This window comes from Nycticebus coucang, chromosome 3, assembly GCF_027406575.1.
Source record: "Nycticebus coucang isolate mNycCou1 chromosome 3, mNycCou1.pri, whole genome shotgun sequence".
NCBI classification, from domain to species: domain Eukaryota; kingdom Metazoa; phylum Chordata; class Mammalia; order Primates; family Lorisidae; genus Nycticebus; species Nycticebus coucang.
Window position 1 is genome coordinate 143,912,419 of NC_069782.1, and position 1,153,433 is coordinate 145,065,851.

The 1,153,433-nt window shown below is 38.5% G+C and overlaps 2 protein-coding genes and 1 non-coding gene across 9 annotated transcripts; 2 read left to right on the forward strand and 1 right to left on the reverse strand.

Moving 5' to 3' along the window:
* The first annotated feature begins 91,502 nt into the window (after positions 1-91,502).
* ATRNL1 (attractin like 1) lies at positions 91,503-814,888 on the forward strand. 3 transcript variants are annotated; one of them, XM_053583937.1, is made up of 29 exons: positions 91,527-91,909; positions 132,415-132,498; positions 133,610-133,723; positions 138,461-138,589; positions 140,981-141,189; positions 168,932-169,106; positions 174,481-174,568; positions 179,563-179,818; positions 210,960-211,143; positions 237,474-237,628; positions 249,353-249,437; positions 251,047-251,255; positions 251,681-251,799; positions 263,693-263,825; positions 268,409-268,590; positions 297,629-297,842; positions 299,388-299,576; positions 305,359-305,577; positions 321,196-321,333; positions 346,736-346,829; positions 354,706-354,758; positions 382,497-382,591; positions 384,496-384,574; positions 386,442-386,599; positions 417,075-417,136; positions 439,431-439,509; positions 589,209-589,316; positions 719,775-719,889; positions 812,959-814,888. In XM_053583937.1, the coding sequence occupies exons 1-29, from the start codon at positions 91,623-91,625 to the stop codon at positions 813,078-813,080; spliced, it is 4,134 nt and encodes a 1,377-aa protein (XP_053439912.1). In that variant the 5' UTR covers positions 91,527-91,622; the 3' UTR covers positions 813,081-814,888. The 3 variants fall into 3 exon arrangements, with proteins under 3 accessions (XP_053439914.1, XP_053439913.1, XP_053439912.1); XM_053583939.1 differs by lacking the exons at positions 237,474-237,628; positions 251,047-251,255; positions 251,681-251,799; ... (14 more) ...; positions 719,775-719,889; positions 812,959-814,888 and having other exon boundaries at positions 91,503-91,909; positions 249,353-249,387; XM_053583938.1 differs by lacking the exons at positions 237,474-237,628; positions 249,353-249,437; positions 251,047-251,255; ... (15 more) ...; positions 719,775-719,889; positions 812,959-814,888 and adding an exon at positions 222,888-222,975 and having other exon boundaries at positions 91,503-91,909.
* LOC128582749 (U6 spliceosomal RNA) lies at positions 213,798-213,903 on the forward strand. Its single transcript, XR_008379195.1, has one exon. It is a non-coding gene; the product is annotated as a U6 spliceosomal RNA (small nuclear RNA).
* Positions 814,889-913,831: 98,943 nt separating the features above from the next.
* GFRA1 (GDNF family receptor alpha 1) lies at positions 913,832-1,141,288 on the reverse strand. Of its 5 annotated transcripts, none has more exons than XM_053583942.1 (11): positions 1,141,188-1,141,288; positions 1,139,359-1,139,654; positions 1,138,240-1,138,533; positions 1,136,962-1,137,045; positions 1,081,915-1,081,929; positions 984,804-985,140; positions 958,188-958,297; positions 955,250-955,384; positions 951,248-951,429; positions 921,617-921,670; positions 913,832-920,507 (listed from the first exon to the last, which is right to left on the reverse strand). In XM_053583942.1, exons 2-11 carry the CDS (start codon positions 1,139,396-1,139,398, stop codon positions 920,352-920,354), a joined length of 1,407 nt encoding a protein of 468 aa, XP_053439917.1. In that variant the 5' UTR covers positions 1,139,399-1,139,654; positions 1,141,188-1,141,288; the 3' UTR covers positions 913,832-920,351. The 5 variants fall into 5 exon arrangements, with proteins under 5 accessions (XP_053439917.1, XP_053439915.1, XP_053439918.1 ...); XM_053583940.1 differs by lacking the exon at positions 1,141,188-1,141,288 and adding an exon at positions 1,140,414-1,140,731; XM_053583943.1 differs by lacking the exon at positions 1,141,188-1,141,288 and adding an exon at positions 1,140,187-1,140,266.
* Positions 1,141,289-1,153,433: the final 12,145 nt, after the last annotated feature.

The window sequence follows — 1,153,433 nt, forward strand, 5'->3', positions numbered from 1 at the left end:
ATGCCAAAAATGAAGGCTTGTTTGCGATGCGGCTTCCTTTAACAAATCAAAGGCTCTTATTTCAAACATCTGAAAGGACACTGCACAAAGAAAAAAATAGGAGACCTGTACACATAAGGCAGTTCTATGAGGTAGAAAGGGGGGAGTTAATAAAGTGACCATATAATTTATTATCCAAACCAAGACACTTTTGAGAGTGAGAGGGACATGCTAGAATAATTAACTGATTTACAACTGGGACCATCTGGGGAAAACAGATGTCTTTGCTACCCTTACTAGAAAGCTTGCTGCTAATATTAAAGGTCTCATGTACCTTGGGATACACGTATAGCAAATTCTTCCGTGAATCTGGACATTCTGGTAAATCATTGAGGAGCTCTGTGCTCAGGAACAATATAATAGAAATTCTAAGATTGCAGGCAGCACAACAACTTCGCTGGATTTGTAGCAGGTAAAAGGTATGTAAGGGCAGAAGACAAAGCAATTGGTCTTGATAAAGGGTATAAACGTCTAACAATGAAACCAATGTAGCTGATGTTAAATTTTTATTATTGGCTAAACATTTATCTTAATAAATCAAATAAATCTAGCATTTGTGGGAGGGCACAGAAAATTGGTAGCCTGCAAGAAAAACTGGACTTTGGGTTGCCTGTGGCTTTGATTCCTGAGCCAGAAATGCTAGCCAAGGATGTTAGCCAATAAAATAAGTTTTCAGTGTTATATGGCACAAGCTGTAGCTACTGTCCTATTTTCACATACAGTAATTCCTCCTGAATTAACGTACCTGAAAAATAGCTGCAGCTTCTCAAGTCTGGGAGAATTGTATAGGCTACTTGCTACACTTTCCTTTTTCCTGAAGGTCTCTTTGAGGTTCTTTCAAGAACTTAATTCAATCCTGCAACCATCATGTGGCCTGACGTGTGTGTCAGGTGCCCTGGGAGGTGCCCTCTGCCTCTCGTGTGTAACTCAGGAGAAGAAAGCCAAGCAGCAGTGACACCGTTAAACGGTACCCACATTAAAGCCAGGCGGACGGTGCAGATATAAGAAGATTTGTAACATTGGTCTAGAATTTTATGCACATTTGAAATATATTTTAAAAGTTAAAAAATGGGGACACGTACATATACGAAACCATGACAGTGTGGAGGACCAAGAAAAGACATCTGGTTACGGGATCTGCCACGGTTTTAGTTACCCTTTTCGGCAACATTCCATTCACTTTAACTGTAATTGGCCTTCCTGAAAAACTCTCTCATCAGAAGAGTCTTCTTTGTTCCACATCTTTTCACTGGTAAAAAGAACACTGTCAAAAAAACAACAGATTCTTTTGGATTTCTTGAACATTCCTTGGTGTTTGCCCATAGTAGCCTTTGATGTAAAATTTACTCTTCTGTTCTTGACTTTGCCTGTCCACGTACCTTGAGTTTGGGCACCTGGTTCCCGGGCTGCCTCCTTGTCCAAAGCATCTGGTACATGCCCACTGCTCAACTCCTCACTGCCACAACTCTAAGCTATGAGCACCTCTCATCTGGCCTTCCATGGGGGTGCCCTTTCTCCCACCCTTTTTTATGAGACAGAGTCTCACTTTTTAATCCTCAGCAGAGTGCTGTGGCATTTACAGCTTACAGCAACCTCGAACTCTTGGGCTCAAGCAATCCTCTTGCCTCAGCCTTCCGAGTAGCTGGGACTACAGGCACCTGCCACAACACTCAGCTATTTTTAGAGATGGGGTCTTGCTCTTGCTCAAGCTGGTCTCGAACTCATGAGCTCAAACACTCCACCTGCCTCAGCCTCCCAGAGTGCTAGGATTATAGGCGTGAGCTACCATGCCTGGCCCACTTTCTCTCCTTTGGATGAGTCTATTCTTTGCACAGCTGGCAGAGGTAAGTGACACCTAGAGAGAAGCAAATTTGGAAATCCAGAAGGAATTAAGAGTCTGTTGTGCGTGTGCAGGGTTTGAGGAGCATTAGCTATCTAGCAGGTGGCATTGGGTGAGTATGAGATTCACCAGCGTGTGACTGGTGTTTACACCCAGAGCACAGGATAAGATCATCATTCCAGAGTACAGAGAAGGTGACAGCTTCCAGCTTCAGTGTCCTTACCCTTTCAAAATCAGGCCTGTGAGGCAGGAGGAAAGCCCCCAGAATATAGAATCCTGGAAATCAAGAGTTTCAAGGAGGGATGACCAGTGCTATGGGAAGAAATGGTAGGATTGGCACAGAAAGGTAATCATTGGACCCAGAGAACTTGAATCTGTTGGTCAGCTTGAAAGCAACTTTGAAACTATTTGCAACATTTGTTTGATGAGTACATTATTACAGGCAAAAGGCCCAGAAAAATACTTATTGAGCAGTTACTGCATGACTAGAGCCATATTACCCCCATTTAATTCTCATAGCAACCCTATAAAGGGGGCACCATCACCCCCATCTTATAAATGACAACACCAAGGCACAGGTAGATTAAGTGGTTTGCCTGGGGTTACACCAACTGATTAGCCAGAGCTAGGATTTGAACCGAGATAGTCTGACCCTAGAGCACTTTCTTTAAATCACTGGACTGGTATTCCCAGAAGATTGTGACCGAAAAACGAATAAGGAGACTCTGGGCTAGAGAATTAGAAGTTGTTCACACAGAAATGAATAGTAGAGCTGTTGAGGTGGGGAGAGAGAAAGTCGGTGTGCAGCGGAGAGACCCACCGACAGCAGACAGTGCTGCCGCTGGGGATGGAACCTTTGAATGTCCCTACAGGTGGAGGCAGGTTTCTTAGGCTCTCTGAGAAACTCAGACCCCCTTTGATAAACATAAATGCTTCACACTCTCACTTAATGTTATTGATAATCCAAGTTGTGTTAAATACTGGGACTGAAATCAAGGCCATGGGACCAAGTGCTGCTTGCTTTGTCTTCACACGCTGTGCTTGGTTCAGGTTGAGATGAGTGTCTGCGGATAGACCCACCACACACATGTGTACACAAATACCCACACACAAATCTGAAAATAGCTGGCTCGGGGAGTGGGAGGAGAGAAATGAGAAAAATGACCCAGTAAAGGGGAAGCCAATCACCGGCAGAGAGAGAACAGGGCCAGAACAAAGCCCAGGAGATGAGATGTCTCATCCAAGCAGAGTGGATGTGGCAGGGCAGGTCCCTGTCTGGGCTGCTGGTACTGTGTTTCCCCGAGTAATCACAATCGGTCAGATGCAGTGAGTGTTGTCATAAGCAGAAAACTTGGGGGAGAGACTTGTTTTCGATCTTACAACGGATGACAGAACAATCCTAAACCCCCACATTACTTTTCTCTCTTTCTTGAGAGATCTGAGAATTAGAATCATGGGTAACCTTGAGGAAGGAAGGGAAAAAAAGCCTCCCTGAAGCTGGGCTCATTTTCAGCTGTCAGTGTAAAAACACAAGGCTGTACTCATCTCCGCTGGAATCCCAGGCTTGGCCCGTTGCTGTTTTCTAACTTCTTCCTGTTACCTTTACAATCCAAACATATTCGATTTCTTCTTTTCTGCTGTGCCAGCACTGATGGAGCTGAGTGAGTTTGCAGCGTGAAGGCGCTGCAATTACTCACTGTATCACTGGACAGGCAGAAGGCTCTGCCCCTGCAGCAGTGGGACCAGAGTGTGCTTTTGAAAAGAAGCGATAATAGCCACGTTCGGTTTATCTTGCCCTAAACTAATGGACAAAAAGAGGCAGCTGACCTTCTGCTTGTAAAGGATAGTAACAATATAATAAATCACTTTTTTCTCCTAGGTCAGTTTCCTACCTTGCCCTAATTTCATAGATGAAATCACATGTGTAGAACCGACTTTACAATTTAGCTCTGAAGTCCAGAAAGGCTACCCATGGGAGCGCCATACCTTTTTATATACTTATTCCCTGATGTGTTAAATCACCTAGAAAGCTGGAGGAAAAAGCTCCCCTGCCTGAGCCCGTGCAAGGAGGGTGCCATCTGAAGGATATTCCAGCATTCTGAAGTTGAAAGCCAGTGGAAGATCTAGCAGCAATCATGTAATAATAACCATTGTTATGTTTTTATTTTTAACCTCAGATGCAGGGAGTTAATTATACTTTTCAGTTACAGGCACATGGTCATTGTTCCCTCTTTCGTCCTCACCCTTGTTTCGTGTATTGATTTCCCATTCCTGCTCACGGACACGCCCCTGCGCTGGCCCCCACCCCATAGGCAATTGTTCTAATATCTTTAATGTGCATTTACTTCTATGTGTGCCTACAAATTGTGTAAGCCTATATTGTCAATGTACATAATGAGACTTTGTTATACATCTTTCTCTTTTTCACTCAACTAGGTTTTTAAGATCCATCCCTGTTGCTCAGTGTGTATCTGGTCCACTGATTCTAATTTCTGCAGAATACTCCCTGGCTCTTCTTTCTTTATTAGGTGCTTACTCTAAGCCAGGTTCAACACTAAGGGCTTTCAGTGCCTTATTTCATTTGACCTTCACAATAACCCAGGAGTGCCATGCTGTTACTTTGACAGTAATCCCAAAAGGGAGTAAAGCAAGTCAGAATTATAATAGGGGATTCAATAGAGTTAGATGCTGATGAGCCAAGGGCCAAGTAGTGTTTGCTCAGCACACTCAGGGGCTGAGGCTTCTGCAGATGCTTACAGCTTCATTTCTGGCCTTGATTTTTAAATAATGCTGATTTCGGCTCAGCTGTCTTTCTCCTCACTCCCTGCCCCCCAGCCCCCTGGCAGGCATGTTCCTTTGGGTCAAATAACGTATGATTCTTTGCAATCACCTAGTACTCAAAGACAAAGCAGTTGCAGCAAAGTCTTCATTCATTCTCCTGGAAGAACAATTTTATGGAAGCCAACGGTGGCCTCAGTACCTTTTGAAACTGTGTGCCCAGCCAAGGCCAAGTTTGAACTTCCAACAAACAATTAGAGAGCTTTAGAATAAGATTTACATCTTCGATGTCCAACAAACTGGATAAAGGGACAATTGCCTGTGACCTCAGTTACCACCTTTCTCAGGTGGGAGAACAGGTGCTGGACAGGTCACTGGGCTTTGCCTAATCAAACTTTGTAAAGGAGGCGTGAACTCTGACTGGACCCTAATTATGTAAAAGTTAAAAGGCTTTTTATGCAGAGTAGGAACGCTTGTATGAATATAGTTAAGAGGTTGGAATTTATATCTCTTTTCCTACATGAATCTGGTAGAATAAATCTCCTTCTTAAAAAATTTTTTTGCCAACTATTGCATTTATAACACTCTATACAGTAACTCCCAACACGTACTCCACAAAAATGCGACAAAATAGGAAGATTTTTAGTCATGAGCGACAAAAGAGAACTTGTTTCGGTATTGGAATTCTTCAGACACGTATCTGATTATGTTTTCTCACATCATATATTCTGTTTCTCAAGCCTTCATTTGTATCTTATTATTCATTCTGGAAATAGTGCATTTGAGTAATATTTTGAACAATTATCTTCAGAAAATTCTCTGGTTTTCTTATTATTCCTATCAAAAATATGTTCAGCATAGTTGATATTAGGTTACTTTCAAATTATTTACTTCTCTAACTCAAGATTTAAAGCTTCTGTCTAATTTTTATTGACTAGTCTTCACTGCTTGTCATCGAGCTTCTGCTATCTCACGCCCTTCTCAGTCTAATTAGCTATTTTAATAAAGAGCTTCTAACAGATTCTGTTCCCACTTTGTCTTATCTTTTGACTACATGCCAGGAACAAAGTGTTAAGGATTTTGATTCTTCATATTTCACAGAGGATGCTGACTCCTCCATATTTCCACAGAGGATGCGTGGAAGCAATGCTGAAGCACATTTGTAGATAATTTGTATCTAATATGGACATTTGTAGATAATTTGTATCTAATATGGACAAGTTTGCCTAGCAAAAATGAGAAGGAAGGCGTTCCCTCTGGGCCTCTGCAATGGATGCAAGGGTTGGCGTTCCCTCTGGGCCTCAGCAATGGGTGCCAGGGTCACTGGACTTAGACTCCAAAGGGTCGTGAGGTGAGACATAGTCCACGCCCATGAAGCACAAAGGAGGCGGGGAAGAGACGGACATGCCCAGTGAAACTTGATCCACACTGAGCTGGAGGAGGCTGTGCCTATAGGAACCCAGTGCTGTCTTTGGCTGTCTAGAGGAAACAACCTCTGAACTTCTAGCTAATGGAGAAATGATAGGTCAACTCTTCTGGCTCTGCAGAGCTGCTTTCCCCACATCCATTCACTGGCATTAAACTTTGACCTTCAAAGTCCCACAAGCCTGCAGGGAACTCTTACCTGCAGAGCAGTGATTCTAACCTGGAACCAGGCCCTAGGAAAGGGCTGTTATCGCCTTTTACTCAGAGACGGTTCACTGGAAGGACCTATGGGCCACTCAGTCCATTCTGGCAGGTTTCATAAGAAAGGTTTCAGACTCAGGATGTTTCTGTCTTTGCTAGGTCTCCTTTCTCCTCCTCTTTGTTAGAATCAGAGTTTGGAAGACACAAATATGCTGGGAAGTCATCCCTCCTTGCAAGGTGAGACAAAGGGACTTTCCCAGCAGAAAAGAGAGAGCAGATGGAAGGTCCGTCCACTTCCAGAGTTGGGTGAGCTCTGCCTGGTGGCCACTCCAATGGGGGAAGTAGAAACACAGGTCTGCCTGCCTTCCCTTCTGCCTCCTTGGCTCTACAGCTTTGGAATCTGTTCTGATTATGTTATGATATTGTCCCTTTTCTCTTCCCCACTGAAAATGGAAAGATATGGAAGCCACTTTTCCTTTACTGAATGAAAAATTAGTAAAACAGCTAAAAATTGATAGTAAAAATGAAAGTATAAATTAGGTAGTATGCTACTAGTAACGGAAAGGTATAGAATAGCTCTTAAAACTGACAGGAAGGAAAAAAAGAAGGAAAAAGAAGGAAGAGAAAACCAAAACAATAACCTAAGTGACCTATTCGCTGAAAGAACATCATCAGAAAAAAATAGATATTATTTATAGTCATGTATATTTTTCTAGAATAAAATTTGTAGAGAGCTCAGATCTCATCCTTTTTCTAAGGGGAGATTTAAAGGAGTGTAAAGCCATAGCAGATGCTGTGCCTAACTGGAATGTTTGCCCGTCTCTTCCAAACTATGAAGTGTTTGAGGCTCAACTTCAATATAATTAAGATGTAAAGACAGAATGAGAGAAAGCAAGCAGGCAGCTCTCCGGAAGTACATTCAGATTGTCTTACTCTGTACTCTCCAAAATTACAATTGTTTAGATGAAAAAGAAAAACACTCATTCTAAATCCTTTCTTGTGTTGTACAGCAAAGCGTGCCAATCCCAGGAAGTGTTAAGTCAAATGTCTGTAAAGAAAAGTACAAAATATTAAAGTGCATTACGAAGGTACAATAATTAATCAGAACTGGTACAGGGATAGACTAGCAGATCGATGACACAGACTTCAAGTCCAGGAATGTGGACTTGCAAATGCATGAACTAATCTAATATAAAATAAAGGTGGCAGAGTGAACCAGGAGGGGAAAAAATGATCATGCAGCAATTGGTAATGAGAGCGTTGTCTAGTCATTGGGGGAAGACATTAGATAAGCTTATTCTCTACCACATTTTCTGGTGTAAATAAATTGACGTTGGATAGAAGATTTCTGTGTATGCTACATACATTAAAACATTGCTTGGGACGTCTGTTGGAACCAGCCATGCTACCAATCAAATCAAGGTTCAGGGCTAAAAACAGACCCAGTTTTGCAAAACATTTGTATTCTAAAAATAATTTTATTTTTTACAAATTTTGCATTGATTCCCTGAAGGAGCATGAATATGGGACTTAGCTTATCAATGAGGAACTGAATCTCCCCACTCAATGTAGGAGACTCATATTTAGGAAAATCAATGGCCCAGTCCCTTCGGTCCTGTTAAAGCTAAACGTTACACCTGAAGCATCAGGAAGCTGGTAGTTCCTACAGGGGGGTTACAGTGCAAGTTGAGCTAAATCTGACATCCATTAACACCAAGCAAAAATTTTAGGTGTCTACATGTATGGAGACTTCTATGACTGAACTTGTTTACTGAACCAATAGATACAGCTTATATGGAAATTTTTAGCATATCAAAATTATCTTGGCTTGGCCTAGCAAAATAATACATTTTACTTATGTTAACTGTTGTCGTTAACGGGCTGATTTTAGTTACTTAAAAAAAGATACACACACACAAACACACAACACCTTAAAAATTATATTAAAATTCAATCCTAAACCTCAGGTTCCACCTTTTAAGCTTCCGCCTTAAAAATTATATTAAAATTCAATCCTAACACCACCATAAAAGATTTATATTTTTGTGTTTCAAAAATCACTAATAAAAAAAGATTACTAGTTCCACAATGAACCATCAATTACTTGAGGAAAGAATAACATGGTTAAAGACTCAAAATGGCTGAACACAATATATTAAAAAGATCAAATAAAGTATAGGGAGGACAGTGGATCGTAGGCAAGATGAGGGCTGGGAAATGAATAGAGCAAGGGATAAGATCAATACACAAAATGCCCCAAATAAGTCGCTGGGTCTTACCACGTGCTGTTCGTGCATTAACTCATCTAATCTTCACAGCAATTCTTGGAGAGAGCCACTATTATGATCTCCATTTTACAGACAAGGAACAGACCCAGAGAGGGCTGGGCTGGCTTCACAGTGAACACATGGTGGAGTCAGGATTTGAACCTGAGTGTAGGCCCCAGAGCCCAGTCACCGATTGCTGCACTAAACGAATGCGTGCATGGACTACTAGCCTTGCTAAAATGGGCCACAGGTCTGATTCTGCACTTTCCAGCTGCCAGAGCAGAGAGAGGCTGATCAGAACTCACGTTACTAAGCAAATCCCAAGGCAGAGAAAGGTGGTGTCTCCAAGAACACAAGCTCCCAGTGTGTTTTTCTGCATAGTAAAAATCCCGTTTCTTTTCCAGGGGGTCCATGCCTTTGGCTCTCCTTGCCTATAGGACACAGATGACTGGAGTTCAGGTATTGTTTCTGGACCCTGATGTCAGGACTGAGATTTTGAGAGTTTTTTAATAGACTTTATTGTTCAGAACATTTTTAGATTTACAGAAAGATTGTAAAGGTGGTACAGAGAGTTCCCATATACCACACACCCCGTTTCTCCATTATTAACATCTTTCTATGACACATTTATAATCATTAATGAGCCCACATTGACACCTTACTATTACTTTTAAAGTCCACCCTTTATTCAGATTTCCTTAGTCTTTACCCAATGTCATTTTTCAGTCCCAGGAACCCATGCAGGACACCACATTATGTACAGGATGCTTAGTTTTCATGTCTCCTTGGGCTCCTTTTGAATAGAAATGAGTTTTAATCTACTTTATATGGAGCCTGAGGAGCTTAGTATGCTTTCCTTGAAATTATGGCTCAGTATTTTCAAGCACTTGTATAAACAGCCTACCATTTTGATGGCTCATAACAGTGTTTCAGGGTAATAAACATCTCCGTTTTCTGTGCAACCTGAAGGAACTGCTGCTTGGCCTCCTGCGCAGGCCTCATTGGGTACACACGAATGTTCTTCCAGGTCGAGCACATTTCATGGGATTTCTTAAGCTGCAGACTTACAGGCCATAATCGTCCAATTACGAGACTTATGCTCACATTTCAAGCGCTCTGTTTTCACTAACTATATCTCCAACGTTGAAAAAATATGGCTTTAAACACTCAGAAAATCTAACTTGACTAATTTTTTTCACTCTCAGTTTCCTTTCTATTGCCTCTTTCCCTTTCATCTGTTTGCCCATATACATGCTCAAGATTCCCCCAGACTTTAAAAGAAGGAAAGGAAAAGTTCCTTGCAATCTAGTTCCTGCTGAATGCCCTGGCTCTGTTCATTGCTGGAATCCTTGAAAGCCTGGCTGATATCGTTATTTCTGTTTCCTCTTCATCCCTTTTTTTCTTAAGCCAGTATCGTCAGACCTCCTTCGTCACTACCTGAAACGGCTATTCGGGAGGTAACTGGCAAGTACCAAGTGCTATGACCTTTTCTCGATTCTCGTCCTTCTTATGCCCTTGGAGCAATTGACTGTGTTTGTTGCTCCCTCCTTTAAACTGTGTCTCACTTGGCTCTTATGACATGAAATGACTGTGATTATTTTTTTTTCCTTTTCCTTCTCTAAACATCCCATTATCTCTTCTATTTCCCTTCCCCCACCCCTCCCCTAAATACCCTTGTTTCCCAGAATCTGCCTCACTCTTCAAGTTCTCTGCGCCATCTCATCCGCTCTTGGGGGTTCATTACATTATTACGTCTATGCGATAACTCTGGTCTTTCTCTTAAGTCCCATTCTCTCATTTCTAAATGTTCCTAGACATTTCCAATTGAATATTTCTCCAATGTATTTAACCTGCTAAATATCCAACACAGAATCGTCCCCATCAAATCAGTTCTTTTTAAGCTTTTCTCTTTTCTTACTATTGCTACCACATTTCCCCAAGGAGCCTAGACTTGAAACCTTGACTTTTTTACCATAACCTTTCTTGTCTCCCATAATCAATCAGTAGCGAGTGTTATCAATAATTGCTCCACAATACCTTTCTCTTGTTTCCTCTTTGCTATTGTCATTCATCCAACAAGCGCAGTCAGCCCTGTGTGTTCACTGGTTCTGTATCTTTGGATTCAACCAGCCACAGATTGAAAATATTTAGGGGTAAAACAGCATACATGTGCAGACTTTTTTTTTCACCGTCCATTATTCACTAAACAATACAGCACAACAATTATTTACAAAACACTTATATTGATTAGGTATAATAAATAATCTAGAAATGACGTAAGTGTATAGTTTATATGTAAGTATCACATCATTTTACATCAAGGATTTGAGCGTCCATGCATTTTGGTATTCCGGAGGGCCCTGGAACCAATTCCCTATGGATACTAAGGTTGACTGAATTTACTCAATGCAAATATTTGGCCAGTAATTTTTTTTTCTGTTTTCCGCTTTCTGGTCTGTCCCTTGCTGACTAATTCAACAGTAATACCAGTATGTCTTCAAAATATTCTATGTAATTTTGTTATCCCCATGCTTAGAAACATTTAATGGCTACACCACACCAGCTATTGCAATACAAAATGCATTTCTTTCTTTCTTTTCTTTTTTTTTTTTTTTTTGAGACAGCATCTCACTTTTTCACCCTTGGTAGAGTGCCATGATGTCTTAGCTCACAGCAACCTCAAACTCTCAGGTTCAAGTGATCCTCTTGCCTCAGCCTCCCAAGTAGGTGGGACTACAGGCAACTGCCACAACGCCCAGCTATTTTTTAGAGATGGGGTCTCACTCTGGCTTAGGCTGGTCTTGAACCTGTGAACTCAGGTGATCCACCCACCTCAGCCTCTCAAGTGCTGGGATTACAGGTGTGAGCCACTGTGCCCAGCCTCAAAAAGCATTTCTTAGCTGAGTACTCTGTAGAGTCCTAATGGTTCCAGAGAGCTTCTTAAAGGCACCAAAGTATGTGAGTGCGATGGGAGGAAGCACTTCAGCCAGAGAAGCCCTGCTCCCCTTCCATAAATTGTTCTTCAAAATAAGTTTATAAACAAAAGTTTTGAAAATTACTATTTTACCCTTCGTGTGATATTTAATGCCCTTTTCGAATTAGACCCTAATCGACTTTCCAGCCAAATTTACTGGTAGCCAACAATAGACAACCACTTTTTAACAAAACCAGAATACTTTCTGTGGAAATCAAGTAAGCCACCTTACCATGTTTTCACTCACGCACACTATTACCTTTTCCTGGAGTGTGGTGTACATGTCTCCTCATGTTGAATTCCAGGTCCAACATAAAAAATCCAGCTCAGTTTCACCATCTCCAGTCACTCTCAAGAAGAGCTTTCCTTTTCCTGAAAGTCTATGAACTTGGTTTCAAGAATCTTTTTGGCATTTGTTGTATGCGTGCTTGCTTTTGTTATTTATATTTGTATTCATGCCTTATAAGCCCCCAAGGGGTTTTAGACTCTTTGAAGGCAAAAATGATGCTCTAAATATCGTCCTATCTTCCATAATAACTAACACAGTAACTTGCTTGCAAAAGGCAATGTATAGATATGTATTGAATGGTCTTCCATTCAACAAATCTGTTTGCCTGTGATCTTTCCCTGAAATGGTCCTATGAGTTCCTATCAAAAAGAGAAAAGAATCCTAGAGCCAGTCTTGTGTGTGCATTCATGTAAAAGAGATTAAGAGAAAGCACACGAGGAATCATGAAAGGCGTGGGGGGACTAACATTAATGGGCAGGGCAAAAGCATACTTCCTTACTTATTCTGTAGTACCCAAGAAGGTAGAAAAGGGAAGTGAAATCCTTCTTCTTTGTCTCCAGTTCACTTTTTTGCACCTCTATTGATGAAGTCACATAGAAGATGTAATCCCACTAAGGCTTCCCGTATCCACAGAGATCAGAAGGGCTGCTATGCTCATTAATGACTAAGCTCAAGGACACGTGACAAAGAAATAGGCATAAACAGGCAGGTGCTGCTACAGGACTTGGATTCCCAGTTTGTGACTCTCCACCTTTTTCACTCTCCCTGAAGTGCACAAGAAGATCACATTGATTTTCTACCATCCTGAGGATTATAACGGCCCCCCCTTTAAAGTTCTCTTTACACATTCAATAACACGAGCAGTGAAGTGTTCTCTGAGCACTTAGCGAGTATCATCATGTACACACAGAACCCACAGATCCTACCAAGAACCCAGCCAAAGCAGGTGGCATGAATAGCCTCCTACTGCCTGGCAAGTACTCCAGGGATGCAAACCCTTCCTTTTACCATACTTTTTGCTGGATTATCTATTTTGCTCATGGAGGAGAGGCTATTGCATCCATGTTATAACCATGTCGTGTTGGACTATGAAGCGTCACTTGACTTTTTCCAAGCAGAACATATAGTGATGGCAAGCTGTTGCTGAAAAAATGGGTATTTTTCTGAGATCGGTTCTGCATGGAAACAGCTGACCAATTTCCATTACGGTAATGTGGCTCTTTGTTCTTAGTTGATTTTGAGTAATAGCTTCACTTCTATAGAAATGAGATTTTATTTGAAGTCCATTCAAAGATTTGATTCAGAAAACTAGACTACAGCTTTCAGAAAATATTTTTTGAATCTTCCAATAATAGATTTTCTCATCTACAATTCCTGGAACACTTCATTGTTTACAGCCGAGCAAGCAGAAGTTTTGTTGTTTTGTGTGCTGTTTGTAGAAGCTGAACTGCTTTTACAACTTGGGTTACAAACAGAACCCAAGTTTGGAAGGAGAACATGGGGAGAAGTGGCAGGGAATAGGGGTGCGAGGGTAGAATGGTGACTTTTCTAATGCGTGTTTGATGGAGGCAGAGGGCAGATGGCCATGCTTATGAGTAGAATGTTGTATTAAGCACTTATTATTTTTTCTCATTAATTACTTGAATTCCTATTTTCCTTCATTAACAGGAAGTTTAATACCTTCCTAAGAACCTCTCAGTCCAATAACTTGCTTACTCCATAAGGTGTCAGCTTTATTTTCAACATCAGGGAGAGACATGCAGGAGACATTTTCATCTTCAAAATGTTACTTTTGCAAATGGGTCCTCTGTTGATCGATAGACCCTTGTTTTGGTCTGTTTGGCTACACTAATAAAATGCTATAGACGAGGTGATGCCCTGATGAGGGGTTCTGAAGGACCTGTACCACTGCAAGTACATGCCTTTTAAAGTGAGGGAATAGGATTCTAAATCGGGTCTTTTTTCAGAAGGCAAATCCTGCCACACAGATCCTAATGTGCATGCACCCTTCTCAGCGTGCTGGGGTCTCTTCGTTCATTAAGTAGCAGTTTATCAATTGCTGCAGGCCTCGTCCCGTTTTAAAGGAAGGGGATGCAAAGATGACTGATACCATCCTAGGTCTCAAGGTTGGACAGACAATCTCATGGTGCAAGGGCTCTGACAGAGGCAAACTGAGGGGGCTACACAGATGGGTAGAAGCCAGTGAAATAGGGTCTTTGGAGGCTTCCGGGGAATATGAAGGACTCAGAGCTGTATTAGAAGAGAATCTGGCAATGGTTTTCCACAGTAACGTCACAGCAAGAGTAAAAGCAGAGAGGAGAAGGTGTGGGTACCTGGGAAACTGAAGTGGTCTAATAAAGATGGCACACGGGGGACAGGGACAGCACAGGGGACACTTGAAAACGGTGGGCAAAAAAACTGCTCAGTCACAGTGAGGAAGTGGGAGCCCAGGAAGGAGGAGAGGGGGTTCAGAAATAGAATTTCTATCTCAGAGAACATAAAGTTGTTATGCTTGGAGGAATCATCAAAGACCATTCTCCTCTAATCACCTCAATTTTAGAGATAAATAAACCCCAGAAATCTTCAGGGGTTTGTTCAAGGTCATACAGATAAGCTTGGACTAAAGCTCTCAAGTCAATGTTCTTTCTACTGAGTTGTCCTATCACCACAGTGAGGAAAAAGAAGGCTCAGAAACGCAGAGTAACTTGCGCAAATCACCCAACCCATTAGCAGCAATGTCAGAGCTTTGGGTTCTGAGGGCAGCGCTCTTTCCCCTGTCCCATAGATCATGGAGGGGAAGCAGCTCTGAGAAACTGTGAGAACAAGGGCATGGCCAGGCCTGTGATGGAATGACAGGGGGCCCAGATAAAGGTCATGAAAAATGAAGAGACGGAGGAACTATGAGCCCAGGCTATGGGGACACTGCTAGCAGGGATACTGGAAGTCTTCAAGAAAAACAATAGAGAAAATGACTATGAGCCAGGGGTCTCGAGTCCTCCAGGAATGAGAAGAGGTTCCAGGTGTGGGGGAGGACTTTGAAGGGAACGAGGACTGGGTAAAACACACAGATGATGGGGACCACCCCGGAGAGGACAAGGAGGGCCTGGAAGGAGTGGTGGGGAATTGGGTCTCCTAAGCTAAAAGTCTTAACAAAAGTAGTCATGGAGAGAAATTAAGAATCACAGTGGGGGACAAGGTAGAATTCCTCAGGACTAGAGGATGAGACTAAATTTCTATGTCGGCTAGTTTGAATTGCCTCATAGCACAGTGGTCTCAGGAAAGTGGAACTCTTCACATAGTGGCTGAAGCCTTCACAGGTATCTTAGGAGAGTATCCAGAGTGTTCCTATTAAAACACAAATTACATCTTGTTATTGCTGTGCTCAAAACCAGCGAGTAACTTCCCCTCTCAGAGTTCAGTAAGGTTAAGAAATGTATCCAAAAGCCACTACATTACTGAGGGCAGAGACTGGATGCAAACCCCAACTGTCAGTTTTGAGTCCTAAGAAAGTGAGCTCTCGAGAAACAGAGTTTCCCAGCAGATAAAGTAGGAGCTGTATTGTTAAACGGGACTTAGCCCTGAAATTCACATAGCATCACTTCCACATATTCTATTGGTTTGAGAAGTTACAAAATCCACCCAGTTCCAAGGGGAGGGAACATAAGATCCCACTCTCAATTGAAGAAGGATCAAAATCACATTGTAATTGGAGCCTGTGGGATGGGAGATATCATGGCCAGGTATAAAAAACTCAAACTGCCTCACCTGCCTTACTCTCTCTGTCATCCCTTCTCAGGAGCTACTCACGTAGGTATTTTCTGTGTTGCTGTATTCTGCACTGATGTGTCAGCCTCTGTGGTTCACTGCTGTAGCCCTAGGGCCAAGCACAGGGCCTGGCAGGTAGTGGTATTCAATTCCTGTCGTCAATGAATTATGTCTTTTAATCTCTGTACATCTCTAAGTTAGACATCAATATAACTATTAATATGACCATGAATATAACAGATGAGGGAAATGAGGCTCAGGAAGTTTGGTAAGTTAAGCTGAGTCACTCAGCTACAAAATGGAAGACCCACGATTGAAATGAGTGCCCTGCTCTCCCTACCACTCCCTGCAGCTCATCACCCACCTGCCCCTCCTTGGACTTCCCTCCACCCCAGCCCAGAGACACGCACAACCACAACCCACTAGCAGACCAAAATTCAATTTTTCCCCAGTTGGTTGCACTCAAGCTGAGTGCAAAGCAATTACACTTTAAATCCCCTTACAGCAGAGATTTCAGAGTGTGTTCAGGAGCCATCATCACGCTTGGCGTTTAGATCGCATTTCTGGTTTGCTGTGAAAAGGCAATTAAGTAAAAGGTTAGGCAGCTTTTTAAATGGCCAACTCAAACTTTTGGCTTATTTTTGCCTTGCTGAATTTATAGGCATTTAACCAATATTTATCACTATTTCCCCTGAGGGAACCCTCAGGTCTGTGATATTTGAAATAATAAAGCCTCGCCGTTGGCCTTTTAAAAGGTTTGTGGGAAAACTGTACCATTAACATTCACAGTTCCTTGTTTATGAGACCTGGTTATGCTTATTACCATACTCCTAGCTGTTTCTCCAATAGGAGTTCATAGAATAGTGTGTGAAGGCTAAAGACTTCAAAGCAGATCCTTTACTATTTTTATCTTGAAAAATACTCAATATTTTTATAATTAAAGTGAAGTCTTCCTAGAGAAAATGACAACTCAAATAATCTTAAATGTACCTCCAAGAAAAAAGCTGTCAAGATGACATTTCGTTAGAGAGTCACACTTTCTTAGGCCTTTGCTGCTTCTTCTGATTTCTTGTAATCTTTGACAGTTATGTCATGGCTGACTTCAAAACACTTTTTGAGTTATTATGGCCTCCTTTAAATGTGAGTTCTGAGGGTGAGGGGCTCCATCTCGCCTTTGCTCCAGATTTTGTCAACTACATTGTCACCAAGCATTTTAAACAAAAGGCGAAAGCAAACACACAAAATCTTCCTGACCTGCTTTTCCCACAAGCTAACATTCTATTTTTTGTTTTCCCCTTGGACTAAAGGCTTTTAAACAGATCTTTATGCCCTCTGTCTCTATTTTCTCATTTGCTAAATTGTATGGCAAAGATTGCCAATGCCTGCCAATGCCTGCCAACCTAATTGGCCAATCTAGGTGAATTTTTCAAGTTCTCTTGTTAATTGTCTGCCTCCTGCCTCCATCCCCGGGCTTGATGTCATATGTCTCACTTGGCACCCTACGCAGATCCCTCATTGAGAATGTCTTCAGAGTAGCTGGAGAGTTAACACGCGTCCTTGTACCCAGGGCTTGCTAGGACACTAATGGAGAAGAGGAGGAACCTGGAAATAGTTCAGGCCAGGGCTAGGGAAATGGGCCTGTCTCCAGGTCTGCAGAAGGACCTCACAGCTTGACACATGGGTACAGAAGGGCCTAAAATCTTGTGCTAGACCTTGAATAACACTTGTGAATGGGGTCCAACCCAGTGTTCAGTAGGAATTTCCAGCCATGAAGATTTACTGGGTATCAACTAGTGCTAGGCACAGGGGCTGCCAGAATAAGTAAGACATTGTAGCTTTCCTTAAGTTTCTCGCTAGGGGAGTGGACAGAAAAGTGAATGGACAAGTGCAAAAGTATACGGTGTTCATAGTGGCCATGGAGATAAATATCATTAACTTCATTTAAATAGTTCTTCTGAAGGTTTGATACTAGTTTGATTGGTATTGTATAGGAAAAGCATGATAGTGATTGTATTTCACAAACACATGAATAAGTAAATAAAAAATACATTAGTGTTTTTTATTTTTTTATAAATAGCTAATAAGAGCTATTAGAAAACCTGGGAATTCTTAAAACCTTACCACATAAAAGTAAAGCCTTTTATTTTATGTTGTTTGGTACATTTCCTTGCTTGTATGAATACTACGGTTTTTTTTGTTTATTAGGCCTCGTACCCTCCCATTATCTCTTAATTATTTACTCTTATCTGTTGGTTCTCCTGCCGAGAATGAAACAAAAATGACAAAAACTAGGGAGAGCAAATTTTTGACAGGCAATATTCAGAAGTGAAAGGAAATAGTCAAGACACCTATGATGAACAAAAAAGGTAACAATTTACACTGCAACAACTTACAAGAAAACTAAGATCTCAAGAGATAACGTCTGAATAAGAAGAAAAAAAAGTGTAACAGGCAATTAAGAAAATAAGAAGAACTGAGAATTTTTAAGTTTATGGCATGTGGTTAAAGCTGTATTTATTGTCAGATTCATAACCTTGAATGTTTTTATTTTTTTAAAGAGATAGCATGGGGTTTAGGATTAGTCAGGCCAGGATTCAAATCCCAGTGCTGCACTTATTGAACAGCTTTAAATGACTTTGCCTCTTTCAACCTTTCTTTTTGCATATGTAAGGTTGAATAACGAGGGCTTGGAATGAGGAATAAATACAAGAAAAGTGTCAAGGATAATGTCCAGTATAAAATAGGTACTCAACAAGAAGGAGGAGCTGCTATTGAAGATTTATGTAAGACTTATAGTTTATTACAACTATTTAGTAACATTTAAAAGGCTAATACACGTAAATATGCTAAATAATTTGAGAGTTTTGAAATGATCTATATGGGTCATACCTATCTTCATCTAAGAAATTAATCCTTTTTCACTTATTTTGACTGGATACTAGAGTTTCTGGCAGGTTTTAATGAAGCCCTCACAGATTTTATGTCAATGGCTGCAAGATAAACAAAATAATATTCTTGCTTCTTTTTTAGGAATTGTCTTCCTAGAAACAGTTTATACACAGAAATACACCAAATTTGTATGCCAAATCAGATCTGATTGGCAACGCTTTCAGATGTTTAAAAAAGATTTGAATTTAAGAAGGGCCCCATTTGGGTTGTTTAGATTCTAAGAACTGAAATGGCTTTGTTTGTTAGGTCTGATTTTGTGGCTTCTGGGAGAAGGAGAGATATGAATTCAATTAGCACCTTGGTGTTTTCTTTATCCTTCATTTCAATCTGGGGAGATGCTTCATATGCACAGTGGTGTCAGGTCACATCAAAAGAAAGAGAAACAGTTTCTTGGTTTTTAATTTTCTACCAAAAAGAAAAGGCGCCCATTTTGTTCTGCTCTAATTAGCTGGTGCATGACTTGAGAGCAGGCAGATGCTTTGAAGGCAGCGTAACATAGGTCTTCATTAATCTCTGCCCAGGACTTTTGCTTCTGCTATGGCTGAAGGAAGTGGCTCCGGAAGACAAACATTTTCACAGGGTCCTAACCAACTAATCCAGGTGTTACAAAAAAGCATATAAAGAGGGGGAGAAAATGGCATTCTCAAAATCTCTCACTTCCTTCTACATCAGAAATACAAAACTGATCCTTTTAATTGGAATTTAGAAATTTTAAAAAAGTATTTTGAAGTCAGTAACAACTTTAATTATAAAGATAGTTAGTTACTGTGCAGGTGTTGGAATAACTGGTTTACCAACTCTCTGCCGGGGTAAGTTAGAATGGGATCGTGTAATGTTCACTCTACCAACACAACCTTGTTTTTCTAATATGGAAACTGAGACCCACAATGGGAAACTATTTTAACCAGGATTAAGTGACTAATTAGTTGTCTGGTCCTTTCATTAAGCACTGAAATCTCCATCCATTAATAAATTTGTCCAATAAAGGGAGTTTCCTTAACATACTGGTTCTAACTTGTGCTCTTCAAAGGGCCCTCCACTCACACAGAGGAGACTTCTCAGCTATCACAACCAAGAGGACAGAGCCTAAAATAGTACAAGTGGCATCCTGCTGTTCACATCCCAGCAAAATGAGCTTCAGGAAGGCCACCTACAGTCTCTATCTGCTCAGATGTTTAATCCATCTACCTCAGTGAGCACCTACTTTGTATAAGGTCCTATAGACATTCGGAGAGATGAATATGATACAATATGAATACAATCTGAGATTCCCCTGGATCCTATAGGCCATCCCTTTAGGGATTTTAGAAATGTGGGTTCCTTCAGGCTGGAAGTCACAAACGCAAATGCCTGCAGAGGCCCAGCTGACGACATAAATGAGTGGTTTTGGCTGGGTGTAAAATTGTTGAGGAGTGGGTTTCCAGCTGGAGAATATGTGCCTGTGTTAGGGGGCAGCTGCTACTTGTTCCCAGCCAACTGTGTTCCCATGTAGAAACACAGGCCTGGTGTGGCCAATACTGAAGATTTCCCAGGAAAAGACAGAAATCTCCATTTTTGTGTAAAATTCCTTGTATTTCCAAAAGGACTGACGAGGCCAAATGTTCTCGGATCAGTTTGCAGCCCATGTGCAAAGCAGTCATACAGAGTAGGCCGTGTACAGCACCCTTCACAATTCCGTCTTGTTTCATCCCATACCTTCCTCCTTCCCACCTCTCCTTAATCTTCTTCCTTCCCCGGGCCTCTCCGGCCCCGGCCTGGGCTCGATGAACACTCAGCAGAGGAGCGCAGAGTCCACTGCTGGGGCCTTATAGGCAACCTTGAGATACATTGCTCATGTGGTGAGTACTTCACAGGAGATTTTTAATTTTAAACCGGGAAATATTTATAATTTGCTTCTTTCAGGGGAGAGCTATGTCAGTTTTGATGAGTACTTTAAGGCTGAGCTACACTAAGAGAGTTTCGTGGTGTTGGCAGTGAAGAATTCCATTTTGAAGTGAGTGAAAAAAACATCAAATGCCACATGAAAGTCACCGCCGGAAGGGTTACATTAGGATTAAAACTGGGTTTCAAAAGGGACCAAATAGGCTACCCATTTAAAGACCTGCATATGACTTCTCTCTTTCCCTCTTTGAGGGATAATGTGAATAGCTGGACAGAGGGAGTCTGTTGTATTTAAAATGTTGCCTACTGCACGGCCATCAGGGGTTGAAGGTTAAGAATTTTAGCCGTGGGATGATCATTAGGAGTTGATGAGAGACAGGTAACAGGAGGAAAGAATGGAGTTGGCGGGAGAGAATGTGGGGATTACCCATAAACAGAAACTGGAAAGTAGAATCAGCCCACCATCAAAGGGCGTGGGGTGAAGGGCAGTATTACAGGTGTTATTGTAAGAGCTGAATTTGGGGTACAAACTAGAAAGGTAAATGAAATCAATAGTGAGTGATGGGGAATAGTCAGATGCGAAGGAAATTTACACATATGATATAAATATGTGTAAATACATGCAGTGTTATAAATACTGGAAAATGGTTAACAAATGGCTCTCCTGGTGTTTGCGGGGAACCCCTGATTTACAGCATTTGCTTTTATTTCCATGGCATAAGTGACAATACCATGACCAGTTTTGAGCTATCACTTTAAAGTCACTGAAAGTGGATACACCTTGGTCCCCAGCAAGGTAGAAGGTAAGGAAGGTGAAATCCACAAGGTCCAAGAAAACTGAAGCTCTTGTGCCTCACATCTGGGATGAGGAAGAAGTCTAAGGAGTGGCCGTGTAATGGTGACAGAGTGACCAGAGAGGTCCTGAGGCTGAAGATATGACAACGGAGATTAGAAAGATGACCACAGAGGAGAAAGTGGAAGGTAGAGTCCAGGTCCTGAAGCCATAAACACAAGTGTGACATTGTGGCAAGGTCAGCATGTGTCAGAGTGACGTAGACCTTCATTTATCACCAGTTCGGGGACGACCCAGGATTAGGGCAGGTAAGACCTGTCCCCGGGTGATGCAGAGTGCCCTGTGACTGGGACAGATAGGGTATGCTACAGATTGAAAGATGAGGCTGTTAATGATGACATTGTGTTAAGTGCTTTATCTGCATTCCATCTGATCTCCAGAAATATCCATCTTACAGATGGGAAAATTGGATCAGAAGGTTTAAACAACTTAGCCAAGGTCACACAAGTGACAAGCAGCAGAGACAAGCCTGGAACACAGGTCTTTCTACCATTAAAGAGCCTGTTCCCCAACTGCTATGCTGTACTGTGTCCCCTGGGGGATAACACTGGGATGGAGAGGATGGATTGTGTGTAGAAGGAGATTTGGAGTTTCTTCTAAAAAAAATTATTCAGCCTGCATATTCCTAAAGAGTCAATTGATGTTAAAAAAATTCCCTTGTGCTTGCATGTGACATGTATTTTTAGGATCTGCTGTTAGCAAGTGTATTTTTGTGTGATTGAGTGGGAGAGTGGGAAAAGTTTTGCAGAGCTGTTGAAACCAGAATGCGGGGTGGGGGGGGGGCACAGCAGAGATTGAAAAATCTTTGCCACCTAAGGTCTTGGAAAAACCACAAAGAGATGTGTTCTTAATTTATTATTCTATGTACATCCCCAGATGAATGACTAGTTAAAGGATTTTAAACGACCCACTTCAAGCAGTGAACAAAATCACTTGCTGTGTCAAGCCAACTGGCGTTTCTGGGATGATAAAACCACAAAGTCAGGAAAACGTTAAAACTACTAAAGCAAAAATGACACACAATAACGGAAAGGAGAAAAATGGAGCTTTATTGTCTGCTTAGGCAGATGGCTGACCACTAGGTGGGCCTCAGTGTAACGTCCAGAGTAATTGGTTGCTGGGGTTTTTTGGCAAGGAGAATTCAGACGTCAGCTTTGTCTACAAGATCTTGGCTCGTTCTTGCCAGGTTCTGTCTTTGCTTCCTCTGATGGTTAATCCAAACGGGCAATTGAAAACAGAGAGTTGCCTTTACCTTAGAATGCTTTTCTGGAAATAAGGATGTGAAAAGTAATTAAGGACTGGATTTCCCAGCCATCTTTCTCTATTGCATGTATGATTATCTGCAGATATCAAATTGCTTGCTTTGATAATTACACCCTCCAAATGAGGGGCAAGTGGCTAATTATGCCCACATGTGGCCGATTGCACTCTCCATTAGCCAATTATGTGCACAATTATTTGTGCACATGAATAATTGCACTCATGGAAAATAGCGGCCCTCCTTTCAAATCTCCCTGTTTGGAGTGGCTGATGGAGTGATTGCCACACTGGAAATGTACTTGGTGGGGAGGAAAAAAGTATCAGAAACCAGGAAACATTGTGAGTGACCAGAGCTCACAGCCAATGGCCTTAGGAGGCCAAGAGAACAGGAAGGGCCAGAGGATGGAACAGGGGTAGACTGTGAATTAGGAAGCCTATTTCTAAGGTTGTCTGGGTGGTTCATGTGCAATGACCTTGAGCAGGTCATTAACCTTCCTTAAGTCTACTGGTTCTGCATCCACAATAGGAACGATAACAATGCCAACACTACTGAGGGATGGGTCAGATTATTCAAAATGATTTACAATCTAGGATAAACACATTACATAAATACGAGGCATTATCATGTTGGTTGGCACATCCTCAATTGTGAAGGAAGGGTAATGACTCTTCATAGTAAAGCAGGACCACTGGCTTGGAGGAAACGGAGGTTTGAGAAGGACAAGAAGCTTATAGCCCTAGCACTGATGTTTCTACTGATGAGATACCAGAAAGTGACATATAGAATTCATTTATTCATTCAACAGACATCTACTTACACTGTGTTGGGTATTTGGAAAAATAATGAAAGACTGTGCCCTGCCTTAGGAGGTCAGGGGCACATTGGCTGGACCACTGTCCAGTGGGTTAGCCTTTTACTCTGACCTGCTCTGATTAATAAGTGAAGAGAAATTTTACTTCCCATTTAAGAAATCTGGCAGAGATGTTCATAGTTTGATGGCCAGATAAACTTGATGACAGTGAATCTTGTAGGGTTGGGTTACTTTCATTAACCCAAGAACCATGGTTTTGATGACGATAACAGGTGGTATATGTTGCAGTGTCAGTGTAAGTCTACGAGGCAACAATACCTCCGTGACCATTGCCTCAACCTTGCTGCCTGGACTGCTGCAGCAGCACCCAGCAGGCACCTTGATTTGGCTTTTCCCTAATACATTCTCCATGATCTGGCCCTATTTTCACTCTAGTTCAACCACTTGACTGTCTCACACACAGTGAAAAGAGGTGATCTACCTGGTGGGGTAAGGAAGGGTTTCCCAAAGGGAGAAGTACTGAGTTAGTCTTGAGAGATGAGGAGGTGTTTGTTAGATTAATGGGACATGGGAATTGGGGACATGGGAATTGGAGCCATGTTGCAGGAAGCCAAGGTATGAAATAACCTAGTACAGGTTAAGAGTGTGGACCTGAAACCAGATTCTGCCTGGGTTTGAATCCTACCTGTGTGATGTTGGGCCAGTTACTTAACCTCTCTGTGCTTCTGTTCAACTCCTCCATAAAAATGGGAATTGTAATAAACCCACCTCATAAAATTGTTGTGAGAGTCAAATTAGTAAATATAAAAACAGAAGTGTTTGGAATTATGACTAGCATACAATAAACACTGTCTAATTATTTACACTGCTTTTATTTTTATTTCTTGACTAAAAGTACACAAGAAAGTCCATCCAGGACACACAATGCCAGGGGTTCTCAAACTTTAGCATGTCTGTACATGGGAAACTTATCAAAGAAAGCACATCCCTTGGTCCATCTTCAGGCGTTTGCACTCACCAGGTTGGGTTAGAGCCCGGAAATTACACCGTAAAGAAGCGCCCCAGCTCCCACGCCATATGATTCTGTGCAGGTGATCTGGGGACCACACTTTGAGAGATGGAGTCATGTAGGAGTGCCTATAACTACATCTCGTTTCTTACCTGGTAGACCTAATCCTTGAGAAGAATGTTGTTCTAAGGTCTTTTGTCAAGGTCCTCTGTTGGGATTGCTGCTTATTTTAGTTGGGCCCCTTCCGTAATCTGCTCTGAAGCAGGGCTGGTTTCTACTGTCATGGACAGAAGTGAGTATGTTGGGCACACTTCCTCTCCTAATTCTTCTGTATGTTTAGGAGACAAACATTTCTTTTCACATTAATATTTTCATAAGATGAATCTCATTTCTCTAATTCTGTAAATAATCATCAGTTATTTGCACTTAGGGAAACAACAAGGTACAAAGCTAAATGCTCCCAGCTCCAGGCACTTCATGGTGCTAGAAATGGAGCTGGACTTTGGCCATAATGCAAAAGTATCGATCTGTTGCTGGATGCCCTGCATTTTCCAAAAAGTATTGATTCTGCCTGCTGTGCTCCAATGCTTCAGGGAAGTGGTTCTTCCCAATGCCGGGTTTTTAGCCCAGCTTTCTCAAATAGGAAGACTCTGATAGTAGCAAAAATAAAAGCTGCTTCTGGGTTGAAAAGGGACCCAACACACAATAGTTATTCCACACCTCTCTCCTGGGTGAGGACTGCATGGGTGACTTTGTGTATGTCATAGCATCTCCCGGGTCCAGATGCCAAAGCAATTGCTGAAAAGATACCACACATGCTGGACCCTTTCAGAAGTATTTTGTTGGCATAAAAAGAAATATGGATCATCTATAATAAAAGTTGTTCTACTTTTACACTACTGAGAAAAGAAATTTGCTTTCCCCAGATCTATTTCCTGAATCTTCATGAAGACAAATTCCCCTAAATACCCACTGACATTATAATGCATGCTGTGTTCTTCCTAGTGCATTCATACAGATCTCAGAAGCTCTCGGGAACAGCACCAAGTGCAAGGTCATCCCCTTACACCCTGTGTCAGGCCTGAATTGTATATTACAGTCCTAAGAATGGTCTTCAACTTTGCTGCTTTAGCTGCCAGCTGGGGAGAGCTCTGTCCTCACCCCTGTTCTAGTCAACATTTTTATCCCTTGCTTTCAGATGAGAACACTGGTGGCCGCTTATCTGAGAAGAGCTCCTCAGGCTGGAGGGAGGGACTAGATCTAGCGAGATAAAGCGTGATAAGGATAACTGTGAAACCAAATTCAGGCTCCAAACCTCTAGCATCACTCTTGGGAGAATGGTGGAGATGAGCCTTGGCCGATGGTGACTTCTCTGCCAGCTAAAGCAGCCTGTTCCATTTGGATGGCTCCAATTACTGGCAAGTTCTTCTCCACATGGCATTTGGCATTAATGTACCTTCAGTCCATTCCTGCCACTGTCTGGGGGGCAAAATTGCATACCCTGTTTCCCCCTAGCTTCTCTGCCTCCTCCTGACACACCTTCTAGACCCACTGGCCTTTTCTCTGGTCCTGCCTCCAAGCCCTCCACCTGCCATCCAGCCCTCTGTCTGAGAGACACACCCACCTCTTCACAAAGCCGGCTTTTCCTGGTCCTTCCAAACTCAGATGTCTTCTTCTGGCCTGAAGGAGCTCTTCCATTAAGTCTTACTCTTTGTATTCCATTAATTTCCTTCATAGCACTTGCTGGGATTTATATTTATTTTAATTTCTTCCTTGTATTATTTATTTGTTCACTCTTTATCTCTCCATATCTTCCTTGTTCACCATAAGCCTTCAAAAGCAAGTAATTTAAATTCAGTTAAGTGTTTATATTTACTGGACATGTTCTTCCTGATAAGTGTATATGATTTTTGGTCATCTGAGTTGATAAATGCGTTTTTTTTTTTTTTATTGTTGGGGATTCATTGAGGGTATGATAAATGCGTTTTAATTGTCTTATAGCATTAAGAGAGCAAAAGTATTTGTTCATTTGTTCTTGCCTATTGATATATCTACATAATTTGAATGTAGATATTTGGGGGGGGCCTTCCACGTGCTGTGACTAGGCACTCCCACATTCCCAAATAGCCAACTCTTCTGGCCCACTTTCTCAGCGTGGCTGTGTCAGGCACAGGTGTTGTTAGGTGTTGTGCCTGTGTGATTCTGACTCTGTGGCTCTCCAGCAAGGGCAGTGTGGATCAGGATTCACCTGGTTCAGGGTTTACCCATTCACCCTTAGTGCTTGTGGCTCAGAAGTGGTCAGTCCATCCTGACTTGGTCACTGGGGCAGAGCTGTCAGGAGCTGAGGAGGGGCGAGTTGCTGCTGCTGCGAACTGCTTTTGCAAAGACTGCCAAATAGCCATTGGACAGTGTTAATGCCGGCTGATTTAGGTTTGGACAGAGAAGTCCCTTGGGCCACTTAACTGTGCTGCCTCATCTTCTTTGGAAAATGTTCTCTACGTAACTACTGAGCAGACTAGGCAAATGAAATGCTCACAGAGGAAAAAGGCTCAGAAGGTCTGACTTATTAGAATACAGTGTTTAGATGTGGAACTGGTTTGTGGAAGGATGTTTAAATTTTCTATATTCATTGCAAGGAATACTCATGTTTTCCGCCCCCCTCCCCAACTCCCACCTACCTGTCTCTGTCTTTGTCTGTCTCCTGCATCCCTACCCACACGTGTGCACACACGCACGCCTCTGTTCATCGAGAACAGTAATAGAGTTGTTCTTTACCTCTTAGAAAGAAGCCTCAATCTGAGGAAGCCGTGCTGACTAGCCTTGCTGTTAGTCACGGAGACAATGCTTTATGCCTTTATCTTTGCACAGCTAAAGGGCATGGCAGAAGCAGTCCTGTAAATGACATAAAATAGAAAGGCTCCTGCCAAGGGTTGGCAATGTGCAGTCTTCTATCCCTGCCCCCACACTCACAGCTTCTGAAAGAGAGACAGAGCTGTCATCCCAGAGGCCAGGCGACGGGCAACTGTAGGCAGAGCTACTCAAGGGGAAGACAGGTAAAGAAATGTCTGTGGAGGTTATGCTGGCCACACTGACCATGAAATAAAGGGTCCACCCCCCCCCCTTCAGTAACCTCTCTGAAATTATAACTCGGCAGAAGTTCAAAGGCACCTATTGCAGGTATTAGAGGACATCCCTACAGTTGGGTCATTTGTTTTTCCATAGACACAGGAGAGTGTACCCTGGCCATGCTGGTCAGCATTCTTGCTCTTTATATTGGTGAAGGGAGCAAACCTTCTGGTTTTAGGAAAAGCCAAGTAAGTGGCTTCTTTTTGTTATGTGCATGTTAGAGGATCAGGAAAAATGCAGAGGAAAACATTTGTTGTTTCCTGGGACTCAAGAAGCTGTCTCTTTGGGTAAAGGGGAGCCAGGTAAAAGGGATCTTGGTGCATCAGATTCGGCATGACTGACCCTGAAGTGAGAACCACGCTTGGAGCTCAGCCACCTGGACTCTTATATGGCCCGGAAGGTCCAATTACTGAACAGCTGGAACCCTGGAATATGTGCAGGGCACCCTGGGCTAAGGTTAGCCCTGACCTAGAGGGTTCTCCTCCTACAGAGGACAATTGCGTTTGTGCCTTCATCTGGTCTGGAAAAGGCATAATCTGACGGTAAATAGATCTGCGACATCCTGCTGAAGTGGGGGCCGTCTCTGGGATGTCAGTGGGGGAAGAGAACAGAGTGCCTCTTCAGGGGATCAGTCAGGAACCCAGGCTGATAGAAAACCTGCATATTTTTACCTGTAGTTTTCAAGGTCACTTCAGCCATGGAAGCCTCTGTTGTAGCCCCCAGGAAAGAGAAGATGGTTTGGAGGAGCATATGTGGAAATTTTTATGGGCGAGACTTGAGATGCACATAGACCATTGCTGGTCATACCTAACTGAAACAGAGGCCAGAAAAATGCAATCTAAGGAGGACAGCTGTAGTAGACAGCTGGGAGTCTCTGCCACCCAGGACATGTGGGTCTCAAGCAATTAATTAGAAAAATATCATCAAAATATCGATAGCTAACATTTATTCAACGCTTAGGATATATGTATACCACACAGTGCTCTAAGTTTTAAATGAATTACATTATTTAATCCTAACAATAGCCCTATGAATTCGGTGCTGTTATTATTCTCCCATTTTACAGATTAGGAAATGAAGAACAGAGAGGTTAAATGGAGAAATGGCCATAATTGCAGACTCAATTTTTGAAGCAATTACTACAGGAATCTGATGTACAAAATACTCTAAAAAGGTGTGAGTGAGGGGCTCAGGGGTACTGAGACTGAGTTGGGCAGTTGGGGACAGATGGATGATGGGTTGAGCCTATAGGATAGTTTGACAGAGAAGCTGATCTGTGGCAACTTGTGGGGCCTTGAAAGTGAGGGGGACTTCACCAGAGAAACTAGTGGGCAGTGCGAACAGAGAAGAGGGAGGGGAAAAGGCAGAGGGAGCTGGACCACATAGAGAGTCTGAAGAAACTACAGCATGTGCAGGATGTTAAAGGGTAGTTTGTTTTTTTTTTTTTTTTGTAGAGACAGAGTCTCACTGTACCGCCCTCGGGTAGAGTGCCGTGGCGTCACACAGCTCACAGCAACCTCTAACTCTTGGGCTTACGCGATTCTCTTGCCTCAGCCTCCCGAGCAGCTGGGACCACAGGCGCCTGCCACAACGCCCAGCTATTTTTTTGTTGCAGTTTGGCCGGGGCTGGGTTTGAACCCGCCACCCTCGGCATATGGGGCCGACGCCCTACTCACTGAGCCACAGGCGCCGCCCAAAGGGTAGTTTGTTTTAATGGTAGAATAATAACATCATGCAAATATAAATTGAACACATGTCAAAAATTTAATTTAATTTATTATTGAATGAGTGGACAAGTAAGATGCTATCAATGGTTCAAAGGAGAATTCAAAAGAATTTCACACAGGCAATAAGGAATCCTGAAATGAGTTTGCAAATAGATGCAAAACTGATTTTTTCACAAAGAAGTAATCAATTATATTCCACATGACATGATTCAATTGCATTTCTCGACAAGGAATTGTTTGCATCATTATCAATTTTCAATGACTAGCAGAGTTGCAAAACAGCTCAACCACAGGGAAAGAAAGAGATAACCCAGGAAGGATAGACAGGACACCCAGGAATTCTTTTTTTTCTCATTTCATAATTTTTCCTGAGAAGGGGTGTCAATGATCTGGTATGGCAGGAGCTGAGACCAGAAAGATGGTTGGGGCCAGGTTTTAAGGGGTAATAAACACCACGAAAAGTATATGGACTCTATTCCCTATGTCAGTGAGTCTCAGACTCTTAATAGTGTAAATAAGAAATGCCTACAGAACTTGTTACGAATTGAAATTCCCAGGCCCAACTCCTCAAGGGCCTGAGAGTGTAGGTTTGGGGTAAAGCCTGAAAATCTTCAATTGTGCAAAAAGCAATGCAGGTGATTCTGATGCACTTGAGGAGCGCTGAGGGAATGAAGAGAGCCACTGAAGGTTTTTGAGCGAGGTGGAAACCTGAGGAGGCCTCTGTTGCAGCATAGGAAATATGATTGAAGTGGCAGATAGATAGTCTTGAAAGATCACAAAACAATCACAACAGCAGCTAATATTTGAGTGCTTCTGATGGAATGCACTTGACCTGTGACATACATACAACATGGTGGACACCTGTACCAGTCAGTATTAATGGGACAAAAATAGGCCCCAGCATTAAGGGAGATTTTCACCAGAGCCTGAGAACTCAGCCTCCTTCTCCCAAATTCAGACTCAGTGTAGCACCTACTGATGGGCTGCCAGCCTCTTCCTGTACTCCAAAGTCTGGCTCAGGATCCTAACAAATGGAGACTTCCCAGCTGGACTTTGGAACTCACTGAATGTTACTTGGGCTTTCTAGTAACTGCAGAGATCTGAGCAGTAAGACAATTCCAAGTTCCTCAACTCATAAAGCTGCTCGTCATTTAGATGGAGGAGAGCACCTGAAGTACAATGAGCGTCACTATTTCTAGTCATCCATGAAATGAACATTCTGGGAAGATACAGTAAGTTAATGTACCACCCTTGGACAGGGGGAAATGAATGCTCACCAGAATACTTGACGTTTTAAAAGGAAGGCAAGGGAGGAATAGTGGGGGGTGGGGCAAAAACTTTAAATAGATTCTTTGCAATCATACATTGCAATTTAAACTAATTAAAATATCATTTTAATTGAGTAAGCACTCATGACGGCCTTATTATTGGAAAATGAATTGTCTCTTGTTAGTTTGTAAAATGATACATTACACTTAAACTATGTTAATAAAATATCAATTTTCAGAAGCTGTAACAGGTTCTCCCAGGTCAGATTTGATAAATTGTAAAGAACAAATGCCTATGCATATTTTTCCACGGTACTGGGAAATGGAAATGTGTAATTCAAAGCAATCATTTCATTTTATTCAGTAGTTTGACCCTTCCCTCTCCTAATGGGTTAGCTTGAGTCTCACCCTCTGTGTTCATTGTTTCTCTGACCCTCTGTGCAGAGACTTTGTATCTGTTAAGGGACCTTATGTAACTGTGGCTCTCCAGAGTTGGGATTCCCAAGGCCTGATTTTCTCTGTGAATGACCTTCAGCAAGACACCTAAGGTCTGTGCAGAACTGCAGGCTTGTCATCTCTAAGACCGTTGATAATTCCATCTCTATCTTGAGCCCACACTGAGAAGGAAGATTACATGACTGCAGTTATTCGAAAGCCTCGTGGAAAGATGTCTTATAAATATTATAATTAACGTTATCATTAAGTATTGCTTCAATGCAGATCTTCCAAGAATAAATATCAGCTGAGTAAGAAGTCAGTTTTCCCTGAAGCAAAATTAAAATTTGAAAATGCAAGCTCTTACTTTGCAATATATGATTCCAGAGGTTTCATAACATAGATAATTTTATTTTCTTACGTGGATTATTTACAACAAAATTTGACTTAAAATGTTTGTCTCCAGCAATGACTAGAACATTAATAATAAATCCAAATGAGACTTTCCTGAAATGTTTTCATCTAATGATTTTCATGACAATTAAATTTTCTTTATTTTTTAAATTCTTTTATAATTAAATTTTCTGTAAAATACTAGTCCATACAAAAGCCCAGAGCACCATGTCAATTGATTAAAAGAAAATGTATATACTTACAAATATATGCAAGATTCTGTCTTTTGTCTGCTTAATTTATTTGTTTTTATTTTTATTTTTTAAGAGGCAGGTTCTCGATCAATTGCCAGGCTAGAGTACAGTGGCCCAATCCTAGCTCACTGTAACTTTGAGCTTCTGTGCTCAAGTAATCCCCCTGCCTCAGCCTCCCAAGTAGCTGGAACTACAGGCACAGGCATGCCACCACCCCTGGCTAATTTGTTTTCCAGGGATAGGGTCTCACTGTGTTGCCCAGGCTGATCTCTAACTCCTGGCCTCAAGTGATTCTCCCACCTTGGCCTCCCAAAGTGCAGAGATTACAAACATGAGCCCCCTGCATTAGCCCTTATCTGGTTGCTTTAGAAGTTAGAATAAATTATTTCATTGTGCTGTAGTGGACAGAGTACAGAACTAGGAGTCAGGACACCTAGGTTCCCAAGAAGCAATGAAGGCTGCATGGTGCAGCTCAAGGCCATTGAAAGTGTGGGTATCTCCAGGGAGCGTGTTGGAAATGCAGATACTGGAGCAGAATACTTAGGTGTGAAGCCCTGAAATCTTTATTTTAGCACATTCTCCTGTGGTTATGATGTGCAATAGAGTTTGAGAAGCATTGGGTAGCTGATCCTTACTCAGACTTCTTAGGGATGTGATCTTCAACAAATCATTTAATCTCACTGGGTTCAATTACCTAGTGTTTAAATTAGGTCCAAAAATATCTACTTCACGTGCTGTAAGGATCAGGCAAGACATCACTGTCGCTGGTCTAGAGAGTTGACGTTCCATAAATGGTAGTTGCCTTGTTTCTCTGCTCTGCCACATACTAGCTGGTTAGCCATGAGCAAGTAATTTACCTGTTTTCAATTTAGTTTCTTCACCTTTAAAATGAGAAAACTATCTGTTATACTCTGTTTATGAGGTAGTTATTAAAGCTAGTTGAAATTATGTGCATGAAAACTCTTTGTACACTATACAAAGGCTATGCACTTTTAAGGAATGGATGAGATAGCTTGATGGTTTTAAGCATGAAGTGAGTAGGAAGGTTGATCCTGTTTTATGACCACATGGAAACTAAAGAATATGCATATTTGAAAGAGAAGTATCACCTGGAGAAGGTGATATACTCACCCAAACCAGTCCATAAAGATCACTCCCCCAGTGGTGAGCTGAAGCTGTACCAGCTCCTGAGGGCCAATTATTAAATTTTCAGGAATTTTGTAAGCTGGTTGTTTTTTGTTTTTTGGCTGGGGCTGGGTTTGAACCCACCACCTCCGGCATATGGGACCGGTGCCCTACTCCTGGAGCCACAGGCACCGCCCTGTAAGTTGGTTGTTAAAAATAATTATTTAAAATTATATTATGTTTAAAAACATAATAACATTAGATAAAATTAAAAGAAAGATACTAATTACTCCACACCCTTCCCTTCCTGTGCCATGGGACTATTTATATTGATTGCATCCCTGTGGTGACAACACTATATAACGATGAACTTCTCTTCATAATTCCACATGGCCTGATGTCACGTTAGTAGCTTGAAACTAGCCACAGTGGAAGTGTGAGAATTTGCACTGTGAAGCTTGGCCAATGGTACAAATCCAGGCTTTTTTTCCTTTTTCCTGCTGGAGGGGTGTCTGTTAAGAATTTATCTCCACACTACTGGTCTTACCTTTGTTCATTTACGACAGGCTCTGACTTTAGACTTAGATGCCTGGATTTGTCAGCATGCTGAGACTAAGAGCCCTTTTTCTAGGAAGGACTCATATTACCCAAGCTTACAGCATGATATATACAATCTGAGTGTCAATTTATTATCTTCTTCTTTTTTTTTTTTTGGTTTTTGGCCGGGGCTGGGTTTGAACCCGCCACCTCCGGCATATGGGACCGGCGCCCTACTCACTGAGCCACAGGCGCCGGTTTATTATCTTCTATAGAGGAGTGTTGCCCCCAGGTATTCCCCAAGGGAGGGCAAAGGACCTGGTTACATAGTTTGAATTTTTAATGACATGAGGCTAAGGTGACACAGAATATACATGTCTATTTCCACAACTGAGATACCAGCTGCCTTAAGGAAGTGACAGGCAAGTCCCTGGGCAGGGCTGTAGATGGTCACTGTCCATCTTGTTCAGAGACTCTCCTTTCCTGGGAGGACTATAGAGTCAGTCAGGTTAGGCAGTTATTCTTTATTTTTAAGACAATATTCTAGGGGCGGCCCATATACCGAGGCTGGCGGGTTCAAACCCGACTCCGGCTGAACTGCAACCAAAAAATAGCCGGGCGTTGTGGCGGGCGCCTATAGTCCCAGCTACTCGGGAGGCTGAGGCAAGAGAATCACTTGGACCCAGGAGTTGGAGGTTGCTGTGAGCTGGGTGAGGCCCCGGCACTCTACCGAGGGCCATAAAGTGAGACTCTGTCTCTACAAAAAAAAAAAAAAAAAAGACAATATTCTAAAAAAATAAGTCCATGGACCACATGCATAAGAATCACTTGGATGTATCTTAAAATTACAGATGCTGAGGACTTCCTCAGATGTCTCAAATCACAACCTCTCCTCTCCTCCCCTCCCCTTTCCTCTCTTCTCCTTTCCTCTCCTCTCTCCTCCTCTCCCCTCCCCTCCCCTGCCCTCTCTTCTCTGGATGGAGCCCAGGAATCTGTATTTTCAACAAATTGCTAGGTAAATAATTTCTGTACCCACTACAGAGTGAGACTACTACTTGTACAGAAAGTACTGATTTCTGGATTTAACTCCTAAAAACGCTTACATTTTTAAGTTCCTGAGGGCATTGCGTCCCAGTCCTCATGTTTTACTCACACTTTAGTCACAAAGCATGTTATGAACTGAATGTTTGTGTGTCCCCCAAATTCATATGTTGAGCTCTGAATCCCCAATATGATGGTAGTAGGAGATGGGGGCTTCCAGAGGTCATGAGGGTAGAGCCCTCATGATTGGGATTGGTGCTCTTAGCAAGGAACCAGAGGAACCTCTGTCCCTCTCTTTCCATCACATGAAGCTGCAATGAAAAGTCGGCCTGGAAGGGAGCCTTCGCCTACCCTGACTATGCTGGCACCTAATCTCAGACGTCAGCCGCCAGAACTGTGACTTAATAAATCTCTGCTGTTCATAAGCCCCCAGGCCATGGTACTTTGTTATTGCAGTTAGAACAAAGACAAGGATGATGGTACTAATGTGGCTATAGGAGTCCAAATGTGCCCATATTTAGGAAAACTAAGTTCTAACTCTGACTTCAGACCAGTAGCCACATTCCAATCTCTCTCATGGAAGGACCACCCATCATCATTACTCCTGGTGGCAGAAATAAAGATATGAACGTGGAATTTGCTTTACACGAAATCTCAGTTTTCATGAATCAAAGTGCAAGGGTTTGCTCTCTTTCTAGAAAGCAAAAGAAGTACACCTTGCCACATTATCAGAGAGAGATAATTCTATGATAATCTATGATAAGATTGCCACATTATCAGAGAGAGAATCATTCTATGATAGTGGGTATTAACTAGGAGTGAATTTGACTGCAGGGAACAGTTAGCAATGTCTGGAGACATTTTTATTTGTTGTAACTGGGTTGGGGAGATGGGTGGCTGGTGTTACCTGGCAGGTGTAGACCAGAAATGCCGTTAAATACTCTACCTGGCACGGGACAGGCCCTCGTAACGAGTTATCTGGCCCCAAATACCAATAGTGCCAAAGTTGAGAAACTCCATTCTAGCTTTCTCTCCTCTTTTACATTCTAGTCAACTATTATTCTTTCAGCATTAGGATTCATCCAGCAGTCTCTTGCCCCAGCAATTTGTGGAGAAATTTTAAAGGGCTGAATCATTTTAATGTCCCAAGAAAATAATAAATTCACCTGGAAGTATGGGTCGTTTTGTTTAATGATGTTTTGCCTTTCATATAGCAGGGGCTCAATAAAATATTTTTAATTAAATGGTGAGTAGATTAAAACCTTAATTTCACATGTGTTTTGATAAATAACAGGAAGATGGCTTTATATGTGTATATGAATAACTCGTTTTTGTATTTGTCTTGAGTAGATCATCAAACACAACTACATGCATTTTTCCTTTGAATGGATCTAATAATAATGTTCTTTAAAAAGGAAAATAATGTGGGTATTTGTCGAGAATGTAATGCTAATAAAAGCCAGCCCTGAATCCAACCCCCCAGATCTATTTTAAGAATTCAAAGAATGTCAGAAAAGCATGCGGCTTCAAGGTTAATGTGTAAGATTTACAGAAACTTGAAAAATCACTATGACTAAAAAGGAAGCATGAGCTCTCTGCATGCCTTTAAATTAGAATGACAGCCAAAACCAGTGAATTATAAAAACAGCTAATTTAACAGGTTTCTGTATTTGCTTCCTACTCAAACTAACAATTAATCAATAACTCTCAAAGAGAAATAATGAAGGGGAAGCTCCAAAGCAAATTTGTTTTTTTGCATACACCCAGCTCAAAAGCTCAGACTTCTATCTTTAAATTGGGCACTTCAGTAGTTTAATAGCCACAAAGGGGGCAGTGCCTGTGGCTCAGTGAGTAGGGCACTGGCCCCATATACTAAGGGTGGTGGGTTCAAATCTGACCCCAGCCAAACTGCAACAACAACAACAACAACAGGTGCCTGTAGTCCCAGCTACTCGGGAGGCTGGTATAAAAAAAAAAAAAAAATAGCCACAAAGAGATGGGCATCGAGAGACAGATATAACTCACACTCAGTTTAGTTGTAGAGAGTGACAACAGTAGTGGGCAGTCCAGGAGGCTGGACAAAGAAGTTAAAAGAAGCACTAGACCAGGGTCCGTATCACTGTTATAACATAAAATCATGGACTCGCAGACATTTACAGCTAATATGGTTAGAAATGTCAAAACGCAATTTTATTAGTTCTTAGTTGGGCAAATAGATGGCCAGTGAGGTCACCTTGTTCAAGGGCACAGAGCACAGACCACACTAGAATGCAAACTCCCTAGCTGAGCATTCAAGGCCTTTGAGCACCTCGGTCAGAATGAACTAGTGTTTTCCAGGGTCCCATTTCTTTTTTCTTTTTCTTTTTTTGAGACAGTCTCACTTTGTCGCCCTGGGTAGAGTACTGTGGTGTCATAGCTCACAGCAACCTCAAACTCTTGGGCTCAAGTGATTCTCTTGCCTCCGCCTCCTACATAGCTGAGACTATAAGTGCCTGCCACAACACCTGTGAGCTCAGACAATCCACCTGCCTCGGCCTTCCAGAGTGCTAGGATCACAGGTGTGAGCCACCATGCCGGCTGGCCGGCCAGAGTACCATTTCTGACTGTTTAATGGGCTTGAACTCCGACTAGTTTTGAAGTTGTTTAAATATCTGTCCCTTTCACTATACTATAATTTCTTCCTTCACCTTCAATCTCCAATGCCTTGAACTCAATAGATGTTTGTCAAACAAAATTGAATTGAACTCAGGTTTTCTGATCACAGTCCGGTGTGTCAACTTACTGGGAGCCAGCACAGCATGTGATTTGCCTTTAAATATACGTATATTTTTTACTCCTACGCTTTCTCCATGTATAGATGTTCCATAAATGCTTTTAAAATCTGATACACTGCTATATTTTTTGAACTCTTGTGATGAGATTTCTTAAGTGTATCCTAATGATTTTTATACATCAAATGGTTTTGATTTTTAACACATAACTGGGTAAGGCTTGGGGATGTAGAAGATAATTTTTCTTTGGTTCTCTTTTAAGTAAATTTTTCTTGTTATTATAATTCATATTCATTTCAAGAAATAATAGATAAAGGAATACAATAGAAATCATCCATGATTGTATCACATGTTCTGATTTTTTTTTGTTTTTTTTGCAGTTTTTGGCCGGGGCTGGGTTTGAACCCACCACCTCTGGCATAGGAGGCCGGTGCCCTACTCCTTTGAGCCACAGGCACCACCTACGTTCTGATTTTTTAAACCTCTAAGCACTGAAGGTTAAAGTTTAGAGGAGCATAGTTGACTTAAGAAATTATCTAGTGAGACATTTTCTTGCTGGGGTAATTTTGCAGACGACCTAAGCACAAGAATTAAGTGACTTGCCAATCTCTCACAGCTAGTAGGGGTATGGGAAGATATTGGGATGAGATTTCCAGTCTCCAGGAAAGTCAAGGGGGAAGTGCTAAAATTTAACAATATCCCTCTAGATAGACATTTATTTTATTGCTACAATAAGCCATACCGTGAGTCAGAAGGGACATTTCATTCTTTTAATATGTCTCTACTGTATTTAGAATCTGATAAAGCCCCTATTAGAATTCATCTCTTTAAGAATAAAAAGAGCTGAGGAGCTAAAGAGAGGGTTGGAATAATCCATTAATTATATCCGTTAAGCTTCAGTTACAGCTAATAAGGAATATCACATGACCATAGTGTGTGCTTGTTCTGAACAATAAAGAACATGAGGAAAGATAAGATTCAGAATGGAAATGTCCTTCAACACTACCTTGGTAGTGGTGATGAAAGTCATTAAAAGAAAAATTGATTGAGGTATTTCAGTAAACAAAAGAACTTACTGCTTACCCATCAGGTAGTGTGTTGTTAATATAGTGCTGTTCGGCCTTCTGGAAGAAAATGTGTCTTTATGCTTCTCTCTTTAGCCTAATTCTTATCATTTTTGAGGCAAAATAATATCAATGAAAAAAGATAGAAAATCGTGGTCCTATTTTTTATTTCCTTCAAAAGAAACAGGCTGTTGCATTGTGCTTAGAACAGTTTACTCTTGGCCTTGATGTAAGTGTGAAAGGAAGACTGTGTAATTGACCAGGCAGTCCCAGAGGTAGCAGCAAACACAGTGTTAAGAAAGTGAATAGGCATGAAAACCATAACTATTCGATAAAAATAAATAATTTCTGCAGCTAATACGTTCTCAACATATTTTCTTTGATACCGACTTAATTTGATAGCAGAACAGCAGTACCTTGTAGGCACTACCATTTTTATACTTTCCTTCTACATTGTTGAATTTATTATAACATTTGTATTACCTTTGGATTATACTGAGGATCTGTAACTTTTATTAAAATCTGGAGCAACAAATACTTGACATATATCTGCATTATTTCAGGTCTTAAAACTGAACTAGAAAACTCTTGTGAACATTGATACACAATATGAAAAGGGAAAGTTTGTCTAAGAATATATAATAAATATAATAAGAAGAAATGTATATGTCTATGTGGGGTGGAAAGAGCAGGGAAAATCATATTATAACTCTTAAGTATTTCACTCTTGATAAGAATATGTAAGGGTGGAAGCAGGAATTCCCATGGAGAGTATTTTTGGAGAGAGATGCTGGTATGCTATGGTTCCATTCCTACCCCAGAGGAGATGAGGCAGGAGAGGCCTGTTCTTCTCTTTAAGCACAGTTGAAAAGGGACCTCAACAAGACCTCTTCAAGAGCCTAATGTGTAGAAACTGTTGCTTGGGGAACAGAACAGTTTAGTTTCTGACTCAGCTAAGTGAGGGAGACAGGTGACTCCCTTGGTGATGAAGTACAGAAGACCATCTTCACTGAAAAGCCTCATGAGCATTGACTTAGGTCTAGACTAAGAGAACCAACAGCAACCAAGAGAAGCCAGGGTTGCCCTCAGTGCTGAAGGAGGAGTAAGCAACCCATTGGGGCTGCTTTTATTCCCCCTGTGGAGAGATTCCTAGTGACGGGGACTGTCTCCAACAATTTCTCGGCTCCCAAACAAAACCTCTCACAACCAGTCATCTGTAAAGGCCTGCCAAGCCTAGAAAACCCAGTACTAAATCACCGAGGTGCTCAGTCAGTAGGACTTCTTCCTCTTGGCCCTCCAACTCTCGGGTTAGTGAGATGGTGAGGCGAAGAGAAGCCCTAAGGGAGGAAAAAGCAGAAGCTTTCCCTCCTCCCTCAATTGCGGGGATCTCCTGAAGCCAGGGGCGGGGGAAGAATGTGCAAATTTGCAAAATTGCAATTTTAATGTTATTGTTTCATTTTAAAGCATTTAAAATTCTGACAATATTGGGACTAGATATTTTAATTATTAAATCATAGCCATGTTTTGATGTGTGAAGTGATAAAAGTGTTCTTTTTGTATCTAAGAGCACCAAGAAAAGTCAGAAGCCGGACCAGTGTCCATCCAAGGGCAGAGAATGTGCTTCTAGGCAGATTTAAACTTCAGAAACATGGCTAATGTAGTAGCTACCTATGTAGACTGGGGGGCCATAGCATGTGTGGAGGGGAGAAAATAAGTTGTTTTATTTTTTTTTCATTCCTTTTTTTTTTTTTTTTTGAGATGAAAGCTCAGCTAGAATGAAAGTTGATTTCACAACTCAATATTTGCACATTCAAGTCTCGGATGTATAACATAAGCACTGAGTTGTGGTATTCATAATTTCAGATGACAAGCTGTTCTTTTTCTCCTTCTAATTACACAAATTAATTTTCCTTAGAACCTTTCTGTTTGGATTTTAAGGTTTTAAGCTTTCATCCCCAAAAGATGACAGCACTGAAGATTAAAGTGTGTGGTTCATCTCAAGATGTTCTCAGTTGCGCAAAGGGTTCTACACATATTTGAGCTTCCTTCTCTCTCATAACCTGTATTTCTTGATATTCCTTTTATATTCTGTAAGTTATTTTTTTTTTAAAGAAAAAATTCTTCTGTGGTTGACATGTCAAAGAATAGAGGATGTAGTTTTATTTCAAAGGAAATTTCACAGTATGACTTTAGAAGCTCATTTGGCTTACGACGTCTTTTCCTTCTGGAAGTGCTAAATAGACCTGTATGATCAGACTGGCAATCGTTCTATAAAATACGTTTTTTTTCTCACTCGCCCTAAAGAAAGTATATATTTTACAATGTGAATGTTAGCAGTCAGAAAACAGTGTATTTTTTACTTCTTTTTCAAAGTTTTCTAAAACCTGTACCTAATCATGAATTTTTTTTTTTTTTCCACAGATTGTTTCTTCTCTTCCCTCCCAGAAGCTTTGAAGTTTCTTTGCATGACACCAGGACCAATGTCTTTTTTTAATTATGTAGAGATGAAAGAGGGGTGCTGTATCCAGACGTATGCAATCCCGAAGCCAGATTTTCAATTTTGTTTTGCAGAGAGGCCCTTCTCTTTAGGTAAGGGAAGTTGTTATTCACAGTTTCCCTGTCCTCATTTTATCAACGGGAAAATTGTGGAAATTTTTTTTTTTAAAGCTTCAGGCGATGTTTTCATCCTTGAATCTTTAGAGAGTTAAAAAACAAACAGATTACTGAACCTTACAAAAGAACTAGTTGTGAAGTCCTTACATTTTAACATAAGCAAAATTTCTTCTTGGATCATTAAGTTGTAGAAGAATACAAAGGCTACAAGGCTACATTTTGAGATTCAGATAAAGCTGATAACTTGTGAGTCAAACAAATAAAACTTTACAATTCAGAAATATTGACAGCAGTTGAGTTTATTAGACATTGCCTTCCTTATCTAAAGCTTCCTTTACTGTGCTAATAGAGGTACAGCTGCAGTAGTCTCTTTTTAAGAACAGTGGATCAACAATTTAAAACTGTAAAGTGTTTTTTATTCATCCCCCTTATTCACATAAAATTCAAAAATTATCCCCAATCAGGAAAGGTCCCAATTACAAAGGAGAACTACAGACGAATTTCACTAATGAATTTCAAAGCAAAAATGCTCAACAAAATCTTAGCCTGTAGATTACAGCTACACATTAAAAAAGTTATATGTCGTGATTAAGTAGGCTTAATCCCAGGGATGCAAGGCAGGTTTAACATACACAAATCCACAAATGTAATTCACTATATCAGTAGAAGCAAAAACAAAGATGATATGCTCCTTTTAGTAGATGCTGAAAGGTACTTGATAAAATTCAGCATCCTTTTCTAACAAGAACACATAAGAAAATAGGCATAGGTGGCATATTTCTTTTTTTTTTTATAGATTTTTTTTTTTTTTTTTTTTTTGTGGTTTTTGGCCGGGGCTGGGTTTGAACCCGCCACCTCCGGCATATGGGACTGGCACCCTACTCCTTGAGCCACAGGCACCACCCTGGTGGCATATTTCTTAAACTGATTGAAGCCATCTACAGAAAACCCACAGCTAATATTGAATGGAGTAAAACTGAAACTTTTCCACTTTGAACTGGAACCAGACAAAGATGTCCACTATTGCCACTATTCAAAATTGTGCTGGAAGTTCTAGCCAATGCAATCAGGCATGAAAAGGTTATAAAGGGCATCCAAATGGGGGCAGAGAAGGTCAGACTCTCACTCTTTGGAAATGATATGATTTTATACTTAGAAAACCCCAGAGACTCAACCATGAGACTCCTGGAAATGATCCAGAAATACAATAACGTCTCAGGGTATAAGATCAATGTCCACCACAAATCAGTAACCTTTGTATATGCCAATAACAGCCAAGTGGACAGGTAAATCAAGGCTATAATTCCCTTCACAGTAGCTTCAATGAAAATGAAATACCTAGGAAAAGATTTGAAGGATCTCTGCAAAGAGAATTATGCAACCCTAAGAAAAGAAATAGTAGAAGACATTAATAAATGTAAGAGCATACCATGCTCTTGGCTAGGAAGAATCAACATTGTTAAAATGTCTATACTACCTAAAGCAATCTACAGATTCAATGCAATCCCCATTCAAATACCAATATCACACTTTGAAGAACTGGAAAAAATAGTTCTTTGTTTCACATAGAATCAGAAAAAAAACCCATATAGCCAACATATTCCTTAGTAATAAAAACGAAGCTGGAGGCATCATTCTATCAGACTTTAGATTATATTACAAGTCCACAGCAATCAAAGCAGCATGGTATTGGCACCAAATAGAGACATAGACACATAGAACGGAATAGAAAACCAAGAGATGAAACCAGTCTCTTATTGGCATCTGATCTTTGATAAACCAAACAAAGCCATACACTGGGGTAAAGAATCCCAATTCAATAAATGGTGCTGGGAGAAATGGATAACCACATGTAAAAGACTGAAACTGAACCCACGCCTTTCACTAAGAAAAATGGACTCAAGATTAATAAAAGATTTAAATCTAAGGCAGGAAATAATAAAAGTCCTAGAAGAAAGCATAGGAAAAACTCCTGATGATGTTGAACTGGGGAAAGATTTTATGAAGAAGATGTCTGTGGCAATCACAACAACAACAAAAATAAACAAATGGAACTTAATTAAACTGAAAAGCTTTTTCACAGCTAAGGACATAACAATTAAGCAAATAGCCTTCAGAATGGGAAAAGATATTTGCATGTTATGAATCTGACAAAGAGTTGATAACTAGAATCTATAGAAAACTCAAATTAATCAACAAAAAAAGGCTAACAATCCCATCTATCACTGAGCAAGAGACAACCTCCTCTGAGGAAGACAGATGAATGGCTAACAAACATGAAAAAATGCTCATTGTCCCTAATCATCAGAGAAATGCAAATCAAAACAGCCCTGAGATATCACCTAAGCCCAGTGAGAATAGACCACATCACAAAATCCCAAAGTTGCAGGTGCTGGTGTGAATGTGGAGAGAAGGGAACACTTTTACACGGTTGGTGGGAATGCAAACTAATGCAGCCTCTTTGATAAGAAGTATGAAGAATCCTCAAAGAACTCAAATTAGACCTCCCATTTAATCTCACAATCCCATTAATAGGTATCTACCTAGAAGGAAAAAAAAATCCTTTTATCATAAGGCCATTTGCACTAGATTGTTTATCACAGCTCAATTTACAGATGTGGAAACAATCTAAATGCCCACCAACCCAGGAATGGATTAACAAGGGATGGTATATGTATACCATGGAATACTATTCAGCCATAAAAAGATGGAGACTTTACATCATTTGTGTTAACCTGGATGGAGCGGAAGTACATTTTTCTTAACAAAGTATCACAAGAATGGAAAAGCAAGTATCCAATGTATTCAATACCAATATGAAACCAGTAGACAACCTAATACATACCCACATCAGAGAAAAACTCAATTCAAGTTGGGGGAAGGAGGAATGAGGGAGGGGGAAGAAGGGAGGACAGAGGGGGATTAGTGTGCTCCCACCTAATGGGGAGCACAAAGTAAGGGTATATGGTACACCTTGTGGGTGTGGGACACAACTATAAGAGGGACTCTACCTAACAAATGCAGACATTGTAACATAGTTGTTTGTACCTGAAACAATAAATAAATATCATCCTAAAAGGATTGAAAGAAGGCAGGGCAGAAAATGACCCCTTTTCCATCTCCTCAACTATCTCCTTCAAATCTGTGTCTTTCCCCAGGCAAAGGCCCCTGCTTACTGTACAGCCACACCCCACAGAGGGATGCTTGAGCAGCTCAGTCCTATTGACCAAAGCCATTGACTTCCACCTTCTCCCCTCCAGCTTGCTCTCAGCTCTTGATTTTGTTTCTGTTCAAGTCCCAGAACCTGATTTGTCCTATCAGGCTGAGGGTAAAGCTCCTCCTTCCCTCTCATTACTCACATTCTCCATCTCCAGCCGCCTGTTGTGATCAGGGACAGCTCTCTCAGAACCAGCTCCAAGCACCAGAACTCTCTCTGGTGCCTCTATTGAGTGACCCTAGATCAGACAGAAACATGGCTACTTGGCAAGGATTTAGGTAAAGTTCCTTCCAGTCTTTTTCTGAAATCTTTTCTTCTTTCATAGGTACAGCCATACTCTCCCCCCCACATATTTGAATATAGCGTTTTTCTTTAAAATGATATGATAAACATCCTGTATAGTTTCTATCATGGTCATGTGTAAGACAAGAAAATACTCTCCAGTTGATAGATAACAATTTATTTGGCCATTCTACCCCATGGTGGACACCAGTTGTTCTGCCAGCTTAGCATGTCTCTTTCCTTAGGGCGATGCCACTGCTGTCTGGGTGGGGCTGTTGGTCACAGTGTCTTCACGCCCCATTTTGCCTCCCCAAGAGGGAAGCCCAGACCACAGGCCTGGCAAGTTAGACATAATCTCCAGATAATTAGGGTCTTGAAGACAGTATTACCCCATTCAGGGCCTGGTTGGAGAAGAGCAGAAGGTGACTGAAGCTGGGCCATTCTAATACCTGTATCACCAGGAAAAACTGCCCATGAAGCCTTTGTACTGAGCATCTGGGAAGTTCCTTCGTTTCTATATCTTTGAGGAATTACCCAATCTTTCCAATATTGTCTTTTGCTGAAGATAGAGTTGCTTTCTGTCCTTTGCAACCAAGGAACTTTGTAAGATAGACTTGTTGCTAGGCATTTTGGTTATTTGTATTATTTTGAATACTTCTGTGGTAGACATCTTTGTATATGCTTGTTTGTATGGATATGATTTCTTACATATTTTCACATTTTCTCAGAAGTGGAACTACCTAGTCAAAAGGTATGAACATTCTCCTGATTCTTAATAAATGTAGCCCTAAGCTTTGGAAAAGGATTATGTCAATGTATATTTTGATTGTGTTACAAGAAGTACTGTTGAAAGAAAATTTTTTTGAGACGGTGACGCCATCTGTCACCCAGGCTAGAGTGCAGGATCATATAGTTCACCGTAACCTTTAATTCCTGAGCTCAAGCAAACTTCCTGCCTCAGCCTCCTGAGTAGCTTGGACTGTAGGAGCACAGCTCAAAGCCTGGCTGCTTTTTTTTTTTTTTGTAGAGATGGAATCTCACTATGTTGCCAGGCTAGACTTGAACTCCTGACCTCAAACAGTCCCCTGCCTTGTCCTCCTAAAGTGTTGGGATTGCAGGCATGAGCCACTGTGCCTGGCCCTACTGAAAAATATTAACAAATCGTTTCTCTGTTCAGGAAGACCTTGTAATAGATGATATGTCTAAAGTATTTAAAACAGGAACACAGAATGTTTTCAGTTTTACTTTAAAATAATTTCATTGTGTTATTTATGAGGCTTTATATAGTTATGGGCAAACAGGCGTTTATAGGTTGATCTGTACCAAACCTAGATTGGTAAACAAGTTGCTTATTCCACTAAGATTTACAATAAAAAGATGACACTTATTGAATGTTTAATATATACTTTACTAGGGGCTTTGCACTATTCTATGAAACCCTCAAAATGACTCTACTCCTAGGTATTCACTCTATTTTATGGGTAAGGAAAAGAAGCCTCAGAGAGCATGATTAACTTTCCCGAGGGCCTTAATGGAGCCAGAACCCAAATCCACATGGCTCTTAAACCTATATTATAACACTGCATATCAACCATCTGTTCTTGTAGAACTTGAGGTCAGAAAGTCAGATTAGAGTGCTGACTCTACCACTTCGTAACCAGACAACCTTGGGGAATTCATTAAAACTTTTTGAATCTCATTTTGTAACTTTTAAATCTAGGATAATAATACCTGCTCAACCTACCTCATAAGACTCTTTGGGGCACAAAAGATAATGTGAGAAAGTGTTGTATAGATGTGAAGCATTAACTTGATTACTTAGAGTAATGAGCACCATGGATAAATATCTCTACTGCTAGTAGGGGTCCTAAGGAATACTGGGGACTCAGGAGATCCATTCCTTTCTGCCCTGAGTTCTGAAGCAGTTGAGATACACATATTAATACAAGTCCAGTGCAGGAGAATGAAATACCTACTGGTCTGGGGAACACAGTGAGTTCCCAACACTTCCTGGCAGAATGAGGAGGTGGACTTACCCGGCCCGGCCCAGCAGAGCTGGACACTCTGTGTCTCTCCCACAGGGTAGCCTCCTACTGCATGGGGGTGGAGGAGAAAGTGCACCAAGACAGGCTACTCCACGGAGCAGAGCACAAAAGGAGCCAGCTGCTCAGGTCCTTCCTAAGTAAACAGATCACATAATTCATTCGGGACAAAGTCGAGGTGTTGTGGAGAAAGAGGGGGCACAGTTTCCTCCCAAGCTTTGTCTTCTGGGAATTCTTTATAGGAACATGAGGTCTGGGGGATAAGGCTCCCCTCTTCCCAGTGAAGAATAATGATCTCTGTTAGTAATAGGAAATAGCTTACAAGGATCACAGGAGTCTTTCCTTAACTTGTTATGCCTCCTACTTGGCTGGGTGGAAGGGAGCCATCTGTGGCTGCTGCCTGTGACAGCGTCAACTATGTAATTTCACACCCACTCCTTAACGCCCCACCATGTGGTCATGAGACTTCCTTTAGAGTGTTCCTTTAAAAAATAAAATGTGTTTCCTCCTCTGTAAAAGACAGCCCAATGTCAGAATCCTCACGGTCTTCACTCTTTAATGTAACCCTTTCACAAGGTTTGGGCAGCCTGTTCTCTCTGGGCCAAAATGTGTTCCAGTCTCATTTGGGCAGCAGACGCCTTGTGGAAAGGCAGAAGGAGACAGGAGCTAATGGGGACTTTGTGATTAGCTGTCATGGATGCCTGGTCCTGTCAATAGTGCTCAGTAAAGCCGGAAGGCCAAGCGTTCCCTTCTGCATACTGATTGCTGAGTCAGAGTTCTCTGTGCGGAGGGCTTTCTAGAATATCAGTCAATTTTAGAATATCAGTCTTGGTTCTTAGGTGGTTAGAATCCCTAGTTGATCTTTAATCTGAGTCTGGAGAAGTTTAGTTATAACCGAGATTCTGCTGTTATATTTTTGCTCCCAATATCCACAAATCTCTCTGGTCTCTTAGGTCCCTGAATTGGTTGTATGAAGTCAAGTGTCTCTGGCCAGTCTCCAAGAGTGACTAGGTACATAATCTGTCAGGTTTTGAGGAAGGGGAACTTTTAAATGCCTTTCTCCTTGCCCCCTTTTCCTTCCTACTGAGCCCTACTAAGTACAGCCCCTCATTCTTCATGCTTACACTCCTACCATGACCCCCTCGCAGGCCTTTTGGGGGCTCTCCTGGTTCCTGCCTCCTGAAGATCTGTTGTTCAATTCTCTCTTCAGTCTTGTGAGCTGCTTTTTCAATAAATCCCTATTTTGGCCAGAGTCTTCTTGCAATGAAAGAACTACTACAATACCAGGTTGCAATGTTCTTTTTTGCTTCTGAACTTGGGCGGCATTTCCTATCTAATCCACCTACTAGTGGTTAGTATTTGCTTCCTTTTATTCAGTAATTGTTTGTGTGCATGTCTTGTCTCCCCCAATAGCAAGGTGACGGACCATCTTCTATCCATCTACAGAGATCACGCAGCACCACCAGTGCCTTTCACAAAGGAAGCGCACACTGACATGATGGATTGCTCCATCTTTTCCTTCTTCATCCCCAACACTGCTCAATCATCTCAAACTTGGCAGGAGACTACCAGGGAAAGCACTTAGCTTTACCTGCAGTTATGTTTCTCTCCTCAAAGCAGCCAAAGGAGGATCCAAAGAAGCTAATTTAAATCCTGTCCAAGTATCAGGCCTTCTGATGACCCGTGGCTTGTGGAGGCTTTGCTTGATCATCTCCTCCCCGACCTATCCTTTGTTCCTATTGCAGGCTCTTTATGATGACTAAGTCCTTATAGCAAAAGGGCCAGATGAATAGAAAATAATTTCATTTAGGCTGGGCACGGTGGCTCATGCCTGTAATCCTAGCACTTTGGGAGGTAGGTGGATTGCCTGAGCTCACGAGTTCGAGAGCGGCCTGAGCCAGAGCGAGACACCGTCCCTAAAAATATCTGGGTGCTGTGGAGCATGCCTGTAGTCCCAGCTACTTGGGAGGCTGAGGCAAGAGAATTGCTTAAGCCCAAGAATTTAAGTTGCTGTGACCTGTGATGCCAGAGCACTCTACCGAGGGCAACAAAGTGAGACTCTGTCTCAAAAAAAAAAAGAAAAGAAAAGAAAGAAAGAAAATAATTTCATTTAATTATAGCAGTATGAGTACTGAATATTCTGGTTTGTGTTTATAAATGCATCTTTATTTGTATGAGAGAAAAGAAGAAAGAGAGTGAAAAATAGATTACCCTTGGCTTGGCTCCTGTGGCTCAGGACGTGAAGGCATCAGCCACATACACCTGAGCTGGCGGGTTCAAATCCAGCCTGGGCCGCCAAACAACAATGATGGGTGTAACCAAAAAATAGCCAGGCATTGTGGGGGGTGCCTGCAGTCCCAGGTACTTGGGAGGTGGAGGCAGGAGAATCGCTTGAGCCCAGGAGTTGGAGGTTGCTGTGAGCTGTGATGCCACAGCACTCTACCCAGGGTGACAGCTTGAGGCTCTGTCTCAAAAAAAAAAAAAAAAGAAAAGAAAAATACATTACCCAGTATATTATTCAGAACTCTTAGGTTGCAACTGACAGAAACTCAATTCAAACCAACCTAAGTTAAAAGGAAACTATATTGGCTCATGTAACCTTTTCACAGAAAGGTCAGGGTAGAGAGGGCCTTAGAGACAAGGGAATGGGATACAAGGATTAATCCGATGTGGGTTATGTGCCTGTCTCTGAGGTGGTGGCAGTTGACAGCAGAGTCTTCTTAGAGGGAGGGGCGTGTGTTAGGATGGGTATAGGGCTGAGCAGGCAAGGACCAGGACCACTATACCATGTTAAAAATGGTTTCTTTTGATGTCACCCTAAATTTTGGTAATGCTTTCAACAAAATAGTACCCAAGGAGAAGAACACAGGAACTGTGCTAGTGGGGCTGGTATCTTGAGCCTGGCATTTGCCTATAACAACTCACCCTCTGCTTATACCTAAGGCTGTAGGTGCCCTGTAAAAGGCTTCTCCAGGGCTGCTTTCGAGCTGAGCTCCTTACACTGTCCTCTCCAAACACTAAGGACCTGCCTGTCTCCTGACCTCTAGGATTGGTGGCTTGTTTGCACAGACAGCCTAGCTTTGCTTTTGTTTTTGTCCTAGGGGACAACATCTTCAGATTATCCTGGACCAGATAAACCGCAGCGCCTGGGCCAAGCTCTCCCTCCTCCAACTGGACTATGTTCCCAGAGCTCTTCACCTTAGTTGAGGTCAAGAGCTCTTAGAAAAGGAAAGTCTAGTTAACAAGAGACACTCTATAGAAACAGTTTCTGACCTGTTGTAAAATTTATTCACATTTTGGAACTAAAGTGTTCCCCTATGGAAGCCAGCATCAACTCAGCTGCTCCTGGAATGTAGAGAGGCCTCCTAAATATGGAATGTTCTAGAGAGCTGTATTTTGGGCACAGCATATTCTCCACTACTTAGGGCACAGCACTGAAATTAACAGCACTAAGTCTGTCATGCCCATGGAGTTAATGTCACGCTGTGCAGTGTGAAGTGGAGCCCATCTCTCTTGTGTGTCCGACTCTCCTTTTTTCAGAAGCCAGCTGTGCTTTTTGCTGACTCTTCACAGGAATGTCAGTGCCCGAATCCTCAAACCGACACCCGGAGTGGTATTCCTGACAGTTCCAGAAGGCATCACCACTGGAGCTCCAAAGCCTGTGACAGATTATGAGGGAGAAAGGAAAGAGCTGAGCTTCTCAGGTAAAGCTTGCTTTTTTAAAAGCCCTCTAATTTCACTGCGTAAGTATTTTGCATTCACTAATAATTTGTACAGTTTTCCTGTAAGTCATTCATTCATGCACACACAATTCCTTCTCATGCAACCCTTGACTTTGCTAATACATGTCTATTAATGAGAGCTGTGCTTTTTAAGTGTAAATGTCTTATATGCAGTAAGGCTTTTACGCATAAAGGGGAATGGAGCCAGATGATACAGAAATCTTTTCTCCTCACTTCTCACACGTAAATAATTCATTGGTTTGGCTGAAGTAGACTGATCTGTCAATTTTTGTGCACCCTTATAACAAGGAAGTCATTGGCTTAGGAACCAAAAATACAATCCATTCAGTTAGAAGAATAGTCTTGTTTTACCCAATATAAAAATAAGATAAACAAAGTGTGTGTGTAAGCCAAAGTGTTTCTTTAATAAGGGTGTTGAGATTCTATTAAGAAGCAATTTTTCTTTATGATGGGAATTATCTTGATTCAGGTGGGCAGTAGTGAGCTCTGTGGTCTTTTGTACCTAGATAGGTCTTACCTGACACAGGTGCTTACTTAAGTGCACAGGTTTGTTCCTAAAAGTTCTCTGGATTGTGTTTTACTCTTTCAGTGAACCAAAGGAAATAAACACTTCAGTGAGAACGCCTCCTCCATCCCAGAGGAAGTCACTCTGCCAGGGTTTTATCTAGTAGTTACTTACTCTGATCCATTAAATGTTGTCATTTTCTCTCATTTACAATTAGTTCAACTATACAGAACTAACTATTCGACTTATTACCTTTCAGGGTATGATATACTCAGCTTTTTTCTACAAGGCTCTTTCAGAGAAAGAACTTAGTTTTTTTGAAGAGATTTCCTGCCCTTTCCCAAACCCATTCAATTGTTAATTCTGTCCACACACTCTGGGGGCTGTGCAAGGGCAAAGTGTCTATATTCTGTTGCATTTTGGGGTAGGAGAAAAAGCATTTGTGGCAAGTCTGACCTTACGAAGGCTCATCAATACTCAATGACTGTGAGGACCTTCTGTAGGTCATTTCTTAAAAAACAAAAAACAAACAAACACAAATGCACGCATGCACACACACACACACACACATTATTGCTGCAATACAATTGTGATGACAGTTTGCATACTGAAGCAGCTGTTTCCCTGGAATGTCATATCCAGCATCCTCTGTAGTCAGTGAATGCAAAAGACTTAGGCTGGAAAAGTGCATTAGCTTTTGATTAACAATTGGATGAGGGCCAGTTAAATTTTTAAATCTGAATGAGTTTGCTGACTCAGGATCCTTAGCAGCATAATGGGCAGACAGTCCTCAAAGGTTTCATTAAAAGGGTTTCTGGTAACTGATGTCTAGAGAAATGAGTTGAAATACAATTCACTGAACTGCTCATCTTTCATCTAAAACAGAATGTGTAATCTCCAAGAATTCACCTGGTCTCTTGAAATTTTACAGGTAAAATTAAATTTAAAGAAGCTAGAGCTTAAATATTTTGAAGAAAGGAAGGCTCCAGTAGCTTTGGGGCTATATCACATAATCTTTTGGAATCTTGTACTTAATTATGTTTATTGCATTTTAAGAGTAGCTGGAATCACTGATTGATCTGCTAACAACGTCTGGAAGGGATTGTGGGAGGTGCCCAGGATATAGCAGAGACTAATTTGATTTGAATATTATTTTTAACTTTAGTTCCTCTCTGAATGCTGTCCTCTCATGTTTGTTTGTTTGTTTTCTTAATGCAGGCTCATTTCTCTTAACAACAGATACACATTCTGAATGTGTTGTTAGGCAATTCTGTCATTGTGCGAACATCACAGAGAGTCCTTACACAAACCTAAATGGGATAGCCAACTACACAGCTCGGCTATATGGTGTAGCCTCCTGTTCCCAGGCTACACACTTACACAGCATGTTACTGAGCTGAATACTGTAGACAGTTGTAACACAATGGTAAATATTTTTGTATCTAAACATAGCTAAATATAAAAAGGCTACAGTAACAACACAGTATTATTTGGGGAAGCAGAGGGATCACTTGAGGCCAGTAGTTCAAGATCAGCTTGGGCGAAATCGTGAGGCAAAATCTATCTCTACAATGCCATTCGCACAATGACAGAATTGCCTAACAACACATTTCTCAGAATGTGTATCTGTTGTTAAGAGAAATGAGCCTGCATTAAGAAAACCAACAAAAATTAGCTAAGGTGGTGTGCATGCCTGTAGTCTGGCTACTTGGGAGGGTGAGGCAGGAGGATCTCTTGAGCCCAGAAGTTTAAGGCTGCAGTGAGCTATGATCATGTCACTGCACTCCAGCCTGGGCAACAGAGTGAGACTCGAAATCTAATACATACATAAATACAGTATTATCTTAGGAGACCACCATTACTTATTGGTTCATTGTTGACCAGAACATCATTATGTGACCTATAACTGTAATAGGAATAAATTGTGTTTTTGCAGAAATCTCTCCAGAAATTCTGGCTACAGAGAAGCTATTACCTTAATCTCAGAGGCAGTTTTATAAGTCGGGACCAATGACAATAGCCTGAGACATGTCCACTTTCCTTTTGCAATGACTCTAGAAGTAAAGGTGCTTTCTCTTTTGTTTCTCATAAAGAATGTAAATGATGTATTTTAGTTTCCTATCCCAGTCTAGCACTAGCTTGTTAAATTTACAATATTGTAGCAGTGCTTACAAAAGGGGACGGCAGCCATCGCTACTTTGAAAACGGGTGAGTTCTTTGCAGCCAGCTCTGAATTGAATGTTTCTTGTATGACTTGTCTTCCCAGTTACGTTGTGAGCCTTTTGAAAACAGCAGCAGAATCTTTTACTGCTCTCTGATCTTGTCAGCCACTCCTCTGCCCTACAATCACAACAATCAGTTATGAGCCATATTAATCCTTTCCTTGCAATGTGTGGTAGACGCCTCTTAAGGTGTCTGCTCAGTTCACAAAGACTGCTGTCCTCTCTTGAAATCAGTCCTTGCAGCCACATATGTACTATATGACTTTGGGAGGCAATTAGAACAGTGATAACAATTGCCACCAAGCTAGGCCAATCAATTCATATTTTCTCTTTTTCTTTTTTGCTCTCTGAAATTTCAAACTGAGATTCCAAAACCGTTCTTTAGTCTCTGCATGCAGCTAAAACTGTAACATATGTACTCAGAGCTTTAGGGATACAATATTCTACCAAGTGGAGAGAGAAGCAGAGGAAGCCGCTCTGCCAAGAGAGGAGCAGACACAAACTTAGAGAAGTCTGACACCTTTCTGGTTAAGTTCCAGTTAGCTGAGAGGCCGGGATGCGTTCCCCTCTGAGAGCACCGCAGTCCTCTAAGATGTCTTTTGCTCTTGAAACCAAAACCATTTTATGTTTTAAATGACATAAAATGTCTGTTACATAGAAAGGAGAATGATAGTTGCCTGGAGCTAAGAGGAGGGGGAAATGAGAGTTGTTGTTTAATGGTTATAATTTTAGTTTATAAGAGGAAAGTTGTGCAGGTTTGTTGTACAATGATTCAAATCTACTTGCCACTAATGAACTGTGTGCTTCGGTAGTGATTGGTTCAGATATGGGTAAGCGAGTAAACTTTATATGAGGTGTATTTTGCCACAATTAAAAAAAAAATAGAAAATGTCTGTCTAGTCAGATTCCTTGTCTTCCTCAGAAGCATAATCTCATTTAGGTCTCCATAGCCACACACCCGGACTCACCAACCTGCTCTCCCACTTCCACCCCCTTGAAAGTTGGTCCCTAACTCTCTACCTGCGTGCATAAAGCAATGACTATTCCTAAAACAGCATCAAACCGTCATTCTCTTAACACACAAACTTTTACCCATTGAATTCAGGATCAAGTTCACATTCTTCAGCCTATCATACAGAACCCAACAGACCTTCCAAGCCCTTCCTTATTTCTAATTACATTCAACAAACATTAAGAGTCTACCAAGAATTACAACTATTATGTATCCATAAAAATTACAAATTGCAAATTACAGACTTAAAAAATAAATTTAAAAAAGAGTCTACGAAGGACATAGTACCTAGGAAAAATCAAAGATTACAAGACCCAGCTCCTGCCATCCTCAATTTATAAGTCAGCAGAGGAACAATATAGACATATAGGAAAATGTGTGTGTTCAAGTGCTAAGAAATGCAATTCAAATAATAAATGTCCCAGGAGGACTAGAGGGATCAGCAGTGTTTTGTGGAATCAGTGGGCCGGAGCTGGGCTTTGAAAGAGAAATGAGATGTGGTGAGAAGGAATGTATCCAAGGTGGAGAACCAGCATGCACTCTTCTGGGGAAGGGGTAGACCAACCTGGCAAGGGTTTGCTTTCTGCTGGGACAGGAGGTCAAGGGCGGACAGCACTGGCTTGTTTTTTCAGGACAAACACTTGCCAAGAAGTATGTCCTAGAAACATTATCAAACACTTAGTATTTGCCAGATACCATGTCATGTTTTGAATGTGGATTATACATGTATGCCTCATTTAACCATCCCCCAAGCCCTATTAAAAAGATATGATTATTTATTTTTATTTTACAGATGAGAAAATGCAGGCACATATAGTTAAATAACTTGCTCAAGATCGTATCAGTAGGAGCCAGAGCCACGATTCAGGCTTGAATCTGTTTGACTCCTGAGCCCGTGTTCTTCCTACTCTCTCACCATCCATCCCATCCTCTACTGTTATTACTGGCTTTATTGTCCATTTTTCCTGTGAATTATAACCTCTCCAAAGGCAGAGATCTTATCTTAATATGTCATAGAGACTCACTAAATATCTATTGAGGAAAGGAGGAAGGGGAGAGAGGGAGAAGGGGAGAAGAGAGGGACAGGAGAGATGAAGCTTTGCCATGGAGCTTGTCTTACGGTTAAGCTTGGAGTAAGCATTGGTGGGTCAGTGGTAGAATTCTCGCCTGCCACGATTAAGCTTGGAAAGTGTTAGGCTCTCCAGGGGCTTGACTAGAGAACACGGGCTTATCTTTCTGAACAGTATTCCCCATGTCATCGATCCCTTTCCTCTTGGGAGTAATTCAACCATGTGTTCACTGTACGGATGACAGTTGATGATGAATATTCGTTTGCCTCCGTCTCTTTTGGCTGGGGTTCCTTGGCTTCCAGCCTGCTCTTTGCTTATTTTGAATGGACAGTATATGACCTTCCTTTCTGTCTGGCCAATGCTGAACTATGGCCTCTCTAAAGTATCAAGTCTCCAGATAAAAAGCAAAGTATGAAGCTCCCTCACCAGACCTGCCCCATCTATGACCCTGACTGATTATGAAGAGTTACAGAATATAGGTGTTAACACAGGTTTCAAGGACGCATAGGACAATAACTCCTAGCTACAGTTCCTGAAATTATACCATTAGGGATTATTTCTTGGGGTTAAGAGTTCTCTCACCACCACATATAAGTTTCCTCACTTATAAAATGGGACTATTAGGGTTGTTAGAAGGATTAAATAAGTGAATGTATAGCTATTATCATGGTTGTTAGTAATAGTAGCAGGTCCCTGGGAAAAGTAGCATATTAAGCTAGGATCAGGCATGAGCTACCCCACGGCGATGCTTTTAGTTGCCTTTTCATGCTGTTTCCCAAAAGGATGGTTTATCAAGCTAAGAAACATGTAGAGGGGTTTATTATGGATCTGGGGGGTGTGTGCTGGCATCGAGGCTGTATGTGAGGAGACAGGAGGAAGTGAAGCAGGCATAGTTGTGTCTAGTGAGCACTCTGGTTTGCAGGGGACAGAAAACTAAATCAGACAAATTTAAGAGAAGATGTCAGAAGGGCTCTAGGTACCTGCCCAGGCCCAGGGGCAGGGTCTCTTCTCTCTTTCTTCTGAATTCTGCATGGCTTTATTCCCTCTTTCTGCAAACAAACTTTTTCTCCATAGTGGTGATGATAACCGACAACATTTCTTAAGTCTCACAGTTCCAGCTCTGTGAGCAAAAATGCAAAGGTTCTTCTTCAGCTTCAAAATTTAAAAAGAATCTCAGGCAGGGCAATCATTTATTGATTAGGAATGGGTGTCATGTCCAACCCCAGAGAAATCACTCTGAGTAGGGGCATTCAGAACTAGGGTTGGTGGTTTCACGGGACTCACAAAAATGGAGCCAAGTAGGAACTAGTCAAACAAAACATTAAGAGATCTTTGCTGACCTTATAGTATGTGGTTTTAGGAATCCAGACATTCCAGCCCTAGATGGACCTCAAAATTTTCCTCTAGGCAGATGAAAATCCACATTCTTCCAGCTAAAATTTTTCCATTCTCTTTGTGAGGAGTTTCCATGGAGAGGCGAGCTTCGTGGGAGAGAGTAGGAAGAAAACAACTCATGTTGTTTCTCACTGGGGCACATTCTTATTGCTACTTTGGGCCAGTCCAGCCCATGGCTCACACATTATTTCTTACTCTTGTGGCTTCTGGGCTTTTTCTTTGCATACTGCTCATATCCCCTTCCATGAAAGCTTCTCTATGAAGAGGGAGATTAGCCAAGTGGGCTGGTTTGATTATGTGCTGATTTAACTCGTAATCACATACCTGGAAAAGAAAATGTCGACACATTTTATAGCTCCAGATATATAGTACAAAGACCCCTCCAGTAAACTGCAGGCTTGCTGGTCACCCACAGTAAAATGGAACTATGATTCTACTAGAACAGGTGAGGAAAGGCTATAGTGAAGAATAGTATTTAAGATCGATTATGGCAATGTCCAATTTTGTCTGGGAAGATCATTGCAGGGGGGGATGCCAAGAGATTCCATCAAGTTTCCAGAACCGTGTCAATATGTTTAGACATATAGAGTTAAATAATGTGAGAAATGCCATACAATATCATTGCCCACCTGGTTAGGCCGAGCATGAACTGCGTCTGTGATGGTGCTGTTAATTTTGAGACACTGGACATTGTCCTTCCCTGTTGGGTAAGGGCTTGATTCACATGGAGAGGAAACAATTCTTTTACAGTTACGAAGCATTTTCCTATACACAATATTATTTTAATCCTCCCAACTAGTTTGAAGGTCAGTGATGTTATTCTCATTTCACAGAGGAGGAAATTTGGGCTAAAGCCCAAGAACTAGTGAGCTTAGAAAGCTGAACCCCAATACTTCTAAATTTGAGCATACAAACCTATGTGACCAAGTTATATAATCTTCTAAATGCCATTTTCTTCATCTGAAAAATAGATGATGATAACAAGAACAGGCTCCATACCACTTGATTCACGTATTTCCTCTCAGTTAATGCTTCCTATAACCCTGAGAGGTCAGTGCTATTACTGTCCCTCTGTTATAGGACTCAAACCCAGACCATTTCTACTCACTCTTTCTTTTATAATTATCAGGAAGACTAGAAGTAACATGTAGAATGTTCTCCAGCACCTGTTTCTGACGTTGAATGGATGGCACCTGTCGTAACTATTACCAAGACTGGAATACAGCCACCACCAAAATGCAAGGGTTGAATCAGACAATCTCCGAGGTCCCTTCCAGCTTCCCCATGCCATGATTTTAGCATATCAAGTATGTGCTATACTTAGGGGGCTTCCTAGTAAGAGTATGGCAGCAAATGAATTGACTGAAATGACTCAGTTCTTCCCTTTAAAAAAATTTTTTTTGATGAACAAGAAGAGGAAGCCTTAATTTATTAGATTTAAAATATGAATTTTCCTACTAGTTCTCATAGTAATTCTGTACAAGTAGCAATGAAAGTCAATCTTCTTTCTCTCCTTCCCTCCTTTTTTTTTTTTAATTGTTTGGGATTCATTGAGTGTACAAAGAATTAGGTTACACTGATTGCATTTGTTGGGTAAAATCTCTCTTATAATTGTGTCCTACACCCAAGAGCTGTGCCACACACTGTGACCCATCACAATTCTTCCTTTAATTGGAGATTTATTGATTTTTTTTTTTAAGTGAACGTATAGACAAAGATTAGGTAGATCCAGAGAAAATGAGAAAGATTAATGTGCTTTGTTAGTAGGGTTACGAGTGATTCCTTTTTAATTTCAAAAGCTTTCTTTAACATATATTAATATGGTTTCTATAATACATACAAATTTGGAAGAAAAGCAAGATGTCCATCTTACCTTATGCTATGAATTTACACTGCATTTCTTAAATGCATCCTTATCACAATCAGCAACTGAAAATTTACTATGAAAAACATACACAAAAGAAAGGTATTGGAGTTTTAAAGGACTTTAGAGACGATGGGCCTACGCCTGGTTTATAAACTCATTAACCTTGGCTTACCCAGAAATATTAAAAGTAAAATAGGAGCCAATCTTCATCTCTTGCACCATGTCATGTCGTTTAAATAGAAAGCTCTTGAAACAATCTGTAACATCATCTCAGCACCTCATTCAGTTCTTAGACATTAAATTTAATCTTCAGTTGCTGCCTTGTCTCATTAAACACGACTGTCAGGACGTGGCAGTCAACTATTGAGTCCTAACTCTGTACTTTTAATGTTGGACATGAAGCATAAACATTTACAGTTCTGAACCCAAGTTTTTCTTGCTTCAGAAATAAGAAGTAGTTGACAGAAGAGGAAATCCCTTAGAATTGTAAACCTTACCTGAAAGTATAGCAATAGAATCTCTGAGTGTTTTATTTATTGTACTCTTCAGCAAAATCACAGTAAAGTTACTATCATTATTTTCATTTTCTCTATATACTTTAGTTAACAGAGTCAACTTAAAAATTTATACTTTGGGTTCATGGAACGTGGTCACTGCAGCAATGAAGCAGATAGTTTTTGTCTCAAGGTCCTGGATTACACTGGTGTTCACAGGAGAGCACAGGTTTGAATATTAGGCAGCCTAGCAGAGTGGGTTAACAGTGTAGACTCTGGAGCCAGATGGCCTGATTCCAAATCCTGGTCCTGCCACTACCTGCCACGAAACCTAGGCCATGTTACCCAACCTGCATCTTCAAGATAGGAATAGCAATAGTGTCTATCTCATAGAGGTATCCCGAGGATTAAATGCCTTTGTTTGTATGTGTAGAAGAATATGAATGAGTTGGTTTCATTAGAACAATGTCTAGTATATATTAAATGCTTCTTTTAAATAAGTTTTGCAGAGAGCAGAATAGCCATTCTGCAAAGAGCAGTTAGTGAACCAGGAAAACTGCCTGCCCTCATAAAGATTACATTCTAAAGACAAAATAAGATAAGTTACATAGTATATATATAAAATAGTATTGCAGTTATAAGTAGAGTGGTTATTGAAAGTTTCATTGAAAAGGTGACATTTGACCTAAATCTTTAAGGGGGTGTGGAAATGAGCCATGGTTGGTATTTGGGGGAGAGGAAGAAAAACTTCCTTCTATCTTCTTAGGTTTGGTGGCTAACCTAAGAATTAAAATGACATAGATTAACAGGAGAAAGGCATACTCATTTACTTAATGGTTTTAACATGTGCACGGGAATACTCAGAGGAGAATAAAGACACAAAGCAGCCTTTATACCCCAAAGCTTATACGCTTTTTCACACAAAGAATGATAAATTGTGGGGATAATATGACAAAACAAAGGGGCTTGGGCAAGGAACAGTAGATTGTGGGACAGTAACTAGGAAATATTTAGGGGAAACAAGTAGAAAATAAGGTTTATTCTTAGTAGGTTTGTTTTTATGGGTCCATTTTGGTGACAACTCCAAGTCTCTGGTGATAAGAAGATTCTCCTCTTCCTGGTATAGGGAGGGCTCCTTTCTTGTGGGCAGTTTTACAACCTGCTTTGGGTTAGAAAGGGGAGGTCTGTAAGCCTGGATTCCATCTGCTATTTCCCTTCGGGTCAAAATAATCAACATGTCAGAACAGCATATTTTGGGGTAGCACGTTCTGAATCCCTTCATGAGGGTAAGGACATTCCAGGCTGAGAGAATTGGGAAAGCAAAGGCACTTAGAGAGGAGCACCCTCAAGGGGTGGCCAGGAACAGAGTGAGGAGAGCAGAGCAGAGAGGAAGGTGGCGATGGTACGGGAGGCACAGATGGAGTAGCATGTTGTAGGCCACTGAAAGGGCTTCAGCTTTCAACCTGAGAGACATGGAGGGCCATCAAAAGTGTGTGAGTAGAGGAGTGATGCCTTTACTGTGTTTAGAATAAACTGCACAGGAATGAGGGTGGACATGGGAAGATGAGTTCCAAGCTATGCCAACAATCCAGGTGACAGATCTGTGGTTTAGACCTGGCTGATGGTAGCGGGAAAGGGTAAGAGATGAATTAGGAGGATGTCTGGCTGATTCCTTCATATCCTTTATGCCACAGCATCATGCTTGGCACATAGTAGGGCGTCAAGAAATATATGTTGAGTTAATGAATATACGAGCGGTCAACTGGGTAAGGTAACTTCTCTAACCCCAAAGGTTATTTTAGGGATTAAATGAGACAACTCCCATGAATCAGCACAGTAACTGAAATATAAGATAAGGCTAAGTTGTATATGTGCACAAAAATATAAAATTTTTTTGGAAGAGTTTACCTTTGGAGAGATGAAGGTGGGTACACTCTTTATAGACTGAAAATAAAGGAAAGAAAAAAGTAATAGAATTATGAATCATCTTTGACTTCCTTTTTGTACTTTACACAAACTTTTTGAAATATTTCTATAATGAATATGTAAGGGTGAAGGCATAAATAAAAGGCTATGATCACTCAGAATTCCAGGTTTTTACAAAGCTATAGAAATGTAAGACTTTTTCTGCTTCTTGGTATGGCCCATTTCTCCGACTCTTTGAATGTGGGTATTATCCTTATCCCCCTCCCTTTCCTCTCTCTTCGTGGTTCAGAGTAAAGAGCTTTTGAAGCCATCAGAGAAAAATAACACCCTCATTCATCCTCACTGTTTGAAGCTTCTTATTCCTTCAAAAGAACAAACATCTATTTTTTGATTAAGAATCCCTTGAGCCGAAACCATTCATCATGGCAACCATATTTGATCTGTATTAGGTATATGTAATCACTAAGGAAATGGGGTTCTTTGCTGGAATTTACAAACTGAATATTCAAAGACGAGTTCGGATCCTTTTAATTTAATTTTTATTGTTTATTTTATTATTTTTTTATTATTAAATCATGGCTGTGTACATTAATGTGATCATGGGACACCATACACTGGTTTTATAGATCCTTTGACACATTTTTATCACAATGGTTAACATAGCCTTCCTGGAATTTTCTTAGTTATTGTGTTAAAACATTTATATTCTACATTTACTAAGTTTCACATGTACCCTTGTAAGATGCACCGCAGGTGTAATCCCACCAATCACCCTCCCTCCGCCCATCCTTCCTCCTCCCTCCCCTACCTCTCCCCCTTCCCCATATCCTTAGGTTATAACTGGGTTATAGCTTTCATATGAAAGCCATAAATTAGTTTCATAGTAGGGCTGAGTATACTGGATACTTTTTCTTCCATTCTTGAGATACTTTACTAAGAAGAACATGTTCCAGCTCCATCCACGTAAACATGAAAGAGGTAAAGTCTCCATCTTTCTTTAAGGCTGCATAATATTCCGTGGTGTACATATACCACAATTTATTAATCCATTCGTGAATCGATGGGCACTTCGGCTTTTTCCATGACTTAGCAATTATGAATTGGGCTGCAATAAACATTCTGGTACAAATATCTTCGTTATAATGTGATTTTTGGTCTTCTGGGTGTATACCTAGTAGAGGAATTATAGGATTGAATGTCAGATCTATTTTTAGATCTCTAAGTGTTCTCCAAACATCTTTCCAAAAGGAATGTATTGATTTGCATTTCCACCAGTAGTGTAAAAGTGTTCCCTTTTCTCCACATCCACGCCAACATCTCTGGTCTTGGGATTTGGAGATATGGGCTAATCTTACTGGAGTTAGATGATATCTCAAGGTAGTTTTGATTTGCATTTCTCTGATGATTAAAGATGAAGATCATCTTTTTCATATGTCTGTAGGCCATGCACCTGTCTTCTTCAGATAAGTTTCTCTTCAAATCCCTTGCCCAGCCTGTGATGGGATCACTTGTTCTTTTCTTCCTTATACGTTTGAATTGTCTGTGGATTCTGGTTATTAAACCTTTGTTGGAGACATAACCTACAAATATCTTCTCCCATTCTGAGGGCTGTTTGCTTACTTTCCTTACTGTGTTCTTGGCTGTGCAGAAGCTTTTTAGTTTGATTGGGTTTGAGTAGTGTATTTTGAAGCTGCTTCGATTGCCCGGGGGGTCCTCCTCATAAAATACTCGCCCAGAACGATTTCTTCAACAGTTTTCCCTGCACTCTCATCTAGTATTTTTATAGTTTCGTGTCTTAAGTTTAAATCTTTAATCCAGTGAGAGTCTATCTTAGTTAATGGTGAAAGGTGTGGGTCCAGTTTCAGTCTTCTACAGGTTGCCAGCCAGTTCACCCAACACCATTTGTTAAATAGGGAATCTTTTCCCCACTGAATCTTTTGAATTGGCTTGTCAAAGATCAAATAACGGTAAGTAGCTGGATTCATCTGTTGGTTCTCCATCTGTTCCAGACATCTACTTCTCTGTTTTTGTGCCAGTACCATGCTGTTTTGATCACTATTGATTTATAGTATAGTCTGAGGTCAGGTAGTGTGATTCCTCCTGCTTTGTTTTTATTTCTGAGTAATGTCTTAGCTATTCAAGGTTTTTTCTGATTCCATATAAAATGAAGTATTATTTTTTCAAGATCTTTAAAGTATGACAGTAGAGCTTTAATAGGGATTGCATTAAAATTGTATATTGCTTTGGGTAGTATGGACATTTTAACAATGTTGATTCTTCCCAGCCATGAGCATGGTATGTTTTCCATTTTATGTTAACATTTTCAGCTATTTCTTTTCTTAGAGTTTCATAGTTCTCTTTATAGAGATCTTTCATGTCCTTTGTTAGATAAACCCCCAAATATTTCATCTTCTTTGGCACTACTGTGAATGGAATAGAGTCCTTAACTGTTTTTTCAGCTTGAGTATTATCAGTATATATAAAGGCTACCGATATATGAATGTTGATTTTGTAACCTGAGACGCTGCTGTATTCCTTGATCACTTCTAAGAGTTTTATAGTAGAATCCCTGGTGTTTTCCAGATATACAATCATATCATCTGCAAAGAGCAAAAGTTTGATCTCTTCTGACCCTATATGGATACCCTTGATTGCCTTTTCTTCCCTAATTGTGATCCATTACAATGTTGAAGAGCAGTGGGCAGCCTTGTCTGGTTCCTGATCTGAGTGGAAATGATTTCAATTTAACTCCATTCAGTACGATATTGGCTGTGGTTTTGCGTCGATGGCCTCTATCAGTTTAAGAAATGTCTCTTCTATACCAATTTTCTTAAGTGTTCTGATCATGAAGGGATGCTGGATATTATCAAAAGCTTTTTCTCCATCAATTGAGAGAATCCTATGGTCTTTGATTTATAATTTGTTTATGTGCTGAATTATACTTACAGATTTACGTATATTGAACCAGCCTTAAGACACTGTGATAAAATCAACTTGGTCATGATGTATAATTTGTTTGACGTATTTCTGGATTCTGTTTATTAGGATCTTGTTGAATATTTTTGCATCTATATTCATTAGTGATATTGATCTATAATTTTCTTTTCTTGTTGGGTCTTTTCCTGGTTTGGGGATCAGGGTGATGTTTGCTTCATAGAACGTGTTGGGTAGTCTTCCTTCTTTTTCTACATTTCGAAACAGGTTGCGTAATATAGATACTAGTTCCTCTTTAAAGGTTTGGTAGAATTCTGACGTGAAACCATCTGGTCCCGGGCTTTTCTTTTTCGGGAGATTTTGTGTGGTTGATGCTATTTCTGAACTTGATATGGGCCTGTTCAACATTTCCACTTGATTCTGGCTAAGTTTTGGAAGGCGACATACTTCCAAGTATTGGTCAATTTCCTTCAGATTTTTATATTTCTGAGAATAAAGTTTCTTGTAATAATCATTAAGGATTTTTTGAATTTCTGAGGAGTCTGTTGTTATTTCGTCTTTGTTGTTTCTGATTGATGAAATTAGAGATTTTACTCTTTTTTTCCTGATTAGGTTGGCGAAAGGTTTATCTATTTTATTGACCTTTTCAAAAAACCAGCTTTTTGATTTATTGATGTGTTGTATAATTCTTTTGTTTTCAATTTCATTAATTCTGCTCTAATTTTGGTTATTTCTTTTCATCTATTGGATTTGGGGTTGGAATGTTCTTCCTTTTCCAGTTTATTGAGATTTCCCATTAAATTGTTAACTTCCTCTCTTTCTGTTCTCTTGAGGAAGGCTTGCAGTGCTATATATTTCCCTCTTAGGACTGCCTTTGCAGTATCCCAGAGGTTCTGATAATTCGTGTCTTCATTGTCATTTTGTTCCAAAAATATGGCAATTTCCTTCTTTTTTTTTTTTTTTAATTGTTGGGGATTCATTGAGGGTACAATAAGCCAGGTTACACTGATTGCAATTGTTAGGTAAAGTCCCTCTTGCAATCATGTCTTGCCCCCATAAAGTGTGACACACACCGAGCCCCACCCACCTCCCTCCTTCCCTCTTTCTGTTTCCCCCCCCATAACCATAATTGTCATTAATTGTCCTCATATCAAAATTGAGTACATAGGATTCATGCTTCTCCATTCTTGTGATGCTTTACTAAGAATAATGTCTTCCACATCCATCCAGGTTAATACAAAGGACGTAAAGTCTCCATTTTTTTTAATGGCTGAATAGTATTCCATGGTATACATATACCACAGCTTGTTAATCCATTCCTGGGTTGGTGGGCATTTAGGCTGTTTCCACATTTTGGCGATTGTAAATTGAACTGCAATAAACAGTCTAGTACAAGTGTCCTTATGATAAAATGATTTCTTTCCTTCTGGGTAGATGCCCAGTAATGGGATTGCAGGATCAAATGGGAGGTCTAGCTTGAGTGCTTTGAGGTTTCTCCATACTTCCTTCCAGAAAGGTTGTACTAGTTTGCAGTCCCACCAGCAGTGTAAAAGTGTTCCCTTCTCTCCACATCCACGCCAGCATCTGCAGTTTTGAGATTTTGTGATGTGGGCCATTCTCACTGGGGTTAGATGATATCTCAGGGTTGTTTTGATTTGCATTTCTCTAATATATAGAGATGATGAACATTTTTTCATGTGTTTGTTAGCCATTCGTCTGTCGTCTTTAGAGAAAGTTCTATTCATGTCTCTTGCCCATTGATATAAAGGATTGTTGGCTTTTTTCATGTGGATTAATTTGAGTTCTCTATAGATCCTAGTTATCAAGCTTTTGTCTGATTGAAAATATGCAAATATCCTTTCCCACTGTGTAGGTTGTCTCTTTGCTTTGGTTATTGTCACCTTAGCTGTACAGAAGCTTTTCAGTTTAATGAAGTCCCATTTGTTTATTTTTGTTGTTGTTGCAATTGCCATGGCAGTCTTCTTCATGAAGTCTTTCCCCAGGCCAATATCTTCCAGTGTTTTTCCTATGCTTTCTTTGAGGATTTTTATTGTTTCATGCCTTAAGTTTAAGTCCTTTATCCATCTTGAATCAATTTTTGTGAGTGGGAAAATGTGTGGGTCCAGTTTCAGTCTTTTATATGTAGACATCCAGTTCTCCCAACACCATTTATTGAATAGGGAGTCTTTCCCCCAAGGTATGTTCTTGTTTGGTTTATCAAAGATTAGGTGGTTGTAAAATGTTAGTTTCATTTCTTGGTTTTCAATTCGATTCCAAGTGTCTATGTCTCTGTTTTTGTGCCAGTACCATGCTGTCTTGAGCACTATGGCTTTGTAGTACAGACTAAAATCTGGTATGCTGATACCCCCAGCTTTATTTTTGTTACAGAGAACTGCCTTACCTATACGGGTTTTTTTCCGGTTCCATACAAGACGCAGAATCATTTTTTCCAAATCTTGAAAGTACGATGTTGGTATTTTGATAGGAATGGCATTGAATATGTAGATTGCTTTGGGAAGTATAGACATTTTAACAATGTTGATTCTTCCCATCCATGAGCATGGTATGTTCTTCCATTTGTTAATATCCTCTGCTATTTCCTTTCTGAGGATTTCATAGTTTTCTTTATAGAGGTCCTTCACCTCCTTCATTAGGTATATTCCTAGGTATTTCATTTTCTTTGAGACTATGGTGAAGGGAGTTGTGTCCTTAATTAGCTTCTCATCTTGACTGTTATTGGTGTACACAAAGGCTACTGACTTGTGGACATTGATTTTATATCCTGAAACATTACTGTATTTTTTGATGACTTCTAGGAGTCTTGTGGTTGAGTCTTTGGGGTTCTCTAAGTATAAGATGATGTCGTCAGCAAAGAGGGAGAGTTTGACCTCCTCTGCTCCCATTTGGATTCCCTTTATTTCCTTGTCTTGCCTAATTGTATTGGCTAGAACTTCCAGCACTACGTTGAATAGTAAAGGTGACAGAGGACAACCTTGTCTGGTTCCAGTTCTAAGAGGAAAAGCTTTCAGTTTTACTCCATTCAGTAAAATATTGGCTGTGGGTTTGTCATAGATAGCTTCAATCAGTTTTAGAAATGTGCCACCTATGCCTATACTCTTCAGTGTTCTAATTAGAAAAGGATGCTGGATTTTATCAAATGCTTTTTCTGCATCTATTGAGAGGATCATGTGATCTTTATTTTTGCCTCTGTTAATATGGTGGATAATGTTTATAGACTTGCGTATGTTAAAACAGCCTTGCATCCCTGGGATGAAGCCTACTTGGTCATGATGAATGATTTTTTTGATGATAAGCTGTAATCTATTGGCTAGGATTTTGTTGAGAATTTTCGCGTCTATGTTCATGAGTGAGATTGGTCTGAAATTCTCCTTTTTGTTTGGGTCTTTTCCTGGTTTTGGTATCAGGGTGATGTGTGCTTCATAGAATGTGTTGGGGAAGATTCCTTCTTCCTCAATTTTTTGGAATAATTTCTGCAGTACAGGAATAAGCTCTTCCTTGAAGGTTTGATAGAATTCTGGAGTGAAGCCATCTGGACTAGGGCATTTTTTGGTTGGAAGATTTTTTATTGTTTCTTTGATCTCAGTGCTTGAAATTGGTCGTTCAGGAGCTCTATTTCTTCCTGGCTGAGTCTAGGGAGAGGGTGTGATTCCAAATATTGATCCATTTCTTTCACATTGTCAAATTTCTGGGCATAGAGTTTCTGGTAGTATTCAGAGATGATCTCTTGTATCTCTGTGGGATCAGTTGTTATTTCCCCTTTATCATTTCTGATTGAGGTTACTAGAGATTTTACTTTTCTATTCCTCGTTAGTCTGGCCAATGGTTTATCTATTTTATTTATTTTTTCAAAAAACCAACTCCTTGTTTCATTAATTTTCTGAATGATTCTTTTGTTTTCAATTTCATTGATCTCTGATTTGATTTTGGATATTTCTTTTCTTCTACTGAGTTTAGGCTTAGATTGTTCTTCTTTTTCCAATTCCATAAGATCTCTTGTGAGATTGTTGATGTGCTCTCTTTCTGTTTTTCGAATGTAGGCATCTAAAGCGATGAATTTTCCTCTCAAAACTGCTTTTGCAGTATCCCACAGGTTTTGGTAGCTTGTGTCTTCATTGTTGTTATGCTCAAGGAAGTTAATGATTTCCTGTTTTATTTCTTCCTGCACCCATCTGTTATTCAACAGAAGATTGTTTAGTTTCCATGCCTTTGGGTGGAGTCGAGCATTTTTGTTAGAGTTGAGTTCCACCTTTAGTGCCTTATGGTCTGAGAAGATACAAGGTAAAATTTCAATTCTTTTGATTCTGTTGATAATTGTTTTGTGTCCCAGGATATGATCAATTTTGGAGAATGTTCCATGGGGTGATGAGAAGAATGTATATTCTTTATCTTTGGGATGGAGTGTTCTATATGCGTCTATCAAGCACAGTTGTTCTAGGGTCTCATTTAAGTCTCTTATATCCTTGTTTAATTTCTGTTTAGAGGATCTGTCCAGCTCTGTAAGAGGAGTGTTAAGGTCCCCTGTTATTATGGTATTATCAGATATCATATTGCTCAGACTGAGTAAGGTCTGTTTTAAGAATCTGGGAGCATTTAAATTGGGTGCATAGATATTTAGAATTGAAATGTCTTCTTGTTGTATTTTTCTCTTGACCAATATAAAGTGACCATCTTTGTCTTTTTTGACTTTAGCTGCTTTAAATCCACATGTATCTGAAAATAAGATTGCAACTCCTCTTTTCTTCTGAATTCCATTTGCCTGAAAAATTGTCTTCCAACCCTTGACTCGGAGCTTTAATTTGTCTTTTGAAGCCAGGTGTGTTTCTTGCAGACAGCAAATGGATGGCTTGTGTTTTTTAATCCAGTCAACCAATCTATGTCTCTTCAGTGGGGAATTCAAGCCATTAACATTTATTGAGATAATTGATAAGTGTGGTAGTATTCTGTTCGTCTTATTTTGTGAGAGTCCATTGCTTAGTTTTATCTTTTGCATCAGTGTGGAGGTTTGGTTCTGTCCTTTAATTTCTGAGTTCTTACTTTGCTGCTGATCCATTGTGGTGGTCAGTGTGCAAAATAGGTTGAAGTATTTCCTGTAGAGCTGGTCTTGTTGTGGCGAATTTCCTCAATGTTTGTATGTCCGTGAATGATTTAATTTCTCCATCAATTTGGAAGCTTAGCTTAGCAGGGTACAGAATTCTGGGCTGGAAATTGTTCTGTTTAAGTAGATTAAAGGTAGATGACCATTGTCTTCTTGCTTGGAAAGTTTCATTAGAGAAGTCTGCAGTCACTCTGATGGATTTGCCCCTGTAGGTCAACTGGCGCTTACTCCTGGCAGCTTGCAGAATCTTTTGTTTTGTCTTGACTTTGGACAGGTTCATCACAATGTGTCTTGGAGAAGCTCGGTTAGAGTTGAGGCGACCTGGGGTCCGATATCCCTCTGAAAGCAGTGTGTCAGAATCTTTGGTGATATTTGGGAAATTTTCTTTTATAATATTCTCTAGTATGGCTTCCATTCCTCTGGGGCATTCTTCTTCCCCTTCTGGAATTCCTATAACTCGTATGTTGGAACGCTTCATAAAGTCCCATAATTCTGACAGTGAACGTTCTGCTTTCTCTCTCTTCTTTTCTGCCTCTTTTACTATCTGAGTTATCTCAAAAACTTTGTCTTCTACCTCTGAAATTCTTTCTTCTGCATGGTCTAATCTGTTGCTGATACTTTCCATTGCATCTTTAAGTTCCCTGACTGACTGTTTCATTTCCTTCAGCTCTGCTATATCCTTTTTATATTCTTCATATCGTTCATCTCTGATTTGATTCTGTTTTTGGATTTCCTTTTGGTTATTTTCCACTTTATTAGCAGTTTCCTTCATTGTTTCCATCATTTCTTTCATTGTTTTCAACATGTGTATTCTAAATTCCCTTTCTGTCATTCCTAACATTTCTGTATATGTGGAATCCTCTGCAGTAGCTACCTCATGGTCCCTTGGCGGGGTTGTTCTGGATTGGTTCTTCATGGTGCCTGGAGTTTTCTGCTGATTCTTCCTCATGGGTGATTTCTTTAATCTGTTTCCTTGCCCTAATTTTCCTTTCACTTCCTCTTGCTCTTTAAGTTCTCGTGCCTGTGGACTAAGGGTTACAGGACCAGAAGGGTGAGAAGGTTTAAGAGCAAAAAAGGGATGAAAGAAAGGAGGGCCGAGTGATAAGGAAAAAAAAAGAAAAATAGAGAAAGGAGAGGGGGTGGGTAAAGGGAATATTGACAAAAAGAAGAGAGGCACAGAAAGAGGGAGACAGAGCAATATAGGTGTACAGTAGGGTAATTGATACAACCTTAAAAAAAAACCACCTTCTGGGGGTGCCCAGTTCGGTGGTTCCCTTGAGGTCAGCAGCTCTTTGCTAACCTGATCAGACACCGTACCGCACCTCCCCCAAGTAGAGAGGAAAGACAAAAATGCTATAAATCAAACCAAAACAAGCAAACAGAAAACTTTAAGGGATAAAATTGGCTGGAAAAACCAAATAATAGCGGTAGAAACACTAACAAAAATGAAGTTCTAATTATTGAAATAGGCAGCAATGGGAAATTATAATTAAACTAGAAAAATTGAGAAAGAAAAAGGATCTGTATGGAAAAGGTTGAACTTAAAAAACAAAACAACAATCCGCAACATCCAAATAAACAAAAAAAACAACCAAACCCCCCCCCAAAAAAAAAAACACAACGAAAAACAAAGCAGTATGTATATGTTATTGAATATTGTCTGGGCAACACGTGGTCTTCTGGGGTATGAGATGTTAATCACAGTTCTGATACGACTGGAGGCTGCTAGTTTCTCAAACCCCAGCAGGTAGACACCCTAAATCTCTCTTCAGCCCACTTAAAAGGCACTTTGAACTTGTTCACTTACTGAGCAGAAGCTTTCTCAGGGAAGTGCTTGTCGCTGGAATCACTGCTGAAGTGGCTATCCACTTACCCTGTGTCTCCCTCTGCCCCCAAGGGTTAGGGCTGCAAGGCGGCTCAGACCCCGCCCTTAGGCTACTTGGTCGCTGGGTTACCAGCTCCCACCCAATTCCAGCTCTGCGACCCTGAGGGCGGAGCTTGCCGGGGCAGATCGCTCACAATGTCTGCCTGTGACCCAGAGCCAAACACTATTAGCTCCGTCTGGCTCAGCAGCTCAGACTGGGGCCCTAGACAAAGGCCAAAGTTCTCCGCACTCCCGCTCAGGCTCTCCCCAAGGCAGTTCAGCTGAGTGCCAAGTCCAAAGACACCAAAACAGTTCACAGGTAAGGCCTTTCTGGTTTGCAGTCTCGCTGCTACTGAACTTACAGTTGCGGGCGGGTTTAGACGGATTGAACACATGCGACCACTTGCCGGTTTTCCACTGTTTTAGTCCTCCTCTTGGGGTCCAGAAGTCTCTCACTGACTCCCTGTATCCTCTCAGGGGTGATGATAGGCAGATCCCACCAGCCAGAGATGCCTGGAGTCCTATATCCCCAGACTCACGGTGCCCAGATGCAAGGAAGCTGTTACTCGGCTGCCATCTTGCTCTGCCCACGGCAATTTCCTTCTTAATCTCCTCTCTGACCCAGCTATCATTCAGCATAAGGTTATTTAACTTCCATGTTTTTGTATGAGTATGCAGATTCCTGTTGTTACTGAGTTCAACTTTTATTCCATGGTGGTCTGAGAAGATGCAAGGAATAATTTCTATTCCTTTGAATTTACTGAGGTTACACTTGTGACCTAAGATGTGATCGATTTTGGAGTATGTGTATTCAGTTTTGTTGTGATGAAATGTTCTGTAGATGTCTGCTAAATCCAAATGTTGGATGGTTGGGTTTAAATGTAAAATTTCTTTGCTCAGCTTCTTATTAGAGGATCTACCCAACACTGTCCAAAGGAGTGTTGAAATCTCCGACTATTATGGAGCTGGAGGAAATTAGGTTGCTCATGTCTGTTAGAGTTTCTCTTATAAATTGAGGTGCATTCTGGTTGGGTGCATAGATATTAATAATTGAAATCTCATCATACTGAGTATTACCCTTAACAAATATGAAGTGACCATTCTTATCCTTCCTTACTTTTGTTGGCTTGGAGCCTATTGTGTCTACAAATAGAATTGCAACACCTGCTTTTTTCTGATTACCATTTGCCTGAAATATGGACAACCATCCTTTCACCCTGTGTCTGCATTTATCTTTTAAGGTAAGATGTGACTCTTGTATGCAGCAAATATCTGGCCTGAGTTTTTGTATCCAGTCAGCTAACCTGTGCCTCTTTAAAGGACAGTTTAAGCCATTCACATTAATGGAGAATACTGATAAGTCTGGTAAAATTTGGGGTATTGAGTTTTTTGAAAGTCCAGTGGACATTTTTAAACCACTGTGGAAGTTGGAGTTTGATCAAAAGTTTCTGAGTGAGTTTACTTTTGTAGTAGAGGATTGGGCTGGTCATTATGGAGGATAGGTCTGAGAATATCCTGAAGAGCTGGTTTGGTTGTGGCAAATTTCTTCAACATATGAATGTCATTAAAGTATTTAATTTCTCCATCATAAATGAAACTCAGTTTAGCTGGATACAGGATCTGGGGTTGAAAGTTTTTTTGCTTTAGGAGATTAAAAGTCGATAACCACCCTCTTCTGGCTTGAAAAGTTTCAGCAGAGAGATCTGCATTTATTCTAATATTCTTCCCTTTGTAGGTAATGGATTTCTTACGTCTGGCTGCTTTCAGAATTTTCTCCTTCATATTAACTTTAGTGAAGTTACTGATGATATACCTGGGACATGTCTTATTCAGATTGAGTCATGCTGGGGTTCTGAAACTGCTATCTGAATTTCAGAATCTCTTGGCATGTCTGGAAAATTCTCTTTCATAATTTCATGGAGAAGGGCCTCTGTGCCTAGTGAGGCCACTTCATCACTTTCAGGGATTCCAATGAGGTGGATATTACCCTTCTTAGAATTATCCCAGAGCTATCTGAGAGAATGATCCATTTTTGCTCTCCATTTCTCTTCCTCTTTGAGAGTTTGGGAGTGTTCAAAGGCTTTGTCTTCAATGTCAAAAATTCTTCTGCTTGCTCCACTCTGTTACTGAGAGATTCTACTGTGTATTTCAGATCTTTGAGGGCTGCAAATTCTTGCTTCAGTGTGTCAAAATCTTTGGTGGTTTTGTCTTTAAATTCTTGAGACAACTTTTGAATTTCTCCTCGAATTTCTGATTCTGACTTTTGAATTGCTTCTCGATTTCTAATTCCAAATTTTCCTCCATTCTATTAATTTTGTTTGCAATCCAAATTCTGAAATAGATTTTTGACATCTTGGCCAGCTGTTTATGAATGGGATCTTCAGTTACATCTGTAATATCTTTCATTGGGGTTGTTGATCTATTCTGGTTATTAATGTTACCAGAGTTTTTCTGCTGATTCCGCCCATGATTATTTTACACCATTTGATTTTTCCCCTGGGGGTTTGTTGAAAACCCATACAGTGCAATGCCCTAGAAACTGGGGACCTGTTTGGTATGGTGGTTCTGTCTTGTTTTCAGCTGGTCTCTGTCTGACTCTAGTGAAACAGTTACTCTGGGTTGAAGTCTCAGCTGTGGAGAAATACCAGCAGTTAAGTCACCCCGCCCCCCACAGGCAACAATTGGAAAAGAAAATCAAACCTTCCTACAACCACACACCTAGGGCACCACTTGAATAGTCCTTGGGTGATTGGATCATTTCAAAAGGTCCAAATCAATTGTCTCAATCAGCACCTGTCTCAGGTGGGAGAGTTTAAAAGGTCTTTGGCAACTGGATCTCAGGGGTATGTTGACAACTCAGATATGACTTGCTCCGGTGCTCTGTGAAGTCTGGAGGACCCACCCGGCAAATAGATTAGTCTGGGAAGGTTGATGCCTCCTTCCCCACCTTGCACTTCTGTCACACCCAGTCACTGATAGCCTCGCAGGGCTGTGACCCAGTTGCCTCTAGTGAACAGATACTCCAGGGGTTTGCACCTGCCTGAATCACAAGGAAATCTATATCTGCTCAGCCAGGCCGTTGCACTCTGCCTCTATCCAGCAGGGGGAGGTGAGGCCTGAAAACCTCAGGCGCTTGATGGAGCCTCGGGGGTGTTCACTCAGTTCCAGCCCCACCCCTGATTGATGTTACTGACAGAACAGAACAGAACAACTTTGTGGGAGTTTGTTTCTGTCCCTGCTAAATTCCCCTTCAGAAGAGAAGCTGTTTTGAGTTCCCAGAGCCTATGCCTCAGGCCTTGTCTTTGCTCCTGCAGGTTTGTATTCGGTTAGCTGTCAGTTCTAGCCTCCTGCCTTCCTTTGTCTATAGGCTGATGATCCCCTGAGGACCTGGTGCGTCTTAGGCTCAGTAAAGCAGTCCTCTGGGTCAGCCCCACCCTGGGAATTTCCTGGCTCTGCGCGCGTGTTTTCTAGTCCTAGCACTTCACCCAGACTGGTACCACCTTAGGCAAACCCTTTACTCATGGGGCCTGCATTTCCGTCCCAGATCTGTTCTGTGGTGGTTGCCACCTGAGAACATGCCTGGCCTCCTCTGGTTACCCAGGGAGACAGGGTATGTGGCTTCAGAATATCCAGGAGTGAGCCCAATTTTTGCCAAAAAATGGCTGCTGTTCTGCGTCTCGGGGCACCACCGCTCCAGTGTGGTTCCCTCTCAGCTGACCATCCTCACCTCACTCCTGTGCCACAGAATCAGCACTGACCAGCTACAGTCTAGGCCCTGTCCAAACCCATCGAGAAATCACCCAAGCATCTGGACCTCTGGGGGACAGGCCTCCAGACCTCAGAGTGAGAGTGGAGGGGAGTGCTGGGAGCTCAGAATTGCAGGTAGAGAATATATACAGTTTTATACAGTTTTATGCCTGGCAGGAGAACACCATGGCACCCTAGTAGGGGATGTAGGTCCAGTTTTTAGAGGGTCTCTCCCGTTGAGTGTAGTGGGAGGACCTTGATCTCTTCTTATTTGTATGTGGGGCACTCCGAGCCGTTCTCATGGGGGAGCGGACTCCTGTCCAATTGGTGATGGATTTTGTACCTTTTGTTTCTATCCTTTGGGGTCACAGCTCACCTCAGCGGGGTTGATGTGCGTTCTTCAACCTTCTCTCTTGCTGCAGCTCTAATCCACCAGGTTACTTGCTAAATTTCTGTCCTTTAACTCTCCTTCTGGACGGGAGCCTCTGTGGAAAGCTTGCTTCAGTCAGCCATCTTGTCTCCACCCCCTAATCTTCTGATCCTTTTTAAATAGGAGCTCCAAGAGGCAAAGCAAGATGTCTGGCTGGAGGCAGAGGAAAGGGCAGAGGTCACCAGCAAACTCCATCTTCAAACCTAATCTTGGGGCCACATCAAGAGATAATTTATGCTAGAATGAGCTCTAAGATGCCAGCACTTTAGTCTGGCTCCCCCAGACAAAGTTGAGAGATCATTCCACCCTAAATTATTTTTACTATCTTGATCTCAGCCCTTCCTTCCTGTTCCCCTTTCCCAGTGGTCGTGCACTTTTCCCTCTTACTCCTAATATTTGCTCCCCCCTGACTTTCAGCTGTCCTTGCTAAGATTCCTGGCTGTACATTAGGAAACTCCTGGAGCGCTTCAATTAAAAAAAATTCTTTAGAGGGTACCTGGGCCCTATTCAAGATCTGTGAATCCTGGGCATTGCTTTTTCTTTTCTTTTTTTTTCCTTAAGATTTCTAGGTGATTCTAAGATGTAGTCAGAATTGAGAGTCACACTGATAATGAAAACTCAGGGAGGAATCCCTTCCAGGGAGCATTTGCTTTTTGGGGGGATATGGAAAGCCAGAAAGCTGTTAACACTCAAAGAAGTATAATAATGTTAATAATCATCATAATAACATTATTAATATTAATAGCTAACATTCCTTGAGCTTTAAATGTGTTAGCTAATTTAACTGTCAACAATTCTATAAGATATTACTATTATTATTCATATACCCCTTTTACAGATGAGGAATTTAAGGCATCATAAATTTATGCAATTTGTCAGACAAGTAAGTGAATACTTAAACTGGAATTTAAACACAGGCAGTCTAGCACCAGACTCCACATTCTTCTCCACAACCTTGTACTGCCCACCTGCAATGCTGGAATCACAGAGGGTGGTGATGATATTACAAACATACTGCCTATATTTTATCTCCTCCTTTTTCGGCTAAGCCATCCGTACTCTAGAACAGCAGTTCTCAACTTTCCTAATGCCTCCTAATGCTGCGATCCTTTAATACAGTTCCTTATGTTGTGTGGCCCCAACCATAAAATTATTTTTGTTGCTACTTCATAACAGTAATTTTGCTACTGTTATGAATCGTAATGTAAATATCTGATATGCAGGATGTATTTTCATTGTTACAAAAGGGTTGTGACCCACAGACCCCCAGGGCGCCGGCCCCATATACCGAGGGTGGTGGGTTCAAGCCCAGCCCCGGCCGAACTGCAACAAAAAAATAGCCGGGCGTTGTGGCGGGCGCCTGTAGTCCCAGCTGCTCGGGAGGCTGAGGCAGGAGAATCACATAAGCCCAGGAGCTGGAGGTTGCTGTGAGCCGTGTGAGGCCACGGCACTCTACTGAGGGCAGTAAAGTGAGACTCTGTCTCTACAAAAAAAAAAAAAAAAAAAAGACCCCCAGGTTGAGAGCTGCTGCTCTACAAGCACATACTGAAAGGGAAGATATGGCTAATATATGTACCATCTTTGATATAATCTAAAGGACTCCATATTCTCTTTTTTAAAGAAATATAAATTATTAACCAACATTCTATGATTCCTTTTGCAATCTCATTCATAGAATAAATCTATGGTATAAAATTAGTATCATAAGTTTTCTGTAATTGCTCATCAATCAGTATGTGATATAAGATAAAGTAGTAAGAGCCCCCCTCAAAAGAATGGTCTTCCTGTTTGTGACAAATTATTCTTGGCAATGAAATTAGCCAGTTGGGTTATTGAAACAGATGGGAAATTGTTTCTTCCAAAATTTAAAAACTAAAGTGATTCTTATTCTGTCTGGTGATAAATGTCAATTAAAATACTTTTCCCTTCACAGGAAAAATTAAGAAAAAAAGGAGTTTAAGAAAATATCAATTTTGATTGCCAGGGGAAATTTGTTTATGCAGTAAAACAAGCAAAGCAAATCAAATTCATTAAAACTAGGAACAGACAGTCTTCTGAAGTCAAGTTCACATCTGGAGATTTTTATAAGCTTTATTGGAAAAGTTCTGGTTATCCATATTTTTAGCATAACAAAAAATTATTCTTGGTTGTTGAATGTGATCTAAAATGTTACTTTTAGCCAAGTCCTGACACAGCTCCTTTGTGTCTGTGTTGAGACAGATGCAAAGACCTTAGATATTAGGGTCATCAGTCAACTGGCTCCTCTTAAATACTGTTTGTAAATTATGTCTAATGTCCACCACCACTGGCTTGACCAACAAACAAGGAACTGACCAACAGAGAAGTAGCAAAATTTAAAAATTTCTGATAGGAACATCATGTTTCTTAATCCTCTCCAAATAGAATTCAGTCGTTCTCAATCTTCCTAGTGCCTCCTAATGCCACTTTAATACAGTTCCTCATGTTGTGGTTACCCCCAACCATAAAATTATTTTAATTGCTACTTCATAACTGTAATTTTGCTACTATTATGAATCATAAGGTAAATATCTGATATGCAGGATGTATTTTCATTGTTACAAGGGGGTTGCGACCCACAGGTTGAGAACTACTGAAATAGATAAACATAAGTTTCATGTAAAGCATGCTGCTTAAGCTAGGCAGTTTGTTAAAGGTGTTCTTAAGTGTACTGTCGGAAGATAAAAATATTAGTTAGAAAACATTTAAAAGAACCTTGGAATAACTGAATACTCACCTGTATAAAAGTCGAATTTCTGATAATTAAAATATTCTTTTTAATCTCATGATATCTTTGGGTTATATAGGAAGGTCCATGCTAAATTTTGATTTTTAAAAAACTATTAATGTGGCTTGTCACCTGTAGCTGGCCACATACACCAGGGCTGGCAGGTTTGTACCTAGGTTGGGCCTGCCAAACAACGACAACTGCAACAACAAAATAGCTGGGCATTGTGGCAGGCTCCTGTAGTCCCAGTTAACTTGGGAGGCTGAGGCAAGAGGATCACTTAAGCCCAAGAGTTTGAGGTTGCTGTGAGCTGTGATGCCTCAGCACTCTACCTAGGGCGACATAGTGAGACTCTGTCTCACAAACCAAAAACAACCGTTAATGTGAGTAACAATCCATTATTTCGCAAATAAACTGAATTTTTTTTAAGAGAAAGGGAAGGAAGTACTTGTATCCAAAAGATTAATATATTAAAATTTTAACCCACATTGAAAACATTCAATGCTGGGCGCAGTGGCTCATGCCTATAATCTCAGCACTCTGAGAGGCCGAGGCATGTGGATTGCATGAGCTGAGGAGTTTGAGACCAGCCTGAACAAGAGTGAGACCACTGTCTCTAAAAATAGCTGGGCCTTGTGGTGGGTGCCTATAGTCCCAACTACTGGGGAGGCTGAAGCAAGAGGATCACTTTTGCTCAAGAGTTTGAGGTTGCTGTGAGCTATGAGGCCACAGCACTCTACCGAGGGCAACAAAGGAAGACTCTATCCAAAAAAGAAAGAAAAATTCATATTTTTTTCCATACACCAAAAACTTTCTTTCTTCATTATTTCGTATTCTGGGCAGATAGCAGATATTCTTGTCTTTTTTTTTTTTTTTTGCAGTTTTTGGCCAGGGCTGGGTTTGAACCCACCACCTCTGGCATATGGGGCCAGCGCCCTACCCCTTTGAGCCACAGGCGCCGCCTGATATTCTTCTCTTTTAAAACAGAAAAAAATTAGACCAGCGCTGTCTTAAATTATTGTTGTTATTTAGTTGCTATTAAACCATGAATAATAAATATGGGAGTAAGACTACTATGTTGGAGGACTTAACATTCTTTTTTTTTTTTTTTTCAAGACAGAGTCTCACTATGTCACCCTTGGTAGAGTGTCATGGTGTCAGAGCTCACAGCAATTGTGCTCACAGTTCTCTTTCCTCAGCCTCCCAAGTAGCTGGGCTATTTTTTTGTTGCAGTTACCATTGTTGTTTTTTAGCTGGTTCCGGTCAGGTTCGAACCCCACAGCCTTGTGTATGTGGCCGATGCCCCACCCACTGAACTACATTAACATTCTTATCAAGAATGGTTAGATTTAGCAAACAGAGGCAGAGACTTAAGGGAGAACTCAGAATCCTGCCTGGGACACACATTTAAACTCTAGGCTAAAAAGCAAATTATGCCAGCTTTCTTTCGACAGAAAAATCTTTGCCACGGATCCTAGATATTTACAACCTACCCCAGATGTTGGTGTTTGAATGCCAAGACTCCACCTCAACATACAGCTACCCATCCCCCTGAGGTAACCTAGGTGGGATAGGTGTATGTACAAGGGCTAATGGGAAATCAAAGTACCACTTTATTATTATTTGAGTTTGTGCCCTAAACTTCACTGCAGAATACGTTGGTAAAATGGACTGGATTATAGGATTTAGAGAAAGGCCCAAGAGTCAGGACAGAAGGTAAAGAGGGAAATCTTGCTCTCCTTTTAAACTCAAACCCTCCATGGCAACTGAGATTAAAAAAAAATATGAGTGAATCTAAGCACACTTGATCAGACAGGAAAACAAGATGATGGCCTTTCCCTGTTTCCTTCTCTTGAGGAAGTGACCCTCTCCTTATGATCTGGCCACTTGATTAGAGAAGCTGTAGGAGCTGGGGGACAGACTGTCACATCCACCCTTTGCACTTTTTAAAACATGCCACAATCTTGAACACTAACTGGTATAAATTTCCAGTCAATGTCCTGGAATCTGACTGATCAGTTTACAATTCCTGATTTTTAAAGGAGAGCATGTCAACCCCCCCCCAGAAGTCTGTCTACACCTATTGTGTTCAGGAATTATATGTACTATTTTATATTAATATAATCTTTGGACCTCTTCCCTCCTTTGGATTTCTGCTCCAATGTCATCAGTGGGTGCTTTCCTGACTACACTATTTAAAAACCACAATTCTCTCTCGCTCCTGCCGACCTAGTTCCCTTTCTTGATTTATTTTTCCCTTTAGCACTTACAACTTATGACACTCTACATCTTACTTGTTTATAATTTCTTCTCAATTAGAGCAAGGAAGTAAGAGTGAAGAAATTTGAAGTTCAAATTCAATAATTTGATCAAATTTACATAGCTAGAAGAACCCAAATCTTTAACCCCAAATTTACTGCAGAATACGTTGGTAAAGCATGGTAAATCCCAATTTACCATGCTTTTGGCTATAAATACAGGAACTGTTCTTTGGCAAAATACTCTTGATAAAACATTAATATTTGCAGTAAATCTAAAAAGCATATTAGCAAAGAGTATATTTCCTAGCAAAGAATATGTTTTCTGCTTTCCAACGCTTACTTTTTCCCCTTTAGTAGATTAAAGAATAATATTAATAATAATACACTATATGTGTATTATTCTTTAATGTTCACATCTTAAATATATAGTTCAATGAACTTTTACATTTGTATAATTCTGTAGAACCACCACTCAGATGAAGTTATAGAATGTTCTAGTGCTCCCGAGCTCCCTACTCCTTATTCCACTCTGAGATTACTGTGATTTTGATGTCTAATTCAAGCTAGATCAAGTAATGGAGTTATTGTATAAAAGATAGCGTTTCATGGAAACTGATGAAAAGGAACCACAGAGACTGGAACCAGAACTCAGTAGCTATTCTGAATCCAAGGCAGCTCCAGGATTCTCAGCTGCAGCCTGGGTCTTTATTGCTTAGCTAACAACGTGACTCAACAACTCTCTGTCTTCTTCTTTCTCACTAGGAGAGAGAAATCTCTTTATCTTCATCATTTCTCTGTCACAGGTGCTATTAATCCATAATATCTTCTTATTCATAATTTTGACCTTTTATAACTTAACTCATATCTTTTTTGCCCTTCCCCTATCTAATGATCTCTTTTTGCACACATTTTCAGCCTTAGTTATAATTCTTACTTACTTAATTCCTTCTGTAATTCCTCCAAGGCACCTTATAAAACTGCTGGTGAGCCTAAGGATTGGCTGACTACAGATTGGTGCGAGGTTCTGTTCTAATCAGTAGGCGAGGATAACAGAAGCATTTGGACAAATGAAGTTTAATCATGGAATAATTGGTACAGATAGTTTAGGATGATTCAGAAAGATTAAGCATTTGTGTGAATGAGGATAGCGTTCGCAGCAACAGAGTTAGAATAAAAATAATGAGGACTAGAAAGTCCTGAGGCGTTATGTCATACTCTGATCATAAGCCAGAGGAAATGTTCCCACCTGATATAATATTGTCAATCTGCAGGACTGTTGGGCGTCTACAGGCCTCTAAACCTGCTACAGAGGTTGACACTGGTTTCTTTGGTGTTTTCCTTTGAGTCATTGCACCCTTAAAGGTCATCATGCTAACACAGTATTCTGCTGTTCTCCTGTTTATTCATTCATATTTTTAGTGTCTGGTTAGCTCAAATTGCCTGTAATTTTTCCCTTTTTAATGAGGCTCGTTTTTTTTTTTTCTTATTTTGAGTGATCATTTCCAGTTTTACTCTCTCCCATCTTTCTCTAAATAAGTATTTCGTTTTGACTAGTCTGCATGTTTGAAAGAAGATCAGTTGAGCCAAGAATCTGTCGGTAATGATATTATCATTCATGCAGAGAAGACTGAGAATAATCTTAGAGACTGACATTTCCTTAAGCGTCCTCTTAGCCATTGAAAATAGTCAGGACTGTTGATATCTGCCAGACTGGAGATTAGGGAGAATATTTCCCAGTGAAGACCTAACGTTTCATTTCAATCCTCCCCTTAGATTTAGATTGTGTAGTCAGAGATGCCAAAATTCCCCTGCTAAGTTTGCTGTCCACGTAGGGGAAGTAAGTAGCTACCTACCATAATTGACTTGAGGTGTGCATCAACTCTTCCATTCAGGAGCTACTCTGTCTAAAATGCCACCATTAGTATTTAACTTCTTTGTGTTCGTTCCCTCTTTTGGCATTCTTTTAACAAATGTAAACTTTCCTCCTATGGATGCAGTATTATACTAAAATTACTAAAGAGTATTGGTGATTTCTCAGATTCATGTTCCCTTTAACATGATGTGTGCCCTGGGGGAAGAGAGGCCGTTGTTGGCACTGATGGTGGAGGTGATACATCTTTATATCTTTCTTACACTCTTTATCAAAACTGCTTCCAGGAATAGGGGCAAAGTCATTCATGCTAAGATGTTAATGATTGGTACAAACAAAACATTTTAGTCCTTTAAAAGTATCTGCACCAAAACAAGTGCCCCAAACCCTTAACCTGAAGGGCAAAATCTCTGGCTGGCATTCCAAGTTTTAATGTTTGTGAAAGTCAGGGAACAGTTTGTTTTGTTCCGTGGGGCCTTCCAGTGGTCACTGCAATTCTCTACACATGAGGTCACTTACCTTGCCTGGGTATAAAGCAATGGGCTATGAAGATGCTGCCCTGAGTGGCAAGCAACAAGGGCTCTAGAGACAGAGGCATCATTGAACTTGCTCTTTGGTTCTCCAGTGCAGCAAGACCCGACTGGGTGCTTGCACCACCTTCTCAAGGAAGAAATCCAAACTGACAGCTAAATAGAGCTTTGAAGTTTTTAAAACAACTTTGACATTTTATCTTGTTTGGAATTTTGATTCCTCCAACAACAATATCCAAAGACGGCCAGTATTTTTGTTGTTTTACAAATGAAGAAACTGAGGCCGAATGAGGCATGTACAATTTAGTTGTAGATATTGGGCTTGCTGGTTTTTTATGTCAACTTGTCTTGGCTCTACCTCCTATTGCCTCCATAAGTTAAAGGATTGTGTTCAGTGGTAAAGAACCTGGCCATAAAACATGTCTTAAAATATCTGCTACCAAGTGGTTGAGATAAATTAATAAAAAAGATGTTCACATATGCTTTCTAGTTGTGGATATGACATTTTCTATTTACCTTGGAACCAACATTCCTAGAAAAGTATGCGTCCTCTTCATGTGCAGAAAGACTTTCAAACTACATTCCAATTAAAACATATAAAACTTAGGGCACTTGCTTCAAATCAAAGTTCATGTTGACTTTTTTTCATTTCATTTAAAATTTCACATCAGCTTTGCAGAGGGATATGGGTGAGGGACTTAACATAAGAAGACTCATAAGTCTGGTTTTAATTTACTTGTGTACATTTTCAAAATTACTGTGCCTGGAGTCTTCCAAGACTGATGTTTTTAATAAGTAGGATGTCGTGTTATCAGGATTTGTGGGGCCTGGCTATCATTTGTCAGATATTTTTCTTTTTTTATATGTGTGCTGCTATGTGGTTTCTCTTTGTGTCTGAGCTCTGTTGAAGAAAACTTTGCTGTATCCCAATGGCTTGGTCTCTCTTGATGAGGGGTCCATAATTCTCTTCCATGCTCCCTCCCTTGTAAACACAAACATATTTTCCTGTGTGAGGACCCCAAGCAGCTTTCTAAAAGCTAGTATGTTATTGTTCTTATGAATTGTTTATTTTCCTTGGGAGCTTTTGTTTTTGAAGTACTTCCTGTTTTTCTTACTGACTTTTTCTTTAAACAGAAGGAACTTGAGACAAACCTCAACTTAGCTAAGCATTACAAAATGTTTTACCTGGTTTATCTGTATGTGTATTTGATTTTCTCACAACCAAAACAATCTTTTCTATTTCTGCAGATCATAAGTATTTCTCTTCTTATGTTAAATGACACTATTTTTCAGTGTATGACCCTTCTTAAACTTGGTTTATTTAGAAATTTAAGATGATAAAAAATACAGTGTAGAGATTCCTAATAAGAGTCATCGTGAGAAATTAGAATTACCTATTAAAGAAAAATTATGGCTTCTGAAAATTAAATATTATGATATTTTCCTTTTTGTTACTTGATTCCAAGTAAACTTATGTTCATTTTTATTGGCAGAACTATATTTTGCAAAAGGTTTTGTTCTCTCTTTTTATGAAGAAGAGTGCCAGCAAATGATTTCCTGTATGGAATGGAGAAAAGGTCTTTGACCCTTTTATCTTACTTCTGCCCTCATTCCTTTCAACATTATCCTAAGGAAGAGAGGATGAAGAAGCCTATCCATGTCTTGCAATAGCTCCGGGAGTTCCAACTTTAGCACTGCTTCTTGACACATTTTGTCAGTCACCGGGCCATGCCCTTTCTTTCTTTTTTCCCCGCACCCTCTCCTGATTCAATAAGTCAAATTTTTACATTTCCATTTTCAAGAGTAATATTGTGCTGCTGACTCTGCTCCACTAATCGCTATTTTATACAGCATACCTATTTTCTTTCTGGCTTTCCTCTACATACTTATACAGAAAGTGGAATCAGCCAGTTAACTGATATTAATTGATAATCTGCTATGTTATATACTCTGAGCTGAGCTTTCAATTTATGCCTTAAACTCTTCTGGTGAACTTTCATTTGGTTTGAGTTTTTGGTTCAAGTTTTAGTCTTTATCCATTTAATTTTTTGGTTTAGTATTTCCCTCTGCTTCCACTTATTTGTTACGCGAATATGGCCAAGAAAAAATTTTACTGAGCCTTGGAAAATAAAAAAATTGGGGTAGATCCATATTTAAAATTATCTGGTTTTCTTATAGCTCTACCTGTTTTTTTTGTGTGTGTTTGTTTTTGTTTTGACCCAAATCTTTTTCAATAATCCTATCCCTCACATGAGAATGAAATTAATTCTGTTCCTAAGCATATTTGATGAACATTAAACATCAAAGTTTGTTTAGTGCTTTACCATTTACTAGGTACTTTCTTATTCTGTCTGGACCCTCATCTCGGCCCTGAAATGGTCATTGACAGGTAGATTGACTGCTCCCATTTTATGTGGGGAAACAAAGGCACAGCAGTAGCCAGCATACAGGTGGTAGAATCAGAAATCAAATCAGGGTTTTATGAGTCTTAGACTCCATTTCACTGTTTTATTTTCTTATGAACTCACATATTTATTCATTTGTTAATTTTTGTCTTAGAATTCATTTTTAATTTTCTTTCTTTCTTTTTTTTTTTTTTTTAGAGACAGAGTCTTACTTTGTCATCCCTGGTAGAGTGCTGTGGTGTCATAGCTCATAGTAACCTCTAACGCTTGGGCTCAAGCGATTCTCTTGCCTCAGCCTCCCGAATAGCTGGGACTACAGGCACCCACCACAACACTACGCTATTTTTAGAGAGGGGGATCTTGCTCTTAATTAGGCTGTTCTCAAACTCATGAGCACAGGCAATCCACCCACCTTGGCCTCCCAAAGTGCTAGGATTACCAGTATGAGCCACTGTGCCCTGACCATTTTTAATTTTCAATCAAAGAGCTTTTAAGCCTTTTAATAAAATGCTGCCTTTTTTGGTTTTTGGAGACACTCTGGCTAGAGTGCAGTGTCGTCATTACAGCTTACTGCAACATCAAACTCCTGAGCTTACGTGATCCTCCTGCCTCAGCTTCCCAAGGATCTTCTGGAACTACAGGCTCATGCCGCCACATCTGACTAACTTTTCTATTATTTGTAGAGATGGAATCTTGTTCTTGCTTAGGCAGGAAAATACTGCAGCTTTTACCCCTCTTTTTATCCCCTAGGATGCAGCTTTTAAATCTTTTCTTCACTATAATATGATTATATTGCTATTTCCGATTTGTCAATTTTGGACATGTAATTACTTCTTCTTCTTTTTTCTACTTTCAATCTTTCTAAAAAATTTTATTTTAGTAAATTTAGAGGGTGCAAATTATTTTTTGTTACATGGAATAATTGCATAGTGGAAAAGTCTAGGCTTTTAGTGTACCATTTACCACAATGATTTCCTTGTTTCCATCTTTTAAAAATAAATACATTATAATTTTTGATTAAATCTATGGTCAGTGTTTACCTTATGACTATGTAAGTAAATATTGGTTGCTGCTGAGTCATCTTGTACAGGTTTTTATTTTTTATTTTTCTAATCAACAATTGACTTATTTTGTTCGTTTGCTTAAGTTGCTGTATGTTTATTCCATTTTTCCCGGAATACTCCAAGGTATGTCATTATTGTTATTATTTTTTTCCAAAAGCTCAAATAGTCCCATATCCATGATCTTCCTGGATGCCTCCCTCCCTAGTTTTCTATTCCAGGTTGGACTGGTTGCTCTGTTGGACTGGGGCACAATGTGTCTGTTATCCTGAAATATCCCTTCACAAGTCTCTTATGTTCAGTCCCTTTTTCCTTTATTACTTTCTGGTAGTTTTCTAAAAAGGTAAACTGGGATATAAATTCTACGAATCCTTGTGTGTCTGAAAATGTCTTTATTCTCTCAAACTTGAGGGATAGCTTGGCTGGGTATAGAATTCTAGGTTGAAACTAATTGTCCTTTATATCTATACTTGCTTTAAGCATTCAGGTGCCTGTAAGAAGTTTAATACTATTCTTACTTCCAATTCATTGGAGTAACTTTCTCATCCTCCATTTGTGAGTCTTTTTACTGAATGTTTTAGGCTGTGGTAGGTCTTTCATCTAAAAGCTCAGTTTAGTTCTAAGGAAGTTATTTATGTAACTACTTTGATGAACTGATACAAATTCTGTCCTAGGTATGTTGTGCATTAATGCACTGTCACATTAATAGTTCTACTCACTTTAGAAATGCTTAATTTAAAATAGTATCTATTATGCATAATCATCGATGAATCCTCTAATTTTCTTAGTTTTTCTCTCTGTAATAATTAATTCTAATTTCTGGGAGATTTCCTAGACTTTATTTTTTCCAACTTTTAGTGCCATTTGTTTATTTATTCTTGGATTGCTCCTTTATGTTTATGAAGAATATTCAGTTTTGTTTCATGGTTGCAAAATTGTCATCTATCATTTGACTTTCTTTTCTTTAATTTCCTTTTCTCTGCTTTGGTTTCTATCTTTTATGTCTATTGGACCTTTACTGGCTTCACTGAAGATGAAAATATGGAAAAAAATATTATGTAAGGCTTATTGACTATCAGGCTTCATCATGGAGGCTGGCTTATCTTCTGGTTGGGTGACTCCAAATGACAGTATCTATTTTCTTGGAATCAGTCAACTTCTATAGATAAGTATCCATCTGTTTTCCATCTGAGTATTATTCAGTTGGTTATAGGGAGTGTTATTCAGTTGGTTATAGGTGTTGTGGGCATAGATGGAAAAAAGAGGGCAGGGAGGGGAATTTTAGTATTCAATGTGTAGATTTTTATTTATTCTCTCTGTTTTCTACTGTGTATCTCACTTCCTCCTTCTATTATGTTTGGGCCCTAAGTCTGGAGGCTGTGATTAAATTTCCTAAGTGGCTAAACTTCTTTTCAAGGTTGGGTTTAGAGTAGCTGTCAGCTTCTTGGATAGATGAAGGGGACTATAGGTTCTTATTCCAGCCTCAACAATTCCCTCCCTTTTCAGGCCCCACCTTTGCCTTCCATGGTAACTCTTACATTTGAGTCCTGAGGCTTTCCTGAACGAAGTCTTCAGGAGGAATAGGTTTGTTTCTTGTTACCCATCTCTGCAGCCATGTATGTTTTAGTTATCACTTCTTCATTCATTTTTCTCCTTCATTGATATTTTCAAAAGCATTACCACCTATCATCTATATGTTGGTTCTTTTCTTATTTTCTTTATCATTGTGAGTTTATACTTTCAAAAATATTTTTAAAAAATTTCCCATCATGTTAGTAGAGTTTTCAAAGGAAGCAGAGGTAAAAGCACCTACTTAATCCACTATGTTTAACAGGAAGTCCCAGCCCATATTTTTATAGAATTAAATTTCACAAAAGACAAATTTCTGCAATTAACTATGAGATATCAACTTTTTTTGGAAAGAAGTCTAAATATTTAGGATAAAAAGTTTAAGGATGTTCATTTCATTTACCGTTTTTAAAAGACATATTAGCCCAGCATAATGAATTTATAATCTTTGGATTTCTTTCCTGAGATTTACTTATAACAATATGTTTGAAATGTGTTACGTACAAAAACTGGCAGAAGGATCAGAGTGTATGTGTGTGTTTGCAAGTGTGACAGCCAAGGAAACCAACAGAAGAAAAGAAGGAATCCAAGAGAAAGCAGATTGTTAGATTTTGGTTGGGGGTGGGGGTCGTATTTCAGATCATAGCCATATGAACATCTTTAATGTCATTAATGATTTTTTAATGATGCCTAAACTTGGTATTTTTCTTTACTGTCTAACCTCATGGAGCACTCATGCTCTTTTAGTATCCTATAAACGCAGGGTCCCTTCGAATGAATGCATTTCTACCTCTTGAGGCCAGGCTATCTGCAGCACTCACTATCTTGGCTGCTTTTCAGAAGCCTCATAGGAGCCAAAGAGTAAACACTACCTACAATGGAGATAATTCTTGAATTAAGCAAGTGAGAAGGGTCTCCTTTGGTTCATTAGTCCAAATGATCTTTTACATTTTAAGCATTTTAAGTAGCAATCAAAAGATATTGGAGCTATCATTGGTCTTGTTCCTTTAAAGAAATTATTTGAATTTCCTTCAAAAGATTTGGTGAAGTCTTAAGATTTTTGCCCATCACATTATAACACCATTGTTAAATGGTGTGAACAGAAAAGGAAACTCCTTCCAAATAGCTAAAGGCCCTGACATAGGTTAAAGAAAACAGATATACTTATCTTTCCCTTTAAAGAAATTTTAATAGATAATTCTTAAAAGTTTCATCCTACTACCTCTTTGGAATACATTTTTACCTATCTGCTAGATTTATGACTGCTATTACCAATACTGTGAATTATCTCAGTGTTGTATAGCACTCCTAGGATACTGACTCTACTTCTTTAGGAAAAAAAAGAAAACATCATGTTGGAGTTTTAAAATTTCTTGATCATAGGAGATACTGAAATATAACACAAGATTCTAGTCAAGCTTTGTCATTGACTTTTTATGTGATGATTAAAAATCATTTAAGTTTTCTGGCCGGGTGTGTGGCTCACGCCTGTAATCCTAGTACTCTGGGAGGCTGAAGTAGGTGGATTGCTTGAGATCAGGAGTTGCTGAGCAAGAGCAAGATCCTGTCTCTGAAAATAGCCGGGCACTGTGGCAGTACCTATAGTCCCAGCTACTCTGGAGACTGAGGCAAGAGGATCACTTGTGCCCAAGAGTTTGAGGTTGCTGTGAGCTATGACGTCAGAGCACTCTACTGAGGGCCACAAAACGAGAATCTGTCTCAAAATAAAAAAAATCATTTAAGCTTTCTGTGTCTACATTTGTAAAACATATGATACTCAACTGCATAAGGATCTTACAGTTTAGTAAGTGTGATAGAAGATATGCTTACCTAGAGGTAAATCATGCTTTATTCATCTTTGTTTTCTCTTGGTTACTCAGTAAATGTTGACTAAGAGTTTCAGAGAGAAATATAGGGTGAGTGGAATCTATGAAATTGTTATGAGAATAGTTTTGTGTAAATCAAATATACTCAGCTTGATTCTAAAGGCAAGAGAAGGTCTGTGGGGTCGCATGTTCTTTGGTATAATGGGAAGTATTAAGTTGATTACAGTGGCTAGCCGATTAAAAGATATGTATTTTTAATGGACAAATCCTTTGCTTAAACATAGGCTACAATCAGTATGTGGCTGAGCCATGATCTCTCACTCTCATGTTAAAGGAACTCTAGTGCACCCTGTGAATTACCTTCACACTCACTGAAGGTTGTAAGAGCTTGGCCACTTTCCATAAGTCTGAAAGCAACTCTACATTAGATATGAGAAAGATGTGGCTGACTTTAAACTTTGGCTGGCAGAAGAATTGAAAAGCGGCAGAGATTTTTCATGTGTGGTTGATACTAGAAAGAGTTCTTTCTGATTTCATAGCCATGGAAATAAAAGGGTGTGATCCAGAACAATATCTTCCTTTTAACTAGTTTTTGTAGAATGTTTTCCTCTATTTTCCTGTCCCTCCCATCTCAAGAGGTCTCTAAGGGGCATCTTGATGTGGAAAAGATGAGAAAAGAAAAGGGGTCATCCTGTTTTTACGTTTGATGATGACATTGCTGCTACTGATACTAGGTGGAAGTTATGATTTGTTCATCGTCTTCCTTTTTATTTATAGAGGACCCACCTCTTTTTGGACCTTTGTTTTTCTCCTGAAGTCACTGCTGAGGTATTTGTAAACTAAGCCAACACTTATATTTTATTCACCAAAGGAAAAACAAAGCATCTGCTACTAGAAGCAGCTTGGTAAGTAAATGGTGGAAAAAGCACGGAAGTTGGAGGACTTGTGTTTAAAGCTCTATTTATTACTTACTCTTAACCTGCCATTGACCAATATTTTCTTCTTTCTGAGTCACTCTTTCCTTATCAGCAAAATGGTATTCATAGAGGATTTCATCTACAAAGTGGGGATAATAGAGATTAAAAGAGATGATGCAAAATAAACACGAGTTCAAACTTAACAATAATATTATGACTATGTGGTTACCATTGAAACTTTTCCCCCCTGTCAGAAATGCCTTTGGTAGATTTCAAATTCTTTTTCTTACTGTCTGCTCTTTGGTGGAGTTCCAGCAGCATTGCTGTAACTCGAGGATACATGGCTGCAATTTGTGTTTGGCTTCCTTTCTCAAGGGTTGAAATAAAAAGGCTGTTTAGAGAAGGCACAAAAGTACAAAGCAAAAATTTCAGCATATGCCATCAAATCTTGGAAAGTCATCTGAAGGAAGAAAGATCGCCCCTGAGGAAGGAAAACAGCTCTTTTCTGGCCATCATTTCTGCTTTTCTGAAAAAAGCCCCGATGTTGCAATATTTTTCAAGGCAGAATATTGTCCCAGATGGAGGAAGAAACACTGACAAGCAGAAAATGAGATACGTGGGGTTCCGAGGCAGCGGCTTGGAAGGGGTGGCGCGCTCGCGGCTCCCATCCCATCCTGGCAGTTCTTTGTTGGGGGTGGGGGAGTCGGTATTTCTGAGGAAGAAATGGCTCCCCCTTGGAGGTCCCTCGGTGGAAACCGCTTGGCGACTTTCGCAGTCCCTAATCCCCGCCCCTCCCAGTTCTTGCAGACCCCACAACGTGGTCGGCCTGCGGTGCCTTTAAGACTTGTTCTTGTTGCACATGCTTAGCCCTTTGTGTGCTGTTGGAATTTTTCTCTTTTAGGAGAAAAAAGAAGAACTAGGCAGAAGGATGGGGCTGAGAAGGGGGGAAGCGCTAGGAAAAAAGCGCTGCACTTTTGCAGCTGTAGAGCGCGCACGGGAAGGGCTTCTTTTCCGCTGAAGCTGCGAAGCCCGCGTCTATCTTTCGAGTGTGGGGCTCCGGAGCCGCGTGGCGCGGGTGGGGCCGGGCTCCCCAGCGCGCTGAGGGGAAGGGTACCGCGGGCACGCGGGCCACACCTGGGGGGCCAGTCTCCCTTCAGCGCGCAGGCCGGGCGGGGTGGACGCGGGCGGGGGGAGTTCCCGTCCCTGTCAGGGGCGGGGCGAAACCACGCAGGAGCCTGTGGTGGGGGGGAGCGTGGGTATGCGCGAGGCTGGGGGGCGGCCTAACGCTCGGCAGGCTCCAGCTGCAGCCCCGGCAGCCGGCTGACTACACGGGGATGGCACAGGGCTGTTGATAGGTCGCCGGCTTCCTGGCGGGCGCCGCAGGGCTGACTGCCGTCTCCCCCTTACGCCCCTTCCGCGTTGGGCGCGCCCACTTCGGGCTCCCGCTCGGCCCCCGCCCTCCCGGGCGCACGGCGGTCGGAGCAGAGGCAGTTGGCGCGGGCCGCAGGCGAGGCGGGGTGGCGCACGGATCCTCTCCTCCTCCGGGTCAGGTCTCCTCTCGAGCGCTGGGCGCAGCCTGCGCCGCCTGCTCCTAGCCACTGGCCGGGCCCAAGGTGCCGCGGCTGTGGGGGTCGGCCCGCTAAGGACAAGGTCAGGAGACTGGGCGGCGATGCCGGAGTGCGACTGGAGGCAGCCGAGCGGAGGCGACAGAGGTTGGGATTTGTCCCTCCTGACCCGGGAGCCGGACTGGGACAGGCGTCGGTGAGGAGGAGAAGAAGCGGCGGCGGCGAGGTTTTCTCCGGCCAGCATTCCTCCCGGGAGCATCCCTGTCGGCGCCTGCGAGCGCAGCCCCGCAGGGCAGGGGCGCTGGGGAAGATGGAGCCGGGGGGCCGGGCCCGCACCGGTCCCCCGCAGCCGGCGGCCGGGGGGCTGTGGAGGGCTCGGCTGGCGGGCGGCGGCGGCGCCTCCTCCTGGCTGCTGGATGGGAACAGCTGGCTGCTGTGCTATGGCTTCCTCTACCTGGCGCTCTACGCGCAGGTGTCCCAGTCCAAACCGTGCGAGAGGACGGGCTCCTGCTTCTCGGGCCGCTGTGTCAACTCCACCTGCCTCTGCGACCCGGGCTGGGTGGGGGACCAATGCCAGCACTGCCAGGGCAGGTTCAAGTAAGTGCCTTCTCCGGACCCCGAACGTCAGCCCTGTCCCGTTCCGGTCGCGGCCTCAGCGCCGCGGCCGGCCTCGGATCCCCTGTCCCGGAGCGGAGCCACGCTGCGCCCCTCCAGCCCCGGGCGCCCCGAGGCACTCGGGCCCGCTCGGAGCATGGACAGACGTGGAACGAAGTCTTTCCCGAGCATCCAGGTGTCCGCAGCGACTTCCGATCCCGTGCCGAGCACGAACATTTTCACTCGCAGTTACGGTGACAAACACCATTTTATTAGGACAGTGTTTTTTTAATCAGAAATTATGCAAGAAACTCATGAAACACATGCGCATTGTGAAAAATTCAAATACAGAAGAGTAAAGGTTCAAAGTTACAGTATGCCGGTACCTCTCTCTTCCCCCATCATATTCTTACCTGTAGAGGTGACCCCTACCAACATTTTTTAAATTTAATAATCATAGTGAACATAATAAGAGTTTATGGTGGGTTTGCCTGTGCTCAACACTGTTCTAAGAGCTTTATGTCTATTATCTCATTTGTTCCTCACAATGACTCTGAGTAACTAGAATTATTATATTGGATTTACAGAGAGAAATCGAGACACTACCTTTAAGTAACTTGCCCAAGATTACACTTGGAAAGGGCCAAGTTGTGATTCTCTATTAGCCAGCTTTACTCTAGAAAATGTACTTTCAGCGAATGTGCTGTGTTGAATTTGCTAGGACAGGACTTGAGGAATACAAAGGTGACTTTAGGTTGGATGAAAGAATGAAATACCCGAATGTTTAATGTGGTGGAGAGAATGGATTTTTCTAACTGGTTAATTCACAATTAGCTATTATGTAGGGATATCTATCACTTTGGCTTTTCTGAAGCACAGGGCTCCTAAGGAATTTGCTTTGCTAGTGTAGAGACACTTTCCCCCTATTGGTTGATGTTTATTACATTTCTGCCTGATACAAAGAAGAAATGGGTGGATGGGGGGAAAGTAAGCAAATAAGTTACTTAAAACCATTAGGGTAGTCTTCTGATAACTTGCAGATAAAGTCATTAAGAAAGTCATCTTAATTTTCTGGATATTTAATTTGAAGTTTGCTGGCTGGTTTGTGGCTGTGAAATTACACATTGTAGATTACTAATATTGTCAGGATAATAGCAAAATTTAGGTTAAATGTCTCATGGGCTCTAAAGCAAAGCTAAGAATGTGGCTCATCTTATCAATGTATTGTAGGACAGTTTCCTGGAGTTTTTTTTTTTTTTTTTTTTTTTTTTTTGCAGTTTTTGGCCCGGGCTGGGTTTGAACCTTCAGCCATCTCCAGCATATGGGGCGGGCGCTCTAACCCCTTTGAGCCACAGGTGCTGCCCAGTTTCCTGGAGTTTTATACACAGCATGTTTTCCTTTTTTTTTTTTTTCCTTTTTTCCTTTTGCTATGAAGTGGTTAAAATAACACCCTTTAAAATTCAATATAAAAACGCATACTTTAATAATGGCACTTAAGAATTTTAAGTAAATCTACTATTTAAATAAATTTGTTGCTAGCTTTTGTGAAATCTCAAAATGAAGTTTTATGAAATTTGTAGTGATAGGTTGAAATGTTTTCAGGGTTCATGCTTTTACAGTTAGCTCAGTACTGTAGTTTTTTAAATACTTTTTTTTTTAATTTGAGAGAGGTGATAAATAAAAGTTTTAAAAATGTTTCAAGAGGAGGAAAGAGATCTTACTGAATTATGCTTGTTAGTAGCTGTTTTTGTTCAAGTGTTCTTAAACCTTTTGCTATGACAATAGCAGCCAGTCTCTTTACCTAGCAAGAAAATTTTGAATGTGTAAACTGGCAGCCAGCAGTGAAAAGAGCTACATCCATATTTTTTACATCTTTTTATACACAAATAGGGAGATTGCTTGATTTATATGTAACTTAGGGATTTGGGCTTTGTGTAGGTGGATTTACTCCATTTGTCTAAAAAGGACAACAATTGCTGCAGTCTTGAGAAATTCAATTTTAAAGTAGTGGAACTTGTTAATCAGTTGGATGAGCAGCCTGTGACCTCACTAGCAGATGTCCCACTTAGTAAGAAAGATCACAGATCAAGTTAAAACTAGAGGAAGTAACATTGAGAGATGGTGTTCATAAACAAAATACATTACTGAGCAAAAGAAGAGTACATATTTAATGTTCATACAGTCAAATAACAATGAATCCTGAACCAGTTATTGAATATTCATAATTTCCTAGGAAGCTAGATTCATTGTGCTCTTTTGGTAAATGCTTTTGCATTTCTCTGTGGACTACAAGCTACTAATTAGAGTAAATATACACGTAAAACACAGATACAACTATCTGTTTTATTATGTGTACTTTTAGGGATAAAGAAAGTATTGGTATTTCATGTTAAAGAGAAGAATAGTATTTAGAAGACAAGAATTCTCTTCGTCAAGTATATGCTAAGCTATGAAAGGTTTATTTGAAGATAGCTTGTTCTAGTGGCATTTGAAGTAATAACACAGTGGGAAAGACTTTAGAAATTTTCACTTCACTAATTATCTTGAAAATCTTTTACTAAACTGGAGGATAGCAGCCTTACAAACAGACATCAAAAATGATTGATTGGGCGGCGCCTGTGGCTCAGTTGGTGGGGCGCCGGCCCCATATACCGAGGGTGACGGGTTCAAACCCCGCCCCGGCTGAATTGCAACCAAAAAAATAGCTGGGCGTTGTGGCGGGCACCTGTAGTCCCAGCTATTCGGGAGACTGAGGCAAGAGAATCACTTAAGCCCAGGAGTTGGAGGTTGCTGTGAGCTGTGTGATGCCATGGCACTCTACCGAGGGCCATAAAGTGAGACTCTGTCTCTACAGAAAAAAAAAAAAAAAAAAAAATGATTGATCAATCTTAGTAAGCAGGTGTCAAAATTAATTGGTTAGTTCCATGGTAACTTAACTTTTTTTCTGCTGTAGGGGTTTCACTGGGGAATAAAAGTATTCTTCAAATGCTTCTTTAGGATGAAAGATTGATGGTTGAGGGAAGCAATGCAGAAGCAAATATAGTATCAAAAATGGTACTTAAGTTCTCTTAGCATTGAATCCAGTCTTCTGTTTCCATTTGAGAAGAATAAAACACTTAGAATTAAACCATTTCTCACACAGGTAAAACAAAAGGATCATTAACTTTTCTCTAAAGTTAAACTAGGGATTTAGGACTGAGAATAAAAAAATACATGTGAGATATAAAATTAAGGGTCTGATAGACTCTAATTTGAATTATATTTATTTGAGTAGATTAGTGTCATATCAGGCTAGAAAACATTCTGTTATAATTTATTTGCATGAATGACGTTCTCTTTTAGAAGCCCGTTCTTTAGAATTATTTTTGCGGAGTAGTTGAGATTTGTATTCACATAGCTTTATATTTTGTGTTCAGACTTGTACATTTTCTTGCTAATGTGACTTTGGAACCTATGACTTTTAATTTCTCTTAGGTAAAAAAAAAATAACTTAAATCAATGCTCTATATATCACTACGTTGTGAGTTATTTGTAAATGTAAATTTATTATTATAAACATAGTTACTGAATATTTTCCTATAATCATCTATTAAATCTTATTCAATGTATATAGATACTTTTTTAACTCCTTAGGTTAGTTAAACTTGAATACTGAAGTTTACACGTTTATCATGAAAGTTTGCTATTTGTAGGAACAGCAAAATGAAGATATGTCAGGGACTAGGTTGTTTATAAACAAGAAGGGGCAGGATTAAATGTTTAAACATTTTCCCTAAGCTAGTATTAAAAAATATATGGACATATAAAAACAAATATATTTGGAATTCTTTTTATTAATTGTAGGAAAACTATCAGTAGCTATAATGTTCCCAGGCCCCAAGTCTTCATTTCGAAGTAAGATCATTAATATACAGGATAATTTACATATTAAAGATTCTTTTTATATTTTAAAAATATATTGTGTTAATATAAATTAATAAATATTGATTTGAATAACGTGAGTGTTTCTGAGATCCTAATTTGATAAAGTAAGTTACTCATAGTATGGTTTTCAAGAACTCCTGTCTGCATGATTTGGCTGCCTTAGCATATTAGACTCACCTCTCTTCTCTTCTGTGCTAACTTGTCTTTTAAAGTTCCTTGAAAGTGTCACATTCCTTTTGGCTTCATTGCATTTCACACACACTGTTACTTCTCTGAAGTCTCTTTCCTGTCTGGTCTTTGCTGGGATAATTGCTGATTATCCTTCTAATCTTAACTTAATGCTTCTTTCTATAGGAGGCTTTTATGACTCCTTAGACTAGGTTACAACTTATTATATACTACTCCTATAGCACTGTTTTTCCTTCTTAGTACTTTCAAAATGAAGTATTTAGTTACAATTGTAATAATTATTTTTTCTTTAAATTATTTTTAAGAGCTTTACTGATATATAATTGATATAAAATAAATAGTACAATGTTTAATTTGGTAAGTTTTACCATATATATTTACCTTTGAAACTATCATCACAATCAACATCATAAAAATATCAATTACACTCAAAAAGTTTCCATGTGGCCCTTTGAAGTCTCCATCTCTTCCTTGTTGCCTCTCTCTGTTCTAGGGCAGTTACTGATCTGCTGATCTGCTTTCTTTTATTATAGATTTGTTAGTATTTTCTGGCATTTTTATGTAAACCCAAACATAACACACAAACAGACAGAGGGTGGCCATAAAGTTCGTCTGCAATTTAAAATAGTGTGCAATTTAAAATTGCACACAAACTTTATGGCTACCCAGTATATATATGCTTTTTTTTTTCCACATAGCTTATTTTGAGATTCATTAATGGTATACTAGTAGTTTATTTTTATAGCTGAATAGTATTCCTGTGTATGGATACACAGTATTATATTTATCCTTTCACTTGCTGATGGACATTTGGATTGTTTCCAATTTGGGGTTATTCCTTATAAAGCTGCTATGAATCATGTAGAAGGCTTTGGACTCAGGCTTTCATTTCTCTTGACAATACCTCAGATGAATGGCTAGATGTATGGTAGATATGTATTTAACTTTGTAAGAAACTGACAAATTGTTTTTTGTAGTAGTTGTATCATTTATGTTTTCAGCAGCAAAGAATGAATGTTCTGCTTAACTCACATCTTCACCAATACTTGGTATGGGTAGTCTTGTTTTTTTCTTGATTTTAAAAAATTTATATTTTCCCTGCTGGTTTGAATTCTTTGTAGATTCTGGATAATAGTCTTTCATTGGATATGCATAGTTGTGAATATTTTCTCCCATTCTATAAGTTGTTTATTTATTTACTCTGTTGATTATTTCCCTTGCTGTGCAGAAATTTTTAAATTTAATTAAATTCCATTTATTTTTATTATTGCTATACTTGCCTTTGGTCTTAGTTATAAATTCTTTGCCTAGGCCAATGTCTAGATGAGTTTTTCCTACTTTTTCTCCTTAAAATTTGTGTGGTTTCAGGTCTTATATTTGAGTCTTTAATCCAGCTTTAGTTAATTTTTGCATATGGCACAAGATAGGGATCTAGTCATTTTTCTGCACATTGCTATCCAGTTTTCCCAGTGCCATTTATTAAAAAGGGCATCCTTTTCCCAGTGTATATTTTTATCTACTTTGTAGAATAATTTGAAGTCAGGTAATATTATACCTTCAGATTTGTTCTCTTTGGTTAAGATTGCTTTAGGCTATTTGGGTTCTTTTGGGTCCATACAAATTTTAGGATTAATTCTAGATCTGTGAAAAATGACATTGGTATTATGATGGCAATTGGATCGAATCTGTAAATCACTTTGGGCTATGTGAACACTTTAATAATGTTGATTCTTCCAGGCCTGAGCATGTAATGTTTTCTCATTTGTGTCTAGGATTTCTTTCATCAGTGTTTTGCAGGTGTTGTAGAGATATTTCACCTCCCTGGTTAAGTATATCCCTAGATATTTTAAATTCTTTGGAGTTACTATATATGAGTTATTGATTTGACTCTCAGCCTGTTTCCCAATTTGGATGCCCCTTATTTCTTTCTCAAGCCTGATTACTCTTGCTAGGATTTCTGGGACCATGTTGAATTAAAGTGGTGACAGTGGACACCCTTGTCTTGTTCCAACTCTTAGTGTGAATGCTTTCAGTTTTTCCCCATTCAAAATGATGTTGGTTGTGAATTTCTCATATATGGTTTTTATTATTTTGAAGTATGTTCTTTCTGTGCCTTGTTTGTTGAGGGTTTTTATGATTGAAGGTGGTGGATTTTATCTTATGCTTTTTCTGCATCTATTGAGATGATTATATGTTCTATTGATGTGTATATATTGAACTAACCTTGTATCTTGGGATGTAACTTACTTGATCATGGTGAATTATCTTTTTGATGTGCTGTTGAATTCAGTTTGTTTGTATTTTGTTGAGGATTTTTGCATCTAAGTTCATAATGGATATTGGTTTGTAGTTTTCTTTTTTTGTTGTATGCTTTCTTGGTACCACTGTGGTACTGGTTTTATAGAATGAGTTGGGGAGGGTTCCCTTCTTGATGTTACGGAACAGCTTTGGTAGAATAAATGTCAGTTCTTCTTTGTAGGTCTGGTAGATTAGGTTGTGAATCTGCTGGGTCTGGGGCTTTTTTGGTTGGGAAATTTTTTATTACTGTTTCAGGCTTGCTACTCACTATTGGCATGTTCAGGATTTCTTTTTCTTCCTGATTCAGGATTAGAAGGTTATGTGTTTCCAAAAATTTATCTATTTCCTCTAGGTTTTCTAGTTTTTGTGTACAGAGGTTTTCATAGTAGTCATAGATGATATTTTGTATTCCTTTAGTATCAGTTGTCATGTTTTCATTTTCATTTCTTTTTCTGAGACAGAGTCTCAAGCTGTTGCCCTGGTTAGAATGCCATGGTGTCATAGCTCACACCAACCTCAAACTCTTGGGCTTAAGTGATTCTCTTGCTTCAGCCTCCCAAGTAGCTGTGACTACAGGCGCCTGCCCCAATGCCTAGCTAGTTTTTGGTTGTAGGTGTCATTGTTGTTTGGCAGATACGGGCTAGATTTGGACCCGCGAACTCTGGTGTATGTGGCTAGTGCCCTAGCCCCTGAGCTACAGGCACCAAGCCTTCATTTTCATTTCTGATTGGGTTTATTTGAGTTCTTTCTTTTCCTTTTTTGGTTACTGTATTTTTTGACGTATAGTGCATACTTTTTTGCCCACATTTTTGAGGGAAAAATAAGGATGTGCATTATATAGAGATAGCATAGCTTGGGATTGGGGGAGTCCAGTGGACCTCCTGGGGCCACCCCACCCTCTCTCTGGCACCTGACAGGTGCACAGGGTTTCAGTCTAGACTCTAGGAGGTTCTGTGATCTGGTGGGAGTGGGTGGGAGAGGCCAAGCACTGCAGGGGAGGCAGTGGAGGTGGGGCTTGTGAGGCCAGCTGCAGCTGTACAGGACAAAGGCTGAGGCCTGGCTGCATGGAGGGGACTGGATGCCCCACACAGGCCACAGGGACCTGCGTTCTGAGGCTCCCACCCCACGGGCCACAAGTATGGCATTTTGGCTGTGGTCTCTGATGTGGTAGGAAGGGAGAAGGCGGAAGGGCTCCTGGGAGAGAGGGAAGGGACAACCTTTACAGAATGGGCAGCTGCAGGAAGGTGGTGTGATCTATATGTTTGTTTACTCAGGGGAGCATTCGCCCCCCAAGATGTGTCTCTCTTGGTCAAAAGCGGGGCACTTCCTCAAGGAGTGTTTTCCTGAAAGTTGTCCACTATACACAGGAGCACACATTACATAGCAAAATATGGTAATCTAGTTAGTGGTTTAAACTTTTTGTTTCATTGATCCTTTTTTTTGTTTGTTTGTTTCCATTTCATTTAGTTCTGCTCTGAGCTTTGTTATTTCTTTTCTTCTGGTAGCTTTGGGTTTGTTTTGGTTTGTTCTTTTTCTAGTTCCTTGTGGTACAATATGACCTTGTAAGTTTGTGATCTGTCTTTTGACATAAGCATTTAAAGTTATGAACTTCCCCCTCAGCAGATTTTTGGAAGCTGTGTCCTCTTTGTCATTCAGTTCAATAAATCGTTTGATTTCCATCTTAATTTCATTATTAACCCATGCATCATTGAGCATCAGGTTTTTTAATTTCCATGACTTTTGTGTAGATTTGAGAGTTCGTCTTGCATTTGATTTCTAGATTTATTCCACTGTTGTCTAAGAAGATACGTGGTATGATTTCTTTTTTCTGAAGTTGTTGACACTTATATGGCCCTGACATATCCTGTCTTAGAAGATGTTTCTATGCTGATGAGAAGAATGCATATTCTATAGTTTTGGGGTAGAATGTTCTGTAGATATCTGCTCATTACATTTGTTCTAGAGTTCTATTTACATCCAGTGTTTCTTTGTTGATTTTCTGCCTTTATGATCTATCTCATATTATTAGTGGAGTGTTGAAGTCTCTGGCTGTTATGATGCTGTTGTTTATTTCTTTGCTTAGATCTAGTAGAATTTGTATTCTGAATCTGGGAACTCCTGTGTACACATACACATTTTTTAGGACTGTTACATCTTCTTGCTAAATTGCTTCCTTTACCATTGTATAATGACCATTTTTGTCTTTTTTTTTTTGTAGAGACAGAGTCTCACCTAATTGCCCTTCGTAGAGTGCCGTGGCATCACACAGCTCACAGCAACCTCCAAATCCTTGGGCTTAGGCGATTCTCTTGACTCAGCCTCCCAAGTAGCTGGGACTACAGGCGCCTGCTACAACGCCCGGCTATTTTTTTGTTGCAGTTTGGCCGGGGCTGGGCTTGCACCCGCCACCCTCGGCATATGGGGCCGGCGCCCTACCCGCTGAGCCACGGTTGATACATAGCATATTTTATCTGGCATGGCCACTTCTGCTCGCTTTTGGTTTCCATTTGTGTGGATTACCTTTTTCTATCCCTTTACCTAGAGTCTAAAAGTCCTTGTGAGTTAGTTGGGTTTCTTGGAGATTGTGTGTCCTGGAGTTGTGTTTTTCTATCCATTCAGCCAATCTGTATCTTTTAAGTGTAAGATTAAGACTGTTTACATTCAGTGTTAGAATTGATGTGTGAGATACATACTGTTCTTTCTGTTCATATTGAATGACACTTCTTTTGCTTTCTCTTTTCTGCTACTATTTTATAAGAGCTCTTAGCTTTAACTTTGTTTTTCTTTTTTTTTTTGTCTTTTATACTTGTGGGGTATTAATCGGTGGTGACAAATTCCCTTGGTATCTGCTTGTCTAGGAAAGACTTTATTTCTCCTTCACTTATAAAACTTAGTTTTGCAGGATACAAAATTCTTGGCTGGTAGTTACTCTTTTTAGGAAGACTACAAATAAAACCCCAATCTCTTCTGCTTGTAAGTTCTGTGCTGAGAAGTCTGTTGTTAATCTGATGGTTTTTTTTTTTCACAAGTTAGTTGCTGCTTTTATCTTGCAGCTTGTAGGTTTTTCTTCTTCTTTTTGACTATGGCCATATTGATAACCGTGTGTCTTGGGGATGTCCTATTTGTTGTGAATCTCCCAGAGTGCTCACTGACCCTCTTGAATATGGATTTTTAAATCTCTGGTCATAATGGGGAAGTTTCCTTAATTAGCCTCTCAAATACATTTTCCATCCTTTTTGATTTTGTTTTTTTACTGCCTTAGGGATATGTACAATTCTTACTTTAGCTTCTTTTACATAGTCCTGAATTTTTCTGAGTGATTGTTATTCTTTATTCTTTTTTTTCTGCATTTTTGACTGGGTTAATTTGAAATCCTTGTCTTCATGCTCTGAAATTTTTTCTTCCACTTGGTATAGTCTGTTGAAGTTTTTGGCTGTATTTTGTAATTCCCTACCTGACTCTTCCATATTCCTACCCTGTTTCCCCCAAAATAAGACAGTGTCTTATTTTAAGGTGTGCTCCCAAAGATGCGCTAGGTCTTATTTTCAGGGGACGTCTTATCTTTCCTGTAAGTAGGTCGTATTTTCGGAGGATGTCTTATTTTCGGGGAAACAGGGTAGGTATTGTTATATCCTTTCTTATGTTGTCTATCTCTTTAGTGAGATTTTCATATTTTTCATTCATGTCCTGAATTCTTTTTTGGGGGGGGGTTCTTTGTGTTAGTTTTCAACTTTTTCATCTATCTTGTTCATCTTATTTGCTATTCATATTCTGAATTCTATATCTGACATTTTGGCAATTTCCTTTAGATGGAGTACATTGCTGGAAACCTATTATGATTCTTTGGAGTATCTTTCAGTACTTCTTTGGAGTATTGAAACAGCTTGTTTTTTCATGTTGGCAGAGTTCTTATGCTGGTACCTTCTCGTGTGAAACCTCTTTTCTCAGCTCAAGACAGTTAAATTTGCTGTGTACCTGTTCTCTGCTGGGAATTCCTACTTAGTGAATACAAGGAGAGTTGCCCATATGGCACATTGTGTCCTATTTGGGAGGACTGACCTGCAGGACCCATTGTGAGCCTATATGTAACACAGCTGTTCTTCTGTGTTGTCACATTCCCCTGTGGTTTTTGCAACCTAAGCCAGTGTTGTGAGACATTAGTGCAGAGTGGTAGGTTGTCCCCAGGCCACTTTTGGAAGCTCTGGCAGGGGGTTGGTGAGTTCCTCTGCATGGAGGTGGATAGTCTGGGAATTTGCTGTGCTTGGTCTCCCTGGGGCAGTGCCAGTGGCTCCTTCAGGAGACTATTTAGACAGTGGCCACAGGTATTAGGGCTGCAGTGGGGGGAGGCTGGCAACAAGCAGGTCTGTGGTGATATGGGGCAGGCAGTGACATGGTGGCTGGATGGCATGTGGTATAGGAAGGGCTTTCTGAGGCACTTAGACTGTGGCCTGGTGGGGTATGGGGCTGTGGTGTCCAGTAGCTTGCAGCCATTGAGCTTATGGAGTTGTGTGGTGTGCTGTGAGCAAGTCTCTGTCAGGTCTGGCTGTGGTAGCTGCTATGGTGCTACTCAGGTGATGGCAGTGGTGGTATCTATGGCAGCAGATACTGGGGGTCATGGGCCCTTCTGCTCATATCCCTTTGTGGTGGAAGACATATGGCACCTAATCATGCTGTGTGTGTTTACCTACCCTCCTTGTTTCCTCTCTGGCCTGAACAGGCAACAGGGAGGTGGGTACAGTGGAGCCAATCCTTGTATAGACCAGTCCCTGTGGGACTGAGAGCTCAGAATGGTGTCAGTTGCAGCTACTCCAGATTGGAACCCAGAGGGTCCCCGATGTATCTGTTCTCTGGAGCAGTGCTGCTGCACATTCTTCAAGCAGCTCCCTGTTAAGGTCAGAGGCCTGCCTTGGTTGGGGAGCCCCCTCACAGATCAGGTTGCAGCGTCTGTGAGGGGAATGTGAAGCCCTGGGTTCTCTCCTCTGACGTTTCCTCATGTGTAGGTGCTTTCCCCAGGTCACTTAGGATCTTGTTGAGGCAGATCACCCTGCCTCCTTCTTATTCACTTTGGTTTATCTCCAGTGGCTTCTCTAGTTCTCCATCTAGGAAACTCTTGATTCACAATACTGTCCCTAAGATGGTCCATCCATAGGTGAAACATATACTGGGAACTTTCGATTATCTACTTGAGAGTGGCCATCTGTCTGCCATCTTGGTTCTTCTCTGTTTTTAAATTTTATTTAATTTGTATTTTTCTAATAAATAATGATGTTGAGAATCTTCTCCTGTGCTTACTGTGCACGTTAATTTTTTTCTTATTGTAGATTTTTGCGAGTTCTTTACATTTTCTAAATACTACAAAAGTTTACAAAATATTTACAAAATATTCTCTGTGTTGGCTACCTCTTTAGAAAATTTTATAATAAACATTTTTTTAAATAAAAATACATTTAGTTGCAATTTTCCATTTTCCCTATGTATGGCAATCTTTGGAAGGCCCTGTAGTTTCACATGAGGTATATTATTTGCAGTTATTTTTACCAGGTTGGAGCTCTGAGGCTTATCTTTTCATTCTCTTGATGGTATTTTTCAAAGAGCAGAAGTTTTAAATGTGATGAATAAAAGTTATTTACTTTTATGGATTGTGCCCCCATTGTGGTGGTTGTAGCTAAGAAACTTGCCTAAAGCAAGTTGACAAAAATTTTTTTCAGTTTTTTTCCCTAAAATTCCCAAAATTTTTCCCAAAATTTTTTAGATTTTGTAATTTTAGAGTTTATATTTAGATTTATGATCTGTTTTGAATTAATTTCTATGTATGGTGAGAGGTATGGGTATAAATTCATTTTTCTTTTGCATTAGCACCATTTGTTGAAAAGGATACTCTGCTAAAGTGGCTTTGGATCTTTGTTGAAGCCAGTTGTTTATATATTGTGACCCTATTTTTTTGATCTCTTAGTCTATTTATATGACAATAAAATAATGTCTTGATTGTGGCAGCTTTATTAAGGCTTACAATTCAGAGAGTGTAAGTCCTTCAGTTTCATTCTATTTCAGTTGTTTTGGCTACTCTTTGTATTTCTGTATAAATTTTAGAATAAACTTGTCAATTTCTATAGAAAGCTTACTGTGGTTTTGTTTGAGATTGTGTTGATTCTATAAATCAATCTTGGGGATTATTAATGTGAAGCTTCCTGATATGGGCCTCCTCCATTTATTTAGTTCTTTAATCTGTCAGTAACGTTTTTTGGTTTTCAGAGGACAGATCATGTATCTTTTTTGTTGGATTTTCCCCTAAGCATTTAATAATTTTGATGCTCTTATAAGTGATTTTTTTTTTGTTTTAATTTCTGGTTGTTTGTTGCTATCATATAGAAATATAAATAATTTTGGTGTATTTACCTTGTACTCTGCAGACTTGCTAAACCCATTTATTAGTTTGATACATTTTTGCATGTTCCTTATTATTTTCTTTTTTTTTTTTGTAGAGACAGAGTCTCACATACCATCCTCAGGTAGAGTGCCGTGGCATCACACAGCTCACAGCAACCTCTAACTCTTGGGCTTATGCGATTCTCTTGCCTTAGCCTCCCGAGCAGCTGGGACTACAGGCGCCTGCCACAACGCCCGGCTATTTTTTTGTTGCAATTTGGCCGGGGCTGGGTTTGAACCCGCCACCCTCGGCATATGGGGCCGGCGCCCTACTCACTGAGCCACAGATGCCGCCCGTTCCTTATTATTTTCTAAAAAGATTGTGTTGTTTGCAAATAAAGAAACCTTTACTCCTTCTGTACAATATAGATACCTCATTAATATTTCTTTTCTATTTCACTGACAAAACCTGCATTACAGTGATGAATAGAGGTGGTGAGAGAGGTCAAGTATATCTTATTCTCGATTTGGGGGAACATATTCAATCTTTAACCATTAAGTATGATGTTATCTCTAAGTGTTTTGTAGATGCCTTTTGTCATGTTGAGAAAGTTCCCTTCTATTCCTAGTTTTCTGAGGAAAACATTTCTGTATCCAGCAAATTCATATGATTTTTCTTTTTAAGTTTGTTAATATGGAGTATTACGTACTTTATTTATTTAATATAAATTCAGTTTATTTGGCATATATAGGGCTATACAACTAGAATCCTTTTAAAATTTATTGGCCAGATATTGTCTACCTTGGTAAATACTCCTTGTGAATGTTTAAAAGAGTGTGTGTTCTGCTTTTGATGGGTAGAATGCTGTATACATTTCAGTTAGGTCAAATTGCTTGATAATTTGGTTCAAATCTCCTAAACCCATTTTGATTTTCTGTCTACTTTTATCACTTATTTACTATATAATTAATATAACTTTATCACTTATTTATTATATCATTAATATTATATATATATATATATATTTTTTCTTTTTTTTATTGTTGGGGATTCATTGAGGGTACAATAAGCCAGGTTACACTGATTGCAATTGTTAGGTAAAGTCCCTCTTACAATCATGTCTTGCCCCTATAAAGAGTGACACACACCAAGGCCCCACCCCACTCCCTCCGTCCCTCTTTCTGCTTCCCCCCCATAACCTTAATTGTCATTAATTGTCCTCATATCAAAATTGAGTACATAGGATTCATGCTTCTCCGTTCTTGTGATGCTTTACTAAGAATAATGTCTTCCACTTCCATCCAGGTTAATACGAAGGATGTAAAGTCTCCATTTTTTTTAATGGCTGAATAGTATTCCATGGTATACCTATACCACAGCTTGTTAATCCATTCCTGGGTTGGTGGGCATTTAGGCTGTTTCCACATTTTGGCGATTGTAAATTGAGCTGCAATAAACAGTCTAGTACAAGTGTCCTTATGGTAAAAGGATTTTTTCCCTTCTGGGTAGATGCCCAGTAATGGTATTGCAGGATCAAATGGGAGGTCTAGCTTGAGTGCTTTGAGGTTTCTCCATACTTCCTTCCAGAAAGGTTGTACTAGTTTGCAGTCCCACCAGCAGTATAAAAGTGTTCCCTTCTCTCCACATCCACGCCAGCATCTGCAGTTTTGAGATTTTGTGATGTGGGCCATTCTCACTGGGGTTAGATGATATCTCAGGGTTGTTTTGATTTGCATTTCTCTAATATATAGAGATGATGAACATTTTTTCATGTGTTTGTTAGCCATTCGTCTGTCATCTTTAGAGGAAGTTCTATTCATGTCTTGCCCATTGATACACGGGATTGTTGGCTTTTTTCATGTGGATTAATTTGAGTTCTCTATAGATCCTAGTTATCAAGCTTTTGTCTGATTGAAAATATGCAAATATCCTTTCCCATTGTGTAGGTTGTCTCTTTGCTTTGGTTATTGTCTCCTTAGCTGTACAGAAGCTTTTCAGTTTAATGAAGTCCCATTTGTTTATTTTTGTTGTTGTTGCAATTGCCATGGCAGTCTTCGTCATGAAGTCTTTCCCCAGGCCAATATCTTCCAGTGTTTTTCCTATGCTTTCCTTGAGGATTTTTATTGTTTCATGCCTTAAATTTAAGTCCTTTATCCATCTTGAATCAATTTTTGTGAGTGGGGAAAGGTGTGGGTCCAGTTTCAGTCTTTTACATGTAGACATCCAGTTCTCCCAACACCATTTATTGAATAGGGAGTCTTTCCCCCAAGGTATGTTCTTGTTTGGTTTATCAAAGATTAGGTGGTTGTAAAATGTTAGTTTCATTTCTTGGTTTTCAATTCGATTCCAAATGTCTATGTCTCTGTTTTTGTGCCAGTACCATGCTTTCTTGAGCACTATGGCTTTGTAGTACAGACTAAAATCTGGTATGCCGATGCCCCCAGCTTTATTTTTATTACTAAGAATTGCCTTAGCTATACGGGGTTTTTTCTGGTTCCATACAAAATGCAGAATCATTTTCTCCAAATCTTGAAAGTACGATGTTGGTATTTTGATAGGAATGGCATTGAATAGGTAGATTGCTTTGGGAAGTATAGACATTTTAACAATGTTGATTCTTCCCATCCATGAGCATGGTATGTTCTTCCATTTGTTAATATCCTCTGCTATTTCCTTTCTGAGGATTTCATAGTTTTCTTTATAGAGGTCCTTCACCTCCTTCGTTAGGTATATTCCTAGGTATTTCATTTTCTTTGAAACTATGGTGAAGGGAGTTGTGTCCTTAATTAGCTTCTCATCTTGACTGTTATTGGTGTATACAAAGGCTACTGACTTGTGGACATTGATTTTATATCCTGAAACATGACTGTATTTTTTGATGACTTCTAGGAGTCTTGTGGTTGAGTCTTTGGGGTTCTCTAAGTATAAGATCATGTCATCAGCAAAGAGGGAGAGTTTGATCTCCTCTGCTCCCATTTGGATTCCCTTTATTTCCTTGTCTTTCCTAATTGTATTGGCTAGAACTTCCAGCACTATGTTGAATAGTAAAGGTGACAGAGGACAACCTTGTCTGGTTCCAGTTCTAAGAGGAAAAGCTTTCAGTTTTACTCCATTCAGTAAAATATTGGCTGTGGGTTTGTCATAGATAGCTTCAATCAGTTTTAGAAATGTGCCACCTATGCCTATACTCTTCAGTGTTCTAATTAGAAAAGGATGCTGGATTTTATCAAATGCTTTTTCTGCATCTATTGAGAGGATCATGTGATCTTTATTTTTGCCTCTGTTAATATGGTGGATAACGTTTATGGACTTGCATATGTTAAACCAGCCTTGCATCCCTGGGATGAAGCCTACTTGATCGTGATGAATGACTTTTTTGATGATAAGCTGTAATCTATTGGCTAGGATTTTGTTGAGAATTTTTGCATCTATATTCATGAGTGAGATTGGTCTGAAATTCTCCTTTTTGTTTGGGTCTTTTCCTGGTTTTGGTATCAGTTTGATGTTTGCTTCATAGAATGTGTTGGGGAAGATTCCTTCTTCCTCAATTTTTTGGAATAATTTCTGCAGTACAGGAATAAGCTCTTCCTTGAAGGTTTGATAGAATTCTGGAGGAAGCCATCTGGACCAGGGCATTTTTTGGTTGGAAGATTTTTTATTGTTTCTTTGATCTCAGTGCTTGAAATTGGTCTGTTTAGGAGCTCTATTTCTTCCTGGCTGAGTCTAGGGAGAGGGTGTGATTCCAAATATTGATCCATTTCCTTCACATTGTCAAATTTCTGGGCATAGAGTTTCTGGTAGTATTCATAGATGATCTCTTGTATCTCTGTGGGATCAGTTGTTATTTCCCCTTTATCATTTCTTTTTTTCTTTTTTTTTTTTTTGTGGTTTTTTGCCAGGGCTGGGTTTGAACCCGCCACCTCCGGCATATGGGACCAGCGCCCTACTCCTTGAGCCACAGGCGCCGCCCTCCCCTTTATCATTTCTGATTGAGGTTACTAGAGATTTTACTTTTCTATTCCTTGTTAGTCTGGCCAATGGTTTATCTATTTTATTTATTTTTTCAAAAAATCAACTCCTTGTTTCATTAATTTTCTGAATGATTCTTTTGTTTTCAATTTCATTGATCTCTGATTTTATTTTGGATATTTCTTTTCTTCTACTGAGTTTAGGCTTAGATTGTTCTTCTTTTTCCAATTCCATAAGATCCCTTGTGAGATTGTTGATGCGCTCTCTTTCTGTTTTTCGAATGTAGGCATCTAAAGCCATGAATTTTCCTCTCAAAACTGCTTTTGCAGTATCCCACAAGTTTTGGTAGCTTGTGTCTTCATTGTTGTTATGCTCAAGGAAGTTCATGATTTCCTGTTTATTTCTTCTTGCACCCATCTGTTATTCAACAGAAAATTGTTTAGTTTCCATGCCTTTGGGTGGGGTCTAGCATTTTTGTTAGAGTTGAGTTCCACTTTTAGTGCCTTGTGGTCTGAGAAGATGCAAGGTAAAATTTCAATTCTTTTGATTCTGTTGATATTTGTTTTGTGTCCCAGGATATGATCAATTTTGGAGAATATTCCATGGGACCAGGAGAAGAATGTATATTCTTTATCTTTGGGATGGAGTGTTCTGTACACATCTATCAAGCCCAGTTGTTCTAGGGTCTCATTTAAGTCCCTTATATCTTTGTTTAATTTCTGTTTAGAGGATCTGTTCAGCTTTGTAAGAGGAGTGTTAAAGTCCCCCATTATTATGGTATTATAGGATATCGTATTGCACAGACTGAGTAAGGTCTGTTTAAAAAACCTGGGAGCTTTTAAATTGGGTGCATAAATATTTAGAATTGAAACTTCTTCTTGTTGTATTTTTCCCTTGACCACTATAAAGTGACCATCTTTGTTTTTTTTTTTTTTTTTACTTTAGTTGCTTTAAATCCACATGTATCTGAAAATAAGATTGCAACTTCTGTTTTCTTCTGAATTGTGTTTGCCTGAAAAATTGTCTTCCAACCATTAACTCAGCGTTTTAATTTGTGTTTTGAAGCTTGGTGTGTTTCCTGCAGACAGCAAATGGATGACTTGTTTTTTAATCCAGTCAGCCAATCTGTGCCTCTTCAGTGGGGAATTCAAGCCATTAACATTTATTAGGATAATTGATAAGTGTGGTAGTGTTCTATTCATCTTATTTTGTGAGAGTTCATTGCTTAATCTTTTGCATCAGTGTGGAAGCTATGTTCTGTCCTTTAATTGCTGAGTTCTTACTTTGCTGTTGATCCGTTGTGATGGTCAGTGTAGAACAGGTTGAAGTATTTCCTGTAGAGCTGGACTTGTGAATTTCCTCAGTGTTTGTATATTGGTAAATGATTTGATTGCTCCGTCATTTTAAAGCTTAACTTAGCAGGAGATAGAATTCTGGGCTGGAAATTGTTCTGCTTAAGTAGATTTAAGGTAGATGACCATTGTCTTCGTGCTTGGAAAGTTTCTTTAGAGAAGTCTGCAGTCACCCTGATGGATTTGCCCCTGAAGGTCAACAGGTGTTTACTCCTGGCAGCTTGAAGAATCTTTTCTTTTGTCTTGACTTTGGACAGGTTCATCACAATGTGTCTTGGAGAAGCTCGGTTAGAGTTGAGGTGACCTGGGGTCCGATACCCCTCTGAAAGGAGTGTGCCAGAATCTTTGTTGATATTTGGGAAATTTTCATGTATAATATTCTGTAGTATGGCTTCCATTCCCCTGGGGGCATTCTTCTTCCCCTTCTGGTATACCTATCACACATATGTTTGAACGCTTCATAAAGTCCCATAATTCTGTCAGTGAATATTCTGCTTTCTCTGTCCTCTTTTCTGCCTCTTTAACTATCTGAGTTATCTCAAGAGCTTTGTCCTCTACCTCTGAGATTCTTTCTTCTGCATGGCCTAATCTGTTGGTTATACTTTCTGTTGCATCTTTAAGTTCCCTAATTGGCTGCTTCAGTTCCTTCAGCTCTGCTATATCCTTTCTATATTCTTCATATTGTTCATCTCTTATTTGATTCTGGTTTTGGATTTCCTTTCAATCATTTTCCACTTTATCAGCAGTGTCCTTCATTGTTTCCATCATGTCTTTCATTGTTTTCATCATGTGTATTCTAAATTCCCTTTCTGTCATTCCTAACATTTCGTTATAGGTGGAATCCTCTGCAGTAGCTACCTCATGGTTCCTTGAGGGGGTTGTTCTGGACTAGTTTTTCATGTTGCAGGATTTTTCTTCTGATTCTTTCTCATGAGTGATTTCTTTTGTCTTGTTTCCTTGTCTTAATTTTCCTTTCACGTCCTCTTGCTCTTTAAGTTGCTGTGCCTCTGGACTAGGGTTTTGATGAGCCCTTTTGTTCCAGGACGAGAAGGATAAGAAGGTTGAAGAGCAAGAAGGGAAAAAAAGAAAATAAAAAAAAAATAAGGAAAAAAGAGAAAGGGGAGGGGGTAAAATGGAATATTGACAAAAAGAAGAGGGGCACAGAAACAGGGAGACAGAGCAATATAGGCGTATAGTAGGGTACTTTGACCCAACCTTAAAATCTCCCCAACTTCTGGGGGTACTGGGTTGGGTGGTTCCCTTGAGGTCAGCAGCTCTTTGCTAGCCTGTTTGGACACAGTAACCCACCTCTACCAAGTAGAGAGGAAAGACAAAAATGCTATAAATCAAACCAAAACAAGCAAACAGTAAACTTTAGGCAATAAAATTGGGGGAAAAAAACAAATCATGGGGGTAGAAGCACTAGCAAAAATGAAGTTCTAATTGTTGAAAAAGGCAACAATGAGAAATTATGTTGCAACTAGAAAGATGAAGAAAAATAAGAAAAAAGAAAAGAAAAGAAAAATCTATAGGGAAAAGGTTGAAATTAAAAAATAAGACAAAACAGCCCCAGAAACAATGCAGTATGTATCTCTTGCTGAATATTGTCTGGGTAACAGGTGATCTTCTGGTGTACGAGATGTTAATTACAATACTGATACTCCTGTTCAAGATGGAGACTGGGGGCCTCTGCTGATTTCTCAAATCCCGCAGGGTGAAGAGCCTAAAGTGGAGACCCTAAATCTCTCCTCAGCCCATGTAAAAGGCACTTTAAACTGCTAAACTTGGCTAAGCAGAAGCTTTCCCAGGAAAGTGCTTGTTGCTGGTATCACTCCTGAAGTGGCGATCCACTTAACCAGTGTGCCAAAACCAATCTCTCTTATGCCCCTGAGGGTTAAGGCTGCAAGATTTCTCAGTCCCTGCCTTTAGGCTGCTCAGCCACTAATTACTAGCTTCCTCCCCATCCTTGCTCTGCGACCCTGAGGGTGGAACTTGCCAGGGTACTTCTCCCACAATGGCTCCGTTTGGCCCACGGCTGAACACTATTAGCTCCGTCTGCCTCAGCGGCTCGTCTGGGGCTCTAGACAACTGCTTAAAGTCCTCTGCACTCTTGCTGAAGTTCTCCCAAGGTAGTTCAACTGAGTGCCAAGTCCAAAAAAACCAAAGCAGCTCACAGGTAAGGCCTTTCCAGTTTGCAGTCTCACTGCTGCTGTACTTACAGCTACCGGTGGGATTAGACTGAACGAACACATGCAACCACTTGGCTAGTTTTCCACTGCTTTTGTCCTCCTGGGGTCCAGAAGTCTCTCGCTGAATCCCTGTGTCCTCAAGGGGATGTTTATGGGCAGATCCCACCAGTCAGAGATGCCTGGAGTCTTGTGTCCCCAGACTCACTGTGCCCAGTTGCAAGGAAGCTGTTACTTGGCCGCCATCTTGCTCCTCCTCCCTGGTAGCTTATATTTTCTATTCCTTTTTCTTAGTCTGCCTAGATGTTTGTCAATTTTATTCATCTTTTAAGAATTGTATTTGGTTTCATGGTGTCAGTTTTGTAAAAGTCTTACTTTTTATATCTTGGGCTGTATAGTAGTCCTTTAATTGATCTCTCTGCTTTGGTTCTTTCTCTTGTTATCTTTTATTGCTACCAGTTTGCTTTTAGAATACAAGTTTGATCATGGCTCTCTTGCTTAAGAGCTATGGCGTTCAAGGCAGTGATCCTAAGTTTCTGATGAAAAATGTGCTGTCATTCAAATCGTTATTTGTCTATGGCTACTTTCTTCTTGCTTTTTCAGTGGTTCTCAACCTTCCTAACGCCGCGACCCTTTAATACAGTTCCTCGTGTTGTGGTGACCTCCAACCATAACATTATTTTTGTTGCTACTTCATAACTGTAATTTTGCTACTGTTATGAATCGTAATGTACATATCTGATATGCAGGATACATTTTCATTGGTTGTGACCCACAGGTTGAGAACCACTGCTTTAGGTTTTCAAAAATGTATTGTGATGGATATAGGTGTGTAATTCTTTCAGTTTATTCCATTTTTGTTGACTAAGCTCTTAGCTCTGTAGGTTAAATGTTTTCTTAAAATTTGCGAAGTTTTCAGTTATCATTTCTTCAGATTTTTCTTTCAGCTCCACACTTCTCTCACTGACTTTCATGAGATAGACGTCCCTTCTTTTGTTATTGACCTTCAGATCACTAAGGCTTTGTTCATTTCATTTAAGTTTTCCTCTGTTCATATTGGATCACTTTTATTTATCTATCTTGATGTGCATTGATTCTTTCCTTTGGCATCTCCATTCTGCTATTAAGCCTGTGAAGTGAGTTTTTGTAAAAAATTTCTTTTATTGTGTTTTTAATTTTGTTCTTCATATCTTGTATTTCTTTTCTGAGACTTTTAATTTTATATCTTTTTGAAAGTGTCTTTAGCTGCTCATTAGACCATTTTTCAGATAGATACTTTATGATTCTTATCAGATAATTCCCACATCTTTGTCACATCAGTGATGTTATATGCTGCTTATTTTTTGGTATTTTATTGTTTCTTGGCATGAGAAGTAATTTTGTATTGTATCTTGGATAGTTTGAGTATTGTATATTTGACTATCTTAGTCTGTTTTATGGTTCTATAACTAAACTACCTGAGATTTGGTTTTTTATAAAGAACAAAAATCTGTTGGCTCATGATTCTGACGGTTTAGAAATCTAAGAATGTGGTGGTAACTATCTGGTGATGTCCTTTTTGCTGCATCATCCCATGCAGAAGGGTAAATAGAAGGCATGGGAGAGAGATTGCTAAAGGGTCTGAACATGTTCTTTTATAAGGATCTCCTCCTGTGATAATGAGTTTACTTCCATGATAACAGCATTAATTCATTCATGAGGGCGCAGCCAAGGCCCTATCTCCCAACAATGTTGTATTGGGTATTATGTTTCCAACACATGCTTTTTGGGGAAAACACTAAAACTATACCATTTCATCCTTGGCTCCCCAAATGTATGTCCTTCTTGCAAGCAAAATATATTCATTTCACACAATAGCCCTAGGGTCTTAACTCATTCCAGCACCAACTAAAAAGTCCAAAGTTCAGATATGGGTGAGACTGAAGGGGTGATTCACCCTGAGGTGTCCCTGCTGTAAGCCTGGAAAATCAAAGCGAATGATCTACTTCTAAAATACAGTGGTGAGATAGACACAGGGTAGACATTTCCATTTCAAAAGGGAGAAATAGGCAAGAAGAAAGGCTTCAAATAAGTCTAAAACCCAACAGTACAAACAATGTTAAAGCTAAAGAATAATCTTTTTTGATTTTATGTTCTGCCTTCTGAGCATAGCGTGGTTGTGGTTGGGCCCCCCAAAGTCTCAGGCAGCTCCCTGTGGCTTTGCTGGGCTCAACACACTCATAGTTCTTGCAGGGTGGGGCTGCATAAGGGTGGCTTTATAGTTCTGGGATCTGAGGGGCAACCCTGCTCCCATGCTGCATTATACATTGCCCTTGTAAGGATTCTCTACAATGGCTCTACCCTTGCATCAAGTCTCTGCAGCATCCTTTGGAATGTAGGCAGAGGCAGTCACATATCCACAACTTGTACACTCTGTGCACCTTCAGAATTAGCACCACCTAGAATGCTGCCAAGGTTATATTCTGTATCTTCCAGAGCTGTGGCTGGAGCCACATCCTGGGTCACTTGACCCATGGCTAGGGAGGCTGAGTGTATAATGCCAGAGTGTGGGGAGCAGATACTTGAGGTTACGCAGAGCAGTGAATGCTGAGATTCTGCAGGTGCCTTTTTGGAAAACTTGGCCTCAAGATCTCAGATGGGATAGGCAGCCTGGAAAATCTCTAATACGGCTTTAGAATTTTTCTCACATTTTCTTGATTAATAGCATCTGACTTCCTTCTATCTATGCTAGTAACTTTATCAAGGGTGGCTTGGCCACACCCCTTTCATGCTTTTTCCTTCTTTACATGTTCAAGCTAAGAATTTTCCAAATCTTTATATTCTGCCTACCTTTTAATTATAAATTTTGTCTTTAGATAATTTTCTCCTCTTCCATCTTACTACACGTGGTTAAAAGTAGCCATGCTATTCCATCAGTATTTTGCTTAGAAATCTCTCCTGTCCAATATCCTAGTTTATGTCTTTTAAATTCTGCCGTTGCTAAAGCCTTTGGGTGCTGACACAGTTCAGCCAAGTTCTTTGCTACTTTATAACAAGGATGGCTGGTCCTTCTGTTTCCTATACTTTTCTTCTCATTTCCATCTAAGATCTCACCAGGATTGCCTTTACTGCCCATATTCTACCAATATCTGATCACAAGCACTTAAGCAACCTCTACGAAGTTTTAGACTTTTCTTATAGTTCTTCTCTTCTGATCCTTCATCAGAATCACACTAATGTTTTGTTCATGACAGTCAAAACTTTTTCTAGCCTGTCCTTCCAAATTCTTCCAGTCTCTACTCATTACCCAGTTTTAAAACTGCTTCTATTTTTTCAGGTATTTGTTAAAGCAACACTCTTTTTACTAGTTTTTTGTCTTAACTCCATTTTGTGTTCCTGTAACAGAATATTTCAGACCTAGTAGTTTATAATGAACATAAATCTATTGACTTAGAATTCTGGAGGTTGGGAAGTCCAAGATTGAGAGGCTGGAATCTGGCAAGTGCCCTCTTGCTATATCACCCCATGGCAGAAGGGTCAAGAGAGGATGGGGACAGGGGACATGGAACTGAACTCATCCTTTTATAAGAACCTCAGTTCTACAAAAATAGTATTACTCTAGTTATGAGGTGTCTGCCCTCATGGCCTAATCATCTTTCATTTGGTCTCACCTCCCAACACTGTTACTTTGGGGATTAAGTTTCCAATACATGCTTTTGGGGGGACACATTCAAACCTTAGCAGAGACTTTGGTTCCTAATTAAATATTCTGTTCTAGGAGGTAGTCGACTTGTTTTGGTTCAGCACATATGACTTAGCTCACTGAGTTATAATTTATACCTCACTGTATTTACCTTTTTAAAGTGTATGATTCAGTGGTATTTAATATATTTGGAGAGTATTGCAACCATTTTCATTGCCTAATTTTGCGACTTTTTCATTATCTCATAAAGAAAACCTATACCCATTAGCAGTCACTCTATTCCCTTATCCCCCAACCTTAACTGATCTAGACTACCATGAATCTACTTCCTGTTTCTATGAATTTGCTTATTATGGACATGTTATATAAAGGGAACCGATATGTGGTCTTTTGTCACTGGCTTCTTTCACTCAGCATATTTTCACGTTTCATTCATGTTGTAACATATATCAGTATTTCATTTCTTTTCATTGCTGAGTACTATTTCATTGAACGAATCATACAACATTTTGTTAATCCATTTATCAGTTGCACATTTAGGTTGTTTCTACCCTTTGGCTGTGAATAATGCTGCTATGAGTTGTTTTGTATTAGTTTTTCTGTGTAGGTATGTTTTCATATCTCTTGGGTATTTTCTAGAAATATTCTGGCTTATGGGCTGAGATTCAAATATCATTAGTTCTAAGGAACTTGTCCAATGTGACAGTCATCATTCACATGTAGCTTTCAAAATTCACTAAAATTAAATTAAAAAAATAATTTTCTGTGTTGCTTTGGCCACATTTCAAGTGCTCTTAGTAGCCTTATGTACTTTGTGGCTACCGTATTAGACAGTATATATATAGAACATTTATATCATTGCTAAAAGTTCTTTTGGATAGGATTGTTTTAGAATGTAAGGTCCAGGAGAGCAGAGATTTTTTAAAAACTTTTTTCCACTTTTTATTTTAACAGCTTTATTAATGTATAATTTGTGTACCATAAATATTATCAGCTTGAAGTTTACAATTCAATAGTCTTTTAAAAAATAGAGTGTTAGGCCAGGCGCAGTGACTCATGTCTGTAATCCTAGCATTCTGGGAGCCTAAGCAGGAGGATTGCTTGAGGTTAGGAGTTTGAGACCAACCTGAACAAGAGCGAGACCTTGTATCTACAAAAAATAGAAAAATTAGCTGGGCATGGTGGTGCATGCCTGTAATTTCAGCTACTCAGGAAGCGGAGGAAAGAGGATTGTTTGAGTCCAGGAATTTGAGATTGCAGTTAGTATGATGATGCCATCGCACTCTAGGCTGGATGACAGAGTGAGAAGTTGTCCTCCCCCCGATTTAGAGTTGTACATAATTATCCAAATATTATGACATTTTCATTCTATAAATGAAACTTTGTACCTTTAAGTTGTAACTTATCATTCTCTTCCCTGTGCCCCAACATTGGGCAGCTATTAATCTACTTTGTAAAGATTTTAAAAAATTCACTGTTTTATTTCTTAGGCCAAGAATATTGTTTGGCATTTAATAAATATTTTTGAATCAATGAATGACGTGTGTATATTTTTTCTGTAGTTCTTATGGAGAGACTCAAATTATATAAACACATTTTGTATCTTTGACTTACTAAAAATCATTTCCAAGGTATCTTATATAGTCAGCATAAAATAAAACTAATCTATAGTTTAGATAATATAAGAAATAACTTTTATAGTGATGTCTTAGACGTATTTCATCATCCTGAGTTAGCAAAGTACATTATAATTTCTAAGAATATAGAAATAAAGGAACTGAGGTAAGCACAATTTTAAGATGCCTCTTATTAACCCCCGGTATTACACTCCTGATTATATTGATGCTATATGTTAGAAAGGAGAGTTCCCAGGTGTTCTTAATCTAATCACACAAGTCCTTTAAAAGCAGAGTGTTTTCCCTGGTGCTAGCAGAAGAAGCGAAAGAGTCAGGGCACAAGGAAGATTTGGCATGCCAATGCTATTTTGAAGATGAAGGGGCCATGCTTGAAAGGACCAGAGAGTGGCTAAAAGCCATCCTTGGCCAGTAGCTGGCAGGACAATGGGAACTTTAGTCATCCAACTGGGAAGAACTGAATTCTGCCAACAACCTGAATGAACTTGGAAGTGAATTCTCATTTAGACCCTCCAGATGAGAGCCCAGTTCAGTTAACACCTATTTGAGTTTATAGGAATTTATGACCTATAGAACTGTGGGAAAATAAATGGATATTGTTTTAAGTTTCTAAGTTTGTGGTAATTTGTTACACCGCAATAGACAAACAAATTCAGGAACATATTTATTAACAAATCATTAAAAGAAGGTATTCTGGTTGCATTTCAGTTAATTTTACTCTGTTAAGCAGAAAATTTAGTTTCTTTTTTTTTTTTTTTGTAGAGACAGAGTCTCACTGTACCGCCCTTGGGTAGAGTGTCATGGCGTCACACGGCTCACAGCAACCTCTAACTCTTGGGCTTACGTGATTCTCTTGCCTCAGCTTCCTGAGCAGCTGGGACTACAGGCACCCGCCACAATGCCCGGCTATTTTTTGTTGCAGTTTGGCTGGGGCTGGGTTTGAACCCGCCACCCTCGGCATATGGGACCCGCACCCTACTCACTGAACCACAGGTGCTGCCCCTTAAGTTAGTTTCTTAAACATGATGGTCAATTCAATTTTATACTTAAGAGTAATACTGCAGGATGATTTTTATTTATTAATTTAAGCTTCTTATGATATTTTATGTACCTTTCTTTGATTTCTTTGGTCTGCTAGGAATGATAGGAATCAACACTAAATGTTAGTATCAGTTTAATTACTGTCTAGATTCTTGAAAGGAAGATGCTTTGGAAATTTAGATGTCTGAGCTGTTTGACCCACAGTATACTACTGATCTACTTTTTTAGCCAAAAAAATGAATAGGAAAAATACAAAAATATGTTACAGATAGCATAATGTTTTGAAATTATCAGTAGATGTGATGTGGTTTAGCTAGATTAATCTTAGCATTAGATAGTAGATGACTTTTTTTTTTTTTTTGTAGAGACAGAGTCTCACTGTACTGCCCTCGGTAGAGTGCTGTGGCGTTACACGGCTCACAGCAACCTCTAACTCTTGGGCTTACGCGATTCTCTTGCCTCACCCTCCCGAGTAGCTGGGACTACAGGCGCCTGCCACAACGCCCGGCTATTTTTTTTTTTTTTTGTTGCAGTTTGGCCGGGGCTGGGTTTGAACCCGCCACCCTCGGCATATGGGGCCGGCGCCCTACTCACTGAGCCACAGGCACCGCCCGATAGTAGATGACTTTGAAAAGAATGACCATGTGAAAGAGAAATGCTATGTATCTAAAACATATTTGGGTTATAGGTTTTATAATTTATTATAGCTTAAGTCGTTGAGGAAAAAATGTGTTGATGAGTTGGAATATTCCTATTTGGAAGCAGTGTTAGAATTTTAGAGTTCAGAATCAGTTTGATATCTTAGGCTGTTTGTGTTGCTATAAAGGAATACCTTGGGCTGTGGAATTTATAAAGAAAAGAGGTTTATTTGGTTCATGTTTCTGAAGGCTATACAGGAAGCATGGCACAGCATCTGCTAATGGTAATAAAGGGCTTAGACTGTTTCCACTCATGGTGGAAGGTGAAAGGGAGCAGACAAGTGCAAGATTACATGGCAAGAGAAGCAGCAAGAGAGAGGGGCAAGTACCTCGCTCTTTTAAACAACCCGTCTTGAGAAAACTAGCAAGGGAAGAGCTGATTACCATAGGACAGCACCAAGCATTCTGAAGGATTTACCTCTGTGACCCAAACACCTCCCATTAGGCCCCATCTTCAATAATGAGGATCAAACTTCAACACGAGGTTTGGAAGGGTTAAATAAAGTTTCATAGCAGTTGATAAATAGGCCTAGAAGCCAAAGAGATAATGGTTAAAATATCAGCTTTATTGATGCTAAGTTGGAGAGCATAACTTTTATGTGTGACCATAATGGGCTATCTAATACTTTACCTGTCTTGTGGGACACAGCTCTTACTGCATGGAAGATGGTCAGAATGTGTATCTGTATCTGGAATTGGCTGAACCTTTCATACATAGGTTTTTCTTTTAACTCACCAATCAGATAAACCTCCTGTTCTCTACTGAGGAATAAAGAGGGAATGAGAAGAACAGAGGTAGAATGTGGCTCTAATTAAAGTCCCTCCCCATGGAAACACGAAGAGTAGACAATATATTTATTCTCCATCACAGTCAGTAAAAATGAAATGAACACTACTGAATCCAATTTTTTAAAAATGAAATATCCTTAGCTGGGTGTTGTGGCTGGCACCTATAGTACCAGCTACTCAGGAGGGTGAGGCAAGAGAATCGCTTGAGTCCAGGAATTTGAGGTTGCTGTGAGCTATGATGCTACGGCACTCTACCGAGGGTGACAAAGTGAGACTCTGTCTCAGGAAAAAAAAAAAATGAATAAATATCTTCCCTGGTAATTCAGTTATTTCCTTTTGTCTCTGCAACTTTCTTGTTTGGTATGGAAGACAAACTTGAAAATGTTAGCCATATTTACCATGGCCAAAAATCTTTCAGTAAAGGCTAAAAGCTTTTTGTTATTATTCTCAGTAACATTCATCCTAAAGATGCTATTCTTGAGTTATTTGAAGATGAGGACTGGGAAAGATTTATAACAAGGAGCACAGTATTTTGAAGGAGCATAGGAAAATGTTATTTTAATTTACTGGAAGTGAAATAATGATGGTTTGACCAGAGTCTACCAAAATTTAATTATTTTCTTTCCTAAATCATGGGTAGAGTGTGGTCTACATGCTCCTTCCATGGAAATCAGACCTGACAGCCGACCGAGCGTATACTGTTTGTTATTGAGTACAGTCAATAGAGAGATGTTAGCTAGTATGTGGGGATGGCCAGTTCAACTAATATAGCTATCATGTTTAGTGTACTTATGTGGGGGAAATTATTAACTGGTAATGTCAATAGCTGTGTAGGCAGGATATGATTTGTATAAATCAGTGCTCTTCAATGTGAGGCACTGTAATTATGTAATATTACCTACTAGAGTGTGTGAAGAAAATATTAAGACTTCTATTAGTATTATTTTTGACTATTTTTTATTTAGTTTTTCAATTTATGCTTTATAGTATAATAAAATTTTAATGTAACTAGTACATGTTTATATATTAATATACAAATGTTTGAATTTAATAAAAATTTTTATTGATAGTGAGCATGATTACAGTTTGAACACTACTACTCTGGCAGATGAGGCCATCTGAAGCTATTAGATGTCAGGTAAAACAGAATGCAGACTTGGGAGTGGGGCATGTAGATTATACCATGGAGGGAACAAGAAGAAATGCCTCCTCAGCACAGTGTGATACAACAATGTATCAGTAGACAGGAAAAACATAATGAATATACTCTAGAGGGCCTCCTTACTCATTTTTCTTAAAAAGAGATCAATAAGCCCACAGCTAACATCATACTCATAGGTGAAAATTTGAAGGCTTTTTCTCTAAGATCAGGAAGAAGATAAGGATGCCCAGTCTTACCACTTTTATTCAATATAGTACTGGAATTCCTAGCCAGAGCAATTAGAATGAAAGGCATCCAAATAGGGAAAGGAAGAAGTGAAATTGTCTCCATTTGCTGATGACATATGTTATATATAGAAAACTCTAAGAACTCTATCAAAAAACTATTATAACTGATAAACAGATTTAGCAAAGTTGTAGATTACAAAATCAACATACGAGAGTAAGTAGCCTTTTACACACTGACAATAAACTATCTGAAAAATAAATTTAAAAAATCCCACTTAAAATAGTATCAAAAACTATTTCAGAGTAAATGTGACTAAGGAGGTGAGAGATCTTAAAACATTGATGAAAGAAATTGAAGATAACAAATAAATGGAAACATATCTTGTGTTATGGAGTAGAAGAATTGATACTGCTAAAATTTCCATACTACCCAAAGTTCTGTACAGAGTCAATGCAATCTCTATCAGAATTCCAGTGTCATTCTTTATAGAAATAGAAAAAAAATTATGAAATTTGTTTGAAACAACAAAAGACTCCCAATAGCCAAAGAAATCTTGAGCAAAAGGAACAAAGTCAGAGGCATCAGACTTGTCTTTAAAAAGTTCATGGAAAATGAGTATTATAAAAAACTATGCATGGATTTCATCAAATTAAACTCATACTAACTTGTTATAATATGGATGAATGGGATCTGGTTTGAGGCACTAAGAAGGCTAGGACATCCTTTGGAAAAGAGCCCCTATCTGAGCAACATGAATTCTTCTAAAATTGATGTAAGAGTAAACATCAACTTTATGATAAAGCTTGGGTGGAAGAATAATAAAATAATTGATGTTTTATGAATCAGCAGTTTTCAAATGGATAACTTATTTTAAAAAGGGATGAGACAGTGTGCCCACAGCAGCCAACTATTCCCATCATCGATTTATGAGGAAAAGAATTCATTTTATCCATGTTCTTATTGAAGAGGACTGACGACTATCAGCACAAACAATAGCTAAAACCACAGTCATCTCCACTGCTTCAGCCTACACCATTCTGACTGGAAAATTTAAGTTGAAGAAACTTTTCTCTCAAAGGATGTCAAAATTGTGACCAGATCAGCTGTAGACAAGAACATAAATTTTAAACAAGTGGGATCAAGATCCTGAAGCATTTCTTTGAAGAATTGTAACAAGAGATGAAATCATGGTTTTACCAATACAATCCTGAAGACAGAGCACAATCAAAGCAATGGCTACTGAGAGGTGGAAGTGGTTCAGTCAGAGCAAAATCAATTTGGTCAAGAGCAAAGGTCATTCTAACAGTTTTGTGGGCTGCTCAAGGCATTTTGCTTGTTGACTTATGGGAAGGTCAAATAATAAGCTGTGTATTATTAGACTGTTTTGAGAAAGTTAGCCAAAGCTTCAGCAGAAAAATGCCTAAGAAAGCTTTAGCAGAGAGGCTTTCTCCACAGTGACAATGCTCTTGCTCATTCCTTTCATCAAACAAGTACAACTTTTTGAGAGTTTTGCTGGAAAAACATTAAGTATTCATCTTACAATGTATTTATTTATTTATTTGCAGTTTTTGGCCGGGGCCATGTTTGAACCCACCACCTCCGGCACCCTACTCCTTTGAGCCACAGGTGCCACCTGCCTCATCTGACAATTTTGATTTGGCTCCTTCTGACTTCTTTTGTTTCCTAATCTTAAAATTTCTTTAAGGACACCAGTTTTTCTTCTGTTTATAATGTACAAAAGACTGCATTGACATGGTTAAATTCATAGGGCCCTCACTTTTTTAGGGTTGGGCTAAATGGCTGAGTCATTTACAAAAGTATGTTGATTTTGATAGAACTTATGTTGAAAAATAAAGTTTATGTCCTTAATTTTTATATTTTAATTACATTTTCTTCAAACTTTTTGAGGTCCCCTTGTAGTAATTAAACATCATAATACTGGCATAGAAACAGATATATCCCAGGGATGTGGTACACCTTTTGGGAGTGGAACACAAATATAAGAGAGTCCCTATCTAACAACAGCAGTTAATGTAACTTGCTTCTGTGTACCTTTAATGAATCCCCAACAATAAAAAATACCAAAAACAACTCCCCCCACCTGATATATCAACCAATGGAACAGGATAGAGAACCCAGAAATAAACCTATGCATCTATAGTCCATTGGTTTTTGACAAAGGTGTCAAAAACACACACTGGGGAAAGGACAATCTCTTCAATAAATAGTGCTAGAAAATCTGGATTTCCACATGCAGAAGAATGAAATTGGACCTTATCTCACACTTTATTCAATCAACACAGAATGGTTTAGACTTGTGTGGAAGATCTGAAATTGTGAAAGTACTAGAAGGAAACAAAGGAGAAAAAATGTATTACATTGTGCATATGCGTCCAGAAGCATAGACAACAAAAGCAAAAATAGACCAATGGAATTGAATTAAAGAGCTCTGTAGAGCAAAGGAAACAACAAAATATTTGCAAATCATACATCAGATAAGGGACTCATGCTCAACATGTATGAAGAACTCACACTACTCAATAACCCTATTAAAAATTGAGCAAAGGACCTGAATAGATACTTCTCAAAAGAAAGCATACAAAAGGCCAAACATATGAAAAAATGTTCATTGTCACTAATCAGGGAAATGAAAATTAAAAACATAATAAGACATTACCTCATATTTGTTAAAATGGCTACTATCAAAAAGATGATCCTAATGGCAAGGATATGGAGAAATGGGGAACCTTGTTCATGGGAATGTGAATTAGTACAGCCACTTTGGCAAACAGTATGGAGGTTCCTCAAAAACCTAAAAATAGGATTACAATATGATCCAGCAATCCCACTTCTGGGTATATATCCGAAGGAATTGAAATTAGTATGGTGAGGAGATGTCTATACTGTCATGTTCGTTGCACCAATAATCATAATAGCTAAGATTTGGAAACAATCTAAATGCCTATCAATAGATGAATGGATTACAAAAAGTGATACACACACACGCACACACACACAATGGAATAATCAGCCTTAAAAAAAGAACTAAATTCTGTCATTTGTGACAGCATGGATGAAACTAGAGGACATTATCCCAGGAGAAATGAGCTAGGCATAGAAAGACAAGTATCACCTGATCTTACATGTGGAATCTAAAAATCTGCATTCATGTAAGTAGAGAGTTATCAGAATTTGGGGCAGAGGGGGAGTAGGTAGGGAAAGGGGGAATTTTTGTCAAATGGTACAAAGTTTTAGTTAAGACAAATAAGGACTATTGTTAATAATAATGTAAATGTATATTTGATAAAATATATTGCTAAAAAAATGGATTTTAAATGTTTTCCCTACCAAAATCATAAGTATGTGAAGTGATGGATATGATTATTGGTCTGATTTTCTCAATTTATAATGTATACATGCATCACATTTTACCCTAGAAATATATAAAATTATTTATCAATAAAAATAGAATAACAAATAAAAAAGAATTAATAAACTGTTAAATAGTATATTAACTAGAAAACCTGTTTTGAATAAGACTTTTATGTGAGGCTGGCTTACAAAAGTTACCCTTCATAAAGATTATCCCTTAGTGTATCTGACTATTCCTTGAAGAGTGGTTATGCCAGTACTAAATCCTTATTCTGTGATAAACAGAATTTATTGCTTAAGAGACTTTGTAATATTACCTGTTGCATTTTTCTTATTTTTATAATACATTAAATTTTATGTTCATAGCCCAGATAGAGAATAGCATCCAATTGATTTAAGTTTATTTCTGTTTTATGTTTGTGCTAATTTTTCTGCATTTAATAGCAGCCACCCATTTGTTATAAACAGTCCAGCATACTTATTTAATTAAGAACTCTAGATTGGGCATTTTCAGCTAGAATGAGAGTTTGGCAAGGCACATAGGCATGTGGCAGGCATCTAGACAAGGGATTGGCAAACTTTTTCAGTAAAGGGGGCCAGATAGATGGTATTTCACACTTGGGTGGCCAGATGGTCTCTGTTGCCACTACTTAACTCTGTCCTTGTAGCATGTTAGCAATCTTAGCTGATATTCAAACAAACAAGTGTAGCTGTGTTCCAATAAAACTTCGTTTACACAAACCGACAGTAGGCCAGTAGTTTGTGGAATTCTGATCTAGATTAATATGTCAATATGATTCTCAATTCAGGAAGAGGAGTGATACAAAATTAAAAAAAAAATTGAGATTTAGAATACATTGTGGGAATGACATTAGAAGTAGTAGCTATATAAGAAACCTATTTTACTTTTTTAGGTAGTTGAATTATATCCTACCTGATTTCTGGAGAGCTACACAATTGGAACATATAGCTATTAGGAGTGAGAGGTGAATTTTGGTGTTGTGGTCAGAGTATAGTCTTGAAATTTAAGACTCTTGAATTTTAGGAATTTTAGGAATCAGTTCTAGATTGTGAAGAGGTTCAAAGTGTGTAATGGTAATGCTCTGCATAAGTGGCATGAAAGTGAAGGTTCTTGGAGTTTAAGAAAAGGTCAGGCTGGGCGTGGTGTCTCATGCCTATAATCCTAGCACTCTGGGAGGATTGCCGGAGCTCACGATTCGAGACCAGTCTGAGCTAGAGTGAGACCTTGTCTCTAAAAATCGCTGGGTGTTGTGGCAGGCGCCTGTAGTCCCAACTACTTGGGAGGTTGAGGCAAGAGATTCACTTGAGCCCAAGAGTTTGAGGTTGCTGTGAGCTGTGACTCCACAGCTCTCTACTGAGTGTGACAAAGTGAGACTCTGTCTCCAAAAAATAAAAAGAAAAGAGAAGAAAGGTCGGGAAATATCAAAGGGAGAATTGTTCTTTCCTTATCATAGAAGTGGTGGGAGCTTTCCCACCTTCTTCTATCTTTTGGTGGTGAGTAGGGATTTTCCATCATTTTTGCCATGGTTGGTGGTATCCTCCCATGTTTCCAGAAGACTTTGTTGTAAGTTGAGGAAGAAGTTAGCTCTTGGTACAATCTTTAGTGCTAGGGTTGAGGAATGAAGGTAGGGAAGGAATTCAGAGATTGTGGTGAGTAGTTTCCTTTTAAGTCTGGATAATTGTGCTGTTGAAGTTGAGCAGGATAACAGGCTTGTGTAATTTCGGGTACTGCTATTGTTTAACTTGTGTGCAGAGGCGTAATAGTTCCTTCACATCACCTCTTGATAATGATAATTTTTTTTCTTTTTGTCTTGATCAGTTTTTCCAGGGGTATATTTTATCTTTTTCATAAAATGAACTTTTGATTGTATTTAAAAAAATTTTTTTTAAACTTTTGATTGTATTGATGTTCTTTATTGTATGAACTGCTTTCTATTTCAGAGTTATTTATTTTTTATTATAATATTTATTTTCTCATACTTCCGTTTAGTTTAATTTGCTATTATTTTTGCTAGCTTTTTAAGATGTTATCTTAGATAATTGGCTTTCACTTTCCTGATATTTACATTTAGAGCTATAAATTTTTCTAAACATTGGTTTAGCTTCATCTCATGATTTTTGACATGTTCTGTTTTTAATATTATTCAGTGTTTTATTTCCTAATTGTCTTTGTGAATTAGAAGTTTGTCGCTTAGTTCCCAAACATTGGAGAGTTTTAATATTTCTCTTGGTGTAGTGACTGTTCATGGAGCTACAACTAGTTGCATGGCTTTTGGAAACATGATTACTAGAGCCAGTTGTCATTGATTGATTAAATTGGGTTTAATTCAGTTATGGTGTTACTTGTTGCTATGGCTAAAGACTGAGTAATGTTTTTAAAGAGACTGGGAATTCAATTTTCTCATTGTCAACCTTGTCTTTTGAAAGACGTTTGCAGGCTCAGAAGGTTCAAAAAATCTGAGGTTTTCAGGTTCTGCAGTGCAGATAGCCAGATGGTGCCCTCTCTGGTATGAGGGTTCTACTTTCTTTTGGAGGCACTATCTTTAGCCCTGGAGTTTTGCCAGGGCTGTGAATGAAACCTTTTCTGTTGTTCTCTTCCTCTCGGGATCTGGTCCTCGGCCTGTTTTTCACCTTGACCTACCCCCGGCTGTAGGAGGTCAGAGTCTCTTTAGATGTTAGAGAAGCATCTGTGTTTCATGCTGTATCTAAAATCGGCTTGGTTGAGTCTATAATTTTCTTTGTTCAGCACACTAGTGACTTTTAACAGCAATCAACTAGCAATTCCATAATGCTTATATTTACCCTTGCTGCTATAGTTCTCAAATATTAGGGGGGGATATTGCATAAGCTTATTTATTGTATTAAAGTGAGTGTATATCCTTCCGCTGGTTTCCCATCTGAATTTACTGTAAGTAAAAATCTTAGTTGTAGTGATACTAAAGCATGCCGCAGGTTATTACTCAATCCACCACCCTCATTATGGCCCTTCTTGCCATCTGGCCTATAAATGATTCAATCCTGGGATCTCATGCTGCAGATCTACTTCCTAATACAGGGTACTAACTGTCTAAGTGTGGTCACTCTTCCCTCCACTGTCCTGAATCAGATCCTGAGACAAGAACTGAGCACATGTAATCTATCTGGGAGATGGAGGGACATTGCTAGATGAGTGATCTAGAGTAGAGAAGGTAGTTAATGAGAGACCTGATATCTAGTCATCTACCACATTGGGTGATTGGAGCTTCATCCCACGGGAAAGTGCTGGGGGAAATGCACTTCAGTATTATTCCAGCAATGAGGGAAGGAAGCTGAGGGTATTTATACTCTTTAAACCAAAACATTTATTGGCTAAGGGCTATCCCGAGGAGGATATTGATTCTTAGGCACTTTTCAGCCTACCACATGCACAAGTAGATTCTAGCAGTCAGAGGAAGACCTTCGACAAAGATGCAGGTGTGACCTTAAGAAGTCAGACTGGAGTGTATGGAAATGGTAAGGAGGTCTACAAGAGTATGGGTGTAGCATTGACACCCTCTCTACTACATGTAGGTATGTCTATTTTTACCCAGGCGCAGTGGGCTCTGTCTGTAGTACCTATAGTCCCTGCTACTGGGAGGCTGAGGTGAGAGGATTCCTTGAGACCAGGAGTTCTAAGTTGCAATTCTCTGTGATCACATTGGGAATGGTTGCTGTATTTTACCTGGGCAACACAGTGAGACACCATCTCTTAAATAAAATAGATGTAACTATTTCAAACTATGCAAGATAATGCTAACTTGTGTTCTAAAGTAGTTGCACTGATTTGTTCCTATGAGGATTCTTTTTCTCTATATCCTTGCTAATATTTGGTAATATCAATTTTTGATTTTAGCAATTCTGTTTAGTGCAAAATGGTTTGTTATTGTGATATTATTTTGCATATCCTTTTTATTAGTGTATTGGTCTGGGTCCAATCAGGAAAAAATTGTAATTTAGCATGAAAAGTTTAATATAAGGAAGTACTAACTGTAACAGTGATTGGAGTAATGAGAGACTAGCTAGTAAGAAATAAAGAAAATTCTAAAGAATATAGAAATAGGGGATATAATGAGCAACTATTATTATACTCAAGACTGAAATGGAGGACGTAAGTAAAAGCTGCTTCCTCCTTCTGGTCTGAGACCAGACTTTGTTAGGGCATGGCTTCCTCCTTTCATGGGAGGCAAGTTGCTGTTGGGCTGCACTTGCTCAATATCTGCCCTCTCTAGAATTTGCCATAAAACCACTTTATAGGACGTTGGAGACAGATGTCATGGGAAGGTGTCTCATTGTAGGCACTCTGTTACAACATTGTCTGAAAAGGGCTGGGGAGAAGCTGTTGCTGGCCGAGAGCTGCTGGCCACCATGCCTATTGGAGCGTAGTTGTAGAGAAGCCACACAAACTGCAGGGGCTTGTTTGAACACACTGGAACCAAGAAGTGAAACTTTTTTTCCTGCCGTCTTTCCAGTGTGCTGTACTGACAGAGCATGCCAGCTGCACATCTTGCCCTGTGGGGGGGAAAAAAATCAAAGGGCCGGTATCTATTTTCACAGAGAAGGGCAAATAGAGTGAATTTGGATGTAAGAGGCAACAGGTGGATAACTGGCACAGTCCACTCTTTGATGATTTAGCTTCCATAAGCATTCTTCTAAACATATTTGAACTCCCCAACAAAAACTAAACAATGGTATATTTCTACCTAAGAAGATAGATTTCTTATAAGTGAAATTTTTACCTTTTCCCACAAACGAGGAAATACACAGTCCCAAAAGTCATTGTCTATATCCATCATTAGTTATATTAGTTATTTTTCATGTTTAGTCATAGTAACATCAGATATTATGTTATCTAAAGACTAAATTATAAAGTTAACTTCCAGCAACTTGTTTTATTTCATAAAACGAAAATGTAAAAGATAATTTAATTTATATAGTAAGCAAATTGAAACTATACAAAGCTATTGTGACTGTTACTTCCATAATTGGTTGTAAGATCATAACTGATATATGTGGTTTTATTCTACGTCCCAGTCTATATTTTCCCCTGCCCTCAGCCAGGCCCTCATCTAGTTGGGGTTTTATCCAGTGGAGTGACCTGATGCAAACACAAAGGGTTGATTCCTCAGTCATTCTGCTATTTGGGTATTTTCCTCAGACCTGTCTTGTAGATAGCTCATCCTTTTTCCAGCGCTATTTAATATGTTGTTCAACTTGTTCATTGAATTCTTACTTTTGATAATGGTAGTTTTCAGTAATAGATTTTCCTTTCCCTTCCCAAATTTGCAGTTACTTTTTATAGTTTTCCATTAATTGCCACAAATCTTATCTTTTGTCTTCTTCAACTTAGTAAGCACATGTGTTTTATAGTATGCATCTGATCATATTGATAACTAGAATATCTTTGAGTCTGTTCATGTTATTTTCATATGCCTAGTTATCTTTGATTTTCTAGACATTTTATTTGAAAATTATTGATAGAAATAATCTGAAGTATTAGGATAACATTAACTTTCATAGAGAATATCGTGTATCTTCTATTAGGAGATTTAACACACTGTAGATCTAGCATCACCATAAGTCAATTTTAAGGCTTTACAGAGTTTTCTGCTTCCCAGATGTCTCATAGCTAGGCTACAGTCTAGGTAAGGACTGCTTTACTTCTAGTATGCCCTTTTACCCTAATCACAGGTCATTGTGTTTCAAGACAAGTGTTAAGTTGTTTATTTGAGCCTCTACATCTTGAGGGCCATTGCCTCCAACTTTTGACCCCCTCTTTCCTTGAGGCTGCCTAATTGCACTCTTAGCCTTTTGGGAGTCTCTTCTAAATAGCCAAATCTCTCCAGGCAAAAAAGCAGCTCTGAATGCCAGGCTTCTCTTAAAGAATTTGTAATTTCTGATTCTTGGTTTGGTAGATTTTATTGTTTTGTTATCTTAACGTCTTTTTAAGTTGTCTTCAAAGAGTGTCTGAATTATGCATCCAATATTATTGGAGGTGAAAAATCAGGGCAAGTTATTTAACATGTTATTTAAACTGTGCTTCAGTTTTCTCATGTGTAATATGGAATTACCAATTTATTACTATCCCATGGGGTTTTTGAGATTTTTTTAAGTGAGGTAACGTGTGCTTGCAGTAATACCTGACATGTAGAAAATGTTCAGTTTATTATTATATTAACTAGAGAACATAGGAATTTGTCTTTTGATCTTCAAAAAAAATTTTTAAGCATAAATTAGCCCCTATGTTACCCAAGTGATTTTCAAGAATTATAAAAATGTTTCAGATAACATTAACATTGACAAACCTTTCTGTTAACCCTGATTTAGGTAAATGAAATGTTTTTTTTTCCTCCTAATGTTTTTAAGGCTCTAAACCATAAGGAAAATATAATTTTATATAAAAGTAGATAATAGCCCTAGTATCTGTGTGTGTATGTGTGTGTTTATGTGAATGCATAAACACGAATTGGCGGTGATGTGTGTGCCTTTACAAATACAGTATATAAATGCTAAGAGGAAAGATGCTTTAATTATTTAAAATATAGTCTTTTGTTGACAAGGTAATTGATCAGAACAAACTGATGTAGAATTGAGATTTTTGTTTTAAATATATATATATATATTTTTTTGGTAGAGACAGAGTCTCACTTTATGGCCCTCCGTAGAGTGCCGTGGCCTCACACAGCTCACAGCAACCTCCAACTCCTGGGCTTAGGCGATTCTCTTGCCTCAGCCTCCCGAGTAGCTGGGACTACAGGCGCCCACCACAACGCCCGGCTATTTTTTGGTTGCAGTTTGGCTGGGGCCGGGTTTGAACCCGCCACCCTCGGTATATGGGGCCGGCTCTCTACCCACTGAGCCACAGGCGCCGTCCCTGTTTTAAATATTTTTAAATTCTGAAAACCTGAAGTTTTCTTAATTATCTTTTCCTTTTTGTCTTTTATATCTTTTTTTCATTTATACCTTCTATAAAGTAGAAGATATACATCATTTGATTTACCTTATTTTAAAAATTGACTGAGTTCTTGTGCTAGTTATAAAGTAGACAAGAGAAAATGATAATAAAAATAGGGACCAGAACTCTGAAAAGTCTGGTGACAACTGCCTTAGCGATTCTGGTGCATGCAAATCGAACATTTGCTAGCAAGGTAACTCCCCCAGGTAGAAGACACGTATATTGCTTCTCTGTTCCATAGATCAGCATCTTCCACGGTGCATTTGAATCTTCCTTCTTTTGCCTCAACCTAATTTTTGTGCAGATGATGTTTAAATTAATCTATTTTGCATTAACACCGAACCTATCAGTACAATATTCAATCTTCCAGTGTTTTTTTTTTCCCACTGGACAAATTGAAATAAATGGTCATGATACATCAAGGTTTAAAGAAATCCAAAATAAATATCTTTTGAGATATAAAAATAAATACAGCAATTTGCAGTTTTTCTGTGTTGTAAATAAATCCTCCTTTTGGAAATTTGCTATGTTCTATTACTTTGTCTTAATGACTTTTATATTTTCTTACGCTACTAAATGTCTTCACTTTAGGGTAATTATTTTCATGATTTTGTTTTCTCCTCTAGGTTAACAGAACCTTCTGGATATTTAACAGATGGTCCAATTAACTATAAGTATAAAACTAAATGTACATGGCTAATTGAAGGCTAGTAAGTATACAGTTTGGGTTGAGTTATTTTATTTTATTTTATTCTTAAATGATAAAGGTCATCATATTAATGTTAAAGCATTAAAGTATAATGACTTTATAATCATAGTTTCTTATTGGAAAACCTTATTTCCATTTTTTTCACGGGATTTGAAAATTATAGACATCACATTTAATGTAAGTTATAATACCTTCTTTTTTGTGACAGTCATTCATATTTATATGTATTTTGACTCCGAATTGTGTTACTGAGGTGTTAATGTGAGTGGCATTTTTGGCTTGTTTTGTACATCTTATTATGGAATTTGAAGACTCCATAGAAAGTATAAAAGTATTTCATGTTATGCTATGCTATTAATTAATACTGTTCAGCTTTTTAGTTTTAAGTGCATTTTTAAAAGAACATTTTGTAAAAGAGTTAATTATTCATTTAGAGGTATTTTTCAGAAAGTAGGGCTTGAAACTGAATTTATTTAAACATATTGTGAGTGAATCATAAGTGAATTGATATGAATTCTTTTTGAACCATTTTATTATTTCTAAAGACTGTTTTGGGAAACTGCTTTTTTAACTTTATAACTTCTTTTAAAACTTAAAAGCTGTTAATTCCCTGCTGTGTACCTATAGTCTCAATTTGCTTATTTTTTAATAATATGACATATTGGGACCTTTTGATTAAAATTTAAAGAACTTTTGTCTCCACTTAAGGGTTTTGTAGATATGAGAATAGTTGCTTCTTGAGTGTTGAATTTTAAAAAGAAACTTTTGCATACAACAAAATGTACCCATTTTGAATATACAGTTCCATAAGGTTTCAGTAATATATACAAACTATATAAACTCTTTATCTTAAGACTCAGAACATATTCTGTTGACTAAAATTTTAGAAAATAATGACACATACATATGGCCTATTAATAGATTTTGAAAGTTTCATCTCATTTTTACAAACCAGATATGATGGTTTATCAATCTTTTGCTCTGGTGATTTAAGGATTTATAGTAAAATTACCTATAAATATATTTTAAATAAAATATGTTGTCTAAAATGTCTTCATACTGTGCTTTATATGTTATATATTAATTTAAAAACTATTTTAATTTTTTTTCAGTCCAAATGCAGTGTTAAGATTAAGATTTAATCATTTTGCTACAGAATGTAGCTGGGATCATATGTATGTTTATGATGGAGATTCAATATATGCACCTTTAATAGCTGTACTTAGGTGAGTAATTATGTTTAATCAGTTTTAAAAAGGTAACAGTATAATTTATTAATATTTTTATTGATGTGTACTCCAAAGTACACATCAATAAGATTTAGTATGGTATTGATGGTTAAATTTCAGTATGGTATTGATGGTTAAATTTCACAAATGATTATAATTGTGTTGTGTGCTGTGACTGCCAATTTAAGTGTATATGTAATTATGTAAATATTGATACCACCGATCTAGGTAAGTACAGTAGTCTATTGGAAATGTACATTTGTTTATAAACTTTCTTTATTCTTGCTGTATTTTGTTTATTATTTTCAAGTGGTTTGAATATGTTTTCAGAACTATGGCTAAAGTAGGGTGAGTTCTAATGACAAACATACACAAATGTATTTTTTTAATGGGTATCATTTTATTTTAGTAAAATGATGAAATTTTCAATTCTGCATTAAAGTGTTAAGTTTTGCTTTGTGTAAAAGTTAATAAAAATGGAAATTCTACCAGTTCTCAAAATGTGGGGATTTTGTTTGCTTTAATATATTTCATCATTAATAGTTAAATAGTCATAGACTATTAATTTTTAAACCAATGGCATTTTAAATATCAGTTTAAAAATATCTGCTATGTGCCTGTACATAGATTTTTATTAAAAGTTTTATGAATAGGAGAAAATTTATTAGACATAGAAAAAAATTATGTACATGTAGTGTAGATTTTGTGTACAATGTAACTACAAGCTTGTTGAGCAGTTACTCATTACATTATTCTTTACTTTTACTATTTATATGGTATTACTTATATGTTGTGTCATGGTTGAAAATTTAAGGTTAGATAAAAGCTTATTATTTAGCCAGGTATTGTGGTGGTGCCTATAATCCCAGCTAATCTCAGGAAGTTGAGGCAACAGGATCACTTGAACACAGCAATTTGAGGTTGCTGTCAGCTATGATGCCAGGCACTCTATCCAGAGTGACAGAGTGAGACTTTATTGCAGAATAAATAAATGAATAAATAAATAAATAAAAGCTTATTGTTCCCCTACAATTTTTTTTGCTATTTTTCTTTTTACTATTCAAGTTGCATATATTCCATTTTGTCAGGAATGTGAACTATTAGTTTTTTGGGCAAGCAAGTAAAGAGTTGTATTTCTGAATGACTGTTTCAAAGTGAACTCTTAGGCGCACAGACACTTATTTTTTTTTTTTTAATTTGGCTGGGGCTGGGTTTGAACCCGCCACCTCCGGCATATGGGACCGGCGCCCTGCCCGCTGAGCCACAGGCGCCGCCCAACACAGACACTTATTTTGTAATATTGCTAGATTAAAACAGTTTTAGAACTTCATTTTTGCGTTGGAACATTATAAAAAGGATAGCCAAAAGTAGCCTTTTGTCTTAGGACAATAGATAGAAAATGGAGTGGACCTTTGTGAATAATTATTTTGTAAAATAATTCATTCTTACAATTATATAAGATCCTGGGTTCAAACATTTATTTTTTATTTTTTTATTAAATCATAGCTATGTACATTGATACAATCATGGGGCATCATTCACTAGCTTCACAGACAAACTTTTTTTTTAAATATCACCTTGCTATCTTTTTAATGACACTATTTACTAATCATTATTTAGATGTGTGCCTTTTCATTTGCTTTTCCAGTGGTTCTAATGACTTTATGTTAATCAACACTGATCTATTAACATTCTTACTAATCCTTTCTTGTTACTAGAGGAAGATAATTGGAAGGATGGAATTTAGTACATGGCTGTGAAGATGGAACTAGTGAATTTTCATTAGCAGGTGTTCTGTTAGCTGTCCTGAGGGAGATAGAAAACTCATGTTTATTGAATATCCACTTGATGATAAACATTGTGCAAGGCAATTTAAATGTGATCTAATCCTTACAAAGACCTGATGGGGGAAATACTATTATCCCCATTTTACAGTTGAGAAAGTTGAGACTCAGAGAAACTATTTATTTTTAATGGATGGTAGAGTCCGGATTAGGACTTCAACCTCAATCCGTTGATTTAAAAGCTTATGCACTTCACCTTGCAAAGAATTCAGAATCTAAATATATTTGAATTATTTCAATTGTGTTAAGTATATCACTCAATAAACATTTAATAAGTTATTTAATTCCAGAGATTGTCATAAACCTGGAAGATAACAGTAAGAAGTAGGCATAGGCCATTGCAGTGACTCCTAAATCACCATCTACTGGGCCCCCCATGAATTACCTCATTGGCATAAGAAACTCTCATGAATAACAAAGGCATTCCTATTACCGGAGAAATTCCAAGGATTTATTAGCTACATTCTAAGAACTCGGGTGGGGGGTGGGGGGAAGCCAAATTTAGTACAAAGTAGTTGTGTACTTATAGGGACATGTACACAGATTTCTCACACAGTATATTAAGCATTATAATTAGGTTATGAAAAAGTGGTATGTAATTTTAAAAGAAATAACTAATCCTTCATGGTAAGTTTCATCGTGAGTTTAAGAATAGTAGGCAAAGTATAGGGGCCAGATAGGGCATTCTAGGTAGGAAAAAACACGTGTACAGAGGTATAGAAACATTAAAGAACATCATGTTTTAGGACAATAGTAAGAAGTTTGGAGTTAACTTGATCACAGGAAATGTGAAGGGATATATAGGAAACAGATTATCCAATAAATAGCTGTCAGTAACATCTCCTGGGTGCTTGCTTTGTGTCAGGCAGTGTGCAAGAGTTCTTTATAAGCATTAATTCATGTACTCCTTACAATAATCCTTGAAGTACTAATTATTGTCATTTTACAAGTAGAGATTTGAGACACAGAGAGATTCTGTGAGTGGCCCAAAGTTGGCTAGTGTTAAGTCAGGATATGAGTCCAGCTTACGTAATTCTAGACCCTAATCCCTTAATCACTGTAATACTGCTTCCTTGTACAGCACATTAAAGAAAGTGTACTTTGATTTTGTAGGCACGACTTTTTGGAATGTAGAGAATGGATTGAAATGGGGAAGTATTATTTTTTTCACTGTGTCTGGACACTTGTGAGCTGGACGTTGCGTTTGAAATATATGCAGTAGGAATTTGAGGATAAAAAGATATATTCCTCCTGCAGAGAGTAGTAGTCGACATTCAGCTCAATCCAAACTCAGGTATTGAGGTGGTTCATAGTGCAGTCCTTTGGATGGGCCTGACTTTAAGTAGTTCACTTTTACTTCTAGTTATTGGGGTCCCTGTGGTCTGGTTTCACTTTTTGTTTCTCAGCTCTATAAATACCTTGAAGGTACCACTGGATTTTTTAGCCCTTCAATCTCACCTCCAACTTTGAAATCAGCAAATGCCTGTAAAGGAAATGGCATTAACACCTGGGCACATCATCTCCTTAGCTCTCCAAGACATTTAAGCTGATACGGTAAAAAATATAATTTGTTACCTTACTAGTTTATGTCATTGATACAGATTTCTTGGTGTGTTATATAGTAAGTGGAAACTTTTTTCATTTATTTCTTTTAAAATATAACAAGCAAATATCTTTTTTTTATTGGTTTCAGAGAGATATGAATGTAGCTATATCTGTTGAGACTTGGGAACATTATTTTTAGCAATGTACTCATTTTTATGTAGTCTCACTACAATGAAAAATAATTATGTGTTAGTAAGACTAGTATCATCATATTTGACTTCTATTGAGTCTTTTAAAAAATTTTTTGTTCCCTCACAAAAATAATCTAGTAGATATAATAATAATTACTAAAAAACAAAACGCATTGATTACTTTTTAACTTGTTTGCATTTAAGTATGGTGTTTGTAAAATAAATTATTCACTATAATGTTTTGTTTGCCTGTTAATTAAGATTTAAATGAGGGAATTCAGTTCTTAATGGTGTCTAAACATAAGTTTAACTCTCTAAAGGAATTGACTATTTTGAGTTGTGTGATTTGTTAGCAGCTTTTCTTTTTCCTATTGCCTGTTTTCATAGATTTGCAGAGGGTAGAATGGTATAACAAAATGAAGATCAGTAATTTTTCCCATGAATAAGTAGGCTTAAAATGAAATACACGTTAGTACAAGTTATTAACTTAGAATTCCTGCTTTTGTACATTTATATCATTCCTTATCCTGAGGTAGATTTCTCTGTGTGCTTATGGTCTTAAGTGAAAAATATTCTGTTTTGGAATAGTTATGTATTAATGAAATTCGCATAAATATGCAAAATTTTAAAGAAACAAAAAAAAGTTTATATTTTTAAATTACTCCGTACACCTAGCTCAGTATATTGGAAATGTACAACTTTAACTAGATTGTCATTGTAATCACTTAGCTGATGGGCAGTGTTTTTAGCTTTGTCAGAATTTGCAACCAGTGGGAGACAGTAAAGGTGTAAGATCACTTGTTAGAGTTGCAAGGGGCTGTAAGTGAGGTTTTATCTATGAGTGACGTAAAGGACCACCTTGTAATGTTATGACAGGATGTATAGCAGGACCAAAGGGAGAGATGGTACATTGCAGCCCAAATAGTGATAAGAAAATAAAAGGGGTACAGAGGCGTGAATGTAGATGTTAGTGTGGTGGCAGTGATGGTAGAACTAATTGGGTGAGAAATGGGCAGGAGCTTATTTTAGATTTATTCTCCTTCCGGCTGCCCGTTCTAATGTAGAGATCCTGATAAGAATATTTTGAGTAGATTTTATAAGGTTAACAGTCCTACATATTGATGTACACAGTGTTCACTTTTGTTCTCTTTTAGTGGTTTGATAGTCCCTGAAGTAAGGGGAAATGAAACTGTGCCTGAAGTTGTTACAACATCTGGCTACGCACTGTTACATTTTTTTAGTGATGCAGCATATAATCTAACTGGTTTCAACATTTTCTATTCGTAAGTATTTTTTTAAAGATTCTGTCTTTTAATGGTTCTTATAATTTGACTTAAAGGAGTTTATTGTTTATTTGTATAAATATCTTATATATTAGGAGCAGCCTAGCGTGTTAAATTTCAAATTAGTGTACGCGATCCCTTCTTACGTGACATAAAATCTTAATATGCCAACAAAATGTTGTCAAGCCTAGAATAATTTCTAAGTCTAAGAACAATGTGGCATTAAATTAAGTTTTTTTTGAATATTAGTTACAAAATTTAAAATTAGTTGTTGACAAATGGTTAAGTAAACAAATAAAACTAGTGTCACTTTACTGGTAGCAACAGATATACAGGGAGTCCTAAACTGCCCTTTATGCTTCCAGGCACCAGCCCCGAACCTTTTGCGTATCAGGGACTGGTTTCGTGGAAGAAAGTTTTTCCATACTGAGTGGGAGGGTGAGGCAGGAGGTGGAGCTCTGGCTGTGATGCCAGTGGTGGGGAGCAGCTGTAAATACAGAGAAAGCTTGGCTAATTCACTGCTGCTCACCTCCTGCTGGGCAGCCCTGTTGGAACCTGTTATATGGAAGATAATTTTTCCACAGTGTAGTGGGGGAGGGTTGAAGGGAGAGGATGGGATAGGAGGCAGATGGAGCTCAGGCAGTGAAGCAGTCCTGCTGGTTCCTAGCAGGCCACAGGCTAATACTGCTAGTCTCTGTAGGGGCTGCGAGCCACAGCTCTTGGGTGTGGCTAATTACAAATTCACTTGTAATTTGAAGACGGCCTGAAAGCTAAATTTTCATAGTCCTCTATTGCAGAGGCTGTACTGGATGCTATTTATACATTATGTCATTTGATCCCCTTCATAGCAATGCTGTCAAGTAGGGATCATATTTCTCTTATTTACATTTGAGGAAATTGAATGTTAAGAGATAAATTAAATGGCCATTCCACTGGCTTCTCTAAAATAAGGAAAAATATTCTTTGGAAATCTATGATGTATCTGGCACTTTATATTATATAAATTTTTATATCTAGAAGTCCAAGGGAGAAGTGAAGTGGCCAGAGATGCTTTCAGATGCTTCCACAGGAATGGCTCGGAGGAACTGTATACATTGATTTTGTTTTTTCTTCATGAATGTAGAAATTGACAACCAGAGAATTTTTCACCAAGAATAAAATATTCTAAATATCCTTGAATTAGCAATTAATTATAGGATTTATTTACACAAGTAAGTACACAAAGGAAGATAAATACAGAGGTACCCAAAAATAGTATACCATTTTAAGAAAGGAAAAAACTGCGTTACTATTGTAATACTCACTATATACTGATAACAAAAGACTGGCTCCGTGCCTGTAGCTCAGCTGCTAGGGCGCTGGCCACGTACACTGGGGCTGGCAGGTTCGAACCCAGCCTGGGGCCTGCCAAACGACAGTGACAACTACAACAAAAAGAAAAAAAAATATGGATAAAAGTCACCTTTGACTTCTGCAATGACAAAAGGTGCTACCGTGGTTACTATCAGTGTCCAGACACTTGTGATTTTGGCGAGTTACTGCTTGACCGAAGTGACCACCGGTATTGCTGTGTATGCTGTTTCAGTTTCTTCCTGCAGTAGTTAGAGTGTAGCCAGTTTTCTATAGGACACCACATCCTTTAAGGTCCCCCATACTCACACCTCCATTATAGTTATACTTCTACAACATTCTCAGCTGTCAAATACCATGACAAAATAGTCTTGCCTTCCTCAAGTGACAACTGTGTTCTGCCATTTACTTGACCGTCCTGCTTGTCTCTTGGTGATGCTAGCATTCATCTGATGACCACCATCTCTTGAGCAAACATCATACATGATACACATTGTTACAGTAATTTAATTCAACTTTGAAAAGTAAGACATAAATAACATTTCTTAAAATGTGTAAACATTTTTTTGGCACCTCTGCTTTATAGTAGGTTGTGATCACTTACAGAGTCTTAATGCCAAATGTTGTAGACATTTCTTTTGTAACATAAGAATATGTCGGTAATAGCATACTCTTTATGTATCATAAGTTAAATCTTGACATCTCATATAGTTTGGTATTCATGAATTTTTTTCTAATAAAATATGTATTCAAAACATTTGAGTAAGTCTTTACAAAGCATTTTGCTTGGAACTATGCAGTGGTTGAGTGTGTAGTCCTTGGATATTTGGAGCCTTGGTGGAGAAGTAAGTACACAGACTAGAATAAGACCAATTGCAGATAAATACTAACTGTATTGCTTTAGAGTAAAAGGGTTCAGAGTAAAGAATTGAAATCACAGTGTGAAATTGTGGTACAACATAAAAATGATAAAGTTAAAAAAAACCCCAAATTCTTTTTCAATTATCTTAATTTTGAATATATATGAATTATATTTTACAGAATCAATTCTTGTCCTAACAATTGTTCTGGTCATGGGAAGTGTACAACTAGTATCTCTGTTCCAAGTCAAGTATACTGTGAATGTGATAAATACTGGAAGGGGGAAGCCTGTGATATTCCTTACTGTAAAGCCAATTGTGGCAGCCCAGATCATGGCTACTGTGACCTAACAGGAGAAAAATTGTGTGTCTGCAATGATAGTTGGCAAGGTAAGCACGTATGGTGTGATGGCCTTTGAGACATGGATTCGTGTTATCTATTAACACAAATTATTTTTTTTTTGTTTTATTATAGTTTGCATACCCAAATCTCATGTACTTGCTTGTATTTTTAGAATGTTCAGATTAATAATCATCTTCTCACGAACCTGCCTTCTCACAAGTAGAATTCGTAACGATTTTTGTCAATATGTTACTTTGAGGATTAAATGAAGTTATATATGAATCTCTTTGAATTTAAGTATATGACCATTATGATCTTCTGTAATTCTTTGTCAAATCCTCCCAAATTCGATGAATTCACTGGCTTTTACTGTGCAGTGCAATCAAATTTGATTTACAAAGGTAACAAATAGTATACTGCAAAAAGAAATGCAAAAGATACTGTAGTATATTAACTTATTTCTTAGGAAAGACTGACATCTTGTGGCTATTTTTTAAAAAATGTAGACTATTTTAGCTACTCGGGAGGCTGAGGCAAGAGAATTGCTTGGGCCCAGGAGTTGGAGGTTGCTGTGAGCTGTGTGAGGCCACGGCACTCTACCAAGGGCCATAAAGTGAGACTCTGTCTCTACAAAAAAAAAAAAAAAAAAAAAAAAAAAAATGTAGACTATTTTAAAGATGAGTATTTTAACTACTCATTGCAAAAGTAAGATTGCTAAGAAAGAATTTCTTTTCTTTTTTTTTTTTTTTTGTGGTTTTTGGCCGGGGCTGGGTTTGAACCCACCACCTCTGGCATATGGGACTGGCGCCCTACTCCTTGAGCCACAGGCGCCGCCCTAAGAAAGAATTTCTAAACAATTTTTATAAATATCTATCATCAAAGATTAATTTCAGATATACTAAAGAGTTTTGCCTTATGTATGTGGATATAAAGCCATAAATTTTGTCATTGTGGAATTAAATTAAGAGATGGGTCTAGTTATCCAAACACTTATCCACTCAGAGCTTACTTTTTGCTGATAATGTTTACATACTGAGAGCCTCCTTTGTGCCAGTATGTTAGTCCCATTGAAGAGGGAACTTTAACTGAGTAATTATATAACTAAAGGTACATGATGTTTTGTTACTGAGAGTTCCTATCAGACCTAAATAAAAACCAAAAGGAATGTGCTGTATATAAGAAATACATATATATATTTCTTAGACTATTCATTTTACCACTTTGCTTTAAAAGTGAATATCTTTCACTCTTAAATAGTAACTCTACGTTTGTTACTATTGAAGAGCCTACACTGACAAGTCATTATCAAACAAAGTCACAGTCTTGGTGCTAGATATTCTGTGGATTCGGGTAAATTTATCGTGCCATGTATCTACCATCATAGTGTCATACAGAGTAGTTTCTCTAAAGTTCTAAACTAGAAATCCCCTGTGCTCTGCCTGTTTGTCCTTCCCTCGCCCAATCCCTGGCTACCGATCTTTTCACTGTCTTCCTACTTTTCCTTGCCTTTTCTCAAATGTCATACAATGGAATCATAAGGTATATAGATTTTTTTTGACAGACTTCTTTTACTTGGTAATACAATATGCATTTAAGTTTCTTCCATGGCTTGTCATGGTTTGTTAGCTAATTTCTCTTTTGCACCGAATAATATTCCTTTGTATAGACGTACCACAGTTTAATGATTCATTTACTGAAGGACATCTTGGTTACTTCTATGACGTTATAAATTCCATTTAAATTTTAATAAGTCAAATGGGGAAAAAGGCAACTTTGAAAAGCATTGATATCTTCTTTTTGCAGTTTTTTTTTTTTTTGGCCAGGGCTGGTTTTGAACCTTCCACCTCTGGCATATGGGGCCAGTGCCCTTCTCGTTTGAGCCATAGGCGCTGCCCCAAGTATTGATATCTTAATAAGGCATGCAAACATTGGAATAGATGAAGAATTTTTAAAAGACCTTAAAATCAAGATATGACAAATTGAATTTATGTTCATATGTGAAGGAAATGTAACATTAATTTTCAAAGTTGACATAAAGGTGTTGTATTCCCCCTACCAATTACCATAATCAGAGTGGCTCCAGCTTTCTCTCTTTTACATTATATAACTTTAAACAGTCTGAACGATGAGGGGTCTTTGGTTGAAAGCAATAGAAATAGTGCTCGCTTTGGCAGCACATATACTAAAATTGGAATGAAAGCAACAGAAACAGTTCTGCTTACTGAGCAAAAAACATTGTTACTGGAAAATATGGCAGAGACCACTGTCTCTCAGAATTAATTCTTCTCTTTATTTCAGTACTACAACTCACTGAGTTTTTAACTTAATATTGGGACTTCTGGCTACATGCCACATTTCTTATCCTCCCTTAAAGCTAGTATGTCTATGCTGCTAAGTTTAGGTCAGTAGGATGTGAGTGGAAATGGTGTGTGCAAGTGTTAGACACACCTGAACATAAATTAATTGATTTTAATGACTTTGAAGTGTTGAATATGCATGTAGGTTTTTTTGTTGAGTGAATCTATGAGAAATATATTAGTTTGGTAGTTTAGTGATATGCGAACATTCAATTATAGATATTTTAGAAGATTAGTGCTCTAACAAATTATGTCATTTACTTAATATATAAAACATAATTCTAAATATTGAGAGAATCAATTTGAGCATTTAAAATGTTATTATATTGGGTTTGGTCAAAGTTTTCCAGGTTTTTGGTCCTTGGAGTCTTGGAATCTTGGTTTTTTGTTTTAATCCTTTAGTTTTAGATTTTAACATTTGCCATTGGGTGGCAGTATTGACTAACAAAAAAAGCACTTAAACTCTGGCATTATTCAATTGTAAAAACTTGAGAATTTTGTTTGAGTTAGAAAAATGTAAAATCTTTAAATTCAAACTCATGTTTTACCTAAAGTATCTTTTTATGTGTCAATCATATAACATATTAGGACATAATCAGTTATTTTAGGGTAGTGTATATATTCACATAAGATGATGAATTGTCTTCAAGAAGTTCACAAAGTAGCTTATGTTTTTAGTTTCAGTGGGTAGGGTGCCGGCCCCCATATACCGAGGGTGGTGGGTTCAAACCTTTTGTTGCGGGTGGCAACAAAAAAATAGCTGGGCATTGTGGTGGGTACCTGTAGTCTCAGCTACTCGGGAGGTTGAGGCAAGAAAATCGCCTAAGCCCAGGAATTGGAGGTTGCTGTGAGCTGTGTGATGCCATGGTACTCTACCAAGGGCAATAAAGTGAGACTCTGTCTCTAAAAATAAAATAAAATAAAATAAAATGACATGTTCTCTATATTTTATCTCTCTATCCTAACTTTGTGGAGAGACAAATTTCAGCCAATGCACTCCATTAAATTCTTTCCACTTAACAAAATAGTAGATCTGTTTTCTGTATGTCTATTAAGCTCATTTGTTCTAGGGTCACATTTAAGTCCCTTGTATCTTTGTTTACTTTCTTTTTAGATGATCTGTCCAGTTCTGCCAGAGGGCTGTTAAAGTCACTAGCTATCATGGTTTTATGGGATATCATATTGCTCAGACCAGTCAAGGTTCATTTCATAAATTTGGAAACATTCTAAGTTGGATTCATAAATATTTAGAATTGCAATGCTCTCTATTGTTCCCTTGACCACTAAGTGACCATCTTTGTCTTTCTTAATTTTAGTTGCTTTATATCCACTTGTATCTGAAAATAAGATTGCAATCCTTACTTTCTTCTAATTTTTATTTGCCTGAAATAATGTTTTCTTTCTTTTTTTTTTTTGAGACAGAGTCTCAAGCTGTCACCCTGGGTAGAGTGCTGTTGCATCACAGCTCACAGCAACTTCAAACTCTTGGGCTTAAGTGATTCTCTTGCCTCAGCCTCCCAAGTAGCTGGGACTACAGGTGCCTGCCACAATGCCTGGCTATTTTTATTGTTGTTGTAGTTGTCATTGTTGTTTTAGCTGGCCCAGGCTGGTTTTGAACTTACTAGCCTTGATGTATGTGACCCGTGCCCTACCCACTGAGCTACACGCACTGCCTGAAATATTGTTTTCTATCCCTTTACCCTGAGTTTTGGTTTGTCCTTCAAGGTTAGGTGTGTTTCCTAGAGACAGCATATGGATGGGTTGTGCTTTTTTATCCAATTGGACAGCCTGTGCTCTTCAGTGAGGAATTCAAGCCATTAACATTTATTGAGAGAACTGATAAATGTGGTGGAGTTCTATTTATCTTATTTCATGAGAGATCATTGTGTAGTTTTATCCTTTGCACCACTGTGGAAGGTAGATTTTTGTCCTTTAATTTGTGGGTGTTTACTTTTTTGGTGGTCAGTGTGGAGCATAGATCTAAGTATTTCCTGCAAAGCTGGTCCTGTGGTGAAAATTTTCAGTGTTTACATATCAGTAAATGATTTGAATTCTCCATGAATTTTGAAGCTTAGTTTAGTAGGATACGGAATTCCAGGCTGAAAATTGTTTTGTTTAAGAAGTTTAAAAATAGATGACCATTCTCTTCTGGCTTTGAATGTTTCAGAAGAAAAGTCTGCTGTTGCCCTGATAGATTTGAGCCTGTAGGTCAGTTGGCACTTATTCTTGGTTGCTTGCAGAATTTTCTCTTTTGTCTTGACTTTGGACAGGTCCATTACAATATGTCTTGTAGATACACTATTTGCGTTGAGATGACCCTGGATTATAGAACCAGGATATTGATCCCCCCAAAAGGAATGTTTCAGAATCTTTAGTGAAACTTGGGAAATTTTCATTTATGATATCCTCCAATGGGGTTTCCATTCCTTTGGAATGTTCTTCTTCCCCTTCAGGGATCTCTATAATTTGTATGTTTGAATGCTTCATGAAGTCCCATAGTACTCTAAGTGAATGTTCTGCTTTCTCTCTCTACTTTTCTGCCTCATTAACTACCTGTGTTAGCTCATGAACTTTTTACTCTAGCTCTGAGATTCTTTCTTCTTCATGATCTAATCTATTGATACTTTCTAATGCATATTTAAGTTCCCTGATTGACTTCTTCATTTCCCTAAGCTCTGTCGTATCCTCTCTATATTCTTCCAATCTTTTATGCATTGTTTTGTTTCTATTTTTCTACTTTCTTGTTAATTCCCTTTATTGCCTTTACTATCCATTCCATTACTTCTTTATAAGTAGAGTCCTTTGTGGTAGCTGGATCATGGTTCCTTGCAGGGGTTGCCCTGTTTTGGTTTTCATGTTGCCAGAATTTTTTCTGTTGATTCCCTCCTCATGTGTGTTTTCGTCTTGTTCATGTCCTTCTACTTTTTCTTTCTCACTGCCTCCTTTTCTTTGAATTACCTTGTCTCAGAGCTAAGGTATTGAAGTGGCCTCTTGATAAAAGGACAAAAGGAAGAGAAGGGTAAAGAGAAAGCCGGGAGAAAGAAAAGAAAAAGAAAGAAAGAAAGAAAAAAACCCAAATGAAAAAGAGATGGGGTAGAAGAAAAGAATTGGAGCAAAAGAGGAACAGAAAGAGAGAATGGTGTTTTTCAGCAGGGTGTCATAGCCGTACCAACAACTCTAGGAGTTCAGAGGTTTGGCTGGGCAAGTCCCTTGATGCCATGATGTTCATATTAGCCTGGGCAAAAGTAAGATCCTATGTTTGCCAAATGTATAAAAAGAAAGAAAAAGAAAAGGAAAGAAAAAGAAAAATTCAGCAGTGGGGACTCCTAATACTATCTTTCTAAAGGCCAAGGCTAGAGGGACATCCTAGATTGTGAACTCATGACCTCCTTGAGCCAGCCTCTGCCATGAACCCCTAACACACAGAGAGAAGGTTAAGTAAATAAATAAAAATAAAATTAAAAATACAATAATATCAGATAAAGGGAAAATGTGGTGTCTTAGCTGTTTATGAAAAATTTATGTAGAGATGAGATGAGATGAGAAAAATAGAAAAATTTCTACTAAAAGAGAGAAAAAGGAGAAAAATAAGAAAGTGAGAATAAAACGAAAGAGAGAAAAAGGAGAGAAATAAAAAGGAAAGTGAGGAGGAGACCTGCTTGGGAGGCGGAGCAAGATGATGGCTGAGTAACAGCTTCCTTGCATCTGGGCACCGTGAGTCTGGGGAGATAGGACTCCAGGCATCTCTGGCTGGTGGGATCTGCCTCTCATCACTCCTATGAGGATACAGGGAGTCAGCGAGAGACTTCTGGACCCCAAGAGGAGGACTAAAACAGTGGAAAAACGGCAAGTGGTCGCGTGTGTTCAATCCATCTAAACCCGCCGGCAACTCTAAGTTCAGTAGCAGCGAGACTGCAAACCAGAAAGGCCTTACCTGTGAACTGTTTTGGTGTCCTTGGACTTGGCACTGAGTTGAACTGCCTTGGGGAGGGCCTGAGCGGGAGTGCGAGAACTTTGGCCGTTGTCTAGGGCCCCAGTCTGAGCCGCTGAGCCAGACGGAGCTAATAGTGTTTGGCGGTGGGTCACACGGAGCCATTATGAGCGATCTGCCCCGGCAAGCTCCGCCCTCAGGGTCGCAGAGCTAGAATCGGGTGGGAGCTGGTAACCCAGCAACCAAGTAGCCTAAGAATGGGGGTCTGAGCCGCCTTGCAGCCCTAACCCTCAGGGGCAGAGTGAGACCGGTTTTGGCACATTGGGTAAGTGGATAGCCACTTCAGCAGTGATTCCAGCGAAAGCACTTTACTGGGAAAGCTTCTGCTCAGCAAGTTTACAAATTCAAATTGCCTATTAAGTGGGCTGAAGAGAGATTTAGGGTGTCTACCTGCTGGGGTTTGAGAAGTCAGCAGCCTCCAGTCGTATCAGAACTGTGATTAACATCTCATACCCCAGAAGACCACGTGTTGCCCAGACAATATTCAATAACATATACAAACTGCTTTGTTTTTGGTTGTGTTTTTTTTTTTCTTTTTTTCTTTTTTGTTTGGTTAATTTTTTTTGTTTATTTTGACGTTGTTGATGTTCTTTTGTTTTTTAATTTCAATCTTTTCCATACAGATCCTTTTTCTTTCTCAATTTTTCTAGTTTAATTATAATTTACCATTGCTGCCTTTTTTAATAACTAGAACTTCATTTTTGCTAGTGTTTCTACCGCTATCATTTGGTTTTTCACCCAATTTTATCCCCGTAAAGTTTTCTGTTTGCTTGTTTTGGTTTGATTTATAGCATTTTTGTCTTTCCTCTCTACTTGGTGGAGGTGGGGTACTATGTCTGATCAGGTTAGCAAAGAGCTGCTGACCTCAAGGGAACCACCCAACTGGGCACCCCCAGAAGGTGGGTTTTTTTTTAAGGTTGTGTCAAAGTACCCTACTGTACACCTATATTGCTCTGTCTCCCTCTTTCTGTGCCTCTCTTCTTTTTGTCAATATTCCTTATACCCACACCCTCTCCTTTCTCTATTTTTCTTTTTTTTCTTATCACTCGGTCCTCCTTTCTTTCATCCCTTTTTTGCTCTTCAACCTTCTCACCCTTCTGGTCCTGTAACCCTTAGTCCACAGGCACAAGAACTTAAAGAGCAAGAGGAAGTGAAAGGAAAATTAGGGCAAGGAAACAGATAAAAGAAATCACTCATGAGGAAGAATCAGCAGAAAACTCCAGGCAACATGGAGAACCAGTCTAGAATAACCCCACCAAGGGACCATCAGGTAGCTACTGCAGAGGATTCCACCTGTAAAGAAATGTTAGGAATGAGAGAAAGGGAATTTAGAATACACATGTTGAAAACAATGAAAGAAATGATGGAAACAATGAAGGAAATTGCTAATAAAGTGGAAAATAACCAAAAGGAAATCCAAAAACAGAATCAAATAAGAGATGAACGATATGAAAAATATAAAAAGGATATAGCAGAGCTGAAGGAACTGAAACAGTCAATTAGGGAACTTAAAGATGCAATGGAGAGTATCAGCAACAGGTTAGACCATGCAGAAGAAAGAATCTCAGAGGTAGAAGACAAAGTTCTTGAGATAACTCAGACAGTAAAAGAGGCAGAAAAGAAGAGAGAGAAAGCAGAACGTTCACTGTCAGAATTATGGGACTTTATGAAGCGTTCCAACATACGAGTTATAGGAATTCCAGAAGGGGAAGAAGAATGCCCCAGAGGAATGGAAGCCATACTAGAGAATATTGTAAAAGAAAATTTCCCAAACATCACCAAAGATTCTGACACACTGCTTTCAGAGGGCTATCGGACCCCATGTCGCCTCAACTCTAACCGAGCTTCTCCAAGACACACTGTGATGAACCTGTCCAAAGTCAAGACAAAAGAAAAGATTCTGCAAGCTGCCAGGAGTAAGCGCCAGTTGACTTACAGGGGCAAATCCATCAGAGTGACCGCAGACTTCTCTAATGAAACTTTCCAAGCAAGAAGACAATAGTCATCTACCTTTAATCTACTTAAACAGAACAATTCTGTACCCAGCCCAGAATTCTGTACCCTGCTAAACTAAGCTTCAAAATTGACGGAGAAATCAAATCATTTACGGATATACAAACATTGAGGAAATTCGCCACAACAAGATCAGCTCTACAGGAAATACTTCAACCTGTTCTGCACACTGACCACCACAATGGATCAGCAGCAAAGTAAGAACTCAGAAATCAAAGGACAGAACCTAACCTCCACACTGATGCAAAAGATAAAACTAAGCAATGAACTCTCACAAAATAAGATGAATAGAATACTACCACACTTATCAATTATCTCAATAAATGTTAATGGCTTGAATTCCCCACTGAAGAGACATAGATTGGCTGACTGGATTAAAAAACACAAGCCATCCATTTGCTGTCTGCAAGAAACACACCTGGCTTCAAAAGACAAATTAAAGCTCCGAGTCAAGGGTTGGAAGACAATTTTTCAGGCAAATGGAATTCAGAAGAAAAGAGGAGTTGCAATCTTATTTTCAGATACTTGTGGATTTAAAGCAACTAAAGTCAAAAAAGACAAAGATGGTCACTTTATATTGGTCAAGGGAAAAATACAACAAGAAGACATTTCAATTCTAAATATTTATGCACCCAATTTAAATGCTCCCAGATTCTTGAAGCAGACCTTACTCAGTCTGAGCAATATGATATCTGATAATACCATCATAACAGGGGACTTTAACACTCCCCTTACAGAGCTGGACAGATCCTCTAAACAGAAATTAAACAAAGATATAAGAGATTTAAATAAGACCCTAGAACAACTGTGCTTGATAGACTCATATAGAACACTCCACCCCAAAGATAAAGAAATCATTCTTCTCATCACCCCATGGAACATTCTCCAAAATTGACCATATACTGGGACACAAAACAAATATCAACAGAATCAAAATAATTGAAATTTTACCTTGTATCTTCTCAGACCATAAGGCACTAAAGGTGGAACTCAACTCTAACAAAAATGCTCAACCCCACCCAAAGGCATGGAAATTAAACAATCTTCTGTTGAATAACAGATGGGTGCAGGAAGAAATAAAACAGGAAATCATTAACTTCCTTGAGCATAACAACAATGAAGACACAAGCTACCAAAACCTGTGGGATACTGCAAAAGCAGTTTTGATAGGAAAATTCATCGCTTTAGATGCCTACATTCGAAAAACAGAAAGAGAGCACATCAACAATCTCACAAGAGATCTTATGGAATTGGAAAAAGAACAATCTAAGCCTAAACTCAGTAGAAGAAAAGAAATATCCAAAATCAAATCAGAGATCAATGAAATTGAAAACAAAAGAATCATTCAGAAAATTAATGAAACAAGGAGTTGGTTTTTTGAAAAAATAAATAAAATAGATAAACCATTGGCCAGACTAACGAGGAATAGAAAAGTAAAATCTCTAATAACCTCAATCAGAAATGATAAAGGGGAAATAACAACTTATCCCACAGAGATACAAGAGATCTTCTCTGAATACTACCAGAAACTCTATGCCCGGAAATTTGACAATGTGAAGGAAATGGATCAATATTTGGAATCACACCCTCTCCCTAGACTTAGCCAGGAAGAAATAGATCTCCTGAACAGACCAATTTCAAGCACTGAGATCAAAGAAACAATAAAAAAGCTTCCAACCAAAAAATGCCCTGGTCCAGATGGCTTCACTCCAGAATTCTATCAAACCTTCAAGGAAGAGCTTATTCCTGTACTGCAGAAATTATTCCAAAAAACTGAGGAAGAAGGAATCTTCCCCAACACATTCTATGAAGCAAACATCACCCTGATACCAAAACCAGGAAAAGAACCAAACAAAAAGGAGAATTTCAGACCAATCTCACTCATGAACATAGACGCAAAAATTCTCAACAAAATCCTAGCCAACAGATTACAGCTTATCATCAAAAAAGTCATTCATCATGATCAAGTAGGCTTCATCCCAGGGATGCAAGGCTGGTTTAACATATGCAAGTCCATAAATGTTATCCACCATATTAACAGAGGCAAAAATAAAGATCACATGATCCTCTCAATAGATGCAGAAAAAGCATTTGATAAAATCCAGCATCCTTTTCTAATTAGAACACTGAAGAGTAAAGGCATAGGTGGCACATTTCTAAAACTGATTGAAGCTATCTGTGACAAACCCACAGCCAATATTTTACTGAATGGAGTAAAACTGAAAGCTTTTCGTCTTAGAACTGGAACCAGACAAGGTTGTCCTCTGTCACCTTTACTATTCAACATAGTGCTGGAAGTTCTAGCCAATGCAATTAGGCAAGACAAGGAAATAAAGGGAATCCAAATGGGAGCAGAGGAGGTCAAACTCTCCCTCTTTGCTGACGACATGATCTTATACTTAGAGAACCCCAAAGACTCAACCACAAGACTCCTAGAAGTCATCAAAAAATACAGTAATGTTTCAGGATATAAAGTCAATGTCCACAAGTCAGTAGCCTTTGTATACACCAATTACAGTCAAGATGAGAAGCTAATTAAGGACACAACTCCCTTCACCATAGTTTCAAAGAAAATGAAATACCTAGGAATATACCTAACGAAGGAGGTGAAGGACCTCTATAAAGAAAACTATGAAATCTTCAGAAAGGAAATAGCAGAGGATATTAATAAATGGAAGAACATACCATGCTCATGGATGGGAAGAATCAACATTGTTAAAATGTCTATACTTCCCAAAGCAATCTACCTATTCAATGCAATTCCTATCAAAGTACCTACATCGTACTTTCAAGATTTGGAAAAAATGATTCTGCGTTTTGTATGGAACCGGAAAAAACTCCATATAGCTAAGGCAGTTCTCAGTAATAAAATAAAGCTGGGGGCATCAGCATACCAGATTTTAGTCTGTACTACAAAGCCATAGTGCTCAAGACAGCATGGTACTGGCACAAAAACAGAGACATAGACACTTGGAATCGAATTGAAAACCAAGAAATGAAACTAACATCTTACAACCACCTAATCTTTGATAAACCAAACAAGAACGTACCTTGGGGGAAAGACTCCCTATTCAATAAATGGTATTGGGAGAACTGGATGTCTACATGTAAAAGACTGAAACTGGACCCACACCTTTCCCCACTCACAAAAATTGATTCAAGATGGATAAAGGACTTAAATTTAAGGCATGAAACAATAAAAATCCTCAAGGAAAGCATAGGAAAAACACTGGAAGATATTGGCCTGGGGGAAGACTTCATGAATTAGACTGCCATGGCAATTTCAACAACAACAAAAATGAGCAAATGGGACTTCATTAAACTGAAAAGCTTCTGTACAGCTAAGGAGACAATAACCAAAGCAAAGAGACAACCTACACAATGGGAAAGGATATTTGCATATTTTCAATCAGACAAAAGCTTGATAACTAGGATCTATAGAGAACTCAAATTAATCCACATGAAAAAAGCCAACAATCCCATATATCAATGGGCAAGAGACATGAATAGAACTTTCTCTAAAGATGACAGACGAATGGCTAACAAACACATGAAAAAATGTTCATCATCTCTATATATTAGAGAAATGCAAATCAAAACCACCCCGAGATATCATCTAACCCCAGTGAGAATGGCCCACATCACAAAATCTCAAAACTGCAGATGCTGGCGTGGATGTGGAGAGAGGGGAACACTTTTACACTGCTGGTGGGACTGCAAACTAGTACAACCTTTCTGGAAGGAAGTATGGAGAAACTTCAAAGCACTGAAGCTAGACCTCCCATTTGATCCTGCAATCCCATTGCTGGGCATCTACCCAGAAGGAAAAAAATCCTTTTATCATAAGGACACTTGTACTAGACTGTTTATTGCAGCTCAATTTACAATCGCCAAAATGTGGAAACAGCCTAAATGCCCACCAACCCAGGAATGGATTAACAAGCTGTGGTATATGTATACCATGGAATACTATTCAGCCATTAAAAAAAATGGAGACTTTACATCCTTTGTATTAACCTGGATGGAAGTGGAAGACATTATTCTTAGTAAAGCGTCACAAGAATGGAGAAGCATGAATCCTATGTACTCAATTTTGATATGAGGACAATTAATGACAATTAAGGTTATGGGGGGGGAAGCAGAAAGAGGGATGGAGGGAGGGGGGTGGGGCCTTGGTGTGTGTCACACTTTATGGGGGCAAGACATGATTGCAGGAGGGACTTTGCCTAACAATTGCAATCAGTGTAACTGGCTTATTGTACCCTCAATGAATCCCCAACAATAAAAAAAAAAAAAAGTGAAAAAAAAATAGGAAAGCGTGAATAAAAGGTACTGGAAAAACAGAACAAAAACGCGGAAGCCCTTGGTATTGAATAAGTAAAAATGAAATAATCAAAATATAACCAATAAAACAAAAATGAAAAAAAACCTCAGATAACAACCACTACAACAACAAAAAAGGGAAGAAAAGGAATATATATATACCCACAACCCGTGTGTGTGTGTGTGTGTGTGTGTGTGTGTGTGTGTCTGTGTGTGTGTGTATACAGATATGTGTACAGACATATATTGCGATATGTTGTCTGGACACCAGGTGGCGCTGTAGTTTTAGGAGCTGGTTAACACTATAGCTGGTGGTGCTGTGAACAGAGTGCCAGAAACCACTCTCTAGTTGCTGAGGAGATTGAGTCCTGTCTTCCTGACATAGTTGCCCTCAATCAGGGCCTGGCTGGGCAGCATTCAGTCCCTGTAGGGTTGGGATCCTAAAGCTCTCGCCAGATTTCTTCGGAGACACATCTCACAGTGCTCCCTGAAAACAATCCCTGGGGGTGCTGGAGCCACTCAGCTCACTGCAAGTGTGGATACTTGAGCTCAGCAGGCATGCCAGAGCCAGCAGTGCCCTAGGACCCTACAAACCATTTGTCCCACATAGCCTTCCCAATGGTGGCTCAGCTAGCAGCCAGGCTAGCCGGATCCACCGCTGGTAGATCCATCACAGACGGTATTCAAACCAGCTGCTGGACACTGTTTCAGTCCACTCACTCATTTAAGCCTTCCAAGTCAGCTCCAGTGAGCAATTTTAGTCCAAAACCAAGAAACTGTGGGACAGCTCTTTCTGTCCTCAGTCTGCTGGGGGCTGGCCACCTGTTCCCACCTCCTCACTGGCCTGTCATCCACCAGTGCTTCACTGTTTCTCTGCAGTGATGTCTCCAGGTAGGTCCACCCAGCTGAAGATGGTTGGAATTTTCTTCCCCTGCTTTGCCGCATGTGGCTATTAGGGAGATGTTTGTAGTTTGCCATCTTGCTCTGCCCCACCAAATGTGGTTTAGAGTAAATAGGCGTTGCTGATGGATTCTTTATGAAGATGACAGAAAGGAGGATCAAAGATGACTTTAAGACTTTTGGTTTGAGCAAATGGGAAGATGGAGTTGTTATCAACTAACATGAAGAAAATTTTACAAGGAAGATTAAATTTGGATTTGGTATGTTGAATTTGAGTTTTTTTTTTTTTTTTTGAAAAAGGATCTCATTCTGCTGCTCAGAGTACAGTGGTATCATCATAACTCACTGTAGCCTCTAACTCTTGGACTCAATTAGTTTTCCTGCCTTAGCCTCCTGAGTAGCTGGGACACAATACAGTGCCTGGTTAATTTTTTCATTTTTGTAACTACAGAGTCTTGTGCTTGCCCAGCTGGTGTTAAACTCCTTGGCTGGAGTGATCTTCCTGCCTCAGACTCTTTAAAGTGCTAGGATTACAGGCATGAGCCACTGTGCCTGGCTTAAGGTATCTTTTAGACATCAAAAAGGAGATACTGAGGAGGCAGTTGAATATAATATATGGGTCTGGAATTTGATGGAGAGTCTGTACTATAGATATATGTTGGAGGTGATTAGCTTGAAAATATTAAATTTGAAACCACTGATAGTACATAAAGCCATGAGATTGGATGAGATTACCAGGGAAGTGACAATAGAGAGAGAATAGAACCAAAGACTGAACTGTGTGACTGACAACAAAATTCGTAGAGTATTCGGTGATAGCCATATATATTTCTTTCTTAGATAAGCTTGCCTAAAGTTGAAATATTTACAACCATTTATTTTTTTGCCTCTGACTGGATTTTGTAAGATAAACAAATCCTCCTCTCGATCTAGCTAATTCTGTATTTGTCATTTTCAGCTGATTAGGACCAGCGTCTTAAATCTTTCTTAGCATCCTTTTTTTTTTGTTAGTTTTAAATAGTGTGTATTTCTCTTGCAACATCCTTAACATGGTTTACAGTTTTCCTTAAAAGCATACTTTCTTAGTCAGTGTAGGCTACTATGATAAAATACTAATCTGGATCACTTAAACAGCAGACATTTACTTTTCATAGATTTGGAGGCTAGAAATCTGAGATCAGGTTGTGGTTGGGTTCTGGTGAAGGCCCTCTTCTTGACTTTCAGGTGAATGCTTTTTTCTCTTCTTATTTGTCAGAGAGAGAGAGACAGAGACTGACTCTGAGTGTGGAGGTGTGGAGAGAGCAAGAAAGACCTCTGGTCTCTTTTTATAAGGGCACTAATCCCATCAGGAGGACCCCACACCAATTCGCTCATCAATCTCTAATTTCCCAAAGCCTTACTTTCTTATACCATCACACTGGGGTTAGGGCTTCAACCTGTGAATTTTGAGGGGACACAAATATTTAGTCCATAACACATTCTTAGAGTGGATATTTCTTAAAGTTATTCCAATTTATGGAGGTGCAGAGGAACTTTTCCTTATTCAGAATTAGGGTTATCTTGGACAAGTCCATTAACTTATCTGGTTATCAGTTTCATTATTTGTACAGAGATATTATTGCTGTTATCTGAGTCTTGAGATGATAACTCGATGAAAGTGATTTATAATAGTTGCTGTTGTGCCATAAGGACTGATACTTGCAACAGAAATAGTTTCCTTTTTAGTAAGTAGACATTTCATAATAGCTTTTCATTTACTAATCACTTCTCTTTGCAATCAGGTGTAATGCATTTTGTTAATCAATAAAGACTTAAATTTGTGAATAGTATTTAGATATTATATATATTCTGTGAGTATTCTAGTATAACGATTACCAAGCACATAATTTATTGTTTCATAAAGTTAACATATTGTCAAAATAGTTGTGGACATTTAAAGTACACTAAAATTGATACCTGGTCTTTGGAACATATGTAGAATACTTTGGTTACTGTAACAAAATCAAATTTTTCTAATGATGTTACAAGATAGAACTCTTACAGTGATGTTAGCTTGTTTTGCATTTTATTGGAGAACTTCAGATTCAATGCACACATTAAACCATAAAACTATTTCCAGAATAATTACACTAAGCTACATATGCCTCTTAAAATCTCCCTTAGCAGCATATTTTCTCTTTCCTATTAACAATCCAATTACTTTTTGGGAAATTGCTTTTTGCTAATCGAGGGTAGTCTTGAAGGGATGATAAATGTAGGTTCCTATCTATTATAAGCTTGATTTTTCCTTCCCTGAAAAATTCTCTGAGTTTCTAAATATTTTTCCAATAAATTCTCATTTTTCTTTAAGCTATCAAAATTAGTTTCTGTGGCCTACAATCAGTAATCCTAACTGACATACTACACTAGAAATATTATCAGAAGGTAAAGTTTTTCTAATTAGTGGATTTATTTAAAAAACCAAAAATGGTATTTGTAGTATAGAGTTAATAAGAGGTTTAACTTGACAGCCTGCATTTGATATATTCAAAGTTAGCAATATTTATTTAATAATTTTAGTTGAGAACTGCAGAAGGAAAATAAATACAGTTTAGTTCTTTAAATTAATTTTACATTAATAGTAAAATAAATACTTTTTATGGCAGTATACATTAATATATGTTGAAGGTATAATCCAAAACTATATAAAATCCAGGGGAAAGATAAGTTTTATTCCTGAAAACTCCTTATTTGACTGGATTGGTTTTTTGGTTTTTTTTCCTGCTTTCTACTTTCATGAATGGTTTTACATTTCAGAAATAATATAAATATTATTTCAGAAACTCCACTCAGAATAATTCTTGTCTTTAGAAACCAAGAGGAACAACTCATCTGCCTAGTTGTTGGAGAGATAAAATTTTATTTCTAGGTTTTCCATTCTGTTTATTCGTATTAGTTAGTTTTAAAAACCAAACTTAAAAATAAAATTAAGAGAAACCATTTATAAGTGCTACTAATGAGAGTATTTGGAGCAACTTGAAATTGGTCTTCCTGGGTGGCCCTACTCAAGCTTTGGGCCCAAACTCCATATTTGATTGTATCTTCTGGATGTCGTTACTTAAGGTTGACTTACCTATTAAGGACAATAACTACCATGGTTTCCAGTGGTTTGATGAAACCTCTTATGCATGGCTTTCTGGCTAGGCACTTATTAGAGCATTCACTATATCCCTGGAGGTTGCAGCTTACTGTAAGTTTGCTATGGCTGAACCAAGAAAAATAGCATACACAGATTTCTATAGAAATTATGATTCTATGAAAAATTTTGAGGAGATGAGGAAGGCTGATACCTTTCAGAGTCCAAAATGATTTTGGAATATGAAGAATTTCTTTGGGTTGAATTACATAGAAGTTTATCACTGACTTGTGTTCCTGAGCTACAAAACATGAATATGTGGGCTAAAGAATAGTTTCTCTTGATAAATAAGCAGTTAACAAATACTGTGAACAGTAAGAAACCCCCTAAAATTAAATGATTTTTCTAGTAACATAAGATATTAGTATATAAATCTATTCATAAATTTTGGAGCCCAAGATGAATTGCTATTTGTCTCACCTGAAGACTTCAAATATTTATCCATTTTTATGGAAGCTAAGTTGTTTTGTAAATTTAATTTGTATAAAGCAAATAAAGATTTTGTACTGATTTCCATTATAAAATCAGGGGTACATTACTTTAGAAAAAATTTTCCTATGCAAAATAATTAGAATCCTTTAGGCAGTGCCTGTAGCTCAGTGGGTAGGGTGCCAGCCATGTACACTGAGGCTGGTGGGTTCGAACCAGCCCAGGCCAGCTAAAACAACAATGACAACTGCAATAACAACAATAAACAAAAATAGTGGGGCATTGTGGTGGCTACCTGTAGTCCCAGCTACTTGGGAGGCTGAGGCAAGAGAATTGCTTAAGCCCAAGATCTTGAGGTTGAGGTTGCTGTGAGCTGTGATGCCATGGCACTCTACCCAGGGTGACAGCTTGAGACTCTGTCTCAAAAAAAAAAAAAAAAAGTTAGAATACTTCAAAAAGGAAGGAAGAATGTGAAACATTAGTTCTGGAATTGCTTTGGGAAAACTTTCAAAATTTGTAGTACTTTATTCTAGATTTATTCCTTTTTTTTTGAGACAAAGTCTCACTATGTTGTCCTGGGAAGAGTGTTGTGGTGTCACAGCTTACAGCAACCTCAAGCTCTTGGGCTTAAGTGATTCTGTTGCCTCAGCCTCCCAAGTAGCTGGGACTACAGGTGCCCGCCACAGTGCCCGGCTGCTTTTCGTTGCAGTTGTCATTATTGTTTAGCTGGCCTGTGCTGGGTTCGAACCTGCCATCCTCCGTGTACTTAGCTGGTGCTGTAACCACTGTGCCACGGGCACCAAACCTCTAGATTTATTCTTTGCAATTACTTTTCAATCAGGTTTACCTGTGAATATAGAAAATGTTTATTGTAATCTTACTTTTTTCCTTCTAGCTTGTATATGTAATATCTACTAGCACTGGGTTTCATTAATCTATTTTGCATATTGACCTAACAATACTTAATATCCTTATCTATAAAACGAGAGAATTAAATTAAATTGAAGCTTAGCGATGTTAAGTAACTTTGTCCAAGGTTTCAGAACTGGTAATTAGGAAAGCTAGTTTTGACTCCATAGCTCATGCTCTTCCTCCTTTATAGCACTTGGGTGACTTTCATTCATCCATCCATTGATGGACTGCTTCACTGATGCATTCAATAAGTGTATACTGAGGCTAATTATGTAGTGGTCATAGGCCATGAAGGATTTTTCATGTTATTTTAAGTGTGATAGGAAGTTATTGAAGGATTTTAAGTAGGAGAGTGATAGAAATAAATTTACAATTTTAACCATTCTGGTTTCATTGTGGAGAGTTGAATGTAATAGTAAAGATACAAGGATGGGAATAAGGAAACCAATTTGGAGACTTGTAGCAGTCCAGGTGAGAGGGGGTGGTGGCTTGGACTACGATGATAGTACGGAGAAGGGTTGGGTGATAGCATCTGAAAATGTTTATAATTGGTAAGCCATAGACAGGACACCAGTCAAAATGGATGCTGGGCTGAGGACTGGAGGAAGACCATGATGAGTCATGCTGTGCCAGGCATTACCCTTTTAGTTATGGAGATCTGAATGAGGTTAGTAAGGAGTCTCTTCTGATGAGGAGTCAGGGGAACTGGGACGGTGAGGTTGATACTTGGGGTGCTGAGGCTCATCTGCTTACTAATAATCATTGAAACATTTCCATATTTTAACGGGTGGGAAGTCTGTAATCAAGCATAGCTAATTAAAATTGTACTTGTTGGTGGATTGTATGTGGGATATGGGAGAGACAGAGAAGTTAAGAGTGACATTAAGGCTTTATCACTGAGCAGCTGGGGGAAGAGAAGTGTCATTCACTCAGATGTAAACCTTAGTGAATGAGCAGGTTTGAGAGAGAAACAATTGAGGTTTTAGTTTTGGATGTGTTAAGTTTGATGTGGTTATTAAACATCTAAGTGGAAATGTCAAGTAGTAGTTTGAATTTATGAAAGATTACGGGGCTGGACATACAAGTTTGGGAGAGGTCAGAGTATAATTATACTGTGTGTGATTACATAATAGCTTTATTCTTCTCAAAAATCTGACTCTTAGCACCCTTGAGTCACTAATGCCTCAAGTTTTAAAGCATTAGAAATTTATTTACGCTTTATAGTTCATTAAACTATATACAACCTGTGGCAAAAATAGGATATTGCATTTTTAATAATGCCCATTGTAATGTGAATTAGTTTATTATACCCTTTTAAAGATAGCTGAGACCTGCTACCTTGAGAAGATTCCCATATTGATTGGAGAAGTTATATAGGGAGAATTATGCAGCAGTGTTCCATGAAGTACTAGATTATGAAAGGTTAGAAGATATTTCAAGGACATATTTTTATAATAAAGAGAATTTTGCAAATATTGTATATTTTCATTCACATGTGAGAGCTAAAAGAATTGATCTCATGGGGGTAGGGAGTAGAATAGTGATTACCAGAGGTTGGGAAGGTTAGGAGGAAGATGAAGAGAGGTTGGTTTGTGGGTATAAAAATACAGTTACATAGAAGGAATAAGGGAATAAGTTCTGATGTTTTTAGTACAGTAGGGTGGCTATAGTTAATACTTTTTTTGTATATTTCATAGCTAGAAGATTTGGAATGTTCCCAAGAAATTATAAATTTTTGAGATCGTTGTCTAATTACCCTGTTTTGATCATTACACACCATAAATTTGTGTAGTTACTATGTATCAGTAAAAAATATTGTTTGGGGGCAGTGCCTGTGGCTCAAAGAAGCAGGGTGCTGGCCCCATATGCCAGAGGTGGCGGGTTCAAACCCAGCCCTGGTCAGAAACTGCAAAAAAAAAAATATATATATATATAGTTTGGATTCCCCTTTTAGGTTTTTTTTTTTTTTTTTTTTGGTTTTTGGCCAGGGCTAGGTTTGAACGAACCTGCCACCTCCGGCATATGGGACTGGCACCCTATTCCTTGAGCCACAGTTGCCGCCCTCCCCTTTTAGGTTTTTAATAGATAGAAAAGTCTTTGTGTATATAAGGTACTCTTTGTATTATTTGTGTTTTAAATTAATATTCAGTTTATTAATTTACATTTTACATTAAACTTCACATTTTAATCATTTTGGTTACAGAATGCAGAAAGATACAAAAGAAGTCATCTAATTTTCCTTCAGTCTCTAAACTATATTTATGAACCTTATTTTATTTATAAATTTAATAATTGATAGTAAAATAAAGACAATCTAGAGATTGGGCTATAGATCATTTCTTTTAGTAATTGCTACAAGTTACATAAAATATATTAGTAACAAAGATAGGAAGAATTTTGATTGCTATTTTCTTTCGTGTAGAAAATTAGGTGTTTTAGATTATAGGGTAGGGGTTAAAGATATCTTGAGTCCAATTTTTTATATTAAACAGTATTTTGTTTAAATTAAATTAATAAATTTAATTATTGATAGTCGTTTCTTACAGCTGCTATGACAAATTACCATAAGTTTGGTGTCTTAAAACAGCATAACATTTGTACCTTTCTTACCTTTCTGGAAGTCAGAAATCTGAAATCAATTTCACTGGGCCAAAATAAGGATTTTGGCAGGGCTGGCTGTCTCCTCTGGAGGCTACAGGAGAGAATCTGTTTCCTTCATTTTTCCAGCTTCTGGGATTGCCTTGCTTCTTGTCTTATCCTTCTGTCTTCAAATCTAGGAGTGCAGCATTTTACTTCAGTGGTCATATCACTTCTTTTAGAGCCCACTCAGATAATCTGATCATCCTCTAACCTCAAAATCTATAATTAAATGACATCTGTAAAGTCACTTTTGCCATATAAGGTAAAATTTACATCTTCAGGTGATTAGATTAGAACTTGGCTTTCCCTTGGGGCCCTTATTCTACTCAGTGTAAACTTGCTCTGCACTATGTTGCTTTCATGCAGATTTGATAAGTATATTAGTGATTTAAATATATCCTTGACTCGTGAGATTTTTCATGCTGCTATTCTCTATCAAACACTTTGCCAAGTAATACTTATGTATTACTTGACTGCTTCCAACTCTGTGCCTTTGGATGATATTCTGTTTTTAACTTTTTATTTAGAAATAGTTTCAAAGTTATAGACAAGTTACAAGAATAAGCATAATACAAAGACTATCTGAATGCCCTTTACCAAGATTCACCTATTGTTGACATTTTACTCTATTTGCTTGGTTATACCTGACTTAAATATAACTACATTTGTTTTTAAGCAAAAAAGACACAGGCTGGGTGCAGTGGCTCACTCCTGTAATCCTAGCACTCTGGGAGGCCAAAGCAAGTGGATTGCCAGAGCTCAAGAGTTTGAGACCAGCTCTCATCTCTAAAAATAGCCAGGTGTTGTGGGAGGGGCCTGTAGTCCTAGCTATACTTGGGAGGCTGGGACGAAAGAATCGCTTGAGCCCAAGAGTTTGAGGTTGCTGTGAGCTGTGATGCTACGGGACTCTACTAGGGGCAACAAAGTGAGAGACTCTGTCTCAAATAAAATAAAAAAAAGATACAAAACTCATATCAATAGATGTATTATTTATATATAATGTCTACATGATCTTCTGTTAAGGTGTCAAACTTTTCTGTCAAAGGCCATAATGTAAATAATTTTTACTTTGCAGCCCACATGGTGTCATTTGCAGTACTTAACTCTGTTAAAGAAGCCAACGGCAATACTTAATTGAATAAGCATGGTCGTGTTTCTTTTTTTTTTTATATTTATTTATTTTTATTAAACCATAGCTGTGTACATTAGTATGATCGTGGGGCACCATACACTTGGTTCATCAGAATATTTATTGCAGCCTTATTCATAATTGCTAAGTCATGGAAAAAGTCCAAGTGCCCATCGATCCACAAATGGATTAATAAATTGTGGTATATGTACACCATGGAATATTATACAGCCTTAAAGAAAGATGGAGACTTTACCTCTTTCATGTTTACATGGATGGAGCTGGAACATATTCTTCTTAGTAAAGTGTCTCAAGAATGGAAGAAAAAGTACCCAATGTACTCACCCTTATTATGAAACTAATGTAGGACCTTCACATGAAAGCTATAACCCAGTTACAACATGGTTGTGTTTCTAATAAAACTTTATTTTACAAACACCTAGTGGCCTGGATTTGGAGTTAAGTGATTTCTAAATGATTTAGAAATGCTAAAGTTTTTTTTTTTTTTTTGGTTTTTGGCCAGGGCTAGGTTTGAACCCGCCACCTTTGGCATATGGGACCGGCGCCCTACTCCTTGAGCCACAGGCCCCGCCCAATTTCTAAATGATTTAGAATTGTAGTTAAAAGAAATTTGCTTTAAAACAAATTCCTTTAGTTTTTTTCAAATCTTGAAAGTATGATACCGGTAATTTAATGGGGATTGCATTGAATCTGTATATTGCTTTGGGAAGTATAGAAATTTTAACAATGTTGATTCTTCCCAGTCATGAGCATGGTATGCTCTTAAATTTGTTAATATCTTCTGCTATTTCTTCTGTTAGGGTTGCATAATTTTCTTTGTAAAGGTCCTTCACTTCTTGAGGTAGGTATATTCCTAGGAGTTTCATTTTTTTTTGAAGCTATTGTGAAGGGAATTACATCCTTGATTAGCTTCTTTGCTTGGTTGTTGGCATATGCAAAGGCTACTGATTTGTAGACATTGATTTTATATCCTGAGACATTACTGTATTTTTTTTAATTTAATTTTATTATTATTATTTTTTTTTTTTGTAGAGACAGAGTCTCACTTTATTACCCTCGGTAGAGTGCCGTGGCCTCACACAGCTCACAGCAACTTCCAACTCCTGGGCCCAAGTGATTCTCCTGCCTCTGCCTCCCGAGTAGCTGGGACTACAGGCGCCCGCCACAACGCCCGGCTATTTTTTGGTTGCAGTTTGGCCAGGGCCGGGTTTGAACCCGTCACCCTCGGTATATGGGGCCGGCGCCTTACCAACTGAGCCACAGGCGCCGCCCGACATTACTGTATTTTTTGATCACTTCTAGGAGTCTTGTGGTTGAGTCTTTGGGGTTCTCTAAGTATGAGATCACATTATTGGCAAAGAGCAAGAGTTTGACTTCCTCTGCCCCTATTTGGATGACTTTTATAGCCTTCTCTTGCCTGATTGCATTGGCTAGAACTTCCAACACTATGTTGAATAATAGTGGCAATAGAGGACATCGTTGTCTGGTTCCAGTTCTAAGTGAAAAGCTTTCAGTTTTACTCCATTCAGTATGATATTAGCTGTGGGTTTGTCATAGATGGCTTCAGTCAGTTTAAGAAATGTGCCACCTATGCCTATTTTCTTAAGTGTTCTTTTTAGAAAAAGATGCTGAATTTTGGGCAGCATTTTTGGCTCAAAGGAGTAGGGCACTGGCCCCATATATCGGTAGGTTCAAACCCAGCCCCGGCCAAAAACTGCAAAAAAAAAAAAATGCTGAATTTTATCAAATGCTTTTTCTGCATCTGTTGAAAGGATCATATGGTCTTTGTTTTTGCTTTTGTTGATATGATGAATTACATTTATGGATTTGTGTATGTTAAACCAGTCTTGCATTTCTGGGATGAAAACTACTTGATCATGATGTATGATTTTTTTAATGTGTAGCTGTCATCAATTGGCAAGGATTTTATTCAGAATTTTTGTTAATTCTTCATTTTGTATGGAACCGGAAAAAAACTATATAGTCAAGGCAATTCTTAGTAATAAAAACAAAGCCAGGGCATTACCCTACCAGACTTTAGGCTATCCTGTAAGTCCATAGTAATCAAAACAGCATGGTATTGGCACACAAATAGAGACATAGATATTGGAACCAAATAGAAAACCATGAGATGAAACTAACATCTTATAGCCACCTGATCTTTGATAAACCAAACGAGCACACACTGGGGAAAAGAATCCCTGTTTAATAAATGATGCTGGAGAACTGGATATCCACATGTGAAAGAATGAAACTGGACCTGCACCTTTCACCACTCATAAAAAATTGAATAAAGATGGATAAAAGATTTAAATCTAAGGCATGAAACAATAAAAATCCTTGAAAAAAGTGTGGGAAAAACACTTGAAGATATTGGCCTGGGAAAAGGTTTTATGAAGATTTTCCTGGGAATTGCAACAAGAACAAAAATAAATAAATGAGACTTAATTAAACTGAAAAACTTCTGTGCAGCTAAGGACACAGCAATCAAAGAAAATATACAATCTTCAGAATAGGAAAAGACATTGCATAATACAAAAAGACATTGCATAATATGAATTGGACAAAGGCTTGATAGCTAGGATCTGCAGAGAACTCAATCAACAACAACAACAACAAAAAGCTAACAATCCTATAGATAACTGGACAAGAGAAGGAAGACAGATGAATGGCTAACAAACATAAAAAAATGCTCATCATCCCTAGTCAACAGAGAAATGCAAATAAAAATCACCTTGAGATATCACTTATCCCAGGAAGATTAGCCCACATCACAGAGTCCCAAAGCTGCAGATGTTGGTGTGGACGTCACTGTTGGTGGGACTGCAGACTAAGACAGCCTCTTTTTTTTTTTTTAACGTTTTTAAAAATTAAATCACAACTTTGTATATTGATGCTTTTATGGGGTTCAGCGTACTGCTTTGATATACAATGTGAAATGCTTACGTTGAACTAACACAACCATCACAATTATACTCATTTATTAATAGTTTTGAAATATACCATTGCATCATGCACATTAGGTGAGGTCCCCCCAAATGCCTTCCCTCCCACCATCGCCCCCCTCCCCTCTCTCTCCTTTTCCCTTCTACTTTCTGGCCTATAGTTATGTTTTGCCATTCATATGACTGTGTAGGTGATTATATATTGATTTCATAGTAGTATTGAGTACATTGGATACTTTTTTTTTCCATTCTTGAGGTACTTTACTAAGAAGAATATGTTCAGCTCCATCTAGGTAAACATAAAAGATGTGAAGTCTCCATCCTTTTTTGTGGCTGCATGGTATTCCATGGTGTACATATACCACAATTTGTTATCCATTCATGGGTCGATGGCACTTGGGCTGTTTCCATGTCTTGGCTATTATGAATTGGGCTGCAGTAAACATTCTGGTGCAAATGTCTTTGTTGTAAAATAATGTTTGATCATCAATACAGCCTCTTTGGAAAGAAGTATGGAGAATCCTTAAAGATCTCAAATTAGATCTCTCATTTGACCCCTCAGTCCCACTATTAGGCATCTATCCAGAAAAAAAAAATCATTTTATCATAAGGACATTTGTACTACATTGTTTATCACATTCAATTTACAATCGCCAAGATGTGGAAACAACCTAAATGCCTATCAATTCAGGAATAAATTAGTAAATTGTGGTACATGCACACCACGGAATACTATTCAGTCATAAAAAGATGGTGACTTCATATTGTAATATCCTGGATGGAGTTGAAACACATTCTTCTTAGTAAAGTATCACAGGAATGGAAAAGCAGTTATCCAATGTACTCAGTACTAATATGAAGCCAGTAGATGTGATGCATGCCCACGTAGGAGAAAGACTCATTTCTATTCAAGTGGGGGGAGGGGTAATGAGGGAGGAGGAGGGGAGGGGGTTAGGGTGCTCTCACTGAATGGGCACAGGGTGGGAGTGTTTGGCATACCTTTTGTGTGTAGGTCATGATCACCAGAGGGACTCTACAAAATCAAATGTTTTGACCTGGATGGTTGTACCCTCACATTAACCTGAAATAAATTTACTATAAAAACTTCCCCCAGGGTGGCACCTGTGGCTCAGTGATTAGGGCACCAGCCCCATAAACTGAGGGTGGTGGGTTCAAATTTGGCCCTGGCCATACTGCAACAAAAAAGTAGCCGGGTGTCATGGTGGGTGCCTGTGGTCCCAGTTACTTGGGAGGCTGAGGCGAGAGAATCACCTAAGCCCCGGATTTGGAGCTTGCTGTGAGCTGTGACACCACAGCACTTTACTGAGGGTGACAAAGTGAGACAGAGTCTCACTAAAAAAAAAACCTTCCCGCAAACAAAAAAAATTCCTTTAGTATCTCTGATTATCAAGGAATAGTTCAGTCTTTTCGATGAGAAGAATAAAATGTTTTATATTTTATTTAGAAGATTACATCATTATCAAAGAGATAATCTAGGAGTTTTTTTAGTTTCTCCCTAGAAAATGCAGACCCATGTAAGGCAAGCGTTGTAAAAGATATTGAAGGTGAATGAATACATGAATGGGTGAACAACTGAACATATGCAAACTATATGGACCAGTGTTTCTTAAATTAGAATCTGCTTAGACGTTTTAAAACTTAGTGAACTTTTTGTAATGAGCAAATTTAAAATCAACTGCCTGATCTTGTAACTAGGTAATGCCACTTGATGGCAAGGGCAGCATTTGTGCTGGCTATTAAGTTGGGACTAAGTAGGATACCTGTAATTATTACAGGCTAAAAAGATGGGAGTGAAGTGTGATAAGTGAAGAACAGATGATGATACGCTATAATATATGAGTTGAAAAGATTTATAAAAAGTGGAGGGAAGGAAAACTGGGAAAATTATGTTGTTAAAATAATATAGGTATTCTAATCTAAGAATTAGTGTCATTTTTGACTTGAGAAATGTGTGAGCAAACAATATTATACATCATAGTAACTAAATGTTAATTTTATTAGTTTTATAAAATTGCTTATCAATAATTTGTACATTTGTTTTATATCATAAAAGAATTTTAGGCAGGAGCTTATATCTAGTATTTGAACATATTTTAGTTTTAATTTCATCAAAAATAAAATAATTTTGTGCTCCCAGGTTTGAGGAAAATATGTTCCCCTTAGGAGCATTTCTTCCATTACTTAAGTTTGACAAACACTGATCTGTGCCAGTCTCCTATTTTTACGGATGAGGAAACTAAGACTCATGAGTAACATCGACAGTAAGGATAGGAAAAGGCTGTTTTCAGTTTTGTATTATTTGAAATTATTCTGCATGAATAAATAATTTTCATTACTTATAAAATTTTTTCTTTTTGAGGATTTAAAAAGGTCCCTACTAAAGCCAATTTTAATTGTTCTTAATAATAAGAATGCTAAGAAAAATATATTTATTTTCATATTTGATTAGTAGTTTATAATTTACGAATGCTTTTATTTCCACTATTTTTTAACCATAAATATTTACAATAACCTTTGGGAGTAGATTGTTATTTCCATTTTATAGATGGAGGCTTGATGATGTGAGAGGTAAACAGACTTACCTAAGGTCATATTGCCAGTAAGTGACAGAACTGGGATTTGAGCACATTGCTTTTCATTTGGATATTCTAGTAGTATACTAAACTAAACTGAAATTTTTAATATTTAAATAATTCTTTTAGATTGTGATATTTCTTTGAGCATATCCAAGTCTGATTTTCCCCCCTCTAAGCATTACATTTTCTGTTAGTATTTTTCTTGTAGTCTGTATTTCAGATCATTTATTCTGTATGTCTTACTCATTCATGTGATGAGCATGATATTCTTAAAGTCTCTTAATCCATGTACTTTACTTTTATTATCTAAAGTCTTTGTTTAATCTGGTGTGTTGTTTGATTTTATTTTCCTAACAGGTCCTGATTGTTCTTTGAATGTTCCCTCTACTGAGTCTTACTGGATTCTGCCAAATGTTAAACCGTTCAGTCCCTCTGTAGGTCGGGCTTCGCATAAAGCTGTTTTACATGGGAAATTTATGTGGGTGATTGGTGGATATACTTTTAACTACAGTTCTTTTCAAATGGTCCTGAAGTAAGTATTCATTTTCAGATTTTCACCATCTATTTTTTAAGCTGGATTTTTATCCTAAATGTTTTGTTTTATTGCTGTCCCACAATTTAAATGGTTATCTTGTGATAGTATCTATTTGCTAATAGGACTGATTTGTGAATTTATGAATTTAGTATGTCCATAGTTAATTATCTGTCATTGTACATTCAGGTTTGCTTAGTGTGGAAATTTCATTACCTCTCTAGAATGCTTTAAATAAATTATGAATTCGAAAATGTTAACTGAAAATTGCTTGTGTAGAAATTTCATTGCCTCTCTAGAATGCTTTAAATAAATTCTCAGCTGAAAATGTTAAACTCAAATAAGGGCAAGCCATGCCTGAATTGGGCATAATGAATTATGCCACCTTTTATTTTTCAGAAGGAAGTGTAAGCACACATATAAAAGTACTTTTGGTATGTTCTGTAAGTTTAACATACCTAAACTTTTACTTTGTATGTACTTTACAGAATTTCTGTTGAGAGAACAGCGCCTATATTACAAAATAGATCATTCATTTACTGTTGATTCAGTAGAGATTGTTCTCTGCATAATCGAATAAGGGGAATCACATGGATGGCAGCATTAATCTGATTTGTTCTCTATTTGGTGACTATATTGTGCAAACCATTCAATAACAGAATAAGAGAGGAAATAGGGAGAATAATTTGATTATCAATGTTGTTCTCAGGGCTGATATTCACAATTGGTAGTAACTGTTGCAACTTGGGCGTCAACCAATCTGATCTGGCCCCAGATAGTGTACCATAATGGCATGTACCACGTAGATTGCTAGATCTAGTAGATAACTATACTGAACATCCAGTTAAACTTGAGTTTTAGATGTACAACAAATACATTTTAATGGAAGGAAAGCCTCTTGCAGTATTTACTGTATTAATGTTTTTGTTTTGCCCCAAATATTGCCTGGGTCATACCTTTTACTAAAAATCATTTGTTGTGGGTGGCACTCGTGGCTCAAGGAGTAGGGTGCTGGCCCCATATACAGGGGGTGGTGGGTTAAAACCTGGCCCAGGCCAAAAACTGCAAAAAAAAAAAAAAAAAATCATTTGTTGTTGATCTGAAATTCAGATTTAACTGAGCATACCATAGTTTATCTGACAACTCTACCCACTGAATATACTAACCCTATTTACTTTGAAGATTTAAAAATAAGGGGAGATTGATTTAAAAATATGATTGAATGTGACTGGAATTAAATTATAAAATAAAATAAATTCTGAAAAGAGGGAGAGAGTGTTTTAGGTGAATAAGTGAAAAATTAGAATTCCATAACGTAATATATGAAGAATAAAAATAGTAGAAAGAATTAAAAGAGAGTTAGTGGGATTAAAATGAATTGTTACTATATGAAAAGAACCTGAAGAAATAATGATGATTAAATGTGAAAAGTAAAAGGAAATTAACTATGATTAAATAAAATGAAAGTCCTATGAAATTAGAGTTGAAGTTTGAATTAAATTGTGATATTTTCAAAGTTAAATTGTGAAGACAAAGAATAAAATTATGAAGAAAACAGAAATTTCAAAAGTTGTCTTTGCAAGTTTAAAATAATATTTAAAATTAAGTGATGAATATTATTTGGTAATCTATACTTTTATACTTTTCACTTGAAGCAAATATTTTTTTTCTAAAACCTTTTTAGTTTGTTTTGGTTATAGTGTTTATATAGATTTGTAGTAAGCTACGAAGTATGAGATTAGAAAGAACTTTATTGCTGTTTCCACAGGTTAGAGAATATTTTTCATCATTTTGAATGTAGTTCAATTGTAAGTAAGGACATTTAAACAGCTTTTATTTTATAAGTGATAGTGTCAGTCACAATTTATCTTCTCTAGCAAAATTTAACTGGGGTGTAGATATTACATTTTAAGACAAAATCATTGACCAAGTAATATAAAAGTTCTATAGTACTGTCTATTAAATTTGAGATTGTTTTACAGAATATATATATATATATATACACATTAAATTAACACGTGTTCATGAGCATAACAACTGTTTTGAACACTTAACTATGTGTTTGGTGCTTGGGATATAGCAGTGAACATAACAAATGCCCTACTTTTATGAAATTAGGGAGGCAAGATTGGCAATGAAAAAACCAAACACAATTACCAAAGTAAATTATATATGACCATATATATGTATATATATTATATTTATGTGTATATAGATAGATAAATAGATGGATAGATAGGTAGCAGGGGGTGAGCAAATCAAGAGTGCCTAAGAGCAGAGAGTTGCAATGAAAAATGTGATAGTCAAGGGAGGCTTCATGAGAAAGGTGAGAACTGAGTGAAGAGGTGGAGATCAGAGCTTTGGCAAAACAGTTATACGTGGTAGGTAGATGCAGAAAAGAGCCAGATGAGGGCCTGAAGATTGGAGCTCTTTGAAGTGTTCGAGGAAGAAAAACGAAGCCCATGTAACTTGCATGGAATATGTGGAGGGAAGCACAGAATTAGAGGGTTAATGAAGCAGAGTGACGGATCACGTAGGGTATTGAGGACCGTTATGGAAGGTCCAAGTCATGGAAGGGTTTTGAGCTTGTTTTAACTTTTACTTTAAAAGAGTCACCATGGCCACTTTATTTGATAATATACTGTGGCCTGGGAGGAAGAGTAGAAACAGGGATTAAATTAGGATGAAGTTAGCAAGGGAATGAGTTCTAGATAGAGAGGAGGGCCAAGAAGCTAGTCTGAGACACTGTGTCAGTAAGAGTTTGGGAGAAAGAGGAGAAACCAGTAAAGGTGACTAAAAAAGAGAGACCAGTGAGCCATGAAAACCTAGAGAGTGAAGTGTCTTCCAAGGCAAGAGAAGGCAGGGTATGAAGATTAAGGGAGGACTGGCGATGTCACATGCTGACGATTAGCCAGGTCGAGGAAAGAATGAAAGGTGGCCGTGGAATTTAGCTTGAAGAAGCTGACCTCAACAAAGGTAGTTTTACTGGTGTAGTGGGGTTAAAAGCCTGATTAGAATTAGTTTAAGAGAGAATAGAAAGATTGGTGGGGGCCAGAGCAATAAAGAAATAAAACAGCAATGAAATGGGGTGGTATCTTTAAAGTGGGGAGTAAGGTCAAGAGAAGTTTTTTTTTTTTATTAAAAATAATGTGTTTTTATTAAAAATAACACCATGTTTGTATGCCGATGGTAATGATCTGGTAAGGCCAAACAAACAACAACAACAACAACAACAAAGCAGTGATGTAGGAAAGAAGTGGGAGGACTGCTGGAGTTGTGGAATGCAGAGCATGGGAGTATGAAAACTCGTTTATAGCAGGAATCAGCAAATTACAGAGTAGGGCCCAGGGCCTGAAAGATAGAAATGATTTTTTCCATTTTAATAGATATATGCTATAAATATATGCAACTATTATGTATCTTTAATAATTACAAATTTAAAAAATTTAAAAAAATTGAACTTTTTTAAAAACTAAAGAAGTATGTATAAGACCAATGTTGCCCACAAAGGCTAAAATATTTAAGGCCTGACCCTTTATGGAAATAGTTTACAGAGCCCTAAATGGAAACTTGGAAAGCAGTAGGTTGGCTGCAGGTACTGGTAGGTGGGTAGATTTAGTGATGCAAGACTGTGGAAATCATATTTTTATTGACATCTTTCTTGTGCAGGGTATTTCTTTGTCTTTCCTGGTAAGTTGGAGGAAGAAAAATAGGTGGGATATAATAATTGGTAATGAGCTTCTTACTGTAAAACAGGACTCTTTTTCTTGGCTGGATGCTTACTCTTACATGTTTTGGAAAACTAAGGAAATTTGGGTCTAGAATATGGTGACTATCCAACTGGAATTCTGTTAGATAAGCATTTGAGATCCATAGTTTGAAACTTCTGTTTTCATATGTACTAGAGTAAAATAAAAAAAATATGAATTTTCTTTTTGTGTCCCATAATTTTGCAGTAATTTATTTTTATAGAATGTTTTATATTACCATATTCATTTTGTGCAATCTTAAAAAATGATCAGTAAAAAAAGCTATATTCATGCACAGGAAATATATACTTCTTGGGTAATGTTTATAATGCTAAGCTAAGTGTGTATGGGACTGTAAAAGTAGTACAGCCAATATGGAAAAAAGTGTGGCGGCTCCTCATAAAACTAAAAATATAATTATTATTATATATAATCCAACAATCTTACTACTGGGTATATATATACAAAAGAAAGGAAACCTGTATATCAAAATGATATCTATACCCGGTTTATTGCAGCACTATTCACAATAGCCAGAATAGAGAATCAATGTGAGTATCCATCAACTGAGAGTGGAGAAAGAAAATGTGTTGTACATCCACAATGGAATATTATTTGGCCATAAAAAGAACGAAATCCTGTCTTTAGCAGCAATGTGGATAGAAGTAGAGGTCCTTATGTTAAGTGAAATAAACCAGGTTGAGAAAGACAAATACATTGTATGTCTTCACTCATATGCAGGAGCTAAGAAAGTGGATCTCATGGAGGTAGAGAATAGATTAGTAGTTATCAAAGTCTGGGAAAGGAATGGGGAAGTGGAGGGTGAAGACAGATTGGTTAAATGACACAAAATATAATTAGAAGGATTACGTTCTAGTATTTACTAGTATGGTTAACACTAATTTATTGCATATATCAAAATATGCAAAATAATTATAATGTTCCCAACACAAAGAAAAGATAAATGTGTTAGGTGATAGATACACCAATTACCCTGATTTGATCATTGTATATTGTAAACATGTATCTATCACAGTATCACATTCCCTCCAAATATGTACAACATTATATATCAATAAAAATTAAAAAAGAATTATGATAAGTTGAAAAAAGAATAAAAATGAATACTTAAAGCAAATGGAATTCCCATCTGTTTTCTTTTTGTGATTATTTTATTTATTTATTTTATTTTATTTTTATTAAATCATAGCTGTGTACATTGATATGATCATGGGGCATCATTCACTAGCTTCACAGACCGTTTTCAAGAAAGAAAACTAATTTTAAAAAACAATTTTAAAATACAGAATAGCTCACTATTGTGTAGGTTAATCAATTGGTTGAAATTATTAAAGGAAATTGGACAACTAATTCCAGTAATAAATATCCTAGTAAAGTTCATATATATATTATACATTTTGGTGGTTGAATCCTAATCTAGAGTAGGTATTTTGAATGAGTCTTTATTAAAACTTTCTAATAATGCATATGAAATTATGAGTTTACTCATTATAATTCTCTTTGAATTTAATAAATTCTTGGATATAAAAGAATAAAAACATATGCAAAGTAAAAATCATAAATGAATCTTAGTTTATGAAGTTATTTTCTTTTTTTGTTTTTAGTTACAATTTGGAAAGCAGTATATGGAATGTGGGAAGTCTATCAAGGGGACCTCTCCAGAGATATGGACACTCTCTTGCTTCGTATCAGGTATGGCTCCTGCTTTTAAAATTTTGATGAGACATTTTTAAGAGTTTACCTCAGAGGAAAAAATACTAAACCTCAGGTATATTTCAAATACTAATAAGAAAAGTGGATTTTATGTATGGATCACAATAACTGGAGATATCATATACTCACATCATATTTTAGCGAAAGAATATATTTTATAACAATTGCCCGTTGGACATGTAAAGAAATGAAGATTGAATATTTGTCCATGGCTTTCTACCTAGTCATTAGATCAATTCCTTTTTATGAAAAAATACGATAAAATATGTACAACATACAATTTACTATTTTAATATTTTTAATGATAGAGTTCAGTGGCAGGCGTTAAGTACATTGATGTTGTATAATGGTGGCTACCATTATCTTGCCAATAGAAGCAGCAAGTCCTCATATCTCCCTTCCCCTAGCCCTGGAAATCACCAGTCTACTTTTCTGTCCCTGTGAATTTGACTACTCTAGGTACTGCGTGTAAGCAGAATGATACAGTGTTTGACTTATTTCTGTTAGAGCTGATTTCTTCAGAGATCATCCATGTTCTATCATGTGTCAGAATGTCTTTCCTTTTCAGGTGAAATAAATATTCTTTTACTCATATGTGTATACCATATTTTGTTTATACATTCATCTGTTGTTAGACACTTAGATGGCATCCACCTTTTGGTCACTGGAAATAATATTCATATGAACATGTTTATACAACTGTCTGAATTTCTGCTTTCAGTTTTTTTGGGTGTACATGGAAGTAGAATTGCTGGATCATATCGTAATTCTATGTTTAATTTTTTGAGGAAATGACATATTGTTTTCTACTTGGTTGCACCATTTTGCATTCCAACCAACAATCCCATCAGCAGCACACAGCATTCCTATTTGTCCACAGCCTCATCAACACTTATTATTTTCTATTTTTCTTTTTTGATAATTGGCTTCCCAATGAATATAAAGTAGTATCTCATCATAATTTTGATTTACATTTCCCACATGATTAGTTATGCTGAACAAATTTTCAAGTGTTTATTGACCTTTATATCTTCTTCTATTTAAGTCTTTTGCTTTTTTTGAGTTGTTGGGTTTTTTTTTTTTTTTTGCTATTAAGTTGTATGAGTTCTTCATCTATTATAATATCAACCCTGTATCAAATACATGTTTCACAAATATCTTTTTGCCACATCTGTGGGCTGTCTTCTCACTCTGTTGATAGTGTCCTTTGATGCACAAAATTTTTAAATTATTTTGTAGTCCAATTTATCTGTTTTTTACCTGTGCTTGTATATAAGAAATCATTGCCAAATCTGATGTCATAAAGCTTTTTACCTGTATTTTTAAAGGTTTAAAGTTTTATCTATTACATTTAGGTCTTTGTTCCATTTTGAGTTGAATTTTGTGTAATAATGTAAGGTAAGGGTCTAATTTCATTCCTTTGCTTGAGGATAGCCGTTTTTTTCAACATCATTTGTTGAAAAAAATCTGTCTTGGCACTCTACTGGAAAATCATTTGACTGTATTTGTGAGGGTTTATTTCTGGGCCCTCTATTCGATTTTATTTATCTATATGTGTCTTTATACTGGTACCACACTGCCTTGATTACTGTGCCTGTATCTTTATATGTGTGGTATGTTTGGGAAGTATGAGACCTCCAACTTTTTTTTTTCAAGATTATTTTGTCTATTCAGGGTCCTTTGAAATTCTATCTGAATTTTAGAATGGAGTTTTTTATTTTGGAAAAAAATGTGGGATTTTGATAGGATTTGCATTGGAATTAGTTATTTTTATGTATTTGTGGGATTTATAAATTTAGCATGATGAAAATGATAGGCCATTTCTTTGGTCTTTATTTTGAATCAGTAAAAATATATGTATGTAAAAGGCCTAAAAATAGGGCTTTTAAATCTGAATTTATACATTTTCTGTGCTACTGTAAAAATATTCAAAAAACAAGGGAGCAATATACAGAATAAAATACCTCTTTTTTTTGCATGCATATGTTTTAAAATTAAATTAAAATCTATGTATGCATATATACATTCTTAAATCTTTTTTCAGTTTTAGTATTTTGTTTTCTCTTTTGTAATATCATTTTTGAGAAATAATTGATATATAGTTCATTCATATATAATGTATCATTTAATGGTTTTTAGTATTGTCAGAATTGTGCAATCATCTTTTGCCGACTTATATAAGATCACACAGTTGTGTAATCAATTTTAGGACATTTTTATCACTTCACAAAAAACTTGTATTCTTTAACTATCACCCCAAACCTCCTTATTCCCCCAACCTTAAGAAATCACAAATCTACTTTTTGTCTCTCTATATTTGTCTATTCTGGACATTTCATGTGAACAGTCATATGCTGTGTGGCTTGACTGGTGTATTTCACTTAACATTATGTTATCAAGGTTATTCTTATTGTCGTATATCAGTACTTCATTCCTTTTTATGGCTGAAAAACATTCATTTTCATGGACATACAGCATTTTGTTTATCTGTTCATCAGTTGATGGATATTTGAGTTGTGTCTACCTTTTGGCTATTATGAATAATGTTGCTGTGAACATTTGTGTATAAATTTTTATTGTAGGCATATGTTTTTATTCCTTTTGAGTTTTCATGTGGAATTACTGGGTCAAATGGTAATTCTGTATTTAACTTTTTGAAGAATTACAGACTGTTTTCCAAAGTAGTTGCACCATTTTACATTCCTACCAGCCATGTTTGAAAGTTCCTGTTTCTGTACATCCTTGCCAACTTGCTGGTATCTGTTTTTTTGATTATAGCCATCCTGTTGGTGTGAATTGTTATCTTATTGTGGTTTTGATGTGTATTTTCTTGTTGAATAATGATGTCAAGCATTTTAATGTGCTTATTGGCCATTTTGTATTGTTTTTGGAGAAATAACTGTTCAAGTCCTTTGTCCATTTTAAAATTACATTATTTATCTTTTAATTGTTGAATTATAACAGTTCTTTATATATTCTACATACAAATCTCTTATCAGATATGTAATTTGCAAATGTTTCCCTCCATTTTGTCTGTTATTTCACTTTCTTGATGGCATTTTTTGAGAAGCAAAAGGTTTTTTTTTGTTTGTTTTGATAAAGTACTATTTTTCTTTGTTTTACTTTTGTTGCTTATAATTCTGGTGTCACATCTAAGAATTCATTGCCAAAGCCTAGGTCATAAAGTTTTACCTTATTTTTTTAAGAGTTTAATTTAATTTGATCTAATTTGAGTATGCAGTCAAGGATTCAACTTCATTCTTTTGCATGTGCCTATGCAGTTCTACCAGCACCAGTTGTTGAAGAGATTACTCTTTTCTCTTTGAATGGTTTTGGCATTCTTGTCAGAAATTAATTAGCCATAGATGTGGGATTATTTCTGGACTCTCAGTTCTGTTCCATTGATTTATTCTATTGGTACTGTGTCTTGATTACTTTTGCTTTGCAGGAAGGTTTTGAGAAGTGTGAGTCTTCTGATTTAGTTCTTTCATAGGATTGTTCTGATGTTCTACATCCTTTCAATTCCATATGAATTTTAGAATCAATTTGTTAATTTCTGCAAAGAAGCCAGATGAGATTCTGAAAGGGATTATGTTAAATCTGTGAATCAATTTGGAGATTATTGCCACTTTAACAATGTAAAATCTTAAGACCAATAAACATGGAATGTCTTTCTATTTTTTTTAGATCTTTAAGTTTTTTCAACAATGTTTTATAATTTTTAGAGTATATCTTTTGGTCTTCTTCTGTTGAATTTATTCCTGAACATTTCATTCTTTTTGTCAATGAAATTGTTTCCTTAGTTTCATTTTTGGATTGCCAATGAAATTATTTCCTTAGTTTTATTTTGGATTTCATTGCAAATGTTTAGAAATACAATTTATTTTTGCACATCAATCTTATATCCTGCAATATTGCTGAAATCATTTATTAGATCTAAGTGTTTGTTTTAATTTCTTAGGTTTTCTATATCCAAGACCATGTTATCCATGAATAGAAATATTTTACTTCTTCATTTATGATCTGAATGCCTTTATTTAGTTTTTGCATATTTGCCCTAGCTAAAACCTCTAGTACGATTTTGAATAGAAGTGGCAAAAGCAAGCATTCTTAATGTTATACTTGACCTTAGGGTAATGCATTCATTCTTTCACCATTAAGTATAACATGTTTTTCTTAGATGTCTTTTATCAGGTTGAAGTTTCCTTCTGTTTTTAGTTTGTTGAAATAATGATGACATATTATTTATGTATCATTGATTTCCATCATATGCAACTGAAATTATTTGTATAATTTATAAGTACTATAATGATCTACCAAAGGTGAACAAAAGGCAATATAGCATCTTCTCGTAGCCATGAGAAATGGTAATAAAAAAGTATTCCACATGATGCCCAAATGTGGTCTACCAGTTTGGAGAACAGCACTTCGTGAAAACAGGCAATAATAGAGAATACCGCAAAGAAGTACAAATGATGGTAAAATTCAAATGTAGCAACTAGGGATTCAGATCATTCAAATATTGAAAAAATTATCTCTTAGTAGCGTTAATCAGCAACTTAGTTTGTTACAACTTTTCTGTTGTGTGGTAGGAATAAATTACTGTTATAGAACTACCTTACCCATAAATGTTAAGTTATAAATTAGCTTATTGCATTTTTCATTCCCCCAATAATACTTCAGTGTTTTCTTCCTATATGATATTTAAAAATATACTTTATTGAATATATGGTGTAATAGTCTTGAATAAAATATCTTAAACTAAATTTTTGAAAACTTGGATATTCCCCCCTTTTTGCATGTGAAAGTATTACTCATGTGCTCCCAGTTAACTTTTTACAAAGAAGAACTATGCCTTATGCACATTGTGAACAACTAAAATTTAGTTTTTAAATTTAGCCTTTATTTTTAATTATCATGTATAGCTAAGAAGTAACTATTTTGTCTATTAATGTATGTATTTTAATTTACAGGAAAACATCTTTATGTATGGAGGCAGAATTGAAACAAATGATGGCAATGTCACAGATGAATTATGGGTTTTTAACATACATAGTCAGTCATGGAGTTCAAAAACTCCTACTGTTCTTGGACATGGTCAGCAGTACGCTGTGGAGGGACATTCAGCACATATTATGGAGTTGGATAGTAGAGATGTTGTCATGATCATAATATTTGGATATTCTGCGATATATGGTTATACAAGCAGCATACAGGAATACCATATCTGTGAGTTACGTTAAAAATGTAATTTCTTTCTTGGTTAACAATATTTTTACTTTTAATAAAATCTTCATATGAATTTGGTCAAAATGATGAGTTATTTGAGATAAAAATTATAAGCCAAGAATTAATTTTAATTTATTTTTATTTTTCTTAAGAATTAATTTTTAATATGTGTGTTGTGATTGTTAGAATTTGTTCTTTAATATTTGAACTTCTCTTTTTAGCCAAATTAGGGGAACTGTTACATATTAGTCTTATTTTCCAAGATTTGAGAATATTTTTAAATATGAAAAATTTCAATAGGTGGTGCTATTTCTTTGGATTTTCCTTATAAACCAAGATCTGAAACTGACTCACTCTCTTTATTATGCATTACATGATTTCAGAATTTTTCATTTTTCAGCATTCTCTTCCCAATCTTACTGCTTTATCTTTATGTACATATTATTCCTTTAAAATAGACTTTCCAATTATGAGACATTATTATCTGGTGTATAAAGGTTACTAGGGCAATCTTCATATGACTTTCTGTACTATATGCTTATTCTTTTTTGTTTTTCTGTCATGTTTTTGAACTCTTTATAAGATACTCAACCAATGGTAATATTTTTGTTTTTAATTTGTCTATAAATATATACCCTATGTTCACTATTCAAATTCAATGACATACTTCATTTCTGGCTCTCATCAGTATTATAAAGTTAAATTCTTTGCTCTTTTGTGTGCAGACAACGGTATATACAACTATTTAGAGTCCCTGTGTGGGTTTATTGAGAAAATTCATTGCAACAAGAGTGCTTATGTATTCAGAGGAAGATGCCCCTTCTACTTATCCACTGTTTCCCTGCAATACTTTTATGTGATGGCTGGTTTTGTTTTCATAACCTGAGTCCAGCAGGGTTGAAAGCAGGATATATAGCTTTCTTACTTCTTATTGACATTTCTGCTCTATTCTCAATCCCTCCTCCTTTAAATCACCTGGTTTTGAATCTTATGTCATCAACTGTACTACTTGTTTTTTCACTTCCTTGCTCCTCAGAGTGCTGTTTTATTTCATGAAGAATTTAGCTTTTGGTTCACTGTCACTCTGTCAACCATATAGTCAAGTATTTTGATGACTGAAGTATCTATCTGAATACCTCTTTTACTACCTGGCCTGCCAATTTCTTGATCTCTTCAGATCTTGTTTTCCATTACATAAGCCACTCAGTCTCATTGTCCTACTTTTAATCTTGTCATTCCAGTACCTGCAATGAGTCCTATAATTTCCATTTCAAATATCTTACTGTTCAGTACCACTGATCTCCCAGCTTACTGATTGTACCAATTGTAGTACCTACACTCTGACTGTTCTTTGACTTTATGAGAGCCTTTAGTCCATTGAATCTCCTATCAGTTTTTCGACCATCTCTTACTCTCTCTTGTCCACATTTCTAAATGTACCCAGCTTTAAAAAGTTCATAATTACTAATATCAAGTTGTGATATCTGTTACTTACTCACATTTAAGTTTATGATTACCATTCTCAAGTTGTCCTTTAATGGGTTTATGCCAGTCTAGCTTGGCCTCTTTTCATGCACTTCCTCTCTTGTCAAACTTCCAGCACTTTCTTCTCTATCATCACTCTCAGCTGATGACCTCCTTTCTTACTTCACTGACAGAAGTAACCAAAGGAAAACTACTACTGGTGGAAACATGTTGGAGTGTTGCATTGAAGAAGCTTGCTTACATACCTCATTGTCATAACACATCCATGATAACATTGAAGCAAATGTGACTGAGTTATTCTGACTTTTCAGATGGGCCTAGGAGTTATTTAAGCAAGAATTGTAAATTTTCTATGTAAAATGGCTGTTTTTTTTTTTTTCTGAATTTGTTATTAGTTTTTGGTTTTAAGATAGTGTTTAGGAAATGTTGTAGATATTACTTATATTTTTAATAATTTATTGATATTTTCTTTGTGGCCTTATTTACATAAATATTCTATAGGTACTTGAAAAAAGATAAATCATTACATAATATTAAAATATAGATTTCAATATGCATATTTATCAAATCTACTTTATTGATTATATTGTTTGTACCTTCTATTAACTACTTATTTTTTTGGTACGTGATCTAACTTGCTCAGAAAGTTGATAAAGTTTTTAAATGTTAGTCTATTTTTGCCTATTTCTCCTTGCATTTCTAGAATTTGTGTTTTATGTAAATTGCTATTGTAGATCTTGACTCTTACATGTTTATTGTGAATTATATCCTTTAATGTTATAAAGTGGTTTACTTGTTAATGTTTTTGATCTTAGTTCTATCTCATGTTATTAATATTGTGGACCTTGTTTTTTTCCTTTTTGTCAGTCTTTTCCTGGTATGCCTTTACTCATTCCTTTATTGTTGTTTAGTGTTTGAGAATCACTTCAAATGTATTTTTTGTATACAGGAGTCAATGGGACCTTCATGTTTTGCATCTATTTTGTGTACATTTTCTTTACATGTTTTATATTTTTAAAAGTCATTCTGTTGTCTCTTTTGTTTGTCATGATAGCTCTTCTCACCTGTAGGTCCCCCTTCCCTTTTTTAGTTTTTTCTTTTTCTGTGGGAATGAGCATGGTAGTTTTTGAGACTGGCTACCATGTATTTCCTCTACACTTCTCGTTTCTCATTTTCCTTTGTGCATTGTTGTGGCTTTCTCTACCTGGCCATCTTGATTTCACTTGCTTTTGCACATTCATACCTAATCTGGAGTTGTTAGGGATTTTTTTTTTTTAACCCCTCTTTGGAAATATAATTTTCTTTTTCTCTCACTTTCTCTACTTCCCCATATTTTCCTTTTGTTTTGTATCGTACCATACTTATACTTTACACATAGTGTTTTGTTTTTGTTTCTTTGAGACAAGGTCTCACTCTGGTGCCCAGAATATAGTGCAATGGCATTGTCACATCTCACTGCAACCTCAAACTCCTGTGCTGAAATCTCCCACATAACTATAGGTGCATGCCACCATGCCTGGCTAATTTTTAGGTTTTTTTTTTCCCAGATACAGGGTCCTGCTGTGTTGCCGTGGCTGGTCTTCAGCTCCTGGCTTCAAGCAATCCTCTCTCCTTCGCCTCCTAAAGTGCTAGGATTATAGGTGTGAGCCACCAAGCCCAGCTGAAATATAGGTTTTGACTTTCGAAACTTTAAAATGAATACTGAACTTAGTGTTAAGTTAACCAATACTTTTACTCTTTGATCAACTTATAGGCTTTTATTTTCCACTGTTTTAATTAATTTTGTTTTATTTCAATCACAAATGACACTATTATCATTATTTAATACTAGGAGCCAGCAAAAGTTTTCTATAAACTAGAAATAATAAAAGCCACAACAATGCAGAAATGAAAATGAGAAACAAGCAGCATAGTGGAAACTAGGTAGTAAATATTTTATGCTTTGTTGGTCATGTAATCTCTGTTGCAACTATTCAACTTTCCTGTTGTAACATGAAAGCAGCCATAGACGACAGATAAGTGAATGGGCATGGTTTATTTCAATAAAAATTTATTTACAAAGCCAGGTGGTGACTAGATTAGCCTGTGGGCCTTACTTTGCTTACTTCTGCCTTTGATAGAGAAAGAGAGTGTGCCTCTGAAGCAATAGCAACTCTGATCCAATTTAAATTAAAATTTTGTAGTTGTTTTGGGCATTGTATGTAGAGAGATTTCATGCCCCAAAGTGGCATGATATCTAGTCCATAACCAAAAGTTCTTAGGGGAACATTGTTTCCTGCATGTGGAGCCAAGGCTGAAAGAAATGATTTCTGTCTGCCTCTGCAGAGCAGATTTTTTTTTTTTTTTTAATCATTGGGGATTCATGGAGAGCATAAAGAACCAGGTTACACTGATTACATTTGTTAGACAAAGACCTCTTATGATTGTGTCCCGCCGTCAAAAGGTGTGCCAAATGGCAGAGCAGATTTTTAAAAACACCCCTTTTCATTGAGGTTATACCACTTTAAGCATCCTGAAATTACACAGAAGCTCCCTGATCCAGAACCTACATGGGGCCACTTTCACTGCTGGCCGTAAAAACTGAATCTCTAGGCCACCTGATTGGTATATGCCTTCCCCACTGAATATGGTTTATATTTCATAGTACGGAATATATTTCACACTTTTCGAATTTCCCTTTATTAAATGAAAATCTCATTCATCCATGAGACATAGTGGTGTTCTCATTTTCATGGATGGCTGGGAAAGCTGAACAGATTTATTCTAATTGAGTATAAATGGTAAATATTGGAACAGGTTGTTAGCTGGTAAATTCATTAGCTGGTAGATTTCTGTTTTCATTTTAGGACAATCTGATTATAGAATGTGAATTGTAGTTTCAATGAATCTTAAAATATTTCTATATTAATTTTCCTTTGTCTCATTCTACAACCAAAATACTGTTTCTAAATAAATTTATCAACAGAGTATTTTTGGCTGGATTTTTGTCTTACTAATTACATTGCTTTACAGGCATATTTAGGAATGTAGCATAAGATGGAAATGGAAAAATATGCAATTTATAAGTTTTGTAAGAATAACAGATAAATTGCGAGCAGTTTTAAAATTCTGTGAATGAAGTACAAAATAAAATCCACCAACTTTTATGTAAAATTATATCGTAATAACAAACCTAATTTATTACTTTATTTATTCTTAATGTATTTTGAATTTGCTGCTTAAATGTTGAAAGTATGTAGTGTCAAGAAAGTAAGCTACAAGTACTTTCACCTTGAAAAGTATCACAAAGAAAAGGGTTCGAAAGTATGGGGAAATATAGTTTAAAGATGTCAGAATAGGGCTGGGCATAGTGGGTTCATGCCTATAATCCTAGCACTTGGGAGGCCGAAGTGGGTGGATTGTCTGAGCTCACGAGCTGGAGACCAACTTGAGCAAGAGTGAGATCCTGTCTCTAAAGAAATATCCAGGTGTCATGGTGGTTGCCTGTAGTCCCAGCTACTTGGGAGGTTGAGGCAAGAGAATTGATTAACCTCAAGAATTTGAGGTTGCTGTGAGCTGTGACACTGCCGCACTCTAATGAGGATGACAAAGTGAGACTCTGTCTAAAAAAAAAAGATGTCAGAATAATTAAGTTCACTATAGAAAAGTGCTAGTGTAGAGAATGATACCGTATGAAGTAGGGCCACTTTGAATATAAGTAATGGGAAAATTTTAACTTCTTAGTTATAAGGTAAATGCTTATTATCGCCACAGAGAAGTCTTCTGTTTCATTTCCTGTTTTTAGTGAGAATTACTTTAACTGTGATGATATTTTAGGTTCTTCTTCCTAATTGATTTTAATGCGATTATCAACTACCCGAGTGTAGATTGGATTTACTTTTAGTACCTTTACATGTTAATGCTTCTAAAAATTAAGAACATGTATGTTTTTGTATTAAAAAGGTGGTTACCTTTTTAACTAGCATTGTGGGGAAAGTAACTGAAAAGAAAACTGAAATTCTAGTAGGGTAAGTCATAAAACCAGCTCATTTTACTAGATAAAAATTTATTCTGAAATATATTCTGATTAAAGATACTGATTTCATCAGTATGTAGAAATTTTAGAGAGAGATGAACTTCTAGTTACTGTACCCTAAAATGATCACTTATTCAACTTTTAATAATATTGCAGATACTATTGTGAGGTATTGCTGTTTCTGTTTCTGGTACTGTGAATCTCCTTTGAGGTTTTTGTCTTAATCAGATTTAAAACAAAGAAACCACCTGATAAATTTATTTTTAATTATCTTAATTATTAATATTAAAAATCTAAGATACTAGAGAATAGTTTTTAGCTATTGAGACTGTAGCTGTCTCTGTTTATCATTTTTAACAACGCTGTGGCTTGAGTTTTAGTGTTATGTACACTGGGTTGACTTACTAGCTTTTAGAAGCACCTTTCTGGTTCCACCTGGTTCCAGATATGCGCAATAATGCATATCAGGAAATTTTTCCTTGCCTTTGCAGGTATTTTTCTCACTTTATGGGGCATTTTTGTTATCCTTGCAGGATGTATTTCTAGCACAGGGATACAGTTAATAAACATAATAAATACGCATATGATGTGGTAAAAAATAAAAGCTTAAAAAAATAGAGCAAAGTAAGGAGATTGAAAGTACTGAGTGTGGAAGATAGTTACATATTTAAAACACAAAGGCCAGGATAGACTTCAGTGAGAAACTGAGTTAAAACTTTTCTAATTTACTTTTTAATTTTTAATTGGAGAATATTAGGGAATATACATATTTTGTTTACATATTTTGTTTTTGTACAGATTGGGTCAAAATTATAACTGTGCTCTTTACCCAGACAGTGTGCAGTGTACCTGATAGCTGTGGGTTTACCCACCTCCTTCTTTCCCCTCCCCCAGCGTGATTTCCATTGAGATTTATTTCTATATATGCACTTAAGTGTTGATGGATTAGTTCCAATTTGGTATTGAGTACATGTGTTTGTTCCTCCATTCTTGTGATGTTTCACTTAGGAGAAGGGTTTCCAGTTCCGTCCAGGTTGTGTCAAAAGACACTAGATTGCCATTTTTTAATGGCTGAGTGGTACTCCATGATAAGCATATGCCACAATTATGATGTATACATTTACATATTGGTGGGCACTTGGGATGTTTTGAACAAAGAACTGAAGGAAGTGAAGTTTTCTATGTGGCTGTCTCAGAGAAGAATGTTGCTAGAACAAAGAGCATATAGGTCTTGTTCATGGAACAGTAAGGAGTCTGGTGAAGAGTCAGTGCAGGAGAATAAAAATGAAGACATGAGGTTAGAGAGATCATAAAGGGCAAGATCACCAGTTTCACATATGGCCTTTGTCTTTTATCTGGGTGAAATGAGGAGGAATCACAAGATTTTGACCAGAGCATGAGATAAATTTTATATGAATTATTTTGTCTACTGTGTCATAAATCTTACTAAGAAAGAGCAGAAAGGAAGAAGCCAGTTATGAAGCTCCTACAGTAAGGTGGTTGTTTAGGTCAGCGTGGTAGTATTTGAGATGGTGAGCATTAGTTGATTTACGTTTCAAAAAGTAGAACCAGTTAGTATTTGTGTAGGTTGAGGTGTAAAGCTTTAGATAAAGGAGAGGAATCAAGGATGATTCCAAGGTTTTGGGCCTCAGTCACAAGAAAGATGAAGCTTCCATCAACTGACATGTAGAAGACTGTGAAGCAGATTGGATGTGAAGGTGGTTTGAAGATCGGGTGTGTTATATGTGAGATATCCATCAGCTATCAAAGTGAAAATTCAAGTAGACAATTGGGCATATGGGTTTGGAGTTTGCGAGAGAGAGATTTGGGCTGGAGATATAAATTGGGGTATTATTGGGATGCAGATGGCATAGAAAGTCATGAGACAGATCAGACCACCAAGGAAATGGGTGTTGATAAAAAGGAGAAGAAAAGGATTGAGGCACAGGGAGCTCCAAGGATGACAGTTAAGGGAGAAAGAGAAGATAAGCAAGACAGAGTGTGGCAAGTTGGGAGCCGAGAGCAGAAAGAGTACTAAGCAGGGAGTAACTGTGCCCAATTCTGCTGATGAGTTAAGTAAAATGATTACTAAGGATTGACTCTTGATTACGGCGGGTGGGGTTGTTGTATTGAAGGCTGAACTGTCAGGTGTCTTTCTTCATACAGGTACTCTTCACGACTTCTAGGAACCACTTCCTCCTGTTTCTTTTACAAGGCCAAGAATTGGTAAAGGCTTCCCACTGTGACAGGTCCCAGAATTACCGTGGCCGTACCTTTAAAAATAGCTTTTTTTTCATTAGACTCTTTGCAGTTAGTTATTTTGAGCAAATTATCTGTTCTGAGCATCCTGGATGATACAGTTACTGTTGGCATTTTAGAGTTTTAAATATAACTTTTGACCAAAACAGTCCTTCATATGTTCTCCCCTTCCTAGAGGTTGGGAGAAATAGGTGTCTTGTGAGAAACTTCACACTTTATTTATTTATTTATTTATTTATTTTTTTTGTAGAGACAGAGTCTCACTTTATGGCCCTTGGTAGAGTGCCGTGGCCTCACACAGCTCACAGCAACCTCCAACTCCTGGGCTTAAGCGATTCTCTTGCCTCAGCCTCCCAAGTAGCTGGGACAACAGGCACCCGCCACAACGCCCGGCTATTTTTTGGTTGCAGTTTGGCCGGGGCCGGGTTTGAACCCGCCACCCTCGGTATATGGGGCTGGCGCCTTACCAACTGAGCCACAGGCGCCGCCCAACTTCACACTTTATTAATGGAGAAAAATGTTGGCAGAAATATAAACCTTTTGGAATAGCACAGAGATAGTCCTTTAGTCCTTTTCTACTACCCTTTTTCTTGAGTCTTTTTATTACCATATGGTCATCATTAACATTATATTTTCCTCTTTTAATATTTTCCCTTTAATGTTAAAGATTGATACATTTGCTCATCATCTTTCAAGAGTATTAGCATTTCTTGTTTTTTATAAGCAGCAGTCATTTATTTATATATTTCTTTCTGCTTATTAAAAACCACTTAATGCATATTCTTTTAATTTTCTTTTTATAATTATGCCAACTTAACTCTGGTTATTATGCTATCAATATAGAGCTAATCATGTCTTATTAGCAAAATATCCCCAAAAGTATATTTGATGGGATAATATTTTTTGGAGAAATATAATGATTTATTTTTGTATTATTTTAAGTTTACTCTTTAAAAAATTTTTAACTTTAAAAAAAATTTCAGGTTAATAGAAAGGTATACACAGTTAGGTTATATTGTTTGCATTTGTTAGGTAAAGGGTAAGTTGCCGTTGAGCACTTTATCCAGGAGGTGTGCCATATACCCCTACTTGACAGGTGAGAGCTCACCAAACCCTCACCCCTCAGCCCCCCTTCTTGAATTCAAATGCATTTTTCTCTCATGTGAGTGTGTAGTTGCTCATCTACTAGTTTCATATTAATATTAAGTACATTGGATGCTTGCTTTTCCATTCTTGTGATACTTAGGAGGATGTTCTCCTAATCCTTCCAGGTAAATACAAAAGATGTGATGTCTCCATCCTTCTTTATGGCTGAACAGTATTCCATGGTATACATATAAGACAGTTCATTTATCCATTTATGGGTTGATGGGCGCTTGGGTTGTTTCCACAACTTTGCAATTGTGAATTGAGCTGCCATAAACATTCAGATGTCTGTATGGTAAAATGATTTTTTTTTTCTTCTGAGTAGATACGTGGTATGAAATTGTGGGATCAAATGGAAAATCATGTTTAAAAAATTATTGGATATTTTTGTTTTCCACCTCTCCATTCTGAAATCCAGAAGTTTGAACACAGACATGTTTTTAAAAACAACTTTATCACATATACATACACATGCACAGATTGTTTTATTTATGTACCTGTTTCTGACATTTATAAAAAGGAAACCTTATTTTATGCCATTTTACATTACTGCATTTCCTTGTATTCTCTATCATAATTCATCTACCCATTTTCCTGGTTTGGAACCTCTGAGTTTGTCACTTGGTAAAATTTACCCACCATATCCTGTGTCTAAGATACACTCTGTTGTTGTTGTATTTTTTATGTTTTGAAAAATTGTGCTGTTTTCTGATTTTAGGAATTAATTCATCACTCATACTCCCAACTATGCTAAAATATTGACAAGAAAACAGAAGTTGCTTAGAAAGATGATGCTAGAGTGAAAAAAAAAAATTGTCATCTAGTTTTCTCATTGCAGACCCTAAAGTATTTTATCACCTTTAAAAAGGAATAAAAGAAGAAAAGATAGTGCTTTTAGCTTTTGTTGAACACAGTTGAGAATTTAGATGTTTATTTTCTGCCCATAATAGTAAAGAAAAGAAAATGAAAGATCTTTAACAATTAGTAGACAATGAAGATGAATACAGAGACATATAGCAACACCCTAAACTCTAATGATGATGAGATCGATCCTTTAAATTAAATCTCAGACTGTGAATCTTCAGAAAACAATGAAGGTTTTGAATTTTTCAAGCTCAAAGAGCTGATGAGTAAGTAATGTATTTTTATTGTGTTTATGCCCCAACATTTATTTGACAAAAAGCGGTTTGTTATATTTAATTTACAAAAAATAGTTTTTAGTGACAACTTTTTCTTGTATTGATTTTATTTATAACATTAATTTGATAACATAAAGCAATTAAGAGGAACTTTTATTATTATTCCTGGTATATTGAGAATTAAATTGACAGAACAAATAATAAATTTAAGTTTTATAAAGAAGGGAATTCAGCGTAATATGAAAGGCATAAATACAAAGGAAAACACTAGCAAAAAGGTGTAAACTTTCTTAAATACCAAAAGAAGTAAAAGAAAAGCAAAGAAGACCTATAAAGTAGGAAAAAAAAAATCCTCAGAGAAATACATCACAAGACACACAGTAATAATAACATAAAATATTATGACCGAATTGAGACTCGGCATAGTTTCAGTATGTGTTAATGAGATTAAATTGTTTATTAAAATAAAGTTTTCCTATTGGTGCATAAACAAAACCAACTCTATGCTATGTATAGGAAACATCTAAAACACATTGACTCATAAAGGATAAAAATGAAGGAGGAGAGAAAGATTTATTTGGGAATGATTATGGTAAGACAGCAGGGGGTCTGAACATGATATTAATGAAAGTAGAATCCATGCCTTCAAAACATTGTATAAGAAAAGAATACCCTATAACATTAAAAACCACCGTTCATCATAAAGATTTATGTGTATTAGAAGACTATGCATCAGGTAACTTAGCAACCACCTATATAAAACAGAAACTGCAGGCAGTGAATAGAGAAGTAGAGGCTATAACTTTCAGTACAGAACAAGTCAAGCACTATCAATACACAACAAGACAAAAAGGAAGAATATATAGAAAATCTAAAGAGCATATCCAGTAAAGGTGGTGTTAAGGGCATGTACATCAATCAATACGGCTCGATTATTGCAAATGTTATCCTCTCCAGTGTACAATGAAAACTCACAAAGAGATCATATATACAGTATATAAGGAAAATATCAGCAGTTTCCCAAAAATAGAAGTATTAAAAATAAGCACCTGACTATTAAATAAATCCTTTATATTGGGTGAAATATAAGCAAAAATTATAGAATTTCTGAAAATGAGTGGTACCAAAAGCAACATGTGTAAGAATTTATGGGCTACATTTAAAGTAGTTATAAGAAGGATATTTATAATACTAAACAACCATATGAATGAAAACAAATGTACCACATTCTTAACTCAAAAAGCTAGGAAAAAACCCAATAAACTAAACCCAAAACAAAAAATACCAGATCTCAAAACAGTATTCCTTGGGAAAAAGTAACAGAAGAAACAAATACAGATACAAACTAAAATTAATGATATAAGAGCAGAAAACAGTGAATTTAATGCATTAAAATTCTATTTTTTTTTCAGTTAATAAAGCAGACAAGCTACTAGCTCATTAATTATGATATAAGGGGAGAAGCACAAATACACAAAACAAGAAATTACAAGGGGGAGATAATATTGATAGAAAGGATATTAAAAAAGAATACCCTGTACACCTATGCGAATAAATTAAAAAATTTAGAAGAATTATTTATTAGAAAACAACTTTCCAAAATTAAACCTACTAGAGGTAGAAATTTTTTAAATAGCACTTCAGTAGCAAAAGTAGAGAAAGCACTAGATCCTATGACAGGATCAAAGTTTTGATGAAGATGTAGAGAAAAGGGAATATTTACACACTGTTGATGGAGATAAAACTTTATTCCCCTCCACCCCCAAATGAGCAGAGAACTATGGGAACCTATGTTCCGTGTTCCAGAGAACATAGGCTACCAAGCCTTGGCTTATATTATTCTAACTGGGATTGCATAACCTGAATTTTGAATCATGAAGCAGTTGAAACTTCTAGTGAGGAACATTCTATTTAAAAAAGATGAGGGTTTTATTATTCAATAATGTCAGGGTCATGGTAGACAGAGGAAGGGTGAAAAATTATTTCAGATTAAATGAAGCTAAAGAGACACGACAACTGACTGGTGACAAGTGGTTCACAACATGGTGACAACAAATAAATGACCGCTGTGGATCCCAGCGTGGATTCTGTACTGGATACAAAAAATGCTATGAAGGAGATTATTGACTCAATTTGCAAAACTGAAATGTGTGGGTATCAAAGCATTGTTGCAAAACTGAAATGTGTGGGTATCAAATTTCTTAACAATTACTGTAATATGGTTATATAGAAAGAAGGTGCTTGTTCTTAAGAACTTCACACCAATGAATGCACATTGGTGTGCATTCACCATTTCATTCTTATTCAATCTCATTCTTATAAAATGAGACAGAGATTATATAAGAGTAATGGGAATGATTATGCAAAGTGTGCATGCTTGTGTTTGTGTGTGTGAGAGAGAGAGAGAGAGAAAGAAAGAGAGAATTAATGATAAACCAAACAGGAAAGTATGTTGATATTTAGTGAATTTGTAACAGGTATATGGGGGTTACTATTCTAATAGTAGCAGCTATTCTTGCAAATAAAATACTAAAAAAGATTAGAGAGACCAGATATGTTTTCATATTTGGTTATTATAATACATATTAACGTAAGATTATAAGAATTTCTATGAACTTCTGGTAGCAGTAAAGGAAACATCAGTTTTTCCTTTTTTGTTATAGTTAGAATAATGGCTTTTAGGGAATCTATAAATCTCAGAGGGAAATTTTGTGGATGGTTTTACTAACTTGGACCATAAACTCTTCTGGGTTAGTCCTGATGGAAATTTATGTCACTTAAGGTTAGCAATCCCTCATAAAGTTTCTCAATGTGAGTCTCAAGGTGAGTATAATATTAATGTTTTGCTTCAGTATTTTTCATGCTTTTAGAATTTGGAAGGTGTAGTTGGGAAGTCATTGTTAACATCATTTTATGCTAATTATTTCTTTTTATTTAAAAATCAGATTTTTTTTAGAAAGGTTTTTTTTTCTTTGTTAAATGTGATACTATGTGACTTTTCCTACTTCAGCTCTTAGCACTTTATTCAAAAATTTTGGTGAATTTTAAGTATAAATTTCACATTGCTTTTCAGCAAGTTGGTGTCTGAAAATAATGGATTTATAAAACAGATGTATTAAGTAGTATGAATAGAACTTTGAAAAGAACATTTTTTTTTTTTTGTAGAGACAGAGTCTCACTGTACCGCCCTCGGGTAGAGTGCTGTGGCGTCACACGGCTCACAGCAACCTCCAACTCTTGGGCTTATGTGATTCTCTTGCCTCAGCCTCCCGAGCAGCTGGGACTACAGGCGCCCGCCACAACGCCCGGCTATTTTTTTGTTGCAGTTTGGCCCGGGCGGGGTTTGAACCTGCCACCCTCAGCATATGGGGCCGGCGCCCTACTCCCTGAGCCACAGGCGCCACCCGAAAGGAACATTTAGAAATAATTCAATCCTTGGATTTATATAAAGCAAAATTATATTGTTTATATTAGGTTTGGAATTCGTGGTAGAGTTTTATCTGTGCTGAACTTTTCAGGACTAATTAGATACAGTGATACAGTTTCAGTATAGTGAGTAAAACCAGTCATGTGCTGCATACATTTCCATCAATGATGGACTGACTATATATGGCCATGGACCCATATGATTATAATGGAGCTGAAAAATTCCTACCCATAGTGATGGTGTAACTGTCAGTAGTACAATGCATTGCTCACTTGTTTGTGATGATGCTGGTGAAAATAAACCCACTACCCCGCAATTGTATGAAAGTATAGCACATAAAATTATGTACAGTATATAACACTTGATACCGAAAATAGTAACTATGTTACTGGTTTATGTAATTACTGTACTATACTTTCATTGCTATATTAGAGTGTACTCCTTCTATTTATATATAAAAAAAGTTAACTTGTAAAACAGCCTCAGGCAGGTCCTAACATAAGTATTCCAAAAGATGGCATTGTAATCATAAGAGACGATAGCTCTGTGCGTGGTATTTCCCTTGAAGACCTAGTGGGACAGGATGTGGAGGTGACAGACAATGATACTGATGATTCTGACCCTGCCTGTGCCTAGGCACCTGTGTGTGTTTGTGTTTTAGTTTTTGGTAAAAAGTTTAAGAAGTAAAAAAAAATTCTAATAAATGTTTATAGAATACAGATATAAAGGAAGAACATATTTTTATGCAGCTCTGAATGTATCTGTTTTAGCCTAAGTGTTATGAGAGGTCAAAAATTAAAACAATTTCAAAATTCATAAAGTAAAAATTTACAGTAAGCTAAGATTAATGTATTATTGAAGGAAGAAAGAAATGTTTTTATAAATCTAGTATAACCTAAGCGTACAGTAGTGAGCCTACAGTAGTGAGCAGTAATGTCCCAGGCCTTCACATTCACTCACCTCTCACACACCGACTCACCTACAACAACTTCCAGTCCTGTAAACTCCATTCATAGTAAGTGCCCTCTACAGGTGTGCCATTTTTTATCTTTACGCCATATTTTTACTATACCCTTTCTATGTTTAGATTCATAAATACTTATCATTGAGTTACAGTTGCTTAAATATTTGGTAAGGTAGTGTGCTGTACAGATTTATAGCCTAGGGATAAAAGGCTATATGGCATGTAGGCTAGGTGTGTAGTAGGCTATACCAGGAGTGTCTAAGTAGACATTATGACTGCACAAGGAGAAAACCATTTAACAACACATTTCTCAGAGCACAGGCTTGTTAGGTGATGCTTGACTGTATCATTTTAATAAATTGCTTTGTCTTTGTGACAGGCTGTTGCTAAATTTGCTAAATGTTTCAGAAAATATCACAATAGAAAGGCTTTAGTTTTGGTAAGTGAAATTACTAAACCATATGCTTTGGAAACTGTTTATAAAATATACATATATTTGAAAAGTTGCCTTGGCTACCTATTAAAATGTTTCAGTACATGTGCTTTAAGGATTTAGAAAATTCTGGTCTTTCTGTCTCTGCTTAACATTCTTTATTGGTAGAAATATCAGTGCCTAGTAGAATCTAACTGTGAGTCAAATTCATATTCTGGTGTAGTCGTTTCACTTTTTATTGTTGGGAGAATTTTTTTTATTACTGCTTCAATCTCATTGCTCATTATTGATCTGTTCAGGATTTCTATTTCTTCCTGATTAAGGCTTGGGAGGTTATGTGTCTCCAGGGATTTATCCATTTCCTGTATGTTTTTTAGCCCGTGTACATAGTTTTCATAGTATTCACAGATGATATCTTGAATTTTATGGTATCAGTTGTAATGTCTCCTTTTCATTTCGGAATTGAACTTGTTTGCATACTTTCTCTTCCATTTCCGGTTAACCTGGTAGTGGCCTATAGATTTTGTTTATCTTTCCAAGAACTGACTAAGGCAAACATTCTATTATTTTATATATTTAAAAAATTATTTATATTTGGAAACATGCAGTCCTTACCAGCTTGGGCAATAGAGAGACTCCGATCTCTACAAAAAGTGAAAAGATTAGCCAGGCAAGGTATGGTGGGATGTCTGTAGTCCCAGCTAGGTGGGAGGCGGAGTCAGGATGATTGCTTAGGCCCGGGAGTTTGAGGTTGCAGTGAGCTATGAAAATGCCACTGCACCCTAACCTGGGCAACAGAACAAGACACTGTCTGAAAAGAACAAAAGAAAAAAGAGATATGCTCTTCTTGTACTTCTTGGTTTTTCATGACCGTATGGATCAGTACATGTTCAATTTAATCACGCTTTCACAAATTGGCCTTTCATGTATTTTTTTTTTTTTGTTTGTTTTGCAGTTTTGGCCAGGGCTGGTTTGAACACACCACCTCTGAAATAAGTATACAGGGCCCTACTCCTTTGAGCCACAGGCGCCGCCCTGGCCTTTCATGTATTTTGAGATGTTTTATTTTCCACTTGTCTTTTATTCTTTAAAGGTCGGACTCTTTAGTTTCCCTTTGTCTTCACTTAACAAAGTTTCTATTTTAACCTTTTTGATAATGTCTTACACTAACATAGATGTTAATGGTCTAAAGAACATTTTCCAATAATAATACAACAGCTAGCATTTATTGATGGCTTAATCGCAGCACTTCATTTAAAATGACCATGCAAATATATGCTATTTTTTACCCCATTTAGGAAACAGAGGCACAGATATTTCCCACAAGTGATCAGTGGTCACCCAGCTAGTAAACGATAAATCAGGATTTTATAGAAGATACATATTATTTGAGTTCACCCTTGCTCATCTTTATCACTATCTCTGGACAAAGAATATTTTGTAGTGATTAATTCAGTCCTCACAGAGCTTAATAGAGTGTGTTACTGCCGCACCCACGGCACCACAGCCGTAGTGAGGCAGCGCTGTCCGCGTTCTAGAACGACGGGAAGGTGGATTGTGCTCCACGGAGCTTAGCCCCCAGCGCCCCCAGTATGCACAGCATCAGAAATGTTGCCTAGCATGCTCAGTCACCCGCTTAAGTTTAAAGATTGTGGCATCTATTCATGTGTTTGTCATTCTGTACCAGAAGTCTGTTTGTTCTGATAAACTATCAATATGTACTTTCTTAAGAATGAACACAATACACTGTTGATCCAAATATAACACAACCTCATGAGCTTGCTAGACTCAGTGGCACCACTAATGAGCACACAAAGAGGTTCTTCCCACCATAAATATCAGTGAACTAGAGCAAGACTTTTACAAGACATAACCTCCCACAATAAGGATTTGTTCAAACATCTTGCTTCACTAATTTTCATATGTAATACAAATCAATAGAGTAGTTTAATGTTTGACAAACAATCAATTATGAATCAAAGTATAGTTACTAATAAGAGTAAAAATATATAGAAAATATATATAGAAGTAGTCAAGCATTATACATAAAAAAATATGTCCAGCTGTTTTAAAAAATAAGATCATAAGAAACTGAAAAGAGTTGCAGGACTGAGAGAAGTTGTAAGCCTTGACATTCCTAAAGAGGGAGTAAGCAGGTGTTACTGATAATCACCTCCCTCCGGAGAGCAAAACCTTGAAAACATGTAATGCATGATAAACCGCATATACAGACACAAAGATAATTTACAAGCATAAGCAGAATGAAGATTGCATTGTTTGAACCTTGGAAAGAAAATGTATAAATACCAACATATGCTCTCAGTAAAATTTGCAGCTGCATACTTTAACCCGTAGTGTGCCAGACTGTCATTCCTCCGCCGATCTCTCAACCTTCCTCGTTCCTTCTCCCTGCTTTCCCTCGGACTGGAGCCCACCGACAGGGTGGTCCGTGGCATGTTACCTTCAGACCATCACCTTGTTCCAGACATACTTTATTAATATTATTGATGTGACTTAAATTTGTATTTTATACTAATATTATTCTCTTGACTTACAGATAATAAAACCTTTTACTTAGTTTATTAGTTTTTGTTTTTTCTATGATTGCTGTGAAGTGAGGTACATTCCATCCTATGTTGTGCACTTAATGTTGGATGTCAGTGAAGGGCTTGACTTTTAGCATTGAAATAGTTTCAGCCCATTGTTGTCTTTGATTCTTAATCAAAGAAGACCTACTGGGTCTTGATCATTTAATAATACGGCTTCCTTGCCTTCATCCTAGGAATTGACAAATTTGTTAAAGAGCAAATCATTGACAGGTAAAAAAGACTTGGAAAATCTATAGATAAAAGACATTTGAGAGACAGACTACAATGTGTGGATCTCATTAAGTTCCTGATTCCAACAAACTTAAAAAATGGTAATTAAATGAGTAAAAATTTGAGCACTGACTAGATTCTTTCCTGATATCAGTTAATAATTGTTAAATCTTTTTGGAAAAATATCACAGTTATAGGCCTCTAGAGTTTTGGAGTAAAACCAAGATGTAGTCTCTAGAAACAGTTTCTGTTTTGCTGTCCCTGCTGCCTATCATATAAATACAATTTTTTTTCTATTATCTAGAAGACTTTTGAGTTTGTCACTGCTTTTCCCAAAGATACCTGTTAGAAGTTGTTCGTGAAACTATCTGAGTCTGGACTTTTTTTTTTGACAAGGTTTTAAAATCATAGCTTCAATTTATCTGATAGTTATAGGACTACTAAAGTTTATTCTCCTTGTCAGATTTGGTAATTTAATCTTTTTCAGAATTTGTCCATTTTATCTAAATGTTCAAATAGTAGACATTTAGTGAATTTTGAAATACTTTATAGCCGTATCCCATTTTATATTCTTACTATTGTTTACTTGGGCCTTCTACATTTTGTCTTGATCAGAATCTTTACAAGATTATATATCTTACTACTTTTCAAAGTAGTAACTTTTTTATATATTAATTTACCTAATGAATTATTATTTTTGTATATCCTACTTTTAATATATTTTTATTTGATCTGATTTTTCCCTCCTTATATTCATGCTTTATTCATTTGTCTTTCTGGATTTTTTTCTCTTGATGTTTTTTAAATGTGTTTAAAACTATCATATAAAAAATGTAAACATACTATATTTGTTATCATACATAATTTGGTGTATAGTATTTTAATAGTTATTTATTTTAAAATATCTTTACATAATAATTTCTTCGTTGACACATGGGTTAAAGAAGAGTAGTTTAAAATTTTCAGTTGTGGAATTTTTTAGTTTTTTATTTATTTTGATTGTTAGCTTATTGTATTATGGCAAAAGTACATATTCTATACTCTTCTGCCTACCTCACATTATTATGAAGGTTTACACAAAGTTGAAATAAGTATACAGCAAATTCTCATCACCTTTTGCTCTTTCACATACCATATTTTTTTGCATTTAAAAAAGGTTGCAAGCTTAAGTAGACTTGACCTCTAAACACAATAGCGTATCTATTTATTAACTAGAATTCTATATTCACATTTTAACATTAAAGCTACATACAGTGGTGCACAAATCTTAAGTGAACCATTAAATGAGTTTTGGCAAATATACATCAGTGTAATCCAAATTCCCATCAGGACATAGAACATTTACTGACAATTGAGAAAGTGATCTAAGGACCCTTCCTAGTACAAACGTATCTCAGTTTGTGATGTTTTTCTCCATCAAATAGTTTTCTCCATTCTAGAATTTTATATAAATGGACTCATGCGGTGTGCACCCCTTTGTGGAAGGCTTGTTTCACTCACCATGATGTTGTTGAGATTCATCAATGTTGTGCATGTTAGTAATTCTAGAATTTTTATTGTTGAATTTTATTCTCGTATATCTACATTGAAGTTTGTTCATCTATTCTTCTATTGACAGACACCTGGGCTGTTTCCAGTTCCAAGCTAATATAATTAATGCTGCTATCAACAGTCTTATACAAGTTTACTAGTAGATAATGTTTTTGTTCTCTTGTCGAATGCTGGGTCAGCGTGTTATCTTTAACTTTTAGAAAGTGTCAGACCTTTTTTCAAAACAGAACAATATATTTGTTTATAAAATTTAGTTCATTGCTTGTGTTGTTTAAATCTTTTAGAACTTTATTGATATCTGATTGCTTGTTTTATCAATTACTGGGAAAGGTACATCTAATTTTCTTAAACGATGTTGATTTGTAAATATTTAAATACTTCAAAAATTTTTTGATTTATGTATTTTTATTCTTCTAGAATATTTATCTTTTTAAAATCAACCTATTGGGATCTTTATCTTTAGCCAGTTTTTTTCATAAAGGCTATTGTGATCTGATATATTGAGTCATCTTCTAGAGGCAGAATGAACCTCCCCACCTCCTTAAATTTGGTTTGGATTTTGAGATGGATGATGTCACACACATATCAAGAGGACATAAAGTTTTCTTATTTATACAATGAAGCTTTATTGCTCTCATATCCTCACCAATACGTGGTATTATTGGTCTTTTTAACTATTCCGTTTGGATCATGACCATAAGTGATATCTTATGGTTTTTATTTGTAACTGAGGATGCTGATAACTAAGGATGCTGAGCATCTTTTAATTTTAGTGTTTGAAATCTATATATCTTCTCTGGTGAAGATACATACTTTTTGTCTATTTAAAAAATAGAGTTTATTTATTATGGAGTTGTATGAGTTCTTTGTGTATTCTGGATATAAGTTCTTTATTTGATATATGTTTTGAAAATATTTTTTTCCTGTGTGTGAGATACCTTTACATTTTTTAAAAGCAGAGGTTTTTAATATTGATAAAATATAATTTATTAGTTTTTAAATGTCTATGCTTTTGTGTTGTATCTAAAAAATCTTTGTTAAGTTTAAGGTCATAAAGATTTTTTTCCATGTTCTAATAGATGTTTTATAGTTTTGGGTCTTGTCTTCGAATATCTATGATCCACCTCTCTACATTGACCACCTCCTTAAGTTGACCTAATTTTCATAGACTTGACATGCATCATATATACCCCGTGGAAATTCCTTATATTGCTACCTCTATGTGTTGACCAGGGTGTTATATAATACCTTGGTCAACTTACAGAGGTTCTATTGTATTTTTGATCTGCATTTGGATAAAAAAAATCTACTATAAGTGGACTTGCACAATTCAAACCTGCGTTGTTCAAAGGTCAACAGTGTAATATATGTTCCTTATCCATTCATATGTTGATGGATGTTTAGGTTGATTACATATCTTGGCTACTGAGACAAATTTTATAATGAATATAGGATCACAGATTATCTTTTTAGCACACTGTTTTTATAATCCTTAGATATATACCCAATAGTGGGATTCCTGAATCACATGGTAGTTCTACTTTTAATTTTTAGAGGAATCCACGTATTGTATTTCATAATGGCAGTATTAATTTACATTCCCACCAACAGTATACAAAGGTTTACTTTTCTGCACACTCTTGCTAGTACTTGTTAACTTTCATCTTTTTGATAGTAGCCATTTGAACAGTGTGGATGATATCTCAATGTAGTTCCAATTTGCATTTCTCTAACGGTTAATGAGGTTGACCATTTTTTAATATGCCTATTAGCCATTTGTGTGACTTCTTTTGAAAAATGTCTACTCAGGTCCTTGGCCCATGTTTTAGTCAGGTTTTTTGTTTTCTTGCTATTGAGTTGCTTGAGTTCCTTACATATTTTGGATATTACTCTTTTCTCAGATGTATGGTTTGCAGATGTATTTTCCCATTTCATAGGTGAACTCTTCACTTTTTAAGAAGAATTTTCTTGCTGTACAGCTTTTTGGTTTGATGTAATACCATTTGTCTATTTCTACTTTTGTTGTCTGTGCTCTGAGGTCATATACAGGAAATCTTTGCCCAAACAATGTCATTAGCTTTTTCGTTATGTTTTTTCCTAATAATTTTACTATTTTAGGCTTTATATTTAAGATTTAAATCCATTTTGAATTGTTTCGTGTATATGGTGTAAGATGCAGTTCTAATTTCATTCTTCTGCTGGTGGGTATATAGTTTTTCCACTACTTCTTCAAGCATCTTGACAAGTTTTTGTAAGGAAAACTCGTCCACAATCAGCAGGATACAGAAAATGCTTTCTAATTGTGCATCATATACTGAAGCATGAATTTTTATGCTACTGGAAGAAACAAAACTTATTTCTTGTTGGCAATAATATGTTGATTGTAATGGTTCCTGTTTTGATTAATAAAGATGTATTTGAGCTTTGGTATAATAATTTTAAATTCATGTTCCAAAACCGCAATTACTCAGCAGTTCAAGTGCCCTAAAGATAATGAGCGTCTCTTGTTATAGCACACACAAGTGTAAATCTGAAAGAGTGAAGGCACTCTATGAACAAATGTAGACAAGTGAGACTTTGAACCTAGAGCTGTAATAGAGATTGATGTTTGTCATCTAAGTGTTGTAGTGAGTCTTTCGAAGACATTTACTACAATTCTTTAGAGCAATAAAGAGTCTATGCCAGGTACATAGCAAATAATAGCCCCCTCATGTCTTAAGAGTGCTTGGGGAAAGGCAGCTGAGAAATATACTCATGGTCTGGTGATATCTTGGTCAAATATATTTTTAAATATTTGATTTTATTTTTCAATATTATAACAGGGATTGTTTTCTTGATTTCCTTTTCAGATAGTTCCTTGCTAGTGCATAGAAATGCTGCTGATTTTTGTATGTTGAAACTTTACTGACTTTGTGACTTCTTGCAGTTGTTTTTTTGTGGAGTCTTTAGGATTTTCTATATAACATCATGCCATCTATTCTAATGGGGAAGTGATAGCAATAAACAGTTCAGCTTCTTCTTTCCATTTTGGGTGTCTTTTATTTCTTTCTTGTACATAAATCCTCTGGCTATGACTGCCAGCACTATGTTGAAAAGAAGTAGTGAGAGTGAACCTCCTTGCCTTGTTCTTAATCTTAGAGGAAAAGCTTTCAACTTTTCACTGTTGAGTATAACCGTCAGTGTGGCCTTGTCATATAAATGGCCTTTATTGTGTTGAGATAAATTCCCGTACATATTTTTTTTAGCATTTTCATCATTAAATGATATCTAATTCTATGAAATGCTTGTTCTACATTTAATGAGATGATCATGTGGGTTTTTTTTCCTTTAGGCTGTTAATATGGTATATTGTATTTATTGATTTGTGTATATTGAACCATCATTGCATTCCTAGAATAAATACCACCTTCTTGTGGTGAGTGATTGTTTTAATGTGCTGTTAATTCTCAATTTGTTGAGGATCTTTGCATCTGTGTTCATAGGGATATTGACGTATAATGTTCTTTTCTTATAGTGCCTTCATTTGGCTTTGGCAGTAGGGTAATGTTTGCCTTGTAAAATGAGTTTGAAAGTTGTCTCTCCTCTTCATATTTTTGGAAAAGTTTAAGAAGGATTGGTGTTAATTATTCTTTAAATGTTTAAAAGAATTCACTAGTGAACCATCTATTCTTAGGCTTTTTTGATTACTGATTAAATTTTCTTACTCATTTTGGTCTTTTTCTTCATTATTGGTTTATTTCTTCATGATTTAGTCTTGGTGGCATGGTTTAGGAATTTATCCATTTCTTCTAGGTTATCCAACTTGTCAGTATATAATTGTTCCTGATATTTTCTTGTTATCTTTTGTATGCCAGTGGTATCAGTTGTAATGTCTCCACTTTCATTTCTAATTTATTTTTTGAGTATTTTCTCCTTTTTTCTTAGTTTAGCTAAATGTTTATCAATTTTCTTTATCTTTTCAAAAAAATCAATTTAGTTTTGTTGATATTTTGTGTTGTTTCTATTTCATTTATTTCTGTTTTGAACTTTATTATTTACGTTCTTCTACTATCCTTTGGCTTAGTTTTTTTTCTCCATTTTTTAGTTCCTTGAGGTGTAATCTTAGTTGTTTATTAGAGATATTTCTCCTTTTTGATGTAGGCATTTATTGCCATAAATTCCTGTATTAAAATTGTTCTATTGTATTCCATAAATACATAGGTTGTGTTTAATTTTCATTTCTGTTAAGATATTTTTTAATTTTCTTTTTTTTTTCTTCTTTGACTCATTGGTTGTTCAGGAGCATGTTCTTTAATTTCTACATATGTTTGAATTTTTGAAATTTTCCTATTGTTCATTTCTGGTCAGAAAACATACTTGATATGAACTCAATCTTTTTGAATAGTTAAGACTTTCTTCTTGGTTCAAAATGTGATCTATTTTGGAGAATATTTCATATGTGAGAAAAATGTATATTCTACTGCTGTGGATGGAATATTCTCTATAGTTCTTTCCGGTCCATTTGGTCTTAAAGTGTAGTTTAAATCCAGTGTTTGCTTTTTGTAATTCTGTCTGAATGACCTCTTCTTTGCTGCAAGTGGGGTACCAAAAGCCCCAATTCTCACTGTATTGTAATCTGTCTGTCCCTTCACATCAGTTGTATTTGTTGTATATATTTAGGTGGTCAAATACTCTGTACATTTATGGGCATATTTATAATTATTATATTTTCTTACATTGATCACTTTATGATTGTATTATGACTTTGTTTCATCTTACAGGTTTTGACTTGACGTTTATTTTACCTCTTGAAGGATGGCTATCCCTGCTTCCTTTTGGTTTCCGTTTGCATGGACTACCTGTCCCCATACTTTCTCTTTCAGTCCAGGTGTGTCCTTAAAGGTGAAGTGATTCTCTTGTAGGCAGCATATAGTTGTTTTTATTATTATTATTATTATTTTTGTTCGTTTCGCCTCTGTGTGTCTTGTTGCTTGGAGAATTTAATCTATTTACATTTGAAGTAATTATTGATAGGTAAGGGCTTACTATTGCTGCTTTGTTAATTCTGTTCTGGTTGTAGAGATCCTGTGTTCCTTTCTTCTTGCTGTATTCCTTTGTGATTAGATTTTTTTCTGTACTGGTATGCTTTGCTTTTCTACTTTTACTCTGCTGTATCCACTGTAGGTTTTTGCTTTGTGGATACTATCAGGCTTACTTAAAACATCTTATAGTTATAATAAGATATTTCAAACTGAAGACAACTAAATTTAGATCACATAATATAACCTTATATTTTTACTCCGCCACCAACCCTCACATTTTATGGTTTTGATGTCACAGTTTATAACTATTCATATTGTATATCTCTTAGTAAGCCATTGTACCTATTATTATTTGCAATAACTTTGCTTTTCAGTCTTTATACTAATGTTACAAGTGATTTATACACAATCATTACAGTATTAGAATATTTTGAATTGTACCGTATACTTTCTTTTGTCAGTGAATTTTGTACTTCATACGTTTTAGTCTCTTTGTTAGCTGATATGATTTAGCTTTAAAAAAAAAACCTGTCAGGTGCTACCTTTAGATAATTTACATTTAATGTAATATTCAATATACTTGACTTTAAACATACTATTTTCATTTTTTCCCTCCTATATCTATCGATTTCTTTTTTTTCCTTTTATGATTGTATTTTTTCTCAATTATTGAGTTCTTTAATGTAATTATTGTTATGTTTAAAGTTAGGTCTACTATTTTATTATTTATTTTCTCTATGTTTCCTTTGTTTCCCGTTTATCTTCTTCTGGGTTATTTGAATATTCTTTAGTATTCCTTTTAAACTTTATCTAACTTAGTATTTACTGTTATCTCTGTAATTTTTTGAAGTGATTACTTTATGAATCACAAATATATACTTAACTTTAAAAGTCAGTTGTCTTCTAATATTTGTTCTTTTTCTTGGTCTTCATCACTTCATGATACTCGTAAGTGTGGGTTTCTTTAGGTTTTCCACCCCTTTGTTTGTATTTCATCAACCTAATTGATTTTGTAGAATTATAGATTTTATTAAATTGGGGGAATTATTTCTTCAAACTAATGTTTCTGTCTACTGTACTGCCACCACATATATCAAACTCTTACCCCACTAGATTATAGTAGTTAATATTGTCACGTAGGTCCTTGATTCTGTGTTAATTGTTTTTTAGTCTTTTGTTTGTGTGCTTCATTTTGGAGAATTTTTTATTTCCATATCTTAAATTCACTATCCTTTTCTCCTATACTATCTAATCTTGTATTAGTTCTATTCAGTTTATTCTTCATTTCAGGTATTATTGTCATTTCTGAGCATTCCATTTTAGTCTTTTTAAAAATCTTTCATCACTCTTCATCATACTCATGTTTTATGCAACATTATTGAACATTGTTTGAGTGTATTTCTAATAGGTTTTTAAAACATTCTATTGTGGTAATTCTGTCTTTTGCATTATTTCTGGGTCTCTTCCTATGGATTGATTTGGGTCCTTCACACTTTAAACTTGTTGACTGTTAGATTTGGGTGGATTTCTTTCAGGGATTTTAGACTTTGTAGTAACATGCAGTTAACTTACCTGTGACCAGTTTGAGTATTTTGGCAGTTTGCTCCTGTGGCTTGTTAGAGTGGATCCAGAGCAACTTTTAATTTATTGCTTATTTATTTCAGTATGATAGTCCTTCTACGACTCAATCTAACCCATTCTATAGTATGAGGTATTTTTTCTGTTGTTGTTTGGAATGCAAACTATTCCCATTCCTGTGTAAGATTCAAGAATTATTTAGCTTACTAGTTTTTTGTGTTGATCCTTTTCATAGACTCAAGTAGTTTTCTCTCATGCACATGCAGATCAGTAATTAGGTAAAGACTTAGGGAACTTTTTTGTAGATCTCCTTAATTTTCTCTCTCTGTAGTTACCTCATCTCTGATACGGTTTAACAAACTCAAACTGGTTTGGCTTCTTTAAACTCTAATATTTGATCTGTCAACTCAGTGAGATCCCCAGACTCTTTTTGTGATCCCCTATCTTGTACTATGGCAAGGGCATTGCCTTCAGCTGTGTGCTTTGGCATTCATAGAGCTTACTTTGTTTCTCCTTTCTTAGAATCACAGTCTTACGCCATCACAGAATCACATTCCCATGCTACATGTTAACCAGTATCTGTAATCATTTTTCTTATATTTTTTTCTGGTTTGAATTGTTTATGGCAGGAAATTCAGTGCTTTCTAAATTATTCCATCATGGCCTAATCAAGAACTCTTGCTGTATTTGAAGCACTTTTACTTTTGATTTTGCCAGTATTATCCTGGGTTAGTTTATATGTTCACATGTCTGTTCTCACCACTATCTTTTTTCTTTTTTTTTTTTTTTGGCAGTTTTTGGCCAGAGCTGGGTTTGAACCCACCACCTCTGGCATATGGAACCAGCGCCCTACTCCTTCGAGCCACAGGCGCTGCCCAGTATTTTTTTCTTTAAGGGCCTACTTTTGAGTCAGTGATTTACTTTTTTTTATAAATTGGGAATATAATAAAGAACACTCCAAATTAAAAACAAAATTTATGCATATGGAAATAATAGTATACAAATGATAAGCCCATACTTTCTCTCAGGTGACTTATATTTTGTTTCCTGGAATGTTTACTGAGACCTACTGATTACTTAAAACATTTACACATTTCCAAATGCCAAAAAAGGAATATAATGAAAATGTGAATCATAATTAACCTTATATTTCAAGTTTGTCTCATCCCTGTATATGAATGAAATTATTTCCTTAATTTTTTCATTTGAAACTAGCATGCCACTTGTGAATTTCTTATTGAACTACTTGTGACTGACTATGGATGAACACTGAGATTGCATTTAAGGATGTACATTTTGGTGTTAGACCTGTGTCGTGGCTCTCATACTTCTAAAAATATTTTTTGTTTGGTAGTTATTTGAGTAAAATATTGTATTTTATGATTAATTGTCCTGATTACTAGTAAACATATATATTTTTAAAATAAACCGTTTATTTTGAGATAATTATATATTCATTTACACTTGTAAGAAATAGTAGCAGAGTGATTCTTTGTACCCTTTTCACAATTTTATTCAGTAATAACCGCTTATAAAAATGTGCAATATCACAACCTTTGGTATTTACATTAATCTTCCGATATTGTTCAAGTTTTCCAGGTTTTACTTATACTTATTTACATATATGCGTGTGTATATATGCATATTTAGTTCTGTGCAGTTTTATACAGTTTTCTTTTCTACATGGATTCTTTCATTTGTCTGCCAGTTAAGTTATAGAATAGTTCCCACATTCCAAGGAGTCTTCATATTACTCTTTAAAAACTACACTCACTTCCCTTCTACCTGAGCCCCTCTTACATCTCAACCAAGGACAACCACCAGTTTGTTCTTCATTTCTATAATCTATAAATACAAGCATATTGTATACATGGGCCATGTATATTTAAGTTTTTTGATATAGTAGTGGCTGATTCTCCTATTTTGTTTGATATCTGTTTGTTTATTGTTTGTTGTGCCTCTGTTTCTTTTTACTTGCTTCCTATGGGTTATGTGAATAATTTTTAGGGTTTCATTTTGCTTTACTTACAGTGTTCTTGAGAGTATTTCTTTTTAAGCAGTTTCTTTGGGTATTAAAATGTACATAGTGACTTATCACATACAGCCTACTGGCATCAAGATGTCAACCATCTCAAGTGAGGTATGGAAACCTTGCTTTCATATACATCACTTTACCTTCTCCACTTTTAAATATAATTATCTTAAGGATCAGAGGGTATTACAATTTTTGTCTTCATCATCAAATATGATTTATGAATCTCATTAGAAGTAGTCTATTTTGTGTATTTATATTTGTGGTGTATTTGTTGTTCTTACTTCTTTCCTCCAAGCTCTCCTTCATTCCTCTTTCAAGAATTTCCTTTAGCTGTTAGTTGAGAACAGACCAGCTAATGACAAATTCTTTTATTTATTTTTAATGTGGGAGTTTTTCCATCTTAATTTCTGAAGAATAGTTTCATTGAGGGCATAATTAACACATTATAATCCTTTTTTTCCCCAGCACTTAAAAATGCTATGCTACTTTTTTACTACCTCCTTGGTTTCCGATGAGAAATCAATTATTAAACTTGGTGTTTTCCTATAGGTCATTTATCAGTTTACTATGGATTCTTTCAACTAAAGACAAAGATTTCTTTTCTGTCTTAAATATTCGAAGTTTAATTATGATGTGTCTTGGCATGGATTTCTTTGGGTTTAACCTGCTTGGAGTTTGCTTATTTTCTTGAATCTGTAGGCTTATGTCTTTTATAAAATTTGAAAGTATGTGACTGTCATTTTTTAAAATACTCTTTTCAGCTCCATCCTCTTTTTTCTCTTCTTCTGGATTCTGACGATATGATATGAATGTTGTTAGTTGTTTGTTATTGTCCCTAATGTCCTTGAGACTCTGTTCACTTTTTTTTCACCCTGGTTTGTTTTCTTCAATTTAGAGATTAGATAAATTTTATTGATCTGTCTTCAAGTTAGCAGTACCTTTGGTCTGTTATTTTCTCCTTGCTATTGAGCCTACCCAGTCTGTTTTCGTGTTGATAGCTTTTTCACTCCCCCTCCCAAATTTGTAATTGCTTATGTAATATTTTTATTATGGTTTATTTAAAAATTCTAATTAGATAATTTCTATATCTGATTTATCCATTTTTCTTCCTTATTCAAGTTGTGATTTTCCTATTGTTAGTATGCAAGTGATTTTGGCTTTTGTATTGGGAACCTCTGGGTCTTATTTAAATCTTATTTTAGTATTCAGGTCTTGTGGTGGGATTTCACTTTCCAGTCTTATGTTTTGTAGGAAAGGGAAATGCTTTCCCTATATGCTCATTATTAGTTGGTGCTAGGATCTTATGATGTTCTTCATGGGACTCCTGTTCAGTCTGGGGAAAGTGAGTAATATTTTCTTGCCAGGTTGGGGATTGGGAAAAGCTGGGCTGGAGTAGCTTTCTTCTGTTGCAGAAGGAGGTATCATAAGACATCCATCCTCTAGACCCTAGCTAGTTTGCCTTCCTCTTTCCACCTCTCATAATTATTCTTTGATTGTCTCTTGTACTATTTCTATGGTCTGTGGGGGAGAGCGGGAAAAATCAGTCTATACTATCTTGTCACAAATACTGACTTTTGAACCTTTGATATGTTACTTAATTTTTTAACATTAACATGTTCAATTTCATTAGTTATACTTAAGGGATAACAATAATGTACCCCTCAAAGGTTATTAAATGGGATGAGGTAGTTCCTAAGACATAGTATATGGACTATGTGATAAAGATGCTTCGGCTCATTGCAATTTTATTTATTATGTCATTGTTTTTAAGATAAAATAGAAATCCAAATGAGTAACAATGTAGAGTTTAAGCTTTAAATCACATGTCATCAATTCAATGGAAGGTAGCTAATAAAAAAGTAATAGATGGGACATGGAAAGATGCTCCAAATGTTTTACTAAATGAAAAAACAATTACAATTTTTTTGGTACAAATATATATATGTATATATCATATATATGTGTATATATACACACATACACGTATATACACATACACCCACAACGTATACATATATAGGTAAATCATGTACTTGTGTTTTGTATATGTATATTAAAATATACAGAACTATACTTCAAAAATAGTCAGAATGTAACGAATTGTGAAAAATGCCTCCAGACAGTGGGCTGGGGAAGAAGGTAATGTTCTCTTTTACATTATATACATCTCTATTCAATATTTTTCAGAAAGGAGCAAGTTTATCTTTCCTTATTAAAAACAGAATGAGTAAAAATATGAAAAAATATTTAGTTTGACTACAAATGTATAGTTTTTAGTAAGTGGATAAAGAATATTAATCCAATTATTTTTGATAAGTTATTTACTTAATTCTTCATTGAATCTGTACTAGGAGATAAATGTCTTGTAGATGGAGCAATCACAATCAGATTTAATATAGGGAATTAAATATAAAAGTGTTAGAAAGACTAAAGGGAAGAGATAACTTAGAAGTCTAGAAGTAGCTCTGTATCCAGGCTGTAGCCTATGGGCACATGTTCCTCTGAGGACAGAAGGTACTATTTCTGCTACTGAGCAGAAGCTACCTCTGCCTAGTATTATAAAGCCTCCACTGCCATTACCTACTGTAATCAACTGCCTTTCTGGCCACTAGAGACAAAAGCAAAACCATTCTTCTTCTTCTTCTCTGGGCTCATAATATTATTACTCTCATTAGTGGAACCTAATAGTAATGCAGTTGTCAAGAGAGTCTTGGAAATTTCTCTTTTAGGTTTTCATCCTCAGCAATACAAAGGACTTTACAAAATGTAAAGTAAGGCTAATAACCAAGAAAAAAAGGACCAGGACAGTGCTAAAACTATGTTCAGTGAATCTTAGATTGTTAAGGGCAGTGTTTGTATCATTTTTATTTTTTATAGTATCAGTGACTAATCTAGAGTCTGTCACATAGCAGGCTTTCATAAAATATTTGTTAATTTTTTTAGGATTATTTATGTAATGGATGTAAGAATAAAATTTTCCTTTTTCTCTTATGTATACAAATATTGGTTTTGTAGTATTTCCCAGTTTAATTTCATCTGTGGATGAAATTGTTCATTTATGGATGAACTTGTTACTCAACTTCAACCATAGTACCTAACCTGACACATTTAATAAGTGTATCTTGATTAAAAGAATATTAGGTGCAGTATATTTACTCATTGAGATGTATCATTAGTATTAATATTTTGATAGTTTTGGTGATATATGAGTTATCATTTCTTAATAAAATATTACTTGAATTTCATGATTTATCTTTTTTCTGTTACAGCATCAAACACTTGGCTTGTTCCAGAAACAAAAGGAGCTATTGTCCAAGGTGGATATGGCCATACCAGCGTATATGATGAAATAACAAAATCCATTTATGTTCATGGAGGCTACAAAGCATTGCCAGGCAACAAGTATGGATTGGTGGATGATCTTTATAAGTATGAAGTTAACACCAAGACTTGGTGAGTACACAAAATAACACGTTTTCTATGTTGCCATCATTACTGTAAATGACCAACTTTAACATTGTTTCTCAACTCATAGAAATCCTTACTTTTCATGAATTATTTATCTTACAAGTGTAGATATCATGTTATTTTAGATGAAGAATTTTGTCCACCAGTGTAATTTTGAGCTTTGATATTATCTGTTGCAGAATTTATCCTATTTTGTACTCATATCCTATTGTTATGTGTAAATTTGCAAACACATTTCTTCACTTTCATCATCAAACTTCTGGTGAACTCCAAAGCCTATGATGTTTAGGTAGATTTTCATTTTTTGTTATTATAAACAATGCAACATTGTACAACTTGTCCTCTTCTCATGCACATGTGCAAGAGTTTCTCTGAGTATGTACTCAAAAATGAAATTGCTGTTTGTAGTGTATTCACATACTCAACTTTATTACACGTTGCCAAATTTCTTTTCTAGTCACTATGATAATGATACCTTCCACCAGCAGGGTATGAGTATCCCTGATTCTTCATGTCCTCACCGACACTTGATAATTGTGAGAATTTTTACTTTTGCCAGTCTGATGGGTGTGAATGATACCTTACATTTTTAATGTGAATTCTCATGATTACCATTATGAATAAGCATCTTTTTATGTGTTTATTTGCCACTGTATCTTCTGTTAAGTGAATTGCTTATTCATGTATATAATACTGCTTTTAGGTTTGAAATGTTATTAATTTTTCATTTATTTTCTGGGTAATGTAAGTTTTAAAATAGAAAGTTTGCTATTATATATAGGTTATAATGTATGTATGTGTCAAATATGATGTACTTTTAAAATGTCACTGTTATGCATCTATTGCACCAATATCTATTTTCTTTGATAAAAAGATGAAATTATAATTTTTTTTTCTTTTGGTGATTTTGTTAATTCTCATTGTTTAGTCTACTAAAATGAAGTTTATTATTTATACTTTTACAAATATTAAAATATGTAAATAAATTTTTTGTATACCTTATAAACATATTTCTAAATTTTTCTTCTTGCTATTTTGCTATGTTAGCAAGAAGAATTTTGGTAGAGTGATTGATATCCTATCAGTCTGCTTCACGTAGTTTTCCCATATTATCAATATTGTGTCATACAAAAAGGAAGGTTAGCTTCTGCATGAAGGAAACATTCTAATTTATAGTAATAATAATGCGTATAGCACAGGAAGGAAGAATCTTAACAGAGGCGAATGGCTAAGGGAACAGAACTGGGTGTTATTTGAATAGATTCAAAATGAGAGACTTAACTGTTCCTTACCAACTGAATGAAACATTCTCAGATTTTACATGTTTCTATACCTAAAAAATTTGTATAGTGTATGTTTTGCATAGAAGAATATAATTACAATTCGACAAATTTAATGTGTGAACAAGTGGCATCAAATGTGTGTATCATAGGAAAATTTAATGGAATAGTTTATAAATTATTTGAATGCCTCACTACAAATAAGTTGTAGATATGTAGAAAGATATATTTTAATGGGTCTTTAATTTTTTAAAAAACACTAACTTATAGGTGAGCACTAAATTGACTTTTTTCATTATCTCTACATTTTATAGCATTTTTAGAGTTTTGATCCTTTTGTTACATTATTTGTCAGGTGTGCTGTTATACATAGATTATACTGTGTTTGTCAGATCTGATGCAATTATAAAATGCCACTGTTATGATTTTATTCTGTAGACAGATTTTTTTTTTTTTTTTGCAACTTCAGAACTTCAGAACTGGTTTCATTTTTTTAGTAGATGCACCTAGATAGGCCACTTTGTGGAGACAGTAGGAAATGTTTGGAAGAATTATTCTTTTATAAGGTGAAATAAATTATTTTAGACTCCTACTTCCCCTGAGAAAAGTTAGGACTTTTATCTATTTAACGAATATGAGAACCATTAAGGAAGTGAGAATTTGTGAAGATTTAGGACAGGTATGATGTCAAGGGTTGTAAGACTGGTATAAAAAGCAACTTTTATCCTTGAAACAGTTAGGAATCCTGAAAACTCCTTGAGAAACTGAGCAGTGTTTTTTCAGTCATTATGGAGGAACAAAATGGTATTTCCAAGTATGCCAAGGAAGAGGATCCTTGGTATAATCTTAAGGATTGAATCTGGTTCCTGAAGTTTTAAATTGTACCAGTGAGGATTAGCCTACCTTTGGATCAACATAATCATTTATGATGTGCCTGTAGCCTTAGCTAGATAGCAGAAACAAAAGTAAAAATAATTAGAGTCTCAAAATTATATCTTTGTGTCATATGGAATATCTGTCACAAACTAAAGAATAATAAACTTTAGAAAAAGGTAAGATAGGGCGGCACCTGTGGCTCAGTGAGTAGGGCGCCAGCCCCATATGCCGAGGGTGGCGGGTTCGGACCCAGCCCCAGCCAAACTGCAACAGAAAAATAGCCGAGCATTGTGGCGGGTGCCTGTAGTCCCAGCTGCTTGGGAGGCTGAGGCAAGAGAATCGCGTAAGCCCAAGAGTTAGAGGTTGCTGTGAGCCGTGTGACGCCACGGCACTCTACCCGAGGGCCGTACAGTGAGACTCTGTCTCTACAAAAAAAAAAAAAGAAAAAGGTAAGATATAAAAACCATTAGAAGCAGACATATAGTGCTTGCTTTGTCAGCACCTATACTGAAACTGGAACGATGCAGAGAAGATTAGCATGGCCCTGCGCAAGGATGACATGCAAATTCATGAAGCGTTCCATTTTTACTTTATTTTATTTTTTTAACAAAATGCCAATAATTTATCATTGGTAAATTAAATCTGACAATACATCAAAAGGATAATATCCCATGATCAAATAGGTTTATATCAGAGATGCAAAAATGGTTTACAACATATACAAATCAATAAAGGTAATGCATCACATTAACAGAATGAAAGACAGAAATCATATCATCATCTCAACAGACACAAAAAAGGATTCAATAAAATTTAACATCCTTCATAATAAAAACCCTCAACAAACGAGGCATAGAAGGAACAAGCCTGAAAATAATAAATACCATACACGACAAGCCCACAGCCAACATCATACTTCATGGGGAAAAGTTGAAAGTATTCTCCCTTAAGAACTGAAATAAGACAAGGATGCCCTCTTTCTTTCTTTCTTTCTTTTTTTTTTTTTTTTAGAGGTAACTTTTCTTTATTAAGTCATAAAGCAGTAGGTCATGTATATATTAATGCATTTATGGGGTACAATGTGCTGATTCCATATACAATTTGGAATGCTTACATTGTACTTATTAATATATCCCTCACCTCATTTACTTAATTATTGTGTTAAGACATTTATACGCTATACTTAATAGACCTGACACGTACCCTTAGAGCAGCGGTCCTCAACCTGTGGGTCATGACCCCTTTGGACTGTATTACAGGGTTGTGGCATTAGGAAGGTTGGTAACCACTGCTTTAGAGGTAACTTTTTTTAAAAAAAAATTAAATCATACTGTTACTACAAAACCCTTAGAAGTGATCAAGGAATACAGCAGTGTCTCAGGTTACAAAATCAACACTCATAAATCTGTAGCCTTTATATATACCAACAATAGTCAAGCTGAAAAACAGTCAAGGACTTTATTCCGTTCACAGTAGTGCCAAAGAAGGTGAAATATTTGGGTGTTTACCTAACAAAGGATGTGAAAGATCTCTATAAAGAGAACTATGATACTCTAAGAAAAGAAATAGCTGAAGATGTTAACAAATGGAAAAACATACCTTGCTCATGGCTGGGAAGAATCAACATTGTTAAAATGGTGTTCCATATTTTAAATAAAAAAAAGAGAAGTAGACATACAAGACAATGAAGGTTTTTAGATAAAATTTTAAATAATTATGATTGTATATTCAAGGAATTAAATTTATGGTAAATACTATTAGTAGGGAATTGGATACTTTTATTAAAGAATCAAATGGAAATTCTAAAACTAAAAAAATACATTAAATGAATTAAGAGTTCCTTAGATGAGTGTAACATCACATTAGATATAGCTGAAGAGGAAATCAGTGAAATGGAAGAGATGTCAGAAGGAAATACACAGAATAAAGAAAAGAAAGACAACAGGATGAAAAATAGAAGAGAGAAGGATGTCCAAGGGAAGTGTGGAAATTGTCTAACACACATAATTATTGAAGTCCTAGAAAGGGAGGAGCTAGAGAACAGTCTGAACACTATTGGAAATGGTAGTGAAAAATGATTTTTTTAAAAAAGTTAATAAAAGTAAAAAAAAAAAAAAGAAGTGAATAAAAGTCATCAAGCCACAGATTGAAGAAGTTCCATGAGCACCAAGGGGCATAAGTACATAGACTCTCACACTTAGCAATATTAAAGTAAAAGTACTGAAACCTAAAATATGAAGAGAGAAATTTTAAAGTAGAGAAAGAAAAAAAGACATATTCCTTTTAAAGAAGCACCCCAAAGGCTGACAACTTATTTCTTAGTTGAAAAAGTGTAATCTAGAAGACAGTATGTTTTTAGATAGCTTATAGACAATAATCTTCAGCCTAAAATTTTAACCCAGTCATATATCCTCAAACACGTAAGCAAAATTAGGACATTTTCAGAAAAATAAGAACTGAATTTAACAACAGTAGACTCTAAATAGAGGGAATACAATTAAAATAAATGCTATTGACGTAGAAGAAAAAAGATTCCAGATACTCTATGGAATGTAGAGAAATGAAAGGGATGCCTCGAAATGACTATTATAAAAAATCATGATAATAGGAGAGGATTGAACATACACAAAATTTAAATGCATAGCAACAATGGCACATAAGTCAGAAGAATGATAAATGGATGTTAAGAATTACTAAAGTCCTTGTATCATGTGGGAATTGTAAAAAGAATTTATTAATGTTACACAATATTAATAAAGATTTTATGTTGTGATCATTAAGTAACAACTGTAATAATAGTAAAATGCTGTATATCTAAGAAATTAAGAGAAAAATAAGCAGAGTAAATAAAATAGTAAATGGTACTTAATGGGTTTTGAAAAAGATAAGAAATGAATGGAAAAGGAACAAAGAACAGATGTGACAAATAAAAAGGAAACATGGGGATGGTGTGTTTAAATCCAAATAGATCAATAATTATACTTAATGTAAGAAAATAAATATGCATATTAAATCCAAGAGATTAAATATTCTACTTAAAAGGTTTTTAGTATTGGATATAAAAATAAGATATACCCCTTGGATGGTATATGTACACCATGGAACATTATACAGCCTTAAAGAAAGATGGAGACTTTACCTCTTTCCTGTTTATATGGATGGAGCTGGAACATATTCTTCTTAGCAAAGTATCTCAAGAATGGAAGAAAAAGTATCCAATGTACTCAGCCCTACTATGAAGCTAATTTATAACTTTCTTATGAAGGCTGTAACCCAACTATAGCACGAGAATATGGGGAAAGGGGAAAGGAAGGGGAGGGGAGGGGAAGGATAGGTGTAGGGAGGGTAATTGGTGGGATCACACCTATGGTACATCTTATAAAAGTACATGTGAAACTTACTAAATGTAGAATATAAATGTCTTAACACAGTAACTAAGAAAATGCCAGGAAGGCTATGTTAACCAGTGTGATGAAAATATTTCAAATTGTGCATAAAACCAGCACATGGTACCCCATGATTGCATTAACATACACAGCTATGATTTAATAAAATAAATAAATAAATAAATAAAAAACATATACCCCTTAGAAAAGTATACACTAAATGGAATATTTAGAAAAGTTGCAAATACGATGATGAAAGAAAGATAAATCATGCAATCACTAAACAAATTAATGTTGGTATAACTACAGTAATACCAGACAAATAAGAATTTAAGTCAGACATCTACATGAAAGATGTAATAGCTCTTAACTTATATTACACCTTATAACACAGTGTTAAAATAAAGAAAGAAAAAATTGAAGAATCAAAAAGGACAAAGAACAGTGGAATATTTTAAACTCATTTCTCTTGGTACCTGATAGTACCAGGCAGGAGACCAAGACTCAGCAAGGATGTGAAAGATTTGAACAGTGCAATTAACAATTTTCTCTTATTTAATATTTGAGAATTAGTATCTTATAAATGAACCATATACATCATCATTTCCAAGTACAAAGGAACTCTTCCAGAATTTACCATATCCTGGGGTTTTTTTTCTTTTCTTTTCTTTTTTTTTTTTTTTATTAAATCATAGCTGTGTACATTGATATAATCATGGGGCATCATTCACTAGCTTCACAGACCAAGTCATATCTTGGGTTTTAATGTAAGTCTCACTAAATATAAAAGGATCTAAAAGGATTGAAATCATAGAAATTAATTGACCAAAGTGAAAGAAACACAAAAGTAACTTTTTGCTGGTTAAACAAAAGTAATTAAAACAACCTTAATATAGAAATTAAAAAACCTCTTTAAAAATATTTGGTCAAGGAAATACACCGAAAATTATAAAATTATTTTGTACTGAATGATGACATTTAAAATGTGTATAAAGCATCTATGAGGGACATTTGTAGTTGTAAATGTGTTCATTAGAAAAGATATTTTAAGTACCTGAAAATCAGTATTTTAAGCATCTTCTAAAGAAGTTATAGAATAGCAGATTAATTCCAAGAAATAATAAATATATAAAAATATGATAAAAGAAAGGCATATTAGGTAAAAGTACAATTTTATGAAGTAGCAACCAAAAAGATGACCCAAAAAGCCATCAGAACATAAAATGGTTGTTCATAAAGTGTAATAAAATAGATGAATTATCACCCAGATTAAGAGAAAAAGGTAATAGTTAAATAACTTCTGTCTAGAATGAAAAGGAATATCACTACAGATTGTATGGACATTGAAAGTTAATAAGCATATAATAAGCAAATGTATACAGTACATATGAAAAATTATATAAACCATGACAAGTTTCTAGAAAAAGAAAACTTATCAGAATTGACTTATGAAGAGACATAAAATTGGAATAATGTTATGTCAAAGAAATAGTAATTAGTAATTGAAACTCTTTGCCTTAAACCAAACAAACACAAACAAATGAACAAATAAAAACAAAACAAAGTAAGGTCTCCAATCCCAGATTGCTTCACTGGTGAATTTCCCATGTTTAAGAAATAACATTTCAGGGCGGTGCCAGTGGCTCAAGGAGTAGGGCGCCGGTCCCATATGCCGGAGGTGGCGGGTTCAAACCCTGCACCGGCCAAAAAAAAAAAGAAATAACATTTCAGAAATAAATAACACCAATCTTTCATAAACTTTCAGAAAACAGAAATAATTATCTTGAGATTTATGAGGCCAGCATAATCTTGACGTAGAAACACAAGAATGATGTTACAAGTAAGGAAAATTATAGTGTTATATTTTTAATGAACAGATGAAAAAAATCAGGTGATTCTGGCAATTTATGAAATAAATAATAGATCATTTATGTTCTTTTAAGAACAATGAGGTTAAAAAAGTATAAAATCTGGGTAATTAAAAAATAAAGAGAATTGAGAAGTAATGATCTATAATCTTAAAAGATGCAGAAATGGTTTAGATAAAATTTGACATATATTCATGAAAAAGCTGGTGAATTAGGAATAGAAACAAATTATTCATGTAAAAGATACAAAGAAACAGAAAACCTATACTGTAGCTGTTCTGGTGCAATGTAGCAAGCTTCTCTGTTAGGTTTGGCAATGAGTTTAGGTTGCCCACCACTACTACTTTTATTCAAAATTGTATTTGAGTCCTCGTCTAGTACAATAAGGCAATTAAGATAATATAACGTAACATAGGATAATATAAATGTATGAGCAGTAGGTTGGTGCATATAAAGTCAGTGTAAAAATCAATCAAAGTGTAATTCTGTACACTTGGAATAATTGAAGAACGATAATTTAAGAACAATGTAATTTATGATACCATCAGGAGATCAATAAAATGAGTAAATCTAATAACATATGTACAGGCTTTCACATATTTATAAAATGTGAGAAATTAGAGAAGAACTAGGTCAATATCAGACAAGCGTTGTTGCAATGACAGGGGAATAGATTAATGCAGCAAAAAGGAGTCCCACATACAGACCTACACACTATGGACACTTAATCTATATCTTTGACAAAGTTGGCATTAAGAGCAGTTTTTTCTTTTTTTCTTTTTCTTTTTTTCTTTTCTTTTTTTTTTTTTTGTAGAGACAGAGTCTCACTTTATGGCCCTCAGTAGAGTGCCATGGCCTCACACAGCTCACAGCAACCTCCAACTCCTGGGCTTAAGCGATTCTCTTGCCTCAGCCTCCCGAGTAGCTGGGACTACAGGTGCCCGCCACAACGCCTGGCTATTTTTTGGTTTGCAGTTCAGCTTGGGCCGGGTTTGAACCCGCCACCCTCGGTATATGGGGCCGGCGCCCTCCCGACTGAGCCACAGGCGCCGCCCAAGAGCAGTTTTTTCAGTAAATTGTTTTGGGCACAATTAGAAAAGGTGAATATTGAGCCCTACCTCACATCATACACAAAAATCAGTTTCAAATCAATTGTAGATCTAAATGTGTAAGATTAAAAAGTAAGTATTCTAGCATAGTGGTTCTCAACTTTCCTAATGCCATGACCCTTTATTTAATACAGTTCCTTATGTTGTGGTGACTCCCAACCATACAATTATTTTCGTTGCTACTTCATAACTGTAATTTTGTTATGAATCGTAATGTAAATATCTGATATGCAGGATGTATTTAGGTGACCCCTGTGAAAGGGTCGTTCAACTCCCAAAGGGGTCGCGCCCCATAGGTTGAGAACCTCTGCTATAAGACATGCTACAGGAACTCTTCAAATCCAAAAATAAGCATGCTAACATTGATTGTTAGTAAATATTGTAATCATGATATAGCTACTATATTTATCTGTAGTATAAAGAATGAAAGACAAAACTATGAAAAATAATAATACCTACAACATTTTGTTAAGGCCTAATTGTGACATCAAAAATTAAGACTAATGGGGGGGATAATGGAGTTCAAATGTATGTTTTAAAAGTTTTTGTCCTTTTCTTTGCAATCAAAGTTAAGTTGGTGTGAGCTTAAAACAAGGTTGAGACCCACTGTTCTACATGATATAGAGGAACTATCTTCATTTCCATGAGTAAAGAAGATTTCTTATAGAGTATTTTACTAGTATTAATAATAAAGGAAAAATGATAGACTGAACTATGTTTATGTCTACAAATGATAGTAGGAAGGTGATAGGCAAGCTGTAGTGTGGGAGATATTTGAAATGCATAAAACCAAAAATGTATTTTTCTCTTAAAAATGTAGAGAAGTACTACCAATCTATAGGAAAATGTCAGACAACTTAATAAAAGAAAAAAATGGACAAGAGACTTGACCAAGTACTTCACAAAAGAAGATACCAAAATTGCCGAACTACATATTAGATATTGCTCAACCTTATTAGTTACCAAAGCAATTTAAATTAAAATCACTTTGAGGTAACACTACATGCCCACTTAAACTGCTAAAATTTAAAAGATCACCAAGTGTATGTAAATTTGTAGAGGCACTCAGAAAAACCTTCAATACATGCGCACACACACTAACACACAAATGTAATGTATGTATCCTATGAACTAGTAATTCTACTTCTAGTTATACAGCTATAGATTTGCACTACAGTTATGTAGGAGAATATTCATGGCAGTGTTATTTATAATAGTCAATAACTGGAAATAAACGAAATGTCCATCAGCAGTTTATGGATGAATTAATTGTATATTCATACGATGGAATGGTATACAACCATGAAAATGAAGTAATTATCTCTTCATGAATCTACACCTTTATATCTCACCAAAATAATATTGACAAAAGAAGCTCGAAATAAAAGAACACTTGATTTTATTTACATAAAGTTAAGTACCAGGAAAAACTAATCTATGGTCTTAGAAATTATAATGGGACTAGCCTTTGGCTTGGAATAATCGGGTAGTGATTTCCATTAGTAATAGGGAAGCTTTGGGCATAGTTATGTGTTCACTTTGTAATATCTCTACACTTAAGATTTTAGTACTTTTGACGTATATGTTGTAATTCATAAAATGTACTCAAAAATAGAAATTTGTGTTTGATTTGACTTCTCAGTGTTAATATTATATGCTAATATATGATGATAATTTGACATATTAGAAGAAGGTCAGTGTTTAATGCATACCTTCCAAAATACATTTTTTTTGGCCAGGTGGGTTTGAACCCACCACCTCCAGCATATGGGACCGGCGCCCTACTCCTTGAGCCACAGGCGCCGCCCCAAAATACATTTTTACTGTCATGTTGGAAAAGGATTGAGACATTAACAGTTCAGGAAATACCCAACGTCATTGCTACTACCCCACTACTTTAGGAGTGTTGGGTCTGGTTTCTTTTCATTTAATGAGTAAGAGAAAATACATCTCCTTAATTTGTTGGAGTTTCCATTTTTCACGTTCTTTTTATGTTGTCAGTATATTTTATTGATTGATTGATATTATCCTAAGGGATTTTAACTTTACTGTGATTACTTTGGGTACAAAGGCATTGTGATCTTGATTTCTTAGTCTTGTTAAATAAAGCATCTCGTAACATTCTTTCCATATGTGTTGTGCAATTTCTGATAAGAACCTTTATTATTCTTCTATTGAAGGGTTTTCGGTGTATGCTGAGACCTCAGATCTTCTTGGTCTATTGTTGAGGTCCTTTCCTCTATTGTTGTGTTCTTTTAGCCTAAAACTTATTGAAAAAGCACAATAAGTTTTAAGGCATAAGGAATATGTTAAACATTAGAATTTACAACTTATAGCCGTGATTATCGACTTGATTTCTTAACCATTTTTTCAAGTGATAGAAATAAGATTTTATATTTCTAAAGACATTAAAAAGATAAATAGTAAATCTAGTGATAATGCTTCTGTTGTCCTATATTAATTCTATACTTTAACAAGTCTTTCGAATTACATGTATTTAAATTATTTTCATAGTGAGGCTACACCTGTTTATGTGAAATAATTTCCTCCAGTTTGATATAATGCAAGTTATTTTTACAATGAAGTATTCAAAACTATTTTATTAAATTATTGGGCTTTTGCGATTTCTCTGCAAAATTTGTTGTCAGAGGTTTTGGAAGGTGAACCAGGACAATTTTATACATGTGTCAATAGTTAAGTCACATTTCAGTAAGTGCTGATGGATGTGCTATGCATTCTTGCTTAATGAGCATCTGAAATCTTTTCAATGAAATTTTGTTGACTCCTTATCAAGTCCTGTTGTTGGGAATAATCTTAAGGAGTTCTCAGTAAGGGAAATTAATAATTAAAAATTTTATAATACATACTTATATGGGAAATAACAGAAGTACACATACATACCCACACAAGTGCATAACACGTATAGTAGAGAAGTGGTACATAGTATAGCAGAGAGATTCATTAAAGTAAATATAGAATTTTATATAGGTTTAAAAGACTATGGTCTTTATAAATACCATGGTATGTTTTAGGATTCAGAATTTTGGAATGTCTGATTAATATTCCATATTGATAATTTAAATAACTTATCTCTATAGTTTTATCTTTTAAGGTGATTTAAATGCATAGTACTTATTTTCTTTAGTTTGCTTTTGTAAATTGGGAAATATTATAATGGACAAAAGACTATATGAAAGCATACGTATATAGTTTCAGAGCCATAATAAAATGAACACCTCGCCCACCTGAGCCAAGAAAGAGGACATTACAATAACCTAGAAGCCCTCATGTGTCCCTCTCTGATGGTGCCTCCCTCCATTATTCCCCAAAGAGGTAACCATTATTCTTAATATTGTGCTAATTATTTCCTTGTTTTTCATTGTAGATTTGTTACCCTCCATGTATGTGTTTGCAAGCAAATCATTCATTTATTTTTCTGTTTTCGAATTTTGCATGTATTGTTTAACATTACATACTTTCTTCAGGGAGGGCACTATTAATTCAGTATCTTTTTATTGCTTTATCTGTTTCTGACTTGATACAAAGTCAAATGATTTTATATTATTTTTATGTCTACTAGTTTACTGTATTTTAGTAATTTATGTGTAGGAATTTTTATTTATTTATTTTTTTTTGCCGCAGATGATCAGATTATGTGCAGATAATAAGTTTTGTTTCTTCCTTTCTTAGTCTTACAGGTTTATATTTTTCTTGTCTTATCACTTCAGCTACAACCTTTACTTCAATGTTGAGTAGCGGTGGTGATAACAGGCATCTATTATTATTCCTGAGCTTAAAGAAAACACTTTCATGTTTCTTCTGTAGGAATGGTGTTCACTATGTTTATGTAGATATATTTATTAATGAAGTTTTCTTTTTTTCTGGATTTCTAAGGATTAATATTATGAATTAAAATTTACCAAAGATTGTGTTGGGAGTGATTATTTGATTTTTCTACTAAATAATTTACTGTGGGAAATTATATCAATATATTTTGTTATTAACCCAGCTTGGGTTAAATTAAACTTAGTCAAAACATATTACTTATTTTTTTGTTTGCTAGTATTTTGATAAGGATTTTTATTTTTATATTAATCTGTGAGATTTATACATGGTTTTTAAAAATTTTTGATGCCAGCTCTTTGTTGTTAATGTTATATTGGGCTCATAAAATGAACTTGGAAGTATTTTTCTTTTTTTACTCTGAAACATATGAATAATATTTGAATAATTTTTCCTATTTTACAATAATAACCTTTAAGTCAACTAGGCCTGACCTTTTCTTTATATGTAGAATTTTAACTACTGATTTCAATATAATGGTTTTATGAATATTCAGATGTTTCTGGTTTAGTCAGTTTTGATAAGATATATTTTAATGATCTTGTCTCTGAAATTGATGTCTTCAGTTATTTATAGATTTTCAGAAAGTTCTCTTAGAATGTTTTAATATCTACAGCATTTCTCATTATGTTCCTTTTAAATTCATTTTAAATACTTCATTTTCTCTATTATCTATTTATCTATCATCTGTGTGTCTATCTATCTATCAATCTATCATGTATCTATCAGTTATTGAAAAAGTTCCGAGATAAATAAAAATTAAGAAACGTAAAATCTGCATGTGTGGAAACAAATGAAGCCCTCACAGCAATACTGATAAGCCAAGCAAGTCGAAACTTGGATGGGTGAATGAGAAAGGAGACTGTTGACTGTTTCTTGGAACTGAAATAATGAACCATAGCACAGTCTGTCTCAAAACTTTCATAGTAACTTACATATATCTCCCTATCTTTCCACCTATTTGTTTTTTCTGAACTAAATGTGAGTTGCTGACAGGATGCCCTCTTAAAGCCTAATTATTTTAAGATGTATTTACTGAAAAAAAGGACATTCTTTTTAAATTAATAAATACCTTGTGAGGAAATATTTTTAGATTATGTAAATGTTACCCTTCTCATTAAACTTCTACCCAATAGTTTTAGCATCCATTGATGATTCTCACTACAATTAGATGGTAATCAAATGATGATAGTCTAATTTCATTATTCCTTCTAAGTCTCCCCAACCTACTTATCTACTTATTTCAATGTGAATTCGTGTATTTTTATTTTATTTATTGTTTTATAATCAATTGCCATTCTTCTTTATTTTGGTACTCATACTCTTCCAGATTTGGCGAGTGTGCACTCGTTTCAATCAGCCTCCTGTATTCTGACACCCTCATTCTCTGTGTGACCCTTCACCTTCTGCCCACAAAGTCCATTCACATCTTATACTTTCCCTGCCCCAGTGCTGCAATAAGTAATTTCCAAATGGAATCTAATCTAATTTTCTTTTGGTGGAGAATGATATTCAGAAGCCAAGATTAGAAACTGGCATGTTTATTGCTTATTTGATATAATTATTTCTTGGGCCTCTCAGCCAGAAAGTACACAAACACATATCTATATCCATATGTATGGATCTGGGCATAAATCTCTATTTCTATAGATCTGTGCCTAAAAGCTGTCTGCCAAAACTGCATAATGATGTTGCACAGCATGACAAGGTTCATTTTAGCCTTCCCTTTTTCCGTATTTGTTAATCCTTTCTGATAATGAGAAATCTGGATTCCATTTTATACTTCATATAATTTTTAAATACGTATACCAGGTACTGGGGGCAAGATTTATATATTCTGTAACACTAAAGAAACCATATCTGGAAAAGCATCTGCAATTTTTATCACCATCTTTTTTGTTTTGTTACTTTAATAGAATAGACTTTATTTTTTAGAATAGTTTTAGGTTTATGGAAAAATGAGAAGAAAGTACAGAGAGTTTCCAGATACTGTGTCACCTCCCCACCCTAACTTCCTCTAGTGTAAACACCTTGCTAAGTGTAGTCAAGGAGTCAATTTTTAGAATCAATGAGTCAATATTGATACATTATTAACTAAGTCCATAGTTTTCATTAGGGTTCATTTTCATGTTATACATTTCTGCAAATGTATATGGCATTTATCTACCATTACCATATTATACAGAATATTTTTTGTCCTAAAATTTACCTATGGTCCACTTAGCCCTCTTCCCTTGCTCTCCCCAATCCTCTGACAACCACTGATATTTTTCCAACTTCGTAGTTCTGCCTTTTCTAAAATGTCACTAAGTTGGAATTGTATAGTCTATAACCTTTTTATTTTGTCTTCTTTTACTTAGCAATATGCATTTAAGATTCCTACATGTATTTGCTTTTGTGGGTTTTTTTTTTTTTGCTTAATAGCCCATGTCTTTTATTGCTGAATTATATTCCATTGTGTAGAAACTACATTTTGTTTATTCATTCACCTACTAAAGAATGAATTGGTTGCTTCCAAATTTTGACATTATTAATAAAGCTGCTATAATGTCCATGTGCAGGTTTTTGTGTGGGTGTGTTTTCAACTCGTTTGAGTAAATACCAGCAAGCACAATTCCTGGGTTGTTACAACAAGGTGATGTTTAGTTTTGTGTCCAAATTATCTTCGTTGTACCATTTTTCATTCTCAGCAGCAATGAATAGGGGTTCTTTATCTATAGCCTTTCTATCTCTTGGTATTGTCAGCATTTTGGATTTTAATAGATATTTAATAAAATTTGGATTTTAATAGATTAAAATCCAATCTAATATCTATTGTATATTAAAATTAATTTTAATATACAATATCCATTGTAATAGTTATGTAGTGGTATCTCATTGTTATTTTAATTTTTATTTTTCCGAAGACATATAATGTGGAACATCTTTTCACATGCTTATTTGACATCTTTAGGTATTCTTTAGAAAGGTGTCTGTTAAGAGTTTTTGTCCATTTTTTAATTGGGTTGTTTTCTTGTTGAGTTTCAAGAATTTTTTGTATATTTTGGATACCAGTCTTTCTATAAGCTATGGTGTCAAAAACATTTTCTCCCAGTTTGTGGCTTGTTGTTTTATTTTTTAAACAGTGTCTTTTACAGAGGAGACGTTCTTGATTTTAATAAAGTCCAACTTACTTTTTTTCTTCCGTGATTTTGTGCTCTTGGTGCTGTATCTAAAAAGTCATCTAACCCTAATGTCACCTACATTTTCTCCTCTGTTGTCTTCTAGTTTTGTATTTTACATTTGCTTATTATTCATTCTGAGTTAATTTTGTCAAAGGTATAAGGCCTGTGTCCAGATTCTTCTTTTTGGTATGTGATGCCCAATTTTTCCAGTAATGTTTGTTGAATGACTATTCTTTCATTTTTGAATTGTTTTTGCTCCTTTGTCCAGTTGGCTATATTTGTGTAGGTTTGTTTCTGCGATCTGTATTTTGTTTCAATGATTTATTTGCCTATTCTTTTGCCAGTACTGGGAACTGTCTTGATTAGTGTAGTTTTACCATAAATTTTGAATTTGGGTCATGTTAGTTCTCTCATTTTGTTCTTCTCCAATTTTGTGTTGGCTATTTTCAGTCTTTTGCCTATCTTTACACATTTTAGAATCAATTTGTTGATATTCGCAAAACATCTTGCTGGAATTTTGATTGGGATGCATTAAATCTGTATACCAAGCTGGGAAGAACTGACAGTATAACTTTCTTGATAGTATAACTTTCCTATCCATGTGCCTGTATTATATCTCCATTTATTTAGAGCTTTGATTTCTTTCATTAGAATTCTGTACCTCATACAGACTTTGTAAATATTTTGCTAGATTTATGTATGTATGTATGCATGTATGTATTTATTCTTATGAGACAGAGTCTTACTCTGTCACCCTTAGTAGAGTGCTGTGGCATCATAGTTACAGCAACCTCAAACTCTTGTGGTTGCTGCAGCTCAAGTGATGCTCTTGCCTCAGCCTCCTGAGTAGCTGGGACTACAGGCACCCACCACAACGCCTGGCTAGTTTTTCTATTTTTAGTAGATGGTGTCTCACTCTTGCCCAGGCTGGTGTCCAACTCCTGAGTTCAAGCGATCTACCTGCCTTGGCCTGCCAGAGTGCTAGGATTATAAGTGTGAGCCACCAGGCCTGGCCACATTTTGTTCGATTTATATCTGATGTTTCTTTCTTTGTGGCACAAATATAAATGGTATTATGTTCTTAACTTACAATTCTATGTATTCAGTTGATTTTTATATATTACTCTTATATCCTACAACCTTGTTATACTAGCTTATTAATTATTTGGGATTTTCCACATAGACAATTACATTATTTATAAGTGAAGAATATTTTATTTATTCTTTCCTTTAAAAAAAATTTCAGATGAATAGGAGGGTATATATGATTAGTTTACACTGTTTGCATTTCTAAGGTAAAATACAAGTTGATGGTGAACCCTTCATCTAGGGCAATGGTTCTCAAACTGTGGGTTGCCACCCATAGGAACTGTATTAAAAGGGCTGCGGCATTAGGAAGATTGAGAACTACTGATCTAGGGGATGTGCTCTATTTACATTGTGCACATTAGGTGAGAGTTTACCAATCCCCCATTCACCTCCCATTTCCTTAGTCCCTTTCCCTCCTCCCCATTTCCCCCACTTTAATATACTTGTGTTTTTCTCTCGGGTGGGTGTGTAGTTGTTTTTCTTTCTTTTTTTTTCCTCTTAACATTTTTTTTATTTAATATAACTGTATACATTAATGCATTTATGGGGTACAGTGTGCTGAGTTTGTATACAATTTGGAATGCTTACATCAAACTGGTTAACATAGTCTTCACCTCACTCACTTAATGTAGTTGTTTTTCTTTTGGTTTCATATTAGTATTGAGTACATTGGATACTTGCTTTTCTATTCTCGTGATATTTTACTAAAAAGAATGTGCTTCAACTCCATCTAGGTTAATAAAAAAGATGTAAAGTCTCCATCTTTTTTATGGATGAATAATATTCCATATATATAATATTATATAATAATATTCCATATATATATATATACACCTGTAGTTGTTGTACCATTAGCTGTGCAGAAGCTTTTTAGCTTGACCATGTTCAATTGCCTTATTTTTGATGTTGTTGCAATTGCCAAGAGGGTTGTCTTCACAAATTGTTTCCCCAGGCTGATAGCTTCAAGAAGTTTTCCCACACTTTCTTTTAGGTTTTTTTATTGTTTCAATTCTTAAATTTAAATCTTTTATTGAGCAAGAATTCGTTTTTGTCAATGGCGAGAGGTTGGGGTCTCATTTTAATCTTCTACATGTGGCTAACCAGTTCTCCCAGTACCATTTATTAAATAGGGATTCTTTTTCCAGTGTATGCTTTTGTTTGGTTGTCAAAGATCAGGTGGTGATACATGAATGGGTTCATCTCTAGGTTCTCTATTCTATTCCATAGATCTATATCTCTATTTTTATGACAGTACCATGCTTGCTGTTTTGATCACTATAGACTTGTATTATTAACTGAAGTCTGGTGATATGATGCCTCCAGATTTGTTTTTATTTCTGGTTCTATATGAAATGAAATACTATTTTTTCAAGTTCTTCAAAGTGTGACATTGGTACCTTGATGGGGATTGCATTCAATCTGTAGATTGCTTTGTGTAGTATGGACATTTTAACAATGTTTATTCTTCCTAGCTATGAACATGGTATGTTCTTCCATTTGTTAGTATCTTCTTCTATTTCTTTTCTTGGACTTTCATAGTTATTTTTAAGGAGATCCTTTGCATCCTTTGTTTGGTATATCCCCAGGTATTTCATTTTTTTTTTTTTTTTGAAGCTACTGTGAAGGGTATTGTGTCTTTGATTTAATTCTCAGCTTGACTGTTATTGGCATATATGAAGGCTACCGATTTGTGGACATTGATTTTGTAGCCCAAGACATTGCTTCCAGGACCCTTGTGGTTGAGACCTTGGGGTTTTCCAAGTATAAGATCATACCTTCACAAAGAGCAGGTGTTTGACCTCCTGTTTCCCCATTTGAATACTCTTGATATCCTTCTCTTGCCTGTTTATTCCTTATTTCCTTTTCTTACCTTATTGCAGTAGCTAGGACTACCAGTCTGATGTTGTATAGAAGTGGTGAGAGGGAACATTCTTGTCTATTCCCTTCCTTAGAAGCAAAGTATCTTCTTTCTTACCATTAAGTATTATGTTTCTGTACATGCTTATCAAGCTCAGGAAGTTGCCCTTTATTCCTAGTTTTAGAAAGTTTTCATCATGAATTGCTGTTGGATTGTGTCAAAGGCTTTCTCTGTTGGTGTTTGTATGATCATGTGATTTTCTTCCTTAGCCTATTGACATGAGGGATTTTTATCAACCGATCAGAATGTTGAACCAGCACAGCATACTTCCTCATTAGATTTAAATTACCTTAGCTCCAATACCTTTCTATTAATAAATATTTTGTTCCCTGATCCATTTTTTAATTTACTCTTCACTTTTTTTCTTTTTTATAAAGAAGGATTAGAAATCAGGAGAATTTAAAAAGAATGTGCTATATTTTGGTTTAAAAAATTTCTATCTGAAAGTCTCCTGTGTTTCACATAGTGGCATAATTTTCACTCCTTAAATTTCTTTTCTAACCTGAAAGGCCTAGAAAAGAATGGAAGTTAAATTCCTAGATGAAACTGTTTGTCATAATTTATTTCTGAAGCCCAATATTCTATTTACTGCAAGTCTATGAGATATGAGTCACATAACATAAAATTCACACATTGAAAGTATACAGTTCAGTCGTTTATAGTGTATTCATGAAGTTGTCTGATCACATCCACAATTTTAGAAAATTTTCATCACCCTAAAGGGAAACTCCATATTTATTAGCAGTTGCTTCTCATTTCCTCTCATAACCTCAACCCGAGGCAAGGTTGATCTACTTACCTTATCTATATATTTGCCTTTTGGACTTTTCATATAAATAGAATCATTAATCTATGGCCATTTTTACTGCTGGCTTCTTTTACCATAAGTAAAAGCATGTTTTCAAGGTTTATCCATATTGTAGCATGTATATGTAAGGTACTTTTATTCCATTTCTTGTAAAAAAAACATTTCTTTGTATGGATGCACCACATTTTATTTATACATTTATTCTAAGTTCATGGAAATGGGGTATTTTCATTTTTCAGCTATTGCTTCTATGAACATTTGTATACAAATTTTTATGCAGAGATATGTTATCATTTCTCTTGGGTATATATCTAGAACTGAGTTTACTGGCTTATATGATTACTCTGTTTACACTTCTGAAAAACTTTCAGAATCTTTTCTAAAGTGGCTATACCATTTTACATTCCCATGAGAATTGAATGGGGGTTGACATTCTCCACACCCTTGCCAAGGCTTATTATTGTCCATTTTTAATATAGCTGTTCCATGTGTGTAAAGTGGTATCTGATTGTATTTTTGATTTGCATTGCCCTAGTGGTTAATCAGATTGAGCACATATTATGTGCTTATAGGCCATTTGTATAGGCCCTTTGGATAAATTCAGTCTTAGCTCATGATTTAATTAGATTTTTTTGTCTGTTGATTATTGAATTGTAAGTTTTTTTTTTTTTTGTGGTTTTTGGCTGGGGCTGGCTTTGAACCCGCCACCTCCAGCATATGGGACCGGCGCCCTACTCCTTGAGCCACAGGCGCCGCCCTGAATTGTAAGTTTTATTTATATATTCCACATATCAGATATATGTTTTGAAAATATTTTCTCCCAGGCTTTGTGTTGTTTTTCATTTTCTTTATGGTGTTCTTAGAAGCTCAAAAATTTTCATTTTTGAAGTGCAATTTATTTATCATATCTTTAGTCTCTTACGTTTTGCTTTTGCTATTTACGTTTTGGTGTCAGAATTCTATTAATACATTGATCAATTTTTTAATTGTTAAATGTACCATGGATACCTGTGATAAATTTCATTTGGTCATGGCGTATAATAATTTTTATATTACTGGCTTCAGTTTACCAGTATTTTGCTAAGTATTTTTGGATCTATATTCATAAGAGATATTAGTTTGTAGTTTTCTTTTTGTGTGTGATATCTTTGTTTAATTTTAGCATTAGAGTAGAACCAGCCTATTAGATTTAGTTGAGGTGTCTCCTCCTATTTTATATTTTTTGAAGAGTTTGTGAAGAATTCATAATTCCTTTTAATTTATTTGGTACAGTTCACCAGTTCAGCTATTTCTTTGTGGAACTAGAAATTTTCTCACTTTTCTTTCTGAAAAGTTTTAAAGTTTATAATTCTTTAATTCATCTCTTTATTTTTATAGGTTTATTAAGATTTTTTATTTCTTCTTATATCATATCAGATTTGATAGCTTGTACATTTCTAGGAATTTGTTCATTTTATACTATTATTTCACATTTCATAAATTATCGCAGTTGTTCATGGTATTGCATTATAATCTGTTTTATTTCTGTAAGATTGGTGGTTATGATTCTTTCCTTTCTGATTTTAGTAAATTGAGTTTTCTCTGCTTTTTACTTCAGTGAAACTAAGCGTTTGTCAATTTTGTTGACCTTTTCAAAGGAAAACAATTTTGATTTTCTCCATTTTTCTATTCTCTATTTTATTTATATTCTAATCTTTATATCTTTTGTTCTGCTTGCCATAACCTTGATTTGCTCTTTTATTCCCACTGTTTTAAGTTGGGAACTTAGGTTATTGATTTGTAATCTTTCTTCTCTTTAAATATATGCCTATACAACTATAAGTTTCTTTGTAATCATTGTTTTTGGTATATTCCTTATGTTTTGATGTGTCTCGTCTTCATTTTCATTTATCTAAAAGTATTTTCTAATATCCTTGTGATTTCTTCTTTAACCCATACATCATTTTGGAATAATAGCCCTATTGGAAAAGATAAGAGAAGAAATATGCATGTACATTTTATTTATTCTTAAATAGTTGACTTTGCTAGCACTCTGGATTTGAATAACTGTCTTAAGACTGAATACTTACTTCCCTTAGTGTCTTGTAAGAAAGATATACTACAAGAAATTTGTTACTTTTGTTGAACTGGAAATGTCTTTACTTTGCCTTTGTATTTGAAAAATAATTCTGTGTATGGATGATTCTTGGTGATCCCCCCCACCCTTTCAACACATAAAGCATTCAGCTGCTGCTTTAAGATTTTTATGGTATCTGAGGAAGAGTCAGCTGTTCATTTCGTTAGTGTTACCTTATGTGCAAAGAGCCATTTTTCTCTTGCTGCCCTCAAGATATTCCTTTTATCTTTTTTTTTTGGCTTTTAATGTTTTTTTTGTTTTTTTTTTTTTTTTGTTTTTGGCTGGGGCTGGGTTTGAACCCAACCCGCCACCTCTGGTATATGGGGCCGGCACTCTACTCCTTTGAGCCACAGGTGCTGCTCAGCTTTTAATTTTTTTTACTATTATGTATATATTTTTCTGTTTTATTATTTTTATTTATGTTTTTACTGCTTGGAGTTCATTGAGGTTCTTGGATGTATAGACTGATATTTTTTATGAAATTTAGAAACTCTTTTCTTATTTTTTTTTGAGACAGAGTCTCATTATGCCACCCTTGACAGAGTACCGTGGCATCACAGCTCTCAGCAACCTCATAATCTTGGGCTTAAGTGATTCTCTTGCCTCAGCCTCCCAAGTAGCTGGGACTACAGATGTCCACCACAATGCCCGGCTAGTTTTTGGTTGCAGTTGTCATTGTTGTTTTGCAGGCCCGGGTTGGGCTCAAACCCGCCAGCTTCATTGTGTGTGGCTGATACCCTACTCATTGAGCTATAGGCACTGAGCCAAGAACCATCTTTTCTTAAAATATTTTTCCAAATTCTTTCTCTCTTCTGTGTTGGCATTCACAATACATGTGTGATGGTGCACTTAAGAGTGTTCCACATTTCTTCAATGTTCCATTCATTTTCCTTTCTCTTCTTAAATTGAATAGTCTATATTGACCTACAGTGAAGTTCATTGATCCTTTCTTTTGTTTCCTTAAATCTACTGTTCAGTGCCTCTAATAAAATTTCCAATTTTAATTGCACTTTTCAAGTCCAGGTTTTTCATTATCTTTTTAACAATTTCTATCTCTTTGTTGATATTTTATATTTGATAAGACATTGTCACATTTTCCTTTATATCTTCAAGCATGTTTTTTATTTATTATTATTATTTTTTTAGATTTTTGAACATATTTATAATGGCTGTTTTGATGTCTCTTTTGCTACATCTGTTGTTTGGGTCCTCTCAAAGGTATTATTTTATTGTCTGATTTTTCCCCATTTGTGGGTCATACTATTCCTATTGCATGTCATAATTTTTTCCTGAAAACTAGACATTTTGGATAACATACTGTTGTAACACTGGATTCCGATTCCTTTTCCCTTTCCAAAGCTTGTTATTAGTTTATTTGTTTAGAGACTTGGCTGGATTCTTTTAGAGAAGTCTATTTCAGAGGCATTCTATAATGTTGCTCTTCAGAGATTGAGCCTAGAGATATATACATTCACTCTGGGGTGATAATAGGTTTGGCAAGACTCTGACTTTTTTAATGAGCTCTCTTACAGATCTGCCCCTGTTATCAAAGTCAGCTAATTTCTGATTGATTGCTCTATTGGTTTTAACAATGCTGTGGAACATAAATTGCTTTACTGAGTCAAGTTTGGGCCACTTTTCAGGGGTAGTCTTTGAGGTCAGCCTTCGAAGTTTATTCTACCCCCTGGAGGGCTTTTATTAGCTCTCTTTTTCCCCCTCTTCTCTCTGGTAAACTCCTGTCTGGTTTGTGGTTTACCTTATTGTTCTCTTGGAGAGAATAACTATGTCTAATTGTTTATAAGCAAAATATCCATTGTTTTGATAGTTTCCTTAGGCTTGTACTTTTCTATCCTCTGCTCCAAATACAGTTAGTTTTTTGAGGAGAGCTTTGAAGCTCTCTTTTTCATTAGCCTTTCTCTCTTTCTGGGGAACACTTCTGTGGCACTGTTTTGAAGTTATCAATGTGTGAGCTTGGTGGCCTCTTCCTCTTGGAGTGACATCACTGCTTTATATGCAAGGCACTGGATGGGCATGGTAGGTAGCCTCTGGTGTCTTAGCTTGCTTCCCTTGGTGTGGAACAATCTGCCTTTGAGTGAAGGGGGGGACAGATTATTGGGCCAAGTGTTCTTCTTCTGGGCTTTTAATATAACTACCATTCTACGAGTGGGAGCCAGGTATAGGAATAGTACCTACACATCGCATGTTCCTTCTAAGAACAGAGCTTCTGTAAGCCTGAGCTGGGGAAATGAGAAGTACTGCCAGCCTGCCACACTCCTAGTGAGATATCATTGGCCTGGACTAGGAGCTGAGGGATAAAGGAGTCTGTGTTCTTGGCTTTACCCACTTGATATAGAATTTCTGCCATGGCAAACTGGATGTGTGGTAGGGACGAAGGCAGGGGAAAGGAGGGTAGTATGTAATGCCATGGACTATTGCTGTTCTTACCAAAATTTAGTAGATATTCTTGAGTAAATAATTCTTTATTTGCTATTGCTCTTAGTAAAATGTTCTCAGCTTTAATCTTTATTTTTTCATAATTTTTACCGACTATAGTTCTTTCCCTGGGACAATCTTTGTGGAACTCCTCATGTTATCATACTTTAGTCATTAATTGGTATTCTAATTCATGATTTGGAGATGCTACATACACCATGATAACTATACTGTACACACTATGTTTTTTTCTTTGTTTGTACCAGGGATTTATTTAGAGTAGTACTGATTCATATTGTCATACATCTTTGCTATATTTCCATTCATTCAAATTAATTATAATCATGGGCATAAGAGGTCAGACAATTAAGTTTGCAAATTTGCCACCATGCTCTTTCGCTGGAAGCCCTGTATAACCAGGTCAGTAAGGTTTCATAACTTTGATAATCAGTGTCTCACAGATGTGTTCATGTTGACGTGTGGCAGTGTCTTGGTGAATGGCATTCATTATTGTTTAATGTTTTTGTGTTCTATCATAAAAATGTTGGAGCTTGAATTATAGCAATGAATAAACATTAAATTTCCTTTTAAATGTGGCTAGTATGGAAGTGAAATCGGAGACTTTTTATTCAAAATTTATGTAGATAATGCCATAAAGAAAACAGCAGTGTACAAGTAGATTAAATGTTTTTCTGAGGGGAGAGAAAGTGTCACTGATGAAGAGAGGTCAGAGCGGCCAGTAACGAGCAGAGCTGACCAAGTAAACATCAAGAGAGACAGGAGACTCTTACCTGAAAATCATCTTGGTATGAGAAATGTGTGTGCAAAAATAGTCCCGAAGGAGCTCACCAATAAACAAAAGCAAAGGAAAGCTGAAGTTTGCCAAGACCTTTTGGAGATGCAAGACAGTGTTTTGGGCCGTAGGGCATACCAAAATCACCCTGAAACAAAATGTCAAAGTGCGCAATGGAAGTCAGCCAATTCTCGGCGACTAAAGAAGTTCCATAAGTTCAAATCAAGAATTGAAACAATGCTGCTAACCTTTTTTGGTATCAGAGGTATTCATTGTGAATTTGTACCAACTTGACAGTTAACCAAGTTTACTATTTGGAAGTGTTGAAAAGGCTACATGAGAAAGTTAGAGGAAAATAACCTGAACTTTTTTATAACAACTCATGGCTCTTAGATCACAACAGAGCACCAGCTCATATGGCACTGTCTGTGAGGGATTTTTTAGCCAGTAAACAAATAACTGTATTGGAGCGCTACTTACCTTATCTGGCCCCCGGTGACTTTTTTCTTTACTTGAAGACAAAGGAAATAATGAAACGAAGACATTTGGTTGACATTCAGGACATCAGGGATAATACAACATTATTGTATTATTTAGAAGGCTCTAAAGGCCATTCTAGAAAAATTACACCAAAGGGTGGATTTTACCCTGAGGTCAGTGCATAGATACCCAAGGGGGGTGCTTCAAATGTTACTATAGTGATATGGAGCAATGAAGTATGTTGCACTTTTTCTAGGATGAATTCGTGATCTCGTCAGACCTTGTATATATATATATCTAGCATTTTCTCTCAGAGTTAAACTTTAATTAAAAGAACATTTATATTAATGTAAATATTTCTCACAAATGTAATTGTAATTTTTGATTATACACAAACTGTGGGTATATGTCAGTGGTTCTTAACCTTCCTAATGCCACGGCCCTTTAATACAGTTCCTGTGGATCGCCACCCATAGGTTGAGAACCACTGGCATATGTCAAAAACAATCTTGGGCAAAAGTACTTACACATAAATGAATACAATCTATATGATTTCATGTAGGTAAAGTACAAAAACAGCAAAAAATGCTATGGTGTTAAAATAAGAATAGTGCTAATGATTTTTTTTTAATCTGAGTGCTGATTACTTAGTTTTGATCACCTGTGAAAATTCATTGAATTTTAGACTTCCGATGTATACATTTTTATGCATGTTATATTATGCCTGTATAAAAAAATTATTATGGGGTTCATATGAGTTATGAAGTTTTAACCAAATATATAGTTCAGAATAAATTTACTATATTTAAGTTTTTACTTATTTTAGTTTTCAAAAATGATGTTTTTGTCCTTTAGTTTTAACATAGCTTGTTTCCCATCTTTACGAATAAAAATTTATAATATAAATTATTATGATGGTTAACACATCTTTTTGATATTGTTTCCTGAAAGCATTCTAAGATGCTGTGAGTCTCAAATACTTTTTAAAAGTATTGAAGTCTAAAGGTCATTTATAAATTGTTAAAAAGATAAACTTTTCCCCCCACAATTCCAGGGAATATCTATATGTAAACTAGACCCCTTATATAATATATAGAAAATCAGAGAGGTCTTTTTATCCTTTGTAATACATTTTTAAATTTTATTCTGTAGGACTATTTTGAAAGAAAGTGGGTTTGCCAGATACCTTCATTCAGCTGTTCTTATCAATGGAGCTATGCTTATTTTTGGAGGAAATACCCATAATGACACTTCCTTGAGTAACGGTGCAAAATGTTTTTCTGCCGATTTCCTGGCATATGACATAGGTATGTATCTGTTAGGATTGTACAAACTAGGAAATATCAGAAATTTTCCACATAGAGATTCTCTAATACATTAATTGATGGCATGTGTATATGTCATTTTAGAGATAAATTCAGTGCTACATTATGGACAGAATTCTCTAATTCCAGCATAGTGGTAGTATATAGCTAGGAGAACAGACATGTCGAAGTAAGTTAGTGGTGAAGACTGAAGAATAGAGAAAGCTAAGTCTGAATGTCCTTTTTGAAACCTTTGTAAATGGTATCCCTGTGTGAGCTCCCTATCAGTCTTTTGTGTTTGTTACCATATTGTTTAATAGTTTTGATGATGGATAGATATGAAATACTGTCAAATTATGTAAATTATAAAGAGTAGGAATGTAAACATTTTAGATTTACTAGGGATAAGCAAAATGTATCTATATTAATTCTAGATTAACTTAGCATAGAAGTTAGAACTAGAGAAAGGAGTATAAAAACGTAGAGCTAAAGAAATAAGATTTTGAGACAAAATGGAGACCCAGAACATACCTAGGAATAGAAACAACTAAGTAAGCATCATTTTCCAGAGAACCCAAAATGGAGTGCATTATAAAATTCAATTAATTTCAATCACGATATATAGTCCTGTCAGTTTCTGAGTATTTAAGTATGTGTATTTCTTGAAATACTAAATTTAGGTACCTAGTAGACCATTGTAGTGAAAATATTGTCTATGGATTGTGTTATATAAAAATTAGATAATATTTAAAATATACTTAGCAGTGGTTAAGAGTACCTTTTATTGGTGGTATAAAGTAACACGTGTATACCACAATTTTGAAAATACTGGGATGTATTTTGATGCATAAAAATAAAAGATAACATTTAATAGATGTAATAAGTATACTTCTGCTTTTAAACCTCATAACTGCACATTGTCTGCTTTGGTAAATTATTTCAAGTGGAAACATATGAAGAAAATTATGACTATCAATAAGCATTTTGATCTTTATACTATTATGTTTGTTTGAAGGAAATTCCTAATAATAAAGTTAAGCATGCTTTTTAACTCTAATCTATGTGTAACTCTATGTGTTAGATACTAAATAATTTAATCTTTATCTTTTTGAGAAAATAATTTAAAGTTATGACTTATAATGAACCTGGAATTTTATCAGTTTATAGAAGGCTCATAAATCATTGTCTGAGAGCAGAAAAATGGTTTGAATTTCAGTACTGCATCTAGACTGGCAGGGACCTTATCTGTCAGTCTAGGCTTGTTAATATACTGTTTTGGCTATGGTGCTGAGACAGTGGGCTTATTTTTCTCAAAGTAGATGAAAGTTTTGTTTGTTTGTTTGTTTTTCTTCTGGGGAAAAAAATTGTAGGAAAAGTGTAGAATTTTGTTGTTCATATTAAAAATCCATGAAGGGGATTTTGAACTTTTGCAAAAGACCCTTCAAGGAGCTTCCACACAATGTCTGTACTTTGAAGAATTGAAGATTAACTATTTTGTAGCTGACATATTGGGAATTTATTTTTATTTCTTTCATATTGTCAAAGTTTATGATGTTTCAAGTGTCAGAATGTTTACTGAGGTGAAAAACCATTAGAAATTATTGTTTCAGTGATAGAAAGAAGGAATAATGGTTCAACAGGGAAATAGATCGGATTATCATAATTCTAATTACTACCTCTTATTAATTTTCTCTGAAGTGCTAGGTACTATGTATTTATATACAAAATCTGTAACCTCTGTAATAACCTTGTAACAATGTTACTACATTTTCATAAGATTAAGAATATTAGGAATTTGTCTGAAGTTAGGCAGGGTATAAGTGGTAGATTTAGCTTTGCTAACTCCTAAGATTGTGGTAGTTTTTCTACAAGATTACATCATGCTGGTTGGTTTGGTTCAATGTATGTTCTTCATTTTGACAACAAATTATCAGATATTTAGTAATTTATATTATATTTACTAATTTTTTTCTTAATACTGTGTAAACATAAAAGCAAAATCAGTTTCATTTTTTTCAAACTGTTCAGACTAGAGGAAGAATAAAATATTTTAAACAGTTTTATATTTTAACATAGGATTTTTTTTTTTGTCTGTACTAAAAATGACAACAAAAACATAAAGGTAATCACACATATATTAAAAGTGTTTTGTTTTACCTCATTTGATTATTTGTAGATATTTCTTAATAAAGTTCCCCCTAATCTGTATTTATCCCCCTGGATTGGGAGCATCAAATGTTGGACTGTTTCCCTGGGGAAAAGTGTTTCAGACTTCAGAAAATGTCTTTCAAAATAATTATTTTCTTATGAAGTATATTTTTGTGAAAATATAAACATTGTATAGCGAACCAACCAGAACGTAGTTCTTTTTTGAAGAAAATGTCATGTTGCTAATTTATCTCTTCCCTATGGTAGGACTTTATTTTGGCATAATTAACTGCAGTACACCTGATCACTTTGATGATTGCTTTGTGTTATGCCATGTTTAAATGAACAGGAATATTTGTGCCATCATAACTTTTCATTGTTGTAAAATTTACTTTTTTGACCTTGTGGCTGTAGTAAATGTCATATAATGAATATATTAATCCTTAAATATATAACCTTTCCTTCACAGTTCTTACTCAGTTTGGCATGATGGCTAGAGAAGGCATATGCTGGTGATCTTTAATTATGGCTGTACTTCAGTATCCCCTTTGAAGGTTGTTGGGAGAAAAAAATTAGACCTATAAAATCAGATTATTTGAGATTAGGCCATAGGCGTCTATAATTCAAAAAATGACTGAAGTGCAACTGGTAATGAAGCCAGAGCTGGTGAAAAAGACTGGATCTACTACTCATATTTAGCATGAAACATTTCTTAAGTTCTAGTTTGTAAATTAAGTTTGAAGTCAGATTAAGAATTTGATAAATTTGTTCATTTTTTTGTTATGGTTAGTGGTAATATTATTGTTTTCAGAAAGTTGCCATGACACCTTATTGAATATCAAAAAGATCTTTGTGGTAAAGATAGCCTGCTATTTAGAATTTAGATAGAATTCTAAAGTAAGATGAAAGTCATATTATTGATCATGTTTTTTCTTCATTAGAAAAATAACAGAAGATAATAGAAACATCAGAATGTAGTTTCTTGAGTTAGATTATTTAAGGATTGGGAAGAGAGTAGAATTTGTATGTCTTAAAGAAAGCAGACTAGCCTGAACTTTAGATCAGATTAATGTTATAATAGGGTTTTAAAAATAAATTCCCTGAACATGGTGGTTTTACTTATGAGATTAATTTTTTATATGTGATTATTTAAAAACAAAATCAATAAAAACTGAAAAGTAATTTTATATTTGTAGGAGTAATAACATTTAAAAAACACCTGATTTATGAATCATATGAATCATAACATGTTTTTTTACAACCCTGTATAGTTATATATATGTGTGTGTAACATATATATATATATATATATATGTTTGTGCCTGTGTGTTTCAGATCAAAATTATATTCAGATTAAAACATCTAATTACTCTAGAACAATTTTGAAAATCCAACTTGCTTGCTCTTCATGTTTATAATTATTTCATTTTCTGGAGGTTATTTTATTAATTCATTTCTCTGTTAATCAGTATTTCTCTATGCTGTTTGTTAAATTCCTAGGGCTCTTCATTGATGCTAATAGCCCCACTTGTCTGGCCACCAGAAAGGACCAATTGGTTTTTTTGTAGGTCAGGGAAACCCTCAACATAACTCACACGTTTTTTTTGTTTCATCGAGTTTAGCCAACTGTTTACTATTTCAAGCTTTATTATATCCTCATTGAAGGTGTTCTTTTTCTTTGGGATTATATAAAAGAAATATTAGTTTCTTCTTTTAGAAAATGAGTACAGGCTGGGAGCCTGTAGCTTAGTCGTTAGGGCGCCGGCCACATGCCTGGGGGTTGGTGGGTTCGAACCCTGTGTGTGCCTGCTAAAACAAAAAATAGCAGGCGCTGTGGTTGGTGCCTGTAGTCCCAGCTACTCGGGAGGCTGAGGCAAGAGTTGGAGGTTGCTGTGAGCTATGGTGCCATGGAACTTACAGAGAGTGAAATAGTGAGACTCTGTCTCAAAAAAAAAAAAAAGAAAAAGAAGATGAATACACCAAGTAAAATAAAATGTGAGAAAAGGGAGAACAAATATTAGTCTACTTTCCAACAGTGTTTGGCACTTTACAAATGGTTTAAATATAATTCTTTTTGCTTCTGTGTAGTGTGTATTAATTAATAGTACATATTAATATTTAATCTATACAGGAAGGCACTATGATTTACCATGATTAAATCTAATATCAAACAGGCTGTAAGGCAGTGGATTCAGAATTTAAAGTTAATTTTATGTTCAAAATTCTTTTGATTCTACCACTACACTATGATATTGATTTTTCCTGATGTAACAGGAAAAAATTTGAATGATCATGTAATTGAAAAGAGGGCATATAACATTTGTGGAATAAGACATTCCAGAAATAGTTGTACCAGTAGATTTCATCTGATTGCTAAGGTATGTTTGCACTTTATTATGCCTTTCCCCCTCCCATGAATTGATCAGAAAACAGTGATCTCTAAATAGGAAATCAAAGAGAAAGGAAAGAGTAATGGGAAATGAATCTCTATCTTTCTGAACAGGTCTACAAGCATTTTGAGAGGTTGTTTTGAACACAATAATTACTGAATAGAGATTCTTGAAAGAAGATATGATATGAGAAAAAAGTTTATAAAGGCCTTAACAAAATCCCTGTGGGAAGGATGTCATGAATATAGACTATGAAAGAGTCATTAATATGGAATCCAACATTTTAAATAAAATATTAGCAAATAGCATTCAATAACATTTTGAAAGTTTAATAAGCCATGACTAAGTAGGATTTATTCTAGGAATTCAACTATGATTCATTGTCAGGGAATCTATAAATATAATTTGTTACATACTATTTACAAAAGCCAATAGGAAATAAAATTTCAGTTAAGATTGGGTACCAAGTAGTGATGTCTACTTTTCTTAGCAAACAATAGCAAATTTAATAAATATTTATTGAATAAATGCCAGTTGACAAAATCCTTCCAAAGAATGGATAACCTAGGGAAAGTTGTGCACATTTTAGAATATTAAAAGAAATTTTGAGCTATTGGGAGGAAATAAAACCCCTTCATTTAAGGGGAAGGTGGATAAAGATTTTTGGTAACATCAAAAAATTTAGTGTTCTATTACAAAAGTATCGAAATAGTTAACAGAAGTTTTTTTTTTTCATCTATCTTCTTTTCAGCCTTGTATATCTGTATATAACCTGTGTGTTCATGCTGTCATATTTCAACTATGCAATTAAGACTGATTTATGAATTGGAATTTTCAGTGGATTATTAAAAGATTTTAAAAGAGTTTTTAAGTACTACAGCTGCATGTTTTTATGGAAAAACACAAGTATTTGTAAAAAAACAACTAATAAATGTGCATTTTCTACTTGCATTATTTTCTGTATAACTGATGAAATAAATCAGTCTGTAAATTTCACTTTAGTTTTTAGTATAGTTATGTGGCCCTTCCTGGGTACCTGGTTCTATGGCTTAGTATTTTTTGATGGAAAATTTGGCTTAAAGGAATAGTAACTCTAATTTTTTGATCTTATGTGTATTGAATTTATGGTTTTTAAATTAATATTTAGTACCTAGTAGCATGGGGTTTATAAAAAATATGTATTCCAGAGAGTGTATTTTACTCTTTGTTTATTCCTGTGTGGCTTTTCTGGTAGTTTGGGATGGAATTTCTGCAGTTTTCATGATGTTAGTAACTGTGGAATTTGCTCTAATTTGTGTAGCCTTGAACAATTTATGAAGTGATAATGACCTAAGTACTCTAGAAATATATTTTTTCCTTGGCAAGAAATATAAATTGCAGTCAGAAAGATTAATAATATAAAAGACTTTATCCTGTAAGAATGGGATAGACTATATATAAACAAATTATATTTAGTATTGATCATTTTTATTTATTTTAAAATATTAATATTTTAAATATTAATATTAAATATTAAAATATTTCAATATTAATATTAAATATTAAAATATTTCAAATATTAAAGGGATACAGATGTTTTAGTTTACATGTATCATTTTTGTAATGCTTGAGTCCTGGCTATAGTTGTGTCCATGACCTAAATGGTGTTGCTCAATTTCTATGATTTGTGTAGATTTGAATGTTTTTCTTGTGACTAATTTCTAGTTTTATTCTGCTGTGGTCATAAAAGGTACATGATATGATTTCAGTTTTTTAAAATTGGTTAAGACGTATGATGTGGCCTAAATTATGATCAGTCTTGGAGAATGTCCCATATGCTGCTGAGAAGAATGTGTATTCAGTAATTTTGGTGTAGATTGTTCTGTAATTGTCTAACAGAATTGTCTGTTAGACAATTACACTTGATGTACAGTTTTTTGGAGTCTAGTATTTTTTTATTTTATGCGTTTGAGATTTATCAAGTTTTGACAGTGAGGTGTTGCGGTCCCTGGCAATTATGATGGCACTATTTATTCTTTTGCTTAGCTCTAGTAAGAATTGCTTTATGTATGGGGGATCTCCTGTGTTCAACACATGTCTGTTTAGGATTATTGTATCTTTTTGTTGGTTAGCTCCTTTTACCATTACATCATGACCCTCTTTGTCTTTATTTACCTTTTTTGGCTTTACGTCAAGTTTATCTGATATGAGAATGGCTCTACCTCTCCTTCGATTTCCATTTGTGTGGAGTATTTCTTTCTATTTTTTCTATCTATTATTCTTTGACAGTATTTGTATGTCTTTGTGGTTTAGATATGTTTCCTAGAAACAGCAGATCAGTGGGTTGTGCTTTTTCATTGATTCAGCCAGTGTATATCTTTCAAGAAGAGCAGTCAGTCCACTCACATTGATAACTAGTGTGGATATGTTCATCCTGTTTTGTAGCCGTTTATTACTTTGTCTTGCCTCTTGTTCAATTGTTTTATAGGAGTTGTGTGTTTTAGGGTTGTTTTTTTTTAAGGTGAGTTTATACTGGTAGATATCTGTTGTGCTGATTTCCTTATAATGCTGTTTTGAGAATTTCATGTACAGCAGGTCTGGTCATGGCAAATTCCTACCGTGACTGCTGGCCTGGAAGGGACTTAACTTTTCTGTCTATTACAAAACTTAATTTTGTAGGATACAGAATTCTAGGCTGGCAGTTGTTCAGTTTAAGTAAGTTGAAGATGGAGCCTCCAACCCTTCTGGGCCTTAAGGTTTCTGCTGAGAAGTCTGCAGTAAGCCTGATGGGTTTCCTTTGTAGGTTATTTGATTATTTTGTCTTGTTGCTTGCAGAATTTTCACCTTCATTTTGACTTTGGCCAGGTTGATTACTATGTGTCTTAGTGATGATCTATTTGCTGTGAATTTCTTGGCGTTTGATAATCATCTTGTATTTGTATATCTGAATTTCTGGTGATATCTGGGAAGTTTTCCTCAATAATTTCTTAATTATGTTTTTCATGTTTTTAGCTTTTTCTTCTTCACCCTCAGGGATATCAATTCACATAGTGAATTATTTGGACTGTTTTATGTTCTTCAGAGACTCTAAGGATGACCGAGTTATCTTGAGGGCATTGTCTTTAAGCTCTGAGATTCTTTCTGATCTTTGGTTTAGCTTGTGGTTAAACTTTCAACTGCAGTTTGAAATTCCCAGAATGACTCTATCATTTCTTTAAGTTCTATTATATCTTTCCTCATGTTTAACTCTCTAATGAATTTTCCATTATTTTCATTTTTTCCTCTAAGCTTCTTTTTGTTGGTTTTTAGCTTACTCTTCAATTCCAATGATCTTATTGTTGTCCATATTCTGACTTCCATATCTGTTATTTTGGGTGAAATCCATTACCATAGCTACATTGTGTTTACTAGAGGTCTCAATAGTTTTGTTTTCCTATGTTGGCAGGATTCTTTTTCTGGCTTCTTCCAATCTGGCTCCCCTTCTCTCAGTTTTGGGTTAATAGAATACAGGGCACCTATTCATCTTTACTGGGGACTCTGTCAGACTGAATCAAGGAGTGGTGGCTTCTCATGCCTGGGGGTCTTGAATGGAATGTTGGACCTCAGGAAGGTTCTGCTGCACTAATGATAGTGGTGGGGACTTAGTATTGGGGTCTTGGGGTCCAGGTACAACTGTGGAGCCTTAGATGTGGAATTGCAGGTCTTGCAGGGCCCCTGGAGCTATAGGGGCAAAGTGAGAGCTTCACAGTTGCCAGTGGGGATTTTAGTGTCAGAGCTGCCCATATGAGGAGCTGTGCCACCAGCATGAGGACTGCTGATGCCCAGTTGCATGGGGAGGGGTTTTTCAGCAGCCCAGGTCAATCATGGTTTCCCCCTACATCTAGGAACCACTTAGGCAGTCACCCAAGGCTTCCCAAGTCTTCCCTGTGGGGTCTGAGGCTCTGTCTCTGTTTAGTTTCCTTGCTGGGGAGGAGGTGTGTTCTGCCCCAGTCACAAGGCTCAACACAGTGGAGCATCTGTTTTCACCCCAGCCTGGTGTGAGTGATGCTAAGGTTCTGCTGGATGGCTGGGTTCTGAGCAGACCTGGCTCCATGCACTGGAGCATTCAGGATGTCATTAGTTGCAGAAGCCTGGGTTGGCAGGCACTAGATCTCTGCTGCTGGTAGAATGTCTCTGCTACAGTTTAATGGATAAATATTCGGTATAGTTACAAAATAGAATGCTCTAGCATGGTTAAAATTAACACATAGTATCATATATAGCTATGCATTTAAATGAGTTGTTGAATTGACATTTCTCCAAATAAGATATACAAATGTTCAAAAGCCCATGAAAACGTGCTCAATATCACTAATCATTAGGGACATGTAAATGAAAACCACAATGAGAAAATACTTCTCACCCATTATGATGGCTATTGTCAAAAAACAAAAAATAGCAAGTATTGTCAAGAAAGTGGAGAAATTGGAGCCCTTGTGTATTGTTGGTAGAAATGTACAGTGGTGAAGCAGTATAGCAGTTCCTCCAAAATTCAACATAGAATTAATAACATGATTCAACAATACCATTTCTGTGTATATACACAAATGAATTGAAGGCAGAGACATGAGCAAATATTTGTGCACCCTTATTTTTAGAAGCATTATTTGAAATAGCCAAAAAGTAGGCTATCATCAGGTAGTGATTGCTTCTAAAGAAGGAAGAAATAAAGACACTTGGATTGGGAAGGGAGTACTCAAGGAATTTCAATCATATCTGTAAAGTTTTCTTTCTTTAAAAAACAGTAGAAAGAATGGTAAAATATTTGATTTGACAAATCTGCTAACAGTCCATAAGCATTTCTAATGCCATCCTTTAGACCATTCCATGTGCTGAAAAACAATTTCATATTTCTTTGCAAATATATTGGCTTAGAGAATTAGGAGAAATCTTCAAAAAGCTCATTTTTAGTTCATGCTAGTTTTTATTTTCTCAGCTCCTTTTCTTGACACACCTCTTAAATGGTTGTTCTGAGTATTTTTTATAGTTCTCATCTTGAAAATATTCCTTTTTTCCCTCTTTCTGCCTAGTTTGTGATGGATGCTGGTTCGAATAATTTATCTTTTAGCTATAGAAAGACTCAGTTTTTCAGATCACTGTCTTTTCTGGACTCCAGGGGTCCCAAGTGATGTGGAGGATTCTTCCTCTTTGGGTATTTTGGTGAGTCTTTCTCGTTCATCTAACTCTCCATTCTGTTTAATTTCCTTGAAACATATTTGATTTTCTGTAATTGTGTTGTTGAAATACTAGAATCAGTGCACAGTTTATCAGTGGCTGCGTGTGTGTGTTGGGTAGTATATGCCTTGGGATTGGGTGGAATGATTGACATCTCTATCTGCCCTAACTCATTAGGTAACTCAAATATGTCCATCTCTTTCTTTTTCAAAGCCTGTGCCCTTTACAGGTCACCTCTCCCCTCTTAAGTAGGAATAATCTTTCACAATCCTATCAATATACTTTTATAATATAAAAAATGTATAATACTAAATTATAGAAAAATAAAGGTAATAAAATGGATCTGACACAGTTGCTTAACTTCCTGTAGGTCTAACTCTTGACTTCTAACATAGGGTGATATCTATTCATTGAACTTCACTAGGCTTTTATAAAGACCATTTGAAGTTATGTAGCCCCCAGCACTTTGGAAGGTTTATGGTACTACCCACATGTAATACATATTTATTAAATTAACTCTAACATGTAAAATTGGCAGACTATTAATCTGCATGAATAGGCCTCTGTAATAGAACTTCCTAAAATGTGATCTTCACAGCATTGACTCTTGGTGTTAATGAATAATATGTGAAAAGTGCTTCTATGGGCAAAACATTGGTGAAACGTTGGGTTAAATAAAGTTAAGTTGGGTTTCTGTACCTTTGTATTCTCTCTTTTTTGAGAGTATTTGATAGACAAGTATACTTTGTGAACTAAAGAGAGAGGTCATCCACATTAAGAAATACCGTTTTTGGGGAGGGATTTATGTTCCTTGGAATATACTTTGGGAAATATAAGCCAAGATATATTTTGTTGTTGTTAGTCTTTGAACTTCATTTTTTAAACTATCATTTTGGATTTTATAATTCCTTTTATCTTCCCTAGTGAGAATATTGAATTAAAACCGAATTTATCTTATTGTCAGGGTGAATAACATGATTACTTAAACAGGAATCCAAGTAATTTGTTAACACTTTAACTCTTACAACAAACTTTATTTTATTGTTTCATAAAAGCTTCTATACTACCTAAAAGAATTACTTGTGTTAAAAAATCTTGTTATACTTATGACCTTTTATTAAATAACAAGTCTTGTTTTGAGATATGAGATGTTTATGAAGATGAAATCTAAAACACTGTCCTGTGAGGGTCCCTAGTCACTGAATGTTGAATTATTTGATGTCTCAAAATCTATGTTGGTATATATGTCAACTTTGAGGTTATATTGAAATGAAATACATTTTTCTTAACCATTTTCCTTTCCATAGTTTTTATGTAGTCCTGGATTATGTTATTACTTTTTATCTAGGTTTTGCAATTGAAATCATTGCTCTCTACACAAAAACACATTTTCTTTTGAAATATCAAATCATTAATGTGATTGAAATGTTTTATTCTGATGATTCTATTTCTAGGTATTTCAGCAAATATGATATATACCATTTATTAGACTTTTGTATGCATACTGTAACATTTGATGTGGTATTTAATGTTTTAATAGGTATGTCCTATATTGAAATGCAGTTTTACTATCTGAATCTTGGTATATTTAATAAAAAGATATGTTGTTGAAATTATCTTCCAATATAAAGTACACCTAATACCATTCTCATACACTTAAAATTGTTTGTGAGAATTATAAGCAAGAGTTATTTTTATTTAAAGAATAATGCTAGTTGAATAATGAAGCTAAATTACAGGTCTTGGAAATTAATGAAAGGCATTTTTTTCTTCCTTTTTTTTTTTGGCAGTTTTTGGCTGGGGCTGGGTTTGAACCTGCCATCTCCAGTATATGGGGCTGGCGACCTGCTTCTTTGAGCCACAGGCGCCGCCCCTTTTTCTTCCTTATTTTAAATATACTATCTGTAATTTGACCAATTATTATTTTGTAGTGTTTGTCTTAGTTTATTCTTTTATATGTATTTCATTTATTGTTTTTCTGTTTTCTTGTTTCTAGCTTGTGACGAATGGAAAATATTACCAAAACCAAATCTTCATAGAGATGTCAACAGATTTGGACACTCTGCAGTAGTCATTAATGGGTAAAAGAAGTACATTTCCAGTTATAATCTGCTTATTCTGGTATTCTTTTTGAAAGTGATCATTAGTACATAATGGCATGGATTTTATATATCTCTGTTGCACCATGGAATACACTCTGATTTGTTAACCATTTTCCTCATTCCTTTTTGTTTAACATATTTAAGAAGTAGGGTGTAGTCAGGGAAAATGTGCTGAGATAAAACTACAGATACCCTTTTATGTCACCCTGCCTTCTTTCCCTATCCAGAATTCAGATAAGGAATGACATTTAAAAAGATCAAGCTGAAATGATTGGCTGGTTCAATATTTCTATCAAGGAGAATAAGGAAAGTGAGAAGAATTAAGATTCTCATTTTGGTTCTGTAACAAAATAAATGCATGATTTTTGACAAGTCTCTTAATCTGTCTGGACTTTAATATTCTTATATCCATTGGAAAACTGGACTTGAACATTAAATTACCTTACCCCCTTAAGTTAATATAATTTTTATATTTCTATAGCAAAAATTTGGTAATTTGGATGCAAGTGACAGTAAACAATATGCTAGCTCATTCATTCGATGGAAATTTGTAATTCAGAATGATCTTTTACCACCTTATCCTAATTATGTAAAAATTCCCCACTGTTATCACAAAGTGACATAATCATAAGGAAACTGTGTAACTGATACCAATTGGCTGTCAAAATATAATATTAAATTCAATGTCAAACAGAGAATCTTCTCTATTTGGTTGATTTTCATTTTACTTGTTTAAATGATAAAAGACATTCTTGAGGCTTTTTATGAGCTTTTCCATTTATTATTTTAAGAATCTTTCTAGGAATAAACATTCTACAGTTTTGAAGTTGTCTCAAACTTCTTCAGCTCTGGTTAGTATTAATTTAGTATTGTCTAGGCTTCTCTTTCCAAATTGAAATTTTAAAAGTATTTTTGATTATTTTATTTTTGATCTTCTTCTTTTAAAAAAGTAAAATACTATAAGAACTCTGTGTCTAATTTCTAAATTCTATGCCTATATACGAAAATTATAATTCTAGATAATAATTCTAAAAATATTATCAATCTGTAGCTGTTATCTATTTCCTAAAAATTGTTTATTTCTTTATTAAAACAGTATTTTCCCAGTCAAAGGAATATTGTATGTAATCCTTGTACCTTTTTCTTTCTTATATTAGCAATAAGATAGATATCTTGAAGATTTAATGTTTTCTTAACACAATTAAAAGTTAAAGATTATTTCACATTTTATCTGTATAATCTTCAAGAAATCTTATAACAATTCGTTTGATATTTTCACATTGTATTATATGTTAGAAATATGATTTTAAAGAACAATGCTGACACACATTTAAGTGCTTATTTAAAAATAATACAAATGGGGTAGTGCCTGTGGCTCAAAGGAGTAGGGCACTGGCCCCATATGCCGGAGGTGGTGGGTTCAAACCCAGCCCTAGCCAAAAACTGCAAAATAATAATAATAATAATAATAATAATAATGATAATAATTATAATACAAATGTATATTTAAATCTACATTTTAAAAATTAAATCATTACACTGAGACTTTTAATACCGTTTATTTAAGATTCTTGTTTGTTTTCCGTAGGTCCATGTATATATTTGGGGGATTTTCTAGTGTTCTCCTTAGTGACATACTTGTATACAAGCCTCCAAATTGCAAGGCTTTCAGAGATGAAGAACTTTGTAAAAATGCTGGCCCTGGGATAAAATGTGTTTGGAATAAAAATCACTGTGAATCTTGGGAATCAGGAAATACTAATAATATTCTTAGAGCAAAGTGCCCTCCTAAAGTAGGTAAGTTTTTTTCTCCACTTTCTGGTGGCAGAATTTCTCTGTTACAGAAATAGAAGTATAAAATAGAGTGATAGAAGATTAATTCTGTGAGGTTTTCTTTTGGAAGTATAGTAATACATTTTTCTCAGGGAAGTAAGGATAATTCCTTTTCCCCCTCTCCAAGGTGTGTAAATTTAAAATGGTTGTAGGATCTTTGTGAGTTGAATAATTAAGACAGAGTGGTAAGAGGCATCTAAAAGCCTGTAAACACAATTAAACTTCAAATTGACTTCATTTTGAAGAACTTATTTTGATATTGAAAGTCATTTTTGTTGGGTTACAAAATTTTTAGTGTTTCTAAAATAGATATTTATAAAACTGTGAATTCATAAATGTAACCTTTTCTTTTTCATCCTGATATATTCTGTGTCCCATTTACATTATAGCTACTTCTGATGACAGATGTTACAGATACGCAGACTGTGCCAGCTGTACTGCTAATACAAATGGGTGCCAATGGTGTGATGACAAGAAATGCATTTCGGCAAATAGTAACTGCAGTATGGTTAGTATTGATGGGTAAATAGTGACGTGGTTAGCATGGCTGCTTTATAATCATTAGCTTGCCATTTAACAGCAGTATATGAAAAAGTACTTTATACATTAAGACATTTAGAAGGTATGTAGGGAATCATTTACTTCTTGGTAAATTTAAAAGTTAGACTATAGTTTTTGCTCGAATTTGTTAGTTTATATTCCATTTTGAATCTAGTAACTTTTACTTCTTTTCATGAATGAGACTGGGAAAATGTTTCTTGTTTGAAACTGATTTTTTTAAAAAAGACCATAACTATAAACATTATATCCTGTGCTGGTAGCAACATAGGTATTAAAATAATTTTCACTGGATTCCAGTTAGACATACATTAATGGTGTGATCTAGTGTTTAATTATATACTTTGTATGTAAGTTTAACCTGAAGATGGTGGTAGTTTCCCTTTTAATCATCTTTAGATTAGTAACTGTAAACTGGGGACAGTTTTGTTCTGCAGGGCACATTTGGCAATGTGTGGAGATATTTTTGTTTGTCACAACTGTGGGGCTGCTGCTGGCATCTCCTAAGTAGAGGGCATGGATACTACCAAACCGTCTACAATGCATGGAACAGTCTTCCCACAACAAATAATTTTTTGGTTCAAAATGTCAATAGCACTGACATTCTACTTTAGATGAAGAAAAATTATAAAATTAATGTTTATGGTAGATTAAAATGAATTAAGAGCATCAAAAATTAAAATTTTAAGTGATTGGCATCAAGACATCCCGTATTTTTTAGATGTCAACAAATTGAAAGGAAAATTTAAAAAATAGCATTTAGTAGCATTAAACATTTTCTCATGGAATTATAGCTTAAATAAAACTAAATGTGCATATATCTTAAAATATAATTTACATTATTTTTTTCTGAATTTTTATTATTAATTAATTAAAGTATCAACTTGTTTTATAAAACAGTAGGCAGAGGTAAAGTGTAAAGAGGAGAGAATTTGAAACTAAGTTTGAATTTTGATTGTATCATATACAATTTTTTCTAGTAACTAATAATATTTAAATTTTAATTCTAATCTAAAATAATACTCAAAATGTAAACTGGAGGAAAATTTGCAGTATTAACTAACCCGACTGGACTCTTTTGCTTTCACACATATTTTGTGATATGTACTTTTCAATGATATAAGTTGTTTTAATAACAAGATATACTTAAATTTTATGATTTTTAACATTAATATAACGTGTAAATTACACTTTTAGGTTACATTCATATTCATTTAATGGGAATTATTGAGTGCAAATGGGAGTTAAACAAAATAGTACATGGGAATCAAGGACTTTTATTAGAGTTCTTTAGAGAAACAGAACCAGTAGGCTTATGTGTGTATACAAATGTGTATATAAAAAAAATATCATATATATAAATTCATTTATTATAAGGAATTGGCTCATGTGGTTATGAAGACTGAAACGTCCCATGATCCTCTATCTTCAAACTGCAGAGCCAGTAGGAAAGCTAGCTATTGATGTAAATTCCACTCCAAGGATGGGGGTCTGACAATGGAGAGCACAGATGGTGTAGGTCCCAGGGCAAGGTCAAGAAAAGACGGATGTCTCAGCCCAAGCAGTCAAGTAAAGAGAGGAAATTCTTCCTTTCTCTACTTTTTGTTCTTTGAGGGCTTCAATGGATTGGGTGATGCCCACCAACCATGGGGAGGCATTCTGCTTTACTCAGTTTACCATTTCAAATGATAATTTTGTACAGAAATACTCTGACAGATACACCTAGAAATAATGCTCAACCAAATATCTTGGTACATGTCCCAGTAAAGTTGTTACATAAAATTAACTTTCACAAATCCACCCCCAGTCCACTTGGCACTTGTATATATCTTCATAAACCATACTTAATCTACTAATAAAGATAACAACAATGTAATAATTCCACTTAATACATCTTTCCTCTGTACAACTGAAAATAAACCAGTCCTTGCCCCCAAAAAGTACGTAAAAGTCTTTGAGTAATGTTTACTCCTCTCCCTGCTATTTTCTAATTTAAATACTCTGATATAAAATTAGTAATATTTAAATCCTCATATAAAGTCAGTACTTCTTATGTTACATGATAAAGGAATAAGAGGAAAGAAAATAGTATTTCTCTTCTCACTCTCTCTCTCACACACACACACACAAACTCTAATGTATTCATGTGGAAACGAAGAGGAAATATCCCTGATAATTACAGTCCTCCTTTCTGTAACTGGTCCTGTGGTTGCAGCTGGTATTTGTAACTACTTTCATACCCTAACCATTCTATATTCCCTTTCCCTTTAGCAAGCACAGTAGCTGCTTTTGGTTCTTTATCTGGTAGGATTACTCAGATCTTCCTTCTGTAAGGATCTGGAACATTAGTAGCCCTGCCTGCGATGGGTTGTCATAGTTTTCCATTGATCTTAATCATGGAGGATGATACCAAGAGATGCTCTAAGACAGCTCTTGTGTTCCAGACATTCTCTTCCTTACTTCTCTTGTGGAGTAGCAGTTAAATATCTCTGTAATTGTCACCTGAACTGCACATTAACTTTCTTCTTTTCCTGTTGATTTAGAGGCCTAAGGAGACCAAAGTGGCAAGGTGACAATTTTAACAGTCAGTTGAATGGAGTCAGTCTGTGTTTTCTGGTAAAACCATTCATTCCTCCCTCTGAAACTAAAACATTTAGGCCAGTAGAGAATATGGTCACAGAAACAGGAAGGAAAATTTTCCTAGTGGGTCACTGGGGGTAATAGTGAGTAGTGCTGATTCCATTTTCGTCCCTTCATTCCTGGACCCATAGGGCTGGCTGTGAGAGAAAGAGCACTATATACTGAGTGCTGATTCAGAGCATATTTACCCAGCCCCTGCGAGGTATTGTCATAGAGCTGGTACTGTAACTGAAGCTTCAAAAGATTATTCCACTGTTTTATCAAAACAACTTGTTTAGGATTTTGGGTACCAGTAACCATGGGTCCTTCATTGCACTTTACTTAGTCTGAAGTTAGTTTCTTAATCAGAATCAACGCTGTGTGGAATACCACAATGGTGGATAATGCAAGTTCACTGATGATATTTTTGACAGAAATGTTCCATGCAGGGAAGGCAAATCTGTATCCAGAATAAGTGTCAATTTCAGTAAGAATGAAATATACCAGATCAATAGCTGCTTACCAGTTACAAGGGATGTGTTAATTGCCCCATGAAATCATATCTGATACAGAAGTTGTTATTGGAGTCACCTGGCTAAGCTTACAGTAATTCATTGTCATTCTCCAAGATCCATTTGTGTTCTGCACAGAATAAATAGACAAATGGAATGGGAATGTGGTGGGAATCACCACTTCTACATCTTTCAAGTCCTTGATTATGGCACTAATCTTTCCAGTCCCACTAGGAATATAGTATTGCTTTTGGTTTACCATTTTCCTAGCTGGAAGTAGTTCTAGTGGCTTCTACTTGGCTTCCCTTTCCTAATAGCCCTCACTCCACAAGTCAGGGAACCCGTGTGAGGGAATATAGGTATTGAGTGTATCTATATTCCTATTTTGCATTTTATAGCTGAGGGAATGACCACAGGATAGGTTCAGAACCCAATCTACCCATTGTGAGATGAATCTGAACTAAAACTCCATTGATAACCTGACTGCCGTAAATCTCTGACCTGTGGACCCCAGTGATGGTTTGTGTTTTCTGAAATTAGTGTCAGTTTAGGGTCAGCATCTAGTGCTCATTGTTTCCTTTTCCCCAGTGCTCGGTTACTCTGGTAAAGGCTGTAGATCTCTTTGGGAAAGGTTGGAAGAAAGAACAGAATAAATGTTTGGCAATTTACTGAGGTCTTTCTTCCAAGTAATCCAGCTTTTCTCTTCATTCTAGGGATTCTGGGGTCCATAAACTGACTTATTTCTAGGAAGTAATTAAGGGGATGTGACTCCATGTCAGGGTAGACTTTTTCTACTTGACGTAGAACTTTTCTGCTCAGATAGATCAATTAAGAAGTTAGTATGCTTTCTGTATATTTCATTTCTAGAAACATGATGATCAACTAGCAAATGCCGAAGCAAGTGAGACTATTGTCATTGTTGCTTTAACTTTGCTCTCCATCACAATAACCATGCCCACCTCGCCTTTGGGAGTTGAGTGCTGCTACTTACCTCCTGCTGTTCTAGGATCCAGTTATACCACTGCACTTATGTTTCCCAACTCAATAGCTGCAGTTCCCCCTGGAAGCCTGGCGCTGACTTACAGAGAAGGGTGATCATGGACTCTTCAAGGATGCCAGGACTCCCCTCCAAAATTTATTTCTCATGGTGTTGGTGAAAGTTATATCTTCTGTATTCTCTTAGTGAGGGTGAATAGTTTTAATGGAAAAATCCACTCCAACATGCCAATCTCCTAAGCCTTTAAACCTCTCCTTTTACATTAAATAAAGACAGATCCAGCTTTTATAATTCACTCCTTGTGGCCCAGCTTTGTGGTCCACGTTTTAGCCAACCAACCAAGCTGTTAGAGTGCTTTCTAATTCCCCAAACTATAATAGTAAATGCAAAATTTCTTTTTAGTAATCCCATATCAATAAGTTTTGCCTGATTTAACTTTATGTTCCTTGATTATCCCTCTCACTTAGTATCCATACCCATACATGTTCCCTGGATTTCTCTGTTTACATTAAAAAACTTAAGTAGTTCCTTTGGAGTGTGATGCATCTTTTCATGGGTCATACTTTGTAGCTCACTTTTAGAGGCCTGCTGGGACTTCAGTCTAGTTAATATGTCTACAAGCAAAGAGGGGTGGAGAGCGTGGGTCCTAAGGAGAACCATCATTATCCTGCATGACAAGTGCCTCAGAAGAGGCCATTACAGTTTCCTCAGGCAATATAGGTTTGATCCCCTCATAGGGAGGTAGAAAGGCTAATAACACTGGTTGTGAGGAGGGTGCTACCTCTAGGAGTAGATAGACCGTCTGTTCTGGGGACTATAAAGGCTACTTCTACTGGGATGGGGAAGCCTCTTCCAGTGGCAAAGACTCATTAGAATTAAGGGGCTCAATTTCACCAGCTTTACAGGATCTTTCCACACAACTCTGTCTCACCTTACAGAATCCCATTCTTTCCTAATTCGTACCTTCAATTTAATAGTAGACATCTTTTGAGCCTGAGAGTTCAACTTGTGTTAGAATTCAGCCAGCAGCAGTTGAATTCTGTGTTTGATCTCAGCCTGCAGCTATACGCACACATAGATGCATCAGGACATTTGTGCAGAGGTTGAGCTGATGATTTCAATCCCTGAGTTGTGCAGAGGTTGAGCTGATGATTTCAATCCCTGAGTTCATCGTTTCTTTTACCACTTTATCTAGTGGCATTAGAAGGAAACGACCAACCTTACATTGGTTAGTTTTCTAAAAATGTTTGAAAGTATTGTATTATATACATAGCCACCTGTGTCTTATAAGTGTATGACTAGGTATATCTGATGCAGATAGTTTACCTATCTACTATCAATTCATGCTATAGCGTATCAATATTCTCTTTCTGTTGGAGAAAGAATCATTAACATCTTTAAATATAATTAGACTAGGGAGCCAATTCCAGAAACCTCAGAAATTCTGTTCCTCTAGAACTATTCCTGGTACCAAAATATGTATGTATCAGGAGTCTCTAGGAAAATAGAACCAGTAGGAAATCAGTCTGTCTGTCTGTCTGTCTGTCTGTCTCTCTATCTATCTCTATCTATCTATTTATCTATCCATCTATCTGCAATGAGATTTAGTATAAGGAAGTGGCTCACATACTTATGGAAGCAGTAAAGTCCCGTTGGTTTGTTGTCTGTGAACTGGAGACCCAAGAAAGCCAGTGGTATAAATTCTAGTCCAAGTACAAAGGTCTGAGAACCAGGAGCACCCCTAGAGTAAATTCTAGTCAAAGGGCATAAGATGTCTGAGCTCAGCAGTAAGGCAGAGAGAGAAAATTCTTTTTTTCTCTACCTTCTTACTGAGGCATTGAATGATGCTTACCTACATTGGGGAGGGCATTCTACTTCACCCAGTCTATCAGTTTATATGTTAATCTTATCCAGAAATACCCTCACATATCCAGATACATATAATACGTAGCCAAATATCTGAGCACCCTGTGTTCTAGTCAAATTGGCATGTAAAATTAACCACAGTGCTAAAATAGAGAATATTATTTAATAATTGCAATCATATTTTATTTTAAGTTTTGTTGGATAACCCTGAGTTAATTTGTGTTAAGGCTATTGTAACAAAATACCATAAACTAGATGACTTATAAACAACAGAAATTTATTTCTCATGGTTCTGGAGGCTAGGAAGTCCAAGATCTATGTGCAGGTATATTTGGAGTCTGGTGACAGCCTGGTTTCTGGTTCATAAGTCTTCTCACTGAATCTTCACATGGCAGAAGGCAAACTCTTTGGCCCCTGATGAGAGCACTAGTCTCATATATAACGACTTTTCTATTATGATAAAATAACCTCTCCAAAATCATACCTCCTAAAAATTCCACATTGGGAACTTGGTATTAACTTGGATTTTTTTGTTGACACAAATATTCAGTCCATGGCAGATATTTACATGTAAGTAAATACACATACATATATGTAAGTGATCATACACATATCTCAAAAATTGCATTACATAAATTGCTATTAACTATTCATTTTATAAAGTGTCCTTTTGCTTTTTATTTTGTTTTTGATGATGATGTCTTAACATGGAAAGTCTTGTGCGAGATTGTATAAGTGAGCAGTACTCACTTGTGATTGATAATTTTATGTAATGTATCTATTAGACAGTTTTATCAGTATGTCTGGTGATTAAGATAAAATGCTAATAGATACAGAAGATCTATGGGATTTTAGTCTAAATTATGTGCATCGATACCTTATTTCGTTATTTAGCCATGTTTACTAGAACTTGCATATTGAGTGCTCTAACAGGTCAAATAACCTGCATGAGTCTTACAGATTTTCATTTTACATCTCAGTATATTCGAATGAAGATCACTAGAGTAGTGGTTACTCTTCATAGATTGTTTAACAATGTGTATCTGTTTCATTAGGCCAAGAATGCCCACTATGTTTTAGAATTAACAGTTGACTTTCTTCTACCATTGATTAACTTGGTTCTTTGTGTCATTGAAACATAATTTCAACTATTGTACTTGTTCAATAAATGACTGTATTATTCTAATGCAGAGCAGTAGAGTTATTTGGAAGGGATGATAATGTTGCCACTGTTATTCTAAAGACCAACATGAAACTGTTTTCCTTTCTTCTATTGTAACATGTTTAACCATTCTCTTGTCATTTTTACAGGTTATTTTCGTTAACCCGATAATTCAAGTACATTTATTTTTCAGCTGGCAAATGTTTGGAACTATACTCTAATGATCATAGAGAACGATGCTAAGATTTATATGCTATGTGAAAACAAAAGCTATGACTCAGAACAGTAAAAACGTTTATACGCTCCTAATGAAAATATGGTGGTTAAAAAAGAGTCACAATGTAATTTGAAATGTACAGAAGTGTATCTTTAGTGATTTTTTAAAGTATATCTGAATACTTTTTATCTGTTACCTGATAGTAAATGTAATTTGCTCTAAAGAAATTAAACCTTTGGAATGGAGTTGACTGCAATGTATTTTATAAGGAAAGCATAGTAGTCTATAAACAAATATTTGGTGGCTGATATGCAGCATATCTAAGAAGATATGAATTGCTTCATCAAATTTTATATGTGGGATAATTATACCTTTATTTCACTTTTAGTCTTATTGAGTGAAAGTAAATATCAACTCTTTACATTAGAAGGCCTGAGATACATGTACGTGGAGACAAAAAATAAAAAGATTGAAGTGGGGTTGAGAGTATAGCATTAAGTCCTTTGTATTTTTTTTTTTTTTCTCACAAAATAGAGCCATAGGAAGAATTGAGCCAAAAATAAGTTTCTGATTTTCAGGAGGTAGATTTTTTTCCAAAGGTATTGACGGTATTATGAATTATCTGAACCTGGGTATATGAACTACCACCACCAAGTCATTGTCATGGCTAAAGAACTACCACCAAAATTCATAGATGCCCTTTTTTTTTTCTTTTTACTCAATGCCACAATTAGTTGAAATGTGTACATATTTAGTAGATTTGGGAAAAAATGTAACTTTTGCAGGTTCTTTGCAGCCTCGATGAAGGAAGTGTGACAGATACATATGGGAGAAATACCAATTCACTCAAACCATTTTTTAGTGTCCATGGAAATAAAATTGGTCTGAGTTATTGTGAAAATAATGTATCTTTTAAGATTGTATTGGATTTTGGTAAATAGATCCTTAATTTTTATAATTTCTACATCATTCCCAAGGGTTTCCATGATAGTATTATTAAGACTAAAATCATTTCATGTCATGATTAAGGGCCATGACTTTATGCATTGAATTTATTTGTTGAATTGTAAGCCTGTTTTCAAATTCACTAGAAAAAGTTTTCAGTGGATGGTTTATTTCAAATTTCTGTAATTTACACACTTTACTTTCAATAAGCTCTCATTCCAATTACAAGAATAATAGTTTAGCTTGTTAAAAGTGTTAGACAGATTAAATTTAGCAGAGTTTATTTGAACAGAGAATGATTTATCCATCAGGCATCATCGTGAAGAAATAGAGATTCAGAGAGCTCCTGACTGAAACACAGGCAAGTAGAATTAATAGAGAAAGGAAATGATGTGCAGAAAGAGCTTTATTGGTTTCACGTTGGCATTTGCTCTATTTGGGAGTGGTGTGAGGAGGCATGTGCCTTATGTGCTCCTATCTGATGAGGTGACAGGCTGTGATTGCCTGAGACTCGGCTATCTGTTACAATAATCTACTTGTAAGTTAGGTTGAAGTTTGTTTGTTTACATACTAATTAGGCAAAATTTAATAATCCCCTTTTGATCAGCTCTTCATTTTGAGAGATTAATCAACACCTTTGACGCTGATGCTACAACATAATGTACTTGTTTGGTCTCAGTGTGGAATTCACAGTTCTCAAGATCTGTTCAGTTGGCTGTTTCTTTACATTCTCATCTTGTTTTCATTATTTTAACCACAGCGAGACTATTTGATGTATAACAGATGGCTTCATATGAGCATTTAAGTCTTTTGAGAGGATAGGGCATACTGGGGAAACTATTGTCATGACTGTCAAAAGGATAAAAGTGAGAGACTGAAGTTTACTCCTCAACAGGAGCCCCCATGAGTGAACCAGTCAAAATCAAATATACCAACAATGAGTCAGAAGAGGAATCTACTTGTTTTTATCAAGTAGCTTGTTTGTTTATGTATTACGACTGATCAGCCATATTATCCATGTGCAGAAGTTGGAGATGTCAGCCATTGTACATACTCCCTCGTCCTCAGCCAACAGATAGTTCAAAGCAGTCATGTTCTTTTAAGCAAGAGAACTTAAAGTACGGGCAACTATATATAGCCTTTGAAGCAGATTCAGGATAGTAGCTAATGTCTGAGACATATTTCTAATTATAACCTGATTTACATTTATCCCCAGGCAGGGAAGGAGCATTCCACCAAAAGATGCCTAGTACCTGTTTAGAGTTACTCACACCTGCTAGCAAATTTCTCTATATTTCATAGTATAAATTAAGAGTTGTAGATCAAAGTTCTCCAGTTGCTTATTGAGTGACAGCAGTACTGTTAGAATCTCTAATCCACAGTGGCCCCTTATTTTCTACTTATTGATACATGATGTTGCCCCTATTTATGGTTGGTTGGTAAATCCTGCAAAGATGGAAATATATCCTAGAAGGACACACAAAAAGTTCCTTGCCTTGTGTATTAGAGATCCCCAGTAGAGAAGCACTTGTAACATTTGTCTGAGGTTTCATTGTTGAATCCTTGCACAGTTGAAGGATTTCCGTATTTAAGAGATTAGCATTATAAATTTGTTTATAAACTATTGAATTATGTTTCTTTTGTTTTCTTATTTAATTTCTGGCATAGTTTAACTGTAAACCCCTTATTATAGATTTCTTCTACTATTAGATTTAAAGAAGGACTTTGAATATGTAAATCTAAAAGCCTAACTCTGTATAAAACATGGAACATCAGAGAACTTTGTTATAGGGTCAACTAGAGAATCTCTACGGTCATGTAAGGATTTAGTTTAACATGACATTTGCACCATTCCCTGTGGAAGCTATCAATATGAAATCGTAATTTTCCTACCATGTATAAACAGAAAAGAAACACAGGGGAAAAAGGAAAGAGAACAAAGGTTTTATGATGACAAAAGAGAAAAGTCTTGATCCAAGATCTTGGGAAAGCTTTTTCATTTAGGATGTCATCTGCTTTTGAGGAGAAGCTTGCCTATTCACTTTTATCTTGAGGTCTCCAATGAGTGTACAGTCCCAAGAGTCTGGAGGGGGCCTATTAAAGTGAGAGATGTGGATCCAAAGCTCAGGTTTTGAACTTGGCATGGCTCCAACCAAGAGAATTCAAGGATATTCTTTTTCTGGTGTTTTTATTTTTTTTATTTTTATTTTTATTTATTTATTTATTTTTTTTACAAACGATCCAATCTCCAGATGCTAGATCATGAAAGGTCTGGTTGTCATCAGTTTGTGAATCACAAAGTACTTCTTTTGCCCAGTGAAAATATACTTTGGCATAATACATTAACGCCTTGAAATATTGAATTTATAAGAGCAAGAGACACATGAGCTTCTACTATTAGATCTTGCAAGAACTATTTCATAAGGGGTCTATCTGTGTTTTTCAGTGGAGTGGATCTGATTGTCATTAATTGATAATACCTTTGGCTAAGGCAATCCTGTCAGCTTTGACAAATGATGTTTTGTTTATAATACTTTAAACTATTTTATAACTTGTCCATTGAAATGAGTACCTCTACTGCTATAAGGGAGTATTTATAACATTTTAGCTACTGTTTTGGTGTCAGCCATCCTATGTGGGAAAGCTTTATACAACCAGAAAGTATGAATTGAAGTTAGTATTTGAATGAAATATATCTGTGTTCAAATGATCCAGCAGGTGCCAGAAATATATCACTTGAGGTTTTTAATTATCTTGACAGAATTATGGGTTTGACAAATCAATATTGGTTATAAACCACTTTAGAAATTTTAGAACAGTCATTCCATTTTTTCAAATAATTTGTATCATTTTATCTACTCCATGATGAGTCATGGAGAAGAAAGATTTTAATAATTTGAGCTTTAAAGACTCAGGAGTGACGAAGTGGCCCTCCAGGCTCCCTGTAAGTCCCTGCTTAATATTGGATTTAAATCCTCTGAAATACTAAGCTTTGTTCCTTCAATTCAGGTGCATGCCACTATTTATTAAATAGGTTATCACAGGTGATTTGACTTGGATAAATCTATGTAGTTCATTGAAAGTGCATTTTTAAGTATTTCAGTACTGGTAGACTTAGCATGAAAATCTGCCAAAGCATTTCCTTGGTATTCACTTAACTCTTGTTCTGCTTGATGTTGAGTTTTATATGGACGTGATCTGATCAGTTGGTAGTCTGTGATTGGCCAAAGCTCAGCTATGATTGGTTGAGACTTAGCTATATGTTACAGCAATATTCTTGTAAGTTGAGTTGCAGTTTATTTACATATTAAATTGTGGTTCACTACCTGCAGAAGCAGCTTTAGACCAAATTTAATTTAATTCAACAACTTGAAATAAATAGGTGAGATTCCCATCAAATAGAATTGGATTTGGAATTAGGAATTTGTATTTTAAATTTCACAAGGGATTTAAAATACACTAAAGTTTAAGAATCATTGCTATACAAAGGTGAAAAATAACATACTTTATCATTTAATTTTCCAGTCTGTCAAAAACTACACCAAATGTCATGTGAGAAATGAACAGATTTGTAACAAACTTACCAGTTGTAAAAGCTGTTCGCTAAACTTGAATTGTCAGTGGGATCAGAGACAGCAAGAATGCCAGGCTTTACCAGGTAAAGATTTCAAACTTTATATTTAAGTTTTATAGTCTACAGATAAATATTGTTATAGTAAAGTGCATTTAGCAAGAACATTACATTTTCTAAATTTAAAGTCATAGTGAATAATACACTATAATATTGTAGTAATAATAGTATTATTTCTATAAGAAAAGTTTTATAATTTGTATTTGTTTTTAGTTCTTTTAAGATATTTATGTGTTTATACATACTATTGAATCAATCAGGTACCATTTCATGCTTTTATAAAAATCTTAAAAATGTAGCAAATAATTATTATTGACTTAATATCCAGATTTAACAAATATTAATATTTTCATGTTTAATTTGTTTTTAATGGACTTTTTTTTTCTTTTTTTTTTTAATGGACTTTTTAAAAATTAAATGAATGCTTTTTACTGACTTTATTATGAATTATAGCATTTATAATAAATGTTATCTGTTTTTATGAGAATCTAAGTTGTACAAAACAGAGCAGAGCTCACTTTAAGTAACAATTTCATTTTATTTTTACTATTAACATTCATACTTCAACATAGTAAACCCTAAATGCACTTTCTTTTTAATGTAAATGATAAAATCACAAAATTGAAAAGTAATGCAGGTATTTAACCAGTTCCGTCTTCTTGTTATACAGTTAAACTGAGACTCATGCTAATAAAGTGACTCACTCAAACATGCCTCACTTGTAAATGTCAGAATTGTAACTATTATTTTTATTTTATTTTTAGTGTTTTTCCGTTGGATTATACCATAGTTTTACTGTAACCTGAATTGTAACTATTAACTAGGTATTTTATTTCTGTCCAGTTTTTTTGCCTTTCTCTATCCCAGGGTCTTCTTTTTTACATGGAAAAATTTCTGACCCTATGTAATTTTAAAAAGTGTTAGAAAATTCTATAATGGTATTCATATTTGAAACAGAATCTTGTCTTACAAGTTCATGTAACAAAATCAAAATTATTCTGCCTTTAAAAAATACCAGTGATGTTTTGGAATGTTCATTCAAAATTTGGAATTTTTTATATGTTGATCTTTTAAAACTTTTAAATAGTGTTATATGCATATGTGTTCATTGTGAGAAAATTAAAGAATATTAATGCAATAGGAAGGATTTAAGAAGAAACAGTGAGATAATAAGAACTTGAAAGTAGTATTGATAATATAAAGTAAACATAAACCTATACAAATATTTATATAAAGTTTTCTTAAAAACACAAAGTAAATCCTAGACCAAAATAAGATTTATCTGAAAGAATATATATGTTTAAAGAAAGATTGCTTCAGTAAGAAAGAGAATTGGTTGCCAGCAGAAGTTTCGAAAGATGATAGTGAATTTATTGTGGTAGTACTCGCCCACTCATTCCCAGGATAAAAATATTTCCTTGGTATAAGTGCTGTGCTTGACAAGGAGAAATAATGAAATATTATATTGTACCTTTTTCGGAATTCATATATATTAAGCAGGCAATTGGGTATGCATCATTAGGTTTCCATTCAGCTTATCTCAAGTGAATTCTGTAAGTAAAGGGCCCAGTCTGAAAACTGCACTTTTTTTTTTTTTATATCAGTCTCTTATGAGCTTGGCAATTTGAATTTATCTCACTAAACTCATTAAAAAAACTAATTGCTTTTCTTTTAAATGAACAGCAGAGTTCATGCTCAATACCACAAAATACTACACTGTAAGAATATTTGTTTCAGGGATGTAATGTAGTTTAGCCTCAAAGTCTTATGCATGCATTTGTTTTTATATATAGTGATGCAGGAAAGTGACTCCCAATGTTGGGAGCCACTTCAGGTCAAGTGGATCTTTGCCTTTGCCCAAGAAAGAATTTAGGAGTGAGCTGACAGTATAATGTGAAAATGAGGTTTATTCATAAAGAATAAAAAGTCTACGACACAGAGCACAGGCAAGTTTTCCCTGCAGAAGGGAACCGATCTCTGGTTCCTGTTGCCTTTCTATTTAAGCAACGGTCTAAACAAAGGGGAGGACTATTCATGGAAGAGGTGGTGTTCCTTCACCATCTTGGTTCTAACTGGTTGGACCTTACCCTGTCTCTGTCCATCCTGTTTTGATCAGGGCTATTTGAAACTTTGTTTTGAGACTTGTGAGGAAGGCACTGCTACAGCAATGCTCAAGGGATCCCCAGAAGCAATGCCTTATCCAAAGAGGTATCTGCCATTTCTCTGTCTCGTATTGTTTCTGGAGTTGTATCTCCCCGTTCCGGTCAGGGTCTCATGAAGTCAAAGAGTGAACTCTTGGACTAAGAGAGTGAGCAGCCCAAATCAGAAGTTTATAGAAAGCAGCAGAGGGGGTTTCACACTGGTTGCCCTCGTTGGTATATTAAGGTTTTTCTACCTCCCCCTAGGGTTCTTCTCATTGGCTTCTGACATTTTTGTCCTGTGCCTTAATTGGTCCCCTTTCTCTTTACAGCAGATTTTTTTCTCCCTTTTACTTAGCAACTCCAATCTCCTCCAGCCATGGGCTGGGACACATCTCACCTCACTCACCTGCTTACTTTGTTTGTAAGCCACAGTATTTTTGTCTGGTCCACCAGATTCTGGGTTGGTTTTAGGTGGGTTTCGGGGCCCCTCCGACTTACTCTCTTGCCTTCTCTTTCGCTCCCTAGCCTCCCTTTGCTCCTGAGGGTCCTCTCAGTATACAGTATTTGTCAATTAGCTTATTTTTTTTTCTCATGGAAAAAAAATTAAGGAGATAGGCAAAAACAATCTAAATCCTATCTAGATTCAGTAAGGTGAGAAAAGAACATAATTTAGAAAAATTTTGCCTGGTAAGGAAAAATGATTTAGTTTTCAGGCTTCAAGAAGTCCAGGCAGACTGTTATTTATGTGGTCTCAAAATGAAAACCAGGCATGCTAAAGAATCTTATTAAATGATAGTTAAAGTTTATTAAGGGATTACAGTGTTCCAAACTCTGAGTTATTCGTGGTACCCAACTTAATCCTTAGAACAGTAACCATCAAAGAATGAGAGTTCCCAATATCTTTTCAGGGTGTTCATGAAATCAAGACAAATAATACTAAGATATTATTTGTTTTTGTAATTCTCATTCTTTTATGGTTTTACCATGGAGTTCTCTAGAGGCTAACTGATGTATGCTATACTAATAGATTGAATGTAGAAGCTGATAGAGAAATAATAGTTGTAAGCCAGATGTTAAAGACATTAGCAAAGTTATAACACAATACTACTCAAATCACTATTTTTTAAATTTGAGACCTATAATTTTTTAAAAATTAAAATATACCATTTAAGTTGTAATGTTTTTCTCTCTAACATTTTATCCCCTGAAATTTTAAACATACAGAAAACTAAGAATTATAGACAAAATACTCACACCCTAGATTCTACAATGAGCATTTTTCTCTGTCTACCTGTCCATCCCTATTTATTTGTTAACCTGTATTATTTTTTGATGCCATAGCCTAATTTAAACTGCCAGCTGCTTTCCTTTGGGAAGGGAATTTGAGGATCTGTTTATGAGGCATAAAAGGGTAGGCATCCCAACAGCTGGAAGAGTACATTTGTAAGGAGGTTTTAAGTTATTATTTTAAATGAATAATTGATTTAAAAAATTATTAGTTTAAATTTTGATATGGTCCAAATCAATAGATATAAAAATACCTAAATAAAAGTTCTATGGGGCTCTCAACGATTTTTCAGATTTGAAAAATCTGAAAAGATTTGAAAACTACTGCTTTAGAGCAATTTTGTAAGGGTTGCAATAATGTATCTAAATAATGTATATTAGAAGCACTAATATATTTGAAGTGATAAAGAGACTACATGTATTCTAATTTTATAGATCAGTCTGTTTATGAAACACTGTGTTAATTAGTGTACAGTAGAGCTTAAGTTTATTGATGTATTTATAAACCTGTGTTTTGGAAAATAGGCACTTAAAGTTTAATTTGGAGTGTATGGATAAACTATTCTTACTAAATAGTAGTATCTTTAAACTTTAGAAAGACACTTGAGTGTAATGTAAAAATAAACATTACAAATAAAGATTATAGCTTCTTTAATAAACATAAATGAAATGAGACTTTTCTACCCATACTTAACAATTAAAGAATCAAAGAACACCACTTACACTAAAACAATATACCTGAGTATGGAAATTAGATTTGTAGGTTAGTTATTTCAAAAGAATAACATTGAAATTGCTTTGGTTGTTTTTCTATTAAAGTGACCTCATCTATGTAAACTTTTCCTTGAGGCATAAATGTAACAGTGATTTTACTTATTGAGACATCATCTATCAATATAGTAGACTTTATACAGAAAACCTAATGGTCAACACATTTTAATGGATATCTTAGAGCCATAGGTTATATTTAATAATTAAATGAAAATGAGATTATTTGGGTTTTATTTTCCATAAAACTATTAGATAAATTTTGTTTGGAATATTATATTTAAATATAATATTATGGTGTTTTATTTTTAAAAATAATTTAAACAAATGTAGTAGTTATATTTAGAATTCTGAAATAATTGAAAAGTAAATTTGTGTTTTGGTAATCTAAAAATGCATATTTTTTTTAATTAGCTCACCTCTGTGGAGAAGGATGGAATCATATTGGGGATGCTTGTCTTAGAATTAATTCCAGTAGAGAAAGCTATGACAATGCAAAACTTTATTGCTATAATCTTAGTGGAAATCTCGCTTCTCTAACAACCTCAAAAGAAGTAGAATTTGTTCTGGATGAAATACAGAAGTATACACAACAGGTAACATCTATACTTGTTTATATTATGGAAATATGCTATGATAATCTCATGATTCCTAGAAATGATTCACTCTGTTTTTTTATTTTATTACTCTTACTAATCTTGGAAATAACAGTAGAACTGATTCTGAAAGTCAATTGTTACTTGATAATAAAATTTTATAAATCACTATATTGTGTTTTACAAAGTAAATTGCTGCATTACCTTACCAATACATCATCTTATATGAGTAAATACTCTTAAAAACATGTGTATATAATTTAAGAAATAAAACTCCACCCTGTGGTGTAGATTATTTTTGCTTGTAAACTTTTCATAACAAAAATAGTCAAATCTCTCTGCTCCATGGGTTCTGCACCGCTGGGTTCAACCAACTGTGGATCGAAAATGTTTGGAAAAGAATAATGAATAGTTGTGTCTGTACTACACATGTATAGACTGTTTTCTTGTCAATTTCCCCTAAATAATATAAACATTTACATAGAATTTATACTGCATTTGCTTTTATGAGTAACCTAGAGATGATTTAAAATATCCAGGAGGATGTAGGTATGTTATGTGCAAATACTAAGCCATTTTATGTAAGGGGCTTGATCATGCATGCCATCCATAGGGGTCCTGGACATCCTTATCACATGGATAATGGTGGATGACTATAGTACCAATTACTTGCCAGGGAAGCACTCACATAATGCATTTTGTAGTATAGCTGATTTTTAAGAATCATTATTGAGGGCAGTGCCTGTGGCTCAAAGGAGTGAGGTGCTGGTCCTATATGCTGGAGGTGGTGGATTCAAGCCCAGCCCTGGCCAAAACTGAAAAAAAAAAAGAATCATTATTGATAGTGTGTCAAAATCGTGGCAAGCATAAAACCTGGACACAGTTCTTATCTTTCCAATATAGTAGCAAGTTAACCTCTCCAGCTGTACATTCTTGAGTTGTAATTTGGGACGATAATCATATCCACTTCATATATTTATTGTAAGTAATGAATGAGATACTGCATTTAATGAATATAGATAAATTCCATTTTTTAGTGTTTAGTATGGTCATTAATATTATAATTTCCATTTTAAGGGTTATTACTTTAATGTCTTTGTTCTTACTACTGCTATTACTACTGTTTTCAGAAATCATAATTTGGAAAATGAATTCATAGGTCTAACTAAATGTTTATTTCATGATTAGTTGTTGTTGATTATAGAAAAATGTTTGCCCCTGGCTAGTATTTCAATTTTTTCATGGTGAATAATTGAATTATTTTTTGCTCAAGCTTGTTTTGTAAATAATTTTAAAAATTGAATTATAATAACTGTGCGTATTATGGAGTACATAGTGGTATTTTGATACATTATAGTGATCAGATCAAGGTAATTAGCATATCATCTCAAACATTATCGAATGTTAACAAAAGTATCAGTTTGTGTTGCAAACTTTCAACATCCTCCTTCTAGCTGTTTGAAACTATATATTATTGTTAACTATAGCCATCCTACATTGGCAGAACAGAAGTTACTCCTTCTATTTAGCTGTAATTCTGAATTCTTTAACAAATTTCTTCCTGTCCCTCCATTTCCATGCTCTATTGCCCTCTATTCTACTTTTTGTTTCTATGAGATCAATGTGTTTTAGCTTCTACCTGTGAGTAAGAACGCATGGTGTTTAAATTTCTGTTCCTGGTGTATTTCATTTAACATAATTTACTCGAGTTCCATACATATGCTGTGAATATCAGGATTTCATTTTTAAAGACCTATTAGTATTCCATTGTGTATATATCTCACACTTTTTTTTTTTAGAGACAGAGTCTCATTTTGTTGCCCTCGGTAGAGTGCTGTGGTGTAGCAGCTTGCAGCTAACCTCCAGCTCTTGGGCTTAGGCGATTCTCTTGCCTCAGCCTCCTGAGTAGCTGGGACCATAGGCTCCCACCACAACGCCCGGCTATTTTTTTGTTGTAGTTTGGCTGGGGCTGGGTTTGAACCCGCCACCCTCGGCATATGGGGCCGGCACCCTGCTCACTGAGCCACAGGCGCTGCCCTATATCTCACACTTTTTATTCATTCATCCATTGATAGGCACTTCAGTTATTCCATATCATTGTATTGTGAATTGTGCAATAGACATCTGGGGTACGGATGTCTCTTTGATATACTGATTTCCTTTCCTTTGTATAAATGGCTAGTAGTGGGATTACTAGTTCGTATGGTAGGCCTTATAGTTTTTTGAGGAAGCTTTCTACTAGCTTACAGTCCTGCTACAGTGTATAATAGTTCCTTTTTCTCTGCGTCTTTACCAGCATTTGTCATTTGTGTTTTTTGTTTTTGTTTTCTTTGATAATAGCCATCCAAACTGAGATGAAAGCTCATTAGTTTTGATTTGCATGCCTGTGATTTATGATGCTGAGCATTTTTCATGTATTTCTTGGACATTTGTATGTCTTCCTTTGAGAAATGTTTGTTCAGATAATTTGCCCGTAATTTGCCTATTTTTAATTACTGAGATGAATGTCATTGGTATTTTGATAAGGATTGCATTGCATCTATAGATTGCTTTGTGTAGTATGGTCATTTTAGCAGTATTAATTCTTCTGATCCATGAGCATGGAAGATCTTTCTATTTGCTTGTATCCTCTTTAATTTCTTTCAGCAATGTTTTGTAATTTCTCTTATGGAGGTCTTTCTCCTTGATTAAATCTATTTCTAAGTTTTTTTGGGGGTAACTATTATAAATGGAATTTCCTTGATTTCTTTCTCATATGCTGATTTTTATATGTCGATTTTGTATTAGGCAACTTTGATGAATTAATTTATCAGTTATAAAAGTTTTTTGGGTCAGTCTTTAGGTTATTCTACATATAAGATCATGTCATCTGAAAATATGGACAGCTTGATTTCCTTCTTTACAATTTGGATGCTCTTTATATCTTTCTCTTGCCCAATTGCTCTGGTTAGGACTTCCAATACTATATTGGATAACAGTGTTGAGTGTAGGCATCCTTGTCTTGTTCCAGATCTTAGAAGAGAACTTTTGAGCTTTTCCCTGTCCAGTATGATATTAACTGTGGGTTTGTCATTTATGGACTTTATTATGTTGAGGTTCTTTTTTTTCCTGTACCTAATTTATTAAGTGGTTATCATGAAGAGATACTGAATTTTATCCAAGTTCTTTCTGCATTTATTGTGATGACCATTTGACTCATATCCTTTATTCTATTAATCTTATGTATGATATTTATTGATTTGCATATGTGGAACCATCCTTGCATCCAAGGGATAACTCCTACTCAATCATGATGTTTTATCAATCTGTATGTTGTTGGTTTGGATTTGCTAGTGTGTTGTTGTTGCTGGTATATCTATCTCCCTCAGGCACGCTGGTCTGTAGTTGTGTGTTTTGTTTTCTTTGTCATATTGTTTCCTGGATTTAACATTAAGGTTATTTTGGCCTTGTAGAATGAGTTAGGAAGAATTCTCTCTGCTTTAGTTTTTTTTTGGAATAGTTTGAGAAGAATTGGTAGTAATTCCTCTTTAAATGTTCATTAAAATTCAGCGGTGAATGATGTGCTGTAGCACTTAACTTTGTTGGGAGACGTTTTATTAGTGGTTCAATGCCATTACCTTATTAGTCTATTCAGGTTTTCTGTTTCTTATTGGTTTTATCTTTGTAGGTTGTATGTGTCTAGGAATTTATCCATATTCTCTAGGTTTTCATGTTTATTGGTATATGTTTGTACATAGTAGTCTGTAATTATCCCTTTTATGTCTTTGTTATCCATTGTGACATCTCCTTTTTCATTTCTGATTTTATTCTGTTGGGTCTTCTTTTATTCTTAGTTTAGCTAATGGTTTATTTATTTTATTTTTTAATAAAACAAATATTTTGTCTTGTTGATATTTTGTATCTTTCGTTTCAGTGTCATTTATTTCTGCTTTGATCTTTTTTACCCCCTTCTACTAATTTTGGATTTGGTTTGTTATTGCCTTTTTAACTTCTTGAAGTGTGACCTTTAGGGTTGCTTATTTGAAATTTCTTTAGTTGCTTGATGTAGATATTTATTGCTATAAGCTTGCCTCTTTGTTTTAGAATACAAAAGTGTAAGTTAATTTTATATAAGAGAGAGGAAAAAGAATAGGTGGGAAAAGATGAGAAAGAGAGAGAGAAGAGAGCAGGGAGTGAGAGAAGGGAAGATGGGGGAGAGAGAATAAAGGACAGGGGAAGAACAGCATGTCATTCCAAAGAAAAATAAAAGAAAGGAAAAGCTTGCCTCTTAATACTTCTTTTGCTATGTCCCTTAGGTTTTCTTTTTTTCTTTTTTGGTAGAGACACAATCTTACTCTATCGCCCGTGGTAGAGTGCTGTGGCATCACACAGCTCACAGCAACCTCCAACTCCTGACCTTAGGCGATGGAGATTCTCTGCCTCAGCCTCTTGAATAGCTGGAACTATAGGTGGCCGCCACAACGCCCAGCTATATTTTTGTTGCAGTTTGGCCAGGGCCGGGTTTGAGCCTGCCACCCTTGGTATATGGGGCCAGTGCCCTACCCATTGAGCCACAGGTGCCGCATTTGTATTTTCATTTGTTTCACGGAATTTTAAAATTTCCTTCTTAATTTCTTCCTTTGTGCCTTATTCCTTTAGGAGTATGTTGTTTCATTTCCATGTATTTGTATCATTTCAAATGTTCCTCTTGTTTTTACAGTTTAGTTTTATTCCATTGTGGTCAGATAAGATATTTGTTACCATTTTTATTTTTGATAGTTTTTTGAGATTAGTTTTATCTCCTAACATATGGAAAATTAATTATTATTTTTTGGCTGGTATTAGGAATATTTATTTTGTAGCTGTTGGTTGAAATGTTCTGTGTCTGTTAGTTTCATTTCTTCTAAAGTTGAGTTTAAATCCAATGTTTCTGTCTTATTTTCCTTTTCAGATGTTCTTTCCAATACTAAGAATGTGGTGTCGAAATCCCCACCTATTATAGTATTAGTCTGTCTCCTTTTATATCATTAATAATACTTGCTTTACCTATCTGGGTGCTCCAGTGTTGGGTACATATATATTTACAATTGTCAAAGTCTTTCAATCTCTCCCTGAATTATTCCTTTATTTACTGGGGAGACCAGTGCTGACATGCTATTCCTTCTAGTGGCTTGCTGGGGCAGAAAGACTGATTGAAAATTATTAGGAAAAATATAGAGAATAATAGACAAAGAAAAAGAGATAGTTTTTAAGAGCAGTGAGGATTCGGGAGGTGGCACACCTTTCTTCGTGAGGCTTCCAGTATGCCACCCCAAGTATCAGGCTAGCTCTGTATTTATTTCATGCATCAGTGTTATATTCATAAATCTCGTGATTGCAAGGCAAATAATCCCATCATGGTTCTTTCTGCGCTGCTTCCATTTCTATTAATTAGACTAATTCTTTAAATAACTATGCTAATTGTATGGATTTCCTTGCTACTTTTTATTGTTTTAAGGTATTTATGATCTCAACATAAACAGAGTCTGGATAGGTAAACAGTTTGGAACTGATGTCAGGGAAAATACCCTAGCCGACCCACAGTCACAAATCACACATGTGATTTTTTTAATACTCTGAAAGCCTTGTGTCCAGACAGACCCCTCTGGGCAAACTAAGGTGACAAAAGAAAAAAGATATTTCATTTCCTTATCTGGTCTGGAGCAATTCTTGCTGTGTTCAACAAGGTTTAAACTTCTGTATTCTTAACTCCCCCAAAAGCACTCTCCTGGAGCAAACAGCCCCACCCTGGAAGAGAATGGCTACAGGCCTGTAGTCTGTGGCTCACCCAGGTGGCAGCTGTGGGGGAAGGGGAGATACTCAACAAGCCAGCCTTCAGAATAAGTATTCTTTTGTAATGAATACTTTGTAAAGTTTTAAAGTGATAGGGTCTTACCCTTTGCCCTCAAAGCTAGGAAATTTCTCCCTGGTCAGTTCCTCCTTGTTCTGTTTTCCCTTTGTCCATTCTCTGCCATCCTATTCCCAATTTAATTTCTAATCTACTTATAACTAATAATTGAATATTGGTTTCACGCTTATAAAATCATTATTACTAGTAATGCAAGCACATCAAGATATGACTCTTCTCTTATTTATTCCCACATGCACACTTCACTTATTGTATGTAATGTTCTTTATTGTCTCTTCTTACAGTTTTTTTTTTTGATACAAAATCTCCCTGGTGCCTGGTTAGGGTGTAGTGGCATCACCATAGGTCACTGCATCCTCAAACTTCTGGGCTTCTGAGTTTCCAAACCAAGTAAGGAAATCTGGCCTAGGACCCCAAGGTCTTTCTATCATTCAAATCTTTAGTTTTTTAACTGCTAACCAACCTGACTTTTTATTCATTGAATCTAAATGATTTCATGCAACTGTCCTCACTAGATAACATTTCTGAAAGGTTGCGTGCAATATGAAATTGTATATTAAATAATATCTTTGAAAAAACTTCCTTGACTTTTCAATAGTATTTAAGAAATGTGGTTGAATAGAAGAAAATTAACAGAACAGCTATAGCACGACTTGCATTTGTCAATGTGCACTCAAATTTTTGGAGCATTTGATCCATTCAGAGCCAAGGTTGTTTTGAAAGGTGAGGAATTATTTTTGTCATTTTATTGATTGCCTTACATCCTCTTCTACTGTTCATTTTTGTAATTTGGTGGGGTTTTTTGTAGTGATATGGTTGGATTTCTTTCTCTCTGTCCTTTGTGTATCAGCTATACCTTGTGTTTTATACTTTTACATGGTTTTGTGGTGGTAATTATTGTCTTTCACTTTCAGGTGTAAGATTCCCTGTGCACTTTTTATAAGGCCCTTCTAGTGACGATAAATTCCTTTTGTTTTTCCTTGTCTGTGAAATATTTTATTTTTCCTCTATTTATGAAGTATAAATACATACTTCATAAGCAACCACCATAAGTATAATATTCTTGGCTGGAAGTTTTTCTTTTGCTTATATTATACCATTATCTCCTGGCCTGTAGGTTTCTAGGTGATAAATCCATTGTTAATCTAAAATTCTCTTATATGTGATTTGTAGGTTTCTAGATGATAAATCCATTGTTAATCTAAAATTCTCTTATATGTGATTTGATGCTTTTTTTCTTGCAGCTTTTAGGATCCTTTGTCTTTGACTTTTGATAATTTGAGAAGAGTATCCCAAAAGTCACCCCTAAAGTTACTACCCCGTTTTCCCGAAAATAAGACAGTGTCTTATTTTAAGGTGTGCTCCCAAAGATACGCTAGGTCTTATTTTCAGGGGACATCTTATCTTTCCTGTAAGTAGGTCTTATTTTCGGAGGATGTCTTATTTTCGGGGAAACAGGGTATGCATCCATAGTGAAAATGGGAAATTCTAGTTAAATGTACCTTTATTTACAAAATGTTAATTATAAAATGTTTACAAAAATATTCTCTACATGTTGGCCACCTCTTCATAAAATTTTGTAATGGGGGTGGTGCCTGTGGCTCAAGGAGTAGGGCGCCTGCTCCATAAGCCAGGGGTGGTGGGTTCAAACCCAGCCCCAACCAAAAACTGCAAAAAAAAAAAAAAGAAAAAAAAGGAAATAAAATTTTGTAATGAATGCTTTGTAAATAAAGGTACGTTTAGCTACAGTTTCCCATTTACCCTATACAATGACTTTTGGGACTCTCTTTGTAATGTGCTTTAGAGGGGACTTATTTGGGTTGAATCTATTTGGGCTTCTTTAAGCTTCCTGGATCTGGATGTCCATCTCTTTCCAAAGAGTTGAGAGGTTTTCAGCTATTATTTTATTATATGTGTTTTCTATAATGTTTCCCTTCTTTTTCACTTAATGATGTCCTGTAAATCCTATAGGCTATATGCGGATGCTTAGTCCTCAGGCGAGGCTATGGTGCTACAGCTCCCTGGGACCGGGGCTTCACCCTGCACCGGAGTGCAGAAATTGTGGCCAAGGTCTTCTGTAAGCCCTCGTGCAGGCCAGATATGGGAGAGCTGTGTCCAGGCGCCCCTCAGTCCTGTGGTCTCTGAGACTGTGGACACCCTCACTGTGCTGCTGCCTTCAGCTCCACTGAGGACCCCGGAAAGAGGCAGTGCCATGGCCTCCTCCCAACACGCTGTTGACGATGGAGCTGAGCATTTATTGTCAACAGCATTTTATATCAGCTTGGCATATATTTATCTGAAACCTTTATTGGAGGGCAGAAAAATGGACTCACCTTGCTTTTAACTACTGATCTTGATGTGGCAGAACAAATAAAAGGTAGAGTAATGAAAACAGCCTCCAGCTGAACCCAGAAAGTACTGAACTATACCTGGCCTTTGGAATCCTTCTTCCTGTGTCATCAGAGAAGTCAACCCTTCCTGAGAATGGTGGTTGCTGCTGCAGGAGCTGCTCTTTCCCAGAGGCGGACACCCATAAGGAGAAAATATCACTGGAGGCCTCAGATCATGTCCTGCTCATATATAGCCCAGTAGAATTCGAAAGAGGCTGGAGGAAGCAGATGTGTACCCCTTTTTGTTCATTGATTTATTGGTGATAATCCAATACCAGGTACAAAAAAATCTTTTAAGATAAAAAATGAAATACTACTGAGCAACCTGTGGATAGGTGTGGACAAAGAGGGGCAGGGCTGTGTCAGAAGATCTTTTCCATTGGACTGGCCCCTAGTGAACTTCACAGCCACTTTCTGGTGTTCAGAACTAAAGGAACAATGGCTCTTGATCTTTCAAAGGTACATCTGGCTAGCGAAAGAGAAGAAGCAGCCAAAGAGCTTTCCTTTTCAGATCATCACTAAAAATGTCAATAAGTATTCTCATTCTGTAACTGTAATGAATTCTGACACTGTGAATGACATTGTCCATATGTCACTAACAAAGCTGGGAATAACTAGATCTTCCAGAGATTATCAGCTGTGGGTAAGTTCTGGCCATAAAGAGGCCCTGTAAGCACTGGTTGGGCAGGAACATCCCTATGCAATTCTGAGCCATCTTCATGCTGCTGCACTCCTACCGCAGGGACCAGAAAAGACCAACTTTCCTTCCGTTCTCCAGGAGCCCTTTCCAGAGCAGCCATCCCTTGACACACAAGTCTGGTTCTTCCTGGAGCTCAGGTACCCAGTCAGAGGCCAGCAGAAGAGCAACCATACAGAAGTGAAAAGACTTTCTTTCATTAACTGGACCTTATGGTGCAGCTCCGACCCTTGCCAGCACAACCAGTGCACAGCCCCACCAGCCCCAGCCCTGAAGCCCAGATAACTCTTTGGAGCTTCTCTCACAGATGTCTGTGAGAATGACAGCCTGCTCACCCCAATTTTGGATATGCTTTCCTTTATCAATCAAAAAGGGCCACTAACAGAGGGTGTCTTTAGAATATCAGGCAATAAAAAGTCACATAGAACCCTAAAGGAAAAACTAATGTCTGGAGATGAAGCAAACTTGGGCAGTGAGCCCATTTTTGTAGTAGCATCTGTCTTAAAGGATTGTCTTTGAAATATCCAAGGAGGTATGTTTCCATCCAATCTGTATGATAAATGGTTTGGTGTTACTGATCAAGGGAATGAGGAGGAGAAAATAATTGCAATACAGAGCCTTTTAGACCAACTGCTGAAAGCCAATGCTGTGCTCTTGCAGTACCCTTTTGGAGTATTACAGAGTCCTGAACAGCATTCATTATCCAATCAGATGACAGCTCATAACCTATTAATGTGCATATCTCCTAGCATTCTCAGGGCACTTGCTTCTTACAGCTCAGAAGTGGAAAGTGAACTCACAGAACAGATTTTTCTCATACAGCCATTGAAAACTACCTCAGAATATTTGGAGAGGACGTCATTTCCCTCTTGGGAAAGAGCTCAATGAGTTGTGATAAGTGAGTGAGAAGAGCTCCGTGGAAACAGAGCAACCTCCTGAATCCAGCCAGTGGGATCCGAGGAGAAGCAGCACAGTGATTTACAAATAAGCTCAAGTGCAGAGTGATGCCATGCCCCTCCCTGGCATGGGCCCACCCAGTTACCTGTGCCCTATTTTCTAAGCTGGTGAAGACTAGAATCTCCATAGTCCTTAGCCCTCCTTTTTCCTTTATTTCTGTAGTATCTCACTGAGAACTATTTTTGAAAAATGTTTGCAGGTTTTAATCCAAATTTGGATTAAATCCTCAAGTTCTTTCTAGATATAAGTGACTATCTTGATACAAGAATGAACATGACACACCTTAAACTAAGGCAACCCCCATAGATGCTGTTTTTAGATAATTTGTTTTTGTTGAACACTGAATAAGCACCTTCCAAGATTCCAGCCCATCTCATTAGAGCTTTCCTTATCCCATGAATGTATATTGGAGAACATCGACCCACAGAGTACCTCTTTTATCTTTCCATCCTACCATATTGTATTTATACATAATAAATATTATGTATATACATAATATTTATATATAATAAATATTAATATTTTCAAAAAAATTAAAAATGGTATTTATATCTTTGTTGAATGTCTAAATCAAATAATGAACTCTTTTCCTGATTTCACTGAATTGTGTATCTGTATTCTATTGTATCTCACTGAGTTTCCTTGAGATTATTATTTTGAATTCTTTTTCTGGCATTTCATGTTTTTCCTTATGATTGACATCTGTTACTAGAGAATTGTTTGTTCCTTTGGTGGTATCTTCTTTTCCTTATTTTTCATATTTGATATGTTCCTACATTGTTTTCTATGAATCTAGTGAAAATGTCGGCTCTTCTATTTTGTGGAGTAGGTTTTTTATAGAGGGTTGGTTTGATGGGATAAATGGTTCTAGATGGATTTGGTTGTGAGTCCCACGTACTTTATTTAACCGTAATCCACACTATGTCTCAATAGTTTAGGCTAAAAAAGTCTATAGTGACAGGGGCATGAATTGTTTGAGAGTAGGCTTGCCAGGCTTTTTCTCAGGCCAAGGGCATGTGTGTGCCCATGGTGGGTCAGCCAATATTGGGTCTTACTTGCTGAGGTTGGGTCCATGGGGCTTGTCCTCTGGCCAGAGACATAGGTTCATGATTTCTTAGGCTCCCTGGGGGCATGCCTGTGAGGAGTATGTTACAAGGCTGTTTTTCAGGCCTAGACCTGGATACAAGGCTGCTTGGCTGGCCCAGGGGCATGTTTGCTGGGGGTGGTCCACAGGGCTCTTTCCCAGGTCTGAGATGTGGGTACATAGCTGCTGAGCTTGCCTGGGGATGGGTCCACAGTCTTGGTCTTTCAAGGCTGTTTCTCATGTCTAATTCTTGAGTATAGGGCTACTAGGTTATTTGGCTTAGATGTATGCCCATCATGGGCAGTCTGTGGGGCTGTTTCTTAGGCTCAGGATACCAGCACTAGGCTGCTTGGCTGGCTTATGGGTATATCTGCCAGAAGGAGGCTGTGGGGCAGTTTCTCTGGCTCTGATTGTGGGTGCAGGGCTATTGGGTAGGCCAGTGGAGTGCTCTGAGGGATTGTTTCTTGGGCCTTAAGTGTGAGCATATAGCCATTCCACTAGCCTGGGGACATATTAGTTGCTTGGAGGTTCTAGGGCCTCTCTTCTGAAGGGGAGGCTGTGTAGTGATTTTCCTAGGTCAATAGCAGGTTCACCCTCAGTAGGATCGCCAGACCTGTTCTTCCAGCTGCAAGTATATTGGCAGGAGTTGGTTTCCTGCTATTTAGGATCAGAGTCACAGCTGATCCTGGGCCCAGGCTCTGTGTAGATGGGGTTGTGGCATTAGTCACTCATCATGGCTTTATGGAATGAATATGGTGCCCCAGTGCTGGAGAAGTGCAGTGGCTACTGCCCCCCAGAGAAAGATACATTACAAAGGTGAGTCTAGATGCAGATAATACCATACTACAGCAACTTGGCTCGCAGGGTGTGGGTAAAGTGTGGGAAGTGCACACTTGGTGCTTCTAATCCAGGGCAATGAAGCTGTATGAATTTCTGGCAGCTCTACAAACTGGGCTTGGGGCTTATGAAGACTGTGGGATTCTCCTGTAGTAGGTGTTCATGGTAAGTAATGGCGGTCTGGTGAGGATTATCTGGTACCTCTTAACTCTAGACAGATTTGATCCAGGTGGGAGTGATGGGGCTGCAGAGGTCTGGTGCCTCCATTTTGCCCTCCTAGATCTCCATTCACCACAGGTGCATCCTCACATCCTGCTGCAACCTAGTGTTCTCTCTTTGACATGCCCGTCAAATCTTAGCTGTTTATTTGTTGTCTTTGTCCTTTCTTGTGGAAGGGATGAGTGCCAGCCACCTCTATTCAGCCATACATGTATTGCTAGCATCACTCCTAAAATTTTTGGATGGACATTCAGTTAATTGTTACTGCCAACTCTAATTTTTGTGATGTAATATATTAGCATGCATCTTTCTTATGAGTATATTGGATATTGCTAATTTCTAATTCCAGTTTTTGTCTATAGAGTTAAATACCTTTCCTCCCATTAGTAAAATTGATGAATCAATTATATATTTTCTGGCTTTTATAAATATTCAAATAATTTTAAGTGGATATCCCAACATGATACTTCTTTGCCTCATAACAGATTTCTTCTGTGCCTGGGATTAATAGACACAGTAAAGAAAAAAACCTGTAATTAAATTTGTATGAACAATTGATTCATAAAACCATATTTCTGTGAACTATATAGCTATTTCTCTGTGAAGGAAAGATCAGTATTTACTAATTTAGTACACATATATTGAGCTGTTTTAATGTACTTGGCAATCTACCACCTATGACAATGCAAAGATCACAAGATAATCACTGTTCTCAAAGAGAGTAGTGGAGGGAAAGATAAACACAATTATACTAAAGCATGATAATTGCAATGGTAGATGCTCACAAGATGAAATGGGTAGGTAGAAGAGGAATATCTAATCAGTAATGTGGATTGAGGATAGTTTCCTAGAGGAATGTTAGTTATATCTCGATAGCCTTGGAGTTGGCCAGCACAAGAAGAGAAACACCTACACTTTTTTTCTCTCTCTCTTTTGCTTTTTATTAAATCATAGCTGTGTACATTAATGCAATCATGGGGCACCATACACTGGTTTTATATACCATTTGACATATTTTCATCAAACTGGTTAACATCGCTTTCCTGGCATTATCTTAGTTACTGTGTTAAAACATTTATATTCTACATTTAGTAAGTTTCACATAAACCCTTGTGAGATGCACCGCAGGTGTAATACCACCAATAACCCTCCCCCCATCCTCCCTCCCCACCCTCTCCGCCTTCCCCATATTCTTAGGTTATAGAAAGATGGAGACTTTACCTCTGTCATGTTTACATGGATGGAGCTGGAACATATTCTTCTTTGTAAAGTATCTCAAGAATGGAAGAAAAAGTATCCAATGTACTCAGCCCTACTATGAAACTAATTTATGGCTTTCATATGAAAGCTATAACCCAGTTATAATCTCTCTGCTTTTAGAGTCATCATAAGCATGTTTAGTCTTGTACTATTTTCTCATTCCATTCCTGTTATCTCACAGCCTTATTATTATTATTTTTTTTTGCGTAGGTGTGGTCCCACCAATTACTCTCCCTCTGCCCATCCTACCCCCTCCCCTCCACTCCCTTTCCCCTTTCCCCATATTCTTAGGTTATAATTGGGTTATAGCTTTCATATGAAAGCTATAAAATTAGTTTCATAGTAGGGCTGAGTACATTGGATACGTTTTCTTCCATTCTTGAGATACTTTGCTAAGAAGAATATGTTCCAGCTCCATTCATGTAAACATGAAAGAGGTAAAGTCTCCATCTTTCTTTAAGGCTGCATAATATTCCATGGTGTACATATACCACAATTTATTAATCCATTCGTGGGTCGATGGACACTTGGGCTTCTTCCATGACTTAGCAATTATGAATTGGGCTACAATAAACATTCTGGTATAAATATCTTTGGTATAATGTGATTTTTGGTCTTATGGGTACATACCTAGTAGAGGAACTGTAGGATCGAATGGCAGGTCTATTTTTAGATATCTAAGTTTTCTCCAAACATCTTTCCAAAAGGAACACATTAGTTTGCATTCCCACCAGCAGTGTAGACGTGTTCCCTTTTCTTCACATCAATGCCAACATCTCTGGTCTTGGGATTTTGTGATACGGGCTAATCTTACTGGAGTTAGATGATATCTCAAAGTAGTTTTGATTTGCATTTCCCTGATAATTAAGGATGATGAGCATTTTTGCATATGTCTGTAGGCCGTGCGCCTGTCTTCTTCAGAGAAGTTTCTCTTCAAGTCCCTTGCCCAGCCTGCGATGGGATCACTTATTCTTTTCTTGCTTATACATTTGAGTTCTCTGTGGATTCCGGTTATTAAACCTTTGTCGGAGACATAACCTGCAAATATCTTCTCCCATTTTAGGGCTGTCTGCTTGCTTTACTTACTGTGTTCTTGGCTGTACAGAAGGTTTTTAGTTTGATCAGGTCCCAGTAGTGTATTTTTGATGCTGCCTCCATTTCCCTGGGGGTCCTCCTCATAAAATATTCGACCAGGCCAATTTCTTCAAGTTTTCCCTGCACTTTCTTCTTGTATGTTTATAGTTTCATGTCTTAAGTTTAAATCTTTAATCCAGTGAGAGTCTATCTTGGTTAGAGTTAATGGTGAAAGGTGTGTGTCCAGTTTCAGTCTTCTACAGGTCGCCAGCCAGTTCACCCAGTACCATTTGTTAAAAAGGGAATCTTTTCCCCCACTGAATGTTTTTAATTGGCTTGTCAAAGATCAAATAACGGTAAGTAGCTGGGTTTATCTCTTGGTTCTCTATTCTGTTCCATACGTCTACCTCTCTGTTTTTGTACCAATACCATCCTGTTTTGATTGCTATTGATTTATAGTATAGTCTGAGGTGTGGTAGCGTGATTCCTCCTGCTTTGTTTTTATTTCTGGAGTAATGTCTTGGCTATTTGAGGATTTTTCTGATTCTATATGAAACGAAGTATTTTTTTTTTTTTTTGAGATCTTTAAAGTATGACAATGGAGCTTTAATAGGGATTGCATTAAAATTGTATATTGCTTTGGGTAGTATGGACATTTTAACAATGTTGATTCTTCCCAGCCATGAGCATAGTATGTTTTTCCATTTATTGACATCTTCAGCTATTTCTTTTCTTAGAGTTTCATAGTTCTCTTTATAGAGATCTTTTATATCCTTTGTAGATAAACTCCCAAATATTTAATCTGCTTTGGCACTACTGTGAATGGAATAGAGTCCTTGACTGTTTTTTCAGATTGATTATTGTTGGTATATAAAAGGCTACCGATTTATGAATGTTGATTTTGTAACCTGAGACGCTGCTGTATTCCTTGATCATTTCTAAGAGTTTTGTAGTAGAATCCCTGGTGTTTTCTAGATATACAATCATATCATCTGCGAAGAGCAAAAGTTTGATCTCTTCTGACCCTATGTGGATACCTTTGATCACCTTTTCTTCCCTGATTACAGTGGCTAAAATTTCCATTACAATGTTAAAGAGCAGAGGAGACAATGGACAGCCTTGCCTGGTTCCTGATCTGAGTGGAAATGATTTCAATTTAACTCCATTCAATATGATATTGGCTGTGGGTTTGCTGTAGATGGCCTCTATTAGTTTAAGAAATGTCCCTTCTGGGCGGCACCTGTGGCTCAGTGAGTAGGGCGCCGGCCCCATATGCCGAGGGTGGCGGGTTCAAACGCATTCCCAGCCAAACTGCAACAAAAAAATAGCGGGGCATTGTGGCGGGTGCCTGTAGTCCCAGCTACTTGGGAGGCTGAGGCAAGAGAATCACATAAGCCCAAGAGCTGGAGTTTGCTGTGAGCCGTGTGATGCCACAGCACTCTACCGAGGGCAGTAAAGTGAGACTCTGTCTCTACAAAAAAAAAAAAGAAAAAAAAGAAATGTTCCTTCTATACCAATTTTCTTAAGTGTTCTGATCATGAAGGGATGCTGGATATTATCAAAAGCTTTTTCTGCATCAATTGAGAGAATCATAAGGTCTTTGTTTTTTAATTTGTTTATGTGCTGAATTATATTATAGATTTACATATATTGAACCAGCCTTGAGACACTGGGATAAAACCCACTTGGTCATGGTGTATGATTTGTTTGATGTGTTGCTGGATTCTGTTTGTTAGGATCTTGTTGAATATTTTTGAATCAATATTCATTAGTGATATTGGTCTATAATTTACTTTTCTTGTTGAGTCTTTTCCTGGTTTGGGGATCAAGGTGATGTTTGCTTCATAGAACATGTTGGGTAGTATTTTTTCTTTTTTATATTTTGGAAAAGGTTGAGTAATATAGGTACTAGTTCCTCTTTAAAGGTTTCGTAGAATTCTGATGTAAAGCCATCTGGTCCCAGGCTTTTCTTTTTAGGGAGATTTTGTATAGTTTATGATATTTCAGAACTTGAAATAGGCCTGTTCAACATTTCCACTTGATTCTGGCTAAGTCTTAGAAGGTGACGTGCTTCCATGTATTTCCTTCACATTTTCATATTTCTGAGAATAAAGTTTCTTGTAACATTCATTAAGGGTTTTTGAATTTCTGAGGTGTCTGTTGTTATTTCATCTTTGTAATTTCTGATCGATGAAATTAGAGATTTTACTCTCTTTTTCCTGGTTAGGTTAGCCAACATTTATTTATTTTATTGACCTTTTCATAAAACCAACTTTTTGATTATTGATCTGTTGTATAATCCTTTTGTTTTCAGTTTCATTTAATTCTGCTGTAATTTTGGTTATTTCTTTTCTTCTACTGCGTTTGGGATTAGAATGTTCTTCCTTTTCCAGTTTCTTGAGATGTCCCATTACATTGTTAACTTCCTCTCTTTCCGTTCTCTTGAGAATGGCTTGCAGTGCTATAAATTTCCCTCTTAGGTCTGCTTTTGCGGTATCCCAGAGGTTCTGATAATTCAGGTCTTCATTGTCATTTTGTTCCAAAAATTTGGTAATTTCCTCTTTTTTTTTTTTTTTTGTAGAGACAGAGTCTCACTTCATGGCCCTCGGTAGAGTGCCGTGGCCTCACACAGCTCACAGCAACCTCCAACTCCTGGGCTTAAGCGATTCTCTTGCCTCAGCCTCCCGAGTAGCAGGGACTTCAGGCGCCTGCCACAACGCCCGGCTATTTTTTGGTTGCAGTTTGGCCGGGGCCGGGTTTGAACCCACCACCCTCGGTATATGGGGCCGGCGCCTTACCGACTGAGCCACCGGCGCCGCCCAGTAATTTCCTTCTTAATCTTGTCTATGACCCAGCTATCATTCAGCATAAGGTTATTTAGCTTCCATGTTCTTGTATGAGTATGCAGATTCCTGTTGTTATTGAGTTCACCTTTTATTCCATGGTGGTCTGAGAAGATCCAAGGAATAATTTCTGTTCCTTTAAATTTACTGAGGTTAGACTTGTGACCTAGGATCTGATTGATTTTGGAGTATGTTGTGTGGGCTGATGAGAAGAATGTGTATTTAGTTTTGTTGGAATGAAATGTTCTGTAGATGTCTGTTAAATCCAAATGTTGGATGATTAAGTTTAAATCTAAAATTTCTTTGCTCAGCTTCTTATTGGAGGATATATCCAACACTGTGAAAGTTGTGTTAAAATCTCCAACTGCTATGGAAGTGGAAGAAATCAAGTTGCTCATGTGTGTTAGAGTTTCTCTTATAAATTGAGGCACATTCTGGTTGGGTGCCTAAATATTAATAATTGAAATCTCATCATATTGAGTATTAACAAATATGAAGTGACCCTTCTTATCCTTCCGTACTTTTTTGGTTTAAAGTCTATTGTATCTGCAAATAGAATTGCAACACCTGCTTTTTTCTGGTTTCCATTTGCCTGAAATATAGATGACCATGCCTTCACACTGAGTCTATATTTATCATTTAAGGTAAGATTAGATTCTTGTATGCAGCTGATATCTGGCCTGAGTTTTTGTATCCAGTCAGCCAACCTGTACCTCTTTAGAGGACAATTTAAGCCTTTCACATTAATGGAGAATGATAAGCCTGGTAGAATTTTGGGTATCAAGTTTTTCGAAAGTCCAACGGACATTTTTAATCCTTTTGCCACTATGGAAATTGGTGTTTGATCAAAAGTTTCTGAGTGATTTTAGTTTTTTGGTGGAGGATTGCACTGGTCATTATGGAGGATAGGTTTGAGAATATTCTGGCAAGCTGGTTTAGTTATGGCAAATTTCTACAACATGTGAATGTCATTAAAGTATTTAATTTCTCCATCATAAATGAAACTCACTTCGGCTAGATACAGGATCCTGGGTTGAAAGTTATTTTGTTTTAGGAGATTAAAAGTCGATGACCACTCTCCTCTAGCTTGAAAGGTTTCAGGAGAGAGATCTGCAGTCATTGTAATATTCTTCCCTTTGTAGGTTATGTCTTTCTTACATCTGGCTGCTTTCAGAATTTTCTCCTTCATATTAGCTTTAGTGAAGTTAATTATGATGTGCCTCGGGGATGTCTTATTCAGGTTGAGTCATGCTGGGGATCTGAAACTGTCTGCTATTTGAATTTCAGAATCTCTTGGCATGTCTGGAAATTTTTCTTTCATAATTTCATGAAGAAGAGCCTCTGTGTCTTGCGAAGCCACTTCGTTGCCTCAGGGATTCCTATGAGGCAAACATTAGCTTTCTTTGAATTATTCCATAGCTCTCTGAGAGAATGATCCATTTTTGCTCTCCATTTCTCTTCCTCTTTGAGAGTTTGGGAGTGTTCAAAAGCTTTGTCTTCAATGTCAGAAATCCTTTCTTCTGCTTGCTCCACTCTGTTACTGAGAGATTCTACTGTATTTTTCAGATCTTTGAGGGCTGCATATTCTTGTCTCAATGTGTCAAAATCTTTGATGATTTTGTCTTTAAATTCGTTGAATTCTTGAGACAACTTTTGAAATACTCCTGGAATTTCTAATTCCAACTTTTCCTCTAGTCTATTAATCTTGTTTGCAATCCAAATTCTGAATTCGATTTCTGACATCTCGGCTATCTGTTTATGAATGAGATCTTCAGCTGTGTCTGCCATATCTTTCCTTGGGGGTTTGATCTACTCTGGTTATTCATGTTGCCGGAGTTTTTCCACTGATTCTGCCCCATTATTATTTTACACCATTTGACTATATGAGCTGATAATGAGAAGTTAGGTTGGGGGCTCCAGGAGTAGTGATTAACCAGCCCTTTGCCCAAAAGCTGGGACTGGTGTCTGAACCTTTTCTCCTGGAGGTTTGCCAAGGACATGTACAGTGTTATGGCCTGAGAAACTGGGGACTCTCTTGGTGTGGTGGGGCTAAATGTGAGGGCTCTGTCTTGTTTTCAGCTGGTCTCTGTCCAACCCTAGTGAATCAGTTACTCTGGGTTGACGTCTCAGCTCTGGAGAAATACCAGCAATTAAGTCACCCCACCCCCCACAGGCAATAATTGGAGAAGGAAAATCAGACCTTCCCACAACCACACACCCAGGGTACCACTTGGATAGTCCTTGGGTGATTGGCCCAGTTCAAGAGATCCAAATCAATCATCTCAGTCAGTACCTGTCTCAGGTGGGAGAGTTCAAAAGGTCTCTGGCAACTAGATCACAGGGGTCTGCTGGCAACTCAAGTATAACTTGCTATGGTGGTCCATTAGGTCAGGAGGACCCACCCAGCAAATAGATTAGTCTTGGAAGTTCCTTCCCCACCTTGTACCTCTGTCACACCCAGTCACTGATAACCTTGCAGGATGGTGACCTAGTTTCCTCCAATGAGCAGATATTCCAGGGGTTTGCACCTGCCTGAATCACAGGGAGATCTGTGTCTCCTAAGCCAGGCTGCTGCTCTCTGCCACTATCTGGCAGGTGAGGCCTGACAACCTCTGGTGCTTAATGGAGGGTAGGGCAGTTTACTCAGTTCCAGGCCTGCCCCTGATTGATGTTGCTGACAGAACATAACAACTTCACAGAATTAGTTTCTGTCCCAGCTGTATTCCCCTGGAGATCAGACGCTGTTGGAGTTCACAGAAATTGTGACTTAGGCCTGGTCTATGCTGCTGCCTGGTCTCGGCTGCAGTTTGTATTGGGGCGGCACAGTTAGCTGTCAGTTCCAACCTCTCCCTGCCCTCCTTTGTCTCATCTATGATTCCATGATGGCTGGGTGTGTCTTAGGCTCAGTAAAGCAGTCCTCTGGGTCAGCCCCACCCTGAGGGTCTGCAGTCTCTGTGCGTGCGTGTATTCTAGTCCTTGTGCTCCCCCCAGGCCAGTACCACCTCAGGCAAGCCCTTTACTCATGGGCCCGTGTTTCCATCCCAGATCTGTTCCTCCATCGCCCGCCACCTCTGGTTGCCCAGAGAGACAGGGGGTGTGACTCCGGAATATCCAGGGGTGAGCCCTATTGTTGCCAAAGTGGCTGCTGCTCTGTGCCTCGGTTCGGGGCACTGTCGCTCCTGTATGGTTCCCTCTCAGCTGACCGTCCTCTCCTTACTCCCATGCTACAGAATCAGCACTGATCAGCAGCAGTCCATGCCCTGTCCACACCTCTCAAGAAAATACCCAAGAATCTGGACTCCTGGGGGACAGGTCTCCAGACCTTGGAGTGAGAGTGGAGGGGAGTGCTGGGAGTTCAGAATTGCAGATAGAGAATATATACAGTTTTATACAGTTTAATGCCTGGCAGGAGAGTGCCCATGGCACCCTAGTAGGGAAAGTAGGTCCAGTTTTTGGAGGGTCTCTCCCATGGGATAAAATGGGAAGACTTTTGGACCCTGATCACTTGTTTGTATGGAGTACTGTGAGCCGTTCTCAGGGGGGAGGGAACTCCAGTCCACTTGGCCATGGATTTTGTACCTTTTGTTTGTATCCTTGGGGTTGCAGCTCGCCTCAGCAGGGGCGTTGATGTGCGTTCTTCAACCTTCTCTCTTGGCTCAGCTCTAATCCACCGGGTTACTTGCTATACTTCTGTCCTTTAATTCTCCTTTTGGACAGGAGCCTCTGTGGAAAGCTGGCTTCAGTCAGCCATCTTGCCTCCACCCCCTACACTTTTTCTCTTAACCTGTTTGAGCGATATTAGCTTGGTGCAAAAGTAATTGTAGTTTGGGACCATGAATTTTAATCATTATAACTAAATCAAAGACATCTTTTTTTAACCAGGCGTTGTTGTTGAGAAGAATTGGGCCTTTTTTGTTGACCAATGCCGGCTACAGGCAGTCCAGTTTTCCTGTGCATCTCATCGATTCACTGAGCATACTTCTCAGATGTAATGGTTTCACTGGGATTCAGAAAGCTGCAGTGGATCAGACCTGTATCACACCGGCAAACTGACCGTGACCATTTTTTGGTGCCAGTTTGGCTTTAGGAATTGGTTTGCAGGTTGTTGTATAAAATCCACTTTTCATTGCACATCACAATTCGATCAAGAAATGGTTCATTGTGGCCAATAATAAAAGATGACACTTGAAAATCACTATTACTCTGATTGTTGGTCAGCCCATGATTTTTTGTTTGTAGAAACTAACAGTGAACTTTTAATCAAGAACAGGAACCTGCAGGGTATGTGTGTGTCTCCTCCGCTGCCAGTGAGTGTCCTCCCACTCTGCTGGGCTATAGGTGATGGGGCAGAATAGCCCAGGGCCCCTTCCTCTGGGGTCAGACACCAGAGGTGCAGCCCAGCAGAGACAGCTGGTGTAGGCATATTTACCTACAGAAATAAATGTCTCAATGACAGACATGGGAGTCCCAAAGTGGTCATGCTGAGAAGCTAAAGGCTCTTGGCATATTTGATGATGCCACGTAGAAGGTATTTTGGAGCTTACTGAGCTTTTTCACCTTTCCAATTTGCTTCAAATACAGAATGAACATAGGGTTATCAACATTGACTTCTTTGGCAACTTCACATGTAGTTAATTGTCAGAGGATCAGCTTCAATGATTGCTCTCAATTGGTCATTATCAACTTCCAGTGCTTGCCCACTGAGCTCTTCATCTTCAAGGCTCTCATGTCCTTTATAAAACTTCTTGAATGACCACTAGTCTGTATTTTCATTAGCAGTTCATAGGCCATATGCATTGCTGATGTTGCTAGGTGTCTGTGCTGATTTATGACCCATTTTGAACTTGAATAAGAAAATCGCTTAAACTTTCTTTTTGTCTAACATCATTTCCATAGTTGAAAATAAATATAAACTAAATATCAAGTAATAAGTCTTTAGGAAAAAAATCATAAAGTGAGAAATGCACATTAAACTGATGTACAACATAGCTGTGTTATTAAGAAAGTATTTCAGAATCAAATGGCAAATTTCAACAATGCAAAAACTGCAATTACTTTTGCACCAACCTGACAAGTTTACTGGCTAGAGGATAAGATATATGTGATGACATGTAGGAGAGACCTGGTACTTTTATAGTGTGTCACAGGTATATTTATTAACTTTTATTTTATTTTATTTTTTTTGGATGAAAAAAATTTTTTTTTTATTGTTGGGGATTCATTGAGGGTACAATAAGCCAGGTTACACTGATTGCAATTGTTAGGTAAAGTCCCTCTTGCACTCATGTCTTGCCCCCATAAAGTGTGACACACACCAAGGCCCCACCCCCCTCCCTCAATCCCTCTTTCTGTTCCCCCCCTATAACCATAATTGTCATTAATTGTCCTCATATCAAAATTGAGTACATAGGATTCATGCTTCTCCATTCTTGTGATGCTTTACTAAGAATAATGTCTTCCACGTCCATCCAGGTTAATACGAAGGATGTAAAGTCTCCATTTTTTTTAATGGCTGAATAGTATTCCATGGTATACATATACCACAGTTTGTTAATCCATTCCTGGGTTGGTGAGCATTTCGGCTGTTTCCACATTTTGGCGATTGTAAATTGAGCTGCAATAAACAGTCTAGTACAAGTGTCCTTATGATAAAAGGATTTCTTTCCTTCTGGGTAGATGCCCAGTAATGGGATTGCAGGATCAAATGGGAGGTCTAGCTTGAGTGCTTCGAAGTTTCTCCATACTTCCTTCCAGAAAGGTTGTACTAGTTTGCAGTCCCACCAGCAGTGTAAAAGTGTTCCCTTCTCTCCACATCCACGCCAGCATCTGCAGTTTTGAGATTTTGTGATGTGGGCCATTCTCACTGGGGTTAGATGATATCTCAGGGTTGTTTTGATTTGCATTTCTCTAATATATAGAGATGATGAACATTTTTCATGTGTTTGTTAGCCATTCGTCTGTCGTCTTTAGAGAAAGTTCTATTCATGTCTCTTGCCCATTGATATATGGGATTGTTGGCTTTTTTCATGTGGATTAATTTGAGTTCTGTATAGATCCTAGTTATCAAGCTTTTGTCTGATTGAAAATATGCAAATATCCGTTCCCATTGTGTAGGTTGTCTCTTTGCTTTGGTTATTGTCTCTTTAGCTGTACAGAAGCTTTTCAGTTTAATGAAGTCCCATTTGTTTATTTTTGTTGTTGCAATTGCCATGGCAGTCTTCTTCATGAAGTCTTTCCCCAGGCCAATATCTTCCAGTGTTTTTCCTATGCTTTCCTTGAGGATTTTTATTGTTTCATGCCTTAAATTTAAGTTCTTTATCCATCTTGAATCAATTTTTGTGAGTGGGGAAAGGTGTGGGTCCAGTTTCAGTCTTTTACATGTAGACATCCAGTTCTCCCAACACCATTTATTGAATAGGGAGTCTTTCCCCCAAGGTATGTTCTTGTTTGGTTTATCAAAGATTAGGTGGTTGTAAAATGTTAGTTTCATTTCTTGGTTTTCAATTCGATTCCAAGTGTCTATGTCTCTGTTTTTGTGCCAATACCATGCTGTCTTGAGCACTATGGCTTTGTAGTACAGACTAAAATCTGGTATGCTGATGCCCCCAGCTTTATTTTTGTTACAGAGAACTGCCTTAGTATACGGGGTGATTTCCGGTTCCATACAAAATGCAGAATCATTTTCTCCAAATCTTGAAAGTACGATGTTGGTATTTTGATAGGAATGGCATTGAATAGGTAGATTGCTTTGGGAAGTATAGACATTTTAACAATGTTGATTCTTCCCATTCATGAGCATGGTATGTTCTTCCATTTGTTAATATCCTCTGCTATTTCCTTTCTGAGGATTTCATAGTTTTCTTTATAGAGGTCCTTCACCTCCTTCGTTAGGTATATTCCTAGGTATTTCGTTTTCTTTGACACTATGGTGAAGGGAGTTGTGTCCTTAATTAGCTTCTCATCTTGACTGTTATTGGTGTACACAAAGGCTACTGACTTGTGGACATTGATTTTATATCCTGAAACATTACTGTATTTTTTGATGACTTCTAGGAGTCTTGTGGTTGAGTCTTTGGGGTTCTCTAAGTATAAGATCATGCCGTCAGCAAAGAGGGAGAGTTTGACCTCCTCTGCTCCCATTTGGATTCCCTTTATTTCCTTGTCTTGCCTAATTGTATTGGCTAGAACTTCCAGCACTATGTTGAATAGTAAAGGTGACAGAGGACAACCTTGTCTGGTTCCAGTTCTAAGAGGAAAAGCTTTCAGTTTTACTCCATTCAGTAAAATATTGGCTGTGGGTTTGTCATAGATAGCTTCAATCAGTTTTAGAAATGTGCCACCTATGCCTATACTCTTCAGTGTTCTAATTAGAAAAGGATGCTGGATTTTATCAAATGCTTTTTCTGCATCTATTGAGAGGATCAGGTGATCTTTATTTTTGCCTCTGTTAATATGGTGGATAACGTTTATAGACTTGCGTATGTTAAACCAGCCTTGTATCCCTGGGATGAAGCCTACTTGATCATGATGAATGACTTTTTTGATGATAAGCTATAATCTATTGGCTAGGATTTTGTTGAGAATTTTTGCGTCTATATTCATGAGTGAGATTGGTCTGAAATTCTCCTTTTTGTTTGGGTCTTTTCCTGGTTTTGGTATCAGGGTGATGTTTGCTTCATAGACTGTGTTGGGGAAGATTCTTCTTCCTCAATTTTTTGGAATAATTTCTGCAGTACAGGAATAAGCTCTTCCTTGAAGGTTTGATAGAATTCTGGAGTGAAGCCATCTGGACCAGGGCATTTTTTGGTTGTAAGATTTTTATTGTTTCTTTGATCTCAGTGCTTGAAATTGGTCTGTTCAGGAGCTCTATTTCTTCCTGGCTGAGTCTAGGGAGAGGGTGTGATTCCAAATATTGATCCATTTCTTTTACATTGTCAAATTTCTGGGCGTAGAGTTTCTGATAGTATTCAGAGATGATCTCTTGTATCTCTGTGGGATCAGTTGTTATTTCCCCTTTATCATTTCTGATTGAGGTTACTAGAGATTTTACTTTTCTATTCCTCGTTAGTCTGGCCAATGGTTTATCTATTTTATTTATTTTTTCAAAAAACCAACTCCTTGTTTCATGAATTTTCTGAATGATTCTTTTGTTTTCAGTTTCATTGATCTCTGATTTGATTTTGGATATTTCTTTTCTTCTACTGAGTTTAGGCTTAGATTGTTCTTCTTTTTCCAATTCCATAAGATCTCTTGTGAGATTGTTGATGCGCTCTCTTTCTGTTTTTTGAATGTAGGCATCTAAAGCGATGAATTTTCCTCTCAAAACTGCTTTTGCAGTATCCCACAGGTTTTGGTAGCTTGTGTCTTCATTGTTGTTATGCTCAAGGAAGTTAATGATTTCCTGTTTTATTTCTTCCTGTATCCATCTGTTATTCAACAGAAGATTGTTTAATTTCCATGCCTTTGGGTGGGATCGAGCATTTTTGTTAGAGTTGAGTTCCACCTTTAGTGCCTTATGGTCTGAGAAGATACAAGGTAAAATTTCAATTCTTTTGATTCTGTTGATATTTGTTTTGTGTCCCAGGATATGATCAATTTTGGAGAATGTTCCATGGGGTGATGAGAAGAATGTATATTCTTTATCTTTGGGATGGAGTGTTCTATATGCGTCTATCAAGCACAGTTGTTCTAGGGTCTCATTTAAGTCTCTTATATCCTTGTTTAATTTCTGTTTAGAGGATCTGTCCAGCTCTGTAAGAGGAGTGTTAAGGTCCCCTGTTATGATGGTATTATCAGATATCATATTGCTGAGACTGAGTAAGGTCTATTTCAATAATCTGGGAGCATTTAAATTGGGTGCATAGATATTTAGAATTGAAATGTCTTCTTGTTGTATTTTTCCCTTGACCAATATAAAGTGACCATCTTTGTCTTTTTTGACATTAGTTGCTTTAAATCTACATGTATCTGAAAATAAGATTGCAACTCCTCTTTTCTTCTGAATTCCATTTGCCTGAAAAATTGTCTTCCAACCCTTGACTCGGAGCTTTAATTTGTCTTTTGAAGCCAGGTGTGTTTCTTGCAGACAGCAAATGGATGGCTTGTGTTTTTTAATCCAGTCAACCAATCTATGTCTCTTCAGTGGGGAATTCAAGCCATTAACATTTATTGAGATAATTGATAAGTGTGGTAGTATGCTATTCGTCTTATTTTGTGAGAGTCCATTGCTTAGTTTTATCTTTTGCATCAGTGTGGAGGTTAGGTTCTGTCCTTTAATTTCTGAGTTCTTGAGAGCAGCAATGGACTAAGCAATGGACTCTCACAAAATAAGACGAATAGCATACTACGACACTTATCAATTAACTTTTATTTTTAACATATGGAACATACAACATAAATTTAAATTCTTGTAATGCCAGAAGCTTCATTTATTTAACTACAAAAACAGAGATGATAACCAATGAACATGTGAAAATTAGTTCTGCTGAATAACTGTCACTTAGGAAGAGCTTATTAATGACAGATCCAAATTCTCTGAGTTTTGGAAAATACTGATATATTTGACCTTAGAATTCTATTGCTTTCTTCTGTCTTTAAAATATACTATTTTTAATTCTTACAAAATAACTTTGAACTATGCTATTTTAGAAGTTGCATATTTCAAGATTCCTTGTGTTGATCACTTTTTTCTTACCTATTGTAAGAAATAATAATGATTGGAATAACAATTATTTCAGATGTTTTATGAACTTAGACTGGATAGTTTGCTGACTAGCATGCCCTACAAATGAAGAATGTTTTGTTTTATCAGAAAGCTGTGCTTTAGCAAGATTTCAAAGGTGGAAACTTCTGCAAGGTGACATTCCATTAAGCATATCTTTATATAAAATGAATTATATCCTGAGTCATTGCAGTTGTATAAACTTAAGATAACCCTTCTTTGGCAAATGAAAATCAACAAATTCATGCACTTTAAAGAGTTATCTCAGGTCAAATGATCTTTTACTTATCGGAATGGCTAATGACATGTTACAATGATTTATGATGTGCTGTAGTAAATTTTCATAATGTGGGAATTTATCTTTCGTAAGATAATGAACTGCCTGTTCAGGTCATTTACTGAGTAATAGTTACTTTAAATGTTTTATCAGCAGCTTCATTTTTCTGTTTTTCTCCTCTTCCTCTCAGATTCTTATCATGATGAGTTAGGGAGTAATATTTCATTTTAAATGAATTGTCTTTGCTATAGATAGTTCCAGAATATAGGCAGAATTGCTGTAATATGAAAGACAGTTGTTAATCTGAAATGCCTATGTTTGACTGATTCCAGCAGTTATCATCGAGAACTGAAAACATGTTATAGCTTTGTGTTATCAAAATATTTTTCAGAATAAAATATGAAACATATTAAGATCACAATATTAAGTAGCACGTGCATTTTTATAATTAGAAATGTCATTTAGTAATATTAAGTACTATTAAGTACTATCTCTGTTTTAGGCTTTTGTCTGGATGGTGGGAAATAACCATTTTTAACAACCATCAATAAACTGATAACCTACTGTGTGTACAGTATTCTACTATAAATGGAAATTCATGATATTTTAATTTTATTTAAGAAATAATTTATTGAGTGTGTACTATGTGAAATTCATTCTATTTAGACACTTAACAAATTTGTAGGTATATGGCTATCTTTTTAATATCTCTAGGACCATTTGTACAACGTAATTAGTGTAAATACTAGACTTCAATATCTATTTCTGTGTTGTAAAAGACTAAGATGAAGAAATAATTTTCACTACCTTGGCAGCCCATAATGTAAAAGAAAGAATGATGTGCCATTTTGAAACAATTTTGCTTTATTATATGCAAAATATTGCTAGCTTAGCATCTTAGAAAATAAATATATTATCATATATATTAAAATGGAGGTAATTATAATGTAATAAAATTGTGTAAAGATACTAACTTGAATCAAGAATATATTATTCTTTGTTATCAGATAACATGCTTTAAAATTGTATAATGATTATAATAAGTATATCAGCATGGAACAAATTTTAATTTCAAGCTAATTTTGAAACAATAACATTAAGAATGGTTGTGTGCCATTTGTCAACTTCTGTTAGGTTAGTGTTAGGCATAAGAGTCAGATTTTATTAGTTTTTTTGATCTCTTTGTTATTGAAATAATATGACATTAATTTTTCTCAAATTCCATAAAAGTCCAAGTGTAGAAGTCTGAACTAGGAGAGAGGCAGTTATTATTCTCTCAGTGCTCTTGCAAAGTCCTGTTATGAGGTCTTGGCTCAGACTTATGCCCATGTCCATAAAGATGATTTGGTTTCTATTTTCACGCAGTGCAGACAGTGGCAATTTATCTTTAGATTCTGCACCTCATAACTGATTAGACTGATAGTAGTAATAGTAATAGTGTTGCCAGCAGCAGTAGCAGTAGTTACCTTTTTTAGTGCTCTTGCCTTATAAGGTGGATATTTCTATCCTGATTTTCAGAAGAGGAAACCGAGGTTCACAAAGGGTAAAATAAATGACCCCGATCATGTAGCTAAACCCAAATAGTGTTTTAAAAATAGTGTTCCATTCTACGTCATTCTTTAAAATGTGCTATAATTGGTAATTATCCTTGATACTAAAAATCATTAGAAAGACAGTTTTGTATATTTTCAGATGTGATTTTTAATGATAAATAACTATATGCAAAGGAATATAATATAAAATACTTTTACATCTAGCTTTCTCTAAATGTCCCTTTCCCTCTTGTTTACAGAAAGTAGCACCTTGGGTAGGCTTGCGTAAGATCAATATATCCTATTGGGGATGGGAGGATATGTCTCCTTTTACAAACACAACACTACAGTGGCTTCCTGGTGAACCAAATGATTCTGGATTCTGCGCATATCTAGAAAAGGCTACCGTGGCAGGCTTGAAAGCTAATCCTTGTACATCTATGGCAAATGGACTTGTCTGCGAAAAACCTGTTGGTAAGTAGTCTATAAAATTAGCATTTCTTTAAAAATATGTTTCCAGCCCCTCTTCTCACTACCTCTTTCTGTAAAATAGTCTCATTCCTTGATATTCATGTCAATTTTATTTTTATCCACATTCCCCAATTACTATTAGTGATCTCGGTATTAACTTGTAAAAATAACAAACTTTTGTTGTTTTGTACAGTCTTTATTTCTTGATGGAAATAGTGAGATTATGAACATATGATGGTAGTTACAATATAGCAACAATCTTTCCTTAATTCATAAATAACTTTTACTTTTGTCATAATAGTGTTTGAGAGAAAGATTTGATTTTTCAGATTACTGATTGAGACTGAAACATTTATGCTACATCTTTTGAAATGGATTTTATGGTAGGTTAGAAAGGAATATTGTGTTCTTTTCTCTTTAAATATTATATTTTTATTGTGGTATAATATACATAAGTTGAAATTTACCATTTTAAGTAATACTTTGGTGGCATGAAGTACATTCATACTGTTGTGCAACCATCACTACCATCCATCTCCAGAACTTCCTTCATTTTGCAAAATTAAAACTGTACATATTAAACAGTAGCACCCCATTTTGTTTCCCCCAGCTCCTGGCAATTATCTTTCTGCTTTCTGTCTTTATGAATTTGACTGCTCTACATACCTCACGTAGTAGAATAATGTAGTATATGTCCTTTTGTGTCTGGCTTATTCCCTTAGTTTAATGCAAGATTTATTCATGTTGTAGTATATATTAAAATTTCCTTCCTCTTTAAAGCTGACTAATATTCTATTATGTTTATGACATGTTTTATCTATGTATCCATCAGTGGACACTTGGTTGGCTTTTTTCTTTTGGCTGCTCTGAATGTGGGTATGCAAATATCTATTAAAATTCATGCTTTCACTTATTTGGGGTACATAGCCAGAAGTGGAATTGCTAAGTCATATGGTAATTCTATGTTTAATTTTTTGAGAAATCACCATACAATTTCCTCAGAGGCTATACCATTATGCATTTCTACTAGCAATACATAAAGGTTCCAATCTCTCCACATCCTTTTCAACATTGACTGCCTTTTTATTTTTAATACTAGCCATCCTACTGGGTGTTGTAGATATTGTATTTTATATAAATGTTTTATGGTAAGTCATATTTGTATTATTTGTTTATATTATGTTCATCATAGGACTTTTACTCTGATAAAATGTGGAAGATTTATGGAAAAATTGTGGCTAGGAATGTTAACAATATGAGCGTATATAGTATTCAGCTGATGGATAAAAAAACAGGTCACAGATTATGTTATTATTTATCATTTTAAAATTATATAACTTTAAGTAGTTTATAAGGAATTAAACATTTCAGAGGCATTTAATACATTTTAAAAGTATGACATGTCGTCTTTATTTTGATTTACCTTATCATGTTACAATAGCACACTTGGCCTACCTGAAACATTCCCTAAGCAGCAAAACAAACCCATACATTTGTGTTAAAATGAATTTAACAAATGAAATAATTGTGTTTGTTGATTTATTCCAGTTAGTCCAAATCAAAATGCAAGGCCTTGTAAAAAGCCATGCTCTCTAAGGACATCGTGTTCCAACTGTACAAGCAACGGCATGGAGTGTATGTGGTGCAGCAGTACCAGACGGTGTGTTGACTCCAATGCTTACATAATCTCTTTTCCATATGGACAGTGTCTAGAGTGGCAAACTGCCACCTGCTCTCGTAAGTATTTATCTAGAATGACTTGTCATTTAATGGCGACAAAAAATACTTTTCTATAATGGAAAAAGAAATTAAACATTTGAGGAAATGTCTAAAAGTGAAGAAAATAATATTGCTATAGCTAGTTTTAAAACCCCTAAGTACCATTAGACTCTGATTTGTATTATGTCATCATTCTGAATTTCACTAAGCATTTTGTCCTAAATATTAGCATATTGCCAAGTGTGTGCTCTGTCTTCTCCCTGAACTCTGAGTGTATGTACGGACAGCAGAACACTGCCTGATAGTGTTCACCTCAAGGGTCACATATGGTTTTACTGGGGTCTCGTTAGTGTCTTTTAATCTAGTCCAGTTCCCATGTCTTTTTCTTATATGACTTTGATATCTTTAAGGAATTTATACCAGTTGTTTCACAGGTCTTTCAGTTTGAATTCATCTGTTACCTCATGATTAGATTTAAGGGATCATTTTTTTTTTTTGGCAAGAATATCTTAACATTGTTGATATGTCTGTTACAAGTGTAGGATGCACAATCTTGGCATCACCTGGAGAGTAGTGTCTCAGGGGAGTACTGAACTTGCTATGGGTTGTGCTTCAGAATAAAGGTCTTGCCCCTTGCTGGTCTTATGTTTCATAAAGACTGTAAGATGAGGATACATCTAATTCTTTGATATTGTGTACTATGTGGTTCAGAGACTGGCTTTGCTTATAAAGACAACTTGTTTCAGAATGTACCTGCAAAGGGAATTGCATAATGCTACGGATATCTTTTGGTGCCTGTGTAGGAAGCTGATACCATGTGAAGTTCTTTGTGCTTGGGAGAAGGAAAAGGTATTGGTCTCAGCTAGCTTCTCGCCAGTGGAGAATGTGGCTTATCTTTCCACATTCCATTCTCTGACACTGAGGCTTGTCAAAAATATGCCTTTTCAGTAATGACCTGAAATAATTGGTTTTTCAGATTTGGAAGAAGAAAGGAGAATGTTATTTACTGCTGCTACTTCCACCACCTGCATCTAAATGTTGGGTGCATGTCTCACTCATTGGAAGCTCTCTGTCTTGGGATGGATCTAAAATTTGTCATTTGGGGGGGAATAATATGCTTTTCAAGGACCTCAAAATTACTATTCCACTGTCAGAGTTAGCTGCAGAATCTTTAGGATGGAGTTGGTGTCCATGTTTATGTCTACCAAGGACTCCTTGATTTGAACGAAGTGAAATATTCATTCATTTAGGCCCAGACAGAAACAGGTAAAATGAGAAGAATGTTTTGTCCTCCTTCAATTCCTTGCTTCTTAACACCTGAGCATGTAGGAAGTTCACCAGCAGAAAGCAACCAGAAGTCCTTAGATTTCTTTATTTTTATGTTTTTCTCCTAACACTTTAACCTGTACTAAGCAGATTTTGAAATGAGTGAATCTAATTAATATGTTGGTGTGTTTGTGCCAGGTCCCCAAGGAACTGCAGTTACAATTAAGTCAAATGAGACAAAATAACAGTCACTTGGCATCCAGTATCTATTAAATTCATGCATGTATTGTGGTAGAAAAATATTCAATTGGATGAGGAAAGAACAACCCTTATAGTCTTAAGCATTTTCTAGAATGTATTTAGAATTAAACCTAAATTATCTGCTCTGCTCATAAATCGTTCTTATATCTCACTTCTTCCTTCTTGTTTGTTTTTTTTTCTATTTTTTTATTGTGGTGAAAAATACATAAAACAGAAAATTCACCATCTTAATCATTGGAGAATAATCTTTACTAATTCTTTCCAATTAAGTTTGGGGCTCATAAACTTTTGAATTTTTTCATGTCTAAAAGTTTCATTTTCACTTGAATGATAAAATGGTCTATTGTGGATTTCTAAATAATTTTTTCCTTGGAGCTTCATTAGCCTTCATTGTTGTGGATAAGAATTGTAATGCCAATCTAGGCTTGATTAGCATTACAATCAAGGGACTTTGTGGGACTTTTTTGTTTACCCTACTTTTGTAGCTTTCTAGATTTTTCTCTTTATTGTTGACATTCTAAAATTTTACAACTTGTTTTTAATTCATTTTCTCAGTTACTGATATGGATTTTTAAAATGAAAAATGTTTCAGATGTTTTCATTACAGAAAAAGATTCTCATTGGCTCTTTAAGTCTGAAGAGTAGTTTGTTTCTGCACCTGCTGAAAATCTTCTTTAATGTAGAAGATTTTCTTCTATTTATTCTTCTTCTATTTATTCTTTTCTTCATTTATTCTTTTTTAAAATGTTTTCTTCTATTAATTTATTTTTTAATCTTAAAATTATTGTTGGAACCTTTAGATATAGCTCAGTATCTCTTAGCTTCTCCTGTACTTTTCATATCATTGTTTGCTAATACTCAAGTATTTTTTTCCTCCTATGATCCTTTTATTTATTTGAATTGAGTTTTTTGAGGAGGTAAGTGAAAATTAAGTAGCTACTTAAACACAAATATGAATTGCATTTTTACCACTGACAAATCAAATAATGATAACTTAAATGCCATGGTGGGGTTATCAGTGAGGCATGGATAGGTAGTTCTTTATTTCTGCTTTTGTGTTTCTTGTTTTTGATATTTTGATATATATTTTTTTTTTTTTGAGTATTGTAGAGTCTTTACTTTTACTTCCATAATTTTTCCTTGGGCAGATAGTCTAATTTGCTATTTTTCTTCTCCATAAGTCTTTTCCTTTTCTATTCTTTCCGTTGTCATATTACCTTTCGTATGGCTGTGTAGATCATTGAGCTGATGATGTCCAGCACTAGTATAACAGTTATTTTTGTTTCACAGCTTTTTAATTATATGCCCTGTACGTCATTGTGGGGATGAGGAACATTCAGTGTACACATTGCCTTGAGAAGACCTTGTTTTTCTGGAAGTAGTAGTTACTTTTCTGGAAGTAGTTAGATATTCTATTTGTGAAAATGAATTCCAAGGGTATTATTTAAAGCAATAATAGAAGATTTAGTTCTATTTAGTTTTTCTGAAAGTAGTAGTTTCCACAATTGTGAAAAACAAACTCCTTCTCTAATTTTTTCCATGTTTTAACCAACAAACAATTATTGAGTAGTGAAGAAATGCCAGGAAATAAAATAGGGACTCGGGGTGAGGATGACATGCTTGCTCCAATCTTAAGTGTTAAAAGTAACTGAGTGTGGCTTTTTCAAATGTGTCAGCATCCTGGAGAGGTTTTGCCATGCTTTCGCCTTTGATTAAGTATCTTTTAAGGATTAATTTATATCATCATTTTCTACTTCGTGTGTCTAGTTACTTGTAAAATTATTACTCAAAAAATTGATAGTAGTAACTCTTTAAAAGCATTTTGTATTTTATTGATAACTAAAAGACATTTTATAGTTATTAATAACACTATATAGAAAAGGCCTAAGTTTTATATTGTTTTCAGAAAGTTGTCTTAATAATCATTTGAGATTTACTGGTAAATGGAAATTAAGGGAAACTTCCTTGGAAATGGAAACAAATATAGGTTTTGTAATATTCTTCAGTATTTTCCAGTTCTTATGATATCAATGTTTAAAATTCATAAATTGAAGAGAAGAAATATATTTTAAAATAAATTTTGCATAATGGTTTCTGAGAAGCCTTTTTTAATAACTGGAATTATTAAAAATTGATGTATTTTAAGTAGCTAGATATTCTATTTGTGAAAATGAATTCCAAGGGTATTATTTAAAGTAATAATAGAAGATTTAGTTCTAAATATATAAAAGTCCAAACAAAAATACAATTAAACTGATAGAGTAAAAATGGAATAATAACAAACCAAGGATATGGTGTATATCTCACAAATCTTATTATTTCTTTAATTATTTTATAACTTTGCATATGCCCAATTTAAACACTATTCTTTTCTTTGCAATTAAAGAAGGTAATCATTTAAAAAACTTGATGATGCTTTCTTAACAGGTCAATTTTTAAATTCTTTCACACTTCAAAATCTGTATTAACTATTTTCCAACCTGATTTTATAAAAAGCCAAAAATATGTAAATTAAAAAAAAGAAGTAATTATCTGTAGTTCATAGTTTTTATACTGTTTGTAACTTTGGGAGCAATAGCACAGCTTATATAATCTTTCCTGTAATATTGTTTTCTGTAAGAAAAAGAAGAAAAATTAGAATCTGTCAGTTTTTTAGTCACTATTAAATGCTAAAAAATGAATTTTCTGCTAATACTTCAGCAATTCATGTTGCTTTCTATTCTTAAGTAAAAACAAAAGCACTTTTAGCTTATTGTTTTATTCAATAGCAGCCCATATAGTTTTGAAGATAATTATAATAATCCAGTCAAAAATACTGTGTGTAAACTACAATCATAGATAGACGAGAAATATTCCAAACCAAGAAAACCAAGGAGGTATATGGTAATGTAGGACATATTCAATTATCTAAGGATCTTTGTCATTTACCACTGTGTACTGTTAAAAAATGTAAATTTCCAAAGGACAACTATTCATGTCAATGAATTATTTATGTATAAGCTTAACATTAGCCACTTGTGTTTAATGACTCAAAGAATATCCTCCCTTCTTTCTTTGTAAGGGAAATAGAAGAGATTGTACTCATTTTCTACTTTCTTTTATCCAATCTCTCAAGTGCTTAGCACTCAGGGAATTCACAACTACAAACAATATTATAATTAATGATTTTTTTTAATCCAAAATTCTGTTATCTTTGCGTAGCACACTGTATTGAGTTCCTTATGGTCACTGACAGACGCATGCCATTATTGTTTGCAGTATACTGAGAAACATTTTTGTTTCCAGTATTATTAAAACACTAAGCGGCAGCCATATTATTAACACCACACAATGCATTCGAGCCTGCCATAAATGTACCAATTTTACCTTTGCTTTTTTTTATCATGTGATTAGAAGACATTATTCATGGTGCCTTGTATATCTCTCATTATCATCTATGAATAAGCAATTCTGAAGACAAAGCAAGCCATTCTTAGCAAAACATCAGTAAAAGTAATTATGGAAAGTCTGAGCCCAATGTAGGATGATCTGATTATGAATTAAAACTTTAAAACATCACGTAGCAATGGTTGTGGATAATACTATAATTTCTGTTCATTCTTGGCTGACATTGCAGTATTCTAAGGCTTTAGAGTCTCATACGTTATAGCTCAATCAAGAAAGGAAAGTGGGTCCTGAAAATGTGCAGCTGATTTTCATGCTTCCACTCAGGTTGGCTCTGTGGATGAGACTGAGTTTACTCTTCACATAATAGCCAAATGTCGTCATGGACCCTTGGGAAGAGAATTCTCCATGACAAGCAGTCCAAATGGGGCCCAGCAATCTTAGGTAATAGTTAGGCATCGCTTACACTGGATGTCCATGGACAGAGTGTAGAATTGTTCATTGATGGCCTTCACTAGGCACAAAGTAAAGGCTAACATAGCGCTACGTCATAGGCTATAGTAAAGGTGGTCCATAGGGCCTTGGATAAGCTACCCAAAAGTACTGGCAAAATTCACAGAAGTCTTTAAGTACTAATTTCATTTCTCTCCATGTCATGGTTACCACAGCTTTTTTTCACTACTAAGTCAGTGTTTTTATCTCCTCTTTGTTCATGATGTATGTTTGATTTGCTTTAAGTAATTGTTATCTCTTAGGTATTAATTGCAAAAATGTTTATATTAGTGACAGATGATGTTTTCCTGTCTTTTTTCATCATCATATATTTTTTCTGTTAGCCTATAATTATGTTTGAATATCAGGTATGTAACATAATGTTTCTGTTATGCAGCTCAAAATTGTTCTGGATTAAGAACCTGTGGACAGTGTTTGGAACAGCCTGGATGTGGCTGGTGCAATGATCCTAGTAATACAGGAAGAGGACACTGCATTGAAGGATCTTCCCGAGGACCAATGAAGCTTATTGGAATGCACAACAATGAAATGGTTCTTGATACCAGTCTTTGCCCCAAAGAAAAGAACTATGAGTGGTCCTTTATCCAATGTCCAGGTAATAAAAATGTGATGAACACAATTTCAGTTTCTGTTTGAATGAGCCAAGAATGATTTTCCTTTTAAGGAAAATTTTTTTCCTTATTTTTTCCAATAAAGATTTAAAAAGAGAAACAATTAAAATGAGACTCAAATTTCCATGATAAAAGTTTTTCTTCTGTAGACTATAGCCATCTTTGTTGTACATGTGATATTGTGTTTAGAATTAATTCAGTAGGGTAAGCACTTTAATGGAATATAAAGATTAGTTTGGTTTCATGTGAAGAGTGAAGAGGAAAAAAATTAGGCTTCATGCCAATTTTCTACCCTGTAGGGAAGACCACAATTTTTTATTGTTCATAAAATTATAATATCTTAGAATTCTGATATAATTCATAGTATCCAGTCAAACTTCACACTAAGTATGGGAATGTTCTATATAATACCTATGATGAAGTCATCTGGCTGCCATTGGAATTTACTACCATTCAATTTTGAAGATCATTCAATTTTTTGAGGATTATCTTCATAGGAAGTCTATACTTCTGCTGAATAGAATCAACCTCCTTAAAAAATTAATTTATTTAATATGTTATTATTTAGGGCCTAGTGTGTCCCAAGACATGATTATTAACTTAACTGGGCTAAAATCACTGCATTTGTGGAGCTTATATTCTAAATGAAATTAATAAAATTAGTTATACACATATGTGAAGTTACATGGTGACAAGTTCTATTAAATAAATAAAGGAAGGAAGGTGGTTATGGCTTTTTAAAATAAATAACAATAATAAACACCTGACATAGATGAGGAAATCAATCACGGAGATGTCTGGTAAAGAATGTTAAAAAAAAAAAAAGAATGTTGAGAAGAGGTAACAGCCTGACACAGGATTCAGGTAGGATACTTTATTTGGGAGGTGATACTAGAGGCATAAGTAAGGGAATCCAGAGAATTCCAAAGAAGAAAGATAAAAATCATCATTAAGAAAACTACAATAATTGCTGTAGTAATAATTCTTTCAAGAATGGTATAATTAGTGGGCAGATTTCTAAGGAGAAACAGGACATTTGTATAGCTTCAAAGTATCTTCTTGAAAAAATATTTGTTACTGCGGTGGTTTTGACATATGTCCACAAACTTCTTTTTAAATTCATTTCTTTCCTGAGTTTAGTCAATTCTCTTTTCATTTCTTCCTTTTTTATGTCCATTTTTATCCTTATTTAAATTTCTGCTTTATGGTGGTTTCTAAAGCATCCAAATGCTGGTTTCACTATATTTAATTTGTTTGGAAAGCTATTGCAGTCTTCTGTTTCATAGTTGTATTTTCCAGAGGAATTTTTGTTAATTGAGGTGTGTTGAATCTTTGTGTGTGTGTGTGGGGGGGGGGTTGGGGAGAGGTTATGTATGATTCATAATTTTTTTCATTTCTGTGGTGTAGTTTATAAGCTTTCTAAGTTTTATTATATTCCCTTCTGTCAGAGTGGTGAAATTCTGGTAATTCACGTGTCCTCTGAAATTTGAGGTTTTCTTTATTGTGGCTATGTTATGGGAATTCAATTTTTCAACCTCATTTTTTTATTCCTTAACCATACAGTTGCCAAAAGGCAGCTTTCTCATTTACTTTGTCCCTTTTTTCTTCCCTGAAACCATACCCAAGACTACTACTTCATATTGTGCCGACTTTTAAGTATTTGTCTTATAGACTGTGCTCTGATCTACAAGGACACTGTGTTAGTATTTTCATTCTCAGGATAACTTACTCTCTCCAGAGGTAGAGGTTTTATGTCAACTTTCAACTTGAAGTTAATGCTCCTTTTCTGTCTGCTTCGTGGATTATATTGGTGAAGCTCCTGTGGGTTGAGAGCCTAAGGGATTACTTGCTTGGATTTGTTTTTTGTGCTCTTTTTTAACCTATGATTGCTTTGAAGTTTGGGTATTTCCTGAAACTAATCTCCTGTGAATTTTGAGGGTTGACTGTATTTTCGATTAACTAAATTCCAGAACAAAGCTAAAGACTATCTATATGAGTACAAAAAATATCCAGTGCACAAAAAGTATGCATTTAAGATTTATAATGTCTGGAATCCAATAACAAATTACCATGTATTCAAACAAGTAGGAAAATATAACCCATTTTGAGAAAGAAATATCAATCAATGGAAATGAATCTAAAAAAAAATAGATGTTAGAAATAGACAAAGAAATTGAAATAGTTATTAAAATTGAATTCCATATGTTTAAAATCCATCATAGAAAATATTACAAAAACTGAAGTAAAATTTAGAGATACAAAACATATCTGAGATAAAAATGAATGGGATTAATATTAGATTAGATATTATGAAAGTAAAATTGGTATATTGAAAGATAAGCAATAGGAAATACCCGTGTGAATCACAGTGAGAATAAATGGAACAAAACGAACAAAGTATTGATGAGCTGTGGGTGAAGTTCATGTGTATGAATTTCTTTTATAGTTGGATACTCTGAAGGATGAATGAGACTATGGGATTAGAAAAATCAGAGTTAAAATAGGGGCTAAAATTTTTCTAAGTTTGATGAAAACTATAAATCCTCAGATGTTAAGAAGGTAATGGACCTCAAGCACAAGAAACATGAAGAAATCTACATCAACACAAATAATAATCACATTGCTTAAAACCGGAATAAAAAGATAAAAGTAGCCAGAGAAAAAAAGACATGCATGTTTAGAGGAACAAAGACAAATCTGGTAGTACATTTTTTCATCAGAAAAAAAGGAAATTTCAAAAACAGAGAACAGTCTTTAAAATAACAAAAGAAAAAAATAGATTCATTTAGAATTTTTACTTAATGATAATATATTTAAAAAGTGAAGGTGAAGGAAAGATTCTTTCAGACTTACAAAAACTGTAAGAATTTATCACTAGGATAAGGGATGTTCACCAAAGTCCTTTAAGCAGAAGGACAGATGAAACAGAGAGAAGTCTGATTTATACACAAAGGACCAGAGAAGGAAGGGAAATGTGGTAACAAACAAAGAGCAATGTGGGAAAAGATTTCTTTACCTTAATATATACATGTCTAAAAGGGCAATCATCTGTTTAAAACAAAAATAACAATAGTATATTGTAGGGTTTAAGTCATATGTAGAAGTAAACTGTATAATCAGAGTGACTCAGAGGCCAAGGCAAGAAAAGTCAAAGTGTACTGTTGTAAGATTCTTACACAATATATGAAGTAGTATAATATAACTTGGAGGTAGACTGTGACAATTTGTAGAGGTATATTTTATACCCTGAAATAACGATGAATATTACAAAGTCATAGCTGATAAGCCAAGAAAGGAAATAGAATGAATTGACCCTGATGAATTGACCCATTTATCTTTATGATATAACCATTTTTGTTCCATGTGATAGCTTTGCTCTAAAATGTATTTGTATGATATTAATGTATTAAATATCAGATTTGCAAATATTTTCTCCTGTTCTAAGGGCTGTCTTTTCACTTAATCCATAGTATTTTTTTCCTAATATGAAATATTTGGATTTTGGTAGTCTTTTTTTTTTTTTTTTCTGTTGTTTTCTGATGTTTTGGTGTTACCTGAGAAACCATTGTCTCATCTAAAATCCCAAATATTCATGCCTGTAGTTTCCTCTGGGAATTTAAGTTTTAGCTCTTATATTTGGGTCTTTGTTCATTTTGAGTTAATTTTTGTGTGTGGTATGAGGTAGGAATCAAGCTTAATTCTTTAGTGTGTGGATATTTAGTTGGCTAGTTGACTCCACACCATTTCTTTCTCTCTTTTTTTTTTTTTTTTGTGGAGACAGAGTCTCACTGTACCGCCCTCGGGTAGGGTGCCGTGGCGTCACACGGCTCACAGCAACCTCTAACTCTTGGGTTTCCGCGATTCTCTTGCCTCAGCCTCCCGAGCAGCTGGGACTACAGGCGCCCGCCACAATGCTCGGCTATTTTTCTGTTGCAGTTTGGCCGGGGCTGGGTTTGAACCCGCCACCCTCGGCATATGGGGCTGGCGCCCTACTCACTGAGCCACAGGCGCTGCCCGACTCCACACCATTTGTTGAAGAGACTTATCTCTTCTTATTGAATTTATTCTTTATTCTGCATACTTTGTTTTTCATGTTTAGGAATTATGTTGGATATTTTCATACTTTACTTTTTTCTCTTTCTTATGTTTTTATTGTATACTGAGCATATGTCACATACTAGTAATAGCTGCTTTAAACTTTTTCCCCTGCTAATTCTATGTGTGTGCCATTTCTTTGTCTGTTTCTGTGATCTATTTAAAAACTAATTAGTGGTCAGATTTTCCAGCCTTATTATTTTTGATGGTGTTCTATACCTTGCACTGTTTGTTTTTAAGCATCAGGGTTTTTTTTCTGGCATGCAGTTAGGTTACTTGGTATCTATATGATGTTTTTAAGATGTGTTAGGGTGTGTACATAGCAGCCATAATTTTGATGCAATTTTATTTCTAGTCTCTATACTCTGCCCATTGTATTATAATCTCTCTGCACTCTGGTGAGTGGGAATATAAACTATTATGAGCTCCTGACATTGTTTGAATTACCATTTTTACGGCATGTCATACCAGTGTTTTCAATTTAGTTAGCCCAAAATTTGGGGATCCCTCAGTAGATTGCTGTGGGTACCTCTCACTTCCCTTGTATTTTTGCCCCACAAATTCTAGCCACTACAGTCTCCTTTGTTTCTTCAACTAAATGAGATATCTGGCCTATTGTCTAGATTTCCGTCTCCTGGCTGCATCCTCAAATCTACCTCCATGCAGCAAGCCTGGACTGACACAGAGGACAGCCCATTTCCCTTCTTAGGGATTTTATTCCTGAGATGTCTGTTATATTTGAAAGTTGCTTCATATACTTTATTTAGTTTTTTTTTTTTTCCTTAATTTTTAGAGTGTCTACTCCTTCGTGGGCGGAAGTGGAAGTCTTTTATTGGTGTGCTTTTCTTTACAATGAATCTCTTGCAAATGGCATATATGTGTTGCATTTTTTATTTTTTAAATCTTCTCGAGAATCTTTATTTTTTATCAGTATTTAGTCAAATTGAATTTGAATGAAATCTCAAATATTATTGAGATTAAGCTATCATCATGGTTATTAGTTTTAAAAATTTTCTTATTTCTGTTGTTTCTGCCTTTTACCTTTTCTGGGTTAATTGAATATTTTTAAGTCCACCTTTGTGTCACTTTTATTGAATATTTATCATTTCTTTTAGATGTGTGTACGTGTGTGTGTATTTGAGATAGAGTTTCACTCTGTTGCCTCAGACTAGAGTATCCTGGTGTCAGCCTAGGTCACAGCAATATCAAAATCCTGGGTTTAAGTGATCCTCCTGCCTCAGTGTCCCAAGTAACTGGGACTACAGAGCCCTACCACAATGCCTGGCTGATTTTTCTTTTTTCTTTTTTGTAGAGACAGAGATTCACTTTGTCGCCCTCAGTAGAGTGCTGTGGCATCACACAGCTCACAGCAACCTCCAAACTCCTGGGCTTAGGTGATTCTCTTGCCTCAGCCTCCTGAGTAGCTGGGACTACAGGTGCCTGCCACAATGCCCAGCTATTTTTGTTGTTGCAGTTTGGCCTGGGCCAGGTTTGAACCCGCCACCCTCAGTATATGGGGCCGGTGCTCTACCCACTGAGCCACTGGCGCTGTCCCTAATTTTTCTTTTTTTAACAGAGCTGGCAAGGTCTTGCTTTTTCTCAGGCTACTCTGGAATTCCTGCATTCAAGTGATCCTTGGCCTCCCAGAGTGTCAGAATTTCAGGCATGAAGCTACCATGCTTGGCCTCTCTTATGTTTTTTAGTGACTACTATAGTGATAGTAATAGTTATATTTACCTTTTCGCCATCTACCTTGAATCAGTATCATCCTACTTCACGTGTAAGGTAAGACTTTTATAATAGTGTAATTCCATTCGTTCATTTCCTGTCCTTTCTGCAGTTATTGGGATATATTTTATAACCTCCAAAATACATTATTAATTTTGCTTTAAATAGACAATTTTCTTATAAAGAAGTCATGATAAGAAAACATTTTTGAGGGCGAGAGGAGGGAAGGTATTTGGTGGGACCTCACCTGTTGTGTATAATGCAATGGTACATTTCAAAACTATTAAGAGTAGAGTATAAATGTCTTACTATAACAAGTAAGTATGGTTGAGATGATGATGGTTATGTTAATCAGTCTGATATAAGCATTCCACATTGTATATCAAATTAGCACATTGTACCTCATTATTGTACACAGTAATGATTTAATAAAAAAGAAAAAAAATTATTGGCTATTTCCTTGGTCTTCATTTTTCTTATGCATATGAATTCCCTCCCACAGTGATTTTTATTTAGCCTGATGAGCTTCACCTAACTTTTTTTTTTTATTGTTTCAGGTTCATTGGAGGTGCAAAGAACTAGTTTACATTGATTGCATTTGTTAGGCATCTTAAAACTGTGTCCCATCCCCCAAGAGGCGTGCCTTATACCCTAACTTTCCATTCCCCACCCACCTCCCCTCTCCCTGCTCCCTCATTCCCCTGCCCACTACCTTGAATTGATTAGAGCTTTTCTCTTATGAGGGTATGTATTAGATCATCTATTGGCTTCATATCAGAATTGAGTACATTGGATTCTTGCTTCTCCATTCTTAAGATACTTTACTAAGAAGAATGTGTTCCAACTCTATCCAGGTTAATACAAGAGATGTAAAATCTCCATCTTTTTTAATGGCTAAATAATATTCCATGGTATACATATACCACAGCTTGTTAATCCATTCCTGGTGGGCATTTAGGTTGTTTCTACATGTTGGTGATTGTAAATTGAGCTGAGATAAATAGTCTAGTGCAAATGTCCTTATGATAAAAGGAATTTTTTTTTTCTTCTGGATAGATGCCTAGTAATGGGATTGCAAGATCAAATGGGAGGTATAATTTGAGTTCTTTGAGGATTCTCCATACTTCCTTCCAAAAAGATTGTATTAGTTTGCAGTCCAACCATCAGTGTAAAAGTGTTCATTTCTCTCCACATCCACACCGGCATCTTCAGCTTTGAGACTTTGTGATGTGGGCTATTCTCACTTGGGATACGTGATATCTCAGGGTGTTTTTGATTTTCATTTCTTTTATGATTAGGGATGATAAGCATTTTCCAAATGTTTGTTAGCCATTTATCTGTATTCATCAGAGGAGATTCTGTTCATATCTCTTGCCCAGTGGTATATGGGATTGTTTACTCTCTTTTTGTTTATTAATTTCTCTATAGATTCTAGTTATCAAGTCTTTGTCAGATTCATAACAGATTCATAACATCTACCATTATCTCTTCAGGTTTTGCATCTATCCCATCATATTACTCTGTACTGTATTTCTAGGAGTTTATTTCACTGGTGTTAGTCTGTTTCTAATTTTTGAACTGTCAGCTCTTCATTTAATATCCTTACATCTCCTTAGAGATTTATATATCTATATAATTATTATTTTTGAGACAGAGTATCACTTTGCTGCCCTCTGTAGAGTATTGTGGCATCATAGCTCACAGCAATCTCAAACTCTTGGTCTTAAGAGATTCTCCTGCCTCAGCCTCCCAGGTAGCTGGGACTACAGGTGCCTGCCACAACGCCCGGCTATTTTTTAGAGACAGAGTCTCGCTGTGGCTGAGGCTGGTCTAGAACATGTGAGCTCACGCAGTCTACCCACTTTGGCCTCCCAAGTGCTGGGATTATAGGCGTGAGCCACCACACCCGGCCCTTATATCTATATTTTATTTTATTTTACTTTTTGAGACGGAGTCTCACTTTGTCACCCTTGGTAGAGTGCTAGGGTATCACAGCTCACAGCAACCTCAAACTCTTGGGCTTAAGCAATTCTCTTGCCTCAGCCTTCCAACTAGCTGGGACTACAGGTGCCCGTCACAATACACAGCTATTTTTTGTTTGTACTTGTCATTGTTGTTTGGCAGGCCTGGGTTCAACTGCCAGCTCCGGTGTATGTGGCTGACACCCTAGCCAATGAGCTACAGGCACTGAGCCAAGATCTATATTTTAATTACTAATAATTTCTTTAGATTTTAACAATTTACTCTTGAACTTATATTTTAATTATTTGTTATTTTTTTAATCTAGTGACCTGCATTCACTGTGTTAAAGCAGTTTAATTCATGATTCTCTGTGTCATAAATTTATGTTGGATTTAGGGAGGCAATTCTTTTGCCAGTCTCTCTTGCTTTGATTCTAGTGGTTTCTTCTCCAGCTTTATTGTGTTTCACATCAGTGTTTTCAGTTCATTATTTAGCCAAAGATTCAGAGGGACCCCTCTGCACATTTCTGTCTGCAGCTTCTCTCTGCTTATGTAGCTACAGTTACTTAGCAACTTGACTGATTCTGCATGGTCTTAGAAGGCTAAATTCACAGGGTTGGTGGATGAATTCGCTGGATGGGAGGTCCTCAGTTGGAATGGCTCATCTGTGCAATACTAGACGTATGACCTATTATCCTCCAGAAGTGTACTGGGCTTCTATACATGATATTTTTAGAATGGAATTCCAAGAAGGAGAAAGACCTAGACTTAGAATTTCTATGCCATAACTTATATACTTGTTTGATCTGAGAAAGTATAATTTCTAAGGTAGGAACATATACCACTTTTTTTGTTGATACAGAATATTTATATGTATTTGTGGGGTGTGGGTGATATTTTATTACATGAATAGAATTTGTAGATACAGGCAGTGTATTTGAGTATCCATCACCTTGAGTATGATTTCTATGTGTTGGGAACATTTCAAGTTCTCTCTTCAAGCTACTTTGAAATGTACAATACATTGTTGTTAACTAAACTCGCCCTTCTCTGCTATGAGACATTATAATTTATGCTTTTGTCTAACTCTTTGTTTATACTCACTGATGCCAATTAACCTACCTCATTCCATCTTCCCCTCCCATGCACCCTTCCTATCCTCTGGAATTTATCTTTCTATTCTTGACCTCCATGAAACCAATATTTTAGCCGACAAATACGAGTGAGATCGTGTGACATTTGTTTTTGTGTGACTGGCTTATTTTGTTTACCATAATGACCTTCAATTCCATCCACATTATTGCAAATGACATGGTCTCCTTCATCTTTATGGCTGAATAGTATTTCATTGTGAATAATGTGTATAGATTCCACATTTTCTTAATTTATCTGTTATTGATCTCTGGTTTCATTCCATTGCAGTCACAGAACATACTTAGTAATACTTCAGTCCTTCTAAATTTATTGAGGTTTGCTTTATGGCTTGGTATATGGTCTATCCTGGAGAATGTTTCATGTGCATTTAAGAAGAACTATATATATTCTATTGCTGTTGTATGGATTTTTCTATATGTCTTTTTGGTCCAGTTGGTTTATAGTGTTGTGTGTTAAAGCCTTCCTTTTCCCTTGTTATTTTCTGTATGGTTGTTTAATCCATTGTACTTCTCCTATCATTTCTGTCGGCGTTTGCTTCATGTATTTTGAGGCTCAGTTGTTTATACTTTTAATATTTTCTTTATGAATTGTCCTTTTTGCCATTACTAAATGTCCCTACTTAACTCTTGTAACATTTTTTAAAAGTCTATTTATGTGATGTTTGTATAGCCACACCAACGTTCTAGTGATTGTATGTGTATGAAATTTTTTTATCTTTTTGCTTTCAGTCTACTCCAATCTTTAGACCTACCATGTCTCTCCTGTAGACAGGATATGGTTGGATCTTTGTTTTTTAATGCAGATTGATAGTCTTCTAATGAATTGTTTAATCCATTCCCATTTAATATTATTATTGGTACAATCGGATTTATGTGTGTCGTTTAACTTTTTTCCCCTGTATGTCTGTCTCATGATATTTTTGCTCCTCATTTATTAATTTAATTTTTTAACAAGCAAGTGAATATTTTCTAATGTAACTTTTTTGTTTAATGAGGATTTTTTTTTTTTTTACTACTTTTGGGCGGGGGGGGTTATTCCCTCAGTAGTTGCTCCAGGGTTTACCATATACACCTTAACTTATTAGAATGTTTCAGGTTTATACTAACTATTCCAGTGAGATATAAGAATGTTATTTAGAGGTCTTTTCTTTTTCTTCTTTTTTCTCAAATCATACTGTTGTACATATCCATGTATGTTGCAGACTTGAAAATACATTATTTAAGTTATTACTTTATATAATTTTTATCTGTTAATGAATCTGAGAGAAGAAACGGGGCAAGTTCTTAAAATAACTTTTGTTATAGTAATCTTTGTATTTAAAATTTCTGGTTTTCTTCATTTGTTCCTTCTGATCCAAGTTATTATGTGGTGTCATATCTTTAGCTCAACACAGCCTTGGTATATTCACCTCCTTTGTGCTGTTATTGGCAAATATATTTCATTTTTTGTGTTATAGGATAAATATTACTATTATATACCCATATTTAAATATTTAAGAATTGGTTACCAGAAAACCAAGGAAGGAGAAGACATATACATTTTTGTTTTGTTTTGTTTTGTTTTTGTAGAGACAGAGTCTCACTTTATTGCCCTCAATAGAGTGCTGTAGCATCACAGCTCACAGCAACCTCCAACTCCTGGGCTTGGGCAATTCCTTGCTTCAGCCTCCCCAAGTAGCTGGGGCTACCGGTGCCTGCCACAATGCCTGGCTATTTTTTTGTTGCAATTTGGCTTGAAACCATCACCGTCAGTATATGGGGCCAGCACCCTGCCCACCGACGCACAGGCGCCGCCCAAGACATATACATTTTTATTATCCTCATATTATTACACAATTATCATTACAAGTCCTCTTTTTCTTTATATATGTATATATACATATGTATAACACATGTACATACATATATATGTATACACACACACACACACACACACATATATATATATATATGGAGCTGAGTTACCATCTGAGGTCACTTGTTTTGCCCTGAAGAACTTCAGTATTTTTTATAAGGTGGACCTGCTAACAATGAATTCTGTCAGTTTTTATATATTTGAGAATGTTTTGATTTCACCTTAAATTTCGAAAAATAACTGCTGAATAGAGGATTCATGATTTACAGTTGTTATTTTATTGACAGTTTGTTATAAAGTTGGTATATATTATTTTACTGCCTACTGGCCTCCACTATTCCTGATTAATAGTCAGTTGTTAATCTTTTTGGGCTTTTATGTAAGTGAGAAATAATTTTATCTCTTAGCTACTTTCAATATTTTCTCCTTGTTTTTGCTTTCATCATTTTTTATTATAATATGTCTCTTTATGGATCACTTCATGTTTGTCCTATTTAGAGTTTTTCTCCTTTTTAAATTTTTATGGGTACATAATTGTTTTATATATTTATATGGTATATGTGATGTTTTGATAGAGGCATACAATATGAATTAATCAAATCTGGGTTATTGGGGTGTCCATCACCTAAAACATTTATCATTTCTTTCTATTAGAAACATTTTAATTCCTCCCTTTTAGTTATTTTAAAATATACCCTAAATTATTGTGGAGTATGGTCACTCGTCACTGTTACCCATACAAGTTAGGTAAAGATTGTTAATTCTACCAAACTTTTATATTAGCCTTTTGGAAGTGTTTGTATCATATTGGAGATTTTCAGCAATTGTTTTTTCAATTTTCAGCCTTTTTTCTCCCATCTTTCCTCTTTCTAACCTTCCCATTACTTATATCCTGGTGTGATATCGTGTCCCATATTTTTCTGAGGTTCTATTGTCTTTTCTTCATTCTTACTTTTCTCTGTACTTTTGAATATTAATATTTTAATCTTCTATGTTCTTTCCAGTTACTTGGTTTACCAATTCTTATTTTTATTATCTCTCCTTTTTCTCCTGATTTTTCTTTATTATGTGCTATAATTTTTCATCGTGAGATTTAATTTAGTAATTTTATTTTTTTCCATGTTAGGGGTTTGCAGACCAATTCTTGTAAGTCAAATATAATCTACTGCCTATTTTTGTTAAGAAAATTTTTTCAAGGTACAGATATACTCAATTGTGTTTATATTGGGTATGGTTGCTTTTGCACTGCAGTGACAGAGATGAGTAGTTGATAGAGACACTATTTGATTTGAAAAGCATAAAGTACTATCTAGTACATTATAGAAAAAAAGTTCACCTATTTTCGTGAACTCAGGGGCCATTTACATCTTCTTTTTCAAGGTCTTTGAGGCTTTTCTTGTTTGCAGAGAAGGTTTATGGTTATGTTTTCTTCCTCCCCTCTCCTCTCCTCTCCTCTCTTCACCACATGGACAATGTAGATTTCAAATTAACACATATACCTGGCATCAGACTTTAAGTTCTCACAAGTAACTTTTTCTGACATACACATACCGCAGCTGACTTCACCTTCTTTTCTGCTTTTTTGTGGGGGTTGGGATGTGTTTTAGCATCTTTTTCACAGACAGGACCTAAAGTTGATGGCTTTAACTTATCAGCATGATTCTGTCTGGTTCCCTGGCATGAGAATGCCAGTGAGTATATCTTCCGGCTCTGCTGATTTTGGAAGCTATACTTCCTAGCTCTGGATTTTCTATCCCACATGTAGAGCAATTTTGCCACTAGTTCAGACTTTGTTTTACCTTTCTTGTTTTCTTGATTGCTTGCTTCATTTCTAGCATCTGATAATTCTTTTTTCTTTTAATATTGGCTATGTATTAAAAAATGTTTTTTGATTATTTTTCCTTGAATTTCTATGTATACATGTTTTAAATTTATGAAGAATCTCAAGATATTTTAAATGTTGCACATCTGTTAGGGAACATACATTTTTCAAAGCTATGTACTTTATTTGCTTGTCAGATGCTGAATTTGTCCTTATGTTTTATTTTGATTTTTCCTGTTTGTGTATTCATAAATGAAAAGCCATCTGGGTTGGTTTTGAAATTTAGACAAAATACAATGGATGCTTTCTCTTTCATTTTATTCATAGCCATAACAATGATGTTTAGAACATTTTAAGTAAAAATCTGTCTTGTAAGAACAATTAGATGCAAGCCTATATTACCTGTTGATCCAATAGTCCAATGGTAATGGGGAGTAAAACAATAATCATAGGCTTACTAGTTAGTGTATCTTGCTGTGAGCTGTGATGCCATGGCACTCTACTGAGGGCGACATAATGACACTATGAAAAAAAAAAAGAAAGAAGTAGTCTGATGACTCTAGTATTTTCTTTTTGCTTAATATTGCTTTGGCTATTTGGCTATTTTGTGGTTCTCTATGAATTTTAGGATTGTTCTTTCTATTTCTATGCAGAATGTCATTGGAATTTTGACAGTGATTGCCTTGACTCTATATAGCTTTGAGTAATGTGCACATTTTAATAATATTAATTCCTTTAATTTATAAACATGGGATAATTTTCCATCTATTACTGTCCTTTTTATTTTCTTTCATCTGTTTTATTGTATTCGTTGTAAAGACTTAAAAAAATAGTCCCCCTCTTTTTGTCCCTAGCTTCAGGTGGTTCACTCCTGTTACACTTGCAGTGCTCCCTGTATGCTAGTGCAAATCAAGTCTCTTGCAGAAGGAAAGACCCAGGATAGTAGGAAAATTAAGTGTCTTCCTCCAGCTTACTTTTTCCATAGTAGAAACCATGAGTCCAAGGGTACTTTCTGCATGAGATAATATCATGGCTTTGAGGGAAAGGTGTAACAGTCATAGAAATCCAATCTCTTTATCTTTCAACCAAGTTTTACTTGTTCAAAAAGGCTTCACAGGCTTGCTTTTGTGTTCAGGTTTCCTAATTCCTGTGGAAGTAATTTCTTGGGTGGATGGTTGTTCAAATTAAGTTTCTGCAAGAGTGTGATTACTGGAGAGATCTACTTTACCATCTTACTCTTCTTCCTTGGATCTAATATTGTGAAAATTATAAATAAATTATACACTGTTCCTGGTTCAATCATTATGAACTATTTTCCCTTGTTATTAAATTTTCTCCTAATTGTTTCATAATACAATATCGTTTTAAAGCTACATATTTTTTCAGTTTCATAAAGAGGATGATGAGGAATATTTAATATTTTTTTCATGATGACTCCATGTCACTTCATACTATTTTATGATAGAGTTATACTTCTGAAATTTTCTATAAAATGTAGATATTTGGTTTTACTCTTTTTATGTGTGTATTTCTTTTTCTTTTTTCTTTTCTTTTTCGAGACAGAGTCTCAAGCTGTTGCCCTGCTTAGAGTGCTATGGAGTCATAGCTCACAGCAACCTCAAACTCTTGGGCTCAAGCAATTCTCTTGCCTGAGCCTTCTAAGTAGCTGGGACTACAGGCGCACGCCACAACGCCCGGCGAGTTTTTGTTGTTGTTGTTGTTGTTGCAGTTGTCATTGTTGTTTTAGCTGGCCCTGGCTGGGTTTGAACCTGCCAGCCTCGTTGTAGGTGGCCAGTGCCCTACCCACTGAGCTATGGGCGCCACCTTATGTATGTATTTCTTTACTCTTTGATGTTAATGCATGTTGATGACTCTATACTGGTATCCTGGGAAATCTCTCTCCCTTTCAAATGTTATGTATACAATAGGCACTCTTGTATGGCATTTAATATGTATTTATTATTTTTATTCACACTAACTTATGATGTTTTTGTTCCTAATCTTAGAAATAGTGGTGAACGTAACTTTCCTATAGTATTGCTTTGATGATTAAATTATATAATTTGTGTGTATCACTTGGGACACAATAATATGGTGTTTAATGTTTAAAAACAGGTTGATAAGAATAGATACAGACCACAAATAGTTGTTATCTGCTAAACATTGTCTTTCTTGGATGAAGTGAGACAGAACTCAATTTAATGGTAGCTGCGATTTTAGTTGTAATTATGATGAAAATGTGAAAGCAAAAATGATGATGATGTTTGGGCAAGCAGTTACCTAAGACAGTATTATACCCCAAATTGGCACTAAGAATGTGAGCTTTTGTAAATGAACTTTATATCTAATCTGAAAATTTTGGTTTCTGCTATAATATTAATATCAAAACAAAGTAAAAGTCTCACTTATAAAGGTATAGAAAAGATCTCATGATTTAAATCTGAGTTTTTTTTGGTTGAAAATCAAATAGAATTTCAGTTTGCTTTGAAACTTTATTTGCCTAAAGGAGATACATTTGTGCAAATTAATTTAAAGGACATATCATTGTTATTTTTACTGCCAGTTAATTTTCTTGATCTATTCCCACACAGTTTTCTATATTTATTGATTATTTTATTATGTGTAAATACAAAAATATATTAAGATGCATTTTAGCCACATTTTTCAGTCTTATATTTATATAACTTAATAGAAATACCATTCACATGAAATTTTAAAAATATGTTAAAAAGCCTTTCCTCTTTAGTTATGACTTTTATGGCTCATTTTATAGAGGATAAGGTAAAATATTAATAGATAATTTACAGTCACTATTGTCTTACATTAACACTTAGAGCCGAATGTGTTATATATTCAAAAAATTTTTGAAGTGTGCTTTTAATTTTCCTGTGATTCAAATTTTTAAAATAAATTTCTTATTTTGATAGCTATTAAACTTGATATTATTATATTAGATTTTATAATACTTTTCTTACTGTTTTCTTTAGCTTGCCAGTGTAACGGACATAGCACTTGCATCAATAATAATGTGTGCGAACAGTGTAAAAATCTCACCACAGGAAAGCAGTGTCAAGACTGCATGCCAGGTTACTATGGAGATCCAACCAATGGAGGACAGTGTACAGGTAAACACTTTTCTAAATTTCAGTGTGTGTGTATTTTTACTAAGAACAATTAAATTGAGAAAGGTGCCTCTTTCAGAAAATATGTATTATTAAAGAAAAAAATTTTATTCAGTTTTAATGTTTTTGGAAAATATAGGTATGCTTCCTTTAAAAATATTACTCTTTCTTACTGTAAAGTGGATGCATATTTATTAATGAAGTTTATGAAATGCAGATAAATGAACAGAAATATTACCTATAATTTCACTATTCAAAACAATAACTGTTGATAGTCTTGTTTTTCAAATAGTAGGTTATTTTTTACCTTAGAAATAAATAAAAGTTAATGGTATATGTCTTCCATCAGGTATGATTTTGTTGTTGTTGTTGGACAGGATCCTAGGACAGAATAATGTTTAAGAGAATAAGTTTGAAATAAATTCTGGTCTGAAATCTGCATTCTGTCACTGTGCAAATGTATGACCATGCCTCATTTTCCTCATGTGTAAAAGGGAGCTGAGAATACTTCCTTGGATTGTTGTAAAGGTCAAATGAGGTAACATTTAATGTAGACCTTAATAATGTTGCCGAAAAAAACTCTGTCTGTCCTTGGGCAACAAAAAGCAAGACATTGAAGCATCAGGTTTTTGAATACTGAAAAGTTAATTGCAAGGCTGCCAGGCAAGGAGACAGAATTGGGCTCAACTCCTTCCAATCTCAGCTCTGCCTGGCTCATGTTTTATAGGCAGAGGATAATGATCGGATGTTGCAATGACGCCAGGAGGTGTGATCTGACTGTATCATACCATGAGGTAATACGATCTGATTGGATCATGGATCATGCCATATGCTGTCTGCTTTTTAATTTGGTTTCCATTCCTTGACCTGAGGACTTAGGTTCTGTTTGTGGTTGTATCCTCTGTTTATCTGAGCATTCTTATGTTATATAACTTGCAACCTGGGGGTGCCTGGCAACCAAAGAACAACTTTTATTATACAATGTTGAAACAGATTGGGTTGGTCCTGTGGTTACAGGAATTGAAGCTAAAGAAAGAGTGTTATGCACTAGTCATAATCATCACAATTTTTTGTTCACTAAACTCTGTATTTCTCTGTCTTCCTCTGTATTCTACTGAAAAGCCTGCTGCTAGACATATTGGCATTACTTTATATGTAATTTGCTTCTTTTCTCTTTATTCTCTTAGGATTCTTTCTTTGTCCTTGATCTCTGAGAGTCTGATTATCGTTAGGTTAAATATAAAATGTCTGATTTCCTTGAGTACTAAGTTTGACAGTTGATGATCTTTGATAATTGACCTTGACGCTTCCTTCATTGAGGAGTCTCTGTACTGTTTTCCATAGAGGTTGTGCTACTTTGCAGTCCCACCAGCTTTGTTTTTTTTTTTGTAGAGACAGTGTCTCACTGTACCACCCTCAGGTAGAGTGCCATGACGTCACACGGCTCACAGCAACCTCTAACTCTTGGGCTTACGCAGTTCTCTTGCCTCAGCCTCCCAAGCAGGTGGGACTACAGGCACCCACCACAACATCCGGCTACTTTTTTGTTGCAGTTTGGCCGGGGCTGGGTTTGAACCCGCCACCTTTGGCATATGGGGCTGGCACCCTACTCACTGAGCCACAGGCGCTGCCTCCCACCAGCTTTGTTTAAGTGTTTCTTTCTCTCGACATCCATGCCAGCATCTGATGTTTTCTTTTAGCACTTTGAATATACCATTTTTCTTTCTACTGTCTTGTAAGATTTCTGTTGGATTTTCATTGGTAGCCTAAATGGAGATTCCCTTGTATATGATAATTCTCTTATTCCTTGCTGCTTTGAAGATTCTGCCTTTGACTTTATGATTAGATTATATAGTAGAACCTCTAAATCAAACTGGTCAACATAAGGAACAAACAAACTGTTATGATTAGATTATGCATTACAACCTCTAAAACAAACTGGTCAAGATAAGGAACAAACTGGTCAACATATGGAGGTGGTCAACAGTAGAAAGTAGGCTTACTGTATTGATATGTACAGGTGGTCAACAGTAGGAAGTAGGCCTACTGTACTGATATGTACAGTGGTCAACAGTAGGAAGTAGGCCTACTGTACTAATATGTACGTGTGGCACACGTCTGGTCTATGAAAATTAGGTCTACCTATGGAGGTGGCCAATTTAAGGAGGTGGTCAACTATGGAGGTTCTACCTACTGAAATGTTTCAGAGTATTTTTTTTTTTTTTTTGGATTGTTCTTGCTTGAGATCCTTTGAGCCTCATTTTCATAGATGTCTATAACCCTCCCAAGACTTGGGAAAATTTCACCTGATATTTCTGTAAATAAGCTTTTTTTCTTTTTTGCTTTCTTCTAATTGGCTAATTTCAAATGATCTATCTTTGAGTTCATTAATTTTCTCTTCTGCATGATTGAGTCTGGTGTTGGCACTCTCTATTGTGTTCTCCAGTGCTCTTATAATATTCTTTAGCTTCTGGGGTCTGCTTTGTTCTTTTTTAAGGTTTCCATTTTTTCTAAAAAAAGCTTCTCATTTTCATTATGCATTGTTTTCCTAATTTTTGTTATCTAACTTTGTTTTCTTGAATCTCTTTAAGCATCTTTAAGATAATTATTTTGAATTCTTTTTCAGGCAATTTTTGTATCTTCATTTTGAGGGATTGATTACTGGAGTTGTATTAGTTTCTATTGGTGGTGTCACTTTTTAAATATTTTTCTTACCTGTGCATTCATGCACTGGTATTTACGCACTTGAGGAGTAAATACCTCTTTCAAACCTTATAGACTATGTCTCTATAAACTATTCCCCTGTTGAGCCCTGGGACTGATGGGATTGTCTCTGGGATCCTGGTTGAAGAGGGTTGTAGCTGGATCATGTTGCTGATTCTGTGTTCACAGTGAGATCTGTGGTTTGTGACCCTTATTATGAGGGGATCTACTAAGTGTATATTTCCTCCGGTCCTTGGGTGCACTGGACTCTCGCCAAGTCCTTTGTATGGCTGGTGCTAGGTTGAGGGTTTGCCTCCAGGTCAGTAGGTCTCTTACTACTTGTATGATCTGATATGGTTTCCTCTGGGTTGCTGCAGGGCTCCTCCTGGATCTCTGAGGTAGTCCTCGGGCAGGCAATACTGCCCCAGTGTGTGTCTGAGTCTGAGAGTCTCAGATGGAACTGAGTCACAGAGCTGCTTTGGGGGTCTAACCCTGAGACCATGCTTTTTTTTATTTATTAAATCATAAACACATAGATCATGTATATGTTAATGCATTTATGGGGTACAATGTGCTGATTTCATATAGAATTAGGAGCGTTTACATCACATTGGTTAATATATACCTCATCTCATTTACTTAATTATTGCGTTAAGACATTTATACTCTACAGTTAAGATATCCGACATGTACCCTTGCATTATGCACCATAGGGTACCATCATTCACTCTCACTCGATTTGACCTCCCCCATGCCTTCCCATTCCCCCCTCCTCCCTCCTTCATCCTGGGCCATAGTTGTGATCTATTCTTCATATGAAAGTGTAAGTGATTGTAAACTGGTTTCATGATAGCACTGATTACATTGGATATTTTTTCTTCCATTCTTGAGATACTTTACTAAGTAGGATATGTTCCAGCTCCATCCATGTAAACATAAAGGAGGTAAAGTCTCCATCTTTTTTAAGGCTGCATAATATTCCATGGTATACATATACCACAATTTATTAATCTATTCATGGGTTGATGGGCACTTGGGCTTCTTCCATGAATTGGCTATTATGAATTGGGCTGCAATGAACATTCTGGTGCAAATGTCTTTGTTATTAAGTGATTTTTGGTCTTTTGGATATACACTTAGTAGAGGAATTGTAGGATCAAAGGGCAGGTCTACTTTTAGATCCCTGAGTATTCTCCATACTTCTTTCCAAAAGGAACATATTAGCTTGCATTCCCACCAGTAGTGCAGAAGTGTTCCCTTTTCTCCACATCTATGCCAATGTCTGTAGTTTTGGGATTTTGTTATGTGAGCCATTCTTACTGGAGTTAGATGATATCTCAAAGTGGTTTTGATTTGCATTTCTCTGATGATTAATGATGATGAGCATTTTTTCATGTGTCTGTAGGCCATGTGCCTGTCTTCTTCAGAGAAGCTTCTGTTCAAGTTCCTTGCCCACAATGAAATGGGATTACTTGTTCTCTTTTTATTAATATGTTTGAGTTCTCTGTGGATTTTGTTTCGCAAACTTTTGTCAGAGGCATAACCTGCAAATATCATCTCCCATTTTGAGGGCTGTCTGCTTGCTTTACTTACTGTGTTCTTGGCTGTGCAGAAGTTTTTTAGTTTGATCAGATCCCAGTAATTTTGGTGTTGCTTCAATTGCCTGGAGGGTCCTCCTCATACAGTATTCTCCCAGGCCAATTTCTTCAAGTATTTGTCCTGCACTCTCTCCAAGGATCTTTATAGGTTCATGTCTAAAGTTTAAATGTTTTATCCAGTGAGAGTCAATTTTTGTTAATGGTAAAAGGCGTGGGTCTAGTTTCAGTCTTCTATAAGTCGCCAGCCAAGTCTCCCAGCACCATTTGTTAAATAGGGAATCTTTCCCCCAATTTATATTTTTGATGGGCTTATCAAAGATCAAATGATGATAAATGTCTGGGTTCATCTCTTGCATTCTCAGTTCTGTTCCATACATCTACCTCTCTATTTTTGTGCCAATACCATGCTGTTTTGATCACTATAGATTTATAGTATAGTTTGAAGTCAGGTAGCATGAGTCCTCCTGATTTGTTTTTATTTATAAGTAATGTCTTGTCTAGTCAAGGTTTTTTCTGGTTCCATACAAAACAAAGTACTATTTTTTCCAGATCTTTAAAGTATGACACTGATGCTTTGATAGAGATTGCATTAAATTTGTAAATTGCTTTGGGTAATATGGACATTTTAACAATGTTGATTCTTTCCAGCCATGAGCATGGTATGTTTTTCCTTTTGTTAACATCTTCAGTTATTTCTTTTCTCAGAGTTTCATAATTCTCTTTATAAAGATATTTCATGTCCTTTGTTAGGTAAATTCCTAAATATTTTATCTTCTTTGGCACAACTGTAAAGGGAATACAGTCCTTGACTGTTTTTTCGGCTTGACTATTATTGGTATATATAAAAGCTACTGATTTGTGATTATTGATTTGGTATCCTGAGATGCTACTGTATTTCTTGATCACTTCTAAGAGTTTTGTAGTTGAGTACCTAGGGTTTTCCAGGCATAAAATCATATAATCTGCAAAGAATGAAAGTTTGATCTCTTCTGACCCTATCTGTATACTTTTGATCACCTTCTCTTGCCTGATTGCTATGGCTAAGACTTCCATTACAGTGTTAAGAAGCAGTGGAGACAATGGGCAACCTTGCCTGTTCCTGATCTGAGTGGAAATGTTTTTAATTTTTCTCCATTCAATATGATATTGGCTATGTGTTTGCTGTAGATGGCCTCTATTACTTTAAGAAAAGTCCCTTCTATACCTATTTTCTTAAGTGTTCTGATCATAAAAGGATGCTTGATATTGTCAAATGCTTTTTCTGCATCTATTGAGAGAATCATATGGTCTTTGTTTTTTATTTTGTTTATGTCATGTATTATATTTATAGCTTTATGTACATTGGACCAACGTGAGACCCTGGGATGAAACCCACTTAGTCGTGGTGTATAATTTGTTTGATATGTTGCTGGATTCTGTTTGTTAGGATCTTATTGAATATTTTTGCATCTATGTTCATTAAAGATATTGGTGTATAATTTTCTTTTCTTGTTGGGTCTTTTCCTGGTTTGGGGATCAGGGTGATATTGCTTCATAGAATGTATTGGGAAGTATTCCATCCTTTTGGATGTTTTGGAAAAGGTTAAGTAATATAGGTACTAGTTCCTTTTTAAAGGTTTGTTAGAATTCTGATGTGAAGCCATCTGGTCCTGGATTCTTCTTTTTTGGAAGATTTCATATAGCTGATTCTATTTCAGCACTTGATATAGGTCCGTTGAGCATTTCCAATTCTTTCTGATTAAGTCTAGGAAGTTGTCATGCTTCCAAGTATTGGTCAATTTCTTTCCGATTTTCATATTTCTGAGAATAAAGTTTTTTGTAGTATTCATTAAGGATGCTTTGAATTTGTGAAGTGTCTGTTGTTATTTCACCTTTGTCATTTCTGATTGATGATATTATGGATTTTAATTTTATATTTTTGGTTAGGTTGTCCAAAGGTTTATCAATTTTGTTGAATTTTTCAAAAAACAAACTTTTTGATTCATTGATCTTTTGAATAATTCTTTTGTTTTCAATTTCATTTAATTCTGCTCTAATTGTAGTTATTCCTTTTCTTCTGCTGGGTTTGGGTTCGGAATGTTCTTCCTTTTCCAGTTGCTTAAGATGTCCCATTAAGTTATTGACTTCTTCTCTTTCCATTCTCTTTAGGAAAGCTTGCAATGCTATAAATTTCCCTCTTAGGACTACCTTTGCAGTATCCCACAGATTCTGATAATTTGTGGCTTCATTATTGTTTTGTTCCAAAAATTTGGCAGTTTCCTTCTTAATCTCATCTATGACCCAGCTATCATTCAGCATAAGGCTATTTAGTTTCCATGTCTTTGTATGTGTATGCAGATACCTGTTTTTGGTGAGTTCAACTTTTATTGCATGATGATCTGAGAAAATAGAAGGAATAATTTCTATAATTTTAAATTTGCTGAGGTTAGACTTGTGACCTAAGATGTGATCAATTTTGAAGGATGTTCTAGGACCTGATGAGAAGAATGTGTATTCAGTTTTGTTAGGATGAAATGTTCTGTAGATGTCTGTTAAATTCAATTGTTGTATGGTGAAGTTTAAGTCCAAAATTTATTTGCTTAGTTTCTTATTGGAGGATCTATCCAACATTGCCAAAGGGATGTTAAAATCTCCAACTATTATGGTGCTGGAAGATATTAAATTTCTCATGTCTCTTAGGGTCTCCCTTATAAACTGAAGAGCATTCTGGTTGGGTGCATAAATGTTAATAATTGATATGTCATTATGTTGAGTGTTTCCCTTAACAAATATGAAGCGACCATCCTTGTCTTTCCTTACTTTTGTTTATTTAAAGCCTAATGTATCTGCAAATAAAATTGGTACCCCTGCTTTTTTCTGGTTTCCATTTACCTGGATTATAGATGTCCATCCATTCACCCTAAGTCTCTATTGATCCTTTAAGGTGTTGTGAAGGTGTTCGGGTGGTCGATGATGCACAGGTGAAACCTACTTTTGAAATAGTATGAGGCAAAGGATGGCTACAAGCTCTGGTGGCAAGTAGCAAACTCCTTTATTTCTGACCAGTTTAAACAGCCAGTTTCGCATGTACACACTGTTAATCTATAATCACACAATGGCTTTGGGGTCTATTACAAAAAACAAATCATACTTTCCTTGGAGCCTGCTAGTCTACTGATTAACTGATATACATTCTTCTACTCTAAACATAATAATAATAGAAAACATGTTGTTTACCATTTGCCTGCAAACCAATAAGTCACAACACTACTTGGGGGAAAAGGCTGATTGTATGCCTGTGTCCTGGAAGCCCTTAACCACCTGGAGGCAGAAACCAATTATCTTACTAAACCACAGCCTGGAGGTTTCTAAGACTTAACCAGTGATGTGTCTGCACATCTGGCCTCATGCTGTATCTCTGAAGCTGGACTTTTACCTCCAAAGCATTCAGGCTTAACAGCTTTTGTTTGAGTTCAGCCCCAATCCCAACCATTCTGTGCCAAGTAAGTTTAAGTTTCTGCTTGCTCTCAAGTTGGCAGGCACAGAGACATATAGGCTTTTCACCTGTATAACGTAAGATGAGATTGTTGTATGCAGCAGATATCTAGCCTGAGTTTTTGTATCGAGTTAGCTAACCTGTTCCTGTTAAGAGGACAATTTAAACCATTCACATTAATTGAGAGTATTGATAATCCTGGTAATACTTTGGGTGTCAACTTTTTTGAAGTCCAATAGGCATTTTAAATCTTTTCACCACTGTGGAAATTGGGTTTTGGTCATGAATTTCAGAGTGAGTTTACTTTGGTCATAGAGCATTGTACTGGTCATTATGGAGAATGGGTGTGAGAATATCCTGAAGAGCTGGTTTGGTTGTGGCAAATTTCTTCAACGTGTGTATGTCGTTGACGTATTTAACTTCTCCGTCATACATGAAGCTCAATTTAGCTGGATACAGGATCCTGGGCTGACAGTTGTTTTTGTTTTAGGAGATTGTACATCGATGACCATCTTCTTCTGGCTTGAAAATTTTCAGCAGAGAGATCTGCAGTCATTCTAATATTCTTCCCCTTGTAGGTTATGGTTTTCTTATGTCTGGCTGCTTGTAGGATTTTCTCCTTCTTATTAACTTTGGTGAAGTTAATTACAGTTGTCTAGAAGATGCTTTATTTGGGTTGAGTCATGCTGGGGTTCTGAAACTTTCTGCTATCTGAATTTCAGTATCTCTTGCCATGCTTGGGAAGTTCTCCTCAATTATCTCTTGGAGTAGAGTATCTGTGCCTTTCAGACCATCCTCTTCTCTTTCAGGGTGAGGTGAATGCTTGTTCTTTTGGAGTGGTCCCACAGTTCTGTCAGGGAATGATCCCTTTTTGCTCTCCATTTCCCTTCCTCTTTGAGTTTTTGGGAGCGTTCAAAAGTTTTGTCTTCAATGTCAGAGATCCTTTCTTCTGCCTGCTCCATTCTGTTACTGAGGGATTCTACTGTATTTCTCAGATCTTTGAGGGCTGAAAGTTCCTGTCTCACTGTATCAAAATCTTTGGTGATTTTGTCTTTGAATCCATTGAATTCTTGAGAGAACTTTTGACTTGCTCTTTGAATTTCTAATTCTATCTTTGCCTCCATTCTGTAAATCTTATTTGCAATCCAAATTCTGGATTTGATTTCTGACATCTCAGCCATTTGTTTATCATTGGGATCTTCTGTTGTGTCTCCTTTGTCATTCCTTAGGGGAGTTGATCTACTCTGAATATTCATGTTTCCAGTGAGACCAAGTTTTTTACATATTTATCTGGGGTTACAATTGTACAATGTAACAGTGGGGAGTTAAAATGGGCAGACCTACTCTCAGGTTACAGATGAGAGGGAATGGAGTTGATTTATAGGGCAATTTTTTGGAACCAATGGCAGATCAGCCTAAAGGGGCAACAACAGACATAGCTATCTCTAGATCCTTGGGAGGGCAGAATTACTCCCAGCTGAGAGCGTCTAGGGCTGAGATTCAGGGCCATTTTAGGATTCACTGTGGAATGAAGGTTGGCAGGCTTGTCCCAGGGACTCAGGCAGGGTTGTTGTCCAATGGGTTCATGGCTGGGAAGAACTACTTTATAACTGCAGCTAAGAAAGGCTGGGACTAAGTTCCAGGGCCATCTAATTATATGCTGTGGGACAGACCAATGATTCTTCCAGCAATTCCCTGTGTGGGTAGGATTGAGCAGAGAGATTCAGGGGCCTATTTGGGATCTGCTATGAACATCATGGCAGACAGGGGTTTGAGCAGAGAGATTCAGGGCCTATTTGGGATGTGCTAGGGAACAAGGCCTGAACAATGGCAGACACAGGCAAGTTGCTCATCATTTCAGAAGCCCAGAATTTTAAGTTATGTGGCTATTTGGACTTTTGTCTTTTTTGAATTCTTACTGTATTTGAAAACTAGTCTAAAATATATCTATTAATTGTTGTTAAGTATAATTATGTTGCAAGAACACAAAAGAAATTGAATTTACATGATCTCCTAACCTTCAGAAGTTATTGTTATATGTATATGACAGACAAAAATGATGAAAGCATATGGGAATATAAACTGATTTTGAAGCTAGGACTGTCAGTGACTATGTTTTGGTTTCATGTTTCTAAAATTTCTTCTTTATAAATAACTTATTTTGATAACCTTTATTGTATTTTTTTAACCTTATTTTTTGCTTGTTGCTCGTAAGTTGATACTGCAACTTTCTAGTATAGGGGGTAAAAATATCATGTGACCACATTATGTCCCTCTAGTGTATATCTAGGCTTTAAAATCATCATCACATATCATTTCCCAAACAAAAGGCCATTGTATAATGCTTTCATAAATGCTTATTCAGCACAAAAAGGTAGCTTTTCATGCTGACAACAACTGAATAATCTCAACATTGTTGTGCAGTATAAATTTTAACAAATTGAATTTAAAATGCATTTGTGCTATATTAGCCTGAAGTAGTCCCATAAGGGAATTCTGTCAAAATGAACTCACACAAAAGTTATTTTAACACAATTTTTTTGTCTCAGAAATTATTAAAGTTACTGTCATTGACAATCCTTATATGATATTCTGCAAGCATAACTATTATCCAGTTTGGCCATAAAGGATAAATAAAAGGTTTATTTACATTTTTAAATATAAATATGCATAATTTTTAGTGAATTTATGATATAAAACATTGTTACTATAAAACTGTGCAGATTAATATTAAAAGATATCATGATATATTCATTCATTATTTATAAAATTACATATAACAAATATATCATGTGTCTTTATATTGCTTGATGATAGTTTCCTTTATTCCTTGGAGTTCTACACCTTGTCTTTTGTATCTGTAATTCTCCTTCTGTGTTTCCATAGTTAATTCTGTAAACCTAATGGGAAATAATGCAGATTTATTTAAATACTCTTTACTAAAAGAACTCCACACCTTTATGCAGAAATCTCTTCTAGTAAAAAGAACAGGTTGTTAGAAATCTCTCCTATTCCAAAACTTGTTTTATGTGTTCAGGTGGTGATGTGTGTGTATTTACTTTATATTAATAATTTATTTTTCCAAAGGTGATAATCATTAAGAAAATATTAAGAAGTTTAGTATCCTAAATATTTTATATTATGATCAGTACTGATAATTTTCCAGAATCTGTATTGAAGTATACTTCATGTATCATTGAAAATTTATGTTTTCCAAGTATGTAATTCAAAGGATTTTAGTATTTTCACAGAATCATGTAATCAAAATATAATCTCATTTTAAAATATATTCATCTCCCCCTTCAAATAAGTCCATACTCATTAAAAGTCACGCTCTTCATTCCTTTGCTTCCAGTACTGCCTCTGAAAGCCCTGGGCAATTGATAATCTTCTGTCTATATAGATTTTATTGTTTGGGAAATTCCAGATAGATAAAATCATAGAATATATGATCTTTTGTGACAGATTTTGTTCATGTATAATAATATTTTCGACGTTCATCCGTGTTTTACTATGTACCAGGACTTCATTCTTTATTGACAGATAATATTCAACTATATGGATATGTCATATTTTGTTCAGTCACCAGCTCATAGACATTTGAACTGTTATCATTTTTTGGCTCTTGTGAATAATGCTTCAATGAACATTCATATACAATTTTAGTATAAACTTATGTTTTTATTTCTCTTGGGTATATATCTAGAAGTAGATTGTTAAATGTTAATTCTATTAAAATGCAAAAGTATTTTAATGCACTGCCAAAACATTTTCAAGAATAGCTGCACCATTTTATAGCTCAATCAGATGGTTCATGTGAGTTCCAATTTCTCCACAGTCTCATGAACATTTATCATTTTCTTTCTTTTTGATAATAGCCATCCTAGTGAGTATGAAATGGTGCCTATGTGAGTTTTTGATCAGAATTTCCCTAAATGAGTAATGGTTTTGAGTATCTTTTTCTGCGCTTATCATTCATTTGTATATCTTCTTTGGAATAATGTTTATTGAGATCTTTCTGTGGACTTTTTAGTAGGGTAGTTTATCTTTTTATTATTGAGATGAAAGTTTCTTTGTATTCTGGATACAAATAAGAATATGATTTGCAAAACAATACTCCCATTCTTTTGGGTTGTGTTACTTTATTGATGGTATCACTTGTAGAACAAAATTTTTCCTTCCTTCCTTGATCCCTTCCTTCCTTCCTCCCTCTCTCCCTCCTGCCTTGGCTATTTACCAATCTCCCTCCTTCCTCCCACCCTCCTTCCTTCCTTGGCTATTCACCAACCCTCCATTGTTCTACATTTTAAGAAATTGTATTTTTTAGTATCAGGGTATAAGTTTGATATCTATTCATAAAATCTAATTAATTGATTTTTTTTAGGTCTTTTATATTTTCCATATTTTATATCTACTTGACCTGTTTTGTACTGAGGTTTGTGCGTTAGATTCTCTTTATATATCTCCTTATATCTTCTGTGGTTTTACCTTTAGAAATATGATTTTGTTATTTGGCATTTAAATATTTAAGGCTATTATATATTTATCATGAATTTTAGCTTTGGCACTAAAAAGACACTTCTTTGTCATATTTAATGGTTTTTTGGCATAAGTTTTACTTCCACTGACGTCAGGTTTGCTATCCCTGCATTCATATTGTTTCCATTTGCCTGCTATACCTTGCCTATCCCTTTATTTTTAGTTTTTATGAATAACTTGGCTTTAGGCATGTCTTTACTTCAGAGCATGTATTGATGGTTGTGGTTTGTGAGACAGACTGGGTAAGCTAATCCTGTTAATCTTTATTGTTCTTATTTATATGTTATTTTTCTCATTTGTTATATTATTATATAATGTATATTATATTTTGTGGTCTTATTTCTCAGTTTTCTTGCTTTTAAATTTTTGTAGGAAATGTTACTTATATTTATGAAGATTTTATTTAAAAAGAAGATTTGTATTTTTTCCAGTAATCACCTTATTTCTTTTTAATTTTATTTTTAAAGTTTTATTTTATTTTTAAATATTTAATTTATAAATAATAATTATATATTTTATATTATATATTTATTATGTATAAAGTGATTTTTTAAATATATTTACTTACATTGTGGAAGAATTAAACTAATTAATACATTCATTACTTCACATGCTTACCATTTCTGTGGCGAAACATTTAAAATGTGTTCTTTTAGTGATTTTGAAATATAAAATGTGTTATTGTTTATCTGTGCAATAGATCGCTAAAGCTTGTTCCTCTTTTCTAACTGAAATTCTGTACCCTTTGATACCACTTCCTCCTTCGCCATCTCCCCTTTCCCCCTAGCCTATGGTCTTCACCATTCTATCCTCTTCTTCTATGAGGATAGTATGATTTTTTTATGTCCCATATCTAAGTGAAATTATGTAGTATATTTGTTTTTATGTTCCTGGCTTATTTCACTTAATGTCATCCATGGTTCATTCATGTTGTCATAAATGACCGAATTTCCCTCTTTTGAAAGGATGAATAAATAGCATTCCATTTTATACATATTCTACATTTACTTTGTTCGTTCATATCTTGTAATGGACACCTAAGTTGCTTCCATATCTCAGCTATTGTGAATAGTGCTGCAGTAAACACAGCATTATTGTACTGTTGCTTTGGCATACTGATTTTATTTCCTTTGGATATATACCCAGTAGCAGATGCTGGGTCATGTGGCAATTCTAGTTTTAGTTTTCTGACAAACCTCCATACTGTTTTTCATAATGACTTTATTAATGTATATTTCTGCTAATGGTCCACAAGGGTTCCCTTTTCTGTACACCTTCCCCAGCATTTGTTATATTTCATTATTTTGATAATGGCCATTCCAACAGGGATGAGGTGATATCTAATTGTTGTTTCTATTTGTATTTCAATGATGATTATGATAGAGAGCATTTTGTACATATTCATTGGTCATTTCCATGTCTTCTTTTGAGAAAAAGTTTATTTAGATCTTTTGCCTGTTTTTGATTGGGTTCTTTATTTTCTTGATATTGAGTTGAGTTTCTTATATGTTTTGGATATCAACTTTTTATCAGATAGACAGTAATGATATTAAATTGGTCTCTAAATATTTCATGAATTTTTGCTAATAAATGGTATTAATGTTTTCTCCTAATTTTCTGGTTGTCTCCTAATCTGGGTGGGTTTTCTCTTCACTGTATTGTTTTCTTTGTTATGCTTAAACATTTTCTTTTGATGCAATCCTAGTTATTTATTTTTGCTTCAGTTGCTTGTGCCCAAGGCTTTGGGGGTCATGCCCGAGAAATTTTTGCCCAGACCAATGCCATGGAATCTTCCCTTGCATTTTATGCGAGTACGTTTAGAGTTTGAAGTCATATCTTTAAGTCTTTTAGAACTTTTGAGTTGATTTTTGTTCATAGTGTTAAATAGGGTCTTATCTCATTCTTCTATGTGATGGCTATTTAGTTTTCCTCTCAACATTTATTGATGAGACTATCTTTTCTCCAATGTGTTTTCTTGATACCTTTGTCAAAAATCAATGGACCAGAAGGGCTTGGGTTTATATCTGGGCTCTGTGTCCTGTTCCATTGGTCAGTGTGTCTATTTTTATGACAGTACCATGCTGATTTATAGTATATTTGAAATCAGATAGTTTGATGCCTCCAGCTTTGCTCTTTTTGCTCAGGAATGCTTTGGCACTTTGAGACCTTTGGCACATTGAGACCATATAAATTTTAGAATTATTTTTGTCTTTCAGGAAAAATGCCATTGTTTTGATAAGGATTGCATTGAACAAGTAGACTGTTTTTCACAGTATGGACACACAATATTAATTCTTCCAATCCATACACATAGATACCTTTCCATTTATAATATTTTATAGGTTTTAGTATATAGACATTTTGCCTCCTTGGTTAAATTTATTTCTAATGTTTCTTTTTCTCTCTTTCTTTCTTTTTTTTTTTTTTTTGATGCTATTGTGAACAAGACTGATTTCTTAATTTTTCTCATTGTTAAGGTACAAACACTACTGGTTTTGCATACTGATTTTTTATTCTGCTACTTTACTGAATTTGTGTTTCAATTCTAATTGCTGTTTGGCTGATTCTTTGGTTTTATGTATTCAAGATCATGTCATCAGCAAACAGAAGCAATGTGCACCCCCTCCACCCAATTTGAATGCCTTTATTTCATTTTCTTGCTTAATCGCTCTGGCTAGTACTTTTAATACTATGTTGAATAGAAGTGCTAAGAGTTGGCATCTTTGTCTTGTTACTAATATTAGAAGAAAAGCTTTAAATGTTTAACTAGTGAGTATGATGTTAGTTGTGGGCTTTTATATATGATCTTATTATGTTGAGGTACATTCCTTCTATACCTAATTTCTGGAGAGTTTTTATCAAGAAAAAATTTTAAATTTTGTCAAATGTTTTTTCTGTATCAAATGAAATGACACATAGTTTTTTTCCCTTTGCTGATTTGTGTATGATGAATCATCTTTGCATCCCTGGGGTAAATTCTACTTATTCATGGTGAATTCGCTTTTTATTGTCTTTCTATTAAATTTTTTTTGCTATTTTTTTTTGAGGGTTTTGCTTCTGTGTTTTCATGCATGCTCTTTGCCTCTAATTTTCTTTTCTTATGTGACTTTGGTATGAGGGTAATGCTGGCCTCATAAAATGAGTTTGGAGGTATTTAGTCATCTTTAGTTTTTTGGCAGAGTTTGAAAAGAACTGATATTAGTTCTTTGTAAAAATTTTTTATAGAATTCTGTCATTAAGGCATCTGGCTCTGGAATTTTTTTTTTTTGATAACAGTTTTGATTACAAATTCAATTTTCTTATTTGTTATTAGTCTTTTTGGATTTCTATTTACTTATGATCAGTCTTATTATTTCTAGGGTATCAAACTTGTAGATATATAATTGTTCATTGTAGTCTCCCACGATCCATTGAATTTTTGTTGTAAAAGTCTTTCATTTCTGATTTTGAGTCTTCTCCCTTTTTCTTATTTGGCCTGACCTAAGTTTTGTTAATTTTGTTTATCTTTTCAAAGAATAAACTCTTAGTTCATTGATTTTTCTATTGCATTTCTGGTCCCTCATTTATTTACACTTTGATTTTTTTAGTCTCTTTCTTGATAGATAAGGATCTACTTCTGTTATTTTGTTATTTTTTTGGTGTTAGTTCATTTGTTCTATTCTTTCTCTCTTGCTGTTTTGTGATTTGATGATCATTTTCTAGTCCTGTAGTTGTGTGTTTTGATTCCTTTTTGTTGATCTTTTATGTATCTCTTATAGTTTTTTTGTGGTTATCATGAAGCATCTTATAGATACAATAGTCCATTTTAAGCTGATAACAAGCTAGTGTTGACTGTATATATGTACAAGAACTTTAGACTTTACCTTCTCCTCCCTACATGTTTTATATTATTGATGTCATAGTTTACATATTTTAAGTATCTTATGTTCTGGTGCATGTGTCTGTTGTTGCCTATGTGAAGCCTGAGCCCCTAGGGGTGAGCTGGTGTTGGGGCAGGCCTTCACTTTTAGTCTGCAGAAGCAGGCCTGACACTGAGATAGGCTGGCACCTGGGGCCATGAGGCAGGCCTGGATCTTAAGTCCATGTGGGGCAGACTGACAATGGGGTATCCTAAAGTCTGAGTTGGCAGTGGCTGGCCGCAATCCTAGTGCTGGTTTGGCATTAGGGGGCTTGTAGGCAGTATCTGTGTGGGTATATTAGGAACCTCCGAACATGGGGGGCTAGCCTTGGAGCTACAGTTCACAGGTGCTAGCCAGACACTATGGTGGGGTTGAAGACTGGGTCTGTTGGTGCCAGCCTGGAGACTGCAGTTGCCTGGTCTGGCCTGGGACAAGCTTAGAGACTGGAATCATGAAAACTTACCTGGAGTCTGAGGTTTCTGGGGCTAGGATATTGCTGGGGTGGGCTTGAATCCTGGGACTATAGGGGTTGATCTGGAGTCTAAAACCACAGAGAATGGTCTTGGGGCCAGGCTGGAGCTTGGGGGTGGGCCTGGAACCTTAGTGCTCAGCTGCTAGCCCTGAAGCTTGTGGTTCCTAGGGATACCTGTCACTGCGGCAGGTTTGGAGCTTGGGGCTGAGGAGCTGTCATATTGCTGGGTTGGTCCTGGTACTGTAGTGGCTAGCTGGGAGCCTTTGTCTGTGGGCCTGGTGCAGGGGTCTGCTGAAAGTTTGGTGTTCACTTCCCTCTTCTTCACCCACTTTGAGGTATGTCTCTCAGAGCTGTACTGCCTGGGATTGGGAGAAGGATGATGTTGATAATATTAAACTGGTTCTGTACCCTCTTCAATTTTTTTTTTTCTTATTTCTATGCTATAGCTAGGTACTAAGTTGAAATTTCTCACCTGGATTACTTAGCTCTCAAGAAGGTATTTTCGTGTGTGGATAGATTAGGGGAATGAGTGCTAAAAAGTTCTGTTTTATCATTTACTAACATCACTCTTCTAAAGTGGTTTTGTTTTTAATTTTTAATGCAGATGTGTGGTTTTTTGTGAAATTATTTTGTTATTGGCTTCTGACTTAATTATATTGTGGTCAGGCATCATTGTATGATACTAGCTTTTCTAATTTGTTGCAGCTATCTTCATTTGCTAATGAAAATATGATATTATAAATAGTTTATGTATGCTAGTTTTTAAAAACTAGGAATTGATGCACACAAAGTTTAGGCTAGTGGTTACTTCTGGTTTAGAGGGCAGTGAAATAGGTTAAGGAAGCAGCACACAGATCCATATATATATTAGTAATGGAATTCTTAAATTAGATGGTTTTATTGTCCCATTTTATATATTACTAACAATTTTATAAACAGAAAATATGCACTTAAAATCACCACCTTACCTCGACAAAAATAATAAGCAATATTTCTTTTGTTTTTCTAGGTTTTGTTTTTTACTAATACTGTATATATATAACTAACATGATGTAGAAGCCAGACAAATTGGGTATAATAAAAATACAACATTTTTCTCTGTCATTTTCCCTTTAAAACATACTCAGTAGGATGTTTTTTTCCTTGACCTTGTGTGAAATCCCAGATTTACTCTTATTTAATATGGAACTTTGAAGAATTTAACTTGCCAACACATGCTTATATAAATCATTAAAATTGTCTAGATCAAAAATCAGAACTCTAAAAATACTTTTTTTTTTTTTTTTACAGTTTTGGCTGCGGCTGGGCTTGAACCTGCCACTCTGGGCATATGGGGCTGGGGCGCCCTACTCCTTGAGCCACAGGCGCCACCCAAATTATTTTCTTTTCTTTCTTTCTTTCTTTCTTTCTTTCTTTCTTTCTTTCTTTCTTTCTTTCTTTCTTTCTTTCTTTCTTTCTTTCTTTCTTTCTTTCTTTCTTTCTTTCTTTTTGAGACAGAGTCTCAAGCTATTGCTCTGAGTAGAGTGCTGTGGCATCACAGCTCACAGCAACCTCTGACTCATGGGCTTAAACGATTCTTTGGCCTCAGCCTCCCAAGTAGCTGGGATTACAGGTGCCCACCACAACGCACAGCTATTTTTTTGTTGTAGTTGTCATTGTTGTTTGGCGGGCCTGGGCTGGATTTGAACCTGCCAGCTCTGGTAATGCGGCTGGCACCTTAGCCTGTTGAGCTACAGGCACCAAGCCTCTGAAAATACTTTGAAGCCACATTTTCTCTTTACCTCTGTTTGGGATGATCTCTTCTATATTTAGGATTTTTCTCTTTTCCTCACTTGGTAATATTTTTGATATTTCTATGGAGAAAAGAAAATTGTAGTCTTATGTGTGAGGGAGGGATGTCTTCTCTGGTTAGGGGCTCTGTGTGAGAAGTGCACAAATGCTGATTTAGTCTCACATAGGTGTGTCTTTTTTTGGCTTTTCTGAGGCTTGACCTGTCCACATGCAATTCTCATGAGGAAGAACACACACAAACACACACATGTATTTATTTATTTATTATGTTCACCTGTACTGGAAACCTTTTCTTTCTTTTTTTTTTTTTATTGTTGGGGATTCATTGAGGGTACAATAAGCCAGGTTACACTGATTGCAATTGTTAGGTAAAGTCCCTCTTGCAATCATGTCTTGCCCCCATAAAGTGTGACACAAACCAAGGCCCCACCCACCTCCCTCCTTCCCTCTTTCTGTTTCCCCCCCCATAACCATAATTGTCATTAATTGTCCTCATATCAAAATTGAGTACATAGGATTCATGCTTCTCCATTCTTGTGATGCTTTACTAAGAATAATGTCTTCCACGTCCATCCAGGTTAATACGAAGGATGTAAAGTCTCCATTTTTTTTAATGGCTGAATAGTATTCCATGGTATACATATACCACAGCTTGTTAATCCATTCCTGGGTTGGTGGGCATTTAGGCTGTTTCCACATTTTGGCGATTGTAAATTGAGCTGCAATAAACAGTCTAGTACAAGTGTCCTTATGATAAAACGATTTCTTTCCTTCTGGGTAGATGCCCAGTAATGGGATTGCAGGATCAAATGGGAGGTCTAGCTTGAGTGCTTTGAGGATTCTCCATACTTCCTTCCAGAAAGGTTGTACTAGTTTGCAGTCCCACCAGCAGTGTAAAAGTGTTCCCTTCTCTCCACATCCACGCCAGCATCTGCAGTTTTGAGATTTTGTGATGTGGGCCATTCTCACTGGGGTTAGATGATATCTCAGGATTGTTTTGATTTGCATTTCTCTAATATATAGAGATGATGAACATTTTTTCATGTGTTTGTTAGCCATTCGTCTGTCATCTTTAGAGAAAGTTCTATTCATGTCTCTTGCCCATTGATATAAGGAATTGTTGGCTTTTTTCATGTGGATTAATTTGAGTTCTCTATAGATCCTAGTTATCAAGCTTTTGTCTGATTGAAAATATGCAAATATCCTTTCCCATTGTGTAGGTTGTCTCTTTGCTTTGGTTATTGTCTCCTTAGCTGTACAGAAGCTTTTCAGTTTAATGAAATCCCATTTGTTTATTTTTGTTGTTGTTGCAATTGCCATGGCAGACTTCTTCATGAAGTCTTTCCCCAGGCCAATATCTTCCAGTGTTTTTCCTATGCTTTCTTGGAGGATTTTTATTGTTTCATGCCTTAAGTTTAAGTCCTTTATCCATCTTGAATCAATTTCTGTGAGTGGGGAAAGGTGTGGGTCCAGTTTCAGTCTTTTACATGTAGACATCCAGTTCTCCCAACACCATTTATTGAATAGGGAGTCTTTCCCCCAAGGTATGTTCTTGTTTGGTTTATCAAAGATTAGGTGGTTGTAAAATGTTAGTTTCATTTCTTGGTTTTCAATTCGATTCCAAGTGTCTATGTCTCTGTTTTTGTGCCAGTACCATGCTGTCTTGACCACTATGGCTTTGTAGTACAGACTAAAATCTGGTATGCTGATGCCTCCAGCTTTATTTTTGTTACAGAAAACTGCCTTAGCTGTACGGGTTTTTTTCCAGTTCCATACAAAACGCAGAATCATTTTTTCCAAATCTTGAAAGTTCGATGTTGGTATTTTGATAGGAATGGCATTGAATATGTAGATTGCTTTGGGAAGTATAGACATTTTAACAATGTTGATTCTTCCCATCCATGAGCATGGTATGTTCTTCCATTTGTTAATATCCTCTGCTATTTCCTTTCTGAGGATTTCATAGTTTTCTTTATAGAGGTCCTTCACCTCCTTCGTTAGGTATATTCCTAGGTATTTCATTTTCTTTGAAACTATGGTGAAGGGAGTTGTGTCCTTAATTAGCTTCTCATCTTGACTGTAATTGGTGTACACAAAGGCTACTGACTTGTGGACATTGACTTTATATCCTGAAACATTACTGTTTTTTGATGACTTCTAGGAGTCTTGTGGTTGAGTCTTTGGGGTTGTCTAAGTATAAGATCATGTCGTCAGCAAAGAGGGAGACTTTGACCTCCTCTGCACCCATTTGGATTCCCTTTATTTCCTTGTCTTGCCTAATTGTATTGGCTAAAACTTCCAGCACTATGTTGAATAGTAAAGGTGACAGAGGACAACCTTGTCTGGTTCCAGTTCTAAGAGGAAAAGCTTTCAGTTTTACTCCATTCAGTAAAATATTGGCTGTGGGTTTGTCATAGATAGCTTCAATCAGTTTTAGAAATGTGCCACCTATGCCTATACTCTTCAGTGTTCTAATTAGAAAAGGATGCTGGATTTTATCAAATGCTTTTTCTGCATCTATTGAGAGGATCATGTGATCTTTATTTTTGCCTCTGTTAATATGGTGGATAACATTTATAGACTTGCGTATGTTAAATCAGCCTTGCATCCCTGAGATGAAGCCTACTTGATCATGATGAATGACTTTTTTGATGATAAGCTGTAATCTATTGGCTAGGATTTTGTTGAGAATTTTTGCGTCTATATTCATGAGTGAGATTGGTCTGAAATTCTCCTTCTTGTTTGGGTCTTTTCCTGGTTTTGGTATCAGGGTGATGTTTGCTTCATAGAATGTGTTGGGGAAGATTCCTTCTTCCTCAATTTTTTGGAATAATTTCTGCAGTACAGGAATAAGCTCTTCCTTGAATGTTTGATAGAATTCTGGAGTGAAGCCATCTGGACCAGGGCATTTTTTGGTTGGAAGATTTTTATTGTTTCTTTGATCTCAGTGCTTGAAATTGGTCTGTTCAGGAGCTCTATTTCTTCCTGGCTGAGTCTAGGGAGAGGGTGTGATTCCAAATATTGATCCATTTCTTTTACATTGTCAAATTTCTGGGTGTAGAGTTTCTGATAGTATTCAGAGATAATCTCTTGTATCTCTGTGGGATCAGTTGTTATTTCCCCTTTATCATTTCTGATTGAGGTTACTAGAGATTTTACTTTTCTATTCCTCGTTAGTCTGGCCAATGGTTTATCTATTTTATTTATTTTTTCAAAAAACCAACTCCTTGTTTCATTAATTTTCTGAATGATTCTTTTGTTTTCAATTTCATTGATCTCTGATTTATTTTGGATATTTCTTTTCTTCTACTGAGTTTAGGCTTAGATTGTTCTTCTTTTTCCAATTCCATAAGATCTCTTGTGAGATTGTTGATGCGCTCTCTTTCTGTTTTTCGAATGTAGGCATCTAAAGCGATGAATTTTCCTCTCAAAACTGCTTTTGCAGTATCCCACAGGTTTTGGTAGCTTGTGTCTTCATTGTTGTTATGCTCAAGGAAGTTAATGATTTCCTGTTTTATTTCTTCCTGCACCCATCTGTTATTCAACAGAAGATTGTTTAATTTCCATGCCTTTGGGTGGGGTCGAGCATTTTTGTTAGAGTTGAGTTCCACCTTTAGTGCCTTATAGTCTGAGAAGATACAAGGTAAAATTTCAATTCTTTTGATTCTGTTGATATTTGTTTTGTGTCCCAGGATATGGTCAATTTTGGAGAATGTTTCATGGGGTGATGAGAAGAATGTATATTCTTTATCTTTGGGATGGAGTGTTCTATATGCGTCTATCAAGCACAGTTGTTCTAGGGTCTCATTTAAGTCTCTTATATCCTTGTTTAATTTCTGTTTAGAGGATCTGTCCAGCTCTGTAAGAAGAGTGTTAAGGTCCCCTGTTATTATGGTATTATCAGATATCATATTGCTGAGACTGAGTAAGGTCTGCTTCAAGAATCTGGGAGCATTTAAATTGGGTGCATAGATATTTAGAATTGAAATGTCTTCTTGTTGTATTTTTCCCTTGACCAATATAAAGTGACCATCTTTGTCTTTTTTGACATTAGTTGCTTTAAATCTACATGTATCTGAAAATAAGATTGCAACTCCTCTTTTCTTCTGAATTCCGTTTGCCTGAAAAATTGTCTTCCAACCCTTGACTCGGAGCTTTAATTTGTCTTTTGAAGCCAGGTGTGTTTCTTGCAGACAGCAAATGGATGGCTTGTGTTTTTTAATCCAGTCAACCAATCTATGTCTCTTCAGTGGGGAATTCAAGCCATTAACATTTATTGAGATAACTGATAAGTGTGGTAGTATTCTATTCGTCTTATTTGGTGAGAGTCCATTGCTTAGTTTTATCTTTTGCATCAGTGTGGAGGTTTGTTTCTGTCCTTTGATTTCTGAGTTCTTACTTTGCTGCTGATCCATTGTGGTGGTCAGTGTGCAGAACAGGTTGAAGTATTTCCTGTAGAGCTGGTCTTGTTGTGGCGAATTTCCTCAATGTTTGTATATCTGTAAATGATTTGATTTCTCTGTCAGTTTTTAAGCTTAGCTTAGCAGGGTACAGAATTCTGGGCTGAAAATTGTTCTGTTTAAGTAGATTAAAAGTAGATGACCATTGTCTTCTTGCTTGGAAAGTTTCATTAGAGAAGTCTGTGGTCACTCTGATGGATTTGCCCCTGTAGGTCAACTGGTGCTTACTCCTGGCAGCTTGCAGAATCTTTTCTTTTGTCTTGACTTTGGAGAGGTTCATCACAATGTGTCTTGGAGAAGCTCGGTTAGAGTTGAGGCGACCTGGGGTCCGATATCCCTCTGAAAGCAGTGTGTCAGAATCTTTGGTGATATTTGGGAAATTTTCTTTTATAATATTCTCTAGTATGGCTTCCATTCCTCTGGGGCATTCTTCTTCCCCTTCTGGAATTCCTATAACTCGTATGTTGGAATGCTTCATAAAGTCCCATAATTCTGACAGTGAATGTTCTGCTTTCTCTCTCTTCTTTTCTGCCTCTTTTACTATCTGAGTTATCTCAAAAACTTTGTCTTCTACCTCTGAAATTCTTTCTTCTGCATGGTCTAACCTGTTGCTGATACTTTCCGTTGCATCTTTAAGTTCCCTGATTGACTGTTTCATTTCCTTCAGCTCTGCTATATCCTTTTTATATTCTTCATATTGTTCATCTCTGATTTGATTCTGTTTTTGGATTTCCTTTTGGTTATTTTCCACTTTATTAGCAGTTTCCTTCATTGTTTCCATCATTTCTTTCATTGTTTTCAACATGTGTATTCTAAATTCCCTTTCTGTCATTCCTAACATTTCTGTATAGGTGGAATCCTCTGCAGTAGCTACCTCATGGTCCCTTGGCGGGGTTGTTCTGGACTGGTTCTTCATGTTGCCTGGAGTTTTCTGCTGATTCTTCCTCATGGGTGATTTCTTTTATCTGTTTCCTTGCCCTAATTTTCCTTTCACTTCCTCTTGCTCTTTAAGTTCTCGTGCCTGTGGATGAGCAGAAGCTTTCTCAGGGAAGTGCTTGTCGCTGGAATCACTGTGAGCCACAGCTGCCACCCGGGTCCTCTTTTCAATAATGAAAATGCTTCTTTATGAGAAAAGCTTAAATTTCCTTTCTTTGACCTTTTGTGTCTTACTTTGCGATGCCTGGTGGTGCCTGGGCTGCGACCGTGGAAAACACTTTTCTGCCTGGTTCATTCTTTGTTAGTTCCCTGCTAGGCGCTGAGGCTAGGGGATACAGGAGAGTGTGCTGCTTTTTGTCCCTTCACTCCCTGATCCAGCTTTATGGTTGAAACAGAGGCGGAAACCTTTTCTTTAGCTTTTTCAGTTGGTCAGAATGTTCCTCAGGTCAGCTGTAGGAAACACATATTATTTTCTTTAACTTTAGTGTATATGCTGATGGTTTCCAAAATTAGCCCTTTTTATTTGTCCTGCTGCCTCAGTTAAATAACCATAGCTGTTCACACCTGAGTAATTGTGTCCCCTCTAATATGTCACCTAGATTTTGGGGACCTACCTCAAACTCTTCAAAGAGGTCGTTGACATTTCATTAGGCTAAAGTAATGAAAATTACTCACACCTTTCCGCGTAGAATACTGGATTAATAACACTGAAATGTTTTTTTTTCCTGATGATCCACACCAAATTCTGTCATCTTTCACTCATTTTGATTATTTTATTGATTCGGATTGGCTCAAAGATTTGTGGATGAGGGCCTCCAACTATTCTGTTGGTCTCCTCTTTTGAAAGTGTTCATTTTGGTCTTGTACGAAATTTTAGTGTACAAAATCTATTTTATGTTGGAGACTCAATTAAAATAGCAATATGATTATCTGATTACATTTGTTCCTTCATTAGCATTAATGTTAGAATTTCTATTGATATTTTAAGAAAAAATAATTAAAAGTTGAACATGGGAAATTTTGACTCATTAGCTTAATTTCGCATGTGTATATAAATCTAGGAAGACCATATTATTTGATTTTTGTCTGTAGAATGGTTTGTGTGCTAGCTAGCTAGCTAGCTGTGTGTTAGAACACCAATAGTTTCATTAATGTTTTTTGAAAGGATTAGTAGCAAAATCAGCCTTGTCTTTTTAGAATATGTAACTGGATTAGAGAATGAATTATAATCTGAAATACTGAAATACTGAAAATAAAAAGGTGCCTAATGTATGATTGTATTGCTGTTTGTAAGAGAAAATGGACTTCAGAATACACATAAAGACTTTATGGAATTTCATGAAATTGCAAATAAGTGAATCTACTTCTCTTTAATTAAAAATGGCTTATAATATATGGTAGCCTATAAGTTTTTGGATGATAAAAGAAAATAACAGGACATAAACATAAGATAGTAATAATACCTTCCCTGAACTGTGACATGCATGTTTGTGATGCAGAACATTAAATATCGTTTTGGTTTTAACTTTCAGCTTGTACATGCAGTGGCCATGCAAATATTTGTCATCTGCACACAGGAAAATGCTTTTGCACAACTAAAGGAATCAAAGGTGATCAATGCCAATTGTAAGTAAAAATGATTCTTTAGGACTCTTATGGGTTAACTTGTGCTGTAGAACTAATTTTTATAGGTTTCACTCTTTAAGTTTAGTACTTTGCCAGACATTCAATTTTACTTATATCTTTCGAATTCACTTCAAAATTAAACCTTTTAAAATTATAATTTTCTGGAAGCTTTAAAACCCATCTCATATAACATGTTTTTTTTATTTCTAAAAAAAAAAAAAAGAAGCATTCTTATTTTTTCTGGAAAATACTTCTTCATTTTATGCATCAAATGCATTATTATCCTTATAATTTCCTTCCATATCATACCACATAGAGTATATCTCTGCTCTTATTTCTTTTATTATTACTTCTGATAACTGTAGTTCTTTAATTCTTCTAACTGATTCCTTATATTAATTTTCTCTTTTTTCTGTTCTTTTCTTTAGTGTTTAGGAACCCACTGTTGTTACTTTGCTCTCAATATTCTTAATAGTGACTTTTGTCCTTTTATCATTTAGTTGTTATTCTCAATTTTTTTCTTTCAAAAAATTAATTCTAAAAAGCAATGTTTTTGCCTATTTAAACTTTTTCCTTGTTCTTTCTTGTTCATGTACATCATATTATAAAAATCAAATTTTATTGTTTTGATTATGTATGTGCAAATACGTGTTTAGGTTAATTAGACTTAATTAGATATAAATTTTTATGTACTTGTAGTTTTGAAAAATTATTTATTAAATATTTCATAATTCTGTAATTATTAGTTAGAATTTAATGTTTGTATCAAATATTGTATGTGTATAATTAATCTAGTCAAGCAAGAAATATGATCTTTTTATTTATTTTTATACAAATATATTATGTTCTGTAGAATTATTTTAAACATTTTAGTTTAGAGGATCATGTCTTTGGCCACCTTCTGTATTATAGGTTTTCAAGTTCTGAGAAGATGAACACAACTAGTATTTATTCCTTCTCCATATTATCTAAAGTTAAAAATGAGTTCAAAGCATAAGATTGTGGAGAAATTCCTATTAAGAAAACTCATGTTGGGAGGCACCTGTGGCTCAAGGAGTAGACCCCATATACAGGAGGTGGCGGGTTCAAACCTGGCCCCGGCCAAAAAAACAGCAAAAAAAGAGAAAACAAACAAATAAAAAACCTCATGTTGATTAAAACCAATGTAATTAAGTCAGAGTTCTATGATTTAAGACAGAAGTATGCCTCCAATATTTGTAATACTTAAAGCTTCGTTTTATCAAATAGGGCTAACTTCATGGGTGAGTGGATTGTGAATTTGCACAGGTTCCTATGCGTAGAAGGGCATCACACTTGGTTTAATGCTCTGCTGTGGCCATCTGTCAATTTCTTAACAATTTTTTAAAACTAGAACCTTATGTTTCATCCTTTCCCGCTCCCTCAAATCATGTAGTAGGTCCAGGTCACAAACAATCTTGTTTATCTTGATTAACTTCTCTGTTGGTTAGATAAAGGTATATGCAATAAATAAATTTTCTATAGACCATATTGCCAGTAAAATAGGCAAAAATAAAATATGAGATTATATTATGACCACAAACATTAAAAAATTTACCATATTTTTACATAAATGATTGTAACCACATAACCATCTATAGTAATTATTTCTTATGTAATGCAATATTTCAATAATGCATTTTTGTAGACAAGAGAAAGCAATATTTTAATTCATTGAAATCAGGGGCTTATCAGCTTAGTTAATATAGTGTTACAAGATTTGGTATATGTATGCAATATTGGAAAATAAATTACATAGTTTGGAATGATGAAAATATATTTTGCTTTCATCCTTATTTATACCTTTTTGCAATAAAAAGGGGACATTGCAGTACTAATTTGTAAAGAGTATTTTGTAGATAGTATTACTTTTTTGTTTATTTAGCTTTTATTGTGGGACAATGAAGAATAGGGTCCTTTTTAAAGAAATTATTTGTCATAGTCTTCCTGTTACTGGAAAAAAAGCTTTATTAGGGAGCAAAGTTAGTAATTCAAATCAGCAAATAATTTTTTTTTTTTTTTTTTTTTTTTTTTGTGGTTTTTGGCCAGGGCTGGGTTTGAACCCACCACCTCTGGCATATGGGACCAGTGCCCTACTCCTTGAGCCACAGGCGCCGCCCAGCAAATAATTATTAACTAGGTGCTTGATGCTACTAATACAGATGAATAACACAAGTTTTTTGCATAAATTATCTTTTATGCTGGCAGTGAAGGCACTGCTTACATTAGTGACTTGATATGCTCATGAACCCTTCCCTCTTCTCAGGATAATGTGTTTGGCTTCCCATATTTAGTCGGACTTCACATATTCATGTATATTTTTAATAATCTTCCCAAACTGAAATTGTTCACTTACCTTCTGCTATTTCTCTCCTTGCATTATCTATGCATTTCTCTGATTTTTTTTAAAGTGAACTTTGGGGAGGACCATTGTATCAGTACCAAAATGTAAATGTTCAACAAATTTATTTAATGGAATGAAATGAAGAAAATATTGATAGAGTACTTAAAGAGGAGTGACTCATTCATCTTGAAGAGATAAGGAAATTTGAGTGAAAGATATTTGCGCCGAAACTTGAAGGAGTAAAATGTTTCTGGATAAGAAAACAGCATTAGTAAAAGCAAATAAGTGAAAAAGAACATGTTCATAGCATTTCCAGTTCCGGTTTTGGCTCAAAGATGTAGATAACTGGAAGGAACATTGTTCCCACTCTTGCAATGAAAGAAAGAAAAACTAGGTTAACAGAAAATTCATGAGTTTCTTGAAATCATTGGAGAACTGAGATCACAGGGTATCAAAATGGCCAAAAATCTAAAGAGAGACCAGATCTTTCAGACAGAGATGAGACAAGAGCGTTGGCTTACCTGGAGTAAAGTTAGCTGGAAACTGATAAAGAGTTCTGCTACAGTGGTGATAAACTGGCAGAGGTTGAATGTGCACTGTCAATAGTGTAAATCTCCTGAGAGCTGTAGAACTGTACCCTTTTGAGAATTTTTTTTCTCCACAAACTTTACCAGTAGTTTATAGAAAAAAAAAAAAAATTTTAAGAGTGTATTCCCTATAGTCTAGTTTCATAGAGGGGAATGTCAGCCACAATGGCAGGGCCTCAATAGTGTGGTTAAAATATTTATGTAAATGAGCACCAAATGTCTGTCCCACCATGATAATGACAGTTCTGAACTGGCACTGGCTCAAAACACATTTAGTACTGAAAAATGGAAACATAAGGGCTGGGTGCAGTGGCTCACGCCTGTAATCCTTGCACTCTGGGAGGCCGAGACGGGTGGATTGCCTGAGCTCAGGAGTTGGACACCAGCATGAGCAAGAGTGAGACCCCACCTCTGCTAAAAACTAGCCAACTGTTGTGGCAGGTGCCTGTAGTCCCAGCTCATCAGGAGGCTAAGGCAAGAGGATTGCTTGAGCCCAAGAGTTTGAGGTTGTTATGAGCTATGATGACACCATGGCACTCGACCCGGGGTGACAGTGAGACTTTGTCTCATAAAGAAAAAAAAATAAGAATAACAAATAATTTTTAGAAAAGAAAAAAATGGTAACTTAAAAATGAATTAAATGAAAATATGAACTATAATGCAAATATGTTATAGGTCAAGTGATATTTCCTAAGAATTTTTTTTTTAAACTTTCGAGGGATAATATGCAGGCTTCAAAGAAAAAGCAACGTTATTATTTTTGTAAACTAGCTTAATTTTACAATGTGAAGTCAATACATATTTCCATTCTGTAAAATATGTCTCTCATTCAGTTAAATTCATTTTTAATTTAAGAGTGTAAAGAAATTCAGTAGTATTTAGTGTTTCTTTTTTTAGCTCCCTAACAATCTTTGTGATAAATACTGGTGTTTCTCAGTGGGAAATAAAAGGAAATAGAATAAAAATAGGTGAAACTGTTGATAAAAAAGTGTGGCAGAAGCTTGTGTGATTTTATCAAAGCTTTTATATTATACACAGTTTGCTGAACTTTCCAGTATCTTGCATCAAGCATGAGTCCTTTGTTTCTCTGTTAATTCCAAAACTACTCATTTCTGTCCAAGTCTAACCAGTGATTAATGCTGATATTAATCAGCATTAAACTTCAACCACAAGGACTGGGAGTTTGTTCTGTTTCCCACATTGTCACCAACATTTCCTGAGATTGTTGTCCATGGAACATACTCACATCCACGTGTTTATCTCAGCATCTGCTATTGAAGTAGTCCTAATTCACTGGAAGTTGGAATTGGAAGTTTCTTTAGGTAATGGATCCTTAGGATGAGATTGTATAATTCAATGATTTGTAAGATGGCAATAGACATGATATTGCTGATGGCAAATCAGGTAGTGATTATCATGGTATGCTATAGTATGATAATTATTGAGAATCTTAACTGTGGTTGACGGAGATAAAGTATAGCTTAAAGGAAAAGCATGAGTTTATGTATTAACTTTAACATTTGAAAAAAGTATGAGAGATAGAATTATAAGGGTTGGCTGGCTTTTATTCAATACAAAAGCCTTGAAGAAAGATCCTTTCATCAACACAGGGCACGCTGTGAATATCAGAAGGCCTTCATGGTAGCATTTAAAGGCCCTCATCTTCTGCATCCCGAAGGCAGAATATGTTGAAAATCATGCCAAAATTTAATCTTAAAGTCAGCTGATGATAAATGAAACTGCAACCTTACCCAAGATTGTTTTGCCATACCAAAATTACTGCCTGAGTGGAGGGAATAGGACTTTGAGACCTAGAACAGGGATACTTATGAGTTCTGAAGGATGAGATAAATAGGCAGCCAGCTATTATAGTTATTACATGACTTATCTCACCAGAAAAAAGAAAATCACGAACCAATAAGCAGAAGTTTGATCTCAGCTTCTTCAATGGAAAATTATTATCCTTCACTCTGTCAATCAGATCTGGATTTTATATTCCTAGACCTGTCAATTAAAGTAGAAGTTATATTCCTTGGAGGAAGTGCCTCTACCATCTCATCAATGTAAATATGCAATATTCCCTCACCCTTTCTTCAGTGAGACCTGAAGCCATTTAGTAGAATAACTGGTCATTGTAAAGGGGAACACACATAATTTTCAAAGTCTGTTGTATAAGACATTTGAACTGATAATGGTCTTAAAATTACACTAATTTATTCACTTAAAAATCCAACTTAAGCACTGTTACTATATATTACAAGGAGTTATGTTACTATTTCAGAAAATACCCTTGAGAAATTTTGTCTTAACATTTACTGCATGTGAAAAAATAAAAACAAAAACAAGCCAAAAATATTTTTCTGTAGAGTCCACCCAGTAGACCTTATCTAATCTATTCTTAATCACTGGAAAATAACTAATTTCCAACAGAAGTAAATAAAGTGTTCATGTGTCATATGTATAGTAAATTTGGAGCTAGGTTGGACAAAGGAAAACGTCAATTTATTAGATTAATAGTTCTCAGTGAAGATGGAATAGCTCCTTTTAGAAATTTATGGATTTTTACAATTATCTTAAAAATTGGGAAGTGCTAATTGGCATTTAAATGATGAATAGTAACAGCTCCTTGTTCGAATGGGAGCTCACAGAGAACAGGTAATAAATGAAATCTTGTTCCAATTGTGTTTGAGTACAGTGGGTCCACAAATGCACTCTGGTCTTTTTTCTGTTCCTAACCACAAAATAGATATGTGTAGCTTCTGATTAAGTCCCTTATGTTGGCTTTTTAACTGTGAAGAAAAAACCATTACGGTAGAAAGGGCCAAGAGGAAGAAGTCCTTGAAACTACTTTCATTCATACCGGATCCGGTCAAGATGGTAAATCAGAAAGATAGAGCTCACACCAAGACAAATAGCAGGCTATTAAAAAGAAAAAAAATAGAGGGAACATGATATTTTCAAATAATAGCTGGATCCTATTTATATATAGTGCCAAAATAATCCCTAGTTTAAGATATGGACAGACTTGTGATGAAATGTCACAGAAAATATATTTTCTTTCTTGACATTCCACCACATAAGAGATGATATCTCCTTGTGGTTTTGATGTACATGTGCCAACGAGTAGTAATGTTGAACCTTTTTTTCATGTATTTGTTGGCCATTTGTATGTCTTCTTTTGAGAAACCTCAATTCAGGTTATTCGTTCATTTTTCAGTCATACTGTATTCTTGCTATGGAGATGTTTGAGTTTCTTGTGTGTTCTGGATATTAATCCCCCGCTGGATGAATGGTTTGAAAATATTTTCCCCATTCTGTAGGATGTCTTTTCATTCTTATTGATTGTTTCCTTTGCTGAGCAGAAGTTTTTTGTTTTGATATAATCCCATGTGCTATTTTTTGCTTTGTTTCTTGTGCTTTTGAAGTGTTGTTCATAAAATCTTTTCCCAGGCCAATGCCCTGAAGCTTTTCTCTTCTGTTGTCTTCTAGTAGTTTTATAGTTATAGGTTTAACATTTAGGTTTTCATTCATTTGAAGTTGATCTTTGTACAGGGTGAGAGGTAGAGATCTAGTTGGATTCTTCTGCATATGGATATCTACTTTTCCAAGAACCATTTATAGAAGAGACTTTCCTTTCTCCAGTGGGAGTTGTCATTTTTTTCAAAAGTCAGTTGGCTGTAGATATGTGGATATAATTCTGGATTCTTCATTCTGCTTCATTGTGCTATGTGTTGGTATCATACTGTTTTGATAACTATAGCTTTATAGTATATTTTGAAGCCTGCCATTGTGAAGGATAATGGTCTCCAGTTCCATCCAAATTATTGCAAAAGGCATTGAGTCATCTTCCTTCAGGGGTGGGTAGTATTCCATGGCATATATATACCACATTTTGTTAATTGAGTCATGAATTGCTGGGTTCTTGGGTTGATTTCACATCTTTGCAACTGTGAATTGTGCTGCAGTAAACATTCAAGTGCAGGTGTCTTTTTGATAAAATGACCTTCTTGCTTAAATATCCAGTAAAGGGATTGCTAGATCAAAGTCCTCAATGTGTAAAATTATTATGTGTTAATTAATGTCAAAATAAACTTAAAAAAAAACTTGAAACACTTCATATTTGTTAAGGTTAGTAGTTTTAGATTGTTATGGGACTTAAATAATCTATTTGGGAATGTAATATATATAAGAAATATTATGCATAATAATGCAGGGCATATTATTTGGAATATTTTCCTATATGAACAGTAGTATTTTGAACCCATTTGTGACAAGTCAAGTTTATTTTTTGCAACAGAAAAATAAGTTTGTATACTGATGTGCTTTCATTTGTTATTATCTCCTTATGTGTATTTAAACTTTAAGCTTCTAATATTAGTCTATTTTTTTCAGTTAGCTGTATTTATTTTTTTATTTTTATTTTTTAGTTAGCTGTATTTAGAGAAACCTTTTTTCTGTTAGTAGTATAGAAAGTCTTTTTTTTTTTTTTAACTGTAGATTCACTTATATGGAAACTCAGGGAAAATATATTAATTCCAAAGAATAAGACAAGTAAGCAAGTAAGAAAATAATAATGGATTTTTGAAATCACTCACTTTTCCTCTTCTATCTAAAAGTGTCTGTATCTTATTCCAGGCTTTGAACTTCTTCACATTATTAAGAAAGGATACATATCCAAAACTCACAATTACATCTCATCTGCCTTTAGCCTACTTTATGATCCTCTCATGTATATCTTCTCCACTGTTTCTTTTCTCATTTTTGCTCATATATAGGCTTTCTACAAATGAGGCTTACTTTGAAATTTTTAATTAATTATATAGTTTTTAAGGTATTTTAATGTAAAGTATACATACTTTTTTTGCTTGAAGAAAATGAGGCTTGTGAATTACATTGTTTAATATTAAATGGATTTTTGTTTCTGCAGATGTGACTCTGAAAATCGCTATGTTGGTAATCCACTTAGAGGGACATGTTATTGTAAGTATTTGTGTATTTTTCATTTCAAATACTTGGTTTATATTATTAGTTTCACATAACGAAGTTCATCTGGAATAATTAAAATGGCCATTAACATCTTATAATTTCTATTTCTTAAATATTGTAACGCAACTCCATCTATTAATATATTGCTAAGGATAGCAATGTCTTTTTTGCTATATATTTTATATATTTTTAAATTGTATTTGGTGCAAATTTTTTACTCTGGAAAGTAAAATGGCCATAAATCTTATTCTGAACATGGAACAAAATATAGAATTTGAGTAAATTTATGTGATTTTAATGTAATCATTTTCATTATGATTAATTTTTGAACAAACATTTAGAATAATAGAATTTTGCAATAGATTTTTTACAGGAGGCAATTTTGGCTATTGTTTTAAAAACCGGACTGATTTTGTACTTAACAGATAATTTATATGGTAGATGTATGTTCAACTTTTAAGAAACAGCCAATCTATTTCCCAAATGGTTGTAACATTGTACAGTCCTACCAGCAGTGTATGGGAGTTTCAGTTCTTCCATATTTCTTAATCCTTTGTACAGGTAGTCTTTTAAATTTTAGCCATTCTAAAAGGTGTGTAATAGTCTAAAAGGTGTGTAAAATAGTCACATTTTAATTTGCATTTCCCTAATTAATAATGGTGTTAAGTATATTTTCATGTCTTTGTGTGCCAATATGTATATTTTGTTTGATGAAATATCTAAATTAATTGCTTACTGTTTTAATATATTGCTAATTTTTATATTAATAAGTTTCTAGGATACTCTATCCTAAATACAAGTTCTTTGTCAGATATATAACTTGCAAATATTTTTCCTTGTTTATTAGCTTACTAACACTATCTTTTATCTTATTAACACTATTTTTTTGAAGAGCAGTTTTTAATTTAGATGGAATGCACCTCATTAACTTGTTCTTTTGAAAACCTTAGCCTACCAGAAGGTCACAGAGATTTTTCCCTATGTTTTTCTGAAGAAGTTTTATATTTTTAGGTTTTCCATTGAAGTATAGAGTATACTTTGAGTTCATCCTTTTATATATAGCATAGTAAGTGATGGGTTGAAATACTTTTTCTTCTCCATACAGATATTTAAATATTGAAGCAAAATTTAAGGACTGTCATTTAACCAAAGAATTACGCATGCACCTTTGTTGAAAACAGTTGTCGGTATATACGTGGATTTATTTCTGTAATTTCTTTTCTGTTTCATTAAACTATTTGCTTATTTTTATGCCAAAACATTTTATAATTAATGTAATTTTATAAGTCTTAAAACCAGAAAATAATTGTCCTGCAACTCTGTTCTTCCATTTCAAACATTTTTTGGCTATTCCATTTCTTTTGCATTTAAGAATATACTTGTCAATTTTTAGAATGTACTTGTCAATTTTTGCAAAAACAAATGTTAGGATTTTTATTAGGATTTTGTTGAATTTATAGATAAATTTTGGAGAATTGACCTTTTTTGAGATAGAGTCTTATTTTGTTGCCCAGGCTAGAGTGACGGGGCTTAGTCTAGTTCATAGCAACCTCAAATTCCTGGGTTCAAGCAATCCTCCTGCCTCAGCCTCCTGAGTAGCTGGGACTACAGGCACAAGCCACAACACCTGGCTAAATTTTCTATTTGTAGTAGAGACGGGGTCTTGCTTTTGTTCAGGGTGGTCTTGAACTCCTGAGCTAAAGTGATTCTCCTGCCTCAGCCTCCCAGAGTGCTATGCCACTGGGCCTGGCCTGACATCTTAAATATAATGAGTTTTTTGATCCATGAGCATAGCATATCTTTTTAATTTTTCATTAATTATTTTGTTATTTATATCAATAATATTTTATAGTTCTAACTGTTCAGGTTATTCACATTTTTGTCAGATTTATTTACTTTTGTTGTGATTGTTAATGGCAGTATATAAATATTTCGTTTCTAACTGTGTCCCATATTATAAATAATTGATTTTTATATTGATTTTGTATCCTGTTGCTTTGCTAAACTCATATTTTGGTCTTAGCAACTTTTTTTGTAGATTTTTGTCAGAATCTATGCATAGAGAATGGTATTTTTTTTTGCAAGTAACGGCAGCTAGATTTCTTCCTTTCTGAGCTGGATGCCTTTCATTTCTTTTTGCTTGCCTTGCTGCAATGGCTAGCCCCTTCAATACTATAGTGAAAATATGTGGTGAGCATGCTAATATTTATTCTTTCTTGTTGCTGATCTTAGAGGGAAGGCATTCAGGTCTCTATCATTTAGTCTGATACAGTTTTTCCTTGCTGCCTTTATTAAGTGCAGTATCCTATTTCTACTTCACTGAGTATTTTTATTAGAATGGATGTTTGTCTAATGTTCTTTCCTGCATCAATTTAGATAGAGTTCCAATTTTACTTTGTTAATTTGGTGATTTTAAATTTGATGAATGGTATAGCATTATATGAATATACTCCTTTTGGGGGGTCCACTGATAAGTGTATGGACTCTAGTATTGTATCTGTGTTGTGTCTATTGAGAAAAATGCTGCTTTGAACATTCATATGGTCTTTGGGCATATATTTTTATTTTCCTTGAGTAGATTCCTAAGAGTATAATTGTAGATTTGCTTCATAATCGTATACCTGACTTTTAAAGAAGCTGCCAAACAGTTTTCCAGCATGTTTAAACAATTTTCTTGTTCATACTAGCAACTTATGATTATTTCAGTTTCTCCACCTCTTTATCACACTTGGTATAATCTGTCTTCTTGGTTATAGACATTCCAGAGTGTGCATAGTGGTATCTTATGGCTTTAATTTGTATTTCTTTATTGACTCATAATAATAAGCTTAATTTCCTGTGTCCTTGCCTTGACCATATTTTGCTGGGTGTTTAAAATATATACTATTTTCTAATATTTTTCTTGCTATTTTAAATTCCATTTTCTATTTGTCTGATATCTAACAATGAAATTCATTTGAATATATTTGTTTTATATTCCTCAACTTTCAGGAACTCAGTTTATAGATTTGCTTAGATTTTAAATGCAGTTAATTATATTACATGCAAATATGGATAGTTTTATGTCTTTTCCAATCTTTGTATCCCATTATTGGGTTGGTGGAATTTCTGTTTCAGTGCTGAATCACAGTAATGATAATAGCCTTCTTTATCAATTGGATATTAATTATAATTTATGGATATTCCTTGCATTAATTTAAGCAAATTCCTACTTTATTGCACTGAAAGATTTGTTTTATTCTTTATTTCAGATTAACATAAAGCCTTAACTAGAGATTTTTATCATTTATGCCTTTTCCTTCAATTTGTTAAATGCTTAGTTGCATTAATTGATTTTTCTCGCATTAAACATCTTATTTTGGGCTAAACCAAACTTACTATAGTTATGGTATATTATTATTTGGAAGACAGCTTAATATCACTTGTTTATATTTTATTTAGAATTATTTTTATTATGAATGAATGTGGTCTATTTAGTACAGTATTTTTTCTAACCGAATGACCTTTGATTGTGGTTTTTAGTATTTTTTCTTTTCTGTCTACACATTGTATCATTATGGTAATAGCTTTAAAAATAAACTTGGAATGATCACTGTCTTCTTTTAAAACAAGAATATTTGAAACTTTAAGGATAAGGTAATTAACCCAAAATTTCTGGGTCTGATACTTTTAAATTGGTATTTTTAAAACCTTTTTGTTTTGCTATTTCATAGCATCAGGTTTTGTTTTTACACATCCTTTCCACTGTGTTTTGAAAAATTATTTATTTTTTACCATAAAATATTCTATTTTATTTAGTAAACCTTTGAGAATTTGGCATAGCACTAAACAAAGTATATCAGTTTAGTATATGTTCATTGTGATTTTTAGGTGAAGTTGAATATTAGTCTTCTTCATAATTTATATATAACATTGTTTTTGTTTCAAAATCAGAGTAAAATTTTTAGACAATTAAAATTAAGGAAAACATTGGTCAAATTTCTTAATTTTTTTTTGTTTTTTGAGACAGAGCCTCACTATGTCGCCCTTGGTAGATTGCAGTGGTGTCACAGCTCACAGCAACCTCAAACTCTTGGGCTTAAGCGACTCTCTTGTCTTAGCCTCCCAAGTAGCTGAGGAATTTCTTAATCTTTTTGACTTATTTTCCATATCCGTAAAACAGTGATAATGTACATGCTTTCTTATTTACATATTTTTTATGTTTACTGCTAATCTGAATTGAATTTTCAGATTAAAATGAAGGTGTATATGATTAGGTGATATAGTTTGCTTTTGTAAGGTTGAAGTCTGAGTTGTTGCGTCCTTCACCCAGGAAATGCACCATGTATCTGTGGAGTGAACCCTTTGGATATGAACTTACCCAACTCCTCCCCTTTAATTGAGTTTTTCTTTCATGTGGGTAGATAGTTGTTAATCTATGAGGTTCATTGAGTATGATTTTGTTTTTTAGTTCATAAATTTTAGGTTTTGTTTTTAGTAATTTCCTTCTCTTGTATACTGGTGGTGTTTTGCCTACTTTTGGTGTAAGATTTTCTTTATTTGCATTAATTCTACATTTAAAAAATTATCATATACATACACATACACATATATTTAAATATATATAATTTTCTTAATTTCTTATTAAGTAGATGTTCCTTAACATCTTTAACCATCTTTTAAATTCTTTCTGGTTTAAAATCTGGCATATCAAATCCCAAATATTATTAAGAAATTTTTGTCCTCTGTGGCACAATGACAGTGTTCGGAAACATTTTTGTTTGTTATGGCTGGGGAAGGAGCCATATGGGTTTTATGGGCATCTTGTAGATAGTTAGATAGGGTTTGCGCTAAGCGGCCTATGATGAACAGGCCAGCCTCCTCAGAAAAAAGATTTACCTGGCCCAGGGTATCAGTATCAATAGTGTAGAGGTTGAGGAACTCTGAGTTAGTGGCTTAATCAGATTTAGATTTGTATGGAGAACATATTTTATAGGTTGTTCTGTGTTCTTTATCTAGAAGTGCCATATAATATCTGATAGTCTCTCTTTTTATGTTTTTAGCAGACACTGATGCTCAATATTTAGATATTAATTGATAAAGGTTGCAAAATTATCATATTCCAATTCCTTATTTCTTAATGTGAACACTGCTGTAAAAATAAATTTTCTCTCGCTAGCTATTTGGATACTCAGTGTTATAGTTCATATAGGAAATACATAATAAATAGTCTTTCCCTTTATTTTTATTTATTCCTTTTGTTCCCTTCCTTTTTATGTATTTATTTCTTATTTGCTCAATATCTTTCAAAGGTGACAACTAGTTTTGTTCTTGTATTACTATGCACTTATAGATACATATATAGGTATATATTTCAATTCATGTACAATTATAATTCTTACTCATGCTCACATCATTTAATTTCTGTATCATTTAAATTATATTTATTATCTAGCTTTTCCATATTCTTTCTGTGTTTTTTTTTAATTCATTTCAAACATCTTGGATTTATTTTATAGCAATAAATTATTTTGCCTGATTTTTTAAAATTAGATGTTCTTCCTTGACTTTTTTCTTTGGTCTTTAGATTTCACTGTGTTCCTAAAGAATAACTAGTTACATTTATGAACTCATTCTATTTTAGATATATATGAAATAGATTAATGTTGAAGACTTTTATTTGAAGATTAACAATTTTTCTTCTAGATTAGAGGTGTCCAATACAAATGCAATGGGAGTCACATATGTAATTTTAATTTTTATAGTAGCTACATAAAAAAGTAAAAGAAAATAAGTCAAATTAATTTTGACATAAAATATTTTCATTTTAATATGTAATCGGTATTCAAAATAATCAAGTCATTAATAAGATATGTTACATTTCTGTTGTGCTAGTGTTCGATACACCGTCTATATTCTTTACTTATAGCATATCTCAATTCATATCATTCACATTTCAGCTACTCAAGAGCCACATGTGATTAGTGGCTACCCTATTGGACAACTCATCTCTGTATTACGTAGGACCCTGCTCCTTTTTAGAAATGTCGAAGGAATAATCATCAAGCACTAGATGGCAGTCTTGCCATTTGTTCTGAGACCTTTTGAAGTTTAAGACTATTTGAAAGGAAAGTGTTTAAAAAAGAAAAGGATGGTAGTTCTTATAATAGTGTTAATGGAAATTGTTCCAATTTTAAAATTAGATCGAAGGTGCAAGTTCACACTATAACTTAAAGCAATTGACTGTATTGTTGTATTAACTTAATTGAAAGTCAGGTATCAGCAATTGTACCTTACACAGAAAAAAAGACTTTCTATTAATGATATCTAATTTCATTAGCCCTTGTAAATATTGAATTACTCAATTTATTCTTAGTAAATATAAAAGTAGTATTCACATAGTATAGTTTCTTTTTTTTCTTAGATAACCATTTTAACAAAGAAAATTTTAACACAAAGTGAAAGACTGGACTATGAAAATGTTACATAGATGATATATTTGAAAGAGTAGCATTAGAGTACATAAAGTCACTTTCTTCAGTTATCTATTTTATGCCCCTACTGTACTAATTCTTTAAGTACATGTAATAGCCAAACTACTAATTATAGTGTTTTAATATATTTCCAAATAATTCAACATATTTTGATTTATTTCACCTTTTACTTTTTAAAAAATTCCTATTTTATGTTCAATTTTTATTTTATTGCTATTTAAAGTTCAGTGTAGAATTTTGTGTTAATAATACACAACCTGTTTTGAGAGTAGGGAATTTAAGTTAAAAAAAGTCGATCTCAATTTAATTACTTACTGTGGCATGTCACACAAAACAATAAAAGCAATTAAAATTTGAATTAGCTCATATTTAATGGAATTATTTTTTGTTCTAAAACTGAATTAAATATTACTTCTTTAAAACTGTACATGTTGTATTTTGTTAGTGACTGTTTTATATGACTTTTTAACAATTTAATATAAATCACTATTTAAATCGGACCTGGATGGAGAATCTGCAAATGGGGCAGAGGTATCTTTAGGAACACAGAAAATGTACATTCTTATATTTAACAGATTGAAGACATGATGGACTGAACATTATCTGATAAAAAATGAGTCACATTTTTTGCATTTTAACCTTGTCCTTTGATTCATCAGTGATTTTATTAAATTCCCTGATGCTTATATCTCAATATTTTTAGATTTTTATCTCAGAACTATTTAATATTTTAATATAGTCCAAAATTAAGGATACTATAACACAATTATTAAAAATTTAATGTAGCTGAGAAAAAAATGATACTGAGCTAAGGCAGAAGAAAGATGAGAAATTAATTTGACCTATATATTTTATAGTATGAGTGGTATATTAGTCTGGTTGTATAAATGAATAGACTCACTATAAAAATAATAATCAAATAAAAAAGTTTAAGGAAGAAAATAAAAATGTCTTAAAACCTCCCATCAAGTCCCCTAAGTTGAGCTATGTAGTCTGTGCAGCTGAGAAGAGGGGCTGGTATCCTGTATTAACTTTTCTCTCTGAGCCATGTACCCTAGACTGGGGCTCTACCTGCCTTCACCAAGAAGGTAATAATTCCTTATTTGTATAAAATGCGGATGAAGCTAATGAAGGCACTGTCTGCTTTTCTAAATAAATCTCAGTGTCATGGTCTGAGAATGATTATACAACATTTAGGTCATAGCATGCGTAATATTGTTTTGGTGAAAATTTGTTTATAGAAATACAGCTCCTTCTTTGGCATCACTTATTAAATAACCCCTCCCCCCTTTTTCTTCAACAGGGAAAACAATGAACTGACTTAAAAATAATACTATAATACTTAAATACCTTACTATGTCAGGTTTTTAATATGTTCTAACTACCTTAGTCCTCAAATGAGAAAGGTATGCTTATTTTTCCCATTTTATATATAAGTAAACAAAGGTAGAGAAAATTAAATTAATCTGTATAAAATCTCAACAGCAATGAAGAGGTAAAGCCAGGTTTTAACCCAGGTCATCTGGAACTATAGGCCATATTCTTAACCACAGGTCATAAAACTAGAGAAATAGAAATTAGCAATATATTTAACCAGAGTTTTTTTTTTATATGAATAAAATAAAAACATCGTGATGAAGGAAATAAACAGAGGAACTAAACAATTAGGAAGTCATACCATTTTCTCAAATGAGAAATCTTTTTTTTTTTTTTTGGTTATAAGATAGGGTCTCACTGTTGTTCAGGCTAGAGTACAGTGATGTTATAGCTGACTGCAACCTCAAATTCTTGGGCTTAAGTGATCCTTCTACCTCAGCCTCCCAAGAAGTTGGGAACACAGGCCACCATGCCTGGATAATTTTATTTCTTTTTATTTCTTTGGAGAGACAGGGTTTTGCTGTGTTGTTCAGGCTGGTCTTAAACTCCTGGGCTCATGTGATGCTCTTGCCTGGACCTCCCAAATTCCCAAATTGCTAGAATTATAGGCATGAGCCACTTCCCCTGACTAGAAATGAGAAATTTCCATATGAATATATCATACTTTCCAAACTGATACAAAATTTTATGCGGTTTTAATTAGAATTTCATTTAGTTGAATTTTTCAAAGGGCATATATTAAATCTAGAATAAATTACCTTAAGTTAATGTTTTATAATATACTTTAAAATTCAGTATGCCAGGTGTGGTGGCTCGTGTCTATAATCCTAGCACTTGGGAGGCCGAGGTAGGTAGATTACCTCAACTCACAAATTTGAGACCAGCCTGAACCAGAGTGAGACCCCCCAACTGTAAAAAATAGCCCGGGCGTGTTGGCAGGCGCCTGTAGTCCCAGCTGTTTGGAGGCTGAGGCAAGAGAATCACTTAATCCCAAGAGTTTGGGGTTGCTGTGAGCTATGACTCTAGAACTGAAATTTCATCTTCAATAGGTTCTTGGGCTCAGTGATTCAAAGAATGAATCCACGGACCCCGGATAGTGTGGACTACGTAGCAAATGAATGGCTACAAGCCCTTTGGTTCCCCGGCCTAGGAAACCTACTTGAAATTGACCAGGCCTGGGAAATGGGGGTTCCCTGTTCAGGTGCATGTGCAAGGGAAGGGAGATACTAAGGAGCTGGTGTCTCCCCAGCAGTTGTCTGGCCCCTCTGGCTGCTGGAGCCTCCTGACCCCACCCCCAACCCCACAGCCCACTGGTTCCTTTGCCAGCTGCTGCCGCATTAATACCAGCAGGGCAGAGGCAGCAGTTCCACCCTTCAGCATCACAGAGCTGTCTGGTGTGCCTCCCTCCCCCAACCCTCCATCAACTCCACAGCATTCTACCCAGGGTGAGCAAGTGAGACTCTGTCTCAAAAAAAAAAAAAAAAAAAAAGAAAAGAAAATTCAGTAAAATTAAGTACAGGAAGAATAGTGAGAAATACCCACTTGATAGATAACCAAACATACTGTAACTCTATTGGCTCCCGTACTGATATTGGAATATGACCAGTGAAAATGTAGTATAGGATTAGATGCCTGATCATTTGGGAATTTATGTGGTGCTATGGTTTGAATGTTTGTTGGTTCCAAAACTCAGGTTGAAATTTAATTGCCATCATATGGAAGGCCGAGTTTGGCCTACTTTACCGTTCTACTGCCATAGGATGACACAGAAAGAAGGCTCTCACCACATGCTGGCCTCTCAATCTTAGACTTGAAAGCCTCCAGAACTATGACCCAGTACATTTGTTTGCAAATTAAGTAGGCTGTGGTATTCTGCTATAGCAGAAAGAACTAAGACATAAGTCATTTTATTTTTCTAAGCCTTTAATGACTTAATCTGCTTGTTCTTAAATATTCTAAACTGTAGATTGTAGCTTTTGCATTTACTAAAGTTTTTCCCTCAAATACTACATCTCCCTCTAATATTCCAACACTACCAAAAATGACTCCTCTAGTTATCACATACCTGATATTTCCATCCTAATACTTATACAGTCTGAAATTATCTACTTGTTTATTATTTTCTTGAATTAGGGTTTTCAAGTAAAAGGAAATTTTACTGGAATGAAATTTTGTGATCCCGGACCTTATCTTATTGGATTGGAAATGCGTGTGGCTCATATCAGCCTTTCAGTAATATTTAATGGCAGTACATTCATATAAATTATTAATAAATAAGTGAATATACATGCTTTTTGGCTGTATATGCAAGCAATTTTATTGATAGGGACCAAAAATGTTTATAAATCATTTTATAGATTATTAAGTAAAAGTTACTTTAAGTTTCTTATAGGCATAATATGCTATTATATCATTGAAAAACTTTAAGTATCAGGCATTTTCATTTTTAACTTAACATGTTGAACATTTTTTCAAATAAAATCAAAGCAGATTCCCATAAGTCATTGTAGAATAATTTGAAATTTAACTCTTTTGAGATACTGTGAAGCAAAGGAAGATGGTTTCTGAAGAGGTCATGGAATATTATTAAAAAATTGTAAATTAGAATCATTAATGTAGTGATCATAATCCATTCTATTTTATTTATTGATGAAAAAAAGTAAGACCCAAATGCGTGTAAGTGTGTGTTTGGTCACATCATCAGTAGTGTTCAGAGTTTGAGTCATAACCGTGTGCTTTTTCTGTAATAGTGTATCTAGTAAATATTGAACTTGTAAAATTTCTGCAACAGATTTTTACCTTTTTAATATTCTAACTGTTCTGATCTCACTAGAAATTCTTTAAAAAAAATTTTATTTTTAGACAGGATCTTACTCTGTTGACCAGACTAAAGTTCAGTGGCATCATCACAGACTATAATCTCAAACTCCTGGACTCAACCAATCCTCTTGCCTCACCCTTCTGAGTAACTGGGAGCACAGGCATGTACCATCATGTCCACCTAATTTCCTTTTTTTTAGTAGAGATGGGTTTTTTGCTATGTTGCTCAGGTTGGTCTAAAATTCCTGGTTTCAAGTGATGCTCCCACCTGCCCTCCCAAAGTGCTAGGATTGCGGATGTGAGGTACCCCACCTGGACAAAATTCTTTATTAATAACTATAAGCATGGTTTGTATTGTTCATCAAACAAAGGAAAACTGGTATTTATTGCATATTTATGTGCAAAACAATTTCATATCAAATATTTTATTTAATGCTCTCAAGTGGGGGATATTTTTCCTTAATTTGTTTTTTTGGAGAGTTAGAGCTTGCAGAGAGTGTCGGTTACCAACATTCGCTGAATTTTGTTTATTCATTCTACATAAATTTTATTGACTAGCTACTTTGAAAGACTCTGGGAGTATCATAGCAAACAAAACAAGTTCTGATCAATTATAGCTTATAACTGGGAAAATAGATATTAAACCAATTACCTAGGTATGATTTCTGTAAAAACTCTGAATGAGAATTATAGATGCTTTAGGAATGTATTACAAGAGGCCCTGACCTAATTTATGGAATAGGAAGTCAGTGAGGTAAGGAAATAATTGAGTTATTTTTGTTTGCTTGTTTGTTTTTTCCTTTTGAGACAGAATCTCACTATGTTGCCCTTGGTAGAGTGCCATGGTATCACAGCTGACAGGAACCTTAATTTGGGCTCAAGCAATTCTCTTGCCTCAGCCTCCCAAGTAGCTGGGACTACAGGAGCTCACCACAACCACAGCTACAGGAGCCCCACACAACAATTGTCATTGGTGTTTGTCTGGCTCGGGCTAGGTTTGAACCCGCCAACCTCGGTGTACGTGGCTGGCACCATAACCACTGTACTACAAGTGCCACGTCAATAATTGAGCTTTGATGTGAAGCATGACTTGGTTAAGAGTAATGACTGTATGAAGACAGGAAGAAGTAGAATCAGAAATGACTGATTCTACTTTCAAGGTTTGTGGCTAGAAAGAATATGCAATGCTTGAGTTGCTAAAAGAGAGCTGGTACTGAAGCCCATAGAACAAGGTAGAAGCTAAGAGGTGAGAGACTTAGGAGATCTGCAGGATCCAAATAATATAGTGCTTTATGGAACATGTAAAATTTGGTCTTTATCTAAGAAAAATAGGAGGCTATCAAAAGATATTAAAAAGAAAGTCAAATGTTAAATTTTACATTTAAAATAATTATTCTCCTTGCTGGGTGTAAAACAGCTTGCCGGGGACGAAGGGCGGGGAGCAGTAGAGCCCAAAAAGGACCATTTTCAATTCATTCTCTGAGGCATTTTCCTGGAGTTACATGTTAAACATTACTAGGACAAATTGAGAGTATGAATATACTTTATAGTCATGAACTTACATTCACATAAGTTTTATCATTTACTAAACAATTGTTTAAGTCAGCAAACACTCTTATTTATACACATGCCATTGTTTAAAACATATTTGGACTCTTGATATTGTTTTCAAGGTCTATGTGTATCTTTTCAGAGTCCTCAGGATGACTGGTCACATATAATCATGAAATTAAATATTTATAAACAAGTATACAACTGTAAATATTATAAGAGAATCTGACTTGTGAACTATTTCAGATTTAGAAATAAATATAGTGAATAAAGAACTGAAATGACATTCATTGAATACCTTTTTTATGATATAGTACTTTCTAAGCCAAATACACACACACACAAAGATGCGTACTCCACAGAGCAATCCCTATTGGACCATTGAGTCTCAACTGAGCTTCATTACTTTGCATAAAATAACTTAGTTGGTATATACGTGGTAAATTACAACCAAGAGCTTCTTAAATGGGGTAGGTAATGCTAACGTAAAAGTGAAATACAGTCTTAACATTAACATGTTGAAAAAGCAAATTATGAAGCTGTAGTTTCTTTTTGGAAAAATCAAATGTAAAATTTCTCAATTTAAAATTTATGTATAAGAATTGTGGTTCCCAAATGAGTTAGTATTTAGATGAATAGCACCGTTGATACAGATGCACAAGTCAAGATTATTTTCATTTCTGATCCTGCCATATGTACCTTATTTTATCTCAGAAATAGAAATATTTCCAATATATATCTTGATGATTTTTTTTATCACTGGTTACTCTTGTCTTAAAAAATATATTATTTCACGTTGCTTTTGTAATAAGAGTAAAACAGGTGCCAAATATTCACTATTTGTTGTTCATAATTACAAACATAAAATGTTCAGAAACTTTCTATGTAGTTCAAGTTCTCTTTCAATTAATCATTAGTGGAATATCTGACTTATTTAAATATTTTGTATAGACTAAAGGCCTTTTCCCTTTCTATTTTATTTGCTTAAATTCCTTTTTCATGCAGTATGTTTTACTAATCAGCTTCATTTTGTACACACTTTGTTCTTTTGCAGTTCATAGCAACCACTTTTTTTTTTGTCTCCAAGGCTGCTAGTCCAGTACTGAACAATAACTCTAAAAAAAATCTAGTTCTGCGTGTTGAAACTTAACCTTGGGTATACTGTAGTCATAAAAGACTAGAGTGAGAGACTGTATCTTGTATGTCTTTTTTAGCCTGTACCTAAGAAGAATGTGAATTAGGAATGAGATATGCCATTTTTTGAAAGAAACATAATTACAGTTGATTTTTGAACAATCCAGGAGTAAGGGGAGCTGACCTCCTGCACAGGGGAAAATCCACATATAACCTTTGACACCCCCCACACTTACCTATTAATATCCTGCTGTTGACCACAAGCTTTACCAATTAGATAAACAGTATATTAATGAAGGGATTTGGGATCACTAGATGAGAGGTTTCTACGCAAGGAATGAAGAGGCTTGACACAAAGTCCATGTCAGGGGACCGACATGGGAGAAGCCCTCTCTAGTAAACCTTGGGTACCGTATTTTATCATAAAACAGGAAGAAGTAGATAAAACCTGCTTACCCCACATTATCACTGATTGGGAAGGACATAGAGAAGGTCAGATAGAACGTGTCTGCTTTTGTTTTTGCCAAACCGCAGACCTTGAGCACAACCTCTGCCCCGAGCATCAAGAGACCTTTGGAATCTAGAGAATATTTACCATAACTGTTATCGCCATACCTCACGTATACACATTTTCTCCTGGAGGCCAGTTTTCTGATCTCCTGCACATACACAACTCACATACTTTTCTTATGATTAAGTCTCTCAGCAGGAAGCAAGTCTTATGCTAAAGATCCGGGCTCAATTTTCCCTACAAATTAACACATATATGTGCTCTATTCTTACAATGAAAGAGGTCAGAGGAAATAAAAATGTTATCAAGACAATTATAAAAAATATATATATTTTTTCTATTCATGAAATGGAAGTGGATCATCATAAAGGTCTTCCTACAGTTCATCCTCATACTGAGTATGTTAAGGGGGAGGAAGAGGAAGGGTTGGTCTTTGTTAATGGCTTCTACTTCTTGAGTCAGTGTTGGTAGGTTGTATGTTTCTAGGGGTGTACCCATTTGCTCAAGGTGTTGGCATATAATTGTGCATAATCATCCTTCATGGTCCTTTATATTTCTGTGGTGTTAGTTGCAACGTTTCTTCCTTCATTTCTGATTTTGTTTTCTGAGTCTTTCCTTTTTTTCTTAGTTTAGTGAAAGATTTATTAATTTTGTTTATGTGTTCTAAACAACCCAATTCTTAATTACCTATTTTTTCTGTTTTTGTTGTTGTTCTCTATTTCTCCTCCAATGTTTATTATTTCATTCTTTCTATTAATTTTAGGCTTACATTTTTTTCTGTTTTTCTAGATTCTTGAGGTTTAAAGTCTACTTGTTTATTTGAACTTTTTCCCCTTTCAATGTAGACATTTATTGCTATAAACTTTCCCTTTAGCACAGCTTTTGCTTTGCTGCATAAGTCTTGATGTGTTGTTCTTATTTTTCTTGAGATATTTATTAATTTCCTTTTTTATTTTCTCTTTTATCCAATGGTTGTTCAAAGAATTTTTCACCACTGATTTGTAATGCCTCCATATTCTAATTAAAATTTATGCATATGCAGAGCCTTATGCTTTGCCTCATTCTGTTTTATGTACCTGTTTGGTTTACTCATATATCACGTCTAATACTATATTGCCTTAATTGCTATAGTTTTGTAATAGTTTTTATCTAATTGTGTGAAACACCCTTCCTCACCATTTTTTAATTCATATTATTTTAACCTGGCCTCTGATTTTGTTCTTCTATGTAATTTTTAGGATCACCTTTTCATGTTCATAAAAATCCTTATTTTGGTATTGATTAAAATTCAGTAAAATTTATAGACATACTTGAGGAGAAAGATTGTTTTTAACATTTTCTTCCATTTTTACATATCTTTTATTTTTGGAAATTTTTTTTTTTTTTTTTTTTGTGGTTTTTGGCCAGGGCTGGGTTTGAACCCACCACCTCCAGCATATGGGAGCGGCGCCCTACTCCTTGAGCCACAGGCACTGCCCATTTTTTTATATCTTTTATTTTTATTTTTTAACTTTATTCAAATTAATATGAGGATACACATTTGGGTTACGTTGTTCTCATTTCCAGGGTAAAGTTCCCTTTGTAGAAAAGCCCCTCATGGGGGGAGCGTTAGACACCCTCACAATGTGCACATTATGTGAGATTCCAGCTCATGCCCTCCCTCCTTCTGCCGTACGTTCTCCTCCTACCCCCTCCCGTTTCCCTCTACCCCTGAACTGGACTATAATAATGTTTTATTGTTCTCAGAAACATGTTATTTTTATATATTGATTTCACGTTAGTATGGAGTACATTGGATATTCATCTTTCCATTCTTACGCTACTTTACTCAGAAGAATGTACACATTCTTCTTTCCACATCCAAGCCAGCAAAGATTTTTTTTTTTTAGTATTGAGTCCAATCATAAACATGTTATATATCTTAATTCAGATGTTTTATATCTGTGAATAATATCAGTTGTTAATATTCCTTAAAAACCTATTGATTTCTGCATGTTTATCATGCTTAGAATTTTTCCAAGTTATAAAAGTTTACTGTATATATTCTCACATTTTACTTGTAAATAGTCATGGCATGTTGAAATGGTGCAGTTTTGTTCCTTTTAAAATATATGCCTATTTTCTTTTTCACTACTTGTGTACTAAGTAAACATATGTAGTACTGACAAAAAGATGATGGGAGTCATCCAATGTCGGGGCTTCGTGTGTGGGAACACTGACCTGGTTTGAATGCCAACTGGGAAAACGATGCTGATAATAATTTACGCCAATTTAAGAGTACACAAAGCCTGGAAATGCCTGGAGATGGTTTACCTTAACTCAGGCTGAGTAGACCAAGAAAATACAGCACCTTCCTTGCTTCTTCAGCAGGGTTTTATTACTTTTATTTATTTATTTGGCGCCACCCAGGGTTTTATTAATTTTTAACTAAGGTGCATATGCAAAAGATAGGGTGAAAATAATCTTAGGTTCCCAGGAAGACTGGATAAAGTCAGGATAAGTCGCAGGAGGTTGGTAAACAGCTGGTGGTGTATGTAAATAGAGGGGGAAGGAGCAGCTAGTTCTATTCAAGCAGGTTTTCTAATTTAATGATATATTCAAAGAGTTTAATCCTTCCCATCTGTTGACTCTCAAATGCCTAGGGCTGGTCTGGCCTGTCCCTGTGCCTGGTTCTTTTCCTCTTCTGTGGTTTTAAAGAACCCCCAGGAACTGTCCCAGGCATTTGCCTGGAGGTGTGCTCTGCTGAGAAGTCAACCGGTAAACCTCCCACAATCCAAGTATAACTTTAAAGGGAGTATTTTAGAAGTTTCAACTTGAGTTATGATATTAAACATATGTGTTTGCCAAATACCCTTTATCAGTTTAAGGGCATTCCCTCCTTACAATTATTGTTTTATTTTATTAAATGTTTACCCTGACTCTATTAAGGTGATAATGTTATGTTTCTTTCTTAATTTAGTCTGTTATATTAATAAATTTCCTGATAGCAAACTTTTTCTCCGCAGATAAGCATTGCTTTACTTGCTGAAGATGAGATAACATCTCTGCTTTTTCATTGTTGAAATCAAGTTTACTAGTATATAATTTTAGGCTTTTATCACCTAATGTTTATAAATTTAATGACATCAGAGGGTAAAATAAACTCACAAATTTAGCTGGATGTAATTGACATTTCCACCATCAGCAGACAGTATGTGCTTTTTATGCACATTTGGAACATTGACCAAGAACAGATAGTCTGCTGTTGTTGGTTAATGGTGTTGTTCATTTATTTTACATCCTTTCATATTTTCTTAGAGTTCTAAGCTATTTTAAAGAGAGAACGTTGAAGTCCCCAATGATAATTGTTGACTTGTCTGTTTTTTCTTTATTTCTGTCAATTGCTTCATTTTTTTTAAATTTCTGATTTTCATGTAAATTTAGCATTGTACATTGACCTTTTTATCATCATGTAATGTTCCTCTTTGTCCCTGGGAATTTATCTGATATTAATATAGCCATCTCTCTCATTGAGTGGGAGAAGGGATACTACTCTGTTGAAATTCACTTAGCCCAGGGCAACAATGGTGTTCATACACCACTCATAATTCCTGAATCTTATGGGGCTGGGGAAGAACATTATTTATTGTGGCTTTAGAGCTGGACAGTGATAATCAGCACAACTTTGCCTGTAGTTTTCTACTATGACACAGGCTCTACCTCTGTTCACCTTGGCTCGGGATCCATGCGGTCTGCAGGTCTCCATCTCATAGTCTCAGCAGTAGGATTTTCAAAGGGCTTTAGATTTGGTCTGAGTTTGTTAGTGTTTCCAGGTTGTATGTAGGTGCTCTGGCATTCAGGTGGGAACGTAGAGAAGGCAAAAACAAAGAAGGTATGAAAACTAGGGAAATCACCACTGGGTTACTGCTGTGAGTTCCATGGTCCCTAGCCAATCCACTTCCTTTTCTCCACATTCAGAGTCTTCTGATAGTTTTGTATATTTTATCTGGGGGTTTTAGTCCTAATTGGCAGGAACAACATGGTGGAACACATTCAGTCCATCCTATCTATGTAGAAGGGGGAGTCTCTCATTATCTTCACCTTTTGACGTCTCTTCACATATATCTTGTGTGCCAAAAATGGAGCTAAGTGGATTCCTCCAAATATCATATGTTCTTAATCTCCTTTATTTCTTGGACGTATTTTTCCTTGACTGTCTCTTTGACATTATTTTTACTTAACTCCTACTCAATTTTTAAAGCTTACCTGTAGGAGACTGAGCACCAGGCTTGTAGAAGTGGTCCCCACTTCTTGAGGGACACTTGGAAGCAAGGCAATCTCTGATCCAGCATGAAGGTGTTTGCAGCCCGGAGACAAGCCCTCAAGCAACTGCATGAGTTAATGAGATAAGATCAGTCCTCTTTAGCAAGCAGGTGTTGAACCTTGGACATTTGTGGTGCAACAGGGTGAGAGTCAAACCCATGGGGAAAGAGCACATAGCGATCATTAAGCATGTGATCCTAGTACATGGGTTCCTCACACCTATTGTATAATGCTTCAATAAAAGGCCACAGCGGAGGTTACTTGGGCCTCTCCCTGCACCTCAGGGAAGCCCACTTCTTGCAGCATATTCTTCTAATCTGTGTCCTGGCTGTTTTATTCATGGTAACTGGGTGTCACAGCAGACACCGACACTTACTTTAAGTATCCATTCCTCTAGTAAGCCTTCGATGCCCATCTAGGTTAACTTGTACTGTTTTCCATTCCTTTTTTCTTTTTGTACTTTCTGTTGTTCTAATTCTTTTTTTTTTTTGAGACAGGGTCCCACCCTATGCCCCTGAGCAGAGTGCAGTGGGCGTGGTAGCTCACTGCAACCTCAGACTCAGGCTGTGGGCACCCCGCTGCCTCAGCCTCCGGAAGCTGCTGGGATTACAGGTGCTTGCCACGGTGCCCAGCTGGGATTTTCCATTTTTTTCCTGAGTCGGGGTCTCACTGTCACTCAGGCAAGTCTCGAACTCCTGAGCTCAAGCAATTCTCCCTCCTCAGCCTCCCACAATGCTGGGTTTCCAGGCATGAGCCACTGTGCCCGGCTGTTGTTATAATTCTTATATTTTATTGTTGACTTAAAAAAATTACCTATTGGGTAGTGCCTGTGGCTCAGTGAGTGGGGTGCTGGTCCCATATACTGCGGGTGGTGAGTTCGGACCCAACCCTGGCCAAACTGCAACAATAAAAAAAATTAAAAAAAAAAACTTAATTTTAAAATAAATTACCCATTATAATTACCATTCTTTTTAAATCCCTTGTACTTTGAGAGTAGAAAATGTGTATAATTTTTGTTTTACCTACTTTCTAGTATGTAGTTGAAACTCAGTCAATTTTATGGAATGAACAAATGAATGTGATACGATTAAAATATGTGCAGTCACCTTAAAATATATGGGAGTGTGAAAGTGAAATGTAGAAATTTTAATTTGGAAGTGCCTGTGATCTTTTAAGAATACATTTTTGAACTAGTAATATAGATAATCTCATATATATGTATTTATATACGCTATATACATATATATCTATATATGGCATGCAAGTAAAATAAAGATTGGATTCTCAGCTTTCTATGAATTCTCAGCCATAGAAAATATCAAATTATGCTAACCAATCACATTTCAGATTCATATTTACTAACCTTACGGTGTGTTTCCCCAATTTTTTTACTTTTTCTCTTTTTGATGACCATTTTATATCTTTCCTGTCTCTTCACATTCCATTCTCATTTTCAGCTGAGGGACTTTCTGGTTTTACTGAGAAATTAAATAAAATTGAAAGACAGCTTCTGTATGATCCCACCAGCTCTCCTCCATGTACTCTATGCATAACGTGATTTCCTGTCCACACTCTGAATATACCTAAACTTTATTGTGTTGCACTAGATCTCATCACCATTTACCTACCTGAGAAGATAGTCTAAAATTTCTCCTAACTCTCCTGTCTCATCAGTTTTTCTTTTCTTCTATTTTTTCCAATTAGCATAAAAGCATATTATTTCCACAATCTAAATATGAAACTCTCTTACCTGTTTGTTTTGTTTTTGTTTTTGTTTCTGTTTTTTTGAGACAGAGTCTCACTATGTTGCCCTGGGTAGAGTGCTGTGGTGTCACAGCTCACAGCAACCTCCACTTGTTGGGCTTAAGCGATTCACTTTCCTCAGCCTCCCTCGTAGCTGGGACTACAGGTGCCCGCCACAATGCTGGCTATTTTTTGGTTATCGTTGTCATTGTTGTTTGGCAGGCTAGGGCTGGGTTCGAACCTGCCAGCTCTGGTGTATGTGACTGGTGCCCTAGCCGCTAAGCTACAGGCACTGAGCCCTCTTAACTGTTTTGATCATACTCAGTCATTCTACTACTGTGTTATTTCTTTATATTGATTAATAAAGCAAAAAATTATTTGAATTGATTTATTGTCAATCATGACTTCTTTATATCATAATAGAGTGGTTCATTAGTACATCATAAAAACTTATTTTCCAAATTATGTACATGTGTATAAACTTGAGATGTATTTTAAATTTTAATGTCTTATACACTACTTAGCTGAGAAGTTGAGAGCATATTTCAGCAGGAAGTTAATGTTTTAAGTTGCCAGGTAATTATCATTTGTAATCCCTTAAAAATGCTCCAATAATATTTTTTAAATTCTGAGGAGAAATATATAATCTTTCAGATAAGTGGAAAATTGGCTTCTGGAAGACTTTTATTCTAAGTAGCTTTAAAAGGAAACATTTTGTGTCAAAGTCTACATTTTCTTTCTTCAATTTATGGTAATTCACATTCGCCAAATGGTACCCTATCACTTGAATTGGGTAATACGCCTACCAATTTTGCTCTAGGATTCAGGATTTCCCCCCCCCTAAATGGCATTAGGATTGATTATTACCATATACAAGATACTTTGTACAGATCTGGTTACCTTCAACTCTCATACATAAGATAAAATAAGTAGAGAGAAATCAAGCACGAATACCTGATCAATAATTTCACATGTTTATAGTGAAGGGTGGAGTCTATAAGGGCAGAAAAAATGTTCCTGGTCCTGTCCTAAGTCACCCAGTTCCTTCCTCTGGCCATCCATTACTGAGTTTTTAATGCTTAGTTTCGATCTTGAAAAAAAAAATAAAAGATACTTGTACAAACAAATTTTTGAAAATAGTTTGAAATGGTTGCTTTTCCTTAGTGATATTTTTTCTTCATGTTAAATAGATTATTATGTTTCTCAAGCTTGCAGCCCAACTCCTGAATCCTGTCAGCTGTATTTGACTGTTATCACTACTCATTCTATTAAATATGATATTTACTTAACTTCCATAATAATAAATTCTGGGTTTCTTGTCTCCCAGGTTGCCCCTCTCAGTCTCCTTTGCCATATTTTCTTCAGGATGAAAATTTAATTGATATGCCTCATGGTTCATACCTTAGACCTGTTCACAAAGTTGATTTCCTGCCTTCATGGCTTTAAATCCCATTTAATGCTGATGATTTACAAGTTGTTATCCAGCTAGACAAACTCAGGCTGATGTCTAGCTGGATAACAGTTGTAATCATCAGCATTTAATCCAGTTATTCAGTAAGCATTTCAAACTTAGTATCTTCTAAACTAGGCTCCTAATTATTCTCCCAATTCTCATCAAAATAAAACCAATTTCCATTTTACTTAATGATGACTTTTGCTTGGTCTTAGGAAAAGACAAACGAACAAACAAAACTTTGCTTTCCTTTCTTTCAAAGGCTGTATCTGTTTATATAGGTAATCTTGTTTGCTAAACCTCCCAAATACATTCCCTGTATCCAACCACTTCTTGTGACCTTCACAGCTCTCACCCTCTCCTGCGTCATATCCTGCCTACATTAATGCCAAAGCGTCTAAGGCTTGTTTTTGTTTTTGTACACTTGTTCTTTCTTCTTGGAATACGTTTTCTTTAATAAACTCTGTGGCTTATTCTTGTAGTATTTTTGATCTTTAAATGTTCCTTCCGAAATTACAAGCACACTCTATCCTTTTACTGGGTTATTATTCTCCAGAAGACTTAATCGTCATCTGATATACTATATACTGAAATTATTAATTTCTGATGTCCATTCAATAGGATCTAAGTTGCATGAGGACAACAATTTTTATCTTTTTTTTTTTTATTGTTGGGGATTCATTGAGGGTACAATAAGCCAGGTTACACTGATTGCAATTGTTAGGTAAAGTTCCTCTTGCAATCATGAACAATTTTTATCTTTTATTGTTGCATCTCCAGTGTCTAGAACAGCGGTTCTCAACCTGTGGGTTGTGACCCCTTTGTAAGAATGAAAATATATCCTGCATGTCAGATATTTACATTGCAATTCATAACAGTAACAAAATTACAGTTATGAAGCGGCAACGAAAATAATTTTATGGTTGGGGGTAACCACAGCATGAGGAACTGTATTAAAGGGTGGCTGGAGTAGGAGGCATTAGGAGGGTTGAGAACCATTGATCTAGAACAACACTAGCACATTGAATTTTTCTTTGTATTTTTTGGTAGTCAGATGAAAATTAGAATTATTACCTATTGCATAATTCTATCAGGCATATGGATGCCTATAACACTTTCAGAGATAAATTGTTGCCTTATACTAAATTATACAAAAAAAAAAACATTTAGAAATGAAGTTATAAAGCGTACAAGTAAGCAACGTGGATAATCCCATCTTTACATTTTATATTAATAGTTTTTAATGGATAAGGGCACATTATGAAAGGTAAGTATCCAAAAAATAGAAGACATCTCTATTTATTTGAAATAATTTCAGATATTTTTCTAAAGGTAGCAGTTTAACATTATAAACAGTATTTCGCCCTTCTTTTGTAATGTGCAGAACCACTCATGACTTAAAACATTTAAATGTTTTCATCCTGGTGTCAGCATTGTATATGGACAAAATTAAAAAATAATTTCCCCTGAATTCCTTTCTTCAATGTGAACAAAGTTCATATATATAAATAATGTTTACCACAGAATCATTTTTAAATAACTAAAAGTAGAAATTCCCACAATAGAAACAAGTAAATGCATCACAACGTATGATGAAATTTTATTTAGCCATTAAAGCTCATGTTTTGAATGAATTTTGATTTTATGAAATTTTTTTTTTTTCATGATCAAATTCTCAGCACTTTTTAATTGATGTACTTAGGCCATTTTTAAAAAAAGATTACATATATTATATATATAATATACATATATATGTCTACTCCTTGCATGATACAGAGAACTTGAGAGCAGGGGTCTCTTATATGAATCCACAGCGCTTAGCATATTTGGCTCATAGAAACCATTCACCTTATATTCACTGAGTTAGAATGGGATGCACTGAAGCTTGCAAGAAAATTGTATACCCATCATAATACTTATTAACTGAAATTTATGTTATTTGGGGAAATGTCCATTATAAATATTTATTTATTTTTTATTTTTATTTTTTTTTAATTAAATCATAACTGTATACATTGATATGATCATGGGGCATCATACACTCGCTTCATAAACCATTTGACAGATTTTTATCACAGTGCTTAGCATAGCCTTTCCGGCGTTATCTCAGTTACTGTGCCAAAACATTTACATTCTACATTTACCAAGTTTTGCAAATACCCCTGTAATATGCACCACAGGTGTGATCCCACCGATCCCCCTCCCTCTACCCCCCCCCTTTCCCACTTCCCCCTATTGTTAAGTTGTAGCTGGGTTATAGCTTTCATGTGAGAGTCCCAAATTAGTTTCATAGTAGGGCTGTGTACATTGGGGACTTTTTCTTCCATTCTTGAGATACTTTACTAAGAAGAATATGTTCCAGCTCCATCCATGTAAACATGAAAGAGGTAAAGTCTCCATCTTTCTTTAAGGCTGCATAGTATTCCATGGTATACATATACCACAATTTATTAATCCATTCGTGGATCGATGGGCACTTGGGCTTTTTCCATGACTTAGCTATTATGAATTGGGCTGCAATAAACATTCTGGTACAAATATCTTTGTTATGTTGTGATTTTTGGTCTTCTGGGTATATGCCCAGCAAAGGAATTACAGGATTGAATGGCAGATCTATTTTTAGATCTCTGAGTGTTCTCCATATATCTTTCCAAAAGGAATGTATTAATTTGCATTCCCACCAGCAGTGTAGAAGTGTTCCCTTTTCTCCGCATCCACGCCAACATCTCTGGTCTTGAGATTTTGTGATATAGGCTAATCTCACTGGAGTTAGATGATATCTCAAAGTAGTTTTGATTTGCATTTCTCTGATGATTAAAGATGATGAGCATTTTTTCATATGACTGAAGGCCACGTGCCTGTCTTCTTCAGAGAAGTTTCTCTTCAAATCCCTTGCCCAGCCTGCAATGGGATCCCTTGTTTTTTTATTGCTGATGCGTTTGAGTTCTCTGTGGATTCTGGTTATTAAACCTTTGTCAGAGATATACCCTGCAAATATCTTCTCCCATTCTGAGGGCTGTCTGCTTGCTTTGCTTACTGTGTTCTTAGCTGTGCAGAAGCTTTTTAGTTTGATCAAGTCCCAGTAGTGTATTTTTGAAGCTGCTTCAATTGCCCGGGGGGTTCTCCTCATGAAATACTCACCCAGACCAATTTCTTCAAGGGTTTTCCCTGCATTCTCCTCTAGTATTTTTATAGTTTCATGTCTTAAGTTTAAATCTTTAATCCAATGAGAGTCTATCTTAGTTAATGGTGAAAGGTGTGGGTCCAATTTCAGTCTTCTGCAGGTTGCCAGCCAGTTCACCCAGCACCATTTGTTAAATAGGGAATCTTTTCCCCACTGAATGTTTTTAATTGGCTTGTCAAAAATCAAATAGCGGTAAGTAGCTGGATTCATCTCTTGGTTCTCTATTCTGTTCCAGATATCTACTTCTCTGTTTTTGTGCCAATACCATGCTGTTTTGATCACTATCGATTTGTAGTAAAGTCTGAGGTCTGGTAGTGTGATTCCTCCTGTTTTGTTTTTATTTCTGAGTAATGTCTTGGCTATTCGAGGTTTTTTCTGATTCCATATAAAACGAAGTAATGTTTTTTCAAGATCTTTAAAATATGACAGTGGAGCTTTAATAGGGAGTGCGTTGAAATTATATATTGCTTTGGGTAGTATGGACATTTTGATAATGTTGATTCTTCCCAGCCATGAGCATGGTATGTTTTTCCATTTGTTAACATTTTCAGCTATTTCTTTTCTTAGAGTTTCATAGTTCTCTTTATAGAGATCTTTCACGTCTTTTGTTAGGTAAATTCCCAAATATTTCATCTTCTTTGGCACTACTGTGAATGGGATAGAGTCCTTAACTGCTTTTTCAATTTGACTGTTGTTGGTGTATATAAAGGCTACCGATTTATGAATGTTGATTTTGTAACCTGAGACGCTGCTGTATTCCTTGATCACTTCTAGGAGTTTTGTAGTAGAGTCCCTAGTGTTTTCCAGATACACAATCATATCATCTGCGAAGAGCGAAAGTTTGATCTCTTCTGACCCTATATGGATACCCTTGATCGCCTTTTCTTCCCTAATTGCGGTGGCTAAAACTTCCATTACAATGTTGAAAAGCAATGGAGACAATGGGCAGCCTTGTCTGGTTCCTGATCTGAGTGGAAATGATTCCAATTTAACTCCATTCAATATGATATTGGCTGTGGGTTTGCTGTAGATAGCCTCTATCAGTTTAAGAAAAGTCCCTTCTAGACCAATTTTCTTGAGTGTTCTGATCATGAAGGGATGCTGGATATTATCGAAAGCTTTTTCTGCATCAATTGAGAGAATCATATGGTCTTTGTTTTTTAATTTGTTTATGTGCTGAATTACATTTATAGATTTACGTATATTGAACCAGCCTTGAGACCCTGGGATAAAACCAACTTGGTCATGATGTATAATTTGTTTGATGTGTTTCTGGATTCTGTTTGTTAGGATCTTGTTGAATATTTTTGCATCTATATTCATTAGTGATATTGGTCTATAATTTTCTTTTCTTGTTGGGTCTTTTCCTGGTTTGGGGATCAGGGTGATGTTTGCTTCATAGAACGTGTTGGGTAGTCTTCCTTCTTTTTCTACATTTTGGAACAGGTTGAGTAATATAGGTACTAATTCCTCTTTAAAGGTTTGGAAGAATTCTGACGTGAAACCGTCTGGTCCTGGGCTTTTCTTTTTAGGGAGGTTTTGTATAGTTGATGCTATTTCTGAACTTGATATGGGTCTGTTCAACATTTCCACTTGATTCTGGTTAAGTCTTGGAAGGTGGCGTGCTTCCAAGTATCGGTCTATTTCCTTCAGATTTTCATATTTCTGAGAATAAAGTTTCTTGTAATATTCATTAAGGATTTTTTTGGATTTCTGATGAGTCTGTGGTTATTTCGTCTTTGTTGTTTCTGGTTGATGATATTAGAGATTTTACTCTTTTTTTCCTGATTAGGTTTGCCAGAGGTTTATCTATTTTATTGACCTTTTCAAAAAACCAGCTTTTTGATTTATTGATCTGTTGTATTATTCTTTTGTTTTCAATTTCATTTAATTCTGCTCTAATTTTGGTTATTTCTTTTCTTCTACTGGGTTTGGGGTTGGAATGTTCTTCCTTTTCCAGTTGCGTGAAATGTCCCATTAAGTTGTTAACTTCCTCTCTTTCCGTTCTCTTGAGGAAGGCTTGCAGTGCTATAAATTTCCCTCTTAGAACTGCCTTTGCGGTGTCTGATAGTTTGTGTCTTCATTGTCATTTTGTTCCAAAAAATTGGCGATTTCTTTCTTAATCTCATCTCTGACCCAGCTATCATTCAGCATAAGGTTATTTAACTGCCATGTTTTTGTATGGGTATGCAGATTCCTGTTGTTACTCAATTCAAGTTTTATTCCATGATGGTCCAAGAAGATGCATGGAATAATTTCTATTCCTTTAAATTTACTGAGGTTAGACTTGTGACCTAAAATGTGGTCAATTTTGGAGTAAGTTCCGTGGGTTGATGAGAAGTATGTGTATTCAGTTTTGTTGGGATGAAATGTTCTGTAGATGTCTGCTAAATCTAAATATTGGATGGTTAGGTTTAAATCTAAGATTTCTTTGCTCAGCTTCTTTCTGGAGGATCGATCCAACACTGCCAAGGGAGTGTTGAAATCTCCGATGATTACGGAGCTGGAGGAAATCTGATTTTATGAAATTTATGAAGCTTTATAAAAATATCTACCTTTCTACCTACAGAATTTTTTATTTTTTATGTTTTTTAGAGACAAAGTCTCATTTTATTGCCCTCAGTAGAGTGTGGTGGTGTCACAGCTCACAGCCACCTCCAACTCCTGGGCTTAGGCGATTCTCTTGCCTCAGCCTCCTGAGTAGCTGGGACTACAGGCGCCCGCCACAACACCTGGCTATTTTTTTGTTGCAGTTTTGCTGGGTTTCAACCCTCCCCCTTCTGTTTATAGGGCCGGCGCCCTACCCACTAAGCCACAGGTGCTGCCCGTATCTACAGAATTTTAATAGAAATAAAATACACCAAAATGTTAACTGTATTTCTCTGTAGTTATGATAGGTAACTTTATTCTCTCACTTTTGTAGTTTCCATGATTTTCAGTATTTTCGTAATAGTATCAGAATTGATCAATATTATTTTTAAACAATGATGACTTCTTCCACATCTGTGGTTTGCATTTTGCTTTTGATAACAAATATTTATATTTTTCTAGTTTTGAATAGGCCACTAATGTTTAATGATAACAATTTTCAGTACTAACAGGCAATATATTTTCACCTAACTTTTGTTTTTCAGACAGTTTTTTAAAGTACGTATGAGGATTCTATTTTTTTTGTTTCCCACAGACAGCCTTTTGATTGACTATCAGTTTACCTTCAGCTTATTACAGGAAGACGATCGGCACCATACTGCCATAAACTTTATAGCAAATCCAGAACAGGTGGGGAGATATTATTATATTCATAATGTAATTATACTATGTCAAGTTTTTCTCATCCATTTTGACTTTTCTTCTCAGAATTGTTTTAGGATTTTTGTAGTAAAGACTAATCCTGTTAATTAATTTTTTTCTTTTCACTAAACTTAGGTATTCTTGTGATTCAAAGAATTGTGAGTTTAATATTTCATATTTTGCAGAGTCCTGTAATTTTGATTATATATTAAGATTATATAATTATTATTAATATTATATATTATTTCTCTGTATGTATAAGTATATTATTATAAAATAATTTATGCTTTTAATTACACATTTAAAAGCACATGCTTATTTCAAAATAAAACTCATGAATTCAAGACATGCTAGCTTCCATTTTACACTCATGGCCATTTCTGAGTATCGCTGTCATGGGCAAGGTAGTATATCCTTTTGACGTATGGAATATATTTAAATTCCAAGACTTTATTTTTCTTTGATTACTTAATATTCTCAGAAGCTATTTCTGTAATATTAATGAGCACTACCCTGAAAAATATTTATAGCAATCAAAGCTTTATAATAATACATTTTATTTTGCATGCTCTTTCAAGATTATTCTTCTTCATGAAATCATATTTGCTTTTGGGAAAGTATGAGGAGAATATCCTTTGATGGGTATGGAACACTGTTAATAGTGTTTCTCGTAGAAGCACAGCTGTCCTCCATGTAGGGAAATCATTAAGAGTGGATATTATCTGGAGATGTAAGATTGGGGCTTAGTGTGAATCATTCAAATGGGATGTCATTCAAATGGACGACGCCTCAGTCACACATCATCCAGCAGCCTCTGCCTTTTCTATGATGCTCCTTCTGTCTACTCCTGTCCATCAGGGTGGGGCCATGTCCTTTAGTCAGTTTACCATGAAGACTGTTATGTCAGAAATTGGGAATTTAATTGCTTACGTATTTGTTTTCTCCTAAAAGCCATACAGAAAATTCGGGATATTTATATTGGCTTACCTGCATTATCATATTTAGAAAAAAAAATAGTAACACTAAGGATTTGGTATTTTTTCTCCCCCTTGCTCTCCCTTTGTTCTCTTTCTTTCTCTTACTCTCTCCCTCCCCCTCACAAGTCTTGCTTAGCAGTATAGATTTGATCTTTGCATATTTAAAACTAAGAATAATGAACTCAGTGCCTGAAGCTGTATTTATTTAATATGAGTATCATTCTTTGCCTTTCCATAGGCCTAAATAGTTACAATCGTTCTTACTTTCTGTTTCTTAATTCTTGGAGTAACAAAATAATAACATTTAACAAAATCTCTTAGACATTTGTTTTCCTAAAATAAAATGGAAAGAGTCTGTATTCAACTAATGAATGACAAAAAGCAGATCAAATGACATAAAATTAAATTCTTCAGTTTCCTTTTGTATAGCTGTTTGAATAATGCGATCAGCTCTTTTTTTAGAGTAGATTCACTGTTTTTCTCAGGAAGTTTTAGTTTATGTATGTACAGTATTTTTCCACTAGAAAATATGTATGCATCTAAAAATAAGTCTTTTAATAAAACAATTTTATATTGCCCAAAGGTACTTTGGAGTAATCCAAACCTGTATCATTTAAATGTTAATCACAAATAAACAAAGACAATAAAAATATTAAATTACAGCAGCTTATGTCTTACATGCAAAAGGCTCAATTATAACAGAAAAGATAAATGAGAAATTTAAATCTACCTTTGAATTTATTGCACAGTATTTCGTTTAGAAGTATAAATGGCATCAACACATATTCACTTGGATATTTACAAAATATGTAGAGTTTGAGAAATATAATATGGACATGATAAATCAGTAGGCTAAGTCATATCTATCTAATGTAATTTGTATTTTTTTAACTTTAATATTTTCTTTCTTGGTAGTCGAACAAAAATTTGGACATATCAATTAATGCATCAAACAACTTCAATCTCAATATTACATGGTCGGTTGGCTCAACAGGTAAAAAAATGTTGGTGGTCATGTTTCTTACTTGTGTTCCTATCTGGAAGTTGATGACCTTTTACTGTTAATTACATAAGTGAAATTTTAAATATATACCAAAATCTCTGGGCTGTTACTGATAAAAATAAGAAGCAGAAAAATGGATAAAGCTTCATTACTTTGTTACCTTTATCCTTTATTCAGTTAAAATTAGATGGAGTGACAAATATTATACACTACTTAATTTTTTAAAATGGCAGTGATATGAAATGCGGAGATGTTAATTAAGATAGATTACTTCTGTAATGACTAAACGGACAGATTTCAATTACTTCATTCACTATTAAAGCTGTACATGTAATTGTTAACTTTAATATTTATGTAAAATAATAAAATTCTTCTGTGCATGCTATAACATAAAAGTAACAACTTGTGTATTATTTTCAAACTTAGAAATATACCTTTTCTTGTGCATTTTAGTGTGAAGATTGGCTAAAAACCTATTTGTAATGTGTCTTCCATAAGAAAGTTAATAAATTGAAATTATTGACTTTAAAAACATAACTAAGGAGTTCAAATCTTCATGTTGAATTATGAAAATGTATGTTTACATTGTTATACTTGTCTTAGGACCTTCTATTGCTTTCTATTTTTGGTATCAAAGGTATACTCTTGTATGAATGTTCTAGAAATTGTTTTTTTATACAGAAATATTATGGATTTATAAATTTATATTTGATTTCTGAAAATTAAATTATACTATTTTAATATGTAGAATCACAAATACCTAGATTTCATGGATTAAGAGATCTTTTGCTATTGCAGAACCTATGACACTTGTGAAAAATGAGAAGTTTAGGCAAATATACAGATATTTTGTTACTATAAGTACCAAATATATAGTAAATTCTTGGCACTGTGAGTTTCATTAATTAAAAATTCATGATAGCTTGTTCTGTTTAAAAGCATCTACAAAAATATATAGAACATCTCTAATTACTTTAGAAAGGGAATTTTAATATGCAATAAATCACATGTTCTTTCTAAGAACCTTATCTCAGAAATTTTGATTTTTCAGGTAGGGAGATAGGGTCATGGAATCTGCATTTTTTCAAAAAAGCACACAAGGTAATTTTAGAATAGGTAGTCGCTTAAAATTAATTCAACTACTCAGTATATTACTGTTGATTAACATGAAAGTCTTTCTACGATTGTTGGAAATGCTTTGTCCCATTTGCTTAATTTTGTCAAATATTGAGTACCTAAAATGTGTTTAAGTAAATTCAGTTCATGTTTTAAATTATGACCTTCATCCAATTTATTTAAAGGTAGTGATGGTTCAGTTTGTGGTAAGACAGGTAAATTGGTTTATTTTCCATCTTCTAATTGTATTGATACACATGAAAGTATGATCTGATTTGTTTTGAAATGCTCTGTGGAGTAGTAAGTAGAAAGTGCTCAGGCCATATATCCCCAAGTTCAGAAACAGAATTTACTACTCAGTAACTTGTAATTTGGGGCAAGTGCTTTAATCTTCATGAGGCTCGGGTTCTAATTTGAAAAATAGACATGATAATACCTCTGGGGTAGTATTGTTATTAGAAAGAGCATAAAGTCTCTAAGATAGTGGCTGGTACACAGCACTTAATCAGTTGTAGTATTTCTGAAAATAATTTTCAGTTAAACCTATTTTCATTATATATTGTAGATTCATTTTTTAATTTTTTCTTCAAAATTGAAAATGTGAGTGTATTAGATTACATTTTTATAAAATCAATTATAAAAATCTAAGCTAAACCTAGTATGTATTTTGCTATGTAAAGTTCATAAAGATATGTTTCCTTATATGAATTATTTAAATTTGTCATTTTTGTTTACATTTTAGCTGGAACAATATCTGGGGAAGAGACTCCTATAATTTCCAAGACTAATATAAAGGAATACAGAGATAGTTTTTCCTATGAAAAATTTAATTTTAGAAGTAATCCTAACATTACATTCTATGTGTATGTCAGCAACTTTTCTTGGCCTATTAAAATACAGGTAAGTGTTAAGAGTATTTACTTGTAGTGAGCATTGAATAAGAATCCTGTTTTTGTCCAAAGTGATTATATAGATACATTTCTTGATTTGAGTAACACTAAAACATGTACTAACTCTTGATAGAAAGAGGTCACAGACTCTATAAAATGTCTGAGATAATGAATGTCTCTTTTCTTGTAAATCCATTTGAAACGGTTTGATGAGTTAATGTGTTTTTGTTTCAGTATATACTAAACATAATTAAATCCTTAATTAATGATTCAGGATTAGCAATATTTAATAGTCACCTCTTTAAGACTCAGTGCCTCCCCTCATTGATTTCTTGTTTTATGCAGGATGTGTGCCTTACGTTTCATTTTGGTTATGGTTAGTGATAGGCTGCTGAAGACTTCGGATTTATTTCTAGAAAACAACTGGGTTGTTCTTTCTATCTCAAAGTCGTAGTGAAGTGTTATGTTCTTCATTAATGCTTTTGTGGAAAAAAAGCCTTTGTGTTGAGATGCTGGGATTTGCTTGTTTATTCATTCCTTTATGACTGATGGATATTTGAATAGCTTACATGTGCCAGCCCCTGTTAAGGGCTTTTATGTTTTACAATTCTAGATTTATAGATTATGCCTTACCCTTAAATTAATAAATGATAGCTTATACTCTGTGACTAGTGTGTTTGCAAGTTTTATTTATATGAATTTCTGTGAGATCATTTGTGGGATGAGCGAGTGATTTTTTTTAAAAGCATATTTACTGGAAAAAATTTTCTTCTTGTTTGTAAGGTCAATTTAACACCTAAATTAAGGTAGTTACTTAAATCTTCAAGAAATATTAGTATAAATTACTACTCAGTAAACCTTGCGATGGAAATTAATTTGAGACATTTATTTCTTCATTGTAGTATGATTGATTTAGATGCTTATATAATCAGAAAAATGCCAGAAGTATTTCCATATAGATTTTTAAAAGTTTGATATTGTAGGTGTATAGTTTTATTTTCTAAGAGTCATATAGAAATATTGATCAAATTATACTTATTTTATTCAAATTATGATTGAAGGGAAAAGGTCTCATTTATAGACCTTACTAAATAGTAACTGAAATTGATATGATTATTATATTTATTTTTTTCTATTCTTTATTTCTTGGTTATCTCATTATATTTTATTTGTAAACCATTATATAGCTACTTCGGAATGTTCATGAATATTTTATGGTTAGAAATTAAGTTTCTAAATTGGATTTTATTTTGAAGACATACTAGTAATCTCTTCTGGAAGCCAAACCAAAATTTGTATAATGAGATTGAAATACTTCACTTCCCTGAAATACTTCACTTCCCCAAAACAAAATGTGGAAAATAATTGGTATAGTCAAGATATATAGAACCTAATCCTCCCTTCTTCTTAAAATTCTTACATTTGTCTTAAGGAATATGTTATATTAAAGCACATATGTGTTTATTTGTAGGACTACAATAAACTTGCAATTATTATACTTGAAGTAGTTAAATATTTTAATTGAGATTTTAAATCCTGGAATCTATTACTCTACTCCCTGTTTCAATAAGTTCAATTGTTTTAGATTTCACTATTAGGTGATATGTAATATTTGTCTTTCTGTAACTATTTCATTTACTTAGCATAATATCCTCCAAGCTTATCCATCTTGTCACAAATGGCAGGATTTTCCTTTTTGTAAGGCCGAAAAATATTCCCTTGTGTACATGTATGTGTGTGTGTCTATATGGTTATGTATCATAATTTTTTAATGCATTCATCTATCTATGGACACTTAAATTATTTCCATATCTTGGCTAATGGGAAAAATACAGCAAAGAATCCAAGAGTACAGATCTTTCATTTCTTACGAATCTATACCTTGTAGTGCGACTGCTAGATCGTTGGTACCCTCAGTAGAGTGCAGTGGTCTCATAGCCGACAGCAACCTCAAACTCTTGGGCTCAAGCTATTCTCTTGCCTCAGCCACCCAGGTAGCTGGGACTACAGGTGTTGGCCACAATGCCTGGCTATTTTTAGAGGCAGGGTCTTGCACTTGCTCAGGCTGGTCTTGAACCTGTGAGCTCAGGCTATCCACCCACCTGGTCCTTCCATTTTTGGAAGAATCTCCATACTATTTCCCATAATGATTCTAACAATTTACATTTTCAGCAGTGGTGTGCAAGGGTTCTCTTTGCTCCGAATCCATTTCCAACACTTTTGATAATAGCCATCTTAACAAGTGTGAAGTGACATCTCTTTGTGGTTTTAATTTGCACATCTCTGATAGTGATGTTGAAGCACTGTTTTATATACCTGTTGGCCATCTGTATATTCTCTGGAGAAATGTCTACTCGGGTCCTTTCTCATTTTTTTGCAAAATAGGCTTGGCACCTGTAGCTCAGCAGCTAGGGTGCCAGCCACATACACCGGAGCTGGCAGGTTTGAACCTGGCCCAGGCCTGTCAAACAACAATAACAACAACAACGACAACAACAACAAAACAGCCAGGTGTTGTGGTGGGCATCTGTAGTCCCAGCTACAAGGGAGGCTGAGGCAAGAGAATTGATTGCTTTAGCCCAAGAGTTTGAGGTTGCTGTGAGCTGTGATGCCACAGCACTCTACCCAGGGCGACATAGTGAGACTCTGTCTCAAAAAAAAACCCCAAATTTTTCAAAATATTCTCTGCATGTTGGCAATCTTTTTGTAAAATTATGTAGTAAATATTTTGTAAATAAAGGTACATTTAGCTACAATTTCTCATTTCCCTTGTGTATGATGACTTATGGGTGACTTTTGATATACCCTGTTGTATATAAAATTTATGTTCTTTGACTAATATCCCCACACTACTCAATTTTCATTGATTGTAGTGCCCTTCTCTGACTTGGACTCAATTCTGGCCTCACAAAATGAGTTTGTTATTATTTCCTCCACTTCAATTCTTTTGGAAAACTTTGACAAGTAATTCTTTAAATGTTTAGTACAATTTACCAGTGATGCCAGGTGTTCCTGGGCTTTTCTTTGTTGGGAAGTTTTTGATAACTGAATTAATGTCCTTATTTGTTATTAGTCTGTTCAGGTTTTCTATTTCTTCTTTAGTTGGTTTTGGCAAATTGTATTTTTGTATGGATTTATCAGTTTTTTTCTAGGTTATATCTTCTGTTGGCATATAATTCTTCACTTTAGTTTCTTGTGATCCTTTGTCTTTCTATATTGTCAGTTCTGGTGTCTGTGTCTCAGTCAAGTTCTCATTGGATCAAATCTGATAATGTTCTGCTCTGTAGATCACATTTTCACATCTTTCATAAGATTTGGGAATTTTTAGTCATTATTTTTAAAAATAAGTTTTTGTTCCTTCTTTCTCCTTGAAATTCTATAGTGCGTAGGTTGGTTTGCTTAATGATATTTTATAAGTTTCATTGGCTTTCGTCTTCATTTTTTTTTTCTAGTTAGAAAAAGACCTATCTTCTAATTTGCAGATTCTTCCTTCTGCTTGATTGATTATGTAGTCAAAACTCTCTTATTTTTCATTTCATTCATTGTATTATCTATAGAATTGCTGTTTGTTTAAAAAATGATTTCTGTTTAACGTTTAGTTTTGTTCATATATGGTCTTCTTGGAGTTCCTTACATTTTCTCTCTCTTTGAGCTTCCTTAAAATAATTATTTTGTTTTCTATTTCAGGTAGCTTATAGATTCCTGTATCTTTGAGATCATTTTCTGCAAAACTGTGCTCCTTTAGTGGTGTCATATTTTCTTGCCTTTGTGTGTGTGTGTGTGTGTGCTTCTGATGGTTTTGCATTGATATTTATGCATTTGAGGGAGTAGGTGTCTCTATCTGACTTTTTGAATAAGTTTTTGTGTGAGAATACTTTCACTTGCAGGTGGCTGTGAGGTAACCTGCAGGTTGGGTTGCGGTTTTCTCTTAGGGGAAGGGTGCAGCATTCGGGTCTTCATGTATCTCTGTCAGCTTAAGCCAACGTTGATGAAGCCTAGAGAGGTCTTTGTTGTCCGAGGCTGTGGGTGTTTGTGGTAGTGGTAGCTGCCTGTTGGTGAAGGCTGCTAGTGTTTACTTGTTCTTTTCTGTTTTGGTCAGGAATTCTACCTGAGGGGTTCCCTAGTGGTACTGTTTCTGGCATGCTACCAGGTGTACAGTTGAAGAAGAGCTAGGATCTAGGGTCAGGCATGTCTGTGGCCGTAGTGGAGCTTGTGTTTCAGGCTCAGGGCTTAAAGAGCTGGAGTCCTGTGCACAGGGGCTTATGGAACTTTTGTGACAACGGGGGTCTGGGACCTGGTGCCCTGCTTATTTCCCATAGTCTTATGAGATTTTAAATTTCATAATTTTTCTTCTGATTAAAATATATTCTTTGTCCAAAAGTAGAAAATAGTAATGAGTCAAAGGAAATATTACTCAAACTTCACTATCCTATCCTTACTACTATTAAATTTTATGTTACTGATTTTATTTTTCTGTATGTGAAAAATATAATTAAAAAATTTAAGTTGTTAAGTTGACACAAAAATGTTTCTGTGTCATATTTTTTGGGCTCTAATAGTATAGTTCAATATCAATGTATGAGCCACTTCATTCTAATTTCTGCCAAGTTATTAATATGTGAATATCACAGTTTTTCTGATAAATTTACTATAACAGGCATTTATAGATTTTTTAATTTTACTGTAGTGTTGCAATTACAATTCTTATGTGAGTCTTGATAGACATATATGAATATTTTTAAGTACGTCTGGACAATCCAATTACTGAGTTTGAGTGGGCATGTTTTTAATATTTTTAAAATAGATATACCAAACATATATAATTTTACATAAATTTCTTACCTTGCGTGATTTTATAATGCGTCATTTTCTGCTTGATTACCCTTTTCTCATACTGATTCCAACTACTTCTTTTCTTTTCCAACTAAGCTAGTCCATGTTACTTACCTAGTATGATCTTTTCTATATTTTACTTCTTGCTTATGGAATCTATCCTGCGTATCTCCTTATATTCTTTTAATCTACTATCTTACCTGTATATCAGCATCACCACCTATCATTTATCTATAATATTGGGATTGTTGGTAAACTATGTAAAATATATAAAAATTGAAAGATTGGATTTTAAAAGACATAATTACTTTATTTCTTTTTCTTCCATTTTCTATTGGCAATAACTGACATAGCTCTTTTGTAGTTATTTCTTCCTCTTTTCAGATACTACTTAATGATTATTCTACTATGTCTTCTTTTATAAACCAGTGCATATAAATATTTTAAGGCATTTCTAGTACATATAGATTTCAGGGAGCTCTTTGGAGTCTATAAATATTAGCTATTTTTATATGCTTTGAAAATATTCTTTCATATCTATAATTTAAAGGTTGTTAATGATAACTTTTGCCATAAAAATTTTGTACAAAGCGAAAAAAATCTTTTTTCTCTATTTTTTTTAAACTTCTAAATGTCCATTAATGGTCCAAAATGTATCCCTCTTGTTCTCCTTGTTGTACTTATCTCAGATTTTTTTTCCAATTTATAATTTATTTTTAAATATATGTTATTTTGGGGAGGGAGTTTTTTTTTTTTTGATAGTGTAAACTAAGCATGCGCTTTAGTTTTCTAAATTATTCATAATTATTCTAATTTATTTAAAAATCTGCTTTTTTTGCCTCTTAAATGTACTTTTATATTTGTCTTGTAATGAATTCTCATGTATAATACATAATTTTTCTGAATTTTCTGCTTTATATCTGTGATCATGATGAGTATTTCCATAACAATATAATATTGATTTTATTTGCAGTGGCTTTATGATATATTTTGATATCTCCTATGGTAAAGAACTCTGACATTTTTTATTTTATACTTCTTTTGATGATGTGAAGTGTTTTTTTTACCCATATAAACCTTTAAAATAACTTTTAATTTTATCACAACCACCTTTTGTCATTCTAATTGTTATTATATTAAATGTATAAATTAACTTTGAGACAATCAAGTGATTTCTTATTTCCTAATATATGATAGTATGATGGGAAGTATGAATTGAAATTAACTTTTCCATAAGGAAGGAATGTTAGGGATGTTCCACAACAGTGCTAAACGCAACTGAAAATTAAGTGGACTTTTAATACAAGTGTCTTTGAGCCACTGCCATGCTATCATGATTCTTGCAGATGTATGTTAAGTTTTTATACCATGTAATATAGATTCTTTAATTAGTTTATTGTCTTGGTTTGCCTATCCTTAAATCCTTGCCTTTCCATAGGAATATTGGGATCAGCTTGTCATTTTTGACAGCAAAATCTGCTATCAGTCTTAATGGAATTGCATTAGATCTAAAATTCAATTTGGGGATTATTTACATTTAAAATTATTATATCATCTCATCTATGAACAGTCTCTATCCCAGTTATATTTTTTAGTTCAGTAGAGAAGTCTTGTACCTACTTGTTCGAGTTTTCCTGAGTATATAATACCTTTTACACTGTTGTAAATTTTTTATAATTACAGAAGCATTATGTAGAAATACAATTAGGTTTTGTATATTCATCTTTTTTATTTCCATATTACTATTCTCACTTATTAATTCCATTATCCCTTACATATCTCCTGTAGGGTTTTCTTCAGAGACAGTCATGCCTTCTGTGAATAATGACATCTTTATTTCATCTTTCCCAATCTGTTTGCCTTTTATTTTTTTTTTGTACTGGCTAAGACTTCCAGTGTAATGTTGAATAGAAGTGACAAGAGTTGATGTCTTTACCTTATTTTTGTTCTTTGTGGGAGATCATTCAGCCTTTATCATTAAGTATGATGTTAGCTGTAGGATTTTTATAAATGCCCTTTAGAAGTTTGAGGAAGTTGTCATCTATATCTGGTTTATTCCGAGTTCTTTTTTCTTTATCATAAATAAGTAATGCATATGTTGAATGATTTTTTAATGTCTATTGAGATGATTATAATATTTTGATTTTACAAAATTTACTAATAGAATTTAATGACATGAATGGACCTTTTTCTATTGAAGTACACTATTTTTTATTTTTATGTATTTTTAAATTGATAATGATTGTGTGTAATTATGAAGTACAATGTGATGTGATTTCACATTGATTTTTTGTTTTTTGATATAGAGTCTCAACTTTGTTGTCCTCAAATTACCCTAATGTATCTTATAAAGTCACTGGTAGTTAGCCAGTAGACATATGTCTATATATTTTAGATTTCATAATTACATACTATTGTGTATTCCAATAATAAAGGTATAATAAAATATATTATTTAGGATTCTTTTAGTTGCAGGAAAAGATATCCAACTGTATCTTTGACATAAAATGAGACATTACAGGTTTAGAAAACAGAGAATCCAGGGGAAACATCTTTGGGAACTTCATGAACTCAATATTTCCATCTCTGAGCATCTTATATAAAACTTCATCCCTTAAAAAAAAAAACAACACTTCATTCTTTGTCATTTTTTATACTACATTATATAGATAATTTTTGAATTGACAAGTATAATCTTTCCTTCTTTTCCTAGGTTCTATTTTACAATGTGTATTGACTTCATTCCATTTTATTTTAGATAAAATTACAGCATCCTAATTTAGTCATCCCAGCAGGAAAAGAGAAAAGACTCTTTTAAGTGCTTAGGAATATATTTTGGTTTCATTTAGGTCACAAAATGTTCACTTTGGCTGATGTAGATATGTAGGGTATTTATGAATAGGTGGGTGTAGGTAATATATCCACCTCTGTGTATGTTACAGAGATTATACTGAAGGAAGAAATGTTTTCAGAGAGCTGTATGGAAGTATGATTTTGAAGGATGAGTAGGAATTCAGCAAAGGGAATGGTGCATGAGAGAGGAAATTACAGATGAGAGGAATTGATTTTCAAAGATATGCATAAGAATATGCATAAAGAATTTTCATCAGGGAGCAAATAAAATTTTGAATGGCTGAGTATCTGGTCACAGAATACAAAAGTGATGGTGTGAGATAATTAGAATGGCAGATGTGGCTAAGCAACATGCTTTGGGCAACCGATAACATGTTCACAGAGTAAATCTTCAAATGAGCATTTAAAAAAGAAAATGTTGGTATTCATCTTGATGAAGGGTTGGAATGGAGATAATATTTCTGAAAATTAAACCTAAGTTGTGCTCATTTAAAAAAATTTGACATTCAACACAGGAATTTTGTGTATTTTGAACTGATGATGGCCAAAGTAATAAGACTGTTATCCTCAAGATCAATAATGAACATATCCTGAAACGGATGTTACTCCTTAGTTAAGAAGTTTTCTGTTACTTTGCACACAATTTGATGGACCTGTGTGTTCAAACAATTTTCAATACTCACATAAAGAAAATAATTCTTTTCTAGGAATATTTCTAAATTTAAATCTTTACTTTTTTTATTTTACCTTCACATTACAAATCAACAAATGTTAATCATGTGCCAACTTTGTTGAAGCACTGTAATACACATTAGGAAGAAATACATAATTACTATCTATGCTCTCAAAAAATTACTAATTCCTCATTCTACTGCAATCTAATTACTACTATTATTGTTTCTCAGAAACTGCCATATTGTGGGTGACTTACTGACCCTAAAATTCCATTCTCTTGCTTCAGTCTCACGTGATCCTTCCACATTATTTGATTCCCTTTTTAAAATACTTCTTTCCCTTTGCAACATATTTTTCTACTTTCCTATCTTCTTTCTCACTGATTTTTTATTTGCGATTTAAGTGTTTCTTTTTCTTCTACCCCTGCATACCTGTGTTGCTTAGGGCTTCATCCTAGATATTCTGCTCTTAGACAAAAATTCTCTGTTGGTAATATAATTTGTAATAATTTCTTCAGTGGTCATTTATATGTGGACTATTTGTAAATCAGTAAATCAGACATTTCTTATGAGGTCTGACATACCTCATACACCTGCTTATCTAATGCTTCTTAGGACATGGCACCCTCTATACTATTTTGCATGGCTTTTGATTTGGTCTCCTTCTATTCCACTCATGTAATGAGCAGGTAATAACACGCCTCATATTAGTTGCACTAACAACATGCCATCTTTTATTTTATATATCTGGTGGATGTATTAAATTCTTTTCAACCTCCCACAACTAAGCTAGTTTACAGTACTGTCACCTTGTTCCTAGCTAACTGCAGCACCACTTATTCACCCTGTCTGAACATTGTTTTTCTTCAGTCATTTCTCCATACTATAACAAATACTACTCTGTACTTTGTCCATCCAAGGGACTGTAACAGATTAACATACAGAGGTGGTCAACATAAGGAACTAGGCCTACTGTATTGAGATATACATCTGGTGCATGTCTGGTCTATGAAAATTAAGTCAACTTAAGGAGGTGGCCAATGTAGGAAGGTGGTAACTATAGAGGTTCTACTGTGTTATAGTTCTAATATGCAAATGAAATCAGTCCACACCTTCTTAAATTTTACTTCAAAGGCATCTCATAACCCTATGAACGAGTACCAAGCACTTAAAATGGCTAATAAGACCTTATAATATATAGTCTTCTTCACGTGTTTAGCCTTATTTCTTGCCACACTTTTTTCCCTCAGTTCTTCAACTTAGTAAAACTATACTTCCTTTAATTCCTTGGAAGTATTCTGCTTTTTTTCTACTCTGGGCTTTAAACCACACTCTTCCTTTTGCTATTCTTCTTTGCATTTAATTTAATTTTTACTTCTTTCTTTCTCTCTTTCTCTCTCTCTGTCTCTCTCTCTCTCTTTTAATACAAGTTTCACTCTGTCATGGAGTCATAGCTCACAGTAACCTCAAACTCTTGGGCTCAAGTGATCTTCTTCCTGCAGCCTCTGGAGTAGTTGGGACCACAGGCATCCACCACAACGCCTGGGTAGTTTTCCTATTTTTATGAGAGGTGGGGTTTTGTTCTTGCCCAGCCTCTTACGTCTGATGTCTCTTATATCTTTCTGCCAAAGCTTGAACTCTTGAATTCTTGGAGCTCAAGCAATTCATGTGCCTCAGCCTCCCATAGTGCTGAGATTACAGGTATGAGCCACTGTGCATGGCCTACTTTTGGTCCCCAACCCCTCACCTCCCACCAACTTATAAAATCAGGCATTTATTTTCACGAAACTTGTAGAGTTTTCAGGTCTACTGCAGTTCATTCAATGTAGGTTGAGTGATGCTGGTTGGCTCTGATTCAAGCTCAGGATATTGGACTTAGTTAAAGAATGTACCATGGATTGGGGTCAGCTCTATGCATATTTATTCTGGAGCCCAGATAGAGAGAGAGTGGATACCCAGAAGATCATCTCCTAATAGTAGACCATAATGACAAGACTTAAAGCAAGAATTTTCAAGACTTCACTCCTTCTACATCGGCCAAAGTAAGTCATGTAGCTAAGTCCTACATTAGTCAGGTGGGAAAATATGCTCTACACCAAGGGTATTTCCTGAAAATCAACATAATTCATTTTTCTTATCAGAGCATATTTTTATTAAACATTTAATAAATAATTCCTTTGGTGTTCTTACCTTTAAGAAGCTTGATGATTATAAAGTAATCTCTGCCTTTTGATTGAGTTGTTTAATCCATTGACATTTAATGTTTTTGATAGAATGGGATTTATGTCTGCCATTTAACTTAATGTTTTCTCTGTTTCTCGTGGCTTTTTTGTTTTGTTCCTTTGTTCTTCCTTTACCCTTTTCCTTTGCATTAAATGAATATTTTCTAGTGTTAAATCTAATTCCTTTTATGGTTTTTTAGTACATTTTCAAAGTTATATTCTTAATGGTTGCTGCAGTGCTTATATATGTCTTATGATAATCTGCTTTAGATTTATGCTAACTTAATTCAGTAATACATAAAAATATTACTCCTGTAAAGCTTTATTTCCTCTTTCTCCTTTTTGATACTCTAGTTATTAGACATATTACACACATTCACATATGTTACAAATCTAGCAATACATTATTATAATTATTAATCATATAATTTAGTCTGTTAAAATTGAGAAAGGAAAAAAGTATATACTTATAGAGTTCGTTATATTAATCCTCTTATTTATCATTTCTGGTGTCTTTATTTGTTCGTGTGGATTCAAGTTACTACCTATTATCATGTTTTACACAGATATGCCACTTGCTGTTATTGTCAAATAAATTACATTTATATGTGTTGTATACCCAACATTACAATTATTAATATATATGTATTTTGTCTTATATAATTGCTTTTTAAATTAGTTAAGAGAAGAAAGGAGAACAAGGATACATTTCACTGTCTTTTATATAGAGATTCTTTTTTTTTTTTTTTTTGGCCGGGGCTGGGTTTGAACCCACCACCTCCAGCATATGGGACCGGCGCCCTACTCCTTGAGCCACAGGCGCCGCCCAGAGATTCTTAATACAATCACTTTTTTTGGTACTCTGTTACCCACAGTTATTTTCAATATGAAGAAATTCCTTTAGAATTTTCTGTAATAAAGATTTTACTTGCAACAATTCTGTGTTTCTCTTTATCTGAGATTATCTTTAGTTTTTTTATTTTTATTTTTGACAATATAGTTTCTGGATACAAGATTTTGTTTGATAGTTTAAAAAAAAAAACTTTGAGCACTTTGAATATGCATTTTACTGCCTTCTGGTGTCCATTATTTTAGATGGTAAGTCATACGTTAATCTTACTAAGAAGATCTGTTGTGTGATCATAGTTTTTCCCTTGCTTCTTTCAAGCTTTTTTCTGTCTTTTTCTTTCCCTTTCTTTACGTTGATGTTTCTCAATGGGAGTCTCTTTGTATTATCCTGTTTGGATTTTGCTGAACATCTTGGATATAATTTCATTAAATTGCGGGGATTGATGTATTTCAGCAAATTTAGGAAGTTCCTATTTGTTATTCTTTGAATTTTTTTTTTTGTGTGTGTGATTTTCAATCTCTCCTGTTCTAACACTCCACATTCTACCTACTGGTATCTAATATTTTTCTGCAGTTCTTGTATTCTTCTTCATTCTTTTTTGTCTATATACTTAAAATTATATGGTCTGTATTGAATTATCTTCACATTTGCTAGTTTTTTTTACTTTCATTTCAAATCCACTGTTGAGCTCCTCTAGTTTATATTTCATTTCAGTTATCATGTTTTTGACATCAGACTGTCTGTTTGAATAATTTCATCTCTAATTGTATTTTCTATTTGATGAAACATTGTCAAAAAACCTTTTTTAAACTTCTTTCCACATGATTTTAGTGTTTTTTTTTTTAATTAACAAAAATCAGACGTTTACCATGGATGATGATGTTTTGAAATATGTAAACATTGCGGAATGGCTAAAATTGAGCCAATTATCTCTTGCATAATCTCATACACATACTACTTTTACTCTCATAGCAAGTTTCATAAAGACCAATACCTTCTTATTAACTGTGATCATTGTGCTGTGCAATAGATATCTTGAACTTATTTACCCTATCAACTGAAATTTTGTATCCCTTGACCAACATCTAATCTTAGCCCCAGCCCTTGATATTCACCATTCTACTCTCTGCTTCTATTAAGCTCAACTTCTGAAGATTTTATACAATAATGGGCTCATGCAGTGTTGGTCTTTTTGTGCCTGGTATTTTACTTAATACAATGTTCTTCCAGTTTATCCATGTTATTACAAGTGACATAATTTTCCTTTTTTAAAAAGACTAATAATGTTCCATTGTATGTATGTGTATATATATATATATATATATATATATATATATATATATGCCATTTACTTTTTGGTTTCCTTTGTATCTTTGAACAGATTTATAATAGCTGCTTTTAAATTTTGGTTAAATTCAGCATCTTTACCCTCTGATAGGAAGTTTTGTTGCCTGCTTTTTGTTCTGTGTATGGGCTACATTTCCCATGCAACATTCGTTGCATGTTTCATAATTTTGTATTGAATATTGTTTTCTAGATAACATATCATAACAACTTTAGATTCTAATTCTTCTACTCTTGTGGTTGTTCATTTGTTTGCTTATTTATTTATTATTGTTATTTTATTATTTTATTATTTTTTGCAGTTTTTGGCTGGGGCCAGGCTTGAACCTCCCACCTCCGGTATATGTGGCCAGAGCCCTACTCCTTGAGCCACAGGCACTGCCCTTGCTTATTTATTTTATTTAGATTATTTTAGGGAAGTCCATTTATACTGCCTTATCAATCCTGTGGTATTGCTTCTTAAAGGCCTCACTGTTCGCCATGGAACAGTCACATGGGATAACACCCATGGATCACCATGGGATAACAATGATTTTAACAATGTTCTTTTTGAATGTCTCATTCAAATATCTGTGTTAAACTGATTCTTTTTTTTTTTTAATCACAATCAGCTGTTAGGTTTAACCATTTTTCCACTGATATCTCTGTAATTTTCAATAATGCTCAGAGCATAAATGGCTCAACAATTCTGATCCAGTTAGGCAGAGGTAGTTTGGGGGCCAGTTTCTGATATTTTTTTTTACTGACCCCAGGAGTGCTTATCTTAATTGTCTTTTTCTCTGGTTCTCTCTGATGGACTACCTGGCCTATGGTTTAAGTCACTGCTTTTAATTAAGAAGGACTAAAAACAAAACAAAGCCAGCTTTCATCAAGTTAGGAATAGAGGGGGAGTTTCCTCACTTGAGTAAGAGAGTATTAATAAACCAAACATTGACGTCATACTGAATGGTTAAAACTAAATTCTTTCCCCATAAGATCAGGAACAAGGCAAGGATGCAAGAATGTCAATTTTCACCTCTCTTTTTGAAATTTAGCACAGTTAACTCTAACAAATAAAATAAGGTACAAAAAGAAATAAAATTAATACAGCTTGGAAATGAAGAAATACAAATATCTCTACTTTCATATGACATTATTATCTGTACAGAAAATCCCAAGGAATTCACAACAACAAAATCTTCTAGAATAAGTGAATTCAGTAAGGTTTCAGAATATAAAGTCAACCCACATAAAATAAATCACATCTTCACATATTGATAATGAGAAAGTAGAAATTGAATTTAATAATATAGTACTATATATAATTGTTTCAAAGAAAATGAAATACCTATATACTTAACAAAACATATAAAGATGATTTTGCCAAAAATTATAAAATGTTCATGAATGATATCAAATAAGACCTAAATATATAGAGAGGCATACCATATTCATGGATTGAAAGACTTACTATGATAACTAAATTATTTCTTCCCAAATTGGTCTAAATATGTTATGCAGTTCCTATCAAAATCTGATCTGCAGAAAGCACTTTTATTTTGTACAAATAGGCTTATTCTAAAATTTATACAGAAAGGCACAGAACCTATAATAGTGTATACAATCTTCGCAAAAGAATATAAAGTAAGAGGAAATACTCTTTCTGATAATGTTTTGTTACAGTCAATACAGTATTTGAATTAGTGAAGTGATAGTTTAACAAACTAGAATGGAGAACACAGAAAATATTTACAAATAACATACCCAAAAGGACTAATATTAAGAATATATAAAGAACTCTTAAAACTCAGCCTTAAAAAAAAAACATGTAAGTTATAAAATAAGCAAAGATACGAACTGATGATATACAAATGGTAAATAAAAATATGCATTTTTTTATAATACTAAACATGAAATTACCATACTACAGCTATTGCACTACTGGGTTTTTATCTCAAAGAAATGAATGTTTATATTACACACTTGTACACAGATGTGCTTTCATTTGTAATAGCTAAAAATTTCAACCAGACCATATGTCTTTCAGTACCAGAATGGTGAAACAAACTATGAAACATATATATCATGGAATACTACCCAGCAATAAAAATATTTAAACAATTTGTTTATGCAACACTTTCTCTGAATCTCATGAAAATTATTCTGAGCCAAAAAAGCCATTTTCAATAGGTTATACACCATATTATTCCATTTATGTAGACTTTTTAATGAAAAGAAAACTTTAGAAATGGAGCACCTGTTAATTAATTCCTGCAGTTAAGAACTGTGAAGGGTCAGGGATGGAAGGGACGCATGTGAAGTTTATAAAGGGCAACACAGGAATTCATGTGGTGGTAGAATTCTTCGATACCTTGACTCCAGTGATGGATGAATGAACCTATGTGAATGAGAAATTTGTATAGAAGTTAATACATCCATCCATACATACATACATGCACACACATATACAAGAATCAGTATAAATAAAATTCAAAACATCTGAATATGATTAATGTGAATATCCTGGTTGGAGTAGTATATAATAATTTTAAAAATATTAATCTGGGAAAGTTTAGGGAAGGTATAGAAAGACTGTCTCTCTTTCCCTTGTCTTGTGAATATAGATTATTTCAATACAATTTTCAATTAAGAATTATACTACATAAAATGGTAAAAACAGATATCTGTAAGTAGTCAAGAAATTTAATTTCCCAAAGGGATAAGAGGAACAGATGTAAAATACTAGCTGAGTTCTGGTTCTATTTTTCTATGAACAAGAGTTAATATTATTTTAATGAATGATTTGTTATGTATGTTTATTATATGCATATGAACTGGATTGTGAATTCTGAAGGGAAATGGCATCTGCTGTTCATGGTACTAGGCAGAGAAAATTGGGTTGCGAAGCCTGCCAAGGGAAGAGACAATGCCAAGCACTCCAGTTTTTCTATTGTGTCCCCTCAAAGGCTATGTCCTTTAAGTAAAATTATGCTAGGTAGCCTCAAATAATTTCATTTCTTGATTTTATAAAGGTGGTCAGTCCTCCTTTAAGTACCTGTCTGAAAACAGAAACATCTCTCTGAAAGAGTGAAACATTATCTGTTACATCTGCCATTTTTATACATAGCGTCAAGATGATTAAAAATTACAGCTTGTGGAAGGAATGGACTAAAAGCCAAAATGCAAGAGAAAAAATAAGAAGTCATAAAAAGACCCAAAATGTAACCAAGATGTGTTTAACAGCTTTAAAATATGTGCATATGTGTATATTCATGAAAAAAGGTAAACAAAACCAAGAATGTTACTAAAGAAATAGAGTTTTTAATAAGAATCTACAGAAAGAATATTAAAAATTGAAACCACTGACTTTGGATCTCAAAGTATGGCTTTCACAGAACATTAAATACAGGAGAAAAGAGGAAAAATGAAGTAGAACGTAATTGTGGTAGATTGCATCACGGTCCAAAATTCTTCAACTTTTCCCGTAGCCATAACTTTTAAAATTTCTTATGATTTTACAGTTCCTTGAATTAAAAGGGTATATTTTCTCATAGTTGCCTTCAGGTTTAGACAGTTATCTAAATTTTGTTAATTAATAAGACAATGGTGAAAGTATGCAAGTTTTGAGCCTACGCTTTACATGTTTCTAATTGCTATGCCATATTCACAAGAGGTTTATGCTCAGACCAGCCTATTTGTCCCAGGACTGACAGACACCTTCTAAATAGAAATCACTAGCCAGAAGATAATAAATGACATTTTAATTTGCTGAAGGAAAATAGCTGCGAACCTATGAACAATATGAATATTTTCCAATCAAGGTGATGCGAAGAGCTGAAGGAAGCAATAGAAATAATGTAGAGTGGACTGTAGGCGAAAGGAAAATGATCTCAGGTTTGAACTTTGAAAATTTGAGAGGAAATTAACATTAGAATAGATAAACTTGAATACTGAATGTAAAAAAGTAGCTAGTGGAGTTTAAAAAAGATGTGTAGAAAGAAAAAAAAAACCATGACAAGAATAATCCAAAAAGGGATAAATAGAACTAAAGTAATCTAACATTCTAGCAATAACAATGAAAGCGTAAAATTAAACAGATGGTAACTATAGATACAAATATAACAAAATACTTTATTTCAAATGAACTAAATACAGACATACTTTCTTTCTTTCTTTCCAACCAAAGTCTCACTATGTTGCCTTCAGTAGAATGCAGTGGTGTCATAGCTCACAGCAACCCCAAACTCTTGGGCTCAAGTGATTCTCTTGTTTCAGCCTCCCAAGTAGCTGGACTACAGGCGCCTGCCACAATGCCCAGCTATTTTTTTGTTTCATTTGTCATTGTTGTTTAACTGGCCCTGGCTGGGTTCGAACCTGCCAGCCTGGGTATTTGTGGCTGATGCGGTAACCATTGTGCTATGGGCACCAAGCCCAGACATACTTTGTTTTATTGTTTTATTGTTTTTTTTAATTGTTTGGGATTTATTGAGGGTATAAAGAATTAGGTTACACGGATTGCATTTGTTAGGTATAATTGTGTCCCATCCCCAGAAGGTGTGCCATAGATCCTGACCCCCTAGTCACTTCCCTCGTCCCCTCTCCCTGCTCCCTCATTCCTCCAACCCCCACCATGTATTAGATCATATGCTGCCCTCATATCAAAATTGAGTACATGGGATTTTTGCTTCTCCATTCTTGTGATGCTTTACTAAGAAGAATGTGTTCCACCTCCATCCAGGTTAATACAAAAGATGTAAAGTCTCCATCTTTTTTAATGGCTGAATAGTATTCCATGGTATACATATACCACAGCTTGTTAATCCATTCCTGGTGGGCATTTAGGTGTTTCCACATTTTGGCAATTGTAAATTGAGCTGCGATAAACAGTCTAGTGCAAATGTCTTTATGATAAAAGGACTTTTAAAAAAAATCTTCTGGGTAAATGCCTAGTAATGAGATTGCAGGATCAAATGGGAGGTATAATTTGAGTTCTTTGAGCATTCTCCATACGTCCTTTCAAAAAGGCTGTCTTAGTTTGCAGTCCCACCAGCAGTGTAAAAGTGTTCCCTTCTCTCCACATCGACACCGCATCTGCACCTTTGACACTTTGTGATGTGGGCCATTCTCACTGGGGGGAGGTGATATCTCAGGGTGTTTTTGCTCAATGCAGTGATATATGGGATGGTTGGGTCTTTTTTGTTGTTGTTGATTTATTTGAGTTCTCTGTAGATCCTAGTTATCAAACTTTTGTCTGATTCACAATATGCAGATATCTGTTCCCATTCTGATGGTTGTCTATTTGCTTTGGTGGTTATCTCCTGAGCTGTACAGAAGCTATTCAGTTTAATTAAGTCCCATTTGTTTATTTGTGTTATTGTTACAATTGCCATGGAATTCATAAAATCTTTATAAAATCTTTCCCCAGGCCAATATCTTCCAGTGTTTTTCCCACATTTTCTTCAAGGATTCTATTGTTTCATGCCTTAGATTAAATCTTTTATATGTCTTGAGTCACTTTTTGTAAGTGGTGAAAGATGCGGGTCCAGTTTCAGTCCTTTACATGTGGTTATCCAATTCTCCCAGCATCATTTATTGAATAGGGATTCCTTCCCCCAGTGCATGTTTTATTGTGCTTCACTTTTTGTAGTTCACAGATACTGCATTTTTTAAAAATTGAAGTTTTGTGTCAACTGCATCAAGTAAGCCTATGAATACTGTTTTTCCAAGAACATGTGTTCGCTCTGTGTCTCTGTGTAACATTTTGTCAACTCTTACAGTATTTCAATTTATTATTATTATTATATCTGTTGTGGTCATCTGTAACTAATGATCTGATATTATTACTGTAATTGTTGGGAGTGTCACAAAACATTCCTATATAAGACAGCAAGTTTAATTGATAAATGTGTGTGTTCTGACTGCTCTGTGACTATTCCCATGTTTCTGTCACTCACTCTCTCTTTGGGGCTCCTTATTCACTGAGATACAACAATGTAAAAATTAGGCTAATTAATAACCCTACAATGGCCTCTGAATATTCAAGTGAAAGGATTGGTTTCATGTTTCTCAGTTTAAATCAAGAGCTAAGAAGGGATGCTGAAAACTGTGATGTGCCAAAAGCCAGGCCTCCTGCACTGAACAGCCGAGCTGTGAACGCAAAGGAAATTAAAAATGCTATTCCAGTGAACATGTGGATAATAAGAAAGCAAAAGAAAACAGTCTCATTGCTGTTTTAGTGGTCTAGTTAGAAGGTAAGACTAGCCACAATATTCTCTTAAGCCAAAGCCTAATTCAGAGCAAAGCCCTATTTCTCTTCAATTCTATGACAGCTAAGAGAGGTGAGGAAGTTGCAAAAGAAAAGTTGAATGATAGGAGAGGTTGGTTCATGAGGTTTAAGGAAAGAAGCCATCTCCGTAACATAAAAGTGCAAGGTGAAATAGCAAGTGCTGATGTAGAAGTTGCACAAGTATCCAGAAGATTTACCTAACGTAATGGATGAAGGTGTCTATACCAAATAAAGATTTTTTTAGTATAGATGAAGCAGTCTTATGTTGGAAAAAGATGACATCTAGGACTTTCATAGTTATAAAGAGAAGTCAATGTCTGGCTAAAATGTCAAGGGATAAGGTGATTCTCTTGTTAAGAGCTAATGCAGCTGGTGACTTTAAATCAAAGCCAATGCTCATTTATCATTCTGAAAATACTAGAGCCCTTAAGAATTATGCTAACTGTACTCTGTTGGTGTTCTATAAATAGAACAACAAAGCCTAGACAATAGCACATTTGTTTACTATTTAAAGCTCACTGCTCATGAAGCACAATTTTCTGGCTCACTGCTCAGAAAAAAATATTCTTTCAAAATATTACTACTCATTGACAATGCACTGAATCACTCAAGAGCTCTGATGGATGTGTACAAGAAGATGAATGTTGTTTTCATGCCTGCTAATACAACATCTATTCTGAAGCCCATGGATCATGGTGTAATTTCAAGTTTCAAGTCTTTTTATTTAAGTAATACATTCTGTAAGCCATGAATAGTGATTCCTGTGATTGATCTGGGCAAAGCAATTTAAAAACCTTCTGGAAAGAATTCACCAGTCTAGTTTCACTAAGAACATTTGTTATTCATGGTCAAAATATCAACATTAACAGGAGTTTGGAAGGAATTTATTTTCCAACTTCATGAATAACTTGGAGGGGTCTAAGACTTCAATGGAGGAAAGAAGCTGCAGTTGTGGTAGAAAAAGGCTCTTGCTGTGGAACTAGAATTAGAATAGAACTTGACGATGTGGCTGAATTGCACCAATCTCATCATAAAACTCGAACAGATAAGGAGTTTCTTCTTATGCATCAGCAAAGAAAGTAATTTCTTTATTCCTGGAGAAGATGCTGTGTGGATTGTTGAAATGACACCAAAGAATTTAGAATATTGCAGAAACATAACTGATCAAGCAGTGGTAGGTTTTGAGAAGACTGAGTCAATTTTGAAAGAAGGGCTATTACGGGTAAAATGTGTGTGATGATATCTCATGCTGATAGGAGGAGTCAATGGACGTGGCGGACTTCATTTTCTTATTTTAAGAAATTGCCACAGCCACCGCAACTTTCAGAAATTACCACACTGATCAGTCATTAGCCATTAATATTAAGGCAATACCTCCCAACAGCAAAAAGATCACCACTTTGCTGAAGGTTCAGGTGATGGTTAGCATTTTTTAGCAATAAATCATTTTTTTTTTTTTTTTGGCCAGGGCTGGGTTTGAACCCACCACCTCAGGCATATGGGGCCGCACCTTACTCCTTTGAGCCACAGGTGCCAGTAAATTATATATGTTGTTTTTTTAGACTTAACTCTATTACATGCTTAATAGAATACAGTAAGGTGTAAACGTAACTTTTGTATGCACTGAAAAACCAAAAGAATTTATATGATTTGCTTTAATGATATGAGCTTTATCGTGGTGATCTGGAACTGAACTCAGGACAATACCTCTGAGATATGTGTGAACTTCTGTTTCATTGTACTGCAGTGTCAATGCTATCATGTATAGAAAGAAGCGAAGGCCAAGTTTTGAATATTGTTATACTCTATATTAAGTAGGTTGGACTCCAAACTAAAATTAATGAAGAAACACTGAGGAAATTTAAGCAAGAGAATGTAGGGGTGTGAGGAGGGAAATTGCAGAAACCTCTCTCATGGTTAAAAAGAGCTTTGTCAGGTAGGAGTAGAGTGAATAGAAGCTTATGGGATTGAAAGAAAGGAGACCTCTTAAGTTTGTGTATTAAACAAGGAGGGAAGGTTATGAAAGTCTTATTAAGGAATTTGCTATGAAAAGAATTCAAAACATTAGATTTTTATAAACAACACTCAAATATTTATAATCAGACAACTTGCAAAATATATATGCAAAATTAAATAGTATTTTTATTCCTCAGATTAAAATAAACACAGGCATATGTTTTGTTTTAACTTTGAAAAATAATTTGTTTTCTGTTTAACCATATTTTTAAAAATATTACTTTGTCATGAATTATATACTTCATTATATCAATAAACAGAGTTAATTATCTGTCAGAAGTTTATGCTTATCTGAAATAGATTGTCATGGTTGAACTTAGTCAGTAAGTAATTTAAGCTCTAGTTTGCTTTTTGTTATTTTATGTATTTATTAGACTATATATATATAGGTATGGTTTTCACAATGGCATGGCATGCTCAGTGGAATTAGCAGCAAAACCTAAGAAGATCTCAAGTTGCTTGCCTGAAACGTAGCATAATTGTCTTTAAGATGTGAGTAGGTGGCTGACTTTTATTATGAAACTATGCTTGTATGTCAGCATTTTGAAGACGTATAATCCAAATAGGGGTTGAAAGAACTTTCTTTTCCTCCAGTTTGTTAGATGAACTTGATATTTTTAGCACATTTCTTTATGTTATAGTTTCATTTTTGTTTATTTCAAATATTATATCAAGTACTTTGTATATGGCATGTTGACAATTTGCACAAACACATCAATGTGTCCTTCCAAAAATAAAATCTTTTTTCTCACATATTCTGACATTTTGTGGTAAATATCAAACTGTTAATCCACTTACCCCCCCTCATGTACTTAGTGCAACTTTTTTTCAAATCATAAAATTTAAAATATTGATAATTACTGTTCATCAAAGATAAAGCATATATTAATTTTGGATTTGCATTTAAATTTGAGTGGACAAATGTATTATTATCACTGTTATGTAGTTTCACCTAACTTAGCTTTTTAGTATGTTCTTTTATTAATTATTTTGGAGAAAATGAGAATATTATGAAATGTTACTACCATTAATTGATCTCTCACTTTAGATTATATTTCTTTGAATAATTTGCATAAAATCACTGAATAACTTGCATAAAATTATTATAGAAGAGAGAATAGACTGAATTGCCATTGAAACACAAAGTTTTTCACACTATGTTAAAGGGCATAACTCAGCATTTTGTTTTCAATAGAAAACATGTAGAACAGAGATATAGTTTTATATAAAATATCGGGAAAGATGCAATAGACACTTAAAAACAGCAGCAATAAAGCACATAGGATAATAATAATGGAGCTAAATTTTCAACGGCAAGCCCTGGTCAAATAAAACATGAGGACAAAGAAGAATTTACCATAATAAACTTACATGCACCAAAAACATAGGCATTTATACTGGCTAAAGTTTTGAAACTAACTTTAAATGTGAGTTGTGTCAGATTTTTCATGGGCATGATGCCAGAACCAAAATTTTAAATATTAATTATTTGTTAAGGGCCACAGTCTCACCCAGTAGAAATCTTTCTAATCCAGTCATTATAGATTTTAAAGGCATTAGTATTCCATATTATGAGGAGGTCTAGTTTCACAGAAACTGCAGATTTAGGATATTATTGTTATTGATTTGATTCACTGTTTCTAAGTTTGGTTGGCTAAATAATCATTCCTTTAAGGCAATTTTATTTTTTATAGGTTAAGAAATAATGTTTCACACATTGTCACTTAATTTAGACTAGAAAATTGTAGTATGATTTAATTCACGTTATGAAAAAAATTCCTAGAAACTAATATCATTAAAAAAGTTTGCTGCTAAAATTAAGAAAGTGAAGTATAGTAATATGCATTCAGAAACCATTTCTGGTATCTTGGTTTCAGAATATTTTAGGTAAAATTGTATTATTTAGTTCTTACAATAAAATTTTTCTGTGATTAAAATGAAATACAAACGTATTTTTACACAAAAATACATGCTTTCCTTAGCTTCTGAATTCTACAAAGATATTAGTTTTGTAAGAAAGAATACTTAATATTTTTATGTTTTAAAGTTAGAAGATATATAGCCACTTGTGTTATTAATTTACAATAAATTTAAATAAATATGTTTTAATGTTTCTCATACCGTCTGTACCTTCTTCCTTTCATTGATCTTAATAAAGATACATGAAGTTATAAGAAGATTCTTGTACTAAATTTTGCTATTGAATTTATATATTTATTCAGAAACATGAACAATATTAACTAGGCCACTATTCTTGAGAAGCATGTATTTTATTGGGGAAAAGACAGTTGAACTAATATTTAATGAATAACATAAGATAATTTTAGATTACACTTTGAAACATTTTTTTTCACATAATACTATAAAATAAGGGGTAGGTCAGCTAATTTAGATAGGTGTCTTTAAGAAATGTGATATTTGAGGTGAGACCTAGATGGTAAGGAGACTGTCATGTAAAGGGAATGGCCTGGTATTACTTCGGGTGATTCAACCTTTCTGCTTATTATTTTTTTCCCCATAGGCCTTCCAGTTTCCTTGGAAGGGATTTGGAATTTCTGTACATAGTATGCAATTCTAGGTAGAGAATGGTTGAGAACAGCCAGATGCATTTGAACCTAGAGCTATTTTTTCATTCTGCTACTTCTATCTACTATTTTCTGTCAGATCTGGCACTTCTGCATCATTTTTGTTAACAGAGAAGATACTATAGGGTTCTTCACTACAGTATTAAAGGCAGTTTGTATTTCAGATGATGTTTTTGACAGAGACCTCCCCATCATCTTGATTCCAGCATTATTACTTCCTTACTTTTGAAAGGTAAGAGAATATTATCTATAAAAGAAGTTGAATGAGGCCTGTAATCAGCACTTTACTTTTAATGTGTAAGCATTACATGCAATTTAATCTTTAAAGAACTGCAGATAATTATTTTTGACAGTTTCAAAAGTAGTGTTAATTTTCAGAGGTCCAAGTGTCTAGTTCAGTTCATCCTATAAATGCAAGCTGAAATCAAAATAGCATCTATTTCTTGTGAAACTATAAAATTTTTCTTTATTATAATTTTTTTATTAATAGGCACTGTTAGATAATATAATTCATGTAAGTTTTAGAATTTTTTGTGCCTTATATTATGACTATACCTTGTAAGAAGTAGTCAATTTCTCTTGACTATTTTATGCAAATGTTATTTGGGAAAATGTAGGAAATTTAGGTATTTTCTTTTTTTTTATTAGTATTAGATCATAGCTGTGTACATTAATGCGATCATGGGGCACCATGCACTGGTTTTATAAACAGTTCAACACATTTTCATCACACTGGTTAACATAGCATTCCTGGCATTTTCTTAGTTATTGTGTTAAAGCAATCATATTCTGTATTCACTAAGTTTCACATGTACCCTTATAAGATGCACTGCAGGTGTAATCCCACCAATCACCCTTCCTCTGCCCAACCTCCCCCCTCCCTCCCCTCCCTCCCCCGTTCCCCATATTCTTAGGTTATAACTGGGTTATAGCTTTCCTATGAAAGCCATAAATTAGTTTCATAGTAGGGCTGAGTACATTGGACAACTTTTCTTCCATTCTTGAGATACTTTACTAAGAAGAATATGTTCCAGCTCCATCCATGTAAACATGAAAGAGGTAGTCTCCATCTTTCTTTAAAGTTGCATAATATTCCATGGTGTACATATACCAAAATTTATTGATCCATTTGTGGATCGATGGGCACCTGGGCTTTTTCCATGACTTAGCAATTATGAATTGGGCTGCAATAAACATTCTGGTACAAATATCTTTGTTATAATGTGATTTTTGGTCTTCTGGGTATATGCCTACTAGAGGAATTATGGGATTGAATGACAGATCTATTTTTAGATCTCTAAGTGTTCTCCAAACATCTTTCCAAAAGGAATGTGTTAATTTGCATTCCCACCAGCAGTGTAGAAGTGTTCCCTTTTCTCCACATCCACGCTAGCATCTCTGGTCTTGGGATTTTTGTGATATGTGCTAATCTTACTGGAGTTAGATGGTAACTCAAGGTAGTTTTGATTTGCATTTCTCTGATAATTAAGGATGATGAGCATTTTTTCATATGTCTGTAGGTATTTTCATGTGCTTTCATATTTACTTACTTGCCTCAAATTATGACTTTTGTTCTAAGAAACTTAGTTATATGGGCCCACGAATGGCAGGTAAACCATAGTAAAATTCTGCACTACCAGCGTGAATCGTGTTTGGTCATTCTAAATTTATTGTAATACCACTGGTTATTCCCACCTAAATGTCAAGTCCTTTGTGTGTTAAAGAATGATAAATATTTGAGAATAATAATGAGTTAAATTGCCATGCACGCTGAAATTAGAATTCGAATATCACATATTTTAGTGATTAACATTTTTTTCCTGAGTATGTGCCACTTGTTCTTTTCAGATTTCCTGGCTGTGTTCCTTTCCTTGCTTTAGTTGTACCTTCTTTCTTTTGTCTGTATTTACCCTGTTCTGCTTAGTTTTGATTTTTACTCTTAGCAGTACCTTCTCAATATGGAACACCATCTGCAACGGAGATTTGACTGTGTTTAAAGACTCCAGTGGCACCAACTGTTCCAGCCCCTTTTATAACTTCCAAGAGACCCCTTGCACTCACCTGCTCCTGGACGAAGCGGCACCACTTCTGCTCTAGTCTCCTGTATTCAAATTAGCCTGTCTGTTTCTGGTGAATGCCTTTTGGGACTTTAGATTACTCCTGTTTATTCCTTTTCTTCTTCCTACATAGATACCAGCACCTTACATACCACGTGTTTGTGATTTACCCATACCTGTTTGTGTTTTGGCATTTAAAGGAATAATCTCTCACTATTTTGTTGACATTGCTGTCCATTTAGGTTTTTTTATTTTTTAATCTATTTTTTGACGGTAGAAAATAAGGAATATCAAACACTATGCTGTCACTACCATTACCAACACAGAATTCTGCCCCATGGATTACATACCTTAATTTCCAAGTAGTTAAGCTTGTTTGGGTTATATATGAAAATATAGTTTTAATTTTATTTTATTTGAATCTGATAATATAGCCTAGAAAAACCAGTACCATTTAGACTATTTTAAATTGTTTATCTGAACAATTCATATTGTCTACTTGAAAATATTTTCTATAGATTATAAAGACTTTTTAATCCTCTATTTTCATGATTCTTTCTTCTCTGTTTTATAACAGACTTTCTTGAAAATTCAGTCTGTACTTTATCTCTACTTTCTCACCTTCCATGTTATCCTTATTTTATTCTGCTTAGATTAATATACCCACCACTTTATTGAAAGTTTATTTTCTTAAGATACTTAAGAAGTTCATGTTGGATATACAGTAGTTATATTTCCATCCTCATCTTACTGAGTCAGCAAAATTGATGGCAATACTCTTCTTTCAACATTTCTTTTCCTTAACAGTCTGGACACACATCCTCCTTGTTTCTCCTCATTTAATTTTCCACTTTCTTGTTGTTGTTGTTGTTTATTGTTTTGTTTTTAGCTGTAAAAATGGTGTGGTACTGAATTTCCTATTAGACATTATTTACTTTTATTTCTAGTTAATAGGAGTGTACATATGATTAGGCTACCTTGTTTGCATTTGACGGTAAAGTCCCAGTGTACTTGTGTCGTTCACCCAGGAAGTGTGCCATATACCTGTATGTTGAACCTATTAGATGGGAAATTACTGAATACCCTTCTTTCCTCTCCCCTTTTTGAATTTAGTGAAGTTTTTCTTTAAAGTAGTCCTTTGAATGTTAATCTACTAGTATCAATTTAGTATTGAGCACATGGGATGCTTGATTTTCTGTTCTTGTGATACTTACCAGAATGTTCTCCAAATCCTTCCGGGTAAATAAGAAAGATACCAACTCTCCATCTTTTTTATGGCTGATTAGTCTACCATGGTAAAAAAAAAAAAAAAAAAAAACTCAAGCAAATCAACAACCCCCTATTAATAACTAGGTAAAGGACACTATCAGAATCTTTTCTTCTGAAGATGACAAATAGCCACAAACTCTTGAATAAATGCTCATCACCCCTAATCATCAGAGAAATGCAAATAAAAAACTTTGAGATATCACCTAACCCCAGTTAAAATGGCCCACATCTCAAGGTCCCAAATCTCTTAGACTTTATTTCTCCTGCATCTATACTGTCTCCTAGAAAATATCATATTACAAATACACAGTTGTAAATGAAATTTACTTTGCTCTGTAAATTTACTTTGTTCTTGTAAATCCAATTTTTTCACTTAGTTTCAAGCTAGTGTCTAATTTCTAGTTTTGACTGTTTAATGGGTATTTCTAATTTAAGATATTCTAAATACGTTTCTTTCTTTATTTAATACATGATCCACATGACCTTTCTCTATTCCTCTTTCTCAGAAATATCATCTGTCAAGTTGCTTCTGTGGGAGCAAACCTAGATATTCATGCTTGATTTCTCCCTTTCATTCACCTGTCACATCCAGTCCTTCAGCACTTTCTTCTCATATTCCACTGTAAATTATATCACCATGACTACTATATCTTCATGACTACTATTCTCATTCAAGCTACTGTCACCTCATGACTAGAAAAATCCATTATCCTCCACTTTTATCTTTCTGAATTCCCCAAACATCTCTTCCACTCAGCAGTCTGAGTTTTTTCCTTGATATTTAGATCATGTCACTTCATAGTTTTCTGTGGGTTCACATTGTCCTTATGATATCTTCCACACCCTAGGGGGGGGTTGGTTTCTGCTTGCTAATCCGAACTTACTTTCAACTACTTTGCCTTTTGCTCACAATATTCTAGCTCTTAAGACTCCCCTTAAACATATGTAGCCGAGGCATTACATGTGTTTATAGTTGGGAAACCTCTATCAATAGACCTTTGTGTTTCAAACTTCTTTTATTTGGATATCAGCTTATATTTCACTGCTATAGCAAGGCCTGCTCTATCCATCTTCTCCAAATTAGTCACACATCCTTCTATTTCACATTATCTCTTTGTTTCCTTAGAACACTTATAACTGTAAAAAATGATGATATACAAGCAGGTATGAGTTTACTTGGTTATTTTTCTCTTGTCTGCTATTACAAAGCAGACTCCAAGAGAATAGGTACTTATAAAAAAAATTTACAATGGTGTTACCAGCAACTAGAAAAGACTTTGACTAATCAACATTTCTTTGAATATTTTTTCATTATTTAAATAAATGAATAGATATAAGTTATGCAATGGATATGCAAATTAATAATTTCTTCCATAATTTTGTCATTATCAAATTTTCCTCATACCTCCAGATGTTGTATTTTAACTTACTTGGCCTCTGTTTTTGGTGCATATAGGTTCATTATTGTACTATCTTCTTTATCCCCGTGTTTTATTTAACTAGGTTTGACTTTGAATTTCATTTTGCTGTTAATGTTATCCCATTTGCCTTGTTGTTGTTTTTAAGTGCCTATTATATCTTTTTACAATACTTTATATTGTGAATAAAAATGTGTCACTATTCTAGATGTGTTTTCTGTTAAACACATAAAGCTGAATTATAACTTTTAATATATTGTGAACATCATTTTGTTTCAATGATGATTCAGTCTGTTCACATTCAATGCAGTTTCTTATATACTTTATTTTATTTCTTTAGTTTTATATTTATTATTTATTTTATTTGTGATTTCATCTAATCACTTTTCTATATATTTGTTAATTTATCCAAGTGTTGTCTTAGGCTCATTTACCCCCACCCCTTTTACATATTTATCAATACCTTCTTATTCCAGTTTTTAAAATAATACTATTTTTTTTATTATGGCTTTAAAAATGATTATTTTTTTAAGATTATCGTGTTATTAATTCACATATCAAGAATTCACTCACCATGAATTTAAGATCTTATTGACAATTTTTTTTTTGATAAGCTTCATGACAATGACCTGGGGAGAAAATTCATTCTTTTCTACTTTAAAACATGATTTTAATAATCTTTTAAGGTAATTTTTTATGACAAATCTCTTGTACAAATTATCTTTCTTCTATCCTTACATAAGTGCTTTATAATTCAATTGATTGTAAGCTTGATGGAAATAAAGGTTACTATATTTAAGTTTACATGTATATGCCAAAAAAGTAACCATATTCTCAACTGACTGTAATTATTTATATTTTATAAGAAATACTGATATTGCTTATTTTAGAATTCCATTTAAATTTTTAGTGTTCTTTTTCTTGCATTGAACGCTGGGACAATTGTAGAACTCATATCCTTTGTTTTTCTTCACCCAAGGATTATTGTCCACTGCCACTTGTCCAATTTCTGAAATTAGTTATTTCATGTATGCTGTCCAATTTTCTAGTTATTTAGGGCAGAAGAGAAAGCTCATTCCTGTTAGTCCATTTTGAGAAGTGGGAATTCTGTTACACATTTTTGGAAGATTTCATAAACAATTATTACAAGAAAAGTACTTTTACATACCTTAATGGCTTAAACTCACGTTGGCAATTTTATTTATACTTGATATAAAAGTTTAATAATGTTTATTATATTGTCACTGTTATATGCCAGATATTATGGAAAACCTTGAATTTCTATTAATTAAGTTGATTTTTTTCTCTAACATTATGAGTTTAATGCCTTTATCATTTCTATTCACATATGGGAAAACTGTGAGAAAAACAGACTAGTTGATCAAAATTTACAGGGCAATTAAGTGGTAAGTTCCATTTTAAAATCAGTTATTCTCTATTCTGATAGCACATTATTAACTGATACACTATAAAAATACTTCCACAAGAAGGTGTTACAGTATGATCTCTATAATGTTAACAGAAATGCAGAACAACTTTAATTTATTGGCTAGTTGCAGTTTCAAAACTAATTTCTCATTAATTTGAAGTTTTAAAGTGAACATAACATTTTATTCTTGGATGGTGTCTAACAAAATATTTGTATGATTGCATGCAGCTTCCTTAGACATATAGGGAAAAATCTCCCAAGTTTCTTTAATGTAATGGAGTTGACATTTATTTTTTTTTGTTTATAAGCAACTATCAATTGTATTAATCAAAAATATGATCATTATTATTTTAAGAAACTCATTTGCATGTTTTGTTTAGGCACATTTAATCTGTCATAGCCTTTTAAATGGAACTCCAAGCATATAAAATTGAATTAATTTTAGAACAGTTTTTTAACCATTTATTTTTCTATTCCATATAAGAGCAGATTTGAACATATTAGGTATTCTCAATTAATTTTAATCCATCATACATTTGATTTATAAAATGATAATCCAGATGTCTTTATGATGTAGAATATTGTATTTACAAATGCCATGAACCATCAGTACTGGTTTTGGAGAACGTATCTTCAGTAAGTTTCAAACTTTTTTATTTTGATTTTTCAGATTGCATTTTCACAACACAACACAATCATGGATCTTGTGCAGTTTTTTGTCACCTTCTTCAGGTAATTTAATTTTATTGACTTTGAAGTTCATAACCCTATATTCTGATTTATGCCCTGTCAGTTTGTTAGATAATTACCAATTTTTCATCTTAAAATATCATATATCATGTTTTGAATAGTTTTATGTGCTTAAATGTATACCACAGAGCAAAAAGGACATATCTGAAGTATACTTGTATAAGATCATTTTACTGTTATACTACGTAATAGCTAATTAGTACAGTGGAAAGAGAAAACTTTGTATCTCCCTGCTACATATATAATAAAAACCTGCTTTAATTAATTAAAGTAGTAATGCAAGTAACTCATGGATTAGTCACATCTATTAAAATTAAATCAATTCATTTATTTCTTTGGTAATTATCACGTGTGCTTAGCAACTTGCTAAAGTGTGTGTTGAATGAGAAAAAGTATGTATTGTCTATCCTTAGAAGGAATTTGTAGTCTGGAAGCACTATATACAATTTTGAATAAAGTATAATTTCTCAGAACAGTACTTATGTGAGATATTAATAGTAGGTTCATATTAAAGGTTTCTATAATTAACTTTTTAAAATGCTATGTATACTAAAGTTAAATGGGGTTCTTTGGTTGGTTTTCAACTGACATGTCTCAGACGTTTTAATATGTAATTTTGAATGTATCTTTTTAAAACAGAGGGTAGAGTTTATAGCTTTTCTCAAAACATGAAAACTCTTTTTAGAGAACATTATTTTCATTTCTTTGAGATATACAAAGAAACACTGGGTTAGGGAAAAAATCTGAGTTTCAGTGTTAGAGTATCTATATTATAGAATCTGAGACCCTCTGGATTGGAAGGGATGTTATTTTTGTTAACATTGTTATGGAGTGTGCAGTTTATGCTTGTCCTTTGGGCACCTTCATGCAAATTTCTGGCAGACATAGTCCCGTATTGTGGCATACAATTTTGAAAACAGAATGCTGTATGAATTTTGACCAACACCCCCCACAATAGAGACCATTTTAACTCAATTCTTGATATATATGACGTGTCAGGTCAAATATTAAACATTATCTTATTGGTTGTACCAATATATAGAATACTTGAATTCCTGAGACCTTCTCCATAGACTCTGTAAACATATTCTTGGGGGTTTGTTTTAATTTTTATTTTATCTTATTTTATTTTAAAAAATATTTCAGGACTTGTGTGCTCTGTGGTTTCTGTTCCATCTACACATACTTCAGCTATGATGCTAAAGCGGCCAGAACCAATATGGCAACAAACGGCAGTGGCTGTGTTCCAATAAAACTTTATTATAAAAACATCTGGTGGGTTGGATTCAGCCTGTGCATATAATTTGCCCACCCCTGATCTAGTTTATGCCTGAATGCCTTTAATGACAGGAAACTCACTAGCTCCTAAGATAGCATTTTCTATCATCAAACAACTAATTGTTCTTTATAATTGAGCTGAAATCTGTCTCCCTGTGATACCTCCCTTAATTTATCCATATAGGCCCATATGTAACAGATCTAACCCCTCATTTCCATGTATAGCCCTTCAGATTTTTAAAGTCTTTTACTCCCAATTTATACATTCCCTGTTTACCCATTTCTCTTGTCAAAATCTTCATCATATCGGTCCCTTTGCTTTGAAAGCAATAATGATTGTCTCTTAAAAACTATAATTTCTATAATTTAATGCTATACACATATTTATGCCTAATATATGTAGAAAGTATATTGATACTTTACTTTTTTTCCTTGAAAATGAAATTTGAGGAAATATCTTAAATATATCTAAAGTTTTATGACCTTATACTTCAGAATATAAATGAATTTTAAGGCTATTACCAAAGTTACAGTATGTTTTTAGAAAGTACTATAAGTTACAATTGAATGAGCATTATTTAATGCATTAAATATAAAACAATCTTTTAATGCAGAATAGTGTGGATGGAAATTCACCAAAAAGTTCAATTATGTGTAAAAATTCACAAAGCTGAATATATATGTAAATTATTTAAATGTCTAAGGTTTATTTTAGGCTTTTGTATTTTGTGTGCACATTTAAATTCAATAGCTCTTTTATTAAGTAAAAGAAAGCTGGTATTAATATGTAGTGTGTCTTAGAGATGATCCTATTTATTAGATTGTCATCATGGACAAAGTGAAATAAAATATTCTAATCATTGTGTTAGATAAAATATATTTGATAGGTTTTTTTGTCATTTAAATTTTTCCAGTAGTGAAATGTAAATTAGTTCCTTTAAAAACCATCTCATTAAAAAAATAAAACATCATGGATTGAATATTTTGAAGTTTATTAATTATTAATTTTCATAAGGCCATGCTAAATTTTAAGAGATTTTTCAAACAGATTAACATTTCTGGATACCCTTCAATCAGCTGAATGTGTCAGCTTTTCAGTTTAGCCATAGCTCTGTGGGGACCAGTTGTCACACTCTGTGACAGTTTTTTACCTCTATATTATGTATAGTTCTGGTGGTAAACATAGTAGAGCCAGTACTAGCGAGATCATTTATACACATGGCTCTGATCTTATCTTTTTATGCCATCTTAAGTGAGTCACTGTCAGTCCACTGTGTTGCTATAATGGAATACCCGAGGCTGGGTAATTTATAATGAAAAGAGGTTTATTTGGTTTACAGTTCTGCAGTCTATACAGGAATCATGAGGCCAACATCTTCATTTTGTGAGGGTCTTAAGTTGGTTCCACCCGTGGCAGAAAGGGAAGGGAAGCTGGTGTGTGCAGAAATTACATAGGGAGGCCAGACTCTTTTAGATGACTAGTTTTGGGAGGACACTAGGCCATTCATGATGTATTAGTTCCTACTTCCGCCCCCTCACACTCTGTCTGTGACCAAAACATCTTCCATTAGGCCCCACCTCCAATATTGAGGATCAAACTTCAACATGAGGTTTGGAGAGTTGAATATCCAAACTATATTGCACCTAGCTTCTCTAAATCTCTTTTTTCATACATTGGATTTAAGGGTTTTTGTTGTTGTTGTTGTTCAAGTGTGTAAAATAACATAGTATATGATTAGAAAACTGAAAGGAATTATTTTTAAAAGAAATTGTTCTTTTTCTGGTGTATAAAATGGAAAACCAAGTGTTTCTGGGTTTAAAAAGTCTGAATTATTTATTTTAAAGAAATAAACTAAGTGAAGATATGGTAGAGACATTGCCCCAAACCATTTAGGTTTTTAATGGGTGTACTAATTTCATGAATCCACGGGGATGACATTATAATATTTTATTTACTACCTTATCTACATGGGGGCATTTTCATAGATTACCACTTGGTCTTTTCCACTGTGACTGATCTTACTCTAAGTCAGAGATACAGTTTTACTCCAACTACCTTGCATGTCAATTCTAGTGATATCCTCAGTGACTGGGGAAATGACCACTTGGTGAACCATAGACAGAGTTAACACACTGTGACCCAGAATTTAGTCAGAATTTGTTATCTGCCAAACTACTCACCTCCCCAAACACTCAGACTCTAACAAGGGACCAGATCGACATTTTGAGTCCTTGGGTCTCAATCTCATCTCTAACCTCATGAATAGTACTCACAATGTCTGCTTATTCCCTATGTATATACCTGAATATATACTCATGTCCCTTTAAGGATCATTTTGTCTACTTTTCAAGATGTTTTAGGGTTTCTCTCAATGGATCAGCTACCTATATTAATTAACTCAAGTCTGTTAACTGAGTAGAGGATCGTGACTTTCTGTTGAAGCAACTACTTTTAGCCTCCTATTCCTCTATTCTTTCTTAAAATACCCCTGTTGACTGCCCACTTATTTTTCCCTTCTCGATACTATGCTTTATTTTATTTATTTGTTTTTTATTGTTGTTGAGACAGAGTCACATGCTATGTGCCCTGAGCAGAGTGCAATGGCGTCATAACTCACTGCAACCTCAGTCTCAGGCTGTGGGCATCCCACTGCCTTAGCCTCTGGAAGCCACTGGGATTACAGGTGCTTGCCACTGCAGCCAGCTGTGTTTTTCCATTTTTTTTTTTAGGAGCCAGGGTCTCACTCTCACTCAGGCAAGTCAGATCATCCCTATAATTCTTTGTGGGCAGATCCTCTAATCTTATTTATCTAATTATGGTAATTGTGGCTCCTAGATTTTGGCAGGTAAGCCCTGATGTCTATCCTCCATTACTCTGGGCCCCCATCATTTTATGGCAATTAACAAATATAGTCTTGTGACTGTATCTCCTATTTTCAGCTCTAGTATGCAAAAGAAGGCCAACTCTAGACTTCTTTATAATGATGGTGCCCCTCTTATCAACATATTCCTACTGATCTTGGTGAATGGTATATTCTCTGGACCCTCCCATGGAACATAACCTTCTGATAGTTCTTTTGGCTTGATATAATTCATGCCATTCCAGCATATTCCTTTCCCTGGCTTTTTATTCCTTTATTTCAATATGCTAGGGCAAGTCAGGCACTTCAATTTTACTTTATATTGGCCATGGCATTTTTCAGACTTCTAAGCATGACTTTAGCAACCAGTTTGGGCATTCCCTGAAGTCTTTAGTAGGGCATTGTATCTCCTATGCTCCTGTACATATGCACCAAAATCAATGAATTTTTTTTTGTTTACTTAGTTTTATGTTTTATTTTCCTTTATCAAATACCACCAAACTCCAAATCTGGTTGTACTCCCAAGACTCCTGCTGGTAAATTCTTGCTGATTTCCAGGTGTGCGATACATTTTCTCTCTTCTCAGGTTCAGTTGGGATATACTGTGATTTGAATCTATTATCAGTCTGGCAGTCAATAGAGGAAGTGGGACAGCTTGTGAGGGGAACACCTGTTGCCTTAGAGAGAAGAAAGTTTTTCAGTCCCCTTTTTTTTTTTTTTGAGACAGAGTCTCAAGCTGTTGTGCTGGGTAGAGTACCATGGTGTCATAGCTCACAGAAACCTACAACTCTTGGGCTCTAGTGATCCTCTTGCCTCAGACTTTCTATTTTAGTAGACAAGGGGGTCTCACTTTTACTCAGACTGGTCTCAAACTCATTACCTCAAGCAATCTACCTGCCTCGGCCTCCCACTGTGCTAGGATTATAGGTGTGAGCCACTGTGCCCAGCCCTTTCAATGCCTTCTTCCATGAGAAAAGTGCTACCCTGTTTCCCTGAAAATAAGACATCCTCCGAAAATAAGACCTACTTACAGGAAAGATAAGACATCCCCTGAAAATAAGACCTAGCACATCTTTGTGGAGCACACCTTAAAATAAGACACTGTCTTATTTTCAAGGAAACAGGACAGTTAATACTAGGGAAGGCATCTGTAAAGCCAGCATCCTCAGAGGCATTCAGACATATTTCTATCTCATTTTTCAGCATCCTGGTCTTCCCAACTGTGGCCCTTACTTTTGCATAACAGAGCTGCTTTGGTTAAACATTTGGTTATCTCAGGAACTCTGCAACTCCAAGTAGATCACCAGCTTGCTGCTTACACATGTTGGCTTTTCCACTTTCAAACATAAGGACCTCATTTAAAGCTATAAAAGAGATCCTCTGGCAAGTAATGTTTGTTAATACCTTTTAGTCTCTCATCTTTCTGTAGGTATAAATGCAATATAATTGTAATTAGCCAACTCTACTCTCTTTTGAAGTTGTTTTCCTTATCTTTCAAATGCCTGAATTATTATACCTACAAATATTTTCTCCATCAAGATATTTTCTCAGGTTACCAGTGCTGAAATTTAGCAATTTGAGCCTTCTGCCAGTGACTTCAGTACTCCACTTATCAACATGTCTCTTGTCCTCTTATCATGCCAATCAGTGAGTCAGTTCCAAATCCTCATCTTTCCTCCTTCTTACTCAGATCACAAGTCCTTGAAGAAGCAGACACTAAGATGAGATTAGACAAGCAATAAATGTATTGGGAGAAACTCCTGTGAGGGAAGACTGGGACCAGTGCTGCTTTCCCTGAGCAAAATTCACCCATCAGAAGAGTCTTGTGTCTCCCAGGTATAGGCCTGCCTGGTGTCTCTGTCTTGACTGAGAGCAGCCCTTGGGGGGAACTGGTGCCTCAGAGTGAATGCAGGCATGGGTTTCAGAGTACCGTGGCCTGCGGTAATTATGCTCTCTGCAGTCAGGGATTAGAGAGGAATATTTTAATGGTTGACATAATAGAGTTAACTTTTTGGTTGGTAGAACCAACCTTTAAAATTATAAAAAATGGTGGGGAGAGGCAAGATGGCCGACTGGAGCCAGCTTTCCACAGAGGCTCCTGTCTCGAAGGAGAGTTAATGGACAGAAGCTTATCAAATAAGCTGATGGTTTGGAGCTGAGCCAAGAGAGAAGATTGAAGGGTGCACATCACCCTTGCTGAGGCAAGCTGTGACCCCAAGGAAACAAACAATAGGTACAAAACCCATTGCCAAGTGGAAGGGAGTCCCCTCCCTTATGAGAACAGCTCACAGTGTACTTTCTACAAACAAATGACCAGAGTTCAGATCTCCTCCTATTTTATTCCATGGAAGAGACCTGCTAAAAACTGGAACTTGTTCCCTGCAGAGAAACCACTTGTGTGCCTTGGTATTGTCCTGCCAGGCATAAAAGTGAACATATACTCTACCCGCAATTCTGAACTCCCAGCACTCCCCTCCACTCCCACCAAGTTCTGGAAGCCTGCTGCTGCAGAGTCCAGACTCTTGGGCAATTTCCCAAGAGGTATGGGCAAGGTATGGGCTGCTAAACTCTGTGTTGAATCAGCAGCACAGGGGTAAAATGGGGACTGTGGAGTGAGGGATGCAAGTGGGAGAGGGAGAAACAGTGCTCCACAGCAGAGTGCAGCAGTGGTGGTGCTGGCGGAAACAATAGGGTTCACACCCCTGGGTGGTATTTTGGAGAAATTTCTCATCTCTCTTAGCAACCAGAGGGAGCCAGGCCTCTACTCCGGGCACAGCCACAAGTGGAGCAGATCTGGGACAGAAATGCAGGACCCATGAGCAAAGTCTATGCCTGCAGTGATTCCTGCCCAGGCTGGGCTCGGAGGGGACTGAGACTAGAATATGCATGCACAGAGGTGGCATACTCCCGAGGCAGAGCTGAGTCAGAATTGCTGCTTTTGTGAGCCCAAGACGCACCCTGTCCCCAGTGAAATATAGCTGGGTCAACAGGGCACGTGGCAGCGGCATCAGCCAAGTGCAGGAACTGACAGCCATTTGTGAGCTCTAATCATGCCTGCCCCAACAAAGAGTGTAGCAGAGACAGAGACACCAGCTCCGTGAGAATTTGTGAGGCAGTGGCACAGTGTGGGACTGAATTGCAGCTTCTGTGAACTCAAAACACTCCTGGCCCATGGTGGAACACAGCTAGGACAGAAATGCAAATTCTGTGAGAATGTAAATGGCACCATCAGCCCAGGGTGGGAATGGAATTGAGTGACATTCCCCAGCTTACTTTAAACACCTGAGTTAGTCAGGCTTCAGCTCCCCCTGCCAGCTGATGGCAGAGTGTGGCAGCCTGGTCAAGGAGACATTTATCTCCCTGTGACTCTGGCAGGTGCAAAACCCTTGCACATTTGTTCATTGGAGGGAACTGGGCCACAGTGGTTACCAATGACTGCGTGTGATGAAGGTGCAAGGTGGGGAAGGATCTCCTTGCAACTAACTCATTTGCTGGGTGGGCCTTTCTGACTCCACGGAGCACCAGATCGAGCCACACTTGAGCTGCCAGTAGACTCCTGCCATCTAGTTGCTGGAGACCTATTGAACTCTCCCACTTAATAGTTAGTGCTGACTGGGACAATTGGTTTGGAACTCTTGACCTGGGCCAATCACCCGAGGATCCCCCAAGGTGGTACCCTGTTTGTGTTGTAGTTTGAAGGTTTGATTTTACTCTTCCAGTTGATGCCTGTGGGGGACGGGGTGTCTTAGTTGCTTGTATTTCTCCACAGCTGAGACTTCAACCCAGAGTTACTGATTCACTAGGATTGTACAGAGAATAGCTGAATACAAGAGAGAGTCACCTAGCCCCACCACACCAAGCAGGTCCCCACAGTCACAGGCTGTAGTAGTGACGGGTCCTTTGCAAAGCTGTAGGGGAAGAGCTGCAGTCACCAGTGTCAGCTCTCTGGCAAAGGGCTGGTTAATCATTACTCCAGGAGCCGCTGATACAATTTCACCTTACCTGCTCATCTAGACAAACAGTGAAAAATAATAATGAGGCAGAATTAGCGGAAAAACTCTGACAATATGAATAATCAGAGTAGATCAACTCCCCCAAGGAATGACAAGGCAGACACACCAGAAGATCCCATTCATAAACAAATGGCTGAGATGTCAGAAATTGAATTTAGAATTTGGATGGCAAATAAGATTAACAAAATAGAAGTAAAGTTGGAACTAGAAATTCTAGGAATAATTCAGAAGTTGTCTCAAGAATTCAGTGAATTCAAAGACAAAATCCACCAAAGATTTTGACACATTGAGAAAAATATTTGCAGCCCTCCAAGATATGAGAAATACAATAAGAGAAATATGCATAGAATCCCTCAGTAACAGAATGGAGCAGGCAGAAAAAAGGATTTCTGACATTGAAGACAAAGCTTTTGAATGATCCCAAACCTTCAAAGAGGAAGAGTAGTGGAGAGGAAAAATAGATCATTCTCTCAAAGAGTTGTGGGACAATTCCAAGAAAGCACACATTTGCCTTATAGGAATTCCTGAAGGTGACGAGTTTGTTTTGAAAGATCCAGATGCTCTACTCCAAGAGATAATCAAGGAAAACTTCCCAAAGATGGCAAGAGATTCTGAAATTCAGATAGCAGACAGTTACAGAACCCCAGCATGACTCAACCCAAACAAACATCTCCCAGACACATTGTAATTAACTTCACCAAAGTTAATATGAAGGAGAAAATTCTGTAAGCAGCCAGATATAAAAAAACCATGACCTATAAGGGGAAGAATATTAGAATGACTGCAGATCTCTCTGCAGAAACTTTTCCATCCAATAGAGGATAGTCATCAACCTTTAACCTTATAAAATAAAACAATTTTCAACCCAGGATCCTGTATCCAGCTAAACTGAATTTAATTTATGATGGAGAAATTAAACTTTGATGACATTCACATGGTGAAGAAATTTGCCATAACTAAACCAGTTCTCCAGGATATCCTCAGAGCCATCCTCCTTAATGACCAGCACGATGCTCTACCACCAAGGTAAACTCATGTTCAGAAACTTTTAATCAAATCCCAACTTCAACAATAGTGAAAGGATTAAAAATGTCCACTGGACTTTTGAAAAACTCTACACCCAAAATACTACCAGGCCTATCAATACTCTCAATTAAAGTTAATGGCTTAATTGTCCTCTAAAGAGGCACAGGTTGGCTGATTGGATACGAAAACTCAGGCCAGATATGTGCTGCATACAAGAATCTCATCTTACCTTAAAGGATAAATATAGACTCAGGGTGAAGGGATGGTCATCTGTAATTCAAGCAAATGGAAATCAGAAAAAAGCAGTTGTTGCAATTTTATTCACAGATACAATAGGCTTTAAACCATCAAAAGTAAGGAAAGATATGGAGGGTCACTTCATATTTGTTAAGGGAAACACTCAACGTGATGAGATTTCAATTATTAACATTTATGCACCTGAATTAATAAAACAGACCCTAACAGACATGAGCAACTTGATTTCCTCCAGCATCATAATACTCGGAGATTTTCACACCCGTTTGGCAGTGTTGGGTAGATTCTCCAATAAGAAACTAAGCAAATAAGTTTTAGACTTAAAATTAACCATTCAACAGTTGGATTTAACAGACATCTATGGAACATTTCATCCTAACAAAATTGAATACACATTCTTCTCATCAGCCCATGGAACAGCCTCCAAAATTGATCACATCTTAGGTCACAAGTCCAACCTCAGCAAATGCAAAAGAATAGAAATTATCTTTGTATTTTCTCAGACCATCATGGAATAAAAGTTGAACTTAGTAACAGCAGGAATCTGCATACTCACACAAAGACATGAGAACGAAATAACCTTTTGCTGAATGATAGCTGGGTCATAGATGAGATTAAGAAGGAAATTACCAAAGTTTTGGAACAAAACGGTAATGAAGATATGTATTATCAGAACCTGTGGGATGCTGCAAAGGCAGTCCTAAGAGGGAAATTTATAACATTGCAAGCCTTCCTCAAGAGAATGGAAAGAGAGGAAATCAACAAATTATAAGACATCTCAAGCAACTGGAAAAGGAAGAAACTTCCAACCCCAAACCCAGCAGAAGAAAAGAAATAACCAAAATTGGAGCAGAATTAAATGAAATTGAAAACAAAAGAATTATTCAAAAGATCAATGAATCAAAAAGTTGGTTTTTTGAAAATTTTAATAAAATAGATAAACCATTGGCTAACATAACCAGAAATAAAAGCTGTAAATCCCTAATTTCATGAATCAGAAATGACAAAGACAAAATAACAACAGACTCCTCAGAAATTCAAAATATCCTTAATGAATATTACAAAAAAACTCTATTGTCATAAATCCAAAAATCTGAACGAAATAGACTAATACTTGGAAGCACGCCACCTCTTAGACTTAGCCAGAAAGAAGTAGAAATGTTGAACAGGCCTATATCAAGTTCTGAAATAGCATCAACTATACAAAATCTCCCCAAAAAGAAAAGTCTGGGAACAGAAGGCTTCACATCAGAATTCTACCAAACCTTCAAAGAGGAACTAGTACCTATAATACTTAACCTTTTCCAAAACATAGAAAAAGAAGGACTACTTCCCAACACATTCTATGAAGCAAATATCACCCTGATTCCCAAATCAGGAAAAGACCAACAAGAAAAGAAAATTATAGACCAATATCTCTAATAAATATTGATGCAAAAATATGAAACCAGCACATTGTACCCCTTGATTGCACTAATGTACACAGCTATGCTTTAACAATAAAAAATAAAAAAAAATTATTATTTCAATCTGTCAATTAAAAAAGTATTGATGCAAAAATATTAAAAAGATCCTAACAAACAGAATCCAGTAACACATGAAACAAATTATACACCATGACCAACTGTGTTTTATCCCAGGGTCTCAAGGCAGGTTCAATATATGTAAATCTATAAATACAATGCATCATATTAACAAAATAAAAAATAAAAACCATATGATTTTCTCAATTGATGCAGAAAAAGTTTTTGGTTTTTGATAATATCCAGTATCCTTTCATGATCAGAACACTTAAGGAAATAGGAATAGAAGGGACATTTCTTAAACTGATTGAGGCCATTTACAGCAAACCCACAGCCCGTATTATAATTAATGGAGTAAAATTGACAACATTTCCACTCAGATCAGGAACCTGGCAAGGTTGCGCACTGTCTCCAATGCTTTTTAACATTGTAATGGAAGCCTTAGCTATTGCGATTAGGCAAGAAATGTTGATCAAGTGTATCCATATAGGGTCAGAGGAAATCAAACTTCCACTCTTCGCAGATGATATGATTGTATATCTGGAAAACCCCAGGTGGACTCAACTTCAAAACTTAGAAGTGATCAAGGGATACAGCAGCATCTCAGGATACAAAATCAATACTCACCAATCAGTAGCATTTATATATACCAACAATAGTCAAACTGAAAAAACAGTCAAGGTCTCTACTCCTTTTATAGTTGTACCAAAGAAGATGAAATGTATAGGAGTTTACCTAACTAAGGACATGAAAGATCTCTATAAAGAGAACTTTGGAACTCTGAGAAAAGAAATAGCTGAAGATGTTAACAAATGGAAAAACATTAACATGATCATAGCCAAGAAGAATCAACATTGTTAAAATGTTCTTACTACTCAATGCAATATACAGATTTAATGCAATCCCTATTAAATACCTTCTGTCATACTTTAAAGATTGGAAAAATTAGTACTTTATTTCATATTGAAACAGAAAAAAACTCAAATAGCCAAGACATTACTCAGAAATGAAAACAAATCAGGAGGAATTATGCTACCAGACTTTAGGCTATACTATAAATCTATAGTGGTCAAAACAGAATGATAACTGGCTCAAAAATAGAGAGGTAGATGTATGGAACAGAACTGAGAACCAAGAGATGGACCACTTATTGTCATTTGATCTTTGTTAAACCTATCAAAAATATAAATTGGAGGAAAGATTCCTTATTTAGTAAATAGTACTGATTGAACTGGCTGGCAACTTGTAGAGGGCTGAAACTGGACCCACACCTTTCACCTCTAACAAAAATTGACTCTCACTGGATAAAAGATTTAAATTTAAGTCATGAAACTATAAAGATTCTTGGAGAGAGTGCAAGAGAAACACTTAAAGAAACTGGCCTGGGAGAACACCCTATGAGAAGGATCCTCCAGGCAATTGAAGCTATACCAAAAATACATTACTGGGATTTGATCAAAATAAAAATCTTCTGCACTGCCAAGAACACAGTAAGTAAAGCAAGTAGACAGCCCTCAGAATGGGAGAGGATATTTGCAGGTTATGTTTTTGAGAAAGGTTTGATAACCAGAATCCACAGAGAACTCGAACTTATCAATAAGAAAACAAGAGGGTGGCACCTGTGGCTCAAACGAGTAGGGCACCAGCCTCACATGCCAGATGTGGCAGGTTTGAACTCAGCCCCGGCCAAAAGCTTCAAAAAGAAAGGAAAAGAAAAGAAAAGAACAAGTGATCCCATTTCATTGTGGGCAAGAGAATTGAACAGAAGCTTCTCTGAAGAAGATAGGCACATGGCCTACAGACACATGAAAAAATGCTCATCATCTTTAATCATCAGAGAAATGCAAATCAAAACCACTGTGAGATATCATCTAACTGCAGTAAGAGTAGCCCACATTACAAAATCCCAAAACTACAGATGTTGGCATGGATGTGGAGAAAAGGGAACACTTTTGCACTGCTGGTGGGAGTGCAAGCTAATACGTTCCTTTTGGAAAGAAGTATGGAGAATACTCAGGGATCTAAAAGTAGACCTGCCATTTGATCCTGCAATTCCTCTATTAGGTATATATCCAAAAGACCAAAAATCACTTTATAACAAAGATATTTGCACCAGATTGTTCATTGCAGTTCAATTCATAACACCCAAGTCATGGAAGAAGCCCAAGTGCCCATCGACCCATGAATGGATTCATAAATCATGTATATGTATACCATGGAATACTATGCAGCCTTAAAAAGATGGAGACTTTACCTCTTTTACGTTTACATGGATGGAGCTGGAAAATATTATTTTAGTAATGTACCTCAAGAATGGAAGAAAAAGTATCCAACACACTCAATACTTTTCTGAAACCAATTTATAATTACATTTTCTTATGAAAATTAGATCACAACTATAGCTTAGGATAAAGGAGAGAAGTAGAGGGGATGTGAGGGGAGTGAGGAGGTTTGATGGAGCGTAACAGTGGGACCACACCTATGGAGCATATTGTAAGGGTACAAGTCAGTTCTACCAAGTATAGAGTATAAATGTCTTAACACAATAATTAATAAATGAGGTGAAAGCTATATTCATTAGTTTGATGTAACCATTTCAAACTGTATTAAAAAAATCAACACATTGTACCCCACAAAAGCATATATGTATTCATGATCTATGTGTATATAATTTAATAAAAGGAAAAAACTGTAAAAAATGTATTTGGTAAGGTTTTTTTTCTTTTTGTATAATTTGGTTTTTTTGTGGGTAGACTTTTTGATTTGACTAAATTTCAGTAATATTTATAAGTCTACCTGGTGACCTATTATGTTTACAAGACATAATTGATAATTCATTTTTAAGGGAAATTGTTTTGCTTTATTTTATGAATTTATTGACATATTTTCAATATTGATATCCTAAAATTTTCCCTTATTAGAATTGTGCCTCATTTTCAAAGAAAATTTTGCCTAATTTTCCCTTTTGTTTTGTTTTGTTTGTTTTTTTATGGATAAGCCACCTAACAGCTTTGATCATGAGGCAGCAAGGCCCTCACTGCCTTGGGAGATGTTCAGGGAACAACCCCTAGCTCCTTCTCCTCCTTTAACAACAAACATTCTTTTCTCCTCTGCCAGAAGTCACATAGCTCCTGCATACTTTCCTTTTTTTGCCAGGAAGGACACAGCTTTTCCTCATTAAAGTTAATCTTTATTCCGTGTGCTAAGATTTATGTCATTTAGTAACCTTGTTTAAGGTATTATATAAATAAAGCTGTTTTCACAGTTCAGTTTGAATTTTGCATAAATGATATCCATAGTAGATTTTATGGATTCTTTTCTCAGCCTTTATTTAACTCCATCCACATGGCTATCGTTCCCTTATCAGTTTCATGGGTAGGGGTCTAAAGCCATTTAGTACATCTTCAACATTTGGAAAGAATAGGCATGTGTAATAGAGTGCATAATATAAAGCCTGGAACTTCTGCATTTACTTTTGTTCCTAAGGGAGAAACAGGCTTGAGAATAAATCTGATGCACAGCAGTGTGGACAGTCCAGAGAATTGAGGGAAATGTAGGTAGGGCTGTGATAGGACCAGACCTGGAATTTATTCTACTTTTGGAATTTGGGAAGTTCTTACCTTGGACTGCCACAAGAAAATACCACAAACTGAGTGGCTTAAACAATAGAAATTTAGTATCTCAGAGTTCTGAAGGCTGGGAAGTCTAAGACCAGGGTCTAGAATTGTTGATTTCTGGTGAGGGCTTTCTTCCTGGCCTTGCAAATGGCTGCCTTCACACTGTGTGCTCACAGGCCTTTCCTCCACGCATGTGAGAAGAGAGGGAAGTGTGCAAACTCTCTGGTGTCTCTTATAATAAAAAGACAAATTTATTAGATTATTTATTTAAATGATTAACTTCATTTAAACTTAATTATTTCTAAAAGGACCTGCCTTCAAATACAGTCACACAGTTTAGGGAAAATACAATTTGGTCCATGACAGGGAATATAAAATTCATGTAGTTCCAATGTTACTTGCATTTGAAATCATCTTAAGTGATAGTATGCATCCTAAGGTACAGTAACTCTTGCTTAACCACCACAAATTTTGTAACAATTTATGCTAACAGCATATTATTTTCAACTTTGATGCACTGGGATTTATAGATTTTTCTCATCTTTGTAAATCTGATCACTGAAACATAAACAAATTTTTCTTTTTCTTTCTTTCTTTTTTTTTTTCTTTCAGTTTTTTGTCTGGGGCTGGGTTTGAACCCGCCACCTCCGGCATATGGGGCCAGGGTCCTTCTCAGTTGAGCCACAGGTTCCGCCTAACAAATTTTTCTTTTTAATACCCATAGCTTTTATTGCACTTTAAGTTAGTAGTTGTTGATATGTTGGTGAGGAGAAATTCTTAAAGAATTATGAAAGTATAAAACTATTCAAAAATATTTTCTAGAATAACAGTAGGTAATAAATTACTTTAAAAATAATTTCTATATTTTAATTCAGTTCTCCCATTTGTAACCTTTTTTAGCAAAATAAAATAATAGTAAGCCCAAGTCATCCTTTAAATTACGTAGTTAAGACTTTATGAGGTATATGATCAATTAACCTCAAATTGCTATAAAGGAGTTACAATATTATCTCTTTTTGCATTTGGCCAACTGGATTACCACCAGAGGGCATTTCTTTGTTACTAGAAACCTGCTTTACAATAGGACCTTATACCAGGCTATGTTACTTCTATTGAATTATTTTTAATTTTCTTTAAATGGGATTACTTATTAAGTTCCATGGCTTTTTTTTTTACATTAAGAATCCTTTCAAAAATTACAATTTTATGAAGGTTATAATCAAATTATTGAAAAATCTCTCCCCAAGCATCTATTCTTCCCTTTTAAAATTCTTGCAGCTCATGTACTTGCTTTTTTATGTTTCTTTTCTTTCCTTTCTGTTGGGAAAATTATACTGAGGAGTACTGAACCTTTCTGATCTTCTGGCACCATTAATACACAGCTTAGTTTCTTAAAAGAAAACTCAATTACCCTTTCTCCCCAATATCTATACCAAGGAATAAAAGCTTTTGTATAATAAAATAGAAAAATATGTGAAAGAAAGCATTAAAAATGTATTTTTCTCTAAAAAAAAAGTCTTGCCACAATAGCAAATTAAAAGATACTAATGTTCCACATTGTCCATTAAGTCCTTTGATTTAAGAGATAGGGAGGTAGGGAAAAGCTAACTGAACTCTCAGTCACTTACTATAGTAAAAGTTTATAGCATTTCTCTCTCACGCAAAGTCCAGTGGGCAGAGTGGAGCTGATAGAAAGGACATGGAATAGAGGTCACTGAAGAAATCAGAGATGCAAATTCTGTCACTCCCTAGGCTTCTAAAATAGTCAGTATAGACTGAGATTTTCTAGTAGTCACCAAGGGAAGGAAGGAAGTTTTCAATTGTACTGGATAAATTTGACAAGTGCTCTGTGTGTGTGTGTGTATGTGTGCGCGCGGGCTTGTTTGTTTTGCTTTTTAATGAAGCTATGTTCTAAATGGTTTTTTTGGTACTCTTCTATAAAGAACTAGAACTTTTATTTGCAACATAAATTATTAGATATAAATAATTTTTACAAAGCATTATCTTGGTATAAGATTAATAATGCCAAATAAGACATTTATTGTCAGAAAATAATGATGTTATTCAATCAATTAAAGAACCAATTTAATTCATCTAGCAAAAGTTTAATGACAACTGTTACATGCCAGATATTAAGATATATTTTATCGAGGTTTTTGTATGTATTGGAAGTTATTATAGTATCTTTAAGAAAACATTTTCTTAAATTGTTTACTGATTTTATCAGCCCATTTGTTTACATCATGATAGTTCTTTTACTGTTAATCTAATAAGAATTAGCATAGAAATTGATACAAACTTCAAAGTGTATACTGTAGACCCTCCATAGTTGACCACCTCCCTACATTAACCAGCATTTTAAGTTAACCTAATTTTCATAGACTGAACATGTACCACATGTACCTGGTCAATACAGCAGGCCTAGTTTCTTATGTTACCACCTCCATATGTTGACCAGTTTGTTGTAGTCCCTTGGGTGGTCAACTTCCACAGGTTCTACTATATCTCCTTAAGAAAGTGAAATTGTGAAAACTACATGTTTGTGCACTGTTCTTTTGCATCATTTAACAGTGATACTCTTCACCTGAGTCACAAAATTTAGATAAGAAAAATTCAAAATTAAAATTTGAAAATAAAAGATTATTCTGAAACATGAATGAAAGGAAATGGAGTCCAGCTTCTTTGTGGCCAACATCGGCCTTTATTCTACCCAGGTGTGGGTGAGCTGAGCTGAGTCAGGATGTGGGTTAAAGTGGATGGGAATTTAATAGGTCAGAGGATTGGAGTTGGCACATTCCCACTTTGGATGGGACATTCTATTTGGGACCGGTGGATTCTATTTGGGCAATTCCCTCCATTTGACTCTATGGGCAGTTCCCTCCATTTGACTCTATGATCCTCTATGGTCTTTTTAGTCTATTATAAGGAGGCAGGATGATGTGTGTGGTATCTCTTTGACTGCTTCCTGCAGGTTGATGGTTGGCAGGTCTGCCTGTAAGGAAAATGGGAAAATGGGAGAGGGAAGGGAGTGGTGTTAACAGGAACATTCTTAGGTCTACAGTTTGAACTGGTTGATATCCACACGGGGCAAGGATATCAGTGGTTGTTTTTTCAGGTGACTACCTGGTCAATAAATTGGGAAATGAGATGAAGAATTACTGTCCAAAACTGAGAATGAGAAAAATCATAATTAGTGCCCCTAAAATAGGAAATAACCAAGGAGGTCAGGATTACAGCACGACAAGGGTGGAGTAGCATGTGAAGGCACATTAAAGTACCATTAATTCCCATCACCAAGATCTCTTTTGTTTTAGAGGACCTTTATAAGATGGCAGCATGGAAAAAGTTGTTCCTGTGTTTATTAGAAAAGAAATAGGCCTATCTTCCACTAGCAAAATACCCGGACTTCAAATTTTGTGATTGTCCATGAGGCATTCTGATTTTCTGAGTATCTTCAGTCTTCTGCAGCTATGCTTAAAAGGTCAGGGAATTTCGCTAGGTCCTGGGAGTGACTGCAAACCAGATCTTCAGAAAGACCTGACCAATCAGACTTCCAGTGAGGACTTTCGCAGGCAGGACATGGCTTGCAGGAAGGATTTGTATTTGGATACTGCTTTGCCCAGTGTCCCGGGGTCTACTTATTTAAAACATGGTCTTGGGGGAGACTTTCTTTTTTCAGAGTGCCTAGAGAAGTTTTGAGAAGTAGCAGGGTTTTGTCCAATGGCGGAAGCCAATAACTGAAGCTCTGAGAAGCACTGCCGCACCTTTAAGGCCTGGTCAATGAGATCTTGCTGGGGTTCCTGAGGGCCCTGGAAATTTTTGGAGTTTCCCCCTTCCTTTGGATATTGCATGCAGACTGAGAGATAAAATGCATGTTAATAAGATGGCGGTGATGATAACATACAAATCATGCAGGTCAGATTGTATGATTGGGTTAGATATCTAAATTCTTGAGAGTATTTTGTGGGATCTGTGGAGAACAAACTTAGTTTCTGACTTATGTGGGACAGGTATGAGAGAAAAAGGGGAACATGAACCCTGACAATATCTTCTGTTCCCGCACCCTCTCAGAGGAGGTATAGTGGTTGTAGTGGAGGGGTTCCCCCATTTCCCTTTGTCTTGTCAGAACAAGAGTCCATCTAGTTGAGTCTGCCAAGGTGTAATCTCGGCCCCCTGAAGGAGCTTCACTCTGTCCCCAGTTTTGGCATCAAAATGAGAGGTCAAAGACTGAAAATAAAAGATTATTCTGAAACATGAACAAAGGAAACGGAATCCAGGTTCTGTGTGGGCTACATCAACCTTTCTTCTACCCGGGTGCCGGTGAGCTGAGCTTGAGAAGGAAGTCGGCACGTGGCTTAAGGTGATGGAAATTTAAAGGGTCAGAAGGCTAGGGTTTGGCACATTCTTGCTTTCCTGGATGGGACATTCTATTTGGGCAGGTCGAGTCTGTTTGGGTGGGTCCACTCTGTTTGGGTGGATTAATTCTATTTGGGCAGGTCCCTCCATTTGACTGTATCAGAATATAAGTTTCTCCTAGAGAAATTAAAATAATCTTAACCGTCTCAAACTGAATCTTTATCATGTAACTATTTGGATGGGGGGATATTGTGAATTATAAAGTAACCACATAAAACACATTTTTATCATTTAAATTGCATTTAATCACTACATCTAAGTGAATTTCTGTATATGTATTGGTATTTACTACAACAGACATTCTGAAATAAACAGTTGAGAAGATTTGGTGTCGGACTATAAAGACAATAAAACTGAATTTGTTTCTATAGTTTAGCTGGAAAGTAATGGTGAAACAAGGAAGTCAGAGGAAAGGGAAGAACTTGCAACTTAATGCTTTTGAAACTTAGGCAATTTACCTAAACTCTCCATGACTCAGATTTTTCATCCTCTAAATGAAAATGTAATAGTATAACTGGTATACCTTGTGTGATTATTGTAATTAAAGATACAATTCATGTAAAATGCTAAGCACAGTGCTTAAGTGCTTAGTATTGGTAGAAAAATAAATCATTATTGTAATAATTCAGACTGGAAAAGGGTTTCTCAACCTTGGCATTATTGGCATTTGGGGATGGGAAGATCTTTGTTGTTAGAAGGGTGATGTGTATATTGTAGGACATTTAAACAACATCCCAATAGATACCTGACAAGGGGTGGTGGTAAAAAACAAAAGTGTTTCCATATGCCGGGAAATGTTCCCTGGAGGGCAAAAACATTACAGGTAGAGAGCCACTAGACTAGGGAAAATCATGTAGACTTTTCAAATATATAAAGAAGTTTTAGCACATAGAAGACTGATGCACCATTTAACCCAGAAGACGCAAGCAGCACTGACTGATAAAAGGATATTTTCATAGTCTGAATTATCTAGAAATACAATGTACTAACATGTGAGTCAGCATCTTTCCAGCTATGATGAGTATTTAATTAGTTGCTGGACCACTGTCAGAGGTATATTGGGAATTTCTTTCCAGGGAGAAAGTTAGTAATAATCTCTTAGATCCGATTTAATGATAAAATGTTATTTTAGCGGGTCTAAAGATACAGATTTGGAAATCATTTCAATGGAGGTCATAGTTGAAACCATGAGAATGAATAACCATTTTCTTTCAGAGCAAGATAAGAGTATACTTTTGTGAATTGAGTTTTAAGGAGTGTTCATAATTTAAAGGAGGAAATCTGGAACATAACATATTCATTGTCTCTCTATTGAATCAGGAAGGATGAAGGAAAACAAAAAAAATGAAAATAAAAAATATTTAGAGTTTTAAAGTATGAGTGCTTGGTATTGTCAATGGAGAAATGAAACCTGTTAAAAGAGAAAAGACAAGTTTATGTAACTTCTAGTCAAGAAAGTAATGATGGCTTTTAGTTGGAAAAATTCTGAGGAATGGGCCTTCTAAAATGTTGAATATTATATAAAAAGTAATTATTGTTAACATTTTTATTGGCCTATGAAGCAGATACCTGAATACAAGGAGTTAAGTGAAGGGCAGTTTATGAGGAAATTGAGGTGCAGGGAGGTGCACTGACTTGTTCAGCAAACTAGCAGAAACTACAGGGTCAATAAAGGTAGATTATTATTTTTTCTTTTTAGGATATCTAAGACTTGTGCACCTTTGAAAAATTTAATTCAAGAAGTAGAAAGAAAGTGCTTGAAAATATTAGGGGAAAAGGGTAACTATGTTTAAAAAAAAGAAAGGACCTCAGTGGTTGGAAAGATTAGGATCACTGCCTTTTTCTCTCATTTCCTTTGATTTGGACAAAGGATTAGAAAATGAATACAGAAACAGAACTGTTACAAGATTCAGGCAAGCTCAGAGCTTCCAGCATGTGGGAAGGAAAAGGTTTAAGGTGGGAGTAGCTGGATTTGAATTTTGGTACCACCACTTACTCCTTATATTACTCTAATCAATTAAGTTTAAAAACTGAGAACTGAATTCTTCTTTTATAATATAATAATAATGTATCCCACTTGGAAACATTCCTATGAAATGAAATTCATCATTTTGAAGTGTCTGGCACAGAATCTGGAATGTTTTCAACACTCAATTGTGCTAGAATTGTCATTGTCCCTGTCATCGTCTACGGATATTCCGAGGTCTTCTGCTTCCAGTGAGAAAGAGGAAAAGAGAAAAAAATATATTGAAAACATGATAAGAGTAGAAGTGTCACAATTGCCACTGCTTATGAGTGGGATCAAGTGGCAATTACGACAACTATTAATTAAGATTGAAAACCAGGTTGTTGTGTATCGGCCAGTGACCAGTCAATTTGTAGTGTCCCAGACCTGTTCACTTCTAGGACTTCTCATAGCATCATCTATGAGATCATGCATAAGAAGGGAAAATCAAACACATGCAGAGTTGGGATTGAATAATCAGATTCACACAAATCTCTGTTATTTTGAGATTTGTCAGGTTCAAGCTACCACTAACAAAATACCCTGTATTACATATTAGTTTATTGCGTGTAGTACCTAGACCACATGTATGAAAATGGTAACTGAATTATTTCTTAAACATCAGTATGTGCCGGGGGTTCTGAACCTCAGTACTATTGACATTGTGCATCGCATGATTCCTTGTTGTTGGGTACAGTCTCATGCCTCGTGGAATATCTTAGAGCATTCCTAGCTCTACCCACTAGATATAAGTTGTACCCCTTCTCAGTAGTAATAATCAAAAATGTCCCCAGATGTTGCCAAATATTCTTTAGGGGGAGGAAGCAAAAATCACCTTTGGTTAAGAATCAGTGGGTAGAATATACTCATATCTACAACAGTTGGTAATAAAAATAAAATGAATATATGTGTGACATTTGCATTTATAAAATAGGCATTATTCAATGACTTGTAATAGCAATTATAAATAGATTTTGGTTGTGATTTCTGTTGCTTCATAAGACCTATGAATTATAAATTTACATTCCTTCTAACAGAAAATCCTAAAGATAAACCATAATGTATAATAAAGAATATAAGTATTTTTCTACCTGTACACTTTGATTATATTTGAAAGAACATTTAAATATTGCAGATTTACCTTTCTTTGCTTGAATTATTTATCTAGACAAAGTGATTATTTCCCTATATTTTTAAGTGTTTTATGTATTCTTTTATTATTTCATTATATATTTCCAATATGAGCAAATTGAGCAAAAATCATTTGTGTTTTATTTTCTAGTTGTTTCTTATCCTTATTACTGGTGGCTGCTGTGGTATGGAAGATCAAACAGACTTGTTGGGCTTCTCGGCGGAGAGAGGTATCTGTAATGCTATTTAATATTTTGAATAAAGGTTCCAGCAAACATAAGGATCTCTATTGTCTGTTAATTAACATTTTATTTTCAAATACAGATTTTCAAATAATTTTTACTTATTAATATTCAACAAGCCAATCTACTATTTTTTAGGCTTTCGAGCAAATTTTACCTCTGTTAGTTTAGGTTAATATCTATAGAAGCAAAAGTTACTTACAGACAGTTTTTTAATACAGAATTAGAATTTATAGTGAATGCAGATAGTAATTGTTGGTTAAATAATTTGTAACACTATATATATATATAATTTGGATAGTTACACTATAAAACAATTTATTTTTTATAAGTGTTGTAATTTAAAAGAAATCTTTGGTTTTAGAAAAAATTATTTCTTAGAAGTTTATTATAATATTCCTTTTTTAGCAATCAACTCCTTTCCATCTTTTGATAATTTGATGATCCAAGTATATCTAAAGAGCACATCAATTTGGTATATTACTTTATTAAAAATAATCATGTGTTTAGTTTAATCATAAAACTAGTAAAAACTGTAATGTTCTTAGATAACACATGGTTTTTAAACTATGTATTAGTTAACTGACAGGAACAAGGAACATAATTATCTAAGGGGTAAAAATATGTAATAGATTGATTACACTATACCTCATATAATTAAATGCAAGTTTTTGTTATCATAAATTTTCTATTATGTTCTGTTCTGTTGATATTCATATCCTAATATTAGCATTGTTATTTTATCTGCTATACTATTTTTCAGTATATTTTTATATATTTATTTTTGTACAGTAATATGAAACAAATATAATTGCTTACCTTTTTTTACATATAAAAATATGATACTTCAACATATTTAAAACAAACTATAGTGTTCTAAGCTATAGAATTGGTGAAGGACATGAGTTCTTCTTAATTATTCTATTTTCAAGCACCTATCAAAGATAAGCACCTATACCTGTCTATAATATATTTTCAAACTTGTATTTCTCCCACCCACCAAATAAATCATTCATCTTAGTCCTCTCTGCTTTATCGATTTTCTTTTCTTTTTTTTTTAGCTGTGAAATTTTACAGGTATTTTCATTTTGTTATTTTTTTTTATTAAATCATAGCTGGGTACTTTATATAGTCACTGCAATCTATGAGGATTTACCTGTAATAACTCCATGATAAAAGGAAATTCAATGGAAAAGGAGCTTATTAAATATAAACACATGAATATTTGTCAAGAAGTGAAATCTGAAGTTTAACTATCTTCTGCATGTTAGGTGATTATTTACAGCAAAATTAAAGAGTCAGGGAGGAGAAAACATAATTGCAGGCAGGCAATGTGAAGGCCTTCCATGGTGGAATAGGGTAAGTGGCAGTGACTGTCCCTCACTGTCAGTAAGAAGGCAGGATCAATCAGGGAGCTTTTAGTTCCCGCTTCATTATGGCAAACATGGTTTATATGATCTCCAAAGTTTATAAAGTGCAACAATATAACTAGCATTATGAAAATATCAATGTATAAGTCCACCATAAAACGACAGCTTAATATGAGTAAGTGGTCTAGTTGAATTTCATTACCTCTAAAAGGAAAGGTTTATTTATACTATATAACTAAGTCTTAGTTTGTGATTTTTTAGAGCCCTGGAAATGTTTATGTCTAGTAGGTAATATTTGGAGACATATTTAATCTTCAAAAAATAATGTGAAGAGTTTATTTGTCTATAAAAATTTCATACTTTTCAAACTGACAAATTGATTTTGACAAGTATATCGCCTCAGTTTAGTAATGTTATTTGTTACATATAAATCAGATCCTCTGGCAAGCTGATTATTACTTTAATTTTTAAAATGTAAACATGAATTTATTTTTTGATTGGAGGTAAAAATCTGTCAAAACTTAAAAAAAATTTAGTTTACATAGAAAGGACAAAACAGAAATTGTAGGTGACAATTTATTAGATTAGGACCACTGGGTCAGTTCTAATCCATGATTATAAATATTACTCTGTCTTTTGGATATTCCTTCAAATAATGCCCATATTTCCCAAACTCATCTAGGTAGTACGTTATTTTGTTGAAGAACATAATCGTGTTTGCATTTAATTTGCTTCCTCTACCAAAATAGAAAAATCTATATTTTTTGAGAGGTCATGTCAAGCTGTAATATTTTATGTTAAAATATGTTGAGGTATTTTCTCTGACTTAATTTTACTGAATTACTTTTAATGCAAATTCCTAAATGTCTTAAAAACCATTTATATATGGATGCCTTAAATAAAGATGACATTGTCTTTGATGACTACCATATAAATATCATTAGGCAATAATTTTTATATTACATATAAGTACTGCGTGCTAACCGATTGCGCCACTGGAGCAATTTTTATATTACAGTAGTGTCACTTTATATGTGGTTTTAGTTACTGGGTCAACTTCTGTTCAGAAATATTAAAACATTTTGTGGGGGATGAAAGGAGGAAATTACAGAGAGAAATCATGTTCACATAACTTTTCTTACAGTACATTTCATTAGTTATTGTTGTGAATCTCTTTTTTTTTTTTTTTATTTTTTTGTAGAGACAGAGTCTCACCTTATTGCCCTCGGTAGAGTGCCGTGGCATCACACAGCTCACAGCAACCTCCAAATCCTTGGGCTTAGGCGATTCTCTTGATTCAGCCTCCCAAGTAGCTGGGACTACAGGCGCCCGCCACAACGGCCCAGCTATTTTTTTGTTGCAGTTTGGCCGGGGCTGGGTTTGAATCCGCCACCCTCGGCATATGGGGCCGGCGCCCTACCAGCCGAGCCACAGGTGCCGCCCCTGTTGTGAATCTCTTAATGTTCCTAATTTATAAATTAAGGTTTATCATAGGTATGCATGTATAGGGAAATATCAAAGTACACAAGGTTCAGTACCATCTGCACTTTCTAGTATCCATGAAATGTAAGAATGTGTCCCCATAGAAATGGAGGAGAAACTGTGTTAAAAGATTTTTTCTCATTTTGATTTTATCAGCCAGTGAGATTTTTAATTATATGAGTGGTATTTTATATTATTCTAATTATAGACTTTATGCAAGTGATAGTAAAAATTTGTTTTTAGATAACCCCCTCTTTATTCAGTCTTAACTATTACAGTAAGTATAATAGTCCCCAAAGGAAAAAGAGTCCAATACTTTTTCTTTATGTGAAGATGTTACTCTCCAAAACATGAAGAGATCAATTATTGCAAAGCTCAGAGGTCATCCATGATTCGAAGAATGACAGTTCATTTGTACCAGTGAATGAAAATTATTTAAAGGATTCTTAGAATTTCTGCTGTCTAGAATTCTAAGAATTCTTAGGATTATAGTAGTTGTATGTACTAGTTGCTTTTCTAACTGTAAGAACATTTTAGAATGAAAATAATATATTAATTAAACTAGGCATATTTCTTTTTAACAATTTCAAGCTTTGGTTTCTCTGAGACATACATTTTTGTGGTATAATTTTAATATCAGAGACCTATTATTAATGTTATGACTTTATGACATTTGAAATACATAATTGAGGATTCAAGAATTCTTAAGAACAAAAAAAAATAGAAACTCCAAAGGCTTCACTTTTAATATTATGCCTTCATGTGTAAACTCCAAACTCATTTCTGGGGTAGCCATATTACGAAGATAAAAGCTTTCTTTTGGTATGTGCTAATGAATGGAAGCAATAAGTTGTTATTGATTAGTGGAAATATAATACACTAAACAGGTGAATTCATTTATATAGCTTGTCTTTTTTACAAAGACATTGAAAACAATTAGTTTCAATGGCACATTCAGTTTTGTTAGTCATCACATTACTAAAACAATTGTCAGGAGCAGGTATATGTAAATGGAATCTATTTAAATATTGTCATGCTTAATAATCTTTATTTTAAGTGGAAAGTTAAGTTTTAATAGATATTATAAGACATACCAAATGAAGATATAATTATTCCTTGAAATGAAGACCTGTGATTATATATTTGACTAACATGAGTAAAAATATCATGGATCATAACTGTGGCAAGAAGGTTTATTTTTTTCCTTTAGAAACACTTATTTCCACATGTTTGAATGGCTTAACTGTCATATGTCTCAGTTAAAATCTAAGTGCAAAATCTATAGAATAATAGATGAACAGTCAAAAGTAGGATACTTTTGTATCAACTTAGTAGTAAGCTTGAGTATTTGAAGGATCACTACATTTCCTGAGCCCTCAAATATCTCTTCCTAATTCTCTTAAATTTACAATTCTGTAAAAGTTTAAAAATTAACATAAATCTTTATCATGTTGTTTTTTATCTTCTAAAATATAGTCTGCTCCTCTTATGCTTAAAAGTCAACAATAAAATTGCCTGAGATAAGATTGTGCCCAATAAGTGTATGAACTTGTGTTCATGATGCTCTACATCCCTGAGTATTTCATAATAGTGAAAGAAAACATATATTTATTAGTGTCAACTTGAAATTTGAGTCAAAACAAACTTTTGAGTTACCAATTACTTTTGAATCACAGACTATTTTTCTAGAGAAAAATACATAACCTTTTTTCCCTGTATACCTGTTTTATGGGCTCAAAAACAGATAAGAAATAATAATATTAAACTATATTTCCCTAATGGCATTTCATGGTTAAATACAGTAATTAATTTTAAATAATCCCTGAAGTGCTAAATCGTGAGTAAATGGGTTCTCATCTAATTGTTATTAATGCAGTGTAGCAAGGTTTTACAAATTGGGCGACTCTATCTCCTTAGACATCAGCTTCTTCTTTATACAGAGGGGATTAGGCACAAAATGACAAGAACACTGAGAAAATGTTATTTGTGGTGGAAAAATTAAAATTGATTAAGTACCGCATGCAACCTTTTGTAGATTTTCTTAATACTTTTGAAGTTTGAATTTTATATAAAATTTGATGATTTTAATATATAAATGAATTTTTCTACGATGCTTTTTATAAACCATTAATAAATCTTGCACATAATAAATGTCTTCATAGTTAATGACCGCAGTGTAAACTTACTTTTGTTTATCATTTGTTTATAGAATTGCAAATTATAATTATTAGTATTGTATTAATCTTTTCACTTTATCCTATGTGATTAGAAATAACAGATGTTCAGTGTGCCTGTTCATATCATGATAGTGTTAAAATGAATATAAATCTACCTAAAAATAACATGAATTGAGAAGTCAAATACTGGGTGTCCCTAAAGTTGCTATTCCCTATGTATGGTGACAGTCAGGACACCCAGATATAGAAACCATAGGATTCAAAAATTAACTGATTCTTTCTTTGTAACCCTGTTTCAGAAGATCTTTTTTTTTTTTTCTTCCCCCAATTTTTGCCTGTGGCCGTGTTTGAACCCTGAACCCACTACCTCTGGTATATGAGGCCGGCGCCCTACTCCTTGAGCCACAGGTGCCGCCCTCAGAAGATCTTATTATAAATACAGTGCTTTCATTTTGCTCTATTCATCTATTAATTTCTTGATATATTTCAGGCAGAGTGAGGATATAATAAAAAATGAGATAGGCACCATTTGTAGGGAATTAAGGAATCGAGAAAAATGCCTAAAATTTACAACTAGTAAATAGACAGACTATAATTTAAAAGTAGGTCTATCAGATTCCAACATTAAATCTCTGAAGCATGCAAAGAATTTCCTTGATGGCTTGAGTGTGAACACATTTGATTTCCTAATTGGCCACTTGTAATATAACGTGTGCATCTGTTTGGCGTAGGGACAATGTGTTGTGTTTCATCAAATACTATGATGCAATCAATCGCTATTTGATGTATCAACTTAAAAAGAAAAAAAAATGCCTGTTCAACTATGGTACTATGCTCTCTTACTGCTAAGATTATTTATTTTACACTTATTGAAAGGGCTCTTAAGGGATTATTTAGATACATGTTTTATATTTATACATGAGAAGGAAAATGGGAGCAAAAAAAAGCGTTGCTAAAACTTGTTTACCTTTATAGTCCAAGGTTTCATAAATCACGTTTTGATACAGTTTAAAATGTTTCTGAGTTTCACATAGAATCATTGACTAGAATAATCAAGTTCGTGTCTGTGCAGGCAATGACAACTGTATAACAACTGTCAGCTGGCGGGCAATCTAATGTAAAATACATTAGATTTCAGACATATGAGAATGTGAAAAAAACGTGTCTTAAATCAGTAAAATAAGGTAGGTCATACTTCATAAGATTTTCAGCACTAAGTTAGTTAATACATGCTAAGCACTCACCCTTCTGTATTTTACTTACCAGACTTCAATAAATATTAGCTGTTACTACTGCTGTTGATATGTAATATAAAGAATGAAGAGAATTATATATCAATATTACTAACCTTATAACTTGGACTCCTTCTACATTTCTACTCTATCTAATACAGGAGTTCTCAATTAGTTCCTTCAGAATCACCTCTTAAAAATGTGTACGTGTGTGCATAATATGTGTCTCTGTCTGTATGTCTTTCTGCATGCCATGCTACTGTCCAGCCCTCACAAACCTGCAGAATGAGAATTTCTGTGAGCCCAGCCTGGTTTGTTTATTTTTGAAGCACACAAATGATTCTAATATGCACCATTGGCCTTGAAATACTGCTTTGGCTTCTACTCTGAGAGACAGGAAATCATTGAAGGGTTTCCAAAAGAGTTATTAAGATATTTGGCTTAAAAGGATGTGATTTAAACCAATCACTCTGATGCTGTATTTGCTGCAAGTAAAATTCTTTTAGGGAGAGGAGTTTAATTTTTAATGTTAAGTTTGAGACAACTTCTAGAAATCCAATAATACATGTCATGGAGGCAAGAGTTGAATCTGGCAAGAGGAAACAGGTCTGAGAGGCAAACCTAAGTTTGGGAGTCTCAGCACATAGATTACATTTGAAATCATGGGTTTTCATATCTATTTTGACAGATATTTCATAATATCAAATTATCACTCCTGTTCCTCAGCTACTCAATATTGTCCTGTCTATAGCCAACCAGTGTCAACAGTTTTTTGTGTGTATCCTTCTGAAGTTATTTTATACCTGCAGAAGCAATTTGAACATGTGTTCTTTTCCTACTAATGGTAGCATACTCTGTATAACCTAGATTTGCATGTTGTAGAATTTAACTGTAAAATTCTAACAAATTATTATAACTTAATTTTTTAGCAACGTAAAAATAATATTTCACATTTATTGATGAGGAGTCAAAAGGTACAAACTATTATCTTCATGATACTTCACATTTTGACCATTTTATATCCTTATTTCTCGTTAACCATTTTTTTCTATAGTGGAGAAATTAGAATATTCTTAGAATATTCTCTTCAAGAGATATTTTAAAGATTTCCAGGATACCAATCCAGATTTGTAATTCCGATGAATAATTTTAGAACCACTCTCCAGTGGAGTACCTCTCAAAAACTACACGGCTCTTACTCAAGTTTATAATAGTAATATAAGGAAAATGACTAAGCATTTTAGTTAGAAATTTAAGACACAGCAAGCTAAATTATAATCTTGGAGAGTTAAATTTAAATGTCAGCAAACTGCTTTAAACCATGTTGTAAATTGCTTGAAATGTGAAAATAACCGGAAAATAATAAATAAAATTTGGCTTCTGCTACTTTTCCATTCATTTAAATAGAAAAATCTATACAGATAGTTGAGGCTATGTAAGTTGACCACCCAAGGGACTATAAAAATCGGTCAACATATGGAGGTGGTCAACATGGGAACTCTGCCTTAGTACTTGTAGTGCATGTCCAGTCTGGGAACATTACTTCCATTTAAGTGGGTGGTCAATGTAGGGAGGTGGCCAGCTATGGAAGTTCTACTCTGTATACATAAATGCTTTTTATGTTGGTATAGAAAGACCATATAACCATATTGTCATTATATTACACAGTATAAATTTGCACCATGTTGTGTAAAGGAATGGTACCTACTTATTGCGCTTAAGTGCTGGCCATCCATCTAGTACATTTAGAGCAGTTAGCATTTACTACTTTGACCCTAATTTGGAAAATGACTTGCAATAATTTAGAAGCACAAGCTCTCAAACTATTAACAGTTTAAAGTACAATAGCATCCAAATTTAAAATGTAACCATGATCATTATTTCAAATGAAATATGTAAGATTATAATTAAAAATCTAAAAAATCATCAGATACTTTGGAAATTTCTCTTTTGATTATAATTATTTTCAATTATTGCCCTATTAAAATTTTATATTAGTATAAAAGTATATTTTTTCTTAAAAAATTCCAAGTAATATTATAACATTAACTTCTGTAAACATATTTGTTAAAAAGATCCTACTTGAACTATTTCTGTAAAAATGCTACTGTAAAAAATTAATGTCTTATTTCTTCTTAAATTCAAGCTGATGTACTGACATTGTGGACTACAGTGAAGTCTATAATTGGAACATAATCTTTGACTTTCAAAAAAGCATATATAATTGTTTAAACGTTTCTATATAAGACCCATAGTTTTGTAATCAAAATGAGAGAAATTCCTTACTCTTAGAAACTGTTTTTTTTTTTTATTATGTCATTTAATATGAAACATTTATCTCAAATAGATGTGGACAATTTATTATTACTTTTGGGCTACTTATTTGCCTAGCAGATGAGCTAACATAAATTAAGCAGTAAATCAGTTTTGCTTCCTTTAGATAATTAGTAATTTACATAGAACCTTTGGCTATTCTTTTATCTTAGGGTATTGATATAAGTTGCATAAAATTGATTTCTATATAAAAAGTGCTTTGAAATGCAAAATCTAATTAAAGTGCACTATTTTAGGAAAGTTGCATTGCTATATGATACTATTGAGACTATTATGAATATTTGAGGAGTCTGAATGGAGCATGTAAGAAAACTAAGTAATAACCTCTGTGGACTACTTTTGGTTATTTTATCAAGTGAAACATGTGAAACTACCAAAGTACTTAGAATATAGCAATTTTTTTCTTGCATATTCTATATGAGAAATAATGCTATTATTACAGTATTATGCAGCATAGCCTGTTTTGTATTAAGGTGCACATTACGAGAACGTTTCTGAGCTACACTAAGGTTAGTGGCTAATTGTGGCTGTTGGCATTCTACCCAAAGGCTTTGACACACATCCAGGGGAAACTGCTCAAGAACGTTGGGCAGCCACACATTCACAACCAATTAATGGCACACAGTATTGGCAACTGAAATACAGTTTTGGAGAAAACATCGTAAACAGGAGGGCCATACAAAAAGTGTTAGTAAAGAACCTCCTGTTTTTTAAATATTCATTGTTTAGCAATTACCAAATATTGGATAAACAATTCTATTACATTTGGTTTTAAAATGGAAAATTTCAGTTTTGTCAGAGAGATTGAGCGAACAATCTCATGGTAGCCGGAGACGTATGTGGCTAGATGGTTACTACTCTCAATATTAATATCTTGGATCATATTTTAGTGATCTTAATACAAACAAATCAGAGTTAATGCTTTTTTGGACTTCTCTCCCATTTTTTTTTGTCTATTACTATGTGTGGTAAAATAGACTACTCTGTTTTAATTACTCTTTGAAGGAGTACATTGGAGTAATTATTTCCAGATGAAAACATCTCGTTTTGTGCTGAAGGTTAATTCATAATTAGAGTTTGCCTAATAAAACATGTTTTCCGTTTAATTTTGTGGAATCTATTTTATCAAGAAAAATTTATATGAACTAAAAGTACATATCAGAGAATGTGGTCAGGGACGTCACGCATGCCAACAGCCTATTAAAACATAAAGAATTATTAGGATTCGTTTCACTTTTTCTGACTTGGTTGATAGTTTTAGTTCATTTTTAATTTAAAACATTAATTATATACTGATTAATATTCTATATTAAGGTATTTTATATCAATGCAGGAACATATTTTTCCTTATTTTGTTGAAACTGATTTTTTTGTTTCCTAATTAGCAAATTATCTGCCTATTAGTGAACAACAAGGATGTATTTTAATAACAGTTAGCTTAATTAGGCTGGCGAAGACCAAATACATTCTCCAGCAAATACTGGCAAGCAGAATAAGTCATAATAAGTAAGAATCATACTGTCTATGATCCCTTTTTGTTTAACCTTCATAATAAATATCCGTATGGTTTTGCTCCCTTTATGAGTAAACTATTTGGCAGCAGCTCGAGTACTGCCATCCTTTATCTAGTTGTTCCTCTACTTACTATGCCTCTCTATTGTGCTTAGAATTACTTTTTATTTTCTTAAGATAAATGTTTGTTGGATTTCAAATGAAAGTGTCTTTGATGCTCAAAGCTGGCAGTTAACGATACCAGTGGAATAACTTTTTATGAATGTGGGTACATAGAGTCACATCTGGCAGAAGTTATTGTCATACATAGTAAATAGCCAGCACACTTTTGTGTAGGCTATTAAATTGCAGTGATATATATTATTTCAGCTAGAGGAAAAAGAAGATATTGTAAGTTCTTTTTCAACATTGAAGTTCACAAGAGAGAGAATAAATTCTAAATAGCTTCATGTTTCTTTAAACACCAAAATTCTAATATTGAAACTGAACTTAATAATCTAAATATAGGAATGATAAATAAAATAAAGTACATGCATTCAAGATAGGATTCCAGTTACTAAAGCCATGTTTGAGCTTTTTGTTTTATTAAAGATTTTAATATTTCAGTTGATACTGATCGTAAAGCATATTTATTTATGTCTTCATGGACTGACTGTACCCCTAAATATCTTCGCCAGAATTTAGATTTTAATTTTAAGCTCTCAGCAATTTCTTAATGCTTGGGCAAAACTCATATTCTGTCTTAACAAGAATATTAGGTAATGAATTAGAAGCAAGTATGGACTCTTTTGAATAAGATTTTTAAAAATTAAGTTTGATTTTGGAGTGGTGGATTTTATTTTAATTAAACTTAAGTTTAAAATACACATCCATATAATTCACAGTTAGAGCAAAATAAAAAGCTGTAACTTGAAAAAGATTGATGTCAACATACAACTTCATCTACTGCTTCAGGCCCTGCTCTCATAAACTCTTGTTTTCTTGTCTTATCCTTCCAGGTTTCCTTTATGCTAATATCAGCACATGCAAATATATTATAGTCTTCATTTATTATAGTGAAACAATGTATTTCCATATTTCATCAAACCTGCAGCATCATACAGTATCAGCACTATGTACAACATTTTTATGTACCACCAAGAAAGAAAAAGTGTTGGCATGTAAATCGTGACATGACACTGATTATAAAGTGCATAGCAATGCCAGAAATATGAAAATGTAAAAAATGATCACGTTAGAGTTGAATAAATATGGTAGGGCCCCTCTACCACGTATCATCTTTGTCCATCTTTGTCGCTTAGCAGCACAGCTTGTGGATCCTTCCCTTGCAGACTTTATTCCCTTTTCCACAAGTACATAGCATTTCAGAGTATGAGTGTATCTAATTTATTTAATCCTTGTAAACAGATACTTGCTCTTTTTCTTTTTTATTGTTTAAAAGTTTATACATTGTTCTTTTTTTTTGTATACAGATATAATATAAATTCCAAATGTGATTGCTGGCTTAATGGTGATCCTATTTGTAATTTCTGTACCTGCTTTCACCAGATTGCCCTCCAAAGTCTTTTACCGCTTTATTTTCCCACCCACTGCATGAAGTGTATATTTGCAAACTTTGATTTTTTTTCTAACAGATAAGTAAAAAAGTTATGTTTTAAAGTGGTTCTAGTCTGCACACCTTGAATACAAGTAAGCCAAGAATAGTTTCCAATGTTTAAAGGCCATTTAGTTTTGTTTTTCTGTAAGCTGTTCATGTCCTTTACCCATTTTCTATTGGATTGTTGATCTTTCATTCTTTTTTTCTAGGAGCCCTTTATAATTAGGTAGATTAGTGTTTTATCTCCTTTAGATCTAGTTCAAGTTGTGGACATTTTTCCCAACTTGCCATTTAATTCTTTATCTATTTTTAAAAAAGAAAACAAACAAAAACAAAAAAACCCTGTATCTTAATCTGTTCAAGCTGTTATAAAAAATACCGTAAGCTTGGCAACTTATAAACAACAAAAATGTATTTCACACGGTTCTGGATGCTGGAAGTATAAGATCGAGGCACTAGAAGACTTGGTGTCTGGTAAGGGCCTATTTACTTGTTCATAGATGGCATCTCACAGTTGTATTCTCACATGGTGGAAGGAACTAGTTAACTCTCTGTCATCTCTTATATAAAGGAACTAGTAACAATCATGAGGGCTCTCTCCTCTTGATCTAAATGTCTCTCAACACCATCACCCTAGGGACTAAATAGTCAGCGTATGGGTTATGACGGAGCACAAACATTCATATATAGCAAAAATGAAGATATTATTTATGTCCAATGTAGTCAGCTTTCTCAAAGTTCTCTTTTACGACTTCTGGATTTTGAGTCTTAGAAGACTGTACCTACTTCAAGATTATGAAGGGATTCACCCATGTTTTCACTTAGAAATGTTATGGCTTCATTTTTGCATTTAGTTTTTGTTGTTGGTTTAGTGACCTCCAATGGCCTGAATCAGGGGTCCTCAAACTTTTTAAACAGGGGGCCAGTTCACTGTCCCTCAGACCGTTGGAGAGCTGGATTATAGTTTAAAAAAAAAAAAAAGCTATGAACAGATTCCTATGCACACTGCACATATCTTATTTTGAAGTAAAAAAACAAAACGAGAACAAATACAATCACACCGCCTCATGTGGCCCGTGGGCTGTAGTTTGAGGACCCCTGTCAGGATATGCGTGGCCTTATTGATTCTCTTTCATTCTTTGGGATTTCTTGTACTTTTATATCAACTTATAATAGCTTCCCTCTTCTCATATTATTCCTCAGATTTCTTTTATTGGTCTAATTTTACTGGTCAATATTTACATTAGAGTCTTAAATAGTCGTGATGATGGCAGGCATCTGGGTCTTGTTCCTGACTATAGTGGAACTGTCTCCAATGATTCATCAAGGGAGATGTTGGGGCTTTTATATTGCCAGTTTATTGAGTGTTTTTTTATTAATAATTTATTTTGAATTACATCAAATACCTTTTCAATATTCATGGACATATATTATTTATCTTTTTTAAGTCAAACAAAACAGTATATTGCAATAATATATTTTCTAATATTTAATCATCCTTATTGTGTGATAAATTTTCAAGATCCTGATAAATCACAGCCTAGAGTTTTGCCTTTAACAACTTGATGTACAGTGGTATCTGAACCTGAAACACTAATAACTGAAAAAGAAAAAAATGTGAGGAGGAGGATTAGGCAGCAATGAAGAGCACTATTTTTCAGCTTATTAATCTTGAAATATTTAAAAGATACTCGTGGAGAGAAGATTCACATAGGCAATTGACATAAATATAATCGGAGGTACAAATCTAAATTTCCAGAGAGAAAGGCCTGGGCCAAATATTTAATTCTCAAATTATTGCTGTAAAATTGATATTTAAGGCCTAGGCCTAGATGAATATTAAATTCCATTTTCCAGGGATTATTCTCAGAAAAGGAGTCGCAATGTCATTTATAAGCTCACAACTCAGTGAGCAAGAGAAGTGGTCACACCACAAACTGTGCTAAATTCCGTCACTGGATGGAGGCAGATGGTGAGAACAGACTTTACCAGATAAGCACCATTTGAATTACCTTTTGCTTGATGGAGAAATTGGGTAGGCTGTTATTAAATGTCAACATGGGTACGGGGAATGACACTGGAATATAATAGCAGATATGACAGTACCCATTGTTTTCAAAATGCTGAATAATGAAATGTGAATGTGTGTTTAAAAAAAAGAGTTAAAAAATAAAGCTGAAAAGATTCTTCTGTGTCTAATTGTGGGAGAACTTGCAAAAGACAGGAAAGAAATGGGAAACCCAGAATTATATGAACCATTTAAAGCAGTAATTCTTCAGAAAGTGGTTATCTTAATTATTCCTTGAAAAATCATGATCCCTTTTCTCTTACTTTTGATAAGAAGCAATCTAGCTATAGAAAAATTTAATATCTATGTATACTTGAAACAAGCATAGACTCTGCTAATTGTCAAGAGAAATGTCTATATTTGCTAAAAATATTTCACTGAAACAAGATCCTTCAGATTTATTTTACCTGTTTTTATGAACTTACGTTAAAGACATTAACCAGTGTATCATTAATTGTCCAGGGTATTTAATATCAAACTTACAATCTCAATCTCTTTATTTTTTCTGCAGCTGAATATTTAGCTAAAATTTCGTGATAACTGTGTTTCCATCTTCTTCAATATCAATCACTTTTAAATGCCATTTGGGTACCAGACACTCCTTAGTTATTTCAGTAGCCCCAGAAATTCTCTGGCCATTGCCGGATTCAAAGCCAGTTAAAGTTACCTCAGCTCCATTATTGAGAACAAATTTCTTGCACATAGGACAAAACTTTCCATTTCTCTGTCCTCTTGCCTGTTCATCCTAGATATAGCCCCATTCTCTTTGTAAACAATTAGAAACATCTCTTAATTAAGATTGCAAATTGGCAGATTTAAATCATTTTGAAGTGGCTGTAACTTCTAGAAATTTGATGAGCTAATTTTTCAGAACAGCATACTGCACTTTAAATCTGATTCAATGCTAGTGAGAATAATGCAGCATAACTTATCATTTAAAATAGAATTCTAATAAACTAATGTTTGTTCCTTGAATCTGTTAAATTCATTGTATTAACTGAAAGGGTTTAAACGCTATTTCAAGAATTTATCAAACATACCACTTAAAAACATCAGATTTTGGAAAGTGATTTAGGTGGTGCATATATTACAAATTCATCTTTTTCCACTAAATGTTGAGTTTTAGAAACTATGTGTTGTTAATGGACCATCCACTTTCAAGTCATTTTGTTTACTAAGCTAGAACTGAGATTTGAGCAATTTTGTGTGTAGTAAAACCTTTAAAACAGAATGCATTGCATTAAAGAATGTTCACGTCCGTTTGCAGTGAAGCAGAGAGTAGTGTCAGAATTCTGCCCTGACGAGGATTAAGTTGAGAAGCAAACTCTGTGTATATTGCTGCATTTATTATTATCTGAATGTCTAAAGTTTTAGTGTTGTTGACATCTGGAGTGTTTTTCAACATGTTTTATAATGTGTTTCACTCTCCTTTCATTGTTCATTACAGCCATTTGCTATTCCTATTACTGTTTTCTAAGTGTTAGAAAACTTTTTCTTTTTGAATGTTAATGCCACCTATTTGCCACAACTGAATTTTGCAAACATCCTTTTACATTTTGTATATATTTGCCATTTTTAAGTTTGTTTTTTTTTTTTTTTTTTTTTGTGGTTTTTGGCCGGGGCTGGGTTTGAACCCGCCACCTCCGGCATATGGGACCGGCGCCCTACTCACTGAGCCACAAGTGCCGCCCATTTTTAAGTTTTAATGTAAATATTTAAGGTGTACCACATGATATTTGATACATATATAATAGTTAAATGACTACTACAGTTAAGCATATTTATAACCTTCTCTAGTTCCCTCTCTTTTGTGGTAATAGTACCTAAAATCCATTCTCCTAGAAAATTTTCAATATATAATACAATGTAATTAATTATAGTGCTCTGCCATCTGTTAGATCTCTAGACATTTATTCCTACGTAACTGCAAGTTTGTACCCTCTGACCTGTCTCCCCCTTTACTCCCCTTCCCTGCCCCTGGTAACCACCTATCTGCTTCTTAGCTCTGTGTACTTAATTTTTTTTTTTTTTCAGATTTCACACTCAGGTGAGATCATATCGTATTTTTCTTATTTCACTTTACCTAATGTTCTTCTGGATCATTTATATTGCTGATGACAGCATCTCCTTTTCCCAGAGTGAATAATAACCCATGGTATACACACTGCACTGTATATATCTGTTTGTCCCCTGATGGACATGGGTTGTTTCGCGTCTTGGCTATTGTGTATAGTGCTGCAATGGACATGGGAGCACACGTGTCTGTATGAGATGCTGATTTCATGTTCTTTGGCTATGTTTGTGTACTACACACATGCACACACACACAAGCAGAGAGAATCCTGGGTTATATGTTCTATTTTTAATTTTTTGAGGAATCTCCATACTATTTTCCATAATATTTATACAATGTGACATTCCTACTAATAGCGTTAAAGACTTTTCTTTTCTCCCCATCCTCTTCAATACTTGCGATCTCTTGTTTTTATTTTAATAGCCATTGAGACAAGTTTGAGGTAATATCTCATTATGGTTTTGATTTGCTTTTCTTTGATGGCGGGTGGGGGGGCACCTATGGCTCAAGGAATAGGGTGCTGGCCCTATATACTGGGGGTGGTGGTTCAAACCTGGCCCCAGCCAAAAAAAACACAAAACAAACAAACAAACAAAAAAAACCCTGCATTTTTTTTGATGATTAATGACTTTGGCAACCTTTTTTAATGCCTTTTAGCCACTTGTATGTCTTCTTTGGAGAAAGTCTGTTTAGGTCCTTTACCTCCTTTTGAACCAGTTATTTGATATTTTACTATTGAGTTGAATGAGTTCCTTGTACATTGTGGATATTAACCCATTACAGATACATGGTTTACAAATACTTCCACTCTGTAGAGTGCTTTTCCTTTGTTGATTGTTTCCCTTGATGTGCAGAAGCTTTCTAGTTTTATGTAGTTTCACTTGTTTATATTTACTTTTGTTGTCTGAGCTTTGATGCAAAAATCATTGCCAACACCAATGTTGGAGAGTTTTCCACAGTTTCTTCCAGGAGTTTTTCAGTTTCAGATATTATGGATCATCTGGTCCTAGGCTTCATTTTGTTAGGAGGTTTTTGATTGCTACTTTAATTCCACTTATTTTTGATAGGTTTAGACTTTCTATTTCTTCTCTTTCAGCTTTGATAGGTTGTATTTTTCAAGGAGTTTATCCATTTCCTCTACATTATCCAATTTGGTGGCATGTAAGTCATTTATTTCTGATTTTTTTTTTTTACTTCAATCTTATCTCTTTTTGTTCTTAGTCTATTTAAAAGTTTGTTGATTTTGTTCATATAGTATTTTCACAAAAACTTTTAGTAATGTTAATTTTTTTCTATAATAATTCTCTATTTGATTTATTTCTGGTCTGGTCTTTATTAGGTCTTCCTTCTGCTAACATTGTATTTAATTTGTTATTTTTCTGTTTTCCTTGAGATGTAACGTTAGGTTCTTTATTTGAGATCTTCTTTCTTAATGCAGACATTTATAATTTTAGCTTTTCTCTTAGAATTTTGCTCCATTCTGGTATGGTTTGTTTTAATTTTCATTTGTCTCTAGGTACTTTTTTTATATTTTACCTCATAAAAGTTGTATATTTGTAGTAATTCATCTATTCCCTCTAGGTTTTCTCACTGTGCGTGTAGTTGCTCGTAGTAATTTCTGATGATCTTTTGTATTTGTCTTATCATTTGCAATACCTCTTTTAAATTTCTGATTATGCTTATTAGAATCTCCTTTCTTCTTTTTTTTTTACTTATTTATTCTAGCTAGAAAGCTATCAGTTTTATCTTTTCAATGAAACAATTCTTCCTTTCATTGATTCTTTGTGTTTCTTTTATTCTTAATTTCATTTAGTTCTGATCTGGTCTTCCTTATTTCTTTTCTTTTGCTAGCTTTGGGCTTATTTTGTTCTTGGTATTTTGGTGCTTATTCTGAACTATGAAGTTAGGATGTTATAATGTGATGATTCTCTTATTTTCATGCAGGCATTTCACACTATAAATTTCCTTCTTAGCATTGCTTTTCCTCTATACCATTGTTTTTGTATATTATGGCTGTACTTTTGTTTGTTTTAAAAAATTATTTGATTTCCATTTTAATTTTGTCATTGATCCAAAGATTAATAGGAGAAGGTTGTTTAATTTCCATATTTTTGTATACTTTTGCGAGTTCCTCTTGGTTTTTATTTCTAGTTATTCCACTTTGTTCTGAAAAGTTATTTGATATAATTTTTAAACATTCATTAAAGTCTTATTTTGTGGCCTAATATATAGTCTATTTTGGAGAATAGTCCATGTGCTGATAAGAAGAACGTGGAGTAGACTGTCAGATTTGTTTGGTCTAGAATGTAATTTAAATTCAGTTTTTTTGTTTGTTTGTTTTTTCTGATTTTGTGTCTCAGTGATTTGTTTAGTGCTTTCAATGTGGTGTTAAAGCATTGATTTTATTTTGTATTTATTTATTTATTTATTTTGTGGCTATCGAGACAGAGTCTTACTCTATCACCCTGTATAGAGTAATGTGGTGTCATAGTTCACAGCAACCTCAAACTCTTGGGCTCAAGGGATCCTCTTGCCTCAGCCGCTCAAGCTCCTGGGAGTACTGGCACCAGCCACAACACCCAGCTAGTGTTTCTATTTTTAGTAGAGACAGGGACTCACTTTTGCTGAGGCTGGTCTTAAACACCTAAGCTCAGGTGATTCACTGGCCGTGGCCTCCCAGAGTGCTAGGGTTACAGGTTGTGAGTCTCCAAGCCCAGCCTAAAGCTTCTGTATTACTGTCTCTTTTCTTAGGTGGAGTAGTATTTGCTTTACAAATCTAGTGGTCTGACATTGGGTGCATATATATAGTTAGGATTATTGAATCTTCTTGTTGAATTGATCCCTTTATCATTTCATAGATTTTTTTCTCATTGTTGTTGATTTAAGTTGATCAGTATGGCTACTCTTGGTGGCTTTTGGTTTTCATTTGTATGGAATAATTTTTCTCTTCCTTTTACTTGAGTCCATTAAGTGTTGTAACCAGTGAGATAGGCTTTTCTTTAGCAGCATATGGCTAGAGTTTTTTTTTTTTTTTTTTTATCCCTTCCATCAATTTTTATCCTTTAAGTGGAACACTTTGTTCATTTTTATTCAAGGCTAATACTGATAATGGAAGACTTTATTCTAGTCATAATGTTAATTGTCACTTGGCTGATTGTAGTCTCAATTGTATACTTGCCTCATAAGACCTATGAGTTTTATACTTTTGTATATTTTTGATTTTGAGTACATTATCCATGTTTAAAACTCCTTTCAGTATTTCTTCTTTATTCTTTATTAAATCATAAACGTGTACATTGATGTGTTTATGGAGTATAGTGTACTGATTTGATATATAATGTGAAATGCTTACATCAAACTGATTAACACATCCATCACCTCATTTACTTATTTGTTGCGGTAAGACAATTATACTCTTTTCTTTTTTTTTCTTTTGGTAGAGTCTCACTGTACCGCCCTCGGGTAGAGTGCCATGGCGTCACACGGCTCACAGCAACCTCTAACTCTTGGGCTTACGTGATTCTCTTGCTTCAGCCTCCCAAGCAGCTGAGACTACAGGCACCCGCCACAACGCCCGGCTATTTTTTTTTTTTTGTTGTTGCAGTTTGGCCAGGGCTGGGTTTGAACCCACCACCCTCGGCATATGGGGCCGGCACCCTACTCACTGAGCCACAGGCACCGCCCAACAATTATATTCTTTTCTTAATAGTTTTGAAATGTACCATTGCATTATGCACATTAGGTGAGGTCCCCCAAATACTCTTCCTCCTCCCCTCCCCTCTTTTTCTTCTTCCCTCCTACTTTCTGGACTATAGTTATGTTTTACCATTCGTATGAATGTGTAGGTGATTATATATTGATTTCATAGTAGTATTGATGGATACTTTTTTTCCCCATTCTTGAGATACTTTACTAAGAAGAATATGTTCCAGCTCGCAGGTTTTGTGGTGAGGAATTCCTTTAGCATTTGATTTTATAGTAAAGAATTTATTTCTTCTTCATTTATGAAGCTTAGTTTAGTAGGATAAAAAATTCTTGGCTGACAGTTTTGTTGTTGTTGTTAAAGAAGACTAAAAATAGGACCCAAATCTTTTCAGGCTTGTAAGATGGCTTCTGAGAAGTGTGCTCTTATGTGACAAGACATTTTTCTCTTGCTGCTTTTGGAAATTTGCTCTTCAGACAATTACTTTAGATTGTCTGATGCCAATATGCCTTGGTAAAATCCATTGTGTAATTTATTTCCCCAGAGTGTGATGAGCTTCTTTTTTTTTGCAGTTTTGGCCGGGGCTGGGCCTGAACCTGCCATCTCTGGCATATGAGGCTGGCGCCCTATTCCTTTGAGCCACAGGTGCTGCCCTTGATGAGCTTCTTTTATCTGGATAGCTGGCAAGATCAAGGACATTTTTTCCATTATTTTCTCAAATAGTTTTTCCAACTTTTTGCTGCTTCTTCTCACCCTTCAGCAGTACCTATGGCATAATTTGAATCTTCCCATTATCTTATATTTCTCAAAGGCTTTGGAGTTTTTTTAAATTCTTTTTTTGTTTATTTTTCTCTGACTGAGTTAATTCAAAAGACATATCTTAAGCTCTGAAACAGTTTCTTCTGCTATATCTATTTATTGGTAAAATTTTCCACTACATTTTATAAATGCTTTAATGATTTTTTTCATTTCTAGAAGTTTTCTTTGTTTTTATTATAATATCAATATCCCTTTAATGAATTTTTCATTCCTATCTTGAATTGTTTTTCTAATTTCTTTATATTAGTTTTCAACTTTCTCTTGGATCTCATTGAGTGTCTTTAAAATCAATACTTTGATCTTTACCTGGTATTTCAAGGATTAGATTTTGTTTTGGACCCATTGCTGAAGAGTTAGAGTGATTTTTGCAAGTATTGTAAAACTCTAATGTTTTATATTATTACAATGTTTTTCTGGTCTTTCTTATTTAGATGAATTATCTCTTGTTCTTATTTTTGAATTTGTTTTCTTTGGATGCCTCCCTTCCCTGCCTTTGACAATGTGACTATGATCAGAGTGCTGTTTATGCTCACCTGATTTCGGTTCTGGCTGCTTTCAGAAAGACTCTGTGTAGGTTCTGTGGTTATAAAAGCCTGTGTGTGCTGGCTTTCTCAGATGCTGGTTGTGGCAGCAATGTACTGGGCTTGTGAGTGTGGTCATTGCTCCGTGCAGATTACAGGAAGTTTTATCTTGTTCCCAAGGGCTATGCATGTCTATCAGCAAGTTTTGCACTGGGTTGTGCAGTTCAATTTGCTGGCCAGTAGTTGGCACTCATAGGTGAAAGTGAATTGTGGCAGATGCAGATGTGTGCATGTGATACCCCAATGGTGGGCACAATCCACAGCCCTCACAGGAGGGGTGAGGGTTCCCAGTCAAATACACTGAGGTCTCTGAGGTGGTGGTGGGGACTCCACATCCATAGCCCCAGTTAGCAGGAACATTATCTGCCTCCAAATCATACCCCTACCAAGGTGCTCAGGAAATTCAGACCAGACAGATACCATTGTCCATCTCTAGGAATGTTACTATTCCATATAGAGACTACGCAAGCCTCTCATGCAAGCCTGAGTCCAGGTATTCCACAAATGGGGACACAGCCACACCTAATTCCCTAGAATGGCTAACCACAGGTACATTTGCACCAAAGTCTCAAAGGAGTTTCCTCAGCTAGGTTCACAGGCATTAGCAAGGGGGAAAAGTTTTCTCTCCAAGTCCCTTTACAATCACTAAGCATTAGAGCTGGCCAGCCACGAATGCACTGATCCACAGAGCCCAGCACAGTACCCGCATCTCTGCTACCAGTGATAGAGTCACTGTCTAACCAATATCTGTTCAAACATGCACTCCGGTCTCCTTCACCCCAAATGATGCTCTCTTGGTGCCCTGCACTCTCCCTTCTTTTGAAGCAGTGGTCCGTAAGGGCTAGACCACTCAGAATCTTGCAGCTCTCCTGGGTCTGGATGCCCTATGTGGATGCCCCAATCCAGGCATATCCTGGGGAATGTCTGCAGGGAATCTGCATGTCTGAGGAGAACTGGTGGCTGACATCTCCAGTCAGCTATCTTGAGAAAAAATGAAGCATTTCTTTTAAAAGATTTTTTGTCCCTTTTTTGTTCTCTTTTTCTTTTTTTTTTTTGTAGAGACAGAGTTTCACTTTATGGCCCTTGGTAGAGTGCCATGGCATCATACAGCTCACAGCAACCTCCAACTCCTGGGCCCAAGGGATTCTCCTGCCTCAGCCTCCCGAGCAGCTGGGACTACAGGCGCCCGCCACAACGCCTGGCTATGTTTTGGTTGCAGTTCAGCTGGGGCCGGGTTTGAACCCGCCACCCTCAGTATATGGGGCCGGCGCCCTACCGACTGAGCCACAGGCACCGCCCTCTCTTTTTCTTTTTCTCCAGCAATGCATGTATTGTTTCATTTGACAGTGTCCAATAAGTTCCACAAGCTATCTTTTTTTTTTTTTTTTTTTGTAGAGATAGAGTCTCACTTTATGACCCTCGGTAGAGTGCTGTGGCCTCACCCAGCTCACAGCAACCTCCAACTCCTGGGCTTAAGCGATTCTCTTGCCTCAGCCTCCCGAGTAGCTGGGATACAGGCGCCCACCACAACTCCCGGCTATTTTTTGGTTGCAGTTCAGGCGGGGTCGGGTTTGAACCTGCCACCCTCGGTATATGGGGCTGGCGCCTTACCAACTGAGCCACAGGCGCTGCCCTTCCACAAGCTATCTTTTTCATTCTTTTTTTTTTTTTTTTGGCTCAGATTGGATGATTTCCAATGACATGTCTCCTCTGTGTTTGCTGATTCTTTCTTACACTTAATTAGTTGAACCCTTCCTTCCCTTTAGTTTTTCATTTCAGTTGTTATTGACGTTGGTTCTGTGATTTCTGTTTGGCACTTTTTTTTCTCTTTACTCATATTTTCAGTTTTTTTCATGTATTGTTCTTTTGACCTATGCTTATGACTATTCTTTTGAGTTCTCTATTCAATAAATCACATATATCCATTTCATTAATGTTTTTGGAGATTTATATCCATTTATTTGAAACATATTTTCTTGTTTCTTCATTTTTTGACTCGAGGCATTAGTTTCTGAACATTGATAAGCTCTCCCAGGGCTATAGGAGATGGCCTTCATCAATCAGCCCAGCTAGAAGTACCACTTGAACCTGGGTTCTCCTCCAACCTCTGCGTTCTTTCATAGTGATTCCAAAGAGATTACTATGTGCCAAGTTCTGTCAGTGCCTCAAGGCAGGCAAGATAGAAGCCCATCCCTTGAGGTGTTTCTGGAAAAGTTAGCATGTTAGATGTGTATTCTATTATCAGGGAGAAGCTGAGAGTGAGAGTTTATATCTCATTCACTGTGCAGTAAGTCAGGCAAAGGATCTGTGTGAAATGCCTGTACTCTGATTCAGATTGCCAAACTCTGCAGGTACTCAGACGGGTAGCTGCTGGAAATACATCAATTCAAAAACCATCCCTTTATTCTCCGTAGTCTAGGGAGACTTAGAAATGTAGTCTTTTCTTCTTCCAAAACTCAGGGATTTGAAAACTAAACCCTTTTGGAGGAACCATAAATATGGATGTGCTATACTTGTGTGGTCCGAAGGATTTATTCTCTGGTAGAAGCTGGGAGTTAGGAACCTTCCCAATTGTGAGGTACTATTTCCAAGCAAGTTTATGTGTGAGTGTGTCTTAGGTTTTCCTACCTGTTTCAGTGTGGATATTTTGACATTTTCCCAGTAGGCAGAAGTCCCTCAACTAGTCTTTGGATTTCTCAAAGGGAATAGTTCCATATTAAATGTTTATTTGGTGCATCCACAGGAGGAGGAGAAGTTGGAAGTTGTAAACTGTTAGTTTACAGTTAGTCACACCTGTAAACTAACTTGATCTGTAATTCAGGTAAATCTAAAACAAATATAAGTGATTCCCCTACATTTGTTGCATTTTCTTTGCATAGTAATTAATTAATATTAAATTATGAATATTGAGTGCTAAAGAAGTAATGGTTCTTATTCCAGCTGATCATATATTGATCAGTGTGGTTGTGAAAATGGCAAGTAAAATACGAAATATAAGGAAAAATATGTATATCTCTATGGTTGTGATTGTGGACACTGGAAAAAAATGGTTGATTTAGGATAAAATTATAGTCTGACTGTAACATAGTAATATATTTTGATGATTATTAATAAACTTATCTGTAAAAATAAACTGAATTCTGCCAATAATATCAAGGAATTATATTTAATGGTTATTAGTTATATGAGGCTGGAAGTATATTTAATTGATCTATTTAAAATCAATTACTCTTTGAGCAATAATCTTGGTCAAAAAGTCCTTGTTTTTGAAAAAGGTTTCCTTGATAACTATGGAGACAATCCTATTTATTTACAATCCTTTCCAATTATACCTTGCTTTGTCATTGTATTCTCATTTGCTTAATGAAGAAGCACATTAAGTTGCCAGAGGGACTATATTTCAATATCTGGTCCTTTGACAGTAACTTGTAAGAGCACCAGACTTCACATAGGTAGTCTTCAATTCTCACTGTACAAAGACAACTTTCAAATACTTTCAATAAGACCAATGAAGTTGCCTTCTGTCCTCCATTATTTGAATAAGGTGAAATAGTTTCTTGGCCTTGATCATGCATACATACTTGTGTTTCTTACATTGTTTGCATTAAAATTGTTAATGTAACACATCGTTTTTTCCCCGAAGTCTTTTGGATGAAAATGTTAAATTGGGCATTGTTGAAAATGAGGCTATTAGCCTTCCCTAATAGGGAAGGAAGAGAGTCCCTTATGGTCAGTAGCAGTCTTATCAGACAAACCCACTGGTAATAAATAGACCATCTTCTTTGCTCCTTTTTTATCATTTTCTGTGTGAAACTGAACTATACCTGACACAGCTTTGTGTTGGTTCCCTGTATGTAAGCTTTAACATAACAGCTTGTGCCAGCATTGTGAAATTCACAGTATAATGTATACTGTGGCAAAATAAATTCATATATTATTGTGCTAGTTACATTGAAAGTATTGACTCTACCAGTCTTAAGAATAAACCTGCATTGTGAAGAGGCTGATTGTTAAATGATTACAATCATTTTAGTGCCATAGGCCACAAAAATTAAAAAGGTCTAAGTGCTTCTTTCAGACAGAGATGCAGAGACTAACTTTACATGAATTCATAGCCTAACAAGACTCGTAGGGTTATTCAAGCATATGAATTGTACTTTTGTTCTTTCTGTTGAAGAGTCTTGTATCTTTAGTGCCACTCTATTTTTATCATGATATTAAAAGCTCTTTGCTCTAGCATTTTGCTTTCTTTGTGTGAAAGAAAACCTTTACTTGTTTAACTGTTATTTCCTTTAGTAGATACTTAACATTTTTTCTGCTTGTGTTTTCCAATGTTTCTGTTCTAAATCCATTTTTTGTCCAATAAGTAGGTAAATAGGAAGGAAATATAATGCTCCCACAGAGTGAAGGAGGCAGAATGTGAATATTTGTGAATGCAAATAAAATATACTACAGTGTATTATTTCACAATATGTATTTTCATTCCTTCTGTATATCTTATATACAGACCATCATATTTCCTATCCCCCTTCTACAGGATGAAACTCAAAAGTCTCATCTAATTTTTTAATATCCTTAAAGTAAAAATGCAAGTTTTCTACTCTCCACATTCAACATCTAATGGTGAAGTGAACCATGGTAACTACAATAAATACTTAAATTTGAACTGAAAAAAGAGAACACATATAGCAGTCTTGAACATTAGCATCTCTGAACTTCTGTTGGTCAAATGTTTCACCATCCTCCTCCCATGTGAGTATCAAATTTTTGCTTAGGTTTCCTGGGAGAACCTCCCTTGTTCAGTGCTCGTAGCTCTTGGCTCTGTCCTCTGGTAAGCCTTCTGGTTTCATTATCCTGGTAGTCATACCTGAACAGGGCTTTGGAGAATCTGCCTTCTTTGGATCTGAGCATCGAGAGTCTGAAACTAGTCAGAATGGTTCTAGATACCATAGTATTTGTACAAATAAACCTATAGACATTATATGTATATCGATATATATATATGCACATGCTTACATGTATGTACACACACACAAATGCACACACATGTTGATAATATCTTGAGCCCTCTTGCTGATGGATGGACTCTTTACTCACATAGCAACTTGTACAATGAATACCAGCTGTATCGTTCACATAAAATGGGATTTGTAACACAGAAGAGGTACTCTGAATTCATAAATCTTGGAGCTACATAGGGCAGCTGGCACTTGTGCCCCTTCTCCCCATGGAGATGGCGAGTAAGCCCATCACTATAAGATATAAACAAATCCTTTCTGTGGAGAGGAGGGAAAGGTCTCTGCTTCGCTACCCTGAAATATAAACAAATCTTTCTGTGGGAGACATCTCTAAATTTTCTTGGAGATCTAACTTTTAACTTCCTATTAAATCATCCTTTAACTCAAGTTGCCTGTAATTTTTGCTCAGAAGGCCCAGACTACGCAGAAACATGCAAATATTTAAGGAGCATGTCTCCTGACATTGGGAAGCTTTCTCAGCTGTCTCCTACCCGTGAAGTTGGGGATCTAAAGATGTTTGTTTTAAAACAACTGCTGAAGTATAATTCAAACATCATATACTTCACCCATTTTAACTATACAATTCAATAGCTTTTAGTACATTTACAAAATTCTACAACTATTAACACAATTTTAGAACATTTTTATTGCCCCATAAAGGAAAATCCCTATTTGTTAGCAGCTCCACTCACCCGCACCCCTTTCTACCCACTAAGCCCCAGGTAGCCACCTTTCCTGTCTACATGAATGGATTTGACTATTCTGGACATTTCATATAGGTAAGATTACATGTATGTGGTCCCTCCTGACTGACATCTTATACTTAGCATATTTTCAACATCATCCACATGATATCATGTATCATTCATGTATTCATTCATTTTTTATTGCTAAATATTAGAAATGACCTTTTTTATTTCTCCAGCTGTTTTTTTTATCCAGAGTACAGCGATATATTTTGCAGCACTACTCTGTCTAAACATTGTTGTGTTTTTTGTTGCTGCTATTTGTTTGATTACGGTCAGCCACACATTCTTACAATTCTTTTCAGGAAATGCCAATGTCTGATCATTTTTATCTCTTTCTGTCTTTCTTTCATCTATCTATCTCTGTGCCTTAGTCCATTTTGTGTTGCCGTGATAATGCCACAGAGTGGTAAATTATAATGAATAGAAAGGTATTCCTTGCAGTTCAGGAGGCCGGGAACACCAAGGCTGAGGGGCTGATATCTAGGGAGGGCCTTCCTATTACATCATCCCGTGGAAGAGAGCAGTAGAGGAAGCGGGGGCTGAACTTACTCTTAGAACAAGCCCACTCTCTTGATAACTAATCCACTCCCGGGTAATAATATTAATACATTCATGAGGGCCCTGCCCTCACAACCTCATCACTTCTTATAAGGCTCTACCTCCCAATACTGTTGTGTTGAGAATTAAGCTTCTAACACATTAACTTTTGGGGAACTTTCAAACCATAGTTTGCTATATCTGTCAATCTAATTGTAGGTACTTGGAACTTATCAGGCTTCTTTGGTATCATACCCTTGATCTCTCTCCTCTAATATTTTGTTCAATTGAATGGATTCACTGGGAGCCAACGTAATCCAATCAGTAGCTTTAACAAAGGGTATATCAAGTCACTGAATTTCTGCCTCCTCTATTTTCTCTTTCAGCTCTTCCTAAAAACAAGACAATTCTTTTCTGAACTCACCTTTTTATTGCTTTAGATTATCATTTTTGGTGATACTAATTAGTTCACATTAGTAATATTGGTCTTTGAGACCTCGTTGTCCACAAGCACATTATCATTACGCATTAAACAGGTTACAAATTTACCATCTCTTTTCCCATCTTATAACAATAGTTGCCTTTCTCTAGCCTCTAATAATACCGTTCTCTTATTCACCTCTTAGCCTTGAAGCAATGCTATATATTTTAATTTACTATAGTCGCACCTCGCTTCTAGATAACAGGATTTTGGTTTTGTATTTTGGGGTTTTTGATGTTTAACTTTTGTCGCAGTGACAACCTCAAAACCACAGTAGAGAAAAACGCCACTCATGTTATGCGATGGCTGGGCAGTTGGTTGTGGCCCTACTCCATGCAGCAGATTGGCTGGGAGTCTGTTTCAGATGTCTTTGCATCCTAAGATTTTCATTGTAGAAGCAACCCCATCGAAAAGGATATGTGTTCTTAAAGCAGAGGACAGCAGTAACAGAGGTGTCAAGCCAAACCATGCAATTGCACTTTAAGCTTCTGTCAGGACATGGCATATCTCCTGTCTCCATACAGTTCACTGGCCAAGCAAGTAACATGACCAACACCCAAAATAGGAAAAATATGCCCAGGGAACATGGGGGAAGTATGGTGACAAATCTTTGTGAATAATAATATATTTGCCATAGAAAGAAAAAAACATGATCTTTATTCTTTGTATCAATGGGAAATTGATTTTTAAGAAAGTGGGTGAAATGATCAAAATTTAAATAACTTTTATCTGTTTGGGAAAATTCTAAATAGTTCAGTGCTATATTTGATAGTCATACAAGAAAAATAATTGCCTTGCTATCATGAGATTAAAGATTTATTTCAAATATGAGGTGAAATAGTAGTGACAAAACACTAAAAATGACTGGATTATTGATTATATAAAAATCAATATTTTTGAGATTTGTTTAGCTTCTAGGTCAAACAGTATGATTTTATTCAATACAGGAGTTTATCTGAGACCTACTAAAGAGCATTAACTCATTGCACATTTTAGAATATTACAAATTTGTGAATGTGTGCCAGTCGATAAATTTTATTGAGCAAAGAGTTTTATTTGGGGACATATAATTTCATTTTTATTTCAGAGAGATTCTCGAAAAATCAGGTGACTCTGACTTTTTGATTCTATCAGTTTACCAAGACGTTTCTTTTACTGTTACATTGCTATGTACTAAAATAATAAGCAATTTTATTAAACATTTTTATTATACATATTTATTAGGTACAACATAGTTTTTTAATTGACAAATAAAAATTGTATATATTTATCCTGCACAACATGATGTTTTAAAATATATATACATTGTGGAATAGCTCAGTTGAGCTTATTATCATATGTATTTCCTCACATACTTATTTTTGATGGCGAGAGCATTTAAAAAATCTACTCAGGGGAAGCACCTGTGGCTCAAAGGAGTAGGGCGCCAGCCCCATATACCAGAGGTGGCGGGTTCAAACCCAGCCCCTGCCAAAAACTGCAAAAAAAAAAAAAAAAAAAAATCTACTCAGTAAGTTTCCAAATACAACATGTTAAAAGTAACTATAATCCTCATATTGTGCCATGTATTTCTTGATTTTATTCATTCTATATGAAATTTTTACCTGTTGACCAACATTCTCCAACCAATACACTCAGCTCCTCATAACCACAATTCTACCCTGTAATTCTCTAAATTCACCATTTTTAGATTACATGTATAAAGGCCTGGCAATTAAGTTCACAGACTTGCCACAGTGTGCTTGTGTTGGCTGCACTATATAACCAGCTCCGTAAGGTTTCGTACTTTTGGTATCAGTGTCTCACAGCTGTGTTCGTGTTGACTTGTGGTGGTGTCTTGCTGAGTGGTGTGTGTTACTGTGTATTTTTGTATGCTGTTGTGAGAATGTTGGAGCTTGAATTAAAGCAATGAACGAACTTTGCAAGAGTGGAAGTGAAATCAGCGTATGTTAGTCCAAGTTTATGAGGATAATGCCATGAAGAAAATGGCAGTGTACAAAAGGATTAAACGTTTTTCTGAGGCAAGACAAATTGTTGCTGATGAAGAGAGGTCAGCGTGGCCAGTAATGAGCAGAACTGAAGAAAACATTGCAAAAATTTGTCAAATTGTGTGGCAAAATTATTGGCTGACTGTGAGAAGAATAGCAGACCTAGTAAACATCCATAGAGAAACTGTTAGGAAAATTTGAATGGAAAACCTTGGCATGAGAAAGGTATGTTCAAAAATGGTCCTGAAGGAGCTCACTGATGAACAAAAGCAAAGAGCTCACACAGCACTGTCCGCGAGGGAGTTTGTAGCCAGTAAACGAGTAACTGCATTGGAGCACCCCCCCACCCCACCCCCGCCACTCACCCCCCAGTGACGTTTTCCTTTACCTGAAGACAAAGGAAACATTGAAAGGAAGATACTCTGATGACAGTCAGGACATCAAGGGTAATATGACTATAGCTCCTCTGGCCATTCAGAAAAAGCATTTCAAAATGGCTTTGTAGGGTGAACTATATGCTAGTGTTGGTGTGTAGCTTCCCAGGGGGGATATTTTGAAGATGATTGTAGTGATAGTTAGCAATAAGGTATGGAGCACTTTTCCTAGGATGAGTTTGCGAACTTAATTATTAAGTCAGACCTCTGTATAAATGAATACATGCAGTGTCTGTTTTTTGTGACATAGTATCCTCTGGATTTAACTATGCTGCCTTAAATAATAAGTATTTTTTTTTTTAATTTTTTTGAGACAGGGTCTCATCATATTGCCTAGGCTGGTTTGGAACTCTTTGTCTCAAGTGATCCTCCTACCTCAGCCTCTTTTGTATCAGGAATTACAGGCATGAGCCACTATACCCTGCCTCTTTTTCTTAGTGCTGAATAGTATTCCACTGTGTCTGTATTTTATTATCCATTAATAAACATTTTATTTATCTATTACCATCCATTGATGAACAATTAGGTTGATTCTACATCTTAACAATTACAATGAATGCTGCAGTGAACATGGGAGTATAGATAGCTCTTTGATATACTTATATTATTTTCTTTGAATATACATCCAGAAGTGGGATTTCTGGATTATATGGTAGGACTATTTTTAATTTATAAGAGCCCTCCAAACTGTTTTCTATAATGGTTGTACTAATGTATAATCCCACCAATAGAATACAATGGTTATCTTTTCTGCATAACCTCACCAACACTTTTTATCTTTTTTGTAAAATAAAAGACATTTGGTATCCTATGTTCATAGATTAGAAAAATTAACATTATTGAAATGTGTACACTACCCAAAGTGATCTAAAATTCTGTTTGTTTCCTTTCAAAATTCCAGTGAAATTGTTCACAGAAATAGAAAAAACAATTCTTAAAGGAATCACAAAAGACACCAAACAGAAAAAGCAGTTTTTAGCACAAAAGAACAAAGCTGGAGGTGGAACACTATGTGATCTCAGCATGTCTACAAAACTATAACAATCAAAACAGTATGGTCTTGGTGCAAAGTATACACATAGGCCAATGGAAGAGAGAACCCAGAAATAAATGCACACATCCATGTCAACTGATGTTAAGCAAAGGTGACGAGAACACACAATGGGGGAAAGGACAGTCTCTTTACCACGTGGTGTAGGAAAAACTGGACCCTTATCTCACCACATCCACAAAGATCAGTAATCCAATTTCAATTTTTTTCTTTTTCACCTTTGTTTCAATAAACTTGCTCAAGATTTGAGTTAGGTGTAGCAAGAATTTGCATGGGTCTTAATTTGGATATCCTCACGAGGAATTCTATGATAAAACAGTTATTCTTCAGTAATCCTGCTGCAACTTGATCCCTTAGGTCCCCAAAGACATCACCAGGTAATTTTTGTCTACAAATCAAAATAGAGCTTTTAGAGGTAAATATGCTTTTTTGGGGGGTGGGCGGCGGCTGGGGCTGGATTTGAACCCACTACCTCCAGTATATGGGCCAGTGCCCTACTCCTTGAGCCACAGGCACCACCCTTTCTAGAGGTAAATATGATCTTTCTTGAGCCATCTTCAGTTTTTAAGTCTCTAGTTATATATATTTCACAATTCTTCCTTTGATATTTTAAAGATAAGACCAGTTCCTTTAGTTCTTTATTAGATACACTTTCTATAGAGATGTATTTTCATTACAGAACAGCTAATAAATCAGAAGAATATATCTTGATGCATTTTCGCACAATGAACACTGTTGGGTAGACACCATCCATAAATATTTGTGTAAGGAAATAGAATCTTAGTAGCACCACAGAAGAAGCCCCCTCCCAGTCACAGTCCTCTCCAAAACGCTTGTTGTTCTGACACTTTAATTAAAGTTGTGTCTTCAGAATTTTTCTGCTTCCCTCCCCTCTTTTCCCTTCCCTTCCACTCCCCTCACCTTTCTTCCTTTACATTTTAGTATTAAAAGGGATCAAGTTTGAGACACTGATATATGTAAAATCATTAGTTCTCAAGTGGAAAATATTAAGCACAAATAATTGTTTCCACTTTGAATATAGACTTCCCTGAGATTTATAATATCATATTTTAACTAGTAAAAATAGTTACTAAAAGCTGCTGTGCTTCCTTCCATTTAGAGATATATTCATTTTTAGATTTAAATTATTCTGTTAATATGTTACAAAAATCATTAAGGCAATAATTAAGAGTTCGATTTTTATTCAAAGGGAAAACCTAAACAGGGTTTTTCATTATCATGTTGGCTGATGTACTCTCTTATTTTGAGTAGGTAAAGGTATTTATTATTGTTTCCTTTTAAGATTTGAATGTCACAATAACATTTGATTCACTTGAATCTTTTTAGACATGAAAATAGCAATATGGCAGTGGTTCAGTTTTTTCTATTTGTGATTCAGTATTTTATGGGTTGAGTTATTCTTCACTTGAAATATGGAAACTGCTTTTCAATTTGAAAGGTTAGAATTAATTATAATGAAGCACTAAAGACTGATAATTAGAACTTGAAATCAAAATGTCATATCTATTGTGAAACTACTTGAAAAGGTTGAAAATTTTCCTAATATGTCAGACAACTGGCAATTCCAACTATTTCAACCCTCTTTAACATATGCTTCAGGCTTTCCTCTGTATTTTTCTAATTAGAAAACAAACATGTGTGGGCGGCACCTGTGGCTCAAAGGAGTAGGGTACCGGCCCCATATACCGGAGGTGGCGGGTTCAAACCCAGCCCTGGCCAAAACTGCAAAAAAAAAAAAAAAGAAAAGAAAAAGAAAACAAATATGTGTTAGAGTGTTATTAGTAAAAGTTACAATATTAATATTTTATATTTATATTATGTTTGCATTTGGAAATGTGACAACAGAATTCTGTCGTTATTTATATAAGTTGGCATAGGTTTCATTTAAACATATGTTCACATATAGTTTTTCAACTTGTAAATGCAATGGCATTTGTGAATTATCACAAATAAATAAAATGAGTAATGACTAAAAAGGAAAGTCTTTGTGCTTTTTATCTGATTTAGTAATTTCACCTACCGTTTTATAGTAGAGAAAGTGGGCTGATGTAAATGAATTAAGAAGTTTGGTTGGAATTGGGTAAATGTAGAGGTCAGACAAGATTGGTAGTCAGACGGATTGACATTTAACATGATGGGAAATGGGAGGATTGCTTATGAAAAAGTACACTGTCGAGCTCTAAGGTAATATGTGATTATTTGTCATTGTTCCTAGTTATTAACCTATTTATTTTTTAAAAATATTAGTTTGGGGTGGCACCTGTGGCTCAAAGGAGTAGGGCACCAGCCCCATATGCCAGAGGGGTGGTGGGTTCAAACCCAGCCCCACCCAAAAACTGCAAAGACAAAACAAAACAAACAAATATATATATATATATTAGTTTAATACTATTATTATTTCTAATATGTAATATGTCAGAGATCAATCTTTGTCTAATAGGACTACATTAATGATATGCTAAAATCATAATGAGCAAGAAAGAAAATAATAATGGGCACAAAAAAACAAAGCTAGAGGCGCTGCTAAATTTTTTGCTATCTGTCTCTCCTTTCAGTTCTATCAGATTTGCTTCATTCATTTTGAAGCTGTGTTATTGAGTGCATATAGTTTTAGGACTAATGTGACTTCTCTATGAATTGATACCTCATTCTCATTATGATTATGCCGTTTCATTCCCCATATGTTCTGAAGTCTATTTTCTTCTGATACTAATATAGCCATTCCAGCTTTAATATGCTTAATGCTTGTTCCTATGTATCATTTTCCTTTTAACTTATGTTTCTTTAATTTTAAAAACTGGGTTCTCATAGGCAGCATGTATTTAATCATTTTTTTAATCCAACACAATAATCTCTTTGTGTACTTCTAAGTGCAGTGTTTACAGTATATTTCTTTAATTATCAACATTTGTGTCTCTTCTTTCTGTCTTTTTTTCACTTTTTTCTTGTTTGTCGTCATCTTTGGAACCACTGGAGTACTTTTTGGATTAATTTTATCTTTACTCTTGCCTTATTAGCTCTACTTTTTTTCATGGTGACTATAGAGTTTACAATATGCATTTTCAACTTATCAGTTAAAAGTGAAATTCTTCTCTAATCACAACACTTCTGGCACTAAATGTGTGTGGGTTTTTTTCCCCCCTTACACTGAGCAATATTTCAACTTTCTGAATACCAAATGGCTGTCCTGTACGTTAATTCAATTCTGACACTAACTACCCAGAGTTTTAAGGGCTTGGCTCTGTAAGTGTGCCCCCTATTTTAGATGTCAATTGCAAGTCTAGGACTGAAAGGCTATAAATTGAGGGTTCCCGTGATCCCTTTCTCTGGTTTGATAATTGGCTAGAACATCTCCCATAACTCAGGGATATACTTTACTTACATTAACTGGTTTATTATAAGGGATATTTAACAGATGGAAATGAACAGCCAGATGAAGAGGGCAGGGTCAGAGGGCTCCTGGGTACAGGAGGCTCTGTCTCCATAGGGTTGGGAGCATCATCCTCTCTCAACATGGGTGTCTTACCAACCTGAATGCTCTGTAAATTCTGTAGTTTATGGTTTTTTCAGCTCATGTCATTCCCCTTACTTTTGAACAATTTTCTTTAATGTTTCATTCAGTACAGATCTTCTGGCAACAATTTCTTTCTATTTTATCTGGAAAAATCTTTACTTTGTCTTAAGTTCTCAGACATTTTTACTGTGCATGGATTTCAGGTTGATCTCTTTTAGCACTTTAAAAATGTCTTTCTTTTTTCTTCTTTGCCTAGTTTCTGACTAACAGAAATGTCTACTGTCTGTTTTATCTCCACTCATCTGCAAATAATGTGTCATTTGTTAGATGTCATTTCTGGGTCTGTTGCTCTTTATTGATTTATTTGTCCCTCATTATAATCAGCTTCTTGCTTCTTCACATGTCTGTTACGTTTTTATTTGATTCAAGACTTTGTATATTTAGCATTATTGTAACTTTACATTGTTGAGTGTCTGAATTTTGAATAAGTGTTGAGTTTCATTTTTAATAAATGTTGAGTTTTGTTCTGGTAGACAAGTTACTTGGGGTTAGGTTTAGTTCTTTTCATGTTTGTTTTGGAGCTTTATTACAACAGTCTAGGCTTTTTTTCCTAGTATTCAGTCTACTACTAAGTTATAGCCATTTTGTAGTATCTACCAAGTACCCCAAATGATCAGCAAAGACTCTGCACTCTGACCTGGTAGAGCTAAATGTATTCTCGCCCTCTGTGAACCCAGAAACCATACACTTCCCATTCTCTGGACACTCTTTACCTGGCATCACACTTTTTCTTTTCTTTTCTTTTTTTTTTTTTTTTTTTGCACAGTTTTTAGCCAAGACCCGGTTTGAACCCTCCACCTCCGGTATATGGGGCCAGCGCCCTACTCCTTTGAGCCACAGGCACCACCCCCTGGCATTGCACTTCTTAGTATTCAGTAAGATTCAGAGAGCTACTCAGGACTCTCTTGAAGCACATACTCCTCCTCTCCCGGTTGGAACCCTGCAGCTCAGCCTCCCTGAACTCAGATCTGTTACTCCTTCAGTTCTCAGTAAGGATACCTTTCAGGCACCACAGGCTGTTATATGCTGCCAGGCAGGAAACCAGGCAATTGTTGGCTACTTTATTTGTTTCACTTCTCCCAGGAGTCATCATGCTGCTCTGCCTCTTGTCCAATACCTGGAAGAAATTTTTTGTCATATATTCTGCCCAATTTTCTAGTATTTATGGCAGGAGGTTAAATTATGATAAGATATAGAAATCTCATTTTTCTTCATTTTTATATTTGCAAGTTTCTTTGTAAAATGAGTATTTGAAATATTTATTACCCAAAGAGGCATCTCATTAACTGTGAGCTTTGTACAGTAATATTCTAAGTAATAGAAAATTTTAACATTTTGTGTTATTTAAAATGTTTACATTTTTTGCATAAAATAACATGAAGAATATGATATGATATAGCTGAGTAAGAATGACAACTATGTACCAAATATGATGTGTATAGTTAGTAACATTTCTACACAATTTTATAACCATAAAACAATTTAATGTCTATGTGCTGCAATAATTATCTTCTAATAATCCATTGGCTCATGGAGTTTTTCTAGGTCTAGTATTGCTATCATGTTTTGTTCACCAGGAGCAATAGCAAGACCCCATCTCAAAAAACATGAAAAAAAGTAGTCAAGCAGGGTTGCACAGACCTATGGTCCTGGCTTTTCAGGAGGCTGAAGGAAAGGATTGTTTTAGGCTGCAGTGAGCTATGATCATGCCACTGTACTCCAGACTCAGGTCGAGACCTACTCCCAAGGAGAAAAAAAATCCATTTTTGACTTGTGATATTTTCAATTTATAATGGGTGTGTTGAGATGTAACACCATTGTAAGTTGAGGAGCATATGTATTCCAACATATTTTATTCAGTGAATAATTATATAGACATGGGCATTTCAATATGTATACACAGAAATCCACTGGTAAAATATCAGTAGATCTCATTCATCAAAATATTTAATCTGGGTGGTGCCTGTGGCTCAAAGGAGCAGGGCGCTGGCCCCATATGCTGGAGGTGGCGGGTTCAAACCCAGCCCTGGCCAAAAACAGCAAAAAAAAAAAAAAAATTAATCTTTTTATCCTATGCTAAATACTTTCAACTTACGTTTTAGTCTTAGTTGCTACAGATTGAATTAGTCTATGTCTTACTTTTTTTGTAAATAAAAATAGGATTATCATCATGTTAACTAAATCAACTAGAAAGTTGTATCCATAATGAACAAAAAAACAAACAAAAAAAAAAGGAGGGAGAAAAAAGAAGAAAACTAAAGATATTTTTATTTGAGTTTATTTTATCCTTATGTGTTAAAAATCAAACATTCACTTTCTGTCATTACTGTTCTAGAATAAATGAAATGTATTAGGGATAATTTGGACTGTCATTTGCAATGTATATTGTCTTTCTCACAAATATTTTTCACATGGGACCATTTAATTTAGAGCCAAAAGTTCAGATAGCAATTAGAGAGATTAGGCTTTGAATATTTGATTTTAGGAATGTACATTTTCAGCATGGTACTCATAGAATCAAATGCACAGCTGCCAAAACTGGAAATGGGAGCTGCATGCTTAATTTATTGCTATACTTTAAACATATCCATTCCTGTTCAATACATTCAATCAAAAATGTTCATTAAGAAGTATTCTTATCTGCTTTTCATTTTCAAGGTACATCAAGGGAATGTTATATTCCATTGAAAGGGAATGTTTAAGTAACAAATTTCAGAAATAAAATATCAAGTTTTTGAAGTGCTTTTCGGGAAATTTTAATTTATGAAAAAGAAAACTCCGGAATATGGTTGTAGCATTTCAATCTTCTGTGCTTGCAATTATTATGCAAATATTATTGCTACTGCAAAAGACCTTTGTCATGAATTGCTTTGTAATGGAGCAAGGTTATTGAACACTACTTTTTAAATAGATGTTTCCATGATGGTATTATACATAAGACCTGAAGATAAATTGCTGATGGTAAAAGATTTAACAAATACACCCACAATTTTTGTTTCTGTAGTGCCAGAATTAAAGATGTTTATCTAAATGCTTTAAATCAATTTATTTTTATATTTTCTAGCCATGCCTGGTCTAGTAAATATGAAACAATGGTTGTATTCACTTTTCTTCTTCAGCTGTCAATAAGATGGTGTCATAATATTTAGAGATACGCTCTCTGTCAGAGTTTGTTACAGTTCAGTGGTGCATGATAAAGCATGAGGGACATTGTCTTCCTGCAGTGCTAAATGTATTAATGCAGTGATGATATTTTCCAATGACTTCTTACCCAAGGTCAAAATAATGAGACGGAGATTCATCTGTATTTTTCAACAATTTATTTATTAATCAATATGTTGTCCAGCTTTACTTGTTTATTCACGTTTATTCATTTCTTTCTAAATATTGAGGCAAAAGTATGTAAAAATTTAAAGAAGAACCTGCCTTTTAAACCTTTAATCACATTTTAAATGATCAACTATGACCTTTCATCTTTTAAAATAAATAAAGCAGCATTTACTTATTGGTCTTTTTGTTGTTACCTATAAAAATGTAACTTGAGGTAGAACTCTAGATTTCTCTGATGTATTTGAATTATCTTTCTCTATATTATCTATTAATATGAAAAGTATTTCAGTAACTAATAATCACCATATGATAACCATTGTTCATGCTATTTATTCAGTGATCATCTCTTATGCATATAATTTGCTTTCACAAGTAATATTTTTTTTACCCTATTAACTATGCTATGTGACAGAGACTTTAGGAAATATTACCTCCATTTTATAGATGTGTATATTGACTTTGCTGATGTTAGTACCCTGGATTCATATAGATTTAATTCAAATCTAGGTTTTTTGAATCCAATTCCAGTATCTCTTCTTCTATTTTATTCTTATCTGTTCACATTTATTGAGAATCTGCAGATTATGTTATTGGCATAAATAGTGCATGTGTTGTTACAGGATAACACCATACTAAGTAACTGATACTATAATAAAACATTAATTGCTTCTGAATTGGTCTTTCCAAATCACCAGTCAAGTGTTGTCACCTTATTGTTCACAAAGCTTCATAGTTCACTGCCAAACCTGTTCCTTCTTCATGTATGCAAATAACCATTAGAAATATTTACTCAGATAAGAGATGGCTTTGTTCATAGATTTTTATTTAATATAGTCAAAATCCAATATCACTGAGTGTTGGGCATTTAGTGAACCTCAGCCTGGGACAATGGTCAGCAAGTGAGGTGGCACTGGGGAAATCACAAAACTTACACCAAAGTTAGCATGTAAAACCAGAAGGCTGTAAGGGCATACACTGTTTCATGTGCCTGGTGGCAACATGAAAACAATGCAGTACCTGTCCTGTTTCCTAGAATGTTTTTGTACATAACAGAGTATACATACAAGAATGCACAGCAGTCATTAGTCAGCAGTCAAGGTTCAGAATGAGAAAGGAGATTACAGCCTCTTGTAAAAAGGGTAAGCGAACATCTGAAGGGTAATGGAACATCTGAAGTGGCCAGACAATGGTGTAAACATAGAGAGAGTGGGGAGAGCAAGTCTCATCTCCAAAGACAGATATTTCAGCTCCTCTAACCTAAGCTACTAGTTGATGGACTCAGCTTGCCTACACTGCTGCTTTTCCCATGCAGGAATAGTCATATAGACATTGCCCTGACTAGGCACCTTACCCTGGGTTGGAAGGTCCATGAAGAATTCAGCCTGCCTGCCTCCCACAATTGAGTATAGTGTACATTGATTATAAATGTTTACTTGGGATAATTTCATTTTGTTTGTTTAATAGGAACCAATACATGCTATTGGTTTTATAGCAACTATCTTTGCAATTACGACTCAACTTTATATATCATAAATGGTCGTTAATCGTTCCTGTTACCATTTTACACTTTTTATGTACTTTATAATTTGCATTGAAAGTTATACTACCCAATGGTATTTTTCTTTTATTTATTTATTTATTTATTTATTTATTTTATTGTTGGGGATTCATTGAGGGTACAATAAGCCAGGTTACACTGATTGCAATTGTTAGGTAAAGTCCCTCTTGCAATCATGTCTTGCCCCATAAAGTGTGACACACACCAAGGCCCCACCCCCCTCCCTCCTTCCCTCTTTCTGTTCCCCCCCATAACCATAATTGTCATTAATTGTCCTCATATCAAAATTGAGTACATAGGATTCATGCTTCTCCATTCTTGTGATGCTTTACTAAGAATAACGTCTTCCACGTCCATCCAGGTTAATATGAAGGATGTAAAGTCTCCATTTTTTTTTAATGGCTAAATAGTATTCCATGATATACATATACCACAGCTTGTTAATCCATTCCTGGGTTGGTGGGCATTTAGGCTGTTTCCACATTTTGGCGATTGTAAATTGAGCTGCAACAAACAGTCTAGTACAAGTGTCCTTATGATAAAAGGATTTCTTTCCTTCTGGGTAGATGCCCAGTAATGGGATTGCAGGATCAAATGGGAGGTCTAGCTTGAGTGCTTTGAGGTTTCTCCATACTTCCTTCCAGAAAGGTTGTACTAGTTTGCAGTCCCACCAGCAGTGTAAAAGTGTTCCCTTCTCTCCACATCCATGCCAGCATCTGCAGTTTTCAGATTTTGTGATGTGGGCCATTCTCACTGGGGTTAGATGATATCTCAGGGTTGTTTTGATTTGCATTTCTCTAATATATAGAGATGATGAACATTTTTTCATGTGTTTGTTAGCCATTCGTCTGTCGTCTTTAGAGAAAGTTCTATTCATGTCTCTTGCCCATTGATATATGGGATTGTTGGCTTTTTTCATGTGAATTAATTTGAGTTCTCTATAGATCCTAGTTATCAAGCTTTTGTCTGATTGAAAATATGCAAATATCCTTTCCCATTGTGTAGGTTGTCTCTTTGCTTTGGTTATTGTCTCCTTAGCTGTACAGAAGCTTTTCAGTTTAATGAAGTCCCATTTGTTTATTTTTGTTGTTGTTGCAATTGCCATGGCAGACTTCTTCATGAAGTCTTCCCCCAGGCCAATATCTTCCAGTGTTTTTCCTATGCTTTCTTTGAGGGTTTTTATTGTTTCATGCCTTAAATTTATGTCCTTTATCCATCTTGAATCAATTTTTGTGAGTGGGGAAAAGTGTGGGTCCAGTTTCAGTCTTTTACATGTAGACATCCAGTTCTCCCAACACCATTTATTGAATAGGGAGTCTTTCCCCCAAGGTATGTTCTTGTTTGGTTTATCAAAGATTAGGTGGTTGTAAAATGTTAGTTTCATTTCTTGGTTTTCAATTCGATTCCAAGTGTCTATGTCTCTGTTTTTGTGCCAGTACCATGCTGTCTTGAGCACTATGGCTTTGTAGTTTTTCAAGCAGATTTTGCAAATCTGCAAAATCTTTAAATTCAGTATTATAAGCAACCTTATGGGCATCAATAAAGAGTCTCAAAGAGTAAAATGTGCTCTGAACTTTAGTGTTCAAGAATTTTCAAGATCAGTAGAAGATGTGCTGTTTGAGAAACAAGGAAGAGTCTGAAAGATTAAAGTATACAATTCAGAAATCTAAACTCTGGTATGTAAAAATCTTCATGATCAGTAGAATTATTATAATTGAAAAATATATCTGAATTATAAACCTCTGTATCAACATTTTGATGCTGAGCGATCCTTGTAGGTCAAATAACAAGAATCAAGAACACTGTATACTTACTTGTGGACAAAAGTTCATTATAATCATTTATTGCAGTAGCCCCATTATATCACTGTGGATTCACAGCTATTACTGAAAACATGCATCATGTTTTTAGATGTTAATGATCAAGCATGGACAAACTACATGTTATTAATAGGGCTATAAAGGCGTACCTGTCAGGATCATATAGTTTTCTACACAAGCTCGCTACTTTTTAGTTTCACTGCTCCCTGACATGGTGGAGAGCACATTGAGTGTCTGACAGTAGAGTAGCTCAGCAGGATGGCAGTGAAATCCAAGGAAAGATACTTTTCTCTGACCTTCTAGAAGATGCATCCACAGGTGACTTTAACTTCTGACTCAAGGTAACATAGGCTGTATTATAAATTGAGTGTTCAATTTAGATTTCTAAAAGAATAACTGATTAAATTATTTCTTTGTGAATCACTGTCTTGTAATACTCATCAGAATTCTATCAATCCATTTTTTAAAGGAAAAATTATTTCCCATATCCAGAAACATATACAAATCTAAGGCCAGGCGCAGTAGCTCACTCCTGTAATTCCTGTACTCTGGAAAACTACAGCGGGTGGGTTGCCTAAGCTCAGGGATTTGAGACCAGCCTGAGCCAGAGCAAGACCCTCCTCTAAAATTAGCAGGGCTTTGTGGCAGGCTCCTGTAGTCCCAGCTACTTGGGAGGAGAGAGAATTGCTTGAGTTGAAGAGTTTGAGGTTGCTGTGAACTATGATGTTACAGCCCTCTACTGAGGATGAGAAATTGAGCTTCTGTCTAAAAAAAAAAGAAAAAAAATTACACAAATGTATTTTATTACATCTATTTAACACAAACATGGTTACCTTGCCTGTTTTATCCCATTATTGTTGACATTGTGCTGAAAAGAAAGACGTGAGCAGTGTGGGGTAATGAAAAGCAAGGGCTTAAATTTCAAATTTTGCATTATCAATATACAGCAGAAAAGAAAAAATCTGATAGTTAAATATTTTGGTCAGAGCTAGCAAACATTAAGGGTAAAAAGTCTGGGGTCTATAGCACCTTCAAAAAAGGTGGAAGGTCCAGGTGCAGTAACTCAGACCTATAATTCCAGTATATGCAAGGCCACGGTCAGAGGATCACTTGAGGCCACAAGTTCAAGATCAGTCTGGGCAGCATAGCAAGACCCTGTCTCTAGAAAAAAAAAAAAAAAAAAAAGACATGAAAGGAGGAGAGATTTTTCTTGGGAGATCCTTACCTTACTCTATACTTTTAGGATAGGAGATCATATTTATGCTGATCTTGTTAGATGTTAGAAGTCTAATCAGGAGGACAGAAGATAATTAACAATATAAATAAAATTGTTTACCTTTTATTATGTTGTGTTTGATGTTAAGTGCTTTCTAAAATGAACTTTTGTTTTTCTTCATAATTTGTTAGGTAGATAAAATTATTATCTCTATTTTATAAACGAAGTTAATAGAAGTTACATAACTTACCTAATATGATAATGCTAATAATGAAAAAAACAGAATGCAAACCCAGTGGATCATTATTCCATCAACTCTCCTCTGAACTGCTACTTTCCTGTACTCTCTGTGTCCTTTCCATAATGTCAATGATATAAAATTTGAGTAGCAAATAGAATAAATTTAAAACAAAATTTGAGTAGCAAATAGAATAAATTTAATAAATGAAAGCAATTATTTCTAAGAAAATAGTTTTATATTATGGAATATATGTGACTGCCAAAGACCTTTATTTTTCCTGGTAGCTTGATTTCTATAGGAATGGTGAACCAAAGCAAAGCCTCATCAAGAATCTTTTTTTTTTTTTGAGACTCTCCCAAATAATAGCTATAATTTTCTGATTTTATTTTTATAAGTGAGATAGTTTTGGTTATGATTAACCTGTAACAGAGACTTAGAAGTGCATGATGGCTTAGAGTCAGTTAGTGTGAATTCATATTAAAATTCTTTGTGCCTAGTTTTCTCATCCATGAATTATGGAAAATAATAGTGCTTAATGTAAAGTTATATGAACAATGAATAAATTGCCATACATAAAGGCCTTAAAACAGTGTTTTCCTTGTCTAAGCATGCCATAAATGTTATGTAATTAGCAAAATAGCAATAGTTAAAAAAGAATGCTTGTCAATGTATGGAAATAAAGATTAAATCTGTTTTTAACAAAGTCCAATTAAGTATACATTTTAGTTACATACTTAAGTAGACTTCAAAATAAAAAATAAAGATTATATTTTTATAATATTTTGAATTAATAAAGATTATCATGAAAAGCAAATAACAAATATAAAATATCTTTTGCTTTAAATTTTTAAGTATGCACATGATACATTACACAAATATGTAGTTCAAAAATATAAATCCTGTCCAACCAACACAGAAATTTTCAAAGGACTTTTTTTTTTTTTTACTGTTTGCCATTTGATAAAGTGAAATATCGAAAGAATAGCTTAATAAAGTAGAACTGATTGGACCCACAATACCTCTGTGGATATTGTTTAATTGTCCATGAGATTGAGTTGTTAAGTAAGTAGATTAATATAACGAACACAAAGAAGGGAAATAATAACAACACTGGAAACGTAATTTATTTCTAATGTGCAATTCTTAATTATAGGTAGTATTTGGGGACTTTAAAAAATACTTAATACATTTCATTTGGGGAGAAATTTTAAATTTACTTATCTCAGGTTGTTTAGATTCTATTTCATATGTCATTGGTTGAACATTGCCAAAATATAGCATTTAAAGTTATAAAGAAGTAGATATATTAGAAAGTATAAATTGATAGATGCTATTGTATATCCCTTTAGGATTATATATTTCAGTAGGTTTAGTATATGTTTTAATTATATCAAGTACACTTATGAATTATTTATTACCTACTATCTTTTGGATATTTATATTCTATTGTAAGGATTTTTGTAATGAGGAAAGGAGTAGCATACTATGCATTTAAAACATTTTAAATTGATTTTGAAAAGCTATATTAACTAGCTAAATGGTGTGATATATTTCATTAACCTACCAGTGGTTGCCATATGATGCATATAGCCATAAAGAGTTTATTAATGTTAAGGTTATTAATATTCTTTTAAGCATGATTTGTACTTTAGGGTAATATATTATCCAAAAAAAAAAAAAAAATCAATGCCAGTACTATAGGCACTTTTATTGATGGAATAGTTTAATCACAGCCACCTTTCAACTAGATTTTTAAATACTAGATACAATTTTTAAAAATTGTTTAATAGCATCAAAAAGCTAAATCAACAAGACCAACAGTAATTACATGGCCAAAAACACTAATGGGAAAGAAGAAATGGAATGTAGATCACTGAGGAAGTTTAGTTTTGTTGGCATTTGTCTATAAGGGCAAACTTGACATTTACTTTGTTGACTTCAGAGTATAAGAGGAAACAAAGGGCTAGCTGTCATTAAGAATCTAATAGAAAATGTTCATTATATTAATGTGGAACCTCAAGAGATGCACATTCATGGTAAGGGTAATTTGAAAGTCAATCTGCAACCCTACCATCCTTTTGTAGCTACAAGCTGTGCTTTATTACCTACATGATCCCCCAAAATGTGTGAATAATGAATTTAAAGTGGCTAGTGGCAGAAAAAAAAGGAAACCCTATATGAAGAACCACATTTTTAACACGGCTTCAAAAAAAATTCCAACACATTTTTTTTTCAAAGAAACTAAACAAAACACAGTTCAAAATTACCAAGCATATTATAAATAAAAGTACTATGAAAAAGAACCAGATAAATAAAACAGACCTGGAGATTTAAGATTTTGGAATGATATAGGAAACATATTTTAAAGCCACCATGCTAAATAAAATTATGCATGTTTACTCATAAAAAAATTAAAAACAACAGAAGCCACCTTGGTTATTATGTTCATTATGTTGCTTATTATGTAGAATTGAAAAACACATTAATTTAAAAATGAAGGAAGGTATCTTTCAATGAAGAATGAAGGCAAAATAGACATGTCAAAAGACAGAGTTTTACACCAATACATTATTTACTAATTACAGTTCTAGGGAAATAGAAATTGATAAAAGACAGATATCATTCACAGGAAACAAATGTATTATGTGGGTATATCTGACCAGTTATTAAATATATGCAACATATGTTTATCATATGACCCATTAATCTGACTCCCATGTATTGACTATAGAAAAGGGAAAATTTATATTCATATAAAAGCCTGTATAATAATGTTTCTAGCAGCTCTATTCATAATCTCTAAAAGCTGTAAAAAATACAATGTCTGTTAGCAAGTGAATGGAAGTGGAATCTTTAAAAAATGTTAAATATACATAGAGTTTTCTGAAATGGAAATATGTAGGTCAAAGGATTCAAAATAGAAGATACGTGTAAGGAAAAAGTTTAGAGATCAAACATAACATGAATACAATAGTGAATAAAGTTGTGTAGCATTTGGAATTTTTATTAAATAGATGCTTTTGTCACATACAAAAAGAATAACTGTGAGATTATAGATATTTTAATTTGCTTCAATATAGGAACCATTTTACTATCTATATGTTATCACATAAAATCTTAGTATCCTATAACTGAGTCGAATTAAAGCAAAATTTGAGCAACAGTTGCATTAAGGATGTTAAAGTTACCCACGGTGAGGACTAAAAGTTTTCTTGGGTAATATAAAGATCTTGGTTTGACCTGACAAATCCAACATTTTGTCCAGTTACCTGCAAAGCTATTGATTATAAAATTTTCACTACACCATTGTCCTGTTGAGTGAAAACAGTGAGCACTAGCAAGGAAAAATGGAGAGGGACAAGAGTCTCATCATGCTGGAGTCTTGTTCAGTCACATTAGGGGAAGCTGTCTACAGCATGAAGCTGTGAGCTACTTATCCTGGCTGGAAGATTCAGTGTCTCTACTTACATCATTGGGTGGTTTGGCGAACTTCCTGTGTAGCATATATTTCAGGAATAAGACTTTAAAATTTATTTAGTCAGGTTATGGGCTTTAGGACCAGATAAGTTCTCATTCTTAGTTGGAGAATTGTAGCTTTTAGAGGAAATTAGGAGAATTCAGGAGAATCCAGTCTACAAGTAGATAAAAAGAATTCTAAAGCAATGCCCAGGGCTATACTCTAATGACAGGCATCTTATAGCTTTTCATTAGAAACATAACTTTTCTCCCCCTTGGTTTCCTGATTTCCACCAAAGATAATCAAAGTAAGACAAATTTGTTGGTTGTTAAATAAGTTTAGTCTCATGATGTTTGGTCCGATTACTTACATAATAAGTACACCAAGGGTAGCAATCAATTACATAGGAATTTCAGACTTAAAAACCTCTTGAGGCTAAGAAACAAAATCAAGACAGACTTTAGATTTTTGCTTACAGTATCTATAAATAATTTTAAGTATAACTCTACTAGTAAGCTGATAGAACTCATTAAGGAAAATAAATATTCCGACAGTAGAGTGAATCGCCTTGATTTTTGAGGTATATGGACTCTTAGTCCAAAGAAAAAGGAATATAAACATTTCTAAGTGCACATAAAACATTTATACACACTATTGTATATAGGAGACCAAAAAGCAAGTGTCAGAATGTCTTAAAGAATCAATTTCACATAGACTTTATTCTGTCACTCTAATGCAAAAAATTCAGAAATTGACATTAAAAAATAGTCTAACTTGAAAATCTAGGAATTAGAAAACCTAAAAAAGTAAACCCTACTTACTGTGACAAAGAGGAAGTTGAAGTAAAAAATTAGAAGGTGCTTGGAGTTGAATGGTACTGCAAATATTACTTACCTAAACTTTTTTGAGATATAACAAAAGTAGTACTTAGAGAAAAATCTATTGGCTTAAATGTTCATATTATTAAAAATATAAAAGCTGAACATTAATGAGCCTATATAGCAAATGTAACAAACTTAAGAACAACACAATAAGTCCAAATAAAGTAGAAGGTAAAGATAATGAAGTTAGTAACAAAACAAAGAAAAATAATAATGAGGATAAACAAATTCCACAATCAATTTTTTAAAAATATTGATATGTGTAGCTGAGAGATAATAGCTAGATTGTTGAAAAGAATAAAGAGAAGATATTAATAAGTAATAATAGGCTTCAATAATTAGACATTGAAAAATGCTATGTGTCTTGATTCTTCTAAATAAAAAATAATAGATATTTAGCATGATAATGTATTTGCAAATGTGTTACATTTCAGCTTGGCCAACCTAGCTATTAGGCAAAGCAGATAAAGGGCGTAGGGCTCAGGATATTTTTGGGTACTCAAAATAATGTTTTAATTTTACTTTTTTATAAAAATTAAAAGTGAATATAATCATAATAAATATCTAATAAAAATCCAGACAGTATTGTATTTATAGTTATAAAATATAATTTTTCCTTGTTTCTCACTGAATTTCTTTCCTTTTTAAAAATATACTTTTAGGAACGAAGTAGCCAACAAAAGCAACAGGGCCTTGGGTCCAGTAAAGCATAACACAACCCTGAATTCCACAGCATACAATAAAAAACTTTAAAGTACCTTTATTTATGGAAAAGAGGATATACATTATATCGCTTTATAAGAATATAATTATGCCTTCTAGATATGTTTGGCAACCATATACTTAAATTATGTTTTATTAAAGTCGACAGCAAAGTATTAAATGACATTTTATTCAGGTCTTTTTCAGAATTAGTTTTTAATTGCTATTGTAAAATAGTCACCAATATACAAATATTTCATAGTATTAATATGTAAGATTTGAATATTTGCTTTATTTGATAAGATGACATAATTGTTTTTGGAAATGTTAAATTATATGATATTCTATTATAAAATTTAACATAAAATATAAAAGCAGCATTATAGTGATATGCAGCAGTTGGCTGGAGCAGTTATGTAGAAGCCAGTTCAGCACGTCTCTTCCCAACCCTGTATTCAGTGACATCACTTGAGGGTAGTTTGGAGTGGCCATGGTGGGAATATTTACAACACAGAAATCTGTAGACCCTGCACATGACAACCACTTTCCACTTTTTGGACAGGTTATTATTAAATATTTACCACCACACTATTATATGCAGCGTACCTGGTCTACCAATGAAGTTCACAAACTCCTCCTCAAATGCTACATACCTCATTGCTGAATATCACTCTGGTCCCCTTCTAGGTACTCCCTTTGGAAAGTTATACAATATGCCAACATCTACTCCACCCTACAAAGGAATTTTGTAACTCTTGCTGGACTAACCATCACAGTTGGCAGTGTAAGAGGTCTGACAATTAAGTTCAAGAACTCATCCTAGAAAAGGTGTTACATAGCTCTTTGTTGACTATTACTACAGTGATGTTCAGGTCTATCAAGAAACAGGACAAGGAAGAGGAAGAATAAAACCAACAGAAAAAGAGCAACAGTTGGTTGAACTGTAGTATGTATTTAAAATATACTGTGAAATAACAATGGTTAATGTATTCATGAATATGAGAAAAGATGGAAAATATCCTAGATCAGTATGAGTAATAAATATCAAATGCTCCTGTTGGCCACTAGATGGCCAAGGGAAATAATTCAAAGGTGACTGTAGTGATATTCAACATTGAGTTATGTAACACTTTTTCTAGGATAAATTCACCAACTTGATTGTCCAACCTTGTATGATAGATACATCAAAGTAGTTTCTATTATGCTGCTTTGTAAAATAATTAAAAAGCAATAAAGAGATTATCTTTGCATAACTTGTACTCCTTTTTAAGGATAAGATTTTCTTTTCACTAAACCCCATAGTTTCTAAGCTGAAGCTGCTGTATCTTTAGAATTTGTAACCAAACTACTTCTTAATTTTCTTCAGATGATTGCAATGCTTTCAGGAAATACAATTCTACTATTGCAATACTTGGTGAAAACCAAAACACATATGACCTTTGAAATTCATAGTGATATTTTGTGGAGAGGATTTTGGGAAATAACCTGTGTACGTTGGCATAAACAAAAATTATAAACCCTTCCTAAAAGCTGGGCAGAAATTTAGTAAGTTCATGCATTTATGATATTGTCATAACTAATATTTTATAGTTTTAGTGGATACTTTGCTTAATGCAGAAAATATTGATACAGCAAAGTAGGCCCCCAAACTGGCATCACAGCTGAAGGCCAAGTGGATTCTTGGCTTCCCACAGGAAAGAATTCAAGAGTGAGCTGACAGAGTAAGGTAAACGCAAGTTTATTGCAGTAAGAAAAGAAAAACAAACAAAAAAGGAAGCTATCTTTTGGACAGGGCAGTGGCTAGCTCTCAGAGTAATAGAGAGTAGCACTTTGTGAGTTTTCAGGGCCTTATTTTGTACCTTCTATTTGATTTTATGTTGAGTGGAGGGAGAATTTTTTATAAGATTTCTGGGAAAGGGGACAGAAGTTCCTGGAACCAAGGGTGCTTCTTCTTCTTCTTCTTTTTTTTCTTAGCAGTTTAAACATAAACATTTATTATCTCATGCAGTTTCTGAGCATCAGTAACCTGGAGTTGCTTAGTCAGGTGGTTCTGGCTTTAGAGTCTTCCACAGATTATGGTCAAGTTGTAAATCAGAGCTGCAGTCTTGAAGATTTGACTGGGGGTGGAGGATTCTTTTCTAATATGCCAACATTCACTGCCTGGACACTGAGTTCCTCACTAACTCTTGTCAGGAGGCAATAGTTCCTTGCCACATGGACCTCTCCATAGGGTTGCTTTACACAACATCTGGCTTCCCCAAAATAAATAAATCTAAACAGACAGACTGAAGTGGAAGCCACAGTGCCTTTTGTGATCTAGTTTCTGCATTCACACAGTGTCACCTCCTCTTTATTCTAGTGGTCACACAGACCACTAGTAGTTTCAAACTACACAGCGTAACTTCTGGGAGTTACCCTGGCATTTGTAAACTGCTATGGTCCTGGTGGAACTTTCTTTTAATGTACTAATACATTATGGGCAGTGTACATGTAATGAGCAGTAAGGGTCACCTCAAGTTGTTTATTCCTGGCCATGTTGGTTTTAGCTGTTTTGGGCTGGCTTCTCTAGCCTCATGTTTATCAGAGACCTTGGTTTGAACCTTATGACTCTATATTGAACAGGATCTGTTGTTTCCCTATTTCAGTATGAATATATTTGAAACAGTACATTTTATTTTTTAAAACAAGTGTCTTTAGTTGCTACATATACTGATGATCAGAATTTGGTGAAAAGTTGTGTAGATGAGTTTGAAATAGCAGAGTTATCAGTATAAATATTTTTAGCTGATAGAAATTGATTGCTTTATTGCTTTTATTTTGATAATTAAAAACAATATGGTAAAAGTACAAAGAAAGCAAGTAATCATTTATATTTCCATGCCCATAATTAAATGCTATTAATTTCTTGTCATAATTTGTTATAGTTTTATTACTTTTTATTAAGAAAAAATCATTGTCGTTGATAAATATTATATATGTATCAAAAATATTCAAACAAAAAATGTGCAGGTTGAAATAAATACAAGAGAATATACTATCCCTGCCTAGAAATTATTATCTGTAACATTCTGGAAACATCTTTCAGGTATTTTTTCTATGCATAAATACAGGAAAATTAGGGATGAAAGGGAGAAAAACTCAGTCCGTCTCTGAGTTCCTAGAACTCTATTCTTAACCTCAGAGCAATTTAATCAAGGTGAACCTAGGATTAGGATCCTTTTTTACCTCAAGAACAACCTATTCTCTTTCCAGATGAAATTTCAAAGACCCCAAATTAAAGCTTCTCAGGCAGCTCCAATTTGCTACTCTGTTAGTGTACAGATTACTCTTTTTTTTAATTTCTGGTTAATGTGAGGGTGCACCCTTCAGCCTGCCTTGCAGAGCAAATATGTTAACAATAAGTCTTACTACATGATTTATCTCCATGCCATTTGAGACTGGTACGACTCCAAACAAGACACCCCAAAGTATTAAACCCTTTTCAAATAGTTTGGTTATATTATGTATCGTTCATCAGTTTTATAATAACACTCACATTCTTGTTTGTTAAGTATATATTGATTCTATTTAAAGAAAACTTTAAAATGATGGCTTATATAGTCAGTCTATAAATTGTCAGATGAATTATTGTTTGTTTTTTTTTCTGTATCAATTAATGTTTCGGGAAAATGAAAGGGAGAAATGGGAATAATTACACTTTCTAAATTCCTCAGTAGTTAAATCAACATAGGTTCCTTTTAAATATTAGCTGTACTAGTATTATCATAGTTATAATTAACAGAATTTGGCTCCAATAATTTGTTTTGAGTCTCTATATAACTTAATCATCTGTCCATGAATTAGCTTTTGTAATGTTTCAGTATGTTTGGTTGTGTTGGTATCTTTGATTCCATTACAATAATAACATAAAAGTTTGAATTTTGTAAATAGTACTTGAATAATATTGAATATGTTCCCTTAGACAGGCAGCAAATTAAATTATTTTAAATTATTGTTAATCTGATTTGAAAAGTTATTTCATATTTTCCTCAGTAGATGTGTAAAGAGGGCCATATTTGGTTGTAGTTATAGGTAAAATGTTCTGTTATAAAATAAATTTATCTTTGTAAAATTATGTTTTGTTATCCTCAAATCTGTTGTCAGTACTATAAAAGGGAAAAGAGTGTTCTTGAATCTGACAGTTTTGGCATCCTATTTTCTGTTAAGAAAAACAGCAAGTGTTGTATGTACTATATTGACAATAAAATAATAGTGATCACAAAATCTAAAAATTACAATTAACATCTATGAATAAAGTAACCCAAACTAATTTTATCCAATAAAACATCTAAGTTAAACTTTTGATATATAAAAGATATCAAGCTTATTATGTACTTTTATATCTTTACCAAATTATCCTACCATTTTCCAAATAGCTATAATGAAACATATTTTCCATTTCATACTACACAGTAGCAATTCATTAGTGTCTATAAGGACAATTGAATTCAATCAGCCATTTTAAGCACTGATCAATTTATAGAATTGTTCGAAGAATAGTGATATATATGTTTGAATATTGATAGTTTTAGATCCTGGTAAATGGTAATGTATTTTATGGCTGATAAAATTATACTGGAACAATGAATTTAATTGACATCAAACAGTAAGCAAATAAAATGTCAAAAATTCACATAATTTAGAAGTCCATTAAACCTAATGGAGTTGCATACTACATAAGCCAAAGAATTTTAGTAAAATTGTATTTTGGACAATCACCATCATTCTTTACTATTCTAATATAACTTAGAAAAATGCTTAGTCTAAAATAGTTTAAAATAATTTTACTATACTATGTATAAAATTATACATGCTCAAGAGTTAAAAACTAGGTGCATTTGATCACTTCTAAAGAAGTACAAATGTGAAAGTGAAAACAACATATTATTTTTAAAGATGCATAAATCTAAATGTGAAAACAAAATATTTATTATTTATTAAAACATCTTTTCATGATCTTAGAGAAGGCAAAGTTTTCTAAACAGGATATGCAAATTATTAAACATAAAAGAAAAGATAAATTGGACTGCGTTAAGATTAAGAATTTCTCTTTTTCAAAATCTGTGATTAACATAACGAAAAAACAAGCTATAGCAATTTAACCAAGTATTGACCCAAGAGAATTGAAAACTTGGAATATTATTTGTCAATAAAAAGGAATAGAGTAAAATAATGTGCCAAATGATGACATTTCTTTGGACCACATAAAGTAGAGCGGTACCAGAAGATGAGACGTTTTTGGAATTGGAAGAACTCATAGCTAAAAAAAGAGGCAAGGGAAAAGAAAACTGCAGTAGGTGGAAAAGAAGATGAGCCTCCAAGAAAATTTATAGTGTAGAGTTTAGCAGAAGCTTTTATAGACCTCAGGAAGCTCATCCAAAAGTTTGAAAACATGGATCCCAACACTGAAAGGTTTCCATTAATAGAAACATTTACGGTACCCTATCTACTTACCTGCAAATCTATTATGAAAAAAGCAATCATTCTAACCACTTGGACATATTTCTGACATATTCCTTCCTCAGGAAGACCCTATGCAGGTTCCTCAGGGGGTATATACCAGAAGACATTGCTATCAGAGCAGATGACAATTCCATGCATGTCATCATCCCTTCAGACCTTCCAATGGGACAAGATGTAGAGGTGGAAGACAGTGATACTGATGATCCTGAGCCTGTGTAGGCCTGGGCTAATGTGTGTGTTTGGGTATTAGTTTATAAAAAGTAAAAAAGTAAAAGAAAAAAACTTAGATGAGGACATAGAGGAAATATTTTTATACAGCTGTAAGTGTACTTTTTAAATTTCAGAGTAGTATAGGGGTACAAATTTTTTGGTTCTCTGGATTGCTTTGGTATTGTTTGAATCAGGGTTGTAAGTGTGCCCATCATACAGATTGTGTCTATTGTACCTGTTGGGTTTGATTTCACCTATAATGAAACCTCTCCTCCACCCCTCCCAACTGCTTGATTTCCATTGAGTTTTACTTCCATCTGTGCACATGAGTGCTGATCAGTTAGCTCCAATTTAATAGTGAGCACATGTGGTGTTTGTCATTAGATACTTCATTTAGGATAATGGTATTCTAAACAGTTCCATCCAGAGTGTTGCAAAAGAGATCAAATTAAAAAGCTTCTATACAGCCAAGGAAATAATCAATAGATCAAATAGATAACCTACAAAATGGGAGAAAATATTCACATGCTGTACATTCTAGTAAAGGGCTAATAACCAGTTGTCTCACCACCAGTAAAGCAAACCAGCAAGAAAAAGTCAAACAACTCCATAGAATGTGGGCAGAAGACGTGAAAAAATCTTCTCAAAAGAAGATAGACTAATGACGAATGAAAATATGAAAAAAAATGCTCACCCATCACTAATTATTAGGGAAATGTGATATCACTTAACCCTAGTGAAAATGGTTTTATCAAAAAGTCCCAAAACTATAGATACTGGTGTGGATGCAGAGAGAAAAGAACACTTAATAAGTTGTTAGGGAGATTGCACACTAGTGCACCCTCTACGGAAAACATTATGGACATTCCTCAAAGAACTACAAAAGAGTCAAAAAGTTTAAAAAACAACTAAGTTTATAAAGTAAAAAGTTATAGTAATCTGAGGCTAATTTATTAGTAAAGAAAGAAATTTTTTATAAGTTCGTTGTAACCTAAGTGTACTGCACAGTTTTTATAGTCTACAGTAGTGTCAGGTTCTAACCTTCACGTTCCTTACGGCTTACCCACTGACTCATGCAGAGCAATTTCCAGTGCCGCAAGCTCCTTTCCCCATAAGTGCTGTCTACAGGTGTACCAAATTTTATCCTTTATACCATAAACTTACTATACCTTCTCTATGTTTAGGTATGTGTATTTGTTTAGATACACAAATATTGTTAAAGTTCTTTATATTTAGATAAAGTTCTATATTCTTTATAACATGCTGTACCAAGTTATAGACTAGGAGCATATAGGCTATACCATAAAGCTTAGATATGTAACAAGCTATACCATCTAGGTTTGTGTACACTTTCTGATGTTCTCCCAATGACAGAGCCACCACAAAGTGCATTTTCTAGAATGTATCCTCATCTTTGAGTGATACAGGAATGCATTAATGTATGGTATTATATGGTTGAACCTTGAAAATGTACTGAGTCACAGGAGCCAGACACAAAATGCCACAAACTATATGAATCCATGTATATGGATTATCTGCACTGACAAGACAGAGGCAGAACGTAGATAGTGGTTTCCAGACACTGGGACAGTAAGAATGGGTAGTAACTGCTAGTGAGTGTGAAGTATCTTTTAGGGATGATGAACATGTTCTGGAATAAGTTGATGATATTGCAAAACTGTATGAATAAAATTAAAAACCACTTATTTAGACGCGTTAAAAGGGTTAGTTTTATGGTAGGATTTTATATCTATATGTCCATCTATACATATGTAAATTATTTTAAATAAAGAACCAAATGGACATTATAAAACTGAAATGTGTAAGGAAAGAAAAATAACTCAGTGGATGGGATGGTCATAGATTGGAAACAATAGAGAATAGAATCACTTGAACTTGAGGACAAAACTATGGGAACTCACTCAGCAAATAAAATAGACTAAAAGATTATGAACAGAGCATCAGGGACCTTTAAAAAAACAGCATTTGCATCATCTAAGTCTCACGAGTGGAGAAAGGAAGTGGGGCTGAAAGAGTATTTGAAGAAAAAAAGGACTGAAAACTTGCCACATTTTGCAAAACACAAACCTACATATCCAAGGAGCTGGTCAAATGCCAAAGAAGGTTAAACTCAAAGAAATCACAACCAAGACACATTATAATTAAGGTTAAAAATATGATGGCACAGAAAAAATATTAAAAGCAGTCATAGAGAAACAATATACTATGTATTGAACACCAATTTGACTGTCAGATAATTTATCTTCATAAATCGAGGAGGGTAGAAAGACGTGGCATAATAATTTCCAAGTGCTGAAAAAATAAGAACTTTCAACTGTGAATTTCTACCTTTGGAGAAACAATCCTTTGGTCTAAAGAGGGAAATAAAGACATTCTCAGATGAATGAAAACTAAAAGCAGTTCTCTCCTACTAACCTACCGTTAAGAATTGTGTAACCAGGGCGGCACCTGTGGCTCAAGGAGTAGGGTGCCGGTCCCATATGCCAGAGGTGGCAGGTTCAAACCTAGCCCCGGCCAAAAACCAAAAAAAAAAAAATAAATAAATAAATAAAAATAAAAAAAAAAAAAAAAAGAATTGTGTAACCAAAACAACATGGTACTGGTGTAGAGGTGGAGACATAGACCTATGGGACAGAATAGAGAGCTATATAGAAGGTCTGACAATTAAGTTCACAAACTTGCCACCATGTGCTTATGTTGGCAGCAAATAGAAATAACTTGGTAAAGTTTCATAACCTTGGCATATCAGTGTCTCACAGTTGTGTTCATGTTGATGTGTGATGGTGTCTTTCTGAGTGGCGTTCATTATTGTTGCATGTTTTGTGTACAGTTGCAAGAAGGTTGGAACTTGAATTAGAGTAACGAACAAACATTAAATTTTTTATTAAACTTGGCAAGAGTGGGAGTGAAATCAGGGACATGTTAGTCCAAGTTTATGGGGATAATGCCATGAAGAAAATGGCAGCGTACAAATGGATTGAACGTTTTTCTGAGGGGAGAGAAAGTGGTGCTGATGAAGAGAGGTCAGGGTGGCCAGTAGTGAGCAGAACTGATGAAAACATTGCACAAATTTGTTGAATTGTGTTGCAAAATCATCAGCTGACTGTGAGGAGCATCACAGACAAAGTAAATGTCAAGAGAGAAACAGGAAAATCTTAACTGAAAATCTTAGCATGGGAAATGTGTGTGTGGAAAATGGTTCTGAAGGAGCTCACTAATAAACAGAAGTGAAGGAGAGTCAAAGTTTGCCAAGACCTTTTGGAGAGGAAAGATAGTGTTTTATGTTGTGTTATCACAGGTGATGAAACATTGGTATACCAATATGACCTTGAAACAAACCATCAAAGTGCACAATGGAAGTCAGCCAATTCTCCATGACCAAAAAAGTTCCCTCAGTCCAAATCAAGAGTCAAAATGATGTTACTAACTTTTTTTGATATCAGGAGGATTGTTCATTATTAATGTGTAACAACTGGACATTTAGTTAACCAAGTTTGCTATTTGGAAGTGCTGAAAAGGCTGCATAAAAATCTACACAAAAATGACCTGAACTTTTTGCTAACAATTCATGGTTCTTGCATCATAACAATGCACCAGCTCACATGGCACTGTCTGTGAGGTAGTTTTTAGCTAGCAAATAAATACCTGAATTGGCATACCTCCCTACTTACCTAACCTGGCCCCCTACTGACATTTTTCCTTACCCAAAGATAAGGAAATATTGAAAGGAAGACATTTTGATGACATTTGAAACATCAAGTGTAATACGGTGATAGCTCGGATGGCCCTTGCAGAAATAGAGTTCCAAAATTGCTTTGAACGGTAGACTAGATGCTAATGGTAGGTTCATAGCTTTCTAAGGGGAGTAGTTTGAAGGTGACTGTAGTGATTTTCAGCAACGAAATATGTAGGATAAGTGTAGGACTTTAATTTTCAGATCTTGAAGCTATGACAAACTGATTTTTGACAAAGCAGGCAAAAACACATACTGGAGAAAGGATGCTCTATTCAATAAATGGTACTGAGAAAATTGGCTATGAAGAAGAATGAATCAGGACCCCTATCTCTTGCTATAAACAAAAATTAACTGAAAATATATAAAAGACTTAAATGTAAGAACTGAAGCTATAAAAATTCTAGAAGAAAAAGTAGGGAAAACCAATATAGCAGCAACTACAACAAAAACTGAGACTTAATTAAATTTGAAAGTTTCTACATGGCAAGGGAAATAATCAACAGAGTAAATAGACAACTGAAAAAATGGGAGAAAATATTCACAAACTATAAATTCGATAAATGTCAAATATGCAGAATATACAAGGATCTCAAACAAATCATCAAGGAAAAAAACCTGATTTAAAAGTGGTCAAAAAATATCAAAAAAGTGTCTTCTCAAAAGCAGACAGACAAATATCCAACAAGCAGATGGAAAAATGTTCAAGATCACTCATTATCATGGAAATGCAAATTAAAACCACAATGAGAGGGTGGCGCCTGTGGCTCAGTGAGTAGGGCGCCGGTCCCATATGCCGGAGGTGGCGGGTTCAAACCCAGCCCCGGCCAAAAACCACAAAAAAAAAAAAAAAACCACAATGAGATACCACCTTACCCCTTAGAATGGCTATTATTAAAAAATTTAAAAACAATAGGTATTGGCATGGATGTGGTGAAAAAGGAACACATACACCATTGGTGGGATTATAAATAGTATAGCCTCTATGGAAGACAGAATGTAGATTCCTCGAAGAGGTAAAAGTAGACCTAGCATTTGATCCAGCAGTGCTACTAGGGGGTATCTACCAGCAGGAAAAGAAGTTATCATAGCAAAAAGGCACCTGCATCTGAATGTTTATCTCAGCACAATTCACAATTGCAAAGTTATGGAACCAACCTAAGTAGTTGATGAGTGGATAGAGAAAATGTCATACACACACACACACACACCATAAAAAGGAATTAAATAATGGCTTTTGCAGCAACTTGGGTGAAACTGAAGAATATTATCCTAAGCAAAGTATACCAGGAATGAAAAAACAAACACTACACGTTGTCACTAATAAGTGGGATCTAAACTATGGGTATACATGGGCATATAGTGGCATAAAGGAATCGGAAACTAAGAAGGGGAAGTGGCAGTGCCACGAGGGATAAAAATATCCCTATCGGGGGTAATGTACATTATTTTGTGACAGGCACACTAAAGCCTTGACTTAACCATTATTCATCTCATGCATGTAACCAAAACACTTGCACCCCCTTAATATTCTGAAATGAAACAAACAAATAAAATTGTGTAATGGAATTTTTTCAGTGGAAAGGAAATGATAAAAGAAAGACATTTAGAGCATGCATACATACATATCATCGTGATACTGGAATTTCGTTTTCAGTGGGTTCTCAGTCTCAGTGATTCAAAAATGAATCCATGGACCACAGATAAGTGGTAAGATAGGATTTATTAACAGAAAAAGATACAAAAACACCAAAGCTCCTAGCAGAAAAAACCAAGTCTGGGGAAAAGAGCGCTCTCTCTACCTCTCTTCGGGCTTTTTGTCCAGGGGTATATATAGTTACATGGATTCCTTGTAGTTATATGAGGCCAGGAAATGAATGGATATAGTCCTTTCCCAGGGCAAGGTGAATGAATGTATTAATGAATGTACACAGTCACTTCTAGTGGGGCGAGGTGAATGAATGTATTAATGGATGGACACAGTCCATTCATGGAAATGAGGCCTAGGAAACTTACATGAAATTGACCTAGGCATAGGAAATGGGGGTTCCCTGTTCAGTCATAAGTGCAAGGGGAAGGAGACACCAAGGTGGGGGTGTCTCCCCAGCAGTTGGGGGCCCCCCCCCTTGCCTACCCTCCAGCTGGCTGGTTCCTCTGCAGGCTGCCACCACACCACACCAACACCACCGGAGCGGAGGCGACAGGTCCTCCATCTCAGCTTGGCTGAGCTGACTGGGGCGCCACCTGTCCTGTATCCAAGGGTTATCCTTTTCTTTGTAAGATTAACAAATCTTTGATGATTATAATAGAAATCATAATGCCAGCTGATACTCAATACAATGATATTTAAAAGTGGGGGAGGTAAAGGTAAAAATTGGAAATGATGTTTCGTGTTTCACTCTAAGTGGTAAAATGTTACTATCAGTGGTCTATTTTAAGTCGCATGTGTATGTGGTAGCATCTGGATCAACCCCTGATCACTGTGAAAACCATACCAAGAGACAACATTCAAAGCACTATAAATACCCCAAGATAGATTCATAAAATATACTGCCTTAATCCAAAGGAAGGAAAGAAAAGAAAAAGAGGAATAAAATGCTAAAGGTGTGCTTTTTAAAGATAGGAACAAAATGCAGATCCTTACAACCAACATTGTTATTTTGTATTGTTCTGGAAGATGACTCAATGCAACTAGATAAAAAGCATCCATACATAATTCAACCAAAACAACATGTCATAATTTATTTAAATTAGAAGCAGATATGAGACTTCAGTCATCTTCTAGTAAGCTGGACATAAAAGTTTTGCAAACATAAAACAATGCCAGTCTTTGCAGACATTTTTCACTTTGTTAAATGTCGTTTTTTATAAAAATATATTATTCTTGTTATTCTAAATGAATAATTTTTCAGATGTTCAGTTTTTATTTATTTTTTAAATTTTATTTTTAGTTGATTAATAATTACATATATTTACAGGGTACAATGAGATGTCTTGATAATTATCTATATTTATTAGGTACAATGAGGTATCTTGATATATATATACACTGGAATTACTGTATCAGTTATGGCAATAACTCACATTTTTAAAAAAGCTCTTTGGAATCCTTTATACATTTTAAGAGTAAAACATGGTTCTGAGACCACAAAAAGTTTGAGAATTGTTTCTCAAGAAAGTACAAGATGAACAACTTGGAAAGAATCTGGGGTCCTAAATGGTCTCAGAGAGCTGTTCCAGCAGTCTGAACCAATCACCTTGAGATTAGTGTTAACAGTTTTCCTTGCTGTTTAATCAATCTATTCTTGGAGTCCTCTGTTGTAGCAGCCCTTGTACCTTACCTAATATAAAGAGGTATATCAAACCCTGCTACACTCTCATTGAATTCTCACAATATTGTGTGTAGGTGTTTTAAACTTGTTTTCACAGATGAGTCTCAGAGAATTAAAGTAACTTGGGCCGGTCACATCGCTAAAATGTCTCATGTTCAGACCCTATTCCAAAGCCTGTAGACTTTAGTCTTACATAGCCCTGTGAATCACACCGACATGGATTCAAATCCTTGTTTAGCCATTCGCTACTTTTAGGATTGGCTAGTTGTTAAATGGAAATTGGACAGCATCTATTTTATTTTATTTTATTTTTTTTTTTTATTTTTTTTATTAAATCATAGCTGTGTACATTGATATGATCATGGGGCATCATTCGCTAGCTTTACAGACCATTTACCAAGTTTCGCATATACCCTTGTAAGATGCACCCCTGGTGTAATCCCACCAATCCCCTTCCCTCTACCCACCTCCCCCCACCCTCCCCTCCCTTTCCCCCTTCCCCCTATTCTTAGGTTGTAACTGGACAGCATCTATTTTATAGTGCCATGTGAGTTAAAGGAACGAATAGATGCAAAATCTGACCCAAAGTAAATGCTACATAAATGTTGACTGTTATACCTCAATATTTTCTTTATCTGTACTTTGTAGTGGTTTGGGTAGTTAGAAAACTATGTATAAGATGTATAATCAATGTATCTGACATGTTTTTAACTTTAAATTATTATTCTTATACTTTTTGCATGTGATTTTTTTTTTTGAGGAAACTTCCTTGCTTCCAGTAAGCTCATTGTTAAAATGTGCTGTGCATTTCATTTAAAATCTCTGATGATGATGTGATTTTTGGTCTTCTGGGTATAGGGAGAAGGGGTAAAGGGAGGGGAGGGAGGGGGGAGGTAGGTGGAGGGAGGGGGATTAATGGGATTACACCTATGGTGCATCTTACAAGGGTATATGTGAATCCTAGTAAATGTGGAATGTAAAGGTCTTAGCAAAATAACTAAGAAATGCCATGAAAGCTATGTTAACTAGTGTGATGAAAATGTGTCAAACGGTCTATGAACCAAGTGTATGGTGCTCCATGATAATACTAATGTACACAGCTATGATTTAATAAAAAGAAAAAAAAGAAAATCTCTGATGAAACAACCACAGCTCTGAATTAGTCACCTGTAAGATAGAGTCTGGTATTGTCACTTCTGACAGTGTTTCTCTCAGATGAATTGAAAGAATATATAGTCAGGGATGTTATCTGAGCTTTATCACTCAAGCCTAATGGACAAGCTGAAATAGTTTATTCTGCTAAGAGGTTCTGAAGCACATTTAACAAGGTTTTCATTGTTTACTGTGCGTTTCTATGTTTAAGAGCAAGAGAGTGTTTCTCAAGCTTGTCCAGTTCATTTGTCTACATGAGACTTTACAATACAATGAGGAGCTACATGGGATGGTTCTCTGTTGAACCCTATAACTCATTCACTTAAAAGTGGTATATTCTCGATTTAAATTCACTGTCCTTGTTGAAAAGGGTTTCGAACAATTAATGCAATGAAAATTTTCCTGTCTCTCTTGTTTTGTACCCATATAGTCCCTACCCCATTCCCAATAGATTTCCACTATTAGTTTCCTATATATATGTATCCTTCCAGAGATTTCTGTATAAGCACCACAGAATGTGCTAAGAATGTTATCATTTAGCAAACTGAGTTCTTGACATAAACGTGGAGATGAAAAGATCTGCCATTCCATGCGGATCCCTGGTACACCTGCTGAGAGACTTGACAACAGCCACTAGAAACGTACTCTGAATGTTTACCTAGTAGTTTTGCTCTTCTGTCCATGGCAGTGTCTCAAGGTGGGGTTAGCCTGGATTTGTTACTGAACTGTTCTTGAAGTCCCGTTCATTTCCTGCTACCCATTACGGTTGTGTTTGAAGTAGAGAGCTGAAGTGTGAAGCTGGTGAAGGTGAACTCAGAATGTTTTGCTACTTGGCATCCCAAGGCAAAATTGAAAGCACATCTCTGCCTTTGGATCCCATATTCTTTTGCCTGCATGATTGCATCCTCCTGTGTGTGTAAAACTTGCATTATATTTGCACTTAAGGGAAATGCAAGGGAATTCACCAAGGGAATACCAGAAGTTATTGATGATCTGGTTATTCCACCAAGGGAATAACCAGAAGTTACTAATTAAGGAGTTGATCTTCATTGAAAGATCCTTAAAGTTATACCGATTTTTTTAAAAATGAGGTATACCTTTATTCTAGTATTCATTTAAAACTATATCTTTTTATGACAATGGCTACTATAGTGTAAAAATTAGTGTCAATCAGGTATGCTTTGGATCTTTTATTAGATAATACGTGCCACTGATTTTAATAACCAAAGGAATTTCTTGGTTAGGTAAACATGGACTTGTTTAATGTGGATGTCCCTGCCAGTAAAATATTTTCTTCCATATAATGAGTCAAAGACCCTTTTTCTTCCATCTTACGGCCCCATCATTTTATAAGCCTTAACTAGAATGAGGCTGGGCACAGTGGCTCTGCCTGTAATCCTAGCACTCTGGGAGGCTGAGATGGGTGTATTGCCTGAGCTCAGGAGTTCAAGACCAGCCTGAGAGCAAGACTCATCTCTAAAAATAACTGAGCATTGTGGCGGGTGCCTATATCCCAGCTACTTGGGAGGCTGAGGCAAGACAATGGCTTGAGCCCAAGCGTTTGAGATTGCTGGGAGCTATGACACCATCACACTCCACTGAGGGTGGCAAAGTGAAAATCTGTCTTTAAAACACACACACGAAAAACCAACTAGCAGACTGGTAAAAAGACAGTAGAGGAGACATCTGCTTCTTTAAAGTATGGCCATGAGGAAATAAATTTCTAGATCTGCTGCATTTCAGCAGCAAGATAGAATAATCATATGATCATACCTGGTTGCAAAAGGCTAAGGTATGCAGTCCTTTAACTCCTAACATTATCTCTGCCCTAAGGAAAGAAAACTATTGGTAGAGAGCTAGTTACCTCTGGCACAAAACCTATTTGAGGTGGTTTATCATTTTTGGTGTTATTGCATCGTGTGGCCTGGCAAATATATTTGCAGGGTTTGTGAAATTTTAACTCAGTGAAGTAGAAAAATAACAACCCCTACACTTCGTGGGGTGACATTTGTGTGCCTTTTTGTGGTAGAACTTCTGTGTATAAATTTGTATTATCAATGCTGAATATTTCTAGAATGAGAATCAGGTTAGTTTTGGCCTTTAGTCTCACACCACTCTCCAGGTATGAGACCTTGGGAAAATCATTTACTATCTCTGTGTTTTCTCATTCATAAGTTGAGGAGGTTAGATAAGATGTTATGATCTCCAGAGCCTCTTTAAATGTTAAAATTTTGTGATATTTGAGTTCTATAAATTCTAAAAGTTTGTGGTGAAATTTTGTTTCACTTATTTGTGGCTTTAATTTAATTACCATGCAAAATATGTTTTTATCATTTTGAGTCAATAGTCCTTACTGAAAGAGTCAAATTTGATATTTGTATTTATTCATGCCTAGTTAAATTTAACAGCAACATGAAATAAATGATTACCTGTTTCGTTTATAATTTCATAATAAGGCCTCTGAAGGTCGTTTGAAATACTGCACTAATTAATGTTTTATTTCCAGCCTTCCTTAATTATTCTAGCCAGATGGTCCTTTATTTATGTTATTGCTAGAGGTTTCCAGCTAAGGTTGTTTGATTGTTGAAGAAAAATATGTGATGGCACCATGAGATAACTGTAATTGAATTGTTAGGTATGTTAGAGCATTTGAGCCTTCTGTCCCTGTTCTACCCACATCTGGGAAATAAGTTTGTTAACAAAGCACTTTGACATCTCATCTGATGCTTGAGTGAGATTCTGAATTGTGTAGATGAAATTCAAATGAGAAAGTGATTCTGCATCTTACTATAAAACAAGGCACTTTGCAAATAAATCTCTGTGCAAAATTCATTTTGTGAATAAAAAAAACCTTTAAAATAAGTACACTTTTAAGGACATGATCTGTTTTCCCAATTCCCTAATAACTTCAGGAATAAACTATTGAATTAAGGTCAAATTTAAAATTTGTGCAGATTAACCACCATTTAGGATGCAGTTAAATGGAGTTTTTATGGCATGGAACTTCAAAAGTCTAAATGAATTATCAGCTGAATAGGTAGTCCAATAAAAGAAACAGACTTAAAGTGGAAGATAAAAGTGATAAAGTGACAGTAAATTAGAGAATAGAACTAAAAGCTCTATTGTGATGAAGAACAACAATAGACCTGAATTATCTATGTTTCTTTAGAAAGTATCTCCTCTTCCTTCACTTGTGAGTTTTAGAATTACTAAATAAATTAGTAGTGTTTAATCTGGCTGCTTCTGTCATCCAAGTTAGCCAGAAAGCCTTATTAACATGGCCATCGGCAACTTAACACTGGACAATTTTCTTCCAACTGAATGTGATTTCATTATTATAGTACTTAAGCTGTGCACTTGCAGAATAAATCAGTTCGATGACCTTCGTTCCAATATGTTCAAGACTTTAAAACCTCCATTGGACGTGATTTTCCAAATGTCTTAGTGATTTCTTCTCTTGTCTTATCTTTGTTTATTATGATTTATATATAAATAAAATGTTATTGGTCAGAAGACTTTTCTTAAGTTACTGGTTGGGTATAATGCATTTGTTAGATATTTATTCTTAAAATTCTTAATAATTACAAAGGTATAAAATCTGGATGATAGGGCGGTGCCTGTGGTTCAGTAAGTAGGGCACTGGAACCATACACCAAGGGTGGTGGGGTCAGACCTGGCCTCAGCCACACTGCAACAAAAAAATAGCCAGGGGTTGTTGTGGGCGCCTGTAGTCCCAGCTACTCGGGAGGCTGAGGCCAGAGAATTGCCTAAGCCTGAGAGCTGGAGGTTGCTGTGAGCTGTGATGCTATGGCACTCTACTGAGGGCAACAGAGTGAAACTCTGTCTCTAAAAAAAAAAAAATCTGGATGATAATTTGATACTCGATGGAATGGGGAAAGCAAGGCAAATAAGTCACTCCCAATGGAATGTATAAACAGGAAAATACATAATTCATTTGTGTAGAAAAACTGATCATATGTATTAAAAAAGATTTTCAAAGAAACTAGAGAGGAAAGGGATTGGATTTGTTGTTTATCTCCTTTTATTATGTCTTCCAGCATCTTGCTTTCTTTTGTTAATAAAAAGCAAACGGCATACTTAGGTCAGCCATGTTAAAAGCACCGAACACTACTTAATTAGAGAAAGAACTTTAACTGGAGTGTTATATGCTTTTTCCACACTGACTTATTTCTGTTTCTACCTTTCAGTTAGTTGATTATTCCCGCAGGAATAATTTCAATCTGCAGTAGGCTTTTTGAAACAGTCCCTGAAGTAAATCTCCTAATTTATAACCCTGAACGTATTTTAATCTGACCCTTGTGGAATTTGTGCTATCTAAGAAAATTTGTGTGCGCTTTAATAATGCATACTTAGTTTTGAGAGTCAATTTGAATGTTCTCTTGGCTTGCAGTCGAAGAACACTTAACCGCAAGCCCTTACTTCAGCTGTTGGCTGCCACCTAGGTTCTAAGAGGAAGCTCAATGTCACCAGAGTCACCATGAGTTAAAGGATAATGTATGTTTGAGAAGATGAGCAAGGCATTCATAAAATTAATACAGATTTTGAGAAATTGGAGTGGGGAATCATTACATTAGCATCTTGCTAGCAGTTATTGAAAGCATTTTTATTTGGATTCATAAGAAGATGAAGCAGTATCTGTGGCCAGTTTGCTTTAATTTATTCTGAAGTTGACTTTTCTAGTTTTTTTTTTTTCTTTGTCATTCCCCAATGGTTAATGATTAATTCATCACCCTTCTATATAGCAACAGTATATAAATACTATACCATATGTAGAATTTGTAGTTGGCCAACTAAATGATAGTAACAGGAAAGAAATACCAGAATACATATTTAGTTAACTATTACTGTGATCACGGAGACAGCTATGGTTTTCTTTTTTAAAGGATTTATAAAATAGGTTATAGGACTTTTTGTTTTATACATTAAGGAATCATCATATTCACAAATTTAGTATGGATTTTATTTTTTTTTATTTATTTATTTTTTTTATTTTTTTGTAGAGACAGAGTCTCACTTTATGGCCCTCAGTAGAGTGCCGTGGCCTCACACAGCTCACAGCAACCTCTTAACTCTTGGGCTTACGCGATTCTCTTGCCTCAGCCTCCCGAGTAGCTGGGACTACAGGCGCCCGCCACAACGCCCGGCTATTTTTTTGTTGTTGCAGTTTGGCCGGGGCTGGGTTTGAACCCGCCACCCTCGGCATATGGGGCTGGCGCCCTACTCACTGAGCCACAGGTGCCGCCCTTAGTATGGATTTTAATAAATTTATGCTGCAAAGTAGAATCCTAAATAATTGTTTGTAAATATTTCCTCTATGTAGTTTGATTTTTACATAATTTTGCATATTTTCATCACTGTAAAGATAATTGTTTGCATTTCTCTATCTAAATATACCTGCCAGAAATTATTGTCTGTTTTTACCCATATATTATTACTAAGGAGAGTGAAAGCTTTTCCTAAACTTATATATCTTTCTCATTATATGTGAGATGGCAAAATCATTCACCATTCTCAATTACTTCAGTAATTCACCAAATACTATGTGAACTGAAAGCGAGATGCCTAGAAAATTTCTCCACTGACCAACAATTAGAGGATGTGGGTCCTGATGCACATTTTGACCCCACTTTATCAATAATATACCTGTTTTCCATTGAATTATTAGTGATAGAAACCTAAGCAGTGCAGGTGAACATGCCTGGGAAAGGTGGCTTGAGAATAGAGTACACATTTAGGAGAATCAGAAAAATGAAAATATGATGTAACCTTTCTTATTAATTGATAATAAGCTTCCATGGTTTGTTTCATGGAAGAACCTTTAATAAGCAATATATATTAAAGGCCTCATATGTTCTGAAAGCATCAGAATGAGAGCATATGATCCTGCATAGATTTTATTTTTAAGAGACCATTCTATATTATTAAAGCCTAAAAACCGTTAGATAAGAAATATGTGCAGTTTATTTAAATTTTACTCTGATAATTTAAATTTAGAATTTTTCTGTGTTTATCTTATTTTATAAATCATTATTTGCCTTGTATTATAAATGGATTAATAGAAGTTGATAGTTCATGAAGATTTTCCTTCAATTTAGTAAAAAGGAAAGTCAATTACCAATTTAAATGTATTATAGTAGTTATGTAGTTTCTAGTTTTTAGTCACTTTTAAAATAATAGTTTTTACTTGTCACTTCATAAAATAATTGTAACACTAAAACTGTAAACTAAATCAATCTGTAATCTAATAAATGCAAGCAATTGAAAAAACACATTTGGCTTTTAAATAGAAATGCTTTAGATTTGTGACATTAAATTTAATAGCTTCGCATGCTTTTATTTTTAAGATTTGATGTCTGACATTTTGAAAGTGTTATACTGGCTATTTGCAAGTTTGGTTTGATATGTGTATATATCAATGCCCATGTGAGTAGTCATCGGAAATTATCATGCACATTTTGTTAGCCACGAGCGCCTCCTCCTGGCTTTCAATATGAAATCCATATTCGTTGTCATCGAATACAAGGCACTAAGTTATGTGATCACAGTGATTTCCCCAGCCTATCTCTCACTGTGTCTCCCCAAACCGAATTTTCCCGTGACTCTACACTGCTGTGCCCTAAACCCACCATGATTTCTCCATCTAGTTACATCTTTGCTGCTATGGAATGCTTTGCTGCTATGGAATGGTAACTACTCTGTTACCCAAAGCTCATCTCTATCTTTAAACAACATAAAAATATTCTTTAATGGACCTACAGCACTCAAATAATGATTGTCTTCTGGAGGGTCTTCCCAGTTCTATCAACCCTCATTCTGGACTAAGTGTTTATGGTTTTGTGTTTACCTCTGTGATGGGACTGGTCATGCTATTTGGAATTTTTTGTTTACTCATCTCTCTTCCCAACACCGTAAGCTTCTTGTTTGCAAAGATTATGTCTTATTTATCTTTTTTATCTCCAAAACAATGCAGCATAATACCCTGGCACGTATCAGACACTCCGTAAATATTTGTTTCATTAGTGTTTATCAAACAAAATCACTCATGAGTTTCAGGTCAGAATGCAATCTTCAATGCGCTTATGATCACATCTTTTCATATGTATAATTTCTGAGATTAGACAATGTATCATGAATACTAATATTAAATATGGTTATCTCTGATTTCTCTCCCATGAGGCATATTTGTTTCTACCATATTTATCTCTGAAAATGTTTTATTCTTAGAACAGAATACAATATATCTGAAACATTCATTATTGATATTTTCTCAAAGCTGGAAATGTTTTCCAGTTATTGCACGTAGGAGAGATTGATACTGCTGTTGTACACAGAATGAAAGTTGGTGCTTTTCTATTATGGCTATTTATCATTTGCATCATTCTCCTTTCCTCATTGATTAATTTCAAATATTACCTGGAAAGCTAGTTATTTGCATATTAGTAATTGCCTTTTTCAATTTTTTGAGTGAAAATTGTAATTATTTGAAGAAAGGGACTGTGTTAAATATAGTTCTTACCTTTACATGTAGTTGGTGTTCATGTTTACCTGAATAATGAAAACTACTGGTAGGAAATGGAGTCATTTTCATTACTGGAGCAAAAAAGATGTGGTAGCTTTCTTATGACCACAAATTCTTTGACATGAAAGCCAGGTGAGTTTTATGTCCCCTTCTCTTGAATCTGGGTGGGTATGAAGGCTTTGTCCAGTTACACAGAGTAAAAATGATGCTTTGCCAATTTTCAGTTCTGGACTTCCAGTTCTAGACTTATACTAATAATATCATAATAAGAAAACTTATGCAAATGAAGAGTACTTAATCGCAGCCTAAGTTCCAAGCTCTTTGGCACTTGTTAATCTTCTTGTCTCTTAGAGCACTTGCTCTCAGAATATTTACTCTGGATAAGCCAGCTGCAATGTAGGGAAATCTGTCTTCCTGAGACAGAGGAACACTGACATACCAGATCAGTGAATGAAGCATGTGAATCTATTTGGAAGTGGATTTTCCTGTCTCAGTTTCCCCAACAACATGAATCAGAGATGTACCACCTATCCATGTGCTTCCCAAATTCCTGATTCACAGTTGTGATTTAAGTATTGGTATAATTTGTTAAGCAATAGGTAACCACAAGGTGATCACTTTAAGAAGTTTTATATATAATTTATGAATAGTAAATAGAGTGACTCATAATTTATATCTTTACCATCCTTGGTAACAGACATATGTTGCCAAAAGTGTCTTTTCATGTTCCTTGTTAATCAGCAAACTCTTCAAGCTATGCTTTTTTCTTCATAGATTGACAAGAAAAAGTTTGAAGGAATTTCAAGGAATAAATTTTTAGTGGATAAGGTGGAATCCAGGATGACCACTTTATTCTTTAATAGCTACCTCTTTCGAATTTTGTCAACTCTGTCTCTGATTTGCATTTTATTAGGCTTACTGTTATAGCTTTTGGGTAAGACCAACACACTTAAGTATCAGGAAGAACAAGCAGTTAAGTTAAACTATTATAAATTTCTAATAACGTGAATCAACTTGAGTTCTTTCCATCTATTAATGATTAAATATTAAAATAATGAGACAATGTGAATTAATGAAAACCGAACAATAATTATGTCAGTAGGGGAAACCAGAACATTTTGAGCTCAATGAATTTTCTATAATAACTAAGTTCTTTGCCTTGTGATTTTATCCATTGTCTACTTCAAAAATTCCTCCCTAACTCCTCCTTAGACCATGCACTAAATGGGAAAATAAGCCTGACCCTATCTACTCCTGCCCCTAAGTACTCTGTGTTTGTACAAGTTTTCATACTATGATGTTATTAGGATAAGTCTAGAACTCCGTAACTAGCAAAACTGGGAGCAGCATCTCTGCTATTTGGTATTATCCAGGTCTATGCTTATCCAGGTCTATGCTTAATTGACCTCCCATCGTAACATTGGCTCATATCACTCCTGTGCCTCCATGAATTTAAATCAATTATTCCCAACTCCATGCCATTAAAACAAATATTTTGTTTTGTCCTCCTCATCGACATGAAATGAAACTTATCACCAAAATAACTTAACATATATATAGCAGGTCCTGAATAGCTTCCTTTCATTCAATATTGTTTTATAATGTTAATGAGAAAAGAAAATCTTCTCTGTGGCTACTCTGTGGGTGGAGTTTGCATGTTCTTCCCATGTTCCCCTGGGTTTCTCCAGCTACTCTTATTTCCTTCTGCATCCCTGTGTAATGGTCCCAGTCTGAGTGAGTGGGGTACATGTGTGAGTGCAGCCTAAGATGGGATGGTGTCCTGTCTGAGGTAGGCACTGGCCTTGTTTCCTTAAGCTGCCAAGATAGCCTCCAGCCACCCACAGACCTGAACTGGAATAAGGAGGTTGGAAAATAAATGAACACAGATGATTGTAAAATAAAAGTCTGTAAACTATACAGTAGTCATAGAAATAAACAACAGTGAGTGAACCCATTCTATTTGTGATTGTTTGTTACTGAACTTCTAGGTGTTCCTTAAGATTTTCATTTTGCAAACATTTACTTCTTGATTTAAACTATCACCACTACAACCACCACCACTCACTGACTCACCAAAAATAGGGTAGATCATTATCTTACTTGTTTTTATTACTGTTTAATTATATGTCTAGTTGATGGTTTTTTCGATGTGGAGTATTAGAAATGTTTTGGGTCATGGGTATTTATTTAGAAGTTTAGTGTTGTTATAGGACCAGAAGTATGTCATAGGAACTTTTTTATTTTTTATTATTTTATTGTTCGGGATTCATTGAGGGTACAAAGAATTAGGTTATACTGATTGCATTTGTTGAAGTACTTCTTATAATTGTGTCCCAGCCCCAAGAGCTATGCCATACACTGTGACCCCCATCTCCCTCTTTCCTCCCCTCTCCCCTTACAACATTCCCCTATCCCGCCTGTGTTAGCTCATCTATTGTGTTCATATTACTATTGAGTACATTGGTTTCTTGCTTCTCCATTCTTGTGACGATTTACTAAAAAGAATGTGTTCCACCTCCATCCGGGTTAATACAAACGATATAAAGTCTCCATCTTTTTTAGTGGCTGAATAGTATTTCATGGTATACATATGTCATAACTTCTTAATCCATTCCTGGGTTGGGTGGCATCTAGGCTGTTTCCACTTTTTGGTGCTTATAAATTGAGCTGCGATAAACAGTCTAGTGCAAATGTCCTTATGATAAAAGGACTTTTTTTTTTTTTCTTCTGGGTAGATGCCTAGTAATGGGATTGCAGGATCAAATGGGAGGTCTAATTTGAGTTCTTTGAGGATCCTCCAGACTTTCTTCCCAAAAGGTTGTATTAGTTTGCAGTCCCACCAGCAGTGTAAAAGTGACCCCTTCTCTCCACATCCACGCCAGCATCTGCAGCTTTGAGACTTAGTGATGTGGGCCATTATTACTGGGGTTAGGTGATATTTCAGGGTAGTTTTGATTTGCATTTCTCTGATGATTAGAGGTGATGAGCATTTTTTCATATGTTTGTTAGCCATTCATTTGTTTTCTTTAGCAAAGTTTCTATTCATGTCTATTGCCCAGTGATATATGGGATTGTTGGATCTTTTTTGTTGATTAATTTGAGTTGTCTGTATATCCTGGTTATCAAATTTTTGTCTGATTCATAATATGAAAATATCTTTTCCCATTCCAAAGGTTGTCTCTTTGCTTTCGTTGTTGTTTCCTTCACTGTAGAGAAGCTTTTCAGTTTAATTAAGTCTCATTTGTTTATTTTTGTTGCTGTTGCAATTGCCATGGAAGTCTTTTTCATAAAACCTTTCCCCAGGCCAATATCTTCAAGTGTTTTCCCCACACTTTCTTTGAGGATTTTTATAGTTTCATGCCTTAGATTTAAAGCTTTTATCCATCTTGAATCAATTTTTGTAGGTGGTGAGAGATACGGGTCAAGTGTCAGTCTTTTACATGTGGTTATCCAGTTCTCCCAGCACCAGTTATTGAACAGGGATTCTTTTCCCCAGTATATGTTCTTGTTTGGTTTATCAAAAATCAGGTTTCTGAGAGGTTAGTTTCATCTTATGGTTTTCTAGTCAGTTCCAAATGTCAATGTCTCTATTTTTGTGCCAATACCGTGCTGTTTTGATCACTATAGTCTTGTAGTATCATGGAAAGTCTGGTAGGGTGATACCCCATCTTTGTTTTTATTACTAAGAATTGCCTTGGCTATACAGGTTTCTTCTGGTTCCATACACAACAAAGAATTATTTTGTCCAAATCTTGAAAGTGTGGTGATGATATTTTAATGGGGATTGACTTGAATCTGTAGATTGTTTAGGGTAGTATAGATATTTTCATAATGTTGACTCTTCTCAGTCATGAGCATGGTATGTTCTTCCATTTGTTAATATCTTCTGTTATTTCTTTTCTGAGGGTTTTGTAATTTTCTTGGTAGAGGTCCTTTACCTATTTTGTTGTGTATATTGCTAGGTATTTCATTTTTTTATGAAGCTACTATGAAGGGAATTGTGTTCTTGATCTCTATTTGGTTGTTATTGGCATATACAAAGGCTACTGATTTGTGGACATTGATTTTATATCCTGAGACAATGCTGTATTTTTTCAATCACTTCCAGGAGTCTTGTGGCTGACTCTCTGGGGTTCTCTAAGTATAAGATCATATTGTTGGCAAAGAGTACCTCTTCTGTCCCTGTTTGGATACCCTTTGTTTCCTTCTCTTGCCTGATTATATTGGCTCTAATCCAATAGCCATTATATTGGCTATAAAGTTTTTAACTGCAAATAACAGAATACCTAATAATAAGTGTCATTCACAGGACATTTTCTTCCTACAAACTGAGTCAGAGTGGCTACGACTTATTTCAGCTGCTCGAGGTTGTTATCAAGGTCCAGGTACCTGCCATCTTCCTGTTATGCCAGTCATAATAAATCAACAATATCTTTCTATATAGTCAAAATAGTTAATTGACAATAACTTCCAGCACTATGTTGAATAGTAGTGGAGATAAAGGAAAACCTTCTCTTGGAGACAACCAGTTATAGTGAAAACAACCAATTAGAGAACAACCAGTTCTAAGTGAAAAAGCTTTCAGTTTTACTCCATTCAGTATAATATTAGCTATGGGTTTGTCATAGATGACATTTTTCAGATTAAGAAATGTGGCACCTATGCCAAAATTCTTAATTTGAAAATTAAGTTCTAATTATAAAAGGATGCTGAATTTTTTCAAATGTTTTTTCCACATCTATTGAGAGTATCATATGGTCTTTGTTTTTGCTTCTGTTGATAGAGTGGACTAAGTTTATGGACTTGCGTATGTTTAATCAGTCTTGCATCCCTGGGATGAAACCTACTTGATCGTGATGAATGATTTTCTTAATTTGTATCTATAATCTGTTAGCCAAGATTTATTGAGAATTTTTGCCTCTATATTCCTTAGTGAAATTGATCTGAAATTCTCCTTTTTAGTTGAATCTTTTCCTGGTTTTGGTATCAGAGTGATGTTTGCTTCATAGAATGTGTTGGGGAAGATTCCTTCCTTCCCAATTTCTTGGAATAATTTCTTGTGTATGGATATAAACTCTTCTTTGAAGGTTTGATAGAATTCTGGTATGAAGCCATCTAGACCAGGGCTTTTTTTTTGTTGTTGAGATTTTTAAAAATTGTTTCTTTGATCTCAGTTCTTGAATTCAGTATGTTCAATAAATCTATTTGTTCTTGATTAAGTCTAGGGAGAGGATGATTCTAAATATTGATCCATTTCCTCCACATTGTCAAATTTCTGGGCATAAAGTTTCTTGTAGTACTCAGAGATGATCTCTTGTATCTCTGTGGCATCTGTTATTATTTTCCCAGTCATCATTTCTGATTGAGGTTATTAGAGATTTTACTTTTACGTTTCCAGTTAATCTTGCTAAAAGTTTATCAATTTTATTTATTCTTTTGAAAAACCAACTTTTTGTTTCATTAATTTTCTGGATGATTCTTTTGTTTTCAATTTCATTATCTGTGATTTAATTTTGGTTATTTCTTTTCTTCCGCTGGGTTTGGGATTATTGTTCTTCTTTTTCCAATTTCATAAGATGGTTCCTGAGTTTGTTGATGTGTTCTCTTTCTGTTTTTTGAACAGAGGCATCTGATATGATAAATTTCCCTCTTAAGACTGCTTTTGCTGTACCCCACAGGTTTTGGTGACGTGTGTCTTCATTGTTGTTATGTCTGAGGAATTTAACTATTACTATTTCCTCTTTTATCTTTTCCTGAACCCAACTATCATTTGGCATAAAGTTGTTTAATTTCCAGTTCTTTGTGGGGGCATGAATGTTTTTGTTGTAGTTGAATTCCACCTTTATTACCTCGTGGCCTCAGAATATAGAAGGTATAATTTCTATTCTTTTAATTTTTCTGAGGTTTGATTCGTATCCTAGGATGTGGTTGATTTTGGAGTATATACCATGGGCTGATGAGAAAAATGTATATTCCTTTGCTTTGGGATGGTGTATTCTATATATGTCTATTATTCCGATTTGTTCTAAGGTCATATTTAATTCCTTTGTATCTTTGTTTAGTTTCTGTTTAGAGGATCTGTTCAATTCTCTCAGAGGGGCATTAAAGTCTCTACCTATTGTGGTGTTATGGAATATATTGCTCAGACCCAGCAAGGTCTGTTTCATAAATCTGGGAGTATTTAAGTTGGGTGCTTAAGTATTTAAAATTGAAATGTCTTCTTATTGTATTGTTCCTTTGTCCAGTATAAAGTGTCCATCTTTGTCTTTCTTCACATTAGTTGCTTTAAATCTGCTAATATCTGAAAATAATATCTCAACCCTTCCTTTCTTCTGATTTCCATTTGTTTGAAACACTGTTTTCCATCCCTTAACCCTGATTTGTCCTTTAAGGCTAGGTGTGTCTCCTGGAGACAGCACATGGATGACTTGTGCTTTTTTTATCCACTCAGCCAGCCTGTACCTCTTCAGTAGTGAATTCAGTCCCTTGACATTTATTGAGAGAATTGATAAGTGTGATGGAGTTCTATTCATCTAATTTTGTGAAAGTACATTGTGTATTTTTATCCTTTGTGCTATTGTGGAAGCTAAGTTTTGACCATTAGCCTCTGGGTGTTTACTTTGCTAGTGGTCCATTGTGGTGGTCAGTGTTAAGAATAGTTCTAAGTATTACCTGTAGAGCTGGTCTTGTTGTGGCAAATTTCCTCAGTGCTTGTATATCTGAAGAAGGTTTGATTTCTACATCCATTTTGAAGCTTAGTTTAACAGGATACAGAATTCTGGGCTGAAAATTGTTTTGTTTAAGAATATTGAAGGTGGATGACCATGCTTTTCCAGCTTGGAAGGTTTCATTTGAAAAGTCTGGTATCATCTTAATGCTCTGCCTCTGTAGGTCAGTTGGTGCTTATTCCTGGCTGCTTGCAGAATTTTTTGTTTTATCTTGACTTTGGACAGGTTCATTACAGTGTGTCTTGGAGAGGCCCTGTTTGAGTTGAGATAATGTGGGGTTTGATATCTATCTTAAAGGAGTGTGTTGGGGTCTTTAGTAAAACATGGGAATTCTTTTATTTATGATAGTCTCCAGTAGGGCTTCAATTCCTTTGAGACAATCTTCTTCCTGTTCAAGAATCCCTATTATTCATACGTTTGAATGCTTCATGGAATCTTGTAGTTCACTAAGTGCCTGTTCTGCTATCTCTCTCTTCTTTTTAGCCTCTTTAACTACCTAGGTTAACTCGAAAACTTTATCCTCTAGCTCTGAGGTTCATTCTTCTACATGGTCTAACCTACTTTTGATACTTTCTACTGCATCTTTAGATTCTTTGATTGTCTCTTTTGTTTCCTTAAGCTCTGCCATATTCTTTCTATATTTTACATATTTCTTGTCCGACTTTTGTTTCTGCTTCCCATTTTCTCATCCATTCCTTTTATTGTCTTTATCATCCATATTTTTAATTCCCTTTCTGTCAAGTCTTAATTCATTATAGGTGGAGTTTTCTGTAGTAGCTACCTTATGGTACCTTGGAGGAGTTCCTCTGTTTTGGTTTTTCATGTTGCCTGAATTTTTCTGTTGGTTCTTCCTCATGAGTTATTTCTTCTTGTTCACCTCCTTGTCCTCCTTTTTCCTTCTTACTGCCTCCTTTTTTTCAAACAGAAGTCCTTGCTCTTGATGACAGTATGTTTCAGTATGTTGCTGGCACACCAGATGGCACTGTGGTATTTTTAGGAGACAGAGCACAGACAGCAACCTCTATGGTCCTTATTCCAAACTTAGTTGCCTTTGGTGGTCACCTGATTGTTTCTTCAGCATTCAGACTTTGCTGGGTTGAGATCTTAAACCTCACAAGAATTATTCAGGGGTAGGTCTCACAGTGCCCCCAACTCCAGTTCCCAAGGGATGTGGGAGTCCCTCAGCTTGTCCCAAGATTGGAGTTCTGATTCCAGCAGGCAGAATTAAGATGGCCATGCTTTAGGCTCCTAACCACAATGGCAGCCCCCTGGCCACCAAGATCTTATCAGCATGGCTGCCTCAAGTAGCCACTAAACCTAGGGCAAATCCATTCCAACATGTATTCAAATCTAGTTGCTGTATACTGTTCACGTCCACTCACTCTTCCAAGCTTTCCACTCAATACACAGCTTCCCCCAACAAGCAAAAACTCTGGAAAGACTTCCTCCTGACCTGGACCTCTGTGGACGACCAACTGATCCCAGCTGGTCACAATCACTTCCCTAATTCGTCAGATTTTCACTGCTCTGGATCATACACTGTATCTAGCTCACCACCTCCTCACTGTTCTCCGTGAGCTGACTCTTGGTAGGGTCCCTGTACCAGGTATGGCTGGGTTCTCTCTTTTTCCCTTGTCATTCTAGGAGAGCTCAGCTGAATAATCCTTCTGGTTCACCATCTTGCTCTGCCATAGGAACTTAACTCTTGTTTATATCAATTAGCTTTTGGTAAAATTGGTTTTGTTATATGGTATTTTTCTTAAAGTCACAGTTATAAGAACCTATGAATGATGTTAAGTGAGTACTGTACATGAATTTTTTTGGAAAAAAAAAAAATCCCTAACGTAAAGAGACATAAGATGAAAGTAATATATAAAAAAATCAATATATATTTAATAGCTAAATGTTTATATTGTTTGGTGTTATATTTGGATAATTATAAATGGGTGACTACTTGGTAAGACATGTGAATGTCATGCAGAAACCAGGGGAGTTCATGGTGGGGTAAATAACTTGGATAATTGGAGACCTTTGGAATTCTTGGCTTCTCCCCTTTAAATGCCATCCCAGCAAGTTCACCATTCATGTGACAACTCTCACAACATAACAGACAAATTTCCAGAACATCCCCACCAGATGGCACTTCCACTACCAAGAGCCTCTGCTTTAAACACTTTCCCTTTATCTTTTGTGTTTCTACACTAGTATTTTACTAACAGTCCTTGTTTCCTGGATTAACACATACAATTTATCCTAATTGAACATAACACAAAGTGTTACCAAACTAATGCAATGACATAATTTATAACTTTTCCTTTATAAAATCTCCTACCAAATATATTTATATACATGAATTGTGATATAAAAAATTATACTATATATTTTTAACGCTATACCTTTGAACCAGTATTACTCATCATATTTTACACTTCCCAATATATATTCTTACTAGTTTTTTTCTTTTATATTCATACATTATTCTACTCATTTGTGATTATACAAAGCCCCATAAGAGCAAGAGCAAATTTTTATATTTAGGAGTCTCTTACCCAGAACAGGTATAGGCATGTAGTATGTGTCATGTTTGTTGAATGGATGCATGAAAAATAGACTATTCTATTATTATCCTTATTCCATGTAATTCTTGGGTGTGTCATCCCTTTTTAAATGACAAGAATAATTTGATACACTTTTAAGTAGTTTGCTTCAAATTAGCATCATTACCTATTGAAAGAGAGAGACTACTAGAGGGTCTGATGTCCACCATACCAGGTGGGAAGACATTCGTTCAGGCACCAACTTGGAGTATAAAGCACACTTTTTAGTGAGGTGAGGGTATTTATCCCCTCAACCTCTTCCCCATAAAGTTTCCTGGCCATGTCTTTTGTCATAAGGTCAGAGTTTCTCTGAACGTAGTCATTCTATACACAACTTTCTCCTCTGTGTTCCAAAACTCACTCTATCCTTCTCTTTCTTTGGTCCTTGAAGGGTACTAAGCAACTCAATGTGGTTTCCCTGCATTCTGCCCATACCTTCATAATAATACCCCACACACACACAGTTAATTCTTTCCTTGGTGTTCCTATGTCATTGTACTCATAGCTCATCTATTCATTTATTTGTTACCTACGTCAACATATATTTATTGTGTATCTACTAGGTGTTTGACAGTTTCTTGGGCCCATATGAATGGTATATGCATTTTAGTTGTGCTAGCATTGGTTAATCAGTTGCACACTATGAGATTGGCAGTTGTTATTTAATTTAATGAGTCCTATACCTAGAAAAGTTTATAGTGCTAATGAAGCTCATAAAAAAGCCTAATTTACTTACACATAAGCATTGGAGCAGTTTTCTCAAGCAGTGTGAAAAAATAAGCTGAGACCAGAATGACAAGTAGGAATTAGACTTGTAGAAAGAGCTAGCAGTGAGAAAGGCACATTCCAGGCTAAGTAAAAACACTTACAAAAACCCAGAAATGAAGAAATGGCACATTTGAGTGATACAAGGAACAGGTGAAATGTCTAGGATGAATGAGGAAAGTTCAATACATTAGCTGGAGAATAACTATGGGTCAGATTATGGGTATTATCAGTCGTGCTAAGAAGTTTACCTTTATTCTAATGTGGATCCAATGAAGCAAGAAGAGTAAAAAGAGCAGGTTTAACTTTGGAAATATTCTGACTGTGTTTTAGAAAGTAGATAAGAGAAGAACAAAAAATGGAGAAAGGGAGATTGGATGTATGCCATGATGGCCGCCTAAAGCAATGTACACACTGGGGAAGAAGAAAAGTGATCAGATTTCAGAACTATTTTACAGATAGTACCTACAGAATACAATGATTTACTACAATTTGGGAAGTATGGTTTGCTAATCCCACAGAGAGTGGGAGACTTTTAGGACAAACCTCTTAAGTTTATGACTAGACAACCAGTTGGCTAGCAGTGACAATCAATAAAATAGAGAGGGTGGACTATGAGTAGGTTTTGGAGGAATAATTATGAATAATGTACTAGGTAAATCTCAGTGAAGATATTTAATATCTATATAAATAAGTGAGTTTGAGTTTTATGAAAGAGATGAATATTGATAGTATGGTTTTAGTTGTACTCAGCCTAAGTTGGCCATTGAAACAAAGCAAAGAAAATTATGGTAGAATGGTTGGGGAGGTATGCCAAGTAAAGGACATTTTAAGAAGGCTTCAAGATGACAAATAAACAAGGACTAAGACGAGCTCAGAGAAAGAAATGAACAAGTCAACTACCTTGACTAAGACAGTTTCCATGGTGAGGTGGGGATGGGAGCCTAGATTAGAGAAGTAAAAGGTTAAGTAGAGAGAGAAAGAATAGGTGACTCTTTCAGGTATTTTTTTTTTTCTCTGAAAGAGGAGAGATAGGGTTGTAGTTTGGGTAGATATGGTGATGACTCAGGGACATGGATTATGTGCATACATATATTTACAGAGGTAAGTACACATATAAAGATATATAGGAGGCACTTCTGTATATGTTAAAGGGGGTATCTTAAGGTGGTTTAAAAGCTGATGGAAACAGGCAGCAGGGAGTGGATTGAGGTACAGAGAAAGAAGAATCAATAGATTTAGATTCATGGGAGGCAGGGTAGGAACAATATCATTATTATCCTTTCTTACTAGTTTGAGCTCTAAAAAGGCAGTTGCTATACATTTCTTTGTGTCTTCCTCACCTAAGATACTGTACAGAGAATACTGTGGTCTTTTATATTTTAGTTTAGGAAAAAAGAAGCCTGTTAAGAGTTAGTTTACCTCAGAACTCTTACAAGATCTTCATCCAATATTTGCATTATGTTCCACCGTCAAAAACTGTCAAGCATATATTCTTCATGCATTTTATTTATAAAGATGTTTTTAAACTATCCATTTTAGATATCAAGTAAGTTTTAATAATTACAGTTTAAAAATTTTTGAATTAGTTTTTAATCATTTTGAATTAATACTAGATGAATCATTTTAGTGTTCTGATATATACTAAATGAAAAAAAAGAAAGTGAGAAATGACTTAGATCATGTGGCTAAATTTAATAAAATATAAATTGAAGAATGTACTTTTTTCCTACAATGATACACTATGATATGTGATAATAACTCCTTTACTATATAGGTTCCATTGGTAAGGGTAAGATGATTATGTGCAGAAAGCTTTTATTTTTGTGTCCCTGGTTCTCACCTGTTCTTTTTTATCAGTTGATCCTATTTCAAGAAACTCGGTCTGTTTACATTAGATTAGTCTGTGTACCAGCCACATGGTTTTCTGTCATAACTAAAATTTCAGATTTAATGAATGATCAGAAGTAATCTAGATTTTATAATAAAAAATCATGATAGAGGCTGTGGAACTTGGCTAGGATGACTTGATTATGATTAAATGTCATCTAATTATAATCTCGGTAGTGGGATATGTACTCTTTGTCCGTTTGAAGCTGCTTGTCTTACTTTCTTTCAGAAGCTCGTAGAATGATTATAGTTCTTAAAAGTGGTTTTGTCTTTTGAGAATTTTTTGTAAAATTTTTAGCTGGAAATAACATCTGATTTGCAAGTATAGATGCTAATCCTGTAATAGAATTTCAAAATAGATTAAAAATAGTTATTTTTAAATGATAGGAGAAGACAAATTCTAACTACCTGATTATTCAAAGGCAGAGTTATTAACTTTATGGCAAATTGATTGTTTTCACTGTTTTTATTGTTCATTTTGCATTTGTTAAATAAAATCCCTCTTATATTTGTGTTCTGCCCATAAAAGCTGTGCCATACATCATGACCCCCATCTCCCTCCCTCCTCCTTGCTTCCTCATTCCCCCACCTCACTCCTGTATTAGCTCATCTGCTGCCTTCATTTTATTTTTTTTATTTTTTTTATTAAATCATAACTGTATACAATGATATGATTATGCTGCCTTCATTTTAGAATAGAGTACATCAGATTCTTGCTTCTCCATTCTTATGATGCTTTACTAAGAAGAATGTGTTCCACCTCCATCCAGGTTAATACAGAAGAAGTAAAATCTCCATCTGTTTTAGTGGCTGAGTAGTTAGTATTCCATGGTGTACATATACCACAGCTTCTTAATCTACTCCTGGGTTGGTTGGCATTTAGGCTGTTTCCACATTTTGGTGAGTGTAAATTGAGCTGTGATAAACAGTCTAGTCAAATGTGCTTACGATAAAAGGACTTTTTCTTCTGGGTAGATGCCTAGTAATGGGATTGCAGGATCAAATGGCAGGTCTAGTTTGAGTTCTTTTAGGATTCTCCATATTTCCTTCCAAAAAGGTTGTATTAGTTTGCAGTCCCGCCAGCAGTGTAAAAGTTTTCCCTTCTCTCCACATCCACGCCAGCATCTGCAGTTTTGAGACTTTGTGATGTGGCCATTCTCATTGGGGTTAGGTGATATCTCAGGGTAGTTTTGATTTGCATTTTCTGATGATTAGGGACAATGAGCATTTTTTTCTTATGTTTGTTAGCCATTCGTCTGTCTTCATTAGAGAAGGTTCTATTCATGTCTCTTGTCCAGTGATACATGGGATTGTTGGGTCTTTTTGCAAATTTATTTTTTATTATAAAACATTTTAGTTACATGCTTTAACTACAAAAAAAATTACTTAAAATCTTAGTTTTTACGTTGATATTATACAAGCTTTAAAATTCATACATTAAAGTACTTAACGAAAAGGTGAACAGTTGACATATTCTTGACATCTGCTGACAAAAATTAAATTACTGTGTATTAGCATTTAAAATAATGTTAAATATGGAAAATGTAAAGTGAAAAAATAGGTACTGTTATCACTTCTGAAGTGATTTATATTTAATTATAACATAAATTAAAATATAGTGTGATTTCTTAAACTAGTTGTCACTTTGTAACATTGTTAGTGTATGCCAGGGACATGCTAAGTGTATTATATAAATATTATTTCATTAAATTCACACAATATTATGAATTATTATCATTTTCATTCACCAATGAATAAAGTGAACTTGAGAGTTTAGATACCTTGATATGTTCACAAGCTGGTGACTAAGCAAAATACAGATTTAAACCTGGGTATGTCTGACTGTGAAGCCCATCTCCCTGACCTTATTATGTATATTATGATGTTGGAATTTAAAACATTTAGATTTATTCTTTAAGTATAATATTTATGCATGTGCAGCATAACTGGCTATATATATTTTAAAGGCATTAAAATAATATGTATTACTTATTATTATGCTTAGAACAGCTCTAGACTTTGTGGGTTACCATTATAACATGCTACCTGCTGTGAAGAAATTTTCAAACTAGCTGGAAAAATATGACCTATGTGAATAAAATAATTAGTGAATGACATAATTCAAATAGTGTGATGTATTACAATATAATTATATAATATGCAAAAGATGTTTATTAGAGGTAGCAAATCCTATAGGAATTTACAAAAAGAGTTTCATGTAGGCATATATCACCAATTAGAAATCCTCAGAGATGAGGATTAATCTTTGGGGGATACAAAATATTTGAATTGATTTAGGTATTCAAACGGACTTGCTGAGATAATTCTGCTGCAGGATTAAGATCCCTATAAAACTGAATAGGGTTTTATGATTCTGAAGGTATTTTTAGCACAATTGCCCTATGAATCTGTATGGCCTGTGACTGTTAAGTGTACTTGGAATCTTAGTACCTGCCTTTGCTCATTGAAAAATCTCTTTCCTTTGCCCATACCATTTCCCCATAACTCCTGCTTTACCTGAGTTTCATCCTTGAGGGAATGGCCCACTGTATTGTCATCTAAAGGCAGCCTTCCTACAATAGCATTCTTCCCTGGTTCCTGTTCTCTTTAAGCCTATCTTTTTGGTCCCTTTGCTGATGTTCCTCGCAGGGTCTGTGGCCAGTGGCTGACTTCCTGTACTAATCTATAGGAGGCCTTACCATCACTGTTACATTTTGGTCCCCATGGCAGAGTCAGAAACTCTGAACTTCGTTTTAATAGCAGAACAGCTTTACCACCACAGCAAAGTCATGGCAAAAAAGGCAGCAAATCATTGCATCATTATAAATCCCAAATGTCATTTTTTTCTTGCTGTGCTATTGTATGTGAACAATTATACTTTATGAAGATAATTTGTGGGTTTTCAAAATTTCTATTTCTAGCTTGATATGAGTAATGTGTATATGGAAAGAAAATACAAGATAGTGAGTCAGTATTTTGATTATTAACTTTATGTCCTGTCACCATGTATAAATAAGCATATCACTTTGAAACAATTTTGTTTTGCAGTAAAATAAAATTCTGACATAAAATAGTTATACATTTTTCAAGTTAGTCTATTTTTCTCATCAAAGTTTACAATCACTTTCTAGAATATAAAAATTATCATATAAATAATTTGATATAAATCTCTGCTATCTTCACATTTCAAGCTTTATATTTTAGATGTAGAAAAAAGTCATATTTTTTTCTCTTTTCGAATACTAGAATTAGAATCCAAACCACTTGTAAACATTTTATCTTACTGCTTACTTTATAATTTACCTGACTGTAATTTTATTCAATGGTGAAGTGTACATGATCAAGGTCACCTTGCCCTATGTCAGGCTATTCCATTTCTTAAGTCTATCTGTATTTAAAAAGCTACGCCATTAGTTACTAAATTCCAAGTTTACATTTATTTAATTTTGAAGTCACAGATAAATCAGTTCAGCTTTGGGAACATTATCCCAGAAATGTTGTTGCTAGTTGGTCATTTGGCTATTGAAACCGAAGACCAGATGGGAAAACATCTAATGGCTTCTCATTAATCCAGAGAATGCAGCTCTGTAAAAGAGGCAATATGTTTGCTGTTGTGGCCAGCATTAAAATAAAAGTCATCAAGAAAATAAAGACTACTGATGTAGGGTGGGGAACAGGAGATGGGGAGAATAATTGAGCCACTATTTTTAATGGAAATATATTGCAAAGTCATTGGTTATATGAAGATATTAAATATTTCTAGCACAGCCTCCTCACTTTCCTAGAGGAAACTAGTTTAGAATGTAGAATCTGCTTCTCACTGGTCTATGAAACTCATCACAAGCTAAAGATCCCTGAATGGATTTTCACTTTGAGGCATCTTCTGTTTTATGCTTTTGGCTTTGTTTGTTTGCTTGGGTTTCACAGTGAAAAGTTGATGAAAATAGTATTGGTATAGTAGTTTGACTGTAATACATATAAATCAAGTTTGATTTTCTATTATGTAATTAAATTAAAATTACTTGTAAGAAAGTAGAAAGAGATGTAAAAAGTATCACTGACAAAAATGCACATTCTTAAGCCTCATCTCCAGAAACTCTAATCTAGAAATGTATAATTTTAAAAGAAACTTCCAGGGTATTTTAAAGTACATCTGAGGTTTAGAAACCATTGACCTACACTATCTAAATTGTATATGTTGTGACTAATTTTTAAAGTTTATGTTCAGTTCATTTTTTACTATGTTTGACTAGTTGCTGCTTTTCTGTTTTTATTTTTGTATTTACTGTGTATTTGGATTATTCATGTCTTCCTAAATCCCATTACCTTGGTTTGGAATTGAGAGTTGGCTTGCTTGTGTTAGAAAGCTATATTTCTATAATTCTACAACTGTGTAATTCTGTAATTAAAATATAGCTCAAACTTACTTGGAGTAATTTTCAAAGATAATTGGCAAAATATACAAGAAAACCAGTGTCACTACTATGTGTAGTTAGCTGTACCTCATGTTTTCTCCCTGCAAAAATACCTAGACATGAGATGTCTAATACAGTAGCCACTAATCACATACAGCTTTCTAATTTTAACTCAATTAAAATTAAACAGAATTCAAAAATCTAGTTCTTCAGTCAAGCCTAGCCTCATGTCAAGTGCTTAGTTGCCATACTAGTTACTTGGTATTGAACCCTGTGGTACTGAAGAGCATAGATATAGAGCATTTTCATTAGCACAGAAGGTTCCACTGGACAGCACCCATCTGGATTGACTATCTGCCTTAATAACAAGACCTGTCTCTAGAGTTTTTTGTTTGTTTGTTTTTGAGACAGTCTCACTTTATTGCCCTCGGTAGAGTGCTATGGCATCACAGCTCACAGCAACCTCCAACTCCTGAGCTTAGGCGATTCTCTTGCCTCAGCCTCCCAAGTAGCTGGGACTACAGGTGCCCACCACAATGCCCAGCTATTTTTTGTTGCAGTTTGGCTGTGGCCGGGTTTGAACCTGCCACTTTTGGTATATGGGGCCGGCGCCCTACTCACTGAGACACAGGCGCCACCCTAGAGCTTTTAACTATTTGCAATATTTACACCTACTTTCAAAAGAATTTGCTAACACTAAAAATATTCAAAGAATTTTGCTATAAGCTCTTAAAGAAATTTCAGTGTTGAAAAGTATTTTGAGCAATGTTGCAAGTATATGCATTTTAGGGACTGTAGATGACTATAAATGGACAGTACAACTTTTATTTGAATGTATACATTTTGTAGGTGTGCTGGACATATTTCATGTGCCTTCCAGGTCCACTCTTGCCATGTCCACCTTGGCTGTCCACCCCAGGAGCTGACATGTAGGTACTGTGCTAGTGGACGTCATTGCCCTCTTTCTTTGAGTAGGTTTGCCATGCATTATGATAAGAGAATACTGGGCCTTTCCAGTTCCCTCGTTACAGGGTCCAAAAGGATAATAACTATGCCCCACAACCCAAACTAGATCAGTTATTTATTTGTTATGTAACAATGTCCTTTCCAAATTTTAGCACCTTAAAACAATGTATTCTTTCTCACAATTCTGTGCACCTCTGTATTCTCTCTAGGACGTTTCTGTTTTCCAAAGTGTGTTGGCCGGACTCACTTATATGCTTGCATTAAGCTGGGAGGTCTACTGGAGTCAGAACTAGTCTGGAACCTATGCTGGAATGGCTAGCACAGTTGCCTAATCTTTTCCTTATATTAAGGTTTTACATGATGGCTCAGGTCATCAGGAGGGGAAAGCAGAATTTTCTAGACACTTAAGGCCGAGGCCTGGAACTTGTTCAGTATTACATCCAGACACACCCTGCAAATATGGTGCACACTACAATTGGAGTGCATCTAGATTCAGAAATACTGGATTTCTAACATGGCTATCACATCGCTGTGATATTTCACTGCAGCTATAATAAATTTGTATGACTTATCATAAGGTAAATGTTAACTTTTTGACATGTATCGCTTTTCCCCACTAACATTCTATGTTCAGGCCCATTGTACTCCTGATATATTCCCATCATTTCCTTTCATGAGAATCTCTGCCTTGAGAACTATTTAGTGACTTTTTATTGACATAATACAAGTGCAGAAGCTTTTCAGCAAGGCATTACTTTGTAGCAATAGGCCAGGGACATTCTGCTAAGCAATCAATCATCTATATATTCATTTGAGCACAAAAATATTTCAGTGATATACCTGGTAAAATTGATATTCTGGTAGGGAGATTTTGATTAAATGCTCTTTCTTCCACAACTTTGGTAAAATTTCAGGTATTTAATTCCCACATAACAATAATGTTTCTGAACTTCATACATACATTGTTAGGTTTTTCACCTAAATTCCCAGCTGAATATAAAAACTGAGAATAAGAAGAGGCGTTATTACTTAGAGGTATTTTTTAACAGCTCTCCAATTTCATAACTTGTCATTTCCCTTTTCTTTGATTTAGAAATGTGTTGTACTCCTGGAAGTTTTCACATTTGGTATATGTAAAAAAAATAGAATGATTTGAGAGGGATTGTACTAGCATAGTGGTTAAGAGCTCAGACTCTGCAGCCAAACTGGGTTTTTAACTTTTTTCTTTTTTTGCAGTTTTTGGCTAGGGCTGGGTTTGAACCTGCCACCTCTGGCATATGGGGCCAGTGCCCTACTCTGTTGAGCCACAGGCGCCGCCCCAAACTGGGTTTTTAATTTTAGCTCTGTCCTTTACTGGCTTTATCTGTGTCCAAGTTACTTCCCTTTCACTGCCTCAGTTTCTTCATCTAGAGAACAGGAATAAGATTCATGTAAATAGGCATAGTAGGAGTAACGATGTATATATTGGAGTCATAGGGTTGTAGTGAGGATTAAAAGTGAATATATGTAAAGCGCTTAAAATAGCGACCATCGTATAGTAAATTCTATGTGGTTGTGACCGTTATTGCTATTGAAAAAAAAAATGACAACACATGTGCTTGTTATTGAAATTTATTTCAATTTTCTTCGTGTGAAAATAAATGCAGTAGATTCTCTTGACATTATGGATATTTAAGATGATTTTTTATGTTTATTTCACAGTGTTTCACAGTATTAAATATTGGGGATTTAATAATAATTTGTGAGTATTGTCTTCATTCCCAGAGATTTTAACACTGTCCTATCCAGGCAAAGCAAATTACTCTTTTAACTACTAAGCAAGTAGTCTCTTTAAAATCAGCCCGTTTTCTGGGTGCCTTCTATATGTACTCTTTAAATGTGTACTAGTTGAATCTTTACTGTCTTTAGCCTTTAGAGACTTAGGACCTTTCCTTGACTACATAAGATACATTTCCTTAAGAGGGAGAAGGAGCGAGTGCTCTTGTGCTTCGATCTAGTATGATAAAAAGTAGAATAACTGAGTTCTGGTCTGGCTCTGCCATTTACTTACACTGGATTGATTACTTTCCTTTGTGACTCTCAGTTTCCTTAGGGCTAACTCTGTGATTAATGTAAAAATCAAATATGAGAAGTAATGCAGGAGCACTTTAGGTACTGAAAATATTATATGAACAAAAAGCAATATTATTGAAGCAACTGTATACCTTTATCCTGCTGAAGAGGTTAGGAACTGAATTGGTTTTAAATATGCATTGTGTAGAAGTCGATTGGGGTACTGTAGCAGAGGATGCTGATGTTCATGCTTAGGGCCAGTTCTCAGAGTAGGACCACAATTCTATAAGGACTGTATGGTGGTGAAACCTCAGTCTATATTTGTCCAATGTGACTCAAGCTAAAAGTCAGAATAATGGTGTCATCAGGTGATTTTTTTTTTTTGGAGACAGTCTCATTTTGTCGTCCTTGGTAGAGTGGTGTGGCATCATAGCTCACAACAACCTCAAACTCTTGTGCCCCAGCGATTCTCTTGCCTCAGCCTCCTGACTAGGTGGAACTACAAGCGCCCACCACAACACCAGGCTATTGTTAGAGACGAGGTCTCAGTCTGGCTCATGCTGTCTCCAACCTGTTGAGCTCAGGCAATCCACCCACCTCAGCCTCCCAAGTGTTAGAATTATAGGCATGAGACACTGTGCCCAGCCTCTTCTGATGATTTAGAAGTCTTATTTTTGTCCAAAATCTTCTGAAAAATCTGTTATCAAACATTTGTCTAAGGATTTTTAATAAATAACAAAATTAACAGATATCAGTGGTATGTTCTTTTTTTTTTTTTTTTTTTTTTTTGCAGATTTTGGCCGGGGCTGGGTTTGAACCCATCACCTCCGGCATATGGGGCCAGCATCCTACTCCTTTGAGCCACAGGCGCCGCCCTATGTCCTTTTTGCTTTTACTGCTCCTGGTGGAGATGCTAAGGGCTCTCAAATATAGCCTAAAGGAAAGAGAAGGAAAGAAAAATGAATGAGCATAATAGAAGTTCATAATATTTTCAAAAACTGCCAATTAGCTGAGTGCTATACAGAAAAAGAGGGGGGAAATCACTGCTATTTTTAAAAACATATATATTGTGCTACCCATTCTGTTAGCATTGCAAAGATGATCATCCATACCTTGTCTGAGATTCTTCCAGTCTAGCTGAGGAAAGACAGTTACAAACATGCCTCCTTCCCAAGCTACCTAAAAGAGATCCATTGTTTTCCTAATCTGGATTTTAGGTAAAGACAAACAAGGGAGTATGAGTAATTGAATTTGAGTGAAGGGAGAGGATAGCCGGACCACAGACTTAACAGGGAGGGAGGGAGAAATTGAGGCAGCTTCCCCAGAAGTGGTACTTTGAGACAATAATTTTAAAAAGATTGTTTATGAAGCTTGTTTGTAAGTAATGTAACCCTCTTTTCTTATCCCAAAGAAAGCATCACTGAACTTCAGTATTTCATTTCAATGCAATTGGGTTAGATTTGTGAGTATATGGAAGTTTGTTTGGATATGATATTATGCTGAGACTGGCCATAAGGAGAGGAATCAAGATGGCTCAATAAATTTTCCATGCAGTCTTATGAAGAAGTAAACCAAATACAGAGACAGTGACACTAGATTTTTACATGTTTACCTTAAATAAAATTTTAATGTTAAACTTTATTAGTCACAATCTCTAAACAAATTAATAATTGAGAGATCTAAAAACAATTACAGGGCGGCGCCTGTGGCTCAGTGAGTAGGGCGCCGGCCCCATATGCCGAGGGTGGCGGGTTCAAACCCAGCCCCGGCCAAACTGCAACAAAAAATAGCCGGGCGTTGTGGCGGGCGCCTGTAGTCCCAGCTGCTTGGGAGGCTGAGGCAAGAGAATCGCGTAAGCCCAAGAGTTAGAGGTTGCTGTGAGCCGTGTGACGCCACGGCACTTTACCTGAGGGCAGTACAGTGAGACTCTGTCTCTACAAAAAAAAAAAAAAAAAAAAACAATTACGTAATTGTGTCTGACATATTGTGCCATTGACAGTGAAAGCAACCATTACCAGTGTCATTTATCAGTATCCAGCCAGAAAATTTTCTAGTTGACTTTACACCATCTAATTCCAACATTAACTTATAACATAGTAAGTGTTGATAGCTTCATTTTAAGATAAGAAAAAAGAGTCTCTGTAGATAGGTGACATGCCCTGGATTACATGGCCTAGAAAGTTTCTGAGCTGGAATTTCAATTGGGTTGGCTCCAAAGCCTATTCTTTTTCCAGCTTTTTATATTCCTCTCAAAAGAATACAACTTATGTTAGGAATTACTCATAAAAGCATCTTCTATTAATTCTATATTTATAGTCCCATAATTTAATCTTAAACTATGCCATTTTAGAATGTAATATATTAAAATGTGGAATATATTTGGATTGGTGCAAAGATGTTGATTAAGAAGCTAAAAATAACTCAAGCCAAAGTATTAATTTAGGCAAGTTTAAGCTAAACCTCAAGAAGTTAAGAGTGTAAGCTTCTTTGATTTAGGTATTCAAAATAGTAACCTTTCTTTTTGCATTTGGTTTATGTATGATACAGAAAGAATAGACTAGTCATCTGTTGTTATTGTCTCCAACTTATCTACTAAGCTATATTGGGCAATTTTTAAAAATTCTTTTTATTTCATTTTATTGTTTATTTATTTATTTCAATAGATTAGGAGATACAAGCAGTTTTTTATTACATACCTAGATGAATTGTGTAGTAGTGAAGTCAAGGGTTTTAGTGTACCCATCACTGAGCAGAGTAATGGTGTACCCAACAGGCAATTTCACATCTCTCTCTAGCTTCTGATTCCCCAAAGTTCATTAGACCATTCTGGTTGACCATGTTTACCCATTGTTTAGCTCTTACTTGTAAGTGAATGCAAGCAGTATTTTTTTTTTTTTGTTTTGTCATTGTTTTTTTTTTTGGCCGGGGCTAGGTTTGAACCCACCACCTCCGGCATATGGGACGGGCGCCCTACTCCTTGAGCCACAGGCGCCGCCCTTGTCATTGTTTTTTTTACTGAGATACTTCACTTAGGATCATGGCTTCTAGTTTCAAGTTGTTGCAAAAGATATAATTTCATTATTTTTAATGGCCGAGTAGCATTCCATGTTATTTATATATACACCATATTTTCTTTATCCACTCATCAGTCGATTATATGTCTTTGCAGTTGTGAATTGTGCTGTGGTAAACATATAAGTGCATATGTCTTTTTTGATATAGTGACTTCCTTTGGGTAGATATCTAGTATTGGGATGCTGAATCAAATGGTAGGTCTATTTTTAGTTCTTTGAGGAGTTCCCGTACTATTTTCCATAAAAGTTATACTAATTTTCATTTCCATCAACAGTTTATAAGTGTTCCCTTTTCACCACATCTGTTACAATATCTATTATTTTTTGGCTTTTTAATAATTGCCATTCTGAGAGGGGTAAGGTGGTATTTCATTGTGACATTAATTTGTATTTTCCTGATGATTAGTGATGTTGAGAATTTTCCGTGTTTGTTGATCATTTGCACATCTTCTTTTGAAAAGTGTTCATAATATTTTGTTTAATTTTGGGGGGGGGCGTTGAGTTTTTTTCTTACTGATTTGAGATCTTAGAAGTTTTTGGATATTTGTTTGTGTCAGATGAATAGTTCCTGAATATTTTCTCCCATTCTGTAGGTTGTCTATTTACTACTTCTTTTGCTGTTTAATTAAGTCCCACGTATTTATTCTTGTTTTTGTTGTATTTGCTTTGGGGGTCTTAATCATAAATTATTTGCCTAGGCCAATGTTCAGAGGAATTTTTTCTAAGTTTGCTTCTAGAATTTTTATGTTGTCAGTACTTGCATTTACATCTTTAATCCTTCTTGAGTACATTTTTGTATAGGGAGGCCAATTGGGATCCAGTTTCATTCTGCTGCATATAGCTAATCAACTTTCTCGGCACTGTTTATTGAATAGAGAATCTTTCCCCAGTGTCTGTTTTCGTCCTCTTTGTCAATATCAGTTAATCGTATGTGCATGGCTTTATTTCTTGGTTCTCTATTCTGTTCTGCTATCTACATGTGTATTCTTTCTGTCCCTAGATTGTTAAGGATTTTTAACATGAAGGGGGTGCTGAATTTTCCTAAACACTTTTTCTTGAACTAATCTCAGATGGCTCATTTGTGTCCTGACCTTCAAATTATTAGTTTCAATTTCCTTCAGTTCCTTCTTAACTCTCTTTCCCCCTACCCCACCTCTACCATTCCTATTTTCACCTCCACTTTCACCTCTGTTTCATATGCCCTTGACTTTCATTTCTCTTACAGGGATGAATTTTTGTTCCTTCCTCATGTTTATCATCACAAAATCATGTCTGAAGTATTTTATAATTTAATTAATAAAAATCAAAGAAGATACAGCTATTATAGATAATTTTAAAGCATTTTAAATAACTGAAACTTTTGAATTATTTAAAATCCATTGCAAATATAGAACATTGCATGTAATAAGTACAATGATCCATTCATTCACTTAAGTCAAGTATAGTTAAGATCAAGAACTGTATGCAACCAAATACTAACTAATATAACCAATTTGAAAATCTGTGACAGATTGTATTTTACAATGATGGCTATAATTATCTGCTATCCCAAATGTTCTTTGTCATGTGATCTTGTAACTCCCTTGTGGGTAGAGTCTGATTCTCTTCCCTTTGAATGTGTACCAACCTTACCAACTCACTTTTAACCATTAGAATGCAACAGAAATGATGTGAGTGCCTTCTAAGGCTAGATCAAAACAAGATCTGTGGCTTCTTCCTCAGTGTCCTGGTTTCTTAGAACACTGGATGTCTAGAAATTCCCCTTAGGATGCCTCTTCTTGGAAGCTGCCATACTCTCAGAAATCCAGGCCACATGAGGCACTCCAGTTGACACATCCACCTGGGCCCAGTCATCCCAACCCAGGTGCCAGACTTCTGAGTGAAGTTTTTACAGGCAAAGAAGAAAGCAAAGAGATCTTTGGTAACTTAAATGATATATTGTGTCAGTGACCGTAATGGTCTCCATATACTCCATGTGCTCTGCCACATTTGTCAGGCCCTTTGCAGTTAATTGGGGCCAAGTAAATTAACTCTGAAAATAAGCAGCATGACATACATCACTACCCAACCACAGCAGAAATGATCACATATGAATAAACAGTGAACTTTCAGATACTGGATTTTAGATAGTCCGAATCCTTAAATCATAGTATATAATAGAAAACTCTGCCAGCTTGTGTTAGATAGGTAGTGTAAGTGAAAAACAAGCATTACCCTGGTAAGCTATTGAGAATTTGGAGTTATTTTTGCTACCTACCTATTCTTGAGTAATGCACTTTATTTTTTATTATCCTATTTATCCCATTTTATTGAATTGTTCATTTATTACACTTACTGAGCTCCTACCATGTGCCAGCTTGGTCTTGAGAATACAAAGCATCCAATTCTGAAGTCGCTCAGAGCCTCATTGTTTAGTTGTCCACTTACAGACTTTCTCCAGAATATATCATTGAAAATCCAAATTATGCAGCCTAAAAGGCAAGCCCTTTCAAATGTGATCTTACTTATTATACCTGTATTATTTTCTACGACACATTTCATTACACCAGAATTATCATTTTCCTAAAAAATGCTCTGTATTTCTAGACTGTTGTAATCCTTGTATATGCTGATAACTTTGCCTAAACCAATCTAAATTATCTCTGTTCATCAAAATTTAACCCATCCTTTACAACTATGCCACCTCTTCATAAAACATTTCCTCACCATCTTGCCAGAAGTAATACATTTCTGTCCTAAAACTTTAGTGTCAGTTTGTGCCTGTTTCTTTATACTCTCTCCCATTAAACATTAAATACTTTGAGAATGAGGACTTCTTAGTTATTTTTGTATGCTACCCACCACCTAGAATAAAATATTTCACACAGTAGGCACTACCATAAGTACTAGTGAACTGAACTGAATTAAACATAGTACTTTGAACCACATCTGCATTGTTTGTTCATGAACGCATCATGGATTTTAAAAGCATAGGAGAAAACTTGATATAAAATAAATATCTAAAAATGGGCCTCCAGTAACTGTTCTTGAAATTCTTACTATAAAATTAGGGATGTTCTATCAAAATTGTTACCCAAACAAGAAGGAGAAAAGGTCGTAAAAGGTATTAAGTATGGGAAAGGTCTTAAATATGGGAATGCTTTCAACAATATAGCAGTACTATAAAAATATCATTTTTTAACCTAATCTGGATGTACAAAATTGATTATTTATTGATTAAATATTAATACTTTTAAATCAATACATTTTATTTCTGGAAATATTCTGTTGTAAAGCAAAGAGAAAATGAAATTACCTACATAAATGATCTACTCTGACTTCAAAATTCAATAAAACTTGGAAATTAAAATATACTAACATTTGGTGTGAGCCAAACACAATGTAACATTCATAAGTTTCAAAATGAAAATTTCATTTCCTGTCCTGGGCCATATTATTTATTTGCTTAAGCCAACAGACTTTCTAGGAGCTTCTGTCTTGCCTTACGTTCGTGTTTCCCTGGAAATACATATTAATGAAGGTCCTTTCAACAGAGATTTCTCTAGAAATATTAACTTCCAACGTTCGTTTTTTATGTTATTCACCACAGTTATTTTTATTATAGCAAATAAGAGGGGAAAAATGCAAAAGGTCATAGGACTTCTAGTACCCATTGTACCCTATCTCACATGCCTATGAGAAATCAATCATAATAAAGCTTTAATAGCTAACATTTATGAGTGTTTACTATGTGCCAGGCAGTCCTGTATGTGCTTCACATATTTTATTCAATTTAATTTTTATATCAACCTTACGAGTTAGGCCATTATGATGCTCATCTTGAAGAATGTTTGGTACAGAAAAGTTAAATGACTTGGCCAAGGTGAAAACCTAGTGAGCTAGTAAACAGTAAGTCAAGATCCCAGGGGCCCCAGCTGTCACCAGAGCCAGCACTGTTGGCCGTTCTCTAAGCAAGAAAGGAAGTTCTAAGTCCTCAGTAGTTGTTTCTAAATAACTTGAGAAAAAATTTTGAAAATCAGTCTTTCCAGAAAGAAAATTGAATGTGCATTTCAGTGACTATTAACCAAGAACAACTAGTTAATAGTTCATTTTATTGTAGTTTCCTAAGGATAATTTTTAATGTTGGAGGAAATTTACTCTAACATGTGAAAGGCACAGTGGCAATAGGAAAGGATGTTGTGGTTCACAAAACTTCTAGTTACCAAAGCTAAAGAAAACAAGATTTCCAAGTAATCATGGCTGAAGGAAAAAAAAAATTTTTTTTTTCAAAAATATAATAGATTTTGTTAGGATTAGAACATGGCCTTATTCTTTAAGGAAGTTAGTAAAAAATATGTCTGGAGAAGTATGTATTTTTTGGCTTAACTTTGAATATCTCTTATATTCAAAACTCAGTGGAATTTTTTACTCAGTTATCTAAATAATACTAATCCTCATGCAGGTTCACATTGTAGATGAGGACAAAATGGCAGATCATCAATATGTCCTGGAGTGAGTGATTGAAATCTCTGTCCATCCTGTGTCTGTAGCTATATCACTTATAACCATATCTTTATCTGTGTCTTTATCTATAGTTCAGTAAGCGTGAAGTTAAGAATACAACTCTGAACTTTCTAACTTCTAATCTATTAGTTTATACCATGTCAGATGTATTTTTTAAAAGAAAGGTAAAGAAAAGTCAAAATTGAGTCAGGGGAAAAGAAGCTTATAGAGGAGGAGGAAAGAGCCAAAATAAAGAGCAACAATGGAGAAGGGGGGCCCAGAGGAAAGGTAAACAAGCAGAGCAAGATGTCAGGTACTTACAGCACCAGCCAAATGGAACATCCATGTCAGCTATGTTTCAATACTGAACTTATTCTGGGGTTCTGGTTTTTCTACTGTATTTGTGACAAATACCTCAGTTAAAGAAAGACAAGACAAAAGATGAATCAACTGTTACAGTCCCTGCTACATACTTTTTATTTACAATACTTACTCCACTGCTGTAATTAGGTTTTTTTTAATCTCTCTGACTTACTAGAACATATAAGCCTTCAAGAGAATTGATGATGTTCTATTTATCATTTTCACAGTAACCAGCAAAGTATCATACACATCGTAGGTTTTTGGTTAATGTCTATTGAATAGATGGATAGTGGAATGAATGAATAAAAGAAAACAGGAAGTCAGAAGATCATTGATATGCTTATCTCATGACTTGAATGCTGTGAATGCAGGTATAAGGGGGTCTAGGAATTTCCTGGCTGATGGAGGAAAATGTTATGACCACAGGTGGCAGTAGAACACTTTGCTAGGGTAATGCTTTGACAGGTTTGAATGATGCACAGTTCCCACACAGCGTGGAACTGTGCGGAAGCTGTCATAGGGGAGTCACCATTCAGAAGGGGTGGAGGACAAGGAAACTCCCAGAGGAGAAAGGGTAAAGGAAAGGGAATTACCTTTCTAGGTGATGTTCCTTAGAAGTATTATAGTGAGTCTCTGGGTCAGAGAGCTATGCAGGACATCAATAGCTTGGGTTATTGGTAGCCTGGGGCAAGCAGATATTGGGCAGTTTTGTGGGAGATGCAAAGGAGGCAGGCACTAACTAGCTAAAAATCTGCTTACTTAGGCTATGTTGAAAACAATTGGATGTATAAACATTTGAGTTTGGTGACAAGATCTCAGCTTGCTGTGAAGACATAAACAACATAGGGACCAATAAACAGGAGCCATCTTTAGTTTATTTATACAACAGTGAGTAAATATGATATACATATTAAGGATAATAATTCAAGAAAGAGAGGAAGTGAGCTCATCAGCTTTTTATATGTACCAACCATTATTTCACATACTTAGTTTCTTCAGGCATTATGCACATTTTAATTATATCAAGAAACAGGTTTATACAACTGTATACTTACACAAATTAAGGATAATTTTCATTATTTGAATTCAATTATAAGTACTATTGAACAATAAGTACCAATCACCATAGATCAAGGAATCAACTATGAATCCTTTTATGAAATTGATTGTGAAATAAACTCTCTCATTTTTGTTAATAATATGAAATAAGAATAATATGTGCAGTAGTTAAATGAATTAAATTCTCTGAAGAAAAGTAAATCATAATTATATTTCTTTTATTGCCATACTGCTCATTAGGAAAACTCAGTTCTATTTTCTCTTTTAGGAAACGGAGTTTATAATTGTTTTCAATATCCTTTGAGTGCCTATAATTATTCTTACAATAGTGTAATAATAAATATTAACATTAAAGGCAAAAGTTTACATTTGTCTTGTACATATTATCTGTCTCTTTCCAAAAGGAACTTATATCTTAAATGATATGAATACATGTAAATGTAATTTATGTGATTTTTATTTTTTTTATTGTTTTTGTTTTGTTTTATTTGTTTTTGGAGACAGAGTCTCACTCTGTTGCCCCGGCTACGGTGACATGGCATCATAGTTCACAGCAAACTCAAACTCCTGGGCTCAAGTGATCTTCTTGCCTCAGCCTCCTGACTAAAGGGAATTATGGGTGTGTCCCATGCCTGACTACTTTTTCTGTTTTTAGTAGAGACGGGGTCTTGCTCTTGCTCATGCTTGTCTCGAATTCCTAAGCTCAAGGCATCCACCTGCCTCAGCCTCCCAGAGTGCTAGGATTACAGACATGAGCCATTGTGTTCAGCCTGTAATTTCTGCTTCTAAGAGTGTTGTATGTCATAGATGCCAGCAAGGGAGAACAACCAGAAAGTCCTATCCAATCACTACACCCACCTCGAGTCTAGATGTATGGTGCTCTGACTTGGTTTTCTTGGTCCTGAGACCTATGAACTAAAAAAAGAAAAAGAAAAAGCATCCACTCACTTGAGTAGACAATGATGGAAGAGAGATCAGATAAGTAGAGCAAATCTTCCTGTTTAAAAATAAAGAGTAATGACAAGCACCAGTGGGCACTGGTCTGTTCTGTAGACATTGTAAAAATGCACTGAATGATGGCTGTAAGGGTGAGGAATCCTGAGTGTCTGGCCCTATGTGTACTCTCAGGAAGGTATTTCCTCACACTGAGCGATGGGTGTAAGGGTGAGGAATCCTGAGTGTCTGGCCCTACGTGTAATCTCAGGAAGGTATTTCCTCACACTGAGTAATGTCTGTAAGGGTGAGGAATCCTGAGTGTCTGGCCCTATGTGTACTCTCAGGAAGGTATTTCCTCACAGTGAGCGATGGGTGTAAGGGTGAGGAATCCTGAGTGTCTGGCCCTACGTGTAATCTCAGGAAGATATTTCCTCACACTGAGTGATGGGTGTAAGGGTGAGGAATCCTGAGTGTCTGGCCCTATGTGTTGTCTCAGGAAGGAATTTCCTCACACTGAGCGATGTCTGTAAGGGTGAGGAATCCTGAGTGTCTGGGCCCTATGTGTACTCTCAGGAAGCTATTTCCTCACTGAGCGATGTCTGTAAGGGTGAGGAATCCTGAGTGTCTGGGCCCTATGTGTACTCTCAAGAAGGTATTTCCTCACACTGAGTAATGGGTGTAAGGGTGAGGAATCCTGAGTGTCTGGCCCTATGTGTACTCTCAGGAAGGTATTTCCTCACACTGAGTGCTGGCTGTAAGGTTGAGGAATCCTGAGTGGCTGCGCCTTACGTGTACTCTCAGGAAGGTATTTCCTCACACTGAGTGATGGCTGTAAGGTTGAAGAATCCTGAGTGGCTGGGCCCTACGTGTACTCTCAGGAAGATATTTTCTCACACTGAGCTATGTCTGTAAGGGTGAGGAATCCTGAGTGTCTGGGCCCTACGTGTACTCTCAGGAAGCTATTTCCTCAGTGGGCGATGGGGGTAAGGGTGAGGAATCCTGAGTGTTGGGCCCTACGTGTACTCTCAGGAAGGTATTTCCTCACTGAGCGATGGGTGTAAGGGTGAGGAATCCTGCATGTGTGGGCCCTACGTGTACTCTAAGGAAGCTATTTCCTCACACTGAGCGATGGGTGTAAGGGTGAGGAATCCTGAGTGTCTGGCCCTATGTGTACTCTCAGGTAGGTATTTCCTCACACTGAGTGATGGCTGTAAGGTTGAGGAACCTGAGTGGCTGGGCCCTATGTGTACTCTCAGGAAGGAATTTTCTCACACTGAGCGATGGGTGTAAGGGTGAGGAATCCTGAGTGTCTGGGCCCTACGTGTACTCTCAGGAAGGTATTTCCTCACACTGAGTAATGTCTGTAAGGGTGAGGAATCCTGAGTGTCTGGGCCCTATGTGTACTCTCAGGAAGGTATTTCCTCACACTGAGCGATGGGTGTAAGGGTGAGGAATCCTGAGTGTCTGAGCCCTATGTGTACTCTCAGGAAGCTATTTCCTCACTGAGCGATGGGTGTAAGGGTGAGGAATCCTGAGTATCTGGGCCCTATGTGTACTCTAAGGAAGGTATTTCCTCACACTGAGCTATGGGTGTAAGGGTGAGGAATCCTGAGTGTCTGGGCCCTACGTGTACTCTCAGGAAGGTATTTCCTCACACTGAGTAATGTCTGTAAGGGTGAGGAATCCTGAGTGTCTGGCCCTATGTGTACTCTCAGGAAGGTATTTCCTCACACTGAGTGATGGCTGTAAGTTGAGGAATCCTGAGTGGCTGCACCCTACGTGTACTCTCAGGAAGATATTTCCTCACACTGAGTGCTGGCTGTAAGGTTGAGGAATCCTGAGTGGCTGGGCCCTACGTGTACTCTCAGGAAGGTATTTCCTCACACTGAGTGACGTCTGTAAGGGTGAGGAATCCTGAGTGTCTGGGCCCTACGTGTACTCTCAGGAAGCTATTTCCTCACACTTAGTGATGGCTATAAGGGTGAGGAATCCTGAGTGTCTGGGCCCTGTGTGTACTCTTACAAAGCTATTTCCTTCCATTTATCCTCCGTGGCCCTCTCTGAAGTAGGTGTTGTGGAAAATGCCTTTGGAGATTTACAGACACTCTTTCTTCCCACTTCCTGGTTAAAGAAAGTTGGTAGTCCAAGCATAATTTTAAGTCTTGAACAGTAACAGTAGTTTTTTTTTTTTTAATTTCTGGTTTTTGGTTACTTTTTTGGTATAACTCCCTGTGAAACTCAGTGGGCTTCTTATCTATTTGGTTATAAAGAGTTTCATGTGCCAATAGCAGTGCCCACAGCCATTGTAGAGACATAATTCTCTTTGCTATCTCTTCCCATACCTCACTCTCTAGACTTAGGAAGGGCTGCATGAGACTATCTGACTTCTAAGAGAAGGCCAAGCTTTTATTCTGACCTTCATCCTGAGTCAGCTTATCCAGGGGAAATGCTTTTAGGGCAAATCACCTCTCAATTGATACTTGCCCTGGGGCACCATTGGGAGAGTAACAATTTTAACAATAGACATGAAGACTACACCTTTAATGCTATCTTTGTTACAGATTAAATTTTAATAAACCTTTTCCCCCCAAAGTCTTCCTCAGCTATATTTCTTACTGTTTAGGGTCTATAGCACTCAGTTTTTCCAATATTGCAAAGCCTCGGTTTTTGGATTCTCTTTGTTACCTTCCATGCATCTTTGCAAACTGACTATTTTCTAATTAAAGAAAAATCTTGTTAAAAGTAGCCAACATACAAAATTGATATTTTATTTTTCAATATCTTCCCTTAGAGGTTAAATCCATGATGTGATCTGTCTCCAACTTATCAAAGCATGATCATGTATCAAATGCAAAATATATTTATGTATGAAATACATTTTAGTTATATGTGTACATATACATGTATAAATACATTTACAATATAATTTATGTATAAAATACATAAATGTATCAAGAACACGTAACTAAATGTTTTTATACTTCATAATGCATATTGCTAACTAGCCAGCTTCCAACATCAATTTTCTCAAGACCACACTTAGATAAGTGCCACTTTAAGTTTTTGTACCATTATCACCTTACTCCTAACATCAACTTCTAGATTAGTCAGGTAAGTTTGTTAGGCTGTGGTGGCAAACTAACCTTGAACTCTCAATGGCTTTATGTAACAAAGGTTTATTTCTGTCTTCCACATAGTTACTCAAAGACCTAGGCTAACAGAAGATGCACATCTTGCTTCTTACTGATCATCAAGACAGGTGTAGGGAGCATATAGGGAATTCACTTCTCTACTTTCCTCCAGAAGTAACACATGTTCAGTCCAGTCATAGTTCATCAGTGCTTAGTAAATATAGGAGGTAATATGAGATATTTGGTGAGCAGTGCAGTCTCTCCTACAGAGCAAACTATTATGGTATATAAGGTTATGAAAACTATATATAAATACAGACTGTATGTATTACTTAAAATCTATATTTCCTAGGGGCTGGGTGCAGTGGCTCACGCCTATAATCCTAATACTCTGTGAGTCTGAGGCAGGTGGATTGCCTGAGCTCAGAGGTTTGAGATCAGACCTGAGCCGGAGCGAGACCCCATCTCTAGAAATAGGCAGGCATTGTGGCAGGTGCCTGTAGTCCCAGCTACTTAGAAGGCTGAGGCAAGAGAATCACTTGAGCCCTGGAGTTTGAGGTTGCTGTGAGCTATGACACTACAGCACTACCAAGGTTGACAAAGTAAGACTCTGTCTAAAAAAAAAAAATCTGTATTTCCAGAACTATTAGGAATCTATCTATGTAGTCTTCTAAGATTGGTTTTCAGATGAATAAAACTAATTCTATTTTCACTGAGTTAGTAATATACCTATCAAATACTTTAAGAAATGATATGAACAAAAATTATAAAGTAAGTTCAAGAAAGTTATATTCAAAATAATAGCTCTGTGTGTAGCATAAGGATTACAGAAAACAAGTGGTGTTTGAAGTGTATCCTTGAGCTTTGGAAAAATAACCCATGCTCTCTACTGGGCAGACCCTTGGGGTATCTGTTAGACTGAAGACTGAACCAGAGAGAACACTTGTCTGATCTAATGTAGCACTATGTTTCAGGAAAAATGAATTAAATATATAATATATCCAAATTTCAAGTCAAATGTGGTTCTGCTTCCATGGCAGTCTATGAGTGATATGCCTTTATAAATTAACAAAATTTACATCCCTGTTTCCAGACTTGTGTATTGACACTTTGAAATTACCATTTTTTTTTGTTGTGCATAAGGCACAGATTCTTGCCCAAAAGTTCGAGGGAAAAATAAGGATGTGCAGTTATACATGGGTAGTATTAATTCATATCTACATAAATACTTTTAATGCTTTTATTTATGCTTGTGTGTTAAAAAATGTAACTCTAGAAAGCAATAATGATATCTATAGGGAAAATAGTACCCTGGAATATGATGATCAGTTTTGCTGAAGGTAAAATAAACTTGCAACAAAAGCTCATGTTACACAAAGAGCAAAAGCCTCTCAGCAGACTTGAAAACTTAAGTCGCTGTGTCACCTGGTGGTTAAGCAGCCAAAGTCTTGATGTCACAGTAAGCAATCCCTGTGAGGCTCTAATGAAGAAAGAGTGGATGTCATGGCTGCAGTCAGCTGGTAATGATTTAATACCGACAGGCAGAATCAAGAAAGCATCTATTGCTCAGGTTTGTGATTGGATTCTAAGACCATGGAACGGTGTCAAGAAGGAAGTAGTTGCAAAATTGTTTAAAAGATGCCATATCAGCAATGCTATGGATGAAACTGAGGATGATGAAATTTATGACAATGAGGGAAGTGACTCTTCAGGAGACATCAGTAATGTAGCAATTGAAGAAGATGATATTTGTGATATTGAAAGTGACAAAGACCTCTTGGCCTTCTATGACGAGTAAATATTGTAAATTTGTTACGTGTACATAAAATTTCTTATACCTCGCATTTGTTCTTATGTTTTGTAATTGTTACATCAAATTTCTTGCACCATAATGTGTTAGAAACAAATGCTGAAATTCCTTTATGATACAAGAAACAAGTATCTAAATATAAGCAAATAAAAATTTGAACTAAAAATTTAAAACCAAAGATCTTTTTTCTCAAAGTTTGGAAAATACACTACTAAGAAAGAATTATGATGAATCTTCCTTTCTCACATACAAAATTGAAGAATTTACAATACAGTTTTGAGTGTTAATTAATAGGATTATTTAAAATGGATTTGTTTGGCTTTTTATATGCTAATTTTAAGCTAAGACCCTTTTAAGTTAATATATTAATACAAAATAAATATTAGATTAAGTAGCTATAATTATGTCCTTCATTGAGATACCATCTAAAGGCTTTTACGTGTTATCTCATTTATTTCTCATAGTCAATAGTTATCAAATTATTTATTCCTACTTTAAAGATGGCAGAACTGATAGCAGCAGATTCAGCCACTGACCCACTGTCATACCACAGCAGCAGTCACATCTAAGCAGTCTGACCCCAAAAGGCCACATTCTGAAATTTTGCTGGTTTATCAGTCTCATTTTTGTATGATCAAAGGTTACATTTGTTTTGAATTATTAAATTGAACCATCTTGAGAATGTGTCTGTGTTTTTAAACTGCACCTCAACAGTTACCATGTGTTACCCAGAAAGGAGAATTTGTCAGCTTCCACTGATCTTTTTTCTGCTCTTCTCCCCTATCTCCCTGTCACTCATTCCCATGTGTTTACCTAGGAGACTGCATCTCTAAGAAAGCACTTTCATTTTAATTTAATACACCTTCCCACCTCCTCTTTTGAGAACCACTGCTCTTGTTTGTATTGGCAACAATTTTTGCTGTGTAAGGGAAAAGGTGGCATGCAAAAGAAATGTAGGTATGTTTGATCTCCGACAAATTTACCTTAAATTGGTCCTGAAATGTAATGCCATGGTTGGGAGTAAAGGATTCATGATCAAACAAGGTGTGAACTTTGTGTGCAGCCCTTTCATTGTTGCAATAATATTTTTTAGACTGCCTAAGACTGTCTAAAACTGATTCTTACTCTGTCTGTGAGAGTAAGTCTCTTGGATTTTTTCCCATTGTCTTTGATTAGCTAGATGGATAAACTAAATACAGGGTGGGCTCACATCCAAGCTCCACAAACTTAATCACTGTGTAAACTTAGGCAAGTTAGTTTATGATTCTGTGCCTTTGTTTTGTAATCCATTAAATAGGAAAAAAATGTATTTCATATAAGAATGAAATAGTGACTATTGGTAAACTGCTTAGAAATGTGCCTATTATTGTAAGCACTTAATATATATTAACAGGTACAATAATGATTATAATTATGGGAGAGGAGCTAATTCCCTACTATTATGCTCCTATGACTCCACCACAGGAAATCTCCCTCCGGCAGAACAAAAGTTGGTAGCTGATAGCTTCTAGAAACTTTAGACCACTTAAGTCACGGTTTCTTAAAAGATCTTAAAAGGACCTGTATTTTTTCTTTAAATATCATAACAAAAGCAGTGTTAGAAAAGAAGTTAAAAGCACAGAATCTGGAATGATATTACCTGTATTTGAATCTGGCTTTGCCTTTTGTTAGAGGAACAATTGTAATACTTCTACTCAAAAGGTTATTATTAGGTACATATTAGCATTACTAAAGTGTTTGTAAAAATAAATGGACAAATTTTTAAATATACTCTACCAACCCATGTATTATTCCATACTACATTATATTTTCTATTATTTCTGGAATTCTAGACCAACAGAGTTGCAGATACGGGTTGCCATAAAGTTCACCATATGTTGCCAAATAATTGTCTGTTTTAAATTGCACACAAACTTTATGGCCACCATATATCCTTAGATTGACTCTGAGCTTCCTAGAAGACAAAGCAAAAAGAAGGCACTGTCAGTTGTACAATTTTTATCATGATAAGAAGCTTTTCCCATTATTGAATTTTTTGTCACTTAACCTCTCTTATTTTAATTTCAATATTTGAAAAGGAAATTATCATTTGTGCTCTCTTGTATCTACAGAATTTTTATGAAGATCCTCTTAGATAATGAATATGAATATGCTTCCTGTGATGGCAGGAATCATACAAGAATGCAAGGTGCAAAAAACGAACGGAGCTAGCATGTTTTTGCATGCCTAATGTATTAGACACCTTTCAATGTGTTCACTTACTTAACCTCACAAAACCCCAGTGACTAGGTAAATTACCAGTAAAAATCCTTAACTAAGATCATGTAAAAGGTAAATAGTAGTGCAGAAAATTGGGCCAGTGATCCAAGAAGTTGGTAAAATTTCACACAGGAATTTGGGGTGGCAGATTTCCAAGCATCAGGGCTTGGCTTGAGAAATTTAAATTGTGACACAAGATCTCCCAGAAAGTCTTGTGTGGTGAATCCAATGAGTTCCAGCAGAAGTTGTGGAAGAGTTTATCAAAAAGTTCCTGGACTTAACCAGAGGCTCCAAAGATGATGACATCTTTGATGCTTACGAGTGTGGACTTCTTTTCAAGGTGATACCTGACATGAGCCTCATCATGAAGGGTGACAAATCTAAGAGTGGAAATTTTTCCAAAGAGTGTTTCCAAGTTCTGCTTTGCACAGCTCAACCTGAGAGAAACTAAAGCCCTTGGTGATTGATAAATTTGCAAAGCTGTGTGCCTTCAAGAACCTGAAGCCTGAAGACATCCCTATCACTTGGATATCAAATAAATGTGTATGGATGACTGGTTGCCTGTTTGAAGAGTGGGTAAGGGGTATCAAACAAAAAATGAAGAAGAAGTGGCCTATTCCACTGACAGTAGACTACTGTCTTGGCCACCCAGAAGTAAATCATCTCACAAATGTAACACTGAATTTCTACTTCCAAACATGACTTAAAAAATCCAACCTCCTGATCAAGTCATCCTCAAAACCTTTAAAATTCCCTCCCAAGCCCAGTTTCTGCAGTGGGTCATTATTGAATACAAACCTGTGGTCCACCTTTGGAAGAACTTCATCTGCTATATGAGTTAATGCTCTAGATGCTGTCCTCTGGATCATTCTGCTTGGAATAAAGTTCAGCCAGAAACGACACAGAAATGTTTCAAGAAAGTTGAATTTGTCACAACACAAAAGCATGTTTTGGCCCCATCAGACAGTCTATCTCCCAAGGCAAAATTGGAAGGAGTAGATTTCAAAGGTTTTGTTGCAATGGATGATGAGGTGGTAGCCTGTAATGAACCTGACCCAGAAGCAGCATTCCAAGTGATGTTGGCCAAAGTACAGATCAGTGCATGAAACAGCTGGCAAAGTAGAAGAAGCAAGTGAGGATGACAGAATTTGCAGAGACTATGAAAGAAGAGGACGTCAGGTATCTGATAATGCAGTTGAAGTCTTTTGCTGTGAAAACATGCTCAGGTGGTCTGAGTGGCATAGCCAGCATTGAGAGTGGTTTCTCCACTTAGGTTTGTTATAAGACTAAGAAACAGACCAAGATTGACTCTATTTTCAGAAAGAATGATTAACCCATGAGAAAACAGGAGATATATTGATTTGGTATGATACTGTATTATTGTGCTTTAATTATGTACGATTTTGTAAGATATTCTCTAATAAAAGCTATACAAGAAAGTAAAGTACACATACATATCAGTACATTAGACCCAGTTCCTTCTTTTGACCACCTCCATATGTTGGCAAGTTTGTTATGGTCTCTTGAGTGGTGACCTTACAGAGGTTCTGCAGTTAATATTCAGATGAGTCATAGAGAGTGGTAGAACTTAGTAAACAAATTTGTAGGTTGAAATTTGTATAAGCATCAGTATTTTTTAAAAGATTTACTATAAATTACATAAACATTAATGAAGCATATGGTAATAGACATAAAATATAAGTCTTGCCTATAAAAATTTTTATTGGCTACTGTGTGTTCTAAGTAGAATTTGAGGTAGTAATCTAGATATTCGATATACACATTTTGTCTAATAATGTAGCATTGTAGAATTAATATTAGTGTATTATTCATGATAATTATTTCCATATCCAGATATTTATTTTTATCCTATATTCATTATTATATAGTAGTTAAGTTATTTTAGAAGCCTGATAAATTTTATACAATGTGTAGATTTTTATTAGCTAAAGTTTATAAATTTGAACTTCCTACTCCTTGGCAATATGGTGTTTAATTATGTTATATAACATTTATACTCTTAATATTTCTAAGAAGTTAATTTATGTTGGGCTGTCCAAAGTCAACGCATTTTAAAGGTGTGTTACAACTTGAATATGAAATGTAACAGGGAGTATTTTTCTGTAAGTTTCTAAAGACCCACTGTGAAGATTCAGTGTTAGCTTTCAGGGTGTATGTTATTGCAAAATTTTTTCTAATTGCAGCTTTATTTCCCAAAACAATTTTATACCTCTAAGTTTTTAAAACATCTTTTTGTCTAGGATATTTATATTAAGAAATAATATTGTTGTTCATATGCTAGTATAATAATAGTAATAATATTATTGAATCATCTCTATCATTCACATAGGCCTGATTGTTGTCCATAACATACCGTTTCCCCAAAAATAAGACAGTGTCTTGTTTTAAAGTGTGGTCCCAAAGACGCGCTAGGTCTCATTTTCAGGGGACGTCTTATCTTTCTTATCAGTAGGTCTTATTTTTGGAGGATGTCTTATTTTGGGGGAAACAGCATAGTAGAGTTTAAATTAAAATGGGAGTTTTAAGTAAAACTTCCCTGAAACAAATATACCACATCAATGAATTTGTGTTAATTATCTTACCTCCCTGAATCTTAGTTCTCCTATCAGTTAAAATTGAAATGGCTGTATGTTCATTAGAGCGTCGTTGGATAAATTGAGTCAGATATATGTCTAAGTGGCTAATGTGTTATGGTACTTAACAAATATTAGTCATCATCTTTATTTTTTCTATTAATTTAATTGAATTGCGGCTGTCATTATAGAATATGGTATGTTGTAAAATAATTTTTTACAGTAATTTTCAACATATGAGAAAATGAGTAGTAGTTACTTGGAATACATCAGCAATTTTAAATCAGGAATCCATGGATGGGTACTAGTCTATGACTACATTTCTCTCTAAAATTAGAAAAATAAGAGTAAGTGTTTTCATAAAGTTAAAATAATTCCAATTAATTATTGTGTTCTTTCTAATTGTGCTATGATTAGTATGTCTTCTACGAAATGATAGTGAAAATTGTTATCTTTTTTGAATATCCTTTTATAGCAAAATAAAGAAGTTGGAACTGCTCTGTCAATTACCCAAGCATATTTTTAAATTTATTTTAAATATTTACTCTATCATTTGCTGCCAATGTGACATATGGAAAATTCTTTAACCTCTCTATGGTATCGTTTTCTTATTTTTACAATGGGAATGGCAATGGTGACTACTTCATGGGTTGTTAAGGTAAAATTAAATAATACATCTAAGACTCATAGAATAGTTCTGGCACACAATAGGCATTCTATAAAGAGCTAACATTTCTATTATATCACTTATGTGATAAAGTAAGGAAAGCCAATATTTACAGATGTTATGTCAGATTCAGAGATATGCTTTCTAATGAAATAAGATTGCTATTGAAGGTAAAGGTATTTTACAGAATATTTCTGTTTGCTGCAGTAGGTTAAATATTGTCATTGAACAGCATCCATATTTTATGTGGTGATTTTAAAAGACTTGTCTTTACTTTTCTGTTTGACCAGGCTTTGGGGGTTTTCGTGAAGCCTAAGAAGACAACGGATGCCCATATTATAGTTTATATTTAATTACTGAATTGATCCTTAATTTTTCACGTTCCTCAAAGCAAATCACACAGTGATGAGGATCCATACAGTTTTGTTGCAAATAAAAAGATTTCCATTTTTGACACGTTTAAGAAAAATTTTTTTCTACTTTGAGTTACCACCCATAGTTTATATCTAGAATTTTTGAAAAATTAGATTGGTATTTCTAATTTATTATTTTTGCTATTCTTGTAAGGCATACCAAGGAGAAAAACAGTAATAACTTTTTAATATATAGTTTAGCATTCCCTTTAATTTGAATAGCATTTGTTCTATTTTGTAAGGAGGAAAAGCTGTTTTTGTGTTATTTCTGAAATAGTAATGCCACATTGTAAGCAATAAAAACACCTATGTGCACATGTTTGCTTGCTTGAAAACAAAGCATTGCCTTTTTTGGAAGAAAACAGTATGGTTCCCTTATAGCAAAAGGCACTGCTTCCTTACAGACTTAGTTCTAGACAATTCTCCGGTCACCATTTCTTCAACTACACTCATTTAGAAACCTCCGTCTGATTTTTCCTAAGTACGAAAGGATTGCCCTTTTTCTGCATGAGAAAATGAGAGGGTTTGGGAAGAGCTGCCATTAACCCTAATTAATCTGCAGTTTTGCAGCAAAAACTACATTTCATTCCTAGAATATAAAATCTAGGTTGCAGATTTATTTACCTTTTCTAGTACCTAGTATGATGCTTGGTACACTGGTAGGTGCTCAGTGAACATTTATAAAATGAACAGATTTCAAGTCAACTCTTCAAACCAGCACATATCAAATATGTGATTAATTTTAAAGAGTCACTTTTAAATGAGTTCTTTAATTCATGTTTCACTTCCATGGACTTGATGTTCAAATTAACTTCTCTCATTTTCACTACACCTATTATAGAATTTATAGAAACCTTAACTATTGCATTTGGAGAAGTTGACTAAGCACCATATTGAGTAGAGAATATACTGTTAACAAACAAAATATAGGAATATAGATATCTCTTTGAGATACCAATTTCATTTCTTTGGATATATACCCAGAATTGAGATTGTGGGATCAAATGGTAATTCTATTTTTAATCTTTTGGGGAACTTCCTTACAGTTTTCCATAGTGCCTATCCCAATTTACTTTACCACCAAAACTATGTAAGGGTTTCTCTTTCTCCACATCCTCACCAACATTTATAATCTTGATTTTTGTTCTTTATTTGTTTGTTTGGATAATGGGTGCCCTAACAGGCATGTGGGGCTATTTCACTGTGGTTTTCCTTTGCATTTTTCTGATTAGTAACACTGAACACCTTTTCATTCACCTATCATCCATATGTATAACTTCTCTGAAGAAATATCTATTCATGTCCTTTGCCTATTTTCTAATTGAATTGTGGTTTTTATGTTATTGAATTGTAAGGTTTTTAAAAATATGTTTTGGTTACTAACCCTTTATCAGACACACACACGGCTTGCAAATACTTCTCCCATTTCATACGTTCCCTGTTCATTTTTTTTATTTTTTATTTTATTAAATCATAGCTGTGTACATTAATGTGATCATGGGGTACCATACACTAGTTTCATAGACCGTTTGACACATTTTCATCACACTGGTTAACATAGTCTTCCGGGCATTTTCTTAGTTATTGTGCTAAGACATTTACATTCCACATTTACTAAGTTTCACATATACCCTTGTAAGATGTTTATTTGTTTGTTTCCTTTGCTGTACAGAAGATTTTTAGTTTAATACAATCCCATTTGTTTACTATTTTTGCTTTTGTTATCTGTGCTTTTGGTGTCATTGCCAAAGCCAAATATGACATTCTGAACTTTACTAATGGTATATTTTTTAATTCATCATGTTCTCATGAGTTCCCTAGAGTAGAACAAAATATCATAATTTAAATCCCCAATTACTGAACAAATTAAAGAAAATATTATTTTTCTCAAGTACAGCAAAGCAAAGTTTGGCTATTAACAAATAGCCGATAATGTATGAATCTGATAGGGGTCTGATGGGACCTTATTGCTTTCAAGATCTCATTCCAACCAGAACTATTCTTCCATTACTGGACAAATGACGCAGAATTTCAGGGATAATTGTCAGCAAGTAAGACCGTGCAGGAACTTGCAGAATGAATGAATTGTCATATGTCACTGGCAGTGTTCAAAGTTTCAGTCAGGAACCAGGAATCTTAAGACATATTGCACTAGATATATTAAAGATAAAGGCCACTCTCTTACATTTGTGAGCCCTGTAAAGTTTAACTTGACAATAGATATTGGATTGTTAAAGAACTATAAGAAATTCATAGAAAGTATTTTTTAGAATTTTATTTATGTATTTATTTAGAATTTATTTTAACCTACTGAGATAAAATATAAATAACATATAGAAAATAGTTATAAAACAAAATGGTATTTGTAGAAAAAATTGATATTTTAGGACAGAGTATTTAAAACGTATTGTTCAGTGGATGTAGGATGCCTAAATTCCTACCATTTGGCGATCGATGTAATATATGAGTAAGGCAGAGTGCTTGTTTTTCTATAGCCTCTTTTAAATGTAATGCCTCTATTTAAAATAGGCATTCTTGCTTCTAACTTGCTGTATTCTTAAGAAGGCACTTAGCAAAATCATTGAAATTTGATTGTATTTATGTACTGAGGAGCTTTTCAGAGGAAAATTCTTCTCTAAGTAAGTTGGATTTTTTATAGGTAACAGAGTAAAAAGAGATTTTATTCAAATAAGGATATTTCACCAATCTTTTTTTTTTATGATATGTAATAATAGTTTGTGGATATTTAAATGTCTGAGAGGTAACTACTTATTTCAAAATGTTTTTATGTATATTTCCATTTTAATATTCTGTTATGAGCGGAAGTAAAATGAGACTTAAATTCGCATTGTTATTAATGCTCTATAGCTCTCCCTACGTCACCATTTCGGGTAAGCACACCTTGGCAGAGGTTTAGCAAAGCTATTGGTGCAGACAAATCTATTTATCCAATAGCTGTTTTACATTTTTTCCTATATAATAATGACTTTCACACTTTTTATTAACTTTAGTACCCTTTCTCCAAACCAAATTACTCACAAGGTCAAATGTAAAACGAGCACAAGAAAAAAATGCTACACAGCCATGAATTGCTCAACTTTGGGGATACATTCTGAGAAGCGTGTTATTGGCCATTTCATCATGGTAGGAATATATATATAGTATACTTACACAAACCTAGATGCTGTAGCCTACCACATACCTAGGTTTTATGGTATGGTCTATTACTCCTTGGCTACAAATCTATATAGCATGTTACTATGCTGAATTGCTGTAGGTCACTGTAACACAGTGCTAAGTATTTGTGTATACAAACATATTTAACATAGAAAAGGTACAGTCAAAACAGTAAAATATATCAGATAAAAATGAGTATACCTGTATAAAGTATCTCCATTATAATTTGATGGGACTACGGTCACATATGCAGTATACTGTTGACTGAAATGTCGTTAGGTTTGTGCATGATTGTATTTGAGAATGGGTCAATATAGGCACCAGAACTATGATTGCTTTTATCCTCTTATTTCCCCATCCCCATATCTTTCACTAAAGCACATTTCAAAAAAGAATACCTGAGTGGAAAATATAACGTGTAAATCAAATGACTATTTGTATAGTATTATATGTTAACCTCATCCATATGGTAACCTAATTATAATCCCTAACCTATAGTACTATTTTCTGATCTATGCCTAGTTCTATATGCCATTTTCCTTTCTGAGATTATCACTTTCCTAAATCTCACTTCCACCACCACATCCAGTGTCTACACAGACACACGTGTGCACACGCACACGTGCACTTATGCATTTCCCACCATGACTACTACCAACTTCTTTAACACATCCTATGGTGGACGAACACCAGACCAAAAGTAAATTTTAAGGTAGATTAAGAAGATGCTCATTCCATTTCTATCCTTTTTTCTCTTGGTAATCTCCTCTCCCCAATGGAATGGCCATCACTTCTTTTCTGGATAGCACCTCTACACTTTCTCAACTGTTTTAATGTTTGTCAAATGCAATCTACCCTAGGGTAGGGCTCTTTTTTAAAAAGCCCTCATAAATGACATACATCCTTTAAACAGAAAGCTAATTTATTAATAGTGTGTAACAAATTAATTTTGGGTCCTCTCCCTCATAATATTTATATCTCAATAGTAATACATATTCAGGGGCATAATACAAAGAAGTAATAGGACTGGTTAAATATTTTTATGAATACCATATAAATGAATAACCACTTACTAATGATAGTGCCTTAGTATCCAAGTTCTTTAAATATGTTACTTTATTGTTTCCCAAAATATGGGAACAACGCTGTCACTGGCATGGGATATGATTTTAGGTGGTGGCCAAGGCAGTTTTAGGTCATACATTAATACTAATGCTGAATTGTATGTTCATTTGTAAATTATTTTTTAATTATTTTGAAATCTTAAGGAGAAAGCCTCGTTTTGGTGCAAGGTTTTTTAAAAAATAAATTTACTTATATAAGAAGTGAATAGATTTAAATTGAGTTTAAGTAAGTGCATATCAAAATATTACTCTGTGCCCCATAAATATGTACAATTATTATGTCAATTAAAAATAAAATTTTAAGAGATTAGGTAAATAATAGAGGATGGAAAAATTTCTAAAGGTAGTGCTGGAATTACTTAAATTTCAGAAACTGCATTAACTCAGTTGTTCTTCATAAAAATTCTTTGATGGGAGATTTCATTATTCTACCTCCATTTTTTATCTAATAAAATCAACACTGACAGATTTAACGATTTATAATTTCCAAGTAGCAAACATGAATCCACTCACCTGAAAGTGTCAAATACTATGTCTTCTATATTAAGGTATAAAAGATGTTTGTCTCATGAATGTTTATGTTTTTAAACATGTTCATATTTATAGTAATAAATTACTGATAAATGAATACTGATAAATTTATAGTAATAAATTACACATAAATGAATTCAGAAAAAATAAAGTGTTTAATATATGAAAATATATTCTGAAGAGATACAATTAATTATAGACAGACTTTGCATGTTCTGGTATTGCGAACTAGTTTTTAGGAAGTAAATACTGCACATAAATCATGGTTAAAGTAAAATTCAGGTGATGGTGTTAAAAATGGATGCTTTTTATAATGTAAACAGCTGTTCCGAAGGATGACTTTTGAGTTTATATATAAAATGCATTTCCAAAGAAGTTGATATTGTTATATTCATTTTATATGCACTGAATGACATTTCTACATTCTTTTAAATTCTTGATAATAAATAAATGATATTTTGGGTGGTAGTAAAGCTTGTTTAAACATGATTTGCTTTCCAACACAACTAACAAATTCGTGAGTGGAGCACAAAGATACTACATAGACTGGCTGTGTTCAGGAAAGAATTTCCCCAGGTAGGAATAAGTCATTTGCTACAAATTTCTAAATAATAGATTCACTTTTCCTTGTTATTTTTGGAGGGTCTCTTGGGAGAAATGAAGTTTCAAGTGAATGAGTGGATTCAATTTTTCTGTTTCTTTATAAATACACACACACTATAAATTTTCATCCACTTATGACTCCTTAGAAATAAAAGGGGCTCTGAAACGTAAGTTAGATTTCCTTAATATTTCTGAAATATTAAATGGATACGGATTTTGACAAAATAAAACTAGTAATACTTTCAAAACTGTACTTTAAGAAAGATCAACTAAGTGAAAAATTTTATTATAATGAAAAACTAAAAAAGAAAAAGAAAAATTCCAAACCATTTCCTGGTTTAAAAAAGGACAGTTGTGGGTGGCGCCTGTGGCTCAGTGAGTAGGGCGCCAGCCCCACATGCTGAGGGTGGCTGGTTCAAACCCAGCCCTGGCCAAACTGCAACAAAAAAATAGCTGGGCATTGTGGCGGGCGCCTGTAGTCCCAGCTGCTAGGGAGGCTGAGGCAAGAGAATCGCGTAAGCCCAAGAGTTAGAGGTTGCTGCGAGCCGTGTGACGCCGCGGCACTCTACCCGAGGGCGGTACAGTGAGACTCTGTCTCTACAAAAAAAAAGAAAAAAAAGAAAAAAGGACAGTTGTTAGCAGCTTAACATCTACCAAATCAAATATTAGCAATGCATCATGTATCTGAAGAATTTTTTTTTTTTTATTAAATCATAGCTCTGTACATTAATGTGATCATGGGGCACCTTACACTGGTTTTATAGACGGTTTGACACATTTTCATCCACTGGTTAACATAGCCTTCTTGGCATTTTCTTAGTTATTGTGTTAAGACATTTATATTCTACATTTACTAAGTTTCACATGTACCCTTGTAAGTTGCACCCCAGGTGTAATCCCACCAATCACCCTCCCTTCGCCCAGATTTAGGTTTAAATCTAAAATTTCTTTGCTCACTTTCTTCTTGGAGGATCTATCCAACACTGCCAAAGGAGTGTTGAAATCTCTGACTATTATGGAGCTGGAGGAAATCAAGTTGCTCATGTCTGTTAGAGTTTCTCTTATAAATTGAGGTGCATTCTGGTTGGGTGCATAAATATTAATAATTGAAATCTCATCATATTGAGTATTACCCTTAACAAATATGAAGTGACCATTCTTATCCTAACTTACTTTTGTTGTTTAAAGCCTATTGTGTCAGCAAATAGAATTGCAACACCTGCTTTTTTCTGATTAACATTTGCCTGAAAAAAATGGACGACCATCCTTTCACCCTGAGTCTATATTTATCTTTTGTGGTAAGATGTGATTCTTCTATGAAGCAAATATTTGGCCTGAGGTTTTGTATCCAGTCAGCCAACCTGTGCCTCTTTAGAGGACAGTTTAAGCCGTTCACATTAATGAAGAATATTGATAAGTCTGGTAAAATTTTGAGTATAGTATTTTTCGAAAGTCCAGTGGACATTTTCAATCCTTTTACCACTGTAAAGTTGGAGTTTGATCAAAAGTTTCTGAGTGAATTTACTTTTGTGGTAGAGGATTGGGCTGGTAATTATGGAGGATAGGTCTGAGATTATCCTGAAGAGCTGGTTTGGTTATGGCAAATTTCTTCAACATATGAATGTCATTAAAGTATTTAATTTCTCCATCATAAATGAAACTCAGTTTAGCTGGATATAGGATCCGGGGTTGAAAGTTATTTTGTTTTAGGAGATTAAAAGTCGATGACCATTCTCTTCTGGCTTGAAATGTTTCAGCAGAGAGATCTGCAGTCATTCTAATATTCTTCCTTTTGTAGGTAATGGATTTCTTATGTCTGGCTGCTTTCAGAATTTTCTCCTTCATATTAACTTTAGTGAAGTTAATTATGATATGCCTAGGGGATGTCTTATTCAGATTGAGTCATGCTGGGGTTCTGAAACTGTCTGCTATCTGAATTTCAGAATCTCTTTGCATGTCTGGAAAATTCTCTTTCATAATTTCATTGAGAAGAGCCGTGTGCCTTGCGAAGCCACTTCATTGTTTTCAGGGACTCTAATGAGGTAGATATTAGCCTTCTTCGAATTATCCCAGAGCTCTCTGACAGAATAATATGTTTTTGCTCTCCATTTCTCTTCCTCTTTGAGAGCTTGGGAGTATTCAAAAGCTTTGTCTTCAATGTCAGAAATCCTTTCTTCTGCTTGCTCCACTATGTTACTGAGGAATTCTACTGTATTTTTCAGATCTTTGAGGGCTGCAAATTCTTGCTTCAGTGTGTCAAAATCTTTGGTGGTTTGTCTTTAAATTCTTTGAATTTTTGAGACAACTTTTGAATTTCTCCTTGAATTTCTAATTCCAACTGTGAATTGCTCCTCGAATTTCTAATTCCAAATTTCCCTCCATTCTATTAATCTTGTTTGCAATCCAAATTCTGAATTCGATTTCTGACATCTCAGCCAGCTGTTTATGAATGAGATCTTCAGTTACATCTGCCATATTTTTCCTTGGGGGAGGGGGTTTGATCTATTCTGGTTATTCATGTTACCAGAGTTTTTCTGCTGATTCTGCCCCATGATTATTTCCCCTGGAGCTTTGTTAAGTGCTATGGTCTGAGAAACTGGGGATCTGTTTGGTGTGGTGGGGCTAAGTGGCTCTATCTTGTTTTCAGCTGGTCTCTGTCTGATCCTAGTGAAACAGTTATTCTGGGTTGAAGTCTCAGCTGTGGAGAATACCAGCAATTCAGTCACCCTGCCCCCCACAGGTAACAATTGGAAAAGGAAAATCAAACCTTCCTACAACCACACACCCAAGGCACCACTTGGATAGTCCTTGGGCGATTGGCTCAGTTCAAAAGGTCCAAATCAATTGTCTCAGTCAGTACCTGTCTCAGGTGGGAGAGTTTAAAAGGTCTCTGGCAACTAGATTGCAGCAGTCTGCTGACAACTCAAATATAACTTGCTTCAGTGTTCCGTGAAATCAGGAGGACCCACCCAGCAAATAGATCAGTCTAGGAAGGTTGATGCCTCCTTCTCCACCTTGCTCCTCTGTCACACCCAGTCACTGATAACCCAGCAGGCCAGTTGCCTCCAATGAGCAGATACTCCAGGAGTTTGCACCTGCTTGAATCACAAGGAAATCTACGTCTGCTCAGTCAGGCCGTTGCTCTCTACCTCTATCCAGCAGGGGGAGGTGAGGCCTGACAACCTTGGGCATTTGATGGAGGCTGGGGGGGGGGGTGTTCACTCAGTTCCAGCCCCGCCCCTGATTGATGTTATTGACAGAACAGGATAACTTTGCGGGAATTTGTTTCTGTCCCACTAAATTCTCCTGCAGAAGAGAAGCTGTTTTGAGTTCCCAGAACCTGTGCTTTAGGCCCTGTCTGTGCTACTGTACAGTCTTAGGTGTAGTTTGTATTCGCAGCACGGTTACCTGTCAGTTCCAGCCTCAGCCTGCCCTCCTTTGTTTAAGCTGATGGTCCCCTAGGGGCTGGGTGCGTCTTAGGCTCAGTAAAGCGGTCTTCTGTGTCAGCCCCGCCCTGGGAGTCTCCCAGCTCTGCACATGAATTTTCTAGTCCCCGTGCTCCACCTAGGCTGGTACTGCCTCAGGCAAACCCTTTTCTCACAGGGCCTGTGTTTCCATACCAGATCTGTTCCTTGGTCGTTGCCACCCTAGTAGATGCCTGGCCTCCTCTGGTTGCCCAGAGAGACAGGGGGTGCCACTTCGGAATATCTGGGGGTGAACCCTATTGTTGCCATTCCCAGCGGCGCTTGTGGCATGTACTTGCTCTTTTGCGAAGCTGGGCTTCCTCTGGTGTTGTGCCCTTTGTGGAGAATATCTTTACGCCCCTCTGCCCCCCTACTTTCATTGCTAACTCTAAGACCCAGCTCAGATGCCACCTCTTCTTGGAAGTCTTCCCCGACTGCTCCAGGCTAAATTACACACTCTCATGCTCTTGTATCATTGCAAGCATCAGAAAATCCACTTCAAATGGGCTTAAATAACAATGGAAATTGACTCCTGAATGTGAAAATGGAGGGATGGGGCTCTGGCTGCCAGATAATGCACGATCCAGGGGCTTAAGTAATAGCCTCGGCTTCTTACATTGCCTTTCCCTGGGTGGGCTTTATTCTTAGAGTCCTTGGAGGAAGTCCCATCAGCTTCAGACTCACATTCTGAAGGTCAGTCCAGTGAATTGTTCAGACAAACACTGACTTATGTGGATACAAGGACTTACTGCCCCTCTCCAAACCGATCAAAATGGCCAAGAACACTTATAGTGTTCTACTGCAGGAGTTGGCAGACTATGGCTTCTCTGCGCCTTGGGGCACCACCGCTCCGGCATGGTTCCCTCTCAGCCGACCGTCCTCTCCTCACTCCTGTGCCGCAGAATCAGCACTGACCAGCTGTAGTCCAGGCCCTGTCCACACCCCTTGAGAAATCACCCAAGAATCTGGACTCCTGGGGGACAGGCCTCTCAGAGTTAGAGTAGAGGGGAGTGCTGGGAGCTCAGAATTGCAGGTAGAGAATATATACAGTTTTAAACAGTTTTATGCCTGGCAGGAGAGCACCATGGCACCCTAGTAGGGGAGGTAGGTCCAGTTTTTAGAGGGTCTGTCCTGTGGAGTATAGTGGGAGGAACTTGAACTCTGCTCATTTGTTTGTGGGGCACTCTGAGCTGTTCTCATGGGGGAGGGGACTCCCGTCTGCTTTGGTGATGGATTTTGTACCTTTTGTTTGTATCCTTGGGGTCGCAGCTTGCCTCAACAGGGTTGATGTGTGTTCTCCAACCTTCTCTCTTGCTGCAGCCCTAATCCTAAGTAATTTAGGTTACTTGCTAAATTTCTGTCCTTTAATTCTCCTTCTGGACGGAAGCCTCTGTGGAAAGCTGGCTTCAGTCAGCCATCTTGTCTCCTGAAGAATTTTCTATGCTTGTCAGTCAGGTCCATAGTCTAAGGACCATTGTTAAAGTTAGTAGTCTAAATACCAGGGGTATTTAATAATTTTATAATATAGCTTAATTTTATGAATATTTCAACATTCTTTTTCAAAAAGTTCAGAGGTGAGGTTTATAACATGTAAGCCATTATTTGAATCTCCTAGCATTCAGTCCAAGCTCTCAATATTTTACACCAAATATAATGTAATTATAAAATCCATGAAGAATAAAGGAGATTTGTATTTTAATCTACATTCAATATGGAGTACATATTAATGATGTTGATAACCCTGAATATTAAATGGTATCATCATTTTCTATAATATAACAAAGAAAATGCTGATAATATTAAATTTAATAAATAATAAAGAACATTTACATCTTAAAGCTTAGGTTATAAAAAAGATTTTAAAAATAAGAAACTGACTAAATATTTCCAGCCATCTAATAATAACATTATAATACTGAAGAATGAATACCACAATATTTTTTTTCAGAATTTTCATGTTTTGTATGCATATATCTAAAATTCATAGTTCAATTCAGTTTATGAGGTTTACCCCAAATGAAGAAATTACTTTCTACACCTTGAGTCACTACTCCTCTGAGCAGTCACTAAATCAAGCGAAGGAAATGTATTAGAAGTAAGTAATATGAACTGGCTTTAGTAAATTAATTCCACAGTTCAAGGTAGGTCAGCAATAGAAATATCACATAGTAACATCAGGGACATGAGTTTCTTCCATCCAGTGCCTAGCAATCTCAGAGACCCTCTGAGCTTTCCACTCCATCCTGTAATCCCCACTGGTTAAGGAGCAAAGGGAGAGGCTCAGTAGAGACCTAAGTGATTTCTGTCACTCAGACTCACATTTTACTGTGCATAGTGGTCGTATGATATCACTTAGATGAGGAGAGGGCTGGCAAACACAGTCTATGATTATGCTAAAGAAGGAGAGTTTCGCAACATCTCCCTGTGTCACATGATTTAAAGTTTAAGTTAAGTGTTTTTGTCCTGACTGCGGTGAACAGGATGGGTCAAGCTGTCTATAAGGCATTCATGGAGAATGTGAGTACTAAGTTATACTAAGAGGAGATCAGACACATACCAAAAAATAAGGCTTCTAGGGGAATGAAATTCAGGGGATGGCCTCATATGATATAGGTAAGTTTTCTGTGGAGATTGGTAATCAGTCTTTAGGTTTAAAAGAACAGAAAGAGAATGAGTATTTTATCATAGTATCTAAAAAAGCAATGTATCTTTCTGTGAAAAAGCTATTGTGGAAAACCAGGAGAGAAACCAATGATGAAGAAATTTAACTAATATCAGTTGCATATACTTTTGGGTCAATAAGTGAAATTTTTGAATCAAAATTATACAGAAAATAAATGTTTCAGTTCTTAAAAATTACGTTACCACAAAAAATATTTTTTTTTACTTAGAAAAATTGTTTAAGAAACCGAATTTTCATAATATTAAACATTATGCAAAGGAACATTTATTAAATTCTTTTAATCAGTACACTGTCATAAAAAATCTCTCTAATAATATTGTTTGCTAAACTTCTAATTATTCTGGTATAGTATGGAGTGCTAGATTGAGACATGACTCCATTAGCATGCACATCCCACTGTATTCTAATTGTGTGTATTGTATAGGTTATGAGTCCTCCAACATCCAGCATAGTACCAGGATACTAATAGGATGTTCAGCTAATGTTTGGTACATCAAGACACTGCTTTTAAATATGTAAAGGCTTACTTACTACCTTGTAATATTTTAAGATTGTACCTATCATCCTCACGAATTTTCTTATTTTCTGCTAAGTAATTGTATAAATTTGCATCTTACTACACAAAGTAATCTATCTCTTTGTTTTGGGAGTTGTCAGTTAACATGATCATTTCCCCCCCTGCATCTGCCTTTATTGAACTTCAAAGCCAAGAACTCCATAACAAATCAGCTTAACCTGTCTTGGCTGTTAATTACATTTGCCTTGCTTCTTATTAATTAAACTAGAAACGTGTTAGTCTTCCTGTTTAATGTCATAAGTAAGCTAATAACCTACCAATAACGTTTGTGGAATATGGTTTCTATTACATAAGAGACATAAATATATTTCTCTCTGAAGGAATAAGATGTTGAATAGTGTAAAGCACTGGATGTGTTCTTCCAGGTTAACAGAATAGTACAGCTGGAGTTTGTACTGTATAAAGCCAGCCCATTACGGACGGCAGAACTGCCAGAGTTGACCGTCCCCCTACATTGCCCACTTCTAATTTTCACAGACTTGACATTCACCACATCACCACACGTGTGTATCAGTATGGCAAGCCTAATTCCTTATGCTGACCACCTCCTTATGTTGACTAGTTTATTACAGTCCCTTGGGTGGTCAACTTTGTATTTTTTAAACTAATGACAACTTTAGTGTGTTAGATATAGAATTCTATTATAATTGACTTTTATGAATGGAAATATTATGGGGGTATATTATATGCTATTCTGAAACTTCATTTGAGTTGAAGGTCTTTATCTTTATTCCATTAATGACACAAAAGCAAAGTGTGTTTTATAACTAAGATGACAGAGCCTCCTTTTGGCTGTGTCTTTGTTACTGTCCTGTACTTGGCTGTCCTTCCTGTTGTAAATTAAAATAGATGAAGGCTGTCGAGCCAAGGCAATGATGGAGGCTAATTTAATGCAATATAATTGATGAACTCTAAATTATCTCAGTTTTCTCTTTTGAAACACAGTGAGTAGAGCTTAAGACGCCAGATGGAGTATTTTGATTTATGCTCTTTGTCACATTAATATTAAAAAACTTATTGTAATAACATGGAAATAGGAATTAACTCTGTATGGATGCCTTTATAGCGTCCGTATATTTGGCTATATGACAGTGGACTCAGCTTACTGCCAGGTCTACTTTTAATATTAGCATAACCACTACAAAAGAAGAAAAAGTAAAATGGGGTAGGGGGAACTTGCCAATATAATGCTGATACAATTAATAAATGATATGAATGCAAACACCTCTAAAAAAGACAAGTATCAAGTAAAGCCCAAGTAAGACACAGGATTTGCATCACCATGATTTTTATGAATTTTGATGAATCTGAATGCCCTTGAATCAGAATACTTGATGCCAGAATTTACAAATGAAGAGATAAGAAATTATGTAGCCATTTCAAAATTATGAACCTTCTTAGCATATGGCCTACTGATAGAGTTCAGTTGAACTTGATGAATGTTACAGTTGTTACTAGTATCAAGAAGAAATGTGAGAAGGCAAAAAAGAGCAGCTATCCAGAAATTGTCAGTATCAGCAATATTCTTTTCAGTGCTTTTTACATTAGGTTATTTTAAAAAAACACCATTCAATGCTGTCAACACTGTGCATCCACAGAATTGTACTAACTGGTCACATGAACGTTGAAGGATAGCTAACACAGAGGGGCAGGAAAAAAATCAAGACTTGTTTAAACCATATCGTCAATGCGTTTACTAGTTGGCAAAAGTGGTAAAGGCCACAGTAACACTGCTAATTGTTACATTTGGCAGCTCATAGGCATGGAATTGAGATAGTAGAGCTCTTGTTTAATCATATGATCAGTCAGTAGCATTCTCATGACGCAAATGGGATGAAGTATATCCAGTAATTGGCAAGTTATAAAAATAATATTTTAACCAAAAGAACACCAAAACATTACATAGCTACTCAATGTGAATAGAACCGCAAATGCAAACAAGCTTCATTTGTGCAGTAGCTGCCTTCTTTTTTTGTTGTTGTTGCTGTTCGCTTGCTTGTATTTTGTTTTTGTTTTTAATGAGGACTTCCAATGGTACTAAATCACGGGGCAACTAGAAGCATCCTAGGGAGTAAGAGCTACGAGCACTATCGATGGGCTGAGAAGTGCGTCTTGGGGTCAGCAGTCAGCTCCAACCTACCAAGGTTTTCATTTCCTGTCTGTGAAAAATTATTAGGAAAACAAAGCTAAGCCCTTCCTAATAAACTCCTGATAAGGAGTACAAAACTCTGGGCCAGGAAAGCTAAAGCAAATTATGGAGTAAAGGAAATCTTTAAGAAATGGAAACCTGATGCCAAACTATGTTCAGATACGCTAGTGCATGATCTCAGTAAAGCAGATGCATTAAAAAAAAAAAAAAATAGTAGTGCTCCTGCCGGGTAACAACAATATCAAGAGGAATGTGCAGCACTGTGACGGAGTCACACAAGCTGTTAAATGTCAGAGGCAAAAATCAGGAGGAGGGTGTACCTGCCACATTTCAACACTCAAGTGTTCAAAGCTCTCTCTCCTTTTGGCTTCCGCAACTTCACACTGTTTGGGTTCCTTAACTACCATTATGATTATTCCTTCCTATTATTCATCTATTGCCCAAATTTGAATCTTGGTGTTTATAGAAGAAAATCATATAATAATCTCAATAAATGCAGAAAATTTAACATCATTTATGAGTTTTAAAAATAATATTAGCAAACTAGGATTACAAAGAAATTTCCCTTTATCAATAAAAAGTATATATAGTATAAAGTCCTACATTCAGCAAACTTGGAATTCAGTAAAGAAATGTACAAAGTGTACTAAAGTCAGGGAAGGATACTCTATATCCATGCTTCTATTCAAAATTGTACTGGTGCCTCTAGCCAGTGCAGTAAGTCAAGAAAATAATTAAAAATTACACCAATCACAAACAAACTTGCATTATTAACAGGTTATGCAGTTGTCTACATAGAAAGCCTATAGGTCGACTGCAGTGGCTCACACCTATAATCCCCACACCCTGGGAGGCTGAGGCAGGTGGATTGCCTGAGCTCATAAATTCAAGACCAGCCTGAGCAAGAGTGAGACCTGTCTCTAAAAATAGCCGGCATGTGGCGGGCACCAGTAGTCCCAGTCACTTGGGAGGCTGAGGCAAGACAATCACTTGATCCCAAGAGTTTGAGGTTTCTGTGAGCTATGAAGCAATAGCTCTCTACTGAGGGCAAGAAAGTGAGACTCTGTCTGAAAAAAAAAAAAAAAAATTCTATTTTTGCATAGGGATAGACAATTAGATCGAGAGATTTTTCCTTTATATCTAAATAAAAATAGATCGTCTTTAATTCATCTAGGGTTAACTTTTGTGAATGCGCAAGTTGGAATCCTATTGCATTTTTTTTCATGTGGATAACTAATTGTCTCGCTATCATTAATTAAATATTCTATCCTTTTCTCTGCTAAACAAATTAAGCTATGGATCAAATCTCCATATGTTTTATGTGGGGGCTATTTCTATTCCCCTTCCTATTTAATTCCATAAGTGATCTCTCCTTAACCATGTACCACAGTAAATTTTGATATCTGTAAAGGAAATGAGCCCAAATGATTTCATTTATCTAGAGTATTCTGGTTTTTTATTTCTTTAATACCAGTTTATTTTAAAATTGTTTTGACATATAAAAAAGACTACATGTTTATGTATGTTAACATAGTTGTTAACATATATTCATTAATGTAAAAGCATTTTCAACCGCCCAACCCCCAAACTAGAATGTTACTAAAATTTTCATTAACCTATATGCTCCTTTCCTATTCTGTCCTCCTGAGTCCTGCTTCCCCACTGCCAAGGGAACTGCTTGGACCTCAAAGACTTTGCACTCTTTTTGACATTTATAATAATGTTGTTTAATTGGAAATAGTCCTTTACAACTTACCCTTAACTAAATTTTATCTAAAACTATGTGCTTTTTCCCACATGGTTATGTTTCTAACACCCTTCTGCGTAAGGCTGCTGTTGACCATCCTGAGGTCTACATTCTCTTCAGAAGGACACTGGTCATAATGGAATAGGGGCTCATCGTACCTCATATTAACTAATTACACCTCCAAGGACCTTATCTCCAAATAAGGCCTCATTCTGACATACGAGGGGTTAGGACTTCAGAATTATTTTTGGAAAGAGACACATTTCGACTCATACAATAATTATTCTTTAAATTACATGTATGAGTTATATGTACTATTTTTCAAGATACATTTCGTAATTTTACTTTTAGGAAAAAATATTCACCAGGGTAAACTTTTAACCGAATAAAACTTTTGAACAATAAAGATTTTGTGTCTTACACTAAACATTTGAAGTTCAGAATGAAAGCTAACATACCCTGATTCCCCATCTCTTGCAGAATACCTTTTGTGATGTGGGCTATGAGGCCCTGCCTACCTGTCTGGTTTCATTTCCACTACATTTCCTTGTATTTTAAAGACAGCAAAATGTTGACTTCATACTATTTTATAAAAATCACTGTGCCTTTCAGTTTCCTTTTCCGGTCCTTCTGCTTATTATATCCCCATCTTCTATGTCTCTTCCCCTACCTTCCTTCTTCCCTAAGCTTCATTTCTTTGTCTTTCTTCTCCTCTTACTTAAGTCCTTCTCTTTCAGATTACACATGGACGCCTTCCCAGCCCAGCCTGTAGTGTCTCTCCCTTGGAGCTAGACGGCCCTCCACCTTTACTTCCAAAATTACATGTGTGTTTCTCTTTCAGTACACGTTGAATTTATGTGGCCTGAAGACAGAGACTCTCTCAGTGCCTAACACGGTCCTCAGAATCTGGTCTGTACTCAGTAAATGTTTGTTGAACTAAACCAATGATTTTAAATATCTATCTGTACATGGTGTTTCTCTTATCACTATGCCCTTGGCTGCCCCATTACTAGTTCCTCTGGATCCTGAGAACTGAAAGAACTGTCTGTATGCTTCTATTTTTCAAGCACAAGTACACAAAACAGTGATTCAAATACTAAAAGACGTTTTCTCAAGAAAAGTAAAACTTTTCTTCTTCACTACCCAGAAAACGAGACGGGTTCAAGTCCTAGAGGTGTTGGTAAAAAGAATGAAAGGAGGGAACATGTTGCAAATTACTCCTCAGTCCCGCGACATCTCTTCATTTAGTTACACTTAACTAGATTTTATCTCAAATTCATTTTGCTCTAAGTCTGTCTTCTATCACAGGCTATCCCCTTGCTTTGGTTAATATTAATATTTATCTTTTACATTGGTTTGTAAAATATACATGTACTATAAGATTAATTTCATGCTTTAAGGAAGAGCCGCAAAATACTTGTGCAGTAAAATATTTTCATGATTCCGTTTTTCTGAATTACTTGGTCAGATCACAGGGAAAATGCAGAAAAGAGTTTATTTGTGTGCATTCAGTTTGGCTTCTTTTTGTACATACTTGATGAGTTTTTTTTTTTTTTTAGATTTGAAAAAGGATAATTTTGAGTATTAATGCATTGTTTATTGACAAACATGGTCATATTTGGGATCTAATTGGGGGGCAGAGTTAATTTTTTCATACCTCTTCTTATGTTGTCTTACCTCCTTCTAGCCTAAGGCCCTCTTCCACTTAACTGTTGTCTTATTAGCTCCCTGTGTCTTCTGTAACACAATTACCGTAAACTCAGTGGCTTACAGCAATTTATCTCTTTATAGTTCTGGAGATAGAAAGTCCGAAATTAGTTTCACTGTGCTGAAATCAAGGTGTTCCTAGGGGCACCCCTAGGTTCTCTCCTAGGCTGTAGTAGAGAAACCTTGTCCCGGTCTTTCCTGGCTTCTAAAGCTATATTCCTTGCATTCCTTGGCTGCCGGCCCCTTTCTTCATCTTCAGAGCCAGCACTGCTGCATTTTACTTTAATGGTGACCCTCCCTGCCTTTGCTTTCTTCTGTAGTGAAATCTCTCTGGGCCTCCCTCTTATGAAGACACTGTGATTGAATTTAGATTCCATCTGAATAGTCAGGAAAATATCCCCATCTCAAGAACCATAATTTAATCACATTGTTTTCCATGGAATAGGACTTGGATATTTTTGCAGGGCATTCTTCAGCCTACCATAGCTACTATCTGACCAAATCATACAATCCACTTTTCTCTGCCATGGCTTAAATTTTAATTTTATCTATAGATTTATAATTATGTATATTGTCTTCACATTTTTAGACCAGTTCAAGATTCTGACATAGACATACATGATTGAAGACATCTGATTTATATCACACCGACCACCAGATGGCAAACTTTGTCACTGTATTTGTCCTAATCTGAATTAAATTGATAGCCTAAGTAGTTCAATATGCCAATTTAAAGTCCATTATAGTGCCATGTAGTTTAGATCAACTGATCTTTTATCATACTAGATCATCTCTGATGATAACAAGTACACACAATCAGATCTTAAGAATTGTCCTCTGAAATACTGTGATGGCCGTTGAAATAGGTTAACTACTTTATCTAGCTCTAACATGATCAATTAAGTAAATTTGTGTTTCACAAAAGACTCCTCCAATAGTGTATTCTCTTATTTCTCCATTAAATTTTACAAGTTTCCCAAGTTTTATTGATTATGGTCAATTATTTACCTTAATTTTAATTACTTACGTATAGGATTTCTCCTGTAATTTGTTTCCTTAATGCTTTTATCTCAGGTAAGTCCTAATGCTATAGTATTGTGTAAGACGTAATATATATAATAGGTACAAATATCATAGCTTTCTAAAATAGCAAAAGTTATTGGTATGTTACTCAATATGTTACTCTATTCTTTTTGTTATCCGAAATCATGCCTTCTGTGATAACAGTGTAAACAATTCAGAGGCCTCAAAATAACAGCTAATATTCTTCTTCTTTCCCTTTTATAGAAACTTTAGAGAAAAGTTAGAAAAAACTTAGGTTTAAATGAATTACAATTCATGTTCTAAAGATAAGATTTTATTATATTTCCCAGGGATAAATATATAGGCATAGATGTAAATGAAGATGTTATAAATTTATAGCAGGGGTGGGATTTTTTTTTTTTTTTTATAAGTCTGAGTCTCACTCTGTTGCCTCATCCTAGCTCACAACAAACTCAAACTCTTGGGCTCAAGGGATCCTCCTGCCTCATCCTCCTGAATAGTTGGAACTGCAGGAACTGCCAAAACACCTGGCTAATTTTTCTATTTTTAGTAGAGATGGAGTTGCCTCTTGTTCAGGCTGGCCGTGAACTCCTGAGCTCAAGGGATCCTCCTGCCTCAGCCTCCCAGAGGCAGATTATAGGTGTGGCCACTGCACCTGGCCTTTGGGATCATTCTTTAAAATTAATTTTTTTCCTTTGAACCTCATGCCAAATATCAGATTAATTGTATTGCCCTCCCTACTTCCATTTCTCTGTATGCCCCAACACAAAGTAAGCATCATTCCATATCTTATTTTTATCAAATATATATATGATGATATAGTGTGTGTTCATATATATTTGGCATACTCTTTCTTCCATTTAAATACTATTAATTTCAAAGGGCTATGAGATCTTTTTAGAGGAAGACGGAACTGTGTGTATTTCCAAAGACATTATACTTGGTCTTCTCTTCTTTTGTTTGTACTAGAGAAAATCTTGCCAGATCTGATACATTATTTTCCAAATTTACATTTGCTTCATTTCCAGTTAAATGTTTTAAGTCACCAACATACAGTGAATTATCATAAATGTCATTGTATATTCAAGCTAAAATATTAGTAAGTAAAGTGCTAAATAGTAGGATTTACCAACTTACTGATTCTGTGTATCTGCTAATATCTGAGATCTGTATCACTTAGACTCATGAGCTTACAGTAGCTTCAAACTTAAATTGAAATATGCTTTTGGTCAATCTTCTTGAGGTTAAGACAATATTTAAATTAGAGTAAAATGTTCTTGGTGAGGCATATCACTTTTTTTGAAGCAAACAGGCTCATCAGTGTTTGGTGAGCAAAGTTTATGTCAAATGAATGATTGGTACAAATGTAGTTATGTTTTCTTCAAATCCTGTTATCACACCCTTGTTCCAATACATATGAAGGTTTAAAACTTCCCATGGTTACTGTAATTAAAAAGAAATAAAAGAGGCAGAGTGGGAAAATATGTATGGTATTCAGAAATGGAAAAAAGTGAGAGATTTGAAGAGAAAAAAGGTAGGAAAGAACAACAATAGAGTATGACAAATGAGAAGTAATAACGCAATTATTTGAAATTTTTAGCATGAAGAAGGATAAACTTATGTATTTATTTTCCCCAAACTTAGGTAATTATGAAATAAAAGAATTATTCTAACACAAATTATCATTTACTTATCATCATGTGACTACTCAAATCCTGCATATCCTTTAAATTGCAACTTTGCCTCAGCCTCATGGAGGACTTGAGGACCAGTCCAGTCTGTCATCATATCTTTTTCTGAAATCACAGGACTTGTTTATGCCACTTACTTGACAGTTGACTAACATATTTGCATTTCTGACCTGTTCTGTTATTAAAATCTCCATTGTAAGTTAACATTTCAAGCTTTACATCTCAATTTTCTAAGTAGAATATAAATCTGGAAGACAAGCATGCCATTTTGTTTCTTACTAGTTTCTACAGCATTAGCAAATCATCTTGCATTGTGGAGGGATCTCAATTGTCAAATGATTGAGTATAACATATAGCCTCTTTCACCAAAGAAAGTCACTCATTCTACATTAAAAGATGAAGGTAAAATAGCACTGAAAGCATACAGAAATGTAAGTGAAGTTTAGAAGCTTTGAAACATGTATTTCATCATTAAGTCATTTATTTTGGTCACATAATTGTCCTGACATGGAGAATCAGTGCTTGTTAGCCAAGATAGTGCCAGTGGAAAGAGTACAATAAATGGAAAAAGGGAACATGAATCAGAGTATTTACATTTTAGAGATTGTGGTTCTAATGAGTAATGGACTTGAATTAATTCCAAAAGATCTGCTTGGGCTGAACGTATGTGTAGTCATAACTGTGTGACCTATGGTAAGTTCTCTTTGTCCCACAGACAGATTTCAAAAATGGCACTGAGTCAAGATAGAGTAATTGTACAGAAATAGGAACTGTCAGAACATTCCACTGAAGCTGTGAGCTATTCTTTTTTTCTTTTAAATCTCACTGTTGTCACCCAGGGATAGAGTATAGTGTTGTCATTAGAGCCATTACAACTTCAGACTTCTAGTCTCAAAGGATCTTTCTGCCTCTCATCCCAAGTCACTGGGACTACAGGTGCACACCACCAAACCCTGCTAATTTTTCTGTTTTATAGAGACAGCATCTCACTCTTGCTCATTCTGGTCTCAAACTCCTGGTTTCAAGCAATCCTTCCACTTAGGCCTTCCAGAGTACCAGGACTACAGGTGTGAGCCACTGCACGCAGCTGAAAGATCCATTCTTGATTTGCTTTGCTAACAGCTCTAACTTTCATAAGACAGAAAACAGTAATAGCAACAGCCAACCAGGTTTTCATGCAAAAGTCCTAGGAGAGGGAAAATTGATCATGCTGTCTTATAGTATACAACAGTAAAGAAAAGAAATAGAGGTTCAGCACCTGTAGTTAAGTGGCTGAGGGCACCTACCACATACCCTGGAGCTGGCAGGTTCGAATCCAGCCTGGGCCTGCCAAACACCAATGAAAACCACAACCAAAAAATAGCCAGGTGTTATGGCGGATGCCTGTAGTCCCAGCTATGCAGGACGCTGAGCCAAGAGAATCACTTAAGTCCAAGAGTTGGAGGTTGTTATGAATGGTGATGCCACGGCACTCTACCAAGGGTGACATAATGAGACTCTGTCTCAAACAAACCAAAAAAAAAAAAGTAAAGGAATAGAGGAGGAAGGCTATACATGCCACAGATAATAGCAAGATTTATTTCAAAATGTTTACAAAAAGGCTACATGTGGCTCCTTGGCAAGAGATGTTAAAATGAAATTAAAAGAATTCTAATTAATTATTTATTCATTCAGGAAAAGCAATAGTGTTAGAAAGTGAGTTAAGGTTTCCAAACTGAAAATTTTTTTTCTCTTTTTTGTAAGGATAGCTTGACTGATACAGCAAGAATATGCTGCAGGTATGATACATATTGACTTTGTCATGGCATTTAAGAACATCTGGTGTTCTTCTGAAGTAGATAGAAAAATGGACAGGATAAGAATATAGTTATTGGTGGTAGTTTCTGAGGGGGACAATAATTAGCACTCTTTTCTTTGGATTCTATACACAGGCAAACTAAATTTATTGACAAATACTAGTCAATATATTATCTTTATTATTGATAAAGGTCATGGTGAAGGACCTGACTTTGGGTCTATAAACCAAGTGATCATACTAATCCTGAACTCCAAAATTAGGCAGATTTAGTCACTTACCATGGATAATGCTAGACTAAGGCCTTAGTCCCTAGCAGGTGATCTTCCCAGATAAGAATTTATGAGATGGAGATCTGAGTAGAATTCACATTATCTGTGGGTGGATTCACTTCTAAGAGGAAGAGAAACAAACCAATTCACCTACAAAATTCATCACCCCCTGTTCTGGGAACAGAATGAGTAAAGAGCAAGAGAGTATCTAGGAGAGTGTTTATGAAAAGTATCGCCCCGTGGAAATTACGAGTGGTAAAAATTTTCCCCTCTAACTTTGTCCTGTTTTTACTTTCTTAGCCCACTTAGTTTAAATACAAAGCCATGGGGACACTTATACCTTTGGGGAAGTAGTTCAGTCACTTATTAAGGCAGCTGTGTTCCTGCCTAGGAGGCAGGGGCCCAATTCTTATAAGTGCTTCTTTGGGTATTTTCCTGGGTCCAATGTGTGTCAGTTTTGATTTTACACCGAGAAGGTTCTTAAATGGAATGGGACAGAACATATATCAAAACAAATTCAATGACACTCTATATCTGAAGCTGGAAATTTGCCCCCAACATCTGCTCTATGTTAAATTATATCTATTTATATGGTCACATCAAATAACTCTTATACTAAAATGCATAAAAATACAAAAAAATACATCAGTAATGAGATTCCAATAACAGAGAAATGCCCCAAATTGAATAAAATTTTCTTACTTTATCAAATTCCCAGAGAACAATCATTAGTTTAAAATATTATATCTGCTTGCAAGTTAAAATCATAAAAATTAAATTATTTTGCCTTTCTGAGTTAAAAATTCTACAAATAAATTTTAACCACCATTCTTCAATATTTCTTATTCTACTTAGTCTCAGCCATGGCATTCACCGTTCACAAGAAGAGATGGAATGTTCTATTTCTTACCAAAATGGGTAAACCTCTTTAAACTAATAATAGCATATTATTAGTTCAGTGCCACGCCTTTCATACCCCTTATTTTTAGAAAGTACTAGTGTGATGAAAATGAGTCAAATGGTCTATGAACCAAGTGTATGGTGTCACATGATCATACTAATGTACACAGCTATGATTTAATAAAAAAAAAAATAGAAAGTACAAATCATTAATAATACATGGAAAAATGTCAGAGCACTGGCCACATAGTCACCAAATTTAGAAAACAGACCAATTTCTAGCCTATGAAGGCATTATCTCAGACAATAATTATGTTGTGTAGCCAAACTCCATATAGGAGGTTCCGTGGTATCTGAGGGAAGAAGAGTAGATGGAGAAAATTTGATTTAATCTTGCTGGGGACACTTAATGTCTGAAATTCATGACCTATGAGTTTCAATCCAAGTAAGAGAAATTCTTAAGCAAATTGTTAATTTTGTTCTTACACTTAAGCAGAGGTCCTCAAATTTTTTAAATAGGGAGCCAGTTCACTGTCCTCAGACCGTTGGAGGGCCGGACTATAGTTTAAAAAAAAAACTATGAACAAATTCGTATGCACACTGCACATATCTTATTTTGAAGTGAAAAAACAAACCAGGAACACATATAATCACACCACCTCGTGTGGCTCACGGGCCATAGTTTGAGGACCCCTGTAATGAAGACAGACATTACTAAAAATTTAGATATTTATGTTAGCCACCAGTACATACTATTCATAGGGTTTTTCCCTGGACTGTATATTCAATACTCTTTAGTTTCTTTTTACCCCAATACTAAATTACGACACTATTTGGTGAATAACAGCCATGCAACCTTGTGACTAACCAGCAGGCATTTCTGTCTATTTTACAAACATGGCTGTTGCTGCTGCATGTGTTTATGACTTCCCAGGAAAAATTTGTCTCTCAAAGAAATTAGTCAATTGTCTCAAAGGGGAAAAAAAAAAGCAATCTTCTTCGCAAATACATATACATGCACACACACACACAGCCATCAAGGAAGTATCGAGATCACATGATAGAGAGTGACCTTCAGCCTGTGTTTAAACCGCATGACTAAGAGGGACATCCACAGATACTTCCTTGATTTCAAATTAACTCTTTAACTCAACAAGTGTTTATTGAGCATCTGCCATCCACCAGATGTACATCCTGGATGCTGAGATTTAAGCATGTCAGATGGTAGAGAATGCTATGGAGAAAAACAAAACAGGGAAGAGGGACAGTGGCTGTGTGTGTGTGCATGTGTATGTATTTGCAAAGAAGATTGCTTTTTTTTTTCCCCTTTGAGACAAAGTCTCTCTCTGTTGCCCTGGGTAGAGTTAGGTGGAGTCAGTCTAGCTCACAGCAACCTCAAACTCAAGTGATCCTCCTGCTTCAGCCTTCCTAGTAGCTGGGAAGTGTGCACCACAAAGCCTGGCTAATTTTTCTGTTTTTAGTATAGACAGGCTCTTCCTCCCGGCCTCAAGGGATCCTTCTGCCTCGGCCTCCCAGAATGCTAGGACTACAGGTGTGAACCACCGCATCTGTCCTGAAGATGATTGACATGTTAAATGGGGTGGTCAGGGAAGTAGTACAAAATGAAATTTTAGGCAAAGGTGCTAGTTAGTGTTAGCAAGTTAGGGCTAACACTAACCAGTTACAGCTCACTCAGTTCTGTTTTACATGTGTAAACATAAACAAATGAGACTTGTTTGTAATTTAGCAACAGCAGATGTTTTTCTGCTCAAAATTGTCTAAACACTTTTCTTTTCCATAAACTTATCACCTCAGCTGTCTCTGCTTAAGATGGTTGCAGCTGCATAAGTTGCACATTAAGGCCTTTGCCCTAGTTGAAGCCCAGTGATGCTCATCTTTGTTGGGTTGCCCATTACTTGTTTTACTCTTTTTTTTTTTGCAGTTTCTGGCTGGGGCTGGGTTTGAACCCACCACCTCCGGCATATAGGGCTGGCGCCCTACTCCTTTGAGCCACAGGCACTGCCTTACTTGTTTTACTCTTAAGGAAGTGGAGCGACTTAATCTTATTGTGATTTTAAGTGAAATAAAAGAGCATCAGTAATGAAGATGATACTGTGTCTTTTATTTTCATTTTTTATTTTTTAACTTCCCACAAGGATAAGAAGGGTCTACTTAATGGAGCCTTGTTAAAGATCCAAAAAGTTCAGTAGATTCATTCTTGATTATTATAAAAGTGTCATTTCTAGAAAAAGGGCCTTAATAAGGTAAGGAAGACTCCATTTCTTTTTCCTGATCCATTTCAAATTTTCATCAACTGAGAAATAAATGGCATAATTATGACATTTAGAGATTTATGGATGAATTGGTGGAATGGATATATACTGTATGGAATAAAGGGAATTTATAGGTTAAGAGTTAAGTATAGAGAATAAATTTGGCGAGAAGTTCAAAGGCATTTGGTAAAGGGAAAATAACTATAGGGTTAGTTAAGTTTTGTTAGTAGAAATTTATCAGAAGCCAATAAATTCAGAAAAACAAGTCAGTTGATAAAGCAGACAAGACAGGGAAGAAGAGGCTGCCAAGTTACTGGGAATCCTTGCACCATGAGATTGAAGGAGCCAAGAAAGTTGTCTAGTCATATGCACCGTTGCTGAGGGACTGGCTAGGAATGAAACACACAGGAACCTCAGCCTGACGTATGGGACTAACTGACGTGTGGGACTAACTCCTCATACTATATGAATGCAAAGTACACAAATTAGAATTGAACAACATATGATCCAAAAAAATGGTACCTCAGGTCAAGGTCTAAGGAGAATAAGTTTTGGATAAGTTTTTGTAGTGTACAAAGGATAGTTCTACAAAGGGTCAAAAATAAAAGAAAGTATGACTGCTCTGGTAGCTAGGGGACTCCTCAGGTATCATAGACCTCTGATTTCCCAGAGTGGACATAGACTAAGAGTAAACTAAACATTTCTAAATCTGTATGCCATATCTGTTCTAACTTTTGATAATATCACTGTATGAGGGGAGCCCTAAAATATGAAAAGGCATTCATGATTTGCCTTGAATTACTAGCAATGTGATAGCTTCCTCACTGTCTTAATTGTTCTTGTTGACATCAAAGGGCATTGACTTGGTCAAAGGAATGGAGTAGGGGTCAACATGAATGCCAGCATGGAAGGAGATAACTAGCACGTTGAAAATTCAAAGGTTCAAAGAGAATTCTCCACTTAAGGAACAACATAGATTAAGAGCAATAACAACAACAATAAAACATGAAAAAATAATAAATACCAGTGCAAAATTCTGAATTTAGTTTCAAAAATTCACTCATAGAAGTGCTAAGTAGGGAAGACCTGTCAGGATCAAAGTTCAAGCCAGAAAGATCTGGAATTGTTGATTAGTTCCCACAACATAGAGAAGTTCTTAAAATAAAAACTATTTAGAAAAGAAAACAATGTGGCTAGGTCCATGGCTTATGCCTATAATCCAGGCCCTCAAGGAGGCTGAGGCAGGTGGATTTCTTGAGCTCAGGAGTTTGAGACCAGCCTGAGGAAGAGTGAGACCCCATCTCTACTAAAAATAGAAAAATTAGCCAGATGTGGCCGTGGGCAACTCTAGTCACAGATACTCCAGAGAGTGAGGAAAAAAGATCCCTTGAACCCAGGAGGTGGAGTTTGCTGTGAGCTATGGTGCCTGGAGCAACAGAGAGACTCTGTTTCAAAGAAAGAAAAAAGAAGAAAAGAAAAATAAAACAAGTTGATATAGAATACACAAAGAAAAATAGTTATACTATATTATAGACTAGACATAGAACATCTCTAATAGTGTGTTCATTTTAAATTTGAAGAAAGACATTGAAAAACTAAATGCTAAAAAACATGTTATGTAAGAAACTGTTCTGTACAACTCAGGAGACTGAATAAACTCCTTGGGGTGCGTCTGCGTTTCTTATCGCTCAAGTGCCAATGCTTGGTCCTCTTCTGAGAATATTACAATATTCTGTAAATGTTTGTTGCATTAATAATGAATGAAAAATCTAAGATATTGAAACCATTTAATAAGCAGATATGAGAAAATTTCAAATATTTAATAGGTATGTGAAGGAATTTTAGTAAATGAGATTAGAAGTATCCAAAGTGTCCAAAAAGAAGCCCAAGAATATAAATTATTGTTCAGTATAATGAATTTTCATGTATTTATTTAGAATAACATGAGAGCACATACAATTAGGTTGTTTGTATTTATAAGGTAAAGCCTGGGTTGTGGTTTTGGCCTTTATCTAGGAAGTGTGCCATTTACCTCTATGTTGTACGCGTTAGGTGGGGACTTACCAAACTCCCTCCCCCCATCAAACTATAATGAATTTTTCAGTAGTGTAGCACAGACTTACAAAAATGTGGTTCTTTTTGCTGAATGTGCTTGTGGGTACTAAATGGGTGTTTAGTGTGAACACTGGACTAAGGAACCCCTAGAATTCCTTCCAAATTTGAGAAAGAATTATTCTATTGAGTCTATTATGACCTTGGCTTTCTTGCATTCTGATTTTTGTGGTTTGACACACTGTTCCAAGTACATAAGAAAGTCAGTTTATGACAGTTCTGAGTATTCTATGCAATATCAAACTGCTCTTTGCATTTAAAAAATTCAGGCAATTAAAATTAGTTTCTAAAATAGGATATATTTATATCATGTCTCCTTTCACAAAATATTGGAAACAAGTAAGACTATGTATTTGTCTATCACACTGATTAGTCAATGAACACTTAGGTATTTTCCAAAGGAGACTTTTAAAAATTATAATCAGCATATGTCTTACTTTATAAAGGAACATTTTATAAAAAAGCCAATTTTAGAGTTTCTTGATATTGAACTGAAAATGATTCCATTAGCTAATAGCAAAATAATCACATTTTCCTTAGAAGAAAAAAACAGTTTTAGTATATTTATTGATTAAGAAGCAAATGCCAGTTTGGGGGCCATTTATATACCTGAGAAGATTTAAGTACCTCTTGAAAACTTCAAAATTATAGTCACAAGCTACTTAAATGGTTAACATGAACACCTTATACATTAAATGAAAAAAACTAATCAGATTATGTTGCATGTAGAATTTCTTAAGCTAGAAGCAGGCATGTTGTGGTTTCAGAATTGAATCTTGAGCTTCGCATTGATTCATAGAATCAGGGGGGGGGAAAATCTTTCTACTAAATTAGTTTTTCACGGGGGAATGAGAATGCTGAAGGACTGACCTGAGCTTTATTGAAACAGGAGCCTCCAGTGTGAATGACTGACGGGCACACAGGCAGGAGTGGTGCATCATTTCTTGTTTCCACTCATCCAGGTTGGCTTGATCATGCCGTGCACCTCTTGCACGTGGAGGACCTAGGATTCGTGTGCTTTTTTTTATGAGAGCAAGACAAGCGTCTCTTTTATAACTTGGACCTCTTGGTTGGAGAAGTATTATATTCCATAGTATGACTGTGAGAGTATTTTACGTGTGAAAATCTTTTCAAGTATGGGTTTCAAAATTTGAAATTATCCAGATTTTCATTTTTGCTCTTTGAGGAGTAATATGTATTAAATCCATTCTGGGGATCTAGCTTTCAAATGACCTTTTCAGCACTCATCCTTTTGCTCATTTTGATTTGCTAAGATAAATTACAACCACCTGGCCTTTTGTATTAAAGAAGGTTACATACAAAATTGACCTTTTGATACTTATTGGGAGAGCTGGGTTCATTGTACTTGAGATTAACTCCTTTGCTGTTTCTGAAATATGTGTTAAATAACTTTATTTGAGGATGGTAAAGCCTTTCTCTTGTGTTTTTTTTGTTTCAAGATACTTACACACCATAGGAATGGACTCTCTGAGCAATAAAAAGAGAAATTTTGTCTTAGAAAATAATGAACCTGATTTATTTAGATCCTGTGTGCCTGATAATTTACAGATGCTACCTCAGTTTCTCTAAACCTTGATAAAGCCAGCATTGTCTTCTGGCCAGTCTACTCCTCACCATCTTAATTATTAAGATTCGTCCTTCTTTCTGCTTCTTGAGTACTTTAACTTTAGGCTTGCCTCTGACTTCTCTCTGCCTGATACGGTCTCTCCTAGCTTCCTTTGTTAGATTCACCTGATATTTCATTTATTCTCCTACGTGTTCTGGACTCTGTGTAGTTTGGTTGGGTTGTGTGACTGTTTCTGATGATGACATATGTCACCTCTGGGCTGTAGCACTGAAAAGTCCCTGTGGGATTCACTAGTCTCTTTCCTGCCTTGACACTGGAGGAAGTCTTGGGTTGAGACGGGGACCGACAAGATTGAAGCAGCCTACATTGCTAAGTAACCAGAGTTAACTAGACTTGTAGAGGGTTTTGTGTGAGCAAGAAATAAACTTTGGTGTTAAATTACTGAGCATTTGGGGATGCCTTACTGTTCTGATAGACTACTGAATATTTCATGGAATGTGCCACTTCTTATTAAACCTTTTATGACCACAAAGCACTTCTCTCTATCGCCTCTTTCCCATGACCATTTAATGTTTTCCATAGCAATTTTTTCTGTCATATTTTAATTTTTTTCAAGGTTTGAGCAGGTACTATTTATTAAAATGGAGACCATTGGGAGAAGAAACACTATCTTTGAGTCTAGGAGGGGAGAATAATAACTTTACATTTGAACACACATTTGAAGGGGTTTGGGAATATCTTTTTTTTTTTTTTTAATTTCAAAATATTCATGGAGTACAAATGTTTCTGTTACATGGATACTTGGTGTAACGCTTAAGTCGGGTTTTGGTGAGCTTGTCACCACAATGGTGTTCACTGTGCCTGAGAGGTAAAGATTTGTCATGCATCCTCCTTCGACCCTGCCCCTTCTAGACTTCCCGTGCACTTCCTGTCTCTTTTACCCCTTGGTAAGCTCTCATTATTAGTGAGCACATGTGGCTTTTTGTTTTTCCATCCCTGAGATACCTCATTTAGTTCCATCCAAGCTGCTGTAAAATATGTAAGTTGGTATCAAACAAATAAGACTTCTGTATGCTGTTACTCACGATATTTTAAATTTCAGGTTAATATAAGAGTACAAAAGTTTATATTACATTGTTTTTATCTCAAGGTAAAGTTCAAGCTGTAGTTGAGCCCTTCACCCAGGGCTGAGCAGCCTGACGTTGCACACATTAGGTGGGACCCCACCATCATCCTCCTCCCTCCCACTTCCCTCTCCTACCCTGCCTCTGCCCTTTGCTAGACTGTACTTGTGTTTTTTCTTTCATGTAGGCATGTAATTGTTTATTTATTGTTTCATATTAGTGCTAAGTACATTGAATACTTTCCCCCACTTCTTGAGATATTGTTTTTCCATTAAGAAGAATGTATTTTAACTCCATCCAGGTAAACACAGAAATGTAAAGTCTCTATCTTCTCTTATGGCCGAAGAATACTCCCTGATATACATATACCACAGTTTTTTGATCCGTTCAAGGGTTGGTGGACACTTGGGTTGCTTCCACATCTTGATAATTGGGAATCGAGCTGCAATAATTATGAATTTTAAGTGCCCGGAGTAATCTTTAAAATTGGCAATAAGCATTTCATTTTTTGACTTGAAGTATATCAACAAATATACTAAAAACAAAACACTGTCTTGCAAAGGTCTGTTGCATTTCCTGTTGCTCACATGGCCCGTATTAAGCAAAAGGTTAGTTTTTTGTTTGTTTGTTTTTGGTTTTATTGTTTGTTTGTTTGTTTTGAGACAGAGTCTCAAGCTGTCACCCTGGGTAGAGTGCTGTGGTATCACAGCTCAGAGCAATCTCAAACTCTTGGGCGTAAGCAATTCTCTTGCCTCAGCCTCCCAAGTAACTGGGACTACAGGCACCCACCACAACACCTGGCTATTTTTCGTTGTAGTTGTCATTGTCTGGCAGGCCCGGGCTGGCTTTGAGCCCACCAGCTCCTGTGTATGTGGCTAGGGCCCTAAGCTGCAGAGCTATGGGTGCCGAGCCAAAAGTTTTTAAGACTCTCTTAGAGAAATGTATATTGCATGATTTCCTTTATCCTAAAATGAGATCATCTTTGGCAAACTCTGTATCAGTGATGCTATCTATGTCAAAAAAAAAAAAAAAAGAGAAAGGATTAAGAATCCATATTTAATTTTAAAATTGCCTAAAGTAACCTTCAAAAACTTCTGCAGTATTTTTGCACATATTTATGTTTTTGCCCATTAAGAAATAGCCTTGTTGCTTCAACTCCAGGACACATAAATATTTCCTCCACCTTCAGACAATACAGCCTGCTAGTTGTCTGCTTCTAGTCTCTCAAGAGAGGGCCCAGAAGGTTCTCTGATATTTTTTTGATAGCATGGACAAAACCTTGCCGAACAGAATCAAAACAGCCACCTCATATATCGGTTTCTAGTAAAGTGGCATACAGCAGGAACTCAGTAAAAACTTGTTCAATTAGCAAATGATTACAGGAAAATTTATTCACTAAATAAATCCAGATTTGAACAAACTATCAGATTGTTCTAAGAATAGGTTTTTATTTTAGAAAAAGAAAAGAAAAGAAAAGAAAATTAAAAAAGAAAGAAGAACGTTTTGCCCAGAATTTTATTCTAAACTCTTCCAGATCAAACTTTAGAATGCCAGGCAAAAAGAACTTCATGAGCTGCTTCCAGTCCTTAATGAAATTCTCGACAGGGTAGTAAGATTACTGGGAAGTATTTTCTCATTGCTAAGGCAGGAAGACATGTGCCACATGACGTACAGAGCTCCTTTTCTCATTGATGAAAGAGACAAAACGAACTTACACAGGTATGTCATATACATAGTCAAAAGCCCCTGGTGTTCACAAGTTGGAATTCTTGAAGTACATTGAATCCTTTCCCCCTCTTCGTGAGATACTGTTTTTCCCTTAAGAAGAATGTGTTTTAACTCCATCCAGGTAAACACAGTACTATGAAGTCAGCATGCACACAGTTGAGTAAACCCGGAATTGGTTATAACAGGACATGTTAGTGTTTCATTTAGACCAAAGAGAAATGATGAAGCTTCCGATTCTTTTCTAATTCACATCAAAATACTAAAAGAAATGTTAGCAAATATTCACAAATTCTGGAGTGGATGTAGTAGTTAGATAGGGATATCGTTTTACTTTGCTCCACACTGCAAACCATCTTGATCTTTCCACACAAATGATATAAAGCTTGATTGATTTGAAAAGCAGCCTTGTGGTATCCTTCGAGATATAGCTTCCAGGTTTAGTAAAATCCTATACCGTTTAAATTAAATCTATTTTCCATGAAGACATATTAGTGACATATCAATGGGCAGGTGTCAGGAGTTCTTTTTATTTTCTTGGCTTCAAACTTCAACCGGGACAAATCGTCTTTGTAAGAAGTAAAATTTTAGCTCCCCTGATGTTTAACTAAGAATATGAAAGCGCAGATAATGTGAAGGTAACATTTTATTTTATTTTCTTTGAAATTTCCCAGAGTAGCCTACACAAAGATAGCTCACATTTAAAATGACCATTCTTATAAAAGTAAGGAATAGTTTATTTAATTCCTAGCAGTAGAAAGCTTTTGTTACCTGGAAATGATGGTAATACTATGGGGCCATATAATTTGAACCACCCTGCTTTTGTTAATATTGCCAATTTCCAGAATTCCATGAAACTAATTTATTATCTGAAGTCAGTAAGACTGGTATCTTGTGGAGACAAGATCATTTAGTATACCGTATCAATAGTATTGCATATACACCAAAGATTGCATAAAAAACAAGGTTTGAGACTCACACAGCTAGATGAAAAAAAGAAATAAAAGGAAATTTTCAAATTGGATATTTAATCATTTTTAAGTTGTTACCTAGCAAATAAGGATGTGCCAGGAATTCTAAAATAGTCTTGCTTGCTTTTAGAATGTACTCCCTTTTGTTTTATTTTTAAATATTGATTTGTTTTTTGAAACAATTTAAGGAAATAGTGGAAGTACATTTTGGTTCTGGGTGGGAGGTGATTAGCTTCTGAAGACAGCAGTAAGTTAAGTAACTGAATCCATTGAAAATACAGACAGAACATTTTTTCGAAAGTATCATCCATTAATGCCTTTGTAGATTTTCCTAGGGTTCATCAGTTTACACTTTAGAAGACCGTGAACTGCAGGATGAAGAATCTCTGGCCTAGAGGATCTGTGAAGTCCCTTCCAGGTCTAAAAATCTATGAAGATTACATATTGTTCATGTCAATTGTATGATCAGTATTACCCAAATAACATTTGCTGGCATTATTTAATCCTTATTTTGGCCTGTTATGTGTGAGTTTTAGTCTTAGCTTGAGTGATAATTTATTTACTTTGAGTAATAATATGTATAATTCATTCGCCTATTCATGCATATACTCCCACATATACATTGGCATGCACATGTAATATACGTGTGTGTGTATGGATATGAAAGTTAATAATTGAAACTTAAAATAATTCAATCTTAAAGCTTCTAGACCTTTAAATTATTCTGAGACTTGACAGGAATGATGTGGCTAGGCAGCCTGAGTCACGATAAAATAGGGACTTGCAACTGTAACTTGTGCTTTTTTTTTTTTTTTTTATTCTATAATAATTAAGGACAAAGGGCACTACAGATAAGATCTCCTCAGATCACTGCCCTTCCTCATAGAGTTTTAAGATAATCATCCTTAGAATGTGGCCATCTGTAACTCATCAAATTCCTGTGGCATATGCACTGGTCTTATATGGAAAATGTTGTAATCAGAATAAATTTTTCTATGTCTGCTGATGTAATTGAAACCTTAACTTCACTCAGGAATACCAACCCCATTCATTTGGAGTCAGTATTTCTGGTTGGCCATCCTTAAACTTTGCATTCAAATAAATTATATATGTAATCATGCTTTTTGTATCTCATTATTTAAGATTGACATATATACATATATGTATACATAAATATACACACATATACACATGTATAACATACAGAGAGTGTCAAAAAGTATATACACATTTTAATAAAGGAAAAATCTGTATTAAATCATATTAAATTAACTTATAACATATTAACTTATAATACTCAAGTTATATTTGATTTCTGCAATTACAAGAGGAACTCAAACGTGACTTGCACTCTTCTTTTCTTATTGGTATGTATCATTATAATTTTAATACAGATTTTTCCTTTCTTAAAATATGTGTACTTTTTTGGCACCCTCTGTATATGCTAATATAAGCTATTAGCATTTTAAAGGATATATTGAAATTTATGTCTTAATCAAGAATCTGTGAACATTTGCCATTTTTCCTTTGTCCTTCCTCTGTCTGATGGCAAGTTTGACCATGGTAAAAAGTAGATTTTGTTTTTGGCACATTACTGTTCAAACAACAACCCTACGAAACTGAAAAATCTGCTATGGCCATTTGACATTTTCCTTTCAAATAATAAAGAAAAATTGAGTAACGTTAGAGTTTAGTGGAATCTTGTCAATGATTAAAGCCATTTTGATCAGTCACTGATGTTTATTTTGTATGTTGATACAAACAGTACAAAAATAACCAGTTGGCAAAGATATCTCAAATTAATTGGAAGTGAATATTTTCAGTAAACTTGATAAACACCTGTTAGGAAGCTATAAGAAAATTCTGATTTTTTTTTTTAATTAGCAACACTGTTCAAAAGTAGCATATTGCCAATAGGACAAAGACAATAAAGGCCTGTAAAAAGTGAATAAACTGAATAAAGATATTCTCCCAAGCCACTCCCATAAAGTACTAACATCACTATCTTGGAAAACCACCTTTAGATTCTAAGACTGGAAACCAAAAATGCCCCCTATTCTGAATAAGAGTTTGAGCTTTGTGCCTTGTAGACTTAGTTGTATGAAATGATCAAATATCAGCTTTCCTACTTTAATGATTGTAAAAGATATTGACACGTCTCTTTACTTCTTCACACTATCCTAACACAAAAAGAACTGATGGTTGCTTATTTTATTCCATGTTAAATATGTCTGTGTTAATAATAGAAATACTGTAATTCATGGATGATTGCTTATTTTTAAGTCAGATTCTTTGTTCATTTTAGGATATAAGCTTAAGAGTAATGACAGAATCATTTGATCGCTCCTTTTATACCTTTCCAAAATCTTTGCAATATAATTGCTATTAGAAATACTAATGCATTAGGATGATTTTACGGCAGTTATTCCATATTGCAGTTTTGCAATAAGCTAGATGAGGAGCAATAGGAAACCTGATTTTGATTTGAAAACTAGATTCAAAAAGCTCCCTCATTCTAAAATAAATCTCTACCTACTTCGGGGGATAAGACATAAATTCTAGAATATCAAAGGACATACCGTAGTTTCAAAAGCTTACTCATACTTAAAATCAGTTTTCTGATAACTTGCTTTGCCCACATTCTGATGAAACAGATTTTTTTTTACCATACTTTATTCACATATTCATTGCTCATTCATCAAAGATTATTTACTGCCAAGTAGGTGATGTCAAGAATGAAAAATAAAAATAAACTTTTCCTAAAAGAATATTCCAGAAAAGCGTGGAAGTAGTAGTGCCTTATTAATATAATAAATAATTCATAGAGGTAGTGATTTTTTCAAACTTGGGGTTAGATAGAAGGATATTTGGAGGTGGGTGAGAAAAGGGGAACCTAAACATTGCAGTCATGTAGGAGGAAATAGGACGACAAATGGGGACAGAGTTAGTTACTGTTTTGATTTGAGTATGTGTGTTTTTAAGGATAGTTATCCTAAAACCTACCCAAGAGTCAGATGCCTTGCAATCTTTGGAAGGTGGCTAGTAGGAACTTTGAAGAATGATAGACTATTTGAAGAGGTAGTAATAAGTGGAAGAATTATTTGTATTCATATACACATATGATAGAACCAATGACTACAGGTTGTTGTCAAATTGAAGCATGGATTTTCATAGTTTTTTCCATGATTTGTTTTGAAAGAGATTTTAAATAGTAAAATGGCTATTATGGACAACAAATATGACACTAACATCTCTTTAATTTTTAAATGTTCTTCACAGCAATGTTTATGGAAGCATGAGTATAATCTATTGCCTTGTGATCAATTTGTTCTCTTGGCTTTATTGTTCTGCTGAATAATTAGCAATAGCAGATTAGTTATAAAACAGATACATCTGTTACATGGTTTCTTATGATGTACAAAATGTTAAGCTTCATTTTATATAAAAAGACAATCACAGAAAACAGGTTAATGCTCAAAATTTCTTAAGAAAATACTAAATACTATTTCCTAATTTTCGGGTTGAGTTTTTAATCATTCTCAGTCACAAATGGCAGAAAGCAGTTCCAAATCTAAATTCCTTTTACCACAATAATGACATTTTCCAACTGTCTCAAAAATTTGCAACATTTGTTAAAAGGGAGACTAGTAGAGCAAAACGTGTCACTAGTGCGGAAGAAAATGGGCCTATGGTAATTAGTGTGCCATCTTCAGAGATAAAAATAGTGCTCGAAATTTAGCATAATAATTGCACCAATTAACAGTTACTGAGTGTTCACAGTGTGCCGGCTTCTGTGCTGAGCAGTCCGACTGTGATCTCTTAGTCCCAGCCTTATGACTTAGCCATGTTATTGTTATTCCCATTTTATAGATAGAAAGAACGAGTATTCGAAAGGTCTAAGTAATTGGATTATGGTCGAATAGGTAGTAAGTGGAGAAGCTGGGATTTAGAGCAGATTCTCTGAGGTATCAGTACGGTGCAGGTACAATCATTGTCCCCAGTTTATAGATGTGAAAAATGGAGGCTTAGAGGTAAGTTCAAATAGCTAAAAAGTGGAGAAACTGTATCCAAAAGCAGATGTTACTTCAGTATCTAGCTCTATTGCATGTTACTATCTGTGTAAATTTTGACAAAATTGAAGTTGTAATCTTATTGTCTGTATTGCCTTTGTTCTGATAGAGAAGGTGAAATCCAGGAAATAATATATCCAGTTGTTACTTAGCAAGACAGAGGATAATTGTTAATGACACCATCCTAGAAATTAGTAGCAAGGATAATCACAGTTTATTCCATCTTATAATTTAGGGCCATCATACCAAAGCAAGTGTGTATCAGGACAAAGTGATTTATCCTTCATAAATTTCACAGTAAGAATATTTGCATTAGTTTCCCAAAGTCAGAAACTCAACTTATCTGCAAGAGTCCTCTAACTAGTCACCTGCTAAGTTGCCTAGAATAAATTCATTTGTCTAATTTTTTATGTTTACTCTTCACTAATGTATATATTGTACCCTAATTATTTTTATTTCACTATACCTCATTTTATGAACCATAATGTTAAGGTCCTGGGCAAAAATGCTGTTTTTCTTCTACCTTGCAAAAAATGCTATACAAGATATTCAATTCTTAAAAAGTAACAGAGACTGAAAGCTCAGAAAGCAAAGTGGATTTTTTAAAAAATACTTTTGCATTCTACAAACAAATGTTAAAAATTGAACAAAAGTATCAGTCATTGATTATTCTTTATTATGAGTGTTTAAGGCCATAATAATGCATTATATTTCAGGGAACTCTATTCTTTGTCAAAGAATGTGAATTGTAACATTTATTAATTTACATTGCAATCTGGGATGCTGAGTATTTATTAATTATATTTTGTAGAACTTTAATTTTGGATATAAAGAAAAGGCAAGATGAGTGAGCAGAAGCTGTTCATTTTGTTAAAAAGAAAATCACTTAACTTACAAGATAACCATTTATAAGCTAAGAACTAATACAAAGAGAGTAAACTATTGATTCAGATCTTAGAATATTGTGTTCAAACACCAAACCAGAATTTAGAATTGGCTAAGTTTATTTGCACATTACCGTAGGAAAGGTAGGTTGTGTGTTTGTGTGTATTCGGGTGTGTGTGTGTCTTGTCATGCTGGATGTGTGTTTTTAACAAAGACAAAGATCATGGTGTCTCCTAAACTTAGTATCCTTTGGTATTTGAAATAGCGTTACGTTTGCATTTTCCATAGACACTGTTCAGTTCAATTAGGCACTCCTATAAAGAGAGGAATAAATCACTTTCTATTTGCCAGAAGCTGTATGTTTAATAATACGGTTTTAAATTTATATTAAAGTGAATAATACGGTTTTAAATTTATATTAAAGTGAATAACTAAAGTGTTATATGAATAACTAATTCATATAACATTTCTTTATTTTAAATATGTTACAGTTCAAATTGATCACTTCTAAAAAATACATAATATCTGAACTTAAACTATTATATTAACAGTTGCATTATTTTTATTCCATATTGTCATGTGAATGTTCTCTTTTTAATAATAAAACCCAAATATGAAAACAAAAATATTAAGTAATAAACTGCTAGTCAAGTATTAGCATGTATTTTTTCATCATTTCCAAGGGAATTGTATGAATATTACATCACAGTGTTACATCCATTTGCATTCAAAGACCAGTGGTTAATGTTTTTGGTTAAGGACAGTGAATCTTTAAAATTCTCTATAAATAATAAAGCCATTCATTGTGTTCAAGGAATTTGCCTTTCTTCTCCTTTTAGAGTATTTAATTGCATCACTCATCCTCTTTTAATATTTAATGATAATTTTATTAGCTGTGTAGAATCAAAGGGCAAGAATTGCAATATCAGTGCTGGGCATCAATTTTTTTCTTATCATGACTTAATGAATATTATAATTACAAGGAGAGGCAGAAATATAAATTAGCTTAGTAGTTGGTTGGGACTTGCTAGTTTATTGGTTTTGGCTTTGGTAAAGCCCAGAATAGGCAGAAGGAGAAAGAAAAATATCTGGGGGTGCTTTAGAAGCATACAATTTCTGCAGCTTAATAATCATTCCTCGTCTTAAATGATGAACACAGAGGCTTTAAATAAAGCTGTAAACACTGCCAATAACAATTCCTGCTGGTTCTGTAGTAATTGACAGGGAATCTTGACTTACAAAGCTTGGTCTTGGTGGGTTTGTGGTCTTTTGATCCCTATTAATGCATTGTGACAGCTTTTCATTATTTTTCTTAAACATTTTTTACTGTTTTGTTTTGTTTTCTTTTTTCCCAGCTAAGACAAAAGCATGAGTTATTTTGAATGGGAACACGTAGCATAGTCATGATGGTAATAGCACTTTTTACTTAAGTAGTACCTCTCACCTGAGGCTTTCATAATAGCACTTTTTACTTAAGTAGTACCTCTCACCTGAGGCTTTCACAGTGCTTTTAAGTTTACTTTATTTTGTTAATCCTGTGGGATGGAGGTCAGGACAAACGTGATTTGTAGGCACCAGGCATTGAAAGCCTGTTTAGAAGGAGAACCCAGGCCATGGGGAAAAAAGTACTTTCCATCATTTGTGTTCTAGATACGGATATGAATATGAAGTGATTCCTAGATTTTCAGTCTCTTTTGTTAAAAAATGAAACCACATAATATTGAATTTAATGTTTTTTTAAACCTGTTTTAAAATCAGTCATTTTTAACCCCCTCCAGCAACTGCTTCGAGAGCGACAGCAGATGGCCAGCCGTCCTTTTGCTTCTGTTGATGTAGCACTGGAAGTAGGAGCTGAACAAACAGACTTGCTCCAAGGACCATTAGAGGTAGGAACAGTGGTGCTGAAAGGGGACCACTGCGGTATGCGTATTTATATTGCTTTTCTAATCTGCATCTGCTGGGAAGCCAAACACCGTCTGATTATCTAGAGTTGACAAGATTCAGCTACATATGCTGTTGCCATTTTCAAGGCACATAGTTGTAATCCTATGACATGAGCTTTTACAAAAGCCACTGGAGAATCCATTAGCCTAGGCAAGAGTGACAGACGGCTCACCCAGCAGCCTTTCCCTGACAGGAGCTGAAGGAATGTAAGGTACAGATATGATGGAGGAAGCAAAGCACCGATATTTAGTCTTTGGAGTACCCAGTGGCCCCGAGATAACAGTTCACATCCCTGTTTATTAACCAAGATTAGTATAAAAGGTAGGTGGAGATGAGTTGCATTTTAACTACATAGCTTCATTTTTGAATGTTGAAAGGGTAAAATATAATGAATATTTGTATTTATGGTTAATGGCTATATTATTATATTCCTTTATTGCAAAGGCGAAACAGAGTATCATGAAACAAATCATTATGTGCAAGTAAATGTGGTATTATACTCCCAAAATAATACATGAACTGGTTTTTGAAAATAATAACTTCAAAAGAAAACTGCAGATTCAACATTCTGATTGATGACTCATCAAAGTATTTTGAGGCATACTAATTTAATTATATGCTTCTTTTATTTACTTGTGTTTTGTATATGGTAAGAACGATTTAAGTAGAATGATTAAGAAACTCTGTAGTATCAAAATATTTTATTCCCTTTTTTAAAAATGTATTTATTTGACTAATTTTATGTTGCCATTTTTAGATTTTGATTATGTCAAGGGAAATAAGGAAAAATAGCATTCACCAAAATCATAAATACAAATATAATTGTTTTTGCCTATAGCATTTTTGGGTTATTCTTAAAAAAAAAAAAACTAAACTAAACTAAATCACCCCTCATGTATTCTATACAAAGGACCAGTTTTTAGAGGGAATAAAATAATTGTCTGCATGTTGTTCTATGATTTAAAAAATCATAAAATCATCTGCATACTTGATGTTTTACTACTCTAGATCATCACCTGGGAAGCTTAGAACATTAGGAAATTTGTGTTTCTCTTCCATTACTTGGGAGAAATTACAAAAGAGAAGGAATAATTAAGTGAAAGTTACGGCAAACACTCTGATTTCATTTTGGCCTCTTGTTTATAATAACTTCAGTAAAAAACCTTTCACTTTACACTATTTCAATCTAAATCCTTTTTTTATGCCCTCTGTTTTAAAACATTCTGAACTACTGCTAAAAATCAAGCAATGAAAGAAAAATAAACGTAGATAATGTATACAAAAGCCAAGGAAAAAGGGAAAGAATCAAAGAACAAGAAAATTCACAAGCGTAAGGAACACATGTTACACACACGTACATCATCATAGTTTGTCAGTTGCACCTTAATAGTGTTCAAGGAGGTGGTTTTCGGTGTGCGTGTTCATAATATCTGTAATATATTGTTTTATTTTTTTCCCAAAATTTTATTTCCTTCTTTATCACTATGATGTTCTTAACCTCAAGTTCTATTTTGTGGGGTTTAAAAATGACTACCCCTACTTTCATTTAGTTCATACTTGCCTGGTAGTCTTTTATTTCCAAGGTGTCTATATTCCTCTGTTTTATACTTATCCCTTGTGGAAAAGACTTAGCTTTTTATTTTGCCCTCACGGTGAGTCTTTTTTAATTGATAATTACATCGGCAGTAATTATGTTCTACCCAGGCTTTTTTCAGCTATCCCATTTTATGTGTGTTTGTTACTAGCCGCGCTTCCTTTTGGTTCTTTTTCCCAACTTTTGATAAATTCATTTTGTCTACTAAGCTGAGGGGTACCTATTCTGTTTTTATATTCTTGTAGTTATCTCTTACTTATCAAGATTCATGGTAAATTTTCCCTGGCAATATCTATAGCTTATTAAAACATATTCCTCTACGTCCCATCACAAACAAAGTTATTTCTTTAGCATGCTCTCAACTCCCTGGGTTTCTCCCATCGTATGTTGATACTACCTGGAATTTTTGATCCAGGTATTACGGATGTACTTCTTCATGGCGGCCTATTCCAACAATAATGACCTTTCTTCACTCTCAGGTACTTTTTATATCTAATAGCTTACTCAGGCCTTTCTTTCATTTTTCACTAACTCAACCCCCCCCCCCGAAATATTTTTTCAAAGAAAACTTTTATATGGTATTTTCTCTGAGAGCTTAATGCTTACCAATATATTCACTTTTTATCACACATAAATAACAGTATAATTGGATATAAAAATTCTAGGTTCAGAGTTTTCTTCTTGAAAATTTTAAACTTTCTTTCAAGTCTAATGTTGATTTCATCCTTTGTTCTTTGAAATGATTACCATTTTCTCCTTAAGTAATGGAAGGCAGACACATCAACTGGTGTAATTATCGGGTCAGTAGTTGAGGTGGGGAAAAGTGCATGTTGAGGGATAGTCCAGTTACCTACATGTATGGTTATGAGATTCTTCACCCAAGCTGAGCCCTAGAATTGCCATTATTACTCTGCAGCTGTGGGCTAGCACTGGCCTGGTTCTGCTGCTTTCCTGCCCCACTACAGGTGGGAGAGGTATCACTCAGTCGAGGATAATGTGGACAGTGGCCCATTCCTAATAGAGTCTAGCACTTCCTCCTATAAGAGGCCTAACCATTTATCTTTGCAAGTGTTTCTTGAAAATTTTGTATGAATTTCAGACTCCTATCTCTAGTATGTTATCTTCATGTTTAATGTCAGGCAACTACTTCTGGTTTGCTATTTTGTTGGCTGCAGGACCATTTGTGCAAGTACTTTATACACTATAAAACATTCTGTTTATGTTCGAATTCTTGCTATTTTTCTTTTATTTTTACTCACTTCTCTGAATAACTGACCTGCTGCTATTTCTTTTGTACCACTTTTTTCCAAAAACTTAAATTAAAGATGTCGAAGGAAAAAAAAATATTACGTGTAAACTCTCATTTAGGAAAGCACTTTTTATCTGAGAATCAAGATCTAGTTATTAATGTATAGTATTGTGTTTATGGAAATAACTATTGAAATATAATGCATATTCCATATAGTTTAAGAATTTAACGTATACACAATTCAGTGGGTTTGGGTATATACTGAGTTTTGTTGTGTATAATGTGCTCCCATGTATTATAACCACCCATGTTTTTGACCTAAACTTTCAGGAAAAAAAATCTTTCGATTTTTTAAAGGAGGCTCCTTCTCTCACAAGAAGTGGGAGGCACAGAGCTAGTCACCGTGGAAAAGCTGGGAGTGAGCCCGGGTGGCAAGTGAGAGTGGTCCAGGTAACCTGAGAGTCCAGCCTCCCCCAGCTGCCCCTCTAGTCCCATCCTCATCCCCAGATCCTCTCACTTCCTGTCCACCCACCTCCCTGGGTGGGAACATGGCCACAGCTACTTTGCTCGGAATCCTGGTGGACTTATTTCCCAGGAAGCTGGTCTGAGGGCCCAGAACCAGTAATCCTGAACCAGGTTCCTGGTGGTAGATCCCTGCCTTTCTAGGCTACCTCATTTCTCATGCAGATGGCCACATTCTGAGGCCCCTGGCCCAGATAGTGGCCTAGAAGGAACATTTGGGGGAGATTGGGCACTCAGGTCATCCTTACCACTCTGACCTGCCACGTGGGTTGGCTCCTGGCTTCTCCACAGGACTCCATGTCTCTGCTGAGAAAAGGAGGCAACGCTGTGTGAGCCCTTCTACCCTCCTTTTGCTGAGATCCCAACACTAACCATCATGAGAAGTTTGGTGGCATGCCCACTTCCTAGATTGTGGTGGTGGTGGTGTCCAGCATGGTCAGCCTGGAGGGCTAGCAGCTCCTGCAGCTGTGATGCCTTCTTAGGGAGGGGGATAGCATGGAAGGGGTGCAGTTACCATATTCCAGGGTATCATTGTGCATACAGATATCTTTATTGCTGTCTAGAGTTACACATAAATAAAAGCATGAAAACCATTTATAGATATGGAACTAGTAGAACTCATGTGTAATGTGCATCTTTATTTTTGTCTCAAAAATTTGGGCAAAAAAGTATGCATTATACACTGAAAAATATGATACATACTTATGTAACCATCACCAAAATCAATTTTAGAACATTTTTCATCTCTGAAAGAAGCCTTTTACCCTTTACTAGTCACTTCTCAACCCCGTTTTCCTTCACCCTTCTCCTTTCCCATTTCCCAGTCCCAGGCAGCATTAATCTAATTTCATAGAGTTTCTTCTTTTGGACATGTCATAGACATGAACTCATCTAAAATACAACCTTCTGTGACCAGCTTCTTTCACTTAGCATGATGTTTTCACAGCTCATCCATGTTATAACATGCAATCAGTACTTCACTTTTATTTCTGAATCGTTCCCCATTGTATGGAAACAGAACATTTTGTATACACATTAATCTGTTGATATATTGGTTGTTTTTTACTTTTTGGATATTCTGAATAGTGCTACTGTGAACATCTGTTTAAAAGATTTTGTATGACATATGTTGATATTCCTTTTGGGTATATACCTAAGAACAGAATTGCTGGATCTTATGGTAACTTTTCACGACTTATTGAAAATATTTTCTTTCTCTAGTGAAAAGTCCTTTGCTGAAAATCAGCCATGAATGTAAGGCTATGTTTTCTGGATTCTCAATACTATTTGACTAACCTATATGTCTATCCTTATGATAGTACCACACTGTCTTCATCACTATAACTTTGTTGCAAGTTTTGTAACCAGAAAGTATGAGTCATACAACTTTGCTCCTCTTGAAGATTGTTTTGGAGCTTAAATTTGAACTTCCCAGGTCATGGGAACAACTGAAATGTATAAATTGAGTCTAAGACAAGACAATGTTTTTCAGAGTTCCTTTACATTCACTATCTTGATTCCATTTGAGCCTTAGTCTAATAAAATAATTAAAGTTGATTTTGTTTTGTTCTATTTACTGTTGATGAAACTGAAGCTCTGAAAGCTTAAGACCTTTGTTCAAGATCACAAATTCAATCACCAGTAGAGCAAGAATCAGTGTTTGAATCTCACATTGGTTCGAGGGCTTCTTTTCCACAAAACATTTTACACCTACTGATTTTATTTCAAATCAAGAATATATCTTAGACCCTAATCTATGTATAGAAATTCTTGTAAAGCTATTTATATACATAAATTTACTTAAATTTCATGTAGTATTCTTTGATTAGGTAGTCAGATAGTCATAGACAATTGTGGATCTTAAGGAAAAACTTTTAATTAGAAAATAAGAACCAGTCTTAGAGTATCAGAGAATTGCAGCATTTATCAATTATAATCTGAATTGTTGTAAAAAAAAATCAGGGTGATTCATTAAACTGCAGTGAACTTAGCATACAAGCTTTCTATTATTTTTATGCTAGAAATTTATTATAAAAAGAACTTTTGTAGGTTTTCTGTGCTAATAAAGAATAAGCGCTCTATAATATGCTTTAGAAACAAAGTAATTTAACGTGGGTTTATTTGGCAATTATAGTCACATAGGCTAATTAGTAATTTTAAAGACAGTGTATATAGCATGATTAATTTTGACCAAACTAATAAATGTATTAATATTCCATGTATTAATTTAAACCATTTTATACTAAAATTTTCACTTTACATATTATAGCTTTGGGAGAGCTATAAAGTGAAGTATTTAAAAAGACACTGGACACGTGAGAAGCATATATTAATTCAACCACCCTTAGGCTGGGAAAAATAATGTAATCTGGGTTCTACTTTCTATTGGTAGTCATCACAAGTGCTAATTTTGACAGTGCGTTGAAATCAGTTCTCTGTTTATTGGGACAGTTCAGGGTAGTACATTATGTAAGAAACCTCTCTTCCAAGGTGACAAGACACATTGCTCAAGTCTAAGCCAGACACAGTGAAGCACGCTTATGGTTAAGAGCATGCCTGGTTTTGTTCCCAGAAGCATGAGCCCAATCTTTGTTCTTGGGCATAGCCACTGGCCGCTCTGGCTCTTCATTCCTGGTCTGCCATTTTCAGGACAGTTCCAGTGACTGGCCTAACCAGCTTATTTACCTTTCCCCAGGATTTTTATTTTTAGCTGTTTGGTGATATTTGACATTTTTAATTATTTTGTTACATGAACTATTAATATTCTGATTATATAAATATTATACCTTAATTACAGAAAAAAAATCATGCAGAAATAATAAAATTAAAATATTTAATAATCTTATCACCCATAAATATTCATTGCCAGAACTCTTGTTTTGTCTTCTGATAACATTCTTATTTTGCATATACCAATTTTTACAAAATTGAGAGCATATCAAATATGTAATTTTGTATTCTGTTTTTCTTTATTAGTGTTATAAAAAGAACATTTTTCACTCCTAAATTCGATTCAAAATGTCATTTAAATTATTTTGTAGTATACCATCATTTATTTGCCTATTTTATTTTCAGTTAGCCTTATTCTAATTTCACACTATTATACGTGACTAGAATTTTTATATATAAATTTTGATCCTATTTATGAAAGAAAAACTACTGTATCAAAGTTAATAACTGTTATCAATTTTTTTTTTTTTTTTGAGACAGAGTCTCACTTCATCACCCTCAGTAGAGTGCCATGTCATCATAGCTTAACAACCTTAAACTCTTGGGCTCAAGCAATCCCCTAGCCTTACCCTCCCAAGTAGCTGGGATTACAGGTGCCAGTCATAATGCCCAGTTATTTATAGAGATGGGATCTCCCTCTTGCTTAGGATGGTCTTGAATTCCTGAGCTCAGGGCAATCCGCCTGCCTTGACCTCCCAGAGTGCTAGCATTGCAGGTGTCAGCCACTGTGCCCAGCCCACCTTTACAGACCTTGATGTATACTTCCTATTTCTAGAAGTACCCTTATTGATATAATCTGTAGCAAAGTATGAGCATTTCTTTTTTCCTGCATCCTTGTCAAAAAATAATTTTTAGCATTTTAAAACAACTTGCCTAATTTGACACTTAAAATCTTACCTTCTTTTAATCAGATTTGTTATTGTTAGTGAAATTGATTATTCATATATTGTCTTTAACTACTTGGACATATTTCTCTTGGATGTTCATTTTTTTGCCCATTATTCTCTTGTCCTCTTCTTTTTTAAATATTCATTAATAGTAATCTGATTATATAAGAAATACTAATTATAAAAAACTTAGAAATTATAGAATAGCTTATTCAGTATTTTTCTTTCTTTCTTTCTTTCTTTTATTTTTTGACAGAGTTTCACTATGTCACCCTGGGTAGAGTGCCGTAGCATCACAGCTCACAGCAACCTCAAATTCTTGGGGTTAAGTGATTCTCTTGCCTCAGCCTTCCAAGTAGCTGGGACTACAGGCGCCTGCCACAATGCCCAGCAATTTTGTTATTGTTGTTGTTACAGTTCTTTAGCTGGCCCATGCCTGGTACGAACCCGCCACCCTCGGTGTATGTGGCTGGCGCCCGTAACCAGTGTGATATAGGCGCTGAGCCTTCAGTATTTTTCTTCATCTTTCTATTAGAATATTCCTTGTCTTTTTGCTTATAAAGCACATATATTAAATGTTTATGAATTACCAGCTATAAATATTTTCCTTTCTGGATATTTCTTTTAAAATGTCATATTTTCTGTATTTTTTTTTTTTAAGAGACAGAGTCTCACTCTATCGCCCTCAGTAGAGTGCTGTGGCGTCACAGCTCACAGCAACCTCCAACTCCTTGGCTTAGGCGATTCTCTTGCCTCAGCTTCCCTAGTAGCTGGGACTACAGCACCCACCACAATGTCCAGCTATTTTTTTGTTGCAGTTTTGGCCCAACTGGATTCAAACCCACCAACCTTGGTACATGGGGCTGGCGCCCTACCCACTGTGCCACAAGCGCTGCCCATTTTCTGTATTTTTTTATTAATCAGATTGTCTCTTTTGGTAATGTTTTTCAAACCCGCCTTCGCTTTCTGTTTATTCCAAACTTTCTTTTTTTTTTTTTTTTTCATTGTTGGGGATTCATTGAGGGTACAATAAGCCAGGTTACACTGATTGCAATTGTTAGGTAAAGTCCCTCTTGCAATCATGTCTTGCCCCCATAAAGTGTGACACACACCAAGGCCCCTATTCCAAACTTTCTATTGTGTTTCTGACTTTTCTTTTTTAACATTCCCCTTTTTCCTCATTTGATTTGCATATTATTTACTCTATTTCTTTTCAGTGATTATTCTGAACATTTTAATAGGCACAGTTTAAGTCTAAAATTAGTGAAAATTTCTCCCTCTTCCCAAGGAATACAGAACAATTTAAATCTTGTTTCCAATTTACATGTTATAGTCTTCTAGTTCTATGAGTTTAGTTCTCTTTCAGTTTATGAGTTTAGTCACCCTTTGCATTAAACATTATTATTATTGTTGTTTTACACGGTCAGTGTGTGTTTACTTACATATTGACTATTTTCTTTGCTCACAGCTCCTCTTTGCATTCAGAGCTTCTCTCTAAAATGTTTCCACCTCCCTACTATTAATCTTTTAAAAATTCATTTAGCACACATCTTTTGTTAATACACTTTCTTTGTCTTTCTGTTCCACTCTGCAGTTTCAGTATTTTCTTATTGTTTACAACCTAAGAAATGTATTAATATTTAAATCACACTTTATCAAGCATCTCGTAATCTTGCAGTGGAGGGCCATACCATTTTGTCCATCTAAAAAGTTTTCTGGCTCTGACTTCCGTTCTTCATATGGTACTATCCCCCTTCTCTCCAGGGGATACTTCCCAAGACTGCAGTGGATACCTGAACCATGGATAGTACTGAACCCTGTATATACTGTCTTTCCTATACATACATACCCAGGATAAAGTTTAATTTATAAATTAGGCAAAGCAAGAGATTAACAGCAATATCTAAAGGTTATTGAACACAGGCACTATGGTACCATGACAGTCAGTCTGATAATCAAGACAGCTACTAAATGACTAATAGGTGGGTAGCTTATACAACATGGATAAGGGTGAATGTGCTAAACAGAAGGATGATTCATGTCTTGCTCAGACTCAGAATGGCACACAATTTAAGATGTATGAATTATTTATTTCTAAAATTTTCCATTTAGTATTTTCAGACCACAATTGACTATAGATAACTGAAACCATGGAAAGCAAAACTGTAGGTGATGGGGGGGGGCACTACTGTATTAGGAAATCTGTCAATATAATTGTCACTCCTTTTTTTATTTTCAAAAGTTATTTTTGGTAATTTTTAAAAATCTACTTTGCAGTTTTTGAAAGACTCTTCTTGCTTGTTAGTTTTTGTTACTTAATATCTCATTCCAAATATAATTACTTTTATTTTATATCCAATTATTTCAATATCTAAAATCCTTGCAAATCTGAACCTATTGTTTCTGTTGACTATCATTCAGTGTAACTTATTTCCTTATGTTTGTTGATTTTTATGAGCTCCTATTTAATCTTTGTGGTAAGATCTTACTTTCGAGTGACCTAAATAAAGAATGCCTCTCTCCTCAGAGGACTGCATCTGTCAGAAACCAAGGGCCTGTCAACCACCTTATGGCCACTTTTTCCAAAGTCTCTGCAATAGTGCGGAAACCTCAAACTCAGTTTTCTTACCCTGTGGGTTGCGTATAGGCAAGTGTTAGCTGTAGTACTCAGGGCAACTCTGTTTTTATGTTTGCTTACTAATCATTGCTCCCCTCTCCAGTTTGATGTGGTTGTCTTGAAGCATTCCCTTACTTCCTGTCATCTCAGCAGTGTATTAGAAAGTGCTTCATTAACCATATGGTTCTTTTAAGTGAGAGGGTTATACTTTATCTATAGTTTATCTTCTGTAACAATTCTCCTTTACTGGGCACAGTCTTTCTTTATTTCTATTGCTGTTCCACTCCCTGGCCTTGGCTTATTTTCATTGTCACCTTTTTAAGACCGAAGGTTTGGCAAGTCACAAGGGGTGACACACAACTGGGGTGAGGAGGGAGGTTTTCTTAGTAGTTAATGTGTTAGTGGTATAGAAATTGTCAAGCCACTAATTCCGTACTTAACCTTTTGTTACTCCCCAAGACTCAGGGACAGAGAAGACTCAGCCCACCTATTATGCTTTTTCAAAACTTCCTGGGGGCCAGAGAGCCCTGGCATACTCTTTTAGGGACTATTTTGACTTTCCTCTTGGTGTTTGTAGCACTTTCCAAACCAGGCCTCTGTAAAACTCTTACACTGGGCCTTGATAGTCATTCCTATGTAGGTGCCCAGTCCGAAGAGGGGAGTGCTAGGCATCACTGCTCTCAACCGGGACGTCTACAAGGGCCCAACTCCAATCTGCACATAGTCCAACCACAGGCCTCGGGAGCCGTGTGCCTCAGAAGATGGACATGATTTTCAGTTTATAATAGAGAGAAGGGAATTATGTTAAGGTCACATCTTCCCAAATTCTTCATAATAAATGCTTTAGAAAGTAATGATTTCTTATTTTAAGAAAGTTATTTAGAATAAGTAAGAGTTTTTTTATAGGCACACCTTTGGTTCTTGAAGTGAGGAAGGATATTGATTTCTAGTGGCATTTTAGAATTCTCTTCGTGTTTCTGTTAAGGTCACAAAAAGCCTTTCTTCACCAAGACCATTTAGCAGCCAATATTCTTAAAAAAAATTTTTTTTTGGAAACACAAGATTTGTAATTTTAACAGAAATGTCATGAATTTCATGATTGATTAGAGGATGAATTATGAATTGAGTAAAGGTACTTCTACAGTGTTACCATGACATACCTATTAAAATAGTATGAATATAATGCATTACTTAAATTATTGGAATCTGCGTGGTTCTAAATGAATATATTCAGAAGTTTAAACATGGGAAAAGTCATTTGTTTACATTTTCTTTTTCTTTCTTAGAGACAATGTCTCACTTTGTTGTCCTTGGTAGAGTGCTGTGGGATCATAGCTCACAGCAACCTCAGATTCCTGGACTCAAGCGATTCTCTTGCCTCAGCCTCCCAAATAGCTGGGACTACTGGCGCTCGCCACAATGCCCGGCTATTTTTAGAGACAGGGTCTCGCTCTTGCTCAGGCTGGTCTTGAACCTATGAGTGCAGGCAATCCACCCACATCGGCCTTCCAGAGCGCTAGCATTACGGGTGTGAGCCACTGCGCCTGGCCCTCATTTGTTTACATTTTTAAATGAGTGACTTCATAAATGCTCTGTTTAACTATCTTTATAAGTAAAATACTGCTAGTACCTTTCATTCAGAATTTACTGAGTTCAAAGCTAAGTACATGTATTTATATTTTGTGTATACTTTCAAAATTAAAATTTTACAAATAGAGTTTTTTCATTGAGCTATTGAAATTTTGTTATCTTAAATCGTTTAAAATGAATACAAACTGTGATTGAGAATAAAATAAAGATAAAAATGAACAACAAAGATAAAACTGGTTTCTCATCACAGTGTCTGACATTATAAACATCAGACACTGTACATTTTCACGTACAAAAGGCTTATAACCCCAATTACCCTATTCATATTGGCTGCCATTCAACAGAATAATACACTACTTTAGGTCATGGTCATATCATATTTGAAGCAATCTACCATAAGCTATTTTTTGCACAACAGCCTTGTAAATAAGAAATGGCTATGTTAAGATAGGTTGTAATATCATTTAGTGGAAAGTTATAAAAACAGTTTAACAATACATGAGGGCATTGTACAACTCAGGTAAACAAGACCTAATTTCCAGCACTGTTTCCCACCCTTTACCTACTCCCAAATAAAAGAGGTAATATATTGTACCCACTAAAAAAATTATGTTGAACACAATAGGAAGATTTTCTTTGCTACAATCAAGAACATTTCACAATTTGTGAAATACACTATGGTAAATTAGAGTACTGTCAAACCATTTTAATACTCACACCTATATATATAAAAAGTTTTAATAAAATAATATAAAACTAGTTTTAACATCTTCATTCATTCAAATGTCTAGTCATACTCCTTTTGACTTCTTTTCTAGACATTTTAGATTGTCTTGAAGCATTTGTTGTGTGTCTGGTAATATACATTAGTTATTTTATGGTCTTTGTTTAAATAATTGTAAGCTATCATTCCCTATGACACCGGCTTTTACACTAAACTTATGCTTTTATTTAATGTATTTTTTGCTTCTGTTGCACATAAAATCAGTTACTAGTTTCACTTGTATTTTCTTCTTTTCATTGCATGCATTAGTAGATAATCTCACCAGATTTATATCCTCAGTGGAATAACTGATTGTGAGAGTCCTGTAAAATGCTATTAAATCAAGTAGAAATCTTACAAAGTAAAATACAATATATTGGAAATGTGGAGCTAGATATTTCATATGTAGAATCGAAGAAACCAAAATGTTATACATTAGATAAATAAATACCTTCATGTGTTCTTATACTGTACTTTCTTAGAAAATAAAGAAGCAACTAGGTCAAAATTTAGGATATTTAATCTGCAAATTTACCTCAATTCTTAATACAGTTTTTCTTTTTCATTAGAGATCATAGTTTTTATACTTTACATACCAGGGACCTTTTTTATATGTATACTCAATAATTTTTTGATATCTATTATAGGCCTCTTTTAGTTTGCTTTATAAAGGACGGCTTTGGAATAACCATTAATGGCATATAAAAACAAGGCAGAGGGCAGCGCCTGTGGCTCAAGGAGTAGGGCGCCGGTCCCATATGCCGGAGGTGGTGGGTTCAAACCTAGCCCCGGCCAAAAAAAAAAAAAAAAACAAGGCAGAAAACTGGACCCATTGGTGCATACATGAGATCTCAGCTACCCTGTAGACTGAAGTAGATGGATCACATGAGTAGATGGACCAGCCTGAGCAACATAGTAAGATCCAATCTCTCTCTCTCTATTAAAAAAAAAAGAAAAAAGGTAGGGCAGACTAAGTACCATATATATAGGTTGAGATACAATTTTTCATAAAGGAAAAATTTCTTTCTTATACCTAACACATCTTAGAAAACAAAAGTGATAATAACCCAGTTTCATTTTTCCGTACTTCATAAAAGAAATTCCGTCTTAGAAAAATCTCCATATACTATAGCAATTGATTCAACAAACATTTACCAAACTTACTATATGCAAGCCAATAAAAACAGCCCAGAAGGGCGGCACCTGTGGCTCAAAGGGATAGGGCGCCAGTCCCATATGCTGGAGGTGGTGGGTTCAAACCCAGCCCCGGCCCAAAAAAAAAAAAAAACAGCCCAGGAGATAAAGATGGAAATACATTGTCTCTATCTTCCAGAAACTTACAGACTAGCAGGAGAAATATGACATGTAAAAGTACCTCTAATAAAACGTGTAGGGCGGCGCCTGTGGCTCAACGAGTAGGGCGCCGATCCCATATGCCGGAGGTGGCGGGTTCAAACCCAGCCCCAGCCAAAAAGAAAACACACACACACACACACACACAAAAAAAATAAAAATAAATAAAAAAAAAAAAAAAACGTGTAATGTCATTGTTGCTAGAGGAAAAAAGAATTTTACCCTCAATGGATTATTGAACATTTCATGAAAGGTTGTAGTCGTTGCTCTTGGCTTTTAAAGACAGATAAAATGTCAATTTTAGAGACAAGAATAGAGTTGAGGAAGAGGGGTAGGTAAAGGGGCAGGCACGTTGAGGGGGCAGCATGAGCCAGGGACTACGCATGTGTGAAACCGTGAGAAGGCGGCATTAGCTGAGTGGGCAAGCAGCTGTGAGAGCTAAGGTAGCGCACAGAAGAGCACATCACGGAAGCCAAGTTTACAAGACGCCAAAGATTCACACGAGCTTTCAAGCAGAAGATTTTTATGATTGCTTTTAGAAATATTATACTGGCAGTGATTTTGTAACATCAACTGACTGAATAATGATTGAGGTAGAGAAGTTGAGAAAGCCAGTACCTGAACAAGCAATTGTCAAAATGTAATTGCACACATGTCACTGAAAACTGAAGGTGTAGTTTATCTTCGATGACCTTCTAATTTTTATGGTAATATTAAAAGTAAAGTCACCTGCAGAGAGTGAGCCGAGTATATAAAGTTGAGGCTCCCTGTCTCTTAAATAAGTGACTAAATATGAGGAACAGACTTAGGGGGCAAACAGAGAAAGGGGTCAGACAGTTGGCAGTCCTTTATATATATACTTGAAGTATGGGAGTGAGATTAAGATAAAATTTAGGAAAATTCCTAGAAGAAAGTGTCAAAAGTTTGTCAAAGGAAAGAAAGATTCAAATGACAGGCAGAGAAAGAATACAGAAATAAGCAGATTGAAGAGTTGCAGGATCACTAGAATTAAGAAAAAGAGGACATGGCAGGAAGGATGAAGAAACATCATGATTTTATACAGTCAAGGAAAATGAACACTAAAGAGAGTGGAGTTTGGTAATCATTCCGTCATCAGTGGCTTTGAGGAAGTACTTTTTTTGTTGTATGGGATGAGAAAGTAGATGCAGTAAGGCTAGACTACCATACAGAAACTGACAACGCAGCAGGGCAGGAAGTACATGAGGTGGTAATTTAAGAAATTATTGGGTTCAAGACAAAATTTTGTTGAAGAAACATTGAAGGGGAAAATTGTCCATTAGGACAGTGGGGAAAGCAAATAAGAGATCAATGAAACAAGCATAGAGATTAATTATGAGCAGATAATATATACTAAAATGACAGGTAATGAATAAAGGAGATTTTGAGTAGTTTCCTGTGATAGGAGTTTACCTTTGATCTTATAATTGTTATGATAATATTAGAAGTAACGTCCCTGTGGAGAAAGTGAGCTGAGTGTATAAGGTTTAGTCTATTTTTAGGAGAGATGGGGTCTTGTTCTTGCTCAGGCTAGTTATCAACTTTTAAATAATGTCAATTGCTTCCTCTGATCAGAAAATTTATTCTAATTGTAGAAACTTTGTAAAATATGGAAAAATATATTACAAAAAGAAAAAAAAAAACTACATCCATACTCCATAATACAGCAACAACCTAAATCTAGATTTAGAATGTGTTCATCAAAGTGGAAATTTCCCTCCTTCCCCTTTGCAGTGAAGCCCATCCCTCTGCCTCAAGCTCCTGGCAATAACTCATCTGATTTACGTTCTTATATAGAGGGTTCCCAAAAAATGTATATGCATTTTAAGGAAGGAATAACTGTATTGTAATTGTAATAACACATACCGATAACAAAACATGAATACAAGTCACATTGAGCATCTCTTGTAATTGCTGAAGTCAAGTGTGACTTGAGTATTACACATGTAATACGTTTTTTTCCTCCCTTTCTTTAAAATGTGTATACATTTTTGGGCACCCTCTGTAGTTGTTTTTTTCTAGGAAATCGTATGAATTGAACCATGCAGTATGTAGCCCTCTGTGTTTGGCTTCTTTCATTCGTTTAGCATAATGCTTTAATGAGATGCTTTTCAGTAGTTTGATCTACTGCTGAGTTTTATTCTATTGTATAGCTGCATCACAATTTATTCATTCAATCACCAGGTAATGGACATTTGTACTATATTCATTCTGGAGCTGTTGTCAGGAAGGCTGTCATTAATGTTTGCATTGGTCTTTCAATGCAAGGAAATAGATTTTTATTTATCTTTGAAAAACCTATCAGCATGATTTCAGGGTCATATGGTAAAAGTATGATGAACTGTAACAATTTTCCAAAGTGGATATGCCATCTTGTATCCCCATCAGCAGTATATGAGCGTTCCAATTGCTTCTTGTCCTCATCAGCACTGGATATTGTTAAGGTTTTGTATTAATATGTTCTTTTGTCATTTCCATTGGTATGTATATTTGGTTTTGAGGAGATAGGACTAACTTTCCAATTTAAGTAGGATCTGGCTGCCCATTCGTAGGTGTTCATATCTTCAAATATTAAATTTTTCCATAGTCATTCATAATCATATATGCATAGGCATTAAGTGAAGGATAAACTAAATTGGGGGAGAGGATATCTACTATCTGCTTTTTTTTTTTGCGGTTTTTGGCCAGGGCTGGGTTTGAACCCACCACCTCCAGCATAAGGGGCCAGCGCCCTTCCTTATCCTTTGACCCAAAGGCACTGCCCCTACTATCTGCTTATTAAACAAGCATCCAAATCTTGAAAATATCTTCATAAAATAAACAGTTACATTTTTCTAGCTTCTTTTGAGGCCTTCTTTAGTAAAATAACTTCATTAAATTAGTAATAAAATATTAATATCAAAGATTAAATTTTAACTTTTATAATAAAAAAATTTAAGCATATGTAGAAATAGAGAAATGAATCATATCACTGAACTTCAACAATTGTTGACTCATGGCCAATCTTGTTTCATCTCTATTCCCTCTTGTACCTAACTCCACCAGTGATTATTTTGAATCAAATCCCAGACATCAAAGATTAAATTTTAATTGAATCTCAGAGTTTTTTGATTTATCATCTTACTATTGAAAATAATTATCTTTAAATGTTGAAGTTTCTAATATTAATCTCTATGATTTAGTAGTTTTTGGCTTGACCTATTTACATGTGAAGTATTTGCTAGGTGCATTACCCCAGGCATTTATTCAATAAGCAATGGGAAATCATTACACCTGAATGATAATAAAAGCTCATTATGGGAGATTGTTTTACTTTATTAGCATACTGCGTACATAGTTTCTGTAGTAGCACTGTAAACATTAACTTATAAGAACTGTAGACTTTGCTTAATGGAAGCTGCCATTCGAGTTAACAGTATAGGCCATTTGATGTATGTTTTCATTTACTATATTATATTTGCTTAAATTACACATTGACTGCAATCCTAGGAATACTGATCTAATTTTTCTCAGTGGGAAATTCAACTGAAGTGCATAACCTGTCTTAATTAAGAGTGAGAAGAGAAAAAGAAAAACTTCACATCATTGGGAATTCTGATTTTTGCCACTCTAACAAAAAAGACTGTGAACAATATGAAATTAGTCAGACGTAAGAAATGATAGCCAACCATGTTATGGATCGCCTTAACAAACTGTAATTATTGGGAAAGTAACCTTGACGTATTTCAGTTAAAGTGTGAGTATCTCTATTATATTCCAGACAGTCTCCATTACCAAAGATGTAGGACCAAATTAACTTTAATGTTGCACTCTTCACAAGACATTCCATAGCTAGCAATAACATTAAGATAGTGCTTTTAAAATAAGAATTGCAATTATAAGGCAGATGAGACTGTGAAAAACATGGCAGCCTTAATGAGCAGTAGGAGTTGGTATTCACTTTGATAGGAACATAGTTATCATAGAAGGGAAACAGAATACAGCCTGTAGCCTTTTCCTGGTGTGTCATGTCACCCTCTGTTTATGACAGCTTTGGGTTCGAACTCATTTCCATTTACTCTTCCATCCTGGTGATAGGATGATGATCCTGTGCTCTTGCACTGGCAGCTAGAACACTTTCAATATCTGTAGTGCTTTATTCTCCCAAGTAACTGACAGCATATCATCTTATTTGCTCTCATCACATGTTGGTTAAGAAAGAAAAGGAATCAAGATGTTGGTTCCATATTGCAGCTGGAAAAAATGTATGAGTAACTCCATGGTAACCCTGGGAAAAGATTCAAATTACTTGAAAGATCACTAAATGCTTTTTCAGAGGACTGATTTTAACCAAAGCATGTGTAATGAATGTGACCAAAATGCAATTATCATCCATTCGTGTTGTATTAGATACTCTTGTTTTTCACTTTAGAGTGGTAGGATTTAGAGAGCTAGGAAAAGATCAGAGGCTGCTGCAACAAAAATACCATAATCTGGGCGATTTATAAGCAACATAAATTTATCTCTCACAGTTCTGGAGCCCAGGAAGCCCAACATTTAAAGCACCCAAACATTTGGTGTCTAGTGAGGGCCCCACTTTCTGGCTCATAGCACCTTCTAGCTACGTCCTCAATGGTTAAAGGGGCTTCTTTTTTTATAAGGCACTTGTCTCATTCTCGAGGGAGGGTCTGCCCTCATAAACTAATCACAACCCAATGGCCCCACATCTTAATACTGAAATTTTATGGATTATATTTCAACATATGAATTTGGGGGTGATATAAACATTCAGACCATAGCAAGAGCTATACGTGCTTTGTAGTCGCTAAGTGTGGCACTGCTCCTACAGCGGCTGTACCTACTGCCCTTTTTAGAGAAGCCTGTAAGTCATATACAACATAGTGATATTGTTTTCCTGATAAGATTTAACAGAGAAAACTACTCCCTGGGTAGCCAGCTACGTTGAAAACTTTTACCTGTCCTGAGGCTCCAAAGCTGTAATATACAAGGAAGGCTAAGAGTCCATCCTGATTCATGTTAATTGACCAGCTGGTCCTGTTTTCTTCTTTTCTTTAGACAAATAAACCTATGTGATTATTTTGGTTATTTTTAAAGATCTAGAACTCTTCTGCCTATGGAAATCCCTGGAGACCATTTTGGTTTTAATCACCTTATACCATATATCACCATATGCACACCACTTATATAATTGATATAAACATTATCCCTCAATTTCTTTATAAATGCATTTCTCATAAAAATTTTCATCCATATTGCTTGCTCTAGAGTGTGACCAGTTTTCATAGTCTTTACTGCAATATGCTGTAGAATACCAGTAATGTTTGTGCTGTCTTCTCTCATAGTTGCTTAATCTATCATCAGAAGGAGCATGGCCGATGCCTTTAAGTGAACCAATCGATTATGCTGCATTATGTTTGGCTTTCACAGCAGCAATTTTCTTTTCTCCCATAGGAACCTTAATTCTAGAAATGAGCATTTCATCTAGATTCAGAATATTTATTTATTAAATTCAAATGTATTTTAGTGTATATAATATCTATAAAAACAATATATCCAGAGGTTAATGACAATATATATAAAACATTTTATTAGACTCTATAGTAATTTTAAATATAATCAATGAAATTAATTTAAATCACTAGTATTACAGTAAATCTTTCACGATTAACCACAGAGCTCAAATGCAAAATTGATGTTCTTAAATTAATTAAGAATGTTGTAATTAAGTATGTTGTTGAACAAATTAAAATATAATACTATATTATCAGAGCAACTTTGTTAAACAGATGTTCCCTTTTTAAATGTAAATACAAGCCTCTCGTTGCAATGATTTCGTATCTGTTTTTTCTGGTACCTATTTTGTTTTCTCTCCTTTTATCACTAGAAATAATCAATGAATAATTTCAAAACAAGGAAAACTCACTATTTTTCTTCTTGTTCATTCCTTTTTGTTCTGTGAATTGTATTTAGAAACATTGTATTTTCATTTCCTGAGCTTCTTTTTTGTAAAGCCTTTTCCTAGTATCTGAGCATATAAATTCGTGTATAATCATTACCATCTATTAATGAGAAAAATAAGTGAAATGGAAAAATGGGTAAAAGACATAAATACAGTAAAGATGTTGAACAAAAACTTCACTGTCTTTTTATTATCCAATATCACTTTTATGATGTATAATTAATAACCCACAGAATAGTGTTCAAAACTGATCTTTTATAAATGTTAATTCATCTTCCATATATTCTTTTTGGTGGAGAATAACTGATTTGTATCATTATTAATCAGATTTAGATTGTAATAACATATACAAATCTAGGGTGAAAGTTTACATCTCTAGGATGAGAGTTTAAATTCAAAGTACGATACCTAAAGAGAAATGAAATCAAGGCCAAAAATATAGTCATCTTACCTAAAATGTAAAGAACATTAAATTTGAAGTCAAAATTCCAGTTCCACTTTTACTTATAACTTCATGAGTGTGAGAAGGCAATTTAGGCATTTCTCAGCTTCAAAATTCTCATCTAGCACTCAAGAGTTCTTATTGGATCAAATAAGATTTGCTACATTTAGTTGGCAAACATATTGCTATCTAATCATAAAGTATTCTAAGCAGAGATGTACTGTCCACCTCTTTCATGTATACATTTTTAATATTGGCTTATTGACCATTGCCAATGTGCAAGGAACACTGCTAGATATTGGGGGAAGGATGAAAATAAGATAGTAACCAAACACCTGAAATTCTACACATAATGAAATAATTCCAGTCACCGGCTTTAATTAACAAGTTGTTGGTTGAATGTTTGCTGAGACTTCTTTAATTGATTTGTACTATTGATATTATACTGGCTTAAAAGGAAATCAACAAACATAAAGGTATAGATCCAATTATATGTGAAAAATTAGTAAGTGAAAAAATTGTATCAATTGATAGGAAAAAGAAGTTTTTACTCAGTAAGTGGTACTGAGACAGCTGAAGAGCTATCTGAGAGAAGAGAATGCTGAATCTGTTCCAATATAAGAGAAAAAAATCCTAAAAAGATACAAAATATAAATGTAAACATATACTAAGCACCTATGGCGAGCCAAACTGTGTTATAGGCCCTGGGGATTAGTGATTTAAAAACTAGTCCAATATTCCTGCCTTTTCAGAGCTTACATTCTGGTGGGATGAGGGTAACAAACAATGAATTTTTTGGAACTTAGAATTGACCAACAAAGGTAGTATTATGGAGATCATTGTTGACCATAGCAAGAGCAGGCACATTCCCATTACCAAAGCCCTCAGAGTCCCCGGAGATGGAGACCAACATTCACATAACCGTGGGCTCTGTGGTGTCGTAGATTCTACCTACTGTTAAGGAATCCTCACACAGCTTGTGTTACATTGTGTAGTTAATAGTTTGTGAGTGCTCAATGTTTTTATTCAAATTTATGTGAGAAATTATTTTATACTCAGTAGTACATCAGCCTGTAAAATATTTATGTTTAGTATTGTTATTATAGAGAGACAGAACTTACTGAAGGTAGACAAATATTATTTGACATTTTTTTTTTTGATATTTGGGTATTTATTTATTTATTTATTTGTTTTTTTATTGTTGGGGATTCATTGAGGGTACAATAAGCCGGGTTACACTGTTTGCAATTGTTAGGTAAAGTCCCTCTTGCAATCATGTCTTGCCCCCATAAAGTGTGACACACACCAAGGCCCCACCCGCCTCCCTCCGTCAAAGTTATGGGGGGGGGGAAGTATTATTTGACATTTTAGTAGATAAGGGAACATTTACAGAGAGGATTTAGAAATCCTAACATGCCTACTTATCAAAGAGCCAGTGATTTTAACTATAGTACAGCAAAGTTTTAATTAGTTAGGTTCTAATTAAAAAGTAAAGATGATGATCGTAAGGTACTTTATAAATAGTCATGAAATATTTTAGTAAATAGGATTTTCTAATGGTGAACGTATAAAATTGGTCTGATAAAATATATAGAAATAAAAATGTAAATTTTAGTCTAAATATATTTCATGTAGCTCATTACATATAATTTTATTAATTAATGCTTCCTATAAAACACTATTTGTTGCTTGTCTTACCAAGAAATTATTACACGTGCACTGAATATATTTGTGGTTTGGGTTTTTGTTGTTTTTTATTTTGTTTTTACAAATACTGATTACATTGTACTAGGCATGAGATTCATTTTTATTTTTTCCTCTAGTAAATGTAGTGTCAATCTACAGATTTTTTTCTTGTAGTAATATGACATTTTCCACCTTCAAAAAATAATATATGAATGAAAAATATTTTTTTCATGTTTTTCATTGGTACTGAATTTTAAATAAAAATAACTTGTAACTAATTTTAAATATCTCAAAATGCCATATGTCTAGAAGATTTTTACATATTGAATAAGGAAATTTATTATTTAATTATACCATTTATTGTGGCATATCTTACCCTATTATTATCCAGATTGAAAGAAAGATAAATATAAATATCAAGTTATCATTAGTATCATTAAACTGCTGCATTTTAGACACATTTTCTTCTTAAATAACACATGTATTGTACATATATATCTCTGTCTATGTATGTATATAAAAACTGAATGGTCGTATAAACCATAAATAAAAGAAAAACATTTCTATCTATGCTGGATATCAGTTCACAAAGACACATAGAAGATAGAGACCAATTTTTTGTTCTACTTGTCTGGAAGGTTATCAAGTAGTAAATAATGCCAGCAGAGCATGAAAATGACCAGTAATTTAAGAGTAAATCAGACAAGGTAGAGTTTGTTGTATTTTTAACTACAGAAGGCTGGTCAATAGCCGCGCTCAATTTGCTGTTATTTCCCCATGGAAAGCTCAGTTTGTTAGCTTCAGGATAGGCTCAGTCAATGGATTCTTTTTTTCTAAGAGAAATGATCCACGGGAGGTCTCCCGAGGAGTGAAGTCATGAGAAAACCCAGGCAGCCTTTCATGCTGTACAACACAACGAGGAAAGTAAGACTCTGACCTATTTGAGGTAGAGTTTCAAACCCTGCACCGCTGGAGCTCTTTTTTTAAAAAAAATCAATTCACATTATCAAAAGAAAGCTGAAAATGATAGCAAAGGGCTGGTTTTATTAGAAACAGTTTTCTTCTATTGTAGTGTTACATTAGGTGGAGAGCTTAGAATTGTCTGGGGATAATATTAAAACACATTTTGAAAAGACAATAATTATACTTTGTAAGTTTGTCTGTTTGTAGGTAGCCTTTGCCGTCTTCTGGTGGGAGAGTTAGAGAGGTGGGGAAGACACGTAGGCTTTGGGGGAGAGAAGCAACACATTCTAGCGCTTTGTGACCTGATCGCACACCTGGGGTCCAGTCCATATACGATGAGACACAAAACTATAAATAATTTTCCCATGTTAAATATGGCTGTAGTTAAATTCTCCTTGAGACAAATAGGATTGCACAGTGGTAACTTTACTCACAGCATCAGGGCTTTATTTTTGTTCATTACTATTACATCCATATCTATTTCCAAAAAACAATTGACTTACAATAAAAGGGCCAGACAAAATACAAGCACATTTTGTTGATTAGTGCTGGTGGTGGTGATTTTGTTTTATTTTATTTGTTTGTTTTAAGGGAAGAATGGTATGTTGGAATAAATGTTGGACTCAAACCACCTTAGATTAAAAATCCTAGTTTTTTCTCTTATGTTTGACCCGGGCAGGTTAATTCAATTCTTTGAACTTTGTTTTCTTAAACAAAAGCGCTGCAACAATGACTACTTCAATGTCATAAGGATTAAATGAGCTAAAATGTAGAGTAGAATGCCTAGCATAATCCCTGGAACAAAGTAGGGAATCAACAATAAATATTACCTTCCCTCTGCTTTTTCCTTCCCTAAGACAGAAGTTTCAAGGAAGCTTGCCCAGAAGGCCTCTTTTATCCTTTTTCCAACAAATTATTGTCTTTTAAGTATCTGAGACAACAATAATGAAAGCGTCTCCAAATCATGTGTGGAAGAAATTGGCCATTGTCAGCATTCATTTATTCACCAAAGCTTCTTTGCACACCTACGCTGGTAGGTCACCTAACACTGGAACTCTGGGGAGTATGAGCTTTAGTTGGCCTGTCCCAGCCCCAGCAGAAGAGGCTTTCTATGGCTTAGAAAAAGGATTTGGGTGGGGGGTGGTGGGGAGGAAGGCTAAGTTTCCTTCTTTCTTCCTCTTTTGAAAACTACCCTGTTTCCCCAAAAATAAGACATCCTCGGAAAATAAGACCTACTTACAGGAAAGATAAGATGTCCCCTGAAAATAAGACCTAGCGCATCTTTGGGAGCACACCTTAAAATAAGACACTGTCTTATTTTCGGGGAAACAGGGTATTAGTAGATAGGTCAGTAAGCCTGAAAGTTTTATTCCTCCTGGCTCAAACTTCACTAATGACTTCTTCAAAAAGTCTATTTAGTCTTTTGGCAGATTTGCTAGAATTTGTGTGACTTCATCCATAGCAGTGAGAACATACAGACAGGTTAATTGAAGGCAGAAAATCTAGTACTTCTTTGAAAACAACAAAAAGTTCAAAAATATTCATTATAGAGCAGTGAATTAGTGTTCTATCATTAAGAAATAACACAGCAATATAGAACTCAGTACCTAAAAAAAAATCAGGAGTTATGAATTCTTTTTTTTTATTTTTTTTATTGTTCCTGGTAGAGTGCATGGTGTGCCCAAGAGATTCTTTTGCCTCAGCCTCCTGAGTTCTTGGGACTATAGTTGCCTGAAACAATGCCCAGCTATTTTTTTTTTTTTTTTTTAAGAGACAGAGTCTTGGTCTAGCTTAGGCTGGTCTCAAACTCATGAGCTCAGGTGATCTGCCTACCTCCACCTTCCAGAGTGCTGGGATTATAGGCGTGAGATACCACATCCAGTCTATGAATTCTTATTTTAAGAATAAACTTAGTGGACTGAAATTTAATATTACTTACCATTTAATTTCTCTTGATTGTAACATGCTTTAGGGAAAAAGGGTTTATTTACATCCCACCTAAAACTTAGCTTCTTAAAAATACTATAAAATATAATAAAAATTATAATGAGAAAAATTTATTCCATGCTCTAGTAAATAACTATCAATAATTTATATTGACAGAATCTAACTACAGAAATTTTTTATTTTATTATTTTTAAAAACTGGTAGAATCATGAGAGGAGTGTACAGAAAAAATGTTAAATGAGACCAGTTAATCATTAATCATTCTCTAACAACTTTACTTTCAAATTTCTTCAGTGGCTTAGAAAATAAAAGCATGTAATTTCTCCAATTGTGTTGAAATCTCTTTACCCACTTATGTTAAATTATTGAAATGTTCTTTCTCAACTTGAATAGAAATTAGATCTTTAGAAGAGCTAATATTTAAAATATAAAGGTATATTAAAATATCCTCTTCACTATTTATGGCATTTGTATAATGAATAAAATTTCAGGTGGATTGTGAAGATTTAAGTAATTCATAGAGGCAATCATAAAAATTATCATGCAATAAATATATTGTACTCAAATTCTTATCAGTGAGTTTTATTTTTTGTTTTGCATATATATTTTAATCTTATTAGTATATGCAGTTTATATTAAAGGTTAGGATTCATCCATGAATTAATGTATTTAATCATTCATTGATTCATCATCCAAACATTTTATTGACCAACTATCTTTGATCCAGCTCTGTGCTGAGTCTGGATATGCAAAGATGAATAAAACTCACGTCTTGCTCTGAGACAATCATAGTCTACTGAGGTAGATACACAGACATTTGACAAAGTAACATATTAATAAAGAAATGTACCTGTTTCTATCAAAGTGAAGAAAAAATGAATTAATTATGCTCAAAGAAGAAATGGTGTGATTATTTCAATGAAGAAATAGTTGAGGAAGATCTTGAACAAAAAAGAATTGTTAGAGTTCCCATAGTTGGCAGTAGGCATTTCATTCAAGAGGGAGCATGGTATGTCTGGCCTAACTGCAACATGAGTCCAAGAAAAACGGTGAGAGGTGAGGAAGAGAAGAAAAGGATTGTCTCAAAGATTCTGACTCCTGTGGTCAGTGGGATACTAAGGAAGATTTTTAGGCACAGTGGATTTGTGATTTGGATAAAATTCTCTGGTCCTATGCAATTTTATCCAATTTTATTATTCTCTGCAATGCTATAGGTAATAAATTTGAAGAAAAAGACCAAAAGCAGACAAAGATGTTGGGAGGCTATTAGTTAAGCCAGAGAAGAAATAGGAATAAACAAAGACTATTTATTCATTCATTTATTCTTAATTTGAACACTATTTGATTTTCATCTACTTATCAGGCATTAGAGATTTATAAAGCACACAAAATTCTTTTTTTATTTCATTTTTATTTTTTATTAATCATAAACACATAGATCATGTATACATTAATGAATTTATGGGGTACAATGTGCTGATTTCATATAGAATTAGGAAGGCTTACATCACACTGGTTAATAATACCTCATCTCATTTACTTAGTTATTGCATTATGACATTTATAGTCTATACTGATAGATCCGACATGTACCCTTGCATTATGCACCATAGGTGTGATCCCACCGTTCATCCTCCCTCAATCTGACCTCCCCACTCCTCACCCATCTATCTCCCTCTCCTCCCCACTTCATCTTGGGCCATAGTTGTGATCTATTCTTCATATGAAAGTGTGAGTGATTGTAAATGGTTTTCATAATAGTACTAAGTACATATATACTTTTCCTTCCTTCCTTGAGATACTTTACTAAGTAGGATACATTCCAGCTCCATCCATGTAAATGTAAAAGAGGTAAAGTCTCCATCTTTCTTAAGGCTGCATAATGTTCTATGATATACTTATACCACAATTTATTAATCCATTCATGGGTCAATGGGCACTTGGGCTTCTTCCATGACTTGGCTATTATGAATTGAACTGCAGTGAACAATCTGATGCAAATATCTTTGTTACAAAGTGATTTTTGATCTTTTGGATATATACCTAGTAGAGGAATTGCAGGATCAGATGGCAGGTCTACTTTTAGATCCCTGAGTATTCTCCATACTTCTTTCTAAAAGGGACATAGTAGCTTGCACTCCCACCAGCAGTGCAGAAGTGTTCCCTTTTCTCCACATCCATGCCAACATCTATAGTTTTGGAATTTTGTTATGTGAGCCACTCTTATGGGAGTTAGATGATATCACAAAGTGGTTTTTTTGGGGGGGCGGAGGTGGGGGGTTTTGAACCCACCACCTCTGATATGAGGTCAGTGCCTTACTCCTTTGAGCCACAGGTGCTGCCCACACAAAGTGGTTTTGATTTGCATTTCTCTGATGATTAATGATGATGAGCATTTGTTCATGTATCTGTAGGCCATGTGCCTATCTTCTTCAGAAAAGCTTCTGTTCAAGTCCCTTGCCCACAGTAAAATGGGATTACTTGTTCTTTTCTTATTAATAAGTTTGGCAGTAGGCATTTTGTTCAAGAGGGAGCATGGTATCAAACCTTTGTCAGAAGCATAAACTGCAAATATCCTCTCCCATTCTGAGGGTTGTCTGCTTGCTTTACTTACTGTGTTCTTGGCTGATCAGAAGCTTTTTAGTTTGATCAGATCCCAGTAATGTAATTTTGGTGTTGCTTCAGTTGCCCAGGGTGTCCTCCTCAGGCCAATTTCTCCCAGGCCAATTTCTTCAAGTGTTTCTCCTGCATTCTCTCCAATTATCTTTGTAGTTTCATGTCTAAAGTTTAAATGTTTTATCCAGTGAGAGTCAATCTTTGTTAATGGTGAAAGGTGCGGGTTCAGTTTCAGTCTTCTACAAGTCATTAGCCAATTCTCCCAGCACTATTTGTTAAATAGGGAATCTTTCCCCCAATAAATATTTTTGATGAGCTTATCAAAGATCAAATGACAATAAGTGTCTGGGTTCATCGCTTGGTCTTCAATTCTGTTCCATACATCTACCTCTCTATATCTGTGCCAATACCATGCTGTTTTGATCACTATAGATTTATAGTATACTTTGAAGTCTGGTAGCATGATTCCTCTGATTTGTTTTTATTTCTGAGTAATGTCTTGGCTATTCATGGTTTTTTCTGGTTCCATATAAAATGAAGTACTATTTCTCCAGATCTTTGAAGTATGATGGTGGTGCTTTGATAGGGATTGCATTAAATTTGTAAATTGCTTTGAGTAATATGGAAATTTTAACAATGTTGATTCTTCCTAGCCATGAGCATGGTATGTTTTTCCATTTGTAAACATCTTCAGCTATTTCCTTTCTCAGAGTTTCGTAATTCTCTTTATAGAGATCTTTCACATCCTTTGTTAGGTAAATTCCCAAATATTTCATCTTCTTTGGCACAACTGTAAAGGAAATAGAGTCCTTGACTGTTTTTTTGGCTCGACTATTATTGGTATACATAAAACGCTACTGATTTGTGAGTATTGATTTTGTGTCCTGAGACACTACTGTATTCCTTGATCACTTCTAAGAGTTTTGTGGTTGAGTCCCCAGGGTTTGCCAGGTATAAAATCATATCATCTGTGAAGAGTGACAGTTTGATCTCTGACCCTATTTGTATACCCTTGATTGCCTTCTCTTGCCTGATTGCAATGGCTAAGACTTTCATTACAATGTTAAAGAGCAGTGGAGACAATGAGCAACCTTGCCTGGTTCCTGATCTGAGTAGAAATGTTTTCAATTTTACTCCATTCATTATGATACTGGCTGTGGGTTTGCTGTAGGCCTCTATCAGTTTAAGAAAATTCCCTTCTATACCTATTTTATTAAGTATTCTGATCAAGATATGATGCTGGATATTGTCAAATGCTTTTTCTGCATCAATTGAGAGAATCATATGGTCTTTCTTCTTTAGTTTGTTTATGTGATGTATTATATTTATAGACTTATATTTATAGATGTATATGGAACCAACCTTAAGACCCTGGGATGAATCCCACTTGGTTATGGTGTATAATTTCTATGATCTGTTGCTGGATTCTGTTTGCTAGGATCTTATTGAATATTTTGGCATCTATGTGCATTAAAAATATTGGTCTATATTTTTCTTCTCTTGTTGGGTCTTTTCCTGGTTTGGGAATCAGGGTGATATTTGCTTCATAGAATGTGTTGGGAAGTATTCCTTCTTCTTTGATGTTTTGGAAAAGGTTAAGTAATATAGGTACTAGTTCCTCTTTAAAGATTTGTTAGAATTCTGATGTGAAGCCATTTGGTCCTGGATTTTTCTTTTTTGGGAGATTTCGTATAGGTGATTCTATTTCAGTACTGGATTTAAGTCTGTTCAGCATTTCCAGTTATTTCTGATTAAGTCAGGAAGTTGGTGTGCTTCCAAGTATTGGTCAATTTCTTTCAGATTTTCATATTTCTGGGCATGGAGCTTTTTGATGTATTCATTAAAGATTCTTTGGATTTCTGAGGTGTTTGATGTTATTTCACCATTGTCATTTCTGATTGATGATATTATAGACTTTAATTTTCTATTTTTGGTTAGGTTGTCCAAAGGTTTATCAATTTTGTTGAATTTTTCAAAAAACCAACTTTTTGATTCATTGATCTTTTGAATAATTGTTTTGTTTTTGATTTCATTTAATTCTGCTCTAATTTTAGTTCTTTCTTTCCTTCTGCTGGGTTTGGGGTTGGAATGTTCTTACTTTTCCAGGTTCTTAAGATATCACATTAAGTTATCGACTTCCTCTCCTTCCGTTCTTTTGAGGAAGGCTTGCAACGTTATAAATTTCCCTCTTAGGACTGCCTTTGCAGTATCCCACAGGTTCTGATAATTCATGTCTTCATTATTATTTTATTCCAAAAATTTGGCAATTTCCTTCTTAATCTTATCTATGACCCAACTATCATTCAGCATAAGGTTAGATTCCATGTCTTTGTATGAGTATGCAGATACCCATTATTGGTGAGTTCAACTTTTATTGCGTGATGATCTGAGAAAATACAATGAATAATTTTGTATACTTTTAAATTTGTGAGGTTAGACTGTGACCTAAGATGTGATCAATTTTGGAGGATGTTCTATGGCCTGATGAGAAGAATATATATTCAATTTTGTTAGGATGTAATGTTCTATAGATGTCTGTTAAATTCAATTGTTGAATGGTGAAGTTTAAGTCCAAAATTTCTTGCTTAGTTTCTTATTGGAGGATCTATCCAACACTGCCAAAGGGGTGTTAAAATCTTCAACTATTATAGTTCTGGAAGATTTAAATTGCTCATGTCTGTTAGGGTGTCCCTTTAAATTGAGGAGCATTCTGGTTGCACACATAAATGTTAATAATTGATATGTCGTCATGTTGAGTGTTTCCCTTAACAAATATGAAGTGACCATCCTTGTCTTTCCTTACTTTTGTTTGTTTAAAGCCTAAGGTATCTGCGAATAAAATTTCCACCCCTGCTTTTTTCTGGTTTCCGTTTGCCTGGATTACAGATGTCCATCCTTTCACCCTGAGTCTTTATCCTTAAGACTTTAGGTAAGACTTTAGGAATGACAAATGAAACACAACAGAAGATCCCATTCAAAAACAAATGACTGAGATGTCAGAAATAGAATTCAGAACTTGGATTGCAAATAAGATTAACAGAATGGAGGTAAAGATGGAATTAGGTAAAAGATGGAATCATTTATCCTTAAGGTAAGATGAGATTGTTGTATGTAGCAGATATCTGACCTGAGTTTTTGTATTCAGTCAGCTAACCTGTGCCTCTTACGAGGACAATTTAAACCATTCCATAAATTGAGAGTATTGATAAGCCTAGTAATATTTTGGGTAGCAAGATTTTTGATAGTCCAGTGGACATTTTAAATCTTTTCACCACTGTGGAAATTGGGTTTTGGTCAAGAATTTCAGAATGAGTTCACTTTGGTGGTAGAGCATTGTGCTGGTAATTGTGGAGGATGGGTCTGAGAATATCCAGAAGAACTGGTTTGGTTGTGGCAAATTTCTTCAACGTGTGTATGTCATTGAAATATTTAACTTCTCTGTCATAAGTGAAGCTCAATTTAGCTAGATACAGGATCACGGGCTGAAAGTTGTTTTGTTTTAGGAGATTAAAAGTCGATGACCATCTCTTCTGGCTTGAAAAGTTTCAGCAGAGAGATCTACAGTCATTCTAATTTTCTTCCCCTTGTGGGTTATGGTCTTCTTATGTCTGGCTGCTTGCAGGGTTTTCTCCTTCATCTTAACTTTGGCGTGGTTAATTACAATGTGTCTAGAAGATGCTTTATGTGAGTTGAGTCTTGCTGGGGTTCTGAAACTGTCTGCTATCTGAATTTCGGTATCTCATGCCATGCTTGGAAAGTTCTCCTCAATTATCTCTTGGAGTAGAGCATCTGTGCCTTTTGGATCATCCTCTTCTCCTTCAGGGATTCCTACAAGGCAAATGTTTGCTCTTTTGGAGTGGTCCCACAATTCTCTCAGGGAATGATCCATTTTTACTCTCCACTTCTCTTCCTCTTTGAGCATTTGGGAGCATTCAAAAGCTTTGTCTTCAATGTCAGAGATCCTTTCTTCTGCCTGCTCCATTGTGTTACTGAGGGATTCTACTGTATTTCTCAGATCTTTGAGGGCTGCAAGTTCTTGCCTCAATGTGTCAAAGTCTTTGGTGATTTTGTCTTTGAATTCTTTGAATTCTTGAGACAACTTATGAATTGCTCCTTGAATTTCTAACTCCATCTTTACCTCCATTCTGTTAATCTTATTTGCAATCCAAGTTCTGAATTCTATTTCTGACATGTCAGTCATATGTTTATGAATGGGATCTTCTGTTGTGTTTCATTTGTCATTCCTTGGGGGAGTTGATCTACTTTGATTATTCATATTATCAGAGTTTTTCCACTGATTCTGCCCCATGATTATTTTTCACCAGTTTGGCTAGAGAAGGTGTCAAGGTGAAATTGAATTGAGGGTTCCTGGAGTTGTAATTAACCAGTCCTTTGCCAAAGAACTGGGACTGGTGATTATAGCTTTTCCCTTAGAGCTTTACAAAGGTCCCATTCAGAACTACAGCCTGAAACTCTAGGGACCTGATGGTGTGGTGGGGCTAGATGGCACTGACCAGTATTTACCTAGTCTCTGTCCAATCCTAGTGAATCAATGGCTTTTGACTGAAATCTCAACTGTGGAGAAATATAACCAACTAAGACATCCTGTTCCCTCCACAGGTGACAATTGGAACAGAGAGAATCCCACACTCCCACAAAAACACAACCAGGGTAATACCTTGGTGGGTCCCTGGGTAATTGGCTCAGGTCAAGAGTTCCAAACCAATTGTCCCAGTCAACACAAACACTGATCAGGTGGGAGAGTTAAAAAGGTCTTCAGCATCTAGGCAGTGGTGGTTTGCTTGCAGCTCAATTTGAGCCAAGTGGGAGGGACTATGGAGCCGCCACCATTGTCAGGGGCAGTGCTGCCACTGTCCCGGGGTGGTGCCACCAGTGTGGGATCCTGCTGTGTGTAGGTTGCAGGAGCCGATGGGGACCTGGAGGGCATTGCCACTGGCCATAAGGTTTATGGGAGCTGGGCAGGGAACCAGAGGGCAGAGCCACTGACCCCTGGCCCCTGCCGCAGGAGCCAGGCAGGAAACCAGAGGGAAGAGCCCCAGGCCTCAGGGGCTGCAGGGGTTGCAGGAGCCAGGGAGAAGTCGCTAGCTGTGGGCCAGGTGTCTCAGGAGTTGGGCTGGGAACCCAAGGGCAGAGTCACTGGCCATGGGCCATGGGTCTCAGGAACCTGAGGGCTGTGGGCTGCATGGGTCACAGGAGCTGGGTGGGGAGTCTGGCCACAGGTTGCAAGAACCAGTGGGAGTTGCTGGCCACAGGTCATGGGTTGCAAGGGCCAGGCAGGAGTCCTCGACTGCGGGCTGCAGGTCTCAGGAGCCAAGCAGGAGTCACGGGCTATGAGCTTCACAGGTCACAGGAGCTGGGTGGGAGTCACCAGCTGTGCACCACAGGAGCCTGGCAGGCTGCTGAGGCAGGGAGCCAGTGAGCCATGGTCCCTGGTGGTTGGTAGTGCGGTTCCTGAGCTATGCTCTTTCCAACATGGGGCAAGTCTCTCTCCCCTTGTGACTCCCACCTCTATTAAAGTTATAGTTTCAGTGCAACTGCCCCACAGCTCATGAGGTGCCCTGCCCTAGCAAATATCTGCCAAATGCTCCGGATTTTGCAGAGGGTAGTCTTCCAGACCACCAGGAGAGGAGGGAGGGGCGGATTAGGAGTTCAGGAAGGTAGGGAGAACATTAGATCAACTTTTGGCCCAGGCAAGAGACTGCCTGGGCTTGCAGTGGTATTTCTCTCTGGAGGGATTCCCAGCCCTCAGTCATTCTCTCACCTTTGGTGAAACAAAGGGTCCTCTGTTCTCTACTTGCCTCAAGCCGCTCTTCTGGGGGTGGAGAGGAGAAGGATTCCCATCCTCTTTGGAACGGGTTCTGTACCTGAAATTTGTTTCCTTGGAGTCCCAGCTTGTTGCAGCAGGGGTGATGCGAACCTATTGATGCTCTCTTTCAGCTCGGCTCCCGATCTTCCACTTTATTGGGTTATTTCTTGGCCATTATTTCTTCCTCTGGTTGGGAGCCTCTGCTGAAAGCTGGCTTCGGTCGACCATCTGCCTCCCTCCCTGCGCAGATAAAATTCTTTTTTTTAAAGACAAAGTCTCCCTTTGTTCCCCTCAGTAGAGGCAGACAAAATTCCTATGCTCATGTATTTTATATCCTGGGCATGAAAGGCTTCAGGAATCCTTCTCTCACTCTCACCTTAGCCGTTTATTTTGGATAAGGATCATTTCCAGGCAAATCTGTGTCATTTTGCATTTTTAATAAATTAAGACAATATGCATAGTATATGTATTTAGTTCAGCATGTGTGTATATATACATATCCCTTAATATATATAAGTACAGTACAAATATTTTTAAAAATTTATAGCATGAAAATACTTTTAGAAAAAAATGTTCAATTGTTATCATAGATATAAATGTCTACTACATAACATTCACATTTAAAATTAGAATTATACCAAAGAGGATACCATGTCCATAGTTTATGATAGGGCTCACTCTCCATGTCTTACATTCTGTGGCTCTGGACAAATGTAGCGTTGCATGTATCTACCATATCATACTGAGCATTTTCACAGCCCTACAAATCCTCTGTGCTCTGCCTATATACCCCCACACACCCAGCCCCTGGAAACTACTGATTTAATAACTGTCTCCCATAGTTTTTCCTTTTCCAGAATATATAGTTGGAATCATATGTTAGTATGATTACTGTGATAGGATGTAGCCTTTTCAGACAGAATTCTTTCACTTAGAAATATGCATTTAAATTTTCTCTGTCTTACTTTTAGTGCTAAATATTTCATTGTTGGGATGTGTCACAGTTTATGTATCCATTCACCTACTGAAGGGCATCTTTGGTTACCTTCAAATTTTGGCAATTATGAAGTATGCTGCTATGAACACCCTGTGCAGGTTTTTGTGTGGACATAAGTTTTCAGCTTGGTCAAGTCCAAGGAACGTGTTTGCCAGATCATATGGTAAGAGTAGTTTAGTTTTATGAGAAATGACTGAACTATCTTCCAAAATGGCTTTACCATTCCACATTCCCATTATCAAAGAATGTTATTGTTCCTCATCTTTACCAGTATTTGGTGTTGTCACTACTCTGGATTTTGGCTGTTCTAATAGATGTATAGTGGTATCTCATTGTCTTTATAATGTGCATTTCCCTGATAATATATGACGTGAAGCATTTTTTCATGTTTCTTTGCCATCTGTGTATCTTCTTTGGTGAGGTGTCTGTTAAGGTCTTTGACTCATTGTTTTCCTGTTGAATTTTAAGAGTTCTTCATATGTTTTGGTTAATCTTTTATCAGCTGTCTTTTGCAAATATTTTATCCCAGTTTGTAGCTTGTTTTATCATTCTTTTCATATTGCCTTTCGCAGAGCAGAAGTTTTTAATTTTACCAATCTCAGTTTATCAATTATTTCTCTCATAGATCATGCCTTTAGTAATGTATCCAAAAAAGTCATCACCATACCTAAGATCGTCTACGTTTTCTCCTGTTGTCTTCTAGGAGTTGTATAGTTTTGCATTTTACATTAGGTACACAATTCATTTTGAATTAATTTTTGTGGAGAATACTACCTCATTTTTTAATGTCTGCAATCTTCCATAGTGCTATATTTAATTATTCCTCCACTGATGTACAATTAGACCCTTTTGATCTTTAGCTATTGCAAACAATGCCAAGTAAACATTCCTGTCCTACTCTTCCAGTTAATAGCGCCTTGCTCCTCTGCTCTCTAAAGGTCTAATCATCCTCTCCTACTATGTATAGAGTACATATTTTCCTTATTGTATCATTCTTGAACCCACTCCAACCTCATACTACCATGTTAGCTCCCAAAGGCAGAGATTCTTTTTTGGTTTGTTCCCTGATGTAACCCTAGCTCCTAGGATAAATGTTCAATGAAAATTTAATGAATTTATAAATTTTGCACAGGTATAACTATATCAAGGAAAAAAAATCACAGAAGTAGAATTGTTGGTTCTAGAGCAGTGGTTCTCAACCTTCCTAATGCCACGAATCTTTAATACAGTTACTCATATTGTGGTTGACCTTCAACCATAAAATTATTTCCATTGAGAACCACTGTTCTAGAGGGATATATATTTGTAACTTTGACAGATCTTGCCAAATTGAACTTTATAGAGTATCTCAACCTTAACACTACTGACATTTTGGGGCTAATAATTCTTTGCTATGGAGGGATATGCCTGTAGGCTGTTAAACAGAATCCTGGCCTCTAACCGCTAGATTCTACTAATATCCCCCAGTTGTGACAACCAAAAATGTTTCCAGACATTACTAAACGCCTTCTGTTAACAACCTCTTCTATCAATGTTACACTACCTTAGACTCCTACTAACATTTATAACAATGACTTTTTCCCCACTGCCTAGCCAAATATCAAGTTTTAGCAAACTGCTCTTTGAAATCTGATGATAAAAAGTAGTATCTCATAGTTTCAATTTGCATATGAATTCACATTTGATAGAACTTCGCTATAACAAATCCCCAGCCCTGTACATTGTAATGATGAGCATTTTGGTTTTCTATTGTGGAGGGAAATGGATTGAGTGAAGATTTGAAATCCACCATCAAGTGGGGAAAAATGCTTTCTGCTCTTGTTTTTCTTTGCTGAAATATTCAAGTTTTATAAATCCTTTCTTATCTTCAGACTAGTATGCATTCTTAGTAGGCCAAATCTTCTCTAGAAGCATATAAATTGGCTTTGATTAATGAACAAAATTTGGAGTCAAAACACTTGGATCTGAGTGCAGTCTCTCCTAATTGCTGGTTGTGTTACCTTGGGGAAGTCACATAAACTCTGAACTGCAATTTACTCATCTGAAAATTGTGGATAATAACATTTGCTCTCTCCACACCACTGAGTTATTATAAGAATTATTTTTTCAGACTGTAAAGCCTTTCACAATGGCAAAGCTTATGATAATTATTATGAAGTTTTCATGACCCACTGTTTTGTCTCATGACTCACAGTGTCCCAAGAGTTTATCTCTTGTCAATGCTTCTGCAATCACCTCACACTGAACTCCTTCTTTCATTAAACATGGGCATTTTGAACCATTACCATATCTTCAACTCTATAGCCTAAATCAATATAGTACAATTCTCCTGGCAACTGATCGAGTCCCAGATTGACTCATCATTCATTCATTCAGTGTACATTAAATAAGTAGCACTATCTTTCCCCAAACTGCAGTTTCCTCCCAACCGCCCCATTTTTTTCAATGCCCTCATTAATCTAGAGGTTAGGGATTTGACAGTCATCTACCTTGCTTGTGTTCCATTGATCCTACATATTATAGCCAGACTTACTAAAGTAGACTACCACCTTCCTCAGTTCCTTTCTTCTGATAATAAACTGCTCAGAGTCCCATTGGCTGCCACATCAAATCCAAATTATTTTTCACTTGCACTCCTTATTACTTTCACCATTTCATTCTCCTAAGTACTTTTACTTTCTTTGTACCGGTGCACCAGGCTCATTCTTTTATATATATTTTTGTTCATCATATTTTCCTTCCTAGGATTTTGGGCTTCCTTCCTTCTTTTCTTTTTCTTTTGTTTTCTTTCTTTATTTTTTTTTTTTACAACAAATCTCTCCTTTATGAGTGTCTGTTGTTCATTTATTAGCCAAACCTAGAATTTTCTTCATCTGTTTGCTTACATGACAAAAAGCACCATCTTTCAAGGCCTGTGTCAGCCCTATTACCCCAGGTTTTCCTTTTCTTTATATTTCAGCTTAATCTGATCTCCTTATCAATTTTGTTCTGAGCCAGTTTCAGGTAATGTAGCATAGTGGATCTCAATCCTGGCTGCATATCAGAATCAGCTGAGGGTTTTTTTTTTTTTTTTTGGTCTTAATTCCAGGGCCCTACCACCAGGGATCCTAATTCTAGATGGAGCTTGGTCTGTATAGTTTTGACACTGAATGGTTTAAACATTGTCATGGATATTTTAAGTACTTCATTTTTATCTTCCTAATGAAGGATTTATAAATGTCATGGTGATAAGAATGTTATAGATGCATGCTCAATAATTGATGAACAGGTAGTTTGAATATCAAAATATTTCTTTTTTTTTTTTTGAGACAGAGTTTCACTTACTAACCCTCGGTAGAGTGCTGTGCTGTCACAGCTCACAGCAACCTCCAAATCCTTGGGCTTAGGTGATTCTCTTGCCTCGGCCTCCCGAGTAGCTGGGATTACAGGTGCCCGCAACGACGCCCAGCTATTTTTTTTTTGTTTTTTTGTGCCCACCACCCTTGGTATATGAGGCCAGTGCCCTACTCACTGAGCCACAGGTGCCGCCCTCTGCAAAGCCTATGATTTATGTCCTATCCCTTCTAGTTCCTGGCTCTCTCTCAATAAATTACTAAATCTTCGCTAGCCTCATGTTTCTCTGTATGTAAAATGTTAGCATATATATTGCTGAGTGTTATGATAAGTAGAGCTAATATACTCAAAGTATCTATGATATCTAAATAGTAGCCATCTTTATTACTATTAACATTATGTATTCTCTTTGCTCTTTCGGAGATCCTAGAAACCCCCTTTTCTTTCTTGCTTTAGGATTTGCTATTTTATGATTTAGTATATTTACTTATTTGCATTACCATTGGAAATAACAAGGCAGGATATCAGGGTCCTATGATATCCTATGTGCATTTTTTAATGTTTTTTAAATCTAATTATGTTTTTTTTTATTTCAAGGAACAAGTAAATGTTCCATTACTTGACTATCCTTCCACTGACTAGTTCCTTAGTTAATAGAGAACACTCACCACCATTATACATTTTTTTGGCAGCAGCAACTCTAAGCTAAACATTCTAAATTTGTTTCTCTTACTCACTTTATCAGACACTGTCAAGTGGCTATTTCATCCTACCAAGTGCATTCTCCTTCCTGCAAATTAAAGGAGTATTGTTCTTTTAATTTAGCTCATTTTTATATTATAATTTGTAATTATTACATTTAATTTTAAAATTAAGGTAATTATAACATTACTATATTTAATTTAGAGCCATAATATTTATGGAGCTCCTGTGCTAATTAGCAAAACAAAATTTTGTTTCCAGAGAAGACAGCTGCTATATAAATTATTTTTATTACTACATTCTGTATTTTAAAATGAATCATTATCATCTTTTTCTTTTCTTACTAATGAAGAACTTGAAATTGTATTTTTTGAGGAAAAAATACAGAGATATGATGAAACATGTATTAGTTAATGACTTATCTCCATTCAATTAGATAAAAACAATGGCAATGAAATTAACCAAGTGGCACATTGTCAACCATATGACAGAAGGAAATTCCTAGAGAAATTAAAGACATCATTTTTTCAGTCATGGACATTTATGCTATTTTTTTTCAGCTTCAAACTTTTAAGCATAATATATGGAGGCCATCCTCTTTGGTGCTACAACTTGAAACTGTACAGGTTTCTTTGGAATGACTGTTAATCATGCAAGTTATTCCATAAATTAGTCAAACCTACAGAAACAGTTTTGCCAAATAGTGTACATTTTTACTACCGAAAATATTTACACTGAAATTTATAAGGATGTCAGTAGTACCGTGGGCTCAGAGTTAAAGTGAAAGTGCTTAAGACCTTGTGTGAGTTATCTTTCTTACAGTATATTTATGACATATGTCAGATTCTCATCTCATCTGTAACCTGAATATATTGATACTCACTTCACCCAATTGTTGGAAGGATTAAACGCACTGCCATGGGTCCTGGCTCAGACTGAGTGCTCAGTGCATTGTAGTAATGGGCCCTGCTGTGGTGTGGGGAGAGGATACCAGTGATTTGAAGTTATTCAGGTATTATCTGATAGTCCGAATCTATCATCTGATTGCTGGCAGAAGTTAAATTACATAACTTATCTGAACTTAGTTTTTTGGGGGTTAAAACACTGAAGATAAATAACAGCAACCTTATAGGGTGGTTTTGAGGATTTAATGAAATCATATACATATGAGGCTACCCAATGCCTGTTACATATTATAAGTACTCAATAAGTAGCAGCTGTTACTACTCTTATTTTTACTGCTAATTACTGTATCTTAGGTTCCAAACTTCTTTGTACACGTCTTTGAAGAATGTGGAGGAGTCAGATAACTACTGCCCCTGGAGTCCATTGCTGTGAAGCTAATGAGGCTTAAACCTAAAAGCTGCCTCATTCGCACTAGCCCCTTTCAAATTTTAGATTCATTTTCTTAAAATGGGCTTCAAAAGCACCAAAAATGTCAGGCTCCATAGACAGAGACCTGTGTTGTGCTATACTGAAAGTTTGTTGTTTTTCTTTTTGAACTAAAAAATTCAAGGGAAAGTCTATAAAGAAGCAGAGAGATCCATGCTGTAAGTGTACAACGTATTGAGAGCAGTGTTTACGTTAAGTTGCTATTTTAAGCCTAAACCCATAAATTCTATATTGTACATTCAACTTCAAAATGACGCTGTAAGTAAAAATGATATGCAAAGACAATTAGAGATAACTTGAGTATAGAAGTAAAACTCAAGGGAAATGTAATCAATGATATAGCATTGTCTAATTTTGCATACTCAATATTTTCTAAGCTGTTTATCAAAAAGAAAGTTTTAACAGATCAGTGAGAAAATTAAGTGATTAAATACATTGAAAGTAAATATCAGTCCTCAGAGTGTATCAAAAATATATTGAGGCATAGATCTTTCAAAAAATTATAAATTAAATGTCTATTGCTCACACATGCAATAATTAAAGATGAGAATATTACAAATTTTAAATCAATAAAACAAACTCTGGTATTACATAAATAAGCTATAATCCACAAAAATATTTATATTGTAAATGGCTTAGCTTTAAAACTTTGATAAAAAATATTTTGGTGATATCAATTAGTTAATAAATAAATAAAACTTTAATAAAACCACTAAAAAATCCTATAATTTACATTGTTCATCTTACTCTTTATATCCATTTATTGATGGATTTTCTCATTACATGTTCATTAGGTACAAAATATCAAAAATATTATGCAAAGCTGTTCATAAAAATGTCCTTGATTTGTTAGTCAAGTGCTTTTAAAATGTATCCTTCCTTTTAAAAGTACATATAAACTTCAAAATAAATATGTATATATTAAAATATGTAATATAAAAATACAAAATATCATCTTATAAAACAGAATATATTAACTTTTAGGAAGCCAGATTTTGTAGAAATTGAAGCACATATTTAATAACAACAGATTTACTATTATACATCAAATTTTTACCCCGGCATTGTGATAAGGACCATCATTCCCATTCTACAGACAAGAGACATCAGAGCAACCAGGGTTAAAGAACTTATCCACGGTTATCAATAAACCAAGACTAACGTTTATAAAATTCTTGCTTCTTATCTGCCTCTTCATCTTTTTAGGTCACAGTCTCTCAGCATTCTCAGAAAATGCCCTTTTTATTATGTTTTCAGCAGATTGTGAATGTAATATACCAGCTTTATTCTTTTCTCTGCCTTCCTTTCTTCCTTAAGAATTCATTCAAGTGGAGAAATCAGTTACAGCTTTCTGTCTCTCCCAAATAGTTAAAAACATAAAAGATCATAGATGTAGTAAATCAGTTAGAAGCTCAATGACTTGATTGGGATGCTCAATTTTACTATAACAGACTGATCTGAAATGTTATCCAAAATGCTTACTCCTTCACAATTCTTTTCTACATCACAAAAATTGTTCATAACAAGAACAATCAAAAAACAGGTGAAATATTTCAGACAGCTTAATGGGGCTGCCACTGTCCTAGATAACCATTGTTTAGAGCAGTCTTGGATTAGGTGAAAGCTAGTATGCACCCAACATATTGAACAGTTTCTGAAGTAGACGGTCCGCATAAGAAATGAAAGCTCCTTTGTCTGTTATAGGTGTTCTGTGGCTAACGTATCATACTAAAGAACAAAGCTTGCAATTTGTGGAATTGGATTCCAAGGTGAAAAAGAAGGTTAACAATTTTTGTAAAAATCCTTCTTTCCTAAGAACAGAAATTCCAAAATTATTGATAATAATATTCATAATGGTATTTCACACTGTGCATGGTGGTGCTTATGAGTTAGAGAAAATATCACATTGCTCAATATTTTGGCAACTAAAAATTCTCCATAACCCACTCTCACTGATTCGTTCCCTTTTAAAAATTTGAACCTTATTAGGTATCTAAGTCATTGACATGGTCCATTTGAGTAAGTAATGTATTAGTCAAATGGCTAACACCTGTTAAATGAAGCTTGGTAATGAAAAGATTTTAATTAAAAGTACATGCAGTAAATTCTCACTCTTTTTCTGGTTTCATAAAAGATTGAATATATACTGGGCAGTGCCTGTGGCTCAAAGGAGTAAGGTGCTGGCCCCATATGCCGGAGGTGGTTCAAACCCAGCCCTGGCCAAAAACTGCAAAAAAAAAAAAAAATTGAATATACACATAGTATAATATATGTTCTGTATATGTACATACTGTGTGGCTATGTACATGTGTGCATATATAACTTCGAGAAAATTTTTACATGTATGTATATTATGCATATATATAAAATCTCCTATTCCCTGGAAAATTTTAGTATATTTTCTCTATGAGCTAAAGGCACAAGTATCCACACAGATTTTTTTTTTGCAATTGAAATTGCTTTTCATTTGGCAAAAACTGAGCCTGTGATTCATAGCAGCTTAGAGTGCTCAAGGCCAAAGAGTACATCTTGCTTGTTTTGACTGGCATTTTTGCAGGCTAAATCAGACCTGCATGATTCAGCTGTATTGAGATTCATAATGCTAAGAGTGGTGAGGTTTGGGGGTGGCATAAAAGAGCATAGAGGGAAATTGTCTTCAAAATTGTGGCTATTGAGTGATGTAAAAGTTAAGCACATCCAACAGGTGATTTCACTTGGTATTTGATTGGGATGACGTTTTCTTGCCACCCCCTTTGTACAAAAATTATTAGAGAAAATTTAGTAAAGAATACTATTTGGGGGAAGCAGGAAAAGAGAGATTTTGCTATGGGAAATAAAATTAAGGGAGAGACCATGGAGAATTGTTCCCTTTAACAGTTCTTAGTTCAGGCATTAAAAATAAGACAAGTTCATATTGTGTATAAAAGGAAAAGTGGAGAAAAATTTATTTCCCTAAAATTTCCCCTAAATGTCCAGTTAGCAATTCATTCCTTTTAGATTTCTTTGTCAGGTTTGTTCATCCATTACCTTAAAATGCACACATCCAGGGGAGTTAAAATTCATGTCCAAAAGGAGCACAAGAAAATTGCTTTGGTAAGATCAAACATCAGAACAACAAATTACTATATGGCTTAACCTAGCCAACATCCTTAATATTTATTTTATTTTTCTCACTATTAATGTATAGGATGTAACCCAGTCAAAATATATCTTATTTAGGTGTGACCATACAATCTATGGTACAAAATGTAAATATGGTCCCTTGTTAAGAAATTATTAAGAATTTCAAGAATTTTGGCATAGCATTTAGACAAGTCTGGGGCCCTTCTAAGACAAAGGCCCTAGGCAACTACACAGATCATATACCCTTGAAGGCAACCCTCAGTTTATAGTAGTGGAAATGGCGAACTCTAACCTTGGTTTATAAAAGCATCTCATTAAAGATTACCTGAATAATTTGACTTACGAATTCTCTATACCAAAAATTCAAACCTAAATTCTTTTTTTTTTAGAAATCACTCAATTTAAAATTTGTTCCTATCTACCTCTCTATTTGACCTTCTGTTGGAAGAGTTAGTATTCATCAGTTTCCACCTTATTATGTCAGGTTTGGACTCCATCCCTTCACCCTTAAACCTGAGATTCAAAAGCTTATTACTCATTTACCGTTCCCCACTCATGAACCATCAAACTGCAAATAGCTTAGGACTGCTTTCTGTAGCCTGCCTGAACCATCACTCACGCTGAAACAACCAGTCATTACCCCAGCCCCAGGTTTGGATTTAGGATGCATGTGGATTGTATCTGGTGACACCAGCTCCTAAAAAATATTAATGAAAGCTAGCTGTGACTTAGGGCAAGTTGGTCTGAGGGCCGAGGTAATAGAAAAATTAAGCCTACAAGAATCTCAGTCACCTAAACTATAAAAAAGCACTTCTGGGTAGAAGAAGTTTCGCATTCCAATTCAAATTCAAATATGCTGCTCTGAAAGCCAATATTCATTTCCTTTCTCGCATATGTTTCAGGTTTAGTCCATTTCCAACAGTAGGGTGCTTTTTGATTCCTCAATTAAGTTTTCCCTCTTCATGTTTGGTTGATATACCACTGTAATGTGTAATCTTAACCCCTCGATTGAATGCTCCCAGGTGTTTTCTCTTTTTTTTTTTTTTTCAAGATCAGATATTACTAATAACTCTTCTTACTAATCTTCTACTCGACTGTGTTTGGAATAAGTGTGGCCATTTTTTGTCTTTTCTTCCTCCCACCCCCACTCACAGTCATGAACAGAAGTTATATGAACGAGTGGCACTTTTGTGATGTTGACTAACAGTCACAAGACATTAGCTGAGAAATGAATAGCATGAAGGTTGTGAATGGTCAGCTGTTAATTTTCAATATTATACTTTAGAAAATAATGATAAATCTATTCTTTATCAGAATTGTCTATTAAAAATTCTTTTTTAAAGTAATATATGTTGAAAAACTATATTATGTCTAGTGCAGTTCTAAGGATGTGCTTCTGAAATGTTTACCTATAAATGTTCTCTTCCAAAACATATAACCTTAGCTTGTCATCTTACTGGCATATGAATTTGAATACTTTAGTTAAAATATGTTGAATTAGCTTGGTAATGTGTGGCTGCATTTTTAAAAACAGCATTTTAAAATCTTTTCTAACAAAAACACCTAAGTAAAATAGTACTCATTTTTAAAATTCAATTGTGTACCATTCTCAACAGATTGCTTTGGCTTTGGAAAACAGTATTTTCTTTTCAATCAGAAAATGTTTACCTAGAAACTACATTTTATGGCATTGGATTATTCTTCTGAATTGGATATTTTTAAGATTTTATAGTCTTCTACTTATTATTTTACTATTAAAAAATGAAACGAAAGCCCCACCACAAAATATAAAAAGTTACAGTGTTTCAATTTAAAAAGACAAGTGCCCTTCAAACTTCAAAATATATAAGAAACCTAAGGGGGTAAGTTAAATAATTTGTTTAATGCAATGTATTTAAGAAGGAAAAAGTGAACCTATAAAAAAGTCAAATACTCCTATATGGAAGGAGCTCCAATGTGCCAGCAGTGTTGTAGGCTGTCTGTTTTCTTGATGACATAGTCAATTTGTTTGTGATATAGTCAGTTATTAAGCTTAATCATGAAAGCAAGATAATCCATCTTTAAAGTTAATGGGATCATTTCAAAGCAAGTAGTATATTATCTAGTAAGTAAATTCAGTACTAAAACCAGCCTGTCAGTTCTTAGTCCTCGGTAGACCTTTGCCTCCAATTATTTACAGAGTGTGTTAATCCCAATGTGAAGTATCTATGGCTAAATATTACTTTCTACTACACCGCGCCATTGGCCTCCCTGGAAAAATGTGACCTGCTGAAGGATAAAGAAGCTTTTGATGTACAATTGATAAATAATCTTACCTGTTTGATAGGTTAGAGATGGTTTCACATTCCTTGGCACTTCTTCTGTTGAGAGGTGGGGTCTAGATTTCCTCCTGGAATCTGGATAGGACCTGTGATTATCTGACTAGTAGAGTACAGTGGAAGTGAAGCTTGCTAGTTTGGGGGTCCAGGCTGTAAGAGACTGGAAAGTACCTCTCCTGGCATATTCACTCTTCAAACCAAACCACTATGCTGCAATGCAGCTCATACATCTCCGTGAATGAAGACACCCCAGTGGAAAGGAACTGAGGCCCCTGCTAAAAGTCTTTGATGAGCTGTCAGCCAGTACTGCTGGGGATATGAATGAGTTCTGTCGGAAGCCGTCCTCAGAGAGAAGCCACCCTTCACACCCTGCCTAAATTACAGATTCAGTTGCATCAGGAAATTATGGAATTGGTTGCTGGCATTTGCAGCAGTGAATAGCCTCATAGGAATACGTGGAAGATAAGGAGCCAAGATATGAGAAGTAGAGGATTTGAGAAGACAGACATCCCTGGCCTTCATCTTTTGCTTAGATCTTTCCTCAGCATTTCTTTGGATGGGAAATGGTATAAGGTCCTTTGTTACAAAGGCAGGGTGACTGTGACATCCTTAGCCCCTCGAGTGGTAAGTCTATGCATGTGCACTTGCACTAAGTATTGAAAATGGTCCTTGACCTACAGCGTGGATGGTGCTGACCCCGTAATTGGTAGGTAACAAATATACTTGCAAACAATAAGTAAGGTACTGTTGTGTTGTTCTAGGTAGAGCAACGTCTCTCCATGCAGGTTTCTTTCTCTAGTTCTATCTTCCTAAATACACAAAATGACATTTTTATCATGTTCAATCATCCCTTTAATCTAAGCCTCCAAAAGCACTCACTAGAACCTACCAAAGTTCAAATTCCTTGGCCTGGCATATAAATGACTCTGAAATCAAGCAGCATTTACACTCTCCAAACTGATCTCCATCTGCAAATCCAAGCCAAACCTCTGTTCTTAACCTTATGAAACCTGGATGTACCTTTGGCTATATCCTTATTAATCTCTCAGCATTAATTTATTCCCAGGTCAGTTATCTGGGAATTCTCCTACAGTCCTACCTAGTATCAAGGACAGAGTTTATCTGTTCATGGAACCATTCGTAATAATCTTAGTGGGTATAACTTTCTCCATTGCCCATACTTCTCTGTACCACTCACAGGACACCTGGACTTTCATATTTTATAGTTCTTTCCATCACATCTCACCTCTCTGAATAGGCCATAATATTAGGAATGGCTGGTCAAAATTCTTACATTTCTCATTTGTCCATGGAGTCTAGCAGTGTGTTGAACAGAGTAGATGTTCAATAATTTCTTCATTGATTGAACATTCACTCTTAAAGAAGGTACCAGAATAGACTTCATTTATATTACGGGTGAGAAAGGATTATATTACTCCTTTGCTTTTATCAGACAGAAATTAAGATTCTAATCCTTTTCATCTCAGAAAGGTTCACTGAAACTTCTCAGCCATCTACCAAAAAATAAAATAAAATAAAGTGATATAACACAAACAGCTATCAATTTTTATTAAGTAGATTTAAAAGTATGGTGGGCTCCTCCAATGGGTTAATTCAAAATTTTTTTGAATTATTAAATGAAAACTTACTCCATAGTATTAGAGTCACTTCTTACATAGTGTGGAATTGATTTTTTAAAAATTTAAACATTTCTGAACAATTTAGCTAGGGGTCCTCAAACTACAGCCCGCAGGCCACGTGAGCAGTGTGATTGTATTTGTTCCCGTTTTGTTTTTTTATTTCAAAATAAGATATGTGCAGTGTGCATAGGAATTTGTTCATAGTTTGTTTTTTTTTTAAACTATAGTCCAACCCTCCAACGGTCTAAGGGACAGTGAACTGGTCCCCTGTTTTAAAAGTTTGAGGACCTCTGGGTGAGACTTAACTGGCAAGTCATTGTTAGTAGTATTTTATTACATTAAAACTGGGATTTGCCTTTAAGTTATTTTCTCTCCAGAAGAAGCCTGTTGCTTTTGTAAATTTTTGGCTCTTAAATTTTGATGTGCATCAAAATTACCTGGGAATGCTTATTAAAATGAAGATTTGGGGGCCTAACCTCATTTGAGATTTAACTTAGCTGGTCCTCAGTAGGGTATTGAATTCTGCATTTCGATAATTATCCCCTTTGAGTCTGATAGAGGCCTTCTAATTAAACACTTAGAGCTAATATTCTAAATTAGACCTTTTTTCCTTTAATTTTTGCTGAAATGGCAAGAGTGCCTAAAAGAAAGCTTGGGGATGGAGAGTGAATGAGACCCAGGCTGCTCTAATCTGAGCTACTTAGTTACTACTAATGTAACTGCCCTCTGTAGCCCATTTTAACGGAAAAAAAGTCCTGAAATTTAGGATTTTCCCACTGGAACACCTAAGTGAACATAACAACTGGAAAATGCCTCATCCCAGCAGGTATTAGGGTTAGAGCCGGAGCCTCAGGGCAGGTCAATATCTGAGAATCCTGATGAATAAAGTCAACATCAGCATTTTAGAAAAACATATCTGCCATGGTTATTTCCACAATTATCATTACTGCTATGATAGGCACTACCAAAAGCCCAGTTCCTGGTAGGAATAGCCCTGAGGAGGAACCTTATGAATATGTCGATCACTATTGTTATGTCAACACAATCACAGAATTCTAAGACAATTCTCTGGAGACATTAGCAGCTTAAATTCTCTGGAGAAAAATAGAAGCTTAAATATGACATCACTGGCAAATACAGCCAAGCAAGTAAATTGATACTGGTGTGTGCAGTGGGCACAAGAGGGTAATGCACCTATGTGCAAAATTGTTGGAGAGATGAGAAAACTTTACTGTTGTGTGCGGTGGGCATAAGAGGGTAATGAGCATACATGCATAATTGTTGGAGAGATGGGAAAACTTTAGAACATAGAGATTGTTGTATTATTTGGGTTCTTGAATAACTGATACAAGAGACATCATGACATCACTGGCTTTTTCTGCTTATATACTTGTATGTGTGTTGTACATGTTTACCAAAGAAACTGCACGAAAACGACATAAAGAGGCAGTAATGTTCAGACTTGGGACTGCCAGCTTAAAGCCTCACTTACAAATGAAAACAAGCATGTTCACACTTTATGTCACATAGTTATATATTTTTGAAAAATATGGCAAGGAAAGATTATAGTTTTATATTACCATACTGAAAAAATGCTTACATTTTTTTCAATGGATTTAGGGAGGAACAATGTTTTTAATTACATGGGTGAATTGTATAGTGGTGAGGTCAAGGCTTTTAGTGTACCTGTCACCCATATAGTGAATGTTGTAGCAAACAGGCAATTTTTGATCCCTATTCTCCCTCCCAACCTATCCCCTTCTTAGTTACCAAAGTAGTAGTATACTATTTTGCATGACCGTGTATCCTCATCATTTAGCTCTGACTTAATGAGAACATGTGGTATTTGTTTTTCTGTTCCTGAGATACTTCTCCTAGCATAGTGGTCTCTAATTCCAACCAAGTTGGAAGATATTATTGCATTCCTTTTTCATGACTAAGTAGTACTCCACGGTACTTTTTTTTACCCACTCATAAGTTGATGATCACTTAGGTTAATTCCCTATCTTTGTAATTATGAGTTGGGCTGCAGTAAGCATTTGGCTGTAGATGTCTTTTTGATAGAATGACTTTCTTTCTATGAGTAGACACAGATGCGGGCTCAAGTGGTGAACTACTTTTAGTTCTTCGAGGACTCTACATACTATTTTCCACCGGGGTTGTACTAATCCTACCAACAGTGTATGAATATTCCCTTTTTACTGCATCTGCCACAACATCTATTGCCTTTTTTTTTTTTTTTTTTACTTTTTGATAATGGCCATTCTCATAGATGACGCAAACAAAAGGAAAAACATGCCCTGCTCACTGACGGAAAGAATCAATACTGTCCCTAATGCCCAAAGTGATTTGCAGATTCAATGCAGTCTGCTTCAAAATGCTGACATAATTTTTCACAGAATTAGAGAACACAATCCTAAATTTCATATGAAGAGAATGTTTTTAAAGAAGTTTTTAATAGTCTACACACTCAAGAAAAGTGCCACCTGGTCAAATTAAAATTCTCCTCAGAACAGGTAAGCAAGTTTTATAGATGAAATATACTGATGTCTATAATTTACTTTGAAATGTCTCAATAAAAGATGGATTGAGATCAAGAATGGAAGAAAAAGTAGCCAATGTACTCAGCCCTACTGTGAAACTAATTTATAGCTTTCATATGAAAGCTATAACCCAATTATAACCTAGGAATATGGGGAAAGGGGAAAGGGAGGAGAGGGGAGGGGGAAGGATGGGCAGAGGGAGGGTGATTGGTGGGATCACACCTACGGTGTATCTTACAAGGGTACATGTGAAACTTACTAAATGTAGAATATGTCTGAACACAATAACTAAGAAAATGCCAGGAAGGCTTTGTTAACCAGTGTGATGAAAATATGTCAAATGGTCTATAAAACCAGTGTATGGTGAAAAAGAAAAAAAAGATGGATTGATAAATGAGCAAATGGACATATTTGTGATAATGTAATGCTAAGTCAAATATAGCAAAATGTTAAGAATTACAAAATTGAGGTGCAGAAAGCTGCTGATGATTTTACATAACTACTTCTATTTGCGTGTTTGAACATTTTCATATTGAAATGTTGCTGGGAAAAGCATTTACCCACAGAAAAGGGAGCAACCCTTCTTCTGTGTGGGAAGGCACAGTGTTTGTTATCAGGCTGGAACTGTGTTTCTGTTTTTCCTCAGGCCATCTGTGTGACCCTGACTGTGTTAATTTAAATCTCTAAGCACTTACTTTTCCCCATAAAAGCAATGTAACAATTGCTACATCCTACCATATAGTGTAGATGTAAGAATTAAACAAGGGATTAAGGTGTTTGACAACTAGTAAACATTCAAAAGGTACAAGTTATGTTTTTATGTTTACTAGTAACTAGTTTCTATGTTTATTAGAAGTTGAACAAAATAAAACAATTTATACATCCTCTTTTCCTTTAAAATTTCTTCTAAATTAAAAATGGGAATATCTTTATAGGAATTTTCACTTTAATTATGATATAAAGAAATTTAAAGTTCTTGCTAAGCAAATAAGTTTATTTCCTATGATAGATTTCCAAATTCAGTAATAATTCTGTAACACTGAGGAAAATTAATTGACACAAATTTCATGGTATTTAATGTATTTTAAGGTTACTTTTACCAAATTTAAATTTAATTCTAGTTCACTACAAAAAAAAAAGAGAGATTCAGTATAAAATTTTGGCTGAATATGTCATTTTCAACAAAACAATTCATTCAACAAAAAATAGCCCTGTGCTAGATTCTGTGGGGAAGAAAATGGAGCTTAACACAAGGCCCTCACCCACAAAAGACTTCCACTGTAGTTAGGAAATATCCAGCCCTTGGGGGGGAAAAGAACAATACATAAGTTAAAAATATAAAATGTATAACAAAGAAGTAAATGATTAAGAATCACATGAATATAATGTAAGCTGGGAGTTCAGAAAAGAAAATGTTCATACGGCCTTGAAGTGCAAATTTAGGGGGTTTTCTACGCCTATGTACGCCATTGGAACATGAAATAAACTTATTGGGAACATGTGGTTTTGGTGGAAGACAAAACATAATTGAGCAGAGAATAATGTTTAGGGGCAGAACTTTCTTCTAGTATTGTGGGAAAGAGGGAAGAAAAAGAACAGAAGTTTTAGCCACAATCGGCTATTGAAATTGTAGCTGTGTATTATAACCTTCCTTCATTTCAAGAGTTATTTAGTGTTTGGTTCATTATAAAGCATTGGGACAGGGGTTGAGGGGTGATATGAATCAGACTCGGCCCTAACTTCAAGGAACTTATGAGTAGCAATAATGAGATAGCTACTAGGTGCCAAACGTGTGCCAGGCTAATAGACGCTTATAGTCTACTAGAGGGGGGAAGGAAAAAAATCTGTAATATACAAAGCATAAATTGGCAAATACCTTTTAAAATAAAAAAAAAGAACGGAAAAAATTTTAGGTGAATTCAGAGTGTTTTCTTGTGGTTTTATAAAGGAGGATAAGTATCATGCAGAAGGTAATACTAAGTTGGTCTTTGAAGAGGAATGAGGAAAATGTGAGCAAAGGTACAGTGAAAGAGTAAGGGAAAAAATAAAAATTAGCCAAGGAACAAAAGCAAATGAAATAGAGTCTGTAATTTTTTCTAGCTGTAGTACAGACAATATGGAGAGAGGGATGGTTAAAGAGGGACTAGGCCAGACCACCAAGGCCTTGAATACCAAGCCAAGTCCCTTGAAATTTATTCTGTTGACAATGGGGAGCCATTAGTGGATTATGAGCTGAAAAATAAAATGTTCAGAACTTTGTTCTTATTTGTTTTTAATCTTGTAGCTTGTGTAGGATGAATTGGAGAAAAAAAATTCTAGAGGCAAAATGATCATAGCTAGGGATGTTGACAAAACTATTTAAAATAAAAGTAACCTTGCAACTAATTCAGAGTCAAGAGCACTAGGACAGCAGGTGCACTAAGAGATCGGCATTGTATAGAATTGCCAACACTTGGTGATGATATAAAGCAGAGAAATTTTTTTTCAGTTTTATTATTGTTCTTAAATGTCCTGCAAATATTGTCCTCTTTGTTTCTTGCACCGAGGGCAAATTGCTCCCACCGTCCCTCTCCTTGGTTGGACACTGCGTGGAAGTGGAAGCAATTAAAGACATCTCTCAGATTCAAGCTTAGCCCCTGTGGTTTTGAAGGTGCTTTTAACAGAAATAGCAATATGGAAGACAAAGGAGTAAATCTGGGAATGAGGTCAGTTTTTTGCACGTTAAATGTGAGTTCCTAGTGGGGTGGCCAAGTGATACTGCCCAACTTTGGAAATCTAAGAATGGATGAGCTCAGCTGAGAAGTTAGGGCACAGTCATCTGCTTAGAGGTGGCAACTAAGATTAGTGAAATGCTTCTCTTTTTATATGAGTTAATACTTATAATTGAATACTTCAATATCCTCCTCATATCTGGTCTCTAAAGCATATGGATCTTAAGCCCAATAACACTTTATGTATATACAATCAGGAGCACCTGTCGGACATCTCCATCTTGAATTGCCTGTTAACTATTTCAAACCACTTCAAATATAGAGGAACTGGTCAGGGTATAAATTATACATAATAACAAAAAATGGTTAAAAGAGTGATGCTAAATGATATTTTTTGAAAATATGCCTGGGTGTGGTGGTTCATGCCTGTAATCCCAATGCTTTGGGAGTCCAAAGTGGGAGGATTGCTTTTGGTCAGGACCAGCCTTGGCAACATAGTGAGACCCCATATCTATAAAAAAATTTTTTTTTAAGTTACCTGAGTGTGGTGTACAGGGCATGCCTGTATTCCAAGCTGCTTGGGGGGTGGAAGGATTGCTTGAGCCCAGGAGTTTAAGTTTGAAGTGAGTTGTCACTGTGCCCCTTCACCCCAGCCTGCACTACAGAGATTCTCTCTCTAAGAAAAAAAAATATATATATATAAAAGAGACAGATAGATACAGATATATAAACTATTTATCAATATATATGATTGAGGAGGTGCCCAAAAGGGAAGAATCAGAATAAATAGCATAGTATATTAGAAAAAGAGTACTTGCAAAGAATCTGAATAGTAATGGTAATGACAATTGTCATTCATTACACATATGTTGTGTTAGGTACTTTCCATAGTTATGCCTACTAGTTTCAATATACTCATATTACAGATGAAAAATTAAGGCTCAGAGAACTAGTGACTTATTCTTTCTAGCAGTAATGCTTGAGAGTGAACAAATATCTCACTAACTCTCAGAGCATATGTTTTCATCTGCCTATCCAAAGCTCTATCCTTAGAATGGATAACCAAAATTTGTTTCCGCTACTTGTTAAATATTTCCTCTGGTCCTGTAAGGGATGTTTCAAGTCTAATCTGTGATTTTCAGATGTAACTGAGATGACAATATGAAATTGAAATATTTTGTCACTTATTATATGAAAACCATCAAATATCTGGGAATTAATATAACACAAAAAATAAAGAAGGCCTCTACACTGAACATTGAAAGCACTATTTAGATAACCAAAGATTCTTAATAAATGGAGTGACATACTCAGTGGGTAGGGCACCAGCCCCATATACTGAGGGTAGCGGGTTCGAATCCAGCCAAACTGCAACAAAAAATAGTTGGGCATTGTGGTGGGTGCCTGTAGTTCCAGCTACTTGGGAGGCTGAGGCAAAAGAATCACCTAAGCCCAGGAGTTGGAAGCTGTGAGCTGTGATGCTACAGCACTCTACTGAGGGCGATGAAGTGAGACTGTCTCTAAAAAAAAAAAAGAATCAGAAGATTCAATATTACAATAATGGTGTCAATTCTCCTCAAACTAAAAATAGTTTCAATGTAATCAAAATCCTAGAAGTAGTTGTTATGGAAATTGACAAACTGATTCTAAAATATTTATAAAAATTTAAAAGGCTGGGTGGTACCTGTGGCTCAGTGAGTGGGGCACTGGCCCCATATACCAAGGGTGGTGGGTTCAAACCCAGTCCCAGCCATACTGCCTCAAAAAAATAGCCAGGTGGGCGCCTGTAGTCCCAGCTACTCGGGAGGCTTAGGCAAGAGAATCCCCTAAGCCCAAGAGATGGCAGTTGCTGTGAGCTGTGAGGCCACAGCACTCTACTAAAGGCAACGGAGTGAGACTTTGTCTCTAAAAAAAATTTTTTTTAATGCCAAGAATATCCAAAGAAGATAACTATATAGTACCTGATATCAAGATCTTTTATAAATTAATTAATGTTAAGACAGTGTGGAATTAGTGCAATGACAGCCAAGTAGACAATGCATACTCTAATCCAACATATGACTGAAGTTACATTGCATTACAGTAGAAAAAATAATGGTCTTTTCAATAAATGATAATGAGTCAACTGAATATCTATAAAGGAAAAATAATTATTTTGATCCCCATCTCACACCATAAACAAAAAAGAAATCCAGAATGTTGCAGGGCTAAAGTGTGAAAAAATACAGCGATAAAATTTTAAAGGAAAACATAGGAGAATATCTTTATGACCTGGGAATAGTTAATGATTTCTTTAAAATACCACAAAGGTGGTACCATATGGAAAATCTGATATATTAAACTATATTAAGGGTAAGAACTTTTTCATTTAGAGATACCATGAAGAATGAGTATATAACCCATGGGTTGGAACAAGATATTTACTATATAAATGTCTAACAAAGGATTCATTCCTCATTATATGCGAACACACAAATGTGCACTTGTACACACACATATGAACTCATCCAAATTAATAAAAACAAAAAAAGAAGAAAAAGTCAACTCAATAGAGAAATGAGCAAAACACTTTAGGAGGCACTTCAAAAAAGTATCTAATATGGCCAGTAAATGCATATAAAGGTGCTTCATTGGAGGAAAACAAATAAAAACCACAATGCAACACCATTGCAAATCCACAAGCATGTCTAAAGGGCTAAGACTAAAGAGGGACAGTACCAATAGTGGCAAGGATACTGGGATGATGGAAATGTTTTAATTTTTCCCTTCATATGGGTAATGATTACATAGATATGTTCATTTCATGAAAATTCATCAAGCTATACATTTAAGTTTTTGTAGTCTTCTGTATATGTGCTATGTTTCAATAATAATAAAGGAATACTATTTTCACCACTGGCTGAAATCTGCCAGACTGGGTTATGGTCAGCTAACATTAACTCTCACCCACTGTGTTTTTCATTCTGTTTCCTTTCTGCCCAAAATGATAATTCCTGTAGACCCATAGATATATTTAGATAATTTAGGATATTTATGCCAAACAATGATTCATGAACCAAAAAGAGAGTTAATATCACTTTGCTTTTGAAAATGGAAGGGCTACAAATGCCTGAATTTAAGTGTCTTTATACCAATGTTAACACATGCAAAATGATATATAAGGGGGGAGGGGTCATATGCCTCTAGTCTGGACTTTCTTGAACTAGTAAACATTATTCAATAATATCTTTAGCAGATCTTACCTGCTTCAATCCATAACCACCTCAACTTCATGGCTTATTCCATCAAGCTCCTTAGAGATTTACAGCAGGCACATCAAAGTGAGCTTTTACATCATCCATATTAAATTTTGGCTCAAAGGAATAAATGGGAAATGATCACTCCTGTAGGTTCAGGTAACATTATTTTATCTCTACTGTTGACTGTTACTGCAGTTAAATAATTATTGTGAAAAGAAGAAATGTTGACGTAATCACAATTTGACATTTTGTTAGTTGTTGAAGGCACCTCCTCATATTGTCTAATGCTATTCACCTGGTTATTAAATGTAGGCCAATTGTATTGCAACTGCCCTTGTCCTGTAGCATGACTGTTTGGGGCTTGGAAAAAAAGAAAATGGCTGAGAAATTGAAACTGGGAGTCTATAATATTCTTAATTCTATTGCTCACCCTCTTAGGCCTTTTAGGAAAATCATTTTACCTCTGTGACCTTCAGATTTCCAATCTGTAAGTTAATAATAACCTTGAGCAGTGAAATGTCTTGAATGGTGACTTTTAACATAGCAGCAGTCATAAAAATATAAGATTATAACTATATAAAAGAGTTTCTAAGACCTTACTCTTGGGACAAATCTTTTTGCCACACATTATTTTTTTAAATGGACAGGATAGTGATAAAAGATTCTGTAGAGTGTTGGCATATTAATTGGTCAAATATATTTGATAGAGGCCTTTGTATTAATCAGTACACATGATTTGCCCTCTTATAGCCCAAGTCTCCAAATCTTAGCTACTTCATTTAAGAATATGAAAAATGCTTGGTAATTTGGTTGGTGTTATTTGGCATGGATTTATTTTGTTCTAAAAGCAGACCAGACGATGAATTTAATTCATTATGCACATCCAAAGTCAAATGGCTCTGTAGAAGTGGTGGGGGACATTTAGCCCTTCTCAGTAATTTATGAATAGAATGAAAAATCGTATTCATACTACCTGTGTGATGTTAAACACCCACATACAGACACACATAGTAAGTATGTTAAGGGCATGTAATAAAAATAAAAAAATAAATGCTTTTAAAGTTCTGAGTTATACTGATAAGGACTCTTAGGCACATGGAGCTCAGTTGTTATCAAATAAGGAGTTCAGATTTGTAGACAAAGAAGAAGTTCAAGTTCTTTAGACTTAATAGTTCAATAACCATAAATGTATCATTTAACCTCCATTTGCCTCAGGGGGCTAATTTTGAAAAATAGAAAAATAAGTCCTACCTTACAGGTTGTTGTAATTATTAAGTATAATAATAAATGTTAAAATATGTATAAATTGCAAAGCACCTACAAATGTAAGATATCATTGGGATAAGCTTTAGTTTTTAGAATTCAATTCATTTAGGTTCATAGGGCAGTTACTCTTTACCTTATCCTTGTTAAGTAAATTACTTACAGGTGGTAAGCAAGAACACTTTAGCCCAGATAGTAACAAGAAATAGGTATAAAGTGATTTGAAGTCAGCACTATGTTAAAGATCTCGCTTTAGTACATACTTGTTGTGTAAGCTAAAATTAACTTCTCTGAACATTAGCTTCTGTTTCTGTAAAATTGAAATAATATACCTTATGTGTTGTTGTAAAACTTAAAGACTATCCATATAATCACTACATATGGGGCCTATTAACTCTTAGGGTTTTTGAGAATTTTTTTGTGTGTGTGCACCAGGCATAATCCTAGACACTGTGGATACAAATAGAAAAATATTTGCATTCTGCCTTCAAATCCAGAGATTACTGTAGGAGAAATGACATAGAAAGAGATAAGGTCAATACAAAATAATAAGTCCCATGATAGAGGTATGCCCAAGGTGCATGGATGGTGGAACCATAGAAGACTTCTTAGAGGAGATGGTTCTAAATTGAGAGTTGATGAATAAGTGAGATATGTGTCAGCTGCAGGATGGATTCTGTATTTCCTAGAGCTGCTGTCACAAATTATCACAAACTTGGTGACTTTATGCAATAGAAATTTATCCTTTTCAAATTCTGGAAGCAGGAGTCCAGAGATTTTGAGGGAGAAACTATTCCATGCCTCTCACCTACCTTCTGGTGGTTGCTGGCAACCTTTGGCATTGCTTAGCTTATAGTTGCATCACTCTCATTTCAAATTCAAAGTTCTGCATCTTGTCATCTAAATCAGGTGTAAGTGAGACTATGACTGTGTGCCACCTGTGCCTATATTCTTACATGTTCTTGTTAGAAAAGGATGCTGAATTTTATCAAATGCTTTTTCCATGTCTATTAAGAGGATCATATGGCCCTTGTTTTTGCTGCTATTGATATGGGGAACTACATTTATGTCTTTGCATATGTTTAACCAGTCTTGCATCCCTGGGATGAAGTCTGTTTGATCATGATGTATAATTTTTTTAACGTGTAGTTGTAATCTATTAGCTAAGATTTTGTTGATTCAGTTTCGCATTGATACTCATTAGTGAAATTGGTCTGTAGTTGTCCTTTTTAGTTGGCTCCTTTCCTATTTTTGGTATCAGAGTAATGTTTGTTTCATAGGATGTGCTGGGGAAGGTTCTTTCCTTCTCAATGTTTTGGAATGGTTTCTGTAGGATAGGTACAAGTTCATCTTTGAAGGTTTGATAGAATTCTGGTGTGAAGCTGACTGGTCAAGAGCATTTTTTTGTTTGAAGTTTTTATTGTTTCTTCAATCTCAGTGCTTGATAATGGTCCGTTCAAGGGAGCTATTTCTTCTTGGTTAAGTTTAGGGAGCTGTGTGATTATAGGTATTGGTCCATTTCCTCCACATTGGCCAATTTCTGGGCATAGAGTTTCTTGTGGTGGACACAGATAATTTCTTAAATCTCTGTTGTATCCATTATTATTTCCCCCTTTTTCATTTCTGATTGAGGTTATTAGAGATTTTACTTTTCTGTTTCTAGTTAACCTGGTCAACAAAGGTTTACAAATTTTATTTATTTTTTTGAAGTACCAACTTTGTGTTTCATCAATTTTCTGAATGATGCTTTTGTTTTCAATTTAATTTATTTCTGATTTAATTTTGGTTATTTCTTTTCTTCTACTGGGTTGAAATCAGATTGTTCTTCCTTTTCCATTTCCTTAAGACACTTAATTAGTTTGTGAATATGTTCTCTTTTTATTTTTTGGATGTAGACAAAAATGTAATAAATTTTCCTCCTATGACTGCTTTTTCAGTATTCCACAGGTTTTGGTAACTTCTAGCTTCATTCTTGTTAAGTTTGAGGAATTTAACAATTTCCTCCTTTATCTTTTCCTGGACCCAACATCATTCAGCATAACATTGTTCATACCTTTTGTGTGGGGATGGAAATTTTTGTTTAAGTTGAGTTCCACCTTTATTGCCTTGTGGTCTGAGAAGATATAAGGTACAATTCTTTTAATTTTGTTGAGGATTGATTTGTATCCTAGGATATAGTGTATTTTGGAGTATGTTCCATGGGCTGATGAGAATAATGTATACCCTTAGCTTTAGAATGGTGTGTTCTGTGTATGTCTATTAAACACAATTGTTCTAGGGTCTCATTTAAGTCCCTTGTATTTTTGTTTCTGTTTGGAGGATATGTCCAGCTCTATAAGAGGGGTGTTAAATACCCCCCCATGATGGTGTTATGGGATATCATATTGGTAGACCAATTAAGGTCTGCTTCATAAATCTGAGAGGATTTATGTTGGGTGCATAAATATTTAAAATTGAAAGTTCCTCTTATTATATTGTTCCCCTGATCAATATGAAGTAACTATCTTTTGTCTTTCATGGCTTTATTTCTTTAAATCCACTTGTATCTGAAAATAAGATTGTGACCCCCTCTGTTCTTCTGATTTCCATGTGCCTGAAATATTGTTTTCCAACCCTTTACCCTGATTCTTATTTTGTCCGTTGATGCTAGGTATGTTTTCTGGAGATAACGTATAGATGGCTTATGCTTTTTAAATCTAATCAGCCACCTGTGCCTCTTTAATGGGGAATTCAAGCCATTAACATTTATTGAGAGAACTGAAAAGTGTGGTGGAGTTCTATTCATCTTATTTTGTGAAAGCCCATTGTATAGTTTTATCCTTTGCACCATTATGGTAGCTGAGTTTTGTCTATTAGTTTCCAAGTGTCTACTTTGCTGATGGTCCATTGTCACGGTCAGTATGAAGAACAGGTCTAAGTATTTCCTGTAGAGCTGGTCTTGTTGTAGTGAATTTCCTCGACATTTGCCTATCAGTAAAAGAATTGATTTCTCTGTTGATTTTGAAGCTTAGTTTAGCAGGATACAGAAGTCTGGGCTGAAAATTTTTCTGTTTGTGGTTAAAGGTAGATGACCATTCTCTTCTAGCTTGGAAAGTTTCAGCTGAAAAGTCTGCTGTCACCTGTTGTAACTGCACCTGTAGGTCAATTGGCACTTACTGGTTGCTTACAGAATTTTCTCTTTAGTCTCAACTTTGGACAGGTTTATTATGATGTGTCTTGGACATGCTCTTTTTTTTTTTTTTTTTTTTTTTTTTGAGGGTTTGAATATCCCTGTAATAGGAGTGTTTCAGAGTCTTTATTGAAACATGAGAAATTTTCATTCATGATATCCTCCAGTAGGCCTTCCATTCCTTTGGGTTGTTCTTTCTTTCTTCCCTTCAGGGATACCTGTAATTAATATGTTTAAATGCTTCATGAAGTCCCATGATTCTCTGAATGAATGTTATGCTTTCTTTCTCTACTCTGCTGCCTCTTTAACTACCTAGATAAGCTGCAGAGCTTTATCTTCTAGCTCTGTGATTCTTTCTTCTCCATGGCCTAACCTGTTATTAATACTTTCTACTGCATTTTTAAGGTCTCTGATTGACTCCTTTAATTCCTTATGTCTGCCATATCCTTTCTATAGTCTTCATATCTTTCTTCCATTCTTTTCCACTTTCTCAACAATTCTCTTTATTGCCTTTGCCAGCCATATTTTAAATTCCCTTTCTGTCATTTCCATTACTTGTTAATAGGTGGAATCTTCTGCAATAGCTGCCTCAGGATCCCTCGTAGGAGGCGGGGTTGCTGGGTACTGGTTTTTCTTGTTGCCAGAATTTTTCTGTTGGTTCCTCCTCATGTGTGTTTTCTTCTTGTTCACTTCCTTCCCATCCCATTTTTCCTAACTACCTACTTTTCTTTAAGTGACCACTACCTACTTTTCTTTAAGTGACCTTGTTTCAGAGTTTAGGTGTTGATGTGTCCTTTTCATATAAGGCCAAATAGAAGAAATGGGTAAAGAAATAGAAGGGAGAAAGAAGACAAAAAGAAAAAAAAAGGGGGGTGAGGTGAAAGAAAAGAATTGAAGAAAAGGAGAAAAGAAGGACATAAAGAGAGATAAACAGTGGCAGGAGAAATAGTGGTGTTTGGCAGGATGGCCACACCCATAACTCTAAGCCTTTGGGGATTGAGCTGGGTGGGTCCTTCGAAGTCAGGAGCTTCTTATCAGCCCAAACAAAAGGAAGATCTGCCAAATAGAGTAGGAGAAAAAATAATCAACAGTATGTCACAGCAGAGACCTACCAATATTGTCTTTCCAAAGGCCAAAACTAGAAGGACACCTAGACCATGAACTCACGACTTCCTTGAGTCTGACAAATTTCATCACCCCCTAGCCAGACCAAATCTGTGACCCCACAACACTCAGAAAAGAAAAAAAAGTAAAAATAGGTAAAGAAAATTATAAATTCAAACATATAAGATGAAGGAAAATATAGGCTGTTGTATGAATAATTTCTGTGGGAAAGATGAGAAAAGTAGAAAAATGTCTACCAAAAGAGAAGTAAAAGGAGAGAAATAAAAAAGAAAGAATAAAAAGGGCTGAAAAAACCATAACAAAAATGGAGTAGCCCTTGCTATTGAAGAAAGTAAAAATGAACAAATGAAAATACAAACAATGACATTAAAAAAAAAAAAAAAACAGAACAACGACAACCCAACAACAAAAGGAGAAGTAAAAAACTAAGAAAAATATTGGGGAAAACAGCAAAAATGAAAGAAATATATATGTGTATAACTATTAAAATATATATTTATTTATGTATGTATGTATGTAGAAATGAAAAAAATTTTCTTTTCATTTCTATATATGTATATATATAGAGAGAGCACACAATATACTACATGGACACTAGGTGGCATTGTGGTGTTAGGAGACAGAATGTATGCTGGTTTTCCTGTGAAAAATGAGGGCTAGGAGCCATTCTCTAGCAGCAAAGAGGAGATCAAGTCCTGCTTTCCTTATTCACTTCCCCTCAATCAGGGCCTGGTTACTTCATCAGATTCAGTCCCCATGGGATTGGGGTCCTAAAGCTCTTGCCAGATTCCTTAGGAAGCACATCAAATAGTGTCCCCTGACAACAAAATAGCCATCCCAGGGGTGTGGGTCCACCCAGCTCACACCAAGGATGGATGCCCAAGCTCAGCAAGTACTCCAGAGCTTGCTTTGTACTAGGACCCTGCGGACTGTTTCTCCCAGATGGCCTTCCCACAATGGCAGTGCCCAGCTAGTAGCCAACGCAATGGGAGATCTACCCCAGCTGCTGGATGCTGTCCAAGTCCCCTCACTCAGTTAAGCCTCCCAAGGCAGCTCAAAATCTAAAAACTGCAGGATAACCTTTTCCTGTCCCCAATCCTCTGCAGGTGGGCTGGCCAGTTATTCTCTGCCTGTTCCCAAGCACTTGCCTTCTGTATTGGTTTTCCTTAGCTCCAGACCTCCTTGCTGCATCCTGTAGGCCCCCACTGCTTCACTGTGCCCCCAGAGTGATGTCCCTAGGTAGGTTCCCCCAGCCAGAGATGGCTGGAGTTTTCTTTTCCCTGAACTGGTATTCCCGAATGGAATCCCAGGTAGGATAGATCTCCCATTGCCATGAGTGGCTAGTAGGAGATGTTTGAAGCCCAGCATCTTGCTCTACCCGCTTAGTATGAGTTCTTACAGATTTCTGATGCTTTCTCATCCTGTCTTTAATTTGACTACATTAATACTAAGTTCTATCATGATAGTTTATTTATTTGATCTAGTATCTGCGTTCTAATCCCCTATCTTTTCCAGTTGTGTTTCTTAAATGTTCAACCTTTAAATTGAAAGACTGATGACAACATCTAGAGAAATCTGAAAATTATGTTTATCTAGAGATGGGAATTTCGCCAAGATGAGGTCAGAAAGAGTAAAACATTGCTTTTAGTTCATTGGATTAATATGTCTGCCTGCTACTGACTGTAGTTAAATAATAATCTTTGTTTTTGTTCTGACTTAATTACTTGCTCAAGTCGAAAATAGCAAGGGTTCTTTAAATGATTTTGTGAATTGATATTTAATACATGGTCTGCCATGGTTACCCAGCCTGGGATTTGTTACTTTAACATATCAATCAATGGCAAAGTCAATGTTGAAGCTGCGAGTGATTTTGGAAGTGTCTTTGTATTCAATAGTCTTGTACCTTGTTTGTAATTGAAGGTCATTCTTTAAGAAAAAGAGTGATATCTAAAACTGTAAATTTATTGTACTTCTAAGCTCTTGAGAGTAGAGATTTGCAACATCGATATATAGCTGAGCTTTACCCATTCAAGCTACTAAGAATGATGCTTATGCTTTAATTATTTCTACTTGATGAAGCTAATTCCAGGAATATTATTCTTTACTTGGTGGGTTCTTAGAAAATTTCTGTTTTATTATCACAAACCTATAAAACAATACCTTTTTTTGTTTTAGTGTGGCCCTTCTCTCATCAATATACTTATAAGACTTTTCTTGTTTTATTTTCATATGATCCATGTGCTGGGAATATTTTATTTAGAAGTTTCATCTCCTACTGGTTATAAGTTGTATTAAAGTGTTACTTCTTAAGGTTCTCAATGAAAACAGACTCCATGCTATTTCATCTGGGTTTTATTGTTGGCTAAAAAGTCCTCCCCAAACCCTTATCATCCCCTGTAAAGGATATCATTTCCTAGTCCCAGGGACCTATGAATCAGACCCTAAATGTGATCGCCAGTGTCATTCTGAGAGAGGTAGGGGAAGATGTGACAAAAGACAAAGAGAAAAAGGCAGTGCAATAATGGAGGCATTAACTGGAACAATGTAGACACAAGTCAAGGAATCCTGGAAGCTGGAAGAGGCAAGGAACAGATTTTCCCTTAAAGTCTCTAAAGGGAGTGCAGCCTTGCCAACCCCTTCATTTCAGTCCAATGAAATTGATTTCAAATATCTGGCCTTCAGAATTGTGTGAAAATAAATTTCTACTATCTTTTTTTTTTTTGGTTTTTGGCTGGGGCTGGGTTTGAACCCGCCACCTCCGGCATATGGGACCGGTGCCCTACCCCTTGAGCCACAGGCGAGTTTTGGGAATTTGTTACAGCGGCATCTGGAAATTAACACAGATACATAACATTTTTCCTTGAAAGATATGAGACACACCTACTCCTGACAAAAATGTAGTAACTCGCTTGAGTTATAGATGATGGTTGTGTTTCTCAGTAGTTCTGTGTAATAAGCTCATCCTCTTGAGTTGATACTGAGTTTTTGTTTTGAGTAATGTTGCTCTCATTTGTCCTTAAGTGTCATACCTAAACAGACTATCAAATTAACTCTGAACTTCTCTACAGAATTATTTTTTAAAATGGGAGACTATTTCAGTGATATCTTTTAAAAAGAGGCACATTTTTCGCTACCTGAACAATGTATTTCAGATTTCCTCCCTTTATAAACATTCATATTCCTTTATAAAGTCTCAAGTTCTGTTCAGTTTTCATTTCACATTATAAATTACAGATTAAACCAAAGTTTCCTTCCTTTATGCATGTAAAATTGATGGTACATCTAATTGTTCTCTCAAATGGCTAATTGTATTTCTAGTTGCCTACTTGAAGGTCTAATTAGCCAATTGCATATGCTTGTGTGGGGGCAAGGAGATAATTGGCATTCTCAAGCAGGTAATTAGAAAAGCAATTAGTAGTGCCCACGACTAATTACAAGAATGAAAATTATACCCACCAAAATGGTGCCAATGTCTACTGGGCAGAAAACCGGTCTCTGGAAAGTGACAGAAGACTTAATGTATCTGGCAATATTAGAATGACAGGCAGCAAAACAAATCATGAACTAGACCCACCTAAATTTATAAGAAACTTTCTATAGAAGGTTGTCAGAAGTCTAGCTGTGGCAAAAAGATACAAATGGGGGATGCTTCCCTATTGCCGATAATAACCTGACCAATAAACACACATGAACTTGTATTCACATTAGGAGCACTATAATCCTCAAACTTCCTTTATTTCTGGAAATAACGTACTATGCTATTCATTCTAGAGTGGTGGGTTTTGACATTATGTTATCAGTATCCATTTTTCACATGTTGAAAATAAAGGGTTTTATGGAGAGTATCACTTTGTTTGGGTTGCTTTTAAACTGCACATGAGCAATTCCTCGAGTAACAGACTTTCAGTTAAATGTTTCAGCAAATTCACCCTTTGCAGAAAGCCTCCTGTGGTTAGCAGGTTTTGTTGTTGAAATTGTTGCAGATTTGATGCCAGATTAAGCTTCTGATTGTGCTCTCTGTACTTTATTACACAACTACTTATTCCATGCAAATGAGAAGAGGTAGAAATAGGAAAACATGTTTTATCTGACAGCAAGTTGAACAGTTTGGCTCTCCAGCAACAAGAAAATAAAATAAAACTAGCAAAAGTTGGTACCTTAAATACCTAAATATATTAAATCTGCTGTCAAGAAAAACGAAAAAGCCTGAATCATTGCCCCTCCTGACACATTTCAAAACGGGTATACACAGCACAAATTACAGAGCACTTGACGGTGCTGGTGATAATAGCACCTAGCGCCCCTCCCAGAGCACCAAGTCCTACTGCTAAAAGGGTTCAGCTGTGTGGGTTGTGCATTGATAGTTGCCTGAAAGAGCTAAAGATTGTAAGGTCAAAGTTTCCAAATATAGAGCAGGTATGCCAGAAGAATTAATGATGTAAGTGGGGAAAATGCCTTTGTCATTTTTTCCTATTTTTAAATTTCTCTGCCCTAGCTGTATTTTCCCATTGTTCCTCCTGCCCAGTCTTAGTCATTTACTTTAATCAGGACCTCCTGCCTTGTAAGCCAGGGCAAAAGTCTAGGACTATGGGAAAAATGTACCTTGAAGAAAAGGCAAAACAAATGCAAATCCACTATTATGGCTGAGCAGTTTAAATGCTGCAGTACAATTGAGGATTAAATTCTGGAAAAGGGTATCCAACATAAATACACAACCAAGAGGTTATTTTTTTTTTTAATTAGCAATGATTGAAGGATAATTCAACAGAAGGATTAAAGGCATTAATTACACAGCAGACAAAGAATAAACAGAATATGCTTAAAATGTAGTCTAAAAGGGTCTTGCTAGCTAGAGAATAAGGGTGTTTTTATTCCATTAAGCATTGTATATGCTTTCATTTCTCTCAGAACGCATTCTGCTCTGTGTTTGTTTGCTTTTATATGTTTCCCAGATCAATTCTGGGACCATAGATATATGATCTAAAATGTCATTTTCTTGGTCTCCCCAGAACAGGACAATCTGACAAGTGGTCACCCAGCCTCTACCTAACCGTGAACCCACTGGCCCCAGAAGCTGTCTTATCAGTTTAAAACAATAAAATCCCTTTTTATTTAATCCCTTTACTTTGAATTGACTCACTCATTGTAACTCCGACCCACTGTTCCGTTCCCCAAAGCTGCCACGAGAAGGATCTGGCCCTGACCCGGTGGCAGCCGCTCAGATACAGAAGGGCTCGTGTACTAAATGTTTTCTCCAAACTGCCCCAGCCTCTGCCAACAATCTTTTTATTGTTGAATTTTAGCTGATTTAATATTTGTTTGAAACAATGACTAAATAGTAGTTCAGTTAAGCTTATACTCAACCAGAAGGATATTATTCAAATTTGGGTGGGGGTAGAGAAAGAAAGGGAAGGAAAATGCTTTATTTATCTGTAAAAACTTGTATTGTACCCTCAATGAATCCCCAACAATAAAAAAAAAAAAAACTTGTAACTTGACTTTTTTTTTTAACCCACTTTTTAACTGAATAAATTGGTGTCAGAGAGACCTAGCTCAAATATGTTTTTAGAAGTTCCCTGCTTAAGGTAATACTTCATTTTTTTTTTTTTTTAGCTTCATTCTCTTTCTCCTGTCTTCTGCTATTTATTTTAATAAACTTGCAGTAGAAAAAAAGTAAAGGGCAGCTGTTTGCTTTCCTCTCGGTTCTCACCCCACACATACTTCATACTTTATGCAGAGGTTTCATTAGTGTTAAAGAAGGGACTATTACGAGGCTTTAAACTGGTCACATTTTCTCTTACCTCTGCCTTCTCCCAAACCAATGTAGTTTCCGTGATTTACACGGAGCAACCCTGAGAAGTCACAGATACCAATGAAAGCTGAGAATCTGTCAGTGGTCATTAGAATCTATCTACTGACGATGGTGATGTTACAAGAAATATATTATGACAGGCTCCTATCTCGGGCCTTTTGATATCCTGATTCCTTCTGTTTAAAATCTCTGTCCCAGGGATCACATTGCTTACCTCCTCACCTATTTGAAGCCTTTACTTAAATGTCACCTTTTCAGTGAGGCTTTACAGATCACACCATTTAAAACTGTACTTCCTTTTTCCTTATGCCCACGTGCTCCTAACCTTCCCTGCCCTACTTTTCCCGATAACACCCGCTGCCACCTTACACATGCTCTTTCTCATACTTATTTGTGGGATATATCATGCGTGGAGACAGTGTACAACATACAGTATGTATGTGCAGTTTTGAGCAAACATCTGGACAAGCGAACATCTGTCTAAGGACCACACAGGTTAAGACATAAGAAGCTCCCTATGTGTTCCTCTCAAATGTAACCACTATTCCAACTTTTATTATAATAATTCCCTTACATTTGTTTATTATTTTATCACTATGCATACAGATACTAGTAATGACATATAATGTAGCTATTTATTATAGTTAAAGCAAAAGACTAAAATATCTGAAATTCTTTTACAAATCAATTTCCACACTTATTTCAGAGTATCCCCAAACTGTTCTTCGCCCAGCCAACTTGCTGCTTCTTTCACCAGCTACCTTAGCTCTATTTCATCTCCCATTCCCTCCTAGCTCTTTCCCTAGCTTAGACTTTTAGATCCTCCCTTACTAGACCTCTAGATTCTTCCCCAGTTCTCTTAACGGGACTTCAGTGAGAGTAAACTGACTGAGGTAATCTAATCTTTCCAAAAATAATTAACTCCTTTGAATTCAAAATAACTATTGGGTACATAGCAGGTAATTTCCTTTATACCTGAAAGAAACTTAAGTGCTTATAGAATTTCCGATATTTGTTACCCATCCCAGTAACAGGAAAACTCAGGCTTGTCCTGATAGCCAAACTCTCTTTATTCTCTGGTCCCATCCTCAAAGTGACTTTGCATTGCTTGAGGTTATCACATGTACAAGCCAAAATTTCCATTTAGATTTATTCCAAAGATTTCAGCAAGCTTACTGCTTCACAGATGATCTCATTTTGTTTTGATAATGTGCCAAATCATTTCATATACAATCAAAATGAGTAATCAGAGGTTATACAAATGAAACTTTATCTTCTTTGAAACTGTAGCCTAGTTGAAGTTAGCTGTTATTCTCTTCCGCAGACTTCTCAGTGGAACAATGTTCACCTTTCTTTAATACACTCTGGAGTCCAGAGAACGGCACTCATTTTCTTTTTATGTTGTTAGAATTAGATGTATCATTCAGCTATAATCTGAGTTCTACAATAGCTGTAATCACTGCGTCACTAGCCCCTGAAATGAATTCTTAGATTCTGCAATCACCGCACTACGAACATATATTCTGTTGAGAATATTGCCATTTTGCCTACCTAAAGCTGTGTGCAGTAAGTCTAACAGTATATACCTGTTAACTTCTCTCTTGGCATTTTATCAATGCTCTGCCTTCTCTCTACATTGGCTGTATTTTACTCAAAGCAAAAGTTATGAAGCAATAGATTATCCATATAGTTTAGAAGCATTTTGGACAAAGGAGAAATACTAAAAGTTTTATAAGAAAAAATGTAAATTTGGATTTTTCTCGCTTATTAGCTTCAGTAGTTTGATTTCTTTCTTCCTTTCAACAATAGTTTTTTAAGTGATAGCTGATATTATTATGTTCTGTTTAATAAATAGACAAAAACACACAAAAAAACTCTACTTCAAAAAATATAATTGAAGTATCTATTTTCAGTGTGAAGGAAAAGAAAAACATTCTTTCTAGAGACAGTACCTGTTATCAGTAGCAAATTGATCCAGTTCTTTGAGAAACTTATTATTGTCAAACATTTAGAATAAAGAGTGTTTGGAAGAAAATTGTATAAATGATGATATTCATATCGGTACTAAAATTTTAAGAATATGATTTATAGACTATTTGAAAGGGTTCTGCACTGAATTGATCATGAAAAGAGGGTCCTTATGTAAGTCTTCAATGAAAAGAAAACATATTTTATAAGAAATAATTGTTTATTCATTATCTGTGCTCCTTTGGGCTTTTTTGTTCATTAGAGTTTTTTGAAGAAATATCTTCTTTTATGTATATTTATTTTAAACTCAATTGTGTAATAATGTTATCTCCATTTGAAAAATTTTATTTGGTTTATCATTACAGAAATTGAGGTAAGTTGCCAGTGTGCAAAGGTTATAAGTTCAAGTGTGCCGATTATTATTATGTCTTAAAGTGACTTCAATGCTTTCCAAAATATACTGATAAATAGTAGTTCATCATCCCTATTCTATTAAGCCACAGTGAAGATAATACTGCTATTGTGGATTTTGCAAGACAAGTTTCAAGAATCTGAAAGCTTAATTTAGTTTATAACAAGATGCTTGAGGGCTACTTTGTTTTTAATAAAAATGTGAAAAGTAGCAGATGAAAACAACCCTGAAGATGCCAGTCAAATAGCTGTAATACCAATCAGTTGGCAATTGATTAATTTATCAAATATTTATTCACTACCACTATATTTACATGCCATATGTGCTGACCCAGTAGAAATGAAATAAGTTTTAAAACTAAAATTAGGGCAAAATAAGGAATGGCCTCTAATGAGTGTACTATTACTTTGGGGGGAGAGTGATGAAAATGTCGTAATTAGATTATAATCATGGTGGCACAACTCTGTGATTGTACTAAAAATAAATGAACTATACATGCACTTAAAACAGATGGATCTTATGGTATGTGAATTAAATCACAATAAATTTATGTAGAAAAACAAAACTGTATTGATGGAAGGCAACAATATCATAATGATATTGATTATAATATCACTGGAATTCACCAGTGTTGACTGACAGGGTAAGTGTGCATCAGTTATGAAGCAGTCCTGAAGAAGTTGGATTAGCATTTGTTCTCCTCTGGATGAGCAAGAAGGCTCAGACCTTATGACATAGCGTGCATTTTTTAAAATAACTATCATAAATTTACTAAAAATCTGTAAAAATAATTTTTCCCCTCATACCACTTGAGTGTAATTTACAACCCTCCCCCTTGTGCCCCAGTTCTTTAGTATATATTTCCTAAAAACAAGAGCATTTCCCTGCATAATCACAATATCGCTATCAAAATGGAGAAATTAACATTACCCTGCTATCTGTTACTACCGTCTGATTCTCAGGCCCCATCCAACTTCCACCAGTCGTCCCACTCATTTACACTCCGCCTGGCCTGGGCACCAGATCCCTGCGTGGAGCTGCTCCCAGTGTGTACACGCTCTTCATTCCACTCAGGCTTCCTCACCCTGCCAGGGCTCTGATACGCCGTGTCAAGATGCCTCTCTGTAGAGATGTTTTCATCGCCTCTTTGTACCAGGCCACTCCCACATGCAGAAAGGCTGCTCCCCCTTCAGAAGAGCCGCTCCCCTGCTCAGGCTCTGACGCCACATCTGCCCCCTTTGTGGACGCTTCCCTGCCCAGCTGTGGCTCTGAGGTCCTGTGCTGACACATTGTGACTTCCCCTTTCCCTTTGTATGGACCCCCGTCTCACTCTGCTCCATCTAGTAAGTTTAGGGCTAAATTGCTGAAGAAGGGAAATGAAGAGGAGCAAAAGGGAAGAGGAAGGGGGAAAGGGCGTGTTATCTTTTAACTTGACATGTCTTCTTCACTATTAGAATGAAGTCTGTGGGAGAAGGAACCACAATTCATACATCTTTTTGTTCTCCGCTCTTAGCAAAATATCTGGCACATAGGTAGATTCAAACAAAATGCTCATTAAGTTAACCTTGCCCAAGTGGAAAGCTGAGATTTAAGTGACTTCAGGCTTTGCCTCTTATCCATAATCGCAGTAAATCTTTTGAGTGTTATTATAGAGAGGAAAGTGAATCATCAGTAGTTTGGCCAGTTGTCCTCCAAAGAATGTATTTCTGAAAGAGTAAAACAAAATGAAGCTTTTCATGGGGGCTGAACCTTCTATATATAATTTGCTCATAATATGAACCAAATTGATTGATGTATTTTGAAATCTTATATTTGTTAGTTAGATGCACAGCATTTATTATGACTTAGTATCAAAAATCATAAGTGATCAGAATTTTGCCTTAGTTCTTCTAGTTTCATAATATGGGTAAATGGATTAGCTTCTATACATGTTCAATCTTATAGCCAACCCAAGAAATATAATAAATTAAAAGAGAATTAAATGATGGTTGGGATTAAGCATTCCACAGGAATAACAAGCAAAGAGTTTGTTCTGAAATATAGGGCCTTCACTTTTAGTTCCTATTGTTGGCAAGAACAAGCATTTATTTGTATCCCTCCTGGGAAATTTGTTCATTCATTCAAAATGTAATTATTAAACAATTCAGGGCCAGCTACATAATTTGTAGGGTCCAGTGCAAAATGAAAATGCAGGGCTTCTTACTCAAAAAGTAGGAAAAAGTTACCTCTAAAATATGACACTTTCTCCTGTCTTCCTTGGTTTCTTTTTTGATCTTTATGGTATTTTTTATTTGCTATTTAATTTTATGCTTCCTCAGGCACTGGGATACTCTCCAGGCAAGGATCTTGAGGCTCACCGGGGTCAGGAGCTGGGGACACAGGCTTACAGGTCCCACCAGTGTGGGGTTTCTCCTCTTGCCCATTGCTGGGCTGACACTGGGGATACTGGAGTGAACAGAACAGACAAAAAGTCCCTATGCCATGGACCATACATTCCAGCACAGTAATTAATTTAAAAATGTGTGTGTGCGCATGCACTTGCACTTGTAGTATCTGTTAGTTAGTGGTAAGTCCCGAACAATAAAGAAACAAAGCAGGAAACCTGGGTCTGAGTTTGGAGTACTTAGTATAGTGGGTATGGATGGGCTGCAATTTAAAATAGCCGGTGGGAAAGGCCTCACTACGACGACGACATTTAAGCAAAGATCTGAGAGAAGTGAGGGAGCCAGCCATGTGGATATTTGGGACCACAATGTTGCATGTAGAGGGACACATCATTAATCTCGTTTCTGGAATCTGTTCCATCTTTTCCTTTCCAAGGTTACTAAGCTCAGGTGAGGCACCTACCATACCTCACCTGTTATTAGAGGCTTCTCTGCCTCTCTGGGTGCTGCCCTTGGCCCTTACCACTGCTAGAGCTTGTCTCAAATATAGAGGACCATGTCGTCAGACTCTGACTACCTGTCATGTGGCTTTCACACACTGCGAAAGCATAGTACCAGATGGTCCAAGAGGCCACAGGAAGATCTGCCCTATATGCTGACCAAACCAGTGTGTCCTGTTCTGAGGCATCACTTTCCATCTGCACCTGTGTGCCTTTACTCATTTTCGAGGACATTCCTTGTCTCACAACTGTCCAAACTTACTCTTGATTCAGATCGCAGCTCCAGCAGCACCTTCTCTCCCAGGTGTTCCTTAATCTCTTCAATTGGAATGTTGGGGGTCCTCAAATTATGGCCCGCGGGCCATATGAGGTGGTGTGATTGTATTTGTTCCTGATTTGTTTTTTTACTTCAAAATAAGATATGTGCAGTGTGCATAGGAATTTGTTCATAGTTTTTTTTTTTTTTTTTTAACTATAGTCTGGCCCTCCAACGGTCTGAGGGACAGTGAATTGGCCCCCTGTTTAAAAAATTTGAGGACCCCTTAGGTCAGGTATCCTGTCTTACTCTTCTTTGCATTTATAATACCTGTTTGCTTTGCACATGCTATATACTTAACACATATTTGTTGACTTTAGTATTTTAATGTAATTAGTGTTATGTATAACAATGAATATTATAATGATGCACCTGGCAACAATACAAATTAGAATGACTTGAATTCAAACATTTAATGACTAGCAAGCATCTCTTGTCCTCTACCTGATCTCTTTATCAAAGTGACTCGGGAAGGAAGGATCTAGAAGCATCGGGCTCAGGGTGATAGGACAGAGAATAATCAGGCAATCCCATTTCAGAAAGCAGAGAGGTGGGGGAAGGTCCCCAGTATTCCCCCAGCTCATTCTCTCTGGATCCGGTCAACAAAATGTTCATTAGGTAACCAGGAGATTCCTGGAATCACTGCCACTGTTCCAGAAGTTCTAGCCAGGTCTCAGAATTACCTCCATCAATGTTTAAGCTAGTGCAGTTACCACTGGGTGGCGCCAAACCTCAGCCCAGGGTAGGGGTAATTTGGATCAAATAGCCATTCTCAGAACTCCCAGAGGGCCAGCTGCAGAGGCTCCCCTTGGTCGTTTAGTTAATCACATGACAGTACAACGCTGCCTTTTATTTAGCTGAATTTGGGAGCACTACCTAATGCATTATGGCAGAGTTTTCTTGTATCATTTTCTAAGACTTTATTATATACCAAATACTGTGCCATCCAGTTTACATGCTTTACAATAACCAGTAAGATAATAGATTGTGACATTTTTCTTCCGTTGGTAAAGAATCTGATGCTAAGAGATGAAAAGTCTCTTGCTCAAGATTATATGGAGAAGTGGTAGACTTAAAAGTTGAATTTAAGCCTGTCTTACTTTTAATGCCCGTGTTCTCATAATTCCACTCTTCTCCAAATTTAATGATCAAATAAAGGAAAGAGAGAACAGAGAAGAGGAGTAGGGAAAGAAATAGAAATATAAGGGGAGAAAGATATGTTTGGGACAGAAGAAAGAAGTAAATGAAGTGTGTTGCCATCTGTTTTCTCAACTTCAGTCTGATTCTGCCCAGAAAAGAGATGTGTCTAGCTTTGTCTTTTATCTCAGCTCCTTTGCTGCTTGTCTCCCACCCCAGAGATTCCCACCAGGGACTGAATGTGGCCTTCCAGAATCATAAATTGAACCAGTGTGATGGTATTAAGAAGTGGGCCTTATACCTTAATGTGTGCCACACCTTTGGGGCGCAAGACACCATTGCAAGAGGGACTTTGCCTAACAAATGCAATCAGTGTAATCTTGTTTATTGTACCCTCAATGAATCCCCAACAATTAAAAAAAAAAAAAGAAGAAGAAGAAGTGGGCCTTATAGACATGATTAGTTTTAGATGAGGTCAGGAGGGTGAGAATTCTCTCCCTCTCTGCCATGGGAGGACACAGGCAAGACGACAGCCAGATGCAAGCCAAGAAGAGGACATTCACCAGAACCCAGCCATGCAGGCACCATAATCTCAGTCTTCCCAGCCTCCAGAGCTCTGAGACATAGATGCCTGTTGTTTAAGCCACCAAGTCTGTGACTTTTTATTGTAGCACCTCATGCAGAATAAGACTGTGATGTTTTGCTCTCTGTAAATAAATAAGCAAAAGAACTTTGCCCAGACCTGTCTTCAGAGGCAGTTTCACATTCCCACTCTCCAGTTCTTGGCCTACACAGAGGAGTTTTTGTTTCTTGGTCATTATCTGCACTTCAACCCAAGGCTTGCCCATCAGTAGTCCTACAATGGTATTTTATCTCTGGTAAGGGTAACCTTTCCTCTCTTGCTTTAACATCCTGTATTTTCCATTAGTTAGTGGCTCAGACCTTGTGATAATGGTAGGGTAGTTAACCCCCTGTCTCATCTGACTTTAAATGATTGCCTGTTTTAACCTTGAGGAAATATGTGTCCTATAGGAACTTCAGTCTTTATGGCCACTTGAAAAACCTTAAGTGGGGTAAGGTGCCTTGCCATGGAGGAAATAAATAAGGGGAGCAAGAAAGTAAAAATCACTAAGAGGAAGGAAGAAATAAACCTTCAATAGTGTATAAGGTTCTGAAATTTCATTGAATTATTCTGCTTCCAATTGTGTTTAATAAACCATTCTGCCCTTTAATTACAATAAAAAAATCGTAGTATTATTATCTTTGAAATGAAAATTGCGTAGTTAGCCATTGTTCATTTTAAATCTAAACTCTTTAATTATTTAACTTGTGGATAGGGGATATTATTCCTGGTCTCTATTGGTTAAGAACCATGATGATTTATACCCACACAACTTAGTGTCTATATTAATGTAACTTTACTTTTTAGCTGTCTTTATTAATATGACTTTACTGTGCTACTGTCTTCATCAACATAATTTTATTATACCATTCCAAGAAACTCTTGCCAAAGAAGAAAAAAATTGCAAATAACTTTCTTGTCCCTCTCAGGAACTTTTTGAAAATTTTTCATTTAAAGGAATATTAAACAGTCCAGCTTTCAGTAGATAGTATTAGACGGCTATTTATGCTCCAAGATTCACTGTGAAAGCCTCACCTTGTATGTCCACCAGTCCTAAATTATTTTGTAGTTCCTTAACCAGTGTTATCAAACCCTCCCTTAATTAAAGATCTGCCTTAAACCAGAATCCTCATTCCTGCCACCCCAAATTCTCTTAAATATCCTACCTTTGTCTTCCATCTTCCCAGAAACTACGAAGACCATGTGGCGCTATTAATGGTGGTAAATAATGAATTCAGCTTTGTCTTATGACTAGTTTATAAAAAGCTGATTTTGTTGATATTTGGGGGAAGCCACCATTCAATATGCAAGTGATTGAAGCCATTTCCTCTCAAGCTTGTAAAATCAAACTAAAGGTCTGACTCTGCCTGGAAAAGAGAAGCTTCTCGGCTTTAACATATGACGTCTGTAAATTCATCCTATCTCACTTTGAAAAGAAGGTACACCAACTGTCAAAAGCTTACAATAGTAAGCACAGAAATGGAAAAAAAGAATTAATCATTTTGTCAGAGAACACTTAGTGGAAAAAATTACAAAATCATTATAAATACAATTCTTTTGAAGTTATACCTTGAGATTACATTATTTTTCTCTCTGGCATTTAGACACCTAAAATTCACTTCAAAATATGTTGGTGAACAATTCTCATTCTCCAAAAGTACATTTTAAAAACAGCAATATTTTATAATAACAGTATAAAATAAAAGTAATTGACTGTCTCTTGCCTTCTGAAACTTGGCTTTTAATCTAAATAGATATGGAACATGATGACATTCATCTATATGAGACATTTGTTAACTTAAGAGAAATTAAGTCAGAAGCCCATAAGGCTAGTTCATAAGTCAGCAAATCATATAAATTAGTAAAACTTTTCCAGAACACTATCTAGGGACTCCTTATTCCTTTGCAATTTGTTACCTATTTCATATATTCTTTTATTAAGGGTTCATCTCCCATTGAATGCTTGGCAAAAAGAACATATAAAATTAGAATTTACAACACCAACATTTACGCCATTTTTGATTTTTTGATTTAACAGTTTTAGGAGACTTGTTCAAAAATTACTCATTTTCATTTTCTTCATAGCTTTCTAAAATGCTGCTGCTAAGAGGATATAATAAAAGCCATCCAGCCAGTAGTAGAAATGCTGTCGTGTAACCATTTAGACCATGCTAAAAGGCAAAATGCTGCAGCTAAAAGTATTTTTAATGACTTGAGATTGCTTAGAATGCTTTTTACAAGTAAAAGGGTGTGTATTTATTTACCTAGTATACTTACCTAAATTAATTTGGTGAGATTACTTTGGTCCTAATCCTTATACAATAAAGTTTATATGCTAATATTTTAAAGTGGTATATCATTTTTTTCCTGAAAGATATAATAGAGTGCAATAACACAAATCTACCAACAGTCATTAAAAAAAGAGGTGAACTGGGCGGCGCCTGTGGCTCAGTGAATAGGGCGCCGGCCCCATATACCGAGGGTGGTGGGTTCAAACCCAGCCCTGGCCAAACTGCAACCAAGAAATAGCCGGGCATGTGGCGGGCGCCTGTAGTCCCAGCTGCTCGGGAGGCTGAGGCAGGAGAATCGCTTGAGCCCAGGAGTTGGAGGTTGCTGTGAGCTATGTGAGGCCACGGCACTCTACCGAGGGCCATAAAGTGAGACTCTGTCTCTACAAACAAAAAAAAGAAAAAAAGAAGAAAAAGAAAGAAAGAGAAAAAAAGAGAAGGAAAAAAGAGGTGAACTAACTCATTTCTGAAATATAAGTGAAGACTACATTTCTACATAAACTATATTTATGATTTTATGTGACCTTTCAGGAACAAATGGGCTTTTTTTAATATCTTTCTGATTAGGTATATCCTTTACTATAAATTGAATCCTAAGGAAATTCCCACTACAGCCCATTTTTCCATGTTCTTTCTATTTTATGGAAATCTTAACCATAATTACTAACATACAAGTAGACTCTTTCAGCAGCAATGTCAGAACATGTATACTTTGGTATATACATATTCGCTTATTCTAGATTTCTGTCATTTTTTCAAATTATGGATATCTTAGTAGTTGGGGCCATGGCCTGACCAATAAGCATAAGATCATGAAATGTCTATAAATTAGGAAGCACTTTCTTTGGTACTTAGTAATTGTGTGTTTTGAAGGCTTCTGGCTCAGATAGCTGGCATTTAATTAGTTTTTACAATGATCCAGGTACTGTGGTGAGCGGGTCACATAATTATCTTCTTTAATTCTTACAAGAAGTGTTGTTATCATTACTCTAGAAAGGAACAAAACTATGTTTAGAAAAAGTTAAATAACTGGTCCAAGACAATTGGCAAATAAAGGTGTCAAGGACTAAAATCCAAGTTTGTCTGCTACTCCCAAATTAGGGCCCTAACCATGTTGATGCATTGACTTTTAAATTTATTTGTCTTGATTGTCCATTTCATTAACAAATCCCTAGGACATGTGAAATACTTGAATTCATGCTATTATGGCCTGAATGTTGTGTCCCACTGAAATTTATATGTTGAAATTCTAACCTTCATTGTGATGGTATTTGGGAATTGGGGCCTCTGGGAGGTGATTAGGTCATGAGGGTGAAGCCCTCATAAAAATGTGATTAGTGCCCTTTCTAGAAGAGTCACAGCGCTTGCTACCGTTCTTTGCTCTTTGTATGTGAGGATACGATGAGAAGATAGACATCTGCAAACCAGAAAGAATGCTCTCATCAGGCACAGAATCTTCCAGTGCCTTGATCTTGGATTTTTCAGCCTCCTGAACTGTGAGAAATAAATGTTTATAGTGTAAGCCATGATGTCTATGTTAATTTGTTATGGCAGCCTGAACTAACTGAGACACACGCATAGGAGGACATTCTGTAATTGTTCTGGCACGCTTCACTCATCTGAGAAAGCAAACAACAAAGGCTCAAAGAATCTTAAAACAGAAGCCAGGGCTTTTGAGTGGTTGTGATGTTATGAAGTGGAAGTAGATTTTCTTCCTCCTATACCTTTCGTAAATGGGAAACATATTAAGATTACAGGGGAGTCATCTTGAAAATATCATTCAAGGTGCAAAGCATTTTTATTCTCTGTAACTTCTTGGGAATGTTTCTCAACTTTAAAGAAGATTGGTCTACCTGTAGGTTATAGTTTGGTCTATAATTTACAGGTTAGTCAAATAATGTATATATCAAGTCTAAGGAATAATTTGCAAACCATATACATGTGTTATATGCATGTGTTAGGTGGGTAAAAATAGAGTTCAATGCAGTATGCCTCCTAAGAAATATATAAATCTGGGAGGTATTTTTCAAGGGATACACACTCCATACCCAAACATTCCCCATCTCTTTTCAAATGGTAGAAAAGTATACCCCTTTCTCATTTAGCCCAACAATCCAATGTGTCCTTATTTATAGTCCTATTAATTTATTCTATTCCTTGACTATAAGAAGTTTTGCCAATCTCAAAAGAAGACAAACATTCTGTAGTTGTGCTGACATATTTCACTTACTCGTAAAAGAGAATTGTGTTGGTTTCAAGATGCTCCATTTTTTTTAAAAATGCCATGACTTTTTCTTTCTTTTTACATCTTGGAGTTACTTGCTTCTGTGGGTCCATTCTGTTTCTGTTCTCTATTTATAATTTTTATATATTTATAATTTTCAGTGGTAAGTTTTCGTAAATACATAAAAACAATGGGAAGAGAAGTTAGACCTTTCTACGACTCATGTCTTAGTTATATTGGCTCAAACATGGACTTCTCACTATTCCTTTCCATTTGCTTCATTCTGTTACAGCATCACCCACTAAACTGTTGTGCTAAGAGTTTGAAGAAAGAGTATCAGGGAGCTTAGTTTTATGTACCAGAACCAAAAAGCAGCTTTAGGTTGGCAGAGCCCTGGTTTCCTCAGCCATTGGCAGGATCGAGGCTGATGTGAGTATACACAGGCAGCCTGTTTGACTTGAAGACATATATGGCTTGTTCAACAGGTAGGGACTTTTCCAGAACTAGATTCTAAAAACCATCCCAATAATAACCTTAAATCATGTACGAAAACTCTACAATGGAATAGATTTTTTCATTCAGAAATTATGTGCATTTTCCCAGCATGGTATCCACTTACCTAACACTTTATGCCACATAAAATGAAAAATTATCCAGTGTGATCTAAAGCCATCAGAAACATTTAAAAGTTTTATAGTACAGTATTTTAAAGTTTACTACCCATTATATAAAATTAATAAGATAGTTTATACAGTTTCTTGCTTTATTGATTGTGAGTAATAACCTGTAGATGGGAATATAGTAGAATGATGTAACTAACTGCCTTTAAAAGAAACTTATTTAAACTTCAGTAATTTGTTTCAGTGTTTCTTGGATTCCTTATACTTCTGAAGTCTTAGCGAGGAACAGTCAGATATTGAGTTGGTTTATTCACTAAATACTTCGTGGAGAGTTTCTTTAAGGGAAGATGTGGATTTTAATGCATAAGTTTTTTAGACAGACTATTGAAGTTGAAATTTCATTTCAAGAGGCAGTCAGCTTTGTTTAACTCTATATTTTTAGTATCCAAAGTTACTGAACCAGACTTTGCTTTAATTAATAACTATAGGATGTGAAGCAGTTCCAGTGGTGCTTTTTCTATTAACTTGCAATTTCCTGTAGGAAATTAATAAAATGAAAGAGGGGGTGGCCGGCAAGAATAAATACATGCTACAGTTGCAAGTCACTAAAATTCATCAGAATAAATTAAAGTGGGTTTTTTTTTCCTTAATTTTATGAAATTTCTCAATTCTTAAAGCAAATTTGATAAACAAACAGGGACATTGAAAAGTAGTCAACATCAACAATATACAAGGCATTACATAATTAATTGATTAGAATATAAAATGTTTTCTGATCAGTGCTGTTTAATGGTTAAGAAAGTAGATTCTAGAAAGAGACTGCCTAAGTTTCAATTCCGGCTCCACGGTTACTACTAACGGGACTTCAGACAATTTACCTAACCTTCTATATTTTCATGCTTAAAATGCAGATTATAATAACAACACCTAACTCAGGGATGGTGTGAGGACTAAATGAGTTCATATGCATGGTCTCTGCTATATAAAAAAATGCTGCATTAGCACTTGTTTTTCTTCAACTTGAACAGTTAAGAAAAAAGTCATCTCTTAATTTAGTCATCTTTTTCTACAATCTCTGGAGTAAAATCTTTAGATGGCAAATTAAAGTTTTAAAAATGTTCCCAAATTTTGCCTTTATCTTTCTTAGTCTTTCAGCAATAATTTGCCTGCTTTTTAATTGATTTAGCTGGAACTCCATAGGACGCACTTAATTGTACTTATATACTTTCATGTGAATGTTGTGGGTACCAAAACCAAGTGTCTGATAATTTTCTTAAGTTCATTTTCTTGTTGAGGTGCCAGTAATTCTTGAGAAAATATTTGAAGAGTATTGGCAATTGACCAGATAAACAAAGAAACGGAAATGACCATCATTAAGATCTGTCCCCAGCCATACTGATGGAGTGGCAGGCTTTTCAAAGTTCTGTTGCCTTTGTTATGCCTTTGCTCATTTTTGTAATCAATATGTACGGCAATTTAAATAAAGACATAATCAAACATAGAATTAAGGCCTACTGATTTGACTTTATGGTTTATTTAACTAATAGCATTAACACATTTTAGTTCTGGCTTCTTTTAAACTACGTGTAAATGCTGCCTTGTCAATGACGTACCTGAAATAGCTTCGTGTTCTTTATTATTATGTGTTTATGTGCTCATCTGAGCATGTCTTGTTACTAGGATTGCCTTATAAAAGTCATTTTTAATTTCCCAAGTTAATTAAAGTCTTACCTTACATTTACAGGCTTCCTACTTCTGGGAGGGGTTTGTGTGTGCGTAGGGGGGAAAGAAGCTGAAAGAGTAGTTCCAAGGACCGTTTTTCATCCATCTTATATGATTTGTCAGATACAACTTTGGTGAAGTGTTAAATTTTGATTATGTTTCATGCATGGAGTGTTGTTTGTTTTTTTTTTCTTTTATGGATCGTTTTTTGATCTCAATTTTAAGAATTTTTAGCCTAACTCTAAGTCACAAGGATTTTCCTATATTTCCTTCTAAAAGTTTTATTGGTTTCCCCTTTATATTTAGATCTATATTATATTTTGAGGGGTTTTAAGTCTGTTGTTCTTAATAGGGTGTGAGATAATGGCTGAATTTCTTGTTTTATATTAATACCTAACCTTTCCAGCACTTTCCTTCCCCCCATTGGATTACCTTGACCACTTGGTTATAAATCAGTCAACAAATACATACGAACACTTCATTTTGTTCCATTGATATATATCCTGACTCCAGTCCCACAATATCTTGATCATTATGGCTTTAGCCACGTAGTAACTCCTAAAGTAGTATGAATTTGTACTACTTTTTCAAATTTGTTTTGCCTATTCTAGGTCAGGTGCATTTTCATATAAAGCTTAGAATCAACTTTTCCATTTTTTTTTAGAAAGAAATCAGCTGAAATTATGATTTGGTTTACGTTGAATCTGAATCAATATGGGGAAAATTGATGTATATTTTGTGCTTCTTATAATCTACAAATATGGTACTGTTACTTCATTTATTTAGATTTTTTTAACTTCCCTCAGCAATACCTTGTAGTAGAACATTTTGTTAATATTGTAACTATTTCATTTTCTGATACTATTATAAATGGTACTGTTTTTTAGTTTTAGTTTCCAATTGTTTGTTGTCATTGAATAATGAATTGGAATTAATTTTTCTGTATTGACCTCTTATTTTGTGACTTTGCTAACTTGTTAATAATTTTAATAGCATTTTTGGTAGATTCCTTAGGATTTTCTGTTCAAACAAACCATGTCATCTGCAAATAAACACAATTGTGCTTCTTTCTTTTCCACTTGTACTCCTATTATTTCTTTTACTTGCCTTGTTACACTGGCTAGATAATCCACGGTCCCTGTGGAACTGAAATGGTTCAACCAAATATCCTTGCCTTATTTCACATCTTAGAGGGAAACTTTCATTCAGTCTTCTTCCATTAAGTATAATGTTAACTTTAGGTTTTTGTAAGATATTCTTTATCAGGTTAGAAAATTCCCTATTTTTAGTTTGTTGAGAATTTTTGTCAGGAATGGATATTGACTTTTGACAATATTGTTCTGCATTCATTTTTGAGATAATTTTATGGTTTTACCTTTATACTTTGTTCCAGTTATCAAGTTTCCATTGTCAGGTTGACTTTACCTTTTTAGAATTACCCTCACTTAATCATGACATACCTTTTTTTGTACATGACTTAATTCAATTTGCCAAGTTTTGAAAGTATTTTTTGCTGCTATGTCACAAACTATATTAGTTGGTGATTTTTATTACTTGCCATGTCTTTGTGCAGCTTTGATATTGGAGCAATGTTGGAAGCAAATAGGGACATGTTTCCTTTTAGACTGTTTTCTGGAAAGTTTGTATAGAATTGGTATCCTATTATGCTCAAATATTTGCTAGAAATTTCCACTAAAGCTACCTAGTTCTTGGGTTGCTTTGTAGAATAATTTTAACTATAAATTCTTTTTGTTTTTCTCAGAAAAGAACTTGATTGCTTTTGCATATGATATATTGGTCTTCAGCCAGAATAAAATTTCTAGTATTTATAAGACAATAAGTGTAAATTATAGTAAGTAGATTTTTTTATTAAAATTATCTTTAACATGGGCGGCGCCTGTGGCTCAGTCGGTAAGGCGCCGGCCCCATATACCGAGGGTGGCGGGTTCAAGCCTAGCCCCGGCCAAACTGCAACCAAAAAATAGCCGGGCGTTGTGGCGGGCGCCTGTAGTCCCAGCTGCTCAGGAGGCTGAGGCAAGAGAATCGCTTAAGCCCAGGAGTTGGAGATTGCTGTGAGCTGTGTGAGGCCACGGCACTCTACCGAGGGCCATAAAGTGAGACTCTGTCTCTACAAAAAAAAAAAAAAAAAAAAATTATCTTTAACATAAAAGAGACTACCTGTTAATTCTTGGAAGTAAAGACAAAGATACACACATATGCAAATACAGTATATAAGCATGCTTACAAGTATACATTAATTCTTTAATTCTATTTGTTTAATAGATATATGACTGTTTAGGTTACATAGCTTTTGAGTGAGTTTGGTAGTTTGTGTTTTTCTATGAATTTATGATTTTTATAAGTTGTCAAATTTATTGGCTTTTTTTATCTTTTTAATATTCCTTGATTATAATTTTTTAAATATCTGTAGGATCTGTAGTAATGTCTCCCCTTTCATTCTTAATATTTGTCTTCTCTTTTTCTTTATTAACCTAAGTAGAGGTTTATCAAATTTATTTATATTTGATATATTATTTCCTTCTCTTTGGGTTTAATTTAATATTTATGTGTTAATGTCTTAGAAGAAAAGTGTGGATCATTGATTAGAGATCTTTCTTAGATAAGCATTGATGCTATGAATTTCCCTTTAGCAGCATTACATAAAATTTTATTTCTTGTATTTTCGTTTTTATTCGATTCGAAATATTTTCTAATTTTCCTTGTGATGTCTTTGATTCTTGTATTATTTAGAGCTTGCTTTGTTCAGCCTAAGCAAGAGTGAGACCCATCTCGACTAAAAATGAAAAGCTGAGGCAAGAGGATTGCTTGAGCCCAAGAGTTTGAGGTTGCTGTGAGCTATGACACCATAGCACTCTACTAAGGGCAACAAAGTGAGACTCAGACTCAAAAAAAAAAAAAAGTATGTTGTTTAATTTCCAAATATTTGATTGTTTTCCAGATATTTTTCTGTTAGTTGTTTCTAGTTTATTTCTATTGTTGAGATTTGTTCAGTTGGTGAGAATGTGGTCTATATTGGTGAATGATCCACATCAACTTGAAAAGAATGTGTACTCTAGCTCTTGCGTGGAGTTCTAGAGTTTCTCAATTAGGTCAATTTGACTGGTAAAGTTATTTAAATTTTCTACATTTTCAATTTTGTATTCTTACTGTTTTTCTCTGAGAGAAAAGTGTTAAAAACTCCAACTATAATTATGCTTGTATATTTCTCCCTTATATTCTATCAGTTTTTGCTTCATGAATTTTGAAACTATATTAATCATGTATATATTTCGGACATTTAGATCTTCTTGATGAATTGCCCTTTTTATCATTATGTAATATTTCTCTCTTTTCATTAATCTAAAGTCTTCTCCTTATACTTTTAATGTAGCCACTCCTCCTTTCTGTTTTTTATTGTTTTAATTTTTCATTATATAAGTAACAAAACTTCAATTAAAAAAACTATATAATAATCAGAAAATACAGATAATAAAAAATAGAAAGATAAAATCAACCATAAACTCACTGTCCAGAAACAATTACTGTTAACATCTAAAAGTATAAATTTTTAATATATATATGTATTATATATATAATTTATTTCATTGTGATGAAATGCACATATCATAAAATGTACCACCTTAATTATTTAAGTGTACAGTTCAGTGGTATTAAATATATTCATATTATTGTACATATATCACTTAAGCTTTCTTTTGATTAGTGTTACCATGAAATTTCTTTTATATTTTAATTTTTAACCTGTTCATTTATATTTAAAATGGCCTTATTATAGTTTTAATTATCTCTTGCTTTTTTTTGTCTAGTATGACAATTTCTACTGTTTAATTAATATATTTAGACCACTTACATGTAATGTAATTGTCAATATGGTTGGGCTAAAATCTATTATATTATTACCTCCTAACAAGGTTCTATTTGGGTCTTATTTTACTTCTGTAGTCTGTATTTCACTTTTTCTCTTCCACTCCACATGCAGCCATTACTACATATAAGCTTATTCTTATTCATTCAAGTGATCACATTTTCATAGCGTCCTGATATATTCATAAACTATTTTCTCTATCTACTCAATCCTTTCCAGTTTTCCTTTATTTTTCAGCTACATTTAACTAATTCTTGCTCATTCTTCAGATTTCAGGAAGGATTGGGGTAGGTATTTCAAGTCTATGGTAGGTATCTTTCCCTACTTTGGCTTTACCTACCCAAAGGTAGAATTATTTAATAGTAGTAATTATTTAATTTAAACTCTGCATACTAGAAAGTCAATGAAGATGTCTTCCTCTTCAAAAGGAGAAACCCTTAGCACATTGCCATGACAGTGGACCATTCTGTCACACTGTGAGAATCTCATTTTGAAGTGTTTCCAGGAGGTTCCTTTGCCCAGCCTGCCTGGGATCATCTTAATCAATCTTAGGAGAGAGGTTCCTTACACGGTTGGAGGGATGTGGTTTTGTTTGCTTCTTTTACATTTAGTCTGTTCAATTATAATGTTGTCCTTTGTTTCACTGCTTTTGAAAGAGTAAGGTCCAAAGGAAGGTTTTCTTTCAGGTAATTTCTATATTTATCAAATTTAAAAAGCATATATGTAAGTTTAGAAAACTGAATCTGAGTTGGTAAAAATTCTGTGCTGTTGTTTTTCACTAACAGTGGCCTGATTATATCACTGGCAGAGTATCAAAAACCGATTTTATGCTATTGCAATAGGATAGCTGCTGATTGTACTTGGTATCCTTATAAAACTACATTCTTTTTGCATTAGAGTATCACAAAACATTTAAATGATCATTTCTAACCTAATTTTTTAAATTCCCACAACAAAGTTTGTCACCATTAACATATAAAGTTAGCAGCAATTATAAAATGGTACTAAATAATGGAAGATATCTAAAGAAGAATCTGTAGTTTAAAAAAAATGTGAGACAATTTTCAGTAATAGGTATTAAAGTAAAAATGTGTCTTGTCTGTTTATAAAAAAACCTAATTATTACAGACATTTTAAAATATTTTTTTCTTAATTAATTTTATTCAGATATATGTAGGATATCATGCACCTTTAAAAAGATATTCTTCAACAACTACCCTCTAAAAAGGAGAACCTTGCATAACAAGTTGTTTTTCTTTATTTGATGCTAGGAAGCTACCATTATGTTTTGTTGTATGGAAAGAAGATAAAATTATATGTTATTAAAAATTTAAAGTATTAGGTCAAAATACACCTCATTGCCTGACATCACATAAATGTAAGCTCAAATAACTAAATAATCTAATGATCACCTTCCTGAATATTTCTATACTTCAATTAAGGGAGCAAATATGAATATTAAATTGGTTAGTTAGTTAATAATTTTTAAAAACCTACTTGAGTCATTTTAATAGCCATGCTGCAGAAAATATGATATTGATTTGGCCAGGATTGACAATTTATTTCCTCTCAAAATAATTTTAATTAAAAAATATTTCCATAGAGATTTTGAAACGTATTAACTGAAGATGGGAATGTTGAAGGGATTCCTTTAATAATAAGAATGTATGTGCTTATTTTAATCTATCCAATGGGTTTTATGAAAATCATACTTAGAGTTTTTTTTTTATACTGTTTTGTTTACATAGTTTTTTGCACAAATTGAGTCAAGGTTATAAGCGTGCCCCCCCACCTAGATAGTGTGTTCTGTACCCAGTAGGTATAAATTTACCCATCCCTTCCTCCCCCATCTTGCAGCTTAATTTTCATTGATATTTACTTCCGTATGTGCACTTATATCTTAATCAGTTCCAACCTGGTATTGAGTACATGCGTTTGTTTCTCCATTCCTCTGATGTTTTGCTTAGAAGAATGGTCTGTATCCCATCCAGGCTGTCACAAGATAGTAGATCATTATTTCCCCCTATGGCTAAGCAGTACTCCATAGTATGCATATACCACATTTTATTAATCCATTGTTGGTGGGCACTTGGGTTGTTCCCACATCTCTGCAATTATGAATTGTGCTTCTGTAAATATTCAAGTCCAGGTGTCCTTTTTATAAAACGACCTTTTTCCTTTGGTTATATACCCAGCAGTGGGATTCCTGGATCAAGTGGTAGGTCTGCTTTAAGTTCTTTGGGGTATCTCCATGTAATTTTTCATAAAGGTTGTACTAGTTTGTAGTCTCACCAACAGTGTATAAGAGCCCCTTTCTGTTCACATCCAGGCAAGCATCTGTTGTTGGGGAATTTGGGGTAACAGCCATTCTCAGTGGAGTTAGGTAGAACCTTCTTGTGATTTTGATTTGCATTTCCCTAATGATGACAGACATTGAGCATTTTTTTGTGAGTTTGTTTGCCATTACTATGTCTCCATTGAAAACTTTCTGTTAATGTCTTCTGCTCACTTTTTAATGGGGTTATTTGGTTGTTTCTTGCTGGTATGTTTGAGTTCTTTATAGATTCTGATGATTATTACTCCTTTATTTGATGTGTAACATGCAAATATTTTTCTTATTCTGTGGATTGTCTAATTGCTTTTTTAATTTTGTCTTTGTCTGTGCAGAAGATTTTTAATTTGATCATGTCTCATTTATTTGGGTTTTTTTGTTTGTTTGTTTGTTTGTTTGTTATTGTGATTGCTTTTGGGGTCTTCTTCAGGAATTCATTGTGTAGGCTGATACCCATAAGAGTTTTTCCAACATTTTCTTTTAGGATTCTTATAGTTTCCTACCTTAAGTTTAAGTCTTTTATCTATTATGAATTAGTTTTTGTGAGTGCTGAGAGGTGTGGATCCTATTTCACTTTTACATGTGGCTATTTAGTTTTTCCAGCATCATTTATTGAAAAGGGATTCTTTTCCACAGTGTATTCTTTTTATCTCTTTTGTCAAAAATCAGATGAGAATATGAGGATGATTTCATCTCTGGCTTCTCTGTTCTGATTCATAGGTGTATGTCTCTGTTTTTGTGGTAGTTAGTACCATACTGCTTTGGTTACTACAACCTTGTAGTATGGTTTGAAGTCTAGTAAGGGTTGAAGTTTGGCTTCAACTTTGTTCTTATTACATAAGGTTTTATTGGCTATTCAGGATCTTTTCTGGTTCCATAAGAAGTATTTAGCTATTCTTTCTAGATCTACACAAAGGGGATTTAGTATTTTAATAGGGATGGATTGAATTTGTAAATCATCTTGGGTAGTATAGCCATTTTAACAGTGTTGCTTCTGCCAATCCATGAGCCCCAAAGATTCAACTAAGAAACTCCTGAAATTGGTAAATAAATTCAACAAAGTCTCAGGTTACAAAATTAATGTACACAAATCAGTAGCTTTCATATATGCCAACAATCAAGCTGAGAATTAAATCAAAGAACACCTTTTGCAGTAGCAATAAAGAAAACAATGCAATCAGTGTAACCTGGTTTCTTGTACCCTCAGTGAATCCCCAACAATAAAAAAAAATTAAAATTAAAAAATAAATACATAGGAATATACTTAACAAAGGAAGTAAAAGACCCCTATAGGTAGAATTAGAGTTTAATTTTTGAAAATAATTTTAAATTTTGAAAGCAATTTTTTGAAAATGCAGAAAGCATTTCATGTATGTAGACATATGTGATGGTAAGCCATCAGTCACATAGAGAGCCATGTATTAAAGAGAGAAATTTGCTAACTCGACTAGGTAAACTGAATGTTTTCTTCCAGTTTCGTCTTAACCCTTAGGTCTCAGGAAGGGCTTTAATCAAAAGGGTAAGGCAGAAAGACAAAGAGGAAGCGGAGCCAGCAGGACTGGTGTGATCACTGACCAAGGCATTCTCATGTTCACACTGGGTATCTTCCTGCCAGCTTAGTCAGAAAACACACAGGAATTAGTCGTGGGACCAGAATTGGAGATCCAGCTCTTGACTAGTTCTAAAATGTGAGGCAAATTATCAAGCCACTCTGGGCCTCAGTCTCTTCATCTATTAAAAAGTCATTATAATATCTACTTTTCAGAACTATTGTGCTGCCTTAATTCCTTAACTGTGAAAAAAACCTTATTCAAATATCAAAGGATGGCACCTATTTTATAATAGTTATAGCTCACATACATGATTAGGTTGGAAAAAAATCTGAGGAGTACATTTTCAAGATAGTCTGCCTACATAATTCCTGTATGAATAGTCAGTGCCCATTAAACAAATAAGCGCCTGAAAATCAGTCCCTAGGTGATAACAGTAGGAAATTTAGATTGCATTCTGATTCATTCAAGCCTTATCTTATTCTCACTTCTAATTGAATATAATAAAGACTCATAAGCTGAGACTGAGGGCTGAGAATGTCCTCCCAAATTGTGAGAACCCTGCATTGTAGGAAAGTAGAGTTTTATTATTTGAAAGTAATGGAACTATTCTGTTCATGTATTTGAATTTTTAATTACCTAAAAATGAAGTTGCTATTGAATTACCTCGCCACAGATCCAGACATTTGTGTGGTGTGTGTGTATTCTAATACAGAATATGCTTAATTCACAAATTTTCACTGTATATAAATCGCATTACTTAGCAGTGAAATAGCCTACTATCTTTAGGTTGATGTGAGTGAACGGCCTTCTAGTGGAGATTGACTCCAGAGCAGAGTTGTGTCTCTAACCAGCCACTTTTGTTTGATTTCTTATCATAAAAGATATAACCAAATAAAAATATATACATGCAGAAATCAAAATGTGTACCAAGAATAAGTGGCAGTAGAAGAAGAAATCTCTGCTGTATCTATTTCAGAAAGGCTAGAAAACGAGAAAGTAGTCAACCCCTGAATAGATGCTGTGCATTTTATCTTCTCAGTGACTTCCTGCCTTATAATTCTTTTATTTTTTTAATTATTTTTTATTTCATAGCTATGTACATTAGTGCAATCAAGGGGTACAAGGTGCTGGTTTCATGTACAATCTGAAATACTCTCATCAAACTGTTCAACGTAAAACAAATTTTGGCCTCAAATTTCAGGGTAAGAGGAAAATAAATAGGAAACTAAGCTGATTCCTTGAATCTTTAGCGTGGTCTCACATAAGCATTCAGTGTGGGACTAATTATGTTCTCCGTGAAACTGGCCAGAAACAGGTTCAGTGAATTACAGTCTTGGGGCTAACCAAGACCTTAAGTAAAAAGAAACCCCTTTCCAATGTGACAATAAAAAATAAGAAACATCATATAATCACTAAAATTCATTGAACACTGACTTTAATCACTTCACATCTAGCTCTACCTGTCAAATTGTATGATTCTTTGTGTGAGTGGTCACACAACACGATCTGCTGACTGCAATTTCTCTGTGCCTGCCACTTTGTTCCGCAAGGGAAACATGACTACATCGTATCTCTGAGTTCTTTTGGCTGTTGTTCTGCATGAGTGATGCTAAACAATGAGAAATCTAGTCAAATATTCAATTGGCTTAAGAATCAGATATAAGTCATTCATTCTTTAATTCTACAAATCCTTTGTGAGCACCTACTGTGTGCTGGATACTGTTGCATACAAAGAGATTTGTATAGATTTAACTTTATTGGTAATGTATATATACTTAACAGGTGAGATAATATATTGTACATATATAATATTAAATATTTATATTTAGTATATAATATAAATATTATATTTATAATATAATATAAATATATTTTTATATAAAGTATAAATATATTTTTAAATAAAAAATATATATTTTTTAAATAAAAAAATATATTTAAATATAAAATATATATTATATATATTTATATTTTATTTAAAAATATATTTTATTCAGTATATAATATTTAATATTATATATGTACAATATATTATCTCACCTGTTAATTATATTTGTATACAAATCTGTGTGTGTACCAGTATATATATATATGTATAATATGTGTGTATATATGAAGAAAATAGCCTTGCTTGTTAAGTTTCAGTTTTATACTAGGCATTTTAAATATTCTCATATTTGATTAGCAGAACCACCTCTTAATATCTTTCTGGATGTAATATGTAATGTCTGTTCTCTTTCATCAATATCTTACTATGGGGGGGCAAGAAAATGAATAACCTGATCCATAATATGCCTCTGAATTCTTTAATCAACAATCAAAATAGAATCACATCTAGACATGAGATTGGAGCAGGTATCTACCAAACCTTATTTTCCTATTGCATTAAGTAGAAATTCTACTTTTTTACTTACTGCATTGCTAGATAATGTGCAGGGAAATCGATTCTCTGAACACAAATCCCAGGCCATGGAAATAAAAAGTTCATAGACCACTTTTAGGCGCTGTGTATCAGCCTGCTATCCTTTCAGCATCCCCATGTCTCCAACTGCATGTTAATTTGTATAAATTTGGGCCTAGAGCCAATGGAACATAGGGACACAGAGACATCTTTAAAGCCAGGAATTCAAGTTCCATTTCCCGATCTAATGTGAATAATCGAGAACATAATGTTTTGCTCTGACTGTTTGAATTAGGGAGCCATACATTATCCTGGGCTACCATTACCAAAAAAATTTTTTCAGCAGAAAATCACAAAGTCATTTATGAGTTTATAATAAATGTGATTAGATTCCCAGTGTGTATTTCATGAAATTATCTAAGGTTTTCAAACTCAGCACCTGAAAGATAATAATTTCTTTATTTAACCAATATTTATTGAGCATTAAGTATGAAATATGATACTAGGACTCTGGCAAAAATGAAGACGATACCGCCTTTGACCTGAAAGTTATTAATATTCATAATCAAAAACGTATGCGAGCATATATGATAACAAGACATGAAAAAAAAGTGGGCGATCTGTGTGGACCCGTGTACAAAGCCTTTAGAGTGGCTGTATTGATGTAGACATTAGTAATCTTAGTTTTTCCTCTTTTACCTTTTTTAATTAGGACAATTAAATCACCTCTTATGTGAGATGGAAAAGAAAGGAAAAAGAAAAACTGTCAAGATGTTTCATGAGCTGAATTAACACTTAGCATTAAATGTCTATGCTAAATGGCCCATAAAAAAGTACTTTTTTGTTTTGTTTTGTTTTGTTTTTAATTGAAAGATACTTTAATTGAGCTTGTGACATAGGCTACTTCCCCAAATACAAAATTTTAACATATGGCTTTGATTTTACGTTGTATTGTTTTCTGTTTTAACGTTCAGTCACACAAACTTGAAGTTATCATGGCTCCAACAGAAAATTCTAGAAGTCATTAGCCAGTGTTTTATCATCAGGAAGAGACTGTTTCACAACAAAATTCCAAAACGAAACTTTTCCTCCATTACACAGACTCATTCTCCACTCCCTCCTCTTTTGGCTGCTCCATTAGTCTGAGCAAATTGCCTTTCATTTTATTGCTTTCCAGGGCTTCTAAGTGCTTGTTTAGAAACAAATTTCCTTAAGTCCAAGCTAGAGTCCAGGATTTATTTGATTCAATTTTATTTTTTGACAATCAGCCAATCCTTTATTCACTGGTTTCAATTTCTGTGAATAAGGAGCAGAAACATGGAGCATGGGAAGCTTTGTGGAGCGGGTTTCTATTTGGTCCATGAAGCTACAGTGCAAGCTGGTCTTGCCTGTTTGGTTCCCAAACTACTTTAAGCTTAAGCAACAATTGGAGCTTATTTGCTTTATTGTATTATTCAGGATTTTAAAATTACTTGGCATTATATTGATGGATAAGGACCCTTTTTTTTAGTTTTATAATATTTTTATTATAACTATTTTATTCTGTATTCTACTTTCATATACATCTGGCAATCAGCAAGTAATTAATATAATGTGACTCCATTGTAGTTAAAGAGACTTTTGTCAGAAAAAGGTTATTTTCTAGAAATTGTTTGCTAAGCCCTTCCTAACAATTCTTCATATTTCTAGCAATTTTATTTATTTATTTATTTTGAGACTGAGTCTCACTATGTCGCCCTTGGTAGAATGCCCTGGAGTCACAGCTCACAGCAACCTCAAACTCTTGGGCTTAAGCGATTCTCTTGTCTCAGCCTCCCAAGTAACTGGAACCACAGGCACCTGCCACAATGCCCGGCTATTTTTTGGTTGTAGTTGTCATTGTTGTTTGGCAGGTCTGGACTGGATTCGAACCCTCCAGCTCCAGTGTATGTGGCTGGCACCCTAGTTGCTGAGCTACAGGCACCGAGCCAATATATGTCTAATATTTTAAAAGCCAGTGATCCTGTGTTTCCTCCCTTTTAGCCACTTAAGTTGCACTTTCCTCACACTACCAACGATCTCCTAATAGGCAAATCCGGTAGATACTTTCCAGTCCTTTTCTTACTTAGCTCCAGTTAGTCCTTGGGGCTAATTAGTTAGTCGGCCAGTTAGTCCTTCATTAAGTTATTCAAAAATATATAGTAAGCACTTCCCTTGGACCAGACACCATACTGGTCATTGTGAAGACAAGATGAACAGGAGAGCCATGGGCATTGAACACATGGAGTTTATTGTCCAATGGCTGCTTCTAAGAATTCAGGAAATTACAGAAAACAACACTGTCATCCCTTTAATGTCATAATTTATTCGATCTAGATTTTCTCTACTTTGTCAGACCTCTCCATAACGTCATCTTTTGTTGGCTACTCTTCCTTTACATGAAATGCTGCTGTTGCTCAAGCTTTCTTCTCAGACTTTCTTGTTTACCTGTTCCCTTCAGATGATCTCGGGTCCTCGGCAGATTTCAGCCACCACCTGCGTGCCTGTGAGGCCAGTGCTCTGGATCTGCAAACCTATTAGCCAATATTTTGGTAGATGTCTTCATCTCAGGGGCCCTTTGAACTCATGCTCAAAATTGAACTCATTAGCTTTAATATCTATTTTTCAGACTGTTTTTCCCTTTCACCCCTATAATTAAACTCCTTTTCTTGGCCAATAACATCTCTACCTACCTAGACTATTTTTACCATTGAGTTTTCTGAGGACAGAGAACTTTTCTGATCAGGTCTGTATGTTTAGGGATTCAAAATTTAGTGGTTCAAAATATTTGTCCAGTAAACTAGGAGTTTTTCTTGACTCTTCTCTTTCCCTCACCACTAATGTAATTTGCTCAAGTGATCCTCTAGTCTAAACAATTATGCCACCAAAATATTCCTGGAATTCATCCCTTTCTCATCAGCACAATATTCTACCTAATTCAAGCCCTTTTCTTTTGTCCTTTTACCCCTTGCTGTTGTGTCTCTATCTCTGTCTCTATCTCTGTTTCTCAGTAACATCCCATGCCCACGTGCTTTACATGACAAAGTAAGTCTTATTGTGTAAAATCCCTTGTACAGATGAAATTGCTTGAGACATGCAGAGTCTGTCATGTTCTTCCACCCGAAGTCCCTGGCCCTTTCCACTAAACACTAAACTAAACATGAACGGTGGCCTCATCTCATAAGCAGAAATTGTTCTCCTCATCCTACTTTTTTACTTGTAAAGCAGAATTTATTTCCAAGAAATACATATTTTTAAATCCTAACATCTAAGTAAAGTGGAAGAAGAAGACTAGATAAGGGAAGAGACAATGAGGTCATTTGTTAAGAGATGAAAGGTACTTTAACTGAGCCTGTGCCATCAGCTACTTCCCGAAATACAAAATTTTAACATATGGCTTTGATTTTATGTTGTATGGTTTTCTTTTTTAATGTTTACTCACACAAACTGGAAGTTATCATAGCTCCAAAACAAAATTCTAGATATCATTAGCCACTGTTTTATCATAAGGGAGAGAAGTCCCTTATAATAAAATTCCAAAACAAAACTTTGGAACACATTATTGTGTTAGTTGAGTGAATTAAGCTGAGCTTAGCAGGTGCAGTAGTTGAAATGGGAAAGCCACCCAAGGAAACAAAGGATCATGATGTAACCAAACATGGGCTGTGCAAACTTGCCCCGCTTGCCTGATGGTACAAATGCTCCAACACTGCTCTGTGACTGCAGCCCCAAACTTCCATGTGGAGATGGCCTCCAAAATACAGCCTGGTAGGAGGCCGATCTCTTTGTATCATTTGTGTAAATCTCCTCTCAATGCATAAATTGGACACAGCCCTATCTCTGAGCCTCACTCTGAAAATCACTGTGGTTTTAACATTGGCAGAAATTCCATAAATTTTAGAACATGATAGTCATTTTCCCCTTCATCATTTCATTCTGTCACACACAAATAAATGTCATGTTCATGCCCATCAAATTCACTCTAGTACTTACTAGCAAGTTTTTGCTTTTTTGTTAGAATAGACTATGTTGTTGTCCAGCTGTGTGTGTCACCAAGTGTTCATAGTGTTTATGGTAAAGGACCTCCATGACCCATGATGTGCCCCAGAGTGTAATAATGTTTTAAGTAGTTTCTTCATCAGGATCCAGAAAGGATAGAGCATCTTTTGGGGAGAATCACTAAGTGCTTTCTATAATTCCTGTCAAGCCAGACCTTGGATATTCATGAGTTAACAATTAACTTCTGACAGTTTTTTGTTTTTGTTTTTGTTTTTTTAATAGCAAAAGAAAGTTGGCCTGAACTATGTCCTATCCAGTTACTATAAGTCTGTGAGAGCAAAGGGCTCTGGGACCAATATTTTCTCTATCAGACCATTTCTTATAGTCTCTAGAGCTCCCTTTCAGATCCTCTTCTGAGAGGCAGTACAGAGTCTTGGTCAAGGGTGTGTGCTCTGCAGTCAGACTGCCCTGGCTCCCTCCCAGACTGGCTTTGTCAATGCTGCTTAACCTTATGTGCCTCCAATTTCCTCATTTTTCTAATGGCAAGATAAAAGTACCTATCTCATAAATAGTTGTAAAGATTGAATATGTTTACTCATGTAATGTTCTAAGAAAAGTACCTAATGGATCCAAAGCTTTCTACATACATTAGACATTAATTGTATGGTGTGCCCATGCTTAAAATTGTCCTCACCCCCCACCCCCATGCCTCACTGTTGTCTCCCGTTACCTTAAAGTTACTTAAAGTTACAAATCCAGGGCCTACAAATGGCACAGAAATCCTTTTAAGATCTGTCCACACACTCCCTTATCCGTTGTATCTCTCACTATTTTCCTATAATCATCCATATGTTTTAACCATGTGGAGCCACATGCCAAGCTCTCTCTGGACCTCCTAAACATTAATCAGTGCTAGGCCTTTATGTTCCAGCTCCTGGGCCAGGTGCTGTCTTCTCTGGGAAGCTTCCTGGCTCTGGCAGTGAGACAACTTTGTACAGTCAGGCAAGCTGGGCAAGCTTGCACAGCCCACATTTTGTCACCTCAAGACCCTTTGTCTCCTTAGGTGGCTTTCCCCACTTGAACTACTATCCCTACTAAGGTCAGTGCCTAGTGCAGGGATGCTTACTGAATGAATGAGTGCTATAAACAGAAACTAGTGTATGTGGACATGAAAATTTAACTTTTATTGATTTAGCTTTTGGTCATTTATTGTTATGTATCTTAAAAAAACTATTTGCCTGGTTGAACTAACATGAAATATACACATCTGATAAAATCTAGCTCCTTGGAGCTATTTTCTGGGTAATATTTTATTTCCGTTTTTTTTAAGACTGTTTGCCTCTGAATTTTTCTTGAGTTGCAGAACATAAGCACCCTCAATTTACATATCATTCATCAAGGAGCTATACTTTATCAAAAGCAAATTTCTCTGTACAACTTGGTTTGGGAGGAAGGGAGAGAGCATCATGGCTGTCCTTCTTGTGCTGTGTGATAGACATTAACAAGCCCAAAGTCAGAAATCTGGAAGATAGTGTCCCTGCCATAAAGGGAACCCCCAAAGCCTGAAAATCTGATAGCATTATCTCTTGACTCACTGCTTTATGGAAAGCGTAAACAACTAAACCCATGAGGCAGGAGACTATTACAGGACAGGCCACACTCCTGAAAACGGTTTCTGGATAGAAAAGTCATAACATTGGCCTGTGCTGTGGTATTTCACAGTTCGAAATATGCATGATTAATGCCTATAATTAATGTGTTGTCTAAGGACACACATACCAGTTTAGCAGAGAATGCTGGCAGGGCTTAAGCTGTCTCAGAGATTGCATTTCCCATGTTTTACTGCATCAGTCTGAAGTCCATTGAGGTCAGAGTCAGGGTATTGTTGATGTTAATGTTGATAATTATCCAAAGGAATGCCCATGTCGTAAACACATGGCATAATGTGGTGTGGGTTTCACTCTTCTTATAGACAAAAGAATTCCAACAACATCCTAACAGCTGTACCAAACTGCTGCCTGGGATAGATATTAAATCTACAGAAGGGATGAGAGCTGCTTTGTCAACAGAATGGCTCCATGTGCCACATGTTGGCATAGGTAAGAAATGACATAAGAACAAAGACAGTTGTCAAATACTGACACAAGGGTGCTACCCTGGATTCAGTGAGCGTGAAAGTCACACTAGCCTTACGCAGTAGTCACAGTGAAATCATGGCAAAAGAATGTTCCCATGGGGCTCATCTGAAGACAGTATCCAGAGTCATTTCATGCTCAGCACCCAAGAGAAGGAGACCACAGAGAACTGCAGCAGCCCAAATGGAGTGGAGGGCTGAGAGGTTAACAAAAGCCCCAGCTCCCGCAGTGTGGAATGAGTGCTTCCGAGACACCAAGGCTGGCGTGAGGACTGGAACAGCAGACTGCCTGCAGCTGTGAAGGCTGTGTGGAAAGGCACTGTGGAAAACGGAAATCAAGGAAATAAAGTAGAGATTCTCCATGGCTTGTCAATTATTGCACTCTAAAGGATATTTCGATTGCAATGAAAGGTTTGAATAGACTGGTGGCTGCAGTTACGATGTTTGCTTCTCACTCTGTCTCACGGCCTGGTGGCAGCTGTCTACCTGTTTGGTTGTTGTTTTCTCATTTCTCAGGGTTTTATTAAGGTTTTACATTCATGTATTCTTTAGACAAGTTTAAATTATAGTCATTATATTTGCTTCCGTAAATTTTATTACAATTTCAGCAGTCTGGGGAGGGGCAGTTGTTTGCACATCTAACTTTCACGATAGTTATTATATGGCTGCCAAGTTTTACCTCAATCTAGCCTGTGCAAATAGTGAAATATGTATGTAGTTACTAGCATGCGCAGGCATATCTAAGAATTTTAAAATAAATTGAAAAGTGCATTACTAAATTCCTCTTTAAACAAATGTAACATCACATTATTAGCCCTCTCCAAATTCCTAGTGTGTTAGAAATCTCAAGATACATATAAGTTGACAGTATTTTTAGGAAAAAGGGCTTTGGATTAAAAATAAGGAGTCCTAACTTCTACAGATAGGCATTATTATATAAGCTTTTCTTTAGTTTTCCTCTTTGAAGAATTTCCCTCCATAAATATCATATGAGGACCAGAAGCTATAGGAGATGAGTTATAAAATATTTGATCAGGAGAGTAATGTGCCACGTAGCATTTGAGGGGAAAAAAATGCATGGAATGACTGGACCTAAAGCAAAATGGTGCTTTATCACTACAAATTTCCCCTACTCCAGGAAAAGTAAAAGAAAATTTATGGCAGAGGTGTCAGGAGGGCGACCAGTGGAGCAGAATATGTTAGGAAACCAGCCCTAGCCTGGGTTGGAGTTTTTAAAGAGAGAGAGCAAAGAGAAATTTAGCAGGTGAGACATACGTATAGGTTGATAAAAGATGCTTAGGAAGGTTAATTTTATATTATACAATGAAGTTGATGCCGATTTTTTACTTTGAAGTCTCTTTGGGAAACTTCAGTAGGCTTTCTTTTAAAATTTTTTTGAAGAAAGTTGAATAAACTACTGATTGGAACATGAGCTGGGCAGCACAGTCCTGCTTGGTATATAGCCTCATTTCCCCTCCTGAGCTAGCATATTCTTTCAAGCAAAAAAAGAGATACCCTTTTCCAAGACCCTCTCTCTATCATGCCACCAAAGAGTTCCACTTCAGTAATTGCAGGATCAAGGGTTTTCTTTACCTTTATGGTTTTAGAGACTACCCAAGAGCTAAAGCAGAAAAAAGTCAACACTAGTTGGCCCTAAAAGTTGTGCTCTTACTAGGTCAGCCTCTCGTCAAACTGCCCTGAGAATGATTCCTTAGGCATTTACAAACACAGCAGTATCACCCAAGCTTCACTTTTCCTAGATTTTACAAGACTAATGCCCCATAATATCGCTTTTATTTTATTTTAATTTTTAATTAGTATAGGTACATAATAGGTATATTTATTTATGGGGTACATGTGATGTTTAGATACAGGCATACAGTGTACAAGGACCATTATCATTTCTGTTAGGCACATTCTAACCCCAGTCTTTTACTTATTTTTGAATTATTGTTGAATGGACACTGTTATGCTATTAAATACTAAATCTATCATTCTATCTAACTGTGTTTTTGCAGCTATTAACCATTCCCACTTAAACCCCCAACTCCTGGCTACCCTTCGCATCCTCTGGTAACAACCATCATTCTACTCTCCGTCTCCATGAGTTCAGTTGTTTCAATTTTTAATTCCCACATATGAGTGAGAATATGTAAAATTTTTCTTTTTGTGCCTGGTTTATGTAATGTTGTCCTGTTCTATCCATTTGTGGCAGATAATAGAATGCCATACTTTTTATGGCTGAATAATATTCCATTGTGTATAGGTTCCTCATTTTCTTTATCTATTCAATTGTTGACAGACGCTTAGGTTAAATCTATATTTTGGCTATTGTGAATAGTGTTGCAATAAACAATATATACCTAGCAGCAGGATTTCTGGATCATATGCTCGTTTTATTTTTGGTTTTGTAAGTAATCCCCATATTGTTCTCCATAATGGGTTGACTAACATTGTCCCCAATAGTATACGAGGGCTCCCCTTTCTCCACATCCTTGCCAATACTCATTTTTATCTGTCTTTTAGATTAAAGCAATTTTAACTGGAATGAGATTATATCTCATTGTAGTTTTTGATTTGTATTCCTCTGATAATTAGTGATGTTGGTCATTTTTTCATGTGCCTATTGGCCATTTGTATGTTTTCTTTTGAGAAATGTCTATGCAGATATTGGCCCATTTTTAAATAGAATTATTTGATTTTTCCCCCTATGGAATTTAACTCCTTATATGTTCTTATCATTAATCCCTTGTCATATAGGCAATTAGCAAATATTATCTCCCATTCTCCTCATTTTGCTAATTGTTTCCTTTGCTATGTGGAAGCTTTTTAGCTTGATTTGATCCTATTTGTCAATTTTTGCTTTGATTTCCCATGCATTACTCAAGAAATCTTTGCCCAGACGGATGTCCTGGAGGACTTCCCCAGTGTTTTCTTTTAGTAGTTTCATAGTTTCAAACCTTAGATTTAAGTCTTTAATCCATTCTTTTTTGATTGTTGTATATGGAAAGAGAGAAGGATCTAGTTTCATTCTTCTGCATATGGATATCCGGTTTTCCCAGAACCATTTATTAAAGAGACTGTCCTTTTCCCAATGTATGTTCTTGGTAATTTTCTCAAAAATGAGTTCACTGTAGATACGTGGATTTGTTTCTGGGTTCTCTATTCTGCTTCATTTGTTTATGTGTCTTTTTTTAGTGTCAGTACAATGCTATTTTGGTTACTATAACTCTAAAAATAATTTGAAGTCAAGTAATATGATTTTTTCAGTTTTGTTCATTTTTAGTCAGAATGGTTTTGACTATTCTTGGTCTTTTATGGTTACTTCTAAATCCTAGAAAGCCCCAGGGACTCAACCATGAGACTTCTAGAAGTGATGGAGAATTGCAATAACATCTTCAGATATAAAATCAGTGTCCACAAAAAAATAGCTTTCATATAGGCCAACAATAGTCAAGCTGAGAATTAAATCAAAAACACAATTCCCTTCACAGTAGCTTCAAAGAAAATAAAATACCTTGGAATATGCCCAACAAAGGATGTGCTGGATCTCTATTGACAGACCTGAGAAAATAAATAGCAGAAGAAATTAGCAAATGAAAGAACATGCCATGCTCATGGCTGGGAAGAATCAACATTGTTAAAATGTTAATGCTACCCAATGTGCTCTACAGATTTAATGCAATCCCCATTAAACCACCAATGTCATGCTTTGAAGAATTTGAAAAAATAGTTCATTTCTTATGAAATCAGAAAAAACACTGAATAACCAATGCAATTCTAAGAAACCAAAACAAATCTTGAGGCATCAAATTACCAGACTTCAGGTTATACTACAAGTCTTTATTGATCAAAACAACATGGTACTGGCACAAAAATAAAGACACAGATCTATGAAACAGAATAGAGAACTTAGGGATGAAACTGCATATAACCATCTTATCTTTGATAAACCATGCACTGGGGAAAAGAATTGCCATTTAGTAAATGGTGCTGAGAGAACTGGTTAGCCATGTGTAGGAGACTGAAACTGGACCCACACCTTTTATCACTGGATAAAAGATTTAAATCTAAAACAAGAAATAATAAAAACTCTGGAAGAAAGTATGGGAAAAACTCTTGACAATATTGTCCTGGGAGAAGCTTTTATGAAGAAGACCTCATTGGCAATTGCAACAACACCAAAAATAAATAAATGGGACCTGATCAAGCTAAAAAACTTCAGCACAGCTAAGGTGCTAAAGCAAATAGCAAACCTTCATTAGAAGGGCTAACAAACACAGGAAAAATGAGAGAAGACATGTGCATGTTACAAATATGACCAAGGCCTAATAAACAGGATCTACAGAGAACTCAAACCAATCAACAAGGAAAGAGCAAACAACCCCATTTATCACTGGACAAGAGACATGAATAGAAACTTCTCCCAGAAAGGCAGAAGAAGGGCTAACAAACACATGAAAAAATGCTCATCATCCCTAATCATCAGAGAAATGCAGATCAAAACCACCCTGAGGTATTACCTAACCCCAATAAGAATAGCCCACACCACAAAGTTCCAAAGCTGCAGATGCTGGCTTGGGTGTGGAGAGAAGGGAGCACTTATACACTGGTGGTGGGTTTGCAAACTAATACTAATATGGAGAATCCTCAAAGAGCTTGAAATAGATCTTCCATTTGATCCTGCAATCCCATTACCAGGTATCTATCCAGAAAAAAAAAAAAATAATTTTACCATAAGGACATTTGCACTAGAATGTTTATTGTAGCTCAATTCACAATCACAAAGATGTGGAAACAACCCAAGTGCCTATCAGTCCATAAACGGATAAATAAACTGTGTTCTATGTACCATGGAATACTCTTCTGCCATAAAGAAAGATGGAGACTTCACGTCTTTTGTATTAACTTGAAGGATTTGGAGAACATCCTCCTAAGTAAAGTATCATAAGAATAGAAAGCAAGTATCCAAGGTATTCAATATCAATATGAAACTAGTTGAGAAACAACTGCATGCCTACACGAGAGAAAAACACATTTAAATTCAGAAGGGGGAGAGGGAGGGGTTCAGATATGGCACACCTCCTGGGTGAAGGGGTCACCTGCAACTTGTACTTCACCTAACGAATGCAAACAATGCGACCTAATCATATGTACCCTTATATTAATCTGAAAAGAAACTGCTCTTGAGAAAAAACATTTAGAATTATTATTTCTATTTCTGTGAAGGACGTCATTGGTACTCATAGCTTTAATTATGTGCTAGGAATTCACCTTCATCTTGGTCCGTGCAGTGTGAGATACTTAATGTAGGGGCTGACTCTATTCTAAAGTAAGCGCAAGAAATGTTAGCTACTGTTATTTAATCAGGAAATCTGCAGCAAAATAGTACATTGTTACTGTAAAATTCTTCCGCTCTAATACCACCTAAAGCCTACAGCTCTAGGTGCATAAGTGCAGTGCCTAATCATGTGGTTGGTGGTGTACATATGAGCAAAGGGTTTTTTTTAACTAAGTTGAATTCCTCTGGACAAATGACCTAAAATATATAAAGAACTACCATCAGACTCAATTCTTTCTTGCACCTCACAAACAGATAGCTGGCATCCACTGAGGTAAGATTCGAGGCATTTCTTCATTAGAAATTCAGCAAGATCAACCTTCTCATTATATGGAGCAGCACACTGAGTAATAAGAAATCTGGCGTGGCTACAGTATTTTGCACAGAGGCCATGCTCAATAAACATTTATTGAATGACTGTCTTGTTACCAGGAGTTTGCAGCAACAGGCTTTAGGGGTTTTAGTCTGACCATCTGCTTGAGTGGGATGGGTTGTGATGATGATAGCTCACATTGGATTTGTGTTCACTCATCAATTCCTAAAATTCAAGTAGGAAAGACACAGAGCCTCTGTCAGAGAACACAGCAGTATCTGACAATCTATCACTTTTCAAACAAAAGGTACAGAGATGTGAGCGTTTTCTGCACTGATGACTTCAGATGGGACTAGGAGCACTGTTTCCCCTTGGGGATGCTGGTCCAAAGTTTAGTGGTCATTAACCATGGAAAACGAAATGCTTTTGGCCGGGTTGTGCTAAGATAGCTTCTTGACAGCCCTTCTGATGAAGGCTAATTTCTGTCCATCAGTACTCACCATCTGAGTGACTTTTCTCTAATTCATGTGAACATACGCAGATGGAAAGCCATGAAACACTGCACAGGGGCTCCTTCCTGTTCCATGGCTGTGAGCTGCCCGGCACTTAGCCACGTACACTCGCCTGTATTCGCTTCCTTCCCCTCCCACATTCTTCACAGGTTTCCCACGTTTTGGGGGGTGGCAGGAGAATCACGAAAAGCAATTTCCTTGAATAAATACTCCCAGCTCCCCCTGCTCACCCAGAAACACACGTGGACGGTTTGTTGATGTTTGCTCGCTTACTTCCCTTTTTTTGCTGTGGTCCAGCAGCCTCTCAAAGACTTCCCTAAGTGTGTGGCTAACGTCCTGCTCCTGGGAAAGAAAGAGCGAGAGAAGACACAGGACACTAGCACCAGGTCCCCTCCCTTCCGAGCACCTCTTACCCTCATCCGTCCTCAGATGTGTCTCCCTCCAGTCTCTCCAGACTGCGTCTTCCATGGTGCATTAGAGGAGAGAGAACTGGAGAGGTAGGATTTTTTTCAAAAGATTATGTTTGACATTCTTCTTTAATAAACAGAAATTAGCATCTCATAGATGAGTTTATACAGGGTGTCCGTAAAGTTTGTGGGCAACTTACAACGTAAAACTCATTTAAATTGCACACGAACGTTATGGACACGGTATAGATGAGCATGGTATGGCCCCAAACCAGCATGAGCTCATAGGAAAATGTCACCAACAGAAAGGATATTGGAGGGTGGAGTGGGGTGTGGGAAACAAACCACTTGGAAAGTTGTGCATCTGTGTTATGGAGAGCTCAAGAGCCAGTGCTTAAACGTTCACATCTTACACCTGCCAACATGACATAGCTACTCTGTGTCCTCAAACACGTCTCTTAACTCTCAGAGCTGCAGTCTGTCATTTGTAAAGTTTGGATAGTAAACCTGCTTTAACCACCTCACATAATAGCTGTAAGAATCAAGTAAGATTTTTTTTTTTTCAAATGAGATTTTAAAGACCTTTGTCGACAGTTAAGTGCTAAAATAAGTCAGTAGAGATTGTTATTATTGAAAGAGATACTAAAATTGCTATTGTGACCAGATATTAAGTCAAGACATTAAGAAACTTTACAACCAACACCAGGAAAAATAAGATGATTAAATTCTCTAACAAATAATCATTTCATCTTATTCAAATAGCCTTCTTCTGAGGTGATCTCAGAAAATATGAAACTATTTGCAGAGATTAATATATCCTAACTTCCCTTTTATGAGGTAAATAAAAGGGAAGAAAAACTAAGGCCTTGAAAAATTTGAGGGCTTGGGGTTACTAGAATGGGAAAAATTTGTTTGTATTTCTGCTTTAAAGCCTGTTAAGGTTCTATGGAAAGGAAGATTTTTCAAAATAAGACTGTACTCTGGGTCAGGAAGCTATAGGAGAGCTGGGGTGAAATAGTAACAAACTCAGGACCTTCTCACCACCAGCTGGTGCTGATGACGCCTGCATTGAGGGCCTCATCTTGGTCAGGAACTGCCAGCCACCTCTTCACCTGCAGAGCGTCTACCCACCCAAGAGGGAAGATTGGCTTCTGTCACCAAGAACCAGAGGACAATGCTGAAGAAAGTATGGAAAACCTTTTCTTTTTTGAGGTTTCTTCTGTACTTGCTAATAATTTAATATTCATTTTGTTGTTGCCTAATTCCTTCAAATCTCATAAGAGTCTCTGGATTCTGAGCTTCAGACTTTTAACTGGTTAGTATGTGTCTGGCTGCTCCTGCGACATCTCGTTTCTTCCACTGTGGAGATGGGAAGGCGTCAGGCCTCAGAATTATGAAGGCTTGGGTTCTAGTCCTGACTGGGGAGGAAAATATTAAGTAGTAAAAAAAATGGTCATTATTATTCTGTATATCTCATCTAAACCCACAAGTGACTTTATCCATTCTCTAACTCTCTTTACTTTCTCTGTCTTTGTGTGCTTGCTTCAAAGACTCTCCTCTTGACGCTGTCTCTCTGCCTCAGTCTCCCTCAGACACTTCCCTCTGCATCACTGCCCCAGCTCCAACAGTGTTGGGAATTAGAATGTTAACAGACAAAGATCTATGGTGGGGAGATGCAGTTGAGTAGCAACATAATTCTATTGTAAATGGAAAATGACCATCACAAATATTTTTTATGTCCCAGTGCTTCTTTTTAGCGAGATTTTAAAAAGTTTCTTCAGAAAGGAAGAAAAAGAAAATTGAAATAGCCAATATTCTTTGAAATAGCAAAGAAGTTATGTGTTCATTTTTAATAAGGAGGCAAACGTGGCTAAATAACAACAAAGCTATCATTTATTGAATGCCTACTTTATGCAACACACCACACCAGTACTTTACGTAAGTTATCTAGTTTACTTATTGCAAACACTATGAGTTATTAGCAATATTATTCTCTTTGTATAGATGAGGAGATGTGGTCATAGAAAGATTAATCTAGTTGCTTAAAGTCACATGACCTGCAAGTGCTAGAGCCAGGATTCAAACTCTGTTTTACTTTTCATAGCAGTGTACTGAATCTACAAGCTGTTTTTTCAAGTTTCTTCAAAATCTGTGTCACACCAGAGCCACATTTAAGCCCCTGGGCTACTCCATCATAAATCAGAAGGTTTACTCTCAATGATAATAAGTTATTTTTATAGGAAAAATGTATGATAAGTTAAACAGACCATTACAAATGGCAACATTAAGTGATAATAGCTAACACTTGCCCTGTTCCAGGCAATATCCTAAATGTTTTATAGCCCTGTTCCAAGCGATATCCTAAATGCTTTATAAGTATCAATTTATCTTATCCTCACTACAGTGATTATTGCCATATTACAGATGAGGAAACTGAGCATACAGAGGTAAGAAACATGCCCCAAGTTCAGACAGTAAGTGGAAGAGTTAGGAATTGAATGTAGGTAATATTTATTGTACCAGGGCCCATGTTTTTATCCTCTATCCTATACAAACTACCTGTTTAATGTATGCCTATATTATAATTACTTTGAATCTTAACAAAAAAATATGTTGTCTTTGAAAGCTGCCATGGACAGGTCGGCCTCACAAGCAGCAGGGACCCGCCCTTCACTGTCCGTGTCTACGGTCTCCATGATTCCCTGTGAGGGGTGCTTGGGAGCAAATATTTCTCATGGAATGACTCCTCAGCTGTGCTCTGCCCAACCGCCGGAGCACTTCCCCCTGAACCATAGTGGACTGCCGGTGACTGCCCCGTTTCTATCTGCAGCTGTGTCAGTTGCTGGGGCTGTGCTCCGGAATCTACCATCTGTCTCATCCCTGCATTTCCCCAGCCTTGATCCTCTCCAGGAACTTGCTCCCCTCAGCACGCCGTGCAGTCTGAGATTGTGTACGCCAGCTTATCCCACTGCCACGCCATCAGAAACAACTTTCTGCAGCCACAATATTTCTTATTTATCGTTTTTATCATATTTTACGTAACATTTTAAAGCTTCCCGCCCTTTGAGCCATATTATTTTAGACCCTCTAGGGATGAGATTATACCCAGTTTCCTACAGTCTAGTATGTGCATCTGAATCCGTAGTGCTCAGCACCTCTCCCTTTCTGGCCCGATTGTCTACTTCTTCCTTGTCCATCAGGCCTTTCCCGCTCTGCTTTTAGAAGCTCAGTCTATATCATTAGGCAGATGCCTTTATTTTCAGCCTCTTCAACCAATCCGAATGTCCCTTTACCATTTGCTCTAATTGAAACCTGGCTGTTCCCTTTGGAGCCCACTTCCCCTGCAGCTCTCTCACATGGTGGTCCTGTGGCCTTCCGACCATTAGAGCTGGGAGTGAGGTGAGTGCTTCTCCTCCTCCTCTGAGGCCTGTGCCATCACTGTCCCCAAATACTTGATGCCATACGTCCTGGTAGTCCTGTAGCCTTCAGACCATTAGAGCTGGGAGTGAGGTGAGTGCTTCTCCAGCTCCTCTGAGGCCTGCCATCACTGTCCCCAAATACTTGATACCATACGTCCTGGTAGTCCTGTAGCCTTCCGACCATTAGAGCTGGGAGTGAGGTGAGTGCTTCTCCTCCTCCTCCTCTGAGGCCTGTGCCATCACTGTCCCCAAATACTTGATACCATACATCCTGGTAGTCCTGTAGCCTTCCGACCATTAGAGCTGGGAGTGAGGTGAGTGCTTCTCCTCCTCCTCTGAGGCCTGTGCCATCACTGTCCCCAAATACTTAACCCCATACATCCTGGTAGTCCTGTAGCCTTCCGACCATTAGAGCTGGGAGTGAGGTGAGTGCTTCTCCTCCTCCTCCTCTGAGGCCTGTGCCATCACTGTCCCCAAATACTTGATACCATACGTCCTGGTAGTCCTGTAGCCTTCCGACCATTAGAGCTGGGAGTGAGGTGAGTGCTTCTCCTCCTCCTCTGAGGCCTGTGCCATCACTGTCCCCAAATACTTAACCCCATACATCCTGGTAGTCCTGTAGCCTTCCGACCATTAGAGCTGGGAGTGAGGTGAGTGCTTCTCCTCCTCCTCCTCTGAGGCCTGTGCCATCACTGTCCCCAAATACTTAACCCCATACGTCCTGGTAGTCCTGTAGCCTTCCGACCATTAGAGCTGGGAGTGAGGTGAGTGCTTCTTCTCCTCCTCTGAGGCCTGTGCCATCACTGTCCCCAAATACTTAACCCCATACGTCCTGGTAGTCCTGTAGCCTTCCGACCATTAGAGCTGGGAGTGAGGTGAGTGCTTCTCCTCCTCCTCTGAGGCCTGTGCCATCACTGTCCCCAAATACTTGATGCCATACGTCCTGATAGTCCTGTAGCCTTCAGACCATTAGAGCTGGGAGTGAGGTGAGTGCTTCTCCTCCTCCTCCTCTGAGGCCTGTGCCATCACTGTCCCCAAATACTTGATGCCATACGTCCTGGTAGTCCTGTAGCCTTCCGACCATTAGAGCTGGGAGTGAGGTGAGTGCTTCTCCTCCTCCTCTGAGGCCTGTGCCATCACTGTCCCCAAATACTTAACCCCATACGTCCTGGTAGTCCTGTAGCCTTCCGACCATTAGAGCTGGGAGTGAGGTGAGTGCTTCTCCTCCTCCTCCTCTGAGGCCTGTGCCATCACTGTCCCCAAATACTTAACCCCATACATCCTGGTAGTCCTGTGGCCTTCCGACCATTAGAGCTGGGAGTGAGGTGAGTGCTTCTCCTCCTCCTCCTCTGAGGCCTGTGCCATCACTGTCCCCAAATACTTGATACCATACGTCCTGGTAGTCCTGTGGCCTTCCGACCATTAGAGCTGGGAGTGAGGTGAGTGCTTCTCCTCCTCCTCCTCTGAGGCCTGTGCCATCACTGTCCCCAAATACTTAACCCCATACGTCCTGGTAGTCCTGTAGCCTTCCGACCATTAGAGCTGGGAGTGAGGTGAGTGCTTCTCCTCCTCCTCCTCTGAGGCCTGTGCCATCACTGTCCCCAAATACTTAACCCCATACGTCCTGGTAGTCCTGTAGCCTTCCGACCATTAGAGCTGGGAGTGAGGTGAGTGCTTCTCCTCCTCCTCTGAGGCCTGTGCCATCACTGTCCCCAAATACTTGATGCCATATGTCCTGGTAGTCCTGTAGCCTTCCAACCATTAGAGCTGGGAGTGAGGTGAGTGCTTCTCCTCCTCCTCCTCTGAGGCCTGTGCCATCACTGTCCCCAAATACTTGATGCCATATGTCCTGGTAGTCCTGTAGCCTTCCAACCATTAGAGCTGGGAGTGAGGTGAGTGCTTCTCCTCCTCCTCTGAGGCCTGTGCCATCACTGTCCCCAAATACTTAACCCCATACATCCTGGTAGTCCTGTAGCCTTCCGACCATTAGAGCTGGGAGTGAGGTGAGTGCTTCTCCTCCTCCTCCTCTGAGGCCTGTGCCATCACTGTCCCCAAATACTTGATGCCATACGTCCTGGTAGTCCTGTAGCCTTCCGACCATTAGAGCTGGGAGTGAGGTGAGTGCTTCTCCTCCTCCTCCTCTGAGGCCTGTGCCATCACTGTCCCCAAATACTTGATGCTATACGTCCTGGTAGTCCTGTAGCCTTCCGACCATTAGAGCTGGGAGTGAGGTGAGTGCTTCTCCTCCTCCTCTGAGGCCTGTGCCATCACTGTCCCCAAATACTTGACGCCATACGTCCTGGTAGTCCTGTAGCCTTCAGACCATTAGAGCTGGAAGTGCGGTGAGTGCTTCTCCAGCTCCTCTGAGGCCTGCCATCACTGTCCCCAAATACTTGACATCATACATCCTGTTTTCTGGCTCCTATCCTCTATATATTCAGCTCGCTTGGTCTATTAACCACTACTCCAAAAGTGATCTGATCTCAATCAGAACATCCACCCCACAGTCACTGCCGCTTTTTCCATGGTGGCCTCCTCCCTCCTAATCTTTTCTCTGTCACCCACTTTTGTTTGCTTGTGTACACCTGGAATAACATTGCCTCTCTCTCTTGCTCCTTTCACGTCCTGAAATTACTCTAGATTTGGTTGAATGCAACTTGCCCATTCTCCGTGTACTATAATCTTGCTCCCAAGTAGCTAGGTGAGGCTGGAGCACCCCCAGCCCCTCTCTCCCCTCCTCAGTGTTTTCACTGGATGGCTGCAACTTTGACAGATTCGACATTTCCCAAGTCAAGTCACTGGTCTTGCTGGTGCTCCAATGCCCTGTTGATGATCCCTCCAGGGACCACTGATATTCCTGTCACTTCCTGTTGTCTTTCGGATCCTCGGCTGCCCTTGCCCCTCACTTCGCTTTAATCACGCACCCACTTCACCTGGGAACCCTTCCCAGTCACCATCTCTACTGCTGCACTTCCTGCCCCTCCCCTTCAGTCATTCTTTGCCTTTCATTGTTCTTTCCTCTGTGAATGGGATGATCCTATCTGTCCTGTTCACTTCTCTATGCCCAATGCCTGGAATAGTTGTGCCCAACGTTTTTGCTTAAGAAACTATCTATGGGATGAATAAACCATTTTTTTCTTCCAATATTGTAAATTATAAAGGAAAGTAGTCGCTCTCCTGAAGGTTTTTGTAACATTACACTTGTTTGCTGGTCAAAACTAGACCAAAATATCTATGTCTTTATTCTTTTATTCTGAAAAATGAAACTGTCAGCTGGCTAAGTTAGGCACTATGATCAGTTTCTACTGGCTTTGAACAGAAGGAGATTCCCACAGACATGTAGCTATTTCCAAATTCAGAATATGTGTTAGGAAGGCATAATTCTGGTTTGGTTTTTTGTTGTTTTTTTTTTTTCCTCTAATGGCGTGTCTACATGTAGGGCTCCAGTGTGTCACCCCCTAGTCCCTCCTGCCATGGATCTGTCCTCGAGGTTATTAATTCTACTCTGGCGCCTTTCTTCTTGTTTCACTGTCACAGGAACCCATATTTATCTTAACAGTATGATGGAAATGTTTCACCCACAGGGTTAGTTTGCTTTGTGACTGTAGTTTTTATACCCAATGGGAAGGTTTTAGTTTGCTTGGTGGAAGTAATTTTTATACCCAATATGACTTAATCATGTTCCAGATTCAAAAAATCTTGTAATCTTGCTAATACTTGGAGCATGTATTAGTCTTTAGCATAATGTCCAAAAGCTGCTGTTTAGTTCACATAGTCCTTCTGCTCCCAGGATTGCTCGATAAATAATAGCTACAATTACTATTATTAGAGAAAAGACAGTAAAAGGTGCAGTTTCCTGAAAAGGAGATATCTTAGCGGGCAAACACAAGAAGCTGGTGTCTCCTCTGTCATCCCTTTGGATGCCTTCTAGAACCTCAGTGAAGTTCAGTAACTATCTCATCCTGCACCTGCATACAAAATAAGGCTAACCTCTTTCCCCGGAAGCCTCATGACTTAGCAAAAATAAGATACATTGAATCATTTGAATACTAAGAGTACAGAATAAAATATCGAGCAATGCTTACTCAGGTCTTCAGACTGTTGACCTCGCCATGGATTTAGCACTGAGATAATAATTTTTGCCCTCTTTTGAAAAGAAATATTACCATCAGCGTTGCTAGCCAAAGTAGGAAGATTAAAGAGGAAGTTTAGGGTCCTGAAGAGCAAGCCCTCTTTGGGGAGGATTAGTAAAGGCAATACTATAGCAGCCTTGTGAAACCCTGTGAGAAACAAAGTATAAATGTCTAACAACCTTATCTATATCACAGCCCGTGATATTGAGTCTGGTCAAAATCACTGTCTTCGCTAATAAGGATTTTTTTTTTTTTGAGAATTATGAATACTGTAGTAGTGCTGGAAAGCACTTCCCAGACTCTCCCTACCCCCACTTCCAGGAGTCTTTCATTTTCACAGCTCTGAGCTCAGTCCTTCAGGAATCACTTTCTGCTGAAAGGAGATACCTCTCCCTACACTATGCCCCCTTACTGGAGGCAGCCTCTATCCATGTACAGGCTCAAGAGCCTGGCACCGTGTCTTGACTTAATCCTCAAGGACCACCCCACTCAGGGGGCTGCTGCATCCCCGGTTCAGCTTCTCCCTTTGCCAGGCTCTGCTTCTATCACCCCACACAGACTGTTCCTGAGGCAAATTCCCAGTAAGCCTCGGCACACATGTCTTGGGGTCTCAGAGCCTATACCCTAGGGAACCCAACATACAACATATACTATCTCTACATTTTAAAGAGTGGTTATAGCTAGTTCCAATTTTATGAATATCATCCATTGTATAATGACCGCAGAATTCCCATAGCTGAGTGACTTTACTGCTGACCTGTGTTTGGGCTGCACTGCCATGTTGGGTGATGGGCAGCTTATTTCTCAAATGAGAGCTGCTTGAATAACCCTCACACGGGGGAAATCTTCTGAAGTATTGGGATTGAGTCCAGTCGCAGTATTATACTTCATGATCATTTCAAAAACAACAGAAAAATATGGCAAGCAATCAGTACTCAGTACTCTGCCGCTCCATTAGAAGCTGATGTGTGAGTAAGGAGACTGCATAAGTTCCCAACAGCTGCCACAAAAAATTAGTCTAATTTGGTGGCTTAAAACAACCTTGCCTTAAGTAAAAATCTGTTCCTTGCCTCTCTCCTAACTTCTGGTGGTCTCTAACAAACACTGGCATTTCTCGGCTTGTAGATACATCACTCCAATATCTGCCTCTGTCTTCACATGGGTCCCCTTGTGGGCATCACCCCGAAGGCCTCTTCTTTTTAAAAGGACACCAGGCCCTACTCAATCAGGTATGATCTCTTCATTAATCTTAGCTAATTCTATCTGCAAAGGCCCTATTTCTAAATAGGATCACATTCTGAGGTCGTAAGTGGACATAAACTTTGGGGAGACACTTCAACCCCCTACACAGACCCAGTGAGAAAATAACCAAGATTTGCTTCCCTGCTGTTACCCATATTTGTGCTGTAGATCTTTCAATTAATTGCCATCCTTCCTAAAGACAATACAATGAGTCACATATTTGTAGTGGATACCACCCACGAACGGAAGGATTCCAGGCTTACTCAATTAGAGAACTAGTAAGATCAAGAGTTGGTAAAGCAGCATAAATAAAACCCAGACTCTGACCACTGATTTTTAGTCACATTGAAAAAGGAGCTTTGGAGGAAAAAAAAGATTTGGGGAGACCTTTTATTCACTCTCACACCCTTCATTTTACAAAGCAAGCTCTCGTGTTATGGTCTCACAATCAAATCATTTAGGGGGAGAAAAAAACAAAGAGAATGCTACACAAATATACTTAATTTGACTATACCGAGGACTCCATATACCTCAGGTTGTGAACAGAGGGAGCAAGTCCTATCTTCTGGGTTCCAGAGAGCCTGGGAACGAGCCGGACATCTGGAGGAGGATGCCATGGTCCTGCCGAAAGCATTCGGTGCCCACTGTCATCTTTCTTTGCCTTTTTTCCCTCTTACTCCACTTTCCATAATTACAAGTACATACTTTAGGAGGCACTTCTAACTCTATCTACTTAAGATATTTTTCTCTTTGCTTTATATGCAGAAAGGTCGCAAGAGAATATGTCTTTTAAAATGGTTTTTACCTCTGAACTTCATAACACTTTCATTGATCAATTATCATCTTCTGTACACCAGGCTAATGTCTGAACTTGGAACTCATTACAACTTTAATGCACAGACTCTAGAATACTGGTCTCACACTTGGGACCATGTCCAAGATAATAAAATCACCCAAGAGAGAAAGGTAAGAAAAGATCTTAACATGTAAACCTCCCTTCATTTCCCATCGTGGATAACCAAAACAAAGCTGGCAGAAAGGAACAGGTAAATATTAAGTTTGAACCATATAGAATTGCTGATATTTTATTCACTTTTGACTTTTAGAAAGATGCACTTTCAAAAGATTGGCCTTAATATGAAATTTTAACCAACTGCTTTTTGCCAGACCCTGAGCTAAGTGACGTATTCATGTGTTATTATTTATAGTCCTCAGTGTAACCTTGCAAGCTGAGTATTCTGATCTCAATTTTGCATATGGAGAAGCTGCGGCTCAGAAATGTTCAATAATTTGTCCACACTCCCATAATATTTGGACCTAAGTCTACTTCATGTGCAATCGAGTCTTTTGGGGTCTGATGAAGTATTTCTAGACTTTCTAGTAAGATTATCTCCAAATTCTATTGTCAAGCTTCTTGAAATTGCAAGGCTACTCTGCCCACAAACTTCAAGGAACATATCAGAATCCTTAAACACTGTCAAGAAGCTGTCTGCAGTCCATGCGGTCAGTAGTGTAGAAATTAGGCAGTATTTGGAATGATTCTGACAGGTCACAGCACACCAACAACAGCAAAGAGGATATTGGGGGTGGGGAGGAAGGAAAACTCTTGAGAAGGTCATTTCAATCATTCTGCCATCCATGAGTTTTTCAGAAAAAACAGTCATGTTACTCACTGGCAGCTGCCCAATTTTTAGACTGCATTTATATAAAGAAACAAATAAGTAACAAGCAAGCTGGCGCTGGTTGCTTCTGAGACAGTGGGGAAGGGAGGGGAGAAACACCATCCCCAGGGCTATGCTGCAGTGTGCTTACTCCCCTGCACGTTTGCAACTCCGAGTATCTTTAGCACACTGTGAAAACTGACATTCATAATGTCGATCACGGAACATCAGGCAGTATTTTTTCTTTCTTTTTTTTTTTTTTTTTTTATTTTTCAGGCAGTATTATGTTTACTATATTAAAGTCCAACAAAGCATATTTAAGCAATTCCATGCTAATTTTTGTAATTTTTCATGCTAATACTCTAAAATAGCAAAGTCTTAGTTCTTGTAGGGTTAATGTTCAGCTTTCTGGGAAAACTCTGTAATCCAGAATGGTTCATTCTCGGAGAGATCAGGGCAGGTTTTACTGTGTGCTAATTACATACATGTTTTTGTACAAGTCAAATGCATCTTCTATTCAGAGTTTTGTCCATACTTTTTTTTACTTAGAATAGGTTACGATTGGTATAATAATCACAGCAGAAAGTCATTTATTATGCGGAGCTATTAACATTTGATTCCTCATTAAGAATATTGCCAAATCTGCACTTTTATTCTTTCTGCTGGCAGTTCTCACAGTGCTTCTTGATTTTGTTTTATGATTGAAGTTTTAGAAATAAATGTTTTAATCTAATATTCACTCAGTATAATGAATTTGACCAATGGTTTAATAAAAAAGCACGATGAGTTCCTAAAAGAGAAAAGTTTGCCAGCATTCACCCGGGATGGTGCTGGGTCCTGGGGACGTTGTGCAGGGACCCACTGCGTGCCTCACTCACGGGTTCCGTCTCAGCATCTCAGCATGGCATTTTAAGCAGGGAGTGGTAATCCCAATCACACCTGGGAAGTGTGACCTTCTGATAAGGGACCTGGATGTTTTTGGAAGGCCACAGTCCTCTTCTCTGGCTTCTTCTCGTTCCTCTCTACTGAATGCTCCCAGGCTGTATCCTCAAGGATCTACTAGCAATTTCCCAAACTAGCCATTTGCCTTTGCACCTCGGCCTTCATGCTCGTCCTTCTGCCAGAAACCATCTTTCCTCATTCACGGGGTGAACTCCTAGTCATCCTCCGCAAAGTCTCAGACCCTTTCCTGCCTCCTCCCACCCACACCCCCAGGGCTGTGCCCGCGTCTGCCAGCGCAAATGAGTCGGAGTTGCAGTCAGCCGGGAAGGAGGCTCCACCCGAGGGCACTGTGCTTCCACCGCCAGAAGTTAACACTTGACCTTTCAAATAGAATCCATCCATCAGCTATATTCCTATGGTGACATTTTGCATTAATGACATAATACATTTTGGAATGGAACAGCCTGGGAAGTAACACCAAGGTTTTGATTTGTTTAAACTTTCTTGCTGGTTTACATCTACGTGTTCTACATTGAGGTGCTGTTTATAACTTTCTTTTTCTTTCTTTTTTTTTTTTTTAGAGAGAGTCTCATTTTATTGCCCTTGGTAGAGTGCCGTGGCATTACACAACTCACAGCAACCTCCAACTCCTGGGCTTAGGCGATTCTCTTGCCTCAGCCTCCCAAGTAGCTCAGACTACAGGCATCTGCCAAATGCCCAGCTATTTTTTGTTGTTGTTGTTGTTGCAGTTTGGCTGGGGCCAGGTTTGAACCCGCCACCCTCCATATATGGAGCCGGTGCCCTACACAGTGGGCCACAGGCACCGCCCCTATTTATAACTTTCTAAGATTTACCTTGTGTACAATTTGGAAAAGAAAAAACAAGCAGTCATTTGTTCATTAAATATTTATTGAATATTTAGGTGTTAGGAAAAGTCTATTCTGTGCAGCTTGTAATGTTTACAGTCATATCAGACTCCATAAAATCAGAGAACAAAAATGGAAAAAATCAGCAGACACTCCGTGGCAGCATTGATGTGACAAGAATGGGAAATGTGACATCGGGATCGGATTTTCCTCATCCTATGAGCCTTCCATAAAATTCCCTCCTGGAGTCTGAATTTTTTTATTAATTTATTTTAAGCCATTGAGAGAGATTTTAAAATATAGACTCTGCCCTTAACTAGATTACTGGTAAGTTGAGCATATTCTTCAGATGGAACAGAAAGCAATTCAAAGCAAAGTGAAACTGGACAGAATGGCAGAATGATGATAACTGACCCTGCCCACAAGTACTTACTGTATGCTCTACTTCATATATCCATTAACTCCTTTAATCTTCATGCCATCACTATGAGTAAGTTATTTTTAGCTCCATTTTATAGATGAAGAACTCTAGGCATAGAGAGGTTGAGTGATTTGACCATGCTCCTAGTTAGATGAGAGAGCCAAGCCTTGAACCCAGGCAGCAAGGTGCTTAAATTTATTCTCTTTTCTGATACATTATATTTCCTCTCAATGGTTACAAAAAGAAACATGATTTACTCCTAATTACTGAGATAAGAGTAGAGCCAGGATACTCTATAGTGGCCTAGCAGGATCCAGCATGAATTGGTAGATGTTGGCAAGTAGTCTAGGTGGAGGGAAAGGCCCGAACAAACCTCAAGTCTGGGCAGAAGAAAGATGGGTAGTTGATTGATTTGGGGAACACCTGTCTCTCACAGTAATCTGTACTTTTCAAGGATGGAAGGATGGTCTTAATTTGGAAATTCATACATGAAGTATAGTGGTTAGGTTGCTGACCTATGGGAAAAAATACAGGTTGTTAAAAGTCAACCTGAAATACAGGTTGTTACATTTTTAAAAAATACTATCAGGAATCAGTTTTTAAAGATAATATGTTCAAAGTCATATTTTGTTAACATTCATTCTGTTAACAAACTCAAAACAAAGCATGATTACACAATATCTTAAAAAGAGATACTGTCCCATTTTATCTTCTGGGACCTAGACAACTGGGGAAAAAATACGTAGCAAAATTGCTGTTGTCACAATCCACTCTCTTCACTCCCCAAGTCATTTCCACACAATTAAAACAACAGCAAAGCTCAGTGAGACGAGGTATTATATTATAGATGTAAACCTTAATCATGGGTGTACGTGAGTGTGTGTTTGTGTGTGTGTGGGGGGGTGCGTGCACACATGCATGTTTGCAGTGAGAAATTTTGATAAGTGATTGAATATGGAAGCATTTTAACTAAGGTAAAATATTTAGTATGGTATGAAAATGAAGTTTACAACTGGAATATCTGTGGACCCTCAGGAGCAGCATGCTGATTCTGTGAATATTATGTTTTATTATTTTACCTATTCTCACGTGTAATGCTTTATTCTCTTTGAATTGGCTTCTAAGGCAGTTTAACCCTGATTTTGAGCATGCCCATAAGCTTAATTTCTTTTATTAAATGAATTCTTCTCCTTCCTACTGGAGTAAAGCCAGCTAATGTTTCTTTCCCTTTTGTCATTTCATGCAAAGCAAAAAGTATAAAAGGAAAGAATGTGATTTTCTCTTTCATTTTTCCCCTAAGTCTAAACAATAAAATAAGAGAAGCTGCTTTTGACATTTGGAATTTTGATATTTGGTGATCCTATGGAATCAACACACTTGACTAACTTGAGCCAAGCCAACAGGCTTACTTAATTCAGTGCTAAGTTAATTTTGTTTTACTAATGCGACTAAAAACAAAATTCGTATCAATATAAACATTCATTAAACTGCAAATACCAAGTTGTGCAAGCTGTTGAAAAGACTCATTTTTATTTATGGATGGATTTTATTTTAATTTTTTTATTATTAAATCATAGCTGTGTACATTCATGTGATCATGGGGCACTATACACTGTTTTATAGACCATTTGGCATATTTTCATCACACTGGTTAACATAGTCTTCCTGGCATTTTCTTAGTTATTGTGTTAAGACATTTATATTCTACATTTACTAAGTTTCACATAAACCCTTGTAAGATGCCCCATAGGTGTAATCCCACCAATCACCCTCCCTCTGCCCATCCTCCCTCCTTCCTCCCCTCCCTCTCCCTCTTCCCCATAAGCTTAGGTTATAAACAGGGTATAGCTTTCATATGAAAGCCAGAAATTAGCTTCATAGTAGGGCTGAGTATATTGGATACTTTTTCTTCCATTCTTGAGGTACTTTACTACAAAGAATATGTTCCAGCTCCATCCATGTAGACGTGAAAGAGGTAACGTCTCCATCTTTCTTTAAGGCTGCATAATATTCCATGGTGTACAAATACCACAATTTATTAATCCATTCGTGGGTCGATGGGCACTTGGGCTTTTTCCATGACTTAGCAATTATGAACTGGGCTGCAATAAACATTCTGGTACAAATATCTTTGTTATAATGTGATTTTTGGTCTTCTGGGTATATACCTAGTAGAGAAATTATAGGATTGAATGGCAGATCTATTTTTAGATCTCTAAGTGTTCTCCAAACATCTTTCCACAAGGAATGTATTAATTTGCATTCCCACCAACAGTGTAGAAGTGTTCCCTTTTCTTTGCATCCACAACAACATCTCTGGTCTTGGGATTTTGTGCTATGGCTAATATTACTGGACTTAGATGATACCTCAAAGTAATTTTCATTTGCATTTCTCTGATGATTAAGTATGATGAGCATTTTTTCATATGTCTGTAGGTCGTGCGCCTGTCTTCTTCAGAGAAGTTTCTCTTCAAGTCCCTTGCCCAGCCTGTGATGGGATCACTTGTTCTTTTCTTGCTTATACGTTTGAGTTCTCTGTGGATTCTGGTTATTAAACCTTTGTCGGAGACATAACCTGCAAATATCTTCTCCCATTCTGAGGGCTGTCTGCTTGCTTTACTTACTGTGTTCTTGGCTGTGCAGAAGCTTTTTAGTTTGATCAGGGCCCCGTAGTGTATTTTGAAGCTGCTTCAATTGCCCCGGGGGTCCTTCTCATAAAATACGCACCCATACAGATTTCTCCAAGGGTTTTCCCTGCACTCTCTTCTAGTATTTTCATAGTTTCAGGTCTTAAGTTTAAATCTTTAATCCAGTGAGAGTCTATCTTAGTTAATGGTGAAAGGTGTGGGTCCAATTTCAGTCTTCTACAGGTTGCCAGCCAGTTTACCCAGCACCATTTGTTAAATAGGGAATCTTTTCCCCACTGAATGTTTTTAATTGGCTTGTCAAAGATCAAATAATGTAAGTAGCTGGGTTCATCTCTTGGTTCTCTGTTCTGTTCCAGACATCTATCTCTCTGTTTTTGTGCCAGTTCCATACTGTTTGATCACTATCGATTTATAGTGTAGTCTGAGTTCTGGTAGCGTGATTCCTCCTGCCCTGTTTTTATTTCTGAGTAATTTCTTAGCTATTTGAGGTTTTTTCTAATTCCATATGAAACGAAGTATTATTTTTTCAAGATCTTTAAAGTATGACAGTGGAGCTTTAATAGGGATTGCATTAAAATTGTATATTGCTTTGGGTAGTATGGATATTTTAACAATGTTGATTCTTCCCAGCCATGAGCATGGTATGTTTTCCATTTGTTAACATTTTCAGCTATTTCTTTTCTTAGAGTTTCATAGTTCTCTTTATAGAGATCTTTCACGTCCTTTGTTAGATAAACTCCCAAATATTTCATCTTCTTTGGCACTACTGTGAATGGGATAGAGTCCTTAACTGTTTTTTCAGCTTGACTATTGTTGGTGTATATAAGGCTACCAATTAATGAATGTTGATTTTGTAACCTGAGACGCTGCTGTATTCCTTGATCATTTCTAAGAGTTTTGTAGTAGAATCCCTGGTGTTTTCCCAATATACAATCATATCATCTGGGAAGAGCGAAAGTTTGATCTCTTCTGACCCTATATGGATACCCTTGATTGCCTTTTCTTCCCTAATTGTGATGGCTAAAACTTCCATTACAATGTTAAAGAGCAGTGGAGACAATGGGCAACCTTGTCTGGTTCCTGATCTGAGCAGAAATGGTTTCAATTTAACTCCATTCAATACGATATTGGCTGTGGGTTTGCTATCGATGTCCTCTATCAGTTTAAGAAATGTCCCTTCTATACCAATTTTCTTAAGTGTTCTGATCATGAAGAGATGCTGGATATTATCAAAAGCTTTTTCTGCATCAATTGAGAGAATAGGGTCTTTGTTTTTTAATTTGTTTATGTGCTGAATTATACTTATAGATTTACGTATATTGAACCAGCCTTGAGACCCTGTGATAAAACCGACTTGGTCGTGATGTGTAATTTGTTTGATGAATTGCTGGATTCTGTTTGTTAGGATCTTGTTGAATATTTTTGTATCTATATTCATTAGTGATATTGGTCTATAAGTTTCTTTTCTTGTTGGGTCCTTTCCTGGTTTGGGGATCAGAGTGATGTTTGCTTCATAGAACGTGTTGGGTAGTCTTCCTTCTTTTTCTATATTTTGGAACAGGTTGAGTAACATAGGTACTAGTTCCTCTTTAAAGGTTTGGTAGATTTCTGACGTGAAGCCATCTGGTCCCGGGCTTTTCTTTTTAGGGGCATTTTGTATGGTTCATGCTATTTCAGAACTTGATATAGGCCTATTCAACATTTCCACTTGATTCTGGCTGTCTTGGAAGGTGACGTGCTTCCAAGTATTGGTCAATTTCCTTCAGATTTTCATATTTCTGAGAATACAGTTTCTTGTAATATTCATTAAGGATTTTTTTAATTTCTGAGGAGTCTGTTGTTATTTCATCTTTGTCATTTCTGATTGATGAAATTAGAGACTTTACTCTTTTTTTCCTGGTTAGGTTAGCCAAAGGTATATCTATTTTATTGACCTTTTCAAAAAACCAACTTTTTGATTTATTGATCTGTTGTATAATCCTTTTGTTTTCAATTTCATTTAATTCTGCTCTAATTTTGGTTATTTCTTTTCTTCTACCAGGTTTGGGGTTGGAATGTTCTTCCTTTTCCAGTTAGTTGCTTGAGATGTCCCATTAAGTTGTTAACTTCCTCTCTTTTTGTGCTTTTGAGAAAGGCTTGCAGTGCTATAAATTTCCCTCTTAGGACTGCCTTTGCAGTATTCCAGAGGATCTCATAATTCATGTCTTCATTGTCATTTTGTTCCATAAATTTGGCAGTTTCCTTCTTAACCTCATCTCTGACCCAGGTATCATTCAGCATAAGGTTATTTAACTTCCATGTTTTTGTATGAGTATGCAGATTCATGTTGTTACTGAGTTCAACTTTTATTTCATGCTGGTCTGAGAAGATGCAGGGAATAATTTCTATTCCTTTAAATTTACTGAGGTTACACTTGTGATCTAAGATGTGATCGATTTTGGAGTATGTTCCATGGGCTGATAAGAAATATGTGTATTCAGTTTTGTTGGGATGAAAAGTTCTGTAGATGTCTGCTAAATTGAAATGTTGGATGGTTAGGTTTAAATCTAAAATTTCTTTGCTCAGCTTCTTATTGGAAGATCTATCCAACACTGCCAAAGGAGTGTTGAAATTTCCGACTATTATGGAGCTGGAGGAAATCAAGTTGCTCATGTCTGTTAGAGTTTCTCTTATAAATTGAGGTGCATTCTGGTTGGGTGCAGAAATGTTAATAATTGAAATCTCATCATATTAAGTATTACCCTTAACAAATATGAAGTGACCATACTTATCCTTCCTTACTTTTGTTGGTTTAAAGCCTATTGTATCTGCAAATAGAATTGCAACACCTGCTATTTTCTGATTAACATTTGCCTGAAATATGGATGACCATCCTTTCTCTCTGAGTCTATATTTATCTTTTAAGGTAAGATGTGATTCTTGTATGCAGAAAATATCTGGCCTGAGTTTTTGTAACCAGTCAGCCAACCTGTGCCTCTTTAGAGGACAGTTTAATCCATTCACATTAATGGAGAATATTGAAGTCTGGTAAAATTTTGGGTATCGAGTTTTTCAAAATTCTAGTGGACATTTTTTAATCCTTTCACCACTGTGGAAGTTGAAGTTTGATCCAAAGTTTCTGAGTGAGTTTACTTTTGTGGTAGAGGATTGGGCTGGTCATTATGGAGTATAGGTCTGAGAATATCCTGAAGGGCCGGTTTGGTTATGGAAAATTTCTTCAACATGTGAATGTCATTAAAGTATATAATTTCTCCATCATAAATGAAACTCAGTTTAGCTGGATACAGGATCCAGGGTTGAAAGTTATTTTGTTTTAGGAGATTAAAAGTCAATGACCACCCTCTTTTGGCTTGAAAAGTTCAGCAGAGAGATCTGCAGTCATTCTAATATTCTTCTCTTGGTAGATAATGGTTTTCTTAAGTCTGGCTACTTTCAGAATTTTCTCCTTCATGTTAACTTTAGTGAAGATAATTATGATGTGCCTGCGAGATGTCTTAATTGGGTTGAGTCATGCTGGGGTTCTGAAACTGTCTGCTATCTGAATTTCAGAATCTCTTGGCATGTCTGGAAAATTCTCTTTCATAATTTCATGGAGAAGGGCCTCTTTGCCTTGTGAAGCTACTTCATCGCTTTCATGGATTCCAATGAGGCAGATATTAGCCTTCTTCGAATTATCCCAGAGCTCTCTGAGAGAATGACCATTTTTGCTCTCCATTTCTCTTCCTCTTTGAAAGTTTGGAAGCATTCAAAAGCTTTGTCTTCAGTGTCAGAAATCCTTTCTTCTGTTTGCTCCACTCTGTTACTGGGGGATTCTACTGTATTTTTCAGATCTTTGAGGGCTGCGAATTCTTGCTTCAATGTGTCGAAATCTTTGGTGGTTTTGTCTTTGAATTCGTTGAATTCTTGAGACAACTTTTGAATTTCTCCTCAAATTTCTAATTCCAACTTGTGAATTGCTCCTCGAATTTCTAATTGCACATTTTCCTCTATTCTATTAATCTTGTTTGCGATCCAAATTCTGAATTCGATTTCTGACATGTCAGCTATCTGTTTATAAATGGGATCTTCAGTTACATCTGCCATATCTTTCCTTGCAGGTGGGGGGGGGGTGATCTACTCTGGTTATTCATGCTACCAGAGTTTTTCTGCTGATTCCACCCCATGATATTTTACACCATTTGACTTTTCCCCTGGAGCTTTGCTGAGAAACCATACAGTGCTACGGCCTGAGAAACTGGAAATCTGTTTGGTGTGCTGGGGCTAAGTGGCTCTGTCTTGTTTTCAGCTGGTCTCTATCCAACCCTAGTGAAACAGTTACTCTGGGTTGAATTCTCAGCTGTGGAGAAATACCAGCAATTAAGTCTCCCCACCCCCCACAGGCAACAATTGGAAAAGGAAAATCAAACCTTCCTACAACCACACACCCAGGGCAGCACTTGGATAGTCCTCAGGCGATTGGCTTAGTTCAAAAGGTCCAAATCAGTTGTCTCAGTCAGCACCTGTCTCAGGTGGAAGAGTTTAAAAGGTCTCTGGCAACTAGATCGCAGGTTTTGGCTGACAACTCAAATATGACTTGCTCTGGTGCTCTGTGAGGTCAGGAGGACCCACCCAGCAAATAGATTAATGTAGGAAGGTTGATGCATTTCTGTCACACCCCACCTTGCACCTCTGTCACACCCAGTCACTGATAACCTCACAGGGCTGTGACCCAGTTGGCTCCAATGAGCAGATACTCCAGGGGGGTGCAACTGCCTGAATCACAAGGAAATCTATGTCTCCTCAGCCAGGCCGCTGCTCTCTGCCTCTATCTGGCAGAGGGAGGTGAGGCCTGACAACCTCAGGGCCTTGATGGAGACTAGGGGGTGTTCCCTCAGTTCCAGCCCCACCCCTGATTGATGTTACTGACCGAACAGAACAACTTTGTGGAATTTGTTTCTGTCCCAGCTAAATTCCCTTGCAGAAGAGAAGTTGTTTTGAGTTCTCAGAACCTGTGCCTCAGGCCCTGTCTTTGCTGCTGCAAAGGTTTGTATTCACAGCTCAGTTAGCTGTCAGTTCTAGCCTCCTCCTATCTAGGCTGATGATCCCCTGAGGGCTGGGTGTATCTTAAGTTCAGTAAAGCAGTCCTCTGGGTCAGCCCCGCCCTGGGAGTCAGCCAGCACTGCACGTGTATTTTCTAGTCCCCGAGCTCTACCTAGGCCGGTACTGCCTCAGGCAAACCCTTTACTCATGGGGCCTGCGTTTCTGTCCTAAATCTTCCGCCAGTGGTTGCTACCTGAGAAGATGCCTGGCCTCCTCTGGTTGCCCAGAGAGACAGAGGGTGTGACTCCAGAATATCCAGCAGTGAGCCCTATTGTTGCCAAAAGCGGCAACTGTTCTGCGCCTCGGGGCACTGCTGCTCTGGCGTGTTTCCCTCTCAGCCGACTGTCCTCTCCTCACACCCATGCTGCAGAATCAGCACTGACCAGCTGCAGTCCAGGCCCTGTCCACGCCTCTCAAAAAATCACCCAAGAATCTGGACTCCTGGGGGACAGGCCTCCAGACCTCAGAGTTAGAGTGGAGGGAAGTGCTGGGAGCTCAGAATTGCAGGTGGAGAATATATACAGTTTTACACAGTTTTATGCCTGGCAGAAGAGTGCCATGGCACCCTAGTTGGGGAAGTAGGTCCAGTGTTTAGAGGGTCTCACTCCCGTGGAGTATGATGGGAGGATTTTTAAACTCTGCTTGTTTGTTTATGGGGTACTCTAAGTCGTTCTCATGGGGGAGGGGACTCCTGTCCACTTGGTGATGGATTTTGTACCTTTTGTTTGTATCCTTGGGGTCACAGCTGGCCTCAGCAGGGTTGATGTGCATTCTTCAACTTTCTCTCTTGGTGCAGCTCTAATCTGCCAGGTTACTTGCTAAATGTCTGTCCTTTAACTCTCCTTCTGGACAGGAGCCTCTGTGGAAAGCTGGCTTCAGTCAGCCATCTTGTCTCCACCCCTTATGGATGGATTTTGATTTAAAAAAATCATTAAAAGTATTTTAGCAGGGAAATGCTTGAGTGATTAATGTGCAATTGTTTGCATTTTTAATATTTCACTCGTATATCAGATTAGTATTTGTGCATACTGTCAGACTTTATTCTGTTCTTGTCAAAACACTTATTACTGCTGACAGGTATAACATAGCCACATTAATCCTTAATTCCTTGATACAATTTTCTAATTGCTTTTTTGGCATGCGATGGTGGCCAGTTAGTCTTACGTGATGTATTCATCATATGGTATAATAATGTTCTTCAAAAATTAGATGTGTCATTTAAAGTAACTGAGCAGGGAAAAAAATTACTAAAGATTGGAATTGTTAAATTTCACCATACTTAGACAAAGTATTAGACCTCCTTATGTCACAAGTTCAAGAAGTTATCCATGAATCATAGTCACAGAATGTTAAAGAGGATAGAGACCCTGAAAATCATCCAAGCTACCCATTCATTTTTCATTTGGAAAAACTGATTAAGTAATTAACATGCCCAAGATCACACAGCTAGGTAGTGGTAGAGCTAATCCCAGGAATCAGACGTTGTGAATACCGATCAGGAAGGAGGCAGGTATAAGTGTGTAATTATTCTAACCAGTATCCTAAGTTGATATGTACTGTTAATAGCTGAGCTGAGAGAATGAGAAATTCCTTTACTTCTTAAGCTATATTTTTTAGTAATGTTATATTGTGGTTAAGAACCTAGATTCTAGAATCAAATCTGAATTCCAAACTAAGATATCCCCCTCATTAGCTGTGTTATCCTGAGAATATCATCTGTGTTCTCTGAATTTCAATTTCTTCATCTGTATAAAGGAAAATAGCAGTATCCTACTAATAGGGTTGCTCTGTAGATGATATACAATAGTGCATGTAAAATGCTTAGCCCAGCACTTGGCACATAATAAGCCCTCTATGAATGTTAGCTGTTATTTTTAGTGTTTTATTATCCCTTTAATATCCATAGTTGGAATGGAAACTGAGTCATGCCTTATAACTTATTTCATCCTGTGAACTCTGTGACAATTCCATTTATTCATTCACTCACCCTTAAACTTACCATTATCATGTGTAGTGAACTCTAGAAGAAGTTATAGGTAAGACAAAGAAAAATCTCACATGATACTTGCCTTAAAGGAGCAGGAACATAAGACATGTGCATAAATATCTGTAACACAAGATTGGCCATGGTTAAGTCTCAGTAAGTTAGCACAGGAATCATCCTTGTACCTTTCAAAGGGAGGAAAGAAGTACAGCGGCTGTCAGGGTGAGTAAGAAACTGGACCTGCTCTTGAGGGGTTTGATCCAACTGGGAGATGGGACATTTACCCAACTGTCAATCAAGGTAAAAAATAAGGAAGGCCTCAAGAGGTGAGATTAAAGAACTAAAGAGGGAGAGTTAAATACCTCAGACTGGGGAAGGCTTTCTGAACAAGGGGATGTTTGAGGTGGCTTTGAGGGACACATAAGATCAAGAACATTAGAGACCTGTGGCAAGGATGTCCTAGACAGAAGGAAGATTGTCAGTGAAGAAGGCAGAGTCTGGAAACCTTGGGCACAGTTGCCGAGCGGTGAACACTTAACGTTAATTCAAACACGGAATCTGTGCAGAGTAAAGGATGAGATTAGATGACCACAGAGCCTGGCTGCTGAGCCTGGAACACCGTTTTGTTCTCTAGTACAGAGAGATCAGCGTAGCATCCCTCAAGCCCATCTGACCCAGGAACATGTTCTTTTCATCAACAGACATGTGCAGATTTACTTTCTTGTTAGCGCTCACCTATTATGGAAGGCAAGACAGTCTTCTTAGCCATCACTGGCAGTATAGCATGGTGGTAAGTGTATAAACTCAGAAGACAGACTGACTACTTTGGTCCAGATCCTGTTTTTGACACTTATTAGGTCTGCAACTTTAGTTGTTACTTACACTCTTTAAGCTTGAGTTCTGCCATCTGGAAAATTGAAATAGTCCCTACCTTGTGAGGTAGGATTAAACCATGTAAGCATTGACCATAGTACTAGGCATATGTAAGCACTTAAGAAATGTTAGTTATCAGGTTATTCCTTGAAGGAATTTGGGAAGCCTTACTTTGGAACTGCTAAAAAAGTTTTTGAAAAAAGATGTAACTTTTTTCTTTTTTTAACCTTTTGTGTTCTTGAATGTTAAACTCAACCCCACTTACATGGGAATGACTAATCCAAGAACATCCAATAATTCATCAGCTCCCAGGGACAAGGATTCCAGTGTAGGGCTTCCATGAGCTTCCGAGAAGTAAATTACTCACCTACTTCTCCTCTCCCTTGGAGAAAGCCAGTGGAGAAGGAAACAAGTAGCCAGCTTTACCCATTGATGTTTTCCAAACAGGTAGTGATTCGTGTAGCAGCAGTTTTTCCCAGGATACATCCTAGACTCAAAAGATGGCTGCACTTTTAGAAAATATTCTTATGAGTTTTAAGAACTACAATTTTAAGAATATTTTTATTCTAGAAGCCTTTCCAGTAACTTGTTTATCTTAATAGCTGAAAAATGGAAAAAGTCTAATATAGAATTTTTGCTCCTAAAACAACAACTTCAAAATAAATACAATAGCTTGGAAAACACTATAATGAACAAAATGAGTCTGTTGTAAAAGTGCTGTCTGCTTAATGCACAAGGACTGCTAATTAAATGTTGTCAGCGATGTTTTCTGGCACGATCTAAAACCAGCTTCTTGCAGTACAACAAATATGAAAATGCCTAAAAGTAAATCACAGTTGCTGAGCGCTGTGGGCAAACAAGCCCATGCCTTATCTCTTTCAAAGGCAGCCATGGAAAATGCATAATAGATTACACAGCATGGTGAACATGTTATGTCATCATGAAATTATTTTGATCCATTGCTTTGTATTTATCACTAAACAATTGACAGACCTCAGGGTATCAGAAATATTATCATTTGTGAGGTTTTGCTATTTTCTATTGTAAAACTCAAGTGCTATAAAGTTAAGGAGTGTTGCATTTAAAATTCTGTATCGAAAGTGGTATTTGCCACAAACTCTGAAAATAATTTTTATATTATGTGAGTTCCTTATAGAGTATCAAAACTATGCTAGAAAGTAATATTTTAACCATAATGAATAATTCATATTTTGCTAATATCCTTTTTACGAAAATTCTTAGAGCTAAAAATAGACCAAGTTATAAGTCAATTTCATTTTAAAGTAGAATTATAATCTTTTATATAGCTTATAAATATACAGCCATTTTGGAATATTTTCTATACAATGGCAGTAGAATTAAAAGTGAGGGAACAATTTTAAGGATGATTTTACGTACGTAGCTATTATGCAGACATAATTCATTTTCCATGATAAAGATACTCCATTACATTGTCCTTATCTGTTGCTGAGTCTCCAAAATGTAAAGTGTTAAAATAATTATGTCTTATTCCACATGAAATTTAGTTATTTTTTTACTAATTTTTATCTCCATTGGTGCTTCTGATACTTAAACACCAGCATTTGATGTTTACAATATTTTCTGCTAGTGTTAAAAACAGTAGAAAGGCCTAGCAAAATGATCGACTGATACACATCTCAATCATTTTGGTTTTTCTAAATCCCCTAAACAAAGAACCACTATTTCCCATATTTTTGTAATGATAAATTCTGCTGTTCTAATTTTTGCAATCAAGTTTTTTTTTATTATTTTGAAAATTCTGACTACTTCCTGGTATTACATAGAGAGCTTAAAAAAAACAACAACAATAACAATCCCCTTGCCTATTGATAAAAAGGATCAATTCTTTCTTAGGTCCAGTGAAAGGGATTTTAGTATTTCTAATATTATCACTTTAAATTTATTTTATGTTCTCTTAGTGTATGTTAACCAATTGACCTTTACAAATAGTTTGCATTTATTAAAATAAATTTTAGTAGCTTAGAAATATGGTTTGAAACATTTATAGTATTTTTCTTTTAGCCTTAGAAGATGACAAGCCTATTCTCCAAATATTTACATCACTGGAGAATATCTATGTACTTATGCTGATTTTGACTTAACATTTTCAAAAATAATTCTGTTAAATTAAATGTAAGCTCTAAAGTGTAAAACCATAGATCATGTAACTTGATACAAGTATTGCAACATGGCTTACAGCATTCGCTTGGAATATTTTTATGCCCTTTACTTCTATTGCCACAGCCACTTTCACCTTTATATTGAATGCTCCTAAAATGTATCTATATAAGGATAACTTTAAAACATGAGATTTATGTTGCTATAAAGGGGAAATCCTTTATAACCACATAAAACCGTTGTCACCAGAAATCTCAGTCGAAGTTTTACATGAGAGGGGACATATTTTATCTTTAATGCCTCGTTAAACTTTCTGGAAATGGCATTATTCTGGAATATTCTAAGGGATTGACGGCATATGTCTATATTTCTTCTGAAAAGTTTAAATATCATCAGTGCAAAAAAGAACTGAACAAATCATTTGTTCTAATAATTAAAGCCATAATACTTTTACTTCTGTTTAACTTTGCTTTTATACAGGGATGTTGATTTGATATGTCAATCAGATCTCATCTGTAGTTCTTTGAACGACATAGCCAAAACAAGCTTTCCTAGGCCAAAATGATAGCCTCATTGTTTCAAAGGTCACCTTGTCTTTAAGCTCAAATACTATGTATGTGCTTGTGTGGTCCTATGCGTGTACATGGGTTGTGAGTGTGCACACATGTGTGTTTATGTATGCATGTGTAGAGGTACATATTTGTTTGTACGTGCACACATACCATAAGCTGCTTTGTGTGGTTGAGAACATGGAATCAGGAGGCAGCCTGCCTGAGCCAAAATGCCAGCCCTGCTACTCTTCCCCAGTTTTATGAATTTGAGCTAGTTTTATTAACCTCTTGCTTCAGTATTCTCATCATACAGGGTTATTATAAGATTTAAGTAAGTTAGTATAAGTGCTTTGAATACCTAAAATAGTAGCAATTGCTATTACTAGTATTATTATATATTTATTTACTGTGGTCAGTCCTAAAGTTATATTATGATAAAGTACCTTGGTGGATGAATATTAAATATGTATTTCACTACAGTGGTGGTAAAGATATGCCAACATGATCTCACTTATACATGTAGATTCTAAAAGAAAAAATGAATACATAGAGACAGTAGAATGGTGGTCACTACAGGTGGAGGGGGAGGGAATGGGGAGATGTAGATCAAAGGTACAAACTTGTAGTTATGTAGGATGATTTGGGCTAGAGATCTTATGAACAGCATGAGGACTATAGTTAGTTATGTTGTATTTTATACTGAAAGTTTACTAAAATAATAGATTTTAAGTGCCTTTACCACGAAAAATAACTATGTCGGGTGTTGGCTATATTAATTTGCTTGACTGTGGTAGTCATTTTATTATATATATATGTATACATATTAAAGCATCATGCTATATACTTTAAATATAGATAGTAAAAAGTAAATTTAAAAAACTAAAAAATGAAGATATGCCAAAAGAATATTCTGAATTGCAGTCACTTTGTAGGATGAACTGTGTAATGTAACACAAGAGGAAGCAATAGCAAGAAATCAATAAAAGTTGCATAACTTTGTGGTTCCCAAGCTGCTCATCAAATATGGTGAAATTCATTCGTTTATTCCAATGTAGGCTGACTGCACATCTACACTGTGTTGGGAGTTAGTGTTAGAATGACACATGGTGTGTGTTTCCAATAACTAGGAATATAGTCTTGCAGACCAAGGGATACATAGAGTGAAAGGTAAAATAGTAATGTCATTTCAATTATGAAAACTTAAAATGAGTTTTCTTTTACAGGGTGCACCCAAACCAATAGCCATGGAACCATGTGCTGGGCACAGAGCTGCTGTTCTGACTGTGTTTCTTTGCCTACCACGGGGATCTTCAGGTGCCCCTCCCCCTGGGCAGTCAGGTAAGATGAAAGAGGAGCTTCAAAAGTAAAGCAAAACTTGTAGACTGAAAAGAAGTAAATGATACCATCAAATAGCACAGGAAGGACCTCGGCAAGATTTTAATTTACAGCATGGAAAAATATTATTAGAATACAAACTTTTACCCAAATACATAGAAATCTGCATTGCTATAAATGTGGATTTGCTAGTTTTTCTCTTATAAACTACATGTTGAACATGTGTGTGGTTGCATATAATATATATATATATGTATGTGTATTCACTTACACAAACCAATTCATTGTTGCGATTACAATGAAAAATCTCACTAGCAGGGCAATCGTGTTCTTGATCCTTCCGGGCATCTGCCTTTCTGTCAGTAGAAGTGTCAAATGGGAAGCCAAATTGTAAATATGATCACAAATTTGCTTTGTGAATGTGAAACTAAGTAGGAGATGGACTTGTGTATTTGGAATGTTGAGTGGCATCAGAGGATGGATGGTAGCCAAATGCAACCAATTCAGTAGGTTTAAATTATGTCCGTACTTCCAGGACCAGACAGGTATAGTTTATGGGCTGGAAAACTCTTCCTCTTAGATGGGCACAATCGATCTTTGTTCTGATTCTCTACATGAAAAGCAAGTTTTGGATTTGGGAGTAATTCTACGTTTCCTCTTAGAGGTCTACTCTTTTCTGTGATGTTGTCCACATCTAAATATTTTCAATGTTGAGGATAACTTTTACTTAAATGATAGACCACATTTCTTTTTCTTTTTATATGCCCTACTCCGTCTATTTGCAATTTCTAATTTTTTTTTCTGTATCTTTCTTGTTTTCTCTATCTAGCCTTTAGTAGAAAGGCTGCTTTTTGAGGACAAGGATAATTTCGTATCTGTCTTTCTCTTCAATTCCTCTGAAGTATAAAATAAAGTGCCAGAGTTCTGGCACATTCTCAATAACAGTAATTGATGATTAACAATTATTTTATCCCTGCTTATTTTATCTTTTCTTGCTTCCCTAGTTGGTTTTGAATTTCCTCCTCACTTTCTTGATTTTTGTCCAACCATATACACAGAAAAAAATGGAAAAAACACTACCTTCTACCTTGTATACATTAGATGTTCATGCAACAGAATTTTCCTGTTTTCCTATTAATTAATAAGGGATTTTCTGTCACATTTGGACTCATTATTCCCGGTGATGATATATTCTTCCAGGAATTTTTTATCCGAAGTTCATTGCAATTTTTATTCTACTAATTAAGCATTCTCTGTACCTTCTTATACATTAGGTGAGTGTCTCACTCTTCCTGCAGCACCACCAAGGTAAATGGGATGCAGTAAGCAGAGTAGCTTGGCACTCGTCCTGTAAGATGGGTAATTATAGATACTGTGCCCAGCTAATGGAAGTATTGTTTTAAATCTGGGATGATATCCAAAACAAACACTTCACTAATGAAAACAAGTCTCTGTGACACACACCAAGGTTCTTCTCAACCCTTGACAAGATGACTTACTGATGGCCAGAGTGAAGGCAAGTGCCAATACTCTGTCACTTTAACCTTTGAAATCCTCTTTGACTGATTTGAAAGAGCCCAGTAGCAGTGCAGAGCATTACCTCAACTGCATTCTCTCATAGCTGCATTAAGACTCCTGACGCTAATGCTGTCTTAGGCATGCGTATTGCTCCACTCTTAATACATAAAGCGTCCTTCTATTTTCCACATTTGATCTTCATGACAAGGCTGTGAGACAAGTATTATAAAACTTGCCTTATAAACGAGGAGAATGAGGCCTAAAACGCACTGCATTTCTACACTGAGGGAGTAACTGGGGAGGGGACACTAAAGAGTGTAGGGCAAAAGAACAAGAAGTCTGTATCACGAGAGTTCCGGCTAAGTTTTCCTGATGGTCTGCAGCAGGTAGTTTATTTCTTTATTACCAACAGCACGTGTCTTCACAAAGCCAAGCATTTGGATGAGTACTAAAAGTGTCTCCAGGGTTGCTATGGGTAGACGAATTGTTGAAATAGCTTACCATACATTTTTACAGAGCCTGAAGATTAAACTATAATGAGTGTCTGTGTGCATAATTCAAGATAAGCTTCTTTTTGTTTTCGAAAAAAGTCTATTAATTTTCCCCAGCTATTCTTACAGGACTCTTTGATTCTACTCCTTCAATGTAGCATTATCTGCCACCTGTGTGTACTTTGATTACCATCAAGAGCATAGGCTATGTTGAAGGATGGACAGTAAGATGGACAGATAGGGTCAGAAAGCAAGTAATGTACAATATGGATGGTAGAGTCTAGGTGGTGAGAATACTGGTGAGAAAGAATTCTGAAATTCTTTCAAGTTTACTACATGTTTAAGTTTTTAATAATAAAATGTTGGGAAATAATCAAATGGAAAGCTCTTGACTTCACTGCAAAAAAAAAAAAAAAGGAAGTATCTGTAAAGAGAAATTTTCTAATGTTATCATCTGGGTTTTCCCAGAATAAGACAAATGCTGACAACGATATACACATAAAATTACTACTTTTTCACTCTTCATCAAAACATTTGGTGTGTACACATACTATCAACCAAAACTATGAGAGGAAATGCATTCCAATGATTATTTTTGCAAACCAGTCATTCCCTTGGAAGGGGAACGCTGACTTTGTTATGCCATTGTTAGAGTTTGGCTCACCCTCTATCTTTACTGAAAGTTTCTACATGCTCATGCTTATCACAGTGCTCTACACGGAGAAAGTTCATAAATGCTTTTGACATTACTGATAATGATGACAGGAGACCTGGGAAATATGACCTGGAGCAACCACTTCCAGCTTTAAACCTCAATTAGCTCGATAAATGAACCAATGGATTAGAATTTATTCATGTGTTCCCAGATTCCTCTCCTAAGGGCCCTATGATTTGTGGAGCCTCGTGTAGCATTTGGTGCAGGGCAGGTGGTTGGGGTGGTTGAGGAGATGCTGAGGGGAAGAAGCCTCATGGGAAGACTTCGCAGTCCACCTTCACCATGTGAAGGACAGGCTGCTGGGGTCTTCTCTTGGCTCTTGGGCTATATATGTCTCCATTTGGTGATAAAATTAGCACTTACTATTAAATTAAAAGTCTTCTTGCAATACTTTGCACAGTATCCAATTTTTTTAATGTGGCTTCTTTTTGAAATGTAGCTTCCTGAATGCCAATGTCATCTGCACCCTTCACTGGCATGAATAAAAGCATGTGAGGAATGAGTTTGGGGACGTGGGGGCAGCGGAAGCATCCCATGAGTATGGTGGTTTTCCCAGAGAAGCTGAATGTCAGCCCTAAAAATGATTCAGAAATGTGTAGGTGCTGCTTGACTATCTCTTTTTGTTTGTGGATAGTGATTTTTTTTTTTTTTCGCTTTAAGAAACCATGTTGTCTTTGGACTTTCTTCTCTATCAGCAACTGCATCAGTAATATCCAGCAAGAAATGCTTGGGCATGGCCCTTTAGTGTCTGTCTGGAATGTGTGAACTCTCATCAGAGGTCAAAAGAAAAACTGCACAGATTCACCCCTGAGAATACTCGTGCACTGATCTTTTTTGTTTTTTAATAAAATGACCATAGGCACTTGTGCAATTCTCCCTTCAGGTGGCTCAGAATAGTAAGACAAAAGCTATGAATAGGCTTTCTGGCATTGGTAGAGCTGGACTAATTAGGTTCTCCACTCCCCCACCCAGTAGACCTGCAGCCTCACTGCCGATTCTCCGTGAGAAACCGCAGCCAACTCTGCCAGACTTCCTCGAGTGAATGTGGGATTTACACTATTATTTATGCATTTGTTCTCTGGGCAGCCTCTTTCTTCTGTGACCTCAAAGTGGTGGAAAGATTGACATCCCATGAAAAAAGGACACATTAAGTAACTGCTGCATGACACTAAACAACCCAGCATGTCCCCATCACCCTGGGCAGCCGGGTCCCCAAGTGTTTTAGAGTCACATTAAGATGAAATGCGGACAAAGTAAACAGTGCTCTTCAAAAGCATAAATTGAAAACGATAATGATTGCTGTCACTTTGTGATGGAAGATTATGGATTTCATAGTTTATGGATTCTGCCTAATGAAGAGCAGATTAACTTTTCTCACTGGATTAAAAAATCTGATGGCCCAAATATCGACTGCAGAAAAGAAGCTGGGTGCTTCAACTAAAAGTAGAATTTTGCATGATCCTGCCTCATATGTAATAGATGCTCACATAAGCAAAAATAATACTGCTAGAAAGTCTAAGGTTTTGACATTTTCTACTTTAGCATTAGAAGTTTTGGCAGGATGATCAGAATATTTTCAATAATCTAGAATATTTTGAGTAAGCATTCTATAATGTTGACAATAATTCCCCCATAGTGTTATGGATGTCTTTCCTGTTTGTGATGATGACAAAAAGAGAACTTTGCTTTAATTAGATGAAAAGAGGAAAAGGAAAGAGAAGCAGGAATCCTGGGCATGGTATCAGTTGCTTTATATGTATTCATTGGTTGACACACCTAATGGCTGTATGAAGATGATTATCCCACTCCTACTGATTAAAAAACTGGAACTCTAGAGAGATCAAATGACTAGCCCAGGGCCAGTGCACTGAATGCAACGACTCGACCAGATCCTCAGTCCACGTGTCTCTCCCTCCTCATGGGGCTTCTGTGGATGAGATACCGGGGCATTCCAGATATCCCTACTCCTAAAAAAGATTTAAATCTAGAGTCAAAGACTGTCTGGCTTAAGCTTTGGCTTAAAGGAGCAAGGAGAATTTTATCTTTCTTGGTAAATTAATTTCAGAAATTTGGTAAAATGCAAGTCTGTGTGTGCCATGACACATCTGTCATGAAACTACGACTTAGTGTATGTAATAGGATTGTTGTTAATAAATATGAGCAAGGGCATACCACCCCAGGAAAAGAACTTAAGCTTTTACATATGACCTATAGACTTAGAGTCACAAGCTCTGAGTCTCAGCTCTGCCACAAAATAGCTGTGTGACCGTGACAAGTGTCTTGGTCTCTGGATCTATTTTCTCATGTAAAAATGATTGGATTTTGTTAGATTCCTGGGATTCATTTCACTTGAAACCCACTGTACAGTTCTACTACAAATTATGGGGCGGGAAGAGTGAATAACTTGCTACTAACTGGTACATTAACTTATCTCTCCAGCTGCTCAGAAGCATCCGGGAAACTGTATTTTCATATGTATTGCTTCTTAGTAACTAGAAGTTAATTAGCATAACTCCTTAAATTAAAAATAATTCTTAATAATTGTGTTATTAAAATAAAGTTTCCTGTCCTCTTAGAATGTTTGAAATATATATAGATGGTTCAGAGTGCTCCTATTTTAGAAGTGAGTAAAAGGAACCTCATACCACCGATGAGAGGCAGACATTCCTCAAGTCCTCAGAGATGGATTGGGAACGGATTCCACATCTGCCGACTCCTAGTGTAGAACTTTCCCCTCTGGAGCCAGTTTTCTTTGTTTTTCTTTAAAGAAAATTTCCATTTTCTGGAAGCCTCTGGAGTTTCCATCCCTTCAGACTCTTAGTTTTCCTTTCATAACTCCGCCACTGAATCTTCACACTTGGAGAAACATATCTGGTGATACAATCTTAGCACTTTCCTTGTAAGAGGGGAACACAACTACCGAATTGTATCAGAACTTCATTATCAAAATGTAGCACATTAGTTACCTTTTAATCTCCAATTGAAATATTGTTTACAGCCAGTATATCTATCTTCACAAAGAAGAAAGAAAAAGCAAATACTTCATAGTAAAATAAACTACAAAGTTAGGCAGAAAGCCCAGGAAACAACAGATACAAGAACAGATATCTGAGATTTTTTTTTTAATTAAGTCATTTGTACATAGATCATAAACACATTTATGCCATTATGAGATTCAATGTGTTGATTATTTGTACAAATTGGAGTGCATACATCCAACTAATCAACATAGCATATCTCAAGAATGGAAAAAAAAGAGATTATTGTTAATAAATATGACTGTGTCAAAAAATACCTGATATTAAAAAGATCCTAAAATCAACAGTAGGAAATAATTTTGTTTTCCATCCAAAATATAGTTACTATAGATTCTCCTGTTGGCTAACTTTATTCATTTAAGAAATATTTAAATGTCTGCTATGTGCCAGCACTGCAATTTGGAGAGAAGAAAATAGAGTTCCTGTCCTCATAGTGGTTATGGCCTATGTGGAGATAAACATGAAGCAAATAATCATTCAATACACCTATAATTAAACGGTGTATAAGTACTACGAACAAGGGATAGAGAGGTTAAATAGAGCAGATGTACAGTGGCTCAGCCTAGCATTTTTCTACAGTAGTAATAGAGTGTTTTAATAGTCATTAAAACAGCGGTTCTCAACCTGCCGGTTGTGACCCCTTTGGGGGTCAAACGACCCTTTCATGGGGGTCGCCTAAGACCATCCTGCATATCAGATATTTACATTATGATTCATAACAGTAGCAAAGTTAAAGTTATGAATTAGCAACAAAAATAATTTTATGGTTGGGGGTCACCACAACATGAGGAACTGTATTAAAGGGTCGCAGCCTTAGGAAGGATGAGAACCACTGCATTAAAACGTCCTTTCCTCAGTTCTCACTTTTTATCATGTCTGTGTAGCGTTTGATTGTTGAATAATCCCCCCTTCACTTCCCCACCTTCTGGAGACTTTCTTCTCCCCAGTGTTCCCTGTCTGGGTCCATCTCAGTCACGGTAGCACCCCTGGACTGTGCTTGGTCGGCTTCATGGCCCCTCGTATGAAAGCAGGCAGCCCTGCACTTGATCCTTAACCAGCCTCTCATTCCCTCCCCACTCCCTGTGGGTCTTCAGACAACCCGAATCTCCTGCTGTTCAGATGGAAAGTCACCCTTCCTTTCCTCTCTCTGCCACCCCCCACCATTCCCTAGGCCACCTTTTCTCCTCCCCTGTTTTTGTAAAGCCTGCTTCAAAGTGGCTCAAGCCTGAACCCTCCAAGTTAGTTTTCTTCCGTGTTTCTTCTCTGAGTAGCCATGAAGATCTTGCATGGTTAGCCCTGGAGCAGAGAGAGCAGACATGGTGTTTCCACCACCCCCGCTCCCTCCAGGCTCTGTGCAGGCTGTGCTTGCTTCTCACCTGGGCTGCAGCCAAAGGAAAGCACGATGCTGATCATATCCCTTCTTTCCTCATAAACCTTGGCAGACTTTTCGTCACCTCTGAAGTAAGTCCAGCCTCTTACTTTGGGATGTAAGGCCCTCCTCGACCTCTCAACCACCCTTCCAGGCTTAACCCTGCCCAGTCCCCACCTATACCTACCTGCCCAGCCAGTGGGCAATTATTTGAACCTCTCAGACCCTCCATTTCCTCATCTATAAACTAAGGAAGGTGACTAGGTAGAACATCTTTGTGATTCCTACAGGCCTCTAATTCCCTGTGTTTTCCTTCCCGTGATTCGGTGAGAGTGTGTGTGGTCTGTCACACCCACTGTTGCTTCCTGTACTGAAGTGTCCTCTCCCTCTGAGCTGCCTGTTTCCAAAGCCCAGTTCAATGCCATTTCTTCTTCCACGAGGTCTTTTTATGCTCCCCACACAAACATGACTTCACTGTCCTTGAAATCCCATCTGATATGCTGGCTAGAGTCACTGCCTTCTGACAGTGCATGGTGGCTGAGTGCTTTCCTTAACTTTCTCCCCAGGCGATAAGTTCCCTGAGGACAGTGGCTGTTTCTTGTTTCATCTTTGAATCTCAAGCTGCTGACACGTTTCTGTTACTTTGCAGTTGCTTGATACATATTTCTTGATGAACAAAATTAATTATCCTTAAATTATAGTACTTATTTACCAAAAACGATATAGAAAAGATATATACTGTACAAATGTGAACTTTACTAAGTAGAATTTCACTTCAAGCCCAAAATGTTGACAGACCAGATGTCATATTTCTATGATTCACATAGGATTCAAACTACATATTTTGGGGGACTGAAATCAAACCTGGAACCATACCATTGATGGAATACCCCTCTTAAAACTCAGTGGTGTGGATTTAAGGTTGAATGAACAAGAGAACATTAGTAAAAGATGACACAAAACAATAAAGCAGTTTTTATTGTCAGTGTAGCATGTATTAAATCTCACATGAAGTTACTCTCTTTTCATGTTTTGAACTTTGATGTCTTCCTTGGATAATAATTTTTAAAAACCATTTTATTTAAATTTGAAAAAGCACAAATCAGTTTTACCCTCTATGACCAAAAAAAAAAAAATACAAATCTCTGAATTTTATAGAATAAATGTCCATTTATTAGTTATACTCAGGACAGATAACCTCAGAAAATACTATATCTGACGAATAAAAAGTATCAAGTATTGTTGTAGTCATTACTGTTAACACATACCATTTGTTATGAATCTGTTCTATGTTCCATACTGTTAATATTTGTTGAATTTTTATTACCCTGTAAGGTCTGTACAGTCGGCACTTGGACAACCTGAGTTTGAACTATGCCAGTTCCCTTACACATGGATTTCTTTCTGCCCCTAACACCCCCGAGATAGGAAGAACCAACCCTTCCATCTCTTCCGCAGCCTACTTAACATGTTGACAACAAGGATAAAGATCTTTACGATACTGTATGTCTACTTACTGATTAGTAAATATATTTTTATTATTATTTTTATCCTGTAGCTTACTTTAAGAATACGGTGTATAGTAATTATATAACAATAGAATACATGCTAATCAACTGTTTATATTATCAGTAATGTTTCTGGTCAACAGTATGCTATTAGTAAGTTTTGGGGGAGTCAAAGGTTAGACATACATTTTTGACTGCATACGGAGGCAGTTCTTCTAACCCCCATATTGTTCAGAGGTCAACTATATCATCACTCTTCTTTCACTTAAGAGAAAAATGAACTCATGGGCATTAATTAACTTCTCTATAGCCACATGGTAAATAATTATGGAGCCAGAATTTAAAACTGGAAAAGTCTTTCATCAACACACTCTACGCTTTTTTGTTTTTGTTTTTGAGCTATAAGTAAAGATCATGAGCCATTTGTATTGGGGAACAGCCCACACTTTTTCCTTCACTGGCCACTTTGACTATGAAGTGACATGATCCTGGTCTTCTCACTTCCAGATTTTTAAAATTATCTTTGTACCATGTTAATTGAGAGAAATTGATTATGTAAAGAAAACAAAGAAGAATATAAAAATGAGAAACTTGAAGAATAGTGAACATGGCTAATTAAACCTGCTACAGAATTGCACCAACCCTAATGTTAACTCAAATACCTTCCAGATTGCACAATTAAAAATAAACTTGCATAAGAAGTTAGAATTTATGGACGTGAAAAATGGGACTATCAGTACCGAAACATGGCCAACACATTTTTCTTTTCTTTTCTCTTCTCCTCTTTTCTGGTATTTCTAGATTTGACTGATAAAGAATTAGTAGAACTCAACAAATCAACTTACTAGGTTGAAGAGGAAATATCAAGATTTGTTGCAAAAAGCAACTTGCCTTTGAAGCAACAAAATAGAAACTTGGGGCATATAAATAAAATGTTAAGGGTAAATCAGCCCCCAATATTTCTTATGGTCTATTTAAAACTGCCACTTAGTAACAGTTTTTAATTTTAATTGGTCACGTATTAAATAGTCCTACTTTCTGTAGGTTTGTGGGAATTTAACAGAAGGGTGCTTACAGTTTTAGTAATTTGGGCCTCTGTAATAAAGTACTATTGTCCGAATAGCTTAAACCTTAGACATTTATAGCTCACAGTTCTGGATGCTGAGACATACAAGACCAAGGTGCCTGGCAGGTGCAGTGTCCAGTGAGGGCCTCTTCCTGGTTGGCAGATGATCACCTTCTTGCTCGGTATCTTCACATGGCAGAGAGAGAAAGGGCTCTGACCTCTTCTTCCTAAAAGGGCACTAATCTCACTGTGAAGCTTCTCTGACCTTCTTTAAACCTAATCAATCCTCCCCAAAGATCCCACCTCCAAATATCATGGCATAAGGGATCGGAGCTTCAGCAGATGAGTTTGGTGGGGATTAGACATGGACATTCGGTCCACAGCAGCCTCTTTTTGCTTTTAGCAAGAATGGAGGTGTAATCCTGAGTGTTAGAGAATTTCAGAATTTTTAGAGCTTTGTAAATGTCTTGGAAACCATCTAGTTCAACCCCACAGTTTGCAAAAAAAAAAAAAGACTGTAGAGTTGGAGATAGGGAGAGACTTCTTTAGGGTCAGTGAGTTTGTAGCTGAGCAGAGATTAGAACCGAGGTGTCTGGATCTCTCATACAAGGAGGGACTTTACCTTTCACCATGTTTATCGTACCATGTTGCAAAATCTAACCAGAAAAGGGAAATAATAATAATTCACCTCTTAACAGCAAGCAATACCTCACGACTTCTACCACGTGGAGCCCATAAAAGGCAGACAGAAGGGGACTTTCTAGATCTAAAAAGAAAATTAAGTGACTTGAGAAAATGTATCCTTGCCAAGAAACTGGTAAAATGCTAAGACAGCGTGGGTAAGGGCTCCTGGGAATTCCTTCTTTCTACGTAAACATTTGTCTAGGGAATCAATCTCATGGGGCCAGTGTTGATGAAAGCTCCACGCTATGCTGATAGATGGTTAAATCTCAGGTTCTGCCATACACTGTAAACGGTGCCACAGTACCTACCGACGGTATTTTAAGTGCAAATATCTCCTGTCCCCTCATTCTTAATAAAAGTCCCCCTGGAGGATCAAGCAGCAGTAGTGGGAATGTAATTCTATAAAAGGTAAACGTTGATTATAATTATATTAACTCCGTAAGGCCGTAATCATCTTTCTATAAGGGCTTGTAGGGGAAAATTAATGGCCCTCTGAAAAGCGAGTAATTTATCTTCTTTTATCCACTTTATAATTTACAAATGAGCATAGCTCATGCAAATGGAGCAGACCCCACTGACTGATGGGCAGCATGTCCAGTGCTGTCACACAGGTAAAGGCAGTGGCAGAGCTGCAGAAAGCTCACTCTCTTTTTTAAGAGCTAGGACTTACAAAGGTCCACAGGACTCCAGGGAAGTCGTTTAAGGAGTCCTACTTGGTCCCTGGGATCATCATTTAGAAGCCTTGGGGGACTAAATGGATTCTCGTTCCCTGAACCTGCTGTGATATAATTTGAATTGAACCTCAAAGCCCCTAAAAGTCTGTATGCAGTGACCATACTCTCAGCTCCATTTATCCAACAAGCCAGGCAAGGATCATCAAATCAATAACATGACTGTGCCATCTGCCTTCCCCTTGCTCGCCATCCTAATGAAAAATGACTCCTAAAGTGTTCTGTGAGGCAATTAGCTCCGAAGGCAGAGCTGTAATGGCGAGAGGCCGAGTTACATTTGTATTCAAAACTTTACTGGTAAAATGGAAAGGAAGCTGTTGTCCATATTAATAGACACATAAAATGTATAAATGGGATAATTTGGTATCATTATATGTGTGCATAATATTATACAGCTGCAGGAACACAGAGCTGGGGAGGGGCACTGAAATGATATCTGGCCCCTCCAACTGCATGTAGCCACAGCTGGTGACCCCGTCCGGAATCATCTTGGACAGACAGACTGTTTCTAAAGACTTTCCCAAAAGGCATGCTTCTAACTTCCGGGAGTAGCTCGTTCTGTTATTTCACGGTCTTCATTGCAATTTGATCCCATTTTCCTTTGTTCTAGTTCTTCTTGTTCTCGTCTCTCCAGAAATAGAGAACAGCTGACTGTGCTCCTGTAATAATCCATCACATGGTAGGAGGCAGTGCTGGCGTCACTTCCCAGTTTTTAGTTCAGGTTTCATATGGTCCTTTCAGCTCTTCCATCTGTCCTTCAAGAGCCTGGCCTCCAGCTTAGGTCATCTTGTTACTTCTAGAATGCTCTTCAGCATTCCTAAATATTAATGGACTCAATAGACCTGGAATGTCAAGGGTCTCTATCCTTTGACAGATGAGGAGACTGAGTCTCACCCGAAGACACATCTTCAGAGTCCCCCATAGTTGTGTGGCAGAGCCAGCCCGGGGCCCTCTCGGCTTTGCTCTCTGTCTCTCCCTGCCTGACCTCTGCTGTAAACCACCGCCCTGCCCTGTTGGTTACTCCCCCACTTGCAGTTGAGTGGGGCTCCCCTGCCCCTTCCTGACTTTTGCGGCTATTGTTCATTTTGTATTTAAGCCCACTATTTTGTTGCATAAATAAGGAAACTTTCAATTGGTTTCTCTGAGTTTCAAGGTCATTTTTAAAGTTTAATCATGTCCTTCTAAACGCGTGCCTTTCTCATGCCCTGTGACCCCTCTGATGTTTGCAAATATGATACTTTTAGGGAGATGTTAGATGCCTCACGTTGCTGGATTCTGAGGGGACTTTTAAAATACCACTCAATTTAAATGCACCAGACCTCTGTCCCTTTGAATGTACCAGTCCCTCTGCCTGAACTGTCCTACTCACTGGGCCCCCTCCTTTTGCACAGATATCTCCTTTTGCACCAGGAGAATTTCTAATTCAAAGGTCACCTCCTCTGTGAAACTTATCCGCTTATCTTCCCCTCAGTCCACCACTTTCTTTTTAATTTACAACTGTAAAATTTTTATCACACTGTCTCTATCCCACAGGCAAACTAAGGGCAGAGATTTCCCCCTTATTATATTCCTGAGTGTTCAATGGTGCTTGCAGCATAATAGAAGCCTCCCTCTTACTCACCACCTGTGCCGGTTGATGTCAACTTCCCAGAGTCCAACTCTTAAGCTAGCTGTGAATTCATACCTTCTACTGCCCTTTGTCATTTTCTTGATTTATGTACCTTGCTAAAATTAATTCTATATGCTTCTTAGATTTTAGGAAATGAAAAAATAAAACTCATTAATTTCTGGCATAAAATTTGGCTTGTGAAATAGAATTGAAACCGTGATTAAACTGATTTCTCACTACTAACCAGGGCTGTTGTTTCAGCTCCATCCGACTTATCACAAGTCTTACTCGTCATTTTGCAATATGTCACTTTTTTTCTATGTTCAACATATTTTGGGGGTCTTTTGTTATTTTTTTCCATATTTAAAAATATCACTTTGATGGTCTGGTCATTCATAAGCTTATTATTTGATCATCTCTAAACCATCCTTTTCTCTTTATTAAGAGTGAACGTTTCATAGGCTCTTCTTCATTCCTAGTGCTTTAAGCACAATCAGAGCCTCTGCCACTGTTTTGGTGGCCTTGGTGTGAGTCAGCAGACGCTTCCTGGACAGTCCACTTGCCTTGTCTGTTGATTCTAGCTCAGCTCCTGGGCTCCTATTTCCTTCGTTGCAGGTTTTCAGATCACAGTCAGTCTTTAAGACTGAGACTTCAAACACTTTGACAGTCTCTCTATTTTAAGCATTATTTGTTTTAACCATTTTTTATACATGCAAAAGCAAGTCATTTTTTCAAGTTACTTCATGCCTAGTACATTCCAGATTATTTTCTGTTCCCCTTTATATCTCCAGTGGATCGCGTTAGTCCTTGCCTTGTTGCTTTTCACTTTCTCTGACACTTCGGAACCATCATCTTTCGCTAGGCTTCTTAGGTGACTGACAGTCCTGTTAGAGCACTCCCAAGTTCAATGTTAGCACTTTCGTTAGCTCTTGCCTATGTATCTGAGCTTCCCCTCAACCTCCTTTGTATATCTGCATTAAAAACATTTCTCATATTTAAAAGTTAAGGCACTACTGAGGTAACATTTCTCACCTCTCACATTGGCAAAAATTAAAAACTGTGGCAACATCTTGCTAGTAAGAATGCAAACTGATCCAGCCCTGTGGAGGGGAATTTGGCAATACCTCGCAGAACTGCACATGACCCAGTAATCCCACTTCTAGGAATCTACTCTAAAATACACCTGCAGAAATATAAAAATACATATGCATGAGATATTATTTCAGCATTCTTTTGTAATCACAAAATAGTGGAAACAACAGAAATGATTGCATTTAGGAAAGTGGTAAATGAAATATGGTACATCCTTGAACAGAATACAGTGTATCTGTAAGAAAAATGCGGAAAATCTCTACGAACTATTATGAAATTATTTCCAGAATATGTTGTTAAATCTGAAATGTAAGGTACACAAGAGTCTCTAGAATATGTTGTTTCTAATGTAAGAAACAGACAATATGAGAAAATCTAAAAATAGGTACTCATTTTTGAAAAAGATATTTAAGAAAGATAAACCAGAAGCCGATAAGACTGGTTACCTACATGAAGTAGAGCGGAGATGGGCTGTAGAAATGGGACAGTAAAACAAGGAAGAGGAGGAACGGGGAGGGAGGGACACTTGTCCAGTGTACCTCTGTGTATAACTCTGACTCCCAGATACACTGCAATGTTTTACATACCCAGTCAGGAGGTGGAAGCACCCAAAAGGAAATACAAACTGTAAAAAATGTACCTAAATGTATTACAAATGAATAAATAATTACGCTGAGGGGATAAGGAATAAAAGAGCAACCTCAGTAACTGCAGAAAATGATTATTTTGACTGTGCTGTAAGGCTAAAGGCAACCCAAAAAACTATATGCTAATGTCCTTTAGTTAGTATATTAGTGTCTTCTACCATTAGGGGCTTGAGCTAGCAACTCTGGTACTACTTTACATCTATGCTAGGACTGAACAAAGTAAATATATTGTGGATAATGGGAGCTAGGGTTCTCATTGTCAGAGAAAAAAATACACATGAGGAAAGTTGGAAGACTAGAATGAACCCTTGGGTGTTGGATTAGACCAGCGTGAACGCATTCACATGCAGATAGATACAGGTGTATGTCTGTGTGTTAATACACCGTTAGTATACATACATGGGTGTCTGAACTCTGCCCACAGAGGGGGCTTGGAAGCTGTGACACCTCAGTAGCAATAAATGTCCTTAGCACTCATACTTTAGCTTCTTATAACCACTCTCTAATAAAATGAACTAGGGCTTTTGGGTAAGCAATTGATTCCAGGATAAAGAAGAGAAAATACAAATTGAACTTGGAACATCTTACGGCTCCAGAAAGTAAGTAAGTTCTCAAAAAATTATGAAGGTATATTGAAAAGACACAGAATCCAAGCTGAAGGAGCCGTTAATGGCCAAAGCTAGAAGGACTTGAACAAAATGAGTAAGTCTAGTATTGGACCATAACTAAGAAAAAAAAATAATCCATGAGTCTAGGCTAATGGCTATAAAATTGAATAAAGGAAGAAGAAAGAAAGAAGGGGCAGCACTTCCTTAGGGTAGAATTCTAATTAATGATCGTAGAAAGAATAAGAGAAATAGAAAAATCACATTCGATAAATACTATAGTAGTTATTGTTAAAGCCAAGAACCATTGGCGAAATCTAAAGCTAATGGGGCAAAGTATGATGTAGAGCAACACATTTTCACAAAGTGTCTTTCTGCAAGATGTCTGTTTATTACAAAGGGAAAAACAATAAATGTGATAAAGAAACCCAGTGGGCATGACCTTATCCAAATGATCAAGCTTGAAATAACTACTAGTAAAACATACAGAAATCATATATCCACTGACATGGTGCAAAGAGGAGAAAAGCAGAACTTCACCCCTGTGGTGTGGTTAAATGCATAACACCGGTGTGATCATGAGAAAAGATAAGACAAATCTATTACAAAGTGAAATAACCAGAACTCTTCAATATTGAGAAGGCCGTAAAAGACAAAGACAGACCAAGGAACCAGCAGATTAGAGTCTAATGACATCTATATGCTGTAAGATCTTGAATTGAGTCCTGGACCAGAAGTAAAACATCAGTGAGAAAACTTGTGAAGTTCAAATAAAGTCTATAGATTACTTAATGATATTCTATCAATGTTCACTTTTTTTGCCTTTGGTCATAGTACTCTATGTTAAGCATTGTCATTAAGACAAGCTATGTGCGATCTCTATACTCTTTTGTAACATTTCTGTATGTCTAAAATTATCTCAATAAAAAGTTAATGAAAGTATTTTCTTAGCCCTCTTTGACACGTTGGCCAAATTCCAAATCTATAGATTACAGTAGATGTTAAGGTATGTTTTTCTCAGAGCAATCATATTTATTTGATTATTTGATTCCTTGGCTAGACTTCAAAAGCTTACTTAATTTAGAATTTGTATATGGATGTATATCTCTATTAACTAGTCTCATTGTATTCTTGAACATAAGCAAAATAGTATGGTTGTGTTCCCATGGGGGGAAATTACCCCCTATTTTACAGCTAAAGAATGACGCTTTACTTGCCCCAATTTTTTATTTCAAGATTTTAAAGCAAGCAAGTTGCACAGCTGACATTAGAGCCATGTCTGTGTGACACCACGGGATAGCTAGTTGCTGAGCTACCTGAGGCTCCATCTGCTAGGCCACTCACCCACGTGTTAATCTCAGGGAATTCTTCTGTGCCATCCTCTTGAACCTTTCCCTTGATTCTTGAACTACATGTACATCTGTATTCTATTCCTAAGAATGCCTTATTCTTAAAATACCAACTTTTAAATAACATGTGAATTTTTCTTTAATTCTGCCTTCCATCTTTAAGGCATATTTGATAGATAAATCAAAAAGTATAGAATTCCTAAAGCCACATTAGTAATAAAAGCTAAGACAAGGTGATATATAATTATTGAACTACATTGTGCTTATAATGCATTACCATATATTTTGTTAAAAATTTTGAAAATGTTTTAAGTAATTAAACACCCCAAGACCATGCTATGAAGCTACAAAGCTCTTTTCTATGAAAGTCATCCATTAATGGTGTTGACCTGGACATAGTATACTGAACCTAATGTTGTAAATGTCATTCCTATCATGACTTTTTCTGAATTTAGGCAATATATTCAAGAAGTCTGTGTAATTGTTCAAATGAGCAAAGACGCAATCAAAATAAAACCAAACCAAACAAAAACACCATTCATCAAGTGTTTGCTGTGAGTCGGTCACTGTACTAAGTATTTTCTGGCATTTTCTCATTTAATACGGCAGATACTGCCATCTCTATTTTACAAGTAAGGAAAACTGAGGTTCAAAAACTTTTCTATCGTTACACAGGTTGGCACTGACAGAACCAGGATTTTAACCCAGTTGTTTTTTCTTACCCTAAAGTTTATGCCTTTAATCCCAAACAATACTCTAATGTTTTTCTGACAGGGAAGTATTCAACACAGCATGGAAAACTAAGGGGAAAAAAGGGCACTAACATGAAATATGTTCAGCTTACATTTAATCTGCTCTATTTTATGATTTTAAAAAAGAGCAAAAGGGAGCTACCAGGGATTTTAAAGGGTAACTCAGAGATCAAACATTATTTTCTCTTTTGTCCTGGAGCACTTCGATTCAAACCCGGGGCTTCACTGCCGCTGATGTGCATCCGCCTCTGAGTCTCGTAATTGGTAAGTTTACATCATGTGTATCCCCGGCAGCTTAAGAAAGGCACAGATGTCAATTTTAGGAAATCCTGGGGAATTTTAGGCTTGCTAGACTAAATTGGTCCAATGGACAAAATGCTAATGAGAAAATAAATCCAGACCTTGGCCATAGTCACTGAATTCTGACCACAAAGATGAACGTAAGGGCCTTTCTGAAATTCCTGTATTTTCACAGAGTACAAAAACATATTTTCCTTTTAAAAAGAAACATATTTGCCCTTTAAAAAGCTGTTAGTGGTAAGCTGCTAATACAAGTAAGGATTACCTAGAAATTTTATTTGAAAATGTTAGCTGTTATATGCAATTAAATTCAATTGTTACATTTTTTTTTTAGAACAATAGAATTCCATGCTGTTACTTTGCTGACTCTAATGTTATCTTGACAACACGTCTAAGAATATCAAGCAACTTAATACTTAAGCATTAATGTTTCTTTCATGTAATAAAATCAGTGGAAGATTCCATTTATTTACACCATCTTCAAGTAACAAAAGAACAGTACCAGACAAGATAGATCAAAACCTCCTTACTGGAAGGAACAGCCTGGTAGGCCGCTGATGGTTCCTTACATGCTTTTTTCCCTCCCTCTACTGGTCTTACTGCTCTTCCAATCTCAGTATCATCAGCATAACAGGCTTGGACAACTAGAGTTCATCTTGTTCAGCCCCCTGTCTCGTGCAGCTTCAGTCTCACATTTTTAACATATCCACAGAGTGAGGCTACGCAGATTCTCACAATAATAATTTCCAGATCTTAATTTCCTATTTGTATTTGGAATGTGGCCACTGTGTGATTGATTTTTATACAAACATACTAAAGCTTATACAATGAATAGGTTGCTGTCCCCTTCAAGACTGTTACTTTGGAAAGTTAAATATAACTTATTCGAGTGACTTGAACCTTAGTATTTTAGGTATGGAAAAAGACTCTGGAACTTGCTGCTCCTTCTGGCTCCTGCACCTTCCCTTTCATCTTCTCACAGTAGTGCACATTATCACGTCTTGGTTTGCTCCCCCAGCCCGCTGTACTCTAACTGCAGCACTCACTTCTCTATTGAAACGCTCACTGCTGACGTCACCTATAACCTTCATATCTTTTAATGGGGGAAAATTGGTGAACTCTCATTTTCCATTGCCCACTCAATACACTTTACAGTTTTCATATTGTTTGCCTCCCTAAATGAACTGGGAGCAACATGGAAACAAAGGCTATCTTTGTTTATCACAGCATCCTCTCTGCCCAACACATGCCTGATGCAACAGACCCTCCACGCTTAGCTGAATGAATGAATGAATACATTCCAATATTCTGTCACTCTTATTTCACACATACCGAAAAAGAAGACACGCAGTTTGCCCAAGTCATATTGGTAGAATCAGCATATGACCCCAGGTCTCCTAACTCCCAAACCAATTGGTTTCATACCGTACTGCTGTGGCTTAAAAGATGTTTTGGCTTTTATTGAATTGTTTCCAAAGCCTACAATATATTCTTTTGAATATATGTGATGGAAAATCTTTACTCTTTTGATTGATAGCTTTGCTATTTGGAAGCATCTCAGAGCTACCAGGAGCCTCTGCAATCTGGCCCCAAAGTACTTTTATCCACTATTACCACCTGTATACGAAGTCTAACACTAATGTTCCAGAACTCATCCGAGAAAAGGTGCCACCTACCCTATTGTTGAGTATCTCTATGGTCACCATTGAAGTATTCCCCTTGGGAAGCTGTGCCTCAATGCCAGAACCTAGTTCACTCTTCAAAGCAATTTTGGAACTCATTTTCTGGAATGGCCATCAGAGCTGTTGTTGTATTACCCTGAATATCCTGACTGCCATCAAAATGTATTCCTTTCAATATTTCCTTTATCTTTGGATAAAGAAAAAAAGTCTTTGGGGACCAGATCAGGTGAGTAGGGAGAGTGTCCCAGCACAATTACTTCTTTAGTGGCTAGAAACTCCCTCACAGACAGCACCATGGGAGCCGGAGCATTGTTGTGATGCAAGAGCCATGAGTTGTTGGCTATGATTTCAGTTAAGATTTTCCTAATGGTTTCTCTATCAATGTTTACTTGGTCTACTTTGCTTCTCACGGTCAGCCAAAAATTTTGATGTACAACTCAATGAATTTGTAGCCTTCGCTCCACAGAAATAGAATACTCAGTCTCTCATGGAGGCTAGTCTTCCCAGCTCTAGCTTTTGCATATGATATTCCCTCTGCCTGTACGCCCTTCCTCTGTTACTTCTCAAGTGCCCAGGCCTCCTGGCCTCAGTTCATATTCTTTACAAAATAAAGATTAGACCTTCATTTGTTACAATAACAGAGGAAGGAAGGAAATGATCATTGATTGAGCTAGTAGTATTTTCACATATCTCATATAATTTTATTTTCACCAGATGGAAGTTAGAAGATACTCAGAGACTTGGTGTTCAGTAAAAAATAAGAGACAATGCATGTCCCAACCTATAACGTATTATATAATCTGTGAAAGTGCACATAGAAGCACAGTCCAGTCAAGTTTTAGTCTAAAAGTATTTAAGGCTCATGTTGGGACCACTATTAACCAGAGAAATTTGCATAAAAATATACAATGAGATGACTTGACTTTGTTCCCATCCGTAGTAGCTGGAAATTCTCAACTTTGTGGTAAAGAGCTAGGTGACATTGGCAGTCAGATATTTGTATATGTGGGGGGCGGCGTAATTACAGACCCACATGGACAGGTACTGAGGACTGGGGGGGTGGAAGTGGAGACAAGGAAATTGGGATATTCTTCTGGGGAAGGAGACCTCACTTTTCTTTGCTATTCACTTCTTCCCATCTCCCACCACACACAAACATTTGCCAGTTCTTCTCCCCTAGATCACTAGCATTTATTTGTGTTGTGTTGGTTTTCTGATTATAAAATTAACACCCTTGTTTTCAAAATTTTGGAAAAGAAAAACTAAAATCTTATAACCCAGAGATAACCACCAAAAAGCATATTTTATTTCATGACCTTGGGCATATTTAGTTTTTTACATAAGTGGCATCATTTTTTTTTATTAAATCATAGCTGTGTACATTAATGCGATCATGGGGAACCATACACTGGTTTTATACACCGTTTGACACATTTTCATCACACTAGTTAACATAGCCTTCTGGCATTTTCTTAGTTATTGTGTTAAGACATTTATGTTCCACATTTACTAAGTTTCACATGTACCTTTGTAAGATGCACCGCAGGTGTAATCCCACCAATCACCCTCCCCCCATCCTCCCTCCCCACCCTCTCCCCCTTCCCCATATTCTTAGGTTATAACTGGGTTATAGCTTTCATGTGAAAGCCATAAATTAGTTTCATAGTAGGGCTGAGTACATTGGATATTTTTTCTTCCATTCTTGAGATACTTTACTAAGAAGAATATGTTCCAGCTCAGGGGCATCATTTTTAATGAAGTTCTGTTCTCTGCTTTTTCACAGGATGTTATATAATGAGTATTTCTCCATGTTATTAAAAATTCTCCAGAAACATAATTTTAATGACTGCATAATATTGCATTTTATGGATGTATCATAAACTTCTTAATTATTCTTCTCTTCTTGGCTCTTTATGTTGTTCCCAGGCATTTTTGATATTATAAATAATGCTGTGATAAAGATACCCAGGTAAAACTTTGTCCACATCTCTGATTATTTCCTGAGTATATATTACTAGTTCTGAAACTAGTAGGTCTAGTGGTAGGTCTGAACCACTTTTTAACTTTTTTCCAATACATATTGCTAAATTGATTTTCAGGAAAATTTTACCAATCTATTCAGCCAACTGAAGCACTGGCATGTCATGAAAATGCTTATAGTAAATTATGACTACATCCCTATTTAATGAAAATGCCAGTGGAATGTAGAGAGCTAGTTAGATTCTACAATCAAGTGTTGATCACAGTTGACTAGGGGCTGCCTCCTGTATTCAGCAAACCAGAAACCTAGTAGAGTTGAAGTCATCTGAAATTAAGACAAGGCCACCCTTTAGCATATATGAAAAACCTGGGAGCAAAGTTCACTAATACAGTATGTACCCAGTACTTTGGGAATATGCAGTTTATTACTTGTTTAACACACATCTACATTCTAAAAGCATTCGAGGTAAGAACTGTTTATCCAAGATCAAACTATTCCTGAAGGACTGTTTCCTAAGCTTACAAGCCTATATAACAAAGTAACCAAATTCCAAAGCAGAGATTAGTGCCTCCGTGTTCCGTGTGACCTAACCAATCCATTTCAACTTGATTTCTGTTAATATAATAAATATCTTATACATCAGTCAAGCTCTTAGGAAAGGCAGTAAAATATTAAAATGGATAAGAACATACACTCTGGAGCCAGATTTTCTCAGGTTAATTCCTAGCTTTCTTGTTTAACAGCTGTGTGATCTTAAGCAGGTTACTTTGGTTTTCTCTAATAAATTGAGGATGATAATACTCCTTTAGAGTTGTCATGAAGAGTAAATGAAGTAAAATATACAAAGTACTAGGCACAATACTGGCCCATAGAAAGTGCTGTATGGAAGTGCATTATTATTGTTTCAAGTTGCTAAGAATTAATTTCAAAACAGGAACTAACATTAGATAATAAAAATATTTTAACGCAATTGTTTGAGCTTTGGGAAAGGAATGAAAACTTTTCTTCAACTAGGTTCCCAAGAATATTTTGCTTCTGTCCTTGAAAAGTTTTTTTTTTTTTTTAATGACAACCATCCATCTGATACTTTCTTCTCCAAGTTACAAAAAGTAATATACCTTATCATCAGATGTTAAAAAATTCTAGGCATACATTCTGATACACTTTATCATTAGGCATTAAAAAACATCTAGCCTTATGTTGTGTGAAAAGTAAGGAAGTTCCTGAATTAACACTTAAAAACCATGGAAATCTCACAACCTAGATATAACAGTGACAATTACAACAATAGGTATATTTCTTATTAAAATTTTTGTTGTTGTTGTTGGTGGTGGTGGTGGTGGTTTAGACATAGTCTTTCTCTTTGGTTCATCTGGACAAATCTTATTGTATGTTGAAGTTATTGGTATATGCCTAGAATCTGACAGTACCAGGTCTGGAAAGGGTTGGTCAAATTCTTCATCTATTATGCTTTTGACAATAAACCATTTGAAATTTAATTCCACTGAATAATCCTGATGAACAAGTAAGCTAAATGAATAGCATTCCAGTAGGAACTGCTCAAGGAATCAAGAACTGCTTGTCCAGCAGAAATTGCACTGTGGACTTGAGGGTCTATATACACTCTGTCCCACCATGGATAATTGAAAGTCATACAGGTTTTAATTGAATTTTTGAAAATCTGTATGAAAATAAACTGAGTCAGCTAAGTAAGAATAAACATGCCTAAATTATAAACAGAATAAATCTTCAAAAGAAGAACGCCAATTAAAAAGATATATTGCACTTCCTGGACATTGCTATTCTACTGGTTTTCAATATTATGCCACTGGGAAAATACAACTGTTTTTAATCAAATGATTTAAACTCCCATACTGGGGCTCAAGTGTGGGTCCTTCCGGTTTTCTGCTGCTACTTGTTTTGAGGATAAAGCAGTGAAAATCATTCAGACACCAATCAGATTTATCACCCTATGCCTTTTGATGACATCCATCTGTTTATCTAAGAAGCCATTAAAGACTTATTGAGTTACAGTGCTATGGAGAAAATTGGGTTATCATCTATGGTTAAATCCAATTCTTGCATCTGCCATCTTTTCAGCTTATGTGGTATATTCTGAAATTACCCTGACTTGCAGACCTGCACTACCAGAATACATTTGCTTCATAGCCTTTCTGTGTCATTTTTAGAGAATTTCTAATGCAGGAGCAATTTGTGGTTCAGGAAAATGTTGACAGAAAGATGTCAGGGCTTTCTCTTGTTAAAAGTTCAAAAGCCTAATAGGGACTGTACCGGCTTAAAAGTCTTGTTCCGAAGGTGGGTACTGTCCAATTCCTAGGTTTGTATATAGAAAAGCCTATTCAAAGGAAAATTTGACTCTAGGTCACAAAGGTAGAATTGTGTTAATCAGAAGATAAAGATAAATTAATATCAAGTCAGAATTCAAACGGATAAAAAAGGGGAGAGCTCATCCCCAATAATGTTAAATAAATACCAGCAGGTAAACTGATAAAGACACAAAGAAGCCAATCTTGCTGGGGAATGACGGGGGAGGAGTCCAGTGCTTATCTCAAGAGTCAAGCAGCTTAAGCAAGGCTAAAAGTCATGTTTTCAGAGCTGGCTGAAGAGGCAGTGGACTGTGCACAGAAAACTAATTGAAATAAAGTGAGTATTTGCGGTTTCCTGGAGATAGTATTATATCCTGACTGCAGGAACCCTAGATAAAGAGCAATTGTAAATCAGGCAGATGCTTTAGGTTGCCAATTTTTCTAGCATTTGTCAGAGAAATAATGAAGAACCCATGAGTAAACCATTTCCTTGATTTGTTTATGTAAATCAGCCCAGAGTTCTGGGAAGCCTGGATTTTCTGGGAATCGTCAAGAATAATAGCATAGATGCTCCTTCCTTAAATTCTGGTTGTATACACTGTTGGCCATTTAAGATGATCTTTCTGATCATATTTCACAATGCCCTTTCATTGTTTTTCTCTTTGTAAGATAAGTATCCTGAAACGGGAGATAATAGCTATGCAACAGCTGAACTTAATCAGTTGAGCCCTCCATGCTAGATGGAGCTGGTTTCAGAAAGGTATTCTTTGGTCTTTCTACCTGTTTGCTTGTCTGTGACCTTTGTACGACTTCTACCTGCACGGTCAGCAGAGATGCCACAATGAGAGAAAGCTATTGCCAAGGGAAGGATGATGAGGAACCACGGCTAGACCCCAAAATAGCAGAAATGGGAGGAAGACTCTAATGGGAGTATTTCATATCCTACGAAATTCATCCAAAAGTGAATTTGAGTAAGATTGAAAAATACCCAATCTCTCATTCAGGGTAAGAAGTCACACACTTCGTGATTTTAAGAGCTTGCCTTTCTCTCTCCATCACCCTAGTCAACTAATAAAATTCCTCTCCTAATTTGCTCAGGGACGACATTTTATGATTAGCAATTAATGTATTTGGCTTAAGGTTTGTTAACCTTTACCATGTAGGTATACATGGTTTATTAGACTCAGGTAGACTTCAGGTAGTTTCTGAATGGGTAAAAGGGGGAGTGAGGGCCTTTGGAGCTGGAAGTAGAAGGCATCTGCTGTTCCAGAGCTTTTGTCTGTAATCTACTCTACTGATTGTCTATTAGATAAGAAGGTCGATTTTCAAAGTGGCAGAGGAAAACATATTGCCAACTTTCAGTCATTTATTCAAAGACCAATTATAGAACATCTATGGACTATTTCCCAATAGTTTATTTAATGACTTTATTAATTTTAATATTCAAGCAGGAGAAATGATACTGAGAATTTTCTAAGAAGGTATTCAGTAATTCCATTGATGAGTTAATGGTGTTAATCCAAATTCAAATAACTGCTGGGATGGCTAATGGCAAGGTTCTAAAGATGTACCGGGGGGCTGTCCAGGCACAGTGGCTCAGCCTATAATTCAGCACTCTGGAGGGCCACGGGGAAAGGTTTGCTTGAGCTCAGGAGTTTGAGCCTGAGCGAAACTGAGACCCCCATCTCTAATAAAAATAGAAAAATTAGCTGGGTGTGCTGGTGGGTACCTATGGTCCCAGCACTTGGGAGGCGGAGGCAATAGGATCACTTGAGCCCAGGAGTCTGAGGTTGCTGTGAGCCATGATGATGCCATGGAACTATACCCATAGCAACAGAGTGAGAATCTGTCTCAAAAAAATTTAATAAAAAGAAAGAAAGAAGGAAGGGAAGGGAAGGGAAAGGAAGGGAGGAAGAGAGAGAGAGAGAGAAGAAGAAGAATAAAAAAAGAAGAAGAAGAGGAAGAGGAAGAAGAAGAGAAGAGAAGGAAAAAAAAAAGAAGTACTGTGAATTACCAGAGACAACAGATCTCGGAGGATCAAAATGGTGCTCAGATGTGGCACCACCACTCGCCTCTCTTTCATCTTTCCCATCCCCAGATCTTTTCCGCAGCTCTCCACTCAACTTAAGGACAATAAAGACTGCTCCTCCTCTGACAGCCTGCCAGTGATGTATCTGATGGCTTTTCTGGCTGTCAGTGACATCTTCTTCCTTCCTTGACTTGACTCCATGTGCTTGCTGGTCTGAGTCCTTCTGCCTCCCGGTTTACTTCCCGGCAGATGTCCTGCCTCTCCTCTCTGTTTCTGTTCTCACACTGACCTCACCTGCCGGTGATCGGGTCCCTGCCTTATCTTGGGTTGCCCTCCAGTGCCGACATGGGAAATGGTGAAGACGTTTCTCTTTACAGATGTTGCTTGAAGAGTTCCCTTCCAAAGTACTGGGCGCTATCAAAGAAAGAGATGAATATAATTATATATAAACGTTAGGAATACAAAAGAACATATAGATAATAACTTCTCTAAAGAAAACTGCAATCTTTTCAGACAGATAATACATAATATTTGAAACTTCCATTTCTACAAAAGATAAAAATGTAGATGCAAGAATATGAATAATTACTGCTAGAATCAGCAGAACTTGGTGTTTTCAAGGGAGGGGCAGAACATGGACAGGCAGCTAGAAGGAGAAGGATCCCCAAGGAGAGAGTTGCATGAGCAGAGACGACTCTGCCATCAAAGCTCTGCGGGAGGTTGCTCAGAAAGACAGGAAATGGGAGGAAGGCCCTCACCTCCACGATGAGTTTGAATTTGATCTGGTGGGAATAGGGAAACTATTATGGATTTTTGAGCATGGACCCAAGCTTAAAATACAGAGTATTCATAGAACTAACTTAGCTGCTGTATACAAGCTCACTTGTAAAAGAGTAGGACCAGAAGGTAAAGAATCAGTTAGGGAAACTACAATTATGCAGACAGGTGTAGGTCCAGATACTGTTTGAACGTGGAAAGGATCTGATGAATTCATAAATTATTTCAAAGTAGAAATTGACAGAACTTGGTGACAAAATTGAATTAAATTGACTAATAAATCATTTATTCTTTTGTGCATCTCAGCATTCTACATCTCTACCAGTGAACTCATTAAAGAGATTTTTGCTATGTTAATAGCAAAGTTCTTAACGTAAGTTGATTTGAGAGCTCTTTTCTGGATGAATAAAGTTGGCAAGCTGTTGGAATTACCCTAGTGATCTTAGTAAGCAAAGCCATACTTATGTGACATCATCAAGAATTGAGTAATCTATTTAATATGTAAGTAAAAAAAATTTACACAATTGAAATTTGCTGTCATTATCCAGTTTGTGGAGACAGACAGACTAGCCATATCAGGCAGCATTTGGGGTCTAGGTCATCCTAAGGGACAAATGAAAGAACAAATTCAGGGTCAGCTTTTCTAAGAACAATCCTGATGAAAGAAACTCCCCCCAACCAAAACATGGGTTCCGGATATAAAAGGGAGCATGGAATGAGGGTAAAGATTCAGGCATTTTCTTTGCTGCTCAGAAGCTTATCTGACTCTTTCCCACCTCTTCCTTGATCTACAATTGTGTTTCTTATTTCGGAGGCTCTCTGAAGTGAAATCTCCGGGCTGGGAAAGAGTGGAGGGATTAATATGTAAATTTGCTCACTTAGACATCAAATTCTGTGTGTGCTCAATTAAGATTGGATAAATGAATGATTATGTATAATTACAGAGATTTGACAGTGATAAGCGTAGTTAATTAATTGCTAAGATACTGTACATTAAAAATACTTTTAAAGCATTTGTTTTGGTAATTTGTGTTTCTAAGTAGTTAGTAAACTGAAGTGCAACCTTTTGCTCCCCGAATATTCTTTTAGCTGTAAATCTACCATGTTTTAATCAGAAAAAAATGTTCTGACAGTTCCAGGAAAGGAAACTTTTTTTTTTTCTGTTTAAAACATTTATAGCATTTCAACTAAACAATTTATCTAGAATGATTTTCCCTTTAAAAGGAATAGTAGACAATTAGAAGCATAGTACAGTAAATTCTCGGCCTTATGGATCTAAGCCAAGAACCATTCAACTTTTGTGCTTTATAAGCAATTGTAAACTGAAATGAGTAGCTGGTACATTGTAATAGACTCAGCTCTGAGCTGCTATTACCATAGAATATTTTTCCGGCTTTCTTAGAAGCATGAGAACAAAATTGAGAAGAAGTCATTTATCTGATTGAAGCTAGGATGCTACTTGCATTGTACTTCACTTTAGGTAGAATGACAGTCATTTTATTTGCTATTAATGTGAATGGAGATATCACTTACTTCTTTTTAGAATGTAGCTTGCAAGAAAGATCTGTAGTCAATACACATGGCTAGAAATGAAGCTGCCTGAGTCTGATCACACCCAAGGACACTGTTCTGGAAATTGTAGTAGGAAGACAATAAATTTGCTCAAACCCAGAATGTCTATGTGAGTGAGTGAAACTTTCCCTTAGCACTTCTTCCAGAAAATGGGCATGCAGAGAGGCCCAATTGAGAAAGCCCCTACATAGACCTATATAAAATCTGTATTCATTTGCATAAACGGGGAGATCAGGAATGGGTTAGTGACAAGGAATTTGTTAAGTATGCTGATCAAAATATTTCCCCTTTGATAATATCTGAATGAGATTATTTTGCTTTGACATTGGGAGCAAAGGCATTGTTAGAAATATTTAAAGCATAGTAAACATAAACAGTAAGCAATATTTATACAATTAACGTTAAATATTTCAGCAAATCATCTAAGTATATAAATGCTACGGCAGTACAACCTCTCTAGGGACTTGGCAATGTTTTCCCTTGACAGGTAGAATTCACATGCATTTTATTCATTTATTCAAAAATATTCACTGAGTACAAGAAAATTCCTAAGCACAGGCTGGGCACTAGGTGTGCCACACTGGACAGGTGCCTGCAGTCTTACGCAGAAGACAGAAAGGAATCAAATAATGCCACAGTATCCTCTCCACAGAGTCCTTCCCTCACAGTAGGAGTCCCAGCAGCCGGAAGGGGAGTCGCTCTGGTGGAGATGGCACAGGGCAAGGATACCTGCCCGTCCCCTTCCTCCACCCTCTCGGCAGATCAAATGGGAAAATTACTTTGGTTGTAGTTCTGATGTGCAGAAAAATGGAACAACCTTTGCTCTGCTGAAGACCATTCTGGCTAAATCCATTTCAGCCTCACCATTCTGCTTACACAACAAAAACACAGACCTTTATTCCTTCTTAAGCCATATAATTTGCTCATTACAATGAAAGACATGATTTACTTATTGATGTGGCAGGAGAGAATGCCTGTAAGAAGACTCTTCTCCCAGGACATAGGTAACTATAGGAACTAAAACTGGGCTGAGCACAGGGGGCTCATGCCTATAATCCTAGCACTTTTGGAGGCCAAGGTGGGAGGACTGCTTGAGGCCAGGATTTAAAACCAGCTTGAGCGAGAGCAAGGCTCTGTCTCTACAAGAAGAAGAAAAATTAGCCAGGCGGCTCTGTCTCTACGAGAAGAAGAAAAATTAGTCAGGCACGGTGGCAGGTGCCTATAGTTCTAGCCACTGGGAAGCTGAGGCCGGGGGTTAACTTGAGCCTAGGAGTTTGAGGTTGCAGTGAGCAATGTAATGCCACTGCACTCTAGCTGGGATGACATAGCAAACCTGTCTCAAAAAAAAAAAAAAAAGAAAGAAAGAAAGAACTATAACAGTAAGAAAGAAAAAGATAAACAGATATAGCTACAAAACTTCAGTATACCTACCTACCTACCTATATGTACATATACACAGACACTTATGTCATGCAAGTACTTGGAACATGCCAAAAGATTCTAGATTTGCAGGATATCAGAGATTTAGACAGATCACTATATCTCTCGCCCGGGTAAATCAATGTGGGGCAAGGACATATTTTCTCTGTTTTCTGTTGCCATAAGCAATTTTCTTTTGCTTTTTCTTTATCTAAGACGTCTGTGCAGAACAGGGACCTAGGGATCTGCTTTATTTATAATGAGAGTAAGGAAGTCCTATTTGACATTGTATTGAGCCTTATAGTTTCAAGATTCTCCTCTGCATAATGAATGCATTTTGTTAATACCATTTAATACTAATGCCCCTGGTACTGTGCATACACGAGGCTTACAAGTAGCTTCTTGGCCCCCAGCAACATGGCTTGTACTTGTCGAAAAATTTACCTCCTACCCAGTCAAATATGAGCTGTTTAATTGGAGAATTGAAAGATTCCAGTGGTAGAAAGGATAAAAGATGAAAATATGGGATTTTATGCATAAAAATAGTATAAAGAAAAGAAAAATTATGACAGCATCACACATGTATTACATACTCTATGCCAGGTACTGTTGAAAAGGTATAGGCGGATGCATTCAGATATTCATTTCAGTATTATGGCACCCCCATCAGATATTTGGTACTGAAATTTTTTTTTTTTGGGTGGGCGAAGCCAAGATAAAGCACCTTATCCAAGATCACACAGCTGATAAGTAACAGTCAGAATTTGAACCCAGACAGTCCAGCTGTCAAGTCAAAGCTCAAAGCACGATGCTATGCAGCCACGAAGAGGTTGTGTGTGGGTAGAGGGCAAAGTTTATACACCAAGAGATAGGTGTGGACTCAGTGAGGTTGTAGCATAGAGCAGAGGGAATTGTGGAGAAGGAAATTAGGAAATTTAAAAGGAATAGAGGGCAAAGTTAACTGAGAAAGATTCTGACTACAATGATTAAAACTGAAAAATAAAAGTAATAGTCTCTTAGCCACTGTAAAGCATTTTTTAGAAATATATGGTAGATAAAGTATAAAATATGGTAGAAAAAGTAAATAAATAATTATGGTAGAAGAAGTAAATAAATAATAATCGCTATCAGTGTTTTGGAAAGGAATACTAGAGATTCTGGCCAAATTGTGATTCGAGCGACTGCAAGGCAAGCATTTTCAGCCTGCAGCAATGCTCACTCGTGGGCACCAGGAAACCAGGGAGCCTAGAGGAGGCTGTGGATGACAGACGGGAACAAGCTGCAAGAACAGTATGAGGAATCCTGGGGTCAGGGTGGAGCAGTTAAAGCTGAGCTTGGGAGCCGGGAAATTTTTCAGAAGCTAGAAATCAAAATTCACCAGATGGTAAAAGCCAACACAGCCAAGATGATGCCAAAAGCATCTGGACACAAGGCAGAGACTGCCTGAGATAGGCAGCAGTTGATGTGCTGGTCCGGAAACCACAGGATTTCCCAGGATGAAATCATCTTGCTGAAGCCTTCAAGTAGAGTCCTTCACCCAGACTGGCCGGTGCTGTCAGCCAAGGAGGCAGATCTGTAGCTCCAACAGAAAAGCCTGCGACCCTAAGGAGCCAGGGATCGAAGGCTACAGGGTCATCCTGAGTCTGGCCGTGAGAGAGGGTTGATGAAGGAGGAAAGGGAGGGAACCCCAGACTCTGGCTGGAAGAATGGTGGCAAATAAATAGAAAGGGAATGTGCATGGACAGGTCTGGAAGAATGTGATGGATGTTGGAGAATGTCTGGGCCAACTGTTCCCCTGTCATTTGCCTAATTGGTATTGGATTTTCATCCTCAGTCTTTAGTGCATGTGAGTGTAGTTGAACCCTTCATGTGCTTGGATTTTTACCTTACTGCAGTGTATGGTAGCAGGTGAGGGTGAACGGGCCGCCTTAGAAGAGAAAGAGGGATGCAGCGAACCATTAAGGTGTTTTTGTTTTTCCTTGGGAAACCAAAAATAACAAGCATCGGATGCCCGGTTGCGAGGTCCCTGCCCACTTCGACATTCTCTCCATGTCTGAATCTACTAATCTCTCCAGGGTGAAAATTACTCAGAGAGGCAGGCACCATCTACCTGTGCATTTGTGGAGCTGCACTGGGGCCTGTGCCCTCAACGCCTGCCCTGTCTTTTCAAGGACTTGTGGTTCCAGCTAGTAAGGTCATTCTCAGTGCTGTGATCTGGGAAATGCCTGGCTCAGGTGAAGCTCGGGCTTTCTCATCTCTGAGCACTCCTAGGGTCAGGCTGCCTATCTCGCTCGGGCTCCAGCTGTAGATGGGAGTCCTGGAGTACCAGGGCCACCACTAGCTGTCCATTGCCTTTGAGCAAGTACAGAGTGGACGGCTGGTCCCCGAGCCATGTCTCAGTGGCACTCAGCCCAGAGCCAGGTGCCCTGAGGATGAGGAACCCACACGGCCATTCACAGCACCCCTGCGTGGAGCCTCAGTGTCTGCCGAGATGGTGACAAACAGATGCTGGCACACCAGCTCCACAGCGCTCTCCACATCCCTTAATTTTCCATATTCTCTCTGTCTTACCTAAGCAAGACATGAGAGCCATCTGTGACTCCTCAGCCTTTAATTCAGTTTGATACTGTGTCGATTCCCGGCCTGATATCTCAGAGTATTTCCATACTTCAAAAAGCAAGAGAAGTAGCGTTGACAGCGGCCTGCCCTATGCCAGATCTCTTTATTCATTATAGGTTATCTTCCTTATCCATTATGTCTACTTCATAAATGTGGAAGGCTTAGTGGGTTTAGGTACCTTGGCCTCAAAGCTAGTAAGTGCTGCCTACCAAGTTCTGTGATTCTAAATCTGAGACTCCTTCACCTGCATCCCACCATATTCATCCCTGCTCTGGGACTCACCTCTACTCTAAACAGCTTCCCCACCTCTCTCTTTCCCCCAATCCAGCTCATCTTCTCCCCTGGCACTGCAGGTAACTTCCTTAAAGGCACACAGCCTATTCTGTCACTTACAGATCTTTGGGGCTGGCCATTTCTGGCATATGCAGCCCCGTTTCCTAATACTGGGCCTCCATCTGCAGCACCACCAGACTGCGACCAACACACCAAAATCTCAGGCACAAGTGGAAACCAGGAGATTGGCAGAATTGGCACTGACCATTCACAAGCAGGTATTGTTTCTGGGAAAGAGGTTTCAGCGTAGAGAAGCTGAGCCATGGAAGACTTTGAATACGTAACCGAGTGCTGAGCAAATAAGCACACACACTGTCATGCCTGCAGGGTGCCCAGGTGAGCTGGGGGCATGGTGGGCGTTGGGATTTCTCCAGCGCTCAGGCCGTCTCACCCAAGGCTGCTGGGGTTTTCACTGCACTGCCGAGTAAGTGGCCTTAGAGCTCACCGGGGCCCTGCACACAGGGCACTTCCTAGTCCCACGGCCCAGGCCCGCTTTCCTGCAGGTGCCCTGTGCTTCTGCACTTCCTTCCTCCACCCAGGCTGTCTCTGCAGCCTGTGAGGTTTGTCGTCTACCAGGAAACATTCCGCCACTCTCCAGGGTCACACATCATTGTCCCCTCCTCGGTGAAGCCTTCCAGACTCCTAAGTAGTGTTAAAACTCTCCTCTGTGGTTTTGTAAAAGACAGGGGGAGAGAATGTTTTGGCAAGGGAGGTGTCTGGGCTGGAGAGTGAGAAGCAGAGTGCGGAACAGAATGGCATCTGTTGCCCAGGGGCTCTGGGCTCATTCTGCTGCGACGGCATTACCCATTTCACATGGTGACCAGGTTTATAGACAGACACCTACAGGAGCCTCAACCCTTGCCGACTTACACCCTTTAGTGCTCTCTGTCCCCTGGGAGTTGCTGGTTATTTCTGGAAGTCTAAATGGAAGGAACCATAGTTACCACTAACTTCGGCTGCTTGAGTCTTTCCTTGCACTGTCCCTTGTTGTGCCCTGCCCATGGAACCACTGTGGAGGCCTCAGCACCTCCATGGTTTTTCAGAGGAGTAGGTGCCGGGAGCTATCTCAGGCTGCAGCCTCTGGACAAGGCAGACCTACGTTGGGCTTTGAGCAGGTGGTAGGAGTGGGGCCTGTTGAGCCCGGGCAGTTCTCTTCATACTCACCTAAGAACAATACCCATGTGAGAAACTCTCCCTCCCTGCTACGCAGGGAACTCATCCAGTCTGCCAGCCTCGACGGGAAATGATGCCACTTCCTTCCCCACTATGCTTCTCATAGTGGGTCCACCCCAGACCCATCCTTACTGATGCTGTCTTCTCTTCTGTTAGAAAAATTAAAAAGCTCTCCTGCTTTTGCATGTGAGAGAAAAACAAAGTTCTCATCATATGCTTGAGGGATTTACAGATGTTACGACTCAGTGGGACAATTCTATTTTTGGGTATATGCCCCACAGGAATGGGGATATATGTAGGGACTTGCACATGAATGTTCATGGCAGCACAGTTTGTAATAGCTTAAAACTAAAAACAGTCCAAACAGTCATCAATAATAGCATGGATAAGTAAAGTATCATATATCATACACAGGAATAGTACACAGCAATAGATAAATAAACCATTGCTACATGCAACAGAGGAGATGGCTTTCACACGCATGAGGCTGAGCACAAGAAGCCACCCACAAAAGAGTATGTACTGGATGGTTATGTTTATGTCAAGTTTTAAAAAATAGCAGCTAATCAATAGTTCTAGGAGTCAATTTACTAGTTAATTTGGGAGGATAGAGCAGAGGTGATCTTCTAGGGTCTTGGGGTAGAATCAGCGGCAAATGACGAAGGCTTGTACCTTCTGCTGGGCTCAGACTCTCTGACCTGTTCAGAAATGGCCTACATCCATCAGATCCAGATGGACTCAAAGCCTGTGGTGGGGTCTTTGAGGTGGACATGAAGAATGACATTTTGAATAGCTTGGTGTCCACTCTGCTCATAGGAAGGAACCTAGTGGTTGAGTCAGTAAATAAAACTCCAGGAAAAAAACCAGTGTGAGTTCGATATGGGCTCTGGTGGCAGCCATGCTGGAGCTGAGGATAGAGGGAGCCAGCTGTCATAAACAGCAAAGGAAATAGCAGTTTCCATCTGGACCTTACCTTTACATGGCTGTTTCAGCTATTATCATTCCAAAATGAATTTGAAATTGTATTTTACCTCATTTCTCTTTATATCTGGCCCAATATTTCTTTTGGTAATCCATGCATGCTTATGAAGCACTTATAAACAGAAGCCTGGCCTATTTTCAAGGATGGGAGATATGACACACCAATTAACTCTAGAAAGGTTTGAATTGAGGATGGTTTTATTTTACCAGGCAGAACGCTTAAGCCATATCTCAACATAGCCAGCTACTGCAAACTCCAATACCAGAATCGCCTGATGCCCATAGTGGATCATCTGGCCGTCAGGAGATTCTCAGCAAACAACAACAACAACAAAAAGCATTAAGCCGCTTCTTCCTAATTATGTCTCTCTCTAAATATCTAATTATCATTGAGAACAAATTGCATGTTACAGAGATAATATTATGGGGAATCGTTAATCTGTTGGGCCTCTGCTTTTGAATTCCTGAGTCGGTGCTGCAGCTGCTGGAGCAAAAAAATTTGCCACCTGGACACTTCATTATGATTTCATATTTAAATGCAAAACTGCTGAAGAGAGATTCTATTTGATGGCCTTGGCTTCTTCAGGCATTTCATACTTAGATATGCATCACATGGACAAGTTTTCCAAATATCCTAGGAACCTGGGAATATTGAATAATTGTGCATTTAGAGGGACAGAAATGCAAGGGAACAATGGGAAGAGAGGAACACCAGTAAGGTGACAGTGGAATTGACTTCTCCAATTATCCTCTCTTTTTGTTCCTGCACAAAGGTCTGCAGCTTTTTATCACATTCCTCAATAACTGCATGGGATTTCCTTAATAAATGCTGATCCAAAAAGTACACATTCCCAAAGATTACCTGGTAATTGTACCCATCTTAATATGCTTAAAGCTAATTAACATTCAGTCTTCACTTTAGAGAATAGAAATTACCAGGTACTTATCCCATAATTACATCTTTGTGCACTTGCTATTATAATCCACAGCATTAGCTGTATAATTAAATGATGAACGGTGACTGTCTAAGTACAGAGTACTTATGTAAAATTTGTGTCTTATCCAAAAAAAATAAATAAATAAACGGACTCAAAGAATCATGGCTCATTTGAAATTCCATTGTTCTCAGGGAGATTGTATGGCATGTCAAGAATTTGATAATAATTCTCTTAGCTCATTAGAAGTGCGAATGTGAGAATACTGGGCCTCTGTCGGGAAGATGCCACTGTGGTCCATCTCACTGGCTCCAAGCAAGTCTCATGGTTTCTTCTGCCTGTACGGCAAATGCCAAGTACTTAGACATGGTCTTCCTAAATATGACCTGTCTCTAAGCTAGTAAGTCCAGTAGTTTTTTTGTCAGATATTTTATGTAAGAGAAAATCATGCTTTCATCTGATCAGGTGATAATATATATTCAGTGTTGAAAGTTCATAAAATAAATATTGATAAACACATGCAAGAAAATATAGAGGAAAATAGAAATCACTTAGAATCCCTTATCAATATTAACTTTTTGTTGTCTATGCTTTCTTTTATTCATCTTTCTGGTAGATGAATTTCACCATATGAATATATATGTGTACATATATATCTTGTAACTTGCTCTCTTTAAAGCAGTGTATTATTAACATTCTAATAAAGTCTTTTTATATTTCCTGTGATTCCGTTATACTCTGTAGTATCAATAGTCCTAAATCATTTAACCATTTTTAACAGACATTTTGGCTATTTCTAGTTTTTCACCATTAGTCACTATTATTTTACCATAAAGGTTCTCTGAAATAATTTTTAAATGTGTTTTCTTGAAAGCGGTATTAAAGATCATCCATTTTAAATAATCACGTTATTACAATTTCAGTGCCTGAGTTTGTATCTGTATTCACGGTACGCCTGAGCCTGGTGTGTCACTTTTGTTGGTGTGGATTAATGGGAATGGACAGAGATCCACTTCTTAAGTCAATGGCCATATACTTGGTTCCACCCAGTGAAACCAAAAGACAAATGGAAGTTCAAATAGAGAAGAGTAGTGACAGAGTAGAGGGAGGGAAGGGGGAGGGAAAACCCAAGAAGTTGACTCAACATCACATTCACATAGCAGGCAGCAATCAAGGTTCACATAAATATCATCAGTCGTCCTGAATTAATGTTGTTGGTCTGAATGTTATTTGTTTTGTACATATTACATTTAATTTGTAGATTTATTTCACATTTGTTTGGATTGCATATTGTATAAGAACCATAATCACAAAGAGTTAACCATGTGATCTCATGTTTTCACACATCTAAGTAACAATAAAAATAGCAAGTCAAGATTAAAGGTTCCGTAAGAAGTTTTCCTTTTAAAACAGATCCGTACATTTTCACAATTTGGGTTACAGTATCCTCATAGCTACCTCATTATGCATATCCTTAGAATAAATTATTTCCTCAGGGAAATTCTTTAGACATAAAATTACTGTCAATGTTATAAACATTCTAAGGCTTTTGATATTGCTGTCAAATTTAAGTACAGATTCTTCAACTCACTTTTTCTCTCTTCAGTTTAGCCTTCATTTTTAACGTGTTCTGTGGTAGCTCATTCATTCTAGTTTCCCAAATATTAACTGAGTGCTTACCATATAGAGATACGATGAGTGTTAACACCTTAACCATATGAAATCATGGACCCAAACCCAGAACTACTGACTCAGAATCTGCATTTTAAGAAGATCTCCGGGTTACTCGAGTTCATATTCAAGTTTGAGAGGCACTATGCTAAAAATCACAAGTTTAGAGCTAGACTACCTGCCTGCCACTTCCTCTTGGCTATCTTAAAGGCACCCCAAATGACGTATTTGTCTTGATCTGTTTGGGCTGCTGTAACAAAATACCATAAACTGGGCCACTATAAACAACAAACTTTTATTTCTCACAGTTCTGAGTGCTGGGAGGTCTAAGATCAAGGCACTGGCAGATTTCATATCTGCTGAGAGCCAGCTTCCTTGAGACACATGCCTTCTCCCCTCACAGGGTAGAAGGGACAAAGCAGTTTCTGGGTTCTCTTTTTAAGGGCAACAATGCCATTCATGGGGCCTCAGCCCTTGTGGCCTAGTCATCTCCTGAAGACCCCATCCCCTAGCATGATCACATTAGTAATTAGGTTCTCAACATACGAATCTGGGAAGGAAGTGGATAGGAACACAAGCATTCAGACCATAACGATGTTCCAAATAGATCTTAACTTTTTCACCATACCTAATTCTTTTTCTGGTTTTTCATATCTCAATGAGTAGCATATCTATCCACTACCTCACACAGAAGCTCTATTTTATTAATTTCAGAATATTCTAGAGGTACACTCGTTTTGGTTACATAACTTATTTTTGTACATTTTAAGTCACAGTTTCTGCCCTTCACCTAGAAAGTGTGCCCTGTACCAGTTAGGTATGAATTTAGAAACCTTCTTCATCTCTTCTAAGTTATCACCAGGCTCACTACCTCTCAGTCCCTCGTCTTTCCTCCCTCTCCCTTTCCACTGCCGCCATCCCAATCTAAGCTACCACTATCTATTATCTGGACATTTTGCAGTGTCTTCCTAACTGATCCCCTGACTTCTATTCTTACCCCACTTCAATTTATTTTTCACAGTAAGTTGTGGAAAAGAGTAAGCTTTTGGCTACCCATATTAGATCTTCTTGCCATCTTGCTTAAAACATTCCTTCGAGTTTCCACTGGTCTCATGATAAAGATGGAAGTCTGCCAAGTGCTCATATGAGATGGAGCCGCTGCTTGCCCCTGCAGACTTGTCCTGGGCCAGGCTCTCTAAGGCAGCCGTCCTCTCACTCTCAGCTCTCGCATATTACCCCACTCATTCTCCTACAGATCTTCCACAATTGTAACTCTACCTTTATTTTCTTTTGGTGATTCTTTGATTAATAATTGACTTCCCCCTGAGACTTCAAGTTCCACTGAGGGGGAGGGATACACGTCTGTTTTTTCTCAGTATTATAGCAATCCTGTGCAGCTCAGAGCCTGCAGGACAGGAGTGATATCCTATAGGTTCTTACCTCTCCAGCTCTGTTCATGAGTGGTTCTTCCGGGCAGAAAGCCTTTATTCCCTGTTGTCACATAGCTAAATAATATCTGTCTTTCAAGATTGAACTGAAATGACAATTCCTCTATGTGGTTTTCCCAGCCGACGTCCTCTCCAAATCCTTTCATACTGTGGCTTCCTATGCTGTGGTATTACTGAAAAGCATCGGAATGATGGATAGGTGCTGGACAGTGTGCAAGGCATTTTACATGTTCTCTTAGACCAGCGGTTCTCAACCTGTGGGTCACGACCCCTTTTTAACAATGAAAATACATTGCAGCATTAGGAAGACTGAGAACCACTGTCTTAGACAATAATTGTTTCAACAATTCCACAATATAGGCGTTCTTATCTCAGAGCTCAAGAGACTTGTTATGGACCACACAGCTTGTGACTTTCTGCCTTAGGATGTGTGTGCAGATCTGTCTTCCTCTAAAGCCCATGTATTTAACCATAACACCGCACCGAAGTTTAGCAAGTACCTGCCTATTTATCAACGCTGAGCATGACTCCATACAGGTAATGTAACTAATCTACCCATTATACTCCCTGTGACCTAGCCTGCAAAAAAAGACTGTAAGGGAACATTTGCAGAATTTTGTCAAGACTGTCGTCAAATTCCAATGAATGTTTGTCTATTGAAGTTGCATATTCTAAAGTGAAGGGTGATATTCTCACGACTGGTCAGTGTACTTGGGATATTGTGTTTCTGGTGTGTGTGCGAGGGGTGGTTTCTAGCTGGGACAAAGTACTTTGTCATTTCCTCCTTTGGTATATACACTTATCTATGTTTGTGCAAGTAAGACTCGCTTTTGGCTTTATGCTTAGCTTTGTGTACAGTCAAAATGTTAAACCATGAAGGTGCTCATCACAGGAAAGCCAGAGAGGTCCTCATAAGCCCTTTTATCATCTGTGTCCCCAGATCACTGCGGGCGATGGACCTTCAAAGCACTTGGGGAGAGTGGCCATTCTGTGTTATGTAAGAATGTGGACACTATTAAATACGGAATGAGAAATTGAAGGATCCTATTTTTTGCCAGCTCTAATATGGTTAATTTTTAACGCTATTTATGAAACACAAAGACATTTGAGTGAGCGCTTGATATACAGATCTTTCTGTACTATTCTTATTCATCACCTATTTTCATTGGATCTTTGTTAAAATTTGCAAAAATGGTGCTATATAAAGAGCCTTTATGTGACTCATAATGCCTATAAAATAAGATTTTTTTTCCCCCTTGGATCATCTTTTGGAAATTGCTTCTGCTTGTTAATTCACATTTTTTTTCAAGTGCATTAAGTTTACCTGCTACAGGAAAAGATTATTTAGAGAAATGTATACTTTCTATTTCCTTTAATAGCTTGTGTTATGATATGTTTGATAGTTCATGAAGGACACTGTCAGGTTTACAGAATGAGCCAATAAACTTTAGGTACTAAGAAATATAGCACCATAATGATGCCCACTCGTATGCAGAGATATTTTATCAGTTTAATGGTACCTTTTAGTGTCTGACACCTTTGGTTTACAGGTTTGCTCAATGGTCTGTTGGTCTCTGTGCCAAATTAGTGTTGAGGGAGGTTTCTGATGAGAAAATATTCGGCTTGGATATTAGAGTTATGGTCGTCAAGTTGGAGGCAGTCAGTCTGGTTTATCTCAGATGGTACCTTTTACTGCCGATGCTGACTGGAGACTCATGAAATGCCTAAGAAACTCTTGTTTGGATTTACAAGTGCAAATCAAGGTGTGTGGGCAGATGAGAGCACCTCTAGCCTACAGCATTAACAGGCAGGCTTGTTAATAAAATGTGATCTGTCTTCCCCAAGTTTAAAAAAATTGTTTTTTAAAAAATCATATGTTCGTCTAATGTTAAATATTTTTTTGTGTGGCAAATGAAAGCTTGCCATCTGTGAAGCAGCATCCATCATATTCAAAGCCTGGGCATCCAAGGCAGAAAACTGCAAACGAGGATGCTTATAGAAGGAGGACATCAGATCACAGAGCAGAAAATGCAAAGGGTCGTGCACTGAAGGGAGGGAGAAGACCAGTGATTATCTCCAAACTGCCTAAGCATGTGAACTTCATCCAAGAACAGAACACCCAAGAACCAGGCATACTAGCTTTGTCTCTCTCTTTGGAAATGTAGAGTTTGGCAAATAAATAAAGGAATACTTAATTATTTCCGGGCAAAAAATGTATGTGGACAATACAGCACAAATGTGTAGAGAATCATGGCATGTTTGAGGAAGACACTCTATGTGAGTGGCGAGTAGAATGATCATGGGTCTCTTACCAGTCACGCCCTGTCTTAGATCCATTCATTAGACCTTTAGTTTTCCACTTCATCTGTTTTGAAAATGGCTCTTCTCCAAATACTGGGACATTTCTTAGTTCCATTTCGCAGAAAATTCATCTCCCCAAAATCCACAGGAACTATCAAATATCACAAGAAGAGTAGTTCAGTTGACTTTTGTTTTCATGGTTAGATTAGCTGGTTAAGGTTCATTTAACTTAGTCAGGTATGCTAGTAAAAATTTTTCTTTAGTAACTTCAATATTGTTTGCTGCATGGATCAAATAATCTTGCATATTCTGAATATTCTACACTTTCAGGAGGACATTATTAATTCATTACAAATGTGTGGTACAAATGTTCACACGTTTACTTACTGAACAGTAGACACAGTAAGAAAAGCAAAAGCAACTTCGTACATAGTAGTATCTGTAAATCAAGATTCATATTGATGTGAATAGAAATAAAGAGTGTACTGAGTCTGCTGAAACCCTATCAAATGGTTTTGGTTTTTTCTGCTGTATTACCCTGTTCATTCTAAAATCAAGAGACTTTTTCTTTTCCTCACAGAGGATATGTCTAATATTTCATGACATCACAATGATGTTTTTCATTAAAGCAAAATTTGATGGATTTTGTTTGAGAGACTTGTAGGCATTGAAGACATAGTCAGCTACTACTTCCTGTTGAAGGAATAGGGTATATTTTTGTATAAGAAATTCTTTACCCAATAAGGGGAGATTTACAATGTAGAGATTACAATGTACACTCCCTCAACTCAGCCCCATTAATAAGTCATAGCACTGTGTGCTCCGCAATGGGTGTTAGTTATGATTGAGATCATTCATAATCAGAGAATATTTACTCTATGTAGAGAAAATTCAGACAGCCGGGAAAAGGGATTGAGTTTTTCCACAAACCTGTTTATGCCCCCTGGGTTTGTAACTATAACTCTAATTGTATTTGTACTATATTATTGTGAAGTGATTTAATTGAATATTCCATAAACCGATAAGATGTCGGCTCAAAAGTTGTTTGTATTAAAATTATATTAATACTTTAGAAACACTTAATCAAGACAAGTTTCTGTCAAAGATTTCCGCTGAATTCTTCATGAACATGTATGTTGTAGAAACTTAGGAAAGGGAGGATTTCAACAAAGAGAGCACGCTCCGCTGTGTGTCAGAGCTTCAAGAACAGAAACAGGATATAGAACAGGAAAAGACCTGGCAACTCAGGAGCCACGGCTGATGGTGCAGATTAAAGTTTCATTATATGGATAGGAGCACAAGCTGGATTTCAAGATATTAAGCATGAGATGGGGGAGATGTGTAAGGTGTGGAGAGCATGTTTGTGTGGGTTATTCAGCAGCCATGTGACATGGAGAGAAAGAAGTCCCAAAGAAGTTGATAGTCTGTAGCTCCAAAAAACTGTAAAAGACTATGAGACAAAAAAGGCTTTAAGAGAGTAAGAGACATTTAATGGGCGCCATGCAGAGGAAAGAACAAGGCATGGGGTTTGCAAACTGTGTGCCTTTTAGCAATGTATTTAACCCCTTGAGCATCCATCCATTCTTCTATAAAACTGTGAAAATGATAAATGCCTCAAAAGACTGTTGGGTGAATAAAATTAAATAGAGCTTATATAGCAGGGTTTTTTTTCCTTCTTCTTCTTCTTTAGAGCTTACCTTTCTTCACAGGATGTCAAGTCCTGTCCAGTTGGAAGACTCTGTGTTCTGCCGAGCACAGTGATGAATTAGCATAAGCATTTTGACAGCAGGCCTGGGGAAAGCTGACTTGCTCTGTATTTGGAGTACAGAGATCCATCCACTCTCGCAGGTGATTTATGAGGCTGGAGGTGGACAGTAGAGATGGCAATGGGTAGGGCAAGGCCAACAACTGAGACAGATGGCTGCCATGGCACAAAATGTGACTCCTTCCGTAGAAAACCCCCTCCAAAAATAATTATGTGACGTGTATTTTACTCAAAGACGCTTGATGTGGATATAGTGTGAACAACCTAAGGACCTTGGCTTCACGCCAGTGCCAATGAGGTCAAGAAAATGTTCTCAAGGAAGCCAGAATTCAAGAAAATTCAAAGAACAACCATCACCTGATATTCACGGGCAGACATAATCTTTGGAAGGAGTTTGTATTTCCACAGGATGAGAAAAGAAGCAAGGGGAATAGGATTTCCACAAGTTCTGGGAGGGAGAAAGGAGGGCGGAGGTAAAGAAGTCCTGAGCTGACCCCTGGGTCATGTATAAAGCCTAATGCCTTGAACATAACTGATATTGACATAATTGACATTGAATCAACAATTCTAATTAGCATGACATTTGATTGAAGATGCACCAGAGGAGATCACAGATGGTCCATTGTCCACAATGGAAGAATGGGACTGAGATGTCGGTTAGATTTCTTTACTTTATAGGCCATGCAGTTAGTGACTGAGCAGAACTTTCACATTGTGTTGCTTTTTCCCTAATTCTGCTGTTCTTTGGGAAGTCTCATTGACCGTTTTTGAGGAACTTGCTGGTCTTATCCCCACTTACACACTAAGCAATGCTTTAGTTTCACCTCCAGAAAAATCTAAGAACTTTTGCTATTGGCTACAGACAGGTGCAAAGCATGTTAGGTGGGTAGCACCCTCAAGAAAATTTTTATTTCTCCTCTAAAAATACAAAGACATTTACTAGATCTCTGAAAACTGCTGGAGTTGTAATATAAATGTGCTGGTAATTTACAAAATATCCCAAGGAAAATAGTTGTTTAAGTTGCTACCAAGGTATTGACCATTGTTGTATTGTTACAATGGTTAAGGATATGTTCCTATGAAAGTTTTTATCCTATTTGTTTAAGTTAGCAGCAAAATCGTATGGTATCTGTTATGCTGCCACAATAACACTCCTGGACAGTGAGAGTGACAATATTACTTCTTTTAAAATCCATTGCAAATAGCTATCTCCTTCTGTTTATACAAAAGCAGCCATAATGGCTTTGGCTTCTGGCAAACTGAAATAACATGTGGGGTCTGTGTAGAAACACTTGGAGTCTACAAAATGAGCTTTTAGTTCATCCCCTGGTAGTTAATTACTATACCTCTAGGTCAATTAGATGGCTCCTAATTGCTCGATTGTAACTGTGGTTTCACTCACTAACCGTGTGTGGTAATTCTAGTTTACTTGTTTTCTTAAGTAAAACTCAAATTGCCATGTACATGAGATCTAGAATAATGATTGAAATTGAAGTATGCCAAAGTGGGCTATGTAATTAAAACAATTTCATCAAAAGCTTCTTATTTTAAATATTCTTTTTTTTTTTTTTTTTTAATTTGGCCGGGGCTGGGTTTGAACCCGCCACCTCCGGCATATGGGACCGGCGCCCTACCTGCTGAGCCACAGGCGCCACCCTATTTTAAATATTCTTATATTGTTAATGTTCTCTTCGTTCCTCCAAAGACCATTTCTAAAAATAAAAATAAGATTAAAAGAGCATTTTTACCTTTATAACTTCAGCACAAATGATCAGAGATTTGCATGATTGGAAATTAAACAAGAGGCACACAGTCCGTGGTGGTTGTGAGTAGTGAGAGGGCAACACTGCCCAGGTCCACAGGGGATACAGCTGAGTAACCTGGAGGCATCTGCTGTAATTCAGTATTCTCTGGTGCAATGCCTTCTCAACTGCCAAAAGGATATTAGTCATCTAGCAGCGTGGTGCACATGGACTGTGCTCATCCTGCTGTTCTAATGTGAAGGCATTATTTCTAGCTCTGTGGAAGCTCCAGCAAGAGTTTATAATCACTTCCTCCTTTCCCTTGCTTGTGATTCCTCCATCTAAGAAATCCCTAGTGAAATATCTTCTGCCCGTCTCTATCCCCCTGCCCACCAAGAAAGCCCCAAATTCTGCTTTGTGCGTTCAGTAAGTATTTATTGGGAACATCTACTATGTACATACCAGATATTGCTAAATCTCAGAGGGATAAGGGTGAATAAGACCCAAGCCCTGCATTCAGAGATGTTAATGTCAGGCCAGGCACAGTGGCTCACGTTTATAATCCTAGCACCTGGAGGTTGAGGTAGGTAGATCGTCTGAACTCAGGAGCTGGAGACCAGCCTAAGCTAGTGTAAGATCGCATGTCCACTAAAATAAAGATAGAAAAACTAGCCAGCTATAGTGGGTGAGTGTAGTCCCAACTACTTGAGAGGCTGAGGCAAGAAGATTGCTTGAGCCCATGAGTTTGAGGTTACTGTGAGCTATGATGCCATGGCACTCTACCCAGGGTGACAGAGTAAGACGCTGTCTCAAAAGAAAAGAAAAGATGTTATTCTTCTGTGAAAAAGACAAGACAGTTAGACAAGCAATTACAACAATGTATAAGAACTCTACTTAAAGAAGTAAGATCTAATGGTATCCAAGAGTGATGCATAGCAGAAGGATTAGAGGGGCTTGCATGGGGGAGCTGAGGCTTAAACTTGGTCTGGACACATGCAAGAAATTTGTGAGGTGGATCAAATGGGGAGTGGAGATATTACTAGAGAGAGGGAAGAACACCTTTAAATGCAGGGAGGATGAAGATGCCATAATCTGAGAAAAGGGAATGCATTTAAGGAGGCCAGTTGATTTTTTTCTGTATTATTGTCACCATCCTTGTCTTCATTGTCATCATCAAGAAGCCGTGTTTGCAAAATTCTCCTTATACCTTTAGCAGACTGCCATTTTTAAAAGTACCATAAACCATATAGCACCCTTCATACATAGCCCATGGTGTGTTGTCTTCCTAACACATAACTTGTATTCTTCAATTATGGTCCTGCCTGTGGTATACTCTTAAATTATAAACTAATGAATGACTCACAAGTTGGAAAGCTTAAATTGACCAATAATTGCAAAAGAACATTACAAAGCCACTGGGAGAATACCACCTAAAAAGTACTAGATTCATATGGTTTTATAGGTAAGTTATTTTAAACATTTAAGAAATAATTAATTTCTGGGTGACACCTGTGGCTCAAAGAAGTAGGGCGCCAGTGGTAGGTTCAAACCCAACCCTGGCCAAAAACTGCAAAAAAAAAAAAGTAATTTCAAGCTAATTAAACTGTTTCAGAGCATAGAGAAAGAAGTAAACTTTTTCTGAAGCAAGTGTGAATAGTTATGCTTATAGCACAATGAAAGGATAACTTGAAAAAATGGTTACACAGTTTAAAAGAATAAAGGTAGAAAAGTATCTACTAAAAGTATGGAAAAATAATAATGAAAAGAATAATGGAGCACAAATAATTGTAGATATTTAAACATAAAACTACAGAGATTAAAACAATGTGGGGTTTGGACTAAGTGAACAAATTAGTAAAATAAAGCATACAGAAGTAAGCACAAATATATATGGTAATTTAGTGCAGTAATAAATTAACAGCATTAAGTAAGTAAATGAAGGATGACTTTTCAATAGTAGTATGGGGACAATTGGCTGGATGCTGTTCAAAATTATGTAAATTCAGACATCACTCCATACACTAAGTTCCAGATGGATAAAAGTATATTATAAAAAGACATATATACATTTATTAGGGAAAAATATGAATGATCATTTTTGCGAACTTTTAATAAGGGAGACCCACAAAGAAAAAGGCGAATGGCAGGTGACTGCAGCACTTATACATAAATAATACAGTCAAAACTACGGTGAGTGACTAACTAAACCAAACAGTGAACTATGAACAATATTTAAAACAGAGTTAATATCCCCAATATAAAAGAGTCCTGATTAATTTATTTTAAAAAATAAATGTGCCAATGAGAAACTACGCAAAGAAACTGAATAGACAATTTACATGCTCACATACACACGTGACAAAAAAAGAAAAAAGAATGGTCTCGACGAACACAAAAAATACATAAAACATCGCCAACAGCGAAAGAAATGCAAGATACGACTATAATGAGTGATCAGTTGTGGCCTATTTGATAAACAAAAAAGAATCAAATTTATAATATCCAGTCATGTCAGGGTGTAAAGAAAGGACAGTTCTGGCGGCGCCCATAGCTCAGTGGGTAGGACCCGGCCACATACACCCAGGCTGGCAGGTTCAAACCCGGCCCAGGCCAGCTAAACAACAATGACGACTGCAACAGAAAAAACAGCCAGGCATTGTGGCGGAAGCCTGTAGTCGCAGCTACTTGGGAGGCTGAGGCAAGAGAATCACCGAAGCCCAAGAGTTCAAAGTTGCTGTGAGGTGTGACACCACAGGACAACACAGTGAGACTCTGTCTCAAAAAAAAAGAAAAGAAGAAAGAAATGGGAGTTCTTACACGTTGTTGGGGGGATAGTTGGACACTTTTATCAAAATCTGGAATGTTAGGAATTAAAGATATTCGAACAAGTATTCAAGGCTGTTGATGTCAGCTTTTTATACAACACTGAAAATGTGAATCAGAAGGGATACAGTCTATCTCTGCAAACATGAAAAGTTCAGAAGTCTCAGTGGGTCCTGGAGCTAATGAGGTCAGGAAAGTGGCTCCGGTGTGAGACCATACAGAGTGTCCCTTCACTAGGGGACAGGTACTGTCAGTTCCAGCTATTTGTGACCATGACGGAATGCCAGGCCAGGCTGGTAGGCTTTCCATGTTTCTGGAAGAGAAGTTGGAAACTGAAATTTGAGGTGCAGCCCCTCAATTTTTAACTTAACTATGAAAGAAAACACTGTGTGGGTCATATATGTATGAATATGTGGGTGCATGTGTGTATATATGTATGTGTTGTATATATATATATATGGAAAAACAACACTTTTGCCAAAACTTGATGTCATAAATTTGATTGTCTTTGCTTATCTAGTAGGTCATAAATGACCATGCATTATAGTCATGACTTGCATGTCTTTAATTATTAGCCACACTGAACACATATTCACATTCATATCGATCATTCTTTTCCTTGGTATGTACGTGTGTGTGTCAATTGCCTGTTCACTTCCTTTGCCTAGCTTCCTACTGGTACGTTTTTAAAAATTAATTAATCAAACACAAATTTTGAGCTGCAAAACAATCAGTTCACACCCTTTTATTTATGCAGTGAAAGACTTCAGAGCCATTGTTGTGGCAGACGATTCTACTGTGGACATTTGCTCTCCCGTCTCTGAGAGAGGGTTTCATGTGTCTCATGCTCTGCTGTATGCCTGGCGATGCTCCTGGGGAAGCAGGTTACACCCCCGCCGCCTCATTCATACCAGGCTCAGTATGTGTCTGCCTTCAGCCAAACGGTTATGACGAGAGGTGACGCAGACCTTGTCCAAGAACCTTTCAGAACCACTACATGTCTCCGTACCACTTTTCTTTCTGCCTCTGTTCAAAACGAGGACTGCCTGAGTACCAGAGTGTGTCAACATGTGGAGGACAGCCACCGTGGACGGCCAGCCCCTGACACGTCATGTAAATAAGAAATCAATATTTGTAGTTACCGGCCACTGAACTGTTGGGTGTATTGTTGCAGAAAAGCTGACTAACAAAAATAACTGTTAAAAAATATGGAAAATTCACTGACATGGAAAGATATCTACAGTGTGTTGCTGAGTAGGGAAAAAAACAGCAAAACAGAATACATAATGTGAAACGCTTCATGCAAAATGCATATATTAATATACCTTCCTATATATATTTAATATAGTCTGAAAATATGCAAAAATTCTCAGTAGTGATTGTCTGGAGATGCTGGACTGGGCATAAGTTTTACTCTTGCTTTTCTACTTTCCTAATTCTTTATTACCTGTACCAAATTATCTTTGTAATATTTTTACATTATGGCTTGAAAAAAAAGCTCGAGAAGAACATTATAAAATAATCCTTTTAAGAGATGTTTTTACCCTCAAAAAAGTAAATCTCTGTTACAAAAACATGATTACAGAACCAAGATGAGCCAAGGCACTCCCCCAAATGAAGATCAACGTGCAGAAATCTGCTCATCAGGATTTCAAGAATTATTATAACACTATCCTAATTAAAATAATGTGGTATTGGCACAATACAGGTCTATGAACCAATAAAAAGAAGTGGAGAGTCTACACATCTCCAGAAACTTGATTCATGACGAAGTTGGCATGATGGGCAAGTGGGAAAGGAGTGGGCTTTCTAATAAATGGAGCTGGAAAAATGGGTTGTCTGCAAGAAAAAATAAAATGTAATTGGACCCATACCTCACATCATAACTCAAAAATTAATGACACATGGTTTAAAATTTTTAACATGAAAGGTAATATCACAGAACATTTAGTACAAAAGATCTTAATGGCTTTGAATAGAGGGAAGGATTTCTTTAACAAACTTCAAACCATGAAAAAAGGTGATTAATTACACTACATTAACGTTGAGAATGTCTGTTCATCAAAAGACTTTATTTTACAACACATATCCTAAACATATTAACAAGTTGAATTAAAAAATATTGTTCAAATAATTTACTTTGGTCAAATTTATGTTGTTGAGGATATTGCATCCTCATTTATAAGTGAAATATGTTTGTAATTTCCCTTTATAATAATAGATTTTTTCCAAGTTTAGTATCAGGTGTATCCAGATGAAGTAGAATGATTTGGAAGTATTTCTTCTTTTTCTGTTGTCTATAAGATTTGGCATGATCTGTTTTTTGAAATTATCTTCTATTTTTATTTATAAAAATAAATATTCTCTATTTTTTGAGACTTAAAAAAAAAAAGAAGAAAACTGATGACTCCAGGCTGAACCTCAGAGTCAAAACATTCTATGATAGATATACTCTTATCTGACAATGTTACACATTACTTGTTTAATTTTTTGCATTATTATCATTATTATTATTGCTCAATATTTCGTTGTAGCAATCATCTGATTTCTTTTCTGACTGTGTTTATCTTCGTTCATTCTTTACGAGGATTTTGTTTCTAGTCCTTATCTTAAACATTGTTATTGTTGTTAAATTTTAAGCTTCTTTAATTTTGTGAAGGCAAAAAGTGGAAACCAAACACATGGACATGTACAGAGAAAATTTTTAAAAAGGCTTTATTTTAAATATGAAAAGATAAACAACAAAAAGAGAAAATTGTTTTTAAACTTGTAGCAGGCAAATAATAGATATTTAGGAATTTTTTGAGTGCTTACTATGTCCCAGGTACCATATTGAGCACTTTACACATATTAATGCATTTAATTTCACAACAACCCTGTGAGACAACTAGGATTGTCATCTCATATTATAGATAAACACCAAGCCACAAGGTTAGGAAGCTTGCTCAAGTCCACACACCTAGTAAATAGTAGAGCTGGGATTTGCACCCAGGCACACTGACTCTGAAGTCTGTCCTTTTTTAATCACTTCAGCATTACATTATACTGAATCGGCTATATTAAACGTTGTTATACTATTTGATGATAATTTAAAATGTATAAAGAACATCTATAAATCAATAATAAAAAGACCAGCAATCCAATGAAAAAAATGACAAAATATTTAACATTCATTTTATAGAAGATGAAATATCCATGGTCAGTAAATATATGAATAATTGTGTCACTGGTAATCAGTGAAATGTCAATTAGGGCTGCATACAGCCGCAGTTGTACATCCGTCTGATGGACAGCTGTCAGGAGGTTTGCCAGCGCAAAATAATAGCAAGTGTATGGACGTCTCTCCACTGCTAGCGGGGATGTAGATTGACAAATATATTAATGTCATCATTCTCATAAGAGTTTATTAATTGATATTTTGGTCCTGCTATTGTAAATTTTTATAGCAAAATTCTAACTCTTCTGGTCACATTTTTCTTTATTTAACCCAACATTTTATATCACATGGACACATGAAATAGTTCCACTAAAAATAGAAACAATTTTGTCTCAATTCATAAAATATGGATATGGAGTTTATTAAATGGCTTGTAACATATAAAATTAGTCTTTAAATATTGAAGGGGAAATTGAACCTCATTCAAATCTACTTTGATTAAAAAAATAATACGTCTCAGAGTCAATAACTGATTCTTAATGTCCTGTCAGAAGGATTCTTATACCAACTTGGAGGGGTTAACAAACCAGTCTACTCAGTATATTGACTGTTAATTTACATTAAGATTTTAGGCTGTGTTTTTTCCCATTTAATCTGGTGCCCTTTGCTCCATTTCTCACTGTTCCTTGTACGATATTTATCTGAAAATATTGAATTGGCAAGGGAAGTGTCAGAAGATTATAGCTCAGTTCATTGCAAACTACAGCCTATCTTTGCGCTGACCTCAGTACAATCTTAGGTGATATTATTTTTAAAAGACCAAAGAGGAAAAGATCTGTGAGTGGGGGGAGAATCCTTCTTGTTCTGTCCTAAGATCAGTGTTAAAAACCATCATTCTTTGAACTATTATTTTTGACTAGCTGGTAGTGATAGAGAAATTCCCCTAACCCCTCAGTCCAGTCCCGCAGAATTAAGTCCTGGCAACGGCTCCTGTTCAGTTTGTGTGAGAGATTGATCTGTGAAAGGTCTCACAGCTTCCAGCACCTTGTGTATCCCAAAGAGTAATAATAGGGTAAATTATGTTTTCTTTTCTACATCTGCATGCTGAGATTGTTTTGGAGATTTTTTTAACTTAACTCATTATAATCAAGTTGTACCCGCCTTTGTTTTAATAAGATTCTAATCCTGAGGTCTATCCCTCGCATCAATGACTTTACACTGTTAATTGCTTTCTTGTCCTCCATTAAATTGCCGTTGCAATTGCTTCATTTTAACAGGAGCTTTGTGCTTGGTATGCTGCCTCCTGCTTTGCAGACACACTTAGTAACATCGTCTTCCTAAAGAACAAAATTACCTATTATCCCTTTCATCTTGATGTACTTTTTTATGTGTTTGGTTCCTAGCTAGTGTCCAACCAGGAAGCTACATATTATCTTCTTTTAAAGAAAATGTTTTCTTAAAAGCAGCATAGTATGGAAGGCCAAAATGTATTTCTCCATAGAACTCACAAGTGCATTCATTTCTTGTTTTATAGGACCAATTAAAAAGACAAAGGGGTCTCTTCTCCCCTTGATACACCAGAGTGACTTCCATTAACATTAATGGAAGGGAACCACTTGCATGGAGATGTTAGAAAGTGAAAGCAGCAGATCTGGGCTGAATTTCAGGGGAGGAGGCCCAAAAAGCAAAGAGCTCAGTTCACAAGCTTTCTGCTTGTTTGTCTATTAAAGAAAATCACCAGTGAATAATACGGAAGCAGTTCCTTCCTTCAGAAATCGATTGGGTGTGAATTTGTTATTTTAACGCAAATGACACAATTTACAGGAAAAATTCAGTAGTGAAAGGCAACCGGGGGATTTGACAGGTCTTGCTGAAGTGGAATCCTGTGAGACCTCTTCTGGAGGCAGAGGTGGGAGTGGAAATTGGCTACTTAAAGAACACAGAGGCTTAATTTTCAAGGGAGACCAGCTGTCAGTGTCAAGCCGATCTTTTGACACAACTTCCCAGAAATCTTTCAAAATCTGGAAACGGCTTCTGACTTTCAGGGTAGCCTCTGCATCTGGGATCCTCTTGGCCGTCTTGTGTACCTTATGAAAGTTGTAAATTGTAGACTAATATAATCTGACCCAAATTGGGGAAGTTTTCTCTCTCCATCATTTCATTCTGGGGTTCAGTACCAGGGAATTAGTTAAAATGTGACTGGCCCCCCACACCTGTGCTCTCTCCTGCGTGCGTCCTCCCCCCACCGTTAGACACGCGGTCTTCCACCCTCTGATTGGTGCCTCTCCACCATCCTCTATCTCTGGCTCAGACTTCCACTTAGCTGCACAAACCAGGCTCAGTAGCATTATTTTCCGCCTCCAATCTCTCCATTCCCAGGCCTGCTGGTTAACACTATCTCAGGAATGTTACTATTCATACTGACCTGGAAAAGGCTTGTGAGATATTTTCTTACTTGTTTCCTTTCTTAGCTATGACAAACCCTGTGTGTCAGAGCACTACTTGCAACCTTCTTGGGAGCCAAAAGGGATTCAGATCTTTTAGCCAGAGTTCCCTTTTAGCTTAAAACGGGACTGTATCCCCGTCTTTTATTTATCTCCTTTAATGCCCCCTCTTTTGTTTTGGGAATCAGTTCAACCTTCATCTGCTCCTGTCAGAATTCCGTAAACAGTCACCTTTATTTTAATTCTCACAATGAAAACCACATTTTTTCCCATTTGAAGTGGTTTTCCAATGTATCCAAAGGTACTTGGGGAAGGACACATGGCGAAGAAAGAGGTTCTGTAAGCATTTCATGTTGACTTTGCATTTTTAAAATCCTTTTATCCCCCTAACAGTCTTATTCTGAGGTTCCATGTGCAAGAGTTTTATTGGGGGAGATGCCTGTGAAGGGTACAGGGAGGAAGAATGATGTAAGTCTGGTCTCTGCGAAGGGCGGGATGGAAGGAAGAATGATGGGGTAGGCACAGAGCAGTGCTAAGGAAGTTTTGTCCAGGCTAGTAGCGAGTCTTCAAGCCAGTCACCTGCCAGAAAAGCTCCACATCGGGCAGAAATGTACTGGTACTCCCAGCAAGCTCAGCATTGGCTGGGACCAGCCCGGGAGAACTTGGCAGCAAGGAAGTGGGTGGAGCATCCACAGGGGTGCCAGCTGGGGTTGTTAGTCAACTGTGCTCCCCTTTCCAGATTTGACTAGCATCTTTTTAGCACACCATCCTCGATATTTATTCTTCTACCTGCACTGTGGCCATTGACCTCAAGGGAAGAAATCAGCAATCTATCAGAACAGTCTTGCTCTTCCAGTGCCAACTACTGCTCCTTTGGGAACCAGTGGAGGAGCGCTGTGAGTGGTATAGATTTCCCCAAAAAAGCTCTAAAATTAGTAGCAACTGCACATCAATTAAATTAGCTCCAAGTTCACGCTGTAGCCAAGGCTGAAAATCTGTTTCCTATTTCCCATTCCAAATTATGCACAGTCATATTTCTAATAGAGTGCATGACAGGTTGGACAGATCAAACACCATTAAGATTCTTTAATAACAGTCTGCCAAAATGAAGGTGCTCTAAATCTGAATACAAACCCCTATCGTTTTCAAATTCCTAGGGAGAAATCTATGTCCCAATATTCAATCACTTTAAAAAATTGAAGAGAAAAAATAAAGTGTGCAACCAGATTCTCATATCCTAGTAGGCTAAATTTAAATATATATGTATTTATTTATTTGGTATATGTGTGCGTGTGTGTGCATATATATACCCGCAAAATTTATTCTTTCCAATTTCTTATATTGCGCAGTGCTGGCTAGTGGGATTCTAGATACCTGTGGGGACTAGAATTTCCTCAGCAGCTTCAACCTGGAGAATCTATCAGTAGGATGGGAGTAGTACCTTCCATACTTCATAAATTAGCCTAATTTTGAAATATTTCAAAAAGTCTTTAAGAATCTTAAGATTATTACAACCCCGGATTCAAACTAACCCAAACTAGAAAATAAGCTAATTCCCAGCTCCTAAGGTAATTATTCTTAGACCCAGGGTTACCAAAACCATAGCAGAAATTGAGTGGTAAGTGAAGGAGGGTAGATAGGGAACGTCTTGGTTTTAGTCTTCCAGGGATGCCAGCCAATCTATGCTTGATGCCCAGACTCTACAGGTGAGTCTACATTCAACTGAGAAGACTCTCTCCATAAGAGGTTAATTGAACCCTATATGTTTATACCTATGGGGGAAAATCCATTGTATAAATGTTCAACTTCAGGCTCTGTACTATACCAGTACTTCCCTTCATGAGCGCCATGGAATCCCTGATATTCAGCCCATGCCTAATATATAAAAGGGGCTTGATAAATAATTGTTGCAACAAAATATGATTCAACATAATTTAATTCCTACTCATGTTATTCAAGCTTGTGTAACAGCTTTAGCTGAAGAATAGCCCAGCTTACAGGGTAACCTATTAAAAATCTGTTATAATTTACAACTATATGATGTTTTTTATTAATACTATATGCAACAATAACAAAAACAGAAATAAATCAGGCTCTGTGACTATCATCCATAACTTCTGATTTCCAATTTTTATGTTAATCACTATAGCCTTATTATTCGCATTGATTGACTTTCTGATAAAAAAAATGTTTACTGTTATAACTGTGTTTTAAAAAGTTATAAACATAACTTATATTTATACCAATAAAATCCTGCATGCATGATTTTATTTTAAAGTTAGTTTCTGCTGATAAAGTAACTAACTTATCAAAAGTAAAATTGATTTTAAGCCTGAGAGTTGTATCTGGATTCAGATCCCTCCCTGACTTAAAATATTTGAGACTCAGGTAACTCTTTTGTGAAATAGGAATTATTGTACATACCTTAAAGTTTGTTGAGAGATTGAGAGAGTTAAATAAGAGAATCTTAAAGTCCTCTGGCACAGAGCAGCCTCTCTTGTTTTTTTTTCTTACCCTCTTTTTTTCTTCCCCATCCCAGAGGAACACATAGGCCTGCAAACCAAATAGGAACTTACTACATATGTTGATTAATTTTATTTTTTAACATTTTCATATGTCTTAATTATTGAAACAATTTGAACTATAACTGGATAAAATAGTTTTTATTTTTAGAATTAACTACTTTGCTCAAGTTTTTGTAATACTTTGTTGATACCTTAGTTCTAACACATGCCTCCCACTGGCATTCTAGGCACTGGGTAGGGATTACATCCTAGTCTTCCTCTTCATGACGAGGGCCACATAATTGGATTCAGTAATTCCGAACAAAGACTTTCGTTAAAAATTCAAGAAACATGTATAAAAAATGATTATGTACCGGTCTCTGTTGAAATGCTTTGAAAATATTAGCTCACTGAATCCTCATAATCCTCTGAGGTAGCTGCTGCAGCTTGAATATTCCTTGTCCAGAAATGTGGAATCCAAAATGGTCCCCGTAGCATTTTGTTCGAGCATGACCACTGAGAGTCCAAGTCTTGCTCAAAAAGTTTCAGATTTTGAAATATTTTGGAGTTTGAATTTTCAGACTAGGGTTGCTCAACTTGTACGATTATTATCCCTGTTTTTCTTTAATTTTTTAAATATTTTTATTAAATCACAAAATTATCCCTGTTTTGTAGACGAAGAATTTGAGACACAGAGAGTTCAAGGAGCGGGACAAAGTCACACAGCTTTCTGGGAAATCCAGGCTAGGAGCTCATCGCTGCCTGATTACAATGTCTGTTCTCTTGATTCTTGCACTATGTTACCTCCCGTTAATGATCACAATCATTGTCACCAGAAAGAAAGTTGCAGTAACAAGCTGAATGAATAATAATTCAGCTCTTGAATTTTTATTAATATGTTATGGTTTCCATAGTAATCTTAACTATTCCCTCATTCATATAGTTGAGCTCAGTCGTTGGTGCTCTTTTGCTGTTTTTATTCATTAGGACCATTTTATTCATCAGGCAATATGAGCAAAGGGCTTGGGGCCTATGAAAAGGCTTGAGAACTGAAACAAAAATTTTATTTCAAAATAAGAAAACAGCAGAAATTGAAATTAAGGATATCTATAAAATGTGAAATACTGCCAATTTTACTGTTCAATTTAGTATTCATAAACATTTCAATATTCTTGCAAACAATTTGGAGGTTTAATTTGCTCATTTCATTAAAATTCCCCAAGTAAGCAGAAGCATTCCTGAATAGTCAAAACTAATCATATATAAAATGCTTATAGTAGATATTTATAAATAAAATGATTTAAAATTTTTCAAATATTTTATAATCAAATATCATATCTAATATTAGTACATTTTACTAGGTTTGCTATGACATGGAAAGGGGCCTGTGACAGTCTTAAAGTGGCCTTTTGGGACTCACTGCATTTTAATCCCTGACAAACTACCCAGCAAGATGCCTGCTTCATTCCCTGTGCACAGTAGCTACCAAATGAGGCAGAGGAGGAAGCGTACACTGTGTTCTTTATGAGTTTCAAAAGTAACCAATTTTTTAAAACAATGAATAGCTATTTTCCAATGCATTACCGTGCAAATACCTGAACGATTTCTCCTTCTCCATTTTCTGACTTGGTAATTTTGAGAAGTATTTCCTATAAGAAGCAACAGAGGAAAGAAAACAGGGATTTTGTCAACACGTAAGACCAGAGCCCTTCACCAGTTTGCTCTATTTTGAATAGCCCAAGACTCCTTCTCTCCATCTAGTACAGTTCTGAGCACGTAGGAGGCTGTGTTCGATTCCCAGTGCTGCTGTCACAAATGTCACAACCTGGGCAGCTTAAAACACACCACAAATATGTTATGTTACGGTTCTGGAGGCCAGAAGTCTAAACTGGATCTACAGAGCTTCATTCCTTCTTGGAGGCTCCTGGGAAGAATCTGTTCCTTTGCCTCTTCCAGGTTCCGGAGACCCCTGCATTCCTTGGTCCATGGCCTTCTTCCTTCACCCTTAAAGCCAGCAATGTGTGGTCCAGTCCTTCTCACACTGCATCACTCTTACCCACTCTTTTGCCTCCTATTTTGAAGGACCCTTGTGATTGCATTGGCCCCCAGTTAATCTAGGATAATCTCCCATCTCAGGCCCTTAATCCCATTAGTAAAGTCGCTTGCCATATAGGATAAATTCCAGGGATTAGTACAAAGGCATTCTTGTGGGGGGCACATTATTCTGCCTACCACAGAGCCACTCGCCACCTGAGCAACTGCCCAGTATATGCTGGGAATGATTCTCAGAGGCATATCTGGTTCATCTCACCCCTCTCCTATCACAGCTTCCCTAATCCCCCTTTATTCTGCCTCCTAAGTTACCACTGCTTCTCTTTCTCCTGAGTCCTGCTTTATTAAGCCTAACAACAGGAAAGTTGTGTGATTCACTATCTCCCTTTCATTCCCTTGGTAATAATACCCTGTCAGATAGGCAGAGCAGTGTGTGTGGTACACGCACATGTCTGCATACCTGCAGGTCGTTCTTTCTCTTCTTTTCCTCTGTGTTTTCACTACTTTTTATTCAAATATATATATATATATATGTTATATATATGCTATATATATATTTTCTGAATATATATATATATTTTTTTTTTTTTCAGAAAATTGCCACATGCAAGGAATCCTTTCAGGACTTAATGTGAATTAATAATGTGCATAGCTAATCCCCTCTCTCCTTGTGCTCAATCCCAGCCCCTTCCTCCTATTCCCTATCAGTTGAAGGTATCAAAGGCTGCAGCAGGTAGACCTAGCAGAGTCAGACCTGCCAGTCCATAGCTGTGATATGCTCGGCAAATTCCTTCATCTGTGTGTGCCTCAGTTTCTTTATAGTAAATGCAAATAGCAGTAGCTTTTTGGCTTCATATTCAGGAATCAGTATTTCATTTGATTTCTAAAACAGCCATCAAGGCTGCCTAAGACAAAGCCCTGGAAGACAAAGGCCAAACTGCTCAGCACAGGTACGCGGCTTTTCAAATGTGATCCCACCTGGCTTTGCAGCTCCGTCTTCCATGGCTTCCACGGCATTCAGCCCTCCAACAAAAAGGACCTGCTTGTAAACGCCAGATGTGCCAAAGAGAGGAGATGACTTCAGGCTCTGTGTGTGTAACTATGATAAATAAAAAAGTGAGGATGCAAGTGTCAACCAGCACTAGAGAGATTTTTTTGGATTTCCAAAGGAGAATTATTTTTCCTTGGGAAAGGAAAAGATGTTTAAATTCAGAGAAAATGTATTTTTTTGCTTAGATGATAGTTTATCACAGATAACTTTGTATGGTCAAGGATACTGGCCTGAAGAATGTTTTAAGCATTAATAAGCCTTGTCTTTCCTAAGTGAAATGGCTGGGAGAGTCGAGAATCACCAAGTCCTCGCTTCACTCAGGGGGCATTAAGAGTAATAGCCTGGCAGCGGAGGCACGTTTGCTGTCTATAGTGGGTGCATCTTGCTCCGTAAGCCTGTATCTTGCTCTTACTCTGTAAACCTGCCTTTCACTTCCTCAATAAACTTTGATCCATGCCAAAAAAAAAAAGGGTGGGGGGAGTAAATCAACGGGAAGTTGGCCTCTACTTAGGATCTTGCAGTCCAGTTTGGGGAGGCGGGGGGAGAAGGCCCTGGGCATTCTCACTGGGGCAGGGCTTCCGCCCTGGAAGGGCACCTCTTCATATGTGCCTAACGCCATGACAGCAACATCCAGTGAAAAGGCAACCAAAGACAACCAAAAGCAACCATTGACATTACATCCTCGCCTGGTCACTTCTACAGGGAAGGAAAATGCCTGAACCACCGGAACATTCTGTCCAGGCAATGAGGGCTGTAAGCACAGAGGGAAGCCATTATTGTTACTGGGTTCTCAGCTTCACTCTTTCTCTGTATTCCCCTCACATGAACCTCTTTTACTTCTTAAAAGTTATGTCAGGGGTGCTCAATTTGACTCATTCCAGGTGGATGAGTATTTGATAAGTGGTTTTTGCCAACATCTATCTCCCCCTCTCAGAGAAGCCCTCCGGGACCCAGGCCATACCCTTTCTCACTTCAGACCCCGGAAGAAGCTGTTTCAGGAGCCGAAATGCTCTCCAACCCTCCCCACTTGCACATAGGAAGTTCCCAGCCATTGTCAGTACTCACCCTCACATGGTGAAGCTCTTCCTCATACCCACCACACCCCAAGGCAAAGTCATTAATAAAAGTTAATAACTTTTAACATATTATACAGGCTATATGCAGGATAAAGGCTCTAAAGTTAGGAACCTTTGAATATGTGTCATACAGTGGGGTAGCAGCAAAAAGAAACCAGAGTAAACATTTGAGGAAAGTCCCACTTCTTATCCTGCCTGCCAATGAACTTTTCTTTTAAGATACTTAGTTACTACAGAAACACTTTCACTGCAATGCATGACTTGCATTTCCTTTTTGCTTTATAGTTTACAAGCTGTTTTCATATTCATTATCTCATGGGCTCTTGACCTGAACCCATTCTACTATCCATTTTATAGATGAAGAAGTTGAGTTTCAATTTTACCCATTGATGCCATTGATTTGTCCAAAGTTACAGAGCCGGGAGGTGTGGCAGTCAGGACAGGAGAAGGGCCATCCCTCTACTCATCCTCCATCATGTCCTTAGCAGGCGTCTGAGTGCCCAAGAGAAAGGCAGGTCGTTTCTACCCTTAAGGAGCTGCTGCCTTGCTTTTCCCAGGCACTATCCTGTGATTCCCTTTCTTTTTCCTTATTTGAGCTGCCTATGATTTCAATAACTCATTCCATAATCATTTGGAAAGTTTAAAGCCTGGGAAGGAAACGCTTGTGATTCATTTCCTATGTCTGCATGCCTTAATAGAGCCCCGTATGGCAAGCTTCCTTTATGTACTATTTTTCTCACCACCACACCATGTGCTAACGTTAGACTATTAAATAATTTAATTTGGGATTCTGACTTACAGAGTTTCCCACCTATTGGGGCATTTGGCTGGAAGAACCACAGGCGGCAGAGCAGCCTACGTCTAGAAGTCATTATTGATAACGCAGATATCAAGAGGAAGCTAGAGAAGGGAGATCAGGAAATATTATACACACATGTAATGAAACATGGATTATTTTATTATAGGAAAAGTCACAGAAATCAATAAGGAAATCTGAACATATCAGTACAAAAAGAAAAACACAAAAAAGCAGTGGATATTAAACTAATGGCTACGAAAAAATATAAAAAGAGTAAATAGATAGTCTAACTAGTAGATAATAAAATACATATTAAAACAATAAGCTTCATCTGTCAAATTAGTGAAAAATTAAATATGTTACATGTGGGGGGAGTCATATGATGGAATAAGCGTATTTAAACACTGCTTGTAGAGGGATAGTGTAATATGTCTTTCCATACAATAAACTGGAACTATGTATCAAAAACTTCTAAATAGTTCATATTCTTGGGTTCAGTTTCATTTTTAGGAATCCACCTTAAGGAAGCGATGCAAATACTCAGAAAAAAAAAAAAAGGTAGAGATGGTCAGCACAACACCACTTATGGAAAATCGGAAGTTGAGATAAAGAACATTAGGAAGAATTCATATGAATTATCACATAGCTTTGTGGTATATCCTAATCATGTAAAGAATGTTTAAGAACATGGCAAACGTAAAATCATGATTCATTCACCTAAATTCTTAGAAGAAAGAAATCGCTCTTCACCTGGTAAAAAAGGGGAGGTGACAAGGCACCTTCCCATACACGGGAGGCAGGCAGGTAGCACAGCCCTAGGGACCAGACCTGGCTGCTGCCACTCATTAAATACGTGGCTGTTCCAAAGTCACGAGAGGGTCCAGGGCCCTGCACTTTCCACGTGCTGGCCTACCCAGCGAAACTGTGACACAACAGCGTGACGATGGCGTGTGGTGCAGACGCTGAGATGGTGCCCTGGCAGCACACAGTGCAGGGGCTGGAGGGAGAAAACTGTTCGTGGGATGAATGGACAGCAACCTGGGAAAGTACTTTCTAAGCTGGACCGCAGTGTCCATAGACGATAATATTCTGATTCTTAATTCTCATTCCTTTACACTTACAGAACATTCTTATCCCCCAGTGCCCTCCCTACCTTAACTCTAGTTACAATGCCTTCTACCAACACAGTACTGAGTCCTTTGATTACCTCCACCCCACCAACTTCCAGAAACATCTGTAGCCCTGTGGGAAAGTGCTGGTGCTGGGGTCAGGATACCTGATCCACACCCCAGTTTTGTCACATACTAGTTGCAAATCCCTAGCCAAGCTGCTTAACTGCTGTAAAGCCAACAGTTTCTTTGAATATAAAACAGGGATAGTAACTTCTACCTCATACAGGCTGTGGGAGGATTGATTAAATAAGCCAAATAAAGGGCTCAACTAGCAAAAATAAATGGGAAAGTTTCTTATTACCACTGCCTCGAAATCCTAGATCGCTTTCCCCTTCCAGGGACACAGTCCCGTGCCTCCCAGTACTCCCCACATGGCCCAGTTAAAGAGGGTGGAAGCAGCCCCCAGAGGGTGGGACCATGCGAGGCCGTGCAGACAGCATGCAGGAGTCTCAGTCCACAGCTCAGACCCATCAGGGAAGTCCAGACCACTCCTGGAAGACCCAAGCTGTGATTCCACCCTGATGAAGTTTTCCAGGATAAAGTGTGAATTGGGATCGTTTTCAGACACTTGATGGAGAGATCAGAGGGATGGTGTGTCAGGGAAAGCAGAAAATGCTGGGGAAGGACATGGGCAGAGAGGAGGAACTCTGATGTGGACAGGCTGAAATTCTGAGCATGGGACCACCCTCTCTGACCAAAAAGAGCAGGGATCTGGGGGTTGGAATAGGCGACCACATGCATCAAAGTGGATGGATATATGTTTATGCCTACCCAGCTTGAGCCCTGCTGTTAGCAGTGAGCAAGTGACCACAGGGCCTTCAAGGTGACTCCTGGATTTCTGCTGGTGAGCTGGTCCTGGAACTTATGCTTCTTGTAACTTTATTCCCTTTCGGCTTATCTGGACACCTACTCTATACACACACTTCCCCGAGCAGGTGACCATGTCATAGTCATCATTTTCCTTACTGTTAGCTGGTTTAGACATTTCCATTTTATAAAAATGTTCCTTTTCCCTGTTTTTTCAAATGTTAAGCAATGAGATAAAGGAGTAGGCTTTGGAGTCATTAGAGAATTCAAACCTCAAATCTCCTAATTCCTAGTTCTGTGTCCTGGGCAAAGTGATTTATTTCATTTCTCTAAGCCTCCATTTCTAAACTGTATATAATAAAAATAAAAAATGTAAAACATACCCCACGCCACTGTTGTGAAAATTCACTGAACAAGAAGTGTGCAGAGAGGAACCAGCTTATAGTGGGTAGTCAGCAAATAACATCTCTGGCTTCAGTAGAGAATATAAGGAAGTTTAAAGGGAAATCTCGAGATACTGTTCTTGTGGTTTTAGAAGCATTGGGTCAAATATGCTTGGAAAAGTTTTGGCAATTAAAAATATTTGATAACTACAACCAGACCAAGGTCAAGTGCTAAGGACATGATGGTAAATACGGCAAAGATCTTTGCAGTTGGAGTTTTCATTCTAGTTGGGAAAGACAGCAAGTAAAATCATCATATACTATGTATATATATGATGCATAAAATGCTTTTATAGAAAAATAAGATTTTCATATGTGCTCACTTGTGTATGACTTTTAAATGGAGATTTTGCCTCTTGACTGATTGATGATCTTAGTGGGTGTTAACAGCATGTGAATGAAATCCCAGACTCCAAGGTAGTAGGTTCTAAAGAGATTAGAGTTAGGAAGTAGATTTTTAGCTAAGAAGGATCACATGTGAATGTCTAAGAAAATGCGTGCTATAAATTGTGACACCTCTGAAAGGGAAGTCAGCTGGCTTTCCTAGGCCAGCAAATTGCTAGTGACCCCAGAGAATTGTAGGAGGCCACAATTTAATTGCACAAGCTTTAGGAGATCTGCAGTCCTTTATCCCATTAATTCAACCTGCAACTTTGTTCTCTGGTCCCTTTTGAATATGCAGTTCTCATTGATTTCAATGGGAGTTACAGACAGAGAGAAGGAAGAATTGGGCCAATTATCTGTTCAAAGCAGAGCATTATTTAAACTACAGTTTTAAAGTGTTTGCAGGCACATTAGTGAGTCAGCTCCTTCTCACAAGGTTGTCTAGAAGGCTTTCCATTTTGAATGGACCATTTTAAAGAGCAATCTCCTTCCCTAAAATCTCAGTATCATACTCATGCCCCAGTAATTTGATTGTAACTGCTAGGAGGCAATGACCCCACATTTTAGTATCAACTTTACTGCTGAATTGCTTCAGATTTAAGCTATAGCCTAATCATAATTACTAACCCCAAATAACATTATAAATTCCTACAGTCCCTATTGGTCCCAACTGCTATTCTATACAGCAAATAGAGTCGACATAGCCTTGGCCCTCAGAGACCTTTTGTTTGAAATATTCTTGGCCCACTGGTCATGCACCAGCACAGAATCAAGAGTCACAATGGTTGTAAATGTAACATTTAAGCACGTGGACTTGCACAGATAGGGAATGTGTGCTGTGATGTCAGCTTTCCCTCACATTATGGATTATATGTTACACCACTTGCCTGCACAGTAAATTTCTGTAAAGCAAATCCTATTTTTTTTTTAAATCATAGCTGTGTACATTAATGTGATCATGGGGCACCATACCCTACTTTCATAGACCGTTTGACACATTTTCATCACTCTGGTTAACAGAGCCTTCCTGGCATTTTCTTAGTTATTGTGCTAAGACATTTGCATTCCACATTTACTAAGTTTCACATATACCCTTGTAAGATGCACTGCAGGTGTAATCCCACCAATCCCCCTCCCTCCGTCCACTTCCCCCCTCCCTCCCCTCCCTTTTCCCCTTCCCCCTATTCTTAGGTTGTAACTGGGTTATAGCTTTCATGTGAAAGCCATAAACCAGTTTCATAGTAGAACTGAGTACATTGGATACTTTTTCTTCCATTCTTTAGATACTTTACTAAGAAGAATATGTTCCAGCTCCATCCACGTAAACATGAAAGAGGTAAAGTCTCCATCTTTCTTTAAGGCTGCATAATATTCCATGGTGTACATATACCACAATTTATTAATCCATTTGTGGATCGATGGGCACTTGGGCTTTTTCCATGATTTAGCAATTATGAATAGGACTGCAATAAACATTCTGGTACAAGTATCTTTGTTATGATGTGATTTTTGGTCTTCTGGGTATATGCCTACTAGAAGAATTATAGGATTGAATGGCAGATCTATTTTTAGATCTGTAAGTGTTCTCCATACATCTTTCCAAAAGGAATGTATTAATTTGCATTCCCACCAGCAGTGTAGAAGTGTTCCCTTTTTTCCACATCCACGCCAACATCTCTGGTCTTGGGATTTTGTGATATGGGCTAATCTTACTGGAGTTAGATGATATCTCAAAGTAGTTTTGGTTTGCATTTCTCTGATGATTAAAGATGATGAGCAGTTTTTTCATATGTCTGTAGGCCACGCGCCTGTCTTCTTCAGAGAAGTTTCTCCTCAAATCCCTTGCCCAGCCTGCGATGGGATCCCTTTTTCTTTCTTTGCTAATATGTTTGAGTTCTCTGTGGATTCTGGTTATTAGACCTTTATCGGAGGTATAACCTGCAAATATCTTCTCCCATTCTGAGGGCTGTCTGCTTGCTTTACTTACTGTGTTCTTGGCTGTGCAGAAGCTTTTTAGTTTGATCAGGTCCCAATAGTGTATTTTTGAAGCTGCTTCAATTGCCTGGGGGTGTCCTCCTCATAAAATACTTGCCCAGACCGATCAAACTTCATTTTATATGGAATCAGAAAAAACCTCGAATAGCCAAGACATTACTCAGAAATAAAAACAAAGCCGGAGGAATCACGTTACCAGATCTCAGACTATACTACAAATCGATAGTGATCAAAACAGCATGGTACTGGCACAAAAACAGAGAAGTAGATGTCTGGAACAGAATAGAGAACCAAGAGATGAATCCAGCTACTTACCATTATTTAATCTTTGACAAGCCAATTAAAAACATTCAGTGGGGAAAAGATTCCCTATTTAACAAATGGTGCTGGGTGAACTGGCTGACAACCTGTAGAAGATTGAAACTGGACCCACACCTTTCACCATTAACCAAGATAGACTCCTACTGGATTAAAGATTTAAACTTAAGGCATGAAACTATAAAAATACTAGAAGAGAGTGCAAGGAAAACCCTTGAACAAATCCTATTTTTGTACAGATTTCCATTCTGTAACTCCACATATATTAGAATTCATAAAGTCTTATTTGAAAACCTCTTTGGGGGAGAGATCCTGATGACACAGACTTCCAGACACTCCGGCTCCTCAGGAACTCCAAGTCTGCTTTTTCAAATTCCACTTTTGCAAAACAAATGAAGAGAGCTGCCATCCACAGCCATGCAGGTTGCACAGTCAGCCCGTACATAGCAACGGTGCAAACGCTGCAAATCTGTAGGGCTTTGGAATGGGTTCTAATTCCAACTTCAGGTTTGGTAGCTGGGACATCTGGGGCAACCTTTGGGATTCTGAGTCTCTTTCCCTGTGAAACAGGATCATGATATTCACCCTTTTTGTATGGACTATATTAACAAAGTATGAGAAAGTCAGCTCAGTGTGCCGAAGTTCTTTGTTTTGTTTTCTGTTCTGTTTCATTTTCACTGAAGGAGGTTATTTAAATTTATTACTTCCCATGGAATAAAAATTCCATGTGTGATTAATATTTTAAAGGAAAAAATCCTTATTTTCCTCAAATGTCATTTCATAGGAGACCGTGTGAAATAGCTTACCAGATCATTATTTTCCTCATGTTTGAATAAAAATTTTCTACAGGGCTTGATTATTTCAGTTCTGCTCAGCTCTTGCTTGTCTGGAATTCTGCATATAGACAAGTAACAAAATAAATGAGAGCAACAAAAATCACCGCTATTATAAGTATTAATAAGTATTCTTTGATTGTCTGAATTTTCTTATATCAAATTCTATTTCCAATAATTGCTAAAATAGCAAATAAGAGGTCCTAGAAATAATTATTAATATTGCATTGAAACTTTTTCAACGTTTTCTTGTCTTGCTTTTATAAAACAAAGAACTTGAAATTTGAGCAATATATGTTCTAGATTACAAAAATTGTTTTCTTGTATCTTCTTTTAACCCTCTAAGTAGTTACACAGATCAACAAATTAGTGTTAGCTACATTCCTCATGAAATATTAAGTTAAGAAATACTTAAGAAGAAATTAAATAATTTCAAGGCAATTTTTTCAGTAACTTTTAAGAAATAATCAGATTCTTTAAATTAATCAATGAGTATTTATATGGTAGAGGTGTAGTGGGGTTAGGCACAGCCTAACAGCCAGATCCTCTTTAGTCTTCGCTGATAAAACAGCAGTAAACAAAAAAACCACCAAGGGGCAAATTATAAAGTACAAGCTTCAGGTGCTAAAGAAGTTCAGCAGGAGAGAAATTTCAGTGAAGTCCATGGTAATCAGAAAAGCTCAGCTTGCTGGAGAAGTTGGTTCTTGACCTGGGTCTGGAGAAATGAACAGAATTTGGATAGGCAGGGAAATTATTTAAGGGTCTTGTAACTCTGATCAAAAGTGGGAACCTGTGGATCTTTTCACTTTATAAATGTATATGGTATTTCCAGATAATTAGGAAACCTGAAAACTTGACTATGAATGGCTAAAATGATTGGCCCTTACTCAGTACCTAACACTTTATAGACATAGCCCATGAGAGGAATTCTTCTTCGATGAGGCCACATTGCTCAGACATTGCTCTGAGTTTAGACATGCAGATCTTCAAAAGATAAGGGGTCAACAGATTGTGATTATGCGAACGAGGTGTTCAAATTCTACTTGGGAGCACAAGTGAATAAGTTAACAAGAGAATCTAAAAGTTAGCTAAATTGGAAAACTAGCTAAATGCTAAAACGGAACATACTTGGTAAGAAATGATGGGTTCACTCAGCCCGGAGGATGTGCAGCAGAATGGGGAATGTTCTCTTAATACAACTCTACTCATTATGATCTCAGCTCAGAGTTCTCCACTGATAGGTACAGAAGGCATTTTGGAACTTTCCACATGTCTAACTATTTCCAGCTAAGTCTATCACCAGAAATCACAGTGAACGTCGTCTGTTTTTCTTCACATAAAATGATGAAAGTATTAAAGCTCTGTGCTATAGATACCGCACTGAGTGTATGTATGTATAGATGATGTTATCTATGTATACGTATGTACACACACATATGTATAGACGGATAGAGACAGTCTTAGCCCAAACACACTGCTGTAACAAAAGCGCCACTGGGCAGCTTAAACAACAAACACTCATTTCTCATAATTCTATAAACTAAGGCATCCAAGATCAATGTTCTTGGCAGTTCTGGTGCCTGGCGAAGCTCCTGCTTCCTGGTTCATAGATGCCACCATCCGTCTTCTCACTGTGAGTCTCGTGTGGGAGAAAGGAGTCTCTCCTATAAAGGCACTAACCTCGTTCCTGACCTAATCGTTTCCACAAGGTACCACCTACTAATACCATCACATTGGAGATTAGGATTTCAACATATCAATTAGATGTTGTGGGGGGGGGGGCAAGAAGACAATAAGTCATTTAGCCCGTAACCTTATAAAATGAAATTTGTAGTTGCTTTACGAGTCTACTCACGTGCCTGTGACCCTCAGGATCCTCTTTTCCTCTCAGTCCCATCCCATTCTTCCTAAGTCAATCAAAATCTAGACTCACCGACAGCCATTCTCACGTTCTTCCCCATGGCTTCATGCCTGTGTTACATTAGATTTGTGATAATCCTATTGATCATTTAGATCTTTCTTTTTCCAAACAGAGACAACTTGTGCTTGGCGGTGATGACTGTGATGGTATTAATATCTTTCCACAAATGTTTGATACTGTTCCCTTCAAAAGGCAGGGCCTAACTCCCCACCCCTTGAGTGACTTAGTATTCCTAACAACTAGAATAAAACCAGGGTTACAGTATGCAACTAAAGCTGCTGGATTACAGAAGCCACTTCAACGTCTCCTTATTCTCTCTCTTGGGGAAAACGAGGTGCTGTGTCATGAGGACACTCACCTATAGTGAGGCTCCTATAGGGAGAAACTGAGGTCTTATGCAAAGGATGAGGTAAGACATCCTGGTTTTCTGATAGGCTGTGCAAGGGGAGAGTAAGCCGTGGCTCACCACTTTTCTTTTTCGCATCTTAGCTAAAGGAACACACTTGCAACAGTGATTCTCAGTGGGAGCAATTCTTCCCCCTAAATTTTGCCAGCCGTTTGCAAGACAGCATAAATTTTTATAAGGATTGGGGTCATTATAAAGGCATTTCATAGCCTGGTGGCAGGGATTTTACAAGGCCTATGACACACAGAACAGTACCACACAATGAAGAACCAACCTATGTCCCTTACCAGTTTAGAGTACCTACTGCACATTCACAAAGCTGAACACAAAAGCTACAAAATTGTTTGAACTTGGAACTTCTGTTTTACATACAATTTTTACGGTTTTAATGTATGATAAATTTTCCAGAAATAGAACCACTGTATATAACTCATTAGAAGATTATACTTTTTTATTACTGTTTGGGGTTCATTGAGGGTACAAAGAATTAGGTTACAATGATTGCATTTGTTAGGTAAAGTCCCTCTTATAATTGTGTCCTACCCCCAAGAGGTGTGTCACACAGTGTAACCCCCAACCCCTTTCCTCCTCCCCTCTCCTGGCTCCCTCGTTCCCCTGCCCCCCACCTTAAATTGATTTGAGTTTTTCTCTTATGGGGGTGTGCATTAGATCATCTACTGACTTCATATTAGAATAGAGTACATTAAGATTATACTTTTTAATGTTTAGAATCTTTAGAATCTTTCTGGAGTTTTTAAAAACCACTTCAATGGCAACTGAATCCCAGAAAAGGTACTCGTTAACATCTGAACTTATAACGGAAGAATTCTTGGTGATTCTACAAATAGGTGAAAATGTCTGACTACTTTCTAATAAAGCTCTGTGTAAGCACTGTCCATGGAAATACATTTGTAGTTTATTTTAAGCTGCTTTCCATTTATTTCCCTCGCATATTGCAGCTACATCACCATATTACATTAATGAACATTGCTTACGTAGATTTGTTATGTGTTATTTCTATTCAGATAATGAGTTACGGGCAGCGTCTGTGGCTCAAAGGAGTAGGGTACCAGCCCCATGTGCTGGAGGTGGCAGGTTCAAACCCAGCCCTGGCCAAAAACAGCAAAAAAAAAAAAAAGATAATGAGTTACTACAGATTATGTTTGAAAGGTGGGGACAGGGTCCCTAGTGTTAAGAACCGCTGCTCTAAATCATTGCAGATGTGTTGAGAGGCAACATGGCAGAGTGGAATGACAGACAGGATTCAAAACATGGTCCTACCATTTGCTATGATTTAGCAATCTGTTACATCTTTCAGGACTGTTTTCTTATCTGAAAAATAAGGTAATGGCAACTATCCTCCAGATTTTGTTGAGGGTCAGAAATAACATATTTAATATTCAGGTTCAGCCTGGCCTAGTGTAGGCGTGTAATAACCATACATGTTATGGGGGTTGTACCTGTTCTCATCCATTCTGTAATGGGCAAAGCAGTGTGGTCATTCTTCCCAGGGGCGATGGGTGAGATGACAGCTTTAATCTGAAAACTGACTATGGTAATGCTTAACAATAACACCAGAGAAACCTAATGAGATAAAAAATGCCATCTCGCTTAAAAGATAAAGAGGCAAAGTCTTACCACTTGTGAGCTTGGAAGTAGCACATTGAAATTATTAGCAAGATACAGTATCTCTATTTTTTTCTAATAGCATACCATTTTTACAGCCATATTTCTGCTCCAAAAAGTAATTGTCATCCATGCCATGCAAAATCTTATACAAAAGTTAAAGGAAGTCAAGTCGCCATAGACCCCACTGTCTACGTTACAGGAAGACAGCAGTGTGGCTGTAAATGTTGAGAGCTGGTATGTTGTGTGGACGCTGTCTTCTTATTCATCCTCTGTGGTAGACAGAACCTCATTCTGATCCTATCAGGCCTGTGGAGTTGTGCTGAAAGGTGTCTGACCTCACCTTCGTCATCACTGCTGCTACTCAGGCCAGCAAAGCCAAATTCGCACAAGCACCTCCAAAGAAATGGCAAAAGAGTAATTGTGGGCATGAGGGGGTAATATTAACTCTAATCTTGATACACTCAACTATCCGCTGCAGGGGAATAATATAATTTTGTACCTACATTACAGATGCCCAGAATCCGAGAGGGTTAGAAGAACCCAGATAGCCAGATTGGGCACGAGATTCATTTGTGAAAAGCCCATGGGGGGAATTCTTAGAAAGGGAAGAACAGTTCCAAAGTGCCTAGAATAGATTTAAGGTGTCTCTGAGAGTGACCTTGTATGGGTAACCAAAATCTGGGTTCATTTCCATTGTGCTTTTAAAAACAATTACCTTCATAGCATTAGATGGAAACACAAATAAAAGAGGGAGCTCTTCTCAATGCACATAGAAGTCATTTGAACCCAATATTATATAGATATTAGTATTTAAATTGCCAACAACAGTTTTTTTTTTTTTTTTTTTTTTTTTTTTGTAGAGACAGAGTCTCACTTTATGGCCCTCGGTAGAGTGCCGTGGCCTCACACAGCTCACAGCAACCTCCAACTCCTGGGGCTTAAGCGATTCTCTTGCCTCAGCCTCCCGAGTAGCTGGGACTACAGGCACCTGCCACAATGCCCGGCTATTTTTTGTTGCAGTTTGGCTGGGGCCGGGCTTGAACCCGCCACCCTTGGTATATGGGGCCGGCGCCTTACCGACTGAGCCACAGGTGCCGCCCGCCAACAACAGTTTTTAAGAGAAAAACGATGTTAAGATGACTCAAAATACTGGTACTTATTTCAATAACTGACGTGTGTGTGTATATATGTATACACATATAAAAGATATTTAAATGTAAATTATCTGTGACCTAAAAAGAGAAGTTAGGAATAGTACAATAACAGAAATGGTTATTGAAACCATCTGAAATTTCCTAAGTTCTACAATATCAAATAATGATATGGCAGCCTAAGTTGCTCACAGAATAAGATAGCTTTAGAGTGATTTTAGTGGATATTTTTGTAGTTTCATAAAAGGAAGTCCCTGAAGAATAGAAGATGCTTTGGAAAATGCTATTATTTAATCAGAAATGTCAAATACCAGGCATCGCACCACCTGCTTTTTAAAGTACAGGAAGCCAGGAACTAAAGGGGATATTTTAAAAAGAGACAGAGAAATAATGACAAAAGAAAAAGAGGAAAATAATTATAGTCCGAAGGAGATGGGTTTAGGTTGTAGTTGTGTGGTATTTGTTGTCTTGAAAGTTTATATATGAACTAAAATGTATTTAAGGATAAAAAAGAAATATGTACAGCTTTTCGTATGTCAATCTTATCTCAATAAAGCAATTTTTTTTAATGAGATGAAAAAGAAAACTATAGAAATTAGCTCTTTTCTCCTCTAATAATGATAAAGAAGGTATGGTAACTTGTAACATTGAGGTTCTTATATTCCTTTGTACCTGCTGTCTCCGTAGCTCCAGGTTTTACCGTATTGAAGTTTATCAATACAATCCTCATTTACCTTCTAGAATCCAGGGGTGTCCAACCTGCAGCCGCAGACTGAATGCTGATTTTGTGAGGACTTTTTTCCTTATCTATGGTGTCAGATATCATGAAAAGTATGCATGGACCTTTTATCGCTAACCTTTTGTTAGCATTTGTGTATTTAATATGTGGCCAAGACGACTTTTAGTCTTCCAATGTGTGGCAGAGAAAAAAGAAGGTTGGACAGGGCTAGGACATGGGTAGGGCTTGCTGCTTAAGGAAATCACTCAGGTGTTGCGAACAAGTGGCAGGTGGCATCTAAGTATACCCAGTGTTAATCCCAGAAGGAATATAATGTCGTGAACTCAACTTCATGTAGGAGTGAAGTTTACTAATAAGTCACGTCAGCGTAAAATGCTGGCAGATCCCCTTGTTTTTCAATGGGATTATCCCAGATTTAATAACCTTTTTATAGCTCTGCATTCTCACATATTGTAAAATAAAAACATATTAACTGAATACTGTGGGTAATTCAGGGTTAACAAAAATTTCTGTGTTTCAAACCTCTGAGTGCAAATGTTTCTGCTTCCCCACCGTAGGGATTTTTGACTCAGCTCGGGTGGTAGGTGAGGGTTTGGTCAACCTTGCTCCCATGCTCACCAAAGTTCTTAGCACTCAGATTTGCTTGAAGTGATATTTATAGACAGTTTGACATTGAGTTTGGGAAAACTTTTTTTTATTTTCATCCTTATACTATAGCCAACCACTGTAATTTGGGGATTCGTATGTTGTAATAAAGATAACAGATGAAGGTGGTTTCTATGTATCACTTAGTTAAAATTGATTATCATTAAAACTTTCTGAAAATAAATAACCCAGAAAAATTAAATATGCTTTAAAATAAAATAATGTAATCGTTTTACATACATAAATGAAGCAATCAGGATAGTTTTCTTTCTCAGGAGTCAGTAAGGATTATCTTCAGCAAAAATACCCCATCAATACTAACTCTTACATGCTGACGTATGCGGTAATATAAGACCAGTTTTTAAAGTTTTAAAGCTGATAAGATAACAAGAAGTAAGGTAAGTTCTTTCATGTAAAAACTAACATATGGAGAAGAGAGTCATAAGTTAAAGAGGATAAATTAAGTTCTACAGGAACAAAGACCCAATGGGGTAAAAAGAACTTAGAATTTTCAGCACAAGGAAATTACTCACGCACAGTAAGGGTATGGAACACATGGTGAGTACTTGGGTTCTTTTCTTCCTATCCCCAAGATGTTAGTGTTTCTTTGCCCCACAGAAAAGGGAAAATATAAATAATTTTCATGAATCCAACATAACAAGTGAATTGCAAAAAGCTTTTCAGTTTTTTAAGATCGGTCTATAGTCACTTAGAATATTTTCTTGTCCCAGACTTCAGTTAAAGATTGAAGTGTTTCTAATAATAGCAAAGTGGTTTTAATGAAGTGTTCCCATAATTTAAAATCACTATATCAATTATATAGTAATCAACTAAAATTATATCAACTAAAATGACTATCTATCAATAGCAATTAATAATACATCAATTTCTGTTCATGTAACCTAGTAGTAAATATATACGTGTATGTAGATCCAAAATTGGGATTACATTTCATTCAGAAATGCTTAATGAAGTTTGAACATTTGCCTAGAATATTGTCATTACAGTTGCTTTCAGTAACTTCTTTTGTATTTTCTTTTTTTTTAGTATTTCTACATGGAAAACTTTAATTTTTATTTTATTTTATTTTATTTTTATTGTTGGGGATTCATTGAGGGTACAATAAGCCAGGATACACTGATTGCATACAAAAAAAAAAAAACAAAAAAACAAAGTTAACGAAAAGCAGTGGGAGGTAGCATAGAAGAACCTCGCTAGGGTCTATGTTCTAAGGGTATGGAAAACCTGTTCAAGCAACGTACAAACATAAAGATGATCTTAACTTGGAACTATGTATGCTAAAAGAATAAAATGACAAAAAATAAGAGAAATATTTGTAATATAACATATTGTTGTTGACTGTTTTCTTTATCCAGACCTTTCCCAGTGATACAAACTTGTAAATGTGTTTGACAATATTTCATTGACTTGTCAAAAGAATCAGTGCACAGTGTAGGTGTTGGGAACAGTTTTGGTGCTGTTTCCATGCAATTTTTTGAAAATCTAAATTGCACAATATGTTTTTCATGTTATGGTTTAGCACCTGAGTTCAGACTATACTCTCAAAACATGAGGGACAAGAAGCATGGTCCAGGGCACTGGGGGAGTAATTTAAAGGCCAAATTAGTACTTGGGTCATTCTAACTTTTGTGGTCGTTTTTAATGGGAAAAAAATGAAAATAATCCCTATTATTTAACTCTATGGACCATTTGGGAGACTGGATTGATCTTTCCCTATTTGTTAAACCAGGGAATTTCTAAAGTTCCCTCCAGCTGTACAATTCTCCAGTTCTATGAATATCTCCATATTATCATCATATCTCATTTTGCTTAACTAATGCTAAATCAGTAGTCTCATCTCTTACATCTATCTTTGTGAGGAAGAGTAAAGAAAGCTGGATTGTTTCTTCATGATTAATGCATTTGTCAAATTCTTTCCAAGTAGCAAATTAATTTATTGTGTTTTTTCATGAATGCAAATTAAAACTGTGCAAACTATTGTGGTAAAACTTAGCAGCCCTTTTTCATAAATTAAAGCTAACTGATTTAATGTTAATGAAAGGAATTATATTCAAACACAAATTTTAATAACTTGAGTAGAAAGAAAATCTCAGACTTCATAAGCTTTTCCCTACATAAAACTCATGTAACTTGAACAGAAAGTCATTAAAATGTAATTTTCTATAGTGAAGCCTGTATCAATTACTGTAGGTGAATGTCGGTAAATTTCCTTAATCAATGTCTGCTTCTATGCATCCCTGGAAAGGAAGATTGTCTATTGATTAGTTAGTAATCACAAACTAAGGGGCCCAGGTACAGTTTTTGATAATCAGTGCCTTATCTTTTTTGTTTGAATATTCTGATCAAAACCAAAAGTAACACATATTTTTCAAAAATAGGGAAATATTTTGCTTCTGTTCATATTAATAGTATGTACAAAGAGTACCAGTACAAATTGCAACCTGTTAATTCACAGGACTGAACTGAATATTATGTGGGTGTGTGCACACATACACATGCACATAGCATGCCAAAAAACGTGTACATATTTTAAGAAAGGAGAAAAATGTATTAAATTTGTAATACTCAAGTCACATTTGACTTCTGCAATTACAGGAGGTGCTAACATGACTTTTATTCATCTTTTATTATGGATATATATTGAGTATACAAATTTTATTACAGTTTTTTCCTTTCTTGAAGTGTGAAAATGTTTTCTTGGCACCCTCTGTAAATATATGTGTATGTGTATGTGTGTTTACGTGTGTGGAAAGTATCTTTAGTAGTAGGGTAAGATTTTTTTAAGTAATTTTAGAAATATGTCCTGTGAGCGTGATTCTCTCAACGCTTTCAAGATTATTTAAAATCAGTTCCGTAGGCTCATGCAAAACAAAGACATTTCCAAACCCACTGATTCCTTACCTCTTCTTCTTTGGTGTAACTATTCACAAACTCCATTTGGAATAATTATCCTAACAAACAAGAGAGAATCAAAACCAGTATTTTCTTTTGCTCTTCATATCTTAATTGTATTTGTGCTTGGTTTTTATTCATTTCAACAAGGGGAAATTTCAACTATTTAAATTAACCAAATAAACATAAACTCTACTGGCTAATTTATGCTGAGATTTTTAAAAAGAGAAAAATTTGTGAATGCTAAGTTTGATTAGACTATTTCTTACTGAGATTTAGAAATTTTTGTCTAATAACAAATATTCTTGGTTTTTTAATATGAAAATTTTCAGTGTTCACTAAATTCAAAAGCTAATACCTAATTGGATTTAATATTCACTTAATTCTGGGGCTAATTATTTTAATGGAGGAAAAATCTAAAGCATAAATCTTTCAATTCATTCTATCTTATTTTTATGTCATACTAAAAGTCATAAATGCACAAAACAATAAGGTTAGAACTGAAATATATCCAAATCGTTTTGGCTCATCTACCTATGAACAGGAGAAGTGTCAAGAAGCCCATAGCTCTAACCACATCAGATTGTATAAACAAACAAAAAAATCAACACATTGTACCCCACATATGCATAAATGTATTTATGATCTATGTGTATTTGACTTAATTTTAAAAAAAGAAAAGAAAAAAGCCCATAGCTCAGCTACTAGTAGGTCAGAGGCCCCACTGAGTTTATCCTGTCTCCTGCTGTGGTCACTGCTGAGTTTTACTTTAAGAGAAGATAAATTCATAGAGGACATTGTAGCCTTTTTGTGATGAACTTGTATAATATTTTTGCACCCACTTTTTGGTTTTTATCTTGGCTGTCTTTAACATCATCTTTCCAAATGTCAGCAGTGATTAGGCTACATTATGGGATAATTAATATGAACTTTTATCTTAAAGCTAATTTTGAGTAATACTAGAACAAAACATACGTCAATATGTTAAAGATAGAAAGCTGAACAGATTGCTTTTGTATGTAAAAAACATATTTTAAAATCTCTGTTCAGTTCACCTTGCTTTTCAAATACTAATCTGATAGAAATCTTTGAGAAAGGTTAAATAACTCGGAAAGAAGCACTGTCTGAAATTCCTAAATCCTTCCATAGAATGTGGCATAGATTCTTATATTTTAAAATATTGGTTATTTTAGGAAGGTAAGGAAATTTTTCCTCGGAACTCTGGAGATGTGCCTATGGTTGATTAGCTATGCCCAATTACCACTTTAATGCCAAGGCTCCATATCTGAACATATTCTCATGTAATACTGGATGTCATGTTTCCATCCTCTAATCTTGCCTTTTCCCAAATTAATTAAAATTCCTGAAAAACCCATTTCATCCCACAGTAATTCTAGAGAATTATTAAACTTTTCCCTTCCCCAGAATTTGCCTCTGCCATGTTTAATTTCATATCAACATTAGTCCATGCTCAGAACTGGATTGTAACAATTCTTTCCTTTTTTTTTTTTGAGACAGAGTCTCACTTTGTCACCCTCAGTAGAGTGCCGTAGCATTATAGCTCACAGCAACCTCAGACTCCTGGGCTCAAGTGATTGATTCTCTTGCCTCAGCCTCCTGAGTAGCTGGGATTATAGGCACCTACCGTGATGCCCGGCTATTTTTAGAGGCAGGGTCTCACTCTAGCTCAGGCTGGTCTTGAACGCTAAACTCAGGCAATCCTCCTGCCTTGGCCTCCCAGAGTGCTGGGATTACAGGCATGAGCCACTGCACCCGCCCTGGAGTGTAGCAACTCTTCAGGTTGGATCATAGATACACGGTCTAGATACACAGACCATGAAGGGCACCATAAGTGGATACTGATCTCAACAGTTCAGTCAAACAGTTCATTCAGCCACCTAAAATCCAATCATTGGTTTTGTTTGAATGAAAATCAAATTTTGGAAATAATTGGTTTAGCTAATGTATTCAGCCAGGTCAGTTCTGATCATACAAGTGGGTGTACACAGAGATAAAGCCACATTTCACCTCAGGCAAATCACTGGACATGTTTTAAGGATAACATTTTTTATAATCCCCTTCAAAGAATGCTCTAAATACACAACTAAGAGTCATATTGATGGTGTAGATGTCTGTGCATGAGCATCAGGATCTGCTTTTTGTACGCTGACTTTTCAATAATCTACAGATTATTCCAGCTCTCTAGAAATAATGGGCAGCCCTTTGTCACTATGGCTGTCTGAGGCAGGATCAGAATTTCTACTGCCCCATCCTCTTGTCTCAATTAGCACTTAACCAAAGAAATAAAAACAACTGGTCTACTATTTCCAACTCCAGAAGATGAAATAGGAACAAAACAGAGTTAAAGTATGCATGTATTCATAGAAGACTTGCCTGTGTTCTGATTATTATGATCCCAACTTGGCAACGTGCTTTTTTAAAAAAGGCAAGATTGGGGGAGACTGAATGTTCCACTTGTTTGATTTGTCATTTCAAGATCCTCTTTTACATTGTTTTAGGGTAAGTCATAAATACCTTTGCAAACAAAAGTTTTAATTTGCATTTCTCTAACTTTAATAAATGAAAGGGATTATAAGAATATGAAATCCGATCCCATGAAATTATACTTTTTAAAACCTGATAGTACCACACTTCTGCTATACTTCACTTTTTTAGATTTAATGCCTCTAAAATGCAATGATATTATGTTTCATTTCTTTACTAAAATTTTCTTTTCTTCTACGTATGGGAACTTGTGGGCCATTGAGCTGAAAGTGAGAGGCCGCTGGGTGGTGAACTGGCCCAGACCTCGGAGCAAGACTAATTTGAAAACCCTTTACAGAACACAACAGAGCCAACTGCTCAGAAAATCTTGCTCTAATCAACCATTGATCATCAGAGATTTCTTTTATTGACCTGAAATCAAGTATTTGCACCTTCGTGCCAGTGAAAGCACTTACTGAAAGTAGGTAGACAGCATCCAAAGTGAATATGCCTAAAAAGAGGGCAAAGTTGTTCATCTCTCCCCACAAATGACATTTTGGTTCTCTCTCTAGTTGGCAGTCTGCACTGACCTGTGCTAATAAGAATTTCTCTCTCTGCCCATCTCTGACTTAGCCCGTTTCATTGCTATTCTGTGAAGCACTTAGGTTTACCGAGGGGCCCTTTCTACAGGTATCTGTGGCAAATCACTTAGGAAACAGGTTGGCAGGAAGCTGACATGCTGGGAACCAATGCACGAGAGTTCTCTTACGTCTTGGTGGCACCTTGGAATGAATTCAGGGCAGTGTTGAACCCCCGGGCATCACATCTGAGAGCACCCGACCACTCCGAAGTCTGCGCCCTCTGATTTCCCTGCAGATGGAGTTTGAAAGGTCCCCACTGGTGCTGACTCTTTGTGACACTTCTCAATCTGTAGTTGCTCAGAGGCCACTTTGATTGCTCCCAAAGAGGCCACTTTGATTGCTCCCAAAGGCAAAGTGGGGCAACATGATGCTTTTTTCACTCACAAGGGTCAGCATGTATGGGATATACTCAGTCAGATCCTCAAAATTGCTTCAGAGAACGAACGCTTCTTTTGTGCCGTTCTCCCGTAGATTAAAGGAGGTCATTTAATCAAACTACTTCCAAAGTCCCTGTTCTGAATTACTCGAGAGAACTGTACTGTCGGGTCCTGGATCACTCCCCAAACATCAGAGGAAAGGTTTCAAGTCCGTTGTGAGGACTCTGCTGTCCAACTCCACTGCCTCTCCCCTCAGCAAAAGATGTTTATTAAGGATCAGTTTGGCTACACACGTATCTATTTGTGTTAAAATGCCTTCAGCCGTTAAGTTATCTATAACTTTTGGTAAGGCCTAAGCAATTTACAATCATATTAATGAGAAAAATCATGATTCTCTATAGCATTTGCTCTTCTGTTTATCTAAATGGCTAGAAGTAAGGATTTGCATAATTTTACCCAGGGTTTTTTTTTTTTCTCCCATTTTTGCCATGATATGAGTTTTATATAAAATTTGCTTTACCAATGGAATTTGTTAAAATAATATTTTGACCTTGCAGAGGTAGTTTGTACTTTCCTTATGTTTAATTTTGTAATTCTTCAAAAAATAGGACAGCTGCAAACTTAAGGGAGCAGAAACATCACCTTGAAAAATACTAAAATCCGTGTTTTTAGTTGATAGCTTGTCTTTTAATATTCATTGTGGTACATCTGTACTACGTGACACTCTAACCTTTGTATCCGTCTCCTACACGCTCCTCAGACTCTCACTTAGAAAATAATGCTGCACTTCACCACCCGGCCCTGCTGGACCTTGATTTAACATTGTAATCTGATTTCTTAGAAACAGGTATCTGAGCTTGTAAACCCCCTCCCCCCCTTCCCCACACACAGGTGTTGGCTCTGATTTTGCACAAATGCCAAGAGAGATTAGAATATGAAAGAAGAACTGACTTTTTCCTTTGGATTCCTTCAGGAACTGAGGGAAGTTTATGGTAGGATTTCCAAAGTTGATTTAAAACAGTAAAAGCCTCTCCGAAGACATTTGGGGAGAGTTGAGTTGCTAGTTCCTTGACACCACGCCAATGTGGCAGCTGTTTCAAATCTTCATCAATTTTGTACACACAGCCACAGATATCATGACCTATCGAGAGTCAGTGTTGACCAAGTTACTGAGCCAGATGGGTGCTAGTGTAGTTCTCCCTTTCTGGGCGTAGCACGTCCAGCCCTTAGGAAGGGGCATTGACACATGGGAACACAGAGGCATCACGCCAGATCAACTCCAGGGTCAGCTTCTTGGACAATAGATTCGATATAGCCACACGGACGCTACATTTTTACCTGTCCTGACTTGCATTGTCCTCACCCTGTACTCACTAACTTCTCTGCAACTAAGGATTTACCTTCAGAGTAAAACAAAACCGATATTTTAACCAGAATTCACCTGCTTAGCAGTACACAGTTCCATAATACATTATTCCATTCTTATTCAAGTACTATTTTTTGAGCATCTGTCTGGAACTCAGCATCAGGATACAGAAGTGAATGAAAACATAGTCTCTGCTTTAAAGGTGATCCCACTTGAGAGTAGACAGGTATAAAGATTCCTAGATATAAGATCAAGTCCCAGGCTCCTCTTTACACTGCCCAACCTGTATACTTCTGTGACGTGCGACTCCCAGCCATCCTCACCAATATTACTGACATAGAAATCACACCTAATAATACGTACAAACCATACCTAGTAGTACATCTTGAGTTGTATGCCCAGACCTTCCCAAGTCATTGACTAGCAAAGCCAAACGCACGCTTCTAGCAAGAAAGTCCTTGAACTCATCCAGTCTCCTGGTTTCACAGTGATGCTGTGGCTGTCCCCTCTGCTGACACCTGAGAGCGCATGGGCAGGGGGAGCCACCACTGGTGATGTCTAGCCCCTCGTACTTGGCCTGCTGAAGAAAGGGAACTGTCGTCATAAGTTTATGGAGCCAGAAGTGATCTTACCAGCCGCCTACTCCAACTCCAAGAGAAGTCTCGCAAGGAACATTCTGAATTTCAAGTCAAGAAAAGTTTGGAAGCCACCAACTCAGCTGGCTTTCGGTTGTCACAGAATGTTGATACTATTTGCTGCAATAGAAACAGAATCTGCAGCTTGCAACAAGCTACTAATCATCTTCTCCCAGCCTGTGGACAGTCTGAGTCCTGGTTCCTCCTCCCTCTCTGGGGGTCCCTGTGCTCTCCACTTTCAGCCTTCTTAATCTTTTCTGCTTTTTCACTCATTCTACCAGCATGGCCTCGTCAACTCTAATGGCGTACTGCTAGTGTTCTACTTAAGAATTGTGCACACATCCCCTCCTCAGCCCAGCAGTGGAGAGTTGTCAAGAAACGGTTCTTGGCATTGGAACAGAGTACTGTGAACTCTTCTGGCTTAAAGTGATTTAGAGGGCTGTACCCCTTTTCCACTCCCTCATCTTCTACCTGCCACTAGATGCCAATGCTCACGGCAACCGTGGAAGCTTTGGGTTGAAGATGGCACAAGTGTCATCAGCCTGAGTCCCTGGATAACTGCACAGTCCAGAGCTGCTGTCCCTCTCCATCCCTTCCAGACCCTGTGACACCAATCAAGAACACATTACATCCTGAGAAATAAAATTCTATTCTGCTAACCACTGAGATTTCTGGCTTTCATCACAGCAACAGATAGCATTGCCACCTACACAGGTGGGACAACAAAGTCTTTACAGCGCATCTATACAAATGACTCCCTGTTCTACAGCTCTGGGCTAGACTTTTTACGTGAACTTCACACCTGTACATTTAACTAGACAGCTCCACTGAAATGTCCCCCCGTCCACCAAACTTGTATGTCCAAATGCAAACAAATGATCCACTGCCTTCCCGCACACCCGGGCTGTTCCTGTCCCATCATATGCTGGAGAATAGCGTTTGCAGGCACCCAGGCACTCAAGCCAAGAAACTGGGCATCACGTTAGACCCAGCCCTATTTTCATCTCCCATGGTAATCTCCTAAATATCTATCCTGGCCACCCATTTTCTCCCTCACAGTTGCTGCTTTATTATCTTGTTTTAATAACAGTAGCCTTTCCCCCAGTCCAGCCTACCCTCCAATCTACCACTAGCAGCGTCTCTTTAAAATGAAAATCTGATTAGGCCTCTCAACTCATTAAAATCATCCCATTGCTCTTTCTGGCTTGCAGAGTACAAATCGATGTCCTACTTTGGCACCTAACGCCCTTTTATGAACCTTTTCATTCCCTCCTCCCTGCTTTCTCTCCCACCATTGTCCCATTGTTCTATTTACAAAAAAATGACCTGAAGTTTCCCAAACGCTTTTTCTCCCTATGAGGTTGAATTCGGTTCCCACTATCCAAAGCACCTTCCCGCCACATGCCAGTGTTTTTCTGCCTTCTCATCATTCAAACTTTTGGAAATCTGTGACTTTCAACACTCACCTTAAAGATCTCAGCTCTATCTTTTTGTTTGTTATGGCTTGTGCCTACTTTATAGAATTTGTCTCTGTGCAACTGTTAGCAAATCTAGGACCTCTTACATCTTTGCCCTAGATCGATGCTCTTTGAGAACAAAACCAACCACAACAACATTGTCTGAGATTCGCCCTCAATACATGTTTATAGATCTAACCCAGACTCTCTCCCACTCCTATCTGCATATGCTGATGAAATGATGCCCATATAATGCTGAGGGCAATGCCTGGCTTCGCATTCAAGTGATGTTAAAAGAATCATTTTTTGGTTATTACTATTATTATTTTTATTACCGTCAACATTAATTAATACCTTTGACCATAACTGATTTCACATCTCTACAAATTTTAGTTTTTGTTTTTCTTTTGTCTCACAGTTGTGTGGTGGGGACATTTGCAGCAGAGCAGCAGTTTTCTTCTTATTGCTGCAAGCGAGCAGAGTTGTGGGTTCAGGTGCTGCCACGGCCACCAGGGGTGTGATCCTGAACTAGTCATTTAACCCCTCTCTGCCCCATTTTGGTCATCTGTGAAATCAGGATAAAAATAGCTTTCTGACCCACTTCGACAGAATAGTTTTGAGAAACAACCCAGATAATATTGTAAAAGTATTTTTAACTCTGAAAAAATGGATGAAAGTCAATTTCTGATAGTATTTCTAATGACGTAAGCAATATTAATTGATGTAAGCAATGCTTTCTGCATCGAATGTTGTCATTCCTCTGTTTGGTCATTGTCACTTTCAATTGTTTTCATGTTTTCTAATGAATGGACAACACACAGAAGTCTTGAGTGTTTTCAGGAGAGTGTTCTCCATTTTGTCATCCCAGGCATTAAATATTAACTAATTCTGCCTTGAGGACAGAACACAGCACCACCTCGCCAATGATATTGCTCTAAATTGATGCTGTTTGTGAGTCCTGGAGTCCATCTTTCTACCAGTTTTTCCCTTCCTTGGCACTTTAACCCGTAGTAGGCACCCTGGGTTTTGAATGAATGAATGAATACTACTGTAGGAGGCAAAATCTTCAGGTGCCCAGTGTTTTGTATACAGCTTCCTATTTGACTTAAAGCTTCTTGTTTGATATTGATGATACTGAGGAGGAGGAGGAGGAAGAGGATTGACTTTTCTTTTTTTGAGGCAGAATCTCACTCTGTTGCCATAGATTACAATGCTGTGGGGTCAGCCTAGCTCACAGCAACCACTAACCCCTGGGCTCAAGTGATGCTGGGACTGCAGGTACTCTCCATAACACCTGGCTAATTTTCTCTATTTTTAGTAGAGACAGAGGGTCTCACTTTTGCTCAGGCTGGTTTTGAACTCTTGAGCTCAAGCAGCCCTCCCTCATCTGCCTCCCATAGTGCTAGGATTATAGGCAGGAGCCACCACGCTCAGCTGATGATTGACATTTTTGAACCCTGACATGCCACCCACTTTTCTAAGCCCTTTACATGTAATCCTCACAATGACTTGATTAAAGAATACATAAGCTTTACATCACAATAATGAGGTACAGAACCTTTTATGTCTTGGCTGCCTTATTCACTGCTAAATCCTTAGGGAATAGACCCATATGGGTGTCCAACCTTTTGGTTTCTGTGCACCACATTGGAAGTTAAAAAGTTATCTTAAACCACACATTAAATATGCAAACACTAGGGAAAACCAATGAGCAAAAAAAATAAAAAATAAATAAAAGGTCTGTAGCATAATTTTTGCAATATCAGCCACCACAGCTAAGCAAAAAAAGTCCTCACATAATCCGAAAGCCTCAGGTTGGACACCTCTGGCCCAGGAGGATACTCAAGAAATAATTGGCCAGTGAAGTTATTCGCTTTTCGAACAATTTTTTTTAACCCTTGGGACTGTAAAGTTTTCTGCGCATTTGTAATTTAATTGTGATTCTATTATAAGTAACTGACATTATTAACTAAATTTGTATAATACTTTATAGTTTGTAAATACTTTCACATACATAACCTTATTAAAGGTAACCAATGATGTTTTTTCACCAGAAACAATCACAATGTCTCTGCCAAATGAAAATCCAGCCATTATGATAAAACCTCCATAGTTTGATTTCTTCAATGAGCAATAAGATTTAAGGGCTTAAAATAAGGGATTGTCATATATTAGAATTGTTGGGGGAGGGTTTTTTTTGTTTGTTTTTTTCATTGAAGGAAGAAAATACCAGAAAATATTTCCCCAGTTGGCTTTAAAAAAAGGGATTTCCCAGTGAGTTCCAAATGTATCTGACAATGTGGCAAAGCTGGTTCTGGTAAATATTTGTGGCTCTAAAAACAATTCCCAAATACTTTAAATGAACCATGTAAAATCTTCTGGTATGTAAATAACACGAGAACTTATGAGACCTGGAAGAAGCTTCCCTTGCTAAGAACCATGAGCGTATGCACTGGGCAAGGCTTGAGATAGGAGAATAACGCCTCTCAAATTTAGGGAGCGCTCAGCAGTGTCAGAGAAAGTGTAAGACAAAGCATCTGGGTGCCGGAGCAGGGTTACAGTCTCTATAACTGAATAGTGCATCTCTAAATAAACTGTAAAATATTATGATGTTTTAAAGGCCAAGCAAAATTTTATAACCAGAAGACAATTGTCATTTGTATTTAAACATCAGCATCTGTACTTGTCATTGGTTTTTATTAGGTGAGGGGAAACAGCTCTTCAAACTCAGACAAAAAATGACTAGTCCATTTGTCATTCCAGTGTCCTCAGCATTTGAAGTATTTCAATTTTTGTTCAACAATGTAACCTTTGGAGTTTTGCCTAATAATGACTTCAGTGGTGCTGGCCTTCCAGCGGATAAATTAAAATGGAAATGCCTATTTTCTAATTATTCATCCAGCCTTAGTTTCATCATGGCGAGGGTGGCCACACGGAATGTTAAATTAAGTCTGCACAATAGCTAGTCTCTGTAACATGAAAGTTTCCCAAAGTCACTTTCTTAATCATGTGAAGGATAGCCCAGACTCTGATCAGTAGTATGTAGCTATATACAATTGGAGGGGAAACATTTAAACATCACAGCATGGTATTTCCATTTAAATCTGATTATAGTGAAATAAAACTGTAGCCATTAAAGGTTTAGAAGAACTACAAATACAAGCAGTAAAAGAAGACAGATAGTAAATGAGGTAGTAAAACATTTCAGCAGGGCAAACAGTTTATAGCACTCATTCAGTCTTCCTGAAGCAGACTGCGCAATTCACTACAGACCCCGCACCGTTCCCTGAACTCCACTTAAGCCTGCAATTAACCTTTCACGCCTAATGAAGCTGTTTTCCTGGAAAATTAAAATATATAGTGGTGCCTGCTTTTACACAGACTTCAGAGGAGAGCATTTCAAAATGAATGACTTTTCTGAGGCTTTTGTTCAAATGTGAAAGGCAAGTGCTATGTTTGTATATAAAGCAGGAATGTTTTCCAAAGCAATTCCATTTGATGTGCAGTATTTTATTACTGTACTTATTAGTTGTTCTGCATAATTGTAAAAAAAAAAACACACACATCAGTAATTTTATGATTAGATTGTTACTGCTGAAATCTACTATTGCCATTTCATTTCCACTAAGGGAAACAAGAGTTTTACTAACAATAACTAAATTCATGACGTTTTTCCTTGATGGTTTTTGTTGCAGATTTAGTGGTTTAAAAATATGTATTTACCATTTAAATATTTAGCTAGTCATTTACATTACTCTCTCTATAGAGTAAGTTTGCACATGTTTAAAGGTAGAGGGAAGGGGATTGGTGGGATTACACCAGCAGTGCATCTTATAAGGGTATATGTGAAACTTGGTAAACGGTCTGTGAAGCTAGTGAATGATGCCCCATGATTATATCAATGTACACAGCTATGATTTAATAATAAAAAAAAAGAACAAGTTTTTGCATTTCAGGAAGCAAATTTTTTTTCTAAATTTGTGGGTAAATGAATTTGAAGTATGTTATATTTACTTAAAAATAGCTGTGGTGCACTCCCACGTTTATTTCAGCATGATTCGTAATAGCCAAGATAGGGCAGCAATCTAAGTGCCCATCAACAGATCAACGAGTAAAGAAAATGTGGTATGTATACACAACAGAATACTATACAGCCTTTAAAAAGAAGGAAATTCTGTTATTCGTAATAATATGGAGGAAACTGGAGGACATTGTGTTAAGTGTAATAAGACAGGTGCAGAAAGACAAAATAGTGTCTGATTTCACTTATATTTGGAATCTGAAAAAGTTGATCTCATAAAAACAGAAGTCAGTTACCAGAGGCTGAAGGAGGAGGAGGGATAGGGAAAGAGAAGATGTTGACCAAAGGGTACAAAGTTTCAATTAATTCGGAGGAATCAATTTTAGTGATCTGTTGCACTACTTGGTGACTACAGTTAATAATAATAATACATTGTATTTCAAAATTGCTAAAAGATTTTTAATGTGTTCACCAGGGAAAATGATAGTTCGCAAGGTGATAGATACATTAATTAGCTTGATACATGGATCCAAATATCACATTGTACATCATACATATACACAGTTATTATTTGTCAATTAAAAACAAAGTTTAAAAAAATAGCTATGGTAACTCTTGGCAGCCCAGGCTCGAGTGAATTTTGCCCATTGTCTAAAGGAAATTCCAGCAGTCCCAGAGGAGACCACCTCCTCCACAGCTTGCCCTGGCCTGGGTGACGCAGAGCTCCCCTGGTGATGCGCCGCATTAGAAGCACCAGTGTGAAACACAGGAAGCCACAGAAAATGGAAAAGTAAACTGAAGATGGTGCTTTAAGAGGTTTATAATTCATGTTTAAATAATCTACATATCATAGCATCTGGCATTTAAGAACTAAAAGTGCAAAAAGGTAAAACTTATAATAAATACGTAATCCTTGGCATTTTTGTTGAGCCTACTGGTATATTTTGATGTGAATCCTCTCGCCTGCAGCGTCCGTGCATCATCTTGACATGGTAAATGAAATTCCTTTAGACCGCCAGTCTGAAATAATGAATTGTCCCCCCAGTTAATTGTATTGCTTTGATAACAAGAAACTATGCTAGGCCTAGAGAACACGATAAGTGGATTTCATCAGATGATTTGTGTGACGTTTTGAAAAATGATCTTCTGGAGTGACCTGATTTTAATGGAGCTCTAACTGTATACAGCACGCGCCACTGCGCAGCACTGGGCTGGGAGGAGGTGCCTCCTTCCTTCCGCACAGGGAGAGCAGGATCAGCCCCAGAGAGTGCTCACCAGGAGTCATCCTCAGGGAGTCTGAAACAGGAGGAAGTGTGGGCCGCAAAAGGTGAAACAAAGAACCTGTTTCATGGTAGCTTTTATTTTATTGATACATATCTTTTTTAATACAGCAAATGCTCTTCTTTATCACTGGAGTGGAAATAAAACAAGACCAACAAAATGAAAACAAGCAAAAGCTATTTATTCTGAGTTTGCTACAGCAAGGGAGTTAGCCACTGTTACTTGCATTTTGGCAGAGACTCAGAGGCAGGCAGAAGAGTTAGAAAGCTTTATAGAAAATAACAACAACAAACCAGGGAGCCTCAAGCGTGCCCCACTAGAGACTGGGCTGTTGGCGTGAGGGAGCTGTAAGTAAGCTAACCACAAGTGAGCGTCTCATGTGATGGGCAGGGGTACAGATTTGGCTTTGTTTGGTTGGTCCCAAACTGGAAGTTGGGACAAAAATGAGGGAAGTTCTTAGATACAAACCCAATCCTGGCCATTAGGGGCTGATTGTTAAGGAGGCTATTGTTTGATGTCATGGATTGTTACTAGAGAAAGCAGTCTGACTTGTAGCAATCTGGCTTCCTGTGCTGGTTATTGCAGATAATGGTTTCCTGAGCAGTTAGCTACAGGTTGTGAGTCTGAGTTCTATTTTTACATATGGTCTGGCCATTATGTGTATATTCAGTCCCTCACGACATAGAAATGTTGCATTCAGGGGAAGGAAGAAGGTAATACTGTCTCTTTTCAAAAGCTACTGACTTGACTTTGTTTTTTGCAATTAAAAAAATTAGATTTCCTACAATACCAAAGTGTGCTGAAAGGCAATGATAGGGATTACTTTATCTCTCTTTTTCTTAATGAGTCTTCCACACTATCCAGTTCAGGAAAATAAAGACTTTGTCTTTCTGGGTGGTGCCTGTGGCTCAAATGGGTAGGGCGCTGGCCCCATATGCTGGAGGTAGTGGGGTCAAACCCAGCCCTGGCCAAAAACTGCAACAACAACAAAAAAAAAAGGCTTTGTCTCTCTTGTTCTCTTACAACCAGGTCCTCTTGTAGGTTGAAAGAGGACCTAATGATTTCAGAGTTGTTTTGTTTTCTAAGTTCACCATATATTAGACATGAAGAAATGCAAAAGTAGTAATAAAAATCTTATACTTAACTTGGCATTTAAGGTACACATACACAAATGTACCTATTATGATTATCAATTAAATCACAAGATTTATACAGAATAAAATGGCCCACAAGCCTGTGTGGTCTAGTTAAGGACCCAAGCTTAAATCTGAATGAAAGCCTCATTTGGCTCATCAAGAAGACAAGACTGTGGCAAGTAGCCCTGCGTGTCCTGTGTGAGTGTACACGTGGTCGACACTCAAATATCGCCGCCTGGAGGAATGCAAGGTCTCCAACATACACATTGCCAAATGTGTTTTGAAAATACATTTGAATGCTGCATTTTCATAGGAAAGGGCAAAAAACGGTCAAATTAAAATAAGCATGACTTGCAATTTTATTTGTAAATTAAAACTGAAATATTATTTGTGATTATTTTCAACTGAATGTGTTTCCCAAGCTTCTGAATCATTAAGAAACCCAAGGTATGGGGCAGTACCTCCAGGAGTAGGGCGCTGGCCCCATATACCGGAGGTGGCAGGTTCAAGCCCAGCCCTGGCCAAAACTGCAAAAAAAAAAAAAAAAAAAGGAAAACAAACCCAAGATATATTGTGAAAGGTAGTATGTTGATTAGGCCTTGGGTTTCATATATGCTAAAAGCAAATATACAGTGATAGTTTTGAATTAGCATGGAATTTCCTATTTTGGCAATTTAACTGTTTACTCCTCTCCTGGTGCTATATCTTCTGTAAAGAAAACAACATTTGCAACCACATGTAAATGGAAAAGTATTATTTTTCAGAGCTTCTTTGGACTAGGTCGTGCAGTGATTTAATAAATAAAGTGATTTCATATTTGGATGTTGATGTCTTAAAGGAGACAGATATTATTTGTCACATTTGGCCATCTTTGGATAAGATGGTGCCAGGAATGAAATAGCAGGAAGTTGTAAATTATGACAGAAGTATGCCAGCGGATCTGTGGAAATTTAAGATCTGCCTGAACTTTCAGTTAAGACAACCACAGTCTGTGATGTGAAAAAAATGATAATAATGTTCTTTAGTTCCATTAGTTAAAGAAATACAAAATATTAATTTAGTATAGTAGAATAAATACTTATAAGATCTATGTTAGACACTTTAGAAGTTCACTTATGCTTTTCAAAGGTCAAGAAAACAATTTGTATTTAAACTCTAAACTTGTATTATCTCTAAGAACTTCAAGATAATATTTAATAATTTAAAAGAATAAATTACTGAACAGTAACCATTAAAAGTATAATTTGTAAGATCAGTAGCCTAGCCAGTGATTAGTTTAATCTCCTTCCTCTCTAACACTGTAAATTTCCCTTTCTCCACAAATACCATCTCTTCTGTTTTCGAATGTACTTTAGATGCTAACTTTCCCTAAAAAATTGCACTCATCTAATCTTTTGTATCCACACATATTTCCTCTGACCTGAGGGTAGAAATATGGGTATTTAAATATGACTCTTCCTCACACTTAGTCAAAAAGTTAATCCTTCATCCCAACTCTTTAAAAAACTTTCCCTTTGTGGGAAGCGCCTGTGGCTCAAGGAGTAGGGCACCCGGCAGCCCCATATACCAGCGGTGGCAGGTTCAAGCCCAGCCCTGGCCAAAACAACAACAACAACAAGAAAAAAAAACACCTTTCCCTTCATGTCTTAACTATTCATTTTTCCCTCATCCTCTCGTCTCCACCAACCACCAAAAAAAAAAAAAAAAACACACACCATAATTTAAAACTAGTCCCCATCATGATCTTGGTGCTCCCCTTATGTCTTCTGAACACATTTTCTCTCACCCCTTTTCTCGCTTAACCTCCAGGCTTCATCTTCAGATATGAAAATGACTCAAAAATCACCAAAATCTTCTTTGAGGAAATCTAATGGCCTTTGCCACAGACCTGACCCTGCTGGCCCATTTGGTCCTTTTCACAGACTCCTTGATCCTGGCCCTTCCTCGCCTTCCGCAGCACCACCTCAGCTGCTTTACCTTCCTCGTACAGCACCCATGTCCCTCATCGGCATTTCTTTCTGTCCATAAATCTCTGCAGTTCTCTTTATTGCCAGATGATGTTTGAAGCTTACCTGGAATAAAACAGCCCACAGGAATAAAATAATGCAATGCTATCTCACAGAGGGTAAGATCCAAAAGTGAGGCCTTTCTTTAAAAACAGCATGTGCAGAAGATGCCCGTGAGGGCTCAGGGATTGCGCCCACTCAACTCAAAGTCAAGTCTCCAAAGCCTTGGGAAAAGGAAAACAAACCAGAAGACCTTTGGTGACCTCTCAGTTTAATGTGGTGATTTGACACATTTTGTTTTACTCAATAATTATATGTGACTCAGTTTAAACTAAAATGACTCATTTATAGCTATGAAAAGCCAGAATACTTGGTTGAGCCATTGCTTGTGTAAATTTAGGAGAATTTTTACTATCCCTGAGCATCTTACCAAATGTTCCTGTCAATCATTGCATAAACAATATAATAAAACAAGTTAATGTAAAAAAATATTGTTTAATTATCTATGCTAGATAGAGGGCCACTTTTGTGCCCATATTCTGCCAATAAAACTTCAGATAATAGTTTAGGTCCTTTTCTAATATCTAAGACATTTATCAGCCAAATTTCAACAAGTTGTCTTTCTTCCATGTCCATTTATGCATAATACAACTCTATCCCTGGAGTGCTTTCTTACTCTTGAAGAGAGAAATAAAAGAAACAAGTCAAGAACTGGGAGAAAATATTTGCAAAATACATATCTGATAAAAGGCTGCTACCCAAAATCTTCAAAGAACTCTTACAACTCAACAATAAGAAAACAAACAACACAATTAGAAATGGGCAAAATATCTGAACAGATACTTTACTAAAGATACGCAAATGGAAAATAAATATATCAAAAGATGGTCAGTATCATATGTCACCAGGGAATTGAAAATTAAAGCAACCACAAGATACTGTTACACATCTATTAGAATGGCTAAAATCCAAAAGGCTGATAACACCAAATGCCCAAAAGAACCAAAGCAATAAAAACTCTCAGTCATTGCTGATATAAATACAAAATAGTACAGCCACTTTGAAAGATAGTTTGGCATTTTCTTACAAAGCTAAAACATAAGCTTACCACATAATCCCGAAATCATGCTCGTCGGCACGTGTGAATTGAAAACTTACGTCCACACAAAAACCTTCACGGAGATGTTTATAATGGCTTTGGTCACAATCCCCAAAACTGGAAGCAAAAACAGTCAAGTTATCCTTCCAAAGGGGAAAGTACGAACAAACCCTCATATACCCACAATAAACCATCTCAAATAGTAGAGTCTTATTAACAACAGTTTGCCCTGGAAAAAAAAAAAAAGAATATTCACCAATAAAAAGATATGAGTTACCAAGGGAAAAAAACACGGAGGTATATCAAATGCACATTTCCAAGTGAAAGAAGACAGTTGGAAAGGCTACGTGAGATGCGATTCCAACCTTATGACAACCTGTATGACATTCCAACCTAAGGGACATTCTGGAAAAGGCAAAACTACAGAGACATTTAAAAAATCAGTGCTCTCCAGAGGAAGGGTAAATAGTGAAACCCAGGGAATTTTTAGGGCAGTGAAACTATTCTGTATGATACTATAATAGCAGATACATGGCATTATACATTTGTCAAAACCCACAGAACTGTGTAACACGAAGAGTAAACTCTACTATAAACTGTGGACTTTAGTTGGTAATTTTGTATCACTATTCGTTCAAATTATATGGAAACCTAACACTGCTCTAAATTTTTAAAAACTCTTCATGTGTTTTGTTCCTAAAAACCAAACAAAAGAGTAACATTGAAAATTTTTAGTACCTCCAGAGCAAACTTGTGTTTAGACATAAAAGCTAAGGTATAGAGTTTTATTCACAACTGAAGGCGATGTTTTGTCAAACACCCAATTTGATGGTCCAAAGTTAGAGCCAGTTAACTTTCTCTGATATTTGTTCTTCACATGTGAAGTTCATGGTTGATATGTCACTAAAATGTTAAGAAACATTTTAATCAAAGGGTAGACTACCTGATAACTTCTAATCAACAGCTAAACTTTTGATGACTAAAGGTAAAGCAATAGAAAACAGGGAATTAAGCTGCCACTGTCACCAGTCCAGAAATATCACATAAACATATAAATGCCTTCCTTTTTTTCTTTCAGGCCTTGCAATCGCCAGTGCCCTAATAGACATTTCACAACAGAAGCCTTCAGATAGTAAAGACAAGATTTCAGGAGTCCGAAACCGAAAACACCTCTCAACACGTCAAGGAACTTGTGTCTGAGAAATGGGAACCACTCTTGTATATTCTGTAATGTTTATTTTGTAAATGGTTCTGTTAAAGCTGTTCTGTGGCCTCAGACTTTATGGAGGCAAATCTCTGCATCATCCAGGGCCCGGTACAAATGGGCGATGACGCAAGTGGCCAAAGAATGTTCATGAGTTTTATAAAAGTAACAATATAGGTGGTCACAGAAGATAAAGTCAGTTTTTACGGCTATCTAACGCTTATGATAGTCACCGTAAATTACTCTGGAAAAAGATGTATATTGTTTCTTAATGCAAATGAAAAATATGTAATTCATATAAATCAACTGTTTATATCCAAAACTTTAAAGACATTTTATAATGCCTGAATAAGAATTGTACAGTTTTTGCCTCATCTGCAAACTTAAATCACTTGTATATGAATAGGAATTTGACAAATTGCAATGTCTTTAAATGCAGTTTTATCTCCTTATAAATGTAAAAGCAAGATTTTGATTTAGTAGGATGTAGGTAGTATATTTAAATATTTCACATGACTGTATCATGTCCAGACCTAGTTTGAGAACGTGACAGTTTTCTACCCAACTGGAATGCAGACTGGAATGAGCATGTGGATGGATGGTAGGAACAACTTTGCGGGAGGTTTATTAAAATTCTGAGTGTGGACGACGTCCTCGTTGTCCATGCCAACTGCCTAACTCATTATCAGAACTGATAGAGCATGGAAAACCCAGTCCAACAATCAATTTTTCCCCTCTTTCCAAAAAATAGCCTCCAATTCCACAACCTGGAGAGAGCTGAAATGGTTATTTTACGGTGTGCGAGCTTCTGCTCTAATATAGTAATTTTTTAATTGCCTAGGAATCATTGGATCAGACCATAATGATTCATCTGCACTTTTATAAGAACAGATCCTTTTCTTTTGGCCTTCCTCTCCTAACTGCTAGATTTTATCTACCTTTAACAAATGTTATAAGACGTATTTCAGAGGTGATAGCTCTCAAGTTAGAATATGACCCACGTTCCTGCTGCCAACTACTTCACTTAGAACACAAGTAGGGAAGAGCACCCTGGCTGCCAAACATCCACAGCACTCCTCCGATTTCCAACATGAACACATCGGTGTCGTGAGAAAAAAAAATCTACGTTTTAGAAAAGACGTTCAGTGCTGCCCACGTTCAGCATATTCATACTGACACAAAACTCTGAATTATGGCAGAAAGGAAAACTACAATAAAACAGGCTTCACTCTGGAACATAGAATAATCTGTGTCCTGCTGTTGACCACAGTTCACCAAAGCTTAGCAGGAGCATTAACAGAAGTAGTTTGGAATTGCAGTTTCTTAACTTCAAGGTGACTACAGGATCTGTACGGACTGAGAGAGAGATGTCCAAAGCTGCTGTATGCGATAGAGTTTGATTCAATATGAAAGTAATTTAAATATAATTGATGTCAGTACTATACATGTGCTTTTCACGTTCTTTGGACTTCTGGAAGGTAATGACACTTCACTGTTTACAGCTAACGCATAGTTACTTGCATGCCATGGTTGTACAGTAGCAAAATAAGACTATTGTGATATTAAATGTTTATTTCCTAATGCCATTTATACATAGCCTAATTTGATGAAGATTGAATGTAATATATAACAGGAATGATCGTACAATATGTAGTTGCATCTTATGTAAGATTACTAGGTTGCATCTAACCATCACTATGTCATTATTTTAATAATTAGGCATTTATGAATTATAATATATATCCCTTATGCCGGCATGATAACGTTGCTATTTTCCATGCATTAAAAATAAGACAAATTCTTACAGTAATTTGATCTGTAGCCTGTGGGGGGTTTGGAGGAAGAGGTCACTGGTTGTTTTTACTTCCCAATGATGTTTTCTCTCTCAAAAACGAGTGAGCTAAGTTTGTAAATGTCTGCCAAAAACAATCAAGTAATTTTGGAGTCTTCTTTTTGGACTCTCTCAATGTTGAGTTTAAGAATAAATTGACAAAACTAATGATTACAAACATATGATCATTTAAAAAAATAAAGCAATTGCCCAATTCATTTAATTCTCTAACATTTGTACAAAAATGTACAGACTTGTATGTAAAATCTATATCACCTATGTTTTTACAGCTAAGCAGCTCGTATTACTGTGAAAGAATTTCCAACTTGTATCCACCTCAAATCCCATTGGGTTCTTAAAACTTGAAAATTCAACTTTTGGAGAATTTGTCAATAATACAATGCAACGTTAAGTAAGGTCATACTGTACCTTTCCGGGCCCAATATTTTTAACTGTGTGGCTAGTTATGCAATATATTCTCAACTTATGAAAGCTTTTTACTGGCAATAAATTTTTTTGCCCTCAGGTGAAGTAGATTGAAAAGACATCAAGAATTAAGAATAATCACTATGAATCTGTGTTTTGTTTTCCCCCTAAACACTTTAAATTTGGATGCTTTCATTTTTTAAGATACTTTCTTAGATGTTAGTATTTAAATGACTGTAGCTCTTGAAAATTTACCTTTATGGAATGCAGAACATTTCAGTTTAGAAAGACTTTGAAAAATTCTTTAGATTTTACAATTTTTGTTTATTCTGCCAAGTAGGAAAAAATGTTGGTTAAGTAGAATGGAGTTATAAAAATTAACCTGGTGTTGAGCTAGAAAATTCTTGTTGGAAAAGAATCTACCCATGCTTACAAATTAATGTAATAAATTTTAGAGGATTAAGAGTCTCACAATTGTTTTAAATGAATATTTATTTTACTGATTCACAGAGAAAGACAATAGATACCACATCTAGGTAGGTATCCGACAAAGCTAATAGATGCCTATGTTATATCACTCGGAAAACTTCCAATAGGACATATTTAAATATGTAATTGACAACTTGCTGTCCTCACCAATATCATTTTCTTTTGGCTTCCATAAGATAGAGGTGACTGTATGGTGTTCACGCCATAGAGTCCTTTAGAGTGAGATTGGCCCAAGGCCGGAGGAAAGACGTCAGCTGAGGGGTGTGGTGCTAGGCCACGTTATCTTCTGAAGCCTCAGCCTTTCCACCTGCAAAGGGAGGTGATGGTGCCCACCTGGCAGAGCGGCTGTGCTGCTGGAAGGTAACAAACGCAAGGTCCCCTCACCTCGGGGCCTTGATGCAGTGTAGCTGGAGCCACCACACCACTGTTTTTTCTACCAATTGTTTTACAAATCCATCTATTAATTTTCATCCATCTTTTCACCATTGGTAAACATCAGGTAGGTTTTTGCAAAAAGACTTCCTCAATATCTTAAGTTCCTATATTTCTAGGATATAGAGATTTGTAAAAAACTAGTTTGATATTTGGGTTTATAGAAGCATTAAACTCTTGTTAAATAATATACAGTTTTGGTAGAATATTTTTAAAACTACTGCGTAATGACATTTAGATAAGAATTGTTGCCTTTTACCTACAAACGAGGAAAGAAGGGGCCAATGCTTACATTTTGTTGTCCTGCATGATACATTTTTTTAGTGAACATAAAACTATGATTTGAAATGTGTTTTATAGTTTAAAGGGTTTAAAAAATGAAAATCCATCAAATGTACTAATTCTGCCCATGTACACTTTAAAAATAATCAACTTCCAAAACCCATTTGCCATTTACTAGGCTGAGTTTGGAACTTACTTGATCATAAGAATTCCTTGGGTTAGCAGAGATTCCCACCTTCACCTGTAGAGATTCAGATTCAGAAGGACTGGGGTGGGCCCAGGGGAGCAATATTCTTAATAAGTTCCTCGGTCATTCTTACCATTAGGCAAATTGCAGATTCACTGCACTGGGCCAAAGAGCTGCCTTTGTCTGTGGCTAGAGGGAGTTCCTTAAATAACAAAGTTATTCTAATTCAAAGATGCGTTAAATAACTTTCCAAAGAATACAAGCCATCTGGTTGGTGCTACAACAGTATTTTCATTATTATATACATTTGACATTTTAGTTTTATCAAATTTTTTTAATTAAGAGTTTGAACTATAGTTATTGTCAGCTTGTACACACACAGGTGTACATGCCAGGATCAAAAACAGATTGCGTAAAAGTTCAGACCTGCTTTTAAAAGCCAACATTTTATGGTATAATGTGCCATTAATCGGGACTTTAATTATTGAAGTAAAAAACATTGTCTCTTTAAACCCCCACTGCCAAATAGTTTGAGAGTATTTTTTCCCCTCCAAGATCACACCGGGAAAAGCACTCTGAGAACTGGGGAAAGTACCTATCCTTCTGAGACTTGGTTGTAAATTTTTCATTATTGAATTTTCACATTCAAAATGCATTTGTCACTCTCCTTCCACCTGATTTTCTTTTTTATTTTTTTCTTTCTTTTTTTTTTTTTTTTATTAAACCATAGCTGTGTACATTAGTATGATCATGGGGCACCATACGCTTGGTTCATATATCGTTTGACACATTTTCATCACATTAGTTAACATAGCTTTTGTAGCATTTTCTTAGTTATTTTGCTAAGACCTTTACATTCCACATTTACTAGGATTCACATATACCCTTGTAAGATGCACCGCAGGTGTAATCCCATTAATCCCCCTTCTTCTGCCTCCCTCCCCCCTCCCTCCCCTCCCTTTCCCCTTTCTCCCTATTCTTAGGTTGTAACTGGGTTATAGCTTTCATGTGAAGGTCCTACATTAGTTTCATAATAAGGGTGAGTACATTGGGTACTTTTTCTTCCATTCTTGAGACACTTTACTAAGAAGAATATGTTCCAGCTCCATCCATGTAAACATGAAAGAGGTAAAGTCTCCATCTTTCTTTAAGGCTGCATAATATTCCATGGTGTACATATACCACATTTTATTGATCCATTCGTGGATCGATGGGCACTTGGGCTTTTTCCATGACTTAGCAATTATGAATAGGGCTGCAATAAATATTCTGATACAAATATCTTTGTTATGGTGTGATTTTTGGTCTTCTGGGTATATGCCCAGTAGGGTTTCCACCTGATTTTCATTGAACTTTCAAATATGTTCAGTTTGATAAAAACCTGCTGAGCATTTTGATTTTTTTTTTTTTGTAGAGACAGAGTCTCACTGTACCGCCCTGTAGAGTGCCATGGCGTCACATGGCTCACAGCAACCTCTAACTCTTGGGCTTACGCGATTCTCTTGCCTCAGCCTCCCGAGTAGCTGGAACTACAGGCGCCCGCCACAACGCCCGGCTATTTTTTGGTTGCAGTTTGGCCGGGGCTGGGTTTGAACCCGCCACCCTCGGCATATGGGGCCGGCGCCATACTCACTGAGCCACAGGAGCATTTTGAATGTTCCTACAGATGGAAGGAAAAACTCACATGCACCTGAGCAGCCAGGACTCCAGCTATAACCAAGGGTCTACCCCCCACCCATGGGCTTATAGAAATTGTTCTTTCCAATGATAAAAGTCAGCTTCCTGAGAGCTGCACAGCCCTGGTGGAGCTGAGGAGTTTTCCAAGGAAAGCCCACACATGCTCTGGCCAACTATGAGCTTGGTCCCCATACTGCCTTCCGGGCCTGAGCATTCTATCAGTGGCCTGGCTCTGTGAGGTCTCCATCATGTGTGGCTGGGAATCTAAACTCCTCTCTCCAACCCTCCACAGAAGGACCCTGATCTGAGACCTAACACCAAGGCTGGCCCTGCCTGTGCTCTGGAGGATGGGCTGACGGTCCCTTCTCCCAGCAGCCCTCCATCACTCTTCCCGGAGGTCAGGACAGGGCAGGGGACCCCTGAGCCTAAGAAGTGTGCCCAGCCCCACTGGCATCTCCCAGGAGCTTTTGAAAAGAGAGAAAAACTTCCAGAGGGTCCTGATGACAGTGTGCCCGTGGGGTGCACCCAGGAGCCCCTTTCTCCGGCAACAAAGAGCAGCAGCTGCTCTGTGAACAGAGCACACTCTGCTCTTCAACCCTGAATGGTGGATCAGTCAGTGGCTATAAAGAGATTTGGAGTTTAACTCAACACTGATTTTTCTTTAGCCTGAAGGGATTTTCCTACAGAAATCACCTGTGAGTGGCTGACATGCCTGACATGGGTGATAGACACTCTTTCAGCCACAGCCCATAGCCCTTTTGATAAACATAAAATTCCCTCTCCAGATTCTAATGTGCTTCCTTTCTTGTGCAGAATCGGAGCAGTGACACAGACACAGCGGCCAAGATACTGTAGGGCTCTGCTTTCTCCAGCCCTATGGTAAAAACAGCAAGTATTATTTTGTTTTCCAGGTATGAAAGTACCTTATAATTTTGAGTGGGCATCTGTAAACTATACTCCCCCATTCTAATCTGGCTACTTCCCATGGCATCCCCCTGTAATTGAGGAAATCATTCATCCTCGTTCAAGGATTGGGTGTAGAGCAGTTCTAATTGAAGGAGAAACCAAACCTCAGAAGGACCATTCCAGAAACACTGTATTCTCTACTCACCATCAAAAGGGTTTACCAATGTTAGTTTTGGGCAGAAGTGGTATTTTCACTCACACAAGATGGTTGTTTAAGCATAAGCTTCTTTACACTGGCTGTGTGCATGGTCAGATAGGAGCTCCTGCCGTCCTAGACAATCCACTAGAAAAAATAACCATAGCGAGCAGACTCTCCTAACATTGCTTTCTGCTTCTATAGACCTTATCACGCCAAAATATGTTTACTTTTGTGCTTTCATGTGCTGTGTAAGTTGGCTTAGGACAGGTCCTGTGTGGTAGGGAAACACTCAAATTTTAACTCAAATGCCAACTTTTTAAAAAACACCTTAGGCCAGTTGTCTAAACAATTTCTAAGTAAACTAGGATAAATGACCTCAAGTAGGTTTTGTGATGGGTTTTTGTTGTTGTTGTTGTTGAAATGGAAAGTAGATCATAGATAAATGCTTTTTCCGCTTTGCTATAAAGAGGTCCAAGTGTAAATTTAGTGAATCACGAGCATTGACTTGTCCCTGGATTTTTTTTTTTTTCAGTGCATTTATGTGCCAAAGTTCCCAAATAACTAACTTGAAATTGAACCTAATGGTATGTGTTGCCTGATGATTTATAGTTGTGCTTTTCAGGATTTTTACAATGCATAGTACGTATTTTAAACATTACCTTCCTCAACTTTAAGTGGCAGTTTTACAGCAAACACAACTAGTGCTGGATTTTCTGTTCCATCATCACACATCTGTCCTTTCAACAACTAGCCAGCTCCTTCTCCCAGCAGACTGGCACTCCCATACCTCTATCAATGCTTTAAAAATAAATAAAAAAGATAAAATAAGTCTTGCACATCTCTGTTCTCTTGTTACAATGCACGTTGGCAGCAGTAATATTTTCCTTTAGATCAGCTTGCTTGAAATACGATGGCACTTAAAAGGGAAGGCCGACTGGAAGGACACCGATAAAAACACCAGCTCAGCTTAAAACAATTTGATTTCAACCTGAAATGAATTACCTTGCAACACAAATAGATAATGGCAAACAGGATATTCTAGTTACCAGGACTAGTCCCTTCTGAGCATCTAAACTCTAGATTCATCTGAAGCCCGTTACCCTGTGAGTATAGAAAAATACAGCTCCCCCAAATATTTAAGTGCAGGGGAACTAGTGGGAAGAGGGAACAAACTCTGAAGATCCCAATGGCCACTCCTTGCTGATTTCCCAAGTGACAGCTCCAGTTTGACCTTCCAGTGAAAAATATCAATCAGCCTGGGCTGTAAAAGGAAGCAGGCTTTCTATAAAGGATAAGGACCAAGTAGCATCATTTTGTTTCTCAGAAGGTTCTGTCTTTGATGAACTTCATAAAACACATAAGGAAGCCTTGGTTATGCTTTTACATAGGAAGCAATGTTTTAGTGACATGATTTTCTTTGTCCAGAAGATGTTTATGTCATAGCCATTTTCTTTATCCAGACAATGTCCAGAAGATGGTTATGTAATAGCCTTTTCATTAGTAATTATATATATATATATATATATAGTAAGCACCATTTTGCTTTTGCATATTAGTGGATAGAAATTTATTGCAGGATATCTGAAAAAGCACAACATTCATGGGGACTCCTTGGGGGTAAAACAAAACAAAACAATTATTCTAGTATTTCAAAATATTACAGCTATGCTTATAGTCCTCCATACAGCATTAATACTCTTACTAGTAGCTGTCTCCTCTTTTTTGGTGCAAATTACTTTGTGTACATATTCTTGATGGAGTCTTGGTAATTGCTCTCATACCATGGGCTGTAAAAGACTGCACAGATTGTGGCAATGTCAAGTTTATCATCTTGGGATGCAAAACAAAGAAGAATAATTAATAACTTCTACAAAGCTTGAAATCTAAGACTGTTGGAATAAAGTATAATTCAACTTATAACACATCACTCCATGCCACTAAAAATTAAATGCAAATACCCCAAATCAAGTCTTAATGGCATTAATAGAGATTTCTATGGCAGCATGGTTTGGGAGTTTTGTGCTTTCTTTGATCCAAATCAGCCAATAAACTATACAGTGAACTGAAAATAGTAAAAAAAAGTAAAGATAGTTGCATCAATTCTGTCCATTTTTTCAAAGACTGTTGAGGAAGAGTTATGTAGTGGTTGAAATGGAGGCCTGAGAGCACTAGAATAAAACCACAATTCTGTCCTGGGCTGTATAACTCAGCCTTACCATGTTATTCACCCCACGTAGAAAAATGAGAACACTGTTTTCTTCCAGAGCCTTCAGACCTCACAGCCAACCTCACACCACTGTTGTCTTCAGAGGTCTGTCCATCTGGCGTTGTGTATGAGCCTTTGGTAACGTTCTTTACATTGTCATAACATCTATAACAAATTGATTTTCTAATGATACTCCATTGGGTTATTATTAAATGTTTTCCATATTTTAAAAGTGGAGGGATGAATCCCATCTTACTGATATATAGAAGCTGTCATCTTGCATAGGTGATAAAGGAATGACTAGGTTGCCTTAGCCCTGTTTGAATTTCCATCTGTAGCTGAATTTATGAAGTTTAACACTTTGATGATTTCTGTTCACCAGTTAAATGATAAAGTTACTCATCTATACGTAAGCATCTGAAGTCTTATCAGGTGATTACGTAATTAAAATTTTATACAAACCATTAAAATTTATATCAGAAAGAACTCACACTATTTCTCAGTCAAGACTGGCATATGTAAACCACTTCTACAGCTCTCAACAAAATAACAAACTAAAACATTTCCCTCTCTTCCGGTTGGTCATTACCGAGATATTTTTCTTTTAGATAAACAATCTACAGTGTTTACCGAAGCTTGCATTGATATTCCCCAATAGTGTTTGCGACTTGAGTTTTATTCCAGCAGCTACCCACAATGAGCCCACAGTGCAGAGCAGGCTGGCCCCTCTGGAACCTGAGATTATTTGTTCTCTCACTGTTCTAAAGGTAATTAAGGAGCATTGCATGTTTCTCAATTAATGATTTCTCATTCAACAGGGGATCTTTGATGCTAATTTGTTTTAATCAGGGCAGAGGCTGCTCAAAAACTCTAAACAATTCAGTGAAGAGGAACTAGGAATTTTTAATCGAGTGGAAGAGATTTAAATGCTATCAGGGACGCATCCATCATGCACTTTCAATTGCCGTTCATTTAACTGTTTTCTTTTGAGTTTTATTAGCCAGTGAGAGAATTATTAAATAGAGTATGTTGTACTACATAGCCCACCTTTTCCTTATGTATTTGTGCGTGTGTATATGTAATGGGTGCTCATTCCTCCCATGTAAGGCCTGTTTCCCTTCTATCTTCCTTTCTTTCTATATAGAGAATATATTTATACATACATGTGGTCCCCTTAATTGTTATACACACCAGTAGAAGTAGGAAATGTATATGTAAGAGTATATTGACAGAGGTATAGCCAAAGAACGATGGAAGATGTATTATGAATGAGCATTAAATTTAAAACATTCTTTTCACCCTTGGACAACTGTCACTGAGTGGCTGTTCATAATCTGAACCACTAAAATCAAACTGCACTACATAGAAGGACATATTTATAAGCAGTGCAGTGGTTGCACCTTGAAGAGGCATTACGACATGATCAGATCCAAGTTCGTGTAAAAAATGACTTCGCCAGGTGACTTTGCCTTGTGAAAGTTAGTACTCCAACTAGCGGAATGAGAATAGCTGCCTTTCTTTTCAAATGATGAGGTTAGTCTCACTCTGATGTTTTTAAATCAAAGCTATTTATATTTATAAAGTGTCAATCACGTGAAAGTGAGTTGTCCTCCCACCCCAAATGAATGTAGAAAAATCTCAACAAGTGCTTGAAAGGCCTAACTAGTTTAAAAACTTACTGGTTCGGCTCGGCACCTATAGCTCAGGGGCTAGGGCACCAGCCACGTACATTGGAGCTGGCGGGTTTGAGCCCAGCCCTGGCCTGCCAAACAACAATGACAACTACAATCAAAAAATAGCCAGTAGTCCCAGCTACTTGGGAAGCTGAGGCAAGACAATCACGTAAGCCCAGGAGGTGGAGGTTGCTGTGAGCTGTGACACCACGGCACTACCCAGGGCAACACAGTGAGACTCTGTCTAAAAGAAACAAACAACAACAACAAAACTTACTGGTTCACTCTATTGATGTAAGTGGGGGAATGAGCTAGTTTTTGCTTGTTCGTTTTTGTTTTGTTTGTTTTTGCAGTTTTTGGCCAGGGCTGGGTTTGAACCCGCCACCTCCAGCATATGGGGCCAGTGCCCTACTCCTTTGAGCCACAGGCGCTGCCCTGCTTATTTGTCTATTAATGCTGGGGATTCATTGAGGGTACAGAGAACCAGATTATACTAATTGCATTTGTCAGGCAAAGTCCCTCTTTTAAATGTGTTTCTCTCCCAAGACTACTGGTTCTCAAACTTCGGAGCACATCAGAACCACCTGGAGAGTTTGTTAAAATACACTCAGGGCCACTCTCAGAGTTGCTAATTCAATAATGTGGAGTGGGACCCAGGAATTTTCATTTCTAACAAGTTAGCAAGTCATGTGAGGGTTCAGGGATCCCAGTTTGAGAACTCCTGTTATGAAAAAAATCCAGAATGAGGTGACTGTGATCTGAATGCAGGACTCCATGAAGAATCTACATCCCTCAAATATTCCGGTATATTCTTCATAGGTCCTTTGCTGAAAAGTAGACAGGCCTCCTGTGTCTCTGATGTGGCCTCCAGGGTGAATTTCTGGCCCTTGCTGGACAGAAGCTAAGTAGTGGACTTGGATAAGAGGGATGACATTACAGTCTGTATTTTTAATGCAGGGAGATCCCCTTGTACAGCTTTGTTGGAATTAGCAAACATTTGAAAATGAACTTTTAAATGGAAAGGACCTGATACACCTGTGCAAATGGACAATGCCTGAGCAACACTGGTTTGTGAAAAACTAGACCGGAGTGACGTTTCCCAGTTCTGCCGTTATGAGTGATCTGGGGCTCTGTGGGGCATCTGTGTTTTTAACAAGGGCCCTGATTAATTCTTAACAGGCAAGTCTGGGGAAGTCTCTCAAGGACCCGATTCTTTTCCCTTTGAACTCTGTTCCGGGCAGGTGCCCACTCATGCTCAGGCTGCCCTCCTCCGCTCAGGCCTTCCCTGTGGCTTAATTGCCTTGGTGGACATGATCGGCCCAGTGCGTCTCAGCTGTGTACTCATCACACAGTGTGATAAGTTCAATTATGATTTGCTTTCGTTCTGTAAATGCTATGGCTTTTCTTCCTGACTCCCATGCATAAGGCCGTGTGGGTCGGAGGAGTTGGGAAGGTCCTCATGTGTACGTTTAAGAGGTTATTTAATTGCATTTACATTAAGTCTTTGAAATTAACTAGGGGACATGCAACCAAATAAAAGATGACCTCATAGTGAAATGCATCTTCTGAAAGTTTAAATATTTGGTAGCACCTGCTATGGGCCAGGCACTATGCTATGGCTTATAATACTTCCACAGACAGTAAGAGAAGAGCGTTAGAGTCATTTTGCTGAGGTTACGGCATCCACCTGCCTAAACTGACCTAGCCAGCACGTGCAGGTAAGCGGAAGACTCTACCGCAATGTGCTGCTTCCCCTCGCCTGCTGTGTTTAATTAACACACAACCTTCATACAATGTCAGACAGAAAATGATGTCAGAGGCTCTGACCATCATTCCCTTATCATACTTTATAATTACAGAAACATTTTTCATCAAAGGGATATTTTCCCCTTTTGAATGAGCAATTTTATCTTCTGGAGCTGTGTCCTCCTCCTGCCCTGTAAAGCAAATGAGCTCCAACTTGCCTCAGCTCCAGCAGTCTCAGACTTTCAGATGCCCGTGACCCCACCATGCCCCTGAGCTGGTCTAGCTAATCACACAATCATTGTGAACATTTATGGGCTGGCTTCATACCTAATTATATCATTTCATTGGGTTGCAAAAATGCTGATGATCTAATTGAAAGTGACTTTTGATGGTGGGACTGCAAACTAGTAACAACCTTTTTGGAAAGAAGTATCGAGATACCTCAAAGCACTCAAGCTAGACCTCCATTTAATCCTGTAATCCCATTACTGGGCATCTACCCAGAAGGAAAAAAATCCTTTTATCATAAGGACACTTGTACTAGACTGTTTATCGCAGCTCAATTTACAATCACCAAAATGTGGAAACAGCCTAAATGCCCACCAACCTAGGAATGGATTAACAAGCTGTGGTATATGTACACCATGGAATACTATTCAGCCATTAAAAAAAATGGAGACTTTACATCCTTCGTATTAACCTGGATGGAAGTGGAAGACATTATTCTTAGTAAAGCATCACAAGAATGGAGAAGCATGAATCCTATGTACTCAATTTTGATATGAGAACAATTAACGACAATTAAGGTCACAGTGTGGGTGAGGGAAGGGGAGAGCAGAGAGAGAAAGAAGGAGGGAGGGGTGGGGAAAGGAAGAGCAGAGAGAGGGAAGGAGGAGGTGGTGGGGCCTTGGTGTGTGCCACACTTTTGGGGGGCAAGACACGATTGTAAGAGGGACTTTACCTAACAAATGCAATCAGTGTAACCTGGCTTATTGTACCCTCAATGAATCCCCAACAATAAAAAAAAAAAAAAAGAAATTGACTTTTGAAATCACAAGTTACATCTTGATGTCATCATATTGTCAGTATCCCACTTTGCTAGCATTCACAAACCCCCAGGCTGTAGTTGCAATATTTGCCTCAGCCCAGCGCAAAAGTCATCAGCCCAGTGGTCAGGCCAGCCCATGACTCACTTGTTCATTGTTACTACTTAATCTGGAGAGTGTCAGGTACACCACCCTTCTCTACTCCACCGACCTACCAAGAAGTAGCCTCTGTCTTGCACCATCGCTTACCTGGCTCTTCCCCTGAGTCTAAGCTTCAGAGAAATGAAGCCCCGGTTACCATGAGTGCCCAAGGTTCTGTTCGTATTGGGTTAAATCACATTACAAGCCGCCGTGGGAGACATTAAAATTCTTTTCTAGAACTCTACATTGCTATCTCTTTTGCTATCTAACATGGAAGTCTTTATACAGAGTCCACACTGACAAGAATCGACACACTTTTCAGTTAAAGTGTGTTCGTGGGAACAGTCAGGTTACTTCTTTTTATTTTGTCCCGTCCTCAGTTTCCTCATCTGTTGAATGAAAGCCCTTTCCAGGACATACTAGCCAATTCTGTCTCAATTCTTACCTGGTGGCAATGCTATTGTGCTTTCCTGGATCACGTGCTTTAGAATGTTAGGAAATCAGGTCTGAGAAAACTGCGTTAAAACCTGGCAGCTGGGCGGCACCTGTGGCTCAGAGGAGTAGGGCCCCAGCCCCATATACCAGAGGTGGCTGGTTCAAACCCAGCCCCAGCCAAAAACAAACAAACAAACAAAAAAACCTGTCAGGTTAGTTCGGCTTCACAAGAAGCCCATGTTCTTAAAAGGGCACACAAATCTTCATATAAAAGACATGTATAAGGTCAAAAGATTTCCTTCTGTAATTTTAGACTACTTTGGTTATGCTTGGGTCGACATCATAGACTATTGAAAGAAAATGAAACGGACATTGCAGACTTCCCGCATATTTACTTTTTTTAACAAAGTCCTTTGCATCATACATACTTAAATATCCTTTATTCACCCCCACTGAAGTATTAGATTCTTACTTCCAATGAATTTAATTTATACCCAAAGGACAGCATATTGTCAATTCATTATCTCAGCTACGTGCTGAAACTTCATTACCTCTAAAGGGACTTCATGAAATGCATTCTTTCTACTCAGAAGATAAAAATGAGACATGGAGAATTCATAAATTATTTGGGCATCAAACGGTTCTGCATAAAGAACTACTAGTTCACAGAAATGGGAATGTTAATGTCCTTTAGCAAGAATCTTCTATAAAGATCACTGGAAATATTTTGTGGTGGCCAACTTTCAGGAAAAAAAAAAATGCCACAACTTCCTTATGGTTATGTGGAAGAGAAACAGCCACTTCTCCATTTGAAGCCAAAATAATGGATAATTGTCCATCAAACGTGGCCCTAAGAATTTTGAAACGTGTGAATGCTGGATCACTAGCTGGTGTGTTTGTATGCAACATGCAGATGGATGTGTGACCTAGATACATTTCTAAAATTAATTTAATGGCATTGCACTGGGCCTGGCTAATCCTCTAACAAGTTTTTTTTTTTTCTTTCTTTAATGATGAGCGTAAGTCCTGAAGGCATTGTGTGTGATAGAAGTGACAGCTCTGCAGGATGAGGCTCCTCTCAGAGTAAGTGTGCTGATTCAGAAATGCAAGGACACAGCCAATGATGGGGGAGTTGGCAGACAAATTAGTAACCTTCTAGATCAGGCGTCCTCAAACTTTTTAAACAGGGGGCCAATTCACTGTCCCTCAGACGGTTGAAGGGCTGGACTATAGTTAAAAAAAAACAAACAACTATGAACAAATTCCTATGCACACTGCACATATCTTATTTTGAAGTAAAAATAACAAAACGGGAACAAATACAATCACACCGCCTCATGTGGCCTGCAGGCCATAGTTTGAGGACCCCTGTTCTAGATTAAAAGTTATGTGGCTAATCAGGGCTACAGGCACACTTCAGCCATGTCACAAAGGAGGTGGTGACTTCTTTAAGGTCTCTTAAAAGAAATAATAATCAGTATGGAACCTAGAACCTGCATTATGGGAAGAGCCAGTGTTTTCCTCCTTACACTATTTGCCATATTTTGAATTCTGTATCATTCAAGTAAAGGAGTTTCCCTTCAATTCTTTCTTTCCTTTTCCCCCCCCTCAACCTCAATAAGATTCACTGTGTTCCTGAAACCACATAGGACATTGAAATCTTTGTCTTTCAAATACACTCAGAAAGAAAATCGCAGATGTTTGTGTATTTCAGAGATATTGCATAATGAAGTCTGATATCAATGAGGGAATTAAATTCAGCAAGAAAAATAGGTATTTTATGTCTATTTGCCTGGGATTTTTTTTTTAAAGTCGCTTAAGTTGCACTCAGGATTAATTAATCCTGCAGCTGATTGCCATGATGCTTGGAACTGAGGGAGCATCCCTCAGACTTGGAAAGTGCACACAGGAGGGGCGAAATAAGCAAACCAGAAAGACATGCATGGATTCCTTTTTACAGGGCCGGGGAAGTTAGACTTACAGAGTTCAACAGTCCAGTGGGAGCATCAGAACCCTAATTATTAGAGGTAGGACTTACCCCATTTAGTATTGTGGTACATGAAGGGAATTTTGAGTCTGTGGCTTATGAAAATGAGTAAAGAATTCTTGAGATTCTGTTACATACTCAGGAACGAGAACCCCACGTGCGATGCTACCTAGTATCTCTGTGTGAGGGTGCCATGTGGGGAGGAGCCTGGCACTGGGGTTCAGGGAACGATGTAAAGTTGCTCCTCACCTTGGAGAATCAGCGGGTCTTCAGTTCCCTGCACCTTGTCCCTCTTCTGTTGGTGCCTCCTGAGGACTGTAGGTTTGTTTTATCAGTGAGGGCATCTTGAGCTGCAAATAACAATCTGAGCACAGTGGAATAAACCATAAAGAATTTACAGCTCACTTGCCAAGAAAATCTAGCAATAAGCAGTGTTGGGGTTGTTCTGACATTTCAATGTGCTCCCCTACCCCTCACTCTCAGTGGATTAGCTCTGGCCACACGATGGCTGCCATGGACCTCTCGTCCTCATATGACTTTGTGGAAAGCAGAAGAGGGAGATGAGGCAAGATTGCTTCCTCTTTAAAATCCTCTTGTCTTCCCCAAGGAAGGAAAATCTTCCTCGGAGGCCCTCCTTGTAGTTCAGCATATATTCTCCTATCATGCCTTGGCCGAGACAGAGTCACATGCTTGCCCGGCCAAGTCCTTTCCAAACGGGGGTGTGATCCCCTTAGATCAGTGGTTCTCAACCCTCCTAATGCCGCAATGTATCTTCATTGTTACAAAGGGGTCGCGGCCCACAGGTTGAGAACGGCTGCCTCAGATCCTCTCTTCCTCTCTATGCAAAGTGTAAGCCAAGGGATTTCTCTCCTGGGGCTGAACATGTGGCAACTTGGGAAAAACACAGTGAAGTTGGTGAGGAAGTAGGAATGACTTTAGGACAGGCAATTGTTCGCGTCTGCCACAATCCCCTCAACCCTCATTACTTACACAGGGATCGCTGATGTTTCAGTGACTTTCTCTCGAGGCTCTGCAAAATACTGGCAGTTTATGCTACCTGCTAACAGGGCAAGCTTCCGGTCCACTTGGCTGGTCCTGCAGCTCTCTTCCCTGCCTGCTGGGGCTTTGCTATATCAGTATTCTCTCTGGGTGCTGAGAGAAAGGAAATATCCGCCATCCACTCCTTGGGCAGGAAGGATTACTTTCTGAACAGGGTCCAAACTGTACCCAGGTCCCCCATTGTGACAGGCTGAATAATGGCCCTCACATATCCCTATTCTAATTCCTGGAATCCGTGCTTATTACCTGCTATGGCAAAAGCGACATGGCAGATATGGTTAGGATAAGGATTTGGAGATGGGAAGATTACCCTGCATTACCCCAAATGTAATCACAAGTGTCCTTATGAGTGAGGCAGAGGGAGGTTTCACTGCAGAGGAGGAGAAGGCCACGTGACAACAGAAGCTAAGACTGGAGGGAGGCCACGGCAGCCACGGGATGTCAGCCAGCAGAAGCTGGAAGAAGGAAGGGAAAGATTCTGTCCTAGACTTTCTAGAAGGAAACACACCTACCAACTTGATTTAGTCCCATATGACTCATTTTGGCCTTCTGGTCTCCAGTGCTGTAAACTAATACATTTCCATTGTTGTAAGCCTAAATTGTCATTAGGTTTGTGGTAATTAGTTATAGCAATCACAAGAAAATTAATTTCCCCATCTTGCAACCCCTGATATTCCCTGAGTCACAACTTTAAATCCAGAAATGTTAACTTTTAATTATTTTAGTGCAAATACAGATGGAATTATGGATAGAAATTTTACAAGATATTTAAATACTGTTAAAATAAATTCCTGCTTGGGTCAGGATAAGAAGTAGCTTTAGGAAGCCTAGAGAGGTGATTAATCTGCCCATCTTAGTTGAAGGTCATTGGCCACCTTCACCGCCTTGCCCTAGCAGCATAAAGGGCATGTGGCAACAGAAAGAGGGCTGGACATTAGCACACCCCACCGCAGATGCGCGCGCGCTCACACACACACACAAACGCGCACGCAGCTGGCCTTGACTTCCACTGCTCCAGGCACAGAAAGGAAGGAGCAGTTAGAAAACCAGCTTTGTGTGAGTCCCCCTGCTTCCCTCTGCACAGAGCTGAGTCAGTGGAACTTTTCTCCACCAAAGCCATTTGACGGGGCAAGAAAGACTGGGAAAGGTCAGAGCAGCAGCTCTGTGGAGACTAAACATGTCACAGGAAGGAATAATGGCTGGTCATTAGCAGCCGTGAAGAGACACGAGATGACTCTTGCTGAAGACTTGGAGGGGACTGAGAGGTCTCATGCACAGCAGCCACTGCGGCCCGAGTGGGCAGAGGCCACAGCTGGGGCTGACCTGCAGAAGCCGTCATCCTGCAGACGACCTCGGGACGACAAGGAGCCAGTCCTGGCATTGGCACGTCTGTGCTGATGGAAGCTTTTAAAGAAGCTCTTTGGCCGGTGTTCATCTCAGGCCATTTGGGTAGAGATGGATCAGGGTCTGAACTGAGGAAGACTAATGTGAAGAGTAATTGCTTCTGGGAAGGAGGGGGAAGAAGCTGTCACAATCCTGCAAGCGCAGCTTCTTCTCAGAAGCGTGCTCTCAGACCTGAAGTCTGGTCCCAGGCTCCATGCTCTCCCAAACGGTGCGAAGAACGCCAGGCCACCCTTACCACTCTCCCCGCTGCTGGTGAGCCACGGTGCTCCAGCACCATCTTTCCCACCTCCAGTTCTGCAGGGCGAAGAGCCTGGTCCCCAGGTGTTGGGGACCAGCCCTAAACTATCGTGAGCCCCAAGCTCTGGTCCTTGACTCCTTTGGGAAGGGCCAGCTTCCCCCTCAGGGCTCGGCTCCCTCACGGCACCCCTGAGCCTTATGGTGGGCCCTTCCACGGATGGAGAGGACTGATCAGGACGTTATGGGGGGGTGAGGGTGTGTTTGACTTCTGTCCTTTGTTTACATCATCTTGGTGGTGCACCTCTCCAATAAAACACATCCTCAGGAAACCACAGCTTGACTCCCTATTCCAAAAGAAAGAAGGCCTGGGTTAAGATAAAAAAGCAATAAGACAAAGTAAGATTGAATTCGGGAATTGGAGATTATTAAGGTCCAAGTCCTAGTGCAAGAAATAAGTGGGGCAGATATTTAGCCGATAGCCTCCTAAAAGAGATGACGGTGGATGACTAGGGAAAGATGGGCGACTCAGTGGAAGAGACCATCCAGCAAGCAGTGAGGCCCCGTCTGCTGCCCCCTGTCCCCCTTCCTGGGACAAGACCAAAGGGGATGTGTGTGTCAGTGTGTGTGCATGCCCATGGTGTGTGCACATGTGTGCGTGGGGGGGGGGTAAGATCTTGGCTGTTGGAAACCGCCTATAGCCCGTGCAAGCCCAAGGCCAGTCAGTGGAAGACCCAGTTGTCTCAGCAGAAACCAATGGGAACAGGTGGTCAGAGCAAAATGCCATAGTGGCTTCACTAGAGGTGCCACCAGGCACAGAAGATGGGGAGTACCGTCCTCACAGAATGGAGGTGCTACCCCAGCACTCCTATCACTCACCCCTCAAGGACATAGATGTGGCATGAGGAAAAGATGGGCTGAAATGACAGGAGACCCTGCCTGAAACCTGCAAGGGGCTGAGGCTCCTGGACGTACCTATAATTCTGCCACAGTTGGGATAGAAGTTTGAGAAAAAAATAGATTCAATTAGAAGAGAATTTTTTTTCTCCTTTAGGTATGTGGCTCATGAAATATTATGGACCATATGCCAAGTTTATTCAGCCCGTCGTGAACTGAAAACGTTCCTTCAGCTCTGGATTTCAGCTCACTGGAGAGGTTCGGCGTGGACGGTGCACTCGCTCCATCTCGCCTCTCCATCCTTCCCAGCAGAGCTGACCCAAACAGAGGATGGCTTCCCACGAACAGCCTCAGTTCTCCAGCAATCTCAGTGAATGTGGTTAATACAGAACTGAAAATACTTACAATGAAAATAAACGGCCATCCAAAAGGAAATTACACTGAACAGAATACTCACCATGGTGCTGCTGTCCTAGGGACCAAGTGTAGGGTCCTACCAAGGAGATCCACACCAGTCGCCTGGCTGCCACTATTCTCCACGTACAGAGGAGGAAACGTCTGGTGGCCGCTCAACTGGCTTGCCAAATAAACAGAGTCCCCTGAATACAAGATCTGTGGGAGACCTGGCTTAGAAGGTAGGAAGTGCTGGCTTTGAACAGATTTAACTTTTGAACCACCGTTTTCTCTCTGCCTCAGTTTCCTCCTCTGAAAACACAGCCAGAAAATTGCTTTGGCACAGAGGGAGAGCTTCCAATGAAAGGGCATGTGGACAACTGAGCCTGGAGGGTGCAGTGGCCGTAAGTCTATCCTGGACCATGGCTCTTTCTGAAGAAAAGAGGGTCCAGGGGGTCTGTTCCTTGGCATTGAAATTCTTGTGCTCTGGGCTTCTGTGCCAAGGAGATGGCCAGAGAAGCCCAGAGCACAGTGCTGACCCTGCCAGTATACAAATCTGGGCCACTTAACCTGTGCCCTTTGGGGCACTGGGGGCAGGGCAGCACAGTGGCTTCACGCGCGCCCTCTGGCATCACATAGCCCGGATTCAAATCCACCTGGACTGATTCTGCAAGGTGACAAGTCCTGTCACCTCTCTGTGCCTCAGTTTCTTCATCTGCAAATCACAGATACTAATAGTATCTGCCCAGGCGTTGTGGGGATAAGCAAGTGAGTAATTTGCATACAGTGCTTAGGACAGGGCCTGGCCCAGGGTTTGTGCTGTGACTATTCATCCCCTGTGACCGTCTTCATCAGTTCACAAGCTGGGAAAGCTTCCCTAAGGACCTGGTTTAGAGTATGATGCAAACAATAACTTCCCTGTTACGCTACAAGGTCTCGTAGTGTGAGGCGGCCTCGTGTATGAAATGGGCTGATGCATTCTTGTTCTGCATCTCTGGGAATCACGTATGGCAAAGCTTCATTTGCTCAGACACAGCCGTGAGATGATTATTCAAGACGCATTTCCTGGGCAGTCAATCCAGCTTCCGGGATGGTGGAATCCAGGCTGGTAAATGGCATCACCTACTTCAACAAGGCAGGCAGACAGCCATTGCAGTGGGGGCCTACTGTATGCCAGGCACTGCCCCTGCCCTCCCGACAGCCCTGTGGGCAGTGTCACTGGCTTCCTTTGCATAAACAAGGAAACGGAAACCTCAAAGGAGGTAAGTCACTGCTAAAGGCTGGGTACAAGGAAGGGCAGCCAGATGCAAACCCAGGTCAGCCCTGGGGCAAAGCATCCAGTGGCCCCCTTCTTTCTGTGTCAGGGCCACTGTGCCTCTGCCCAGCCCTTTCCCTGTCATTGCTCAGGACAGTCCCCTCAGTTCTGCTTGGTGGTGTTTGAGCCCCCACTGTCAGCCACCTTCTCATCTTTTCACTCCCCAGAGAGCCGCTTTGTAAAAGCTGATAGTCTCTCTCAATGTGTAGGCAAGGGGGTAAAATGTTAGACTCCCCAGGGACATTCACTGTGCCTCCACTCAGGGGACTGCCTCTCCAGGGGCTGGGGCTCAGCCTGGTGGATGGAGGTTGAGAAATGATTTTCAATGAGGCATAATCAGTAAATAGCAGGTTCCAGGACCCTGAATAGACCGATTAAACGAGTGTCACATGGGAAATTGTAAGGTAGTTAAAGGATAAGCTGCACGGTTAGCAACTGATACAGCCACAGCTTATGACATTGAATTTAGAAATCCCAAAATGCTGCTGTTTGCAATGAAAGAGCCAGACTGGCCTGAGAGGTCTCCTGCTGACCTTGTCACCAGCTCCTCTGGTGGCTTTTCCCTCACCCTGGGAGCCAGGGTCTGTGCACACACACACACCATCATTGGCCCAGGGTAGTGCCAGCAGCCAGGTGAGTGATAGTGGATCAATCTCTTCCGAGCAAGTATCTGTGTGATCCAGGATCAGACACCTCTCCTCTTGTGTCTTCCTTTGCAAGGTAGGAGATGGGAGAGCTGGGGCCACTCTCAGTTCGGTTGTAGTAAAGGGGTTTTAAGCCTGGCAAGGAGAGGATTATGATATTGCCCCTGAGTAAACGCCATCAGGCTGAAGTGCTCCCTGGGGCCAGGCCTACCTGGGAGGCACATTCCATTCCATGTTTTTTCTACCAATTCCCCTCTCCTGCCCGTCTTGAGGGAAGACTGCCATGTATTGAAAACTTCGGGCCAGGCATGGTGGCTTACGCCTATAATCCTAGCACTCTGGGAGGCCAAGGAAGGCTGATTGCTTGACCTCAGGAGTTCGAGACCAGCCTGAGCAAGAGTGAGACCCTGTCTCAACCAAAAATAGAAAACATAGCTGGGTGTTGTGGTGCATGCCTGTAATCCCAGCTATTTGAGAGGCTGGAGCAGGAAGATTACTTGCGCCCAAGAGTTTGAGGTTGCTGTGAGCTATGACACCACAGCAGTCTACCCAAGGTAAGACTCTGTCCAAAAAAAAAGGAAGAAAGAAAACGTTGCAGGTGCCCTGTGCTTTTCACTTTTCATGCCCATCCTTGTAGTTTCGGGGTGGGGGGTGGGGGTTAATAATCTCACCCGCACTGTGAGGTAGGTGTCAGAAAAGCTTCTCCGGTCCTTTTCACCTGGGGTTGTTCCCTTAGTGTCTCCTTCGCTCAGATCCTGTCCTCCTCAATGTCACACCCAGTTTTCTGCCTCGTATCCTGAAACACTTGGGTCTTGCAGGAGGGCCCTGGAAGGCCCCAGGATGCATTTCCTGGTGACACCCCATAGCCCAGTGCTGTGGTCCTTTGGTCTTTGCCCACACAATCTGGTTTAAACACATCCCACTACACTCCTGTCCCAGTTCCCTTTAGCAGACAAAGCAGGGAACCGTGGCTGGGTGCAGGCTGGAGCTCCGCAGCTGGTTCAGACTCCTGTCCCTCCATGTCCTGACCCCAAGACTTGGGAAAGTCACTTAACCTCAGGAAACCTCTTTGGATAATTAGGAGACAGTGGTCTCCTGTGATGTTTTTGGCAATGATGGTGTGAGATCACCACTCATACGCCTTTACATCTCTCAGCATCGGCATCTTCCATCTTGGTGCCACTTAGCCTGGGACATTATGCCCAGCACAGCCTGGCAAACACTAGGTACCAGTATTGTCTCACATGAATGAAACAGTGAACTGGAATAACAAATAAGAACTCCAGGAGACAAAAATCAGGGCACATTCAGGGAAATATACCTTTCACCTTTTTTTAGTTCAGATCTGACTCTAAACCTGGCTTGAAAAAATTCCTACGACCCAGTTTAGGTGACCACCACGCCATGCTGGATTCAAAGTCATTTCCACATAGTCATTAATCCCTTCCCCCAGGCCTATGTGACATACTAAGTTTCTATTGTGTGCCAAGTCCTTTTCTAGGCACTAGCAGGGAACAAAACAGACGAAATGCCTTCACTCACAGTGCTCACATTCTAGTGGCAGGAGACACAATCAATAGAGGTAGGTGTGGAGCCATGGAGCCGGGTGTAATAACAGGTCTATGGAGAAAGACAGCAGGGAAGGGTGGTGTGGGGCTTGTGGTCAGGAAAGGGCTCACGGAGATGGGGGTAGTTAAGCAAAAATCAAAAGAAGTAAGGAAGTGAAGCTTGCCTTGATGGAGAAAAAGAAAGTTCCAGGAGGCAGGGCAGCCAGTGCAAAGGCCCTGGGGGGACCAGCGTCTGAAGCCCAGTAAATGAGGGAAGAGTGAGAAAGCCCCGATCAGGCAGAGCTTTGTGGGCTCAGGCGACACTTCACCCTTTGGCTTTGACACTGGGCGAGGTAGGGGCTGCTGGAAGGTGTTGAACATGGCAGTGATACCATGTTCAATAGCACAGACTTTCTCTCCACTCTGTCTGTGCTATTTGGGTAAATTTATCCAAAAAGCCATCTTCCTATACTCTCAATCAAATCTGATAAAACGGCCTCCAAAACTTCCATTAAAAATGTTACATGCAACACAAATACCAAAAACATTCAGTGAAAAGAACTGTGTAGAGATCATAACACCATTACCAATTTCCTTCTATAACCCCAAAGTGCTCTAATTTAAAAGTGCTTATTTCATATCACAGATCCAGAGTACTCAAAATTTGCACCAAATAGTCTATGCCGACAGCATAGAAAGCAGAAGTTTGTGCGTGATCATCACGATTTAAACTCTTACTTTGCGTGATTCTCTGAGTGGTTTCATACTCTATCCAAGGATAGCACATATGTACAGAGAAGCACGCCATTCATAAATGTACAGCTTGATGAAATCTCTGAAAGCAAGCGTGCCTCTTTAACCAGATCCAGATCAAGAATCACACCTTCAGCGCCGCAGAGCAGAGCACCCTTTGTGGCTTCTCCATGCTCTTGTGCCCTTCCACCTGAGAATTATTACCCTCTTGCCTTCCACCTGCACAGATCAGCCCAGCCTATTCGTAGGCTTTAGATGAATGGATGATGAGATCTGCTCTCTTCCGCCGCTGGCTTCTGCTCAACTTTATGTTTGCAAGGTTGTCTGTGTTGTGGCAAGCTGCGTTGCCGTAGGGGTTTGCTCCGCCTGCTGTGTCACTGTGTGGAGGGACCACGGCGTGTTTATTGGTTCTGTTGTTAATGGGCTCTTTGGGGCTCCCTGAGGAGTGCTGCCATGAGCGTTCTGATGGAACAGCCTTCTAGGGACACGCACCTTCATTCCATGGTAGCTTCGCAAGCTGCGCCCTTCAGCTGTAATCCTATCATATGTTTTAAGAGGACCACTCTGGCCCACCATGTTGAGTACAGACTTAAGGAATGGACACAAGGACATGAGTGAGAAGGCTCAGGGGACAATCTGGTGAAACGAGGGTTGCTCAGACCAAGGTGGAAGCCGTCTGGTGGTGGTGGGGGTTGGCTCTAGATAGATTTGGAAAGTGCCATCCTGAGTGCAGTGGTGAGCTGGTGGTCAGTGGCCCGGCATTTGGCTTGTGACTGCAGGAGCATGGACACCGGCAGAAGGGCAGAGAGAAGCATTGGCTGCATCGCCTTGACTGGTACCCAGCAGGGCGCGGCCGGCTTCTTAATGTGGTAGCCACAATGTTCACCGCTTTACCATCCCAGCCAAACAGAAACTCCCCTCGAGGGCTCCTCATGGGCTGTGGTGAAACATGGAGCAAGGTTTGGAGAGTAGCTTTTTAACACCTTGATTGCCACACTAGGAAAAAATGTTTCCTTCGGGACTGTGGTGTTTTAAGTCAAGATAGGTCAAGAGATGTATGAGTTTTACAAGCTTCACAAGGTCCCCAGGTGAAAACTAGCTGGAAGTTAAATGCAACTCACCTGAGGAACGGTTAATATGTTAAATGGTTTTCTTCTGAGACAGCCTGCCAGTCATGTACTGTGACTGCCATTCAAATTTACAAAGGTCCTTTGCTCATGTCTGAAAGGAAGTGACGTAACTTTGCCTATGTGTAGCTCCCTGTCCAAAGTTTTGTAAGCAACTGAAATCCATTAGTTTCTAAAATGTCTGACTCTTCATACGACCCCTGATTTTCCTCAAGCACGCCCCCCCACCCCCGCACACACTAGCATTTCGCTTTTCCCAAATACAAAACGCCATCTTTCTGGTTCAGTCCCGAGTTCCCTCCCCGTGTTCCCAGCAAGGATTCGTAGGCATCAAACAGAGAAAATGTGGACCCTTCTCTGTCAGGCTCTACCACCAGCCCTGCTTCCAGGAAACTGGGTTCATCCTTCTCCTTCTGAGTTTCATGAGAATGTGTCTCCCCTCTTTACAGATGGTCGTAAAGTGCTTGGATAGCACTTGACTTGTTATTTCACACCAACCTCTTTCTAATTTATGTCAACAGAACTCTATTGAACCCATGTGCAGTTTCTTTTTCTCTGAATACAAGACCTCTTTTTCTTCCAAGTAAACAGGGTTACATACACCTGCTTAATGAAATCAATAAACAAATGGATTATCAAGTATCCTTCAAATAAATAGCCTATAGCACTTGACTGCCAATGTGAGTGACATCTTTGAACTAAATCTAAACTAACCAATTCCTGTTGGTTTTTTCCCCCCTGAAATAAGATGAAATTTGATTCTTCAGACAATCCTGTCATTGATTTTTAGTCTTTTATCCTCCATGAAAGAAGCCCCCTTGTTCCTGCTTTAGCAAAATAGCAAACAGCTTTTGCTTCTATTTAAAGCACGATGTGTTCTTTTTTTCTCTCTTCTTTTGGATGAGGGGGTTTGCGTGGTCCGTGGTCATGCAGAACAGTCAAATCTCTGGCCTCTGACGTGGCCTAATCCACAGGGCACCTCATGACCATTAGGACGCAGTGGGTGTGGGCAACAGTGGTGGGTAAAAAATGTGTATAATAAATTCTGCTGAGAACAGGCTTAATGGAACAGGCTGTTGAACAGCAGAACAGTGAAGTGTGGCATTCAGTGGGATTTAAACAGGTATGTAAGATGTGCCAAAACACAGGGAAACACTCAATTATTAAAGAGCAATGACACGGGCATCCTGCAGGGGGCTCAGGGTGTCCCCATCTGCAACAGTAGGAAGAGGATCTGCCAGGGGACTTCCATCCAAGTCAGCCTCTGCTAGACCACCCTTCTCCCTGATCTTCTAGATTCTGCTTCCCTGGGCCCCCTGGGAGGGAGCAGATAATGACTCTGCTTGTCCTGCAAGTGCCTCCAAATGGTTCACCAGGCAGCCTGGCTTCTTCATGCCCTTCCTGCGATGCCATCCATTATCCACATGTTTGTTGGACACCTACCGAGGAATAAAGACTTTGCCCAGGGTTGTAAAGAATCTTGTTATTATTTAACAGGAGAAACTGCTATCTGCTGTGCAGTGTGATACACCACTAGAGAAACAGATGAGCTTCTGGGTGCTCCCGGCTGTCAGACACAGCACTGAGACTCGCCCGTTACTTCCTCCAGCACCCACGGCAGCTTGGCCAAGGAGGGTGCTGTGCTCCTCACTCTAGAGATTAGAAACCGAGGTACAAAATCTTAAGGAATCGCTCAAGGTTGCAGCTCTGCCTGATGGAGTCCCGGGCTAGAGCTTTTGCCAGTACAGATCCAGAGAGAGCAGGATGGATTTGGGGGACACAGTTGTTTCAAACATTCCCAAACAAGTGGGGATAGACCCAGGTCTGAAGGAAGAGCAAGATTGAATGTAGTTGTAGAGGAGGAAAATTGCTTGAAATAAAATGAACATCCCTGCCCACAATGGCCAGTATGGGATCCAGCTGATTCTGATGCCAGGGAGCACCCCCCAGGATCATGCTAGGGGGCCGTCACACATTCTGAGTGTACCTGTTGTCACAGCACAATTCCACAGTGTCCTCTGTGCCCAGAAGTGGCCTGGTGTGCCTGAGTGAGGAACTCCATGGGCACCCTGGGGATGGGGGGCTGCTTGAGGAAGAACAAGACTTCCATCCTGCAAGTGGGGGGCACAGCCAGAGCCTAAAGGAAGGCTCTGACAGCAAGTGCCAATTTTGGAAAGGTTATCTAGGTAGGATGGAGGATGGGAATGAAGAAGATAACTGGGGCAGAGGGATCCTCCTGGGGACAGAGGAGGTCACAGCAGAGCCCAGGCAGTGACTGTGAGAAGGACAGGAAGGAGGCAGATTCCAGACCAGAGATGCCCAGGTTCCAGCTGACCTGACTCTGGAATTTTCCAGTGGAAGAACAGGCAGGGGGAGGCATCTAGGGTGGGTGGGGAGGATGTCCTTTACAGGGTGAGGGGCACCTGAGGAAGCCGGGGAACTTCCCACAGGCAGAAGGAGGTGTGGGGCAGCTGGCAGAGAGCACAGGACGTGGGACACAGTCCAGAGTGACCATCGAAGAGATGGACATTTGAAAAGGAAGGAGGCAGGAAGCAGGGGAGGGAGAGCAGCCAGAGCAGAGGCCAGACCAGGATGCTGAGAGAGCAGGGGAGAGGGGGGCGGTGTAGGAGAAGAAACAGGAGAGGTGCAGGCACAGAGCTGGGGTCGGTGGGGGTGCAGGCCTTCAGGGACTTTGGAGCAGCAAGGCTGTGGGGCCAGGAGCCTGGGGTCAGAGGAGAGAGGGGCTGGCAGACTCCCCCATCCTGCACCAGGAGGTTTCCTGGCAGCCCAAGAAGCCCTGCCTGCCTCACCATTTAGCTCATCCAGAGCCTCCTTCTCTGGAGTTTTCCTACAACCCAGAAGAATTATCAGCAAATGCTATCTCTGACCACCCAAGTCACCCCAAATAGGATCACCGCCACACTCTCCAAGGTCACCTGCAGAGTGTAGCCAAAATCACCTGTCCCCTGGACATGGGCCATGACTGCCAACTGGCCTCTCACCCTCACCTTCCCGCAGCAGCACCTGCCTCAGGCTCTGCTGCTATGCCCTTCAGTCTGGAGCACTCCCAGCTCCCCCACTCAGTCTCTGCTCAAACGTCACCTCCCAGCGGCGCCCACCTAAAAGGCACCCATGTATCTCTCTCTTTCTCTCCCTTGATCCTGACTTTTCTTCATAGCAGTTAGAACTTCCAATAATTAATATATTTTCATTTTTGATAAAGCCTACATATAGTAAAATTTACTATTTTTAATATACGGTTCCCTGGGTTGACAAAAATACACAACCCCGTAACCACCCCAACAAGATAGAGAACAAATCCATTATCCCCAAAACGTACTTGTGCCCCTTCGGAGCCAAGCCCTCTGCCCCCTTCCTTAGCCAACACTCACCTCTTTACTCTCCTTATAATTTTGCCTTTTTCCCAGAATATCCTGCAAATGGAATCAGAGGGTATGTGGTACCCCGAGTCTATCTTCTTTCACTTCGAGTGATGCAGGAGAGATTCGATCACACTGCTGGGTGTCAGCAGCCCCTTCCTTCTTGTTCCGTTCATTGTCTGGACACGTCACAGGTTGCTTATTCATCCTCTGTGGAGGGTATTTGGGCTGTTTCTACATTTAAGGACTATGACTAGAGCTGCTGTGACCACTGCTGACCACATCCGTGTGCTCACCTGAGGTCTCATCTCTCTTTGGTGTATACCTAGAAGTGGGATTGTTGGGTTCTGGCAAACTCTTTTTCCAGAATGATTGTAACATGTTATATTTCCGCCAGCAGCAGCTGAGAGTGTGGCTGCCCGAACCCTCTTTCGCACTGAGTGTTGTCAGGTTCCGTCTGTTGTTGTTTACTTGCTTCTCCTCACGGTCTTGTCACTGGTACTAATTCATGAGACGGAACATACAAAGGGACAGTGGTCAGACAACCCGTGACAACGGAACTCTGACCCACAACCTCTACAGCAACCGACCCAGGTTGGTCAGGACTTGGTCTGTGAGCACCAACTTCCAACCCAGGACCCACCAGGACACCTCCCTGCTGGGTCACATACTCACAGGACACCTTGGTTCAGGCTGGCTCCGGTTCCACCAGGCTAACAGCTTCCAAGGAGAGCCCGCCTCAGCGTCCCTTTCTTCTCCCATAGAGCCTCCCACCCCCTACCTGCCCTTGGGCCTCTGCGAGACACGAGTGACGGTGGCCGACCCCTTGCCCTGCGAGTTCCACCAGCCTCTGCTTGTGTTCATTCGGGGGCCTTAGTTTATTTTCCAAGTTTGTGTGTTGACCGTCTTCTTCCTTCAGGACTGGGTCTCTGTGTCTCTCTGGAAAGGTCCCTGGCTTGCTAGTGGGGGCTCCAAAAACCCTTGTGACTGACTGCAGACTACCTTTTCAGCCCAGGTAGTCTTTTCTGCCTGACAGTGGGAAGCCTAGGGGTCTGGCAGGGCCATGGGCTCCAGGCCTCTGCTGGGGGGTGTGGGTGGGGACCAGCCCTGGGCCCTCTCCAGGTGGATCCTTGACACCTCCTATCCCTGGGCTCCCTGGGCCATCTGAGGGGCCTCCCTATACTCTGTGGGAAGAGGCTGTGAGGAGGGCGTAGGGCCAGCTTGGGGATGCAAAGTGAGGCTTTCCAGTTCTTTCTAAGGATCCTGTCTGTGTGGAGAACTGTGTAGCCCAGGGTTGCTGGTGGGAGGGAGAGAAATCCTACAGGAGGCCTTTTTGAAGGCAGCCAGAATCTCCCCTACTTTTGGAAACGGACTCGTGAGAAGGGAGGCCTGTCAGACTAAACATTGTGCTGTCCCAAATTGCACCAATTTTGGAAACACTCCTCAGGCTGTGCCTCTCGCTGGGAAAAAGGAGTTATAAACCTTTAGTCTGAAGCAGTTCTGAGTACATCTCAGCTTAAGGGCTTTCAAAGGCCCTTGTGGAAGGCAACTTTCAGAAATTGGCCCCACAGTAGCAAAAACAAAAAAACAGATTCCTGAGGCCTGGGCAGGTCTGGGGCACAGGCCTGGACCTCCAAGGGGTTTGAGCCTAGGGAACGCTGGTGGGGGGCAGGAATAAGGGCTTCAGGGAGACTCTGGGGCTCTGGAGACACTCACATAGGCTATGTTCCCTCTTTAGTAAATCAAATATTAAAAGCAAAAAAACAACAGGATACAATTTCCACCGTCTACAGCTCCCTGTGAGGAGTTTTTTGTCACTCTGGTATCAGATTTGTCTTCTTAAAAATGTCTGATTGTTGCTTAATCAGCAGTTGTTTAGAACATCTCCAGTTCACCCCAGATTAAGTATTTAATGATCTGCAAACACAGATTTGAAGATCTGCTTTACAGGCCTCCTGTCCTTTTGTAATGTGATCAATTTCACCCTCTATCTGCTGGAAAACCAGCTGTTTGGTGCTATTATTAAGGATGTGTTAAGTAGGCACTGCTGGGAAAGAGAAAGGGTTACATCCCACTTTGAGTCTTGTCCTGACAAGATGACACAGCTCAGGGAGACCTGGTATTCCTGGGTCCCCTGTGGGATAGGCTGTGAATTTGGGCTGCCATCTTCCTAGCAGTGGGTGCAGCAGCAAATCTCCACATTGCCCCCACTTCTGTTTCCGCATCAGTAACCAGAGGGCAACACACAGGGTAGGGGACTTCATGGCTCAGGCGGCACCCTACAAGCAGGAGCACAGAGCATTCTTATCACACACACCAGTACGTTTATTTCAGAGACATAAAAAAAGCAGGTTGGGGAGGCGCCTGTGCCTCAAAGGAGTAGGGCGCCAGCGCCATATGCCGGAAGTGGTAGGTTCAAACCCAGCCTCGGCCAAAAACTGCAAAAAAAAAAAAAAAAAGAAAAAAGGCAGTTTGAAGTCACAAGGGAATTGGGCAGAAATGCAAAGTTTGAAGGGACTTACACCTATTGCCTGAGACTTTGGGGTGTTTTGGGGGGGAAGGGTTTTGTGTAAGGTTCAGTTCATTTCTGTTTAGTTGGTTTGCTCTTTAACTTTTTTATTTGGTAACCATATGGGTTCTATGGAAAAAATAAAAATGGTTTAGTTCATGATGAGGCATGAATGAATGAACTGGTGGACACGAGGTTCCTGGCATGCACAGGTGTCAGGCCGGGGGCTTTCGCAGTTTTTCTTTTCATCTGCCCAGGGAGACCCCATGTAAGGAACCGTAACAGATGAGGAAACAGGCTTATACCGCTGAAGGGCTCTCTCAGGGTTGCTCAGTGTGTGGTGAAGATGAAGTCTGATCCCAGCTGAGGCTCTCGGAGACAGTGAGCTCCCCCGACTGGGGTAGAGCTAGTGTCTTCCCTGCAGACAGCCATGTGCACCTCCCACATACTGCCCATCTGGGGGAAGAAGCCCTCGCACAGATGGGCTGCTGAGCTCATCCGAGTCCCCGGCTGCAGGGAAGGGGGAGGAGGCGCATGCAGATGAAGGGATCCCGCACCACCTTCCTCCGAGACTCCCCGAGCTCCCCGAACGTTATTCTGAGCCCTGCCACCTTCCATGTCCTGCATGGGTAATGACTGGCTCCCGGCCGCTCTGCTGCTTCTCTGCTGCGTTTCCCTGATCCAGCACTTTTTCCTCGGTGCATTATTTTCCCCTTGATTTTCAAATTCCCTATAGATGATAATCAGACACTGAGCTCCGCATACTTGGCAAATTTTGAGTTTTAATAAAAAAAAATGTTTATTCCTGTAAAGACTGTTTCTTGTTTGTTTGTTTGAGTGTTTTTCCCTTTCCCTGTGAATTCTCTTAGCAAATGCAGTTTTCACTGGACTCTGGCCTTTTTTTGGAATTTTTCCTAAAGCTGACTGTGTCCCCAGGCCCTTTGTGCTCTTCTGGGCTTGGAGCCAGCTGCTGGGTTCCAGTTTTGACAGTTCCAGCTCTTGAGGAAAACGTGCATTACTGTCTTCTGGTTTTCAGACCCAGTTGTTCTAATGTATCCTTTGCAACTTAAAACATTCATGGTAAGTGGAAAAGAAAGAACCATCCCGGCCTGCACTGGGGCTGCCTCGCCCAGGCTCTGTGTATGAGCGCTCTGACGTCAGGAGCAATTGCAACAGTGAAATATCATGCTGTCCTTGAGAGGTGTGGGTGCAGCAGGCCAGCCCACATGTCCAGGGCCCCCAGTTCTGTCCTGGGGTGGCCAGGGTCACTCCCTGTTGCTGTGACACAGAGGTGGGGAAGATGAAAGTCACAGAGGTGTGGTGGCCCCTTTCAAACCCAGTCCTCCCTCCTGTCCGAGTCATGGCAAGTAGGTGAATGGGGTTTCCTTCCTCTCTGCCTCCCTGTCCCATCTCTCAGTATTGGAGGTGTCAACAAGGTAGTAAAAAGCACGATCATTAATAGAAAGTGCAATGATTAGGAAGCGGTAAGGTGGGGTAAAGGTCTTGCCCTTCTGTAGGCTGAGAACTCACTGGGTGTAAGGACAGATACCACCTACAGAAAGGCCTGTAATCCTACCATCTTTCTCGGGAAAGAGAGAAAGCAGAAACACCGTGGAATGGGAAACACTGGCCCAGACTGAAATCCTCTGGAGCTTTGGATCAGACCGGAGTTTAAACTCCAGTTCTGTTCTTGCCAGTTGGTGACCCCAGCACATTTCTGCACCTCTCTGGGCTTCACCCCACCCGTGTACAAGGGAGACTTCACTACTGCTGATGTTCGTTCTAAAGGTGGCAAGAAACAGCACAGGCAGGTTTAGCACACAGCCTGCTGAACAGCGAGTCTTGGCAAGTGTTGGCTGTAATTTTCTTTCACTATTATCCATTTCAGTGTAGCAGGGCCATGGGTACTGAGACAGCAGACACCTCCTCGGCGCTGGGAAAGCTGCATGTCCCTGGACAGGTGATTGAACTCTCCAGGCCTCAATGTCGTCTTCTGTATAATGGGAATATCCATAATCCATGGTGTCCCAGAAGTGGCCCACGAGGTCACCATACATAAGGGAAAATGTGAAATTGTTGCTAAATGTATCTTTATTTACAAAATATTCATTGCAAAATTTTACAAAGAGGCGGATAACATGTAGAGAATATTGTGTAAATATTTTGCAAATCTTTGCTTGAGTAGAGGGGGACAGGACTTTCAAGAAGAACTTGAACAGCCACCCCTGGTCCCCAAGGGCCATTGTGTATAGGGCTCAGTGCCACAGCTGGGACAGAGCCGGAAGTCATGGAGCACTGGTGTATGTTTAAACTGAACACGAGAAAGAATCTGTTAAAATATTTTAATTTTTTGGAGAAGGCAACCCATTCACATGGTTCAAAACTCCAAAGGCTGGCAGGGGACACACATAGACTGTGTCTGCTCATACCCTGCTGTCTCTCATCCTCAGCCGCCACATCCACACTCATTTTTATTAATGTATTGAGAATTCTCACAGCATGTCTTTGTGTAAACACAAGCAAACACAAATATGCATTATTTTCCTCCTTTTATGCAAAATGCAGCACACTTTATGCGCTGTTTCACACATTGTGTGGTTTGTTTTTCTTCTTAAAATACATCCTGGAGATCTCTCCAAGTCAGTACAGATTCTTAATTTTTTGTTAGCTGTGTGGTAGATTCAATGTGCAAATGTGCCGTGAATTAACCATTCTCTATTCACATCTTCTTCAGGCATTTCCTCCAGTTTTTATGACAACCAATACCATTTCACTGACCAACCTTGGCTTGCCCTGGCCTCTTGCTTTGACTGTATTTGTGTGACTTTGTCTCCATGTGGCGTATCGGTATACAGAGCCCCAGAGAGGCATTGCTGAATCAAAAGCTAAACTGTTAACAGCTGTTGCCAGATCACCTGCACACGCGTGGTGCCACTTTTCACTCCCATAAAAAATGCCCTCCAATGCTCATTTTGCCATGGGTTCCCCACCTGTTTACAGGGGTTGGGATTCCTGCTGGCCTGTAAGGTAAGAGGTGTTCTCCCCAGAATTATTTCCATCCCTCTCTTATGTATGAAGGTACAGGTCATTTGAATTTCCTTTTTCTGTGACACGTCTGGCCATGCAGTTTGTCCACTTTCCAGATTGTTCTTTTAATACCTCATTTCCAGAAGGTGTTTTCATGTTAAGAAGATTATTCCTCTGCAATCAGAATGGGAGGGAGGGAGAGAACTGCCCGTCGGCAGAAGTGTCAGCAGGGCTGTGGGGAAGTGGGGGGTATGAGCGAATGACCGTGGTGTCCCCACCCCACTGCCCTCATTCGGCTGAGGGCTGGACAGGCAGGTGCTGTCAGTAATGACAACATTGTTATTAGCACAGCCCACGTGTCACAGCCCAGCTCAGGCCTTGCATCTGCCAAGCAGTATTCCCAGATCTGCCCTGTTGAAAGTATCTCTTGTCTATTAGCAGAGTCCACTGCTGCACAAGTCATAATCTGCCTGCTGATGGCTGAGTGGTGGAAGGGGTAAGAGAGAGCATGGTGGTGCTGCTGGCAGGATGACGCCCACACCCCAGCAGGGCTTCCGTCACGGCCCTTCACTAGTCTGGGCCTGACTTTCTTATCTGTACAATGGGTGATGCTAGATGAGCATCCAGGGAGATCATTGGGAGATACTTCTTAACCCACTCAGGCCTGCTGCCAGCCTCAGTTCTGTAGCCACAAAGGCAGGCTTTGTATTTGATGTTACCCCTTAGTGGAGACAGTGACAACTGTGAGGATCCCGCTCGATCCAGAGCCTTGGTCACTGCATGTTTCCCACCCAGGAGGCAAAGCCCTTGGAGCTTGGGTCTCACAGGGGGGATGCAGTCCCCACGGGCCTGTGGTAGGACACATATGTGGAATCCCATAGACAAAGTTATTTTCTGAAGTCTCACTTTCTTATTTCTGCTGCTTATGAAAATACATGGGAGAAAATGAACAATTTTTTAACCTCTGTACTGTATGGATTTGATCCATTTATAACGCAAAGTTAATCTAGCCCAGATTAATCACCCTGAGGCTATTAGCCATTTGGAATCTTTCCCCAGTGGGACGAGAGGTCCTGCGTGTACAGTGTGTGGACTGTATGAATAATTGTTTCCTCTCCATTGCTGAGCTTGTGTTTTCTGGATGAAAAATCCATGATTTTTTCTGTTCTCCACCTGAGTTGAGACTGCTATTTCCCCCCAGAGACATCTGGGGCCTGTTTTAATAATGCTGGCTTCTTTGACCTTTCACCTCTGCTTGCCTACTTATGACCCCAGATTTGACAGAAAAATCCAGACAGTATGTCCAGCAAATGGCCTCAGCTGGGGGGTAGGCTTGTGGGCTCCCTGTCTTGCGGTTTCTGGCACTTTCACTTTTTAAATGCTCTTAAACCAACAGTCAACACCACTGGTCATTAGGGAAGCCTTTGACGGCCAGTGGAGCGGCGGCCCAATTACTGGGGTACGTCTGGCAGGCTTCACACTGTGGGCTGAAGCCCTAGCACTTCAAATGTAATCGGTGCTCTGGCAGTCTAAGAACTTGTTTTCAGCTTAATTGGCCTGAGGATTGGTACATGGTCCCCAGTTTTGTTCCCTAAAGCAATGCAGGCAGCATTTCAGTCCGGGAGTGGACGGGCTGCTCCAGTGAGGCCCCTTTGCATTAGGAACAAAGCCAGGATGTCCCCTCATCCAAGGCACCGCTGTGCAGCAGAAACCTCCTGCCTGCTCTGCACCTCAGCCTTGCTGGGTAACATGGCAGGCATGCCGGAGTACCTGAAATAACAAAAACCACATTTCTTTTTAATTCTCAGCTCTAACCAATTGCTTTCTCGTGATGTTCTTCTCTCATAAATCAACCTGAAGAATAAAGCTTGTGTACACAAGCCACGCACTTCCTCCCAGCCAGCCTTTCCTCTGCTGATCTGTAGTAAAATGAATGACCATGGTGTCCCCACCCCACTGCCCTGCTGGTGGACAAAAAGACCCTAGGGGGACTCAGAGGATGGGCGACAGCCCTGGCTCTGATCCCAGTGTACCATGTGACCTTAGGGGTGACATTTGACCTCTTCTGGCCTCAATTTATGCATGAAGAAGATGGGGATGATAATACCCATCCTGTCTATCTCATAGGGTCATTAAAAATGGACTAAAAGGGCTCAGCACCCTTAGCTCAGTGGTTAGGGCGCCAGCCACATATACTGGGGCTGGCAGGTTTGAACCCAGTGCTGAGGCAAGAGAATCTCTTAAGCCCAAGAGTTTGAGGTTGCTGTAAGCTGTGACACCATGGCACTCTACCTGGGGTGATATAGTGAGATTAAAAAAAAAAAAAGTACTAAAAACATCTCTGAGAAGTGCACAGTTATCTAAATTCATAGTGTTGTTAATTTCACTACTCGAACTGGGCATTTTCTTTTCATTTTCTTTTGTTTTGTTTTCCCTTTGGATCTCATGTGGTGAATGATTTTTCATCCACTACAGAAAGTTTCTTCAGAGCTAGAGTATCTGGTAATGGAAGCACAGCTCACCTTCCTCATCTGTCACCATTTGCCAGATGTTCTAAGAAAGATCTGTGTAGATCAAGTGCCAACTTGTTGGGGCAGCTATCCATCAGGGCAGAACCCGGAGCATTCATCCTTACACCTGGCATTTGCTACCATCACAAAGCAGACGTGGCACTGAAGGGCTGAGGAATGGCTAGGATGGCCCCTCGGAGAAGGAGCCACACACCCAGTGACTTGTGATGTTTGTGTTTGGAGAAGAAACAGCAAAGAAAGAGGCATATTTGAAAATATTGCAAAACTTTCACCCTGTTCTGTATATTTCTGCTCAAGACTCAAGAAGGGAGGAACAGTCTCAGGAGACTCTAGTCCTATTTCCAGATAACCCTGATACTGACTTTATAATCCATACTCAGTTCACAGAATCTATCAAAAGCTCAGGTATCGTTCTGTATGACTACTCCCCAAACTCCAGGTTTGGGGAATTGGACACGATTTGTGCAGAGAGCAACCACGTGCTCCACTCCGGGAGTACAGTGGTGAAAAAGGCAGAGCCTTTGTTCTAGGGAAGGGATGGTCCAGGAGGAGAAAATAGATGGCAGGGAACAGGCATACTGCATAATGTGACAAGCAGATGTATGGGGGTTTTTGGAGTACCCAGGCGGCTAACCCGGCTGTGGAGGATCAGGGATGTTGACAAAGTGCTAACCAGGGCTGGGTGGCTCAGTATGGTTAAGATGTCAATTCTCCCCAAATTGAAATACAGATTCAGTGCAATCCTAAGTAAAATCTTAGCAGGCTTTTCTCTTTAAAAGAGTAGACAGAGTAGACCCTGTTTAGAAAATGTAATACAAAGAATATTTGAATAAATGCTGTAAAGACAAGGATTCTTAGGAAGTCCACGTGTACTTTTTTATGGGTTTGGAAAATATCTTCAAGTTCACCTAGAAGAATAAATAATTGGACATAGCCTTTCCTACCTTGTTAACTGCCTTACACATGCCATTCCCTTTTCCACGAAAAGAACAAGGAATGAATTCACTTATCCCTTGTTTTAATCGTCTTTCCCTTAACATTTGCAATCTCACCTCAGGCCATGGCCTACCACAGTACATGGTGGAGCTCCAAAGAGGGAGACTCCAGGTTACCATGGTCTGGCTCCCAGTCTGGGGGGCTCCAGCGTGGGGAAATCATCACGCAGGGTGTATGTGCAAGGTAGAGGCAGGGAACCTTTTCAGGCCATGCAGGACTATTTGTGGTGATATCTCCATTGAATTTTGAGAAATACATAGACATCAAAGGACAGGAGGTGAGGGAAGGGCTTTTCAGAGACTTGGAGGTAGGTAAGCACAGGGGAATGTGCGGGCAGGCTGTGCTGGTCGCCCAGGGCTGTGATGACTAAGTACCACAAACCGATTGGCTTAAAACAACAGAAATTTGACCTAGAACACTAGCCTCATGGCTCTGGATCTAGAAGTCCAAAATCAAGGTGCTGGCAAGGCCACAATCCCTCTGAAGCCTGTTGGGGAGGATCCTTCCTTCCCTATTCTGGTCTTCTAGAGTTCTGCTGGTCTCCACAATCCTTGCTGTTCCCTGGCCTGTGGTAGAATAACTCTGATTTCTGCCTCCGTTTAACACACGTCTTCCTCTGTGTATATCTGTCTTTCCGTGGCTTTCCCATAAAGACATCAGTCAAAGGATCAGGGCCCACAGTAAGCCAGCATAGCCTCATCTTAATATAACTAATTACACTTTCAAAGACCCTATCTTTTAACAAGGTCACTCTCCAAGGTTATAAGTAGAAACAAATGTTGGGGAGACTACTATAAGCAAAGCCAGGCTCTGCAGAGGTTGTATCAAGAAAACAGGAGTAGGGCAGCGCCTGTGGCTCAAGGAGTAGGGTGCCGGTCCCATATGCCGGAGGTGGTGGGTTCAAACCCAGCCCCGGCCAAAAAAAAAAAAGAAAACAGGAGTAAAGCAAATAATAAAGGTGGAAATTTAATTGATTGTCAGAACATGTCACTCCATGAACACTAGGCCAAAGTTTTGTAGTGTTTTTGAACAGAGGACAGATGGAGTTGGACCAGTGCCTTTAGAACCTGTGTGGCATCCACAGGATAGATCCATTCAGAGGGATGAGGGTGCATGGAGCACCCCAGATATGGAGTCAAACAATGACCCTCCTTATATGTATGAGGCAGATCGCCCAGGCAGGGGCAAGTGCATGACCGAGTTATGAGGAATGGCCCTGGCTGGGTGTGGGAGAACACAGGAGTGGCAGGATGGAAGGTAAGGCTGAGGTCTGCAGCCAGGGCTGCAGGAGTAGTGATGACTTTAATGAACAGAAATGCCACACAAAAGGAGCAGCTATTGCTTTAGGGGCTGAGGCCTCAGAAAGGGGGAGTCAAATATGGTTGTAAACATTAAATCCTACCCAGCATGAGTCTTGTGGAACACCCCAGTAAACCAACAGTTTCAGAGAAGTCGGGGAATAATTCTCCCTCTGGCCATTGCCCTGAGATTCCTATGGACAGCCAGATCCAGGGAGCTGGAGCTCAGGAGAGAGAGTGCTAGTGAAGCATGGGCTTCCAGCGGGCTATCTTATCTCACCAAGGTGGGGACTTGGTTCCTTCTCATGAATGGAGGAAAGAGACTGCTTCTTTCTCAGGCTTTCTCTTTTCTTCAAATTGTATTGCCTCTGATTAGGCCACAGACATTTTCTTAAACCAATCACTAGCAAGGGGAATGAATTAGCATGACTGTCTGGGACCAATCATCTGGAGGGGTGATGCTGGGGGTGAAGCAAATGTCTGGAAGCAATCCACCCAGAGCTTATATGTGCTGAATGGCCACTAACGCCCAGAGTTCCCCACTCTGAATTAAATACAGGACAAACTTTGCACATTCAGTTTGAGGCAGTGTGTCAGTCAATTTGGGTTGCTCTAACAAAATAACCTCAGACTGAATAATTCATAAACAGCAGACATTTACTGGAGCTGAGAACTCTAAGCTCGAGGAGCCAGCAGAGTTGGTGTCTGCGGAAGATGCTCCCTCTGCTTCAAAGATAGCTCCTTCTTCTCACGTGGTGGGAGGAGGCGGGGGGCGCCCACCAATCACAGTCATAAGGGCTTTAATCTCCTTATGAAGGTGGAGCCCTCAGGAGTTAATCACTTCCCAAAAGGCCCTACACCTCGCCACAAAAGGAATTTTGTTTTGGCAGGAATCATGGAGGTCCATTTTCAGACCATGGCAGACAAGCTGTCCTACCAAGGCAGTGGTAAAAGAGTCTTCAGATAGACACTGGGAACAGATGGTCAGTGAGACAGAGAAGAGGTACCCATGACACTGGGCGCTTCAGACCCCGAGGAGTTTTAAGGAGGTGAATGCTTTCTCTAAAGACTCTATTTTACTCTTCATCCAAAAGGTCACTTACATGTGTTGGCCTCAAGTAATGACCCTCCACATTTTGAGAAGCTCTCTCCTCCCCTCTCTTCCACCTCTGCCCCATCTGTTCTGCTGTTAACAAGTACAAGTTCCTCAAACCAAGAGACTCCACTGAGAGCATCATCTCTAGGAGGAGACCAGCGTCCATGAACCAGGGCAGCAAATGTGCCCCAGCCACTGAGGATGGTGTTCTGCAGTAGGACAGAGCACGTGTGTGCCTGCACCTCCCATCACAGATGTAACTCTCCCCAGAATAGGAGACAGCAGAACTGCCAACCAGAAAGTTAATGGCCAAGCTCGGTATGATTCCCGCCCCCCACAGAGGGTGCCAGAACTCAGCAAAGTTCACAGATGGAGCCCACTTAAGGAAAATGGCACCTCCTCAAAACCAGTATGGCGTCCATGCTAATAGCCAATCAGGAGGGAAAAACAGAGAGGCCATTACACGCAGAAGGGAGCGGGTCTCCGGCTTCTGAATGACGGCTGCTCCCTGTCCTGCTCCATTCTGTCGCAGACACAGCGGGGAGGAAAGTGCTCCCTGGAGCAGGCATTCGGCAGAAAGTCCTCAGGCCCAACATGCTCTAACCACTGCTCCCCGACCCTGTGCCCTCCCCCAGTGGCACCAAGTGGCCAGTTGAGGCCCATAGACTTGTTTGTTTGCTCACCCTGCTATCTGGTTGTAGAAACGTAAAGAATTAATGATAGGAAAGCGAACTCAATGCATACCCCTTAGTAGGTGTGGGGTCTGCTGCCTGCAGACCCATCACCTGCATTTGTTGCTGCCTGGATTTTTCTCCTAGTGAGACAGAGATTAATTACAGGAGGTAAGAGAAGAATCCTGTTCATGAATTTGGGACCATGCAGTGGTGTAGACAGAGACAAATTAAAAATGCCTCCACCTGTGATGCCTGTCAGAGGAGGACTCCAACGGATGGGCTTGAAATGCATGTACTTCAAGGGCTGTTCCTTCCCCATGCCAGGAAAAGCAAATCCACCAGGTTTTCTAAGGAGAATGGATAGATTTAGACCAATAATGACGCCACCTGCATTTCAGAGTCACTGCAGTCTTGGCTCAGGGATGGAAGAGTTTGAATAAATATCTCATGGAAGTCACTTTTACTCACACTCACAGAGGTTGGCTCATCGGCCAAAGCAACGACTCTTCCTGACAGATAGCATTCATAAGTTTGATAGGAAAGAGTAGCCAAGAGACCCCCTTCTCTCTTTCAACCCATTTCAGCCCATGCAGATACTCCCAGTGAGGGAGAGCTAGTGACCTTGAGAAAGGAAATGGACGGGCCTAATATAGGAGCTTGCACTAACCTTGTGAAAGGTGGCACGTGGAGGCATTGGGGTGGCAGTGTCTTTCTAGAGAGCTCTCCTTCCTCCTTGGAGGATGTGCATTGATGAAGCCCTCTTCCTTCCCAAGGCGTGTGTCTCTGAAAATATCTAGAATTTCAAGTCTGAGGTTCTTGTTCTTCACAGCACACCCAGTAAGACCACAGAAGGGCTAACAGGCTGAGCGCACCCTCTAACCCCTCTCCTGGACAGAATCTTTGCTCCAGTGGGACACACGAGCCACATCCAGCCCTTACACTCTTGGAGAGGCAGATCCGGCTGTTATCTGGACAGGAAGACCCTACATGTGAGCAGGTGGGGTGAGGGGTAGCGTGAGGCTGAATGGGAGGGAAAGGGGGAGTGGGAAAAGGAAAACTGGATAAGGTTTAGTATGCCTTCTCCCCATTACATTTTAAGTTCAACATCTCTTTTATCTGTCATGATTTCCCCAATACCCAGAACTGAGAGTGGCTCGTAGTAAGTTGCTGCCTGAACATTCTTGCACCTCTCCCAGGAATCCTTCTCTAGAGAAGTTCTTAAACCTCAGTGCTCATTATGGCCCTTACCATAGACTTACCCGGTTGCGATCTGAGAGTGGGGTTGGAATGGGACGAGGGCCTTCATTCTCACAACCCCACAGGCTGGTATGCAGACTTCCCTTCTAAAGACATTGTATAGAGTTTTACAATGGGCTTTGTTTCTGGAATGCAGATGTAGTGAGTCACTCAGGAGCCAGGACCTTCACGGAGTCCTGTGAAGCAGAGTGTCTTGTTCTGGGTTTTGTTCTGTCTCATCTGTAAGCCCATCAGTCATTATTTACTCATCAAAACAGACAGTTGGAAGGAAGGGAGACATTAGGCTGTCTTTCTGTCTTGTACTATGAACAAGCTCTTGTATATTCTATTTTTGACAGTGAAATAGAAATTAATCAAAGACAGAATGTCCTATTTGATTATAGGAGGCTTCTTTGAATAAGAGCTCTTGCATGAAATGTTAATTCCAGGCAGCATTGTGCTTGGGCCAGCCCACACCGGCTAACTGCCGGTGTCTCTTTCTGGCTCCCTGTTCACTAAGGCCTCCTTGGTAGCTTGAAATTAACTGTGGTAGAAATATTTATACTACAGCAATTGGCAAGTGCCACATATTGGGGTTCTTTTTAATCCTCTATTAGAGCACCACTGGCTTTGAGCTGACCAGTTACATCAGCTGTGAAGTGGAAGATCTTACGTGGGAGTTCAAGGGAGTGCAAGAGAGGAAAGCTGCCAGAAGGGACCATCACTGGGGCCAAGGACGAGTGCACACCCAGGTGGTCCCTGCAGGGCGCCATGCTGGGAGGGCTGCAGTGACCTCTCCGCTACCTCACAAACCTTCTGGGAGCCCCAGGACACCTCTCTGCCCGCACTCTCTCTTCTCTCTGACTCCATCTACACTTGTCCCTTTGAGTATCTTCTTGATCAGCCAGAAAGCATTTCCTGAGCACCTGTGTGCCTGTCCTGGAGCTTGGCACTGAGAGGTCTGCAAAGGTGTTTGGGCCCTTACCTGCAAAGAAATTGGGGTGGAGAAGTGAACACATTTATGAACACTGGAGTGAAAACTGGCAGCAGCCTAATGGTCAGAGACCACAGAAACCAGGGCACACGGAGGGCCCTGACTGGGGGCCTCGTCCTCTGTGATCCTGCAGGGGCCCAGCCCTCCTCCAGTATGCCTGAAACCTCAGTGTATTCTAACCTTCTTTCCACACAGCATCTCCCTTGTGCCTCCACAGGGCAGGGCTTTGTTCTGATTGTCCTTAAAGCCACTTTCTGGACATCACAGTTTCCAGCAGACGTCTGATACCCAGAAAGCAACAGTGGATGGAGGAGTGAGCGAATGGATGGATGACTCAAGCCTGAGAAATGGGCAGGACTCCAAAGTCAAGAAAAAAAGAAAAAAGGAAACGAGGCCAAGGAGTAGCATAAACAAAACACCTGAAAAAAGACTTCCCCGGGAGCCAGGCGTGCACAGTGCACAATGGAGGAGCAAAAGGGAAGTGAAAGGAGAGAGAAAACACAGAGGAACTTGGACCTGGCTGAGTAGGTCAGAGATTTTCTAATTATGTTCTCCCAAAGAAGCCCAGGGTACCGCAGAGGCACTTCAGGAGTCCTGTAAATAATTTAAATTTAATTTTCTAAATTACATATTTCGAACAGTAATACAATTACATGGGCACACACAAATTTGGTTTATACTAAATTTTAACACATTGTCGACCTCCAGTGGGTTAACTTGTGCTACCCGATCAATTGGCCGAATAAAACTCTGGTGGTAGTTATTTAATGGAAGACTATTCTGAGATTGCAAGATGTGCTATTAAGCTGTAAACTTTATCAGTTTTACTGGGGTGAATCAAGATTTTTTTTTCCATCTTGTACAGCTTAAATCAAATACAGAAATAAATTTCATGCTGAGGCTGATATGAGATTAACATTTTCTTCCATAAACATGATTTTCACATTTTTATGTTCGTCAAAACAGTGTCATTATTCTCATTGACTGACTTCATTATTTTCAGAAATGTTTAATCACTTGAACTTATGAAATAAATTTATATTAATGTTACCAACTTCCTAAGAAGAAGCAGAAGCTTTAAGATTTTTGAAAGTCTTATTGGGCTAAAGTTAAAAGAGCACAAAGAAAACTCAAATTGCCTTTAAAAAGCCAAAACTGACCATCACTAGGAAGTAATGATGTGATGTCAAAACCCATTTAGGGTAAACTGTTTATTTGTTTTGAAAAAGCACCCAAACTGGGGCCTTTTGTTGTAGAAAAGTAAAGACTTTTAAAGACTTCTGAGTGGTGATGTTTGAGATTCAAGCTGTAGCTTTAATAAGCTAAAAATTGCCTTGAGAGTGGGAGCTTACTGGGGTTGGAGGGCAGACACAGTGATCCTTCTGGGTGGATGTTACAGATTGCATCATATTCCCCACAAAAGATATGTTGGATTCCTAACCTCTGGTTCCTCTGACTGTGACCTTATTTGGAGACAGGAGGGTCTTTATAGAGGAGATCGAGTTAAGATGAGGTTATAAGGTAGGCCCTCATCCAATAGGATACCGTCCTTATGAAAAGGGGGAAATGACACAGGGGACACCAAGTGAGGGCTGCTGTTATGTTGCCATAAGCCAAGGAACTATCAGAATCTAGGAGAGAGGCCTGGAACAGATGCTTTCCTAGCACCTTCAGAAAGACAGTCAACCTGCTGACAACTCAATTGTAGACGTCTGGCCTTCAGAACTGTGATAGGAAACATTCCTGTCGTGAACACTACTCAGTTTATAGCCCTCCTTACAACAGCCTCAGGGATCCAGAGAGGAGTCCAGAGCTGCTTTTGCAGAAGATGATGGAAGTGTCATGGTGTCCTTTGCCCACCACCCACCTCCCCCAACCCCCAGCTCCTGGGATCCACGCTCCTGTGGCGAGAGGGAAAGAGTCATCCCCTGAGGGACAGTTTCAAGAGACTTTGAGCACAAGGCTGAGATTTAAGATCTAAATCCATCATCTATTGTGATTCTACAGGATGCTGTTTAAAAAAAGGATTCTGATATTTAAAAGGACGCTTGTAGTCGAACATAGGGAAATTGTGAGCTTCAGGTTGGCAAAACAAAGGAAGTATTTTAGGGAATTCATTTGTTGGCATTATGCAATGTGATTTGGCTTGAGAAGGGATGGAGACAGAGATGAACTCAGAAGCTGAGGAGATAGTTGGGGATAGTGGCTCATGCCTGTAATTCTGGCAATTTGGAGGCCAACATGGGAGAATCATGTGAGGCCAGGAGTTTGAGACCAGCCTGAGCAAAATAATTAGACTCCATCCCTTAAAAAATAGAAAAATTAAATGGGTATGATGGCACACACTTGTAGTCCCAGGTACTCAGGAGGCTGAGGCAAAAGGATTGCTTGAGCCCAGGAGTTTGAGATTGCTGTGAGCTGTGATGCAGTGAGCACCTCAGCTTGGGTGACAGAGTGAGGCCTTGCCTCAAGGAAAAAAACAAAAGAAGAAGAAGAAGCTTCTAAGGGGGCCCAGTCCTGAGTACTCCATAGTCAATGCCATGGATTAAATAATCAACACATGGGAAGAATTAGGGAGGGTAAGAGGGCCTGGCTTTTTTGTTTGTTTGGGAGCTGCAGAGCACCCCAGAACATGGAGAGGCATTCCAAGCAACTAAAGTCACTTAACCCAGGCCTGGGTAATTGTACTTTGTGGCATGCTCTTGCTCAGAGCTCAAAATTGCCTAGAAAAGTGATCTGGCCCCATGCAGGGAACTCCTGGGAGCCCTGCGTTTTCATCCAGAATCTACCTTGCACCTTCCTGCTGAGCTCTTGAGGCCCCTGTGCACTCTCGTGAAGTGAAGTGAGGTGAGGTGTTGGCTGGACAGTGCTTATGCTCAGGGTTCTGCGGCTTTTCTATTTAAACTCTGAAACTTGTCCAGGGAATCCCTCAGTGCCCTGAGTGCCCTGTTCCTGACTTAGTCTCTTCCACTTACTCTACAAATTAACAGAGAAGAATAGAGGAGGGCAAAGCAGCACAGCAGGGCAGGCTTGGAGACTTGGTTCAAAGAAGTAGTTGTTCTGACAACCTTTTGAAGGGTCTTAGTCCAAAGCCTCTGGCAATGATTATCTTGATCTGGGCTCAGGAAAATCACCCTTATGATGATGATGTTGTTGTTGTTGTTGTTGTTGTTGTTGTTGTTTGGGATTCATTGAGGGAACAAAGAATTAGGTTACATTGACAGCGTTTGTTAGATAAAGTCCCTCTTATAATTGTATCTCAGCCCCAAGAGCTATGCCGTACACCATAACCCCCATCCCCTTCTCCTCCTCTCTCCCCGCTCCCTCATTCCCCTACCCTCCACCTTGTATAAGCTCATCTACTGCCTTCATATTAGAGTACATGGATTCTTGCTTCTCCATTCTTGTGATGCTTTACTAAGAATAATGTCTTCCACGTCCATCCAGGTGAATACAAAGGATGTAAAGTCTCCATCTTTTTTAGTGGCTGAATAGTATTCCATGGTATACATATACCACAGCTTGTTAATCCATTCCTGGGTTGGTGGGCACTTAGGCTGTTTCCACATTTTGGTGATTATAAACTGAGCTGCAATAAACACTCTAGTGCAGATGTCCTTATGATTAGAATTTTTTTCCTTCTGGGTAAATGCCTAGTAATGGGATTGCAGGATCAAATGGGAGTCTAGCTTGAGTTCTTTGAGGATTCTTCATACTTCATTCCAAAAGGGTTATATTAGTGTGCAGTCCCACCAGCAGTGTAAAAGTGTTCCCTTCTCTCCACATCCACGCCAGCATCTGCAGCTTTGAGACTTTGTGATATGGGCCATTCTCACTGGAGTTAGGTGATATCTCAGGGTGGTTTTGATTTGCATTTCTCTGATGATTAGGGACGATGAGCATTTTTTCATGTATTTGTTACCCATTCATTTTTCTTCTTTAGAGAAGGAGATATATGGGATTATTGGGTCTTTTTTTGTCGATTAGAGTTCTCTAGAGATCCTAGTTATCAAGTTTTTCTCAGATTCATAATATGTAAATATCTTTTCCCATTCTGAAAGTTGTCTTTTTGCTTTGGTTGTTGTTTCCTTAACTGTACAGAAGCTTTTAGTTTAATTAAGTCCCATTTGTTTATTTTTGTTGTTGTAATTGCCACAGAAGTCTTCTTCATAAAACCTTTCCCCAGGCCAATATCTTCAAGTGTTTTCCTCACACTTTCTTCAAGGATTTTTATTGTTTCATGCCTTACATTTAAATCTTTTATCCATCTTGAATCACTTTTTGTAAGTGGTGAGAGGTAAGGGTCCAGTTCCAGTCTTTTACATGTGGTTATCACGTTCTTCTAGCACCATGTATTAAATAGGAATTATTTTCCCCAGCGTATATTCTTGTTTGGTTTACCAAAGATCAGGTGGCTGTAAGAGGTTAGTTTCATCTCATGGTTTTCTATTCAGTTCCAAAGTCAATGTCTCTATTTTGGGGCCAATACCATGCTGTTTTGGAAGTTCTAGCCAATACAATCAGGCAAGAGAAGGAAATGAAAGTCATCCGAATGGGAGCAGAGGAGGTCAAACTCTCACGCTTTGCTGATGATATGATCTTATACTTAGAGAACCCCAATGACTCAACCAGAAGACTCCTAGAAGTGATCAAAAATAATAAATATAAAATCAATGTCCACAAGTCAGTAGCCTTTGTATACGCCAATAACAGCCAAAATGAGAAACTAATCAAGGACACAATTCCCTTCACAGTAGCTTCAAAAAAAAGAAATATCTAGGAATATACATAACAAAAGAGGTGAAGTACCTCTACAAAGAAAATTACAAAACCTTAAGGAAAGAAATAGCAGAAGATATTACAAATGGAAGAACATACCCTGCTCATGGCTGGAAAGAATCAACATTGTTAAAATGTCTATACTTCACAAAGCAATCTACAGATTCAATGCAATTCCCATTAAAATACCATCATCACACTTTCAAGATTTGGAAAAAATAATTCTTCATTTTATATGGAACCAGAAGAAACCCTGTATAGCCAAGGTAATTCTTAGCAATAAAAACAAAGCCGGGAGTATCACCCTACCAGACTTTCGGCTATACTATTAGGAAGATCACCTTTTAACAATTTCACCTATCCCCAGATATGAGGTCACCTGTCACCCAGTCAATGCCGTGTTGATGAGTCTGGGCCTTGGTTGTTCTGTGCCTTATGACATCAGTCTTACAACTGAGCTATTATAAGAAAGTCCTGATTTTAATAAAGCTTGGTCTGTGCCATTTCATGTTTATATTTTGCAGGGGCTTGCATGAAAATTCATACTTATGAAAACATCCTTTGTCAGATCTGATGTCCCAAATCAGATTTAGAAAAAAAAAAAAAAAATCTGCTGATATTTGACTGAGGGCCAGAGGACTAGAAGTCAGAGCCAGAAGATATGAACAGATTAAATAGTCCTCATAATATCTGTTCCATTATCAGACAGGGTGTGTGTGAGGCTCAAACAAAACCCTTTGCAATTTTCAAAGTGCTGGGCATGTGTTCTAAGTGGACAATAGGCCTTGGATTTCAATGACTTGAAAGGCTACTATTTTGGCTGTATTGGGTTTGATAAAATATAATTAAATTTCACCCATTTTCTTTTTGCCTTTTAAAATGTTGTTACTAGAACATTTAAAATTATATACATTTGTGGCTTTCAGTATATTTCTATTGGATGGCACTGCTGCAGAGTGGTGATCACAGGTGTTGTGAGAATTTTCATTGTACAGGTAAGAACAATCAGGCTCAGAGAGATTAAAAAATGACTCAAGGTCACCTGGCCAGTAATGCAGAAACTGGCATTTGACCCCGGGTCTTTCTGATTCTGGACACTGTACACGACCACTGTGTTTCACTGTCTCTCAAATTTATGACTCGCTAAGTGTCCTTGGATTCTAAACTAGAGAGTAGAGCCCACCCACAGGCTGATGGAGGAGGGGTGCTCATGGGTTTTATATAACAGTGTCATGTATCAAAAGTCTCATCACTCCTAGGACCCTCCTAAGCCTGGAGCCCTTAGTGGTCAAGTTCAACCTCTGGCTTCATGCTCCCAAATCCTGTTCCACTGCAGGAACTTGACTGGCCTTTTGTGTCTTCTTCTAGGAACACAACATCCAGTAGTCACTTCATACAATTTTGTTGATGGATGTAGGAGTGAGAAGAGCAGAGTGAATTTTGCTCTGATATATTCTTGAGGTCACATTCAGGTCAGAACAACAACCGTTATGGGCACACAGAATGACTGGAGCCAGGGACACACTCAGACTTGTGAATCCCATCAAGATCTTCTAAGCTGTCACTCTGCTGTATCAGCCTTTAATAAAAGGCATTTCCCTCTCCCTGGTGGCTGGAAGAGCAATATTATATATCTGTGGTTTGGGATCTGACGGGAAATTAGTAACTCACCCAGGGAGGTCAGACAGGGGGAGGAAAGAGAGAACAGAATTGCCTCTTGTAATTTGGGAGCATTTTCTAGACATGTTTTCGAGAGTACCTTTATTTCCAGAAATAGCAAGAACAAACCAGTTTTTGAAGACAGAGCTTTTATTGTTTATCCTTAAAATATACAAACACGGTGGGGTTGTACAAGTGTCACAATAGAAATGAGGTTTCTCTTTTTCACTGCAAGAACTAATGTTTACGAGTGTGTCAGTGGCTAGGTCTCCCGGTAAGAAACGTAAGTAAATGATTTTGCTTTGCTTTCTATGCAGAGCAAAAATGACTGAAAACTCTGAGTCTGTGCTTTGGGGGTTGGGACCTAGAGGCTGGAAGGAACCTACAGAAGAACGTTTAAAAAAAGGTCCACGCTCCTTTCTTTTGTCTGCTTGGCTAAAAAACCAATTAAAACTTTCCTGCCCTTTGTGGGGCTGCTGACAACAGGTTCCATGTCACCGAACTTTGGCTGCCATCCTACTCCCAGAATAACAACGTGAGACTTCTAAACTGGCCTCCGTGTTAATCAGGGCCTCGGGGGACAGAGCTGTACAGATCGCTGGGGGCTCTGGTATGCTGTGTTCGTTCATTTATCTTGCTTCCCCCCCCCCACATGTTTGCTGACAGCCGCAGACTAAATACTGAGGCACTCTGAGGTGGTTAACTTCTGCTGAAGCTGAGAAAATAGCTTTCCAAGCCCCTTATCACCAAATCAATCTAGCTGGTAAACCCCTGAAACTGGAATAATATGTTTTCACAAATTCTCTTCTGGTGTTTGACGGCCCCAAGAAGTTATTTTTTTCAATTTAGTTTAATTTGTCTCTCTCTCTCTTTTTTTTTTTATTTTTGAAAATTGAGTTTTTATTTCCCTGGTTCATTATTCAAAACTCCTTTGGAGACAAAGTCTGTAAGAGCCTCATATGGATTTTTCTGGTTTGTAACCAGATGCTGTCCTTCCCCTGGCTCCCCCCTGGTCCTAAGCCCTGAGAAAACAGTGTCCAGAGGAACCTAAACCAAGTGGACCTGGAGGCAGTCCCTTCATTCCTGAGCCCTAGGGGTTTGTTACCCTCAGAAAGCTGTGCCCCTGAGCACCCCGAGCACCCCGAGGAAGGATTGGGTTTAAACACTCACTAGCAGGGAGTGGGAGCCAGGACTGGGTAGGGGGGAAAGTGAGATGCCACAGTCACAGTCAGAGCTGTCCATTTGAAAGTTAATGTGTAGGCCAGGCCTGGTGGCTCACACCTGTAACACTAGCACTCTGGGAGGCCGAGGTGGGTGGGTTTCCTGAGCTCAGGAGTTCAAGACCAGCCTGAGGAAGAGTGAGACCCTCACTCTAAAAAAAAAAAAAATAGCCAGGTGTTGTGGCGGGCGCCTGTAGTCCCAACTACCAGGGAGGATGAGGCAAGAGAATCGCTTTGAGCCCAAGAGTTTGAGTTTGGCAACAAAGTGAGACTCTGTCTCAACAAAGAAAGTTAATGGGAGCTAAAATGAAAGTATTGTTTCTTTTTTTTTTTTTTTTGTAGAGACAGAGTCTCACTTTATGGCCCTCGGTAGAGTGCCGTGCCGTGGCCTCACACAGCTCACAGCAACCTCCAACTCCTGGGCTTAAGCGATTCTCTTGCCTCAGCCTCCCGAGCAGCTGGGACTACAGGTGCCCGCCACAACGCCCGGCTATTTTTTGGTTTTGTAGTTTGGCAGGGGCCGGGTTTGAACCTGCCACCCTCGGTATATGGGGCCGGCGCCTTACCGACTGAGCCTTTATAGTTATATGACTAAACACAAAAGGAAATGTGTTATTATTCAAAATGTGATTTCAACATGGGATATATTTAAGCAAATTATTAATGAAATATTTTACTTCTTTTTCATGCTAAGCCTGAGAAATCCAGTGTATTTGATAATTATAGCAGGTCTCAATTCAGCCACCTTGGAAAGCCATGCTGGCTGGTGGTCACCATGCTGGGCAAAGCACATCCAAGTTAGCAGGCCCCAGCCTCTCCGTGCCTACTGGAGAGAGCAACCACGGTTTAAGGCTTGTGCTGAGTCACATGGGGTTGAAGAACCAGGTTCCCACATTGAATAACTGGGGGATAAGAGTAGAGTAATTGGGGGTTGGAAACTAGAGTCGCTAAGAAAGGTTCCCAGAGGAGGCGCAGAAGATGCCATGATTTAACCAGGGCCGGTGAAGCATGCCCACCCCCAGCACACACGTCCAATTTCCCTGCAGCCCAGGGAAGTCTCAGCACCTGACACACAGTGGGGGCCGCCTCCCAAGGAGGGTAGCTGACAGGATTAAGTGAGTCCTCAGCCCAGAGCCTGGTGCCCCAACATGGTGACTCCTCTGTGTCACTCAGAACTGTGAAAAGGAGCCAGGTGTTAGTTTCTGTCGCCGTTGAGGCAGCATGGGCAGGTGCACTGTGTGTGTCTAGGTCACAAGTGTCAAGTCCTGAGTGCTGTGAGGGGAGAAGCAGCCACTGGGCCAGGCCAGAGCTGCTCTGTGGTTTCCTGCATGTTGTTTGAATGTCAGCTCAGCTGAGGCTCGGCTTCCCTCCTTCCAGACCCAGATGTTTTATAGCTATGCCACATCTCTGGCCACCTCAGCTCTGATCATTACTGTCTTCTCCAAAAACAGATAACCAAGCTAGAGAAACATATTGCCAGCGTTTCTGCTTCATGAAGGGGAAAAGGGGTGTTGGGATCATTCTGGCATCATCACCGTGTTTGTGTGTGTTTGTCTCTAAAATGAAAGCCAAGTCTGAAGGGGTTACCATATTTTCTATGATACCTTCATTTCTTCTGAATTTCCTTGAATTTAACTTTCCATCCCTTGTGTGGCCTATAATGGTGGTGTAAGCTTGATCCACCTGTGGCGTCTCTGTCTATGACGGCCTCTGCAAGCCGCCCCTGGGTGGGAGGAGGATTGGGGAAGACGTCTTCTCGCTGGGGATGCTCTTTCCTGAAGCTTGGTGACTGCCCCTAGAGCATGAGGCAGGCCTGACAAAACCCTTCCGAGCCAAGAACGCCAGCCCACGTCTCCTGGGTCACAGGCCACAACGGCCCTTACTGCTCTTTTGCCCAGTCTCTGTGATCTTCATTATCATGTTCACCGTTTGTTAAGCTTTGGCCATGTGCCAAGCAGTTCTGCACACTTCCTCTAATCTTCATAATAGCTGCACCGGCTGGGTATTGTAATGCCCCTCCATACGTCTCTGATTACAGGAATGATCCATTACATTCCGGGACCACTTGCTTCTAAGCCTGAGTTACACGTATCCAGAGAGAAATAAGCTTTGGTAAGACACCATTCTGTGGGGGAATTGACTGCGTCCTGCATTTATCTGCTCTGGGCACTATAATTTTGACTACAAAGTCAGGCAGGGCCTGCTTAGTTCAGATACTTATCTATAGAAATTTTCTCTCACTGGAGGTTTTATAAAGACAGCCCAGCAGATTAGTGGAGAGCAAGTGGAACTACAGCGTGGAGGCCAAACTGCACCTACCTTATCACAGTCAATCAGGTGTTCACGACCTCTGGGGTTCGTCATGTTTCCCCCTCCCCTCCTCCTCCCCTCTCTCTGCTTCATCCTCTTCTTCCTTTCCCTTCTCCCTATTAATATTATTACTTATGCTAACAGTAGTGTTTAGTGAGGGTCTAATTTCTGGTTCTTTTTTACTAAGGAAGTAGTAAATCTTTCTCCGAAAAATAGACAAAAGGCAAAGAGACTTCATGCCCACAGACTGGCCCACCTTCTCAGGCATTGTCCAAGGTCTCAGATTCTCTCTGTACACACAAATTTGTTCTTGGGTTTTCCCACCTGGCACTCAGATTTTACCTCCTTGTGCTAAGCAGCTGACTCTCAGACTCTGCTTTTGAACTTGCTCAAACTTAAGCACAGAATTATCAATTCCATTGCACAAGAAACCGTGTTTTCTTCCAAAACACCTCACCCAAATGCCACCCACCTGTTTTTCCCATCATCCCTGGTACGGACTCTTCACGCTCTTGGCCAGATACACCATCTGCCTGAGTCCTCTTGAATTGCATTTGTTTCCTTTGCACACCGCCCAATGCCATGATTAGTGGGACAGGTTAAACAACTTTTGGGGTTTCAACTGAAAGAAAAATCATTCAACAAAACTGTGAAGACCGTGTGTGACACTAGTAAACACTTTTCCTCCTAGATACGAAAGCTCAAGGGAGTTTTCCGATGTTAAGGTCTCATGCTCCTTTGCACGTCATACTGGTCAGGGTGAGGGTATGGCCTCACTGCTGTCATCCGCTGTCATCTGCTCAGTTTGCTGCTGTCCTGTACCCATTCTCTGATAATGCGCAAGGCATGAGATGAGCTGCAGGTGGAGGAAAGGGGATGGTACAAGGTGCCCTATTGAAGCTTACCATCTAAAGAGGGGGGCTAGACTAACCTAGAAGATACGATTTCTTGAAGAGAGTTTCATCAAGTATCAGAGTGAGCACCTCAGATGGAGTCTTCCAGAAACTGAGCACAGGGAAGCACTGGTGCTATTAGTGAAGCTTCTGGAGGAAGATGGGATAAGAAGTGGACGTGGGCTCATGGGGAGGCCTCGAGAGGTGAGAGCCGAACAGGAAGGGTTGTCTGAGGGAAAGAATGAGCATCTTCAGTGACGTAAGCCATTCCAGATAGAGAGAAGAGATCAGCCTGGCTGGAAAAGAGGGTTTATTCTGGGCACATGTTGGAGAAATGGTTGAAAGACCAGTGTCCGTCAGATTATCCAGGACTGTGCTGTTCATTATAGTATACAGTACCAACATGTGGCTATTTAAATTTAAGTTAAATTAATTAAAATTAAATAAATAAATTCAGTTCCTTGGTTGCACTGGTCACATACGTCTAGTGGCCACCCTCCTGGCCAGGGCAGTTACAGGGCACTTCTACCATTGCACAAAGTTCTCATGAACATGCGGGATGTAATAGGCCAAGCTGAGGAGTAGGGACTTTATCATGAATTTACTGGGAACCATTTTTGGTATTTAAGCATGTTGCATAAGGGTAAAGTAGGTTAATTTTTTTTTTTAATGAACACATGTTCAAGATTTTATTCAACTCATTAACTAATGAGGGAACCAGTAAGATGTTATAACAGTTCAGTAGTTGATTTTTTTTTAATCGAAGTGAAGTTCACATCGATGCAGCATAGAGGTAACCATTTTTAAGTGCGTAGCTTAATTTTCAGTTGCAGCTGAGAAGGAGACTTTAAAATAAAACCTGTTGGCGGTGTAAGGATGTAATGGTGGGGTGGCGCCTGTGGCTCAGTCGGTAAGGTGCCAGCCCCATATACCGAGGGTGGCCGGTTCAAACCCGGCCCTGGCCAAACTGCAACCAAAAAATAGCCGGGCGTTGTGGCCGGCGCCTGTAGTCCCAGCTGCTTGGGAGGCTGAGGCAGGAGGATCGCCTAAGCCCAGGAGTTGGAGATTGCTGTGAGCTGTGTGAGGCCATGGCACTCTACCGAGGGCCATAAAGTGAGACTCTGTCTCTACAAAAAAAAAAAAAAGGATGTAATGGTGGGGCAGGAGAAGAATAGAAAGGCTGGGTGGGGTCTGCTGCGGGCACTAGGTTAGAGGAGCTAAAACTTGTACCAGGAAGGCAACGGTGGGGGTCGTAGGGAGACACAGCAACATTTATAGGAAGATCCTGTCAGACTCAGCACCTGCAGAGAGGGGTAAATGAGAATTAACAATCACAAAATCCCAAACAGTGAAGAGGTCATTGGTTTGGAGGAACAGACAAGTGTGGACAAGCTCTTGACTCTGAGTTGGCAGTGAGCCATCCATGGAATGGTTTCTATACAGCATTGGAGGTGGGTGTTGGAGAGGCAGCAACACTTGGGACTGGACTATCAACGGTTGTCTGGGAGCAAGTTGTACAGTTCTATGGAGGAAATGTGTATGGCTCTATTGGGCAAGGTGCATGGTGCATGGCTGTATGGGGCAAAGTGCATGGCTACATTGGGGAAATATGAAGGGGGATTGCGTACAGGCATTTGGGGCAAGGTTTACGGCTGTATTGACAGGCAGAAGGGTTCAAAGGCCCAGCATAAGCATTGAGGAATATTCACAGTTGGGGAGAAAGAGAAGAGTCTTCATACACAAAAGGAATAATTTAACAAGTGGGAGGAGGGTTTGGTTCACACAGTAAATATTTACTGAGCTCCTGCCCATGTGGTGAAGCAGCTCCCAGGCTCATGGTAGTCATGGTCCAGGGAAGGAAGGAGTGAGAATTCAGGGACAGAGAGTGGTCAGCATCATTACATGGCACCCAGAAGTCACTGAGGAAAATCAGCACCAGGTCAGGCTTTGGGGCTAGACAAGAAGGCAGCAGTGCCAGGCTTGGAGGGACAGCAGAGCCAGAGGGCAGACGCCAGACTGCAGAGGACAAGAAGCATTTGGAGGGCACGGAAGCAGAGCCTGCAGGCGACAGCAGCATTTTAGGAGGCTGATCAGGAAGAGGAGGAATGGTCTCTAGAGGAGGGAGCTGGCCTGGGGAGAGGCCTTGTAGAGAGGAGCAAGCCAGGTAAATTACTGAAGAGGAAGGAGCTAAATCTGGGCGTGACATTCCTTGGAAGTTGCAAACAATGAAATGTTCTAGGGTGCAGGTGACCAGTTTGTTTTTTAATGAACCTTTTTAAATTGCAAAAGCTCATGGTAAAAATTCAGAAAATAAAAGGTGTCTTCTTGACCTTTCCTGGAAGCCACAGTTGATTCTGTTCTTCATATATCCTTTCAGAAATACATGCCCTCCACGCATCTGCAGCCCCATGTGTGCCTGGGCCTGTGTATATAATCCCTGTCCCTCCACCCCTTTTTATTTACACAATTGGAAGCACACAACATTCTGAGTCTTGCTTATTTTTGCCTTACAAATAAGCTTTGGAAATCATTTCCTATCAGTACAGAGACAACCACCAAATTATTTTTAATGGCTACATTTTTTAAATATGCCATAACTTTTGCACCAGCTCCAAATCCACAGGTACTCAGGTCATTTCTGGTCTTTTTCTATTACACACAACATTGTCGGACATATCTTATACTAATGGCTTTTTCCTTTTTTTTATTGTGGTAAAATATCCAGGCTTATCTTGTTTTATTGTGCTTTGCTCTAGTGCACTTCACAGATGCTGTGTTTTTGAAAATTGAAAGTTTGTGGCAACCCTGCATTGAGCAAGTCTATCTATTGGGGCCAGTTTTCCAACAACACGTGTCCACTTCATGTCTCTGTGTCACATTTTGGTAATTCTCACAATATTTCAAACTTTTTCATTATTATTCTATCTGTTATGATCATTTGTGATCCATGATCTTTGATGTTTCTATTATGATTGTTTTGGGGCCCTATAAACCATGCCCATAAAAGATGATGAACATAAGTGATAAATGCTCTGTGTTCTCACTGCTCTTGCTGACTGGCCATTTCCCTGACTCTCTCCCTGTTTCTGGCCTTCTATTCCCTGAGACGAAACAATATTGAAATCAGGCCAGTTATTAACCCTACAATTGTCTCTGAGTGTACAAGTGAAAGGAATCATCGCACACCTTTCACTTCAAATCAAAAGCTAGAAATGGTTAAGCTTAGCGAGGAAGGCGCGTCAAAAGCTGAAATGGTACAAAAGCTGAGCCTCTTCTGGGAAACAGTTAGTCCAGTTGTGAATGCAAAGGAAAAGTTTTTGAAGGAAATTAAAGGTGCTACTCCCAGGCAGTGCCTGTGGCTCAAAGGAGTAGGGCACCGGCCTCATATGCTGGAGGTGGTGGGTTCAAACCCAGCCCCAGTCAGAAACTGCAAAAAAAAAAAAAAAAAGGGTGTTACTCCCATGAACACATGAATGATAAGAAAGTGAGATAAAAGGGTGTTACTCCCATGAACACATGAATGATAAGAAAGTGAGATAACCTCATTGTTGATAAGTGTATAAAGAAAGGTCTAGTGGTCTGGATAGAAGATCAAAACAGCCACATCATTCCCTTAGGCCAAAGCCTAATCCAGAGCAAGGTACTAACTCTTTTTAATTCTATGAAGGCTGTGAAAGGTGAGGAAGTTGAAGAAAAAGCATTTAAAGCTAGCGGAGGTTGGTTCGTGTGGTTTACCTACAACATAAAGGTACAGGGTGAAGCAGCAAGTTCTCATGGAGAAACCATAGTAGTTATCCAGAAGATCTATCTAAGATCATTGACAAAGGTGCCCATACAAGCCAACTGATTTTGAATATAGATGAAGCAGCCTTATGTTGGAAGATGATGCCGTCCAGGGCTTTAGTAGACTAAGAGGAATCAATGCCTGGCTTTAAAGCTTTAAAGGGCACACTGACTCTCTTGTTAGGGTGCAGCTGGTGACTTCAAGTTGACTTCAAGTTGAAGCCAATGTTTATTTATCATTCTGAAATCCAAGGGTTCTTAAGAATTATGCCAAATCTACCCAGGCTCTATAAATAGAATGACAAAGCCTCAATGACAGCACATCTGTTTACAGCAGTGGTTCTCAACCTTCCTAATGCCATGACCCTTTAATACAGTTGCTCATGTGGTGGTGACCCCCAACCATAAAATTATTCTTGTTGCTACTTCATAACTGTAATTTTGCTGCTGTTATGAATCGTAATGTAAATATCTGATATGCAGGATGTATTTAGGTGACCCCTGTGAAAGGGTTGTTCAATCCCCACAGGGGTTGCGACCCACAGGTTGAGAACCGTTGGTTTACAGCATGGTTTACTGAATATTTTAAGTCCACTGTTGAGAACTACTGCTCAGAAAAAAAAAAAAAAAAGATTCCTTTTAAAATAATTCTGCCCAAGAGCTCTGATAGAGATGTACAAGGAAATTAATATTATTTTAAGGCTGGCTAACACAATATCCATTCAGCAGCCCCAGGGATCAAGGAATAATTTTGGCTTTCAGGATTTGTTATATAAGAAATAAATTCCATAATGTATTTATTGCTACCATAGAGAATGATTCCTTTGATGAACCTGAGCAAAGCTCAATCAAAAACCTTCTGGAAAGGACCCACTGTTCCAGATACCATTAAGAACACCCATGACTTTTGAGACGAGGTCAAAATATCGACATTAATGGGGTTTAGCAAAAGTTGATTCCAACCCTCCTGGATGACTTGGAGGGGTTTAAGACTTCAGTGGAGGAATTAACTGCAGAGGAGGTAGAAATATCAAAAGAACTGGAATTAGAAGTGAAGCCTAAAGATGGGACTGAATTGCTACAATCTCACGACAAAACTTGAATGGATGAGGAATTGCTTTTTATGGATGAGCAAAAAGAGTGGTTTCTTAAAATGGAAACTACTTCTGGTAAAGATGCTACGAACAAAATGTAGCATTTTGAAATGACAAAAAAGAATTTGAGAATGCTACATAAACTTGGTTAATAAAGCAGCAATAGGGTTTGAGAGAATTGATTCCAATTTTGAAATAAGTTCTACTGTGTGTAAAATGCTTTCAAACAGCATCAGATGCTACAAAGACATCTTTTTTTGAAAGAAAGAGTCAATAGATACAGCAAACGTCATTACTTTCTTCTTTTAAGAAATTGCCACATGCAGGTTAATACGAAGGATGTAAAGTCTCCATTTTTTTTAATGGCTGAATAGTATTGCATGGTATACATATACCACAGCTTGTTAATCCATTCCTGGGTTGGTGGGCATTTAGGCTGTTTCCTTAGTAAAGCATCACAAGAATGGAGAAGCATGAATCCTATGTACTCAATCTTGATATGAGGACAATTAATGACAATTAAGGTTATGGGGGGGGAGCAGAAAGAGGGATGGAGGGAGGGGGGTGGGGCCTTAGTGTGTGTCACACTTTATGGGGGCAAGACATGATTGCAAGAGGAACTTTACCTAACAATTGCAATCAGTGTAACTGGCTTATTGTACCCTCAATGAATCCCCAACAATAAAAAAAAAAAAAATTAATTAAGAAAATGAAAAAAAAAAAGAAATTGCCACAGCCACCTAACCTCCAGCAACCACCTCCCTGAAGAGTCAGCAGCCATCAATGTCAAGGCAAAACACTTAGTCTTCAAAATGGATATGACTGACTCCCTGAAGGCTTCAATAACTATTATCATTTATTTTTAGCTATAACATGATTTTTAATTAAACTCTATCTTGTTACATTGATCAGTATTTCCATCTTACATAAATACCACACTGTTGTATTTATTGTAACTTAGTAATAAATCTTGAAATAATTTAGTGTGTGTCCTCCAAGTCTGTTCTTCTTGTTCAAATTGTTTGGTTCCAGGTCCTTTGAAATTCCATGTAAATTTTAGAATCGGCTTATCAATTCTGGACCAAAAATAACCAATTATTAAGCCAAAAAAATGTGAGATGAAAAGCTGACTTAGTTTCTCACATCCATTTTTGATTGGTATTTTTAGCATTCTAGGTTAAAAGCCCTCTTCCCCAGGACTTTAAAGACATTGATCCAATCTTCTGTTTTGCATTACTTCTGACAAGAAATTTGCTAGCATTCTTTTTTTTTTTTTTTTATTGTTGGGGATTCATTGAGGGTACAATAAGCCAGGTTACACTGATTGCATTTGTTATGTAAAGTCCCTTTTGCAATCATGTCTTGCCCCCAGAAGGTGTGGCACACACCAAGACCCCACCCCCTCCCTCCTTCCCTCTCTCTGCTTTTCCTCCCCCCACCCCATGACCCTAATTGTCGTTAATTGTCCTCATATCAAAATTGAGTACATAGGATTCATGCTTCTCCATTCTTGTGATGCTTTACTAAGAATAATGTCTTCCACTTCCATCCAGGTTAATACAAAGGATATAAAGTCTCCATTTTTTTTAATAGCTGAATAGTATTCCATGGTATTCATATACCACAGCTTGTTAATCCTTTTTATTATTTATTATTGTTTTATTATTTCTCATTTTTTACCTTTGTGTTTTTTCCCTCTGGCTTGTCTTAAGATTATTCTTTTTATAACTTGTTTTAAGCAATCTGATTATGATATGTGTTGGTATTTTATATATACATATAGGCCGTCTTTACTTATGATGATTTGACTTATGATTTTTCAACTTTGAATGGTACAAAATTAATATGTATTTGAAGAAAATGTACTTTGAGCACCTATCCAATCATGCTGGTTTTTGTTTTGTTATGTCCCTCAGTGAACTGAATTAGGCTTTGTGCGAGATGATTTTTCCCAACTGTAGGCTAATATAAATGTTCCGAGCATGTTTAAGGTAGGTTTGGCTAAGCTATGATGTTCAGTAGGTTAGATTTATCAAATACATTTTCAACTTAACAATATTTTCTACTCAGAGTGACTTTATTGGGATGTATACCCATTTAAGTTGAGAAACATCTGTATATTTCTTGGGCTTGAGGTTTCTTGAGTTTCTTGGAGATGCAGATTTATAGTCGTGATCACACTTGTGGAAAAATTGTTTATATTTTTTTCAAATGTCTTCCAGCTCCATCCCCAACCCAAAGACCACTATTTTTTGTTTGGTTTTGCTTTCAGTTTTTTGCTTTTTTTTTCTCTTGTGCTGAATTTTTAGTTATTTTTTTGTTCTGTCTTCAAGTGCACCAACCTTTTCTTATGAACTATCTGATCTGCTATTAATAGTACCTTGTTTATTTTTCATTTCATTGTAGTTTTAATCTCTAGAATCTTGGTGTAGGTCTTTATGTCTTCCATGTCACTCTTTGTCATGGAATATAACAGTTTGATGCCCTTGCCGTTCAATCTTACTATGTCATTTTTTTTCCCCCGTGGGTGACAGGGTTTCACTCTGTCACCCAAGCTAGAGTGCAGTGGCAAGACCACAGCTCACGACAACCTTAACCCCTGGGCTCAAATGATCCTCCTGCCTCAGCCTTCCTAGTAGCTAGAACTACAGGGATGCAGCACCAGTTTCTGCTAAATTAAAAAAGTTTTTTTTTTTTTTTGTAAAGATGAGTCTTGCTATGTTTCCCAGGTGATCTGGGAAACCTCCTGGCATAAAGTCATCCTTCTGTCTCAGCCTCCCAAAGTGCAGGGACGACAAGTGTAAGCCACAGTCCATCTGTGTCATATCCGAGCCTGTTTCTATTGCTGATTTTCTTCCTCATTAAGGGTTGTTTTTCTCTGGTTCTTTACATGCTTGATAATGTTTGATTGGATGTCAAGCACCGTGAATTTTACATCAGTGCTGGGCATATTGTACACCTTTGAAGCGTCCTGGCCCTAACCTTCCATGGCACCCATCACAGCTATAACTGCCTTTTGGAAAGTCATGGCCATCTCTCATGCTGAGGATCCGAGGGAGAAGAAACCACGTATGTCATGTTCCTGCTGATTCCCCTGTAACTAGCGGAGTGCCTGGTGTATTGCAGATACTCAACAATTATTTGTCAAATGAATAAATGAATGAATCAGTGAATGGATGAAAAACAAACATTCAGATGCCCTTGTATTTATTTCTGTTATCCGCTGTTGTGCAAAAACCTACCCGAAAATGTAATGGTTTAAAATAACCATTTTCTTATATCTCACAGTTCCGTGGTTAGACTGGGTTTAGCCTGGAAGTCCTTTCCTTGATCTTACTTGGCTTTTTCCTGGTTGCAATAAAATGAGGCTGAAATCACCTAGGTGCCAACTGTGAGCCTGGGATGTGTGGGCCTCTCCCCCTCAGCATGGGATCTCAGGGCCTATCTGCATAGTCTGTTCATGTGTTTTCTCTGGCTGGGCAGGTACACTGCATAGCTGGTAGCTCCTCCTCTCTCAAACACATGTGGTCAAGGAGGAAAGAAGCTGAGGCTGCCAGTCTTCTTAAAGGCTTGGCTCAGGAGACTCATGTCCATGGCCTTCTGTTGGGTAAGTAGTCACATGACTGACCCCAATTCAGGGAAGGGAAACTGAACTCCACCTTTCAGTGTGCAATTTACAAGTACCTACTCTTGAAGAGGTCTTGATGTCAAATATCAAATGTGCTTTTCTTCTGAAGGACTAATCTGCCTTAGATTTAACTACAATCTCAATGGGGAGACCTTTAAGGCCTTTGCTCTCTGGTCTTACCCTTACTTGTTAGAGGACTGTCCATAGCAAAGGTTTCAGCTCAACATTCCAAACTGGTGCTAATATCACCCCATATTCCAAAGGGAGTACTGGTTTGCTACAAACTCTGGGTGGTGATTAGTTTGCATACCTCCTTGTTTTTGAAAACATTTCTATGTCACCACTTTTAGATTACTTGCAACCAAATTCTTTCTTTCTCTTTTGACCTTTAATCTGGTTTATAAACTTGCCTTGAATTTAGAATAGTTCTCATTTTTGCCAAAAAATATTATTTTTCCTGACTTCCTTCTTAAATCCTACCATGGTTGGAATAGTTGCCCAGCCAATTAAAAAGAAACAAAACAAAGTGGTAAATATAGGCCTTCTAGGCTCAGAAGGGTCTTGGAAAAAGTCCTTCCCTAGATCTTTGCCAAATTTTAATTTAGGGGAAAAAATAAAACCCAAATGAAAACCTCAGTGAGCTTTTCCCTAACATTGTAATCACCAAGGGAGCAAAGATAAAAGCCATGAAGTTCTGTTTTCATAGCACCTCCCACCGCAGGCATTTAAGAACTTGAGACCTGCTTGTCAGCACTGATGTTAAACAGAGACTTGACAACCTCCAGGAGTTTTGATTCTTTGGTTTCATTTCCTCCTCGCTGCCCCTGAAGATCACAGTTGGTTCCTTTAGACCTGGATGTTATGATGATCTAACCTGCTACTTTTCTCTCCAAGGTCACCAGAAGTTCAACCAAACTGAATAGAAAAATCACACATTTGCAGGTTTTAGACTGCACAGAAGATATTCTCATAAAGACCTGGACTCTCCAAGTTATATTTCCCTACATAGAATTTCTGACTTCAGATGTCAGCTGCATGTTTATTTTCCATTAGGAGGAAAAGGAAATCTGCTGGTTCGCATGTACAGATTCACACACCATCAGTCAAACTCTCTTCCCTGGACATCACATGATGGCTAAATTAGCCTTCTATAAATATGTGTAGCAAGTATTCCTGTACCATTCAGAGTCGTTATTATAATTCATCAAAGCCCCATGCAAATGGGACGGCTGGATTGAGGAGGGAAGACTTAGGAAATGTACCCACTTGGGTAGATCCTTACCTTTCATATGGTGCCCTCCCTGCTTGGATTTTACCTCTGTCCTTGGGAAACATAGCAGGTCCTTCACTGGCCCCCTTCCCACTTTCTTAACCTTCTTGCCAGGGATACAACACACTGCCTAGGTTGTCTGATATATTCCACTAGATAATGCTTTGGGCTATTTTTTAAACCAAGCACTTAAGCTGATAAGAGTCATATTTTCCCCATCTGTATTTCCAACATATTGCCAGAGGTTCTGGGCGACAGATATGTGTTTGAGTAAATAGAATACTAAATCGAGGCAATGGATCATAAGTTTAAGGCAACGAGGCTCTCGCTTCAACATCCAATGAAAAAGGTCACTAGACTATGAGAAAGCAATGGAATGGTGGGAGATAGAAAGTTTTAATAATGCATTCATCAGAAAGACCAGTCAAGCTTTTCTTCCTCCTCCCCAACCCGAGAAGATAAAGTCCTCATCAGAGCACAGGAAATATGCCCATTTCCGTCCCAGAGGACGCATGGTTCTGGGGGATTGATCACAGCAGCCTAGGCTCTCATCTCTTGGAAATCCATCAAACTGGTCTCTTCCAGGTTTGGGGCTTGAATCATTGCCCCGAGGAGATACAACAGGGAGGCACCCACTGATTGGCCTTTTATGTGCATTTAAAAATGTAGGAGCTGCTGAATCTTTCCCAGGCAGGCCGAGCTTCCCACCAGCTGTGGACTCTTTGCATTCCAGGTGCCCTTGTGCCCTTGATGGAAGCTGTGGTGCAGAACAGGGTGTAAGAAGCGCCCACACCTGTACTGAGGGCCTGTAAAGGGTGTGCAGGGATAAAGCAAGAGACTAGAATCCCCTTTCACCTCACTTCCCTCTGAGCTCAGGCCCAGGCCCTGGGGATGGGGTCCATTTGGTCTGCCAGGGCTGACTTGGGTTAGGCAAATCAGCAGGAGAAGCCAATGGGTTTGGAGGAGGATAAAAATTGCCTTCCCTGCTTTTTTCTCTTTTTCTCTTTGAGCTGTCATTATCACCCTACCTCACAAGCTTGAAATTCTGAACCCTGGCCTTGTTTTCTTAGAAAAAATTGATTTAAAAGTTTTTTTAAAATTAAATCCAATATCCCTACATATTAATTTTTTCCCCTCTCAAATTATTTGAAATATATGAAGCATTTGGTAATATAGCCAATGATCATTTAAGTCCTAAAATTATTTAGAATCATGCCTTTTTTTGTGGATGAGTAAAAGTGTAATGTTAATTTTCAGCATAAATTTACCTATTAAATTAGTGAATATTCAGCACCAGAGAACAACCAGGACATTGGATGCTAGAGAGAAAAAGATCAAGATGAGTGCGCCCCCACTCCCCAAATAACCAGGTGTGGATTAAAGATTGGAGCCTGAGCCCACTGAAACCATGGTGAAAAAGGCCCCTCCTTGGTGATCCTGTTCACACTAACAGCAGTGAGAGTGAATGGCATCCCTGCCTGGAAACCAGACCAGCGATGGGGAGTGGACGGTCCAATGACACCCAGAGCATCCCCACCGTCTTACCCTGAAAAAACACTAAAGCCCTGCCCCAGGCACATCCCCGCAGCTGACTGGTCTATGCAGGACGGGAGCTTGAGGATGAGCAGCAGTGGCGTGGGACTGATTACTGATTCTTTGCTTTGGACTTTTTCATCTTCCTTCTTTAATCTTAGGTGTAAGACATGATGAAGTTTGTGAAAAATGCATAGAAAAGGTAACCCAAACTAGACAAACTATCAAAATTGTGTGACTGGTTTACTCTTACTGTAAATATACAGGAAAGCCTGCAGGTACTTGCATATATAACAATACCCAATATCAGATATGTGTGCCCCCCAGAGGGCCAGCTGCTTGCTATAATCTTCTGAATCCCCAGAGCAAACTGAATTTGCTATGTGGTATACTGATATCCCTAGGAAGACAATAACTTGAGTTATAACAGAAGGAACACCTAAACAAATAAAAAAAATCATTAATGACAATTTTGCAACATATACAGACATGTGTCTTTCTATATTTTCAATATTAACTAGAAGTTTTCCATATAGAAATACCATATATTTCTGAAGAATCATTTCTATGTATTTCCTATTTTGTGTTGTCATGTTAACTTTAATTCTCTAATTGGTAATAGTATACAATGGATATTTGCATTTTGAACTTTAAAAAAATAATAAAAATAAATTTTAAAAGAAAAAAGTTTTTTTTTAAATAAATTCAACGACGATGCCAAGCAATGTTGATCATGAATTACCTCTTGTGGTGCTGATGCTGTTGTTAGAGAGTTCTGTTGATCACATACACACATAATTTTTTCCTCTAATAGTTCCTAGCTCTCCAGTGGCTTAATTCTGCTTGTTGTTTGAGTGTTCATTTTTAGAAGCAATAGGTTATAATCCAGAGTCTTGGGAAGTTAGCTTCTATCTTGGGTTTAACTGGCATCTATGGCTCCGCTAAATTTTTCAAACTTCTTTTTCTCCTCTATCCTGCTGCTTCTGAGCTTTATGTGATGTTTTATTTAATATGGCATGCAAGATATTGGTCTTCAGTCCAAATTACAATTTTACATCAAAACCAATTCTCCTGATACTTAGACCTGGATGGACCATTTCTGAAGTGCACATGCTGCCCTGGTTCTCGAGGGGACAGTGGAACAGTTCACCTCTCTGAGCCTTTCCCATAATAACAAAAACAAGATATCCCCAACCAAAGTGATGTAATTTACTAGTTCCCTTCAAGTGCTTTGGTATATTAAGAGTGTATTAAAATACTACAGACATTTCCCCAAAAAGCAAACTCATCAAAACTTTAAATCTACGCTGGCATGCACCCCTAACATTAGCAAGGATCTTGGGTTACTGAAGCAATTAGCTATGAATTTTTGAGTTTCTCCTTCAAGAGAAGTAGACTCTGCCTGGCCTTCTGTCTCTCTGTGAAAATATAACTTGATCACAAGCTTTTACAGACCATTCTTATTAATGATAGCTGAGGCCAAGCCAGTGAAAGAGAAATTTAAATTCATGTGCAGAATTTAAATTTCTCTAGCAACCGATACAATATGCTTCAAAATGGTTGATACTGAAAAATATGATTGCAATTTACCCAGTATAGTCATAATTGTTCTTAAGGTCAAAATGAACAACAACACCCTAATTCTCCATGGTATGCTGTAGGGTGATCAACTCTCTCTAAGGTGTGATCTCAATTAGCTGCTACTTTTACCTCCTACCTCTTCCCTATTCGTGGATTAATTGATTGTCCGTGCACCCAGCACTCATGGAGTGCCTCCTGTGTGCCAGGCACCATGCTGTGTGCTAAGCGAACCTGCTCCCTTTTTCTCCAATTGAATCCTGCCATCCTCAAAGACCAAGGAACGCTGACACTTCTTATACCTTTGCAGATACTCCCAGCCTGTGGCGAGCTCTCCAGACCCCTCTGCATTCCCCTGGGAGCTCATTTTGCACTTATTGTCTCGGACCCCAAGTAATTCTTCTAGGTTTCTGCTTCCTGAATTGCTTCCTCCTCGAGGGCTGGGGTTGCTTCTCTGTGTTGCTCCAGGCCTAGCAGCTCAGAGCAGCCGCTCAGTGTGTGTTTGGATGAGTGGTCCTCGGACTCCCACTGCCCCGTCTCTCCTGCTCCTACTATCCTTCCTCGTGTTCCTCCAAGCACACTCCTGCTCAGAGCCTTGTGTCCCTGTCCCACTGTCTGGGATGCTCTGCTCCTTGCTTCTGCCAGGTCTCCGCTCTGTCCCCTCACCAGACAGAACTCCTCTGACCACTTTCTAGGAAGTAACTTGCCCCCAACACACACGCGCGCGCGCACACACACACACACACACACACACACACACTCTCTCTCTGTCTCTCTCTCTTCTTTCATTTTTTTCTTTAACATTAACCACTGAACTCATTATTTGTTTATGTCTGTCACTCCCCACCAGAATATAAGCTCCTGGGCTTAACAGGGTTTGCCCCTCCTGTTCACTGCTATATATGAATGTCCAGAACAGAGTCTGGATCACGGAGGGGCAGTGTTTGTATATTGGCAGAGTTAATAAATGAAAAACGTGCTTTCCAGGGAAACTTCGCCTATAGTGTAAATCCCTCCTGAAGGACTCATACAGCACAGCGTGGGGTCACCACTCACCTCAGGTGCCCACCTTCTGCTGGATTTGCACAAGCCAGGATTGACTGCATGAGCTCTGGAGTCTGTGGTCCTGCCCGAGTGCCAGGCCTGGTCTACCTATGTGTCGTTTGGTAAGGGGACCTTTTCCAGCTTCCGTTCCTTTCCTGCAAGATGAGAATCTTCACTGTTGGAAAGGAGAAACAAGATCCTGCAGGAATGCTGCGGGCACAGTGCGTGGCGCACAGTAGGTGCTCAGTGTTGGTCCTTGGTCCGTGGGCAGGATGGCTCTGGCAAGCTCTCAGGATGTATTCGCCACTAGAAAGACAGTAACAATGAGAGGCCAGTGTTGGCTCTTTGAATGTCCCAGTTCATAAACTGAAGAATGTGGAGATCAGTGGCGGTTATTGTCCTGAAACCCCAACCTGAACAGGATGGGAGCTTTTAATGTCAGGCTTATAGCATGACAGTTAGCCTCCCTAGTAAGAAGGTTCGGAGCCATGAACTTGCCTATGCCCTTTACTTTGCACAGGTCCATAATTCTTGTTACCCCTCAAATCCCAGGTTTTGGGGTGGGGGGGTGCTTCTGAGTTTGCTATTGGTTGGTGCTGGTCTGATATGGAAATGATAGAAGCAAAGAGTAAAGAAAAAGGAGAAAATGCCAGTATCAAACACTGCTTGGTTGAATTTTTGAGTGTCTTGGTTTGGGAAAGTCTCTGATATGCTGTTATAATAACACAGTCTGATTTGTTTTCCCAAGTATTAAGTGTTCTTTTCGTGCCTTTGTCCAGACCAGGGGTAAGAGCTAGGAAACACTTCCAGGGTTTCCCTGTGAAGGTTTGCCCTCTTATTCCCTTGGTAAGCGTAAGTGTGTTTCCTACCACCTAACTTAACAGAGCTTAGGGTAACCTGAAATCACAGACCGGGCCCTGGACCTAGCAGCTTCCCCACACCAGTCAGAAACTTGGCGTTAAGTGACATCAGCACCAGAGCAGATCTAACTCAGCGCCCACATGCCCGCCCATCTCCACTAGTTTGTATCTCTTCACAACGTGCTTTTTTTTCTCATTTTCTGAGTTTAGCATTTGATTAATTCACATAATAACTTTTAAAAAACAGTTTGGAGTTCTTTTACTATTGCCTATCATTATGATGCCTACAGTAATTTTCCTTTAGTGATCCAAAATATTCTTCAAAGATTAATCTGACCTTGAGAAGAGGGAGTCGTTCTCATAGGCAATTTGACAATAGATTTGAAAAATCGCCTCTGCACATCCTAACAGGCGCTCTCTTTGGGAAAAGCCAAGGAAAACTGAGAAATGATGTGTAGACTCTCCTCAATCATGTTTTCTTTCATAAGGCATATCTGATCGTGAAGTGACAGAGCCTGGGGGAAAAGATCAAGTTTGAAAAAAGAAAAGTCTAAAGGTGTTTCATTTCCCTGATCCAGCTGAGGCATAATGGTCAGACTTTTTTCTACTATGCTGCTACCCAACATTAAATTGCTCTCCTACCAGAAAATTTAAATAAAAATGAAAGAAAACGATGACCACCAGTTTCTTGCAAACATTTCACTTTCTATTGACAGCATCCCTTTCCTTGCAAATGGCTGACCAATGAGGGACTTCTGTAGGGGTCAAGCAATGGGTTGAAGAGATGATGCGTTAGCAGACTCCATGCTCCTGGCTCCGTCCATCTGGACTTGGGCTTCATTGTGATTTCCACAGTTCAGAGCATTTGATGACAGGAGATCAATGAGTGACAGAAAGTTCAAGGCAGTATGATATTTACAAGGATTAGGAGGTGGGCCTCTAAACCTGGGTCCAAATGTGGGTTCTTCTTGTGCCTGCTGTGAGTTCTTTGTCTCTCAATTGCTTTCTATTTAAAATGGGGACAATAATCCCTCCCCCAGGGGAGCTGGAGACTGAAATGAGGTAACTCGGGTGGAGGACTTGGAACAGGGCCTGGCCCTCCACAGTTCACATCCCAGTGGTTTCTATAATTCAAGTCTCTGGACCTGAGAGAGCAAGATTCTTGGAAGCAGGGTTGGAAGACAAAAGGCAAAGAATTCAAACACACACACACACACACACACTCACACATTGTTTAGCTTCTGCTTTTCCTATTTCTATGCCAAAGTTAAAGCCTGGATTGTAATTTTGAGGACCACACATTGACAATCCCGGGAACAATAACTCATGTTGTTTTTGAGCCCACTAGAGACCACTGACACGTCTGAACTCCATTTGAGTGCTGGACACAGCAGTCAGAACCCTCTGCCCGCATTCTGGCCCTCTCTCCCAGTGAAAGGAGTCCGGGCTGCTGTCCTGTCTGTCTGGAAAGAGACAAAATTCACAGCCTGGTTTCCAAACTTCAGTCATTTTCAGTCCCCTACCATGTCCGAGCACACATTTACACACATTTACTATAACTCATTTATTGTTATTCTTTAAATGTACCTAAATACGTAGGCTTTTGTTACTTTGCTTCATTCTATGTAATCCAACCAACCCCTGAAATTACACTTGGATGTGCTAATTAGGTTTTTAATAATACACAAGGAAATGCACGGTAATTAAAACAAAATCCACATCTGTCTCACCTAAAACAATCTTGTCCACCTCCTTGGGAACACAGAGCACCCTTTGGGGGGAACACAGCCCTTACAGGTCTGTTGGAAGTGTGAGTTTCTAAGGAAGGATTGTTCTATGTGAGGCAGAACCATGACGGAAGACCCCTGCAAAAGCACAGCACTGAGCTCTTTGGTTTTGCTCTGCTGTCGACCTGGAGCTGAGGACTCCAGAAGGGCAGATTCACAGGGGCCGTTTTCCATGAGTGATAAGAGAGTGTGTCTCAGACAGCCGTCACTGAACAATTAATCTTCAAAATGAGAGCTCAATTACCAAACATGTGTTTTCATGTGCAATGTCCTATTCTCATCATCCAGAGCTGCTAATATAGACACAAATAATATATATTCTTCCCATTCATAATTACCGCCTCTTAATGAAGTCAGGCTGATTATGACGTATGCTGTAACTGTTGACTCTTCACAGTTGGAGATGTTAACATATTGTGAAAATATGCACAAAATCATTCTTTCCAAGCTGACTTTTGCTGTTAAAATTAGAAAGACCAATATGAGTTTGAACAGCATGACTAGGAAAAGTAGATGATCAATTCTTATGCTTACAAATGCAATTGCCTCTCTGGAACCAGGATTTCTTATTTCCACATATCTTCTTGCACTTATTATAATAAAGACAATAAAACAGAAAGAAAGAGGGTGGGGGCTGAGAGGAAATAATGGAATATTTTAGTGTAGTATGCTTTTGATTTTAATATTTTCTATTTGTATTAATAGATAGATTCAGTTATTAGAAACTTGACAAAATACATTTGGCTTTTTGAGGGGTTTTCAAGTAAATTTTTGATTCAAATATCTGTTGATTTGTTGCTCATCCAGAAGACAGAAAAAGTACTGGAAACCAAAAGGAAAATCCAGACAGTATACATATTCTTAAAATTTTGTCACTAAAATTAAGCACATATTTATCGCACTGATAGACCAAACTCATTTGTTCAGATCTGAAACTTGGCAAAGGTGTCTTCCAAGAGACTAAGGAATCCTTCAATTTTTAATAATAGTTAGAAATCTTGTTTTGTTCTAACAATCATAACTGGATGAAAAGTATTATTTTTTGGCCCACATAGGAAGCCAACTAGTTTCCATTCTTTCTCCCATCTCCTTGGAGAATCTCAGTGGTTTCCGGCCCTGGAATGATTTTCTTTCTGCCAAGTTCATGGGCATTTTGTTCCCATATAATCATCAGGAGGATGGAGCTGTCACTCACAGAGGCTGCAGTCATGTGTTTCCGGGTTTTCACACAGGGAACATTTCACGGCCCACAAGTCCCAGAACTGAGGTTCAAAAGCCACTCTCCTGCCCCCTGCCACCATAACAATTCATTTCAGCTCTCCATGACCTAAGGAGAACTTCCCAAGGATGCCATCTTCCCTGCTGGGGGCTCTACCATCTGTAGGCGAGCACCTTATCCTGAGTCTGTTGAGCCTGACATCTAGAAATCAGAAATATGCCTTGGTGACCCTCAAAACTCATTTCTAAATGTTTATACTTTCCTTGCTTTAACTGTTTATCAGAGATTTATTACAGATCAGCAAAGAGCTGTCTGTCCCACCTGCCTCAAAGGGATATTTAAAACCTTGACTATTGTACTCATACCCAGCACTAATAAGAACTGAAAGATCATAGGCAGAGAGGACATTCCCATATGTACATTTTATAAAAATTTAATTTCACCTCAAATCAGACCACCCAGACAGAAAAAAACACCTCCTGTACTAAATGAGGCATGGAGGAAGCACTTCTAATTAAAGTTTTAGTCCTCCATCCTGGTCTGTGTTAAAGCAGTGAGTATTTTATTTTAACATGTGGTTTTACTATGGGTGTTTGGTAAAGATATCATGAGGTTTGGCTTAACACCCTAATTTACTTTAATATTTATAATCCCATAGAGTCGGGGTTTAGGGGCCTGAAGCTTTTTTTGAGAAAAGAGCTACAAAAATCCCAGCTATAATCACTTCATTAGGCTGACTTTTTAAATTGTTCACAAAAGCGTATTATTTAAAATTGCACCCAGTGTCCTAAGAAAACATACTTTCAAGTCAGGACAACCTGGTTATAAACATCTGTAAAATTACAGAGAATGTTTTTTAAAAACATACTTTCAAAGTTAGAATGACCTGGTCATCAACATTTGTTTCTGTGTTTCATCAGAAATCTCTGGGGTTCGAGATTTGAGGGAATTAGAGAAGTGAAGGTCTGGAACATTCTCCAGCGAGATTGCTCTGAGGCTAGAGTGCAAGTTGTCTTTGCTCAAGCACTTCCCTTGTGGGGGGGTATTGATCAGAAGCTGCATACATGGTTTCACTTGATGTCCTTGATGTTCCAATGAATTAAATGTATTTCAAATAGATAAGCTAGAAGACGGGTTTTTAAATATGCACAACAGAGCAGGAAGTCCATATGGCAGAGAATAAAGACACACACACTTCTGAAAACTTAAAAGGCTGCCATCCGCTAAGCCTACCCGTAATAGCCACTCTCAAACATAATTGCCACCCGTGTGTCCGTGATGAAAAGTACATCACGCTGGCCAGGAAATTGGCTTAAACTACAACAAGAAAGATTTAGATTAGCCAAGGCAGAACTTCCTGCCTGAGTGACTCTGGGTTATGAGGTGGGTGAGGGCCTGGGCTGCTCTAGGAGCCGGGCCGCCTGTCTTCAGAATCTCTTCTTCTTTTCTTTGGGCTTCAAACTTCTCCCGGAGCTGTGGAGTAGATGGCTTGTTACTGTCTGCAGTAACATCCGGAAAAATGAATTTTAAGAAATGTGTTGTTTCCTCACTTTCTATTTGTGGAACTGTGATGGATTCTGATGGAGTAACACACAGGGACTGAGACCTGCTGAGTGATGCTGGGGACTGTTCTGGAGACCTGTGTCTGGCCAAGGAGGAAGCTGTGGGTAGTACAGCAACCATGCACCCCAGGTAGAGCTTCAGGGATGTTCAGAAGGTTCAGAGGGATTTCATCCACAGATTGGGACCCTTCAAAGCCTGGGCAGGCAACAAACCCAGGAGAGGCTAGGGGGATGGGGTGGGGGTCTGAACAGCCAGACTCCAGAAGTTCTCAATTCCTGTTTGTGGGGCTGGGATCAGGAGACAGAAAAAGTCAAAGAAGGAAGCAGCTCCAATGGGAACACCTGTCCTGAGCATGGCAGCCATTTGGCCACAGTGCAGGCCCCATGGCACTGAGATGACCAGGGAAACCAGTGATTTGCATTTGCAGGTAAAAACGTTCCATTCTTTTTCTCAAATCACATGTGAGCAGACAGAGTGCTGGTGACTTCTGCTGATGCCTCCGAGCCCACGGAGATGGGGTGGCTTCTGATCCTAGAGCACCTTCATTTGACCCCGGAGCACTGCCATTGGTTCTGGCAGCTCCTGGGGTGGGGGGCACTGAGAAGGGCCCCTGGGGGAGGGAGGGGAGCCCAGCACCCCTACTTAGAGGTCTAGAGCTGTCACAGAGTCCTGTTCTCTCATAAGCCACACAGGCTTCTCATGCTGGACATTCCTTGATGCCTTCCCAGGTCTCTCCAGGGTGAGGGGAGCCCCAGGGCACGAAAGGCTTTGCCCTCCCCCAGCCCAGGAAGTGAGGGAGCCCGACCAGCCTCCTGCCAGCCGGGCACAAGGATTCCCTGGCTCTAGGCCTCCTTCTGCCTATGTGTGGGGTCTAGGTGCCATTTGGCCAGCTCTGGAATATGCCCTTGAGCTGCTTAATTTGGACTCCTGCTTCAGAGACTGGAGTATTAGTGAGAATTATAAGCACTCCTTTCTGTGGATTCTGGGTTATTTTGCCTATTTGGGGTAATAATTCTCATTATGCTTTGTGGTCCTTTTTAATAAAAATGACATTCCTCTTATCTTTAAAGGTTGAAATCTCAGCCTAATGTATGACCCATGCTATCCTTGGAGAGTTACAAAAATTAGGTTATATAACCTCACATTTCCAGCTAATGAACATGGTGATGCTTCGGTCCAATGAGAGGGAGACAAGCGATGGGGATTTATGCTTTAATAATCCTGCTTAGATTGGTGTGCGTGGCCGCGGGCAGTGGGCCTCCGACGGGTACAGCAGGCACTGCGGCTTCCCTGGCCAGCAGGGCAATATTTTTTAAGGCAATAAATCTCTCTCGGGTGAGGGCTTCTTACACTGCACCAGGGGCTGGCTGTGGCAGTGGCTTAGTGTACGAAATTGCTCTGAAAATAAGGCTATTCTTATTATCTAGAGAAATACCACCTGGAAACAATGTTCTTTGCATCTTAATCTGTAGACGCTGCTCTGGGCACCCAGCGATGACGAGCAGAATGCTGGTTGCCACACAGGCATTTTTTTTTTTTTTTTCATTTATTCCTCATGATCTTCCTGTGAGGTCAGCCCTGCCGGTGTCCCCATTTTGTGCTGTAGCCTCCCTGAGGACAGGGGACTTTGTCATCATTTCACTACCACCAGTGCCTAGGGAAGTTCATAGTCCTTACTGCCAGACACAGTGAATGACAGGCCTGCAATGGTTAACTTTATGTATCAATTTGGCTGGGGCATAGTACCCAGATATTTGGTCAACATCAACATCAACCTGGATGTTTCTGTGAAGATGTTATTTGGATGAGATTAGTATTTCCATTGGTAGATTTGAGTAGAGCAGATTACTCTCCCTAACGTAGGTGGGCCTCATCCAATCTGTTGAAGGCCTTCGTAGAAAAAAATCTGACTTCCCCCAAGCCAGAAGAAATTCTGCTAGCAGATGGATTTTGGACTGTAATTGCAACTCTTCCTGGGATCTCTGGCCTGCGAGCCTACCCTGAAAATTTTGAACTTGCAAAAGTGTGTGTGTGTGTGTGTATAGAGACAACACAAATGTAGATCAACATAAGAAGAGATAAATAAAATGTGGTACATCCATACAACAGACTATCATTTGGCAATAAAAAGCAGCGTAGTACTGATATACACCACAGCAACGTTATGCTAAGTGAAGGAAGCAAGGACACATATTGTATGGTTCATTTATGTCAAATGTCCAGACGAGGAAAACCTACTCAGACAAAAAGTAGATTAGTGGTCACCTGGTGCTGAAAGAAAGCAAGAGGGAAATGTTTGAACAAACACATCGTTTCTTTCGGGAGTGATGAAAATGTTCTAAAATTAATCATGATAATAGTTGTACAACTCTGAATATACTAAAAACCATTGAATCATATACCTTAAATGGGTGAATTATATATTATTGTAGGTGAGTTATGCCTCAATAAAACTGTTTTTAAAAGCTCCCCAGGTGGTTCTCCTATGGCCTAGATTTGAGAAACTCTTGCTATTCCACAGAGCACCAACACTGGCCTCAGGTGGGAGCCTGTTTTCAGAAAGGCAGATTCTCAGGCCCAGCCCCAGATCTACTGGACCAGAGTCTGCATTTAAACAAGAGTTCCAAGGACGTCCTGTGCACATTCAAGTTTGAAAAACAGCTACTTAAACAGAAGCATCCTTTGCCTCTGTCTGCCCCAAGACTCTTATCCTCTGCAGAAGTCAGTTTTTTGGCTGTCTGGGGAAGTTTCTTGAAGGAGGAAGTCAGTGGACCAGCTTCCTGGAATATAATTTGCAAAAAATTTCTATATAGCAATTTTCATTTCTAAAGAACGATGACCTTTCTTCCAGTTTCCAGCACATGAGGGGATGAACAATGAGGAGCACAGAAAAGAGACAGAGAAAGTCTCATAGAAGTCTCTGCTTTTCCCACTTCAGGAATTAGGGGATATCATGGTTGGTTTAGAGGGAAACTCCTTCCCTTGGTTACCCTTCTGGGGTTCTGAGGGTGAGATTCTCTCATCTGTTTTATAAATCATTCACTCATTCATGCTGGTGAGTCCTGCAGGAGTAGGAACTCCATCTGATGCATCCCAGCCCTGGGATCCCTGGCCCTCAGCAGATTGGAATGAGGACAATGACAATGCCACTTACTAAGGGTGGGTTTACTCTGTGCTGGGCCCCGTGTTAAGCATACCACGTCAGTTGTCCCACTTTCTCTTCACCACAGGCCCAGGAGGCGGTGGGACTGGCATCTTTAAGTTCATTTGGCAGAAAAAGAAAACAGAACCTGAGGAGTAACTTGGGCAGTGTTACTCAGCTGCCATCTGGGGGAACCAAGATTCCAATCCAGTTTGTCTGACTCCAGTGGATGGGTGAATGTTGGGATAATTTGGTTGATTTGTATTGCTTGGTGAATGGATGTGGGCTGGAGGAAAGTCCTGTGGAGCTGCCTATCCCCGTTGGGATTCAGGAGAACTGAGAAGTTAAGGTGGAGATCCAGTGAAGGCTGCTTATCTCTACTCTCCATCCTCCATCCCTGGCACCCATTGGCTGGGTACAAATGGGGAGCCTGGCCAGTCCTTCCACCTGATCAGCAGGGTGTTCCATGACTCTGGAAAGACCCCACCTGCTAACTGCATTAGATCATAAACACATTGCTGTACCCATTTGCAAAATGGGGAGTAATAGGAGATGATGTTGGTGAGGTCAATAAAGATTAGATTTTGGTTTTATTTTATTTATTTATTTATTTATTTATTTATTTATTTATTTATTTGGAAATCCTTACCAAGTACTGCTTTTTATTTTATTTTTTTTCCTTGTTTTTTTTATTAAATCATAGCTGTGTACATTAGTATGATCATGGGGCACCATACACTTGGTTCATAGATCGTTTGACACATTTTCATCACACTAGTTACCATAGCCTTCCTGGCATTTTCTTAGTTATTTTGCTAAGACCTTTACATTCCACATTTACTAAGATTCACATATACCCTTGTAAGATGCACCGCAGGTGTAATCCCATTAATCCCCCTCCCTCCAAAGATTAGATTTTGAAGAGACTTGAATGACCTAGGAGTTTGGATGTTTTCCTGAACACACTGGGGAGACACAGAAAGGCTTTAAACAGAGAAGTGACTCTAGCATATTTTATTAATTTTCACTCTAGGCATTATTATTTCCTTCCTTCTGTTTGCTATAGGTTTATTTGGCCCTTTTTTTCCAGTGTCTTTGGAGGGTAGGTTATGTGATAGATTGATGTTTTTTCCTTTTTAAAATATAGGCCTTATAGCTATAAAATTTCCTCTATGCACTGATTTAGCTGCAACCCACAGATTTTAGTATATTGTGTATTCATTTTCATTCAAATCAATGTGTTTTTGAAATTTTTTTATGATTTCTTTCTTTGATTCAATGGTTATGTAGGAGTGTGTTGTTTGATTTCTGCATACTTCTGAATATCTCAAATTTGTTTTGTTATTGTTTTAAATTTCATTTGATTATGATCAGAGAACATACTTGGTGTGATTTCACTCTTCTTAACTTCATTGAGGTCTGTTTTATATCACAGCATGTGTTTCATGTGCATTTGAGTAGAATATATGTTCAGCTGTGTTAGGTATTTTATAGACATCTTTTATATCTTTATTTTTAAGTCTTCTATTTCCTTGCTAATATTCTGCCCAGTTGTTTTATTGATTATTGGAAGGGGGATATTGAAGTCTCCAATATTATTGTTGAATTGTCTTTTCTTCTTTCATTATTGTCAGCTTTTTTTTTTTTTTTGTAGAGACAGAGTCTCACTGTACCGCCCTCAGGTAGAGTGCCGTGGCGTCACACGGCTCACAGCAACCTCTAACTCTTGGGCTTATGCAATTCTCTTGCCTCAGCCTCCCGAGCAGCTGGGACTACAGGCGCCTGCCACAACGCCCGGCTATTTTTTTGTTGCAGTTTGGCCGGGGCCGGGTTTGAACCTGCCACCCTCGGCATATGGGGCCGGTGCCCTACTCACTGAGCCACAGGTGCTGCCCTATTGTCAGCTTTTGTTTCATGTAATTTTGGGCTCTTTCAAGTGCATATATATTTATAATTATTCTATCTTCCTGATGAATTGGCATTTCTACATTATAAAATGCCCCTTCTGTCATTAGTAACATTTTTTGTTTTAAATTCTACTTCACTTGCTTACATTATCTCTTCTCCCATCATTTTGCTTTCAATTGGTTTGTGCCTTCAAATCTAAAATGGATCTTTTGTAGACAGATAGTAAATTGTTAAATCTTCTTTTATCCAGTCTGACAGCCTCTTTATTTTGATTATACTATTTGTTCTATTTTAATGTACTGATACTATTGGTATAGTTATATAGTGTGTATACATACATGTATGTATGAGTATGCAATTTATATTTTTGTTTCCTATATATCTAATGTTTTCATTCCAATATTCCTCCTTTCCTGCTTTCTTTTGCATTAAGTAAATATTTCTAGTGTTATCATTTAAATTCCTTTAATGATTTCTTTTACTATATTTTATTTTATTAGTGTTTGTTCTAGATCTTCTAATACGCATCTTATTATAATCTATATGTCATAATTATACTAACTTAATGCCAATGAAATACAGAAATGTTACTCCTATATAGCTTTATCCCTTGTTCTACTTTTTTGTGCCCTTTTTGTTACGAGTATTATATCTATGTACAGGGTGGCCATAAAGTTTGTGTGCAATTTAAAATGGTGTGCAACTTTATGGCCACCATATATTGTAGAAACCCAGCAATTGTTATAATTACTGCATTATATAATTTTATATCTTTAAAAAGATGAGAGAAGAATGAAGCAAAACTACCTATTTACAGAGTTGATTATATTGACCTTATTTACTATTTGTGGTTCTCTTTATTTGTTCTTTGGATTTAACTAACTGATGTCATTTTCTTACTCCAATTCAGTGTTGTTTCCAGTCACCACTTGGAGCTGTCTCTGTCAAATATATTTCTCTGTGTTGTAGTTCCAAGTATACAATTATATACAATTGCATTTTAAATTAATCAAGGTGGAAAGGATAAAATACATGCAATTATACTGTCTTTTATACTTACGTACATAATTCCTTTATTTGTGCCCTTTATTTTTTTCATTTGGGTTCTAATTACCATCTGGGGTCATTTGCTTTCAGCCTAAAGAACTAACTTCAGTATTTCTTGTAGTGCAATTCTGCTAGCAACAAATTATCTCAGCTTTTGTTTAACTTGGAATGACTTTTTTGCCTTTATTCTTGCGAGTTAATTTTGCTAGACACAAAATCCTTGGTTGACAATTTTTTGTTAACACCTCATCCCTTTGAATTTGTCACTTCACAGACTTCTGACCTCCAGCATTTCTGATGAGAAATCAGCTGTTAATTTTATCAGAGTCTCTGTGCATGAGTCATTTTTCCCTTTTTCCTTTTTTGTCTTTGCATTTGTATTTTAACATTTTACTTATCATATGCCTGAGGATCTCTCTGCATTTATCATACTTGGAGTAGATAAGTTTCTTAATATATAGATCAATGGTGTTTTATCAATTTGGAAATTTTTCTACTGGTATTTCCTTGAATATTTTTTTCCTTCTTTCTTTCTCTCTTGCTCCTTCTGGCATTCTTATTATGCATATGTTGGTGAACTTAATGGCTTCCCACATTTCTCTGAAGCCTCCTGTTCATTTTTCTTTATTCTTTCTTCTCTGTGTTCTACAGACTGCTTGATTTTATCAATCGATTTTCAAGTTTGCTTATTTTTTCTTCTACCAATTTAAATCTACTGGTAAGTCCTTAAAAAGAATTTTTAATTTTGGTTATTGTACTTTCCAACACCAGGATTTCCATTTAGTCCTTTTTTACAATTGCTATTTCTTTATTGATATTCTCTATTTGATGTGCAGGATCATTCTACTTTTACCAACTTCTTTAAGCATGTTTTCCTTTAGTTCTGTGAACACATTTATAATGGCCACTTTGAAGTTTGGTTTTTTTTTTTCTGTTATATACATTTAGTTATGCTCATGGGAAGGTTCTATTGCCTGCTTCTCCCAGCCCTCCCTCCCAGTGTATTAGCCTTTCTTTTGTAGGTTTTTTTTTTTTCACGTCTCATAATTTTTTGTTGGAAACTGAACATTTTAGATAATATTTTATAGCCACTCAACAGAATTGATATCTCTGTGGGGCTTGCTACTTGCCTATTTGTTTAGTGACTGGATGTACTGTTTTAGTAACTCTATTCACCCCTTTCCTCCACAGTATAAAGTCTCTGATGTTGTTTGTCAGGGGGCACTGTCTTGAGGATGCCCCCAATCACCCTGGGTTGACAGCCGCTTTTTTCAGTGTTTGTTTATACTGACTCTTTCCCTGATCATAATCAGCTATTAAACTCCACTAATTGCCATTTGGTTACCCTCTTGTTTTCAGTAATGCCCTAGGAACATAAATTCATGTGCAGACTAATCCAACCAAGCCCACCTTTGAAGGGGTAGTTCCTAGGTCAGTGTTTCAGACTTGTTCTGACTCTGGGTCTCCTTCCAGCTGTCTCTTTTCTCTAGTTCCTTCCAGGGATCCTCAAACTACGGCCACATGAGGTGGTGTGATCGTATTTGTTCCTGTTTTGTTTTTTTACTTCAAAATAAGATATGTGCAGTATGAATAGGAATTTTTTCATAGTTTTTTATTTTTTATTAACTATAGTCCATCCCTCCAACAGTCTGAGGGACAGTGAACTGGCCCCCTCTTTAAAAAGTTTGAGGACCCCTGGTAGCCTATCTCGCCAATAAATCTACTAATCTCCTCCCAAGTTGCCTTTGACTACAAGTTCTACTGTCTTTAAGGACACACATAGGTTGCACTCCTCCACAATTCCTTGTAAATAAATTCCCAGTTCCTATGGGAAGAGACTAAAAATGTTCTGCTTTTTGGCTTTCTCCACCCTCCAAGCAAAATCTCTGAACTTCTCTAAACTATAGCTATGGAGCTGGGAGTGAGAGCAATAGCATAATTTTTTTTTTTTTTTCCTGAGTGACAATCCCACTTTTAGGAGCTGAGCATTTGGTGAGGGGGCGGACAAAATGATAGACATAAGTCTTCTCAGGTTGCCCCTTCTTCCATGGAACCACCACTCTATGAACAAGGATGATTAAGACCTTAGCATTCTTAGTGGTACCTTGACCCACTTGCATTAGGGCTGGGTGGAAGGAGGAAGCCCCACCTTTTATCTACACTAGTTATTGGTTTTTAAGTTAATTATATTATGGCATAACATACTTTTTATGATAGCAGTTATTTGAAATTTGTTGAGAGCTGCCTTATGGCTAGAATGATCATGTAATTTGATATGCAAACAGGGACAATTTCCTTTGGGGTAAATGCTAAATATAACAGATGTTGAGGCAAGAGGTATAAACTTATACTGTCCTAAAAATGAGAATTTATCTTGCCCTCTTTATGCCTGAGTATGTCATCAAATTTTTGAATATTTCATGTGTATTTGAAAAGAATAAGTATCATGCATTTATCTGATGCAGAATTTTGTATACCAGTTTTCTTCAAGAAAATAAAAATTGATTGGAATTAACCCTCAGAGCATTATTATTATCATCATCATTATTATTATTATTTTGGAATTCAATGTGTAGGTTTAAACAAATGCTTTTCTCTGTTTCTTCTTGGACCTCAGGCCTTCCACATGGAGTCCCTTCTCCTTTTTCTTAAAGTACAACTTTCAGAATTTCCTTTATTGAAGTTCTATAGTTACAAAAAAAAAAAAAAAAACACAAAAAACTCAGTTTTTGTTTGTCTGGAAGTACCTTTCCCTAACTCTTGAAATATATTTTCACGAGGTATAAAATTCTAGTTGATAGTAATGTTTCTCCGAGCACTTTTAAGGTAACAAATTCTAAAATTAGTCTTAACAAATTTTAAGACAACAAATCCAGTTGTCTTTTAGTTTCGCTTTTGCTGCTGAAAAGTTAGCTATCTGTTTTTTGAAGGTGGTCTGTCTACTTGCTCTGGCTGGTCTTTTTGTTAACTTTTAACTTCATAAAATGGAAACATTTGAAGAATACAGAACGGTACAGTGAACTCTAGAGTACTCTGGCTTTTAAAATGTTTGTTTTTTCCCTTTTGTGTATTAAAGTTTCATGTGTGTGCATTTCTTTAAATATATCTGGGGGGGTATTCATGGAGGCTGATTTCTTTTACCTCTTCAAATATTACTTTTTGCCCCCATTTCCACTATACTCTAATTCCATGTAGACCAAGATTTCTCAAGCTCAGTGCTACTAGCATAATTCATGGTTGTGTGGGGCTGTCTAAACAATTGTAAGATGTCAGCAGCCTCCTTGGCCTGTACCCACGAGATGCTAGTGGTACATTCCCACTACCACAGCTAGTTATGACAACCAAAATTTCTCCAGACATTGCCAAATGTCCCCTGGAGGGTAAAATTGCCCCTGGTTGAGAGTCATTAATTTAGACACATCTTAAACTTTTTTTTTTTTGAGACAGAGTCTCACTCTGTCACCCACAGTAGAGTGCTGTGACATCATAGCTCACAGCAACCTCAAACTCCTGGGCTTAAGCGATTCTCTTGCCTCAGCCTCCCAAGTAGCTGGGACTACAGGCACCCACCACAATGCCCGGCTATTTTTTGATTGCAGTTGTCATTGTTGTTTAGCTGGCCCCAGCTGGGTTCGAACCCACCAGCCTCGGTGTATGTGGCTGGTATCATAACCACTGTGCTACAGGCGCTAAGCCACAACTTACATTTTTTCATTAAAATTTTCTGTTTCTTAATGCTTCATTCATATATTCTGAACCTTCATTATTACTGAACTGCAACTGGGATAATGTTCCCACTACTTCTCTATTTGGTTACATCTTCTTAGTCATTTTTATTAGTTTTTTGTATCTGGTTATATTCAAGTTTATCTTTTATTTCTCTAAACATGATCATTTTATGTTCTGTCTCTGATATTTCCAGGATCTGAAGTTAGTTACCGATGTTTTACTTGTGTGCTCAGAAAGAGTTGTTCATTTTCTATTGAACATCGTATGTGGGAATTCTTGATCTGTGGGATAAACGTGGGTTTTCTTTGTTTCTTCTTTTTGATTTTTAGAGAAGATTCAATTTGGCTTCTGCTGGATGCCTTAAATTTTACTAATTTAAAACCACTTAAGTTGTTGGCTGGAGGATTTTCAGACTCTCAGGTTAAGTGAGGGCCAGGTAGGTATCAACTCTCAGGAACTTTTTTTTTTCTTTAAGACAAGGTCTCACTCTGTTGCCCAAGCTAGCTAGAATGCCATGGTGTTATCACAGGTCACTGAAACCTCAAACTCCTAGGCTTACCTGATCCTCCTGCCTCGGCCTCTCAAAGTACTGGGATTACAGATATGAGCCACGTGCCAGGCCCTATTTTGTTCTTTTCCTTCTGTTCTGAGGTTCAAGAGTGGTAATGTCTCTGGTAGTCCCTTAGAGGTAAGGAAGCAGTAGAGTTATTTCTAATTCACCCTGCACTGAAAATCTACCTCATGGGATCCTGGTTTTATTAGTTAAGGTCTCTTCTTTGGCTCCTTCCTCTCAGGCGGACCTCGTACTTTGTTCCTTGTGAAGCTTTGAAAATCTAAGCTCCATATACCCTGTTCTACAAATGCCCCCCAGGTGAAAGCTCTTTCATTTTCTGTCTGATTCTTGGGTTCACACCTTTGTTTCATTTTTTAACAAAATTTTCTTTCTTTTCTTTTTTTCTTTCTCTGTAGTTTTTGGCCAGGGCTGGGTTTGAATCCACCACCTCCAGCATATGGGGCTGACACCCTACTCCTTTGAGCCACAGGCGCCGCCCAAATTTCCTTTATTTTCTTGCTAGCTCATCAACGTACTTCAGAACATATTTACATTGGGGGAGCAGTATTTTTAGCTATTTTCAGTGGGAAAATTGGTCAAGGTACCTAGTTCATAATTTTTCAGAAAATGGATATTGAGTTACCTTTTTTCCTCTTCCCAGTTACAAGCAGGTTAGTTTATTGGGCATGCCACTTAAGACTCTGCTGCTTTATCTTCACTATACATCTAGCCTGAATTTCTCAGGCTCGTGTTTCACTGGAGTTGCAGATGGAGAAATAAACCAGAAGCATTATGAGATTGCTGTTTTCACAGACCTTTCCTTCGCCTTTGACTCTCTGGCTGGAACCACTTATAGCCCAACCTGTGTGAACTTGATGCAGTCCTCCAGTCACTGCAGCCTGCCCTGAGTAAATCACTATCTCAGCACAAATGGTTGCTGGCTTGATCAGTCAATAATTTCCAGTATTGAGGAAACAACTTCTGGCACCCACATCTTTTTAACTTGTTCTTCAGTAATAGCATTCCACTTTTGAATGAGCTTGGAGTGTGGCCACCTGTGAATGATAAATAGAAAAATGTGCCAGGGAGATAGTTTGCTGTAACCCACTGGGAATGACCAGTAGCTGCAATAATAATAATAACCGTAATGAGCATGTTGGTGATGACAGTGCTGTTTGTTTACTCTGGACCATTCACCATGCTCAGGATGTACCTGGATTAATCAATTCAGATGATCTCATCTAATTAATATCATAAACTATTGGCCCTGATGTCTAATTATTGCCAGAAGCAAAACTCATTAATAACTTCTTTATAGCTAATAAACCCCTTCAGCACCTCACCTCATTCAGTCTTCCTGGCATTAATTTAGGCAAACAGCTCATGTGGGTGGGGCCATCAACCTTGTACTCTGTGGATCTTTCAATGGTCTCTTTTTATGGATGAGGTGGGTGTTTAGAATTCTTACTGCAAAAAAAAAAAAATGTTCCAAGATAAAATTATTACAGTTCTGTTGTATGTACAGTGAAACTTTTAGGCATTGATCCTGATTCGTCTATAAGAGATTTATTAGGATGTGCTCTAAGAAAATCTTGACTTTGCACTATGTCTTGGGGTCACCTCTGAGTGGAGATGAAGTGACTTCTCTTGTAGGTTCAGAACCTTGACATGTAACACATCTGTTATGCTATGACAGTGATTTTCAAACCTGCCAAAAAGTTTGGCAAATCATTTGTTTTCTTTTCCTTTTCCTTTCTTTCTTTCTTTTTTTTTTTTTAAGTCCTGAAGAGTTAAGAGTAAGTTGCTCACACTGAGACTCCATCACTCCTGGATATGTTTTTTGCGCACTTCATACACATGAGGAAACTCTTCCTCATTACTACAAGACACCCAACAAAATCAGGGAGTTGGTTGCTCTATAATTGTTGTCAAATCTTCAGATCTTATTCAAACTTCCTGAATTGTCCCAATCATATCTTTTATGCAAAAAGATCTATCTCAGGTTCATATGCTGCACTCTGTTCTCCTGTCTTTTTAGCCTGTTTTTCCTTAGTCATTCCTAAATTTTTATGACTGTGATGACTGTAGAATGAAAATTACAGGTCAGACATTTTGTAGAATGTGTAGAATTTGAGTTTGCCTGATACTTCCTGATGATGAGATTTAGATGATGCATCTTCAGCAGGGATGTTGGAGAAGTGACTAGGAATTCTTCCTACACCTCCTGTCAGTCAGGACATAATGCTCATTTGTCCCATTTGTGATGATGTTAACTTTAATCACTAGATTAAGACATCCATCATGTTTCTCTAGTACAAAGTTACTGTCCTGCTCCTTACTTGGTAATTAAAATGTATTAATTTATGGGAACATTCTTTGAGACCATGTAAACACCCTATTCCTCATTAAAGTTTCAATCTATTTATTTAGTTATATAAATATTGGCGCATGGTCTCAGATTGTGTTCCATATTATGTATTTTGAGATCCAAATGTTTCCATCTGTGACCACTAGTTGCCATTTCATTTTGACATGTCTTTCTTTGAGTATTTCCTTACTTTTGACACACACAAAAATATTCCAGGCTCATCTTGTCTCCAGCTCTAGAATTGAATCAACGCTCTATCCAAACAGCCCTAAATACCTTTAGCGGAGAATGGCATTTCAAAACCATGATCTGGCCAATAGATATATTCACCTCTTTTAGGACATGGCTATTCCCAGGCCTTTTCACGCACAGAGCAAGGAATTTTGCGTAATGCAGACACATTTACATCTACGTTTATTTCAATATCTACATGTTAAAAACTCTGAGTTAATAGGGATACTCCCAATTCCAATGCAGTATCACAAATCTCATTCTAATATTCCCATTTTTCTTATTTGTGATTCTCTGATAGTAAGAAACTTGACTCCTATTATCCTTAATATGTCAACTTCCTTGATCAGTAGCCTGTCACTGCTTCCTACTGCACCTCCCACACCGAATCTGGCCTTGTTTCCCAACCCTCACGCTTTGACACCCTAACCATGGCTTCCTGACCCAGGTAAGTCTTCTAGTAGGGTTGTGCCCTACTCACCCCTACTCACCCTTTCTTCCCCCTTGGATCCCCTCCCATGCGCAACGCCCTCCCCTGCTCTGTTCGTGTCTGACACCCTGCCCATGTCCTGACCGCTGCCCCTCCACCCACCCTACAGGCAAGGTCTCCTGCCACATTCAGTTTCCTCTAGGCCTTTTGGACTACGTTACTGGGGAAGGAGAGGGCCAATTTTAACACTTTTATAGCCTAGAACCCTTTCTTCCAATGAAATCTTACATGGATCATCGACATGTAAAACAGTTACACATCATTTTTACATTTTATATCATCTTTTTGTTAACTTGGATACATAACACTTTTGTAGAAAGTAATAAATGAAAACACATTATAAAAAAATTGTTAATCCTTTTTATTTTGAAATAACTTTAGATTTGCAGAAGAGTTAGAAAAATAGTGTAGAGAGAAGTATACACTTTACCCAATTCCTTGAATAGTGACATCTTATATAACTGGTACATTTCTTTTTAAAAACTACAAAATAGCATTTTCTTAGTTATTTTGCTAAGACCTTTACATTCCACATTTACTAGGATTCACATATACCCTTGTAAGATGCACCACAGGTGTAATCCCATTAATGTTAACTAATGTGATGAAAATGTGTCAAAAGATCTATGAACCAAGTTGTATGGTGCCCCACGATCATACTAATGTACACAGCTATGGTTTAATAAAAATAAATAAAAATAAAAAAAATAGAATAGGAAAAAAAATAAAAATAAAAACTACAAAATAAATATTATTGCCATGCAGCTAACTCAACTGCAGACTTTCTATAGATTTTATCAGTTTGTCTAACAATGTTCTTTTCCTGTCCCAGCATACCAGAGCCACGTTACATTTGGTCATCGTCTCTTTCTAGTCAAGAAGTTGTTTTAATGACTCCAAAACTGAAATGAAGAGTTATGGGGACAGCTGCAGTTTGGCATCCACATTCCCATGCAATTGGTGACTACATTAGGTTTTGTTCATGTGAGTTTAGAAGTGTTCCAATTCAGACAGATAAGAAGGTACAACTGGAAATAATTGTTTCTCCTACAGCTTGCCTGGCCACCTTGGAAGATTTTTCAGTTAAACCAGTACAGCCAGGGCTTTGTTGTCAGGAGCAAAAAAGAACACATCCACTCAGAAGCATGATTCACTAATTTGGTAATCTCCAAAATGTTAGAATTTGTTACATAACACATTTGAGTGGAGGTGATTTGATTATATATTTATGATATTTAAAATATATTAAAAGTGCTTTTTAAAATAAATTCTTACAGAACCCCTGAGGCACTCCCTCAGGAACCTAGAGTTTGACCATCCCTGCTCAAGATGCTTTAAAATCTGCATGAATTCAGGCCATTAGTGAGTAAGCATCCTGGATCCAGTGGCCTGGCCCCTTACACTCGTCTTTCTTGAATGGTGTGTGGAGGTGGTGTCTTTACTCTGGGCCTGTAAGAGAAGGTCCATGAGAGGCCCAGCTGATTTACTGCAGGGACGCTGGTGAGGACACTGGTCACTGTTACATCACTGACGGTCATCTTTGTCAGGCACTCTGGGACACATTCTTTCCTATCTTAGTCTCAGGAATCACCATGCCTCTTCCAAGAAGTTGGTCTCTGTTGATCTCAGGAGAGCTATCAGTCAGCGCATCTGTAACACGCACGTTTCTTTCTGTGTTGCTGTCAGCGTAGCCAGCTTTACGGCCCAGCTGAGTGTGGCCAGGACTGTATTGCACATGTGCTGGGTCCCCGTGCTTGTTTCACGTTGCCTTTTCTTTCCCAACTACTTCAAGCTTTTATCTGCTAGATTGCATGGAAGCTGCCAATATCCTTTTGGAAAGAAGAAGGCAAGCAATAAACAAACAAACGAAGAAAGCAATAAGACAAGAGATTGATAGATGGGATGGGAAAGTCGCTGGAAGGGAACTCAGCAACTCCGGTGCCGGTGCGCCAGGCTCTGCCCGTGTACTTAGGGCCTTTTTCTTAACAGTTGTTCTGTGATTCACGCTGGCTGCAAAGCCTTGCTCTCCTTGGTTGTTCTTATTACAACTGACAAGTTAATAGATCGGTACATTTTTTTAAAGTAGGATTTGATATTCTTTTCATTGTACAAACTAAATGTTCAATATTGAACATTTGAAATTTATACAAAAGTATCCTGGTCCTGCCACATGGAAAAAAACCCACTCTTAATGTCGTTGCATTCCTGGAGACTCCTAGAGCAGCCAAACCCAACAGAGACTCTGGGGTTGAGAGCTAGAACTATGGCTCTGTCTGGGCCTTGCTGGTGCACCTGTCTCAAGCAAGATAGACCTCACAGCACCGCAGAGTTTTCGGTACACAGTGCTCAACAAAAATTAGACATTAATTCTTGTTTTCACCATTTATAGTGAAGCCAGTGGCCACTCCAGTGTAGTCCTTAGTGGTGAATTCTCACTTACTTGAATCAAACTTTCATCCGTCTGACCTCAGCCAGGGAGGGGCAATCCCCACATCACAGGCAGTTCTGCTGTGGACTCTGGGCAGTGGGCCGTCTCAGCGCCTCTCTCTGTCTTTGGAAACATGCTTCCCTGGAGCTATTTACGGATTCCCACCTCCTTATTTTTGTTTCCATATTGATCCTACCTTGTCTTCAAGCCACTCACCAGTTTTGCCTCCTTCATGGTTAATGATGGAGAAAAATTGCAGCAGAGGCCAGATGACACTAGTCTTCCCTGTGTGTGAAGAACACCAGTGTTTGCATCCCAGCTGCCTCTTGCATCTGACTAAGCCTCAGCTGGACACCCCAGGGGAAGGGCCATCATGGTCTCGGTTGTGAGGTTAGAGACTCATTAGTGAGGAGCTCAACAGAAAACTCTTGGAAGACTCCTAGTTTTGCAGTGACATGTGCAATGATTAAGGAGAAAGACATCTTTCCTGGGTAAGTTGTCCAGTATAGTAAGGTATTTGGTAGGTAATATGAAATGTCTCACCTGCGGTGCATCTTACAAGGGCATATGTGAAACTTAGTAAATGTGGAATGTAAATGTCTTAGCACAATAACTAAGAAAATGCCAGGAAGGCTATGTTAACCAGTGTGATGAAAATGTGTCAAACGGTCTATGAAACTAGTGTATGGTGCCCCATGACCACATTAATGTACACAGCTATGATTTAATAAAAAAAGAAAAAGAAAAAGAAATGTCTCACCAATTTTCTGCTATATTTTGTTACTTAGAGCCTCTTGCTTTGGCCATCTTGGGTGAGACTTCTTCTTGGACATTTTCATCCATTCTTGGATTTAGACAAACTGCTTCTCCTTGAGGAGGGGTGAGTGCCCGCTGGCACAGGCTTTGAAAAGTGTTTGAAAGGCCCAGCTGTGATGCTATAAATTAGCATACTGGCAGGTCCCATCTGTCCAGGTCACTTTGTGTGACTAAAGTTGCTCTATCTTTTGTTGCTTAATTCTTTAAGAGGGATTCTGGTCTTGTGGATGTCATCGCCAGTAGAGAGGCAAGAACACAAACTTTAGAATTTCACTTCCCAACATGCTCACTTAGCAGTGAGATGCATTTATTAGCTTCCTCTGTGAAATGGAGAAAATAAGTCTTCCCCTCTGCTGGCCTGGGGAGTAACTAAGATGATGTTTTAGGTGCCTGCACTCGTGTGTGCTCAGTGAGGTAGCTGAGATGTCGCTGCCTGAACTTAGGGAGCCAAGTCGCACGAGCCAGGACCTCAGAGGGCTGGAGACAGGTGTTGACTGTCCCTGGCTCAGTACTCAGCACAGGGAAGGCACTTGTGTACTTCTCAGCCTAATGGAGAACTGCACTGCCCTTCTGGAAGAATGAGTTACCTGGTTACAGATAACACCAAAATAAATACCGAATCTTCCACTCCCTAACTCCTAACTTGACTCTTGACTTTCAAATGTCTTTCTCACCAGACACTTTGGCAGCCGGTTAAACACCCTGGGGCTCACAGCCCCCATGTCCCATTCTGGAAGAAGCTCTGAGATGGCACTTGCCCCTTTCCATGCTTGCCCTGAGCCAGGGATTTCCAGACGTTTTGTCATGTAACAGCAGCTCCCATGGGAGGCTGTGCAGTGAGATGGAAAAGGATAAGGAGCCCTACCTAACCCCCTGCCTCAGCATTGACCCTGGACTCAACAAAGGCTCCAGCGCTCTGGGGAACAGTTTGAAAGCCACTGACCTGCACAACGGAAACTGCCCCCGAAAGGGCTCGCCTGACTCCCCACCAAACCCCGCAGCTCAGCACTGTCTCCGTAGAAATTCCTAAGGCCCCTGGTTACGTTGTAAACATGTTCAGTCACTGCATACTGCCTGAAAGAGCCCACTTCTTAGCTTGGCATCCTGTTCTGACCTCAGGCATGTTATTTAATCTCTTTGTGACCCAGTCCACGAGTCTGTACGATGAGGATGGTGGTGAGGTCAAATTCAGCTGTGCATACAAAATACTCAGCTCTGTCCTTGGCACATTACACGCCAGGAAATCTCACATGGTGATATGATGATATCTATATACATGCCACACCTTTCTTACCCTACTGTCGACTTAATGGAGAAAAATGTAGAATCTCATGCTTACTATGGGGCCTCACATGTAAACATTTTTTAGTGAGAACTTTGACAATTATATAGTTTTAAATAATTGTGATTTAGGGCTTCTAGATTATTAATTCTCAAAGAATGGGCCAAAGGCCACCTATATCAGAATAATTCCAAGTGTGTGCAGATCCCCTATTCCAGATCTACTGAACTAACTTTAGGACAGTGCCCAGAAATCTGCATTTTAACATAATCCTTAGAGATTCTTATGTGTCCTACAGAAAACTCCTGATTCAGGTCCCAAAACCTTGGAATTCAGGGCCTAACCCCTCTGCCTCTAGCCTAGGTTCACACAACCTCTGTCAGCCTCGAGATGCTAATTCTTTGATGTCATTCCCTTCAACCTGTCTGCATCAACATTTAATTTTATTTCAAAATCCTCCTCCTGCCCCATACTGTTATATCATCAGACCCATGTCAGAAAAATTGACATCAACCCAAAAAAATCTTGCAAAGTTATTTTTTCCATTGGCTTAAGTCAAAATGTCATTTTGGAGAGAGCAGGTCTTTTTGAGCGCCCAGGTGTCACTGTCGAACAATTCATTGGCAACAACAAAAGAGTCTTCATTTTTCATTCATCTGCTTTCATGGTGAAAGCTTATTTTGGTTCCAAGGCGGCAACTAATTAATTATTTGCAGCTCTTTTGTATTTTTTACCAACAGTAGGCCAAATTTACATCATGGAACAAGCCATCCATACAGTATGTGTCATAATTACTGTTTTGCAATTTCACACTAGCAAAAAATTTATTAAAACTTCACGACTCATTAATAGTAAGTGATCATCATCGCTTAATAGAAAAGGAAACTGTGCTAATGACACTGGCTTTGATTAACATATTTGACCTTAAGTCATGAAGTCAAGTGAAATTAATATCACTGAGTGTTAAACATAGGTTATTTACAAATGCATATCATCTCAATCATAAAAGGCAAATAAACTAGTTTTGAGTTTGGCCAGATTCGAAAGCCTTTTAACTTTTCACAACAAATTAAGGGAATGTTAATGAACTATACAATGACAATTAAGTGACAGGATGTGAGTAGAGGCAGAAATGGCTCTTTTCTATCAAGTCCTGAGTAATGGAATTCAACTGGCTGGGTAAACACTCAAAGGCATCGCTAGGGTGGAAGCCTGGCTGGGATGAATTCAGTGTGCGATAGCAGGGACTCGGCAATTCTGGCAAAATAAATGGATGAGGGGATCCAGGCATTGTAACCCAGAAGAATCTTAATCCCATAAGATTATTATTGAATAAGAACCAGCTGTCACTTTGGATGTCATAGGCTCTGTTGTACATGCCAGATTTGGATCTGATGGAATGGCCTCCCTGGAGTGAGAGGCAATCTCTACTCCCTAAGAAATATGATGTTTTTAAGATCTGGACAGAGGAAAGAAAGAACAGTACATAAATCTCCATGAGAGTAGGAACTGTATTTATTTTTTTCCAGAGAGAGTGTCCATCCCATGGTGGGCCTCTAAGTGCATTTGCTAGGGGAGGAGGGAGTGCATCTGGGAGGACCCAGCTCACCCATTCTTTCTAGAAAAAGTCAGTGCACACTCAGACTCCTACTAAGTCCCTAAATTACCCCCAGTTGTTATTATTAGTGTCCCTATCAGTTTTTGTTGTCATAGTCTTGATAGTAACAGCTGTTATAACATGGAAACCTCCATGGAAACCCCTGCCATAGTTTCTATTATTCAGCCAATTGGTAAGCTGGGGAAACTGAGGCTAGGAGAGGACACTGTCTCCAGTGTATGTATCTTCTGAGTCTGTGTATACACTGGGGACACACAGAAGGAAGAGCCTGTCCTCTCAGGAGGTGCCTCTGGCCTTGCTGTGGATGGGGGGTTCATGCCACAGAAGAACCAAGTGACTACATTGGGCCACACGGGAGCACTGGAGTGAACGAGGGAGGCCACGGGGGCTGTGGGCACCCTAGGGACGGAGAAGTCATCGTAAGTTGGAGGGCCTTGGAAGGCTTCCCAGAGGGGAGCTGATGGATGGGCGGGTGAACAGGGCAAGTGGATACATAAAGAGTTAGGAAGGGCGGATAGTGGACCTGCTTACTTGGGTACAAACAGGAAGGAAAAGAAAAAGAAGGGCAGTGGCTTCAAGTTAGAAGCTGGGAGCCCTTGGAGCCTGGAGACAACAGAATCTAGGAGACCCAGTGTGAAGAGAAGAGGCCAGAGGCACAGGAGGGAGACCATGGTAGGGTGGGGTGGGGGCTCAGAAGTGAAGGCAAAGGCTTCCAGGCTAATGGGGTCCATGCAGGGAACCACACATCAATATGAATGTTGGCATATGTGACAAGTGACTGGGAGGTCACAGGTGTTCCAAACTTAACAAGATCATTGTGGCCTGCCTACCTTCTCCTCTCCCTGGACCTGAATTGCTGCTGCCCCAGTAACCCTCCTCTGAAAAGGGAATCCAGCTGGAGTCCCCCTCCCTGGCTCCCCCTTCACCTCCAAGCACACCATTCCTGTCAGCTCTACCTCCTGTCACCCCCACCACCTCACCTTCTCTGTGAGCATCCAGGACGGCCCCGTCCTCCCTCCCGCAGGCTGTTGTCCCAGCCCGTGGCTGCTCTCTCTGCCTCTTTGCCTGCCATATGGATAGACGGTGCTCCCCTGCATGTGGCAACCCGGCGCCCAGGCCACCCGCCTTGCCAGCCTGTCCCGTCCTCTCCCCGGCCATGCTGGCTGGGCTGTGTGTTCTTTCTCCAATACGCCCTGCCCATTCCCATTCCAGGGCCCTGGGGTGCTCTTTCCCTGCTTCTAGTGCCTTCTTAACATCCAGGCATTCCCTCCAAGGACACTCCTCAGGGACACTTACTCTGGTCACCCAGACTGGAGCCACCTACCTGCCCCTCTCCTCACAGCACCCTGTTGATTTCTTCACAACAATCTCCTTCCCTTTCATAAGTGCTGGAGCCCCTACCTGGGACATCTCACGTCATCCTCAGATTCACCCAATGACGTGGGTGCCATTACTGTCCTTAGCAGGTGAGGAAACTGAAAACACTTGTCACTGCCGCACTTTCTTGCTTGTGAACCATCATCCCTGTTCCTCCCATGAAAGGGGATGCTCCCCGAGAAGAAAGACTTGTTCTCTTTCAACCCCCCCCCCCACACACACACACATACACACTGTCTCCCCATTCCCAGAAGCGTGCTCTGCGCAGAATGGGCATGGACACTTGCCGGACAGCTGGGGCAGGAGTGCAGGCTGGTGGAGGAGGGCGGCATCTGTCCCGGGCAGGTTACTTTGAGGAGGTGACTGATTCCTCTTCGGGAAGCTGGAAACGCAGGAAGCTGAGTGAGGTCACATGGAAGGGGGCACCTAGTCCTCAGCTTTGGGTGGCAAGTGCAGCCGGGAGCTGAGGACGGAATGAGGACTGCCCGGGGCTAGGACGGCAAGGACAGAGCCGAGGACCCGGGCTGAACCTCGCTGTGCCCAGGTAGCTGTGTGTGAAGACGCATGGCAAAGTTTGGAGTCAGACTCTAAAACGTGGCCAATGAAATGACACCTAGAAGGTAGTCCTGGTTCACTCTCAGGAAATCCAAAATTGAGAAAAAATTCAACCCTGCACATTGGTTATTCACAGTTCCAGAGGACTGCCAGCCTCACACCTCGAGTTTCCCTGAAGACCTTAGCCCTTTGTTGTGAAAAATGATGTGGTCTGCAGGAACCCGCTGTTGTAGGATAACCCAGAGGTTGCAAACCAGACCCTCGAATCAGCCTGCCTGGGTTGGAATCCCAGGGGCCCCTGAGGGTTTCACCAAGTTACTTACCTCTGTGTCCCTTCTCCATCAGCAAAACAGGCAGAAGCGGCCGCCTCACAGGGCTGCTCTGAAGATCCAGGTGATCCTCAGAGGATCTTGAGGAACCAGGGAGAGGTGGGGCCCTGGGAAACTCATCTCTGACTCCAGTTTTGAAGACATAATATCAAATAAGGCCCCAAATTAAAGACGCCTTGATGGGAGCAGGGGCAGATCTGGAAGCCCCAGATAGTGTCTGAGCAATCGGGCTGTGCTGGCTCTGTGCTAATTTGGTGGGTGAAACAAAGCTGAAAGTAGGGGCTCCCCGCTCCCCAGCACCTCTCCCAACTGCGCCCCCCAGAGGTTGACTGAAACTCCCCTCCCCCATTGCCTTGGCCTCTACCCCTTGGTTTACAATCTTTGGCTATTTTAGTGTCTAGTGAGGAAGCCACCACCCCAACCCTCAGCTCCATTTGGGGACCCACATGTGGGGGCTGGGGCTTGTGAACAAGTGAGCAGCTGGGGGTGTGATCTCTGGCAGCCCCACGCTGTGCACCCGAGGTTGGCTACTCCCGAATTATAGCAGGGATTATGGGAAGGAGCACACTAAAGTAAACAGTGTATATAGTATAGGTGTGATTTACAAAAGTTAAGATTAAGTTAAAATAGTTTGTCATCCCCAGGTGAGTGGGAAGATGGCAGAAAAGAGGGCAGGGAGCAGAGGGGAGGGCACATCCTGGCGGCGTGGGGTAAGGGCTGCAGGGCCTCTCTCTACAATCCACAGAACAGGGGTGATCACCTTGCTCCCTGCCTGGTGGGAGTGTCCAGAGAGCGCCTGGGTGTGAAGGGGCTCTGTAAGGCACTCCCCAGCTAAGGAGATGTGACAGAAACGTTTTGGGAGAAGGAAAACAAACCAGTGTGGCTGATTTCCCGTTCTGATACCAGGGGACCCTGGAAGGGGCCAGGGGTTTGTGCTCAGTTGCCTGGAAGGGAAGCAAACTTAGATGACAACAAGCTATCACAGGAGTGACATTTTAATTATTGCCTGGTTCACATTTTCTTCCCAGGTGGGTAATATGTGTTGAAGATCCTTTCTAAAACTCAATTCCTTGGTCTACTCACTTCAAAGGGAGACCTCGTTGTCCTGAGGTGACAAGGTGAAGGAAACAGCTAAGCCACAGTGCTGTCGCCCCCCAAGTTGTTGATCTATGGCCAGGGATTGGGGACCCAGAGATGTCCCAGCGCCAGCCACGTTGCCAGGCGTAGGCAATACACACCCTCCCCAACACCTCCTTGTCTTCTGTCACCAGGAAAGGTACAGGGGATGATAGCTGCAGAGGGATCTCAGGAGGGCAGCGGGGGCACCCCCAAAATCAGAGCTGGGTCAAGTACTTCCTTAGTTGTATAATACCAGGCCAGCTAGGTTTCTCTGGGCACAGCCTGTGGGAAAATGAGATCTTTAAAACACTTAGGAAGGCTTTTGTCACTTGGTGTTAACTGTGTATGTTGCAACTACTTTAATTGGTTTCAAGTCTGGAATGAGGGACTGAAATGGAAGTGTGACTCTCAGGGGAGCAGTCCTGGCACTCAGATGGCTTGTCATATTTCTTTTTAAATCTGCTGTTCTTTTCCTTAAGGCAAGGGAGGTAATCTAATTATCTCTTGAAGACAAACTCATTCTGCAATACGCCAACTTGGGCAGCTCTTAGAATGTGGCCCCCAGTGTGGGTGAAGGGAAATGTGGCAGGGCTGTGGGGCTATGAGGTGTACCTGGAGGCACTCTCCCCACAGGGCCTGAGGGAGGAGAGAATAAATAGATGCTGGCATCAGAAAATGGGGTCCGAGTTGCACTCTAGCTGTGTGACTTTGTCTCAGTCACTTGCCCTCTCTGAGCCTCAGTCTCTTCAGTTTTCATTCCACATCAGAGTTCTGTGAGGACTGAATGAGATCACGTGCATGGAGACTGTCCATCCCTGGGCTTGGTGTGTGGTGACACCCAGTATTGGGTGGCTGTGATTATGAGCCCTCCAAGGACACTGTCTGCAGAGTGGGGTTGATCCTTTGTTAAGAGGACCCAGCCTCCTCTTGGGTAGGGAAGGTCCTGTGTAGAGATGACTCACCCTGTGTCACCAACCACAGGGAGAAGAATTATTTTAAAACCCTTCTATGCACTTGTGCACAGCAGAAGCCCGTAAGGTGCCTCTTCCCCAAATTGCAGCAATTCATCTCGCAGGCAGTGCGGGTGGGGCAGCCACTCATCACCCTGGGGCTGCACAGGGCTTGCAGGCTGCAGTGGGGAACTCTGCCCTAGGGGTGCTCCGAGCCAGGGCTGTGTCATCCTCTTTCCTCTGGAGAGCAGAGCTCGGAATCTGAGCTGGGTTCCAGAAGCTGCACAGCTTGCCCTTCCTTTCTTTTTTATTCTCTAAAAAACAACCAGTAAAAATGGACATGGTAAAAACTCAGTATGCCGGGAATATTCATCCACCAACCATCGATATATTCACTTATTTATTGTCTGTTATTTATCTCTATCCATTATTGTCTATCTGAATCTATCATCCCCTGTCATTGATTTATCTGTAACTATTGGTATCTGTCATCTATCCATCATCTGCCTCTATCTATCTATACCTGCATCTCTCTCTGGTGTCTGTCATTTCTCTGTATCTTCACCTACCCGCATCTATTGATGTATCTCTCTCTATCTAGTTATCGTCTGTCAGCCGTCTCTCTGTATCTGCCGTCTACCTCCCTGATACCTATTCAGCATCTATCGTCATCTATCTCCCACCTTTCTCTGTCACTAGTTTTCTTTTTTATTTTTTTTAATTTTTTTTTTTCTGTCACTAGTTTTCTAAACAGGACACACATGGGACCGGATTCTTAATTGTCCCATGCCCTGCCTTTCCATTGAACACACTACATGCCACTTTCAGCTCCATGAATGGACGTGTACTTTTTTTCTAATAGTTGCACAATATCCCTTCATCTGGGTACCACAAGTTCTTTAACCAGTTCACTGTCATGGACATTCAGGCTACTTCAAGTAGTTTTCTATTGCAAGTTATCCTGTGGTGCAGATACCCTGAGCGGTTACCTAGAATGCAGGTGAAATTCCTTGAGGTGGAATTGTTGGCTCAAAGGGGATATGGTTTTTAAATTCTCGTATGTGTTGTCAAACAGCTTTGTAAAGAGATTGTAGAAGTATTCTCAGGACAAGCGCTCACCTTGTCTTTGAGACACGGTGAAGTCTGTGCCCACCAGGCTGGATGAGAGAATCTACATGAGGCTGAAACCACCTGGGCACCGGCCCCGCCGCCCGACCTGACTTCCATGGACACGCCTGCATCTATCGTCCCCGTCACTGTTTCTCGGTTATGCTTTATTTAAATCACCAAACACCAGCAGTCCTGTATCTTGTTACTGTCAGTTTTTATTCACTTTCTAGGCATTCCTCTCAGGGTTTTATTAGTCGTTTCTTGTTCTGGCCCCTAAATTTTCCATCACTTGCATCTTGGGGATTTGGTTGTAGCCAGAAGATGATTAGAATATGAACTGACGGTGGCCGGAGGACCCTCAAGGTCCCCAGGGCGCTCACTGCTGCTCCCTCCCCATTTCTGTGTCATGATTCTGGGAATCCTAGTCTTGCCCAGCTCCACCTGTGTGGATGGTGGAGGTTCATTTTTCTCTGAATGAACTTGGGGATTTCTGCACAGAGGCCAGTGAGCTGCGGGAATCTGGCTTTCTGAGGCACCAAGCTCAGGTCTAAATGCACACATACATTTCACCCAAATCGACTGGAGGATTTTGTGGAGTCTGACCAAAATCCTCCTGAATGTGGTCATTTGAAAGCAGGCCTAGGAAGCAAGGCAGTGGGAAAGCCCAATGGCATGAAAACTCACAAAGAGAACAAAAATATGTCCCCCAGAATCCTAAGTGAAAAGCAGGCTCCGCCCTGCACAGAGCGAGGTCTCACAATTGCTGCAGACTGAAGCAGACGGCAGCACTGAAGCTCACTGTTGTGTTTGGTGCTTTAATATTTTGCCTTAGAAAGTCCTGGTGCTTTAATATTTTGCCTTAGAAAGTCCAGAAATGGTAACTTACTCAGGGAAATGGGTGGCTTGGTGTCATATTTTGAGCAGCCACCCTCATGATCCTAATTCAGAAAGATAAGATCTCACCTCATATGACATTAACTGATTCTTCTTGGCCAGGCACTGACCTAGATGCTGGGAAGAAGAAAAATGACCCCATTCCAGTCTTTATCTTTTATCAAAATCCTTCTATCTGTAAGCTTATACAAATCATTCAACACAAATGTGATAACTTGAGAACTCACCAGCCCTACCCTCTAATTTTAAAATTGCATTTTGAGGACATAAAATCAATGCGGCCCTTACACTTCCCCCTGGTCCTTTTTGCTACTCCGAAGTGAGCTATGAGGCTAGGTCTTAAATAGTAGCTCCCAAGCAGGGGTGATGTTTGCCCTGCCCAGGGGACACTTGCCCATATCTAGAAATATTTTTGGTCACATATGAAGTGGGGGCTACCCAGGGATGCTCTGAACACTAGCAATGTACAGGACCCAACGACAGGTCTGTCCCCCGACACGTAGTTATGTGGCCCTGAATGTCGACAGTACCAAGGGTGGGAAAGAAGCAGGATCTGAAAGTGTATGTGGCAGCCACACCCAGTCATGTTGATGTGTTGTTGAAAATCCCCAGTATCTTGACAGCGGGGATTTCTATGTGTTTGCAGATTTCAAGTTTGCAATTAAGAAAAAAGAAAAAAGACACCACAATCCTATTTTTTTAAAAAAGGAAAACATGTTTATTAGGATAATCTGGGGTGGGGGGTGGCCCAAGGAACTATGTACATTCTGTAGCACTTGAGCAATCAGCTAACAGAAAATCCAAACATCACAAAACCACCTCCAAAGTCCACAGAGCAGAACATGAACTTCCCCACGCAGACACTCCCCACAGATGCTGGCAACAAAGCCCGCTGCAAAACAGCTGTGCGAGGAAACTGTGAGGGGGCGACCCCAGGCGAATGCACAGGTGTCCTCAGGAAAGCAGATGCACAAGCCAAAGAGATACATGGATCCTCTCCCATGAGTGGGAAACGCAGTAAACACACCATATAACATGGAGACCCGGAGGAAAATGGCCCATCTGGAGTCTTCCCTCCCTCACTGGAGATTTCTCAACGAAGCTCACTCACTCTTCACCCCAGTTCTGAGGAGACCGGGCATCTGAACCCCTTGCTCAGGATAGAACTCTAAAAATATCTTAAAAATAAGAGGGCTTCTTCTATTCCACACGTACTACAAACCTGCAGGAAACAATGAACATAAACAGACGTACACCCTCGGGTTACAAATAAAAACTGCAACACGGTCCAAAGGAGTACAAGAAAAGAACCCCACAACCGAAATCTCACACAGCTTCTCAGCGGGAGCCGGATTAAACCGAGAAAATCATTTCAATATCAAGGAATAATGTACATGAGACGTCATCTTTAAAGCACACTCTGCAGTGAAAAGTGTTTCCCCACCGATCCCTTGGGTGAGGGAAGGGAGAAGAGGAGAAAGATAGATAATTAGGAGAACTCTAAGGCCCTGGATTTCAGGTTTCTGAAACCATTTTTTTCCCCAATCCTCTAAGGACAATCCACTATTTCTGAATCAAGAAAAGCACATCAGAAATGCCCGATGAAGGTAAGACCACAGCCAAGTAAGGCTGGGCAAGCTGTGATTTGGTTCCGCAGTTTCCGTTCTCCGCGAAAGCTAAAAAATATAAAACCGAATTCCAGATCAAGCTCACTTTGCATGCCAGGAAGATAATGCTGGATGATACAGCTCTGTTGCAGGGGAGAGAGAGATGGGGGTGGGGAGAGGGGAGGGAGGGAGAGGGAGGGAGGGGAAGAGAAGGAGAGAGGGAGGGAGAGGGAGGAGAGAGGGAGAGAGATGGGAGACAGGGAGGGAGAGAGGGAAGAGAGAGAGCAGGAGCATTTTACTGAGGGAGCCTCACATGTCAGACGCTGAGAAGACCCGGAGTAACTTCACCTGAGCCTGTGATGGTCGCACCGCCTGGCCCCAGGTGATGGCCTCTACAGCTCTACTGACTTCTAACATCCCTGGGTTTCCTACACCCAGGGCATTCACTGGATTCCCCGATTCTCTCTCCTTCTTCCCGCTGGTCTTTCTCGGCGTCAGAGGTCACAGTGCACATTCAGTTTTGCTCTTTTGCATGGGCACTGCTGACTGTTTGCTTTCCTCAGCTGAAGCTGCCCTGGTGTCTTTTGTCCCCCCCTCACCACGGCTGGTACCTGACAGTTATGGCAGCCCCCCGGGTGCACCTTCCTCTCTGAGCTCACAGCCTTCTAAGGCCCTGCGGAGTGGCAGCCCAAGTTCTCAGCGGTCACCTCTCAGGCTCAGGCTGGGGGTGGGTGTGTCTGCTTTCTCCACAGTGGAAGAGCTGGACTGGCCATTGTTTGCATGTGGATGGGGACTCACCTCTTAGGAGACTGAGTCTGAAAAACAATTTCATGAACTATTTATAAAGAGAATTTCAAGTCTCCGAAGGATGTCGAACTGAAGGATTCTGCCAATCTGGAGGAGACGGGTGTTTGCCTGCGCTGCTGTCCATGGGCCCTGGAGTCTCAAGTCACTTGTAGGGGGAGCTTTAGCTCCAAACGATACTTCACTCGGCCAGAGTGCTCGTTTCGTAATTGGACTGAACTGACAAACATTCGACTTAGCTTCCTGGGCTACTAATGGAGGCTGTTATCCCTGGGATTACTCTGGGACAGGAGAGGGGGTCTATCTTTCTTGCCAGCATCCTGAGGCAAGTTAAAATCTCAGCAGACTCACAAGCTCATTTCCACAAAGTCCACCCCATTCTGGGTCCTGTCCTTTCTGCCAGATGTGGTGAGCCTGCTGGGACTGGCGGGTCTTACTTAGCTCTTCCTGAGACAATAGCTGGTTTTGTGTGGAACACTGTGGGCAGATTTAAGTTATTTTGATCCTAGTGCTTTCCAAGACTCTGTCCCAGGTCACTCTCAATAATTGCAGGAGGACAAATTTCGCGTCATGATAGCTCAGAGCCAATAAGACTGTGCTAATAGGACAGTTGCTGCTACTGCATGACTGGACAAAGCCCTTCAATGTTCCAAAGCTTTTCATTCAACCAGCGTTTTCTAAGTACCGATGACGGGTCATGCCTTCCACCACGAAAGGGGGTGAGCAGGAAGAGATGTCAAAATTATGGAAGAAGCAGAGGATCTTGGTCCAGTCTGCAGGCACCCCCTACGAAACAAAAATGGGGACCTGTAGCAAAGCATGGCCTGAGACACAGAGAAGAAAATCAGAGAAAACCTTCCATTGATGCTGGTGCTGGGCTTGGCAGCTGCCCTTGAGCAAAAATAAACTCCCCATGGCAGTGGGAGGAGATGCTGATATTGGCACCTGCCAGAGGCAGACAGCCGAAGTCACAGCTGTGCTAGTCAAATGAGCTTGGAGACCTTAGGGGGCTGAGGCCTCCATGACTATTAGCAGGCTGCGGTGCTCTGCAGGCAGTTTATTGAAATGGGGTTTGTGTGCCTTCCCCACCCCTCTGGGTTTGGGTCTCAGAACAATCAGACGTGCAGGTGGTGTGTGCTGCTGAAAAAGCCCCCTGCATTGTCTCTGGGAGGCAGGAGAAGCTTGTCAGAGAACACAGGGGCAACAAAAGAATTCGTGGTGAGGATAAGACACTCGTAGAGTAAGAAGAGGGAGCTCAGAGGAGGCTTGGGTGGAGGAACGTCCTGTTTCTGTGGTTTTCAATTGGTGTGCCATGAGATGGTCTGAAGTGCTCCACAACAATTTTTAAAGGTCATTAATTAAATTTTTGAAAGAAGTTCAAAGCACAGTAAGTGTATTCATTTTTTTACTTTTTTTTTTTTTGATCAACACAATTTAAGTGTGCTCGGAAGTTTATACGTTCAAGTGTGCTGTGAGATAAAAGAGGTTGAAAAACACTGCCCTGTTTGGAGATTGGCATCACCTTCCATGGCTCTGGCTCCTAAGACAGGCTTCTCTGTCTTAAAAAACAACAACAATAACAAAAAGGCCATCTGATAGCACAAGAATTTGGGAAGAACTAAATTTAGAGCAATTAGGATAAAGAATCATTAGAAAAGAACCAAAGAACCTTGTTTTATAAATAGTTAGGCAATAAAGAATAGGGCAGAACCAGAGGCATCATGCACAGGAGAACAAGAGCGAGTGATGTCTTGAGGCAATTGCCCTCATGAAATGCAGTGTCTTATAGAGTGCACCCCAGGAGCGACAAAACCCACGATTTAAGCCCTCTGCAGTGAGATTTTTCAGAGGTACAGTCCTCAAGAAGAAATCTAGGTAATAGACTTAAAACAGTGGTAACTTGAGAAGTAAACTGTGTCGAAATCAAGAGGTGTCAAACACACACACGAGATACCCCTCCACCATAGCGATTGGAGAAAAACGTAGCTTCAGAGGACATGCAATCAAATCTCAAGCTGTTTTATTTTAGAATTCCAAAGAAAAGAAATTCCTTCCTCTGTTGTCCAGATATTGCCTTCCTTTCTGTAAAGGAAGTGCTGGCTCATTCAAGGAACTCTGGCTATTTTCTTGGTGGGTTCCTATTATGAACTGCAAGGGACAGCAGCAGGCTGCACGGTCCACTCATCCAAAGTCCGTGTCCCCTCACTGCACCTCGATTTTATCCCACTTCTCCCAACACCCCAGCTCAGAAGGGCCTTGCTGCTGTGTCACTGTGCCCGGCCAGTGGTAATTCACTTTTGGTTATCATTGCTTATAGGTCTGTCTTGCGAGGAGGGTCTCACATAGGCTCATTCTGCTTCATCTAAGCGCAGAGGCAAGAGCAAGAGCTCTAGAATAGCCTCAAAAAAGAACTAGAAAATGTGGCCAAGCAGCCCTTCTCTGGCCCACAGGGTTTATGATTTAGAGAAGTTGTGCCTGTCTAACTACATGAATGAAAACTTATTTTCCCAAGACAGCTCCTGTGAGGCCACTATTTTGTAAATAATAACAACGGAAATGCAGTTCTGTGGATTCTAAGAAAAGAACTTGCTAATTCTATCAACTCCCCCTGCTCTTACATCTCTCTTTCCCGGGCACTTGACACTGACTCAAAAGTGCTTTCGCTCTCCAGCTTCCCTGGTACAGCAGATGGAGTGTTTGGGACTGTCTGATTTAGGACAAGGAGGCCTATGGGGACTGGGAGGCAGCTGGGAGCCACCCATCCTGGGAGCACATGCGAGGCAGGAACAATCTAAATACAGGTCGCTTCCAAGGCGGCAGCAGCTGTGGAGAAGCCCCGTCCTGTAATCAATGAACTTGAAGACATGCCTTCTAAGACTTTTTTTTTTTTTTTTTAAATCACAGGATAAAGAATTGTTTAAAAACAAAAATTAAATGGAAACCACACTCCTTACACTCTGGATACAGTTTACTATACTTCATGAAAAATAACCTATACATTTCTCAACTTATAGTCTTTCTATTAGAGCTTTGAAAAAAATCAGGTATGGAAAAATATTCAGCTGGCATTCGGCATTCCCTCTTTGCCTTGTGCACTTCCTGCTTCCTGTGCTCTGTTAAAAAGACACTCAAACATGCATTAACCAAAGATACTCAACACCAAAGTGGAATGATGTGCTTCTCATCAGTCTGGCAGCACGGCCTTTTCTTCACTTTCACTTTAAAATAAGTAGGGCATGGTTAGACTTGCTTGATCTGGGAGTCATGGTGGGCATGGACATCTGTTACTGGTTTTTTTGGTCAAAATCAACTACAATGAGATTTTTCCTACAAGAGGCTCAAACCTCACCAGGCAGCCACTGGATCCAGTGGCATCCAAAATACCTCCACTAAAGGCATTTTGTTTTTCAGCACTCCAAGAGGAAGTGAGATAGTTAAAAGATGTAAATCATTTGCCTGGTCCAGTCCTGGGGCAAATGGTGTTTCAGGATCACTGTATTAAACAGATTTCACTGGGGGGCAGAAATCTTGTTTGCCTTGCTTTGTCATAATCTCTATCATACGCTGTCCTCGAACAAGACGCTTCCCCTTGTTGATTTGATCAGCAACTTATTATCAAATTGAAGATTTGGTGACTTCAATATGCATTTATCACTGAAGAAAAATGAGATCTTTGTTGGTGATAGATGAGGCTTTTGGAAATTTAATTTATGTGTTGCATATCCACGCCATGAAGGCTGCCCTTGTTAGCACTAAAAAAATCCCATTTCCTCTTTGGTCATCTGAAGCTAATTAGAGCTGCTGTTTACTACAGAAGTAATCAATAGCTTTCTACAGTGGATCACACAGAATCAGACCCATATGCAATTAGGCCAGTGTAGATACACAGATACCTTAATTAAAACAAAATCTGCTCTGTAAGAGATAGGCTCTCAGAGATGACTGGCATTCCAAATATTTTGACATATTTAATGTGTTTATTCAAAGTAAAAGTCTTTATGATGGAACTTTTCACTAATCAAATACACTTGGGTGCTTGAGGAATTTCCCTTGAAAATATTTCAAAGTGAAAAAAGTTGGTACTGAGAATTATACACTTTTGTTTATTAACATTGGGATATAACTGTACTTTGAACACCAACAGAGCTAGAAGACTTTGCCTTTATCTTGCATTTCATAGATTTTCCCTTCCCCAGTAATTACATTAGTCTTACAAGGCAGACGTCAGTGGGCAAAGGGCGTCAGCATGAAGCGCGCACCACCGGCTTCCTCCTCCTCCTCCACTCCCTCTCCCCACGTGGGAAGAAAGCCAGGGTGCCCCAGTATTCTGTTCAGGTGGAATCTCCTCATCTAAACCAGACCTCACAAGTGCACTTTAGGGTCTCGACTCATTTAAGGAAGAGATCAATGGAAGATGATATGCAGGGGACACAGCCAGATGCCTCATGGAGAGAGTCTCTGTCCCAACAAATTCATCTCACCACACCTAATGTTATCTTCTTGATTAAAAAACTCTTCTTTTTTCTCATGGTCAGTCACAGTCTGTCATAGAGGACACTGAACAAGATGCAAGCAGATTCTCAATGACCTTCACCAAAGTGGCCTAAGCACACAGCCCAGACATGGCAGTGAGGGACAAAGAAAATCCTTGGGAAAAGAACTGTGTACCTGGCCTGGATCTGCTTCGAAAAAGAGGGCAGCACACGCCAACCCCATCCCAATCTAAGCTGCCTTTGTCACGTAGCCATAACCCGAAAACCCAGATACTAGACTGTGTCAACAGCAAAGGGTGGCCTTTACAAGTGGCTGCCAGTCTCCCCCAGGTACGCATGCTTGCATTTCAAGAAGTGATAAAAGACGATGATGGGCAGTTCTGTTCCCTCCAGTCTGTCCACGGCCACGTGGTGCAGAGCTTTCTGCTAAAGCACAGGCTCCTCTGAGTCTTCTTGTGAAGAGCTGTATTTCTGGAGTTAATATTGGAGCTTATGCTACTTACGAGAGAAAAACAAGCTCCATGGATTTTGTATTAAACCATCAGTAAAAAATGAAAACAGTATCATTACTTTCAAAATATAGAAAGCCAATAGTTGAAATCATTTAGTAGTAAAATTGTTTTTCTACATATAATCTCATAACTGTAAAGAGTATTAGAGTGACACTTCAGTGGCATTTGACTCTTGTTAATTGGGGGGCTTCTCACTCAGGTAAGGCCCAGGAGAGTGTCATTCGGCCACCCAGGTCCTGTGAAGGGGCTCACTCATTCTCCCTCTCCCTTTGACTACAAGATAGATACTGTCTTTCGGATGTGACAGGTGTTTATTTGCTCTGTAGCAGAGTGTAGAACTGTTTTCGGCACATAGACATTCATGTGGAAAATGCTAGTACATAGAGGAAGATGAACCTTGGTACGAGCCAGTTTCCACAAAGTCTATACTCTGGTTGAGAACTTTCGTTTTGTGACAAAAAACCTTGGCATCTGTGTCAGGCTGCCACGGATGTTATCGGAAACCAAAGCCATCGCATGAGATACGGATTTCTTTAGCAATACTAACTCCTCTAGCTAGGAAATGCCAGAATTAAAATCGTTAAAATCATCATCGTGGTTGTCATCATCATGAAAAACATGGCCCTAGTCTGCTTTACGGCCAAATTTACAAACTGTCCCTGTGAAATACGGCATGCCTCAGAGCCTCCTGAGTCTGGATCGCAGCCCTGCATCAGATTTCCCACCGAAGCCCATACGGATCACAAGAAGCTTTCTTAAAAACAAAAAAAAAGTTCCAGTTGGATGGAACTGTTTCTCAACCGAGCCCCTAAAACTGGAATTTCAGATATACAAGAGGACAGGAAACAGATAACTTGGTTTTTGTCTTTGTACATGTCCGTATTGTTTTCTTTCTTTTTTAAATGCAGCTATGATGTTTCTGCCAAAGATAAAGACAACAGGGTGGACAGAGCCGTTACCACCAGACCCAGCAGGGGGCTCAGACCGCAGCGTGGAGGAGCAGCCATCGATTGTGTGGTTATGTGGCTGGAAGCACCAGAGAGACCATTCTTTTCATAATCCCGCTGTAAGAAAGAATAATTGCATTGTCACCACTGCATGGACTCATTCAACCATGGTACATTTTAGTCCTACACCTCCTCTCTCCCACTCCCCACACTGACTAAGATTTTACCACGGAGACTTCAATTCTCTGCCTTATAATTTTATGGGAAGAAACAATGAATCTGGGTGAGAACCAGACACTGAGGAACCGGCCAGTGCTGACCGTTCACTCCTCCATTATGGATTATTAAAATCCACATGAGGGAAATATTTGATCTGAGGTATCTCTGCCATTCTCCCCCCTCTCCACAACACCCCCCATTGCTATGAAATCCGGAACCATGGAACCCCCAGCTACAGAATGTCCGTCCTCTCTCCCCACCATGGAAGGAGGTGCAGGAAGAACCATCTCAGGAAATGTGCCCAGGAACATGACAGTTCATGTAGAGAGAGGTCACAGACAGCTGCAGAGACAGGCAGAGCAGGGAGCAGCCTTGACCTCCACCAGCCAGTTCAAGTCCAGATTTTATTGAGAGTGGAAGGAGCTTGCCCTGCTTGTCAGCCCAAACCAGAACTCAGGCTTCCAGACTCCCAGCCAGCGCAGCTGTCCTTCCCCAGGGCTGAATCCTCCTTCCCCATCAGCAGCACCTGCTCAATCCTGTGACACTTCATCCCACACAAGGAACTGGGTCTGCACACAGCGCAATCACCTGCTCACCTGCCACCCAGGGACAGTAACACAACTCCCCTGTACACCTCTGGGCTGCTGCGGGAGTCAGAGCAAGTACAGACAGGGACACCTGGTGAGCAGTGAGTCTGTATGTATCTGCTCTGTGCCAGGCAACTTTACAAGACTGTGGTCACGGAGAATCTCATGGCCTTAGAACGACAGTTTTAGTGTTGGGGCCCAGTTCTGTTAGATCCAGGTTCCTTGCTTACTGCTAACTCCGTGCACTAGGATCTGAGATCTGAAATCTGCACGTTGCTCAAAGGACAGACAGAGGTGAAGGGTGCCTTTTATTTTTCTTGGACCTGAAACCTTATTTTCTTTGGACCCTTTACATCACACTCTCCTCCAGGGGCCCCAAAACTATGTCTCTACAAATGCAGGGAGCCCCCTACAACTTACTTCAGAAAGGCAGAGGTGCGGACTCCCCGACACATTGGATTTCAGCTTCTGGGCCTGGGGAGAGACAGGAAGAAGAAAGCGCAGACATAACATGTTAGAGTAATTACTGACAATCCATTCATCATCTGTCCAGGGAAGTGCTATCCAATAAATATGTGGGCTGCAGCTATGAGCCCCATGCATAATTTAAAACTTTCTAGTAGCCACATAATAAAGAGATAACAGGTGAAGTTAATTTTAATAATATATTGTATTTAACCCAATATATTACCACTTCCACATGTAACCAATATGAAAATTATTAATGGGATACTTTACATTCTTTCACTCCTTTATTTTTCAGATGAACTCTTCAAATGCAATGCATTTGACATGGTACATTTCCACTCAGCCCAATTTCAAAAGCTAGTGGCCAGTGTGAGGGCAGCACCGAACGAGGTTACTGAAGAAAAACATTTGAAGTGATCACTCATTTACGCTTCTGAATGTTAATTTTGGGGAAGTTCCTCCCTCTAGGCAAAATATTGCAATAAAAATCTCTACTGGCTGGGCATGGTAGTTGACATCTGTAATCCTAGCACTCTAGAAGGCCGAGATGGGACGATTGCTTGATCTCAGGTATTGCAGACCAGCCTGACCAAGAGCAAAACCCTGTCTCTACTAAAAATAGAAAAAAACTAGTTGAGCTTTGCTGTGGGCACCTATAGTCCCAATTACGTGGGAGGCTGTGCCTATAGTCCCAATTACATGGGAGGCTGTGGCAAGAGGATCGCTCGAGCCCAACCTCATTTGAGGTTGCTGAGAGCTACCCTATGATGATGCCACAGCACTCTACCCAGAATGACAAAGTGAGACTCTGCCCCCCCAGATAAAAATATCCATTTATTAGTAATATAGAGGTCTTCTTGAACTTGTTTGTGAATATTTTCCCGAGTGGGACATACAGTGTTGAACAAAAACGATGTAGCCCTGGGTTCAGGGGGCTCCCCTCTAGGAAGTAAACCAGTCACTGTTTGGGGACTAAGGTACAGGGCAGGAGGCTTCCAGATGGGTACCATCAAGGGATCATGCAGGCATTAGAAGTCCCCAATGCAGCAATGTTAGCAGTGTTTCCAGGGCAGTTGCAAGGGCACTGAGATAAGAAGGCAAGAGGGTACCTAGGCCCCGTCAACTGGAAAAAGGCTTGTGGGGGCTTGTGCCTGAGAATTTAGTTGAAAGAAAGGTTCTGTTGCTCAGTGCCAATGAAAACACTTGAGAAAATACTGACCCCAGGACAATCCTCTCATTGCACAAAGGAAACAGAGCACAGAGAAGTTAAGTGATTTATCCAAAGTCACACAGAAATTTACTGAAAGAAGTTGCAGTCCACTTCTCTTCGACTCCTCCATGAAAATGTGCTCCTTCCCACACAACAGTGTCCCCTCCCCCCTAATTCTACACAAAGAACTCCATGCATTTTGGCACTGACAAACTGAGAGCTCATCTGCTAGCGGGATGTGTCCTGCTTAAGTGTCACACCCAAATCCAGGAGTGCCGGGACAACCAGCTCTCTGCAGGCAGCACTGGCAGGCTGCCTGTTGCAAGACTTTTGCAACTCGTTGAAGACGTGCTAGGCTGAAATGAAGCATATTCACCCCAGGAGTAATTTATTGACCATAATGCTGCTTGGGAGGCGTCATAATCTTCACTTTTATTTGCATATGCCAGCTGTGAATATGAAATAGAAACCTTTAAGCAGGCATCGAGAATAAGGCACTGTGAGGCCTCCCTGGGCTGTTCAAAGGTCACTAAATGTTATGTATAAGGAGATCAGAGGGGAAATGGAAAAGGAACTGAACCCAACTCAAAAGCCTACTTTTAATCTATATTAATAGCAAATCCGGCCCACTGCATTGTTACCTACAGAGAATAATGTGTACAATTTTACATGTTTTATTTCTGTTCAAGTTTGGCATTGAGCCCAGACACCAAAATGGCCCTAAAACATCACACTCAGCCTTTTCTAGGCCATAATCTACAAAAGATATCAACGCTTTCTAAGGGCCTTTGCATTCCTAATCAGTTTACTCAACTGCAGAGAAGGAAGCAAGACTTCCAGACGGAGACCCATTATGCCCTCCAGTTGTTTCTGAACTTCACGGCTAAGCTGTTCCCCAGCGTCTTAGACACAGCAGCCTCTAAGGATTCTAAGCACTGGTCAGGCCTCCTTCCGCCTTCGTCCTGTGTGATCAGCACAGCAGGTAGTGTTTATCATTGTGCACACAGTCGGAGGCACCTCGCTGCACCGCCCTGCTGAAGCACTAGCCCCATCATCATGAGATGACTGTAAGGGGCTTTCACCTTCGGGCTAGGAGAGGCCTCCATGTTAACAGTTCTCAGTGTACTCTATCAGCATAGGTAGGTTTCTGACCCCCACTGGTCATTAAGGAGGTAACTGCCTGGAGAATTTTTAAGCCTTCAACCAGGCGGATGCACACTAGTCTAAATTCTCCGGCTCTTGCTCTCCATTTGGGAATGGCTGGGATAAGACTTCAGTCACATAGGAAAATGCACTTAGGCCAGCTCCAGAGCTGTGACATCTCTGGGCTCTTCTTTCCCCAAAGTATGGATGCCATTGGCCTGTATATAAAGAAAAGGTCAAATTCCAGCCTTGTAGCCCCACCGGCTGGACCGAAACTGGAAACAGCAGCCCCCAAGCTCATCTAGCCTGCAGGACTGTTCTGGGTGGTTATCACTGGGTACACTGCTAAATTTCAGTAAGAATGGGCAGGCAGGCCTCTTCAGAGGCCCTAAGACACCGTTTCTCCCCTGTGGGACACCATCCCAACTCTCAGAACCACTCAGCCCCCCACAGGGTTAGCAGCCCACATGCAGGCCTCTAAGGACTCTGTTCACGTAGCACATTAACAAGCTTCCTAAACATACGGGAAAAGGGCAAGGGAGGGGAGGGGGAGGATGGGTAGAGGGAAGGTAATTGGGTCCACACCTATGGTGCATGTTAGAAGGGTACAGATGAAATTTACTAAATGCAGAATATAAATGTCTGAACACAATAACTAAGAAAATGCCATGAAGGCTATGTTAACCAGTTTGATGAAAATACTTCCAATTATATATAAAACCAGCACATTGTACCCCATGATTGCATTAATATACACAACTATGATTTAAGAAAAAAAAAAAAAAGAGTGCCCTGGGGGTCTGGGGAAGCCACCAGAACCGCAAGCACAGAGCAGAGCATCCCTGGGTTCCCACTGACCCCTACTACAGTCCACCAGAAAGCCATGAGTCTGATGAGAAGGTGAAGGGCAAATGTTACCTGTTACTGGAATGGCAGGTGGCACGGGAGTAACAGAATAGGCTTGCACACAGGTGTGAGATCTTTTTAAATCTCTCACCAAATGAAACTCAGGCTGGAGTGGGTCTGCTGCCTAGACTGGTTGGGGTCAACAATGGACAAGTCCCTCTCACGGAGTGAGGACTGCAGATGGAGGGCAGGGTGTGGGATGCAGACCACGTGTGTCCAGCGGGCTGCACACAGTGTGAACCCCCAGGGCCCACAAGGGTCAGAAATCTACCTACATAGATCCAGAGTCTACTTAAGAGAATCTAAGTCTTAAAGCCCATTTTAAAAGTCTGTGAAACCTGTTATTTCTACATTTTAAAGGCTTTTATCCTAAGAATTTTTGAAAACATCATCAAGCTATCAATGTCTTGCTAGTCAGGTAGGATAAACGCAAATTAGATGAAATTACAGGGCGTCCCCTGCTTTCAACTATCACGAAGAGTACTTAGACACTTTAAATGCTACCTCAGTTGCTGAAAATTGGGACAGTCCCAAGTGAATTAAAAGGAACAAGAAAAAAAATGCACAACTTCTAGACTTTGTGAAGTTTAAGGGAAGTTAGAATCTAGAAAAGCACCTCTTATCCCCGAGTTATAACCCTGTAAAACCAAGAGTGTTAAAAGAGAGGTGTTGGAAAGAGGCTCTTCTGTGAGCCCGGCTACTATGGGATAGCCAGGCACCCAAAGCCACACTCAGCCAGCCTGACACCACACCTTACTGTTCATGGTTTAAAAGATGATATGTCTTTTTAAAAAGAGATAAAGAAGAGGATGCATGTTCTTTTTCTAAAAGTCAATTTGAACCGTCGCTGTATTATGTTGAAAAATGAATTGTTTCATCTCTCTTAGGAAACAGTGTTTCCTAACATCTAATTGATAGTCACACAGTTCAGGGGAAATGCCTGACACTGAGTTGGGGGAAACACAGCCACCAAAACATCTTACCTGAGGTTTTCTTCTTGAGAACAGGAAGAAGGAAAGCCTGCCAGAGAAGTCCATCCCCACACTAAGAGCCTTTTCCACATTCTAGAAAACCAGGGAAGCTTGTCCTTTAGGCAATTCATAAGCCTTGTCCTTCCAGCAGCTGTGGCTCTGCTATTATAAAATTGTCGCTGGTTGTGATCTGCAAGTCCAGGCACGTTGCATAAAAGAATTTCCAGGGCACTGTAATTGCAAGGCCAGATCTCGCCAGTCCCTGGCACCAGAGGGTTAATAAATGCGTTAGGAGGAGGCGGAGCAAGATGGTGGCAGAGTAACAGCTTCCTTGCATCTGGGCACCGTGAGTCTGGGGAGATAGGACTCCAGGCATCTCTGGCTGGTGGGATCTGCCTATCATCACTCCTATGAGGATACAGGGAGTCAGCGAGAGACTTCTGGACCCCAAGAGGAGGACTAAAACAGTGGAAAACCGGCAAGTGGTCGCGTGTGTTCAATCCGTCTAAACCCGCCCACAACTGTAAGCTCAGTAGTAGCGAGACTGCAAACCAGAAAGGCCTTACCTGTGAACTGTTTTGGTGTCCTTGGACTTGGCACTGAGTTGAACTGCCTTGGGGAGGGCCTGAGCGGGAGTGCGGAGAACTTTGGCCGTTGTCTAGGGCCCCAGTCTGAGCTGCTGAGCCAGACGGAGCTAATAGTGTTTGGCAGTGGGTCACAGGGAACCATTGTCAGTGATCTGCGCCCGCAAGCTCCGCCCTCAGGGTCGCAGAGCTAGAATCGGGTGGGAGCTGGTAACCCAGCAACCAAGTAGCCTAAGGGTGGGGTCTGAGCCGCCTTGCAGCCCTAACCCTCGGGGGAAGAGTGAGACCAGATTTGGCACACAGGGTAAGTGGATAGCCACTTCAGCAGTGATTCCAGCGAGAAAGCTGGGAAAGCTTCTGCTCAGCAAGTTTACAAGTTCAAAGGGCCTTTACGTGGGCTGAAAAGAGATTTAGGGTGTCTACCTGCTGGGGCTTAAGAAATCAGCAGCCTCCAGTCGTATCAGAACTGTGATTAACATCTCATACCCCAGAAGACCATGTGTTGCCCAGACAATATTCAATAACATATACAAACTGCTTTGTTTTTGGTTGTGTATTTTTTTTTTCTTTGTTTGGTTGGTTTTTTTTGTTTATTTTGACGTTGTTGATGTTCTTTTGTTTTTTAATTTCAATCTTTTCCATACAGATCCCTTTTTCTTTCTCAATTTTTCTAGTTTAATTATAATTTCCCATTGCTGCCTTTTTTAATAACTAGAACATCATTTTTGCTAGTGTTTCTACCGCTATCATTTGGTTTTTCACCCAATTTTATCCCCGTAAAGTTTTCTGTTTGCTTGTTTTGGTTTGATTTATAGCATTTTTGTCTTTCCTCTCTACTTGGTGGAGGTGGGGTACTGTGTCTGATCAGGTTAGCAAAGAGCTGCTGACCTCAAGGGAACCACCCAACTGGGCACCCCCAGAAGGTGGGTTTTTTTTAAGGTTGCGTCAAAGTACCCTACTGTACACCTATATTGCCCTGTCTCCCTCTTTCGTGCCTCTCTTCTTTTTGTCAATATTCCTTATACCCACCCCCTCTCCTTTCTCTATCTTTCTTTTTTTTCTTATCACTCGGTCCTCCTTTCTTTCATCCCTTTTTTGCTCTTCAACCTTCTCACCTCTGGTCCTGTAACCCTTAGTCCACAGGCACAAGAACTTAAAGAGCAAGAGGAAGTGAAAGGAAAATTAGGGCAAGGAAACAGATAAAAGAAATCACTCATGAGGAAGAACCAGCAGAAAACTCCAGGCAACATGAAGAACCAGTCTAGAACAACCCCACCAAGGGACCATGAGGTAGCTACTGCAGAGGATTCCACCTGTAAAGAAATGTTAGGAATGACAGAAAGGGAATTTAGAACACACATGTTGAAAACAATGAAAGAAATGATGGAAACAATGAAGGAAACTGCTAATAAAGTGGAAAATAACCAAAAGGAAATCCAAAAACAGAATCAAATAAGAGATGAACGATATGAAGAATATAAAAAGGATATTGCAGACCTGAAGGAACTGAAACAGTCAATTAGGGAACTTAAAGATGCAATGGAAAGTATCAGCAACAGGTTAGACCATGCAGAAGAAAGAATTTCAGAGGTAGAAGACAAAATTCTCGAGATAACTCAGACAGTAAAAGAGGCAGAAAAGAAGAGAGAGAAAGCAGAACATTCACTGTCAGAATTATGGGACTTTATGAAGCGTTCCAACATACGAGTTATAGGAATTCCAGAAGGGGAAGAAGAATGCCCCAGAGGAATGGAAGCCATACTAGAGAATATTATAAAAGAAAATTTCCCAAACATCACCAAAGATTCTGACACACTGCTTTCAGAGGGCTATCGGACCCCAGGTCGCCTCAACTCTAACCGAGCTTCTCCAAGACACATTGTGATGAACCTGTCCAAAATCAAGACAAAAGAAAAGATTCTGCAAGCTGCCAGGAGTAAGCACCAGTTGACCTACAGGGGCAAATTCATCAGAGTGACCACAGACTTCTCTAATGAAACTTTCCAAGCAAGAAGACAATGGTCATCTACCTTTAATCTACTTAAACAGAACAATTTCCAGCCCAGAATTCTGTACCCTGCTAAGCTAAGCTTCAAAATTGACGGAGAAATCAAATCATTTACGGATATACAAACATTGAGGAAATTCGCCACAACAAGACCAGCTCTACAGGAAATACTTCAACCTGTTCTGCACACTGACCACCACAATGGATCAGCAGCAAAGTAAGAACTTAGAAATCAAAGGACAGAACCTAACCTCCACACTGATGCAAAAGATAAAACTAAGCAATGGACTCTCACCAAATAAGACGAATAGAATACTACCACACATATCAATTATCTCAATAAATGTTAATGGCTTGAATTCCCCACTGAAGAGACATAGATTGGCTGACTGGATTAAAAAACACAAGCCATCCATTTGCTGTCTGCAAGAAACACACCTGGTTTCAAAAGACAAATTAAAGCTCCGAGTCAAGGGTTGGAAGACAATTTTTCAGGCAAATGGAATTCAGAAGAAAAGAGGAGTTGCAATCTTATTTTCAGATACATGTGGATTTAAAGCAACTAAAGTCAAAAAAGACAAAGATGGTCACTTTATATTGGTCAAGGGAAAACTACAACAAGAAGACATTTCAATTCTAAATATTTATGCACCCAATTTAAATGCTCCCAGATTCTTGAAGCAGACCTTACTCAATCTGAGCAATATGGTATCTGATAATACCATCATAACAGGGGACTTTAACACTCCTCTTACAGAGCTGGACAGATCCTCTAAACAGAAATTAAACAAAGATATAAGAGATTTAAATGAGACCCTAGAACAACTATGCTTGATAGACGCATATAGAACACTCCACCCTAAAGATAAAGAATATACATTCTTCTCATCACCCCATGGAACATTCTCCAAATTGATCATATCCTGGGACACAAAACAAATATCAACAGAATCAAAAGAATTGAAATTTTACCTTGTATCTTTTCAGACCATAAGGCACTAAAGGTGGAACTCAACTCTAACAAAAATGCTCAACCCCACCCTAAGCCATGGAAATTAAACAATCTTCTGTTGAATAACAGATGGGTGCAGGAAGAAATAAAACAGGAAATCATTAACTTCCTTGAGCATAACAACAATGAAGACACAAGCTACCAAAACTTGTGGGATACTGCAAAAGCAGTTTTGAAAGGAAAATTCATCCTTTAGATGCCTACATTCGAAAAACAGAAAGAGAGCACATCAACAATCTCACAAGAGATCTTATGGAACTGGAAAAAGAAGAACAATTTAAGCCTAAACTCAGTAGAAGAAAAGAAATATCCAAAATCAAATCAGAGATCAATGAAATTGAAAACAAAAGAATCATTCAGAAAATTAATGAAACAAGGAGTTGGTTTTTTGAAAAAATAAATAAAATAGATAAACCATTGGCCAGACTAACGAGGAATAGAAAAGTAAAATCTCCAGTAACCTCAATCAGAAACGATAAAGGGGAAATAACAACTGATCCCACAGAGATACAAGAGATCATCTCTGAATACTACCAGAAACTCTATGCCCAGAAATTTGACAATGTGAAGGAAATGGATCAATATTTGGAATCACACCCTCTCCCTAGACTTAGCCAGGAAGAAATAGACCTCCTGAACACACCAATTTCAAGCACTGAGATCAAAGAAACAATAAAAAAGCTTCCAACCAAAAAATGCCCTGGTCCAGATGGCTTCACTCCAGAATTCTATCAAACCTTCAAGGAAGAGCTTATTCCTGTACTGCAGAAATTATTCCAAAAAACTGAGGAAGAAGGAATCTTCCCCAACACATTCTATGAAGCAAACATCACCCTGATACCAAAACCAGGAAAAGAACTAAACAAAAAGGAGAATTTCAGACCAATCTCACTCATGAACATAGACGCAAAAATTCTCAACAAAATCCTAGCCAACAGATTACAGCTTATCATCAAAAAAGTCATTCATCATGATCAAGTAGGCTTCATCCCAGGGATGCAAGGCTGGTTTAACATACGCAAGTCCATAAACGTTATCCACCATATTAACAGAGGCAAAAATAAAGATCACATGATCCTCTCAATAGATGCAGAAAATGCATTTGATAAAATCCAGCATCCTTTTCTAATTAGAACATTGAAGAGTATAGGCATAGGTGGCACATTTCTAAAACTGATTGAAGCTATCTATGACAAACCCACAGCCAATATTTTACTGAATGCAGTAAAACTGAAAGCTTTTCCTCTTAGAACTGGAACCAGACAAGGTTGTCCTCTGTCACCTTTACTATTCAACATAGTGCTGGAAGTTCTAGCCAATACAATTAGGCAAGACAAGGAAATAAAGGGAATCCAAATGGGAGCAGAGGAGGTCAAACTCTCCCTCTTTGCTGATGACATGATCTTATACTTAGAGAACCCCAAAGACTCAACCACAAGACTCCTAGAAGTCATCAAAAAATACAGTAATGTTTCAGGATATAAAATCAATGTCCACAAGTCAGTAGCCTTTGTATACACCAGTAACAGTCAAGATGAGAAGCTAATTAAGGACACAACTCCCTTCACCATAGTTTCAAAGAAAATGAAATACCTAGGAATATACCTAACGAAGGAGGTGAAGGACCTCTATAAAGAAAACTATGAAATCCTCAGAAAGGAAATAGCAGAGGATATTAACAAATGGAAGAACATACCATGCTCATGGACGGGAAGAATCAACATTGTTAAAATGTCTATACTTCCCAAAGCAATCTACCTATTCAATGCAATTCCTATCAAAGTACCTACATCGTACTTTCAAGATTTGGAAAAAATGATTCTGCGTTTTGTATGGAACCGGAAAAAAACCCGTATAGCTAAGGCAGTTCTTAGTAATAAAAATAAAGCTGGGGGCATCAGCATCCCAGATTTTAGTCTGTACTACAAAGCCATAGTGGTCAAGACAGCATGGTACTGGCACAAAAACAGAGACATAGACACTTGGAATCGAATTGAAAACAAGAAATGAAACTAACATCTTACAACCACCTAATCTCTGATAAACCAAACAAGAACTTACCTTGGGGGAAAGACTCCCTATTCAATAAATGGTGTTGGGAGAACTGGATGTCTACATGTAAAAGACTGAAACTGGACCCACACCTTTCCCCACTCACAAAAATTGATTCAAGATGGATAAAGGACTTAAATTTAAGGCATGAAACAATAAAAATCCTCAAAGAAAGCATAGGAAAAACACTGGAAGATATTGGCCTGGGGGAAGACTTCATGAAGAAGACTGCCATGGCAATTGCAACAACAACAAAAACAAACAAATGGGACTTCATTAAACTGAAAAGCTTCTGTACAGCTAAGGAGACAATAACCAAAGCAAAGAGACAACCTACACAATGGGAAAGGATATTTGCATATTTTCAATCAGACAAAAGCTTGATAACTAGGATCTATAGAGAACTCAAATTAATCCACATGAAAAAGGCCAACAATCCCATATATCAATGGGCAAGAGACATGAATAGAACTTTCTCTAAAGACGACAGACGAATGGCTAAGAAACACATGAAAAAATGTTCCTCATCTCTATATATTAGAGAAATGCAAATCAAAACAACCCTGAGATATCATCTAACCCCAGTGAGAATGGCCCACATCACAAAATCTCAAAACTGCAGATGCTGGCGTGGATGTGGAGAGAAGGGAACACTTTTACACTGCTGGTGGGACTGCAAACTAGTACAACCTTTCTGGAAGGAAGTATGGAGAAACCTCAAAGCACTCAAGCTAGACCTCCCATTTGATCCTGCAGTCCCATTACTGGGCATCTACCCAGAAGGAAAAAAATCCTTTTATCATAAGGACACTTGTGCTAGACTGTTTATTGCAGCTCAATTTACAATCGCCAAAATGTGGAAACAGCCTAAATGCCCACCAACCCAGGAATGGATTAACAAGCTGTGGTATATGTATACCATGGAATACTATTCAGCCATTAAAAAAAATGGAGACTTTACATCCTTCGTATTAACCTGGATGGAAGTGGAAGACATTATTCTTAGTAAAGCATCACAAGAATGGAGAAGCATGAATCCTATGTACTCAATCTTGATATGAGGACAATTAATGACAATTAAGGTTATGGGGGGGAAGCAGAAAGAGGGACGGAGGGAGGGGGGTGGGGCCTTAGTGTGTGTCACACTTCATGGGGGCAAGACATGATTGCGAGAGGGACTTTAGCTAACAATTGCAATCAGTGTAACTGGCTTATTGTACCCTCAATGAATCCCCAACAATAAAAAAAAAAACTTTAAAAAAATAAAAAATAAATGTGTACTTAAAATAAAAAAAAAATAAAAATAAAAATACATGCGTTAGATGCTGTTAACCTCTGTTACCAGGAGTCAGAGCAGAGACGCTCCTGCTTTTTACCCCAGTGATTAGCATTTGGGAAGCCTGCTTGGTGCCCACAGTTTCCGTGCGTAGGACACTGGTGCACACATCATTTGGAGCTCTCAGTCGAGTCCCCATGCAGGATCTGCCCACAGTGGGCTCTCCCCAAGCTTCAGGAACAGATCAGGCTTGTGAGCAGCATGCTTGCTCTGATTATGAAATGGGGGACTTAAAAGGGTACCTACTTGAGAGCCTGGCCTTTGCTGCCCCAGGACTCCGTATCTGCAGAGAAGCCAGTGTTTAATCTCGGGTTTTTAGGCAGCTGTCAACCAGCAGGGCATGGAACATTTCTCTGCTCTCCTCCATGCCTAAGAAAAGCCGGTTTCTGCTGTACCTCCAGAAAACAAAACCAGAGGATGTTGCCCAATCCAATAGCAACAGACTGTCCAGGCTGCAGCCAAATAGTCATAATTAATGATGCTCTGGTTCTTTTCTCCCTTGCTTTACTGATTAGAGAGATTTGCTATATTAGGAACCTGTTTGCTTAATGACAGAACACAAGCAAGAAGCAGAGAAATACACAGACTGTAAAATGCAATCGACTTTGCTCTCCAGCACTAAGTACCCAGCTGCATCTATCACACTTGTCAATACCAGTTTATTAGCATATGAGTCTCTTCTGCAGCATACGCTGGACCTTTGCTGGGGAAAACCATTGTATGAGTTTTACCTGGAATAGTCCAGAAGCAAAAGAACTCACAGCCTTTTCTCAGCGTAAATCTCTATGTCTTATGTTTCCTTTTCAGAAAAACATAGGAAGAAGAATGTGCACCTAATTCCAAAGGATAACGATATCCAAGGATGTGATTCCAAAGGATACTACTCCAAAGGGGCACCTGCTTCAGAATGTGCACTTTCCATTGTATTTTAATCAAACATGCTCACCTGATTATAGACTTTTAAGGGTAGCACTTACTATTTAACAATTCTATTGTGTACTTAATCCACATTTGTCCAAATTAATGTCTGCACATAAAAAGAAGATGTAACAAAGAAGCTACTCCATAGCCGGACGTTGTGGTGGGCGCCTGTAGTCCTAGCTACTTGGGAGGTGGAGGCAGGAGAACTGCTTAAGCCCAGGAATTGGACGTTGCTGTGAGCTGTGATGCCACAGCACTCCACCCAGGGCAACAGCTTGAGGCTCTGTCTCAAAAAAAAAAAGAAGAAGCTACTCCGTAGTGGATCCAAACTAAGTAATGGTCTTCTGCCCAGTGGTCTGGCGCCTTATGTTCTTTTTTTTTTTTTTTGGCTTTTCCAATTTTACCTACTGGCTGTGGGGAATCCAGGGTAGGTTTTACTGCTGGTCTGATCCCAAGCAGTTGGCCAGCCTTTTCAAAATCCCTGCCATTGTCTACTTTGAAACTTAACCTTCCTGGAGATTTGCTTTTTCTACTAACTTGGTAGCAACCACTTGCAACCACTGGTCTGAATAATGTGCTGCGAAAAGTAAGTGGACACTATTATAAATAAGGCCTATTCTGAGCCTCTGGGCTTGGGTGTTTGTCTTTCAGAAGCCTGTGCTCAGCAGAGAAGAGGTCCTTTTCCTCCAGACTAAATTCTGAGGAGCCTTGGGGACTCCTGAGCCTGCCAGGCTGAGTGGAAGGAGGCAGGGGACCACAGGAGAGCTAGGGTGAGCTGGGCACAGGTCCTTCTGAGAAAAGGCTGGCTAGAGTGCTGGAGGCTTTCTCACCATTGGGCCTGGGGCTGTCTGGGTCTTTTCTACCTACTCCTTCCCGAAGACACTTTGTCTCCATATTGCTTGAACTTCAGCCAAAAGGTTTTCATTACATTAAGCTCTAAGAAAGCCTTGTAAAGTATTTCCCTCAGAGCAGGTTTCAGGAAGACCAAGGGTGCCAAGTCTACTTAGTCTGGGCAGGTTGAGCCTGGGCATAGGATGGGGGGAGGGCATAGTGCTTCTTTACCCAGAGGGAGGAAGCCTGGCTCAGACCAAGGTTGGGCTAGGAGGCCTCCAACAATAGATGCTCAATGAGCTGAAATGAAGCCAGATCAGAGGTGTGTGTGTTTGGGTGTGGGGAGCACGGCCTTGATGCAAGATAATCTAGGTGGTCTTAGATTCCTGGCATCCATGGAATAGTCAGAGTTTGTACAATTTAGTTTGAGCTTAGTGCCAAGCCCAGGGCAGAAACCCTCTTCCCTGACCTGATTGGGGACTGGACCCATAGACAGTCACTGGAGAAATTAAGTGAAAGGGCAAAATCCTTAAAAATGGCACATTGGTATAAAACTTTAATTCAAAAATCTAAATGTCTTTCCTTTACTGAATTTTTTGCTACACAACAAAGGCCACCTTTTTTTTTCTTTTTTAAAAACGTCTACTGATTAGAGTTTCCTGGCTTATTTTTTACATAAGCTAGGGCTACAATTTCTGGTCTACAATTCCAGTTTCAGTTTCTTTAAAACAGGAGTGACATCTGTTTGACACCCGCAGAGAAATCTCAGTGCCGAATCTTTCTGTATTCTTATAATGTATCTCGGTCTTTTACAGTTGTCTCGCCCACAGCTCAAGCAAAGGCATTTTGTTTTTTCAGGAATTTGCCTTTTCAGATGAATTCGACTTAGTTTTTCACTGACGCAGTTAAGCTTTACTTTGCGTTCCCAGTTTAGTCATCCAGGTAGCATCTAATAAATGATGTAAGCAAAATACCAAATACAACCAGCACAAAAAGGTTTGTGAACACATGTACTCGACACTTGTAAGCCTGCATCTTAAGCAGAGAACGTAAGGGATAGGTGTGGGCAGGAGAGAAGCTCAGTAACGTGGGGCCAGTGTTCAGCGGGCCCTGTGCATTAGCCAACATGTCTGCAGGGGAATGGACAGCTTGGCTTCTGTGGCCAGCTGATTAGGTGAGGCTCGGGTAAGTGAGCTACTCTTGTAATGTAGATGTTAGAAGGTCCTGGATACCAGCTTGATGGACATGGTATGGTTTACAGAGCATGAGTTACCCAAGTCTTACCTGTGGCTTGCCAACCAATGGCTGTCATTGGAATAATTCCTGCCCTATTGCATAGGGTTAACGAGTGAATCCAATGTGACACTGTAGATGAAATCCCTTTAAAATTCCAGTTGCTGTCAACAAGCTCTTACTCTCTCTATGGTCCCTAGTCATTTTTAGATTGGATTGACGGTGGGAAAGATGAAAGACCTCAGGCTAATTTGGCTTGCGAACGTTATACTGGGAAGAACCAGCTCATGATCTTCTGTGAGTCCTTGGATTTAAAAATGAATGTAATGGAAGAGACACAGTCCAGTAAGATATATCAACAGTCTTCCATTAGCTAAGCAGTCCCCCGGGCTTCCCCGTCAGTCTCTGGCACCATAAAAGAATCCTGCAGCCCTGCACTTGTAATTTAACCCTAATGGCAAGAAGCACCGTGTGCAGACTCTGTCTACAGTGTGGAGCTTAACAGGGCGCCCTAGCTGGGCTTTCTTCTTTTCATAACTTCCCAGGATCACCTTACGTCTTTCTGGCTTTCCCCCCCATTGGGGCAAACACAGGCTACAAAATACATTAGAGAACTATTTGTTTTCATTCATGGTTAACTTGCTTGATTAGTAAAATAGACGAGAAGCAATTATGAGCTGTGTTTTAGAAAATTATGCCCAATTAACAATAAGATGATGCCAAACAATGTGTGGAAGACGTTTTGCTCCAGAGTGGGCAGAGGGGGGGTGGGGTGTTTTGTACAGTGAACATTCAGCATTCATGGTGTAAAGGCAACTAGGAGGGACGGCCTGAAAAGGAAACATTAGTTTTCTCACAATGCGCAGTTAGAACTGCAAACGTGCAAGAGCAACAGAAAAGATTCATTGTTGTCCCCGATGAGACGTGCATGAAGCCTATCTCATCAGACACGCATCCTCATCACCATCAGATAATATTTATTAAGCCTCTCATTCTCCTGTGCATTTATGTACGGCTGAGTGCCACCCTGTAATGGCTCTGTGACTTATGGTGGTGACTAAGGTTTGATATAAAACACCACAGCCTGGAGCCATCATGAACCAGGGGCTTTTGTTCACTTTGTGGTTCATAAGAGGGAGCACATTTGGTGATGAAAAAACAAGGTAAAAGCAAAAAAAAAAAAAAAAATTAAATTAAATTAATAGTTAAAAGTTTATACTTTTAGTAGGCAAAAATAGTCTAGAAAATACAGGGAAACCAAGTAAACTAACAGTGATGGGACCTGTGACCATTACCTTCAGGAGTAGCTTCCACTGACAGTGATGCTATCTGCATTTTACCAAACACTCCCCATAACTCAAACTCAAAAGGACACTCCCCTTTCATACAGATCTGGAACAGGGGTCAGGGAGGCTGTGGCTTGCTCAAGTTTCCACAGCTTGGGGTGGCTACACTGAAATCTGAGCCCCATTTGTCTGACTCTAAAACTCACACAGACTGGCTTTGTGCCGAGGCTCCACCCATTATCTCACGTCATCCTAACATCAACCCTTAGAAATGGCACTTGTTATCCTGCTGACAGCTGAGGAAGGTTCTGAAAGGCTCAGTAATGGTCCTGGGTCACACAGCCAGCATGGACTGAGCCCAGACAGGCAGCCTAGTCTCAATGCAGTGTCTGACAAGGTGTACAAACCACAGGGGGTCCCCCCAAGTACCACCCTGGAAACCAGGAGCAATTCCTACAGGTACAGCTTCTGTCTGAAGTCAGAAGTCAAGCCAGGCCAGGTGGTGTCTGCACCCCAAAGATCCCCAGAGCTGAGTGCCTCTCTGAGGCCTTCACAGCCAACGGAAGGAACAGCCACTCTGGGAAAAACTCCCCAAGTGCCCACTCAGCGCCCACTCTCTCGAGTTTCCTCTGTACACATTCTCTCTCCCCATGATGTGGCTCTTTTTGGGCCTGAAATTAGAAAGGCAAAAGGAGTGAAGCTCTTGGTTGAATTTTACCCCTCAAGAGAACCAGAAGTGAGTTCCATGGTTCAAGCACTGGGCAGAGCCTGTAAGTCAGGGGAGGCATGGTTGGTTAGAAGTCCTAAGGATAAATGGTCAGTAGAGGATACAGAAATTCGATTTATTTGTATGTGATCTAAGTGTGCTCAGAGGTATTGTCACAGGTTACCCAGAATGCGAGAGCATATTTACAGTCAGGATGGTGCAGACATCTTATTCCTTTTTATTAAGCATGTTTATTGCTCAGCAATTGGGTTAAGCAATTGTCCAACAGCTGAATTACTGTCCGTCTGATGGGCTGGCCTGGATGCCCTCTGGACCACAGGTGCAGGTGGCCTAATGACTCTTTCCAGAAAGCAGAGAAGGGACCGAGTCTTCCCATCCCCTCCTTAAGTCATTCTCATTTTGGAGAAAAGTGGTTAAAAAATATATACTTAGGAGAAGACATCAGAAAGAGGTAATCATGAACAGCTGGCCAAATCCTGCCAGGTTAGCGCACACCTAGCTGATTTCTCCAGTGAATTTTGGGGTAAAGGTCACTGGATGCCCTGTCAGCACAGGCTCTTTCCACCTTCTGGTCAGAAAAGACCACCCAGGAGAGGATACAATGATGATAAAAACAGTCACTGTGTTGGAGGATTTTAATGATTACAACCCCCCTATGCTGTAGTGCTCATCAGACTGCAGATGACAAATTCAGGATCAGACAGTTAAACTACTCTCCATCTTAGTCTGCAGGAGGGTCTGATTTTTATTGTAGCAAGAAGCCTAGCCTCTCTGGTGTCTTCTTCTCCTAAGCACAACAGCCTCCTTTTCTTCAAAAAGCAACTCTGAGCACTACCCAACCCACGGTTGGCCTAGTGTCTGCAGGAGCACTTGTCAAGCATCAGCATGATGACTGAGGTATTTTGGTTGAGCTATATTATCTTATGGTGAGCACTATACCGGGGTAAAATGAATGATGGTCCGGCCTCCACTCTCCATGGGGCTGCAGATCACTAAATGCTGCCTGTTATAATCTGGTCCTAGGGTGTACGGGTGGCAAATGAGAGGAGACAACAGAACAGCTAAAGCTCAGAGCAAATGCCTGACCCTGGGCAGCAAGAGTATCTGCCAGCTGTGGATCTTTGCTGAGCTGACTGTGACCTCCAAAACATACCCAAATGGCAGGCACAGACAGCCCAAAGTTGTTCCTGAGCAACACCAAACTTCAACAGAAAAACCCTGGAGACAAGCTCACGAAGATGAGTGAGGGAGCTGGAAAACTGAATGAGAGACCGAGAAAAGGAAGCCCACCTCATCTCTGGGTGATGGAGAAAGGGTTCTAGCCGCTGCAGTGACCCTGAGTACTTACCAGATAAGGAGTCCAAAGTCAGCCTGTTCACTGTTCACAGAAGAGGTGCCACCAGTTATCACACAGAGTGGTATCAGTCTGTGAACCCCAAGTGGCAAGAGCCTAGCCATATGGGACTTCCTCTGACTACTGCCGTTTCTGTGTAGCTGAAATAACAGCTCTGGGCCAGAGGTGGTGCGCCCAACACACATAAGGGCCTTGGGATTGAACTCCCCACGGTCTGCTCCAGGAGCTTTGTGATAACTGTGTGTGTGTAGTTGGCCCACGGCCGCCTCTTTTGTTGACTTTTGTTGTCCAACAACATAAGCTGGCAAATTCCAGAAATCTAAGCACATGCACTATAACCCCAATGACAACAAGAGACCCTGCCTTCTCTCTGATGCTATCTACTAACACTTATTCCTCGGGGTGACAGCATAGAAGTGATTATGATGGGAGCCCCCCTTTTGGCCATTCATTTCATGTTAATAAGAGACTTTGTAATAGTTAGGAGTTGGGGTTGGGGAGATGTGATCAAGGGACCATCTGTAAAATGAAAAAATTTCTCAAGAAAGAACCAATTTATCGTCTGTTTGAGCTGAAGTTCTCCTGGCCTAGCTGGTGTTCACCTTGTACTTGACAAATAGGCTTATTCTAGCTATAGGAGATTAAGGATAAAAGAGTAAAAATGAGAGAGGAAAAAAATTATAATTCAGAGATATCTACGGCACTGTGTGTGCTTAATTTGGAGGGCATCTGGCTACACTGTTGTCAAAAAAAATGGATCCCACGACCTGCCTTTATTGAAAAGGTGGCATCTGGGTTCATTAAAGGTGTGCAATAGATTTTGATAAAAGCTATTTTTCTAAGTTATTAAATTGGTTTTGAGGAACTTTACACTCTTCTTCATTTGAACAATTATTAAACTATAAAATAGAATTGCACAATTGCTAAAACCATAATCTGAAATTTTACAGCCAGCTATAAAATGCTATATTATTAAACTATACTGAAGATGCTCCAGCCCATTACAACTTTTTAAATGAATTATAAAACCCTTTACTGCTGATAAAATAATCTTAAATTACAATATTATGTATTTTCACAATATGTTGAACCAAAGTTTGTTACAATGCAAACATGCCAATCATAAAGAAATCATTATTTGAATTAAGTCTGCAGAAGCCTGAAATCTGATAACAGCTGCTTCAGTGAGGCAGCCCAGCACCTGACGTCTGCAGGCTGGGAGGAGAGCTTGTCCTTCCCAGAAGGTGCCTTTCTCCATGTCCCTTCAAACACAGGACTATGCAAGAGTCAGAGCCTTCTGGGTTTAAAGGATACACAAGGGGCACGTAGTAGGACCCCGGGGATTAAGAAAGGGCTAACAGCCATTTTTCACCAGCTTAACATCTCTCTTTGAGATTTTTAAAATGTGAAATGTTTAGTTACTGCGTAGCTGCCACTTATGTTCCTGATGCCTATGATATAGGGTACTATACATAACATACCTAACATGAGGCCTGGCCTCCAAGGTTGAATTCCTATTTTTTTTTATAGCCTGCATGTTTCCATTTCCAATCAAGTTGAATACACAATTGAAAATGTATTTCAGCATGCTGGATTGTATCGCAGCCTTAACCTTGAGCTTTGAGTCAAGCACTTTCCTGGGTTAAGGGCTTTGAAAATGCTCCATAAGCAGTTATTTTAAAAGGTGTTTTTACAACAGTCTCTTTCCTCCCAGGGCTGCCATAGGTGGCTTCTGGGAGGCAGCTGCCCTCTGAGTTCATCTGCTGGCACCTGGAACTGGGAAAATGGAATATGAGGATGTGCGTGGCCAGGCCCGCCACACAGGGCCTCAGAACCCTTGGCAGTCAGGCCTAGAGTTCTGCCATGAAGATTCCAGAAGGCCCAGAAGGAGCCTGCCTGGGGGTCCCTGCAGCTGAATACTTCTAAGGGAAGACCCCTCCTCCCACAGCTCATTTCAAATAAAACTTACCCAGAGTAAGAGCTCATTATGCAAAGGAAATTCTAGGTATAGCCAAGATTTGAACTTTCTTTTTGATGACAAAAACAATAGTGGGTACTAGAAAACACTCCCATGTTACACAGAAATGGTGGAAACTTCACAAAGACCATAAACAGAAATAACATCAACCCAAGTGCCCATCAACACATGATTAACACACTGTGGTATATGTATACCATGGAGTACTATTCAGCCATAAAAAGATGGAGACATTACATTTTTTGTTTTAACCTGGATGAAGTTGAAGGACATTTTTCTTAGTAAAGTATCACAAGAATGGAACAGCAAGTATCCAATGTACTCAATACCAATATGAAACCAACAGATCAACAACTACAGGCCCAAATGAGAGAAAAACACAATTAAATTCAAGTGAGGGAAAGGGGAGGAAAGAAGGGGAAGAGGAGAGAAGGGACGGGGTTTGGTTAGCTCTCACCTAACAGGTACAAGGCAGGATGCGGCACACCTCCTCAGTGAAGGGCTCAACTACAACTTGGACTTTACCTAAGAAATGCAAACAATGTAACCTAATCATTTGTATCCTCTAATTAATCTGAAATAAAAAAAAAATAGAGCCAAAAAAAAAAAAATAGAAGAAGAAAAGAAAGAAAGAAAAGAAATAACACAGAGCCCCAAGACCATACAAAAGGACCAGGCAACGGTGTCCACAATGCCACAGTCATTTAGATTCAGCATGTGTGCTGAGGGCTCCGTGATCACAGGTCTGGTTTTTAATCCCACTCAATCCCACTCCTCCTAGAGTTCCCCCATCCTCAGATGAGGATGTGTGAGGAGCCCAACTGTGGTTTGGTATAAACAATTCTATCCCCTGTGTCCTTGGGCAAAAGTCTCCTCCGAGATGACCCTTGTAGGATACTCATCCAGGGTGCTGGGTGAACACAAACATCCCTCAAAACAAGGTGATGGCATGAGGCCCTGGAAGGCTGTGGGCTTCTGCAGGTCCCTCAGTGATGAAAACCAGTTCAAGAGCCTAAGTTAACATCACCCTATGACACTCTGGTACCATAGACAGACAGGTACCACTCTGAAATTTGCCAAAGTGGGTGTTTAGTACTGTTATGGACTAAATATTCATGGCTTTCCACAAATTCATATGTTGAAGCCCTAATACCCAGTCTGAATCATATGATTAGATGAGTATGAGAGGGTGGAGCCCCCATAATGGAATTAGTGCCCTTTTAAGAAAGATACCAGAGCTCTTTCTCTCTCCATGTGAGCAAGAAGGTGGCCATTTGCAACCTGTATGAGGGCCCTCACCAGAAACACAATCTGCCTGCGTGAGGACCTTGGACTTCTTAGCCTCCAGAACTATGAGATATAAATTTCTGTTGCTTATGCCACACTATCTATGGTACTTTGTTATGACAGCCCAAATGGACTAAGGCAATGGTTCTCAACATTCCTAATGCCACAGCCCTTTAATACAGTTCCTATAGGTTGGGACCCATAGGTTGAGAACCACTGGTCTAAGGCAAGTAGCAACCAGAGCTCCCCATCATTGTTCTTGTCTGCAGCACCTCGCAAAGAGTTGATCCAATGTATCAGTTTTCTCTTACATCTCCCCAGGCTCCTCCCCATATAAGGAGAAGGAAACGTGGGCAGACTCTCTAATACAGCGGTTCTCAACCTGTGGGTCACGACCCCTTTGGACCATATTAAAAGGCTCATGGCATTAGGAAGGTTGAGAACCACTGCTCTAATATCTATGTCTCTCTTATTAGCATAAAGGAAACAGGGTCTTTGAGGCAGCAGTGATTCTCCATCGGGGCATTTTTGCCCCCCACCTCATCTGGAGACATCTGGCAGTGTCTGAGGACATTTTCCTTATCTTAACTGGGGTGAGGTATTCCTGCCATCCAGAAGGTAAAGGCCAGAGATGCTGATAAACAGCCCACAGTGCACAGGACATATCCAGACCAACATGTGAACAATGTCAACACTGAGAAAGCCTATCTGGTGGAACTGTTCAATACATGCCCAAAATGTTACTAAACAATCCTTACCAAAATTGCCAAAGTGGGTATAAGGGTGTGCAGCCCACTTTCAGCAAAGGATGCCCACGGAAGCAAGTGGCTTCCTATGGAGAAACATCTGACTCCAAACTACATTTCAAAATCACCACTCTGGCAAGGACTCATCTGCTTTTCTTAGGCGTTAACAAGTCTCCTCCACACATGAAAGACTCCAGGGGCCACCAAGACCAAAAAGCCCAATGGGACACAGGACCCATGAAGCGACGGACCCTCAGGGTGCTGAAGGTAGAACCAAGTGGGAAGTGGCATCTAAGTTCTGAAAGCCCCTTCCATCTTTCTTCAACCAAGTAAAGCTTGCATAGCACTGCTCGGAGCTTGTTTACTGTCATCTCTACTTTTCAGATGGCTAGTAAGTGGTGCAATGCAAAATTTCAACTCTAGTTTCCTTGTGAGATGTTTCACAGGGTGTCTCTAGAAATTAAATTGCATTTTAAAACAACCAATTCTGATAAGGCACTACTACTTGTATAATCAAGAAGGTGATTGGCTTTTGTTCCTGCTCCTTAGAGATAAGGACCTTGGAATTTCTTGAGTGATAGGAGTGGTTTTGGGGGGTTTTGTGTGTGTGTGTGTTTGTTTTTTTGATCCCTTTGGATCACACTGAGTGTACAGTAACCAGATGACTCAGGAAAAGGGCTGGTCATCAGAAATTCCAACCATAGGTCACAGTGTTGGAGCTCTGACCTACATCCTGCCCTTCAGAGAGAAAGAATGAAGATTACCTTCAGTCACATGGTCAATGATTCGATCATGCCTACATAATGAAACCCTGACAAAAACTCTGCTCTGGTAGAGCTTCTTGGCCAGTAAACACAACATTTTGCAAAGAGGGTGACATGCCCTAATTTCATGGGGAGAGAACAGAGCTCTCCAGCTGAGACCTCCCCCCAGACCTTGCCCTACACATGTCTTCATCTGGCTGGTCCTTATTTATATCACTTATATAAAGCTGCAAGTTGTTCAAACTGAATTTGAGGAGGTTGTGGGAACTGCGAATTTGCTGTGATCGGTCGGTAAGAAGTGCAGGTGATGTGGGAACCCCTGAAAGGTGGCAGGCATGTGAAGCAAGTGCAGTCTTTGGGGGGACTGCTCTCTTAACCAGCGGAGGCTGGCACTAACTCTGTGTAGTTCGCGTCAGAACTGAACTGTGTTGTGGTACACCAACTGCGTGTCTGAACAGGCATCGTTACTTTCCTTCATTCTAGTTTATGATGCAGTCTGACACTTCAACCTGCTAGATGTTCAACAGGAATTTAGGAACTGATTTAATCTATACTGATGAATAATGTTATCCAGAGTCAAGAATGTTTGAAGTGCTCTGATTTAGGTAATACAGTATAGCCATTTAAATGCATGGTGGGGTGGTAAATGCTACTTTGAAACTCCTCTCTTGATCAAGGCTCTCTGTACCTTGGGTCTCTTGTCTGAAAAATTGGAATGATAACAGTGCTGACCTCATAAGGTTACTGAGAGGATTTCTCATGGGAAGTGCTGTATGTGCATTTGTTTTATTAATATCAAGCCATAAAGGGTGACATCACAAAAATTATCACAGCAAATTGTTCCAGGAACTGTCACAGGATTGCATTATTTATGATGTTTCCCAAAGAAGGGCTTGGGGGCCACTGGTAGTCTATGACATTATTTTAAGTAGCATGCAAACTTTTTTGTTTTCATTTTAATATTTATGTGTTGATTTTAATATTGTGAAAGCCAGCACCTTGAACCCATGATTTCACATGTTATTAGCAGCTTCATGAGTCTAAAAGGCAGCAGCCTATATATAAATAAGTATAGCTCAGACCTGAGTTTAATGTTAAAGATAAAGCAAATGGTAGGGTCTGTGGGGTGCGGACCTGGGGAACACTGCAAGTCCTGGACTTTCAGTCTAAGAGGCAGGACCAGTTCTCAAACACCCTCTTTTCTACAACTTAGAACATTTCCTATTAACAATTGTGTCACCTCTTCCCAATGTCAGCACTGGTTACAGAGATGTGACAAGGCTCCTGGCAGATAGTCCAGACTGGACTGACATCTGACTGAAGTGGCAGCTCCAAGTCACAGCTCCAAGCAGATTGTCAGGAAGAAGCTCTTAGGAGGACCCTTCTGGGCACACAGCCATGGAATCTGGAGCAGTCCTAGTCCCTCAAGGCCTGATCCTTCTCTGTTGCCTTTAGTTTCCCTTCCTTCTTGGCCTGGTGTCCAAAGAACATCCCACCACTTCCTCTCCTTCTTTGTTGGCTAGCTGGTCGGGCGGGGTTTGAACCTGCCAACTTCAGTGTATGTGGCTAGTGCCATAACCACTGTGCTACAGGTGCTGAACCCTTCCTCTCCTTCTTTGTGGCTTTCTGCAATGACCACACCTCAGCACTAGCAGGATAGCATTCAGTTCAAATCCTTTTTATGAATTAATAAGGCAAAATCTAAAGAGCTCCATTTTTCTCTTTTGTCCCCTAGTCCTGGGGGAGAGCTCTTCCTGTACAGCCCCAGCATCCAGAGTTAAAGTTCTGATGCATCTTACCAACCATGGTGATGGTGGAGGCCACTTCTCCAGTGCCAAGGTTGGCCAGTCTTTGTGCTGAGCCCTTTGCTTACTTGTATTGTTCTTTAATCTTCTCAGGAAATCCAAGAACTTGGTGGTATTTTACATCAGAAATTTGGCATAAGAAACATGTCACAGAGAAACGATAAGTCAGGATTCTCAACTGGGGTCCAGCTTAACTCCAAAGGTTAATACACTAAGTCTTGGGTGTCAGAGTGCTCTCAAGGTACTCTGCCCTCCCGGGAGGCATGGAGTAACCAGAGGGGATGAACTTCCTTCCCCATGGTGTGAAAATAAGCACTTCACCCTCTTGACTCCCATCTTCCCAGGCCTGCTCGCCTTCCAGCTGTCCTGTGCCAAAGCTCACCACCCTGGACTGGCTCTCCAGAGCCTCTTCCCTGGTGGAAGATTAACGGGCCGCCAAAGCACCCCATTGCTCTGCTAGCATAAATTGCAAGAAAAACATTTAGAATATTGATTAAGTGCTCCATGCTAGAAGATTGAAATTTACCTCCTGTATTTCCAGGATTAGCTGACATAATGGGGTCAGTCTGCTGGCACAAATGATTTACAGAACACCCATTGGCAGCTTTCCTTTTAAAACTCAACACTTAAAATTTTCACTTGGTCACAGCGAGTGGAGTCCTGGGTATTTAGCAGGTTTGGATAATGGCCTTCCTGCCACATCTAGACTATTGGGGTTTGGCCCTGCCCTCCCCAGGAAGAATTTTGAAATGATTTTTGGTCTGGCCTGGCCCTATCTGGAACAATGGACTTGTTTGGGATTGAGAAGGTCATGCAGTGGGCTGGGGGTGGGGGGCTTCTAAGTATAGATTATTTTCAATATTCTAATGCAGAATACCTAGGTGTTAAAGGGATTATATCTGCCCTTCAGCTCTCCTGCCAATCTGTATACATTGGGTTGCATCCTACAAGCACCCAGCCATTTCTCAAGGCTTGTTGCTACTCTGGAAAGAGAAAGAAACATTCTGAGGCTTTGCCAGGAGGCTGCAAGTTGTGGATCTGCACAGGAGTCCAGAGAATGTTGCCCTGCAGAGGGGCAGAGGCATGGAACAGTCTTAGGGGTCTTGAACCCAATCTGTATTACCCTGTGTGACTGTGGAGATCAGAGGTCTATAAACACACCAAGAGGTCTTCACTGTAAGCTGCCAGAGTTAGAGCAGTGTACAACGATGCAAAATGGAAAGTTTCCAACACTGACTTATATCTCTAAAGATATCTACTTTAAATAGGTGACAAGTACAGTCCATTTGGTTTAAATACCCTGAGCTTTTTCCTGCTACCAGACCATTCAACTGCACGGAAGATGAAGCAATTGGTAGGATTATTAATGTTTCTTTGTTTTTCATGTGACCACTTTGTACAAGTCAAAGGAAGATGCCAACAATAGCACAGCCTGCTTCATGCTTGTTACTAATATGACTGCCAATTAATCCTGACATGGGAGCTTGGCGGGTTACCCAAAACCCAGTATTTTATCACCTCGGGGGGTTCGCACTTGGACATTTGTATGACATTTTCTACTAATCAATCAACTTTCCCTTTTTAAAGCCCAGCTATTCACAGGAACCACGGATGAGTCCCATATTCACCACGTCCATGGCCATGCTTTTCCCAAACAGAATTGTGTTTGGTTTGTTGATAATTACACTTGGAAGCAAACTTGTGAAAATGTTTATTCGTATTTCTTCCCTTCCAAGGGGGAAATCTATCTCAAATGTTAAGACAGAAACTCAAGTCCCTGAGAGTTTTCTCATATTATTGTATATTTTAAAATATTACAAGAGGGCCCTTCTCGAGGGAGGTGAACTTTAGAGCTGCCAAAGATAGTTGACTTTCTCTGAATCTGTTACCAATGGATGCTGGTTTCAGTCAGTGCTATTCTGAGTGATGACACATGGGGCTGGGACAAACGCCATTCTGAGATATTTCTAGGACCCCCTGGCAAATGGTAATTCATCTGGAGACAGGCAGGCAGGCAATAGAGGGACATATGGAGAAAATGAGTCTCTTGGGAGCCCTATGCTGAGACAAAAGTCCTAAATCAAATGCAGGGACCAGTTCTCAGGAGGCTGGCCCTTCCCTCATCACCCCCAGATCTCCCCGATCCTGGCCTCCACCAATCTTTTCAAGGATTCTTCATCTTAGAGGTCACCCTAAAAAATCATCAAGCAGGCGAACTTTCAATTCTTCCTCCCCCCCCCCACCATCCCCTGGAATTGAGGCGCAGAGAAATTCTGCCTAAAGGATGAGTTTTAAATCTGTCCTCTTCACTTGCATTGCTGACCTTCAGAAAAGCAAGATGCAGCTCTCTCAAAACCAGCTGTCTATTCCTAACCCAGAAAAAGTACCCTGACCTTGGAGTGAGATATCCCAACATGTCAGAGGATTACTGTGTGATTCTGGCTAAGTCACTAGCCTCTCCCTGCCCCAGTTGTCTCATTTGTAAAAGGGAAGGATGACCACCTTGCCGGAATCACGGGGCCGCTGTGAGTAAATGGGACAAAGCACACAGAATGTCTTGAAAAATGAAATATGCCATCCACCTGTTAGTGCTAACTCCCACCAGCATGGGCTCACATAGCAGACACCCACCCGCAAGCAGGCATAGCACCACCATCTCCCTGTGTAAAGGGGACCAAGTGGCCACCCAGCCTGGGAAGAGACATCGCGAGGGACATTTGTAAAGCACCATTCTGGAGCGTTTACTCCACCCCATGGAGTCCTTGCGACTCTAGCAGCTGAGCTAAACTTGCAGTGTGTAGATGAGGAAGCTGAGGCTGCGAGAGGTCAGCACGCTTGCAGAGGCCACAGTGCTGATGAGGACAAAGGCAAGCACTAACCCAGGCTTGGTTGCACAGCACATGCCCTTAGCCTTGGGCGCAGAGAGTCTCAAGTGAGAAGTCCTCTTAGGAGTCAAGGGAAGGTTCTGTGGATCCCTCGAGGGCTCCCCGGGAGCAGAACGCTGTTTAGCTTCAAGGTACACATCTGCTGTGTGTATCACAGGGAAGAGAGGTGTGGCTGCCCCGTTCCTCTCCACATCCGGATGGCACCCCTGAGATCGCACTGTAATTTTACTTTTGCCCCTCTGTTTAGGAAGCAGAGTCCTTATCACTTACACAGGGAAAGGAAAGGCAGGGTTTCTTGGGAATAGAGCCCCTGTGTTTCCTGCCATTGCCAGGGCAACCCTGAGGCAGTACAGATCCCCCTGGCAGGGTGGTGTGGTCTGGCAGATCCGTGCTGGAGGCAAAGCCTTGGCTGTCTGGGTGGCCAAGCCAGGAAGGCACCATGAGGAGCCCAAGTCACAAGGTAAGATCTGGGGGGAGGCAGGGAGCCCCTCCCACGGCTGCTGGGCTCCTGTCCTGCTCGTGGGGAAAACACTGATTCCACAGAGAAGTTTCCAATAATAACTATTCTGAGATGTCACCTATTAACTTTGTCTGACCTTCTGAAAATGTGCAAAGCTGCACCTTGTCCACTATTCTAAGTTCACTTCATAGGGAGAGAATTTTTGTTTTTATTTTTGAATGCCCATCTCCACAAAGTTTCCCAAACACAGAAAGGACTTCATCAATAGGCTGATGGTAGCCGTCATTCCCCGTGCACAAGGACACCGCACAGAGAAGCTAGTTTTGCAGCAACAGGGCTTGCCTTTCCCTTTAGAAACCACCATAGGCCCCAGGCTGGCCATCATCATCCGAGAACAAGGGACACTCCCCTCATCTGGGCACCAGTCTTCTCTGAATGGGCCCAGAGAACAGGGAAGAGTGACCTGGGGGCACACAGAGCGCTGACCACCAGTAAGACATGCAGACAAGACCCTGGTCCCTGCCCGGCTCTAGATCAGCCTCCCAGACATGGGGGAATTTGTACAAGTCACTTCTCCTCTCTGAAACTCAGGGTCCTGTTGCAGGATAGAGCAGTTCCATGCTGTAGTAGTCCACAAGGCTCCTCTGGGTTCAGGAGCTTTGGAGAGGGTAAGTGCTCAGGGAAAGCTTTCAAAGTATGTAGACACCTGGTTGGCCTTGGGCCTTCTCCCTAATGTTTTGTGTATGTGAGAGTCTCTGAGAGTGTGTTGGGTGTGGACAGGTGGACAGGAGGACAGAGACCCAAGTTCAGATGGATGGCATGGAGGACATCCAAGAAAAAGAGGGCAGACGCTGGGGGTGAGGAGGTGTCAAGCAAGTCATTACATGGAAAAGCCCCCCCCGGCACTCTCTAGGGAACATAGTAGGCTGTGGGTCAAGGTGGTACTGGGTGACAGAAAGCTTCTCATGAGGATGCAAGGGAGAAGGACCCTTGGTGAGGGTGGGAGCAATGGATGTGACAAGTGTGAGGTGACAGCACAGTGCTTGGCACACAGTCTCCAAACAAACCCTTCCCCAGCCCGGCAGGAGGCAGAAGCCACTGTGTGGTCACCACTACCCAAGAAAAATACAGGAGAAATCCCGGAAAGAATGGGGCTCCCGGATTCAGCTGGTGCTGGTTCAGACCCACCAGCTCTGCAGACTTCAGCAGAAGGGTTACCTCTCTGAGCACCTGTGCCTGCAAATAAAAGCAGAAGGCTAAGTTCTATAGTGACGGCATTTTTCCTGCAGCCGCCAGGAGGCTGACGTCCAAAGAGGCAAAGCAGGTGAGGTTACTTCATGAACATACAAGGAAGCAATGTCTTGCCAAATAGCTGAATATTCATTATGTTGAAAACTCAATAAAAAGGCAGGGCAAACATTCTGGTTTTGACTGAAGGCAAGAAATCACCGTTTCTGTCTTGCTGTGGTTCTGCTCTCACCAATCTGAAATAACCCCAAAGAACTTTTGTGACACTTCTCTCAGGACCCCATGGGCTTTGCGGGGCAGCTCGTGGCTCTTCCCTGCTTCCCCTACTGCCAGGGAGCCCCGGAGTCTGCTTCCTGAAGAACGATGGCTTCCAGGACTCATTATATGGGAGTATGGGAGTTAACCCGGCGCTGGCAACACTGTCTCTGGTTTACCATCCAAGACCGTTAAAGGCTCCATGTATGTGATGGTGACAAATGAAAGACCTCTTTTCTTTTCAACAGCCTGCCACTTTGTAGAGAACACAGAAACAAGCATAATAAACAAATAAATAGCCGACCCAGCTCTAGCACCCTACACACAAACACTTCAGGCATCCATCTCTGAGCCCTCCTTTCACGAAGGACCAGACACAAGCGCACACCGCTAGTACACGGCAGCATCCCTGCCACAGTCTTTCTCTTCACCGTGTGACACACCAGTCTTCACTCATGTTTAAATGCAGTTTTAAGACACAAACTGAGCAGCACTCGCTCGCTCTCTATGCATTTCAGAAAAATAAATCTGTGTTCTCTCAGGAGTGAGCTCCAACAGGGGGTCGGGGACCCAGTTCTCACCTGTAAATTTGCACATGGTGGTAAAACATGAGTGGGGATTTCATTCTCAGACCCTGCCGGCCCCAGCGGCTGATTCTTGCCCCGGAAGGCTGTGGTGGTGGTGGCAGTGGTGGTCTGTGCTGGGAGGGCTGGCTGCCACACGGTCACATCGGAGCCATTGCCAAAGGCTTGAATTGCATTTTCTGCAGTAAAACAGGAGGAAATCCAATTTCAAAGTCAAGCAGCAAATGTAACAGACAGGATAGACACAGCCAGAGAGGCACACTAGAAATTCTGATTACGGCATTGGACCGCTCTGAACAAAATCCATCCATCCCTTCACCCTGCACGTGCTGAGAGCCAGTCGCTGGGGTCAAATGCTCAAAAATCAATTCAGTCATTAAACACTAGCTGGACACTTAGCTATGCTCCAAATGCAACAAATATTTATCGTGTTCCTATTTATGTGCCAGAGGACCAAGCAAGATCCTATCTAAGAAACTCAACAGTCAAGGCCTTTGAAACCAACCTCAGACATGTTTCTAGATTATCATGACTGTACTATTTACCAAGAAAATCCTTGTACTCCATCAATATTTCAATATTTTAAATATCAAAAGCAAACAAATTAGTGCTTTTTTAAAGAAGTACATCCCTAATCATGAGACTAAGGCAACTCACTAGCATTCACACTAGCTTGCCAGGCAAAATCAACCAGTTTGTTAAAAAAAAAAAAAAAAAAAAGCTACCCCAAATGTCATCAATATCTAGTGAATATTTAAGTAAGACTATTTTTTTTCCTTTCTGTTCCCAGTCTTACAAACAAAATCCGCACAAATGGGTGGGAGCAGCCCTGCTTAAATGAAAAGTTTAAAATGTAAAACTTTAAAAGCATATTACAGTTTCATGGGATTAGATTGTTTTTGTGGCAAGAGTAAATTGGTTGTGTGTTGTTCCCTACCCCACAATGAATAAAAAACAGTTTTTAATCAGGTCTTCAGGGATTTGGCCTGGATTTAAGAATTTTTTATTTCATATTCATTGTATAAAAAAAATCAAACTCCTCCATTTGGGACCTGAATGTGCAAATTGTTAATATACGATTCTTAGTTGGCATTTTTGGATATACAAAACAGAATAATTTAAGCCTAATCTTCGTCTTAGAAGTGACATTTTGTACTAGAATTGTTATCCTTTAAGTTCAGCAAATTGGAAGCTTGTTTTCTACGACTTCCTATTTTGGGGGGCTGTAAGAAATGGCTTCAAATTAATATAAATGCTTTTTGTGCTCCCAGCCGTGTTCCATAGCTTAACTGGTGGGTGGAAAGCAGAGAAAGAGGTGCAGGTGGGCCAGTTCCCTCACATGACCCCAGGCCAGAACAACAAGCCTTCCTTTTTCTAAGACATGTCAATTCAGATTCAGGAGACCCTTGCCATTTCCTGCAACTGCCTGTGCTGTCCCCAGTGAGTCTACCTTGCCATGTCGGGAGTTCAGTTGTTCACTGTCCATTCATTCATTCAAGTGTTAATGGAATATCTGCCAAGGCCAGAGCACTGCTCTACGCACCAACTGGGCATATAGTAGTGAACAAGGATGGCCACAAGGCAAGCACGTAAAATACGCAAGGTCAGACAATTATGTTTGTGAACTTATCCCAGAAAAAGCGCTACCCTCATTGCTGAATATCAGTACGGTCACCAGATGGCCAAGGGGAGTACTTCCAAGGTGACTGTAGTGATTGTCAGCAATGAGGTATGTAGCGCTTTTTCTAGGATGAGTTTGCTCACAAACTTAATCGTCCAACCTTGTACCTGTATAATTAGGCAGTGAGGAATGGTTGGTCAAAACTAAACAGAAGGACAGGGTCAGGGAGCACAGGAGACATGGGGGTGGAAGGAGGAGCTGGTACTTGGGGGCAAAGTGGTCCAGAAAGGCCTCCCAGTGAAGATGGTAAGGACTTGAGGTAAGGCAGATGGTATCTCCCCTCACCTCCATCCCAGTCTTCCCTCTGTTTACCAGAAGTAAACAACTGGTTAGAGCTGTGTTCAGAATATGGGAACTGGGAGAAGTCTGCCTTAATCTAAGGGGGGTAGAATTGGGTTTTGACATTTGAGTCAGAATCTACAAATTCTATGTCCTTCTACTTGCAAGAGAATTAAATTTATGGCCCTGCGTTTCTGGTACCCTACGTTCCATCTAGTCACAGTGGAAATGGAATGACTATGGAAAATTCTAACTGCCTTTGGCCCCTGTTGCGGACCAAATGCATTTATTTTTATTGAAAAGTCATTAGGAATAAGATACCAGACTATTTCCCCCTTCACCAAAATGTTATTAAGTAGGGCCAACTTTAATTTCTCTGCGAGGGAGAAGTTTTCCAGGCAGTGTGAGTAAAATCTTTTCTTACACTGACCTCCACTGTCATTGCTTTATCTTTGTTAAAACTTACAGTTTGAACAGTGCAGAATGTGAAAAAGAGGGAATATGTGTGTGTGTACACAAACACACACACACAAATTTTTTTTTAAGTCAAGTCCAAACAAGAGGCCCAAGTCGCAGTTCCAAGTTTGGTATGCCCAGTGTTTCAGTAAATGCCTCCATACTTGAAACTAGTGTTATGGGATTAAATTTCACTTAAGAATCCAAAGCTCGTTTTATTTTTAAAAAGACCAAACCAGTTATCTACAGTCACATTATTTGAAGTACCCAGGAAGCAAACAATATAGATTTTTCTTTTGAACAAAGAAAATAATGAGGAAATTTTAAAGTAGTAGCTCAAGAACTTTTTTGTAGGTACAATAGTATTATATTTGTATTCTGTATTAATTAACAATTAATAGTAAAGTGGTAATTCTTTAAAAATCAGTCACAGTCTAGCCAAGCATCATGGAGAAATTGTCACTTGAGGGCAGGGCTCTGAGAGGGGTGACTGAACCTTGATTCCTAGAAACGTGGTCCCAATAAGACATCAGACCTCAGGTTCAAGCCTTTGCTCTTGTCAATGTCGGGCATAAACAAAGCCCCAGGAGGCAGGCAGCTCCAAAAGGAACCCAGGTTTTGGATCTTAAGTCCTGGCAGGGATGGTCTATATAAATACCAGCCTTTACTGAGCTGAACGGTGGCACTAATAATGCCTCTGTCTCTTAAGAGTCTTGTGCAGATTGCAGGGAATGAGATAACATACATATTACATAGAGTCTGGACATACAGAAAATACCAACAAATGGTGGCTGCCATGAAAGCGGGTGAAATTTTAAGGCCTCTTAGCTGAAGGCACATCTCGGTGGATGTCAGGGAAACGTGGCACTGTGCTTCCGGAGTTTGTCTGCTGAATGCCCATTGTTCACACCCGTGCATTTCTCTCTATCCCCATCCCTTTGGGAAACATGTTTCCAAACTGCCAAAAGGACACTGCAATAAGCAATTCTGTTTCCAAGCAGAAGTCCCTCCACCCCGCCTCCCACCCATGCTTATCTGGTCTCCCGAGATAACCGACATCCCGAGCCTCCTGCTTGCATCGCCAGTTTATCCCACACAAGAATCGGTGCTTCTCCTCTGAGCCAACCCTGAGCATCCGAGGGGTTATTGATGTTAACATTCTAATTTTTCTCTGAGAGTCCTTGGAGGCCTATCCCCATCTAATTTGTCTGAGCTTCTCACATTGTATATTCTGCCCAGGTTTCAAGAACCTTTGGAACAGACTCTCTGCCGGCTGCCAAGATCAAAATTTGATCTGCGGGTAGAAGAGTTCTTTCCCACATAATGTGCCCTCAGTTATTTGAATCTCTTGCTCTCTCGGGCCTTTGGACTCAGTCTTGGCAGCACCCAGTTCATCCCTAGCTGGTTTCCTTGCCGCATTTCACAGCGTGACCAAAAGGAGCTGGATTTACCATCCACGGCCAGGAAGAAACAGAGAGAGAGAGAGACAGAAAGAAGCGGACACAAGGGATAAGAAGGTACAGCTTGAGCTCAGAGAACAAAGCATGTTCAATCGTTTCTTTCTTATTTTTTGTAAAACTCACTAAGACACGTGTTGTCCTTGAAGAAATGCAAGAACTTCAAGCACTCTTCCAGATCGTTCCCACTGTTGTTGCAGTCGCACCACGGGGCCACGCTGAGACTACTAGCGTCTACGTAGTTGGGGGTCATGACTGTGCCTAAAAAAAGAAAAGCAAAGCATTTTATTCTCGTGTGATGATACTTTTCTATAACCTAAAAGGAAACAAATGTTCCTCCGACAGCGGATGCATTGTGGATAATTACAAACATTGTGTTCGCTGAGTGGGAAATTATGTTAAGCAGTACGTTTTCTCAGCAATTTATCTTGAGCACGTAAAATAATTTACACATTTGCTTTAAAAATTATAACAGAGCTCCTTGAGCTGAACTTAAGGTATTTTTTTTTTTCTGTACAAATGGTAGGGATGTCATGGAGTAGGAGAGAAATTAACTCAGGATGCCTGAGTTGCCAAATCCCTTGCATTTTCTTGAAAATGCCATTAATCTCATAAATAGATAGAACTGGGTTTACACATCTTAAAAATCCTTTTAGGACTTTGTATCACTTCTCTCAGAAGCAAATGATTTGTTCAGAGTAACACAGGGAAGCTTAGAAGTTTCCTATGGGTCACCCCACATCCTGAATGCAGATAACGAGGTTCCTGCTCTCCAGACTGTGAACTGATTTTAATAAAGTCTTCCAGTTGTGAAGGAGCTGGAAACACACAGTGGAAATTCTCTAAGCCAATGGCTCCTAGAATATTGTCTGTGAAGCCTCAGTAGTCAAAAGAGATGCCAGGTGGTCCTCCCTGCCTACACTGGTACAAATAGGCAATGTACCAATGTCCTCTCTGGGCGGCTTACACCAGGCAAAGTGCACTCATGCCAAGAGCCTTTCAGTTTTTCCGTATTTTGTGGAAGTAAGAAGTAACAGGTGGTTAGTAATCCACAGGATGTATTTGGTTAACAAACATTTTCTTTTCTAAGCTTCTCTGAGTCAAGGGCACATTGTCTTTGCCCTACATTCCTTGCTGACTTGAGCTAAGTAGCATCCCATTGTACCTTGGAATAAGAACTTTAGCTACAGCATAAAAGGAGCTCCAAACTTTGGCTGAGAAAGGACCAGGCACCCCTAACACTAAGGACACCTGATAGCAGAGTGGACCCTTGACATGTGGAAGAAGCAGGAACAAACTTTGTCCAGAAAGAAGTTTGGTTCCAAAAACCCAGAAACCAGTGCAGAGGGAGAGATGCAGACCCAAGAGAGAAATACATCTTGGCCTGCAGAACGCAAGGCCTCTATAAGTTGTTCCCTCCATTCATCATCCTCAGGCACGTAAGGGTTTGCCAAGTCTAAGAATGACCTCATAGGAATGCCGGCAGTACCCGGCCTTGACACTCCCAGGGGGGGTGAAGGAGCATGCACACGCAGAGGTCGCAGACCAAAGTGCTGACGGGGATTACATCTGACAGTCAAGGTGGACATACTTAACGTTTTCTTCCATGGGCTTCTCTGTTTTTACTTCTTTAAAATTTTAAACAAATTTTAAATTTTTAAATTTCAGATTAACATGAGGGCACAAATGTTTAGGTTACATTGTTTCCATTTTAAGGTAAAGTTCAAGTTCTAGTTGAGCCCTTCCCGTGGGTGGGGGGGATGAACACCCTCACATTGTGCACGTTAGGTGAGATTTTTTTGACAATGAATATGCCGTAATTACTTTTGTTGTCTCTTTAATTCCATAGTGGATGAGTAATCCCTAGCAGAGGTTAACATATTTAAGAAGTTAGTGAATGCAAATGTGGAGTATTGACTTAAAGAAAGTACACGTATTAGCCAGAACAACAAAAATGGAAAATTACTGGGTAACTGGGGGAAAATATTGCCCAAGGGAGCACAAGTACTCTTTTTATCCCTTTAAAAAAAAAAAAAATTGTTGGATGCAGAGTGTGTCAGGTACCTGCAATATCCCTGCATTAAGTATCATCGCTGATTTTCCCAAAGCCTCCTGCTAAGGATGCTCAGGTGAGAAGGAATTTAGACTGTGCTGTCATTCTTTGGGGAGGGTCTTCCTGGTGATGTGTGTGACCCTGACATAGACACTTGGCAGGAATGCACACCCTACCTTAGCCATTGAGCTTCTGACAACTGTGACAACTATGACCTCCCTCACCCCTCCACAGGCTTTCCCGCACGCTCCCTCTCACATGCCCCTTGCAGGGAGCCCTGCCACCAAGCTTCTGTTGGGCCTGGCCCCTGGGACACCTGCCTCTCCTGCGGCCAGCCCTGTTTGTCCAGGGGCACAGGTTCACCTCACTCCTGGCTGCCTGCCAACTTGCGGGCGCCTTGTTTAATTGCACTGCTCTGAATGCTGAGAACATGGTTCCTATAAAGCCTCAGGTCTTGAAAATACTATTTCTGTTGTGTCTGTTTTTAGGGAAAAAACGTAGCCTAAATCATCCCCTGCACACCGGGAGCTGAATTACCAAGAACATTAATGTCAAGCAGAACTCCCGTATTTAGGGGTTTTATTTCCAAAGGGCCATTTCTGGGAAACAGCCTTTTTGATTTCCCTAGACCGAATAACTTCCCTTTCTCTGAAGTTCCCTAATTCAATTAACTTTGTTTGACTTGCTCTCCTCTTCCATAACCAGGCTTTTTCCTTCCTTCTGTTCTGCGTGGTCAGTTCCCCAACCGACAGGCCTCACCCGTCTCAGGGCTTGTAGCTTCTCTGCTCCTTAATAATCCCCACTTCCTGCCTCTGCCTTTCACGCATCCATTATCCTCTTTTTTTTTCCTTTCTTTCTTACAGGCAAGTCCTAAAGGACTAACATCAAAACCCCAGCACACAGGGCTACTGGGAGATTTTCACTTCTGCAGACATCAGCAGGCCACGGTGGAAAGCGCGTGAGTGCCTGTAAACCAGGCTGCTCTTCCATCCCACTTCTTCCGGATCTTACCAATAAGCCCTGAGTAGGCAAGCAGGCAGTCGGCATAGTTTTCCTTTAGACAGCTGCTGACGGACCTTGACTCTGGTTGGCAGTTGGTAAAAAAATCTGCAAGGCGAGATCTAAAACAGGAAGAAAGGGGGAAGAAGGTGTGCTTTAAAATATCCTAAGCCTCTGGACAAACGTAACTTGTCTTTATTCCTTTGTTGCTATGCCCCTTTGCACGCTCTCTGTCTCTCTCTCTCTTTATATATATGTAAACATGAACTACTCAAATGTTGGCATCTTTTCCAATACAACCCCCAACTGTCCTTACCCACCTGCTGTGTCTGCTTATTTGAGGAGAAGTCTTCAGGGCCTCTAACTGGAGAAATCCAGAGGCTTTGAAGTTTCCATTCAATATTTATTTCTGACTAGGCTTATTTGCATCTTTAGGAAACATGCCTCTCCACACACTCACCGGAGATCCACACTGGGAAAATATTTACTTTCTACAGAAACATGTCCCTGGCATCCAAATAAGATCCTACAGCCCATCTGCTCCCACAATTCCTAGCGGCTTTAAGAATGTATGTATCTGTCTTGTAAGTCACCTCTCATCCACCAGCCTGGGGGCAGAGATTTATTCCAGCCCAGTGACACTAAGGCCTCTTGGAAGGGGCAGGCAAGAGGGACAGGGGACAGGTGAGGCTCACTCCAGGCACAGAGGGCCCACAGTCAGAGGCCGCGCCTGGAGGGTCCACTGATCTGTCTGCTCTTTGGAAACTCTCCAGGGGCCCTCACAGCCCCCTTTCCCTGCCTCGGATGGTAATGAAGCTGCAGAGACCCACAAATGCAGAGAAGCTACAGACACATCATTTGGGGGCAGAAAGAGGGCTTTTTGTGCCCAACTGGCTGTTTTTCAGTCTGAAGAGGATATTGTTGGAGAAATACTGAATGAAAGCTGGGCCCCCTCTGAGGTCATCTCAGCAGACAACTGTTCAGTTTCTATGGAAGAACACAAGGAACCTCCCAGGAATTTAAATTATCTGGCAATTATGGGAGACAATGGGAGGGCTTCTTGGGTTTCTTTTGTCTTTAGCTCTCCCTGGAGTTGGCTGCTGACAACTGTTTTTAACGTTGAGAGCTGTTTTTAACGTCTTTCCATCCAAGAAACTGTATCTACTTAGCATACTCTACGATACAAACAAGCCAGGGATGTGCAGACCACACCGGGTTAGATGCCCACGGATCACAAAGGTTTGTAGGTGCCCAGCAGGAAGCATACTGTGTGCCCCTCGCCTATGGTTTTAACTAGAAGGGGCATCAAAAGGCTTGATGAAATTATCTAAATCCACAGGACTCTGACCCTTCTGCCAAGACTGCATGGTGCTCGCGTGGGGTTGGTTCTCTCCTTGAACCCTTGTTAACAGGCTTGTCGCGCCTCCCTGTCCATGCCCATCTGGTGCACCCCACATGTCCGGCATGCCTGGCTCCATCACAGCGAATCCCGGGGGCACATGCTGGAGGTCTGACTTATTTTTTTTGCACAGCACCTGACACTCCTCAGAGAGGCCCTTTATACGGTTTCCCAAGCAGGGCCATGTGCTGGAGCTAAGTGCCTTGGCAAAATCCTAAGATGAGGCTGGTGCACGGCCAGTCGTGCGTGCGCCTGGGTCTCAAGCATGGTCCATGCCTCGCTGGCGTTTCCTGACTTTAATTGAATGCACTGAAAGATATAAAACCTGCCTATTTTTTGTAGCCTGGTTAAAGGATTTATTTTTCAGGAGAAATCCCTAAATGTGACTTGGGCTTACTCAACTGGCTCCAATGGCATCCAGCTTGGACGGAGCGTTAATTTCAAAAGAATTTTCCTGGTCATGAAAGTTAATGATCTAGCAGCACTGGGTTTCTAACTTTGCAAAGGCCAACTACAGTCCAGGCAGCTGGGGCTCTGGTGCAGCACACAACCTGGCCGCTGAACAGCTCTCTGACCTGGCAGCCCCCTGCTCCCGGCCTGTCCCCTGGTGATGGATGGGAGGTTGTTCTGTCTCTGGGTCTCCTGTTTCTTCTAGTCTCTCCAGTAGACTATTAACTGAACAACACTGCGATGAGGATTACTGTCCTTCAGCACAGAGCTGATGCCACCAGACTCATTTTGCTTAACAACCTCAAAATTGACTCACAATTGGACTCTGGAATGAAAGGCTAATTGAGTCAGTCTGCTGCAGAAAACACAGCCCTGATTGGGAGGATAAAACAAAATATACTGCTCTGAGCAGAGCTCCGGACAGGCTGATTTTCAAAAGAAGATCATTGGCCCTATGTCAGACACAGCCCTTGTGGATAGGAAGAGAGTTTCAATATAAGATCGAGCACAGGCAGCATTGTTAAAACACGAATATTTCCACGGTTCTGTTGCATTCAGCCTACCTTTCCTCTGACATTTAGACTTGGGGACAGGATGCTCAACATTATAGGATTCACATTTTACAGATGGAAAAACTGAAGTTAGGAGTTTATGTGGTGTTGTGCCATGGCCAGCTCCCTGCTGGCTGACTGGTGCAATTTCAGGAATTTTGTGCATTGGTTAACAGCATGGTGGTGGCTTGGAAGTGGCCATGGTGGGAGTATTTACACCACAGTAATCAGCAAACACTAAAAATCGGGGCTTTAGGTTGTTCGATATTTACCAGCACAATTCTATTTAAGAATCAGTATGGAGTAGTAAATCCTACTGATAAAATGTGTGTGGGGTCTGGAGAGCTGAGTTCCAGCGCTTCTGGGTCAAGCTTCCTCTCCCGACCTTGATTGCCTTTGTGCCAAATAAAGTGGTTCAGCACCAGCTAACCTACACAGAAGGAAAACTGTCCCCATATCCTGCCATTAAAACATTCTTCCTTTTCAACCTCTCCTTATCTTACCATCACATCCTCTCTCTAAAATTCCTTACGGTAATATGTGGAAGGCATCACACTTATTGGTGGAGCTGCTGAATTCCTGCCTATCCCATTGACTGAATGAAGCATCAAGTGCTATGAAATAACGCTGAAAAAGACTCTGTCCTTCAACTGACATAACCTGTGGTCTAGATGCCAAGAGAAACAAGTAAAAAGATTATAATAAATCAGCACTTTGTTCTTGATAAAAGATAAGAATGGATGGCTGCTAACAAAAATAATATATGCCGTGTTCCATACATGCTAGGCAGATTTTTACACACATTATATTATTTTCTGACAACACTAATGAGGTAAGTGCTATTGTTTCATTATACTAATTTTACAGATAAGGAAACTGAAGTTTAGTAAGGTTAGACCAGAGAAAAATAGCAGAACCAGGATGTAAAACCACACATTCTGACTCTAACTTACTTTTTTCTTTTTTTGAGACAGAGTCTCAAGCTGTCACCATGAGTACAGGGCCGTGGTGTCACAGCTCACGGCAACCTCAAACTCTTGGGCTTAAGTGATTCTCTGGCCTCAGCCTCTCAAGTAGCTGAGACTACAGGCACTGGCCACAACGCCCAACTATTTTTTTGTTGCAGTTGTTACTGTTGTTTGGCAGGCCCAGGGTGGGTTCAAACCTGCCAGCTCTGGTATATGTGCCGGTGCCGTAACCACTGTGCTATGGGTGCCACCTCAAACTTACATTTTTAACACCATATCTACACCATAACTACATAGCTAGAGAAGCTGGTTTCAGAGAGGCTGTAATATTGGGACATTGAAAACCGGGTAGTGAAGGAGGGTATTCCAGACAGAATGAAGTGGCATAGGTGTATAAGCTAATCACACTCGCAGTGATCCCAGGATACTAACTACGGCGTGTTCGTGTGCGCCAGGCACTGAGTTAACTGCCTGACACGTGTTCACATATTGAGTCTTCATGAAGTGATAGCATCAGGCCCATTTTATCAATGAGGAAACTGAGGCACAGAGAGCTCTGCAGGTTGTAGAGCTCTGTAAGGGAGCTAAGTGTGACCACATTTCAATCTGACTGCAGAGCTGGAGATAGATCTCAACCTCTACACTTGACACATGCGTCCTCAGAACATTGCCCGTCACTTACCCAACCTGGCTGGATCACATGGTGCAAATGGGGAGTGACTGGAGATGGTGCTGGTGAGGTTGCAAAAAACCTTGAATGACCTAAGAGTTTGGACTTTATCGTAAAAGCAGTGGGAGCCATTGAAGGATTTTAAACAAAGAAGTAACATGGTCAGATTTGCATATTCAGAAGACCCTTTGGTCTCTCAGCTGTTCATCAAAGGTTTGCTCGAGACCTACTCCACCCCCACTGAGGAGAGGGAGGGTTCCTAGGAGGCTGCCGCCGGGAGCCGGAGAAAAGGAGCGAGGGCCACAGGGGAAGAAGAATGAAACATGGGCATCAATAAATGGAAGTCAAGACTTTAGAAAGGAAGAGTACAATCAGGACGTGGTCACTCACAGATAGTGGGGCTCTCACAGAAAAGAGGGGAGGACGGGTTTGCAAGGAAGAGAGTGAGCTTGGTCATGGCCATGTAGAGTTCATGGTATTACAAGCAGCCAAGAACGTAGCTGATTGTCAGAGCTCTGTTTTCTCTGTCTGCCCAGTCCCCAACTCCCACCTGAGCACCGACTGTATGCACAGCTCCGGCGCCCCCAGGACAGCCCCTTCTGCACACATTCCCCTGCCCACCTGTGCGGGAATCACGCTGTAATCGGTCTCTGTGGCTTCCTTCCCCGGGGCTGCTCTGACCCTAACAAAGAAGCTTAAATGTCCAGTACGGGATTAACACAAAACCCCACAACTGGATTTCTTCTGGAGATGTGAAATCTCCATGACTACAGCAATGATGAGCTCTGACTGTTTTTTTCTCTGAGAAAATGAAAAGGAAATGAATAGGCGCTAATGTAGAAATGTGTCCCCTCAGGAAGAGAGAATCTCCCCCCCGAAAGAGGAAGAAAAGGGAGGCAAATACCACCATGGCCTGAGGAAATCTACAGTAACAGCGGTTTATGAGCAAAAGATCGTATTAAAGGAAGCATGCTGCTAAGTGGAAATAGAAAAATGATTATAATGATAATATCTAGGATAGTTGTCTCAAACAGCAGATGGTCTTCTGACAGTGGGGTAAAGTTATTTACCTTCTTTTTCTGTAACAGTTTTGGGACTGTAGTGTTACAGAGAACACGTAAAAAACATACCAGTCATGCCCAATTTAATTTATCCTGGATTATCATAATCCTTTAAATGTTTTTCCAGGGCCAATCTCATACTTGGACACAGCCGTGTGGTTGGTGCAATGAGCTCTGGGGTAAGAATCTTGAGATCTTGAATGAGACCCTGACACAAATTAACCAGAGTTCCTGAGTATTTTGCTTCATTTCTTAAATCTTGGATTTCCCTACCACCTCAGGAATATATTCTATGGGGCAGTCAAGGCTACCTGGGGGTGGGGTAGGGTGGGGAAACATCTGTTTTTAAAGCATTATTACTCTTACCATATTTCATTCTGCCATTTCCCATGGTGTTAGCATCAAGGGATTTGGTTTCCTTTGAGCTTAGCGAATAAGACATTTCTAGTGGAACCCTCATTCATCTCACCTGCAAGACAGCCAAGAGCCAAAGTGGTGAAGCACCTGCTCTGAGTCACATGGCGGGTGGCTGCAGATGGCATTCAATGGAAGAGGCCCTGCCAACTGCCTGTAACAGTGCTCAAGGGGAGATGTGTGCGGGCTGCCTGACTTCCAGTTCCCTGGGATTTTATTAAGTTATTAAGGGTATACTTGCTGTCCCTTGCCATCATGGCCTCCACTGTTCTTTAGAGACATCTTCCTCATGTTCTACTGGCTTTAGAGGTTCAGTGGACACTCTGAACATAAGGCAAGAGCAGAGCTGAGGCCAGAGGATGCAGATGGGACAAACACCTGCACATGAGGTTGGTCCATTTTTAGTGAATTGGGCCACCCTTTAGGAAGGGGGGCTTCTGGATACCACCTGTACAGGACTATAGGACTCGACTACCCAGCAGAAACCCAGAACTGTGGGACCGGATCCCTCGATTAATCTACCTGTGCAAGAAATCACTGGAATTCGTGATTTTCTGAACACAAAGCAGATATTAGGGTTTCAAAGGCTTGGTTTTTGGTTCAGATAATTTTCTCAATAGGCCAACCAGATGAAACGAAGTAGGACAGACAAGAAGGTTCACAGGCTTGGAAGAAACCCGCACCTGTTTCTAATCCCAGCTCCACCTTTTAAACTCTTATACCAGGGATCTTCACCCAGTGCACACTGGTGTGAGGTGATGGGATCTTACGTGTGCCCCACAAATTTTAAATTATATTAAATTATTTTAGAAAGGAGTTCAGAACACAGTAAGTATATTCTTTCTACTATTTTTTTGATCAACATAATTTAAGTGTGCCATGGAAGTTTAACTACACGTTTAAGTGTGCCATGAGATAAAAAAGTGTAAAAACACTGTCTTACACCTTAGCAAGTTATTTAACTTCTTCAAGCCTCAGTTTCTTCACCTGGAAAATGGGGCCAGTCCTACATACAGTCACTCTAAATGGTTTCTGTGAGATTTAAAAGACAATTATATAAAACTCCTCACCTAGACCCCAGAACACACCAGCTGCCCAATAAAATTTTACTTTAAAATTTTTCTCTGCAATTCCCGGCTCATGCTAACATTAAGCCCTTGCCACAGAAACACACAGAAAGTTCAACATAGAAAAACATACGCTGTATCGGAGTCTGTTATATACTTACACTGTATCTGCGTAACTAGGAGCATCAACTTTGACCACAAAAAATTTGAGAAATTCATGCCAGGAACCTAAGATATATTACTTAAAACCTCTCAGTCATGTGAACTCATAGAGTAAAAGCACTTTTCCCAAATGGCTGAGAGCAAAAAGATATTTTTTAAACTACTACCTATCAGCAAGTTTGTTAATACCACTAATATCTCATGCAGAATTAAAACAATTTGAAATTGTTTGTGAATACCACTAATATCTCATGCAGAATTAAAACAATTTGAAAAACATGCTGCTAATATTAGGCTGAGGATGACGAAGCTAGAACACTGGAATGGTAATTGTCTAGCCTGGTGACATAAAACAGATTTTTCCTCTTTCTGTGTTCAGAAAATTACCTTAGCCCTTATCTTCCACAGTCTACTGAAGCGCACATCTGGAAAGCATCCTTCAGGAAATCAGGGCCTATATTAAATACATTTGCAGAGAGTGTTTTTGTGTCACTATTCCTCAGTGTGTGGCTTGCATTCTGGCTTCCCAGAGCAAAGGAAGACCTAGCATTTGCCTGGAAGCGAGGTCCAGATCTTCTGTAGCCAGGGAGTGACTACGGAGATGCAAAGGCCCTGGGGAAGATCGGCACATCCCAGGCGCAGATGTGCAAAGCTCTGCACGTCTGCTGCATCAGCTCCTTACCATGGCTTTCCATTCACGGTAAGATTTTTTTGGTCTTTCTTTTTCCTAGTGAGATTATTAAAGCCTGAACAATTGATGCATTTGTGGTAATTTAGTCAGCCTGTGGCTACGTTGTTGGGAAAAAGCAAGGTCCAAGAAGCCTTTGACACTTTCCTAATGTCTTTATTTCCTGGGACAGAAAGGCCCAGTGGCCAAGTAGACATGAATGCCTGTTTTCCCTGAATCCTTGCTCAGCCTCATCCTGATATGGAGGCGGCCCCGACACCAGGGCCCCCTTGATCACTGCTGCTCTTCTGGTTCCTTGCCAGCTCTTGGCTGCAAGGTTTCTCCTTGCTACAATTTCTCCTTGCAGTTTGCCCAGGGGTTAGGCCACAGGAGGCCACTGTCATGGGGCTCTGAGCCTGAACCACTGGGCCTTCACCTGAGCCTCACCTACTGAGAATGGAGTCCCAGAACTGCAGGTGGAACCCCACACTGTTTCAGCCCAGGAATCCTGCTTGGGTATTTCTCCCGGGGGAGGGGTCCGCGAAGGCAGGCTGCAGGGCAGAGAGGCAATGCCTCCTTAGCCTTCCTGAGCATATCATCCTGCAGCAGCCCCCCAAGGATAGTGTAGGTTGGCATCCAATCACTTCTGGCATCCCTCCTGAAGCCATGTTGCATGAACACCGACAGCATCAGTCAACATCTGACACAGCGGCTGGCAGGGCTTGACAGCTACTCCAGGTAAATTTGAAAAGCAAGTCATGGGATTTGACAAGGGAATACATTCAGCAGGCTCTGACCAGATGCCCCAGACCTATCTTTTGGCCAGGACGCCACCACCCTCAACCAATTTCTCCCAATGCACAAACTGAGGGTCACAGCATAGCAAACCACAGGTAGCAAAGTGAGCACAAAAAAATCCCAAACAGCCCTAGGCTGCATCGCCAAGTCAAATCAAGTTGTTTTGTGTTACGCACGCCATGCTACAGCCCTTAGTGCAGAAGAGCTAGCTTCAGCTTTGGCAGTGCTTGTTTCAACGGAAGAAATTGAAGAAGGCAGGAAATCGGAAGTTTTCTGGATGAGGATACCCTCACAAAGTTCTCAGGGCTAGAATGACTGCAGGTGACAAACATGTTAAAATGTTGAGTAAATTTTGGGTAGCGCCTGTGGCTCAAAGGAGAAGGGTGCTGATCCCATATGCCAGAGGTGGCAGGTTCAAAACCAGCCCCAGCCAAAAAAAAAAAAAAAAACTGCAAAAAAAAATTGAGTAAATTTTATCCAATTAAGTCTTTTATATTCCTGCAGGCAACTACAAAATCAGTTTTATAACTTTGTACCACAAGGAGAAATAGAAATCTATGTGTTCAACCAATCTTTCACCATAGAACCACGCCTTAAAACTCCAGACCAACATGGTGCAAGCTAACTTCGTGTGGAGTTCTGCAGACACCTCCATCTTCAAGAGTGCATTCCAGACGTTGCCTTATATTAATTCCGGAATTCCAAGAAGTTCCACATCAACTGCTCAGGAACCCTGGGCAGCAAAGGTCACCTACTAAGGTTTCATTTAATTATTTATGTGCAACCTTGGGCTTCAGAAAGAATTCTGAAATGCATTCAGATACAGCTGTGATGCAGCAGAATAAATGTAAAAATTAGGGAGGGAATTGGGAATCATAGAAATGTAAGATGGAGGAAATGCTCCAGCTAGTCCAAAATGCACACCAGCCCCTGGCTAGATATAAGCTACACATCTGGCTCTGAGCTTTCTAGCAGCCACTGGGAAGAGGGGTAAAGTAACTAGTTCTATAACTAGTTCATGATATCACAAAAATTAAAAACAAGGTAGATGCTTAGAAGGAAAACTACTTGTTAACAAATGGAATACTCCTGCCCCCCAAACTTACCGATAGTCGAACCCCTGGCACCTGAGAATAGTTGTTTCACATGACAAAATTGACCTTGCAGATGTGACTATGGTTATGGATGTTGAGGTGGGAGCTTATCCTGGATTATCCAGGTGGGCCCAGCATAATCACAGGGTCCTCAAAAGTAGAAGAGGGAGGTAGATGAGAAAGTCAGGGTGATGTGATGTGAGAAAAACTCAACTGATCTTTGCTGGTTTTGAAGATGGAGGAAGAGGCCATGAGCCCAGAAGTAGCAGTGGGGCAAGACAAGGAAATGGTTTCTCTGCTGGGGCCTCTGGGCAGAGCTCAGCCTTGCCTATCCCTTGATCCCAGCCCAGTGAGACCTGAATCAGACTTCATACCTACAGAGCTGAGTGAGAATGAACCAGTGTTGTTTGAAACCACCATGGTTGTGGTCATTTGTTACAGCAACAATAGAAAACTAAAACACCATGAGAAAATAATGTATTGGGGGGGGGGGTTAATACAGAATTTGAAGATGAAGTAGGACTTAAATTTCCAATTCAACTACCCACTAACCTAACATTTTGGGGAAGTTACCTTAACTTCTCTGAAGCTCAATGTACTCAGGTTGAAAGACTGTTAAGTCTCTCAAAATGTCCCTGGGAGGGTTAGTTGTACCTGGCACCTAGCACTGGTTAACAATTACCACTAATTCTTAGATGAAGACAGCACCTCATCAGAGCTGGTGTCTTCCCTGCTGCTCTGGACCAGCCCAGGAGGTCCACCCTGACCTTGAGACCTTATGAAGTGCTACAGTAGAGACAACCATGCTGGTATTTTCCTTAGAATTCATCTGCTAATAACTTGGCAAATGAAACGCCTTGTCCTGAGGGCACTGACTTTCGCGTTCAAAGTCTGAACATGGTCAGTAAAGTCATGATTAATGTCAGGCTGACTCACCATGAAGACCAAAGAGAGATTTCTCTGGTGAGTCCTCAACACCTTTAAGTAGAGCAATGCCTTTCAGAGGCCAACAGAATCCCACCCCTGAAACAGACTGAGGGCACTACATGTGATCCATCAGGCCCGTCTTCATTAAAGGTGGTGCTGTCTGACCTTCAGAAAGTAAGACAACTTAGCATCTTGATGTTTATGGTCAAGAGAAACTGAACTCTACTGAGCTTAGGCAAAAATAGGTAAGTTCCCTGTAGTCCCAGCTACTCGGGAGGCTGAGGCAAGAGAATCGCTTAAGCCCAGGAGTTGGAGGTTGCTATGAGCTGTGCAATGCCACAGCACTCTACTGAGGGCCATAAAGTAAGCCTCTGTCTCTACAAAAAAAAAAAAAAAATAGGCAAGTTCTAGAAATTATTTCTAATGCTGCCTGGCCATCTTTTGTCAAACCTTGCTTTTGGGGGGATTCCCAGAAAATGAAAAATTAAAATTATACAAGCTTTCTTGACTTTAATAGTTTGCAAAACTCACCCATTGTCCCTGTTCCCACAAGGGTGGTACATCAGCCCCAAGCTCTGCTGAGCAGAATGCTAATTTACCTTCTGTAAGTTAAGGGAGCCCAGTTTCCAAGTGGGCTGAGTGGGGAGGAGCTGGGGAAAGGGAAAGACAAATAGATTTCTGAATGCTCACAACCCACACTCACACAAACTAACTTTAAACAGAAACACAAGAAAATAGGGGATTCCCTATTAATCTTGAATAGCTTGCAGACTTCCTACGGAAAATTATATTCAATAGTAAATATACACTGGGTCATTTTTCTTCCAGGTAAGTTGTTCTAAGGTCAACAGAGACTTTGAGCTTAGCAAACAACTCATCCCTAATATCTTCGTTCCTGAATAGGGCGTTAAGAATATCACTGTTGCTCAGGAGCCAGGCAATTGCGGCGTTATACATCAAAAGAATAAATCACTCCATTGCCACTAGACAGTAATTCCCCCTTTGGAGGAAAATCCATAACTCTTCTTAGTAACCCATTCGCATGCTGAACATCTTCTCATCAACAGCACCCCCAACACCGCCTTCTGTATTCTACCTAAAGCTTTCATAACTGCATTTAAAACTGCATTTCTCGTTTTTTTCTTTAGGGCAAGGGAGTGGATGTCTAGGGTCAACATAAGCCATTTTCTAATAAAATGGCCCCTCACCCTCTCTTCGCAGCTTGGGGACCCCAGGGCTTATTCTGACCCATTCTCAGTGATCTCAAGGATCTCCTCTGAGCCCCTCGCTGGCTCTTAGTCCACAGGGCGCCAGCTTCGGCCTTGCTGCCCACTCGTCCTCTCCGTCACTTCCTGTATCGTGTTTTCACTTTGTTGACAGTCTTGCTGACACCAGGCGGGGCAGGTGAGCACTGGCACAGAGGAAATGTTTGGTAAATACCTGGTCAAAGAATGGGCTCATGAAAGTATGCATGGATCCAAGAGGAGCACCCTGTGGCCGGTCACCTATAGGGCAGTGCTCATCATAGACACGTTTTTTGCCCTAGGTTTGGCCGTGTCAGAGACACAGGACAGGGGAAGCAGCAGCCGATGGCTGCAGACACTGTACTCACAGCAACTACCCTGAGGAAGAACCTGTCAATGGCCCCGTGTTTTCAGTCCTGTGTCATTTCACACACAATGACCGTACTACCCTGTGTCCCCGAAAATAAGACATCCTCCGAAAATAAGACCTGCTTACAGGAAAGATAAGACGTCCCCTCAAAATAAGACCTAGCGCCTCTTTGGGAACACACCTTAAAATAAGACACTGTCTTATTTTCGGGGAAACGGGGTAGCCAGGTCAGCCTTATTTCACAGGGGAGGACACAGGAGTCCAGAAGGACCCACAACCAGCCAATGTCCTCAGGTCCCTAAGAGCAGGTAAGAATCAGGAATGGGAATGAAGCCGCAGATTCTCCAGCTCATACTCACACTCATAGCACTCATAGAGAAATGAATGTTCCATCTTTTTATTTTTGTTCTTGGACTTTTGCTACCATTTTGATGTAAACTGTGTGCTCCGAAAGCTCAAATCTGATTTAGGTGGATATAAGTGTTCTTTACTAGGCTCAATAAAGTGAGGACAGAATTAGTGGATATTCTTTTTGTTGAACAGTGCTTATAGTTTAAAAACATAAAAAAATACTGTCTGCTGCCACTGCTTAGCAGGCCTACCTGCAGTCCTGTGGCATGCTGGGCCTTGCCTCAGCGCAGACCCCTGGCCAGCCTGCCTACGCAGTCACCCTCGAAGAGTGCCCTGAAAGTCAAGATGTGAGTCTGCCACAGGGAGAAACCAGCAGCCCCTGCCATCTGTCCCTCACTGTGAAGACCAGTCTGGGGCTAGAGACAGGAGGGATCTGGGAAGGGCTCGTCTGGCTGAGACCACCTCCTCGGGGGTCTCCCCTGGAAGAGCCTTCCCAGAGCAGTTGGGCATGAACTCTGACATCAGACCAAACCCCGACTGTCCCACTGAATGGCATTTGGTCTCTCTACATCCTGGCCTCCCCACGTGCAGAAAATAGACCCTCCCAGCACCTCCTCCATAGGCAGCTGTCACCCAGTACCTGGCATGGAGCTCAGTGCTCAGTGAGGCACTGGATAGGAATGTCACCGTCACCACTCTCAAGGTGCTTTCCATACTGGCTGTTGTCTCCCAGCCACAGCCCTGAGAGGCAGGTGTGATGGAGCAGAAGAGGGGACAGGTGCAGAGGAATCAGGTAGACACCGAAGATCCCTCACCAGGGAGACCAAGCTGGCATGGGGGGGACACTTCAGCTGGCTTCCAGGAGCATCTGACCCCAGTTCCGCTGCCACCCATGTGGACAGGGAACACTTAGCCCAGGCCTCTCAGGAGGACGCTGTGCCATGGGGGTTGGTGACAATCTGTGCAGAGGCGCCAGGATTTGGTGGCATCTCTTGTACACTCAGAGCACACCCCTGCCACTTTCCCCAAGACTGGGAGTTCTGGGGAGCCACCAAGAGGGAGCCCTCAGCCTGAGGCTTCCAGGACCAAGAGGCACCTCAACATTTGGGCACCTGGGACAGAGACGGCTCATCTGCAAATTTGTAGCCCAGCCATTAGTGCAGCACCTGGCACCAACTGCCCAGGGTTCAAGAAAGGCAACCAACCTTTCAGTTACCATGGTTACAAAATACACCTACAGTGCAAAGTGGCAGCTGTGGAGGGACAAGAACAAAGATGAAGGATGTACAGTCCCTTTGCGATATGGCGATCACCCTCCCACCACTTGGATCCACCAGCTGCCCTCTCCTGTGGCCTGTCAGTGAGCAGAACAGTACTTGTACAGGCCAGGGGTTCATGGTGACCTTGACTCATGAGATCAAAGTGCTTTCAAATCTCAAACATGTGTGTTTGCCTGAGTAATCTTCATCACAGCTCTGCTGTGGGTACTCATTCTAGACCCTGCCCATTCCATATTCCCTCCCAACAACCAAAAACACTTCCACCTGTAAAAAGTGGTAAGCAGAGCAAACGTCAGCTTCCTTATTTGCATAGCCCAGGTCAAATTTTACTCCAAGGTCACCTTGGAAGGAGAATTTCTCTTCATTTAATCGCCTTAAAAGTCTCTGCTTTGCTGTGCATTTTCAGGCATGACCCAGGCAAATGGATTCCAATCTTAGGTCAAGGTCAGCCTATAGGCAACAGACTGCTTTCTCATATGCATAGAGGGCAAGATCCTGGCTTGCAGTGGGGTCGGCCAGGCAGTTAATAAATAGATACATACCATTAGGACCCTTTGTGTCTAAGGAGCTGTCACCAGGCAATAGAGCCCTTCATGGAGGCCCCTACAGCCTTCCAAGCAGAGCTCCACCTTCCTGCAGAATGGAAACCTTTCACATCCTGTCCCTACCCATGGCTCTGACTTTCCGGGCTTCCCTGCCCTCCCAGTCCCCCAGCCCCCACCTGGCTGCCAGCCCACGCACCAGCCACATGTGCTTCTGTCTTGTGGATCCTCTCCTGAGTCTCTGTGCCCAGCAAGGCTGATTTGGTGCCTCTACTCCTCATTCCCAGCTTGGCAGATCCCTTTGAGAGCAGAGTAGAGTCATCAGCCTAGATCACCTGGTAACATTTCCTAAGGCAGAGGGTCTCCAAATGTGATCCAAATGCTGTAAAAATGCAAATTCTCAGGCCCCACCTCAGACCTCAGAAACTTTTCCCAACAAAAGCCTAAAGCTGGAGAGCCCTCTAGAGCTATGGGAGCTCTGAGAAGTCCCCCCAGCCCTGGCCTCTGGCCCAGGCCCAGGCTGCGCTGGCCTAGCGCTGACGACTGCCTGAATACCTCACTCATCTCCGGCCCTCAGAGCTCTGCCGAACAGTGAAGGAATCAACTATCAGCAGTAACAAAACCCCAGCCAGTAGAGCAGACAAAAAGGCAGGAAGCAGATGTCCTCAAACCTTATTCCTTATTTGTAGTTCAAACATGTTTCAGCTTGAATTTTTGAATACGAAAGAGCTAAATCCCCATTTGGTTCCCCATCTTGTTTCCACAGAAAGGTTTTCTGGAACTGTGTCAAGCCCCTTTACCTCGGCGAACGTTCTTGGAGAGATGTCATTTCCCCTCCTCAGACACCCTTCTAAGAAGTTCCAAGCTGTTAGACGGAGCCAGCTAAGTCTCCAATAGGAGTCCCACCTGCTGGGGGTCACGGGAACCTACATTTCCATTTCTCAGGATTAGCCCAGGGCAGACGTTGCTACAACCCTTTAGTCCCCCCACCCTGCAAATGAGGAGGGGGCAGAAAGAACAGGGAGGGGCTGCACCTGAGGTGGCCACACAAGGCGCCCCCCCCAGAACCAGAGGTTGACATGCATGCTCTCTCCAGACCCCTGCCTACGTGAGAGTAAAGAGTAATGCTCGCCGGGGCCTTCTGGATGCAAAGGGTTTTTCCACTTCAGCCCAGAGTTCTGCCTGACCAAGCTGAATATGGTGGTGAAATCTTTTGGTGTGCTAGAAAAGGGAAGGGCTGTCTGCGAGGGAGCTGTCAGGAGGGCATCCGGCCGCTCCGAGAGCAAGACATCGAGCTGGGTCGGGCTCCAGCCTGACAGGCAGACCAGGAGCAAAAGCACAGCTCACGGGGGATGCTTGACGGTGATCCAGTTACTCAACCCACTTTCACCTGGAGCAGTGATTCTCAACCTGTGGGTCGCGACCCACAGGGACTGTATTAAAGGGCCGCAGCATTAGGAAGGTTGAGAACCACTGACCCTGGAACCCAGCTCCAGCAGACACCCCACAGCCTCAGCATCCCAGCCAGCTGTGGCCAAACAGGTTAGGCACAGGGCAGGCAGCCCCACATTGTCATGGTTCAAGGAAGCCTCAGGAACACTGGTGCACACACAAAAGTCTCCTAAACCGACAGTGTTCTGGTCCGTGTGGCACAGAGGCTCTCAAAGCGAGGTCCAGGGATCCTGGCAGTCTCAGAGAGCCTTTTAGTGGGTCAGAAAGGCCAAAACCCTCTCCTTGTCAAACTAAGACTTACTGCCCTTGCCCACTACTCTTCTCTCACAAGAGCACTGTGGAATTTTCCAGAGGCCACATGACACAACATGACATATCGTAGCAGACTGAAACCAGAGGCTGATGAAAGAGCCCAACCATCTTCCAGCCAGACACTAGATTTATAAAAGTGTAAAGCAATGCCATGCTTCTCCCTAAATTGTTTTGTTTTGGAAAATACAGTGATTTTTAAAAATAATGCATTATTTATGGTAACACGTAATGAGCTTCTTGCTGTTGTTTTTAAAGGAAATAAGATGCATGTAAACATCTCTTCAGCCTCAACATAGTACAGTCAGTGTCTAAAAAGTCAACAAATGAACAAAGGCCTTTGAGATGCATGGTAACTTTTAAGGGTGTAAAGCAGTTTAGAAACCAAGATGTTTGAAAACCTCTCTTTTAATGATAAATGAAATATGTTCGATGAGGGGCACTGAAGTCCTATCTTGACAAGAGCAGAAGGTCCCTCTCTTAAAAAATTTTGTTTCAAAATAAATTAAAAGTAAAAACAAAATCACCCCAGTAGCCGATTCTACTCACCCAGAGTGTCTCTGCAAATTATGTGGGTGGCTTACAAGACAGGAATGTGGGTAGAGCACAGCATTCCAGAACACTCCACAGCCCAACAGAGCCTCTGGTTTACGTTCCAACTGTAGCACTTGGGTGACGTGGAAGCTGCTCAAAATCTCACCTCCTCATCTGTGCAGTGAGGAGGGGAATGGCAGCCCCCACTTCGGGGGTCGATGTCAAGCACTCAGCATTGCGCCTGGCACACAGTAAATGTCAAATAAATGCTGCTGTCCTCGTCATCACCCTCACCATCATCACCACCACCCCCTCACTCCCCGCTCCCAACTGCAGAGTCTAAGCTCCTGTGTCCCACACGAGGGGTCAGCGTGTCCTTGCTTCCTTAGGAGATGAGGGGCTGATTCGCAACACAGAACCCTCCAGAGAGGAAGAGGAGGTCGGATTCCGGACCACTGAGTCAGTGGCTGGGCTTTGCGGGATCCCTTGTGTCACTCAGACACATGCGCCTCTCAGAGCCCCTATTCACGGTGGCTCAGGGTCACTGCAGGAGCACGTGCCCCTGGGCAGCCAGCAGGTCCCACTGCCTATTCAGTCCAGACAATAGTGACTCTTCCCCATGCCAGGCCAGCAGTCTCGTGGCCAGCGTGGCTCACAGCTTAATGTGTATCTCTGTATGCCAATAATTGTCTATGCTGGACAGAAACGTTCTTGAAATGACACATGCCTCAAACACCTCTGGATTTGTTCTACTCCGCCTCCACTCCCCTAGTTTTCTCCAATGGTTCAAAGGGTCAAAAGAGGGTGATGTGTGAGGCTTAGCAACACAGCCTCACAGAATGGGCTTGACATTTCCAGCTTAACACAGCAGGTGCATAAAAGTGGGAAGCAATAAGACTCTGCCCTCCCCCCACACATCCTTTAATATTTCTTACTGATTTATTTTTTAGAGATGGGGTCTTGCTATGTTGTCCAGGCTGGACTCAAACTCCTGGGCTCAAGCAATCCTCCCATCTTGGCCTCCTGAGTAGCTAAGACTCTAGGGGCATGCCACTGCACTTGGCTCACAAATCCCACTTTAAATATCTCTGTCTCTTATCCAGGTAGGGAGATCTATATTTGAAAGCTTAAGCTTTCTTTGTCTTCTGTAATAAAAACTTAGGGAAAAAGTGAAGGAGGAAGAGGGGCATAGTTTTGAGAGTTTACTGTGGCACATGCTGTTTCATTTGCACAGACATATTTCCTTTACCTTACAGTAACCCCATGAAGACAGACCCAGCACCTCCATTGAGAAGTGGGAAACTGAGGCCTCTGGCTACTCACATCGCAGATCTAGCAGAACAGGATGTGGGCCCAGGTCTGCTAACTTCTCGTAAGGACTTACACTGACAGCAATGAGGGAAGGTAAAAAAAAAAAAAAAAAAAAATGCCAGGACTCCAGCATGGTGTGGTACTTTTTCACATTGATGATTCTTTTAAATTCTTGTTTTCCTTGGATGCAGAATTTTCTGCATAATTAATTGCCTTTGGAAATTACAGAGCAATTTCCCATTCACTGAGTTGGAAATGCCCCATAGAAATGTAAATGCCAATGTGACTGCTGGGTACCCGACTTAGGATAATGGCAAGGGTGGGGATTGGGGAGGTTGGGGTCTCCTTGGGCACAGTAGGACTCGAAGCCTGGCTGTGAGAGACAGTCCCACGCTGGCCTGGCAGGTAGGAAAGAGGTCACTTTCCATTCTCAACTTCCAGTGGCACCGAGAAGGATACAGGCAGGAGTCCAGGGCCAGACACTGAGGATGAAAACCGTCTGTGCATGGCAGGAAGTGCTCTGGTGTTCCACTTCCCAGCCCAGCCCTGCCTCCTTGGGGCCTCCTTATGTCAAGGGGTGCTAATTAAATACAGGACACGTTCCTCTCCCTGAATATAGGACACCTGCCCCATAACTAAGGAGGCAGATTTCTGTGCACAAAAATGAGAATGTTCTGGGTCACAGGCTATAGGTGATCAAGTCAACTACACAGCGTGCATGACCAAAAATGGAAGTCCTGTCTACTGTGGAGGCCAAGGCGAGAAGGATCATTCCCCGAAGTGCTGAAGAAGAGGCAAGCAAGGGACTCAAAATGATCTCGGGGTCCCTCGCCTTGGGACTGCCTTGTGGCTGAGGGAGTCCTGTGTGGATCCCACCCTTACACACAGCTGTTCCTCTCCCAAGGAGGATCTTTCTGCTCTGCCCTCCAGCCTTCTCAGATACCAGCAACTGGCTCAGACACACTATACTAGCTTCATGCCCCCTACAGCCCAGACCTAAATCAAGGGAGTAGATTTCACCATCTTTTTTTGGTGGTTGTTATTTTTCCTAATTTCAAGGGAAGAGAACATTTCCATTGTATACAGCTCTTTTTTCAAAGGTGTTTCATCACTGAGCAAGGAATGGGGTTCAGAAGAATGGGGAGAAGGGAGAACTCTGCAGTTGAGGCCTCTCTCAGCTGCCCACAGGGTAAGTCTGAGGTCCAGAGACTCAGAGACCCTCTTCAGTTCCCTTGCCTACCCCTTCCTCTGTACCTCCAGGAATGATCCTGATGTCTTATATCCACACACCTGTCACCAACATTTGACAGACGATGCCATCCACCCATGCAAGGTTTCCTAATGATTAATATAATGGCCACGGGGTAGGGAGAAGGCGGGATGGCTATGCACCTGGATGACCCCAACTTGGCGACATAGCCATGGATAATTTAGAGCTGGTTGTCATTCTGAGACAACAAAGCATTCGCCTATCCTTTAAGATAGTTGGCTGGGTCCGTTATCCACCAGCCAACTAGGACTCTAAGTAAAGGAATCTAGACCAGGGGAGCATGTGTGCTGGGAGAGGGTGACTTCCACACACCCAGGACCCTCGCTGTCAAGCAGACTATGCTCAAACTAAATAACTGAGACTAAATAACTGAGTTGATAATAATAATAATAAAAAAGCCGTTGTAGTCTGGGGGGTTATTTTTCTCCTAGCTATAGTAGAAACAACTCTTTCAAAATCAGTAAGCTGTCACAGAGAAATCACTCTGTAAGTCATGAGTGCTCAAAAGGAAATTAGGTAAGGACTTAATGAGCTTGTATTACCTGAGAGCTTTTTTTAAAATTTATTTTTTAAGTAATGCTAAGAGGCTCTGATGGACTTTATGTTCTAAATCTCTGTTAAAATTGTCTTTAAAACTGATGCCATCTTAGTTACTGAGCCATAAAGAGCGTCTGGACTCAGAGGCTGGCCAGGACTGTCATTCCGGCTGTCTGGAACTAAAGGTAGCCAGGCTGAACAGTGGGAGAACATTGTATTCCTGTCATGAAAGTCATCTGAAAAGTGTGACAGAAACCAGATTTTAGAGTTAGCAAGGCTGAGTCCACTCCCATTCCTTGCGTGGGAGCTGGGTGACCCGTTGGCCGGCCACTCACTGGGTGTTCCCCTGCAGGGTGGCTGGGCTGATGTAAAGTCACATCTGTCAGGTGTGTGGCCCGGCCAGTGCTGTTCTTCATCAGCACCCAGTACATGGGTTGTCCTTTTACCTCCTGTGTCGGCAAACCCACAGCTGTGGGCCTCTGTCCAGTGACTGTCCTGCTTGCTACTCATCCGGCCAGCCCAGCTCAGATGGCAGCTTCTCCAGGAAGACCTGGCCACTGCCAGGCTGAGCTGGTGGTTCTGACCTCTGTTATCCTTTCTGTTGGGGATGGCCACACCATGCCATAGCGACTGTGTGTGTCTGCCTTCCTCTTTGTGCTGCAGATGAGACACAAGGTCTTCATTCCTGGCCTAGTAAGTGCAAGCCGCTGGATGGATGAGGGGAGAGACAGGCCAGTGGAGGGAGGGACCAATGGATGAACAGACAGATGAATGGACACATGGATGGATAAGGGAAGGAGTGGTGGAGGGACTGTTGGAGAGACACCCCTCCTCTGTCCCCCTAACTTCTCCTCTGCCCTCCGAGTGATGGACACCAATGACCACACCCTTTTCCTTCCTTAAGACTGAGTTCCCTTTGGCTTTGCTGAAGTCTCTGCTTGATTATCGGACTCTCCAACCTCCTCCCTCTCTGAGGCCTCTTCAGATGCTCTCACCATGAACCTGGTGCCCCCAAACTTCAATCTTTGGCCTATTTCCCTTCTCACCTACGTTTTTTCCTTGGGAACAAATCCCACCACACATCTTTAACAACAACTTCTAGGTGGATCATTCTAAAATATATCCTCTCTATCCCAGCCCCTTTTCTGGGATCTATTCATTCAAGTTTTAAATTTGTTCATTCATTTACTCATTAGGCAAATAGTCTACCTGGGAGCTCCCTGAGGCTCTCCTAAACCCTGGATGGATGAAATCCAACACTTCAGCCTGGCCCTGGAAGCCCCGGGTGTCTTACCTCTATATCCACTGTGTTTTTTCCGTCTGCCCCCAGCACTGTCCCCCAGCCCCTGTATCCGCCAAATCTGAGCTTCCTTCCTTCTTCACTTCCCTGCTTCTCAGGCCGCAAGATCTGACCTAAATGTGTCTCCTGAGACCCTCCACCGTGACACCCCTCTCCCAAGGACACAGGCTCCCTGGGCGCATTTACTTCCTTTCCTTTCCATCCGCTTTCACACTCAACGATGGTAAAAGACAGTTTTGGTGCCAAGACCCCATCTGTTAACATGGATCCAATATTCAACACAATATGCAAATGAAAGAAAACCAGTCCGTGGGCAGGTGAGGGAAAGGAGGCAGACACCCTGGGCTCGAGCGGCTGCAGGGGAGAACGGAGACCCACAGGGAAACCAGACAGACGCTTTTTAGCGACAGGCTCCAGCAGGGGCAGACAAAATGGCTTCACACCTGCCTCTGCCAAAGGAGAGATAAGGAAAGAGATACAGGGATGATGATGAGACTGAGCAGGTCGCAGCAGGCTCCCGCCTGTCACCTGCATCTCAGCTTAGCTCAGGTTACAGGAGCCTGAGCTGATGACGCTCGGATGCTCCTGAGCAGTGCTGAACACTGCTCACCAGGCCCCAGCAGGAGGATGCCCCCCTCCCAGCCTGGCCGAGTAGAAAGCTGTCCGGGGACATCCTTGCTCCTTTCTTGGGGTCTTGATGAATCAGCTGCAGGCACACAGAGTCCCAGTAACCCCTGGGGCAGGCAGGGTGGCAGGCAGCTCCCGCAGGTCGGGTGCATTAAAAATGAGCCACTCGGCTCTCCGAATGCATCGCTAAAGACACTCGTGTAACCATTTGAAATGAAAACTGCTCAAATGAACTGGAAAATGTTTTACTTGTATTTTCTCATATTCCCCAACCTTTCTTTCCATGGTTCAAAAGTTTGCATTGTCTAATTGCTGATTTCCATTTGTGAATGAATCAGTGTAAAATAAAATTAAGTGCCAAATTAATCTCCCCATCTAGTTTTAGGCATTAATTATCATCCACTGAGCCATTTTCTCCTGTGCTTGCTGCATGTCAAGGCAAGTCTGGATATAGAGATATAGGATCGTTTGTCCACTGGGGAAGTTAAGTCCAAGCAGTAGAGGATGTCCTTGATTTCTAAGATCCACAGTTTATTGTGCAAAAGGGGGTCAATTCCAGGCAAATGAATCACATTTCTCACCTGTTAAAGGTGCACTAACACTGTCAGACCAAATGGGTTACTAGAGCAGAGATTTGCTGCCCGGTTTTGTGACATGCTCCCCCATCTGCCACAACCAACAAGTTCACAATACATTTCCTCTATGTATAACGGGGTCACCCCAGTACAGCCAATGTGGGGCTGGCTAGGGCAGGATTTTGGAAATTGCACATGCTGTTCTTCTGGAGCTGAACCAAGGGAGACCTTCTGGTTCTGCTACAAATGACCCAGGCCTCCAGGATGCAATTATAGGATCGCCCGTCTTTGGGTCATGATGGAACCGTGTACTTGGTGGCTTGACCAAAGCCAGCAGTCTTGAAGACCATGGGGACGGAGAGCTGGACATGGGGAGAAGCAAGTATGCACATCTCCAGAAGGTCCTGTTTCAGAACAGGAAGGAGGTACAACTGTTTCTTTTACGAGAATGAATGATATACATGTAATACTGAAGTTAAGGCTTTTGCTGTGTCCATCACCAGAGGACACTGAACCTGACTGGAAGTTTGTATCACTCACGCCCCTCCCATTCCCACTTAACGTTCAGAATTATTAGAATCTGTCTACAAAGAGCAAGAAATCCTTGACCCAGCACTAGGGGTCAGAAAGAATGCAGATGCCACATTCCTTCCACTCAGGAACACCCCGCTAGGAAAGGGGGAGCAGGGCTGCTTCAAGGTGGAGGGTGGGCTGTGGCTGCACCCTGAGGATGCAGCCCCCTAGGATGAAATGCCATGCTATGGGATACAATAGCCACATATGTAAGCCAGAACTAAGAGTTGTTACCCTGGGTCCACAGATGTACCCCTTTTCTGTACATGTAGAATGGCTAAGGAGGGCAAGGCCCCTGAACCAGCACGGGTGCTCCAGACTGTTCTCAGCAGCAACACTGCCTGGGAGCAGCTCAAGCCACAAGACCAGTGGGCGTCTCAGCAGGGCTCCGTGATCCTCAGGTGAGAGCAGGAGGGGGGTCCTGGGGTGGGGGAAAAGGGCTAGATCTCCCAGTATTGAAGAATAGAAGTGGAAGGAGGCAGCTAAGAGATAATTTACAGAAATAAAAGAGATTCGGAACACATTTGTGGCACCTTGAGCCTATGTCAAGTGCTGAGCTCATACTGGATATCAGAGTTTGACAGAAAGGAGGTGACTTGTAAGTTTAAATTGTGCCTATATGCAACAATTTGCATCAGGAATAAAAGGATGTGCTTCCATTCAGCCAAACCCAGGCCTGATATCCTTCCAGGCCCTAAGAAAAGCAACCAGAGGAAAACTGGCAGGGGAGACACCGCTTCAGGGGAGAAACGTGAGGCTTTTAAATTTCATCACAGCCTTCTAATAATGCCTCTGCATATGCTTTTCTGTAGACAAGCTTGGAGGCCCAAACAGTCAAGCTCTGACTCTCTGCACCCACCCCAAGAGGAAAGGAACCTGTCAACTTCCCTCTAAGGGAAAAAGGAAAAGAAAAACGAAGTCAAAAGGAAAAGCCGGTGCTGCTCCTCGTCTGCAGGTGCCAGGCGGAAGAGAGACAGGTTCTGTGCAGAGGCACTGCTGGCCCCTGGGGAGGAAACCCTGAGCCTGGAGTTGGAAAATATTAACTTCAGGGAAGTTTTAATGAGCTCGAGCAGCACTTTGATACCTGCTGATGCTAAGATGGAAACGGAGCATGTGAAGGTGTGAGCTTTTGAAGAACTTGGTTTTCAGGAATCCGTTTTCCCTCTTGCCATCCCCTCCCTTGGTGGCTATTCAAATGAGGCCGCACGTCATCACATCAGTGATGGGGGAGGGTTAGAGCAACTGGGACGTGAGTCCCGAAGAAACCCCAGGTCCAGATGGTACCAGCTGCTGCGCTGGGCAGTAACACCACCAGCCTCACTGAGACAGACTGAGAGGGATGGAGGGAGAGGCATAAAATTAAAGACAAGATGAATAATATCTGATAAACACACACACACCACTAGCCCACCTAGCAGCTGAAATTACTTTTACCACATCTGGGGGGGGGGGTAGTCATGAAGAGTAAGTCTAGGCTCTGGAAAGAAATTGTGGGCTAAATAACATGGGCAACACTAGGAGAAGGCACTGATTCACCTTCCCAAGAACGACTCAGGACAGGGCACAAAGCCCATCAGTCCCTCTGTCCCAGGATAGCCTAGATCTGGATTCCCAAACAGCCTCTGGATTCTCCCCAGAGCCAGAAATGTGACAGCAGCACGAAGCTGCCCCCAGTACCGTGTTCCCACCCAGGGAGCCTCTACCCTGTGGACAGTGATTGCCGTCCACCCCCTCCTGACCTTGCTATGGTTGGGCACAGTCAGTGACTAGTCAAAAGCTGTCTGCCGCCCTTGGTACCTTTCTGCCCCATCATCTGAGGCCACTCCCAGCCATCCGGTGTATCTCAGAGTTCCTGGAACCTGTACTTCCTGCCAGGGAGGACTCAGTCTGAGGCCCCTGATAGTACCCAAACCATCTGGTTCCCTCTGCCCCCTTCCCAAGAACACTCCAACTTCTAGACTCTCAGCTGTCTCACTACAGCTTAGTGGGAAAGCTGCCTGATCTAAGGAATTCACACCAGCCCTCCAAGGAGTCTCTCTTTTTAGAAAAGCAGGTCAGGGAATGCAAGTTGTCTGCTTAGCATGGGCTTCAGCATCTGTATGAGAGGGGTGCCAGACCCTCTCTGGCCCTCACATGGGGAATAAACGTGGGAGGAGAGGAAAAGGTTCCATCACTGTCAGTCCTCCCACTGCCAGCCACTGTCCCATGGATGGACACTCACCCCTGCTCCGTGTGGCTCCCCACCTGGAGGCAGGACCAATAGCTGGGGTTGGACAGGGTAACATCTTCCTGGAGAGCTAGGGAGGAGCCAACTGGCTTTAAGCCATGTAAGACCCTAGAAACCCAGTCCTGCTCCGGGAAGAGGGATCCCTTCTGCTCCACAGCTAACAGGTCCCAGGCATGTGGGTTTCAGATGCAGGGGTCTTCAGAATCTGTTCTCTCCCATCCCTGCACCCTGAGAAAAGCTCCCAAGAGCCTTCTCCCTGCCCTGCTCCTCAGGCACATTCATCTCGTCCATGCTTTAATCCCACAACTGACTGGCTTCCTCAGGTCACCGCATGAGGTTCTACTCTCCCTCAGGACCCTGCAAGGATCCCCCAGTCTGCCCCTTGCCCACAGCTAAGAGGGTCACATGTAGCAGTTTTGACAGTGAGGAAGAGTCCTCGGAGTTGCACAGTTGGGATGCGTGCCTCTTCCCCAGATGCAAACTCTGTTCATGTGATGCTTGGTCATCTGGGGCCTTCCTCATACAGCAGGTCACCCACTTCCAAATTTGAGAAAGACAGTGGAGGGACATTATTCCCAAAAATCAGAAAATCCTCCCCATGGGAGCATTACACAGATAATGAGGACTTTCATCTCTGTTCAGTCACTTTTAGAGCTGGTTTAAGGAAAGAATGGGACCCCAATCTAGTAGAATAAAGCGCAAGTAGACCAGAAACTCAGCTAACCAGAATTTTCAACACCATGGACATTTCCAGGCTGCTCTGAGCCCCTTAAAAATGGGAAATCCATAAACAATAATAATAATAATAATAAGCCCTGGGAGTCACCTTCTGAGCTGCTCGTCCACCTGTGCAGGATTTTGTTAAAGACACCACTGACTGACTGACTTTGGCTCCTGGCTGCCCCTGGAGATAAAGTGCAGGTGTTGCCCAATAGGACACCCGGTCTGAGTCCCCAGGATGGCATCCAGCTTACTCTGCTAATGGAGGCCCCAGCGGAGCTTCATGCAAAGACTCAAGACTCTGCTCCACCAAATCTATTTGTTTCAATCAACAACTGAATTCAGCCCTAAGTTCTAGAAGGACACACATCAGACTGTTTGTTAACAGAGGCAGCGTGAGGCATGCGGGCGAGCGGGAGCAGTGTGAAGGGCAACTTCCTCTCTTAATTCTTTATTGCTTTTTTTTTTCCTTGCATAGATAATGTCTTCATGGAATCATTCAAAAATTAAAATAAATTCACCAATGGGCAAAACCAGAAAGAAGGTGAATGTTTTCAACAATGCAGTCCAGGCTCAGCAGGGTCTGTGATAGGGGCTGAGATCTGGGAAGAGAGCTGAGTAGGAAGACACCCCCTCTTCATGCCACAGACTGGCCCAGAACAGACCCAGACATTCTCAACGCTCTCCTCACCAGGGCTGGACACTGCTCATCCCCTGCACTGGTATTTTCCAGTTTTTGGCCCCTGAAGGTCAAGAGCCTCCTTATCTCCAGCCAACTTAAGCCTCTTGACTTAACCCCCTGGCAACTTCTGGCAGCCCCTCTGGACTGAGGGAATGAGGGTGGGCACCTGCCTCAGGTTACCTCACCCCAGGTGACCCTCTCACCTGAGAGGTGCCGGGGGAAGGCAGTAGTGTTTCACTTCATTCCAATACCCGCCCCTCAAAGCCTTACCCCAGTTTTATAGACAAGACCCTTCCCCAGGGTGACAGCCTAAGCAGTTCTGAAGAGCTGTGTGTCAGATGCAGAGGTCAGATTTTTCCCAATCCATCCAAATGATCTAGCTTCCCCTCCCTCCTTTCCCCTGGCAGAAGAAATACAGAAATCTGGAGTTTGGCAGCGGCAGCAGCCACCGAGGCTCTCCCTGCCACCTCATTAATCACCAGGCTGCGGCGCTTACCTGCAGATGTAATTCGTCTTGCAGGAGTCCTGCAAATTCAAACAATTGGGCTTCTCCTTCTCCTCATAGGAGCACACGGGAACAATGGTCTGCCGCCGCCGCTCCGTGCAGGCAATATCCCGACAGGAGCAGAAGAGCATCCCGTAGCTGTGCTTGGCCGGGACCTTGTCGAAGAACTGCCGAAGGGCCTTGTGGCACTTGCGACGATTGCAGACATCGCTGGACGTGCTGGCGGTGCATGGGGTGATGTACGCCGACCTGTACTTCTTACAGGTGTCGTCGAGGTTGCAGGCCTTGGCCGCGTCCAGGCAGTTGTTCCCCTTGGGAATGTGCTCCACTGCAAAAGGAGAGAAGGACAGGCACAGTCACAGTGCTCAGCTCCGGGCCTGCTCACAGCCACTCAGTTGTCACTGAGATCTTGCCATTGACCTGGCAGTGTGCGAGCTCTAGAACTTAATGAGTTTTGAAGCTAATAACTTAATGACTTCATGACAAGGAGAAAGCATTAGGAGTGCAAATGCTGGGAGTCCACCACAGCGTGCGGGCCCCCTAGCATCCCCTCAGATGTCTAATTAGGAGGTACTGCGTGAGGCGGAAGGAGTGCAGCCACCTGCTGACTGCAGGCAAACAACGCAACAGGAGAGGAAGTTTCCAGCCCCTGGTTGGTAAACTGAAATTAGGATAAAAGAAAAAAAGCAACAAATTATACACTCGTTCATGATACAGTATATAAAATGATATGCTGAATGCAAGTATAATTGCCATACAGTCCTACAGGAATATAATTATGTAATAAATGCATATAGTGCATGCTAATTACTATATTACAGAGTAATTACATGGTTATTTGAGCCCAGAAGACAAAATATTATGCCAGCCTCTCTAAACAGGAAGAGGCAACTACCATGAAGCTGTATTTAAGTTTTAGCTCACAGGCCACTGAGAAGGAACCAGAATAAATCACACAAAAATCTGCAAACCTCAATTACCACTTAACTTACCACCATGTGTAACATGTGGGCTCTACAAGTATTGAGGTTTCAGATTAGAAAAATTCACCTAGTATTTTGGATTAAATTTCCATGAGTTTATAAACCCTGAGCTTCAGGAAAGGCATATCAACTGCCTTCTGCCCAAGGCCTCTGCACTCTGACGTTGGAGAAACCAGCTCTAACCTTACCCTCACTGGTAGCCACTGTGCTGTCCAAAGCAAGAGCACAGTGGAAGTGGAGTTCACTGGGCGCTGGACAGGCATGCCAGGGCCAGCCAAGTCCAATACCCAAAGTTAAGTAATGAATGAACAAGGCGGGGTTAAGCCTAGTCCCCATTACACAGGTGTTTCTGCAGGGAAAAGAAAGTGCTGGAAAAACTTCCCACAACCGATTTATAAGGTGGCCTGTGGAATGTTGATAATTAGATCCAACAATGACCCTCTGGACAAGGCAGGGAGGTGGCAGACAAGCATCACACAGCCGTGGAATTAGACAGACGCCCCAGCAAGTTCCTCCTCAGGTCTCAGCTGCTCCACAGCTACTGTGTCTCCCTTTCATTCTGTTTGTGCACCCCGGCAGGTGGGAGCCAGGAGGGTGTGTAGGGAACAACAGAGGGCTGGAGGAATGACCAGACAGAGGGGGTATGGCTGGGTGGGGCGGGAACGGAAGATAGGGCGCTGCATTTCCTGTGTGTCTAAAGAGCAGCGGGAGTATTATTCCAAAGAAAATCCTGTCATCCCTGACAACATGGAAGAACCTTCAGGACATCACACGAAGTGACGTAAGCCAGTCACAGAAGGACAAGCTCTGCAAGATCCCCTCAGCAGGGGAATCGAAAATAGTCAGACACGCAGAAGCAGAGAGTAGAATGATGGCTGTCAGGGGTTAGGGGAGAGGAAAATGAGAAGTGGCTACTTAAAGGGAATGAAGTTTCAGGAACGCAAGATGAGTAAAGTTTGCTCTACAACACTCTGCCTCTTGTTGTCAATACTGTATTGCACATTTCAAGGTTTGTTAAGAGGGAAGATCACACGTGAAATAGTGCAATTTAAATTAAATTGCTCGTACTACAATTTAAGAATTCTTTAAATAAATGAAAACAAGGCACACAAAACAAGTCCGACATTACAGGGAAAGAAAAACTCTCCCTGTTCTACTGAAAATGTGCCTTGCTGTAAGAAAACCCAACATGCAAACATACGAAGTCACAACATGATAGCCTGGCACCACGAACCATGTTTTATTGTCCCCTAGGTTCATGTTTCTGCCTGTGGTATCAGAGCCCAACGCACTTACCACAGAAGGCAATGAACAAGACATTCGGCCCTTCTTGGGTGAGCAATGCAAGAAGTTAGCAGCTGCACATCCGTCCCTGCTGTGCTACTAAGCACACCTGGTACTCTTTTTACATCATGGGCTTCCCAAGCCCGCTTCTCTCTGGCTCTTCTGTTACCACACGCAGGCTCCTCAGGACTCAAGGAGTGAAATATTCACTACGTGCCCTGACACGGCCACCAGGGGCTCCAGGCCTTGGTGACACTTCTAGTCTCCTCCTCTTTTGAGATTTCTAATATTGCACTGCTGGGTCTAAAGGCAGTGATTTATATTCCTGAAGGTCTCTAGCTTTCTAGATCCCTACTATGCATTTTTTGATGATTATCTAAAATAAATGAATGCAACCATATTCCAAATCATTTGGATTAGGCTCTTAAGGATGGATACTGGTACACAATTTCACTATCTGCATTTACATTTGTGTTGGTGTCAAATGGTCTTTTATTACCTCTAGCTAAAAGGAAAAGAAAAGATGTACAGAAGTGGTTTAATACATGATGTGGCCAGTGATATGTGCACAAACAGATCATGTAAGTTCAAATGGAGAAAAATGGCTGAAAAATTAAATCATCATGTAACACAGGCCTGCCAAACTCAAAAGACTCCACACTACAACTTATATTCAGATTTTAAGCACCAATTTAGTTTCAACAAAACAATATCATCCCTTACACTAATTAATGTCATTAGCCTGCATTTCATTACTTACAGTGCTTTGTTTATACTTAATTTGTGTGTTGCTTTTATAGTTGTGTAAAAGCAAAGAATAAATGCTTATAGTTTTATGTATAATTTCAAATAAGATTATAATAAAAATAATAAAAGTCAACACATGACACCCAGGAAATTTCTTTTTCTCTGAAAGTAGTCCATAAGCTTACCCACAAGCTTTAAAAAATTAGTCTAGTATACACCTTGTGTGCTACAACAATGTTAGCTTAATAAAAAAATATAATAAATAAATAAAAATAAAACTTGTTAAAACTATATAAGCTATTAATGTTTGTATTGTTATGAAAAACAAACACAACATTTTAAGGAAAAAACAGAAAAATATACAGTACTGTACCATGAAATATGATTGTGGGAACAGGGTGAACCATCTTACATCTAAAACAATCGCTCAAAGTTTTTCATTTAGCCGTGGGCATGAGTTGGCCTCACTTTCTGCTCATTCCATTTTCATAGACAGAAAACCCTTGCCAGAAAACCATCTCCTTACCATTATTTCAAAGGCTGTGACAAACTCCAGAATGGATGATCTGGAATATTCAGAAGAGCAAAAACTATCAATCCATTTCTAGCTCACAGGTCAACATGTGACTTCTTTTTTTGTTCCTGACTCTCATCCATGCAAAACACTTTCATGGCCCTGCCCAATGTAACATATGTAGCAATAGGTTAAAAGAATAAAGAACATTCTTGGTTTATCCCAGGAATGCAAGGTTGGTTTAATATTTTAAAATGAATGTAATTCAACACATTGAGAGTATATAGGAGGAAAACTATAAGATTATTTCAATAGACAAAGAAAAAACATTCAACAAATTTCAACACGCGTTCATAATACAAACTAATAACTACTCATCTATTCAAACCACAAGCAATTCAATTGCAACTATTCAAACTAATAACAATTTCAACATCCATTCATGATAGCAAACTAATAACAGAAAAGAATCTCCTTAATCTGATAAATAAGAACTATGAAAATCCTACAGCTAAAATAATATTTCATGGTAGAATATTGACTATTTCTCCATAAGATAAAGAATAAAACATGCCCATTTGTACCACTTATAGTCCATTGTACTGGAGGTCCTAGCCATAGCAATAAAGCAGTGGAAAGAAATAAAAGAAAAAAAGACAATTTCTATTTGCAGATGACTTGGAAAATCCTAAAGAACTCACAGAACAACTACTATAACTAATAATTGAATTTTAGTAAAGTCAAAGCACAAAAAGTCAATATAAGAGAATCTTTAAAAACTTGTACTTTAAAAAATTATTTTGTATTGATACATAATGTTTGCACATATTTATAGGGTACGTGTGATATTCTGATGCATGCATAGAATGTGTCATGATCAAATAAGAGTATTAAAATTCTTCATGTTTATGAATTTTGTTTTTAATTGGCAAGTAATAATTATATATGTTTGTGGGATAAAATGTGATGCTGTAACGAATGTTAGACATTACGGAATGGTTAAATCAAGCTAATTAACATATCTATCACTTTCACACATAAGCTGCCAAAGATTAGAAAATGAAATTTTAAGATAAAGTTCTACTTCCAAGAGTACCAAAAGATTAAAAAAATAAATGAAAGGTACTAAGAATTCATTTAATAAGACATGTGAGACATCTACACGAAAAACTAAAAAACACAGCTGATCAAATTAAAGAAGAACTGACAAGTGGGAACATATACCAGGGTCCTGGATCAAAAGACTCAATATTGTTGCGATTGTTAAGACTTGGTATTATTAAAACTTAATTAATATCTTGTATATAGTTTTAACAACATTAAAATTAACCAACATTATTATAACAAGCTATACACCAGGACCATTTTTTTTTCCCTTTTTTTTTTTTATTGTTGGGGATTCATTGAGGGTACAAAAAGCCAGGTTACACTGATTGCAATTGTTAGGTAAAGTCCCTCTTACAATCATATCTTGCCCCCATAAAGTGTGACACACACCAAGGCCCCACCCCCCTCCCTCCGTCCCTCTTTCTGCTTCCCCCCCCATAACCTTAATTGTCATTAATTGTCCTCATAACAAAATTGAGTACATAGGATTCATGCTTCTCCATTCTTGTGATGCTTTACTAAGAATAATGTCTTCCACTTCCATCCAGGTTAATATGAAGGATGTAAAGTCTCCATTTTTTTTAATGGCTGAATAGTATTCCATGGTATACATATATCACAGCTTTTTAAACCATTCCTGGGTTGGTGGGCATTTAGGCTGTTTCCACATTTTGGCTATTGTAAATTGAGCTGCAATAAACAGTCTAGTACAAGTCTCCTTATGATAAAAGGATTTTTTTCCTTCTGGGTAGATGCCCAGTAATGGGATTGCAGGATCAAATGGGAGGTCTAGCTTGAGTGCTTTGAGGTTTCTCCATACTTCCTTCCAGAAAGGTTGTACTAGTTTGCAGTCCCACCAGCAGTGTAAAAGTGTTCCCTTCTCTCCACATCCACGCCAGCATCTGCAGTTTTGAGATTTTGTGATGTGGGCCATTCTCACTGGGGTTAGATGATACCTCAGGGTTGTTTTGATTTGCATTTCTCTAATATATAGAGATGATGAACATTTTGTCATGTGTTCGTTAGCCATTCGTCTGTCATCTTTAGAGAAAGTTCTATTCATATCTCTTGCCCATTGATATATGGGATTGTTGGCTTTTTTCATGTGGATTAATTTGAGTTCTCTATAGATCCTAGTTATCAAGCTTTTGTCTGACTGAAAATATACAAATATCCTTTCCCATTGTGTAGGTTGTCTCTTTGCTTTGGTTATTGTCTCCTTAGCTGTACAGAAGCATTTCAGTTTAATGAAGTTCCATTTGTTTATTTTTGTTGTTGTTGCAATTGCCATGGCAGTCTTCTTCATGAAGTCTTTCCCCAGGCCAGTATCTTCCAGTGTTTTTCCTATGCTTTCTTTGAGGATTTTTATTGTTTCATGCCTTAAATTTAAGTCCTTTATCCATCTTGAATCAATTTTTGTGAGTGGGGAAAGGTATGGGTCCAGTTTCAGTCTTTTACATGTAGACATCCAGTTCTCCCAAAACCATTTGTTGAATAGGGAGTTTTTCCCCAAGGTATGTTCTTGTTTGGTTTATCGAAGATTAGGTGGTTGTAAGATGTTAGTTTCATTTCTTGGTTTTCAATTCGATTCCAAGTGTCTATGTCTCTGTTTTTGTGCCAGTACCATGCTGTCTTGACCACTATGGCTTTGTAGTACAGACTAAAATCTGCTATGCTGATGCCCCCAGCTTTATTTTTATTACTAAGAACTGCCTTAGCTATACGGGGTTTTTTCTGGTTCCATACAAAACACAGAATCATTTTTTCCAAATCTTGAAAGTACGATGTTGGTATTTTGATAGGAATGGCATTGAATAGGTAGATTGCTTTGGGAAGTATAGACATTTTAACAATGTTGATTCTTTCCGTCCATGAGCATGGTATGTTCTTCCATTTGTTAATATCCTCTGCTATTTCCTTTCTGAGGATTTCATAGTTTTCTTTATAGAGGTCCTTCACCTCCTTCATTAGGTATATTCCTAGGTATTTCATTTTCTTTGAAACTATGGTGAAGGGAGTTGTCTCCTTAATTAGCTTCTCATCTTGACTGTTATTGGTGTATACAAAGGCTACTGACTTGTGGACATTGATTTTATATCCTGAAACATTACTGTATTTTTCAATGACTTCTAGGAGTCTTGTGGTTGAGTCTTTGGGGTTCTCTAAGTATAAGATCATGTCATCAGCAAAGAGGGAGAGTTTGACCTCCTCTGCTCCCATTTGGATTCCCTTTATTTCCTTGTCTTGCCTAATTGTATTGGCTAGAACTTCCAGCACTATGTTGAATAGTAAAGGTGATAGAGGACAACCTTTTCTGGTTCCAGTTCTAAGAGGAAAAGCTTTCAGTTTTACTCCATTCAGTAAAATATTGGCTGTGGGTTTGTCATAGATAGCTTCAATCAGTTTTAGAAATGTGCCACCTATGCCTATACTCTTCAGTGTTCCAATTAGAAAAGGATGCTGGATTTTATCAAATGCTTTTTCTGCATCTATTGAGAGGATCATGTGATCTTTATTTTTGCCTCTGTTAATATGGTGGATAACATTTATGGACTTGCATATGTTAAACCAGCCTTGCATCCCTGGGATGAAGCCTACTTGATCATGATGAATGACTTTTTTGATGATAAGCTGTAATCTATTGGCTAGGATTCTGTTGAGAATATTTGCATCTATATTCATGAGTGAGATTGGTCTGACATTCTCCTTTTTGTTTGGGTCTTTTCCTGGTTTTGGTATCAGGTTGATGTTTGCTTCATAGAATGTGTTGGGGAAGATTCCTTCTTCCTCAATTTTTTGGAATAATTTCTGCAGTACAGGAATAAGCTCTTCCTTGAAGGTTTGATAGAATTCTGGAGTGAAGCCATCTGGACCAAGGCATTTTTTGGTTGGAAGATTTTTTATTGTTTCTTTGATCTCAGTGCTTGAAATTGGTCTGTTCAGGAGCTCTATTTCTTCCTGGCTGAGTCTAGGGAGAGGGTGTGATTCCAAATATTGATCCATTTCCTTCACATTGTCAAATTTCTGGGCATAGAGTTTCTGGTAGTATTCAGAGATGATCTCTTGTATCTCTGTGGGATCAGTTGTTATTTCCCCTTTATCATTTCTGACTGAGGTTACTAGAGATTTTACCTTTCTATTCCTCGTTAGTCTGGCCAATGGTTTATCTATTTTATTTATTTTTTCAAAAAACCAACTTCTTGTTTCATTAATTTTCTGAATGATTCTTTTGTTTTCAATTTCATTGATCTCTGATTTGATTTTGGATATTTCTTTTCTTCTACTGAGTTTAGGCTTAGATTGTTCTTCTTTTTCCAATTCCATAAGATCTCTTGTGAGATTGTTGATGCGCTCTCTTTCTGTTTTTCGAATGTAGGCATCTAAAGCGATGAATTTTCCTCTCAAAACTGCTTTTGCAGTATCCCACAGGTTTTGGTAGCTTGTGTCTTCATTGTTGTTATGCTCAAGGAAGTTAATGATTTCCTGTTTTATTTCTTCCTGCACCCATCTGTTATTCAACAGAAGATTGTTTAATTTCCATGCCTTTGGGTGGGGTCAAACATTTTTGTTAGAGTTGAGTTCCACCTTTAGTGCCTTATGGTCTGAAAAGATACAAGGTAAAATTTCAATGCTTTTGATTTGTTGATATTTGTTTTGTGTCCCAGGATATGATCAATTTTGGAGAATGTTCCATGGGGTGATGAGAAGAATGTATATTCTTTATCTTAGAGGTGGAGTGTTTTATATGCGTCTATCAAGCACAGTTGTTCTAGGGTCTCATTTAAATCTCTTATATCTTTGTTTAATTTCTGTTTAGAGGATCTGTCCAGCTCTGTAAGAGGAGTGTTAAAGTCCCCTGTTATGATGGTATTATCAGATATCATATTGCTCAGACTGAGTAAGGTCTGCTTCAAGAATCTGGGAGCATTTAAATTGGGTGCATAAATATTGAGAATTGAAACGTCTTCTTGTTGTAGTTTTCCCTTGACCAATAAAAAGTGACCATCTTTGTCTTTTTTGACTTTAGTTGCTTTAAATCCACATGTATCTGAAAATAAGATTGCAACTCCTCTTTTCTTCTGAATTCCATTTGCCTGAAAAATTGTCTTCCAACCCTTGACTTGGAGCTTTAATTTGTCTTTTGAAGCCAGGTGTGTTTCTTGGAGACAGAAAATGGATGGCTTGTGTTTTTTAATCCAGTCAACCAATCTATGTCTCTTCAGTGGGGAATTCAAGCCATTAACATTTATTGAGATAATTGATAAGTGTGGTAGTATTCTATTCGTCTTATTTGGTGAGAGTCCATTGCTTAGTTTTTTTTTCTTTTTTTTTTTAATTGTTGGGGATTCATTGAGGGTACAATAAGCCAGTTACACTGATTGCAATTGTTAGGTAAAGTCCCTCTTGCAATCATGTCTTGCCCCCATAAAGTGTGACACACATTAAGGCCCCACCCCCCTCCCTCCATCCCTCTTTCTGCACCCCCCCATAACCTTAATTCTCATTAATTGTCCTCATATCAAGATTGAGTACATAGGATTCATGCTTCTCCATTCTTGTGATGCTTTACTAAGAATAATGTCTTCCACTTCCATCCAGGTTAATACGAAGGATGTAAAGTCTCCATTTTTTTTAATGGCTGAATAGTATTCCATGGTATACATATACCACAGCTTGTTAATCCATTCCTGGGTTGGTGGGCATTTAGGCTGTTTCCACATTTTGGCGATTGTAAATTGAGCTGCAGTAAACAGTCTAGTACAAGTGTCCTTATGATAAAAGGATTTTTTTCCTTCTGGGTAGATGCCCAGTAATGGGATTGCAGGATCGAATGGGAGGTCTAGGTTGAGTGCTTTGAGGTTTCTCCATACTTCCTTCCAGAAAGGTTGTACTAGTTTGCAGTCCCACCAGCAGTGTAAAAGTGTTCCCTTCTCTCCACATCCACGCCAGCATCTGCAGTTTTGAGATTTTGTGATGTGGGCCATTCTCTCTGGGGTTAGATGGTATCTCAGGGATGTTTTGATTTGCATTTCTCTAATATATAGAGATGATGAACATTTTTTCATGTGTTTGTTAGCCATTCGTCTGTCGTCTTTAGAGAAAGTTCTATTCATGTCTCTTGCCCATTGATATAAGGGATTGTTGGCTTTTTTCATGTGGATTAATTTGAGTTCTCTATAGATCCTGGTTATCAAGCTTTTGTCTGATTGAAAATATGCAAATATCCTTTCCCATTGTGTGGGTTGTCTCTTTGCTTTGGTTATCGTCACCTTAGCTGTACAGAAGCTTTTCAGTTTAATGAAGTCCCATTTGTTTATTTTTGTTGTTGTTGCAATTGCCATGGCAGTCTTCTTCATGAAGTCTTCCCCCAGGCCAATATCTTCCAGTGTTTTTCCTATGCTTTCTTTGAGGATTTTTATTGTTTCGTGCCTTAAATTTAAGTCCTTTATCCATCTTGAATCAATTTTTGTGAGTGGGGAAAGGTGTGGGTCCAGTTTCAGTCTTTTACACGCAGACATCCAGTTCTCCCAACACCATTTATTGAATAGGGAGTCTTTCCCCCAAGGTAAGTTCTTGTTTGGTTTATCGAAGATTAGGTGGTTGTAAGATGTTAGTTTCATTTCTTGGTTTTCAATTCGATTCCAAGTGTCTATGTCTCTGTTTTTGTGCCAGTACCATGCTGTCTTGAGCACTATGGCTTTGCAGTACAGACTAAAATCTGGTATGCTGATGCCCCCAGCTTTATTTTTGTTACTAAGAACTGCCTTAGCTATACGGGGTTTTTTCCGGTTCCATACAAAACGCAGAATCATTTTTTCCAAATCTTGAAAGTACGATGTAGGTACTTTGATAGGAATGGCATTGAATAGGTAGATTGCTTTGGGAAGTATAGACATTTTAACAATGTTGATTCTTCCAAGCCATGAGCATGGTATGTTCTTCCATTTGTTAATATCCTCTGCTATTTCCTTTCTGAGGAGTTCATAGTTTTCTTTATAGAGGTCCTTCACCTCCTTCGTTAGGTATATTCCTAGGTATTTCATTTTCTTTGAAACTATGGTGAAGGGAGTTGTGTCCTTAATTAGCTTGTCCTCTTGACTGTTATTGGTGTATACAAAGGCTACTGACTTGTGGACATTGATTTTATATCCTGAAACATTACTGTATTTTTTGATGACTTCTAGGAGTCTTGTGGTTGAGTCTTTGGGGTTCTCTAAGTATAAGATCATGTCGTCAGCAAAGAGGGAGAGTTTGACCTCCTCTGCTCCCATTTGGATTCCCTTTATTTCCTTGTCTTGCCTAATTGTATTGGCTAGAACTTCCAGCACTATGTTGAATAGTAAAGGTGACAGAGGACAACCTTGTCTGGTTCCAGTTCTAAGAGGAAAAGCTTTCAGTTTTACTCCATTCAGTAAAATATTGGCTGTGGGTTTGTCATAGATAGCTTCAATCAGTTTTAGAAATGTGCCACCTATGCCTATACTCTTCAGTGTTCTAATTAGAAAAGGATGCTGGATTTTATCAAATGCTTTTTCTGCATCTATTGAGAGGATCATGTGATCTTTATTTTTGCCTCTGTTAATATGGTGGATAACGTTTATGGACTTGCGTATGTTGAACCAGCCTTGCATCCCTGGGATGAAGCCTGCTTGATCATGATGAATGACTTTTTTGATGATAAGCTGTAATCTATTGGCTAGGATTTTGTTGAGAATTTTTCCATCTATATTCATGAGTGAGATTGGTCTGAAATTCTCCTTTTTGTTTGGGTCTTTTCCTGGTTTTGGTATCAGGTTGATGTTTGCTTCATAGAATGTGTTGGGGAAGATTCCTTCTTCCTCAATTTTTTGGAATAATTTCTGCAGTACAGGAATAAGCTCTTCCTTGAAGGTTTGATAGAATTCTGGAGTGAAGCCATCTGGACCAAGGCATTTTTTAGTTGGAAGCTTTTTTATTGTTTCTTTGATCTCAGTGCTTGAAATTGGTCTGTTCAGGAGGTCTATTTCTTCCTGGCCAAGTCTAGGGAGAGGGTGTGATTCCAAATATTGATCCATTTCCTTCACATTGTGAAATTTCTGGGCATACAGTTTCTGGTAGTATTCAGAGATGATCTCTTGTATCTCTGTGGGATCAGTTGTTATTTCCCCTTTATCATTTCTGATTGAGGTTACTAGAGATTTTACTTTTCTATTTCTAGTTAGTCTGGCCAATGGTTTATCTATTTTATTTATTTTTTCAAAAAACCAACTCCTTGTTTCATTAATTTTCTGAATGATTCTTTTGTTTTCAATTTCATTGATCTCTGATTTGATTTTGGAGATTTCTTTTCTTCTACTGAGTTTAGGCTTAGATTGTTCTTCTTTTTCCAATTCCATAAGGTCTCTTGTGAGATTGTTGATGTGCTCTCTGTCTGTTTTTCGAATGTAGGCATCTAAAGCGATGAATTTTCCTCTCAAAACTGCTTTTGCAGTATCCCACAGGTTTTGGTAGCTTGTGTCTTCATTGTTGTTATGCTTAAGGAAGTTAGTGATTTCCTGTTTGATTTCTTCCTGCACCCATCTGTTATTCAACAGAAGATTGTTTAATTTCCATGCCTTTGGATGGGGTCGAGCATTTTTGTTAGAGTTGAGTTCCACCTTTAGTGCCTTATAGTCTGAGAAGATACAAGGTAAAATTTCAATTCTTTTGATTCTGTTGATATTTGTTTTGTGTCCCAGGATATGATCAATTTTGGAGAATGTTCCATGGGGTGATGAGAAGAATGTATATTCTTTATCTTTGGGGTGGAGTGTTCTATATGCGTCTATCAAGCATAATTGTTCTAGGGTCTCATTTAAATCTCTTATATCTTTGTTTAATTTCTGTTTAGAGGATCTGTCCAGCTCTGTAAGAGGTGTGTTAAAGTCCCCTGTTATGATGGTATTATCAGATATCATATTGCTCAGACTGAGTAAGGTCTGTTTCAAGAATCTGGGAGCATTTAAATTTGGTGCATAGATATTTAGAATTGAAATGTCTTCTTGTTGTAGTTTTCCCTTGACCAATATAAAGTGACCATCTTTGTCTTTTTTGACTTTAGTTGCTTTAAATCCACATGTATCTGAAAATAAGATTGCAACTCCTCTTTTCTTCTGAATTCCATTTGCCTGAAAAATTGTCTTCCAACCCTTGACTCGGAGCTTTAATTTGTCTTTTGAAGCCAGGTGTGTTTCCTGCAGACAGCAAATGGATGGCTTGTGTTTTTTAATCCAGTCAGCCAATCTATGTCTCTTCAGTGGGGAATTCAAACCATTAACATTTATGGAGATAATTGATAAGTGTGGTAGTATTCTATTCGTCTTATTTGGTGAGAGTCCATTGCTTAGTTTTATCTTTTGCATCAGTGTGGAGGTTAGGTTCTGTCCTTTGATTTCTGAGTTCTTACTTTGCTGCTGATCCATTGTGGTGGTCAGTGTGCAGAACAGGTTGAAGTATTCCCTGTAGAGCTGGTCTTGTTGTGGTGAATTTCCTCAATGTTTGTATATCCGTAAATGATTTGATTTCTCCATCAATTTTGAAGCTTAGCTTAGCAGGGTACAGAATTCTGGGCTGAAAATTGTTCTGTTTAAGTAGATTAAAGGTAGATGACCATTGTCTTCTTGCTTGGAAAGTTTCATTAGAGAAGTCTGAGGTCACTCTGATGGATTTGCCCCTGTAGGTCAACTGGCGCTTACTCCTGGCAGCTTGCAGAATCTTTTCTTTTGTCTTGACTTTGGACAGGTTCATCACAATGTGTCTTGGAGAAGCTCGGTTAGAGTTGAGGCGACCTGGGGTCCGATATCCCTCTGAAAGCAGTGTGTCAGAATCTTTGGTGATGCTTGGGAAATTTTCTTTTATAATATTCTCTAGTATGGCTTCCATTCCTCTGGGGCATTCTTCTTCCCCTTCTGGAATTCCTATAACTCGTATGTTGGAACGTTTCATAAAGTCCCATAATTCTGACAGTGAACGTTCTGCTTTCTCTCTCTTCTTTTCTGCCTCTTTTACTATCTGAGTTATCTCAAAAACTTTGTCTTCTACCTCTGAAATTCTTTCTTCTGCATGGTCTAACCTGTTGCTGATACTTTCCATTGCATCTTTAAGTTCCCTGATTGACTGTTTCATTTCCTTCAGCTCTGCTATATCCTTTTTATATTCTTCATATCGTTCATCTCTGATTTGATTCTGTTTTTGGATTTCCTTTTGGTTATTTTCCACTTTATTAGCAGTTTCCTTCATTGTTTCCATCATTTCTTTCATTGTTTTCAACATGTGTATTCTAAATTCCCTTTCTGTCATTCCTAACATTTCTGTATAGGTGGAATCCTCTGCAGTAGCTACCTCATGGTCCCTTGGCGGGGTTGTTCTGGACTGGTTCTTCATGTTGCCTGGAGTTTTCTGCTGATTCTTCCTCATGAGTGATTTCTTTTATCTGTTTCCTTGCCCTAATTTTCCTTTCACTTCCTCTTGCTCTTTAAGTTCTCGTGCCTGTGGAAGTTGTGGGCGGGTTTAGACGGGTTGAACACACGCGACCACTTGCCGGTTTTCCACTGTTTTAGTCCTCCTCTTGGGGTCCAGAAGTCTCTCGCTGACTCCCTGTATCCTCATAGGAGTGATGATAGGCAGTTCCCACCAGCCAGAGATGCCTGGAGTCCTATCTCCCCAGACTCACGGTGCCCAGATGCAAGGAAGCTGTTACTCGGCTGCCATCTTGCTCCGCCCCCCCCATTGCTTAGTTTTATCTTTTGCATCAGTGTGGAGGTTAGGTTCTGTCCTTTAATTTCTGAGTTCTTACTTTGCTGCTGATCCATTGTGGTGGTCAGTGTGCAGAACAGGTTGAAGTATTTCCTGTAGAGCTGGTCTTGTTGTGGCGAATTTCCTCAATGTTTTTATATCCATAAATGATTTGATTTCTCCATCAATTTATAAGCTTAGCTTAGCAGGGTACAGAATTCTGGGCTGGAAATTGTTCTGTTTAAGTAGATTAAAGGCAGATGACCATTGTCTTCTTGCTTGGAAAGTTTCATTAGAGAAATCTGTGGTCACTCTGATGGATTTGCCCCTGTAGGTCAACTTGCACTTACTCCTGGCAGCTTGCAGAATCTTTTCTTTTGTCTTGACTTTGGACAGGTTCATCACAATGTGTCTTGGAGAAGCTCGGTTAGAGTTGAGGCAACCTGGGGGTCCAATATCCCTCTGAAAGCAGTGTGTCAGAATCTTTGGTGATATTTGGGAAATTTTCTTTTATAATATTCTCTAGTATGGCTTCCATTCCTCTGGGGCATTCTTCTTCCCCTTCTTCCCCTTCCAACATACGATTCCTATAATTCGTATGTTGGAACACTTCATAAAGTCCCATAATTCTGACAGTGAACATTCTGCTTTCTCTCTCTTCTTTTCTGCCTCTTTTACTGTCTGAGTTATCTCAAGAACTTTGTGTTCTACCTCTGAAATTCTTCCTTCTGCATGGTCTAACCTGTTGCTGATACTTTCCATTGCATCTTTAAGTTCCCTAATTGACTGTTTCAGTTCCTTCAGCTCTGCTATATCCTTTTTATATTCTTCATATCGTTCATCTCTTATTTGATTCTGTTTTTGGATTTCCATTTGGTTATTTTCCACTTTATTAGCAGTTTCCTTCATTGTTTCCATCATTTCTTTCATTGTTTTCAACATGTGTATTCTAAATTCCCTTTCTGTCATTCCTAACATTTCTGTATAGGTGGAATCCTCTGCAGTAGCTACCTCATGGTCCCTTGGCGGGGTTGTTCTGGACTGGTTCTTCATGTTGCCTGGAGTTTTCTGCTGATTCTTCCTCATGGGTGATTTCTTTTATCTGTTTCCTTGCCCTAATTTTCCTCTTGCTCTTTAAGTTCTTGTGCCTGTGGACTAAGGGTTACAGGACCAGAGTGTGAGAAGGTTGAAGAGCAAAAAAGGGATGAAAGAAAGGAGGACCGAGTAATAAGAAAAAAAAAGAAAGATAGAGAAAGGAGAGCGGGTGGGTATAAGGAATATTGACAAAAAGAAGAGAGGCACAGAAAGAGGGAGACAGGGCAATATAGGTGTACAGTAGGGTACTTTGACGCAACCTTAAAAAAAAAAAAAATCCACCTTCTGGGGGTGCCCAGTTGGGTGGTTCCCTTGAGGTCAGCAGCTCTTTGCTAACCTGATCAGACACAGTACCCCACCTCCACCAACTAGAGAGGAAAGACAAAAATGCTATAAATCAAACCATAACAAGCAAACAGAAAACTTTACGGGATAAAATTGGGTGAAAAACCAAATAATAGCGGTAGAAACACTAGCAAAAATGAAGTTCTAGTTATTGAAAAAGGCAGCAATGGGAAATTATAATTAAACTAGAAAAATTGAGAAAGAAAAAGGATCTGTATGGAAAAGGTTGAAATTAAAAAACAAAACAACATCAACAACATCAAAATAAACAACAACAAAAAAAACACAACCAAAAACAAAGCAGTATGTATATGTTGTTGAATATTGTCTGGGCAACACGTGGTCTTCTGGGGTATGAGATGGTAATCACAGTTCTGATACAATTGGAGGCTGCTGATTTCTCAAACCCCAGCAGGTAGAGACCCTAAATCTCTCTTCAGCCCACTTAAAAGGCACTTTCAACTTGTAAACTTGCTGAGCAGAAGCTTTCCCAGGAAAGTGCTTGTTGCTGGAATCACTGCGAAGTGGCTATTCACTTACCCAGTGTGCCAAAACCAGTCTCACTCTGCCCCTGAGGGTTAGGGATGCAAGGCGGCTCAGACCCCACCCTTAGGCTACTTGGTCACTGGGTTACCAGCTCCCACCCGATTCTAGCTCTGCGACCCTGAGGGCGGAGCTTGCTGGCGCAGATCGCTCACAATGGCTCCCTGTGACTCACAGCCTAACACTATTAGCTCCATCTGGCTCAGCGGCTCAGACTGGGGCCCTAGACAACGGCCAAAGTTCTCTGCACTCCTGCTCAGGCTCTCCCCAAGGCAGTTCAACTGAGTGCCAAGTCCAAAGACACCAAAACAGTTCACAGGTAAGGCCTTTCTGGTTTGCAGTCTCGTTGCTACTGAACTTACAGTTGCGGGTGGGTTTAGACGGATTGAACACACATGACCACTTGCCGTTTTTCCACTGTTTTAGTCCTCCTCTTGGGGTCCAGAAGTCTCTCTCTGACTCCCTGTATCCTCACAGGGGTGATGATAGGCAGATCCCACCAGCCAGAGATGCCTGGAGTCCTATCTCCCCAGACTCACAGTGCCCAGATGCAAAGAAGCTGCTACTCGGCCGCCATCTTGCTCTGCCTCCACACCAGGACCATTTTTTAAAGTATGTGTAAGCTTGCGGACAACTATCTCTAAATCGCAATACATTTAAAATTGGCAGGCAGATTCTAAAAGTTATATAGAAATGCAAAAGACATAGAAAAGGTTAAACAATGTGAACAAGAACAACAAAATTGAAGAATTTGTACCAACTATTCTCAAAATTTACTATAACGTTACAGGTATTAAGACAGTGTAGTATTTGAACAACAAAATAGACGACAGAACTCCGAAATATACCCACACATTTACAATCATTTGTTTATTGACAACACCACTTAAGAAATTCAGTGGGGAAAGAAAGTCTTTTCAACAAATGGTACTAGAATAATTGGAAACTCATGTGAAAAAACAAGTACAAAAATCCTCAACTTCCTAGTTCACACCTTATATAAAAATAGACTTAAAACATAAAAGATAACTTCATAAACCTTTTAGAATAAATCTAAGATACACCAGCAGTACATCTTACAAGGGTATATGTGAAACTTGGTAAACGGTCTGTGAAGCTAGTGAATGATGCCCCATGAATATATCAATGTACACGGCTATGATTTAATAAAAAAAAAATCTAAGATAATCTTGGAGGAAGGGAAACCTTTCTAAGATAGAACCACAGAAATCAATAACCATAAAAGAAAAAATTGGTAAATCAGAGTTCATCGAATTTAAAAACTTTAAGTCATAAAAAGATGCTGTTCAGAAAATGTGTAGACAAACCACAGACTAGAAGAAAATATTCACAAGACATGTCTGACAAAGGACTAGTATCTAAGATACACTAAGAATGCCTAAAACTCAATAATAATAAGAAAATCAGCATACTTCAAAAATGGGCCAAATATTTAGACAGTTACTTCACAAACGAAGACACATGAATGGGCAATAAACACATAAAAAGCATTCAATACCATTAGTTACCAGTGAAAAGCAAAATAAAACCACAATGAGATATATTCCACACCTACCACAATGGTTAAAATTAAAGACTGACAACTACAAATGTTGTTTAAAAAATTTGGAGCTCCTAGAATTCTCATACACTGTTGGGATGAGTGGAAACTGGTCCAACTGCTTTGGGAAAATATTGAGCAGCTTAGTTATAAAACCGGACACACACCTACCCTATGATCTAGAAATCCCACTTTTAGATACTTATCCATGAGAAATGAAAACCTATGCCCATAAAAAGACTTGTGTAAGAATAAGAACAATAAGAACAAAAACTGGAAACAGCCCAGGGACCCATCAAGAGATAAATGGCTTACACTGTAGTCCAGCTACTCACTAGAACACTACTCAGAAACCAGAACAGAGGAACCGTTCTTATTTGTGAAGCACACAATATCATAGATGAATCTCAAAAATGCTATGTTGAGTGGGGAGGGGAAAAAACCTTACACCAAAAAGTATACATTGTATGAATTTCTAGAATAAACAAAACTAAATTACGATGAAAAAAATAAAAGAGTTGTTGCTTTCAGGTAGTGGGGATGGAGATTGGCTAAAAAGGCGCAAGAGAGAACTCTCTGGGGTCGTGGTAATATTATCCACCTTCACGGAAGTTTGGATTGCACAGTTTGGCTCAAATTCAGAGAATGGTACAATCAAGGTCTGTCATATGTAAACTTCACTTCAAAAGGAGAAAAAATAAATCGATATTGGTCAGTGACATGTATGCTGAAGCATTTAAGAGAAGGATATTTTAAAACACATTTTAAAAACTTGGTGGGATGGATAGATGGACCCTCCTAAAAAGCAACCACATTCAAATGTTACTGTGGGATATGCTGGGTATGGGTGCTGGGTATAGGCTGACAATAAAATTATTTCTATTTTTCGGTATATTTGAAAATGTTCCTAATAAAACATTGAAAAAATTTTATATAGACCTTATTATTTCTCTTTTTTAACTAGTTTCAGATGGGCAATTAGGCACTTGGGAAATCACTCCTGGTTCCTTTTCTGCTATTGGCCTTTCTCAGTTCCAGCTCTCTCTGGAGAGAGTTCACCTAAAGCTGAACTGCAGTGAAGTTCAAAGTAAACTTTGAACTTTGTCCAGAAATCACAGGAGATGTAAATGAGAGTTGAGTTTTCACCTGGTAAAAACACCGATACCCTTTATCTAGTAAATGGACCCCCTAGTGCACAAAAATGGTACCTCAGTGACCAGAGAGCCTTCGCTTTACACCACTGTATTCAGTGTACACCACTGGAGTCAAAGCAGACCTCCATCAGCCAGTGCAGGGAGAGACAGGGGCTTGCCTGAGTTTTTATGCTCTGGGCATAACATAAGCTCCTTGTCGCCTGCCCAGGAGTCTTCTGAACAGCTTTACCATAACTCCGAGCGCCATCCTCTCTGCAGCTCATTTTAGAGCTCAGCTTTAAAATGTTGCTTCCCTTCCCCGGCCCCTCCCCATCTAATCTCTTCCCTCCATCTGCTGCTATTCATTCTTTAACTTGGTCGGATGTCTGCGATGCTGTCTGAATGGGAAGTATTCTCACTATGAAGGCTGTTTACTAGAAATCCTTTTTTTCTTGGGGGAGCGCATATGCGAGTGGGCTGCGCTCAGCTAGTGTGTGTAGCCAGATTTTCATTTCAAATTCCACACAACCATGTTGTTACTTTGCAGGTTACATATTGCTGTCTCTATCGTCATTCTAAGCTTCTCTGGCTGTGATCATATCTGATTTTGACTGGTTTCTTGTTTTCTTAGGCATGGGAGGTATAACAGTCATGGAAAGCGAGGGGACCACATCCCAAAATATGAAATTAAAAAAGGTCAGATGCTGCTAAAGGAATGGTGGATTAGGAGTCGGGGGATTTGGGTTTTAAATGTGGTCCAACCCTCTGTCAGTTTTACCCCTGTGGGCCTCAATTTCCCCATTTTTCAAATGATACATGTAAGTTCCCTTCAAGCCATAAAGTTTTTTGATTTGATAGTTGTAATTTGACTTTTCTAATTGTGACTCTGAATATCTGAATATATAAGACAAAGGTGGTGATCAAGAACAGAAGGTAAAATCCCAGCCATAGCGTCTCTATGCAGGTGAAGGTACTGCCCCCACCCCCAGCTGTTTGCTGCTCCAAAGAGTGCCTGGACCAGTCACTTCAGCCCAGACCTGCAGGCAAAGCAAATGTAAAAGGTCCTCTAACACAGGAAGAAGTGAAAGTGTTAGGAATGAAGTAGGTCCTGGGAGAAGCTTTCATACTAAATCTAAATTCCTCTGGAGCTACTAACCGCCTTTATCTCAAATACAATCCTCACACTGTCCCAAGTAAGAGGCTATCACTGTAGCTGGCAGCTCCTTGTCATTTACACTTAGAAAATGCCACCATTTAGGCCTCACTTGCCTCCTGCAAAGCACCAATAGCTGCGCTCCGGAAGCGCAGATCTGTCTTAAAGTCCTGAGCAATTTCTCGCACCAGGCGCTGGAAAGGAAGTTTGCGAATCAGAAGTTCAGTGGACTTCTGATAACGTCTTATTTCACGTAGTGCCACAGTACCAGGCCTGTAGCGATGAGGTTTCTTCACCAACCTGTGTGCTATCCATGGCAAACGTGTAACAATTATGCCAAAAGACATCCAGCTAGCACGCCGCATACGTGGAGAACGTGCTTAAGAGTCCACTATGATGGGAAAACATTTCATTATCAAAAAAAAAAAATTCTCTTCTTCCTGTTATTGGTAGTTCTGAACGTTAGATTTTTTTTTTCCCCATGGGGTCAAAAGATACTTAAGTATATGATTATGACTGGAAAAATAGGGGACAGAAATCAGGTATTGACAGTTTTTCCATTTTCATTTGTGTGTGAATTTTTAATATAAAATGCAGAGATGTGCAGCATTAATGCAAGTCAAAATGTTTCAGTGAACAAGTTTCAGCAGTTCAACTTTATAACAATTATAAATCTGTTAAATTTTTCTGGACAATGCCAGCATTTGGATTTTTTTAAAACAAGCAAATTTCTTATTGACGGCAACTAAATGGTGTTTGTAGCATTTTTATCATACAGTAGATTCCATCCATTCACTATACTTTTCTAACTGAGTTGTCCTACATGCAAGTACATGTTTTTAATGTTGTCTGTCTTCTGTGCTGTTCCTGTAAGTTTGCTATTAAAATACATTAAACTGTAAAAGAAAAAAGAAAATGCCACCATTATTGGCAAACACCAGGGCCAACTAACTAGTTGAAATGATTCAGGATGAAACACAGATGCAAGCACTAGAAACCCATTTCTATAGATTATGAGGTGGCATAAAATAGTAACTATGTTAAAATCTGCATGGCCTGCACGAAATGTAATTCATTAAGCAAGCAAGAAATTCACAAGACGCAGTGAGAGAACATTGTTTACAAATGCTTGCCAATTCCTGAATATCTTTCTGCCTTTCTTTTTTGGGCTGCAGAATTGAATTCACAACTTGTTTCTTCTTTCTTTCGGACTTGATTAATTACCATGTTAACATAACTACTGTTCTTTTTTCTAATAAGCTCCCTCTAATGTGTCGTCCCAGAAAATAAATAAATAAATAAATAAAATGAGTAGAAGACACCAACATCCTCACGGGGTAAGGCAAGCTCTTCTGGAAGCTCGCACTAACAGTCTGGTCTTCTGATACCCACATGGGTCGTCTGGCAAATCCGATCATACAGGTTGTGACCCATGTAATCCATCCTTCAAAAGCCCAGCTTTTTCCAGCAGGCGTACTAAAAACTGCATTTAGAACGCACGTGTTGACTGCCCATTTTGTTCTTCATACACGGTTTCAGACATACTGTATTACACGATGATGAATTTCCTCCTAGCTCTGCTTTTTCAGACCTTACACAACTGCATTAAGCATCAAGCCATACCCAAGTTTCCTCTGGGACTCTCTGTGACTGAGTTATTTTGAATACCTGTGAATATGGAAATAATTCTTCTGTCTGGTGAACACAGCTCCCAACGTTAACCACAAAGTCAGGGGCTAGTTCCATCTATGAGAGCTCCCATTTTCTTAATGCACATCCTGTTGCCTGCCTGCACCCTCCACCGTGCACACCTTAAAAAATTAGATGTCTCCTGTAAGTGGTGTGCAAGTCACATGCTCACTGCTGCACCATGATGAATAGTGCTGTCCCAGCAAATGGGATCATTACATTTTTAATTAACCTTTCCAACCTCCTCCACCTTTTCCTTTTGTTATACATTGGATCTCTGAAGTTTTCTCCTTGTTTATGTTCAACTAGGTCCGAAAGAAAGGCATGAAAAATGATTGCAGGTGAGGCAGGAGTTGGTGCTTCAGGTGAGACGCCTGGTCAGATGCGATGCCTCACTCTGTATCAGATGTGGGGACAGGCGCTTAGAACTTGGTGGCTGGGTTCCCACCTAATTTTTGTTTTGGCAGCTTAGCGTTATTTAATGGCCTTGGCTCCAGGAAACCGGCTTTTTAAAATCTCTTTCAACCTAATTATAATTATGGTGTATAAATCATACAATGATCAATTATAAAAATCTCGAGTTCATAAATATTTAACTTAGCATTTAAATCCACACTGCAGGAGTGCATGAAATTTCTGGGCCCATCTCTTTGCAAACAACTGCTTTATTACAGTTCCACTGCCAATTACCGAAAACTGAACCAAGTTTGTTTTGCAGCACACTCAGGCACATATCTGAGCACACTGCCTTTCCACGTAGTAAAATGGCAGAATTTAGTTTTTTCTAAAATATGCATGCCTGCCGTTAAAAAGATATTTTGCCAAGACTTCTAGCACCATCTTTTATTTCCTCAAGTACGGAGAGAGGCACAATTATAATATTAGATATAAAAACACTCATTAAAATATATTTTATCTAATGTAAGATTGATTTTGAGATAATTGAGGTCAGATTTGTTTGGAAAATGTATTGTGACATGTGCAAATGGTGATGTGGAGAGGAAATGATCTTCTAGGAGGACTCAAGCAAAACAGCTAAATATTTTTCAGCAAAATCATAAACCATAATTGGATTTCAATTTAGTAACAGTGGGCCTAAGACAGGCCATTTTTAATAATCTAATTATGTGTTCAAGGCTTACCCCAGAACTCAAGACGGCTACAGAGCTATTAATTGTACTCAATCCTGTTGCATCTTCAACCATGAAATTTGCTATTACATGTAGGACTAGCTCTCAGTTATGGATATTTTTTTCCAATCTCAGATCATCTTTATAGCATCCCCAAATGCCTATTCCTTTAATTTTCTAAAAGTGAAATCTTTTAATGACTTTCTCTGGACCAGAAAAGTAGCTCAGATTTGTGATCCTTCTGCAGACAAAATTCACAATGAGATCTACAAACATTTTCCCTATTTTATGAAGGCACAGAGAAAGCCATCCTTGCTTTTGTCTGATGTTCATTAATTAAAGGTATTTAATTGCTAACATCTCGTTAGCAGTAACATTAATGAGTACTTCAACTACAGGAAAAGATCTACGTGATAAGATAAACCTAAATCATTTTGTGGGGTACAAACTGTAACTCCACTAGTATTTAGCCTGTGCGAGCTCTGCTGGTATTTAGCCATTTCAACAATAAAAGGCTAAACATGTCTTCAGAATTGATGCTGCTCCAGAGAAAACAGCAAACATGGGCCGGCAAAGGACAAAGAATCCAAGTCCACCCTCACTTTCTACCAACATACTGCCAGGGAGAGGACTAACTGGTTTCTTTTTAATAATTTTAAGTTACTATGAAATACTTAAGATGTGTCTGCACTTTTAAACTAGCATACCCAAACTTCAGAACATCTAAGTGTGTTCCATGCTGGGAAGCTGAACATTTCCAAGGAAGGAGCTGGCACTTGGAATATTTCATGGAACTCCTTCCTGGGAGCCTGAGGCACGTTCTTTGGAATATCCTGAGCAACACCATGTCTCTGCATCCTGGATGAACTTTAAAAAGCCAAATGTCACTTAGCACTAGGTGTGATGAATAAAGCAGACCATGATTCTGGGCAATGCTGAAGAGCACAAAACAAGGGACAGATAAATACATATGAGGATTTTTTTTTTTTTTTTTGTTATATAGGTGACCTGGAAGTCAGCTGTCAAAATAATCACTAGTGTGACTTTCCTGAAAAGGTAATGAGCCAAAGATAGTCGGAGGGTAAGTGTCACATTTCTCAAGGTGCCTACTTTGAAGGAGAATAGTCATTTAGATGTACATGTTCTTGGGAGGATCATTATCCACAGTCACCCTGTACATTGGTTTTGTTCCTCCAACCAGCTGGAAGACGAAAGGATGCCACAAGAAGGCGGGCTGCAGGTCCAAATTCACTTCTACTGAAATTGTTCTGGCCTCTGATACACATAGAAGAAAAAGTATGCATTCTAAAGCCAGAAAATCAGCTGAAACAAAGAAAAATGAAGAGGCTGAAGATGCTATTCAGTAGCCTAGAAGATGCTGAGATAATAATGAATCATTGATGATGCTGGTAGTTGTCAGGGCCCTCACAGTGCGGATTTCAGCAAAGATAAGCTAAATATCAGGTCTTTATTTTTAGTTAAAGAGCATAAAATCCAGTGCCTTTCCTCCCAGGAGCCTATTTAAATACCTGCTGTGCCACCTATTTACCTTCACCTGCTTCCCAATTAATAGCCCATTAAGCCACTCCACCTGTGGTGGCTTTTTCCTTCATCACAGCCCTGTAACCATCACTCATCTGCTACAGCTCAATTGTTTCTTCTGGAAAGATAAACAAAAGCTGTATGAATAACAATGGCAGCGCTTTGCATTTACACGGTTCTTAAAAGACTGTAGCCAGGAGCTTTGCTTTTAGGGAAAGAGCCACCAGCTGGGCAGCAGTCTAGTTAGCGTAAAGCTGACCTCCAGAAGACTGGGGAACAAGGAACACCCATCTTAATTAGGCAGATATGTGAATTCTTGATCCTATGCATATATTTTTAATGATGGTCGTCATTCACAAAGGTGTTTCCTGTCCAGTTGGGTTAATAAACCTGTGGTTAAGGGCTTTCAGGTCCTACGTTAATGAAGATCAGTACATTATTTCTCTTTCATGAAACCAGGTGTTAAGTGTTCCAAAGTTGGTTCCTTCAAGCAGTGATCGAACCGGGCAGTGCCTCTGAGAATCTGTATTTTTATACAGCTCCCAGGTACTTCTGATGATCAGACAAGCAATTCATTGATCTTTCTGTTTTAGTAAAACACCCACCTGCAACCTTACTTAACGTTTTCTTCGTAAATCCTGGCTTTCTGGTTGGTTTCAACAATGGGGTCAACATGGATGTGAAGAGAAGGGAACACTTCCACACTGCTGGTGGGAATGTAAACTAATACGACCTTTTTGGAAAGAAGTTTGGAGAATACTCAAGGAACTAAAAGTAGACCTGCCATTCGATCCTGCAATTCCTCTACTAGGTATGTACCCAGATGATCAAAAATCATTTTACAACAAAGACATTGGCACCAGAATGTGTACTGCAGCCCAATTCATAATTGCTAAGTCATGGAAGCAGCCCAAGTGCCCATTGACCCATGAATGGATTAACAAATTGTAGTATATGTACACCATGGAACACTATGCAGCCTTAAAGAAAGATGGAGACTTTACCTCTTTTATGTTTATCTGGATAGAGCTGGAACATATTCTTCTAAGTAAAGTAACTCAAGAATGAAAGAAAAAGTATCCAACGTACTCAATACTATTATGAAACAAAAATATAATACCTACACATTCATACAAATGATAAAACAAAACTATAGTCCAGAAAGAAGGAGGGAAGAGAAGGGAGAGGAGAGGAGAGAAGGGAGGCTGGGAGGAAGGAGGGTATTTAATAGTCCTCACCTAATGTGCATAATGCAATGGTACATTTTAAAACTATTAAGAGTAGAGTATAAATGTCTTACCAAAACAAATAAGTGAAGTGATTGTTACGTTAACAAGTTTGATGTAAGCTTTCCACATTGTGTATGAAATCAGCACGTTGTACCCCATACATGCATTAATGTGCACAGTTACGATTTAATCATAACAAAAAGAATGGGTCCTTCAGAGATGCCTCGTAGTAGGTAATTTATTCAGTGCTCATTCTATGAAGATTTTAACGAGAGGGTTTTCTCTGCCGTTTTCAAGTGTAACTTCGTAATTAAGGCAAGACTAGATTGACCAGATGGCCCTGGCACATCTACTTCCAAGGTGCTGAGACAAAGCAGGGTAGTAGGACCTCCCTCCCCCAGCAATCCCGGCCACCTGTGGCCTCGCATGAGCGTCTGAGGAAGCAGAGGCAGAATGGGCAGCCTATCTGCAGGCCTCCGTGAGCCTGTGTGTTTTATTTTAGTGGAGTGCTAGCAAGTTGGCTTGCTCATTTTGTTTTGAGTTTTAAATTGGTTCCAAACGCATTCACACATCTGCCCCTCTGTGCCCTGATATAACACCCGTTAGATCCCCATTTGAAGGAATGCACCAGTTAGCTCAAGGATTAAGTTTAAGTCCCAGTATTTTTACATTAAAATTCCTTACTCAGGACCTCCATGGCATCTCTGCAACTTAATCTGCTGCTCTGTCTCCCACAGGTATCACAGTAAATACATCTCTGTCCTCATGGCCTTGGGCACCAAGCCACATCTCCACAGGGACTGCTCTCCCACCCGGCTCCTGTGCACTGGCTGCTGGGGAGAGCTTACTGAGGCAGGTGGAGGCTGGTGAGTAACCTAGTACTCTCGGGGTTCTAGAATGTGGCTATGGTTAGCTTTTCAAACAAGTGTGTCAGGTATGGGGTGGTTGTGTCCCCAATTATATGGATACCACACACTAAGAACCCAGGGCTAAATGAGAAAAACCCCAGCACCCAGAACCTGATCATTCCACATAGCTAACTGCTCAGCAAAAAGCAGGTCTATAAGTTTAGGCAAAATGCACGTGTCTACCCCAAACTCCTTCAGACTTCAAAGTGTGCCTTCTCTAATAGAGATTTGGACTTGCACATTAGCTAACAGTTTTTTGTGAGAAGTATCCGCTTGAATAGTTACATTTCAGCCTGTGTGAGGCTGAAGCTGAACGTGGGTGTTGAGGTCAAGATGATTCCATCAGCTTTATGCCTGGAGAGATCAGAATGACATTCTGCACGATGTCTGGGTTCAGGCCAGCTGCTAATGCTGCCCGTAGCACCCCAGAACATGCCGAGGGACAGGGTCACCCTTCAGCTAGGGCATTCAGGGACAAGAGAAGTGAGGCCAGCCATACTGTACTTTGGCGGGGAAGGGATGGACGGCTGAGGGCAGCAGGGGGCTCCCATCCTAGAAGAGGACGCCTGGGACCCTGCTCTGCCCCAGTGGATGAGGCTCTGCGTTGCAGAAAACCCTTTTTTAAGATGCAAGAAGAATCACATAAAGCCAGGTCTCTGTATTCTTTCAATTCTGTAGGTTAAACAAAACTGGCAGTGATGAATTTTAAGGGGTTCCCCCCCGACAAGCAAAATAATGAAAAGAATATCTAGATGTTAAGCTTTCAGTTTATTCAAATCCCTTTAATTAGGGGGAAAAAAACTACTAAAAAATGTAGCTTTTGACTTTAAGTGTAGAAGTATAGTAATAGTTATCCGAAACTGTGATTAAGCTGACCTTAGATTTAGTAGTGTAATCTAGAAGAAGTGAGTGTTTCTATGAGTGGAAAAAGACAAGGTGTCATTTATCTGTGTCAGTTCATGTGTGGTGATGTGGAATTAGCTTGTTCATGCCCTTACCCTGAGAATCCACATATTTCTCTTCCCCACTAGTCCAGGTCCTGAAGAGGTCTTGTTTCTACTCTCCTATGCCTTTTAAGAGTGCTCAGTGTAGGGTATTTTATCACCAGGACATAAGGCTACTGCCTAAAAATAAAAGAAATCACCTCTTGTCAATCAACACCACCAGCAAATATGAAAAATATCTTTCTCTTTTCTAAGAGTGTTGCTCAACATTTTCCCCATTGCTGCACAGTTGGTTAGATCTTGCGGGAGAGGAAGAAACAGCCCAGAGAAGGGGGGTGTCCACGCTCCTGCTCATGTGCTGGGAAGTAGATTCTGGAGAGTCAACTTGTCATCTGCCCAACTGGGTAGCATCTGCATTGCCCAGTCTTTCTCTTGTGCCAAGTTTGATGCAGGATTTGTTCTCTGCCAGCAGTCACTTCTACCAGAGCTGAAGAATGGTCCCTGTCCCTGTTCCACATCCACTTAAAGAGCTCCTTGGTGGTAAGGATGTGATGCTTTTACCGAACTTTCTTATCCTAGCACATGCTTTAATAGTTTAAGGAACATAAAAGATACTTTTCTCTTCTTCCTTTCCCTTACCCCATCTATCCCCATCTTTACTCATCACTCTTATTGTAAGACATTAGTAAAATAAGAAATTAAAAGTCACACGAATCCCACCAACATAAAAATAAATAAATGAAATAAAAAGATGAATAATAAACGGCTCCTGAGAGTTCACCTAATGCATCTTAAGCTCCTCCACTACCGTGAAGGATCAGACGGTCTCGTCCCTACAGCATCAGATAATGAAATGACCCAAGAGAGCTGAGCAAGTTCCTAAGAAGAGAAATATGGTAGAATATGGTAGAATAAGGTTCCTAAGGTGGGAACATGAAGCAGGTCGTGGGAAACAGTTCTACTCAGGAAGGAAACCAGTATTTCCAGGGACGGCAGTGAGCCTGCCTTCCAACAAGTTCTAGAATTCAAAACAAAATGGGAGTCCAGTAGCCATTGGGCAGAAACAAGGTGTACTCAAAATCTCTGTTTGATCCATTGTGTGAAACAGATGCTCTTCAATGCCAGATTTAGGAGCTATTAGTTTTAACTGAAAGGCAATCCATCCTTTCCAGGAGCCTTTCAAAGTCTTCACGTGAGATCTATTTGATATTCTGCACAGGATGATGTTCAGTGATGTTCGGGGACTGACATGGTGGTGGTTGGAGTTGATGCAGTTCAAAGATTTAGCTTAGGAATATACTTACAAAACATTAAAAACCAAATATGACTCTTACTAGTAAAGGTAAGTGAAACACTGTAATAATAGTCAAAGTTTTAGAAATCTAACATATACCCTGAAATAGGTAACCAATTTCTTGTATAGTGTCTTTCTTTAGAAAGGAATGGGAAAACTAACAAACAAATGTCTAAATCTATTTCTTGACACCAGCCAAGAGGTTTCTCTTTGTGTAGTAAAGACTCCTCTAAACTGCTAATAACTCGAGAAAGCTTCTGCATTGGGATAGAGAGAGCATTATAAATGGGATTACAAGCCCCACACAGCCTTCTAAGGAAAGGGATCACAGTCACCTGCTGATGCCAAACACCACAGAAGGGGGCAAGGTGTGTGCAGGAGATGAGTGCCTACGCAAATACATAAAGTACAGAAGTCCCACCTATTTGACATTTGAAGAACAAAGCTATCCGTCAACGTCCCAGCCCAGATCGATCAAACAGAATGCTACTGCTGAAAACCTAATAGTATGATGGTAATAATGTAGCCATAAAACCTCGAGTCTATAATTGACTGCTTCCACTTGAAGCTAACATGTCTAAAACAGTGACTAATGTTCATGTAAAAATTTCACGTGCGTTGAATGACAATCAGTGACACCTCACATGGTTCTCAGTAAATGGTCTGTGCTGAATAAGGGCCCAGGGACAGACACCGAGGCAGTGGGGGAAGAGTAGACCCCAAAATGAGCGATGCAGGTATGTGATGTTGAAATGTGGACCTCAGGTGTGTTTCCTCCTGGCCACAGCTCAGGCTGCCACTTTCTGACAGTCACCCAGTGAGGAACACAGGAGCCTGTAGAGTCCAGTACCATTACAACAAGCTGCTCGAGGTGTCCCGGTCCAAGTTGTGGAGTTTTAGCTGGTTAGCATAGTACTATAAATCACAATTCTGTACCTTCAGAGCATAACGCCCTGTCTACCAGCAAAGAGAAACTACGTGCGCAGAACACAAGGGGGTGGACGTGAGGAAACAGTATGCACGTTTCTTGGCCCTCTGTCTTCTTGTGTTTTTTTAAAGCTTTGTGAATGCTGGGTGCCAGGCCTGTGACTAGTTTGGGTGGATCTTCCTAGACAAGAGATGTGTGGCTGGGCTGTTATCTGTGAGAAGTGTGAGTTTGAAAAGAAAGCTTATTATCGCTGTCAGATGTCAAAACAAGGGATTCTTTACCTCTTAGCCAAATTCAGAGCCTCCTATTAGCACCAGTGGCTGCTGAATGGGTAGGATCAAGCATCAGGGGTGACAGATTGTGGGCATTTGCCACAAGGACACACACATCAAGTTTGGGGACGCCTGGCCGTGAGGCAAGGCAGGAGGGAGGAAGGGCCCCAGGACAGGCATCTTGGGATCTTGGCTTGAGGTTTTGCCAGCAGTGCCTGAACAGCACTTCCACGTTGTTAATGCTTAATCTCATAATCGGAGAATTCCCCTCTCCCCTCGGTACACAGGAGAGGCTCTCTGCACCTTGCCCTTCACAGTCCTCACCTAAGGCCTTTTACAAACTGGATTCAGGTCAAATGAAGTCATCACCAGTTTTCATTATCACAAAAATCCCCAACCCCTTTCTGTGCCCCAACATTCAACATTCTGCAATTGCAACATTCAGCTTCTCAGTGAACTAGTATCTGTTTGTCACCTAAAGCAGAAACTTGTATCCACATTGTGAGGTTCATTGTAACTAAAAATTTTAATTAATATGCCTGTTAGCTCCTAATGGAGTTCGAGTGTACGTCAGATTGCTTTGTGCCCTTTGATATATACTTAAAGGTAATTGGGTAGTCTAACTGATGTATTTTTAAAGAGCAAACTATTGATTAATCATGTTTCAGTATTAATATAACCACTTTGTGTGGATGCAGAAACATCAGCAGTAGAAAACCCGTATTTATCTACAAATTAACCACTCTATATAGATCTGTTACTTTAAGCTAAATGGGGTGCATCCACTCATTACATTCCAACAGGGACTAGACTCCTCATAATCAAGATTAAAGCTGAAATTGGCCTTATTTTTTTTTCCCCACTGCATGAAATGAATGCTTTTCACCACTTCATGCCCTATTGGAGCTGAAGAATCGTTGCAGTAAAGCACAGGTCCACTTCCCGCTCTGACAGGCCGATATTTTTTTTTTTTTTTTTTTTTTTTTTTTGTAGAGACAGAGTCTCACTTTATGACCCTCCGTAGAGTGCCGTGGCCTCACACAGCTCACAGCAACCTCCAACTCCTGGGCTTAAGCGATTCTCTTGCCTCAGCCTCCCGAGCAGCTGGGACTACAGGCGCCCGCCACAACGCCCGGCTATTTTTTTGGTTGCAGTTTGGCCGGGGCCGGGTTTGAACCCGCCACCCTCGGTATATGGGGCCGGCGCCCTACCGACTGAGCCACAGGCGCCGCCCTGACAGGCCGATATTTTTAATGCCTTACTTGATGAAAACATTTCATACTTTGGGAGCTTTAATTGCTGCCAGTGTTGAGCCGAATGAAATAAAAAATGATTGTGCCACAGAGGACGGGGGCGGGGATGATGCCACATTCGTTCCTACTTAAAACCAGTCGTATGGTTCATATACTCCAAGTGCATGTTCATTCAAGTTGAATCACGACAAGGAGAAGCTGGCATATTCTGGAAACATGTGATGCCCCAGTCCCTGAGGCTGGGTTTTAGGACACTGGGCAAGGCACTGCTCAAACGAACCAGACTGTCGGTTTTATTTAAATTTTTTTTTTTTTTTTTTTTTTTTTTTTTTTTTTTTTAGTTTTTTAAAATCTAGAAGGTCTGAAGACTTACTAAAGAGGTTGGTTTGGTTTTTGTATAAAATTCCTCAGCTGTCTTGAGCACGGCAGGACAGGTCCGCTAACCCTCAGGCAGTCTGTGTAAACAACTGTTTGAGCAGCCAAGACAACCTACAAACAGCAACAATGGCGCCTGCCATGCTAGGACCCCAGGCCAAATTTCTGAAAGGGTCACTGTGCTCTGAGCTGCTGACAAAATATCCATACATTGCAACTGCTACCTGAATGTTATTTAGATTTATGGAGAGAGAAAAAGATAGCAGGTGGCAGAGCTCCCCATCCTAGTTTAATTCCCTTTCTCTCCCCTGCAATGAACATGGCGAATTTTACTCTAACAAGCTGGAAGAGCCACAGATGGGGAAATTAACATTCAGAGAACTAAGAAACTTGTACCAGGTCACAAGAGGAAGTTAGCAGCACTCTCAGAAGAGCACTGCAATGTAAGACTCAGCTACACCCTCCTGGACAAATGTTCTCTCCGCTATCATGTGTTAGGGCTTGCACATGTCCACAGTCTTGCTAAAAGAGGTGTGCTGGCCTCCATTTTCCTCGTCACTGATGTTTGGTGGAACATGTGAACAAGGACTCTGAATGACACCCCCCTTAAACCAGTGATCCTTAAATTGTTTTTGAGTATAATAAACTCCTGGTCAGCTTAGATCTGACTCCTACAGAGACTGACGTAGTAATAGGTCTGGGTAAGACCCAGGAATCTGCACTTGAATGTTCTTTTCAGGTGATTCTGCTGGACATTTTAAGACATACTGTACTGCTAGAAGAAAATGGCTTCCTAGAAGCAAAGTGCATTAATGAGACAAATTCTCTGCATATAAAAGCATTTTATTATAAGTCCGTAATAATCTAAGCTATAACTATGCTTTAATAATTTTATTACATAATTCATTCATTTGTTCATGCACAGTACTTACCATCAGGCTAGGCAAGACCAAACTACATATTCAAATTCAATGCAAGTTAGTGAATATTAACTAATCAAACGATATGGCATAAATCCTGTGTTGGCTACCTATCATATGAGGAATATAAGATAATGTCAGGCAAGCAAAAAATATATAATATGTAGGTGTGTAATTTGCATCAAAGGAATTATATATAGATTTATAATATATTAATAATACATATATGAATTTGACAAAAACTATCAGTTAGCAAAGGATGAACTACTTAAAACAGCCTTGTGATGACAGGGTGTCTCCCAAACAAAGATAGAATTTGATTTTTAAGGCATCTACATTCAAAAAAATATATTCTAATGGATGAAATAATTAAAATGTGAAAAATGTTAAAATGTTTAGAACAAAACCTAGCAGATTATCTTTATGACTTTGATAGAGAAATAAAATTTTAAACAACACACAATGCCTCCACACCATAATGAAAAAAGCTGATAAATTATCCACATTAAGATTAAAACCTCATACCAAAAAAAAAAACCTACAAAGTAAAAAGATTACTCCTGAACTAGAGAAAGAGAGGTGAATTTACAGTATGACAAAAGAATGATTTCCAGAAATCAGATACAACTCCTATGAATCAATGTGATTGGGAGGAATGTGATGAGATGATCAATAATAAAGATCGTTAAGCATAAAAATGTATTGCATGAAGGTAAAATACTGAGGATGGAAATAACTGAATCCCAAGTTCAAAGAGAAAGGGGAATGATACAAAATTTTTAACTATTAAGGACCAGCCTAATATATATTTTTTCACTGGAAGCTAGTTAAGAGTCAAATCATTCTATTTTCATTTCATTGGTTTCATTAAAAAGAGTGATCTTTAGCTTTATCTTTAAATATCTGTATTACAATATTAGGCAAAGCATATCCTTTCCAACTACACAAACTTATGTTGAAATTTATATGCCAATGTAAAAATTGAGGAGACAGTTTTCCAAAGTTATTTTACGGAATCCTTGAGCAAAAATATTTACAGGTAACAGTTATAGAGAACCTCTCACACACAAATAAGCACAAGATTCTCCTTGTTCATTATTTACTTCCAATTAGTCATTGTTATAACCCAAGTACCCACTGACAGAAAACAAGACAAATAATTCATGGTATATTCACACAATGAAATACTAAAAATGGCAGTGAAAATGAACAAGCCAGTGCATCAAAATGGATACATCTGAAAATACCACGTACTGAATGGTAACATTTAAATAAAGAAAAAATTTAGAAAACAAGAATATACACATCCATCCACAAAACACCCACGGATGTGTATATGCAGAAGGTGCCAAAAAATGTATACACCTTGTAAGAAAGGAGAAGATCTGGATTAAAATTCTAATACTCAAGTCTCATTTGACTTTTGCAATCACATAACAAACATTATCAGGTATATTATTATAATATTGATACAGTTTTTTTTTCTTTTTTAATCTGTGTATACATTTTTGGCACCCTCTGTGTGTGTATATATATATATGTATATGCATATTTTTTTATACTGAAGGTATAAAAATATGCGGGAGAATAATAAACACCAAATCAGGAGGGGAACAGAATCAGTGTCGGAATCAATCCCAGTTTGTGTGGGGTCAAAGCATTTAAAATGTAAGAGATTCTCTTTCAGAAAAAGAATACAGAACTTTGAACAGAAAAATAGAACGTGTTTGTAATTGTATATGCTATTAATACATCATCAAGCATGATCCTAACAGGAGGATCCTTTCAATTTGAGTCAGTGTCAGTGAGAATAGAATCATTTGCTTATAATTTGACATGGTTTAACGATTTGAAACTATTTCCATAGAATAGCTTCTGGGGCTATATCTTTCAAACTCTGCTGATCCTTTAATATCCAACAATGTCAATGGGTGGGCACCGTAAGAGACATCTGTATGACCTCTGACCCTATACCTTCCTGTCCCCCTGCAGGTGAGACAGAACAGTGAGTAGAGGGAGCATTCCCAGAAGCCATCCCTGCACGGGGACGTCCAGCAATGACTTTAATACATGGAAGTAACAGAGCACTCCATAAATATATCCTGCCAACTGAACCCAAACCAAATGTATCCCCAACCTCAACTGCCCCTTAACTGGGTGCTCAAATATCTTGAGACCTCTCCAAATCTGCTGGACAGGAAGAAACAAAGGTCAGAGTGAAAACACCAATTGCAGCTAAAATCTCTTACTTTGGCATGTTTTGTTTGTTTGTTTTGCAATTTTTGGCAGGGGCTGGGTTTGAACCCACCACCTCTGGTATATGGGGCCGCTGCCCTACTCCTTTGAGCCACAGGCGCCGCCCTACTTTGGCATGTTTTATAAATATTTACAACATATAATCATGCAAACACATTGCTAGCCCTCACCCCCACCTCCAAACAGGGCTTGAGGAAGGGAGGGGCCGGAATCTTAAAGTTCATTAGCCTTATAGAAAATTCACCTCGGGGATCCGGTATGACCAAGGGATATAGAATGATTTATTTGTGTGTGTGTATGTGTGTGTGTGTTCGAGAGAGAGAGAAATCAGATGCAAATATGGCAAAATATTAAAATTTGATAAAGCCAGGTTTGTGGATATTTGTATATATGTTATATTATTATTGTTTACACTTGTGTGCGTATTTGAACATTCCATTCAAAGAGAGTATTAAGAGACAGAGGCAGAGGATGTGCTGAGTGTGCTCTCATCCTCAAGTCTCCAGGGGAACAGCCAGTGGACAGTGCTGCAGAAATGGCTTTCCGAGAGCTGTTTGTCCCTGATGGGGAGGGGCAGCCTGAAGGATCCCATGGCAGCTGTCAGTCACCAGAGGTCAAGCTCAGCAGCACTGCTGGTTGGAGCTGGTGATTCACACTGCACCCTGGCATCTTTCAACAAGCATGGGATGCATCCTTTTTTCCCAGAAGAGTCTGGTTTATGCCCCAGCTCTTGACTCCCCACAGACAGGGCTACTTGTTTTATCAAGACAAAAGAAATTGCTAGCACCTAGTATGACTCTGTCACCACATGTCACTGCATGTAGGCTGGCACTTGTCAAAGAATGACAAAAAGCTGCCACCTGCCAGCCTCTCACAGCGCACATCAAACTTCTTTTTGTAAAACACTTCAACAGCAACCGGGAGAAATTCTCCTTTGTGAACCGCAGTGCCACCTCTGTGCAGGGGAGCGAGGTGAAATCTCCGTTCCTAGAGCTGGAGACAACAGAGCAGGAAGCCACTCGGCAAAAGGTCTCAAGTTAAAAATAGACCCTCCACCATTCTCATTCACAGACCTTCCTCCCCCAGATATCCACTTCCTGGGGACCCCAGCGAGGGTGTCAAAAAGCCACAGGTAGCCTTTTCTGGAATAAGAGTTGTAACAATCTCCACCTAAAGTGAAGGGTACAATAGGATGTGACAGTTAAGATTCTTTTCACTGTGTTTTCATCTAGTGTCACAGCACAGAGCACAATGTGTGTGCCTATGTGTGTGGTGTGTGTGCGCCTGTGTGTGTACGTGTGTGTGCCTGAGTGTGTGTAGTGGGGGCTGTTTTGAGAATTTTGCCTTCTGTCTTCTGGTTTCACCTTAGAACACTTTAAAATAGTCGCTAGGAATTATAAAACTTGAGGGCCATATGTGACCTGAGATAATCTAGGCCAAAATTCTAATGTAAAGGTGAGGGAGACATAGCAATGCACCTGAAGCCACGTGGCTGGCTGCAAACAGCAGAGCAGGAGAACCCCAGTCTTCCCACAGCCAGCAAATGTGGGCAGCGTGGAGGCGAAAGGCCTGGACTCTCACTCAGACTCCCAGGGAAGCTCCCCAGTTCTGACCCGCACAGCACATGACCTTGGGCAAGTTACTTAACATCTCTGCCTCCATTGCCTCATCTTTTAAACGGGGACAGATAAGCAACCTGAGGGCTGCTTTCAGGATGGAATGAGACACTGTGTGCCTAGTACACAGCAGGTACTAAAACAATGTTGGCCGTCAATGGTTTAATCATTAACCAGGTCACTGGATTCCACCCTGCCGGGATCCCCAGCTTCATAGGATTGTTCTAGAAAGAGCTTTATAAGGGGGTACCTATGGACAGCCTCATAAATATAAAATCATTTGCATGTGATGGCTTTTGTAAAATAACTGGCTTTGATCTTAAGAGAAAGAATCATTAAATACATGGGAGAAGCTTATTCTAGGGCATGAAGGGAAGAAAAGAAAGAGAGTGAGAAGCTGGAGAACCAGAAATGGGATAGGCAAGAAAAACACAGCTGTACCCTCATGGGATCAATTTTTAACTTGATTCCAATTAAATTTCAAGTGCCTTGTTTTGTAAAGGAAAGAAATGGTTCTAATAACAACACACTGGGTATAAGGATGGTTGCACATATTGAGACAAGGGACTGGCTGGGCACTGTCACTCCCAGGTGCCCCATAAGCCTGGGGGCATCACCAGCAAAATCTATGGATCGACTACCTCTGACATGAGACACGTATTTAAATATGCTTCCGGAATGCTTCTGCAAGACAGAGCCACTGTCATGTTGGAGAAGTTATAGTAAGTTAATAAGGATCTCGACATGCTGGAGAATACCTGGGGTATAACAATGAAGTCATTACTCTTTATCTCCTTGAATTCCAAGAAAGCAAGAAATAGCAGCACAATAAAAAAATCTTTCATAACAGTTGATTAGAAAATATGGCCTGCAGAAAAATCAAGCTCTCGCCGCACTTCACACATTAAAAATCAAAATATGTTAGAGAAACAGGGATTTTTAGCCCCCCCACAGCTCTAACACAAAGGCTCCCATTAATAAGATACAATTCAGATTTGCATTTTTTAATAAGCTAGGGATCAAAGGGAACGCGTAGCTGAAGGGGTGCTAAGCTGCGTGCAGGCAAACTGCTCACTCCACCCGGGAGCAGTTTGTGTTCCTCCCTGCAGGAAGACACCTATAATTTTAGAAATATAAAATGTACTCTTTTGTTGATACATCATTACCGCTTAACAATTTCCAAGCACTTCAAATAAGGATTTCACCTGCCAATCTAGCTAACAGACTCAGTCTATCTCTCTTAATGATACAACATCCAACGTGCTGGCTGAGACCATCAGTGAAGGAATTAATTTAGGACTTTTCCTCTTATGCACATTTCTAGTTACGTAAAGACAAGTATCAGGCCCTTAACGCCTCAGGCTGGGCAGGATATGAGTGTGGTGTACTATTATTAAACCATTGTCATTAAAAACAAAACCACTATCATCTTAAGGTCCGAAATCAGGGTTCCATGGGCCCAGGAGAGACTCGTGCAGAAACTCTCTTTGACATGTTGCAAGAACTCCAGTTCCATGGGCCCAGGAGAGACTCGTGCAGAAACTCTCTTTGACATGTTGCAAGAACTCCAGTAAACAGCCGGGCGTTGTGGCGGGCGCCTGTAGTCCCAGCTACTCGGGAGGCTGAGGCAAGAGAATCGCTTAAGCCTAGGAGTTGGAGGTTGCTGTGAGCTGTGTGACGCCACGGCACTCTACCGAGGGCAATAAAGTGAGACTCTGTCTCTACAAAAAAAAAAAAAAAGAACTCCAGTAATGCCTTCCCCTGTAGGCAGATGCAGTTACACATGTATCTTCTAGAGATTAATTATTATATGAGTTAGCATTTGCTGAGGGGTTACAATGTATCCAACATGGTACCAACCGAATACTCTATGCCCATCATCCTACATTTAAAAAATAAGGAATAGGGTCTCAGAAAGGTCCAGAAAGGCTAAAATTCAGGCAGACGAACACCAGACCTAACCTGCAGGTCTGGGCACCCCTGTAGGCCGAGTCACTCCTCTCTCACTCCACCCCCAGCCACCAGGGGCCACGCCATCTCAACAGCAGCACTCAGAGTCTAGATGGCTCCTCCTCTCTCCACTCTAATAAATGAGCTTCCTCCATCTAACCTCCTTAACTGTCTCACTGCTGTTCATTAAAGAACAACCCTGTCCGTACTGCATTTCCTTCAAGAACCTTCCAGATCAGGACTGGCCACACTTTCCTGCTATTGTTCCTGCCCAGTATGTGATCTCTGAGGTAGGGGGGTATGGAAATGTGTCTCTGGGTGTTGGCACAGCCCCCTCTTTTGTTTTAATTATTTCAGATTAATATGAGGGTACAAACAATCAGGTTACATTGTTTGTGTTAGTTAAGTCCAAGAGCATCCACTGGTCGTCCTCCTCGGAGCCACATCTGACGAAGCTGGGGGTCACTGCCTGGATCCACGGAAGACTGTCTCCCAGGAAACAGGGACTCTCTGAGGACTGCTTGAATTTCGAGTAGAAATCAAGGCAGGGCTCCTCACAAGCCCCAGACATGCTCTCTGCTCCTAGGTGTCCACAGATGCACCTGCGTTCTCCTTCCCCTCTGTAAACTAAGCAAGCGGAGTTGGCTCCTAGTATTTCCCAACCAAGAGGCCACTGACTGAGAAGTTCTGCGAGGGAAGCCCTGGTAGTTCACGTTACTGGACTGATGACACCAGGAAACCCCAGGTGGGGTTTCCCACCCCTCTGTAAGGCCAAACTGGGGGGACACCCACTGCATCACAACCACTGACTCTTCTCTTAGGGGAAGGTGGCCAATGACCATTAATAAGAGCCTGGAGCAGTAACTTTGGTCACTGAATAAAATGGGATTTGAGAAGATACTTGAATGGCAACAGTGGATTTTTCAGGGAAGTGCGAGGCAGTAAGCTCCATGCGAGATGGGAGGAAGGGGCAGGGCCCTGTGGAATTTGCAAACGGGGATGCCAGGAGCTGGTGGTGGTGAGGGAGGAAGCAGGAGGGTCTCCACGGCATGATGAAGACCTGGTGGACTCCTGGTTTTATTTATTATTTTATTTATTTATTTTTTATTATTACATCATAGCTGTGTACATTAATGCAATCATGGGGCACCATACACTGGTTTTATAGACCATTTGACACATTTTCATCACAACGGTTAACATAGCCTTCCTGGCATTTTCTTAGTTATTGTGTTAAGACATTTACATTCTACATTGACTAAGTTTCACATATACCCTTATAAAATGCACCGTAGGTGTAATCCCACCAATCACCCTCCCTCCGCCCTCCTCCCCCCTCCCTCCCCTCCCTTTCCCCCTTCCCCCATTCTTGGGTTATAACTGGGTTATAGCTTTCATGTGAAAGCCATAAATTAGTTTCATAGTAGGGCTGAGTACATTGGATAATTTTTCTTCCAATCTTGAGATACTTTACTAAGAAGAATATGTTCCAGCTCCATCCATGTAAACATGAAAGAGGTAAAGTCTCCATCTTTTTTTAAGGCTGCATAATATTCCATGGTGTACATATATCACAATTTATTAATCCATTCGTGGATCGATGGGCACTTGGGCTTTTTCCATGAATTAGCAATTATGAATTGGGCTGCAATAAACATTCTGGTACAAATATCTTTGTTATAATGTGATTTTTGGTCTTCTGGGTATATACCTAGTAGAGGAATTATAGGATTGAATGGCAGATCTATTTTCAGATCTCTAAGTGTTCTCCAAACATCTTTCCAAAAGGAATGTATTAATTTGCATTCCCACCAGCAGTGTAGAAGTGTTCCCTTTTCTCCACATCCACGCCAACATCTCTGGTCTTGTGATTTTGTGATATGGGCTAATCTTACTGGAGTTAGATGATATCTCAAAGTAGTTTTGATTTGCATTTCTCTGATGATTAAAGACGATGAGCATTTTTTCATATGTCTGTAGGCCGTGTGCCTGTCTTCTTCAGAGAAGTTTCTCAGCAAGTCCCTCACCCAGCCTGCGATGGGATCACTCGTTCTTTTCTTGCTTATACATTTGGGTTCTCTGTGGATTCTGGTTATTAAACCTTTCTCGGAGACATAACCTGCAAATATCTTCTCCCATTCTGAGGGCTGTTTGCTTGCTTTACTTACTGTGTTCTTGGCTGTGCAAAAGCTTTTTAGTTTGATCAGGTCCCAGTAGTGTATTTTTGAAGCTGCTTCAATTGCCTAGGGGGTCCTCCTCATAAAATACTTGCCCAGACCGATTTCTTCAAGGGTTTTCCCTGCACTCTCTTCTAGTATTTTTATAGTTTCACATCTTAAGTTTACATCCTTAATCCAGGGAGAGTCTATCTTAGTTGGACTCCTGGTTTTAAACTCCAGGATGGGCTGAGGTGGACAGCACATGGCACATTGTTTACTGAGCATCTACAGTGTCCCAGAAGTGAATCATATAGTTTAGATCCAGTGGGGGAGAGATGCAGGCAAATAAGTAAATAAATAAGCAAGATTCATTTTCTGGCAAGAACAACATCATGCTGAGATGAGGAATCTGACCCTACCACTCTCCATTAGGGAGAGTCATCCAGGGAAGAGCCCCCTGAGAGATGAGCTGAGCTAAGTCCTGGGACAGAGAAAAGCTTGGTGCTTTGAAGAAGAAGGAGACTGTGGTGTCTACAACAAGGATGTGTGAGCAGCCAGTGGTGGGGAAGGAGGTGGGAAAGGCTGGTAAGGCCCAGATCAGGCACAAACTTTGCAGCGTAGAAGGAGTCGGATATTCTAAGGGCAGCGGGGAATCATTTAAGGGTTCTGCACAGGGAAGGGACATGATCCGATTCATGTTTTAAAGGTCTCATCTTAATGGATGGGTGTGGGGGTGTAAGGCGAACCAGAGAGGAAGCAGGAACACCCGTTCAGGGCAACTGCTGTAATTTAGTACCCCACTCTGTGGAACCACCATTTTCACAACCACCATTTGGAAACATCCACCTCAAGGCACAAACACTCCCGCGGCTGCAGTCTGGAATGCTCCAACTGAAACATCGGAAGGCACTGTCCTGTCTTCCTTTCTCTTTCCCTCCTTTCCTTCCTTCCTCCCCACGTTTCACAAAATCACACATATTTGCTACCAAGTCACAGGCAAAGCTGCACGGTACACTTCTCATTTTAACTGAGATTGACTTTCAGATCTGCTGCACGCGGTTTGCAAAGCTGATGACATTTTAGTATCCAGCAAGAAGGCAAGTACTTTTACTGAGCCCTGAACTGGGTGTGAAGCCAGACTAAGTGTGTTACAGACCTGGTTTCATTTAACGATCAGAACAACCATCCATCCATCCAACAAATAAATACTCTGAGGGATCCTCCCTATCGTCCCCATTTTACAGAGCAAGAAACGGGCTCAGGGCAGTCAAATGGTTTGTTTAACACTGCGAAGCCAGCCATCTATGGCACTCTACAGCCAGGTGAACAGGCTTACAAGTTGGGACATAAAAGTTGTCAAATAACGCAGGGACAGGATGAGCAAGGGGACTGCTGAGCAAACGGTAGAGCCTTTCCCAGAACATCCAGGGTATCACTTCACCAACCTGCCTCCCTTTACTTACCTTTCTGGAGTTCGTACAGCAGAAGTAGCTTTGTACACAGCTGAAAAGTGATCGACCTCAGGTTACCTGGTCAGGGTTGGGCCTTTGCAGAGCAACAGGCTTTGTCGAGTATGTCCCACTCAAACAACCCTTGAGTTCCTGACAGGTTAGAGATTATCTGCTGATTTGAAAATTAAACCTCCATCACCTTAAGACATTACTTCGGATAGCTTCCATTGACTTGGGAGCTCTTTAAAGAAGTAGTGGCTCTACTAATGGTGAAAATAAATAATACAGCTTCTGAGAAATGGGAAACTCTATCATGACCTGGAGTGGGCAAAGATTTCTTTAGCAAAACACAGAGTATCTAGCATAAGGAAAAGCTGACAAATTGGACTACGTGAAATAAACAAACATCTGTTCATCAAATGATATTTAAAAAGTGAAAGGCAAGCTACGTGTAGGAGGAGATACACAGATTTTATAAGCACTCTACAAATCAATCAGAAAAAAACAAGCAACTCGGTAGAAAAAAATTAGGCAAACATGTATTTCACAAAAACAATATTCAAATGAACACTCATATAGAAAAGTGCTTACCATCATTGGTCCTCAGGGAAATACAAAATAAAACCATGGTGGGATACGCCTCCATACCCACCAAGATGGCTTAAATGAAGAGACAATATGAGGCCACCCAACACTCTTAGAGTCTGCTGGTGGGAGTGTCACAGATACAACCACTTTGGAAACTGAACTGGTAATACAGCTGAATATATAAGTATTCTCTCATAACCCAGAACTTTTACTCAACCTAAGTGTGTATACATATTACCAAAAGACACAGACAAGGTTTTTCACTGCTGCATTATTCGTAGCCCCAAACTGGGTATGTCCAAAGGCCAAACAATTGTAGGACGGATAAATTGGGATGTAGTCATAGGACAGAATAAAATGGAGCAATACAATTAACAAACCGTTGCTGTATGAACAACCTGGGAGGAAGAGGCCCCTGAGTAACACTGAGTGAAAGAAACCAGTCTCCCAAGAGAATGGAAACCATGCTGATAGAAGGCAGAAGGGTGGCCACTTCTGGGAGGAGAAGGAACCAGAAAGAGTGAGGAGAAGACTCTTAAGTCCTGCTAAAGCCGTATTTCTTGATAGGGTGGCTTTATGGCTATGTTCACATTTTAAAATTGCATCTAGTTGTAGAGTTACGATTTGTTCAATATTCTGTGAACATCAATGAAAGTTAACTTTAAAAATAGTCACTCCTAACACCTTCCTCACAAGCACTAATGAAGCACTTACTGTATATTGGGTCCTGAGAGGGACAAAGGAGAATGAGGATGCGCTGGAGTGGACCGTCCAGCTTTGGCGTCTGTGGGCCTCTGTGCCCTTGGAGACTCCAGTGGAGTCTCTGCTGACTCATCAGTGGAGACCATCACACACACAGGTCAGACCCTACTCAAATTAACCCTGCTGGGAGTTCTTCAGAAAACATAAGTAACTACTCAAGACTTGACCTATTTTCCAGAGGGGGTGTTTACACCTCTGATGTAGTAAAGCTAAAATACTTGCCATTTTTATACCCATTTTAAAATAATACTGCTTCTAATCACTTCTCTGAACTCTTGTGTGTCAAGAACTTTATTTTACTTAATTATCATGACAATCCTATGCAATATGTATCCTTCTTCCCATGTTAATAATACAGAAATAAATTTAAAACAGGTGAAAGGACTTGTTTTAAGGTCATAAGGCTGATGACTGGCAGAGTAAAATGACTTAATCCAGTCTCTTGAGCTCCCATTGACAGTGTCACTTCAATCATGTGACACACTCTCCCTCTACGTCATTCTCTCGCTAGTGAAGGGACAGAAGAGGTGAGCAACAGAGGCCACCTGTCACCTGTTCTTTACTCATGGGATGATGACAGACAGTCCCAAGATGCGAGTGATTTGCTTCAAGTCACCTGTATGTATCTAGACAAATCCCCAGTGAAAACAAAGGCCTGCCTCCCAAAGCCCAGAAACTGATAGACATTAATGGAATAAAACCATTATAAAATACAATTTTATAGAGCACCACAAAATTCACTGATACACTGAGCAACTTGTATTCTTCAAGCACGGTCAAGTTCAGCACAACGTGGTAACAAAGACAAAGCTCAGAAAGCAATGCTGGGGCAAACGCTAGATTATTCCCCCAGCACCTCATGAAAAATTGAAGGTTTGGCCGTCGGGGTGTAAACAGTCTTGTTTCTGTGCCACCAAATCATCACGCTGGACACATGCTGGAGCTACAGGCGGTGCCAGTGCCACAGAGGTTTATGGACTTGGTGAAAAATAGATGGCTATAAAGACCAACTCTGGTTTATGAGTCTGGCCGCTTGGAAAGGGAGAAGCAGCCTTTCTAGAACACCCACTAGCAGCAAACGCTAGAAAACAAAGAAGGCCATGCAGGCCCGAGTGGCCTGGATAAATCAGCCTCACCTAGGGCAGGACCAAGGAAACACCATTTCCATTCACAAATGGGCCTCTTTAGTCACCAAAGGAAGCAAAATAGACCTCCACATCAAAGCAAGCAAAACCGTGAGCCACTAACCACAGGGAGTGGAGCCACAGCTTTCTGAACTGCTTTGGTTAGAGATTCTAGATGGTAGATTATAAAGACAACAAAAGACTATGCCTTTGAACAGGAATAATCTATCACTATGTCAATCGGATTAATGTTAATGGGACCATTTCAAAAGGAGGAAATTACGGGTCATTAGGAGGAATTCCAAATGAAGTTATGAGTTTAAAGGATTTTCTTCAATTTTCTGAAAAATTCACCCAGAATTTTATTTTGTACATTTCATTCAGAGGATAAATAACAGTTCACTTGCTTTTACAACCCTTTTATATGCAAAGGACCATGTGGAGCCTGAATGTTGGAGTACAACTAGAACTAGATCAAAAAATCTGTCTTGCAGGCAGTATGTTTCTAGTTCAATCCCCACTTATTCTTTATTTATTTTATTTGGTGATAAAATAAACACCTCAATTCCAGAGTGTTTGCAAAACAGTTTGATAATCGGATTCCAATTAAACGGCAAAGAACAAAAATATAAATCATGTTAACCATCTGTTTTTGGCTGACAAAAGCAGCAAATGAAAAGGTTAAGATGATACTCTGCATTTAATCTGTGCTATTGTGGAAGGAAAACCCAATTAGAGATGATACTTCATTGCAGGCTTTGCACTGTTTCCCTTTTGTTCTTTAATTTGAGTTGTACTCATTGTGTTTCCAAACTAGAGGGAGGGTTCATTATCTGCTCCCCCAGTGAGTTGCAAGGGTGTGACCTCATCATGTATAAATTTAACATTGCCAAGGCCAGTTAATTATCACTAGTCACTCCAACTGCAGAATAACTCCTTTGCAGAGCTGAGCAGCAGAGCTGTCTTCAAATGCTCAGACAACAATGGACTCAATCGCAACCTGCAAGGCTCTCCTAGGTAGAATGAATAAGGTGGGAATTCAGTGAAAAGGTGCTTTCAAACATTACAAATTTAAAGAAAAGGTTAATCCAAACATTTCCTCTGGCACTAGCTCTCTGGGCATAATTTGTGAGTGGACAGTAACGTCTGGAGGTAGAACATTTGGAAGTATTTTATTGAGGAAATGCTGCTGGCTGAGTTGAAGTCAAATTGCCCTCGATGTGGATTCCAAAGTAGGATTTTACTGATTTCTTCTAAAGGCCTGATACTCAAGGCCACTAGATCTGGGTATCAAATGTTCAGGAGAGGTGGCTGCACTGCTATTTACCCCTTTCTTAACTAGTCGCACAGCAATGCCCAGAACACCAGCGGCCTGGTGACCCATCCTGTGCACCATGATGCCCCTGAACCAGAGCCTTCCAGCCCCTCAGAGTCCTGCTCCTTCCAGGCTTCATGCCTCCAAATACTCTGACCCTATGCCTGGAGTGTCTCCTTGTCCTCCTGGTAATTTCCCATTATCCTTGAAGAAAGAGCATTCCCTGGCTAGCCTCGCCAACAGGCCCTCTCCTCCAGTGAGGTGCCTCCTCTCCTTCTTCCTCTTCTTTCTCCTCCAACGGGGCCCTGCCTGTGCCGGGGCCAACAGCACCTGGTGCAGTTATCTGTCCACATATCTGTCTGTCCTGCTCAACTGGGAGTTTCTTGCTTATTACTACCATAGTGAGTGATATAGTCCCAGCACCAGGTACAGTGCATGACAGCCTGATAAATGGGTGGATGGATGGACAGATGGACAGCCACAGTCCTAAATCTCAGGGATGATGGTGAAAGTGAAGGGGGAATGAAGGAACCCACTCCAATAGCTTCTGGGCTTTGCACAAACACTGCAACGTGAGCACACGAGACCCCTCCATTCCTCACTCTGCAAGCTTGGTGTGTAAGAAACCCTTCCTCATAAAAAAGTCCCTGATATCCGGGTCATTCCCCACCTCTAGTCCTAGTGACATACTGCTTCTTTTTCCAGCTTAATGACCCCTGAGCTACCCTGTTTCCCCGAAAATAAGACAGTGTCTTATTTTAAGGTATGCTCCCAAAGATGCGCTAGGTCTTATTTTCAGGGGACATCTTATCTTTCCTGTAAGTAGGTCTTATTTTCGGAGGATGTCTTATTTTCAGTAAGAAAATACAGATCAACATTCCTATTAGCAGTAGAGTTGGTAGGAAGTACTCTGAAAAGATTAAACAGCATACTTCCCAGATATCAATTTAGTAAGAGTTACCCCATGACTAAAGGTTTTCCTTGCTGGCTGCCAGGATCTCCAAGGGTATTCAGAAAATACACGATAAGTTAAACATATCACAAGCTCCATGGGGGCTTGGGCCAGGGATGGACATAGTGCCCAGCTCAAAAGGCATTTGTTGAATGAATGAATGATTTAGGTAAATCCCGTAAGAGGTGGGGGAAGAAGGTGGCTTTCTCTCCATTTTATTTATCAGAAAGCTCTGCAGACCCAAGGAGGTTGCTCTATGTGAGTCAACGTTACCTCTCAAGCCTCTGGCAGTGAGGCAGGAGGAGGGGGAAGGTCAGTCCCAGGAAAGGAACACCACTGTTCTGGAGAAAAACCAGGAGGATGCGGCCAGCATGTGGATAGTAGTGTTCAGCCACTGCTCAGCAAGATGCTGAGTGAGATTCTCCCCACTGCAAGATGCACTCAGAGAGAGCAAAATAACCAGGAGGCCAGAGCCTACCACACAGTGGGGTACCCCGGTGCAAAGGGTCAGTGCTGAAGCCTTGACACCAGGGCACAGTCTGGGCCCCGTGAGCGGAGCCCCCGGTCCTCCCAGCATAGCACACACACTGGGTCCCTCATCCCCCAAACACAGGGGCTTCCCAGCAGCTGCAGCAAAAGCTTTGCACCTGAATGAAACGTTTCACTGTCACACTCTAAGAGGTCTAGGTGTGATGTCACCACATAAAAATGCCAGGATGTGTCCCGGCTGTATTCAACCATAGCTCCCAACCAATCACTGTAGGCAAATGAGCAGGGACCCACAAAGCAGAGGAAAAACAAACCACTTTCTAACATGACTTCATAGTCCCTTAAATCAGGGCTGCTCGGGGGAACCCTGAGGAGGGCAGAGAATCCAGGACCTCATCCTAGCCCGGGTCATTCCCATCCCACCCACCTCCTATCCCACACAGACCACCCCTGTGCACTGTGCTGGGTCCCCATCCTGACTTCACAGACTATGCCACAGGACAGAGGAAGTGCTATGTGACCCCATAACCAGCGCATGGTGTCGGGGAACCTTCCCCACTAGAAGCTGCTCATTTCAGAGTATAAAGTTCAGTGTTTCCTCAGCCCTGAGTCTGGCTGTGGGTCTTGAGATCTGACCAGAAATGCACTTTGCCCCACTTTTTCCTGGTTCACACCCCTCCACAGACAACTGAAGTGAGATCCGGTGGCTGCAGTGGAAGCTGAGGCAGAAAGCCTACTCTGTGACCACGAGGCCCAGGGACATGTGGGCCACAGGTGACCACCCACAGAGGATCAAAGGAATAGCACAGCCTCCCTCCTCTCCCACACCCTTCAGCTGCTCTTAGGTCAATTTAGAAAAGAAAAAGTAAAGACCAACTGTACTCCCATAGCTTATCAATCATATAAAACAGTAATCAATCCCACCTTCCACTGATAACTGAGCCATAAAGATTCTAATTTACAGTTGGTCCTAGAGTTACAAATATCTGACTTACATACAACTCACACTTATGAATGGAGGCTATTAAACGAAGCCCCCAAGTTACACATACCTGACTGACATGACAGGGTGTTATTACAGGTGATACGTAAACACAACTGTTCCAGCTTACATACAAATTCCATTGAAGGACAAACCTATAGAACCTATCTTGCTCGTAAGCCAGGGACTGCCTATATGTAACATTTCTTTCCTTTACAAAAACATAATCGTGCGAAATTTACTTTTTTCACTAGCCAGTATATTGGGGACATTCTTTTTGGCCAACCTATGAAACTGCCTGATTTTTGAGACCAGCTTCCGATTCCCATTGTAAGAACTGTCATGGACCCCCAGTCCGCTATTTCTGGATATGAAAGGCTTTTGGATTTTGTCTTTTGGTTTTTATCAGGAGTTGTTACAAATAATGTTCCAGGAAACAATGTGGAATTTATATGTTTATGTACGACATTTCTGTACATTAACTCCTAGAAAGGGGACTACAGAGTCAAAAGGAAGGTATTTTTAACTTACATCCTTCGTATTAACCTGGATGGACGTGGAAGACATTATTCTTAGTAAAGCATCACAAGAATGGAGAAGCATGAATCCTATGTACTCAATTTTGATATGAGGACAATTAATGACAGTTAAGGTTATGGGGGGGGGAAGCAGAAAGAGGGACAGAGGGAGGGGGGTGGAGCCTTGGTGTGTGTCACACTTTATGGGGGCAAGACAAGATTGCAAGAGGGACTTTACCTAACAATTGCAATCAGTGTAACCTGGCTTATTGTACCCTCAATGAATCCCCAATAAAAAAAAAAAAAAAAGATATAGTCAAATTACCCTCCCAAACTGCCGTCACCATTTTACATTCCTGCCAACACAATAGAATAGGGTGCTGAGCACTTTCCCGTAATAGTTATTTGGGTATAAGTCTCATTTTTGCAATCAGTCAGAAAATGTCCTGAAGGCAGCAAACATCACTATCCTTCCCTGTGTATTCACGTCCTTGGTACTTCGTCTCACTCACAGAAGATGCTCCAGGAATATTTGCTGAATGACTGTCAGTAGGAAATCATTAGACATCATTCAAGTGCCTGGGATGAAACCATAATCCACAAACAATAAACTAAGATCCAGTGTTACACAACATGACAAAGGCATACAATTATCTGGAAGAATAACTGTCCTAAATGGCTTGGAGATCAATGACCAATTAATGGGCAATATAAGTTTCACAGAAGGATGTATTGCCTTTAACAAATCATGCATTTAGACAACCCCCAAGTGGCGGGGACCACCAGGCACACAGCCATGAATAGCTGTGGACGTCCACTCACATGCCACATTCAATTCCATACCAGCTAGTGTGGGTTCCTGAACCACTTAGAAAGGAGGGCACTTCTCAGTAACCATGATGAATTATTAATTGTTTAGTTACAGGATCTTAATTTACTGCTGTACTCCTTAAAGGAAACCCATGCAAGAACAGAACCAGGGCACTCTCCTGCTCAGGAGAACTCCAGCAACACGGCTCAGGTAGCCAGAGAGACCAGGTGGGTCCTGACCTGGAAACCTGGGCCGCAGAACTCAGGAGTGGGGAAAAGAGCCAAGATACCAACTGGGAGAGGAGAGGGGAGCCCTGGTGCTCTGCTTTATCTGTGAGGATGACTGGATGGAGGAGAGGAGGAAGTTACGCATCTTTAACAACAGCCTGGGAAAGTTTCAACCAGGAAACAACCTCGATCTACAATCTCCTGGAACCCCAGGTTTTCTCAGTGTGGCCCCACAGGCCAGTTCTGCAGCCCCAGTGCTTCTGCCCTGGGGAGGTGCTATGTTTTCCTAAGACTCTACTTTTTAACCCCACACATACAGATTCTCATCTATAAGTCTCACCATGTCCTACAAGAACCATGTTGGAAACAGCAGCATTTGTGTAATAAAGAACATGGGAAACTTCTTAGAAGGAGGTTGATGATAACTTTGCTATGAAAATGTACATCCTACATTAAATTTTACTTGGAAAATTTTATTTGCACCAAAAAAATAAAAAAGAAAGTGTAGGCCGATCTGCACATGGGTCACTTGTCCCTGAACAATAAGAAGCAGCATTTAGGGCCAATTAAAACATTTAGAATTATGTCAGGCCCCAACCTCAGATAATAACTCCTTGGATAAGGAGTGTTCCAGATTGTTTTCTGTGGAGCAGCTCTTTTTTTCAAGCTCAAGTATTTTGAGAAGCATTATTTTTCCTGACTTTGTTTTCTGGGATCATCCCAACTACTGACCCCATCATGTTTCATCAGCTTTCCCAGAATCCAAAAAGCACCAAGACTGGGTTACTAGCAAGATCCAGACCTGGAACCAACCTAGACAGGTGTGGTTTGGCCCGTACCTTGGATCTAAGCAAGAGCCAGTCAAGCCGGAGAAGAGCCAGCGCCCGGTCTAGGGAGTAAGAAGACCACAGATCAGAAAGGAGCTACAAGGCTTGGCGCCCGTGGCTCAGTGATTAGGGCACTGGCCACATGCCCCGGGGCTGGTGGGTTCAAACCCGGCCTGGGCCTGCCAAACAACAATGACAACAACAACAAGAAAATAGCTGGGCCTTGTGGCGGGCGCCTGTAGTCCCAGCTACTTGAGAGGCTAAGGCAAGAGAATCGCTTAAGCCCAAGAGTTTGAGGTTGCTGTGAGCTGTGATGTCACAGCACTCTACTGAGGGCAACACAGTGAGACTCTATCTCAAAAAAGAAAGAAAGAAAAAGAAACTATAAGAAAAAAATAATGCTAGTCTCAGAGCCCAAGGGGGTGTATCTCTCTCCACCAGCCGAGGGCCATGTTATTTGTGGGCAGGAGGTGACTGGAGGCTGAGCAGCCCTGTCAACCTCTCCTAGCAGTACCAGCACCCGGGGAAGGCCTTTCCACCCTCAGCTGGCTTTGGGCTCCCTCTTGCCAATCTCCTGGGGTCAGGCCCCACAGTCTACTCCAAAGAAGTTCATATGCAGAGGCTCTGGAGAACACAAATGCACACATTTGCACATTCTCAGACACTTAATGGAAGTGCTCACAGCAAAACAAAAAAATGTTGAAAACTTTCAACTAAAAAAATAGATTTTTAAAAAGACAAATACACACAAAAGATTCTGTATTCTGATGGTCACACAACCTTATGAATATTCTAAAACCACTTTAAAGAGTGAATTCCATAGTATGTAGATTATATCTCATTTAAAAGTAAAAAAGTGAAGTTTAACTTAGAAAAAATTTCCTTGCAAGGGTTATCCCTTTGGTAAATGAACAATATGAGTAAACTCACGAAGACAGATCTGGGCTCTTGATCGCCTGTCTTTATGCACAACTGCGCGTGGGGCAGTATGGGAAGATGGCTACCTCATTCATTGTAATGGTCACAAGGCTGCTGACCATTTTAATGTCACATGCAGCTGCTGGCAGGTGACCTCTGGTCTATAAGGGAAAGGCCACCTGCCCCACTCTTAATCTCCCCAGGCCTGGATGAGGAAAATCAATGTAATGACCCATAAGAGGAACTTGCTCATAAAGAAGGTCACTAAACACCTCTAGTTATTCTTCAGATCTTCAGGAAAGAAAATACCATAAAAATCTATGGGTAGGGCATAACCCCATGCTCCATTAGCACGTAGGATTTGGGGAGAAAAAAGACTCACGGGCACTCACGCCAACATTTTCTTCCCCATTTCTGTGCATCCCGAGTGCCCACATGCCAAGCACTTGCTGGAGAAACACCAGAAGCCCCAAGCACAGCCCCACAACACAGCTTGTTTGTTCTCAACACATTGAAGTCGCTGGAAAACAGTCTATCCACAGACCTAAATTTCCAGCATCACTATGGTTCCTCCAAGCCCCATTTCAGCATGGGGTGTCAGTTGCTAAGTGCAAACTCTAAGCAGCATCTTGAAACTCATGTGAATTCATGAATAAATACAATTTGCTCATTGGAAACATGTGAGGCCTTTCCCACAAGGCCTCCTTGCCCCTGGGCGACGCTGCCTCGCCCACTCCCAGTACAGATGGCCTGCAGCAGGGCCCCAGAACCACAGCGCAGCCCCCACTGGATGCCCTGGTTCTTTAGCGTCACTTCCCAGAGTGGAATGAGCAGGGGAAGGTCATGATCATGGAGGGAGAGGCGTCTAGATGAGCCAGGCTAGCCACGGATTTCCTCCTTGTTGCTCTCCTCATTCAGATATTCTAACTTGCAAGAACTCCCAGGGGACTGTGTCCCTGAGTTCAATCTCTCTCTCCCAGCACTGAGCCACAGGGAGGGGGATGTCGGATGAAGAAGGCCACCAGACCTTGGGCAGTGTCAACAAGCCCTTGCCGTAGATGCTCCGTCAATGTCTCACTAAACCTCTCGCTGCTTCTTTTGAGCTGACACCATCCTCACTCCTGAAAAGCACTAGGTCAGGAAGATCCCTGAGGGGATCAACAAAAGACGGCCACTCTTCTCAGCCCTTCTCCCTGTCACACCGGTCCTGTTTGTCACAGATGGAACTCTGGCTAACACAGGTTGACAAGCCCACAGATTAGACTCTACAGGATGGCCTTCCTATCCCAACTCCTCTTACCCGACGCCTGAATGCCCTGCACTGATTAATAAGCAGACACAACCTAAGGTTTCCAGTATTCACTGCCCCTAAAAGTTAGCGGCGCCTCCTGAATTCTGCCTTTTAACAAAACAAAAAACAAAAGCCAAAAAAAGAAAAAAAACAACACTGACTCCAAAAATCTCTGATTGTTTTGTTTTCGGTAGTTTTTGTGTGACCAATTAGCCTCTTTTGTGCTCTCGGTTTGGGTAAAAGTGAACAGCATTTAAAATGAAGGCATTGTTTATTCACAAATCAAATAAGCTCCCGACAGCTGCCCCAGCGGCTTCCTCATTCAGTTAAATTAATGCCCGAGGCCTCGGGGTGAATGGTCTTCTGGGGAGAACATGGGCATTTATTTTCGGATTCCCATTTGGTGTTGGGTCTTTTAATGCCAGATCCTATTTAATGTACTCGTGTTATGTTAAACTGTGTGCAAATTTATTCTATGGACCACTTGGCAGAATTCATACTATTAAAGTCACATACGATTTGCACTGGAAAAATAAGGTCTTCACTTTAAAACAGCAGAAACACAGGGTTGCCTGTAGTACAGTTTAAAAGCCTGATGGGATCCTGCCATCCCTCTGAAACCAGCCCTCATTTTTTTCCCCCGGTTGTAAAGGTCATTTAAAATTACCTTGGGCATTTTGTCCGTCACTCATGAAACCATTGATGTGATTTTTATAAGTTTCTCATAAAAATTATTGTTCTTTTTAAGCAAGTAACCAGGCCTCCCTTCCAATATTGTGCTTTCTCATTGCACCTGGCAAGGGACAGACGGTTCTTAATAATGTGTTATTGAGTTTTGAACTACCCTCCAGATTTCGTATTCACTGGAAACACAGTGTCCAAGAGCTTTCGGTCCTGAAATCTCTGAGTCTGAGGTGAATTTTGAATAAATCAGAGTCTCAGTGTCTTCTGAGAGTCAACCTTAAGGCTCTTGTTCTGCCTTCGGCACATCCCGGTCCCCACACAGATCCTGGGACTGCTCAAAATAGCAGTACATCTCAGCGGCAATATTTTGCCTCTGTCTCTCAACTATCCTCGTCCTACTGTGGACAATAAGAAGCCACTTTAGTATGTTGGAAATGTTAAATCCATTTCTCTCCTTAGAACACTGAGGCTGTCCCAAGAGATAAACTTTTACTCAATTTCAAGACCAGGCTATAACTCACGCCAAATCACACTTTCTGCTCTCTCACGTGGTAATACATGTCAGCTATTCAACTGGCCGTAAACAGCCTTTTCCTTGGGCCTTGAAATCACCTCTAACCAGAATAATTACGGCAGACTGTGATTACCCTCCCAGCCCAAGAAGCTCTGCACCTCACTGTGTACTTCTGAGGTCTCCACTTGTTCTGTCTTGGCCTCTCTGTCTCTCTCTTTCTCTCTCTCTCTCACACACATACATTCATGAGAGAGAGAGAGAGAGAAAGACAGAGAGAGCGAGAGATACTCTCACACACATTCTCTTTCTGAGAAACAGAAGAGAGAGGAGTGAGGGGAGAGAGAAGAAGACATCACAGCCTCATGGCCATTTAAATCCACCATCTTGTTCCTGGATCTGGTTCCGTGGGATCACTTCACTTCTCTCTGGCATCATTGATAAATCTTTCTCTCTGCAAATCCCTCTTCTGAGAATAAACATATTCAGATCCCCTTTCCCCCAAACCCCTTCCCCTTATCTCACACAGCTGCCATCTGGCTATAGACACCACCCCCCCACACATCCCAGAGAGAGACGGAGCCTCCCCCACACCACAGTCTCTTTTCTTGCCCACCAGATCCTCCCATTCCTTAAACTGAGTTTGGCCAAAAGCTACCACAGAATGTCTTTCCTTGAAGGATCCCAACAATCTTCTTGACCTCAAATCAAATTGTGTCTTCTCAAGCCCTATTTTCTTAAACTTTTAAAAAGCAGAAGACACTTCCTCCCTGTCATCAAACTTTTAGGGTATTCCTCACTTGCTAACCGCTCCTTAAATCTTTCCCATTGCAATACTTTGGCCAAGGAATTCCCAGCACTTGAAATTGCCCTTCCCACCATCCTTGGTGGGTCCAGCTCCATTAGGCCTTCCCTAATTTTTCTTCTCTGAACAACTCTAACACCTAATTTGGAACAACCCTCTTTCTTTCTCCTTAATGGTTATCCCTATCTTTCCCTGGCCAGATCCGAAGCTTATGGCAGGAGAAAACTGTCTCAATCCTCTTAAAATCCCTGTGGATCTGGCCCAGTGTTTGGTATGTAACATCTGAAGAATGCCAAATGAGTTCATCTTCAAACTTAGATGTAACCAAGTCCCAGTTTCTTCATAACACTCTGATTCGGCACAACTCTAAGACAAAAGCTCTGAGTCGTAAAAAGCAGTCTGGAAAGCCTGAGTTTAAAATGGAGAATCCCAGGTTCCACCCTCAGACAACCTCAAGAAGTGGGTCGATCCACTAAAATCAGCATTTTTGCCAAGCATTTCAAGTGACCAGGCCATGATCTGGGGAATGCCGCATACTATCCCCGACCCTCATATAACCACATCCATGAAATACGCCTGAGGGCTAACCTTCATGTCCACTGCGAACTTCAGTCCAGATTCTTGAAATTCTTAAATTGTTAGGAGTCAATGATTTAAAACCATTGAAGATCATTTTTAGATCAGACAGACAACTGCAATTGTCCTTCAACAGTTATTTACTGGGGGCCTACTGAGGACAAGGCACTGTTCTAGCAGAGAGCCAGACAAAGCACGAACCCCTGCTCTGCTGGGACTTGGCTCCAGTTCCCCACCACCACGTTACCATTAAGAGAGGTTTCAAAGGAAGACTGAGTAGAAGCAGGGGAAAAACAGCTCCTGAACTTTTCCATGTGGGCAAAGCACATGTGTTTTCATAGCATGTGTAACCAGTCCCCACAGTGGGTGGGCCTGGCCCGATGTCCTCCTGGGTCAGCTATTCCTTTCTGCAAATGCTGACCTGATGTTGTGTCACCCTGTGGGCCCTGTCTTGCTTCACCTGCTCGTCAGGCCTCCAGGGAAGGACATTGGTGCTGTCTGTAGAAGTAAAAACTCAGGGCCCCTCAGGTGAATGATGCCAGTGGGGAGGGAAGTGGGATCTGCCTGAAGGCTGAGCAAGGAATTCTTCTGCGGTTCCCAGAGACCCTCCCCTTCCCACAGTGGGTCCAGGTTGTGAGACTCTGCTGAGTCTTTCATGTGGATTGGCTACTGCAAGGGCTGTTTTATTCATCATCACTGTTATTTGATCCAACTGTTTTCTTGAAGCCATCCACCTCCCGCATGCAGATGACATGTTTACCAGATTTTCTCTCAATTACAAAACCCACAATGACTCTGCTATGCAAACAACTTCTCAGTGCTACAGATCAATTCAATTGCTTCCCTTTGAAAACAAAACCCTCAGTGACACTTAGACATAGGTTCCAGATGCGGCAGTTAAGTGTACCTAAGCAGTGGTCTCTCTCTGCGGCAAGAATGGTGGGCCAGCCCCATCCCCTCAGGCACCTTCCACTGCTTGCCCTAGTCACCCTGAATGCCACCTCCAAGTCAAGGACATGGAACTCGAGGGTCACTTCCCAAGGCAGAGTCACCATCCTGATAGGACCAGAACCTGACAAACTCATCCAGCGTCCCTAAGGTCATCAAGATTTTTTGACATGACAGGCATAGCCAGGCATCCTCAAACTTTTTAAACAGGGGGCCAGTTCACTCAGACCATTGAAGGGCTGGACTATAGTTAAAAAAAAAAAAAAACTGGGCGGCGCCTGTGGCTCAAGGAGTAGGGTGCCGGTCCCATATGCCGGAGGTGGCGGGTTCAAACCCAGCCCTGGCCAAAAAACTACAAAAAAAAAAAAACAACTATGAACAAATTCCTATGCACACTGCACATATCTTATTTTGAAATAAAAAAACAAAATGGGAACAAGTACAATCACACCGCCTCGTGTGGCCCACGGGCCACAGTTTGAGGACCTCTGGTTTAGCCTTTGCCTTCCAAAGGCTCTCCTTGTTCCTAAACTTTAAACCCATGAACTAAAAAGCTCCCACCAACCACGGTCATCATATCTGCCAATCTAAAACCTTGGATGAGTTCAGTGGAAGTTCAGGGCAGGAAGAGAGTCACCACTGACCCATTCATAAGGATTCCACCAAGAGGACAAATCCAAGGACAATCCTGAACTTTTTTTAGCACCTACCAGGTGTGTGGCATTGAAAAGAAAAGAGGAGGGTCCACCCTACCCTCTCTCTGGGTTACCCACCTCAGAAATGTCTCACTCATTACTGTCAAGTTCTCCACGGAGATAATTCACATAAAATAGCTGGCGTAAGACCTGGGTAACATACCTCCTCAAAGATGGGGCTTCATTTGCTTTTCTGAATTCCTGTCTTTTGTACTGAGCCGAAGGAAACCGACACCCTATTTGAGTGCAATAGTGGGAAGTCTCTTTGTACACGCTTCCCTCTTTAAACATTTTAAATCCAGGCTACCTTACCCCGTAACTTCTGCTGGAATTGTACTCACAGTCATGAAGGCAGTGGGAATTTTGAGTTAAAGACTCAAGGAGGCTCAGAGTTCTGTTCTCCAATTAGGCCCCTGCTTTTTCCACTTGATCTTAATAAATCAAATAAAACAAACCATACTGTTTATGTAAATTTATACCTATCAGTTCATGAAAGTGGGTTCAGATAAGGAAGAAAACCCCAGGAGTTTAGAGGAGAAGGCAGCAGACAAAGAACTTCTGAAAGCTTATCTGTTCTCTAGGGGCCTCGATTTCAACAGCTGCTGTAACCTTATGTCTAAAAATCCTGGAAGAATTCATTTGAAATTTTCAGTATTCACAGGACACTTCCTTCTGCCAACGGACCCCAGCCAGGTCTCCAAAGTCATCCTCACAGTATTCGCAGGCTAATCTTTCTGTGTTTACTTGTAAAAGCTGTCAATTAGGAAAACCTCTCTCTGACAGTCAGAAACTGCATCCTATTTTCATGTACATAGACACACAATGAATCACAGGCTTTACTAATCCTTTAAGAGTGTTAGAGGTCCCTAGGGACTGTTAGAATGAAAGCAAACCCTGCCCTGTATTATGCTATTTCCTACTAATCCTAGGAAAATGAATGCTAATTTATCATGAAAAGGGGTTAATTATACATTTATTTCCAACGTAGGTACATGAGATCAGGCTCAGAAATAATACTGAGTATAATGCTGCTTTAAATGAGGATTCCATTTTAAGCATTTTTATCAAGCATACGCTAAACTCGGAGCAACTGTGCTGAAGAAAAAGAGTGGCCAGGTAGTGACAAGACCCAGCTATAATTTTAATTAACCTTCTGATCCTGCTTAAATATATTTTGCCTTGTAAAAATCTGTAATAACATCGATTTCAATCTCCTCAGCTATTAGATATGAAATTGAAAATGGATGCCTAGACTGATTTGGCAAAGATATTCAAGAAATTTTTCTTTATTCTCTCTGGTTTATTAAAGTAATAATTTGGAGCATAAAAATTTCTCTGATTAAGTAATTTAGTGTAATTAAATCACCAGATTTATTAGGCTTCCTGAAACAGCACACACACAGCTGGAATGACGGTGATTGGTGGCAGCTGTGGAGCGCCACCCCACCCCCACCCCCCGCCCATCTGGGCAGCGGCTTTCCCGAATTTTCCTGCTGCTCCGACCAAGGGTATGTCAGTTTCACATGCCCTCTCGCCTGGTCTCTGAGGTTCTGAAGACTCCTACCTACTGACTCACTCCTGCTTACAATAAAAGAGGAGAGACCTCGCCACCATGCTGGTGTCAGGGTGGTGTCCGCAGAGGATGGCAGAGCAGAAAAAACTTGGATTAGCCCAGGTGCAGTCGTTTTCTGCCCCAGTTTGGCAGTTTCTTCTGCCCCACTCTTAACGTACTTGGGGGCCCAGTGGCCCCAGTTTGTACTGGTTCCCTTGACTGAGGACACACTTCAAGCACTGTGGCTTTATCTGCCATCTGAGAACTCTTTGGAAGACAAAGCCAGGTTAAATGTTCCTGATTCTGGCATTTTACAAAGCCTTCAGAGCTTTGCTAGAAGAAGAGCAGGAGTTGAGATTACTTACAGATCTTAAGAGACTGTTAACCATAAACCCTGTGCTGTGTATTCTCTCATGACAATTGCCACAGTAGACCTTATGCAGTAAGACACAGGAGTTCACATAAACCCACCCGTCATCCATCCAACCAAATACTCAGCAAATATCCACAGAGAGTCTCTGATCTATTCCCCCTGAGGTGGTATCAAGGAGAAATGAAGGTCCAGTAACCCGACTGCCAGCATGTTCAGAGTCCACCAAGGAAGGCTGTTGAGAAGACCAAAAACAGCGGTCCAAAATGGTCCATTAAGGTTGTCAATGGAGAAGAGGAGGACTGCAGACTCATCGGAAAAGGGGGTGCAGAGGCTTCCAAGAGGAAATGAGACTTGAGTCCCTTCCTGAAGGAAGAAGGGGTTGGGGAACAGAGTTCAGAGAGCACGCACCAGGCCAACGGAGAGCAAGTGGGAAAATGAGAGGCCAGGAGGGGCTGTCCTGGCACATGTGGACAATTCAAGTAGCTCCAGCTGGGCTAGAGGGCAGGCTGTGTGAGAGAAGGCTGGAGAGACCTTGGGAGTCAGAAAATAGAGGGACGTGTGTCCAGGCTAAGGCATGGGACTTTATCCCAGCAGGGTTAGGTGGTCACAACCTGACAATTTAAACACCCCAATTTCACAGGCTGGAGCAGACTCACTGCTCAGATCTGCACTTGGGAGCATCATCAAAGAAACGCAGAGTCTAAAGCCAAGAGCCCCGTGAGAAGCTGCAGCAGACACCCAGAGGTGTGGGGAAGTCATCCATCATGGGCTTTGAGCAGCACCTTTCAGAGATTTGCTTGGAAGGAACCAGTATTAATTTGGATATATACTCCACCGCTCACAAAATAAACATTTGTGGAATATATTCTATGTATCTGGGATTGAACACAAGTATTTATTTTTTAAGTTAAAAATTAAAGTTTCTTTCATGTGTACATGTTTAAAAGATCTTCCACGTAGCTGACCGCACCTCGTCCTCACCTGACCAGTGCTGTGGGGGTGGTGCCCTTCCTGGTGGCAGAGCCCACGCTACCTGCGAGCTCTCACATGCCCTCTTTCCTGCTACCTACTGGGAGAAGAAGAGCCGGACCACAGTCCTGAGGATGTGTTGACAGAGGCGTGATGGCCGTTAGGACTTCCATGTCATGAATGAAGACCATGAAGGTCAAGGTGTCCAGTGGCACACGTGTGAGTGATGAGCTGAGATACCCCTCTAATCTTCCTAGCTCAGTGGTTTGTTCTACGTTCCGCGGCCTCTGGCATAGGCACATTTTATATTTTAAACCCATATGTAACGAAGAGTATATCTACTGCTTTCACCGAAATACCTTTCCAGCAACTCCACACATTCCTTCTGAAGGGCACAAAATATACTATAACTCCCCAGGGATTTAAAAAAGCCTCCGCATGTCTAGTCCGAAGTACGGAACCTGATTTAAAACAAAACAAAACAGAACATTGCATTCAATACCAACCTGAACTAGAGAAAGTTTTCTGTAATATGTCTGTCTAGTTGAATTGTTCCTCTACCACCCGCACTCCAGGTTAAAAAATAATGCCAGTCAGTGGCCAGGTCTGCCAACCCTGATGTTTTTGACAAATTAGGCTTTGCTAAAAAAAAAGGCTTTTTCCTTTCTTTGCAGACCTCCAAAAGTGATAGCGTCCTTGTAAGGTAAAATACGATTCCAGTATAATTTTGATCTATTTAAATTTACCATGTAACTAAGAAGCACTTTTCAGATTCTGATATATCTATATTTGAGAAAAGAAAGCTAAATGGATTCTAACGAACAAAATGAGCTATATTTGTGAATCTTCCAACTAGTCTTTTCCCTGCATTCTTCTCTTTAATAACCTATAAATTTCAGCCATGAGAATCATTCTTCAGTGTCTGGGGCACTAAAACTCTTGCTAAAAATCAATAGCCTGCCTACTTTTAAGACTTCACCGTGTTGTTAGGCAGCAGAGGCCTTTCTTTCTAAAACTCCATAATGACCTAAAACAGATTTGAGTCTAGAAATCAGAATTCTCACACTAATAGGTTTTCATTTAAGAAGGCTCTCATAGCTGAGCACAGACTACCAAATGGGTTAGATTTTTCAATTTTATACCTTAGTCCATAAGTGCTAATTTCTCAGTGGAACAGTCAGATAATATACTACCAGAGATTACTGAAACCTCCAGTCACAGTTCTGAATTATTAATTTAAAAGGTTATGCGCCGGTGCTAATATAAATTATCTTTAAAAACTATCTATATGGGTAACATTTTAATAAGCTTTAAAACATGATTTTCTTCTCTCAACGTTGGAAGCAAAATATAATATAGAATGGTTCTCGGTGAGCTACGGATTTATTGTATTTTTTCCAAAAGATGTGCACGACCATTCCCCATAACTGATGAGAAAGGCCCGGCCCTGGAGCCTGCCTGTAAACTCCCTGTCCTAATCCATTTCAGGCAGCAGGTGCATGGTCCTGGCTCCCTCTATCCGAGGACTCAAAATGAAATCTCACTCAGGCCCAGCCGGTGCAGGGGCCTCTTTATTCCGCAACCTGTTAGAACCCCTGCACACGGCATTTAAGCTTCACCTGAGCACATCATTGGGAAGAGGCAGGATACAGTCAGGCCCCAAGGGAAGCAAATAAAATGCCAGCGCTGCGGCAGCCTGTAGAAATGTCAGCTTTCCTCCGGGTTAATAGCGTTTGTTCTGTGCCTGGTGCCGCATGTGTACCGGGCTTTATCCTCAACGTGGAGCCATATCCTTGGGAAAGAAGATGACTTGGAGAAAACATGTGACTTCTTAGCTGTCTAACTATGTGCCAGCTCCAAAAGATGGTTTGACATTTATCGGGAAGCCTGAGCTAGCAGGCGCTCAGCAGGCTGCCTTCCACCAAGGACAGAAGAAGGAAAAAAACAATGCAATGTTAGACTACCATGCATAGATCATTAAAGGGCAAGATGAATGCTGGTTGATTCTATGCTCGTTACAATCCTCGCCTGGGAACCCCATCCAGAATTTCCTTGCTAGCTTTGCGCTGTGAGCTAAATTTGCAGCTTCAGAAAAATCAGTACAGGTAGCTAGCCTAGGCCATTGTCATCCCCAGGGTCCCTTTGTTTGGCCCTGTCCCACGGCGGGAAAGAAGGACCTCTCATCCCTCACCATGGGACTGTTCCATTCCCATAGTTACAAAATGTAAACATCAATATGGTGATAAAAGAAAATGATGAATTCAGCGGCAACTGCTTTTCAAATTCAAGAGGAAACAAAAGTCTTGATTTTTCTCATTTTATGTGCATGTTCTTATTTTCCGAAGAGACTTGGCCATTTCAACTTTGCAAAGCCTAAAGCATTAAGTCAAAAAGCAGGCCCACAAGTGAGATGGAGTTCCCAGCTGGTCACCACATGCCTTTCTTTAGGTTTTTTCCTAAGTAGATTATAAAAAATGAAAAGAAAGAAAGAGAGAGAGAAAGAAGAGAGGGAAGAAAGGAAGGAAGGAAGGGAGGGGGGGAAGGAGGGAGGGAGGGAAAGAAAAGAAAGAAAGAAAAGAAAAGAGAAGAAAAGAAAAGAAAAGAAAAGAAAAGAAAAGAAAAGAAAAGAAAAGAAAAGAAAAGAAAAGAAAAGAAAAGAAAAAAGAAAAGAAAAAGAAAGAAAGAATTCGGGCTAGTAGGCAGATATAGGCAGACTGTTTCCAACACCAATGACTCAGCAAATGCACTATTTAAAAAAAAAGTCTTTAATTTATAAGCAGTATCAACCTGTGCGTTTACAGCCCCAGAATTTGTAAAGCACATTATTCACAAACATATGTCAATCTGCAAATATTTACTAAGGGTCTACTTACTATGTGCCGGTGTTTAAAAGCATGTGACATCTTTAGGCATTGGGAAAATGGAACGAAAGTGCCTGCATCAAGGATACACTAGATCTCTCAAATGAATTCACGCATTCCTTTCTTCCATCTTTCACCTCTTTCTCCTTGCTTGCTTCCTTCCTTCTTTCCTCCCATCCACATATCCATCTGTCCTTCTCTCCATCTTCACAGCCAGTAATGTGGGTTGCACTAGAGTCACAAAGGTATGGCTCAGGGGCAGGACAGTCCTCAGGAAGTTAGCTTCCATGAGTAGACAAACAGCCAAGCAGAAGATTGCCATGTAATACACCTGTTTCCCCGAAAATAAGACAGTGTCTAATTTTAAGGTGCGCTCCCAAAGATGCGCTAGGTCTTATTTTCAGGGGACGTCTTATCTTTCCTGTAAGTAGGTCTTATTTCAGAGGATGTCTTATTTTTGGGGAAACAGGGTAGCAGGTGCTATTGGGAAACTGTGGTCTGGGTACTTGGCTTCCCAGAGAAGGGATGTTCAAGCTGAGTTGAAGGGTGAACTGGTCTTCACTAGAGATGCAAGGGAGACAGAAATCAATGGACAGCAGGAACAAAAGCACAGAGGCTACATAACACATCTGGCTTGTTTGGGGCCAGGTCAAATGTCAGGTGTGTCTAGAACATAGATGATAGGACAGAAGGTGAGGCTGGAGAGGAAGGTGAAGGCCTGATGATGAGGAATATCACAGGCTCTGAGCAGAACTATAGGAATGAGGCGTCCTTGGACCATGAGATGTCATCAAGGGTCCTCAAACTAGACAATTACAGCAGCACATGTGTGAGTTAGAAAGGTGACCCTAGTGGCAGTGCGGTGGAGGAGACGGAGAGAGAACGGCCCACCAGGAGGTTCGTGCATTTTTAAAATCTGTACTTTGGTATCTCTTGATAAGCATGCACATTACACATAGAAAGTTAGATGTATAAAATGCACAACTTCAAAGCAAGGTTGAATTCTACACAGATTTTGTTTGGGCTTGGCTTCTTCCCAACTGTGACATTTTCAAATAAAACCAAATTATGGGCTATTTATTTTTCAACTCTAAACACAAGGATCTTAGCTGTGCCATGAGCCCTTCTCTGGGGCACTGCAGCCCACAAGGGGTCTGGGGAAGACTTTCACTCCCCCCAAACTCCTATATTCTGTCCTGCCTCATGCTTCTAATTAACTACAGCTTGAGTTTATTATTACTTAATTGTCACCTGGCCAGATGTCAAGCTTCTTGAGAATGGCTGAGTTACACTCTTTTGTGTGTTACCGAGCAGGTACTCAGGGAGTGGACCACACCAAGTGTCAAATTCAGCAATTTAGGAAGGCAATCCAAGGCTTCAAAACTGGGTGCAGGAGACAGATTCGTCACCAATGAGGAACTGCACTTGGACTTCTACTAGTAGACACTGAGCACAGTGGATGCCCAGAAGAAAATAGAGATGAATTCCCATCTCTGATCTGACTGAAGTCACCCTCAGTGTGTCTCTCAGGGCCAGGGAATACACTTAAACCAAGGCAGCCCTGGGTGAGAATGGGCAACGGCGCTCCGAAAGGAAAGGATGATCTTGTCTCTTCTGCAGACTGATGGTTTTCTTTCCCATTTTCTTCTAGGGTCCTTCCTTGATGGGGTCATGCTCTCTGGGACACTAAAAGGACAATCTCAGTTGGTCCTCTGGAGGCCCCATGTGCTCTGGAGCACTCTATCCTGGGGTGGAGGGCACCTGGGAGCAGGTCTCTGCTCCCCTCCAACCCCTCCCTCTCCGACTGCCACTTCACCACACAGCAGTGCCCGGTGTAGAGGGACTTGGTCACACAGCAGAGGCAGAGGCTGGCCGGTTCCTAAGCAGCTTCAAGTCCAGACCAGAAGATCAAATACAACCCAGAACCTAACCAATCACACCCTCAGTACCAAACAGCTACACTGTCTGGATTTCATTTGACTTAACACAGCACGTCTATTGTCTGGTAGGCACGATCTAAGCACTTTACAAATAGTAACTAACTCACTCCTCATACAAACCTTATGAGTAAGTGAGCACTTTCATCACCATTTTATTAACAACAAGGAAACTGAGGTGTGGAGGTGAGGTGTCTAGTCCAGGGTAGAGCCAGGATTTTTTTTTTTTTTTGATAGAGTTTTGCTTTGTCACCCTTGGTAGAGTGCTGTGGCATCATAGCCCACAGCAACCTCAAACTCTTGGGCTCAAGTCAATCTCTTGAGTCAGCCTCCCAAGTAGTTGGGAGTATAGGCACCAGCCACAGTGCCCAGCTATTTATTTTCGCTCTTGCTCAGGCTAGTCTTGGAACTCTGGAGCTCAAGCAATCCATCTGCCTCGGCCTCTCAGAGTGCTAGGATTATAGACGTGAGCCACCATGCCCAGCCTTAGAGCCAGGATTTGAGCCTGGGCAGAATCCACGCTCTTCACCATCTCAATACACTGGCTTTTGCTTATCTGGACACCTGAGCTGGACACTGGAGACAGAACATACGGCAGAGTTGAGGAGACTGAGACAGAGATGGGCTTTGGGCCTGGAATGACGAATGAGATTTAGGTAGGAAGAGAGGGCTTGGAAAGGCCACTCCACGCAGAAAAAGAATCAAGAATACCTCTAAACGGTGGTCAGAGATGACATATTCCACTCCTGAAGGCTCTGGAGGGCCACTGAGGAGCTGGAAGCAAGCAGACACTGTATACAGAGGTGCATATTTAGTGCCTAAAGAAGAACAGGGAGCAGATTCTAGAGTTCCTGGACTTGTCGGCCCAGAGAGACTGACCCTGTGCCCTGTCCCTGAAGATGAAACAAGGTGTCAGCCACCAGGCAGACCTGGAATAGGAGACATTTTGTTTCCTAATTTGAGAATCTTGTTACTCTGACAATCCGCGATTTGTCAAATGAATTAGATTCCTTAATAATCATTATTCCAATCCACACCAGTCAGCAAATATTCCTTTCCAAACAAACACATAATTAATTCAGACGCCACCTTTTTGACTCAAAGGTTTTAAAGTGCCTGGCTGGGGTGAGCATTCAGAAAAAATGATAGTATTTCCAAAGGAAAATTCATACGTAGTTCAATTTATAATATTGTAATAAGGCTCTGCAGCATAAATTACAACACACTGGACAGAAAACCTATTTGTGCAGCGTGTAAGGACATAAATAAAAGCCAAATACTTATGCTGTCCTCACAAATATAAAATTTCCTTTTGTGAATCTACGCTCCCTGACAGGTATTCAAGAAAGTTGGGTCCCGTGATAAATATTGCGACTTCATCAATATCACCTCTTTCTCACTATTCAGTTAGTAAATAAAAAGGATGATAATAATAGCGTAATGAATAATAGAATGATGTAATTAAAGTTATGTATCAACCTTCATTCAGTGTTCAGTCACTATGAATTCCGTCACCAACTTTTTAACTTTCCTCCCAACAAAACTAATTATCTTGTCCTTATTTTCCGGTTTCTATGCCCACCCAGGCCAATCATTGGCCTCTTTCTACCTATTAATAGTTTCCTTTTCTCCCCTTATTTTATGGTTTCTTTCTAAGTGCCAGGCCTGGGTTTTGACTTCTGAGAGTAGAGCTTCTTTTTCTATTCCAGTGGGGGGTGGGGAGCTTGCACTACCCCACCATCACTCCCTCCAAATAACATTCTTTGTAGACCCCTCTAAAAACTGCCTCTGCCGTCTGTTTCTAGAAAGCTCCTGAGCTCTTTGTTCCCCTTTTGAATAGTTTCTATCAGCCTTTTACGAATCTACAATTTTAGTAAGGAGGGATGTTGGGTTCAGAGCCCAATCTTCTCCCTCCTTCTAAATGTCCACACCCAACTACTGTAGTCCATAAATAATGTGTTTCCTGGTAGAAAGTCAATTTTTTGATGAGGCTCTTGAGGTGGATGATAATAGGGGACTGAAATAAACCTATTGGGCTGCATTTGTGAGAACCAGGGAACAAAGATGCTATTATCCTTAGGCATATAAGAATTTACTCTGATGCCTGTAAGAATAATAAGGTGCCGGCGATATTACTTTTTGCTCTACTATGAAGGAGATACTGCTATCTCTGGTTGAGTAGCAAAAATGATGCTGTGGGTACAGCCAGGTGTGCAGAATGAGGGAACTGGTCGGGGAGAAATAAAAAACCCAGGCTCGGAGCCTCTGCCCCAAGCAGCTGACCATCTCTTGTGGTTCCAAGAGATGTAACCACAGATGACCAAGTTCAGACTCTTTGAGTCACAAGTCCCCATGGGGCTTAAGGAAACCCAAGTTGCTGGCCTACCAGCAGAGAGAATACTGGGGCAGGAATTGGAACAAAACTTTATTCACAAGTCAAACAATGTCTTGTTCAAGAACACACACATATTTAAGAGGGCAGAACAAAATTAAACAGATGTGAGCTGGGGCCAGGGGAGGACAGAAAGAACAGTGGGGCAGGAATTGGGGTAACTCTGCCCTCATCTTAACTGTGCTCTTGCTCTGGAGGTCTTAAGTTTAGTTACCCACAAAATGGCCACAATAACTCCCTCCTGAGCTATTCACTCATTTTTTCCCTATGTTTTTAAGAATTTGTCAAAAAGCTCCTGTTGCAGGGGCTATGAACTAGGTATATATACAAAAACATGGGTTGCTCTTTTTTTTAAGTTTTAAATAAGAATGGTAAGAAACTAAGCAAACTCTATAGTGCAAGTAATATCATTTTTTTTAAAAAAGCATTAAAATGTCTTGTTCAAGAACGCACACATATTCAAGAGCACAGACCAAAATTAAACAGATGTAAGCGGAGGGTGGGGGCAGCAGGGGGGCAGAGATGGTGAGAATGGGGGGGGGTGTAACCTGCACAAACCAGTGAAATGGGCTGTCCCCTGCACAATGCGATGACGACGGTATCCCCTTACCCCAGGAGGGCGACTAAACTGACCACCACCAGCAGTAATTAACACGACCACGACCAGGACAACTTACTTGCTGGTACTGTATTTTATCCAGGAGCCACAAAAAGAAAACATGTCTTACATGTTAAAGGACAAATGTTTAAAGTGGCAGAGTTTGGGTTGAACTTCATTCTGTCTGTGTTCTCTCCCTACTCCCAACCCCCAGAAGTCAAAGCCTAATTAAACAAACACTTGAGAAAGTTGCAGACGGAGCAGGTCTAGAGAGTCCTTGCTACTGTGGCCAGCAGCCTTCCCTGGATGTACCAGGCACTGGGTGCCCAGGCGTCTGGCTGGACACATTTTGCCCTCTTCGTTTCTTTTTACCTTCCTGACTTTTTGCAAGTCTTGAGTATTAAAGGAAAAAAAATGTATTCTTTCCCTTAGAGGAAACAAGCATGGCATTTGCTAATCTATTTCCTTTTCTCCCCACATCATTTCAAAACCATCTTATCAGTGCACTTTGGAAAAGTCAGGAAGGAAACTGTGGCCACCAGGCCAGGGGTTCAAGGCTGATCCCCTCAGGTTGGATAAGGCATGGTGGGTAAGAACAGCAACCACACTGGAAACTACCTCCCAGCCAGGGACCCAGCACAGGGGGTCCAACCCAGTTCTAAGAGCTCACCCTCTCTGAGCACAGTGGGTGCAAGTGCCAGTGTCCACCAAGCACTTGAAATGTGTTTGTCATGGAATCATCATCTCCACAATCCCATGGTCTGCCCTCTATTATACCCTTTTCATGGGGAGTCTCAAGCTCAGAGACATTAACTTGCTCAAGGCCAAGCACGTGAATGTGAGCGCTGGTCAGTGTGAATTCATGGCCTCACTCCCACCCCTAGTAGTTTCAGGCGCCAAGAGGACAGAACTCATTGGCTGGAGAGCAAGACATGGCATGGGCAGGGTAGAAATGAGCAGCACCAGGCTCTCCCTTTCCCCAGCCCCCTCCTGTCTGGAAAGGTTTTCTCTCTTCTTTCTCTCCCTCCTCTCGCTGCCTCTTGCTCACTTACCTACTTTTCCCCACACTGGCACTCTGGTTCCAGGCCCTCTGTGCTGGTAACACACCCTGCAGGCTGAGGGTGTTTGCTCCCTCTCAAGACCCTCAAGGACATGCTCTAACCTCACAATAAGGACTCAGGACAGGTCTCCAGCTCCCCAGATCAATGCTCTTTGCATCACTCCCTGCCTGCCCAGGGAACGTGCTGAAGTGAAGGCCCCTGCTTTGGCCAGCAAACCCGCACAGCAGTGGCTGGGAGCACTCCAGGGTTCTGGCCGCTGGAAGTGATTCCTGAGAGAGTATGCAGCATTTGCACAAAATGTGGTACCCACCCAATCTGGAAGTCTTCTAAGAAAGCTATTTTCTTTTGCGTGAGCCCAACTGTTCGTGAAATGCACTGTTAGCAGACCCTGTAATTCTCCCCACGCTCCAAAAACTGTCCCAGACACACAGCTTTCCTGACCCGCTAGTAACCAGCTCGTAAAATTTCTAGGCATCACAGGAGATGGCATGGAGGAGCTCTCGAAAATCGTGGGCTGCCAGGGCCTGTCACCTCCTGGCTGGCTGTCAGTGGTGGGGTTCATAGGGCTTGGATAAGAATGGATAGAAGCTATTTCCCAAGGCCACACGCCAGGATCCCTCAGCTTCCCCTGTTCTCAGAGGTGCCCTCACTCTCCAAGCTAATGACCAATGACCATCCTTCCCTAGAGGAATGACATGTCTCCCTGCCCTAGGCCTGGCAGGGACCTACAGCCCCTGGGTACAGACTGAAACCACCCAAACAAGGCAAGGACAGCATCTGGCTGCCAGCGAAAGCTGTCTCTCTCACCAGGCACTGATCTCGAGACGGGGTGGCACTGCAGCTGGCTTCCTGGCTGCTGCTCTAGCCCTGATTGACATGTCTCATCAGAGGGTCACAGCAGAGACCTAAGGCCCCATCAGTGCATTTTCCCTGTATGCATGTGAGGCTGGCTCCAGTTCTCAAACCAGAAGGCCCAGGGAAAATCGGGCGGATTTTTTAACCAGAACCCTGGTCTGACAGCTTCTAGTCCCCTTGGTGGGACACCTCCCTCTCCAAGAGCCCACATGTCCCCAACAGACACTGTCAATCTGCAGCGTAATGTCTTGGTCACACCCTTTTCCTAGGCCTTCATGCAGCTCCAGAGGGAAAATCACCAATCCAGCACCTTGTGCATCAAACACAAGCTTTTCATGTATTTTTCCATTGAAGTAATTTTTTTTTTTCCTTAAGGCTTTCAAAGTCCACAAGAGCTTATCCTTTCTGACTGTAGGAAAGCACCTTATTCTAGTGAAGGGCTATAATTACTGCAGGTTGACACACAGCATAACGGTATGGGAATGAGGAGGCAGTGGGGGTGGGTGAGGGAGGAGAGGACCTGGGTTCAAATCCCAGCTCTGCCACTTCCTTGCTCTATGATCTTGGACCTTACCCAACCTCTCACAGCCTCAGTTTCCTCCTCTGTGGCAGAGGCTACTAGTACTTCCCACATTACACAGATAATATACAGACAGCATCCTGACCCCCAATGACCTCCCATACCAGCTCCTGGTGCTCAGCCCCTTTTCCCCAGCCCCTTTCCTGTGTTGCTACTCTGCTACTCAGAACCTGCACCTGTGGTCTTAAAAGGGCCACCCCAGCACTAAGCTGCACCCCACTCTACCCGGGCCAGGTGCCCCGTAGCCAATGATTAGCCAGTGTGTGTGGGGGGGTGGTGGTCAAAAGCCATCTTCTTTGCTCAGGGCGGCACAAACTCTGTCTGAGGGATGTCATTATGCAGCCCTCCCAGGATCAGACAAGGCCTCATCTGAATCTGCTCCTCTGGGGTGTCTCCCCTGTCCCATCCTGCTCTCCACACTTCCCCGTTCATTTCTTCAGGGATCACTTCTTTGCAGAGTCTGCTGAACCCCAGCAGGGCAATCATTGTTGTTGTTTTAATTATCATGCCCTCTACAATGTCCCAGAGAAATGGATTCCTTGAGCTGATATCCAGGCAGGGACTCTGGTGTCCTCCAGCAAACCTGCAGTTTTTTATCTTTATCTTCTTCTTCTTCTTTTTTTTTTTTTTGTCTATTCTCCCCACCCCCACCCCCACCCCCGCCCTTTGGGTGTAAGTACGAGGATAGGTGAGGAGTACCAAGAGGAATTTCTCCCCAGGGCTCAAGAACACAGGATCAGACAGCAAGCAACCTTATTCAGTGGCTGGGCCAGGGCCTTGGCTCAGGACCCAGAGATGCTGGTTCAGGTAGGAGAGCCCCTGTACTAAGGAGGGATGATGGCAGGCCTTATTGTACCAGTAACAGTCCCCAGGAAAGAGAGGCACTTTTGCTGGTTAATGTAGTTAACACAGCCCTGGACAAACTTGCCATTTCCAAACAGGCTTGTATTTCACCACTGATGAAATCTGACTCCCCTGTGCAACCCCCCAAGGAAATAAGTGACAAGAGAGAAAAGCCACATGACTTCATGCAGAGGTGGTGGCAGTTCCTAATTACTGATGCACCACTTAGCAGGGTTTTGCCAACAGCCAAATGAGCGGGTGCACTTACAAAATAAGGCCATGTGGCACAACTGATTGGTTTGCACGTATGTCCGTGACATCACACAAGCCTGAAAGGCCCATCTCCCTGTATCTGTATCAGTCTCTTTAAAAACCCACATTGAAATGCCGTTTTGTTTCCTTTCCAATTATCTCTATATTCTGTATACAGAATGTTCATTTTAAGTGCTATCTATCATCGGCTTAATTAATCACAGGCAAGCTCCTTGTGCATTTCAGGTGAAGGTAACAAAAGAAATGAGGTCTTCTTGACAAATGAGAGTACTGTTTGTACAAGGAATATGACTTTCTCTCCAAAGACATGGAAGAATTTTCATTGCAATTCCTATCTCAGCACTTGGGAGCTTCAGAAAAACTCCAAGTTGCCTTTTCCCTGCCCAGCTGGAGTTAGCACCCCTCCAAGCTGCTACAATGAAAGCTGAAAGGTGACCTGTTCACAGATTGTCACGTCTCGATCCCCTTCTCAAGAACCACTAACATTCCTGGGAACTTAAATGTTAAAACTCAATGAGGGAGTAACATGAGGTTTTGCACGATTGTGTTCAGATAACTCTGCTATTTAAATCATCTAACTCCAGTAAGATTAGCCCATATCACAAAATCACAAGACCAGAGATGTTGGCGTGGATGTGGAGAAAAGGGAACACTTCTACACTGCTGGTGGGAATGCAAATTAATACATTCCTTTTGGAAAGATGTTTGGAGAACACTTAGAGATCTAAAAATAGACCTGCCATTCAATCCTATAATTCCTCTACTAGGCATATACCCAGAAGACCAAAAATCACATCATAAGAAAGATATTTGTACCAGAATGTTTATTGCAGCCCAATTCATAATTGCCAACTCATGGAAAAAGCCCAAGTGCCCACTGATCCACGAATGGATTAATAAATTGTGGTATATGTACACCATGGAATATTATGCAGCCTTAAAAAAAGATGGAGACTTTACCTCTTTCATGTTTACATGGATGGAGCTGGAACATATTCTTCTTAGTAAAGTATCTCAAGATTGGAAGAAAAATTATCCAATGTACTCAGCCCTACTAGGAAACTAATTTATGACTTTCACATGAAAGCTATAACCCAGTTATAACCCAAGAATGGGGGAAGGAGGAAAGGGAGGGGGGCAGAGGGAGGGTGATTGGTGGGATTACACCTGCGGTGCATCTTACAAGGGTATATGTGAAACTTAGTAAATGTGGAATGTAAATGTCTTAACACAATAACTAAGAAAATGCCAGGAAGGCTATGTTCACCAGTGTGATGAAAATGTGTCAAATGGTCTACAAAACTAGTGTATGGTGCCCCATGATCACATTAATGTACACAGCTATGATTTAATAAATAAATAAATATAAATAAATGATCAAAGCATTGCATTTGAATGGAAGATGGGGTTTTAACAGCAACAAGGTAGGGAAAAACGGTGACTATAAAACTTGCCTTTGTTAATAAAGGCAGCAAGTATTCCAAAAAAAAAAAACTTAACTCTTCCTAAATGCCAATATTTGGTGAATGTGTAGCATTTGTATATTATTTTTTCATTCAAAAATTTCTGTTTGGAGTCATGAGCCTGGAGCCCTGGGTTTCCGTGTCTGCTCAGCCAGCATCTCTGGAGGATGCTGGGAGGCCCTGATGTTACCTGCCTGCAATTTTCTTCTTCATGATACAAGGAGTACGGTGACTAGATACTCAGTGAAGCCCTTTCTAGAACTAATGGCCTAAGACCTAAGCCTTATTCAGGGAATTATGTTCTAATTCCCCAAGCCTAGAAACTACTATCTTATTTTTAATATTAATAAAATCTAATTAACGTAATAATCTAAGAGTAAGTAGGGTAGATAATCCAATGAAGGAGCGCGTCCAGAGCCCATTGTATCTGGCACAAAAAGGCAGGGACCAACTTTTCTATAGCAAGTTTGAGCTTTTAATTGTGTTTTATTTAGGTTGATTTACCTTCTCTGAGTGCACATCCACAGGGGCACCCAACCTAAGGAGTCCAGAACCTTACCAGGCTATGAGAGGGAAGTAGTGGAAATCTAAGAGCTGAAATCTAAACATTTGCCACAGATGATCTATCTAAAGGCAGGGAAGGCTCTAAGAAAAATGGTAGCATTAAGTTTACATGTATCTCTGAGGCTCCCAAAGGACAGCCAAATGTATGATCTCAGGATGATCCTTGGCCAGGGCTAGAAACAGAGACACGTTCCTCCATCTCTTCCCAACCCCTACAAGTGACAAGCAATGGGTTACCTCTAGACACACATCTACCAAGTAGACAGCCCAGCCCAGCCCACTCATACTTTATAATCCTGTGGCCCAGTCTGCCGACCAAGAGAAAACAGTAAACCTATATACAATATGCACTGTGATAAGGGAAATGGAAGGAAGAAGACAGAAGAAATGAAAGGGTGCAAACAGGATGCAAGGGTGTGAAGAAGGAAAAAGGGACCTCCTCGGGATGGTGGGAAGAGGGGTGGGGGATCAGCCACATCAGAGGTGCCCTTGGGAGCTGAGGCTCACAGGAACGAGGACCTGAGCCCCTGACACACAGGATCCAGGCTGTGACTAACTGGGCCTCAAAGAGGCAGGCAATAATGAAACAAGCCAGACACAAAAGGACAAATATTGGTTCTAAGATTCCCTTTACACGAGGTACTTAGAATAATTCAATTCACGGCCTCTTCACAGAAAGTAGAAAAATGGTCGCCAGGAGCTGGGGGGAAGGAGACTGGAGAATTATGGCTTCGTGGGTACCCAGGTGCAGTTTGGGAGGATGAAAAGGTTCTGGAGATGGGCGTGGTGATGGATGCACAGCCCTGAGGGTGCTGCATGACACCGGATTGTACACTCCTGAGTACAAAATGGTAAATGTACGCTAGGCACAGTGTGTGTTACCACAACTTTCTTTTAAAGTCAGGCAAGTGATCAGTCATTTTTAATACACTTCAGCATGCTCCCTGTGCCAGTGAACTTGCCTGCAGGCAGAGAAGTGGTTCTGCCTCTTTGTGGACTTAAAGGTGGGTAAACGTTTTCCCCCAACAAAGGGCAACTGTTTGAGGGATGCATCTCCTCACGGAGGCACCTGATACCACCGTGTCTCTGGTTCCAAATAGTGGCTAAGGAAACACTGCCTCCCTGGATGTTCCTCAGCGAGCACATCTTGTTTACCAGTCCCAGTGTGCTCTTGGGGTGTTTACTCGTGTGTGCCCTCCCATCTGTCTTTGTCAGCCCCTCCCTACTCTCACCGCAGCGTCACCCCAATGTTTAACACCTTTGTGATTAGATGAAAGAATTAGCTTAAGTTGCGTTCTTTTTTAGGTGTCCATCATAGCAGAATTATTACATAAGAAGGCTCTGAAATTCAGTCATTCATTCATACTTACTAAATGAAACATGTCTTAGGCAATGGAAATACAGGAAGGAGGTTGAAAACCATTGACTTCCACACTTTTATTCAAAGCTTTGACTTTGATTTTCTATTACCGTTTACATGTCCAATTTTATTCAGTACAATGCTTTTTTCCAAGCCAAAGACAGAATTCTCTATGAACCATGGATATATAATAGTTATCTATTTCTCTCCATTTACAGCACTCATCATTTTAGAAGGTCAAGGCAAATGCATTAGGCCAGGGGTTCTTTTAAGGTCTTTCTTCCTGATGAAGGTGAACATGGGCACAGCTCTCTATGAGAAGACAAATGCCCCCCAGGGAGGTAATTCCAGTCTGATGAGAGCCCCAGGCAGAGCAGAGGGGGAGGACCAGAGCTGGAGAGAAAAACCAAATCATAGCAACTGGGATTCAGCCGGGGATGCTGTTGTGAGTCAACTCAGAGCCGACATAGCACATGGACAGAGCACACGGATGTGATAGCCTTCTCCCACAGAATAAGAAAGAACTCATTCATCTAACACATGGATTGAGCTGCTCTTCAAGAAGCACTGTGCCAACTTCTGGAGCTGCCCCTGCACTCGGAAGCCAAACAGTTGAATGACCCATGCCCGACACGGCACAAAGAAGGTGTACTCAAAACTTGACGGTGTCTGAAATCTAACGTCTGGAACTTGGTAGTGACCAGACTGTTCCTCTCTGCCCAGACATGAAACTACATCAGTGCATCCACTCAATGGAATTCAAAACACAGCAACAGGCTCCCAAGAAGCATCATCCACCCAAAGCCAGTGCTCTGCAGACATAAGAGGGAGGAAGCTAGGGTTCAGCATCTTCTCCAGAGCTCCCCTGAAGAGGCAGGCCCAGGAACTAAAGTCCTTGCAGAGCCTCCATAATGCTGCTGGGGTCCCACCTCCTCTGCACAGTGACTGCAGGATGGTGGCCTCATGCAAGCTCTTCCCCAGAAGTCTCAACAAATCCTTCCAGAGAACACAGAATCACGCTCTGCCGATCCCCCAAAGCCATTTCTAAGAGGTTCTGAAAGTGAAAGAGAGGGATAGAAGGAGAAAGAAAGCAGCTGGGTGTGCTAGTGCCTAAGAGGGCAAAAAAAAAAAACCCAAAACCTTTCCTTTCCCTTTGTGTCACCAATAGCATGCACCATTTATTTGGTGACAAAGCTCTGAATGTTAATTGAACGCATTAAAGGTGTAATAACACAATCCCAAGAATTATTTTGCTGTATTTTTCAACTTCCAGTGTGTTTGACTACCTACAGGTGAACAAGAACAGGTAAAAGATCTCCCTGAAATAAAAACAAGAGAGCCTGAGGGGAGGGGAGCGGGCCCCTACTTGAGAGTTCAACGGGTTCCCATGGAGAAAAGGGCAACTGCCTGGTGCAAGGCAGTTTGGTATCAATGCAATAATTTCTGGATAGCTGCCAATGCTAAGGTTAAAAAGCAATATTACAAGGCTTCTATGATGACAGCCTACTGGGAGACATTTGTTGAAAATTGCTTTGCCTATCATTTAGTCAGCAAAAAAAACCCAGAGTACTAGTTATGCTAGAACTCTGTTGAGTGTGCATCTATAAATGATTCAAATTGTAAGCACATAAAGCCCCCATACAGGTAGATGTAATCACCATAAAAGCCTGGAGCCTCAGCTCTGTTCTTTCACAGCGATAGGCTGTATACATTTTCACCATATGTTGCCAAATAAGAAGCACAATTATAAAGAAAGTATATTCTGAGTTTTAAATTTAACTTTTGAAAATGAAATCAGAATGACTTCTTTGGCACCAAGCAATAAACTTTTCAAAAACCACACTGTGAAAAACTGACACTCTAAACAGTACCGCATCCTACAGACCGACTTAATTTTAACTATACCTTTCAGTCTCCAGGAAGGGGCAACTGACGCATTGCCAGGGGAAAATTGCAAGGTTTTAACTAGACAGTCTCCTCAAATCTCCGAATATCTGAAAATATTTTAAAGCGAGCTAAAGCACGTAAAAGGTAAATATAGGCCTGTACTTCAGTGATCCAGGCAGTGTGAACAAATCTGAGTTTACAGTTAACAGGAGTGTTAGGGGTTGCCTGGCTGACAGTACAGCTTCCAAATGAATCCTTTCCTCTGTTTCTCACTGTGATTTAAGGTGTGATTTAATTTCTTAGTGGTTTGGGATTTTTGCCTGCACTGATATAAATGTCCTTGCTTTGAATGGACACCTCATTCCCTGTACCATGGGCCAGGCGTATCTGCTTTAATGTACACAACTAAATCTTCTTTCCCACCAGAGATCAGAAGTTTGCGTTTCAGGCTGGGTGTGCACAGGTATGAAGGTGAGGCCCATAAAAAAGGGTAGAGTAGGATGTGTGTACTCTTGCCTTGGAGACCCCAGGTGTTAGAGCTTTTCCATGGACCTCAGTATCACCACCCACCAGCTCTGGTTCTCCCTGAGATTTCCCAACTTCAGGCTCATTACAAATCATATCAACATGATTCATGATCTGGGTAAATGTGATTGAACCGGCCAAGACATACAAAGTGCTGGCTTTGTTTTGGAGGCTGACTCCACAGAAAGTCAAACTCAGACTTGGAGCCTTGGATGAGGCTCCCTAGAGCATCTTCACTCCAGCCGGAATCCTCTCTCTCAAAGGTGACTGGTGTTTGCCCATCCAGAGTCACCCTGCATATATCCCCATAGAGGGATCATTCAGAAAAACAAAGAAAATTCCATGTGAGTGTAGGGCTGGACTGAGAACCAAACTAGACAGACCAAGCAAGCAGTGACAGGCACCAAGGATAGACAAGAAATTAGAGATTCCGCCTCTTGGTTTTCACCCAAGCCTGGGGAAACAGAGGCAGTCCCAGGCGAGTGTTTTCTATATTTACGCTTCCTTTTGGTCAAGGGAAGGCAGAAACAGATGCCATCTATGAAATCAAAATGACCTCTTCCTTTGTGTAACTCCCACCCTTTCCAGCTCTCCCAAGGGGCCCCCCACACACACTCGCACACTTACACACACAGCCAACCCCCCTGACAAAGAGCTGTTAAGTTGATCAAGCTGGGAAATCATATTTTGTCAAGCAAATTTTCAGAAGTTACTAAAGTGGCCTGGATAAAAGGAAGCCAAGAAACCTCAAGATTACAAAATAAAAATAGATTTTTTTTATTATCGAGGCATTTTAAGAGCAATTATGTTGCTGCAGTCATAACAGCCACTTGTGCAAACAGCAGGTTTGGAAAATACAAAAGACTCCTGCCACCTCCACACCCACTCCAGGGGCTATTAAAGTTTGGGGAGGGGAAGGAAACAGAAAGATTTTTAAGATTTGGGGGAGGGTTTTTTTAGTTGATTCTTAAAAATCTATTAACATATTCTTTACCATTCAAAGGAAAATAAAACCAAACACTTGAAGAGATGAGGTGAAAGAAAAACTACAGATTTAGAATAAAAGATAAAGAGTTTCATCAAGTCCCAAGTTCACGGAGATGTCACTAATCCCTCACCATCAATCACATCTGTGTTGTATTTTCCAATGTAGCCAGCAGAGAAGAACTGGTCTCCTAAGAGACAGAAATCCTGCTTTTGTTGGGAAAATTTTGTTCCTTGTTACCTGAGGGGACAGAGGGATGCAGACCCTCCCAAACCAACCACAGTGGGGGTACCCCTGCATTGAGACCTGCTTCAAGATCATCTGCCTCCCCCATTTCTCTGTGCCAACCTGTGCCTAAACCAACAAGAGGCAATATCCTATGAAAAGGAGGCTCCTTACAAAGCCTAAAATGAGGAGCCTTAGGATGGCTGGGAAGTTACTAATAATTTGTGGTACTAGTTACAAATTGAGTACATCAATGTTGCCAAAGTTGACTGATAAATGAGAATAGAGTATCTAAAAATAAACCCCGTGAATTCTTTCCCACCAGACAGTCAAGCAAAACAAAGCTATTTCCAATGGATCACTCCTGACCGTGCTCACCTTGCTGGGTCAACTTTAAACTACCCCTCACGACTGATGAACCCAGTAGACACTCTATGTTTTCTAATTTATCCAGAAGAAATCGAAAGGGAGTTTAAAAGGTTAATTAAAATTTCTGGTATAGTTCTTGTCAATATGCACCTAAGTACACAATACGTAGTTGGATCAAGAGCTGGGTTTCTGAATAATTAAGTATTCTGGTTGATACAGAATTATTCTGCATCTATAGATCACCAATCATCAATATTACAAACGAAACAAACCCACTGAGCAACTTTAATTTTTTTCTGGATGATTCAACCCTCAGCCTAATGATTCACACATAATAGGGCATCGATAATTGTTTGCTACATGCTTGAATTTAAAAGATACTTCAGCATGGAGCACCTCTGAGCACCTCAGCTCATTTCATCACCTTGTCAATATCTTCATCTTAATTCCCAGCACAGACTGAGAACCTTTTTTTTTTTTGAGGCAGAATCTCACTTTGTCACCCTCAGTAGAGTGCCCTGGCGTCATAGTTCATAGCAACCTCACACTCCTGGGCTTAAGTCATTGTCTTGCCTCCACCTCCCAAGTAGCTGGGACTTACAGGCACCTGCCACAATGCCCGGCTACTTTAGAGATGAGGTTTCACTCTGGTTCAGGCTGGTCTCCAACCTGTGAGAACCTGTGAGCTCAGACAATCCACCCACCTCAGCCTCCCAAGTGCTGGGATTATAGGTATGAGCCACCACACCCAGCCCTTGAGAACCATTTCTGAAATTCTCACTCATGGCTTCTGAACAAAATTCCTCTATGGAGACACAGAGAAATAAGAGTTAGATAAGAAATAAGAGGTACTTTCTCTGGATGTTTCTGTTATGAACCAGATAATGAATGTTTTGGTTTGCAGGCCATACATTCTTTGTGGAAGCCATTCAACTCCACTATTATAGTACAAAAGTAGCCATAAACAATATGTAAGTAAATGAGTATGGCTGTGTTTCAATAAAACTTTATTTACAAAAATAGGCAGCAAGCCTGCAAGCCACAACTTGCCAACTCCTACACTCAAATAGTCTTCTTCTTCTTCAAGGCCAAGTTTAAAAAGTACCCTCCCCCTTGAGCCTTCTTTAGTGCCTTTATGAATAACTCTTTCTCTAATTTAAATTGCCCAGTTAGTTTAGTTCTATCTTTTTTGTTATACTTACAGAGCCAAACTGAGACACACACCACACCAGCCAGATTGCTAATTTTGTGCCCTTTAAACAGACAAGCCTTTAAATATTTAACAATCTTGTAGAGAGAAGATTGGATGCTATATCAAGAAAAGGTAAGAAGGACCAACACTGGAACACTTGTATTCCCCTGCCTGATTCCTAGCAATTCAGCTCATGCCCAAACTTGTAAACCCTATTCAGTGAAACCTAAGCCTCATCAAGGAAACCAATTTCTTCGGGTTTTACTTCTTATCTCAAATTGCTTATCAAACTTTTTTTTCTATACATAACTCATACTCTTTTCAGAAATAATTTGGACAGCCTTTTTAAAACCGTATTTGATGGTTATGTTTAGCTCCCCTTATAGATAGGTGCCCTAAGAAGCTACATGGCTGGCCTGCCCATCATTTGTACACCAACCATTTTCAGCCTTGCAGTTTTATTCTTGTCCTTGTATTATCTTCCTTATAGAACCATAAGCTCCTGGAGAGCAAGGTCTGTGTCTAATTTTTTCAAATCCAGCACACCCACTTCATGCCTCACACATTGCCTAGTAACAACAGATACTCCATAAATGTTAGTTGGATGAGTGAATTCATAATCACCTTGCCTAAGAAGCCCTCCTTCCCTCAGTATTTATAATCTGCCAACCATTTTCTACACATAGCCTTGCATTCAGCACTCTACCCCAAAAAGGAAGGTTCACCTTGAAATTCTGTGTTATCAAGGCCTCTGATTGCCTTCACTGCATCCTCTGCCTACTCCAAGTGTACAAAAGTGGGATCTTTCACGATGTTACAGTCATGACCGGAGCATACAATAGTGAAGGAATCCCTATTAGTTTCCTAAAGCTGCTATAACAAATTACCATAAACTTAGTTTAAAACAACATCAATATTGCTGCTTTAGAAATCAGAAGTCCTAAAATCAAGGTATCATCGAGGCTGTGTTCCTAGATTTTGTAGGAGGAAATCCTTTTTCTTACCTTTCCCAGTTTCTAGAGGCCTCCTGTACTCCCTGGCTTGTGGCCCCTTCCTCCGTCTTCAAGGCCAAGGGTACCCCTTGCATTCCATTAACCACTCCCTCCTCCTACCCTGGCAGGCAATTGCTTCCTCTGCTATTGCTAGACCCAGGGTAATGCACTGGCCCTGCAACACCATCAAATCTCTCTTTCTCTTTCTTTCTCTGTCTTGCCTCTGTGTCCACTATCACATCTTCTCTGACTTTGATTCTTCTGCCTTCTTCATACAAGGGCCTTTTGTGACTGCACCAGCTCCACCTGGATAATCCAGCATTATCTCTCCATCTCAAAATCCTTAACTTACATTGACAAAGTCTCTTTTCCTATGCAAGATAACATATTCACAAATTTCAGGAATTAGGATGCAAACATCTCTGGGAGGCCACTGTTTTGCCTACCATATACTCTTTAAAACCTAAGAGTATGGGGTGGGGGATAAGAGGACAAAGAGATAAACATCAAAGACCCTGATGCCTGCCAATGTGCCACCGCTGAGCCTCTGCATTGGGAACCTCTGCCAGACCCAAAGAAAGGCACTTGGCTCAAGGTTTCCAAATCTCCTCTCAAACTCTGATTGACTTTTTGGAAACCTGTATCATCACTATTTTAGGCAAGATACAAGTTCACAGAAATCACATAGTCCTTAGTAGATCCAACAGCAGCCTCAATCGTAGGACCTGGACCAACACTTTGCCCAGAGTGAGATTACACCCACATGCCATCCTCAGATAAGTAGCCCGTCCTTATGGAGTGCATCTACTAAGCCAGGGGCAACACGGGATTCAGTGGTGCAGGAGAGGCTTAAAATCTAGTTCAGGAAAGACATAAATGGGGGAGGCACAGAAAGACACAAAGTAAGAGTTTAGTGTCTCATCACAGAGGTGCCTGGAAGTCACCATCTCATGGAATAACAGGATGAGTCTTCCGAAGGATGTGCGACCCCTCATTTTGCAGATGAGAACATGCAAGCATCAAAAGTGACTTTCCTGATGTCACACTGTGGCCAGGTATGACAGAAAACCAGTTCCATGCCCTCTGAGTACCAGTCTAGTATCCTATGAATTTTCTACTTGGTGTCTGTACTTTTTCTAGTTTTTAGGACTATCACACATTAATGTCTATGGGAAATAGAAGAAACTGTCAAGGCTCTGGCATTAAGGATTTGATTAATGCTGATCCACAAAATGAATGGCACAGCCATAGGGCAAGGAGCCCCCTTTAATAGAAGACAATGTTGATATAAACACCCTCAAAGTAGTAATCATTTTTCTAAGTTCTATCACAAGTTCATTTTCAGAATAGCCCTTACTGATAGGCATCCATATATGAATTCATTCAAATATCTATTAAATACTTGCTTGTTCCAGGCCTTGGAAATAAAGAGGATAAGATGAGTCCTTCCCACAAGAAGCATGTAGTCTAATGGGGCTGACACAGGAATCCCCAGTCTGCTAACCCTAAAGCCACATTCCATTTCTGATCTAGACCAGCAGGATCCTACCTGACAATATTCTCACTTCGTTTATTAAAATAAACTTTGAATGACCAATAGCTTGTCCAGACTCATCAGACACAAAAAATTGTCACAAATTTTTGTGTATCTCAAAACTTTCATAATGACCCACTTATACATGTTTTTGTCAATTATCCCTCAATAAATCCCTCATAGTATCATATAATCAAGATACATACTAGGAGAAGATATTAGAAAATATGGACTAAAGATATTAAGGATCATTTAAAAAAAAAAAAAAAAAAAAAGCTGCTACGAGCCTGTGGAATAAACCAGAATGTGAGGACCACAAGGCCCGAGTTTGAATCCTGACTCTGCCAAGTGTGTGATTTGGGGCAAGTTAATAAACTTCTCTGAATATCTGTTTCATCAACCAGAGATGGGGACAACTGCTTCCTCATCGGGGTCTTCAATTTGACAAATGCTTACAAGGTTCCATACACCTGATTTAATAACACCTTGCCCTGTTCTAGACATTGGGACATGGGGATGAATAACACAGACAGGGCCTTGTTCCCATCTAGTTTATATTTGAGCTGCAGAGACAGGCAAGGAACAAATGAACCAAAGACTGAAAAGCAATTTCAGAGACTGATGAGTATAATACTAGTTTTCTAGGGCTGCCACAACAAATTGTCACAAATTTGGTGGGTTAAAATAATTTAAAAGGTTATTTTTTCACAGTTCTGGGGAAGGGAAGATCAAAATTAAGACTTCAGTAGGCCTTGCTCCCTCTGAAGGTTCTCGGGAAGAATTCTTCTTTGCTTCTGCCCACTTCTGGTGGCATCATAATCCAATCTCTGCCTCTCTCTTCACATGGCCTTTTCTCTATGTCTTCTTGCAAGGACAACCAGTCATTGGATTTAGGAGATACCTTAAATCCAGGATGGTTTCATCTCAAGATCCATAACAACTATAGTCTTAAATATTTGCGTCCCCCTTACCCCAGCAGTCATATGATGAAACCTACTCACCAAGGTGATGGTGTTAGGAGATACGGACTTTGGGAGATGATTAAATCATGGTGGCAGAGCATCCTGAATGACATTAGTGCCCTTATAGAAGCAACCCCAGAGAGCTGCTTTACCAATTTCTTTTTTTTTTTTTATTAAATCATAGCTGTGTACATTGATATGATCATGGGGCATCATTCACTAGCTTTACAGACTGTTTACCAAGTTTCACATATACCCTACCAATTTCATTCTGTGAGGACACAGCTAGAAGGTATCACCTACAAATCAGAAATCAACCTCTTACCAGATACAAAATTTGCCAGTACCTTGATTTTGCTCTTCTCAACCTCCAGAGCTGTCAGAAATAAATTCCTATTGTTTTGTAAGCTGCCCAATTTATGCTATTTGGTTATAGCATGGTACATACATACATATATGACTTCCAAATGAATTAAGAGATTGACTGTGTTTCCAAATGAGGTCACATTCTGAGGTTCTGGGTGGACATGAATTTTAGGGGATGCAGTTGTGCTACAAAAAAAATTAATAAAGAAATGAGGTAGAGTTTGAGGGCATGGGTATAAAATTTAGCCAGGATGGCCAGGGAAAGCCTCTCTGGGGAGTTAAGTGCCGGATGCTGAGGCACGAGTGAGCTTGGACAATGGGTCCAAGTAACTAACGGGAGACCTGAGGAAGGAACTTTGAGGTGAGAAGGAGACATTGCAGAAAGATGAGGACAGCAGCAGGTGGCAGGGGCCAGATCCTGTGAGCTGATGTGAGAACTAAATGTGGTAAAAGATCCCATGAGCTAGTATTCATGAACTCCTTTTTCCAAAAGGGCTGAACTTGTAATCCATCCACCAACTAGAGTGGGTGGTCTGCCCCCAGGAAGCCCCAAAGCACAGCAGGCCTCCAACGGGGAGGGTGCAATAATCTACGGCCCTCTTTGCCCCACTTATCCACGCCATACACATGGTTTCTTGCTGCGGGATATTAACTTTCAGCTCCTGGAGGTCCCTAACCTCCATGCTGGCCTAAAAGGTTTCGTCAGGTTTGGATAAGCCCCAGATAAGGAGCTGAACTTTTGCAGGCTTATGAGAACTGCACCTCCAAGCCTTCAGAGATTCGCTCATCACGAACCTTAATCCATCTCAAATAAAACCTGCACATACAGACGTGCTTTCCCACCCATGGCTGTTTAATAAGGAGAAAGAACAGCTTTGTCTGTTCTGTAAAAGCCTCCTCTGTTTACAATGCACCCATGGATTTAATTTCTGAGATTTACATTTTAATTCTTTAAGATATTCAGGAGATATTATAAATGGATAGAGAGGCCTAGACTGAGACACAGTCCTTTCCTGCAAACCCACTTGCCTTGTTTTCCTGACTCCTGAACACGTGTTTCCTGTTCAACCCCCCCTCGGAATGTGCCCTGCCTGCCAGCCCTACTCCCCTGCTGCTCTCCCCTCATTCGGGGCCCCCGGTTGGCCAGTCATCCATCTGTAGTGGTTGGGTAGTCTCCCCCAAAGTTCAAGTTTTCCTTTCACCTTATGTAGAAACAGGGTCTTCACAGATAAAGGTAAGGTAAGATGCAGTCATGATGGATTGGGTGGGCCCTAAATCTGAAATGACTGTCATCCTTGGAAGGAGACAGAAACATCCAGAGGCAAAGACCATGTGATGACAAAGGCAGAGATTTGAGTGATACCACTACAGCAAAGTATCGCTGAGAACCACCAGAAGCCAGAGGGAAGCCGGGAAGGATTCTCCCCTGGGGCCTTCTAAGACAGCATGGCTCTGCTGACACCCTGATTTCCGACTTCCAGCCTCCAAAACTGCAGAAGAACAGAATTCTGTACCATTGCCCGGTCAATGGTAACTTTACAGCATCCTGAGTAACTGTAGCAGCCAAGTGCGGAGCCCGCTCAGCAGCGTCTCTCACTCCCTGGAGCCCCTGAGCCCCCTTCTCACCTGAAGCTCTGCAGCCAGACCCCAGCCCTACCTCTAAGCCGGTCCACCTCTGACCAACCTCTGCATTTATGGCCACGTGACCTCTTTTCATATAAAGGACCTCAGCTGGGATCTCCCTTTTTTTCTCAACATTTTGTTAACAAGTTTTCAACATGCAGCAAAGTTGAACGGATTTTACAATGAACACTCTGCACCTAGTCTCTCCCTTAACATTACTACACTTGCTTCGTCACACGTTTATCCATCTATCTACCCCTCTATCTATCCAGCAGTCAATACATCTCATTTTTATTTTGATATCTTTTGACATAAATTGCAGACATCAGTATAATTGCCCCTAAATACTTTAGTGAATATATCATTCACCAGGGCTCAGTATTTATTTGACAGTTTTTTTTTTCCTTTTAAGGTAAATTTTACACAGTGAAATGCACATATCTTAAGCGTCCATTACAGTTTTGACAAAGGCACACACCTGCACCGCCCCAACCCTACCAGGATAGAGAACATTACCTCCATCCCAGAAGGGGGCCTCTCCCCTCTTCCAAATCAATCTCCACTCCCATCTGCCCAGAAGTGACATATGTTCTGAGATTTTTTTCACCATAGATGAGTTTTAAGCATTTCACATCAATGGAACCATATGGGGCTCTTGGTGAAGGGCTTTTTTCACTCAGCATGTTTAGGAAACTCATCATGTTCTTGTGTGCTTTGCTCCTTTTTCTAGTTCAGTAGTGTTCCATGCTGTAAGGATACTGGTTTGCCTTTCTCTAACTAATGGACACCTAGGCTATTTCTGGTTTGGGGCTATTACAAATAAAGTTGCTACGAAGATTTTTATACAGTCTTCTTGGACACATCCTTTCATTTCTCTGGGGCTGGGCTTGGGCCTTTTTCACTATCTCTCCCGACCCACTGGCAAGACCAACTCAGTCTTCTGGTCCCTCCAAGAAGACTGTGGAGTGAAGTCATTGAGAATTCCGACCAACTGCTTGGGTCTGAACTCAGACTCAGCCTTTCACTGGGTGTCACACCTTTGGCAAAATAAAACTAGCTAAGTTTTCTGAATATAATTTAGCATCTGAAAAATGGGGATAGAAATGGATATAAATAAATGTGTAACCCACATGGGGTTTCTCTTTGTCAGCTTGGGCTTCTACAGAAAAATATCAGAAACCAGGTGGCACCTGTGGCCTAGTGGGTAGGATAGCAGCCCCATGTGCTGAGGGTGGTGGGTTCAGACCCAGCTCCGGTGAAACTGCAACAAAAAAATAGCCGGGCGTGGTGGCAGACACCTGTAGTCCCAGCTACTCGGGAGGCTGAGGCAAGAGAATCACCTACACCCAGGAGTTGGAGGTTGCTGTGAGCTGTGACACCACAGCACTCTACTGAGGGCAACAAAATGAGACTCTGTCTCTACAAAAAATATATATAGATCAGAAACCACAAACATTTATTAAATAACAAATATTTGACTCCTATAGTTCTAGAGGTTAGAAATCCAAGATCAGGGTGCTAACAGGGTTAGGCTCTTGGTGAGGACGCTCCTTCTGGTGTTCAGATGGCTGCCTTCTTCCTATGTTCTCACATGGTGGAGAGCAGAGATCAGAAAGCAGAAGGCCTCTAGTCTTCTTTCTTATAAGGGTGCTGATTCCATTCATAAGACTTCTAGCCTCATGACCTAATTAGGTCCTCCAAACCCCATCTGATAATGCACATATTAGGATTAAGATTTTGACATATGAATTTAGGAGAAACAAGAACATTTCATTCATAGCAGGGTTGTTCTGGGGAGAAAGTGAGTCAATGTATGCGGAGCACTTGGTGATGTGTGTGGCACACTGAGTCAGTCAGTAGAGGTCATCATTATCTTCTGCCACCCAACATACAGCATGGACAGTTTTACGGTATATACAGTACAGGCTATTTCCCTGCTCAAAAGCTACAATGGTTTTCTTGGGCTTCCTAGAACAAGTCTAAATTCTGCTGCTTTGACTTTAAGATAACCAAGAAAATCATTGCTCAAGTTATCTGAAATATCAAGTGCTTTTTTATGAACTGCAATTTCATCAACTCAGGGGTATAACACACAGATCAGGTTCACTGAGTAGCTGATTGGTCGTCCTTGAATAATGAATGGAGTAATAAAATGACTAATAAAAAAAAGAAAACTCAATAGCTAATATTGTAGACAAAATCTTCTCAATCATAAGGGAGTGTTTGGGGCACAGGAAAACAAAGAGGGTTTTTGGCAGTAAACAGGTTGCAAAACCTCCATAACTGGTCCGATCCAGTCCCAACCCAGAGCCTGCCAGGGTGCCCCACCCTCTCTGCATCCCACACACACAACACCAGGCTTATCTTTGTCATCACCTCCATTCAGATGCTCCTGCCCCCTCACACACACATAACCCAGAGCCTGCCCTTATCCTGCCCTCTTAGACATTCTGTTTCCTTCAAAACTTTCCCCCAAATCATCCTTTCTGTAGCCTTTCCCAATCCCAGGGCCTCCTATATATGACTTTCTCCAGCCCTGGGAGAAGATGGCAGCCACCACCCACCACCCACCAGCTGACTGGCTCTGGGCCTCTGGTGGCATCATCAGCTTTTGGAAGGCAGGAGCAGTGTCTGCTCAGTCCATCCCTACTCTGCTCCCTGCTCATACCCCATGCACAAACTTAACCAGGTACATGCTCGCTGATTCATTCTAAGTCCAAGTACTTCCCCCAGCCCCATCCATTCCTACCCTCAACCCCTCCACCCCAAAAAAATAGCTGTTGGGGAATGGAACAGAAAACAATTATCAGACTCAAGGATGGGCTATGACTAGGCTTGAGTCAAGCCACTTGCCTGTCAACGTGACCATCTATTATTGCACTGCCAGCAGTCTGCCTCACCTCCATAAAGGATCCAAACTGTCAAACATAAACACGAGAGAAGCCACACACAATGCTGATTCCTCTGAGCCAATTTCCACTTCCATTGCTCAAGTGTTTATTGAGTACCTACTATGTGCTTGGCACTCTGAGATGCCTTCTCTCTGGAAGCTCAGTTTGCTGTGGGAAGCCAGATGTTTATGCAGAGGATTACAAAAATACAAGAGAGGGCTGACAGAGCTTGGGGAGGCAGAGCTCCTGGCTGGGAGAGTCGCGGCACCCTTGAAGAGAGGATTTATGCTGAGTTTCGAAGAACGGAAAGGAGCAGTGGTACACCTAGAAGGGGTGCTGGGTGGCACCTTCTCTCAAAAACTTCCAGGTAAATGTCACAATAGCTATGAATATTGTAATAAGAAAACAGCAGAGGACTGTGCGAAAATGAAGAGTCCGCCTCTCCTGCACACATTTTGGAGGCAAGCACCCACGGCTCTGCTGGCCACCTGAGAGAAGACCCTATGCTTTTCTAAAGGTGGGGTGCAAAATGGAATAAGGGGTGCTGACAAAAGGAGAAAACATTCCAAGTAAAGGAACCAGTAGCTCGCAAGTCACGGTAATGCAGACAAGCCTTTTGAAGAATAGAGATGGACCTGGTGAAACCTGATGAAACTTAGAGACTTAAAGGATGGCTCTGTCTTGTCTCCTCAATGAGCTGCAATCAATCTGAGGAAGGTGCAGGGGTGTAAGCACTCAACATCTGGAGCATTAAGAAAAGTCCAGTTGTTTTGTCAGGCTATGGGGGAAGTACAAATCCTTTTGCACAGAAACCAGGCACTTTGTAAGTGGTTTCTGGTCTAGATAAGGCAAGCCCACTGAGAAGCTTCCAAAGCTAGAACCAGCTGCAGGGTCATGAGAACAAGCCTGAGTCTGGTATAGGAAGCAGAGGGGCACCCATGAAACTTGCCCTTCTACAACTAAGCAGTCATGATGAACCTTGGAAAGGGTCCAGGGTCTGTGACTCTGTCCCACTGGGGGTAGATGAAAACCTTTCTGTAGGAGTCAGGATAACATGCAGCAGGACCTGAAATCAGATTGCCTCGGTTCAAAATCCTGGCCCAGTTGTCTCACTCTGGGCTTGGGAATCTGCAGCTAAGCAAGAAGAAGCTAGAATGATTAGTGTGGGAATGGATTAGAGTTGGATACGTCAGTAAGAACTCATGCTTAACATTGATAAACCTAGTCACATACATAAATATTTACAGACATGTGTATACAATACACAGATCAGCATACATACATATTTCTTTGCTTTGTCAGGGTACCCCCATAGCTACAAGCACATCTAGCATCCAGATCTTAATTTCTACTACCATTCTCCAATAAAAGGAGCCAGGACTTCTTGGAAAAATGACTGCTATAGATGTGGTAAATATACATGATGAGCCTGGAACGTATCGCAGTAGCATTAAGTATTACAGAAGTAATTTTTTTTGATAACAAATGCATCAAAGGGCCACAGGAGCCGGCCAAAAGAACTTGTAATGGGCAAAGCTAGAACAAAATAAATAAAACAATATTGCATTATAACTTCAAGTAGGACATAAATATCCATGAGTCCATATTGATTTAAATTATTGAATTAATTAATAAATGAAGGATAAGAGACATATCTCCAGTGCAGAAGAATCATTTACAGAGATGCTCCACCCTCAATGAGGTAGAGCATAACTTTTCCCAAAGAGTCATAATAAAAGGCGGGAGAAAAGTAGCTTTACAAACACTGCTTCAGCCAAGTGATCAAGAGCAACATCAATAATCATTAATCATGTTGACAGTACCTGCCCTTAGCATGATGTGATGAAAACGGCACTTTACCTCTGTGATTTTCCTCCTCAAAACCCGTAACTCCAGTCTAATCGTAAAAAACATCAGATAAATTCCAGGAGAGGAGCATCCTACCATATACCTGAATAGGACTCCTTAAAACTATCAAGGTCATTTGAAAATAAGGAAAGTCTGAGAAAATGCCTATTGTGATCGGAATGATTCTCTCCCCCATGATCACACCTTGAAAGTTAATCCCCAGTGTGAGAGAACTAAGAGGTGGAGTCTTGGGAGGTGATCAGGTTATAAGGACTCTGCTCTCATGAATGGGATCGGCGCTCTTTAACAGAGGCTTGACGCCACCACTCTGCCCTTCTGCCATGTGAAGACACTGCCAGATGAGGCCACCACACAGCACAGAACAAACACTCACCAGATAACAAATCTGCTGGCACTTTGATCTTGGACTTCACAGCCTCCAGAACCACAAGCAATAAATCTCTATTGTTCATAAATTATCCAGTCTAAGGTATTTTGTCATAGCAGCACAGACAGACTAAGTCACCATCACAGCCAAGAGGCGCCTCAGGGGACATACAACCAAATGTATTGTGGTATCCTGGATGGGATCCCAGAACAGAAGAGGATATTAGGAAAAAGAAAATCCACTAAGGGAATTGAAGCAAACTATGGACTTAAGTTAGTGATAAAGTATTAGCATTGAGCCATTAATTGACCCCAATACACAATACTAACGTAAAGTTGTTAATGACAGCAGAACCTGGATATAGGGTATATAGAAACTCTCTGTACTATCTTCATAATTTTTCACATCTCTTAGACTATTTGATAAAATGAAGCCTATCAGTTAAAAGATTACCACGGGTGCACCACTTACTTGTTACATATTCATCATTAGGTCAAGTCCATGCTGTGCCTCAGTCTTCTCTTCTGTGAAATGGGATTATTGCTTATAACTACAGTCACATGTCTCTTTACAACACAGATACACTCTGAGAAATGCATCATTAGGGAATTTCCTCATTTGTGCAAACATCATGACGTGTACTTCCACAAACTTAGATGATATAGCCTACTGCACACCTGGGCTACAGGGCATAGCCTGTTGTCCCTAGGCTACAAATCTGTACAGCCTGTTGCTACCCTGAATATTGTAGGCAAGTACAACACAATGGTTTAGTATCCAAGCACATATAAATACAAAAAAAGCACAGTAAAAATTTGATATTATAACCTACGGGACCACCATCATATACTTAGTCTGTCAACAATCAAAATGTTACATAGTGCTGACTGTACTCATGAAGTTTTTTGTTTTTTCAGTTTCTAGCCAGGGCTGGGTTAGAACCCACCACCTCTGGCATATGGGGCCGGCACCCCACTCCTTTGGGCCACAGGCACTGCCCCACTCATGAAGTTTTGAAGGAGATTCAATGAGAAAATTTGTGCAAAGTACCTAGCCCTATGCCTGGAATACAGGAGGTACACAAATATTGGCATTTTATAATCCAAATAAAAATTTTAAAAGGACAAACTACTCTTCTTAACTAGCTTCTTCTTAATGTAGCTATGTGGTAGCATCTCAGCAAAAGAATCTTAAGTTTCTCCCTTTCTCTGATCCAGCAATTTTTTTTTTTTTTTTTTGAGACAGAGCCTCAAGCTGTTGCCCTGGGTAGAGTGCTGTGGCATCACAGCTCACAGCAACCTCCACCTCCTGGGCTTAAGCGATTCTCCTGCCTCCGCCTTCCAAGTAGCTGGGACTATAGGCGCCCACCACAACACCTGGCTATTTTTTGGTTGCAGCCATTCTTTTTGTTTGGCGGGCCCGGGCTGGATTTGAACCCACCAGGTGTATGTGGCTGGCACCTTAGCCGCTTGAGCCACAGGCGCCAAGCCTGATCTGGCAATTCTGAAACACAAGCTAGTGGTGGGGGAGACTAAAAAAAAAAAAAAAAGCAAAAAAACCTCACTGCAAACTCATGCTCTCCACTTGGAGTGGGCACCTAGTGAATTCACTACAAGGAAAGATCCACCCCAGGTCCCCCGGCAGGGAACAAGCAGCCCTGCATAGCCCACACGGAATGTAATAAAGCACCTCCAAGAATGTGATTATTTAAATCAGGTTATCATTTTCCCCATACACCTCTTTCTCTCTCACACACACACACACACACACACACACACAAGTGCATGCAAAGTGAATCTAAGTAAAATTAAATGGTAATGTTGTTTAGTTTCTGCTGGAAAGATAAATGCATTTCCTATGTGAATCCGAATATTCTATTGATTCCAGACAGAATGGGGAGGTGATACACACACAGAGTTCCATTTAGGAAGTGTGACCAGAGAACCAACCACTCTCTACCATAGAAGTGTGAATGCATGTATTGTCCTCATTTACTAGCTATCATCATGTAACAACTTGGAATGTTTACCTGGAAAGAGTTAACAATAGATTTAATTCATTTGCCCAAATCCTACACTCAAAAAGAAAACTGTCTTTCATAATGTAAAACATTTTCAGGGAGGCCATAATTCCTGGCTAAAGTGTAGCTTGATGGTAGATTGGATTTTCAGAAGAGGTTGGGAAAACCTAAGGTCTAGCCCCAGCCAGCTGACCTGTAAATCTGAAATATGCAAAAGAGCTCAAGCCAAGCTTACTATAAATGGCAGCAGGCCCACATCACCACAGACCCACCCCAACAGTTTACAAGCTTGGGCTGGATGCCAGAAACCAAACTATGATTTATTGTTCTCTTCAAATTAATAAAAGCAATGCCATCCATTGTGAATTCTAGTATTAATCCATGGGGGAAAGAGCGGATGTTTCAAAATGGCCATGTACATTTCACTTCTGAAACTAATTTGCAGCCATGAGGGAAGCCTCCACTTTCACCCAAGTGATCCAGAGAAGAGCCAAAACCTGTGCAAGGGGCATGTCTCTACTCTATTAACTCAAATCCACCTAGAACTTCTCAAGATAGACCATCAGGACAAAGCCAAGCAGGGCCAGGGATTTCTCCAACTCTCTCAGAGTACAGATGAGAAAACTGACGCCAGAGGTTAAAGCATCCAGCCCAAGCTTCCTCCACAAAGGCAGTAACCTTATAGGAAGCAAAATTGAGTTTTCCTAAGCACTGGCCACCAATCCGAGATCAGAGGCCATTCTGGCTGCAGCTAGATTAGGTTGCTTAAGGCAGCAAGCGCCTGAGCCCCCTCAGCACTCAGCCCTGGTCCTGGTTTGCACTCCTCACGCACCATTCCGGTGCATTGCCACAGCACCCTAGTGGTCATTCGTTTTGTAAAATATAAATAGGACGGTGCCACACTTCTGATTCAAACCCACTTCGGACTTCCTTCCTCTGCTCCCAGACTGCAGGCCTGCCCCACTCTCCTTGATCCTGTCACACAACTCCCTCCATCTCACTAGAGCTCCAGCCACACCCCAGGCCTCCTGAGCCTGGAGCACCGGGGTGTTCCGGCCTAGCAGGCTTTTCCCTTATGACACTACAACACCTGGTCCTTCTTGTCATTCTCCAGCCACTCCATTAAAGTGGCCCTCCTAGCCACTAGCACATTACCCCCAAGATATCATCTTCACTTCGCCGGAGCCAGACTGTAAGTCCCACGAGAATGGGGGCCTTAGCTGTCTTGTTCACTTTATTCTCCAAGCCTAGCAAGTGCTTTGCATATATGCATTTACCATTCACAGAATCAACATGGTGTGCACAATGTTTACAGGTACCACAAATTACTTGAGCTGGAAGAAATATCTCTCCATTAACAAGATCCTGGATCCAGTTGAGATAGGGAGGAGGAAAGGCTCTATCTCTTTGGGCTCAGAATCTTCAAGGGACTTCCGTTAACAGCACACAGAGAATAAACTCAGTGGTGAAATCTTTATGCTGTGCCCACTTATGCTTTAAAACACTCTGCTGAGTGCTACTGCTCTGATTTCCAAGCTGCTGTTAAATTTCAGAAGCAAGGTTGAGGCTATGAATGAGCATTCAAAAGGAGCTTCAGTAACTTCAAATGAATGTTATGTGTTTGTGGGTATGTGTGGTCCTGACTTCATCATTATTAAAAGATTGGTATAAAAGTGCTCAGAAACTTGAGATTCTAGACACGTGTGCATACACAGCATTTTCAATTGCATTTGATGTTGTGCAGAGCAATTCTATGGCACTCCGGAATTCCTGAGAGCCGCCCAACGGCTCATGAGCTCCGTGGACAACAGGGAATGTAGGTCAATTAAAGCTCCTTGAAAACACGGCCCTGTGGCCCTAGAACTCTTATTTAGAAAGGCCCAGCTGCAGGCCCACTGGTCCTTGACCGTCCTCAGACCCTGTGGTCTAAGCGTCACAGCAAGTGGCATTTGCAGATGAAAGAACAGAAAGAAGATAGAAAATGGCACAGAAGCGGGGTAGAAACATACTCCCGCGTGCACGCACCACGATACAGCAGAGAAAAGCCCAGCAGTATCTGCTGTGCTGTCACCTACTATAACAAGATTGATCTGTAGTGAAATAAAAGATAATGCAATCCAGAGGAAATAACTTCTGTTTCCTCGGAGAACGTCTGATGTTGTCAACTGCAAGCCTGCCTCCCTCTCCTGCCTGCTGGGGTGCGCAGCAGCCCGAACAGTCAGAGACTCCTCTGGGCAAGTCCTCCCTCCCTCACCTCCTGAAACACACATTTGCAAAGCCGTATTTCCCCCCAACTGCCCGTGACTCCTTGGCCAAACAACCAGGGCCGGATGCCCCCGACGTGCTCAAGAAGGCAGAGCCACTCAAAGTCGCCATTGTGTGGCTGGGCTTCCAAAGACAACCCAGTGGCATCTGTTCATTTGAAGCCACATAGTTTTTTGCTTGCTGGTTTCTAGAACAATTCATCGCTCCCATGTTTTGAGTTAATGGCACCATTCTGGCCCAGAGTTTCAAATGCACCATGGAGATCACAGTTTTGGATTCTGTCTCTAAGACAGAACATTTTGTCTTGGTCTGATATGACCGTCACCAGCTGAATGTTTTACTGGGCCATATTCTTGTAAGCAGAATGGTCAGGAACAAAGGTGAGGAGTAGGTACCAGCTGGCGGGCTCTTTGTCATCATTTCAGAGAATGTGTCTCCCCGTGAAATGGTCTGATAAGGCCAGAGCCATGTAAATAATTCACAAAAGCGAGTTCAGTTCTCTCCATTTGAAATCCTAGCAATATCTTAGAAGGGAGCTGCCGCCCACCGTCACACAGGGCAACGGGCAGCTAGTGGCTTCCGTCTCTGGCAGATGCTATTAAGTCTCGATAGCCAGTGATTTGTAGATGATTATAACTTTTGCTCTGCATATCATTGTTACTGACAGGCAAATCCCATCAATCGAATGGCATGACTGATTAAAAAAGGAGGTAATCTTGACAACAGGCAGTGTGGAAGCCATTTTTATGCCAATTACAACCACCATGAACGCTCACCATTGTAAGCAGAAGAGCCAGATCCAAGCCTCCCTCTTTCCATCCTGTAGGAGCCTCAGCACACACACCCCAGGCTTTCCATGTGTTTTGTGTTTCAAGAGGAGAAATCCAATTCAGGGTGGAATGGTGCTTGCATTCTGGCTCACAGAAAAAATTATATAACATTCTTTTCCCAGAGCACCCCACTGACCCCCCAATTTATCAAGGAAGAAAACTCACTGCAGCAAGCGGCCCTGGCGGCAGGGTTTTCGTTACACAAGACAGTCGAACACCTTTCCAATTTTGCTCATCTCTTAGTCTCTAGCCAAATGGAACTTATTACTTATAGCTTGTTGAGATTTATGAATTATTTATAAAGGTGGGTCTATGACTCCAGACTCTTAAAAGACAACACGACAGTCCTCCCATTGTTACCCGCTACTGCGCATCTATCAGAGAAGGAAGATACTGTCCCCAGTGCAGGCTGCATGTTTGGGGCGAAATAACAGTTGTGAAAATATCAAGCCTGTAAGATTATTTGGAAGCTATTTATGGAATGCCCGGATGTATTTTTAAACCAGTCTTTTTTATTCTAAGCCAGCCTTGGATTCCAGAAAGACGCAGCAGATGTGTGATACAAACTTATTTCCCAGCTTGAATACAAACAGTGATTGCCCCGCCACTTTCACCCAGTAGTGTCAAGTTGTAATAAAAAGACAATTCCCCCTTACTGTGTATCTAGAATGTTCAACGAGGAGGCTGTGACCCACTCATCTCCTTCCCAGAGCACAGTGACTATGCATCCTAAGTAGGGCTAAAACATGGGCCAGAGGCCCCGATGTGGGATTAGAATTCTGTCTCCAGTTCCCTGGAACACAGGACCTTGCTGGTAAATCAGATGAGATGACGCTGCACACCCTCAGCTGGCCCTGTCGCAGGCCCAGCAGGAGAGGTTGTAAGGGACAGCCAAGTGGAAGGGCACAAAGTGGCCATCTAGCCATGGTCTTGCCCGCACCTCCCCTATAGGGACATACTTGTTTGGCAAAGAAACTTCTTGTGGCACTGACATAGGCCCTAACCAAGAAGCAGCCTTGACATGGGATCCCAAGGGACAGGGGCCGTCGACCTGATTTCCCTCCAGAGACACCTAGGCCTCACCAGTCCCACTGTGCTCCTCTCCCTGGTGGGGCCCAGCCACAGAGCTCTCCCCCACTGTCCCGCCCCCAACTGTCCAGTTTGTACCCTAAACCCAAGCACAGCTCAGAGGAAGAAGCAGAGGCTGGACAAGAGAGGCCCAGAAGGGCTTATGGCACTTCAGGCCACTGTCGTCATGGTGTCCCCTAAAGTCTGCATGAGAGGTCTCCTCACACAGATGATACCCTTGCTCCCCAAAGAACACAGCCAAAGAAAAAGCAGGCAAGAGACAATGAAACTTACCTTGCTGAAACACATCTGCCAGGAGACAAGAAACATTGGGGAGAGGAAGGAGAGAGAAAAAGAGAAAAAAATATTAATACTGATGTCGAAAGGACAATGTGATAATCACAGCCAACATGTACTAACTGTATTAAGCATCCTTGCTACAATAATTCCTTGAACTCGGGAGACAGAGGTTAAGAGCTCAGGCTCTAGAATGAGACTACCTGGGTTTCTACATCTGTAACTTGAGTTCTCCAATCCATAAAATGGACAGGAGTATTAGAAAGATTAAACATATCATCATACATACATTTTCAGGGCTTAGAACAGTGCCTAGCACATAGTAAACAGAAAAACTGGTGGTTATCATTAATAAATACTAATATTATTTTCACAATATGCGTATAGGTTCAATTATCATTTTCATTTTAAAGATGGGGAAACTGAGACCCTGGAAGGTTAAACAACTTAACCAAGGCCACAAAGGAACAAGCATGGTCAAAGCCCGTTAGAAAGGAGAAAAAATATTAATGTATTTTTTTCAACAAAGATTTGAGAGGCTACTATATGCCAAGCACTCTGTCTGGCACTGGAACACCATGAACACCCAGTCACTAACATCCTCCAGCCCCCAACAGGAACCCGTAGCGTGACTTCTAATACCATAAATTCATCCTGCCTGGGGCTGAATTCTGTGTGAATGGATTGGTACAGCATGGATGTTTTTCTATCTGGCTTCTTTCAAAGTCCTTCCCATGATAGCACATAGCAGACATTCATGCTGACTGCTTCCTAGTACTCCACTATGATTATGCAAAAGCTTATCTCTCTCTTCTAATGATGACAGAAATTTGGGTTGTTCTCAGTGTTTGGCAATTATGAATTGTGATGAACATTTTCATACGACTCTTTTGGTAAAATATGTACACAGATCAGGCACCTTTTGACATATCCCATGTGCATTTGGGCTCTCCCTCCTCCCAATCACCCCAAACATATTCTCATCTGCTCCTACTTTCTCACCCAGAAAGCTGAAGACAGAAAGAGAACTGGCAGAGACGCAGACGGCGCCCCAGATGTGAGCAGGTCCTGCCCTGCTGGTAAGGTAGGAAAATGGTACGAAACTTCTAGAACAGTGTTTTTCAACCTTTTTTTATCTCACGGCACACTAAAGTTAACTTCCATGGCACAGTTAAATTATATTGATGAAAAAAAAGTTAAAAAAAAAAAAGAATATACTTGCTGTGCTTTGAACTTCTTTTAAAAATAATTAATGATCTTTAAAATTTTTCATGGCACACTTAAGACCTTCTCGTAGCACAGCAGTGTGCCCCACGGCACACCCATTGAAAATCAATGTTCGGGAAGATAGTTAGAAAATTATGTGTAGAAAAGTTAAATAGGCATTTCTTGACCCAACAATACCACTTCTGAGACTTTAATCTAATGACATAACTAACAGTATGGGAAGTCTACAAGGATGTTCATCATGGTACTGTTTATAATGGTAAAACACTGGATTTTCCAAAACTCTGGACTCAAACCAAAAACAGTATGGACTGGTATGCAGCTATTTTAAATGATTACTTAAGGACTTTGATTACTTTTAAATAGAAACATCAGTTAGAAAAATGGAACATATAGTCCCGAGCCCATCTGTGTACCCGTATACAGGAAGAGAGATCTTTGATGATAGTTACAGAATTATTGTTTATCTGCAGGAGATAGAATTAGGGTTCTTTTTATATATTATATAAGCATTTCTGCATTCTTTTGATTTTTAACAATGAATACGTCATACATGTACACCAAGCCAAAGTTTAAAACTAAAGTTACTGTCCTCACTGCTCTCATTCAACACTAGAAACATCAGTCCCACCAGGTCACAAAGTGCCAAGGATCTGTAAATGGTATGGATGAGACACACACCTGGGGGGTTAACACACTGTACCAAGAGACCTATGGTGACAGTTGCATTCTTCTGGGACACACTTGACTCCCATAAGGAATGTAATTTATATCTATACACAGGCTCCCAAGGCCACATCTGGGCCAGTGGCCATGGGGCAGCTACAACTGACTACAGGCTCACAGCTCCAGGGGCACTGGCCAGAGCACTACCATTTATTTCACACTCAAGAAAGCCAACAGGCTGTGTCGATACCGTCACAGGACAACCTTGATGCTGCTCTAATTTACACCTGCTACACACCAGTCCCTAACCTTGGTAATTCATCATCAGTACAAACTCTGCTCCAGCAGTGTGCGGGATACCACTGCCCAGAGACCATGAGGAGGGCCGTGTGCAGCTTCCTAAATATACCACTTCACACGTGTCTGCTTCCTGGAACCCACAGTATGAACCACCCGCCCTCTGACCAGCCTGCACACCTGGAAGAGTCCTCCTACTCAGGCTTCAAATGTCACAGCCCCTGTGAAGCCTTTCCCCACAGAGAAGGAATTCACTGTTTCTGCCTCTGTGCTCCTAGAGCAATTTGTGCTTGTTGCAATTATAGCTCATATAATAATGAGTTATTTATGTAGATCATGAGCTCCTGAGGACAACAGCAATGTATCTTAATCACCTGTGTGGGTCCTAACTGCCTGGCACGGTAGGCTCCCATCCACAAGGGAGGCAAAGAGAGATGGTCTGTCTTAGCACTCCTCTGGCCCAACCCCCTCATTTTATAGATGAGGAAACTGAGTTCCAGACAATTAAAATAATTTTCCCAAGGTCGCATGTGGAGTTAAAAGCTGAGCCAGGAAGACAGAGATTCACTTAACCTTAATGAAACACAAAAGCTCATCACTATTATGAGCTAAGTACAAATTAGAGATTTATCACTCCCCTCTAATGAATACAGACAAAAATTTCCAACCTTGAAAACATCAGTGAAATAAAATTAGTCTTTCAAATACAGATCCAGTCTCGACATCCGTCCAGAATCCTCAACCTCTTCTCTGCAGCTTTTCACAAGGAGCACTTCCTTTGAGATTCAGTTCTGACTTGAATTACTGGAAAGTATCAGTGGACAAGGAGGAAGAAAATTCTGGCTCGGCTTTAGCAACCTTATTCCTTCAGCTTCTATTGTATATTTCAGGCTTCAGCAGACGAATCTGCGAGGAGTTCTATTCATATCATCTATTCCAGAAACTCCTTTTCAACCCCATTTACATTGTGCACCTTTTTATTCAAATGTAAATTTTAATGAACGCTAGTATAAATATTGCAACAATTTTGCACATGAGCTACCTTGTAATTTACACTCTAAATGTATGGCTTTTATGGTTTGTGATATAAATCCTTTTATTCTTAGTATCATTTACCTTTTTTCTCTGTATAACAATGGCTTGAGTACCTTCTTTAAAAAATATCACTTTTCCAGACCACAGCAGCTACCCAGGCCTCAGGATTCATGGACAGACAAGTGGGAATGTAAGTGAGAAGAAGGTAGTTTGTGCAGTTTGGCTACATTTTATCCCACATAAAACTGTAGATACCAAAGGATACCAGCCACAGAAATGCTCTTACCACCCTCTGCTCCGGTGTTCATGAATCCCAAAATTCTAAAAATCAGAGGGCCTCAAACTTAAGTGGTATATTCTCCTTTCAGTCTAAGTAACCACCAAGACTTATTTAGGAGTCAGCCACCCTCTGACCTCGACTTTCCTTGTTGACGACCTGGGCATATTCTAATATTCACACCATGGTGTTGGGAAGATGAAGTTCACTACTCGATGCAAACATTTTCCCATCCCTTTTGCTGCTCTGAGAATAAGACTCGGGGCCATCTTTTCTGCTCTCACAGGAACTGGACATCATGCAAGTACGGTGTCGGAAGTCACCAGTGACCACTGTCACCACAATGAGGTTGAACCCGAAGGCACCAGGGACACTGGAGCAGAGAAGTGAACTCCTTCAGACAAAGCTCTGCTCATACTCACTTCCCAAGGGAGAAAACCTCAACCCTGATCATTCCCATGAACAAAGAAAAGCCTGTTCTTCAGCCCCCAGCCCAGTCCCTGGAGCCCTTCTGGTCCTATAGATAGATGAAAGAGCATGTGAGAGCTGGTGATTCACATGTGGGAAGAAGAAAAGAGAAGGAACACACTCGGATTCGCCTTTTTCAGCCCTGACATCCCATTTCTGCAGTGAGGAATGAGAATCAAGGATACGTGTCCCTTCCCCCCAGCTACTGAGAGCTTCATACCCTAGAGATCTTTAATGCACTGAGTCCTCCAGAGACAGGGGCCATAAAAATACTAGATTATTTATTATTATTATTATTAATAAGTTATGGCAATTAGACTGGGTGATTCCTAAACGTTGCTGATTAAAAACTTTCTTGAGTGCTACTCATCCACATGGCCAGTGTTTACCTCGATTAAAAAATGATTTAACTACACTCCGGGTGAAACCCTCTCTTGTGCCTGGGTTAATGATTAGCGGTGCACAGAGCCACATGGGTTAAGTGAGTTGGCTCTCCTTTATTTATCTATTGCTTTGTTTTATGAGGATAACAGAATAGCAGCCTTATTGCCCATTCAGTCTGCTAGGAATAATTTACTATTTCAATCCATAGTCCATAACCATGGTTAGAGAAACCTTCACTATTATTACAATATCACACTTAGCCCACATCCCACAGCCTTAAAGATATGCCAGACAGTGAAACCGTGCATGACTTTCATAAAACTGGGGGAGGTAAAGTTACTAGTTCTCAAACAATGTAATCATACTACTCTCTCAATTTTGCTTTCTTTTCTAGGTTAAATTATATATGAAGGGAGTTTAGTTTCCTGAAAATGCATGCACTTAACTCCCATTTAAGAAGTCTCACCTGTGGAGACAGCTGTCTTATGAGACCTCTGTGGTTTGAGCTATAGAAAGTAAATTCTCTTTCAAGTACAAGTGCTTTCCCTGTAAAGCAACTGTGAATCTTATGGGGACCCAACTAACCAAGGCCAAGGAAGGGAATAGCCGGAATGAATGCTGCATCCTGAAAGGGAGTCAGGTTCACCATGAACCAAAGTCAATTTCAAGATCAGTGGAGCTGTCTGCTCACCAATTTTCAAAACCCAGCAAGCTCTGCATATGGATAGGAAGGGCAGCAGGAATTGAGTCTGCATACTTCTGTTCTGCAAATCACTGTGAATGAAGCAAGTTCTTTCTTTTCTCTGTTGAAAAGTGTAGTCCACCAATGCCTCCCCTCTTGTTAAGTAACTGCACTCCAGAGTGGTTCTGCTTTGAATTGACAAAACCCAGGTCCAAGCATGCAGGTGGACATCCCAAAAAGGGCAGCGTTAATTCCCTCTATGATCCAGAGCTTTGTTACTACATGATTATGGCCGCTGGATCCCAAAGACCTGGGATCAAGTCCTAGCTCCTTACCAAGTGGAAAACCAGAGTAATCGCACAATCTATTATAGGCTGTATTCTCACCTATAAAAAGCAGTGGTAGGGGGCGGCGCCTGTGGCTCAGTGAGTAGGGTGCCGGCCCCATATGCCGAGGGTGGTGGGTTCAAACCCTAGCCCCGGCCAAACTGCAACAGAAAAATAGCCGGGTGTTGTGGCGGGCACCTGTAGTCCCAGCTGCTCGGGAGGCTGAGGCAGGAGAATCGCGTAAGCCCAAGAGTTAGAGGTTGCTGTGAGCCGTGTGACGCCACGGCACTCTACCCGAGGGCGGTACCGTGAGACTCGGTCTCTACAAAAAAAAAAAAAAAAAAAAAGCAGTGGTAGGGGTAAGTGGTAGGGATCCCTACCATAGGGATATCATGTAGATAAAATAGGATAATTTATTTAGCACCAAGCATATGAACTTTGTAGTCAAGTAATACTCAGTTCAGTTGTGGCTAACCCAGCCTCCTAGCCATCTTGGACCAACTATCTAAACTCTCTGAGCCTCCATTTCCTCATCTGTAAAATGAGGATAATAAAACTTACCTTTCAGGCTGAGCACGGTGGTTCACACCTATAATCCTAGCACACTGGGAGGCCAAGGTGGATGGACTGCTCGAGCTCAGTACCAGCCTGAGCAACAGTGAGGCCCCAATTCTACCAAAAATAGAAAAATTAGCCCAGTTGTCATGGCAGGCACCTATAGTCCTAGCTACTGGGGAGGCTGAGGCAGGAGGATCACCTGAGCCCGAAAGATTGAGGTTGCTGTGAGCTATAATGACACAACAGCACTCTACCAGGGAGACAGAGTGAGCTTCTGTCTCAAAGAAAAAACAACAACAAAAACGCTTATCTTTCAGAATTCCTGTGAAGACATCCAAAAGCAGATACGTAAAGTACTTAGCACACAGTGGCAGGTTTGTGGTCTACATTCAAGAGGTCAAAGGTAAGGTTACAATAAAAATACACAATAGAACAGGGTAACCAGAAACTCAGGTCCTAAAGTCAGAGCTCGTCCCTCCCCTGACAGTGTGATCTGGAGAAAATTACCAAGTCTTGGTCTTCTCACCAGCAACATACCAGTAACAGTAGCTAATTTTTGTGCTACCTCTTAAATTGTTACAGAGACTAAATAAGGTAATGTATAGAACACAGTGAGCCATGGAAAGTCTCCTACAAATTACAGTATTACTATTCAACAAACATGTATTGATTTTCCACTATTTGAAAAACCTCAGTGACTCGTAGAGGACTGTCAAAGGATCACAAGAGGAAAATTCACTAAAATAAAATGAACATTTTAATTCCTTCTTGTCATCCTGCAGCTCCAAGCCATTGAGATAGCCCCAAACAATTCTCAAATATTACCTATGAATGAATTATTTTAAACTTTGAGATCAGAGATCCAAGGATGTCTTACTTTTTCAAATGCCAGTGTTCTAAGAGGGTGTGATTAGAACCCAGAAGTTCCAGAAACGCAAGGCCTGCCCTTTGTTTGGGGGACCACGCACTCCCTTGACATTGCCTGCCTCCCCTGCACCTGCCATTGTTTCTCAAGACCACCAGTGAAGGCTCAGTCAGCCCTGCCCTGGACTTTGATCAGTGCCTTAAGCCACACTTTCTACACTTTCAAAAGAGGTAGGAACCGCATGTGGGCCGCCGACTGGACAGTGCTCTGTGCACGACAGCGGGGTTCCGTACAGAATTCGCCTGAGAGGAGAGTTCTGCTGCTTTACTAAGTAAGTTAAAGTTGCAACACAATAAACCACTTAAGCAGAGCCCCTTCCTGCCAGAGCGTGGCCAGAGTCCAGCGTGTGGCCTCAGTGGCACCACATGGGGCCTCTGATTAGTTTTCTGTGTCTCCAAAGCCAGACAGCTCACACAGCCAATATCCACGACGCTCCTGCCTCCTCCAGGCACACGCGGGCAGCTCAGACTGAACGAGCCCCGGTGGGCCTTGGTAACAACAGCTCTAAGGACTAACGGGAAGGCCTCACTCCTCATCCCCAGCCCTCTGTGCCAAAAAATGACAGCTATTCTTTAAAGCTGGAAGGCTCCTTCTCCCTCTCTCGTCTTCTCTGTCCTGTTTTGGATGTAGGCCAAGGAAAGTTCTCTTGTTTTCCTTGCTCCTGGCCTCCCTTCACCTTTCATCATGGTAGAAATGAAGACCAACACTTCGCCTGTCATCATTGTACCTCTGAAGGCACACAGTGTTCAGTAAATGTCTTTTATTTGTGGATAAGAAAAAAAAGCCCTGAAGTATCTTTCTGCTACATTTTCTTGGGAATGTGCTACCAACATCAATCTTGGGCTGTGCTTATAACCCATCAGCCTACACTGACTGGGAAAGGCAGAGCAAGAGACAGGAGCTGGTAAGTCCTACCATGTTTATGGCATTCCATCCCTAGTATATCTCACTCCTAGCACAGAGGGATAAAGCTCTTAACTACCAAAAGAACATAAAAAAATAGATTTAGGAATAATACTTTTTATGATTGCATTCTGTATACTATGAAAGTTATGTCTGAGTCTGCTAGTACTTTATGGAGCTGATAAAGTAGAACAGTACGGCTTCCCAGCTAACAGTGTATTTTTATATCCATTTAAAATGTTTTCTCTTAGATTGAATTACTTTTTGAGTAATTATAATAAGACTAATCTGGGCTTAATGAATTCATGTACAAATACTTTAGGCTGCATTATTAAAATCTCTATGATATGAAACTATATTAAACTCAATCCCTGTAGCAACCAGTGTTTTTCTTTGAAAAGAATGGTATACATGAACTTCTCTGAATTCTTTAGAGTCAGTTAACTGAGAAATCGTAAGCTGCCACATTAGTAGCCCCAACAAAAATTTGTGCTAATTTCCCTACACTTACATCATTAAGTATTAGTTAGAGCATTAATTAGGAGTCACAGAAAGCATTTTTATTTAGCATTCTCATAGCAGAGGGCTGAAGAGTTGGCCTCGCCTCCAGAAGAAATCATGATATAGCTCTGATTAGCAATGACATAAAACCACTATCGGTAAAATACTAAAAGTGTGCCTGTGGAGATCAAACCCTATATTCAGAAAGTCTCCAAACATAGTAGTCTAAACATCTGGACTCTAGTTGCCACTGTGGGCAAAGCCACTCATGTTCTCTGAGATTCAATTCCTACATCTGCAAGATGATTTGTACTAGATGATCTCCCTTCTACTTCTATAAACCATGATGGTTTTACGTCTAAAATTACACGCATTATATCAAATGGGCTCCCATTGCATATAGCTTATTCATCATCTTATCCATGGTAAATTACATTCACAGAAAAAAAAATTCATTTCTTGAGATACATCCACAAACACATCCATAATATAGCCTGTGATTTCAAATTTATCCCAAGACACTATCTCACTGGTAAAGTATTTTTCCCATTACAGATACATTTTTTTTTTTTGCGGTCGTTGCAGTTTGGCCGGGGCCTGGTTCGAACCTGCCACCCTAGGTATACGGGGCCAGTGCCCTACTCACTGAGCCACAGGTACCACCCACCATTACAGATAAATTATAAGCCATCTGAAACCTTTATGGTTCTATTGCCTTCTTGACACAGTTACTAATCCCCCCACCTATCCACCCAACCTACCCTTCCTGGAAGATGCTCCTCCATCTCTATTTCTAGTCCATGGATTAATCTTATCACACATAAATCCCTTAGCCAGGTCTATGAGAGCCAGGTTTTAATCAGACTGGTTTCCCAGTTTCCAATGTTCAAACAGAGTATTTACAAATGTTCGGCAGAATAAATTTCTCTCTTCGCCGGGTGATCATTATCAAGATGGAGAACTTTAAAGTAAGTATAAGACAATGGCCAGCATCATTAGTTTGATGGCTTGGCACAAATTATTACCAGGAGAGCTCCCAGGAGCCAGAGACAATTAACATCTGAGTTCTGAGAAGCTGTCCCAACAACAAGCATGTTGATCATCATGAAACAGGCCCAAGTCTTCAAGGAAGAGATTTGGCAACATGATACACTCTGGTTTGATCTTAGTTTCCCAAGGTCAGGTTCTGGCCTGACTCAACTATAAATTGCCTAAATAAACACAGACAAATCGTTTAAGCATTCTGGGTTTCAGAGGGAGTCCTACAAGAAAACACCTGCAATTTCTTCCAGTTCTAAATTTCTATAATAAACATTAAGGATCTTTCATTAGGATCCTCTGATATATGCTTCCAAATTATTTTTTGTCCATCTCTTTGGTGCACTCACATACACTTGTCCCTTTCTCTCTCTCTCTCTCCAGCTAAGCTGAAAACACCATGATGCCAGGAATGTTTTGTCCACGTAATCCAAAAGCCCAAGGTAGATAGAGTGTTAAGAGTGCAGTAAGCACAGATCAATAATGACTAATACATTTTCAGAGCTTTCCATAAATCAGGGGTTATTTCCAGTGCTTTACATAGATTGCCTTAGTCCTCTCAACCACCCTAAAAAATAGCAATTATTATTATCCTTATTTTACAGATGAGGAAACATAGGCCCAGAGAGGTTAACCAAAGTTGCCAAAGGTCACAAGGAAGCAAATGAGCTGGGACGCCATCCAGACTGGCTTCAGAGCCCACATTAACCACTATGCAACACTGCCTCTCAATGAATGCCCAATTGATAGATGTGAAGAAGGAAGGATGAGCAAATAATAAATACACCTCATCCCTTCTGAAACACCTAAGAGAAAGAAATCATATTCATAACACTTTTAATAACATAATCCCAGGTTTCTAGTCCCTCAACTATCTGGGGATTTTGATCCAACCCCAGAAACTGCCTAGACGTACATTTACCTTTTATAACTGTACAAATCCACTTTTCAAAAAAGTGCACCTGTTTCAGTAGGTTTATGGTAATGGCTAAGGGTAAGGTAAGGATATAGGGAAAGGATGTCAAGCTGAATTAAAAGACGAGAGTTCCAAGAAGAGAGTAAGAAAAAGGAGAACAGTATGATAGAAAGAAATATGACCCAGCTACAATTTCTGTGCAGCTACTCCAATCCAGCTGCTGTCCAAATAGAGCTATGAAGAGGCGGTTCTGAGAGGTGGTGGAGGAGGGAAGAGCCAGGTAAGAGGGAAGGCTCTGCAGGAAGCACACGTGTGGGCTTTGCAGGAAGCACACGTGTGTTTGGATCATGACTCTACCGCTAGGCAAGTTACATGATCTCTTTAACCCTCACTACCTCCATCTGATACACTAAAACAACAGAGATATGCTGTGACGATTACAGGAGACCAAGCCTGTAAAGACCTCATACAACACCTGGCACATGGAAGGCACTTAATAGAAATAGGTAATTGGGGCACAGATTTTATAAGAGACTAAGTTTCCGAACAGCATTAATATCAACAAAATTCTTTGGTACCCCAGCAACTGTGCATGTTGTAATGAATAAAATATACAGTTGGCCCTCTGTATCCACGGGTTCCATGACCACGAATTCAACCAACCTTGTATCAAAAATATTCAAAAAAGGAAAAAAAATCACAAAACTACAAAAATTAACATGAATAAGAAAACAAGACAATATAACATTTACATAGTCTATTTATACTGTTTTAGGTATTACAAATAATCTAGAGATGATTGAAAGAAACTATATATAGGAGGATGTGCATGGGTTATATGCAAATACAACACCATTTCCATAAGGGGTCCTAGAATCAACCTCATAGGGATAGCAAGCAACGACTATACTTGATGGATTCTAAAACTCAAAACTCAAAAATCAGCAATTTCAAGGAAAAAAAAATCACAGAGTCTATCCTCATGGCCATCAGGGTCCAGCTTGGGGTAATGCAGCCCAGGGGAAAAACTCCGAAAACATCTCTAGCAATAGAGCATTCATTTTGTCTTGGTCACGTGTGTTCCTCTGGAAGCAGGATCAATGTTAACCATGTGAACAAACATTAAAATTAGAAGTATTACCCCACATTGCTGTATAAGTGCTAGTATTTTTCAGAGGTAGCTGGAAGCAAATAATTAAATGTACTCCAGGCACTTCATAAATCTTTTGGAGCGCAGGTCTTTCTTCTAGGAGGTGGTACATTTTCTAAAGTCACCTGCTCACAGGCTCGGGTAGCTGACATGGCTCACGACTGTGCGTGGCAGAAATGCACGTTGGATTCCGCTCTTCTACAATAAAGCCAAGCATTACAGAGAGGGAGAGGAGCCAGAGAGCCGAGAACCCCTCAAAACAGCCTCCACAGCTGTTCAACCTGAAACATTTCCATCCTTGTGAAGAAGAATCAGCAAGTGGGAAATGTCGTTACCACAGATCGTACCCCACTGACTGCCTTTTCTAAAAAGAAGGAACAGTTCACTTGACAATTTAACATTCTTTTAAACTATGATGTGATTCATTGATTCAACATAATCATGAACATAAATGTCATTGTCATGAAGTATGTATGTGGCTGGCTTACAGGAGCCTCCTGAGAAAAGGGATTCCAGCTTCTTACCGAGTTTTAAAATTTTTAATCATGCTTTATCTATGTGAGTGTTTTATTTTGTAGAGACATAGTCTTGCTATGTTGTCCAGACTGGTCTCAAACTCATGACCTCAATCAATCCTCCTGCCTCATCCTCCCAAAGTGCGGGTATTACAGGTGCAAGCCACTGCACCCACCGTACATATAGGTATATGTATTTGTTTCAAGCATCATGGTAGACATAGTATTCTTCCTCTCTAGAGAATGCAGCAACAAGGTGTCATCTTGGAAACAGAGAGAGCTGTTCTCAATGACAACTGAACTTGACTTTTTTGGCCTCCAGAACTATGAGAAAATAAATTTATGTTCTTTATAAATTACCTAGTCTCACATATTTTGTTATAGTAGCAAAAGCAGGCTAAGACACATGGCTATAATCAAAAAGATAGATAATAAGTGTTGACGATCATGCAGGGAAACTGCAACCTTCATATACTGCAGATGGGAATGTAAAAAGGAGCAGCTATGTTGGAAAACAGTCTGTGAGGTCCTCAGATGGTTAAATATGGAGTTCTCCATATGATCCTGCAATTCCATTCTTAAGTGCATACCCCTCAAAAATGAAAACATGTCCACACAAAGACTTGTCTGCAATATTTTGTAGTAGCAATATTCATAATAGCTAAAAACTAGAAATAATCCAAATGTCCATCAACTGAGGAATGGATACATAAAATATAGCATATCCAGACAATGAAATATTAGTTGGCGATAAAAAGAAATGAAGTACTAATACATGCTGTGACGAGGGTGAACCTTGAAAACATTGAGTAAAAGAAGCCAGTCATACAGGACCACCACGTATCGGATGGTTCCACTTATATGGAATGTCCAGAACAGGCAAATCTAGGGACAGAAAAACTAATGATTGCCTCGGTCTGGAAAGAAAGGATGAAGAGGATAACAACTAAGGGTGTGCTAGGTTTCTTTGGGGGGGTAATAAAAATATTCTAAAATTGTATGATATATACTGAATATACTAAACACCACTGAATTATACATTTCACAACTGCATCCAGCTCTTCATCCTATGAACACATCTAAAGAATCATAGACACCATAGCTAGAGACAGCTGTGCCCAGGTGAAAGCAGCACCCCCCTTCAAGTGGGTCACAGCCTGGTGCCTCTGTCTATGCCTGGGCTGGTCCAGCATGGTAGCCCCTAGCCACGTATACCCACGTGAAAAGTGGTGAGTAAAAATTGCAGTATGCACCAAGTAACACATAGATGCCAGATTTCAAAGATGCGATCAGCAAAGAAAAGTGAAATAGCTCATTAATAATTGTTTATGTTGAATTACATGCTGATATGGTATCCTGGATGAGCTGGATAGTAAATTCTATCATTAAAATTAATTTCACCTGTGTTCAAGACGTGAAATTTTGAAGTTTTTTTTTTTTTTTAGAAAATTCTAAATTACAGATGTAGCTTACATTGTGTTCTTATTTCCTAGTACTGGTCTAGTACAGATCTTTAAAAATAAATAAATCATTGAAAATTACTTGATCCCCAATCTTGGGAGGATTATTTTATTCAGACTTCTAAATGGTAATGAACTTTGAAGTCCACTCAGCAGTTATAAAACGCCTGCTGCTCCATAATTACAGAGGTACAAACGGTTCCTTGTTTGCTGCCCTCTCCCAGTGGGTTCCTTGGACCAGGGTGGAAGATGGTCAATGTTCAGCCTGGCCTTTTGAATGTTGACGTGCCCGAATCTTTACAAAGCACAAATGTTTCCCAAATCAAGCAGGCCCAGAAAACTTCAACTGAACCCTTTAAGATGCATGATCAAAAGGGCTGCCTTTTGAAAATGATTAAAGATTTGATGGATGAGAGCCCACTATTCACAGAAAGGCAACTTCTTCTCAAAGGGATTTCATGGAGAAGGGGCTTTGCATGTCCTCTGTGAGGGTTTCCCCCATCAGCCCACATTTGTGAATCCTGCATTGTTGAAGGCGTTTCTCGCTCCTCCTTCCCTACATTCCTCTCCGATACACAAGTCCAGGGCAAGGAAAACAGAGCCTGTAGGACTATAAGACAGAGGCAAGCCCTAAACCTCTGGCTTGGCTGAAAATTTATAAAAATCCAGAGATACATCTACACCCCAAAAGTGGAAACAGAATGAGCCCCAGCTGTGGCAGGCTCTAGTGATCGAGATGTTAAAACGAAGTAGCAGAGCCAAGACCCTTACCAACCTGTCTGGCCGCTTCCTTACCCACCAGTGACCAAAGAACCGGATCAATTGCCACTTTCACTCTTGCTCTTTGGAGTCAAGAAAGAAGATTTGGAAGTGAAGTGACAGTGCTGGCAAGTGGCAGAGCCATGATTCAAACCTGGACCTGCCTGATCCCAAAGCTAATTCCCTTAATAAGCACAGAGCTAAAGCCATTTTGTCCTTCTACAAACACTACTCCCGGCTGGGAATACAAGACTAGAGGGATTTTTTTTTTTTTTTTAGAGAAATATGAATTAACAACCTGCCTTCTCAGATGAGATACTTTTAAACCCCCACATCTACTTTTGTTCCGAATCTCCAGTAGACTAATGTAAAAGACAGTCTCATCAGCTTAACTGTCTCTGTTCTGTGTGATACGGGAGCAGAGATAAAATACCTCAGGGCCCAGAATCTCTCCTGAGCATGTCACAGCTCTAGATGGGAAACACAGCGCTGAATGCCATGTTTTGTCACATCTGACCCATTTTCCTCTGTGTGCTTATAAATGAGAGTGCACTGCGTACCACGCGTGTGCTCGTACTCAGGCTGGGCTGCGCTTCCTGCTCAGTACCGGGCATATCCAAAAAGGAATACACCACAATCTCTGCCCACTATGATGCTCCTCAGTTAGAGCCTATAAAGTTATTTTAAGGGGCCTGTGTTTTGAGCAAAGTGTGCTGTAAAGAACAAAGCTCATTTCTGGACGTCTTCAAATTATAGCAGTTGTTACAAAATGTACCTGCTTCAAAAGAACTGGCTGTAACAGAGCTATTTCTAGATTGGCTTTTTCAGGGCCTGGATAATCAAAACCCTCATTTTCCACTCTCCTCCCACCACCCCCATTATCTCCCAGGCCTGGTAGTAAGCAATTGGCTGGCTTAGAAATTTCACGTTGTATGATTTGGAAAGCTAAGGGAATTATGATGGAAATGTCAATGCAGGCCACCAAAAGTTGAGAGGCCTCTGATAAAGAGGTGTAAAGGTGTCTCAATCACCTCCCAGCTAGAAACTCCTAGGAAGCCAGCCAGGAGGGGTCCAGGTGTGACCAAGAGCTCAAACTCCTCTGTCTCTGGTTCTCATGGGCAGAATAATGCTCCCTCCTCTCAAGATGCCCACGTTCTAATCCCTGGATCCTGTGAATGTTACTTTACACAGCAAATGGGATTTTGCAGGTGTGACAAAAGTAAGAATCTTTAAATGGGAGAGTAGCCTTGATCACTCAGGTGATCCCAATCTAGTCACATGACTCCCTGACAGTGAGACTCTTTCCCCAGTGAGATGGGATGACAGACGAAGGGTCAGAGACACAATGTTGCCAGCTTTAAAGATGGAGGAAGAAGCCACAAGCCAAGAAATGAAGGCAGCCTCTAGAAGCTGGAAAAGGTAAGGAAATGGATCATTCCTGCAGGGCCTCCAGAGGGAACACAGCCCTGAGGACTCCTGATTTTAGCTCAGTGACACTCATATTGGACTTCTGACCTAAGAACCAACCTAATAAATCTATATTGTTAAGTCACTAAGTTTGGGGCAATTTGATACAGTAACAGAGAAAATTAACACACCGGCCTCACTGCATGAGCATCTCACTGTTTGGTTGGACACATTAACCAGTGTGTTAATTTTAGATGCAATGAGGGCAAGTAACCAGGGCAGTTGAGTAACATAAAAAAAAGCTGGCTTAACCAACTAGTAAATTTTGTCCAAAAGAAAACTTAAGTATATTTCTCAAGAATGACCCAGTCTAACACAGAACTGTAAGTGTAAATTTCATCAAAGCACTGCCAGGGGTGTCCAACCTTCGGGCTTCTCTGCACCACATCAGAAAAAGAAAAGTTGTTTCGGACCACACATTAAATACACAAACAGTAAGGAAAGCTGATGAGCAAAAAAATAAAAGGTCCATGCGTAATTTTCAGGATACCTGCCACCACGTATAAGCAAAAAAGTCCTCCCATAATCTGCATGTGGCCTGGGGGCTGCGGGTTGGACACCCCTGCAAGCCGTAGAGAAAGGACACAACGCTCTAGATCAATGGTTCTCAACCTGTGGGTCACGATCCCTTTGGACTGTATTAAAGGTTTGCGGCATTAGGAAGGTTGAGAACCACTGCTCTACATTGATTCTGCCTGGTTTTGTTGGCCCTAGAGCAGTGGTTCTCAACCTGTGGGTCACGACCCCTTTGTAACAATGAAAATACATCCTGCATATCAGATATTTACATTATGATTCATAACAGTAGCAAAATTACAGTTATGAAGTAGCAATGAAAATAATTTTATGGTTGGGGGTCATCAAAACATGAGGAACTGTATTAAACGGCCACAGGATTAGGAGGCATTAGGAAGGTTGAGAACCACTGGTATAGAGAATCCTCAGTCTTTATTCATCTGGGACTTGCCTAGCACCAAAAATAGCATCACAAAGACTTCTTCTCAAGTGTAAAGAGAGCAGAAAAGAAGGGTAGTGTGCCCAGAGTCTTAGTCCTAAGATTCAAACCCTCTTCAATCCTCCCTAAGAGCTGTGTTATGTGTTCAACGAAGATTCTATATTTGTTTTAATTTTTTATTTAATTTTTAATTAAAATCTTAACTGTATACATTTACGGGGTACAATGTGATGATGTGATATACAATATGGAATGCTTAAATCAAACTGATTAATGTCACCATCACCTCACTTACTTATTTTTTGTGGTAAGACTTTATGTGCACAATCCAAGGGTATATTTCAAAGTAACTAAGAGTAAATTGTAAATGAAGATTAGGCATTTGGAGTGACTCAGTGGCTCCCCTCCTGGATAAACATAAACCTATAAATGATGCTTCTATGTGGACAGTCAGCTGGAGCACTGCCCTTCCCCCAACACATGCATGTTTTAAGCAATTCTGTTACACTGTTAGGATTCAATTAGTGAATGAAGACTGGGTAGCTGGAGAGATGGGTGAGCATCCTTCTCCTCCTTTCTTCCTTACAGTTGAGATACTAAGTTGATCTTAACCAATTTTCACCTGTTGGAGAGAGGAGGCTATTTCAGGGTTCCCACTCTAAGGAAGCTTCCCTTGCTCTAGGCTTCCCTGAGCAAATCTCTGCTATATTTTTGACTTAAAATTCACCAGGAACTTCTTTTGGCCATTTTGTACTTTACCAAAGCATCCATCTAAGGGAACCTTCACTCACCCATCTGATCACTTTCTGGAGGTCTCGGCTGGTGTTTAATCTCATCAACCTCAAGGGTGTCACTGAATAGCAAATGGAGTAACCAAGGACTCTCACAATCCTGCCTAAAGTTTGGCTCCCAACCAATGCAATCCCTGAAGCAAATGGTGATTCTTAGCAACCACCTACTCTAGTCCAAGCACTTCATATGTAATTTTTTATTTGATTTTCATGGCACCCCTGAAAGATGAGTATTGCCATTTCATCTTAGAGGTGAGGAAACTAACGCAACTTGCTCAAGGTCACAGTGACAGTAAATGAAGGAGCTGGATTCAAACTTAGGTCTCTCTCAGGCCAAAATCCCAGCTCTCGTCACTAAGTGGAGTGACCTTCCAAGACAGCAATGGTTTCTGCTCTCACAAGTTCCTGGAAAAGTGCTATAAGGAAGACGTGTCTACATAAAGGCTGTTACATGTCCATTCTCAGTTGAAAGCTAGCTTCTTTTGCTAGTTCAGGGATGAGTTCTTGGATATAAATAAGACTGGTTTCAATTCTAGAAACATTTACTCAACAATTAGAGGCCATGCATATAAGTACACCTGTGCCTTCACCCTCTCCTAAAGAAACACGTGCATACATACACACTGTAACTTAAGAAAAAGAATAAGTACTTTACCAGAGCTATCAGCAAGCACACTGTCCGAGAAATAACCAGCAGCCACAGCAATTAATTCAGTGAGTTTCCGCATTCAAAGTAGAAGCAGGAAGAAAATGCGGAGAGTGGAAATACAGAAATTCTCTGGATGGACCGAGCTTCCCAGTGTTCTTAGGAAAGAGAAGGAGGGGGAAGCTGGAATGGTAGGATGGGGCCAGATTACAGATGGAATATGACTTTGAATACAATGTCAAGGAAAGCTGGGACTCTACTTTCCATTTTAAAAATATTCTCATGCATATTTTAAGTTCTTGTCATGGGGGCCCATGAAGACTTGATCAGAGAATTGAAATGTTAATAGCTGAGCTTTCAGCGGATTCCTGAAAAAGATGTGAAGACTGGCACGCGCAGATGGGTCCAGAAGAAGGTAGCCAGCCAGGCCCCAGTCCTACCCTCATGCCTTGGAGCCGAGATTCCCAGTCCCAGCTGGTCCCCTAGCGAGCTGCATGACATAAATGAAGTGTTCAGACCTCCTGAACCTCACCTTCTTCACCTCTTAAATGATGAGCAGAACTAAACAGGGGCTAAAATCACACCTACCTATAAATGTTCTGATTCAAAGTTATAAATGTACACATGCAACAGAAAAGTGTTCCTTCGTATCATGTAAGGCATAGAGATTAGTATTTCTAAGATTACATGGAACTCACTGCAGATTCAGGTTATAGAAGTGATAGGAAGCATTTTTTTTAAAATGTGTAGCTGTTAGGTAAATCCAGGGTGATGCTTTTTATTCTGCATGCTGTATTGATTAAATAATGCTTGCCTTTCCTGGTCTTAAAAACTATTCCCTTTTGCCTTTCCCAAATTCTCTAGACCTTTTTCTTTTGTCCTAACTAAAAACAGCTGCCAACCTTCTCTCAACTTATCCGCTTAGTGAATAAAAATAATCTGTTGTAGTGCACCCATAAATTTAAATTCCAACTGCAATATAAAAGCTAATGCCCCTGTGACAGGCATTACTTCACATTTCCACAACACCTAAATCAAGACCTGGGCATACAAGCTTATTTAAGACTAATTCAACCAGAGTGTGTATCAACTGCTCCTCCTTCTGCAAATAGAACTATGTCAGAAGAGTTTCCTTAAAACGTGGCCCTGTCATCAGTGTAACCTGGCTGATTGTACCCTCAATGAATCCCCAACAATAAAAAAAAAAAAACGTGGCCCTATCTATACACAAACAAGTAGATGTTATTACTAGGATGAACTTGGGAGCCCAATAGGGACAGGTCAAAGAGAAAAAGAAAAGAGAAGAGAACTGATCTATCCCTTTCTCAATGCCTCACTTTCTCTTCTTCCCAGCAGATAATCTGCGAATTCAAACCAGGGAGAGTCTCAGGGAAGAGTTCTGCTTTTTAAGCCAAATTATCCAAACCTTGATAGCTGGACTGTGGAACCTATTAAAATAAACAGTTTAAAAATTAAACATATTCCATACTACTCAGAAATAATGTGAGCAAAAACAGCAGTGACTTCATCCTCCCAGGGAATACACATGACAGGGTGTAATTTGGCCGCCCTCCAGAAACTTGTCTTAAATAGCTGTTGGGTGATTTAAAAGGATGAGTATTTTAGTGTCTTGACTTCTTTTTAAATATATAACCATTTGAATGAATCCATTTAATGTATCAAGGCATTGTGTTGAAACTTTCATACCTAGAACAAAAGTTTTCAGCCATTTTTCTTCAAACTTTTAAAGATACTTAAATGATTCCAAATTAAAAAAAAAATACTAATTCTGGTGTTTAATGATGATTAAAGGACTTGTCTATTTTTGTCACCAGAACAAAAAGCTATTATGGAGTAATTAAAACACCACATTCAGCATAGATATATAGAAAAGGAGAATTGCAAATGACTTTTTACAGCTTGTTCTGAAGTTTTCTGAAGTGGAACACAATTTAATCATTGGACCCCTCAGAGGTGGTAAAAAGTAATCAGGAGGGTTATGTGAGAACCTCCAGATCCAGGGCTCCAAAGCCTCAGATCTTCCCAGGGTCTCCAACTAAGCACTGTCATCAAGCTAACGTACCAACTTTGATGAGCCCCTTCAAAGACAACTGCAGGGAAGCCCACTTTTATGTGCTTTTCTGTTTGGGGAACTCTTAATAGGGGCCACAGAGATCTCTGGCATTTAATTAAATAAAGTTTGCTAGTTTTGGCCAAAGAACAATTTAAGTTCAGGCCTAAATCAGGATTCTATCTAACAAGCCACTTTCACTTCTTGTTATTTAAAAGGTATGATTATTTTTAATTGAGTTAATCAGCTTTCTGAGTACACTTGGCAATGTGTAAGCATATTAAAATATTAGGATTCCCTGCCTTAGGGACTTCCCAAGATTAATTCCCAGCATCTCAGAGCAATCGAGTTAATGATTTCCCCGCATAGACATCCTGGGCAGATATTGCTACAGCCTGGCCTGGCTCCGCCTTCAGCAGGATGCCGAGTTCCCTTTCTCTGAGCATCAGCAGCTCACCGCCCTCTCCTGTGACACTCCATGTGCCTCTTAAACCAGAAGCTCCCTGGAGGCAGAGCCTGCCTTCTCCTCTCAGTCACCTGGGCCCTCTCACTGGCTCCCTCATCTTCTGACTCCACAGGTGCTCCCAATCTATCAGCATCTTCCTCTATCAAGGGCATCTGTTTAGTCCAAGCAGCTTACTCTTTCAAAACTGAATGCTTTAAATACTTCATCTGGTTTCTTTTAACAAACACATTACTTGATTTTCCATTTACCCCTGCCCCCCCCCGACACAAATTATGCATAAAGCCTCTTCTATAAAAGGGGAAAAAATGGAATTGTTTTCCTTAGACACCACTGCACATGGCTTTGGGGCTGCTCGGTGCTCCTTGCGGTGGTCAACAGGAACGGGCAGCAGTGTTATCAGTTCACTTTTGGTGCCTTCTTTTGTCTCTTTTCTCAGCCCCTGGGTTAAACAGGCATTTTAAATCTCTTTACCCTTTGGGAGAAGGCAGAACTGTACTTGTATTTACAACCCTGATGAATGCAGGCTTTTTGTGCGAAACGAGACAGAGCTAGACTATCCAACTGTCTTTGCTGTTGCTAGCTTTCAAGGAAAATGCCTACAACCAAGTTTCCTCCTGCACCGCCCCTTCAAACTTGTAGATATGGGAACCCATTCAATTCTCATCTGGCTCAGGTCAAACTACTTTTAACTAGAAAGCATCTTGAAGAATGTAGTGGAAATGAAGGAACAAGCATAAAAAAGAAACCAACTCCAGCTAATGTGCAGAAATAGGGCCTGGAATCCTAAAACGTGGCCAACCTTTTCCACCTGAGACAAGTGTTGCTGAATCCTGAGGATGTAGCTTAAACTCAGGATTCACAGGAAAGGAGATTCAATCAAAGGAGGTCCATTCATTCAGATCCAACTTCACAATTCTTTACAGCTGTGGGCCTGTAGACCTAGCTGTAGCCCTCTGTTAGATCACTCAGAGGCCCTGGGCAACACATTTGGCTTCTTTTTTTTTTTTAACTAAATCATAGCTGTGTACATTGATATGATCATGGGGCATCATTCACTAGCTTCACAGACCGTTTGACACACTTTCATCACACTGGTTAACATAGCCTTCCTGGCATTCTCTCAGTTACTGTGCCAAGACACTTACAGTCTACATTTACCAAGTTTCACATATACCCTTGTAAGATGCACCACTGGTGTAATCCCACCAATCCCCTTCCCTCTACCCACCTCCCCTCTCCCTCCCCTCCCTTTCCCCCTTCCCCCTATTCTTAGGTTGTAACTGGGTTATAGCTTTCATGTGAAAACCCTAAATTAGTTTCAAAGTAGGGCTGAGTACATTGGGTACTTTTTCTTCCATTCTTGAGATACTTTACTAAGAAGAATATGTTCCAGCTCCACTTGGCTTCTTAACATCCCTGTAGTACCTACAAACATTCTGCAATGTGAATTATATTATATTCATATAAAAAATGTATTACTCAGGGCCACTGCATAGAGCCCTGGGGTGGAACAAGGGCCTATGCCACAAAATCCAGGTTGAACTGGGAAACTCGATATTAGAGCACTAGATTCACTCAGTCAGGGGTATCTATGCTTCTGTTGGGAAGCAAACGGCCAAACCTAATGATACCCCTTCCTTTTTGCCAAGGTCAAAAGGAAGACACATGTTGCTAAAATGGCCCCTGCAGCTTGATCAAAACATTATGGTTAGCTAGAGTACTACCAGACTATTAGATCATGAATACATATATCCCCTCTCCCCTCCCTTCCCACTCCATTTCTCTTCTAATCCACAACTTTCTTTTCAGAAGAAATTAGTCTCAAGGTACATATTCCCTCTTCCCTAACAATGAATAAAACAGTATTGACAGCATCTATCTAATTGAGTATCCAAACACCTTGCTTAAGTCCTGCACTAAATGCCAGTGCACCTCTGAGCACCGAGCAACATCACTGCACCCACCCCACCCCTAAAAGATCCTATCTGTGGCTACCCCACACTGAGTGGGAATGGGAATCCATCATAACTCAGCCTTAGCAACTGCTGCTCCCCAAATGTCCATCACACATGTTATAAACTGAATGTCTAAGTTCCTCCAAAAGTTATATGTTATAGCCCTAAGCCTCAGTGTGATGGCATTTGGAAGTAGAGCCTTTGGAAAGTCATTAGGGCTAGATGAGGTCATGAGGGTGGTGCCCTCACAGTGGAATTAGTGCCCTTACAAGAAGGGCTACGAGAGAGCCTTGCCTTCTCTCCTATTCTCTGAGTCCACACAAAGAAGAGGTCACACGAGCCCACAGCAAGTTGGTGAGCTGCAGCAAAGAGGCCTCAGGATTCTTCCGGCATGTTAATCTTGAACTTCCAGCCTCTTGAGCTGTAAGAAATAAACATCTATTGATTAAGCCACCCAGTCTGTAGTACTTTGCAATGGCAGCCCTGGCAGACTAGAACACAGTCTACTTCTGTAGGCTTTGTCACTGCCCTTTAGAATAGTTACAGAGAGGAACCCAAGGATCAGAACAACAAAGTTCACCTCTCTTCTGACCAAAATCTACCGTTTCTTTGGCAAGTAACACAAGCATATAATCAGCTGCCAATGAACATGAGTGCCCCCAGTCCATGGTGCCCAAGGGCCCTGCCCCACAACAGTGAGGCCTGCACTCCCTGCCATTCCCTGCCAACCCTGCTCTGCCCCAATCACTTCCTTTAGGCCCTGAAGCCAAACCCTTTGCTGGGAATCGCATAAAACTGGAAACAACAACTCCCTTTCAGCAGAGAAAGGTGCCTGGGGTGGAAAATTTCCCTTCTGTGCTCAAAAAGGAAGTTGTCAGTACCTTCTCAGATACAAATGGGGGAAAGTGTATCCTGTTTTATATTTATAAAAATCACCAAGAAAGAATAAATCACTGTGAATAAAAGCTAAATTAATATGATTCCTGCCTCCCAGAAGGCAGGTGATCTGAGCAAAAACAGACTCAGAAGAAAAATACTAAATAAATCCCCAATATACATACAAATTAAACATATACCTTGTATCCCCCACATGAGGGAAGTGGCTGGCAACTGTTAGGATCAAGGAGAAACTGCTAGGATTAAAGTGCACATTCATTTAACTAAGAAAGAAGTTGGAGAAGGAAAATAGAAGTCACAGGTTCAGTCTGGTCACCACACTCAAGAGGTTCCCTGTATTTCCCCCCATCAAAAACCACCCCCCAAACTAAGGTACAACCACATCTGTGCTCTCTGAGCATTTTAAATCTTCCTCCACCACCACCCTGGTATATCCTGTGTTTATCTGTCTTCTCCACTAAACAGGAAAATTTACCTCTTACATGCAACTTTGTTTCATCCCTGAACGCTGAGCCTGGTGAGCAGGGTCTTAGGATACGAACTTCTAGTGTGTTATCTAAAGTTTGCTGTGAATCTTTACAAACTTATGACTTAATAAATTTATATGGTTAAAAAAAAGAAAGAAAAAGAGGCCAAAGGCTCACACCTGTAATCCTAACACTCAGGGAGACCCAGGTGGGCAGATCGCCTGAGACCAGCCTGAGTAAGAGTGACACCCACGTCTCTAAAAACAGCCAGGTGTTGTGGTGGGCACCTGTACTCCCAGCTACTTCAGAGGCTGAGGCTAGAAGATCTCTTGAGTCCAATAGTTTGACACTGCTGTGAGCTATGACGCCACAGCACACTATCAAAGGCATCAAAGTGAGACTCTGTCTCAAAAAAAATATATAGAAAAGGTACATAGTGAAAAGTCTCCCTTCTTTCTATCCCCCCAAGCCAAGTATTGTTCTACCTTCGCATATAATTACCATTATTGTTAGTGTCTTACATATCCATCCAGACTTTCTTTATGTATACATAAGCCTGTTTTTTATATATATACGAAAGGTAGCATGTTCCTCAAAATGCTCGCTTTGAAATTTTTGCCTGGAGATATTTACATAAAAAGTTATCACACACTCTGTGGTTGAACCATCGGACATTTAGCCACACCTCTACTGATGGGCACATGAAGCTTCTATCATTGTTTTTTACAGATGAGAAAACTGAGCCTCAGAGAGGTCAAGGTACTTCAAAAGTCACACAGCTGGTATGTGGCAGAGAAAAGATTGAAGCTGAAGTTGGTTAGATTCCAGCCTAAGCTCTTAAGCAATTTGCTATATTTACTGTCTGGCACCAGGCCAGTTATGCAGCAGACACTCAGGACATACTCTAATAGATTAATGAACCAACAAACTGAAGGCAGGGGTGGGGGAAGCAAGGGGAGCGGCCGTGCTCTCTTCCTTCCATATTTCCTGTTCCTCTTTTTCTCCCGGCATCCACGTGCACCCTGTATCCACGGGCACCTACCCATGTATTATCAAAGCAGCAGAATAAAGAAGTTTTCAGCCATTCAACATCCTACAGAAACCTGGGTCCTGCCTGATCCTGGCATTTATTTAAACCCCCCCAAATCCTGGATAAAGGACTTCCTAGAATGCATGCCAGCTTTGCTTTTGCTGACCAAAAGCCCCAAAGCTCCAGCAGCAGGTCACAAGGGAGTGGGGAAAAAAGGGCTCCGGGGGCTTCTGTTCCCAGGCATCGCCCTGACACATCTGAGCTGAGTGTCAGAGTGGATCCGACCGCCAACTTTTACTCCTCACTCAGGGGCTTGCTGCACTCTCCCTCCACCAGGCAGACGTCCTGAAAACCTTCAACTCCTTCCAAACGTGCTTTAAAGCTGACACGTGGAGCCCCGTTGTTACTCTGTGCTTTACATTAGGCTCAGCCTTCCAATAAATTTAACACCGGAATTATACACAACGTTAAGTGCATGCAAACCCAGCCGATTTCTTCACAGGCTCTTTTGTGAGCAGCTGCTGGGAAGGTGCAGGGTTTGACAACAGGAAAGCCAGCCATCAACGTGGCAGGCCCAGGGGAATGCCGCCTGCAAGGTAACCTCCTGGTGACCTCGAAAGGTATCAGAAAGGTTTACTTCATCTGACTTACAAGTGTTAGAAGAACATTGCAAACTCCGCCATCTGCATTCAGCCTGCAAGGCCCTCAAAAGACACGGAACGTCTGCCTTTAGAAAAGCCAGACTTAAAACAACTCAGAGTGTGTATGTCACAGATATTTACATATGTGACACACACCATTCCCTGTCCACGTTTCCTGTGTATGTACCATGTCCATATGGGATTTCTGCAGAGCAGGGGACTGATAGAAAAGCACACACCCATCTTTCCTCTGACACTTTGCTGTCACGATTGATAATAAGAGATATTTATTTAACAAGGGCTCAGAGTTACGACTTAATTGGTTGTAATCTGCTCAATGAAGGAATAATGTCTTCTGCAATTATTCCGATCTAATCCATTTAATCTAAAATCTATGAGACATTACAGATTTTGCTGAAAACAGAATATTTAAATCTCTTCTTCCACATTTACCTGTCAACTATTGACATGTGAAACAAATGGCCCTTGCTTTTAAATGCTACAATCCCAAACAACAACAACAAAAATCTATAATTTTTGCCCACGTTGAAGGCTAGCTTGTTAGCTATAGGATTAGCATTTGCAATTCCCCTAAAGTGAAAAACTTTTAAAGCTTATATGTTTGTTTTCAGTTCCCTCAAGTGGGCTCATAATGAACTATTTGAAATAGAAATCTCAAAGCAGGAATATCGTGTTCAGCTATATTAGAAGCAAATAGGAAAATGCATTTTACCAAGATGACCAGACAGAGAGAAAGAGACATCAGCTAGCCAATCAATGAACAAACGTGCTCATTTCATTTGTGGGTTTCCATTAAAATGTTTATATTCATGATTCTTCCTAACACATCATATTGATAAAGTCTAGGACCCAGACTTAGACAAAGCCTGGGTCTAACCACTGCAAGGCTTTGCGTGACTTGTATAGAGAGTCAAAATGCAGATCATGATGGAACAATTTCTTGACATTTTTGTTCTATAATTATTATTATCACAGTGAAATTCTAATGGGGCTTTGCTGGATCTATATCAGAAGTAAAAATCTTTTTAACGAAAATCATTATAAAATCCCTTTCCTTTATACTATGCTGGAAGTGCAGTGTCTAAAGGTCTTTTTGGAAAACAAATAATGGAAATTTTGTTATTGATCTCATGCAGAGGCAGTGAATCTAATGAGTTATTGTTATTTTACCCACAGCAAATATTATGCAGTCCAAAATAATAACATTCAATTAAAGAAAGAAAGCCAGATAGGATGGAAGATAAAAACATAACTTAACAATGAATTCCTTTCAGTACTTCCTAAATACTAATTTAGTCTGTTATATATTTAGAATGAAATTCTTTGTAAAAAGTACTTTCCCATGCCACAGTAATAATTAAAATTATTATTTATCGTGTGGTAGACAAATACCATCTTCAAGAAAAGGAGGCTGCTGATCTTCATTAAAAGATAATTTATACTTGGGTTTATAAAAAAATCTAAGAATAAAAGCCTTAAACTGATAGCCAAGTCTTCCAGGATTTATCAAAATCTGGGGGTTAAATTTGAACAAAACTACTAAAGCAATTTTGAATGTGTTACACAATAGAGCCCTATGAACATGGCTCCTCATTAAATGAATGGAGGGTTATCCAACTGAAAGGTCACAACATGTCCCTCACAGCTTAACTAGATCCAGGACATCACAGCAATTCATGGAGGGGAAAAAGACATCCCAAAGCAGGTGTTCATCCAGTTTTTCTATGATGCATTACAAAAAATGGGAAATCATCGCATTTTAAAATTCTGTTACTGGTTCACCAAGCCACCGAGAAAATCCAAATGGTTGTTTCGACTTTAGGAACAGCTGTACAATCTTAAATCTTCAGCACAAAGCCCACTCTGTTTCCCCTAATGTATCCGCCTCTTACACTCATTGTGGTGACCGAGCTGCTCCACGGCTGAGGCTCCTGTTGAATGAGAGGATCTCCCTACACCAAGCTCAATGGCTCCACTCCATTGGGGCATCACCCTTCCTGGAGCTCAGATGGTGCCCAGATTATCCCCTTACACAGCAAAAATTAAGACTAAGTCCTCGGTTCCCAGTGACTATTTTTCTCATAAATGGTAACAAAACCACATGTACAAAAAAAATATTTTCTGGAAATGGACTTCGCTTGATGGGTTCAAGTCCTACTGTTTCTCTGAACCAAAGCATCTAAAGAGCCAGTGAATCATTTTGAACTTTTGTCCTTGAAGGCCACCTAATATAATACTTGGGAAGAGCACAAAGAAGGTCCTTGAGTGTACGGGAAATGATTAGAAAGGGTTATAGCTAAAGAACCCCTCGGCTATCATCTCCCTACTCCCCACATGGCATCACAGTTAACGGGAAACCATTTGCTCCTCAACTGCTTGCTGAAGGCGAGAGACTAAACCTTATATGTCTCTGCAGCCTGGCATCCCACACAGTGCTTGGCCTGTAGTGGGCCATCAAAGGAATAAACGGGTGAATAACGGCTGACACACAGAGTGCCCACCCCACTATGGGGATGATACTAAGCATTTTAATCTTCAAAACACTCCTATTCTGTAGGCACAATTAAGATCATCCCATTTTATAGATAATGCAACTGAGGCTTAGACAGGTTATGAGCACCCAGCTGAGGTTTGTGGAGTCAGGATCTGAAACCAAATCATCTTCTCCAGACCCTGTGCTTTCAACCACTATACTAAAGTATACAACATGAATGAAATGGTTCCCGATCTTCACAAACAAGCTCTTATTTAAGATGCACCTATTTTCACACCATAGATAATTCCAAATTTTTGTAAGACAATACTTTCTGATACTGAAGTGACAGTGCCTTTTGCCAAAAGAATGTAAAGAACTTACAAAACCAACAACGGGAGGGAGAAAACCAATTCACACATTTCCAAGAACCTGTCACCCAGAGGTTCATGGTCCCTACACTTTCGTCCAACTATCTTGTGAGCATTTCAAGCCTGGAAGAGACTGAGAAAACAGAGAGGCCTTGGAGAACCAAATCTGTCAAAACAAGTCTCAACCACACCAGTTCTCCTTATGCTGCCTTCATTCTGATGCAAAAATGCAGGGCCCAGAAGCCTCCCAGCTGAGTTGGAGCTGCATTGTCCCCCGCCCCCGGGAGCACCCTCACCTGATCCAAGCAGCAGTTCCATGGGTATTAATACTTACTTGCCACACAATGCAGCTGATCTGGGAAAGGAATTAAAATGCATTGGCTGAAGGTCTATGTTGGCAGTAAATAGAGATTCATCCGAAACAGGTACCATCTGGAACTGATGGGACAGTCAAATTGGGTATTTTTTCTAAACATGGAAGTATTTCCCATGCTACTTGTGAGTTTTAGACACAGGTGGAGCCTGAAGCTTTTGTTATGTTCAGGATTAGGTAGCACTGCCTAGACTATGGCTCTGTTTGTTCTAGAGTCTAGCTAGAAATATCAGGAAATCCAGAAAGAAGTTTCAGCCCTAAAGTGGGAAAATCAACTTGCTACCCAGCCATGCTTACTGGCAGGCAGCAAGGAATTGCCAAGAACCCCAAATGTGAGCTGATGTGCACAATCCCTTCACAACAGTTATGATCTTAAAAATGGTTATTTCCAACAGGGAGCTATCACACAAAAAAGTTGTCAATCATAAAACAGCTGTGTTTACACATACAAAGTGAAGTGGAAAAATTCAGACAATTACCCAGATGATTTTAATCAAAACATCCCCACAGCTGAAATACTCAGAAAATTGAAGATATAATATAGGGGAATTCTTATTTGGGGGGCTTGAATTATCCAGATAATTGTTTCATCTCTCCACTATTCTTGTTTAGACATAGTCTAAAACCCATCCTGTGACTTGGCAATTCAAAGCACAATTATTTGCAGATGCACATATTGAGGGACACAGTGTCTGTGGTTACAATTATATGCAGATGTAACTCCGCAGAGACCAGAGTCAAGTCTAAAGTTTGGGAAGCCTGTTTTGAAAAGGGGACTATAAACAGAGATAATTCCTTTCAAACTCAACCTTCTATAAAAAGTCCCTGAAGCAGGTAATGACAATTTGTCCCCCTAAAAAGAAACTCATACAGTAAGACATATCTTTAAAACTACCCTATGTTGATTTTGAGGAGAGAAGGTAGCCACAAAAATAGTTTTTAATAACAACAAATCCCTAAAAACAACTTCTCCTTTTTTGCTTCAGAAGCCACATTTACATCAAATATGTTTTCTTTCTTGTCTTACTGTATACATTTAAGGTATACAGCGTGACGTTTTATACATATAAACATAAAGGAATGATTATTACAGTCAAGCAAATTAATATGTCCATCTAACCTATTTCATTTAATCAACCAGAGAAACTAACTCCCTTGTAAATATCCACTTCTTTTCACCTTGATATTTGAATGATATACTTTATCCTGCCACCAAAAAAGTATTTCCTTAATTTCTTATGTGGCATTTAAAATCTTACTATATTTACTTCCTCTAAATTTAACTTATTTTTGTATGTCTTCTCCAATCATAGAATATATTCAAATATTTGTATCACAAGGGAGAAGCAGAGAATGGCACTAACTCAAATTCAGCCCCAAACTATAATTCATTTTAATTAAAGATATTTGATAAGCACCCATACTAAAAGAAATAACAGGGGGAAGGAGGCAACACACAAAAAGAGTTATCTTGTACAGACAAATTAAAAACCATAAGAAGAATTCAAAAACCCAGGAAGGTCTCTGGAAACCTTTTATCTAAGCATGCTAGCTAAAATTTGGTACCTCTAATTTCTGGTCAATATGGGTAACCTGATACAATACAGGTATATAGATATCCCTCTCCCCTCTTCCAAAAAGAAGAACAAGAAAGAGGAGGAAGAGGGGAGGGAGGAAGAGAAAAGAAGAGAAAAACCAAAGAAGCTACTAAGAGTTTTTGGGTTTTTTTTGCAGTTTTTGGCTGGGGCTAGGTTTGAACCTGCCACCTCCGGCATATGGGGCCAGTGTCCTACTCCTTTGAGCCACAGGTGCCGACCTAAGAGTATTTTTTTTGAAATAAAAATTTTTTTGAAAACAAGAAAATACTAGGGGACTGGGCACCTAATAAGGGACTATTTTTCAACCTGGGAAGCACATTTAGAATCACCCTGGGAGCACTGAAAGACTCTCTAGGGGTGGGGTCCCCATGTGAGGATACTAGAGCTCCCAGGTGATGTTAACATACATCCTGTCTCAAGAACTGCTGTGACAAGGCCGTGACAGAGCAGCCACCATAGTCACAGGCACTTGTCCAAGAAACTCTCACAGAGCTCCCTGCATAAAATCAGCAGCTCAGAAGACACACACCATGCTCACTAGCCTGGGATCAGGAAATAGCAAAAAAGGTGATTCATATGAGAGTGCAATCTCATGGATGCTCCTCCATGGAGTGAAGAATTAACTCCAAAATGGCTCTGCACCCATGAAACTTGTAAGACCCAGCCATGAAAATAGAGGTTACTTTATAAGGCTGCCTTAAAGACATGATGTAGGTCTCCTAGGGAAAGTCACTGTCACAAAAGATGAAAAGTTGAAATATTAAAACACCCCCAAAATAAAACATCTTGATAGAGTTCTCAAGAGTCACACAGGGAAGAAAGATTACAGGTAAATCTGAAAGGGGACGTTAAAATACATATATCTAGTGAGACGAAGAAGAAACAGAAGCCAAGAACATAGCTCAACCAAAAGAGCATGATTTTTAAAGAAATTCTCACTGAGCTTTTTTTTTTGTTTGTTTGTAGAGACAGAGTGTCACTGTACCGCCCTCGGTAGAGTGCCGGTGGCGTCACACGGTTCACAGCAACCTCCAGCTCTTGGGCTTACGCGATTCTCTTGCCTCAGCCTCCCGAGCAGCTGGGACTACAGGCGCCCGCCACAACGCCCGGCTATTTTTTTTTGTTGTTGCAGTTTGGCCGGGGCTGGGTTTGAACCCACCACCCTCGGTATATGGGGCCGGCGCCCTACTCACTGAGCCACAGGCGCAGCCGGCCCCATATGCTGAGGGTGGCGGGTTCAAACCCAGCCCCGGCCAAACTGCAACAAAAAAATAGCCGGGCGTTGTGGCGGGCGCCTGTAGTCCCAGCTGCTCGGGAGGCTGAGGCAAGAGAATCGCGTAAGCCCAGGAGTTAGAGGTTGCTGTGAGCTGTGTGATGCCACGGCACTCTACCCGGGGGCAGTACAGTGAGACTCTGTCTCTACAAACAAAAAAAAAAGAAATTCTCAAACTAAAATATGCAGGTGTTTAAATAAGTAACTCCATATACGTGCTCAATGAAACATAGAAGAATTACTGACTAGAAGGACGGCCCTGAGCACCAGACCCAGAATGTACATCAGAGAAATAGAGAAACGAAAAATATGGATCCAGAGTTATGAGAAATGGAAAAAAGAATAAGAAACTCTGATAGAAGTTCAAAAGAAAGAGAATTGAAAGAACAGAGAAATATTAGAAGAGATAATCGCAAAATTTTCCAGAACTAAACAAAAACACAAGTATTCACATGGGGAAAGAAATTAAATGAATGCCAAATAGGAGAAATTTAAAAAACAAAAAAATCATGCCTAAATAATGGTGAAATCAGAAAACAAAAATAAAAAAATCAGGAAAGCATCAAGTATTAGAAAGAAAGAAAACTAAGAAGATAGCTCAAATAAGCAATAGTTAGACATTAACAGACTTTGCATCAGCAACAACAGATGCCAGTTGGCAGTGAAATAATATTGTAAAAATGCTAAAAGAAAATGATTGCCAAACTGAAATATTATTATTAAAGGATGAAGAGTAAATAAAAACATTTTCAGATACAAAAATGTCTGAAACGCATAGCTGAAAAAGTTTGTATCCAAAATATACAAAGAACTTTTAAAACGTCACATAAGAAAACAACTCAATTGTTAAAATGGGGAAAGATCTAAACAAACATCTCACCAAAAAAGATACTCAGTGGCAAGTAAGCATATGAAAAGATGTTCAGCATCAGACATCATCAGGGAATTGCAAAGTAAAATAAAACAACCGTGAGACACAACTATACACCTATTATAGAATAGCTAAAATCCAAAACCCTAACACTCCCCGTGCGGATAGGGAGGCGGAGCACGGGGAACTCTAGTTCACAGTTAGTGGGAATGCAGAACAGTGCACACTTGGGAAAACGTTTTGGGCACTTTTTACAAAGCTAAACACAGACTTAAAATATGATCCTATAATCACACTATTAGGTATTTACCCAATCGAGTTGAAAACTCAGGTCCACACAGAGAAAAAAATGTTAGTTTAATTTACCACTCCCAAAACTGGAAGCAACGAATCCTTCCTTTACCCCTGTGGGCCATCCATACAATGTATCACAATTATTCAGCAACTGGAAGACGTGAATTGCCAAGCCACAAAAAGATGTAACTTTATGTGCACCGCTAAATGAAACAAACCAGTCTGCAAGGCTATATGATTCCAATCATATCACGTTCTAGAAAAGGCCAACGGACAGAGGCAGTAAAAAGATTAGAAGTTGCCAGCAGCTCAGAGGAAGTGGAAGGCTAAACAGGTGAAGCCCAGTGGATTCTGAAGGCAGGGAAACCAGTCCGTAGCTAAACAGGTGAAGCCCAGTGGATTCTGAAGGCAGGGAAACCAGTCCGTAGCTAAACAGGTGAAGCCCAGTGGATTCTGAAGGCAGGGAAACCAGTCCGTAGCTAAACAGGTGAAGCCCAGTGGATTCTGAAGGCAGGGAAACTAGTCCGTATAACCGTATAATACAGTAATGGGAGGTACTTGCCCTTATACATGTACATTTGTCAAAATACATAAACTGAATAACAAAAAGGGGGAAAGTTAATGTAAACTACAGACTTGGTTAATAATAATGTATCAGTATTGACTCACTTGTAACAAATACACCACATTAAAGCAAGATGGGAATAATAGGAGAAACTGTTGGGGCAAAGGGTATGTGGGAATGCTATCCAGTGGTCCCCAACCTTTTTGGCACCAGGGACCAGTTTCATGGAAGACTATTTCTCCATAGCCAGGGCAGGGCACGTGGAGATCTGACAAGAGGCAGCACTCTGGCAGGGACACTACAGGGAGCAGCTGTAAATACAGATGAAGCTCAGCTCACCCGTGACCCACCTCCTGCTCTATGAATTGGTTCCTAACAGGCCAGGGACCAGTCTGGGACCTGGTCTGCAAGCCCAGGAGTCAAAGATCACAGCTCTATACTATATTTTCAATTTTTCTATAGTTCTTAAACTGTTCTAAAAAAGACAGTCTTATAATTTGAAAAATGAAAAAAAAAAAAGCAATTACTATGCATATACCCTTTAGGAAACAACTCTGAAAAAATAAGCATCAGCAAAAAGGGACACTAAACTCGAAGGAATAAACAAAGAAATGGGTTAAATATGTTAGGAAACTGAAAGATTTGGTGACTACTTAAAAGCAAAAGCTAATTTTGAAGGTTTTAAAAATGAAGAAAATGTGTATCCCTGTGTACCGTGTGTGAATTATATCTCAATAAAACTGTTACCAAAAAAGTGTGCATGCCTCATAACCCAGTAGTTCTATTTCTAATTACAAGTTCTCCCAATATGTGCAGAGAGACCAGAGTAAGAATATTATGGCAACATCATTTGTAATTTCAAAAACAAGGAAATGATTGAAATAAATGCCCATCAGAAATGGAATATTGTTCATGGAAATATGTATAAGGCATAAAAAGAAAATAGGACGATAGCTCCATAAACGCTGAATGCCGGAGAGTCAGAGATGTGCAGATGAGCAAAGGGCGTTTCAAAGTCACCATGTCCAAAATGAATCTACGTCCACATAAAAATAGAATGCATCATCCCCACCACTGCCACCTTCCCCACCTCAGAAAATGGCACTATCGTTCACCCCAGGTAAATGACAGCATCAGAAATTCCCTAGATGTCATCCTTGGCTTCTCTCCCATTTTCACCCCATCCTCATCCTCCAGTATGTGCTGTGGGGTCCCCTGAATCTAACCACTTCTCAGCACCAACCCAAGTGCCAGCCTCCATGGGCTCAGGAGTTGAGGCTGTAACAGCCGTCGTTTTCTGCTGCTCTGTTTGCATGTCTACAGCCAAGAGATTCTTATAAAACATAAATAAGATCATGACTTTATCCTTTCGAACTTACAACAAAACCTGAAGTCCTTATTGTGGTCTCCTAGGCCCCGCAGCCACTTCTGGGCCCAGGCTGGCTCTCCCAGCCTCCACTGGCTCAGTCTCATTTCACTTGTCGTCTTCTTCCTTGGACCACCGGGCTCTTTCCACCTCTGAGTCTGGGCATTGGCTGGTCCCTCAATCTCACAGGCTTTTCAGCAGACTTCATAAGGCATGTGACGCTCATGTCACTGTGTCAAGTGTCTGACCACCTAAAATAGGACCCACCACCTGGCTCATCTTCTACCCTCCTCTACTTTTCTTCATCATATATTCATTATTGATTTATCATAATGAATGATTCCCCTTGGCAGAATGTGCATTCTTCCAGGGCAAAGACTTATTTTGGCTTATTCCACACTGTATCCCCAAAAATCTGGCCCAGAGAAGACACTCAGAAAATACTTGTGGAAGGAATCACACATTCAGTACTTGAAGTAGACTTCTTCTACTTTACCTACAATAGATAAAAAAGATAGGCAGTAATGGGTGATGAGTGCCATCACCCATGAGGTGTTTGCTGCAGTTCTCCTGACTTTTTGGATATCTGACCTGAGACCATAATCCTCACCCAAGTGGGGAGCCAGCCCAATGCGTGTTCTGTGGGGCAAGTCACATCCAACTCCCAGGCCTGAGCTGCCTCTACACCAGGCCAGGTTCCCCTCTAATCAGGGGGAAGAGGCGTGGCTGTTCCTTTCCCTGGAGCTTAAGGGGACATGAAGAGGATGTCCCCTCTGGGGAGGAGATACAGCTGCTTCACGATGACCTCAACTCTCCAACAGACTCCAACTCTCCAACAGGTACACAGACAATTCACCTCTGCAATCTCACCTTCTGAAGCTTAACCAAAAGGTCCCTCAAGCTCCTTCTGGTTCCAAAGTGCTAAAATTCATTGTTTCATACTGTCTTGAATCTGTTCTCTTTCCACAGTTGAAGGAAAATTAAAACAACCAAAAGCAACTTGCTTCTGAGCCATGGAGCTCACAAAACATTTTGCATGTGTCATCTCCTGTGAGCCTGCCAACAAGTCTATGAAGTACCCAGACCCCACGCAGACGTGAATACAACCCTCACTTCACAGTTGAGGAAACTGAGGCTGGGAGGGTAAAGGGGCCAGCCTACGAGAATGGGGTTCTTTCTGAAAATCAAGTGAGTTAAATCTCTAACATACCAGCAATTGGGCTCTGGGGCCTCTTGTCCCCAGCTGGGTATAGTTGGTCCTTCTCAAATGTGACAATGACGACAGCAGGCTGAGAAAATCATGCAGGCCCCACAGATCCTGCCACGGTGCATTCTGAGGTTTAGGCACCCAGGCTGAGTCTGCAGGCCTCTGCCAAGGCTGCCACAGGGCCCGCCCTCTTCCACCAATTCTTAATCAGCTTGAGATGATGTGTCCCATCTCACTTCACACTGGCCTCTCTGGATGAGCCTTCATACCACGCAACCCTGGGCCTTCCCTCCCCATCCCGTTCTTCCCACCCTGACCAAGTCTGAGCACCTTGCACTCCATGCTACTCCCTGACAGCACTTTTACTCTTAGAAATTTCTAGGTACTGTGGCTGTCTCCCCACACCCTCCACTCGAGCCCCACGAGGGCAGGAGCTCATCTGATTTCATCATTCCATCACCAAGTACAGAGTTTGAGATGATGAGGCAGGTGTGTCAGGCTGAGGGCCTCTGGCCCATCTGTGAGTGAGCAGGAGGGAAGAGGGTGGAGCTTCTTGGCAATGCCACTCCCCTGGAGAGGACACCTCCAAGGCCAAGGGCACAACCAAGAGCTGGGGGTCAAGAAGGTATGTTCTTGGTGCCAGCATTTGCCAAAAACCTGCCCCCCCACCGCGGACTTCTTATAAACCCTAAGAGCTAACAAATTCTCTTTATCATCCATGGCTATTTGAGGAGAGTTTTCTGACACTCAAAAACAGACAGAATCCTGACAGACACACTTCCCTGGCGAGATTGCCGGCCCCTCACGGCATGCTTTGTACAATTCTGTCTTGCTTCCCCTAAGGGCTGGGCACCAAACAGGCAGTTAATAATTGCTTCTCTGTGACCTGGCTCCCACTTACTGTATATTCAACAAACATCTACTCAATGCTGTAGCACCCGTTGATCCCTTAACCAGTCTGGTCTTTAATTCTGTCACCCATCTATCAAGTAAGGACTTGGTGACACAAAAGACTCTTTCAACATCAGTATTCTGCAGCTGTCTTTCTTTGTGTAAGCTTTTTTAAAAAATGAGACAAATTATAGAAAAAGTGCACCCAGCACTAAAAGAGAACTATCATTTAAGATTTATATTTTCAAAGTGTGCATCTAAAGGTGGGGCAGAGCAAAGCTAGCCCCACCAAGTCCTACCCAAACACAAATCTCCAGTTCAAAAAGCTGTTTTGCTTGTATCTCAGAATTCTAGAACAGTGAAATGCCACCACGGATGTTTTTCTGGATAAGGTACAGGAGCCCCAGCCTCCAAAAGTTAGTGCCATGGGCCTAAGGTCTCCTGATGTCCCCAGGACCCTGGGGGACTCCTAGGCATAGCTCCCTCCTAAGCCCTGGTGGCAACCTGGCCCCCACTTCACTGTCAGCCCTGCCCAGGATGGCAGAAGAAGATTACTGCTGACCAAGAGGGACCAGGCTCTGACCACACTGGCTCCCGTTTCTGTACCAGATGTGGCCTGTCCTGGAGCCTTGGAGCTCCGCTAACAGTGCCCTTCAGCTGGTGCTCAGAAGGGATAGCTTCCCCTTGTTGTTAGGTCTCAGCGCCTCAAGGAAGTCCCTTCTGACGTTCCTGTGAGCCAGGCTCCCCTCGCCCCTCTGTTTGCTGTCATACTGGTCTGTTTTCTTCTTCAGAATACTAACTATAATTACAAAAATACCCTTATTTTAACTCAATATGTCCTGCATACCAGACTATAAGCTTCCGGAGTTCTTCTCCCAATTGGCAACTAAGGCATGGAGGGGCTGCTTTGTTTTGCAGCCAAGCCAACCAGGGGCCTCAGCTGTCCTGTCTGTGCCAATGTCCCCAGGACCTAGCACAATGCCTCACCCACAAAATATCAACTTGCTAAATATTTGTTGATAGACTGAAGAAGCCTTCCAAGGACCCTTGACACAGTACCAGACAGCACATGGCAGGTCAGACCTGAGAGTTCTCAAGGAAACCATCCAGTTGCTGCACAACAACTTTCAACCAAGACAGCACATCTGGGCTCCTGCAGGGGTCTGGGGGGAGCTATGAGAACACCATACATGCCCCTCACAGGACAAGGACTGTGTACTGCTGCCAGGTTAACCACAGGGATGCCCAAACCCTCTGCTTTGCCAGAGAGAAAGAGAAAGGCCTACAAAAGAAAGTAACTACCTGTAGTCCCAGCTACTTGGGAGGCTGAGGCAAGAGATTCACTTGAGCCCAAGAGTTAGAGGTTGCTGTGAGCTGTGACACTAAGGAACTCTCCTGACGGTGATAAAGTGAGACTCTGTCTCAAATAAAGAAAAAACAAAGAAAGATAGAAAGTAACTTATTTAAGTTAGATACTTTAGAGACTTTAACTCTGGTACTTGACACGTACAAAGAACTTTTTCAAGTCCAATGCCAGCCCTCCAAGCATTTAAAACGCTCTGCCAACAGAGTTTCTTTACTCGTGGAGGTTGGTGGGGAGGCCAAATCTGCCAATGGCAACATCCCACAATCACAAGCAGAAGCCTCCATCAGGGCTTAGAAAGCAAAAGTGCCGATGTTACTTGGATGGTGTGGCCGAGGGCTTCTGAGGGAAACAGGATGCAGAAATGAGATTGAAATGGGAGCAGACGCAAGAATGGACAGGCTGGGAGGCAGGGAGGAGCCTGCCGTGCCATCATTCCCCTGTTGTAGAAAGCAGCCCAGAGGACACAGACAACAGTAGGCCTTTTTTTTTTTTTTTAACAATTACCAAATATAAAACACTGAGTATAAATTTTTCTATTTTAGGGTTTTCTAAACAACATTTAACTCCGTGAGTGTTTTACATCTAGGGTAAATATTTTCTGAGCATTTCCGGCCTTCGTCAGAGTGCTTATCTAAAAAGCTATTTCATTCTGATCTTAATGGGAAAATTCCACATTCAACTCAGGCTACTTATCCTGCCCATGAACCCACGAGCGCTTGCCTTCCCTCAGTCTCCGAGGCTCGCCCACAATCTCAGCAGCAGGCCGGAGCAGCATAGAGCCATTTCTCAAAGGCTATTTCTACCTGTGTCAACTACACTTTCTCTTAATAAAGGGTGAGGACGTGGAGGACCACGTCAACGGCTGCCCCTATGCTCAGAGTGCAATGGCGTCAGCTCTGCCAAGCTGCAGGAACATTTGGGGGAATTTAGTAACCGTAAAGCTGGGCTGCAGATGATAACAACTGAGGTACACAATTGGCAACTAAGGCATGGAGGGGCTGCTTTGCTTTGCAGCCAAGCCAAATGACCAACTGTCACACATCTCAGGATGGCAAGCACAGATGCACTGAGAGGTTCCCAGAGGGCGGCTGCACGCGTCACCACGTCCATACTAGACAACCAGACGCACAAGCACAGGAGCACCTGCCCTCCCCAGTGCGGCTGTCTTGAGGCAGACAAGCCAGTTCTTTTCTAGTTGGAGCTTCTATCACTGTGAGCACTGGGGGATACACATCAACACACCGTCTCACAACACAGATCATCCTGACTCTATACAGCAGACTATATGTACATCTCACACATCACGAAACTGAGGGCTCAAACAAGGAAGTCAGGATGCAAACCCAGAGCTAGGACTCTAAATACGCATCCATTCCCCTATAGCTCTGCTCCCTCCAAAACTGAAGCTATCTCCCTAAGACCCTAACGTGGCTCCTTCTCGTCCCCCAGGTTTCAGAGGGAAGGCAGAGAAGGCAAGTTCGACATGGAACATATTGAGTTACGACCGAGGTATCTTAGTAGAACTACCCAGCAAGCAGCTGGGCACATACATTCTCAATGCAGGCTCTTCAAAAGAAGAGTTCAGAGACTTCAGGGAACACATCAGTCAATTCCCAGGGAACCACTGAACCCCAGACAGGAAACAATGACCAGAGCAAAGACTCTACAGAAACTACAGGGCTGCAGGTGATAAGGAACCCAATTGGAAGCAAAGGCCACGGAGGAGTCTGCAGTCTGCCCAGCCAGCCATGGCAGGCACTAGACAGACTACATCAAGGTCAAGGACACAGAAGCATCCATGAAAACCTCTGGCCAAGACCAGAACCTTCGTCCTAAGCATCTCTAAAAATAGAAAAGATGTAATTTTTCTCTATTCACATACAGAATGATACTTAGACCAGAAGTAGCTGACAACCCATCTTGCACCTAGCTGCTTTGGTTCTTGGCTGAACAATCAAAGAGGCAACAGTGGGATAGCATGCAAAAGGCAAGGCTGTGGGGGGCTGGATGGACTTGGCTTAAATTCAGGATCTGCCACCAATTAGCTGTGGAACCTTAGGTAGGTCACTCGACTTCTCCAAGTTTAGCTTTCCTGTTAAGTAAAATGTAAATAATGCTTCCCATCCCCACTCTAGGCTAAAACTCAGATTAAATGGAATAGCTTATGAAAGCATCTTATACCCTCCTGTTGGGCACCCAGCAGAGATGTCAAAATGAATGTCTTCTCACAATTGCTCTTGGCCAACCCCAGCCAGCTCTGACTCTGACCTTGGGGCTGGGACTTGAGTCAGAGGCATCTCACAAAACGTCCCTGGGGAACCAGCACAGCTACACCTTCAAACCTAAAGAGAATTTCCACAGAAATCTCGATCCTTGCTGGCAGTGCCTATTTTCCTAAGGAGGTATCTTGTCACAGGAAGGGTATCCCAGAGTCAGATCCTTAGCAAATGTCCTCATGACCAACTAGCCAGCATTCAAAAAAGGCAGCTGCTGACCAAAGCCTGCAGGCAGTCATTCCCAGGCAATGCTCTCTAAGACAGGATTCTAGAGGGACCTCAGACCCAGACACACAGACTGATATAAATGGGTGGGACTCAAGAATTCTGACCCTCACATGACCCTGTGCACCAGATAGTAGCAGTAAGTTCACTTTCTCTGCAGATTGACAAAGCCACCAACAGCTGGAGAATGTCAAAAAACAGGACTGCTCGGGTCTAAGTTACCCCTCCTCCAGCAGGAGAGGAAAGAAAACACATTTCTGGGTCTCTGCTTCTTTATATTTTGCTTATGAGGAACAAACGTCGACAAGATATAGGATCCACTGCTCTGTCTGCCACCAAAATGCACGGAACATAATTTCGTAGGGAGCTACACCAGCTTAATTGTGATGCATTAAGTATTATGTTCATTGTTTCTGAAACTGGGTAGAAATGAATAATTTATTTCAGACAAAGGAAACTCTTGAATATGAAATGCCTCATCTTTTAAAATTACAATTTGGAAGGCAAGAATAAAAAAAATACCCATAGCCAGTGAACCTTATACTGCTAATAGAAAACAATGCTTCAACTGTTTCTACTTTGTTTGCAAACACTGCATTTTTTTTAAACATTCTTAAGAACCATCAGACAAAACCCACTAGGTTTTCACCATCCTCACATTTGCTCAACACAGAGTCAGCATACCCAATATTAATTTTCTGTGTGGGCTGGGTAAAAGTTCTCCCACTGTTGTGTGTTACCTCACCTGGAATCTACACCCTATATCCCTGCAGTCCCTGCCATCTCCTGCCATCTCCTTTCTTTGGGCATCCTAGTTCTCTTCCTCCCTGTTTCTCCTCTCTCTCCACCCTCTCTCACTCTGCCCTGAGCTTTCTGGTTCACCACCGTCTCCCCGCAGCTCACACAATGCCTGGCACACAGTCCATTCTCAAAGGATTGTGAGCCGCTGCTATTTTTAAGAGTTGATATTTTCGACTGAATCAAATTGGTGGTAGTCATTTCAGGTATGCCTATTGGTGGTTCTTGTCTTTTTCTTTTCTGAGCAGAGGATGTCTGCCTCCACTCAGATAATCTACTATTCCTGTGTCATTCTAATACATCAGGGGGAAAAGGAAGAAGTTCAAATACATATAAAAGGAAGACACTGGCAGTCACCTGTCCACCCACTGTTTCCTGAGCAGTTCAGGAGTCCCGAGACTCACTAAATATTCTGCGTTACCTCAGCAACCCTGTGAACTGGATACCGTCATTACCCCCATCTACAGACAGAGGACCTGGAACGTTGTTAAGTAACTATTTCCACCGCCCCACTGCTACTAAGTGTGGCAGCGTGGAATTCATATCTGGGTGTGCTTAACTCTCCTCAGACTTTTGTTCTTTACCACTGAGCTCTTTTCCATGTTGTATAATCTCCAAGGGTCACAGGGTCCTCATTCCCTGCCCTCCTCCATCTCTGCCCCAATCTCTGGAACGAACACTAGAGCCTAACCCAGGAAAGCGCTTGGTGCTTCCTCCCAGGGGTCACCAGGAACCATGGAAAGGGGAAGCACCTCCTCTCCCTGCCCGCCCCCTCAAAACTATGAACACACCACGGACCCAAGGAAGACGCACAGAGAGGCTGGGAAGCAGCTTAGGAAAAGGCTCCTGGAGCTGCGGTAAGCACTGGCTGCGAGCCCACTGTCGCCCTCCCTCCTCAGCCTTCCTCCAGGGCGCTGGTGTGCCCTGGGGTGAGGGGGCATTGCTTTCAATTAAGACAACTTAATTTACAACCTCTGAGTTTTTATTCAGATGTTCTCTTGCGAAATGTTCTGAATCAAGTTGAGAATTTGGCACAGAAAACAGCCAAGAGAGACAGAAGACAGACGGGAAAGCCAGAAAAAGAAAAGAGTAAACTGAAAATAAATGAAAGAACAAGCCAATACGCTGAGTCCTCCCAACAGGCACTACTGTCAGGGTCCAAGAAAGGCGAGGCAGCGCCATCTGTTCCAGGCAGGAGGACAGTGCTGGCTGGGAAGCCAAGCCCTCTCACATCTGAGCCACTCACTGTCCCCAAGTGAGAGAATAAAAGCCCACCCTGAACCCAGGAGAGAGGACAGTGATGGGGTTAAGGCCCCACAGAAAGGCAGGTGGGAACCCACTCCTGTAGGGAGTCCAGAATGTCCCATCCCAAGTGCCCCCCTGGGGAGGCCTTCTTCACCAGTCACATCACTCTGTGTCCATAGGGCCCCACTGAACAACTTCCAGGGCCCCTCCTTCTCCTACCACAAGCCCAAATGCCTTCTACTGTCCAAGGCCCTTTGTGACTTGGTCCCAGACAACGTGGCTTCCTGCATTTATTCCTGCTAGCACCTGTCCACTCTCCTGTCATTCTGCTCCCCAAGTGCCCTCATCCACCTTCCCAGGACTACCCAGGGGGGCCCAGGGAGACTTACTGACACCTGCTCCTCTGCCCACCCTGCCCTGGGCACCTAAATGGTGGGATCTGTGTACTCTGTTTTGTGTTCTGGAGCCAGCCTCATGAATCTTTTCTCCCCAAGAGAAGGTAAGTCTGAAAGGGAAGAGCTTGAACTTGACCCACATCTGCTCTGTCTCCACCAGGGGCTGAGGCCCCATAGTTCAGTGCTCCTGGCCTCATTGTTTGCTTCCCCAGAAGGTACCTGCTATGATGAGGGGTTACTCACTGACAACTGACAAGAAGGCCTTATGTCCTTCTCCAGTCTAGAGCATCTAAAGCCCCTCTGTGTGCTTTTATAACACAAAACTGTGTTAACTTGAACTGTCTGCAACTTCTGCTATTCTACAATGTTGACCTACTAAAATGGCAATTTCATATGATTCAATCTGAAAATTCCAGCAATGCTAAGGTGAATCGGCCATCCTGTTTCCCAGTTCTACTATGACAAAGGCCAAGCCCCTAAGTGTGGCAAAACCACCTCTCTACTTAGCTCTTTCTCCACCATGTCTCAAACCTGAAGCCCCAACCACAGCAAATAGCCTATTAGCACCTTACTACCCACACTGTTGCCTCTGCTTGGAATGCTCTACTTACCAAACTCCTATCCATTCCACAAAACCCAATTCAAAAGGCCCATTCAGTAAGCCTTCTCTAAACTACAACTCAATCTAGTCAGTTACTCCCTCCTTAAGGGTCACAAAAGCCCATGTGAGTTTTGTATAGAGATCTATTCACTCATCATAATTAATGTTGTTTATCCCTAAAACAAACAAAAAAAGGGAATTCTTAAGGGACTATTCCTGCTTACCTCTGAAGCACCTAGATCTCTCATTTTGCTTATAGTAAGTTCTCAGTAAATATGTGACGGACAAACTCTAGAAGAATGAAATTCTACTACACTGAAAAACTGAAAACTGATAAGGATCACAGAAAGTGACCACTTCTTCATTCCAAAAAAAATAAATATATCATTGATACAAAATATATATAATATGTAATATTTTATGTATTAAACATATTAATATATCACTCAGGGAAAAAATGTCAATCCCTGCCTATAATCCTAACACTCTGGAAGGCCAAGGGTGGGGCGGATTGCCTGAGTTCACAGGTTTGAGACCAGCCTGAGCAAGAGCAAGACCCCATCTCTAAAAATTAGCCGAGCATTGTGCCTGGCACCTGTAGTCCCAGCTACTTGGGAGGCTGAGGCAGGAGAATTGCTTGAACCTAAAGAGTTTGAGGTTGCTGTGAGCTATGACACCATGGCACTCTACCAAAAGTGACAAAGTCAGACTCGGTCTCAAAAAAAAAAAAAAAATGTCAATCCTTCCTGCAATGTGTGCTCTTAACCTTCATGAGATAGTTTATCTGTTATATATGTGCAAAAGGACACTACAGCATGCCTTCTGGAGCCAGATTCCTGGTGAGAATGCTGGCTTTACCACTTCTTAGGTGTGTGCCTTCAGAGAGGCCTCCTACATGGGCCTCAATTTTCCTATCCACCAAGTGGGGCCAAGAGTACCTCTACTAAACAAGGACTAAACAAGCTATTGAATATCAAGCACCTAGCTCATGGCCTTTCACAGATGTTTGCTGTCATTATTTTTACTTCTCCTTAGGTATCCTGGGAATGACAATCATTTCCAGTTGGCATATGTTTAGAGTTTCAGCCTCGTCCACTCCTTTTCCCACCTAATGCCACTTGCCATTCTTAAGCTTAGGAGAATATAGCAGTTCCACTGGGGACTCTTCGGAATTCAGGGATCTCCTGGCATCTTCTTCATCACGAGTTTATTCAAAACTCATAGTAACAGTGATCAATGAAACATTTCATAAACATGGGCTTTAAGAAACCTGCTAGCCTATTCCAACAAAGAATGCAATCGATACTTATTTTCATACATTATTAACCGTACACAAAACAATAATGTGCAAAGACGACAGAAATAATAGTCGGCCTGGTGCTTCTTAGACAATTCATGGGGACGTGAAGGACAGTGGTCCCAGCGTGGTGGAAGACAAATGAATAGCACATTAGGTCACCTTAAAGTGGGACTAAACCATGTACTCTTTTCTTTACCACTGTGTAATGCTATTTATATGACAACATGACAAAAAATGGCCCTAGGCATTCTGCTCCACTTTAGAAGCCTTCCATCTCACACGGAAATGAAAAAAGATACAATCCAGAAATTGCTTCTTTGGTTAATATTTCTGCAGTTCCGCAGGAATGGTTTTAATAGCATGCGTGTTCTGGATTTCGGCTGTCAATTAAGAACCCATCAGAATGCAGGGCTAAATATTAAAATAATAGGTACTGGTTTATATTTCAACTTTCAAGGCCCTTTGTCAAACAGTACTTTAAGCTGGAAGATGGAGGAGGAGAAGGTAGGAATTAAGAAGGGAAATGACAGACTACATACCTCCTTCTGCAAAAAGGATTCTGTGCTTAAAATTTCATCACATAACAAGAGAAAGAGCACATGTTTTGGAGTCATAGGAACCAAGATTTGAGTCTGAGCTGGTCCAGGTATTGGCTGTGTGGCCCTGAGAAAGTTCCTCAACCTCTCTAAGCCCAGTTTTTCTCCTCAGAAATCAGAGGGCACGGTATCTATCTTTTCCCATGATGAGGAACCAAAAGGAAGTACAGACCTTGAACAGGCAGCAGACACACAGCAGGGGCTCCCCCAGAAAGACTCCCCTCCCCACGCTCACTTCCCTCTAAAGCCACTGTAGGTTTGCAGAATATAGTTCTGGAGTGGGCAGAGTTCCAAAGGCAACTGTGGTTTGACCAAAAAATAGGCCATTTGACCAGATGATTAAAAGTCTGTCATATGCTAATGTTGGATAGGGCGGACCTGGGGCCAATTTAGTAAGAGTAAATTGCAATTGATTTTCGAAGAAATTGCTTGTTCTCTTGCCTTTCCTCAGCTGTGTGTCTCTCACACACAGCTGCCTTTGTCACAGCCAGGACCAACTGAAACACGTGTCAGGAAAGATCTTTTTGAGGCAAGATATTTGACAGTACCCGCACTTACACACAGTATAAATACATGCACACACGAGCAGACAGATCTCTATCTACGTCTGTGTGCGTGTGTATACATGTTTACATGGATATTTTAGAGGGCTCTCATATTTAGAAACAATTCTACCACCACAGCCATATCCTTCTGTATGTTCTGCAAATCCCTCTGTGGATCTGGAGAGCTATCCTGAGTCATTTTTATTTTTACAACAACCTACTATTTGAAGAAAGATCATAAAAGAACACACCCCTAAAATCTTCTCTCTATAGACCCAGCACTTCTGTCTATGCAAATCCTGGATTTGAAAAGAAAATGGTTAAAAGATCGCAGAAGATAAAAAATCCTAATAAGAAAGGTTAACAAGGGCTGCTTTCACCCCTAACTTCTGATTTGGTGATAAAGCCTCTTAGAACATTAATTAGAATGGAAAGGAAGATGAAAGAAATGCCCAGGGGACATAATAAATTAGCCCCTTATGCAAATTACCCATTCATTTTCATCACTGACCCAGCCAGTTGAGTCTCTAAATTACGGGAAGTGGTTACCTTCTTTAACAAAAATTCCAGATGAAAGATTAATTTTTTTTTAATCTGAGGACTGAGAGGGCTTAAAGCAACAAATATTTTCTCACTTTTTCCTTGTAGGCAACCCTAAAGGGGGCAAAAAAAAAAAAGAAAGAAAACAAAGGAAAATTAACATTCCAGCCTGTAGCTCCTGTCATAGAAACCTATTAATTAACCCTTGTTGCAAAACAATGAACAAATACGCCCTTAACTAAAGTCAGTGGCTGTGGCTCCCACCCTAACTGCCACCAAACAAAAGAAATGAAGTATGGTATCCTGCAGGGTGCCAGATCTGAACAGGTGAAAGCTCTCCTGAACTGAGGGAGGAAAACAGGAGACTGAAAGTTTTCAAATACAAATTTAAAAACAAACACACACCTAATTTTACTTGTCATCACTGTCCCAGACGATTTATGTCCTATTGTCCTATAAATTTATGAAACTCAGTTTTCTTATCAGTAAAATACGGGGATTGGCGTAGAACGACCTCCAAAAGTCCTACCGCATCTACAATCCAGTGATTTTATTTATCCCTTTGTAAAACAAAGACAGCACTCCCGATCATTTAATTTATTTAAACATAATCCTATGACATGCATTCTATCTGCTGAACTCACCCTCAACTTGATTTTCTCTTTTTTACTCTCATTCCCACCACCCCAGTCCCTATTTTCTCCATTTTTTTTTACTTTATCTTCTTTCATGTATGTAAATATTATATGATGCCTTGAATATATTCTATTTCAAAGTAAGGTAGCCATTGAATCAACCTTGCTCTATGAATGTCATTAATATGAAAGATATATAGGCCAAGATCACCAAGCTTCCTTGGTCATGAAGAAAATGCTAGAAAGAAAATCAGTAAGGCTTAGAATAATACAAGATTATTCAACACTTCAAGAAGGAAGGAAAAAATATTAAAGACTATCCCAGTCCACTGCCCTCATATAAAAGGAGGAGAGGACTCTGAGAAAGGGCACACCCTCACCCAAGGTCACCCAGTTAGTTGGGAATAAATGAAGCTAGAAGCACAACCCAGGTCCCCTGTCTCCTGGACCAGGACTTTTTTGACCAAACAAGGCCTAATTTGTTAACTACTCTTGAGAATTTGCTGCTGTGTCGCAGAGAACAAAAAATAAAAAGGACATTCCTTGGAAAGAACAAGCTTCGACAGCAGAAAAATTAAGAGATGGCAAAAAGAAATACTTCAGAGGACTAAGGAGAAGGAATGAGGACAGACATATTGGTATAAATAATTTGCACCTCGTAACAATCTTCAGTTCCTGCAATTACCTGTCACTCAGGGATGTTTTATCTCCCTTCTTCTGGTAACAGGACCTATAGTAAGTAACTCTATGCAAAATATTTAACTGTCCGTACCTTCACAGCCTTCACTGGAACACTCCAGCCTTCGCGCTAAGTATTTGGATACTAGAATGTCCTACTGCTTTATTCATGAACCTTCTTGAGGTTGACACATTGAATGCAATTAATCTAATCTTGCCTTTAGGAAGTGGTCGCTGAGACAGAAAGACACAAGTTCTTCAGGTAATCAAGCAGTCAACAGGAAAGAATATGTGTAAACTGTGACTTCATTTTTGCAAAAAAAAAAATATATGTATGGATGTCTGTATATATACACATACACAGATTCACACATAGGAAAAATCAGAAAAGACGCCTAGTAACATGTTCACAGTAAGACTCTCAGTGACTGAAATTTCTTTTCCTCTTTTTACCTGTTTGTAATTTCATATTGTTCTACAGGAAAAATGGATGGCTGAGGGGCAGGAGAGGGAGGGAATAAAAACCAAAAGTAGTGGTCTGTGAAAGCGAAATGTAAGTGTACTTAGCAGAGCCTTTGGAGACGGAAGCCTCTCCCAGGTTTAAGGCATGCCTGTCTCAGGGAGCAGTAATTCTTGCTGCAATGAGGGTGTTCGAAAGAAGATTTATGGGGAGAGGGTGGAGGGATGGAATCAGCCAGCTGAGAAGGGGAGGCTGATCACAGAATCCTTAAGCACAGGAAGAGCTCCCACCTGGGGTGATCACCGGCTGCAACAAACTCACCCCCAACCTAGGAGCACAAGGACAGGACTCCAAAGGAGCTGGAGGGACTCAGAGCAGCAACATGGGAGACCTTCCCGTGGGGCAGTTAAGCCTCAAGCTGGGTTAGCAGGAGACAGCACTTTCCTTTAGGGCTTTTTAAACAGAGGACAGATTTTTCACAGCTTGTCCAAGGTGGTTTAAAAGCAACCTTCCCCAAGGCTCAGGTGTGCCACCCTTTCAACACATGGAATCATGATTCTGGGGTCAGGGAATACAGTCTGCTGAAAAGAGTCCCAGTCTTGGGGTCAGGAGCAAGCCAACAGCAGGCAGGGCTTTAGCGCAGCATTAAAAATGACCAAGATATACGAGGGCCAAGCTTGTTTCAGGCACCATACTGCGTATTTGATATACAGCACCTTTAATCCACAGGAACCTATAACGCAGTCATTATCATCATTCCATTTCACACCCAAGGAAGCTGAGCCACAGTGAGTTGAAACAAAATGAGTGGCAGAGCTGGTTTCATTCACCCAGGTAGCAGGGGCTTCAGAGCTCGAGTTCTTTCTCCAGCACATGTGAAGATATGGGGATCTGAAACTGCTCAGGACACTGGTAGAATAGCAGCTGGTCAACCTTCCTTGCCTATGACACAGGGTGTCTGGGGCGAGACAGCAAGTCAATGTAAAAGACTATGTAAAAGAGTCTGAAAGGAAGACTAGAGCCAGATCTTTCCTGTAGTCACCAAGGTGCTAAGATAAGACCTTGCAATGCCGAGGCCAAGTTGGACTGGGAAAACTAGACAGAGGGAGGTTGTGAAGAAGGCCCACGCAAAGATAAGACGGGGCATTCTGGGAATGGAAAGACAGCAGGTAATCTCAGCAGGACTTGGCAATGGGTCCAGCTGAAGGAGTGAGAATGGGAGAAGGGATGGAAGTGACCCTACAGTTCACAGTGTAGATGACAAAGCCAATATATAAGACAGGAGACCCAGGAAGACAGGGTACAAGGAGAAAAGGGGAGAGATGATGAAATCCAATTTGGACAGGCAGAGTTTGAAGTGACTGAGATACAACCAGATGGAGTTGTCCAGAACTCAGCTGGACATGCTGGGTCAGAGCTCAGGAGAGGCTGGAGAAGAGGGAAGGCTCCCAGTCATCAGATTAAGTGGCAGCTGAGGTCCCAGGAAGGGAGGCAGTTTGTCCAGAGAGTATACAGACAGAAAGAGGCCAACACTGACCTCCCCTACGGCACTGCCATGTCTTGGGAAAGGTTCCCCAGTCCTCAGTGTGATTCTGGCCTAATTGCTTCCCCTCTCTGACCTTCAAAAGTCTGTACAACAGAGCAAGGACCCTTCTTCCCTGACATTCAGCCACTCACAGTTGATGGGACACCTGCTCAGGACCAGAAAGGATGGTTGGTGCTGCACAGACATATGGCATAACAAGGAAGTCCCCAACTTTCCAGAGGGAAAGACAGACACGTAAGTCAGCCCTCTGGATTCACCGTGATTGACAGCTAACATGAAGGCAAGAGCAGAGTGCATCCTGAGGGAGTCCTGAGCGGAAGGGCTTGTCTGGGGGAATTCCAGCAAGGCCCCAGAGATGAAATTTGATCTTGGTATTGAAGAACTACCAGAAGATTTCCAAGCAAAGGCCAGGCCACATGCAAATGCACAGCAAAGTGAATGCACAGGAAATAGCCAGGGAATGGTCTGGCTCAGTGGTGGGAGGTGGTACATGGCTTCATGACGGGGGCAGGGCCTGGTTGTGTAGCGCCCCCACTGGCCTGCTACAGAGTTTACCACATGCCAGAGTAAGTACCAGGGAACTAATGGGGGTGCTCAAATACAGAAACACCACCATTGAAGAACTGAGTAGAAAGGAAAGGACCAGCACAGCCCCAGCAGCTGCTATTCACAAGCCTTTCTCTCTATCATGACTCAACAAGAAAGCAAATGATGTCATAAAGTTCATCTCTAACATGCAAAAAACAATTTTTTTAGAAAAAGCGTCTCATTATGTTGTCCAGGCTGGAGTGCAGTAGGTGCCATCATAGTGCACTACAGCCTCAAACTCGGCTCAAGCAATCCTCCACCTTCAGCCTCCTGACGAGATGGGACTATAGGCCTGCACCACCATGCTGAGTTCATGCAACATTTATAATAATATATTTTTAAAATAATGGCATTAATATAATAGTAGATTAAAGCAGATATGCTAAATGTAGTTAATAATTCATAGCATCATTCAGAAAAGGGGGCCAGGCTCAAAAGAGTCTAGGTGCATCTCATCCAGCAACAAACCATTTCCAATTAGTTGGGCACTAATGTCAAGACCTTAAGTCCTCCTGGGAAAGTCCCAGCCACTTCTAGAACTCAGAAGGGAAATGAGGACTGATCCAGAAGGCTGAGGCTTTGCCTTGTATGCAATACCATCAACTTTGATTCTGTTCAAGGAAGGCCCAGCATTGCTTGACTCTTCTCTACAAAATCCAGTCTCCCAATCAATAATTTTAAACCTTGGAGCCTGGTTTTTCCCTTGTTGCCGAAGAGGGGCTTATATCCTCCCTCTGATCCTCGATCAGGCTTTTCTTGGCACCCAATGTACTTTCAAAATTTCTCCCTGCTTTGCTCTCCCCCCTCCAGAGATTAAAAAACAAACAAACAAAAAAGCCAACAGGCTCATCATCATTTCAAATCACTATTTACTTCTCAATGTTTCCTGAACTTTCGTGAGGTAGAAAAGGGGAGACAGAACAGAGGTTAAAGAGCAGGAGTCGTGGCTGGGAGAGGCAGGCATTCAACACCACACAGCTGCGTCTGCCCTCAGAGCCGCTGGGGTTCGCACAGCTCCGCCCTCTTGTCTCCCACCACCCTCTCCCATGTTCCCTCTTCTACCCGACATCCTCCTGCCTGGCTCGCTTCTGCCTTTGTATACTCCTGCTCACGGCCTGACTCTTGATGTTCCAGACCCCTAAAAAACCACACTGCCAGCAACCCACAGGTACAAGGGCCCTTCAAGCCCATAAGATGCCTTAGGAGCCAAAGGCATCTTTTCCTATCACGTTTCCAAAAGAGGAAACCCTCCAGCCTCCCACTGCAAAGCTCACATGAGCTGACTTCTTGGTTTCCCTTCCACAGTTCAGGCATCAGAGCACAGACGAGTTTTTAGACTCTACCTTATTTTTGTTCCCTTCCTTGTTCGCACAGGCCACTGATAATACTTCAACATGGCCTTTTGTCTGGTTAGCAAGGAAACAGTGGCAAAGAGGGCAATGGGTCTGAGGAATCTAAAGAAAATGGAAAGGCAAGAAGGTCCCACGTGTCTTGTCCAGTATGAGGATTCACCCCACACTTTACGTTTGTGGATGGACGTACTCCATACGGTGAGCAGAGAAATCTAAATAGGGAAACTCTGATTGCTACTGTATCTGTAAAAAGCAGAGACCTTGTTGTCCTAGTTTCCTTAGACAGAGTTTCAAGGCAGAAAAGGTGTTCTAGAAACTGAGATTCAAACATGAAATAAGCAACATTTATTATCTTGCTTCTCCATCCTACAAAGGCCAAACTGGATAATATGCATTATTCAACAACTTAAAACCTCTCAAGACTCCATTTGGCTTCACTATCCCACTTAAGGAATACAGTCACTGTCAGAGGTCAAAGCTCATTAGTGCTGGAACCCAAAGTCAATGCCCTTGAGATATAAAATGGAGCTCTAGAAAAGCTTTCCCAGCTCTGGTTAATTCATTATGACTTCTGGGTTCTCGGCAGGATGGGTCTTACAAACTCAGATTCATATTTGCTATGAAAAGCAAATATGAGAGGGATCCAGTGAACGAGTGAAACCTGATCCATGCAGAAGAATTTCCCACACGCATAAAAGAAATTCAGACAAGCAAGTGGTATCTGAGAAGGACCACACCATTTTAGATGTGAAAATAATGGCAAGGATGGAAAGGTGAAGCAAAGGCATGGTGGGGGATGCTGGGTCCATGGGCTGTCACAGCTGGAGAGTATTTACTCTGATTACCAGACAGTGACTGAGAAAGGGGAAAGGAGTCTGTTAAAAATCCCAGGGCACATACTAATTCTGAAGTCAAAACCCAAACGGCCCTTCTTCCTTGCTTACTTCCTCACTTCTCAATGTCCATGGGGAGTAAAAGTCCCTGCAGGTGTCCATGGATCCCCTTCCAGGAATCAGTACAAAGACTAAGCAGGCAGCAGGCCAGAGGCACTACCCCTCATACGCAGGAGGAGGTCAGGTTGCCTTTGCTGCCCCATTGGCCACACACCATACCAGTACATCTCTCATCAACTACATGAGCTATTAGCCTACCTGATCTCAGGGAACAGACAGTATCGGGAGGAATTTAGACTGGAAATTATTGGCATTATTCAGGATGTTATATGAAATCTTCTAATACTCAACCTGTACCTTATTATCTTATCCCCAAACAGATGACACAAACACACACACTTACTTTTCCTCTGAAGAAAAAGACAGAATACTGTAGAAGAGGGCTTCTCAAGATTCACATACAAATGAAGCACCCAGCCTAGGGATCTCATTAAATGCATATTCCGATTCAGTAGTAAAATGAGATTCTGCCCTTCTTCCAAATTCTCAAGCTATGTCGATGCTGATGGTCTAAGAATCACACTCCAAGTAACAAGAGGTAGATTTACAAAAGCTTAGAAGCAAACAAATATGGGTTTAAATTCTCATTCTACCATTTAGGTATTTTGTGATCTTGGGCTGGTTTCCTAATTTTACCATGCCTCAATCTCCTTGTTTCTCAATTGGAAATAATAACACCTAAGAGGCACTTAACAGTGATTATATAAGTTAATGATACAATGCTGTTAACACAGTTCCTGGTATATAATAAGGGATTAATAAATGTCAGTTGCTGGCTGTCTTTAAGATTCATAAGGGTACAGATGATAATTGGCTCAATGCCAAAATCACAATATACCTAGAACATAGTAGGTGTTCAGTGGCTGTTTAGTGAATGAACGGATCTACACATAACACTCCCACATGGGCCTAGCACAGTGGCTCATGCCTATGATCCTAGTACTTCGGAAAGCCGAGGCAGGAACTCCCTTAAAGCTAGGAGTTTGAAACCATTCTGGGCAATGTGAAGACCCTGTCTCTACAAAAAATTAACAAAAAAATAATTAGCTAATAATAGTGGAATGTGCCTGCAGTCCCAGCTACTAGGAAGGATGAGGATCACTTGAGGGCAGGAGTTGAAGGCTGCATCAAGGTCTAAGGATGTCATTCCTGGACAACTGAGTGAGACATTGTCTCAAAAATACATATACACACACACACATGTAATATCAATATTTCCATACTCCCTTGATGCTATGGCTTTTCTCCAGGAACATATAAAACATTTATAACACCAGAACACTCTCACCAGTAACAAACCATCATCTCATAGAATTAAATTCAACACTAACCACCATGTTTAACCACCAAGAAACATACAATTTGTGGTTGCTATATATACTTAAGAAAACATCTTAACTGTAAATAAATAAAGATAACATCAGTCTGGAATCTGTATGTCATTTAGAGAAAGTATTGCCTTATTCATTATTTATGCACTGTCTGAATACAGATGTTATGAAAAACTTAAGTCTAAAACTAAGTTCATTTCCAAACCACACGTAGAAATGCAAAGAAAGACAAAACAAACCATGGGGGAGTAAGACTACATTTTAAAAGGCCGTCGGGACAGGAGTACATTCTCTTATAAACACACACACTTGCTCAAGAAAAAATAGCAACAGAAGAATTGTTAACAAATGATAGAGCTTAATCTTTTAAATCAAAGGCAGATTAGTGAATTCATCCAAAAATTTTCAATAGTCTAAGATTATCTTCAGGTGTCTTGTAAAGTATGTGGCATCATGTGAATAGATCCCATTTCCGGGGAGGCAGTGTGCAAGGTATACAGCAAGAAGAGACTACGATTGCCACCTACAGACAGAAGTGGCACTCCCTTCCTAGGATTTGGCCAATCATATTTCAATGTGAAAAAAAAATCCAACCAAGTCACCTCCCTCCTACCTCTTCCAAATCACCATAACATAGTACTTCATTTAGAACGACTTTCAAGTCATACAATCATCTCTAGGCATTCTGCCTCTTCATTATCATCATCCTATTTCTAATTTCCCAGAAACATTGTGCCATTCAACTATCTACTTATACACTACTTGAGAGCCAAAGAGAATGCAAGCCAAGAAATTCAAGCAGACAAAGGCATCAGAGTGGAAGTATAAATCTGCTTACCTGATATGAATGGGACCACCCGGAATATATCTGACAATCTGCTGTTAACTGGTTCATATGGGGAATCCTCCAGCAGATCATTTCCTAAGAACAATAGAAAGATCAGACTCAGATCTGAAAAACAGATATACTTCAAGCAGTTTTTCACTGCTGAGTCTGAATTCTAATTATGTTATGATTGTGTAACAAAAAGATGCTGAAACTTCCAAAGATTGCAAATGCATCTATTTGGCTATAGTTATTACTCTTCATTCCCTCGGTCTCTGTTGTCCTTGTTCTCCCCAGAGTGCCATGAAAACACAGGAGAACAACCCAGCCCGATCTTGCCAGAAAACTCTCCTACTCTTTGCAAAGGAATGAAATTAGAAAGAGCTGGTGACGTCACAAGGCCTGCTTGCCTCAAGGAGCCAATGGAAGAAAGGTGACCCAGACACCTTCCAAACATGGCATGCAGTCAGAAAGCAGGTACCCTGACTACTGAACAGTCCAGCTCTGAAATAGGTTTTCATTACTGGATTTGGAAGAAGTGGTAGCTGACAGGTCAAATCTGTATATTACAAATCCTCAGCTTGGGTCTCAGTGGAAAAGGAATGCACAGAATGTTTGTGTTAGATTTACAAACATGAGCCACCTCTGGCACAAAAAAAATCCCCATTGGAATGGATGGTTGTGACAAGTGAATCTTTCTCTCCCTGAGCTACTTCTGTGTTAACCAAGGTTGAACCACACCAGCTGGTTCAAGACTCACCTAATCTAAGATGACAAATGGTTTTTCACACATTTGCCTTTTATCAGGGTTGAGGGGGTAAAGATTACAGTGGATTCTACTGGACCTTTTATAATTCTTTATCTTATGTCCGAATGGGTTAAAGGGAAAAAGAAAAGGGGAAACTCCAGGCAAGATGCAGGGCAAACTTTCCTGTTATTCTGGGAAGCCAGCTAAAGCCTCAGGCAGGCTCTCCTTAGATTCTAAGGCTTAGAAGTTTGAGGTTCCTTGGGTGGCCTTTAGTGGGTTCCTTCTCTGATGCTCCACCAGGTTTCAGAGAGGTCAGTGCGGTCCCCAGGGCGCCTCCCCCCAAACAATCAGGCCCATCAGTGCTGCTCTGGCCCCAGCAAACACCAGCTGCCGCTATCCCTGGGGGCCAATGAAAGGTCCTCACTCCACAGCTGGGGAGAAGCAGCAGAGGACAAGACCAGCCGGCCTGGGAATGCGGGGGCCCGCCTGCCTTTGGGAGGGACAGTGGAGGGCGGGGGCAGGGGGCGTCGGTCCACGCGTACCCTGCAGGCTCTGGTACATGCTCCAGTAAATGCGCAAGCAGTTCTTCTCCTTCTTCATGCCCCGCTTGCAGCGGCAGTTGTACAGCGACTTCTGCTTCAGGGCCTCCATGGCGCTGCGGCACTCGTCCTTGGCCTCCAGGCCAGACGCCAGGCTGAAGTTGGTCTCCTTGCCCGCCACGCACTGCCTCAGCGTGCGGTACTTGGTGCTGCAGCTCTGCTCCTTCAGGCACTGGTCGCTGGCTTTCACGCAGTCCAGGCGATCCCCGCCGCTCACCTCGGCGGACAGGAGCAAGTCTGCAGAGGGGAGGGGAGGGAGCCTGAGTGCCGCGGGACAGAGACCCCGACGCCCCTGTCCCGTGAGAGGGTACGCGCCAGGTCGGACAAGGACGCTTGACCACACGTTCTGGGGCGCCCTGCTCAGGCTGCGGGCCCACACCCCTACCCCCGGATAACCGTTTTCCAGTCCCATGGAACTCCTGCCCCATCCCCTCCCCGCGGGTGGCGCAAACTCAGCCCGCGGCCTTTGAGCGCTGTGCTCCCGAGCTAATGCTGTCCAACGCGCTCGCCAGCCCTCGACCCCGGGGCGGCACGGCCGGAGCAGGGTTCCAGCCGCTCCCTGAGCCCGGCGCGGCTGACCATCGGAGACTGTCCGAGGAGGATCGGTGGCCCACAGGGCGCCGGCCGCGTGCTGGGCTGGGGCGGACTAGCAGTGGCCAGCGGTTCGCCGGGCCGGGAGCGCCGAGACGCTACTTGGGGCTCGGGGAAAAGTTTTCCCTTCGAAGTTTGCTCTCCCGACCCAACGCTCGCCCATGCTCCACCTGCCCGCCGTGCCTCTGCGAGATCCTGGGACTCGCGAAGGGCGCAGGGCCGGAGGCTGGAGGGCCCCTTGGTTCCCCGCCGGGCTGGATCATAAAAACCACGCACGAATAGCTGTAGTCACTGCCTCGCTACCATCGCCTCCCTAGCCAGAGCATTCGTGATCCGCGTCCCCCAAAGAAAACTTCCTCCCACATCCACCGCACCTGCGCCTCAATTGGGGGTTACGGGGGAAGGATCTTCTGCGAACGACCCTCCGGTCTTTCTCTGCTGGTAAGAAAGCCAGTGGGGGCATCGACTTACCCAGGAGCGGCAGCACAAAGTACAGGGTCGCCAGGAACATGGTGTCGGCGCGCAGCTGGTCCCTTTCCCCAAAAAAAATACCCGAGCCGCCGCTGGGTCTCTCCAAGGGAGCTCAGCATGCAGTGGTCCCCGGACCGCCGCGCTCCTCTGGCCGCTCAAAGTTCAGCTCCATCCAGTGTAAGAGGAAACTCCCGGACCATCAGCCACCACCGCCGCCGGCGACTCGGCTCCAGGAGGGTGGCGGGGCGCGATGGCGGGAGGCGGTTCTGCTTTTAGGGGTTCAGTTCCGACTCAACCTAGAAGAGAAAGCGAGCTTTGAAATGAGAGCAGAGAACGCTGAAGCCTCCCCTCCCCGCCCCTCTGCTCTCCCCTGCTCCCGCCTTGGGGGTCTTCTCTACGCCCGGGTGAAGACCCACCCCCACCCGGTCGGGGCGCAGGGGGCGCATGTGCGTATATTCCCAGCGGTCGCTGACTTGGGGCGGGGAGAGCTGGAAAGATCCGACGCAGGGTCCCAAAGTCCAAGAGGCTGAACGCAAACAAATAAACAAACGTTACTTTCTGAGGGCCAGGAGCTGACCGGCGGCTGCCTGGAGTCGGAGCCCTCGGCGGCGGCGGTAGCTCCCTAGCCAGCCCTGGCGCGGAAAGAGCCCCTTCTCCCAGGAAGTTGGCCGCCCCCTCCTCGCGCTGGCTGGTTGGCTCGCTCAGCTGCCGGACCTCCACTCCCAAACCACCACTGGTTACCCCCGTGTCGCGGTCCTCTCTGTTCCCGGGGCTCGCCCTACTGAGGCGGCCGGGTGAGGGGGAGAAACCCCGCTTGTGCGCCCCTACCCGCTGAGCGTCCTCTGCTCCCTTCCGGGCGTCCCCGCCCCTCACACACTCGCCCTGGGCCCGAGACTCCGGCGCATCCGCACCCCAGCCCAGGACTAGCGGGCCGGGCTGCTGTCCCCGAACAGGTGCAGCCCAGCTACACGAGCGCCCCCCCAGTACCCCAAAGTTGGGGGAGCGGCAATGGGTTCTCAAATAGAACAAGAAAACTCTCTACAAATGCCACCAACCTGGACTCAACCGACCGCGTCCAGCTGTGGCCAGAAGCCAGTTTGTTTATTTATTTATTTATTTATTTATTCTTGGGGGGGTGTCTCCGCCCCCTCCTTCCCTTTCTGTGCTCGCTTTCTCTGCCCTAGGGGGAAAAAGAGATGCGGTAATCTTCGAGAGTAGTCCGAGCGTTGATTTTGGCCGGACGATTTCCTAGCAGAGCTCCGGTTCAGATGCCGGTTAGGGTTGACAGTGGTTATTGGAAGCAGCGTGGAGGATGGCGAGTGCGGAAGCCAGATTTTTGCGGGCCAGAAGACCCTCGGCCTGCTCCTCCCGCTGCCCGGCAGCGCACAGGCAGCTCGTTCCGGAGCTCGCCCGCACGCCGCCGCAGACGCACAAGCTCGCTGCTCGGTGGGACCCGGGGCTGGACCCGCAAGCGCGCACAGGACACGCAGAGCTCTGCAGCCGGCGCAGGGTGCTGCCAGACTCGCTCGCTCGCTGGCTCTCCGCCCTTTCTCTCTCTCTCTCTCTCTCTCTCTCTCTCATACACACACACTCTCGCACACCCCTCAAACGGGCACAATGCACAAGGGCTCTTTCTTTCTTCTTAGTGCGATGGAGCCAGACCCTTCTTCCGGACACAAAGTTTTCCCCCCACGTCACTCGCATCAGTGACTCAAGACTTGGCGCGTTAAAGACACACTCAGCCCCAGACCCCCGGGGCGGCAATCGCGACATGCGCCCACCCGTTCTTCCACGCCAGCGCGCACTCACTCACTCACACATGCACTTACTGGCTCTACCTCTCCTCCAGCTTGGATGAGACAAAAGGGGAGCCCCAGCCCACTGCGGTCAGACCTGCCTTTGGGAAATTTATAAGCTGCTCTCCATCTTGGCTGTTTCAATAGTAAATTAAAAAAAAAAAAAAAAAAGCCTAGCACGTACTGTCCTTCGCCCCATCCCTGGGACCGCTAGATACCAATGGGGCTGCTCGGTAACCCCCACCCCCGCGCTCCCTCCCACACGCTGGCTCCAGCTCCCGCACGCTGGGGGGCGCCCGGGGCTCCCGAGTCTACTCGCGGTCCAGAGACCGAGTCTAGAGACAGCCGGCAGTGGTGGGTGGCCAACTGGCCGCTCGGGCTCCTATTCGGGATCTTTGCTGATGTCCAAGTTCATCTCTCAGGGAAACCGAGTTTGAATCAAGTCTGCAGGAGCCCAGCTGTCAAATCTGCAAGCCCATCAGACCAGACAATGGGCCGCCACAGAGGACAGAAAAGAAACGCTGGTTTTGATGGAAGGGGGTTAATTGAAAAGGGCAAGGGCTTTGGTTGAAGTTTGAGGCCCCTGTGTAAGAGCGGGGAGAAGAGGAGGAGGAAGGAGGGGAGTTGGTAGCTGTCCTTTCAACTACACAGCAGCCTGGCGCGCTCTCAGCTGCAGCGGCTGCTTGTGGGCGCGCTGCGCACTGCTTCCGGTCGCCACTGAGTGTCTGCGCCTCAATGGTCGCCCCAAACGCTGGGTACATCCCGCCAATCCACGTTCGGGGTTTGCTGTGCACGTGCTCCTCGCCGGCAGGTGTGAGGAAACTGACGCCCTCATCAGACACCCCTCCCCCAACACGCACACACAGTCACACCACACGCGGATTTTTAGTTCAGTGTATCAGTTTACATTTGGTGGGTGAGTAAACAAAGCAAACATATGTCACGTTTTTGCGACAGATGGTTCAAACCAAGGGCTACTTAAGTTCTCTTTCTGTAGCAGTGGTAGCAGTCTAAGTTACAGCGTCAGTAAGTGGAAATGTAGTTAAGTCATCCAGTAAGTTGCTTTGACTTACAGAAGTTTATTCTATTTTCACACACAAAGTAGAGAAATCCTGGGGAGGTGATTTTAATGAGAGGAGGACTGAATATGAATTAACAGTTTGTTTAAAGATTACTCCTCCCTGGACACCAAAACATAAAACTGTCTTTCAATGTTCCATTTTATGAGTGGAGGAGAATATCTTCCTTGGGAAAAATCAGTCATTAGAATTTGAATTTTCAATAGATGGCCTGGCCCCTATCAGGGCTGACCACTTGGGATGGTTGGACAATGAGGTTTAAAACATCATCCGCCTCTTTTGTTTTCTACTTTTAGAAGTGGCTCCATGTTACCCTACAGAAATCTTTTAAATCAAATTTGAACAGGGTAGAGGAAAGGTAAACCAGAAGCCCTCCAAATATAGGCTATAGGACTTCTTTTTAAAGTGCAAATGGCCTCAGACTTATGATGTTTCAGCTTACAATTTTTAGACTTTACTATGGTGCAAAAGCCCTGAACGTTCTGTAGAAACTGCATTTCAAGTGCATTTCAAAACCATTCTGTTTTTTACTTTCACCTGAGATATTCAGCACTTTTATGTAATAACATAAACTCTGTGTTATATGATTTTAGCCCAACTATAGACTAATATAAGTGTTCTGAGCACTTTAAGATAGATTAGGCTAAGCTACCATGTTCAGTAGGTTAGGTATATTAAACGTATTTTTGACTTACAATATTTTCAGTTTACAATGAGTTTATCAGGATGTAACCTAACTGTAAGCAAGAAGCATCTGTACTTGCAACTTCAAGAATATTTCAGAACCATCCACTCACACTGGTTCTTATTAGGTTCTTTTGTTTATTTATTTATTTATTCATTTAGAGACAGGTTGGCGTATAGTGGTATGACCATAGTCCATTCCAGCTTCTAACTCCTTGTTTCAAGTGATTCTCTTGTCTCAGTCTCCAGAGGAGTTAGGACTACAGATGCATGCCATCGCAACTGGCTAATTTTTTTAATTCTGTTGCAGTGACAGGGTCTCACTGTGTTGCTCAAGCTGGTGTCAAACTCCTGGGCTCAAGCAGTCCTCCCCCACACCCCCGGCCTCCTAACTTGCTAGGATTACAAGCATGAGCCACTGCCTCCAGCCTAACTAGTCCTTCTTAAATTCTTACTGATGATGAAAACAGAGCTTTGTTTTTAAAAGGTAATAATAAACCACTGATGCTATCATTATGTTGTCCATTAGAACAGCTAAACATGTAGCTAATTAAAGTTAAACAAAAGAAAACTACAGTTCCTCAGTCACTAGAGGGAACCACATTTCAAGTGGCCACATGTGGCAAGTGGCTACACTATTGGACAGCACAGATACACCACATTTCTACCCAAGTTCTAGTAGACAGCTCTGCCCTATATGACTTGTGTGAAATTAGTTAATAGGATGTGCATATAAAATTCTTAGAAGAATGGAGTAGCGTCAAGTGAATGTTTTATAATCAGCAACAGTGGTGGGAGTTGCTGGCAGGAGGAGGAGGATGATAATGGCAATGACGCTGATAATAATGATGATGCCTTGTGACGCTCTTGAGGAAGTCAAAGAATCCATGAAGATCCAGCCCACTGCCAGTGTGGGTCCTCCACTCAGGATGAGATCAGCAAACAGGAAACCCAGGAGTAAGAATATGAATATGTCAAGAGCTGTTCTTCCGAGGAGAGGTGTGAACAGGAAGATGTGGCCCATATCCAGCCTAAAATTTCTTATAGTAAGAACTCATTTTTTAAAGAAAGACTACAGCTTTACCACTATCTCCACTAACTTCTAAAGGTAAGAAAAACACACAACCAGAAAGTTCTGGGGATATGGAAGACAGAAAAGCATTGTGACTTACTGTATTAATATTAGCTCCGTTTCCTTAGAGTTCATCTGCTCCCACGTGTAGGGGACTGATCTCAGGATGAAAGGTGACATGGAAATATCAAATATTATTAATAATTATAAGGGTTCGTGCAATCCTCTGTGACATGTTTTCTCAGCAGCAAATTGGTTTTAATGCTACAAAATTAGGTTCAATCCACCCATAAGCACGTGAAGTGAGCAATTTTCTTGCATTTCTTGTTATAAGTGTGTTTTCATAAGTTAACAGATGAGTCATGATGAGAATGACAGTTTTATTCCATGCAGCGTTTCATCTTTTACTCTCATTGCTTTGGCCCTATAAAGCATAATGTGAAATGCGTTCTTTTTGTAAAATTATACGGCTCAAAGATCATTCAGATTTCTTTAACTCTTCCTAGTCCGTGGAAGTCCACGGACATTAGACAGTTTGACGGGCTTACCTCTGTAGTTACACAAAACCAACCACTCACTGGGCCCTAAATGTGCTACCATTTTTTTTTTTTTTTAGCTGCTACATGTTTGCCCATTCTGCCCCATCTTCCTAATAGGGGCTTCCGCCTGCTATTTTAAGGTTCACTTGAGTTCCAACGAATCACTGAGAACAGTAAGGACCCCTTTGGTCAGAAGTAATAGTTTCCTGCAATGTCCTTCATGGCTTTCCCAGAATCATTTCTCTTGTGACATTCATTGTATTGCAGTTAGTTGCTACACATATTCACTCAACTGGAATGCGAGCTCCTTGAAGGCAGGAAGATGTTTTAAGCCCTTTTCTTTTTTTGCATCTCCAGCATTTAGATTGGTGACTGACACAACGTCACACCACAGTAAATGGATATTGACTGCATGAATAATGGTTGATGCTGTTTCTCTGACACAATAATTTTACTGAAAGGTTTACATAAAATCCCTTTACTACGTGAACAATACTGACTACAAGTACCTCATACAATTACTGGTATTGCTGTTCCAATAATAGTATCAGATATGTATTATTCCTTTGGGGATCTGACTTTTAAATATTTTTAAACAAAACCCATTATTGTAATAGAATGCTCTTTTCCTGGTTCACTTTAATAGGAACATATGACATATTTCATTTCTGGGAAATGATAGCTTGCCTTAGGTCATATTTTAAGGCATAAAGCCAGAAGCAGAGTAACATTCCCACCTGAAGTTCTCTAATCATCTAGAAATATGCCTCTGTCTGGGAGGGAGGGATTTAGAAGGGCCAGATTACAACTACCCTGGAGGCTTCATCCTCAATGAGAAATTTTTAAAGGCCAAATTGACCCAAAAGTGTTACACACTCATTTTTAAATACACAAGTCCTTTGCACTGTTTCAGGAAAAATGAGAAAATAATAATCATCCAACCCAGAAAGCTGCTGTAAAGGTCTGTGTGCTGACACAGATCTCACCCTCTAATACTGTATTTTGACACTTGCCCTTTGGCAATACAGGAAGAGCCAGTTGCTCTCAGATTTCAGAGCCCTTCTCCACACTGACTATATTAAGATGTCTTTTGAGCTTTATTTGCAGATGGAAGTTTCTTATTGGCTATCAGGGTGCCTGACCCCTAGGAACCTATCTTAGGAAATTTCCCTTCCTCCTTAGTTTTTAAGTAATTTTCACTTCTTAGTACTAATAAGCCAACGCAAGGATTTTTAATGCCTTCATGGAAGAATATTGCATTTCATGAGCGTTGCAGTCATTTGTACTTTGGCCTTATGCCACGAAATGCATTCAAGGTGTGCAGCCCTGATGAAATAAAGTGCCTGTCATGTCTAATTGCTTGAATATATGACAAAAGATACCCCATCTTCAGGGGGACGTGCAAGGGTTTTCCAGTGGTTGCCAAAAGTGTTGGATTAAAAGCCCTGTACATTTCAGGGCTCTTTACCAAGGAAAAATGGGAAATGCCTGCACAGAGGAAACATCTTTTCTCTCTACCTCTCTCCTAATAAGCCCTTAACCCTGTTCCAATGGGACTGTTCCTTCGTAAGGGCAAGAGGGAAGCTTAATCCCCAGCTTTGTCCAGTAATTAGCCTCTCTCTCTCTGGAGGCAGCAAACACAGATGCCTACCCGGATGAGCTCTGGGACGAGGAATGAAAACAAGAATGAAAACACTGACTCATTTCTTCAGAAGCCTTTTAGCAGCCTTAAGACAGTAACAACCTCTGATTTCTATTGATGCTTTTTTGGTCTGGAGGGGTGGGATAGGGCCTCTCTCACCACTGCAGAAGCAGAAGTAGCAGGGATGACCAAGAACTTGGCAGAGGGTGGCTTAGTCCCCCAGCACCTCCTCTCCCTGCTGCAAAAATGAAGGCTCTGTGACAGCGTGCTTGTCGTGACTCTTACCCAGGCGCCTTTCAACAGATGCCATGGAAATGCACTGTTTACCAAAACCAAAACCTCTGGAAGCACTGTAGTCTGAGCCCACTAACACAATTAGCTTGCAGTTAATGATGATGCCCCACCAGAGCTAATTAAGCCAATGGTGCTTGTAGCACAAAGGATTTGGAGCCTGTTTTAAAACATCTATTGTGACATCATTTAAAAGTCATTTCAAACTCCTCCAAAACTGTTGCTCTGAAAACAAATGCAGTGTAATGTTCGTGTAATGTTCTCAGAGTTGTTGGTTTTATTTCCCCCTGTCAAAAATCTGACAAAAGTCAGTTGAAACTGTCAAGGAAAAAACATCACACAATATGAGATTTTCCTCGAATTTGAAGTCTATAGAAAGAATGACAAATCTGTTATATAGATTACTCTAGCACAAAAGTGAATTAGGAAAGTCTAGGAGATACACTATCACAATGAATATATGAGATTGCCCTTGACACAGTTCATAAATTTTGAGGCCATGACAAAGAATTAAAATGAGATCAATTTGGTTTTGATCTGAATTATCTGTTAAGCTTAAAATACAGAAAAATCAATGGGATGGATATCTTTGTATTTTTTTCTACACACAACCCATGTTAAGAGACAAAGGGAATTTCTTCTAGTCACATCCCTAGAGATTCTCTTGGTAACCTTCAGTATTTTGTCTCAAGTGTCAATAGAAACTCCACCTGTACTCTGAAATATCTCATTGATTGCTTGATTGATTCATGGACTGCTGCTTTGGCTGATTTTTTTTTTCCTTCCATCTACCCAGTGGCTAACACTGTGATATGCATTGCAAGGAATACAGGTAAATTATCTTGCCTGAGGTCAGACCTGAGTACATCCCTCCCTGTATTACTAATCTTCTTATCTCATCCTCCTATGGCACTGCTTTTCAACTTGCAGTCTATGCCTTATTCATCAGTCACAAACGTTCATTTCACAAAATATGAAAATGCATTACATAAAGTAAGTATTGTTCCCTTACGCTTTTGTTTCATTTCTGTGTGTGTATGGTGACTGTATCGGATTGTCACGCAAAATGTACTTCTTATTGTGAATCATGGTTTAAAAACTTTGAAAGCCACTGCTTTATGTAAAGAGCACTCTGACTTTTATTTGACATTTGCCACCCAGAATAAAGACTACATTTCCCATCTTCTGTTGCAGCCAGTAATGTTCATGTGGCCATGATCTGATGAATCAGATGTGGCAAAAATTTGAAAAACCTCTGAGGGGGTGGCCTTACTCTATGCGTTTCTATCATCCTCCATCCTGCTCCTTGGTGTGCTTTGTTCAACCAGGCATGTGAGAGTAACATGGTAGGAATGACAAAGCAAAAAGGCAGAAGGAGCCTTGGTGCTAGGATGACTTCCTGGAGCACAGCCGTCTGGCTGTCCTGGACCTTCCACCCTATGCTATTATGTGAAAGACAAATAAATTTATCTTATTTAAGCCACTATTATATTATGTCTCTAATACATATAGCTAATTCTATTCTTATAGAACCAGTACATCCAATTTCTAACAAAGTAGAAATAAAGGAAAATAAATTCAATAAACAATTATTTGCCAAATATCTACCCTCTGCTAGGGTGGTTTGGGAAATGCAGGAGAATATTGGCTCTAAAGGAAAGTGCAATCTCATTGGGGAGATGAGCTGCATATCTTCTTTACAATATTGTAAAGAAGTGGAAATATTTAGGGAAGACAGGTAGAAAGGTAAGAAATAAAAAGGATCAATGAGATTGAGAGAAGGGCAGAGAGAGGGTAATAGAGGAGGAAGAACATTCCTGAGAGTTCTACCTTGAAGAACTGAAGTGAAACTAAAGACCTCCCAAATACAAGAGAAGTGGTATCACCCTTTATCCCACGCCTTCTCTTTCTTGTCCCAAATAGCACTCCATCAAGGTGACCAGCAAGGGTTCACGCCATGGTGGAACTGCCAATCTACAGGCATGGTCCTCATCTGACATAGTCTCAAACTCTTTGGCAAAAATGCTGTTGCTACCATGACAGGTCAAAGGCCCAAGTCTTCTTTGTTAGAACCTCATGCTTAAGAAAAGGCTACCTTTGTGGCCAGCCACTCTGGATTTGGTGAGAATGACTTCCTTTTGGGGTCATATCAATCCCACCCAGACACACATCCACTTAGGGTGTATTGGTCTTTGGCCTATTCTATGATTTTGCTGATGCTTCTAGTATCTCTCTAGGTAAAACAAGTTACTAAAGATGTGGCTATTCTGGAATTCTGTCTACTGCATACCAACTAGGAGCTGTTTAACACTCAGGCCTCCCTGCTTGGAAGATGCATGACTTGGAGATGTCTTGCTGGCAAGGCAGGGGTATGTTAAAAGGAAAAGTGTTATTTCAGCAGACTCACCACAGAGGTATGTGTTAATTAAGTTAATTGTGCTATCAGTGATGCAGGCGATGACAGTAACTGCTCCCCATAATGGGGCTGGGTTATTGCCATCATTTATTGAACGTGCTAGTTTTCTTAAATGCAGTCACTTCCCCTTATTCTTTATGCGCACATACACACACACACACACATTTGTGCATGATTTATAATTTATCAGTCACTTGCACATGAATTCAATTCCATTATTTGATCTTTATATTAGTCTGTGATGCAAGAGAGAGGTTATTTTCTCTATTGAGCCAATGAGGAAACTGAAGCTCAAAGTTATCTTCATACTTGCCCAGGGCCACCCTACTTTTTAGTGGAGAAGTCACGTTCCAGGTCCCCTGTTTCTTCTTGTGTGCCACACTGTGTTCAAGATTCACAATATCCTGAAAGGCAAAACCCCAAACTTTATACTCCATATCTCCTAGAATATTGGATTAACAAATGTTAAATAGATAATAATTTAACTTTGAAAATTATTGGTAAATTGTCTAATTGCTCCATTTGTGAACTGTTATAACCCGTAGGCAATAATCTCATACATATCTCATGCCAAACACAATCTATATAAAGAAAAATCTAGATAATTTAGATACTTATTATAGACCTCTTCCCTGCTTGTCCCTCAAAATATTAGGGAACATTTGACTTAGCCTGAGTTATTCTTACTGTAATTACAGTGAAGAGTAGGAAATTGATTAAGAAGGTCAAATCATACAGCCTTCTGGTGGATTAGACTTTTGTTGAATATTTCCAGTTCCATCGTGAATGTCCATCTTACCACCAAATGTTTATGCTACTAAAGCAATTCCCTACCTTGCAAGCTAAGGGTCTGTCTTTAAAGTTTTGATATAATTAGTGTCCCTGTCAAAACATTAACATTCTTGGGAGAGTTAATGCAGAGAAATTTCAATTAATTACATCTCGAAGGATGTGAGTTTATAGCCCCTTCATTAGAAGGAAAAAAACTCTATACCACCACCATCCATGGTGATCTGGAGTGGATAAGCACCAAGCTCCCCCAAAAGACTGATTTCTGGAAACTCGTCATCAAGCTTGGGTTGATGTCCAAGTGAGAACCTCAGCCATGTTTCAGAGAACTCACATGTTTAAATGTAATGCTTCTAACAAAGGTACATTGAATTCTTACTTACACCCAAGTAAGTTATAGAAGTGAAGATGGAAAGAAGGTTTCTTCACTGAGTAACTGAAACTCTCTCATGTGCCATCTTTTACAAACTTTCCAGAGGAATTACCTTAAATTGTTGACCAAAAGAAATACGTATTCATTGAATGCGTCTACTGAACCTAAGTAGGAGCAAGTGTCAGAGAAGCTAATTTGTGCCAGATCTCACTATTTCTAGTTAGCATAAATGTTTATGAGCATACCTAGAATTTTGGCACATGCTAGGCAGAAGGCAATGTCATGACCAGTCCCTCATAGAAAACTTGGGCACTGAATCCCAAACAGGTTTCCATGGTAGGCAACATTTTACAGGTTGTCATGACTCCTTGCTGGGGGAATTAAGCACACCGTGTTGTGACTCCTGTGGGAAGGCTCTCTGGGCTTTGCCTATGTATCTTTTTCTTTGCTGAGCTTGCTTTGTCTCTATTCGTTGTAACAAATCATAACCATGCATGCACCAATATGCTGAATCCTGTGAGTCCTCCCGGAGGATCATCAAACCTGGGGGTGGTCTTGGAGATCCCCACCCAGAAATATTTTGAATGTAGTTCATAAAATGAATAGACACAGTGTAAGATTGTAAAGAATTCTATTGGGCTGGTCGGGCCAAGGCTGGATTTATGTACGTGAAACCTGTACACTGAGTCCCATGCTTAGAAGGTCTCTGAGCTTGGTTCAATGCTCTACTGTCACCACTGAAAAATTATTAATAATTTATGAACAAAGGATCCCAAGTTTTCACTTTGCATTGGGCATTACAAGTTATAAAATGGATCCTGGGTCAAGGTGATACTTAGAAATAAAAGAGTGGAACGTCTTACTGCCCCAAATTCTAAGTCTCACCACTGAGAACTGTTCATTCAGCTTTCCACGGGGCCTAAAAGTTTACCTATTATAGATTCACTTTGTGGAGGAGAAAGTCCCAGGAATGTCAAATGGCCATTAGTTATTCATAGCTTAGGGCAAACTGGTTTACTCATTCCCTCATGACACATTCTACTCCTTAACCTTTAGCTTTAACTGACTTCAGGGTCCTGATCAGGATTTGCCCACATTCTGTTCTTCAGAATATTAATCCCATGAGATGTACTGAGGGGTGGGGAGAGTTGTTGTCACATGAGGTTGGGGTTCTCTATCCCCTGTCTCGGAGATTTAGGGTACACATTAGTATATGATAGACTCTTAAAAGTCTTACACTAAAATAAGTTGTTTAACTTTGTATTCGTTTCCTAGGGTGGCCACAAAGTGCCACAAATTGGAGGCCCCAAGAACAGAAATGTGTCCATCTCAGTTTGGGAGGCAGATGTCACGAGTGTCCATTCCTTGGGTGGTCTGTGAGGAGAATCTACCTGTCCCCAGCCTCCCTCCTGGTGGTTCACTCGCCATTTTTAGTGTTCTTTGGTTTGTGGATAGATCACTCTGATCTCTAGAAATTCTCAGGGATTTCTAACCAGGAAAGTAATGTTATTTTTATTTTATATGTTTATTTATTTATTTGAGACAGAGTCTCACCTTGTCCCTTGGTAGAGTGCCATGGAGTTGTAACTCACAGCTTCCTCAAACTGTTGGGCTCAAGCAATTCTCTTGAATTCTCTTGACAGGTGCCTGCCACAATGCTGGGCTATTTTTAGAGTTGAGGTCTCACTCTCACTCAGGCTGGTCTCAAACCCATGAGCTTAGGCAATCCACCCACCTCGGCCTCCCAGAGTGCTAGGATTACAGGCTGAGCTATCGCGCCCAGGCCAGAAAGTAATGTTGAAATCAGGCAGCAATTTGGAGACTTGAAAGGCAATGAGCTGGAGGCAAGAAAACAGAAGAGGTTATTTCGAAGCCTAGGAGAGTGAAGGGGAAAAAAAAAAAAAAAGCCTAAACCAAAGTAACAGCAGTAGCAAGGGAGAGGGCTCAGCTTAAAAGGTAGTAAAATGTAAAAGATACCCACATATTCAGAACCATATATATATGTACATGTGTATGTAGATGTAAAGATCTACATCTGGGTATAATTTATAGGATTTCAGAGGAGAGGGCGTTGCTCTGCCTTGCTGTGGGACTCAAGGTGAGAAGCTCAGAGAGGCCTTGTCTGGAGATGTGTCAGGCTGGGAGGATCCCCTTTTATCCCTATTAGTAGCCATGACTGTGCTATGATTTCTAAGAGGCAGGTGGGTAAGAAGGGTCTGGCATGGTCTGCCCCAGCCTCATCTTGCTCCCCTCCCCTCCCCTTTCTAAGGTCCAGCCATACTGACCTTCTTCTCTCTGTTCTACCTCTGAACTTTTCCCTTGCTCTTCCCTTAGCCTGAGGTGGAATGGGCGTGGGGCCTGTTTTGCTTGGCTGAAGGTCAAGGACATTTCCTCTGCTGTCCCCTGGCATCCTCTCATCAGACTGTGCAACCGCTTTCCCAATGCCTACCTTTTCTGCCTGACGCTAAGTTCCGTGAGGGCAGGGAGCCCATCTGCTGTGTTCTTGCTGAATCCTCAGCACCTGGAGAAGCCTGGCACAAGTAAGCACTCTAAGTATCAGTGGAATGAATGAATGACTTACTGTGTGAAAGGGACTTGGCACGATGTAATAAAAGAGATTATAAAAATAGAATAGATCATGTGATAGGTTTAGAAGTGAGTTTAGAATCTGCCCTCACTGAAATGCCTTTAAATTTAAAGGCAAAGTCAAAATGTAAAGAGCTTATATTAACTTAATCTTATCCAAAGAAATTCCCTCTTTCTTAGAGGAAAAAAATTGTGTGTGTGTATGGGATGGGGGGGAGTTACCCGGATTTATTTTAAAAGCTTTCTAGACATCAAATCTCTTTCATCAAAGGAAAGAAAAAAAACATTTAGATGCCGAGATGGCAAGGAACATGTGGATTGCATTTCCCTGAAACTCTCCTGGGTTTGCAAATTAGAAAGAAAGGTTTGGAATTCAATGCATTTTCTATTTTCCTGAAGTCAGTGATGTTGGAGATATTCAGGAAAGTGAAAATATGTGTGGGTACTTGTTTAAGTACTGTCATTTCCAGTACTATGCTAAAGTGGCTGATAAGAAAGGGGAAGTGGGCATTTGGCATCTGAAAAGAACCAATTCAAAAAAAATTATTTTTTTTAATCTGTGTAGCTTTCACTCAAGAGAAATCTCCGTGTACCTCCCCCTTTGACCACAATCAATATTTTTAGGGGATGAAGGCAGGAGGAGGAAAGAGTTTATTCAGTCTTTTGTATGCAACTAAGCTGTGGAAACAGGATGAAGATTTTGCTAAATCTGTCCATTAAGTGCTTCTAAGTGCTTTTAAAACATGTCCTAGAGCAGAATGGAGGGCACAAGAAAGAGAAACTGAGAATTAAAGCTAAATTATAACAT

Excerpts from the sequence above, each read along its gene's own strand:
- ATRNL1 (XM_053583937.1), top strand. The coding sequence starts at position 91,623 with ATGGAGCCGGGGGGCCGGGCCCGCACCGGTCCCCCGCAGCCGGCGGCC. Across the intron at positions 174,569-179,562 it reads ACTCTCTTGCTTCGTATCAG|GAAAACATCTTTATGTATGG; the intron begins GTATGGCTCCTG and ends TTTAATTTACAG. Across the intron at positions 439,510-589,208 it reads GGGCTTCTCGGCGGAGAGAG|CAACTGCTTCGAGAGCGACA; the intron begins GTATCTGTAATG and ends AACCCCCTCCAG.
- GFRA1 (XM_053583942.1), bottom strand. The coding sequence starts at position 1,139,398 with ATGTTCCTGGCGACCCTGTACTTTGTGCTGCCGCTCCTGG. Across the intron at positions 1,137,046-1,138,239 it reads CATGTACCAGAGCCTGCAGG|GAAATGATCTGCTGGAGGAT; the intron begins GTACGCGTGGAC and ends TATTGTTCTTAG. Across the intron at positions 958,298-984,803 it reads AAGACGAATTACATCTGCAG|ATCTCGCCTTGCAGATTTTT; the intron begins GTAAGCGCCGCA and ends TTCCTGTTTTAG.